Source organism: Pezoporus occidentalis, unplaced genomic scaffold, assembly GCF_034315485.1.
Source record: "Pezoporus occidentalis ecotype Australia unplaced genomic scaffold, CSIRO_AGI_Poc_V1 ctg118, whole genome shotgun sequence".
In the NCBI taxonomy this organism is placed as follows: Eukaryota; Metazoa; Chordata; class Aves; order Psittaciformes; family Psittacidae; genus Pezoporus; species Pezoporus occidentalis.
In genome coordinates, this window is record NW_026912972.1 from 2,061,575 (window position 1) to 3,041,401 (window position 979,827).

The 979,827-nt window shown below is 45.1% G+C and overlaps 6 protein-coding genes and 2 long non-coding RNA genes across 42 annotated transcripts; 5 read left to right on the plus strand and 3 right to left on the minus strand.

The window, feature by feature from the left end:
• The first annotated feature begins 781 nt into the window (after nucleotides 1-781).
• Nucleotides 782-36,902, plus strand: COL18A1 (collagen type XVIII alpha 1 chain). 2 transcript variants are annotated; one of them, XM_062642446.1, is made up of 43 exons: nucleotides 782-879; nucleotides 1,390-1,460; nucleotides 23,959-24,503; nucleotides 27,282-27,365; nucleotides 27,445-27,504; nucleotides 27,660-27,777; nucleotides 27,881-27,984; nucleotides 28,066-28,092; nucleotides 28,172-28,342; nucleotides 28,436-28,462; nucleotides 28,552-28,614; nucleotides 28,698-28,784; nucleotides 28,904-28,957; nucleotides 29,037-29,186; nucleotides 29,312-29,365; nucleotides 29,526-29,570; nucleotides 30,259-30,399; nucleotides 30,484-30,555; nucleotides 30,645-30,671; nucleotides 30,775-30,819; nucleotides 30,959-31,021; nucleotides 31,360-31,395; nucleotides 31,466-31,555; nucleotides 31,632-31,661; nucleotides 31,820-31,846; nucleotides 31,958-32,020; nucleotides 32,140-32,214; nucleotides 32,306-32,341; nucleotides 32,429-32,482; nucleotides 32,707-32,781; nucleotides 32,951-33,022; nucleotides 33,204-33,246; nucleotides 33,339-33,401; nucleotides 33,485-33,528; nucleotides 33,601-33,723; nucleotides 33,817-33,961; nucleotides 34,104-34,177; nucleotides 34,269-34,397; nucleotides 34,554-34,589; nucleotides 35,138-35,410; nucleotides 35,491-35,688; nucleotides 35,944-36,059; nucleotides 36,139-36,902. In XM_062642446.1, the coding sequence occupies exons 1-43, from the start codon at nucleotides 869-871 to the stop codon at nucleotides 36,350-36,352; spliced, it is 4,035 nt and encodes a 1,344-aa protein (XP_062498430.1). In that variant the 5' UTR covers nucleotides 782-868; the 3' UTR covers nucleotides 36,353-36,902. The 2 variants fall into 2 exon arrangements, with proteins under 2 accessions (XP_062498430.1, XP_062498422.1); XM_062642438.1 differs by lacking the exons at nucleotides 782-879; nucleotides 1,390-1,460 and adding an exon at nucleotides 18,813-19,670.
• A 594-nt stretch (nucleotides 36,903-37,496) lies between these two features.
• On the minus strand, nucleotides 37,497-42,575 carry SLC19A1 (solute carrier family 19 member 1). 2 transcript variants are annotated; one of them, XM_062601753.1, is made up of 6 exons: nucleotides 42,345-42,575; nucleotides 39,953-40,250; nucleotides 38,559-39,306; nucleotides 38,157-38,349; nucleotides 37,931-38,072; nucleotides 37,497-37,829 (listed from the first exon to the last, which is right to left on the minus strand). In XM_062601753.1, the coding sequence occupies exons 2-6, from the start codon at nucleotides 40,175-40,177 to the stop codon at nucleotides 37,638-37,640; spliced, it is 1,500 nt and encodes a 499-aa protein (XP_062457737.1). In that variant the 5' UTR covers nucleotides 40,178-40,250; nucleotides 42,345-42,575; the 3' UTR covers nucleotides 37,497-37,637. The 2 variants fall into 2 exon arrangements, with proteins under 2 accessions (XP_062457737.1, XP_062457743.1); XM_062601759.1 differs by lacking the exon at nucleotides 42,345-42,575 and adding an exon at nucleotides 41,195-41,322.
• Nucleotides 42,576-51,793: 9,218 nt separating this feature from the next.
• Nucleotides 51,794-93,650, plus strand: PCBP3 (poly(rC) binding protein 3). 26 transcript variants are annotated; one of them, XM_062601780.1, is made up of 14 exons: nucleotides 51,794-51,908; nucleotides 68,194-68,341; nucleotides 68,649-68,672; nucleotides 69,451-69,483; nucleotides 69,934-70,050; nucleotides 70,429-70,560; nucleotides 70,837-70,965; nucleotides 73,613-73,756; nucleotides 76,427-76,468; nucleotides 79,914-79,992; nucleotides 80,697-80,756; nucleotides 83,215-83,267; nucleotides 85,897-86,066; nucleotides 93,379-93,650. In XM_062601780.1, exons 2-14 carry the CDS (start codon nucleotides 68,273-68,275, stop codon nucleotides 93,422-93,424), a joined length of 1,098 nt encoding a protein of 365 aa, XP_062457764.1. In that variant the 5' UTR covers nucleotides 51,794-51,908; nucleotides 68,194-68,272; the 3' UTR covers nucleotides 93,425-93,650. The 26 variants fall into 26 exon arrangements, with proteins under 26 accessions (XP_062457764.1, XP_062457758.1, XP_062457768.1 ...); XM_062601774.1 differs by having other exon boundaries at nucleotides 51,800-51,913; XM_062601784.1 differs by having other exon boundaries at nucleotides 51,800-51,913; nucleotides 79,917-79,992.
• Nucleotides 93,651-100,328: 6,678 nt separating this feature from the next.
• Nucleotides 100,329-120,734, plus strand: COL6A1 (collagen type VI alpha 1 chain). Its single transcript, XM_062602095.1, has 35 exons — nucleotides 100,329-100,620; nucleotides 101,305-101,434; nucleotides 102,362-102,562; nucleotides 102,809-102,968; nucleotides 103,131-103,253; nucleotides 103,348-103,368; nucleotides 103,518-103,538; nucleotides 103,641-103,685; nucleotides 104,001-104,054; nucleotides 104,743-104,787; nucleotides 104,887-104,913; nucleotides 105,225-105,251; nucleotides 105,358-105,402; nucleotides 105,633-105,686; nucleotides 106,323-106,385; nucleotides 106,723-106,785; nucleotides 106,914-106,967; nucleotides 107,056-107,091; nucleotides 107,221-107,283; nucleotides 108,860-108,922; nucleotides 111,378-111,440; nucleotides 111,832-111,894; nucleotides 112,303-112,353; nucleotides 112,439-112,474; nucleotides 112,921-112,983; nucleotides 113,135-113,200; nucleotides 113,792-113,827; nucleotides 114,154-114,190; nucleotides 114,819-114,827; nucleotides 115,502-115,635; nucleotides 116,639-116,748; nucleotides 116,978-117,161; nucleotides 117,445-117,619; nucleotides 118,003-118,032; nucleotides 118,707-120,734. The coding sequence occupies exons 1-35, from the start codon at nucleotides 100,515-100,517 to the stop codon at nucleotides 119,315-119,317; spliced, it is 3,069 nt and encodes a 1,022-aa protein (XP_062458079.1). The 5' UTR covers nucleotides 100,329-100,514; the 3' UTR covers nucleotides 119,318-120,734.
• Nucleotides 120,735-139,378: 18,644 nt separating this feature from the next.
• On the plus strand, nucleotides 139,379-162,040 carry COL6A2 (collagen type VI alpha 2 chain). Of its 2 annotated transcripts, none has more exons than XM_062602178.1 (28): nucleotides 139,379-139,576; nucleotides 142,578-142,712; nucleotides 143,524-144,122; nucleotides 144,648-144,668; nucleotides 145,224-145,289; nucleotides 145,783-145,836; nucleotides 145,948-145,992; nucleotides 146,149-146,175; nucleotides 146,421-146,447; nucleotides 146,541-146,585; nucleotides 148,054-148,107; nucleotides 148,366-148,428; nucleotides 148,548-148,610; nucleotides 149,097-149,186; nucleotides 149,751-149,813; nucleotides 149,979-150,041; nucleotides 150,154-150,216; nucleotides 150,672-150,734; nucleotides 151,047-151,097; nucleotides 151,420-151,455; nucleotides 151,786-151,848; nucleotides 152,007-152,069; nucleotides 152,323-152,358; nucleotides 152,600-152,645; nucleotides 153,009-153,161; nucleotides 153,393-153,845; nucleotides 154,148-154,186; nucleotides 157,011-158,405. In XM_062602178.1, the coding sequence occupies exons 2-28, from the start codon at nucleotides 142,607-142,609 to the stop codon at nucleotides 157,304-157,306; spliced, it is 2,748 nt and encodes a 915-aa protein (XP_062458162.1). In that variant the 5' UTR covers nucleotides 139,379-139,576; nucleotides 142,578-142,606; the 3' UTR covers nucleotides 157,307-158,405. The 2 variants fall into 2 exon arrangements, with proteins under 2 accessions (XP_062458162.1, XP_062458152.1); XM_062602168.1 differs by lacking the exon at nucleotides 157,011-158,405 and adding an exon at nucleotides 161,211-162,040 and having other exon boundaries at nucleotides 139,384-139,576.
• A 5,444-nt stretch (nucleotides 162,041-167,484) lies between these two features.
• Nucleotides 167,485-178,106, minus strand: LOC134175697 (uncharacterized). The gene is made up of 3 exons (XR_009969112.1): nucleotides 178,010-178,106; nucleotides 167,783-167,845; nucleotides 167,485-167,548 (listed from the first exon to the last, which is right to left on the minus strand). It is a non-coding gene; the product is annotated as an uncharacterized LOC134175697 (long non-coding RNA).
• A 22,847-nt stretch (nucleotides 178,107-200,953) lies between these two features.
• ERBB4 (erb-b2 receptor tyrosine kinase 4) lies at nucleotides 200,954-805,605 on the plus strand. Of its 7 annotated transcripts, XM_062602108.1 has the most exons (29): nucleotides 200,954-201,272; nucleotides 429,628-429,779; nucleotides 517,927-518,113; nucleotides 604,377-604,511; nucleotides 623,927-623,992; nucleotides 632,113-632,231; nucleotides 635,950-636,091; nucleotides 637,753-637,866; nucleotides 639,138-639,264; nucleotides 643,618-643,691; nucleotides 644,889-644,979; nucleotides 646,341-646,540; nucleotides 654,073-654,205; nucleotides 656,181-656,274; nucleotides 657,783-657,937; nucleotides 664,694-664,738; nucleotides 664,859-664,933; nucleotides 684,120-684,252; nucleotides 686,248-686,370; nucleotides 686,916-687,014; nucleotides 706,960-707,145; nucleotides 773,622-773,777; nucleotides 776,396-776,471; nucleotides 778,587-778,733; nucleotides 780,626-780,723; nucleotides 782,755-782,925; nucleotides 800,099-800,146; nucleotides 801,140-801,431; nucleotides 803,967-805,605. In XM_062602108.1, exons 1-29 carry the CDS (start codon nucleotides 201,176-201,178, stop codon nucleotides 804,401-804,403), a joined length of 3,972 nt encoding a protein of 1,323 aa, XP_062458092.1. In that variant the 5' UTR covers nucleotides 200,954-201,175; the 3' UTR covers nucleotides 804,404-805,605. The 7 variants fall into 7 exon arrangements, with proteins under 7 accessions (XP_062458092.1, XP_062458130.1, XP_062458107.1 ...); XM_062602123.1 differs by lacking the exon at nucleotides 800,099-800,146 and having other exon boundaries at nucleotides 200,955-201,272; XM_062602130.1 differs by lacking the exon at nucleotides 664,859-664,933 and having other exon boundaries at nucleotides 200,955-201,272.
• Nucleotides 805,606-817,944: 12,339 nt separating this feature from the next.
• Nucleotides 817,945-838,988, minus strand: LOC134175703 (uncharacterized). The gene is made up of 4 exons (XR_009969113.1): nucleotides 838,908-838,988; nucleotides 821,783-821,858; nucleotides 820,878-820,962; nucleotides 817,945-818,246 (listed from the first exon to the last, which is right to left on the minus strand). It is a non-coding gene; the product is annotated as an uncharacterized LOC134175703 (long non-coding RNA).
• Nucleotides 838,989-979,827: the final 140,839 nt, after the last annotated feature.

The window sequence follows — 979,827 nt, forward strand, 5'->3', positions numbered from 1 at the left end:
ACAAAAGGCAGCTTCAGTATCTATTCACCCTTGGCAGGCTGGGGTCATGCCGAGGGGCATGGATCCATGGCATAAGGAACCAACAGGCTTTAGGTTTATAGAGGCAAATAGCGAGCACAGAGCCCATGTCCTGTTTTATGCGCTGCGAGATCCAAACCCTGCCTTAGGCTAAACAGCACCTTTGCCATCACCGGTGAATCACTTCTACATCCCCCTGGAAGTTTCCAGGGCTTGGATTTCAGACGCTTGCTGCCGCGGGGCACTAAAAGCTGCTACGGGAAGACAAAGCAAGGTGTGGCGGGTTTCATGGGGATTATCCCGCCTGGATGAAAACTGGGATAAGAGGAGGAGGAGGTGCGAGCGGGCTGCAGCACCAGTGTTAACTCTTTTTCCCCGCGTGGAAAAGGTGAGGTGCATTCCAGTCCCTTGGGGTGCCCAGAGGAACCCCCATCCTTGCTACATTGAACAGCCACAGCGGAGGCTCATGGGGTGCCGGAACCTGCTGGAGAACAAGGAATGGGGTGCCCACGGGGCTCGAATGAGAGAAGAAGAGGGGGAATGAGCTCCGCTCGCTGATTGCTCCCTCCTCTAGCACCTGCGAGCCGAAACCCATAGGATCGGTGTCGCACCGGGGTAGAGTGCCCTTTGGCGCTGCGGGTGCTCCCGGATGGGGGGAGCATCCTCGGGTTAGCGCAGGCTGGGGGGGATGCAGAAGCCCACGACCCGGAGCTAGGGGCGGGCTGAGCCCCGGCCGTGCTCCGGCCCGGGGCGGGCCTCCCCCCTGCCCGCCCCTCCGCTCCGCTCCCGCCCCCCGGGCCGAGCCGAGCCGCGCCGTGCCGAGCCGTGCTACCGGCACCGAGAGGGCACCATGCGCACAGGGTGAGCGCTGCGATGAGGGCTGCTGCCGCGGGATCCCGCTGCACCGGGACCCCTCGGGGGGGGCAACCGGTGCTAAAGGGATACGGGAGTTGGGGGGCGCCGGTATCGCGGGAATGCCGGAGTTTGGGGGGGCTGGAACCGCGGGAACACTGGAGCTGGGGACACCGGTATCGCGGGAATGCCGGAGTTTGGGGGTGCTGGAACCGCGGGAATCACTGGAGTTGGGGACACCGGTATCGCGGGAATGCCGGAGTTTGGGGGTACCGGTACTGCGGGGGTTCTGGAACTGAGGAACATAGGAGCTAGGGGGCACCGGTGCGCGGGAATGCGGGAGTTGGGAGGCACTGGTACCATGGGGTCACCGGAGCTCGGAGCACCGGTACCGTGGGACCCTCCGAGCTGCCAGGGCAGCTGCGGGCTGTAGGAGTGGGGTGCACCCCGGTCGGACGAGTGGAGGTCCCCCGGTAGCACCCATGGGTAACCTCTTGTTCTCTCCTTCCCTTCCTGCAGGTGCCCCCCGGGGCGGCTGCTGCTCCTCGGGCTCTTTGTCCTGCTGGTCCCCGCTGCTTCCCAGGAGCCCGGTAACGCGTGTGGGATGCTAGGGAGGGTCCTGGGCCCCTTTCCTGTCCTGGAGCCAACTGTCCCCTGGGATATGCTGTGAACACAGCCCTGCTCCCTGCTGGGGTTGTGTCTCATGCTATGCCTGGTCTGTGGTCCCCAAAGGGGAGGCTGCTGGAGGGAGTTTCCCCCCATACATCCCTTGTGGCCACTTTGGGGTCCCATGTTCCCCATCTCATCAGTGGGGCAAGGATGCTTGAGAGAGGTGCCTGGCTTTGCCGTGCTGCTCTGTTCTGGCTGTGGGACACACGGGATAGCGTTGCCCTGAAGTGGCCATGATCCACGTGAGTGCTTTCTGCTGTGCCTGCAGAAGTCCTTCCTGTGTGACTCCGTGTCCTTGGAAGCATTGCAAGCGGTAGGAGCCTGTGCCTCAAGGGATGCGACCCCTCCCACACCCATTGCCAGCTTTCCCCTTGCCTTCAGGACTCATCTCACTCTCTAACTGCTCCTCATGCCCTGGGAGAGGGGAATACTGCACTGACTCAGCTTTCCCCATGGGGTGCGCGAGCCGGTTCTCCCACTGCCTGTGTGAGCAGTGAACTTTACCTCCCCACCACAGCAGCTTCCTCCTGGCTGCCTCCTTTGCAGCCGGGCTCTGGATGCGTGCCCAGTGCGAGGGAGAGCTGTGGCTGACACAGGGAGCCCCCCATCCCATTCGCATTCCATGGACCCTGTTTGCTAAAGCGGCTGAGCTGGAAGCAGCGGTCCAAAAGCAGATGAAGGGTGGCTTTTCCCCAGGGTGATGTTGTTCTGCTTGTGCTAAGCATTGTTACAAGGCTCGTGCCACTGTATAGGTAGGGCAGGTCATGCTGGGAAGTGGCTGCCCCATGTACAGACAGGCTGGAAGTGAGACAGAAATCAATGGATTATGTAGTGGAGTAAGGCTTCCTGTCATCTAGGAACAGCTCAAGCACAGCTATGTGGAGCCTGGCTCTGCTGGCAGCAAGGGAAGAGAGTGGCTTGGGCAGGGGGATGGCCCAGCATTCCCAAAGTGTGCCTGGGAAAACTTGGAGAAGCACTCTGAGTGCCCCAGGCTGGGTTTAGATGATGCTGCTTTCCGTGCTGTGGGTGCTTCCCTGGGGACTGCAGAAACAAAGCTCCCCTTGGAGGTCTTCAGAGATGGGAACATCATTCCCATGTGGAGTCCTGAATTGCCTATTTACGTCCCTGGAGACTGTCCAGTGTGGCCGAGCTGAGCCGGAGGGCTGGGAGCTGCTTTAACAGTGGTTACTCAGAGCTTTCTGTGCCTTTTCTACCCTTCTCCAATCACTGCAGAGCACTGGGCACGCAGGGACCCTTTGCTGAGCTAAAGCTGCATCACACAGCCTCTGAGCAGCCATCCCAAGGAGGTTTCTCACGGGATGCAGAGGGGTTAAACACCTCACCGTGGTGCCCGTCTCACCCAGCTGACCTGGCTGTCTCCCAAAGGCAGGCTGCGAGTCGGGTTTGGAAGGAATTTGCAAGAGGGGTTGGTGTGGCTTTTGTTTCTCTTTCTTGTGTGTTTGTTTTTGTGTGTTTCCTTCCCTTGGTTCAATGTCCAAGGACTGCAGGGCCTGTTCTGCCAGGCCTCTTTTGCGATGGCTCCTGCGGAATGTTTGCTCTGAAGGGCTGTCCTGGCACAGAGATAACCTTTCTGTTTAACTGCCTTTGCTATGTGCATTTAGGGACTTAGATGGTCCTGCCTCTGATCGCTGGACCTCGTGATTTTTCAGCCATGCAGGGAATGGGGATGCTGTGAGGGTTATCACCATGGGTCCAGGGAGGGGGATGCTGCGAGGGTGTTTCCATGGGTCCAGGGATGGGGATTCTTCAAGGGTATCACCATGGGTCCAGGGATGGGGATTCTGCAAGGGTATCACCATGGGTCCAGGGATGGGGATGCTGCAAGGGTATCACCATGGATCCAGGGATAGGGATGCTGCAAGGGTATTGCCATGGGTCCAGGGATGGGGATGCTCCAAGGGTATCACCGTGCATCCAGTGCTTAGAGCACAGGGGAATCATGGCACATGTAGGGCTATGGGGAAATCCCCGTTCCCAGGAGGACAGGGATCTGCACTCACTGGGGTTTACAAAGCTGGCTGGGCTAACCCCAGTCTGTGGACACAGCCTGGCTTCATCCACCTCCTCCTGTGCTGAGTTTCTGTGCATCACTTTGGGGCTGGGATGTGCTCATGTATCATGGTGTTGAGGGTGCAGGCAGCACCTTGAGGGAGTCAAGCTGCCTCCTCCTGCTATTAAATATAATGAGTGCTGGAGCCACTAGCTGCTGGCATAGAGGCTCCTGCCTGGTTTTATGTCCATCTCCAATGGCTCCTCAGCCTTAATGGCTGGGATTCCTTGTAAGCGGAGATGAAATGGGTGCCATGAGGGTTGGCACTTCCCAGCTCCAACAGCATCATTTGGCTGCTGGTACTGCTCGGATGGGCTGGAGCAAGCAGGGAGGATGCTGTGCTTGGGAGGCTCTGCGGGCCTTTCATCTCCTTATCAGCTGCTGGGACTCCTGTTTGTTAAGCCTTATCTGAGCTGCTGCTCTCTGCTGTGGGAGCTGGTGTGGAGAGGGAGAGCCTGGAAGGAGCCAAGCCTGCAGATGTCTCCCTGCAGCACTACTGGGTGTTCCAGGTCTATCCCATGGCAGATGGATCCCATCCTCCCTGCCCGCCCCAAGAATAGGGTACAGGGATGAAGCAGTCCCATTTGGATGGTGCTTTGGAGCTGGAAATGAGGTTTGAAAAGAGATCAGCAGCTTCTTTGTGACATTGGTGCTTATTTATTTTGGCCTGTAGCTGGGATAACTTGTGATATGTCAGTACAATTTGGGTGCTGTTAAACAGCAAACCTGAGCACTTGGAGGAGATAAGGAACATGTTTTGCAATCCTCTATCAAGCATTATCACATATGGCTTATAAAAAGCCTTCAGCTGATAACTGTGCTGCTGGGAAACAGCCTTTTCTATAGCGGGGGGGGGAATGCACTACTGTTTTAAAGGAGGCAGGAGCAGGGAGCAAGCACAGAGGATGAGGACTGACCCAAAGCCTGAGCCCGCAGCCCACAGAGGATGCTGAGGACCTGGATGTGCAGGCAGCGTGGCCAGCACTGTTGTGGGTGTCTGGTGGAGCTGAGGTTTGTCCCGTGTCCTATGGGATAGCGAGAAAGAGCTGTTCTTCGTCCCAGCTTGTGCCATGGAATACCACTATGGTGCCCTTTCGTATATGTGGGGCAACCTGCTCTTCTACATAAGCCCAGGGTATCTCACACTCATGTGTCTGCAGTCTTATTTATGTACCTGCTCTTGCACTGACATAGAACCACAGAGAGGTTGGGTTGGAAGGGACCTTAAAGCTCATCCTCACAGGGAAGAGCTTCTGCCTAAGAGCTCATCTCAGTCTCCCCTGTTCTGGCAGATTAAAGCCGTTCCCCTTGTCCTGTCCCTACAGGCCCTTGTCCAAAGCCCCTCTACAGGTTTCTTGGACAAAGTGCTCCAGGTAGGGTCTCAGGAGAGCAGAGGGGGAGAACCACCCCTCTTGGCTTACTGGCCATGCTTTCTACCTGCCCTACTCTGCTTTGTGATCTTGGTTTAGCTTATTGTGCCATGGACTTGTGAGTGCTGCCTGGAGGATGGGGATCTGAGGTTCCCATTACCCATGGGAACCCTGTGGCCCATGCTGATGTGAAACTCCATGGTGCATCCTCCCTGTGCATGTTTCTTATCTGGTTTCCCTCCCTCTGCCTGGGTGCTGCTGTGGCTGTGACCGATTCATCCACCATAACCAGCTCCATAGGGCCCAAGTAACTCTTCACTTGAGTAAAGTCCACACAGAACCCTGTAAAGCCAGGAGAGATGTACCAGGGAGCTGGGTTCAAGGAGAGGTACCTGTCTCATGTTTGGGAGCAGCAAGAATATCCTTCCCATGATATTCCAGCTCAAGAGATGCTCTGGGCTTGGGGCTGCACTGCAGAGGGTGATGTCTTTGGGAGGATGCCTGCACACGAGGAGGTAGAGGAGGGACTGAGCTGTGCCAAGTGCTCATGTGGGACCGGTGGGGTCCTACCTACACCTTGCTGCTTCTGTGTTGTTGGGTGTATACAGCACCACCATCTCTCCTGCACCACACTGCTCTGTGGTGACCGTTAGGGGTGATCCTCTGAGCCCTGAAGTAACAATCCCAGTGGGTGGACTGTGTCTCTTCCAAACCCTGAGAGTTTTCCAAGGAAAGAATGGATTCTGGTGTTTCCATAGAGAGCTCAAAGTGCTAAAGGAGATATCTGGGATTAAGCATCGGGTGTGTATCAGCAGCCCATAGGTATGGGATTCATAAAGCATTTTAACCGTCTTCCAGCATATCTGATGGCATTTGAGAAAGGGTTGGAGATGAATCCTTCCCAAGGCTTTTAACGTGGGATTTGATTATCCTAGAGAGCTTCTTGCCAAAGACATAATTGAAGCAAGGAGCTGAACAGGATTAGGAAGCAGTTTGGACATTTAAACAGCTAACAGGGGCTTCCGGCCTTGCCTTCATGTGGGTTTGGAGCTACTGGGAGCAACATGAGAGCAGAGGCCTCAAGGGCAAACCCGGGTTATGTAGGGTGGGAGCAAGGGAAGGATGTGGTGGTGGTGGGAACCATCAGAACCTGGGAAGCTCCTGCCTGATCCGTTCTGGGATGCTGTTTGTCCAGCACTGGGTTAACGCAGGGCTGCTCAGACACTTGGGAGGCTGTCTCTGTGCTTGGGAAACTCAGCTCCACCACTGATGGATGAGTGAGAAGCCTTCGTTAAAGAGAAAGCCATTGGGTGTCCTCTTGCGATGGAGCAGCTGGATGTCCCGCATCCCTCCTGGGTTGCCTGTGGGATTGGTGGCAGTTTATCAGTTACACATCTCGGTGTCATTCCATTTGTGTCCCTTGTGTCTGTTTCCTTCCCCACTGGCTTGTACAGGAGCAGATCAAACAACCCAAAGGCCCATAAACCCTTTGGGATGGTTTCCATAAGCATAGTTGGGGTGGCTTTTGCCTCCCTGCAAGTGCTGGAGATGGGGAGCATCCCACCTCAAGGGTGTGGGATGGGGCTGCTCTGGGGACAAGGCTCCAGGGACTTGCTGTGCTCCAGTCTCTGACCAGCAGCACTATTTGGCAGGAGCATCCCTAGTGCTGCTTTCTCAGCAAGCAACATCTGGTCCGGAACATCCCGTGTCTGATGGGTTTTCGGTTGAAAAGGTTGCTTTTGTGGAATTTTTATTGCTTTTTCTGGCATCGTTTCCCAATCCTTTTCCAAGATGGAAATTGGTCATTAGCAGATTTTATTGTATTCTTATGTTATTCCCAAGCTCGATCAGCTGGTTTCCTTCTCCCAGAGGGCTGGAAGATCAGGCTGTTCCTCTAACCCTGTCCACAGGTTGTGGGAGGCTGCTCCAACAGCCTGGGCTGGAAATAGCAGCCAGAGCACCTGGAATCTGCAGCTTGCCAGCCCAGCATCACTATCCCGATGCTCTTCCCATCATCGCCACTGGCATCAATCTCCATCAGTCTGATGATCCTTGAAGCTAGGATGTTTTGGGATGCCATGAGTGGGGTTTCCCTTCCCAAAGCTCCAGCATGGCTATCACCCTGTGCATCCCATCCATACACAGCCTGGAGGCAGCATCTTCTGTGGTGAATGGGGGCCAGTGCTGGGCTCCACCTCACCCTATCCACCCATTTGTTCTCTGCCCTCTATGGGGTGCTCTTAGTGGCCCTCCAGCCCCACATCCTGGGTACTAGTGATCTCAGTGTTAGCACTTGTGGGAAGATGTGCCTTGTCTTGCTGAGGTCTATTGCTCAGAAGAGGCACTGATGTGTGCAAAGTGCTGATGAAGAGATCTGCAGTGATTTTTTCAGCTAAATCCCCTTGAATACTGGGGAGTGGGAGACAGTGCCAGCCCCTGGCATTGTGATGGAGGAAGGTGTGGATCATGTGCATGAGGTTTTGTTGGCTTTTAGTGCAGGACTTGGTTACCCACTTGTTGTTTTAGAGCTGCTTCAGGGACCTCCGCACCTGGTGATGTTAAATCTCTGCCTGGGCACAAACCCATCACTCCAGTCCCCAAGGGCATCCCTGAGGCAGAGGTAAGCCTGGGCTGGCTCTTCGGGAGCCTTTCTTCACTTGGAAGCCTGGAAAGCAGTGCTCATGGAGCTGTCTCCTCATCCCATGGCTGTGGTCTTTCCTACCAAAGCCCCTGCAGGGCCGGAGGTCAGGTCAGGGATTTGCTTTTCTGATGTTTTTTTGCAGGGACAAGGCTCCCATCCCCTGGGATAGGAGACAGTGCTTGGATTGTAATCACAGAATCATGGAATGGTTTGTGTTGGAAGGGACCTTAAAGCTCACCCAGTTCCAACCTCCTGCCATGGGCAGGGACATCTTCCACTACAGCAGCTTGCTCCAAGCCATGCTCAACCCTACTGCATCTTTTTGGTGGGGAGATGGAGACGTGAGGCCCTGAAGGTGGCGGGTGTGAGGGAGCCCCATCATCTCCCCCTGCGTGTGGTACCCAATGGACTGGGCTGGGCTCTCCATGACATCGCTTAGTGAGGTGGGATGTGGAAGTGGCTCACTTAGTGAGGTGGGATGCCACATGTTTGTGGCATCACCAAGGTCAGTGTCTGGTCTCACAGGGCTTGGCTGGAGATAACGTGATTGTCCTGGTTCCTGCTGGGTCTGATCCAGCCCTGGAGCTGCCCCGATAGCACCCAAGCGATGGATCTCCTCATGGCTCCTTCTTGATCTCAGCTGCAAGAGTTAAACCCATTTACAAGGGGCCCCCAGAGGCAGCTCCTGGAGGTAATAATCTTGTTTTAGCTCTTCCTCCCCGCCTCTTTTCCCCTGCTAATTGCAGAGTTGACATCGTCCCCTCTCATGAAAGGCTCTTTTGTGGGCTGGGTTGCTGGGCAAAGCCAGGCCTTGGCAGCAGGTTGCAAGACCCGGGTTCGTCTCCTGCACATCCCTTGCTGGCGGCAGGTACTGAAACAGCTCTTTCAGCAGCAGCGATGACTCCTTGGCTCCCATCTGTAAGAGAAACGAGACAAAAAGCAGCTACAAAGGACGCTCTTAGCCAGTGGTGCCCGATGCGCGCTCTGGTTCCACCTCACAGGCAGAAAGGTCAGCCAGTCTAGACATTAATCCAGCAAGGGTTGTGTTTCTTCCCCCGTGGGTGCCTTAGCAACGGGATTAATGCTGTGGTGTAAGGTGGACATTAGCCGGGTCCTGCTCCATCCCAGGCTGGTGATCTGGATTCGTGCCGCTCTGCATGGCTGGGCACAGGGAGAGGTGGGCTGGGACAAACCACTCTTATGGATGTTTTGGCTGTCCTGAATCCATCAGGGATGGGTGGGTTGGTGGTGAAGCAGCTCTGCCCCCCAGACCGACAGCAAGCCTGGTGTGGGGAGCACGCTGGGGTGGGATGCTCCATGGTACAACCCTTGCACCAGCTCCACCATGACCCCACAAGGAACTTGGGACAGTCAGTCTGACACGGTTCTCTCAGGACATCCCTGCACCCCAGTGCTCCAGTCTCCCAGTACATCCATCCCCAGTGTGCAAGCAGTCACTGTGCAAGGGTTGCTGTCAAGCTCCTGGCATTAGGGTGCTGCTGATGTGCTTTGGGCTGATGAAGCACACCAGTAGAATCCCATTTGCTTGGGAACGGAGAAGGAATGTTTCCCATTGCTTCAATTGTGCCATTTAACTTGTTTGGTGCACTGTTGCTGTTCAGTCTCTTCAGTACTATGGTTGCTGGTGGCTCGTCACTGCCTGTACTGGGTTCAGGGATGCTATGCGATGGGATTGCAGTGGGTACCACAGGGTGTCAGTGGGTCAGAATCCCCTGCCTGATGATAACATTGACCCGTTTTAATCTCAAGTCCTTTCTCTGCTTTTCCTATGGACCCATCTGGGCTTTCTCCTGCCCCTCACAAGGGCCAGGAAGCTGTGCATGTTCTCATCCCTTACTTGCTATTCCCCCCATCCTGTTGTGCTCTGATATCATAGAATCACACAATGGTTTGGGTTGGAAAGGACCTTAAAGCTCATCCAGTTCCAGACCAGGTTGTTCCAAGCCCTTGTGTCCAAACTGGCCTTGAACATTGCCAGGGATGGGGCAGCCACAGCTTCTCTGGGCACCCTCACAGGGAAGAACTTCTTCCTTATATCCAACCTAAATCTCCCCTCTAATCTAAATATCTAAACTAAAATCTAGATAAATAATCAAAATCTCTACTCTAAATGTTCAATCTAACTATCCCTGACAAGGGATGCTTCAAAGCAACCTCCTCCAGCCAAAAATCCAAAGAGCAAAACATAGGTTTAATCTTTGCCTTTGGCCAAACCAAAGTGATGGAGAGGAGCTGGTGTTGACCGCTTTAATCAATGGGACCTCCTCCATCCTTCAGCATCCTTAAAAGCAAGGTGCTGGTCCAGTGGCAGGGCACATTCCCAGCTTCTGTGCTCCAGCTGTCAGCTTTCCACCCTGCAAGCAGCCCCATGCTTCCATCAGGGGCTGGCTGGGCTCCAGTGCTTTGGGAAGGGGGTTTCATTCACCTCAATGCCTGGCTGTGGGGACAGGCTGGAGCTTGCCTGCAGCCCCATAGCATAGCTCCGCCTGCCTTCATGGGGGAGGTTATTCCCCTTTTCCTGCAGCTGGGATGGGTTAAGTGGGGTTTGGGGAGTGGTTTCTTTTGCTCTGGGGTGCTTAGCCCCCAAACCCACCCCAGCCAAACAGGCTGCGGGGAAGGCAAGATGTTGCTCCACTGATTTATCGGGGCTTGTTTTTTGGCTCTTTAATCTTTACAGGTCACTGCTAGCATTTGTGGAATTGGCCTTTGCTGCAGGAAAAACTGGTTTCCAGCTTTCCTGTCAGGAAGAAACTCCTGCGAGCGTGTAATTCAAACGCAGGAGGCAAAAAAGGAACCCAAACAACTCACCCAGAGCAGCTCTTGTAGCCAGGTCCTTCGGTGAATGTGGGTATATCCTGCTTTGCTCTGTCCTTGGCTGTGCTGCCTGCAGCCTGAGGCAGACAAAAACCGTTTTATCCCCCTTTTCCTGGTCTTTCTGACTCAAGCACCAGCATGCAAAAGAAAACCAACCCCAAACCCTACATTGTGGCTATGGAGGGGGGGTTTGCTTTGATCCATCTTGGGTTTTGCTGCATTCCATTCCTGTGTTTTAATGACTTTTGGGTTTTTAAATGTCCTTCAAGCAGCCAACTGTGCAAATATAGAGATTATGGGTGTTTAAATGTTCAAGACCAGGTTGGACACAGGGGCTTGGAGCAACCTGCTCTAGCGGAAGGTGTCCCTGCCTGTGGCAGGGGTTGGAACTGGATGAGCTTTAAGGTCCCTTCGAACCCAAAGCATTCCATGATTCTTATTATCCAGAGGCACTTTCCACTACTTCTTATCACGTTATTTGAACCGATGCCAGCACCACGCTGGCCTCCTGGAGTGCTGGGGAGGTTGGGAATGTGACTCCCCCATCCCATAAATGAGAAGTGATGGGTCTAGTTCATCCCCATTACAGCCCCCTTGGAGCAGGGCACCTGCCTGCAAGGGCTAATCCTGGGGGTTCAGGATCCCTAAGGATGTTTGAGCTTTGTAGGAGGGAAGGAAAACTCTGTCTCCATGGGGTGATTGCATTTCCTTTTCACTTTGCTGCCACATAGACATGGCTATTTGTTAGGGGACTATTGGTTCATCTGGGGTGGCAATGGGTACCATTCATTTGGGATGGGGGGGGGCGGTGAAGACCTCCTGCTCTTTGGGGCACCTTGAACCCCAAGCAAACCCATTCCAAACAGCTTCTTTTCTGAGGGATGACTAAAAGGAGGTCCCCAATGACATACCCCATGGGGCTCGCTTGGCCTTTCCAGCCCGCCCCCCCTTTGAACCCTGTGGTATGTGAATTTCTGCTGGTGTCAGAGGGTCGGCAGCAGCAAAATCCCTCCCAGTTAAAGGGTGGGAATACCAGTGTGTGCAGCTAGGGATAATTACCAGTTGTCAGCAAAACAATAGTGGCATTGTAGGGCAGGAGCAAAGGGAAAGGGCCCCGTCTTGGGCGTAATGTTACTTTTCTATTTATGTTGCCATAGGCTTTGCTGAGAATCGGCCCTATTCTCTCTAATCCTCCTCTTCAGGCATGCCTGCTGCGTTTTGTGTGTGGTTTGGGCTTGGTTTTTAACCCTTGGCATCCCGGAAAACAGCTTGAAGGGACCCATCTCTGTGTTTGCTTCTCTGGGCACCCTGTGCCAGCGCCTCACCACCCTTACAGGGAAGAGCTTCTGCCTTATAGCTAATGTAGATCCACCCTTCATCTTAAAGCCATTCCCCCTTGTCTTGTCACTATAGTAAAAAGTCCCTCTCCAGGTTTCTTGTGGGCCTCCTTTAGGTATTGGAAGGTCTCCCCAGATATAAGGAATCCCCATCTGCATGTGAGGAGGAACCCAGTTTATACCCATCCTTGTTCTTGACATCTGCCATGTTATAGATGGTAAACTCTAGTATATTAAAGCTATTTACTGACATTGTATTTTGCTTAAAACCTAAGTGATTTTTTGAAAAAGGGAACTGATGGTTTTTGGTCCCCATGTCATGCTTGTGCTGAGAACAAGACCTCTTGCCTGACACGTTCTGCTGTTGGTTGGCAAGGGATAATGTGTTTTCTGACCTCATCCAGGTCCTGTTGGCTTTTCCCAGTGCTGATTCCTTCTCTCCACTTTCATGGACCAGCAAAGCAGCCACTGACACAGTTACCCATTCAACCCCTTTAATGCCCATCTCCAGTCTTTTTAGGTCCCTCTTTTTAGGTCTTTTTCTCAAAAGACCTAAACTTTGCTGCTTTAAATATTTGCTGTGCCCTTGGAGACATGGACTTGTCATCCTGGGAGGGAGTGGGAGATTTCAGCCTTGGCTGACATGGACTTATCATTGCTCAGCTTATTCAAGGTATTCAACTGATTTATTCTTCCCCTTAGCCTTGGGTAGGTTCAAGGGCTGGATGGCACTTTCCCTGTTAAAGTGGCCCCTTATGCAGGGGTGTGCTTTACTATTGCATTTAAACCCTGCTGACAAAGGCATTAAATAGATTTGACCCCAGCATCCACCCCCAAAGGGCCTGCTGGGCTTGTATCCCCACTTTGTGGGGACTGAATGACATGGAGCATGGTGCCCTGCAGCTGGGATGGGCTGCAATGGGATGCGATGTCCCAGCAGGATTGCCAAACTCGGCTGCGTGGTGCGGAGGGAGCTTTGGGAAGAGCAGGGAAATGATGCCAAAGTCAGCAGCACAGAACTGTTGCAGCAGCATGGACCACCTAGCACCCAGCATCGGGATGCAGGATGGATGTTATACCGCAGGATGGATGCTGGACTGCTCTGTTTGCAGGTACGACTTCTTTTGGTGGCTCTTGTGTATTTTGTTCAGTGAATTGGTTTTCTTACGTATTTTCTTATGTGCTGAAGCTGGGAATGGGCAGCTCCCAGCTTTCCTGTGCAGCTTTCAGAGCTGGTACAGGCTTAACTCTGATAGTGCTGCTGCTCAGTGACATTGGCGTGTCCCAGCATGGTTGAGGGGCTTCATTGGCTTCTCCATTGTGTGATGCTAGAAGGCTTAATTTGAGCTCTTAGAACACATACCCTGCCTGGGTGGCTTGTCCTCTGCTTTACTTTCACCCCAAACCATTCCATGATTCTATCCCAGCCCTGATCTCCCCTCCTCCCATGGCACAGCATTGGTGTCGCTGTATTTCCGGGTAATTAAGTGGGAGCTGGGATGCACTTCCCAGCTGCATTCTCTTACGGAGACGGCGACCGAATGCCTCTGCACTCACCGGGGCAGCCCCTACGCCTGCTTGGAGCGTGGTTGCCGGAGCTACCGGAGCCCCCTGGGCTATGTGCCGAGGCAGGAATGCCAGGAACGTGATTGAAACCTGGGGCTTCCCAGGAGCATGGCTCCCAGGCTGAGCAGGGCCTTGGTGGGGGGTGAGTCTCTCTCCTCCAAGGAGCAATTAGTCTGCAAGGTGATTTATTAACACAGGGGAGGGTGAACAAAGGGGTCGCATTCCTTCCCTCCCCTTATCTCCTGGCTGTCAGCTGGCCCTGGAGGGAGGCAAGTGATGGGAAGCAGAGCTGGTGGCTCCCATAGAAGTGTGCGTGTGGGTCTGCAGGTCACACCAAGCTCACCTTGTGTTTTAAAGCCTTGGGTTTGGCTATGGGTGGGGATTGATGGCTCCTCTCCACCATCCATCTCTTGCAGTCGCTCAATGCTGTATCCTCCTGCCCGCGGAGGTCACTAGCATCTCTTGGCTGTGTGTTCTGCAGCTCAGGGCTCTTTGCTTGGAGGGTAATGAGTTACAGGGCAAACTCAAGCTGCCTTTGGTGAGACGTGCCCCTTGGCACGCTCTTCCCTCGGGGACTTGACCCTCGGGGTATTTTTAGCAGTGCTTGGAAGGAAGGTTGTTTGCTTTGCGCTTGCTCGCCCTGCACTGCCATTGCCTGTGTGATGTCCTGTGAGGGCTGACAGAAGTACTCTTTAGATCACAGACTCATAGAATCCCAGCAAGGTTTGGGTTGAAAAGACCTGAAAGCTCATCCAGTTTCAACTCATTGCCATGGGCAGGGACACATTCCACTAGAGCAGGTTGCTCCAAGCCCCTGTGTCCAACCTGGCCTTGAACACTGCCAGGGATGGGGCAGCCACAGCTTCTCTGGGCACCCTGTGCCAGCACCTCAGCACCCTCACAGGGAAGAGCTTCTGCCTTATCTTCAACCTGAACTTCACCTGTTTCAGTTTGAACCCATCACCCCTTGTCCTGTCGCTACAGTCCCTGATGAAGAGTCCCTCTCCAGCATCCTTATAGTCCCCCCTTCGTATGCTGTTGTAAGTAGGATGGATGCTTGGGCACAAGCAGGTGCCTCTGCCTTTTGCTTTGGGAGGAGGATGCAGTTAGCAGTGGAGGTCTGGCCAGGGCCACCCTCCTTCCCCCCTGAGGTTATGTAGTGGCTCCCCACGGCAGTTGTGACATTTCAGGGTTTATCTGATGGAGGAATTTGCCGGGAGGATTTTCTTGGCTCTCTGTGAGTAACTGTTTAGGAACGCTGTGATCCCCAGGGATGCTGTGCAGCTGGAGGCAGGGCAAACACTGCTCTGGAAGCAGCAAACTCTCACCTGCATTGCTTTTAGGGCAGTAATGGATGCTGTCACTCACACTGCCTTGGTCCCCAGCCATCCTCTGCCTTCCCATGTCCCTGGCTGAGCGCCCATCCCTGGGCCAGGTCCCACTGTGTCTCCCCGGGGGCTGTCTCTGCATGGGAGGTCAGCAGCTCGGGATGTGGCAATATCCTCAGCACACCACTCCATGGGGGCCTTTTAGTGTTGTTTGGGTATTTAGATGAAGAGAGGATTAAAGTCCCAAACATTGATAGGATTTATAGATACCAGCTGCTGCTGACAGGCCCTGGATTGCTCTGCTTGGTGCATGGCTGCTCCTGTCTCCAACACAGTGCCTTCCTTCCCCCTCTGCTTTCCTACCATCCCCTCTCCTTTCCTACCATCCCCTCTCCTTTCCTACCATCCCCTCTGCTTCCCTTTCCCTCCCCTCTGCTTCCCTTTCCTTCCCCTCTGCTTCCCTTTCCTTCCCCTCTGCTTCCCTTTCCTTCCCCTCTGCTTTCCTTTCCCCTCTGCTTTCCTTTCCCCTCTGCTTTCCTTTCCCCTCTGCTTTCCTTTCCCATCCTGTCCTATCTCTAGTCCCCTGTCCTTTCCCCTTTCCTATTCCCTTTCCTATCCCTTTTCCTTTTTCCCTTTCCCTGTGTTTGCACCCAGGGCCTGACCCCCTGGTCCCAGGGTGCCATTGCTTGGAGCAATGATATATGGGGTTCAAGCACAGATGCTCCAAAGGTACTGGGAGCATTTGGGAACACTGTTAGTGGTACCTAAAAGCAGGAGGCGGTTTGCAGCCCCCCTGCCTGTGGCTGGGGAACTTCACAAGCAGAAACTGCATCAAAACAGCCTGGTAATAAGTGAATTAGTTCATTAAAGCCCCCAGTCGCTAGGGGAGGCTCCCTTGGAGCTGTGCCATGGGGATGCTGTGAGCTCCATCCCAAACCGCAGTCTGGATCCCTGTGCTCTGTGACCAGGAAGGGCCGCAGGGATGGGTGGGATGCAGCACAACGGGTGTCCTGAGGATGCTCCCTCCCTGTGCTCGGCCTGAGGCTCCCTCTGCTGCCCAACTGCCTTCTTGGGGGATCCAACCTTGGGCTCTGGGGTCGGGGTTTGCTGAGCTGGGTTGGGGCAGGGTCCCCCATTCCCAAAGGCCATGGGCAAAGCAACCCAGAGCTGCAGGGCTGAAACTCTGGGACAAATATTTTCCTCTTCTTTCTCTTTCTTTCCTTCTCCCTTCTTTCTCTTTTCCTCCTCTTTTCTCCCTCTCTTTTCCTCCTTCTCTTTTCCCCATCTCTCTTTCCCCTTTTCCCTCCTCTTCTTCCTTCATTCCCTTGTTCTTTTCCTCCTTTTCCCCTCTCTCCTTCCCTTTTCCTCCCTCTTTTCCACCTCTCTTTAATTTCCTTCTGGGACAGGACCCAGCTTCCACTGCTCCAGTGGAAGGTATCCCTGCAGTGAGCAGCACAGCCTTATTCCTCCTATTTGAACTTGATGTTCTTAAAGGTCTTTTCCCACCTGGCTTTTCCTACCATAGAACATGTGGTTCTATGATTCCCAAGGGACCAGGCTGCACCAGCAGTAGGAAGATGCAATCAGGAGGGCACTGGGACCATACTGAGGGTCCAGTTTGAGTTTTAAGCAAGTGCAAGGTCACGATGAGCTTGTGGCAGCATCCCTTGGAGCATGCCAAGCACTTTAGCCTTGAGGAGGGTAAAATAAGGGCTATCCCCAGCTCTGTCAGCATGGCTTCTGTTTGAGAAGAGCCTGGTACATCCCCTGTCTGGGTGCTTGGTCAATGGCAGAGCACACTGCATCGGGATGCTCCAGTGCCACCAGACCCCTCTCCCAACCCTCCTTTTCTGGTTACCCCTTCCTCTGGAGGTGTGCAGTGAAACGAAGATCATTGCCTTAATGAGGGCTGGCTGCCCCGCGCACAGGGAGGTTGCTGCTTTGCTCTGCTCCACTATCATGAGCTGCTTAATCCCAGCAGAAGGGAGAAATAGGGATGTTTTCCAGCTGGGCATTCTGTCTGCATGCCCCAGCATGGTGCCACTGCCAGAATCCTCGTGGTTGAGATGAGGCAGCTCATCAAAGCTCATGATGCTCCCGCCCTGGCTCTGGGGGATGCTGTGCAGCTATATGGGGGGCTTGGATTGCATCCCCACTGATTCCCGAATTTCCAGTTCAGGAACATCAAACTTGCCCATCTGTCTTCCCCACCCGTGGGAGAGGAGCAGCAGTCACCAGTATCCCTCTTGCATGTGCCAAGGATGCACAGGAGTGGGAAGAGGGACCTGGAGGGGTTCAGTCTGGAGAAGAGAAGGCTCAGGAGGGACCTTATCACTCCCTACAACTGCCTGACAGGAGGATGGAGCCAGGAGGGGCTGGGCTCTGCTCCCAATGAACAAGGGACGGGACAAGAGGAAACGGCCTCAAGCTGCACCAGGGGAGGTTTAGATGGAGCTGAGGAACAATTCCTTCCCCACAGGGTGCTCAGGCATTGGAACAGGCTGCCCAGGGCAGGGCTGGAGTCACTGTCCCTGCATGTGCTCACACACCGTGGAGACAAGGCCTCAGTGCCATGGGTTAGTGGTGGCCTTGGCAGGGCTGGGGAACGGTTGGACTGGATGAGCTTAAAGGGCTTTTCCAACCTGGCTGATTCCATGATAGCAACAAGGTCCTGTCCCAACAGGTCCCATCACTGGGGCAGGCTGGCTCCTTTCATCAGGTTGATGGGATCAGATGAGCTTTGGGATCAGGGGGGAGCTGTATGGAAACTGACACACAGACATGAACATGTCCCACACTCGATTAGTCGCGGGCTGTTCCGCACTGTGTTCCTGTAACAGCATCAGTCACGGGGCGAGCCTGTTGGCAACAGCATCCTTGCTGCACCAGCTACTATTTTGAGGGGAAAACTGACCCGTTTCGCTTAAAAAGCAGTGTGGGAAATGTTGTGTGAAGCAAAGCAGACATCTGGGCATTAGCTTCAGTGCTTTTCCTGAATAGGTCTCATCTGGAGGAGCGTCGGGATAGTTCCATCTTCCCACTCCATATGGTGGGACCACGTTACTGCAGACTGTGGCTATCCTGGTCATACAGAGGGAGCTGAAATGATCACCTTGGCACTGGAGCTGAGGAACAATTCCTTCCCCAGAGGGTGCTCAGGCATTGGAACAGGCTGCCCAGGGCAGGGCTGGAGTCACCGTCCCTGCAAGTGTGCACACACAGTGGAGACGAGGCCTCAGTGCCATGGGTTAGTGGTGGCCTTGGCAGAGCTGGAGAATGGTTGGACTGGGTGAGCTTAAAGGGTTTTTCCAACCTGGCTGATCCTGTGATCAATGACCCTTCTCAGGGATGCTTCTTGAGCCATGGAGGTGACTTGCCCAGTGTCACAGCAGTGTGTGGTCCATGGGTGTGCTCCATCCCTGAAGGGCACTAAGGACTCGATGCTTCCCAGGGTGGTGGAGCAGCACTGATGGGGGAAATGGACCAGATGAGTGGATCTGGGGGGGGATATCCTTAAGGAGGAAATCAGAACAACTGAATTTTCAGAGGCATGGGAGAGCACCTAGGGGAGATTTTCATCCTGGGCTTCAGGAATAGGACAAGGGGTGATGGATTCAAACTGAAACAGGGGAAGTTCAGGTTGGAGATAAGGAAGATGTTCTTCCCTGTGAGGGTGCTGAGGCGCTGGCACAGGGTGCCCAGAGAAGCTGTGCCTGCCCCATCCCTGGCAGTGTTGGAGGCCAGGTTCGACACAGGGGCTTGGAGCACCCTGCTCTAGTGGAAGGTGTCCCTGCCCATGGCAGGGGTTGGAACTGGATGAGCTTTAAGGTTCCTTCCAACCCAAACCAGGCTGGGATTCTATGATCTATGCATACTTGAGGCTGCTATCCCTCACACCTCCTGGTTTTGAGACATTGATGGGATTTAGGATGCTTCTGGTTGGGAAGGAGTTAAAACCCAACGGCAGCAGCATGAGCTGGGGCAGGGAACAGGGTGTGAATGAAGGCTGGCCGGGCTCCAAAACAGAGGTTTTGGGGGGCTCAGGTGGGTTCCCAGCCGGGAGATGAGGCTGTGCCGGGTATTTGGAGGCCGGCATTCTGAAGAGGAGGGTTTGGCAGGGCCACTCCTCCTGCTGCTCCACTCCCGTTTGAAGGGTCGAGGAGACAGCAATGTGAGTGTTCCGGGATCCCGGCTGGGGCAGTACTGCCTCTTCCCCCTTTTCCTTCGCTCTCCGGAGCAACAGGGATCATTTTCCCTTCCTAATGGCCCCACTTTGCTTGGGGGTTCTGCTCCTCCTGGCTTGCTGCTTCTCCTCCTCTTCCCAAACAAACCTCCTGGACTGGATTTGGAGCACGGCAGCACCCGGTGAGGGAACGGCAGCACCGAAGCCTCTCGCCTCCACGGCTGCTCCCACTCCCAGTGCATCCCTGAGGATATGGGGTGAGCAGCTGGAGAGGGATGTCACCACCCCCCAGCACTGGGAGCCGGAGCTGGGCACCGCAGCACTCATTGGTGAGGGGAGTGCAGCCAAAAACACTGGGAATGCCACAAGACTTGTGGAGAGCACTGCACGGGCACGAGTGAGCATCGCTCCTCCCCACAGCACATCACCTACACCCGAGCAGGATGCGGCCAGCAGCTCCACCAAGGACCTGGGGATGGGGAGCACCGAGGACCCCCAGCTGCTGGGGATGGGGAGCACCAAGGACCCGCATCTCTTTGGGACGGGGAGCACCGAGGACCCGCATCTCTTTGGGATGCAGAGCACTGAGGACCTGCAGCTTTTTGGGATGGGGAGCACTGAGGACCCGCATCTCTTGGTGATGGGAAGCACTGAGGACCCACAGCTGTTTGGGAAGGGGAGCACCAAGGACCCACATCTTTTGGGTATGGGGAGCACTGAGGACCCACAGCTCCTGGGGACGGGCCCTGCAGTGCCAGGGACATGGGTGTCCTTACAGAGAACAGCAGGTCCCCATGCAGGTAGTGCTTCTTTTCCTTCCTCTCCAGGTGACAGTACCCATGCACAGGCAGTGCTGCCTGGGGACCCTATGACACATCCAGCCCCACCGCTCCATGGAGCATCACCTGCATCCCTGAGCCCATGGCACAGCACTTACCGCCTGGGGCTGGCACTGGCTGGTGTGAATGGGAGCTGGAGCTCTGCTGTACCTAATGGGAGGGCAGATAATGGTGTGGATCCTCCTCTTCTTGCTCGTCCCTTGGGTCATCTTGAGTTTGATCTCCTAACAGCCACTGCACGACTCTACAGCAATAGTGGCACAGGGCTCGCATCCTTCTTCCCTGAATTGATGCCACCAGCCGGTCACTGCCAACCCATCCCAACCCAGCTCCCCTTCTGCAGCATGCTGGGCACCAGCCACTTCACATTGCCAAATTACCTGCGCCACAGCACAGAGGTGGAAGTGCGGGCAGCTTTGCATGAGTGGGAAGTGCTGCTTGAATCGCAGTGCCATCGCTACCTGGAGTGGTTCCTCTGCTTGCTCCTGCTCCCCGGGTGTAGTGCTTCGGTCCCCATAACCCCCCCACCATGCCAGGGCTTCTGTGAGGCCATCAGAGACCTGTGTTGGATGCACTTGGCTGGTGGGCGCCTGCCTCTGCCTTGTGATGCTCTGCCTGCGGAGGATGGAGGGTATTCTTGTGTCTTTATTAATGCTTCTGCAGGTAATGTGGCTGGGTGATGGCTGGGTGTTTGTGCATCTCCCCTTCCTAAATTCTCTCTGGGTTTTTAGGTACATGGGGGTGCTTCTACGTTATCCCCATGGGATGCTGCTGAGTGCAGTATCGCTTCTCCAAATGAGGAATGCCAGTGGATTTTGTCCCCCTCCCCAAGGCTGAGCATCACCGTCCCCTCGGGCTGTTTCTTTCCTCCCGTCCCTCATGAGATGCATTGAAAGGCAATATTCCAGGGGGGGCAGGACAAGAGATGCTCCCTGATGGCATCGTGCTGGCACTGAGGGCCAGGTTTGCTGTGTCCTGTCTGTTATGGGAGCAGGGTGAAGGATCAGGATCCTGGTGACCACCCAACCATGGTGGTGAGGAGGCTTCAAGGTGACCCTCTTCAAGGTGCCTTCATGCTCCCCTGTCCTGGAGCAGTCCTTTGCCTTGGATTAATGATCTACCCAATGGCTAATGTTTGATCCCCTCCTTGCTTGGTAGGAAGGAGAGGTTTGCTTCCCCTCCAGCTTGGTTGTGAGGTGGCTGTGACCCTTCTGTATGTCAGCCATGCACCAAGATGTGCCTCTACAGCAAGGAGGTGAAAAGAAGAGAGCTGGGGGAACACAACACTGGTGCTTGGAGCAATGCAATTGGGCTGTAAGAGCAAGAACACAGCTTGAGATGGAAGCAGGAAGGGAAGGATGGAGCTCACTGCTCCCCCCACCAATGAATGAAGCTGTGTTCGGTCCCCCCATGCTGTTGGCTGATGGCCTGAGGCTGCCAACCAGGAGCAAGGAGATGCCATCAGAGGGATGATTTAATGGGGGGCAGGCAAGACAAGGGTCACAGTCATGGTCCCCTCAGTGTCAAAGCAGCTCTGTTCGATGGCTGACCCTGGGGGGCCTTTGGTGGGATGACGGGGATGCTTGGATAGGGATTGTTATACACTCTGTGGAGTGACTTGAGATCCTGAGGCCCCCTGCATCCCAACTTTGCCCAGCCAGGAAAGTCATGGCAGAGCTGGGATGCCTTGGGAGCTGGGAGTGTGGCTTGAAGCATCCCTGGGGCTTTTCTGCTGGCAACAGGAGCACATGGCAATGTCACTACAGGCAGAGGCATCCCCACATGCTGGCACCCATCCTCAAACTGCTGCAGCATCAGCTCTCCATGCTCTGTGGTGGGAGCTGCCACTTTGCCATAGGAATGGGGGTGTGTGTGTAATGTTTGGGTACCCTTTGCATGGCCTGAAAGCTTTGGGGTTGAGAAGAGGCACTTGGCTTTTGCAGGGGTCTCCCCTAATCTCCCCATCACAGCCCCACCTTGGTTGGCTGCACAGGGGCAAGGTGCATCCCTGTTTGCTTTGGGAAACACTGGCACCCAGCTCCCATCTTGAGCTTGGGGATGAGTTTGGAGAGGAGAGAGGATCCCAGAGCCCAGCCAAGAGCAGTGTGGATGTGGACCGCATCGCTAACAAAAGCCTCTTTCAGCCTGTTGCATCCATCTGTCTGTCCCCCCTGCCCTGTCATCCCCAGCCCCAGGGGCAGACAAAGGCTTGTCTGGCTGCAGAAACTGAAGCTCTGGCTCATACTCCTCTGCAGACCCCCTGGGAGGAAGCTCTGTTTTCCTCTTCCCTTAAAGCTGTTGTGAATTGGGCTTCCTCCAGTTGGAGATAAGCTCTATCTCTGCGTCCTGGTGTTTGTAGGGTGGCTGGGGATGGGGCAGTGGGGATGAGCTTGTGGGGTGTGTGAGCATGGGATGTCTCAAGCATGGGTACCAGGTTGGGGCTTGCTGTGTGTCCACTCCCCTGCCCCATCATTTTGGGTATAGGCTCTGAGCTTGAAAGGATGCTGGGATCAGGATGCAGAGCCTCAGAGCAGGCTGGACCATGCCTCATAGGGAAGCCTGATCCTGGTGCAGGACAAACAAGAGGGGGTTTAGGGTTGGTACAAGACCAGGAAGGAGGTTTCCTCAGTTTTGGGGTGCCAAACTTGGGAGGGACTGGGGGCTTTGGGGGAGCAGGGTGGGCACAGGGTAGATTGAGGGCACCAGGCTCAGGAGAGTTCTAAAGTTGCTGCTGTCTGGGTCCCTCTCCTGGGGCTGGCACTGGCACTGGGGCTTGGCAGAGGGAATGCTCCATGCGAGCAGGTACCCGCAGGCTTTGGAAGAGGCACCCAGGTTTCCATCTCCTCCCAAGAGACGTGTTTTCCTTCCAGGCTGGGCAAGGCTGGGCTGATTTCTTTGTGTTGTTCTTTTTGGGGTGGTTTTCATTCCTTCCTCAGCTTTTTAAAGGGCTCTGGAGGACAATACCTGGCTCCTGAGCATGGATGGAGGTTCCTGGCTGGTCCTCCAGAGCTCAGCACACCTCTGATACCTGCCATTGCTCACGTCAAACACCAGCGATGGAGTTGAGGACATTCAGTTGCCTCAGCCCCTGCTCCTGGCTTGGCTGGAATTCCTGGTGTTTCATTGCCAGGCTGGTTGGGTTTCCTTGCTCCTGGGAAATAGGGAGTTAAAGAGAACCCGGCTTGCTCACTCCCATTGAGTTGGCACCGGCCCCAGCGGTTGACATAGGAGAGGAGGAATCTGGCGCCCGGTGTGTGGGCGATGAGGATGTGTCTGCTGCCAAAGCAATGGGAGGCTCACCCCAGCCAGATGTTCGGGTGGAAGAGACCGTCCCGAGCAGAGCTTCCCGAGGCCAGCTCCAAATAGAGATCATCTGGGAAGCTGATGGGGAACGCCGGCTCCCCAGCCTCATTCCCAGGGTGTTGCTCAGGTTTATTCCCAGCTGGGGTGACCCAGCTTGTCATGGGATGATGTTGAGGGATCAGTGTGACCCCAGAGCTGGTATGGATGCAAGATGCTTCCTCCTCAGTTCAATGGTTGCTCAGCATCCTGGTGCTCCAGTAGCATCCTCCTGCTGCCTGCACAGTAGGCAAGATTCCTTTGGTCTTGTGGACCATGAGGATGAGCAGGGGCTGGAGCACCTCCCATATGGATACAGGCTGAGAACATTGGGGCTGTGCAGCCTGGAGAAGAGAAGCTGTGTGGAGACCTCAGAGCAGCTTCCAGTGTCTGAAGGGGGCTACAAGGATGCTGGAGAGGGACTCTTCATCAGGGACTGTAGTGATAGGACAAGAGGTGATGGGTTCAGACTGAAACGGGAAGCTCAGGTTGGAGATAAGGCAGAAGCTCTTCCCTGTGAGGGTGCTGAGGCGCTGGCACAGGGTGCCCAGAGAAGCTGTGGCTGCCCCATCCCTGGCGGTGTTCAAGGCCAGGTTGGACACAGGGGCTTGGAGCAACCTGCTCTAGTGGAAGGTGTCCCTGCCCGTGGCAGGGAGTTGGAGCTGGATGAGCTTTAAGGTTCCTTCCAACCCAAACCGTGCTATGGTTCTATGATCTCAGGTCTCTCATCTGTGTTTTGAGGTCCGGCAGCATTTAGGGAGTCACATCCAAACAGTGCATCTTGATGGGCATGGCTGTCTTGCCCAACTTGCAGGGCAGGCATGGCCAGTGGTGTCCCCCAAAGCAACTTGCTGGGATTGGCCATCCCCATTGAGCTGGCTGTGACTATCCCTTTCCTTTCATCTTGCAGAGAATCTGAGGGCCGAGGTTAGCCTCCTGGAGCTGATTGGAGACCCTCCCCCAGATGAGATCCTCAAGATCAATGGCCCTGACCACAACCCTGGCTATGTATTCGGCCCCAATGCCAACACAGGCCAAGTGGCGCGGTACCACCTTCCAAGCCCTTTCTACCGGGACTTTTCCCTCCTGTTCCACATCCAGCCCACCACCCCAAGGGCTGGAGTGCTCTTTGCTGTCACGGACACCTCGCAGAGCATCATCTATGTGGGTGTCAAGCTGTCGGAGCTGTGGGCGGGCAAGCAGCACATCATCTTCTACTACACAGAGCCGGGCTCCCCACGTTCATATGTGGCTGCCAACTTCACTGTACCCACGTTGCTCAACCAGTGGACGCGCTTTGCCATCAGCGTGGAGGAGGATGAAGTTATCCTCTACCTGGACTGTGAGGAGCATGAGAGGGTCCGCTTTGAGCGCTCTCCAGATGAGATGGAGCTGGAAGAAGGCTCTGGTCTCTTTGTGGCTCAAGCTGGAGGGGCCGACCCGGATAAGTACCAGGTAAGGCATCAGGGCATCCTAAGGAGCATTTCCAAGAAGCCTGGGTGAGGATGGAGGGATGTGAACCAACCTCTTTGCCCAGCAGCTGCTGTCTGTGTGTGTCCCTGAGGAAGGAGACATTGGAGATGGGGCTCAAAGGTGGCTTTTTGGTCTTGGGTCTTACCAGAAGCAAAGCAGGAGGAGGTGGGGTTGTGCTACAGCAGTTGCTATACGGAGCCTCTTTGGATGTCCCCATTGCTATAAATATCCAGCTCCTTCAGTGGAGGAGCTGGTAAAGTGCATCTCTTAGCTGGGAAAAACACTTGGATGGAGCATATCTTTATTGGGGTGGCGTCTGCAGGGAGGCTTCAGAGCACTGAGAGAAGGCGATAGCTCAGCTGTGATTGGGGCATGACTTACGTTCTAGATAAGATTGATGGGAAGCGTGGGAAAAATGCCCAGCATGCATGGAAATCCCCTGCAGTGACTGAGGAGAGGGGAGTTCAGGGTTGCACTGCCAGGTTTCTCCCATGATGATCAGGGTCTGCCCAGCAACAGAGGCCCTGGCAATGCTTTTCCCAGGGAAAAGCTCAGCTTAAACAGCATCTTAACTACCGATGCAATGGCAGGGAAATCTCCCCCGGGAAGCAGTTAATGATTGATTTTGCACTGGAAAATCAGGTTGGTCCCTTGAGGGTTCAAGAGCAACGTTTTGCTCTTGAAGAGCAATTGAACGTGCTGGGAGGGCTGGGTCATGGCTGTGGAGCAGCCCAGATGGTTTGGCACTATTCGGAAAGCAAAGCAACCACCCAGAGCAGAAAGAAAACCTCCACCCAGGCTTGCAACATCGCAGTCCCACTGCCCACCCCCAGTTTTCCCATGGGGAATAGCTGGCCATCAAGGGAAGGAAGCTGGCAGCCAGAGAGGGGAGCGTGATCTTGGACATCCCATTGGCATCTGACTGCCTCGTGGTGTTCCCATCTCCCTGGCTCACGTTATGTGGAACTAATGGGGCATCAGGCTGATTAAAACCTGGCCCTTGCTCAAGCCAGAGGAGGAGCTGCTGCAGGCAGGTGGAGAGGGGCTCCTCTGGCATCCATGCTTCTTCCCAAGGTGCCTTTATGCCAATGGCATGGAACCTGGAGGGGACAAAGCCTGCAGAAGACAGGCTTGGATGTGGCTTGGAGCAAGCTGCTCTAGTGGAAGGTGCCCCTGGTTGGAACTGGATGAGCTTTAAGGTCCCTTCCAACACAAACCAGTCTGGGATTCCATGATAGTTACTGCAAATAGGGTCTGGCAGGAGGGTTTGTTTGCAGCTGAATGCAGGATAACACCTACAGTGCCGCTGTTTACTGGGGCAAAAGACTTCAAAGTGCCTTTAGAACCATCCTCATAGGGATGCTTTGGGTCAGGCTGATTTCCAATGCCTCTGGTAAGTGCCAGGACCAGGAAGGCCAGGCTGGGGTGTTGCATTTATCAAAGCTTGGGCTTGCTGCTGGTGCTCAGTGGGGAGCAGAGGGGTGGAATAGAGATGCTGTCACCAGGGTTTGCTGCTGGAGGAGGTCACAATCTGGCTGGGGGGCATTTGCTGGTGGGAGTGTTTTATATATATATATATACACATATATATGTATATACATATACACACACATAGAAACATAATATAGCCATAATATGTTTATAATATATGATAGGTGTTTATCCTATAATAGATTTACAGGATGTTCACGTTATAATGTCACATCCAGCCTGGCTGAACTGCAGCTGCCCCTGATTCTTGTTTTCTTAACCCCATGGTGTTTCCTGAGAGCAGCTCTCCCTCCCAGATGTGACATGCTTTGCTTTCAAATGAGCCCAAATGTTATTGTAGGTGTCTCAGACAGAGAAGAGACAGAAAGCAAGAGCTATCTGCCCTCTCCAAGCTTGCTTCCCAGCATGGTTCCCTGCAGGGATCAGACGGATGGATGGGCAACATCCTATCCTGGCAGCATCCTCGTGTCCCACCCCAGCAGCAAGGACATTGCTTGCTGTGGGAGCCATGGGGTTCAGGCTGGTACCCAGATCCCAGCTGGGACAGCAATGCTGCCCCCCCCCCCCCCCCCCCGGCAGCTCAGCCACAGAACGAGGGGTGATGGGTTTAAAGTGAAACATAGAAAGTTCAGGTTGGATGTAAGGAAGAAGTTCTTTACTGTGAGGGTGCTGAGGTGCTGACACATGGTGCCCTATGTAAATACAGAGATTATGGAGTTTTTAAGTGTTCAAGGCCAGGTTGGACACAGGGGCATGGAGCAACCTGCTCTAGTGGAAGGTGTCCCTGCCTGTGGCAGGGGTTGGAACTGGATGAGCTTTAAGATCCCTTCCAACCCAAATCATTCCATGATTCTATGAGTGTTTGTCTGAGGGCAGCATCCTTAGGAAGGGATTTGTGTCAGTTCCTTGTATAAACAAGTGGCTTGGATGCGCACAGTGCTTGCAAAACCCCAATCAATGGTAATGAAGTGCAGCTCAGCCTAAGAAATACAAAACTGGAGGTGCCAGCAGCCCTTGCTTGGAGCAGAGAGAATGTCTGCAGCTGGGGAGCCCTCTGGAGAGGAGAAACAAGGAGCACTGCCAGAAAGATCCCTGTAAAAGCATGGATCCTGGCTGCTCCAGTGCTGGAGCTGGCACATGGCTTTACCATGCCATGCCAGTGGTGCTGGGAACTGAGGCTACATGGTTGGAAGCTCTCTGGGCTGGATGGATGCTGGATGCAGAGCACTCTGCACCGTGCAGAATGCCCTTGGCATGGTTTCCTTCCAGGGGGTCATTGTTGATCTGAAGCTACATGGGGACCCACGGGCAGCCGAGCGCCAGTGCGAGGAGGAAGAGGATGATGCTGAAGAGGTGAGTGCTTGCAGCTCATCTAAGGGCAGGCTTTGGGGGGCCGCTGCCCCCTGCTCCTGGCTCATCCCTTCTACTGCAGGCCTCCGGCGACTTCGGCAGTGGGGCAGAAGGTGGACACCAACCCTTGGGGAAGGTTGGGGTGAGTTGGTGCCTATAGGTGCTGTGCTCAATGAGCAGGACCCTATGGCTTTAGAGACATGAGGTGCTGAGATGCTCAATGGAGTCTCGGTACCCATCACTTTCGGGAAGGCACCAGGAGGTGAATGACACCGCAGTGTCCCCTTGTTGGCACAGGGTGTCCCAGGGCTGATGGTTGCCATCCCCGTCACCTCTCCCCCTGTTGTGGGGGGCAGTGGGGGCTCCCTGCAGCAAGCCGAGAGGACCAGAGAAGAGGAGACGCTCTCCAGGGGAGGTAATGCCGAGCAGCTTTCCCTTTCCCCCCATGGGCCACGCCAGCAGGGATGTGATGGGGTTGCCATCCCCCAGAACGACCACGTCCCTTTTCCCTCCCCCAGGCACTGGCTCCAGAGGTGACAAGGGGAAGAAGGGCGAACATGGCCTTAAAGGGGATGTGGGAACCAGCAGCATCATGGGGCCGGGTAGTGTGAAGGGCGAAAAGGTGGGTGAGATGCTGGAGGATGGAGGATGCTGGTGATGTGTCTGCATTTGATACCTGCATCTCTTTGTTGCTGTCCCGCAGGGGGAGAAAGGAGAGCTTGGTGTTAAGGTGAGCATCACTGCAGGAGCCAGGGTGAAGCCATGCACATCCCTGAGGATGTGCCATCCATCCCCATTTCCCTCCCCAGGGCAGCGCTGGCTTTGGCTACCCTGGCTCCAAGGGCCAGAAAGGGGAACCAGGGAACCCTGGTCCCCCTGGGACCCTATCCCGACATGCTGACAGCTTGGTGGTGGAGCAGGTCACTGGTCCCCCAGGACCACCAGGGAAGGATGGAGCCCCCGGCAGGGATGGAGAGCCTGTGAGTCAACTCCTTACACCTCAAACATCCCCTGTTCCCCTCCTCACTTCCCTATCTGCCTGCACACTGACCTTTTCCCTCTGCCATCTCTAGGGAGATCCTGGCGAGGACGGCAAACCAGTAAGTGTGTGGTGACAGGGTGATGGGGGCTGGCCCCATTTTTGCCTTGCCACACACGGACACCCCCCCCACCACCACCACCTTTACAGGGTGATATGGGGCCGCAGGGGTTCCCTGGGACGCCGGGGGAGCCTGGTATGAAGGGGGAGAAGGTGAGTGCTGACACTCACAACATGACACCGTCCCCCCTTCCCCTTGGATGTGCTTGCAAACCATGGCATCTCCTCTGTGTCAGGGTGAGCCAGGCATGGGGCCGAGGGGACCCCCTGGACCACCCGGCCCCCCAGGACCACCAGGGCCTTCCTCCAAGCATGACAAGCTGGTAGGTGCCCATGGGATAAGGATGGGGAAGCATCAAGCCCCAGTGCCATGGGATGCTGCTGACAGGTACCCTGACCCTGGTTGGTGATGCTTGACATCACCTTTGTGCTTCTCCCCAAGACCTTCATTGACATGGAGGGCTCTGGCTTTGGAGGTGACCTGGAGAGCCTGCGGGTGAGTGTGGATGAGTGCTTGTCCCACCGGCCGGGAATGCCGGGATGCGCTCAGTCCTTGTTCCCTCCTTCTCTTCCAGGGGCCGCGAGGGCCGCCCGGTCCCCCGGGGCCACCCGGCGTTCCTGGTTTGCCAGGGCAGCCAGGGCGGTTTGGGATGAACCACACGGACCTGCCGGGACCTCCAGGATTGCCAGGCAGGGATGGGATCCCCGGGCCCCCAGGACCAGTGGTAGGTGTAAGGGGTAGCCAAAGTGATCCATCCCATAGCAATGGGGCTGTAACTATGCCCTGCGGTGGTGCCCACTGGCCCATGAGGTTCTGCTGCGTTGGAGCCAGCTCCTGGGTGTCTTGTAGGGTCCTCCTGGAAGCGATGGGGCAGCTGGGCAGCCAGGGCCCAAAGGAGAGCGGGTGAGTGTCCCCTACCCCATATCCCCTTGGGAACACACCAGGGCTCCCAGACACCCCTGGTCCCAGCTCCCTCCATCCCCAGGTTGGGAAGCACCAACCCGCTCCTGGCTGGAGCTGAGCAGCATCTTCACACCCTCTTCTTCCTCCTCCTCCTCCACAGGGTGACGTGGGTGACCTCGGCCTCCCTGGCGCACCAGGACCCAAGGTACTGGAGGGGTTTCTTAAGGGGAGTTCCATGTGCAAGCTGCAGGTGCATGATGCTTGGGGGGAGTCACCTTGCACTGGAATGGGGAGAGGGATGCTGGCATCTGGGTTCCTCCCATAGCACTCCCCAAGGAAGCTGTGGCTGCCCCATCCCTGGCAGTGTTCAAGGCCAGGTTGGACACAGGGGCTTGGAGCAACCTGCTCTAGTGGAAGGTGTCCCTGTCCGTGGAACTGAATGAGCTTTAAGGTCCCTTCCAACCCAAACCAGGCTGGGATTCCATGATGCCGCATTTCTGAGTGTAGACGAGCCTCTTGTGGCCACCGTGCGCATTGCATGGGGAGCTGGAGCCAGCTGCGATGAAGGATGTCCATGCTGAGCAGTAGTGCCCCTTCCTACAAAGCCCCTCTACAGACAGGGAGCATCCATGTCCTGTCCGAGCGGGTGGTCTGGGGATGTGGGAGGGAATGCGCTGCTTCTCCTGTTTCAGTTTGAACCCATCACCCCTTGTCCTATCACTGCAGTCCCTGATGAAGAGTCCTTCCCCAGCATCCTTGTAGCCCCCTTCAGACACTGGAAGCTGCTCTGAGGTCTCCCAGCAGCTTCTCTTCTCCAGGCTGCACAGCCCCAATGTTCTCAGCCTGTTTCCATATGGGTTGTTCTCACCTTGTTTTCCTTATTCCCTTTGCAGGGCAGCAAGGGAGAAATGGGACCAGCAGGAATCCCAGGAGAACCAGGCTTAGCTGGTCTTCCTGGGCCCATGGGACCCCGTGGACCACCGGGACCCCCCGGCCCCCCAGGACCACCAGGGCCAGGCTACGAGGCTGGATTTGTAAGTGATGACCCCAGTGATGAAGGGTGATGGAATGGAGCTGGGGATGGACATGGCTCAATCCCTTCTCCCCCTCCAACCTAGGGTGACATGGAGGGCTCGGGGCTGCTGTTTGCCAGTGGCTCCCCTGGACCACGTGGACCTGAAGGACCACAGGTAGCTCTGTGCTTCCCTCCTCTCCTCCCTAGAGCATCATGTCCCTTCCCACCACCCAGTCCTTATGGACCCCTTCTTGTTGTTTGCAGGGGGTGCCAGGACTGCCAGGGGTGAAGGTGAGGAGCTCCTCAAACACCTTCTTCACCCAGCTCAATCCTTGCAGGATGCCCATGGGCAGGCTGTGGGGATGCACCTGCTTTGACACCTCTTTCCTTGTAGGGGGAGGCTGGCAGCCCTGGGCAGCCTGGTTTGCCAGGACCAAAGGTAGGAATGCCAGGAGATTGCGATGAGCTGTGAGAGAGCACTTGGATTTGCGGGACATCAGGCAGCATCCCTGTGCTCCCCATCCCTGCTGGGAGGATGCTCCATTCTGCGTCTCACCCTTTCCTGCATCTCCTTGCAGGGAGATGCTGGTGCTCCTGGTGTGGATGGCCGCCCTGGCCTGGAGGGCTTCCCTGGACCACAGGTAGGGAGCATCAGCACCCCTTTCCATCAGCCCCCTCACTTCATCCTTTATCACTTGCAGCAGCTCCATCCCCAGCAGCCAAAATCCAACCCCATCTATGCCTTTAGCTGTTCTGCTCCAAGACCAGGCTCACCTTGTGCTTAGGATCCTGTCCCCATCATCTTGTTGCCCTGCCCACCACTATCTCCATGTGGGAACATGCCAGCCTGGTCCTTGCAGGCAGAGGTGGTGGTGATGGTGATAGCCTGAATGTCTTTGCTGGGTGCAGGCAGGAGTAGGGGGATCTCCACTGTGAGGTGCTGAGTGAGAAGCTCATCCCTGCCTGCTTCTCCTTACAGGGACCCAAAGGTGACAGAGGCAGCCCTGGCGAGAAGGTGGGTGACACTGGGACACTGGGGACAGGCACTTGGTGGCATGGGCACTGATGGCTTGTGTCTTCTCTAGGGAGAGCGTGGCCAAGATGGTGTGGGGCAGCCTGGTCCCCCTGGCCCCCCTGGTCCCCCTGGGCAGGTCATTGGTGTCTCAAATGAAGATGTAAGTGAGGGCTCCGGGGGGGGACAGACCGAGAGACATCACAGGGTGAAGAACCCCATTTTGTCTTCCTTTCCAGAAGTCTTTGATGGCTTTTCCTGGTCCAGAGGTAGGTGCTTTCCCACCACCCATTCCCATTGGAGGAGGGCACTGCTTCCTTTGGGAATCATTGAACAGCTTGGGTTGGAAGGCACCTTCCAAGCGCATCTAGTCCAACCCCAAAGGGAAGAGGGATTTGCTCTTAAGCATCTCTGCTTCCCTCCGCAGGGCAGACTGGGTCATGCTGGCTTCCCGGTGAGTCCCTGGCAGGGTTGGGGACCACAGGGGTGAAAGCAAGCTTTGGTGATGCTTTCAAGGGGGTTTGGTGGGTTGGGACTGATACAGGCTCTGTGCTCCTCACTGCAGGGCCCAGTGGGACCGAAAGGAGACAGGGGTGCAACTGGTCCCCAGGGCATTCCAGGGTTGAAGGTAACTGCTCCAGGTCACCTCTGCCTGGTCCCCCATCCTGCTTGGGTGCCGGTGATGATGCTATGGGAGGGGAGACCCTCATCCCTGCGTCTCCCCTCGTGCCTCCTCCTTTCTTACAGGGGGAGAAGGGGGAGCCTGGTGTCATCATCAGCCCCGATGGGACTGTGGTCACAGCAAAGGTGAAAGGAGAAAAGGTGGGTGCACTGCAGGAATGGGGGCACATCCCATGGGATGGGTGGCAGGAGGGCCCAGTGGTGATGCCCTTTCCCACTCCACTATCCACAGGGGGAACCGGGGCTACGAGGACCAGTAGGACCCTCTGTAAGTCACCATCAGCCATCCCCATCCTCCTTTTATCCCATGGGAGTGTCCCTGCTCTGAGCATCCTCATCTCCTGTCTTCTTCCAGGGTCCCCAGGGACGAGCAGGGATGAAGGGAGAGATCGGCTTTCCGGGCAGACCCGTAAGACCTGCTCCTGGTTTGTTTGTCCCCTCGGCCATTGCCTCCTCCACCGTGTCCCCCCATCCCATTTGCACATCCTGCATCCCAATCTCTGCCATGTCGCTGAGGGTCAGGTTGATGCTGGGGTGCTGGAGATGATGCTGGGGTGCTGGAGGTGAGGCCATAGTGCTGGAAGTGACACTGGGAGGGGAATGATGCTCATCCTTGTGCTGCTCATCCAACAGGGACGTCCTGGAATGAATGGGTTGAAGGGTGAGAAGGGGGACCCCGCAGATGTCAGTGGCATGATGGGCTTGAGGGTGAGCATCACTGAGCCCCCCACCCTGGGTACACACACTGAGGGGCTCCCTACGGACCCCAGTCCAATGACTCTTCCTCGGGGACTGATTGCCCCTCGATGGCCTTTGGTGTCCCTCTGTGGGGAGAGCCCATCTTGCAGGACCCTGACACAGCTTCTCTCCCCACCAGGGTCCCCCAGGACCCCCAGGGCCCCCAGGCCCCCCCGGGGCCCCTGGCAGCATAGTGTATGACAGCAGCAATGTGAGTAACAACATGGGCATGGTGATGGGAGGGATGCTGAGGGGTGGTCACCAGGTTCTCCCCCCCCAGTGCCCCTTGCCTGGCTGGATGGGATGGAGGATGCTCCAGTGGCATCCAGAGTGTGGGACTGGATCAGAATCACACTGAGGATGCTGCAGCCACTTCCTTTGCATTCCCACAGGCCTTCAGTGACTCTGGGCATCCCGTGCTGCCAGCCTTCCCTGGTAAGGGGGTGTCTCTCTCCTGGTACCCCCAGCAGGGTGGTACCTCCATTAGAGATGGAATGATGGGATGACATCTCTGCTGCTCTATGCAGGTTTCCACCAGTTCCCAGGACAAAAGGGAGAGAAGGGTGATACTGGACCCCCAGGACCCCCAGGTAGGTGACCAGTTCCCATAGGGCAGAGGTGGGCAGGGGGTGGCTCATGCCCATCCTTTCCTTTCCTTCTCCCTTCTCCACAGGCCACTTCCCCTATGACCCCAGTCACTTCGGTGCCAACCTGCGGGTAAGCCCTTTGCCCACCTATGAGTACTGGCTGCACCCCAAATGCCCACCCTAAGGCTGTGCCGTCCTGCAGGGTGACAAGGGGGATGCAGGTCCCAAGGGTGAGAAGGGCGAGCCGGGCAGCACACCCATCTACAGCCCCAGCCTCTCCGGGCTGCCAGGACCCCCAGGGCCCCAGGGCTACCCCGGCCTGCCGGTGAGTACCCCATGGTGCAGGGATGATGGGGGCATGCGGGCCAGAGGCGCCCCTGGGTGCTTTGCTCCAGCGATGCTCTCTCGCACTGCCTAGGGTCCCAAAGGGGACAGCATCGTTGGCCTGCCAGGGCCTCCTGGACCGCAGGGCCCCCCTGGAATCGGCTATGAGGGGAGGCAGGGCCCTCCTGGCCCTCCTGGCCCCCCTGGTCCACCGTCCTTCCCTGGTCCCCATAGACAAGGTGAGTACCTTCCCCATAGCGCCCCCAGCATCCCACCGTCCTTCCCTGGTCCCCATAGACAAGGTGAGTACCTTCCCCATAGCACCCCCAGCATCCCTACCCATGCTGCAGCTTTCTCCATCTCCCCTTCTTCCCCCACCAGCTATGAGCATCCCTGGACCCCCTGGACCACCGGGACCCCCTGGACCACCAGGCAGCAGTGGGATGTCATTGGGGGTGAGGCGGAGCTCTGGGCAGGGAGGTGGTTGCCATCCATCGGCCGAGCCCTGATCCCCATCACCACCACCACTGTGCTCTGTGCCCGCAGCTCCGCACCCTGCCAACTTACCAGGCGATGCTGAGCACCGCGCAGGACCTGCCCGAGGGCAGCCTCATCTTCCTCAGTGACCGGCAGGAGCTCTACGTGCGCCTGCGTGGTGGCATCCGCCGTGTCCTGGTGAGCTGGGATGGGACCCATTGGGGTGGCACTAGCACAGGGCGCTGCAGGCGGGTTTGGGGAGGTCTATGGGTGGGAGGGTGGGGGGGGGTCCATGGGGGGGGGTGGGGGGGAGGAAAGTGGGCAGCTGGGATTTGATGTGCTTCTGCCTTGCAGCTGGAGGAGCATACCGTGATGCCCAGTTCAGCTCTGGTGAGTGCTTGTCTTCCAGCTCCATCTTTCATCCCCATCCTCATCCTATCCCTGACTGTCTCCATTTACAACCATCTCCAGCCCCATCTCCAACCATCACCATCCTCAGCTTGAACCATCCCCATGCCATTCCCATCTCCATCCCCAACCATCTCCATGCCGTTCCCATCTCCATCCATCCCCAGCCATCTCCATCCTGCATCTCTATCCTCACCCCCAACCATCCCCATGCCATTCCCATTTCTGTCCTTAGCCATCTCCATCCCCAGCCATCCCCCACCATCTCCACCTCCATCCTCATGCCATTCCCGTCACCATCTCCATCCATCTATATCTCCAACCATCTCCATCCCCAGCTCCAAACATCCCCATGCCATTATCATCTTCATCTCTATTCATTCCCAACCATCTCTATCTCCAATCATCTCCATCCCCAGCTCCAACCATACCCATTTCCATCTCCAACCATCTCCACCTCCAACTGCATCTCCATCCTCACCCCCACCGGGGGCATCACCACCCTCACCCCATGTCCCCTCCCTCTCCAGGACAACGAGGTGTACGACAAGCTGCCCAGCATCCACTACAGCGGCCCTCAGCCCGCTTTGCAGCCCCGTGGTCCCCTGCATCCCCTCCACAATCACAGTCCCCCTCCTACCGCCCGACCCTGGCGCGGGGACGAGGTGGTGGCCAACCAGCACCGCCTGCCCGAGCAGCCCCTGCTCCATCACCAGCACGAGCTCCTCAACAGCTACTACATCCATCGCCGCCCGGATCCAGCCCCGGTGGCTGCCCACGTGCACCAGGACTTCCAGCCTGCTGTGAGTGCTGCCGGAGGCGAGGCGATGCGATGCTCTTGGTTGATGAAGCCATGTCCCTCAATGTGTTCCCCTCTTGGCAGCTTCACCTGGTGGCTCTCAACACGCCGCTGAGCGGTGGCATGCGTGGCATCCGCGGGGCTGACTTCCAGTGCTTCCAACAAGCCCGGCAGGTTGGGCTGACCGGCACCTTCCGCGCCTTCCTGTCCTCCCGCCTGCAGGACCTCTACAGCATCGTGCGCAGGGCTGACCGTGCCACCGTGCCCATTGTCAACCTCCAGGTACGTGCGTGCTCCTGTCCCCTTCCCAACAGCACCCCCCATGCACCCCCATCCATCTGCATGGCAGTGAGCATTCAGGTTGGATGGGAAATACTCTAGTGGAAGGTGTCCCTGCTCATGGCACGGGGCTGGAGCTGGATGGGCTTTAAGGTCCCTTCCAACCCAAACCAGGCTGGGATGCTATGAAGATTGTGCAGAGCTCCGATGATGCTCCTATGATGCCCCTTCTCCCTTCTTTCTCCATCCCCCTGCCAGGATGAAGTGCTCTTCACTAACTGGGAAGCCCTTTTCACGGGCAGTGGGGCTCCGCTGCGAGCCAGTTCCCGCATCCTCTCCTTCGACGGCCGGGATGTCCTGAGGGATGCAGGATGGTGAGTGCCGGGGAAAAGAGGGGAGATGGGGTCTGGACTGTGTGGGGCAGCAGCAGCTCCCCACCTTCCTCCTTTGCAGGCCCCAGAAGAGTGTCTGGCATGGCTCAGATGCCAAGGGCCGGCGCTTGCCCGAGAGCTACTGTGAGACGTGGAGGACAGAGGAGAACACAGCCACTGGGCAGGCTTCCTCCCTGGGCTCCGGGAAGCTGCTGGAGCAGAAGGCCAGCAGCTGCCAACACACCTTCATCGTGCTCTGCATTGAGAACAGCTTCATGACCGCTGCCAAAAAGTGATACCCTCCTGTCCCCTGGGTACCCCGCATCTCCCCAGGGAAGGTTCGGCCAGCCCAGCACCCCCGTGGTCCTCAGGCCCCACATGGCCTTGCCCCGCAGGGTTTGCTTCTCCCACAGACCAAAGAGATCATCATCATCATCATCATCACCCTCGGTTGGCAGGGGTTTGCAGGGGGTCAGGTTGCCTTCCTCCTCCTCTGGCTCCACTTCTAACCCTAATATTTAACCACTTTAGCTTGTGTCCCCCAGCCTGCTCAGATGCTCTTTCCAGGGGGATGTGGTGTGTCCTCCTGGAAAGCCTACAGGGGTTCTCTGACCGTCCCCCCAGCCCCATGCTGTCTTCACCAGGAGCTTGGGGTTGGACCCAAGAAGAAGAAGGGTTCTTCTTCACCCATCCCTGATGCTGAGGCCATGGAGTCTTCTCCAGCCAAAACCCCAGCATCCCACCCAAGCAAGGGACCATCCCATGGCAGTGCCAGGGCTCCCCACAGATGGTCTCCATCCTACCAAGGCAAGGACCATCCCACCCAGTCCCCCATCATCATCATCCTCACCTACACCTCCCAGCCAGAAGATGCGGGGGGGCACCATCCCCTCCATGCACCCCACACCAGCACAGGGGGGGACTGGGTCAATGGGGTGGCCCCAATGTGGGGCCAGGTGTGCCCTTAGCATGTGTTTACATGCAGGTGTGGTGTTGAGGGCAGGCACTGCCATCGCCCTCCCCTTCCCCAGCACCAGCTTTGCTGCACGCTAAGGGCTGAGGTGCAGCAAAGCTGCTTTGAAAGGGGGGTGGGCAAACCTAAGGTGCTAAAGAACAAAAAGACGAGATCCATTTGTAACTAGCTTTTTTTTGTTATTATACGGGACTTCTTACCATAAAAGCTGTGTGATGAGTCACACAGTCTCTATTTCTTACAGTCTACTGTATTTTGTGTCATTAATGCAATTTAAAGCCTGTGGATTGGTTTGGTTTTGTGTCAGTTGTGTCCTATAAACCATTTTCTAAAGGCACTGAATAAAGAAACGTTATCCTCTCGTAGGCTGGCTCTGCACGATGATGGGGAGGTGATGGCCAGGAGAACCACTGCACCCCATCCATATAGCCCTGTGTGGTCACAAGTGATGGCAGCCATGGGCATCCTGCTTATGTTTGTGGCCGGGGAGGACCACAGCCCTTCCAAAAACAGGTCCCAAGGGGTTGTGTCCACCACGGATCAATGGTGGGACATCAGTCTATGCTCACGCGGCCAAGACCCAACCACGGTGGTTGCGGCGCCAGCGCTCAAGCTCGCAAAGCACCAGCATCCAGCCTCTGCTCCTGTGCTGGTGGCACCTCTGCGGGGACCTGGCATGGTTCGTTGGCCAACGCCAGCTCTCCTGGCTGCTTGCGGCGGCTGTACCGGATGCCCACACCAACAGCTGCCAGCAGGTAGGTCACCGCCAGCAGCGTGAAGTAGCCAAAATACACATAGAACTGTAAGAGAGGAAGGGTGGAGAGGACCACGCTTGCAGCCCCCACCTTCATCCCACACCATTAAGGTACCACCTCCATCCTAGATGCTTCCCCATCCCTACCTGGGGATGCACAGACAAGCCCAAGCCCCTCTTGTCAGCCACAATGATGGTGATGATGGTCTTCAGCACCGTGGCGAAGAAGGTGTTGACCCCGAAAACGAGCGCGCAGAGCTCCTTGGAGAGGGACATAGCAATCTGGAAACTGGGGAAGAGATGGAGCACCAGTGAACCACCAGTACCAGCCCCATTGCTGGGGTGGAAGTGGGTCTCTATGGATACCACGCACATGGCAATGGGCACTAGGAACTGGTAGGAGCTGCGGAAGAGGACGTAGGCAGCGTAGCACAGCCAGATGTTGCTGGTGGTGTTCATGAGCAGCAGTAATCCTGCCTGGAAAGCCGTCACCATCCCGATCACCAGCTCCGACCACAGTGTCCAGCGGATCTTCAAGTAGCCAGCAGCGAAGGAGGCAACAGCCCCTGGAGAGAGGATGAAGGATGCTGTAAACACCTCACCAGCATGGGACCACCTTACATCCCCCAGCCTAATGATGCTCACCCTATTACCTTTATCAAAACACCCCCAAAACGCCATGAAGACCTGCCATTCCCAGGGATGCAGCAGGACAGTGGAGTTCCCCCCAGCATTGCCACACATCCCGCACTGTCCCTAACAATGCAAGCATTACCCAGCAGAGTGGATGCAGCATCCACCCCTCCATTGTACACACGGCGGTTGTCCGTGGCCGGGTAGATCTCATTCCAGAGGATCTGCACGTAGTACAGCATCAGGTAGTAACCAGCTGAGTTGAAGACCCACCACAAGGACCAGAGCCGAAGCTGGGGCTGCTTGGCCAGCGCTCCCACCTCCCGCAGCATCCGGCACAGTGCAATGTCCCTCCATCCCTTTGTCCCCCTGCCACCATCCCCCCCTGCCATCTTGTCCATCTCAGTGGGTGCAGCCCCATCCACAGCCCTATCAAGATGATTGAAGAAGAGGCTGCGGCGGGGCTGCTTGAGGAAGAGGGTGAGGATGAAGCCAAAGCTGACGAAGACCAAGGAGACGTAGTTGAGGCTGAGGAAGGAGACATTGCCCAAGCTGATGCAGAGCTGGCCCAGCACCGAGCTGGTGAAGACACCCAGGAGGACAGCGGAGCGGGAATAGCTGGCCATACGCTGGTAGCGGGATGGAGCGACGAGGGAGAAGATGTAGGAGGAGTAGGCGATGCGGGCGGCCATAGTGATGCCGTAGAAGAACTCCATCAGCTGCATGGCCAGGACAGAGGTACCCAACACCAGCAGCAGCCAGATGGAGATGTGGCTCAGGCTCTGCAGCACCAGCACCGGCTTGTAGCGCAAGTAGTCCGTCAGTAGGAAGGTGGGTACCAGCACGGCCATGTAGGAATAGGTCAGCACCGGTGTGATCACGTTGGTCACCTGCAACGTGCAAGGAGGGGATGAGCATGGCCATGACATCCCCAGCATAGGAACAAGCCACTGACCCCCCTCCTCTGTAAGGAATGTGGTTCCTGGAGCTCTCAGCTGGGTGCACGGCTAAGACTTGGCCCCCTTCCATGCTGGGAACGTGGAGTTCCCACAGACACAGCAGCCTGCTGGGACTGGAGCCAGCATCCCCTGGTCAGGGGACAACAGCATGGGGCCCCTCCTCATCTAACCCCATCATTGCCATCAGCTCAGCAGTGCTCAGCTCTGTGTTCCCAAATGTGCACCAGCATGGGAGGGTCTCCCTTAATGGGATAGGGCTTTAGCATCTCCCCCCATAACTGGTTGCGAGCCTGGGGACAAGGCTTTTAATACTGGGGAAAGTTGAGCTTGGGACTTAAGGGTCAGGGCTCCCTTGCAGTGTGGTGGCACAGAGTTCCCTTGCAGAATGGTGGCACAGGGACATGCTGCCAGCCAGATCCATACCACATCACCTTCTCTCACCTCCATCCCCAGCACATGCCCCGTTGCCTGGAATGTGGCACCCCTCTGCACCCCAGGACCACAGGAGGATGCTCTGGCCAGCCCCAGGGTGATGAAAGGGGGGACACCAGAGGGGAACAGGCTATCTGTGGCTCACCTCTGCCTGTGTGAAGTTCTTATCAGGCCCCAAGAGATAGGGGGTGATGAAGCTCTCCCCAGGCCGTATCTGTGTCATGAAGCCATAGAAGCAGAGGTAGAAGACTTGTAGCTTCCAATGCTGGTCCGGTGCAGCCTCCGATGCCGGCTTTTTGGCATCCTCATCCTTCTTGGGCATGGCTCCACCAGCTCTGCAGCAGGACAGCAGTGTTATCCCGGGGACCATCAGCTAGATGAGCTTTGTGGGCAGCCCATTGCAGGCGCGCTCCGATGCATCGAAAGCCACGTCGCTGCAGTTCCTGGGGAGAAAGCAGCCTTTGGCACAGGCTCAAATTCCTCTATAATCACAAGGCAAATAAACAGCACTACCTTCTCCCCAGGAGATGTTCTTGCAAGAGGAAAAGCAGGCTTACAAGTTCTTGCAAGTTCTTGCAAGCGGAAAAGAGGAAAGATGGGGGGCCTGTTTCAGGCAGCATTTGGGCACCTCCTCTCAAAGAGCCTGGATGCAGGAAGCACCTGGGTTTGCTTCCTCGGCTCCCATCATCTTCTCCTCCCTTTTAGGAGCCAGTGAGTTGGGGTTTACCCCCTCTCTGAAGCAGAGTTGCAGACCCAGAGGTGGAGGGATGCAGATACCCCACGCCAGGGGTGCTCCGGAGGGAGATGGTGCTGGTTCTGAAAGTGAGTTCATGTGCACACTGGGTATGGGGCCGCCCGTGTTAGACACCATAGGCTTGTGGCTGCCCCTTTGTTCTCCCCTGGTGGGATGCAGTGCTCACACAGCATCACCCAGCGTGGGGAGGATGCAAAGCGCCACAAAGGTTCATGGTCTGGAGGGGGATTAAATGCTTAAATCCTAAGATTTATCCATAGGAAAGCTGGCAGTGCTGGGGAGGCCTGATCAGTGGTCACGGGATGAAGGCAGGGACTGGGCGTCCTCCTACGTGCTCCCTACTCCCACAACTGCTTTTTGAGCCATAAAATCCCTGTGTGCCAATCCACGCCATGGGAGCAAGGTCTAGAAACCCAATGACCCTTCTGATTGCAGAGCAACTAATCATGGCCATTAAATAACAAGTCCATGGTCCCAGCCCACGCCCCTACCACTGCCATCTTGCGTGATGAGAACCCCCTTCCACATAACACAAGCAACTAATGGGGAGAAGAGAAGAGGTGGGAGAAAGCTGGGAAAAGCTGGCCACAATCAGAACCAGCAGCAGGAAGCAGGGTGCCTGTGAGGACTCACTGCTCCAGTGGCATTCCCATGGGATTTCAGCATGTAAGCATTGCCAAAACAAGCTCACAGCCAGGCAAAATAGGGGGGTAAATAACCCTTAAATAGGTCCCTGGGCTACAAGGCTTATTGGGTGCTTGCTGGTCCTGGAAGGGGCTCTGTGCCAGGAAGAGCAAGGAGCAATGGCTAAGCCCCCACTGAATGCCCACCCCAGCCCTGCACTGTGCCCTCCTGGACTATGCCCCATTCCCACTTATCCTGCTCGGATGTGAGTGATCGCCATCTCCAGCAGAGACTCTCGGGAAGGGGGGGGGTCATGCAATGGGATCCCAATGGGCTGTTGTCTACCTTCCACTCCAAACTGCTCCCCATTTCCTTTCACATCCATGTGGGATGGATGTTTCCCTGACCCAAAGGAAACCATGTGCCCTAAAGCCAGTTCTGTGTGAGTGCCCTGGTGCCATCATCCCCTGGGGTGCTGGCTCTGAACTCACGGCACGTGTGTCCGTGCACATGCAGGTAGCCCAAGCCCCGAACCCATTCATCCAGACCCATCCCCCTGACCCATCCGCTGCTCCCAGGGAAGCGGATGCAGATCCCAAGGGACGCTCCCGGCTCGGTGCTGTTCTCCCTCCCGAACAGAGGGTGCAGGGCACGGGCAGTGTGAACCTGACCGCTGGGTTATCATGCTGTGACCTTGACAAGGGATCGCCATCATGCGCTTGTCAACCCGCGGCCACGAGCTCCGGCACAGCTCCTCACAGGAGCCAAAGCCACCAAGGGACAGAGGGGACAGGACCAAAAGGGGGGACATAGGGGCATGCTCTCCCCATAGCCACATGTTGGTGGCACCGCTAAAGCGTGACATATATAGTGGGGAAGCCACTGAGGCGATGGGGGTGTTTTGGTCCATAAAACAAAGTGGGAATCTCCCCAGAATACATCCTCATCCACTGTGTGGGCACTTCTCTGCATCCTCGCCGCCCCCAACACCCTGCTCCTTCGAGAAGGGATAGGGGTACACATGAAAGAGGGGGACCGTGGGGGCACCCCACATCCCGAGCGGCAGCCGGTGGGCACCCGCATCCCCGCAGGTACCCCGGGTGCTGCAGCACAGCGGGTACCGCAGCACCCCGTACCCCCGCAGCCCCCGGGGCCGTACCTGGGGGGCAGTGGGCATGGAAGCGGCGGGCCCGGGCACGGCGCGGGGGGTCTCGTGGCTCCCTATGGTCCTGCTGAGAGCCGGATCCGCAGCGAGGAGGAGGAGGAGGAGGAAGAGGAGGAGGATGTCGGAGGGAATGGGGGGGCACTCAGAAAACGTGGCCGTGCCCCAAGCGCGGTGCAGCGTGGGGACTACAATCTCCACAGTGCAGCGGGCAGGAGGAAGGGGAGGAGGAGGAGGAGGAGGAAGAGGAGGAGGACGAAGAGGAGGAGGAGCCGGAGCCCGGCCAGCCCGTGTAGGGCAGCGCCAACGCTCTCCGCGTGTGCTTGTGTATCCGACACATGGAGGGGGGTAAGGGGGAAACCCCTCCCCTCCGAGCCGGGGGTTACTTCTCCGCCCATCCACAGTGGCCTCTGGGTTGTGTGCACCTCTCGCTGTCGCGTCCATCCGCTTTGGCCTCCCCGCTGTGATTTAATGCCCTGCTGCCCCAAGTGGCTTGTATTCTTACATCACCCCCTCTCCGCATGTTTTACAACGGGGATTAAAGCACGGACCTGCACCGGTCCCAGAGGGAGCAGCATCCGTACAGGGAAAAGAAGGATCGGGCCCTGGAGCTGGTGCAGGGCTCATCATCACATCTGAGAGCATCTTCTCTCCACCCCCTGTTCCAGCACTCATCCTGCTGGAAGCAAATGCAACCTGACAGGGCTCGGAAACTCCGCTGAAATATTGATGTGCTGCTGCCTCCAGTGTGGCAGCGGGATCCAGGATATCCAGGGATCATCACAAGCCCTTCCCATCCAGGGCTGGGAGGGGTGCAGTCTGGCGTCTTCCCACCCCATCGAGCCCCTTTGGTGCTTAGCACCAAACCAGCGTGGCAGAGCCTGCAGCAGCGTTTATTACACTTGGGGTTTCCCTCCTTTTCTCACCCAAACGGATAGAGCCAGAGAGTGTTATTGGGGATGGAGACATCCCAAGTCCTGTGTTAAATGATGGCGTGTTTGATCCCCAAAGCCGTTTTCTCCCAGGAGAGGAGACCAGTCCTGGGGAGGATGGCAAGATCACAGCACATGTGTCCATAGGCTCTCCGTGCCCACCATATACCCCCTGCCTGTGTTTGGGACCTTGTCTTTCCACGCCAGGACAGTGGCAGCCTCCTTACATGCAGCAGGAGCACCCCAGGGGGTGTGTCTGGGGACACCGGGACCCCCATGCACCCACCCCAGTGTGTGTCCCTTGATAAAGTGATGCTGCTGCTACCAGCCCCAGTCCCTGATCAGGCTCCCCCAGCTTGGGATCGCACCCAAGAGTGCCAGGGCCAGGCAGGCAGATGCATTTGTGCAGAGGGCAGGGTGCTGGCAGCACAGGGCTCACATGGGGAGAGCAACCCCCCAAGCCCAAGGGGTGGCATCCTCCAGTGCCTGGATGCTGGGGCTTGGGGCTGGAGATGGGGCAGGGGAAGGGGCTGGAGAGGGGCAGAGACAGGAGCAGGGGCAGGAACTGGGGCAGGGCAGAGGCAGGGGCAGAGGCAGGAGCCGGGGCAGGAACTGGGGCAGGGGAAGGAGCTGGATAGGGGCAGGACGGGAGAAGGGGCAGGAACTGGAGCAGGGGAAGGGGCTGGAGAGGGGCAGGGCAGAGGCAGGGGCAGGAGAAGGGGCTGGATAGGAGCAGGAAGGAACAGAAGCAGGGGCTGTAGCAGGGGGAGGCTGGGGCAGGAGAAGGGACTGGGTAGGGGGCAAGGGCAGGAGCTGGTGCAGTGTGAAGGTCTGATGATGATGCTGGTGCTGGGTAAGGGGCTTGAGCAGGGTCTGCGATATGGGCAGATGCACGGGCAAGGTATGGGACAGGGGCAGGAGCTGGGGTAGACCTAGGATCAGGGGCAAGAACTGGGGCTTGGTCAGGGAAGGGAAGGGAAGGGGCAGAGCCGGGTGGGTCGGGCAGAGCGGGAGGGGGCCGGGCAGAGCGGGAGGGGGCCGGGCAGAGCCGGAGGGGGCCGGGCAGAGCCGGGGGGCTGGGCAGGGCACATCCGCTCTTCTCCTCTGGTATTGCGTGCCCCTGGCCGATCCCTATTTGCTCCCCACAGCCCTTCTCGCCGTCCGTCCGGGCACAGGTAGGGCTCTGCCTTCCCTGGGGCGTTGTTTGCTTCCCTTCGCGTTGTTTGTCGGGACCGGGCTGTCGGAGCTGCCCTCGACCCATCCGTCGGGTGGGAGGTGCCGTGTCCCCCACTCATGGACATGGAGGGGGTGGTGGTGGTGGCATCGCGGGGGACACAGTGGGATCCCCCCTTTTCCTGTCCCTAGGGCTCCCCCCCCCCCCCCCCCCCGTGAGTTCCTTATGAGGCTGCTCAAGAGTTTTCCATCGCGGACCCTGATGCTGCTTGGCTCCAAGTTTCTCTGCCCAAACAAGCCCCAGAGTGGTGTCCTGGCACCACAGAGGGGGTCCCCAAGTGGGGTGACTGGTCCAGCATGGGTGTATGAGTGATGGGCAGGATGCTGCGGAGGGTGAGCCCTGGGTTATGGCTTTTGGATGGTGGGGTTTGGGTGTGAGCATCCCACTGGGACTGGTCTGGTGGTTGTTCCTGAGCAGCTTATGGGCCAGATGCAGCCCCAGCATCAATGCCAAGGGGAGGAAGGGGGCTCAGGCCTTTTTTGTGGAGTCTCCAAGCTTCCCCCACAGGTGGGTGAATCATCTCCTGGGAGCTCATTTACCCAGCTGGGACCTTTTTGTTCTCCCTCTGAAATGCGGCTGGCTCATCAGCATGTGCCTACCATCACCCCTGTTTGGTCTATTTGGCTTTTTACTGGGGCAGCATTTACTGCCCAGCTCCTCTCAGTACGTTCCTCCTGGAGTCTATGTGGGGCTTTGCTGACCCATCCTGGGGAGGATGAGGGTGGAAAATGCATCCTTGTAGCAGCCTAATGCTGTGAGGAGCATCCTGCAGTGGCCTCAGTGCTGCAGAGCATCCCCACCTCAGAGCAGATGCTGCATGGCCATTGCACAGAGCACTGCAGGGCAGCCACCTCCAGGGCTGTGGTGCCCCATAGGGTTCCATGGTGCAGGGGTGTGGGGCAGAAGCTGGGTGCTTCATTCCAGGCTTTCCTGGCTGTGGACGGTTCATGTTCTCTGTCCTTGCAGGAGAAGGTAGAGTCTGCATCCCAAGGGATGCAATAGCGAGGGAATGATGGTCCTGGTGGGATCCTGTGCCAGGGTTTGGGAGGTGGACATGGGTTCCCAGAAGTGGAGGGGATGGAGGGCAGCACCTAATGCAGACCATCTCCAGGTGTAGGTCTGGGGATGGAGAGCCCCATTGGAGGTAAAGCAACACCCAAAGTCTCCATCACCTAATCCGTGCTTTCTAGGAGCATTTCCATAGTGGCCTGTGGGAGGATGCAAGAGGCAAACCCCTGTCTGGTGGCCAAGGATGCAGATGCTGAAACCACTGCCAGAGCCCGCTGGGAGGTAGTTGAGGGATGCTCAAAGTGTTTCTGAATTATGTTTTCAATTGCGTCTTCCCTTTGTTGAATGCCAAAACTCGGCGGGGGGGGGGGAAGCCTTCACTGAGGAGAGGGAAAGAGGGTCTGCATGCAAGAGCAACCAACCCAGCATCTCCTAGGAAGGGGTTAAACCTGGAGCTCCAGATCTGGTATCCTGATTGCTGCCTACTTTGGGTAAAAGCTTTTTTGGCTCCATTTCAAGGGCATGGGCTGGAGGATGACTCAGGAATCTCTGCCACCAAGGAGTAAAACCCTCTTGTCCTGACATTCCCAGCACAAGGTGATGGGGTTTGGGAAAATTCAAGTGTCCTGGATGGCCCCAGATTGAGAAAAGCTGCTTCCAAGCAATTCCCATTTGTCCTTAGGGAATTGGGGTGGTGGCATCTCTGGTGCTGCGTGATGCTGAAGTGCCTAAATGGGTGTCCCCAGGATGTGGTCCTGCTGTGGTGGGCACAGGGGGAGCAACCAGCACCAGGACATCCTGGAGAAGGAGGAAAAGGCTCCTTAAGGGGAGACCTCAGAGCATCTCCAGTGCCTAAAGGGGCTACAGGAAACCTGGAGAGGGGCTTTGGATCAAGGGCCTGTAGGGACAGGACAAGGGGAATGGCTTTAACCTGCCAGAACAGGGGAGACTGAGATGAGCTCTTAGGCAGAAGCTCTTCCCTGTGAGGATGAACTTTAAGGTCCATTCCAACCCAATCCACAGCCAATGTGGGGCTGGGAGTGCTGCTGTAGGTTACCACCGTGTGCAAATGCACCATGGCATAGGCTCTGCCCCCCAAGTCCTCCCATGTCACAGATGCACATTCCTGGTTATGACATCTTTGCATCAGCATCCTTGCTGCGGGGCAGCCAGTCCCCTTCAACAGGGCCCGTTGTTTGGGAGATGCTTTTGCACCGTAGGTCCAGGGGTGCCCAGAGTGATGCTGACTTATCCCTGAGATGATAAGAAGGAGACCTCTTGGTGATGGCAGTGGGTGAGGGCATCCAGGCTTCAGTGCCTGAAATGACTATCTTCACCCTTTTATGTGTTATGGGAGAGCAGGGGAAAGAATGGAAGGCTTGGAAATGATGGGATGTGGAGGTTTCAGGTTGGAATTCATCTCTGGAATGGCCCTGCTTGGGGCAGGAGCTGAAGCAGAGGGAGTCACTCACACTCTGGCTTGCTTTGTGTCTCTGGCCTTCAAAGATGGAGAACAAAGTACTATTTAAAGGCTTTTATTGGAGTGATAACATGAAGGGAATGCTTTGGGTAGCTATAGAGAGGAGATCCAGAAGCCCTTCCCTGTATGGGACAGTTGCCCCATGGTGGCCTTGGCAGTGCTGGGGAATGGTTGGACTGGATGGGCTTGAAGGTCTTTTCCAACGTGGTTGATCCTATGAATCTCAGGTAATGTGTGTTACACCTCATCCAGGCTCTGCTGGCCATCCATGCGCCACCATCAGGGGACCAGGATGCAATCCATGCCCAGGTGCCCCAGCCTGTATGGTCTCCATCCTTCCCCTGGCTTGCAGCCTCCTCTTCCCAACCATTCCTGAGGGCTAACGTGCCTGTCATCAACAACAATCCCTGCCACAGAGATTTGCACCAGATTTGCTGAGCTCCTTGCCTCTGGAGCAGAAGGAAAATGGATTAGAGAGGGTTGGCTGTTTGGGAATGGCCCCATGAGCAGGACTGGGCTGTGCACACTCTGGGTTTCCTTGGGCTCACCTCTGCTTTGGGGGCTTTTGGGTACAAACACCCTTCTGAAAGGCAGAGGTTAGGCTTGGCCATGGGTGATGTCTGTTGCTAGGGCTGAGCTCTGGCTCTGGTGCTTTGCCATAGACTCATAGAATCATCTAGGCCGGAAAAGACCTTTAAACATCATCAGTGCATCACATCTTTTAGTGATGTCTGGGTGTTGCAGAGCGCACATTCGATTCTCCAAATCCCATCCTGAGGACCTAAACTGGCCCAGTCCAATGGACCGAATCCCCATCCTTCCCCATAGGCAAGGAGGTACCAGAGATTCCACTGTAAATGGTGCATCTCATTCTGCTGGCTGCTCCCAGTGCCTTCTAAGCCCACCAAGGACTTCTTGCCACCTAAATGAAGAGCCTGCTTGTCCCAAAACCAGTCTCCACCAGGTACCCAAGACCCAGGCCCTACCTTCTCCACCCTCAGGGATGCTGCGGTCCCTGCAGGGATGCTGGATGCTGCTGGCATCTGCTGGAAGAGGAAGGAAAAGGCAGGATACTGGGTTTCCCCCCTTGCAGCTGATTTGTCCTCTAGGAGATTATTCCCCTTCCCTAGCTTACAGGGGGATTTGCAGCCGCTCCATCTGCTCCGGGCCAGCAGGTCATCGGGTGCTGGGATGTTCCTGTGCCCCAGATGATGTCTTTGGTCCAGGGCATCCTGTGTTGGGCATTTCTGGACCTCCCCTTCCACCTAGGATGGCCCCAAAGTGACTTAAACAGAGGCAGGGGGTTGGAACTGGGTGAACTTTAAGGTCCCTTTGAATCCAAACCAGGCTGGGATTTGATGATTTTATGATTGCCTTTGGAAAAGCAGGCAGGGAGACATGGAAGGAAAGCATCTCAATATGGGCTTTCCCAGCTGGACCACAAAGTTCTTTCCAGGCTTTTATGGGTAAGCAAGGGTAAACAGGAGGAGTTTGCTGTCTCACTTGTGCTTTTAGAGCCAGGTTTTCCAAAGGGGAAAACCAAGGGGTGATGTGGATCTCTCCCTTCTCCCGCTCCGTTGCTCCTATGTTACCAGCAGACACCAGTTGAAGGTGGTGGATAGCAGGGAGGCTGGAGGGAAGTTAGGGAAGAGCTGATGACAGGTGGGCTATGGAGGCTGGGTTTATAGGGACTGACTAGACTAGGTTCATGGAAGCAGCACAAGGGGTGATGGTTTATGGACCACAGGACATGGGAGCCTTTGCCTGTGCCCGTATCCTGGCCAAGAGCAGGTCTGATGTGCCCCTGGACCCAGGACCATGCTCCCCCTTTGTCCCTTTTCATCAGACATGGGGACATATGGGACCCCACCAGATCCTATAGGGATGTTCCCAGGGATAATAAAGAGGGGAGCTCCAGGCAGCACAAGTGAGATGCTGAGACAATGATGCTGTCCCCATCCCACTCACCCACTGCCCATGGTGGGACCCACTGCCCTGTGTTCCCCATCCCTTACAAGGAATACCGATGGAGGCAGCCAGGTGTCAGCTTGGGAATCTCTTATCTTTACCTTCTCTCCCCAAATGGACAATGTCTCTGCTCATTACGTACCTGCCCAGGAGGCAGATGTCAGTTCTGCTCATGGCTTTTCTCAGCTCATCTCTTGATGGGCACTCAGGTCCCATCACATCATGCTCCTGCCCATGGGGCTGCCCCCCTGCCTGCCCCACGGCTGTGCCCATCTACAGCCCCCCAAACTCGGGCTCACCCCGCTCTTGAGGAATGCAGGTTTGAAGGGTGTTTTGTTGAAGGCTGGAAAATCACAGGCAGTGCTGGCACACACGTGGTGTGTGTATGTGCAGAGCTGGAATTGGTTTTCCTTGCCTAGGCAGTGCCTGGGAGGAGAAGCCATCTCTGAAGTCTGCCCTTTGAGGCTGATGCGTCCCGACTGCTTGCTCACTAGGACATTAAAATCATTGCCTCTGTCTGCATAAAACACTCAGTAATGCAGATGATGGGAACACAGGCTAGGGAAGGAGCCTTCTCTCCCCTGCACCACGAGCGGCAGCACTGAAAACCCCAAAGCAGCAGAGCAGCAGCCTGACTACAGGAATGGGGCTGGGGATACAATACAGATGGAACCATCTTGCTGAGGTTCCCATCTCAAAGGTGTACCACAGCTCAGGGATGCGGTGATGCAGTGGGCAAACATCCCCATCCCGTCTAGTGTATCCCTCACCAGCTGCACAGTGAGTTTTCCCAAAGAGCTTGTGTTTTCCCTATGGGGTTGCAGCAAAGCAAGAGAATCATAGAATCATAGAATTCCAGACTGGTTTGGGTTGAAGGGAGCTTAAAGCTCATCCAGTTCCAACCCCCTGCCATAGTGGAAGGTGCCCAGTTCCTCAGGGCATTAGAACTTCATGAGCTTTAAGGTCCCTTCCAATCCAAACCATGTTATGATTCTATGAATCCATGTCTGAGCTCCCTTGTTCCTGTCTATCAAAATACATGCATGATGCCATGGTCGGGGGCGGGGAGGTGTCTGTCTTTTTCTCAATGCTGGACTCGGTGACCAGGAGTTTGTGCTGATGGGCATGGAAACGAACCATTACTTAAGGATTCCTTTGCTTGGGGCTGTTTTGCCCTTGTGTTTCCCTGTTGCCTGGAATTCAGTCACAACAGCAGTGCTGGGAGGATGCTCTTGCTGGTTTTAAGGTGGTGGGGGGCTGGCTGGGCATCCCAGGGTGCAGAGAGCTTCCAGGTCCTTCCCTGCTGCCTGCACTGCATCCCAAACTACTCCCTCTGCTCCTCCAAATGTGAGATGCAGTTTGGATTTCCCATCTTTTTTGGCTGGTTTGGGGCTTGTTTTTGTTCACTCTCTGTCTGTTATGATTGGGACAGTGGGATTCGACATTTACGTTGCTTGTGTAGTGGAGTTCCTCAGGATCCATCTTGAGACCTGTCCTTCTTGTAGGTGACACCAGCTGGCAATGCAGCCACTCCTTTGGGGGACATGGCTTCCCTTCAGAGAAACATATAGGGTCTTATAAGGGAAAAAGCATTCATTCCGAGGACAGTTGGTTGCTTGGAGGGGCTGTGTAGTCTCCATCCTTGGAGGCTTTCAAGCTCCAAAAGGATGCAGCCCTGAGCATCCTGCTCTGATCTTAGTGCTGACGCTGCTGTGAGCAGCAGGTGGGACTGAAGCCTGACCTCAGGTAGTTCCATGGGCTCCCCTCCTGCAGATAGGCTCCTTCCCATGGCAGTCATCTCCGGGTGCCCGGGTCACTGGGGGTGAGCCTGGCTCTTGATGAGTCATTGGGAAGAGGAAGATTCCCCCTTGGCACACACAGCCTGCCCCAGCACATCCAGAGCAGCTCCAAGTCCAAGCAATGAGTGGGGCCTGCAGCTCACCCAGGTATTTTGGTTATGGAGAGGCTTTTGTGCCCTCTGGCACTTGGCTTATTAATGGCTCAGGCTGCTCGGTGGATGTTATTGATGGGTAATGCATGCCCCAGTTAACTTATAGGGAGCAGCAGCAAAAAGAGAGCAATACAAATAACCTGGCGCCCAATGCCACTGGAATGTGCGGGAGTATTCCCATTGCAGCTTCATTTCTGGGTGAAAGGCTGAGAGAGTTGGGCTGGTTCAGCCTGGAGAAGAGAAGACTCCTTAAGGTTAGACCTTAGAGCAGCTCCAGTGCCTAAAGGGGCTGCAGGAAACCTGGAGAGGGGCTTTGGACAAGGGCCTGTAGGGACAGGACAAGGGGAATGGCTTTAACCTGCCAGAACAGGGGAGATTGAGATGAGCTCTTAGGCAGAACCTCTTCCCTGTGAGGGTGCTGAGGCGCTGGCACAGGGTGCCCAGAGAGGCTGTGGCTGCCCCATCCCTGGCAGTGTTTAAGGCCAGGTTGGACACAGGGGCTTGCAGCAACCTGCTCTAGTGGAAGGTGTCCCTGCCTGTGGCAGGGTTTGATACTGGATGTGCTTTAAGGTCCCTTCACCCCAAATCATTCTATAATTCTATGACCCTTCACAGCCCAGCTCTTTGGATGGCTTCCCTTGTTCAGGGATGCTGGGGTAGGACCTGCCCAACCTGCTCTGCATGCAGAGAAAAGCATAGACAGGGCTTTGCTGCCTGCCCTATAACAGCCTGGATGTGATGCTCCCCATCCTTTTGTCCCTTCGAACTCAAGCTGTGTTCCCTTTCCCTCTGAAATTCTCTTATTCTGGGTGAAAAGCATCCATTGGGTGTACTTCCTCCCTGTGTGCCTAACCTCTACCCCATCCTGCTCCGCAGGCTTCTGCTGTGGACCACCCATTTCCATCCTGTGCTCAGCAATGCCCGTTTCTGGTGCAACTGGATCCTCTGAGGAATCACTCTGGAGCTCCAGGCCAGCCTGCAGGGTAAGGTAAGGTGAGCTCAATCGCTTCCCACATCCTGGTTTTGGGGGATGTCTTCTGCACTGTTCTCTCCCTTGGGCTATAAACCACAGCGAGGATGTGGTTGGGCTCTGCAGAGAGAGGAACTGCTGCACTGCAGGGACGTGGCTCTATATGGAAGGGGGTTTTGCTCCCTGCAATGCTGCTCACAGGGATTCGATGAGAGGCTGGGGCCTCTGCATCCATGCAGGTCTCCTATTGCTGCCACTGCCCTCATTGCACTTGGCCACCTGCTTTCTGCATGCAATAAGGGTCCATTAAAACCAAGCCAAGTAGCTCAGTTGGGAAGTGCACAGGCGGGGTCGTTTCCATGAGCCATTCTTGCTTTTGTTACTAAAATAGATCTGCTTTGGCCTCGGGCCATTGTGTTGTCCCAGGCATTGACTATCACAAATGGACAGCGGGGCAGCATTTTCCATTAGTGGAGAAGAGGAGGCGCATCTCCGAGTGAGAAGACAGCTCCATAAAGCAGCAATGTTTCAGTCACAGACAAATCCACCTCTCTTCTTTCTCTTTCCTCTTCCAAGTGTCGCTAATCCCTGTTTTCATCATGTAAAATGCTGGGAGAGCCTGACCAGAGCAACGGCCTGTCCCTGTAACAACATGGTGCCTTTTGGGTAAGGGGATGGAGGCTTCAGGTAACTCAATACAGTGCAACAGGAGTAGAACTTGTCCCACAGCCTACTTAGAGGCCTGTCTGTGATCAGTGGTGATGTGTGATGGGTACTGGTTATGCCTGGTCTTGAGTATGCATCATCTAAGGCCACTGTCTGCAGCTCCAATGTGCTATGGGCAGCTTCTGAGAGATATATCCACCTCTAAAGGGTTGTTCTGGGTGGTGGAGAATGGCTTTGTAGCCATGAGCTGAAGGAAGGATGCGTTTAGGAGCACATCCCTAGAGGGCCTTGTCTCTTCCCTGCTGCATCTCCCTGAGTGCAGCAGGTCTTGGGGATAGGATCCCTATTGCAAAGCCCAAGAAAGCCAGGACATGTCCTTTCTGGGGGAGCTGAGTGTCCAGCCTGAGACCATGTCCCCAAACTGTCCTCCTACAAGTGCTCCTGACCCCAGTCTGTCCAACAACTCTGTTCTCTTCTCTTAGTGAAGGTGCTTTCCTGCAATAAGTGGTTATTGACGCATCACTTTGATAAACATTACAACATCCCCACCAGGAACATGTCTTCAGTTTTCTGCCTTCCCATGCTCCAGTCCAATATCCCATCCTTTCTCCCAGCCCTGTTCCCACATCCATACGTAGGACAGCAGCCTGGGGTCTGTGCAAGCCAGCAGCTTCTTTCTCAAAGCAAAGCAAGGTGGTGTGTTGGTTCTAAATGCTTAGTCCTCTTCAAGGCTGTGTTTTGCACCATGGGATTTCATCCTTTGAAGGCAGAGTTGATCCCGTGCATGTAGTACTGTGACTGTTGCATAGGAAATCTTTGGGTGTGAGGAACCCCATAGATTTCCTATACAATAGTCCTGGAAGAGGACTTTGGAGACCACTTGGCACTGGGAAACTGCTGCTCCATCTCACATCCGGCAATGCCATGAGTGATCCGGGATAGCCTGAAAAGGTTTAGAGTTAGCAAGGTGCTCTGGTGGGAAGCATCCATGGAGGAGACACCTCTTTCCTCGGGATAGAGGCTTTGACATGGGTTAGTGGTGGCCTTGGCAGCACTGGGTTAAGTCCATTAGGTTGGACTTGATGATCTTGAAGGTCCATTCCAGCCTGGTTGATTCTGTGCCTCTATGATTGCAACACAAGTCTATGGAGGGGAGGGAATGGAGGGTGGGTGATGGGGACATGCCTACTAGTGGCAAATGATTTCCCAGCTTGACCCTTCTGCTTAATAGGAACATGAAGGTGAATGAGCAGCAGCATCGATCCTGGATGTGGGTGGTGAGCTTGGCCCCCAGTGCCTTTCCCACTGTCCTATCCCTGCCCTCCCCTTCACGCCTTTCCAGAGAGATCAGTCAGAGCACGGCACCCCAGGCCACCGACCTTGCTGGGGGCCAGGGGGACACCATATAGGTGCCTGCAGAGAGCTGTCCTGCTGTCTGATGGGCTTCTCCCAGCCGTGGCTGCCTCTCCGGTAAGCATCTCCCTGCCATCAGCTTGGGGGTGCGGGGAGGCACATGCTGGGGTGTTGGTACTGGTAAAGGAGGATGAAGCCAGGAGGGGCTGGGCTCTGCTCCCAAGGAACAAGGGATGGGACAAGAGGAAATGGCCTCAAGCTGCACCAGGGGAGGTTTAGATGGAGCTGAAGAACAATCCCTTCCCCACAGGGTGCTCAGGCATTGGAACAGGCTGCCCAGGGCAGGGCTGGAGTCACCGTCCCTGCAAGTGCTCACACACCGTGGAGACGAGGCCTCAGTGCCATGGGTTAGTGGTGGCCTTGGCAGTGCTGGGGATGATAATAAAGGTCTTTTCCAACCTGGCTGATTCCATGATTCCATGCTGTGTGCCAGGAGGCATGTTTCTCATAGGTAATGATGCGCCCAGCCACACGCTGACTCATTGAGTCAAGGATGTATTAACAAGCAGCAATGCATTGATGGGGTTTAATTCGGGCTTGGCTCACAGGGCAAAATGGATCTTGAAGCATCTCCATGTTGTTTTTAAGTCTTTAGCTAAAATGTGTTGGGAAGCCAAACCTGAGCACAGGTTGGAAACCTAGAACTCGTAGAAAGCTTGGTTTTGGGGCAGAAAGAAAGATGCTGCATCTTCCCTCCCCATCTTCTGTGGCTTTAGCCACAGATTTCCAGCAGCTGAAAATAACAAACCATTTTAATCTCAGTATTGCTGGTTCTGATCTTTTAATCCAGCTTGCTTTCTGCCTAAAATCATTCCTCCACCTGCCTCTCTATTATATAATTATGCTGAAGATTACTGAGGAGCCAGATTTAGCTGGGCAGCACTGGGGAAGGCGGTGAGCTATGGGGACGGAAGGTGGGGGGATTCTTCTCTCCCTTTGGCCATTGCCTAATGTGGGAGGGGAAAACAGTGAGCTTGAGTGCTTTTGGCTTTGTCCATAGCTTGGGTTTGAGCATGGGAAGTTTCTCCTCCCTCAGTTTGTACTTTGTTGGGATGAAATGCCCCACTTGCTTGGGTGGTGGCTGGAAAAGTGCAAACCTCCCATACAGAGAGGGTTTCAAGTGAAACCTTGCACTTCTCTATGTTTGGGGTATTTTATGGCTCTTCTGTCTGAACAGCATGGTGATACGGTCTGGCCTTGAGAAAGGCTTGGGACTGAGCTCCTGATGCTTCCCATCCCTGAGCAGAGCTGTGTGCAGGGGAGCAGCCACAGGGAAGAACCAGCAGTGCTGGGTTGGGATATGGCTTGGAGCAACCTGCTGTAGTGCAAGGTGCCCCTGCCCATGGCAGGGGGTTGGAACTGGATAAGCTTTAAGGTCTGTTCAAACCCAAACCTTTCTACGATGCTGTGATTCAATGATTCTATGATGATTCAGTGATTCCAAGAAGGCACAAAGGAGGCCAGAGCTGTTCTTTTTCACCAAAGCCCAAGCTCAGCTGGTTCTTCAGGGAGCCTTAAGTGTTACCTTTAGGTAGGAATGGCTCGAGCTCTTCAATGATAGGATGGCTGGAGACGGCTTCTCCACTTCTGACTGGTGCAACCTATAGGCTTGAGCTGTGATGGGAAAAACAAGAGGATGTCTTAGGCTCCAAATACAACTTTTCCATTCCCCAGGCTATGTCCTGACACTGATGGACTGGTACCTGCAGTTACCAAGGGAAGGCCATGAGCTTCTTGGCCCGGGGACTATGTCTGGCTGGGATCTGGTGGCTCAGAGCTGCTGTCCCTTGGGAAATACAGAGTTGGGAGGGAGGGACCTTCATTGCCAGTCAGTCAGACCCTGTGGCTTATCTTGCCTTCCTCCATAGGTCCTCATAGTCCCTATTAGGGCAGAATATCCCCATAACTGTGCTGTGGTTCAGGTTTGGTGGGAGAGTAACGCTCTGAAACACCCTTCGAGCCTTGCATAGCCATGCACTGGGTCCTGCCTAGAAAGCTGTTGCAGCCTCCAAAGCAGGACACTTGGTTAATGCAACCACCATACATTAAATAAGAGAGCAGGAGAGGATGGAATCAGGAGCAACACAGGGGCACAAGCTGATCTCTTTTTTGCAGTGATGGAGCAGTTGTAATGCATCCCATTTCCTCCAAGAGTCAGGAATTAGGGCTTCAGCCCGGTCCTTGCTGCTGCTGCTGTCGGATTTAAGCCCAGCAGCCAAATGTGCATTGCTGTTGCCCTCCTTTACCTCCTGGATGCTCTGTCCCTGGAGTGGGCGTGCAGGCTCAGTCAGCATCCCTACATCTCCCCCCTGCACATGGGCTCATCTCAGATCCCAGCTCCTTTCTCCTTCCCTTGGAAAAGCATTGGCTGGTTCGCCCTCATCGCCTGGGGGCAACCCCATTTGCTCAGTGGCCTTTAAAAACGAACCAAAAAGAAACCCAAGCCCACTGGAATGACAAGGACATGAGCAGTGGGGACGCCTCTCCCTTTGCCAGCAAAACCCAGGGATTTGGGAGAAAATAGGTCACGTGCCCTTCATCCCATGCCACGTGGTGGATCTCCCAGGGCCAATGAGGTTCAGAGCCCTCTGCGGAAAGAACAAAAACAAATCACTGCGATTCTTTTTTCCTTCCCCCCCTCCATCCATTGCGTTTCTCCTCCTTTCCAAACGTGGAAAGACCGGCCATCTGTGCGGACACCCTGTCAGCACTAAAGCAGCTCTTTGGAGAAAGGTAAGAAGATTGTGTTGGTGGAAGACCACCTGCCGTGGGCAACTTCTCCTAGCGATGGGAACTGGGGAGGAATCATTGAGTAAGTCAGGTCTGGGGCTCCAGTGTGGGTTAGAAGAGCTGGGGATGCTTAAGAGCTGTCTTAAGTGAATCTGTGATAGAGGGAATCTAAGTCTGTGTTGAAGGAGGTGGAATTAGGGGAGAAAGAGGTGCATGAGCGAGTCAATGGCTGCTGCTCAAGTCTCTCCTAGGAGATATATCTTGGCAATGTTGTACCCTGGTTTGGCATTTGCTTCAATTTGATCCAATTGGATTTTACCTTTCTAATGCCGAAGGTTGTATCCCTAGATCGGGAAGCATCCAGCTCTGCGTTAACCAGAACCTTCAGCCATTCCTAATGCGTGTGGTTTACAGAGCGGGCTTTGGACAGTGTTTGGGTGGGAATTGCCTTAAAGCATTTGATACTAAACCGTCGTAGATATTCATCACCTCCTCTTTGATTTCATTTATACCTTTTTGGTCTTATTTCCATGATTTTTCGTTTCCTTGTGCTGGGAAAATGAGATTGAGAAAGTGGAATCCCTTTGATTCTGAGGCTTTGTTTTCAGTTTGCCTTCAGATACCCATTTTACTCAGGGTAGCAAAATTCCTTCTGACATCGTCATGTTCCCATTGCATTTCCTTTGGTTATCCCATTGTTTTCTAGGTAGGAAAGTGGACTCCGAGTTGCAAAGGTTATAAAGGACTTAAACGCTGTTAAATCCAATCCCCAGATATCATCCGCTTCTTAAAAAGGGAAAATGTTCTCGAATGTATTTTTCTTGGTTTGGGAATTTTCTGGGATAATGTCATTTTAATGTGAACCAGATTAGAAAACCTCAGTTTATGAGTCGGAAGTCACCCAAATAAAGCAGAAACGGTGGATTGAGGGTGATGTGTTTAAGTTGCCATAAAATGATTGACCTTTGCTTTGACAGATGCAAAGGCAGATGCTATCCTGCATTTTGCTACAGAAAACCAACCCTCAGTTTTCCCTAATATCTGGGGTTTGGCTTTTAATAGAGAATTCCAAACCAATTCTGTCATATTCCTGATACTCTGAATCTCAGCTTTCTCCCCTCTTTGATGGATTAATTCCTATAAACATATTTAATCTTCTCAGATGCAGAAAAAATTCTATCTTCCTGAGAAATAACTGTTTTTTTAAGCTGGTTGAATGGAGATGGCATCTCTTTATGAATTAAACCCATAATTTCATGGTGGGGAAAAAAAAAGGCTATGGATCAAGGGAAAAAAAAACACACCAAACCAGCTCTTTAAGTGGTTTCAACGCTATTTTAATGTCTTCAAAACATTGAAGAAGCTGTGGGGTTTTAGTGCATAGGATCAGAAACAGGGATGCACTCAGGATGGGATGGAGCAAACCATGTCCATGGCGGCCAGCACCCATTTAAAGTGGGAGAAGAGGGGACGTGGATGCCTGCACGGAGAGATGCTCGCCACTGTGCAGCTCTTGTGGGTAGCTACCAGAGATGCTTTTACCCTCCGTGGTTTGGTGGTCTCCCCACTGATTTTTCTCAGGTGATGTTTTTTTACTCCATCATTTTTATTATTTATTATATCTTCTTCCAGTTTGGGAAAAATGGGTACTTTCTGTGGAGCAGGCACCAAGCCATCCAGCTTGGCTCCCTATGGAAGTCGGGGCTCATGCCTGCAGCACAGGGACAAACCCATTCCCACTAGGGCAGTGTGCTTGCAGCCCTGGCTTTCATCTGTAGCCAAGTGTCTGCTTTTGGAGAAGCAGAGGATGCTTTTCCAGCACCGAAAAGGAGCCCCATGCGCAGGATGGAACCTCTGCCATCCAGTGGTTTGAGTTTGCCAGGCCTCTGCAGCTGCTTTTTGGCTAGATGGAATAGAAGGTGCGTTTAAACGTGTCCCTGATGTGTGAGGGCTGTCCTCATTGCTGTGATGAGCTTTTTGCAGCTCAGCAGCACTCATGCTGAATGCATCCATCCTAGTGCAGTGATTGCGCACACAGGCACATAGGATCCCAGCCTTGTTTTGGTTGGAAGGGACCTTAAAGCTCATCCAGTTCCAACCCCCTGCCACGGGCAAGGACATCTTCCACTAGAGCAGGTTGCTCCAAGTCCCACCCAGGACTGCCAGGATGAGTTTTGGGGACAGGGGTGATGTTGCCCCCTTCCCTATCAGCCCCAGTGGAGCAGATTCACCCTCACCCGGTGCGTTGTGCTCAGTGTTTAGACCCAAGGTTATGGAGGACCTACTGCAGGGAGAAGGGAGAGAGGAGAAGGAGACTCTTCTTGATTCTAATCGGGGTTGAGGTTTAGCTGAAGTGAAAACAGATCGGGAGTGACAGTTTTGGAGCCTGCTGTCAGGGTCTGAGCGTGGCATGCCGGCGATCCAGCCGCCAAAGGGCCCCGTCCATCCTCCTCCTCCTTACCAGCCATACCCAAGGAGAGCTGCCACTGCTGGGCACAGGATGGGGACCCTGGCACCTCTGGCATGGCCACTAGACAGTGCTTGTGGCTGGGGACAGTGTCCAGCCTTGTGGTGGCCACCTCGCATATGGATTCACCCCCACCTTCCCCAGCCCCATGCAAATGGATGCTTGGAAAGGAAGGATGGGGTTTAGTGCTGCATCCTGACTGATGCGCTCGGTCCTGAGCGAGTGATGCCAGGTTGCTTCTCCAAGGGCAGGGAGAGACCCCAAGGGTCTCCCCATGTTTCTCATCAATCTCGCATTCCCAAAGAGTATCAGGGTGATCAGGCTTCTGGAGAAATGACACAGGCAGAGAAATGGAGCATGGAGGAGCTGGGATTTACAGGCCCAAGCTGTTCCTGGCTCTCCATCAGCCTCGCTTGGTCCCCACGAGGGGACTAACAGAATGATGCTGTGCATTATGTCCCCAGCATGTGGGGGGTGGTGAAATGGGATGAATTCCCTATCCCTGCATCAGGAAAGGTTGGTACCTACCCCTGATGCTTTGAGATATGGTGGCATTCATGAGAGTAGCCCCAGCCCTGCATCTTCCATCTTGCACAGCATGACATTGGGCTGCCATTGAATTAAAAACTAAACCAAAACATCAGTAGAGACTGAGCATGGTCGAAATAACAGGCTACTTGGCTGTCTTAACCTGGCACCTCCTGTTTGGCCCTGTGTGCTCCAGGTTGGTCCACCAGTGCCTGGACAGACCCCTCTAAGGCAGCCCCTGCACTGTGAGCCTCATTGCTGTTTCCAGGGATTAAAGAGAAAGGGGTGGAGATCGGATGAGATGAGGCAGTCGGTTGCTTCGCTCTTGGGATGAAGGGATTTGTGGACTGTTCTTGGATCAGTAGATTGAAAACTGAGAGAAATTATTGGGATGATGCTGGCAGCGGGATTAAAACCAGGGCAAGCTCTGGAGGAGGGGAACGATGGGGGAGCTGTGGAGTGCCCGCTGGTGGGAGCTACAGGGACATGCTCCTGGTCAGATCTTCATCTGTTTTGCAGGATGCAAAGGAAGCATCCCTGGTCCCAGCTCTCCAGGATGCCCCCCAGTACAGAGGATGACAGGAGTATGCCTGGAGCCCTCTCATTTCAAGGCTTCTGGAGGACAACCTGCTTGTCCTCTGAGGGCCACACAGCTCCCTGTGGTCTATTCTCCTTTATGCGAGCATTGTATAGCCACAGGCATCATCATTTTGGGTATCCTTTGGCTTTCCCCTGACAAAGGGCATATAAAAAGTGGCACATGGGGGACTTCTACCTGATGGTCTCACCCTTTGATTTCCAAAGGGGTCTGTTTCCAATGCTGCTATTCTTTGGGCAAGACAGAGGTCCTTTGGAGCTGAAGGAAGAGCATCCCTTGGGGCATCTGTGAAGGCATCTCCTGTGCAAGGTGTCATCTCCTGATTTCCATTCCTTAGCCTCTGGCTGGGGGGAGAGGCTAAATTGGGTGCATCCTAAAGCATGACTGACCCTGGGCATTGCTCGGTGTTAAGTGCAGTTGTCCAACAGAGATGAGCTTTACTTGGAAATACACCAATGTCTGTAAGGTTTAAACAGCCACCACTGGCACAAAGACACTGTCACCAACAGCACATGACTGTGGGGAAGCTCTTTTACAGTGCCTGACCTGGATCTTCTTCCCTGCAGTTTACTCAAGAGTTCTTCCTCTGTTTCTGTGTGCTTCATTGCACGCAGCCAAGCTTGGTACTTTGCCTTGCTGAACTGCATCTTATTTCCTCCTCTTTGCCAAGCTCACTTTGGCTTCTTGTTCTGCTCTCCAAAAAGCTTCTGCTCCCTGGGTTGTCACCTGCAAGTTTAACAGGAATGCTACCGATAAGTGTTTGAGGGAGGGGGGAGTTAGAGCATCTTCAGATGGTTTCATCTGCCCCAGGCTTCTCTGGCTCTTTCAGGACAATGCCATATTGAACAGCCTTGTTGCTGCCACTCCCCTGCTACCAGTTAGGTCATTTCCCTCCTCTGTGAAGGCTTATCCCAGGGGATGCTTACAGAAATGCTGGATGAGTTATCCCAGTGCCCTTCCCATCACATGAGTGCCTCCATCCTCTAGCGGCTTGGTCCAGCCACCCTCTGCAGCACTGCTGGCATGTTTCCTATGTCCCCTTGCATACCTATGACTTCAGATATGGAGCGTGGCATTCCAGCAGTCACATTCCTGGTCTCTCTGGTGCAAGGTGGGGACATTCCAGCTAATTAATGGGAGCTTTGGGATTGTCTTCCCAGTCGCTTGGATGCTGCCGCAGAATCTGCCCGGCTCTGCAGTGCTGAGCCCTGCGGCAGGGTCCAGGCTGGCTGTGCAATGCAGAACTGCTGGCTCTGCCTTCCTCACATGGACAGGGCACATCTAGACTGAGCAGAGACCCAGCCAAGCCTTGGTCCTTGCTGGTCCCAGCCTCTCCAAGGAATTGGCTTGAGCATGGAAGGACAGCCAGCCTTTCATATAAGACTTTCGATAGATGGGTTTTAATCTGTTCTTTAATCTGTTTGCAGACCAGAGGAGATCAGGGTGGCATTCCTCATTGCAGGAAGCGCTGTTTCCTCAGCACACAGGGTCTTGAGTCCACCCAGGCTCACAGACATCTTGGGGATGCTCTTGGTCACTGAGTCATAATGGTTCCAACTGCGTACTGCCAAGAGCGTTGGCTCTCATCACCTCATGGGGTGACATTCCTGAGGTGCTCAAGCATTTTGACAGTCACTGACATGTTTATTGGGAAATGGTTCCAAAAGTCACCAACAGGGTGCATTCGAAGCGGCTGAATTCAAGTGTGTTGTTCCCACTCACCAGCTCACCTCAGCCTTCAGAAAGCAGCTTGAATTCACCACAAAATCAAACCAATTCAATGTTATTCTAAGCAGGGTGATCTTAGCTGTCACGATGGTGGTTTAAGGGGTTCAGTGACTGATTTTGCTCGGGGTCCTGCAATCGGAGAGCCCTGAAATAAGCCCAGACTCGGTTTTCTACCAGCCTGCTCCTGCTCCGTCCCATTTCCCTCCTTGTTGTGTGTCCAGTCTCTGCTTATGACACAGCAGTGGTTCATGTGAATGAATGGGAATTCTGCATCCTATAGATCTCTGAGGATGCATATCTCAGTTCTGGCTACCTAAATTTCCTCTAGATCTGGTAACTAATGTAAGGCTCCAAGTTTTGCCTCCTACAGGCATCAGGGCAAGAGGTAGGTGCTATCATTCTGCTGTCCTGTTGTGTGCAAATGAAGTGATGTTCCAGAGCTTCATCCTGAGGAGATTGGTAGGGAAAAGCTGTAGCTTTGTTCCTGAGCCTTCACACAGAAGATCATGACAACAGCATCACTGTCACAAATGCAGTTGTTCTCCTTGTTCTGAGCAGCAACTCTCACTGGGCATCCCTCCCTGCGTTCCCTGGAGCCAGCGGTTTGTGCTGTGTTGTAGAGACACTTTCCTGTGCTGGTGGTTTCTATTCCTCTTGGTTTATCCATCAGTCCAGAAATCCCTCTGAAACACATGAAACTCCACTGGAAAACTACAGATAGGAGGTTGGGGTGTTTGGCTGGGATGTGGCTGAGATGAGGCTGAGCCCACTGCAGTGTGGCAGGAGCTGTGAGTTGCACCAGGTACTCTAGCTAATACCAGTATCTAGAGCCAAGATTTCTCCCTGGAAAAGCTTGAGGGTAAAGGATCCAGGATGAAAGCCATCCTGATAGGAAGGGTGGTAGGAAATGATTGCTTAGGAAATGGAGAAGGGCTGCAGCCTGCAAAGAGGTTGGTGGGAGAAGCCCACCTGAGGCATGGAGGAAGCAAACGAGGCAGCAGGAGAGTTGATACCCTATGATGGGCCTGGCACTGAGGGGAGGGGAGGGAGCAGAGGAAGGCACGTTTGTATCCCCCCAGTGCTAATTGGCATAGAGGTGAAGGAGACTGGAAGTGCCCACAAGCAAGGAGGGGAAGACAGGTTCTAATTGGTCATCACAGCCAATGAGGAACCTCCTGGGCTATAAATGGAGGTATCTCCCCCAGAGAGGGAGCAGATGACCAAGGATGAAGCATCCAGGGATGCAGCAAGAGCAGGGATATTTGTCTCCTTTGAAGGGTCAAGGGCAGGTGAGGAGCAGGGATGCAGGGTGGCACGGGGTGGCTTTTTTGGCTTACTTGGTTAGGGTTATCATTACCACTGAAGCTGGAGAGTAAGAGGAGGAGCGATCAACTCAAGTGCCTATGGACAATGGCAGCAGTTGGAAATGCAGCTTCATTGCAAACGGCATTTGGTGTCACTCATGTAGATGATGCTACTGTCCTCTTAATAGCTTCATTTTCTGCTGCATTGCCATTTGGAGCCTGGGTTTGAAAGGGAATGCCTGACTCTAGTGTTCTGCCATAGCATCTTTGCTCCTTTCACCCCCATCCTGACCTGGCCAGCCTGCTTTGCTGTCATAATCCCGGGCTGGCTGCAGCATGGAGCTTCCCAGCTGCTCAATGCGATGCTGGAAATCATCGGATTAGGTCTTAATGGCAGGATCAAGGCGCTGGGAGATGAGTGGGGAGGAAACTCCTGCTCACACAGGTGGGCAGACAGCACTTCCTATTAAAGCAAGAGAGAAAGGGCAGAAAAGCAGCTTCTTCCTAGGCTTTTCCCTATGTTTAGCACATCTTTCATTTCCCAAGGCTTTCCAAATGCTGGTCTGAGGTTTGTGAAGGTGGTATTGAGAGGTCAAGAGGTGTTTGAATCTCCTTGCAGTGGAAAATGTCTTGAGTGGTGGAATTGCTGGCCAAATGTTAATCCTTAATGTGAAAGTTTGCTATCCACATTAGAAATCTGGGCATTCCATAGCACATTGTGGTGTGGTGAAGGACACTGGTGTTTTGTGGTCATCTTTCTGGTGGTGGGGCTTCTAAACACCAAAGAGCCTGAGGAGCATGCTGCGGTTGTGTCTCAGGGTGGCATTGCTAATGAGCAACAACAAGATGCTCCAGGGTAGGGTCTCAGGGCACAGCATCCCCATACAGACCCTTTTCACCAGCACACATTGGTGAAGGCTCTTGTCCAACAGGCTCTTGAAGTGATGGAGTTTATCAGCCTGCACCACATAAACCCTACCTTGTGTGTCTGTCTTCTGGCAGTGTTCAAGGCCAGGTTGGAGGGGGCTTGGAGCAACCTGCTCTAGTGGAAGGTGTCCCTGCCCATGGGACCTGGATGGGCTTTAAGGACCTTTCCAACCCATACCATTGGATGATGCTCTCTGGGTGTCTGCAGAGGAGGTGCAGACAGCATTTGCTGGAGCTGCACTGCAGGACTTGCTCATGCATGGCTAATGTGCCCATGGAGCTCACATGGGTGCATGGGAGGGGGAAGAGAGGAGGACTTAGCTTCAGCAAGCTCCTGCAGGGACACCAGCCCATACGGAGGGAGCCACAGGGATCCCATCATCTGCTTTTCCAGCTCCTATTCTAAACCAGGTTGGAGAGCAATGGCTCCAGCTTCCAAAACTTTGGAAACAAGAACAATCAGAGTATGTTTACATGTGTTTATGTGTGGGAATGAGGAGTCTTTCTGTTACTTGAGCTTTGATTTTTCTTTCTTCTCCTCGGTCACTGGTGCCTGAGCTGTTTTTCAGACATAGGGAATTTGTGGTACAGTAAGGAAATTTATAGGATCACAGCCTAGTTTGTATTGGGAGGGAACTCAAGATCATCCAGTTCCAACCCCTGCCACGGGCAGGGACACCTTCCACTAGAGCAGGTTGCTCCAAGCCCGTGTGTCCAACCTGGCCTTCAACACTGCCAGGGATGGGGCAGCCACAGCTTCTCTGGGCACCCTGTGCCAGCGCCTCAGCACCCTCACAGGGAAGAGCTTCTGCCTTATCTCCAACCTGAGCTTCCCCTGTTCAATCTGAACCCATCACACCTTGTCCTGTCACTGCAGCCCCTGATGAACAGTCCAGAATTTCCAAGAATTCCATATATTTCATTTCAAAGCCAAGGGAGAAGGCAGAAATTGATTGCTCTGGGCAGTTACCATGCCTCCTCTGAGCACTCTCCTGAAAAGGCAGCTACATACAAAAGGCCTGTTTATTCTGCTGCAGGATCATGGTTTGGACAGGCATTGTCTGCCTTTCTTGGGACAGATCATGTGGAGTGCCCTTGCTGTGGTGCAAAGACATTTGGCTGCTCCCTGTGATGGGAAGATGCTGCCTCGGGTATTCTCCTGTGGTTGCCCAGGCATGATGCTTGGCAGAGCTTGGCTTGGCTTATGTCCTCAACATAAGCAGGACATGGAGCTGTTGGAGCAAGTCCAGAGGGGGCCACAAGGGTGCTCAGGGGCTGGAGCACCTCCTGTATGAAGCCAGGCTGAGAACATTGGGGCTGTTCAGCCTGGAGAAGAGAAGGCTTCAGGGAGAACTCAGAGCAGCTTCCAGTGTTTGAAGGGGGCTACAAGTATGCAGAGAAGGACTCTTCATCAGGGACTGGAGCAATAGGATTTTGGGGCTGAATTTGACACTTCTAATGCTGCCTCTTTGCTCTCTGCGGGACTGCGCCTGCTTTGCACTGTGTTGGAGTTGAGCTCTGGATCTACTCTGTCCATCCAGCTGGATGTAATGGTGTCCTCAGGGCTTTCACGTCGATGGACAAACAAGCCATTTCAGAGCTGCTGCGAGCTAGGCGGAACACAGCGGTGAAGAGGAAGGGTCCAAGATGGGTCTCTGCAGGCAGCAAATGCTCTGAAATGCTTAAAATGCTGTTTGGGGGAAATCATTTTTCCCCAGCCCTTTGTCTGTGAAGAATGAGGGCTGCGAGGGGGGGCTTGCACCCAGGGTAAATGGCTCTATTGTTCCCATCCTTTCCATTGAGCTTATGAGCCCCCCTATAAAAGACTTACCTTTCACTAGTGCAAGTAAGAAAAGGCCAATGTCGCTTTGGTGCTCAGCGGAGCATGAAGCGTGCTTAATTTAATAACACTGATAAATCTCAGAGCCAGGAGCATTTGGAGCTAACACATGACCCACTTTTCCAATCAATCGGAAAAATTTACATAACAGCCTGATGCAGGGTCCCTCCTGTGAGGGATGTGGAGCAAAGGGATGGCAAAAGGGACCATGGTAAGAGACCCCTTCCCTAAGTGCTGCCACCACAATTGGTCCTCTGCAGGCAAGTCGTGACCCACCTCACTGGGATTGCAGTGATGTGCCTGGGTTTAGAGCATCCTGCTGAGCTTTGAAGTCCATCACCCCAAGGCAAAGCCCACACAGCTCCAGGGTGCCCCAGCTATGGGGCTGACACCCTGGGCTGTAGCTGCTTGCAAAAGCAAGCCCTTTGGATGGTTTGTGGGGCAGGATGGCTTTGTGAATGCTGCATCTGCAAGCCACTGGCTGTGGCCGTCAGCTGTGAACAGGCTCTTGCCTTCCTCTGGCTATGCTGTCAGAAGATGCTATCAGCTGGGGATGGGAGCTTCACTCTGTATTGGGGTGCACGGGTGGTGTCATGGCTTCATCTCTTTCCCTGCATCAAGGTCAGGTTGTTCCTGGGGCATCCCTGGGAATGGTTTTCCTCCCCGTGCAGCATGGGCACCTCTTTGGGGCAGGCACTTGCCTCCAGGCACATCAGGAGCAGTAGCAGTAGTGACATCCTCCATACATCAGCTTGTTCTGTGTTGCCTTCCATGCACAGGAATCAGCCTGGGGTGGCCCAACACAATTACTCCTTTTCCTTTACCATTCACCTGCGATAGGGTGTCTTGAAAGAGGAGCTTCCTGATCTCACACCTTGTCCCATCACTTCTCAGCCCATTCCCATTCCTCTGATCCCCAGTGTTGTCACTTCCCTCCTCCTTTTCTCTACTCTTAACAGTGCCTTTTGGCACATTTAATTTCTTACCTTTCTTGTTTCATTTGTAACATCCAGTGGCCTCAAGATTGGTGTTTGCAAGAACAAGTGAGCTGGGCTCCTGTTGGCCCAGTGGGAAAAAGAGATGTAACTGTTAACAATTCCCATTCCATGTCTCCCAAAGGATAGAGGTGATGGCCATGCTGAGAACGCATACCAGACCAGTTTAATGATCAGTAATTCTATTGTATTACAAGCCATTATCACAGAGTACAATGAAAGGTGAACCTTAGCCCAAACCCAACTAATCATGCAGGGTTTGATCCATTTTGGGTCTCATAATAATCTCTTGAAAGACTTTTTACATCAAAGCCGTCTCCCATCCATGATTGGTGCATGTTTATTCATCTCAACTGCCTCTGCATCAAAGGAAGCTTTTTGATCACCTAAGTTCCCATCTGAGGAAAGGAAAATGCCAGGTATTTGTGACCAGGTTCAGAAATCCCCATCTGATATATACTGAGGCATGTATATGGGGAGTAACTAACATTGCTGTATACATTTTGGCATTGCACACAGAAGGATGCTGGCACCTTCGTTTGGGACAGGATCAGCCTCTCCATGCTGCAGAGACATCCCATATGAGGGCTCCTTGTGCAGTGATACTACTAAGGAAGTGTCGGGGAAAAAAGAAGGAAGGATTTATTGCTGTTCCTGTGATTTTCCAGCCCTGATTTCAAACCATCAGTGGAGTTTTTCCCTCTAGAGGGCAGAGGAGGAAAGAGAAAGAGAGGGAAAGGGACATGAACAGAGATTTTGTTAGATATGTGCAGGGCAGGAATGGCTGGAAATGGCGTGGTCCTGAGATGCAGCGCTCAATTACAGTGCTCAGCAGTCGGGGTGCAAATGCATGTGTGTAGAAACCTATTCTTCCTGAGGTCAGATAGATATTTCCAAGTGGCTTTTGGTCTTCTGAGTGCCTGTTCACGCTTGAGATGGTGCGATAGGTGCTCTGGGTCTCTTAAAGCCCAAGTTCTGCACCCAGTAGGGTGCTCAGTCCATGACATCTCCCTGCAGCTCCTCCAGCCACTGCATTCCCATGTTCTGCATGATCCATCCAACATCCCTACTGTGTTGATAGGAAACATCTCCCTTTCCCATCCTCAGGTGATAGACCCTTGGTGCTGCCTCCTCCTGCATCAGGGAGCCCTCCCAGCTACTGCACAGCTCCTGTTCCCAGTAAGAAATGGAGTCCAAGGTCTCCGAAGGTGGCCTAAATGTCACCCTCACCATCCGGCTGCTGATGCATGGCAAGGTAAGGGGGTTTCCTCACAGCTCCCTCTCCCACATGGTGCTCATGGCTCCTAATCATAGAATCCCAGCCTGGTTTGGGTTGGAAGGGACCTGCCACAGGCAGGGACACCTTCCACTAGAGCAGGTTGCTCCAAGCCCCATCCAACCTGGCCTTGAACACTGCCAGGGGTGGGGCATTCTTGCCCCCCTTGCCCTGTATTGCTGGGTACAAGGTGCCTCAGGTCTTTGCTTCATTATGGGGTTGGGCTGGATTGTCTTTGCGGTTTGTGATGTTGACGCCTTTGTGTTTGGTTTTTCCTTTTCTTTAGGAAGTTGGCAGCATCATTGGAAAGGTAAGGCTGGCTTTTGAATGTGGATTTCATTCTATTGCCTGCACCTTTTCCTACGTGCGGTGTCGTAGATATCGGTCATGTCTTCCCTGTGATGCCCTTAAGTGTTTTGTGTGCATGAGCTTAATGATGACAGACCCACAGAGGAATCAAAGACTATCCCCCTAAAATAACCCAACCCAAACCCAACCTAGTGCCATTCCCAACTGTTTCCCTGGGGTCGTAAGTAGGTGTTTATGATCATTTTGCCTGGAATTTTACTTAAAGAGCTTCATTAAGACTAAAAATGTCATGCAGGCCCATTGAAGTTCTGCAGCACTTGTCTCTGCATTTAATTGGGCAGAAGAGCTCCACATGGTGCTTTGCACAGTAGTTTGGAAAGTCCTGGCTATCCAAGATTGAGGGGTTTGGTGTACTGAAAGGGCAGATTTATAATGGAAGAGGTTTGCAGCGTGAGCACCTTTCCCCTATATGCTTATGCCTTATTTTTCCATTAGTTTGTCCAGCCCTGGAAGGATTCACAGATTTACTTGCTTTATATCTGGAAATAAAGACATTAGATCTCTCTTTTGGATACTAGATCAGAAACCTGAAGTCACAGGGATCAGGGCCACAATGGCTTCAGCTGACCATCCCATGGGAATGGAGGGTTGGGCACCACAAAGGTGCCCAAATGCTTGACTTTGTGTTGCCACCTATCAGAGAGATGCGTGTTTGGAAGGGTTGTTTTGAAGGTGGAAGTCTTGATAGTAATAGCCTGTGCTTCTGCTTCTTGTTTCAGAAAGGAGAGACTGTGAAGAAAATGCGTGAGGAGGTGAGCAACCTGCTCTGTACCATGATTTGGAGGAGAAGGAGACCATTGGGGTCTCCTGGCCAGAGCTGCACACTGCAGTAACTCCCAGGGTCAGCCAGATCCAGTTTTCTCACTCTGGCCTCAAATCCCTATTGTATTTAATGGGAAGTCTCCAGAGCCAAGAATTGCTCTTAAATGAGCATTGAAATCAAGTCACTTTTCAGATGCTTGAGGTTGTTGAAGGTCTTTATGCCTGCAGCCACCAAGTAGTTAACATCAGATGAGCAAGCAATGCTCTGCTTCTCACAAGCAATGACCCCGTGAGCTGGTCTTGCCTTGATCCATAGGGGTTTGCATTGTGGTAAAAGACCCAAAGCAGATGCTTTTTGAAGGTGAAAGCATCACAGAGGGCAGGAGTAGTGACCAGAGGCCAGTCTGTAGTTATGCCAAGGGCTTCTCTTCTCTTTCCAGAGCGGGGCAAGGATCAACATCTCGGAGGGGAATTGCCCCGAGCGAATTGTGACCATCACTGGCCCCACCGATGCCATCTTCAAGGCTTTCGCCATGATTGCCTACAAATTTGAAGAGGTGAGAAACACCAGCCATTTGCCCTAAAAGGGCAGAGTAAAAGGGTCTGCATCCAGACCCATGGGTAGCTCTGGCATTGCCCATTGTTGGGGACTGCAATGCAGATAGGTTTGCAGATAGCAACCCGTGCGTGCCAGTCTGGACTTGCTTAGCTGGCATAAAACCTTCCAGACATCTCTAACTAGGCAAGAACTGAGCTTCAGTGAACTCACAGAGGTCTCACAGTGAATTAACTGCAGGGATGCTCAGTGATGTAGCTGCAGACAGAGGCTAGCCACAGTCTGAGGGACATGAGCCCTCTTCTCTGGCTGAGGGCATTTGGGTTGGCCTGGATGGTCAGGTACCAAAGGCTGATGGGTTGCCCTCTTCCTTCCCAAGGACATAACCAACTCAATGAGCAACAGCACTGCTACCAGCAAACCTCCAGTGACACTGAGACTGGTTGTGCCAGCTAGTCAGTGCGGTTCACTGATCGGCAAAGGAGGCTCCAAGATCAAGGAAATCAGGGAGGTAAGTCAGACTGGATATCATTGCATGTAATCACCGAGCTGATCCATGACCAAGGGGGATCAGCCTTGGAAACCAGCATCCTTATTCTGCTAGCATCATGCATTGCTTCTCAGGATGCGATGCAGAGAGGATGCAGAGATGATGCAGGAGCAGCATCCCATGGGACATCGCCGCTGTGCTCCTGCTGATGCAGGAGTTTGTGCGGCACTGGAGCTGGCTTGCAAGGGAAAAGCATTCAGCTGTGGGATTTCTCCTCCTGTCTCTTTCTGTCTCCAGTCCACAGGTGCTCAGGTTCAAGTGGCGGGGGACATGCTGCCCAACTCCACGGAGCGGGCGGTGACAATCTCGGGGACACCCGACGCTATAATCCAGTGTGTCAAACAGATCTGTGTGGTGATGCTGGAGGTACAGTCTGTAACCAAGGGGGTAAAGTACCTAGGAACACAAAAACCACCCCAGCCGGCACCACCAGGAGCGCTGGGAGCTGTGGAGCGTGTGTCCTACCCTTCACCACGCGTTGTCAGACCACTCTCATTGCCTGGTACCTCCGTTTGACACCCAGTGTGTTTTCCCCCACCATTGTCTATTGTTTCTAGAGGCCCGCACTGGAAACCTGCTCAGTTGGGTGTCCTGAAGGAGATGGTTTGTGTTGTAGCACAGGAGAGATGGGTGCCAGAGGAGGCCAAGGCAGTGGGAAGGGGATGAGGGCTGCAGTTACTCCACCAAGCGCCCAGCCTCCTCTGCGTAGGGCTCATGGTGCCCCATGAGGACCATGGCTTGGAGGAGGAGGAAGCCAGTGCATCCTCATCACTGGGAGCTGGAAGTATAAAGCTGGGCTCCAGTAAGGCACAGCAGAAGTAGTGAGTAAGACTGGTGGAGAGCAGGGTCTGTCGGGCACATAGATGTGTGCCCAGGGTGGTGTTCTCTGATGAGCACACCTTGGAGATCTCTGCCATGGAGAGATGCTGCTGTACCAATGGCTTATTGTTGAGGATGACCGCAGCCGTATGCCCTGTGTCCACACCTCAGATGGGAGAAGCTCCAGGAGGAAGCCCTTTGGGACACAGGACGGTGACATGCTCCACTCCTCTAAGACATAGACTGGACCAGTGTCAGACCCCTCTCCCTTGCTGCCTTCCTTGGCAGGGAGAAGTGCATCTGCCACTGCAAAAGCTCCAGATGAGGATGGCAAAGCTTGGTAGAGATGAAGCAAACCCAAACGTGAGCTGTTTCAGTTTGGCAGCAAAAAGCTAAGGGGAAGATGCCACAAGCATCCACTCCTCCATCCACCACTGCTGGTAGTGATGCTCAGGCAGGGGAGTGCAGTTGTAGCTGCACAGGGACTCCAGGTTATGCGCTGGAATGTAGCAGAGGTGATGCTTGCAGGTGTGTTATCAAGTGCTGCTCTCACTGACAAAAGCAAGGGGCACTGCTGCTCTGTTATGGCTCAGCAATGGGAAAGAGGCAAACCTGGAGTTTTCTTGCAGTCTGAAGTGCCCTGAGTTTATCAGCTCACAGAGATGTTCCTTGTAACCTTTCAGGCCTAAATCCTTGCTCAGTTGTGCTGGGATTTTTAATGCAATAGCACAACAAGCAGGTTTGTGGTTACGGAGGCAGTGCTTTGGTCATAGAGCTTTGCTGCAGACCTGTGCTTAGCAGAAAGGTTTGGATGTGCCACTTAGCTACAAGTAGACATCCGGAAGAACCTACAGAGAAAAAAAAATGAAGAGTTTTCCATGAGAGAGTAATTTCTATTGCCTGTCCTTCCATAGCAGTATCTGAGTCATTTCACTTCAGGTAGAACCAGGAGGCTTTTATCTGGAATCTCTCCTGATCCATAGAAACCTCCGTAATATCTCCTATGGCCTCTTCAAGAGGTAACCAACAGAGATGATGTGGGTGAGAAGATCCTGCGCACTGCACAGCGGGATGCATCACTACAGCTTGATATGCATCACTACAGCTTCTGCTCTGTCCTACACAGGACTGGTCAGGCCACAGCAGTGAGGAGCAAGACGGAGAGGGCCAACCCCACGTCATACTGCCATGGGAAGAGGACTGGGAATGCATATGGGTTGGTGGCTCTGCTGCAGGTGTCTGGCTGCTTACAAGGACTAGCAAGCTGGTGCAAGCTACCACCATGCAGCTCTGGGATAAAATCTCTGGGCACCCTCACTGCTGTCAGGGGGGGTTCCAACCTCTGGCTCCTCCAGGGCTTGGCACCCTTGCCAAAGTGATCACTGTTGTCCTGCTAGGACCAGCAGTTGGAAGGTCTTGACCACAGTGATTATGCCTTACAGCATCTGCTGCACGACCATCCATGTCTTGGTTTGGATGGTGATAGACCAAACCAAGTCCTCAAGGTGACCCTGTGAGGAAGATGAGAGGGGTCAAAGAGCTTGAGCATCATGCCACGTCACTCAGAGAGGCTGCTCACTCCTGTTGCCCATGCTCACAAGCCCATCCCACAGCTCCTGGTGCTCAGTGGGGCTGGTGTGACTCCAGGACAAGGCTGTTGACATGCAAGAGCTGCAAAGAAATGCACTGCACACAGGAGGGATTAAAGGCCTGGTCTATGGGTGGACCTCCCCATTTCATAGAACCAGAAGATCATGGAATGGTTTGGATGAAGGGACCTTAAATCTCATCCAGTTCCAACCCCCTTTCATGGTCAGGGACATCTTCCACTAGAGCAGGTTGCTTCAAGTCCTATCCAACCCGAATGCTTGAGGGTCATCTGGGGGTGCTTTGAGGAAGGTGCTGCCTTCCATTGTCAAGCTGGCTTCTAGTTGGCATCAAGCAGAGTGAAGGTGATGGAGGCAGCAGAGGGCTGGGAAGCCATTTAGGTGCCCACATTGTCCTTGTTGTCCATCAAACACTCTCTTTCCCCTGTGTCCTCCTGTCCAGAAGCGCGGTGTGCCTGGTGCGGGTGTTGCTGTTGGTGGCCCCCGGGGGCCGTGATCCTTTAGGTGCTTTCTAACACTCTCTTTGCCGCCGTTTCAGGAACGCTGGTTCTAATGTTCTCTCTCCCTCTCCTTGTCCCTTTTCCTAGTCCCCACCAAAAGGTGCCACCATTCCCTACCGCCCAAAGCCCGCCTCCACCCCTGTCATTTTTGCAGGTGGTCAGGTAAGAGCCGACCCGCTTGCAGCCTCCACTGCCAACCTCAGCCTTTTACTGCAGCACCAGCCGCTGCCCGTTAGTGCACTCAGGTTTCTTGCCTTCTCACTTGCATGGTGTCATCCCATCCATTGCACGCCATGGCAGCTGGACTGAAAGCTCTCGGTAGAACCAGGTTGATGTCTTGCCTTCTGTAGTAGCTGCTGGAGGATGAAGGGGGCAGAGCAAGGGAGCAGGGTGTTAGCTCCACCAGGCATTCGTGCACCAAGGCTGGAGTTTGCTTCGTTAGACCCAAATCCAGTGTTTGCCAGCAGCTGCCACTGTAATAAGAAAAGTCTTGTTGAGTGAGAGGCTGTTATTGTGCTCTCACAGGGACTGCAAGTGTTTATTTTCTGTCATCTCAGTCCAATTAAAAGTCATAGGGTCCCGGACTGGTTTGGGTTGGAAGGGACCTTAAAAAGCTCATCCAGGCAGGGACACCTTCTGCTAGAGCAGGTTGCTCCAAGCCCCTGTGTCCAACTTGGCCTTGAACACTGCCAGGGATGGGGCAGCCACAGCTTCTCTGGGCACCCTGTGCCAGCGCCTCAGCACCCTCACAGGGAACAACTGCCTGAGAGCTCATCTCAATCTCCCCTCTGGCAGGTTAAAGCCATTCCCCTTGTCCTGTCCTTACAGGCCCTTGTCCAAAGCCCCTCCCCAGGTTTCTTGTAGCCCCTTTAGGTATTGAAAGGCTTCTCCAAGGTCTCCCAGTACCTAAGGGGGCCTCTGCACAAGTTGTTTCCTTTCTCCCCAGCCACAGTAAATAGCAGAAGGACAAACTAAGGATGGGAGCAAAGCCCGAGGCACAGGCTATTTCAGGCAGCATGCTGAATTAGCATCTTAGTCACTGCCAACATCAGGAGGAGGAGTGTGTCATTCGTTTCTGAGCAGCCCTCCCGGAAAAGAGCTTTGAGTCCAGCTGCTTGGTGAACTTTTCTTCTCAAAAGGGAGAGTAAGGTGGAGGTAGCATTGCTCCTGTGGGCGAACAGTTGGTGTCTTGCACAGAAGTGATGCCATGGGATGAAGCAACCATCTCTGAACTGAGAGGTCCCTTGGCTGTGGCAGAGGGCAGCAGGCAACAGTCAGTAGTGCTGTGAGGTGCTTGGGGTGGGTTGGACCTGCAGAAGCAGCTCAGGAGGCTGAGGGATGCAGTGGCAACTACCAAAGGGGTCAGCCCCTTTATCGGCACCTGAAAGCCAGGGTTAGACAGGCCAGCGCTGTCAGAGTTGAGTTGCATCTGTCCAAGACACCTTCCAGCGTCTAATTAGCTGTTTCTAATCAATTTTCCTAATTAATGAACAACTTAGACCTTTGGGAAATACAAGCTTTTATAGCAGCCTCTGATGTATCCCCATGGACATACTGGTCCCCATCACACTGGGATGCCAGGCACTGGGACCACTATTGCTGTGCATGGGGCTTTGCCTCCTCCCTCCTCATCCTCCTCCAAGATTCGGGTTTTTTTCCCCACACTTTACTGTTTGCGAGCAATGTGGTGAATTTGCAGGAACTTTAGAGGGGTTAGTCCCTCTTCTTGGCTCTCTTTACTCTCCCTTTTCCAAGTGTTATCCATCTCTTTTGCCATTTCTTTGAGAATCACCTGAATGATGCGCCAACCAGTGAGATACGTTTTGCTCACTGGTTAAGTCCTAAATGTTGGGTTCTCTAGGGTCTGGCTCTTCACCCATAGTGATGCTTGTTTTCAGATTCTTTACAACAGAGAAAGAGTTACAAAACCCCTGAATAATTTGTCTGGCAGACATCTGCACGGATTTATCAGTTATAGGTGGTGAAAGCCATTGCAGTGCAGGCAGCCCATCCCTGAGCTTGGGAAGATATCAGCACCAGTGGCTTTCTGCATGGCAGTGTCTTTCTCTCCCTAGCAGAGCACTGGAATATACTGGGTAGAGGCAAAGCATGTTAAGAGTTGTGCACTGAAACTATGGGTGGACTCACTGCACTGGCTTGCTTTGTAGGATCGTGGTTAGGTGTGAAGGGTGATGGTAATGTCACTGTGCATCCACTACACAAGATAACTCTTGTTTCATGCATCTCTTTTATGCAGCAAAGTGCAATCACAACCTTATATTCGTGCTCCAGGCTATTCTGTCACCTTTAAAAAGCTCATTCTTTCCTTTTGGAAAAGCCAAACTGAGCTGAAGTCCCTGAAGTTCGGTAGCTTAGCATGCTTCGGGTTTAATTGAACCATAGAATGGTTTGGGTCGGAAAGGACCTTAAGATCATCCAGTTCCAACCCCCCTGCCATGGGCAGGAACACCTCACACTAAACCATGTCACCCAAGGCTCCAATGTGGACAGGAGATGTGCAACCTGGATTGGAGGTGTACATCTCCCTCCCACCCCAAGGATTCTGCCCCAGGGCATTTAATGTATCACAGGGGTTCCCTCCCCATGGCTAGCCATGGCAAACCTCATCCTAACCTCAAAAGGAAGCTGCTTAAGTCAAGATAAAAAGTCCTACACCCTGCTTTCACTAACAGCAGAGCAAGGGGAGAGGTGTGATGGAGTCTCAGTAGGTCCCAGGCAGAGCAGGATGAGGGCTGAGCTCCTTACCCCCTGCAATCCCAGCTTTTACCCAGTATCAGGAAGAAGGGAGCAAAGTCCAGGGAGAGCCATCTGCAAGGAGACATGGGGTTTTGCACTCAGACCCTGCCAGCCCTGATAACATCTCTCTCTTTTCTCTTGCAGGCCTATACAATTCAGGGACAATACGCTATTCCACACCCGGATGTGAGTTTTACCCTCATTTCTTTTCTTCTACCCTTTCATGCCACCTGCATGCTACTGTGAATTCACAAAATATTAATATTAGACATTAATATTAATAGCGGATTTTCCAAGCTAACTGGCTGTGTGTAGTATCTGTAATACCTTCAATAGCCTTTTAACCTGTTAGCACCAAACGTACTCTGAGGACTTGGCCTGATGCTAAATTGTTTGCATTGTTCAGTGCTACCCCTCTTTATTTTTGGAGAGAAACCATATTCTGTGCATTTTGTTCCTTAAAATGATCAAAACAAGCAAAAAAAAGAAACAACTTTCCCCTCTATTTCCTTCTTGTTCTTAAAATACTGGTAAGACAGGGGCTTATTTAGGTGCTGAGTACTTCGGTGGTGTGGGGAGAAGAGCTCCAGCAACATGTGGTTTCTTGCTTGAAGCCTTGGCAGGGTGATGTGTGGTTTTGGGGGTCCTCCTCTGGGTGACTTGGAAGCAGGGGCTGACATTGGGCAAAATGCTACTGGCATCCCCTGAAGGGGATGGTGATGATGGTACGCACCACACTTCTGGATCTCTCACCTTCCTGATGGCTATGCATCTTCCTTAGGGACCTGGACCTGGACCTGGGCCAAAGTGTTCCCCCTGGGTTTGATGGCTGTTTTTGGGGGGTTGGCTCACTCTTACATGGGTCAGGGGGTCACGGGCACGATCCCCACTTGGTCTCGTGCTCTTTGGTGCTGGGGACAGGCTTCACTCAGGCTTGCAGCACTAATGGGTTTTTGCTGATGTTCGGATGCCCCAGATGCTGGGGCTGGTCTGGGAGCCACAGCACGTGTAGGGAGCATCTGCTGGCACATCTGCATGTAAAAGTACCAACAGCAATAGAAACCAAGTGTAACTGAAAGGACTTCTCTATGAGAAGCAGCAGAGAAGCACTGCAATGTTGGAATCATGGCTGACAGCCAAGGGAGCTCTTGGAAAAAGGTGGGATGTTTCTATATGGGTTTCAGAGAGGATAGAATTCCCAGCGAATCCCATTGCAGAGGCTCCTTCATGCTATGAGTCCACGGGTTGAGCACAAAGTGCCATTCTGGGGATGTGGCTCAATTGTAAGTGGTGTGGTGTAGGTAGGAAGCCTTCTCCAGCCATCCCACACATGGAAAGAGTGTGATATAACTCTATTCCTCCTGATGTCTACTTGGGTATTAAATCATGGGATTCCTATTTGCGTGACTGAGAATGGGGCAAGGCTGTTGGATACCATGGATGCGTGATTCCCATGGGAATGGTTAGGAGCTGTAGGATGCATTTTGATCTTAGGAGCAGTGATTTCACCCAGGTTAGTGCAGGCCAGGCTTTGGCATTCCATGCAACACCAGTGTACATGTGCTTGGAAGAGCCTGCTGTGATAGTTGTTAAGAGATACTCTTAATTGCATGCACTTCACTTCTGCTCCCTACATATAAAGAAATACACTTGCATATGCAGTGAGAGGAGACCAATGTATTCTTTGTCCCAGTTTTCGTTTGCAAGTGGTGCCGACACGGTAGTGTGTTCTTTATTATATCCCTTGGATTGACAGGGGTAAAATACATTAAATCCATTTGCTGGCTGCACTTAACCCAATCCCAGCAGATGGGACCTGGAAAAAGTTGTTCATACAGGGGCCATCCTTACTCTCATAGCACTCTCACAAGGATAGGACATTTTAAACAGTGCAGAATCTAGTCTTGGACATGGTCTTAGGGCATTGCCCTTGCAGGTGTCTGCGTTTAGAGGATGCCTTTGGCAGCCTCATGACTGCAGAGCGGGCAGAATGTCGAATGCCAAAGCTGAAATGCAAGCTCCTGCCTTGATTTTCTCCCCTCAAAATGACACCTCAGCTGGAGTTTTGGCTCACAGACACTGTATGGGTACTCATAAGCTGTTCTCAATGTGATGTGTAGCTACCTGCCTTCATGAAGTCTGTGGTGGGAGGTGAAAGGATGACCGTGGAAGCCTGGAGCCTGGGGAATTTGGGAGTGGAATTAATGTTGAGCACAGGAAAGCTCTCCCTAGCTCGGGCATTGCTCCCAGGTGCACACCGTTAGCCCATGAGGTGTACCTGGGCATTGCTGTGGGTACCAAGTGATGCTCGGCATGGCTCTGTGTTGCTCCCAGCTCTGCTGTCCTGTCCCGGCCTGTTTCCCCCACCAGTGTCTTTGGTCTGTAGAGAAAAACAGAGGCTAAAGAAGTGCTCCCAGGGTTTTGCTTCCAGGTTTTTCCAGGAAAAGGGAGATGTTTTCCGTGCACATGGAGTAGCTTTCGCTTTGACACATTGGCGTAGCCATCCCCTCCTCTTGTAGGCTTGTTTATCGCTGTTACTACGTGTGTTTGCTGAATGCCACTGCCCAAACTATGTCTTTGCCAGGCAGAGCTCCCTTGGGTACCTCTCTAACAGGACCTTGCAGGCATTTTCCTCCCCACTGCCTCCCTCCATTCTCTCCCATGTGTGCTCAGCCCCCTGGGTCTCCTCTCTCCAGTGCTTCCCTCTCAACTGCTGCTGGCCAGGCCTCCCCACCAGCCATGCTGGAGGAGCAAGGAAGGTTTTGAGCATCGTTTCCCCCCATTGAAATTGTAAGTCCTGCCTCTTGCTTGCTGGGTGCAACAAGCAGTTTATGTCTGCGGGGTGATGGGATCTTCATGATCCTTTGAGCATCCATGATATGGCCAAGTGGGATGTGAGGAAGACTCTGTCCTGCTCACTGCTAGGCTTCAACCTGGTTTGGTTTTGTTTTCTTTTGGTTTATCATTGGTTTTGTTCTGTTTGGTTTCATTTTTAAATGTGGAGCAGTGGAACAAAGCACAAAATGTATTCCAAACTAACTCTTCTTCATGCATCCACTTCCCATGGGGCATGAAAACCTTACCCAAGCACAAGGGCTAAAAGGATCTGTAATACCTACTGGTTGTAGCTGAAGCCCCTATTTCCTCATACTGCTCAAGGGCTTCTGCTTGTAATGAGCTGACAGTAAGAGCCACAGATTTTCCATCACCCGGAGGTGTTTCCCCATCAGAAATGATGCTCATGGTGCAGCTCCAGCATCACAAAGAGCATCTGCTGGCTGCTGGCACATGCTTGGTAGTGCCTTTGAGATGGCTTCTCTGCTCTAAAGCTACCCTGAAGCGAGCAGCAGCCTCTGGTCATAGGTTGTGAAGCCAAAGAGGGGAAGGCTGGTACCGTACTTCAGACCCTGACCAAGCACTTCTGCAACAGATTTGGGCTCTATTGCGTTCATACGCAGGCCAAGTCCTTCTGCTAATGTTTCTGCCATGCCTCACCATGGCTTCCTGGTTTGGATTTCTTTCTGTTTCCTTTCTTTTCTTCCGTTATCATTTGGTTCTTTATTTTCGGTGTGACTTTGTTGTACTCTATGACAATAACCTTCTTAGCTCTAATGTCCCTCCTACCCCTCAGCAGTTGACCAAGCTCCACCAGTTGGCTATGCAGCAAACCCCCTTTACTCCCCTTGGACAGACCACCCCCGCTTTCCCTGGTACGTACCCACAGCCCTTTCTAGATATCCTTCTCTTCTTACCTGTAGAGTTTTCTCTCTCTTTCTAAACTCATGCTATTTAATGGAAGCAAGCAGGGGAAGTAAGGCTTGGAAGTTGCAATGTCCACGGGGAAAGGTTAACAGGGAGACTAGATGGATGCTTGGGGGTTATGGTCCTCATGGGTGAGCTGTTTCAACTGTGCATGCCTGGAATCCTCCACGCTTGCCTTGCTCCCAGCTTTGCTGGCTTCCCCAGCAGAAGCAATGAGCACCAGGCTCCCATCCTTCCCATTCCAGAGGAGGCAGCATCCCTGGCTGTGCGCAGATCCCTGCTTTCCCATGGAGAACAGCTCAGTGCTGGCTGGGGATGCTGCCCCAGTGTCCATGGGGAGCAGCGCCCAGTGGGGCAGATGCAGCCCCACAGCAGGGACAGCAATGGGAAGGATCCGTGGCCATAGGGAGCCGCAGTGACAGGAGGACCACCAGTCCTGGTGTGGCTCAGCAGCTTCATTCCCAAAGCTGGTGACCTGGGAAGTGCAGGGGATGGAGATAAAGCACCTTTGTTTGCTCGGTGGTCAAAGTGCTGGTTGGAAATGCCTTTTCTGACAGTATGCTCATCATATTTTGAGCTTCCTAGATGAAGTGACATTGCTTATCTCCTTGAAGGCAAAAAGCATTAAACCTCTTTCTTCTTTGCTCTTCAGGAGAAAAGCTGCCCTTACATTCCTCCGAAGAAGCTCAAAATCTGATGGGCCAATCATCAGGTAAAAAACCCACAAAGCTACAGGGAAATCAGCAGGCTTCTGTTGGAATATGGGGTTTCTTGAATAGGACTGTGCCATTGTTGTGCTCCTGGATAAGCTGTGGTGGTTGTGGAGGAGATGATAGGGTTTCTTGGTGGGCAGGGAGAGAATGGGCAATGCCGTGCCTGGCAGTGTCCAAGGAAAAGAGTGTATTGCCTACGTGGTTTGATGTTTGCATAGAGCTGCCATCTGTGTAATGGAGAAACATCAGAGTGAGCCCTCTCTCATTGAATTCTGCATAAACTGTGCTCAAAAGCAGTAGAAAGATGCCTGTGGGGACACAAATGACATACAGTTTTAGCCATCTCTAAGCCATTCAGGGCGAGCTGCATTGTTAGAGACCCTGAGGAGAGATGCTGATGTCAGATGTCCCACACATCCACCCATATGTGCCAAGTGTTCTTGTCTTTTATAACCTACATAGCTTAGAGAAGCCTCAAACCAGTGTGGGGACATCACCTAACCAAGAGAGCAAACGTAGCCCAGTAGGCCCTACAGCTTCTACAGCTGTCCTGATACCAACCTGCCCAGCCTAGTTTTCTGCATGCTCTGCTTTGCCCTTTGCAATCACCCAAGGCACTAATCCTGCCCTGACACATTAAAGCCATGGGGGTGGCATGTGTATATCAGACAGGGAGGACCTCTAAGCTAAAGCAGTCTCGGGGTAATGGTGAAGGACTGACCATTCCCCAGTGGCCTTTGTGGTGCAGTACAATGGCACTGTGTGCCCCAATGGCTTCCAGCATCTTCGGTGACATCCAAGAGCAGGGCAGGGGATGCTATCTATGAGCATTAGATATTAGATAGCATTAGATATGCTATCTATGATGTGCTTCCATCATCATAGGTGATAGATGGGTGCCTCAGCACTGCCCTGCATGCATCCCTAGTGCTCTGCTCCCTTCAGAAGATGTTTTCTGCCATACCCAGGCTGCTCCTGAGCTGAGCCTCATAATGCATGGCTGAGAGGCAGGGACACCCTAAGAGACATGGCTTGGTGTTAGGTGCAGTCTGCCTTGCCTCTGTGAGGAGGCTTGATGTGAAAGACAGGTCCAGGGCTGGTGGGATGTCCCTTCCAGTGCAGTGTGCTATATAAAGTCAGCACTAAGTATTGCCTGCTATATAAAACCTGGGCAGGAGCTGGTTTGTGCAGGCTTTGCATTGGTAGAAGGAGAGCATAGGGCTGTTGAATGGAGGATTTGCATCCCCATCCACTGTGTTTCCTCTTCTCTGTGTGGTTCCCAAATGGAACACATGGTAGAGACATCAGCAAGCCAATGCCTGGCACCTCTGGGAAGCTGCACTGGGGAATCATGCATGAGCCCATCACTGTTCTCTCTGGATGCTGAAATGGGATTGCCACATAAAGCTTTGTTTCAGTGTTTCAGATCTGGTTTGACCACGCTGGTACCCAGGCAGACATCAATTCACACTGCTGCTGGGTAAAACTTGGCCACTGCTTGCAGTAGCTGCTCAGCACAATTAAGGCAATGACATATTGCCATGAGGCATGAGGAATCCGTGTGGCTGCTCTCTTATGTTGTAGTAGTCCAACACTTCCAATCTCCTTGTGCTTCTTTACACTTCCTTCTTCCCTTTTTCCTTGGATACAGACATTACAGTCTCTCATCCTCTCGCACACACTGCTCTTAAAGTAGTTTATATCATATGGATAAGGGGGTTTGTGCAGTTACTGTAAGTTCCTGTTAGCCACCAGACAGCTTCTCTCTTGCAGATCTGATGTAGGACATCCTTGCTTCAACACTGAGGTGATTTGATATGGAAACCTGTGGGAGAGGCAGGCTTCAACCTAGGAATGTTACGGCGTGCTCTCCTCTTCCCTCTGGATGTAGACTGCTGGCTCCAGCCTTTCCCACTGGAGAAGGAACCCTCCGGGAGAGACTGCGAGGAAGCATATTATTGCTTTAGCTCATTTGCCATGTGATTCCGTAGGGAAGCACATCTCCATTCTGTTTGCCTTTCTTACCCTTGGAGTCAGAGGGACCACTGGTCCTGGGTCCAGCTAGCACGTGTGTCTTAGCAGTCAGGCTTCAATTCAGCGTGAGAGTCTATGGGGCTTTAACTTGCAAAGGAGCCCCATAGCCCTGTGCTAGCACTGCTGGATCCCCTGCTTTCAGGGTGCTTCTGATGTAACCAAGCAGCTCTGTGCTGCTGTGTTAGAGGGTGTGTGGACAACCCTCCATCCCTGAGGGATGCAGGGGAAGGTGGCAGCCAGCTCCAGCAGAGTCAGGTAGCAACTGTCTTCCCTCTCCTTGTTCCGGAGTGTGTGATCCCTTTCCCCTTCCCATTCCCGGAGCAGGATGCAGCCTTTGCAGTGTTGCCTGTTGTGGGAAAGCAGCAGAGCTCCACCGCGCGCTGCCTTGCAAACTGTAACCGTTTTCCCCTTGCATATGCCCAGGTTTGGATGCCAGTCCCCCGGCCAGTACTCATGAACTCACCATTCCCAATGATGTAAGTAAATCCAAGTGTGTGTGTATACACATATATATGTGTGTGTAAATACATAGATAGAAGCTGCAGGCACATTCAATAAGTTTAGAGGTGCCCCTTCACCAGGTTCACTCATACCATGTGCAGTCTGTTGGGGATCAGCCTGCAGCATAAAGTGCCCATTAGACTTTACCCCATTGGTAGATTTCCAAGGTACAATCCTCCTTCATGCTCCTTTTCCCTTTCCTGGGCTCATGAAACATGCCCAGTTGACAGCACTGGGAAGGGGATGAGAGGTCCTGAACCAACCCTGATTAAACTAGAGCTCTTTAACCTAGCACTGGCAGGCCTGAGGTGCTGTTTTGGTTCAAGCACAGTTACCAGGGGCAGGAGAGGTGAAGAGAAGGTAAGTAAATAGTGTTTCTGGTACCACCAAATGCCACACAAGTGTCTGAAGGACACTGAAACACATCTGAGTACTGATGGCAGACAGCTTTTGGGTCTTGTAGACAGAAGCATTGTGGTAAAGTGGATGTTGGACTGGGATATTTGCTGGGAGGAGACTGGAGTCAGTGCCAGGATGGTGCTTGAGGATGCTCAGGTGGGATGGAGAGCCCAGCGCAGCTGGAAGCTGGATGCATGGGTCTCATTTGCTTCTGGACTGGCCCACTGGTTGATAACCAGCCTGCACTCAAATCAGGATCATGGGAAGCAGGGGCACGACTTCCATTCTCAGTCCTCATCTCCATCACCTACAAGCACCTTCAGCCTCACCAGGAGTTTCTGATGGGGTCTGGCTGCTATTGCTACTTCTTCCTGCTGTTGGCCATCACGTGGCAGAACAAAGTGACTGCCAGCACCTCTGCTTCCACCCAAGAGACATGGCTCATCCTGGCTCTGCTTCTGTCCATATAGCAAGGCTTCAAGAAGCTCTGCAACCAGTTGCAACAGCCACATCTGTTGTGTGGGTTGAGCGTGGGGAACCATAACCTTGGCAACAATGGGAGCATCTTCAGGAATAGCGAGTAACCCTTTGCAGAAGGGCCCACGTGGGAAGAAAGGATGCTTGGGGCGTTCCCACAGGATCCAGGAGCATTTGCCCACCACAAGCCCAGCTTTCATCAGACGTGCACAGCATGAAATATCATCACCTGCACCTTCCTGCCTTCAGCAACATGCCTCCTTAGCTCTGCCTCCTGTTTTGAAGGCTTTGAAACACTCCCTGCCAGAGGAGAGGGTTTTGTTTCTTAAAGCAAAGGGTCTACAGGCATATTCTAGTGGTTTAGATGAGCTTGGGGTTACGCTCGAGGAAATGGGATGACATACATCTCATTGCTCTTCTGACAGGAGAAACTCGAGTGCTGCTCAGCTTGGATGTTCTAGTTTGGCTCCTCAGATCTCCCCAGCAGGTCTGATCTCATCTGCTGCAGCATCTCTGAGTCATTTCTGTGCCATGAATACCAGGATGGGTGGCTGGTAGGCTGGACATCCCACTGAGATACTTGATATATTGTCTTAGCCCTGCACTGGGTTATATATTCAGGCCCATATGGGACAAACCACTAAGGCAGCCCCATGATCTGGCAAAAGGATGTGAACATTTGGAAGAGTAGTTGTCTGCACTTCTACAGTGACAGGAATCCAACAGCTGCCAAGGTGAACATCCCACATATTGGACAAGAGCTCAAATGCTGATGGCCAAGAAGGGCGTGAAGAAACACCTTGTGCCTGTGTTGGCAAAGCTGGACATCTCACTATATGTTACCAGGCTGCAGGTGTGCTTGAGAGAACCATATTTGATGCCCGAATGACCAAGAGCAAAGACTGAGGGAGTTGAATCCATTGAGGACCATTGGGACAATTCAAGAGGTGGGCAACTGAGGAAATTCAAGCCTCTGATCTCTTCACAAGCGTGTTTTAAGATGGCTTTAAGTAGGATTCTCCTCCTGGTGCCACAGCCACATTGTGCTCTCCTGTACATGCCAGCAAGCCCTTGCACTGGATTAAAGGAGCTCAAGGGGGTAACAGAGGCAGCGAGGGTGTCCCAAGTGGGGTAGAAGAAGTGTGGGATGGTGTGAGCAATGTGAAGCTATGGATGGTGCACCTGCTCCTGGGGTTGGGCTGTCCCTGGGGAAAGGTGGTGGGCTTGATGCATAGAATCCTAGAATGGTTTGGGTTGGAAAGGACCTTAAGATCATACAGTTCCAACCCCCTGCTCCCCTGCTATGGGCAGGGACACCTTCCACCTCTTCTGGTATATCCTCTATAACCACCTTTACAAGGGGGGTAACTGGAGTTATCCCCTTCAGAATTTCTGAGTTTCCCAGTCCGAGCCACGACTTATCCCATCCTTGCAAAACATTGGACAGTTATTAGACCATGCAAGTGATGGTCTATGCAAGCATTAGACCAAAATGAGCCCAGTGTAACCCTTCAGTGATGCTGGTTACCATGTGCAGACAACTGCTATTTGCCCCCTAGAGCAGAGCAGAGCAGATTGCTAGATGGGTCCTGGGAGGACCGTGCTTATGTGCAGGTGGAATTCACCCCTCTCCTGTTTGCATGGGCGTTAAGGTCACAGAGGGAGGAAGGCTCTTGGCTGGTGCCTGCCCGAGCTTCTCAGCCCTTCCCCTCCGTGCTTTCTTTCTAGCTAATAGGCTGCATCATCGGACGCCAAGGGACCAAAATCAATGAGATTCGGCAGATGTCGGGAGCGCAGATCAAAATCGCCAACGCCACGGAAGGCTCATCGGAGCGCCAAATCACCATCACAGGGACCCCTGCAAACATCAGCCTCGCGCAGTACCTCATCAACGCCAGGTGAGACCCCCTCCAAGCGCCAAACCCATTCCCGACAGCGTGGTCGGGAACACGGAAGGGCTTCCTGAGGCCAGCTGGGATGAAGGGTGGCTTCTGAGCGGGGACCGGATGGCACCAGCAGGACCTCTCCCCCCAGCCAAGCCTTTGGCTGAGGACCCGGCACTCCTCCTCGCTCAAGGATTTATGCTTATGGGTGGCCAAAATCACCGCCGTCTTCTCCCCTGTGGATGAGGCAGAGGATGGGGATGGGGCTGGAGCTGAGACAAGTGGTGGGGAGGCGTCGCCTGGGACCTGCTCGCTGGGATCCCAGCATCTCTTAACTGCCACCTCTTCTGCCGTGCTTCCAGGCATCCCAAAGGCTTTTCCTCCATCCAGTGAATATAATCAGTCCAATAAATGCAAGACATGGGAACGGCCCGATTGCTTCCTTTTCGTGCTCAAAAGCTTGGTGGAGCAGGACTTTGTGGAGGCCAAGGGTTCCCAGTGCTGCGTCTGGCTGGGGTGGGATGGTGCCTGTGCCTTTGGGGGCCAGGGATCCTGCAGGAGACTATAGGGGAGGCGTAACTGGAGAGAGGGGGTGGGGACCAGCTCCATGGTGGACCTGGTTGTGTGCTTGTGTGGACTTGTGGATGGGGACCTTAAGGGGAGACAAATGAATCCATCTGCCCATCCATGCTCTTGTGGTGGGCAGAGCTGGTGGTGTGACAACCTGCCTCCAGCCAAGATGTGTGCGAGGATATGGGGGGCTGTTGGTGGCGACTCTGATGTTCATGATGGTATGGGCTGCAAGCAGCAGTGAGATCTGTATGTGCTTTCTCCTCCTTTGCACCCAACCCACCTCAGCCCCCAACCTGCAACAGACCTCCACCATCCCCTCCTGCCCTGCTGTCCCGCTGCCCCCATCCATGGCACCCCTCCAGCCGCTCAGGAGAGGGATGGAGGGCATGGCCAAGTGGCTTTCCCTGCAGCTCCTTGATATTCCCCCCTTCCTCTTGAAACAAGAGAGAGCAAGAAAAGAAAACTGAGCTGCTCTTGGTTACTGGGAAGGGCTGAGATTAGAGCTTAGAGGGAGCAGGATGAGGCATCATCAGCCTCTCCCATCACTTTAAACCTGAAGAAGCCAGGGATGCAGGCACAGCCGCCTGTCCTCAGCAGGACGGACGCTGATACAAATGAATCTGTGTGCTGGGATGTCACCTGCCGGCACTTCTGGTGGGTTGCACCTCTATCACAGGCAGCACTGAGGAGAAGAGAAAGGCTCTATGCTCCCCCCCTCCATGGGGACCCCCAATGCACTCAACCCCCCCGGTCTGAGCTGGGTATAAGCAAGAGGAGCAGCACTGCCCCACAGGGTCTTCGTTTTCTTTTCTGCCTCCGTTATTAAGCGCCTGTTTTTGTCTCCCCCCCACCCCTCTCTCTGCCCCTGTCTATTCTAGGCTGACGTCTGAGGTCACTGGAATGGGCGCACTCTAATTTCCACCCACCATCCTCCACTCCGCACCACCCGACCCTCTCCAGCCACCGACACCCAGCCTGTACTGCCTGTACATTTACCCCTTTGCCTCCACACGTGCTCTTTTCTTTACTAACGACTCTAAACAGACGTCTCATTACACATATGCACACAACGGGAAGGTTTCTTTACGAGCTCCTTACTGTGCTCCCGAGGCTGCTCCCAAACTCTTTGGTTATGGTCCTTGTTTGCAGCGTACGATGTTATTGCTTCAGCTGCTTTGATTTTTTTTTTTTTTTTGGGGGGGGGGGGGAATAGGGGTTTTCTTCCTGCTGGTGAGACTTCAGGAGATGATGGGGTCTCTAGTGTCAATCTAGCATAGTAGCTACTTACACATTTGAGTTGATGTTGGCGGTGCTTGCTGTAGCCTATGGACCTGTGACGCCACCCAGAGCTGTGCGTGCTTCAGAGTACTTACTTCTTCTCACCATTCTTCCTTTGATGCTCCCTCTTCATTTGCTTTGCTTGTCCTGGCTCACCTTAGCCACCTTGCATCCCTGCCCTCAGGGTAAGGTGTGGTTTTCCCCCTCTGGGATGCAGAGCATGGATGCAGGAGCCAAGCCAATGCACAACCCACAGTGCAACATGGCAGGGTCCAGACAAGCCGTTTTTCCTACTAAATGAAGGGGATCACACCCACCCCCCCACAGAATGATCCTCTTTTTTAACTAACAAAGCAACTGGAAGTGGGAAGAACTCAGCTGTCCAGGATTCACACCCCCAGGGGCATTTGAAAGCACTCTTTTAACAACCCCCATAGAGCAACCCCCTTGGACGATAGCTCAGGAAGCTCTGTAAGCTGGCTGTGTTTGTCATTTGTGTTCAATAAATGTCTGTGCAGCTCTGCTACTGATGGGCTCCGACTGTTCTTCTCCTGGATCACCCTGCCATCTCCAGCCCTATCCTTTCCTCTGCATCTTTCCGCACCTCAAAATATCATCACCATAGAATGGTTTGGGTTGGAAGGGACCTTAAAGCTCAACCAGTTCCAACCCCACAGCCACAGGCAAGGACACCTTACACTGGAGCAGGTTGCTCCAAGTCCGTGTCCAACCTGGCCTTGAACACTGCTGGTGTACTTAGAGTACAACAATAAGCATCTCTCAATGCTCCATTGTCTGGACAGATCTGCCATGTCTGTGCCCCATATCCTTCCCCAAGACCTTCCGTGCCCGATCCTGCCTTCTGCTTCCAGGATTTACTTATCCTTCCTTCCTCTCAAACACGTATATTTCCCAGCTGTTTGTTTCCCATTGTACAAAATGTGTGGTGCATGGGTTTATCCTGTGTTGCAAATGAGGGGATCAGGACGCATCATGTACCCAGGCAGCTAAAGCAGCCACACGATGCATTGTTGCACCGTACCACATGGGCAGTGTATTGCTTTTTCCAGCTGAGCCCCAAGACTTCGTGGCCTTTCCTTCTCTTCCTTCCTGCCCAGCACTGCCAAGGCCACCACTAACCCATGGCACTGAGGCCTCATCTCCATGGTGTATGAACACTTGCAGGGATGGTGACTCCAGCCCTGCCCTGGGCAGCCTGTTCCAATGCCTGAGCACCCTCTGGGGAAGGAATTGTTCCTCAGCCCCATCTAAACCTCCCCTGGTGCAGCTTGGGGCCGTTTCCTCTTGTCCCATCCCTTGTTCCTTGGGAGCAGAGACTGACCCCACCTCACTACAATCTCCTTTCAGGTAGTTGTAGGGAGCATGAGGCTGTATGCCAGAGCACAAGCAGATCTTACAGGTGGTGGAGGCACATGCTAACCAAGATCTTCCAGTGTCTGAAGGGGGCTACAAGGATGCAGAGAGGGACTCTTCATCAGGGACTGTAGTGACAGGACAAGGGGTGATGGGTTCAAACTGAAACGGGAGGCTCAGGTTAGATAAGGCAGAAGCTCTTCCCTGTGAGGGTGCTGAGGCACTGGCACAGGGTGCCCAGAGAAGCTGTGGCTGCCCCATCCCTGGCAGTGTTCAAGGCCAGGTTGGACACAGGGGCTTGGAGCAACCTGCTCTAGTGGAAGGTGTCCCTGTCTGTGGCAGGGGTTGGAACTGGATGAGCTTTAAGGTGTCTTCCAACACAAACCATTCCTTGATTCTAAGATATGTGTGAGAAAGAGGTGTTTAAACAACTGCAGTATCTCTTGGGAACATGTTGGTGACAACGACGATAACAAAATCCCAAGGAATGTATCAAACTGGGCTTTGATTTCTTTGGAATGTCTTAGAAGGAGATTTGCTGTTTTATTTGGAAGGAGGCCTCTGCGTTTCGCTTTTACTTGTGCTACATCTTGGATTTGCATTTGGATGGACTTAATTCTCCAGGGATGCATCCATAGCCATGCCACTGGGAAAAACATATGCCCATCTCTAATATCCAATACAAGGTGAACATCCCAGTTGATCAACAGAACAGCTTGAATGCATGGCTTTTCCCTCTCAAAGTGACGCATTTAATCCAGATGGAATGATTCAACATTCCTGGAAGGAACCAACTCAGTATTACTCAGTTCAAACACTTTGGGAATCCGTTCTTTTGTGGGAAATGGTTACTTTGGCAGGAAAACATTGGTCTGATGCTTCCCCTGACCCATGGAACGTAGTAGATTTCCATCAGAGAGGGGCCAGCTGAGGTCCTTGCTCAGCCCCTTGGGCCTCAGATGAAGGTCTCCACTCCCCCTCATGTCCTTCCCAGGTCACGCTCCCAAAATCCAGTGTTTGGTCTATTGTTATGTGCATTTTTTTCCTCTAGATCCTATTTGCAAATCTAATACATGATGGAGTTGAAAAACAAAGAGATTTTTTCCCCTAAGGGTGACTTTAACCAGGGACTCTCTTTAAATTCCATAGACTTTTGAGTTGTAATTCAGGTTTTTTACCCATGTATTCATGCTAGTCATTTTGAATTATGCTAATTTCAAGCTTATGGTCCATTAGCAAGGGTAATTTCACCCCTCCAGTGCTGGCAGAGGAAGGGTTTCTGGGGGATGTCTCTGTGCTGTGGATGGGATGAATCCAGAGTCTCATTTCATCCTTGGCCACAGGGGTGGAAGAATGGCAGGGGCTCGGGCAAACCCTTTCTGACCCCTTTGTAATGCCGGGTCTATGAGAGCCCAGCAGCCCATGTGCCCCGACCTAGCCCGGCTGCAGCCCCCAGCCTCAGGGAGGTCACTAGGTGTCCCCATTGACCAGGTTTTTGCGTGCATCGTGCTCCAGCCGCGATGTTGGCAGCGGTTGGGTCTCACAGAACCAGAATCAAGGAGGTGGGAAGAGACCTTTAAGGTCATCCAGTCCACCCTTTACTCCAGCACTACCAATGCCACCACTAACCTATGGCACTGAGGACATCATCCTCTGCTGCATCCGCTTGCAGAAGAAAGAGTCAGAGAATGGTTTGGGTTGGAAGGGACCTTGAACACTGCCAGGGATGAGGCAGCCACAGTTTCTCTGGGCACCCTGTGCCAGTGCCTCAGCACCCTCACAGGGAAGAGCTTCTGCCTAAGAGCTCATCTCAATCTCCCCTGTTCTGGCAAGTTAAAGCCATTCCCCTTGTCCTGTCCCTACAGGCCTTTGTCCAAAGCCCCTCTCCAGGTTTCCTGTAGCCCCTTTAGGCACTGCAGCTGCTCTGAGGTCTCCCCTTAAGGAGCCTTCTCTTCTCCAGGCTGACCCACCCCAGCTGTCTCAGCCTGGCTCCAGAGCAGAGCTGCTCTAGCCCTTGTAGCAGCTCCGTGGCATCTCTCCAATAGCTCCACATCCCTCTTGTGCTGTTGCCCCCAGACCTGGATGAAGGACTTCACAAAAAGGGTCTCATCAGTGCTGGGACCTTCATGGGGACACCCCAGCCCACCTGGGTAAGCATGCATGGCTACCAGCTCCCTTGGCCATGGGTGTCCCCATGCTCTCCGCTTGTACTGGTAGCATCATGGGATGAGGTTGGCAGCCCAAGACCCATTGATCTCACTGCCTGTGGCAGGGGATTGGAACTGCATGATCTTCAGGTCCTTTCCAACCCAAAACATTCTATGATTCTATGCCTCAGCTCTTGGTAGGAGCGACTGCAGCTCAGGGTGGAATGACTTGCAGAAAGGTGATGGCATCCATGTGATTCCCCTGCTCCCATGTTGGATACTGTAAGGAGCTGGGGTTCTGCTGAGAAGGCTAATTTTTGCTTTCCCTTCAGAAAGAGAAGGAAATCCAGCTGCAGATCCTAATCCTCTGTGCTCTGTGTCGAGCCCCAGGCCTCCATCCAAAGGGTAACGTGGCAGTCAGTGACTTTGAGGAAGTACTGAATGTACCAGATGTGCAACTCCTTTGACTCCAGATGTGAAGCCCCCCCTTTCCCATTCAGCCTCAGCACAATTGTCCTGCAAAGAGGAACAGGAGACACCAGGTCACTCGGAAAGCATCCCACAGACTAAACCCAGCCAAGTGCAAACCCAGGCTGGCTCTGGATTCCCAGAGCCCTGCGTAGGCAGCTTAACCACGGGAATGTCGCTTCCCAGCAACAATGCTCTGCACACGGAGAACAGGATGAGAATGGAGCCGTGAAGCTCCATTTGTGAGCCCCATTCTCAACAGTGCTGATTTAAAACATGCCTGCTGTTTCTAGAAGGAACTGCTTTGATCCCAAAAGGCAAAGCTGAGATGTGCAAGTATTTGAGGCACTCCTGGACTGCTGGGTTCTGATTCCCTGCAGGCAGCCTTCTCAGTGGCATTAGTTATTCCTGGAGGAAAGCCCGTGCCTAACATCATCTAGACTGAAAAGGGGGCGAGTTATGCTTGAGTCTGGAGCCTCTTTGGGTTTTGATGCCTCAGATGAGGTTCCAGTGTGAGGGATGCTCCCGGGAAGCATGGGCACAATGGCAGCAGACCATTGCCAGGGATGCTGTGGCTGCCCCATCCATGGCAGTGTTGGACGGGGCTTGGAGCAACCTGCTCTAGTGGAAGGTGTCCCTGCCCATGGCATGCAGTTGGAACTGGATGAGCGTTAAGGTCCCTTCCAACCCAAACCATTCCATGGTTCTATGATTATGCACATCCAAAAGCTCTCATTCAGTGCTGCGGGGTTTGGGGTTCGTTTGGTGGGATTCTTGAGGGAGGAGCTCCCCCCCTTATTGCAATGACCTAACCTGAGGCTACTGCTGCAGCCAGTGCTGGGGTTTTCCCAAGGGACATTGCTGTGTGCTCTTCTCAAGCAGCTATGCTCCCAAATCTCTTTCAGGAGTGCCTACAAACGTGCAGCTAAAGATGCAGCCCGGACACCCCAGACGAACTGCCTTTAGAACTGCTCTTCAGTCGCATACTGATATTACTTTCCTTGCCTAAAGTTCATTTCCTCTCCAACTATTTCAGGCTGGAATGCAATGAGTTCAAGATGCACAGGATGGTGCAGCGCATCTTGAAGTGCAGATTCAGCCTGTGATGCTTGATCCCCTGTGCTCTGACCATGGCTCCTTGGCAGCCAGAACATGGGCAGGGCGGGCTTCTTGCTTCCCCTTAGTGCAACACCAAGCCCAAATCCTGCTCACAGGCTTCCTACTGTTCACAGACCGAGCTGTACAGTGTTCCCCAGTGCTCTCAGCACCCAATGAATTGTTCACATACCGTGTAGATGAGGCCCTCAGTGCCATGGGTTACTGGTGGCCTTGGCAGTGCTGAGCAGTGGTTGGACCAGATGAGGTCTTTTCCAGCCTGTTTGATCCTATGATTCTATGCATCCCCATAACCAAGGGGTTGGGAGGGGGAAGCACCAGTGTTGTAGCCTCAGCTGTGCCCTGACCATCTCCCTTGATTGACCTCCTAGCTCTCCAGACCCTGATCCCCATGGGAAGAACACCTTCACCGCTTGACTGGAGGGATGCAGCGGATGCAGTGCCCGTGGCTGATGCTTGAAGACCCCCTGAAGATGCTGTCAGCTTCCCATGAGGTTCTCCCTCTCCTCTGTGCTGCAGTATTTGCTTCTGCAAGCAAGCATCTCCCCTCTCTGTGCTTCTTTATCTCCCCTCATTCCCCTGCTGCTTTGCAATGTACTTGGTGGGTTGCTTGTGTAACTGCAATAAAGCTTTGGTTGCTTAATGTGGTTAGAGAGCAAAAAGTGGTTCCCCCATGGATGCGCACGCTGCTCGGCATCCACAGGCAGGGGGGTGGGGTACTCAATTGGTCCCCTCCAAGAAGGGTTAATGGGGAAACTCAGCCCATGAAGCAAACCACAACAGGCTGGAAAAAAGGGCCTCAGAAGCCTTGGCTCCACTCAGCATCAGGAAACAATCCCACATTGGAGCGGGACTGCCAGGAGGGGAGGAGGGAGAGCACTGGGAAGAGAATCTAGAGCTTTCCCCAAAGGCAGTGAGGGCCGGGATTCATTATCTGTTGGGAGATGTGTTTATAACAAGCGTGAGTCACTGCTGGGCCCCTGAACAGAAGCAGGGGCCACCAGGAATACAGATGAGCTATGGGATGTGCCCATCCAGCCCCACGCAATGGCAGCTCCCAAACCAGCACCTGCATTCCTGCCCATGCCCTTGGGTAAAACCAGCACGGGGGGGGTTTCCCTCCATAATGATGATAAGTCAGCTTTGCCTCCATCTCTACATGTTGCCCTGATGCAGGGCAGGGGTCTCCATCCCCAGCTGGTCCAGCCCTAGGGCTTAAACACAACCAGGAGAAGCCAGCACTGGCTGCCCGGACCTCTGCCACATAGGGAAGCAAAGACAAAAGCCATGCTGGGGTACAAGTAGATGAGCTTTAAGGTCCCTTCCAACCCAAACTATTCAGTGATTTTATGATCTGTATCCCAGAATATCCCCAGGAGGAAAAGCCACCTTTTCCAGCTTGCAGGAAGCATCCATGGCAGCATCCTTAACACACACTGTTATCTTGCCTGGGATGGGAATTTACTCAGAAAAACATTATTTTGCTCCTGCTTTCCTTCACAACTCTCTTTATTTGGATGAGGTAACACAGCAAAGGCCACACTTGCCGTGGACTGAAGATGCACACCATGGTGTGTTGGTACCCAGCCAGGATGGGTGCCTGGCACAGGGCTTGAATCCCTGCCCACAATGGAGAGATGGGATGTGAAGGGATGTTAACATCCTTCACCTGCATGCATTGGCTTTTCCTATGCAGGACTCATCAGCTGAAACACACAGCACATGTGCCCCTGTGAAGCCTTTAAGGAATGCAGCTGCCCCACACTCGTCCCCATCACCTCCAGCTCTCTGATAGGGGGCAGTTGGCTGCAGAACTCAGTGCATCCCTCCTGCAAGGGTGAGTGTTTGGAGATGAAAGCAGCCCCTTTGCTTTTGGTGGCTCCTCTTAAAGGATAAAGCAGGGAAAGGGAGACACTTTTCTTTATGACCTCTGGGATTTCTTTTGTGGTGCATCTGGGCTGCTATCTCCTCTGTTAGCTCCTGCTTCAGCATGGAGCAGCTCAGCCTCTCCTTGTGTGCCTTGTGCTCATGTCTCCTGGTATCTTTTAAAAGGCCCCTTTGTATCCAAAGGGATAGTTGTCCTCCCTGCTTCTCTTCCAGCTCAGCGTCATCACTACTGCCTCAGCCACAGCTGAGCAATGAGCAGGAGGAACAGGCTTGAGGACAGCAGAATGGTGGGGTGATTTAAGTCTCTTCTTCACTGTCTGCAAGAGGAGGATGCTTGGCACTGCTTAGAGAGGGCTGGGAAGGCATCCTTGCCAGGTAGGGTAGCTGACCTGGTTTAGACTTCTAGGAAAGGCTGCAGGCTGGATCTGGCTCTGGTGTAAAGCTGCATGCCTTGCTGCATCCTCAAATGAGATGTGATGAGTGTTGGAGTGGTGAAAAGAATGAGTATAAACATTGTATAAAAGACTGGGAGCAGAAACAGCCTGGGAATGAGCTAACAGGGACTTCAGGGAGTTTGCTGCTGTGCTGAGGTAGCTCATCCCCCCTGGAATAGCATGGAAAGGAGTTGGGCTGGCTCTGTGCTGTGCCAGGGAGCACATCCATGGAGGGCATCCAACAAGCTAGATAGATCCCTGCACTTCCCAGTGCTTGCTGCCTACACAGGGGGGAATGAAAGCACATCCAGAGGAGTGGAGGACACCCAAGAGCAGGAGGAGATTAAATGAGTCATTAGAGGTGGTCTTTTGGCCCTGCAGAAGAGATGAGCTGGGCTGTAGCACTTGAAAGACAGGACAAGCTGGTAAGAAGTAGGCCAAAGAGAAGCACAACATCACATTGGGCATGGATGGGGAGGATGGAGAGCACTTCCAGCTTCATGCCACCTTTTCCACCTGGGCTTGCTGGAACCAGTCCTGGGTGCTGCCATGCACCAAGAAGCTGTTGAGCATCCACATGGATGCAGGGGAAGGGAGCTTACAAGTGATGCTGTAATCCATAGCAGGGGAAACCCAAGTGTTTCCAGCGGGGTAGCATCCCCTTTCACTTTGGTGATACTGGGTAGCATCATCCCCTTGCAGTTTGGTGATGCCAGATAGCAGCACCCCCTTGCAGTTTGGTGATGCCAGATAGCAGCACCCCCTTGCAGTTTGGTGATGCCAGATAGCAGCACCCCCTTGCAGTTTGGTGATGCTGGGTAGCATCATCCCCTTGCAGTTTGGTGATGCTGGCTGGTCCAACTGCCGTAAACCCAAAGCAAAGCAGCCCTGTGCCACCCCATGGTGTGTGGCCAGAGCCAGGGCTGTTCCTCGAGCACCTGGTGCCTCCCTTCCCCAGGAAGTTGTGCCCAGCCTGGCAAAGCATGCTCCACTTCTTGGGAATGGCCCAAAAGCAACGTGTTTTATAGCAGAGGATGGAAACTATTCCCCACCCAAGAGCCAGAGGGGTTAGCGCATGCTTTTCCACCCAGCTTTCATGCTGTGCCTGCCTGGATGTGCTCTGTAACAGGCTCTGGATGAGCTCTGTCACCCTGCCATGCAGTGGTGTCCTTAGGGCTGGGTATGTGCATACACACACACATACACTTCTGTTCTGCCTAAGAGGCGGAGGAGGATGCTGCACGTCTTGCTGATCTTTCTACTTTGGGCCAGTTTATCCTCAAACTACAGTGCTCCCAAGCCCCTCCCCAAAAGCCATCACTTCGGGCTGTTCCTGTTTTATCAATGTAAAATGTACATTTTTCCCTGGAGAAAAGGAGGAAAAACGGATGTGGAAGTGTTTGGCTTTGCTCACTTTCAAGCCTCTGCTGTAGTGCAGGGGAAAAGAGCGGGACTCTTTCACCTTCCCAGCATCCTGAGCGTGTGATGCTCTGGCATTCCATTTACTACAGAGGAGAAGATCCCCCCTCAAGCACTACAAAGGGGCTAGAAAAAGGAGCCCCAAAAGCATTATTCCCTCCCCTCCAGCTCCCAGCACCGCATCTGCAACCTCGCCTTTAGCTCAACTCCTCATCCCTAAGAAGCTGAGCCAAGCTTTCCCACAGACCCAGACAGCTCTTAGAGAAATATTATTACCAGATGGTTTGTTTTTTCCATAGCACCAGAGGCCAGTGTGAGGTAACGGGGAAAAACATTAACCCACCCCACACCAGCCTGGCTGTGGGGCTGTGGTGTTCCTGGTGGAGCTGTGCTGGCATATACAGGGTCTGCAGGGTGGCTGGACGGGGAACACCACCACCCCATACACACTGTGCTGGCAGGGTGGCTGGAAACCTCCCCTCCTTGGACTGGCAGTGATTTGGGAAGAGAAGAGCATGTCCCCAAATGGTGCAGGAAGGGAGGGAAGGGCTCTCCCCCCCCTCTCCTCCTCCTCTAGGCCAGCCCAGTTGGCAAAAAGCACAGCAGAGGAGTTCACGCCAGGTCATATGAGCCAGTGATGTGAGTGGAGAAACACCACGTCCTGTCTGTCCTGCTCCTTGCCATGAGCACGAAGCAACAGAGAGCAGGGATGTCAAGGGGTTTGGAAGATGCTGCATGGCGCAGATTGGTTCTTCCATTGGAGTCTTTCTGGTTGGATGAGTGCAAGACCTTCCTCTACTGCTCTCTGCCTTTGATAGGATGCTGTGTGATGCTTCCCTGCCTGTGCTGGGAGAGGTGATCCTTTCCTGCTCGGAGGGGGTTCTCTGCTGCCTCCTCCTGCAGAGATCTGCTGTAGGAAGCTGAATCACCATGTGGAGAAACACCACAAGCCACACGTTTTCCAGAGGGGTTTGTGGTTGGAGCAGTGCTCACGGCTGCTCCCATCCTGCAGCTTTGAGCATGGAAATAGGGTGACCAGTTGGGGATTGCAGGTTGAGGGAGGTGATCCTGCTCCTCTATTCCACCCTTGTGAGACCCCACCTGCAGTACTGTGTGCAGTGCTGGTGTCCTCAGCATAAGAAGGACATGGAACTGTTGGAGCAAGTCCAGAGGAAGCCACGAGGATGAGCAGGAGCTGGAGCAGCTCCTGTATGGAGACAGGCTGAGAACATTGGAGCTGTTCAGCCTGGAGAAGAGAAGCGGCGTGGAGACCTCAGAGCAGCTTCCAGTGTCTGAAGGGGGCTACAAGGATGCTGGAGAGGGACTCTTCATCAGAGACTGTAGTGATAGGACAAGGGATGATGGGTTCAAACTGAAACAGGGGAAGCTCAGGTTGGAGATAAGGCAGAAGCTCTTCCCTGTGAGGGTGCTGAGGCGCTGGCACAGGGTGCCCAGAGAAGCTGTGGCTGCCCCATCCCTGGCAGTGTTCAAGGCCAGGTTGGACACAGGGGCTTGGAGCAACCTGCTCTAGTGGAAGGTGTCCCTGCCCGTGGCAGGGGTTGGAACTGGATGAACTTTAAGGTCCCTTCCAACTCAAGCCACTCTGGGATTCTATGGCAGCTGGGAAGCAGTTTGCAGGCTGACCCCGGGGTGTCGCAATCCCTGCGCCTCACAGCACATCATCACATCCCAAAACCTACGGCATCTCCTTTCCCTTCTTCTTCAGGAGGCCAGAAAAGCTGAGCCCTATGGCTCTGCCACTCTAGGTCCCCTTCCATCTACCAGCATCCCTCCAGAGTGCCATAGAGATGAGCAAGAGTGACCCATCCTCAGTGCTCCATCCCAAGTCCCACCACAGCACTGCTTTGCACAGCAAGCAACAAACTTCCAGTACAATTCCAGACCAAGCTGGGTGCAGGAAAGGAAGTGCATTTGGGAGAGAATCTTTGCTTGTTCTCCTCCCAGGGATTGGGAAAGGAATACTTTGGTTCCCCTTTTCTGCTGTTAACTCTTTCACGTGACCTTTCCTTAACTTTCATCAATTCCACTTTGAAATGGAAAACATTGCTTCCATAGGAAACATGGAAATGAGCTGAAACGAATTCCCATGGAAAGAGTCAGGATTGAACCCACCAGCAGACTCATCACCAAAGAGGGATGAGGAAAGCAGGGAAGGACCCAGTTCCAGGTTTCCATCTCCATGCTGGGGTATGCCACAGTTAGAGCACTGAAATTCCCCTGGTTGCAACCACACAGAGCACACCAGTATCCCGCCATCCTGGCTGCTCCATCCTTCCCCCTGCTCCTAGGGAACTGAGTGCCCAAGACTTGCTAATTGTTTGGAATGGTTCGCTTGGAGAGGTTTCTGTGTGCTGTGGTTACTGCAGGATATAACCCACCCTCAGGATGGCTGTAGGATCCCAGCCCCTCAAATGTGTACAGTCCAACTTGTGCCTAAGAGCTCATCTCAATCTCCCCTCTGAGGAGGGGTTTGGTTGTTCAGGGTAATTCTCAGAGAGAGGAAGAGATAAAGGAATGTCTCCAGTGTGCTGCTTCATAGGATGCCTCTGCTGAGCTGATGAACAGAGATGGGTCACCCCCTGATGCTGCCCGTCCTCCTTCCATCACGGAGCCCTGTTAGTCTGACTTCCCCTCAGCCAAAGCACATGGCACTCTGAGGCTCTCCAAAGCTCAGAAGGACCTAAAAGAGTGCAGGGGTGTTCATCTTTCTCCCCTTTCCTTGGTTTTAACATCAGCTTCTGCAGATGCACCCAAACTTGTGTTGATGTGGATAAAGGCTTTGGCTGTACTGCTTCTGGGTCTGAGTTCAGCAGGGTAGCACTCATCTTCAGTACTGGCCACGGCGATGCAGGTCCTGCCACCCTACAGGATGGGAAGATCCTCATCTCGAGCATTCCTAAGGGCTTGTGCTTCTGCTTCTACCTCCTGGGCTTGACAACTTGGACCCCATCCTTGCTCTCAGTCCTGAGCATGGCCTTTGGGGAAAGGGGGTTATTTCCAGTCTGTGGCGTTTCTTGTAGAAGCACAGCCTGGTTTGGGTTGGAAGGACCATAAAGATCACACAGTTCCACCCCATGGGCCCGGGAACACCTTTCCACCTTCCTTACTCGGCTTGTCCCTCGGGTTTCTGGCTGGGTTGAGTAGAAAGCCCTGAAGTTAGGATGGTTCTTCTCCTAAAATGTGGTGCTTCCATAGTGCCCCCATCCCTGGGTGGGACAGCTCCATCTCTTCCCTTTGCTGGGACTCCCCTGGTTATCAGGACAACACCAGCCAGCTCCCATGCAGGTGGGCATGCAATGGGAATGCCTGTCCCCCTGCCTCAGTTTCCTTAGTCAGGAAGCAGCATGGCTGGTGCCCTGAGCCCTCCCCTGCTCCACAGAGCAGGATAAGCCCCATGAGTGGGGATGTAGATGCTGATGCTGGGCTCCCTGCATGTGAAGCGCTGGCTGCCAGGGTAACATCGCAGGTACAGCGACATCCACAGATAGGGTGAGGAGAGGTGCCTCGTGCACTCCTGACTCAGAGCTGACATCCCCTGATCCCTCCCTCAGTGCTGGGGCTGGGAAGTCTCCTCCTCACCCTTTGCCTGCCCTTCCTCCTACAGAAACAAGGGGGAAAAAGTGGTAAAAATACATCTTCAGCGACTCCTGCCTCTGGATCGCGGCATCTCCCGGCTGCCGGCTTCTCCTTCCCTGCCTTTCATTTCCTGCTTCATTCCAGCTTCATGGAAATCTGAGCCGAGCACAATGATCCTGCAAGACTTTGTGTTCACTTTGCTGCTCCTGGCCGGCTTCCTGGGGGGGGAATCGTGGGCTCAGCGTGAAATCACCACCCGGGTCGCAAGCACTGAAGGTAAGTCCAGGCTGCTGCTTCCCTGTGTGCTTTATTCCTCTTGGGATCAGCAGAGAAGTCCGGTTGCTTGTTCCCCTCTTGGGCGGATGCCTCTGCTGCAGCCCACAGCTATGTTGGGACATTGTGTTTGCTGAGGAGAGGGATCTGTAGCAAGTACCTACTTCTAATGCTTTTCAGGATCTTTCTCCTTGGCTCTGCCTTGGGAGGTGTTGTTAGTAGCCATAGGATGTAGGAGAGGGAATAACATTGATACTGGTTTAGCTTTCTGAACTAGTTTTGGTTTGACATTGCTGTTTGGCTGTTAAGAAGTGTTTTCACTTTTGCTCTCTTCTAAAGGGGTATTTGTGCCAGGATGTGCCAGAAAATCCCTAGTTTCTCGTTGCATTCATTGCTATTGGGTTTATGACTTTGTAAGCTGCATCTGCATGTTATTTTATATAACCAGTATTGGTCTTGCAAAGACACTCTTTGAATGTAAATGGATAAACACGGAGAGGAAAGCTGTTAAATGCTTTCACAAAGTGATGCTTTAATATCTGGTTTACCCTTAATGCCAAAATGAGCAATCTCAGACATGTCTGTGCTTGCGTGGGGTTAGGATGTGAGTGCAGCCCCCTTAACACAGCCCAGGGAGGCAATACAGCAGGGCCACGATCCCAATCCTGCCTCTCCACTTCTTCCCAGACTGTCCTGTGGACCTGTTCTTCGTGCTGGACACCTCGGAGAGTGTTGCCCTTAGGGTGAAGCCCTTTGGGGACTTGGTTTCCCAAGTGAAAGATTTCACCAACCGGTTCATTGATAAGCTGACGAGCAGGTACATCCCCCGGGAGTTTGGCCAGGATGCTCCAGTTTCTGAGCCTGGTGCTGGGTGGGATGCTGAGGCTGGCCATTTGTGGAGGGAGAGGGGAAAAGCAGGGATGTTAATGATGGGGGGGTAGATCTCTTCCCTCTCCCAGTCCACAGCCATCCCATTCTGGCCTTTAGCAGGGCTGCCTGCAGTCACCATCTGAAAAGAAACAGCTTCCTGCAGTGGCAGATATGGATGGTTATTCTGTAGTGCCAAAGTGATGCTGATCGCCATGCCACTGGCTGCTCAGGCCCACCACAACCTGGGTGCTTGGTGGGGAGAAAGGCACTTCCTGGTGTTAAACCCAGCACTCAGATGCAGGCTGTGTCAGTGCACAGGACACACTGATCCATCAGAGCAACCTTCTGCAGGAGGCATAGAAGCCTTCCAGTATCTGAAGGGGCCTACAAGGTTACTGACCCTTCATCAGGGGCTGTAGTGATAGGACAAGGGGTGATGGATTCAAACTGACAGAGGAGAAATTGAGATGAACTAAATGATCTTAAAGTTCTTTCCAACCTTAACCAATCTATGATGCTTTTGATTTTAACACACCCAGCAGTGGAAATCTCATCACAGTCCTGTGTGTGGTGTTTCCCTGTCTGGCTCAGCTTCTCCTGCTCAGATTCAGCCATTGCAGCCTGGTACCTCTTCAGGAAGCCTCTGTACCCAGCTATCCGACCTTTGGGCAGCCCTTTGCCCTTCCAAACAGACCTGCTCCTATGGTTCTGTGGCTGGGATTTGCATGTGAAGCACATCCCTGCTTGCAGGAGAGCAGGAGCCCTAGTAAAGCCCTGCAATGTTTGGCATGGTGGGCCAATGAAGATACAGTGGAGGTGATGGCAGGGTACAGATGAAGCTCCTAATAGCCCCTATGCTGGTGTATCCGGGCAGGTACTACCGCTGCGACCGCAACCTGGTGTGGAATGCTGGAGCACTGCACTACAGCGACGAGGTTGTGCTCATCAAGAGCCTCACCTCGATGCCCAGCGGCCAGAATGAGCTGAAGAACCGTGTCTCGGCTGTGAACTACATTGGGAAGGGCACCTACACTGACTGTGCCATCAAGCGGGGCATCGAGGAGCTGCTCATCGGGTAAGGCAGTGGATGATGCTGGTGGTGTGGCCATGGTGGATGGGCACTGGGAGCTCCTGTCCCTATCCCAGGATGGGATAGGAGGTCACCTAAGCACAGAATGGACATGGGGGTGACAGGTTCCTAGCACTCCTGCTTTCCTGGGGTGAGGGCATCCCTTGACCATAGTCTGCAGCATGTCCAGAGGTGCCCAAGCCACTCTTCTCTGGCTGAATCAGTTAAATCTGGTGTTTTAAACCCTTGTAGTGGCTCCCATCACAAGGAGAATAAATACCTAATCGTGGTGACTGATGGACACCCCTTGGAAGGGTACAAGGAGCCTTGTGGAGGCCTGGATGATGCTGCCAATGAAGCCAAACATCTGGGAATCAAAGTGTTCTCCGTCGCCATCTCCCCCAACCACCTGGTAGGGACCATGCAGTAGTGATGCTCCCTGCAGGGGTTCCCAATGGGACCACAAAGACCCCAGTGTGACAAAGGATGCTCTGGGAGGGAAGGATGCAGGTCCCCTGTGGGGATGGATCCTGCATGGGTACCTGCAGGTGTCACTGTGCCCTCCCCACCATAGGACCAGCGGCTCAACATCATCGCCACAGACCATGCCTACCGACGTAACTTCACTGCCACCAGCCTGAAGCCAACGCGGGAGCTCGATGTGGAGGAGACCATCAACACCATCATCGATATGATTGTGAGCACCCAGCACCCCCTTCCCCAGCCCGTCCCTTCCCGTGGGGCTCACCCATCCCTCTCAAACCCCTTCTCTTTGCTCTCCTGTCTTGCAGAAGGTTAACACGGAGCAATCGGTGAGTGTACCTCCCCAGCCCTGTGCCTGAGCAGGTCCCCTGTGGGTCACCACAGCCAAACAGGGGCTCAATGGCACAGCCCTCCCCTGCAGGCAGCCCTGGGTGCTGCTTGCTGTATCCTATAATGCTGTTTTCTCCTCTTTGGGCAGTGCTGCTCCTTCGAGTGTCAGGTGAGTTTGGGCTTTTGAGACCCCCTGTCCCCTTCCCCTTGCATCCCCATAGCCCCAGGCTGTGCCTCTGTGGCTGGTCTAACCCACATCTCCCTTCCACAGCCTCCCCGAGGGCCTCCTGGACCTCCTGGTGATGCAGGCCATGAGGTGAGGGATTGACTGTGGCCAGGAGGTGGGATACTCAGACATCCATGGGGTCTTTGGTACCTTAGCACTCACCTATGGAGAGATAGATCATAGAACCATAGTATGGTTTGGGTTGCAAGAGAGCTTAAAGATCATCTAGCTCCACCCTGCTACCGCAGGCAGGAAAAGGACCTGCGCCATGCTCCCATCATGGCATCATCTGCTCCTCACATCCATGGGGCATCACTGCTACTGCCCTCCTTGTTCTCCTTTCAACAGGTCATTGTTCTATTCCTGGGGATGAGGAGCTAACTCTATTTCTGTCCTGTATTGCAGGGAGAAAGGGGCAAACCAGGTCTTCCTGGCCAGAAGGGAGTGGCTGGAGACCCAGTAAGTAAAGAACCAGCACTGGTGACTCTATTGGCCACTTCTGGCCTGACCACTTGGGCACATCCCGACCAGCTCCTGCATCATCCTGTCTCCATGGTCACTGTCCAGTGTCTCCCTCCACAACCACCCTGCCAAGCAGTGGCCTCTGGTGGGCAGCAGGGTGGCCCCTCCTCTTGCCACAAGGCTTCATTGTTCCACATCCAATATAGCCTGGAGGACACGTCTCTGACTCATGTGTGCCAGCCCTGGGGTGGACTCTGGGCTCCCTCTGACACAAGCACAGCAGTGTTACAGGGGAGCCTTTGGTAAATAGTAAGCTAATAGCATGAGGAAACTATTTCCCTTCTCCTCCCTTCCTTCTTTCATTAGGTACACTTATTTTAGGAGGTGTGTTTCTCCCACACACGTGAGTGGGCACTTACTCATCCCGTGCATTCCCAAGCTGGAAACCCTCATTGCCAGGCCTTTTTCCTTCCCTTCATCCATGTGTGTCCCAGAGAATCCATTTCCCATCACCCTCAGCAAGAGCTGGAGATGGTGGAGGTGAAGGCAGCTCCTCTCTGCCCTCTGCAATGTTTCCATGTTTCCACGTAGGAAGACATAGGAGAGCCTCTGCTACGGTGACTGGGGTAACACTGGCCTGTGGTGATGATGTTTGCATCCCTAACACCATGTTTCCATTCTCTAGGGCAGGCCAGGGGACATGGGACCTGTTGGCTACCAAGGAATGAAGGTACATGGGATTGCAGGGTCACAGGGGTGGTTCTAGATGGGCCACAGGCTTTGTGCTGCTTTCTCATCCTCCCGTTTTCTTCCCTCTTTCCATCTCCAGGGTGACAAAGGAAGTCGAGGAGAAAAGGTGAGGACAGCAAGGATGCTGAGGGAAGATCTGTGTCCCCTGCTTGGTTACCCCAGCTGCATGGTGTTGGGGTCTGCTGTGTGCTCGCACATCCATCCCTCGTGCCAGAAGCAATGATCCAAGTGGATCAGCCAGTTTGGAGCCAATGCAGCCTTAGAGATTAGACAAGCACCATGTAGTGGGCACAAGGCAGACACAGCAGGAAGGACTGGTGGTGCGCCATCAGCCCATGCTGGCATGGGGACTGCAGCACAGTGAGGGGACAGATCTGCTCTGCACAGGGCCTGACATCTCTCTCCTTCCCTTTGCAGGGCTCGAGAGGAGCCAAAGGAGCCAAGGTCAGTCTCTGGTTTTGCACCATCTATTCCTTGTGGACGATGCCCCCAGGCATCAATCAGATGAAGACCCATGAAGGGTCTTCATAGAAGCTGTTCTTCATTTCAGGGTGAGAAGGGCAGACGTGGAATTGATGGCATCGATGGCATGAAGGTAAATCTCCAGGCTGGGGCACTTTGCTTAGCCTAAGGACCTTCCAAATCCATTGTGGGATCTGTGAATAAAGTGTCCCACATGGGGCAATGGGGTTCTAGTTCACCTTCAAGCCATGGACACAGTTGGAATGTCTCTTTTGGGTATCTGGGAGGTATGAAATGGAGGGGGACAGGGGGGTATCTTCCCATGGGTGCACTGCTCATGGAGACTCCTTCTTTGTCTGACAGGGTGAAGCTGGATACCCCGGGTTACCAGGCTGCAAAGGCTCACCTGGATTTGATGTACGTACTGTGGGTGCCCCTTGCATGAGAACAAACCATAGTGCATGGAGAGTGCATGGAAATGGGGAGATCCCCAAGAAAGGGACCTGTTGGGAAGTAGTTGTTGGGGTTGGAACTTGGCCTTGAGCAATGCCAGGGATGGGGCAGCCACAGTTTCTCTGGGCATTGTGTTTCTCTAGTTTCCCTCCTTGTTTCTGTGCTCCCAGAATGCATAGATGCATCCAGATGCAACGACACATCCATAGTGGTACCCATAATCAGTGCAGTCCATCCTCAGCAGCCCAACAACCAGCTTCGCTGCTGTTTCAACTTGAGCTGCTCAGGGTTTGAACACTGTAGTCAACAGTGATACTTGCATGGCTCCACGAGTACCATGCCATCCCTATGTTGCTCTGGAGTCCACATTCCCATCCTGCTGGGGAGCTAAGAGCCAGGATGCTTGCTCCATGCCCAGTTCCTCACAGATAGTGATGCTGACTGCTGGGATGCTTGCTCCATGCCCAGTTCCCCACAGATAGTGATGCTGGATGCCAGGGTGCTTGCTCCATGCCCAGTTAGTTCCCTACAGATGGTGATGCTGGTTTTGTTCTCGGTGATGCTGGTTTTGTTCTCAGTGATGCTGCCTTTTTTCAACAGGGAGCTCAAGGCCCACCAGGACCGAAGGGAGATCCTGGTGCTTATGGACCCAAGGGAGGAAAGGTGAGCCACTCTGCCCATCCTCACATTGAAGGAAGGATGCTGGGAATCCCTCTCCTGCAAGGAGAGGTGGTGACTTACCCATTTCTGGCATCCTTGCCCATGAAGCAAACCTATGGCCATCACCTTATGTGGTTCCCATAGTGCCCACAACACCCCTGAGATATTGGGGGGTTGCTGTGAAAAGGTGGCTTGTGCTGGGCAGGTTGGGGAGGACCCGCTGGGAATGGGGGGCTTGGAGTACACCAAAGGCTCCTGATGGCCTCTGTGGGAGCCGAAATCCACTGCTGTGTGCTGTATGCCAGATGCAGTCCTAATTGTGCCTTGTGTCCTTGTGAAGGGAGAGCCTGGCGATGATGGAAAACCTGGCCGACAGGGAATTCCTGGCAGCCCTGGAGAGAAGGTGGGTGAAGCACCCATGCATGAGCATGGGTGCTCCATCCTTGTCTTTGGAGCAGAGCTTGTCCAAGGTAAAAGCTTCACCCCAAAACCTGATCACTGATCCTGATTGCTTGTGGCTTGCTCATACAGGGTGCTGTTGGGAACCAGGGTGAGCCTGGACCAGCAGGAGAAACAGGTGATGAGGTGAGCCCTCTGCCCACCATGCCCCCCATCCATGCATCTTGTCAGCCATTCCCACCACATATTGACCTCCCCTCTTGTTCTTCCATAGGGTGCTCCAGGCCCAGATGGTCCTACTGGAGAACGGGTAAGTGAGGACACCAGGCACCACATTGGCAGGGCATGGATAAGGATGAGGAGGACTGGGGATGAGTCCGCTCAGAGATGGGCAATGAGAGGAGAGTCCTGATTTGGTGTTCTTCCCATCCCTTTGCAGGGCAGCAATGGAGAAAGAGGAGCCCTGGGCTCACCAGGTGACCGTGGGCCAAGAGGAGAGCCGGTAACTGCATCCATGGGGCAGCTTTTCTGCTTACAAACAGGGTCACACTTAGTAGCCAGGGGCTGGAAATAGGTGGCCAGTGGTGAACTCCACCAGCCTGTGAGCCAACAGGCAAGCTCGGTGCCTTTCCCTGCTAGCCAAGGGGAGAATCTGGTGATGTCCCCCCAGCAATCACCCCTTTATGTTGGCAGCTCATCACCAAGAAGCCAAAACCCAGAGGAGAGCGTGCCCAGAGGGCAGACAGCAAACACCAGTTGATGGAGAGCAAGGAGGACAAGGTGTCCTCCGGGTGCTCTGCATGGGGTACCATTGGTGCGGATGCCACTGGGCAGTGTGTGCAGGAACACCCTTCCGTCCCCTTTTTGGGTGGGAATCACTAGGGAAAGTATTTTTCCTGCTGTCAGGGCATGAGTCACTGAACACAAGCATGGGAGGGACAGGCAGCAGAGCACTCAGCAAGCCAGGACAAACATGTGGTGAGGGACCAAGGGGTTTGGGGCAGTGGGAGCCAGCAGTAGCATCCCAGGGGGTGTCCCAGTACCACCAGCACCGGTCTTGTGGCCATTACTGGCTCCAGGAAGGGGGTAAAGATCCACTTATGGCGTATTCCCCCTTCATGTTTAGCACTTGCTGCTCCCCATCGTGTGCGGGGCAGATGTGTGCAGGAGATGGAGCACACCAGTGTCCTGGAGTTAAACTGTTCAGCAGATGATGGGCTGCTTCCTTCCAAGTTTCAGTCCAAGCACGAGGCTGTGTAACCTCGCCAGAAACTTCCTTCCCTGATGCTCAGGGCCCTTTGGAAGTTGTGTTTTGTATTTACTGTTTGGCTCTAGGCATCTGCAAGCTTCCAGCCTGCAAAGAACAGCTTTGGGGTCAATAAGCTTTAAGTCAGGTGTACTAAGGGAGAAGTTCTTCCCTATGAGGGGGTGAGGTGCTGGCCAGAGAAGCTGTCCCATCCCTGGCAATGTCCAAGGCTCATGGTTGTGAGTTTAGATGGGGAAGGTGCCTGGAGCCAACCCAGGGTGCTGAGTGTTGGCGAAGGAGACAGGAGAGCATCAGCAGTGAGAGGTGGGAATGTCCCTCCCCATCTACCAGCTCATTCCTTTGGAAACTGCCTTAGCTCCAGAGGGACAGCAGAGTGGAGGAAGAGGGGGTGGAAGAAGGAGGATGCTAGACAGGAGTCTCTGCCTGTACATGGGGACAGCAGCGCATGTATGCAGAATGCGTTTGGGAAGAGCCACTCTGGCTTTGGGATCCTCTCTGTGTATCTGCAGAAACTTTGCAAGATGGACCCCTGCACGGATTTGCTTTTCTGGCACAAAATAGGTTGAAACCTATCGCCTAGAGGGAAGCACTCCCACCCTCCAGGTCTTTCTCTTGGGGCTGTCTTCTTAGCTTGGAGCTGGCCACGCCAGCCTGTCTTTGCTCTCCCAATACCTCTGATAGTTTTCTCTCCCAATTCCTATCCCACATGTGCCATCAGTGCTGCATCCCTGCTCCCCATTACATGCAGAGCCCTTTGTACCCTATGCCTGTCCCTCTTTGAGTTCCTCATACCCTCTGTGTTCATTCTCAGGGAGAGCCTGGACCACCAGGTGATCAAGGGCGGGAAGGACCCCTTGGACCACCTGGAGACCAGGTAAGATCTTGGTTTAACCTTCTGGATCCCAAGTGGAAGTGGTTGGAGCCATTGGGAAGAGTGGGGCCAGGGGCTTGACTGATGCCACCGCACCTTCCACACTGGGTAGCAAACCTAGTGGAAAGAGGCAGGGATTTCTTGGAGAAGTGGGGATATGGACAAGGCTGTAAGAATGGAGATGGAGCAACCTCCATGCCATTTCCCAATCCCATGGGAACGCATGCCAACGTGTCTGACAGATTTGGAAATGGGCAAGCACAAGAGGCAGTGATGCACAAAATGTCACGTAGGTCAAGGGAGTCAATGGGACATCTTGTGTCAGTGAGGATAAGCCTGATGGGGGCCCAGCAGTGTCCCTGACACCCTTGGCATCTGCAGAGACATCTGTCCCAAAGCCAGCTCTCCTCAAGTCTGCTTGCTGCAAGGCCTGGCCCTCCTGCTCTGGGCTCTGCTTGTCCTTGTGTGCCTCAAGGCACAGGTCTTAGACCCCACGGGCTTTCTGGATTACCTCCAGCCTGAGGAAAGCATCCCATGCTTTCAGTCACAGGCTCTTTCTTCCCAAAGTCTGGGTCTGGAGGTGTTGCTGGGTTAATCCTCCATGGCAATAGCACTGATTTGCAATGGCCAACAGGGTCTTTGCAACTAAACAAGCATCCTTGACAGCACCCTTGGACAGGGATCTGTGGGACAGCTTCTCTCCACACAACCAGAGTTGTGATGGAGCCCAAGAGACAGGGAAGTGACTGACACAAACATTCCCACACTGGTGAAGCAGGACATCCATGAAGGTTGAAACATGGAGACCAGCGTGAGGATAAAGACAAGACAGATTTTGAACTCCTTTATGATCGACCAAGAGCCATGAAGGAGATGTGGAGCATGGGACAGCCACTGTTGCATTCATGTTATCCCCAGCATGGGCCGTATGGGGACACTGTCGTGGTGGGAGGTGGCCCTGGTAGGAAGGATGTGTGTGTGTGATGGACCAGTGCTGCAGGCAGACACCAGCAAAGGAAGGAGGGCTGGAGCTGCTCTCCACATGGTAGAGGCTCATCCTAGGTTCAAGACAGAAGGACTGCACAGAAGATGCCAGACACAAGCCTGGGAGATGTGTGTGTGGAAGCATGGAGACTGGGATCGATCCTGCTTCCATCCAGCCTTCCCTTGAGGAAGTTGACAAAGGAGAAGGAGCAGTCTCCCTGATGTTCCTGAGCCTGTGGGACATGGTTATAACCTCCCCGGCACTGAACTTGGGACAAACTGCTGTCAAAGGAGGAAGCATTACAGAAGCAGCTCCAATGCTTCCCCAGGCCAGGGACTTGCCCCAGTGCCTCCACTGCTCCAGGGGATTTCAAAAGCAGTTGCAAAGCAAGAGTTTTCTTTCCATCAACTCCAAAAGAATGGTTTTGCTTGGCCAGGTTAGAACTAAATGAGTAATCGGGCTTGGGCAAGTGCAGGGCTTTGGCAATCACGAGTGTGTTTCAAGCCATGTGATCTGCAAGCTCTGGCTCTCAGAGCCTATTTGTCTTGGCAAGGGGAAAGGGGTCCCACTAACCTGTGACTCTCCATCACCCTCTTTCCATCCAAGAGAAGCTAAAGGTCAGCATGATCCTCATGGGCAGGTTTGGTGGTCCCTCTCTCATCCTGGCCATGGTGCCCCATCCCTCACATGGTTCTTGTCACACCCAGAAAGGTAATGGACATGGAACTGCTTAAGATTCTTTGACCCCAAATCCTGCGTCTTCATGAACTCCTGCAGGGCCGTGAGGGAATTACACTGTGTGAGCCAAGGGTGCTGTGGATCCAGCTTTGGCTGATGCGAACAGTCATGAGGTCCTGTCCCTCCTTCCCAGCTCTCTCTCTTCTGGGCTTTTGTGCAGAAATAGGCTCACATGCCCTTGAACAGTTCAAGGCTCTGTACTGTGTAACATTAAGTCCTCTGTTACCCACATAGAATCCCAGCCTGGTTTGGGTTGGAATGGACCATAAAACTCATTCAGTTCCAACCCCCTGCCACAGGCAGGGACACCTTCCACTAGAGCAGGTTGCCCCGAGCCCCTGTGTCCAACCTGGCCTTTAACACTGCCAGGGGTGGGGCAGCCACCGCTGCAATGCTGAAGCCTGGGTACCACTGAGCAAGTGCTTCCAGGAGCCTGCATCCACATGGGAAGAGCATCATTACATGGTTGTTACCCACCATCGTTACCAATCTTCTGGCAAATAAACCCTTCAGAGAGCTGTTGGCACTAAGCAGAAGATGGAAGGGATGTCTGTGTCACTTTCAGAGTGACTTGCATCCCCAAGGACCATTCTCTGCCCTGGTGGCACCTCTGGCACAGCTGATGTGATGCCACCATGCAAACCAGCTGTGCTTCTGAAGCATCTCCCCATCTGCATTAACCCCATGTTAATCAACCTCAAATCCCCATTGCAAGATCTCTTTGTGTTTCCTCAGGGTGAGGCTGGACCCCCAGGACCCAAAGGCTATAGGGGAGATGATGGCCCCCGCGGCAATGAGGTGAGTGCTGCTTCATCACTGCATCTTCTGAGGGGAGGGAATGAAGAGAAGACCAGGAGATGATGCCCATTAGGATTGTCCCTAAATCCCTGGGATCTTGGAAACTTGTATGTACAAACTCGGGTGCTAGCTTCCTGGCAGACATAATGGATCCTTAAGGCCATGGCTGCCTTTATTCCCTGCCTGCCAAAAGCCATTTCATGGAGAGGGTATAACCACACCATGAGTTTCCCATTACAAAACCATCTGTGGGCTTTGCATTGCTCTTGTATAAGTAAAAACACCTCCCATGATGGGCTTGTGATGGTAGCTGGTTGCCTCAGAAGGCATCACCTTCCCAGCTCAAAGGATGGTGTGTGCACTGATTGACTGCTTCTTCTGCTCCTTCCAGGGTCCAAAGGGATTGCCTGGAGCACCTGGGCTGCCTGGAGACCCTGGCCTGATGGGAGAAAGGGTGAGTGGGATTTGCACAGAGGGGTTGCATGCCACGCTGGGAAGGATGTCCAACAGGACACACAGCATCATCCAGCTCAGGAAGTGAAGTAACCCTGTCCATACACAGAGGAGATGCCTGGAAAACTTGCAAGCAGCCTGCTTTGGAATATATGTCACATCTGCAGGCTCTGAGAGTCGTTCTCTGTCTGTTCCCAGCCCCAGTTGCTGAGAGGGATAGTGTCACTTGCCTCTCAGCGGCTGTGCCGATCACACACACGCAAAGAGGCCTTTTTACCTGCCTGGACCATGTCCAACCCGCCAGTACCATATTTCCTGCCTATTTTGCTGGAGATAAATTGCCCAAGCTGCTCTGCTATCTAATGGATCTGCTTTTCATTATCTCACCTATTGCCCCCTTCTTCCCCAGGGAGAAGATGGCCCTCCTGGGAATGGCACAATTGGATTCACAGGAGCCCCAGTAAGTCCTTTTGTGCTGTTCTGAAGCTCTAAGCCCATTATTGCTGCTTGTCCCACCTAAAGTGCTTCCTTCCCTTCATCCCCAGGGGCAGCAAGGAGACAGAGGTGACCCTGGCATCAATGTAAGTGTGCTGCTTCCCCAACACCCAACAGAAACTTCTTTGGCTCCTTACAGCCTCTCCCTTTGCTGAATGGTGAAATGGGCTTCCTGAAGCATCCTCCACCTCCAAAACTCTCTTTTTCTTCTGCCCACCTCTCCCTGCAGTGAATGCTTCTGATGGAAGCATCCTGCCTAGGTGAACACCTGAGGACAGCAGCTTGGGATGAGTGCTTTCAATGGAGCCAGAGTTTGGGGTGGATAGTGTCACCCAGGGATGATGCTATAACACTAAAAGACACCTAAGAAGCTCTTTCCCTTGACAGCACTGCAGTTGGGTGCTAGGGAGCTTATACTTTGCTCTCCATCCCTTTCCCAAGCCATTTCTCTGCGTCACTGGATGCAGCATCACACTTTCCATGGTATAACAATAGTTCTCCATGCAAGAGTCTTGTCTGTGTTATTTTTCAGGGAACAAAAGGCTATGTCGGTCCTAAAGGTGATGAAGGAGAAGCTGGAGACCCTGGCAATGATGTGAGTAATGTGTATGAAGCTGAAGCCCTAACTCTTCCGGTTGGATACAGCAGCCTCAGATAATGTGTTAGGGGTTCAGCAAACCTGTGGAGGGGAAGGTGCAGCACTGACACACACAGATTGGTGGATTTTGGTCTTGTTTTCATTCCAGAACCCAAACCCTGGCCCCATGGGCATCAAGGGAGCGAAGGGCCACCGGGGACCAGAAGGCCGCCCAGTAAGTAAGGACCCTGGCAGGGTCTGCACCATGTGTGGGGCTGATGGGGCTCCCAACAGCAAGGTTCACCACAGATCTGCTCTTCAAACCTGCTACTACAGCCTGGTACAGAGGACTCTGAAATACCACGTTCATCCCAAAATCAGGGCAGAAAGTGCAGACACTTGTGCTTTCATAAGCCAAGTGTCCTCATATGATCATGTTCAATAAGGGCAAAGCAGTTTTTTGGAGGGACCATCCTGAAAGCATTTCAGTTTCTCTTGAGTCACCTCTTGCTTGCATTGCTTCACATTGGCCTGGAGGCTACAAGACAGGCAAGTGGAATCCATCCACCCATCACCTGAGTGCTGTGGGGTCAATGTCAAGCCTTGGTGGGCATGGCACGTGTGGAAGTGGGTCTCCTTGCCCTTCACCCCAGTGCATCCCTAAGGCATCTTGCAAGCAAACAGATATACCTGCTCAAAGCCCAGTGGTCAGCAAGCGGGAAGCCAAAAAGACACTTCCAGGCTTTCTGTTGCTTAGCAAGGTATTAGCAGAGAAGGCCATAGATAGGAACTGGCAGCTCTTGTAACTGCTTTTTCTATTTGACAGGGACCAGCAGGACCTGTGGGACCTCCAGGACCAGATGTGAGTAGGATGGGATAGGGGTGCTGCTTGCTTTGATTGATCTGTGCTTCCCCTGCCCCACACAATGCTCCTGTGAGGGTGTTAGTGCTGGAGGAGCCTCATGCTGCTCCCCGTTACCATCCCAGCAAGTGCTGGAGGAGCCTCATGCTGCTCCCCATTACCACCCCAGCAACTCTCACTGGTCAGATTGCCTTCATGCCAGCCCATCACTCATGTCCAGATCAGGACCTGTGCTTTGAGGGCGCAGAGCTGCAGATGGAGGTGGTGGGCAGCACTTGGGGGCTGCCTTCACTGTTATTACAAAAAATCTTCACCTCTGTTTGCAGGAATGTGAAATCTTGGACATAATCATGAAGATGTGCTGTGAGTATCCCCATACCACCCCTCCTACCCTGCTCAGGAGGTAGCGTGCAGAAGGGTGCTATGGGCATTTCTCCTCTTCCACTGGTTACTATTAAGTCAATGAGCTGAAGGAAGGGAGATCCCCAAAGAAGCAAATCTTTTGCACTTGGCTTTTCCTTCTCTTGACCCAGTTTTTGTGTGGACCATTTTACAATGGGTTTTGATCATAAATAGCCAGGCCTGACTGTCCTCTTGGGAAGTCAAAGGTCTCTTCTCTGGTGTCCTGCCATGGGGAGCAGCAGTACACATGGTGCAAAGGGTTTCTGGCTAGTAACGAAGTGCTGGTGGACACAGGGTACATCGGGAGCCGAGTCTGAGCTCCATACTCCAGTGATTTACTTAATTCCTCCAGGATCAGCTTTGATTCTCATTTAAATATGAACACATCAGTGTGTGCACAAACCGAGCTCTACTGCTCCGGGTTGGAGCATCCCAGTGTGAAACAGGGGAGAGGGATGGGTATTTCCAACAGAAAGGAAACCTCCCTGAGCTTCAGTTGTCCCAGTGAGGTTTCTTTGGGTTTGCAGAAACACAAAAAGCCTTGTGACTAGCATTTTAACGTTCTCTCTTTCTCTCCCCTCTTTTCCAGCTTGCTGTGGTGAGTGTTACTTTGCAAGGCTGCTCTGCAAACATTTGCTAGCCCTTCTCCTTGCTTGCACCCCTTCTTTCCCCTTCTCCTTGCCTTCTGCCATGGAGACGGTGCTGAGAGCCCAGGAGGGAGGACAGAGCTTGAGCAAGGCAGGGGAGAGCAGCTCTTCCTGAGGAGGCTGCATGGATGCAGAAGCAGCATTCAGGGCACAACGGAATGTGCTGGGTGTGTTTTCTCTAATGCTGTCCCAGCAGGTTGTGTTTGCAGTTCAAAAGCTTGAAGGAAGAGCCAAGGGCTCATGATGCTCTTCAGCCGTGAGAAAGAGGGGAGAACAAGCTGAGTTAGCCTCCTCCAGCACACCAGCATCATCTCTGTCCTCCTGGGCTGGGTGAATGGAAGGAGTGAAAAGGCTTTTACTGGGTTTTGGGACAATTATGGGGTGTTTGAAAGGTACTCACAGTGTGGAAATGCTACAGTGAAGTTAGTAAAGTGACACTCAAGTCTTCTTGCAGCTATTTTGCTGCTTTTCCCCCCTGCTTTGCATGTAGATAAGGCACACGCACTGGGTCAGGACTAACAGCAGCCATCAGCTGCTCGCTTTGGCACGGCTCCCTGGCAAAACGTGCTGCTCACGTAGAAAACACACATGAAAGAGGAGGTTTAAGTCCTGTGCCCTGCTGCAGAGTGCACCTGCGGGCCCGTCGACCTCCTCTTCGTGCTGGACAGCTCGGAAAGCATCGGCCTGCAGAACTTTCAGATTGCCAAGGACTTCATCATCAAAGTCATCGACCGCCTGAGCAAGGATGAGCGTGTGAAGGTGAGGTTTCCATCACATGTATGGATGCACACTTGGGTGCGCTCGTGTTATCAAGCAGGAAAGTGGGGATATGCCTCCACTCCAAAGACTCTCTGCAAGGCCTAGCTTCAAGTGTACAACTGGGGTTGGGTCTTGGTTCTTGCCAGCTTCATGAAGAGACAGAGCTCAGTTTTTTGTCCCAAAATACAGTTGTTTCACTCGTCCTGGGCAAAGGGACTCTTCCTTCTGTGTGTGAGCTCTTCCCCTATGTCCCAGAGCAAATAGCTCATAAGGCATTTGCCTGATCAATTAGTCTCTTCCCAGTCCCATTGAGGATTTCTGGCTGGAGTAAGATAACACGTTGTGTATTACAACTCTGCTGGCTAACCCCCCAGTAACTCTTGTTTCCCCCCAGGCTTAGGGTTAGGCTATCAGTTAAGCACACTGCTAAAAAGGACCTTTTCAGCCCAAACCAGCAATATGGTCTCTATAATAAGCCTTTCAGTCTGAAGAGGGACACAAATGCTTGCTCTTAACTCTTGCCTAATAACCTACTGTGCATGGGAAACGCCATTTACCTCTGTGATTTGGCTGGGATGTTTGGGATCTAGTCTTAAGGTATAACCAGCCATACATATAATGTATATATAACCAGACACCAGGCACATGGGCTGCAAAGTCACAACATGCTGCTGCTGGATGCTTGTGTGGACATGCATGGGTCTCTTTGGCTGGAAAGGTAGAGCTGGGCACCAAAACCACTGTGTTGGAAGGAAAACAAGCTTTGAAGAAAGATCTATTCCAAGCCACCCACCATGGCCAATGGCTTGTGTCGGGACCACTGAGCCAGGAACCTGGGTTTGGGTCATGTTTTACCCATGTGCATCCACTCCTGTTGGAGAGGCAGCAGAGCCTGAAGGGCTTGAGCTGAAGGGGTTCAGTACAAACCATCAATAGGATCCCTGAGCCTCCAGGACCCCCTGATGTATCTGACCAAAACTGGCATCTTTTTGTCCCCTAACAGTTTGAACCTGGAGAGTCCCGTGTGGGTGTTGTGCAGTACAGCCATGACAACACACAGGAGCTGGTGGCCATGGGAGATGCCAACATAGACAACATCGGTGCACTCAAACAGTGAGTCTGTGGGGTCTTGGCACATCATGCAAGGACCAGACCCAAGGACACCTATTTCCTTCCCATCCTCCATCTCCAGGCCATCAGCTCCTACAACTGCAAGGATGTTGTATGTTCTCTAGTTGAAAGTAGCAGTTGCAGGTGGTGCTGAGGCCAAGAGCTTGCCAGTTTTCCACCCAAAGCCCCATGCAGGGACCACGTGCAGGCTCACTGGTGTCTGTGCTTGCAGGGCAATCAAGAACCTGAACTGGATAGCAGGGGGTACCTACACTGGAGAAGCTCTGCAGTTCACTAGGGATAACCTGCTGCGGAGATTCACCTCGGACAAGCGTGTTGCCATTGTCATCACAGACGGACGCTCTGACACGCTGCGGGACCCTACCCCACTCAGTTCCCTGTGCGATGTCACCCCAGTAAGTGCAAAGGGACCTGCTATGCAGCCCTGGGCATTAGAGGAAGCTCTCAGGCGCTCTCCATGTCTTCGCTACCCAAGGGCCTGTAGGGACAGGACAAGGGGAATGGCTTTAACCTGCCAGAGCAGGGGTGATTGAGATGAGCTCTTAGGCAGAAGCTCTTCCCTGTGAGGGTGCCCAGAAAAGCTGTGGCTGCCCCATCCCTGGCAGTGTTCAAGGTCCCTTCCAACCCAAACCAGGCTGTGATTCTATGATGAGATGATGGACTCTTATCTTCCTGCAGGTGGTTTCCCTTGGGATTGGTGACATTTTCCGGAACCCTCCGAATCCCGATCACCTCAATGACATTGCCTGCTTAAGCAGACCAACCAGGCCAGGACTGTCCATTCAAAGGGACAACTACGCCGAGCTCTTGGATGACACCTTCTTGCAGAACATCACCTCATACGTCTGCCAAGGTGAGTCAAAGATTGGCTGTGGAGGTAGTGAGGATTGCCTCAGCCTAAAGGGGAGGGATGCAGGATGCCCTGCCTCGCCTTTCCCCAGTGATGCTCTTCAGCACTCATTGTGGGAAGAGAATAGCTTTCAAGGCTTAATTCAATAAGGAGTGAGGACATCTCGTGTCTTGGGACACTTTGCAGCTGGGGGCAGCTCCTCTCCTGCTGCAAGGCATCTCCATCCACAACCTTTCTCTGTGCCCCTTTAGCCTTTTCACAGCACCTTCCACGGTGTAGCTGTGAATGAAGTGATTGTCCCTCCCATGGCTCTGTGGGAAGCTGTAGGAGAAGAGGTTTTCCAGGGCAAGGTGGTGAAAATTACTCTTTCCAATTTCCTTTAACAGAGAAGAAGTGTCCGGACTATACCTGCCCGAGTGAGTATTGACTCTTTGTTCAACATGCAAGGGTTGTGGGTGCTATGCAGGGCAGGAATGGGAGCTTATGTTTGTGGGAATGCCTATATTGGACACCTCTTGAAACAGGGAGGCTCCTGGGCTGGAGAAGGGAGCCAAAACCAAACCCCAAAAAAGCACATGCGGGAAAAGCCTAGATAGTTGCTTTTCTGGCACCTCAAACCTGAGGAGAAGAGGCTGTGCCATGTTTTAACCTTCATTTCAGCTGAGGCAGGTAACGAGATCAACTGCTGTTAGTGGTGGGAGCATGAGGCAAAGTCAGCACTGAGGCGGGGGTATTTGGGAAAGGTGCATGAAAAGCGAGAAAGGAGAGGAATTTGGTGAGATCTCCTAGAAAGAAATGTATAAAATCCTTAGACTCATCATGGGAAAAAAGCCAGCCAAGGGAGATGAAGTGGGTTTCCCAGCCATGCAAGAACATGTATTGAATCAACAAGAGCCACTAGATGATCTAACCCAGATAAGAACCTGGGAATGCAGTAAATAAGGAATGAAAAGGTAAAAGGACAAGCACGGGACAGCACTGGGATAGGGCAAACCAAGCTAGCAAACACCCAGAGAGCAGGGATTCCTCAGGAAGCTTCCCATGGAAGAAGCAGGAGAAGCCCAGCATTAACAAGGCTTTCCCCTTGCAGTCACCTTCTCTGGGCTGGCAGACATCACTCTGCTGGTGGACAGCTCCACCAGCGTCGGGAGCAAGAACTTTGAGACCACTAAGAAGTTTGTGAAGCGGCTGGCAGAGCGGTTCCTGGAGGCTGGAAAGCCTGCCGATGACTCCGTGCGTGTCTCTGTGGTCCAGTACAGTGGCCGGAACCAACAGAAGGTGGAAGCTCAGTTCCAGCACAACTACACGGTCATCGCCAAAGCCATTGACAACATGGAGTTCATCAACGATGCCACGGATGTCAATGCTGCCCTGCGGTATGTGACGGGGCTGTACCAGCGCTCCTCCCGCGCGGCGGCCAAGAAGAGGGTGCTGGTGTTCTCTGATGGCAACTCTCAAGGCATCACAGCCAGGGCCATTGAAAGGGCTGTGCAGGAAGCTCAGCAGGCTGGCATTGAGATCTATGTGCTGGCGGTGGGCAGCCAAGCCAACGAGCCCAACATCCGGGTCCTGGTCACGGGGAAGAGCGCGGATTACGATGTGGTCTATGGGGAGCGCCACCTTTTCCGTGTGCCCGACTACTCCTCCTTGCTGCGGGGGGTCTTCTACCAAACTGTGTCCAGGAAAATAGCTGTTGACTGAGCATCCGGGTGGGTTTCTTGCCAAGGCCATTGCCTGCTTCTGTCTCACCAAAAAATGAAAGCAAACAACCAAAGAAAAAACCCCAAATCCAGTATTTTTGACAACTTCAGGAATTCGTGTCTATGCAGATGGCTATAGGGCCACAGCCTGGCTGTCAACAGTTCCCTGCTTTCTCCCCCTGCTTCATCATCTTCACTTCTACTCTCTTAGCCTCAGACCTCCCTTCCTGCCAATGGCTGCCTCTCCCCTCTCCCCACAGTGGGCAAACACAAGCACACCTAGCAATAAAACACTAGAGCACCAGTAGCAACCGCATCCCACTGGTTTTTGGCCACAAAAAAAGAGAATTGGGATGAGGAATTTTGTAGCATTAAGAACTAATCTGGTCTCATAAGGCTGATGATGCTCTTTACAGATACAGGGGTTTTGTTCATTTGCTTCTTTCTTTCACCGGCTGAGCACTTGCCCAGCTCACAATGGCCAGAACCTAATGCTGTGCTTCAAATGGAATGTTCAACACTTCAGCAGACTTTGAGAGGGGATTTTTGTCATGGCTGGCAAGTTTGATTCATATCCCCCATACTTGGTGGGGAGGGCTAGATTGTATTAGTCAGACTGTGGGTGGAAGCCTCTCTGGCTTCCATTAAATGAGGCACTGAGTTCTCAAACTGAGGTAGAGGTGGGTGGTGGAGCATCCCTCAGCACTGACATTCCCATTCAGAGCAGGGAGGCTGGATGCTGACCAAAGGAAAGCTGGACATCAGTCACTGGGAAGGGGGGAAACCCTACAAGAAGCTATGTAACTGCACTCCTTCACTAACTGATCTCAAGGTCCTACAGTGGAACCAGGAACCTCATGAATAATCTGACGACTTGAGTTATGGTCCAAGGTCCAAGATTCTGAAAAACCTCTCTGAGCCCAGTTAGTGGGATTTTGTAATTATTTTATTTTTCCAAAAGTGTCTAATTCCCAGGTTTCTACAGGACCATCCAGGAGTTAGGCATCTAGGGAAATCCACTAACTGTACTAGATATTGAACGAGAGCCTCATCCGCAACCCAGCCAAGGGAAAGGCTGCTGTTATCTGCCAGGGTCTTTGACTCCAACCCTACAGGTATACTGACAAAGGTGCTATCACTGCCTGAGTGATGTGGGCCCCTGGTGTTTACACAGTTGTTTCCAGGACCACGCTGAAGATGTGGTTTGTCTGGGTGAGATGTTGTTTCAGCGCTTCCATTGGTGCTCTTGCTATGAATCCATGTGCTTCTGAGACAGCAACAGTGATTGCCAGGTATCAGCATCCCAAAGTCTTCACTTTGTATCCCAAGCCCCATTGTATGGGTTAGTTTTATGTTATGCCTGTGTTTTACTAAAATGGTCCACTTTGGAAATTTGTCAAATAAATTGTTTTCCACTACCCCTTTGGAAGTTTGTCTGACTTTTAATTGCCAGGGTTCTGACTGTTCCAAAAGCCACTCTAAAATACAACTTATTGCGATCTGCAGGGATTCCAGCAGAACTTCTCCCATAGTACTGTAAGCGATAGAACAAGAGTTCTAGTGCTTTTGCATCGCAAATATGCCTATTATCAAATGCCCTGATGTCGTGGTTTAAACCCAGTCAGGTAACTCGTTCACTCACTTCCCCCTCTTTCTTGCCCTCCCCCTGCTCCCGGAGGGACGGAGAGGAGAATCGAAAAGAATGCAACCGGGTTGAGATAAGAACAGTTTAGTAACTAAGGTATGCATCTGCAATGATAATAATGATAAAGGAAATAGAATACATCATCTGCTGATAACTCGCCCCCCCCAGCCCGACCAATGACCGATATCCAACCCTGAGTCTCCCAGCCCTTCCGGCTAACTCCCAGTTGCATCCTGGGCATGACGTGCTGTGGTATGGAATACCTCTTTGGTCAGTTTGGGTCAGGTGTCCTGTCTCTGCTTCCTCCCGGCTTCCCCTCCTCCCTGGCAGAGCATGAGGCTCACAAAGTCCTTGGCCAAACCAAAACATTCTTGTTATCAGCTCTGTTCCCGAGCTGAAAGTCAAAACACTGCACTGCACCAGCTACCAAGAAGGAGAAACATGACTGCTACTGCTGAACCCAGGACACCCGATTTGAGAAATATACTGTGAATTCTCTGCATCTGCTAAATAGTGTGTAATGAATTGATGAGAAGAGCACTGAACTCTCAAAGAATGGGAAATTACTTGCACAGCTTCTGTTTGCCTCCATACATACATACATAGGTATTGTTTCCAGAAGACCATGTGCAGAGGGAGGGTTAGTGAATATCAGGTGAAGAGGTAAGCTGCATTTGCTTTCTACTTATGTTCAGCATCTCTCTTTAATACTTTATTTCCCAAGCACATGAGGATGCTGCTCTGCAGAGAGAGCTCGTGATGGAGATGTCAAACATCCCTTGGTCTAGAGGAAGGTGTCCTTGCCCATGGGAGCTATATGGTCTTTAAGGTCCCTTCCAAATTTAACCATTCCTCTATGGTCTTTACCCATTCTAGTATTCCATGATGCAACTTGGCCAAGCTCAGTGCTCCCCAAACATTCAGTTTACATCCTAAGACAGCTCTGAAAGGTGCCTGTTTTGGGGGAAGCTCCCAGGCCTAACTGCCACTGTCAATGCATACAAAGTCACTCGTTCCCCAGACAGAAACCCACATTCATGTCCTGTTTCTGTAACATGTCTCATGTCCTCCTTTTAGTCATGTTGTCTCCTGGGCCAAGCATCTCAGTTAAGGCTCCGTGGCCATCCCGCATCCCTGGGAACACCTCACTCACAGATGGAAAGTTTGAGGAGCACCTCTGTGGGGGCCTGCAGTTTATATCCCATCTACACTCCTGTCATGAGGAAAAACTGCCCTCATCTCTGCCCTCATAAAGATGGTTATTGTTACAGCTCATGAAATAGTTCTTCATGGCCTGCCACAGTCAAAGGCATGAATCATCCATCAGGGAAAGGAACATGACATGGACAAGCCCCTGGGTTACACAGAGCAGTAAGGGCTGCCCAGCCAGTGGGATGCAATGCTGTCAGCAAGGCAAGGGTCAGAAAAGGAGGCTGTGTGAACCCCCTTCCCCCCCCCCCTTCCCAGCTAGGCCATGTCAAATGCAGAGATAGAAAAGACACCCAGGGAAGGTTCTCTGAGCCTTTGGGCTGGTTTACAGCTTTTCAGCTAAAAAACCAAGCGGCAGAAGGGCTTTTTACTGCTTCCTTTCACCCCCCCCCCGCAACCATTCCCTTGCTCTTTCCCTTTATTGGAAGAGGAAGAAAATCACTAAACCACCACAAATGTCAGTTCTCAAACCTCAGTTCTGGAGTGTTTGTTGTTTTTACCATGAGGAAAATCCAAATATTTCCTTTAAAATCCAGTTTATCCAGAAGAAAGGGTTTTAAACAGAGCCTGGTGGCAAGCAGTGTCCAACGCTATGTGTTCAGGCGTGTTGCCTTGCCTCTAACCACTGCTTTGCAGGCAGGATAACAGGAGCCTTTGTCAGGTATTTGGGCCAAATATGCTGGACTCTTTGTCTTCCATTTCTGGTTATATTTCAGTCTCGACTCTTCTGCTTCCATTACAGCGAAGGTCAAAAATGCCTCTGCCTGCAGGCTTGCGTTGTTAAACTTCAGATGTTCTCCAGATGTTCAGCAAGGGGGGTTTTACGTAACGACAGAATTTGGGCCACATTCCTCTGTTTTCCTCTGACTAAGCGCTCCTCATTTGAGGCAACACTGATTCACAGCCCTTCACGGGAAGGTAATGGCTTGGAAAGGAGGGAATGGCTGAGACCATTACCAATGTAGTAGGACTCCTAGGATGTGTACCCTACAAGCAGTGCAGCAAGCTATGGCAGTACTGTGAGACTGCAATCCTAAAGGATGGAGCAAAAAGTGATGTGAAAGAGGTAAACTGATAAGTGGGAGAGAAATATCTTGCCCGGTTAGCTCTTGTCAATGAAACCTAAGACTGCTTGGTTGGTTGATTGCCCTGCTCATTTTTTCTCCATGGACATCAGGTATTGGATGGGGCCCTGACCAGCACCATGTAGTGTTCCTATATACAGCCCTAGGAAGGCATGGTAGCATGTTTCCTCTGCACCCATGGGACTCCAGGAGATCACAGGGCTACCAGGGCAACTCTTCCCCAGCCTGCAGGCCTGTAGCTCAGTCAAATTGCTGTTGATGATGCTAATGCTAAACCTCAAACTGCTCTAGGATGATTCTGAACTGTGTATTTATGGGCTGTTCCTGTGCCTACAACTTTCCCAAGGAGCATAGGTCCATTGCCTAGCCTTTCTTAGCTGTAACAGTAGAACAACTGGATGCTCAAATGCCTCTTGCTGCCCTGTGGTTTGGGGTTTTTTTGAATTCTGCAATTCCCAAACGTGTTTTGGTTTAAAGTTTCCATTATTTTGTCCAATTGCATGGTTTTCCCCCTTAAAAGAAGTAATATTGTCTAAGAAGAATAGATCATGATATATGTAAGCTTGTGGGCAAACAGCAGAGGAAAGACTGTAACCCATTAAGAAATACGGTGCCAACAGACACAAGAAATTCTGAGCAAACTCAAGACCACAAAGTAAGACCATTCCCCCACACCACATCCTATCATCATCGTATTTCTCCAGGTAAAGGATTTCAGAAGCTGATGGCCTCCTATAAAGTTGCATAGGATGGGGAAGCATCACCAAAGTATGGTGCCGCTCTGGGAGACTTCCATATACCAGCTTCAGGTTTTATTAATTCCTATCAATAATTAGGTCATTTAGATTATTGTAATGACTGGACTAAATAAACTACTCTGGTTAGGCTGAGAAGATGTTAGCTGGGCAAACAATGAATTCTTACAGCTACCTTTAGCAGTGTCTTTCTTGGTTGCTCACAGCTAAGCCCACAGGCAACAAGCATGCTTTGACAGGGTCCTTCCCCTTAATATTTCTCCTGGTTTATCTGTTGGAAGGCTGGTCTGGCTCCACAGTGTCTGCTTCCCATGCAGAAAGCATCTATTACATAGCTTCACACGTTGTCATCCCTGTCACACATGGAGGTGCTTATAGGAGTACCCTAAAGCAACAACATGGCCTTGCCAGCAAGGACTGGGAATGCATGGGGTGATTTATCCCCATGAAATAGAACTGCAGCCATTCCATCTGCCCACCAGCTCACCTCAGCGAAGCAGTGCTCCTGTTCCCATCCATTGCTGCAGACACCCACAGGAGATGCTTATCAGTTTTGTCATCCATTTCATCCCTGTGGAAACGCTAGAATTCCATATCCAAGGCAATGAAACAAACAAAAACACAGCTGGGGGATCTCTTCTTGATAGTAATGTATGAAAAGGAAAAGTAGAATGACATAGCAGGAGCTGGAGGCAGTGCAGGCACATCATGCTTACATCATGCTTCTGGAGGGAGATCATTGTTCTTTTCACTTTTGGTTATGGTGTTTTGTTCTGAATTACTCCAGAGGTCTTGGAAGATGGATACACTGCTCCTTGAAATGCAGTGTTCAAGGCCAGGTTGGACACCGGGGCTTGGAGCAAACTGCTCTAGTGGAAGGTGCCCCTGCGCATGGAACTGGATGAGCTTTAAGGTCCCTTCCAACTCAAACCAGGCTGTGATTCTATGATGTTCCCTGTTGGCTGATGGATTGTATATCACTAGAAGTAGGTAGTTTTGTTGTTAATCTCTCCTTGCCCTTTGGACTGTGGAGGGGTAAGGGCTCTTTGATGTTCTTCCAGCTTTCCAGAAATTAGCTTTCCTGGTTTTAGGACTGGGGTATTAAAACTCTCGGATTTCTGCCATGTCACAGATGCATCTCTTGCAGTTAGACTGAACCAAACCAGCCACCAGATGCCCCACATTGTGCTGCCTTGTGTTGAATTCAAGGCAGATCCATTGCAGCAAGAGGGCCTTGCCCATGGGCATCAGCCAGCGCTTTCAAGATATGTCCTGCAATAGATATTGCAGCAAGGAAGGAGCCTGCAGCCCCCTTGCCTGCGCTGCTGATACCCTGAGACAACAGAAAGCATGGAGAAAAGGCATATCCATCAGACCCTGGCTCAATTTCTTTCCTGGCTCAGCTCTAGAAAGCAGTTCAAACCTTCATAAACATGGGTATTATCCCAAAGTGCTCAACTATATATTCAGAAATCCCTGCAAATCCCTCTCTTGGCCTAGAAGAATCCAAACCCTCAGGAGCCGCAAAGTGGTTGCTCCTTTTTCTGAGTTGTGTTTATTTCTATATAAATGGGGGTGTTGCTGAGGATTTTGGGATTCTAATAGTGATTTCTAATATATAAAGTTATCTCTGCATATCCAGTTATGTTTTGGTCAATGTGAGAGCTAAACACAGTTGCATATGGTGCTTTCTGCACTTGAGACTGTAAAACCAGCATGTTGCTTTCCTAGGGGAAGCCTGTCCCAAGATAAAGCTCAGGCCATGAGCAGCAGAATGCAGTATTTCCTGGCCCCAAGAGCCTCACATGGGCTCGTACTTAGCAAGACACCAAGGGCAGCTGGATGAGCCCCATCTGGAGCTCCAGAGCTCCTTTGGAAAGTGTGTCAAATGGGGTCTGGCACGCAAGGGAAATGAGAACATGTGGCAGATTCTTGCACACAAAACCAGCCATTGCAATAGCAGCTCGGGATGAGACCCAAATGCTGCCAGCAGGGCAAAAGCAAGGCAGAAGGAGGATTAGCCTCGTCTAAATCTCTGCAACATTCCTGTATCTCGCAGGGCCCATCCCATGGGAAGACCTGTGGTGGATGTTGGATGCTCTCTATTCTGCAGGAGGAAGCCTGCATGCAAAGATGGTAACATTGCTCTGAGGACACGTGTTCAAGGTTGAATGGACATTCAAGCCACGTTGGATGGGGCTTGGAGCAACCTGCTCTAGTGGAAGGTATCCCTGCCCATGGAATTGGACTGGTCCCTTCCAACCCAACCCCATTCTGTGATAGCTGAGAATATCCAACAAAGGGCCATTAAGATGATGAAGGTATTGGAGCATCTCTTATACACGGACAGGCTTTATGAGCTGGGATTGTTCAGAGTGGAGAAGCCTCAGGAGATCTTATCCATGTGTAGAAATACCTGATTGGAAGTAAGGAAGAAGTGATGCCTTTGGCAGGACAAGAGGCAATGGGCACAAACTGGAACATGAAATTCCGCCTGAACACAAGGAAACACTTGTTTGACTGGACACTGTTCTGGACAGGCTGCTCTGGGGGGGATTGGACTGGGTGACCTGCAGAGATGCCAGCATTCAGTCATGATTCTGCTGGTCCCCATTTCATTGGTGGCATCAGAAAGTCATTTGCTCTGTGTCCCTGCAGAGTCCTGGGCTAATGAGGGATTCAAAGGAAAACATCCCTCAAACCCAAGGCATTACATGAGGTCGAAGAACATTAAAGAGGGGTCTTTTCTCCTTTAAGTCTCGTCTCCTGTCAGCTCAGAAGGGACTCAGACAGAGTGGGGTAAGGTGTATAAACACTGAAATGGCTCCTGACTTGCTATGTCCAGGTAAATCCTGCTGGACTTGGGACCAACCCTGCTCCAGATCATCCAGAGCCAGGCTTCAGGAGCTGGGCTCCCAATGTCTTTGTGTTCCTGGTCCCCAGGCTGTAGCTGAGGACAGTGGGGAAGCAGCGGGAGAGCGGCTGCATGGCTTTTGTCTGTGTGAAAGAGCAGCAGCTTGCAGGGAGTACAGTATCTTGTGGAGATTTTGAGCTTAGTCATACTGCAGCGACTGTAACTTGGCAGCTGGAATTACCCAGATCCTTGCAAACGTTTCCATTTAAGGTCTGGGATTTGCATTTCCCTTCGCCTCCAATTGCCATGGGGATGGAAAGTCTCCAAAGGGGGAGGCTATAGGTTTACACTAGGAGAAACGAGCCTGGGTACATCCATACCTTGCACTCTTCTACCACCCAGGGCGCTCCAGGGGTTCATTAGGGATCATTTTGGTCAGTAAATGGGTGCTGTCTGATGTCATTGTGGTTGTCAATACTTTCCTTGCCCAGGGCTCAGATATGCTGCACCCATTTGGTTATCCCTGCTTTGCCTGGTCCTGCTGAGGACACTGGCATGAGGATACATGAACAGGAATCCCTTTGGGGCTGTGCCCATCCTATTCCCATAGGTTGTAGCCCCTGGATGCTCCTTGCTTCAGGAAAAGAGGATCCCATTATAGAGAAGCACAGCATGTGGGATGCAGCTTGCACCCATATATTACAGATGTGCAGGCTTAGCAGCGCTTTTCTCCAGCCTATGGAAAAAAGCATTCCCAACTTATGAAAAGCTTTAGGGTAGATAAAGCAGAGTCATGACCTGAGCTGATAAAGGGATGTGCCTGCTGCGAGTTTATTGCTGTGGCTAGAGCTGGAGCCTCTGGGGGAATGGTTTTTGGATGCTGCACCCCTTTAGTGCTCTTGTATCTTGTCTGGCTTCCTGGTGCCCAGTATCCTGCTCACATGGAGCAGCAGGATGAAAACAATTGAAGGGGCGGGGGGGGAGGAACACACACAGAATTCCTCATCCAGGGAACTGGATGGGTAAAATATTTCATTTAAGGCCAGATTTCAGCAAACCACTTGTAAATTTTGCTCCCTCTCTATGTACTTTAGTGTCTGTGCCCACAGAAACCTGGACTGGGGGGGGTCCCCTCCTAACCCTTAGTAAAGCAGATAGGGTACAAAGACCAGCACCCTGACCTGGCAGATGCCTCTTGGTCAGGTTATGGATAACCTCTCTGTGTGTGAATTGTTTCCTTGCAACCGTTTGGCAAGGTTCCGGATGTCCTGTAGAAACATGTGATTTCTGGAGAAACCTTTTGGAAGCGGAGCATTGATTTTTCCAGACAAAAAAAAAATAAGCCCTAATCTTTGCCAGAGCCGATTCCTCTACAATCAAATCATTCAGCTCCTATGAACACAGAGCTACTGTGGGAAGAACAAATATGTTGTTACTGCCAGGCCCTGCTGATGAAGTCCTGTCTATAGCTCTTGGCTTTGTGGTCTGCGTTACAACAAGGATTTAAGCAAAGAAGAGAGAAGCTATTGAAAACCATCATGTCGTGGAACCACATCCCTCACCCTATGCAGAGAGTATGTGTGTTATCCCCTTCTTGAGAGCTTGAGGTCTGCCCAGTCCTTTCTTTGCGCAGGCATGGAGAAGAATGGAGGAGTAGCTCAGGGATGTGTGACACCACAGATGGGAGCCAGACCTGGGATGGTTCCTGCTCCAAGCCCCTGCTCTGGGACTTTCACCATGTGCAGGATCCAGATATACCATCCCAGGAGCTGCAGTTGGGGGTCCTGGTTGGAAGCAAGCACTGAGGCTGACCCCAGAGCTGCTGCAGGACCAGGCAGAGAGGGGGAGAGGACCACAACACCTGGGACTGGGGAATGCGGAGATGCTCCTGCAGTGGCTATAGTGGTTCTGGGACACCTGAGCTGGTGGGATGAAGCTTGATGGCTCATGAGAGCAGACTAATGGACCCCAGGGTGTCCTGCACAGGGGAGAAAGTCTTTGGGAGGCACGAATGGAGGGATACGTGGAGCACTGGATCAGCCCTCCCAAAGGAGTCAGCAATAGGTGAATGTTCAGACAGCTCTCATGGTCTGGGCTGTCTGTTCTGCATGGGCAAGGGATGGAGGTTATTACAGTTAAATCCTGCTTTATAGAGGTATAAAGGTTACCTTTTTAGAGGGAAGTTGAGATTGCCGTGTATATGTGCTTAAACTTGTAACCTTAATTTATCTTAGTAGGATGAGAGGGGAGTTACTTACTGAGTGCATGGACACGCTGTTATCATGTCCATCTGAATTCTCTAGGAGGAAAGACAGAGCTTGTAGCACACACGTTGAAAGACTCAGTAATGAGTGTATTTAAATGACAGCTTATTCCCCTGGAATGTCGACTTTGGGCTGCTCCTGGTTCTGGAATTAGGTTTTCCCTGGAAGCAGGACTCTTCAGTGAAGCATGATGCTCTTGAAACTGGGGCTGCCCACGACTTCAGCAAGCCCTGGCTGTAATCCTTACTGGCATTTCTAGTTCAGATCCTCTCCAGAGTGCTCCCTCATGGCCAGCACCAGCCCCTGCTCCCAGGGGAGGGAGCCCACGCAGGTTTCCTTTTCATCCACAACCCATGTTGCAGAGAGGCACACATGGACCCGACACCTTCCATGCTCCCACACCTCTTCCCCAAAGGTATCAAGAGCAAAACCCAACAGAGGATGTTTCTGTGCTCGTGGACATGAAACACGACAGAGTTTTGCCAAAGACAACTGCTGCTGCTGCCTCCTGTTGCCAGGCACTGCCCATCCCCATTTGTCCCCCAAAGAGACATTAAGTTCACTGCTGGCCAACATGTGGTCTCTCAATGAGATCCATGTGTTCCTGATGAGAAGTCTGGAGAACTTAATAGTCCCTGGCCTGGGGTTTTCTATCAAGCACTCCTACAGCCTTCAATTATCTGCATTCCCCACAAGGGATGCGGAGGCTGATTTCCCACAGGGTTCCCAGCAGCTCCCACAACTCCTTCCTTCCCCATTTTCCCTTTTCCAGCAGTCTTCACCCTTTCCCACTGTGCATCCCTGAGGATGGGCTATGCTCGATCGTGTCCTTATCATGTCTGGCAGAGATGTGCTAAGCAGACAGGACATTGATTCTGCCTTTGTGAGGCAGCAAGGTGTGCAAACAGGAGCAGGCTGCTCTTAAGGATGCTTGCGTTTGCCTGATTTCATGCTCAGTTCAGCTCTTAAGCTTTGAAGCTCCTCCTGTGAGCAGACTTCTGAGCCTACCACAGATGCTAACACCATTCTAGGGTAGGCACAAGCAATTTACTTTGTGACTTCCATGGCAGGGCATGTTTTTAGTGCTGTTATAATAGTTATGGTGCTGTGTCAAGGGGTAATGTCAACCATTTCAGGCCCTTTCAGACTGCTTGAGTGGTGCAGGGAAAATCTCAGTGTAAAATGAAACCCTGGGTTCTGTGCCCAGGAAGATACTGGCAAAAGAAACAACTCCTGGATGGTTTCTTGCTCATTTCTGCTTCTCTCTTTATATTTTTCTCTTTCTAGATGGAGGCTGTCAGAGGATGGATGGAGGAGGGACAGAACTGTATGTAAAGACAATGAGTGCATGCCTGCACTTTCACCTCCCCACTGTTAATCTTGTTTATCACACGCTGAAGCTGGAAAATCTCAAGCCTCTTTGGACTGGCAGTGAGCGTTGAGCACGGAGACTCTCAATCTTACACAGAAGTAGTATAGGCATAAGATGCTGTGTGGATATGATTACAATGATTTAATTTGCTGGTGGTGGTTGGCCTCACATTAGTGCTTACACGGGGAGCACAGACATTCAGATAACCTCGTAAAAGGGTATGTCACCCCCCCTTATGTATTTTAACTTCCTTGTGAGCCTGATCTCTTGGGCTGATTGAAGGTACCATCAGAACCCAGGGAAGGATGCAATGTTGTTGTTGTGCTGTACCCATGTATTGCTAACTTGCTCTGCTGAGTATTTGCTTGTTTTGTCTCAGAGAAACACACATTAATAATGGGGTTTGGAGGGGTTATTTTTGTTTACTTTAAAGGAGGACCTTTGAAATCAACTCAGGCAAGAATCTTTTGCTTAACACTGATAATGTAGACACATTATTGTAAGTAATGTCAATTCTCTTGCATGTTAATTCTATTACATTTCTTACAGGCATAAAGATAATAAGTGTTAATTTTATTACATATCTTACATGTATCAAACTCCTGCCCCGATTTTTATGACACTCAGTGCAAATACCATTTTCCTTGTCAGTAGTAACAAGTTCACCTGATGGCAGAGGGGAATTCTATTGCAATGTTGTATTTGGCCAGGAGGACATTTCATTACAGAATTATACATTTCTTGCATAATATGATATTCCTATAATATATATATGAGATATATACCTATATATATATAATATTCTTGTATATATCAACCTACAGCTGCAAATAAAATGAAGGCCTCTAGCATTTTATGTTAGAGCAAAGGCTTGAGCATGTGTGTAAGGGAAAGGGAGGTGTTAAGATTCGTGCCAAAGCCAGACAAGCAATGCTCTGCTGTACGTGACCCAGGAAGCTGGGCCAAAGAGCTGCACAGGGTTCCCTGGATTCACATCTAATACGTGGGAAGCAGAAGCCATGGAGCAGTAGGAAAGTTCTGCAGCCCAAGGAACAGCAGCTGGGTGGCTGCCCACCATGTTCCCGGAACAGGGATGTCCAGAAAACAGCCTCTCCCCATAGCCTTTACCCCATCTGAGGGATTAAAGCAAGTCCTGGGAGGCCTCGGCACATAAAGTCAGTCCAAGAAGGGCTGAAGACATGTTGGGGGCTTTTGCTTCATGACTTGATGGCTGAAGTGGGTGCAGATTCCAGAGGTCTCTATTTGCCTGTGGCATACACTGTTAGCAAGACTTGAATTCAGTGCAACAGTTGGGGTTGCTCATTAGCTTGTAAACTGGGATGAATGTAAATGGATGCAGAGTTTTGTAAATTACTGTCAGATTAACCTGTGGCAAATCTGGCCCCATATTCATGTAGTTGAAGGGGTCACAATGGAACTCCTTGCCCCAGGACTGCACTCATCTTCCAGAGACTTTGGTGGCAATGTAGAGTCATAGAACAGCTTGGGTTAGAAGGGGCCCTAAAGCTCATCCTGCTTCAACCCCCTGCCATGGGCAGGAACACCTTCCAACCTGGCCTTGAATACTGCCAGGGATTGGGCAGCCACAGCTTCTCTGAGCACCCTGTGCCAGGGTCTCAGCACCTCCACAGTCTTTTAGTAGTAGTAGTAATTAGTGAGTAGGTAGGTACAGTTCTTACCACTGCAGAAATTCCAGAAGATATTACTGTTCACTCTTACTTGTTGCTGATGTTTACCTGTGCGGTATCTTTTGCCCATCAATCCACTTACTTATGCAAGCATCAATCATCTAGACCCTACTGACTTCCTTGATACCGGCATCAAAAAGGTCCTGCCATTTGGGAAGGGAGGGATTATATTGTCCTTTAAACTCTGTAAGGTGAAAGTTAAAAGCTTACTGTGTAGTTTGGGAGAGACTCAAGAGAAGGCTTTTTGTGCTTCAGGAAGGCAAGGCGGTGTTGGACCTACCGCTACTGGTGCACCAGCATGGTGCTATGCTGACAGGTTTTACCTTCAGTATTGAGCTGGGCTCATACATGACTGCTGTGCCAAGCTCACTTTCAAGACTCAGGTTGGGCAGAGAAGAAATTCAGAGCAGCCCTGTGGAGAAGGACTTGGGGGTGCTGGTTGATGAGAAAATGAACATGAGCTGGCTTCAGTGTGCACTCACAGCCCAGAAAGCCAACCGTATCCTGGGCTGCATCAAAAGGAGCGTGACCAGCAGGTCGAAGGAGCTGATCCTGCCCCTCTACTCTGCTCTCGTGAGACCTCACCTGGAGTATTGCGTGCAGTTCTGGTGTCCTCAACATAAAAAGGACATGAAACTGTCGGAACAAGTCCAGAGGAGGCCACGAGGATGATCAGGGGACTGGAGCACCTCCCGTGTGAAGACAAGCTGAGAAAGTTGGGGCTGTTCAGCCTGGAGAAGAGAAGGCTGCGTGGAGACCTCAGAGCAGCCTTCCAGTATCTGAAGGGGGCCTATAGGGATGCTGGGGAGGGACTCTTCATTAGGGACTGTAGTGACAGGACAAGGGGTAACGGGTTCAAACTTAACCAGGGGAAGTTTAGATTGGATATAAGGAGGAAATTCTTTCCTGTTAGGGTGGTGAGGCACTGGAATGGGTTGCCCAGGGAAGTTGTGAATGCTCCATCCCTGGCAGTGCTCAAGACCAGGCTGGATGAAGCCTTGGGTGAGATGGTTTAGTGTGAGGTGTCCCTGCCTATGGCAGGGGGGTTGGAACTAGATGATCTTAAGGTCCTTTCCAACCCAAACTATTCTATGATTCTATGATTCTCCTTCACATCCTGGGAGGCTGTGAGTGTTTCAGAGAGCTGAACTTCATGCTTTCCTTTGGTGAGCATCTTTGGTTACAATATGCAACCTTGAAGTCACAAGTTTTCATTTAGGATCTGAAGCACCAGTCCCTAAACCAGCAAAAAGCCTCTGATTGGCTTCAAGGTTCTTTCTTTCATATTTGCTTTCTAATTCTTTTTTACCAATCCAGTGGAAATGGGAATCCCGAGGATTCAGTTCCATGCAAGGGTTGATGTTGGCAACATTTGTTGAAGACCCGAGGGCAGGAGAACAATGTGGTTACAGACACAAAACTGGGATTAGAGGCAAGATTAGCATTTCAAACGAATCACCTGCATTCCTGAGCCCTAACATGTCCTTGCCTGGCCAACAGGCTCTTAAGAGAAGTCACTCCAACCAGGCCAGCCCCTCCGCAGCCCAGCAGCCCACACTGCTGTACCCTCACATTGAGAGAAAAAGGCTTTTTTCCCCCAATCTGCTCCCTTTCAGCCCCCTCTTTTCCCAGGATGAGGCACTAGTTAATCCCTTTCCTTTCTAATTATACCCATTAGTCATTGCGAAAGTGTCTCCCAGTAGATTCATGGTTCAATACAATGAGTATGTCTTGAGGGAATATTATTCATAGTGAGCCGAATGCTAACAGAGAAAGTCTATATTTCATTTGTAACCTTAGCCAGAGGAGTCATTGCTGGGGGGCGGCAGCACCTCCAGGCTCCAGCAGTGAAGAAAGCAAATGTTTAGATAGAAGCTGTTTGGCAGAAGAAGGAACTGCAATCTCTTTTAGGTCTGTACATGGCATTAAGGACCGTGGGTGAGGCGGGATGTGACTAAGCTCCAAAATGTACATGATTTTTTAACCATTACTGGTAAAAGAGCAGGGAGGGGAGTGAGGTTTCCTCTAGAAACTATGTGGGATTGGCTTTTTTTCTCTCTGGATTTCACGGAAACACCGCTGCAAGTTTTTCCTTCTCGTTTCTCTGGTGACAAGAAAATAAAACAAATGCAGCTGGGTCATTCTGCGCTTGCTGTGTTTCACCACCAAGCCCCAAAGACACAAACTGTGCCTTTTAACTGTTTCCTTACCCTGGGCTCCAAAGCTAAAGCTCATTTGATATCTCCACAGAGATAGCTCGGGATTATCCAGTACTGTGAACCACATCAGCCACCTCCTCAAGCTCCTGCCTTGCCAAGGAGCTGGAATGCAGTTGCTTCACTATGCAAAGGCTCTTCCCAATGAGCCAGAGGTTTGGGGCTCAGCTGTCCCGACTGGCTGCATGGAAAAAATGTGCTGCAAGAGCTGAATGCATCAAAAGCAAGGATTGTGAAACTGGTAAAAGGGGACCTATATGGGGAGAGAGTGTTTCAGCCCATCCTTTCCTCACTCTCTCTGCAATCTCTGCACCCATTCTTGGCTTGCTGGGTTCGCGTATGACCTTGTGTTGCTGCTCTCAGGCACCATTGCTTCCCCTCGTGTTGACATGCTCAATATGGCTCTTTCAGTAGTGAAAAGACCCAGGAACGGTCACTGGAAGCCCTTAGCTTTTCCCTGCTTGGAGGGACCATCTCCAGATACACTAAACCATCAGAGCACCGCAGCAAAGCTGCATCTAGACAGCAAGCCTGGACTGAGCAACCAAAGGTGTAAAATACTAAGTCCATAAGTATGGCCTCAGTTTCTAAAGGAAAATCTCAAAGGCTCACAGAAATCATGCAGCAAGAGCAGCTGGCACAGGAGCCCTGGAGCATTCCCTCAAGCCAATGCACTCAAACTAACCCTGGGAAGGGAGATCCTGAGGAGAGGGGAAATAAAACTTGGGTAAAGGGTTCTCATACAAGTGAGGTCCTAAATGAATGCTTCAGGAGGAGCCAGGCTGAGAGAGCTGCTCTGGTTCAGCCTGGAGAAGAGAAGGCTCCTTAAGGAGAGACCTTAGAGCAGCTCCGGGGCCTAAAGGGGCTACAGGAAACCTGGAGAGGGGCTTTGGACAAGGGCCTGTAGGGACAGGACAAGGGGAATGGCTTTAACCTGCCACAGATTCAACCCAAACCAGGCTGTGATTCTATGTCTAAGCAAAGCATTCACCTTCCAGTAATGCAGTGAACACAGCACATACCAGCCCATTTCTTTTTTCTACTTTGCTGCTGTGTCCAAGCTCTGTTGTGTCCATGAGTACCCATCAATACTGCTTCTAATCCACATTCAACTGGTCTATTTCTAGGCAAATCTGCCCCTGCAAAAGCCACTTGTCCAGCAAGACGTCTTAGCACAAGCAAGTGAAAATCACATCTGTCCCCTACGTACTTGGTGAGTGCCCAAAGGGTAGAAAGGAGGACAGCATAAGCCCACACCTCCATATGTTTTTCCTCCTTACAGATTAGCGAATGCTGTCTTTTGTCTGCAGTTTCCTGCCCAAAGGTCCTACAGACTCTTAACTTTGTGTGTGCTTCTTTATCTTTCTCATGTCCTTTCTGCAGCTTGACATGACACAATGCCTTGCCCCTGTGAGGATTCTTACATGTTCTACAAAACAGCCCCCTTTTGGATCCTTTTTGTCAATTAGAAAAAGCTACTTGGGCCTTTCTCACCTACCTGGGTACCCATTTTTCTGACATTAGTAGGACTATCACCTTCACAGCTCTGTCATATGCAGCCGCATCTTGCAAGTTCATTCCTTACATTGAGGTGGTCTGAGAAACAGGCATTCTGTGTCTTGTTCACACAAAATCAGCAAAAATAACCGAAAAAGAAGATGATGCTTTTTTTCCCCTGGATTTATTGGGCTTTTTTACAGTCTCGTTTTTTTTTTAACTGGTAGCATTAAAGTCCTGAGCTACTTGTCTGTAATGGAGTTCTTGTGACTAGGATGAGAACATAGGAAGCTCTAGAGAAAAATGATTGTGGGGCAGAAACCTTTGGAGATGGTACCAAAAACTTATGTAGCATCTTCTTCCTTCTTTGTAAAGGGAATTAAACGGACCAAAACATTTCTTTCTGCATGCAGTTGATCTTCTTATACATAGTGCTTGCTATATGTATGTAAGGAGGTCTGTCCAGGTGAGGAGACATCCATGGGAGCCTCATCCACTATCTCTATCCTCAATTTGGCTCCTCTTCCTAATCCTTGAATCCTTTCTTCCTCCTTTCAGTGGAACTGAAAATCTCATGGAAAGGTATTTGCAGGGAAGGTGTGTGGACATGGATTAGTTGCTCATTCCCTATGTATCTGAGCCACGTACTATTATTGTTGCTCACAGAACACCCTATATAATGAACAGCTATTTAACATTCAGTTCCACTTAATGGAGAGGAAATGAAGGAAGGTCAAGAGTAGGAAGAGAGAAGGAAAAACCTGCTTGATTTTCTGCTCCCCTCTATGACCCTGTATAGAGTCTGAAGTAAGGGAGTCAGTCAGGCATTGATGGTTACTGTTTTATTTACACCCCCCTGTAGACTTAAGTGTGATTTATGGGATATTCACTTGTTTCTTTGTAAACTGTGTAGCTGCTCCTTTCCCTTTTTACATCTCATTTGTAGCTCCCACTAAATCTCAATCTCGTGGTTTTAAATCACATCCATCTGAAACAGCTCTCATTTGTAACTCCCACTAAATCTCAATCTCGTGGTTTTAAATCACATCCATCTGAAACAGCTTTATGGGACTGCTGTGCTTCTCCATATAAGAGCTACTGCACTGTCATTGGGTCTGCCTGCAATTGTATCCACCCCTCATGTGTTTCTGAGATGATGCAGTGGTCTCCAAGGGTCTTGCTTTCTAAATATGCAAAGAAAACCAAAAACAAGGCCAAGACGGTGCTTAGTGAAAACAATGCATGCTGGTTTTCATATCTTTGTAAGTATGCAGTTGATAAATCTCTGCACTTTCACTGATGACAAACAGAAGGATGGATTTTTATACTCTTGTTTCCTGAAATGTTTGCTTCCTTACTCAATTCATACAATGCATTTGTATTCTTCCCCCCAGCAGGTAAATCCTTGCTTCTCTAAGGTTTAGGATTGTAATTCTGCTGCTTGCCCTGCTGCCTTCTAAGTGTCACAGTCTCGTAGCCCCTGCAGACTTCTCATTTTCAGCCAGTTCTTCCCTGTGTTTGAGTAGCAGGTCCAAAAGACCATCTCCCCCAGTCAGTTCATTCATCACCTCCATCACAAACTTGCCTTCAAACCATTCCAGAAACCCCTTGTGGTGGTCATGACCATGATCTGCTATCTCCTAGCAGACAATGAGATGGTTAAATCCTCTCATGAGTACCCAGGCCTGTGACTGTAAGGATTCCTTCAAGTGCCTGAAGAAAACTTCATCCACCTCTTCATCAGAAGAATGATAATCTCATCAAATGGGCAAAGACATTTCTTTCTGTGTGCAGCTGCTCCTCTTTTATACATAGTGCTTGCTGTATGTATATAAGGAGGTCTGCAGTAGAACCATACTACGCCATCACATGTACTGGTCTACCCTCTGATCCTCACCACCCTTTGTGTACACACTGGGTGCAGGCTCGGCTGGCTCTGAGACATCCCTGGCCAGTCTTGTTCATTGTCACTGGTGCTAAAGAGAAGACATCCATTAAAACATCAACTAAATAGATCTATTAAAACATCTATTAAATATATCTATTAAACCAAATATTAAATGGATCAATTACAACATCTATTAAATGGATCTATTACACCACCTATTAAATAGATCTACTAAAATATTTATTAAATACATCTATTCCAACATCTTTCAAATAGATCTATTAAAACATCTATTAAAGAAATGAAAGAAGCAAACCCATTTCTTTTCTAGCTTAGCTCAGGTCATGTACTTGCAAACAGCCCCCACTGTGTTTAACATTCTTGAATTGTGGTAAAATGAGACACAAAGGCGAATCTTTCTGACAAAAAAAAAGCAAATGTTCATTTGATCCCATATTTTAGCAGCATTTCCTGGGATTTAGGCCATTAAAGTCAACTGCTCCAGGATGTTTAGAGAGTCGTCATGAACACACAAGGGCGATCGGAGGCTCTACATACTTTTTCCAATGTTAACATTCTGGTGTTATCTTTTAAGTCCCTTTTGCTATTGCAGTTCTTATTTACTTAACACCCCATTCTTATACATATATACAGCATTTGCGTGCTCACAAAGTGCTGTTTGCTACCACATAAGGAAGCACTGTTTGGAGTTTCTAGGGTTCTATTTTAAACAACCCCAAGGATTTCCCAACCTACAGCATTATTGAATCCTTGCCAAGTGCAGGCCCCTATCTATGACCTTGTGTTTCTTCACTAGATCCTTTGGAGATGATGACATCCCAGAGACCCTACGTTGTTGTCCAAAGCCCCTATCCAGGTTTTCTGTAGCCCGTTTAGGCACTGGAGCTGCTCTAAGGTCTCCCCAGATTGCAGCAGAGGGGGAGAATCCCCTCCCTTGACCTGCTGCTCACTCTCTGGGCTACAGAAAGTGATAACTCAATGGATAACAGGCCATGTTAATGAAAGTCATTGCTGTTCCCTATATTTTATTGGGACATTTCCCACTATTTTTGATTCATCAGAGCTAAAAATTGCCTGTGAATATGAAAATCAAACAAAAAAGGAAAACCAGTCCCCCATCAAGCCCCAACCCAGCAACAAAACACCCAAACCTATCAATAGTAACAGATACTACTCAGACTTGGATGACTCTGAGCAAGACTTGGATATCTGCAAAAGCTAAAGATGTAAATTGCTCTTTTTTGAGCTGTTCTTGTTTTATTTGTTCCATTCAGGATACGTTACTAGGACGGGAAAAGGAGGCGGAAAGTAAGAGGAACACTATTTGATGGTATAAATATGTGGGGCAGCGATGCCAATCACGAAAATGGGGCCTCTCATCATGGAAAAACGAGACTTCTTCCAGCTTGTTTAGAAGAAAGATGCCTACAGGTCCAAAGATGACAGCCTTGGGAGGGGAGCGGTAGGAGGAGACCATCCCGAGGTGCTGGTGGACCCACAGTGACGCTCTGTGGATGTCTGCAGCTACTACACGGGAGGATTGAGAAGGAGGAGGAAGAGAGAAGGGGCAGTTCCAGGGATAGAAGGGACTGGGCTGGAGACGCCTTTGCTGCTCCTCCCCAGACCCCCCGAGCACGCAGAGCTTGGGATGCAGGAGCCTTCCTAATACGAGCAACTCGACCAAGTCTTCTTCCTGGCTTTTGGGAGGCTCTTTTGGAGGGAATTTTGATGACTTCGTTTTCCAGGTAGGCAGAATTTTCCTCTCCTTGCAACGGGTGGCATGTGGCTGTTTTCTGATGGATTTCCAATGAGGAATAGAAGAGCTACCCTCTAAAACCCCAGCTGCAGGCTGCAGAGCTAGTGCTGCTGCTTATGGGCTCACCAGCAAGCTGCTCCATTCAGGCACATCAAGTTTAGGCAGTACCTACTATAGCAGAATATGTTTCCCTATTTCTTTTGGCTAGATTGGGTGTTTTTCCATGAGCTTTTTGTCCACTGTGGGTAGTGTGAGCTGCGGACTCTCATCTACAAGGGCCAAAGGCCTAGAGAATCTATTGGAGGGGGGGAACTATTGAGCCAAATCCCTGGGACAGCTAAGCAGAGTTTAGCTATGCTGATGTGCAGCAGAGCGACCGATGAGCTGCATGATTCCTCCTTGATTTCCGGGATTCCAGAAGATATGGATTAAAAGAACCTGGGATTCATGCCTCTGAGTTTCATCAGCACAGGCTCCTCTATTAGTTTGGTATCTGGAGTCTGTCTTCTCCATCCAGCATTCCTGGGCTTTCCCTGGCTGAATTCCCAGTGGAGCTGCAATAGGAGAGCTGGAGAAGGGCTGGGATCCCTGCTGATGTTGGGAAACCTTCCCCTTTGGGTGATGTGCCCAGGAACTAAAGTACAGGGCTCTTTGTGGTCACGTTTGTGACCGACACTGACATTGTTCCCACATGCAAAGGAGGACAAGGAGGTGCATTTATGAGAGCTTTTGTACCTAATAGGATGTTTCTGGGGTGATTTTTTCCCCCCTGGTTTTACTTAGCAAGCATTGGAGTGCCATACAAGCAGGTGGCTAGCAGGCACTTCCCACTGGGCATGAACAAACCTGGGTCTGGGTCTGGGTCCGTGTCAGAGCAGCAGTGGAGTTTCTAACTTCATTCTGTATATGCCATAGGTAGAATAGTTCTCTTTGCTTGAGGGTAGTGTAATGTTTGTGGCTTGAAATAAGCTCTTTGCAGGCAGAGTTTGCTTAGAGAGCAGAGCACCTGAATTTGTGGGAATGTGGGACCAATTTGCTCAGCTATAAGAGGTGTTGTGGGATTGAAGAAGTACACAGTGCACCAGGAGGAACTTGTGTGTGATAATCAGATGTGAGAGCACAAATAACTGTAATATACACATTGGAAAGAATAACTGCAAGTCATTTCTTTGCCCTAATATAACATTTGGTTCAGTTGCTTGGGTGGGAAGAGATACCCACAAGCAGAGAACTTGGGTCCTTCTGAAAGACCTCTGTGTAGATAACTCCATATGCTTTTGCATATGTGACCATGTGTCAGAAATACACTCTTCCACTGGCAAAACCTGAGGTTTCACAGCAGGAGGTGGGGCTGGAAGGGAAACAGCAGATGATACGAGATTTACAACAGCATCTCAACAGCTTATAGCAGTCTGAGGATGACAGAATAGGTCCCTTCCAACACAGACCAGTCTATGATATGGGATTCTATGGTTTGTTGACCAATTTCAAAGGCCCCAGGACTGCTGTAGAGGCTGTCCTATGTCATAGCTGGCCCTGGTTATCTATGCTCTGCCAAGAGCAGCTCCCGTGCACACATGGCTGGAGGTAGGGATATGGTTAAACTTTGGAAGTGCTGATCTGTGAGTGAGACACTTGGCCAAAGCCTCCGGTGCTCCCAGCCTCTCCAAAAGCTAGTGCCTCCAGCTTCCTCAGTAAAGGCACAAAGCTGTTGTGTCCTACCAAGGATCAGGATCTTCTGCAGCTCTGCATTGTGGTCAGACAAGATGAGGGAAGCCTGTAGCAAGGGCAGAAGGAGGAAGTCTTGATCTTAACTAAAACACCCCGTCAGCATTAAAGTATTTCATCCTTACGATAGCCCTTCTGTTCTCTGCAGTGCAATGAAAACTGAGCCACACTGACCTACGCAGGGACATCACTAGGGCAAAGCTCAGCTGCATAACTTGCTCTCCCCCTGAGCTACCAATGCAAGCAAATACTCTCTCGGTGTCCATTCAAGACTTGGACTCTTCCAAGAGATGCCCAAAAAAACTTTTCAAGGAAGAAGATCTCTTTCTGAACTGGGTTCCGGCCTTCTTTTCATAGTAGAGATCACACATGCCCTATCTACGGCCTGTGCCCTCAAGGGGCCATGCTGGTTAGAGCTATCGTCCTCAAGACATAAAGCCCAGCATCACTTCTTCCTCTGTGTAACAGCCTCAAGCTGCACCAGGGCAGGTTTAGATGGAGCTGAGGAACAATTCCTTCCCCACAGGGTGCTCAGGCATTGGAACAGGCTGCCCAGGGCAGGGCTGGAGTCACCGTCCCTGCAAGTGTGCACACACAGTGGAGATGAGGCCTCAGTGCCATGGGTTAGTGGTGGCCTTGGCAGTGCTGGGGAATGGTTGGACTGGATGAGCTTAAAGGGCTTGGTTGATTCTATGATTCTACAATGTTGCTGTTGAAAAGTGTTGCCTGTATTTTGGCTGTGAATATCCTTATACATTCCCAAGAGCTCATTAGACAAGATCTCCAACTCTGCTGCTGCTTAAGTCATCATAACCCTACACAAAATATGCTCCTGCATGCAATTGGACCTTGTAGACCCAGTGTGATAGGTTCATCGCTAAAGATGTGCACTTCTTCAAGTGGATGTTTATTCATCCCTTCATTCCATGGGTTGTGTGGGCTGAAAAGCAGCGCTGTTGAGCAAGGGATGTTGTGTCCTTTTGGTACTCATATGGTGAGATGGAAAGGACCCGCTGCTGCACACCTTCGCTGGTGGTGTGGCCAAGCGGGCAAACTGGAGCATGGATGCTTATGTCCATGTGGATTGGGGGTGATGGAGTCAATGTGGGCATGGAGTGGCCATAAAGAGAAACCACGAAATCAAACAATCAAGATGCACTGTCTATAGCTCCATCACCTGATCCTTGGTTGGCTTCGTGTTTCCCCAGCAGCACTAGGAGGCTGTATACGGTGCTTAACATCTAACTTGTGTTTTCCCACAGGCATCTCAATATCCAGAGGAACTGCTGAGATGTTCCGACGAGCCTTTTTTACCACAGTCCTTTGTGTGGCTCTGGTTTCTCTCCATGCTCAGCTTGATGGGGATCCTGGAGATGTCAGCCCTACCTCCTGTGCAGGTATTAACCCGATAAATGGGTGCCTCTTTTCTTTGTAGGCAGTAATTTCACTAAAAGCAATAGTCATGCTTAGCTGGCGAGCCTGCTCATGAGGAATAGTGGTACATTAAACCTCTCCTGCCCTTTGCACTCCCAGGCCCTGTGATAGTAATTCATCTCCAAGGAACACTGTCCACCCAAACTCCCATTTCTGGGCTTGCGTTGGAGTGCAGAGAGGTAGGGATTGAAGAGCTGGGGTCTGCCAGTGGTGCCTTCTCCCAGCTGATGCAGTAATAAGCTCTGTATCCATAAGTAATGGAGTTATACACTCGGGATTTGGTAGGACAAGGGGTGATGAGTTCAAGCTTAAACAAGGGGAAGTTCAGACTGGATATAAAGGAGAAGCCCTCCCCTTTGAGGATGGTGAGGTGCTCAAGCTATGTGGGACTTCTTCCAGTGTCATGCTTGGGTATGGTCTTCTTGACAATGATTATAAACCAGAGAGCAACCAGCAGCCTGGTAGGCAGAGCATTCATTTAGTGCAGAAGAACAGAAGTCACACGTTTGCCCTTCTTCATTCAACCCTGGGCCTAAATCCTCAGCTCCCTCATTTCCTCCAGCCCAGGTGGAATTAACTCCTAATTGTCAAGAGCTTCAACACCCTCACAGGAAGCTGGAGCTTAAGCCTCCTGCTGTTGTTTGCTCTCTTCACAACTCTATGTGCTGTCCTCTATGTGCTGAATAGATAAGCTTCTCAGTCCAGGTTTCTGGGGGGCAATAAAGGAGGTGTATGGAGTGCTCTGACATGTTCTGCCTCATCATCTCCATGCAGAAAAGAGGAACTGCCCCATCAATGTGTACTTCATCATTGACACCTCGGAGAGCGTAGCTCTGCAGACTGTGCCTATCCAGAGCCTTGTGGACCAAATCAAGCGGTTCATCCCTGTGTTCATTGACAAACTGGAGAACGAGCTCTACCAGAACCAAGTCTACATCACCTGGCAGTTTGGTGGGCTCCATTACTCGGATGTGGTGGAGATATACAGCCCTTTAACGAGCAGCAAAGACATTTACCTCCCCAGGCTGAATGCCATTAACTACCTTGGCCGGGGCACCTTCACAGACTGCGCCATCTCCAACATGACGGAGCAGATCCAGACCCAGATGGCCTCAGGCGTGAACTTCGCAGTAGTCATTACTGATGGCCACGTCACAGGCAGCCCCTGTGGGGGGATGAAGCTGCAGGCAGAGAGGGCACGAGACATGGGCATCAAGCTCTTTGCAGTGGCCCCAAGTGAGAATGTCTATGAGCAGGGGCTGCGGGAGATCGCCAACCTGCCCCACGAGCTGTACCGCAATAACTATGCCATCACGCAAAAGGACACCTTGGAGATTGATGTGAACACCATTGACAGGATAATCCAAGCTATGGTATGATATGGCAGGAGAACGGGGGGAGAGAAGCAGCATATGGGTGGTTGGGGATGCATTCTGAGCAGCCGCGCTGTGAGATTTGGCAGGGCTCTGTTGAGCCAGGGAAAAGCCTTCACGTTGTTGTTCTTCCTTTCTCATGGCCTTCCAGCACTTAGGGGGCAAATGGAATCTCAAGCTTCTTGGATTTGTCTGCTTAAGTGCTAAACCAGGACTCCTTGGTTTGTGCCTATGATTTATGGGCAGGCTGCCACCCTAGCCTGGCTTTTGCTGAAGGCCAGACCCATACCCAGCCTGCTCCCCATCCAGGGGTGCATGAAACAGCACTGAGACATGTACTCATCATCAGCATGGCCTTTGAGGTCCCACCTGCGACGCACTGGTTGCTCTGAGAACTTCTTTAAAGCCATGGGACCTTTACCACCTCCTCTCCCTTAGTATCACATGGACCTCTAGGATTGTGGTGCTGGTTCTCCTTTGGGGTTGACCTTCACTGATTCTGTCCTTCCTGTTTTCTCTTTGCAGAAACACGAAGCCTATGGAGAGGTGAGTGAGCAGCAACTTTGTGCCATTGCCACGTAACACAGGTTTAAGTCGTCTCACTTAAAGAAGACCAACTCATATCCCAAAAGTAGCAGGACAGATTGCGCAGGATGGGTCTCTGCCTACCCATACATCAGTGCAACAGCCTGAGGACCTGTCCCTTTATCCTATGTCTGAAATGCAGAATGGACTCTTCACTTTCTGCCTTCTGAGAGTAGACTCATTGCATCACTTTGGGTAGTTCTGTAGGTGCTGCACAAGCTGAAGCCCTGCTGGTACCATGTGGACATGGTTTGGCATACCCAATGTGCAAAGTGATGCTCCAAAGGGCACAAACCCCGATAGCCTCAGAAGAGCAAGCTCACCCCAACTTATCTGACATTGAACAGTCTTGTTCTTGCAGTTTGGCCACAGGCTCAAGCCATAATGAATGTGCTTGTGGCAACTTTATGCCCATAGCTGGAGTTGGGGTAGCTTTTAGCACCATGTCCATAAGGAGAGAGAGATGCGTGGAGAACCACAGTGCTTATACCTCTTGTTCCGTCCCTTGTATTTCAGTGCTACAAGATGAGCTGCCTGGAGATTGCAGGTCCGCCTGGTCCCAAGGGATACCGAGGGCAGAAGGTAAGTCACCCTCAGCCTGTGGGAAGAGAATAATGCAGGCAGTGTGGGATGCCATAAACCCCCCCTCAGCTGCAGGTAGCCTTCACCAAGGTGGAAAACAGCTCCCCGACGTCTGCCTTGGCCTTGGGAGACTGCTGTGATGGAGTGAATGGAGCACACATCCAGCACCGGTGTCTGCTCATGTGTGTGCTGAAGATGATGCATTGACACCAGTGTCCCACTCTCCTGCCCCTAGCCTGGTGTGCTCCTCTCCCCATAGAGCCTTTCCCTGGAATAAAGCAGGTCCTGCTGCCCAAGCTCTGTAGGAGCATCTGGTGATGCAGAACCAGCACAGAATCATAGCATCAACACGGTTGGAAAAGACCTTTAAGCTCATCAAGTCCAACCTTTACCCCAGGACTTGCAAGACCACTTCTGATGCTCCCAGAAATTGCCATTTTCTCACAGTCAGCGCCAAGCTTAGACTCAATATTGGGTTTTTTTCTTTCCTTAGGGTGCAAAGGGAAACATGGGTGAACCAGGCTCCCCTGGGCTGAAAGGAAGACAGGTAAGTGGTGGCAAGCCCCCCACCATCGTAGCCAGCAGTGTTGCTCCTTTGTTAGCTGGGGCTGCACCTCTGCCACACTGGAGTTAACACTTTGTGTCTTCTTCCCTCAAGGGTGACCCAGGTATCGAAGGTCCCATCGGATACCCTGGTCCCAAGGTAAGAATCCCATAGCCAGTGACTGAGCTCTTTGCAGTCACTGAGTTATGCGAAAGCAGTGGAGAGCTCTGCTTCTCCCTCTCATCTGTTTCCCAGCTGAGATCCCAGCTCCTGCTCATCCCCAGGCACTAACACATCATTGTCCTTTCTTTCTAGGGTGTCCCAGGGCTGAAAGGAGAGAAGGTGAGAAAAAAAGAGACCAAATCTGAGCACTTGTGGGGTGGGGTGGACACCTTTCCGTTGCAAAGAAGAGTTTAGCTGTAATGAGGAGAATAACAGCCTTATTCATATGTAAATGCAGACATCAGCAGGGATTTCCAGGGACATCTCCTCCTTCAGGCATTGTGTCCTAAAGTGAAGATGTCTGTGGGAGGTAAATGGGTGGCGGATGTACTCAGTGCCTGACTCTTGTCCTCTTCTTCCCCCAGGGTGAGATTGGATCCGATGGACGGCGGGTAAGAAAGCACCTTTACACTTTGCCCCAGCTTCCAACCCTTGCGTGTGCGTTAACACATCACTGATCCTTCTATTTTCCCTCTTGATCCCAGGGTGCCGCTGGTTTGGCCGGCAGGAATGGCACCGATGGACAGAAGGTAACACGACTTAGTAATGTAGCTGCTGCTGTTCTATTTCTTTACCCACCCTTGTCTCCACTGGTTGCATTTCTCCTCTCCCATTATCCCACATGCTTTTTGCTCTGACTGAGGTTTCTGTGAACTTATTTACACGTTGTTCCGCGTGGAATGTAGGAATACCTGAGAAAGTTGGAGATGAAGTTACTCAGACGACATAGGGAGCGCTATCCCTTCATCAGCAAGCAAGGAAACGGATGGGCAACCCAGGCTGTGCTGCTGATACAGGAGGCGATGCAGGGCTGGAGATACCTCATCTTGAGTGCTAGTGACCCCTAAAGGAAACAGGAAGTTCTGCAGAAATGCGGGTTTCGAGGCAGTTCGTCAGAAATCTGAAATCTCAGCTTTCAGCTGCTGCTTATTCTTGATATTAAAGCGCTAAAGGCCAGGTTCAAAGAGCTGAGCTTAGAGCTGGGCTGGTTCAGCCTGGAGAAGAGAAGGCTCCTTAAGGGGAGACCTCAGAGCAGCTCCAGTGCCTAAAGGGGCTACAGGAAACCTGGAGAGGGGCTTTGGACAAGGGCCTGTAGGGACAGGACAAGGGGAATGGCTTTAACCTGCCAGAACAGGGGAGACTGAGATGAGCTCTTAGGCAGAAGCTCTTCCCTGTGAGGGTGCTGAGGCGCTGGCACAGGGTGCCCAGAGAAGCTGTGGTTGCTCCATCCCTGACAGTGTTCAAGGCCAGGTTGGACACGGGGGCTTGGAGCACCCTGCTCTAGTGGAAGGTGTCCCTGCCTGTGGCAGGGATTGGAACTAGATGAGTTTTAAGGTCCCTTCAAACCCAAACCTCTATATTGAGCATAGAGGGCCATGACCTCCCTTAGGTCTGCATGCCATGCAGATGTAGCACAGCAGAATAGCCTAATATGAGCTGATTTCAGATGACTTTGTCCACTGCCCAGCACACATTGGGTTTGCTCTGCACTGTCTCATACACCCAGCTGCAAGGTAATACCAGTTCTTCCCACTCTTCAAATGCCTGCTGAAGCTCTAAAACACTCATTCAGACTCTCTAACCAGGACAAGCTGTGTAAGCATTGCCAGCAAATCCATTTTGGGATGCAGAACAAGGCATCACTGCTCTCATGGGCTACAGACAGACCTGTTCCAACTCAAGATGCAGGACAGAGGACCACCACAACATGAATGACCTCCAAATCCAGCCTCAAGGGATGTGGCCATCACCCAGGGCATGTGTGCAGGATGAGCATGCCTGAATTTCCACCAAGCTGGGGCTCTTAGGCTATTTTCTCCTCTTCCATTTGTCTCTTCACACCACATTCCTGTTTAAGGAATACACTTGCTATTCGTTCTTTAGCTGATGACAGGCATGGTCAGCAAATGATGCTAAAGATTAGTGAAGGAAAGCTGTATTTTCCTTTCGGACACCTACAGCTTCTCTGTCTTTCTCTTTGGAATTCTATCTCTCCAGGGCAGGCTGGGCAGAATTGGACCACCAGGCTGCAAGGGAGACCCTGGTGACAAGGTAGGAATGCTTTACTCTCATTCAGCACATCAGCTGCACACAGTACAAAGGTGGCTAACAAAGTTACTGGCCCATTTTCCTACAGATTGCATGATGCAGGGGGTTAGAACCAAATGATCTCAAGGCCCTTTCCAACCAACAAGCAACAACTATTGTAGTCTCTAAAGCAACTTTCTAAGCCATTTGATTCATTCTCCAGGGAAAGTGCATGTTGTTGCCACTGCAAAATGTGTGGTTCTTTGTGCTTTCCCTCCCTAGGGCCCTGATGGCTACCCAGGAGATGCAGGAGACCAAGGAGAAAGAGGAGATGAAGGCATAAAGGTACAAGTGAAGGCTCAGACATTATAACAGTGTCCTTGTGCTCCTCATGGTGTACATCGCTGGAGCACAGCAACATGCTGATGATGCTGGTAGTGACCATTGCTCTATGGCTCTTTCAGGGAGATCCTGGCCGGCCTGGTCGCAGTGGACCGCCGGGACCTCCAGGAGAAAAAGGAAGCCCGGTAGGTCAATGCAGCATTCCAGTGTATCCAGTGTCTTAGTAGGGTCTGCTCCTTGTGGCATGGAGCGGTACCAAGTGTTGGTCATGGAGCAACTCCAGCACAAAGGGGATTGCTTGCGCTGTATCCTTCCTCCTCTTCCCATCTTCTCCTGGCCAGTTACTTCAGACATAGTGGAGGATGCTGAAATAACCCTCCAGCTTTAAGCAGGGCTGGATAGATGCTGTAAGAAACATAAAAGTTGACCATATAAGCTGACCAGCCTTTGCACTAGTTGCTAGAAGAAGGGTGACACAGCATCACAGTTCTCTGAGGCTGGAGTCTATGCACATAGCATTGGTGTGTAGGCTGGTGGCTATGTGGAAGCATGAGTTGTGTGCTCATACATGCCTCTGCTCAAGGGTGTATGTGCATGGTACGGGACAAGAGGGGGATGTGTGCACCCGGACCTCTCTTTCCAACAAATTGTGTTTCTTTTTCTTCTCCAAGGGACTTCAAGGCAACCCTGGAGCTCAAGGGCCTGCTGGGAGAAAGGGAGGAAGGGGTGAACCAGGACCTCCTGGACCCAAAGGAGAGCCTGTAAGTGTCTGAACAGGTCTGTGCACGGTGGATGCAGTTTCATGGATGAGTTCTGAGAAACTTCCCTTCTTTAGCCTGCCTGCTCCAAAAACTGTGCAGGTGCTGACCTCCTGATGGAGGGCGTCTCCTCCATCTTCCCAGAGCAGTACTTCCATAATCCATAAGCGTGATGTTAACCATTCCACCCCAGAAAAGCATCTTGTATTCCCTGGGATGTCCCAGGGACCCTTGGGCTGTACTCTAGCAAGTTCCCCACACTGCTGGCTTCCTGCAGTGGAGATCTGGTGGCCACCATGGGGAACCCTTAGGGAATAAACCATGAGTGTTTACGGCCAGTGCTGTGACCACCTCTTGACAGAAAACTGGCTGTGGCTTCCCAAAAGCCAAAGGCAAGATCCCCCAGGCAGAGCCAGCACAGGCATCCCTGCTCCCTCCTGACAGGCACTAAGGGGGTAAGGAGACCACTCTTGAGCCAGGAAGCAGAAGGCAGAGTAGCCACATATCACTGCTTGGACAGCATCCATCTTCAAATCCCATTTATGTGGCTCTCTTGTGTTTGCCAAGGGTCGACGTGGAGATCCAGGGACAAAAGGCAGCAAAGGCACTCCTGGGGCCAAAGGAGAAAGGGTGAGTAAAGGAACTGCCCCAAGACCATTGCAAGTTTGCCCAAGAGGCACAGGAGTGGTGTGAGTGATGTTCTACTGTGCATGTGTCCTAGTGGCATCACATACAGCCTCCTCTTCCATTCATTGGAGACATCCCTGACTGGGAATATCTTTACCCTCCTCACAGGGAGATCCTGGTCCAGAGGGTTCTCGTGGCCTGCCTGGTGAGGTTGGAAGCAAAGGAGCAAGGGTAAGCATAAAGAGAAGGAGAGCGCTGTTGCCATCCAAGGCAGCTCACCCTTTCCTCCTCATGCACACCTTCCTGTGCCTTCCTCTCCATGTTCTTGTGTGTTGCTTTCCAGGGAGACCAAGGAATGCCAGGACCCCGAGGCCCTTCAGGTCCTGTGGGAGAGCCAGGCAGGATAGTAAGTCACCTGTATGACTGTGTCCTCCCTCTCAAATGAGAGCTTGTCCCAATGGCATAAGTTGGCTGCACTGTCCCTCCCAAGGAGTATAAAATCTATTCCAAAGGCCCCAGCTAGCCCATGGGGCAAGGAGAAATGGCAAGACCCAGGAATCTCTGTTCTTCCATTGCTCCTGGTCCCACATGTTCCCATGACAGTATGGAAGGAAGGGAAAGGTCTCCCCAGGCCTGGTCTTCATCCTGGGTCTGTGGTTAATCCAGTAGTGCCGTGACATATGTGTGTCTCCATGGGACACAGGGACCCAAGTGCTGAATCAGACCCTATCACAGTGACCCCACTGAGAGGGAAGATTGTCCTGCAGCATCCTCTCAAGAGCTGGTTTCTCCAGCACAGTCCCATGTGCAGGCAGGTAGCTGCAGGGAACATCCTCACCCACTCCCTCCACTGTCCTGCAGGGATCAAGAGGGGATCCTGGTGATTTGGGCCCAAGAGGTGATGCTGGACCACCAGGACCGAAGGTAAGGCCTTTGAATGCAGCTCTGTGTTTGAAAGGGTATTGCTGTGTGCTTTTGTGGAAAAGATAGATAGGGATGGATGGATGGATGGATGGATGGATGGATGGATGGATGGATGGATGGATGGATGGATGGATGGATGGATGGATACATAGATAGATAGGTATGTTGATAGATATGTCGATAGATAGATAGATAGATAGATAGATAGATAGATAGATAGATAGATAGATAGATAGACAGATAATGATTCTGTGACTGTCACTGTCATGGCCAGGTTAAGCTTCTGACAGGTCTTATGTTTTCCTCCCAAAGGGTGACAGAGGCAGACCTGGCTTTAGCTACCCTGGACCCAGAGGACCACAGGTATGTATCCCTCATCCATCAGATGTACGTGCCACAAAGAAGCCTGTATCAGTGGTGGCTGCTGTTGGAGGCTGGGAGGAGAGGGAAGGAGGAATAAAAGTGACCAGGGCCCCCAGAACCATGGGGCCTCCAAAGGGGGTTAACACCAGGGCTGAACCTGGCCAGAGTCCTTTCAGTTTCACAGCAGAGGTGTTGTGGACCCCAGCCTCAACAGTGGTGATGGGGAGGTGGCTGTGCCCACCACTCCAACCATCACACTGCAGATGTACACTGCAGGACCAGTGCTGCTTGGGTGCTGACATCCACCTCTCTCCCTCCACAGGGTGACAAGGGTGAGAAGGGGCAGCCAGGACCCAAGGTGAGTGTGTTTGTCTCCATCACCTACATTCAGTAGTGACTGTAATGCGCAGAAGCCGTTGCCCAGCTCTCCAGATGGTGGCCAAGAAGCCTGATCTGCCAAGAGCCATTCCCTGCAGCTGCAGAGCTGGAGTGAATCTCCCAGGCACGCTGTGCTAAACCTCCTTGTTCTTAGTTAATGCTTAAGTAAACACTGTTTGCTCTGTGCTGGTTTAGAGGGTGCTCTCCTGGGCCAGGCAAGTATCCTTGATAGGCTTCTAGCAGTAACACCTCTGCCTAAGCACATCCAGATGTGCTCTGTGCTGGATCTGTTTCTCTTTCCTTCGAGCAGGGAGCAAGAGGAGAGCTTGGACCAAAAGGAGTGCAAGGGACCAAAGGAGACAAGGGGGAACCGGTAAGCAGACCTCCCATGGGTCAGTGTCCCCCTTCCACACCTCTGATAGATGTGCTGGAGACAGTGCTGCTCTGCTGTGGGACCATGTTTAGCAGGACTGTCCCTGCATCACCAGCCTTGCTGGGGTAATATCTGACCCTTCTTTGCTTCTTGCCCAGGGTGATCCTGGTCCAGGAGGTGAGCCCGGACCCCGTGGTCCCACTGGTGAAGCTGGCCCTGAGGTACCGTACCATGACACTGTGTGTGAGCAGATGCTGCAGCTCCCTCCTCTTCCTCCCCACTTCTCCTTGAAGCTCTAAAGCTCAGAGGACCCCAGTGGGTCTCCCTGCAGTAGGTCTTGATGGAGGAGCTGCCAGACAAGGCTTTCCTACCTTTCCCTCTGCAAAAAGCCATGTTTTCAATGGTTCTTATGTGTAGTTCCCACAAAGGGAGCTCATGGGAAAACTGCCTGAAATCCCTATGCTCTTCTTACAGGGGACCCCAGGCCCACCAGGAGATCCTGGCCTGACTGTAAGTAGCACTTCTCTGCATCCCCCAGTGCTCTTCCTCCTGGGGCAGCCATGGCTTTGCCATGCACAGCCTGAGAATGAAAGAGCATCCTGTCCTGATGCTGCTTGGCAAAGGTGGCCTGTGGCTTCCCATGAGAGCCAAGGAAAAAGGGGTGGGAAGGGAAAGGGGAATCTTTGCCTTAGAGGGGATGGATGCTGTGTAAAGGGAGGGAGGCATTCACCCTGCACCCCTTTGCTGGCAGGACTGCGACGTGATGACCTACGTGCGGGAGACATGCGGATGCTGTGGTGAGCAGACCATTGCCTTTCCCCAGGGAAGGGGAATGAGCAATGGAGGGATGGGGAAAGGGGGTCATCAGGGGCTGCCTCCTTCATGGAAAGTCATTCCCTGCTCACCTCCTGATTATTTTAGGAGCAATGAGCTGTAATACAGAGTTGCATGGTCCAGATGATAGGATAGAGTATAGCGAACAGATTTAGTATATTGAGGGTATCAAATACATCAACAGAAAGATGCATGCGAAGCCCTCCCTATCCAATCCAGAAGCCCTGTGGATGCTTGGTGTGATGCTGTCTCATCTTCCCATAGATGGTCTCTTGTTCCCACCATCACTGACCTTTGTGTCTTTCTCCTTCTGTCTCTCTCCCCAGACTGTGAGAAGCGCTGCGGTGCCCTGGACATCATGTTTGTCATAGACAGCTCAGAGAGTATTGGCTACACCAACTTCACCCTAGAGAAGAACTTTGTGGTCAATGTGGTCAGCCGCCTGGGCTCTATTGCCAAGGACCCCAAGTCACAGACAGGTCTGGACTGTGTGGGGCACAGGGAAGAGAAATGGGGTTTGGATTCCTCCAGCTTCCACGTTTGTAGCTGCCCTGGGCTGCGATTCATCAATCCAGCACTTCCGCAGCTCTTCCCTATTCCCTTCCCAGCTCTTTAGGCCAATCGGGGAGCTCTTTGCTGGTGTGAAAGTTTGCTGACCTCCTCTTTTCACTGAGGATGCAAAGCCAAGTGACCTGATGCTTCATTGGCAGGTGCCCGTGTTGGGGTGGTGCAGTACAGTCACGAGGGGACCTTTGAAGCCATCAAGCTTGATGATGAGCGCATTGATTCACTGTCGAGCTTCAAGGAAGCAGTGAAGCGCCTGGAGTGGATTGCTGGAGGCACCTGGACACCTTCTGCCCTTCAGTTTGCCTATAACAAGCTCATCAAGGAAAGCAGGCGAGAGAAAGCCCAAGTGTTTGCTGTGGTGATCACGGATGGGCGCTATGACCCCCGGGACGATGACAAGAACCTCGGGGCTCTTTGCGGTAGAGATGTGGTTGTCAACACCATTGGCATTGGAGACATGTTTGACCAGCCAGAACAGAGTGAGACTCTGGTTTCCATCGCCTGCAATGAACCCCAGCGCGTCCAGAAGATGAGGCTCTTCTCAGACCTGGTGGCAGAGGAATTCATTGACAAGATGGAAGATGTCCTCTGCCCAGGTCTGTACCGCTCCTTGTACAGTTCTCAGTGGAACTGAGGTTTTCAGCCCCAGGGTTTGGGGTTCGGGGTATATATGGTGCATTGCAGCAGTTGCAGAGACACCATGTCCCAGCAGGTTGGCCAGTAGCTCATAAGCTGGGTTATGCCTTTATGTAGCCCTGGATGAGCAGTCCTTTCTCAGATAGCAGGGGTAGTCCATTGGAGTCCTTTCCCCACTAAGAGACCTTGCCCTGCCACCTCGGCTGGGTGAAGGGGGGATGGCAGCACATCACTCACTTTTCCTTGTTTCTTTCCCTTCCAGATCCACAGGTCGTCTGCCCTGAGCTGCCCTGTCAGACAGGTAAACATAACAAATACCTTCATGCTATCTGCACAAAGTGGTAGGGCCAGGAGCAGGAATGGGATGCACAACCCCATTCATTTGCTTTGGGGGAAAGGAGTTAAGGGAATTATTGTTAAGTTACATGAGAAGAGGCTCCAGGGTTTCATCTCCTGCTGTTTTCCTGCCTTTCCATGTTCTCTGCACAGGTAGGTACAAGTGCACTGTGTTAGTGCACCAGCATGGCTTAGCCCTGACCCAGTTCCTCAGAGGTTTTGACCAGGTTTTGGCCTCCAAACTCAGCAATCCATTGCTCACTTGTTCCATGTATCTATCATGCATCAAGTCAAAACCCCCTTGTTAAACTCTCCCACCCATGCTGACCTTTGGGATGCAGAACCCAACCCGCAGCACCGGGCAGGAAGCTCCTCAGGAGTGACAAGGGCAGAGCAGGGGGTAGGGACCATACGGAAAATGACACCATAGTGGACCCAAGGCTTTGGCTTCTCTAACGCTGGCTGTATTTAATTAACAATTAACTGGGGGTGTTGGATTAAAGGGAAAAGTCTCTGAGGATCCTATGGTACAAAGGAGACAGCTGCTGCTCTCTGCAGGTAGTTTCACTTGATCACATTTTTCATGTTAAGGGGCAGATCTGCAACTTGAATTGCTGTAGATCCTGTCTGCATTCTGCGCCCGCTTAAAGGCAATAGATGCACTATTTGCTGGTATGCACAAAGCTTACAGGGACAAAGTTTTGCCACTTCTTGCAGTTTTTATCTCTCCTCTTGCCATGAATGTTCCTGCGCAAGTCCCCAGCTTTGACTCAGTATTATCCAGAACCTCAAATGGCAAAGAAGAAGTCCCTTCATTTCCATGCAAAGCAAAGGAAAACTGGACACAGGATGCTCAGAAATCCAAAGACAGAAAAGCCACAATTACTCCTGTCTAAAATCTCTGCATATTGGCCATGCAGAGAACACAGCATCCAACAGTGATGCTGAGCTACCCACACAGGCTCCTCTGCCATATCCTCTGAGGAGCTTTGTCCTGCAGATCCGTGCACAAGGAGGTGACTTCCCCAAGCCACACTGGCGTCTTCAAAGGTTTTGGTCCCTGCAGCCTCCCCTTTTCAGAAGAACACTGCAGGAGAGAGGCTGACCCAAGCACTAGTGCTTGGGCCATCGAAGGCCTCCAAAGCAAGGCGGAGTTGGTGGTTCTTTCCATGTAGTGCACTTGGGTGTCTCTGTTCCTGATGCAAGGTGAGAACAGTTCACTGGTACCTGTCCTGGGGACTAGAACAGAAATGGCTTGAGGAGGCATCTGAGGGTGTTCCCTCTTGGGAATCCCTCAAGCCATGCTGTAGGCAGGCCCTATACCTGTGCCCCAGAGGACATAGGTATAGGTGATGTGGCTGGGTAGGTGCGGGCCTCTTGTCAAAGTGCCATCGCACCTATCCCACCGTGGGCAAAAGTTGTCTTGGTGTGCAAGGATCCCTGCTAGGCCTGGTAGATCAAGTGTTCAGTGATGCCCAGGGATTCAGGGGCCTCTGAGCAAACCACCTTCCATCCACTGCACTGGATGGTCTGTGATGCATTGCTGGCATCATTTAGAAGGATCTGCAATGACCACACTTGTTTAATGGCAAGGGAAACATATTGGATGGGATGTGACTTAAGGTATGTGATGGAGCCTGGGGCTTCTTTTCTCAGTGCTCAGCTTCCTCTGGTTCTCCAAGAGCATCTCAAGAGCTGGTGCCAACTTGTGTGTAAACCCTTTGGATGGAGACGGTGCATTCACACGCGGTGTGAGTGAGCTTCATGCATATCCAATGCGTGTGTCCAGTGAGAGATAGGCCAGACAGGTTCAGGTCAGGAAGGCAGCTACATCCAGCTCTGTTCTTACCCCCAGAGCTGTAGTCCTGGCACTTCAGGAAGCAAATCTATTGCTCGTGCCATGTACCCCAGCCTGGGTATTGCCAGAAAAGCACAGAAAGGGACAGGTATTACATACACCTTGGCTTCCTACTTGCAGAAGCATGTTGTCACTTTGGGTTCACATCTGCCTTAGTGCTTTGCCTAAGGAAATCCTGTTTTCAGGGCAGACCCTTGTCCTCATGTCACTGCCCGTCAGTTGCTATGGTGCTAATGGGCATGTAAAATGGGTTGAATGCTCAGCAAATCTGAACTGACCACTTGCTTTGATAGAAACCGCATGATGCTCTGTGAGGCTCTTTCTAACCCACGCAAAAGGCTTTGCTTTGAGCCTTGAGGGGTTTTATTCACATTGAAGTTCAGCACAGCCAGGTGGAGATGGAGGCTTTGGAGTACTGATTAGCCCAGACACCACAAAGGAGCATTGCACACAGCAGCAAGCTGAGTGCCAGGCGAGGAGTTCACATTATGCTGTCCCTTAGTTGTGTTTCTGGCTGTATAGCATCATGTGTATAGTTTACTCAGAGGAGAGTTCACAGCTACATGATGGCAGAATATGTATGAAAAGAAATATGCATAAAGAAATATGCATATGCAGAAAGAAGCTGGACCCCATGGCGCTGCTCTTCCTCCATTGTGCCTCTATGCCAGATGAACAGGAAGGAGCTGGGCAGTTCATTTTCCATGTCATTTTCTGAAGTCTCTCAGTTGATGCGTGAGTGATTTCAGTCCAAATCCCACGGTTCCTTAGACATAAAATGTGTCAGAAGGATGTAAAATGTGGCTTTGGTCTTTACTTCTCTGTCCTCATTATCCCTGTTGTCCTGGTGCAGTGCACCTAGGAAAGCCAGGCAGCTTTCAGAGCCATTGCTAGCAAGCCCTGAAAATATTCTTTTGACGCTCACTTGCAGATGACAGGAACCCTGGGAACGTAAATCCACTTATTTTCCGCCCCATGGAAGAGGGAGTCAACATAGATTTCCCCAGCACCATACATTCCATCGCCCAGTTTCTAAACTCCACGCGGGAAACCCAGGACCCCAGCATGTACACCCAGCTGGTGGCCACTTTGGCCTTTACCGCCGAAAAAGCCAAGTTTGCCACTGGAAATGAGCGGCAAGAGTGGATGGACTTGTTCATTGACACCTTCAAAATGGTGCACAGCGAGATTGTGGGGGACCCAGAAACCGTGCTAGGGCTTTGCTGACATCTCTGTTAGGGATCAATGTGAAGAGAGCAGAGGCAGAGGTTGAGAGGAGGTGGCAATGGTCTTTCCCCATGTGCCTGTTGGGCAGAGGGGGCAGATAGACTGGTAGATGCTTTCAGCTCTTGGTTGCGCTCAGTGAGGGATGGGACATGAGGGGCAGTCTTCTCTGGCTTGGCTGAATGATGAGCATGGCAGCTTTCTTCAGTGATGGCAAGAGATGCTTTTGCTTTGCCCACTTCTTTTTTGCAGAGGAGCTGCGTGTCCCAGCCCTCAGCCATAGGCAAGCACCAGGGTCTACCAATGAGGCTCCCAACACACGCGTGGCTGAGGGCCAGAGCGAGCCCTTCGTACACAGAGGGACCAGCGATGCACTTTCTCCATGCCTTCATACATATGCATTTGCTAACTGCTTCTGAAGCTCTTCCGCATCCTCTCACTGGGTTACCATGAGGGCTTTCTTCAGGTCTTGTGTGGCAAGACTGACAAAGCAAGGTGCATCTCCTCTTGCCGCAGTGAGTGTCTCTGTACGACCATCCAAGGGGCAGTGGGGAATGTTGAAGGGAAGCAGCAAGAGGTATGGGAGAGGGGGCAAGCCTGGCTTTCCATTGAGAGCACCGAAACCTGGGGAGTGCTTCTCTCAGAAGCTGTGTGAGCTCCCTCTGCCTTTTTCTCTGCTTCTACATTTGTGTTTCTTCTGTCTTAGTTAGCAACATGTACCTGTTGGTAGACAAGAGACAGAGATTGCGTGCAGTCAAACCTCTATGATGTGTTACGTGAGCTATTTAAAAGCAAGTATTTCAACTTGATTCAATCCATACCAAGTGCTAGTTCGGTTCAGAGACACCACTTGTGCTGTGGGTGTGTGCATTTAGATGAGGGGTGGTATTTCCATAAGCTCAGATGCTCCTAATACTCACAGGAGGTCAGGCAGGTATCAACCATTCCTGCCTCCAGCATAACTACTGCCCTCTTAATCCATAAGAGAGCAGCATCTTGTGTGCAGGCACAAAAGTAGAAGTGTTTACTGCCAGCAAGTGGATTTTGCAGCCTCTCTAAGTGGCATGATATTATTACAATAAAGTATACTGAACAAATGTCATATTTAATGTGCAGAAGGGAGATGTATGGTCTTCAGAAACATGCTTGGGCTGTGATGTTTCCTCATGTGCAAAGTGGAGCCCATGGAAGGAGGAACTTGCCCACTTTGAACTTACTGCAGTTTTCTTCCACCTATGCTTCAACATCTGGGGCTTGCCAGTCAAGGCTTAAAGCCGTGTGGGATGCAGGGGAAGTGTTTGTGTCACCCAGCACATGTGCACATCAAATATGCTGCACAACATAGTCCTTCTCCCAAGGTTTCAATGCTTTTTGCTTCTAGTCTATAGGGACAGGGAGTCCAGAGAGCTCTGCTGTTGGCGTGTAACAGAGGGAAAAGAGTTTGGAGAGTTTTACGTGAAGTGCTTTGCGGTTTAGGTGAAGGCAAAAGGATCAGCCCATGTCTGAGTCTGATTGTAAGCCATGTATTCCAGATAGTCTGTGTAAAGCCAAGCTCCCTACTGTGCTTTGTCAGATTTAATGAAAGAGGGGAGATTGAGATGAGCTCTTAGGCAAAAGTTCTTCCCTGTGAGGGTGCTGAGGCGCTGGCACAGGGTGCCCAGAGAAGCTGTGGCTGCCCCATCCCTGGCAGTGTTCAAGGCCAGGTTGGACACAGGGGCTTGGAGCAAGCTGCTCTAGTGGAAGGTGTCCCATCACTCCATGGAGTGATGCTGCTCTCAGCTGCAGTCAGCTTAACTAGGAGCTTATAAGGCTTGCTTCATGTCATGTAGGAGGCTTCTCTTCTCCAGAAACATAACTACATGTAGACAAGCACTGGGGGTACAGACTGGTGTAACGCTTCTCCAACATTATACGCAGCCCTCACTCCCACCTGCTTGCTTCCACTGGCTTTTGCAGACCCCGATGCAGGTATCAGACTGTGCAATCGGAAGGGCCATGCCTTCTTGCCTGCCTGCCTTTCGCCTTCCATGGCCGCACAGATCAGGTGAGGACCAGGAGGTCAGGCACTTCCAAGGCCAAGTATCTTTATGGCAGCAGCACCTGCATACAGGGAACTGCAGCACCAATGTACCTTTAGACACCATTTCTTAAGGAAGGCTGGGCAGAGGTGAGTATGCACCTTTATTGCTTTGAAGGAGTGGAGTGTTGCAGATGAATTTGGATATTCAAAAAGGGCTGGGAGGAAAAGCATTGCTTGGAGACTGTTTTTTTACTGCAGCCAGAGCTGCCATGGCATAAGCCTATTGTTCACAGTAAGACAATGTACAGTAAGCACCATTCAAGGCATGTCATTGTAGATATGTAATACGGTGTGGGCTACGGAGAAATGCAAGTCTACAGGGTCAGGGAGCATGATACAGAAACAACCACGGACTTTTACTATGTCCAGCCAGGTAGGTTAAACCACATGTACCAGCAAGTTCCTGCATCAGGTTTGACTTTTATCATGGATGGAAGTGGTGCAAATAATCTCTGAGCTCAATTACGTGCACTATAAGAGCTTCTGCTACACTGGCTTGTGCTGTTGGATTCACGTTGGACACTGTCTCTGTAGTTTCAAGAGCACATGTATCTATTTTGCTTAAAATGTGCCTTTGATAACACTGACCGCACACATAGTACTCATGTACGAAACCATTTGTTGCTCAGCTCATAGAAGGAATGACACTGGTTCAGCACCCCACATGCTGAATCCAAGCATAGCAGTGTTGAGCACTGAGGAAGCAATTTTCAAGCTGGATTTGCTCAACTAGCAGATACTCAACCCAATGAGATACTCCCATCCCAAAAGTTACTCTTTGTTGCTAGAAATGGGTGCTCAAGCTGGGGCTGTTCCAGAGTCTCCTGTTCTTTGCCAGTCATGCAAAACATGATGATATTGACTCCAGGACTTTGAGATTCAGTCTTGGAGCCATAGAACTGCTTGGCAGTGATTGCCCTGCTGCCAGCTGAGGGGGTGGCCAGCCACAGTAGGTACATCACAAATCAATGCTGCTGTTGCGCTTGTGCTCCTAAGTGATGCTTTCAGCAGAGGAGGAAACTCAAAAGAAGGAAGTGGAAGTGTTTCTTGGAGAAGCAGGCATGCAGAGGAACACTAAATGCAATACGCATAACTACTGCAAAGGGATGAAATAACGGTCCCTAATAGCTGACTCCAAAGATAGCCCTTTTCTTCTTTTCCTGGGTTCATGCACTGTATCTATTCATATGCCTACACGCCAGCTTTGTGGACAGGTTCTGTTCTGACTGACAGAACAGTAACGGGCCCCTGTAGTTCACTCAACTATTCATCTGTTATATATTGGAAAGGCTGCTTTGATATGAACAGGCACACTGACAAAGATAGTCTTGTTTTCAGCCCTATAACCCAGCCTTTATGAGCTCTTCTGGAATTAGCGATTCCCGGTTAAACTAATCTGGCTGAAAGCTATGGAAACAGCTTTCAACATACAAATCTGCGTGTGAAGAGGAAATCTGAAGGTAAACCACTCGAGAAGTAACCGAGAGGTTTGCAGACGGTGCCTGCCATTAACCTCTGGATGTTCCTCTCAGATGGGAACTGCAGTATGAAGGTGGATATAATTCAGGGACTAAAACGTACAGACCTGTCTAATATCATGGAGGTCTGCCAGTGGCCCCAGAATTAACATTTGTTAAGACCTAATGCCCAGAAGCTGAGGGCATCAGAAGAAAACCTGCATTACCAGCTGCAAAGACAGCCTTCGGCAGCAAAGCAGGGCTGGCCAAAGGTGCGTGAAGGCATCTCCAAGCCCAAACTGCCCAGGGCAAGCCCCAACCTTAGCCTGTAGGCTTTATGCTCCCAACTCTTGTCTTCTTTCTCCTGCAGAGCTTGCAGTGGCCCAGTGCACACAGCGCCCCGTTGACGTTGTCTTCTTGCTGGACGGCTCTGAAAGGATTGGGGAGCAGAATTTCCACAGGGCCCATCGTTTTGTGGAGGAGGTGGCCCGACAGCTCACATTGGCCAATAGCAACAGCGACAACATGAATGCCCGGGTTGCACTGCTGCAGTACGGCAGTGAGAGAGACCAGAATGTGGTCTTCCCATTGACCTACAACCTGACGGAAATCTCCAACGCCCTGGCACAGATCAAGTACCTGGACTCGTCCTCCAACATCGGGTCAGCCATCATACACGCTATCAACAACATCGTGCTCAGCCCAGGAGATGGGCAGCGACTCGCGCGGCGCAATGCTGAGCTCTCCTTCGTCTTCATCACTGATGGCATCACGGGAAGCAAGAACCTCGAGGAGGCCATCAACTCCATGAAGAAGCAAGATGTCATGCCCACCGTAGTGGCTCTTGGGAGTGATGTAGACATGGATGTCCTGCTGAAGCTTGGCCTTGGGGACCGGGCAGCCATCTTCCGGGAGAAGGACTATGACAGCCTCTCTCAGCCCAGCTTCTTCGACAGGTTCATTAGGTGGATATGTTGAACGAAGGGATGCACATCTTCCTCTCAGCACTATACACCCCCTGATATCTCCTGTTTTATTTTCTTCCCCCTGTATGGTTGCTAGCAACAATGAGTTGGCCCAGAACAGCTGCCTCTGGGTCCTCCTTTCTCGCCAAAATCCAGAGCTCTTTTGTGATTTTCATGATGAAAAGTTGTGTATCTTACATTTATGGTGCTAATTAAAGCCAAGATCAAAGCAGGACACAGAGCCATATGATGTACTTCTGTAAAGCTTTACACACACCAAGCCATGACTTGTATACATCCTGTCACCCTAGGAGGTCTTATCAGAGAAGCAAGAAACCCTTCCAGTGTGGCAGGACAAGCGGATCTCTCTAGTTCTCAAAACCCCTCAGTATCCCTCAGTGTCCTATGAGGAGTTTTGTGGCTACAACATCCCCTGTTCTTTATCAAACCTTTTTCCACATTATCCCATCGTTTTACTTCTCTTGGTACTTCTGTCCTGAGAGGACTGAGTTTATGACACATTCAAATGCTCAGCGACTTGCTTTCCTTTTGCGTGGCACCTGATGGTATGCTCCCCTTTCCCAGGAGTAACAGGATGGTGAGAGGCTTTGCTACCTTCCACAGTTGTCTGCAGATGCTCTTTTTGGGGTTCTGCCTACACTAAAAGTCACAGAGGGGCCATGTCCCACTTGCTCCCTACTTTCATTTCAGCCTTCACCAGCACCTGTTCATATATTCCTGCACCCAAACTCCTGGCTGAGAGGAGCACCATGCCTCCCAGATCTCACCAAACACTGGGAGCTGCCTCCCTGTCATCCCAATGTGTTCAAGGTAACCAAGTGCTGAGCAGTGCCCAGATTTGAACTTGAATTTTGCTGTCTGCAAAAATAAACAATCTCTTTTCACCCTACCCTGAAAAAAGCCTCTTTATTCTGTGGTTTGCCTCTGGTTTTAAATACTTTTAACAACCAGCACAAGCTTTCTGACAATGCATGTCTGCGGATGGATGTCGGCACCTTGGAAGACGATTTCTGGAGCACCTGACAGTGCAGTCTATGTAGGCATTAATGGACTTTTATGCCAGTAAGTAAGTGAGGATATCCATGTTGTGGAGGGCACCATGTGTAGCTGATGCCCAGCACCAGCTTTCTGTCCCGGCACCTTAGGCTTAGGAGCAGGGGCTGGACACTGGCACTTAGGGAGCTGGTGTCTGGGTCACCTGAGTGCTCTCCAGAGAGGTTTTATGCGGATGGAAGTTTAGATGGGTAAGTAAGGGACTGGTTCCGGGGCTGCGGGAGCAGCCTGGGCCGAGCCGGCTCCTCGCTGCTGTGTTTGGCCATGGGAAGCATGGCCCCGTTCCCACTATCCCCGAGGAGCCCTCACGGGCTGTGCCCCGATCCCCTTTCCTCACCCGTCGCTCCAGGACCGAGCTGCGGGACCCCCGGCACCGCGCCGAGGGGCTGCGGGACTCGGGACACGCGGGGCCGCGGAGCCGGTGCTGCAGAGCGGTTCTGAGGTTCGCTGGTGTTTGTGTGACCGGTGCCTGCGGAGATGCGGGTGATGCGATGGGGGAGCGAGGCGGGAGCGCGCTCAGACCCCCCCCCCCCAGGGGATGGAGCCCGGCCCGGTCCTTCCCGCGAGCAGGGATCGCGTTTCCAGGCTGCCCATGCACAGCCGAGTCCGTGCTGCAGCGGCTCCAGCGCCGGGCACACAAAGCTCCGCCGGGAGCCGGGGACCTCGGGGCGTCGGCCGGTGCCGGGGCTGGGGCTGCCGCCGGCTTTGCTGCTCGGGGCGCTCCGTACGGGGGCCACTGCCCAGAACCGGCCCCGCGGGGCTCCGCCTGACGCGAGGGGCGGGGATGGATCCCGGTGGGAGGGAGAAGTCGCTGCCGAGAGCCACTGGCGGGGTTAAACGGGAAGAGAGGAGCGGTGCGGGTGGGAACCGGTGTGGAACCGCGGTGCGGGGGCTTTGGCTGGAGCTTTCCCCCCAGCTCCGCGTGTTCTGCCCGGAGAGGAAGGCAGGAAGAGAAGAGATCAGACGCTCCTACGCGTACGGGGACGGCGGCTGCGGAAGATGGGTTTGCGGGGTGCCGCTGCTCGGGGATGAGCGGGCGGTCGATAGGACCCGGGGCGGCCTCGTTGTGAGGGGCGGGGCCCGTGTAATCAGGGGCGGGGCGATGTTGGTTGTGGGCGGAGTCACCCCTATTTGGGCGGGGAGGGGGGGGGGTGAAGGGAGGGTAAAACCGATGCGCATGCGTATGGAAGGCGAGGGTGGGGTAAGCCGGGGCGCGGCTCCGGCGGCTCTCTCCGGCGCGATGGGAGTCGGGGGCCCGCAGTTCTCCGGGTGCCGGGGAGTGCAAGCCCGGAGGGGTCGGAACCGGGCGCCGTCGGCCGAGCCATTTCCCGGCCCCTTCCCGAAAGTGTTTGCGGGCTCTCAGCGGGCGCTGCGGCTGCGCCCCGAGGCCGGGGAGGGCACCCGGGCTCCGGCACACGTGGCCGAGCCCTGGGAGCGGAGCCTGAGGGCTGAGCCTGGGCTGGGGCCGCGCTCGGAGCTGGGCAATGATGTCCTGAGCGTTGAAGTCTGGAAACCAAGCGGGGCCGCTCCGGGCTCTGAAACGGAGACCGCGTCCCGCGGGTTGGGGGCTGGACACCGGGGTCACTAAAGCCGGGTTTGGGGCTCAGCAATGGAGACCCGGCCCCGCGTGTTGGAGTCTGGAGCCCGGCGCATGCGGTCAGTTGTGGGGCTCAGACGGTGCCTGAGTTGCCCAAAGCCAGGTTCCGAGCTTAGAACCAGAGCCCTGTGCCTGGAAGTCTCAACGTGAGCCCTCATTGCGCTGATGCTGGGGCTCAAACACAGATCCCGTTCTGCCTTTCGCCGCTCAGCACCGGCACCCGGCTACGCGGGGCTCCGGCTGACGCCAGAGGTCGTTCTGCGTCCCGGTGGAAGGTCCCGGCGTGGAACCGGGATGTCCCGGCGGGGATGGGTCCCGGTGGAAGGGAGAAGCCGCTGCCGAGAGCCACAGGCCGGGTTAAACGGGAAGAGAGGAGCGGTGCGGGTGGGAACCGGTGTGGAACCGGCGCTGCGGGACTTTGGCTGGAGCTTTCCCCCCAGCTCCGCGTGTTCTGGCCGGAGAGGAACGAACGGAGAGGAGAGAGGCGCCGCCGGGCATGGGGCTGCGGGATGCCGCGGTCAGGTGGATAAGCGAGCGGGCGAGCGATGGGACCCGGGGCGGCCCCGGCAGGCTCCCGTTCGCGCACAGGGAGCTGGTTTCTGGGTCCTGAGAGCGAGCTCTGTGCAGGCCGGACGGAGATGGACTTGGATGCTGGTGGCACCGTTCCGGAGGGCCCCGTGTGTAGGATCTGATGCTTCTGTAAGTCCTCATCAACCCGTTGGGTTATTGGTGGTGGCTTCAGCTCCAGGACGAGCCGTGAGGTGAGTGGGAGCAGTGTGCTCCCAGGTGGGCTTGGTTACCCTCACCAGCACCAGCAGGTTCTCTGAGGCTGTTGATTGTTCTGAGAGGGCTGGGCTTGCAGAGGGAGCTGGGTTCGTTCCGTTGTGCTTTCCTGAGAGGGAAAGGATGAGTCGAGTTTGGCTTTGCTTTGGGAAGAAGCAGTTCTGGTTTTGTTGGAGTGCTGATGTTCACGGGCTTCTGCTTGACTTCTCCACTTGCTGCCTTGAGCCTTCTGTGTGCTTTTGAGGCAGAGTTAGTGCTGCCTTCTTCCTCGAGGACTAGGAACAGCAGCCTGGCAGGGAAAGGAGGTAAGGAAAACTGGAAGGAATTTGCCTGCTGCCCTTACAGTGGGATGCAGGAAGAAGGTTGGCTCTTTGCTGAAGGTCTTACACCTCTGAACTGTTATTGTGTCCTGAGGGTACCCAGTGATGGTGCCCTTCTGGGAGCAGGGTTTGTCTAAGCCCTGTGCTGTGCTGTGCTGTGTGCTCTACAGAAGTTGCTTGCTATGTTTTAGAGCCTGTTTGTGCTGCCTGTTGTTGGTGTGAGTGATGCTTGCGTTAGCACCGCGCCATGACTCAGTGTACGCTGCGTCTTTGTTAAGAGATGCTCTTTGCTTTGCTGGGTGATCGCTGTTCCTGGCACCGAAACATGGAGGAGTCTAAAACAATGACATTGGGCTCCGTGCCTTGGTTGTTGCTGTCAGCACTGACTTGCTGAGTCCAAAATCTCTTACTTGGCCTCTTTAAATAATCTATGTTCTTTGGACTGTGCCTTGCTTACAGCATGCAGCGATAACAGGAGGTGTATCTAATCATGACTTAGTGCTTCAGAGCATCTCGTGTGAGTGGCTGGTGTCAGTGTCACCATTTACAAGGAGGGAGAAATAAGCCCAGAGCAGATAGAGAACATGGTTAAAGCTTGGGTATTACAGTTGTTAGGTTGGATCTTGTAGGTGGCACTTTGGGATTGGTTGGGTAGCATTGGATATTGGAGGTGTCAGGCTGGGTAGAGTATGTCGCACTTGAAGTAGCGTAGGCGGCACTTGAAGTGGTGTTAGGTTGGGTGTTGTAGGTGGCACTTTGGGAACCAGAGGTGCTAGGCTGTGTATTGTAGGTGGCATTTTGGGTACTGTAGTTGTTAGGTTGGGTATCATAAGTGACACTTTGGGCGGTGTAGGTATCAGGCCTGGTTGTGAAGGAGCACTTTGGGAACCATAGGTGTTAGGTTAGGTAGCATGAGTGGCACTTTTGACTCAGGGTTAGCACAGCTTTATTAGACTGGTCCCATCAGAGGTGCTTGGAAGTTGGACAACTCATGCTCAGCATTAAAGGCTGACATGGGAGATGGCATAATCCAGATGTGTGGACTGTCAGGTGCATGGCTATGTTTTGTGGTCATGGTGTGAGGGGGTTCCTAGGAGGAGGAGGACAAAGAAGATGTAGGAGGCAGCCATTGAAGTCTGTGTGTGGAAAGGAGGTTTATTGCATCTCATAGGGTGAAGGCTGTTATTTGGGAAGGATTTGGGTAGCTGTGTGCATGTGGGTGCCAGTTGGGAAAAGCCAGGGAAGCAAAGGCCTGGAGGAGAGACCAGGAAGAGTCTGCCCATGCTCCACATACCAGTGGAGAAGCAGAAAGTGATTATGAAGGACAGATATAAGGATGGAACATGACCGTGGTGTGGGGCTAAGCATGTCACAAGGCCAAGATGTGTGGGGAGGAAGCAGGTTGGCTTGGTGGTGGTTAGGAAAGGTGGCTAACAGCAGACGCATGAAGAGATTGGTGGTGATGGGTGCTCTTCTTTGCAGGGGACAGGTCGGGCACCCTGGGATGGTCCACGACAAGAGCTGCAATTCCAGATGGGACACAACATTCAGAATGGTCTCCGGACAGGTATAAGAACCCCCTCCCTCCTCCTAGGCCCTTCCCTCCAGAGCAGAGGGAAGGGGTTAGGGGGATGGGAGGGGTTGCTCCTCCCCTAAGCCCCTCCTTGCCCTCACTAAGCCCTCTGGGGAGGGAGTGAGTTAGGGGGGAGGCTTCCCTGTCCGGGCAGGGGGGATGAAGGAGGGGAGTGCTGTACTGCTTCCTTTCTATAAGTAGAGATGTCTCATCTGGAGGGCAGAGTGTCCGGGTCCCTGCTCATCCCCCCCCACACCCCTTTTCCCACCCCTCCATCCCCTCTCCCCTCCAACATGCTCTCCCTCCCTCTATCCCCTCCTATTCCTATGTTCCCTGTCTCTATTCACAACCCACCAGTCTAATAAAGCTGTGCTAACCCTGAGTCAAAAGTGCCACCTATGCTACCTAACCTACACCTATGGTTCCCAAAGTGCCACCTACACTGCCAAGCACTAGCTGAAGTGCCGCCTATACTACCCAGCCTGACACCTACGATACCCAGTGTACCATTTACAGTATCCAACCTAACAACTATAGTACACAAAGTGCAACACAAGTTGTCTAACCTCCAAGCACCTCTGATGGAACCAGTCTAACAAAGCTGTGCTAACCCTGAGTCAAAAGTGCCACCCATGCTACCTAACCTAACACCTGTGGTTCCCAAAGTGCCTCCTACGGGATCCAACGTAACACCTGTAATACCCAAAGTGACACTGACAGTACCCAACCTAACACCTTTGTTATACAATCTAACACCTATGCTTCCCAACCTGATACCTACGCTAGGCAAATTGCCACATGCAACTACCCAGCCTGCCACCTAAACTCAACCTGCCACTGCCTGCACCCCTTAACAACTTCCTGTATCCCTGCCAATAGGACAACCTGCAAATACCCTACGCTGTGTCCCCAGAGTGTGTCCTTACCTGCATGGGGCCTCTCCTTGAGCCTGCGTTCCAATGATGTCCTGTCTGTCTCTTCACCGTCTGCTGCTCATCCCTAAACACCCACCGTGACCATCACCAGGCAGCGCCCTCCTGCATGGGCCAATGCGCATCTCCTCAGCACCCTCTCATGTATGCTCACTGCTCAGAGCTTGGCCATTCTGCACCTCCATGGGCTGGCATTGCTAAAGAAAACCCACTCCCTTCTATTGCTGGCCACCCATCCTCCTCCTCTTCATCCTCCTCTCCTCTTCTTCTTCTTCCTCCTCACTACACCTTGCTGCAAAAGCAACAGGGCATCTACCATACAGGATGATGCTGGCACTGGTGATGCCCAGCTTGTTCCTGGCCATACACATGTAGTTGCCATAGTCCTCTGAGGTGCTGCAGAAGGTCAGCATGGACAGGCAGCCCTTGCTCTCGATGTGCACACCCTCCAGCCCATTGGTAACCTACAGGGTTCAAAGACACAAGATGATGCTTAGAGTGCAACGTGCTGTGCCCCTTGCCCTTCCCACCAGCCAAGACCCCTCCATGTCTCCCTTGTAGAGCTTAACAATATACAATAGAAAATGTATAATATTTATTAAACACATTATAATACTACTCCTACTAGTAATAATGATAAGGGAAGTAACAAGGGGACAGAATATAAAGCTAAAAGGGGAAGGTTAAAAACCAATAAACACAAGTGATGCACAATGCAATTGCTCAGCAGCCACCAACTGATACCTAGCCCAAACCAAGCAGCAATCGGTCCATTCCAGGTAACTCCCACAGTGCCTATCCTGGGCATGACGTGCTGTGGGATGGAATGCTCCTTTGGCACCTTTGGGTCAGGTGTCCCGGCTCTGCTCCCTCCCAGCTTCCCTTGTCCATCCTCACTGGCACAGCACAAGAGTCTGACAAGTCCTTTCATCAGGCTAAGTACCACTTAGCAACAGGTAAAACCTCACTGCTGATGGTATCAGCATCATTCTCAGACTAAACCCAAAGCACAGCACTGCACCAGCTCCTGGGAAGCAAATGAGCTCTATCCCAGCCTAAACCAGGACATCCTGCACCTGCTTTCCCAACCACCTCCCTCCCTGGCAGAGTGGGACAAGGCACAGTGGGGACACAGAATGGTCTCTGCAGGCAGATGCAGCCTGCAAAGCAGTAAATAGCCCAACACCTTGACACATAGATACAGAAGCACACAGACTGTTACAGCAAGAAGCCTGGTTAAGTAAGTGCTTCATGAGGGGATGCATGGAAAGTATGCACTGCTGGATATGTATTTAATGTTGAGAGTGGTGCCAGTTGACTCCAATGAGCTCTGACAGCACTTCCTCGCTGGGACCAGGAGATGACGTTATCCCCTATTGCCAGCATCCCTGCACCTCGCCCTGTCAGTAACAGCACCTCAGCAGGTACCAGGAACACCTGAAACCAACAAAGTCATCCCAGAAAAGTCCTCCCACCACTGGGCACTTGTCACTCACTCACAGGCCTGCAAACCAGTGCTCCTCACAAAGCAGTGCTAGACCTAAAGGGCAGCACCCAGAGGGACACCGGGATGTGCACCCCTGCTCTAGAGGGCAGCCTACCTGTCCTAGGTGCGCTGTTCCCTACAGAAGCTGTGGAGCAGGATGAGAATGATGCAGGGCCAGCAAAATCACAGCCATCACACTCTCCCTGGGTACCCCTGTGGGATGACCCCTGCTCCTCACCTCATGCTCCCCGAGAGGCTACGCCAAGCATGGACAACAGGGAATAAAACCTCATACACAGCACAGATGTTATCCTCTTCTAACACTCTCACCAGACAGACGTGCTCCCAGCCCAAAGCAGCACTGCCAGGGGAAGGTGGGTGCCCAGGACAGCTCAAACCAACCCCAAACATTCAGGGTGCTCCTTGCTCAGAGAAGAGCCAAGACTGGCCCGATCCAGGCTGTCCCCTAGGACTGGAGCCCTCTGAGTGCCCTCCAGTACCCCTAGGACAGGGCCACTCTCTGCCAGGCTAAAAAAGGGGTCACACATGGTGGGGGGAATGTGTAAGCTGGAGCTTCCCTGCTCTCTCCCAGCTCACAGCCACCTATTTAATGTTGAGAGTTTCCCATGCCCTAACTCCTAACCCCCACATACAAAGTGAGATGCAAAGACGAGAGCTCTGGACACAGATGTGAGCCTCTTCTCCTCCCAGGCACAGAAATACTTTTGCTCCTGCACAGGAAAATGCCACTACGGCCACAGTGCTCCCAGTCAGCAAACACCCATCCACACAAATACATTCAGCAGCCCTTAGCAAAGGATGCTGACACAGGGGGCACATGCAGCCCCATAGCCTGCCATGACAGCCATTGTTGTCTATGAGGTTACCAGGGCTTGGAGAAGAACACCTAAAGACCTTGAGTACATTTGTATAGATCCTACCAGCCAGGTTGTCGAGGACAGTGGCATCTCAAAGGTGCGCTGGCTTTGCCTTCAGGAGGTTTAATCCCATGGGATGAGTGGGTGGGAGCCAGGCACGTGCAGGGACCCGAGCGCAGGCAGGAGGGATGGATCCAGCACCAAAAACAACTGTGCAGCTAAAACCAACCTGCTGTGCCCTGCAAACACCATGAGGTTGGTGCAGCCAAAGCACTCACAGATCTGCCCTGACGAGCACATCCTGCCAGAGCTGCTGTGCCTTGTGATGGGGACTGGTTGGGATCAGGGCTGGGTGCCCAGTCCCAATGCTCTCCTGGTTCCCAAAGGGCCACACTAGCCCTGCTGGTATCCCACAGCCCATCAGCATCATTATGGATGCTGTTCCTATCATTTCCCTACTGACAGCATCCCTAAACCAGTGGTTGCAGATAGCTAAGTCATCCCTGTGACATTCCCAAATCCAACCAGTCCACACACTTCCTCTGGGCACAAGCTCCACATTTGCTCCACAGCCACCCCATCTGGGGACAAAAGCATCTGGAGAGCTTGGACCTCACGTGCTTCTTCCTGACACCTCGGTGTGTGTTTAGGGACAGCCACCACCTCAGCAGGGAGCACAGGTCCAGACCATGCAAATGGCAATCCCTTTTCCCTGCTAAACCGTGGGGGAAGATCCAGCACGTCAGGAATCACTGCGTGAGCACTGACTTCAAGTGATGCTGGTGCACACAAACACACAGGAGCTGTGTCATCTCCTGGCTGCTCCTTACCACTGATTCCAACCAGAGCCACTCACTGCAGCCCTGGACTGTTTTTAGCCACCAGATCATTCCTGATGGATGCCTCAGAGCCTGTCTGAGCACTGCAGCTGACACATGCAACCCATGTCCCTCCTCCACATCCTTGCCTCTTAATCCATTAATTAATCATCTCACCTTTGGTAGGGTGAGATGACATGTGGCTACCTACAGGCTATACAGAATAGCAGATGACAGGCACTTGCCCACCTCTGCTCCAGGGACAGGCCCTGCCCACAGAAGGGGACATCCCATCTTGAGCACTCAGTGGAAAGGTTACAGCCTCCACAGACACCATCCCACCTACAGCAAGCCATGCTCCTGCCCCGGCTCCTCACTTCCCACCCTGTCCTGGACACTTCCTACTCTGGGGAGCCACAGCATTCACACCTCTTCTTCGCCTCCCTGGCTGCAGCAGCAGCCCCTGGCATCCAATGGGTCACACTGTGACCACTGGGAAACGGAACCACAGCATCAGCAGGGATCAGAGCCCTGCCACAGCTCTCACTACCTCCCTCCATCTGCCCATAGCCCCAGTTGCCTCTTCCTGAGCCTTTTCTGCTCCCTAAGACAAGAAGCACTCTCTGCCCGTGCTGTAAATAACACCCAGTGAGCAGGGAAGCTCCCTTCTTCCCTGTGCCCACTCTGCCCCACTCTGATGCTCTCTCTGACCCCACTTTGCTTCCTAATAGAGGAGAAAAGGGAGGAAAATGCCACGGCACCAGCGTGACTCCACAATCCAAGCCCAGCCCAGGGATGGCAAACTGCCCTCAGGGCTGCAGGCACTTGGTTTCACAGAGCACCACAATCAAAGGGATGCTTTAGATTAAAGGATTCATTCAATGGTCTGATTCATTCATTCCAGACAGGGCCTGTTCTGAGGGCCTCTGTCAGCTCTTAACCTACCCTGGTTGGAGGGGTTTGTTGTGCATATAAGCGAGGATGTGTTCTCATCGCATATTCACCCTGGTTCTGTTCACAACATCCATTAGCACTGAACACTGCTGATCCACATTACTATTAAGCTAATGAGCAGCAGAAGCTGCAGCTCTGAAGGCAACAGGGGTCACAGGCAAGTTTCCAGCCTGCAGGGAAGCAGAGGACCTCATCCCTGTGATGTCAACAAGATGCCTCGCAGAGCTAAGAATGGAGCTGGGACATTGGGCACAGAGGCTATGGGAAGGAGAGCTTGCCTGCAGGATGCTGAGGCATGAGGAGAAGCTGGGATGTTGCTCCTAAGAGCCAGGAGTGTGAGCAGTGCCCATGCCTCATCTTCATGGGCAGCGCAGAGCAGCTCTGCTTGCACTCATGGGCCTTGGGCCACCACAGCACCCTTGGGTGCACGCAGGGCAGCACAGCACAGCCAGGATGCTCTGGCTCGTACAGACACTAAGGGTCTGCTGCTCTCAGCTGCACTAAAGCCCCTGGTGCTTTCTGCTCCTCCAAGGAGGCCTTCAGAATGACCCACGTGAGATGTGGGCACACACCATGACCAAAGAGATGGCTTCCAGGATCAGCACACTGGCTGGACATGGTGGAGGTTCAGCTACTGGGAGGCAAAGGCCATCTCTAACTGCTGTCACTAAGATTCAGGGGGGCCTAACACATCCCACCTCTCTCCTGCAAGCTTTGATCTGTTTCCCACTCCCCTCTCAAGCTCTGCAGACAGATTCCTCCTGTGACTGAAACGTAAGGACCACTTTGTCGGCAGGAAGGAGGGACAATGACAAAGAGGCACAGGAGCACCATCAGTGCCGAGCCTTGTACTGGAGAAACCCAACACCTTGCCCTCACTTCTGCCAAGCACCCCACAGCCCATGCACACAATGTGGCACCAGCCCTGGGGAAGAAGCTCAGCAGAGCCATGGGAGAAGATCCCCCCGCACTGCTCAAACAGAGGGTGGGGAGAAGATGAAGAGGCACTGAATGTCCACCTAACAGGCTTGCACTGACACAAGATCACAGCTCCTGCTTCTATCCCTTCTGCTCCTCTAGGGCAGCAGAGAAACATCACCGCTCACTTCAAGTGAAGCAGCAAGCTCAGCCATGGCATCTGCTAAGAGTACCCCACGCCCAGTGCTCATCTCTAACTGGAGACTGCTCTAACCATGGGTTGCTCTGCACCTCACCACCATCCCAATCAAAGCTGCTCCAGTTCAAGGGGACTGCAATGCGTTCACAAATGGGGTTTGGCGAGTGAGGGGTGATTTGAGGCTCCCTTAATGCAAAAGAGTTGATTTGGGGTTGCATGGACCTGGCAGGTCAGGCAGTGGCACCGCTCTCACATTTACTCTCTTGAACACGGTGTTATTTCCACGTCCAATTAATTCCATCTCATTAGGCCATCTTTGCCTGGTTTACTCTCATTACACCGGTCCAGATGCTACGTTATTCCCTCCCATCCCAATTCCGACACACACACACATGAAACCAATCCCAACAAAAGAGCTGCCCAGCCAGAAAATCATTTCACTTTATTCATCCTTTTATTAGTTTTCACCCCGTATGCTCACAATTGACAGATTCCCATTTTGCCAGTAGGAGGCAGAAGAAAGGAGGGGGGAAATAATGTAGCATCTTTTCCCCCCTTTCTGTAGCATGGCACTGATGTGTCACACATCAGGGTCTCTTGACAAAAGCCGCCTCTTTCTGCAGGGAAAAGCTGCTGGGAAGGAAGTTTTCCTCCGAGGTCTAATCCCAGATTTCTTCAGGTTTCCCGCAGTTCTTCCTGCACTAGAGCACGAGAGAGAGCACGTCCTCTGGGCTATCCCAGCACACCGGTATGCCTCCAGCGCTCACCCAGCCTTGCACATCTATGGCACAGTAATGGAAATCACCATTAACAGGAGGAAATCACTTGCAGTGACTGCAAAAGGAAATGTCCCATAAGGTGGGAGGAGCCCACAACTAAAGCCAAAATGCAGCATTAGACCTAGGGGAGGATGTAACTGTGCTAGAACACTATGGGCAAATCACATGGAGACTCCACTGAAGGCACAGAACCTCAAGGGACAGTGATTGCGCGCCATTAGGGCCTGGACACAGGGCAAGGAGAAAGGAGGTACCTTAAGCCATCACCTCAAGGGGGCATCCCAGTTTAAACATCACACGCCTAGGGCTCAGCACCAGGATGCGTGGCCAGTTTTGGGCTCCCTGTGCTTGTTTTCTCCCTGGGCTTCAACTGATTCATGTGAACAACAGGGATGATAACAGCCCTCTAACAGTGGCAATCTCTGCAATATCAGCTCTGCTCAAGCAGGTGAGCTGGCTCAGCTCACAGACGTGACCCTGCCAGCATTTCCTGAGCCTGAGTTCTGTTCTTATGGCCTCAACACTGAATCACCAGCTCCATTCTACTCTGTGACAGTCAGGGAATCAGGGCAGTGCTCATCCAGCAACCCCCCCACCCCCCTGCCTTGAGCATCAGCTACTGAACGGTGCAGCACTGGGAGAGGGAGGAGAGGACCGGGGCTGGCGCTGGCTCTGCCTCCCCTTCAGGACAGAAACCTGGTGCTGGGCATCACCTACACATGGCTTGCACTGGAACAGCTCCACCAACATTCACCGCACATTCATACGCAGCCCAACCCCAAAAAGCTCTGATCTCTGATGCAAGCTTGAGGTGTATGCAGAATAACCCAGCTCTAGCACTGACTTTGAGAGCATGAAGGTGAAAAGTGTATTTCACAAACCCAGACTGCATTAGTTAATTGCTGAAGCCCCTGCTAAACTAAATGGGCTCATTGCCATGCAACCAAGCAGTTAGCTGGAACAGCTACGAAACGCTGCTCGTCTGTCCCACATCAGCTCCTCACCAGCGAATTCTTCCATCCCCTTTTTCCTTCCCATATCAATGCCTTCCATCATAACAAGGGCTCCTGCCCACTGCCCAAACTCGATTGTCACTCTTTACTTCAATGACCTCAGTTGCCATGTGAGCATGAGCATCTCCCCCCAGGACCACAGTCCCATCACACTCTGCCAGCAGCTCTCATTGACACTTTGCTCTTGCATTATTACCTTTAAAGCTTCAGTCCCATCTCAAGGGAAACACTCTGGGAACTACCATGCCCCAGAGGACACATTCATGTGCTCCCTCAACGTGCTTCAGGGTTACAGGCAACTCAACCCCAGCTGACTCTCCCTCTCCACACCACCCCACCACAGCATCCATTCATTTCCATCACCTTCCACTTGGTTATTCCCTTTAACCTTTGCAAAGCTGATCACGGCATTTGAATATTGCTGTGAAACTTCAAGTTCTGGGAAGAATTTCAAGGGGTTTTAAGTTATTTTCTCAAACAGTGGGGGAAGAACAAGAAAGTGGTCATTTCCTTCCACGGGGCATCCATTCATTTCTCTGCTCTAAACCACATTGTTTTTCATCTCACAGCTTGACTACTCCACAAGAAAGGTATATTCCTTCCTATTACATTCTATTTCTCACCCATGGTGTGGCTCCAACCCTGACATCCAGAAACCATTCCTCAGCTGGTTTGCACAATCCCTAACAGGAGCTATTATCAGCACATGAGCACTTGCTCCATCCATTTGCAACCTCCCAGCTCAGCCTCAAACTGCCCAGGACAGAGCGCATCTCTGACCAACACAACCCTTACAGCCTACACTGGCCACTCCTCTGCACTTCCAGGTTAGAGAGAAATCACTGCAACCAGAGCAGGCATTTCTGGACATCACTTGCAAACCCCAGTGCAGAGCTTAACCAGGACCAACAGATGAACTGCCAGCAAAGGGAAGGTGGACAGAGAGGTGCCACACTTCAAATCAGGGGGTTACCAGTTCCTGCAATGGTTAGAAATACTTTTCCCAGGCTGACACAGAAACCCCTCCTTTAACCAAGGAGAGCAATGAAACCTCTCTCAGAACAGGCTTGAAGAACTCAAAGTCATTTCAAAGTCACCAGGCACCCACCGCACTTGCTTCAGCTCATGCAACTACAGGACTACTTCTTGTTCTCCTTTCACCACACGCATCCAAGTCCCAGTAAATATCAGCAAAGCCCTTTACATCTCCCATCACATTCCCAATATGCTGAGATCTTTCTCCAGAAGCCTTTCCAGTGAATAAAGTGGTCCCAAACAAATACTGCTTGTTATTTAGACAGAGCCATCCTCGCCTGGAATCTCTTCCAAACACACTTCAGCAGCAGCATAAGGAACAGCATCTTTTCCTGACATATTTGAGTCTGATACAAACATGGGTATTTTCTACAGAGAAGCGTGACTCAGGTCTCTCATCAATATGTACATACAAAGCTAAACCACAATTTCTCAGTTGCTTCTGGGTAATACATGGTGGTAACTTGGAACTAAAGCAATTTTACAGTTTTGTATGATGCGTAAAAGCATAGAGGTGTCACTTACTGTCAGATGATCCCGTTTCTGGTACGTCGGGAGAGGGTGGAAGGCATCCCAGCAGTCTTTCCTGGATTTCCTCTAGTCTTGCTCTGGATGATCACATACAGACAGGAGCAGCAGCAAGGCTGAGGGAACACAAACAAGAAATGACAACATTAGCCCAGCAAAAGCACTGCTGGAGTGGCCTAAACCTGTTTGCTGGTACAATCCAGCGTCATCACAGGGAGGGAAACTGAGGCACCAACCACTGAAATCATTCCAGAAGTGCTCTAAGGGGAAAGATGGGAACTTGGAAAAGACCCAGAGCAGGGATTTACAAGGACACACCTGAGTGTGCCTCTGCTCTACAGACCCAAGAGCAGCAGCACTGTCCCTGCTGAGGCATGAGTGCCACATTCAACAAACCAGGCTCGCCTCATCCTCTCTGTCCAAAGGGTTTCTCATCCATTCAAGAAGAGGTAAAGGCTCTTTCGGACAGACACGAACCTCTCATGCTCGCATGTTCTGACACCAGCTCTGACCATATTGGGGGGTATTTGCAGCCCCAGCAGGTAAACAAGCAGGTAAACGAACTGGTTCAATAGCATGGCTGAGTTACACACATTCAGGAAACCACCTTGCTCCACAGCAGCCCCAGCAGCAGGGATTATTCACGTGTAGCTCAACTACAGCTACACTCAACAGGATGAGGCTTCTGTGAAACCCCTACTGTGGAGACCAGGAAATAGATTGCCTGACTCATCCAGGAATTCTGTCAGGATCCTCCACACTTCCCCAGCCTAAAACCAATCCCACCTCTCCAGCAATCCACAACATCCACCAGCTTCCAAGTGTCTGGATAAGGACGATGGGACAGATGCAAATAGGAGAAAAAGCCTTTGGAAGGTGCTTCCTTGTTGGTACTAAAGAAGAGGAGAAAACCCCACAAGTTAAATGCCAGTAATGCCCAACACAAGGAAGCACCTACTCTGCCTCCCATTACAAGCGCTGCAGTTTCCAGCAGGCATCTTCCTGATGCTTGCACCAGCAGGGACCTTGCAAGCCCTGGAGATGACCCAGCAGCTCCGTGCCTGTTTCCCCTCTCACAGATAGAGCAAGGGGGCTCAGGGTAGGCTGAGATCAGGTGTGGGTGAGACCTCATCAGCCCTTTGGCCCAGGCACTTGTTTCTACAGCACCTGGGTACCCCATAAATCATCCTCTTTGTTTTGGGCTATCACAGCCTGGGGTAGCAGCTGAGGCGCAAGACTCATGGAAAGGGCTCAGACTCAGTTCCTCTTCAGACTCATTTGGAAACTTTCATCACGTGACACTACCCAAAGTGTCACTTATGATATCCAACCTAACAACTACAGTACCCAAAATGCCACCTACAATACACAGCCTAGCACCTCTGGTTCCCAAAGTGCCACCTACAATACCCAACCTAACACCAATGATATCCAACCTAACACCCCTTCAAGTGCCGCCTACGCTACTTCAAGTGCGACATACTCTACCTAGCCTGACACCTCCAATATCCAATGTACCACCTATGCTACCCAACCAGTCCCAAAGTGCCACCTACAAGATCCAACCTAACAACTGTAATACCCAAGCTTTAACCATGTTCTCTATCTGCTCTGGCATATGAATAGATACAGTGCATGAACCCAGGAAAAGAAGAAAAGGGCTATCTTTGGAGTCAGCTATTAGGGACCGTTATTTCATCCCTTTGCAGTAGTTATGCGTATTGCATTTAGTGTTCCTCTGCATGCCTGCTTCTCCAAGAAACACTTCCACTTCCTTCTTTTGAGTTTCCTCCTCTGCTGAAAGCATCACTTAGGAGCACAAGCGCAACAGCAGCATTGATTTGTGATGTACCTACTGTGGCTGGCCACCCCCTCAGCTGGCAGCAGGGCAATCACCGCCAAGCAGTTCTATGGCTCCAAGACTGAATCTCAAAGTCCTGGAGTCAATATCATCATGTTTTGCATGACTGGCAAAGAACAGGAGACTCTGGAACAGCCCCAGCTTGAGCACCCATTTCTAGCAACAAAGAGTAACTTTTGGGATGGGAGTATCTCACTGGGTGGAGTATCTGCTAGTTGAGCAAATCCAGCTTGAAAATTGCTTCCTCAGTGCTCAACACTGCTATGCTTGGATTCAGCATGTGGGATGCTGAACCAGTGTCATTCCTTCTATGAGCTGAGCAACAAATAGTTTCGTACATGAGTACTATGTGTGCAGTCAGTGTTATCAAAGGCACATTTTAAGCAAAATACATACATGCGCTCTTGAAACTACAGAGACAGTGCTCTTGAAACTACAGAGACAGTGTCCAACGTGAATCCAACAGCACTAGCCAGTGTAGCAGAAGCTCTGATAGTGCACATCATTGAGCTCAGAGATTATTTGCACCACTTCCATCCATGGTAAAAGTCAAACCTGATGTAGGAACTTGCTAGTACATGTGGTTTAACCTACCTGTCTGGACATAGTAAAAGTCCGTGGTTGTTTCTGTATCATGCTCCCTGACCCTGTAGACTTGCATTTCTCCTAGCCCACACCGTATTACATATCTACAATGACATGCCTTGAATGGTGCTTACTGTACATTGTCTTACTGTGAACAATAGGCTTATGCCATGCCAGCTCTGGCTGCAGTAAAAAAAACAGTCTCCAAGCAATGCTTTTCCTCCCAGCCCTTTTTGAATATCCAAATTCATCTGCAACACTCCACTCCTTCAAAGCAATAAAGGTGCATACTCACCTCTGCCCAGCCTTCCTTAAGAAATGGTGTCTAAAGGTACATTGGTGCTGCAGTTCCCTGTATGCAGGTGCTGCTGCCATAAAGATACTTGGCCTTGGAAGTGCCTGACCTCCTGGTCCTCACCTGATCTGTGCGGCCATGGAAGGCGAAAGGCAGGCAAGAAGGCATGGCCCTTCCGATTGCACAGTCTGATACCTGCATCGGGGTCTGCAAAAGCCAGTGGAAGCAAGCAGGTGGGAGTGAGGGCTGCGTATAATGTTGGAGAAGCGTTACACCAGTCTGTACCCCCAGTGCTTGTCTACATGTAGTTATGTTTCTGGAGAAGAGAAGCCTCCTACATGACATGAAGCAAGCCTTATAAGCTCCTAGTTAAGCTGACTGCAGCTGAGAGCAGCATCACTCCATGGAGTGATGGGACACCTTCCACTAGAGCAGGTTGAAATATCCTCACTTACTTACAGACATAAAAAAGTCCATCTGCGTACTGCCCACATATAGAGCACTCTCAGGTGCCAAAGAAACCATCTCCCTAAGTGCAAATGTCCAGACCCTGCTCCTAAGCCTGATGTGTTAGGACAAAAAACAGGAGCTGGGCATCACCTACACACCTCCAGAACAGTGCCACCAACATGGATATCCTCCTTTACTTACCCACCTAAAACTCCATTTCTTTATGTAAAGCCTCCTTGCACAGCACTTTCCGGTGACCCAGAAACCAGCTCCATATGTACAAAATTCCAGACCCTGATCCTGGCCATACAGGAACATACAAAGGCCACCTACTATAACCTGGGCCATACAGACTGTTCTTTCACCCGCTGGCTCCTGCCATGGAATCTTAGGTGGAAAAGCATTAGCAGATATCCATGTTGGTGGCACTGCTCCGGAGCTCACCATGCATAGGTGATGCCCAGCAAGACCTTTATGTCTTTGCACATTACTTGTAGGACATTTGCAACACTTCATTTACAAGTACTGACACAGCAAGATTAACATGGACCTTTCTGCAGCAAAGGTACTCCCTCCCTTTCCCCCAAGGCCCATAGGCTGCCATTGAATACAACTAGCAGCACATACTTCAGATTCCATATTTAGCTTAATACATAAGTAGACTGGAAAAAAAGGAAAAGAAAATGTAGGTGGATTTACTTATTTTTGTTATATCTGCTTTATGGTGCACAATTCTCATGCTCTGAAGACGTGCAAAGTAAGATAGAGCATAGGTATATTGAAGGACAAAAGAGAACACAAAAACTACCTTGAAAACTTCCAGATGGTGTTCAACCTGAAGTATTTTCTCTTTGAAAGTCATAGTTGCTTCTTTGTTCTACTATATGAGTTCTCCGAAGGGCAAACAGCACTCTGCTGTGGCTGTCCAGTATGGAGCACCTCTGATGGTCAAAAAGGGAGCCATGAGGCCCATTCCTTCAGCCCTGTATTGTGGGAAAAGTGGAAACAACAAGGATTTGGTGAGAGGAGCAGGAATGTGATGCATCAGAGACAGGACCACCTGGAAGGCAAGGAGATGTGTAAATTCCTGCAGGTACCGGTGTCTTGGGAAGTTGCACAGGCTAATTTAAGCTGTGCTGGTGCTGAAGTCCATTCCCAGTCAAGCCAATAGTGCTCATGGTAACTTGCTGTAGTGTTTATTTCAGAAATGCTCTTCTTCAAGGACTGGAAAACTTGATTTCAGGAGGATATCACTGTAACTGGTGCAGGGGCAGCCATGCATGGGGTGATCTGCAAGGAAGCTCAAATTAAGTAGTAACCTCACGGTGAGTGTGCATCAGTAGCCGACAGCTTCTCTTCAATAAGACTTTTCAGCTTTGGACTTAAAAACCATAATCCAAATATATGCAGTCATCCCACTTTTGGGACCCTACACACCATCTCTGATGCTGGCTAACAGCAATGTGCTTAGCAGGAAACACAAGGCTGTGCAAGTCTCCCTGGGGCCCCGGCTGTATGGGAAAAGCCTCTGCAGGTCCACATGTCAGCTCTGCATGGCTCATGGTTGCACTAGCTGTTACTTTGTCTGTGAACAGATCAAGCTCACGATTGAAGCTCGCATCAGCTTCAAATCCCTGCCTGAGCGTCCAGTAAACCAGAGGTGTTTCCTCTCCCTGGGTGTTTAGGCTGAGGCCATAGGTCTAGGCAGGCAGGCAGCAGGGTTAATGCAGTCCCTCTCCTAACTGTAATGGCTATAAATCTCAGCCAACACCTTAGCCGCGTGAAGGTGGTCCATGCCATCACAAGCATGTGGGAGGTAGAATTTCAGGTACACTGATACATTAGCTAAAAAGGGTGAGTCATTAGTGTTTGAATTAAACAAAAATGCTGGAGTGTTTTCCTTTGTGTTGGGATAGAAGCAGAAAGCTCATTTATGAGCTGTTTTCCTTCCCTTACCTATTTTCCCCATGATGTTTAAAATCCAAGTTCTTTTAAAAGAAGTTTTGCATAAAAACAGACTGAGAACATTGGGGCTGTTTAGTCTGGAGAAGAGAAGCTGCATGGAGACCTCAGAGCAGCTTCCAGAGTCTGAAGGGGGCTACAAGGATGCTGGGGAGGGACTCTTCATCAGGGACTGCAGCAATAGGACAAGTGGTGATGGGGTCAAACTGAAACAGGAGAAGTTCAGGTTGGAGATAAGGCAGAAGCTCTTCCCTGTGAGGGTGCTGAGGCACTGGCACAGGGTGCCCAGAGAAGCTGTGGCTGCTCCATCCCTGGCAGTGTTCAAGGCCAGGTTGGACACAGGGGCTTGGGCGACATGGTTCAGTGTGAGGTGTCCCTGCCCATGGCATGGGGGTTGGAACTGGTTGATCTTGAGGTCCTTTCCAACCCAAACCATTCTATGATTCTATAAATGGACTGTATGTATGAGGAGAAGGGGTAGGATTGTATTTTGAACTATGTAACATATTGCTCATCTGATATCAAGGTGATGATGGGATACAATGTACCTGGCTAAAATGGTTTTAATAACTTGATTTGAGACTTCTTCTATTTTCTAGTTCAGGTGGCTGTCCTAGTTACATGAGCCACATATTGATGATACCAGCTTCAAGTACATTGTCAATGTATTTGTCAATGTATTTGAACCCATTTTATTACCTGGACTTAAAACCAGTTTAAGTCCTTAGTAGAACTGCTTGCACCAAAACTTTTCCATAGAGCTAAGAAACTATCCAATTTCTTTTTCCAGGTCAAAACCTTGATGAATGATGTGCAATATAGAAAAAAAGTTTTGAAGAAACATATGTGTTTCCTTCCTTCTATTAAAAACTCCTGGCTAGGTCTCTTAAGCAGCTCTTATGTGTATTTGTACACACTAGATAACATTGGCAGGTACTTTTGGTGTCATGCATTTGTGTGACTGGCTCCTCTTCTTTAAACTAAGGATGCTTTACATCTTTAGCTATTGATAACTTCATCCATCATAGCTGGCAATGTAAGAGTAGGTAAAACACTGACATCTAGTGCCTAAAACAAAGCATCCAAAAGCGCTCTGCGATTCTTGGGCCTCTAGGCTGGATGTTGCCTGTTCACTAATATTATGGACTGGAGTATGTTACAGATATTAATATTATGGTTTATCTCTGGATCAATGCAAGGAAGCTGTTGGTTACAATATGCAGCTGGTGAGACAGGGTGGGAGATGAAGTTCTCTGTCTAGTAAGAGCTGGTTGCACTGGGATGCCAGAGTAGGGGTGGTCAAACACCAGGAAAAACAGATCTATGCACTGTCTCTTATTGTTTTGAATACATGAGGATTTTAATAGGAATATGTTAATATGTAGTAATATACCACATTTAAACACAGAATATAAAAAGGGGGGAAGGTTTTTTTTTCCATGATTGTATGATCCTTACTGATTCTTACTGATGCAGATGGAAGGGAGTTGCAGGGTCAGGTTGTTCCTTGGTAAAGCTGTTAACCAAGAAATGGCTATAGTCCATAAAGTGGCCATTGAGGGCCAGGTCTGAAAGCTGGAATCCTAACCCTGAGGGGATGGCTGTCTTGTCAAGTGAATCATTACAATGCCTTCCTTTCCTGATTCGTATGATGCTTTTTATTACCAGGCATCATGAGGTCCTCAAATGGTTTTTAAATCAGGGCTGCCTACTGTTTTTTAACTAGCATTTTAATATTGTTATTATTTAATGGGCATTTCAAGACCATTGTGGAAATGGCAGAAGTAATCTCTGGTTTGCTTTGGTACCACTTCATGCTTTTACTCCCTTTTCCCTTGTCTTTATGCTTAATGTTGTAGCTCTTTGTAGTCTGCAAGATGAATGGTGCAGACATGCACAGCTCAGTCCGCCAAGGAAGCACAGAAATGAAGAGGGGTTTGGAAGGCTTTTTCTTGTAGGTCAGACTCCAGTGGCTAAACCTCATAAAAGCACAAGTTCTTCTGCCCCTGCAAACCTCCACATCATAACAGAGCATTTGAAATCCACATTAAGTTGTATTGACCTCAATGTCTTTAAACACAAAGAACCCAAACAGACAAAAACTGTTCCATGTGCTGAAGACAGCAAGGCAAACATGAACTCACGTGTTATTTCTACAGGCAACTCTGGTGTTTCCAGGTACAATAATGAATGAAGACAAATGGCTTTGGTGGAGATGCTTGCCTAAAAGAGGTTTATTGGGCTTCTCAGAGGCCCTTACCTTGCCCGTGATGTATGGTGCTGATAAGCTGACAGAAGGAGAAGAGCAAGCCTGGAGTATGTGCTGGGAGCCACACTGAATTGGCTATATATACACACACACACATATATATATATATACACACATATACCAATAGTTGTCTATAGTTATTGCTCCATAGGAGGTAGCTAAGTCTTTTTAAATCAGCTAGGAAACCAGCTCAACAGCCTGGAATAATTATAGGGCATTTCTTGCTCATTTTCTGTATAATCCATTAAGTATATCCTCGATTTATCTTCCTATTTCTGCTACGTCATTTGCATTTTCTAGTCTAAAGAAGTACATTTAAGGAATTAGGCAGCAGGTAGGCTGATGAGATTTGGTATCTGGAATCTAAGCTCAGGAGCAAGGATTTCTTTCACTCTGCCATGAATAACCCATTTTGTATTTATTTTGCATCTCTTGTTGTTTAAATGAAATAGCAAACATGTTCTATATACTTTTGCTCTGGGTACCAAAATATAGGAATGACAGAAACCTTCTGTGTCAGCCAGCCTTTCAGGATACCTGAAGTCATATCTGAGTTATTGAAGCTTAACAGCTTGGGGTAGAAGTAGTTACTTCCATACGGGAAGCACTTACTTCCCATAACATCTTTCCCCATCAAGAATTTTGTTGTAACCCTTGATTCAGAGTTATTCCACTGGCATTATAAACTGCAGTGTAATGCCTTATAATCTCACCTTATAATGGAGAAACCTTTATGTTATGACTTAGATAATACATTCATAACATACACCAAGTGAATGAAAGTAGATTGCTAATATGTGGAGGTGGCATTTCAGCTGGGAATCTGTTGGGGTTTTATACACTACATCTGAGAACATGAAATAAATGAGCCAGATTTTTGTCATGGCAAAAAAAAAGGAGTCAAACTCAATTATCTCCAATGGTGTTTCACCTGTTTTCCATCAATAAGAAATGGTGTCAGCAAATCTCAGATTTGCTTTTGGCTTCACTGTTGGTTCTTCAGTCAGTTTTCATTTGACATAGCTGCTGTTGGTTTTCCTTATGCCATTTCTTTAGGCAGGAGATAAAAAGCCCGAAGTTGAATTTCATTCCATTATGAGACTGATAATCCCTAGTTTAAAGTCTGCATTTTCTTTTTCCCTCTCCTCTCCTCTCCTCTCCTCTCCTCTCCTCTCCTCTCCTCTCCTCTCCTCTCCTCTCCTCTCCTCTCCTCTCCTCTCCTCTCCTCTCCTCTCTCCTCTCCTCTCCTCTCCTCTCCTCTCCTCTCCTCTCCTCTCCTCTCCTCTCCTCTCCTCTCCCTCCCCTCCCCTCCCCTCCCCTCTCCTCTCCTCTCCCTCTCTTCTTTCCTTTTCCTTTCCTTTTCTCTCCTCTCCTCCTCTCCCTCCTCTCCTCTCCTCTCCTCTCTCTCCTTCCTCCCCTTTCCTCCTCTCCCCTCCCCTCCCCCCTGCAATCCCTTCTCCTCTCCTCTCCTCTCCTCTCCTCTCCTCTCCTCTCCTCTCCTCTCCTCTCCTCTCCTCTCCTCTCCTCTCCTCTCCTCTCCTCTCCTCTCCTCTCCTCTCCTCTCCTCTCCTCTCCTCTCCTCTCCTCTCCTCTCCTCTCCTCTCCTCTCCTCTCCTCTCCCCTCCCCTCCCCTCCCCTCCCCTCTCCTCTCCTCTCCTCTCTTCTTTCCTTTTCCTTTCCTTTTCTCTCCTCTCCTTTCCTCTCCTCCCCCCTTCCGTCCCCTCCCCTCACCTGAATTCTTCAGACTCAAAGCAGCTTCTTTCTCAGCTACAGCCTGAATTGCTTTTTCTTTACCTTCCCCACCCCTTTCTTTTTTAATAGCAGCAGTCTATTATTAGTCTATTCTTATTATATAGTCTATTATTAGTAGTAGTAGTCTGTTCTTTATAGCAGCAGCAAATAACAAGATTATTTGCTCACCAAAATCATTTCCTAATGCCCATCAGCAGAGACAGGTTTCTGACACATCCAGTGATTCTGATGATAGTATTTCAAGTGACCCTTGTAATTGCTGAGCATCAACTGGCAGTGAAGCTTCAGCATTAAACTGTAACTTCTCTCATTTGGGGTCTTAATTGTGCTTTGAGATGTTTGATGGCTTGGCTGACCTTTTGCTGGGTTAGCTGAAGACTCAGATTGATTTGCCAGGAGAGAACTCACTGAGGAAACCTTGGAGCACAGCACTCCATTGGTTTCCATTAGCGTGCTCTGGTGTCTCTTGATTTAGAAATGCCTCTGAGCTTTTTATGGATCTATACAAATCTGTATAAATCCCTTCATATAGATCTATATAGTCTATATGAATGGAGCTGTAGGAAAAAGAAGACTATGGGAATGCCTATTTTACAAAGAGCAATGAGCATCAAGTCAAAGAGCTACTTCCATTAAATACAGGGATTGGATGCTGTAATACCTTTTTGTACTTCCAAAGCATTGCTAAACTTTCCTTTCCCAGTGGAAATCTCCTAGGGGTGCAGCAAATTTCCCCTGGTAGTGGGAAAGTCCAGCATTGCCATTTTTCCTTTAGGTCCACTTCATCACTGTGTAGAGGATACATACGATGTACATATGATGACTGCAGATACTGCATGTATGGACTCTTACCTGGACCTTATGAATGCTCTCCGTTTCCATGCTGGTCTTATGGCTCTGTGCTGACATTTGTTCTGTTGGTCCCCATGGAGCTCAGCACTGTGTCCTGGGCCATCCAACAAGGGGATGTGGCCCCTTGTTACTGAGTAATTAGTTTGAGAGACATAAGACATCAAAAACCTTGCCTGGCCATGCTTGTGCAGGAGGCAAAGGGCAATATCAAACCATGAGGTAAGCAGCAGGGCAGGCAGATAAATTCAACCTGAGGGATGATATGGGGCAGCATGACTAATGAGGGGCTCTCATTTGAGGGGGCTGCAGTACCTGTGCATCACTGGGGGTAGGGAGACATTCAATCCACTGCGATGTGGCTGTTCAAGCCTCCATTCATGAAGGCAGAAGGGAATTAGGTGCCTGAAAGCAAATCCTCTGAAGGCCTGCAGTAAGGATGCACAGTCTCATCCAAGCCTAGCTGCATCCCCAGGCTGTAGGTAGTGCCCATATTCCCACTGGACTTCCGAACTCTTTCGTTAGTAGGACCCATGGGCTCTGGATCAGACCAAGGGCAGGAAGATAGAGCGAAAAGAAGGGATACCTTCTTTCCAGACCACAAGAGAAGGGAAAACCCTACAGTGCTGGGAATGATATTGGCAGCCAGGGATGTGGCACATTTTGGCAGAGATGATGAAATTACCTATTATTAGCCTTGATGTGCATAATGGTGTTCCTGAATAGTCCCACTCTCAGCAACAGCATCCTTACGCATTTAGAAGTCCTGTCCCTTTGGCTGATACCTTGTCAAATATTTGCCTCCTGCAACAATGTTTTATCTCGTATTTATAACCCCAGAGCTCTCAAAAGACAGACTAAGATGAATACAGCTGATTACCTTACTTTCATCCTTCAGAGCGTTGGGTTAACCCCAGCTATTGAATAATTGCACCTGCAAAATAGGTTTTATTGGAAAGAACAAGAGTGGGAGGACTCTGCAGATGGCAGAGATCAGGATTGGTTGCCTCTGTAAAACTGATTCAGGCCTCTTTGACACTATGTCATTAGCTGATGTTAGTGATTAATTTGTGAAGTATATATTCAGTAATGGACTATTTATCATACATAGTTTAGCCCATCATCTATTTACTTTCCACTGTGAGAGCATCACACAGAGATGGCCCTATGGTGAGTTTTTAGTTACATTTTACACTCTTTGTATCTGGTAAAAGTCCCTGAGGTGCACAGGGAGTTACTTGCTTGAAAAGTGAATCCAGGAATTGCTTATACAGAGGGGAGCTGCAAAACAGAGCTCAGGGGGCACTGCTACCTGCTGGGGATGCAAGCATTTGATTGCCAGCTCAGGTAGGCTGAAAACACACTATTTGGTATTGACAGGATTGATATGCTTGGGCCAAAGTAATGTGCATGAGCTGGTGGGAATGAGACTCAGCAGAGAGCAACCCTTTGTGGCACAGCCAAAGAAGGGTTAAGACCCTGTGGTCAGTGTTGGGGAGAGGTCATATGGGGGGAGAAGGACGGGCAATGCCATGGGGGCCACTTTACCCTTCTTGGACCCAGGGTGAAGGGGCAGGGAGACCATGGAATGTGCTAATTTGGGTCTTTAACCCTCCATCCCAACTGTGTCTGCTTCTGACACCCTGAGCCATACTTCAGGGGCCTGGGACAGGACGCAGCTTGGCTTTCCCAGTCATCCACAATGGTAAATCCTGCTACCCTGTCACCCATCCAGGACACCCGCTCCAGGCCACCCGCTCCAGGCAAACATTTCCTCTACCCAACTGATGCTACCAAGGGAAGTTTTCCATGTTAAGAAGGAAAATTGCTTCTCTCATGTTTGCATGGCGAGGTGAAAGCAAGGAGGATGCGTGTCAGCAGCAGTTGATGGGGTTTGGTTTTGGGGGTGTGTAAACCTGGGGAGAAGGTGGCATTGCTCAGTTTGATGTAGAAGCAGGGTGCTGGACCATGCCAGGCATTGGTGGCTCAGCTCTCCCCTTGGTTTCAGTTCCCCCATGTCATTGATGAGGTGTCAAACCCACCATCCCACCTTCAGCCTGGGGAGCAGATGAGGGATGCAGGTGGAGGAATCCCTGCAGCTCTATATAATGGGGTGCATCCTCCAGCAGTGCTAGAGCTATAGGGGGTATAACGAAAGGGGGGGGGGTTGTCTGGGGTTGCCTATATGCTCCCGTAAATGTTATGTTTTGGCAGCAGAGGATCCGTGAGAGGGCAGTGTTGTACAGCAGGAGCGTTTTAACTGCGGTTTTGCGGTGTCGAGCCGTGATACTTTCAATAGACTCTCTGCTGCAAAAGCAGCTCTCTGTTTTGGGAGCACCCGGGCCTTCCAGCAGCGCTTATAAGAGCAACCGAGGGTGGTGGGTGACTATATCAGGTGAACATGCCCGGTTCAGTGGGCAGATGCCCTCAAGTGTTCACACACTGTGTAGACGAGGCCTCAGTGCCATGGGTTAGTGGTGGCCTTGGCACTGCTGGGAAATGGTTGGACTGGATGAGCTTAAAGGGCTTTCCCAACCTGGTTCATTCTATGATGTTATTCCCCAGCCAGGATGCCCACAAGGCCCCACATATCCCATGCAAACAGATGCAAACTATTGTTCCTGAGCACACAGGGTAGTGAGCTGCCTTAACCTTTACCTGGTGCTGTAGGACAGATGAATCCACATTACAGCAGAGCACCCCCAGATAATTACCTTTCCTTTGTGGAAATAAAGGCATAAATGGCACCTCAAGATGGGAAAACAGGAGTTCCAGGTACTCCGCCTTTCTTTCACAAGGTCAAACAAAGAGATGATGGTTTTTCTTCTGCTAAGAAGCCACCTGCTCATTTTCATTCCTACTCTGTAGGAATCTCATTCAATCCCTACTCTGTATGACAAGAATATTAATTACGAGTGGGAGGGAAAGACAAAGTTTTGAGGGACCAGTTCTGCACCTTGCAGTTGATGGATGTGCACCAAGTGGGGTGGAAAGACAGGTCTTGCCAAGGCAAACAGTATGGTCATCTCTCTGTGCTCACAAAGACTAAGTGGATCCTTAATGTTCCAGCCAACCTTCAATTTCACTGCAATTGTGTGCATTGTGGAGGCTTTCCTTGGTACGTCCAAAACTTGAACTAAACAGCCCCAGCAATGAGTAGATCAAGATTTATTCTTTATCTGAAGCATACTCTGCTGTAGGCCACCTCTTCTGCTATGCTTGTCAGGCTAAGTAAAGCAAATGACTAATGACCAACAGAAGAGGACTTCTTATTTTTCCCCTTGGGCTCCCTTAGGTTCAAGTTTTGAGAGGAAAAGGATTATCTCTGGGACTGAGTCTTGCTTTTGAATTGATTGATGCACTGCAGGCATCAATCCCTTAGCACCCTCAGCTAAAACAAACACCTTCCCAAAATATTATGGAGGGAATATCCATCTACCTGTCTCAGTGATGCTAAAGTGGTGTTTCAGTGGGAGAGGGGCTCAAACCCTGCGCAGGTTTTCCAGAGTAGTTAAAAGGAACATGGTGGTATCAGAAATGCTACTTGCTTCATGTGCCTGAGGCTTTAAGCATGGAGATCAACAGAAGTGAATATATAACATTTACCTTTATGCCTGAGCCTGCGAAGAGATGATGGTTTAGTTCAATGACTCTCTGTTTTCATTGAAATTCATCTTTGTTGGGTATCTCGGGGTTTACAGTGACTAATACCTTTCCGAGGCACATCTCTCTATCAACAGAGAAAACTATGTTTGCAGGGCAACATTTTTCACCTGCTTGTCAGCGTGTCAAGCACCGACAAAACACACAATCTCCTTCTGAATCCCACAGCTAATCATTCATTCATTCATTCAAACATCGTGTGGTGTCAGCAATGGTGCTGGAGATCTGATGACACCGCCATGCGTCTGCATACCTATGGAGAGATGAGATGCTCAGAGCATCTACTTAGGTGCTACCCCTTAAGAGGGGAACCTTTGTTGGCATGTTTGGCATCTCTTTTTCCTGCAGTTAACTGTAGATCCACTTTAAAAAGGGGAGGGAGGAGGTAGCTGACTATGAACAAGTTGGTTCAGTGTTGACAACAGCGCTTTTTGGCATGGCAGGAGGCATCATCTACTTCATGTTCCACATCAGAACAGCCTTTCAATTCACATCTTTTACACACAGTGGCAGCAAAGGTTCCCCTAGATATTACAAGCCTTGTGTTTGATTTCTGAAGGGGGTATATCTGTAACAAAGGAGGAAAGGGAAAAAGGACACTAGGGGATAAGCCAGGAGAATTAAGATGGGCAGACAGGGTTCTACAACTCACATAGGTAAAAATCTGTGCCTGTCAGACTTCAGCTGTGTTAAAGGTCTCATCATTTTTGCTGTGTTTCTCCAACCCCTACAAAAATGGGAAAAGAAAGAAATTGCATTTTTCATAACAGCACTACAGTGATCCTGTTATTAAAAACAGAGGGAAAAGATATATTGGCAAGTCAAAACAGTTGCAGCCACAGAGTTTTCAATAATCCAGTGAGTCACTACATCCCAACAGCCTTTCATTCACTGTGTTTCAGATGAAATTGTTTATTAGAACTTCTGTGCATTATTTAAAAGAATAGAAAAAGGGGAATTGTAGCTCTTTATTTCAGACTGCTGCAATAAAACCTCAGATTATTCACATTCAGCAAGTGCATTGTGTAAGGCAGCAAACACAGCTATCTTTTTTAATCTTAATACTGCAAGATACTTACTGGCTTTTCCATCTCATTCGTAGTCATCAGTAAGTAGGATGTTTACAAGACATAGCTACAGGGAAGAGAAATATTACATGAAAACTTGATCCAGCCAATGGCTGGAATCATAATGAAAGACCTAACTGGAAGGTAAACATTAGCTTAATGTCATTCCTTAAATGTAACTCTTGAAAAGCGATGCATAATAGCTGCAAAGGGGATCTGTACTCCAGATCTTCACGTATGTCAGGGTGTGGAATAGAAGCATAGCTAGATGCATAGCTGGAATGCACCTGGGAACTGCTAGAAGAGACAAGCACAAATATTTGAGGTATTTCACTATTTTTCAATCACAAACAGAATGAGCTTGGGTTTTTTCCCCTTTCTTTTCAGGAAATTGGATGATTTTACAATAAAAGGAGGCTGCCTGAAAGCATAGCAGAGCTTGACAGGGATTTCTTTTGCCATTTCACTGTGTTCTCTAGCATGTAAATATTGTTTGGGGATTCTTTTGGGTTTGTTTCACTGTTTTACCTCAGATGCTTGCCAAGCAAATTGAACAGAATTAGCCAGGGGATGAACATTTAATCTTGAATTCTGAGTCTTCATTAAATCCTAATTTAAACCTTAGCAGAGAGGCGTACTGTTCCCTCTCATAAGGATGGATGCGGTTTGAGGTCAGTTTTTATATGGAAGAGGAAAACTACTCAAATGAGGAAACCTGAAGTGATCACAGTAAGTGGTCAAGTGGTTGTATCATGTGGGACAAGATCTGGATTTGAATCACCTCTTGTGTGATCAAAGCAGGCTGATGAGGAAATTAAGAGGGTGATATGGGAGGGCTGGAAGGCTTGATGGGTTGAAAGGAAAGGGCTTTCGCTTCCTACAAGGGTTACTCCAAATTGGGATGGAGTGGTTTGAGGTTGTTTGTTTTTCCCTTGTGAAACCTCCCAACAATAGCATTGTTGGTTTTACCTAAAAAAAGGAAAAAAGCTTCTGAATTTGGATAAATCAATCTATTGAGATAAAATAAACTACTACTGTGGGACTTGAGATAAACTGCTGAACTAGAGATGGTGGGGAGGAAAAACATGGAGAGAGAAAGGTTAATTATAAAGGACCTTATATTTCCTTATGCAAATTCTTCTAAGAGCTGGGAAGTTGTGAGGGAACATGAAGGGGCTGCGGTTTCTCCCATGCTTTTCATTCTCCTTTTTCAGTGTCATCAAGCAATGTCTCTCTGAGGAACACACACATGGAATAAGGCCCACAAAGAAGCAGAATTAATTCCTGTGACTGTTCATGCCAAATTTATTCTCCTCTTCAGTGTTGTCAGGGTGCTGGGACCTTTGTCATAACTTGAAGTAGCACCTTTTTTTTTGCTTCTGGACTGCCAAAGATCCAGAGAAGCAGTAGCAGAGATTAACAATAAATCAGAAAATAACATTTAAAATCAAATCAGATTTATACAGTACCTTGTACTTGCTCAAAGTTTATTTTTCTAGCGCATCTCTTAGAAAGGAAGAAAAAGCAGTGCAAGAAGAGAGCATTCCCCTCACGAATGGCTGGATTCCAGGAAAAAAAGCAAAGGAAAAAAAAGGCAAAAAAGGGAAAATTTGGGCAGAGATTTGCACGGCTGTCTGCAGACAAGGCGACCCGCTGGCCTGCTGCCTGCTCCTGGCCTGCCAGCGGAAGTTCTGCCCTTGCCTTGGCAGCAGTGTCTTAAGCCCTACTTGGCTTTGTGCTGCGCTTCCCCGTGGGCAATGGCGGTGGGAGGAGGTGGGTGCCCTGCATGTGAAAGCATCTGCATGTGAGGTGCCTGCCAAGCAGCAGGTACCAATACCTCGGCATCGGTCAGCACAGGCCCTTCCCCTCTGCTTTTACCTCTTGGACAAGTGATTTCATCAGCCATACTTATAACAAGCTAGGGTTTAAATCACCTTTGATGCAACTTGCGAAGGTATTGAGCGCTTCCCTCACATCGATAGCTTTGTGACTTCTCCAGCTATACAGAAAATTAAGGACTAATAGAACTATTAAACATAAGAACAACAACTTGAAAGAATCTGACTGGTGCAGTCATTCCTACAAATAAAGTTAGTATGAACCCCCACCCAGGCACTTATAAGCTAAAAGTGACCAAACATAGAATCCCAGACTGGTTTGGGTTTGAAAGGACCTTAAGATCATCCAGTTCCATGGGCAGGGACACCTTCCACTACAGCAGGTTGCTCCAAGCCCGTGTCCAACCTGGCCTTCAACACTGCCAGGAATGGGGCAGTGACAGCTTCTCCGGGCACCCTGTGCCAGAACCTACAGGGAAGAACTTATGATATAAGTAAGATATATATAAATAACAGTGATTTTTGGAAGCTGATTTTGATAATGAGGCTCTATTTGTAAGGTATTTGGAGCTAATAAAGCTATCGCAGTCCTGGGAGTGCCCTTCTTGAGCACAATGGGAAACTCTTCTTGGAGGGATTGCTATAGAAACAATGAATTATTGGGCAAATGGCACCATCCAGCAAATTGTGCCAGGCTGGGGATTATGTGCTGATAACATGGTGGAGATAATTTTCTCTATTTTGCTATAAGTAGAGCTTGCATCACTTATCGAAAGGTAAAGAGACAGGTGAGCTGGAGTGTCTATTATTTATAGACACATTCTGTGCTGTGTAAATGAATTTTTCATTGGAAAACTTTGTATAAGAAAAAGGCATCAGAAACTGCTTCATAATCGTGACTAGGAGCTTCAAACGTACTTTGGGGAATGGGGGAAAATCCTTTAGGCACCCTGAAGATGTTCCATATGCAACCCTGAATGTGTTGCAACCAGGGGGGTGCTTTGACCCTGGAGGAGAAATCCCAGCTCTGCTGTTGTCAGTCTATAGCACCAGGCTTGCTAAAGGCTGACCCATGGGTTGTACTGCCTTCAGTCATCTTGCAAAACTGAGTCCCCCATGAGCAAATGCAAATGTTGTTAGTATGCTGATGTGCTGGCATTGTATATCTTGAGAGTGATGTATCAGGACCAGACTGAAGTATGATGAACCACCAACAAGGAGAAACTCTCCTGACATCAAGCACGTGACCTCTATATTGTCTATACTGTCCTTTGCTTAATGCCAGTTGGGATTCTTTTGTCTCTTTTATCCTCTTTTCAGGATCATGAATAAGGTAGGGGAGAGGTGGGAAAGAAACATGAGAGAGGTCAAGGGAAAAGGATGTTGTATTTGGATGTAATATATGATTCTCCTAGGAGGAAAACACAAACACACCCAACTTTGCATGTGGACAAGGCGATAAAAAATGCTGCATCTTCTAGTGAGCTGAGAACCAGACTGCTTTAAGAGGAGCTGTGAAATGTGAGGCAGGCCCTTGGAAAGGCAGGTTACCAAGGACATTGATAGACACAGGAGTACCATAAAAACCCCAAAATAAATATAATGGCCTAGTTAAGAGGGGACCTTGTAAACCTGGTTTAGGTCTCCTTAAATTGGGAGTGCATTTAAATCCTTTTGTTATGAATGAGACACAAACACTGCTAGAACCAGGTACGATCTAAGATGCTTTCTTGAGATCAGTTATTAGTTCCAGATAACAGTTATGAAGCCTGTGTTACACTGTCTACCTATTACTTCTGAAACTTCATGTTTATAACTTAGTTTTAATATGATCTGATTGGCTGGCCTCTTCCAGGTTCCCAGAATACCCTTCTTTGTGCTCCAGGGGAATTTTTGTTACTCCCCAAACAATAATTCTGAGGAAATAAAAGAAGACAAACTAGTGCATTGCACCATGCTACAATAGGCCCACTGTTGATGCTGGATTAACTGGCCCCGGTGAATGGCTGAGCTCACATCTCACAGGCTGCTCGGAGCTCTCCTCTGCTCTGCCTCTGGGGTTATGATATCATCTCTCAAGTCCTGCAAACACAGCTGAGCTCCACACTGCTCCCATTGTAGATCCCACTCCTCTAAATGTGGAGCTGGGGACTGCAGCCAAGCAGCAGAGCATCTTCCCTGCAGGGGGTCGGGATGCCTCCATGCCACTCTCTTTCTCCCCACAGATGTTCACCACTGTTATCCACACAGGCAACATACTTCCAAAGCACAGATCACATGGGAATGTGAACATAGATCCTGTATTTATTATCCTGTTTGTTCATGCATGAAGCGAAAAGCCTGCACCTATAAAAAATCCTCCACATATAACTGCCTCAGCATCAGGTTGAGGTGGCCTGGTTGGCATTTCTAAGGGTCCCAGCTGAAAATTCATCTTCTTGCACAAGCTTTCTTCTTGCACTAGCTTTTGGCTGCTCATCACACATAAGGCAAGGCTGTGCTGGTAGACGACGGGGTACCTGAGTTAGTATTTCTCTCATGTGACGTGTTTCAGGACTGCTTGCAAGGATTTGCTGACCCTGTCTGTGCAGGGATGCTTGCTTCCAGCTTCATGTGCTCCAGCACGTGTTGCCTAATGACCAGGGCTTCTCATTCAGCGTGGCTGACAAGGAGCATCTCTGTCACCACAGCTGACACATGCTTGCTTTGTTTAATGACACAAGATGCTGCTGTGCAAGGCACAGGTTCTCCCATGCTTTCAGCTAAACAATTTACTACTGTGATGTATATCTATCCTCTTCTAGCCCAGCAAGCAGGTGTAACCCAGTGCTTGTTATACATGTGCCAGCTTGGCCAGCTCTGTTCCACTTGACACTGCCAGAAGTGGTGAAAACAAAGTGATGCTTTGACCTAAAGCCTTACACGTATGATTCAAACCTACTCTGTGTGACATCTCAGGTGTTTGCACTCCCAAACTGCCTGCTGAGGTTTAGCCCAGTGTGGCATTGGTTGCTCTGCCACATTGAACTTTCTGCAACCCTCCTGCCTCTGCACCAGCCATGCCATAAGGAAACCCAGAGGTTTGGAAAGCACGTTTATGGCAGTATATTCTGCAACTCAAATGCTCATCAGCAACTGGGAAGATAACCAAAGAGTTGGGGGAGGAGAAGAGGAAACCACGCATGGCCCCAGGGAAACCACAAACCCAATTTCACACAGAAGGCAATTAGCCAGGCACTCATTTGGATAGGGTGCCTGTGCTACTGTGTAAAACGTGACTGTTTAATGAGCTCAGGTTTAGATCTGGGCATTAGATCTGAGTTTCTGCGCTGGCAAAGGGAAAGCACTAGCAATAAATTACCACCAGGAGAGGGGAGCAGGGGTGAAGCAGCCATTGAAACCAGCTCTGTGCACACCCAAGTACTGCTCCCCATGCCAACAGGCTCAGCCTCCCTCCCAAAGCCAGCGGGATGCCGCAGCATCCTTGTATTGGCAGCACTGATGCGGGTGGATGGTCCCCTGTCTGCTCCCTGGTGCTGCTCTCCCCCAGTTATTCCACAAGGAGATATAAAACTCCCTGAGTTGGATGTTCACGACTGCACTCCCTGCAAGGGGAAGCAGTAAAAGGCTGATTTATGCTTTGAACCACAAAAGCCTTTAATCGCTCCTGGTTCTTCTTCAATATAACTGTCTTGCCCTTAAATGTCTGATCCTTTTCTAACAGTCCTGTGGAAGAGGCAGAGCTCTCTATGGGTTAAAGGTGCTGTTTTCCAACAGGATCAAGATGCTCACCAGCTCCCCAAATCCCCGCTTGCTGTTACAGGCACTCCTCCCTTTCCTCTTGGAGAGGGAAGAAAGGCAGCAGCAAGCTGACTGCTCCCAGCGTGGTCCATGCTGGAGAGGGGCAATTTGGGCAGGGGAAAGGATACAGCATGGCAACGCGGGGTTCATCGTAAGGCCTGCTGTTAATTACTGGCTTTATTAATGATGTGGATGCAATGGGAAATGCTGTTTTAATCACACTGGAAAAGGACACTACACTGGGAAGAATTGAAACTAGCAGTGAGAGCAGAAAAAAGAGCAGCAAGAGATGCAGGGAGGCTGCAGGGAAGGCTGAGGGATACAGCAGGGAGTTCCATTTGATTCAGGCTCTGAGGGATTAAAACACACCAATAGAGTATGGATGGGGAGAGAGCTGATGAGAGGTCAGACAGGAGGGTCTGGTTTGAAGCAGGCACATAAGGAGACCCTTCCCAACACCTTCACGGGAAGGATGGAGCCTTGCCTGTGATATGAGACAGGCAGGGTCCCTGCAGAACCAGATTGATCGGCTCGGGGTGGGGGGCAGCTGATTTCAGAAGTCACTACTCCCTACTCACTAGTCACTACTCAGTCTGCCTACTTCCACTTTATAGAGCACAGCATCTTCTAGCGTCTTTGGAAGAAACCTGTAATGCTGCAATAGTTAACACATGGCTTTGCCTGCTGTGCAGCCCAACTGAAGAAAGAGGGGAGAAAACAAGAACCCTAACTCCAGCTACATTTATGTCCTGTTTAATGATAACCTATAGAAACCATAAGATAAAAGGAAGGGAGCGAGATGATGTGAGCTGTCAGGGAGGAAACCCTCTGCCCACCGGATGCCACTGTTGCTCAACATTAAATCACATGGAGAAAACTCCTGTGGCAAGACCATAGTTGGTGCTTAAGAATACCTAGTGCTTCAGCCACGCAAATGCCGGCTCTTTCAGCAACACAAATGCAACTTATTCAGTGGCGGAGTTAAATCTTTTTGCAACTTCTCATCCTGGATCTAGGCAAAGGTGGCAAAGCCAAGGACAAAGGACTGTGTAAAACTCTACTTTTACTAAGCAGGCCCTAAGAAAGCCCAACGAGAGTTTTATTGCCTAGCTCCTTGCGTTGACAGTGTCATTAACCACCGGCTAATGGTGTCGAATCAGAGCAAATCCAGTGTCATGGCCCTGTGCTATTGGAAAGCATCCTTCATCCCAACAAAAGACCTCGAGGTGAGAATGTTTTGCATGAGAAGCCACTGGCATAAGAGCCGAGGCTCTCGGCTCTCCGTTGTAGGCGGTGTGGTGCTCACCATGCCTCCATGCTACAAATAAATGTACAATTTCTCAGCTGGGTGCCTTTGGAAGCTACACGCTAATATGCTCATAAGGGAAGAGAAGACCAGACAAGGTTCAAATAGAGAGCTCATGTAATAAATAAACATGAGGTCAGTATGGGAACAGCAATAATTGCTTTGTATGACAAGATTTGCATAGCAAACATTTGTGATTAATGTACAGCCAACATTAGGTAAGGAGCCTCTGCTATCGTTGCTCCATCTGCACCTTCCAATCTTGAAGGTACGGCAGCTCCAGCCAGAGCAATTAGTCACTGTTTACTGAAAGGCAGATAGAGCAAAAATTCTCCAGTTCAATATTTGAGCGAGTTTTGTCTCACAGCCTCCCGTTGGATCCATCCCTGCAAAAGGAAGGAATTATGCTTCTTTCCTAAGGGTGGCAATGGGGGATGATTAGCATTGCTGCTAACCCTGCTGGCAAGGGCAAGGGCTGGCTCTCGGGTGGCCTCACCCAAGTGATGCTCTCATGGGATACCCTAAGGAAGGTGCTGAACACTCCATGTGTCAGGGCTCTGCTTCCCCCCTGCCTCTTCATTCTCCTGTCAGGTGGAATTGCCAGTTTGCCACCACTTACGTACGCAGCGAGATGGAACAGTAAAACCTCCTTCTTTACAGCCTCCTTTTTGCAGAGCCCAGCTAACTCTTTTCAGCTAAAACTTTTGGCCCTTTGGAGAAAGAGCTGTAATTCAACCTGCAGTACTGTCCTGATCCAGGGATATCTCGTCTGGTTTCTAAAGACAAGCAAGTCTCCAGCTTAGCTGGAAAATAGGCAGTTTGGTGGGAGGGGATGAAGTTGAGCTGGGAAAACTCTTTGGTTGGAGGCAGCTGGAGGGAAGATGCTCATTGCCGTTCTCTTCCACTAAACCTGCTCCAGGTGCAGGGGAAAGCTGCCACGGTCACTGGGAAGAGGAGTGCTCCAGGAAGCATCCTGTAGACCAGATAAAAGGGTAAGGAGAGGACCTTCATATTGAGATCCACAAAGGCTGGGCTGGGGTGAGAAGGCAGCAAAAACTTATCTTAAAGCACATATTTCAGGGAAAGAAGAAACAAAGATGATTCTATGTTCTCTTGCACATTTGCAGAGCTCAGTTCATTCTGACAGGGGCTCTGAGGATACCATTCAACTTGTCAAGAGAGATTAATCACAGGATCATGGAATGGTTTGGGATGGAAGGGACCTTAGAGCTCACCCAGTTCCAACCCCCTGCCATGGGCAGGGACACCTTCCACTAGAGCAGGGTGCTCCAAGCCCCTGTGTCCAACATGGCCTTGACCACTGCCAGGGATGGGGCAGTGACAGCTTCTCTGGGCACCCTGTGTCAGTGCCTCAGCACCCTCACAGGGAAGAATTCCTTCCTATTATCTAAGCTAAATCTTCCCTCTGTCAGTTTAACGCCATTTGCCTTTGTCCTGTCACTATAGGCAAATGTCAAATGGCAGACACTGTCTCAAAGCTGCGATGAGATACTGAGATTTGCAGTTTCTATCTTGCCAGCATAAGCCTTCCCAAAATGCCATCCCCTGGATGTTAGGGAGGATGTGTGTGTCAGCATCTCACCCCTGTACCAGGGTGGGTGACAGCGAGGGGGATGCCGCAGCAGCATGGCTGGTGCTCACAGGACCCCTGCACTGTAATCGCCCACATCTGGGTGCAGCTACAAGGTGTCAAGGTGCTGGCAGGAGCCATCAAGATGGTGGATACTTAGCACACGGGTGAGAGATGTCCCTCAGGAATCAGTATTAGGGCCAGCGTTGTTTAATATCCTTACTGAACACCAGGACAAGGCAATTGAGGGCACACACGCAGTGGTGGCCTTCGCAGTGCCGTGGTAATGGTTGGACCGGATGAGCTTAAAGGTCTTTCCCACCCTGATTCTCCAAGATGGCACCCCGTGCCCCACAGCTCACCACCCTCCCCAGTGCACCCACCACAGCGGTGAGCGAGCTCCGGGTTGCCACCACCCCTCTCCTTGTCACCCTTAACGCCTTGCCCCGCCGGAGCGCTCCACCCCTGCCAGCACCCCCAAACGCACCGGGGGCTGGGTTGGGCCCGAGATGGCGGCGTTCGCCTCAGACCCCTTCCTCCGCCATTCGGCTGTGGTGTCCCCTCCCTCTCCTGGCTCTGTCAGGAGCTGTGTCCCTTCCCAAGGGACGGGGCCCGCGCGCTGCCAACGGACGGGAACGGGAACACGAACGGAAACGGGACAAACTTTCCCTGCTTGGGAAAAGGGGAGGAGGGAAAAGGACGCGAGCACCTGCCCCTCGTTTGTGAGTGGAAAGGGGTGGTGGGGGGGGGAGAGGCGGGAAGCGGGAGGCCGCGCGCACGCGCGCACCGCACGTCTCCGCAGGTGCGGAGGGGCTGAGGTGAGGAGCGGGCGGGTGGTGGGGGGGCAGCGCACGGGGCGGTCCCGCGCGGCGTTCGGCCCCCGCCCGCCCCTTCGCTCCGTCCCGCCGCTCCTCCCCCCCCCCCCCCCCCCGCCCGCCGTTTCCCCTCCCGTTCAAACCCTCCTCCTCCCGTTCGCTCCGTTCCGCGGCGCTCCGCGCGTGCTGGCGGCGCAGCGCCCCGCGGCCGGGCTCAAACGGCGGCCGCCCCGTCGGCGCCGCGGCGCGCCCGCGGAGGGGCGGCGCTGGGGGCGGCGGCTCGGCGGCGGCAACTTTTGGGAGCCGGCGGAGGCTGCGCGGGGGATGGCGGCGGTGGCGGCGCTGAGGCGGAGGCGCTGAGGACAGCGGCGGCGGCGCGATGCCGGCGGCGGCCGGGGGGCTGCTGTGGTGGAGCTGCTGTGTGCTGGTGGTGGCGGCGGCCGGAGCCCCGCGGGCCGCCGCGGCGGCGCAGGCAGGTGGGTGAGCGGCCCGGTCCGCGGTGAGGGGTGGGGAATGGGGCTGCGGAGCCCAGCCATCCCCACAACTTTTCCTCCAGCCCGGCGGGGGGCTGCGGGTCCCCGTGCCCGGCGCAGGGGTGCGGGAGTTTGTTCGGGTCCCGCGGAGAGGCGGCGGCCAGAGGGCGACAAGCTCTTGCGGGAATCGCCGTGCGGCCGCGGACCTCTCGCCGCTGCCCGGCGCCCGCGGGTCTCGGTTCTCGTAGTTATTATCGCTACGAATGAGCGGGGCCGGGAAGCTCCCGTGCGGCAGCGGCTCCCTCCCCGCCGGGGTCCCCCCGTCAGGTGCCGCTGCCGCCCCGACGGGGCTGCGTCCTCCGTGGTTTCGCGCTGCACCGGGCAGAGGAGGAAGCTTGCTCTCCCCCCGTCAGACGTAGACGTTGTGTCTACAAGGTGTGTCTAAACAGTGCAACATAAACGCGGGTCTGAGGGTGTTTGCGTACGGGGGCAGGGAAGGAGCCGGCGGCTTGGAAATTAAAGCCGGAAAAGGCGCATTTTCCTCTATCCCGGTGGTTTAACTTTCTGGAGGGAAACTTGCGGCTTTGACTCGGGTATTTTACATTCTTATATGGCATCGGAGCAGGGTTCGCCGCCGCCGTAGTACGGGCTGTGCTGGTGTAGTCTCCCGGGGAGGGCACCGGGATCGCCTCCCGCCGCATCGCGCTTTTCGGGAGCGTTTTGCTGTGAATAAAACGTTAGAAGGGAATCTCTTCAATCCTTGTAACTTTTCTTCCCCATTTTCCCCTCCCCGGTGATGCAAAATTCATGATGTTTGGGCGGCACTGGTTCAACAGCTCCTCATTCTCACAATTCGATTTGTATTTTGGGGCTTTATGTAACTGAGATGATAACGTTTGATGAGCAGCACAAGAAGAGTGTCCCGGCTTTGCTCTCCAGGTTAAGCTTTGCGAGGCGGTTTTTGATCTTGGTGAGCAGTTTACTTTTTCTGCGTGTGATTGTTTTGTGTTCCTTGAAATCGGGAGGGGTAAAACGCTGCGCGGCTGCCGCTTCTTGGTCTCATACGTTCTTTTCCTACAGTTGGAATCGGTAAATCCCAGTTGGAGGAGCCTTGTTTTGCAGGCTCTGCTTTGCTGGACCTTTTTGCTTGCCTCCCTGTTAACATGCAGCCTGTCTCTTCCTCTGACTTGATACTTTTCTGTCTAAGACTTTCCCCGTAGCCTGCCCCTTGAGTAAGGGCAGCAGCCATCCCCACCGGGCTGCTTCTGTGCTCTCCAGCCCTCCTTCCCCATTGCTCGGACATGGCTTTTGGAGTGGACAGTCACAAAGATGCTCCCTTGCTGGATTTATACCCCAGTGAAAGGCATCGGTCCAGAGTTGCTCTCCTTCCTTCCTGCTGCCTCTGGGGAATCCTCCTGGATCTGCGTTGCAGAAAAGCCTCAGTGCCCTGCATGGTGCAAAAACCCAAACCCATTTATAAAACTAACAGGCATGGAGTGATGTTTTCTATTTGGAAGGGTTTGGGCGTAGCTCTGGGTAATGGTAGCTGTTAATGATTGACTCTTGGCGCTTGCTGAAATAGCGAAGCAGGCTGGGTAGGGGAGCCTTGATTTGCAAGTATTTGGGTCCCTCCATAATTCGGGCTCCCCTGGCTTTCAGGGGTATCAGGATGGGCTCTGGTGCTGAAAACAAAGGCAGCAGCATCAAGGGAGATGGTGATGCCCTTGCTCATGCTCTTGGCCAAACTTTTGATTTCATTATCCATTGGTTAAGATGTAAATATGTGAATACATTGGGGGTTTTCGATTTCTTCTGTCTCCATGCTTGGGCATATAATGTTTGCAGTACACAGCTCAGCCAGGGTCACGTGAGCCAAACAGCTTGGGCTGTTACCTGGAAGCTGGCAAGTCTTTGTTCTGCTTGGGAATAGCTGATAAATTAACTCCTTTTTCTGATATATGGGGCTGGCGAGTTGTTAAATAATTAGAGCCAAATTAACTTAGTGCTGTTTGAAGTATTCAGACTGCTCTGAGAAATTAATTGTACTTCAGATATTTTCACAGCTTTTTACATTCATTTTTTTTCTCTTTCAGTGAAGAGTGTGTTCAGGCAGATGTAGGGGCAAGCTTTAATTTCGTGCCACTGCTCTTCTCTGGGCCATGTCAGATGGGACATGCCACATACCTTTGGAGAGATGCAGCTCCTCTCTTTTGCAGCAGCCCTCCTTGGCATCTCTCCCGTTTATTCCGCCACGATGTCTATTTGATGGTTAAAATTAGGCTGAGCTCCGAGTGCCTTTGCAAAGGCACGATAAATATTGACTGGGAGTTTCAGCCTGGAACTGCTGTCGAATGACTCAGACCCTGCAAAGAGGATGTCCTGTCCCAGCTCCTCTTACCGAAGGGGAGTGGGTGCTGTCATGGACCCTGCATCCCTCCTGGGAGTCCTGCTCCTCTCCATGCTTCAGAGTTGTGGTGTGGGGATGTCTCTGCATCGGAAACAGGGCAGGCTGCCACTGTCCCCATGTGTCCCCAGCGCTGCTGCAGGGCAGAAGAGAGGGGATCTGGCTCTGCTGTTGAGGCATTCCCACGGAGCAGCTTTGGCACTAGGTTGTACTAGGCAGCCTGCGTGTGTGCACCTGCCTGCTGATACCGGCACTGCAAAATGTCCCAGTGACTGAGCTGTGACTCTTCTTTTAAAGAGGTGGTAACTGATGTGTATGCGTATGGATTCCGGCACGAAGAGCTGTGCTTGTGATTAACATGAAAACACTAATAATAAGACCTGAAATACATGCCTGTGAGTAAACCGAATGAGACTTGGCATTAGCAACTCACAAAAGAAAAAGCCCTCTGAAGCTGCACAGGAGCACAGTGGTATGGGTAGCAGGGAAAGCCATGCCCACTCCCTTAGGAGCATGGTAGCAGAGGGCCCAGCACCCTGTGGGGTGCACTTGAGCTGGTCTGCAAGTGCTGCTTTGCACTCCTGACCTTAGTTTGTAATACTGAGTTGATCTGAAATGTGCCTTCAGTTCTCTAGCAGAGAATTAGCCACAGCCCTTAATGTAGCTAAATGTTTTCTTCTAGTTTTCAGGGATGTTAGTTTTTTATTAATATTTTTTATTTTAATTTTTAAACCAAAATAAATTTAAGAAAGCTGCAGCAAGTTCACTCACACTGTGTCTAAAGCACAGCCCATCATCAGCGGCATGCTTCTGTTCAGCGGCTTGATGGAAAAACAGCTTTATGCAAGTCACTGCCAGAGCTGGTGAGCTGCTCGGGTGCGTTGTGTGCCTTTGCTATGGGACACGGTGGGGTGTGCGGGGCGGCTTGCCCGCAGCCTTGCTGTGTGAGCATCTCTAGGTGGCAGCAGCCCCCAGGAGCTCCCAGGCAGCAGGACTCTCAGCCGGGAGCTGGAGATGTGGTTTCCCAGGCTGTGGTCCTGCTGCTCAGTCTCCCTCTCCCAGGCCACAGGAATGCCTGGAGTGGAGGGAGGGGATGCAGGAAATTGGTCGTCCTTGGGGTCCTGTTCCCACCTCCTATGCCCTCGCTTGCAGGATTGGGGAGGTGTGATAACAGCCTGGGAGAGTAACTCAAACACTGTAAAGTGCTTTGAATGAGTGTCCAAAAGAGCTCAGGTGGCTTTGAAGGAGGAGTTAAGGATGATTTGATCATATTTGGAGGTGCTTAAAACTGGGAGAAAGTTTCTGGGTTTATATTGTAGAGGACTTGTTAAGTCAGTAAGTCAGGACCAAGCTGATGACTGGGTACTGAAGGTGAGCAAGTTCCATCTAAGAATGAAGTGCATGCTCTTAGTGTAGTAACTGTTGTAGCAAGCTAGGAGAGAAAGAAGAAGATAACCCTGTTATTCGTCACCATTAACTCAGATCAGATGGTCCTTCTAAAATACATATACTTGCTCAGAAGGACTGTGTAGCCCATAGGTTTTTATTTTTCCTTTTCTCCTTTGTTTTAATGTTCATTCTGGTTCTTTTCTCCAAGTGCTTTAGCATCACTGCGAGCCCTCTCCCAGTTTCTCTAGGGCAGTAAGTGTAGCTGGTACAGGGCAATGTGATGATTGATTCCCTGGAAGCTTCTGAACTAGCTTTGTGTCCTGCCTGTGCTGATGGGGGTTTTAACACTATGCAAACAGACGTTTAGGCTCTTAAGGCTACTGGTAAGCAATGGCAGCTCTGTAGGAACAGCTAAGCCAGGTCTGCCCCCATTGACTCTGTATGTTCTCAGTGTGCTGAGGCTGTTTTGCTGGAAAAGGAGTCGGGGCTTGTTCCCAGGATTTACTTTTCATTTTGGCATGACCTAAGGCAGGAGGTGACTGCATCTGGGTTTCCCATGTGTACACATGTGTGCTGACATGTCCTTGGTGTGTGCAGTGGGTCTTGTTTTCACTGACTTAGAGGTTTTCCTTTGGCAAACAAGCACAAGCTGCTGGTGGATTTTATGTGTCCCCACGTAGCCGAAGCTGAGTTATCCCATGGGAGCACTGGAGTCTGCCAGAAAGATCTATCATTTCAGCAACTTTAGTTAATGTTTGTTTAGCGGTTTCTTGCTCTGGATAGACACTTTAAGCTGTGCTCAGTGGCAACTTCCTTGTGATGAGCCATGTGTTCACGTGGTACATGGTCTCATTTCTGCACTGTCCACTGCATCTGCTGGGCATATGGGCAGATGCCAAGCCTCATGAAGCCTTTGAACAGATGCTGCTATATATATATATATATGTATCTCCTTTTTTTATTTCCCCCATAGCCTGCCAGGGAAACTCATCCTTCTTCCCACTTTGCATAAAGGGGGCTGCAAAGTCCAGGATGTGCTTGTGCATCAGGGATACTTGAGGGTCTGACACTGGCAGACTTTTGGACAGCAAAGCCTGTAATTCAAACTGCAAGAGACCATGCTAGTCACACTGTAAGCTTGTACTGTAAACATACTGAGAGTATAAATAGATACGAGGAATTCATATTGTAAGAGTATTGAGAAGTATTTCTGTTTTCCTGCTTTTTGTTTCCAAGCCTGTAAAAATCTAGCTCCTGACAAAGGAGGAGGCGGGAAAATAAAGTAAATGGGAAAGTAAGCCCCAAGCACTTAGGGAATGCAGTTTTTTGAGCTGTAAGAAATGATCAGTCGTTGTATACCATTAAGTCCTTTTTAGAGATTCCTAAGATATATTCATTTAGTGTTTGGCTCCTCTTTCTCCTGATGTCTGTGTAGATAGGCATACGCTAACTGAATGAGCACTTGATCTTTCTTAATCTTTCCCTAATAAATTGGTGTTGTAGCATGGGCTCTTGCCATATGGTGACATGACTCTTTATCTTGTTGCAAGCTGGTGTTGGGCTTATAGAAACCTTCCAAAAAGTACCTGTCTGGATGGCACTGGTCTCCAGGACCAGCCTATAGCTGATGCCAGGGAGGGGTGAAACAGTTCAAGCCATGCCAGGGTGATGCTGAAGCATTGACTGCTGAATGGGGAGAACATCTTGTCCCCCTGCTAGTATGTGGGGTGGCACCATAAACCTCAATGCCTCTGCTTTTTGGAGTGTGCAGCAAACCAGTGCAACAGAGCTCAGCCCTGTGCTGTGGTACCCCTAGTGTGGCTGGGGAGGATGCTGAGCTCTGGCGCATGCTGCTGATAGGATTTAAATTCACGTGGGGAAGCTACTGTGGAGCTGCAGGACATTATCTGACCCTCTGCCTGCAGCTGCTCCACTAAATTGCCTCATAAATGTCTATTAGGAGTTGTGATACCTGACCTCTCTCTGTTTTTCAGCCCTCCCCTGAGTTTTGCGGCATTGTGATTCATGGAAGGAAATGGCTCAAGTCAGAGGGAGGTTGAAGGAAAAAGCTTGCACACTGTAAAAATAACCCCAAACAAAACAAAAACCCCAAAACCCATTCCCCCCCTTCTGAACAAAGCTGCAAAATTAGATCTTGAGTAAGTTGGAAAGCCCAAATCTCTATGAAATGCCATCACACCCTGGCTGCAAGAGGTCACACTGCTCTTCCATCTGGGGCAGGTGATGATATGCCGCGTAAAGCTCTGAAATCTGTCTCTGTCTGTCCTATGGACTTCTGGCCTGGCATGGCTTGGCTCCTGCTGTTCCCCCTGGTCCACTACAAAGGGTGCTTCCCAAGAAAGCATCTCTTGCCTGTGCTTGTGCTTAAATAACCTCTATGTGCAGAGCTGAATGTATCAGGGAGGGATTTGCGGTGCCGTTTTGCTCACTTGAACCTGAATTTGCTGCTAAGGACCTTCTTCCATGGATGTAGCTGCAGCACTGGCAGGATGGAGCTGCTTTGGTGCAAGGACAGGGAGAAAAATCATCACGCTTAACTTGATACATATCCTAATGTCCAATTTCCATTAATTGAAATTACATTGAAATATTGAACATCTTAAGCATAAAAGTTTATGTGCCATGGTTAGTATGCTAATGGAATATTTTAGTAATCTTTTAAGGCTAGCATTGCAGCCAGATGCAGCGATAAGCATTTGTTCTTAGGAGATATTTTGCTTTATCCCCTTTTCTAAGAGTGTCCACGTCCTGGTGACTGCTCATCGTCTGCACTGTGGCTGCCATCCAGCTATCGTTTCAGGATAGGCCCTTTTTTATCCGATCCACTATGTAGAGTTGAATTGTGGATATTTTTGCTCATTATCTTTGGCAGTAAAAATGTATATCTCTAAATTTAAATTGCTGTTGCTGAGGATATGTGACAGTATTTAGAAGTCGCTATTATGTTATTGTCTCTTTGAAAGGATAAAAAAGGGCTCATTTATTTCCAGAGAGATTTCTGTAGCGCGTAAAAATACCAGTGAAGTAGCAAACGTTTTCCAGTTGTTGTTGACTTCAAATTTAGCAACCATTGTCTCTGTTGATATATTTGAAGCTCTAAAAATGTGCTTGTCATTAAGTAGGAAGCTGAAGTGATTGGTAGGCAGATAATATTCTTTAGTAGCTATTAATAATGCTCAGAGGACATACGCAATGGAGTGTATGGAAAAAGCCATGGAATTGTGGAGGAAGGAAGCAAAAAATGATGTATATGGCTTGCTTTATTAGAAAGCCATCTTTATTACCCTATCTGTGTGTATTGCAGCCTGAGTTAGCGCATCGTGAGTGGGAGAAACTGATAGGCAAACAGAATAGTGTGCAGCTAATTCAGTTTAGCAAACTGAGATCTGATCCCTGCAGTTTCACACCCTCTGTGCGAGCTGACTCAGTCGCTCAGCGCAGCGTCTCGGCAAGCTGCCTGGGGACCCAGGAGAGCTGCCGGGGGCTTTGGTGGTGTTTAAGGTGGGAATCGTTGCCCCCAGAGCCAGCAGAGCTCAAAGGAATGAGGGAGTTGATATCCCATTAACAGGAGATGGAATTCTTCAAAGCAAATGTGAAGCCATCGCAGCCTTTCTCTCTCGTCTGCTCCCTGAGCCAGAGGAGGACTTTTGCGCTGGCTGTTCCTGCAAGTTACTCCCTGTTTTCTCCATGCAAAGGATCTCTCTTTATCTCCGGGAGTTAGAATCATGCACGTTTAGGTCCTCTTGTGCAAGGTGTTTAAAACTCCTGCCAGCTCACGCAGCCGGGTGTCACCCAGGGCTCTGCTTTGTATTGGGAGGATCGTATTCAAAACATATAAAATGATCAGAGTCTATAAATAGTAGTGATAACTTTTACAGCATTTACGTTGCTGCATAACACTGAAGTCAAGGGTGAGGTTTGCTTCTAGTGTTGCTTCACGTGTCGCTGTCTCTACATCATGATATAATAAACAGCTGCTGTGTTGATAATGCGGTGCCTGTGGCACAGGTCAAGGGGGGGGTGTCTTTCTGTAGTGATGCTTTGTTTTCTGTGGCTTGGTCCAGCTCCTCATAAAGGAGGCAATATCAGGGCTGTGCTGGCTGTTTCTGGTTGTCTGTGGGTTTTGGTGTGCAGCTCAAACCTTTAATAAAATAGTTTTTTAAATAACCTGTTAATAGCATTTACTTTTTTTTGGAGTAACTAAAGATTGGGGACAGAAGGAGGATACTTTTCCTCTTGTTTTTAAGGTTTACAAATAGATTCACACAGTGTTACTGGCTGCAAATTTGTGTTCATTTTATCCTAGTATCTTGGAGTTGTGAGGACCTCAGTCTTTGCATAAAGAAAGAAAAGCTGCTTTGGCTGCTCTGTGTGCAGAGAAAGGTTAAAACTCCTGTAGCTGAAGAAACGGGATAAAAAGTGCAAGAATTGCTTTTATGAGCCTTGGTTTATAACTCATTTGTAAGATTTTTATGGAGGGGCTGATTGACTCCTGGCAAGTATTGCTGGTGACTTTGGGGATGGAAACACGGGTTTATTAAGACTCTTAATAACTTTAGTCCAGTTCTGCCATGACATGTGGTTAAGGCATTAAAATATATGCTATGCTTGATGCTACAGCAGAGCAATTACTGAGTAGGTGTCCTTTGATACTGGAAAATGATCTTGCCAAACTTTCACTGTCAACTTGAATAATCTCGGTCTCACTGAAGGCCCGTAGAAATGAGAAAAAAGCGTTGTGAATAATAGCTTTCTCCAAGTGCCATATGAGGGTGTGTGATTTCTGTAGGTCCTCTCTATCCCAGACGGATTCTGTCCATTTGGGCAGAAAGCTTCTGTTCCAAACACTTTCTGTCCACACTGTCTATGGAAACTTTGGCATCGGGTAGCCTCTGTCAGGGTTAGATTTGTTTGTGTTGCCTTCTGGAGGCAGTGTGAGGTTTTTATGCTTTGTCCTGTTAATGATGCCAGTGTCTCCCTGGGGCACGGATGGTGTTTAGAGCAGTTTATGGAGGCAATACTGTTGCATGCTCTTGGAGGATGAGTGCTGGCGCAAGGCCAAGCAAGGAGGGTGGATGCAGTGCTACTTGGATTGTTGCCTTTTGACTTGGATAGTGCTGATGTGAACCAAAGTGCTAGTAATTTGGGGGGATCCCTGCTAACTCTTGATGAACCCACCTAAGATCACTGAAGCTCATCTTCTTTCTTAGATCAGTTGTTGACTAAATTCTCTGACAACTCGTATGAACTGGAACATGCCTGTGTTTCTAGGAACATCTGGAGTAAAACCTCTTTATTTGGTGGCACAGGCTCAGAGACTTGTTTTACCAGCTAAAATAAGTCTCTCCTTGCGAGTCAGCAGTACGTATGAAGTGCTGGAACAACATCACTTCTCCAATCACGCAAGCCTGACTTAGTAATACTGAAAAGGGTGTTTCTGGGCAAGTAATACAGGGCCTTAATAGCATATGACAGAAATAAACGTAAGCAGCAGGTACCAAAGTATCAGGGAGTGGTGGAGAGAGAAACAAGCACTACCTCAAATCTTCTCTGTGGTCTAAGTGTAGGTGTCATGGATGAAATGCAGGCTTGAGGGCATTGGAGTAGCTTTTCCCTGTGTCTCTGCAAATGTACCTACGGCTCGGGGACTGTGATATCGGGTCTTTCCACCAACATGCATCCTGAGGGAGCTGGCAGTTAGTATCTCAGCGATAGTCTTTGCTTTTAACACTGCTTCATTTCTTTCCCACCAAGTTTGAGTTCCCAACAATATGATTACTTACGGATTCATAAGTCAGAAATGGCCTGGTAATTGCTGTATTCCTTTGCCCATTGTAGCAACAAGCATCTTAAATTTAATGCATCATCCACACAGAAAATTGATATCTGGCCAAAACTCATGGACTCTGACAGCTAATCTGAAAGAGCTTTCGGTTGACATGTAAAATAGAGGTTTGTGGTTGACATTCACAGGAAAATTGACTGTCTTTAGGATTATTCCATAGAAGAATTATACTCCTTACCATTGGCTGAAAGTACTTGAAGGTGATGAAGTTTACAAGGAAACCTCTCCTTGGAGGTCAGCAAGGTGAAGACCTGGGACATTAATCAGTTAGATCGCACGCAAAAAGCTTGCATCACCTCATCATTCAGAGCCTGAGTTTTGCCTGATCTTCAGGGTTTGCCTGATGAAACTAAGCTTACAAGCTGCTGACTGGCTTGTTTAAGTGTAGGCTTCTTTTAATGTGCTTTTACTTTGATTTTCCTCCCTAGAATACAACTTAAGCAGCAAGAATGTCCCAGAACAAGTCTTCCTCTGAAGAAAAAATGACAATAAGGAGCTTGATAGTTTTTGTCTATCTGGTGTGTTTGTACGGATACTTGTGCCTACATTGATTATGTATTTTGCTGCGAGTCGCAATTCGAAGCACTAGAAGTTTCAGCAAGGAAACTTATGGCTCAGTTTGGGCACATGCAGCTTTATGGCCAGGGTTACGTGATGCTCTTTTTGGGTAAATACTCATTTAAGCATGTTTTGTCAATATTTGGTTTTGAGTCAGTAGGTTTGGATGACTTTGCCTCAGAACTACTCGATACCTATTTATTAAACACAGTGCTTGTGTTCAACAGAAAATGTAAGACCCAGTTTCAAAATTAGGCCCAGACAATTATGCAGTCAGGTAATCGTGGGTGTAATTGCTTGCATGAATGGTCAGTTAGATGTGTAACTGACCATTTGCATGTCAAATTAACAAATTCTGCAAATTGCGCTCTGAATAATCATGGTAGAAAACACAACTTTCTAAAGATGGCTGAGTTTTGTGACACCTTCCCCTTCCTCCCATTGGTGTTTTCCTTGTGCATTTTGTTGTAGAATCCCAGACTGGTTTGGGTTGGAAGGGACCTTAAAGCTTACCCAGTTCCAACCCCCTGCCATGGGCAGGGACACCTTCCACTAGAGCCGGTTGCTCCAAGCCCCTGTGTCCAACCTGGCCTTGACCACTGCCAGGGATGGGGCAGCCACAGCTTCTCTGGGCACCCTGTGCTAGCGCTTTAGCACCCTCACAGGGAAGAACTTCTGCCTGAGAGCTCATCTCAATCCATCTTCTGTCAGTTTGAAGCCATTCCCTCTGTCACTACATGCATGTAAAAAGTCCCTTTCCAGGTTTCTTGTCTTTGCTTTAATGTTACTAACAGATCTCTGTTCCTCTGAAGGAAGTGTCTTTTCCTTCTTGAAAATAAATACATATCAGTACATTTTCAATGGTAAAAAAGGATGAGTGTCTGTTGAGAAATGCTCCCAAAATACAGATTATGGCACGGTAGTTCATTACTGTGCAGAAGGCATCCTAGAGGCTTTGCCTGATTGATACGGGTAAGCACCAGATAAATAAAACAGGGAAAACCAAAAGCCACTTGAAGCTACATGGAGGTGTTCAGTGAGCAGGCAGCAGGTTGAACAGTGGAGTTGTGGATGTGAGTACAATTGTGATTTCAGTAACATTGCAGAAGGCTGGTAATGCAATTGGTGTAATGCATGCAAGCAAAGCGTTGGAGGAATACAGTGGGTAGCCCATGTGCCAAAGGCTTGCTGATTTAAATCCAAAGAAAAGGTTGCAATGCTGAGGACTGAAGTGACAGATCCACCCTTGTACAAGTTGAGGGCTAAGCCAGAAGCAGCATTGGGCTCTCCTGAATGAGTCCAGTGTGTTTAGGTTTTGCTTTTGCTGTGGCCTTGTGCTCTGGATCTGTGACAATTGTTGAAAAGGCTGGGGATGGGTATGTGTGTGTTACACCAGTGTGTGTATGGGTATTAAATTTAAGACCTACTAACATGGATGCAGCCTCATCGCTCTGGAGTTTATTGCTTTGAAAATGTAATAGGATACTTCTGTCAATGCAGAATTTGTTTATTTTGTCTATATTCATACTTTTTTCCTTTATCTGATACTCTTGTCAAAATATTTATTTTCCAATGAAAGAATTCAACCCTGTAGCTGAAGAATCTGTGGAATTCCTTGCATTCACCACTTTGCAGTTGATGCAAGCTCTCATTTGCCTGGATGCCCACATAAGCAAGATTTTGGTCTCTGTGGCCATTGCCACTGTATGTTAGGAAAAGGAGAATTAAGGTAGTCCCAAAAAAGCCCTTAGAATTACTGTGTGACTGGTTTGTGTGTGAGGGCTCTGTAGTCAGAATTTAGTGCTGCTTCTTTCGTCCCTTTAGAGAAAGATGTGCACTTAAGCATCTCTCCGGACTGGGATGAAGGAAATAGTGTCATCCCATTTTTTCGCTGCAGAGCAGGGTGCTACGTTCCCATCCAAAGCATCATCCGACTTCACCATGCAAACCTCTAGTTTCAGGGCTCAGTGGGGCAGTTTCTCATGCATGAAAAGGTGGGTATGGCAGAAGTCTTTAGGATTTGTTGTCTGGGGGCCTACAGTTTTGAAACTCTTAACAGGAGAAGCCCCAGGTCTCACCTGGGGCAGTGGAGTGAGTGTAGGTAGGCATAAATTAAATATATCCTAAATAAGCTTTGGATGGAGTTTTCCCTTGTAGCTTCAGCAGCAACTATGCCCCTGTGTGTGCCTCTGGCAGGATGGCTGCTCCTGTGCAAAGTGCACATTGCTTCTGCATAGGTGGATTGAGAAGCAAAAGCAGTTTCTCACATGTGCCTCCTCATTAAAGCCTGGCCCTTTTGGTCCAAACCCCCTGACTTTCCCTGAAAGCCAGCTATGTTGAGTAGTTATGTTCACATCAGGTCTGCACTCTCTGCTTTTCTGCACTGTATTGTCTAGGCATGGATGTAGCTGGTGTGGAGAGGGTTTAGTTAGCAGCCCTACGTGGTACCTCTGCTCCTGCTGCTGTGGTGCTCCCTCCTAGCAAGGGATTTCCCACAAGGAGTCACAGATGGAATGGATGCTTTCACCAGAGGGCAAAGTGGCACTTTAGTTTCCTGCTGGGTTGTCTTCCCAGAGCGATGAGCCTGGGAAGGATTAAGCAGGAGCATATTAAGGTCACTTTTTATTCCTGAGTGAGAGGTTTATGTCCTCTGTGCATATTAATTTCACAGCTTGGGACACAGTAGAAAGGAGAGCAAATAAGAGTGCAAGTGTGTTGGGTAGCCTCAGCAATTGAACTGAAGGAGCCAGCTCAGGCTAACAAGCCACCATTCCCTCCCATGCTACAGAAGCACAACTGCTGTAAAAAGGGTGAAATGATCCAAGCCCATTGTATTTTCATTCTGTTTATGCTTGTGTAGCATTTAATTAATTTGGTGGTTGGTTGTGGGAGGTGAGGCTATGGGGAGGAAGGACAGGGTTGCGTTACATTTGCATGTAATCCAGAGCTTGCAAAGCTCTTCCTCGTGCCTTCCCAGTAGCTTTGGTAACGATTACACATCCACAGAGAGTGAAGGAGATGGTGACAGGAAAGCAGTCTGTGGTTGAGCTGCAGCCAAAAATACAGGTGGAGGGTTGCCCCTGAAATGATGCTTAAATGAGGCAGCCGGGAGCAGTGTTGGAGCACATGAGGCTTTTTGAGCTCTGTCTTGGCACAGTTTGAGAAGCTAAAAATCCTTTGACTCTTTGCGGGTTGTGCAGGCAGTCTTTCCACATTCCAGCGCAGGTGATTGCATTGTCTTTATTCCTCTCTGTAAATACTCACCAGCTTCCTGCCTTTGGGGAGGATGAGACCTTGGTAGGGGATTTGTGAGCAGGATCTGGTGGCCCCTTGGCAGCAGCCATGGGGTTGGTGTTGTTGGACTCACTTTGGATGTTGCTGGAAAGGCTTTTGTGACCACTGGGGACTGCCAGCTCACCTTGCTGCTGTTGGCACCCTGAGGACTGGGAAACACAGTCTTTAAGACTTGAGCTCTCCAGAGGCGTGAATTTCTGCTCCACGGTCTCAGTTCAGGCTCATGAGATGGACAGCCTTTTGAGTAGAGGTATTAATCCATAAAGCGTTTGGGGGTAGGAAAGGATAAAAAATGTGCTGCTTAAATTATAATACTAATTATATTATCAGGAGAAGAGCTAATAGCTGCCCTCGCTGCATAGCAACTGCCATGCTCCGTTACAGATGCTGCTGCGAGAGAATGCAGATGATGGGGTTTAAGTGTGTAATTCAGTGATAAATGATGTACAGGAGGACACAGGACCACTCTTCCACATCATGTGTTCCTATGGGTGAGAGCTGGCTGTGTGACTTGGAAGCACTGTGGGGTCTGTGGGTGAAAGCCAGCCCTAGGGGAAGCTTGCAAAAGCCTTCTTGCAGTCACATTTGGATCGCTCTGCATCCTCCAGAGTCACTGCTGCAACTTCCACTGCCTTTGGTACAGGCTCATTTATCTCTTAATCTGGGTGTGAAATAAAATGAGAGGTGAATTAAAAGATCCTTTTATTACAGCAGCTCTAGTTTACCGTTGGCAACCTAAAAATAGGATGTGGATATTCTTGATCTTTAAATGCATTAGCTTACCTTTAGAAAACAAGTAAGGAATGTGGTATTTCATAAACAGCTCTCAGTGCTCTGTGGAGAAAAAAGAAAAAGCAAGACTACAAAGCACAGTGCAGGAAAAATTGATTTCTCATCAGTTTATTGCTTGGAGCTCTAGGCAAACCCATCTCTAGACAGAACAGAGGTCTATAAAATCTTTTCATCTGAAACTAAGAATTAAATTGGGAGGAACTGCTGATGAGAGACTAGAACCAACCCCTAAACCAGGCAGGCATTCTGGAATGGGTCTCCTGCTGCAGCAAGGGGAGTTACAGGGATGATGCTGATTTACACCGGCTGAGGATGTGAAGCTTAATTTCTTATTACCCTATTTCTTTCCTTGGTGTGAATCTAGCTTGTGCAGGAGCAAGCTTATGATACTCCCCCAGTCTTGATTTCATTCGTTTCTCCCTTCTTCATTGGCGTGTCTGGTTAAGCTTGTAGTTTCTTCTCCCAGTGTGTACTCTTCTGGTGTGTGTGTGTGTGTGTGTGTTCTTAAACCACCAAATAACAGGGTAACTTGCCTTCTGTCAGCAGGCAGCCTCTGAAAACAAGCTGCTGCATCTCTGTTGTCAGATCACTATATAAATAAATAAAGCCTGGTTTTTATTCCCTTCAAAGAAGTGAGGCAATGCTGAAGAACTCCTTCCCCCACTGCCTTTTCTTCCATTGTGTGTGGGGAAGTTGTATTATGTCAGCGACCTGTAATAAATAGCACTGCAATGAGAAGCGACAGCCTCATTCACCTTGCATCCATGCAGAAATAACTAAGCTCTCTTCCCATGCCTTGGGAAGGGGGGTTGGGGGAGAAAGGATAAAGAAGAGAATTAAAGGGAAGAGTTGACCTTGGCTTGCAGTCGCTCCTTACTATGAGGGAACAGTCTACCAGCAAGAGATTGAAGTTCTACTGGCTGTTCTTGCAGGCGACGTATTGCCTGTGTTACTGCAAAGCTATTCAGCCCTGAGTGCATGAAGTATGGTCTGTCTTTCTCTTGCTGCCTTCAAGTGTAGTTAGCTGAGCTCTGAATTGGCAAAAGACACAGCTTTGGAAGGCTTAATGTTTAAATGGGAAGGAAGACAAGAGAGAAACTTTTATACCATAAAGAGGTGCAGTGTAGTCAGGCTGCTTCCCTGCAGTCTGCTGGTTTTTATGCCCTTGATTTGTCACAGTTTGGTATGAAGTTAAGGTAATTTGGAAGCTTTCTTGCAAATTAAAGTAGATACTAAATAAAAGGGGGGGGGGGGGGAAGCAAAAGAACTTTGAGTGCTGGTGGCAGGCAGACTGATGGAAATGTGCATCTTTCAGTTTGTAACACTTCCTGTGAAATATGTGGATGGTTTGCCTTATTGCTTTCTCCTTGGGGTATTTGATTTCTGGAGTCTGTAGGAAGCACTGGTAAGAATGTTACACTGTTAGAGATATTAAGAGTTGGTTTTGTATTAGTAGGTGCTTCTGCTTTCCCTGTGCAGACTCTGCCTGTTCCTCTCTCTGCTGGGACAGCAAGGAAGTTTCCAGGCACTGAGAGTGGGGAGACAGGAGGAGAAGAAGCGCTGTCATTAGACACACATTTCCTCCTGTGGAACAGCCCCATGACTGCACAAGCTTTGGGATCCTATGGGTCTGGATGCAGCCCTTTGCTGAACCCCTGTGCCCCCCTTTTGGTAACCTTCAGTGGGAGCTACTGATTCCCCTGGAATAGCCCAGCACTTGCTGCAGCATCCAGCAGGTCGGGATGACTAAACCCTTCCTTCGATTCGCCTGGGAAAGGCGAATGGCAGCTGTCATGTTGTTTTAGCATCAGGTTACTTCTGAAGCGCAGTGCTGTGTTATTTTTAGGGTGGGTGCCTGCCTTTTGTCTATATACAACTGCACGGGTGTGTGTTGGAGACAAGGGAGAATAGCTCTTGCCTGTAAAAATGTGGTTTCCCCTGGCAAGGTGAGAAGGGTGGAAGGATGCAGTGGGAAGAAAGCAATAGGGGAGAGAAAACACAAACCAGTTTTAGGTTTGGGTGGTTTTAGTGTGTTTTTGTTGTCATTGCTGGTTTGTTGTTTTCTTTTGGGCTTTTTTTTTTTTTTTTTTTTTTTTACAAGCCGTATCAGGCGAGCTTTGCTTGCTGAGCATCATCATCAGCTCGGGTCATCCTGAAGTAAATACAGTTATTGGCCCCGCTCCTTGCTGAGCGGAGGAAGTGTGCCTGCCTGGTGTCCATGAAATTGCTCTTGGTTATCTTCCCCCAGCAGCATGCCTGGTCAAGGCTCCTCGTTGTAAGAAAATGCAGGTTTTGCAGCAGGAAACCTTGCTTCCCACTGCTGGGAAGGGCTTTGGTTCCTGAAAGCTTGCTAGAGGAAATAGATATGTGCATCCTGTCAGTGGCTACATCCCTCTGAAGTGCATCTTCTTCAGTAAGTCACCCCCCTCAAAACCACACAGAAACCTCTATTGTGGTGCTGTGTGCACTGCCCAGGCTCATCCTTTCCCACCAGTGGGGAAATAGAGGTGCTCTGTGGGGAGTCAGCCTCTGCCAAATGAAGCAGCAATACAGGGTGGTCCCCCAAAAAGCAACCTAGTGGGATGTGAGGCATGCTGGCAGCATGTCCTGAGGGAGGCTTTGGGACAGAAATGCAGGGGGGAAAAGAGTGTACGTGTGTGTGTGTATATATAAAAAAAACACACACACTTTATACATGTATGTAAAATATATATATGAAAATTATTTTTCTTTTTTAATTCTCACTATGATAGGATTGGGATGTATAATGCTTTCTTCTTGCACTTTCCCAGATCCATGGGATGGGAAGATGTGTAGTTCTCTATAGTGCTTCTGTTTCTTGGTGGGGTAAAATATTCCTGCAGCAGTTTCTATTATAAACTCATTTGCTATTCAGCCTATAATCAGGAAAAATAATGAAGCCACTTAGTATTCCTGGGGAGGCCACGTGTACTTCTGAAAATATTTCATTGTGGTTCAGCTTTAGTTAAGGAACTCTTATAATAAACTGTTAGCACTTGGGTTGCTTCTCATGTCTTTCAACTATTTTTCTTTAATGCAGAGTAACATTCTGGTTTAGTCCATATGATGCTTAAAACATCATGGGGTGGTAATTTACAGAGAAAGAAGGATAAACACATAGAGGTGCTACTGGAGTGATGCTGTCACATCTCCATGACTGGGTTTGGCTTGGGGCGAGGAGGTGGGTGTTGCTCTCCACCCCAACCTGCCTTGGGGCATGGCAGGGTGTTGCCTGGGTTGTGATGAACACATCTGGAAGTGCAGATGGGTGTTTCTCTGTCCTTGCTTTGTAGCTGGCTCTGGTGGGCAGCTTGTCTAGGGAGCTCTTCTGCCTAGTTAGACCTGTGGTCACTTCAGAGGTCAGGGCAGTTGAAGCTGGCCCAGAAGTGCAAAGATTTGGAGCGCTTGGATAGATGCAGTACCCTGCAACCATCCAAAAATCTACTTTCTAAAGGAACCTGGCTAAAAATTAATAGAAGAGGCTCTGTAGGTCTACCCATTATTATTTCTCTTCTATACAGTGTATTTGATGTATCAAACCACTTTGTTATCTAACTACTCTTTCCAGCCTTTCACTCTTAAGCATTTGTTAATTAATACTTAACAACTGGGTTGTGACGGAACTGCAGGAGTCTTATCTGAAGGCAAAGCAATTGGCAAACGGATTCATTAATATCAGAGCAACTCTAATGAATGTTAAATTAATTCATAATAATGTGACACTTAAATGTTAGGCATATTGTTAATAATTACAGATGCACTTTTACCTTATCTGCTTTTTAGCATTACTGCTTTTTACTATGTATACTAGAGGGCCAGCTTTCCGGTACCTGTCTTTTTACACTGGTAATGCCAGACTTCTTTAGCTGCAAATAGCTTAATTACCTATTTGTCTCTTTCACAGTAATTGGATACACCAGTGTGAAAGCTAGGAAGTTGATGTAAATATATATATATAATTTATTATGGAGATTCTGTAACTGCGGGTTGTTATAGGAAAGTGACAGTGTAATTAATGAGGACAGTCTGCTGCTTGCCATCTCTCATGGGAGAAAAGGGAGGAGGAAAATGTCAACTATACCCATGCTTACAATTAATACAATATCTATGGTTAGTTATTACAGTTATTTGAGAACACAAAGTGATTTATTTTAAATGAAAGTATATATTTGATGCTTAGCTTTAATAAAAAGGGCCTCGGATTAGTTTTGCTCAACCCAGCTCCACATCTTCTCCTTGTATTCCTTGGGTCTTTGCAATCATCTGTATTTTATTGAATTAGTTTTGTTGCTTACCTGGCACTTTAAAAATGGGAACTCTTAGGAAAAAATAACAATAAAATATTTAATTGTGCTGTTGTGAGATTCAGCAGTGGGAGGGTAGCAGGCACATCCTGGTAAGGTGAGACAGGACAGTGTGTCCCATCAGATGCCTTTACTAGTTAAAACACTGATTGCACCAGTTCTGCAGTATTCAAAGGTGTTTATTAATACTCACTCTCCCATCCAAAGTACTTCAGTATTCTCCTTTCCCTAGTCTCAAAGTACCCACACAGAGGCTATTTGACATGTGAAAATGTGGTGGAGATGATGTGTTTGTGTTTCCCAGCATTGCTTGTTGGGGATGGGGAGCCTGAGGGATGTTCCTGGAAACATCAGGGGAAAAAAATAAAGGAAAATAAACTAAAACACAAGTAGAATTTCAAAGTGGCTGGAATGAACAGAAAATTACCAAGGGCCTTAATGGGCATTTGGTGTACATAGGTTTTTCAGTGCATCACCACTGACATGCTTTACTTGCATGTCTGTCTGCATTAGAACTGGATGGGCCATGGAGTTGGCTCACACCATGGTCCTGCTGAAGGGGAGAAGTGTCCTTGCGTGATTTTGCCTGGCCCAATGAAGTGATTTTGGTGCAGAAAGCATTGTCCTTGGGTTGTGCTGCTGTGCTGGAGCCGTCCTCTGCAGCGAGCAGCAGGGCTGGTTTCTGCTCAACCAGGTTTGTGCCTTTAAATCCCACCAAGAGCAAAAGGGTGTAATTCCATTTATTTTTAAAGAAGCACAGAAAGTGAACACGCATTCTGCTGGTGGGAACCAGTGATCAATAGTAATTAACTTGCACAGTTCTAATTCTTTCCCCTTTGACGAGTGTGGTGCTGTTACTGCAGAACTTCCAGAGGTGCAGCGGTGTTGCCTCCTGCTCTATTGGCTTTTCAGGCTTCAGCAGCAAAACCTCTGCCAGGAAGGTGGCTGTGAGTTCCCTTGAGTTGCAGCTGCTGTGAAGCAGTGCCTTGGAGGGGTGTTCCTATTTTATCTTCCTTTTTCCCATCCTTTCGACAGCGGTGTGGAAGCGAGAAGGGAGGCTTCTGTGGGCTGTGCCTCCAAAGGTCATCTAACACTTTGTTTTCCCCGACATGACACAGCATGACAGAACAAAGTATTTATCTTGTGTACTTGTCAGCTTCGTTCTGCCGGCTCCGGAATGATGAAATGCTACTATGAATATGCTGCTGCTTGTTTCCTTTAGGGACTTGCACTGATTTGTTTAAAGTGAAGCCTGCACCCAGTAAATGCTTCATTTATTACAGCTGACACCTGAAGATGACTGAGGGATATGTATCAAGGCATTGCAAAAACATTATTTGCTTTATTTGCTGTCGTTTACTTATGTCTTTAATATAGAAACCAGTCCGTAGTGATTAAACTGTGTTTCTTGAGGGTGCCATCTGTGTGTGTATGTGTGCTCAACTGCTGCGATGAGGTTTCTAGAGACCCGTTCCATTTCCATCAGAAAAATGCATTTTGACTCCTGATGGGGTCAGCTTAACTGTTAATTATAGCGGTGAGTCACTAATGAGCTCTTGCCTCAGGAACTTCGTATGGCTTCTCCTCAAACTTTTCTCCATCGCTTCTTCTGATGCTTAAGCAAAAGTAAAAACGGAGCTCTTGCAAAAGGGGTGTGTGTGGGGGTGAAATGATGTGACGTGACCCCTGTAATTGTGATATTTGATGTAAAGGATTTCAGGTTTAACTGTCAGTATCATGGGTGATGTTTTAAAACAGTTTTGTGTGGTTTTTGTGTGCTTTTTTTTACATTAAGCCCTGAAGGACAATGGAGAATCCAAATTCCTCTCTCAGCAAAACAGTCAGTGCAAAGAGCTGGAGGGAAGCAGTTTGTACATGGTACTGATTGCCAGCGTTATCATGTGTCAAAGAATTAAAGTGTGACTCCAAGTTCCTCCAAGTGTGCTTGCTGTGAGTTTGAAGGCTTGTGTGGTTCAGGGAAGTGGCTTTGATGCCTTCAGTCTTCTATCCCTCAATGGTTGTGTGGGCTAGCAGAGGTACAGGCAGTATTTGGACCTCCTGCACTTCACTGCTAAAGGCAAAAAGGGACCCTTGGGGCTACTTGGGAGCCCCTCTGATTACTGCTTCAGTGGTGCAGCTTTAGTTGGGCTTATAAAATGCATAACAGTGTGTCTGCATTTTCCTATGTCCTGCTGTGTATGCTTTTATACATATACAATACATGCATGTGTGTATGCAACATGCTGATGCTGTGTATCAGTATGGCAAGTGATGGGGTCTGTATTTGGATGCTCTTTGCTATTGTTATGATACAAAGGCTGTGTGTTCACTGAAAAAATACAGGCTTAGGAGGAGAAGAAGCAGCATATTTGTGTGTTTTCCTTCCCTTAGGTAAATAAGCAGTGCTGGGGAAGGTATAGGATAGGAACTTGTAATAGCAAATATATTGTGTGCTTTAATGTTTTGTTTGACAGCTGTTGCTATAAGTTTAATCAGTGAGCTTGGATTCCTTTCTTGAACAGCATCTTTGTTTTAATTTACTGTGGTACACCTTGCACTTGGTGTGAAAAGTCTGAGAGGAAGAAGGGCCCTACTCCTCCTCAGATGCGGTTTCTCACTGCAGCTCCAGATCCAGGCTTTTTGGTGCTTGGTTTTTCCCCATGTGGTGTTGTGCATGGTGCCGTGTGGATTTTGGCTTGTGGTGAGAACATTAGGGAGACAGTTGCCATGATTGCAATATAAGGATAAATCTCATGGAATTGAGGAGGTCGGCTGCTGTTTTTACCTGTATCTTGTGGTGAGCAGTTTTTGCTGTATTCTTCTGGGCAATGTGATGTGTGTGCCCATCATCCATATGAGGTGCTCTCCTCATCTGTGTTTGCTTCCAGAGGCTGGGGTTTGAGTGCAGGCTGCTGAAGTGGACAAGTTTCTGCCCCAGATGGGGAAGATTTGGCTTGATTGGGAATTGTAAAGAGAAGCAGATGATCACCCCTGATCCAGCCTTGTGATCTGAGATAAAGCAGGAGTACTGTTTCTATCCCATTTTACCTGAGCCAGCCAGAGCTTCTGAGAGCTCCTCAATCACCCAAAGTTTGGTTAATCACAGTGAATTAAGTGACCCTGGATGTGAGGCTGCCCTTGTCCTGTACAGGTCTGTACATCTTCTCCCTAGAGATAAGGACCAGCATGTCCCATGCAATAGGTGAATGCAGGCCCAAGGCAGTAAGAGCTGAGGATGCTTGTCCCATCAAGTTGATGCTACTGGGAAGGTCCATCACTGGTAAGCTAATGGGTTTATGCTCAGTTAAGTTTGACTACATCTATATCTTGGCCCTTTGGAGGACAAATTGCTTTCTGTTTCAGGAGGAGCTTCATTGAGGTGATGAAATGTCCTCTGTGTTAAGGCAAACTCCTTCAAAAAGTAATCAGTGTCAGTCATTTTTATGTTAATATTTCACTGCAGCTAATTTAGCAAGCAGATGGTGGTCCATATTACAGCATGTGAGTGGGGCTTTTCCCTGGGCCAAATGATTACCTCCCCAGTTTTCAATTAGCAGAGCCTGCCAATTACCTGGAGTGGTTTTCCTTTTATGCAGCTATTATGGCAGGTAGGTAGCCAGCCTGGGGGGAGGAGGAGAGAGAATGCTCAGTGGCATGGGCAAATGAATCCTTATTAGGACAACCCATAAAAACAAACCAAAAATGAGAAGCAATGTGATGGGAAAGAGGAGGAGATGCACAGTGGGGCAGCATGATGCACAAGCTCTCTTTTTGCTGGTGTGAGCATTGCTAAATAGCTTTAAAATGCCTGTTTGGCAGGTAAGTGATTGTAGCACAGGGGAGGGAAGGTGAGCTCTAGAAGATGCTCTGTTTTGGTGGTCTGCTAGCTGTATATGCTTATTCTTAGCCCAGTGGAGTTCACCAGTGGAAGGAGACAAGCCAGGAAGGAAAGCCAGCCCCCAAGCAAACTGCAGGATCCTCCCAACTCCCTGCGCAGGAGCAGGCAGATGTTTGCTTAATGCCAAGGAGCGGCAACATGCGGTGTTGGCTGATTTATGAAGTCTCTGGCTGTCATCTTGTTTGCTATCCCAGCTAATAACAGTCCAGGCAATGAGAAGATACTGCTTTCATAATTATAGGCATCTTGTTTTCCCTTTGAGCCTCACGTTTAAATCATCGGGTGTCCTCTGAATCTGAATTGTTTCCTCAGGCTTCTCTTCCTCTGCGAATCAGTCTTTTGTTGTGTTTTATTTTGACGAGACTGTTCATCTTCCCTTGGCTCTGCTGCTACCAAAAGCTTGTTCCCTTGTTGTCCTCGAGGAGCTGGGAAGGAGGTGGAAGCGGCTTTGGGCTTGAATTAGCCAGTGATGAAGTTGGGTCCCCTTTGGGATGGGGATATTAATGCAGCCTCATGAAATATGAGGCTTGTCTTCACTTTGGGTGACTCTGATAATGAAAGATTGTAATTAATCATATTTGGCTTTGCAGAACATATGTAGTCTGGGAAAGAAACCTGCCCTAAAGGTGGCAGGAGTACGTGAGAGGAGCAATGAAACAGAAAGAGGAGCTGCAGCAGCAGCCCAGGCTACTTCTGTAGGGTATTCACCACTGCCTGGGAGAGCCTTTCACGACAGGATTTTGTTGCAGAGGTCCCAAATCCTGTTTGTGTGCAGCTTCCTCAGAATGAAGCAAAGTGTTTCTTGGTGCAGTTCATGGCATATTAAAAACCATCACTTTGTCACTGAAGTACAAGCTTGGGTTTGTGCTTTAGCTGGCTGCTGTGGCATGCACCATAGCACTGAAAAATAAAGGAGCTCCTCTAACTCTCCACCGAGTCAAAGCAGTTGCTTTGCTTACTCAAAGAGCTGATTCAGCCCCCAAATAATTATCCTTTATTTATTAGGACGTTAAAATGCCTTTAATTAGGTTTTGGTGCAGTATCTCGAGTCTTTTGACTTGAAAGTTTTCTCGCTCATAACTTACGAGACAAGCCTTTGGTGTGGTGTTACAGCTCCACAGATTGCGTGGAGCTAATTAAGTAATAACGATTGAGGTTTCCTTGGGATTAATGACTGCCTGGGAGGAGTTGATGGACCAAGGTGTAGCCAAGGGCCATTAACACCAGCCAGCTATTAATTCTAAGGAAATGGCATGTGCCAAGGGCATTACTGCTGTTAGAAGTTGAGGGCAATGAGGAGGTAGGTGTGGGGGGAGATGGAGTAACATGGGAAGTCGATGGATTTTGAGCAAATGCAATATGGTTTTAATGAGTAGCTGTACTATGTACTTGTTGATTAGCCAGTCTGCTTCTTCCCTTCATTCCTCACTGTTCTGTCCAAAGCTTAATGACAAGGATCATGGCGAGAAAAGATGATGCTTTTCTTGTCTGATGCCCTTTTTCTTAATGGTGCTGCGTATTTTGTCCACTTTAGAGGACTCTATGCATGTTACTAATGCTGTTTCTTTTCCTCTCCTTTTGCAAGTTTTAAAACCCCAACCTAGCAGCGACCAGAAGCGTTGAGAATACCATGGCTTGGTGGGATGAGATGTTGTCTGTATAGATAGGAAGGAGAAGAGTGCTGCTGCTGTCTAACCCAGAGGTTGGCCCAAGTGTTAATGCAGGATTAACCACAAATAGTGCCAAAGTGTATGCTTCTGACTCAAAAGGACCGTATTTCAAAGCTGAATTGTAGCTGCAATGTGGCATATTACATTGTGGGATTTTGGTGGGTGGCTAAACCTAAGTGCTCCCCAAAGGCCTTAGGATAAAGATAACTCTTCAGATAATTGCGGTGTATATATTAAGTTAAAAGCTTAAGAGACTTGGATTCGCACAACTTAAATTGTCCTCATTGTTGCTTGACTTCTTAAGACCTCTGGCAGAGAAAAAGACCCATATTGTGTATGTTTTTTTTCTTTAACTTAGTATTAGCCGCATCAAAGGAGTAAGGCTTTTGGCTATGTGAGGCTGTTGTCCACCAGTGTGTTTGCTGTGTGCTTTTTCCTTCCAGGGTAGGCTCTGATATGAGTACATGCCTTTTTCTCCCAGTTGTATCACTGATCTCCAGCTGTTGACTCTTGGATTTATCCTTTTGAGGGTTCAGAGTTATAAGGCACAGATTTCCAGAGCTGGTGATACTGGAGGCAGTTTGGAAGAGCTTTTTCCTGAGTGGCAGATATCTTATGGGTGGAAGCATTTGACCATCTTAACATGATGTTTTTTGAGTAATTAAATATGTATTAGCTAATATATATATATTAGCATATATATATGCCATCTCATCTGATACAAACCATCTCAGCTGCTGAAGGAGGGGGATGATAGGCTGGTATCTGTCATGTACAAAATGGATTACTCCCTTGGGCAAACTCCTTTGTGGAGAGGAGTACTTGTCACTGCTTTAAATTAGGTCCAGATTGCCTCTCCCAGTTGATATTTGTGTTGTTAGTCCTTGTGAAACTTGCCTTTCCTATGTTTGCTCATTTGGTTGGAGCTCAGGAGGAATGATACTTTTAAAGGTGGGACTTTCCAAAGGAGGTTTGGTTGCGTTTATAGTGAGGTTCAGGCAGCCTTGGAGGAGTTGAGCATCCTCCCATTCCTGTGAGAGGTGCAGGAAATTCCCTGTTGCTGGCATCTTTCTGCAGTCTCTGGTCATGTCTCAGAGTCAGTGTATCTTGTTAGTAGGATGGGTTCCTGTCTGTCTTTTTTGGTTTAAATTTATTAGCTCAGACGTTTAAGAGAAGTTTTGAACAGAGAAGGGGCAGATGGAATTGAAAAATCATGTTTTTCATAACTTGCGTACTTTCCTTGTACATCAATGTAATCTTAATAATGATAAATAATCTGTTAAAAGCAATTATGGCCTGAATAATAATCCTAACTAATAAACAGAATGTACTGTGTAATTTTGGTCGTTTTCAGCCATCTGGCTCCAATCTCCCTAATTGACTTAAAGCATAGTGACAATGTCAGCAACATACAGTGCTCAGCTCGGCTGAAATTCCTGAGCACGCATTCCTTGCAGAAATCCAGATTTTATGATTTCTTTTTTAAGGAAAAAACCCTGATTCAATGCATCACAATTATTAGCAGCTCTATTACAGCAGTACAGATCATGAATCCATCAGTGTTATCTTCCACTGAGCTCCCCAAACTTTATTTATAATGATTTGTGTATGCTTTCATTATTTGCTAGTGAAACAGCAACTGGAAGACTTTGAATGTGTCCAAGTATCTAAATTCATGCTGGCACTTACTTCTGAAGCTGCCTGCATTTAAATGCTTGCAGTGTTGGCCAGACTTAAGGCGTCCCTTAAAAACTCAAGCGCTGCCTTTGGTTGGTTGCTGTTTGTGGTTTGGGGTTTTGATTAATGCACATCATTGCTAAAATTGCCGAGCTCTGCACTCAGTCTTTTAGCCTTCTCAGTTTCCTGTGCCAAAATCAAGTGGCGTGTCCATCTCTGGCTTTTCGGATGCAATGGTTTGCCAGGTTGGAGCAGAGTATTTCTTTACGCTTACTGCAGAGGCTAGCTCTGTTCTATCTAGGTGCTTGCAGTCTGTTACAATTACAGTGACAAAGCTGAAGTGCTAGCCCCCTGTTTAACCTCTCTTCCACACTTATTGCTGGGAAATAAGTGTGCTCCTTCACAGTGGGTCAGCTTTTGTTGGTGCTTAATGAGGAAGTGTTGAGCGATGGGGTGGGATCAACCTGCGCGGAATGCAAGCATGAAGCAAGGTATAATGGCCGGAATAGGAACATAGAGCTTGGCTGGGTCAAGACATAGGCCTTCTCGTCCAGTAACCTGGCTCTGAGAGTGGACACCTCTTGTCCTTTTCGAGGCTGTAAGAGCAAGACCCGCATATAAAACTCTCCCCAGAAGACTTTACTGGGCTCGCACTGATTTCTGGCTCAGACCCTGAGAGGGAGGTGGAGACCTGCATTGAATTGCACTCAATGGAGGCTTTTCAGCTGAGAATTTGTTTGCTTTTTCAAACCCATGCAAACTTTGGCATCTACAGCACCCTGCAAGCTGGCATTTCGCATGCATTGTGCTTTATGTGCTGTTTCCCAACGCTCCCCCTTGCTCTGATCGTTTAAGACACTTTTAAAGGGGTTTTGCAGAGCCCTCTGAGACCTGTTGCAGCTTAGCTCATTGCTGTTAAAGCCTCTGTGTTTACAGTGTCTATAAAGTTTCCAGCACGTAGTTGTCGGTATAGCTTGCATACTACACAAAACAGATCTCCTGCAACTTGTTCTCTGTTGCTTTTGCAAAGCTTTAGTAGGGCACCTGAGCCAGAGCGCGGGTTGCTGCTCATGAGCCAGACCACCTCATTGCCCCGTGCTGCCCTTTGTGTGACTCACGGCCAGCCCCATCCAGTGTTTTTCCTTGGAGAGAACGTGGTTTATTGCCTGGATTTGCCCAATGGAGCAAATAGCCTGGTTTGCTATTCCAGCCACTTAATGTTTTCTGCATAGTTTGCTAAATTTGATTATGCCATTTGGACAAGTTTTAATATTTGCACACTGTTAGAAGGAGCAATTTAACTGACTTTAAGAAGTGGGAACATCTGAATTGTAGTTACTGCCCTTAATTTTGTGGGATACTGGGACAACAAAGCTGTGTTTAAAGGAGTTTATGCACTCCTACTGAATTCATGGCATATTGAATGACATCACTTATTCTCACCTATGCTGCTGTAACCATAGCTGCTCTCAAATACAGCCTCTTATCTCTTGATGTGCATCATCAGATAACATCCACTTGGTTGGATATGTTGTGAGTCTTGAGCAAATAACGATGTAAAGAGTTGGTAAGGAAGGGACACAGTTTCTTTGAGGGTGCAAGGGTAAATACAAGTTCAGAGGGAGCTCTGCAGTTTGATCCATGTTTTTGGATGTTTACTTGTTTATGGATTTGCATTAAATGGTGACCCACCCCAAACTTTGGGAATAGGAGCAAAGAGCTGATTCAGTTTAAGCAAAGCGGAATGGGAGCAAAGAGCTGCTTCAGTTTAAGCAAAGTCATTGGGTCAAGTTTGGTGTGGGAGTCTGCCAAAATCTGGGATGGAAGCTGTCTTATTTTGGGCTGAGGCATATAAAGATGCTCACTGGTGGCTTTTTAAATGGCTTGTGAGTGAACCTGTTCCCCTTGGTATGCAAAGAAGGTGGTCTCCATTGAAAGCAAGTCTGTTCTGGGTTTCTCGGGGTTTGGGTTGGTTTTTAGGAAGCCCTGCAAAACTACTCCCTGCTTGAGTATGTTTGTGACTTTATGGGTATGTTTTGGATTAACGTAAAACCAGAGATCTGCTGGGATTACTCTCTTTAAATATTAAGAAACTGGAGCTGTTTTTTCAGTATCTAGCACTCAGTCTGTTTCTTGTGGTAGCTGACAGGGAGATGTGAAAGCCCGTGTTTAGGTTGATTGCCTTCATGATATGCTTGATATGAGTTAACTTGTTTTCTGTACCTTATACCATTTCATTTTGTCATAGCAAATAAAGCTTAGATGTAATAAATGTAATGTCTACTGCTGCTTGATTTTACAGGCCAGTGAATAAATGAACTTCCTCTGATATTCCATATCTTCTCATAATAAACAGAAATGCTGCAGTGGGATTGCATGTGAGTGACTGGGAATTACTTATCTCCAGCTCGTCTTCTGGAAGTTGTTTTTCTCATGCACTTGCATGTTTGCAGTTTATCAAGGAAATAATTTTTGGTATCAGATTTAGGGATTTAAAGGTGAATCTGGGCACTCGCCCATGTGATTGTTGAGTCAGGGTCCGTGATTCTGCAGTGCCGCAGACTCATAGGTGTTTGAGAATGAATTCATATGCCTAATTGAATCTATTGAAACTAGAAATGATGAGAAATAATTGGGAATTTTCAGTGCTGGAGAGGGAAGGGAGTCTCAGCAACAGATTTAGATGGGCCTTGGTCATGCACTGCCTTTTTGCAAGTTTCTGTCGTTTTCAGAAGATGTACTGAAAATCAAACTCTTGGTGTGGGAGGCATTAAGGAGGCAGAGATTGTCAAGATTTGGTTGCAGTAAAAAAACAGCCATTCTCCATATGGGTGCCCTCCTTTTGGCTGCGTGGGGAGGTCTTGGAGCAGGGAGCGCAGGCAGTTGCTTCCATTGCCAGAGAGCTGAGCGATGCCTTGCAATGTGGATTTAAGGTCAGTAGAAGAGGGAATGCAATGACTTGGTTAGCATCACACATTTAATGGGTAATAAATTCCACGTGCCAGTGCTGCAGCTCGCCTGTGCTTTCTGCGGCATGAGGCAGGACCTGGGGAGGAACCTTTTGGGATTAATACTAAAAATACCCAGGTAACCATCTGAGTGCTTGAAGTCCTTTCTTCTTCTTTTTGTGATGCACAGTGAAAAAGGAGATGAAGGCTCCTCATCTGTTTGCTGTCCTCGTAGCACAACCTGCCTGCTGAATAACTGAGTGACAGGCAATCTGGCCTATCCATATGACCATATTGTTTTCCTCCCCTAATTAGCCTGGTCCTTACTGTGCTGATGAGGAAACAGATGCACTGAGCAGCAAATTACCTTCATCTCGCCTCTGAACAAAAAAGACACAGCACTTAATTGACTCATTTGATCTCGGGCAATTCAAAGCAAGTAAAGTGGAAATATTTAAAAGTGGTACTTCATGTCTGGAAAGGGGGAAGGTATTTTGGGATATAAACCTGCATTTCTCTACGCTTATGGATTTGAAGTGTCAGATGCAAGGGTGATGGTAGGCTTATGGTGTTGCGATTTGATTCCTTTACAGAGAGAAATGGAGCCCCTTCCTACCAAAAGGAAAAATGATTTTAAAATACCCTATTATTTCTTTTGTCAACAGCAAAATATTTGCACACTTAACTGCATCCATGTTTTCTTACAGGTCCTTGGCGGTAAATGTTCCTTTTCTGCGCAGCATGGCTTGCTGCATGTACTGGCAGCTGAAATGGCTTGCTCTGCTGCTTTTGCCTGGGTACTGGGCACAGGGCTTCTCTGCTGCCCCTCATATCTCAATAACGGGCCAGTTTAATCTGGAAAGCTCCAGTGCAGTGCGAATTCCCTAATCAAAGTGAACCCTGATGTAAAGAAAGACGAGGGCTGACATCATTAGAAGGGCTGTTTTGGCTGTAGCGTGATTTGCCATGATAAGAATCCCAACATGTCTATTATCTCAGTGGGTTTTATTCATTACCTCACAACTGAAAAATACTTCAGTAAAGGTTAGATGTGTTTATTCCATTTCACTTGAGCATAAACCTTCCAGGGGAAAGAAGTGGGCTCAGGTAGTAGTCACATTGTCTATAAGCATCCTTTTTACAGGTTTATTTTCCAACCTATTGTCTCCTCTGATTATATGATGCTGAATTTCTTATACTGGAATGAAGAAAGTAGAAGCAAACAGATACTAAGCTACTGAAGGCAGAAACTCCAAGGGCAAAGAACGATACCGGTAAAACAAGAATAGTGGAAAGATCATTTTAATTACTGGTACATTGAGTGGCACCTTTTTACCACGTATTACTCTCATCTGTTTAATTCTCTGTTTCTTTTAACATTGCATCTGCTTTAACAGAAAAGAGTAAATTAAAAATGCATCTGCCATTGAGTCCAGACTGTTATGTTTGTTAAGAGCTGTTTGGGCTTTAAATAATTTGTTAGAGCAGTACACCTACACTTTATAGTAGTAGTTACATATTCTGAATCAGAGGCTATCTGAAATACAGTTGGTCCTTTGCATACCTGTGTGCTTGTCATGCATTCTTGAGGGGAAAAATGAAGATGAAAGTAACGTTCACCTACAGATTTAGGGAATCATTTTTTGACCATGTGTGCATGGTGTGGCATGGTCTCAGTGCCATCCCACAGCTCTGAGCTTCTGTTGATAAACATATGGCAAGTTGAAAATGTAGATGTCCCCTTCCAAAGTGGATGGGTTTTCAGTGGTATTTAAGACCAAAGGAGCCCTTGAATGTGTCCTAGTTCTTCAATCCTTGGAAATCTGTCCTAATGCAATAAAGAGTTGGAGACCTCAAGGTGGTGCTGGAAGCAGGTTATCGATACACATCTGACTGGGTGTGGTGCTGTGTGGGCAGGCAGAGCAAGCCTCCTGTAAGGTGTCGGTGAAAAGATTGGGATCATCACTCTTAAGTTCATTTTATGTTTCTCTTTATTGCCCTTCTAATCCTCAGCCTAAGATGCAGTGCCCTGAGCATCCTAAGTGACTTGTTGGTTGAAAATCACACCAATGTGTATGTTTTCCCCCCATCATGATGGATGAGCAAAGGAAGAAGATTAAGAAGTTGCTTAAGAATGTAACAAAATCATGAAAAAAGCATTAAGGGCAGGAAAAAAAGTCATTAGTCTGGGAGGGGGAAGCAATTGTAAAATATGGTGGAAAGGACCAGCTTTTGGGTGTGCTGGTGAGTGGCCATTGCAGGACAGTGCCTCATCAAGGAGCTGTTTTGGTGCTCTCCTGCCTTAGGTTTGAGTGCTGATAGACAACTATTTGTGTGTGTGCTATAGCACTGCATTGGTCATCTTACTGTAGAGTGGGAAATTAATTGTTCCACTGCAGACAAGATGTGAATGCCAAATTCCCTCACCTCTCCGCTGTTCTTTCAATATTTAGCCAAGGCAGCTCAGCTGAAGTCTAAGATTTCCCCCTGTCTTTGCATACATCATTGGGGATTGTAATTCCATAAACCAGAATAGACCTCAATTAATCACCTTTTGAGCCCTGCGGTGCAGCTAATTGAATGGAACTTGCTGGGAAAGACACAAAATAATTAGCTTGTGTCTGCTAGGTTGTCAGTGTGTGGCTACTGTAACAGGGACAACCCTTCTTCTTTTTCTTCCAATGACTAAAGTTTACATGTCTTAAAAGTATAATTAATATAGAGAGCCAGAAAATGGCTACTTGTTACTTGTCAAGATAACAAGGTTTAAGAACAGGGAGATAAAATACTGCAGGTTTCATGGAGTACTTCCCAAATGCACTTCCAAAGTGATCCGAAGGCGAGTGGTTTCTCTCGCCTTCAGATCACACTTTGACTGGTGAGGCTCCAGTCAAAGTGTGGCAAGATGGAGGACCTGGGTTACACTTCTGTCCCATGTCTAGGCTATTGGCAAAGGATTTCCCTTCTCCCAAAGGAGTATCTCATGCACTTTCCCTCTTGTTTTCTGCCAAACAGGAAAGTGATAAAAATAAGGTTTCCTCATGTTCTGAGATTTGTGGGTGAAAATCATCCTAACCCAAGTAGTAATCGTTATGAAAGGTGATCTGAGGTGGTCCTTGGTTAAAATGCTTTTGTTTCACTGAGGGCTGGACCCAGGTAGAAAATGCGTGATGCTGTCTGTGCCTTGTGTTCCCCAGTGTTTTATCCAACAGAAAAACGTGGAAAACTTCCAAGATGGCAGGTTTTATAACTGGGTGAGAGCGCCTGGTATCTACAGGTCCTGTTCCCATGCTCATTGCTTCAGGGGAAGACTTCAGTGAGCAAAGCATCCCAGCACACGAAATGTTTTCGTCTCTATTGGTGGGCTGTAAATGTGAGTTTGGAGGCCTTTTCTTTGGAAAAGAAGGATCAATGGTGAGGAGAGAGAGTTTTAGACTTGTCATTTATTCCAGACAAGCAGAGAGCCTGTGGTTGTTAATGCCTGTGGAAAATTGCAGTGTTTGGGGTATGCAGTTAAACATGACTATGGCAAGAGACAGGTTTCTGTCTGTGAGGCAGTGAGGAGGTAAATCCTCTTGTTGCTAGCCCATAGGATGCTCAGCACGGCTGCCCTGATGACTTAGCGCTGCCCCAGCATTTCTACCCATTATATTGAAGTGTATTTGTTGAGAATTCCATTTTTCTTCTCCATTCCTTATGGAAAAGTAGGTGTAATTCTGGTGGCTACTCTGAACAGTGCATGTGCATGCAGGACAGGTGGATAGATGATCCATCTTGTGGTGGCTTGCAGTATGTGTTTGTGCTCTGCAAGATGCTCAGAGGTGGTGTGCACAAGCATAAGAGAGCAAATCTGTCAAGAAAGCATTATTTGTTCTAAAACAGGTGCCTATCCCATCATCTGACTTCCCATTTGGTTTCTGTGTTTGGTGCCAGTGTTGCTGAAGGGTCCTGGGCCCCTTGCAGAGGGCACAGCAGTGTGTTTGCTCCTTCGCCTCCCAGGATTTTGGTCCCCTCCACCTTCTCTCAATAGCACTTTTCTTTGCAGCCTGAAAGCTTTGCATAGTAAGGACCTCACAACACAAGAATGAGTGTTACTTCCTTTTCTTTCTTCCTTTTTTCTCCCCGTTCTGCTCTCTGCATCCACAGTCTTTGCTTGCTGCTGCCAGGCCAGAAGCCCCTTTGTTCTGTCAATAGGGCTGGCCAAGCTGGGGGGCTGTAGCCCTCTTTTACCCTTGACGGCTCACTAGGAATATGTGTTTGCTTGTGTGTATCTCTTTCTTTTTTCCTCCCATTAGCCTTTCAGAGTAATTAGTGTGGCTTTATGGCTGAAGTTGGTGAAAAGAGTAGCAATGAAATCTGTCTGCACTGAAGTGCAGCAGAGGCTTTTATTAAGCTTATAATAGAGGGGAAAAAATCAAAGTAAAAAACATAATGAATTGCAGGCAATGTCACCAGTTGCTACCCATTTCATTGATGCAGGACAGGGGGCTGCAGGGAGGTTGAACCCTGTCTCCTGTCATGCATCTCTAGTCCTCAGCAATTTGGAGCTGCAAGGGAGGAAGCCACAGTGTGTTCTTCTTTGTCGTCCCCCCCCCGCCCCGCAAACCTCTTTGCCAATAAATGTTTGGGAGATGAAAGAAGTTTCAGTTCTAAATGTTGCACAGAAAACTGGTTTTAAATACAGTGTGGAAAGCCCCATGTTGTACTAAAATCTATGCCTGGGGAGGGACGGGGAATATAAAGGTAGCATCATGAGAGTGGGCTTCTGGAAGTTTTTGCCTTGCTACATTTCTTCCATCTCTGAGAACTCGTTCCTGTATGAATGCTAGCTTTTCCCATGTTGGTGTCCCTGGATTTGAAACCCAGTGTGGTATCTGACTTTATACTTAGGTAACTTTCTTGTAATATACTTAGTTTTCATTAACTTTTGTATTAGACTCCTTTTTTTTTTTGCCATGTACAACTTCATGTAATAGTAATTGAGCATTAGCTGAACAGATGTAAGTCAGCAGTTTTCAGCCTAGAGAGACATTTCATTTCTTTATTTTTTTTTTTTTTGATGAGATGCTTTCTTGGCTGAGGGATTTGGGTAATTTCTCCTAATCTGCTTCCCATTGTCATACCCCAGAAATGGACTCTTTGCAGGGACCCGCTGTTCCCAATAAATGCCCAAACTGCTGTCTGAGATTCTGCACTGTAGGACTGAGCCTCATGTGGTGGGATGGGAGATCTGATGATGTAGATGGAGCTGTGGGAAATGAGGTACAGGATTCCCTGGTGTACTCACAAATCCCGACTGGTTTGGGCTGGAAGGGACCTTAAAGCTCATGCAGTTCCAACTTCTGCCATGGGCAGGGACACCTTCCACTAGAGCAGGTTGCTCCAAGCCCCATCCAGCCTGGCCTTGAAGGACCATTTGATCTTGGGTTAATGTGGGAAACTGGGCTGAGAGGTGGTGGGTTGGATGCTAAAGGTGATGAGCATTCAGCTCATGTGTTTTCATGGCCTTAAGCACATTAACATCCACAAGTGTGCATTTAAACAATGCTGGTTGCCTTGTTCTCTTTAGTGGCTTGTGATGATACCTCAGCTATTTCTAGAGTGGGTCAAGTTTTTTTCACATGAATAACTTCCCCAGAATATTTGGGTTGCTTGAAATCAAAGTTTTCTGGAAGAAAACAACTTCTTGGATTTCCTTATTTATATTCTTCCCCTAACAGTTGAGTTTTCAGACTGCCTCAGCAGACACTGCTATGGGAATACTGCTGGTGGCTCCTCCAGCCATGTCCCACCTCTCTTCTGCTTGGACCTGGTGCTGGGGTAAAAAGGTGAATACATTAGCCATTGAGTGGGACTAGCGCAAGCAGTTAGTGGTTCAGATTCCACGTTTCCTATACTCTTTGGAGTTTAATTGCTTCATAAGTTTGAGCAAACAACTACAACTAACCCAGCATGACTTGTTTGGAGGTGTTTATTTGCTAAGATTATTGAAATGTTGGGAGAGTGAAATCCAGATTCTGTAAACAGTGTGGACTTGCAATATTTGACTGCTTACCTTTTCCTTTAAAATCTCCTTGTTTGCTCATTACCCAGGAGCATGTCTCCATACAGCCTGCATAGGATCATATATGATATTCAAGTGCTCTTCCTTTGAATGAGGAATTTAATAAAAGGACAGAAGTTATTGCAGCACTAACTCTGCCTGTAGTTAGAGAAGTAAATAAAAAGTCTAACAACCATCATCAGTCTGTAGGAGTTGGGATGAAAAGACCTAACGTTTGCTATTGAAGTGATAAATGGGTGAGCATCTGAGAGGGCTTTGGCGACAAGAGAAGACAGATGAAGGCAAAATGGCTCCTGTCTCCCTGCCTCTCATTCTTTGAAGAATATTATGATTAAAGCATATTTAGCAACCTAGCTCCTAACTTGGGTCTAGATGGTGTTTTGAATGAGCTGCTGCAACAGTAATAAATTAGAGCAATAAGTGACTGTGTTACTGCTTTATCATGTGGTAGCACTGTGCCACAGCCTTGCGTGGAGGGAGGGAACCTAATTTCAGAGTGTGAGATGAGCATATACCCATGGGAAACCTGTGCTGGGGTGTCTTCAGTTGATTGCTCCATGGTCTTACCCTTTCCAGTGGATGGATTTTGCATCATTGTCTATGGGAGTGGGATGCATGAAGTTAGGAGTAGCCTGTGTGGAGCTAGCATTCTGTTACAGTCATGCTAGAAGTTGATGGAAGGGCATTGGGATTAGACTTGAGAAGTTTATTTAGAAGAACACTTGTACCAGATCCTAGAGCTTTGGATTTGATGTGTTTAGGGGGTTTTTGATGCTTCAGTTCGTGGCAGTCCTTCTGGGGTAGCCATGGCCCTTTTTAATGCCTAGCCCACCCAGCTCAGCAAGCAGTCAAGGACCGAGTTCTCCAAGAGGCACTTTGCAAAGCTTCCATGGCGCATCATAAGCGTTTTTGTGCAGAAAGATGATCTTTAGCTTTATGGCATTGGGCTACTAACAGGAGACGGATGCTTTATTCTATTATCTGTGCTTCTGGAAAGGTCACTGACATGGTGGAATCCTCCCCTTGCACAAACTATAGCTCTTTCCTCTGTCAGATTTACCTGGAGCAACATTTCTGGAACGAGGGGGTCACATAAGACATCTTGGCTGTGCACAGCACTTGGGTGGCATGCTGCCTGGTCCTATCAGTACCAGTAAGTGGCATGGGGCTGCACTTGTCCTGGGGCAGAGCTGTGTGCTGTCTTGCCCATTTTGTCACCAGTTTGGACATTGCTTTTTAGGGGACACTCTGCTGCCTCCAGTTTGAGGTGTCATTAGTTCGTGGCCTTAATGGAGCTTGTTTCCCAGCTTCTCCACCATTGAGGTTGCTAAGCCAAGTGCCTGCAGCCTCACCATCTTTCGCTTCATAAACTGTGCCTGTGCTTTTCTTCTCCCTTGCTCTCAGAGCCTGTAAAAACCCTAACTCCTGGTAAAGAGTTAGGAGTGAATGAAACTCATTTAGTTAAACATTTGCAGAAGGGTATGCAGAGGGGATGTGTTTGAATCCATGTGTTTGTAGGAGTGAGGACTTGGAGCTGATCTTGCCTGGCTGTTTCTACCCAGACATTGCAATTTTGACCATCCTGCTTCTAAGCTTATTTACTGTGCTGTTGTTATGAGCTGCAGAGGAGAAGCCATTGCACTCCTCCCCTTGTAACATGGGTTGAAAAGAGCAAAGCAGATTTGTCCTATGGGAACATCCAGGTCTCCTTCCCATTTTTTAATGTGTGGGAAGAGAGTGTGCTAAGCAGTCGTACACCTTTTTTGGGCTACTACTCAGCAGCTGCAGCAGGGAGAGAGGTTTGGACCACACTGATGTCAGAAGGAAAGATGCAAAGAAAAAGTAAGGGTGATATTATTCTAACAGTAAATCTGACTGAAGCAGTACCTCCTGCTTTTTAAGGAGATAAAAGGCTGATACAGATAAGGTAGCCAATGAAGTTTAATCAAGAAATGGAATACTATATCAAAAATACAAGTCCCTTGAACTTTTAATTGATCAGTCTACTCTTCTTTCCTTAGGCATTTTATGTACTGAAAGAAGCAAGTGTAGTGGAGCTTGATTCTGTACATCAGTTATTTAACTATATATAGTGATACCTAGGTTACCATTCTATAAACCTGCTGATAATGGTGGTTGTGTTAATTAGTGTATCAATTTCTTCAATGAGAGAAGCAGCTATGGAATTTAATAGAACTTAATAATTTCCTCAGATAAGCCTTAACGCTGTGCTGTTCTTCTGTTGCAGTTCCCGATTTAGAAGCAGCTCAGTCTCACCAGGTTGGCAATGATCTGCTGTCATGTTCAAAGTGGATTGATGACTTCCAGTGAAAACAGGACAAAACAGGGAAAAGTCAGTGCTGTATGGGGAGGTTTCACTGGTGCTGGTCACTACTGTATGGTTTAAGCTATGGTTTAGTTCTCAGAAGTGCTCAAATTGCAATGTTTGGGATACCCACCATAGCCTTGGATGATCCTCCTCTTATTTCCTTAAACTGTGATTTGTACATGCAGCGGACTTTAGAAGCCGTTCATAAGCCTCGAGCCGCTTGTGTGACCTAAGAGTGGAAGGGATGTGTCATTCCCATGCTGAGGTTTGAATGCCTCTGTATTCACAAAGACTCAGAAGTGAAGAATTAGGCTTGTTACATAGCTGTGTGTAGTAAGTAGATCAGGAGCAAAAGGGTCCGATTTTAGCTCCTTTAAGATTTCACAGGTACTCAGCATTTTATCCAGAACCCAGCCTGAGCTTTGTTTGGTGAGTCTTGGTGGTCTTCAAGTCCAGTTACTGACAAATAATGGAGAGGCAATGAGTGTCTGTGCTCTTCACCAACTTCAGTGATAAAAGCGGTTGGCAGGTGGGATCTCTGAACTGTTCAATTCATGTTGTGCTTCGGGGGACTCAGGCTGCTTTGGCTGGGGTCACATCACTGAGTTACAGGGTACACTGTTACATCTTTGTGATGTTGGAGGGATTCGTTCTTAACAAATACATTCATTTTGCTATCAGAATGACCTCATGCAAATACACAGTTGGTCATCACATCAACTGTGCTGGTGCATTTACTGGCCAATTATAATTTTAGAGGTATGCAGTAAATTGCCTTTCTCCCCAGCTTGCTTTGGGAGAGGCCCCAAATGCATCAGAACCTATATTTTTGGTGTTAGTATTCTGTACTGAATTGTTTCCTCTCTTCATATTTCTCACTACCCTATTTGAAATGACTGCAGACTGTGAAGACATTGTATAGGAAAGGCATAAACCCTACTTGTTGGCATTTATAACATTGTGGTGCCCTAAAACGTGGTTGAGTTCCTCCTTCAACCAAGAAGAGGAGTTCTCTGCCTGAAACTTGTTGTCTTTTAAACTAATTTATGTCTGAGATGGGTCACAGGAGGGACCAAGAAGGGATACTTAATCTTATCAATCATGCAGGTAAAGGTCTAGCAAAACTCCTGAGGCTGAAGACCATGAGACCTTGGCTGCCTCCTTTAGAAGCCCATGGATGGGGACTAGCTGGAGAAGTGAGCTGGACCCAGGTAGGCAGAGATGAGCACTGGCTAAGGGTAGAAGATGACTCTGTGTGAGGAAAGGCTTTGATGTTTCATTGAGTCTGGACAGCAACAGGGGTATGGTGATACTAGAAGGAAACAACTCTAAGATACTAGAAGGAAGCATGGAATGGGTTGCCCATGGAGGTTGTGAATGCTCCATCCCTGGCGGTGTTCAAGGCCAGGTTGGACAAAGCCTTGGGTGAGATGGTTTAGTGTGAGGTGTCCTGTCCATGGCAGGGGGTTTGGAACTGGATGATCTTAAGGTCCTTTCCAACCCTAACTATTCTATGATTTTGTGAAAATGTATTGTTCAAATTTATTAGGTCATAATTGTTTAAAATTCTTTAATAATCTGTTTCTGGATCAGAGCTTACATTGTATGACCATGACCTTTCTGGTCCAGTAAGTCATATGTATTGATGAGTTACAATCCCATACTGGTTCTTTCATAGCCCATGATCTCCTTCTTGGAGATCCTCTGCCCTCCCCTTTGGTGGTAGGGAGCAGTGGGTGAGTGGTGGTGGGTGTTGTCCTCTGCAGCTTTTTCACAATTGAGGCCTTCAATATGAGCAGTTATCCCCTTAAAGGGGATGTTGTGAGACTTAAATTAGAGGCATCTTATTAGCTACACTTCATATGCCAAGCATTAGTTATAAAAAGATGCACCTTGCTGCTAACACCGAGTGATTAATTTGCAAGCCAGTGAGTTTTTAGATTGTGCTAACAATTACCATATTTGATAGATTAAAGCCTGCACTAGGATATCTATTGCTTTAGGAGCTTATTTACAGTTCCTGATCTGTGGCAGGCAAAGAATTTGTGATGTGACAATTACTATAGAACATCATGATGGACCTGTCACCTTTAAAAACAAGGTCCAAGCAGAAAATGCTGCCCATCTGTTTGTTACACAGGCACCCAGCCCTTCCTGTTGGGAAATCATCAGCTAGATGCAAGTTCCTGTAGAAAAGCTCCCGTTTGCAAAAATAAAATTAAGAAGCCAGGAAAATTGGTTTTGTCTGGGAGTGAAATTAAAATGTGACCTTTCAGACTAGAACTGTATATATACTGTGACTGTATTTACATATGAGTTATATATAGTTTACATGCACAAGAAACTTAGGTTTGTCCTGTTGAATTACTCCAGTTGGGCACCAAAGATGCTTGATTATGTATGCAGAGAAAGCACACAATTAGCTTTATGGTTCAGTGGTCTCAGGGTTTCATATTCTTAGAAACACAGGTTAAAACAATTGGGGGTGATGGTGGCAAAGGATGAGAAGAAAGTCACCGCTTCAGCTCTCCTTCAGATCAGAAGCGACTTCTTATAAAGTGACAATGAAATTCCCATTGCTTTCTTTCTCACAAACCACTATGCAGCCAAGAGCTGTTGCCCTCTCTCTGGGTTTTGGCATGAGCATCATAGCTGATGTTAACAGCCCCTCTTTGCTGCAGCATCACCCACAAAGACATAAAATAGATGTGCCCCAAAACACCCATCTCTTCAGGGAATTTCTGACCTGCATCCTTGCTTATGTAAAGTTTTCATACCTTTTACCTCCCTCTTTCCCAAACAGCTTTATTCATTCTGACTCATGATCAGGCCCTGTTTTAATAACTTGTGAGCCCCAGTTGTCCCCGCAAAGCAAGGAGGAGGACTTTGCACGTCGGAAACCTTTAGCAGTAGGCAGCACATGAAAGGTCATCGTCCAACCGGTGTGATTTATAGGCCCTGGGCAGCTGGGCTGCTTCCCTCCTCCTCATTCCCTGCATACCTTTGTGCCCATGTCATCATTGGGCACCCTCCCTTGCTCCCCCACTTTGTATTGCTACTATTATTTTACTCTGAAGTCGAAATGAATGATGGTAACTGCCTCCTATAAACAAGCTTTTGGGGAAAAAAAAAAGCCATGTGAACTCCAGCGACCCAAGTGATGTACAGGGAACAATGGTTGCCCTTGTTCCGCTTTCCCTCTTGGGCATCTGCAGCTTGCCTGGCCCCGGAAGCCTGGCTCCATGGTAGGGACACAGGGCAGGCATGAGGGCATGGCATGCTGTGCCAGCTGGGGGCTTGCAAAGGCTGGCGTGTCCCTTGGCATCCCATTGATGTGGCACTTGGGATGGCACCGGCACTGCATCCTCTGCACAGGTTTAGTAGCTGCAGGGCACCAACTGCGGTTGGTTTTGTTGTGTGCTTGCTGTTGTAGGGCAGTCCTGCAAATCAGTTAGAACTAACAAGATGATTCATAGTCATTTAATGTCTGTCGTTGTATTGATTCTGCAATCATCACTGGGACATCTCTATTATTATCTTTTTTTCCTTTGGCTTTTGGTAAATTTTCTGCCTTCTGCCCCTTGTAAAGCTAGTAGTAGATGACAAGAATGCTTTGAAATCATGATACAAGGACTGCAGGTGGTATAAATACATTTTACTTTGATGGAGCTGTTCTGATTTACATTACCTGAAGATCAAGCCTTAACTGTTTAACTCCATTAGTTCTGTTAAGAAATAGCACTCGGTGCTAAATTCCCAGTCATTACAAGAGCCATCTCTGCCTTGAGGTCTGAGGTAGGTGTTTGGCACTATGTCTGCTCAGATCACTTTGGGGCTAACCATGAAACTGATATGGATGTGTCTGCAGAAACGGTGGAGCACTCAGTAGCATCTAAAGCAAAACTGAATGAGTTCTTTGCTTGTCATTTCAATTTGAAAGGTTGATTTTAGGATATGTTCCTGGTCTAAGTGTTTTTAACAGATGAAACCGTGGTCCTTCTCCTTTCAGTGAAGGCACTGGTTCTCTGAGGATGACTGGTCTGTGGAAAGAATGGGTGTCTGTCACACCAGAAAGAGCTGTCATGAATTATCTGTGGACAAAGAGAAGAAAGTTGCCTGCAACAGGAAATAACAGTGGAAAATTGGGTGGGAATTCTTTTTTTTTTTTTTTTTTGGTGACAAGATACAGAGTGGAGGTAAAATAAGATTGCTATTATTACTAAGGTTTAACATTAGCTAATTATTAGCGGTTAACAAATAGGGCTAATGCTACTGATAAGAAGTTTCTATTAAGTAACGATGGAAAATCAGAGCACAAGCACTGATTTCTCCTCCTGTCATCTGAACCCTCTGGTGGTGGTACAGGCTTTGCACTGGTGTGTTGGCGGACATCCAGAGGAGTTAAGGGAAAAAAGGTGGAGATAAAATCAGAGTTCAGACAGAAGAGGTGCCTGCAGAGAGAAATGTCATATGGATTTTGGTATTAAAACAGAATTAAGGTAATAATGCTAGACACCAAAGTGAAAGAGAGGCTATAACCTCAATGGCCATATGCTACAAAGAACAAGCAGGAGGAGGATCCCTGTAGCACAGTATAAACTGCAAACCCTCCCCACTGGGCTTAGCAGGGCTGAAAATAAATGGGGAGATAATAAACAGCGTAGCAAATGCAACAGAGATAAAAATACTCTCATGGTGCTGAAGAGGTCAGCCAGTGTCTGCTTTAAATCTGTGATGAACAATCCCTTGTTTTCTGACACTGTCATTTTGATTCCTTCGTTTGTCCTAGGACTCCATGTACAAGAGCTGCAGAGGTGAGACGGGAGAAGGAGAGGTGTAGCGGTGATAGAAGGGGGTATTTATATTTTCCATGAAGGAGAAGCATTTAAAGAAAAAGCTCAAGGCCTGATATCTGGGTTTTACTGTTACAAGCAGGAGTGCCTCAGTTTCCCCATCTGTCAAACTATACAGTGTGCTTTGAGAGCCTCTCTGTAAAGAGCTGAGGCGATACCCAACTGCACCACTGGGAAGCTGAGCTATGTCCTCTTGTAAATGTAACCCAAACCTCTGTGCTCTTGCTGTGCCTGCAGAAAGGAGATTGCTCCTTTCCTGTTAATTCCTCAAAAGGGACATGACAGTGTTTGCAGCATTAATGGGATTGTCTGAGTAGGAAATGGAGAGCTGTTAATCAGAGGTCTTTTTTATTTCTGCTTTTGCTTTGGTCCTCAGTTGTTACCTCGATGCTTAACATTTGTCATAAGTTCATTTTAGCTCCGTCTCATTTCATATACTTGTTACTTGCTCCGTTGCTGGCTTGAAAATTGAAAATCCCCAAAATTGTGGGGATTTTTCTGGCTTTGTGCTGTTGTTTGAATTATGTGTTCTAGGAGGTTTTCGTGCATCACGGACTATGGGTTTTTGGCTGGAAGTCAGAGAAATGGTCCTCGGGATGATGAGAGTTCACTTCTTCACCAATTTGCTTTTCTCCCAAATGCAGCAAGAAGCATTTTTTGTTGAGTTGTTGACTCCATCCTCCCACTCTCTTCTGGCTAGAAAAAGAAGGGCAATTACCCCAAATTTGCACTTACCTTGTCACCTGTAGACAAGGCATCTCCAGTGTCATCTCTGTGACAGCCTGGTCTATAATGAAGCTGCGGTAGGGAATTGCCTGGGCTGTGAAAGGACCCCGTGGATGGATTGGCTTCCATTGTATGTGTGTATGCAAGTAGTGGTTGGTTTGGGTATGTACACACGAAATAGGTGGTGATGTGCAAGTTTGCAGAACCCTGTGTAAAAGCCTGTCTAGAAACCTTTGTGGTACCTCCTAGACTTACTAGCATGGAAACTTCCTCCCATCCAGCACCCTGAGAGCAATAGTGCTGCTCTGGGGTCAGGGAATCGTAGGACATGAAACAGCAAGTAGTAGTACAGAAGGGGTTTCAAGTGTGCTTGAGTAGCTCCCAGGTCTGTGGTCCACCTCTGGCAAGGGGCAGTGCTGGTGGCTGTTTGGGGAAGCCCTTCTCCTGAAGACACTTCTGGTTTTGCTTGCTGCAGCCGTGGTTCAGCTCTTCCCAGCTGCTCTTAACTAGAGGTCAGCACATGCCCTGAAACACAAGCATTTGTATTACTTCCAAAGCTTTTAATCATCGCAGTGGTAACCCTAGTTGGTCTGCTTTCATTTTGTGGGTTATTTGCACATAGGAGAAAAGGCAAAATGTGTTGAATAGATTTTTCATGATTAATGGGTTAGTTCAGTTATTGCTGGTGAAGATGCAGGCACAATGGCAGTGCTTTATATTTTGGCTGACATATAAAAGCAAGGGAAAGCCAAGCCTATTTTCCTTAATAGAGTTCAGCATGTATGTCTTTTTATTGGTGTTAATTTTAGGGGTAGAGAAGGAGCAGGTTGTAAATTGCGAGGAAGTTAATTTTAATTAGTTCTACTAAAAGCTTTATTACTTTTTCCTGTTCCCTTGCCATCATAGTGATAGCAAGGCAAAGGCAAACATTTGTGATCCTGAATGCTCTACGAAGGTGCTGTTCTTCAGACCTCTTGGCACAGCTTGTCAGCATCTCCAGGATTCTTTGTGATCCCAAAAGCCTGCGCTTCTCAAGTGCTCGCTCAGCTCTGCCCAGAAAAGCTGTTGGCAAATGGTGCCTGTGCCAAGTGGAGGGAGTGGGTTGAGGTTATTAAGGAATTTGTTGTTATGGTTATTTTAGTAGGTGGTTGGTTTGTTTTCCCCATGAGAACCCTGTTACATGGGGATGAGCAGTACCTGTTATGTGTAGAGCTTTGCAGTTATACTTACCCAAAAATGGAGGAACTAAGGAAGCAAAAATACACGCGTCATGCAAAAAACTCCCCAAACCAACCCAACTAACCAAAAAGCCCCCCCCCCCCCCCAAAGGCTAAAACAAGCCAAAGAAAGAGTAACTGCTACCTATCTTATGGCACGTAGAGACTGATTTTCAGTGCCCTTGTGCTCTGCTGATGGAGATGTATGGGGGATGGCAGAACCTGTGGGCAGCACACAGCCACTTGCTGCTCTCCTTCATCTACTTTCATGAGGTTTGAATTGAAAATCATCCTTCGTGGGATGTCCTGCTTTAACCTCCTGTTGCTGTTGCTTTTTGCAGAAATTACTTCGCATATACTACAAAAATAGGGTGCAAATTCAGAAAGCAAATGACTTTTTAAGTTGGAGGACACAGTGGTCCAGTCTGGTCAGTGAACTGACTCCAGAGAAGAGAGCTCAGGCAGGCTGAGCTGGCTCTTAGAATCCCCCTTTTGCAAGGTCCTTCTAAATGCTTGCCCCTTTTCCTGGAGCTTTGTGGCACTTACTCGGTGAGGCAGATAGTATTGTAGGCTGGTTTGCGTTGGTAGGGACCTTAAAGCTCATCCAGTTCCAACCCCCTGCCACGGACAGGGACAGCTTCCACTAGATCAGGTTGCTCCAAGCCACATCCAACCTGGCCTTGGACACTGCCAGGGATGGGGCAGCCACAGCTTCTGTGGGCACCCTGTGCCAGCTTCTCAGCACCCTCACAGGGAAGAACTTCTGCCTAATGTCTCCTAATACCTAGTTATTTTCCTGGTATTTCCCAAGTACCTAACATACATCTACCCTCTTCCCCCTTAAAGAGCTGCTGCTCCTACCACTGGTGCTGAACCGCAGGGCAGGGACTACAGATGGTGCCCAGGAGAGCTGGTGGTGGTTGCTGAAGGGCACCAAGAGTGCTTTTCACAGAGGGCAGGGACAAACATACAGTTTTAAATGTCTTCCTGAGCCTGCTGTGGCCCTCAGCTCTCCCTGCCTGTTTTGGTTTAGCCAGTCGATGTTGCTTGATGTCCTTGTGCAGCCACTGGGAAGCTGCTGGGCTCAGTGGGATTGCTGCTGCAAGGTCAGGATTTACCTAGTTTGTCACTGCCATCCTCCATGGTGATGGAAGGTGATCATTGACCAGCTCTGCTTGGTCCCCATGGCCAGTCCTGGTGATGGGATGGACCCTCCCGAGGTCAAGGATGCTGTCCTGGTGGGCTGTGGGTAACTGCTAGGCATCTGTATCCTTGGGTGATCATCCCAAAATGGGTCACGGCGCATGTCCTTGCCTTACATTAAGGATGATGGCACTTCTGCACTTGTCTCATCTTAATCTGACTCTCGCTGTGTCTTTCACATTGAAGATTTTGGCCAGGGCAGGTTTTAGTACTGAAATAACCTGTTGTTCATCCCATTATTTGGATCCCTGTGATTGTCTGGGGGCTTGGTGTTGGAAGGATGGATGCTTTGCTTTTATTGCTGCTGCTGTTATTTACTTGTAGTGGTGATACAGCAGGGCTCTCTCAGTCTCTGTTGTTGTTTGTCCCAGAAACTTGTTTTTGATACGGTTCTTGTGGGGAAAACCTTGGAAGCTTTCTTGTCTGTGGTGCCACCACTGGCTTCCCAGGGCTCAGCCTTTACAAACAGCACCAAAAAGCCACCTCTCAGTTGACCACTTGTGTTTAATGAACTTGGTTGCACAGCATGAAAATGCAGCTCAGCCAAGTGTGGTGATGACTTTAGGAAAACAACAGGGAGAAGGGGGGGAAATCCCTAATTGGATTCTATCAGGTAATCTCTCGGTGAAGCCACACAAGTGCTAATTGGTGACAGGTAGAGTTATCAAAGCCTAATGCTGCTTTCAGTTGGCGAAAATACTATATTTACAAAAACGAAGTTATTTAACAGTCAGTGGGGTGCATCTCGTACAGTGTTGCAATACACCTATTACATTTTTAGTGCCAGATTATGATTCACAGCCAGGGTGCATAAGTTGCTGAGCAGCACAACCCAGGCAACAATTATTAATTCATCTGGTGCTAAAAGTGCCTGAAGAGAGAGCAGTAGGCAAATAAGAGCCTCCCTGGGATACAATGTACTCTTTGGCTTTTTTAGATTGCAAATTAGTTAAAGCATGTATCATAATGTGATACCTCCTTAGCAGATATTGCATCCATTATTCTTTCTCTCCATATTAATAAAGCCATTGATGGATACTCTCATTCTTTCCACTGTTCCCCAAAATGATTTGCAGTTGTAAAACCCTTTAACTCTGCAACCACATGTACTGAAAGGAAACTTTGGGAGAGGTTGTAAATTATTTTGACAGGCTTGAAAGTGCTGTTTATATGCATTAGTCGCTACAAATGCCAGGATGTTGTGATTTGACTGCCTTGTTCTTCCCTACTGAAATAGGATGTATTAGATAATGCTTGAAGTCAGTAAAAAATGAGGAAAAACTTCCTGTGGGGAAAAAGGGATAATTGAGTGTGTAGGTAGTTTTAGTTTTCACCCAGGGTTATCACTTAAATTTGCCTCTGGGGAGGAACTGGTGTGTCTCTGGAGCATCCCACAGTGCTGTGTGTGTGCATCCCTTGGGATTTCCCATAGGGATGGTGGAGTGAGGGAGCCAAGCCAAACAAACCAGGGCTGCCAGAGTTTCACTTACATATTGCCTTATAAATGCCATCATTGGCAGGATTGTATTTTCAGAAAGAAACCTGATTTTTAAAGCTTCCCAGTCTTATTTTGAGTGAGAAATAGTGTATGTATTGGAGCCTATTAGCACATCATGAATGGTCATTTTTGGTGTCACACTGGTTCTGTTGAGCTCATCATTTTCAGTATAATTAGTTTGCTTTCTGGAAGCTCTAATGCATATGAATTTAAGAGTGGCTTGACTCTCTAGTTTATTTTAACCACAGAGCCAAGAATATACATAGGAGGACAGGGGAAAACCAGGACACTGAAAGAGAAAGTCCTGTTCCTAAAGAACAAAGCAGCACCTTTGCAAGGATATATAAACACTGCTAATAGCTGCAGCACTACTGAGGCAGAACACAGTGCTATTATCAGTCTGGCTGGACATCAGTCAGGGATGGACAGGGACATCAGTCCCATCATCCCTGTGGCATGCAGTTTCTCCTTACTAGCGGGGATGTGCTTTGAGGCAAACAGCCTTGTCTGCAGGCTAGTTCACAGACCAGATGTGCTGCTGCTGTTTGAGCTGGGAACTGGCTTCCTGGTCCTGCCTAGTGTTGGTGTTGCAGAAGTGTAGATAAAGATGAAACCTCAGTCACTGCAGTATCAGAATATGCTGTTTGGGGGGTGATACTTTGATTTGGTGGCATTTTGGGTCTATCAGTTGTGTGTCCTTGTTGTGTCCATGCAGCTCTTTATAGGGCTGCTCCAGAAATCTTGTGGGTGAACTGACTGGGCTTAAAACCAGTCTTTTTCTTTTTCTCTTCTTTTTTTGACCACAGACCACAAGCAGCTAAGCGTAGGGAGGGATAACTCCTTAATTCAGCTTTGCCATTAAACACCTCCCATCCAGTTGAAGTTGATGATTAATTTCTGCTTAAGCAAGGGCTCTATGGTGCCTTTCCTGGTACAAAGTCAGGATATGTAGTTGCTGCCCCCCTTCTTTCAGCCTATTAGCTGTGCGCGACTGGTCTTCTGAAGGCATCATGTAGCTCATGGGTAGGGTTTGAGATGGAGAACTGGAGATGGGGCAGTGTTTGGTGTATTTGTTATGTAGTTGATGGTTTGTATGAGCTCCTGCTGATGCTCGGTGTTCTGTTTCCTCCCTACAGCTTTGTTGGGAACCTTTGGTCCATTGATGTATATCACAACTTGGGGAGGCAGATGTGTCGCTTTTGCAATGTAGCTTCTTAAATACTTTCTTGAGATATATGAACTTAGTTGGGACACTTGTGATGGAGATGGTTATGGTATATCATAAGTCATTTTTGGAGCCTTGCCTTAAAGCGGACAGCATTCAGAGCTGGAAAACTTCTGTGGTTGTTTGATACATGTTTTCTGCATGGGGGTCCTGGGAATGGCAATATGATCTATGGTGGAATCTTTACTATCCAGCTGTCATTCTTTCTTTTCATTTGCAAATGAAGGTGCAAGTAACCTGCTTTTTAACATATGGCCTGTTAGCTATCTTCTCCTATTCAGATGGTAATGTAGTGGACCATTGGTGATTTAGGGCTCTGACTTGTATGGATAATAACAGATTGTTTACGCCGGTAATTGTATTCATTTCCATATCAATTGGTCTAGCTAGACCAATGCCTTAAAAAACTTATGGCAGGACAGCACTTCCCCAAAGCAGTTAATGGAAGAGCATTGTGTTTATCTTCGGTACTACTTGGGGAAGCAGACAAAGGAAGAAAATGGGGTTACAGATGAGTCGTGTATAGAAGGAGTGAAGACTTAGGGTGAGTTACAGCGTCCCAGAAGACACAGTGGATCTGAGGATTTTGATGAGTCTGGAAAAAAAGGAGGACTTTGAAGGATTACTCAGGAAATACTGTTCTAGATCTCCAGCAGATAAAAGCTAGCAGGGGACTCTGGGGATCTATGTATTTTTAATCTGAACAGGGGCTGTGGCCTCTTGACTTCCCTGGAGTGGCAGTGATTCATACCAGTTGTGTATCTGCACAACTACCGTGAACATTTCCATTGTAAGTGTAGCAGGAGCAGCTGAGATCCTGCTGCTGTGTTTGGTAGTCAGTAAGAGTTTGTCATCGAAACAGAAACAGCTGCTTTGGGAAATGGTCGAATTTCAGGGGAAGTTCAGGTTAGATGTGAGGAAGAAACTCTTTACTATGAGGGTGGTGAGACGCTGGCACAGGTTCTTTGTGCTTCTGGCGGTGAAAAGAGGAGAGATATCACTGAAGGGGTGCATTGGTAACAAATCAGGAAAGGGATCCCAGTGTGAGCAGTAGGGAAAGGGGAATAGAGCCAGGGAGCAGCACACATCCTGGCTTTCACTGAGCAAACGGCCACGTGGATTTTTGAAGCACTTCATGCATGGGACATCATGTTCTTGTTTGTCCAAGAGCTGCTGCGCAGGAAACTACTCTCATCTTGGTCATTGAAGGTGATGAGGTTCAGGGGACTTCATGCTTGTTTCGTTTACAACTGATTGCTGTTAAATAAAGAAGCAAAGAGTAACAAAACGGGCACCCCAGCCCACAAACTGAATGTGCAACTCTGTGTTCAGAAACAAGGGGCCGTCCTGCTGCTTGTTAACGTACAAGAGAGACAAATGGTTGCTGCAGCTTTCTAGTATGTTTAGTTTCCTGAAGATCCCAGGGCTGCCTACAGGTTAATATTGTTATGTTTTATATGCAAAACATTGAAATTACACAGCTATATCCTAAATGTGATGGGTGAGTTAATTTTGAAGTGAAAATTATCTAGAAGAGAAAGAACACAGAACAAATAATAGATGACAGCTATTACAGTTGTTGGTACTGTGCTGTGCAGAGCTTTTACCTTTCCTTCCCTATTTGGCTTCACAGCCATTTTCAGGAATGGAAGACAATGACTCTGACTGAACATTATTGTGAATGGAATAAAACCACTTTGTTATTAAGAAACTCTAATACAGCACAGTTGAAACATTGATAAACGTTAGTCCCGTGGCATAATGACTCAGGGCTGTACTTTTGAAGACATGCAAAAATGCTGCTTGGCATTGCAGGTTTTATTTTGTTAAGTACTCCAAGATATGCAGCGTCCATCAGTGGTAGAATATCCGTAGGAGACTTAGCTCAAGGTACACAAGTGTGTAACACATTGCTTTTGGACATTAACGTGTTCTGATTTTGCATAATACCTGATGAGGAGCTGTTGTGTCTGATCTGAAGGTGGCAGACCTTGAAGTCATCTGCACTTTGTAACATATTTTGGTGAGGTTTGATGCTGAGGGCATGGAGGTTGCCCTGGAAAGGGTGATGTGGTGCTGGGTGAAGCATTGCAGCTTCTCTGTGTCAGTTTTATTGCCTCTTAAACAGCTGGATTTGAAGGATGTTGTTGGGGAAGGACCAGAATTGGGCTTTGTATAAAAGGCTCCATTAACTATAGTTAATTAGGTAAACATCCAACCTGCAAATGTTTCTGCTGCTTTTCACCATAAATTTAAGGTCTAAAACAGGGGTTGGGAAGTAAATGCGCCCCTTAAAATGGGAATCAGAAGGAGCTGGGATAGTTGATTAATTTTTCTAAGAAGTACTTTTTCCACCCCCAAATACACTGTTTTTAGTAGAAAAAAGGCAGATGAAAACTTGCTTCTAAGAACAATTGGACAATGCTCTGTGGTAGTCAGTATGGTGGAGAGAGATTAAATTAACTGTTGAACCAGTGAACAAAAGGCAAATTGCAGCATTTAATAGAGGTAAAGACAAATAATGAAAAAGACAAGAATGGAAGCATGAGCATCTACTTCTGACTTACAGCATGAAGATGCACTAAGGCATTTCACCTTGGATTTGGTCTGACAGTTTTCACTTTACCTTCATCCCTGTCTCAACTCTGTCACTAAAAGCTTTCCCATAGTTACTGGTAACCTTATCTTTCTCAGAAAAACCTTTAGCAGCAGCTCCTTGTAAAAAGTGGCTGATTCTAAATAACTAAAAGCTATGAAGCTTCAAAGAACCTGTTATCCTGAATGTTCTTGAAACTGTGGAAAATGTGCAGTAAAAGAGAGACTTCTGCATCTCAATGGGAGAATGCAGTCCGTGTATACAAAATCTATGTATTCCTTTACCTTCTCTCAGCTAACTCCTCAGGAACAGCCTCACAGGAAGGACTGTCATGGTTTAAGCCTAGCTTGACTCAGAACCAGGCAGCCTTTTGCTCATTCCCCCATTTTTCCCCCATCTCTGGGTGGGATGGAGAGGAGACTCAAAAGAATGTAAACCCAACAGGTTGAGATAAGAACAGTCCAATAACTAAAGTGTAATATAAAAGTACTACTGCTACTGATAAGGGAAATAACAAGGGGAGAGAACATAAAACTGAAAAGGGAAAGGAAAACCAATGAACACAAGTGATGCACAATACAGTTGTTCACCATCCACTGATCAATACCCAGCCTGACCCAAGCAGTGGTCAGTCCCTTCCGAGTGACTCTCCCCAGTTTCTATACTGCATGACGTGCTGTGATATGGAATACCTTTGGCTTGTTTGGGTCAGGTGTCCTGTCTCTGCTTCCTCCTGGCTTCCCCTGACCCTCCTTGCTGGCAGAGCATGAGGGACTGAATAGTCCTTGATCAGGATAACTGCTGTTTGAGCAAAAACTAAACCATAGATGCGTTATCAGCATTGTTCTCTGGTGGAAGTTGAAAACACAGCACTGCACCAGCTACTAGGAAGGAGTAAAATAACTGTTACAGCTGAACTCAGGACATGGACTCATTCTTTCGTGTGCATTTTCCTCACCATCATCTACAGTAGCCAAATACAGTGCTCTGCAAAGACACCTCATTTCAGTGTAAGTGATCAGGCAATTGTAAGACATGTAGCTTATTATGGGCAACCTCATGGAGCTTGTTATGGGCCAGGTTGTATGGTTTTGTGAACTTTATTAGATATTCATAGGAACACCTTCAGAAAGTGTATTTAATTATTGGCTTTTACTTCTGTAACCCTTCTGCAGACATTAAGTGTGAGGATACTGTGCTCAGTCCTGTCAGATAGTCCAGAAGAGACTGAATTAGGTTTAATAATCTTTACCTTGTCATGGTGTAGGTTATGCCTTTGTGTTGCTTGCTGTGCTGTCTGCAGTGGTTGGCACTGCAGGAGGTGAGGTTGGATGATGTGCTATGAGATGCTTGACATCAGAGATGCGCCAGCAGACAGGACCAGGTACAACCCAGGCCTCTGACTTTTCAGAGCTATGAAAGAATGGAGACAAAGAGGTACACTTGGAGTTACTTGGGCTTAGATAACCTTTCAGCCACAAAAGCAGAGCTCCCAAGACGACCAATAGCTCTTTGTGTCTCCAAGTCCCCTCAACATTACCTTGTGAGAATAGGAAGATTCAAACAACTTGCTGTTAGCACAGACAATTCTGTATTGTACTCCTGCAGCCTTTCTTTCCCTGCAGGAAAAATAATCCACGGTAAAATCTTACCGGAGCTGTTCCAAGCACTGTGTGGACCAAAGGAACCTGAAACAAATCCAGCTTATCACTTCTGGGTGGGAGTCAGTGAAGCACAGAGTGCCAATATGCTGATATTTATCTTGTTTGTTAAACTGGGAAATGCTGCTGAAAAGCAGTTTTCTCCAGCCATCATTTAGGAATCGCCTTTATTTCCACTGCAGCTGTGCATCATGACTTGAGCAGTCTGGGAAGGGCGGCTCTCTGTTTAGGGATAGTGTTCTTCAGTATCAGCCCAACTCCAAGGGATGGAGCGCCCCTGGGCTTTAGTGCCAAAAGCATAATGCCAGGGGGTGTCCAAACTTGATGGTTTCAGTTCAGGTGTTGATACGTGAATGGATTGTCAGGACCTATCTCTTTGGATACAAGTTTATGCTTGCCCAGCACTGGAAAGCAGCGTGGTGATGGGTTTAGCAGGATAACATTAAGCACATTGCTTATTGCATCCTGCAGGTGTTTTCTTAGTGTTACATGTATTTGTATTTGTCAGTGTAACAGCAAATATGGATTGCTGACAACATCTGAGAGGCACTAAATTGGAAAAACAAATATTCAACCCAAAATATTCCCTTCTATTCTATTGCAAACACCCCCAACAAACACTTTCCTGGGTTTTTTGGCTTTTCCATGTCAGAATGTTCAGTGGCTTTAGTTTAGGGCTTGTTATTCTCCCTTTCTAGGAACCAAGCACTCCAAAGCAAAACAGAATGTTTTTTCCCCTCTATTGTGTTACAAGAGCTCTTTCCCAGGATGGAAGGCTTGATGGGAGCTTTTCTGTTCATCAAGTCCCTGTATTTTATGGTAAATTTAATACTTGCTCTATGTTTCTTGTAGGTATTTATATAATCTTTGTCAACAAAGGATTTCAGCTGTTTTTCCTCCTTTGAGCTTTGTACATGCAGCTGTTTCTGATAGGGGATTCGGATAGATCGGTGGAGGCCCAGGATGAGTGTTACCTTCGCAGAGGGTCTGCAGGAGCCTGACCCTCAGCAGAGGGTTTTCCTCAGGGCACTTGACTGCATTCAGGCAGAGCAAGGGGTCACTCCCAGCTTATGGAGCCTTCTTTGGGACGTAGCTTCTTGTATTTGTTCTTATTTATTTATTCTTTTCCACCCATTTCTCTAAAATGGAATCTAAGAGGCCTGTGTCAGATTTGGCCAAGCATGGGGACCTGCAGCAGGATAGCCACAAAACCTGCATCACAGCATCCCTGGGCATCATCATAAATCCATGCACTATGCTTCTTGCTTCCCAGCCTTATAAAGCCATTGGGAAATAAAGTGAAAAAGGCTGCCTGGATTTCTAGTAACTTTACTCTGTGGGAACCAATTTGGAAGCATTTGAGTGCACATTTGCAGGAGGATGATCCGAGGCTGAGCGCCACAAGGTCTCCAGCAGTACATTTCCTTTTAAATACCATAATTGGAGCCCTGAAATTTCTTTAAGCACTTTATTTTAGCAATAGCTGAGGTTTTGGAAGGAAGTCATATAAAGTTATGGCAGCACTTCACAGTTTTAGGAGTCTTTTTCAGCCTGCCAAATTGGAGCTGCGATATCGGTATGCATGGAGCCTCTTCCTCTGTGTGGCAGCAATCATGCCGCCAAACTGCAGGCTCTAAATCACAGCTATTGGCTAGAGCGACGGGAAATGAGAATACAGGGTTTTATGACCTTTTGTGAACAGGACCATGAACCTGTCTCATGCGAAGTTTTACATAACATCCCCTAAAGAAAGGGAGCTGTGTTAGTGACATTTTATGGGAGCAGATATTATCAGTGAGCTCGGCTGCTGGTGGCTTGGGGAAAACTCTGTTCTACATAGAACTGAGTTTCACAGATTGGTGGCGTTTTCCTCCTCCTTACATCTTTGTCTCTTATTACTTAAGAATGAGTGCAGGAAAGCAGGGTGTGAGGAGCTGGGTGTCTCCTCCTTATCCCACCACTGAAGATGCCACTTTGTGATGCTTTTATGGGTACTACCTTTAACTGCTATTCTCTTCTTTATTCTTCTTTTCCTTTATAGAACACTCTTAACTTGCTAATCACTCCTCCTGTCTTGGGCATCCTGTCCAGTGTCGCAGGCTCAAACTTGTGCTCAGGACTAGAATTGACATGGGCTCCCTGGGGGCTACCAGGGCAGATCTCAGCATCAAAGAATGCCTTCATGTCTGTGGGTAAACACAAAGAGAAATCTTCAGATTCAGTTGTCATTTTTACTTCTTGCAGTAATTTAAGGTCTTTGTAAATTGACAGCCCCTGCCCCGTGAAGCCAGGGCTCTGTTGACAGAAAACAAATGAATCAAACGCATCAGTCGTATCCTTTGGTTGGGCTTCATGGTGATCAAAACAGCAAATAAATGCAGTGAAGACCCAGGCTCATGTGTTGAGCTCCTTCCCTCAGGTATATTTGTATCCAGAGGGAATTTTTTCCTCTATAGGATGGAAAAGCCAGTAATCAAATCTGAGAGAAAGAATCGGCAGCTGAAATATGTTTTTAATAAAGCAAAAAAGCCAAGATACCCTCTCAACCCAAAGGATCGCTTTGACTCTATCATTGTGTTTTGTAAATGCATTTAGGTCTCTAATGGCTTTGCAAGCCTATGTGCAGCTATAAATCCGTCTCCTCAATGTAGTCCACCAGCAGGCTTGGTTTTCCTGCTATGCCGTAGCTTTCGGCAAACACAATGCTGTTACGCCTTCCCTGTAGTTCATATTCTGGTAGCATGTAGGGGAGCATTTAGGTTCAGAGCAGTAGCACAGTTTTAGGACAGATCCTTCCAGCAACATCACTTACTGTGATCCAAACTGGCATGCTGTGTGTCCTTGGTACAGGTATCCTAAACTTCCTATGTAAGAAACGAAGTCTGACGCTCCACTTCACGCTAGTGCCAAATGTACTCCCTGAGAGATGAGAGTCTAAACCAGTCCTGCAGGCACCTTTAGTCCACCCATGGAGTCAGGCTGGTGGGCTCATGGACCACTCTGAGCCCTCCTGCTCTAAGCAATTGTAGCGTTAGATGGTTTTGACCTATTGATCTGCTCCTTCTGTCATGTCTCATGGTTTTTTTATAAGACAAAAGTGCCTCCCTGTGTGTGCTGTTCAAATCTTTGGTATTTTTCTGAATACAAACATAGCAAAGCATTTAGCAGCGAGCAGGGTTTGCTATGGAGAAGCCTTCATTCACTCCCAGGCGGCACTGGGCCAGTGAGCTGTCAAAGGGAAACGAAACAGACCAGCATTTAATAACCAAAACTCTTCACAACTTTGGTTCCAAGAAAATAATTAGGGTAATTTGACACTGCTGTCTCGAGCCAGGATATATGCCCTATGGCAGCCTGCCTGGCTGTGGCACTGGAGTTTGGGAGCATCCGCTTCGTGTTTCTATATGGGGAGATTGAAGCCGCGTGGTTTGTATTTTGCTATTGATGAAGATAACCTGGTGGCTGCCTTGCCTGCAGTGAAGGATGTCGAGTCTGAATTACACCCGACATTTTCAAGAGTAGCCAGGAAGGTGCCTCACTGCATCATGTTGTTTCTGAAGTACCTTATTTCAGTGCTGTGGTTGATATTATGGGCATCTCTTCTGTTGAACACAGCATTTACTTTGGTGGTCAAAGAAAAATGATAGGAATGTGTTTCTACAGTGCAGGTGACTTCAGGGACTTGCAAAGCCTTTATAAAGTGACTTTTTATGTAGAAGAACAGCATACATGGCAGGAGGGTTGGAACTTGGTGATCGTAAGGTCCTTTCCTAACCATTCTAGGAGTCGATACCTGATTCTGACTCTTTCTATCCAAGGAAAAATACCAAGCCTTTCTCTGTATATGTCAGATTTTGAATGCGAGGTATACTTATTGCTCAAGGGTTAGAAGGTTATGTCACCTAATAAACAGAATGGTGTTCTTATGGCTTTGTGAAGGTTAAGGTTTTGATGGGTTCAGCATTAATCTGTTGTGTTTTCCAAACTGAAGGACTTTTCCTGGGAAAATACTGTTTAAAATGAGGAAACCAGCTGGCAAAGCTGCTGGGAGGTGTTGGTAGGAACAGCAGAAGTATTCAAGTGCAGTCTGTGTTCATTGTTTGTGTGCTATAGTTGTGAGCTGCTGTGGTGCCCTCTGATTGGAATAGCTCAGATCACTTGTCTCAAATGAGATCCATCTCATTTCAGAGTTCAAAACTCTGGCTCGGATCTAAACCCATCAGCAAGGCCCCATCTGTGGGCAAGAACAACTGTGTCCTGAGACTAAACCATTGTATGTGCTTTAAGATGCCCATCTCTTCATGGGATCAGGCACCTCTATGAGGTGCTGACTATAGAGGAGCACACAGGACTTGTTTAGAGGAGAGAGGCTTGAGTTTTGGGTGATGGGTATCTGAGGAGAAAGGTTCCTTCTTTTCCCAGCTGGGGATGTTTGGGGGTGACCCACTGCTTCTCATGGTTTTACACTTGTTACAATCTTCTCTGAGTCTGATTTCTCTGTTTTCCAGAGGACCCAGTGTTGGCCCAAACCATTCCTATCCCTCTGTTTATTTCAGCAGAATTTAGCTTGTGTCAAGGTTAATCACTTTAATGACCTTGCTAAGTCATTCAGGCATTAACTCTGCTCCTCCTTCAACATAAATCTCATGTCCAGCTTTCTGGGTAAGGAGGGAAGGAGCACAGTGAACTCATTTAAAATGAGCAAATGCCCTTGGGCTTGAGCTTTTGATCCCGGTCTGGTGCAGGGAAGCGTTATAGGGAGAAATCCTTTTGCATGAGACTGCAGTTGCACTGCTGGTGTGGAGAGCCCACTGGGATGTGTCTTTAGACACGGAGTCTGGCTGCCCATTAGGGAAAGGACACTATTTGGATGCAGGACGTACCTAGGGAGCACTGCACCTCGTTTCGCTCTCTTCAGACTCTTAAAAAGGTCTTTAGATCCTTTGTTGTTGCTTTTCCTTATTTCTTCCTTCTGGTAGCCTGTATGTTCAGTGCTTGTCAAATACAGAGCAGGGCTGTATTTTTTCCTGGTGCAAACCCCCGTCAGTTATATTGATTCCAAAACCCATAGCGTATAAAGCTTAGTAGCTGGGACTGGCAGAGGAATGTAGTTTCTCTTCTGCAGCTTGTCTTTAGACATTGAACAAGGCCTCAAAGTTAGAAAGGAATTGTACAGAATATAATAGGATTGAAATAATTTGGAAGTCATTGGCTATGTTTAAACACAAGGATACTGAGTAACATAGATGAAAATATAGCTCCATTAATATACATGTCTAAAATGACAAAGTTGAAACACAGCTGCTCTGTTCTTATTGAACAGACGTGTTTTGACAGTGTTGCAGTGAAAAAGCAGAAACAGTTATCTTGGAATTGTACCCATTATGTTTTAGCTAAAAATGCATAAATTCCATTGAAATATTCCTGTTTTGGTGAAGGTGGATTTTGCACTGGATGCAATTCCTATTAAAATAAGTAAAAAATGCCAGTGGGATTTTAAACATTTTTGGGATGTTAAAAGTTCTGCCACAGGTAGGATAAACCTGTGCAGGATAACCTGTGTCTGTTACTGTAACCCAATTGACAGAGAGCTGCAGTGGGAAACCTTGCTATGCTGTTAGGATGTGTCATTATTTTAAGCTTGACTTCCATGGGATCAGTTAATGATGGCGAGTTAGAAAGCTGGTTGTTTTACAAAGTCAGTAAGTGGTGCCAGCATTGAATGATTTTGTTACGAACATCACTGAGCTGGGGGAACAACGCAGCTTCCAGCCCTGACATGTATTGGTGTTTATTTACCCATGGATAACCCAGTGTCTTGCTTCTCCTAACACGGAAGAGAGGTAAATAAAACGGCAGGATTGTACAAAACAATGCAAGCAGAGTGAATCTGATTAACCCAGCTCGAGGCAGCTTTTGAATGGAATATAGTAAACTAAAGCTCTAGTTGCATTCGAAGCCATTTGCCTTTCATGACCACTCATTTTGGGAAAGAACCATTGGAGGACTTAAACACACAAAGGTTTTTCTGTGCATGCACCTTTCACAGGGCTCATTTCCATGGGATTGCCACCTTAAGCGTGTTATGTCAGTTCATACAGGCTCTGCTTACCCATTAGAAACAAGTAGTAGTAATGAAGTGCATGCTGGTGATGCAGTCCAGATGATATGTCCATTGCTTCTTGCAAGTCATTGCAAAGGTATGGTACCAGTGTATGACACTGCGTGAATCTATCCAGGGAAAGGTGTGACCTGCCTGGGATAAAAGCTCTTTATCCTCTCACAAGTTTTCGGCCTTGGAAGTGCTTCCTCTGCTGTGTGACCTGAGGTCTGGAGGGGGAGCAGTTGAATGTGCTTGGTCAAGGCACTCCACCGTTGCAGGGCTTTTGTCCTGTATAAAACAGCAAGGCCATAGTGAGCAGGAGGCTTATAACCTCCCTTCCAGAAAGGAAGGGTCTACTCCAGAGTGAAGTGTCCTTAAGTGGTTCTTACCCATCTGTTTTCACCCTGAGATCTTTAAACTGTATTCCTACAATTGCATTGAATATACCCATCTGTAAAGCCCTTTATTAGCTTTCCTTTAGCTCAGTGCGGTAAAGGCTGTGATGCAGACCTGCTTTCTGCCTGCACAAAGGCACCTGTGACTGCAGGGTGTGTGTGCCAGAAATACCTGCCATGCATCTTCAGAGAGGTGCTTTCTTCCCTTGTTCAGGAGATCTGGTGATGTTGGAGTTCAGATTTATCCTGATCAGTGTCAGGCCAGGTCATGTTGGCTGTGTTAAATGAAAAGCACTATTTCAAGGTGGCTTTTGAAGTGGTAAAGTCCTAAATAGAACTGATAATGGTATGTATTTGAAACCATTGCATAAAAAAACCCCTACAGATGTAGTATCGACTTAATCAGTAGAGAAAATCTACCAGGCATGCAGAGGGCTAAAGGATTTTGTCATGCCAATCATTATGCCCTCCTGTGTTTGTCCATCTGCAGCCCCCTGGGGATTGAATTCCTGTGTTATTTAGTTTAATAGATACATAATCCTGTGTTCTTTGTCACTTTTTACATGCTGGAGGGTGATGTGCTGTATGAAAACACTGAAATACAAAGGAAGAAGTCTCTGCATAGGCATTTATTGCCATCAAATCCTCGTGGTTTGACCCAAGTTGTTCCTGAACAGGCACTCATTTGTTTGCTCTGCTTAGGCACTAGTTGAGGTGCTTTAGGATCTGTCATTAATAGCAAAGGAAAACAGTTGGGTTAACTGAGGAGGAAAAGGAACAGTGGAGGATGAAGGTCCAAGAGCATTTGCCAAATTTCTTTCAACTGAATCGGTGGCCAGTGTGTAGTGTGAATGAAGAAAATAGGGAACGGCAGTTAAGGCTTAGCTAATGCAGTCCTATTTGGGGCTGCAAACAAAGGCTTTGGCCTCTGTCCACAGGGTCTGACCTTCCTGTTGCAGATTGAAAGCTAAAGGGATTGCAGGATTCGGTTTGACCGACAAGGTACCAGGAGGGTGAGGCATAAGCAGAAACCCTGGCCAGGTGTTGCTGAAAGGGCATTTTGTGTTGTGCCAGAAAAGCAAAAAACTCTGTCTTCATCCAGAGATGTAATTTATAAGCAGACTAAACCAAATCCTTCACGATTTCAATAGGTGATGGTGTCCACCCAGTGTTGGGCTCTTAAATAATCCCCAGTCCTGCCAGTCTCAGGAGTTATTAGCCATTGTCACAACTTGCCTCCAACTCTGTCTCTCAGGGGCACCTTTTTCCCATTCACGGTTATTCACATGAAGAACCCTTGGGTCTTGTCCAGTATTAGCTCTTCATTTTTCTCTTTTGTTGGATGCCCAAGGAGAGGCTCTCCAAGAGAGGTCTTTCTTTGCTGTAGTCACAGGCCACTTTGCTTGGAAATAGGCGCACCAAAGAAGCAAGCCTATCTGTTCCCTTTGAGCAAGTGGTGGTAGGATCAGGAAATAAAACTAACTGGTGAGCTGCAGCATGCAGGTATGAGCACGCAGCTCCAAATGTGCCTGTCCTTGTGATGGTCATATCATCCCAAAATCTGCTGAGACCATAGGGCAGGCTTTAACACCTTAGGGAAAGAAGTAGAAATCATTTTCTGGGCATGCCTTGAAGCCAGGTGGGCTGTGCTGTGTGTGTCCAGGACTCACAAGGTCATTAACATTAGAGGTGCTCTGGCAAGGAGGCTGCACTCCGCTCTGTTGTTGGGTTTGGAACAGCAGTGTGGCTGACCTGAAACAATGCAGGAGTTGGTTTTAGCAAGACATCAGTGTGTTTTGAGTGCTTTCTTACCCTTTTATTTTGTTTTGTTTTTAAGCAAGGCTAAAACTCAGAAAATCTGGAACTATTTTGGAGTATTGCTCATAAAAATTGTTAAAGAGGCTGATGACTGTCAGCCCAAAAGAAGTTAATAGGAGGAGTATGTGTGGGGTCCTCTTTCTAGCCAAGGCCTAAAATTGTCTGATGTGGGGGCACTTACTATTTAAGGCAGCTTTCTTGTTGTTTAACCTTTCAACAAGGTTTTACATAGTCCACTACTGTCGTACTCGCTGGATGTCTTTTAATGCTGTGTATGTGATGTATGTGAGGTACAGGCAGTCTCTGTGCTTTGCTATTCTATTAATAATGTTGAGAAGGTGATTTGCTTGTTACAGCAAACTGTTCCTTAGAAGCATTTAAGTGACAGGGTCATTGCTGCTTGGTTAGGGAGTGAGCAGTCAGCCTATCTGCAGTTGTCTCTTTACTTGAGGAAGGTCCTTCCACAGATGTACCTGCATTGGGGTTGGTGTTCCTGGAGCTATGTGTTGAGCTCTGTGGCATGGCTCATATTTACCCCCAATACGAAAACAGGCTGGGAACCCTGGGGGCTGTTCAGCCTGGAGAAGAGAAGCTGCGTAGAGACATCAGACCAGCTTCCAGCTTCTGAAGGGGGCTACAAGGATGCTGGAGAGGGACTCTGCATCAGGGACTGTAGCGATAGGACAAGGGGTGATGGGTTCAGACTGAAACAGGGAAAGTTCAGGTGTCTCCTTCAACAGAAAGGATTTAGGAAAGAATAATTCCTCTGTATGTGGTGGAGTAACTACCAGTAAGCAGAAGTTATAAATAGGAGGCAACCTGGCTGCAGGTGAGTACTGAAATCCATCTGCATATTTAGCAATGTAGCATTATGTTTAGAAGAGATGAAACATCTCTTTCTGGCTTTCTGCCCTGAACCACACTGTTTATGTGGGCTTTCCACCTGTGCTCCAGCTTTACAACCACTGCAGGAGACTTCATTGCAGGAGCTGGGAGACCCTCGTTGCATTCCTCCAAAACACAAGGAAAGCAGTGTCGGTTTAGGAGGAGAAGTGAGGAGCAGCTCTAGTGGGCAGACAAAACACTTGCAAACTGAGCATTTGTTGGCTCAGAAGAACCAGTGTGTGTGTCCTCTGCTTTTCCTGCCTGCATTGGGGATGCTTCAAGAAGAAACCAGTGAGGCATTGCAGCCCTGTGTCAGGATCTCAACAGTTGTTTTTTTTGAGTGTTTTCATTATTTTTTTAACAAAACCTGACATTCTCCAGTTGGGAAGCATACTTTTGGTTTTTTTTCCCCTCTCCAGAATGTTTTCCTTTGAAAATCAAACCAGAAACAAAACAAAATCTGTTCTGACAGGAGGGAAAAAAAACCCAAACCCAGCAGTGTTGGCTGACTGTCTGCATGCTATTTTTGGTTTAACTCATGGAAGAGGACTTTCTGGGAGTCTTTTAGAAGCCTTGTGCATCACAGGAGGCTCCCTGGTGAAAGAGAAGGTGGATGGCAGACCCCTAGGGACCCATTCAAGGTTGAGGCGATGGACAGAGAGATGAAACCAAGAGTGAACACTCCTGGGTCCTTGCTCAAGGAGGAAGGAAGAGCAGTGATGAAAGCTTCTTCAAGATGTACCTGAACTCTTTCTGATTAAAAGAGGCTTGGCTTTGCTTCAAACTGAGTAGTGAGGGGTTGCTTTTTGCCAGTTCCTGTCTCTTTGGAATCTTTTCTTTGGGATTCTTTAGAACTAAAAATGTAAAAAGCTTCAAACTGAACACTTTCTTCTTCTTTTTCGTCAACATTTCCCCATCTTCATTTTCCTGGAGGTGAAATTAAGAAGGAAATATTAATAGTGAGAAGTATTAAGAAAGCCAAACCAATATTTGAGTTTCCATGTATAAAACCACAGAAAATTCTCTTTTAACACCCCTTATTGCTAAGATATGATTGCAAAACGCTACTCAGCATTTCTTTGCCTTGTAAAAGTGATCCTACTTTCCGCAGTATTGCTGTATTTAGGAGTAGCACAGGATCTTCTCATTGCATTCAGTGCTTCCTGATGGGTCTTTGAAATGAGATGTTTGTTTAACTTTGCCACACTTCCTTCATTTGCTAATTGCTTGGGGTGTTTTTTCCCCTGTATGACTGAAGATCTATGTTTTAAGCAGTAAATACACAGAGGCATGTGCACCCCCATAGACATTAATGTGCCGCTCTGCTTTCTACACACTCGCCTGTTTGTGATGCCTCTTTTTTGTTGTTGTTTGAAAGATCATGTAGGCATAATAGGGATAATTAGCTTTGACTATGAGCAAATCTGACAGTAAAACACATTAGCTACAGCTTTAAATCTACATCTCAGCCTGCAGCCTTGACTTAACTCATAGGGCTGGTAAAATCTAATTAAAGCTGAAATGATCATCGAAGTATTTGATTTTAATTGTGTCTGTGTATATGTGTATGTTTGGCTATTTGGCCTGTACAGCTGATGTTCTTGAAGTAACTGAATTTGTTGAGAGCTGCTTTAAACCTTACCCTATAATCATAGGGAAACCACAAAAAAATTGGCTATTAAGTTCAAAGCCTGCTAATGGTGTTTTGAAAGAATACCATTAGTGTCTATATGTATGTACACACATGTATAGGTACCATGTCTGAGTTGCATTGTTAGATGTCTAAGAATATTAGTTACATATGTTATTGCTTTAGATTTGCAGAAATAGGAGTATATTCTAAGTCCAGATTCCTAGAGCCAGAAACTTGAGCTGAAATGTGTAACAGAGCCTCAGCTTTCTCCTACCCTTGAAAGAAGAGCTTGGAGTTGACTTCAGCCATGAAAAGACATTTGTAATGCAGATTAAATCAGTTCATATAGGGTATTTGCAGGGAATTACAAATGCATGTTAAATTCACGCTCTGGCTTATTCGGCACAATTTCACCTTGTAGACCAGCCCTCCATCCCAGTGAAAGATGATGAGGGTCAGGCTCCAGACCTGCTCATGCCATTTGGAAAGCCTTGCTGGGCATATGCTGGCACCCGCTGTACCTGATGCCTTTGGAAACACCACCTTCGGTGCTCACCTCCTTTAAATGTGTGTGCTGCCACTGATTTATTCTGACTGTGAATGTGACCTCAGGTCTGTAATAATAAGCACCAAGAGAACAAATAAAACCAGTGCAAGATGTTTTGTGTATGTTCCCAAGAACAAAGGCTTTGTGATCAGGGGACATCTTTGGGAGCCTAATGCATCCTTGGGAGCCTTGGAAATCTCCTGCGGCGTTTCTTTCATGGGACAGCTTGAAAATGGTGTAGGCTTACACAGCCCCTATGGTTGGCACTTACGCAAAATGCAGCTTAAAACTGAAAGCAAGGACATAGCTACGTTGGGCGGAATGTCATTGGATTTAAGTGAGGCTGATGTTGAAGTATCTTATTCCCATTGTATTTCCTAGTGCTACCCAAAATAATCAGAAGCAGCTAGGAAATTTCCATGTGCTTGGCAAAACTAATGGTGGGGGATTTTAATATGTGGTATCTATAATCAGTGCACCCTGAGTTGTGCAGGGTGATGGAGTTGAGATTGTCCTGCAAAATGCAACCCCCCCGTTGATTTAAACGGCCACGATGAAGGATGGATTTGAGCTCAGACCAGTGGAAGGGGGCACCTCTGGCTATTTTCTTTGCAGATACTGGATGACAGTAGTTTATAGGTGCGTAGCTGCCTCTGATGCAGCAATGGCTTCAGATGCAGTGTGGCAGAGTGGTCAGAGCATTTAGTAATGGCAAGAGCTGGGCCCTGCTCCCCGCTGCATGGAGGTTGTGCTGCGGTAGTAAACCTAACACTGAAACCAAGGCAGTTTTTGGTGTGGTGTGGGTTTGTTTGGGGTTTTCTCATTGCTTTTATTCAGATGGGGTGCTTGGTACCCGCTGGAGTTTATCTACATTGAGAGCTGTTGCGTTCCCTGCCTTGTGCTATCTGGTTGATCTCTGTCACCTTCCTGCCAGGCTGAGTGGCCTTGTTGAGCTTGTGACATCTTTTTAGAATCATAGAATCCCAGCCTGGTTTGTGTTGGAAGGGACCTTAAAGCTCATCCAGTTCCAACCCCTGCCACAGGCAGGGACACCTTCCACTGGAGCAGGGTGCTTCAAGCCCCTGTGTCCAACCTGGCCTTGAACACTGCCAGGGATGGGGCAGCCACAGCTTCCCTGGGCATCCTGTGCCAGCGCCTCAGCATCCTTACAGTGGTAAGAAAATAAGAATTTCTTCCTTTTATCTAACCTAATTCTCCTGTGTTTAAGTTTGAGCCCATTGTCCTATCACTACAGGCCCTGAGGAAGGGATTGTTACAGATTTATCAGACACCAGTAGCATGTTGCACTTCTGAGCTGAGGATGTGTGGGTTTTCACATCTCACTGGCTTCAGGGTGTGCTCTAACAGAGATGATCCAGCTTTAACTCTGCTGGTGGATGTGAGACCATGCCATTGACTGATGTAGCAAAGCCAAATGGGTTTGGCCTGTTGTTGCAAGACATAGTGTGGACAGTGGGCTTACCTTCACTTCAGCCTTAATTTTCCCAATGTGTTACAGAGAAGACCCAGAATTCAGCCTGGTCTAGTGGAAGCTGTCTTATATATGGCAAGAGAGTTGGAACTAGATGAGCTTTAAGTTTCCTTCCAACCTAAACCATTCTGTTAGATAAGGTTGCGTATGGGGTGTGGCAGTCTTAGATGTGGAGTTGATCTGAGGTGTTTTAAGAAGAGGGGCATTGATGGGCATGGAGAGAAGGCTTGCTTTTAGAGTTAATTTACCAGAGCAAACTGTTGGGAGCATGTCAGCTTATGGTGCATGGTGTTCCCCATGGAAATTGCCTGAAGCCAGCTTCAGCATGAATGCTGATGGTTAATGCCTGGAGATCCCAGTGGTCTTGGAAGCAATATAGTTAAGTAAAAGGCAATGGGTTGGATAAAAGGTCTTAAATCAGACTAATGTTGGCAAATGTCACTTGAAAGAGAGGGATTTTGGAGGGGGGAAAAAAAAAAGGGCAAAAAGGAAGAGTAATTTAAGACTAAATTCAAAGGAAGGAAGCAGACATTCCCACAAACTAATAAAATCTCTGCAAATGAGGAAATGAGCCCGCTCAGATTGAAATTTAATCACAGAAAGGGTTTTATTGTCACAAGGAGAATTATATTGCCACTTGAAAAAGAAGAGGTTTCTCTGCTTCTCAGCCAGCATGCGGCTGCTGGAGCCCGGTGCTGAGCAGGAGGGATGGCATCTGGGAGGAAAAGAAGGGCCATGGCGCTTGTCCTACCAGTAATTAGTAATATTCTGTGCCAGCAACTAAACTAAACTCATTTAGAGAGGCAGTTGTGAATGGTTCGTGTGTAAGTACCATGAAAGCGGCAAGTATCTATCTTCCCCAGTGGTGCAGTGCTGCCCAGGATGCTGCTCCCTGTCGTGTCTTCATGGTTTCTTCTACCTGAGCTCATACTGAAGCTTGGCTTGGGAGGGACTTCGGGGCATTGGAAACCATTGTGGGGTTGGGCATGACTGTAGTTATAGTTCAGACTCATTTAAGGCCACCCAAAAGGTCCATAAAAGCAGAGATGACATGCAGTACAAATACAGAAGTATTTCAGTGGCCAGTAGAAAGGTACAAGCATGTACACGTTGTATTTCCTTTTGAAACTTAGCAGTTATAAGGATTTTTGTTCCAAGAAAAAAATCAGAGGAGGAATGATTAAAAATCCCACCTATTGTTTGTAGATGAGCAATATGAATGCTTTCAGGAGCAGGCTGACCATGCAGTTGGACTTCTAGCTTTATTTAGAAACCATTACAGCCACCTCAGAGCTCAGAATACATCTGCAGCTTCTCTTTAACTCATCAGTATTTTCTCTGCTATTCCCCTGCTGAATAGGTTGTTGCTTCCTTCTTTTCTCCTTTGTTATAGATGTAACTCAAGCTGTGTTGGTTTGATTGATATGTTCTGTTTCTGTTCTCTATTTATGGTACCGAGCTCCTGGAGTCTCCGCTGACTTCATTAGGGTATGCTGGAAAATAAGTATCCTCAGCATTATTTTCTCTCCCTGTCCTAGAAGAGGGGGGGATACAGAAAAGCACATTGAAGCATACTTTAAAACAACCCCAGCGGGTAGGTTTTGCATACAATGGAGTGATCCCGAAAACATTCAACAAATCACCTTTATGGTATTCTATCAACTTGAAGGTGTTTAAAAGAAATTAAGCTTCTTGTACTAGCTGACAGCTTTTACCACGTGTAAAATTGCTGCAGGAGTGCTTGGTGAGCAAAACTCCGTAAGTGGGGTTCTTAATAATTATCTCGCGTTCACTTTGTTCCTACTGCATTTCAGAGGCATCATTCGCTTCACCTCCAGTGTTCCCGTGGCTGATCATGTCGGGAAGACATCGGGGAAGCATTTCAAATGGCAGGGGATGAGCACCTGACATGCTGAGAGGCAGGAAATGGATTGCTGTATAAACACACATGGTTCTGTGTCGATGGGTGCTCTGTGTCCTTCCCTGAATGCAGTGGTTTCTCAGTGGGTTGTTTGAAGAAGGTCCTGTTAACTTTTAATGAGGAAAGTTTAATGGGAATGTTTTTGTATCAGCACTGGAAGAGTTAAGAATAGATTGAAACTTAATCTACAACCCCCAAAACCCCCTTTATTTGGCCAGAAGACGCAGTGTAGATGCAGCCTGTGCTATGTCTCAGCTCTCCGTGCCAGCAGAAGCATTGGGCTAGTGGGAATTAAGCAGAGAATTGTGCAAACATCAGGGAGCATCGCTGAAATTATTCATCAGGCCATTTTTTTTTATTTTTTTTATTTTTTTTTGCTACTTCAGGATTAATTTGTAAATTTGCTCTTGATAATCATTTGTAAAGTAACCATAACCCTGAAATGTTTCAGGTCACACCAGGCAGTGGTTTAAACATGTCAAGCCTGGTGAAATGAAGAGTCAATCAGAATAGAAATATGACTTGTATGGTGATTCATATTGCTTTGAAATAGATGGTTTCAGAGAATTAAAAGAGAGAAGTGAGTCCCTAGCCTTTTCCATCTGTGCCTAGTGCTGCTGCACTGAGTGAGCTGTACTTCTAGGAGCTCTGAGAACAGAAATACTTCAGGTTTGGGTTGTTTTTTCCTTTAATATTTGGAAACACTCTTCTTTTCCCCCCATCATCTCAACTATTAAATAAAGAGCAGTGAAACATGCTTTTATGCTCTGTATTTTTTACAGCAAAGTATTTAAACAGTCCCGTGGAATAATTTCATGCTGCATTAAGTTCAGTAAGATCTTCTCGTATGCATCATTTTTAGTGCTTCCTATATCTTTGGTCATAAGCTTTTTAATTACCATGTGCGGAAATGTAAAATGAAATTCAATAAGAAATCATTTTTTGGTCATTTGGCTTCATCTGATACAATGTTTTTCAGGTGATGGTGTCAATGCTGACTCCATCAGTTGCATTTTACGTTTGGAAATCACTGCTTCACCTTTAGAGTTATCCTACCCATGGCTCATCGAAGGCTTCAAAAGCAGCTACTGTGTGAAGAGGACAGATTTTATTAAAGCGGAAAGCTCAACCTCTGGAACAGGAGTATGGTTGTAATTCCAGCACTCATAGATCTGTTAAATCTCCAGGATTTGGGAATGAGCACCCACGCAGCAGCAGCATGAGGAGCGTGTGCATTTAGAGTTGTCTTGCCTGCCTTGTTCTTGGTCTGGGGCTCATGCCTGTCGCCTGTGCTGAGTTTCTTCCACAGCAGGCAATGTTTGTCTTATCCCACAACATTCTTGGCTTTCAGAGGCCTTTTCATCTTTGCTCTGGTTTTGACCAATAATCATGGGCTTTCTCTAACAAAGTCTTCCTCAAACACAGTTGTCTGGGTTTTGAGGAATCAGCATTTTCAGCAAAGGAAAAGGAAATGTTTTATCAAAACAAGGTTCCTGGCTTGGTCTAATTTAGAGCTGCAGGTTTATGCTGGGCAGGCCTGGGATGCTTTGCTTGAAGGTGGTTTTTAGACTAGCCCTTTCCATAAATAGAGTTACTTTTCTAATGCTGACACTCCGGCTGCCTTTATGAATACAAATAATGTGCTCATAAAAGCAGTAAAAGGGAAACAAAGCTGATGAGGCTGTCATATGTCTTGGTGAGAAAAAGGAGAATAAAAGGTGAACTGAAGGGCTGGTTTTTCTAATGGACAAAAGAGAGACATCCTGAGGTTTGCCTACATGTGTTCTAATGTCAAATCAGGGCTCTGGCTTGGTATTTTGCCATCGTGTTGCTTCTACCCCGTTTTAAAGATTTCTAACTTGATACCTACCCATTTCAAAATTACTTATTTTCTAAGGTATTAATTTCTAAATGGTTGTAATTTGCGTGATTATTGATATTAATTTATTCAATGTTTTAAATCAGCCCCACAATACTGAGATTTACGTGTGTATGGTTGATAAACGCTACCTGTTTGTTAACTGTTACACATGGTAAGCCTTTTGTTCTTGTGGATTTTGGTGTTTCAGAACAAGTGCACTTTTGAGAGGCAAATTTAACTTGGATCTTGAATTTGCAAAGCCTTATTATGGTTCCTGGTCCTGGAAATGGTCTGACATGTCCTAGGAATTCATCTGTGAGGATGTGCCCTTTTCAAAGGCAAAAGTACCATGTAGGTGAGCAAGCTTCATGAGGTCCATCAGTGTTCCTTGGGAATGGACCTAAGGTTTTGCTGATTGTCACAGATGAAGATGCTCATGGGCAGCTCCCCTGTTGCTTGATTGTATTTTTAACTGTCTGGTAGCAGATGAGGTTTCGTGTTACTGATGCTGGTTTTGTGTTAAATCCAGGTGTGAATTGCTGAGCCTGGAAAGACGAGAAGTAGGATCTTCTCCTTGCTGTTTGTTTCCTTTAGATCTGTGAAAGCATTTTGTCAGGCACACTGACTGAAAGGCTTGTGGGCTGTGGGGTGGGCACATGGGTTTATTTTAGCCCTCTTTGTCTTCTGGGACTTAACCCAATCCTAGAGGACTATTAATGCTGCTCTGACACTGCCCGCTTCTTATCCTCAGATGCATATTAGGCAGGGCCTTGTGGCACCAGTCATGGTTTGTCTTCCATGCCAAACATGAAAAACGGCGGGGGGGGAGCCCAGTTGGGGTTTGGAGATCTGGGAATGTGGGAAAGGAAAGCTGAACTGTGGCTATGGGACTGGAGATGGGTCATCCATTGTGTTCATTTCCATTGTGCATGGCTCAAAGGTCCTTGGACTCTGTATGTGCCACGGGAACATGAATCTCTGCTGCTGACTTTGTGTCTTGGTAATTAATGCAGTGATTGGTTATAGACTTGTTGGGCATGGACAGACATTGGTTCATTTTGGCTTAGTGTGGGATGTGCTTTTGAACCTTTTTAATTCCACTTCAAGTAGGTGGAATATTCCTCATTTTCTTTTATTAGGAGGTAAACACAATTACCATGATATATCTCCTCCAATTTCCGTTAGGTCTGTGCTTTGAAACTGTAACCTATTTTTAGCTGAAAATCCTTAGAGAAAGTATAAATGCCTTAGTGCGAAAGTGATATGTTCAAATAAACCTCACAGAGATAGTGCTCACCCAGCAGATGAAAATATTAAGTCTGAGGATTGTTGGGCAGAAGAGTATGTCTGAATCTCACATTTCTTTCTAGCTAAGGTAACCTTATTATCCCTGTAATCTCTTTGCTCTGTCACTTTGGAAAGACAGTATCGTCTGTCATTCTGGAGGAAGAAACAAAACCCCCAAATAATCATAGGCAAAAGCAAATATTCCTTATTTGAGCTGTAATTTAAAAATGAGAGTAATATTTATACAACCAGAAGTGTATTTTATATATATGTTTAATATGTACATATATATATAGAAAAGAAGGCAGTGGTTTGTTTTTTTTTTTTTTGAGGAAGCACATGGTTTATGTTCTGTATGGTTTCTGAAGGAGCTATCTGGGCTGTTGGGCCATTACCTATTAAATGCTTTATCTTCTTAGCAGAGCTCTTCTGCAAAGGGGCACTGGTACAGTCTGAGCATGTCTAAGTATGTGTGTGCTAGCACATACATTTATCTTCCAGAAGTAGGCTTTGACCATGCAGAAGACTAAACTGTTGAAGAGCACTGGGAGAAATAGGAGATATTTTGCTCCAACAGCTAAGATGCTTATGAAAATAAAATTGAGCTGGGTTAGATAATAAATAGGAGGAATCAGATTATTTTTGGTTTCAGTCCATCCCAAGAAAACTACCCCTAAGTCAGTAACAGCCTATATGATGTGATAACCTCTTTAGCAGAGAACCCATTGAGTGGCTTGGGTTAACTATTTCTATCCCAAGATGACCAAAATCATCACTGAGTGCTTCTTCCATAATCACAGGGTATGAAATGTGCACACACACACAGATCATTGTCCTCCGTCAGCATCCACCCGGTGCCAGGTCTCCCCTGACCATCTCCGAGTGCTGGATGCAGTTTTGGGGGCTGGCAAGGTGTTGGGCTCTGGCAGTGCCGAGCAGGGATGAGGATGCCCAATTGGGGACTGTGTGTTTTTGGCTGACGCTGGTACAGCTGCCGCCCTTGCTGGCGGGAAGGGAGGACCACCTGCACGCTCTCTGAATGAAGGCAGCTTTCCCTTTGGGAGGAATGCCGCCGGGGTTAACCACAACAGCGCTGCCCCGCACGGAAGTGGGAAGAAAAGGCTGATGGTTTCTGCCACAGGCGCTCGGTCGCATACTAAGGAAGCTGTGAAGGGGGAATAATAGAAGGCACTAACTTGTCAGCCCGGCTTCGCCGCTATTCAGAGCTTGCCTGAATTAGCAAGGCTGGTGTAATCCGTTCTGCACACCACAGTGATGCGGTGATGTTTGAAATAGAGGGGGGAAATCCTGGCCCTGTTAAAAGTCATGGGAGCTTTTTTCCAATGAGATCAGTAGAGCTTTCATCTCTTGTGTTTAGAGAGTGAACGAGTATTTCCTCAGTGTCTGAAACTGATTTTGTTGAAGCGAGAGAATAGGGTTTTGTTTGTTTAACTGCACATGGTAAAATAAAGGGTGATTTTACAGAGTTGGGATGGTTTCTTCTTGGCCTTTCTGGGAAAGGCTTTAAACATCCATGAGGGCTCCTCTTTGCTCTCTCCCTCTGCCGTTTCCTGCTGGCTGGAGGAGCCTTCTCCCTCCCATCAGCAAAGTTTCAGTGGCAAAACACAACTGATGTCCAGAAGCAATTTGAACAGCAGCTCCTGCAGCCACATCCAGCCTGGATGGTTTCAGCTCTCTGGTCTTTGGCATTGGCCATCGATTTGCCCTTGCAGTCTGAGGACACACAAGTGAAATCTCCCAGCTGTGGCTGCCTCTTGCCAGTGTTCTCTGAATCTGCTTTAGGCTGTTGATGGAGGGAGATTTCCTCTTAGATGTCTGGACTTAAGAACTTAGCGTGACTGATGTCTAGCAATTGCATAGTCATTTATTCAACTGCTTAATAATAGCATCTCTAAATATCTTCTTTGTCTCAGCTGTAAGATTTTCAAGCTGTGACAACTGCTTCAGGTTAAAAGATTGGTGTGTATAGAAGTTTTAATTTCTTATCATAAGAAAAAATGTATATATGTTTGTACTGGGCTTTGTTCCATGGATTTTCCTACCCAGTGCAGTTGGACCTGCAAGTAAAACCCCATATGTCTAAACCAGACATTTTGAGGTGTTATCTGATTTTCAAGTTGTGCCTGTTCTTTCTTTGCATCACCCCAATGGAGCCAAAGCATACAGAGAGTGATAATAATCATAATTAAACAAAATCTAACTTAGAGGAGCTTAAGAACCAAAGGATACTGTTCCCCAGGGGACAAGGGATTATAACTGGCTCTGTTTTGCCTTGGTAGTTGGTGTTGCTGGAGGTCTCTGTAGGCTGCAGATAATAACGTCACGTATTTTGCTGGCCGATGTGGATCTGTCAAGACAGAAAGCAAGCGCTTTCTTCCCATCTTTGAGCCCCTGTAGTCTGGGAAATGGCTTTCTGCTACATTCTGGACAAGCTTCCCATCTTTATTCAGGCCTTGGAAACCCATCTGCTTGAATGTCTGGAGGGAATTCGGTAGTGGTGGTAGTGGCAATATAATAAAGGAAATAGCAGTATACATTTGTTTGAGCTCAGTTTTGTAGGATATTCCAATGAGTTCATCCTTCTCTTCTAATGGCATGCAGGAACGTGTGAAGGCATTTGCCAGTTTGTAATGGCATGCACCAGTTGCATGTATCTTCAGCAGGTTATCCTTCCAATTTAGGAGAGTTCCTAGACCTCTATTTCTTACCCCAAGGGTTTACTTACAGGGTTTGGGAGTTGGCTGTCCTTCATGTCTGTCCCGAAATGAACTCGTGGTTCATATTTAGTGGTGGTCTTGGCCATCATGGGGTAATGGTTGGACTTGATCTTAAAGGTCTTTTCCAACCTCATTGATTCTATGGTTCTAGGATTCATCCCTGGCCTAAGTGTGATTATTTCTGGTCTGTTTGTTTAAAGGAAAGAAAACAATAAATAAAGGGAAGTTGTATTCCCAGCATTGTAGCACTCTAGCCAAATACTTGCATTGCAATTTGTAATGAATTATAAATGAATCAGCAACGTGGCACACATTTAATGTGAAAAAATATCCTGTCACATCACACTACCCTCATTTTTTCCTTTCTTTCCAAGGTTTAGGCGCACTGATAAGATTGGCAGATGCAGAGTGTGAACAAGGTAGTTTTCGATTCAGTGGGTACAGCTTGAATTCCTTCGTGAAGAACGGTCTCCTTCATTTTAAGCTGTCAAAACAGCACTTGATTGAGGCTGCAGTTAGCACAATCACTGTATGATGTGGAGGGTAGCCTGAGTATTCAGATCACAGCCATTTCAGCTGTGGCATCTTCCTGGACTGTGTGTGGGTCTTCAACCAGGTGTCATCTCCATCCTTCCTCCTCTCTAGTCTTAAACCAATGAGATGATCATCTTAGGCTGGAAGGGACCACGGGAGTCAAATGGTCCAACTCTGGCCCAAAGCGGGGCCAACGCGGACTTTTCATCAAGTTGCTAAGGGTCCTGCTGCTCACTGGGTAACTGTGATGAAGGAGGACCTAGGGATGTACCCAGGTTAGAATGACTCCTCAGAAACCACAATGTGAACGTGATCACTACGTTGCTCTGTCATAACTGACTGATGGCTTTAGGGTTGTTGGCTGAGCTGTCAGTGGGGACCATTGGCTTGGTCCCAGACCATGCACTAATGTTGTCAATAAGCAAAGACACATCCCCAGCTCCCATGTACCTCACCAGGGGCATACTCAGGTAGTGAAACATTTACAGTGTCTATTTGTGCAATTAGAAACTAGCTGAAAGCAGAAAACTTGTACTGCAACTCCAGCCTCTGCTGTACCATCCTGGTGATGACCAAGGCTTTTGTAACAGTCTGAGATGCTAAACTGCTGATTGTATCCTTTCTAAACTCTCTTTAGTTAAGTCTTGTGTTTATCTAAACAATTCAGCTTCTTTTTAGTGTATTGTAAGCACAATCATTAGCTCCTGTGCTTTGTTAAGGAAAATAGAGTAAAAACAGTGTGTTTGCTGCTTTGTTTTAATGCAGTTAAGTCCACCTTGGGTGAAAGGCTGAGTCTGAGGTTCAGATTTCACCAAAGGAAACAGGAAGGTCAGAAACTCTGAATATTAATACTTGCTTTGTGGTACAAGTTCATGACTCTCGTGATTTTCAAGGTGTGGAAGTTGTCAGGATTTTGCCATGTACTTGGGATCAGGAAAAGGAAACCTTTTTTAGAGGATGCTGGGCTCACATAGGCTTTGCCTGCAAAACTGGGTTTGTAAGAGCCTGTTGTAGAGTGGAGCTGTTTTGGTAATGCTCCAGATTGGAGTATACCTCTGTTTCTGTGCCCATTTTCTCTCCAGGAACAGCACCAGATTGATTAACTCATTCCCATAATGAATCAAACCCATGTTTTGCTGGTGCAGTTGCTGAGCTAAATTCCAGTGTGCCATTTCCACAGTCCTCTTGGAAGGGTTAAAGCTCATTTAATTGCCCATTTTGTTACTGCTGCGTTGTAATCTTACCATTCTGTCATCCACGGGATTTACTTTCTCCTCTCAGGTGGCAGGGAATCCCAAAAGTTCCCATGTTTTATGTTAGGTGCAGTCGTTCTTGACCTTAAATTTCCATGCACGTATGAACCCTGTGCCTCATTAGTTTTTAACCTGGAGAGTTTAACTTAGAACAACTGTCAGAGGACTTTGAGGTGATACTCCAGATCAAGATCAAGTGAGAGTTAGGCATAAAAGGTGTTGATGATTCAAAGGAATCTACCAGCAAAGGTCTTTGTGCTGCCAGAAGTGCTCTATATAGGACTTTTGTAGGACTCAGTTTTTCTGCCTGAAATAAGCGAGACATGCTCGGTTTGAGTTGAGCATGGCAGAGGGGTTGGAACTACATGATCTTAAGGTCCTTTCCAGCCCTAACTATTCTATGATTCCATAATACTCTGTTTGATAAGGAAGCAAACTGTTAGGTACATAGAAACTGTTAGATGTATTGAGAGAGTGCTGTAGGGATGGTCAGGACAGTGAAGAAAATGGAGAAATAAGGGGGGGGGGGGGAAGAGTAAAGATAAACTAATGCAGGCTTTAAACTTTTTCCATTGTTTTCTCCATATAGCTTTTTGAGTTCTTGACAGGCGTGTGTGCAGCCATGAAATCCAGACAAGCAGCTTTGAACTGTGCAGTGGATGCACAAGGAATATTGATTCATCCAAGCTTTCCCTAACCTGGATAGTAGAACACTTCAGCCCAGAATTTCAAATGGACCAAGCATTCTTCAAGGTCCTAAAGCCACCAAATGACTTTTCATCAACAAAAGGCTTTAGGACTTCTCTTTCCAGCACCCTTTTCTCATTAAGATAGGAATGTGTGAATCTTCCTTCCTTATGGACAGGCTTGAGGCCCTTTCTATCCCTCTTTTCTGTCCAGTGCTATTTATTTGGTTATGTGGGGTCCTTCTCTTAGAAAAGAGAAGAAAAACCATCTGGAATGCTAATGTAAATTGTTGCTGTCTGTCTTCTCCATAATAGCTGCTATTAATTGACTTTACTATCATTTAGATGAATTTGGTTTTATGTACATAAGAAAGAGCTGTTTTCATTAATTTCCTCCAAGAAGAGACGAGCATCATCACAGGATGCTTTTGTGAGGTTTATTTATGCCTTGATACTGCATCTCACAGATATTGCAGGAAATATCTGCCCCTGAAGCAGGGCAGAAATTCCCCTCTTCCAGGTTTAGGCTGGTACCTTACGATTTCTCATACAAGGGGTTCTCTCAGCTTTTTAGTGTAAAAAGAGGTAACTGAGTAAGCTTGTTTGGGTCAAAAATGCTTTACAATTCCATACAGCTTTTCATTAACAACTGAAGGAATTGTTTGTTTTTACAGCAGAAACACACATAAACTGTGATTTGTTCTGTTTCTTTGCTTCAAGTGAGTAATTGGTAGGTGTTTCAAGTAAACTACAGTTGGTTGTCAGTTCTGTAGTGGGAGGTTTTATCCAGGGCACCAGGATACATTTTGGTGTCAGAAGGGGATTGGGGAGAGGGAGAGAATGTAATGGTGGTTAATGTGACACGGTGCAAAATGGCTTGCAGGAAGGTGGTTTCTCCTGCCACTGCCATTGGTGGTACTTTCCAAGTCACACATCTCTCTTGAAGGGCTGGTTTGGGGTGCCACATGGGTAGCACTCCAAGTTTTTCTCCTCCTTGGGTTTTATTTGGGTCAGGAAAACAAGCCTTGTTTTCTGGACAGCCTATAGACAGGGTGGTGATGGTGTGTGCCTTCTGCTCTGCAGCAGTACTGCAGCAGTACTACAGTATCTTTGTAAGCATTGCATTTTCTGAGCCTCTCTCCTTGGATTTGCCTGTCAGATGTTTCCCATTCAAGCCATATTGGTTTGTTACCACCTTGAAAATTGACTTGAGGTGGAAATGAATATTGCAATTACATCATTTACTTCTGCATAAATTAGTGTCATTTTCTCTTAAATACTCTGCCATTTTGGACAAGTGTAGTTTATTAAATGTAATAGTAGCAGTTGAAAAGCATCATTTCTGAGACTGGAAAGGGCTTTTTTTCTGTGGCATTTACATGCACTGCTCCCAAAGCAGCATGCTGCTGTTGAGGCAGGAATCTGAGGATCCTTGGAGGGTCAGGCAGCCTGACCACTGTGGTCATCCCAAGATGCTCTTGGCCTTTGTGCTCCTGCAGCCACCCCAGGCATGGAAGGAGAAGCAGAGATTGAGTGGAGGGTGCAGAAAGCAAGCAGAGGGCACAGCTTTGTGGGGAGTCATTCATGGGAGCTCTAATGCTAGTACACAAGAGTTAAATGGAACTATGTAAAATCCTTAATACAGTACTAGATGTTCTCTTTAGGAATCATGAAGCGTGTAACGTCCTTATGTTCTCCAAAGGGTTTATTTGGCAGCCTGTTAGCATCTCACTGTGACATGTCTGAAGGAGGAATAACCAAAATAACAAGGAGAGGCAAAGAAGGCAGAGTCACCAAATTGCAATAACAACTTCATAGCATAGCACCTCTGAACCTGTGACTCTTGCTTCCTTTCCCTGAACGAGTAACAGAGCTTAATGCCCTTGTAGATAACATTATGCCAGTCAGATTGTGATTGTGGCTCAAGGAAGTTTGCCTTAGGCTCCCAGGCGCTGCTGGCTTTCAGTATGTCTGAGGATGAGCCAGTTCATGTAATGCAGGGCAGTGTTTGCTGGTTCACTTTGGTCTTCTGCAGTTATCCAGATTTTAGGCCTAGAAGCATCTTTGCAGCTAATCAGGAGCAGCATGAAGTTGTAAAGTATTTCTAACAATGGGAAAGGAAATCTGTGCTACAGGTAAAGATTGCTGCTTATGAAGACACAGCAAAGTAGTCAGGGTAGGAAAATAAAGGTAGTGAACAAAGTAAAGGATTAGGATATTCAAATAGCTGGTGGATTAACAGGGCACAGAGCATATCTTTGGATCTTCACTGTCTTGATTTAAAAAACAAAACAGCTTCCAGCTCATCTGTGATATTAGTTTTCATACAGATACTTTTAATCCTATAGTTTCCATTTTCAGAGCAAACACGGATGTGTTTATTTTTCTTATAAGCCTTTTTCCTATCCTCCCTGCAGTTTTTCTTAAGCTAATGACCCAGATAGACAGAAAATAGAGGAAAACAGGAGTAGGGTGCTAATGACAACTTGTAGAAGGCAGCTCTGAGCCACAGGCTGGGTACGCTCTCCCCCCCAGCAAACAGGGGAGCATCCCTGCCTGGTCCTTGTGGAGGATGCTGAGGGCCACTGTGGTCACTCCACCACTGGACAGGGAGTCCCTCGCATATGGGCTACCCTGGACTGTGTGTACTTAGGGGCACACACATGTAAATATATTGTATTTTACTAAAGAACTGATCATTTTGCTATCGCTGTTACAGTTTTCCATGTGTTGAATGGAAACAGGAAAGCCTGTGGTTGTGTCCAGCAGGTTAACTTCTCATGCCTTTGGAGGAGTCCCTTCCTGCACCTTGGCACTCTGGCTTCTAGGTTCTTAATGTCCTGGAGTGCCTTGGAAAGGTGTTGCATTCCAGAAGACCAAGGTAGGATGTAATGCTGTGAAAGTAATGCTAATATTATGAAAAGATGCCATTTGTTTTATGGAGGAATTCCAGAAAGAAGAGCAGCTGTAGGAAAGCCTGGGAGCACAGGAAATCTTTCAGTGCTTCCCTAACCATCCTGCTATTCTATTTTATATTAAATGTTTTTTATTGCTGTTTGCTGTGTTTTGTACTGGGGCACCTTTTCCTCCTTACCGTTTTCTAGCTTCTCCCCTTGCTAAAGGCAGATGAGGGATTGCAGAACTGGCAGTCTCATGCAAAACATAAGGAAGGATGGCATCCCTCTCTTGTCAGCTTTTTCTTTGTCATCTGTGATTTTCCAAGTCTGCATCTTTGTGTTTTCCTTTTTTTTTTTTAACATCCCTAAAATTCATGCAACAGTTCGTTATCTGTGTAACTAAACATGTATACATGTGTTTGTGTATGCATTTATCTATGTATAAACATTAAGTACACATAATCTGCCCAGTCAAAATAGTTTTCCTAGAGACCTGTTGCTAATCAGATGCTCTGACTATTCTATGATACAGAGGTGGATCTCTGTTTCAAGGGGGATGTGTACTTGGATTGACCTCTCTGATTTGAAGTGCTGCCTACCAATGGTGTGTAGGCTGTATTTATAATAAAACAGTATGGTAAACCCTTCATAAAATGAAAGGGAATACAAGAGATGAGTTGTAAGAGTCTGAATTTTGCAAGATTGAAGAACTCTATACACATTAAGCATTTACTTGCCTAACTCCAGGGTGTCTGCCTTTAAAACCTTTAGAAAGCAGCATTTTCACGCAAATAATGCCATTATCCCTTGTGCTCGCATTTATAATATAGATACTCCAACCATTGTTAATCAAAAACAATGACGTGGGTAAAGGAAGGAGTATCAGTAGTCCTGCAGGTGCCTTGCTTGTGCTTCCCTATGTGTGGATCTCCAGGAGCTTCACCAGGAAGAGGAAATACCAGTGTTCTTACCCCATTTGCAGATGAAAGGCATTGGATAAGGGAATCTGCCCCTCCTCAGCATGGGCTGCGCTCTGTGTGCATGCAGCAAGGGTTTGTTTTCTGTGTGCGTTGCATCTGTCTTCATGGCAATAACTGCTGGGAGGCATTACCCTTGGATTTGGGTTTGCTGTTTCTTTAATTACTGTATGTTATGTACAGTGTGTATATGTTATGTACACCTGCTGTTGGAGACAGAAAACTCGCTGGCTCATCACTGGAAAAACACATACCTGACTGTAAGTTCTGCAAACCCTTAGGTTTGCAGTAATAATGTTTGGAGCATAACAATTAAGCAGGCTCTTCCCCCAAACCCAGTTATTTTATGTAGTGCCGCAGCTGATTTATTCAGTGCCCTTTCTTGCGAGCCTGTCCTTTTTAAAAGGAATGGATTTCCAGCAGGATCAGATTTTCTTTCTGACTCTTTTATTGCTTGTTGCTTTAGAGATGATTTAATCGCTGTAAAACTGGGCTTCGTACTTGCCATTCTGTATTATATTGCTACTTAACAAGCTGTAGTAAATGCGTGAGAAAATCAAATTGGGAAACTGAGCGCTAGGCAATAACAAGGAAAACCTTTCCTTTTCTTTTCTTCACTACTATTGCCACTGATGGGAAGTGCATGGAATCAGGTTACTTTTGAATTATCCTCAAGCTGGGAGAAAAAGAAAACAACATCTTGGGATAATGGGTAATTTGAGAGTAACTACACAGAAACACCACTAAAAACAGTGGCCCGTAACTTGTAGCTCAATCCCTGCCTTCTCAGCTGTACCACTTGCTTTACCTGTGCATGTAACAGGGCATTATTTGTATGGAGCCTGCCATAGTGTGGAGGTTTAAAGGTAGTTTGAATGATGTTAGTGTTGTGGAAGGGGACTCTCCTTCCTCTGATCTCAGCAAGGCTTCCCTAGAGGTAGCAGATCTGAATGCTGGGCAGCAGATCTGACTTGTGATGGGCACACAGACTGGTGGACAGCCACTGGTGCCGGTTTTGGCTGGTTTCACAAACCAAAAAAGTGGCTTTAGCAAGGAAGAGCCATGGCATGTGGCTGAAGTAGTGTTTTCCAAGGAGGGGAGCCCTCCCAAATCACAGCATATCCCTGAGAATGGAAATCAGGTGCCTCTGAGGGCCAGAAACCAACATGGAGGTTTATCATGATGTGTCTGAAGGCAGTGTCAATGCTCTTAGAGCTTCCTCAGTATATGATCAGGGCTAGAGAACCCCTTATTCTTCTGGCAGGGAGGCCTGAGCTGCTAAATACAAATAGTCTCGTCCTCTACCATGGTCCTTGTTGTGATCCCCATTTGCTTTTCTGCAAGGGGAGAGGTATTGCAGGGGGTCGGGTGCTTGGGGCTTGCAAATATGTCCCCCATAGGAAAGGACTGTGTAGAAAGACCAAGTCTCTATGGCAGGTAGGATGCAGAGGATATAGGTGCATGGGAGAAGATGGACACTGCAGTGTCATGCTCTGAGCAGAAACGTGAGTGGCACTGTTGGGATGTAATAACTTGCTCGCAAGGAAACTTTCTAATGTCTGTTCTTTAATGGTTGGCTTACGCCCTTGAAGTGAGATGTCTTACATCCCTAACACAGCCACGGTAATTTCGGTCTAAAAGTACCCTATTTGATTAAGAACCGGCCATGAAGGCAAATATCAAATCTCCAGGTGGAAACTTGGCCTGGCAGGAGAGGATGAGAAGTTGCTATTAAGTGAGGCCAGGATGGGGCTTCCCCTCCACCAAGGGCCGCAGCGTGGCACGGGCCATTTGTCACAGCAGGAGTATAAATTTGTTTTCTATTACTGACAGGTATTTGTCCTTTCTTTTATTGCAGCAATAATTTCTTCCAAATACCTTTAAAAGAAGAAAGAAAGGAAGTGGCGAGAACATGAAAGTTTGATCTTAATTTTGTCCTAACCTTTACAAAAGCGATTAAATTACTCCTGCAAGCGACACCTCCAGCCTTGCTCTACCCAAATGGATCATCAAAGTGCTTGTGAAAGGGATGAGCTCTCCACCTTGTCATAGCCCTTAGAGCATGAAATGCTGGGGGCATTTCAATAACGAAAAGAGGTGATGCAGTGTGATGGAGAATCATGGAAACGTTAAAGTGGTCTTGCTGAACTGGAGGTGTCTCTCTGTGCTTCCAAGGTGGTTTGTTGTTTTTTTTTTCCCCACTCGTAAAGTTTTATGCTTCCCTATAAAATCCTGGGACACTTCGGTGTGATGGTGCGGCAGCAAATTATCACAGCAAGTGGAGGAAGGAGGGAAGGTGTTTTACATCAGATGTAGGTAATTGCTTTTCTTGAAGGTTTATGGCAAAGCTGTGTGCCTGGCAGCATGCTGGTGCCCAGGACAGAGCTGTGGGCAGGACGATGGATTCAGCATGTTTGTCCTGGTGGCTTTGGAGCAGCCTGTACCCATGAAACTCTGCCCCTGGAGCAGCTGGGCACAGAATCATAGCCTGGCTTGGAAAGGACCTCAAGATCACCCAGTTCCACCCCCTTCCACGGGCAGGGACACCTTCTATTAGAGCAGGTTGCTCCAAGCCCCATAGAGCCAGGCCTTGAACACCTCAAATACAGATTTCAGGGACTGTCCCAGGAGGACTGGCCTCTCTCCCTGCCGTCCTGGACTGATGTGTCCTGGTTGCATGGTCTGCTTCCAGTCTTGCGTTTGTGGTCTTGACACCGTTTCCACCCTGGAAGAAGCTGTACACTGTCTCTGTCCCTCTGTTAAATGGCTACAGCATAATTTTGCTGTAATAAATGGGGGTGATGCAGTGGTGGTGGAGGTGCTGATGCAGCTGGCTTTGCAGGAAGAGGGGGAAAAAAAGGATTTTGTTGGTTCTTTTATTTTCTTCTGTTTTTTAAAGTGAAAACCATAGAAATCTCAAGGGAGAATGTGAATTTGTTCATCAGCCTTTTTAGTTCCTCTCTGCAGTGTCTTTTTTAACCCACTTCACAAAAGCAGCCTGTGAGGATGCTGACCAAGGCTGCCTTGGTAACAAGAGGTGACAGAGGCATGAGGCAGAAATGCATATTGTTGTTTTTAATAGGTAAAATGGATAAAAGTAGGAGCTCTGCTTTCAAACACCTGGGAACAGGGCAGAGGCAGCAGTGCTGGGGATGGCTCTGGGGAATGCTGTGGATGTGGCAGCTCCAGCTCAGGCACTGGTTTCTTAGCCCCCCTTCAGAATGCTCAGTGGTGTTTTGATTCCTTTGCTTTAGAGTCTGGTTTAACTGGTTTAAGTGTTTTATCTATAAAAAGTCAAGCTCTTTGCATGATGCTCTACTCATTAAGCACAGGTCACTGGGAAGTTTAGCAGCAGCAAGAGATGGGAATCCCTGTTTTGGCTCCCCTGTTTCTGTTTATCAGCATTCATCTTCACCTGCTTGCCTTCAAAGTAAAGCTGTTATAGCTGTTTTTATGACACGTGCTATATGGGCATGCAGATATGTGCTGCTGTGCTGCAGGAGGGATGAAAATGCACATATGCTCATATGGCTTCAGGGCAGGATTCACCAGTATCAAGACCACAGGCAGTATTGTCTGTAGATGGACAAGATTTTGAAGCTCTGAAGCATTGTGGTGTTCACCCAGTAAAAAGCTGTTCATGGTTGGCACATAGATAGAAACTGTCAGGCTGTAGATGACTGTGGTTACCGATTGTGAAACATCCCTAGTGCTGATGTGTGACTATTTCTCTTGCTTAACTTTTTAACTGGGGAAGCGAATAACTAAAGAAGTTATTCAAGCCAAGGTGAATAACAAGGGAAGTGGGCAGAGAAGAAGAGATTTACCAATGGGTTTCTGAAGAAACCTGGTGAGTTTTGTGCTATGGTACTTGAGTTGTACTGGAACAGATAAAGGTGGGATTCAGGGGTATGGACAAAGTGGGGCTCATTGTTCCCTGGCTTGTAATGGGATGTTTGTTTGCATCAGCCACATATTGAGGTGCATGGATGTACCCATGTAGGTCCCTCCGAGACAAAGGCTTTTCAGTGGAGCACGTGCAGTGAGTGCAGGGGATAGGGCTCCTTTTCCATCTCCCCATCTCACCCTGGGAAAGCCACATCCTCATAGCTTTCCTGGGATGAAGAGCTGGAGTAGGTTGGGCTCTGCTGCAGTGCTTTTGCCAAAGATGGGGATTGTCCCTGAACATGGGAAGACACCAAGGAAAGCTGGCTTGTCTGTCTGCAGTGAATGGCCAAATTAATCGCTAACAGGAGGAGGCACAACTCATCGCTGGTATCAATCACTTCTTTATGGTGGTGACAGCTTTAAGCCTGAGCTCCCGAGTTCATTTAAACACCACTCAAATCAATGACATGTTTTGAAATACAGCGAGGAACACATTCATAAGAAGAGAAATCTGTAGAGGGTTATGGGATGCAGAGAAATAACCGGTGGCACAGGGGGTCCCTTGCCACGAGCCGCTGGGGACCAGGAAGGATTCTGAGGAACACAGAGGGATGAATGATGGTGCCTGCTCCAAACGCGTGCCTGGTTTGGAGCGGGATTGGAATCTTCGGCGGCTTCAGAGGCAGCACAGCAGGGTGAAGGCAGCTGAGGTTTTTCACTGCGTGTTCCTCAGACTGACCCTTACACTCCTGAGGTTTCCTCATGGAAAACCCTCTTTCAGCAGATTCTTTATCCTCTATCAAGGGAGTGTTTACAGCAGCTAAAGCTCTTAAGTGCCTTGTCTGGGAGACTGATGGTGATAATTAAAAGCAGTGCTTTCCAGCCCTCTGCTCTTGGTGGAATTGCTGGGAAGTGGGGAACAGGGTTGTGCTAGCCAACAGGAAGCCTGGAAATCCATGTTCAGTGTTTGGTGTGTATTATTTCTGTGGCTTCTTAGCACGTCCTCACTGCTGGGTGCAGGTACCTTGCTTGTAAAATCCTCCAGGTAGGGGAGAGAATTGCCTGACAGTTGTAGGTCCTATTCCTTTTTCCCCTTCTGTTCTGAAATCAAAGTGCATCATTATGTGATGTAATTGAATCAACATAACCCCCCCGTGTGTTGATTTATGAAATGAGGGGGAAGGGAAGTATCTTTTCCTTTTGCCATCTCTTAAGTTGGGTTCCTTCTCTCTTCCCAGCTTATTCCAAGTCTGGTTCTCTCTTATGGTCCTGCATTGTCTGTTTCTGCAAGAGAGCAAGGATCAGTCGCTTGAGCATTGCCCCATCTGCAGCTGTGTTGTGGCCCATGAGGATGTCTCATTGATCCCTTCATCTGCCCATGGCTTGGGCTGATCCCTGCTCAAAACCATACAGTACCAGCAGTGCTGGGTGCAGGCAGCGGGCTTCTGCCCTGGCTGTTCTGGGCAGGAGACCAGAGGCGCTGCTTCTGGCCCTGTCTGAGGCTGGATCCTAGGACTTAGCTTCATTTTTTGACCTGGGAATCATGGAATAACTATTAAAGAAACTGAACTATGGCCATCAGGGTCGGACCTCTGGATAAAAATAAGACAATTGGTTCTGAAAGCAATAATGGAATGGGAGCATGCAAACAGTCCTCCTGTGTGAAGCCACAGAGTGCATCAGGTGGAATCAGCCTCCAGTGCCTGTATCCATTACCCACATTAGCACTTAGCAGAAGAGGGACTCTTCTCCCTGCTGTGCTTAGTGGCTTCTTGCTCCTATGAGGAGGGAGTAAGCAAGCAGTCATCTGTCTGAACCCGTTATGTGCTGTCGTGTGGGTAATCACTGCTCCACATCACCTCCCTGACAGTGGGTTCTCTCCAGGAGCTCAGGGATGATATTACAATATCTTCAAGAGGTTTAATGCTAGCATAAAGAATGTGATCAATATTCAGTTGACTTCAGTATCCAGTTGTAGTGTTTGATTACATTTAGCTGCTCTCTGTTAGCATCATTGGCCACGGCATCCTCTTGGTACAGCACTGGAATCTTAGGCTGTTGTTGACATCCAAATCCTGTTTTTGCAGAGACACCCCCATAAGTAATGAAAATAAATGTACTGATATGTTTATTCTGAGGTTTCTTCAGTGAGGAGGTGTTTAATAAGCACCTACCAATGGAAACAAATTAAGTTCCTTGAGTCACAGCTGGAGTTGCAACTTTTTCTCCCTTGATTATGAAGGAATATATTTGGCATGGAAGAATTCACAGCTTACGAAGACATCTGGTTGCTAAATAATAGAATTAAAGTAAATACAGCATAACAGGGACCAACTCCCAGCTTCCTAATGAGCAGAAACTTGGTTTGGGGTGAGGGAAATGCATTAGGTGGTGGAGAGGAGGAAGAAGTAAAGAGCAAAGGAAAGCTGGGGGGGGAACCGGAGAGCAGGGTGCAAGAGGGAGATGAGAGGTGCCTCCGTACCAGAGCCTGGAGCTACATGATAATGGTAAATGCTCTATCCCTGGCAGCGTTCAAGGCCGGGCTGGGCAGAGTGACATCATCTGGTGCAAGGTGTCCCTGCCCATGGCAGGGGGTTGGAGCTGGATGAGATTTAAGGTCCCTTCCAACTCAAACCAGTCTATTATTCTGTGATGCCCAGAGGGTGTTTGCTGCCAGAAGCAGATGGTGGTGGTGGAGGTAGCTGGTGGTGAGGCCGTGATAATAGCAATAGACCCAGGTAGTCCCTCAAAATTGGTAGGCTGCTGTCTTGTGGTACATGAAGCCATGTTGCTCAAAGGCTGCTTTTTTCCCTAAATGACTGTTGTAAAGAGTATTTTTCTTCCTAAGTGATCGGCTTTTCCCTTTTACTGTTTGAATAATTTTGGAGAGTGGAAAGCCAACTATCAGCAAATGTGTGCAAAGTTGCTGTATTTAGTTAGAGACAAACTGCTCACCGAAGTAGCTGAGAGCAGGCTCAGCTCACCTGCTCTTTGCAAGCCACAATGTTTGAGTAGTCTGATTGGGAAGTTGCAGAAGGGCTTTTCCAACCCTTCCAGCAAAGGACCAGGGTGGAGGTAGTGGTAACCTTGAGCTATCATCTCCCGAAGGTGCCTTTTTCCCATGGGCACAGCTCAAGTACTGCTATTGTCTATCTCCATGGGAAGAAGGTGCCCCCTTTGCTCCATAACAAAGCCAGCGTGGCTTCAGGAGGATGTTTCTGTAGGGTTTCATCCCTAGGGGTTGCCTGTTTGAATATCCTGGCCCTGATGTGTAATGGGTGTTGCTTTTGCTGTCTGAACTTTGCTTTTCCTCATTACAGTGGGGTCCTTTTCATTTTGTAACTCATCCGAGTGTTCATCTTGAAGGTGTACTCAGTGGTGGTTACGTTTTGGCATTGCTAACGGTGCATGTTTTTCAGCTCTAAGGGTAAATCCGTACTTTTCCAGGATGTTTTTGGGCAATCGTCTTCTTGCTCCATTGTAGATCTGGGTTATTTTGGCAGAGCAACAGGTTTGGGAGATCCTGGCAGGGCAGATGATCCTATGGGTAATTTTTCAGGCATGGCTGGGAAACCCTCTGCTGAGATAATAAACCCCACATCTGTTTGCCTGCAAGCCTTGCACTGCCTGTGCTATCCTTTTTGTCTCTAATGTTGTAACCAGTAGGAATTAAAACCATCAGTAACTTACCTTGTTCTAGCATCAGCACATCTCTTCGTGTTCCCAGAAGAGGCATCACTTGCTGCCGAAGGACCATGCATCACATTGGTTTGGAGAGGTAAAGCATGGAGAGGCTGTCACTTGGAGGTGCAGCATGAGAGGAATTGCTCATCTGTTTTCTTTACCTACCATAAACAAGTAACAGCAGGTAGAAGTGTGAATGTGGGTTGGTCCTGTTCCTGTACAGTAAGTGACAAGTAAATAAGTGAGTAACATCTCCTGCAAAAGGATCTGTGGTGACTTCTTGCAGACCTCTTAGTTAAAAGCCATGGTGGGGGAGCTTGGATGAGGTGGTAGTGCCGTTACGAGCACTCTGGTTTGTGGAAACCATGCAATAACTACCCTTAACCTTTTATACATTACTACACAAACGCTTCATGTACTCTGCTCTAAGGAAGATCTTTTGTGTCTAATGCCCTGCTGCCAAATGCATTTTCAGTGCAACCTAAGATCTTACTTTACCTTCTCTATTACATGTTGTTGTAATTTTTGTAGGTCTGCTGGTGCACGGGTATTGCACTGATGTATAGGCTCCCCAGAACAGCAGTGCAGTATAACACACAGAAATCTTTATAGCAAAGCTCTACCGTGAACTTCTAGTATGAAGAGCAAAGTGACTCACACCAGAAAGACCCCAAGCATCCAACTATCACCCAAAATATTTTGTAGAGGATGCGTTAAGTCTTGTCCACTATTCCTGAGTTGGTGCGAGATGTAGAAATTCATAAGGTCATTCATTTTCCTCCTATGCATTTGTGATTTTGTGCATGTAAGAGCTGCGCAGACTGATTGGTGCAGGACCAACAGGCAGAGCAGGGCAGGAGCAAGTAGAGGTATTGGTGTTCACCTTACTAACACAATAACCACACTGCCAGAGAGCATCCTTGTGTTCCTGGGTACCATCTGTCTCACTGCTGGTTCCCAAGAGGAGCAAACCTGAGAAATCTCAGCCTGGAGTGAGGCTGAGAGAGCTGGGCTGGTTCAGTCTAGAGAAGAGAAGGCTCCTTAAGGGAAGACCTTAGAGCAGCTCCAGTGCCTAAAGGGGCTACAGGAGACCTGGAGAGGGGCTTTGGACAAGGGCCTGTAGGGAGAGGACAAGGGGAATGGCTTTAACCTGCCAGAACAGGGGAGACTGAGATGAGCTCTTAGGCAGAAGTTCTGCCCTGTGAGGGTGCTGAGGTGCTGGCACAGGGTGCCCAGAGAAGCTGTGGCTGCCCCATCCCTGGCAGTGTTCAAGGCCAGGTTGGACACAGGGGCTTGGAGCAACCTGCTCTAGTGAAAGGTGTCCCTGCCTGTGGCAGGGGGTTGGAGATAGGTGAGCTTTAAGGTCCCTTCCAACACAAACCAGTCTGGGATTCTAGGAAATCTAAGCTTTTCTTACAGCTTATTGACTGCACAGACCACATACTGAGTAAATTCACTATTGCTAATTGCCATATTGAAACCTTTGTGAGAGCAACTGATTTATTTGCTGCTTAAACATGTAGAACAGTAGCATATGTGAAAACACATGCAAGAAATGTGAGGTGTAAGGTTTGTGTTGTTATAAGGTTTTTCAATGGGGTTATCTACCCTTACAATGGAAAGCACTTGTTTCCAGTGTGTTCTGATTGCTCTGTGAGGTGCACTCTGAGCCTGTGGATGACGCATGTGGGAATCACCAGCCTGGTGGTGCTGGGAGGGGAAGAAGCAGCACTTGAGACGTCCCTGAGCCCCTGGTGCTGCATAAGCCCCATTTTACTCAGTGGGCAGCCTTGCAAGCATGTAGACTTACTGTAGATGCTGGTTTTGTAGCATTAGATGGCCTTTTTCCTTTGGTTTAGTTACTTTGCGTGTGTGCTATAGGAAAACAATGGAGATGGCTTAGTGTTGCAGGCAAGGTGGGTGCTTAACAGGGAGAGAAGCCAGCAGTGATGACTGTCCCTGTCCAGGCAGTGTTAGTAACACTTTCCCTCATTTCCGTAGGATTTTCTAGTGCTCTTCAAAAGGCTAAGTTTGGGATAAGGTGACACAGCAGCAATTGAAGGACTGCCGGAGGTGTTCACAGCAAGGCTCTACACCACCGAAGTGACGTATAGAGACAAACACTGGTCCTGGGGGCACTCTGAATTTATCACTGTGTCACAATAGATAGTTAAATTCATTGTGGGTCCAGTACTTGCCATTTCAGTAGGTTGCAATCAGCCTGAATTGATATTACCTGAATAAATCAAAGCGCTGCATAGCACATCAATTTCTTCTACAGCAGAGCCGTGTGCGTTGTCTGAGGGTGAAAGAAGTTGGTGCAGGGGCTCCGATTGGTGTTACTGTAACTACAGACCAGTGCTGCAGCATAAAGGAGCAAATTTTGGCACGTAACAGACTCCTAAATGCAAAGAGCTCGCCACTGCAGTGTCAAGCTGGTAAATTACTGTGATTGCTTGCACAGAGATCACATCATCTGTTGAATGGCTACTGTGGTAGCTGAACCATACCATCATCTGCCCAGGCTGGCCCTGTGTACATGGCTGTGGATAGGGCACTCTTCATAGTAATTAAACATGACAGCCAATTTGAAGCGGCTGCATTCTGTCTTGGGATAGGTCAGCCTCGGGCAGCACCCATCAGTTATGCCACCTTGGAATACGTATGTATGTTTTCCTAGGGAAACATTTTTTTCTTGTTACTATTCCTGGTCACATCTGGATTGTGTTTTTAAGTGGATTTCTTTACTGACCCCACTTACTGTGCTTGGGTGCATGCTGTGGAGCTGCCCAAGGATGCCTGTGCTCAACTTCTTTGGGCTGAAACTGGAACACTGAGGCTCTGGAATGGGTTGCCTAGGGACATTGTGAATGCTCCATCCCTGACGCTCTTCAAGGCTAGGTTGGACAGAGTCTTGGGTGGCATGGTTTAGTGTGAGGTATCCTTGCCCATAGAAGGGGGTTTGGAACTGGATGATCTTAAGGTCCTTTCCAACCCAAACCATTCTGTGATTCTATGAAAAACTCTAGTGGGTGATGTGCTCCGAATCCATGTTAAGGCTCTCTGGCTGCTCACAAGCATTTAGCCCACAGGATTGGGTTGAACCAAGTCTGCATTAACATTCCCCACGTATACGTGCTGTGAGTGTTGGGTCCTGGCTGCTGCTTTGTTTCATTTTCTAGGTCCTTTGGCATTGCTGAAGTCCATTAGCTGACATAGGCACAAGGGAAGGTGCACGGCTGTGGATGGTGTACATGCACCCCATGACACGCCATATGTCCAGTGGGGCAAAAAGAGTGGCTCTAGTTGTCTTTGCTTTTCCTGTGCCAGGATATTTCCATCCAACATGGTATAAGAGTGTTAGAGGGCATCTCCTTGCATGCTGTCTGTTCACTCCAGACAGCCTTTTACTGCTTGTTGTCCTCTCTGCTCATTGCTACTTCCTGAGATCCTAAGAAAGCCTCTATAATAAGTCCACCTGACCTGATTTTGTTTGGGGAAAGCAGACTGATTCCCATCTTACAGCTCCATCTTCCAGTTTCATAAAGTCTGTCTTTTAGCTCAGGTTTGCAGTTCTTATTACAGGCACGTAGGGAGATAATCACATCTCTGCTTTCCTCTTCTCTTTTCAACCCACCATGAATTTTCTGTTGCTGTCCTGCCTCATTTGTTTCTTCCTCTAATTCTCCTCATTAAATAAATTGCTGCCAGAATGTCCTGTCAGACGAACAGTAAATGAATATATTGCAGCCCAAACTTCAAAAAGGAAGAAAGAATATAATTACAATGACCCACGTCCTTACCCCATCATGGGCAGTGATAAAATGGCTGTTGGCTTAATTGGGAACAAGGCAATGCTCCCCCTAATTCGTGTTGCTGCTTTATTAACATTAATAGCTTGGGTTTCCCAATTTGTATGGAGAGCAGTTATGCCAGTTGGCCAAAATCTTCCCTCTTTGTTGGCCTAATTGTGAGGGAGGTTTTGTGGCTATAGGCCAGCAACCTCCTTGGTTGAGGTTGTACAGAGGGGTAGCACCTCCATTGGGGAAATCAAAAGAAGCTCTGCAATATGAGGTAGGAAATAACATACCAAGTGGGTATAAAATGCATTCATTTGGCTCTGGCATGTTTTTGTTGAAGTTCTAAAGCGAAAGCCATATGGAGATGATCTTTCTGTTTTCTATATTGAAATAGAGGAGCTTGGGGGCAGAATTGTAAACGATGCGGTTATGAGATGACTTTGCACTGGTAGGTATGTTCCCTTTTTATATGGCTGCTTCTAGGAATCAAATATTTAAGTTTACATTGCAGTACTCTTGATGGCTGGAAGCCTTCGGTTTTGTAGATGATGCTATACATCAGTTTTACAGTTCTCCTGGTAGTTTAAAGAAAAGTGAGAAGATGCTCTCCTGACTCTCAACAAGACCTTAAAACTCTCTGGCACTCTCTTTTCCCTCAGGACAAGATATATTCTGGTCATCTGCAAGTGTACATTTTTCAGTGACTGCAGTTTTGGGTGCCGTCTGGCAAGCAAAGCTACTTATTTTGATAGAGAGAGGGTTTCTATCCTTCTTGACTTAAGAGTAAAGAAAGAAAAGAGCCCTTCAGTGCTCTTTTCCTCTTAAGCATATACACCATGTCATTATACAGTAAACATGTTATTCCCTTTTGCTCCTGAAACACCTTTTCCTTTCAGTCACTCTCTGTTGTGGAAGTGTTTCTGGCACTACACACAGCGGCATCTTTGTTCTACAAATAGCAGTGAACTAGAGGCAGCGCTGGAGCTGGATTTGAAATCCTTCACTGTAAAAAGGAAAGGGGAAACTTTACCCTTGCGTGTTAGTGCGTGAGTCATGATCTAAAAGCACATCACGGACTGGATTTTTGTTTGGTTTTCCATCGTGCTTCCTGACTTGGTCACGTTTCTGTGAGCTGATGGAGTAGAAATGGGTAAGTTGTGTGTATGGAAAGAGCTTTTGCTGTAGCACCTCATCACCTACCAGGAATGTCTTACCACTTCTTTTTGTGCTGCTTGTGGTTTTCCAGGTGTATTGATCAGTTTTCTGGATTTCAGGGCATCACAGGTTAGTCTGAGTTTGCTTTTGCTGCCTTGGGGAGTTAAAATGAGCGGCTTGGGGTTGTACCCTATGGCACAGTGGCCACCAAGCAGGCACCACACCTGAGTATGGGAACATTTGCCTCTTTGTGCTGTAGATTCAGACTGTGCTATGGAAAAGTAATTTTGATTGTTCAAATGTGTTGCTGCCAAAATACAAATATACTTCTGTCTGTGCTTTGGTTTTTCTTGGGTCTGTTCTGAATGTAAAAGAAATGGTGTGTGCAGTTATGGCACAGATTGGATGTCTTGCTGGAGGAAGTGCTGTGTCGCCACAGAAACAAATGCCCACTGAACTGCTGCAGAAGAGAGCTGGGTTACCAGCTGAAAGAGGGATTGCGTTGTGGAGGAAGAGCAATGAGCTGCAGCCATGGGTGCCTGCATTGCCCCGCTGCTGGAGGTGATCAGGCAGCCCCACCATTCACTGTAGCTGCAGAATCAGAACCATATTGTGAATGCAGTCTGAACCTGACATGGCTTTTCCAAAGCTGTGTCCTACCCTGAGCTAAGACACATCCTACTGTCAGGGGCACAAGGAATCATCTCCATCCTGGTTGAACGTCACTGCAAAACACATATTTGTGACACCAGCAGAAGATAGGTGCTTGCATGGACCTCCTGGCTTCCTCTGCGGCCATGGCATCAGGAGCTGGCTGATGCCTATGTGGCCTGTTTGTCACCCCGAGGCTAAAACAAAAGGGTGAGAGGAAATTAATGAATGTTAATATGTGATAGTTTAATTGAGAAGTGCTGTTTTCATCAGCTGCTGTTTGAAGAACAGACTTAAGTATGTTTGTAAGCTCAAACAAATGTTGGCTTTTTAAAGCTGTTGCACAAATACAAGGATCTTGCTGCCTTTAAAGAGGTTTAGAGCTGTGAACTGTTCAGTACCCCTAATCTGTGGGCGAATAGTGCAGTTGGGATTCAGTAAAGCCTATTAATAGTAGTATTTTTCTACTCAGTAGCATTAACCATGCTTAAGCCAAGCCAGCCTTAAAAACCTAAGTCTTACACCTTATTTTGTGGGTAGTTCCAGCAGCACAGCACCCAGCCTGTTACGTTACTTGGAACAAGCCGAAATGATCTCCATCTCATTCTGGCTTTCACTGCATGAATATGTTTTGCCTCCAGAGCTTGCAAAGGCTTCCCCTCTGGTTTGAGGAACCCAAATAGGTTCTGCATGCCGCCGAGATAGTCTGACTGTTCCTGCCACTCTGCTCATTGTGTCCAACACAGAGGAGTCTTGGGGCAGTAATTATCATGTGAGGGAATGTGATCTCTGAAAGCAAAGCTGAGAGTTGTGTGTGGTCCTTCCGCTTTCCCAGAGAGATGGGCTGGGATGTCCTTGTGTCCTGAAGCTCAAGTGCTGTCTGCCTTAGAATCTTCTCTAAAACTGTTTTTAGGTGAAATCAAGGTCATTTCTGTAAATTAATTACACTTGAGAGGTCCAGTGTAATGCAGTGGAAACCAGAGCAGCTTTTCAAGCTTGGTGGAAAAGTCTGAAGGCTGCAGACCTGGACTGAAGTGTAGTCATGGTTACTTGGCTTCTGTGGAACAGAAAAGTTGGTGCCTAATCCACCACGCAGGTAGTAAAGATAAGACATATTAGGTACAGCGAGTAGCTGGAAAACCTTGAGCAAGTGTGCTTTGGGAAGGGATGCATATTAATAAATAAACATGATTTCAGTGGGTGAGTTCACGCACAGCAATATGCATGCCGAGCATCACTGCCTCTGTCTCTGCATGCAAACCCAAAATAGGGTTGTTTCTTTGAGACGTGGTGCTCGAGGTATGGGAATCAGGACGTCCTTGAGTTCAAAGTGAAATCCGTGCTTGAAAGCAGGATATGAGGGTCCCTGTGTTCTGGTTAATTAATTCTTGTGATTTCCTATGGAAACATCCCTTTTGTCGTTTCATCGGTAGCAAAATTAAGTGGCCTCTGCTCACTAGCAAGAACAATAAGCTTATTGTTCTATGCCATGTAGCACTAACCTTTCTTAAGTACAAGCACGGATTCAGATCTGTAATATTAGGCGTAGCTTGCTGATGATGCTGTCCAAGGCCTTTGCAAACCAGTCTTCTCTAATTGAGATAAAACCTGGAACAACAGCCTGTCCTCCAGCTCTGATCTCCCTGGGAGAGGAGACAAGCATCCCTTGCCACAGCATGAGGATGCTCAGGGCAATGCATATATTTGTGCAGCGCTTTCCACCCTCCTCCCTAATTAACGAGGGTTTATTTTAACCTACTCAGGGTTCAGTAGTGAGCAGAAACCAGTCCTGATTGAAGTGCAGCAGTGAACCACCACTGCTGGCTCTGTTTGGACTGACACAGGCTCGCTCTGTGCACAGGCCTCTATTGATTTGGCTGGCACAAATGCCGATTCACAGGGAAGAGGCATTTGTCTACCAAAGCCCAGCTGAAGGGCAGGGAAACAGAAACCCAAGTATGGAGGTTGTTTTGTTGTAAAAGTGTGCAAGAAGGGTGTTTTTGTGGCTCTGGGCAGATTAATCTCACTTTTTCTCCCCTTTCTTACTTGTGCATTTAGCAAAGCTAAATCAAAATGCAGGAAGCCGCTGGATGTGGTCATGCTGCATCAGATACTGAAAGAGCCCCAGTTGTGACCAGGAGTAGCTGTGAAAATCAGAAGTGGGCAAAGCACTCCCTGTATGCAGAGACTAATGGCATCTCCCAAGGGTAGGCATTTTCGAGTAAATAATCCCATGTAGTTGTTTGTTTTAGCCACAAATAACGTCAGGAAGCCTAGATAAATCAATCTATTTCATTTCCTAGGTGCTTTGACGTGCGGGTGGAGGAGCAGTTGGATGCATGTGTTGCTTTGTGAAATGCTCTTGTTTTTTCCTTTGATTGCATATTTGTGTCAAGTTAATATTCTTTACAGATAAGGCTCTTGTGGCCAAAAAAGGATCTTTATAAAAGAAGATAATAGAACTACTTTAAATGGTCTTCTAAGGTTCATAGATAACCCACAGCTGCAGTGCTCTGGCATTAATTCTGGTGTAAGAAGAGGTAAATTGGAGGCTGAGTACAGGTTCTATACATGTGTGGGAAGGGTCTGTTTTGCTGCCTGAGGGTGATGGGGAATGGAGAGAAGGTGCCACCTGAGGAAGATATTGACCATGTTTCCACCTGTAGGGGAAAGATGCACAGGACCAGCTCTGGAAGGTGGAGCTACCTTATTTGCCACACACAGCATTCAAGGCCAGAGAGCAAGCAAGTTCACCCTGGTGTAAATTAAGCAAACAGTGATTAAAATGTGGAGTCTGGGAAGTGTCTTTTCCACCTAGGGCAGCCCAGAGAGCCTGTGTGGTCTCCTGGTAGTAAAAGGAGGCATTTAGAAGGGAGGCAGCACTCTCAGGAGGGTTCTCTGGAAGGCAGAGCAATGCACAGTGTTTGAGGGCTTTGGGAAGAAGAGAAGTGAGCATTAGGAATATAAAACTCGATGACTACTAACAGCCATCTGCTACAAGTGCTCTGCAGAGAGCAGTGATGCTTATTTTCCCTCTCTGTTTTCTGTCGTTCGAGAAGCAGGGAAGCAATGCCCAAAGTCTAATGCAAAATAAAACAGAGCAGGTTTTGATTGTGCCGCACAGTCAAGTGGAAAAATGAGGTAACTGGGACTCCAGTTCTTAATGTGCCTTAAGTGTCCGAGATCCAGCTGCTTGTTAGGGTGATGGGTAGAGTGCTACGTCTTTTCCTTACAAGAGCTGCTGAGCTCACTTAAGATTAACTCTGGTCTGGTGTTGGAGGTATTACCTAGGTGAAGAAAACTTGGCAGGTCAAATACTAGATTATTTTAGAAAGTTGGTAGGAAAAACTTGCTGTATTTTCTTCCTTCTTCCAGCACTGAATTAGCCAGGATTAGAAACTCAGTGACAGTGGTTCACTGTGAATGGGGATGCTCTTTATTCCCTTCCCTGAAGTTATGCTTTTGCCCATGTGTAAGCATTGCTCACTCCTCCTGCAGCTCCTAGCACTGAGCATGGGAATTTGCCCACCAGCAGTAGAGTGGGGAAATAGTGATGGAAAGAGAAACTATTGGCCATGGAGGCTCTCGTTAGACTTTGAGCAACATGCCTTATTTACTGAGTTTGGAACAGAAATAGTCAAAAATAGTAGACAGACATGAAAAGGATTTTGTAAGTTGGCAAGCACCAGCAGCATCTGGCAAGTTGGGCTCAACTGATGCTCAAAATGAGGGGCAGCATCAGAACTGAGCCAAGAAACGAAGTCAAAACAAGGGCACAATGCCCCAGCAAGGGCTGGAGGGCTCATGGAGCTCTGGTCTCCCAGATCATTTCAGACTCAGTGGTTCTTGGGGAGAAATGGGGTGCTGTGTTTGGGGGGCTCCCCACCACAATGGGTATTTGTACTTAGGGTGCATGCTCTTTTCTCTGCAGTCTTCCTTTCTTCCCCATGTTAAATGAGTACCATTCTGTCTGCAGCATGGCTTGATCTCTTGTGGGCTATGGAGGAATTCAAGGGGAAAAAGTGCTATATTCTTAATTCTCCTTGAAAAATAACCCTGTTTTATATGCATATATATACATATACATACACACACACATATATATATGTATTTAATTGTTTTTTGTCAAGCTGCCTTGTAGGGATACCAAGTCCTAAGCAGTGTTTGTGGGTGAGACGGGTATTGCCCACAAGTTGACATTTTTACTGTCACTCCTACTGTGGGCACCTAAATACACAGCAGACCAACAAAGCCAAAACACATTATGCAACCAGTGACCTTGATCAGGTTCAAAATCATCTTAAACATTAAGCAGTGGCAAGCGTGACTTGTATTGTGGGAAGTGTTTTATGTAGCGTTCAAGCATGATTGCCATAGTCTGGGGTCTGGGTTTGACTTTATTATGCTCCTGGTTTTCCAAGTTAATTTGTCAAAATGCCATAGAGCTCTGGGGGTAGCTCCCTGGTATATGATTGACTAAATAATACTCTGATTTTCTGAGAGGCTTTTAAAGTTCACTGCTTTCACACCAGGTGTATTTGTTTGTTCTAATGCAGATCACTTCCTCTCATAGTCGTGCCATCCTCTAAGCAGAGCCCGGTATGAACAGTTTCTAATGACACCAATTGGATTAGAGGGTCGAACAGCAATGTCTTAAAGGGTTTTTTGATTAGCCAAATGCTATTGAGCCAGTTGTTTTGTTTCCTTTTGACACACACATTCATTTTCAGATGTGATTAACACATTAAATGGTGAATTTTGGTGAGGGGTTTGGAGGCAGCCATCATTTGTGGAGTGGCTGCAGGCATCGCAATATCCTTCTCGCTTGCTTTGAAATTCACCCATCACTTCCAGTAGAAGATGAAATAACTTTTCAGACCTTTTAAGTTTTACTCATGGCACAGTCATTGTAATTGTTGTCAGTTCCTGCTTCGTAGTGAAAAAAACATGGAATTGGAGTGTCCCATTGTAAATGTATTTGTATTTCACAATGGTGCTGAAGAGGGAAGGTTGAAGACAGGATGTGGCCAGGGCAGTGGTGAGTACGGCAGCAAAGTGAGGGCATCAGCACTGTTTCAGGATGGGGCTCATTTCTGTTTCTTCCCAGGGAACACTGTCATTTCTAGTTCATTAAGTTCCAGAATAGGATTTTAGGCAGAAATTCTGGGTTTTGACAAGCTATTTGTCTTTATGCTTAAGGAAAGACAGGGACAGGCTTCCTGCTGAATTAGGCAATCTGGCAGTTTATTCTCCTTTCCCAGTGGTCTGTGGTTGTTCCTGTACTTCACTAAGCAATGATAAGAGTTGTGTGCAGGGATTTCTTCCTTCCAAAACCTGTTTTCTTGTCTTTCTCTAGCAGCCCACCTCAAAAGATAATAGTTAGCTCAGAGATGTGCCAAGGGCTCAATAAGGACCGAAGGGAGTAGAAAGTCAAAGAGGCATCTCAGGAACAAAGTAGGTTGGACTGGGGGCACAAAAGTGGAGAGTAGGCTCAAAGGTGTGGAGGAGAAGTGGAGTGACCTGAGCCACAATTCCTTTTCTTCTTTCAATTACATTCACAGCCAGGGTTGGATCACTCTGTGCATTATGTGCTCTGTTAGCAGACAGTGCAGTGCAAGTAGGGGCTGCCTACCGTCGAAGGTCGACGCAGCTTGATGACTGGGGGAGCAGCTGTATCACTGTGCCAATTCCTGTTTCAGAACAGCTAATGAAGCGTTTGTGAAGGCACGAGAGCAAGGTTGAGAGGAGAAGCTGTTCACGCCAGGTGATATGCTGAACAATAAAGGAGCTTGGATTACAGTGACATGTTGCTTTCAAACATTACCCAGAGCTGAAATGTGGTGCTGAGGGTGCTTGGCACTAGGATGTGATGGTTTCAGTTTGGAGGTCTGTGATCATACTATCATACTCAAGCTAAGGTGGAGGTGAGGCAAGGTGATGTTACATCATCCCTGCCTGAGTGAATACATCCCATGTTTTGTAACTTCAGCGTGTATACAAAGCCAGAGTTGCTGTCACTTGCAAACAAATACACATAAGCAATAGGCAATCGTAAGCTCAGTAAGAACTGTGGGAGTAGTTCTTGAAGACCATGCATGGAGATTAGGATGGCTCCAGCTATAATAGGAGGGATATGGTAATTGATCTCATCCCTTCTCCTAATTGCAGATGCTTTTTGAGATGTCTTGATGAAGGTATTTGCAAATCTCCTGAGGGTGACGTCTGCTCCTGGTAGGAAGCTCTGAAGTTGTACTTTTCCTTTACTGCCATTTCATGCTCTGTAGAGCCTGCTTGCTTAGTCAAAAATGGGACATTTTAGTTCAGTGACGACAGAGAGCGTAGGGTTGGTGACATAATCACAGGAGCCATACATTGTGTCAATCACATGGATGTCTGACCACTTTTCAAGCAAACTTGAGTGTCCGTGCCTGTTGTAAGTTGAAAAGTCAGTGGTCTCTGACATGCTCCACTTAGGCTCCTTTGGCATTTGCAATGCCTGCAACTGCTGTAGGAGATTAGAGCGTATGCTACTCAAGCGGGGAGCGGGGCTAATCTGACAATGAATGTGTATTTTAAGTGTAGCTGTTGCATTGCATTAATGTTGTTTATGTTGCAGGGGTAGCCCTGTGTTGGCACATGACATGAGCGATATTAATGATGTGGGAAAGGCCGAGCTTTTTAAGGGGCCATGCTGGTGCAAAGTTGAGCGTGCTCTAATGAGAGCAGTATCTGGTCTGCTGATAAAAAATAAAGGCAGCTAATTGCCAATAGTTTCCTTTTCTTAGTCTCTCTTACTCATCAAAGGCTTTGCTCAGCTTGGTGAACATATCCCTTTCAGGATAAGGTAACTTGTGTGAAAGCATTTGCAAGATTAATTTCCACTTTCTCTTCAGGGAATTGGGGAAGTTAAAGCAACCATGTATGCTCCCATTATTTTTTGGGCATATTTCCCCTCTGGGGCTGTTTCTAAGATGCAGAAGCAGTAGGTAATGTAATTGTCTAAAGGGGAAGGCTTTTAACAGTCCAAGTAGTTGCATCACTGAGGGAGGAGGGTGAGCTGAACCATGGTTGTGGGGGCTGTAGCGGTTGGTGTCATGCTTTACTCGCACCCAGCCGAGCCCAGCACTACAAGGTGCAGGCATGTGGAGTGGGGAGGACAGGCGTCTGCTCACGCTGAGTGGGGACCACGGGATGCAGTGCCAGATCAGGGGAGTGGTGCTGAGATGCAGCGATGGCCACCTCCCACTGACACCCCATAGGCAGGCTTGAGCTCCAGTTTTCCAGAGACAATAACGTACGGCACACCGCTGTGGAAAAGCTGCCAAGCTGCAGTGAGGACAGGTGCAGATAAGGAGGCTGAGTGAATGAAGCCTCTGTTTGTCATGAAGAAACCATGGAGTGTGGTGAACAAAGCCAGCCTCTTCCCACGTACAAGGCCCATTAGGAACTTTGCAGCTATCATTTATTTAGACAGGAAGTATATTCTCCTTCTACAGTAATTTATTGGCTGATTTATAAAGGTTGCTAGTTAAATCTGTTGGAGTGGGAGGACTGAAAAATGGGGATGAACAAGCAGCTAACTGAAAAGCCAGCCCTTCTGCCGTGAACTGTGGTCTGGACTGTTTTCCAAACAGGAACATTAGTAGCAGTGTCAGTTATTTCTGTTGGGTTTCTTTCAGCTCACTGGAAGCTGTGTGGTTCCTGTGCTCCCCGTATACTCCCAAATCCTCTGCTAGTTAATCACAGTTGTGGAGTTGGTTAATGTTTTAATAGGGAGGATTTGTAATATTGGGTTTAAAATCTGTTTAGAGGTGTGCATTAGTAGGCTAAAGAAATACTGATTATAAATAGACGGGCACTGTTGTATGGATCTCCTTGAGTTTGCAAAGCTAGTTCATTTTTTTGGGAATAACCTGGCATTACTATAGAATCACAGAATTGTAGAATAGTTAGGGTTGGAAAGGACCTTAAGATCATCCACTTGCAACCCCCCTGCCATGGGCAGGGACACCTCACACTAAACCATCTCACCCAAGGCTTTGTCCAACCTGGTCTTGAACACTGCCAGGGACGGAGCATTCACAGCTTCCTTGAGCAACCCATTCCAGTGCCTCACCACCCTAACAGGAAAGAATTTCTTCCTTATACCCAATCTAAACTTCCCCTGTTTAAGTTTGAACCCATCACCCCTTGTCCTATCACTACAGTCCCTAATGAAGAGTCCCTCCCCAGCATCCCTATAGGCCCCCTTCAGATACTGGAAGGCTGCTATGAGGTCTGCACGCAGCCTTTTCTTCTCCAGGCTGAACAGCCCCAACTTTTCTCAGCCTGTCTTCATACGGGAGCTGCTCCAGTTCCCTGATCATCCTCATGGCCTCCTCTGGACTTGTTCCAACAGTTCCATGTCCTTTTTATGTTGAGGACACCAGAACTGCACACAATACTCCAGGTGAGGTCTCACGAGAGCAGAGTAAAGGGGCAGGATCACCTCCTTTCGACCTGCTGGTCACGCTCCTTTTGATGCAGCCCAGGATACGGTTGGCTTTCTGGGCTGCGAGTGCACACTGCTGGCTCATGTTCATTTTCTCATTGACTGTCATCATTGCTAGCATCTTCCTCAAAGATTGATGCCAAGGATCAGATTTATTAGATATATTTCTTTTAAGAAAAAAGAAATTAGGATATTAACCAGCCTGTTTCACATATAAGTCTATTAAATCCCCAGTTTGTGTATCTCAGAGCCACACCACCAGAGGCTTGGAGGAAAGTGTTAAGCCTGTGAAGCTGATGTAGAATGTAATATGGCCATAGGCTTCACCCTTGTCTCTAATAGCAAGGGACTGCCTTTTCAACCAAGGTTTACAGTTTGATATTGCTTCTGAGATGTGCTGTCATTAGCCATGACTTTGGAAGTAAATCCTGTGTCTTGTTCTATCTTAAGGACGATCTGATGGCTTAGAGTGTTTATAGGCTGGAAACCAGAAGTTTCATGGCATCACAGAGCTTGCAGCTACTTCAGTGCATTAATTCTCCTGCTCTGTCAGCTATAGTGAGGTGAGGCAGATCTGCATCTTTTCTCCTCCACTGTTACCCTGTGATACACCAGAAAAGCTGAAGAGCCTACTCAGGATTGTTAAACTTGGGGAGAAGTGTACTACTTTTAGTAGATGATACTTAATTTGTTTTGGGGGGGGTGCAAAGCTTCTGTTAGCTTTCCATATTATATCATAGTGCCATGAAAATTGATGTTGTTGACTCCTTGGGTTGTCTTTCACACCTTGTTCCATGATCTCAGCAGACAATTTCCTTCATAGGGGCCTGGGTACATTTCACCTGTTGTGGGATTTATCAAAGAAAAGAAGAAGAAGGGTCATAGAGTATTACGGAGCAGTATTTTCTGTCTCTGTGAAGCCCACATTACAAATCTCCCATCTCCATTCAGTCTCCTTGATTGCAAGGAGAGCAAGAGCAAGGATCAAGTCGTTTAGGTAGGGAAAACAGGTTTGAAATTGCTTCTTCTTGCATGGTGTGGTCTATACTTCTGGGTCTAAGTAAAAATTGCACTTCAGCCTGCCCTTACAACCGCAGCGTAACTGGAGGGGCTGAAATCCATATCCTGGGTAGAGCTGGATTAAAACATTGAGTGTGGGTTGTGGAGTTGTGTAGCGTTGAGTAACAATAACAGACTGGAAAGTAAAAATAACCAACTTGTGTAAGCTGGCACCTGTGACATCTCTAATCTTGCACTAGGCATGAGATGATCAGCATGGATCAGGCCTTAACTCCAGTTTCTAATTTTGTAATTCTTAAGCAGTTGTAACTGTCAAGCAAGCTCAGTGTGAGCTATTGTATAAACCCTTGTAATGTGGCTGGCAAAGACGGTTCAACAGTGCCAATGGATGCTGCAGGAGTATAGAGTCTTACTGTTGCATCTCATATTTATATCTTCCTTAAACCTCTTATTAACCTTTCCATAGCGGATCATCTGCTGTTCCTACTCAGGGGTGCACTTATGTTTGTGTTTTGGACACGTTTGCAAACCTGACTCAATTTGGTGGGAACAAAACATTGCCTAACTGCTGTGCTCAAGTGAGACCTTGGTTCAAGGTCAAGGTTTTTGACCCGCAGGTTTTCCATTTGTGGTCAGCTGTGGTGATGTTCTATCTTTGTTTCCTATCCACAGCAAATGTCCTATATCCTATCTATATCTACCTATATCCTATATCCTTCCTTCCAGTGTTTGGTTATGGGAGTCATGTGTGTCTGATACCCACTCTAAAATGAATATTTAATGGTACATCTTCAGGATGCTGCTAGCAAGGTCTGGAAAATGCTCTGTTTGTTCTGGATTCAAGCTCTGTGTGCATGTGTCCTGTGGACTTGCTGATGCAAGTCTTTGCGGCAAAGAAGAGGCCAGCACTGGTGTCTGTAAAGCACTATCTGTGGGTGGGATTTGCCTGGTGTTTTTGCAGTGGGTGGCTATTGCGTGGCTAGAAATCCAAGTGAGAGCAGGGCTGAGCAGACAGACTGCTCTGACTTATCCTGAGTAGTTAATGGGATGCATTTTCCATGCCAAGCTTCTTTTTGCAGTCAGTTCAGCTTCCTTGTGTAAGGGAAAAGGCTGGAGAAATGGTGTTCTTATCAACAGAGGTGATGGGCTCTTCTGGAGGAGAATTCGTGTTCAACTACAGCTGCAGCTGGGGGCAACTTCCATAATTGCTGGTGGGGCTGAAGAGCATCTGGGTCAGCCCATTGTACCAGGAGACCTTAGTTTTCAGGTTGGGAGCATGTCAGGAGATGTTCCCGAAAAGGTTCATTAAGTTGCTCTGTGCTTTTTAGCAAAGAAAAATTCTCCTGGAAAGTAGGGAAGGGTGAAATGGGAAGCAGATTTGCTTGGCTTGAGGGTAAGTCCCAGCAGCTATGGAACAAGGAGCTCTATGGGCAAGTGGGAGATGTTTTCTTTTTTAATTGACATGCTTGTGGACTATATACGTGTTTCATGGTATGGTGACAGAAAACTTACCTGGGCTCTGGCTCAGGAGGTCATGAAGCTGAAAGCAGCCCTTAAGGAATCCTGTTTCTGGTCTCTAGCTTTGCTATCTGACAGCAGTTAAATAGGAACCAAACCCCAAACTTGTTTCAAAGTACACGTTTACTGTTGAGTAACTTCATGAACAGGGTTTTCTCTCCTTCTGAACTGGCCCCTGCATTCAGCTTCTCTGAGATCCCTCTCTGGCACTCGGTTTGAAGTCTCAAGGCTCAACTCGTTTATTCCTGCAGTAAGAAATGGCAGGCAGTGCAGTAACTCTCAAAACGTATGAGTAACATCAGCTGTTTGTCAGAGAGCTGTATAGCTGCAATGGCTTGGCCAAACTACCTGGAGTCAGAGCGCAGACAAAATGCACATGGTCACAACTCAAGTTTTATGGGTGTGTAAAAAGAATGGACCGCTCTCCGATAGGTTTTAAAAGCTAGTTGTGTGAGTTACAGAGCTGAGTCTGGAGGGGGAGAGGTCCTGATTTCAGCTGGGATGAGAGTTCATTTTCTTCTTGCTAGCTGGTGTAGTGCTGTGTTTTGGGTTTAGGATGAGACTAATGATGACGCACTGATGTTTTAGCTGTTGCTAAGCCACGTTTACACTAAGTCAAGGCCTCTTTGGTTTCTTTTACCACCCTGCCACTGAGTAGGCTGGAGTGTAGAAGAAGGTGTGAGGAGGTGCAGCTAGGATAGCTGACCCCAATGGCCAAAGGGATATTTCCTACCATACGATGTCCTGCTTGGTAGAGAAACTAGGTGGAAAGCTGGCTGGGAGGCACTGCTTGGGAGCTGGCTGGGCATCACTTGGCAGGTGGTGAGCAATTGCCTTGTGCATCACTTGTTTTGTATATTCTAATTCTGTTATTATTTTCCCTTCCATTTCTGTCCATGAATGGTTTTTATCTCAGTCCATGAATTTTACTACTTTAATTTTCCTCCTAATTCTCTCCCCCTCCCCAGGGGGGAAGGAGAGGGGGTAAGGGAGAAGCTGTGTGGTGTTCAGCTACCTACTGGGTTAAGCCATGACAATAACTCTGTAGTGAAATGTTTGTATTTTGGCCAGCTGTGAATGAACACATACTCAGCTGTATATGGGGAAGTGTGATGTAGAAGAGGTCATCCTGAATTTTTAAGGAGCATGAGCTTGGTTTTGAGTAGTAGATTGAAGGCTTCCATTTCATGAGGCATCGTTTGCCCTTTGCTTTGAATGAAACTGGGGCTGTGTGTTTACCTTTGGAAAGATCTGAGTGGGAGCAGAAGGCTGTCCATGTTAGTTCTCAGTTCTGGCAAACTGTTGTACCATGTAATCCCTCTGGAAAATTCATCTTGCCATGCTGTAATGTGCTAGGTTGTCATTTTTTGCTGTTGCTTTTGCTCTGGGAGGGCGGTTCTGAGATTCCCAGAATGTTATGAAACCCTTATTGGTAACCTGGGTCTACTCTGCCTGCATTACACGTTTCTTCCAGTGCCAGCATTGTATTAAGCAAGTTTGATTTGGGGTTTATTGTGTTTGTTTGGTTTGTGGAAAGGTATCCTATCTCCTTGGTAATGTATGTGTAGTAAACAAGTAAATGCCCTCTTAACCTTGATTTTCTAAGTTCCGTGTCTGAGTCTGCCCTCTGAAAGTTGGCTCCCTCATTACCCTACATGTCTGTGTCTCAGCCTCTTTTCTGTTGAAATCATCTGTACAGAGAAAGCTCACCAGTCATTAACACTGATCTTTCTCCATCTCTGGGGAGACCCTGCTTGTGATACTGCCTCATAGTTTGGTTTGTGGGGAAAAAGAGAACCCCCAACCAACTTCTTCAGTTCTTCCTTGCAGTTTTGTCTTTGGTTTCTCAGTGTGCTCTTACGTGCAGCAGGTCCTGAATTGTCTATGTTGCCCCTCTGCTGTTATGTCCTTATACCCAATGCCTGAGCTTCAGCAGCATTCTCAGCTCCTTCTCTAGTTAGTGTACCATTTTGATGCCAATCTGCAAAGTATACTTTGTGCATCATTTCTGACAGTGTTACTCAGTGTGCACCCTATAGAGCCTGTATCCTTTCATGTTTGTTGTTATTCTCAGATGTTTTCTCAGCACTATAATATTTTTTTTTTCCCCTGTAGTGAGTGCTTATCTTCACAGAGAAATGGAACAAAATCCTTCAAACCCTTTCTCTTACAAAGTGTCCTGTTTTGTGCTCTGAAAAATCCTGAACTTCTTGGGTTTTTAAACCCCTTTCTTCTTGCCCTCCTGTTCCACTGTTTAAGCTCATCTCTCTGCTAATCAGAGCTCAAAGGATACCTTCATTTATTACCTATGCTGTGCTGTGTATAGCCACCGCCTGAATGCACCAGCAGCCTACAGCCAGACAGCACGGTCTTCAAGCAGCAAAAAAGCCAGCCATAGAGCAAGATGCTAATGTTCACCACACCAAGGAATACAGAACGGGAAAGGAACAAGTCCCAAGAGAACTCCCTTGGTGATTTTGTTGCTCTCTGCTTTTTAACTTCTCGGCAGGGATTCTGGCTTCCTGCATTCCTGGCTGAAACCCAATGAAACCACCTTGGTAGCCTGTTTTCTGTTTGAGAGCAAGCCTTTCTGTGCCTGAGAGGTGCCCTAGAAATCTTAACAGATAACATCCTCAAGACTTACATAGCTGTATGTCCGAGTTCATTTGAAAGTGTCTTCCATAATGCAGGTAATAATCTACTCTTCACAATTAGATGTAGTTCCAATTTCTTGAATGCTCAAGCAATCATTTTCTTTGGTAATTGAGTTCCCTGTAGAATTCCACTATTCTGATCTCCTGCTCAGAAAACTAAGCATATTAAATTGAAAAGCTGCATGAATGCCTGGCCAGGATAATGGCAGCAGAATAACTGCAAGGAAATCTCTTACAACAGGTTTATTTTTGTCTAATAAAGCTTTCCCTGGTGGTTACGCTGCATGCCATGAATATGATAGAAGTTCTAAAGCGTGCATGTATGTTTGTATGTCCAACTTGCTTCAATCTTAACATTGAGACCTCTTCCTTAGTTTGTTAATGAGTGTTTAAAGATCTATTTTTAAACATTTACCATTCTGAATGAATTTGGGGTAAGAAAGGGGAGGGGGGTGAGAGGAAAAGTGACACTTTGCCTGCAGGATTTATACATATATAGTATGCATTTACAAACATTGGAATAAAAATTGCATTCCGCTCTCCAAATGAAATTAAGGTTGTCTGCTACTAGATGTAGGGCAATCAGTAAGGGACCAGAAGCCTTTGCAAAGCACTTACAGCTCAGCAGTGTGACAAAGGAGAAGAAAAAGAGGTCCAGAGGGTCATGCGGCAGGCTGGTGGTAGAGCCTCAACTGCCTGGGTCGCTGTTCCTGGTGTTTGGTAATGGTGAGTATAAACCTTGATCCATCATGACAGCAATAATACTCTCAGTTTAGGGTGATATCAGGTAGCCTTTTTTCTCCTGGAGGGGGTTGCCTATGAGTGAGACAATTAGTGGGAGTGCCCCTAATAGGGAGGTGGACTTGGTGCTTCTCGTACATTACTAGATAGGATGTTTTTCTCTCTCAAAGTCAAGTGGCATCATCTTGCATTTTCAGAAGAGCTGGGTGGCCAGCTCCCATTGAGTTGACCAGGTTGTATGAATCGCAATCTCTTGAGATCCCTAAGGCATTTTGGGCCCGTTTTCATGTGTGTTTTGTAGTTTGATGGACTTAATGAGACCCAAGGATGCCATAGAAGTCAAATGACTTGAATCAACATAAAAGACATCAGAAATATGGCCCACAGTGGAGCCAAAGTACTCTAGGGATATAGAGCTAGTTAGGAATAAAGGATTTGTCCATTTCAGATTTGTTGCAACTCCCACTTTCCATAAAAGATATCGCAATGTGTAGATAAATGCTGCCATAAACATTTGCTGTATGTCAGCAGCACAGTGATTTTAGCTTTTTGTTACTTACAAGTAGCTCCTGTAGGCGTTTTGCACCATAATCCAGTAGCTGGAGCATTTCATACAGAATTTTTCCTTCCTGGCAATCAGATGAGTGATGTCTTGGATGTCAGCTTCTCAAAGGAAAACTGGATTTGCAAACTCCTGCTCAGGACCTCTCCTTTGCTCGGTCACTGATACTGATCAGCTGAAGTATTTCAGAGAAGAGTCTTACTTTCATGGAAAAAATATTAAGCAGCACCAGAGAAACATCTTTTTCACCACTTACTGGCACCTAGGGCATAGGCAAGCAAATGCCTAGACTGACTAGAAGTCTGTGGAATAGAATATTCCAGTTGGAAAGGCCCTGCAGTGATCATCTAGTCCAGTTGTCTAACCACTTCAGGGCTGCCCCAAAAGTTAAAGCATGGTATTAAAGGCACAGCAGTTTCCCTGTGGAAAATGCTGTCTGTAATTCCTAGGATGGAGGAGGTAGGGTTTGAGTCCCCACTTCTCGAGTTTCTGCATAAAAAGAATATGAGGTTGTTTGGCTTGGAAAAGAGAAGGCTCCATGTAGGCTTATAGCAGCCTTCCAGTACATAAAGGGGGCTACAAGAAACATGGAGAGGGGCTTTGGACAAGCACCCTGTGAGGGTGCTGAGGCACTGGTACAGGGTGCCCAGAGAAGCTGTGGCTGCCCCATCCCTGGCAGCGTTCAAGGCCAGGTTGGACACAGGGGCTTGGAGCACCCTGCTGTAGTGGAAGGTGTCCCTGCACATGGCAGGGGTTTGGAACTGGATGAGTTTTAAGGTCCCTTCCAACCCAGCTGTTCTGTGGTAGTAATGGTGTTTCACCCTGTTACATAAAATGGCTTTCTTCAAATGTCAATAAAGCAAATGGGAATGTCAGGCTGTGTAGCACAAAGGGGGGTGTTTCCCTCTGGGAAATGCTAGAATAAGAGATCTTTGTTACTAACTCGGGTACAAATTTGATTTAATGCTGTGGCAAAGATATGCCTGTATACCTAATGCTGTTGCCTGTTACTCCCATTTAGGTACCACAATGCATCAGGACTAGAGGCTGAAATCAAAGGACAACTAATTTTTGTCAGATATAAATAAATAAAACCAAGGGAAATACAGTGTACATGCATAGTCCCAGCTTTGTTATTACGTTTCCACTTGCTGGCTTGCCTTAATGTGATACGATGATGAAAGCCTGAATATTGAGGCACTTTCTTCTGCTTCTGTCAGTGAAGTCACTCAGTCCCTTCTGCAATACCTTCCTTCAGTTAGTCATAAATGTCCTTGGCAAAATCACATTTATTATATATCCAAAATACAACCCATCCCTGGCATCTTTATTTTCTGTTTCCTGTCTCGCTATACTGGATGGCAGCACAATCTCCCCATCTCTGTGCAGGTGTGGGTATAGATGTGGAATCATAAATATTTAACCAATATCAAAAGTAGCATTTTATGTAAAGCAGAGGGTAAGCTGCAAAAGTCAAGCTGCTGCTATTGCCAGTGGGTTTTCCCTAGTTCTCTCTGTCAGCAGTGCTGGTGTATATGATCCAGTGCTATCAATCTCTACAAATGGTTTTGTGGGAGCTTTTATGGTCTTTATTTTGTTGCACAGTAGCATCACTTGCCTTGCAGAAGGCTTTGAAGGTGACAGTGATCTTGAGGTCTCTCTTGTTTCTTTGTGCCCTTTCCACCTTGCCAGCCCAGCCCAGCTTCAGCATTGTGCTGAAACACCCAGGAACCTTCCTGTATGACAGCAGGAGACATCTGAGGCAGCTGGCTCTGCTCCTTCCCTGCAGTTGTCTTCCTCCTTCAGCAGGAGACATCTGGGCTGCTTGGCTGCTCTCTTCCACACCGGCTGCTGACCTGACTCAGCACTGCCAATCCGTTGTCCACAGCAGCACCTCACGGGGAGCCAGACACCCACTCCTTGGTCACTGCTTTAATGAGTATTAACCTTTGGGATGGTTTAATTCTGTTTGTCCATGGATTGCAATAACGTGCTTTCTGTGCAACATGCGTCTGCTTTACAGGTGTGTTGTGATTCATGCTGGTGGATAAGCATTAGAAGATCAGTAGCAGTGGTCTCAAAACCCATGTGCAGAGCAGTTCTCCGAGTGCAGCCCTCATGTTGAAAAGGGAGTTAGCATCCTAGCTGGAGAAACTGGCTTTGGTTTGATGTGATGGATTCCTGCGACTCTGTCCCAGATTAATGAAGGGAACAAAAGGTTTGCACATTCTGGTTTTGTAGACTCAGAGATCATGATAGGTTAAGGCAACTTTACATTCCTTCCATCCTGTCTCTAATGTACTGACCCCCAGAGAGAAGGTGAACTCTATCCTTAGGGCTGGTAGCAGCATTCCTTAAAAGATAAAAAACACTGTCTTGTTCTTAGAAGCTAGACAATGTATGCCATAAAGCTAGGGGCATGACTGGGGGGCAAGGAGGGAGAGCATATTACATGTGCTGAAAGAAGAGGACTAACAAGATGAATTGGGCCAGCCAAGAATTCCTTGGTGTCATCTGTGGTTGTGTCAGACCTACATAAAACACTTGAACTTAGTAATGGACTGTGGAGTTCAGTTGGGTGTTTGCTTTGTTATTTCTTTGTTGTTTCCTTTCTTTTTTTCTGTAATCGCTGGTGTGGTTTTGGGTTTGTTTTGGCTTTTTTTTAAAGCAAACGCCAGGACCTGAATTGTGTACACTACACCAGCGCAATATATTTGTTAATACATTGTGGCATTCAGAAGTAATCTGTGTCAAGTATTGAATATCTGCTTTCCACTCCACTGGCAAGTCTAAGGAAATGTCAGGACATTGGAGAATAATTGATTTCTAGCATATATCATTAGAAAGCTTGGCACAAGGTTTGTCTTAATCCATCTTTTCATGTCCTTTAGAAAAGAGAGATGTGAGTGTTGTCAAATCACCAAGTGCCTTTTCTGTTCCAAGCTCCCACGTCTGAAGGCAGGAGTGCCTGGGCATAGCAGTTCATCCAAGCTTGGATTGGTGATCAAAGGCGCATTGAGCCACTGTCCTTCCAACCATCTGCCAGCCTTGGCATCTCCTGGGGTGAAGGATGGCCATCGAGATGTACCTTCCCTTACTTCTTGTATGACAATGAGTGTCATCTAGCTCCCTAACGACAGGTAGATGTTGATTTAGCTGACTGTTCACTTTCTGTATTCTAACAGTAAGCACTATAAGCGTGATGGAGAGAAATAGAGCAGTAAAGCTGAAGGACAGAGTGAGGCAGAGCTTGGAAAGAGGTTTTCATTACTCTTAAAAGTTCACTTGTTTTGCTTCGGTTAAATGGGGTTTAGTGGGATAAATCTCACAGGGTTTTAGAAGATAAATCTTAGGAGTTGTGCCCTTCCTTATGGTGCTGCCTAGAGTGAAGTGCGCAGACTTAAACCTATTCAGATCTGAGGCAACTCAAGTGGTTTTAAAATCTGCTTCATTTCATATGTGTTGATTTTCCTTGTATTAGAAGGTTTTCCACTTTCTGCCTTGTGTTCTACAAGCTGTTCTGTAGAGGGCTGATGCTTTCAGTCACGTCATGCTTGATTCGTAGTTGTATATTCATTCCTTCCAACTTTGAAGAGGTAATTTCTGCCAGTGTTTGTCTGCCTCACCTAAGACAATTAGTGCTTGTATCAGAGTTGCCTTCTCACTGTGGCAAGTACCTAAAACCACTGTCATCCTGTATTGATTGGACTCTTAGCTGTGGTATGTCAATATTGACAAGAAAAAGAGGACCTTTGCATGTAAGTGTGTATATAAGCGTAGACCTGATGTATGTATATTTGTGTATAAAAGGATAAAAGAAATGATGAATAAGAAAGAACCCAAAACAAAAACCAGACTTGCAGGTCTCATGCTTTGGAAGGGATCTAGGCAGCTCTAATTATAAAGTTACAATAAGCTGTCCCTAATTAGACTTGATAACCTTAATTTTAAACACTCCTTGACTCTAGATCAGCAGTTGTAGCTGAGAGTTAATGCAAAGACACAGGGCTTTTGTTTCAGTATTATATGGTCAGAGCTAGGAATTTCTGGAATGCCACAGTGAAAGAAAAGGCATATTCAAGCTGTTACGAGCTTGAAAAATAATAATGCCTGAAGCTATATAACCTGTTAAACATCAACAACTGCTTTAAAACCAGAAAGGAAAATATCCTGGTCCTCTTTAGAGAGAGGCTGAGCTGGAATGCTGAATGAATATTGCAAAAAATAAACTAACTGGGCCTGAATTCCTTCTTCCTGACACTTAAAAATTACCCTGGTTTTGTCAGGATAAGCTGGTTGCTCAGTTCCTGTCCATCAGCTGGCATTACACGCTCCAAGCTGGCAGTTTCTTTCAGCACTTTATTGACACACCACTTCTGTTCAAATGCCAGGGGCAGTGTGGGTGCAATTCTGTGAGAGAGTGATTGGGAACTTGCTTGTAGTCACGGGGGACTCCAAGGTAAAGTCGCCTGAAAGCTTGTTTCAGCCTGAGCGAGAGTTACCATGCAGCTTGTGTAATACACCGAGTAGGAGAAATCTAATCATAAAAGAAACAGCAAGAAGTGGGAATTGGACTAAGTATTTGCTTGCTGCAAATATGCAATCATTGAATCTGGTGAAAAAGCACCTTTGGGGAGCATGAATATTTGTCACAGCAAAAGGACAGCCAGCTGATTTCTGTTGGGCGAGGTGGTGGTGTCCAAGTTGTGTTCTCAATAGTTGAGGCATGGTGGAAGTTATTTAAGTGCAGTAATGGGCTGAGCAAGGCTGCGAGTGCAGCATTTTTCAACAGCTTTTGCTTAGTTAAAGAATTGTCATGACAGTAACAACAGGAATTCAACACCTGAACTAGTGAAGCTAGGTAATAAAATATACATAGAGGCCTCAGGGGGCCTTTCATCTCTTGGAGAAGCCGAGCCCTGTGTGGGTTTGTGTGTGTTCAGAGTTGATTCAGTTTGTCACTAACGAGTGTACATGACTGGTGATACATTAGCAGTGTTAGATGCTATTTTCCAGTGGTAGGGCTAAGTACAGACCTGAGCTCGATTCAGTTCCAGGACACAGAGATGACATAAGCTTAGCCAAGAGGCTCTCTGCCTTTGGTTGGAGAAGCCTTGGAGTTGGTCTCTCTTGTTTGTACCTTGCAAGCGTGGGCTATAGAGCACGGGGTACTATGGACAGCCCTTTCTTGTGTTGGTCACGTGGCAGAATGGCAAATGAGTTGGTCTTATGCTGTCCCAATATTCATTTAAATGTTCTTGACTGCTGAATAATTACAGCTGCAGTGATGACGATGGATCATACAGAGTCTTTTCTTGTTATACCATATCAGCTTTACAACAGATGTACAGTCATAGAGTTGCACTGCAGTATTTTGTGTATGTGCCTCTTTCTCTTTTAAATGGTTCAGGTAGGTGAGTGACAGGACAAGGGGTAACGGGTTAAAACTTAAACAGGAGAAGTTTAAATTGGATATAAGGAAGAAGTTCTTTACTGTAAGGGTAGTGAGGCACTGGAATGGGCTGCCCAGGGAGGTTGTGAATGCTCCATCCCTGGCAGTGTTCAAGGCCAGGTTGGACAGAGCCTTGGGTGAGATGGTTTAGTGTGAGGTGTCCCTGCCAATGGCATGGGGAGTGGAACCGGATGATCTTAAGGTCCTTTCCAGCCCTAACTATTCTATGTATTTAAAAGAAACCAACCAAAACCCATACAGAAGTATAGCAGAAGGCATTTAAAAAGAGATTGTTAGTGAATTTGGGCACTAGAAACTGTGAGTCCAGAGCTGAGACACAGCCTTTTACTGAAAACTGTCTCTCTTGGGTTAGTTTCATACCCAAAACTGAAACCACCCAAAATAACCAGACACTGAAAATGTAGATTGTGTTGTTCATCTCAAAAGCTGTGAAATGTAGGCATCTCATGGAGAATTACTGCCTTTTAAAAGTCTCCATTTAAGATGGCATTGTTAGCAGAATAGTCTCGTTTTTGCTAGACGCTTAATCTTACGTACATATAATTTATGGTGGATTAATTTAACAAGTTAAACAAAACTCCCAGAGTAAAACAGGAGTTGTGATTCTGTCTCTGAACAAGCTTTTTTTGTATTTGCTCTGCTTCCCTTTCCTTTGTGCTAGGCTCTTTTGTGGCGGTTTACAATACCTCCAGCGAGTGGCCGTCTGTAAAAGCCAGCAGTGTGCTTGTATAGATTAGCTAGGTGTTATGTGACTGCCTCCCCGCTGGCAAAGTGTATAATCTGTGCTGTATACTCATCCCACGCAGGCCCAGGGCGTCCGATCCACATCACATCAGAGCTCATCTCTCTCAGTTAGCAGTTCACTTACATAGCTGCCTGAGGACTGGGGTGGCCTTGATTGGTTTTGTTGTCCCTGAAATATCCTGTCATTTTATGCATGTGTGATTTCTTCATGTTGTTCTCCTTGGTGGAAAGCGACTGCCTTTTGATATGCAGGAAGCAGTCAGATAGGTGAACAGACAAGGAAAACCAGGGTATGGTGGTAGGGGCAGATGAAGAAGCACTTGGATGAAATCACTCTACCGTGCTCCCAGCAGGGAAATTTAATTTCTGGCAGTACTGCTTAGCATTAACTCCAGCTGCTATCTCAGGCCTGTTGCCACTAAGAAAGTAGTTTTTGTGTCAGTGAGTCCTTCAATATCCAGCCTGTTCTCTTTCCAGAGTGCCTGTTTTCTCATTGACATGTGTGGCTGGGTCCTGTGACAGAGTTGGGAACCTGCAAGAACACCTCCAGCCATAAGGAAACCCTCAAAACCCTGCAAGAAATTAACTCAGATTTTGTGTCATTAATTAATTCTGTCTCTGCCTCCATTACACAATTAGAAATATTGCCAGTGTCCAAGTGTGCCGTTACTACATCTGTTAGGAGAGGGGAGAAACAAAAGGATAAATGTTGATGATAATTTATACTGACATACTGAGGATGGGGGAAGCACTCTGGGTACTGAAGACCTGGCCAGAGGACATTTGGAATAATCTAATGATTTGGGCAGATCTGGATATCGTTGTTCCTTCTTTTCCTTTTGTTTTTTTCTTTTATCTACCACCACCAATGACCCCAAAGTCTTGGAAAGTATGCAAGTGTACTGTTCACACATCAGCATTGGAAAATGTTCCTGGGCTTTGCAGTGATTTGGTTATCAGGGAAGTCTTTCAAAGGTAAATAATTAATATTTTGGTGTCTGTGTTGTTTGTTCAGGGTTTTTTGGTCTGTTTGGGTTGGGTTTTGTTTAGCAATTTGAAGGACCTCACAAGGTATGTCCGTATAGCACTTCGTGTTTCTGTCACTGTGCCTGTTGGGTCAGTTGGGTGGTTCAGCCAGCCCAGTCTTCTGCCTCTCTGCGTGGCAAAAGGACTGGTGTTTAGGGAGTGGAGGAAATTTGGCCTCTCCTGTAGCATTCCCTACCACTCTCAGTGTTTTTGGGGATGTGAGGTTCCTACTTCCCATCCCAGTACCTGTTTGTGGACCTATTGTCCATGTGTTTGTCCAACCCCTTCTGAGTCCACTGGCAGTGCTGGTCCCCCCAGCCCTGTGTGGCAGCAAGTCCCAGGTGTTCACTACCTCCTGTGCAAAGTTACCTCATCTAAATTCGTTTCCTGATTTTACTAATTCCCACTGCTTCTCATTCTGCAGCTCTTGGCAAACTGCAGTTCATAGAATCATAGAATGGTTTGGGTTGCAAGAAACCTTAAAGATCATGTCGTTTCTTCAGCTTATCCGCTACATCCATATTCTTGTAAACCTCAAAATGACAACAAGCCTTCTTCAGCTTTCTCTTCCCCAAGCTGTATAGTCTGAACCTTCAAATTCTCTCCTTGTGCAAGGGGCAGCCTCGTCCCCTTTATCCTATCAGTTGCCCTCACCTAACTGCTGCAGCCTTCTCAAGAGCAGGACTGCATACAGGATGGGGGCATGCCAAGGGCTTGTCAAGTGGCTAAAGAGCATCTGTCCTTTTCAGTTTCCTTCCAAGTGGTTCACAGAACTCTGTTGATTCTTTGTTTGAAGGCCACTGCACAATGAGCTGATGATTGAAGGTGGTGAGCCCGAGATCTGAAATTGTGACTCCCATCATGCATGGTTTAGGTTGTTATCCCTGCATGTATTACCTTTAAGTTTATCTAGTGTAGCTCATCTGCAGCCTCCTTGCCCATTCAGCTTTTTAATGTTCTTCACCATTGCCGTGACATTTTACTACCCAAAATGGTTTAGTTCCACCTGCAGGCTCTGAGATCCAATTGTTTCTTCCTTCTCCACCTTTGTTATAAAGGTACTGAATGAAATCCTCACAAACATGTATCCCTGGGGGACCACAGTGCTAGCTCGTCTTCATCCCAGAACCTTTGGCTTCCTAACCAGCTTTTGGTTCATAAGAGGTTTTTCCTTCAGGCCCATGACAGCTTAGTTTCTTTAATAATCCTTTGCGTGGGACTTTGTTAAAGGCTTTTTGAAAATCCAATTATTTTGGGAATCCCTTTCATTCACACCCCAAATGACCCCCTCACATCACTCCAGGTTATTGAGGCTAGAACTTCCCTTTATAGAAGATATGAGTTCTTCCCCATCAAAACCTTACTTACATGTATGTGACAAGGGGCTTTGTACTTCATAATAAACTCTTAGAAGGGTTTCACATTGGCCTTGGTGACCTCCAGCTCCCACAGCCCCCTGTGGGGCCATTTTGGGGATGGGGCTGGCTCTGTCCAGCTGCCATTTTCTGCCACAGTGGCTGCTGGTGCTGAGGTCCTGCTTCTTGGTGCACTCATCTAGAGATCCTCACTGCAGTTCCTCCATCGCTCTCTGGTGAATACCATGCTGCTTGTGTGCCTCATGCTGCCTGCAAACTTGTTTTGGATAGACCGAGCTTCTCTGGTCTTTCTGCTGCAAAGACGCCCCTGGCCCTTATGGGGGTCCCCTGACAGGGACCTGGCTGCTCTGAGAGACGGAGATGCACAGCAAGGTGCTCCCCTCACCCAAGAGCTGTGAGAGAGGAGGGAGGAGGTGCTCTGCCTCGAGGACGGTGCCCGATTCTCTTCAGGAACCACTTTCGGCTCCAGATGGTGAGTGAGAGGGTTGAATCCTCCATTTGTGTTTTGTGGCAGATATGTGGGCAGTCCCTGTGGGTGCTCACCGCTGCCTCAGCGTAAACAGCCACAATATTTGTGCACCATCATGGCAGGCCAGGGCCCTCCAGCAACTTTGGGAACATTTGTGGAGTTCTCTGCTTATTTCAGGTACTTCCCCTGGTATTTTTTCTTCTGGTTTTGTTCCTGAAAGGGCTGGTCTGGAAAATGGTGTCCCAGGGGTGAAATGGCCTCGTCAGGGGTGGGCTGCTGTGGAGGGCTTCTCAGGGCCATGGGCCACACAAATGTTGCATTGCAGCTCCCTTTTCCTGGGGGTAATATCATTGTGGCTGGGTGCCAGTGCCCCCAGAGGGCCCTGGGAGATTTGGGGCCCTTTTGAGGCATTCCTGCCCTGAGGAAAACAGGGTGGCTGTGGGAGTCCCCTGGGCTGAGGCAGCTGTGGGGGAATGGGTTTACAACAGGGGAAGCTGGATGGAGCCCAGTGACAAAGCCACAAAGGTTTATCCACTGGGGCAAGAAACTTCTTAATCCATACAGGAGAGCATATATGGAGCAAACAAAAAAAAAAAAAAAAAAAAAATCCCAACAAAAGACCACCAAAACCCCCTAAAAACTGTAAAAAAAATATGCAAGAACAGAAGTCACAGTGTCTCTGAACCTTCAGGCAAGTTCTGATGAAGCATCACAGAGTTCTTCAGTGTGATGCTTGACAGGAAGACATTCTAATGTCTCAGGTCTGGCATGTCAGTAAGCTCAACAAGTGCTACTGTAAACCTGATGTCCCAGGCAGAACCATGTAATTGACGCCGTTTAACATGATGGCATTTGGATAAATGCAGATGCAAATAGAAAAAGCATTAAAATAATGTCATTATTAATGTATCCTGTTAATAGTGGGGGATGGCAGCTCCCGAGAGTTCTAATGAGTTCTGCTCATACGCAGTCAGTAGGGAAAGGGATGGTGTGGGTAATTTTGTTGTGCTGCTCCTTTGCAGTCTTTTAAGATAGTTGGTAACCAGACAAAGGGTTTGTTTAGACCGTAGAGAGCAGGTATCTGTTGTTTTACTGCAGGCAGAGCATTTCGTTATCCTCCCACTAATAGCTGCTCATGGTGCTGTGCTGGGTTCTGTGTGTGTGTTGTGTGTAATGCTACTCTCACTGCTGTGCCTGTGGAGTTTGCAGGGTGCCAGCGGGGAAACCTGCCTGTGGCAATGCTGTGCCCTCTTACCTTTGTCTTAATGAGGTGCTCTCTGTTTTCAGCCGGGAGTGGGCCGTGTGTGTGTAGGAATCTTGATGATTAAAGCTGCTTGGCTTTCTTTTTGATTTCTTATGTCTCCTTATCAATAACTCCTCACAGTGTTGTGGCGATACGTACTCCCTATGAAAAATGAATAGCCACAGGCTCCTTGTTACTGAGGTAGCCTTCTGATGTCCTGACAAGGGAACAACCATGGAAGATGCCTGGCCTTCTTTCTCTCTCTCTCTCTCTGGGTGCCACACATGCTTTTAAACCCAGAATACAACTTTGTATCTAATATCAGCATCACAGGTCCTTCGTGCGTTCATTTGTACATCAAAGGCGTTTCTTGCTCCTTTAGTGGGTTTAATTCAAGTGAAGCTTCTAAGGAGCCTGCCTAATTTCAGGAGGTGATAGAGGTTTTTGTGCTGTGTTGGCCTCTGTAGCATTTCCAGGCTGTAATTCTTGCCATGCTGAAGACCATTGCAAGCTTTCCATTTATTTTGATAGGGCTAGGACATTGTTTAACCTGTTAGTACAAACTGGGATGTTAGCTGGCTCAACGCTGTTAAAATGTACATGTGCTTCTTTTTCTTGATCATGTGCATGTTCTTTGCCACTGTATATGCTAATACACATATTAAGTCAGTCGTGTCATATCTTGTAAATCAGTGGTGCAGCATTGTGTATGCTCTAAAGATGAATTGATGCTGCATTGACTTGGCTGTAGTATCTGCTATATAGGTGAATTTGTTTCATGCATAGCTGGAATTAATCTAATGGGAGTAGGTTTAATTGGGGTAGGTATCCTTGTTTCCTTCCTTTTCTTGGTTTCTTTCCTGAAAATCTGTAGACATATGGTGTGAAAATAGATGGCAATATTGATACCACAGAATACCTGTTTTCTCAAGGTCTACCAGATCAAAGCTTTCAGGGCCCTCTTTTTTTCCCCCCCTTTGAAACAGAGTTTGAGATTGATCTGTAAAAAGCATGTTCCCTATCATTGGAGCAATGTTTGGTATCTGTATTCAAGCTGAAAGTTATCCATAAAAATGTTCTTAATTTTAGATGGAATATCGTTGATTTTGGTATTGCAAAGTCCCAGTTCCTTCAGCAGTAAGTTGATGGCCCAAATGCAAGTGAGGGGAAAGATAGGCACATATCTTTAGGTTTTCAAGGATTAGGAAAGTATTTTCCCTTTCACTAGTGCTTATTTCCTTGTTCCCATGGTGATGGCTATTAGTGGATGGGCCAGCTCTGAAGTTTTAAGTATTAGTAGCCAAGTTGTATTTTATGTGCTGCAAGATAGAATAGATGAATAAGAGATTTTCAAATGTATTTGCAGTTCTTAGGTGACCAGCTGGAGCCACTGTAAGGAGATTTTATTTGCAAGGTCCTAGATACTATGCAGATTTCCTGAAAGGAAATTCCTTTAAAGCTTCTTAAAAATTAGACCTTCCAAACTTGCCTATTTTAGTTTTTAAACATGATGTAAGCTTGCAAGCAGATGTATCTGAAGTATTATTTTTTAAAGCCTCTTGCAAAACGGCAGTGTTTGGGGGAAGTTAGTCAAAAGATGGAATTATTTAGAGCAAGCATTTTGCACATCTATCACTGTGTGTGCTGCCAGACAAGGTGGCTATTTTAGAAAGGGATCATTTTATTAACATCAAACATCTACAGCCTGTCGGACACAACTGACTGTTAACTCTGTTGCTGGAGAGTCTGTCAGGAACAGCGACTCGGTGACTGAGACCAACTTGATGGATGTGTCCAGAGCCATACCTGTCACTGAAAGGGTAAGGAAATATGCAGGCACTGGTTAACATATATAAATAGTGAAATTTATCTTGGAATTCTGGAGGACATGTGGTCATAGAATGACAGAAATCTTCATGTTCTGGTGCATATCTGTAACCCTTGCTCTAAGCCTCCTAGAAGGTAGCTTGTTTCCTTGTTTCTACAGAGTCTGATATCAGAGAGTCATGGTTTCCTAAAGAGTATCCATCAGGGGCAAAGGGGGATAGCATAGCTTTTTACTTTCTGTCTGGAATTGGATAAAATATTGACTGACTGAATGCAGCTGGCATTTTCAGTGCAGCAGAAGCAGAAATAAACTAACCATGTGGAAAATGTTCTTTGCATAGTGGAGAGAAACGCCCCTGCAGTGTTACACACAGGCAGATGCGCATACATCCCCACAGATACTGTCTCAGCACTGCTGCACTGGCAGGAGGCAAGGCTGTGATGGATGGTTGCCTTGCTGGAGAAGTTGGTTATGGATACCCCTCATCCATTTCATAGAATCCTGGAATGGTTTGGATTGGAAGGGACTTTAAAGCTCATCTAGTTCCAATCTCCTGCCATGGGCAGAGACACCTCATGCTAGATCATGTCACCCACGGATCTGTACAACTTGGCCTTGAGTGCAGCCAGGGATGGAACATTTACCACTTCTTTTCTAGTGCCTCACCACCCTCACAGTAAAAAACTTCTTCCTTATGTCTAACCTGAACTTGCCCTGTTTCGGTTTAAACCCATTACCCCTTGTTTTATTGCTACAAAAAGGTAAAACTGCACTAAAACTGGGCACTGAAACTGCATTTTCACCCATAGCTGCTTTCCATTTAGTGTGTCACATTAATAGTGAAATAAATTGCTCTAATTGCCTGCAACCTTCATCAAATTCATATTTCTTCCCCCTTTTTATTGAATATTTATTAAACTTCATGTCATCTCTTGCTTGGTTGGTAAAAGTGGTCCAGTCTGTGCATAACATTATATTTTAAGATACAGCGTGTCACATTTCCCCTCTTCCTCTTGAATATTAATTTAGATTGTGAAGTTTTGCATTTGCATTCATATTAATCATGCCATTTGAAGAAAGAAGAACGGTTTGCAAAACATCCTTGTCTCTACAAAGGTTACTGTTCTTACTGAGCCTCCTTTCCAAAGGAAAAAGCCCTGTCAGGGGCAAATCAGAGGCTGGTGTGGGGTTTCCTTCCTGGTGGTGGGCATGGACTGGGGGTGAGAGGCTGTTTACAGAAGACGGAGTAAATACTCATCCCTTTTGAGCTGTTTGTACTCGTGTTTTTCAACTGTGTGAATGGGTCAAGTGAGACGTGTGGGGACAAAAAGTAGCAGTGGAGTTTGGTGAACTCCAGGAACTTTTAAGGAGGAGTGATGCAAGCCTGAATCAATTCTGGACTTCCTGTTGGTTTAATCCTTGGAGGTGGAGGAAGAGGGATTGGCATCATTGAGAAAATCCCAGCATCACGTTAGCATTGCTTTAACTAAATATGAGGTGTAGATATTTCTGTTAATGTTTCCCATTTTTTCATGTCTCTTGGTACATGGTTTTCTTTCAGAATCTTTGCTCTTGCATTTGTTTATGTACAGAGCAATCTCTGCTGCCACCTTCTTTTTTTTTTTTTCTTTCTTTTTGCTTTCTTGGAGGTAATTCCTGGACTTAATGTTCATGGGAAAAATAATGTAAGTGCAAATGAAAGGCTCCAAAACCATATGGCAAAGAGAAACATTTATGAAAAGACTAGTATTTCAGTGTGTTGTTTCTTTTTGGTTGTGTTTTTTGTTTTTTATCGTTTTAGGATCAGTTTGTTTTTTTTTGTTTTTTTAAACTTATTTTTGAACAGCTTGACTCTTGGGTTGGGTACTATGCCTGTTTGTAGGACTGTGACTTTAGAAATCTCTCAATAGTACGATACTTACTGCATGATATCAAGCAACGTGAACACTCCTTCTTCCAGAGATTCAGGAATTCAGACAGGGTCAGATATTGTGGGGCAATTTTAGGTACCATAATTCCAATGAAATACTTGCCTGAGGGGGAGGGTAAAGCACCTGAACTCTCATAAGAGTGAAGAAGAGGATGTTGCATTGGTTAGAGCATCATTTGGCTGCTTTGTGAACTGCCTTTGCCTTTTGGCTCCTCCAGAATTTTTCATTTTTCTGTTGGAGTAAGGTGCCTCTCTTGACTCTTGAGGATGAGAGCACTTCTCTACCTTTAGGCCTTTGACAGTGAGTGATCACCAGCTTCTCTTCCATGCAGTGATCTGATTCTGGGAGCAAGGATGTGGTGACTGGGATGGCAACCGTCAGCTTTCTGAGTGCTGCTGGGCCAGGTGGGTGTCAGCACTGAGAGATCTTGCTTCTTTTCTTGCCTGCATAGATGATTGCCTACATAGCATTGGCTGTGGTATTCCGCCAGGGAGCCGTGAGTGGGCAGAAGTATCTCCTCTAGCAGTTTCTTACCTTGTTTTTTGTCCTCACTTAGGTTAATATTTTTAAAAAGTTATTTTATAGGTGAAGTAAAACCCTGAGGTGACTGATGGACCGTGGGAGAAAATGTGTTTGTTTCAGACTTTCCTTGACCTGTTCTGTACATCTGACAAACTCTGCAGACTTCCTTGAGGTTCCTTCTGTCCTGTTGTTCCCCTTGGTATCAGTCCCCTGTCTTCATAATTTTTTTAGGAGAAAAGCTTTTAGATGGTCACAGAACTCTGGGGGGTGTTAGGACTTGTTGGAGCAAGTCCAGAGGAGGGACACAAGGTCAATAAGGGGATTGGAGCAGCTCCTGTATGAAGACAGGCTGAGGAAGCTGGGGCTGTTCAGCCTGGAGAAGGGAAGGCTGCGTGGAGACCTCATAGCAGCCTTCCAGTATCTGAAGGGGGCTTATAGGGATGCTGGGGAGGGAGTCTTGATCAGGGACTGTAGCGATAGGACAAGGGGTGATGGGCTTAAAGTGAACCGGAGGAAGTTCAGGTTAGCTAGAAGGAAGAAATTCTTCACTGTGCGGGTGGTGAGGCAGTGGAATGGGTTGCCCAAGGAAATTGTGAATGTTCCATCTCTGGCAGTGTTCAAGGCCAGGTTGGCCGGAGCCTTGGGTGACATGGTTTAGTGTGAGGTGTCCCTGCGTGTGACAGGAGGGGTTGGAACTAGATGATCTTAAGGTCCTTTCCAACCCTAACTATTCTAGGATTCTATGATCTTAGGGCATTTGTGAGAACAGTTGCATTTTAATGCTCTTTTCCTTAGATAAATTACTGTGTCCAAATGCGTATTTAGATTGCTGTACTTTGCCTCCCTTGTCAGCTCTGCCTCTTCCAAAACTCATAGGAGGTAAAACTCAGCCTGCTCAGATTCAGAGAAAGGTGGTTTCATGCCAAGTGATCCTTCTTCCAACTGCTTGTAAATTTAAAAGGAGCTGCATTCCCCTTCCTTTTTCCTGCTCTGGCATTTAACCATTGAAAACATGTCCTTAAAAATTAAGATTACCTACCTCTTTCTTTGGTTTTGTTTTTTTTTGTTTGTTTGCTTGTTTCCCCCCCTTTTTTTTCCCACTTCTCTTCCCGTGTTTCCATCTGCATGAACTAATATTATTCTTTGTGGATATAGTCAAAATCTGTTATTTGTACATCAACAGTATGCTGAGTTGAGAATTAAAAATAATAAACCATAAAGAAACTAATCAGGCTGTTGATCAACTCATGTAGTAAATATACACAGGAGGGTTTATCCCTGTGTGAAAGGCTCTTGTCAGATTGCTAGTGAATTGTATAGAACTACCATTCATAGTCATTGGTGGTGTTACAACGCCATGGACTTGCTGAAAGAATCCCTGCCAATTTAATTTAAAAGGGGAAAAACAAGAAGAAAACAGAAAAAAGTTATAAATATGATTTGTATTCCCAACTAAAGAAATGAATGTGTAAGTACGTATCAACAGGCACAGCTTTCATGTTTATTCATCCAAGAACTAGAAGCACATATTTTAGCATCTGAATTGACTACAAATATGTTTACTAGCTATCAAAATCACAGCTATTTAATTTAAGAATACCAATTCATATTCAGATGTGTTTTGCTTTTCGCTACTAGTGTTAGTTACCCTGTTCAGCATTCATAGTTCTGGCATTAATCATTTTCAGCTCACAACAGACTGAGATGTAACTGAGGACCAGCGTCCATGAGGTTAAGGGACATGGCTGTATGTTTTGATTACCCTTACGTCAATGTGTCTTGTCAGAAGAATTGGATGAATGCATTATGAATATATGCAGTATTACCCACCATATCAGAAAGGCAACATTTTGCAGTTTTTCTTGTGTTATGTACTTGTCCAAGGAAAATAAGTACGAAGTGAGTAAAATAAGCTTGACTCAATTAAAAATGATTGCCTGACTTGAAATAGCTATCTCCAAAACACACCTTTTGTAGCTCAACAAAGCTGGTCATCATGATGAAGAACCCACTGAGCCACATTTGCACGATGCTGCATTCATATCCTATGTTGTCTCACCCACAGCCACAAAATGCTCATTTGTTGCAATCCCCTGTTTTTGTTATTTTTTTTTTTCCTTTAATACCTGGTAAGATGTTTTCCCCAGAAGTTCATTCAGCTGAAACTTAAGTCAACAAAATCGGCAGTCCACCAACATTTGCTGGCATCAAGAATAAAAGGAAAGAGCGGACAGAACGGGAGGTCAGCCCAATGCTCCCAAGTTCTGGATTGGGTCGTGACATGCTTTGAGAGTAGTCTCTGATGTTGTAACCAACCAGTTGAAACCAGTGGGTAGGAAACCCCTTCCTTATTTTGCATGAGTGGGTTTTGCTGTAAAACTTGTTAATTACCTAAGCTCTCGTTTTCAAAGGTTAGAGACAGAACCCTGTACGTGAAAATGGTTTTTTGGGGCCTAATTCCATCCTTCCTTCCTCTCTCAGTCCTGTCTGTTCTCTTTTTCTTTCCCAAGCCCTATAACAGATTATTATAAAATATACATGGTGTAATAATGCAGTTTATCAGCTCACTTTCTCCCCAGCCTCGGGCTTGCCTCACAAACCACAGCACAAATTGTGCTCAGATGATTGCACACTGATTTGTGAACATCGCTTTTCATTTCAACAGCTCTGTGCTGGCCTCTGAGCTGGAGGGTCTTGGCAATTCCTGCCACTGATGCTGATTTTTCCAGGTTTTTGGGCCTGCTGAAGTTTAACACTGCGCAGCATTTGTGATGTCTACCCCAGGCTACCCTTCCTATATTGAAGGATAGCTGGAAAACAAACTGTCCCTGAGATTTCATCAGACTGCAGGGTCACTAAGAATGCTTTGCTAGCTGGCAGCTTCAGCTGTGAGGGGGGACACCAAACTCAAACCAAACACCTATGAAGGCCTGCTGATGTTTTACTGATGACTTACAGTCATATATATGAGCTAAATCCAGCTTTCTTTTTAATCAGGCTCTTCTGCCTGTGCTGAAATCTTATTTGGTCCCTCCTTTTTTATGTAGGAGCATTTTGATGCCGTGTGGTGTGTTCATTGCTCTCTGTATCCTTCCTGTTTCGTGAAGGTTTGAGAGATTTCTGTAGTGCCACATTGTTTTCCACTGTACATCCACTTAAAATCAAAGGATGGGTGAGTGGAGGAAAATATTGGGAGCATTTTCTTATCATATAGTGGAAATTCTGTAGTTCAGTAATTTTTATTCCTCATAAGTGTTCTTTCTTACCCACGTCCTGCATCAGTAATTTTCTTTTTCAGTGTGTGATATCCTTCCTCATGAGATTTCTTCCTTCCCTCATCCCTGGCTTGAATACAGTCTGGTTCTGTATTTTGTGTGATGCCAGCAGGGGCTGCAGGCAAAATACTATTAATTTGAAATCAAGGCATATTGTGCAAATGGGGAGGGGAGTTTTCAGATATGTTTAGTTTTGTTGTCTTGGGAAGTGTTGTTAAGCATTTGTTTTACAGACTCGTTGAGGTTCACATTTTGAAGTACCTCATGGTTAACAAATGGTTGTTAGGGTTGAACGTCCAAAAGCACTTGATGTCCCCCAGCTCCTGTTGGGAACCGCTGTGGTCACTGGATGGGTGAACCCTTCTGTGCTAGGTGGGAAGATCACCAGGGCTTGCTGGTGTTACCTTGGGTATGGGGTATGCAAACCTCTCTTTGTCTGGTGACATCTGGGGAGATGGGTGATTTGATGTAAAACTCCACATGGAGTTTAAATATATCCGTTTTTTTAAATATATCCGTTTAAATAGCCAAAATGCGGCAATGGCAAAAGTACACTGGAGTGGAAAGAAATTAAATTTGACCTTTTAATTCTCACTGACTGTTATAATTTTGATACACCAAGTAGTATAACAAATCCAGTAATTCTTGAAGAAACCTCCTGGTGAATGGAGGGTTTACTGGAGGAGGGAAGCCTTCAACTTGGTGACAAATTTAGTTCACAGGAATTGTTGTTTTGCCAACAAAGCTTTCAGCATGCTTTGTGAATTCCATCTGTTGTTTAAAATCATCTTCAGCCTGTAACAGTACAGTATTGCAGTGGTGACTTCCCAGAAGGAGATCTGCTTTTGTCGGCCTGCCTGTCAGTTAACAGGAAAATTGCCCTTGATGTTGGGGTTTAGCTGCTTTGTGAAGTGAGCCTGGTAGTTTGATCTAGTTATTCTGAAATGCACCAATACTCCCAAATACTGCAACACCCGATTATGGAGACATTTACAAAGTATCTGCTTTATTTGTTTTTTTAGTCAGGGAATCCTCAGCACTTTCTGAAGAGTGGGTTTTTTTTTCGTCTGTGTGGGTTAACGTACCCGAAGTGGCTGCCACTATAAGAAAAAATAATCTTTGATATTACTGCTCAAAAGGAAATTTTCAGTATGGAGTTTTAGTTATTCCCCACTTTATTTACTTTTTTTAGATGGAAAATATGGGAGGAAAGTATCCAGCATTTGTGGAGACACTTATGTTCTTGTGCCAGCTAGAGAGGTGTGAAAGAAAGCATTCTGCACAGCAAGTTATTCTCAGGAGATCTGTTTAGCAGAAGGGCACAGTGTTAGCTGTAATTTGTTTATGGACAGAGTTTCCAACAATGGTGCAGTAGACCAGGAAACATCACTAAAGTAATGAGTCCTTTCCTCTTTTAAAGTGATTATGTTTGAACAGTGCAAATTAACCTGCTTTTTGAGGCTGCTTCTTAGGTGAAGCAATTTGCTGGTGTAAAGGCATCACCCAACTTGCTCCAGAGCTGATGTAGATGATGTAGTGCATGGGAGAAAAGCTGTTGTCTGTAAATCAGCAGCGAGTAGCAACCAGGCTGATCTAATGTAGGACGTACTGTAGTGAAATTGTGAGGCTAAACCCAAATGTGTTATACTGTGTGCAAAGAAAGTACTGTAAATAAAGCTAGCTCAACTGGAAGAGCAGCATATTCCTGGGGGAAGGAACAGAATTACTGCAACTCCTGCGTGATGTCTTCACACAACAGAAATGTCTGTCAGCTATCCCTGCTCATTTGTGCTTGGAGTGTGGGATTTCTCAGCCCACTGTTCAGCTTCCTGGCTTACTACAGTGATCAGGCACAGACATTATTGGGGATGTTATCTCTGAATAATGCAATGTCATTACTGCTGTGTCTCAAACACCATCTCACATAGCTGGCAATAATGAGCTGTGATTTGATCTCTCCAGAGAAATCACTCAGTATCTTGAGTGATACATGCAATTAATCAGTGAACATAGAGCATGGTTTAGGCAGGTGCCATTGGTTGTTCATGCTTGATGAAAGTAGAGCTGCACATGATAGCACTTCTAGCCAACTGTGATTGTGAACTGTCTGTAAATGGCTTCTTTCTTTTTACATTGTGGGGTTTCTGTTGGTAATGAATGCAAGAACCACCATGTGCTCATCTGGAAATGAACTCAAAAGGAGTAGTTGGCAGTCCAGCATAAAAGGTCATATGGGAGATTTCCATATGCCCTGCTGAGAGTTGGGCTCGAGTATCAGGGGGAACTTGGTACCCAGCTGCCATTTGTCTCTGCTTTTCAAAGAAGTCTTTCCATAGAAACAGCACTTAATAGTAAACTGATCTTATTTTTCTTTTTGTGTGGTCGACTGAAGGTTGCTCTCAAGGAACAGTCTGGTTTGTAGGTAATGATTTGGGCATATAATTCTGATTTCATTAAATAGTAGAGTTGGGCTTGAATGACTAAAACTAGTGTATAGTATTTACCTGATGTGCTTGAGTCTCCTGATGGAAATGTGTAACTCGGCCCTTGAACGCAATGTTTTGTTAGAAACTGCTGTGCCTCCTGGTTATAAAGGCAAGAGATACCATTCATAGTAATGGAGACATCTCCCTGGGATTATTGCCTTTCCTCCAGTGAGAGCTGCTAACTTGAAATGATCACCTATTTCAAAAAGTACACTGCTTTAATGACTTTCAGTATCTTTTGGTTAGCTCTTTTGGGGATTATTTCCATTTCTGTGACTACCACTATTAATAACTGTCATCAGAATTCCTTTTAATGCCATCCTCTTGTATAACTAGTAACACTAGTATTTTTGTTTTCCATTGTTAAATGTATTTTGTGTATAAAAATTTTATGTGTGTACATTTCTTTCCAAAGTAGAACAAAACTACCCAGGATTAAGCACTGCAGCTTCTGCTTCGGTGTTAGAAAAGCCAACAAGTAATGCACCCCTTTTCCTCTCCTTAGCTGAGTTAAAAAGGTAAAATCAGAAAGCACATGTTAACCTCATGTGAGTGAGCCTTTGAAAACATTCTGCTTCAGGCTGAACCTGGTTCCTTCCACCTCCTGGCACAGGGAAGATGGTGCTGACCTCTGGGCAACCTTTGGAGTACTCAGTGACATTTAGTTCTTAATTAAAAACTTAGTGGAGTTTTTTGTTTGCCAGCAGATGATGTTACTGCAGATTTCCCTGTGCTTAGCCTAGGGGCTAGCTAGGGAATACCAGGCAGCATCATAATGTTAGTTCTCTGGAGTGGTTTTTGGCAGTAGGTGTTGTAAGCCCATAGAGATGTTATGTCTTGTAAACTCGTCCCTAATCCTGTTCTTCTGATTTTCTTCATTTTCAACTTTAATATTAGCTGGCAAAGGATGAGGAGATCCAGGAAGCTGGCAAAAAAAAACCAAACAAAAACACACAGGAAAACAAAAAGATGGATTGAAAGTTGACATTCAGGAGTTCCCTACCAAGTCCAACAGCCTATTGTGATTCTGATGTGACTAGATCAAGCACAGGCGCAGAGAATACAATTAAAGATAAATGCTATGACATTTCCATCAGTAGTTAATAGATCTTTATTTTGTTCTACTCACATCTCTCGCTATGGATTTCCCTCAGTCTTGCCTTTTGATAAGAAATCTTCTGAAGGCTAGATGTTAACTGAATTCCCTACCTTTACTCCCAAGTCTGTGACATAACAGTTGTTTCCTCTTCTTTTTTACTGTTAAAAAATCCTCAGGAAAAGCTAGCTCACTTAGAAGTAACTTAATTATTTTGGAGAAGAGTTTCACATAGGCTTTAAAGTGCTGTTTTGGTCTTTCATTCACAGGTAGGTAGTGGAGGTTAACAGCGAATTAGAAATGCAGTGAATAACTGGAGAATTACCCTTGCTTCCTTTCCTAGTGGGGATGATGTAGACCAGGGTTTTGAAAAGCACCAGTCAAGTGTAATAATGATTTTGTCTTCGTGTAGCAGTGAACATTGTCCAAAATGTTCACTGATATCGGTATAATAATTCCCAGGGGAAAATTTCTGTTCAGACTTGCACACTTCATACACAGGTGAAAGTAGATGCAGTTGAGCTGGAAAGGTGCTTTGAAGGAGTTTTCCTTTTGGCTTTTTTCTTCATTCTTGTTATGGATTTATAGTGAAAAATGGAGATTTCACTGTGAAAGTTCTCTCCAGAGCTCTTCCCACACCTCCACCCTCCTGCCCCCTAAAACCCCAACACCAGAAGCTGTTTGAATGTGCTTGTGCAGATTCTGTGCATGAGAGTGGCAGAGCACCTCCCTGGTGGTTATGTATCTTCTTAGCAGTAGCTCCTGACATAGCAACATAAAAGTGGTACCTTATATTCATCTGTGGTTGAACTGTTTAGTTTCTAAGGGTCTAAAGAGAATGTATTTCTTTGAGTTGGATCACTTCTCATTTCTGCGTGCAGAAAGACAAAGAGGATTAGGGAAACAGTTGCAAAATGCATCAAACTATTTCTTGCTATTAAAAGCAAGACTAAAGTGATACTGCAGACTTACTTTTGAACTTTGTGTTGTTTCCTTATTTAAAAAAGGGGGGAAAGAGATGACATTACACTGCTTATCAGAAAATAAATTCTAAAAAGACAGATTGGCCAACCAGTCAGATATTCAGTACTTCCAAGTTAAGGATCAGTGATTTTGGTCCTATGTTTTATGGTGCTGTCAACTGCAGGGACAGTAGAATAAAACGTGGTCCATTGTGCATGTAAATGTTATTTGGTTATCTATGTAATGTACTATGTTTGGCAACTAAAATGGTAGCAGTATCTTGTTTCTTTGCCCCAGTCAGTAGCTATTTATTAGGAGGCTGTCTTGTAGAAAACAATTTCACTTTTCAGTCTTTCCTCTTCTTTGTTTTCATTGGCAACTCAGAGTGGATCTATAGCTACAGCATTTCTCTGTTCTGAAAGATCTGTGCATTGTATTACAGATTATACCAATTGTGTGCCGAGAGTTGGGTGGAAGGTGGTGATCACACACTGTAATATGGCAGTGAAAGATGTGTGCAAACCCACATCTGGCTTCAGAAGCTGGGGTTTGTTGGGGGGCTGCTGTGAAGGGAGAGCTGTTTCTGCTTGTGACACTCTTAATCCTCTGTAGGTATGTGTTTGAGCTGTTTGCTAGCCAGGCAAAGGCTAGTAGGCCCTTTCTCCTGACCCAGTACAGAGACTGCTGTGTAATCATAACTTCAGTAAGTCGTAGTGGTGCTTGACCTCTGCTGTCACTGTTTTCTGAGCTGTACCATGGGGTTTTGTAATATGCTTGTTGACCTTCATGGACCTAGGACTAGTAAGGCTTTGGTAGAAGAATGTGGTGGAATATGTGAAACTCTGCCTACCTGAGGTTTACTGAGGTAGGTAGATGCCAGTCAGCTTAGGCTCAAGGCCCTGGCTGCAGGGCTGATGGCTGTTCCACCAAAACACCAGTCGTGAGAAGACAGAATGGGTGTCTTTGCCTATGACTGTGGCTAGAAAGATGGAAAAATACCTAACCCGATCTCTCAGGAGTAAGGCAAATATAATAATGAAACCTATAATAATTTGTTTTCCTGTGGTTGTTTCTATTTTTCTTTGTCCCAGGAAGTTAAGCACATTGTCTAATGGGACTTTTGAGTGCTTTCCCAGATGGCAGTAAACCATGGGTCTGTCACTTGGGGAGCTGATCAGGCTGCTTTGGTGCTTTAAGTATGTAGGTAATGACCTCCATAGTGGTCGTGCCACCAAATGTCACACTCAAAAGGCTGTAAGTCAATGAAGCGTCCGGGCTACTCAGTATATCAGTGTTTAATTGACAATGCATAAGACCTGCTTGTGATTTATCGCCCAATAAAGGGACACACTTTTTATGTTCTGCCAACGCAATTGGCAGAATATTTTAGGCACAGATGGCACATTAGCCTTGGACAGCTGGTTCCCTCTCTGCTGTCACATCCTAGGACCATCTAACTAATACTGTCACACACGACCCACTTCACTGGGTAACTGAGAGGGGTTCTCACGCATGGCTTTGTGTCAGCCTGAAGGCACATGAAAATCAATCTGCTAAAAGACTGCCTCTAAGAGGTTTCCAAGGCTTAGCATCCTACTATGCCCTTCTGGCTGTTCACTTGCTGACCTCTCTTTTCTAGCTGTGCAAGTGTAACCCAAGAGTTTCTTCCTAGTTGCGTGATGTGCACATGTGCAGCCTGCAGAGTGTGGTTCTCTCCTTGTAGTGTCCTCTACTTTGCATCTATACAAATGTGGATTTAAAAAGGCAGGAGACAAAACAGAATTATGTAGCATGGTTTTCTTTAAAACTAGAGAATGAGTAGGGATCACTGAAAGGTGTCTATTTTGCAAGGTTTAGCTTTAATACTTAACAGAAAAAAAATGAAGAATACATGGTAGAGAGATGGTGTATAGTGACAGTATAAATTATACGTAGATGATAGCAAGGATAAAAGAACAGAGAAGTAGAACTTCAAATGCTTTTCTGAAGAACAAAACCAAACCCAAATGTTTTCTGGAATGCAGTCAGGCAGCAGAGGTCTGAGGTGGAAAGCTGAAAGCTATGTTTTTTGGTAGATAAAACACATTTTTCACCTCAGCAACAGTATTTCAAGGTATGATACCAATAAAAATACAAGAGTTTTCTTTTCCAAAAAATAAGAAATATGAGGCTCATAATTTCTTACTGTTCTATCAGAGGTTCATGGGCTTTGCTGCAAACAAACTGCTGTGCAGAAAGCCTTTAAAATGTACTTTGGTTTATGACATCAGATACAGAGTCTAAGAAGTGGTGATGGGATTAGGAATGGCTTTTCTTGATGCCAAGCAACTAGACCAGAAAAACTTGAATTTTGTGTTTAAAGCCATAATTTAAATAAGGTAGAATAAAGTTTGTTGTAGGAAAGTGCTCTTGGATTTGAGGAGGTAACCAGCCAGGGGGATGTGTGAGCGCTGTGAGGGAGGAAACATCACCCTTCGAGGGGAGAACTGGGAAAACACTCACTTGTCTTATCCTGTCTCTTCTATGAGCAAAGCTTCACTGTCTCCATCTGGAGAGCAGCCCACCTTGTCTTGGAGTGGCATACATGTGGATGTGTGTATGCAATGTGATGTTTACGCTAGTCAAGGGATGATAGAGGGAGGGTGTCTTGCTCCCATCCTATGTTGATCGCCTCCATGAGTTTCATATAGACTTTTCTGTCCTTGTACAATGGTAGTTAGCTCAGGGAAAAAGTGATGTGTTGGAGTTTGCTTTGTTACAGCTGGGCAGCTTACCCAGGTATTCCTCAAAACAAAAAGAAATGAAATAAAATCCAGAGTAGACATAGAGCAACTCGTAATGACAACTTCAAATCACTTGCTTCTTTTCCTAGTGGGGATGATGTAGGCCAGGCTTTTGACAAGTGCCAGTCAAGTGTAGTAATGATTTTGTCTTCATGTGTCAGTGAACGTTGTCCAAAATATTCACTGATACTGGTATAAATTCCCAGGGGAAAATTTCTGTTGACTTGTTCACTTCATACACAGGTGAATGTAGATGCAGTTGAACTGGAAAGGGGCTTTGAAGGAGTTTTCCTTTTGGCACTTTTCTTCATCCATTCTTATTATGGATTTGTAGTAAAAAATGGAGAGGATTTCAGTTACCTGAGCTCCAAACTGTTCAGGTGGTACTTCATACATTTTGTGCTATTTTTGAGGTTAATGATAACAAAAAGCAAACAGAAGAGCTACTCAAGTTCTATTTTCCAAATTAGGGCTATAGATAAAGGCCTTGATTTGGATGTTTCCTCCAATTTTAGCTGCTGTTTTCATCAGAGTTTACCCCTAAAGGGGAGAATCGTTATTAGTCTGGATAAAGGTTTAGTGGAGAAACTCCTACCTGAATGTCCTCCAAAGTTCTGCATTTAACATGGAATGGAAGCAGAGAGCACTAGTTCAACTGTGGTTTAAGGGAAAGCAGCATGTAAGTTCCCTTCTATGGTGGTGGGGTAGCAGATTTAGGACATCTCTCTGGGCTATGCTGAGTGTTATTTGCCCCTGTAGAACTGCTGTAGAAGTTGCAGGCTTTAATTTTTATGGATTCTTGAATGTTTCAATGTGGGATGTGTAGAGATGGGTTTGACCATGGTGTCAAATCTAATTTGCATTTGACTCACTGGCAGGAAGCTGCAGATAGGTATAAAACTAGCTTTTAAATCTCCTTTTAGAGGCATTGAAATACATTTCTTTACAAGATTTCCAGTAGATGTCTCTTGCATGTATAAAACTTGACTGAGCAACTGTCTCTTACATAACAGTAACGTTTTTGAATGCTGCATCAAGGTTAGGTAATCTTTTAAAGTCTTCGTGATATTATAGCACAGTGAAGTACATCACACTGATCGAGTAGCCCAAGGATTTGCTAATCTATAGGTAAGAAATTAGTGCCAGTCAACAACCTGTTTGGACATTAACAAACAATTAGCTCTACGGTTGACGCTGATGTGCTTCTGAGTCCTGGCATTGCATTGACCAGATGAGGACTTCTGTGGAGCAGAGGATGGGAACCTGTGTAGTCTCCATGAAGTGGAGAGAGTTGTCAACTTCAGGTAGGAGTTGGTAAATACTGTTCCCAAGCTGAATAGTTGGGCAGGGAGCTGGGGTGGGCAACAGGGAGGGAATGTGCTTGAGTCACCTGGGAATCCTGCAAGTGAAATGACCTTCCCTCTCGTTGATGTCTCCTGTTTCACTCCTGCCTGCTTCCCACAGTATAAACAGTGGGGTAATACTGCTCAGCTAGATCCATCAAATGTGAGCTGTAATTTGAAGTCAGGCCATTATCCAAAATTAAAGCATATGTGGCAATAAAATCAGTGTTCTAGCATGGAAATGCAGGTTTGTACCATGCATACAGAGATGTTGTCTTGCCTTTTGTGTTCTCAGCTTCAAAATTAGGCAGTAGGTAGCCTGAAATAAGTGTGGATGAGGAGGCAAAATATCTCTTTGAGCTTGTTTGCTTATTTCTTATGCTGAAATGAAATATTTTATCTACATAAAAAGCTATACATTGCGTTTGTTTTAGTTACATAATGGTACTTCTGATTGCACACAAGACAGACAAAATCATGAGCAAATGGGTGTGCTTTTCCTGTATACTTACTGGCATGGTAGTTATTGTATCAGCTCATATCCTCATCCTTTCAGATCATGTAAGTGATGGCACAGATCATGAAAGCACTCGTCTCGAGCTTTTGTTCAGAAAGGAGTTGTGCTTCTTACTCTTAATGAAGGTTGGTAAGAACCATGTGTCCTAAAGGTTCTAAATGCTCACTGTTCTTGCTTTGGAACACAAGTGGGTGAGTAATGGAATTTCCATTCAGTGCCCAAGGAAAAATTTGCTTAATTTCAAGTATGCATTATTTTCTGATGCCATTTCATTCTGAAGTTATTTCATGCTTTTATCTTGCCTTTTTGTTAAATGCATCTGCTTCTAAAGGAACAACAAAATCACAGAATACCCAACAACTAGTTAAAAAAATGCCTTAAAGCTTCAGCATTTAGAAAAATAATAATTTATGTGAAGCTTTACAGTTCTTTACCCTGCCCCCCCCATGCTGTCTTTGGGACCAAACTGTCCCAACTGTCTTAGTACCTAGAACTTGTTTGTTCAGCAGCTGTGCGAGTATTTTTATCTCTAGCTGCTTCTGAGTTTTGATTTGGAGGGTTTTCGACAGTGCGAGAAGAGTGTCGATTGACGAAACCAGTTCTCCCAGATTACTCTGGCAGGAATACTATTGCTGTTTGGGCTTTGCACTTGCTGAGCAAGACCTTTATAGAATGGTGTAGTTCCATTAAATTACACTGACCTGTCCTTGCAGAGGACTTTATTTTTGTATAGTATTAGATTTAATAATTTTATGTGTTTTCCATTCTTCTCCAAGTGTGGAGTGGCAGCTTCATAGCAAGTGCCTCTTACCTCAGCCAAGGTTTTGCTCTGTTCTAGGCATGCTGTTGAATAAACAGTGCTGTATAGTTGTTGGAGTGGTTGAGACTCCAGGTGGCTGCTGGCGTCCAGCACCAAGCATCAATCTGATGCTAAAAAGCAGCAGTCATTCACTTACTCAATGCAGTTTTAGGCTGCCAACAGCACGTGTACTGAAGTGGCTGAGAATGCCCTTTGCACCATCCACAAAGGGACTCTGTCTCACCTTTCTACCCAAGGCCAGTGCAGTGAGGATCAAACGCAGGGGCTGGAGGTTGTTCAGGTTGTGGGCTCTAGCATATTGCAACATATTGCTACTGTTTTGGTCTCTGAGGGAGGAAATGGGGTGGTTTTGGCGATTTGGGAATGTCTAGGGGTTGCCCCGTGTTACAGAGAAGGGAACATTTTACCTCCTGAGGAAAAACACAGGAGTTGACTCCACCTGAGCTGTGGCGATTTTTCACAAAACAGAGACTGTGTTTTGAATGAAAGTTCACTCCAGGTGAAACTTCAAAACCATATTGATCACCTCCATGAGTTTCATCCAGACTTTTCTGTCCTTGCGCTACAGTAGTTAGCTCAGGAAAAAAGTGATGTGTTGGAGTTTGCTTTGTTACCGTTGGGCAGCTTACCCAAGTATTCCTCACAACAAAAAGAAATGAAGTGAAATCCAGAGTAGACGTAGAGCAACTCGTAATGACAACTTAAAATCACTGCTCTAATTAGTGAGCGCTCCCTGGGGACTCATTAGAATTATAAAAGCATTATTGTCAGTTATGCAGTGGTTGGAACATGTCAAGTTTTGGGCACTTCAACAATACTACCTTGAAGAAAAAGAGTTTTGCAGCCTTTAAGAATTTTCTGTACTTTGGGAGAAAGCACAAATAGAAATCCTTTATGAATTGGGCCTTATGTTTGCTTTTGTAAAGAAGAAGAGGTTTTGAGTTCATATGCCACAGTTTAATAGGTATATAGTGACTGCTTAATGGGATTTACATTCACTCAAACAAAATTAGGTTGGTAAAAGACAATGCAACATGTTGGAATGTAAATGGGACTGACGGCAGAATTAAATGTTTGTGGAAACAGGGCAGCAGATCTATCAAGAGCTAATTAGACAGAGAGCTCAGGGACAGACTTTTGAGTAAACAGCACCAACAAAGAGGGAAGGAGAGTAAGAAAAGAGAGAAAATGGAGGCTTTGTGCAGTGATGAAAAGGAGGTATAAATGAGGTTATTTAAATAGGAAGGTCTGAGGGAGCCCATCCCATGAGGAATTAGTCTTATCCAAACCTGATGATCAGCGCAAGTTGAATGGCAACTTTGATAACCTCTTCTCTGTGTAAATAGTTCTCATTGTTGCAGTTTGCTATTCATGGTATCTTCCTCTGATGCACTTTTTCATCACAGTATAATCTTTCTATTTTGCTGTCTAGCCTTTTTATCAGACACCAGTTTAAAAACAGACTTTGGCCAAAATATTTCCATTAGCCTCAGGAAGCCTAGAGAGCAGCACCAGGGAAGAGGAGAAGGTTTATGTCTTTCCTGTTACCCAGTGACCCCTATGGAGAGGAGTGAAAGTGATGCCATGGCTCAAGACAATATAAACTTGGCATGTAAAAGACCCGGTTTGCCTGTCATGCAACCAGCTACGGTGTCTTTGCCAGTAGTGCTGTGTTTTGCACAGCTGCCTCCTTTAGTAGGCACCTTATGTAGTTCCTTTGAAAGAAGAAATTCTGGGTAAGAAATAACATGGTAGCTTTGTCATGATTTCACATTCATACAAGGCTAGCTCAGGGCAGGCCGCAGCATTTCAGCTGTTACCATCTTTGGCAAATCCCAGTTTGGGGTTCTTTTTGTTGGTTTTCTTACTTTGTGCTGGGAATAGATGAGCCTTGCTGAATTTTGCTGGTGGATGTTGCATAGTGATGTTTGTACTTGGAGGGGATCAAACAAACCTTTGTGCTTGTTGGATTTTATTTAAAATGGGAGACTTGTCCTTTCTCTTTCGACAGCAGGGCTGGGATTATGAGCATGTAAGAGTTGGGACCAGAAGCTGTGCTAGTTTATCTGACAGCAAGTGTCATTTTTCAGAGGGAGCTATAAAGCCTTGTTATGAAGGGTTGGTGAAGCAGGGAGAAGGGAGTGGCATGTCTCAGGCTTCTCCCTGAAATCTGAGCACAAATTTCTGTCTGAAACCAAGTCTACCAATTCTGAAAGCCAGATTAGGTGGGAGCAGGGTTCTCTGAAGTGTCTTGACAACATAACTCTAGTTTCAACAGATGTACACTGTAGATTCTTGTTTTGTATGCTCAGAGATGCTGATTCTGATAGGTAGTAATACCTTGTCACTCAGGGAATGTTTTTTTATGAAAGAATCTGGGTTTGTGCCAGGAGGATGGGAGCCTATGGTGGGTCTTGGAGCTGTGGGATAATGAAGGTGGTTTGGTGCAGGTCATCCCTACAAAGTTTCTCCAGGAAATCAACGTGCATTTCCTCCCTTTACCCTTAAAAGAGGCGGGAAGAAAGCAGAGGAACAATGCACTTCAGTCCCAGAGGACCCAGTCTCTCATCTAGCTACCAAATCTTACTGATTCAAAGTAGACACTTCAGTGTCTTCTAGATGTCAGCTAGACCCCTCAGCTGTAAGCAGTGTGGTTTTCTGGCAAGGATGCTTGTATGTACTGCTACATGATGCTAAAAATCCATTTGCTTGGAGGTTCAAGTTACACAAAGTGTTACAACAGTCTGTTCTTTTTGAAGCAATACTGCTATAACAGTCAAAATTCTGTGGCTTTTTTCATCTACGCAAAAGGCGTTCCCCAGGGAAAGTAATCTGGCCTGGGTGTGGTAGTTACCCATCAGGAATGGATTATGCTCTTCCTTTTTTCCAGCTTAGTATTTTTACAAGTATGGGTCACAGGTAGTTCCTTTGCCTTTGCTACATGAGAGCAGCATCCTTGCATTTGAAGAGGTCTGTGGGCAACTGTTGACTTTCATGTTCATTACAGTTTGAAAAGGAAAGATCTGTGTTTCAGCACTGACAAGAACAGCACAGGGATGTTTCTGATACCCTCACTTTTGTGTCTAATGGAAAGTGAAAAGTGAGCTTGGGTGTTTCAGAGAGGCTTCGATGGGTCTAAGTTTTCATTAGGGAGCAGGTAGGGTGCGAGTGGTGACCAAGGGGAAGATACTGGTGGAGGAAGGAGGTCTCTAGGGTATGGTGGTCATGCACTTGCTTTTTCCGAGTCTTTGGACAATATCCTCTGAAGAAACTCTTCCTGGGAGAGGCAGCCCAGGATTGAATGACAGGGAAGAAACAATCATCAGGTAAGAAGCCAGAACTTGTTTTGTGGTGAATCTGACAGGTCTCTTACTGTAATAATAGATTATAAAAATCTGCAACATTAGCTGTGTGGCGTAAATTTGCCAGAAGCCTTAAAACTGACACCAGGTTGTGATTGACTGCAAAAGGTCAATACTTTGGTTTAGACCTAGTAGAGGCTTTGACAAATTATTTTCTTGTTTCTTGGGTTTCAACTGAAGAACACAAAGAAGCAACTGAGAATGTCTCAGAGTATTTCACCACAGTTACATTTTTCACAAGAACAGGTAGATCTGTTGTTTGCTGGAAAATGTGGATAAAAATATTAGTACTTAAGAAATACATCTGGGTGGTTTTCATTTCTGGTTTTAGGCCAGAGATGTCCAGTGATGAATTCTTAGAAGAAATTACTTGGTGCAATAAATGGTTTGCCTCGCTTGCCCTTTTCTAGCATTGCGGTGTTGGCATAGGATCGATTGCTCCATGATTTGACTGAACAAGAACATACAAAAGACTTCACTTAAGCAGCCTTCTCTGAAAGCTGAAGATGGACTGGCCAAAATAAAGAATGGTGTTTTTGTGGACTTTTCGCCTTCAGGGCCCAGCTTTAAAGCTCTGTTTTACTGTGTAGGGAAAGGTTTGGCCTAGATCCCTTCAGTTGTTTTACAAATTGTTTTCTCTAAAAACATTTCTAATCTTTGTCCTGTTCTGGATGGACACCCTTCGGGACCCAAGTAACCTCTGGTTCAGTTCAGTCTGAAATGGAAAGATAGGTATTGTTTTTGCAGAGACATGCTTTGAGATGTTGGATCCAGCTTTCCATACAGTCGGTGTCTGCACTCACAGTCACTGGCTATTGCAGGCTCCAGGGGAGTAGTTTTATTACAATGCTTTCAGGTTTTATATGGAATTTTTTTTTCTGTAGGAAGTAAATACTTGTCCTAAAGTTTCATCTCCCTCAGCTTTTTGTACCTTTAGAATATTTGGAATGCGTCAAATCATCATATATATATTAATTTTGTGCTGTTATATACACTGTGTAATTTTAGTGCAGAGATATTTTTTCCGATGTAAGGTCACTATTTTATGTACAAGTTTCACTTTATTTCATGATAGGAGAATTTTGAAAAGTAAGAGTGCATTCTTGGATGTAAAAACCTGCCTGTTTTGTGTTCCAGCTTCACAAGGCTGTACTGTGCTGAATGCCTGGGTTGCTCCACTGATATCTTCTGTGGTGTTCTAGTAATACAAAATTCTATTGATTGATTATAGTTGCCAGATGCAACTACTGTACAAGCATAGGAGTGTTTAAAATCTCAGGTGTAAGCAGATTTTGGTCCATGGCTTCTCATCCACCTCCTAGCTAGTTTCTCCCCCTCCTACCTAGCATCCTTGCCTGCTCCCTCACGTGATAAATAACACTGTCTTACCAAGGTCAGTCAGAAAGGCCCTTTTTACATATCTCATAAATTTTAGCCAGGTGCCACTGATGTGAGATTAATGTAATGGCACTACAGCAAGCACTCAGGCTTGTCTTAATTATGCTAAGGTTGCCGGTTCACAGTTTCTTTTCATCTGTCTCCCGCTTTAGGGAACACTAAGCACTATGTCATTAGATTGTCTGTTCCACAACATTGGCCCTTTACATTTACAAAGTCATCAGATGGCTTATGACCTAGCTTTTCTAAGAAATTAAATTAAACAAATAGTGAAAACAAAAAAATTAAGCAGAAGGGGAGCCTGCCCCAGGGTGAGGGCAGAAGGGGGTAACCTGAGAAGGGCTTCGAAGGGGTTGGGGTACCTCTTCAGTGCTGTAGGCTTGAGGGAGCTTGCTGGCAGGACCGTTATTTTCAGGATGCTTTGCAGGGTACAGCTGTCAGGTTATTCTTTTTAATAGTATAAATGCACATGCCTCGTATGTGTCACAAGGTCTGCAATGGAAAGGGTTGCAAGCTTAGGGATTTTCTCTGGGTTTATTTTTTCCTTTTGGAAATTAAAAATCCTCTACTGCAGAGCCAGTGTTTGGGGAATCTGTGGCCAAGGGGCTCCCATGAGTTCCCTGAGGCTCAAACCAATCTTGGATGTTCTTTCCTCTTGAGAATAGAAGAGAGTACAGAGTCCTGCGGCAGTGTGCCAGTGATAGCTTTACATCCTGCCAAGGTAAAGCTCCTGCTGGGGCAGGGAACTGTCTGCTCCTACATCTCTGAGATTATGAGAAATATTTTTGGGTGTTTGTTTCCTTCCATCTTGCAGGCTCAGTTTAGCAGCCTGCAGAAAGGCTGACCTTGAGTGTATTGTATTTATTTTGTGCTCTATGGCCACATTGAAAAAGACTTTTGTTTCTTGTCCAAGCATCCTCTGCAGGCTTTCCAGGCAGGAGGATTTCAAGATAGGACTCATTGTTGCACCAATTTTAACTTGTATCTACTGGATAAAAATAAATACCTCCAAAGGGGTTGAACAAGGCTTGTGCTGGAGCAGTTGGGTTTGTTGGCTGTACGAGGAGTGCGGGAGTCGCAGACTTTACCATGAGAGAAGAGAAACCAGATATCTGGTGCAGTTTGGTAGTAGCTTCCAAAGTATGCTGAATTTTTTTTTACTTTTCCTTTTTCGAGCAGTATATGAAAATGAACATGGTTACTGCAGATGAGATAAATTTATCTGTTGGTTGCATGCTCTGAGTACCAATCAGGCCTTAGCAATCTCTGCAACCAGGGCTAAATGAGAGGATTGTCCTCCCTCTACTTCTTAGTGTTTGTAAGAATGTTTATAAAGTATTATTCATAAAGGACATTATGGGAGGCACAGAAAACCAGCCAGGGCAGAGCAGTCATGCTCTGAATAACACACAGGGCCCACTCTCTCCCAGGTCCACTGAGCTAAGACAAAGGACCTGATGAAGAGGTAATGAGAATAATTTGATTTTTCCAGTGTTGTAGACAGAGCTACTGACTTACAGCACCCTTGTGCTTGTGCTGCCAGCCAAAGCCCTCCATAAAGAAGAGAGAGTCTGTTTGTGGCTGAGGTTCAAACACGAGAGAATGCAGAATCATGGTGTGCTAATGGGGGCTTCTCCCCTGTCATTACTATTGCTGTGAGAAGGCAGTCCTTAGTATGAATATCATCCCCTCTGGCTGGGTTTCCTGAGCTACCCCTGCTACACTTGTATAACTTGTACACAGGCATCACAATTCTTGCCAGAGTGCCGTAGATCCCTGCCTTGATTTCCCTGCTGTTGGTAATCAGTGCAACTGCACATGTAACATGGGGGTTTTCTACTAGAAGGGAAAGGCAGGTGGTGCAGCTCTGGCCTTTTAAAAAGGAAGGGCACAACTTCAGTTTTTAAAATATACCAAAGCAAATCTATTCAGTCTCAAAATATCTAAAGACTTCCCTGTATAGACTGTGAATCACTTCCCAGTTACTCCATCAACTGTCAGTGGCTCCAAGGCACAGATCAGCTATGTCACATTAGTATCTAAGCATTGAGTTAATAAGGTAGACATGGGATGTTAGCAATTACCAGAAACACAGAAATTATTACTGTTATTTTATTATCATAAAATAAAGATAATTTAAAAGATTTTGTTTAGCCAATAAACTTCCTATATTTGACTGTCCAAGGAGCACTTATTTTTTAACCCTTAGGTATTGTTTTAAGTCCAACTGCAGTTTGTGAATAGGCAGCTTGACTGAAAGTGTTTTGAAAACAATATTCCCACCTCTGGTCAATCTACTGCCGGCACAATTCCACGGAAAGCTCCTGTCTGCGCTAGAGTTGACTTGTTGCTCCCAGACATGATAACTGGAAATGTGGTATCTAGTAATGATCTGTGCTGTTGCATTAGCACAGCATTATAGTGGAAATAGCTCCTGTCACCACAGCAGGAAGCTCATCTATGACTTCCTCTAAAATGTCTGTGAGATAAACATGGCTGTGACAAATCCAGCCCTAATGGCACATTTCGGAACATGGAAGATCTCGTGACATCAGCTTGTCTTAGCAGGAAAAGATTTGTTAAGGTGAGATTAATATACTCCTGCATATCTTGAATTTCAGCTTGTTCTGTTTGTCTGCTGGGCAAGGAGAAATGGCACTTCTTGTTTCTGTGAGTAACGTTATTGGAAAGAACATTTAGGGATAGGTATAGATGCCAGTACTCTGCTGAGTATTTCCAAGGAAGCCAGACCCCTGTGCCTAGCTACCAAAAGTTTGGGCTGGATATGTCATCCCCATCATAACTCTTGACTTAACTGCAAGGATGAATGATAAGCATGAGAATATCCATCCTGATGGCCCTTAGAGGGAGACTGGAGCAAAACCATTGACTTCATTGTCAGACCTACCTGTATTTCTCAGAAGTGAAGTGATGGGGAGAGGTAAAAAGCTTGGAAAGTAGTTATAAAATGGAAGGGGAATAGTGCCTTGTTGTGGTAGAAACTGAAATGTGTAAAACTTAAGTTTAAAATGCAGTGTGGACAGATGTGCTTTAAAACACAGTTATTTTTCACTGAACATTTTCAAGTCTTGTGGGGGTTCTGTGTTTACCCTACTAATTTGCTGCTTTGATTGAGTGCAGTAATTGCATGTTTGAAAGAAGGAAATTGCTTCATTAAAACTAAAATCTTACCTCTGTATCAAAAAGCTTGTGAGCAACCTGGGTGGGTCTGGCTTTTCCCATACTGACCACATCTGTCACAGCTCCCTCCCTTCTCTCCCTGCTACCCAGCCCACCCAGTAAGTTGGCAAGATAAGACCAGCCTCTTTTCTGGTGCCACATTCTTATTTCACAAGGGAGACTGGGAGAAGACATCAGTGGGGAAGCTGCTGAGATGTTCTATGCAGTCCACGGTGCCTTTATCGGCTCTTGGGGTGAAAGAGGTGACAAGCTTAAGCATTTCAAGGAGGAAAGGGTGGAAGAAGGAAGGAAGTCACAGGGCCACCAGCTCCAAGTCTTTTGAGCTGTGAGATCATTTTGAAAATGCTTTGTTGACCTAGAGTGTGTTGGAGTTAAAAGATGGAAATTGCTTTAACAGCAAAGCACACCATATGAGCTGCAGGGACCGATTAGCACAACTGCTCTGTGTCCCATGTAGTAAATGCTGCTTCAGTGGTTACTGGGAGATAGGATATGAAGGTGAGAGAAGTTAGGAGTTGCTTGAACCCCTGTGGTTCATAGTTATCATTATATTAAAAGATAAAGGAGCTCTGGTTTTACTTAATTGGCAAAGACAGCAATTGATGGATTGTCCCTTTTAATGCAGTTTTCTGTGTTGAACAGCTCGTAACTTCATAAGGCATTTTTATGCAGCTGTGACACATGAAGCTGTGTTTTGCCTTGTGAAGATGTATTTAGTCACAGCTGTCTGTGTGATGGTCTGCTTTGATCCTTGCCATACATGGGTGAGAGGTGTAAAGAGGCTAATTTTGAGCAGGCTGGAGAGGAGCAGAGGTAGCAGGGTTCTAGATGTGGATGCAGGATGCTTTAAAGTACTCAGAGTTTGCTTTGACCTGGGAAATAGAGGAGAGCTTTCATCTGGCTAGAGAGCAAATTTCTGCAACAGTTTCCCATTAGGAGCCCTGGAAAGAGGAGTCCTGGCAGGTTTCCATGTGAGCTAGAAAAATGTGAGGCAGATTGTGAGACCTGATGATATGCCACACCAGGGACTTGTCCAGAGTCCATGCTAGAACCAACTGTTCGGAGCTGGGAAGGTCATTTTCGATTTATGCAGGTTAGTCATGCAAATGCAAGTTATTCTTGGGGTAAGGTACCAAGGTCCAAATGTTTCAGCCTCTTCTCCTCCATTGTCTTCTCACATCCCTGAGCTGAGGGGCAAGCATGGAAGGCCTGAACAAGAAATAGGAGCCAAGTTGGATGTGATATGCATTGGATGGCCCACAGAGCCTCTGAGAGATGTCACTTCAGCAGACATGCTTGGTTAGGCACTCCCATATGCCAGAGAGATCTGTGTCAGCCCGCTTTTGTCTGCAGGCTGGCAGATGAAAAAGGGACTTCCGTGTATGCAGTGACGTCATGTACAGCTGAGAAAACTGAGCAGCCGTGGATCGTTTCCTTGAGCAGCCCTGGGTTAAGGCAGAGCCTGCTTGGAGAAGAAGAAAATGAATCCTAAAAATGGGTTTGATATTATTAGCAGAGAGGGCATCAGGACATATATGCAGGAGAAGAGATTGTGGCTAGATCTGCTATTGTAATTGTAGTGCTTCCTGGCTTGACCATAGTAAAGTGTCTTTTTCAGTAGGGAATGTCTATTAACATGTGCATAAAAATGAAGATATACATAATAGAAAACAAAGCATATTATATATATTTATGTATCTGAAAGAATAGATACATATATGAATATGTGCATACTTGCATATACTTTTTGTATGCATGGTGAGCTATGCTTCTTGGTTGTCTCTTGCAGATTTTACCAGCATAGAGGCAAGTAGTCTTTGCTCAGGAATAGATTTTCTTGCATTTTCTAGATCAAAGAGTGACCCAATATATATAAAAAAACTAACAAAAACCTGTACCACACAAAATAATGGTAGAAGTAAAATGTTGTCTGGAGCATGCTGAAATCAGTAAATTGCCAGCAAAAGACACTCATCCCCTTTTAATATTCTTGTGTTTTAGTGGGCTACATGGTAGGTGGCTCTTCCACTGAGCTAAGGAGTCCAGTTACTGTCTATTTGGCAAAATCCTGGCTTGTGCTTGGTTAGCCAGATGTGTGTAAAAAGTAAAGCTGGGTGTTAAATGCTTAAGGTTTTGGTATGGTGGACTTTGGGATGTGGATGACGTATAAGGTTAATCTCTAATCAAGAAGATAGATGTTTGTTTCCTTCTGATTTTAGTAAGGCAGAATGAAACACTGCAGAGAAGTTCTTGTCTGGGACTAGAGACACCAAAAGCAGCTGATTGTGGTACTGAGTTCTTGCTGATTTACCCAGGCTAAATAACTGCCTCTTGATTTCAAGAGTTTCCATTTCTGCAGATGTAGAAGAGTACGTTGCTTTGTTTAAACAGGCCTTTTGTTTTCAACTATATGTAAAGAATCCTCTTTGCTCACTGCTTTGATCAGGCAACTTCTTTTTTTAATCTTATTTTGACATTTGTATTGGAATTAATGCGATTGGCAGCAGAATCCAATAAACGAGAATTTCAGAGGTGTTTCTCTGCTGCTAAATGAACCTTTGCCTGCAGTTTGATTTGGCAGCACTTGTAGAGTTCTGCATCAGCTGGATTTTATTGTGTGGGGAGATGGATAATCAAAAAGGGAATCGCACATGCCTGCAAATTAAACGTTCAGAGTGCTTGCTTGGCATCAAACAGCAGCGTAATGGCAGGGGGGCAGGTGAAGGTACATGAGCTCGCTGCACTGGCTGCTAAATGCCTCTTCATACTAAAGCACAATGGCAACTGTTGAGCAATGCAGTTGTGTCAAAACAAGTCGGATCATGAGCAGCTCCTGCTTGCTTTGCTTTGTTTACAGGGAAGTTTTTCTCATCCCTGCCTTGTGATAAGTGCTAAGTGCAGGGGGGAGTCACTGTATACAGCTAATGTGTGCTTTAATACCTGTTTGAATATTAATTTCCTAGTAGAGATGGTTTTGACATTTAGCCCTTTGCAAGCCTTCCAGAGCAAGTGGTGATAGTGCTACACAAATACTGTAGTTGATTTAATTGAACCAATATATGCGTTTTTCTGCCTGTTGCATTCGGAAGGCATTGCACTGTGTAGAGAAGAGATGCATCCAGAAGTGGATGTGACCTCTTTTGTGCTGGGCCAGGAACTTCAAAATCAATGGGTCACGCTCTGCTTCTTTGAAATAGAGGCAGTCCTACTGAAGCATGTGATGCTAATTTGTGTGACTATTGGTAATACGTTGGGAAAGTCCTCCTCCTCCTCCCACTCCTCTACCTCGATGGACCTATTGATCTTTTTGTTATGATTGTGTGATTTATAGACCTTGGTCTGATCATTACAGAAAACGATACACTAAGCAAGCTGATTTTCAGTGTAAGTTTTTAATACTATGAGGAAGTAACGTGGGAGGAGGAGAACTTCGGATCAGAACGTTCCACAGTACCACGGTGACAGTGATTGTATTAGTTCCTTCTCCTGCTAACCACAGTGTCTCAAAAACCTCAGCAGTTCTCACCTCTGACATCTTCATATGGTTTCAGTTTTCCACGTTTGCAAATGTAATAGCATCATAAAGTTGCCAGTATGGTCAGAAAAGTGGCCTTGTTTAAAATACAGTGTTTCTCATTTGTGTGTGATGGGACATGGCATAAGCCCCGTAGCTACCAGGTTGTTTCTGATGTGGGGATGAGGGTGGTCAGCCTGTGCGTGCTTGTGGGAGTCGGGTACTTGATTTCTGATTGCTTTTATTTAAACAAAACAAACCCAACCAAACAAATAGGCAGGTGGCACTGATGCAAAGCAACATAACTCAGGTTTGCTGTTCGTAGCTAGTGCATGGCCAAGCTTCACCCAGTGTTTGATGGATCTTAGATGAGTGTTCACGTGAGGGTGTTGAGCTGGGCTCCTTCTGGAGCTGAAAAGGGGGTTCAGCAGCAGCTTCCCCTGCAGGGACAGCAGCACTCCTCCTGCTGCAGCTCTGTGCACGTGCCACATCTCTGCGGTGTGCTCCACTTGACAACAGGAAAGCCTATGCTGTTGAAAGGTGAGGTCTGTCAAGTGGTAGCGTATGCTGCAGGAGGGCTGTCAGAAGAGCCAAAGTGTTGTCAGGTTTCTGGGGGCTGTTTCAAAAGGGTTATTCATCAGACTATTTTATAGCTTAGCTTTGCCCATGTTACTCACCACAGCTACTTTTAGAGAAAGAATTATGTGTTTTAAGGTAGTTTCAGGTTTTTGGACATGGTTTTCTGTCACTTAATAAAACAGCTAATTATTAATAAAACCATGTAAGAAAATGATTGCAGCACCACAGCTCTGTAGAAAGCTCCAGGGCTTAAGAAATTTTAATAGTTTAGGAGGTATTTGGCTAAGTCACAATTCCTGAAAACAAGCATTATTTCTGTTTTATGAAAGGACTCCAATCTTCCCCACTGCTGCCGTTCTTGAAACATGGTGTTCCAGTAAAATGCCAATAGTTGTTGTTGCAGCCTCCCATGGGACAGGGCCAGAATGGGTGACACACTTTTTCAGTGGTTTGGTAGTGAGTCTGTAGCCAGAATTGTTGGGTTTGGTTCTGGAAGGCAGTACTTCTTTTCTGAAAGATACAACTTTTGCAATATACCTTCTAGACTAGTTTTCTCTATGACAGGTAGATCTGGGAGTAGATCTGGAAATAATTAAGGTATTCTCCTCCGAACTTCTGGTCTAGAAGATTGAAGGACAGACTTTGGTGTGCTGAAATCTGGTACCCTATCCTTGCTTTAGGGATAGGATGAGAAGCTTTGTGCTGTGGAACTAAATGAAGGTTTGGATGTGGAGCATAGGAGGTGCTTTGAGGCAGTTGCCAATTGAGAGCTGTGTATGGTGTCACCTTCTGTTCAATGTAGGATAGCACTGCAGCTGCGCTGCCTTGGTTTCTGGGTCCTCCCAGAGGTGCTGCAGGGATAAAAGTGCTGTGCTGCACTCTTCATATGGACATAGTGCCTTCCTGGGGGCATCCCTCCCTGCTTGGAGGAAAGAAATTAATCTGGTTGCTCCCGAAGCATTCAGTGAACAGTTTGAAGCAGGGATGATGAATCAAGAAATCATGCCAGGGCATTATTCTGTTTGCTGGGCAGATGGAAGGTGTGTAGTAGAACAAATACACCCCATAAATGTAATTAAAAGAGCATTAAGGGTCACAGTGCTGAGCATTTTGAAACTATCTGAGGAACTGTATTGACCACAGAGCTTAAATTTTGCATGGTTTTCAAATGCAGTGTGAGTGGTCTTCACCTGCCTCATTCTTTTCTCCTGAGAAACTGCTTTCTCAGGCAAGCTCTGATTCAGCAAGGTATTTAAAGTTGCTGGCAAACCCATTGACTAGGCCTCAGTGTATGCATCCATTTGCTTAAATAGGTACGTGACCAGCCTGGTGTGTCACACAGCCCACTTACACAGGGTCTGTGATGGAGAACATTGCTGTAAGAGTCATGGTTCCTCATTGATTTACGTGTGCTCTTTATACACACACACTCTTCCATTCTTCCATTAAATATTTTGAAATAATGATAGCAGCCTTACAGTATCTGAAGTGGGCTACAAGGATGCTGGAGAGGGCCTCTTCATCAGGGACTGGAATGATAGGACAAGGGGTGATGGGTTCAAACTGAAACAGGGGAAGCTCAGGTTAGATGTAAGGAAGTTCTTTACTGTGAGGGTAGTGCGCCACTGGCACAGGTTGCCCAGAGAAGTGGTAAATGCCCCATCTCTGGCAGTGTTCAAGGCCAGGTTGGACAGAGCCTTGGGTGACATGGTCTAGTGTGGGGCATCCCTGCCCATGGCAGGGGGTTGGAACTGAATGAGCTTAAGAACCTTTCCAACCCATACTATTCTGTGATTCTTAATCCTTTGGTGAACTCAGACTGAGGACATCTCCAGATGCCTTCCTTTTACCAGGAAGGCTTGTTCAAGTTTCCTGGGAGCTGGTTTTCAGGTTGGTTTCGCTCATTGTTTTGCCATGATAGGCATTCTTCACTATGGGTAAAGCACAATAAGTAACACACATGCCATGGATTACCTTCAGCAGTACCTATATATATATTAAAAAAATATATATTTAATATATATATATTAAAAAAAGCATCCCAGCACTATTCTAGCCAATGTTTTAATTCCATCTAAGCCAAGAAGACTGAACACCGTTTTTCTTAATGCCTTTTTTCTTTGCAACAAAACCAGAAATGGCAAGCAGCAAAATATAAACTGGGGCTGTGTCTTACGGTGTATCAAAACAAGCAGGAAAGAGTCTCGAGGAAAGCCATAGGTTTGAAACCTGAATTTTCCAAATCATAAATAATGTATTTTGTCTGCCTATTCTGACCAGGAGTTTCAGTTATAATGGGCATGCTGGGCAGAGCTGATGGGCAGAACTGAACAGTTTAGACATGTAAACAACATGAGCTGTAAAGAGGATTTCATCTTTTCTGGGGGAGGAAATCCTTCATCAAATGTGTAAAATTTCTTTAATAACTAGAGCTGGCAGCAGACCGCGTGGAGTTCCAGCAGTGATAATTGATGCTTTGTCTCACTACAACAACCAGCCACCCGAAAGGTTAGCATTTACCCAATTCCTTCAGGACTTGAGTAGGTGAATGTCATTGTCTTCATGCCAAATGAGGGCACACTCAGAGAAAAACCAGAAGAAGGGCCTAGGTTATGCCTACAACTGTTTTTTTGTAATGATTTAGGGACTGCCTTCTAGAGATCACTTTTTGTGCTGTGTCCATCCAGCCTGTCATCAACAGGGATCACCCCTGGACCCTCTTGGATACTCCCCAGAAGCTGATGTGTAGTCCAAGTCCCTTTTTTCCCCACTACATTAGTGCATGTAAGCACACCTGTTTACCTTTTAATTCCACCACGCCCAGTGGCATCCAGTTGAACTGGTATTTGTAGACTGGGACTTTGAATTGCTCGCTCTGAGCTTATGCAAACTTTTACATGCAGAAATCATGGCAGTCAGGTGAAGTTCCGGATGACGTGGAAAAAGGGAAATATAACCCCCATTTTCAGGAAGGGGAAAATGGATGACCTCGGGAATTACAGACCAGTCAGTCTCACCTCTGTGCCTGGCAAAATCTTGGAGCAGATTCTCCTGGAAGGCATGCTAAGGCACATGAAAATCAACAAGGTGCTTGGTGACAGCCAGCATGGCTTCACTAGGGGAAATCCTGCCTGACCAATTTGGTGGCCTTCTACGATGGGGCTACAGAAGTGATGGGCAGGGGTAGAGCAGTTGATGTCATCTACCTGGACTTGTGCAAAGTGTTCGACACTGTCCCACACGACATCCTTGTCTCTAAATTGGCGAGACATCAATTTGATGGATGGACCACTCGGTGGATAAAGAACTGGCTGGGCGGCCGCACACAAAGAGCTGTGGTCAATGGCTCAGTGTCCGGCTGGAGACCAGTAACGAGTGGTGTCCCTCAGGGATCGGTGTTGGGACCGGTCTTGTTCAACATCTTCGTCACTGACATGGACAGTGGGATTGAGTGCGCCCTCAGCAAGTTTGCCGATGACACCAAGCTGTGTGGTTCAGTTGATACGCTGGAGGGAAGGAATGCCATCCAGAGGGACCTTGACACGCTTGTGAGGTGGGCTGATGCCAGCCTCATGAGGTTAAACCATGACAAGTGCAAGGTCCTACACCTGGGTCGGAGCAATCCCAGGCACAGCTACAGGCTGGGCAGGGAAGAGATTCAGAGCAGCCCTGCGGAGAAGGACTTGGGGGTGCTGGTTGTTGAGAAAATGAACATGAGACGGCTTCAGTGTGTGCTTGCAGCCCAGAAATCCAACCGTATCCGGGGCTGCATCAAAAGGAGCGTGACCAGCAGGTCGAAGGAGGTGCTAACCCTGCCCCTCTGCTCTCGTGAGACCTCACCTGGAGTATTGTGTGCAGTTCTGGTGTCCTCAACATAAGAAGGACATGGAACTGTTGGAACAAGTCCAGAGAAGGGCCACGAGGGTGATCAGGAGACTGGAGCACCTCCTGTATGAAGACAGGCTGAGAAAGTTGGGGCTGTTCAGCCTGGAGAAGAGAAGGCTGCGTGGAGACCTCATAGCAGCCTTCCAGTATCTGAAAGGGGCCTATAGGGATGCTGGGGAGGGACTCTTCATTAGGGACTGTAGTGAAAGGACAAAGGATGATGGGTTAAAACTTAAACAGGGAAGTTTAGATTGTATATAAGGAAGAAATTCTTTCCTGTTAGGGTGGTGAGGCACTGGAATGGTTGCCCAGGGAGGTTGTGAATGCTCCATCCCTGGCAGTGTTCAAGAAGAGGTTGGACAAAGCCTTGGGTGAGATGGTTTAGTGTGAGGTGTCCCTGCCCATGGCAGGGGGGGGTTGCAAGTGGATGATCTTAAGGTCCTTTCCAACCCGAACTATTCTATGTTTCTATGAAATCAGTTGAGGTAGGCAGACCTGTCTTCTGAGCTACCCTTCTCTGCATGCTGAAGTTTAACAGCAGGAAATAGCAGTTCCCACCATCTTGGGGTGGGCCACCACTTCTCTTCCTGCGGTTGCAGGCAAAGAGTGACTTCCTCAGAGTAAAGGTGCACATCAATGGTGTCCTGTTTCGTGTTCAGATAGAGGATTCATAAAGTGATGTGTCACCACTCAAGTTATTTTCACCTGACCATGTGCTTCGCTGGGACGTGCAAATCACAAATGCATGCAAGTTGTACCTACTCTCTATGTGTCTTTGGCTGTGGCTGCTGGTTTTATTGGTCTCCCTTTGGATGAAAGCTGTCTGAGAGTCTCTTTCACCTGTAGGCCTGTCACTGGGAGAAGGGTGCTGGAAGAAACAAGGACGAGTGTGCCTGATTTTCAAGGCTGGCCATGCTGCTGCCATGGTTCAAGGCACAACCAACCTTTCTCTTCAGTCTATCAAAATACACTCTGGGAGACCTCAGCACAAAGGTTCATAGTTCAGCAACAAAGAACTGTGGAAGAAATAATTATTCTCTCTGCTGCTGGTGGTGTTGGGAACCCTCAGGAAGAGAGATCAGTGGGGAAATTTCTGAGCTCTTGTATGAGGAGTAGGAGGTAAGAGAGACCCTTGATAGGGGACCCAGCTGAGCTGTAGTTGGGATATTAATACTGGTAGTCTGCCCTCGGAAGCAACCAGGAGTGCAGTTTCTCTACAGCCCCTGCAGATGCTTTGAGGCTGCTGTTTGCTGTGCAGAGGGTAGACTAGAACTCAGATTTAAAGGCAATTTAGAGCTCCATTGACTTGTAAGATAAAACGGTGATTTGAGTTTATTTCATTCCTCCCATGACTAAGGGACAGTGAGCCAGTGCAGGGGAAATATGAAATAACTTAACAGTCCTTACCCAAAGCTTGAAGGCAAGCCAGGCCTTTGCTGTGTCTAAGGAAAACACCCTCCTTCAGATGCAGTGGGAAACAAAGCCTGTGTGGTGAGAGGTTTTACCTGCACCAAAAAGCTTGAGTTTGGATGGCTTAAGGAGGAAATGGAAGTTTGCAGATAGAGTTTGCTCTGGACTTGAAGTATAATTTAACTGTAGGAGTAGGAAGATGGGGAAGGAAAAATTTCAGATACTTTGAAAAAGCTTTATGTTGTACTCAATGTCTCTCTTGCTTTGCAGTTGGCAGGACTTGGCTTCTTTCCTGCTGATGATGTTGCTGTACAGTTCATGGAGCCAACAAAAGTAAACCTCAGCAGTGGCATCAAAAACTCCTGGGGTTTGGTACATACAATCAATAATATGCCTGGTCTCCTAAAAATCTGCAAAGTGAGATGCTCAAAAGCCAGGCAGTCCTGCATTCCTCGAAGTTGTACAACAGGGACTTGGGAGCAGGATGTGGTCATGCTTAATTAGGTAGCCTGGGGCTGGGGTGGGTAAATGCCCCCTCTGCTGAACCTGAGTGTGGTGGAGATGAACCTCAGCAGAAGTCTCATCTGCTTTTATCCATGCTGGTAATGGTTTGGAAAGAGGAGGGTTGAGGGACATGTTGCAGGGCTGCTTCTTGGAAGCTGGCTGTCAAGATTCCATGTCAACTTGTCTTCTGCACTAGAGGTGTAATGATGTGGTACTTGGTTTGCCACCAGGTTACCTTACGTGTTAGATTAACCTGGATTTGTGCACTGGAGTTCCTGGATCTATACAGTGCTGTGTAACCTTTGCTTTTGTCACTTGTGGAGGCTTGTGTTTTAGGTCGTTTATCTTGATAATGAGTTCTGTTTCACACCTCCTCAGACAAGCACAAATGTGGAAACAAATACCATTAGGGAAGGAGGAGGATCTGGAGGCTGAAGTCTCCAACAAATTAATAGGGTTTTTACCTCAGGCAGTACAGTCTTTCTTTGATTTTAATACCTAGCAAGCAGCTGAAGGCCTTGCTACCAAGGAGATGCATTTTGTACTTCTTCTGCTCTTTCAGACAATAGCAGATGTCCATCAGTAGCCTGAAGGCTGTGAAACACGTGGGAAGGGTAGATCTGTTCTTTACAAAAGTTAATCTGTTTTGTGAGTGGTGCAAGTGGTGCCCGAGAGAGGTGGAATCTTTCTCTCCTTCCAGGTACAGCCTCAGTTGTACAGTCTAAAGCAATGCAGGCAGTGTCTTTTTGGTGTGTGGTTTGTTTGCAGTTTTTTTAATGCTTAGAGCACTTTAGAAACTCAAGTCTGCAAAATGAGAATTCTCTGTAAAATAGTTTATACCCAGAAGATGCTGCAAATGGAAAGGCCTTTTTGTGAAAAGAGACAGATTGCTGCTGAGCATCTCCAGAGGACAGCTGCTGCTCCTGAGTTTTGGAGGAACTTGGTAAGGGAAGACAGTGGCAAAAAGGGCTGGAGCAAAGCCCTTGTTTACTCATGGTATGTTCTCTCTCTTTCAAAAGCCTCACCAGAAGCACCTGAGGACAGGAGCCTCTGGATGAGGCTTTGCAGCTGGCTGGTGGCAGCTGCCAGCCCATCTTCTGGGAGAGCCCCTCAAGGTGACTCCCTAGGAGGGTGCTCAGCTCAGGGCTCCCATGCAGCTGGGTGAGATGCTTCTGCTAGTGCTTGGCTAGGAGATGGGTTTGTGGGAAACCTGGATTATCAATTCTGCTTTTATGGAGCTCTTTGAAGCATTCCTTCATCTGTTTATTCTTATGGCAGGAGACTTCTGTTGTGTTGTCTCTGTTGGGCTGTATTGCAGCTTGTGGTGCTCATGCCTGTTGCAGCAGATTTTTGAGGGACTACTCCATTCATATCAAAGTCTTGCTTATAGCCAATTAGTCCTGTAGTTAGACTGAAAGCCCTTTAAGAAAGGACTTTGTGTGTGTGTGTGTGTGTGTGGTTGAATGGGGTGTACTTGACACAAAAGACTGCAATGAAAGTCACAGCTCTCTTTCTCCACTTGCACAAGCACAGATGTGCGCGACTGGGAAGTTAGGCAGAGGAGGCCTCATCTCGCACCTTGGGCACCAAGTGCCCTGTCCTTGGCGTATTTAAATACCATAGAATCATAGAATAGTTTGGGTTGCAAAGGACCTTAAAACTAGTTCCAACCTCATGCCATGGACAGAGATGTCTCACTAGACCATGTTGCCCAAGGCTCTGTCCAATCTGGCCTTGAACACTGCCAGGGATAGAGCATTCACTACTTCTCTGACCAACCTATTCCATGGCCTCGCTACCCTCACGGTAAAGAACTTCTTCCTTGTATCTAACCTAAACTTCCTCTGTTTAAGTTTAATCTCACCACCCCTTGTCCTATCATTACAGTCCTTGATAAAGAGTCCAGTTTAGAGTGGATCGAGAAAGCACTGCTGGTTGTGAGTGGATGAGGATTGGCCCTGACACTTGTTTACAGCGTTCAGATGGTTTCAGCTTGCAAGCTGGAGGGACAGATCAGGTATTTTAGGAAAGCTGGGAAGCCTTCTGGGCCTTTGTTACCCCAAAGAGAACCAGCAATCCTGTACTGTGCTGGAGGGGATGGGTTGGCAGCCTTTAAAGATAGAGCTTTTGAGCTGCTGTGGGGATGGAAGCTTAAGAGCATTAGTGAAGATGGGTGGATACTGTGCAAAAGTTGCTCTGTGAACAGGCTGGTGTTGCAGTTCCTTAGAATACTACAGATGTGGGTAAGTCAGAGATCCATTTGTGGGGGATATGTTATCACCCTGAACACACCAGCTTACCAAACAAACCTGGGTCTCTTTATGAGAAAAATATGCTCTAGATACATTGTTTTATTTTATTGGCCTTTCTCAGGTTTTAAGCACTTGGGCTCCTTTCTGCCACTGCAGTTGTGATTTGCAAAGAGTCTCCTCTCCATGCAAAATAGGACAACCTATTTTGGTTCAGGAAACCCTTGGGGGTAAGAGGCTGCACTCTTCTCTGTGTAAGCAGTTTGCCAAGATAGTTTATTTTAGGGTTTGGTTTTGTGGTTTTCCAGGCAGGAACATCAAAGAGGGTGTGGGGTGTGTGTGTGGGGGAGCTACACTTTAAAAACACAGAATGCAAAAGTCAAAGTGCTGAGTCCTTGGTACCTCCAATCGAGTAGATTCAAGCTGAGGCTGTTGATGTTTTGTTAATGAAAATACAGAGCAGCACATTGCCAATAAAAGGATACTATATATTGTGGAGGAATTTCCAGGGTTTAAGCATAGCTATTAGCTACCTCCTTTTAAATGAGCCATTTCAGGGTAATAATCTCTCTCTATCAGGTCATGATTTTGAGCAATTGGTATCTCTGATATTAGCTTTAACCTTTCCTGTGTAAGCAGGAGGGGGGAAACTACACAGGGGAAATCACAGTCCTCATCTTCCAATGATGAGTCCTTCCTCTTTTGCAAAAGTAACAGCTTAAACAACTTCACAGTCAGTGGTATGTTGTGATGCCTCTTGTGAGAGCAGTACAGGATAAATGATTTTGTGGGTTCCTGAGAAATCAGTGCCACATGCCACACATCAGTGTCCTTGACTGGCTCTGACACTGTCACCTGCAGGATTTCATTTGGGCTGTTGATCCTTCAGCAGAGGGCACTGAGCAGAGCAGGTAAGGGAGAGCACAGCAAGGTGCACATTGGTACTGCTGAAAGGGTGGCTTCTTAAAGAAAGAACACCTAGGGGGTTTGTTTCCTTCATGCCGTGATCTCTGTAGGTAGATCCATGTTGCTGTTGGTATTTTACCCTAATCTGTACAACGTTGATGTAGATGTTTAATGAGTGGATTGGGGTGAAATCAGGCTTCAGGCTCCCAGACAGTGGCTAAGTAAACACGATAAGCAGCCACTCTTGTAGCCTGGAGGGGCTGGTATGAATTTTTTATCACTGTTTATTTTCTGACATTCCAATCCAACAGCATTTGGATTTGTAGGAAGCAAAAAATAAACACCCAACCCCTCACTTTCCCATGAAATCTCCATTTCAAAGGTTTGCACACTACAACTGCTACCTTAATTGTTGGTGGGTAAGTCCCTTGTGTGACAGTCACTTGCAAAAATCATCCTAACGTTTCCTGTGCCAGGCAGATAGAGAGATACCAGGAGGTGTCGGGCATCTCTGAGGAGCTGCCTGGGAGCCTGAGGACAGGCGTAACCCTCTGGAGCCCACATCAGTCTTCTTCTTTTGGCTGATGTTTGGATTTTCAGCAGTGGTGCTTTTGCTATCCCTGTTACTTAACAACGCTCAGAATGCCTTCTGGAGTAGCAGGTGGACCAGTTCTGTGCGATTGCCCTTTTATACGGATTCAAAACTATTGTCTTGCTCTTAATTTCTTGTCCAGACTAAAAACCCACCAGAAGACTGCAAAAGTAAAAGCAGCCCCTTAAGATACCTCTGCTAAATCAGGGGGTGAAGCCTTTTTAGCAGTAGTTGAAGGGAGCAGAGGTGGCCCCATTCTCCAACTTTTATGACAAGATGACTTGTGCTACAAGGACACATGGTGCTGAGGGCTGTGCAGATACAGCCTGGGAGCACTTGCCTGCTCAGTACACAAAACAGAAAAGCAGAGCAAGGAGCAGAGTGAGGGGATACCCCAGCTTCCTGGAGCAGGGCAGTGGGGAGCAGTGAGACCCTGTGCCGGCACGGGTGGGAAGGGGCTGCCCCACTAGTGCCTCTGAGCTTGCAAGCTCCCTGCTTGCAACCGTCCTCTGGGGTTCTGCCCTGTTCCGTGGGATGTTGGTGAGGCTTAGAGGGCTCCGCATGTGTCTGGATGTGTGTCAGGCTGCTGTGCTCCCACTGCGCTGCTTAGGATTTGTCGAAAATGGGTGTAAAATGCTGAAAACACTCTTTGCATGGGTATAAACAGCTGTTTAAAGGAACAAAGCAATGGGAGACAGGTACGTAGCTCAAGATCACCTGTACCCAGCTGTACAAGCAAAACCTCTTTATTCTCTGCTGCTTGGTGGCAGCAAGCAGGAGGCTGTGGGGCAGTCGTGGGGGTGAGACTGCACTGGACTCTTGCAGGAGAGCACCGTGTGCAGCAGCACACACGTGCTGGAGTGATGGAGTGGAACAGGTAATGGGCTATAATGTCCACCAGATGATGTTTTGTGATAGTGAAATGCAGATGCGCATAATTCTGTCGGTGGGATTAAAAGGAAGTGCTGCACAATTACACAGATGTTTTTCAAGAAGTTATAAAAAGTTAATTGAAACATTTTTTCTATTAGGTGTGTGCCGTGTTGCCACAGAGCACAGGGTGTGTGGATTAAAAGGCTGTCTGGAGTCTCAGGGAGGTGTGGTGAAGTGATAAGGATTTAGTAGGACCGGCTAGAAAGAGCTCAGGGGAGGTTTTTGCTTTTTTACTGCAGCTTTGTGCCTGCACCGAAGGAGGATGCTCCTGTCTATATACAAGGCCAGTTGAGAGAGAGGGGTATAAGCATACCATGTTGATAGAGTTTGAAACGGGGCAGTCCTGGCTGCTCAGGTTCTTGGGGCAGTGAAGGGAAGGATCCATTTTTTGTTGTGTTTCTTTGCTTCTCACCTGGCCGGTGCTGTTTTGCTGGTGCTGAGGAGTTGGCTGAGTACAAGTCTGCAGCCTCCCCTGGCAGCTCCCACAGAAGGCGACAGTGTCCAGTTTGCCCATCAGTCTGACAATGAAAAATGAGAATAGTCCTAAGAAACCTTGCCTGCTTGTGAGGTTTCCTCATCCGAATGGTTCAGCTCCAGCCCTTTCAGCTGAGCTGCAGGCCCTGGCTTTCAGCTTTCACAGCCGATTTGGTTCTTTGAAAATTGAATGTGTGTCACATTCACAGCACAGATTTTGACAGAGCAGGCATGAGACTTCCATTGCAAGGGTTTCTTTCTGACAAGGTGTGCTTGCTGCAGGGGTCTGTGCTAGAAATTAAATACTCACTGCTCCTTGTGGAGCAGGACTCTGAAAGCTTGTGGCTGGGTTTCTTCATTGCAGATCCAAGCCCCGCAAATAGCTAATGATGGGAGTGACTGCACTGCCTGTCTGTAGTGTTCATGTTCCTGCCAGTTGAGCAAGTCGAGGGTGGGTTTTGGAAATCTGGTAAGATAAATGGCCTGAATTCAAAATACTATATATTACCTGTTCTAAAAATAACATGCAAGCACTCTGAGGTGTGAGCTCTTTGCACAGGAGGAGATGCTGTCAATCCCAAACATACTGTGGACCAGTCAGAAGGTGAACCAAAACCCAGAGGCAGAGTCCAGGCAGTTTGCCTGACATCGCAGGCAGAGTGGGTGCCAGGTGCCCACCAACCTGCTCTGTTGTTGCCCTCCTCAGCAGGATGTCCCTCTCTCGGGGGGGAGAGGGAGTGGAAAATAGGATGGAAAAAAACTTGTGGGTGAAGATAAAGGTAGTTTAATAAAGTAAAAGTAAAGGCTGTGTGTAAAAGCAAAGGAAAGCAAAAGATTTATTCTCTACTTCCCATTAGTGGGTGATGTCCAGCCACTTCCTGGGAAGTAGGGCTCCTGTACACATAGTTGCTTCAGAAGTTGAATATCTCAATAATTAATGCCCTGCCCTCCTTTCTCTTAGCTTTTATTGCTGAGCAGGTGTCATATGGTATGAAATACCATTTAGTCAGTTTGAGTCAACTGTCCTGGCGCTGTCCCCTCTCAAGATCTTGCCCACACCCAGCCTACTTGTGAGGGGGATGTTGGAGAGAGAGCCTTGATGCTGTGGGAGCACTTCTCAGCAGCAGCCAAAACACTGGTGGATTACCACCACCACCACCTTTAGCCCTCTAAGGGCTGCTGTGGGGATAATTCACTCCCATCTCATCCAGACCCAGTGCACTGTGAAATACTGCTGTCGATCTTATGAAAGCAGCTCAGGAGTTGACTGTAAAACAGGGAAGTTGGGAGAGCAACAGCATAGGAGCAAGTTATGCAAATGAGGTTTAGATGAAGGGGTTTGCCTAAAACCATCACCCACGCTTGCTGGATGGCAAAACTGAGCTTGAAATGGCTGTCTTGCGTTGGCATCTCCTGGGTGGGAGGGAAGGTCATGTCCTCTCAAGCAAACCAGGCTGTTGCCATGGTTTTCAGCATAGACACCTTCACCTCAGTCATGTGTCCACCAGCTGAAGTTACTCAGACCTGAAGCATGGTCTGGATGGAGCCAGTGGACAGGTGGTAGCCAGTACCTCTGTCTCAGCCAGTTGTAAAGCTGCAAATAGAGACCAAACCCAAGTGCCTTAACAGGGCAAACAAACACTGAGTGTGGTTGGTAGAGGTAGGCAACCTGCCTCAAGTCTCAAAATCTGGATCAGGGCAGAGAAATTTTGCAGAGGACAAGTTACCAAGGATGGGCTCTGTCTCCATTCGAGCAGGCTGTAAAGACCTCTGCCAAAATGCTCCCATGTTCATCACCATGGGCAAGTTCAGACCGGTCAGTGGAACCTTTCTCTCTGCAGAGCTGCATCCTTATTTAATGTTTCACAGCGACCTTGTGCGTGGTGATTTTCTTCAGCCTGTAAATTCCTGTGTGGTATTTCAGAGCTTGCTTCCTGGGGGCTGGATTTTTGGCTTTAAAGACCTGGGTGGGGAGCTGTGTTTCAAAGGCTTCTGAAATGTTGCATCCTTCAGCTCCTGTGGTATCGGAAAGTTGATTTCTTCATTTAATCTTTGTCTCTGTTGTTTTGCCTATTGTACACCTGTGGAAAACACTGAAGAGGTTTGCATCAGATTTGTTTTGCCTTATCACGCGGCTAGTAGGATCAGCTTTTAGAGGTTTTAGCAGCCTGACAGCGTGCTTCATTTCCTCTCAGGGGAAATAAGTGATCCAGTTGCCTTCCCTGCTTATTTCACGTTTGATTTGATGCTCCCACTGTGGCAAAGATGCCCTGAACTCTTTTAATTGTGCTCCTTTGGAGACCACAGTAAAAAAATCTTCTCTCTGAAGACGCATCCTCAGCCTATGGGCTAATTGGGGCCACCAGTGATTTGAAGTAAATAAGCATCCTTGTAAATGAGCCCTTGGCCAAGTTTTGCATTTCTGTCTCACTAGAATGTCCTTACACTGTAGGGATTTTGGTCGTCAAGACCAAGTCTGAGGCGCTAAGTCTCTGTCATAGGTGTGCTTAAAGCAACTCTTTTTATCTAAAGCAAACTCTCCTAACTGTAAGCAGGTAAGGAGGATTAACACTAGTTACTAACTTGTCTCTTGCTCATTAATATGCTTGTAGCCCCATGGGGACACACACTGACTCCGGTGCCTCGGAGGACACAAATAGCTGGACAAACAAGGCAGCTGGAGGGCTCAAGTGGGCCTTAGGCAAGAAATAAACTCTTGCCTTCCATGCAGGTACTCATCCAGGCTTCCCTCTAACTTGGTAGCTTTGAAATCTTATGCTCCAGCAGCCCTGCAGCAGTTTTGCTGGAAACTATTGAAATCTACAGGTGAACCCTGGGCAGAACTGCAGTGTTTTGTCAGAAGTTTGTCCTTGAATGTTCCCTGCATCCGTGATGTACCTGGGGGATGAGTTTCAAATTTCCCATTGTAATTTTGTCAAATTCACTTTACATGAATTGCTTTGAGACTGACATGGAAGATGTGGCCTTGTCAGACAACTTGCTTTGTGATCTGGGCTTCCTCCAACCTCAGTTGAGAAGGGAAAACATAGCATGAAAGCACCCTCCTTGAGTTAAGCACATAAAAATGTGCGATTGAGCTGTCCTCGCAATGAAGTGGCATCACGTCACACACTATGGCTCGCAGGGCCACTGGAAGATGTTCTCAGATGGTGTCTGTGTCGTACAACCCTTGGGAAGCAGAATACAATGCAGGGAAAGTGTTCTCACCAAAAATCCTGGGAACTTCACTGAAGAAATGGTTTAATTAAGACTGAAGAGGACTTGAGCGCTCTGAAACACTTGTGAAGTGCTTAGTTGAGTAGGAATAGACTGAAAGAAAGAAAACCTAAGGTTTCTTTTCCTTTCTCTCACATGCAGACACTGGCAAAATCAGTGGTTTCATCTTTGCAGGCATGTAGGTGCCAGCACACACAGTAACAATCAAAACACTTGAAATGAAAAATTGCTGCATTCCCTGGGGGCTTTTTAAACACAGTAATTGGCAGCTGCTTGCTTGGTCTGAATGATTTTATTGGTGTAAAATAGTTTTTCCTTCAGCTTCTTCCACTGTTGTGTTACAGGTTTATGCGCAACCTCCTATACATTCTTGTGTATTAAAATGGATATACAGAATCTGCTTTGATTCCTTACAACTTGAGTAACTAGTTGTAGTTTGTTTACAAAGGCAACTTTCCTATTTTCCTAGCAAGAACTTAACTGACTTCTGTAATGGTACCCAGAAGCTGCACCCTTCAAGTAATGACTGGAGGCGATTCATCACTGGTGGTGCCCATTTGCTGTGCTTTGCTTGTGTGGAGTAAGAACAGCTGTAGTGGGTCAATCCAAAGAGATATAGCTTTTCTGTCCCTCTCCACATACTTAAAAGAGGGTTTTTACATGGACCAGGGAAGCAAGCACCCTGTGTCCCGGAAGACAGGATGTATTGGGTTGCCCAAAAATGTGGTATTTCTCTTAAGGTAAATATGATGCTGGCAGTGTCATGCTGCTGGTACTGGAACTGATGGGGTTCTGCAGTCCACTCTGCAAGATGCGAGAAACCAGTGTTGTTAATCTAGGAGAAGACGTTACTTCTGTTACAGTTTACCTTCACATTTCCAAATCATGCTGGTATTGGTTTGGGATTTTTTAACTTCTTTTATTTATTTCTTGATGTTTAGAGCACTTACGTTAAACTTCACTGTCCTCTTTTCCAACAATTGTAATCTTTTCTGCTTTCCACCACAGAGCCTCAGCCTCTTGCGACCAATAGCTGTGCTGAGAGAACACTCGAAGAGTTGCTGGGGAAGTTGAGTGATGGTCAAAAGCTGCATGGAAGAAATAATTATGGATGTTGGGTATTTCATTCCACTGTTTTCAGCTCTGGCAGATCCTGTTGTTTTTACTGTGGTGTTTGAGATGACCCTGTTCAAGCTAAGCTGTAAGGAGGCTGTGCTAAAGAGCCTGGGAGACTTCAAATAGGGGCTTAAACCAGCTCAGATGGGCTAATGTGTACTGGAAGAAGAGCAACCAACTAATAGTAATTACCTTGAAAGGACAATTAAGTTGTCTTGGTTCACTCTTGTGGGCCAGTGCTTTTTAGATGTCAGAACAGGAGCTTGGCAGCCACAACTTCAGGTTGTGTCACTGTCAACATTTTTTCCTCCCTTTATCCTGTCAACTTCCATTTCAGGCTGTGTCTTGTCCAAGCAGGCAGGATGTGCCTCATGAAAACCCGTGGCCAAGTGCCTTGTGAGCCTTATTTGCAGCTTGGGATTTCTTTGATCACATCATCTTAATACACTCTGTTAGCACAAGACATCGTCTGGTCACTTCACCATCTTTCTCTGATGCTTTTGTAGGCAATCCACCAACTTAAAGTGCTCTGGGCTTCACCTGCGTTGTCACTAGACAGTATGTTTAGTGCTCTACCTGTTTAGTTGATATTTTTAGGAGGTACAGCTTACTGCTTTCATCTCCTGTAGTGGGGGATGAAGCCCTCCACAGGGTGATTGGAAGAGGAACATGGCTGGCACTGAGGCACCCTCCTTGAGGATACTGTGCTTGCCATGACTGAAGGGAATGTGCTTGTGATTGCTTCACCCCTTGTAGCTATGGTTGCTTCTCCTTTTAAACCAAACGCAGGCTTTGCCCGCATTGGAGAATGTGCACCAATTGCAGCTAATGGTGGGCAATTAGTTTGAATCCAGCAGAAGCTCTGCTGGCACAAATTGCAGCTTAACTTTTTCTTCTCTCCTTCTGCTGTCGGCAGCTATAATGGGGTCAAGTGCCACAACGCAGGGGGGACAGCGCCCCGCATCCCTCTCGAAGAGGCTCCCCTGCCGTGGCTGCTGAGCCTGAATGTGACTGGGACTGCGTGTTGCGCTGACCAGACATAGCCACTGTGAATAGATGATGCAGCATGTGGTCCATTGCTTTTTATTTGCTCTTTCCATTGTGTATGAGATGGCACTGACAAGGAGCAGAGGGTGCCTTCCTCCTTTGTTACTGGGCTTCTGTGTCATTGGAGTCCATCCCTGTTCTGAAAAGTTTCTGGCTTTATACAGGTTAAGTGGGAGAGGAGTACAAATTGTTCCCATTTTTCCTGGTGGGGGAACTATGAGACAGAGCAATGTTTGACCTGCCCACATCACATTGCTGACATTTGGCATAGCTGAGTATTTGGAGTGCAGATTCTTGAATGTCAGGCCAATGCCCTATAAACACAGGTTGCCTTTTGTTTTTTGCTGGGCACAACTATATGGGAAAAGCAATAAAGCAGCTCTGTAGGCAGGGCACTGAGGAATGTTTGCTCAATTTACATATGAAAACATTTATCCTAATACTCAGAGCTTACAGTGAGGGGTTTCCATGGGCCTGAAGTCTGGCAGAAAGAGTGTCACACCAGCCTCTTCAAATGAACTGCTTTAGTTTTAATTAAGTCCCCTACCTCCTGGGAAGTTGCAAGCTCCCAAATTTCTTAATTATCCACTGTGCAGCTGAAGCGCAGTTGTAATTTAGGGCTTGGAGATTTCTTTTTCTTTCCTTTTTAACTGTAAACAGGCAGAGCAGGAGTGTGTACTGCAGTAGATGCGCTGGCAGTGATAGATGAACCAGTGTAGGGAGAGACAGCCATAGCATGGCAGGTTGGCTGTGTTTTAGCTGTCTAGGAACAGAGCAGAAGAGTGCTGCCTGCACACCATCTGGATGAGACAGCAAGAGGTGGTGAACTTCACGTGAGCGCAGGAAGAGGAGGGTGCTTTTCACTTGTCACAGATCAGAACCGACACTTTGATGTGTTCAGGCTGCCATCTACCCTGTCTAAATATTTATTTCTTGTGCTGTGCTCAGTCTAATGCAATCAGACTACAGTGTGGAGGGCTGCCATATCCTTTTAGTTTTGAATTTGTCTTGCAGTAACAGGCTCTACTGCCCCCAAACTACACATGCATATTGCACACGAGGAGAGGAGTTGGAGTACCAGCTTGTGTTACAGCACCTCACGCGTTGCCTCTCTTCTTGCTATCAATTAGATCTGACGGAGCTTGCTGTATGGACTACCTTAGGGTTTGTCATGAGAGCTGGAGAGGCACTAACGAAGTTATGTGCAAGCTTGATTCCCTTTGTATTAGTAGGAAGACAAATGAGCTGGTGTTTTCTTCTGAAAGATGAAAATGTAAATTGACTTCTACTGATATTTGTTTTAATATTTTCACTGCAAATTGAATGATGGCACAGTGGGCATGTTTTCCAGCCATTCCCAGCTGGAGAACAGTGTGCTGTGACAACCAGCTCAAGCAATCCCTCTGCTGAGTTTGAGTGTGCTAAACCCTAAGTTGTTTTTTAACCACTTGGGTTCCCTGGACCTGGGTGAGATGCGGGGTTCGATTTGTTGAGCTTGACACATGCACTAGTGCCTATCATGGTTATTAGCAGTCCTATGGTATGTGTCCTCTTGGTCTGTGAAGCTCTCTGTGATAGAATTGGTTGCATAAACACATGGTGAATAAGGAGGGTGGATAGTGTTTTACTTGGAAGAAGAGTGCTTATCCTGCTCAGCTTAAGCATGATTGTAATAGATTTGGTCCTTAAATCTTCCAGGCTTTTTAAGATAGGATGGTTAACTTGAACTCACCAGTCTGTGGTTCGGACTAAAACTGTTTCAGATAAATTGAATGGAGAACAATTTTTCAAGCTTCTCAGTGTGGAAGAGCTAAATCATTGAGGAATGTAGCTGCTGGTGGTGCCCCGTGATCAGGATCCAGCACTGCTCTGCCATCCTGAGTGCTGCTATGCAATAGGACTCCTGTGTCTTCCTCTCTCCCTGTGGAGCAGGACTTGGCTGTAATGTGGAAGCTCAGAAGTCACCCTGAAACTATGAAAGTACTCCAATTTTAGTTTGGTTTTATAGCCCATCCCTATTGTCTATTGCAGACATTTGATTTAAACACAGACTGGTTTGGGTTGAAGGGCCCCTAAATATTGCCCAGTTCCAACCCCCTGCCATGGGCAGGGACACCTTCCACTAGAGCAGGGTGCTCCAAGCCCCTGGACACTGCCAGGGATGGGGCAGCCACAGCTTCTCTGGACACCCTGTGCCAGCGCCTCAGCACCCTCACAGGGAAGAATTTCTGCCTAAGATCTCATCTCAATCTCCCCTCTGGGAGGTTAAAGCCATTCCCCCTTATTCTATCCCTATACTTTCTTAAGCATGTATAATTTATATATGACTACATACATTCACTATGGGATTTACAGTATTCAGTTATTAACTGTGTTTAACATCCTTTAAGTTGTGCTTACAACTTAATGCTGCGTAAGTAAATATGCTTATGATTTAAGGGCACCATCAGCTGCATGAGAACTGCTGAGCTCAGCAAAGAGGAGCAGAGATGTTGGCTGTGAACTTGCTGTGCGTTTTAGGGTGGATGAGTCCCTGAGTGTTCATAGATGAGCAGCACTGGGTGAAAGATTATCCCCCTTCAGGACTGTGGTCTTACAGCCAACCATTCCCAGGAATCTTTTTTAACATGGCATGTTGGGTTTTTATTTGAGAATAAGAGACAGTGAAAGTAATAGTAATGCTTGATCAGAAGATATACTGTTGTCCCCTATGTATATTTGCCTCTGTGTATTATGTAACTAGCATTGCTTTAAAGACGCCTGGAAAAATACCTGCTCCTCTGGGGACTCAGTAAGCAGCTGGAGAGCTTCGTGTACAGTGCTACCTCTTTGTTTTTATGAAGTAGCTAAGTGGAAAATAGGTGTTGAGGCAGAGCAGGAAAGCTTGTTAGGTCACATAGCTCCAAAGTTGATTGTATTTGTCTGTGTTGGGGTGGGGGTACACACAGTCTCTATTCTTCTCCCCAGAGCAGCTCTTGGGTGATCTTTTAGCCATGGTCAGGTGCTATACCCATGGTGGCAAGGCACGTCCTAGAGTACCCTGGGTGCTAGCCCTCTTCCCAAGTGAGTCAGCAACAACCCCCTGGAGTGCTGCATCCTGCCTTGTAGTGGGACCACAGGGCTTCCTGTAGTCGGGAGACGGCATAGGAAGCTTGCTGGATAGTCTCCCTTATCTGTAGCAGCTAAACTAAAATGGAGGATCAAATGAATGAGGCTGCATGGGAAGTGAGGGAGACTTGCATGCTGCTGTTCTACGGCCCTTAGATTCTCACTGTGGTTTCGACCTTCAAATGCAGTGGTGGACCTGAGTATACCACGGGTGGAAAAGGTCTTATACGCATTCCTTATGGCTGCACATTAATTTTACCTGTTTTTGAGTTCTTTTGGCTATTGTGCCATTGCTTAGGTCTTACAGAAGCCTTGGCCCTCAGCAGCGAAAACTGCCATGCTCTTGGGGTTCGGTACTGGAGCCTTTTGTGTAGCTCCTCCAAAAAGGTGTTTGGTTTACTTACAGATACTTTGTTATTCCAACATCTTTGTGTTATCCTTGCATAGTTTAGCCCTCAGAGGCTGTTTGTAATTCTTCACTTTGTTTGCATGAGGGGTATGAAAAAAGGAAAGTGTTATTCCTAACTCTGCATGAGAGCTCCTTGTTTATGAAATCCTACCAGCTTGAGGCACAATTACCACAAATAATTGCCAAGAGTGCTTGCTCTAAAATGGAAACTTAACTTTCTGGTTATTGTTGGCAATGCTTTTTACAAACTGAGTGTGGCTGTGTAAGGCTGAATGTTACATTTTTATACTTAGCAATTGGGCACTGAAAGTGTATTATCCTTAATAGCATTTTATTTAATCTAAGGAAAGAGAGGGGTAAGGTTCTTGTTCTTCAGAGAGTTCATGCTTACCACCCTGCCAGGAAGGTGCTGCAGAGGACAAAAAGAAGTGCAGCTAGAAACCCCTGTCCTTTCTGACAAAGGAGACATAAGAAGATGTGCTCATATTGCGTGAGGTTATTTCCCTGCTGCGTTGCCCTGTTAGTGTTAGGGGTGCCTTGTCCCTTTGCGGTGCGATGGGTGAAATGTGGGCTCTCCTTTAGTAGCGGTTGTGTTGGTGTAAAGGATTAACGCTGCTTATTGCCTGCCATGTTGCCAAGTTACTTTTGTTTCTTTTAGTTCACTTTTCTTCAAGAACTAATTTCATATACAATTGAATTACTTATTTCCAAGTAAAAAGTAAATTACTAAAAGCAAGTAAAGGTTTTTGGGGGTTGTTTTAGAAGAAAGTTGCCGTAAGGGTTTCAATGAAAGACATTGATACGCTCTTGCTCTTTCGTCAGAATGTATCTCAGGGCTGCAGGGGTGGGGTGAGGGATAAAAAATGGGAAGTACAAGAAGGGCTTTCCATTAAATCCACTCCCTTGAGAAACAGAGGACATGACAGAACAATTCTGCTGGTAACAGACAATGTTAAACCCATCTCATCAGATGAGAAACAAGCTGAGAATCTGGGGGGTGTGTCCCTGCTCGTAGCAGAGGTTGGATGTGAAGGGCTGTTTCCTCTGATATGCCCAAAATTGGAAGACAGTGAGGCAGTTGACACTTGCGTGCTGCCCTGTGTGCTCAGAAGATCAGCCAGTGACCAAGTAATGCCACACTGTGCTCTTGCATGGGTTTCTGGCAGAAAATCAGTGTCTCAGAGTTCATGGCTTTAATATCAATAGTGTTTTGTTATCATTTTCCCCCAGTTGCTGGAGTATGCTTGTATTTTTTAGATAATGGGTGCTGGTGGGGCTGGTTTTTCCCACCGCACCCTTCCCTCAGGAAAACCTTTCAGCTTGTCAAAACTGCCGTTAAAGCTAGGGCTGAAGAATTCCCACGAAAGGGAATTCGCCCTGAGCTCTTGCCGATGAGTGAAGTTGTCATTGGAAAATGAAAATGTAGCATTTTGGGAAGGATGCTCATGAAAGTCAAGGAGATGGGAAAGAAATATCGACTGCCAGAGATGGTCAGGTTGCTTTGCTGCATGTTGGGGATCTGGCTCCTACAAAAGGTGGTGTTTTCTGTTCCTGCCATTGTATGAGCAGAGCCAACATTATCATTTCATGGTCAGAAGAGCTGCTGTTTGAGGAAAGGTTTTGATGCTTTGAGGATAAAAGTTCCTGCAACTTTTAACAATCATGAAGCAGAATGGCAGCTGGTTTATTTTAAATCTGTTTCTAAGGTACCACATGTGAGCTCCCTTTTAAACTGTGCAAAACTACTGTGTAAGCTTCTGCTTTGTCTTCCCAAAGCATCAGGTGTAATATCCAGATACCAAGTATCTGCACAGCCCCCTAACTCCAGCTGCAGTTTTATTTCCTGTTAAAAACAGTTTTTTGTTGTTTTGCATTCCTGAAACCCAAATTCCAGGAGCTGTGTGATTTTTTTTTTTATGAGAATTTCAGCTTTGATAAAAAGAAAATCAAAGAGAAATAGGAATATGTAAACATCAAATGTATAAAACAAGCCAAGGAAAACTCCAGGGTTTTTTATACATCTATATAGAGATATATCTGTGTGCATGTGTGTATAACATAAATGATTTGGAGGAAATGCCATAGTCTTGGATGCTGATGTGTTCAAATTATAAGCATAACAAGGTCACATATAAAATGCCATGATGCTATTTGCTGAAAAAGATGTCTTCACATTAGAAAACATTGCCTTATATGCCTGCAGATATTTCACAGAGTACAATTCCAGGACAGAAGTGATTTTCTTCCTCTTGCAAATAAGATGTTAAGATGCAGCAGGATGTGCTTAAAAACAACTCCTTTGTGAAGAACAACTAGCTGAATTTATTGCAGAAAAAACATTAGTTACTGCCAGGAATATGGCAGCTCTGTAGATGTGTTCCTTTGACTCCTGAGGTAATTGGGAAAATAAAAGGATGATCCTGTTTGGCATGAAACGCCCGCTCATGCACGGGGCCTGGTGCCTCGTGCAACCGCCTTGGAAGTCACTGGGGAGGGAAGGTGCTTGAGGTCCTATAAGGCTGGGCTCTAAATGTGTATTTTCTTGTGTTGTTTCCACTGGAGTTGTTTTTTTCGGAGCTGGAGGATCAGTTAACAAGTAATTTATTAACCAAACAGTTTTCTCCACTTTTAAAAGCTAGCTCTATGCCTGTGCACGTCTGGTCCTGCCAGCTCCAGGGCATTTGTACATCTTTAAACATGTGAGTAGCTCCCAGAAAGCAAGGACATTGCTCACATGCTCTGAGTGTTTACAGCACTGAGACCTTAAAGAAAACCTGGTTTAAATGAGAAACAAGCATCTGAGGCTGCTGTTCCTGTGAGGAAAGAGTCAGACTGGTGTGCTCAGAGGTAGCATTTGGTTTGGGATAGCTCCTACCTTGGACCTTCCCTGAGCATACAGTGAATTAAATCTTCAGCTTCTTTAACATCTGTGTTTCTAAGAACTGCAAGTCAGTAATTGTTTCTGGAAATGGTACCTAAAAGGAAAGGGAGAGAGGGAAGAAAAAGAAAGAAAGAAAACCCAGGAAGAAAGAGAGCAAAGGCTAGCAGGAGTAAATTGCCTGAGACAGAGATTGAAATAAGTCATGGACAGCTTTCCCTGTTTTTCTCCTCTAAGCTCTTCATCAGTGTAACGATTTGGCTGCGTGGCACAGCCTTTAGCTGGCACTAGCTGGCAGGGAGCTGCTGAATCTCACTTGGCTTTGCTTTGACAGCGCAAAGTCAAAGGACACAGTGGCTTTTTGCTGTATATCTGACTGCTATTTATCCTGCACCTCTGTGCGTGGCTCTTCAGGCAGAAGTCATCTTTCATAAGGAGTTACTCTTTTTATATACTGACCAATAATCTGTAGGGTCTGAGCACGATCTCTTCCATCTCTCAGCAACATCAAAAGGAGATCCCAGTGTGATGAATAGGGTTTTTTTTTTCCTTCTGCTGCTGTGGTTAGGAGAGTAGTGATGAGAAAGCAGAGTGCAGTTCAAAGATCGGCATTGCTGAAATTCCCTTGTAATGCTTTATTCATATCGTCGATACTGCTTGACAGAAGGGAAGTTTACTCATTCTGTTGCCTGACTGATAGAGAGCATAAGTTCTAGAATAAGTAAGATAAGTAGTGTGCAAAGATGCTGTTAAAGCCTTTACTACCCCTGTAGTTTTTGTGCTGCAGAATGACAGAAATGCCACCAGAGCAGCCCTTTGAAAGTCACCCAGCTCAAACTCCTGCTCCAGGGGAGCCCCCAGCACTGGAGCAGGCTAATTATGCTGGTTCAAAGAGCTTTGCTGCATCTAGGAATTGAGGTGGCTTTTTGTTGTAGAGATAGATATGGGCAGCTGGTTGCCTCTTTTTCACCAGCATAAGGAGCCCCATAGACAGCTTGGTGGCCCTGGTGGCCCTCTGGCTCTTCCCTGTGGGGCTGCTGTTCCACTGGTGACTGCATGGTGTTAGTCTGCACCCCCAGGCAGAAGCTAGCCTTTTTCCTCCTCAAACCACATTAGGTTTCTGATGAGCTCTAACCTAAGGCTTATCGGGGTCCCTCTAGTGTTGGGTTCTAGCTGTTTCTTGAGTTGTCATCTCATGTGGTGCAAAATCACCTGCAGATTTGTGGAGGGCATGCTCAGATCAACATTTACCAGTTCTGATAGCTGCAAAATTACCTAGTTTCTTCCTTGTCCTTCCCTGCTTGGAGATGGATGCCAGGAGGAAGGGCTGCTGGGGGACTCACCCAGTGCTCCCCAACCCCTCCCTTACCTTCAGGCAAGGGCACCATCAGCCCTTCCCCACATCAGGGGCCCTCCCTGATCACCAGTTTTTCACAGCTGATTTTCCAGTTTTGAGTTTTGCAGACTGGGATTTAGTCCCTTGTTGTTGGGTAAGTCAACTGCCACGTGCCCAAAACTGGTTTTATTACAAGCTGTAAGGTTTTATGGTATATCAGGAACAGAAGCAAGCAGATCTAGCTGTTGGCAGCAAGTACTGAAAATGAAGCAGGTTAGAGAGGATTATTTCTGCCTTTTCATTTGGAGAAATAATCTCCATTTAAAAGTTAGTAACTAAATATGCCCCATGCCTATACATTCATCTTTACCCCAGATAATGGATTTTATCACTAATGTGCATGAATTTTCACTTATGTTATAATCCAATCAGAAGCAAATCTCTCTCTTTAAATGCAAGGTATTCAGCAGAGCAGGAGCCCTGAGTGGCTTTACTTTCGAGTAAGATGGCTCAACCATGGTGGAGCAAGTTGAATTTTTTACCATCTGATATAGCAGAATCACCTTTTGCTGTATAATTTGTGCTTTCATATGTACAGTGCGGATGTGTATATTTGGATACCTTGTGCAAACTCAGGCTGAGGTGAGGAAACTCGGAGATCAGGGGTTTGTTGGGTATGGGGAAGGTACTGATGGAGGGGCAATGGGTAACAAGGCTTTCTGGGGAGAAAAGGCAGACCATGGTCGAGCTGGGTCCTTCTGGAGAGTGCTCTCTTGCCCTTGATTTGGCTAATTTTGCAATTGAAAACATGTCCTTGGATTATCTGCATACTCCATGAGCTGCTCTTGAGCCTCAGGGTCTTCTATAAGCACTACTGGAGAACTGAATACTCACTTGAGGTGGCACAGAAGGGTTCCAGAAGTGGTATTCCTTCTGGTGCAGTCCAGCCAGAATCACCTGGACAGGTCAGCAAAGCTGCTGCCTTCTCCAGCTGGCAGAGGCAGGTTAGAGAGAGGTTGTGGTTTGTAAACATGTAGGAGGGTTCTTGCATCCTTGCCTGGGTGAGGAGGCTTCAGTGTGAACAGAGATTTTGATGGGTTTTCCTCTTCTCAATTCATTATCAGTGAAGCTGGGTTTTGTGGGTTGGGTTGGTTTGGGTTTTAATAATGCAAAATGAAGCTAAGGTTCACGTGTGCAGTTTTGGGGTGGTAGGTTGGTAAGTTTTTTCCCTTGATGTGACTCTTTCTCCCCAGTGTTACAGTTTTCAGCAAGTCATTAAAATAAAGCCAGGCGTCACTTACTGACACAACAGCCTGACACTACTTTTCTTTTTCCTCTGTTGTCAGCCGCTGTGACTTTTCTGATGTCTGCCTCTTGAAGTGCAGCTGGCGGAATAAACAAAGCTTGTGTGTCCATCCAGTTGGGAAGTGGAGGAAAACTCTGGGAGCAGAGCCCGTCCCAAATGATGACACTATATTGCTGTTCCTTATGGTTTCCAGCAGTTCAGACATAGTGTGCTTAGACCCATCTAATGCTTCACAGCCTCAATTGTCAGTCATTAAAAAGCGATAGAGGGGAGGAATAAATGCCACTCGAAGAAATACCTCCTTCTATTAGGGCCTGACCTCCCCATCCCTGAGTTAAGCTGGAGGGGACCTGTGCAGAACCAGGTGCAAATCTTGTTCCCTTCCTGCTTTGCCCACTGGGTATGGAAGCATTGCTGGCACAGGCTAGCAAACCCACTAGCCTGCTGTAAAGCACAGGATCATGACTTCCCATAGTGTACCTTAAAGCTCCAGGTTGGAAGCAGAAAGGAAGAGCCCAGTGCTTTGTTTTCCATCCACCAAGTGTGTAGCACACAGGGAAACCCCTGTAGCACCGCTGCTTTGTAAATGGATTTGCATGGTACTCAAAGGCAGGCAGATGGGCTATCCATCACTGCCACCTCACATTACACCTCTCCAGCCTGCAGTGCGTGCCATGGTCGCTGCCTCCCCACCACTCACTGCTGTGGTTTAATTGGCCCCTCAGAGGTACTTGCCAGGACCCTGTCAGGCCAGCAAGATTTGAGTGCTGATTTTGCCTTTTCCTTATTATTCCTTGGGCAGAGGCTAACACTTGGGGCTCTGTTCTCCCTAGTTTTTATGCCCTCTTGTGCTGAGCTAGCGATTTGAGGTCATTTTATTTATATCTACAGCCTCAGCTTCATCAAGTTACTCTCTATTTTCACTGACTAATAACTTGGAAGCATTGTTGCTCAGGTCTTACAGGAGCCTAATGCAGCATTTAGCTGCCCAGGATAAATAACTGGATGTCCCATTTACTTCTTGCATACAGGGTGCCTTAAAGCCTCTGATGCATAAAAAGTGCAAACAGATGCAAAGCTGGTAAGAGACCTTGCTCATAAGTAACTGATTCACAGGGTCTTTGGTTCAGACAGTGTATACATAGAATCACAGAATCCTGTGAAAGGTTTGGCTCGGAAGGGACTTTAAAGCTCATCCAGTTCCAACTGCCTGCGATGGGCAGGGATGCCTTTCACTAGAGAAGGTTGCTCCCAAGTCCCTTTCCAGCCTGGCCTTGAACACTTGAGAAAGCATCATGAGCCCAAAGGGAGAATTGTTTGTGTCCAGCTGTATAGAAAGCTAATCGAAGTGGTGCTTTGCTACTTCCTGCAGCCACTGTTGAGGGTCCTGTGCCTGGAGGATTGTGAGGGTTGAGGGTCTCCTTTCCTACAGAATAACACAGGTTATCTTGGGAATGAAAAAGAAAACCAATTTCCTGATTGCTAAATCATGGAAGCCAAAAGATGTGCGCTGGAATGTTCATAGTGCCCCAGGAGCTTGGGCATTGATGAGAATTAGGGATTTACCAGGTCGCATAATGTGATGTTCCTTTTAAATTGTCTGTGCCATGCTGATGCTTTTCAGTTTGTAGCATTCAGAGAAGTCCTTAAACATGCCTTATGGTAAGGGACTGTGACTTACAAATAGGCAGCCTGGGCTAAAGTCATATGGCCTCATGCTATTTTACACAATGGGGTCAAAATTGCACACAGTGAGAGCATTTAGGAGAAGGTAAAAATAAACCCACTGAATATTTGGATAAACCTGTAGCTGTTCAAAATGTTGATGGTTTGAATATTTGCCTTTGTCTATTTAAATGTTGTTTTTCAAGATCTTACGCTACCAAATAAGTGATCTCCAAGAGATTTACAGTAAAAAAATACATATTTAATTTGGAAAAGTCTTGCAGGGAAGAATATATTTTTGCTGGTTTGCACAATAAAAGGGCAAAGCACTTTTCATTCCTGTGTGCTTTTTCTTATTTGAACTGGGAAAGGCAGCTTTCAAAGAGAGCAAATTGTCATTTTGCCATGAAAGGCTGTTTTTGCTGACACAATTGGTAGTTTAGCTCAGCTTTGATTTCCTATTCTAAATATGTTGTAAGATTATAGGGTACATACCAGGAAATATTCAGCTCCTTTTTTTCCCTTTTGAATTGCTTAAAAATTTAGAGAATGATTATGAACGTGGCATAAGTCTATACAAGATGTGCCTGGTTTCCCCCCCCTCTTCTTGACATTCAGTGTGTGTGCTCCTGAGATGATGTTTTATTACAGGACATTGATTCCAAGAAGATACTTTAACTATGTTAGGAATGAATTGAAAAGAAATGTAAGGCCAGAGTCCCAGCTGGTGTAAATCAATGTCACTCTGTTGAAGTTGGCAAACTCATGGCAGTTTATCCCAGCTGGAGATGTTCCCGCTGGTTATTTTTCCCATTTGTCCATAGGGCAGAGCTGATTTTGCTGCCATAGATATGATTTGGGTGTATTTGAGGAAGAGAGGAGGGGCTCAGTAATTTAAGATGGCAAGGGAACTCAAAAAGCCATTTTAATCTTTGGCTTTTCAGTGTAGGCAGAGGTAAGAGCTACACTAAGGAGTTGCTTCTTTTACCCTGTCTCTCTCTTAAACCAATAATGATTGTTTGTAAGATATCAAGGTATGATCTAACAAATGGAATTATTGGCTATTCCTTCAGTGGTTTACCAGCAATAGACAAGTTTTACTTTGCCATGGAAAAAAGCGATCCATTTCTAATTCCACCGGTCATCTGCTGGGAAGAGGATTGGTTGCACCTCTCCTGCTGTACCCAGGCAAAAGTGGCCTTTAGTAAATTGGTAAATGGTTTAAACAGCTAGTATCTCTTCGGCCAGTGGTGCTGTTCATTCCCTGCCTTGCCAGCTGTGTGCCTCTGATTTGTCTTCCCTGACCCAATGCTTTTCCTCAACTCCTGCCACGATCCGCTGTCAGCCTTCCTCCCTGCAACTGTAGTGCTCCTGGTTTCCCACCCTGGTTTCCCACCCTGGCTGCCCTCAGGGGCAGAACCCATCTCCAATAAGGAGCGGGGCGAGTGTGGTGCAGAGTGTGACCTTCTCAATAGTTCCTTTCAAATTAGAATCATAGAATGGTTTGGGTTGGAAAGAACATTAAAGGTCATCTCTTGTGGTCATAGGTTGTGCTGCACAGCACGACCACAATTGAAAGCATGTTGCTGATGCAGCGTGACCTCTCTGGTCTCCCTCTTCCCCAGTTCTAAGGACCTATGCCAGAAAATGTATGTGCTGCTAATTTATTTATTCCTTTCAGTTTTTCAGTGAATCAGTCTGTCCTGGGTTCAGCTGAACCCAGGACACAGTCGTAACAATTATTTTTACAGATGCAAAATGTATTTTTCCTAAATCTCATTTGTGCAGATGTTGAATTTGTTTTGGGATTTCCACATCACCCTTTCAAAGAAAGAAAAATCAGGCATGCATCCAGCCATGGAGATGGGAGCCTGTGCTATTTGATTCAGTCTTGTAACAGGAAATGTAGAGCAGTTGTGGAACCAAGGTAGAGATATGGCCCCATCTGAAATACTTCTGTCACTGTGGCATTATATTAACCTAGGGGTTTGATAAGTTCGTTGCGCAAGGCTGTTTATAGAAGCTTTTATATAAGAGTTTTTATTCAAGGAGAAATCCATAGCATGTGTTATTTTAGAAGACGCTATTTAGGGGTGGGTTTCTTTTGCCTACTTATTGAGGGCAAATGCTTACAACATGGGCTACAGATCAGAAAGTCCAAACCCACAGCTTTTGTGTCTGCGGAGTCATGACAGTAAATGTCATGTTTGCATATTTTGAAATTAAAAATCAATACACCATTACATATTGAGAAAGACTGTTTCCCAGCACCTGCTGTGAAAAGGTTATGGATTTCCTCATTAGCAGCTTGCTTGTAATAGAGCTGAACGAGGAGGAGTGCAGCTCTCTACGGACACAAGGCATAGCCAGGGCTGTTTAGTCATGCTCTGAGTTCGTGCCTTGTGTATTTCTTTTGCAAGGCCAAACCTGAAGTGCTTATTCTTGTTGTACAATAGGTGTCAGGTAGAGGATAAGTTCTTTCTTACAGGTAGCTACTGGTGCAGATTTTCCAGGCCAGAGCTGGAGAGGGATGAATCTTAAATCCATCTAAAAGAAAAAAGAAGATAGTGCAGACTAGGAATTAAAATGCTAAAACTTAATACCTCTTCCTTTTTTTGTTGCCTTTGTTTAAGCAGTCAAGGGAATTTAGTCATAACAAGCTGTTTTGCTTTCACAGAGTTTCCCTGCATCTCACTGTATTCACTGTGCAGACAACGGATGAATCCAAATCCTACCTACAGCTGTTCAGTGTGCATGGATGCATGGGGGTGTGTTTATTAAGACCATACACAAACAGCCCTTTAAGCAAAAGAAACCCAGAAATAAGTGCTTACTGGGGAATGAATTATTCTTCTGGAGTCAAAGTCAATGATAACATATTGAAGTATAAGACTGATTTCTTTTGGTGGGTGGCACGTAAGGTTTATGATGTGATTCACCTATTCCTTTCTTTGCTTTTTAAGCACACAAATTTTGTAAGTGGTGTGCCAGTAAATACAGAGCTCGGTAGCCCTAAATTTCCTGTTGAATGAATGTGTATGTGAGTAATTCCCTGTCTGGGATATAAGCAAACCCTTCTCTTCATTAGTCATAAAGTCTCCTTATGGGTCACCAGTTCCAACTGATGTCATTGTTGTTCACTTCTTTGAAGTTTTTGAAGTGAGCTAATAAAGAAAGATATCTGTAGGCCAAGTGTTAGAGTTCCATCCAACTTTTCCCTTGGATGGAAAAGTTTGTAGCATAGCATCTGTTAAACTGAGCTGGGGTCACAGTCTGACCTTTCTTTCCAACCACTACATATCTTATCAGTCTTTACCAATGTAAAAAAACCTTTTCCCGGACCAGTATCCCTCTTTTTACGTCTATAGGAGACCATTCTGGAGATGCTTTGTGGTGTGTTAAATGAGAGCAAATGGAAAGCAGATCAGTAGTTTGGGTAGTATTTGGTGCAACACACAGGCTATGAGGTTGCTTTTCTAGTGTTATAGTCAGCTCTGGGAGGGCTCCAAGGCCACCACGTGAGACTTGGAGCTGCTGATGAGTGGGGTGAGGAAGAGAAAAACGAACCCCAAGTTTTGCCCAGAGTTGCCATTGCCCAGTTGTATTATTACAGCAGTTTGTCGTGGTTTGAGACTGTGATGGGCTGGGTCCTGCGGACATGCTGGGTGAAAGCATGGTCCCTTCCTAAAGATCTCAAGTCAGGCAATTAACTCTCTGATTAACTAACTCGCTGTCCTTTGGAGCCTATGATGACAGTGAAGCTGCACCTTTAGTCTGTACCATGATCATTATACATTGTTGGGGGGCAAGAGAAGTGGAGGTGATTATATACCCATCTAAATCATATACTTCCTTATCAAGCAGCTTCCATCAATAAATCCCTAAGCTCACGTGTTGTTAACTTAGAATAGGTCTGTGCTCTGGAAGATTATAAAGTGTATTTAGGAAGAAAAAAAGGATGCAAATATTCCAGCAGATTTTTAAATACACATTGTCAAAAAGGCCAAGAGGAGAAGGTGAATGATTATTTTTTCTTCTGGAAGAAGACAAAAAGCATGGTTGTGCAAATGGTTTTGTCAATGCAGAACACTCAGTGAAGTAAGAGAGTTTGGTATAATGCAAATGACCGTTACTCAAAATGCTGCTGGGAAGATAAAATGACTGTGAGCGTTTGAATAGATGGTCGCAGGGTAAAGATCTATTGCTCACTAAGTCATGTGGCCATAAAGATAAGTGGATAAATGTGGAGATATCAGCAGAGAAGATAGGCTATATAATGATGAGCCACTGTTTGAGGGAAGTACAAATCCATAAGAGCCTTTGCAAGGGGTGACGTGCAAACTTCAAGCACATGTGTTTTACAGACAACACCAGAGCAAATCTTTTTTTTATTAACTGAGTTGAACTTTAAAATTATGTTATGACCAAAAATCAATAAAGAGAAACTGATTTAAGTTCATCCAAGTGTGAAGGGGTTTATTACCAGTGCTACATCACTCTAATGATGTACTCTTAACTTTTTTTTGGTGTGTGATATATTACATCTATTACTGCTAAAAGGATAAAACTGCAAAGCAACAGTGGACATTAATAAATCAATTGAAAGCAAAATGGGCAGGTAGCCAGGGGAAAACAAAATCCAATTTGCAGTTTTTAAACGTGGTGCAATTGTAATCTTATGCAAACGGCACCCACAACAAGGCCGTGGGTTTTCAGTTGCTAATGGGATTCTCTACCGGTGCTTGTTTTGTTTGTTTGGCATTGGATAATCCTCCTCAGTCTCTGTGCTGTGACAGTACACTGATAAGTAATATTTCTAAAGCTAATTTTCCCACTTAACCTTCTAGATAGATCCACGCTATAAAAACAGCCTATAGGGTTTTGTTGATCAGGTTGCATGAAGCATCTCTTGGAGTTGTTAAAACACAAAACATCTGTCTTCCTGTCTCTGTTTCCATCTAAATTTATCATCTGGGTTGTCGAGTGTATGGGGGTGCTGAGTTGGTGGCGTCTTTTAATACAGGAGGTAAAGACAGACCTTCGCGATTCTGTCTTGCAGCAGTGTTTAGGCACAAGTTTCCAAAAACATTCCAAACAATTTCCTGCTTCTCCTCACCTGCCTGTAACCAGGATAAATTCAGCAGGGGAGTATATTATTTGCAAAGCAAACTTTGTATTTCTACTGGGAAGCATTCACTGCCACTTCTCCTAATGCTGTCTACTTGCGGGCCATGTTCTTCCCAGGGAATTAGATGAGATCTCTCTTTGGCTGTGACCTTTCTTATTCTAATGGCATCTGACAGTGAAAAATGCTCGGATTTTCAAAGGAGCCTGAGAATTTAATTGGACATGTACCTCTTTAAAGCTCTTTTAGCAAGCCAGGCTTATTTATTTTTATTAATATGCTCATGAGTCTGGGCAAGGGCGATATAGAAGAAACCAACCTGCGTCCGTAATTACAAGGCATGTGCAAAACGCAGAGATTAAAATAAGGCAGCGGTGAATAAATAAGCTTTTGTCAGCCCTGCTCTAGAAACTCTTCAATCTAAGACAGGTCTAGGGGCTTCTTCATTAATGTGCCACTCTACATGGAGGAGCGATGCTCTGACAGTGGCAGCGTCAAGCTCCGTGCTGATTATTTCCTAACCATTACCATACCAAATGTGCTCAGGTCCACGAGGGGATGAGAGGGGGTTGTACTTTGATGTGTCAGGGTTTAACCTCCAGCCATTCAGCATCACCTTGAGAGGAGATGTGTTGTGCTGAGGTGCACTGCTAGGTGCATCCTCACTGGTGTGTCTGCCTTGTTCTCTTGTGGCTGTGCTGACCTTGTAGAATGGGTGAGGATAAAGAGCCTGTGAAAGTGCATTTGCTACTTTTTAATGAAGACTGCAAAGGTTTGAAGATGGTCTGTTGAGGATGGGTATCTTTCTATTTGTTATTTGCTGAGTGCTGGGTGATATTGTGAGAAATTAATGAAATTAAACTGTTAGGAGAGAGTTGGGGTTTGGTTTGGTTTTTTTTTTTCAATAGGGGCTATAGTTGCATGTAGTGCTCAAGGAATGTACCTTCCAATTAGTTTCTGTAGTGTCCTCCAAATGCTTCCTATAAGCTCAGGGAAAGCTGAATAAATTACAGATGTTTTTCAAAGTTGTTTTAAGCACCAAATAGTAGCAGGAATTTTGTTTTCTCTTACTTTGCTTTATAAGATTGTAGAAATGATCTTGAGCTTGTTAGCAGCCACTTTAATTTCTTTTATCAGGTTTTAACTTCTTATAATCTTGTACACTACTAATGTAAAGTACAGGCATTGGGAGGAGGCAGTTAAAACACTCTGGAATTGCATCAAGTGATGATTTTGGGGCAGCCCATGGCTAAGGTTACAACAATGTGCAGATCACCTTCAGGAAGCTGGAAGGTAAATACAAGGCAGGAGTCAACAGAGACTTAGCAAAGCTATTGCAGAAGGATCACTACAGTGATACTTGAGCACACATCTTTATTAATATTGAAATGTCAATGGTATTTTTATCCCAGCATTTATTACCACTTTGAGCAGGGTGCCTAAATGAATCCAGTGTCTTGATAGATGTCTTTCCTTGGTGCCTGCCCCAGAATAGTTGAGAACCAAACAATAATTACAATCACTCCTATACAGGCAAGAGAATGATAATTTTGGATCTTGCAATTTTCTTCTGTCTTTAGCTATCATGCAAGTCTGTCATTCTTGTGAGCTTTAATTTCTGGCATCTGCTTGGCAGGGGTAAATCAGCTTAATTGCTGTAAGATTCTTCAGAAAGTCTTCCAGGCAGTACTCCAGCAGAAGAATCCTGTTCGCCTCTCCACAAACAGAAGCAGTGATAGTACATGTCCCAGAATGTGTTACAGCCACTAACAGTTCACTGTAAGCTCACAGTCAGGGAGTGGGTAAAGCACGATGCTGGAGAACAGTGGCACAAAGCTGCGCCGTGAGGAGTGACCTCTGTTATAAAATCATGGGATGTATTTCAGTTGATTAAAATGTGGTGACAGTGCAGGTATGTAAGTACCAGCTTTCTAACCATGTTTTCTCCTGAGAGATATCCAGTGAAGCGTTGGGTTCTTCTTGCTGGCAAGGATGGCTGATGAAAGACAAATAGGGATTTAGTCTTTCCCACACATCTGGGGAGTTGAAGCCTCTCAGGGGTCCATTAGTGAGAACACAGCAAAGAGCACACTAAATGTGTCCCTATAGGAGGAAGCAAACACCCACCTATAGACAATACATTACCAAGGAATTTGAAGGAAGATACTTAGTAACTTTAGCCAGGCTTAGGGAGATCCTTGTCAATTCAAAGTACTAACACGGATGGTGGTTTTCAGGAAAAGGGTGCTGAATCCCCAAACCCTTGGCATGATCTTGAGTATAATGTCACTGAAGGAATAAGACAAAAGAATGTTGCCGCATGTGAGATTGTTGCTGTGCTGCTCTTGGAGGATTTAACAAGACAAAGATGATAAAAGTCCAGCCTAATTAATGTATTTTTTTACACTTTAAAGGAAAAATAGCTCTTGAAGAGCTGGAAGAAGTGATTTTGTTTAACTTGCAGTTTCTGTTTACCTGTTCTGTGGCTGAATTGTTTATCTACAAGGAATTCATTTGTTACTTTGTCTGTACCACTTGGCTGCCAGAGTCTGTTTAATGAAATGTAATAGAAATAAATACTGTGGTGTTCAGTGGCATGGACAGGGCTTCAGTATTGTCTCATTTCTCAGAATCCAGAGATTTAGACTCAAGAAAGCACAGCTGAGCTGGAGAGAGGAGTAATTCTGATGTCCCACCTAAAGCTGAGCCTTAACACCTCATTGTTCCTGTGCACCCATGGTCATATAACATATGGGTTTGCAACTGATCCAAACATTTGCTTTCATTTAGTGGTTTGTAAATACCAAGGTACAATTTGAAGCAGTGTCCTGAAGAAGTATTTTAGACAGTGGTTGAGCTTTTTCCACCGACAATGATTCTTTTGGGCATTGTTTTTGACCACGTCTGTTTTTGTGTAGCACATGTGGTGCTGTCTGTCCAACTGCAGTCACAGATCTAAGTCACCAGGGAGCAAAATAGGCTGTGTCCCTCTCCTGATACACAAGGTTGTCAACTTCCTCTAAGAGCTGGGCACAAAACCTTCCTCTCTGTGAAAAAAGGCACCATTCCTGTTGTCTTGAATGAGGCTGCTTTTTGTGCTATCTTTGAATGACCCAGAGCTTCCAGTAAATGCTGAGTGATTTTGGCTGTGTTTGAGAGTGTTAGCTATCTCTTAGGTTGCAGTCCTTATTTCATCAGTCCTTCCTTTCTGAGCAGTGCCTCTAAAACTGATGATAAAAGGGAAGTGTATAAAATGGTGAGATAATTACCTTGAGCAAGCCAGAAGGAGAGTTGCTCTGCATAATGCAGGACTATTTTTTGATAAAGTCTTCTCTTTTATGTGTGTGTTTCTGCAGGACATATGAGTGAGAATTAGATGGAGCCAGTTTGGCTGAATTTATATTGGCAGGAGATAAATGCTGTAGATGAGAAACATGTTTGTCTGGGCCAGAAACCTGGTGTTACAGAGAACAGTCCAACGCGATTGATTGACGTCGAGTTTTCTTGGCATAAATAGGTGCAGTTCCTTCTTTCAAGGTATCTGCTACTTCCTGCAGTAATGTTTGCCTGATGATAGCCATTTAGTGTTAACAGACTCTTAAGTTCAAAGTTATTAGCCGCAATGAACTCAAAAGAGAGTCAAGATTTATTTCATCTGTGTTCTGCCAAACTTAGGTGGTTAAAGGTAACGTCACTCAGATAAAGCAGTGCCTTTTGTCAAATTGGGAATCTGGTGGTTCTGGTTGTCAGGCTAAGCTAAGCTGCTGATTTGGTCACTTCTGAAAGGACATCTCATCTTGTACTTGAGAGATCAGAAAAAGTGTAGATGTCATTCTTCTCAGCCATAAAGCTTTCTTTTTTCTCTCTGTTACAAACTGTCATAAGGCCTTCAAAAGCTCCTCAGGCTTGTGCATTTAGAAGTCTCTTTATCTGTCATTTTGTTTCAGCTTAAATACTTCATGGAGACATCAGGCTTGCCACAAAACTTTTCAGAAGAAACGTGCTTATGTAACCTGAATAATGGTCTGGGATAGAAGGGACCAGAGTTCCACTTTCTGGCTTGCCTGATTTGGCAGCTGTTAAAGGAGTTTTTCTTCCCTGGGACTACACAGCTTGTATTTTCTGTAAGAAATTGCCAGTAATCCAACCTGTGATGTTTCAAATGAATTGTTTGGGTTTCGGAGTGTTTAAGGTCTTTGTTCAAGTAAGTCTGCCCAGCCCTAATCCAAAGTGTCTACAAGTGGGTAGTTATTTTCCCAGCTTTTTTGTGCAGTAGGTTATTGATTGATATGGAGGAAATAAGGAGTGGTGAGCATATGGTCCCTTGGGGAAACCCAGGTTGAAAGCAGTGAGCTCAGGGCCTTTGATGGGAAGCCTCTAAGAGGTGAGCAACCCTTATGCACTGACCTCGACCACCCAGTGCTTTCCAAGGCTTCGCAGATGAAATCTGTCCACTGTATTTAGTGCTAGTGCACAAAAGCTGCATCAGTGGAATGGCTAGAAATAGACTTTTAAAATACCAAGTAGCGCACTTGCCATTGCTTATCCTGACCCCATCTCTCACCTTCTGCCCTCACCCCTTAGTTTTATATCCCAATAGAGCAACTGAGTATCTTACAGTTTCTGGCTGCTGCTGCTTCAGGACATTTATTAAGGTCTTTTAAAATAATTTATAATGACTTCTTTAATGGCCTTTCCCAGTTCATTGTTGATTAAATTCCAGGCTTGCAAACTGGGAGGACGGGAGCCAGCAGTGTGGTTTTCTGCCTCGCTGGCACACCAGGCCCGGCGCTGCAGGAATTGTTTTGGTGTCTAACACATCATATCTGTTATTGGTTTCCATTTAATTTTACTTCCCTCTGCATTGGGCAGAAGCTGCCAGTGTGTAAGCTGGTGTCTTCAAATTGTAGCACCTTAGAACCCTTCATTGGAGGGATGTGGAGGAAGAGTTATTTATCCTTAGCAAGAAGTGTACCTTCACATTTAACCCCTAGGCCTTGAGTTCAGCAGCTCTTTAATTGTAATAAATCTGAATGTCACACTCAGCAAGGTAACATCTGAAGAATGTTGTTTAAGAAAGAAAAAACAAACTGGTAAGGATTTTGCAGCTGGTTGCCTTTGGCCAAAGTCTGCTTCCCTAGGTGATGTTTTCACAGGGAAGAAAAAGAAGTTTAAAAAACAAAACAAAAGGCAAAGTCTTTAGTAAGCTACAAAGTCTCCTGTGGGATCTAGGTGGGGGTTTTGCTCATTTGCTTGTGATTGGAAAAAGGCAGGAATTATGTCTGTGTTTTGGGGTTTTTTTTAAGCTGGTACTACATGGCAGAAAAACAAATATTGTTCTGCCTTGATCTCGAGGCCGAGTAATGCCTTGGCCTTGAGCCAGACCTAGTCCTGCCAAAATAACCTGGCGAGAACACCAAAGGCAAGGCCCGAAGTATATCTGAAAGCACCAGCTCAGAGTTGCCATTGTAAAATGATGAGGACTATGCGACTGTAAGCATCTTGGCAATGATTTAGAGTTCCTATGTCATCTGTGCTCTTATTTGTGTCTATTACTCTGGTTTTCTTCTGAATTTTGGCAAAGGGCTTATGGAGACTGAGGTGGACTTGGCAAGATGGGCCAGGGAAATTAATCTCTGACCAGACACTGGGTGGACAGATTTAGCAAACTGCATGTCTGGGAGCAGGAGTGCTCCTATGAGAAGTTTTGTCCAGCCTTTCCGACTGCTTCTGATGATACATCTACTGTAACTCTACCCTGGCTCGGATGCAAAACTGACATGGGTTTAGTGAGTCTGGATAAGTCTTTGCACAGCACATAAGCTGAGGGTTGCAAAAGTGGCATCACAACATAGGAACTGTGTGCTGGAGGTGTGTGTGCCTTATCTAATGAGGTCCATGGGTGACAGTCGATTAAAGCCCTAAGCCTGGGGAAATAAAAAGGTAATGGCTGCCTGCAAACAACTTCTTAGGTTAATTTAAAATCTTCTCCTAAGGTAATCAGTGTTTATTAAAAGAAGACAGAGGTAGCTGGCCCCAAGACCTTAGGATTGTGCCAGTGTGTGCTGTGCCATGGCCACAACATTTCTCTGTGGCTTTGTTGCAGCAATGGGATACAATATACGCTGTTAAGGTATATTAAAAAATCACCTTGGTTATATTCTTTTCATCAGATGTGCTTAGAAACATATAATATAGGGCAAGAACTGTCCTCTGGTCCTGGTTAAATATCATCAATCTTGGAAAAACGCTTGGTAAGCATCTGCGCAGGTTTCTGCAGATCAGCCAGAAGGAAACAGTGATCCAGTGCTATGCCATTTATTGATCTATAAGATTGTTTGCTAGTCCTGGAATAAAAAAGCAGAGAAGAACTGAGGAAATGAAGGGGTTTATGTCCTAGGATGTATGTTTGATGCTGGCTGTGTACCTCATTGCTGCAGTGGTGAACACAAGGCAGAGCCAGTTGCATGCAAGCCCCACCTGGCATAATGCCACTGTTCCCCCTCTTGAGAGAGAAAAGCTGTGCATTTTAGGAGGAGTGAATGTTTACAGCTTAGTGCCTTCTATTTTTGCCATGAAGATCATCGGTAGAAGGTTTTCCTAGAGCTGTCCCTTTGTCACACCAGAGCCACGTCCACACAGTGCACTGCGTTGCTGAATCCCATGATAGAGTTGGAGTATCTTCTGTCATAACCTTAATGGAATTTTAAATGTGCCTCTCGTTATTTGTTTACATGTATGTAGACATGATGTCACAAAATTCCATCAATGTGAATATTGCTCCCTTCCAGTTTGTTTTAGTAGAAGGAACTGCCAACAAAGTCCTGATCTGAGTTGTGTTACTTTTCTGTTCGTGTGAATTACTTGAAATGGAGGAGTGTTAGCATAATAACTACATTAGTTATGGTCAGTTTATCTGCTACCAAAATGAGTTCTGCGATGCTGCAGTTGCTTTGCAGCAAAAACACCAGGAAAATTTGTTGGTGTGTGTTTTGCTGCAAGTTACTTAACATCAATATATTTATTTCTCATTTGCTTTATGGAATTACTTAAATCTAAATGGTATGTGTAATAACAGATCTGTCTTGCTTCAGAGCTTAGCAAAAGAGAGAAGGAAGTCAGCCTGCAAAACTTGGTCCGAACTACTTGTTTGTTCTTGAGAGGCTTGGTCAAAGGACTTTTTGAAACAGAACTGGAATCAAGATGAATGGTCTGAACCTCTGTGCCGAGTGACTGTCTCCTGTGTCTCCTAGAGTTATTCTGGTATCATTCTCAGGTAGGGTTTTGTATGCTGTAACAGGGAAAAACAACACACTCCATTGCTTTTTATCATTTTAAGGTAATTTGATATAGTAGGAGCTGCATGTTGATTAGCTGACAATCATAGAATCATAGAATAGTTAGGGTTGGAAAGGACCTTAAGATCATCTAGTTCCAACCCCCCTGCCGTGGGCAGGGACACCTTACCCTAAATCATATCACCCAAGGCCTCGGCCAACCTGTTCTTGAACACTGCCAGGGATGGAGCATTCACAACTTCCCTGGGGAACCTATTCCAGTGCCTCACCACCCTAACAGGAAAGAATTTCCTCCTTATATCCAATCTAAACTTCCCCTGTTTAAGTTTGAACACATTGCCCCTTGTCCTATCACTACAGTCTCTAATGAAAAGTCCCTCCCCAGCATCCCTATAGGCCCCCTTCAGATACTGGAGGGCTGCTATGAGGTCTCCATGCAGCCTTCTCTTCTCCAGGCTGAACAACCCCAACTTTCTCAGCCTCTCTTCATATGGGAGGTGCTCCAGTCCCCCTGATCATCCTCGTAGCCTCCTCTGGACTTGTTCCAACAGTTCCATGTCCTTTTTATGTTGAGGACACCAGAACTGCACACAATACTCCAGGTGAGGTCTCACAAGAGCAGAGTAGAGGGGCAGGATCAGCTCCTTCGACCTGCTGGTCACGCTCCTTTTGATGCAGCCCAGGATGCAGTTGGCTTTCTGGGCTGCAAGCACACACTGAAGCTGGCTCATGTTCATTTTCTCATCGACCAACACCCCCCAGTCCTTCTCCGCAATAAAGAGGGGAATTAATCAACAGGCATTAGGTGCTTAAACATTATGAGAATTGAAGAGAGGACTTGTGGGGGAAAATCAAGAGTCCTCTTGTCTGTCTTTTTTTTGCTTTGTTTTAATTCCAGCTTCCTGTGGTTGCTTATTTCAGGGTAAAATAAACATTGTAGATGAAATTACATTGGATTAAAAACATACAACCCTGGAAATTCATCTTGTCTGTATTACAGATAAAGTATTCCCCTAATACCAAGCCTGCATGAGCAATTAGTATTTACCAGCACAGAGCTCTGATTTTTCAGTTAATTTAATCCCTGAAAGCAGGTGGGTTTTTCCCATTTCTGTGTTTGTGTGACAGTACTGAGCACCCAGAAGATACCATATTGGGCAGTCAGGTGTTTAAATGGAGAGCTGGTCCTACCTTTGGTGTGTGGCCTGCCTTCGGGAAAGGCTGGAGGCACATCACTATGGGCTGCATTTCATCAGGTCCTTCGTCGCTGCTGCCTGTGCCTTCTTGACATGGGCTTGTCTCAAAGCAAGTTGGGGGCTTTCTGAAGGGCAGGAGTAGCTCTAGGTATCCATGCCTGGCTGAATGATGCGAGCAGCACATTTTCTCCTCGTTTCCAAAGGAGGGGAAGCTGAAGGAAGGACCAATGGACCAGGGCACTTGTAACCATGTGAGCATTTATTGCCTGTTCCAGTTGGTTTCATGTTTCCGTGGCAACGTGCCCTCTGTGGCTTGAGATCTGCAGTGGAATGGTACCTGTTGTGTCTGTAAGGGGCTGGGCAAGAAACAGGTTTCATAAAGAATAAGGTAGCTTCAGGCACAATTGGGTTTTAAGCTAGATTTACATGATAGTGTCTGTGTAAACCGTATGCCTGTCAGAGTAACTGAAGCATGCTATGGTTGTTAGTTGAAGCGACACCAGAGGGGAAATGCTGAGTAAAATAATCTCATTTAACTAAGTTTTGTAGTGAACTAATGAAAGTGCTAGTTCTAACAAGAGATTACAAAGCAAATCGTAGTGATTGAGGGCTACACTCTGATTGAGATTTTACACTGTGATTGAGATTTTACACTCTTCTTGTGGAAGAATGTAGAATCTCAAGGTAGCCAGAATAGAGAAAATGGACACAGCTCTTTGGGGCTGTTCCTTCCTTTTCCCAACTGGTTGTCTATTTCTTCCTGCTATTATTGGTCAGTCCATTAAAGGTATTACTGTTTTTACTATTGGGCAGAAGGGGAAAGTCTCAGCACACAATACTGAGTTTAGCCTGAACAGCTACTCAGCATCCATTAATTCACTTAAGAGCTGAATTTTCAAAATGACATGGCTCTCAGCACTTCCCAGACCTCGAATGGCTCTCTGCTAATAAGGATTTTAAAAGAACCCCCACAATTCTCTGTTCTGGTGCCTAAAGAGGCATTTATCTCATCTAGAATGTGTTCTGAAATGTTTTTCCCCAGCAGCATGGTGTAGGAGACAGTAAAAGTCTGTACTCATGGTGTCTTGGAGAGGGTGAGTGGCTCTGCTTGGCTGGTGAAGAGGGATTCTGTCAGGAGCTGAGCTCCCTTGTCCCTAGGCTATGAGACTGCACAAGGTGATGAGGAGCCACTAGCCCAGTATCACCAACCCGGGCATTAGCAAAATGCTTTCTCTGTAAAAGAGAGCTCTGTAGTGTGCTTGAAACCAGTTACCTCCTGCAGCAGAGAGGAGGTCTTTTGTTGTTGGATCTACCTTTGTCTTGTGTTTTGTAACAAGCCTGTCTCTGTGCCACCTACACTACCAAACATGAGCATGAGATCTTCTAATGCTGGAAAGAAGGTCATGCAGTCTCCCCCATCTCTTCTAAACAGACGTTCTCCCAGTATTGAGCAAGGCACCTCAGGACCTGCTTCTGCTCAGGGCTGGGCACCTCCCTCTGATGTGTTTGATTGATGAACATGGCAGGAGGTCATCTCCCCACTGAGCTTCTTTGGTTCCGTTGCTGGCAGATTTGCCTTATTATTCTGTACTGAAGGATTGCAGGTTTTGGTGAGAGGTCCTTTATCTGTTCTCTGCATTCCCAAATACAAGGCTAGCAGACTGGTTGTTCCCCGAAATATTAATCCTGAAATGCCTCCTATACCACTAAGTCTGAAGCAATTACGATCTTTTCCCTTCCTCTGCTAATTATATTCATCTGGAAGCAGACATCGCCGTCTCAAAGGACCATCCTTTTAATTTCCCTTCCACCTGTAGCAATTAGCTGGGGGTTGTTAGTGGCTGAAACAATAAGTGGCACTGAATAGGTTGGTGTGTTAAGTACAGCAGGAAAGCTGTAAGGCTCTAACAGGTGAACATGGCTTGTTGTCAGCCAGGGCTTGATAGAAACCACTTACTGTCAGGTAAGGGATGCCTGGGGAAGTCCTTACCCCTGAGGCACATGCTGGTAAGATCCTGCTTTAATCAGCTTTTAAAGGAAAAGTGAAAATCTTTTCCTTTCCTTTTTCTTTCTGTCCTTGCCTTCACAATGTAAAAGTTATCAAGCCCATATTGCCCTGGAGAGATGAGTGTGTGCATTTTTCAGGGCTGTATGAAATATTCATATGGTGTAAGTAATTTTTGCATTGTCTGGACTACTGAAATGTCCATCTATAGCCTTTTAAAGTGTGTTTTTTTTTTTTTGTACAAGTCTTTATTGCTTGACAGAGATATAAAAGTTAATAACAGATTTATAATTTTATTAGCATTTATGGTGGAGATGCAAGAGAGTTCCCTAAACCAAGTTTAATGCATCCTGAAAGTCCTTTTTATTAGCTTGTTAATGCCCAGGAGTGCCATTTCATGGAAGTGCATATTCTATTTATTTCTAGAGGAGAAACAGTCATTTAGATCCACATGATGAAAACATGGAGGGGGCAACCGCTTCCCCCAAAGTGACTGTTTTATCATGGTGTTACAAGTACTTTTGCCAGATAGAGGTGACAAGGGGTGGACACCCAGGGTCATGCTTTGGGGCAGAGCTGTGGAACGAATGACAGAATTCCTCTTGGTGCCCCAAAACTGCTCATTGTCTCTGTTTCCCTTCAAACTTGTCCCTATTCACACGTGGATTGAGTGAGGATTTTCTGTTTTACATAGGTTTGACTGTCAGAGTCTCTTACTGATACATTTGGTTTGACAAATGCCCCTTACGTTAAGATCTTTGCACTGATCTTGACTTTTTCACCCCTGAGGATGGGGAATTACTTCTAAAATAAATCTCATTTTATCATTCCACTGGCAAACTGAAAATTAAATTACATCTATTTCAATGGATTTGAACTGTAGGAGTATTTTTACTGTTCACTCATGTAACTGGCAGTAGAGTGTAAATTAAAGGTGTATGATAGCTGTTGTACCTTATGGAAGCCCTCTCCATTGCTTGTACAGTTATCCATCTGTGCTTCCATGTGGGAGCGACTGAATTTGTGGTTATTGTTCTACTTTGCACATAGCGGGAGCTGGCAGCAGAACCGGGCAGTAAAATAGATTTCAAACGTTTTCCATATCGCTAATTGTAATTTTCCAGGCTTCCTCTGTGACGGAGCATACAAAGGGGAGCTTTAATAAAGCCTATCATTAGCCTCGTGGATCAATGTGGGTTTGGAAATACAAAACAACTTGAGTTGTTTAAAAATAGGAAGTGCCAGAGGGGGTTCCTACCACCTGGCTGAAAGCAAATCACAGGATTGATCTGTCTGCAGCGTAAGTCCAACATTTGTAGCACATAGGTGAGCTAGCTGGGAATAGAAATAGAGCTACTCTGCAGGGCAGTGCCTGCATTCTGCTCAGTCCTCCTGGGGAACCCCTGATGCAGCCTCCATGAATAAGACAGTCGCTTTCTTTCAGGGGAGTAGGAAGGGAGTTAATGCCAGCCAATGGATGCCTTTCCCAGTGTAGCATTGTTGTATTTCTCTACCTATTAATCTTTTATTTTCATCTTTTTCCCACTCAGAGATGAGGACAGTTTTCCAGGTAAGTCACAAGCCAGTTTCAAGGAATCCACCCGTAAAAATGCAGCAGAAGTCATGAGAAGACTCCAACTGAAATGACACTGGTAGCCTAGCCCTAGCTCAAGCAAAATGCTGACAGAAAGAGAGGGCAGCTGACATTCTGAATGTATAAAATGCGTGGAATAGTTGTATGGGGCTGGGTTTCCCAGGTAGTTTGCTTTGGGGTTTCTGAAATAATCTCTGTGAGTTTCGTCTCTATTTACTCTTCAAGGTTAGACTTCTACATCCTGTTACGCAGCACGTTTCCTTCTTTCTCCTTGCAAGCCTGCCTTCCAAATGACTGTAGGCTTCAGTGTATCAGTCAGCACATTCTCACCACTGTTGAGAGTTAGTGTTTAATTGTGTTTCATGTTCAGTAGTGTTCAGAGATTAGAAATCTGGTGTTATTCTGAAGCGTGACTATTCATCTGAAGGTCCAAAAGAATTGTTCCGTGCATCTGTTGTGATACCCACATTTGTTGCATGCACTCTTTTTGCACAGTGTGGTAAGAACCTTCCTAAGATCACAGCTATGTCATTAGCTGGGCTTTTCAAGGATTAAGGTCTGTAGACTTTCTTTCTGGTATTTATTCAGGAGTGATTTATGGAAGCAGGCGCTTAGTCCTCTACTGTTAACTCCATATCATGTTGCATTCCTTCCCAGCCCACAGGGATAGTTTTCAAGAAAAATGCATTGGGTATAGGACAACAGCAGCGCTGATTTTGCTGCATTGATTTTTGACAGTGAATGGGACCAGCTTTAAGTCTCTAAAGAAGTCTGAGTCACCTGAGTGGCACTGGGCTCCTTGATTTTCTTGATGGTAACTTACTGAAACTGCAGTTTCTCTTCCAAGTGCCATGTTACTTCCAGGCAAGCAGAAATTTTTGACTGTTCTATTTGTTCTATTTCAATCTCAGCTTGCCAGTACTGAATCCACGACTATTTTAAGTGGCATTTTAGCTTGCCAGTCGAGTCCCAAATTAAAATGGCAGGGTGATGAAAGCCATCTTTGTCTTGACCAGGAAAGGAGCTGCAGCATCCCAGGACTAAAAGAGTAAATTTCTGTGGGCTGAGCACGTCTGAGAGAGTTTATTTACTGAAGCAGTGGCCAGTCCTCTGGACGCAGGATTCCTTCTGCTCTGGTAATGAACATCAAACCAATGCATTAAATCATCTTTAATGATGAGGGGGGGAACTATCCTTATTGAACTTTAAGGATACTTGGATACTTGGAAAGTTTTGTTTGAAAGATACTAATTAATGGTTTCCAGTGAGTATGAAATCAATTACAAATGACTATGAACTAGCTCACTAAGGCAACCTAACTTCCATGGTATTCATGTCCCTGTGCCCATCAGTTCAGGTATTCAGTAGCTCAGGATGCAATAGAAGTCTGACCCATGGGCTCAGCTGGTGCTGCTCCAGGCTGGTGCGTTCCCCAGCAGAGCATCCTCCCTCCAGCTGAACCAGTCTCCTCTCTATAAATGATTTTGTAGTTTGATGAGGGAAATTAAATAACTGAGGTGCATGGTGATGCTGTGACGTTACAGCAAGACTTCATGGGTCGAATCTGTTCCTTTCGGGGAGGAACTGGAATCTAAGCAAACGTATATTCAGAAGCTAGAAAGGTCAACTTCAGTTAGGTTTAAAAGATGCTAAAGTATTATTTTAAGTACCAAGATAGTGTTCCAGGCTCCCTCTCTCATCAGTAGATATCTCTGAGGGTGATGTTATCCCAGTTGAAACAATCATTTGGAGTTGAATGGCCCCCTTTCGGTAGCGTGTTCTCTCCCAGACTCTAGGCAAAACTTACCAGTGGCCATGTATTGCACATGTGGGTGGCGAGATATGCATAGGAGAAATCCCACTTTTGCTATTATTAGTATCTCTCTGATTGTATTACTGCTTTTTAAGAATCACTAGCCTAAAGGTACACAAGCAAGTATGACCATTTAATTTGTAATTAACCTTTCTACTGAAGGCTTTATATAGATGATAATATGCTATGGGGTTTCTGTGGTTTCTCAAGGCATGGTTAAATATTGTAGTGTAATCTCTTGTTATGTATTCAGAGAACTTATTGGCAGTTGTGCAGTAGAGAATAGCAGAGGGGAATGGTCTTATGTTGCTGTTTGGGATCATTCACTGGAAGTTGACAGGGTTTACATTTGAAGAAGGCATCATCTTGCACGACTGTTTCTTTAGATGTCCTGTCGTGTGTGTTCAGGCCATGCTGTCAGCACACTTCTGATTACTGCAACATGGTATTTCAAGACAAAAATGCAGACTTCTCTGAGTCTCTGAAAGCTCCACGGGTAAGTTTTGCATGCCATTAGAAAAGATGCCATAGATCAGGTAGGACTTACGTAAATATCAGTGATATCCCAAAGATTTTGGCCTTTGAAAAATGCTTGGTGTAGGCACATCTCATCTCAAAGACCTTTGAAGTCTTAACTGAGGTAAACACATCTCCAGTTTTGTTTGAGAATTAAAGCTTCATTTAGAATAGATGACTGGCTTTAATAATGGCATCTGAACCACAGATGTGTGAACTGGTACCTCCAGCATCCATCTTCTGGTCGAACATGACACCTGCAATGTGGAGCTGTTTTACATGGGCAGTAATAGGAAGTGCATCTGTGGATCTGGACCTAAATGTGCAACTAGTTTAAAGCACATTGTAAGTCACTTTGAAGTTGGTGGAATTACATGCTTTAATGTGAACACATGCTGGAACACCTTTGCTGTCAAGAGATCGCTGTACTAAGTCCAAGAGCTATCCTCCTTTACAGTTACATTGGAGTAGCTAAATTCGCTTCTCTTGAACAGCCTCTGTTTCTAGTGCCTGGAATGCAAACCCAGTGTTACAAAGAGGAAATAATAGCCCAAATGAAATCTTTAGAAGCTTTTCTGCAGCTGGGAGGGTGGCAGCTACTCCTATTGGCATGTTGATTATTGTAGCACAGCACTGGAATAGACAGGCGGGCCTAATGTTATCAGTGATGGCAGAGCATTATCTGAGATATTCAAAGAACAGCTGTGGTGTTTTGGCTATTGCAATCTTGATTGTGTCAGCATAGATGGATTTCTTTCTGTTTTTCCCAGAGAACATAATAGTCAAATGAAACCTGCCTAACTGCAGCCTTGGGGCTAAGTTGGTGTTCTTTACCTGAGATGTGATTGCAGTTTCTGACAGGAAGACTAATGCGTGTTTTATTGTTGTGTATTTAAATTTGATTAGGGGGTAGAGGGAAAGAACATTTTATTAAAAAGGGAAGGAGAATAACTGCTTAAAATATTTCCTGGTGCTCCTCAGGCGGGCTATGGGAGAGAGGACAGGCAGTGCTTGTTTTTGTTTTAAGGGGTTTGGGCACCACGAAAGTGCTTCTGTAATAATTCCAATCCAATATAGACCTTGATTAAGCAAGATCGCTTTAGCAAGGGCGTAAATGTATCCTGGTTCAGCAAGTCAATGAAGTTGTGTAGTTAAGCACTAGGTAAATTACATCTGTATCTTGCAGCACTGAAGTTTAAAACATGGTGTTCCCCTGTGCAGGCAGCTTGGAGTATGGTGGAAGAGTATTTGCGACTCTGATCTCCTTCACCTGAAGTTTGTGGCACTGACTTGGTGTGCTGGAAGTGCCTTGGAGCTCTGACTTGCTGAACACGTCTGCCTGCCTTCACTGGCAAAGGGAGTGTAAGATGCTCCAGGTTACAGCAGGGAGCTGTGACAGTGTCCTTCTGACTCCACCTAACTTCCTGCAAAGTTTTGTTGTTCTTCTGCATGTAGAATAAGGGTGAGTTTTAGCCATATAAAGTCTTTTAGGAGTCTTATTTGTCATAAACTGAGCTGGGGGGGGAGAGATTATTTCTGCCCTGGAGCTGAATGGTCCAAAATACATGATGTAGAAGGTGTTTCTGCCCAATGCAGGGGGGGTTGGAACTAGATGATCTTTAAGGTCCTTTTCAAGCCAGACTGTTCCAGGATTCTGTGTTGTTGCCACCATCCAAGGCAGTACCCAGTGCTGGCTTTCTGAATCAGCTAAGAAAATTCATGTGGGTTTTGGAAAACATCTTTACTTTGCTTGCAGCTCTTTTCTTCTGGAGAACATCTGGCTTCAGAAGGAAAATTGGGGTTCAGCACTTCATATTCTAAAGGAAGCACTTGATATCAAGGTTACATACGTAAGGTGTACAGCGTGTAGAGGCAGTGTCCCCATGAACAGCTCAGGATCCCTCTAGAACATCTTAGGGACCTATGTGCTTTTTGTGAAGAGGTCCATGAAACACAAGGTAGGAAAGAGGTTTGCTGTTACCAGGTGTCCATTTTCTGTATGGGTTTGGAGGCTTTCACCATGACATTTCTGGAACCCACAAACTGGAAAGGATTAAACCTGCTATTTTTTTGGCAGCTCTGTCTCATTGTAAACCCTTGTGAGAGTCTTGGACATGAAAATAATAATGATAATGACATAGTAAGAAGAAGGAAAGGGCAAAGTGATTGCAGTTTCAGTTTGGTTAGCATATGGTTGGAAGCAGGCTGTCTTTGCCTTGGAGATAGATATGTCCAGGAGCTGAACATACATGACATCGGCCAAAATCATGGCACCATTTTTAAGTATGTGAAACTCCTGTAGGTCCAGTAAAGATGAAGTATAAAGCCTGTGTGACTTGACAAGATGGGAGCTGGTGTGAATCATCATTGAGCCAGACGTGAGCTATCAAAATAAATGGAGTTTCAGCAATTTACAGCTTGGTTCAATCACCAGTTGATACCCTCAGATCTGTAAGAACCACTGTCATTCCTGCAGCTTGATAATAACTTCAGGAGAACAGGCAGCTCTTCTTCCTCCACTTTTTCTGGGCTTGGAGTCCTAGTATTTGTCATGAAGTTCTGAACTTTTCAGTGGTTTGAGGAGGTGGATGAAGATGGGCAGGAGGGAACAGGGAGCACCTTGTACTGTACATGCCATTTCTGTTTCACTTTCCAGGATTTTCTCAGCCCTCAAGGCATGCTCAAAATGAAGGAGTGTTGAATGAGTTTTTCATTTTATGAGATATATCTTAGAGATGGCTAATAAATATAATACTCTGATGGGCAGAGAGCTCACCCAGACGTGAGGCAAGTGAAGAGCATGCTTCTTTCTCCCAAGTAACAAGTGATAGGAGACAAGGTAATAGTCTCTAGCTGAGCCAGGGGAGGTTTACATTGGATATTAGGAACAATTTCTTTACAGAGAGGGTGTGCAGGCATTGGAACAGGCTGTCCAGGGCAGTGCTGGAGTCACTGTCCCTGCAAGTGTTCACACACCGTGGAGACGAGGCCTCAGTGCCATGGGTTAGTGGTGGCCTTGGCAGTGCTGGGGAACGGTTGGACTGGATGAGCTTAAAGGGCTTTTCCGACGTGACTGATTCTGTGCTTCTTCAGCCCTGCTTTTTGTTTCCAGTGATTACAGGTTTTAGTGATGCTCAGGCTGTTGTGTTTAGCATACTTCTAACACTGAAAACTCCTCTGTCAGGTAGTCCCTGCATTCAGCATTCTTCTTCCATAATAGTGATTAATGAATAGCACAACATTAAATTAGGTTTAGGCTTATTAGCAGAGCTGGTAGAGTGCAAAAACATTTAAAGGTGTATCATCATTCAAAAATCAAATTTAGGATTGTAAATAGAACTTCCATTGCTTTTGGAGTTCTGTGCGATCCTTAATTGCCTTCAGCTCACTTGTACAGAGCTTCCTGCTCCTGCAGAGTCAAAACAATGGAAAAATCTTTGGGTTTTGATGCTTTTCCTCCCCTCCCCTTCCTTTCCTCCTCATCTCTTACCTTGGGAGCCTGCAGGCTCTCAAATGATTGTTGGCTCTAATTGAGTCCCTTGCTTTTAAAATCTTTTCATAAGACTCTCTCCTACTTCATTAAATGATTAAATGAGTTTAGCAGGTATTAGTTTTGAGTTTTATTAATTGTGACTTGTTTTTCATTATGAGATAATTGTCAGTCACGAAACATAACTGCTATAACCTATCTGAGCAGCCCAAAGTTTCCAGGAGGCAGGGAGAGAGGGAAATACAGAAAGGTCGCTTGTATGAAAACTGTTTTAAATAAATCCTGGCTGGAATTCCTCAGAGGTACCTTGTTTGGTGCGTAAAACCAGCAGCTTGAAAGCTTCTCTAAAGCGTCAGGCCCTCCAGCAGGAATTTGGTGAAGAACATGATACGTTTATGGTTCGGGTTGACTGTAAATGTAACCAGGCCTGCCCTTGGTGGGAAAAGTTGCCCATTTCCGAGCTTGCTTGGGTAGGGTGATGTGGAAGCACAGTAGAGCTATACAGCTTCTTGAAGGCTTGGCATGTACTGGGGCTTGCAGGGGGAGATTAAAGTGGGAGATTAAAGAGTTAACTTGGAGACCTGGGGCTCTTTCTTTTCACCAGCTACACAAACTCTGTTTTCTGCAGGACCCCCTGAGCTGCTCAAGTGTCCCCCATGTCAAGGGGCACAGCAAGGTGTCCGAGGTTAGCACACTGTGGGCTCCTGGGCTCACTAGTCCCTGCATGTGGAATGCAATGGTGGAAGCAAGCCTGAATTGAATGGGGCCTGTCTGGGCTACGCTGACAAGAGCAGTGCAATTTATCTTGAGCTATTTTCCAGGGACTTCTGGGAAACAAACTATGCATCGTTTTAAAGATGCTTCCATGAAACAATTAGGCTGCATTAAATTATTTCTACTCTAGTGTGAAGTGCTTCCTCTGAATAGGCAGACCTTAATGTACAACTCCAGGGACTGGAGAACAGATCCAAGCTGCAAACCCAGTTTGGAACTAACACCTGGTAAATACATTTTAAAGGTTTTTTGAGTCTTAGTTATTAACCTGAATGTAATTTGTCCTTCCCCTCAGAAGAAATTAAGAGTTGTAACACCAGCATTTGCGAGCAGTAGTGAGTGATATGATTATCCTCTAAACACCCGTTCTTATACTGAAAATACATTTGCCATTGCCAAGTGATAAGATAAAATCTTTTCTGCAGATGATGGCTTCTGGAAAAAATATATATAATATAGAGTTTCTGAGAATCCTGAGAATAAAAGATATGTGGTCTTTTAAGGGTTGTGTCTTAGGAACCACACCGCCTCTGTGATTTCACTAGCCTGGTATTTCATCTGTTGTTTAATGGGCTAACAGAGTAAAATATCACCCTGTAACAATTCTTGAATGTGTGTTGGTTTCTTTATAGCCTTTAATGGAGACACAGGCTGCAATTTTGCCCTGAAGAAGCTCCTAATATAAAGGGGTAATAGATCAGTAAATCAGATAAAACCTGCCAGTGGGGGTAGAGGGATGGAGCTGAGGCAAGAGCAGTGCAGAGAGGGGCTGGCGGCTGTGGGTGATGGCAGTGGTGCTTTGCTGAGGCCCTGCAGCACTGGGAGCGTGTCAGTTGGTGGTCAAGGGGGAGCTTGTTGACTTCCAGATGAGGCTGGAGGAAACAAATGCATCATCTCTAAACTGAGTAGCTGAAACTCAGTTTTTTCTAAGCATTCACGGAGAGGATTCAGCTGCTAAACTCTTTCTTCTGTTCTTCATTGTATTAATGGAAGTGGTTCATTCAGGTACTGCTACAGCAAATGTATTCAGATGTAAAAGCCATTATATGGAGCAGATTTCAGAACTGGAGCCTAATCCTGCATGTGGCAATACCATACTATAAAAGCACTTTGTGTTGGAACAGATGCAAAAGCAAAGACTTTCCCTGTAGTAGCTGTTATTGATGTGGAGGTTATGAGGGAGAGTAAGTCAATAGGTAGGCATGAGCTCCTTCAAAAAAAACTACCATCATGTTTGGTGTTACAAACAGAGCGTCTCATGAGGGGATATGAAGTTACCCCTCAGCTGTAGCATCGCACCCAGTATTGGGCAGACTGAAAGAAAGAAGGGAAGAAGGATGACAAGTTTGGTGGAGAAGAGACCTGGGGCAGAGGGAGGCAGCTAGGATCATGTGTATGAAAGCATTCTGCAGAGGAGGACATTGGATGAGTCATGATCTTAAATACCAGCAAGAAGTTAGGTATTGGGGGAGTCTTAATGCTGAGGATGGCGAAGCATTGCAGTAAATTAACTGGAAGGACTGTGGGATCTCCATCACTGAAAGATGCCTGGGACAGAACTGGTCGAAATATGGTCGTGTGTCTCGGATACAGAATGTCTGTGTCAGTAACCTGTAGGGGTGAAGGTGGGTAAGATACGGCTATAGGTAACCTAAGCAACATCTGAGTTAGAAAATATTATCTCTCACTTCAGGCACACCCCTTGGTAATCATTTTAAAGTTTAAGAGTCACCACAGGTTAATAAAATCAATCTGATAATGTTCTGATAGCCAGTGAGAATTTCTGGGGACATGACTTGCTTTTCATTCAGCTAGTTGATGGCAGAAGCTGAGTTATTAGTGAGGGTTTTGTAAAGAAAGACCTTGCTTGTAATCTGTACTCATTCACAAGCAGATGCAGTTTCTTCTTCTTAAAGCTGATGTGTATGTTTTGCTTACAACCCAGGAAGAGAAATGGATATTCTCCTGGGTGTACTTGGAAAGCTTCTAGCTCAGATTTCGATTCACTGCACTCAGTGGAGTTTGAGATTGTGCAAAGCCAAACAGCTCTTTTTATAGAGTCAATGGAAATGTTGTTTATAGGACTTGTTTTATCTAGCATCTTCTTAAGCAAAGTCATCCTTTCTCTCTCTGCTTACACACCACACCAGGAGCTAAATGTTACATGCTGGAGTGAATCAAAAGGCTGGACCTGATGGAGTTCCTGTCATCATCTTCAGCTCTTCCTAAAGGAGGAGGACAGCCACATTTAACTTCGCAGAGAGAGGAGAAAGAGCACACACTGTGTTAGGGCTATTGTCCCAATGATTGTACACCTCAGCAGACTGATTTGTTTATAAGCACATTGCAAGAGAGCAAAATAAGAGATCTGGCTGCAGTGCTAAAGTTGTTAGGAAAGAAGATTATTGTAATGAGTGCAGGTTGACATGGAGCGCTCTCCCTCCAGTCTCTCTGCCAACAACTGTGAGGGATCCCCCCAGAATATGTCCACTTTTGGCTGGCTGACAAACACAAAATGAAGCACCTGTGTGCAAGATAAATTCATGCACAGTAGTGCTACCTCATCATCTGTGGTGCTGACCACCTGCCAGGCTTTGTAACTTGCATTTACTTGTCTGCGTGTGTATGTACTTTAAATGGTGTATGAATGTATTCTTTGTGCACAAGGTGGCCTGGCAGGGAATGGGAGTGGTATTCACTCTTTGCTTCTTTACCTTCAATCCAGACCCCTCTGCTAGCATTTTGAGCAAGTGCCTACTGTAGTTTTGGACTTTGCAGCTTCATTTTTGTTTCAGTGAGCTTGGACTCCTGAGAAGTCTTAAAACCATCTCCTCCACAGGTACTCGGCTAACCTGGATGCTACTCCTCCACACAGAGGGGAGGATTCAAGGTCAAACTTGATGGTACTACCTCATTTTCAGCTAGTTCCATTAGCATTCACAACTGAGACTCTGTTGTGTTTTAGGCTCCCTGCAGAAATACATAGCCTCTCCATGAAAATAGGATTCCATATGTACTGCTTTCAGTGAAATCTGTTTATCTTTGCAGTTGGCCAAGAATAAACAAAACAGCCTTATAGTTCCCATGGGTATACACTATATGCCTCAATTATTGGTGCATTATATTAGTAGCAGATGCTACATTCCCCCATATAAAAGGGAAGAAGATTTCTGAACACTAAAACAAAATTTTTTGCTTATACACTGTAATTATCACCATTCCTTCATTTTGAAGGCATCTGTCTGACGTACCCTAATTGTGATGCCTTGTATTACCATTTACATTACATTTTGTTCCTGGAAACAATAGTGACAGTGATGGCTAAGGTTGTAGGAAGGTTTCAGCTCGGTTCAGGTGCTTTGAACCTTGCCATAACATTTTCCTTTTAGCTTGAATTGTTTCAGGCATTTCTTCTGAGCAAGTGAAACCCTCAAGAGAGGTGCGGTGCAGATGCAGACCTTCTGGCTTAAGGCTATGTGATGTTTGTTGCTTGGGAGCTGCCCATGGCAAGGGACATCAGGGACATACAGCTCTGGCATCTCTGGACATCTTCACGTTCACTTTTACTCCTCTTAAGTATGTTACCACCATGCATTTTGTGTCAATAAAGTGCTTTGGTCAAGTGAGCCCATGGACTCACTTGTTCTCAAACCACTTAACAGAAAGATTATGGCACTTGGGGTGCAAACCCAAGCCAAAAAAGGTGGAATTTGCTAACACTACGTGCCTCCTGTAGGCTATGGTATGAGATAAAGTAGACGGTTTACAGTAGTCTTACCAGGCTTCCTCCCCGAAGGACATCAAACTCTCTATTTCACCTTACCCTGCTTCTGTGATCTAATTCACAGCTCCAGCATGCAGGAGTACTTGCCCTTGCCTCTTGCAAAGCCTATTGGAGAACTGCTTTGCAGCTTAACCCCTCTTCTGTTGCAGGCAGTATGATGATAACACCAAGAAAAGGTGTTTCAGCTGTCTCAGATTCTTGCACCCATAAAACCTCTTTTTAATAGACTCCTAGCCTCAGCACACTTTTCCCTGACATATTCTGGCCCCTTTGAGCTCAGCCCTTGGTAATTTTTCAGGGTTCACCTGCTTCCTGTGTGAACTCGAATGTAGTCCTTTCCATTTGATTTTATCCACTTTGTCTTTTGCAGCTCGAGCCTTGCTGGAATAGGCTGACATTGCCCCCTCTTCCCAACTCTTACGCATCACTCCCTGCTTGAGAGCTGGTGTGAGGGAGGCAGCTTTGCCGGGGGACAGGCAGAAAATGGGGGTTTGAGTGTGTGAGTGACCTTATCCCCTCCCCAAATTGTCACGTCAGTGTTGTTTATCTGAAAAACTTCTTGTGAGTCATCTTTAGAGATGTGTTTCACTCTAATTTCTTGCCCTACCTGCAGTGTTCAATCAGAGCGGCTGCAGCAGGAGGCTGGCTAATAGTAGACCTTTCTGGAGACAGGCACTTAATGGGAACAGTAGTAGGCCCCGAGGTGTGTTTATACAGTCGGTCTCGTTTCCTCCGCTCCTGTGATATATTAACTACTTTGGAAGTTTCCCAGCTGTTTCAGGGGATAAATAATGGCAGTGGGAGCCCATATTTAACCTTCACTGTTCAGGCTGCATGCTCTGTAGTTGTCGTCTTTTATCTCCCTGGCTATCTGGGAAAAGCTTCAGACACCTTTCTGCTCTCTTGGCTGCACTGTTCCCCCTCTCTGCTGGCTGCCATGCACGTGGGAAGTCACAGCCACTCACACTGTGTCATTCAGAGCACAGCTTTCATCCTCTGTTCATGGATTCACTGGAGGCTAGCTCCTGCCCAGCAGTGGTCAGGGAGTTCCCGGAAGCTCTCCCAGCACTGCCTTTGCATCCTTCATTTGAGTTATTTGCTCAAATGTAACCTGTCACTTGATTTTGGTGTGTATGTTTTCCTCTAGTTCAGTGACTACTAAATAGAGGTGATTTGGGTTGTTTTTCTTTATTTCAGTGAAGGATAAATAGAGGTGGTTTGGGTAAATGCCAGTCAGCTGGGAGATTCCCTGCATCTCTTACTCCCCAAAAAGGCTCCAGCCTGAAAAAGTCCTGGCCTGGCATGAAAGGATTTAAGGTATTAGTTGCGTCAGTGTTGCACCAGGCTAAACTGGGTGGAAAATGCAGCTATGCTGAGATATTTTGGCAATCCTTACTTTCAAGGTGTTTCATGCCTGGGATTTAAGCTTTCTGGTTTTAAATGAGTGAAAAAGGAAGAACCAGAGCTGTTGGGGAGGCAAGGTAGGTGAGGAAGAACAAGCAGTGTATTCTCCTTCACAGTTGCAGAAGGAAGAGGAGAATTAGTTTAATTACTGTTCCTCCTGACTGTGGGACTGTTATGTTAAAGAACTGATTGAGGGAATTGGTGTCACAGGTGCTATGCAAGTAATGTAAAGTTATCCCAGTCCTTAAGATCTTGCAGCACTGCCATTAGGACAGGGACAAGTAAATAGACAAATGAAATGGAAACAGAAGGTGTGATTGTGGCAGAGACACATGGGCATATATGTTCATTCTAACAGTACAGTTGGCTTCAGGTAGTCTTATGGTTTGGGTATAATAATGAACTACATCCAGTGGTCATCTTGATCTTTACATGCATGTGAATGTACACAGAGATTTTTAGATTATATGAAGGAGGATTATGTGCCTGAGCAGAGGGAAGAGCTCTGTGACCTCTCAGGGCCTCTTCTAGACCTGCTTCTCTGATTCTGTGATTAAGTTTCCTGAGAGTTATTTTGCTGTACAATTCCCTGGTTTTGCTTGCCTTGCTGCCTTCTGTGTATTTCTGTGTCCACCCCAACAGCTTCTTTAACTGAGTGCCTGTGTATCCTTCATTTCACCAACGTACCGGCTTCAGGAACCGCAGGCTGAGACATTCATGCTCTTATAAAAGTAAGGTTGAACTTTAGGATCATTCAGAAGATACAGCAGTCTTGCACTTTAGTTTTTGTTGAAATCTAAACTTCAAAATAGAAAGGCTTTGCTCATGGATGTTCAAGGGTACTCACCTTTGTTATGTTCACAAAATGAAAATACATGCTGTTCCAGAGCAAATTGACTTCTGTCCTTGATACAGCGATGGGCGAGATATTATTTCCTCGTATCTGTGACTTGGAGGCTATTGAATTATTGTGGCTGACTGTAAACGATATCCTTGACTATAAACAGTATTGGAGCGGTTTGTGTTAAAGTATCAGGTTTGGAAGATGGGAAGTTCACTCAAAACTAGTGTTGAAACCCTGAGTCTGACAGTTGAGTATGGACATCTTCGAGCTAGATGTAGCCTCTTGCTTAATGGAGTTACAGGACAAGCAGTGGGAGCTGTGATTTACTAGGAAATAATCTGAATAGCAGAAAATTGTATGTGTTTCACGTTCTTGTTCTCGGTCGGCCTTAGACTCTCAGAAGTATCTGGAGAGGGAAGCTCATCTCTAAGTGACCTGTGGTCAAAGGTGTATGACCCAAATTTGACACCATACTTCAGTGTTGTTGGCGTTGGACATTGCTCCAATCCTATGACTTTGGTGGACTTGTAAAAGTACTAAATGAAAAAGATCCTTTCTCCCTCAGTTGGAAACAGAAAAGAATGTTTGGGAATAAGTCTTAAAGCCTACTTATGACATCATTTGTCCAGTCTTCCTTTAAACCCCCAAAATCATAGTAGCATCATCAGTGTCCCAAAATCATTTTGGTAACCTTCTCTGAGGAATAAAACAGTCACAGTTGTCTGTTCTTTTCCTTATCACATCCCTTCCTAACCAGGTGAAAGCTGACATCACTTTAAGATGTTTGTTTTATTAGATTCCAGAGGAGCTGCAGTGGAGGATGCCTGGCCTGCTGCTGGGTACTTCTCAGAAGCCATTTAAACCCCCTGGAAACTCAATAGCTGAATAGGTTGCCGGAGCTGATGTCTGCAAAGCTGCTGCCGCCACATCCTCCTGCTGTGCCTGGCGATAAGGCGCAGCTTGAATCTTCAAATGCCACTGGGAGGATGATCAATCTCAATCCAGCCCTGTCCTTCTTCTTTCCCCTAGACAACTTCCACAGAGGAAGAGATGAAAACATAAAAGCTGTGGCTTCAGGGTGTGGGAATTTTAAAGGTGGTAGAGTTAAAATCAATCAACAGCAGCAACAAAGGGTTTGCAACTTAAATCTCAGGGAACACTACTGCTGTGGGATCCCAAAAGCAAGTGAAAACCATAAATGCAGACACAGGCAAAGAGTACATATTTTGTATCCTTCCTATTACTGTCCTCAGTGGAGGAAAAACTGCTTATTCTGCCACTCACCAGATGAACCAAAGTTAAATATAATAGAGGGGATCCTACTTACTGATGTGTGTGACAATGTTGTGCATATGATATACAGCAGGGAATTCACATAACACAAAATAAAATCTTACTGTGGCCTTTCAGTACTTAAAAGCGGCCTATAAGAAAGATGGGGAGAGACTTGTTAACAGGGCCTGTTGCAGCAGGATGAGGGGTGATGGTTTTAAGCTAAAAGGGAGATTCAGGCTGGGTGTAAGGAAGAAATTGTTTACAATGAGAGTGGTAAGGTACTGGCCCTGATTGCCCATGGAGGTGGTGGATGCCCCATCCCTGTAGACATTCCAGGCTGGGCTGGATGTGGTTCTGGGCAACCTGATCTAGTTGAAGATGTCCTTGCTCATTGCAGTGGGTTGGACAAGATGAGCTTTGAAGGTCCCTTCCAACCCAAACCATTCTATGCTTCTATCTAACATTAATTGCCAAGAAACATCTTATAAACCTGATGGAAATGCATTTTTATCAGGGAGGGAAGTTTTATAAAACTTAATGTTTTAAGGGTTGGATTTCGTTTTAATTTCAGGAAAGCGTTGACCCCCAAATTCTTTCAAAGGTCTGCTTCCCTTTGTGGATATTTTCCATCACATTTGGAAAATGCTTGTACCTGTAGAACTCTTAAAGTTCTGACACTCTGAGAGCAGATATTTTAAATACAAGACATAAAACCCTGTATTTTGGGTTGTTTTCTCTCCAGGTGTGTTTTCATAAAAAGCCATGCTTCAATCTGAGTTGTGGCTCTTTGCACTACCTGAAATTCAAGCAGTGATTAAATGCCTGGTTGTTTCTTAAATGTCCAAAGAAGAGCTTGGAATATGAAAAATCAGGTGTGAGTTCTTACAGGGAGATTAATTTAATTGATGCTGTTTAAAATAAGAAAAAAAACTTGGTTGCTCTTACTGAATAAAAGGCTTCAAAACCATGAAAATGCTTTGATTTAAGACTTAGTGGTGGCACGCACCTTCCTGACCTTAAAGCCACATTGCCATCTGGTTTGCTTTCTTATCAAGTATTCCTCCACTGGCTTTTATTTTCCTCCTTGGTTTGGCAGATATCATGTCTTTGATTAGCTGCTCTTGAGAATCTGATGTTTGTCCCACTGATCTCTTTCCAGATGAGGATTTCAGGTTAGATGGGGCTTTGAGCAGCCTGCTCTAGTGGAACGTGTCCCTGCCCATGGCAGGGGTTGGAACTGGATGAACTTTAAGGTCTCTTCCAACCTAAACCAGTCTGGGATTCTGTGATCTGATGGAAAAGAAAGAGAAAATAATCAAGTTTTCAATTAGACTTCGTTATTAAATGCAATGTCCTGCAAAGCATGGGAATCTCTCTTCATGCTTGCTTTTACAGAAGAGCAAATCCTTAATGTCTGCTTGTACTTCAGGTCTGCTCTTTGCAAGGTGATTTATCTGTGTCGAGTTTGCTGCGTGCCTGTAAAATCAGGAGCCTGGCTGAGTAAATGAGAACTGAATGAGAAGTTTTTAGTCTGGGGACCAGCAAGATAAATCCATCACACAAAGTGAATGGGAATTTTTGCTGGGTACTGTTGCTCTCTCTTGTTTCATGTTAATTCTTACAAGACTTTATCAGAATGGCAACGATTTCTCCCAGCTGGGAAAGGAAAAGGGAGATTGTCTGAAGTTTATACATTTACTTTTCTCCAAGACAACTGAACTTGTACAAATGGTGGTACTAGCTCCAGAGATGGAAATAGGTTCATTTCTGCTGTTCTGTGAGCTGTCACTTCTAGAGGTTTGGTTTCGGGCTGATAGAAAAGTACCTGTGCTTTCCCCCTCCACACATGTTCTACATCTATCGCATTGCATCTCAGATCAAACAGTGAGATGCATTTGAAGGACTTCACAGTAGAAATGCAAACCACAACCTTTGTTGTCAGTTTAATTCTGAGTTTAAAATAGAAAGAAATGAATTTCTTTCTGGAAGTTGGGGTTTGAAATGGTGCTCAAATACAGTGATTCATTTCATCTACTCTTGAGTTCTTCAGCAATGATGAAGCATGTTAAGAAGCCCTCTGCTACTTTGACTTGTTCTGGTTGAGAATTTCATTGCTTTGTGCAATTACAAGGTTGGAAAAATGAGACCAATCTTTGCACACAACGTAATAACAGCCTGTAAGAGCGGGAGAAGGGGGGAGATGGTATTGCACAGCATCAGTCATTTCAGTCACAGTTCACTCCTGTTAACTGAGTCTTGAACAGTTGCAATTGAATATGTGCTTCTGTAATTTGCTGAATTGGTGCCTTAGAGCTTGCTGCTGCCAGCATTAAAATTAACCCCAGCACGGGGTTTGAATTACTCTCTGAAGGAATGGGGTTGCTGGCAGGGTGCTCTCATCTGATGGTACTGTGTAGTTTGGATGTGTTGGGTCACTTGATCTTGTTTAACAGGTTTCTCTTGAGTAGTTTTGGCTCGATATGGGAGGAGATGAGGGCTTTTAGGGCAAAGAGAGTGCCCTTGCAGATGAAGGCTGTGCCGGGAATGCCGCTAAACCCCATGCTGGGGCATCAGTGGGAGAGGTGGAGCAGAAGGCAGGATGCTAAGGGAAAGGGCAGATGAAAAGGAGAAGAAGCATTGCCGTGGAAAAACTTGAGGGCAAGGACCAGGTGAATAATCCTCTCGCTGGAGCACTGCACTCAGTGTTACCAATTATCACCAGTGTGAACCCTGGGCACTGTGTGAATATATAACCAGTAATCCAGGCCCATTGGTGGAAATCATCTGCTGAACTGACAGAAAAAAACAACACCTTGCAAGGTCTTAAGATCCTCAGTGAATAATTCCACTTCTCCCATCACTTTAGGTACTGTTCTGCACAAGCTGGTATCGTAAGCACAACAGAAAGGAAATAAAAAAGGCAGAGCAATCCTCAAGGGTGTGCATATAACCCTGACACTTTAATGAAGCAAAAGTAATCTGTCTTTAAGAGAAAGATTTGATTTATTCAATTATGTTGGCCTGGAATGTGTTGGTATCTAATACCCTGTGTGGTGGGGAGAGACAGTGGACAATTTGCAGCCCCAGGTATTTTTCCACATATGGGGTGTGGTTTGGGGGCTCAAATACATTTCCGCAAGGAGAAGAAGCAAGAGATGGGAGAGAATTTGAGCAGTGTTCTTAAAACCTATGTGAGGCCAGTTTTTGATGTTAATATCAAGTTAGTGCCTTATAGTAAACAGCAGAAGAAAATCACAGGTATCCTAGAATTGTAGTTTGGGTTGTGAAGGACCTTAAAGCTCATCCAGTTCCAACCCCCTGCCATGGGCAGGAACACCTTCCACTAGAGCAGGTTGCTCCAAGCCCCTGTGTCCAACCTGGCCTTGAACACTGCCAGGGATGGGGCAGCCACAGCTTCTCTGGGCACCCTGTGCCCGCGCCTCAGCACCCTCACAGGGAAGAGCTTTTGTCTAAGAGCTCATCTCAGTCTCCCCTGTTCTGGCAGGTTCCCCTTTTCCTGTCCTTACAGGCTCTTGTCCAAAGCCCCTCTCCAGGATTTCTGTAGCCCCTTTAGGCACTGGAGCTGCTCTAAGGTCTCCCCTTAAGGAGTCTTCTCTTCTCCAGGCTGAACCAGCCCATTTGCTGTGAATGATGAAGCAAGATATTTCCCGTGGAAGAGTCCATGTTACTACTTGGGCACAGTGGGTGGTGACAGAGTGATGTGTGTCAGAAGCAAGTTTCATGGTCAGGAAGAGAGCAAAGATGGTCCAGTGACCACAGCAAGGTGCAGGAGCCTGGCAACTGACTTTGTCTTGGGTTTCTCTGGTGCTTATTCCTGGTACATTCAGTACTGAGATGTGCAAGTGCTGTAGGTAAGTCACAGATGTAGTTGGTAGTTTTCTGTTTTGATGGCAAAAGGCAGGTGCTAAAGGAAATTTATTGCAAGCTCTACAGCCTTGCATCGCCCTTTATAGCCACACTTCATATTAGCTTTCCTGAAAGCATTTCATGTTTCTCCTAACTGGTAGCCTAGGATTAAGGAGGACAGTTTTGGATCCAAAGAAATAAGCAGCAAGGGAAATAACTGGAAGAAGACTTGGGAAGAGCTGCCTAGGTGGCATTTCAGACTGCATAAACTCTGTCTTACTGTGATGCATTCAGTTTTTGTTACAAGGCTGTGTGTGTGACTAAAGCGTGTGAAACCCCATGCTCTGACAATGCCACAGAAGCAGAAGAGGTTTGAGGAAGATGCATCAATCTGACAGCAGGGGTGTATGAACTGACATCCCAGGTGGGCAGCACTGTTGGTAAACAGGATAAACAGGATGCAGAGAAGATAAAAAGGAAAAATAATTGGGCACCATCGTTTCTATTTCTCCCATTACAAAAAAAAAAAGCACCTTATGAACACGATCTGCTTTAAAATAAAAAGCAAGCAGCTGTATAATACTACTGCGAAGTACCTGAAGGAAGGCTCATGATAGAATTAAACTGCCACAAAGAAAAGCAGTTATGGCTGTGGAAAAATAATCTTAGTGCTTTTCCTACTCCAGTACAGGTATGTGGAGGAACATCCCAGCATGGCAATGAGGTGATAGTAGTCATTTGTGTGACAGAGACAAATTAGAATCCAACCATCTCAGGGTGGGAACGATTTCTGTGAAAATTAATGACTTGATTAGAAGGAGAAATGAAGCTTCTTCAAGGGGACATGCAAATAAAGGAGGAATCACTAAAACTGTCACCTGATGTAAAGCAGACATTATGAAAAGAAAGATTGGTGGGATATTGTACCAAAGACAAATCTGATGTGATATTAATCACATAGCGCCAGCGGGAGGAAGGGGGAGAGGGAGAGGAAGGATTCAGTACAGTGTGTGTCTGTCTTAGTGTGAGGTATTTCCTGCTGAAGCAGGGAATGAGTATCCCATTCCTGGTAAGTGGGCGCATCCTCTGCACCTCCTCTCAGGCAGGTGCTGCTCTCAGGTGGATTTCTGGAGGGTGCTTCCCTCCATCTCCAGGCCCACTGGAGGGGATTTCCCTCCTGTCCTCTAGAGACAATGCTAATAGAGAACCACTGATTTCAGCAAGTGCTTGTAGTTGCCACATGGCGTATTTGCAGAGCGTGGTGGAGTCTGTATTGGGTGGTTCCTACAACCTTTCAGGAGGAGTAGGGCCATTGTATTTTAAATGACAAACAGTTGTCATCTCTGGGAAGGAGCTAATCGGGCTAAAACTGAGCAAGTATCAAACCCAGTTCTGATCTTAGGTTTGTTACATTAAAGACCAAATCTACAGGGGCAGTTATTTTCAGGTTCAAGCCCAGTGTTATCTTCCTGGGGAAGAAATATGTTTGAGGACAAGCAAGGCAGCATCTTAAATAGGGATATTAACTGCATTAATGACTACAGACATGTGAGTAGGATGTTTACAGGAGGCCTTGGTTTGAGTTTGAAGGGTGCCTGAAAGTTTTTTTCTAAGTCCAAATGATCTGTAAGGTATATATTTTACCTACTGTTTCCTTTCCTTGGGTGTGGAGAGCCACAAACCTCTCAGCCTGATGCAGGTGACACAACAGGATCCAAAGCTCTTTATCAAATGCTGCTTTTTCTCATCCAGCCCTACCAGTAGCAGGAGGGAGACTGATGCCCAGCTAGGTCTCTTGATGATGTATTTTGTCATACTTAAGTCTGATGGGACTCTGTCATGGCAAAATGAAGGCTCTTGCAAAGACTTAACAGAAAATAAAAGACATCAGTTCCGTGCTCTAGCTGCATGTGGCAAAAGGAGGTGCAGAGATATGCTGGTAAGTTCATGATGTGGTGAGCTCTGTTTCCCTGGCTGCTGAGCATTAGGTAGTGCTGGTGATGTCAAGCCAGCTGTGTGCTCTGGGGATGGAAATGCTGGGGATGAGTAGGATGGATTCGTGCTGCTAGGAGGCATATTTTTGGCCCGTCTATGTGCAGGGTTTGGCAAAAGCCCTGGAACAGTTTTCATACATTAAGACATGTATTTATAACAACAAGGCTTGGATTTGTTAAATGATAAGGAAAGCGTGTGTTACTGAGCAGATGATGGCTTTCTGCAGGAGCTGCAGTGCTCTGCTGCGGTAGGATTTCTTGCATAGCTCTGGGGCCTCCCTCTTTCACTTTGAGTTTTAGCCCACATATTCTGGGCCTGCCTACTTTAGAAAATGTCATTTTAACTGTCGGTAAGGAGCCTGAAACACTTGGTTTTCTAGCTGCATTACACCCGAATTACAACCTCTGAACATATTCCCTCCCGGACAGGTATGGCCACCTGGAATTCCCTCTGCCTGCAAGATGGCTACTATATGTTCTCTTTAAATACATGCACTTTACTGTTCTGTACAGGATGTTGATTTTCTCCTGAGACCAGGGTGATGGCTTCATGCAAAGCCACAAGAAGCCTTGTGGAAACCACACTGAGCACGTGCGTGCAGCTTTTATGCTGAGTTTCGCAGGCTTACCTGGAGCTGCCTAGCTTGCCTGGCACAACCTCCCTTTGTGGGCTCACATTTAGCATGCAGACTGGATGTAGATTCCTGTGCTTCTCCATGCTTTCAAAATGTGGTCCTGTAGGGTCAGATTATCTGGTTTTAGTAAAACAAAGCCTGCCATGGCTGTCCCTCCAGGGATGGGATTTACGCTTATGTTAATAGCAGGATCCATTCATTCTCCAGCAAAGAATTTCCCTTCTCCAACAAAAAAGTTTGGAAGTCTCCACCTTTTTCCTCCTGATTGAAAGTAGTTGCTGGGTCTGTCTTCATATTCCCCACATATATTGAAACATAAATTGCATCTGACTGCGGTGACACTAATTAAGGTGGAGGTTCTCAGATGCAGCCCCCCTTGCGGGGAGCAGGGCCAATAAACTTGCAGTGACTGGCAGGTGTTTGGAGCGCTTTAGACAACTGCAATTTCACAGTGTCCTTCCCCTTCTCCTCAATGAGGGGGGGACCCTCCAGGCAGGGAGCGGGTGGCATCCAGCACACCCCAACCTGCTGCCATCTCACTCCATAAGGGGCATTTTCAAGGCTGTCACCTCCCTTTTGCTGTATTCAGGGGTCTTATTCCCCCACTTCCTAAAACCTGAGAATGTTTTCCATTCTCCCGATGATTTTAGCACATCCCGGGGATGTGCTGCTGAGGTGTTTCACTAAATGTTATTAAAACTCTGCCAGGGCTAATAATCCTGGAAGCAGCGCGACACCTTCCTGTGACATTGAAATCGTTTAGTAATGTTACAGTACATTTGAATTTTGGCATCGCTCAGCCGCTCCGTTTCCATTAACTTTGCCTGGGATTTCTTCTGTCCGTGCATACAAGCAAGTGTCAAGTTTCTCCTTCATGCTCCAGAATGCCACCTGAATCACAACTGTGCTCTGGCTAATTGTTATTAATGAAGCCGTTCTAGCTGGGCTCTGCTTTTTTGTTGGTTGTATTAAAAAGCAAATGCGTTTAGTAAGCACAGCCTCATGGAGGGAAAACAAGGAAACCCTGCTCCTGGGGACTTCTCTGTGCCTTGCATGATGGCTTTAGGCTGAGTCTTTTAAAGGATAGGGCCACCTTATGGGCAAGTGATGCAGAGCCAGGCCTCCTTACCATCACATTAGCTTCACTGACCTTCACTGCCATTTACTTGTCACAGGCTTCAAGGACGGGTAAATTTGCACTGAGCTGTTCCAGCTGCACGTGCTCCTGCATCACTTAAGCACAGAGCTGTGGCCAAAGCCCATGGCACAAGGTTTGGCCGGGATCACATGCTGGGTGCCCTGTGCCCCCCCCCCCCAGCAGGGCTCCCCCTCCCTTCTCCATCCTGTTTCCCAGGTTCAGCTGAACCGGATCATGGAGTGGAGTGAGCAAGAGGAAGGTATTAATGAAACAGGGACCCCGGCAGCAGCCTCCTTGCTGAGGGCTAGTGTTGGGAAAATTGCTTCTTGGCCTTTCTGTCTTAATGAGGCTTCTAATAATGTGTCTGCTGCTCAAAAGCCAGTGACAGGAGCAAGGTGCCTGTCATTCATCTGCCTTCCTCCCTGTTTGTTTATGGAAATGAAATCAGGTGGGGAGGTCTTTGGGCAGAAATGCTGTCATTTGCTTATGAGAGTCAGGAATACAAAGCCTCTTTTGGTGTGTGGGAATGTCATCCATGTTTTCAAAACAAGCAACCAGGCACCTGCTGTGTCTTTTCCTTGCCTTGGGTTAAGAACCAGAAAACAGATTATTTTAGCACATGAGTGTTATTTTAACAGTGAGCTAATGATTACCGTTTGCAGGATAAAGGTGCATGTAAATGTGCTCTGAAGAGGTCAGGAATAGGCTTGGGAATTCTCCAAGTTGAAAAGGATCAGGGAAGGGTTTGTGCACAGAGGTAAGAAATAAGTCTGGAGCACAGGCTGGTGCTTGCTCCGGATTGCTCACCTGTAGCCTTGCCACAAGCAGCATGGAAAGGGAATCCCTTGGGGAAGCATCACAGGTGGTAGCAGTGGGAGTACTCTGTACTATGCTTGGTCTCAGAGTGATTTTCTTCTGCCATCCTCTCTGTGTGCTACTTGCTGAAGGTCTCATCTGTCCATGGATCGTCCCAGTGTTTTACAAGACGTTGCCTTTCTTTCACCCTAACAAATTCCTTGGCATTTTGCTGTGACGTGCCCATTCTACTGGTAGCATTTGTGGAAAAATGAGCAAGTACCAGACAGTAGCCTGAGCTGGGGCCTGGGAAGTCAGTGAAAGGGCTTTATGGCCATTTGCATGGTTAAACCCCTCAACTTGCTCTTCCAGAGTATCTTCCGACTTCCTCCCAGGACTGCTGTATTAGCCATATCCTCCAAATCCCCAGGGGAGCTCTGGCCAGTGGATTTGGGCAGTTCATTCCCCAGGCAAGGTTTGTGTCCATTAGAAACCTCTCCAGAAAGAAACCTTTCCAGGTTTCTTTGAGTCCCCATCATCTGGTCCCATGGACTTGTGTACCTTCAGATTCCTTAGATGGTCTCCAACCTGATCTCCTGTAGTGGGTGGTTCTCTCAGTCCCTGCCCTTGCTTGCTGTTTCTTGGGCAGTGTGATTGGACCACTTGCCAGTCAAGGCAGACCCAAAAAGGTCATTGAGTATCTCAGCCTTCTACATGTCCTGGGCAGCCTTGTGTCCCATTTGCTTCCAAAGAGGTCCCATGTTTTCCCTAGTCTTCCTTTCATCGCTGTTGGACAAGCTTTTCTTTTGCCCTTGGTGTCCCTGGCCAGATGTAATTCTATCAGGGCTTTAGCTTTCCTAAACTGATCCCCGGCTGCTTGGACAATTTGTCTTTATTCTTCCCAGGCTATATTGTATTATTGTATTGTATTGCTGCCCCTTTGCTAAAGCAGCCTCCTTTGCAGTGCCTGCAGGGGAGACCTGGCTGGTGCCCCTGGGGTGGGCATCTCATTCTTCTTGCACGTGAAACAAGAATCATCCCTCCATGGTTTCTGTATGTCAGGTTATATGTGGGAATAGCTGCATGTGATGTACACCTGTGCTCCATTCAGTTAGCAGCAGGGGCAAACTCATAGGATCATGGTGTCACTTCAGACCGCTCTGTGTGATGGTGCATTCACTGTGTTTCTCCTGGTTCCCTGATTCCCACCAGGAGCATGCGGTTTCTCCCGAGTTATTACGGGAGGGAAGCTCTGGTACTGATTACTCCTGTGATAAACCAGTCCTGCTGTTGTTGAGCGAAGGGTTCAAAACTAATGGTAGTTCTGCTCCTGGGATTTACCATTTGGAAGATACTTTATTGCTATCTTGTGACATTTCCCTGCACTTTTATACTCATTTATATAACTGTTTTCTTTGATTTATGGCAGGTTTTCTTCCGGTGTAACAGCATCATAAATTGCACAGCCCTGCTTTCATTGGTTATGAATTTGAGATATTTGAGATATTTGACCACTTGCCAGTCAAGGCAGACACAAAAAGGTCATCGAGTATCTCAGCCTTCTACATGTCCTAGGTAGCCTTGTGTCCCATTTCCTTCCAAAGAGGTCCCATGTTTTCCCTAGTCTTCCTTTCATCACTGTTGGACAAGCTTTTCTTTTGCCCTTGATGTCCCTGGCCAGATTTAATTCTATCAAGGCTTTAGCTTTCCTTAACTGATCCTTGGCTGCTTGGACAATTTCTCTTTATTCTTCCCAGGCTACCTGTCCTTACTTCCACCCTCTGTAGGCTTCCTTTTTGTGTTGGACTTTGTTCAGGAGCTCCTTGCTCATCCGTGCAGGCCTTCTGCCTTTTTGCCTGACTTCGTGTTTGTTGGGATAAACCTTTCTGTTCATAAACCTGCTTGTTCACATGTTATTCAAGACCCTCAAACAAGCTCGGATTTCCAAGGAGGGTTCAACAGCTATCAGAGATCCAAAGCCTATCAAAGCCATTGGTCAGGCCAGTGAAATGAAGACCTTGGGTTTTGATTTTGTTGGCGTCTTGCTTTGTAGAGAAAAAGAAACAGCTCATTTAAACAGTGGTGTCTGAGTTGAGCTGTCAGAGCAGCTTTCTGTTGACCTTTACAAATTGATACCGTCACAATCAATGAACAGAAGTTTAAGGGCAGTCTCTGGGGCAGGGATGCGGTAATAAACCCAAACATTTATAAAATATATATGGCATACATCTTAAAAAGCCCGACAGAAAGAAGAGAAACTATTAACAGGGAGCATATTTGAGCAAAGTGATCTATAAGGAATTCATAATGCGGTTTTGACAAGTATGGTTATTTAAAACTTACCTTTTGGGATGATTTCTGAAGATAAGGGGAAGAAAAATAATGAGTATGCCTATGGTTAGTGCAGCACAGCAATAGGTTGGGTGAGGAAAACAATTAAGTATTTTGAAGTTGCTTTGCCAGATTTGACTGCAAAGGAAGTGCATTTAAGGAAGAATTTCACAGCAGCTTTGGCTCTCCCCTGTGTCCTCTTTCATCCGTGGAAAGTGCCATTGTTTACAAAGGCTCAGTAGGGATGGCATGAAGAGGGGCAAGGCAGGCTGTGCTTTCAGCCACCACTTCGCTCAGTGTTAAAGAATTGATGAGAAGCTCATCAGATGCAGACATGCAGTCCTCACCTCCCAGGTAAAACAGGCAGATGCATCAGCACTGCGGGTGCTTGCCCTGAATATGCTGCTTGTGCAAAATGAGTTTATCAATTCAAATGCAAGCTCTGCATCTGCCCCCTTTGTGCAGATTTAATAGCAGCAGCTTATGCCCACAGCCTCAGTGAGGTTTAAAAAGTAGCTCCTTCCTTAAAAATACCTCAGTCGTAGAGGTATGGTTTTATACAGCATGACCATACCCCAGAATGGCCACTGTGCTGCTGCTCACCAAAGCTTGAAGATCTCAGCAGCCTTGGAAGAATTTATTGGGTGCTCAGGCTTTTATTAGCTTTTGATTTCTGTTTAATTTAAATTGGTCAATCCAGGACTTGGTTCACAACATGTGGGTTTGAGAAGGTGGGAGTTTGGTGTTGACCTGCACCTCTGTCATGCCCAGCAGGAATGCCATGCATACTCACTAACCTGTATGGAGCTGTTTGTGTGAAACTTGTGTGAATTGCAAGAGATGGAGGGTTGTCTGTGGCAGAAAATACGCTGGTTTAAGACTAGGCTGGTTTTTATACATAGTGTATAGCAGTAAAAAAAGGTCTTGCATAGACTTTCGTTACGGAAAGGTTTTTTTTTCCGCTTACAAACTGGTATCTGAACACCTTTGGTTTAATAACACACAGGTGTATTATTCCCTTTAGAAGTGGGCAAATGGGAAAATGCAACCATCAGTTTAAGGAAGGCTTGTGTAAGAGAGCACTTCAGGTTAGCTCTTTGGCTTGATGACCTTAACATGTTTGACCACCGCAGACCCCAGGACGTGGTCCCTGTTTGCTCTTTGGCGTGCTTCAGCTCCGAAGTGCAGTGTCCTCCTGTGGGCCCAGCCAGCCTCAGCATGGCCCCTCTCTGCCTGTGCAACTCCAGTGTTGTTCCCCTCATCTGCAGCACTTGCAAGTTTAAATAATTACCATTTCAGCTGTCTTACACGGGCTCAGTTCTCTTGTCTGCTTGACCAGGTTCTCATGTTGCGTGAGAGCCTGTTATTTTCATCAATGAAAAATAACCCACATGCAGTTTCAACTTAATAGACCTGTGTATATTGGCTAAAATAGTTCTCCTGCATTGCACAGTCACCTTGAAGCAATTGGGCAAAGCAGTTCAAAAATGTTGGGTTTGCTTTTACCTGTGTGATGAGGACACCCACGTGCCATCTCAGGAACTCCCTGTGAGATGGAATCATATCATCTCATAGAATGGTTAGGGTTGGAAGGGATTTTAAAGCTCATCCATTTCCAACTCCCTGCCACAGGCAAGGACACCTTCCTCTAGACCAGGTTGCTATAATAAGAGTAATAATAATAATATTAATAAGGATAAAATATTAATAAGGATAAAATACACCTGTTACACGTTTGTTTCCTTTAGTACCCAGATCTTTTTTCCAGGGACTTTTTGTGTAAGCCCTTCTGCTGTTTTGTCTCACAGGGTGTCCAGAATTAGGGGAGGTTCTTCTATCCAAAGCAGTCCATTTGTTTGTGCTTAAATTTCATAGTTATTTTAATCATCTGATTAGGTGGAATACATACTAATTACTAATGTAGTGTGAGAAGAATTGCTGTGAGAGATCTTGAGGAAACACCTCTTTTATTCCTCTTTTTTTTTAATGTCACAAGTGCCTTTTGCGTACCCTGTAACAATGTGGTGGTTGCTGTGTGCTTTAGCAGTGACTAATTACTTGCACTTACATTAGTAGATACAAAATCACCTGTCCCACCTTCCATGTCTGAGCTGTATTTTTTACCTAAGCTGTGTTTAAATCCCAGTAAGTAGGATCCAAGAGCTTGTGAGCACTTTGCCAAGTGAATTTTAAACCTCATGCAGGCAGGGAGGACCACGATCCCGTTCCCATCGCAGCGGCTGCCAGCACTCCTGCTGGATTTCTTGGGCTGAGAATCAAGCAGAGGCTGGATGAACGCGCTCCCTCGTGCACGCACAAACTCAGGGTGTTTGTACAATGTTAATTAAAATGCATTTAAGCTGAGTGAATGCTGTGGTATTCAGGGGGCCTCTGGGGAAGGAAAGAAAAAGCAAGGAGGCCAGGCGGGCAAAGGGCCCTGGCTGTTGTGGGGCCACATAAATACTGCTGGAAAGGCAACAGTTGCTGTAGCACCATGGCAAGGCTGTGCAAGCTGAGCACCCCTGGGCTCCCAGAAGAGCACTGCAGGGGAACAGGAGCCCTTCATGTCCCCAGTAAAGCAGCCCGGTTTATGAGCTGGGAAATGATTTTTGGACCAACCGTGCAGCAGATGTTCCTGGCATCCCTCGCTAAATTGATTTGTGTTGAGGGCACATGTACAAAAACCCGGTCCAAGACCCTGGCTCCCCAATACTCCCCCTACTCCCACCTGTGCATGCATTCACCTGGTGCTTGTGATTTGTGTTCCATCATTTTCCCCCCACTTCTTTCCCTGGCATGGAAAAAACAGCCCAAATCCTTCCCACTGCTGAGACCTGTAGGGTTTTCCACCACTTTGCCGCAGTAGAGAGCCAGGATACACAGTGATGGAGTGAAATGGGTTGTACGAGCCATTGCTGCTGTGCTGGAATGGGACTTGGGAATGGTGAGGGCTGGAAAGCAGGGAGAGCAACATTTGCAAACTTACGCCTTCAGCTTGGCACTTTGCTCTGTGTTTAGCTGCCCAGAAGCACATGGCCTTGTATTACTCATGATCATGTATCTGCAGACTTAGTAATCCTGGGAGGTTTTTGGTGATGGTCTATGCTTTGGTACTCTAGGGGGAGGATTTTGGTTCCTGGCATTAAGAGTTAGATTCATAAACTTGATTTTGGGTGTTGCACTCAAGTGGCTGAACTGGAGAGTTGTTCAGGAATAGTTGGTATGTGGTGGCCCTCACAGGAACAGGGTGAGTGATTCCTCCGTGTGATGGTTCAGAGCAGCAGCAGCAGCAAACATCTGCATGGACTAACTTGAACTCTGGAGTGGTGTTTAATGTCGGTCAGTTGGAAAAGGGGTGCTGGTGATGCTCATAATCATACTGGGAGACCCAGTAAGGAGGCCAAACTGGGAAGCTGGTAAAAGAGAGAGGTCCTGCCAGTGCTCAGGAGTTGATGTATTTCAGAGCTATTTGAAAACCTTTTCCCTGTCTCAAAAGGAGGCTTTACTAATTCTCCCCCAGGCCTCACTGACCTAAGGGAGCTGCTGGAAACAGAGAGCACTCAAATCTATCTTAGATAACATCGATTAATTGCTTGTTTAGGTTCTGTACTTCATTGAGAGCTCGATGGCAAATGCTGAAGGCATTTCAGTAAGGTGGGTTATTTTTTGGATCCTGCACCCAGTAAGCAAATCTAGCATCCGTCTAAGCTATCATGTACAAGTGGCCAGAAACGAAACCTTTAAATGCTTCTCTATCACAACTTGTGTGCTGGTCATTTGCCAGTTTGACCACGGGATCCAGCAAGCAGCTCCTCAGAGGTGCCTGGTAGGGGTGAGGATGAGCAGCCAGGGCCACGTGTCACACCCCCTGTCACCTCTATCCCTTGGGTTCCCCGCCAGCTTGGAGGCTTATCCAGTGCCTCTGTGTCAGAGTGAGTGCTTCCAGATTCACAGCAAGACCTCAAGGAGAGCCAGATGATAGAGCAGATGGCAGATGACTAATTTGGCAAAGTTAGATGAGTGGAAATTGTTTGCTTTAATTGCTTGTCAAGTCCAGTACCTACATTATAGTTAAGAAGCAACTATTTACCCTCAAAATAGAAATGAAGAAAGTGTGTGTGTGTGTGTGTGAGTGTTTGTGAAAAGTAGGGAGAAAAAGTGAAGGAGAAGTACCCAGAGAAAATAACTTGGTACAAAGGCCTGGGGGAAAGAACCATTGGTAAAGCTTCTTGTATTAATTTCTGTTGTTTAGTGGTAGCTGTGTGATACAAGTCCTGCAGTACATTTTCCCCATTTTGTCCTTTCCAGTTCTGTATCATAATATAGATATGACAAGCTTAAAAGAGAAAAAATGCTGGAAATACTGGCATAAAGCAAGCAGATGACAATGGCTTAACATGGTCAGCACAAGTAATTATCCTTGAAATGTCACAGTATAGATCTAGCCAATGTTTGATCCTGTTTTCTGGTAGCTATGAACAGGAGTGCTACATGGGTAAAGTATACTGTGCAGCATCCACCAAACAGATTTTGAAGAGCTTGGTGCAAGGAGAGGATGCCATCAGCACTGAAAAGTGTTATCACACATAACTAATCCTTCTTGATGAAGTTGCAATCACTGTCAGCCTTTACTGTGCCTATTTGTGTTCATGAGATTGGGAAAGAGCTTCCTTTTGTAGGTGGCATTTGATCAGCCTCTACTGGAGGTGGGACTACCCTGATGATACACATCCCTGCCACTTCCCTGGAAGTGCTAGGACGCTTTTACAATGGCATATGAAATGATATTTGGGAGTTTAGTCAGCACATTTTAGGGAATTAATGCTTTTGGTCCCTGGTGCTATCAACCTAGGGACCTCTTTGCTAGGTAAAGAGTAGAAAGGCTGTAGAAGTGTTTTAGAGTGTCCTTTTAAGTATGGATAAAAATCAGACAATCCTAGAATGGTTTGGGTTTGAAAGTGTGTTAAGATCATCCAGTTCCAGTCCCCTGCCATGGGCAGGGACACCTTCCACTAGAGCAGGTTGCTCCAAGCCCCTGTGTCCAACCTGGCCTTGAACACTGCCAGGGATGGGGCAGCCACAGGTTCTCTAGGCACCCTGTGCCAGTGCCTCAGCACCCTGTTCCAGTGCCTCACCATGTATAGCTTCACCATTATAGCTCCTTTTTTTAACTTGACTTTATTTAGGATTGTGCCGAGCTTAACTTGGGAATCCATATAACCCACAGCACTCCCAGGCTTTTGCTTATGCATTGTTTGCACATTTGCCTGCAGGTAGAAGGGGTTAAAGCCATGGTAGTGTGATTCACAAGTGCTGTCCTGTGTCGCCTCATCCTGATGACATCCCCGACAGCCTGAACGGTGGCTGGATGGCAATGCTGAGCTTCTCAGGGCCTCACAGCTGTCCAGGGGGTTCATGGCACTTGGGTTGATTGCATGCAACCGGATTCAAATGGGATGGTAATTTCTAGTGGAGAGCAGACCTCACGGAAGGAAAACACTTGTGCCAGCTGAGCTTTTAATTAGGAGTACAGAGAAAATGATGCTCTCTTTCATGACAGTCTCTCACCTAGGGAAAGCAAGCCTCCAATTTTCAGACACTCTCCAAAACCACTGAGTTTACAGGAAAGTGGCTGGTGACCTCCAGGAGTGTTTTGTCTTCTCCGAGGAGCATCTGTAAGGCTGGAAGTGCTTGCTGGTGGTCCCTCCCTTTGTTAGGACATGCCTAATTGCAAGGAAATTCAGGGCTTTGGCAGCTTATTCAAGGAAAGCTGTAAAATAATAATGAAAGGATTAAAAGTGTGTTTTCCCCCTTCTTCTGCGTGTGTACGTGACAGGGTGCCCGGGCTGTTGCTGAGAGCATGGAGCATTAATGAAATTAATAGGGATTGCTGTGGCATTCCTGGTAATTAGTTGTTCCTTAAGGGGCTGGAATATTTCCCCTCGTCTGGGGGTCTTAACAGATTACCACAAGTGTTTGCAATTATTAATACACAGTTACATGAGCTGCCTTTCAAGAAACCCTGATGCCTGTAAACCCACTGCTAATTCAGTAAATAAGTGGGAAGTATGGGAAGAGAATGTGTTAGAAAGAGATACTCACTGTTGTTGGGCTTGTCCTGTCTGGGGTGAAGGAAGGTGGATTCTCCTTTCATAAACAAGTTGCTGAAACCAGTCTGAGAGGTTAGGCCCCCTCTTGTGTTTCTGGCCCGTGTGCAAAGTGATCGATGGAGGGAGGTTGTGCTGCTTTCAGGTGGGAGATGGTGCAGGGCAGATGTGCCATTCTCCTGTGTCCTTGCCAAAGAGATAATAATAAATGTTTTATGGTTCAGGAGAATATATCCAGATGCTTAACATAACTCCCTTGGTGTTGGCAAAAAGGATGCCTCATCGCTGCTTGTCTGAATATGCTGTGGGAGAGGAGTGAGACACCAGTGCTTCAGGTGGGGGTGACCATGCCAGAGATGATGGGATTCATTCTTCCCAAATCTCCAGATCTGGAGAGGGGTTAAATAAGAAAGAAAACAAGTTGACCTCCTTCCAAAAGTTAGTTCATCTGAGCTGGGAGGATCATAAAACCCTTTAGAAACAGAACTAGATGGAGTCAAATGTGATTTCTTAATTTAATGTATAGATTTATCACCAACAGAGCAGAGCAAAATAATGGCCTAAAAAGCAGAAGCTAAAGGACTCTTTTAAATGCCTCCATTAATTTCTACCTTTGAGTGAGCATCCGAATGATTTGGCTTTGTTATGAAAAATAATGTCAATGGAAAATTAATTTCCAAGTCATGTGCATGAATATTGATGAAAAACATAAATTCAATTCAATACTCTTGATTATTACTGCTGTAATTGGGGCCATTAGGAGCTGAAGCTCATCTCTGTCATTTTCAGTAGCTGGTAATAAGCAAACAGCTGAAAGTAAAGTGTAAATGTGTGAGTAATGCCTGAAATCCACTTCTGTGATGGCCAAGCAGTGCTCTGCCCCCGCGCCTTGTGCTTGGGGTGCAGATGAGAGGTGGCAGTGGGCTGGCAGCCTGTCTGGTGGCTCTCACCTCTAGTTTGGAGCTTCCCAGGTGGGGAAGATGCGCATCCTTCAGCTTTGGGATAGCACATACATCTCTGTGCACATATATGTGTGTGTACAACAGTACTCTCTGAGCCTTGTTGCCACAATGTGGAAAGAGATGGAATGGTCAAGCTGTGTTGGTGGAGAGATGTGTTTGAGAGCTTCATGGTGTGGTGGTAGCCCTGTAGAGGCTGGCAGTCAACAGCTCACTGGGGTTTCCATCAGTGAGAACGTAAGGGAATGTCAGATTTTCCTGGGCATGTATTGGAACAGCACTGAAGGATTCCCCTCATTGACACATCCCTGTAAGAACTCCTGAGTAAGTTGAGAGCAGATGTGCTCAGAGATGCTCAACAGTGAGAGAAGCTGCTGCTTTTTTGACCTCTGTCAAAGGCTGAGGAATTAGTATTTTTAATTAACCAGGAGAGGTGTGCTTCAGGGACTGATTTTAGCATGGAACCTGTCTTTTCTTGCTGCTCATTGGTTTCTGGGGCTCTCTAAAATAATGTACAGCAAAGTGCTTTGAAGAGAGTTTATGAAATATAGATTACGGTGGTTTTGTGTGGCATGACAAGGAAATGCATTTTGTTGTGCTTGCGTTGATGCCTGTATACGGCTGGAGCATCCCTGAAAATACTTATTTTCATATGTTTATGTTATTTTGGTGCTTTAAAGAGCTCCTACAGCACATGGATTCTTTTTGTTATTCCAGGGAAGGATCAGGAGGATGAGGGGAATATGCTTGTGCTCTGTGTTGAGCTCAAGGGCAAGGGATCTCGGCATCCTTCCCAATTCCCTTTAGTGCTTCTGAAGTATTTTGGCAAATCAGACCCAGATTGATTATTTTTGCCCTGGAGGAGCTGGGAATTTCCTCCCGTGTCTCAAAATGGGGGGATAAAACTTGGTTAACTCCCAGTTCACAGCCTGCTTTCCGCTCCCAGGTTTGGCTTCCTGGTTGTGTGTGGGCACCTCTGTAATAGTACATGGCAGCAGCATTTCACTTTCATGGCAGGGATGGCTTTTTACCCTATTAGTTCTATTTTATCTTTACAAAACCACCATATCTAATCTCTCTGTTTTAAAAGACTCTCTGGGAAGAATGGAGGTGCTGTCCCAGCTCTGTCCTCCTGCAAGTGACAGTTGTGATCTCATCTCCTTCTCTTAAATACTCCTCTAGTTTTCTCTTTTGTATTTAGAATCTGGCATAATTAGTAGGTGCATCAAAAAAATCTGTGCCTCAAAGCTGAGGCACGGAGAGATTAATGGCTTAGTATAATAATGGGTTATTGAGGATCCATGGTTTTATTCAAGTTCACGTTGGGACTTCAACTTGTTCTGCAGGTCAGGGTGCTCTCCTGCTTCAAATACTGTTTGGGTTGGGTACCTGTGGCAGTGCTGTACCCCTACATTGATGTAGGATGCTCTTACTTTTGGTATAGGACTTCGAGGCAATCTGTAACCAGGTTTTTTTGTTGAAGGGAGATGACCTGTCAGGACAGCCCACAGCTGTAAAAGCTGAGCCAGGCCATGCCATGGCTGGGAGGATTGTCACTGGACACTTACTTTCCCTTGTTTCCCAGATTTTGCAGCAGAGCAGGCTGGGAGGAGGCACATTGCATAGACCTTTTGCCATGTATCAGCCAGGCCCAGGGATCTTGAACAAGGAGATGTTTTGTGTAACAGAGGACCAGAAGGGATTTCTTTTTGTAAGACACAAATAAAGTGCTTGGAATTATGAGACAAATTTAAAGGATCAACATGATCCTCTAAATTTACTTTTAAGATTTTATTTATCTGAAGGAATTGATTTCCACAGCAATATCCAAAGCTGAGAGGAGGTACTTCAGTAGTTTGGTGGTACAAAATTAACCTCGCTTGAATAAAACTTGGAGCTCTGATTTACATCTGGGCTGGCTTCACCCCCATTGAATCTTCTTGCAAGGTGAGGCTCCAGGTGTTCTTCCTCCTTACAAAAACAAAGAGCTAAATTAGCTTGCAGGAAACGTTTAATGGGTGTGAAACATGGAATAGCAGTGTTGCAGTGTATAGCTTTATTAGCTGAGCTATTGGAATTGTTTTCTGAGCTGTGTTGATCCTTAGCGCCAATTGTGTAATGGAACAGAAATTATTTATTAGTCCTCGGGAGCCTTAAGACAGAATAATACTTATTCAGCTAGAAACACAGTCTTATTGTTATAGATGCTGCCACGTTTAAGGAAGGAGCAAATAAGCTGGCTTTGTAATTGGTAGCAAACAGTTTTAGGAGTCTTCTGGCAGGGACAGGCATGGTGGAGGTGCTTGTACATCACATCCCGAGGTTGTTCCAAATAAAGCCCTAAAGATGAGCTAGGACAGAGCTTTGCATTTCAAAATGAGAGATGCACCATCCCTAGCAGCAGTGGTTAATCCTTCCAGGTGACCAGCAGATCTACCTCAGGTCCCAGTGGGACCATCTCTTTCCATCTTGGGAATCCCCCCAAATGGCTATTAAAAATACTATCAATGAAAACCTTGTTTAGACGTGTTTTACTTAGTGGTATGTCTTACTCTAAGGGGGAGGGGTTTATGAGTAAAATTTCAAACTGGGATGGTTGTGCCTTGAATTAAGCCTGAGAATGAGATGATAGTTTTTCTTTTATAACCTGAGCAAAACAGCCAGTTCTGGGTTTCTGCGGCCCAGTGCAATGAATAGATGTCAACCATATCAAGCTCTTAAACTTAGTGAGGACATTGATGTTTTAATTCTACCAGGTCACAGAAAGAAATCAGAAAATGACTTCCAATAGAATCATGCAATGGTTTGGGTTGGAAAAGACCTTAAGATCATCCAGGTCCAACCAGACCAAATGTAGTCAGGCCTGTACAGTGCCTGTTCACTTTGTTCTGTGCTAAATGAAACACAAAACCTGAAAATGATCTGATAAATGATAAAGCCTTCATCCTGTGCACAGCTTGCAATGAAACTAGCCCCTTCTCTCCTTCCTGCTATGGTTCAGGAGGACAAGATTTCTGCTCCCATTAGGTTTGGGTTGGAAAGGACCAGGATCATCCAGTTCCAGCCCTTTGCCATGGGCAGGGGCACGTTCCACTGGAGCAGGTTGCTCCAAGCTCTGTCCAGCCTGAGCTTGAGCACTGCCAGGGATGGGGCAGCCACAGCTTCTCTGGGCACCCTGTGCCAGCTCCTCAGCACCCTCACAGGGAAGAGCTTCTTCCTTGTATCCAACCTGAACTTCCTCTGTTTCAGTTTAAACCCATTCCCCTTTGTCCTAATGCTACAGTCCCTGATGAAGAGTTATTTCCCATTTCTGGTGGTGGTGTAGTAAGTAAACAGTCAGTAATAGTACTCAAAAAGCTCATTGCTTTTGATATTTAGAAAAGGCCCTGCATCATTCAAAAGAGCATATTTTAGCCAATTTTAGTGATTATGCCTCCAGTCATGGAGAGTTTTGTTTGTATTGATCTCATCCAAGAATGGGAATGGCTCCCAAAATGCTATTCTGATCCAGCTCATGTTTTGCCTAGTACAATGCCTATTTAAAAAAGCTTGGATATGTTCAGGTTAATTTGGTCACAGGTAAGAGCAACCCACAAACTGAAGAGTAAAAGGGGAAAGAGGAAAAGTAAAAAACAGAAGTAAAAATGCCTAACCCCACGCTTGACCATTTCAATAGCATTGCTACCCTGGCAGGCTGAGAGCTGCGTGACAATCTGCAGTTGTAAAATGCTACTTCTTGTGATTCGTTCTGCACTGATTTTTGTCATTGCTTGATGCAAAGCAAGCTCATAAGCTGAGCTGAGCAGCAGCTTGGAACTGGACATCAGAATTGAGAACAGAGTAGAATACTAAAGGGAGTCTTCTAAAAATGAACTGTATTAGGATGGGGTTTCCCAACTCACCTGACATCTCCAATATAGTCTGGTGACTTGTGGAAAGAAGATGTGGATATGGATCTGGAAAGAGGGCCATGAAGATGGTCAAAGGGCTAGAGCAGCTCTGCTCTGGAGACAGGCTGAGAGAGCTGGGCTGGTTCAGCCTGGAGAAGAGAAGGCTTCTTAAGGGGAGACCTTAGGGCAGCTCCCAGTGCCTAAAGGGGATACAAGAAACCAGGGGAGGGGCTTTGGACAGGGGTCTGTAGGGGCAGGACAAGGGGAATGGCTTTAAACTGCTGGAGGGAAGGTTGAGATGAGCTCTTAGGCAGAAGCTCTTCCCTGTGAGGGTGCTGAGATGCTGGCACAGGGTGCCCAGAGAACCTGTGGCTGCCCCATCCCTGGCAGTGTTCAAGGCCAGGTTGGACACAGGGGCTTGGAGCAACCTGCTCTAGTGGAAGGTGTCCCTGCCCGTGGCAGAGGATTGGAACTGGATGAGCTTTAAGGTCCCTTCCAACCCAAACCACTCTATGATTCTATGATGTAGGTTTTGCTATTGCCTTTCTCCTATTTAATTGCATAAAGCCAGCAAGAGCTGAGGTCTTAAGGAAAGTTATGGGAAAACTCATGTTGGGTATGAGCCTTCTGGTCAGGTTGCTCTTGGCTTGACCAACAGACCCTTCTGAGCATTAGCTGAATAGGGAGAATACTGGGTTGCCCTGGTCAGCTTGGGTTCATGGGTCTTTTCAGCCTGTACATTTTATTGTCTGTGATGGGTGCATCTCTGTTCAGTGTCTGATTCTGTCGCTGGCAGAACTAGTTAGGGACCTTGCTGAGGGCTGGGTTTGACAGTTTAGGTTTGCATTTTATCTGCTCTTGTGCATTTTCAGCCTTTCCACATTTGATGGTGAATACCAGCACCTCATCCTATTTGATGTCTTTAAATTGCTGAGATACTCATGGACCATATTTGTACCTTTCTATCTCTACTGTTGATAATAAAGTAACTCATGTTGGGGTTTATTTGCAGCACCCAGTCCTCTGAATAATTCAGGTTTTTGTTACAATTACCCGTATGCCTGTACACAAACTTTATTTCCTTCTCTGCTCCTTTCCCCACTCATCCTGATTGTTTGCCTTGTGGTTTCTTGCAGTGTGTGCCGGCACCGAGAACAAGCTGAGCTCCCTCTCTGACCTGGAGCAGCAGTATCGGGCTCTGCGCAAGTACTATGAGAACTGCGAGGTAGTGATGGGCAACCTGGAAATCACCAGCATCGAGCACAACCGAGACCTCTCCTTCCTGAGGGTAAGCAGGCTGCCTTATTTCTTCCCTCTGTCTTCTACGTTTAAGGGTCTAGCTACAAGTGCTGGACAGGAGAAGGGCAGGTCTCCTTCCCATCAGCTTCAGTGCGTAGAAGAGGGTAATAAAACGTCACACGTGCAGAGAATGAGCAGTGTCATTGGTGTGACAGATACTCTGAGGATGTGTTGTTTAGATTTATCCAGGGCTTGGGGAGAAATCCATGTCACTGCACAGGAGGGTGACACCTTGCAGGTCTGTGTGTTGCCAGCAGGGTTTAGGAAGGTCAGAGTGTCATGCAGATATGCACTGGAGGCTTGGAGAAGCTAATCCAAATAAAATGCTATAGATGGACTGATTGATAGACTAAGCAAGAGGAGGACTCTGGGTAACATTTGTGGAGCTTATAAGAAAAAAGGGGGGAAAAAGGTGATTGTTGAATGAATATCAAACTTTCTTCGTGTAAGAGACTAGAATTGTGAGCCTACTTGAATCTCCAGTATCCAGGGGAAGTCTGTAATAGATGGAGGCTGGCCTGCCACTGTGGAGCCTTGGTTGTGCCACTCTCTCAACCCTCCTTACATCAAATTCTGAGTAAGTATCATGCTTTTGGGTTTGTGAAGGACCATTTTGATGTGGTTTGCACATTCCCTGTTAACATGGCAACCAGGAGGAGGGAAGGATGAATGCTGAATTGGAAGAATTTAAGCCCATCATTATCTGATGTTTCAAAACTAGTTATGGTGGAAGAAATACCCCAGTAGAGGAGTGATCCAGTGCACGTAGGTGGGCATCTCAGGTTGCTGCAGATGTTGTGGCTGCAACATTGAAGGAACTCATATGGGGGCCATGGTAGGGAAGGCAGGCTGTTGCATTCTGTGCTGATTGTACTTTCCAGCTCAAGTCAAGCCATGGCACAGATAAGGGTTTACCCTGCTGGTATCATATGGTATTGCTCATGTATACCTCTGCAGAATGCCCGTGTCATATTCCAGGATGTGTGTCCGTATGGAACTGACATTTTCCTAACAGGCACATAGTGGGAGCAGCGATGTTGCAACCCGGCAGCAGGAAGAGGGCGGCAGGAGTAAGCCCAGCAGGTTGTGTTACACTCAGTCACTTGGTTCATGGGTGAACCTGGTGCTCAATTTCAGTTTGTAAAAACATGAACTTTCCAGTCTGGGTTCTAACAAAGGCAGAGCCAATTCTCCAGCAGCCTGTTTAGCTTTGCTTCGTGTTAAATTTGTGAGGGATTTCACAGGGTTTCCACTCTATACATTGGCCTATATTTACTCAAAGAGTGCACCAGGCTGCAAAAAGCCCTGCAAGCCAAATTCAGCTACCAGATATGTCTGGAGTGAAGTTTGGGGTGCTAATTGCACTCAGACTAACAGGTTGCCTGTTAATTTGAGCGCCGAATGCCTAGGAAGTAAATGCTATCTATACATTTCACAGTTGTAACAGGTGGGGAAAACACATATGCTTGTGCTCTGAAATAGATATAGCCTTGGTGCAGCTGGACTAACGTTTCCCACTGCATTAGACAGGCGGCAGATAGATACTTCCTGTGAGGGCAGGAGCCCCACGCTCAGGCATTGCTGGAGTTTCAGATGCCTCCTGAAGCCACTGTGGGCCATGGCTTGAATTCATCTTATCAGTTCTCCTGCTTTGGCTTTCCTTCCTTCTTATGCTGCCATGTTCCCTGTAGAGAGCTGCCATAAGCAGAGTAAAGTATTGGTGGAAAGTGGGCAGTAAAATCAGCAAATGAGAGCAAAAAGAAAGGGCCACATGTAGTAAAGGAAGGTGGCTCAGCCCCTTGTGCTTTTTGGTGACAGCTACTGTTACTTCTTTATTAGTTTTACTACTTCTCTTCCCTGTGTCTGCCCTCTCACAGATGTCTCAGCAAAAAGCAGAACTTGAAGCAAACCCCAGCAAACTGGAAGTCTAGTTAATATAGTAAATTGTAGTCATTACAATAGAAAACCAAAGAGAGGAGAATGTTTTTGGGGAGGCAAATAAATAAATAAATGCCAGCATATTTACACTGATGATTTGACATTCACTAGTTAGGCAGTGTTACTTGTTTTATCATTTGAATGATTGCTTTAATGACCAAGTGAAGGTGGCAGATGGGAGAAAACAAAAAGAAAGGCTATTTGTGTGTCTCAGACTTAAATGTCATGAACTTGTCGTGCAAGATAAGGGTCCTCCAGCCTGCTCCGCTTTTATTTAGGCTCTGTTGCAAAACCTGCCCTCTTCCTCCACCAAAGGGGCCTCAGCTGGGCAGTTGAAGCACCCCTGGTTTGCCTGTACATCCAGCTGATGAGTACTGTGGCTTTGTAAGCCTGCCTGCCTTCGCCTTAGTGCTCAGCTTAGCTGGGCAACTTCTTGCCCAAGGACAGAGGGAAGCCCTAGTGAGCTAGGCGTGTTGAGCCTTTTTATCATGCCATAGTAAATGAATACCCTAAATGAATTGAAGTGGAAAAAAACCCACCATAATTTTATTTACCTTGCAGAGGAACATTAAAAGATCAGCATCCCATCTCTTATATTTATTTAGACATTTATTCCCTAAATAGATTTGCTTTATGTCTGTGAGTTAGCTCTCTGGATATCTGCTGATTAAGACTAAGAAGGGCTGCCTGTCACCTGAATGAAGTGCTCAACCACTTAAACCCCCAGGCCTGTAAGTGACTGCATGGCTTTGAGATCATGAGGAGCTTCATTTATGTAAGAAGGGATTGCATGTACCAGTGTTTTTGTCCTAGCTTGTATGTGTGCAGGACAAGGGGGAATGGCTTCAAGCTGAAGGATGGTAGATTTAGATTAGATATAAGGTGGAAGTTCTTCTCTGTGAGGGTGCTGAGGCACTGGCACAGGGTGCCCAGAGAAGCTGTGGCTGCCCCATCCCTGGCAGTGTTCAAGGCCAGGTTGGACACAGGGGCTTGGAGCATCCTGCTCTAGTGGAAGATGTCCCTGCCTGTGGTGGAGGGTTGGGACTGGATGAGCAGTAAGGTCTGTTCCAAGCCATATCAGTCTGGGATTCTGTGATAAAACATGTCTAAGCCTGAGTGCTGGGAAAGGCGGGATGTTTCTGACAGCAGGCTGATTGCTGTTTTTCTTTGTTATTCTTCTGAGGCTCAACCTCCCCACAGAAAATGTACACTGGGTTAATTCTCTTTGGGGTCCCACCACTGCAGGCTCTGGCAATGAAACAAGGCTTGGATTAATTTAGCATGTCACTGCTGGAGTAGCACCTGCCTGTCCTGACTAAGGCATGCTCTCCACTGGCATTGAGGACAGGCACTTACTGTTTGCAAGACCACGATGGAACTGGGCAGGACAAATAATTGGCTGGAAAACAGACCTCGAGAGCTCCCTTATCCCAGTTTCATGTCAAGGCTTAGCCAGCAAATCAGCAATCAGTCTCCCACTGATTCCTGACCCACTAGCATCCTTCAGCTAACTGCACAGGCCAGGCTTTTGTGCTAGGACTTGTTCTGTGAAACTAGAGAAGCTGATTGAGCTGATGCATGTCTTGAGTTGAGATTTATTGCCCTGCTTTGGATTTCAGGAAGAACACATCTTGATAAAACCTCAGCTCATGGACTGGTTCATATTGCAAACAACTGTTGGTTGCAGAAGTGGGAAGGTAGTTGAGTTTCACTAACAGTTTGTCTTGTGGACAGTTCTTATTTCTTAATAGCATCTCCATAGTCATTTTTTAAATAAAATACACAGTACACCAGAAAACAATACTTTGAAAACACTCTTGTTCTGTTAAGCACACTTGGGAAACAGGAGTTATCTTCGACTAATCCCCAGCCTTTTAGCAATTCACAGTCAGTAAATTATCTCCTCGTGCCTAGGTTTTATTTAACCGTACAGATTATTTATTTTGGAAGACATGATCAAAGTTACGTTCTGTTCCCTGCAATCATTCTTCCAGATGATTATGAAACTTATTTCTTACTGCAGTCAACAGCCTTCAAAAATGATCTACCACCACTTTATACATTCTTGTTTCACTTACCTCTGTGGTGTCTCTGGAGCACCCTCAGCCATGGGCATTCTGCTTAAAAACAATAACCTATTTTGAATTCTTTTTAAAGCTTTTTGGTCTTTTATAGCAAAATGAGTCTAAGCAGACCCTTCTGAAGGCTCCACTGGCAGAGACTCAGGCATGGAGAGAGCCTACAGTCTGAAGGGAATGTAGATGTGTTGGGAATGGGAGCACAGACACAGGAGGATATTGCCTTGTCTAGTTTGCTCAGCAGCTCACCGATGATACTGATGGCTCCTGAAGGCAGCACAGCTCTGCATCCTCTTCTGCAGCAAGATGGTATCTTTATTCCCCACTGAGAGGCTTCAGTGAGGTCCCAGCTCAGCAAAAAGAGAGCAGGATGTGTAGTGCCTGTTCTCCAAATGACAGGTTATGGGGTGGCTGTGCCTATGTGGAGGGGGGATTTCCCCGAAAGTGCAGTCTGAACCTACAGAGCAGGGATGTTTGCGGGTGGGAGAGTAACCTGTGTCCTGTAGCATTTAATTTAGCCATTATTTGTCCTTGCAATTGCATTAGGAGAGCCTCAGCTGCATGTGTTTTGTCCTTGGCTGGCAAGAAGCGAGGATTTCCAAGTAATTCTGGACCTGGAAATCAAATACATGTATTTATGTATTTGTAATTGCCCTCCCAGGACCTTCCGCATTAGAAAATGAAGCATAAAGAGGTGAATGGTGTGTCAGCAGTGGCATGAGGGGCAGGGCTATGCATGCCACACAGATCCAGGTGGAAAGAGGACACCCTCCCACTGGCTGTATAAACCTGTTGAGGACATCCTGTTCACGTAGTGCTGAGCACAAGTGCTGTGCTGGGTGAGTTACAAGAGACCAGTGGCATTCAGGCCATACTTCTGGCATGGACAGGATGTTTTACACTGGCTGTGATCAGGCACCAACTGTGTTGGATGAACCTGAGCCGTGTTCAAAGTGGTTTGGATTGCAACTCAGAGGGTGGAGAGGAGAAAAGCCTGACTGCAGAAAGCACATGTGATAGAGCTCTCTTCCAGGACAGCTTCTTCTGTCCTTTCCTATTTCTTTTTCAGAAACAGTTGCTGGAAGTAATACCAGTTGTTTAGACCGGTCTCAAAATGGCCAGGGAGTATTGATTGCCAAGGTGAGGAATGGCATGGATTTGTGGGATCTTCCAGACTTGTCCTGTGTTGGGAAGCGGGTTGTGAAATGGGATGCCTATGAGTAGCTGAATGCAGGCACTATTAGGATAGTTGGTGCTCCCATTACCCTCATCCACTGATGTGTGGGACAGCACTTGGCTGGTTGGTGCCTGGTCCCTGCTATTAAAGACAAGTAACACATGCCACATGGTCTCTAAACATAATCTCATCCCGACCTCACTGATCCCAGAGCCTCCCAGCTAGTACATAAAAGGCATCTAGTGCTTACTGGCCTAAAGGTGTTCAGAAGTGTTACATGATAATTGTGCTTCAGTTGCTTATCCCCCTCATGTTACACTGATAGACCATCCGTGTCTCTGCAGAACCTCTTTGGTGTAAGGCTGTAGGTGCTGCTGTGCAGTTCCCCTACTAGATGCAGTGTGGCAGCACAAAGTCCCTGCTCACACCTCTCCTTGCTTCCCCCACAGAAAGCTGCCTGCATGGCCACCAGGCTCCCATCCCTGTTATTCTGCCAAGGCTTCCCCCTTGCCTACTTTGGGTCCGTGGCCCCTGTGCTGCCCCTACGCCATGGTACCCTCCCACTAAAGCCCTGGTGGAGCTGCACTGAGGGGTGACCCTGAGCCTGCTCTCACCTCCCGTGTCCTTCTCACCCTGCCATGACAGCCCTGCTCCCCACACAGCTATTTCAGGCTCTTGCAGAGCCTGTTTTAATGGTGTTTACAAACCCAGCAGCTTCATCTCTCCAAGCAGCTAATGCTTTGTGTAGGCCCCCACAGCCAGATTCTGACTCGGGTTTTATACTCCTTCCAGCCCTACTCTCTTATAGCTGTCCTGGGCATTGCAGCAGGCAGAATAACTTGGCTAGGAGGCTTCTTCCTCTCTCATACGCAACACCAACCTCCTCTCCCTAAAATAAACTGGAAAACCCACTTGTGCAACCTCTCTTCCCCCTCTCCTTTCCCTACCGGCAATGCACCACCACCAAGCAGCCCAGATCAGCTCTGCAATGGAGTTTAAGCTTTGCTTTCAACTGAGAGTAACTTAAAGGCTCTGCAAGCTGGTACTCTTCTGTTTGAATTACATTTTTAGCTTCTGCAAAACAAACATAGAAGAGAATTAATACACAGTTAATCTTCAAGCTGGATTTGCCAAGCTGTAACCAAATATATGTACATTAGCTATTGCCCCATTAATTTAGCAATTATTTTTGGTGGCTCTGTATGAAAGATACAGTTTGGAAGAACCACTTGGGTTTAGGAAGAGAGTCGCGTGCTGTGCAAATGCAGGCTTCAGTTTTGGCACAGGGATGGACTGTGAAGTGGCTCTTTGTGTCTGTGTGTGTGCCAGGGGCTGTACAGCTCCCCCAAGGAAGCATTTGTATGGGGAGGGCTGCAGATGATGCCCTTTTCCAGGGGAGCCTGGGCTTGCTGGGAATGGTATTGGGCTGCTCCTCACATCCTGTTTGCTCTTGGGAGTGCTACAAAAGCTGCTGGGGCAATAGCAGCTTCATTCCCTTGTGTCTGTGTCCCTGTGATAGATTTGCTGTATAAAACACATGCTGTCATCTGTGTGGAACAACTAGTAGGTGATGTGAATAGGCCCTTCACTGACACATGTGCACCCACTATGGGGAGTTGGGAGAGGCTCTCCCAGCGTTGCTCTGGGAGGATGAGGGCATGGATCCCAGTGTCAGGCTTTGTTTCCCCCTTCTCTTGGGTTGGTTGCAGCCAAGAGCTCCCCCAGCACTCCCGCAGCCTTTGCCTGTGTCTCTTTCAGATGGGGGGAGCATCCTTCAGCTGTGTCACACGTAGAAAAGATGAGAGGTAAAGATTTGAAGTCCAGAATGATTAAGGAGTCTCTTTAAATTGTCTTTTAGCATTTCCCTTTCAGCTTCTATTGTATGGGAAGCACCCCACCTCCAGCCACCTGGGAAGCCTGTCTTATTCATGTGCATGGCAGCAGTAGCAATTCTGGAGCAGGAGAAAGATGAAAGAAGCTTGACTTAAATTATTCAGAGTAACCCAGACCCATGCACATGCTGGAGATCAGTAATGCCTTTTTCACTTGCTCCCCTGCTCTCGTGGTTGAAGTAAAGCTGCCCTTTTTTGGGCAGAGCAGAGCAGCCCCAGTGCTCAGGAGCTGTTCCTTGTGATGTGAGGTGGGATCTGTCCTTCTCAATGGTCCTGCTGATCCTCAGGAGCGCTTCTGGCAGCTTCTGGGTGCTGCAGGGAGTGCCTGCAAGCCCAGGTTGGAGTGGGAGCATTCTTGCTTGTGATGAGGTGCCAGCTATGGCTGCAGGTGATGTTTGCCATTCCATAGTATTGCTGCCCCATTCCCAGGCCAATTACTGGGAAATTATGAGGTATAAGAGGGCCCAGTACCAAAAATACACCCAGGATGTGGGGTTCACCACTCCAGGTGGATTGTTTTCCAGGTTTGACAGAGCTAACGTGGTGGATGGGTGCCAGCTGGCAGCAGGTCAGCCTGGGTAGCTTGTGGAGGATGTTAATGGTAGTGGAAAGCATGTGGAGGAGCTGGCATGGTGTACCCTCACCCTGGGAATGTCACAGACAGGTCTGGGGGCTCCTAGCTTAAACTGCTGAGCAGTCTGTGAAATGGATTTGTTCTTGTGTTTTGGTTGCGTAGCATCAGCAGTAGCCCAGAAGACCTTTCTCCTAACACAGATCTTGTTCCCTGCTATCTGGGGCTGCATCTCGGGACACATGCTGACGCCAGCCCTTCCCTTTGTGATCAGTGTGTGCTGGTGGAAGCATGTTACTTCTTGGGCAGGGATCTTTGAGGTATAGGTGAACCTCCTTCCCATGCAGCCCCATGTTGGGCTTGGTAGCCCCTGGGCCAGCGTTGTCACTTTGCTTGTCCACTCTATGGCCTACCTTTGCCTGTGCACAGCCAGCCAAGTGTATGACAGACTCGTGCTTTTCAGCTGGCCCTGGCAGCTTGAATCTTGGTCACTGGCAAAAGTACAGATCAGGAGGCAAATTCTCAACATGAACAGCAGCAAATGTTGAGATCCATGACTCTGTCTAGGCTTGGATTTGTTTGGTTTTATTTTTTTAATCTATTACAGACCATTAATTAATTTCTTATTGTTTAGCATTTCATCAGACTCCTCCTTCTGTCTGTCCATGGTCTGTAAAATGTGTATGGCCAAACCAGACCTCAGATGCTGCTGTGATGGGCACCACGCAGCTGGTGGTGGAGGGGAAGACATTATTAGAACTAAACCAGTGCAAACCTCCTTAATTAAGTGTTGTTTCTCTTAGAAGCTGCTCTTCCCTCTAGGTGAGTAAAAGCAATTATGCCCTACCTTTCAACCACCTTATGCTGTTAATGATCTTCCTCTTGTAAATGTAAACCTCTCCCCTACTGATGCGATTGGGAATGGTGGCCTAATTGAACCTGGCCTAAAGCAAGCAGTGGAGTGAAGTTAAAACAACCAACAGGAAAAGAAACAAACCTAGTTGCAAATGCTTTTAAATTAGAAATGGATTTATGAAGTTATAAAGCAAAGAAGTAGTTTTCTTCCATAGAAGGAAAGGCTATTGGTGTAAATGGTGAGCACCATTCCTTGCTAGAAGATGGCATCAACTCATGCCGTTCACTGCCAAGCTTCGCTCAGGTGTTGTTAAGTCTGGTTTATTCTCCTCTTCATCCACCTGCCCTCTGTCTGTGGGACAGAAATTGAAGTTGGGAGGCACAGATGAGGTATAGCGAGACCTATAGATACATCTGAAACTGTGGTATAGCAGCCTGCACCAAGCTGGAAGTATTTTATACTTTCTTGGAGTGCCATTCTCCTCTTTTCCTGGGCATTTAGGCACATTTTTGCTCTTGCTCCCACTCCCTCCAGTCCCATTTTACTCTGGAATAAAATGAAATTAAACAAACTGATTGTCAGAGAGCTGAATAATCTTGTATTGTAATACAGTAGCTATGAGTTCTGGATCAATGGGCTTGAATTGCTGTTAAAATCCATATGAAAAGAGAAGGCGAAGTCTTTTGCCGTAAGCTGTGTCAAAGGGTGGGGGAGCAGAGGGATGAATGGAGGCTTAGACAACAGTTTTCATGCTAAACTGGATCAATTTTAAAGGTTTCCTCTGTAGATGCCTGCTGGAGGGTGTTTAAAGCGCAGAAATGTCAGCACGATTGTGCAGATTGCAGCATTTAGCAACACTCCTACCCCAAACCTGGTACTAGCGCTGGACCCCCTAATCACAGCCCTGTGTGTGTCCTGCAGGCATCCTGTGTAGATGCCTAGGAGGGCTGGGGCAGAGGCCTTCCCAAGCGTCCATGTTAAAAATGGCATGTCAAGGGAGCATTTACAAGGATGTGTCCTAGGGAAAGCTGGTCTAAGGGGCCAGGGGGACTGGAGCTGGCCAGGGTGGTGATATGGACCTGTCTGGGATTGAGGATGAGTTTGCCCAGCCCAACAAGCAGCTAGCAGGGATATCTCTTAACCACATGCAGTGTGTGTTGCTGTACAGTGCCAGCTGGCTGAGTGCTCAACCCTATGGGTATGAAGTCAAGTACCACTGACTTCTCAGGTGAGATGTTCTCTCTCCAGTGTCAAACATCATTGTGGAAAGGTGGAATCGGGAAGTTTCGGTTAAGGTAGCGAGGACCTAGTTCAAGGCAGTACTTCTGCAGGTGGTTAAGCACAACTGGTGTCATTGATTTCTAATGCTTGGAGCTAAGTAGAAGGGTAGTAGTATCTGCCTGCTGTATTGAATAGTGCATAGTGTTCCTTCTCCCCCTTTGGTGGTCATTAGTCCTACCAGGGAGGAAGAATAGAGTGCTTTGAGGTACTGTCTGAACATAATAAACTTGGAAATGTCAAAAGGCAAAGTAGAAATATCATGCTGATTTTGACAAACCTGCACTGTTTTGTGCTGGGGAAAAATAGGGATAGCTTAATGTTGCTCACTGGAGAGAGAGCTTATACTGAAAATACATTTTGTTTATGTTCATGCTTTAAGAAAACAACTTCAATGAGCCCAAACTGGAGATAAGACCCTCAAAGTAAATGCTGTTTAGTTTGAATAGAATGGAAGGGCTGTAGCCAAGTGGCACAAGAGCTTGAATGGTGGCCAGAGCTGATATTGCCACTCTTTCTGACTTCTGATGTTTTGTGATTGATCCAGATCCTAAAGTGCCAGAAAAGCAGCTGTAAAACAATATAAATTGGTTTATAATTCTGGGTAATCATGGTGATGGGGAAAGCATCTGCATTTTGCTGTAGGGGACAGCCTGTGAACCAATGACAAGGAAACCCACCAACACCCATGGCTACCTGCAGGTGTATTGCTGTCTCCAGATGGGGAAGCTTGAGATATGGAATTTGCTTTAAATCCTTTTCATACCAGTGTTGCTGATTTATACATACCCCTCCAGCCTCGAAATTTGAAGGAGGCTTTGGAAAACCACCCATACTCATTGGCTTCCCTTCCAGAAAGGGCTGAAGGGCAGGGAAGAGTGAAAGGAATGGTGACGCACATGTTGTATTGTCGCTGTAAATCAAAAGCGACCATCCTGTGTAATACATACCTTAGGAATAGTAATAGCAGTTCATCCCTCAAAAGTACAGTGCAGAGTGAAGGCCTAAGAAAGGAAAATCCATAATGAATATCAGGGAATTAATGGCTGTCTCTGCAAAAGTGTGGAGTAACCTCTTTGGGAAGCAGAAGACGTTAACTGGTAATAAACTAGAAGAAAATGTATCTGTTGTAAGGAGCTGTCTTGATTTGATATAGGTGTGGAAAACCTCACCTATTAGGTCTTACAGATTGCTGTCATTTTTGAAATACCACTTTTAATTTATTTGGAGTCTGGTGAAGTTTTAGGTAGAAGGAAGTGCACTCTGTGGAAGGGGAACCCTCCGAGGCAGCGAGCAAAATGCAGAATAACCCTGCTGCTGTGGCAGCCAGTCTCTGCAGCCTGGGTATGTGACCATATTTGTGTTTCATCTCCGGTGCAACCTCAGTGATCTTCAGGTTATTTGGCAAATGCTCATGTAGTTGAAAGCATAAAAGATGATTAAGAAGAATGAAAAGGAAACTGCAAACCTGTGTCCTCCTTTGTGTTTCTGTCCCGTTTGTATGATGTTCCCATGAACAGGTGGTACCTTGCCTGAAATAGGGAAACCCATTACAAACAGCCACAGCAGGAATCCCTGTGGGAGGGCACTGCAGAAAGGGATGAGGTGAATTTGCATTCTCAATAATTGTCAGAGATGTGCAAGCAGAGAGAAATAGGAGGAAAATACTTGCAAATATTTGTGCTATGTTAAAACTGTTGTAGAGAGCAGAGACAGCCACAGAGCTTTAAACCTAAACCGTTTTGCTGGCATTTGTTGCAGTGAGAGTTATCTGCCTGGTGGTGGGCATCCTCCTTCCCGCCTCCTCTGCCTGTTATTTGTTTCCTGAGAATGCTGGTATTTGTAATTGAGGCCAGATGAGGTCCATCCATTTAGCAAACCAGGAACTGATCCCAGCCATGCTGTCAACTCGCTCCAGTCCCAGCATCAGCATGGCTGGAGGTTACAGCAGCAGTGCCCAGTAATGATGGCGGATGCTGAAGCACGCTCCCTTGTCAGCTCATCCTTTCAGTGCCAAAGTAATCATTTGATCTCAGCAGAACAGCTGGTTTTAAACTACAGATTATCCACTACTTCATCTTCTCACTTAGCTGTGTGGCTGGTTTGTTTCAGCTACAGATCAATTATACCCCCAAACCAACACTCAGTTCAATCTTACCGTGTGAAATGAAGATAAAATGGGTTCAGGCACTAATGATAGATCTTCCATTACAGACCCTCTGTCCATGCATTTGAATACCCATCACCAGGGAGTGTAAATTCATTCCTGGAGTGAGTCGTGCTCCTTTCATTAGGGTACAATGAATTATTTTAGCAGAACAATGCATATATAAGAATAAAATGCAGTTAAAAGGGCATTTAGTTCTCAGCCTGCCTGTAACTGTCCCTGATTGGGTGACACCCAAATCACTCAAACCAAATACTTATGGTTAGACCCTGTCAGGAAGCATTGTGTATTGTGAGCAAGGAAATCCAGTCATTGCAAAGCAAGTGGTTTTGTGCCCTCTGTTTCTTGACATCATTATGGCCTTTTGAACCAAATTTTCTCCATTACTGGCCAGTGAAATTGAGAAATCTCACTTCATTTGCAATGAAGATGCCTCACCTTGGAAATCCATTGGGTGCGTGCTCAGCTCATGAAACAACAAAGTTCCCAAATTATGGACTAATGACATCGCCATGGGTGTTCCTAGCAGGCAAGGCAGCATTTCCTTGGGCAGGGAAGGTCTAGAACATTTAAATCTATACCAGCATCAATATGTTTACATCTTTTCCAGCAGCCGTGCCGTCGCCTGCTTTGGGATCAATTCAGCTTGTGTTGGTGGACATGTGGCTCAGCCGCGTAGTGCTAAGTAGAGCTGGCTGGAAACATTCAAAAAGCAGATTTGGGGAAAATGATAAAATACTCTTGCTTTGGCTTTGTAATCCTGATGTTCAACCAAACTCTGTTGTTTTTATTCAATGGAAAAAGGTAATTTGTAGGTGTGCTTTTCCCCTAACGGATCGCAGTGATGGAGGCACCACATGTCAGTTATCATACTTCTTCCTGCAACAAACATCTGGGGCTTGTGTTCTCCGGTCTTCCTGAGATGGAGTGAAATGCTTGTTCACGGTCGATGGGAAATACTGGGTTGATGTCATTTACCTCAATGTTATGCTTTCGGTATACAGAGATTTAAAGCCTGTGATTCCTGGTGTGAGGGCTTTTCTCTGCATTCGTTTTTGTGCCCTTCTGGTCACCTTTTCCTTTTCCATCTTCTGTTAGAAATGTATTGTTCTGTGGGAGAAGTGTGGGAGGGAGCCCAGAAGTGCTGTTTGGAACAGGGAGGTGCACTGGAAGCTAGGATGCAGGGTCTGTTTAATGCTGGGGGGAGGGAGCATGTTGTATCCTGCAGTGCAAACACCCGTGCCCCAAGGGCTGGATGGAGAGGGTATGGCTTGAGGCAGGAAAAATCCCCCTTCCTCCAGCTGTTTTGCACCTGATTTGATGGCTGCGATACCGTTCCTTGTTCTTGTTAGCTTTCCATTACAGCAGTATGAGATAGCTGATATGGGCTGGAGAGATCCCACTTGGATGATTGCATGCTTTCACGCACCAAAGAGGAGTGAGCTAGCCACAAGCGTATTTATTTTTTGCAAAAAGACTTTTCAGGTGGCATTGGGAACAACCTGTGTTAGGCAGTTTCCTGGCTCTCCTTTGGCGAAACAGTGGAAGTGGGGAAGGTTGTAAAGGTGGTTTCTGATGGTCCCATGTTGGGGGGTGCAGAACAGCTCTTTCCAATAGGCTTTATGGCACTGATTAGTCCAGGAACTCATGTCCTCAGCTTGATCTACCTGACAGTAGGAATGCAAAAGAAGATGAGTACTGAGTAGAAACCCTTTCAAATCAGGTAATCTTCACACACCTGCACTAGCATGTTGGACCCTGCTAAGCCAGACTTAAACAGGGGAGACTTAGGTTAGATACAAGGAAGAAATTCTTCACTTTGAGGCTAGTGAGACACTGGAACGGGCTGCTCAATGAAGTTGCGAATGCTCCATCCCTCTCATCAAAGCCAGGTTGGACAGGGCCACCTAGATCAACCTGGAAGGTGTCCCTGCCCATGGCAGGAGGCTGGAACTAGATGAGCTTTAAAGCCCCTTCCAACCCAAACCATTCTGTGAATCTATGATTCTAAGCCAGCAGCCAGGAGTTACAAAAGTTCTATTCATTTAAATGACTTTGAATAGAGTTCTTGCACTCCTTGAGGTTACAGCTTAAAAGAAACTATTTTGGTTGCATTTCTGCACCCTCAGGTCCTCCCACTGAAGGTCATCTTTCTCCAAATGTGCCTTCAACTTGTGAGATGTAAGCCTGGCTTTTGGTTTTGGACCTTTTCACTTCTTAGTTGTTCTTAAAGGTCTTGCTGACCTTCTGTAGCTCAAGTGTTGGGTTTTAACTCTGATCCCTGGAAGGAAATGACCCATCTTTTTATGTCTAATAAGGACTGAAGTTTTGTTAGGTGAAGCAACTGGTAGTTTTCCAGTGTCTGCTGCCTGTAACTATCCCTGTAACTGTGAGGAGCCCAGACCCAACAGCTCCTTAAGCAATTTCCAATATTCTTTTCTCTCATCAATTTTTAATGCTGCATCATAGCATGAATTCACAGTGGAAGCAGATATTTATCAGATCTGCTGCAGACAGCGTCCACTGGGTGTCAGTTTGCCAGAAGGATGAATCCTGTTGTGTCCGGTTAGCAGGGACTTCGCAAAGTAAGGAGGCTTCATCTTGCCTTTCAGGAAAGCCCCCAGTAAAGGCTCCTCTTGTTTCCTTAAACAAACATCTTCAGCTCCATGCTCCAGAGGCACCTCTGGGGCTCTCACAAAACAAACAGGGCTCTTGTCTGGTAGCACTTTCAAGAGGCAGTGATTTTTCTTAGCCCTCGCTTAACTGGCGGGTAATCGTCCGTCATCTCACTCAATACAAGGCTTTGTTTTGATTTGTTTGTTTTCTAATTGAGCTAAATGCTGCTTCTGCTTTCCTGCTGCCTCTGATCTCTGCTGGAGAGAGCAAATCTTAGCAGCCGGCAACAGAGAAGGCTTCTCTGATGGCTTTTGTCTCCCATATGCTCTGGTTCAGTAACAGTTGCGGCTGATCACGGTGACAGCAAAACAGCTTTTTTTTTATTTAAGCTACAGCTTTCTAGAAATACATCTTTGGGCTTAATCAACATAACCTTCAGCGGTTCTTTGAAACCAAGGATCTAAAAGTCATGAATGTCAGGAACACTTCACTACTTGTGGGAGTCTTTAGTGCTTCTGACAGATAAAAGTGGAGGAGGAAGCCATCAAAAAATACACCAGATAAAGCCTGGAATGGGATTTTTGCTGGTAGCTGATGTTTAGGTTCTGTTATTTGAAAGGACAAGCTGCTGAAAGAAAAACTTAGGACTAAGAAATCAAAGAGTAAAGTAGGGCTGAACGTAATGTGATGATGATCAGTGCTTGGGTTTTATACAGCATGTGCTCCAGAAGCCGGCTGCGTGCGTTGAGCTTAGGTGCCTTTTGCTGGCAGAAACAGCCCTTTGCCGAAAGGTCTTTCGGATGTGCGAGCTCTTGGTTTATTATTAGAGTAGAAGTGGTGTTATTTTTAAGAAGAGGAGGAGAAAACGGGAATAAATTACAGTAAAATGTCAGCAACTGCTGAAAATAGAGGAGTGGCAGCAGTTTCTCTTTGGCGTTTTTGCAGCCAGGCGAGCAGAGGCATCAGGAATAGTGCCAGTGTGCAATTTCCATCAGCCTCAAGTACTACCTTGGCCTGGTTTTAAATAATTAAAGTTTTAACATTTCATTTTGGATGATGCTGAATAACAAGAATCAAAATATGAAAATTCACATGGAAGTATTGCTTGCAGCAAGTACCTACCAATAACGTAAGCGGGATGGGACTGAATGGCCACGGTTTTCCAGGAAAGCTTTTCGATTTCTCTTGTGTTCCCTGTCTAGACAAGATTTATTAAACAGCCCTCTGAAGGGATTGTCCTCCTCTGCTACCTTTTATTATTGGTGGGAGCCGATTTGAGGCTCACTGTTGTGTGAGGGGCCAGTTCTCTTGAGTGATCGATGAGCTGGATGGGAAGTGATTAGACTTCTACAAGCCCATGCTGCTTGGAACAATACAACCAGGAAAAAAAAGGGCTGGTTTTCAAATTTCAGATTGATTACCTATTATTTCTGAACTTCAGTTTCTCTTTCCTCCTTTTTGATGTCTCCTGATTTTCCCAAGGTACGGAGAGAGAGTATAAGATCTGCATGATGCAGGCAATGGAGGAAAAGCTGCTGGCTGTTGTGGGCAGTCTTGCTGTTTTGCTTTATTGTTGTTGGTTTTAATGCAGACTGATTGTGATTTGCTCTTGATACACTTCCCCAGAGGTCTGCCTTCTTCAAAGAGAGGCAATAAGCTGGGCAAGCTGCGGAACAAGGCTGGTAGGAGGAACAGTAGGACAGGTAGGATGCACATGCTGTTTCCCTAAATACAAGCGGGGACAAACCCCAATCACTTATACTGGGGCTGTTGGTGTGAAACCCCTTTGCCTTTTGCCAAAGAGCATTTACTGGATTGCTCCATGGTTTGCGTGCTTTGATGGCTGACCAGAGACTTTTCTCCCAGGGATGCCAGCAAAGCTGGTATCTGACTGTGTGTAACAGGCAGCTTTGCTCCTGCCTGTGGTTGGGGTCTGGAAAGCCTTTTCAGAGGCAGAAATCCAGGTCTTTCTGTCTCATTCTGTCTCTCACCCAAAATACCCATTCATCTTCACCTTTAGCCACACGATTGTTTTATCTTACATTAAGACCTGTGTTCCTTCTCTTCTGGGTGCCCGGCAGAGATTTTCATCCTAGAAATGGAAGAAGGTGCATGATCATCATCCTTGCCTCTAAGATTCCTAATTTAATTCTTGTTTTCATTCAGGGGTTTCCACTTTGTTTTTCTTTTTAAGTCTTCCTCAGGAGACCTCACGACAACCTCTAAAACTTACGCACTGCAGCAGTGGCACATTGGAACCAGGCAGGTGTTTTTCTTTAGCACCTCAGAGGACCACTGGTGAAGGCTGGAACATGCAGACTATACAGCAACCGGGTATCACAGTGAACGGGGAAACCTAGTTCCCTAGTAAAAGCCAAATGAATTATTCTAGTTTAGCTTTAAACCTGAGCTCCTTATGCATATGCCAGAGCCTCAGGGGCTTGTCCCCTGTCGGGGCTGTTAGCTGAAAGTCTTCACCGAGGCTCAGGAGAAGTGATACCCAGCCCAGCACCTCTAAGGGAAAACATGCCAGAGAGATGAGAATAAGCACTTCTGCTCCTGGCCTCATGGTATCTCTGAGATGTTATTTAATCTTGTTCAGCTGGGGCAGAGCTTGGTGTGTGTGTGCTCTTCTGGTGACATTGAGAGGATGTTTTGTTAGTATTTGTCCTGTTGTAGATGATAACCCACACACCATGGCAGGGTGTTGTAACTAGATGATCTTTAAGGTCCCATCCAACTCTAACCATGTTATAAAGCTTTTGCAATAAGGAAAAGAAGGTAATGGATGATGTTTTCTAAATAAGACATGGAATAGTGTCAGCAGTCACCTGAGTGAGGGTGTGAAAGAGGAGGCTTTGTAATCCAACAGAAGCAAACTTCAGTAAAAGCCAGTCCATGCAAATACTTGACACTTCATCTTGGAGACTGAACTGGGAAAGAATTAGAGAAGTCATTTGGGGTTGACCCAAGTGGGAAGTCTGGTTTGCTTTTTTCTTCCCCTCATCAAAACAGAAACACTGGAAAATGTTGCTTTGTGGCCCCTGATTTTTTTCCTGTTCAGCTCAAAGTTCTTAATTTGTTTCAAATAATGCATTCTGGTTCATTACAAAGCAGTGAGCACCTGGATTTTTTCAAATGTGTTTTTCCTTCCCCTTCCCAGCTGGAGCTATTTGCCACATTCAAGATTAATATTCAATTTACTTTGGTCAACCAAATATTGATCTTCTTCTTTTCCCCTGTGCTGATATGTTTATTCTTTGAAAACTTGCTCCAACCTGATAAGGATAGATTTTTTCCATGGTATTTTATCAAATCTGTTTTCTCTTTGCTGGGTTAAAATCTGATGAAAGCAAGTTATTCATAAAGATGCAGGTCATTTTTTGTTGTGCTGAAAAGAGCTGTTGCCTGCAAAAGAAATACAATAAATGAAAAAAAATTGAGATCACAGATGTTGTAATAAAATCAGTAAATGTGTGTATCATTGAACTTCATTGAAATGATTGTAAATGGTTCTGTAACATTGTTTAATTATGTACAATTAGCCGAGGAATGGTGAAGTCCCTGCTGGAGCCTTTTCTCTTAGATTTACAATAGGTCATGGTAGAGTATTTTCCCCTTTACTGTCATGGAGGCACTAACTGAACTGGATCCCATCTCCCACATCAACTACTTTTATCCATAGAAAGATAATTTATGTACGTGCGAATAGTTCTTCTTTGCCATATTTAGCTGGAGCCTAGAGCAGGCATAGAAGAGAGAGCAGAATTTATAGTCCATTAGAGCATTTTCCATCAAGTGTCGTCTGTGAACACTTGTTTTGGGCATATAAAGCAGGAACTGGGTTAAACGTATGTTGGTAAGTCTTGAAAATACTTTTCTTCTGGCCCACAGCCAGCCAGCATGGGGAGGTTCTGGGGAGATGTGCAAAAGAAGTCAGCAGTGTTACGGGTTTTGTACATACATACATACATATATATATATCATAGAATCCCAGCCTGGTTTGGGGTGGAAGGGACCTTAAAGCTCATCCAGTTCCAACCCCTGCCACGGGCAGGGACACCTTCCACTAGAGCAGGTTGCTCCAAGCCCCTGTGTCCAACCTGGCCTTGAACACTGCCAGGGATGGGGCAGCCACAGCTTCTCTGGGCACCCTGTGCCAGCGCCTCAGCACCCTCACAGGGAAGAATTTTTTTTTCCTAACAGCTAATCTAAACCTACCCCTATATAAATATAAATATAAATATAAACATATATATCTATAATATATAAATATATATATCATCTATATATATCTCTGTATTGCTGTTTTATGGTTTCTCTCAGGAAGCTGTGAAGGAGCTGGGGGCTGCAGAGCTCAGCAGGGAGGTATTGCTTTCCTAGAGGAGCCTGCAGGCAGAAAGACATGCGGGGTGTCTGGCCCTTGTGAGACTGATGTGGCACTGGTAAGTTGCCTACGCAGGAGAAGTGGCAGAAAGCATAGGAGGGAGAAGAGCTCATAATTTACTTAGAACCTGAAATCCCCCAAATACTGGAGAAGAACACAGTCCTTGCACAGCCTGGCATAGTGATCTGGTGGATCCAAGGATTTTGCCTTGTTAAGCATTTCAGAGCATTTGGGGGTTTCTTCATGTTGATCATCTGAGTGAAACCCGCTCGATGATATCATAAATAATGTATTTGCTGACAGTTTTCCCAGCCTGTTCTGTATGCACCTCACATATGTACAATGTGAAAGCTGAACCTGTGCTTCTCAGAGGGAGGGCAGCAAGAAACCAACACCAAGTTCAGCTGCAGCCTTTCCTTGCGAGCTCAGCTGCTTCGGGTATGTGCCAAGGAGAGGAGAATGGATCTGGTGCAGAGCCTGGAGAAGGCTTTGGATGTCAGGGAGGCCTGGTAGGGTAAGAGGTGCATGTGTGGTGTTGTGCAGGGGTACCAGCTTGTGCCTGGAAATGGCAGCTTTCTGTTGTGTTTGAACTTGAACCAGATGGGACTTCACAATTTAGAAAAGGACAAATGACTTTAAGTCTTTCTGCGTCCATTTGTAGACACAAACTCGGCACAATTTAACATTTAAGATCCCACTTGGAGTACGGTGTACAGTTCTGGAGTCTCCAATGTAAGGAGGACGTGGAGCTGTTGGAGCAAGTCCAGAGGAGGCCACGAAGGTGATCAGAAGCTGGAGCACCTCTGGTATGAAGACAGGCTGAGAACACTGGGGCTGTTCAGCCTGGAGGAGAGAAGCTGTGTGGAGACCTCAGAGCAGCTTCCAGTGTCTGAAGGGGGCTACAAGGATGCTGGGGAGGGACTCTTCATTGAGGGTCTGTAGTGATAGGACAAGGGGTGATGGGTTCAAACTGAAACAGGGGAAGCTCAGCTTAGATACAAGGCAGAAGTTCTTCCCTGTGAGGGTGCTGAGGCACTAGAACAGGTTGCCTCACCTGGAAGCTGTGGCTGCCCCATCCCTGGCAGTGTTCAAGGCCAGGTTAGATGGGGCTTGGAGCAACCTGCTGTAATGGAAGGTGTCCCTGCCCGTGGCAGGGGATTGGAACTAGATGGTCTTACGGTCCTTTCCAACACAAACCATGCTCTGGTTCTGTGTTCATGCTGTACCCATGGAGGTTGATGGATATAAGCTGCAACTCTCACCTTTCTGGACCAGGAGGTCCCTTTCCCTCAGCATCTTTATACACCCTCCGTCTTGTTCGTGAACCACCAGGCACTGTGTCAGATGAAGGTACCACACACCAGAACTCACATCGGTGGTTCCTGGCAGGCATGGTACCTGTGGACATACGGGAGCTATCTTAGCAAACACTGCCAGACGTGTGCAAGCTTATTCAAAGCTGTTTCTATCAGTGGAGGAGTACATTATTTATGATTCCATTTTCTACTCTGTTTGGAGAGCATTTATCAAATCAATCAGAGAATTCATTAGGTAATTATTATTTTTTCATTATTTGCCTAAGCCTCAGCGTATTTACTCCACACAAATAGGAGAGCTGCTAGTAAATGGGATCAGGAGCTTGAAATATCCTTTTTCTTCCTGGTAGCACAGAGGAGGAGCCTGGGAGTGTCTCCATAGCATGACAGCCAGCAATGAAGTTGTGATACATAATAAGTGATGAGACACTGTCAAGTGTCATTTGTCATCTGTGGCCTGAGCAGGGTCACCTCTGCTCTGTGCTGGGGAATGGCCAGAGGTGGCTCTTGCCCTGTTTCACGTGTGCTCAAGTGATCCTTCCCATTTCCCAGTGTGAGGGAGCTCATGGATCAGACCCTGTGGTTGAATGAGGTAAGGACAAATGGGACAGGGAAATTGAAACAGGCTTTTCAGGAAAGTGGTGGAATCACCATCCCTGGATGTGCTCACACTGAACCAAGACCTTGCTGAGGCCCTCGGTAACATGGTTTAGTGGTGGTCTTGGCAGTGCTGGGGTGATGGTTGGACTTGATGAGCTTAAGTGTCTTTGTGGCTTTGGGTTTCAGAGTCTTTCCTAAGACCCTGACCCACGCAGGCTGAGGGGATTGCTGAGAAGATGATGCTGCATCTGTCTGTGTGTCCCCTGTCCCCCACCTCACCCACTTTATGTGGTTTGTTACCAGGTAAACGTCATGTTTCATACCTACCAGCTGCTTGCAGTGTCCAAGGCATGCCCGTGGCAATGTTAATGAGAAGGCTTTTGGTACAGTGTCTCTCCAGGTGACCCAGCTATTCTGCAAAGCACTAAGGGCCACTGAACAAAAATGTATCGTGTATAATGAATGCAATAATTGTATAACTTTATTCCCCTTTTCATCAAAGTTGCTGTGCAGAGTGCATGTATTAAATACGACTACAGTGCTGTTTCCCAAGACAACTGCTGCAGATGAGTTAAGAAGACCTCAGTAGGCTATTCCAGTTAAACATTTTCTCTGCAAAATAAATACAGAATATCTTGTGAATAAGAATGAGATGAGCTGGAGTCATTAATTAGTATGACTTTTTAAAGGGAAGCTGTAAATAGAATAGTTCACCATATAGGCATCTTAATTTCCTTCACTGCAAAATAGCTTTCAGTTTTTAATTACTCTTGGTTGCTGTTAAAAGCCTTTCGTAAGCTCAGAACTTCTTTCTGGTGGGTCTGCCCAAGTGTTTTAGCTTCTCTCGTTTGCTCCCCTGTTCTGTGTTGTCCTGCTTCTGGCTTTTGGGTATAACTGTGCCCAAACCATCTTTGCTTCCCTCCAGCCTCATCCCTCTTGGAGTTTCCCATCACCGTAGGATTCAGGTTGATGACCAGAGCTCAGTGCCCAAAGCAACTAACTGTGACCTGCAGTTATCTAATAAATCAGAAAAAGAGATTGCAGGGCCAGAGGTCTCTCAAGCAAGGAGAACTCCACTATTGCCATTGGTTTCCTATTAGCGTGTGGGCATCACCAGTGCATGCCCTATTGTAGCATCAATTGTCAGAAGTCCTGACAGCAAACTGGAGACCTGAAATCCCAAAATGGGGCACAGAAAAGCTTTTGAGTCCCCTGCAGTAGCCTTTGGCCTCTTGTTGATTTTTCTTATGTAGTTCAGTTTGGGAAGTGTTAAAATACATGTTGATGGAAGGTTAAAAATGGTCCTTTTGGGTGGATGGAAGGGGTTAAACTGTAGTGAAAAAAGCCAAGTTTTGAGAGGTTGTTTCAGGAGGAAATTCAGAAACACAAAATGGGATGGTTTTGTCTCACAGCTTTTCCCCAAAGCTGGCAGCGATTTGTTTAAACATTGATTTTAACATTTATTTTCCTGCAGTTTGTGGTGGGTTTTTTTTATCAGTGGCTTGATTTCCATTCCTTGTCTGGTGTGCCTGTTAATTTTGCACGCTATCACAAGCCTAATTCTTCTCCGTTTCAAATGAATATCATATAAATTAATTGCCATATGATTACCATGTAATTACATTGTGACTCATGACAGTTTAGACAAAGTATCATAGCTGCATTTTAAGAAATGATAAATGTTTGACTAATGTGTCAGAAAAATGTAAATATATTGTGATTATTGTGGCACTTTCAAACACATTCATTCTTTCCCTAGCTTCTGTAAGCTGTCAGTCATGCCGTGGCAAAGAGCAGTCTATCCAAGCACCTAAATTTAACTGTGTTTAGGCAACATTTAACTTCTGGGGAAGGTTTTTGCACCAAGGGCCTGGGAAGAGGTATGTGGCCAGGGTCGCACTGTGGGATCATATATGACACTCTTGGGAGACCTGTATACCTTTTGCTGTATTTCAGAGCACAGTTTTACCCCAGCTCAGCATCAGAGGCTCTCAGTTGGTTGTTACTATTTGGGTGCTCTCCCAGCTTGCCCTGTCTCCTTGCTAGGGTGTCTTCACTGCCCAGCACCTTGATGCAGTTGCTATTAGTGTTCTCAGCCATTTCCTCTCTGGGTCTTTCCCTGTCTCTCGCACTCTCCTGTTCTCCAGAGGTGCCGAAAACCACAGTTAATTAGTGTTTATGCATGCACCTTGGTCTGTGGTGAGGCACTAATTGGAAACTAAGCCCAGCAGAGTGTTGCCCTGGGGAAGCAGTGCGATGGTGCATTGCTACTGTGATGTGTTGGCATGGAAAGGGATGCAGCCATCCCCAGCTGGGGCTGTGGCGTGGTTGTGGAGCAAAAGTCACCAAGGCTTGGGTGGAACAAGGCTTTGGCTTTGCATAGCTGGTGGTCCCTTCTGACGGCAGTCAGTCAGTGGGAGAAGGTAGCAATCAGTAAGTGAAAATTAGGAGTGTTTTTCATCATGTTAACTGACTTGTTCTTCAGTATGTCTTATGGTCAGCGTAGACAGGGACAAACTTTTTAACAGCTGCTGTGAGGTGCCAGACTCCTGTTGATGGCAAAAACGTGTTTAGCGTTGAATTGCTTAAAATAGCATCTTCAGTCTAAATTGCTCTGAGCTCTATAGAGGTATTAGGGAACTTAACAGCCATGCCAAGGAAGTTACTGAAGGCCAGATAATGGATGTTTAGTTTCAGTTATGAATACCTTCACCACTGATCTTGTTTTATCACTTAGAGTGAAGTGTCCTTAGCAAGACAGCAAGATTACAGAGAAACACTTTGCTGTTTTTCAGCTTTCTTCCATGCTTGTATGTCAGCACCATACAAGAAAGTCAGAATAAAGCCTTGTTACCTAGACCTACAGCGATGCAGAGAGCTCTTTGTCTTGCAGGTGCCAGCATACTGTTGCAGGGATTTGGGCTGAGACATCTCAAGGTCTTATCTTATACTCTTCTGCATGCCAGTGGCTGCTGCTCTGCACTTGGTCCTGCCTTTGCAGCATGCCCCTATGCTACTTGAGGTGCTTGCCAAGAATTTAGAAGGGCTTTTTGGGCAATTCCAGAGTGGAACAGATATGGTTAAGCCTCCCTACTCGTTTAAGGTCTTGGCACAAGATTAGTAGCAGTTGACAAACAGGCAAATCCATTAAAAAAAGTAAACTGTGGAGGTTGCGATAAAGGGAAAGGCAAGGGAGGTGTTTCTAGTGAATTTACAAGCTGGATATGATCAGCCCCATGACTTAAGATCCCCTTTCTTGATGATGAGTGACAACCAAGTTACTCATCCGCCTCTTGATGGGCTTTAAAAGGGGGAGGGATGGCAGCTAGCCAGGCTGCAGGGGGCTACTGAGGCTGTAAGGTATTTCAGAGCAACCTAGTCACAGCCATCCAGCTGGAAATCAGTGTCCCGTTGCCCTGTAAACCCACCTCTAGAGAAGTTGTTTCCAATCCATAGCCACAATAAAAATGAAATCAAGCCTCCTTAGTTCTGGAAGGTGTGAACTTGCTTGGAGCTCATTTAAATGTTAAGGGTTGAACATGGGCAGTTTTCTTTCCCCTTCTTCATTGCTCTCCTTTTATTAGCTGAGAAAAGTAGGGAAGAAAATAAATTGAAAGACTTGGTTAATGTAATGTATAACATTAGGAATTGCCTTAATAATGAAATGCATAATTAGGCCAATTAGAGGGATAGGACAGAAGTGCTGCTTGTGTAGGTAGTGTGTGCATAAAAACCAAGCGGGCAACCATCAGGGAGTCAAGAACAGAGTTGTCTTTCCTTGGATCCAAACTGCTGGTTTTGATGCTCGTTGCTGTGGCCAAAGCCAGGTCACCTTTGTCCTCCTGACTGATTTGTTCCAAGACATGAAGACAGGCTGAGAACTTTGGAGCTGTTCAGCCTGGAGAAGAGAAGCTGCATGGAGACCTCAAGGCAGCTTCCAGTGTCTGAAGGGGTTTACAAGGATGCTGGAGAGGGTCCTTCATCAGGGACTGGAGTGGTAGGACAAGGGGTGATGGGTTTAAACTGACAGAGGAGAGACTGAGATGAGCTCTTAGGCAGAAGCTCTTCCCTGTGAGGGTGCTGAGGCGCTGGCACAGGGTGCCCAGAGAAGCTGTGGCTGCCCCATCCCTGGCAGTGTTCAAGGCCAGGTTGGATACAGGGGCTTGGAGCAACCTGCTCTAGTGGAAGGTGTCCCTGCCCGTAGCAGGGGATTGGAACTGGATGAGCTTTAAGGTCCCTTCCAACCCAAACCATTCAATGGTTCTGTGATTCTAAGTCAGAAGGGCAGCTCCTCACCTGCTGTGGGTGAGCACATCAGCTCCTTGGTTTTCCCCAAAACACGTGGACTTGCTGCAGCTTATCATCTGCAGACTCCACTCCTCACAGGTTCATGAAAGATGGTAATTTAGATAATCTCTGCTGCATGATAGATAATGGGCAGAAGCTCTGCTTGCAATCCAGTGATGCATTACCCTTCCTCAGCCTCTGTTCCCATGCTGAAATCTTTATACTCACAGATCTTTTTAAGATGTATGGTAATGCATGATTCCTGCCATTAGTGCCAAGTGTCTTAAAGAGATTTCATTTAGATAAATTATCAGCCAGATATGAATAAGTAAGAAGCAACAAATCACAGAGAATCAGCTGTTTCAGCCAAATGGGTGTTTTCATATGTGTGATGTAGTCTAAAAGGGAAAGTCTCTTTTGTTTTTAATTGAATAAGGTGGTGCTAAGGCATAGTAGAGAGAGGCCCAACGGGGTGTTTAATTACAGTTTTGTGAGCTAAGTTTTCAATCCCTTTTTTATCTATACCTTTGAGAAAAGACATTGTTTCAGTGAGTAGACTGAAAATGAGCATTGCCCCATCCCTGGCAGTGTTCAAGGCCTGGCAGGATGGGGCCTGGAGCAACCTGCTCTAGTGGAAGGTGTCGCTGTGCATGGCAGGGTGTTGGAACTCGATGAGCTTTAAGGTCCCTTCAACCCAAACCAGGCTGGGATTTTCTGACAATTGCCAGTCTTTCCTGCTAAATGTAGTGGAAGGTTTAGTCTATATCCTGTGGTTGATACCACAGATAGATGCTCACAGCCATGTGTGTCTGAAGTATGTACAGCAATTGTTTGCATGGAAAAGCAAAACTAAGAGGATATTTATGTGCTTGTAGTGTACGTATATGTGAATCCTTCTGGAAAGCAGCTTTTCTGTCCCATCCCTGTAGGATCGCCCATGTCTCCTTCAGTCATCAGTCACATACCAGAAACTTGAGAACTGCTGATCTGCATCTGGAAGAGTTTTATTCTTCCCAGTCATGCTGCACTGATTGTGTTTGATACTTCTGGACAGTGTAGATCTTTCCCAATGAAGGGGCTCCTCCTAAGGTCTTCCCTTTCCCCCATTTCCTTAAATCCAGCTCTCAAGCTTGCAATCCCTTTCCTGGGGTGCTTTTTCCCCAGGAAGCTGTTGCCATTCCAGTGAGCTTTTTGTCTTTCCCCCCTCTGAAATAGTGAATTAGGGATTTCTCTACACTTCAGCAATTGCTGGGAAAGGCTGGATTTGCCTGGTCAGCATCTTCCACAGAAACCTGTCAATATGGGCTGCCATATCATGTATTTCTATCTGGTTAATCCCTGCTTCTGTGCAAGTCCAGTTATTTTCCCCACAGTATGGGTGAGCTGATGGTTGTAGCAGAGTTTTACTTACAGGGCTGCTCCTTGTCCCCAAGAAGGCACAAGCATCATCTTTGCTACAAGCCCCGCACTGATGGCAGTGGCAGTGTTTCTGCCATGCTTCTTAGGGAGATAGTTTAGCATTTTAGCTCTTTTCTATTGCTTTGTGATACCAAGCACTGTCAGTTCTGTTTTTGTTTCCTACTGTTGCATTTTCAATTAAAGGTGTACTTGAGGGCTATTCTTCATGTTGCTGTGGGTTATACATAAGCAGGCATAAACTAAAATGCAGTATTGAGTGTTACAATATTCAAGGGCCTCATTTCAGACTTATGGTGATGAATGGAAGGGCTCCAGAACAGAATAGACCTGAGAGTCAGCTTAGCCACAAGAAAATATTTGACACAATAGGAAAGTAGGGAATTAAAAGTAACATGCTTCCCTCAAGTACAGTACTTTCTGTGCAAGAGCTAGCAGTTGTTTAAATAGAGGGAATTGAAATTATACTGCCATTTGGCACAGTAGTGCTTCGTCTAATTTTATCAATTACAGTATAAACCTATCAGGAAGAATGCTGATTAGGGGCACACTGTTTGGCTAGGGAGTGACATGGCAGGTTCAAATAGGCACCAAGCGCCTGGTTATTAGCTTTATTAAGTGGAATGTTTTCTTTATAGCGTAGCCTAAAGGCTTTGAGGTTTAAAGCAAGCAGTGCAGTGTGTATGTGCAACTCTGTGCATCCATGCACACAGGCAGCTTGAGCCAGGAGATGTGTGTAAAGGTAGGAATTCGGACCTGGATGTGCCACAAAAAAGATGGCCCTGCTGCTGTAGTTTCAATTCCACCTCTGCAGTGTGGTGCAATCCCTGCTGCGCTGCGATGCAGGGATTTCTCCTCTCTGGACATGCGTTTTCCTCTATTTCCTAATCTAAACCATTGCCCAAACTTCTGCTTAGCAATATTCTTACGCAACAGGAGGGATGGATTTTGAAGACAGGCATTTTTAATGCTTATTTCTCAGTTACACTTAGTTGTATGGAAATCATTGAGGATTCAAGCAGCCCTATTGTGGTGTACTTTGCTGTGTGCTAGTATAAAACACGTCTGCCTCCAGCTGGCTGTCCCACCAGCAGAGTCCCCGCAGGCTCAGGCTGTAACTGCTCCACTTGGTTGGCCAACATTTGAGCCACCTCCATTGGCAGCTTAAGTCAGGAGCCTGCGTTCTCCACCTGGGATGTGTCTGGGTTGCAAGCATTGGCCCCGGTCACCTTCTGCTGACACCGTTGCTGCAGGGCCATAGCACAGATGGGTTGGCTGGACATGTCCAAAGCCTCAAACCAGCACAGCAAGACTCGCGAGGGACCATCTGTCATTGCCCAAAGCCCTTTTGCTCTGAACGCAGAAGGAATTCAAAAATCAGAGGGGGTAATTGCTTTAGTTACTCTTCCAAGCTTCACCCAGCAGTCACTGCTCAGCACAGTGCCTGATGTCCATGCATGGGGCCAGGCTTTCCCCAATGACAGGGGGTTTTGCCTTGTATTTCATCTTCTCCCTTAGTTTCTCTGGGGTCTTCAGTCTCCCACCATACACTGGCAGACCTTCCCCTCACGCAGCCAACCCATGGACATGCCTTTGTTTCTGTGTCATCTGCCATGCTTTGGTCACTGGCCCCAGTTTCTTTTCCTGTTTATCCCAAAGGAGGAGCAGCATCTTCCCCTACTGGTTTCATCACTTACTGTCTCTGGGCCTCCTGCTTGCCCCACAGCAGGAGCTGGAAGGTGTGGTGCTGGCCAAGGCATGCTGCCATGCATTAAGTGGTGGAGGTGGAAAGAGATGCCTGGCAGGGCCTCCTTCTCCAGCTCTCTGCACAACCTCATTGACTGAATGGGCGATGATTTCCTTTGCTGTGGAAAATAACCATGTCTGACACACTGGTGCTGATGGAAATCATTCTAATGGTCAGCACAGGTGTCTGGGTCAAGATAGTTGAGATTTTTCTGTTTGTTTTTTTTTTTTCCATAAAGGATGAGATTTCTGCTTAAAATTAATAGTACTGTGGGAAATGTTGGCATATCGTGAAAAACATTCCCTTTGCTGCACATGTTTAAGGAATGTTTCTCCCATGTTGGTTATTAGAAGGAGCAATGCACGGAGAAGTAAAGAGGGTCCCTGTTGACAATTTAACTTACTTCTACTCCTCAGTTCCAGCTTTGCAATAAAAGATAAAAGCCATTTCAACATTGCTCTTGTTTTTTTTCAGGACAGAGCATGTGGATATGTACATGTCCTCCTTGAAAAATAGATTAACTTATATAATCTTGGAATGAGCCTGGTGCGGAGCTCTCTTGCTTGACAGTAGCCCTTGTCGAAGCAATGGTGCCATGACCAAGAAACATAGTAAGAAGCTTAGACTCTTTTCAGACAAAGGAAGGAGTTGTAGGTGGGATATAAAAGGAGGAAGGATTGGCACGAGGACACATTTCGTGTTGCCACTTGTCACACTTGGTGTAATTGCCAAGCTGAAGCGCTGCTTACCCCACTCTTCACTGACCCTCTGTGCATGGAGGGCTTGCTTCTGCCTTGCTGACCCAGTGTGGAGTCACAGAACTCTAGTGGTGATTAAACTGACCAAAACCCTTGGGTTTGTGGAGTATAGAGCAAGAGATGGCCCCACTGAGATCTTCCTGCACAAAGATCTTGAAACCCAAGTCTGGTGGTGTATATGTATGTGCCTGAAGTAATCAGGAGTGCCTTGTTGGCTATGGGGGCCCAGCCAGGTCTGGGGTGAAATGCCCCAAAAGCCAATTTCATTGGCTATTTTATGCCTGTTTTATCAAGATCCTATTAGTATGAGTCACAGTAATTGAGTGTTTCCTAATTTAATTTGGGTGTCTAGCCACCCCACCCCCAATTCCAGACATTTTAGCTCTGTCCAGTGTGAATAATTGCAAGAACTACAAAAATACATGTCCTGATTTTCTCTGGATGTACTACAACCCCTGTCCTAATATTAGTATGGAACAGACAGCTCTATGGAATTTCAGTAAATACATTTAGGTGCTAAGGGTCAGGTCTACTGCCAGTATAAGTTAGCTGAGCTCCACTGATGCCAGTGGTGCTGTGCAAGGCTTTATCTGCTAAGCAGCTGGTTTCTTGGAGTTGGGACCCCACAAACTTAACCTTCAGTGTGATTTCAGAGGGTCCCTGTGCACCTGGGAGCACTGACATTTCCCCCCATCTCTATTTTTCCCCAAGTGTTTTGTCAAAGGGTTAAATAAACACAGAGGCCCGTTTAAGCTTGTAAGCTGGGTGTTCTGGAAACTACCACCAGGTTCACCAGGAGCAAAATCTGCAGCTTTGTGAAATTCAGTGGAAAATTGGCTTCAAGGAGCATTAACTCAGGTTCTCAGGGAATGTCTTTCTATTTTACTAAGAGGTGGTGGTGGTGGGGAAGATAAAAAAAGAGCACCTTTAGATACTAAAGTAATCTTTTTATTTCCCCTACAAGTTTGAACTTGGCCACTACCTGCAGTATTTTACTGTTATATTTATTGCTACTGAGGCAGAACTAGATTTAGGCTTAATACCAGGCTCCAGATGGTTTTTAGAAGTTGATCACATTTACAGTCCCATGATTTGTGCATGGCTGTTTTCCCCTCCATCGCTTTACAGCTAAACCCTGTGCTCTCAGATGCATGCTCCTGGAAATGCTCGATGGCATTTCACAGGTCCTATAAAGGAAAAGATCATTTTCTGCAAAGCCTTTGGCATGATTTTTGTCTCCACCAGGCTTCCCCCTGCCAGTGGGAGATGGCACTGTAGTTTTACCCAGCACAGAAGGGTGATGGCCAGTCCTGCAGCCTGCTCAGGCTTTGCTCTGGGTTGCTTTGGAGAGGTGGAGTTTTATATCCAGTCCTTCAAAGTACAGAGGGGCCACAGTTCTCTCAAGCTGCCAGTGGAGGGACTGGAACAGCCCGAGTATGAGGCATTGTGTGGTGTATACCCAAATGGCAGTTCAGCTGGGGGTTGGAAGTGGGGAGTGATTCTTTAAAATCACTTGGTTTGCATTTTAAGGAAGGATTCTGAATTATGGGATCTCAAGATGAGACTTCTTGCTGCTCGAGGTCAGTTTACTGTCAGAGGATTATATAAAAATGCAAAGGACCCTCTGGTGTTGCCCTCTTTGGAACCTGGAGCCCCTGCATGTGTGTCTGCTGCTTCTCCCACCCACCATGGGGTGGGTGAGCCAGGGTCTGCATCTCCCTTCCTGTTCTGAGCTGTACTTAGCTTGATGCTGCATGTGATTCTGTGATTCTCTAGTTTTATTTTAAACACCGTAGTATGGCAGTGTGTTGTTTTGTCAGAGGAGCACTGTGTTATCCAGCCCATGGCTTTATCTTCCCTTTCTGCTTTTTCTTTGCAAAGACAGGCTATAAACCCAGCTTCTTTCAGTAAGCGTGGTGCTGGAGCATCAGTGAAGTGCACTAAGGCAGGACCTGCCCTTCCCACTCCATCTATCTGTTCCTGTACCCCATACCCCAAAGTTGTGCACATCCTGGTTTTCATTAGGAACTAGAAAAATCCATCTTTTTTTTTAGCAAAAAAGTATGCAGAAGCTGTTAGCTTAAAGAGAGGTTTTAGGCTATCAAAACCTCACTGAGGGTACTGATGATGGAGAATAGCTTGGGGAAGCACATGTTTTATCATTCCTTTGTACATTTGGTTTTCAGCTCACTTGTGTTAAGCTTTTCAGTTTCTGCATCTGCTATATCATTTTGCTTTCATTTTTTAAAGTGTTCTATGTACAACTAAACCCACATGAGGATGATCTGCTTTCTCCTTTCTGCTTCTTTCTAAGGCAATAAGACATCTGGCTGCTACTAGCATGAATTATCAAGTCACATCCTTTTAACCCTCCTCATCATTTTATTTGTAAAGTGCTCACCCGCTGAGATACCAGGGGCCATGTGCAAACAGTTTAAAACAACATCAGGAAATAAACAGCATGGGCAAAAATGATGAGAGGGTTTTTAAAGCTGGAAAGCTGTGAGTGCTGAAAACAAGCATGTTGATGTTGGGAGGGAGGGGAGAGCGGTCAGATCAGCCCAGTGTAGATGCAGAGGCTGAAGCTAACCCTTCTTTCTGAAGCTAAGTGTGAAGTTCAGCTCTTCAGCCATGGGTGGTGACTGCTGCAGGCACCAGGACATGCCTATAAATCTCTTCATGTATGTAGCCAATGATATAAGAGAAGCCATACCCCTGAGCGTTTGGGACCCCAGCACTGCTGGGGTGCTGCTCGCTGCAGGGGCAGATGGTAAGCATGTCAAATCCAAGCTTTTTTTCTGTAGGCAGCTAGTGGGGAAACCTTTGTGTGAAGGCACCAGCTCCAGTGGCGTTCAGGGTGCACCTGTGCTGTCTTTGTGTGCCAGAGCAGTCTCTGGAAGCTCTGCTAAAAGGTGTTGCAGTAATGACGCCTGCCTGTGTATGGTGCTCATGCAAAGTCCTTGGAGGATGGGTAAAGATGAGCTGGCTGGCTGGGTCTGTGTGCCACATCTGCCAAATGGCTTTTTGATTTGGAAAGAGCGCTGCCAAAAAAAGACTGAAACAGCAGATTATGGCCAAGATGTTGAACTTTCTACCCCTGCTCCACCAGACAGAGACATTAAGAAAGAAAAAGCACCATGCTGCTTGCTGCCCCTTGGTGATAGTCCCACTCCCTTATTCACTCACCTAGATGGCAACACAGTTGAGTCCAGAGGAGGCCACAAAGATGATCAGAGGGCTGGAGCTCTCCTTGTAGAGACAAGCTGAGAGAGCTGGGCTTGTTCAGCCTGGAGAAGGCTCCGGGGAGAGAAGGAAGGCTCCTCTGGAGAGGGACTTTGAACAAGGTCCTGTAGGGACAGGCCAAGGGGAATGGCTTTAACCTGCCAGAGGGGAGACTGAGATGAGCTCTTAGGCAGAAGTTCTTCCCTGTGAGGGTGCTGAGGCGCTGGCACAGGGTGCCCAGAGAAGCTGTGGCTGCCCCATCCCTGGCAGTGTTCAAGGCCAGGTTGGACACAGGGGCTTGGAGCCCCCTGCTCTACTGGAAGGTGTCTCTGCCCATGGCAGGGGGTTGGGAATGGATGAGCTTTAAGATCCCTTCCAAACCACTCTATGATATTATGAACACCAGCCCATGGCTCATCTGGGGCCAGTGTGGAGCTTGCCAGGGTCATGGTGGGAGAGATGCAGCTGTGCAGGGAGCAGTGCTGGGACCACGGTATGCAGAGATAGGGCCATGGGGCGGGCAGGAGGACAGGAAGGCACTAGCCCTGTGCACTTCTTAGCAGCTCTCTTTATTGTCTTGCAGCACCATTTTGTGCTTTCACAGTATCTCTGCAAAGAACTTTGCCAGAAATAAATAGGAGTTTTCATGGATAATAAGGAGGTGATAAAGCGAATAACACATCCTTGATCTGTACAATTTAAAGCTAACTTAAATGCAGGATAGTTGCCAGTAGGCGAGAAGAAGCATCCAAAACTGATCACGGGTTTGAATGGCCACAGGAGCTGAGCTGTCAGTCCCTCTGACCAGGATTAACACAGTTTATGTTGAGCACTGTGGGAAGCAGCAGTAGCATCAGAGAGGATAAATGCTGGTGTTCCTGGTGCTTTCCCATCTGACAAAGCCTTCAAAGTCTCACACTTCACCCAGGAGCATTAGGACAAACACAGGGAGGAGGTGAGCAAACTCTGTCCCTTCATGTGAGCCGACTGCTGATGTGGAAACCTGTCCCTGCACTGGAGGGCGAAGAGCTGGGGTGGCAGGGATGTATATGAGCGGGACCAAGGCAGACTTAGGTATAGATGCTGAACACCACTGAGTGCTTTATTAGTAATGAGGTGGGTGCAGGTGTTGTGGAGACAGGGAGTCTTCAGTAAAGAGCACATAAAAATTCCTCCTGCCAGCTTTCCATCCTCGGGATGTTTGTTCGGATGCCATGGATTTTTAGTAATCCTCACTGGGATAAATTTACTGAGGTCCTTCAGGGTTTTCTTGGGTAAAGATGAAGGCAAGCACAGGTTTGAGCACTTCAAGGGCTGGTGCCTACAGCAAATAAGGAATGTTGCCCAGGAACAGCTTGAGCAGGAAGACAAGAAATTCAGCTTTGCTGTGGTAGATGGCAGAAGACTCACTGGGTACATCTGAAATTGAGGAGTTTAATCAACATAGCAAATGGTGGGTATGATTTTAAGCAGTTATTGTTCTCTTCCAAAAGAGATGGTTTGAATCTGGTGTCCATCTCTGGTACTGAAAGATGGAGAAATCCCTGTGTGGGGGTAGCTTGGTAGGTGGATGGGTAAATCAGTGCTGTTCGGTGATAGATTATTCCCCAGGTGTCTGGGGTTGGGCCGCATCACCAAGGTCTGCTCTGTCATTGTACCAAGGTGCTTTACTCATATTCCTGTGTTACTAAATCAAAACAATTGGCAGCAAAACATGGCTGAAAGGAAATAATCCCAGCATGGAAACTAGGCAGCCCTGTGCCACCTAAAACTGCTGCGGCCAGTTATTTCCATCGCTGCAGTGCTGTAGACTTACTACAACCATATGAAAGGGATTTTAGCCAGGAGAGGGGAAAGGCTATGCAATAACATGAATGGCTTGCACTGACTGAAAGCCAAATGAGCAATTTTCAGCCTCAAAAATCAAACGAGAGGACAAAGCACGAGACCTACAAGCAGGCTAATAATCCACATAAATGCTAGAGATAAAAAAGTCTACACAGCTTTACTATGCACCGCACGGTGTTTGTTAGGAGGTTTCCTGTATGCCATGAGAATTTGTCAGTGCCGCTGTTGAAATCAAGTCAGGCTTCTCAAATAGCTACACTGAGCTTATTAGCAATGATTTTCTTTAGGGTGTGAAAAAATAAGGTGCAAAAAGTACTTCTAACTCTTCCGTTGAGGTATAAAGTAACATAAATATGAGGCTGAAAACCAAAACAGTTTTGCTTTTCTCACGTTCCTCCCATTTCCTCCCTATTCGCATTCATCCCACCGTGTGGCTTCAAGTGTTTTAAAGGAGCAATTAAGGATTCGTTTATTTTCTTACACAAATATTTCTCTGACACTTTCCCATTCCAGGCAGCTTTTGGAAAGCAAAACCAGTTTGAACTCGAGAGGAAAAAAGTGTAAAGTATTAGCAACAAATTAGTTTCTCCCAGAACCTCAACTACGTACTGCCTCAGAATTCGAAATGAAATTGTTGGAATAAAGTCTATGAGGTCTTTTTTTAAAATGGAGGGAAAAAAACACCCAACCTCTGAAGCAAACCAGAGAAAAGGAAGATAATAGCGCTTGGAAAGCAACCTCTTGGCAAAGAGGAACAAGAGCAGTGGAATAATTTAATTGCTTATCAGCTAATTATACGGTATTATAATGTTAATGTGTCTTCATCATGACAATGTAATAGGTATAGATTGAAGCATATGAAAAAGAAAGTGTTGATGCAGTAATTATAACTAAGAGCAGAGCTGTTAGAGTAATTATAATGCTTCATCAGGTAATTAACGTATTGTTCAACTTGAGATGGAGAACAAAGAGTGAAGAAGTTAAATATTGAAGGACATGCCTTTCCCACTCTGGGGCCATCTCCTGAATGTGCTGCAGGAGGGGGTATGCTGTATTGATACTGTTATTTTCCTATTTCCTTGTGCATCTTTTATTGAGTGGGGGAAAGTCGCGGGGGGGGTGTAGCAAAATAGGCAGCGTGGCAATCGTTATTTTGAGCCATTTATCCTGAAGACCCTGCCTGATCCGCCTTGCTGCAGAGGCAATCAATCTGTGGATGAGTATCTGGAATAAAGGACAGTGGATTCTCCTGCAAATTAACCTCTGATCAAAGGCACCCATTCAGCACGGGCAGAAGTTCTGGAGCGAAACCACTGCAGAAAGTGCAGTTTAGTTTCTCCTCTCTGCTGAAGTGGCTGCTTTTGGTGTGCTGGGGGCTGCTGAGGGCATCACTGCTGGGCACAAATGGAGGTGGAGAGCTGGAGCCCTGCACTTTTGCTGCTGCTCTGCCTTCATCTCTCTTCCACTGCCCCCAAAAGCCCCTGGGAACAGCAGCACAAGCCTGGCTCTAGCTGCCAAGCTCCCGGCCTGATCAAATCTGCCCCGTGCCTGGGAATGGTGGTGTGCCAGGCAGCAGCTCAGCACCTTCCCCACTGGAGACCCTCATCTGCAGCCGGCAGCATCACTCACCCTGATCCACAAGGCTGTGGCCACAGGAGGGGGGGAACTGCTGCCGTGCAGCTTAGGGACTGAGCAGTGGTTTCGTATTGATGTGCCCCAAAGAGGGATGTGAGATCTATCCCGGCTGTGCAATTTGAGTAGTAAAAAGCTTCTTGGGATTAAGGAACAGTGCTTGTGAGGGGATTGATGTATCTGGGTTTGATTTTTCATTTGCTGGTTAAATGGACTGAGTGTTGGTTCCTGCTTAGTACAAAAGTAATAAGAAAGCTCTTGTGTCTTGGGTAACAAGTTATGGAAATGTAAGCATTACTTTTAAATATCCAACTTTGTGTCTATTCCCCCCAAATTACCAGAGTAGGAATTTCTCTCTGTCTCCCGCATTCCAGAGGAGTGCTTTAGTTTACTGCTACAGAGTGCACTGTAAACATGTGGGTGTGCTTAACCACAAACATATTCTTACACGTGTCTCTAAGATCATATTCCCATTTTGATGTGCAAGTTTTGACCCACCAGTGATTTTGTCCAGGTATCTCCTAGTCAAGTCTAAACTCAAACTGTGGCATCTGCTAATAGCATAGGGAGGTTTGTCCCCTGTCTTTGGTCCATCAGGACAACCTCAGCAGCTAAGTACCAGGCTTCTGCTCACTCACTCTCCACTCTCCCCAGGTGAGTCAGTAAGAAATTAATTAAATATTAAAAAGTTCATTTAAGGCAAAAAATTGTCATACAGCAAAAGGAGGATGTAGTATTTTTAGTGGAAGTGGGAATAAATACCTTATGATAACAGAAGGGTGGGATCAGTGTAAGCAAGTGAGATTTGGATGAGCAGAGCTGCTGGAGCTTGGCTGTGAAGGTAGGGGCCTATTTAGGTGGACTGAAGTCACTGTATTATAGTAGAGAGCTGGAAGAGAATAAGGTTGCTGGTGGGGAAGGCAGAAACACAACAGTATAAAAAGAAGTATGATGGCTGAAAGGACAGAGTGTGATCAGGGTGAGTGGACTGAGTTTAGGGTAAAAGAACTGTAGTGACAGGACAAGGGGGAATGTCCTCAAGCTGAAGGATGGTCATTTTAGACTAGACATTAGGAAGAAATACTTGATCATCAGGGTGCTGAGGTGCTGGCACAGGGTGCCCAGAGAAGCTGTGGCTGCCCCATCCCTGGCAGTGTTCAAGGCCAGGTTGGATGGGGCTTGGAGCAACCTGCTCTAGTGGAAGGTGTCCCTGCCCATGGCAGGGGTTGGAACTCGATGAGCTTTAAGGTCCCTTCCAAACCATTCTATGATAAAAAAAGGCGTCTTGAGTATCAGAGGACAGAGGCTTTCATATTGATGTGCCCCAAAACACATCTTTCTGGTCATAATGGTGAGTGAAGTTTCAGGATGGAGGTTGTTAAATCTACAGTGGGGATTATATGCTTCTAATACCAGCAAGAGGAAGCTCCTTCAGGTCCTGCTTTCAAGGGACCTTGTTCCACCTTGATCCAGCACAGGCTAAATGCACCCTGTAGACAATATTTGGGGTTTTTTGATGCGGCAAGAGAGAGGAGCTGGAGGAGCTCTTGCATCTTGCAGTGCCTGCACTGGGTTGTGCGGGTGTGTTAAGCTGACTTTGCCTTGGAAGTAAAGTAGATAAATGTGATTTAAGTCTCTTGTATCTTCATCTGCAATGCCATTGTTTAGGACCTCGATTCATTATTGTTTAATGACACAGTGTTTGAGCATTAGCAGCACGCTGTGTTTCAATGGATCTGTACTAATCCAGCACAGCGTGCTTTCTGACTGAGCGTTCCAGTGTGGCTGAGTAGAGTTTCAGTTACTCTTACAAATGAATGAAAATCAGACACCTACACCTTTTGCATATCTGTGAAAAAAATTAGCCTTAAATACAATTAAAAGGACCTATCTCATATGCAACAAATTCTAGGCAAAATAGAGCAAAGCTATTGCATATAAAAAACCAAAGGCTTTTAATGCTCTTTTAGTATTTTTCTAGAATGTATTTGCCTCAGTCTGCAGGAAAAAAAAGGGTCTATTGAGCAGAATGATTTATTCTTTTGGTTGGGCTTCGGCTGTTAGAAGTTTATTCCCTGACGTAAAGTGCGCATCTCCGTCTTGTAAGGATTTCGTTGTATTTCCAGGAGCACCTCTGTTGCAGGCATAGATGCCATCTTTAACATGTCTGTTTAGGCTTCAATGTGTATTATCAATAGCACTCTAGAAAAGTTCCTTTAACTGAAACAGGAAAGCTTACTCTGAGAGCATGCAGTAGTGACAGATGGCTGCAGTGTCTTCTGCTGGATTGCAGCTGATGCTGTGCAAATAGCTCAGGACTAATGCAGGGTAATGTTTCCAAGTTGAGCAGTCCAGTTCTCTGATCAGGATGAGGCCTCTCGAGACCTCCCACAGCTTATCTCAACTTGAGGATCTGATCTTAGTCTAGGGTTCTCAAAATCCTGGGGTGAAGCATTCCTGTTAATCCACGTGGAGTTGTTTGTCAACACTTGAGTGGATTCTTTCTGGAGGGTTCAACTTGTTTGTTTCTCAGATATTCATCATTCATTCCTTTACCTCTGCATCTCTAGTGTGGGGCCAAACCTAGCAACTGAGATGTGGACATCACAATAGAAGAGGTTGTTTGCAGGCTGCTCCTTGCACGGAGCTGTAGGAGCAACAGAGGAAAGGTGGCTCTCGGAGGGCTGCCAGCCCAGTGGAACAGAGCCCATGGGGTTAAACTGGGCAGGAACCCATTGGTCTGCTGGTGTAGTCAGTGAGTCCTTTCCCACAGGCACAGCTCTAGGCTCCAGGCCTGGGGGAATTGTATTTGTACCTTTAAAAGATCTCCTCTTACACCTGAGGATGCTCTGGTCATCTTTTCAGCTGAGACATCCTTGATGAAATCCCTTTCTAAATGCATTAATTTAATGGTACCTTAGAGTAGTGAGAGCCACAGCTTGGGCATTGGTATTAAGATTTTCTATCCATTTATCAGGTTTAAGTTTGGTGGGTTTTGCACATTGTCAGTAGTAGTTCCACATTTAGAGGGAAGCTGAACAGAATTGTACCATCCACCTCCTCCCCACTGTGCAGTCATGGGAATATTTTTATCATCTCTCCTCTTCCTTTCAGTGGTCACCCTTTTATTGTGGCTTTCCTTAGTTTGCCTTTGTTCTTGCTAGCATTGTGAACACAGTGTCTCACATGGACCCAGACTGCCTATACATGTAGTGCATTACAGCATCTTTGTGGGTAGCAGCCATCAAAACATCCTCTTTTTCCCAGTCCTGCTGCATTCCAGCTATTTTTCCTCCCTATTGATCCATACATGGAGTTTCAAAGCTCAGCCGAGGAGGTTTTATGTTGAGGCAGAAATTCAAACACTTCTGTGGGCCTTATTTCCCTCTCTAAAACAGCATTCATTCCGCTGTTGACACCAAAGCCATGCTGAGGCTATGCCTTCCTGAATTAAAAACTTGAAAAGCAATTAGAGGAGCTGCTTTAGAAAATGTCATCGAGCACAACCACTGCCTGGTATTCGTGTCCTCCTCCCCAGCACCCTACACCCTGCTTAATTTCCTTTCTTGCAAGTCATCCATTCAAATTGCCTGGGAGTGGAAACCAGTGTTATTGACTGTCTTGTCAGGAGCTGTCACAAAGCAGTAAATAGAAGCACAAGACAAATGTAGGCACATCCAGGGACAGGAAAATCATAATTAATGCTTCAGTAGAATAAAGTGCCTCTATAAGGACACGAGTGGAAATAAAAGGAGAAAGAGATATTAGTTTGACATATATCAGTGTTTTAGCTAGATCATATATATATTCACATAAATCTATACTGCAGTTGTGCCTGTTCACCTGATAGGGGGCATAAAGGCAGGATAGGATTGAAGCCTTTGAATGAGTTCCTAAAGAGTTTACATTAATTGTCAGAGATGGGGATAAGTTTTGAATGTCAAAGTTGCAGGAGTCATGAGGTTGCATTTCCTTATGGTGGGGACACTGCAGACATTTGCAAACTTGAGTGTTTTAACATAATGCTATTAAACATGTTAAAAATGCAGTGTATATGTACATATCACAATGAAATAGGTAGGTCTGTTCCTCCTATAAAGGGTTGTTCTTTGCAGAAAAGGATCAGGCATTTATATCGATAACAACAGTATCCACATTTATGGTAGGCTAAACTGAAAAAGAGATGTCAGCCTTGAGCACTGAGGTTAAAGGAAGTATTGCCCTTGGAGGCACCACATAGCTGGGTTTGTTTCAGACAGGGGAGTGCATAGGTATCAGTATGACATTCCTCACCCCTTCCCCCTGCTACAACACTGCCCTGCGTTGCTGCCCATCTGGATTTTGGAGGTGGGCAACACGTTGCAGCTGCTGGCAGATGTTGCTCAGTAGGGGACATGCACTGCCAGTACGTGGAAGCTGCAGATTCCCATGCAGAGCCCAAGGTCTGCAAGGTGACGGAGCACAGGATAAGTTCAAAACCAGAAACATTTGCCCTCTAGTTTATGTAGATCGTTTGAAAGTATAGGCCTGAGGCCAAGAGCAGATAAATTACTTAAGGCAGCACCCAGTAAGTTACAGCGTTTGTGTGACTACTAGTAACTGTGGGGCTTTTTAAAAGATACGTCTTGCACAAATACAATTACTTTATTTTACAGCAGTCAGTGCGGATCACACATTTCCATGGTGCGTACCAGCTTGGTATCTGATTAGCACCAAATTCAATTTGTGTTTAATAAGCCTAAGGCAAAATTAGCTTGATACAGTATCATTTAGCAGTGTTTAGACATGAAAACCAAGTCATTTGATTTTGCCTTACTTAGCTTTACCGTGGTACAATAAACAAGTTTATTGTGAACATTAACCTGCAACATCTTTCTGGCTGGAAAAGATGATCTGTGTTGTCAGGTAGGGCTGGAGGTGTGGATGTTGACATTCCAAAGTGACAGCCACAAACTCTACACCTCTGAGCTTACAGGAAAGAGTTCAGATGGGAGCACAGATGGAAGCAATATGAGTATTAATAGAATATTTCTTAGGAGTCGAAGAAGCATCTGAAGCTCATGTTACAACTCAGTAATATCTTTCTAAATGCCAGTAGTAGTTGCCTTTGGTGGTGTGTGGGCTTAGGGACTAAAAGCTTAATGTGATTTAGAAAATGTTGTCAAAGTGTAGCCCACAACACAAAGGGTGCTACAAGGAGCATTTTCCTGCTTTTGAGACCAGCCAAATACTGCTTTCATTATACCTGTGAAATCCCACTGATGTAGGACATCAGCGTTTTGTTTTGCAAGGTCAACTGTCCTCAGCAAGACTAGCCATAACTGGACTTGGGTCCACTGGTACCATGTGAAATGGTCTTAAAAAGGGTAATATTAATCCCTTCAGTGGCAATTTTCATCAGCAAACCAGCTAGGAGCACACCTATTCCTTGGTGTTAGTGAAATCTCAAGGCACTGAAGCAGTTCCATCAGGTTATTCTCCATTGTCCCTCTGAACTGCCCCTCCTGTCACTTCCCAGTTGACTGCTGCACCAAGCTGGAGATTTTCCCTAAATCCAATGGAGAATAAATGGATTTTAGTTGAGCTGAGTCTTTGCTTTTCTTTCAGCAGCTTGAAGAATAAACTTCTGTTGTGCCTCCCTACTTATACATGCACTGAACTGTGGATAGCACAGTTACCCCCCTAGAAACTGTGAAGTGGCCCAAACTATGTTTTCCCTGTGTAAATGAGCACGCTGCTTTGTTTGGTTTAGGAGGTATCTGCTGATTTACACTAGCTGAGGATGCAGCCTGGACCTCCTTCCAGTCAGATGGGCACGAGATTGCTTGCAGGACCTCGCTTGTCAGTAAAAAGCCGATGTTAGCAATTTTCATCAGGCAGCATGGAAATTAATTAGCCCAATTTTATGGAAATTAGCTCATTATAAATAATTTTAGCTGGCCCATTCACAAAGCACTTTGCACATTAGGGAAAAAGAAAAAAGAAAAAGCAAAGCTCTGTGAATTGGATACCGAAAAAACTCTTTTCTCTCCGCTTTCTAAAAACAAATGCATTTCAGCAGCTGTGCCATTTGCAGGGGAGGGGTGGCACCACAGATGAGCCTCTAGACTTCACTTTCCCACTCAGCACCCAGAAGAGCAACAGTGAGTGATTTGTTCTGCTCAGTATTGTTTGGGGCTGCAGATGGCCTTGCGCAGCCTGAAGAGGCACGTTCTGCTCTTGCTGCCTGAGGGCTTGGCCGAGGGAGGAGGAGGTGGGGAGAGTAGAGATGGGCATCTCTGAAGGCATCTCCCTGGGGCTGCTGGTCCTGTGGTTAATAGAGATAAAATATCTCAGGCACAGATATGTAATTACTGGGGTGAGAGCAGGGACATGAGGAGCTCTGCCATCTCTTCTCTTAGACTTTATGGGCCGTAAGGTCTTGTATTGCAGAATAGGAAGGGTATGTGAGTGCTGAGGGGTCTCCTGCGTTTTGGTGTCTGTTGCAGCCCAAGAAGGTCCTGTGTATCAGCTTGGCCTTGTGAGATCTCCAGACGGTCCAGACCACATGATCCTAAGGCTGCAGTCTTTTGTTCCCCATCTTTTTAAGGATCTCTTGATTCTGAAGAGTATCGAGCACAGCCTTTATCTTCTGCTTCACTGTTTGCCCTTCAGTGCTTTTGCTAGAGGAGGGTTTTAACGTAACCTGTCTTCAGGCCGGTCGTGTAATAGGCAGGTCATGCAATGGAAGAAACGCCTTCATTCCATGCTCCATCTCAGCGTTGTCACTTCTCTTGGGAGTTTTCAGGATATACTAATCTTCAGGGTGTGTAGAGAATTGGCATTTTCCTCCTGACTTACAGAAGATCTCTGTTCAGCAACCGGTTTTCTCCCAGCCTGGACTGGAACGTCCTGCTGAAGAATGGTTTTTCCTCCTAAAAGTGTTATGTCTTGGCCCCGGTTCCATTCTTCTCTCACTTCTCCGATTTTTGATCTCTTGTCTTCTCTCCCTTTGGCAAATGCCATTCTTGAATCCCCTGGAAAGAAGATGGGTGAAAACCCAACCAACAGTCCTTATTTTATTCAGGATATGATGCTTCCTGTGTTACCAATGAGCCACGTGCTCAGGTGCTGTAGTTCTTCAGCCACAGCCACCACCATTCGCATTCATAGCCAGCCTACAGGAATGGATCAGACCATCATGTCTTAGGAGATCTATTGCCTGTCACCTTTTGTGTATCTCAGGGCATCTCCCCAGCAATAATTAGCATCCTACTGAGCACCGATTAGCTTTTCTTTCCTTGCAGCCCTCTTTCTTAGGTCTGGCATTGCTCATTTTAGAGGCAGGTGAGTAACACTGTTGTGAAGCAATGAAGCAGCCAGCGTATTAGAAAGAAGCAATGCTGGAGTCCCAGGCAGTTTTCAACACCACTGCCTCCTTTCCCCACCAAGAGAAACCCTGTGTGCATCCTCAGGGGTGTGCAATGACACACAAGGAGCAACCACTCTTATAATGTGCCTGTTCTAAATAAAACCTGCTATTTAGAAGGAATTGTGCCCCAAAAGATGCTGGTTTCTTTTAAAATGAAAACTTCAAATGAATTGAAGCTGAAGGAATATTTTGGAGGTGAGGAAAAAAAAAGTCTTTCTGGCAAGTGACAGGATCAGACTTATTACTCCTCCACAATTTGCTTAAGCAGCTACTATAAACAGCTACTAATCAGGCTCCCTTGGTGTTTAGAGATATCTGTGGAATGATTTTAATTAGATTGGCACCTCTTTGTTAATTCTGTAATGTTTGTTTGCTTGTAAGCTACGGTATTTGGGTGCTGAGAAGCTGTTTAACGTCTTCAGTTAAATTCGAATTAGTAGGCTCTTTGGCACATTGTTCTCTCTTGTAGTGGAGTTTTGCAAGAAATAGAGTGTGTGCTGATACTTTCGACACCCCAACTGCAGTGTTTTGGAAGCACCTTGGGCACCTCCACTGAATTTACTAATGTGACCAAATGAAACTGAGGAAAAGGCAAAGACACGGAAAAGGCAAAGACACAGAAAAGTGTCAGTGTTTGGGTATCTATCTTACAAGGTCATTTTTTGGTGGTTATTCTAGAGCAAGAGGTGTCTGGTATAACAAAAACCAAAGGATGGGAAAAATACTGACCCATCCCTGGCAGTGTTCAAAGCCAGGCTGGATACGGCTTGAAGCAACCTGCTCTAGTGGAAGGTGTCCCTGCAGCATCACAGTTGAGCTTTCTGTGAGCACCTATCTGCTGCTGTAGCCGCCTCAGCTGGGCTGTAGACCTTAGCAAGCAATTCCAGTGTGTTCTATTCTAGCCCGAGGAAGGGTTTAGATCTGTCAGCAGTGAAGATGCTGAGCCCACATGAGCCAGATTGAGTCTTCTAGGGTTGGAAGTTGGTTTTTGATTTCCCTCCTTTCCATTTTTGGTGTGAAATTTTCTTTGCAATAATAGCTGATTATCTGTAATCTGCACCTTTTCTATTATGTTTTTTGTTGATTTACCTTGATTTGAGTTTGTTTTTTGTGATTATTATGGATTTTAGCCTGCTTCCCACAGGCTGTCAGAGCTCTTCCTATGCTTAACCCATTTCTGTCTGATTATCTGAGGGTGCCCCTGATGTGGTGCTGATGAATAGTAGGTAGGGGGCTTTTAAATTGAAAAATGAACTTTTAAAACAAACCCCCTGAAATGGAGAGTGTTCTCTACGAGAGGAATATTGGGTGATTAAAAGACATTTGTGCTGTCCTCTATGAATTTGGACTTAGGAAAGGAGATGGGATATGTTGTATCGCTGGTGGAGCTGGGCTTTGCATGATTGCATCTGCAGCGTCCTACATGCCACCAGGCTGAGTTTGTTTAAGTCAACCAAAGAATTAGCTTTGAATTTTCATTTCAGGGCTGATGTGTGGTTAGGGTTAAGTTTCCAAAAAGGAGAAAGCTGAGACCTGCAATGAAACCTTTCCTCTGCCAAAGGGCAAGGGAGGGCTGGGACTATAAATACCCACCCAAGCACCATAAAGGCAGGGGTGATGCTGATACTGGGATGATGGGCTCCATCCCAACCAGCATGTGTAACCAACCCTCTGGCTCGTTCTGGTGTTTATTTGCCTCCAGCACAAGGCACTGAGAGGGCACATATGCTGGCGTCAAGCCTGGCACTGTGGAGTTACCCATGGGTTTTGCCCAGCACCTTTGTGCAGTTGTTTAAAATCTTCTTTGGGTTTCAGTCTTTCATCTGGCATTTCTGCCTTTCATCCGAGAGCATCTCTTCTCTGCTTGATCTCCAATCTGATGACAAAAACAAACCACTTTCTCTTGCTGCAACAAGTATTTAATTCAAAGGCTATTTGAAGGTTGAGAGAAGGAATCTCACTGTTTGCTGAACTAGTTGGTCCAAACAGCTAAAGAAGGCTCACTGCTTTAACAACAGTTATTATAACAAGTGAGATAATTGTCTTTGGGTGGGAGAATTTGGATTCTTAATGCCAAAAATAATGCACAAGATAACACCATGGGTCCTATGCATTTGTACAGTATTTGTATAATGGTATAGTCCAAAGAGCTTCACCTAAGTCTTGTAGCAAGGAGCTTTATCTTGGAAGAGAGAATTGTGCTCTGCGATGTTTCAGTCCAAACAGACCAAGGAGCTTGAGAGGTTGGGGAACAGGGAGAGAAAGCCCAAGCTGTGCAGAAGACCTGGCAGGGGATGTCTGAAGGTCCAGGCTGGTACTCTGCTGGTCATGCCAAATGGCTCTTGGTCTTGGAGCCATGAATTTGCAGTATTGGGGTAAAAGAGGGCTTATTTATTTATTCCCCATCCCTGGCAGTGTTCAAGGCCAGGTTGGACACGGGCTTGGAGCAGCCTGTTCTAGTGGAAGGTGTCCCTGCCCGTGGCAGGGGACTGGAACTGGAGGAGCTTTAAGGTCTCTTCCAACCCAAACCAGTCTGTCTCTCTGTGACACTTATGAGGTATGTTAGTGGGTGCCTGGCTCAAAATGTCAATATTTTAGCCTATAGAAGTGGTGCTGCCTGTGTGTTCTGTATTATTTGTAAAGCAGCAGCTAAGCCTTCTTTCATGGGGTGCTGCTTTTCCAGATGCCTTTGCCTCCACTTTCTTCCTTCCAGTGGTGGATCTGATTGCTTGTCCCTCTGCAACCTTTGTGCTGAGCCACCAACATGGTATTACCATGAAAATCCAGTGCACTATTCTCCCTTGGAAGCATCTGCATATGATGCCTACCAGCTTTACTACTACTGATATTTACTGCCTCAGTGAAGGTGAGCCCACAGCGAGGATCTGAACCACGTACCTTGTGTTTCAGGTGAGCTGCACTCTCAAAGCTGCTCAGGTTAGCCATTGGCTCCTAATCAGACACACAAAATCCTGCAGAGACTCCCAGTGCCTTGCTCCCATAAACTTCCGCTCCCAGCTGTAGTGATCTGTGAGCATCTCCTTCTGTTAAATCCCCGTAGCAGTTTTCCATGGGTTTCTCTAGCAGAGTTGAAGGTGAGTCCTATGCCTTGACTCAAGCACTGCCTGTGGTTTGTGACTTACAGGCTAAACTGATTATTCAGCAGCAGTCAGTAAGACATGAGGAAAAGAGGGGTCTAAGAGTGGCTGTATTGAGTGATGGTTAAAGTACAGGGGGTTAGCAGATGTACCTCTGTGTGAGACATATATAACCCTTCCTTCAGGAGGAGATTACCTTAAAGATGGCTGTATTAGTGTGACTTAAACCTCTAAATGCAATTAAATCCTGAGTTAAGCCTGGAAAATTTGACCTGACATTCTGCCTTTGACTCGTCTGGTTTTGTGTTGTTGTATTACAACGAATCCTGTGTAACGGATCACACACTCCAAAGAGCCTGCTGGAATAGCTGGGGTAAATTAGGGACAGCACATCAGGCTGGCTGTTCAGTCTTCACCATCATTCGTGTTTCTGTAATGTGTGCTAATGTCTGTCAGCTGCATATGTATTTAATGAGATTTTAAAAACAACAGTTTTGATCTGCTAGCAAAACATGCCATGTGAGAAGGTGCCTGTGCTGCTGCAGAGCTGAATGCTTCAGGAAGGTTAACTCACTCGGAACACTAAAGGCTGAAAAGCAGCTTGTTAGCAGGAGAGGTACCGTCTGCTCTGTCCCAGGGTGTTCCCTCTGCTAAAGAGACACCCCAGCCTTTTTTAAAGGCTCAGAAATGCTTAACCTCACTCTTCCCATTATTTTTCACTCCGTTATGCTATGTAACCTACCAACCTTTCCATCAGGTGTCCTTCAGATGTCACTTCCATCCATTGGGGGGGAGAGGGGCTCTTGATGAAAGCTCAGAAACCTGCAGTTTGGCCTTAATTCCTGTCTCCCTTGAACACTTGTCACTTGCAGAGCAATTCCTTACTATGGGAAGCATGAGTGCATTATCCCTGGCTGATGCTGCTTCTCAGGTTCACCCTCCAGCTTTTACTCTACTTCTCACAAGAGATTCCTGCGGCTCATGTTTTTCTTTGACTTTGACTACCAGTTGCCCAAGAGAGGGACTTTCTCTTTGTGTCTGTCACTCCCAGCCACTACTGCAGTGCAGGTAATAAAGAGCACCCAGGAGAAGTACATACAGCAATAGGCTGAAGTTGAAGGTTGGTTTCTTTCATCTGCACCTCTCATAACTTCCAGATGCTTGTGAAGAGCTTCTGTTGCAGCCCATCAGACACAAGAGGCCAGGGTAGTTCAGGTAAGCGTCTAAACCAGAGGGATTTCTTTGAACCTCTCTGCAGTTTACCTGTTATTCATGTGAATCAGCCAAAATCAGGTTTCAGTAGAGTAAACCCATCCCTGGTCTAAGAGCAGTCACTGATAGCTGTTTCTTTAAAGCTATAGGTTAGCCCTGTGTGCTGGAGATGGGCAAGTATTTCCAAAATCCAGAAGGATCCTAATTATTAGCATCCTCCTGTGTGGAAAAGCACGATAAAGATGCCCACAGAGCAGCTGAAGCACAGTGCCTGGTGTATCAGCTCCAATAAATATTTAGGGGTGCCAGAAGAAAAGAAACTGCAGAGTGAGGGGATGTGCTGTTTCTCTATCCCGTTTCATGGCTGTGATAAGGGCTGGTGTCCAGCCTGCTTTCACCAGGGGAGATGTGGTAGCCTTGGAGCCATCTGGGAGTATTTCTCTGTTTGTTTCCATTGTGCCTTTAGATTTATTTTCCGTGCCTCTGCCTGTGGCTAAGCCAGTTTAAATCCATTTAGCTTCAGTGACAGGCTGGTACCTAAACAGACACTTGCATCCAGCCTGTTGGAAGTTTCTTTAAGCTCCAGCAGCAAAATGCTTTTTTGGGAACACGATCGATAGAAGCAATGACGAGCTCTGGGCTACCTGAATCCTGTGGCAGTAATTACAAGCAAATGGTAAATTGTGTTGCCCTTCATCTGAAACACTGCTAGCTTGGGTTACTGCTTGTATTTCGCCTCTCTCACTGTTTGTGTATCTTTATTCACCCTGCAAAAGCTGGGAGCGAGGTCTGAGATTGCAGGTTGAGGAGGGCTCTCAGCAGCCGCTTGCCAAATGGCCACTCCAGTGCCTACTGGCAACTGTGACCAGTGGGATTGCTCTTGCTTTGTAAAACATTCCTTTGTCTCACAAAACAGGATAAAACAAGATTCTGGTAGTTGCAGAGAAGGTGCAATGTAAAACCTTGTGTTTTCCAAAGGCAGAGTGCAGGGTTGTGTGGAAACAGTGGGAAAATACTGTAGCAACGTCGTGTAGTTTGAGAGGATGGTCTTTCTCTTTCAAGCACTTGCTTGGGTGGGTAAGAAATATTTACCAAAAGCAATAAATGTGATTTTTCTCTGAGATCCTGTGAGGGGACAGTGAGTGATCACAAAAACGGGTCAGGTAAAGGCTTAGGTGTCAGATGAAGCAAGTGCAAGGTCTGTGTTTATCAAGGATACGCTTTGATGTTAGGCAGTTGGGAAATAATACCACAGGGTTTCGTAGTGCAGGTGGCACCTTCTGATCCTGATTTACTGCTATTATTTGATAGGAAATGGTTTCCATGGTCCTCAGCTAAAGAAGAGGGGAAAGGTTTCTTACTCTTCCCAGCTATAGGTCTGCCAGAGCAGCTGGTGGGGTGGGAGGTAGTGCCATCAGCTGTGGTGTGGCTCAGCACCTCCAAAATAGCTCATGTACTCAGTTCCTGTGCTTCAAACCTGATCAAGTGATCTTGATTTGAATGACCAAATAGATGTGATCTATAGCTTTGGGTGCTGTTTCTAAGAACTGGTGGTTTTGGCCGGATGTGTGGCCTGTTTCAGTATTGCCCTTACCCTTTTTAAAACCTCATCTTGTCAGTTGATGGCATTTGCCAGGGTGTGTTGCTTTCTGAAAGCAGTAAAAGTGACTGTTGGGTTTGTATTGCTTTTTCAGGTAATGACTCCAAACAAAGCATATTTCTCTTAGGTTCTCCTGAGAGTTTTAAACTCCTCCTCCTTGCTATTTTCTTGTCTAATGGGGAGCCAGGGTATGGGGAGGGGAAACAGCCCTCATTTAAAAGAATGAGTTTTCTGTTACTCTTAGCATGTGCATCCTGGTTAATTATAGGAGCTGGAAGCTGTGCAGATGATGGATAACCTACCCCAAACAGCGCCTGTACCATGGGAAGGCAACAAGGCTTTTTGGCACCCTAAAAGCACAGTGCAGAGACACACGGTGTGGGAATTTCCATAGCTCCTTCTGAAATTACAATGTTAGAAGTTGTGATTCCCTGAAAGACCGCAGACCAGCAAGAGACAGGGATCTCAGCCATTACCTTGGCTCAAAGTCACATCACCTGAACTCAAGCCTTCCTTCCTACCCATAAAAAAGCATCTATGTGAGGATTTATTATGCTTTAACTTAATTCTGTAGACTGTATGAGTTTATTTTCACTTTCTCCACTGTGTTTTTGTATGTAAGCCTTTGTGGTACAAAAAAAGTTGCTTTATAGATGCTGGCAGCGGTATATCTCTGACTCAGATCCATGGAAAACTCTCTTATGGGGTTTAGGAATAGATTAGAAATGTGTCTGCTGAAGATAGGGCCACTGAAGAAGTCTCCAAAGAATATTTCTTTGAAGTCTCTGTTCTGGTAGGTGTGACGAGATTTCTGAAGTATGAAACAGACAGATTAGAACTTGTGTCAACTGTAGTGATCCAGAGGAGAGATTCCAGGGAAATCAGTTGGTATCTGCAAAGTCCCCCCAACTCAACCCTGAAAAATGGGAAAGGGAAAAAATTGACTGCTCAAATCTCTACAGATTGTTAAAGCCAAGAAAATGAAACAAAAAACTTGGTCTAGGGATTTTTATTTTATTTTAAAAAGTGTTTCCAAGGCTGGCAGGATTTCCCTGGAGAGTAATAAAAGTGTTTCTAGAAAAAACTTTTTTAGTTATGGAAAATATATTTAACTGCTTTTTTAAATATTTCACAGTTCTCTTATTCTTGCATCAGTGCCTCTATCAAATCTGGTGATGATTTTGTTAAAGAGGGTCCTGTGATACCTGCTTTTGCCATGTACCACAACAAGAGGAGAAAAGAGTACCAGCAGCAGCAAATTCAGATGCCTGCATGATGTTCCCGATTAGGAGATGGCATTTCTTTGGGGAAAGATTCAGGCCACCTATGTGAGATTGTGTTAGGCTGTTTGAATATCATAGAATCCCAGCCTGGTTTGGGTTGGAAGGGACCTTAAAGCTCATCCAGTTCCAACCCCTGCCACGGGCAAGGACACCTTCCACTAGAGCAGGGTGCTCCAAGCCCCTGTGTCCAACCTGGCCTTGAACACTGCCAGGGATGGGGCAGCCACAGCTTCTCTGGGCACCCTGTGCCAGTGCCTCAGCACCCTCACAGGGAAGAGCTTCTGCCTAAGAGCTCATCTCAGTCTCCCCTGTCCTGGCAGGTTAAAGCCATTCCCCTTGTCCTGTCCCTACATTCCAATGAATACCCCATTTTGGGGGGGCTTTCCTAATTTATTTTAATTTTGTGCTGGTTTTGTGCCGGTGTTTGAGCCCACTGCTACTTTAATTCACTCTCTAATCAATTTACATCTGTATAATTCATGGGCTTACTCAGAAGTCTTATTTCAATGGACACTTACAGTGCAAAAGCTGTATTTCATTATGGGGGATAAATCAGCTTATGAAAAAGTGAGCTATAAAATACCTGGGTCGAAGCAATCCCAGGCACAGCTACAGGTTGGGCAGAGAAGAGATTCAGAGCAGCCCTGTGGAGAAGGACTTGAGGGTGCTGGTTGATGAGAAACTGAACATGAGCTAGCTTCAGTGTGCACTCACAGCCCAGAAAGCCAACCGTATCCTGGGCTGCATCAAAAGGAGCGTGACCAGCAGGTCGAAGGAGGTGATCCTGCCCCTCTACTCTGCTCTCATGAGACCTCACCTGGAGTATTGTGTGCAGTTCTGGTGTCCTCAACATAAAAAGGACATGGAACTGTTGGAACAAGTCCAGAGAAGGGTCACGAGGGTGATCAGGGGACTGGAGCACCTCCCGTATGAAGACAGGCTGAGGAAGTTGGGGCTGTTCAACCTGGAGAAGAGAAGGCTGTGTGGAGACCTCATAGCAGCCTTCCAGTATCTGAAGGGGGGCTATAGGGATGCTGGGGATGGACTCTTCATTAGGGACTGTAGTGAAAGGACAAGGGGTAACGGGTTCAAACTTAAACAGGGGAAGTTCAGTTTGGATATAAGGCAGAAATTCTTTCCTGTTAGGGTGGTGAGGCACTGGAATGGTTGCCCAGGGAGGTTGTGAATGCTCCGTCCCTGGCAGTGTTCAAGGCCAGGTTGGATGAAGCCTTGGGTGAGATGGTTTAGTGTGAGGTGTCCCTGCCCATGGCAAGTGGGGTGGAACTAGATGATCTAAAGGTCCTTTCCAACATTAACCATTCTATGATTCTGTGATTCTATGAAATCTTTTTGTAGTCATTTTTTATATATACCTTCTTTGTGCGTTTGATCCGTTACATCTCTGTGAAAGAATAAGAGCTTACTTACCAAGCCACCAGCAAAGAGTTCCACAGTGCACTTTACTGTGCAGGTCGTTTAGATGTTATTTCTTGCTTGGTCTCAGAAGACTGCTCTGGTCAGTACAAACCTAATCAAGGCAGCCCTGTTTCATAAGGGCCAAGCCAAATGTCAGCTCAGACATAGCTCTTGTCCCTGGAGTCCATGGCAGCAGTTGGTCTTTTATGGGCTTGGGCTGCGGGAGCCTGGAGCAGTCGACTTTGCTGCATCCAGCCTTCAGCAAACGTGGCTCAAGCGAGTCCACAGATGGCTGCAGCTTCACTGATCTCTGTCTCGTTGGCTTTAGTGTCAACTTAGAGCTCAGCACAAGCAGCAGCCATCAGTATTCCAGTCCCCTTGGCTGATCCTATGGTACTTTAGGAAAGATTTCTGTGACACTGGCTTTATTTCCCTTTGCTTGGGTAGGTAGTTTGAGTGGCTTTGGATTTGGGCTCCCAGACTGTGTTGCATTTTCATGTACTCTATAGGACTCTGTTGAACCTGTTTGCTTGTGGAAGCACAAGAGCTGCCTTTTGTCTTTATGCTCTGAGCAGATGAAATAGCAAGGAAACCTCCAAGAGGCCCATGTGAGATACTTTAACCATGCCAGAGCCATACCAAAGTTGGCCAAATGACAGGCAAGGGAAGGCCGGACCTTCCTAATTTCAGCTCAGATGTCTCTGGTGGATCCTGAAGAATGAGATTATTTACCCTTACCTCTGTATTCTGGCAGTTTGAAGTGGACAAGGTGAAAAGAAAACGTGGTTGTTCTGGTGTTTCAGTTAGGGTTTGAACAGGGGCACAAGTACAGGCTTGCTTTCAGGTCAGTCCCTTCAGAGATAAATAGGAGAAGAGACTTTATACTCTTCACTCACTTGTGTGAAGAAGACTCAAGACGTAGAGAAAGTGTGTGACTTTGATCTTGGGTTATAGCTGTGAGTGCCAGTGTTCAGTTTTATACTCTTATAATGAGTTAACAAGGCTATGAGCAAAATAAAATGCAATTACCTGTGTTCATTTTGCAGACTAATAAAGGATTCAGGAGGCTGTGAGAAGGGGCAGTGAATCATGCAAAGATATTTGTGATCAAAATCAAATCTGCTCTTTTCCAAAGAAAAGTGCCTCTGGACTTCAAGCCAAGACCCAGGGAAAAGATATATGGTGCAGTGTCAGCAGTGGTTAGGCTTACTGCAGTGGGGTTAGGTCAGGACTCGTTATTTGTGATGATAAATCAATACAAATGAACCCAGCTCTTACTCTTGGGTTATTTGTTGGCTGGAGCTACTTTTTGGCACTTGAATCAGCACTGAAGTGACTCCCAGTGTTTAGGAAAGTTCACTTTTTCCTTAAAACTCTGAGCAGGGGAGTTGACTGCTCCTGACGTGACCTGCTCCAGAGTTTCATGAGGAACATCTTGGGGAAGTCATTTGCTTTTGAGTTTGGTGTTCATGTCCGAGTGCCTCTCTTCTTGCACTGAGATAACCTTCAAGTAGCTTGAGTTTGCAGCATGGAGAAGATGATAACCCTTAGTATGGATGATGCTCTCAAATCATTCCAAAGAGATTTGTGCTTGGAGAGCATTTGGGTATTTCTTTAAAGGTTATGACAAGCTGAAGTTTGTCAATGGGATTTCATGGCTTGAGGGAAGACCACATCTATCAGAAGCTTCACAGCTTAGTTATTGTGTCTTACATTCAAAGCTTGTTTCTGATCAACTGTGGCTTTGAATCCATACCAGCCTCATAAATCTGGTGGTTGGTGGTGGTTCTGGACTAGGAGACTATGGAAAATTACACTTTGTATGGCTCCAGGCTTAAGCATATGTGTCAAGAAACTGGGAATGTTGGATTGGGGAAGGATTTTCCTGGGTCACTGTTGTTCTGGAGGTGGGAAAAGCTTTCCTGTTGCAGCCACCAGCTCCCATGTGTTACTGGGACAAGTTCCAGATAAAGCACAGGACTTGTAGAGGTCTTGGGTTTTGAATTTCTGTTGTGCTTCAAGGGTTCATTAATTTGATCCCAGAAGTTTTCTGTCCGTGTGCAAGGTATATCATGTGGAGCTAAAGCTTCTGCACGGATTAGATGTAGTTTAGAAAGGAGAGATGCAGTAGATCATTATGTAGATCATGAAATATGTTGGACACATTCGGCTCTTGCACACCATTTTTGCGTGCTATCTTTTCTGCATGTATTTGTCACTGTGCTACTGTTTCCCACCCCTAATCACACTTAAGAGTCCATCTCATGGGTGCATTAACCGTTCATGCCAGACTCCATAGCAGACCATCCAGTGAGGCTCTTTGACATCTGCTTAACTCAGAGCATGTGGGTAAATGTCTTCGGCTTGTGGGACTTGAGTACATGCTTCACTATGCAAATAAAGGTGAACTTAAGCACTTACTTATTTAAAGTGATGACTTCCTAGGGGTCTGAGGTTTCTTCTCCTGATGTGGTTAGCAAACGGCTGGTCGCCAGTGTCATATTCTTCGCACACTTCTGGTATTAACAAGAATCTGCCATCGACTGTACTTTGGAAAAACATTTCCTGTATCATGAGTTGACAGTGAGCTGCTCTGAGGGATATTTCACTGTTTTTTTTTTGCTGGGAAGGTCTGTTCAATCACACTGATATCTATATATGCCTTGCTTAATAAGTTCTGTTCTCTCACTGGCTGGCTGCAACTGGTTTATGAAATGATTTGCATGAATTGTTAGTGACAAATGATAGTTATTGTAGGACTCATTGAATGGAGGTTCATGTGAGCGAGAACTCACTTAACTATTAAGTGTGCAAATGATTTTTTTTGCTTTGTTCAAGTGCTCTTAAAACTTGATTCAGTAACTAAAGGTGAATGAAACTCATTGCTATGATTCACAAAGGTAGGGATGAACCTCTCATTATATATTTAAACTGTGCCCGCTGTTAGGAATAAAAAACACAAAGCTGAGTTGCAAATTGATGCTGTGATACCGAGTGAGGGTGCTGAGGTGCTGGCACAGGGTGCCCGGAGAAGCTGTGGCTGCCCCATCCCTGGCAGTGTTGAAGGCCAGGTTGGACACAGGGGCTTGGAGCACCCTGCTCTAGTGGAAGGTGTCCCTGTCTGTGGCAGGGGGTTGGGACTGGATGAGCTTTAAAGGTCCTTTCCAACACAAACTGTTCTTGATTCTATGATTCTCCTGTGCTTTACTGTTCCTGCAGCTCCTCTTCATCATCCTGCAAATCCGATGTTACTTATCAGTTTATCAGCATTACTGACTATAACTTGAATGTGAACTCTGTACACACACGAGTTATATGTAGCTATGCTATTAAAAGGCTTGTGGCTATGGAACTTTACTGTCACATAAACGTGCTGATTTATTGACGTGGCCTTTGAAAAGGTTGTTTCTTTGGGGAATCTGGTGTGGATTTGAGACAGGATTTCTAAAACAACTAAGAGATGTGGGGGTGCAGAGTTCAGTGATCAACCACCAGACTTCAGCTGGAAAACCAGGAGATCCCTGTGTGTCATGGGTGAAAGCCTCAAGGTGTTATTCCAAGATCAGCCCAGCCTGAGGTGAGCTTGAGGGAGCTGCCAGAACTGGAGAAGCTCCTGCAGGGAGGGTGCTGTGGGGCTGTGAGGGCTGAGTTGGGTTTGTACAGGGCTGCTGGTTTGGGAAGGGCTTGGAAAGTGTTTTGAGGTATGGGAGAAAAGGGCCAGGGCTGTGCCAATGCCACATGCACATAAATACACTGCAAATATACAGTCTGTGTTTCAGGAGCTGTGTTTTCAGTACAGTATATGTAAGTACATGGGGTTATTCTTGCAGAGCACTTTGAAGCACAAGTGCTCACAAGCGTGGCCAGCCTGGCATGGGCATGGTCACCACTTGCAATGTTCCCACAGGCTGATTCAGCTTGAGTCTCCAGTGTGAAATTTTCAGCTTGCTCTAGTCCTTAACGTTTCAGTGACTATCTAGAGCCTCCTAATGTAGGTTTAAGTACCTTGCATCATCTACAGCATTACAGACCCTGTCTTTTACATGGTCCAAGCAGAGCCCAAGAGGTGTTGAGTACAAGTGTGTTATTTTTCCCCTAAAAGAGTTGTCACAACTAAGTCTGCCAAACTTTCTCTGTAAATCATAGAATCCCAGACTGGTTTGGGCTGGAAGGGACCTTAAGGCTCATCCAGTTTCAACCCTCTGCCATGGGCAGAGATGTCACGTTAGACTAGGTTGCCCAAGGCTTTGTCCAGCCTGGCCTTGAACACTGCCAGTGATGGGGCATTCACCTTGGGCAGCCTGTTCCAGTGCCTCCCCACCCCCACAGCTCCATATTGAAGGGTGGCCTAAATAAATGACTGGGATTCACTTGTTGCTGGCTGGTAATATTGAACCTAAATTTTACCATTCAAAGGGTGAATAAATAATGGACGTGTTAATTTTATGATGTTTCCAGCTCACTGATAGTAATCCCATCGTCTTGCACGCATCTTCTGCCTCTGTCTTGTTCCACCCACAGTTACTTCCAGTGCCTTAGCTCATTATATCATTCAGTCTCTTTTTCCCTCCAGCCCTTTTTAATTATTTCAATCTATTTTGACTAGTCTCATGCAAAATTTCATCTTCCTCCTGTACTCACCTCTTTCAAGACGTGCTCCTCTGTCAGCACGCAGTACAGCTTCAGAAATACCTACGTGGCCCTAGTCTGTGGCTCCCTGGTGATTTTGTCAAGGGCCTTCTTGAAGAAGAACGGCAGAGTAAGTCCCAGTAATGGTAATTACGTCTCTATTAGGTACTTAGACATTTTTGGTGAGGAATCTGTTGGTCGGCGAAGGGAGGAGAACAGAACATCTGCGTAATTGTCATGGTTCCTTTTTTAACGCTGCTTCTGCTTAGTGGAAGGAGTCTAAAATCTGTTCAATTCCTGTAATCTCATTAAAGACTAATTTGGAAAACTGAAAAAGGAAGGGCTTACTTTGGATCACTCTGTCTGCAGTTAAAATACTTCTGCTTGCTGAACTGGCCAGAAGCTCTCCATTTCACACAGTTCATGGTGTGTTTTCATCTATTTAGTGGCTTGGGTGGAGAAAGAGAGGAAAGGAGAAGAGAATGATTCTTTCTCCTAATATAATAAGACCTTGATAATTCTTGCATGAAACTGATTTGATTTATCTCCTTGAGCATTTAGTAGATTTTTCTTTTATAACTAAGGTAGAGGTAGTTTTTCATCTTGTCACACCTCTTTCCTCCTGCCATCGCCTTGGTGTTGATTTTCAGCACCTGCAGGGTCAGTGAATACCAAGTGGGTTTTTTCTTTCAATTCTTTGGTCATTCAATCTTGGCAGGGCTATTTGGGTGTTTTTATTATAAGTATGCATTGCCAACTGATTTTGGGTAATGAACTATTGAAGAGCAGCAGACATCCGCACTAACAGCCACAATGTAAACTGCAAGGTTGATTTCCAGCCTTAGGGGAAAATTCGTCTCTTGCAACATTTATGGTAAGCCTGGTTTGGAATGACAAGGTAAAACAGCCACAAATTTGGCAGAATGAAATACCCGTACATAAATGTATTGGCAGGAAGTGAATTGTGTTGTGAGGTGCAATGGCACCAAGCTGCACTGTCGGTGTTGTCTGAGTTGCAACTTAAGCTTAAAACTCAGCAAAGCTGTAAATTCTAAGTGCTATGGAATAACATGTTGGCAAGTTAAGGATGTACTGAACTAAACCAAGGTAATGCAGCTTGTCAGAAACACTTCAGTCAGAGGTCAACCAAAATATTATTGTTTTCCTTCAGGAAAAGGAAAAAAAGTCAACTGGAAAGATAAAAGGGAAAAAAAAAAGAAGCAGTGCTTGGGTCAGTGAAGCCGTTTTGGCTCAAAGCTTGAAATCCATTTCCCCTTGCCTTTCCATCCTTAAGGAAACCTGTGACTGTCAATACCGGGCTGAACCAAGCTGCAGTTTCAGGGTATGAGATTTCTGTCACTCTTGTCCTATTTTACATAATCTGTATCAAAGCAGGAATAGATTTTATTCATCCTTAGTGTTCAGAGAAATATTTAGGAGGAGTCAAAACTGAGTGGAATCAAGTATGAAATGGCAGGTGAAAGCATCTTTTGTTCCCCCATCAAAACGACAGGAGACCACAGTGCCAGGCTTTGGGGCTTTAGTACAAGCTCCAAAGAGAGTCAGTGGAAGTAATGAAACCTGTGCAGCGAAAGGCAGTGTTTTTAGTATGAAACTGCTAGCTTTCATGGTGTCTTCATCCAAACGTGCCCAAAACTCTGGGGTTTGCCTGTCTAAAGCAGTGAGCAAATCCTATGGGCTGTGAATTCCCGTGTGATAAATCTGGGATCACTGACAGAAGCCTCCCAGGCAGCTATGCTGCAGATAGCCAGTGTTTTTTCTGGAGGAGACAACACTTGAAAAACGTCCATATATGCAAAGGAGCTGGTACCAGCTGCTGAATGCTGGCCACAAATATCAGGAGGGGTTGTGAAAAGCCATCAGAAAGGGAATTTACACATTCGGTGGGAAGAACTGAGCTGGTGTGAAAATCAATTCCCAGAGCAATTCTAGTTCACCTTTGGGGTGTCAGAAGTTCCCAGTAGTAGGCAAAACCAGCTCTAGTTTTAGGCAACAGGTAGAAATACGTCTGCCTTGAAAATGAAATATCAGCAGCTTGAGAACAGAGTTTTAGAACACATAGAAATGTGTAATAAAAACTGGTTAGTAAGGTAGAGCAGTTAAAAGGAAAATGTTTGTACCTAAAGCTTTCTGATGTCCTGGGTTCAGCTTAAACCACGGGCTTAAACCACGATACCTGACCACAGAAAGTGCTTTACTTTTAGGTATCTTGCTTCCTCAGGTCAGCGATGTGTCTGGAGCGCAGATTTGGATGCTGTTGGTAGGGGGATCACAGCCATACCACCGAGCTCTCTAAATAAGAGGCCGCTGCCAGGGGACCAGTGCATTTATTCTCCATTCTTCACATTCACAACCCGCTGCAGCCTCTGTGGCAGCATCTTGTCTTGCACTGTGGTAGGGTAATTCCTGCCAATGTGGTGATGCTTTACCCGTGCTGAGCCAATGCTAGTTCTGATTAAGGGAATGGGTTGCCTGGAGCTCGTTCTTACAGCTTGTCACCTGAACACAACCTCTGACAAGAACCCTTTGGTTCTGGTGTCAGGTCGGGCCCGTTCCTCTGCCCGCTGAGGTGGATGAGGGGAGCGGTGGTCCCCATGTTGTGCGCCCTGAGGCTCAGCAGCCACCGGGGCGGGGCAGGGCAGCGCCGCGCCTGGAGGCGCACGGAGGCCTTGGCTGGGTCCATGTCGGCAAAGGTAACGCAGCTTTAGGTGTAAAACCAGAAACTGCCTGTGTTTGGGGCTGTTGGGAGGGGCTGTTGGGAGACTCGTTTAGAGGGTCCTGTGCCTGCTTTTGGGGTGTAGGGCAGAGCTGAGCCTCAGGGACAGCAGGCTGTGGAGCACGAGTACTTGAGAAGACTCCACTGAGACCGTATTGCGGCCTTTCAGTACTTAAAAGGGGTCTATAAGAAAGGTGGGGAGAAACTTGTTACCAGGACCTGTTGCAACAGGATGAGGGGTGATGGTTTTAAACTAAAAGAGGGAGATTCTGGCTGGGTGTGAGGAAGAAATTGTTTACAATGAGTGTGGTGAAACACTGGCACAGATTTCCCAGAGAGGTGGTGGATGCTCCATCCCTGGAGACATTCAAAGCCAGGCTGGATGTGCTTCTGAGCAACCTGATCTGGTTGAAGATGTCCCTGCTCATTGCAGGGGGTTGGACAAGATGAGCTCTGAAGGTCCCTTCCAACCCAGTTCTGATGGTGTGATGCTCAGGGGTTCCTAGTTCTTTGGTGTGTTTCTGTAGTCTAGGGGATTACTTAGAATGTATGGGTTTAGGTAGCAGAGACCACAGAATCTGTTCTGCTTCACTTCACACCTACAGCAGCAAAATCTCTCTTGGCTGCTGCCTCAGAAAGAGATTTTCAAATAGAAAACTCACAATCCTCAAGTGCCTGCTGCGCCAGGGTCTGGTCCCTGTGTTTGACACTGTATTAAGAAGTGCCACATGCTTCTAAAGCAATTTTCTTAGCCAGCGTTCATAGGCTGTCTCTGTAGCGGGGTCACTGCTTCACAGCCTGCAGGACTGTGAGCATTGACAGAATGGCTGTTTGAATGTTCCTCACATTGAGCATCGCACAGCGTGTACAGGTGCATCTCCTCCTGCCCTGCTCACCTGCCTGTGCAGAGCCGTATTAGCCTAACTCCAAGAGTTAGGCTCTTGAGTTCAGCTAGAAGCCAGAGATTAAGTGAGTCGTAATTAGGGAGTTCACTCCACAAAGAAGATGTAAGGCCCCAGGTAATTTTAGGCCCATAGGAAAAAGTGGGCACTTGATGTGGGTTTGTGCTGCATGAGCTCTCTTAGGAAAAATCCTCATGTGTGCTTCACAGGGATGTGTGATTGATTTGAGGCTTGCGCTATGTATGCCAAAGTGCAAGGCTAGGAGAGAGGAGGGGAAAAATCCTTCATTTTATAGTGTGCTCTCATTTCATAGTATGCTCTCAGTAGGCAAACAGTTCTAGAGGTTAATTAAAATGCAGTGTCTTAGGATTTCCTGGGCAATGTCTCCGTGAAATACCTCACGATTGCTTTCAGGAAGACGTTGGGGAACTTGCCTGGCAATCACTGGATAGTGTTACCCGAGTTATTTGGGGATGCTGGAGTGGTGCTCAGAGTACTGAAGACTGCTCACAGAGGCCTCAGGATGAGGGAAAGGGATGAGCATCCTCTGTGGACATCTGAATAAAGAAATAAGGCTGGTGGACCTCTCCTGCCCTAAGGGCATGGCTCTGAGAGGCAGAGAATGACAGCTGGTGGGAAAATTACATATGTTAATTACCCCCCAAATTGAATTAATTGCTATTAATTATTTTATCACAAAATCAATTAGTATTGCACTGCAAGTCATTTTAATTAAAGTAGTCGATAAAATTCAGATAAACTGTAGACACAGCAAAATGATGGCAAAACTCCAAAGTTAGTCTGTAATAGGAAGTGAAGCCCCAAACAGTTGAGTACCAAGATTGAATTAGCTGTTATTTTTATTAAAAAATAAGAGCCCAAGGCAAAAACATGAAAGCAGGAGCTTCTTTGCAGAGAAGAAGAAAGCTTTTGGAGTTCATGAATGAAGTTGAAAAGCACAGTAGTAGCGATGGGTTTTTTGTATCTAAGTACGTATTTCTGAGATGATTTTCACCTTAATTAAAAAAGAAAAAAGGGAGGGGAGAGAAAAACCACTGTTTCCCACTGTTTAGGTTATTGTACTTAGAGGGATGCTTGAAAGAGACTTGACCTTGAATGGTTTTGACCCCACTTGGAGTACTGCATGCAGTTCAGGTGTCCCAGCATAAGAAGGACATGGAGCTGTTGGAGGAAGTCCAGAGGAGGCCATGGGAATTATAAAGGGCTGCAGCATTTCTCCTGTTATCAAAAACTGAGAATATTTGAGCTGTTCATCCTGGAGAAGCTACCTGAAGACCTCAGAGCAGCTTCCAGTGTCTGAAGGAGGCTACAAGGCTTCTAGCAAGGGACTGTTCTTCAGGGACTGTAGTGATAGGACAAGGGGTGATGGGTTCAGACTGAAACAGGGGAAGTTCAGGTTGGAGATAAGGCAGAAGCTCTTCCCTGTGAGGGTGCTGAGGCGCTGGCACAGGGTGCCCAGAGAAGCTGTGGCTGCCCCATGCCTGGCAGTGTTCAAGGCCAGGTTGGACACAGGGGCTTGGAGCACCCTGCTCTAGTGGAAGGTGTCCCTGCCCGTGGCAGGGATTGGAACTGGATGAGCTTTAAGGTCCCTTCAGCACAAACCATGTTCTTCTATATCACCATCCCCTCAAGCAAAACCATGTCACCTTTATATTCTGCATTGCTAATTAAACCTACTCAGAGTAGGTTTGCCCTAATCTTGGTTTCTGCGGGGAAGAAAAAACATTAGGAAGATTCAGTTTTGTTAAGCTTTTTCAGTTGAAATGTGGTTGAAGAGATGGTATGCAAAGATTCCGGGCCAGATGCCGTCATGGCATAACTGGGCTGCTGTGTTGGCATTCGCAGTGTTGCTGCCTATGTTCCTGCCTTGCCCACCATCTGACAGGCACAGGCATCCAGTGAAAGAGGCTTTTGGGATTTTAGGGATGCCAAGCTTTCAGAATTGGATAATGGTGAGAACAAAACCTGGAGAACATCAGAGGCATAATTAATCCGCTGCCTTGCTTTTGAGTCATTATGTGTGGTATGCGGGTGGGTGGCAGTTTGCATTAGAAAGGAAGATGTTGTGCTGCTGTCTAGAAAAGGATGCGGCTGCCTGGTGTGTGGCAGAAACATGCAGGTGCTTTGGATGCTGGTGTTTTGTTAGCGACTGATTTTGCTCGCTGGTTAATGACAGCAGCCAGAAGAAATGGAGACGGGCCTTCCAGAGTGCGGGTGGCTTTTGCGGGGAGATGAGAGAGTGCTGTGATGTGTGTGCCTAATAGAGCCACAGGAAAGAACATTTTTGTTGTTGCAAAAGAAAAGTTTTCTGGACTGAATTTCTCAAACTCATGAGTGGAATTTAATGTTTGGGACTTCAGTGAATAATGCACAAAGCAGTCCGAGTAATGAAAAACTACTCTTTTCAAGCGAGAAAACAAGAGGCATTGGTGGAAAAGCTAATTTATTTACTCTTTTTATGGAGAGAACATGCTTTGCCCAAGTTCAAAACTGACTGTGCAGCTATTGATGAGTATTCCTGCGAGTAAAATGGTTAATGAAAGTGCTCACTCTCTCCCCACGTCTCTCTTGTGTGACTTTGAAGTGCAACTTCACTCCATAGCTCTAAAGGAAGGGCTTCCAAGTGTTCAGTAAGCACTTGTCAGTGTTGCCATATGGTAAAAACTTGCATTTTCCAAGTCTTTAGTTTCAAAGCAGTAAATGATGAAACAGCTGGAAGGGCTGGAATGCCCCATCCCTGGAAATGTTCAAGGCCAGGCTGGATGGGGCTTTGAGCAACCTGGTCTAGTGGAAGGTGTCCCTGCCTGTGGCAGGGGGTTGGAACTGGTTGATCTTTAATGCTTTGTGTAACTAGCAGTGTAAAATCAGAGTATAAGTCGTTAATTTTGCTGAAGATTCATTGAGGATCTGTGGTTTCCCCCTTCTCTGTGCTGCTGGTCTGCACTGATGTTTAAAGCTGCAGCTTGTGTCCAAAACCATTAAATGGAAGACGCTGGGGTTCTTTTGCTTAAGAGGAAGGGTAGTGCTGTTTGCAAGATGGAAGGAGAGAAGGGGAGGAGCAGAGATTGGGGCAGTTTAGTGTCTGTACTCCCCCTCCCTGCCCTAATGAATGAGGATTTGAATCCTCACCTGATCCACTCCATCCACCTTCTCTTAGACTTGCTGTATCACATCCATGAGCTCCTGTTGCTTATAAAGCTTAAGTTCTATACGTGACAACAAGGATATCACAGTGTACATTAAAAGGTACCAGCTTCCTGCGAAGACAGAGAGGTCTTTGAGTAACAATCTCAAAATGCCACAATCCTCTCTCTGAAACCAGTGGGCGATTTGCCTGAAAAGACCTCAGACTGTGGTCCTGTAAAATTAATCTCTCCCCCCCCCCCCGCCCCGTATATACTCCTACGACTGCATACAGAAAATGAATGCCAGCTAAGCAGTATCCACACACATATACAAGTATGCTGACATGACACTAGTGCCTACGGTCTGAACTATGTTAATACCACAGGCATTTCTGGGGGAACTGTAGCACTCTAACCTGTGATGACTTTGGGCAGACCTCTGCAGTAGGCTGCCCACACTGGAAAGCCGCACTCATGTTTACTTGGGGGGGACAAAGTCTGTCCAGGCTCCTCCATGCCTCCATGCAGCACCAGGCAGCTGCCTGCATGAAGGGGCCAAAGGAAGAGTTTGTGAACGTAGCAATGCTGATAGAATTTTAATAACACAGTATTTCTATTGACCTCTTAAAACCAAAATTGCACCATGAGCCAACAGGCATGAATTTTGGTAATGAGCCTTAAAACCATCACCAGAACAGTTATTTTCAGTTCCCTTCTAATTCCACAGCTGTTACAGAAAACAGCCAAAGTATGTCTCAACCACCCACATCCCCATCCCTTTTCCACTGCCAGGTGGAAAAGCCTGTACCAGCAGCAGCTACTATACTGTAGTCTTCCTCTTGTTCATAGAATCATAGAACAGTTTGGGTTGGAAGGGACCTTAAAGCTCATCCAGCTCCAACCCCCTGCCACGGGCAGGGACACCTTCCAATAGAGCAGATTGCTCCAAGCCCCTGTGTCCAACCTGGCCTTGAATACTGCCAGGGATGGGGCAGCCACAGCTTCTCTGGGCACCCTGTGCCAGCGCCTCAGCACCTTCACAGGGAAGAGCTTCTGCCTAAGAGCTCATCTCAATCTCCCCTGTTCTGGCAGGTTAAAGCCATTCCCCTTGTCCTGTCCCTACAGGCCCTTGTCCAAAGCCCCCTACAGGTTTCCTGCAGCCTCTTTAGGCACTGGAGCTGCTCTAAGGTCTCCCCTTGAGGAGCCTTCTCTTCTCCAGGCTGAACCAGCCCAACTCTCTCAGCCTGGCTCCAGAGCAGAGCTGCTCCAGCCCTCGCAGCATCTCTGTGGCCTCCTCTGGACTCGCTCCAGCAGCTCCACGTCCCACTTGTGCTGTTGCCCCAGAGCTGGATCAAGACTGCAGCGGTGGGGGGTCTCCCCAGAGTGCAGCAGAGGGGAAGAATCCCACAGCCTGTCACTTCATTGCCAGCCCTGAGCTGACATCGAAGAGCACCACATTTTACTTGTTGCTTACAAGGTTGTTTTCATGCCACCTGCCCAGCAGTGGAAAACATCTCTGTATCTTGGTACCCTTAGACCTGTGCTTTGGAGGGGGGGGAACCTTTTGAAAGAAATATACGTTTAAAGCTCTCTCATTTTATTTTACACTTCACATCATGTTGTTATCAGTGTCTTGTTCCATCATGTAAGATGTAAGAGGACAAGTGTAGTAAGGTGCTCACTATGTAGGTAGTAGATCTGAAGAGGTGGCATTCTCTCCAACATATGGCTGTGCTTTAATCCTAGATTTTGTTGGGGTTTTTTTAATGCTTTGCTTTTTTTTCAGAGGTCTTTCTGTCTGCAGGGGAGTGAGATTTCTGTGAGAGATGCTGTCCAGTAGGTATGCACAGCAAAAAATAAAATGCAGAGCAAAGTAAATCAGCCCTGTTTGTGCTGTTGAGCACACACTCAGCCTTGGAAACCTCCAAGACAGATCTCTGTTGTGAGTGACAGCTGCTGCGGAAAAGTCAGCATCCTGCTTGGCATGTACAGAAGCATCCCATATCCAAGGGTCATAGGTGTTGGGCAAAATCCTCATGTTACAGAGAGGAAACAGGCAGAGATTCGATGTTTTGGCTAAACCATTTGATGAATGTGGGCCTATGAAGTACTGCTTCAGCTTCCTGGCTTTTGGGTGTTTGCTCTTCAAAATACATGTCTGCACCAGTCTTTTCTGGAGGGAAGACTGTCCTTGTCTTTGATGGATTTTTCATGAGCCTTGTGCCGAGGGTGACTCATGTCCAAAACATGAGCACATCTGTTTACTGCTGAGGCCTCTGTGTGCTTCTTAGAAGGATGTTTTCTCTATCTGTTTCCATGAATCTGGCAGAACTTGCTATTATCCATAGAATCACAGAATGGTTTGGGTTGGAAGGGACCTTAAAGAGCATCTAGTTCCAGCCCCCTGCCGTGGGCAGAGGCACCTCAACACTTCTATCAACAAGAAATGTTGGTTCAAAAGATGGAAGGTTCTTGGGAGAAGGCAGTCAGGGTGCATAGCATTTTTTTCCTCAAAGCTTAACACAGCATGGCTTTGAGAGCCCTTGTCATAGCTTTCTGCATTAAATCGAAGTAAGATGGAGAGAAGCAACCTAGAAGAGATACAGGGGCTGGACATCACTGCAGGGATACTACTGAAATGGAAGCCAAAAGTTTGCCCCCAGAATAGGATGTCTCATATTGCTTTATCTCCCTTGAAAATAGCGATGGGTTTAAGAATGAGGCTATTGGCAATGCTGCAGGGAATTGAGGTGATGGGCTGGCTTTTCCTTTGTTTTGGAAGCTGGAGTAGGACACTATGATGTGCCTGGGGTAGGCACAGCTTGGACCTGCTTGTTGCTGTAGGGTTTAGCCACTGGTTTTGGTATAGGAGTTGTGTGTGTGTCAAATGGTGGATCTCTGAGAAAAAACAGCGTATTTCCTATTTACTATGAGCCTCCAGATCCTAGGGTTTGAATATACGTTGTTATGACTTGGGGGAATGCTGTGAGTATCGATGCCAAAGTCGCTAGCACAATATCACAGTGAAGATGACTTTCCAGCGTTCACTGATGTTACTGTAATATCTTATGTATGGTGCTCTTAGCCTCTACCTGAAGGGCATTTCTGTTGAGGGCATTCTGGTTTTGAAAATAAGACACATATCCCCCTGCATTCTGACTTCTCATGTGGCTTTTATTGTGGTGGATCAGCAGGCTGCCTGGTGTAGGACTTGTAACCGTAGAATGGAGCTTCTGATCAGAGCTACCCAGCAAAATGCCTCCATATCGACTGTTGTTGCCTGTGAAGTTGTGCCTTTTGGTGAGTCTGTTGGGCTCAGTGCTGTCCCCCACCACGTGCTTGAGAGCAGTCTGAGAGCAGAAAGCCTCTGCATTGGCCTGGCCAGCCTCAGGAGCCGTGTTAATAAAGCACTTCCTAACGAAGGGAAAAGGAACTAGAGAGTTATTTACTAAGAATAAAAATTCCTTTATGGTATTTGGAAAACTGCTTTACACTTTGCACAAATGGTCGCTCAGCATCTGGCAGGCTGGGGTTTTGCCATGTGTGGCAGAGGATACAGTTTGTGGAGTTGCAAGCAGTCGACTCCAAAAGCTTTTGTGTAGTGCTGGAGCCCAGAAACTTGTTAATTTTGAGCAGTCATTTTCCGCATTTAGCCCATTAGAGACTCTATTTTTGGTGACCTAGTTTGAGCTCTTTAAAAAATAATCAAGCAGCATTTTTCAGATCCGATTTGTAATGGGACTGAGGATTGGTTTTGCAACTTGAAATGGAAGTTAGCAGGGGCATGTAGAAACTGCTTTTCATCTGCCTGGGCCTTCAGAGCTAATGTTTGCAATTGATTTTAGAAGGCCTCTAGGTAGGTTAATCTGACAAAGATTACGGCTCGGCTTCAGCACTTTGGGGGTTACTGTTTGACATGCCACTGGGAAAATAATAAAGTAGCTAGGTTTAAATAATACTTCCTATTTGATAACCTCCAGGAGTGCTACTGAGTACTACTGGCCATGATCGAGATGTTAAAGCCCGTGGGTTCACTCGCTCCCGGTGTGTGCGATGGGGTTTGGGGTGGAGAGCAAGCAATTGAGGCACATGCCAGAACGGCTTGCCTTGGGTTAGGCACCGACTCTGCTGCAGCAGAGCTGGGATTAGGTCTTGGATCCTATTTCCATGCTGTATCTCGGCTGTGGGAATTAGTACTACACAGGAGAACTATCAGCCTCTGGCTACTGGTGACTGCAGGGGTAGCAGACACCAGTAGAGTGGTGACAGACCTTTAGTTTTCCTAAGAGAGGAAGGATGCTTACAGCCGAGAGCTGCCTGGGATTGAGTGCCAGCTTGTTCAGATGGGCAGTTCTGAGCAATTCCAGCAAAATTAAAGCAAAGGAGAACACCTGAAAAGAAAATCTCTGGTTCCCCAAGAATCATCTCCATGATGTGTTTAAGGATCTGCAAATTTAGGGATTAAATCTGCCAATTCAGTAGGCAGGGAGAAGACAGTCCCCTCTCTAGGAAAAACAGCAGTGTGTGTGTTTATCTCTGGCATGGAAGGGCTCTGAGATTCTTGAGGTAACTATAAGAAAAATGGATAACCATCATGTGTGATGGATGTGTGCACCTCCCAGCCATTGTCCTTGAATGCTCAACAGCATCTGAAACAAGCAGAAGTACAGCAAAGATTTGGAGCAGCTGTGAGACTTCTGCTAGGGCCATCAAAACCCTCCTTTAGGGAGGGAAAATCTCATCCTTTGTCCCTCTTGATCCCTGCTGAAGCTCCAGCTTGTGTGGGGCTGACCTTCAGAGCACAACTCTGCTTCCAACTGGAGCTTCTTACTGCTGGATGCTTTCTTAGCATCAGTGCTTCTCCAGGGGTTGGGAGTTGGCGAGGATGATCGCATAATTCAATTGAGATCAGATTGTTCGTAATTAAAAATGTTTGGCCTATTAGAAATATGAGACTCCTGTATTTAATTTATATTTGATTATAAAAAGGCTATTAGTGATTTACCATTTTTCTATTGCCATTTTCATGTTTCTGTAGCTCAAATGTATCTTGGTCCAACAGATGAGATATGGCAAATGTTCTAAATAGTGTTTAATTAATTTTTTTAAGTGAAAAAATATGTAAATGCCTGAGAAATTATACTTTGAAACGTGGCTACCACAAATTAACAGCATTTCACAGGGCTCTTACTTTGCATTTTTAATACACATAATGCGTGTCCCAAATTACATGATTTGCATTATAAACCAGAACAGCTCCTGTGTCGCTGCTGCTGTCCAACAGTTGAATAACAAGGCTTTTCTTTCCAAACTGTATAAATACGTATTTACCCAAATGATGCAATTTAGGGCTCTTTTATTTACATTTTTATGGTCAGTCAATCAGGCTGCCATCTTTACTGCCAATGCTTTTAAAGCATATCCAGTAAATCTAGCATTTGAGGAATGGAGGTGCCAGACTTACTCTTGAAGTCATCATTCTGTTATTGTGCTGACATTTTGGCTTCAGGGTCGATGCCCTCTGTGTCTTTGCCGTTGACTCGTGTCAAATGGTGCACTGTGTTGTGCCACTTTCAGGCGCAGTGATTCTACTTCTCCCGTCTGGGCCCGCGGTTGGGGATACCCTGTTTCCTTCTGCCAGTCCTGCTCCAGGCTTTATTCTATGGGTGGGCTGGCACATGTTTCTTTGGGAGCCAGGATACCAAAAATGTGTCCCTTCACCACTCCAGAACATGCTTTAGGTAGAGGCCTGTCACATTCAGTCTTCCTCCTCCTAGTCCTGCCTTGTTTCTCCAGCCTTCTACTGTGCGAAGCGTCTGGAGAAAGAGATGATCCATCACGTTATCTCATTACTGTTATTTACAGAGAGGTTTCTTAAGCATTCAAGGTTTAGGTGTATCTGTTCCTCAGTTGCCTTCCCTTTTAACTTTTATTTGCCCTGAAGTCTCCCAGGCCCCTCATTTTCAGTCCTCGTGCTGCTCATGAAATAAGTTAGTTGTTGTGGATGTCATGAGTTAAGGAAACAGGACAGTTTAAATATCTCTCACTTAAAAGAAGCAACCCCAGAGAAGGTTAGGGGTTGTGTGTTTCATTATAGTACCTAATGAACAGCATGGTATCTACCAAAACTGGGAAGGAACCTGCGTGTTTAACTAAAAGTCATCTGAATCTAAGAGAACTCAAGAGTTGAATGTAGTTGTGTCTGTGGTAACAGCATGACTGACATTTGCTTTGGAGTTGCTCTTTGCTTTGCTCTGTGTAGAGGGTCCCTGTGATTTTGTACCTGCCTGGCAAGTAAATTATAAATACTCTTAGTAATTTTATGTTACTACCAGACTGTGGGGTGTTGCAAACCCAGCTGTGGGCAGCCCATTTCAAATTTGTGGGGCTGTGTTAGAGCTGGTGTTGTAGCTTTGTCTGGAGCTTGTGAGCTAATGGTCGCTTATGGGCAGACTTCAGGAGGAGAGGAAAAGGCCCAATGCCGCATAAGTAGCCATAGCTGAAGTGTCTAGGACCTGGAGCTATTCAGATAAAAGAAATATGATTATGATAAATGATCAAAGCAACAGCACTTTGTGCTGTTCTAATAGTATCTAACCAAGTGAAAAAATCCAGTAAATGCCTGTGGTTACCTGGCTGCACAGGGCCTGTGCCAGTGCCAGCCAGTGTCAAACACAGCTCCTGAAGGAATGGGTGTGCTGGGCAGTCTCTTTCCTACACATTGCCAGGGGAGCTGCTGACTTTGAGGGACGTTGAGACCCAGCAGAGGGTGGAAGCAGGTTTCCCAGCACTTTCCCCCTGCTGATTGCCTGCAGTGGCAAAACTGAGCAGACTCTCAGCTTACTCTCAGTAAGCATCAGAGGGCTTTTTGTGAAGCAGGAGCCCTGCCTGCTTCTAATCAACATTTTCACGGCATCCTATTTATTGTGCTGATCTAGGTGCAGCAGTGCAGACTGGCGGGATCTTGCTCCCTGGCCTTGTTCCCATTTGCTACATTGATACTGCATTGGCATGACCTCCTCTTCCCTTGTGCCCCACTCCCTGAACTATGTTTCATGTCTTGTGGTAGTTACAGGCATCTAGTAAAAGGCTGTGTACTGCATTTCATGCGTATGCTAATTGCTGTGTCCTTCCAGAGTGTGTAATTAAGCCCACAGCTACCACCAAAGTGGAGTTACTACTGGTTATAGCACTATTTTCAGGATGGTAGGAGCTCTTCACTGCCTCCCATGCTTTGTCCTCAGCCTGCCTCTGGAGAAGCTTCCCTGCAGTGTGATCTGTAGAAGTACAAAGGAGCAGAGCTGCCTCGGTAGCGATCCGTGTATACCTCATAAGTCATCTCTGCGATGAGGAGAAGGCAGGAATAGCAGCAATTGGGAATGGAAGGCACATAACATAAACAGTTCTTTTGCCAGGTGAAAAGCCAGCAGGATGATGATGAAGTACGCAATGTTCATTGATAACCAAATGAGGATTTGTTGCCAAAAAGTGCATTTCAGAACTTAGCATAAACTCTGTTACCTGACTCTATCATGGCTTAGTATTTATTAGGAAACATGGCTTTTTTATAGCCATTGTTCACCTTAGGGAGAAAATAACTAAAGGGAAAAAAGCCATTTTATTTTAATAGCACTGACTTCTTAATCTGGGCACTTTGTACTAGCGGCCTAGTTGTAGAGTGGAAAGAAACGGTTGGTATTACCATTTCTCCTATGTTATGGAACACTATCACCTCTCTCTAGCTCCATCAGCAGAGCCAGGCAATAATTTACTGCAGTGAACGCTGAGGGATATCAGCTCCAGTTCTGGTAGTTTGTCATCATGGGCCTTCATGAGGTAAATAAGTTGATTAAGGGGGAAGATTTGTCATGCCAGCGTGTTTGCCCTCCTAGAAGACAGCTCTCTTTCCTTCCTTCCTTTTTGTACCCCTGCTTCTTTTTGTGCTGAGTTTTCTCATGTATATAAGTAGCTTTGCTAAAGAGTTACTTTCTTAGCTGTGCCTCAGAAATAGCAAGTGTTATATATGGAAATGTAAATGATGCTGATTAGCCAAGTGTCATGGTTTGAGGAGAAAAGTTCAATCAGAGCATAAAGAGCAGGAAGAATACTTGGCTGCCCCACGCACAGTCAGCCCTTCAGCAGCTGCCAGAGACATTCCTATTAATGCCCAGAAAAGCAGGGCTTAGGAAAGGCAGTCAGGAACTGCAAAAGATGAAGACACATGCCTGGTGTAGCACTGTCTTTCTAGAGTGTGCATTTGCACTTGCTAAACCTCCCCTGGAAGTTTCCACATTGTGTAGTTTGTCTCCAAAAATTCATAAACATGCTGAATAGGATAAGCATAGGGAGCCAAGGAATCGTAGACCCATAGAATGGTTTGGGTTGGAAGGGACCTTAAAGCTCATCCAGTTCCCACCCCCTGCCACGGGCAGGGACACCTTCCACTAGAGCAGGATGCTCCAAGCCCCTGTGTCCAACCTGGCCTTGAACACTGCCAGGGATGGGGCAGCCACAGCTTCTCTGGGCACCCTGTGCCAGCGCCTCAGCACCCTCACAGGGAAGAGCTTCTGCCTAAGAGCTCATCTCAGTCTCCCCTGTTCTGGCAGGTTAAAGCCATTCCCCTTGTCCTGTCCCTACAGGCTCTTGTGAAAAGTCCCTCTCCAGCTTTCTACCATTACTGCCTGATTCCTAGTGATTGGAAATGTTTAGAGATCTGAAGGCTGTGTAGTAATTTCTAGAGCTCATCATACTGTAGTTATGTTCTGAACAAGACTTCAAGGTGGAGCTTGTGGCTCTGATAATTTACAAACACCTTGAGCCATAGCAAAACTTGGTCATCCTTCCTGCTCTGCTTCAGGTGGAGCTGGTTTGGTTGTGGCGCACCATTGTGCACTGTGCAGTGCTGTGACTAAGTTTTAGTTTTCAGAGAGTAAGAGAGAAGTTCTCCTCCAGCACTAGGTAAATTAGATTCTGGAGGTGGGAGACTTGGGATGCTTCATGCCTTAAGCCAGGGTTGCCATCTAGGTTCATTGATGGGTTACAGCAGGAATTTCTTCCTAACAAAGGAGGAAACATGGCAAGACAAGAGAGGGCTAAACCCAACTGCCTGCACTGTGGCAGTCTTTTTAGTTACTAGCCTCCAGAATATAAACCAGCCAGAGTTTTGCATGAAGCATAGCTTCGGAGAAAGACACCACAAATTATTTACCCAGAGATGCTGTTCTGACTAGATCATTTTCCCTTCAAAATGCTGCTAGCTTGGAAAGGATGATGGAGTTTGACATGGAGGACATCCTGAGGCAGAAAACAAGACATTGCCATCTGCATTACGACAGCAGCATCTGTGTGTGGTTATGTACTTCACAGAACAGGGATGGGTCCATGGTTTTACACGGTTTGGAGCACATTCTTAAAGGCATTATTCAGGAAGCATTTAAGCATGTTCTAGCTTGCAGAATGAGGGTGTTATTCCAGTCCATGCCCACAGATGTGTGCCTCCATCCCAAAATGCTAGGGTTTAAGTTGCAGTCTTTTCTCAGTGAAAACATCAGCTGATGTCCCCTGGCTGTAGTTCACCTTAATACGCTTCTTTGTCCCCCTGCCTGAACCTAGACCAAGCCTCTGCTGAGGAGGATGGTCATTGTTGAGGGGGAGCTGGCTACAGCTGTGGCAAACACAGCAAAGCTTCTAGGTACACAAGAGGAAGTTCCTGCTCTGATGCTGGAGCTCAGGAGCCCTCTGGATCAGTCCTGAGACTGTTTGTTTCTCTGAAAGGAAAATATTTCCTTCTACTTGGCATGTCATCCAGTTGTTAATATTGAAGTAGACACTCAGTGTTGTCAGTACAGTCAAAATTAATCCAAGCACAACTTTCCTAGAAGAAAGATACTTGCTGTGAGCAGCTGTGCAAGCAAGACAACCACTGTCTGGCCACTCATTCTGTAGCCTTCCCCCTTGTGCAGACATGTGCAATCCCATCCTCAGCTCTAACCAGACCTGGTCCTCAGGCGTCTTGTAGTTCCAAAAGTGATGGCTTGCTTGCTGAAGGTAAGAATAGGGCAATACATTCTGTTCCATGAAAGGGCACAGCATGAAGATACTTAATTATAACTGTTATGAGTTCCTTTGAAGCAGCCTGTGATTAAACATAAGGATTTCTTGTGGAACAATTGGCCTCAGGTATCATTTTCCACTTCTTGATGTGGAATGATGAAATTCTGGTTTAGAGCTATGCTTTGGTAGAGTTCTGTCTGGTTTAATTGGTTTGGATTTAGTGATGCGTCTCAGCAAGACCAGCCAGAGCAAAGCACACATGTTAATTTGTAAGTGTCCTGTGAGTTAACTTTGAGTTTGAAAATGAAACTACAGTTTGCCTTATTGTTGGGAACACCAGAGTATGCAGTGACATGAGAATGAGCCTCCAGTGCCTTCCAGGTCCTCATCTCACATCTGTATCCTTAATCTAATATTGGCAGTGAGGATGGGGAAGCTTCTGATAGTGAAGTTTCTCCAGCAGATGTTATCCCTTTGACCGTGGTGCTGTGTTGAGACCCGGGGGGGCAGTTCTTTGTACCCTGAAGTTTGCTGCAAATCTGGTCACTGGGGTTCTTGGGGTCCCCATTTGTACCATGGTGGTAAATATTTTGGTCATGCAAAGCATTAGCCGTTGGAGTGCCAGGGCTTTAATATCTCTTTAGATTGGAAGTGCCTGCTGGATTTTAGGTGCAGGTGAGAGATTAACCTTGGTCTTTGGGCTTCACGTGAGCCCTGTGTGAACTGTTGTTAAGACAAGATGGGTAGGCCAGTGACCATTCACTGGTAGTGACAGGATTGCTGGGATTTCTAGTACAGGGTGTGCAGATGTTATCATCAGTTCTGGTTTCATGAGAAATACCTATATGGAACAGCAACTTTTCAGTTCTCCTCATTAAACTCTAAGCATTGATTTGCAAAGATCGTCACTGGTTTTCTGTAACTAATGATGATTTGTGTTTTGTTCTTGACTTTTCAACTTAATTTCAGTTAAGAATTGTATTACGCTGCATCAGGACATCATATGACACAGACTTCTTCCTTTTCTGGAAAGCTTAGAGCCTAAATGGACAAGAGGGGGGGAAAAAGCTGGCAATTTTATGAAAGCAAAGGCAAATTTGCTAAATCCTCTGTTGAGGAACAGAGAGGTGGGGACATGAGCTACTGGGCTGGTGGAAGGGAATAGGGAGCTTCTAAAAGGAGACTAGAAAGGCTGAGTTTGGCATGTTTAGTGTAGCAAAACAAAGCCTCAAGTGATATAGTCATCGCTGTCAATACCTGGGAGTAGTTTGACCTAAAGGACAGTGCCAGCACACAAGCAAATGTCAAGCAAAGTAAAACCCCTTTGTGTGGGCAGATGAAAGCTGCCTTCTTAGGCTCTGGTTCAACAGAAGCCAAAGCCTAAAGCTCTACAGTGATACTCACACTGGGAAATGTAACTAAGGTCTGCGAGGGTTGCATCCTGGATAGAATTTATCCGTTGGTTTCATAATGCTTTAATTTAGTATCAGATGTTCATGGACTGGCAGGGTCAAATAGGGATAGGAAAGACACTGGCAAAGTAGGATGCTAAAATATTCAGCCGAAAGGTTAGCCATCTATGGAAACCCATTAGGAGAAATACTGCAAATACCTTCCTGCATCTGCGAGTCCCAGAGTGAAACATGACTCACTTGTGCCTCCGGCATGTGGGAATTCCGGAGTATGAAGTACAATATGTGCAAGCTCACACTTACACACACACAGACAACTAAAAGTGCCAGGGTTTGACTGGTTATATACTTGCATCCAGAAACTTTTCCAAATGTTGAAGCATGTGAGGTGTGCTCTACACATGAGAAGTCCGTTGTATCTCACAGAACAGAAAAGGCTGGTTTTGGTGCATCCTGGAAATATTTGTAATAATCATGTCCTTAATACCAATTAAGGACATGATTCAAAGTCTGCAAGTGATGTTTATTGACTTCAAGCGGTCGGGACTTACACTGCCCTGCTTAATGATTACAAAACAAGTCTATTCAATAAATCAAGGTATAGAATTAATTCAATGAAGCTGAATGCATTTATTCATTCAGTAAGATGGTTTTGAGGCCTGAAAGGTGTGCTTGGTGCATCTGGTAGGGAGTTCTCAGGTTGGGAAGAGTGGGTCAGGAAGCAAGGGCAAACAGAGCCCTCAACCAGTGGGACCGTACAGTTCAGAGCAGCTGGGAGTAAAGAGCTATTAGAAGTTAAAGTGTCTCTTCTGTCTAGGGCCATGTGAGAAAAGAGGAAGGAGAAGAAGAGCTGGGTAAACAGGATGTGGAGCAATATGAAGAGAGGAGTTGTCTGGCTGCACCATCTGGAGACGTGGTAGTTTAGGAAATTGTGTGTGTGTGTGTGTGTGGATATCAAGCAAGTGCTGGCACTGAGTTTACTGACTTTATACTCCACCTCCAGGAGTGAAATACCCCCAGCCTGCCATCTTCTGTTTTCCCAACTGGCTCTCAAAAGCAGTGGTTGCTACAAGTAGAGGAGAATTGGACAGAGAAAAATATCTTTGGAGGCAGCACTGCCTGCAGCTTTAACTTGATCCTAGCCCTGCCAGTTGAGCCTTAAGGTCAGGCTGGGTGTTGTGAGGATGAGAGCTGGGTTTGCTCAACTGGGTTTGCTTAACCTGTCATTTTAGCCAGGATTTTTCCTGTGTATCACAGCAAGATGCAATTCAGGGAGGAAACTACCTAAGGATTGCATTTTTAGACACCCAAAATATCTAAAGGCAAGAAATGCTTCAGCATAGAAACACACACACTTTTCAAAAGTATATATGTATATTTGTAAATACGTATAAAAGATATGTGTGTGTGTATATATACACACATACACACAGACACGTTTGTTGTGCAGATCTGAAATGTTAAAAAGACCAGAGTGGGAACCCCTAATTCTGCACAATCCTCAGGCACTTCTTAGTGTTAAATTAATAGTGGTATAATTAAAATGGTGATACTGTTTGTTAAAAAAAGAGTATTTCAATAATCCATTTTACTATTGGTTATATGGAGTGTGCTTAGGTTTAACAATTATGTGCTGAGTAAAAGCAGCCTCTCCTGTAATGATTAAATGATAATCTGACGGTCCTAGCTCACAGCAGCTGGCACTTTCTGTATAGTTTACAGATTGTAAAGTAAGTCATATCCATGAAATGCCATTGCTGGCCTTCTGATGTAGTTGAGTCCTTGAGCACTCCATTTTCTCTCTCTCAAGCCATCTTTTCTTTCCTTGTGTCCCTGGATATTGAATGATAGACACATTTTCAAGGCCACTACCAAGCCAGCTGCCAGCTTTGGGAAGAGAAGGCCCTTGCTGCATGAGAAATCTCTGCTGGATGTGCTAAAACCTGGTCTTGGGTTTTGGATGACCACTGAAGCCCTTGTGCCTTCATTCCGATGGAGGATACATCCTTAGCGTGGTCAGTGAGGTGAAGGAGGCTGCAGGGGACGAGTTCAGTGCATTCAGGATCACAAGTGGGTTGTGCTTTTGGGGGTCTGGCAGCTGGACTGCTCTTGCTGAATGGCACATCCCAGCTGAAGGGTTCAGAAGACATAATGCAAAGTCTGCCATGTTTAATTGTATTTAATATTAAGTATGACAATTGCTCTTGAAAAGCTGTCTGTCAGGGAAAGGTAGTAAGGGTATTAATAAAAACAGGTGAGGAGAGGAAGCCTTTTTTAGCCTGCTGCATTATGTTATCGTTGTCAATCAGCTGGGAACTCCTTTGAAATTATTCCTGAATAGTTAATAACATTGTTTCTGTGATGACTTTAATGACTGAACCTTTCTTCCATCCTTAGCTATGACAGTAACCACTCAACTTTTTCTCCTTCAACAAGCTATTGTGTGTGCTTCAGTACATTAAGGAACATCATTAAATATAGAGGTTTCCTCTAATTAAGCCATTGGCAAAAGATTGCCTGTCCAATCATTTGCTGGTGATAAGTATTGAAGGAAATTATATCTTGTACAGAATATTACACTTTTCCTGCCATGCTTTGCCTAAAAAAAGAACAAAATGATATAAAAATAAAGCAGTAAGATTGCAAACTCAAGCACTTGGAAATTAGATAATGCCAGAATGAATCTGCCTTGTCTTAGGAGAAGCACAGTCTGTCCTTCTTCACTTCTGATGATGAGCAGTTCCCCTTTCCTCTCTGATCTCTTGCCCTGTGCTTCATCTTTTCCTGTCACAAAATGACCGTTTCTTAGGGACTCTTTAATTCTGGAGCTTTTTAGAATCTTTATACCATGAACAAGCCACTTTTTCCTCGTCTTTCTTCTGCGAAAGGGGAAATAATTGCATGTAGAATTTTTTCCAACATCCCCCTCCACAGACCCACCTATAATTCCAACAAAAAAAAGCTGTTTGTGCACCTTGAGGGAACCACCGTTTATTCATTGTTTCAGGAATTGCACGTAGGAGCAATGGTATGTTTAAGGTGTCTGGTTATGCTGGATAAGATTAATAAGAGATCCCGTCTCCTGTCAAATTGTGCATCTTGCTCAGTTCAGGAAGCACACAGAAAATGGAATGAGTGGGAGAAGGTTTTTTACATACCCCCTTAAAGAAAAGTAGTGGAATTAATGCAGAGAAAAATCTTATCTCATGGTTAGTTCAGTCACTGAGGATTAGAGGTTGTTTTCCTGGTTGGTGGCAGCCTGCATAATCTCTAAATCTGGAGTTTACATGCCTTTCCTAAAGAATACCTCTGAATTTGAAAATCAGATGCATTTACTAATAGCTCCCGTCTTATAAATTATGGATCTCTCCTTCAAGGAGACTTCAACAATCTATTAAAGCCTGAATAACAGAGCTATTCTCCAGCTCCTAGATAAACAAACCAAAACCACAGCTTTAAAACCAACAAGAAGCCTCTTCACTTTTTATCTTAGTGAAAATAAACCTAATCAAAAGCCAGCAATTAATGAATCTCTCCAGAGTTTCTATTCTTGAAGAGATTAGACTTACAAAGGCTAAAATAGTTTCAATAGGTAGGTGTGATGCTGAGCTCAGATGATGTATTTGTATAAACTCAGCTAGAAATAAGAGTTGCTAAAATCCGGTATTTATTTGGATGAAGATTCTCCTCTTCAATGAAACCAGACAGTCACCAGCTCTCCCAATATTCAGTAATTTATGTGTGCAGAAATGCCCTGGAGTGCCAATAAAAGCTGTTCCTCCCAGGAAATGCATTGAGAATACCCATTAAAGAGTGGTTGTTGCACATGTGAAGCAAACAGAAGGTATGTTTTCTTGGGAAAGGAAAGCAGTGCTCTTCAGAAATAAGAGATCTGCTTTTCCAGGATTGGACAGCCAGCTATTAGCATCTTGCAAATAACCAAAAGCCCAGACTGAGGTTTAGCTGAAATTTGGCAAGGTTAACACATTTAGTCACTTCCTGCATCTGGAAATAGAAACAGCCTTTTGCTTTCAGGAGTGGCCTGACACTTTCACCTGCAGTTTGAATGCAAGATTAGAGAAGTCCTACTGTTCAGTTCCACCTCTGTATCAGATCTCTGGGATGTTTAATTCATTCTGCATTGCTCTGAGGAGTGGGAGTCATCCCAGCCAGGGCCTCCCATTGCTGCCATAGTAGCTGGGGGAGAAATTTTAATGAATACATTAATTTGGCTAACTATAGACTTCCCCGTAATTCACACCAACTAACCTGGCTGTGTACTAGGAAAAGGAAATCAGAATGTCTAATGTACAATGCCTGTTACTCATCCTCTATGAAACGAACACATAAAATCTCCTTCTACTGTTAAGCAAAACATTCCTACAATCTTTGCAGGCAGCTTGCTTACCATGGTGTGTAATTCTGGACATCCTTTTACAGCCTGCACTGTATTTGTCATGTGTATTCTTCCATTTGACTTCTGACCAGACACTTGACCTTTTATAACCATTGTGGGAAAGACATCCTTTTTCACCTCTCATTTTTCTTCCCTGCATAAAACTTGATCCACTTGATCCCTTTGGGTGCATGAAAGCTGGAGAAGCCATGTATTCTTCTGAGATGTGAGACTATGACCACCGGTCCTGCTGCTGCTCCTCCATCTCCTCCTCTTCATCTTCCATATTCTTACTGTGGGAAGGAGACTTTGGCATGGATGGGCTGCCTGCCATTCTCCAACCATTTTCATGATTTGGAGAACCAAATAAGCAGCCTCCAAAGACTTGGTTCAGCTTAGACACTAGCAAAAAACGTCATGGTGATTTAGAATATCACAGATAGGAACAATGAGGAACTGATTGGATTTTTTTCTTATTTTGTAGATGATATTTTGTTTTGCCAAAATGAATGCACCAACTTCTTTCTGTCCACTGATATCTCAGGATGGGTAAATACGGTTGTGAAGCATTGTACAGTGAACATACCAACCAGGGTCAAGGCTCCTTGTCTTCTTGGGAAAGCACCTCTACTCTGAGGACTATACCGTCTAAGTACAGAAATGTCAAAGCTGATGGTGGGTGCAGCCATCCCAGTGCAGTGCTCCCGCTGCTGGCCCATGCTGCCTCTCTGAAGGAGTTACAGACATTGGTTTGATAAGACATCTCAAGACCCTTGAATGTGCTCACAGCTTCTTATAGGCTATGGCTGTCTGAGGGAGATTGATAAAAGGGGATGTGTTTTCCCATGGTTATTACTTTCCTAAAATCCTCCCAGAGCGTTGCTATTATTTGGTTTATGAAGTAGCAGTTTGTGCAATTTTATGTTGCCTGGAAAGAAACCATGGTTTACTTGATTTAAGCTCCCAAAAGGAGAGAAAGCAAAAAGCATCAATCTCTCCAGCTGGAAATTCTGTAACTGGGCAGTTATAAGCTGATGTGCTTTGAGTTTCTGCAAAATGTAGCTACTACTAAACAGCCCAAATAGCAAAGCCTTTTGTAACAGCATAATGCTCTCATTTTAGTCTTTCCAATCTAATTTATGACTGAAGTTTTCCCTTGGGAGATGATACAATAAACTCTCCTGGAAACCACTCTGCAAATATGTTGAAGGCCAATCAGGTCTTATAGCTTAATGTCAAAATTCTTACTGACTTGCTAACTAAGTAGTCATCCATGGCTTTCCTTAGAATGGAAAGATGTTAGCTGTGAAGATTGGGTTGTTACAGAGTAGAGACTTTGTCTAGGTGATAATGATGCTCAACATGAACAGTTTAGGATTTATTGTGTGCCTTCTTGGAGCCTGCGTACCTGAAAGTCAGACGCTTCTAAGCAGATACACAGAGGATTTGTTTCAGACAGAAAACAGTGGAAAGACTCTCAGATATTGATGCACCCTGATCAGTTGCTCTAATCAGATGATATTTTTAACTGAAAAGGAGGCATAGACACATGGTGCTAGCTGTCACCTGAGCTTAAGTCTAACTCAGTCAACAGGAGGAATTCTTGGCTACATCCTCAGAAACTCTATTTCAGAATTTGAAAGCAAAAGATTTTGGTTTATTTTGGTCCTGTCTTTTACCCAGTTATTTCTATTTAATGTTCCCATTCCCAAATTATTCTGTTATTTTGTCTATAATAATTTTATTTTTCATGTCCCACAATGGTTTCCCAGCAATACTTTGCAAAATGAGATAAGATACACATTTCAAAGACTCCCCATGGCTTTGCCTATGACCATCACTTACAAATTATTTATGGGGCTTCCTTTCCATATGTCAGATTTCAGCATTCATCTGCAGTTTAATAGATTCTAGACTGGTATTTGTTTTGCCTCCAAGCCCTCCCTAGGCCCTTCTGTAAGGTGTGTTAGCTCAGTCTCATGTATGCAACACTGTGATTCCTACATCAAACTCGAAAAATGAATAACTACACAGCTAATTCTCCTGTGAAAAGTCCCACTCCTGGAGTAATGAAATGTGAAGACCAGCCATTCAGAACAAAAAGCTTTAGTTCAACAACTCCCATGGTGGGTTCTATAAATGATGTAGCAAAATCTTCACTTACAGATTTCCAACGACTTTAACAAAAGATGCATTTAACTGCTCCTTGAAAATGGAGGAAATCGAATGCTATGCTCAATACATCCATCTGCTGCTGAGGATATTATTAATGTTTTGTAAGCATGTTACCAAAGAAGACTTAGATGTGTGTGAGGACAAGAGTATGATTTAATGTTTGTACCAGCTGTCTTAAATAACTGACTTCCAGTTCGATTCTGCAGTCATGCAGCAGTGCAAGGCTCCTCAAGTGTAGCTCTCAACATAATCATATCTAAGTCCATCCTTCTGCCTTTAATACATCTTAAAGCAGACTGAAAGAAAGATTGCCACAAGTTCCTCCTTTTTTTTTGCTAACAAATTTGAATCTAAGCTGCAACTTCAGTGTTTTGGACAACGAATTATCTGCGGCTCCCAAGGCAACTCTAGTTATGATGCACCGCTTGCTTCTAGGTCAGGCACCAGAAAAACGTTTCTCACAATCTATGTTCTGATACTAACCAGTGTTCTTAAACTTGAGGGGTTTTTATTGCAGCTTGTACAGTGCAACTGAAAAAAATCCTGGTGCTCAGAATGGCTTAACATCTCAATTTCAAATGTGTTAAAGTAACTGAAGGATGCACAGTGTGGAAGGAGACAAGGCATGGGCTTGTCCTGGAAAAAATTCCTTATGTGCATGCTCTGTGTTAGCTATGATGTTGTCTCTAAATGGACTGTCCTCTTAGACATGAGAAATGTCAGTTTGTACTACATATTTCTCATAGTTATAGATGGGCCTTTGGCAGAAGCTGCCCACAGCTGTGTGCCTGAATCCCATCAATACATCTCCTGAACTCCTTAGAAAATCTCAGTTTCTCTGTTGATCAAAAATTCATAGCCATCGATGAGCAATGTGTGGAACAGCTCATCGAGCTTCATAAATTGCAATAGGCTTGCTATACCCACATTTTGGGTATTAGCATTTCCCTTAGGGAAAGTGCAAGTGCTGTAGTTGCTTAGAGGCCACTTTGTGGCTCTTCAGTAAACTCTAATGTTTTAGTTATGACAGTGACAGATGTATTGCATTGCATGGGTGAAAATGTATGAACAAATAATGAGAATGAATTGATGGTGAGTTAGGTTAGCAGCACACTCACAAACATGCCCGGCTGCATTTTGTGAAGGTGGGCATTGTGACTGCTTTGAGAACTTTAAAGTTGAGCAAGTGCTGTCCTGGCTGTGGTTTTTTATCCTTATCATAACAAGAGGAAGGAAATTTGTCCAGTTGGATGTTGCACAGTTCTAACCAGATAAAAATGTGGGCTTTTAATTGATCACAAAGCAAAATGTGTAATGCTCTGTTCAAGGCAACTTGAGGCACGAGAAGCTTCTGAAGGAGATGATGTGGTGGTGACTATTCACATTTGTTATTTTCTTCACAGCTTTGCTGCAGGATGTTAACCTCTGCTGAGTGAGGAAGAAAAGGATAATGCACATAGGAAACATCCTCCTCTTTGTACCACTAGAAATTAGACTTTTTAGGATTTGATATAATGCAACAAAGCGCACAGTTCACACTGAAGGGTTGGCCTAGCTCCTTGGATCAGAGTCAGGAGATGTCTCTTGTCTGCTGGCAGCTGAGCCGTGTGAGGAGCTTTGCTGCTGCCTCGTGAAATGGATATCCCGTGAAAACAGATATTACTGTATTTGCAACAGATGAGATGGAAAGTGTCCACTTGGCCTGTTCCCTACATATACCTGATTTAAAGTTGTCTTTTCTGTTTCCTTCCTTGTGTGGTGGAAGGAGAAGGAACCCCTTCCCTTATGGAAACCCCTGTGCCTCCCTAGACTTTTCCAAGTAGCTGCCTCTCTTTATTCCCTGAGGAGCAGCACCCTGGTTTCCCCTGGGAACCAGAGCACTTCTGTGTCATTGCAAACAAGTAAAGCACCTCTGTGTCATTGCAAACAAGTAAAGCGCCTCTGTGTCATTGCAAACAAGTGCTGGAGAAGCACAGGCTTTTTTTCTTTGTCTCTCAAGTGAATATGCTGAATATGCATTCTTTGTCTTTTAATGTTCGTGAATTAAACACACTCATTCATCAGCTGATCCTTCTCTTGCATGCTCGTGTTTATTGGCACTTTCAAAGTGACATCAAAGCAGGCTTAAAATGTACTTAGCTTTTATGGAAAAGGGAAAAAATAACCTAAAAGATAATTAATTTTTGGGGGTCCCAGAAACATGAGCTGGGCCTGCAGCAGGTTGCTATTTCTTAAGCTCCCATGCCAAGGACTTATATCTGGTCAGATGAGGTCAGCAAGGGCTTTACCAGCTCAGGGGTCAGCGACTGGATGAATACTGTGTCTGCAGCTGAAATAAACTCCCCCGCAATACAGCTCTCTTTGGTGCTTTAGCCACAGCCTAACCTTCCTTGATAGATGTTAAGAAGACTTGGTAGTGTTTATGAGAAACATCAGCTTCCTTAATCGCTCATTGATCTGTTGTTCTGGGCAGAACGACGAAGTTCTCACTGTTACTTTGCTTCGTTACACTCAGATTCGTTTGACTTGAGAAGAAGGGTGATAAAAGATGGCAAGGAACAATCTTGCCTTTTACTCCCAGCTGACAGCATAATTCTGACTTTGCTGTTGCGAGCTTAAAATGCTTTACCCGTGCTGAGCCAATGCTAGTTCTGATTAAGGGCATGGGTTGCTTGGAGCTCGTTCTTACAGCTTGTCACCTGAAAAGAACCTCTGACAAGAACCCTTTGGTTCTGGTGTCAGGTCGGGCCCGTTCCTCTGCCCGCTGAGGTGGATGAGGGGAGCGGTGGCCGCCTTCTTGTGCGCCCTGAGGCTCAGCAGCCACCGGGGCGGGGCAGGGCAGCGCAGCGCCTGGAGGCGCACGGAGGCCTTGGCTGGGTCCATGTCGGCAAAGGTAACGCAGCTTTAGGTGTAAAACCAGAAACTGCCTGTGTTTGGGGCTGTTGGGAGACTGGTTTAGAGGGTCCTGCGCCTGCTTTTGGGGTGTAGGGCAGAGCTGAGCCTCAGGGACAGCAGGCTGTGGAGCACGAGTACTCATCTCCTGTCCAAAAATGTAGGTGGAGATCACCGGTAAATATGTCAGGCTTGAATCCTATGGCTTGGTGTGGTTTTAAAGCAGCTCGTGAGGCTTTAGGCTTGTGAAGGATTAATACTTTCCCCCCTTACACATACACTCTTTTTATTTCCTGCCAGAAGCATGCCTTTTATTACTTCAGGATCTGATACCTAACAGGCCTGGTCAGAGGAGCAGACACCTTTGGCTCTTATATCCTCAGAGGTGTCTCCTCATCAGCTTTTGAATGGCTAGGCATGTGCTTGGAGGGCTTGAGGAACAGTGTCCATTGTCCCTTCCCAACAGGAGCCTGTGAGTTTCACTTTTTCATCATGGAAATCTATGTGCTCATTCCTGCTGCTGGATGTGAGCAGCTTCGGGGAGCCAAAATGTGTTTACTGAGGCAGCAGCAGTGCTATGTGAGCATGAGCCTGTTGCTGCCCCAGTGGGTGAGTTGTTCGCATAACAGATCATGTCTCAGGAGATGGAAAGGTGACAAGGAAAAGCCAGACCATCCTGGCCAGGAATTCAGTCAAAATAATGCTGTAATGGGGTTTGGGAGGAGTCCTGGTGGATAATGGTGGTCAATAATCTAGAACAGAGATTGCCAGAGTTCATTTGGTTTTCCTCATCAGAAGCTTTTAGATTTAAGTCTGTTTCCTATTAATCTACGTCTTTCATTCCAGTTGTAGGTTTGGAGAACAAAATGCCATTATTTACATCATTGTCTCCCCTTTTTATTTTCCTGAGGGACTCATGAGAAATACGTTTTTGCAAGGACCTCCAGCCCTAGCAGGAGAATCAAACTAGGAGGTGACACTCAAACTGCCACTGCTATGAGTCGCTCCACCTCCTTGGGGGAACACAGATAAATGCTGTAGCAAAATCAGCTCAAATAGAGTATTAGGATACCTGAGTTCAGGGTACCTGAACAGGAAAGCTGTGTATTCACAGAATGAGACGTTCAAATCATGCCTAACCGTAGCATGAGTTGCAGAGGAGGAGATCAAGCTGGCTGATCCCGTCTGGTGAGGATTTGTGAGTCTGCATGGGAGCCAAGAGGCATCTTTGCAGTGACTCCAGCAGGGCTTGGAGTGAGCTCCAAGTGGGCAGGTGTCCATGTTCAGTAAGCATCATGTCAAAACTTGCAGTAACTGGTAAAGTGACAGTGCTAGCCAGGAGTGGCCAAAACCTGAGCTGCCTGCTGGGCTCCCTGTATGAGTTTTCAAGCTGGACCGGTCAGAAAACACACCATCCTGCAAAAGCATGTGAATGCTCTGCCTTTTTCAGTCATAGTTGAATGAAAAATTAAAATAACCCCAAATTAATATAAGATACCACTAGACTGGGTCAGTCAGGCTGCTGTGTTCTAGTAAACTAGAAACCCTTTGGTTTATTTTCCTAATTCTTTTTTGCAAGGATTAATGTGGCAGTTTCTCCTGTAAATAAATAGGCATTGCGAGACAATGAAAGGCATGGGACTGGAAAGGACCCTCTTGCTTGTTAAAAAACTTGCCATAAGTTGTCATTGCAGTCTGACAAAGCAACAAACCAAAGTACAGGGCTTCAAGAGTAGTTCACAATTATCAGCAAGAAGACTGTCCTTTTCTCCTCTTTTTAAACTTTGGAATGAAGATTTGCTGCTGAGTGTGTGTATGTGCCATGCTGAATTAGGGCTGTTTCAGGTGAACTTGCCATTCAGCAGTGAATGAGACATACCCTAAAAATAGAAAACGTGCTTTATAAGTGACAAAAATTGGCAGGGAGGACTTGGTCAGATGCAGTTTTGGAGCTGCTTTTAGGGTTGTTTTTTTTCAATTCAATTCCAAGTTAAACATCCTTTTAAATTAATTAGAGCAATCACAGTGTCCCTGGAATACCAGTGGAGAGATTGAATCCATGAATACAGTTTTAATAGTCCCTCAGTTCTGAAGAGAGGCTGCAAAAGGCAGCCTAAGGAAACTCTTGTGTACAATGAAAACCAAATTCCTGACTAAACTGGCTAAGATGAAAGATCTGAAAGCAGAGAACTACCATGAAAGTGCTGGGAAGCTTCTAATTATAGTGGAATCAGTGTCCCAGGGTATACAGTTAATATTGAGCTACTGAACCGTACTTCTCAACCTAGCTGGGTTCTCATCAAAGTCCTGTGCTCTGTTTAGATGCCAAGCAAGTCTTGAAACAGCTCCAGAGCTTTTTCAGCAGGTTCAGCTGAGTACAGATGTTTGACTTCAGAAGGACAAGTCATGCGTAGACTTTGTGGCATATAAACCCTTCCTTATATATACTGCCACACTTCTTAATAATCTGATGAACTTTTATAAACCTAATTAAAAGGCACTTGCACGTTTACACATGAAATCATGGCAACTGCACTGAACCAGCAAGGCAGAAGCTTCTCCTTTGTGCTGCAAATCCATGTTGCTTTTCTTTAGCAATGATATATACACAACACATTGAATTTGATGCCTGCTTGTGTTCCCCTGTTTATTACAATATTTACTGGTATCCCCATCACGTTACCTGTAGCCAGTGCCCATTACTCTAAGCAGAATTTCTCTATGTTTTGTTTTAGGTAGTGACATTGCCAAAGGGAAGAGAAAAGCACATGCATCCATGTAAGCACACAACTTAGGTCAATTTCTGCCTACTGTATGCCAGTACGCACATAAACATGCGTGTACACAGTGGTTGCAGGCTGTTGCAGGCATGCAGTTAGGTGAGGTTTGAAAACTGTATTTGAAACACTCTTTCCAACATGGAGGATCAGTTTCTGGGAGCAGGAGCATTCCTCAGCCTGTATGAAGTCCCATTGAGGATGGTGGGGCTCTATGTGGATGTTGAAAGGTGTTTGCAGATTTCTAGGCCAATTATTTAAATTCCTTAAAATGAACATTATTTTCTAAAAGAACATACTTTAATTTAGTTTTTTTTTCTTTCTAAACCCCTCTTAGTTCTGTTAAGCTTTTGTACTTTGAAAAAATATCTCTAGTTTTTGGATTGTGGGGTGGTTTTCCCCTTTACAACCCAGGCAGTCAGTCAGGAGGGTGGCTGAATAGTTCATTTAAAGCAAACAAAGATTTTAGACAACCCAAAGATGCACCAATCATTTTGCTAAAGGTTTTGACAGTGGTTTTGATCAAAGTCTGGGTTATAATAGCACATATGGTTGTAGCACTTGCAAAGGAAACCAGAAGCTGAATCTTTGCAAATGTTCAGTGATTGATTTCATTTAGAAGTACAAAAGTGTGTGTTAATACGTATGTGCCTTGTCTTTATTTACTCTTCCAAACCTGTCCCCCATGTTTACCATCCATTCCTGTTCAGTGATGAGCTTTTCCAGAGGTCTCTCTTACCCCATGTTATGTCCCTTCTGTCTCACCCTGAAATACCCAGTGCAACAGAAAGTTACTTGCAGGCAATCTTACCTGAACTGTGCCATTGCCCCACTGGATTCTGCTCATGTACTGTAGGGGCCTTTAACCTGCTCTCTGCTTTGAGTTGTACAAAGTCATCCTTTCATGCAGCTTTAATGCTTTAATGTGAATTTTTGCTACAGTTTAAGAAAACTGGAAAGAATCCCTTTATTTTCTACTTTTCAAACAAGTATCTCTAAAAACTCAGTTACACTGAAAAAGAAGAAAGTGCTTAAAATCAATAAGCTGAAATAGAATCTGTTTCCAAAGGTTTCTGGTGTTTGGGTTTTTTTGTGTTCTTTTTCTTTCATTGGGGACCAGCATATCATACTAAACCATCCACTGAATGAGAAAATGAGAACAACTCAAAATGGACCATTTCTAATGTGCTTGTTTCATTCTTGTATTTCAGTCTATCCGAGAAGTCACGGGCTATGTTTTGGTGGCTTTGAATCAGTTTGAATACTTGCCTCTGGAGAACCTGCGCATCGTTCGTGGGACCAAACTCTATGAAGAGCGCTATGCCTTGGCAATATTTCTGAACTACAGAAAGGATGGTAACTTTGGACTCAGGGAACTTGGGCTGAAGAACTTGACGGGTAAGTGAAACTTGCAAATGTGATGGATTAGTTGCAAGAACCCAAGTGACCTTGTTGAATTTTTGCCCCAAAGTTCTCAGTCTCTTGCATTGTGCACCATGAGCGGCTGGCAGCTGTTGGTTGCTCAAGAGGTTTGTTGGTACTTCATTCTTATTTTGGTTCACAACTATACACAGCCATTGCTGATCAAAGGCTGTGTGTGGAAGTCATGCCGAGCTGTGAATTTGAAACAGAAATAGTTGTTGAAAGAGTAGATGATTTTTTTCCTTAGTTTTGATATCATAAGCATGTTGGTTTCCTTGTGATCCTTGGTTATTGCACGTGTGCTGCTTCAGGTTACATGTTCTCTGCCAACTTAGCTTAGCTTTAGTATCCCCTCTGCCTCTGCTGTTGCTGCTGTGTCTCCTTTGTGGCTGCACTGGAGGGTGAGGGGGGACAGGAAAAATGTGGTAGAGAACTCTTTTTCTAAGCAAAAATAGTGCATTATATATGTGGGGAAAATGCTTCTTTTTCTTAAGACAAAAATGTAAGCCAAGTTCATCGGTTTATGTTCATCTGCAAACTCAGGGCTGGATCATGATGTGGGATAGATCATTTCATTTCTCACAGCTGAGAATTTGCAGTCAGTGGTTTAGGTCATTAAAAATTGGCTAAATATCACTGGACTGTAACTTAATAAAGTGCAGACATTTGCAAACTCTTTTTAGGGAGTTCACTAAAAGTATTTTATTTATACCTGGTTCCTCATCAGTTATGATAATTTGTACCCTAAGATTTGGTGATTGTGGAATAGCCTTACTTCTGCTAGTGGCTAAAAGCTGACTCAAAGTCAGTGACCTGAGCTGGATGTGATGTTCGCACCAGAGTACAAAGAGATGGGAGCCTTCTGAACTATATTTAGGCACCCTTCACCCTTTGCTTTTTTTGTGTTGCAATATTCAGAGCAGCACGCAAGTACTTCCAGTTCCCTCACCAGGCTGTGCAGCAAAGCTTTCAAAAAGAGGAGGGGAAAGGAGGCTTGAAACACTTTACAAACTAAAACAGTTTTGGCTGACTCTTTCTGATCATGTTCGCTTTTCTGGTCATGCTTTTAACAACTTCCTTAACTGAGACCATCATGCTGATAGCAGAGTGATTTCCAAGATCTGAAAATCCTTGCTATCCTCTTCTCTCTGTCACTTTCGTAAGCCAATTTCCTCTGCTTCTGTTTCTGTATTTCTTCCCATCTTTCTGATTTAGGGTGTTCATTGTGACTATGCCTTCACATAATACAGAGCTATACCATCAGGTAATAGTAGTATTATCTCTTTCTTCATATACTTTTTCTTGACTGTGGGTCTCAAAATGCTTTGTAAAGGTCACTAGACTGGGTGACACTGAGACAGAGAGGTGACGTGAAGCCAAGGCCAGAGAAAGACTGGAACCCTTTCCTCTTGGGTCTAAGGCTGTTGTTTTTGCCAGGAGGCAAGGGTTGTACTTTCAGTGCTTGTTTAGCTATGGCTTTGCTGCTCAGTAAGGTAAAAACCTTTATTTTGTAGTCTTTTGTTCAAGGTTTTTCTCATTGAGGCAGCTAGGCAGTTCCTCATACTCCAGAGATTCCCTCTAGAAGGTGCTTGTATGTGATAGGCATGGTGCCAAAACTGCCCAGCAAATAGCTTGACTTTCTTTCCAAGTGTCGTGAGAAAACCTGCCTTGGCTCAGCTGCTGAATCTTCCCCAACATGAGATCATCACAGCCACTTCATCTGATTTAGGTGTTTACAAAGGCCTCTGATGGGATTATTTGGCTCCAAATGTATTGTTGTCTCTTCAAAGAGAATTGCCCTAATAACACTAGCTTGTCTCCACTGAGCACTTAAAATAGCTTCTGGGTGCTGAAAATGAGCCAGTGTGTGCTTCAAAATACTCAATATTTTCTAGATAGCATGTGCAGGGCCTCCCGAGTCTCATCAGCAGCTGTTCTTTGACTATTTTGTATACTGGTTAGGATGCACCTGGCTATTTTAACCCCCAACCTGCTTGTTGTTGCAGATGCTCTCCCTGGAGCATACTAATACTTAATTTATTTTCCTTACACATCTTTAGCATTAGTAGCTGCATAAAAATGACTGGTGGACATGGGAGTCAGTGATCTTGTGCGTGGTGCGGCTGTGATAAACCAGCTGTGTCTGAACCTATCCTGTGTCTACCAACTGCTCCATATTTACATCATACACAACCAGTGGTTTGTTATTAAATTTAAGATGAAGCAGCCCCTCTGAGTTTGCATCCCTCAAGTCCGCTGCAGATTTCAAGAGATGGGATGCTGAATGGTGCATGTCTTGCACTTAAGTAAAATATGAACCTAATTCTTGCCTTGTGTGCGAAGAACTGTCTTTCTAGCACTTTTGCCTTGTTCACAGACATTTGGGAAGTTGTGTTCGTGTTTGTGCAGTGCTGGACGATGGGTTCCTGAGGGTATTTCTGCCCAGTACTGTGCAGTATACAAATACAAACTCTACTCCCTCTGTTAAATAAATGAGGAAGCTGCTGTCACCTGCAGGTTATTCTCAGACTTAGCCAGAGACAGGGTTTCGGCCTCCTGTGCGGTACCATTGCATTATTTACGCTGTGTTGTTACCAGCTGTGTTTTATTGCCAGATATGTCTGTCATGTTTTCATATTTAAATGTAACTTTGAATGCTTGAATTTCCTCCCATACACTATAAAAAGAAGTGACAGCTATGAAGGCATTAAGTCTTATCTCACCCAGGAAACGTGATTCAGTTCTCACTCCTGATATCTGTCAACCTGAAGGGGAGTTTTTGTTTGTGTAGTGCAGGCTAGGACCACATCCTAAAACTCATGACACTTGCAATAAATCTCACCTGAAAAAGCTACTTTTCCCCCTTGTTAGAGAAATGCAGTTAATGTTTCCACAAAAGCGTCAAAACCAGACAGACATTGAGCTAATGAAGTGGCTGCTGCCATCTCAGCTGGACTTATCTCAGCTTGCAGATTCAGCTGCCAAGTAGCCTTAAAGTGAAAAGGCAGGTTTGACATGCTGAACGTATTGTTCAGCCTGGGTTTAGCAGAATAACTGATGCTGAGGGAGAGGGTATGCCACCTTCTTCCATTCATTGCCTGTGAACTAGTGCAAATCATTCCTGTCTTCCCCAGGTAGCCAGGCAGTCAACCTTAACTTATCCAATGAAAAGGTATAATCGTTGTTCACAGTTTGAGTACTCCAAATACAGAGAATACCTGATGGCTGCATTTCATTATGACATTTATCTTCATGAGTGAGGAAAGAGGGATAACTCACAAGTGCCAAAACCACTTATGAAGTATCCCATATTTTCCTCTGAGTGAAGATGAATGAGAGAGGTCTACAGCAAATGATGTATCTTTGACTGAGCAGTGATAACCTCATCTTCCCTATTGGCCTTGAGGACAGAGGCTCCCCTTGTGTGTGCCTGTGCAACCCTTGAATTCCTTTACTATATTAGAATAAAATTGACTCAGCAGTGATTAGTTCAGTAGCACAAAAAGAACCCAGAAAAAAAAATCCATAGTTTCTTATTTGCTTGTTTTGCAGGAATGTAAATAAATGGTATATTAAGATAAAATGAGGTTCAAGTCGCAAGTGAATATTGTAGCTGAAGGGATTTGTTCAGTGAAAGCCAAAGAAAAGAAATCAAATTTTATGGGGAGGAGAATGATAGAAAAAGGACCATCTTCACTGGGTGTAAAAGGTGATCCATTGTCTATTTCCCCTCCTACAGATGTTTGTCTTGTGTTTTATTTTTTAGAATTGTGATTCAATTTTTTTAGTTCTCCCATAAAACAGAATTTTTAAGTTCTGTGATCATTTCTAGAACATTTTCAATATCCTGTCCCCGCCTTCAGGAAATAAAAACTCTTAAGGGGTGATGGGAGAAGAACGTCATCTTGTATGGAAAAGGTGACCTTTTCAACCCCTCAGCCAGTCTCTTGTTTTGGGTTTTTGTGGTGGTGTATCATTCATCGTAATTACATTGCAGCACAATGAAGCTGAAGGGGAGGGCATAGGAGGGGTTGAATTTTCTTTCAGTTTTGTTCACTGTGCTCTTTTTGCACCTACAACCCTTTTGGAGATCTTATTTAGATACCTGCTCAGGACCTGACCTCCTTCAGCACTGTGTGATTGCAAATTAAGCAGGGATTAAGGACACCCCCTTTTTATTGCCTTGATCAGAAAGCCCTCAGTCTGTGTCAGCAAAACCTTTCCTTGGCCCACATGCACATTGCTGACGTATTTTCAGAGCTGTGAATACCTGTGTGTGGCACCCAGCAGAGGAGGCCAGCCTGTGCCCATTGTGGTGTGTTCCTTTATTGCCGTGGCTTCATACTAGTGGGACGAGCTGGGAAGAAAGCAATATGTAACTTGCCTCAGGCTTCCTATGCAACAGGTGGCAAAGCCATTGTATCTCTAACCTCGGAGAGGTGTTGCTAGGATACATGCAGGAATGAGAGATTTCTGTAAAGCATCCCCCTGGTCCCCTCTGCGTGCAGGGCTGCTGCTGTTGACTGCCCTGGAGAGGAAGCTGCGGTAGCTCTGTAACTACCCAGGAGTGCTCCTTTTCCTGTATCCTCAGAGCTGCACTGACCACAGGGCATTTGTATCCCAGCACAGCTTTGCTGACTGGCCAGTGGGTAGAGGAAAAGGAAGGAATACCTCCAGCATGGCTGTGCTTCCCTTGGGAAAGGAGGGCTCACCCGTGTGGTGGCATAGAATGCGGGGGCACAGTGCCACGGGTTCCCCTTGCTCACCTTGTCTCTATGGAGAGAAAGGTCAGGGATGTGGCTGCCCCCGTGCTCTTAAATGAAATGAGCATGGCTGTTTCCTCTCCCCCAGGACAGTGAGACTATGTCCTGGAAAACAGTATTGCCCTATTCCAGCTCCTGCTCCCCTCGGACAATTGCAGGCATAATCTGACAGCCAGGACAGTACAGAGGCTGATCTCTGCTGGCAGCTGGTATACAGCCACCCTGTGCTGAGCACAGGGACAGTTACTAGCATGGATTCAGGCTGCTGTCTGCCAGTTGGCATCAGTGCCTGGGAACACTGCCAGGCACTCCTCAGCTTACCTCTGCAGACTTGGCCCTGCGGAATCCCAGATAAGGGACCTGAAACCTGAGGAGCAACTGCCTCCAGCTAGCAGAAAGTTGCTCGCAGGTGTTTTCAAGGCAAATAGGGCAAATAGGTATATTGTATGCAGCCAGAAATAAATACTGATTTTGAGACCTATGAGATTAATACTATGAGTTTATTGTGTTCAGTAACAAGAGTGGGACATTGTTTTTTACATCACATTAAGAATTTTACCCAGTCTCTCTGAAGGATTTATTTTATGCTTTTGTCATGCTAAATGGTATAACTAATGTCTGCAATTCTTTGCAACTTAGTGATCAACAGTTTATACTCAGTTTTCCTAATCTCAGAGCATTTTACTATTTTCAGTTCTTTCTCTTGTGTTAGAAATGGGCAGCCTTCTTTGGAATGATGATGACAAGGAATTAAACAAAAAAGCTGCTCATAATAATGATATATTTGTAAATGTGTTTAACTGGAAATTCAAAGGATCCCACATAAAGTTGTTTGTTGGTATCCCCTTGCCCCCGAGTATTTTCACATAAACTATGCAATGTATATAGTGGATTGCAAAAGGTCTGAAACAGGTTATTGAAAGTACTATGTAGAATGTTTGATGTAAGTCTCCAGTGTCATGCAGCAGGATAACTTCATGTTGCATATCCTCTCCTGCAACAGAACAGGGCTTAAAATCACATGGAGGAGAAACTAAGCCAAATCCTTAGCTGGTGTAAATTAGCTTCCTTGCTTTGACTTCATAATGAACTGAAATTTAAATTGCCCTTTACTTTCTTCAGTGGATAATTTAATTCATGTTTTAATTTATAAGTTAACTAGTGCCTAACTCCCACTTAAGCCCTTTACAGATGTTGTGTTCAGGGTTCTCTGTCAGGATTGGTAACCAGCTAATGACAGCTGACTCAGGGCATGTCTACACCACGCAGCAGAGCTCTGTATAGGGATCCTAGAGCTAACATCAAGCCTAGCTTGTGTTAGAAACAGTGTTAACTGCACCACTTGAGTACTGTGCTAAGGCTAAATAGCCCAGCAAGATGGACACAGCAGATCGCTCCTGTCTAACTGTGGTCTCTGCAAACAGAAGCACGTTGTTCTGAGCTTTCAGGGTCATAGTTATGTGGCTGCTGGGTAAAGAAGGGTACTGGACTGGGAGGAAGCACTGGGGTTTAGAGTAGATATAGGAAATCCTTCATAGCCCTGTGGGAACCTACGCCTCTGCTGCTTTCTGTTGTGAATCACCAGTTCTACAACAGAGCCAATAATGCTTGCCTACTTTAATTAAGGGATCTGGTGTGATGTGGAATTCAGCTTTTAACAGTGACAAATGTTAGTTTAAATGTCATTATAAAATACATCCACTTATGTTACCAGTGTCACCTGATAACGGCATGTAAAATAATAATGCCATTCATTCTTGGCAGTTTCTGCCTCTCTGCAGCAGTTCTCTCTATCTGTACATTTTTCAATTATGAAGAAAAAAATCCTCCATGTTCTGGAGGTGTGAAACACCCTTTAGCTCTTTAGAAATTTGGGCAATCAAGATAAATCCAGTAATACTGAAGCCTTCCAGTAATGGAGCGAGTAGCTTTGCCTGACTTCAGTGAATCGAGAGCTTTAGCAGCGCAGGGATTTCTCTAGCCACATGCTTAAACATCTGAACACAGTAATCCTTCCATTTCAATCACACAGGTCAGGAATGGGTGGCATTTCAAAACATCCAACTTTGGCAGACAGATCTGTATTGAGCTACACTATACTTCAAGCAAAATGCAATCAGCATTCCAGTCGGGAAGAAATGGCACAGTTCATAGCAACAGCACTGCTGAAAAAATATAACCCACCTCCCCGCCTGCTTGGAAAAGAAATACAGAGTTGGGTTGTACAGCCCAGGCCAAGTTCTGGTCTTGACTAGGTAGTAGGCTTGGTACTCCAGTAGTAATCTTCTTCAGTTTTGATGAGTGAAAAAAGTGTTCATTTCAGTGTGTTTTTTTCTTTCTTTTCCCTCTTTTTCTCTACAGTCTTCTGAATTTATTGATTTTCTTATTTCCTTCTGACAGGCTACAGCTGACAAGGAATTAGGTGCTTTTGTAAGATAATTAGAGTCTTGTGTTACGCGGGATGTAACCTATCAGCACTCCCTAGGAACAGGCAGGCTACTGAGCATGATGCCTTCTTCAGCTGCCTCATGGGTGGTGGGTGCTCTCTGCCCACCCACAGCAGTGGTGTGAGCTGTGAGCACTGGTGGGGTGAAGGGACCAGCTGGCAATGTGGGGCTGCTGACATCTAGGGCTCAAAATGGCATGAAACTGTGAGGATCTGGTGTCAAGTTTAGTGGCTTTACTTAAAGCTCAGCAAAGGTATTGCAGTGGCTTTGCAGTGTGTATGTGCAAGGTAGCACATACTTAGCCAAATCCAGGAGTGAGCTCCTCCCTCTTCTAGCTTTTCTTGCCAACTTACAGGAATAAGGAGTTGGGGTCTAGGGAACTATTATTGTGAACACAAAAGTTCCACTGAGTTCAAAGAAGGTTGGATTAGACCCCTAGGTTTACGTGGTAGAAACAATTGCTGTTCCTAGGGTATTTTCATGCCTGTTCATTTTCATGTCATTTGCTACTGAGAGAAATTCCCTAGGAACCCTGTATGAAGAGATTGGAGAGGCAGTGAACCCCAGACTGTTTCATTTACTACATCTAGCTCCAGGGAAGCCCCTGCAGACTGAGGAGGCAGAGAAGCCATCCCAAACACTCAGCACAGGGGCAAGTGTCATGTAGCCTTGGCTGCCGTCAGGCTGACAGAGGCTTCCTCCTTCTGCTTGGCCAGCTCCATCCCAAGGTGCTTTGTCTCAGCCTGGCCAGCACTGGGACTAGCCCCACAAAACCATTGTGGGGTTGTTCTAACCTGAGGAGGTCTGCAGCAGCCTCCAGATGTTCAGCAGTGCAGGGCGAGGAGTGAGCAGCAGTTCATTAAGAGTTGATCTGAACCTGAGTTTGAGCACACAAGCTTTGTATGTTGAGATGTGAAAGGGACATGCTGCTGTTATGAGCATGTGTGGTGTGTTAGTCTATGAAAGAACAAGTTCTAACAGATTGAACCCATCTGCAGTGCTATGCTGACAGATCCTGCCTGCAGTTTCCAGGCTGAGGAAAACACCTGTTAGCTCACCCACATAAGCACTGCTTCTGAATTTGCACACAGGTAACAGCAGTTGATCCCTAATGGGGAACAAGGATTTTCCCGTCAGGAGCTTTCCTTATGTGACTGGGTGAAGTAAAAGGGACTGACAGTTACAGTTGTCTTCAGAGACCCTTTGTGGCCCTCCTTGTTCTCTGCCCATGCCCTGCTCACAGAAGTGCACATGATGGCAGGGATGTGTTTAAGGGCAGCAGTTCCATGCAGCTGGACGTGCTGGGATTGTAAGCGTGCACTGTAAACACTGGGAAAAGCCGTGGAGGCAAACACAGAGGTGGGTGGGAAAAGCTACCCTTGAGGAGAACATCAGAAGAGAAATGCAGACTCTAGAAGAAGAGGAATCACCGTGTGAACAAAGGGAGGGAAGTGGGAAACACCCAGGTATGTGCCGGTCAACCTAATGGTGCCCAGAAGCACTCACCTGAACCGTACGTGCTTTATGGTGAAGGAGCAGACAGGCTGGGCAGGACCGTGTCTGATAGAGACCTACTGGAGTTCTCTGGGCCTCGAGACTCCGGGGTTGGTCCCACCCAGCTTCACACCACGGAAAAGGAGCTTTGATTGGTCTGAAGTGACAGCGTGAGGTAATCGGAGCTGGAGGCAGGTAATGCGTGTGGACGCAGAGCTGTCCGTGTGCTGCCGGAGCCTTTTGAGCATAGCTAGAACGTGCCTGCAGGCACAGAGTGGGTGAGCAAAGGTTTCAGATGAGGAGAACACGCTAGAGGCCTTTGATGTTTGGAAATCGCTCAAGGGGCTGTCTTCTCTGAAACTCCTTTGCCTTGCCTTTTTTTCTGCTTTTTTTCCCCTTGCTGAAACTTTCATGGATGTGCTTTCATTTCTTTAAGGCTTAGAAGCGAAAGCACATCCATCCGTCCAGTCACCGTACAATCGCCATGCTCACACTGGAGCTCCCTGAGGAGCTGGCTTCTGCTTCTGCCCGTCAGAAATAGCATAGCCACGTGCTTTGGGTTGAAACAGCAGCTACTCCTGACCCTGGGGCACAGAAGGAAGAGCAGCATCAAAGACGTCTCTGTCTCCTGTGCTGGAGGGAGAAGATTGTGGTGTTGGGGGGGGGGGTGGGGGGGGGGGGGTGTTGTGTTGTTTTTTAACTGGTCAGCTGGGCACGCACTCAGATTGATGCTGAAGGCTGTGCAAGCTCTGGGAGCTGGTTGCATCACAGGGCTGTAGAGTCAGTCAGCTTTGAAAATGGCTCTGGGCACAGGTACCTGAGGGCCTGGTGCAGAGACTTGAGTTTACCTGCAGAGGTTCAAGATGTTCTTGACAAGGCAGTGTGAATGAAGCTCACCTGCTCTAATCTCTTGTATGTAGACATCAGTTAGAGCTAGTAGCAGAGCTTTTGAGAACTACTGTAACATTACATTTCCTGTGTAACGTTATCTAGGTGCTCCTGCTCTGGCAGGGGGATTGGACTAGATGATCTTTTGAGGTCCCTTCCAATCTCCAGCATACTGTGATACTGTGATACTGTGATACAGCATGTAAAAAAAAAAATGAGGAAGGAGGAGTTTGAAAAACAAGGGGGAAAGTGCTGCAATTGTAAAGGACCATCTTTCATTTCAAAGTGAAAATGATAGGATATTTAACAGCTATATTAAACAGATACTTAATTTAGGATATTTAATAGCTTTTTGGGGCTTTCTTCTATAACTGACCTCACATGTTCAACCAAACAAATCAAACTAATTCTTATTAATCGAACAATAATAATTGAATCTGGTTTAGACTGAATTTTGGTTTCCATCAGAGTTCAGCTCACTGAAGTATCTGCTCTTGGCTTGTTTACCTGGTCTGGGAAATGAAAGGGTTTAAAAAAACCTTAAAAAGGATTTAGAAGTTGTTTACTGCACATACTTCATCCCAGTAACAGTCATAAGATACTTCCCTTGTTGTAAGAGTGTGTTCAGTGCAAACAGATACACAGAGCAAATTGCAAATGAATCAGCTCAGCTCTGGTTGTGGTGCAGGTCTGTCAGTGTGGTTTGACATGAGCTACCTGTTTCTTGGCAGAGTAAATTGTCTTTTCTGGGGACCTGCTTGCTGCCATGCTTAAGACAATACCCTAGCTTCAGGCTACTGTGAGTGTCCCTAGGGCAGGCAGCAATCACTTCTGAGGTTATACTGGATCCACAGCCCTAACTTCTGTACATCTCTGATTACCTTGACGCAGTATGATGAACTCCAGGCTCGCTGCATGTCTCTGGTTCTGGAGTGCAGAATTAAATGCAGAAGCACGCTGCATCTTGGAGTGGTGCCCTTGGTTTACTGTTGCTGTAATTTCTTCTATAAAAGCATGCTGGTTCCTTTTATTTTTAAGCCAAAGCAACATTGAAATAGTGCACCTGAATTAGTGGCAAACTTTGTGGTGATCTTTGAAGAATGAACTCTGTCATGACCAAGCGTGAGGGTCCAGTCCCCAGTCTACTTTTTACTCTTTACTGGTTTTATATAAGAAGCAAAGTGGATGTGCAGCCTGGCAGGTGGGTTTCTCATCTATGGTGTTTTATTTCCATGATATAGTAATGATTATCTACCCTAATACTTGAATTCTTTACAAGCCTCAGCCAGTTAAAGATCCATACTAATAAAAAATGTAATGAAGCAGTGGGGCAACCAATCCTAATAATAAAAAAGTGGTATTGTTAAAAAGGATAAGACAAATACAGGGAGGATAAAGGCAAAGTGCCCTGTCGTGTATGTGGTTGAAGGGGAAGCTCGTTGATGGTGGATGCAGCTGGATGTGACCTAGGCTGTGTAAGAAACGGCTGAGGAAGACACCAACAGAGGTTGATAAGATACTATCCTTCGTGTTGAATTGATACGTGCAACCTATGTTTTGGGAGAGTTGGACAGAGACCAGCACTGGCAGGGCATCCAGAATCTGGTGTCTCCACCGCATTGGTGCTCTCTGCCAGCCTCACCAGGACTGAGCAGGAATTGCAGTTTGTTTGGAGGTGGTGGTAACTACGCTCCCTAAGTTTTATTTGTTTCTTTCCCCCAAGATGGAAGCACACTGCTGGCTCTTCTTACAGACCAAACCATTGTTTGTATGTTCTTTACCAGGGGTTGTATGCTTCTCTTCAGTTAGAAGACAGGCTGAGAGTTGGGCTTGTTCAGCCTGGAAAATAAAATGTTCAGGAGTGACCTTACAACAGTCTCCCAATGCCTAAAGGGGGCCAATAAGAAATCTGGAGAGGGAGTTTTTACAGGTGCTTGTAGGACAAGAGGAATGGCTTTAACCTGCCAGAACAGGGGAGACTGAGATGAGCTCTTAGGCAGAAGCTCTTCCCTGTGAGGGTGCTGAGGCGCTGGCACAGGGTGCCCAGAGAAGTTGTGGCTGCCCCATCCCTGGCAGTGTTCAAGGCCAGGTTGGACACAGGGGCTTGGAGCATCCTGCTGTAGTGGAAGGTGTCCCTGCCCGTGGCAGGGGGGTGGAACTGGGTGAGATTGAAGGCCCCTTCCAGCCCAAACTGTTCTTGGTTTCTATGATTCAATGTAACAACTGCTACCTAGAGCTGCCCCCATGATGGTTTTAGCTCTCTGTGCCATGGCAGTGCAGGTAGCAGCTTGGTCTAGTGCTTTCAGCATGGATGCCTGAGCCCCACCTTGGAGGATGTGTCAGGGAAGCAGCAAAGGCACCTGAAGGTGGGAGGGATCATTGCTTGGAAGCTCTCAGAGTACAGGGTGAACTGGGCAGAGCAGGACTTGAGTCCTGACTTCGTGTTCTTTTCTTTGCCTGTGCAGGGTGTGTAGGAATTCTGAAATGACGCTCTTGTGGCCTCATGGCTGTGGTTTTCTTTGCCTCTGTTAACTGTTACTTGTGGTAGCTGTGCTTCTGGTGGCCACACTTAAGTGCTGGTACAGGCCAGTTCCAGGTGTATGTTGTAGTGCTGCTGTCAGGTGAAGGTGACAGTTAGGTGAAATGCTTTAGCAATGGCTGGACCCGGAGGCTAAAGACAGTGCTGATATTTAAGTGAGACTTGGTGTCTTAAGAGGAGGCACCAAGCTAAAATATGTGTAGGGTAAGGTTGCAAGGGCAGCATCCTCCTCCATGTGTGTCAAAAGAAGACTTGAAAGGGATATTGTAAAGACTGTGACAGTAACAGCTTAATTCTGTGGGCTGTACAGTCAGCCCTATGCAAGCTTGCTAAATCTCACTACAGCCCCCTCTTCATCCAGAAACAAGACTTGTGGATGTTCAGAGCTGGATGGTTTTGATTTAATATTCAGAGACATTCAACTTCCCAAATAAAGAGAATAGTTTTGCTAGTTGGGAGATTTATTAATGTGGCTTTAGTTTTAGGCTTTTATTCCTTCCTTTCTAAAAAACCTTTCTACCAGAAACCAGCCTTGAAATTTGGAAGAATAATCAAAACTGCTGAGCAAATTTGACTATGCTGATGGGTTGAATGAGCTATGACTTCTGCTGACCTCATTCTGCTCCATTTGCCCTTCAGGTTGGTAGCAGTGGCAGGGTGTAAGTTCTAATCTATTAATTTAGCCTCTGGTATAAACAGAAAAACCATATAATTGCAGTCACTGTTTTGTCAGTGGCCTATCCAGCTGTACTGCTTTGTTTCTGAGGAAGTGGCAGTGCTGCCGCTGTGCTTCTCTGCTCAAGGGACATTTCATCCCACTGTATTGGAGTGGGGCGGATTACTGCTTGCTTGTCACAGCAGGAGTGCCAAATGGGGCACCTGCTTCCTGGGCATATATCCTCTAACATCCACATGTTAATATCTCTTCTTCTTTCTTGCATCCTTCTCTGAAGCCAGATGCCCTCCATCTTACTTTAATTTGTGTGTTTTGGGGAAGACATGAAGTTTGTCTGTATGGAGACAGGTTGTGACAGGTTACCTTACGGTTCCAGTCCTAGGAAAGACACTATGAGACGTGGAAATGATGTCCTGTCTCTGAGGACCTTAATGGCTGCAGGGCCATTTCAAAACTCTGTTTTGTCTGTCGTTGGTGTCCAAACCAATGCTATTCATTGAGCAGTATGAGAAAGCTGCCTTGCTGCTTCTGGCTCAGCACAGGCATAGCCTTGAAGAAGGAAGCTGTGTTGTTTGCAGCATCCCAGAGGTTACTTGAGGAGGTCACTGTCTCTCTCTTGGCATTAGAATGTGACTGGTGTTGACGTACTTTGGGATTGCATGACAGTTGTTTCACTGACCCAGCAACAGATCTTGATGATACAAGGTTTTGATAGCCAGTTTCACATCCATCCTCTGTGAGATCTGATGCATCCTCAGATGAGCCTGAGGGTAGCCTACTTGGAGATACAAGGGTTTCTTTCCTCTATGCTTTCTTATGTGGGCAATTAGGGTCATAATCTGGTGTTTAAGGATAGCAAACAAAGAATCCTTACTTGGGTTTAACTAAAATTGCTCCTTAACATGACTTGTTAAATTGAAACAAACCCTGCATGAATGTTCTTCTAAATCCATTTAAAAGTGCCTTGTATTGATTTAATCTATTTCAGTAACTCAGATGAGTGAAATTGATGTCTGTGCACTAAGTTAAGTGCATTCACTTGGGATTTCCTACCTGCTGAACTGACTTGACTTCAAAACTGATTTTGGTAAACCAATGCAAGCCTTGTGTGAAGAATTGATCTTATTTGTTAACTACTTGTTTGAGGAAGAGCAGTGTGATAACTTAGAGGAAAAGGTGTCTTTTACCCTCTGACTGTAACTCTGGGGTGCCCTATTAACCTTATCCCTCATTTTGAGCTTGAAGTGATACCAGTATTGCCTGGATACCTTAGTAGTACCTTCCTTCTGCAAGGCAACTGTCTGAAAAAGACTAATCCATTTGCTGCAGAGTGCACTGTTACCTTGTGTCTGGAGAAAAGAAGAGGAACAAGACTTGAAGACTTGCTTCTCTACCATCCTGCCTAATGCCTCCCCAAGCCAAATAAGAACAGATAAGAGCCCTTATGTGAAGCTTTCCTTCCCTTTTCAGACAGTGTCTTTCAGCTTGGTGTCTCTTTAAAAGTTCCTTCAGACATTAAGCTGACAGGCTCATCTTAACCTCAGCCACCAAGAGCTAATCTTAAGTGCCCGAACTAACACCTGTGACCAAATCTCTGCTCCACTGACAATGTGGAAAGGAATTGAAACCTAACCCATCATCATCCTGCACTGGAATAAAGGAACTGCAATGAGGAACATGGTTTCCCTTTAATCCTCCCTCAGAGAGGTGGGTAAAATAAACACAGGGAGACAGAGCAGCTTCTTATGGGGAGCATCAGTGCCTATCTATGCATCCATAGCTACCAAGGCAGCCAAGTTTCACTTCTGTATGAAGACAAGGTTTGAGGGGAAGGATTTGAAAAAGGTCAGTGAGATAACTTGCTGGACATCCACATCTTTGAGATACAGCACAGAAGAAAGAACAAAAGATGTTAGAAAGCGTATCTTGTGTTTGATGAAAGGTGGCATGACAGGCTTATTGAAGGTGGGAGAAGACATAAATAGTGTATGAGAGAATGATATGCTCTGGAAGATCCTGAAAGTGAATAAAATTTGCTTTTATTTGATGTAGTGAGGAGGCCTTAAATAGGGGGAGAAGAAAAAGGCATGTTTGGAGTGGTGAGCTGGAGAAGTAGTCACACAATGGAATTTGGAAGGAAAGAGAGAAGGTCAAAATGGCTTCTTAAAGAAGAGATGCTGGTGTCAAGATATGAGGAAAGCCTGGACAGGAGCGCTAGATTCAGTGACAGACAAAGAAAAAACATGTTAAAAAGTGACAACAGAGGTGGCATCAACTGTGCCACACAGATTGAGACTCTAGAGAAGAGGTGAAAGGAGAAATGACTCCAGATTGCTGGTGCAGTGAGCAACACTGCCTGGGGCTGAAAGAGTGAAGGCAGAGTGCACATGGGAGAGGGGATGCAGAATTTGTTCTCTGTGGCAGGCAGCTGTATAGTATCTAGCCCAGAACTTAGAAATGTATTGTCTAGCTCAAACCTGGGATCACCATCTTCAGGTGTATCTCCACAGGCTAAGTACTTCCTGGAAGATTTTGTCAGGAACTGTGGATGCTGAGCGCTTGGAGAGGCTTGTCCAGCCTCACCTGCTGTCAGGGTCAGTGCTTTCTTATGCTCATGCTCATAGACATCACCAGGAAAGAAATACTGGCTTTTTGTAGCACAGAGCCATTTCTGATGAGAGACAGGTATCCCAGAAGGGAGAGTTTTAGTAAATGCACAAGGAAGCTGCAGCGCTTGAGGTTTATATTGTGTTTTTCTTACTATCACACTTGGTGTGTTATCTAAAGGGATCTGTGAGTGAGGTGGTAAAACAGGGTTCTGTTAATTATACATCACCCAGCAAACTGATAAGGCAAACAAAGCAGGCAACCAAGTAACACAGCCATGAACCACTTCAAAATAATAATGTAGCAAGAACAATAGGGGAGTAATTCACAGCTCCTGAAGAAATTCTTGCAGTTTTGAGGGGGTGAGATAGCAAGCAGCTATTGACTGTTTTCCTTTCATGTTTTCCACCTGTCTGCCATGTGATTGGGAAGTATATTAACTGAATCCTTGCAGGAGCTTTTTGCAGTATTGTTTTAAAAGCCTCTCTCTACAAGGATCGATCCTAATGGAAACTGAGATGCAGGATGAAACGCGTACAGAGAGTGGAAGAAGAGTGACAACTCATTTAAATATAGTTTAAATCCTTTATAACTTTTGTTCCATGTAGGTAGGTGTACAGGGGCAGCTCTGCATTTCCCTGGCTCGTTTAGGCTGCCCTGGCACCGCAGAGTGGGGTGAACTGTGCAGCTGCCCAGCACAAGGGAATTAGTTCCCTTTGGGCTCAGGCACTTTCCAGCAGCGCCAAGGCCAGGAGGGAGGGGGAAGGTTGTTGTGAGCTGGAAGCTGAGGTTTACAAGCAGGTCTAGTTACCGAAGGTGTTTGCTAACCCGTGAAAAACATGTTGCATACACAACATAGGTGCTGCCTCACAAAGCACCAGCCCAGGTGGAAGGGGAGAGTGGCAACCGCGATGTGTGAAGACTTTGGTAGCTGTGTGGCCTAACAGCACGAAGTGGTTGTATGCTCTGCCTTGGCTGCACAAGTGCTGAAGCACATGCCTGCACTGTGTAAGCCAGGAATTTAAACCCCAGCTAGCTGCCTGGCTCAGCTGCTCTTGGCAGTGGAGCAGGAAACCCAGCATAGGCCGCAAAGGCTTCCCCAGATACTAAGTAAACATTTGGGCGGCAGGCCAAAACCAATCTCCATGCTACCCAAGTCACACTGTTCACAGTACGAGTTCTAAGTGGTCTGAAGCCAGCCCAGAACGTCTACTTGAGATACCGTGATTGCAATACAGACATAACCTTTACATGAGAAGATATTTTAAAATGCTAATCAGCTTCAAAGTTCTGTAGTAATTTGCGTTTGATCTGCAGTCCAGACTCAAAAGTGCTCACAAACTTGTCTGTTGTCTCTTCAGCCTCAAAGTGAATGAAGAACTAGAGGAATCAACCCGTAGTAAATTTCTTCACCTTTGATTTTAGCCGTTTGCTTAAGAAAGGAGCATTTGCATGCTGGAGAGATTTAGTAGGGGTATTCATTGCAAATACAGTAATGCCTGGGAGGGGTTATTTTCAAGTTCCAAGCGGAGTAAGAATCCTGACTGGGCCATGTGTGTGAAGGCCCACACTGCTGGTTTTGTAACGGATTGAAGAGGGCTGACTGCAAGCCAGAGCTGTGCCAGTCTGGGATTTGTAGGGGTAAGGTATTTGCCATATGCAACTTCATGCTGTTTAGAGGGCATCCCTGTGTCTCTGTCTTTGAAAAGCTAAAAACTTACTCATATATAAAAGACTGGCAGCGTTCAGGTGTTAGTTACACTGACGAGTTTGGTTTGGTTCTGTTAAGTGCTGGAGAGGTTTTGAGAAACAAATTCTGCTTCAAGTCTGCTCCAAACAAGACAGAAGCAAACTTGATTGGTGTAAGAAAGAGGATGGGAAGAAGAAAGTTTTCTGGTTTGCTACTTCTCTACATGTGTCTGTCTGGCCATCCTTTCAGCTTACCAGTTTTCTAATGCACCACCTACATAAAAATAGAGAAGCGTGTAACTCAAATTAGTGGGAGTTGACCATCTAAATAGCTTTTACAATGGTATGCACTCTGGGAACACAAGTCCAGTTTGGAAAGGGTGGGACACAATCCAGAAGTACTATTCTGAAAAAGAGACTGAACATCTTAAATCACATAGGTTTGAGAAGGCCAGGTTGAGGATTCTGCTTAAAACCTTTAGGTGCTCAAGTTTTGTGATGGCCTGAGACTTTCAGCTTTCATTTAAACCCAAATCCATTTCCAGACGTCATACATGTGGAGTGACAATGAAAAAGATGAATCCTGAATTCTCAGAGGCTGGAGAATGCATATCCAAAAAATAACATTGATTATTTTTAACACCTCAGCATTTTTTAGTCATGACTTCTTGGGGGCTGACTGAGATCCTGGAATGCTGGGGACTGCTTAGCCCGCATTTGTAAAAATAGCACATGTCTGGCAAAGGCAAAAAAAGCTGAAGGATTTTCCACACCACCTTTTATTGTGTGCTTGCAGGGTGAGGTAATGTAACATACTTTTGCTTTACTTTCAGAAAGCCCAGGTACTTATTAGGAATCACACCAGTCACATCTGTTTCTGTGGATGTATTACAGATGATGAAACTTTCTAGGATTGGCCACTTTCCAGCCAGCACTACCTGTTTATTACAGGCCATGTGTGGGAATAAAGTCATAAACAACCTCTTACTTTGGCAAACCCACAACACTAATCACTTTTGTATTAACTTCAGTCAATCCTGAAAAAGTAAATGTTGTGGATTATAAAGATAATAATGAGCTAATCCTTTCGGTGGTCACTGACCATTTTATGCTGTTCCATCTCTCATGCCTGAAGGATAAATGCTCCGGCTCTTGATGAAAGGCTAGATAGCAAAGTCTGTATGCACATCAAACATCAGACTTGCTATCAACAAATGCACTTTTCTTACTATTGCAGATAATTTTTGATCCACTTGTATCTTCAATCTGAGATTTCCACCCCAAGCCCTGGGCTTTTGTCACCAGGTCTCCTTCTGAGAGAACTGATGAAGAGGTCAGTCAACATAAAGGTTACTCATTTTATAGAATAAGTGGATAAAAAAATTAACAACAGTGTTAAGGGCATACTCTGACACATACTGAAGTCAGGGAAGAGGTTCTCCAGCCTTAAATGGGCTTTGGATCAGGCGATGCTGGGGTGGGCTGTCTCCCCTGGAAATGGAGTTACCCTACACTAGAGCCAGAAGAGGGGAAGAAAGGGAGAGATACGGATGAAGATTTAGAGGTGATTCAATCCATTTTCAAACTTTATTCCTCCTCTTAAAAAAAAAAAACGTGAAATAAATCCCAGCTTGAAAGTCCTTCTGACTTCAGGAAATTCAGTAGCTGGTTGTAGAAGTTCCAGTTGAATGTGCCAAGCTGAGATACGAAGGTAAAAATGTTCTTCAGATCAGTTTCTGCTACTAATATCCAGTAAGTATTTGTCACAGGTGTATGAAACAACGCCACAGCAAGGACCAGCAGGGTTTGTAAGCCATTAGTTACAGGATTGTTCCCTTTATACAGCGGTCAACACACGTCTGGTTTTTCATGTTTGGCACTGGAAGCGGTGTTTTTCCTCTGCAAAGTGAATATTGTTCTTCACACAGAAACGCAGGAACCACAAGCAGTTGATTAAAGATTAGAATAGTAATGGATGTGTTAAAGTGGAATGGACTTGGGTAATTGATTAATTGCTGCAGTCTGAGCTACTTGCAGAATATTACATTCATTCTCTGTTAAATCAATCTCTGCCTTCTGTCCAAGCCTTGTGACTGAGAGCTGGAAGGCATGAATAACTATTAAAGTCAGCCGGATTGGTTCTGCTGGAACAGGGGAAGCTGGTTGGTGCCCAGGACCCCATTTGCAGCCTGTTGCTTCTGCTGGATCTCATGTTTACATTCCAGCAGTATCGCAGGATTGCAGGCGGGTGGAAGATGGAATTAGTAATGCTTTTAGCTTCCCATAGCCCACTTCCGCATTTCTTTCACCTTGTTGCTGGGTTCTTCTTAAAAACAAAACTGTGATCTCACGCAGAAGGAAATGGCACAATAGCATTTTAATTAAGGTGTTCATCCCAGGGAATATGTGATTGCTGTGAAAAACTGCTGTCTGGGGTAGGAACCATACATTCCTTAACAACACAGGAATGCCAGAAAGGACTCCCATATTAAAATGACAAATCGCATAGCAACTGGAAGCTACAGACTCATTGCTCTGGGGTAACACAAGCACAGCAAGCTCTGGAAAACAGCCATATGTGCAGGACTGGTTATTGAGGATCAGGGGGAAGAATGAGATGTGGTAGGATAGGCATCCTAGAAAGCCTGCTTACAAGAAGCTTCTGTTTCCTAATTTTCATAACTGTTTGTAAGGAATGATACTTTAGCTCCTTTCAGGGCCCATTGGAAGAAGAGTGTACAAGAAGGTCAGTGAAGTGGTGGAGCACGTAAAATGGATAGCAGACATTGTGCCTTTCATGAATTTTCTTTCAGGCTTTTCAAGGTCCATGCTGTCTTCTTTTCTGTTGCTGTGCCATTTCTACTCTCATCTGGGTGACCAGCAGAGTCCAATAGATCAAACCCCATTGTATGTGTACGTACAGTGTGTGTTTAGAGGGTATTAGGATAGTTACCAGCCGCTTACTGACTTTGATCTGTCAAATATTCTAGAGAGGTGGAAAGCCTTTCTTCTGGGAACGCTTCTCCTCTGATCTTCTTCTGACTACCATGAAGAAATGCAGCTCTTTGCTCTTCATGTCATCACTCCCTGGTTACTCTGTCCCAGATGGACATCTCAGACATCAAATTTGTTTCTCCTTCTCTCACTGTTGAAAACAGTGAATCCTTTTGGAACATTTAGCAAACACAAGCTGGAGGAAGGTGGACCCTTTGGTTCATAAGCAGGGCAGAGAGCCATTCCCAGAGGAAGTAGCATACTCCTGTTTAGTTATTTGCTTAGGAGTATTTCACAGGCCATGGACCTAGTGTTTAGAAAACTAACTTGAAAGTGAAGCACTGACAGAAAGTTGTAATTTCCCAGATATTTATAGAAGCATGTGTATAAACATTTGCAGAATGAAGGCCTAGAGTGTTTTATTTGTTTGTAAACCCTACAAGTATGCAGTTATTTGAATGTATTTTATTTTGATGACTAAACATGGCCATTTAGGAAGCTTCCTTTCAGTTGCTGCTTTAAAAGCAGATCATGTGTCTAGCTTCTTCTTTCTTACACAACCTAAAGCTCTACCAAAACCCAATGACATTAAGCATTGACTACTGTTAGCTTCCCAAAATGATGGCTTAATTTCCCTCCATGAATATTCAGAGTTGAGAGCCCATAACACTGGAATATGATAAACATGGAGGCTGCCGGCTGCCGCATTCACTTGCATAGGAACCGTTTATTATCAGCAAACATGGTTTTGACAACCACTTTGAGGCAACGCTGCTTTATATCAAATATCAAGAGAATTAGCATGTGTTTCCATGTTAATTACTGTAGTGCACCGTGCTGTGTGATGGCCAGGGAATGCAACAGGGATGGCTGAGCTTTGCCAGTCACTCACAATGTAGAATTCAGCTAATGTGAGTTTATTAGCTCTGAGGAACAGCATTTAATGAGCTGCTAACCTCACGATAGGCCTGCTTTCCAAATGGCTAACAGGGCCTGCCAACTCATACGTAATGTATGAGAGAGAAGGAGGACACCACAATAGGTTTCTGGTATTCATTAAGCAGCCCTACAGAAGTCACAAGTGGAAAAATGGGTGACCCTGAGGTAATCTCTTAGAAATGGAAATAAAACACACATTCCACTGGCTGGCTCTTGGCAATTATGTTTACAACACCGTTAACTAAAATGTAAGGGAGGAAACAGAAACATGCTTTGGCTTTAAGCTCCTGTTTTTTTCATCAGTCTTTGAAAACTCTCTGAAGGTGCTGTTCATTAATAGCACCATAAAAACAGGGGTGTTTCCATGGGCAGATATTCTTCTGTGAAATAGGGATAACTGTAAATTAATAAATCAGGTACTGATACTGTTACTGAATGTAATTAGAAAAGTCCATGATGCTCTGCTCTTCCTCATTAGTATGGTGTAAATATGCTGAATAGCATCACTGAGAAACGTTGATTTCAAGAATACTTGGTATAGCATTCAGGGTAAACTGCTCCTTTCTCAAGTGCTGCTGTTACTTTGATTTATTCCTATGGTATGGCTGCTGGTTTTTGAGTGGCGTACCTGCTTCTCCACTCTCTTAATTGACCATTGTATTGGTTTATTGTTTTAATCAGTGCTTTAAGCTGCACTGCACAAAGAAAAGGAGCCCATTTCAGAGAGACAGACAAGCAAATCTGTTATCTCTGCTTTCTTTAGGTTACTGTCTTTAACAGTCTCTTTGATACTGCAGTGCTGATTGGCGAGAACACTTTACCACTAAGGCATAATAAGGGAAAATGTAATAAAATGTCACCAGGCACTGCTCATTTGCAGTTGTTTGGCTAAAAAATAGGTTTCATAAAACTTAGGTGAACTTAGAAATCACCTGAACTCATTGCTTCCTAGATTTATGGCTCAATAAGCCTGAATATATGCTCATAGCCATCTCAGAGTACTGTGACAATTCATCTCACCTGCAGTCAGTGTTATGCAGAGAGTTGCAATCAGATTTGTCAGGGAACATCTTCCAGGCAGCAGATGCTGGCCTGAGGCTCTGGAGATGGGGCTGCTGTTGTGGGTACAGGGACCCCATCCCTGTATGACCTTTGGTGGGTTATACCTCTTCATTATGCCTCAGGCTGTCCCTCCTGGTTCAGCCAGTCAAATAATTTAGCCTATAAGTTCCTAAAAGCAAGTTTCCTGTGAGGTACCCAAGACAGAGAGGGGGCCCTAACCACCCTTCTGTAGGGCAATTGTTTAACGACAGTGCTATATTTCCTTTATGGTACTCCTGAATTCATATTGCCATGCTTCTTCCTACAAACACATCAAAGTGGCACCGAGCTATAAGGGTTTTCTCCAAAACACGCAGCAATATTCTTCAATTACCAAAGCAGTGTGAAGAAAATAAATATGGTGCTATCAAAGGGATTACAAATTCACAAATGCTCCAAACTAGTTTAATCGAATGCTGTCCTATGGCCTGCCTAATGTATTTTGATGCTGGTATCCCAGAGTATGGGCTTACTTTCAAAAGAGGGACAAAAGTAGCATCCCTACTCACGCAGTCTGCTCACATTATTGTCGTGGCAGTCATTTCCTGCATGTCTCCAGTGCTATTGCTGAGCAGCACACTCCATCCCAGAATAGAACTGAAGAAGAAATTGAAGTCTGTTGCTTGTCTTGCAGTTTCAGACATGTGTGGCACTGTCCTCAAGGCTCCTCAGGATGCCTTTCTCTTTTCTCCTCTGCTCTGAAAAAGGCAGTTTCAAACTCCTGTAAGCTCATGAGCTCCCAGTGCGGGATGTTGTCCTGCCTGTAGCAGGAGGAAAGCAGTGGCAGTCGCTCAGTGTTTCCTCTATCCCAATATTTTGTTGTCATTACTGATTATAGAATACATGTTCAAGAGGAGCTTGCTTTTCGACTCGCTTTCTGTAGGTATAGAGCGACCTCCTTACGTATTTCTGGCTGCCAGGGAAGGGAGGAAGCATTACGTGGTCAGACACATGATTTTCTTCTGATACTGTCTTTAGGCAGACCCACCTATAGACTCTGTGTTTAGTGTAGTAAAGTTGTGTCTGGTTGCCCACAGCATTTGTGTGTTCAAAGGAACTTCCTTGCTTTCAAGATTCCTTGCATCTATTACCTTAAACTTCCCCTGCTTTGTATAGGGTTCTTTATGTTCTTACAGTCTTTGGGCCTGTCAGTCCTGGCATATATATGAGCTTATTACCTTGCAGGTTGCTGTGCTTACAGTTGGTTTTCTTTCTGGAAGCCAGTTCGAGCTGGGTCAGTTTTTGTGTCAGGAACTCTCCCACTTGCCAGCAAATCTTGCCCACAAATGGCCTGAATCCAGTTTGAACTTCCTTCCATTGGATCTGGGCTGGGCCACTTGCACCAGCACTGGTTTTGCCTGCTGCCCTCTTCGCATGCCTTGACCTCTCTTTTTCTGTGCCAGGGCAGTTAGTCCTGAAACAGTGACATGTCTGGGATAAATCCAAAACACAATTAAATGCCTGACTTTTTCCATTGACTTTAGATGAGACCTTTCATCATTAGTCTATTATGTCTTTTAATTTTTAAATTGTTTTACATTTCCCATGACAAAAGAATGATTTAAAATGAAAATGAGGGAGTTCCTTATACAACTCACATCCTTTAGTGCTTTGCTCCATGAAAATTGTGCATTATTACAGCGTGAATCAAATAAGATGAACGTTTGACCAAAAGAAAGGGTTGTGTATATGTGCCTACACACACAGGCTAAAGCCATGGGTATGGCGTTAAAGTTTTCTTCTTACTGGTCATACTTAAATTAAAAAACATATATGTATTAAAAGCATGCAAATGCTTTACATGCAGTATTTCCCCTTTTCTGTATATATTATTTCTGAAAGCTGTAGGTATATGAAATGAGAAATGAAGATGTACTTAAAAGGGGCATATATCTGGAGTTTCCAAAGCTGCGGTGCCCTATGGCTAGCTGTATCTAGTGCTCATGTCACTTCTTGTTTCAGGGCTTGCTGCTAGGGTTTTAGTCATTTCACTTGTGAGGAAGCTGCTTTTCCCTGTTCTCTGGGTGCTGCACTGGGCTGGGCTAGGAACTGATGGGTGGGATGCATCTGAGAATGCGCGTGGCACTAGCTCTGTGCCCCTGCCAGCTACTCCATGTGCCAGGAAGCTGTGCGTCCCTTAGGCAGGGCTAAGCTCCTAAACCACGTAGTTCAAAAAGGCCTTTCTAAAGTCAGATTACAGGAAGGGAAGCATTTATTTGAGACCCCTCCTGGAAGGTTTTTTTAAATAGCCCCTCAGTGTACAGTTCCAGTGTATTTAATGTGAAGAGCCAGAAGAGCAGAGGAGCTGGATCCACCCGTGGGCTCAGGTTGCTCATGCAGCAAGCTGAGTTCAGGGCGTTGGGTTTAACTGTTTGGTCAGGCGGCATCATGCGAGTCTAACAGGAATTGTGAGAGCGTGGGGCTGGGAAGATGCTTCCTTTCGGCTCCCACCTCTTGCAGATGCTCTGTGTGTGTAACCGTGCACAGGGTGCATCTTGGCTGGAAATGGGGTCTGAGTGCTTAACACTGAGCTTGGAAGTTTTCAGAACAGTGACCAGTGTAACTCAGATAAGCTTTTAAGCTATTGGAGATAGAGTTGCATAGGACTGTATGATCATTTACATTTCAGTAGGTGAGAGCTTTATTTAACAGATAAAAACTTTTCATCATTTCTTCACTGTCTAGTGAAAGACGCTACGTGTATGCCTGTGTAGGACCATTCACAGAGACTGTGGTCTGGTTTGGTTATCTCACCTTCAGTTCACACCTTAACTGGGGCTGGCACAGTGTGTGTATACAAGCTCTCAGGATGCTGCCCTTGCTAAATACGCTGTGGTGTACCTCCACTAAGCTTTAGTTTTTAAGACAGATAAAGCCTTTTGCTTGTCAATAGGAGTTAGAAGGCTAATGGTTGGTATTAAAGCCACAGGTGGAATGAGCTGCAAAGTAAAGTATTAGGTGAATGGAAGTACCTGTGGGCTTCAAACGCAAGGATGTTTTCTCCTAGGTTATCAATACATGAGGTGTGAGTGGTGGAACAGCACAAGCAGTGTCATTATGGCCTTATAGTAAGTTGGGGATTGGATTCTAAGACACAGGCACCAGCGTAGTTATTTGGATGCAGACTTGGGGTTAGGTGGGGTGAAGAACTCCTGAAGTAATGTCATGTGGAGATGTTCCTGATCCCTTCATTCCTTTATCGGATCTGCTAAATAATTGCCTTTTTGATCTAGGAATAGCAGTTATGATTTGCTGCTGGTCACGGAAAGGTTAAGCCTTCTTCCAGGGCTATTTTTGAACGTGGCAACAACTGTCTTCAGTGTTTGTAATCTGTCCAGAAATAGATACCGCTTATCAAGAACACTAAGCAAAGAGAAGGGCCTTTTTCAGCAATTCCCACTCTTCACAGGCATTTCGTGTTCAAGATCACTTTCAGCCCAAGGACACTTGTGGCTGCTGGTGGTCTGGTTGGTGACCCTGGCTGCTGCTGGAGCAGGAGCTGCAGGCAAGAGCAGCACCTTCTGGAGCAGGGGCTAAAGCACAGCAGCTTGGGGAAGGGATGGTGCAGGGAAACCCGCTATCAAAAAATCAAAGGGCTGTGCTGAGATGAGAAAGTGAGGGGGTTCCCCCAAGCCCAGCTGGAGCAAAACCAGCCTGGTTGTGCTGCGTGGACATCCCTGCCACCATGGAGTGTGCATCTTGCTCCTAGTTCGTGTGTGCATCTTATCACTCAGGAGATGTTAAGCCTAATCACTTTTCAGGCAGTTCTAGTGTGAACAGCAGTTTTGTACTTCATTGACAGATCCTGTTAAATTCAAACCAACCAGGCCTAACTCATGTCAGGGAGAGGGGAAGATACCTCCACAAATATAAGCAGCTTTCTCACCTGCTTCAAAGCAGCTTATTCTCTGGGGTTTGAGGACATCTGCAGGAAATGATGAATCTGCTGTTCCTGTTCCTCATCACATGCATTGGATTATTCTTTATATTGCATATCAAGTGCTGCATTACATACAAATATCAAAAATAGACTCCAGAAAATGCATAAGGTCAGCAAACCTGGTTCCCTTGATCACTGCCTGTGATGGGAGATGCATTTGCTCACCACTTGAGATAGCTGTGTACCATAGTGGGAAGAGCCAGACTTCTTGTCTTCAGTATCCCTGTATCAGTATTCCAGTATGGCCAGGCAGTTAAGCTCTGGATCTCTAATTTAAGCAAGCTAGAGACCTGTAGGTATGCATGCAAACCTGGTAATCATTAGGTATGGGTTTGAGTCTGAGATTGGTGTCAGTTGCCTTTGTAAAAGCATGCAAGTATGGGAAGGTGCACGATTGTAGTACAGTGCAGTGGAACTCCAGGTGTGTTTGTACATTCAGCATGCAGGGAGCCTTGCAGGTTTTCAGGCTTGGAACTACAAAAGCGAAATACTCACATATACCTCCCCAGGTAGAACATGAACCTAAACATCAGAGACGCTCTCGTGGCTCATTGACTCCAGTGTACATTTTGCCTTGCTAGGGCAGAATTGAGCTCTTCGAGGTGTTATTTTCCTCAGAGATAGGAAGCTGGCAAATTTTTTATTTAAAATAGAGTAGAAAACAAGCCAGTGTGCAGGAGACATTGTCAGTTGCCAGAGACATTTCTGGCATACTGGCCAGAAGTAGTACTTTTAGGTGGAATTGAAAATGTGGTTTTCTCTGCCAGGGGTTGAAGATTATAGCTGTCTGTGATTTGTGCGTCTGATAGTCCTGAGCTGTGAAGAGAACAGTTCATTCTCAGCCAGCTCTGATATGTGAGAAACCTGGGATCTGCTTTTAGAATATCCCTGAAAGCTTAATTTGCAACACCAACGTTACAACGCCTTGTGAGCAGTTTAGCAGATACAGCCAGACCTGAATGATATGGTGCAGGGTACACAGTAGCTTTTAGCTGCACTGTTCTTAGCAGGAAGGCAAAGTTGTTGCTTAGCAAAGCCTGCTGATTTGCTTTTAGTTAACCAGACTTTTTATATAATAGTAATTTAATAATGAGTTTTTAGCAGCATTTTTTGCTTTCTGTTGCCTGTCAGCATTCATTCTCATGTTTGTTAAAGCACGAGGTATTTAACACAAATGGAAAGATTGACTTTTAAATTAGCTGGACTTCAAAACGAAGTTACAGAAAGTGCCAGAGAGTGATAAGACATCTCTGAAACTGAGTACAACTCCGCATCGAGGCCCTGTGTAAGAAGAACAAAATACACAACTCTGTCACTGTTCTGTAGAGGGCACAGATTTAAAACCATGCTCCATGGGTGTCATGAAGATGCCAGTGGCCAGCTGCGTGTTGAAAAAGTAAAAGAAAAGGGAAATGGAGAAGAAGTAGTTACAAATGCTAACTGTGTGAGTAGAAAGCTATAAATTTGGTAATGATTTACTTCTCTCACCTTTCCTCGTTTATGATTTAATAAAAAGAATAGTTTGGGAAGAGGGGGAAGTTGAGGAGGGAAGGTGAATGTCACCATGGCAAAGGAGGGATCTAAGTTTGCTGTCCATCTTCCCCTGCAAAGGGCTATTTCCTCACTATGTAAGCTATGTATCTGTGGCTAGGGACCATGTGGTAGAGCTAAGGCTGAGCTGAAGCTTGAGAGATGGTCCTCTCTCCATCCTTCAGCACATCTGAGGAAATGGGCAGCCAAAGTGGTGGTGGTTGTGTGTTGCTTCCCTGCACTTACCCTAGTGGTGGTAATTAAACACATAGCAAGGAGATGGGAGGCAAACTAAGGTTCCATGGGGTTTTCCTAATGTGTGGATTAGTAAATTTAGCAGATTTGATGTCGAGGGGTTCTGTAAGTACAAAGTTTTGCTTGGTCACCGTAAACTTAAGCATTGTGATTTGCAGTGGCTGGAGAAACTGTATCTAGATAACTTGGGGTGAATTGCTTTTGACAGCCATATGAAATTCAGTTTCCATAGATACTTTGAAGGTGATCTATTACACCTTTTCTGGGATAAATCAATTATTGATCCCTGGCTGAGGAAGATCTCGTTCCTGCAAGTGCTGCAGGCACTGTAAGGTATCTGATGCATGGGCTAAACATTGTTCCCTGGAAGTCATGATATATTGTGTTAATACAATAAAAGTTTTAGCAAAATACAGTGATTGCTCCAGCCAAAGGACTAAAAAGGACAGGAGAAGTAAGTTGAGATAAAGAAATTGCTTTTGTTAGGTCAATATGTTACGCTATTAGTTTTTAATTAGGCCATGACAGCTACTCTCTGCCTGTCTTGCACTGATCAGATATTCAAAGATCATCCAGAATATGCTAATGTGAAGCTTCCAGAATCCTTTTAGGGATACATTTAGCATATTAAAAGCATACTTCGAGCATTAGCAAGACATACTGTAGTGGTGGTTCACAGCCAGCCAGACCTAGAGTTTACTTAGGCCATGGTATGCTCTGTGTCCTGTAAATTATTACTGTGTATGTTTTTTAAACCGAAAGCAGGTCACTCTTTTCCTTATTAATTAAGGCTGGAAGCTGATTCCTCTGTGCCCATTTGCTTTAATGTGCTACTCAAGAAAAGCTCTATTCCTAATTTATTCAAAGAATGTAGATGCTTCTTATATTCTTTGAGGTCTTTTCCATCAAGGCAGTCACGACTAACAAGTTGTAAATGGGTGAGTTTAGCTACTGTTAGTCAGAATTTGGACTTATAGAAATTCAGGCCAAAATAGTTCACTGGTCTCTAGCTGATGGATGTGGAGCCTCTCATAGTGATGAAGACCAACCATTCAGGATTTCAGCAAATTGGGGGATGCCAACTTGTTCTTCCTCCTTTATGGAAAGTCAGCAAACATTTTCTCTCCTCTCTGAGTGAGTGGCATTCCTCCAGGACTTCCTTGGCTCCTCTGCTCTGCAGCAAGGACTCCCATCCTCTTTTCATCCTGCTTCACTGCTGACCTAGAACGGGCCAGCTTTGCATGAGCAATGGCTAACAGCAAACCTATCTGAAACCAGGAGGAACCTCTGAAAGCGTCTCCAGGAAGTAGAAATTATGATAGCTAAACAGGAGAGAATTCGTATTAGAAATGGGAACAGATTTTGTACCTGCGGGTCTCCTTGCATTATATTAACATGTTTCCTACACATCTGCTTTGGGGTACCTATTGTGGAGTTGGCTGTGGGACCTGGTTTAAGGGTAGTAGAGGTAAAAGCTTTTGTTATTCACTGATCTCCAGTCCAAACTAGCAAATGGTGGATTTAGTTTTCCAGAGGAGTTAGGGAGTTAATGGGAAGAGATGTAGTAAAAGAAATTTCTCTGGTTAGAGAAATAGCTGGCCACCCATGCCATCTCATCGTGTTGCTTCTGTGTCATAGCAAGAGACTGCTGCACCTTTGCTTGTTCACACCTCTGAAGGAGCATTTCAAGAGCCAACCCTGAGCAGGTCACTAAAACCTGCAGGCATTTTGTAGAGTTAAGTAATTTCAAAATTAACACAGCAATTTGCATTAGTTACTGTGTAATCACTTTAGTATTTTTCCCAGCCTCCCTAAGGCAGTGTTTTAAGGCATGTTATATAGTAAAAGTGGGATGAAGCAAATGAATGCTCATACACGTAGGGCAGGGTTTTCTAAACCAGTGAATGTTGGTGGTGTACTGGTAGGATTTTGCTTCACTGAAGTCATTGGTGAAACAGTCGCTAGATCCCTGCTGAAAACCCTACTCATATAGTTCAGGGATATGTGGGGCTGGCCCCAGCAACACCTGCAAGGTCTATGCACAATCTAGTTAAGAGTTTGCCTCTGGGAGAGGGCCCATAGACTCCATGTTATTATTTCAAATGCTCAGGCTCTTAGAGCCTTAGTTTCCAAAGTTCATCTCATTATGAAGCCTGAAAAGGGGGTGTGATTAAATAGTTACATCTCCTGTATGAAACAGCCCAGAAAATGTCCATTGATTTGCATGTACTGGCAATGGCCCATCTGCCTTTTGAAGGTAGACTTCCATGAAGAAGCTTTGCCTCAGCTCTGGCCATTTGCTGGCCTGGCTGGTGACTTTTCCCATTCAGAGCACACACAGGATTTCTTGCCTGAATTCCTGTTGCGTTACTTGCCATGTTCAGGATATTTGTTCACTAGAATGAAGAGCCTTTTCCTATGCATTGTCTGCTCCCTGTGTTGGTACATGTGGATTGTGGTAAGGTGGACACTTGGCTCTCCTCCAGGAAAGAAAACAAGTTGATTAAGAAGCCCTTCACTATAAACCTTTATTTTTAGTCATTATGGCTTATTTCTGAGCCTTATTCCATTCATCTTTATTTGAATTTTGCCACTAAATCTGGACACAATGCTCCAGGGTCCTGGGGCCAAGTACAGCACCTCATCAGCCCTGCCTGGAGAGCCTGTGCTGGGCTCCAGCATTGAGAGGCCAGCTTCCTGCAGCCCTCTCTGTGCAGAGTCCCACTACTTCACACGTTGACAACTTTGGCATTATTAAAGTTGTTCATTGAGCTATCTTCCTGGTTTTAGATAGACTGTTGATTGTCCAGATGTTTCAGCACATTGCAGCCCTGTAGTTAATGTTCTCTTTTGATTATGCAAAAGTTGGATGTAACTTTGTCAGAAGGGCAAAGAGAATCACTTGCCGATGTCTCGTTGTGCTTCATCAGTGCCATTTTTGCCTGATGTCTTGTTAAATTGTTCTCTCTTTCTGGTGTGACTCAAGAAATGCATCTTGAGGACTGTATAAAAGTTCCTGTATGCAAATTTGTTTTGGAACCGATTTTACTGTGCATCACAAGAGTTCTTGAAGATGATCAAAGGCGTACTAAGCTTGAGAGAAGATTACAACAATTACTTCTTTATTTTATGTGTCAGTCTCATATTGTTCTTTGTTCTAGCTGTCTCTTTTTAAATCTGTCCATTTTCAAAATGGTTTCACCATTCTGTCACTAAGGATTCAGCTTTTTTAGTGAACCATCAAAGAATCAGTTATTGACTTTCTTTCTGTCTTGGCAGGAGAAGTGCTTACCTTTCAGCTTCTTCTCTGTGTAACAAATCTACTTCATTTTCCCTTTGCTAGGCTTAAAGAGTACAGTTTGGGTAGGGCCTACTGTGCAGTAAATGAATTCCAGGCTGAAACTGAGAACACTTTTTTCAGGAAAGGAATTCTATGAAATACATATCTGTGTATGCACTTCTTTATTTTCTACAAGAATTAGGCAGGAATGAATTGGCTCAAGATTAAACATTTGTTTCTGTTGTAGTTTCAATAGAAATTTCTATAAAATAAACTTCATACATACCCAGACACGCATGTGCACACACATGCACATGGCATGTACATTTATGCGTACTTACAAAAAGTCCTATTTAAGTTTAAAAGTAGACAGTGTAAAGGTGAGAAATGCATGTCCCTTGCTTGTATCCTCACAAAAGGAATTGGCGCTAGAATCATTATGGGCCAAATTTTGATGATCTTGTTTATACTGATGATATTTTGCATCGTGAGGATTTAAGGGATCTTAAAGAAAATGAAGCTTGTGTGTTTGCTTTGGTGATGAGTAAATCTGATTCAAAATCATTGTCCCAAAATAAACTATGTACTACCTGTGTTTAAAACAGAATTCAGCTGACAACGACCCATCCAATTTGGGGTGTTCCATAGTAGATGGAGCTGGAAAAAATAAAACATAAAAATACTCAACAGAGAGCCATAGGAATAATACAAGTTAGGGAAGTACTTTTGTTTGAAACAAGTTTTTGTTCACAGTTAGTGAGGAAAGCAGCCTGGGGAGGAAACTTAGGAAACTCATCTGCAGATAAGGAAATAGGCAGTGTTCTAAGGCCAGGTTGAATGGAGCCTTGGGCGACATGATTTAGTGCGAGGTGTCCCTGCCCATGACAAGGGGTTGGAACTGGATGATCTTAAGTTCCTTTCTAACCCGAACTATTCTATGAGTCTATGATTCTATGAAATAGGGTTAAAGCATTTCTGTTCATGCTTGGTTGGATTCACATGAGCAACTCTTCCATAAAGCATTACCTGTATATGCCCCTGCGCAAAGCCTGCCAGGTGGAGCATCTGTCTCCTGCAGATTTGACGTTGTGTGTAGCACTGCCACTATGTGCATATATATTTTTTATCATATTCTTATCACATAATATTTATAACGTATGAATAGTGTAATATTTTAAAGGAAGCATTAAGTATCTTTATTCTTTGTGCTGCTCCATCCTCTCGCTCTAGTTCTTTGTGTAGCTCATGCTCCTTAGTCATCTGTGTGAGTAGACCTCAAAAATTCTGTTTCCTTTTCTTTTTGTTTAGGTTACTTTTAAATCTGAGATAGCTATTGGCAAAACTTATATTGTAACTTCAGAAGAAATAGGATTTAGCTAAATGAGCAATCTCGTCTTTCTCTACATCCCTGAAAGGGTTACCACTTTGGGCAGCATTGAATTCCCTGTGAGGTTTGCATATTGGTGAGGTGGCTCCACTGCTGGTGATCTGTGCCAAGGAAGTTTTGCTCCAGTCCTCCCAGCAACCCTCCATTAATGTCTACAGGCACTTGCATTCTTCTTCCAAAGAAAACAGAGGAAGTGAGGGAAAATGAGAGAAGTAATCAAAATGACAAGACATAGGAAGCAATAGACCTCATCATCATTAAAGCTTTAGTTTATAGGATTCTTCAATTTAAAACTGGTGCTTTCAGAGGTGTAACACCAAGGTAATTAAACTGGGTTTGTATTTTGGTCATTTTGCCTGTTATCTTGCTGATTTGGGTGGTATTTTGTTAATGATCTCTCAAGGGGAAACTACTATAGCTGAGAAATTAATGAAATATTAATAACAACCAAAACGATGCATATGATTCTACTTTGAAAAAGCCTGACCTGAATGTGCTTTGCACTTATTGTGCTCTCTGAGCAGAAAAGGCCCTACAGAGCGCATGTGCCCCACACTGCCTTGGGCATGCTGAGCATGGCGTCCCTGGGGGGACTTATTCTAGGTTAGCAAGTAGGAATCCACAGGTAAAGCAAAGTCAGGTGTGGGCAGCAGAGCAAGATCCACAAGCCTGCTGAGCTGAAAATGGACTATCAGAGCACACCAGGCACAATTAAACCTGAGTGAACAAAATCTCTGTGGAGGTCTAGGGGAAAAGAAACAAGGGACAGAGCTGTAAACATGAGCTCTGGCAGTGTTCAAGGCCAGGTTGAATGGGGCTTGAGCAACCTGCTCTAGTGGAATATGTCCCTGCCCATGGCAGGGGGGTGGAACTGGGTGAGCTTTAAGCTCCCTTCCAACCCAAACCAGTCTGGATTCGAAGAGGTGGAACTGCCAGAGAAGCCCATATTAGTCCTGAGAGGTCAGAAGTACCCACATTAAGCAGATTCCTCATCAAGCCACTTCCCCTGGTGCTGTGAACAGTTGCTCTTCCACAGTAAGTGCCAAATCCCTCTTTCCTTTTATCACGTGTTTATCACGGTACATCTCTGACTTTGGCCTCGTCAGGTAGGTTGAGGTGAAAGCTGTGTCTTGCATATGCTTCCACTGGTAATGTTAATTAGTTTGCCCTGGTCATGATTAATACATGATAAGAAACTGCTGCTTTACTGGAGACTGGAGCAGGTTTGAGGCAGATGTGTAGTGTAGTAACAGTTAAAATAGCCCATACAAGGTTCATGAAACCTGTTAGTTAACATTTTTGGTAGACCTCTGCAAAAGTAAGAGGGGTTTTTTTGAGCCATTCAACCATGTGTACATAAGCACAAACTGTTAAATAACGGCATTCAGAGGATGGCCCAGATTTCAGAATAACAGCAAGTCATTTCCAATTCCTCTGAACCTTTCCCCACTTTCCCTGAGTGTGCAGCATTTTCTTAGTTTAGAATCTTTTTGATCATTTAGGAAATTAACATTGCAGCAGCTTCTGAAGGGATATGCTCATCAAGGAAAGCAATTCAGGTAACAAAAAGGTACAATTCTTAGTTGTCTCTATCATTATGGGGAGAAAAGGCACTGCAAGATGATCAGAGTCTTCCATACCTGCTGGCTCCCAGATAATCACCTTCTGCCCTTTTCTTCCCACCCTCCCCTTCCCAGCAGTTCTGTGAGCAACATCACCATGAAGATGCTTCCTTGGTGTACGGTGGTACATGATGGGAAATGTGATGTTGGTCATTACAGAGCCATGGGTTCCATCATGTTAAAACTGTGCTTCCAGCTGCCCAGATGTCTGTAGGTGCCAGTTTGGGGCAAGGAGAAGTCAGAGAGGGAATGAGTGTGTGTCTTTTGGAGAGTTTTTCCATGATGAAAGCGATGGAGGGAGGGAGGGATGGGCGGGTAGGTAGGTAGATGGATAGATAGATAGAGTGAAAGGAATCATGCAGCTTAATAGGTTTTCCGTGATAGACTTGGGCTCAGAACTTACTTCTGACTTGCGTAAGTTATCTCTACTGTCTACTTTGTTTTCCCATCTGTAAAGTAAAATGGTGGTACTCCTTTCTGGATTTTCTTTTTTCTTGTGCCCACATAAGGTTGGGGACAAAGGTTGTCTCTTTCTCAGGGTTGTTACAGTGGCTGAAGCCTTGAATTGCCATGTCACTAGAAATAAGCCACAAGGTTGAGTTGTTGGGCTTTTCCCAGTTTGAATGTGAAGTCACCAGATGAAAGGGATGGATTTGTGCAGGTACTTTTACATACACACTCACTAACACAGTGAGTGAAGCTGCTGAAAAAGAAGTTGTTGCCAATGCTGCTTCTTACCGTGTCTTACACCCAAGTGCACACAGCAGTGTTACTGACTGCTGATGTGGAAATGTTCTCTCAAACCAGGCATTCATAATTAAAGTGAGATCAAATACCTAGCCTTTCCTCTAGTGTTAATGATGTGGAATAGCTTCCTTTTCTTGTATTATTTTTTCATGTTTGTGTGTGTGTGCACGCGTGTGTGTGTATTTTTGCAGCAAGCTGGAAATGATATTTTAGGCAAGAGGACTAATTAATAATTCATACATGAATAATGATGAAAGCAACTGATTAAAATGTATATCTAGCCTCAAAAGGAATAATCTTTAGAAGTTATAAGTGTTTATAAAGTCCACCTCACCCCCATCTTCTCTTCCCAGCCAACAGCTGTTGTTATTCCCATTCACAGGTATCAGGTAATAATTATATTAGGCAATATAATCCAGTCATAAAGCCTTAGTTTACTGTGGAAGTGGGCAGCTCCCTTTGCCTTAGCGAAGGGCATGGGAGGAACTGGACTGCATCTCCTGATGGCAATAGAACATGGAGCTTCAAAGATGGAACTCTGCAGCTCAAGAGATGGTGTGATGTGTGATTAGCACAGAAATCAGAAATGCAGATGGGCATTAAATGGGTTCACAGTTAGAGCTCCTGCAGCAAAAGGCTTACCTGAAGATTTCCTAAAGATGACTTCCATTTACAAGAGTTATCCTGCCAGTGTTTGCAGCTATTCCTGACAGCACACAGGGCAGGGAGCATTACGGTGCTGTAGTAGTGATGTGTCAGAATTGTGGTTCCTCAGTGGGAGTACCTCCTCTCTTTGGTGCCTTGTGACCATCAAAATAACATATTGAGCATCCTTGACCAGTAAGAGGGGCCTACCAGTAACTCACTGCAGTTATAACAGGTAGAGATATCATAGAATCCTAGAATGGTTTGGGTTGGAAGGGACCTTAAAACTCACCCAGTTCCAATCCCCTGCCATGGGCAGGGACGGCTTCCACTTGACCAGGTTGCTCCAAGCCCCTGTGTCCAACCTGGCCTTGAACACTGCCAGGGATGGGGCAGCCACAACTTCTCTGGGCACCCTGTGCCAGAGCCTCAGCACCCTCACAGGGAAGAACTTCTGCCTTAGATCTAACCTGAACTTCCCCTGTTTCAGTTTGAACCCGTTGCCCCTTACCCTATTACTACAGTCCCTGATGAAGAGTCCCTCTCCAGCATCCTTGTAGCCCCCTTCAGACACTGAAAGCTGCTCTGAGGTCTCCACGCAGCCTTCTCTTCTCGGCTGAACAGCCCCAGTGTTCTCAGCCTGTCTCCATACAGGAGCTGCTCCACCCCTGATCATCCTCGTGGCCTCCTCTGGACTTGCTCTAAGAGCTTCATGTCCTTCTTATGTTGGGAACACCAGAGCACACAGTACTGCAAGTAGGGTCAGCTGTAAACTTTCCTAAAGGAAGGCCTTGGGTCACTTCATTTACTGGGGCTGTTTTGGATCATGCCCTGCCTATCTGTTCCTCAGTGTCTGTTTTTCTCTCCTTTAATCTTTCTTTGGAAGGCAAAAAAAAAAGCCCTGAAAACACCACACAAGCAGAAGAAGTGAAAAGAGAAGAGGGATCAAAGTCTTTCCTGAGCATTGTGTGTGTAGAACCACCTGCGGGGGCAGATTTGTCGTGGTACATTTTGCAAAAATCATTAGCTTGTCATGGCAAAATGGGAAAAGTAATAAACCAGCAGTAAAACCAAGTTAAACTCTGAGCCTGGAGGATCAGCCTGTCTAAAATAGATGACACTTCTTTTAGGGGCCAGCTCTTACTTTCTCCAGTTCTGGGGGACCTTTGCACTTTTCCTTTTAGCTCAGCCCTTTTCCAGGCCTCAACATTTCTGCAGTGTTTTGTATTTGACATGTTGAAGAACACTCATTATTACCCTTTCCCCTCTGGATGATCTTTTCTTTCATCTTGGTGATGTAGTGGTGGCAGTACATAAAATTAGAGCTAATTCGCCAGCCAAGTCGTTTCTGCTACTTTCGGCTTATAACCTCAGCTCCGAAGTACTTGAAAGTTCTAACAAATTTTTAGGTAGGGAGCATTTGCTTGTTGGATTGCTGAGGCCTCTCGTGTTGTATCATGTCTTCCTGAACTGTGAGTCCTTATTTTGTGTTAGTGCATAATATATGCTTATTACTTCTTGTGAAACAAAGTCACATTATATGCCTGGTTGGCAGTGTTCAACTCCCAATAACTCATCTGTGTTTGTATTCTGAACTAAATGACCTGAAAAATTGTAGGTTAAAATGGAAAGGAGAATGAGGATGGGGAAGGCGCATTAGGAAGGAGAGAGGTTCAGGAATGCATTTAGAACTGAGAAATCTTAATTTTCCAGCCCATCTGAAACTGGAAAGCCATGGAAAGTGGAGGACTAGATGTTCATCTGGAGTAAACGGACATGGTTCACTGATTGTAAGGGAGCTATGCAAATTTCTGTCTGCTGAGGGTGCGGCTCACCATTTCTGAAAAGGCATTTAGAGACCAAAAGGGAGAGGAGGAGATCTGTTTGTTTTTGAGGTACCCCTCAGTGTGCTGCCTGTAGGCCTGAGGCAGCGTGGAAGCAGTTGTTGCATTGGTGCTGCCTGCTCTACACTCTGTCCTGCTCCTCAGCAGAGGTCTCACATGCTCTGTCCTGGCTGGGATTCATTCCTTCCTGCAGCTTGTTAAAAAACATGAGGAAAGTGGCATTACATAGTACTCCAGGCATTTAGCTGAGGGAGGACTGACTTAGCTAGTGCCGTTACGTGTTAGAGTTGCTCTTCTATATCGATTGGTTTTGTTTGGGGTTTTTAACTATGAACATTTCTGTTGGTGAGAGAGCAGCAAGCAGGTAATGTGATGTGATGGCAGTGTCAGTAACACACTCAGGAGCCCACAGACATTTACACACACAAAATCTATCATCTCCCTTTAAAAAGAAATGTTTTTCTGGGATGTTTTGCTAACTTTTGCCCTAGGGCAAAGCTCCAGCATGTACTCTTGTAAGGGTCAGTTCCACATCCCTTGAAATTCAGTTGCAAAACTCCCCTTTGCTGCTGAAGGATTAAATGTTGCTTCTGCCTTTTTCTGGTGCAATGGTGTCTTTCCTATGCATTGCACTCTCTGTGTGATGTGACACGCTGGGTGGTATTTGGAAATATAGTATGGTTTTAATGTATTGGGGCCCTGATGTGTATTAAAAAAGCTTTTGGAAGATCTCAGAAACCACAGGAATTTTTCCACTGGGCTTTAGGGTTTTATTAGTCCATGTAAAGCAGTTTTCTTTAAACAAGTGACCTTTTCCTTGTGGTTCCTCCACACAGTGGTGGCTGTCCTGGTAATGCAGAGGTGAGGTGAACTCTCTTCATCTTCAGGCTGCAGAGACCTGGTCTTACCAGGGACCCAGAAGCTGATTTAGAACAGGGGAGTGTGTGAGAAGGTGGTATACACACGCACACATATACTTTAAGGCGACATTAGCATGGAAGATGCCCTTTAGCACTGAGGGTGAGAATAAATTCATCTATTTTGATTCAGGACCTTGAAGTTCTGAAGCAGACCCTTAACTGATAAAGACAGCCCTTCGCTAAAAGCAGAGGATTAATGTTTGACATCCATGGTAGTTATCATTTTTCTGTTCTAGCTTTATAATTTATGTTCTTTTCTTTCAATTATCAGGCCTGGCTTCAATCCTCGGCAACCTACTGCCCATCTCCTGCTCCTTGGGCTCTCTAATCGTAGCCCTCTGCCAATTTTGCAGTAAAGCCAGCACTACTTCAGTTTGCAACTCAGTGCTGCTTTGGCTTTAGCACCTCCTGCCCTCTCAGTTTAGCACATGGACTTCTTATTTTCATCTCTTCTTGGTCTCACTGATGACACAGTCTTAGATGCTGTAATGGTCACTTGTGGTTGTGGTATGTGTCAGTCCAACAGTTTTCTTAGTTAAAACCATAACCTGCAATATATTAGTTTTTCTCTGTGACACATAAAGGATTTGGGGGCATACCAAAAGCAAGCATGTCCTTACTGTTTAGTGTTTAAAGCAAAACTGAAGCATGCTTTGTATCAGATTAATGCTCCATCCCTGGCGGTTTTCAAGACCAGGTTGGACAGAGCCTTGAGCAACATGGACTAGTGTGAGGTATCCCTCCCCATGGCAGGCAGTGGGAACTAGATGATCTTAAGGTCCTTTCCAACCCAAACCATTCTGTGATGCTGTGATTCTATGAAATTAGCTTTTGCACTTCTCTTTCAATTATACTGCCAGATTTTTCTTTTATTACCTTGAATCAATTTTTCCTCCCTTCTCCACCCTTTCCATTTTCACAGCTTTGCTTTGACTCAAGCCTCTATTCAAGCTCAAACTTCCCTTTTATTCAGTACTGATCCTTAGGTGGCTGTAATCTGGAAAATGCTTGGCATTCTCTTAATTGTTAGTATTTCAGTTGTTAATATTCAATAGTAACTCATTATGCAAAGCTTATATCATCCTGAAGAGCCCCAACTTAAGTAGGGTCCAAAGCACCAGTGGTTTCTCCTGAGAATATAAAAATTTATGATATTTACTGTCAATAAACTTGTAAGATAAAATCGCATCAGCAAGGGGGCAGAAAAGCAGAAAATTGCAGACTAAGATGTGTGAAGAGTTTACAGAATAGAAGGGTTAGTTAATTATTTAACTTCGATGGGTAGTAAAATCCACAGATAACAGCAATTGGGGTGACTCATTCTGCGTTTGCTTTAACACTTCACAAGAATAATCTCTTTTTAATCGAAAGTTGGCCACAAATAAACTGCTTCTATTAGTTTCATGGAAAGGAGAGAAAACAAAAAGCCATGAGCTCAGCTGTTTCTTCCAAGGAGGATGCCGTTCCATTCTTAAATCCTGAGATTTAATGGACATGATTCAGCTTGCCCTCCGCCTGTGAATGAGGACATTGCCTAGCCATCTCAGTAGCTGTAAAGCAGGAGGTGAGGCCTTGGAATGCAGTCCACAGCCTGCCAGGAGATCAGGAGGTGATTTGGGTAATTGAGGGAAAAAGCATGATACTCATCAAGGCACTGGGCAACAATGAGATACTTTTGTCCACTGCCATAAATCCGCCAGCCCTGGATTCTTATTATCAGCAGAGGCTGCTTCTGACAAGATCCTGACATACAGCCGCAGTCTGTCTGTGGCTCCACGTTTGCTGCAACGGGGATCCAAATAGTTTTTTGACAAATCCTTAGGAAGGCTGCCAGAAGCCTTCTGGCACTCACTAACAACCAGTTTATGGTTCCGCACAAATATACAAACTTCTACCAGAGGTTAAATGTACTGCATTAGCAACTGTATCCTGTTCTGTCCTCTGACGGGAAGAGAGATGTTTTGATGAATTAGTAATGAACTTGAGAGCACTGTGAAAATATTGCAGACGTGACAGATGGCAAAAAAAATAGCATAGCAATGTTGCATTATTCCTGTTGTGTCTGAATTTGTAATACCTTTGCTCATCACATATTAAAAGCAAAAGCAGTAGACCAATACTTGGCATGTCTTTCTGCTGCAAATTCGGCAAATCCACAGTTTCTCACCTGGGGAATCCTTACCTTCATTTCCATACTAGAGATCACAGTGTCGTCTTTCCGGAACAAGCAGTGAATGTAAGACGGCTGTGTCAACTTCAGAGTGCCAGAAGAACCCAGCTACCACTTGGTGTCTTTGCACTCCACATAGCAGCTGAAATGAAAATGCAGGTGGTGGATCATGAAGCCAGTTTGTCTCATAGCTCACTTTCAGAAAAGGCTTTCCCTGCGTCTTTTGATGTGGAAGGTTTTGAAGGTGTGCTAGGGGTACAGGGAGTCACATAAATATGTGTTTTCATGCAGGATCCCATCACAGAAGAGTACCGAGTTGCAAGTCTCATTGCAAACAGCCTTACGGTTAAGGAACAGCGAGGTATCAAACTGGTCACAGTACAATGAGGAACAGAAGAGAGGCTAGGGCACTGCTCTTCATTCATGGTTGTGAAGCTGGATCAGACATCTAGCAGTTTCTCGTTCCTAAACTAACAGTTTCTATAAGCTATGTTACCATGCCTATCACCTTACATTTCAAAATCTGTCATTCATTTTTCCCTTGTTCTTTGCACTTAACTTTGGTTTTGCCAAAGAAAACATTTTCTTTTCTCCCTTCTATGGCAGTTTTTGCTCTCTTTGCCTTCCTTCTTGATTTTTTTTTCTCTTTCCATCATATGAGGCAATGCTAGGAGTCCTTTCCATGTGGAAAATAAATCCAAAAAAGGAAAAGAAAGCATGTTTTGGTACTTTGTGTTATGCAGACATGTTCTTGAGGACAAGCATATCTCATCTGTTAAGGAAGAGGGTAACTTTTGCACACTGCGACTTGCAAGCTGTTGTGGGATATTGGAACAAGCACTTTTCAGACTGGTAAAATCATCCATGTGGAAAACCAGACTTTTAAGTCTTCCAGACAAGATACCTTTTCGAACCTCCCACCTGAAGACCAGTAATTCTGTGACCACCACTTGTTTGGCTGAAGAAAAGAATACATCAGCCCGTTGCCTTAAAGGGACATGGTGTCACAGAGGTGGTGCAGTTCCCCATTCCAAAGCCTATTCGGTGCCCAAAGTCTGACTGAAATAATTTTGTACAATTCGAACTGCAGCTGCTTATCCAGAGACCAAAGAAAAGAAAAGCCCCAGCACCAGTGGGAATATCTGAAGCTGCTGAGCTGGTGTCTGGGAAGCATCGTTGCACAGAGGAGCTGCTGCATCACCTGAAACTGTGGCCCCTCAGGCTTGGGCTTCATCAGGGCCCCAGTGCAGTGGGCTGAAGCACAGTTAGTACGCAGAGAGACCTGCTGGGAAATGCCATATGCTGCAGGGTGTTGGGTGAGAGTCACCCCCAACTACAGCAGCAAGGCAGGGCAACCTCTGTTCTACCACCACCTTGGTTGCCTGAAGCTGTCAAGGAAAGGTGGTTTAGCTGAGCCTTGCAGCAAGAGGTGCAGAGGTGGTGTTGTGGTTTCTGTGCCCCATCGTCCTTTCTGAGTGCTTGTTGGTTGAAGAGGAGGAAGCTTTAGGGGCCTGGAGGAAAAGGAGATGTGAACTCATGTTGGCTTGGCAGTCAGAAAACCCCTGTGAGCTGTGGTGGGAAAAAGGAAGGGTATGCTTTAGAGTGTGTTTGATGGGTCTGGGGAAAAGGAGATTGGTTAGCATTTGTGGTTTTCTTTTTTGTTATTGTGAATGTGCCTTATCTTCTAAGAGGCTGCAGTGATAGCTATGTCCATTTGTGATGGGAGCTGATACTCTGAAGGTGTTTTGGTAATGGGGGGGGGTGTGTTTCATGGTTTTCAGAGGAGAATGACCCTGTCTTGTTTTCTGTCTGGTGTTTCAGTGAGGGAGTACTAGAGAATTAGTCAGATTCAGTTCCTTAGGAAGAGATCTGCTTACACTGCTAACCGCAGGGGGGCTGAGGTTATGTCTGCAGTCTTTTGTGGGTCACTGTAAGTTTGCTTTGCTCGTGCCTACAGCTGAGTCTGAGCTGTCTCTGTAACACCGTGCTGAGTTGGGCGTCACAGTGTGTTAGCCTGAGTCTAGTACTGTGCTAAAGCAGCTATGTAGCTTTTAGGGGACTTGGAGCATGGAGAAAGCTTGCTCGTCTGTATCAGAGGAGTACCTACTCAGAAAGGCACCTAAACAAGCTCAAAATGAACCAGTTTAGCTACCAAGCGCAGCCTAGCTGTTGCAGCATAGTAAATTGCCCAATTTGGAATGCTTGTATGTGCAACAGGTTGTCAGCTCGTGATATTCATGAGCTAGTTCCTTTGCTGCCAGCCCAGGGAGAAGTGTTTCTGTGTTATGTTCACGGACCACGTAATCTTTTCTGATGCTTTGTGACGGAGAAAAAGCATTTGGTCTGTACTACACTGCTCTCCACAGACATGGGACAGGCATTTTGGGGGAATTTTAGTTATGTGGTGTTGGGCGTCTTTGAAAGGCTCGTGGGTTGCGGGATGTAAGGGCTTGCATTGCACATTCACAGACTGTGGCTTTGGCCACGGTGTTGCCACTGCCACTCTGAACCACTGTGAGGTGCCCTTTTGTGCCTCCGTTCCTTGGTTTCACCTTCCTGTCCATCCTCTGTACAGCTGCTCAGAGCAGAGACACTTACGTGTAACTGTGTGCAGGAGTCAGGTCTTTACGGAATGCAGAGGAGCTAATTTTATACTACCACTGATAATAAACAGCATCACAATGTAGCAATAAATTGATTTTTTTTAATCATTACATCTTCTTCCCCTACTATTGGATGGGAGTGTTCTGTCTGTTAACCTTTAAAGCTATGGGACTAATTTGCTTTATTGCTTAAAAACCAACGTGAATTTCCCTGAAGCTATTCCAGAAATTGCTTGCTTTGTTATCAAAGGATCAACAATTCAGTGAAGACATCTGGGTTTTTTTACCCAAAGCTATTCTAAGAAAAGAATATCAAGTGTGTATAAAGAATAACTATTGAAGTAGTTCAGAAAGTACTTCTGCTCCTGTTGCAAGCTGTTCACAGTGCTGTGCAACACTTGTACCATCTCAAAATGCTCACTCATCATACAGTCATAGACGGGTTTGGGTTGGAAGGGACCTTAAAGCTCACTCAGTTCCAACCCCCTGCCACAGGCAGAGACGCCTTCCACTAGAGCAGGTTGCTCCAAGCCCTGTCCATCCCTAAAATGGTGTGCATTGTTCCAGGCACCTCATACAAATCTTTGTGCAGAGGCTTAAGATTTGTATTTAAATCTGTTGTGTTCTGTGCTATAAACTGAAGCAGACCCAAGAAAATTGTTCAGAGGGAGGTTTCCAGTGGAAGTACTGGGGCAGGTGTTCGGTTTAGCAATGGCAGAGTAATGCTCTCTGTAACTCTCCTCTTCCTAGGTTTTCATCACATAGATGAGAACGACTAACACCACAAGCATAAAACAAGGAATAATAAATATGTTTGTAGGCAGCTGGCTGATTTGTGGAGCTCTCTGCTGCAATACCTGCTGCAGTTGGGAGTGCAGCAGGCATGAGTGATGGGGCAGCTCTTGGTGCAGGTAGTAACAGCTTTCACCATGATAGCGGTCTTCAGAGCATGAAACTGCTGCAGCTCCTCACTGGTAGGAATCAATCTTCCTTCAAAATATTTCTTCCAAACACTGTTTAACAACAGAAGAAGGAAGTATATAAAAGAAAACCTAGTCTGAGCTGAGTTAGCTACATTTGTGCTATGTAAAGCTCTTGTTTTTGACTAGGTTTTTGCTGTTACTTGCATTTTACCTTCTATTAATGCACCTTTGACTCTGAAGTGGCGTTGTTTTCCAGATACAGCTTCAGGAGCTATGTTTTGGGTACAAACTGTTCTTCCTGCCTTTGGATTTATGTTACATGTAGAGTTTTTCTGCCATGAAATACTGCCCTGTGTTCACTGAAGGCATGTTCAGTTTTTTGACGTGATACTTTTAAGCTACCTTGTGTGATAGCTCCAGTCTGCAATTGTCACATGCTCAAGTCTACATTGGTTATGTTGCTCTCCCATTTGTTCTCACTCTTTCTATGATTTAATTGGATTTCAGCAACGATCATGACAGAAATGAAAATAAAGATTCAGGCAGGAGAAAGCAAGGGATGTGAAAATGAAGCGCAAGATAAAGGAAATTTTTGTGAATTGAATGCCATGGAAGATGAAGTCTAAGCAATCTGATTTCATCCTTCATCTGCTTACTATACTTAATAAGTATAGTAATGGCAATTGTCATTAACTCTGAGGCTGTTTGGCATGGGCCATTTTGTCTATTGTAACACCTCTGAGTGGTGTAAACTTGCCAGGGAAATGAGACTGTTGGAGACATGGCAGAATCACCCTCCCTGCTTGGACTTTGTGGCAAGAACAGTTTGTTGGGTATGGACTGCTGAAGATTTAGATTAGGTGATAGGAAGAAGTTCTTCCCTTTGAGGGTGCTGAGGCGCTGGCACAGGGTGCCCAGAGAAGCTGTGGCTGCCCCATCCCTGGCAGTGTTCAAGGCCAGGTTGCACACAGGGGCTTGGAGCAACCTGCTCTAGTGGAAGGTGTCCCTGCCCATGGCAGGGGGTTGGAACTGGGTGAGCTTTAAGGTCCCTTCCAACAAAACCAGTCTATGACGTCATGCAGTGATTTTTGCTAGCAGGGAATTAAGCTAATGTGGCGGCTGCTTTTCGGGTTTAAGAATGTTTTCCTGTTTGCAGTAGAGAAAGGTGACTGCAGGAGTTGGAGAGCAGTGAGCAACAGAGCTGTGGTATATGTGAAAGCTGACCTTGTGCACGTTTAGATCACACTGAAATAAGTGTGAAGTGGGCCTGAAGTGCTGCCCAATTGCCTGCTCTGTGGTCACTAGAAACACCTACTTACGGGGTCAGGAAAGTGGAGAGACTGACCTCCTGATGGACCTTGATTGCATCCTCATTGATGTTACTGTAAATCAGCAGAGAAGGAGATGGCATGGGCAAAGGTAAAATGAAGCAAAGGTAACTTAATGCATCTTGTGGGGTTATGCAGGTGAGCAGCTAAAGCTGCGGCGTAGGAAACATGCATATTAAAAGCGTTAGTATTATCTGTCTCTGTGAGACAGGCAGTGTAGCAAATTAGGCACTGGTGTGTCACCCCTCACTGAAATCAAACGAACGTTTCCCCTTGACTTGGCTCTGACATCGAATGTGTTCTTTTGGCCTTCTCCTTCTGGTTTATGAGACTGGCCTGAAGCCCTGCTGCAGGGCTTCCCATGGTGTGAATCCTTGCATTTGAAGTGTTAGCTGTTCCAGGGCATCCTTGTCTCCCCAAACAATTGAATGAGGATTTGCAATTGGTTGTGCTATGGGAGCAATCCACCAACCTAATGCAAGAGCCCTAATGTGACATTCATGTTTCTGAGAGCCTGTTTTACATATGGTTTTCAAAAGTCTATAACCTTCACTTAAATTCATGGAATATTTAGTTGTTTTAATTAAACAAGAAACTATTTTTTTGCAAGGCAGCTTGTTAGGAGTCACAAGGACTTTACTGTGTCTTTAGCTCAGGAATAGCCATTTCCATTTGTGACACTAATAACCTAGCAGCTGAAGAAAAGGTTTACATTTTCATCAGAGGGGAAAGAAGACAGACTCTCTGAGCTATTGGTTTTAGCTAAGATTGGTTTATGCCTGCTAGGAACCAATTCCTCAAAGAATTCTTTCCATATTTAGCAGATTTTATATATATTATCTTTTACATTTATAAACATGCAGGATTATGTATATTAATATTTTTCTGCATTTCACTTACACTGGTACTGATCACTAATGCATCTGTGTTGGAAAGCAAACATTCTTCTCTATATATGATTTCAGCTATGAGAATAGAAAAGCATCTTTATTATGCCCCTTGCAGAGCTGTTTGCTTGGAGACCTAAGCTCTTTTTCTAATTCAGTATCTTTGCATCTCCTGGAACAAACAAAAGGGAAAAGAAAAAAATAGAGCATTACAGAACAGCAGTAGTTTCTTTAACTGGAAGCAATGTACAAATTGTTCCATCTGGTACATTGACACCATTTATAGTTTATTGCTCATTTGGAAATGAGAGTCATGGTTCCCTTGTGCAAAATGCTCTCATCCTTCTCAACACAAGAGCTGACAAGAAAGCCCTGATCTCCCAGGGCTTGGGGGCAGTTCTGTGCTGGATCAGCTCCTGTGTGTCCCTTCCCTGCAACCAGAAGAGAAGCATACCAGGAACAGGGTGACACAGTGTCCCCCCAAAATTGTCAGAATGATCGAGTCAAAATTATGTAGATTGGGGAAGATTTTGATCAATTTTCCTCATTTAAGGGAATTTAATTGTTAACAAGTATTTTAAATGAAAAAAAAAAAAAAATAGGAGCATCACCCAAAATGACTTTTGGTGTTGAAGAAGTCGTTGAAACGGAAATGCCACTAATCTTAATTTAGGTTAACAGAACTCTCTATAGCATTATATCAAACATGGTCTTCCAATTGGCACAAAACCTGTAATCACATCAGTGATGTATTTTTGAGAATCCTCTGAAGTCTTCTTCAGAAATCTCTACTCCAGTATTCCCAGTTAGTAGTGAGTTACAGTAATCAGCCCAGGAAGAGAAATGGGGGTTGTCGCAGATGGCAGAGGGTACATCAGTGGGCATCTGGGAAGCTGAAAGCCTGACTGCAGATTCCTGAAAGACCTTTTAGGATGCTGATGCTGTGTGCCTCAAAACTGGCAGTGAGAGCACTGCTGGTCAGTGGCTTGCACAAGGAACAGAAGCAGTTTGGTGAAGTGTGCTCAGACACAGCTGTTTCACAGAGCTTCCACTCCTTTCCATGGTGCCCAGCTGAGGGATTGCAGGCACTGGTTTGTGACAGCTGTCAGTCAAGCTCAGATGAATGTCAGTGGGTAAAATACCATCATACTTTGCTGCATGTGGCAGTACCAAATTGCACCAAGCTGTCATAAAAGACAGTGAATTTCAGGTATCTAAGAGCTTCACAACTTAGTTTTGTAAAGAAACACTTGTAGGGTGGTGTATGGAGCTACCAAGACTCTTCAAGTTACTTCCTGTAGCTTCTGGAGCACTGCACAACTCGAATCATAATGGACTTAATGTCTGTGCAGGGGGGATCCCACTCATACCCTGCTTGATGTTGTCCAAGCCAGTCTAACTGCTTCCAACCACTAACCCAGTCAGTCTCAAAGCACTAAAGACACTGATAAAATGTTGGTTGGATTAAATTTTGAGCCCTAAATTGCAGATTATCCAAATCATTAGGCCAGTACCATCCGTGGCCTTCTCTGATTGTGTGCAGCAAGTGGGTGCTTGACCCTCTTTGTCCATGCACTGACCATGGTAAAGGCTGCATCAAAAGGAGTGTGGCCAGCAGTTTGAAGGAGAGGATCCTGCCCCTCTTCTGTGCTCTGGGGCGACCCTCCCTGCAGTCCTGATCCAGCTCTGAGGCAACAGCAAAAGAGGGACATGGAGCTGCTGGAGCAAGTCCAGAGGAGGCCATGGAGAATCTCTGAGATGCTCAGCAGCTCTGCTCTGGAGCCAGGCTGAGAGAGCTGGGCTGGTTCAGCCTGGAGAAGAGAAGGCTCCTTAAGGGGAGACCTTAGAGCAGCTCCAGGGCCTAAAGGGGCTGCAGGAAACCTGGAGAGGGGCTTTGGACAAGGGCCTATAGGGACAAGACAAGGGGAATGGCTTTAACCTGCCAGAGGGGATACTGAGATGAGCTCTTAGGCAGAAGTTCTTCCCTGTGAGGGTGCTGAGGCGCTGGCACAGGGTGCCCAGAGAAACTGTGGCTGCCCCATCCCTGGCAGTGTTCAAGGCCAGGTTGGACACAGGGGCTTGGAGTGATCTGCTCTAGTGGAAGGTGTCCCTGCCCATGGCAGGGGTTTGGAACTGGGTGAGCTTTAAGGTCACTTCCAACCCAAACGAGTCAGGGATTCTGTGATGATTCTGTGACTTGGTTCAATCTGCATTTTCAGACAAATTTTGATATAAACAGACTGGCATTTCCACACAAAAAATCTTTTGGGTTGGAAAATCTCCACATAGCTCCAGTGCAAAACAATGCGGTTAAATTTTGTAACTCCTTTAAACCTGCACGATGGAGGGAAGTGCTCACCGAGAGGTGCAAGCAGACACACAGGTTTGCTTTGAAAACGGAGTTAAAGAAGGAACTCATTTGACAACTACTTATTAAAGCCAGAAGTGCAGAATCTTAGATTCTGAAATTAGCCTCCCTACTTCAGTAGAAATGTCTTCGCTCACTTATTTGTCTCTTTCTTATATCTCCACTGGAGTGGTCTGGTACAGGGATTCATAACCAGCTCTCCCACCACCACCACTATTTTGTGTGTATGTTTTGGGCAGAGGCCTTTAGCCTTGGAATCAGGTGATTTACAGAGTGGAAAAAATGCTGCTTTATAATAAAAGGAGGCTATTGTATAAGCCCCAGATTTAATACCCAACCTGACAGAAAACCCTGACGAATGTAATTGCATTTTAAGAATTCCAGTTGAATTTTTGATCCATATTGCATTTGTTTTGCTTTGGGGTGGGAGGGGTGGGGGGGTGGGAAAAGTATCTGGAGATTAAAGGATTACTGAGTTCTTAAGAGGCCTAGGCAGCTGCTAAAGCATCTGAATATTCTTGCCTAAATTTGGTGGGAAAGCTGTATTAATCTTGTCTGTTCTAGCAAGCAGTATATCTTAAGCCAATATAACCCTAGGGCAAGGGGGACAAGAAAGAAGAGATGTAAGAGACAGTTGCTTCTGCAGGTGAACAACTGCAGGATATTAGCAAAAGCTGGAATGAAACAGTGCTGTAATTGAAAAGAAGAACTCATCTGAAATGATTATGGGGGAGGATGAGGTTTTCCTTTCTTCTCTCTCAGTTTTCTGATGAGGTGGAAGAAGTGAGCAGTAACTTGCATACACTTGGATCACAGAAGTCACTCATTTCTGTCCTCCCTCAGCAGTGAGGAGTGTGGGCAACATGCTGGAATCTTTAACTCCTAAAATTAAAGTTCCTGCAGGAGACATGGAGACAGCAACTGTGTTTGCAAAAGGGATTTCAGCAGTGGAGGTAGGACTTCAGCAAGCACAGAGAGTAAGTGATGGATTTAGCCAAGGGATGAAAGTCATTTAGCTCTTGCCTTTAGGCAAGACAGAGGGCAAGTGGCTCTGCATTATGCGTAAACATGGCAGAGCTATGGGGAGCTGTGAAAGTGTGGTACTGACTGGAAACTCCTTGTCTGTGCAAAATGCTGTATATCAATAGGCCCAAATGCCCACTCTACGTGCAGGTGAAAAAGAAGCAAGTAAACATCTTAAAGGTAGCTGCACACAGAAACAATGCTGTCATCTCCTCAGGACGGAAAAAATCCCTCCCCAGCACTGTGAAATCAAGGGAGGTCTTTCAGGCTTTAACAGGCTCTCCCGGTCTGGCATGTTTTACCAAATGCTGTCTGCCTCTCAGAATCTTCTCCTAGCTGAACAAAACCTCAAAGCATATCTGAAGAAATGACTTCCAGTCTGATCAGGGCACACGATAAGCAAAAGGCAAACACAGCAGCGCTGATGGAGAATGGCTTTTGGCTAGTTGGTTTTGATCTGTGCGAGCAAGAGCTCGCCACATGCTGTTGTGGCTGCAGTGTCAGCAAAACCAAGTGGTAATTGTTTTGTTGTTCTGAAATGATAGAAACAGTGTTTGTTTCCAGGGTTCTGAAATGGTAAAGCTGCTATTTTGTAGGTAGCGCTGTTTTAAAGTCTGCTTAGCATAATTCCTGTGCTAGTCAAAGCTTTACAAACTATTAGCAGCAAGAACAGAACTAAAGAGCTGAACAACAAAAGCAGCCTTGGAATAAAGAATGCCTAGGGAAAGAACTTTTTAATTTCTTCTATCTGCTGCTTTTGATGAGCCACACAGCATGGGGTTGGGAGGGAGGCTTTTCCTCCAAGTCTGGAGTAGGTGGATGAGGTTTGCTGGTATTTCTAAATACCAGTCTCTCCAAATCCAGTGCAGGCAGGTAAATTCCTCCAGAACACTGCTAAGTACAAAGTGGTTTTGTTCAGGATAAAGCAGCCCCTTAGCCCTAGGGGCAGGGTAGAAATTTGCTCTGGGGAAAGACAGCAGCAAAATAATGCAAGGGGAAAATTGATGTGTGTGTGTGAAACCTCTGGCTTAATTTAAAACCAAGCTGGAATGGAGCATTTTTAGTCTCCTGCACAGTTCAAGTTAGGCATGACCTGTGACCAGAGCTGCAGGTGCATGGCTGTTCTTCCACTTTTTTTCTTTAACATCCCATGAGGTGTTTAGAGCTGGATTGAAATTTGACCTTTTGTTCATAATGGAGACATTGGTAGTAGTCATTCCATATGCACTTGACTTTGGGCAAATTTCATACCCTGCGCTATGTTTCTTCGGCTTGTTTGTCATTTTCTGGCAGCAGAAGCAAAAAGAGAGCTATACCGTGAGAAAAAGGACAGCTTTGTTTGTAGCTGGAATCTAAGTGCTGTAATGGTGTGACAGCCTTGGTTCCTATGGGCTTCCCTTGGCCAAGTGCAAGAATTTATACTGGCTTTCTGTGTGTGTGCTCTTAGTCTTGAACTGAGCTGAGCCTGTGCTGTGAGTGTGTTTCAGGTACCTTTGTATCTAACCAGATACCTTCTGTTTGATAAAGTGCACTGGCAGTTGGATTCTCTATTTGTTCCTTTATCTATACACAGCAGAAAGTGGTGGATGCCTTTGAAGCTGTTTGCAGCAAACGCTGCATCAAATGGAAGGAATAAAGAGGCCTGGTTCAATCTGCCAGTCTCATCCTCAGCAGTTAAATCCTGGCCTAAGAGCTGCCATTTCACTAACTCCATTTCTGCCATTTAAGCCTTGTGCCTCAACCGTTTTTGGTTTAGATATGCAGGGGGATGCAGTTGAGCAGCACTCTGGGTGCACGTATGGTCTCTTTTTGAAGTTGTTGATGGATGTAAGCAATCAGCGCAGGAAACTTTGGCTCTCGCATGCAAAGGCCAACATTTTTCCATGTTATTTGAGTGGAAAATACAACATGCCATCAATGCAGTGGTAGCACATGGCCAAACTCCCCTTCTAGCCTCCTGCATCAGTCTTTCCTGTGACATGAATGTAGCAAAGCTTGTTTGGGTTTTGGGGTTATTATTTGAAGTGGTAGCTTTTTCATTACTCTTTTTTTCTTACTCCCCATTACACATTCTCCTTCCAACACGGGTGAAACTGTGGTTTGTACTGACCAGTATGCCAAGATAGGGCAGTATGAAGTAAGAGCTCTACATATATTTGAGTAAGCAATTGTGGATAATCACACTCCTCTGCTAGGCTTTAATAATGCATATTTGGATTTGTTGTGTCTGTCAGTGCTTTGCTTCTGATGATAATGCTTATGGAGATGGAGCTTAGCATCCTTTCTTTGTTGGAAGAAAAAAGATCCTTAAGTCCCATGTATTTAAATGAGCTCTTGTAATTCATAGGAGCTAAAGGATGAAAAAAATAGAGGATCATAATTATTTTTGCCCAGAAAAAAAGGAAATCCATTAATCCTGCCATGCCTTCATTTGTACCAGCATCCACAAAGCAAATCACTGAAGTCCTTTGGCAATATTTTTTTAGCGAGCTTTTTGCTCTTTCTTGACCTCTACTCTGCTGTGATGGGAAAGAAAGGGCAGGCATGGGAGATAACTGAGAGTGTTGTTCCATGCTGTGAAGTAAGGATGTGTGAACCGAGCTGTCATTGTCATGCTCACAGCAAAGCCAGCTTAGTGATCCCCCCTGCTTCCGTGGGTCCAGGAGCTGGCCTGCTCTTCAACTTCCCTCTGCAGTAGTTGCATGTAGCAAACCAAATCAGCTCATCACGTAATTCTGGTGGGTCACATAGGTTTGTTTTTGAAATAGCCAATTCCCTCAGTTTCAGTCTGCTGGTGATAAGCAATTTACAGTATAGAGGGGTCAAATGTTTTCCCATTCAAAATAATACTGCAACTCCTGCTGCAGATATTAATGCTGTGTGAAATAACCATTAATAGGCTCAGAATGCACAGCTGGCACTGTGGCACATATTAAAAATGAAGATTTGCCCAGGCTAATGTTCTCATATTAAACTTTCTCTAAACACAATTAGATGTTTGTGCTAAACCAACAAGTAAATCTGGTCTGTAATTTGGAGTCACAGGTCACTGAAGTCAGGTAAATGCATTTTATTAACGTCATGTGGAAAATTGTGGGGAACATCATGGCAAAGGTGCAGGAATAATGCAGATTTAAAGCAGTGTGATATATATTCATGTCCGAGTTTGCTATAAGAGAACTGTGAAGTTGAGTCTCAAAATGCTTTCTGAAAACAATATTCCCCTTCTTGTTGCCTGGATTCTCTGATTTTATGCTGTTATAAAGTGGGGGTATGGTTGTCACAGTGAAGCCCAGGCGGCAGTTGTGGGGCTCAAGTGATGCTTAGCTTTTGGGTTAAAACAAAGGCTTTGTTGTGCAGAAGGAACAAAGCAACGTGTATCTCAAAGGCTCAAAAACAAGATGAGAAACAGAATCTGTCTCCAGTGAAAAGACAGAAAAGAACAAAGCCAAAATCTTCCCATTTTCGAACCGTTCATGGGAGTTTAGGGGCCTTTTTACATTGAAGAGTTAAGCTCAGCCTTGCTAACCCTGTTAATGGATGTTGTTGCTCCCTGGGCTTATCGTGTTTAGCAGAAAGGGAGGAAATGAAGCAGGCCAGAGGAGAAACTCAGTAGGAGAAGGGAAGGGAGCTACGGCCTCCCTGGGAAGGGAGGAGGCAGCAGTGCCTATCAGTTCTCTGCAGATATGTTGCCCTACCCTGAAATGTAGTCTGAAATCTTCAAAATATCAACTTGGCGAAACAGCGTTTCTCCAACTTGCCTTCTTCTCAGCTGTGGCAGGCAACACAGCATTTGTCCTTTTCATATCTTTTGTGTCACAAATTATAATACAGTTAGGGTGAAAAGAAGAGAGAACATTTAATTACTGGGAAATGATACATGTCCAGAAAGCAGAATATTTTAAGGGTCACAATCACTGTTTTACAGGAAACTGGTTTCTCTTTTAAAGCCTTTGTCACTTCTATAGATATGATTAATCAGACATCTTACTCAGGATCGGGTTCCTTTTGCTTCTACGGTAACTTGCTCCAATACAAAATGTGCTTGTAAGAGCTCCACAAGTAGCATATTTTGATCCTAAATTTAATTCAGTTTACAGGAAGGATATAAAACCTGCTATAGAGAGAGGAGGTCTTGGAGTTGAGCCCCCATTTTCTAAGGGGCCAGCCTGGATCCCCTAAAGGGTTCCTTGCACACTGTTGAACTCAATGGCAAGTGGGTAGTAGGTCCTGTTTGATTTGCCTCAGTTACTGTGTCTTAACTGTACTGTGATATTGCTTTATACAATGGGCTGTGGCCTCACTTACCTTAAGCTTGCTTATTGAAAGGAATGGTGGGTTTTCAAAACTGATACACCTGAAATATCAGCTGTTGATCATCCAGGCTCGCAGCCAGCTTTGCAGAAGATACCCTTTCCTGTTTAGGCATGTGAGTGACACCTGTTCTTGTCAGACACATTCAGCAAGCCTTTGCTGTCATGAAACAGAAAATACATCTTTTCAAATAGCTCAGCACAGTGGTCAGTTTTGTACTTCAGTTTGCATAAGGTACTTCTGTTTTTGGAGGTCTGAGTTGGCATTCCTCCGAATAGTTTATTTTTCCAAGAATAGTGGCTATTTTCCCCACTAAAAATGGGTCCCCTCCTCAGTAAGTCAACCTTCCCCCTTCTGATACCATTTATCACTCCTGAAAACCATGGCCCGATGGCATAAACAAGGATTCTTTTGAAACCTCTGCTTTTATTAGAGGTATTAAACTACTGCAAGATTCTTGCCTTAAGCTTTTCTGATCACAAAAGAGTTGGAGAAGAAGAAATTAAACAGACAAATAATAATAAGATTTAAATTTGAATAAAGTTCAGGGACCAAAAAATCATTATTGCTGGTGGCTTTGCAAAGTCCTTCTATGGACTGCAGTCCCCTTTCTGTTTGGAGGCTGAACCTTTCCTAGTGTTGGTGGTGCTGGGAAGGGTGTTGCTCTTGGTGTGTGTAATAGGAAGGGATGAGAATTAAACATGGTAAATTAACACACTGCTGCTTGTCTCCTGCCTGTGCAGAGGAACTGTCAGGATTGGATGGCGTTACAGTTGATAAGTTGCCAGAAAGTCACAACGTGTCAAAAAAGTTACCTTACCTGTACATACGTTTCCTTTGGTTGTTCATGTTGTTATTTCCAAGTACTGACAGCTCCAGATAGAACAAAACAGAAAGCGTCAACCAGCTTCGCCAGTCAGACTTGCACTGTTTTATTTTCAGATGGCAAGATTCAATGAGTTTTGATCTTGTGATAGGTGAGATTTCGTTCATTGCAAGCACTGTTTTGCTTTAGTTTTGCTTCACTTTAAGCTTAAGTGGATGGGAAGCTAAGTGCTTCCCGTCTCCAGGACCCCGTTTATTTGAGGTCCTTCACAGCTTGATGTCTGTCTCTTAGCCAGGCACTACATCTTTTCAGCAAAGAGTATTGCATCTCCTGTGCAGTCAAGTGGCTGGTGGGCTGAGGAGGCAGCTCATACAGTGAGTTAAGTGATCTAACAAGGGTTGCACAGCTTTACAGATGAAAGCAGCTCTTAGAACCCAAATGACTCCTAAAGGCAAGCTGGAGCTGGTCCCCATGCTTCACTTCATCTATACCATTCCTCTCTCTGCTGTAGCTCGCTATCGTGTCTGTTGACCATGATCAGGGGAGAAGATTATTCCCCTCCTCTGTGCAGGAATGACTTTTATCGCCTCAGTCCTCTTTTCCTTAGACCAAACAACCCCTTTTCTTTCTACCTGCCCTTGCAGGTCTGTGTTCACTTGTGGTTTTTTTCTCTCTCTAGGTTTTCTCTGTGGGTCCACCTCATTTTGAAGTGCAGTGCTCAGACTCAGCTAGTGCTTGAGCTGCCATCTTGTCAGGGATGAGCAGTGTGAAAGGATTATCTCATAGACATTGCAGTCTCTGTGCTTCTCTGCGCATTGCAGGATGGTGTTCACCTCTTCTTGTGGCAAGGTGTCACAGCTGGCTTGTGACAATATCTTAGGGCTACGGATCAGAATGTTTTCCTGAAGAACTTCTCCCTCTCCTTTTTTCTCATTCAGTGTTTGTACAGTGGATTTTGTCTGTCTAAGGGTAGTCCCTGGCACTTGTCCCTGGGAATTTTGTTTTTTTCAGAGCATTTTCTTCAATTTGCCAGGACCATTTGAATTCTAATTTTAGTTCTCCTTTTATTTGACAGCTTGATGTTGCCTGGAAACTTATGAGCATACATTCTTGTCCATCACTCAGGCTGTAGGTATGGAAAATCAGACCAGCTCCTCAGCATCACTCCCAGGAGGGCTCCGTCTTTACCTCAAGCCACTGGCAGCTATTCCATGCACTCAGCTACAGCTTTCTCCCACCTCCAGGGTTTCCCAGGAATGTCTTTCTCTAGTTTGCTTATGAGAATATTAGGCAGGACATCTGTATGTTCCATCTCAAGTAGAAGAATGTGTATTTTCTTAAGAGATGCTCGTGTTTTTTAACGTTTTGGCCTTCTGGCATGAGGCAGTAGCTCCAGAGGTGAGTGCCTCTGTGATGTTTTGTGCTCTCCTGCTGGACTGGCTGGTGGGAGGCAGCTCTCCAGGCACAGCAGCTCTTTCTGCAGGTACTTACAGACACTAGAAATGCTTTAATCAAGGCTGAAGAAAGGAGTGCCTGGGTAGAGCGCTGGTCTGGAATCAGCACTTCTGATCTCCTGCAGAGCAGCGATCCTCATTAAGGTGGCAAGTGTGATTTGACAGACCTAATGCTCCCCAAAATGGGCACACACTTGGATCTGTGTGAAGAGGCAAACTACGGGTGTCAGGGGCATCTGTATGGGGAGGGACACACTGAGCTGACACCAGGCTTTTCCAAGGGGCTTGTGTTGAGGGCTTTGAGGCACGTCTTCCCACTGCTAGCATAGTTCCGGATTGCAGCAGCCAGAGCAGCATAAACCCACCTAATGTTTTCCTAGCAAGGGACATGGTGGCTTCTTTTGCAGAGTAAATGTTTTTGTTATAAAGACTCTTTGAAAACGCAGTTAAGAAATAAAAGGTAGGAAACAAGCCAAGCTCCTAAGGCCATAGTCTGTACCAGAAAATCAAGATGCTACCTCTGCATTAGGAATGATATCGTGAGCTTTGTAAACACAGAAAAGCAGGCTGCTATCTCATTTAGTCCTTGACAGAAGAGTGGGCCATTTTGGTATGCATGGTACAACTCTGCTCTACCATCTGGGTGTAACTATGAGAAGAAAATGTGTATAGTCAAAAATACAGGGTGTGTGAAATTCCTCCTTTTGCAGGGTTGGCTGACTTTGATGTGAAATATGGTAGTCAGTGCTACTACTTCTTCCCTTTAGGGGAAGTAAACCAAAGTATTTTCCCACATTAGACTACATGAGCCTCCAGCACTGCCAAGAAGAGGTTGTACTCTGATGTCTGAAGGTGATGTCTACATTTACACTGTCCTTTTCCAGTACATCCCACTTGACTTAGACATAATGATGTTTGGAATTATGGTTCTCTGGTCTTACAGCATGCATCTGTATGCCATGTCCCTTTGCCTTGCTGGCACTGATTCTTTTCTCCTGAAGTCTGTCATTTGGTAGCTTTTCATGCTGTGATCCCTCTTGGGATGTTTCCACAGATGCTGCGTCTCTTGCTGCTGTACACAGGCTGAGCCCCTCCTGAGAATCACTGACTACACCAGTTGCACAGCCCAGTATATTGGGCTTGGAGCAGAATCCACTGCAGTGTGAACAAAGGTTAGACACCAAGGGTTATGTTGACCAGACAGGTGGGCAGTTTTCATTTGCAAGGGCCAGTTCTCTCAACATAGAGAAAAGTGTATGAGAAGTACTTGGGGAGCTGCTGAATGATAAAAAACCTGAAAACAAGTGATGCAGAACAGCCAGTAGGTAGTGTTTGCTGCCTGAAGTGTTTCTGTGCTCTGCCACTGGCATCCGAATGGTGTATTTGCACAGAACACAATTCCTCCTTTTTATTTATCCTTGGACCAGTGATTTCAAGGACTGTGGCATCATGTTCCTGATTTGGGAAGCTGAGTGGCCATTGCTTCAAGCACTGAACTTGTAGGGGTGTGCTGGGTGGGTTGGAGTAGGAAAGCCGTGCTGGAGAGGTGGCTCTTGTGAATCAGTAGGAGCCTATGGCGTTTGCTGTCTTGCCTTACCCAGTTCTGCCTGTGATGCTGAAATATGTTTATCTGATGACCAACCTTATTTGCAGAGGCTTTTTCCTTTAAAGGGGGCACCCTCTGGGTCTTGCTAAAACATGATTAGAGATGGGGAAGACAAAGGTTCTGGCTGTGCAGCCTCCAGCTCTTCTCAGCATCCAGACCTGCTTATCTGCACTGGAGTAGAAGCCACAGGTGCTCTGTGTGGATATGCTGTTATGGCACATACAGCATATTTCATGTGCACTGCTAGTAAGGCTCTGGGAAGGAATCGGAAGAGAAATAGTGGGATTTTTCATTTGGAAGGGACCTTACTTCCCCTGACATCTCATAACTCCTCCTTGCTATGTCACATCGTTGGTAAATCTGGTGAACACTGCTAGAGCAGCGCACAGATTTCTGAAGCATTAAGCTTTCCCTAATGTATTGTAGGGAGCTACAGCTGCTTTACTGAGCTGCAGTGAATAGGCTGCTGGTGGGTTAGCATTTGGCTTTTAGGTTTTATTTTACTTTGTATGGCTTTTCTTTCCTCTAGAATTTTGTTTCTTATTTTACCATTTGTGATTATTCTTGATCTTTTGAAAAAGCAGCAGAGAATTTTGTGTATCCAGCAGCAAGATTAAAACAATCAAAACACTTAAAAGGATTTAATTGCAGGTTGGCAAGTCAATAATGTTGTATCTAACATATTGTATGAGTAATTTTTGTTTCTTAGGCAAATACTCTGCTCCTACCTCTCTGAGTCACTCCTGTATTTCCAAATGCTGTTTTAGCCCACTGATTGCAAGCTTAACAGCTTTTATTTGAAGGTTACACTGTTAGAGGACTTTTCTTTCTTTTATAGACATGAAAATAATACTAATAAAACCCAGTTCAGATTTACAGTTAGGAGTCTTGCTTCATTTCTTCTGTGAGAGCTTGAGCAAAAGAAGACAGAAGCATTAATTTCAAACTCTAGCCCCCTAGGGTCGCTTCAGAGTATTGTCTTCGATTAAAGAAGAAAAAGTTTTGAAATTCCCAAGGGCAGTTTGTGTATTTTCTGCACTGAAATCATTGAAGTGGGATAGCAGAGTCATCAGTCTTTAAAAATAAAACAAAACAAAATAACCCAAACCAAAAGCATGGAGCTCAAAACTTCAGCTACATAAAAAACCTCTGAAATGTAAGAAAAGAAACACAATGGTCCTAATTTAAACCCAGCTTTATCCAAATAATCATTTCTTTGGGCTTTTTCTTGCTCCACTAACTAATCCTGCATCTCTCTCCTTCTTGTATGAACAACTTCAGAAACCAAATGTTTATGCATACAGCAGTTTGCAGCCTGCTTTGAGGTGGAAATCAGCCTCTGAGAACAACTGCAGAACACCGGGTGCCTCTTTGGGAGAGGAGGTTAAAGGGGATATTGCTTGTTAATGGAAGATGCAAGAAGTGCATGATTTCTCTCTTTGGTCTTGGGAAAGAACTGTCTCATATGCTGCTTTCTGGTGACGTTTCTTTTCTGAAAGGTGATGCCTGCTATTTCGCTTCTGGTTTTGCAAATTTGATATGCCCTATACTGAGAGTAAATATGCATCTAGTTTCTAAAATAGCTCGCTGTTACACTCCTTATAGGCTCTGAACACAGATGAATAATCAACCTATTAAAAAAAAACAAACCCAAACCAACAAAACCCCTGTGATTTTCCTCTAATGGTAGTTAGCTTTAATCAGAACTTCATAACATTAATGTTATATTAAAAGCAATCACATTTGCCTTCACAATACAATGTATGAATGAACCAGTTTCTTAGGGCACTGAAGAAAGCAAGATATGTTGTGGGGCAGGGAGTCAAGGTGCATATTAGTTGATTAGCCAGAGAGCAAACCTGCCAGTTAATAAGACCACATAATAATTCCATTTTAGTGCTGAACCTCTGTTGTGGTGTCACCAAGGTCTCGTGATGCTGTGGTGCTAGAGCCCCTGCGCTCTGACGAATAGACGGCACAGAAGATGAAAGATCTTCCCCAGAGCCACTGTGACGTGCACTTCCAGAATGGAAACAATAAATAATTAGTGTGTGGTTCTTACGTAGATCTCAAAGTGCATCATAAAGAACAAGAGACTGATTTCATTCCCCCCACCCATTGCACACACAGTGAAGCATATTTCTTCTTCCAGCTCCTCAGTAGCCTGTGGAACAGCCTTTCCACAGACAGAATGTAAAGGAGCTCTTTATGATTTGAGGTTAAGATAATGTTCTTTGTTCTGCTGACCCCAGGGAGCAGTCTTACCATTTGACAAAGGGTTTAAAATGGGAGCCTTCCAGACAGGAAGCTGCTTCTCTGATGAAGCAGCTGGTACTTTTTTATGTACTTGTTTTGGCTGACAGAGGATCTCGTAGTTGTTAATGTCTGTAGCTTTACAGCATCGTGAGGGGTCAGAGACTTGCTGCTATGTCCGTTGTACCACTTGTACAACGCTCTACTGAAGACCAGGACAAAGATGGTGTGTCCAGGGGCATGGAAAATTTTGTGGCATAGCAAGAAAATTACACCTGAATCTTACGGATTCCAGACCCTGTTGCAGCCAACACCACGTTCTGCTTTCAGAATTACAGCTCTCCTCTGGAAGCATGATGTCCAAAGTTGCTCAACTACAAGATATGTAGGAAAGTAAACAAACAACAACAAAAATTGGAAGAGACCTAAGAGTCTGTAAACCAAATGCCCACTGGAAACAACTGGGATTTTAACTCAGGAGATGAGGTTCTCTTCATCAGAAAGATCAGAGAGGGTTTGGCTTTAGTAGATAAAGACCAAGAACGCGATAAATGTGCATCTATTTGCCCTGTAAGAGCTGCTCTGTTATACACTTTGTATTGAACAGGATCATGTAGAGCAACAATTAAGAAGCAAACAGAATAGTGCCTGCTGGTTCTGGTCTTACCGTTTCAAGAAAGCTGTTGTAGTATTAGAGTAGGTACAGTGAAAGGTGACTAAAATGATCAGATGCATGGGCCAGCTGCTTTTAAGGATGTCTAAAAAGGCTGAGACTTCACTTTGGAGAGTTGAAGGCTGTGGGGAGAATATGGTTTGCAAAATCAGGGAGGTGATGGCTAAGTTGCACGTAGAATTGTTGTTCACCAGATTCTGCGATACTACAGTGAGGAGTGCTTGGTGAAATAAGGAGGACATTGAGCTGTAAGAGAGAAAAGAAACAAAGAATTTCTTTGCACAGGAGGTAATGAACACTCAGGATGTGCTGCCACACAGGGCTGGGGAGAACAGCACTGCCAGCAGGCTCCAGCGGGGTTGGAAAAGATCATGGAGGACAGGTCTGTAAACGGCTAAGTAGGGATCTCATCCCCAAAGCAGCTGGAGGTGATGGGGGAGGGTGTAGGAGAGGCCAGGCTTCCTTCTCTTCCTAAGCACCAGCCCTTTTGCCATGCAGGAAGACAGACCAGCCTGGCTGGACCACTGGTATGTGCCAGCAGGATGTTTCTGGTACTCAACAGACACATTGTCAACCTCCCACAAGTGCCCAGTTCATATTTAGTGCTGCAAATACATGCACCACTTTTCATATCATTTTCTTTGTGTGGTTATTTGGTTTACACTGAGAAGGAGACAGAAACTGATTATGAATTCTGAAAGCTTTCTGATTTTCTGCTTAAATGATGATTCATTCCTGAATTCATCCAGGAACCATGTTACCCATTAACCTTCCCTGGCAGAAATGTTGCAGTTACCCTGGTGGGGAGCAGGAGGTACCACCGAGTCTTTCAGGTGACTACAACTTCAGCTCTTGTTCTGTTAGTGAAAATGGAGGTGAATTTAGTGATAGTGAGAGCATGTCAGTCACCAAGTTATTAGGGCCAAAGAGGCATCATCACATTAGGAGGTTTTCTTAGCTGCCCTGACAGCTATTTTGGTTTCTCTTCTCAGTTTGGGATAATGAAGACAAGTAGTAAAGTTCTGAAAACAGCATCTCCTTGAAAACTGGAAACTTTGCTGTGTAAAATCCTTGTGTATGATTTGTAACAAGTGGCTTGGAATTTACCCAGAGCAAACATGCCAAACTTTCCAAAGATGTGAAAGTTTCAGGCAAATATCATGAAGCACACATTGAGAATAACAATTTGCTGAGACCCCCTGGCTTAAAGACATTGGGAAACCCTTTCATGACCTTTTTTGTGAAGGTGATGAGGAAGACGTTTCCTGGGGGTTTTATGTTTCGACTCAAAATGAGGACGTGAAGAAGTGGTTGACTCTCTCATAACATGTTTTATTTCGGTCATCTTTGCATTGGCTAATAACTCGTTCATCATCATATTCTCTTGTCAAGATTTCAAGGCAGGAGGGAGCTTTCTGAACAGGGCAACTTTGCTGTTGCTTTGCTATTAGAGAAGCATATTTCTAGTTTCCCAAGATAATATGGGTTTTCTTTTTAGATTCTTCATGTTTTGAGGCAAGATCTTAATTAAAATTAGTTCAGAACATGATGAAAATGCAAAAACTCTTCATTTCAGATTTCATAAACTCCAGTTTTTTGCAAGACATTTTGAGTACTGAAAACTAGTGACAAAGAGCAGAAAATACTTCTACCGAAGTAATATACTTAATACTCCCTTTACAGTAGCCCATTTTAGCCGTTATCTCTCTCTCTTTCAGTCTCAGCTGGGAACATGTTGTTCCACTCTTCATTATGCCCTAGAGAATGTTTTTAGCCTCACTGATGGACGAACACATCTTTTTGGGGCTTGTGCTGTGGACTTCTTAAGTGCGCAAGCCATGTCTAAGTGGGACCTTGGCAAAGCTGCAGCTCAGCTGTGTTCAGTGACAGCGTGTGCCTCTATTGGAAGTGGAGTGATTTTGTAGAGGAGCTGCTTTGGCGGTTGCCTGACTCTCCCAAGACACTTCTGATGATGCAGAATTTCAGCTTTTCATTTTAAAAATATGGTTTGCTTTGAATATTTTCCTTTGTAACATATATTAACTTTTTTCTAAGGCCAAATCAAAAGGAAATATTTACATTTGCTGAAATGAAATGCTTCAAGTAATCTGAGAAAGAGATTTTTTTTTTCCAGAGAAATTGAAATTTTTGACTTTCGGCTTAAAAGACAATGAAGTCAGGCTTCAGGATTTCAAATCCCCTGAAAACAGGTCCTGGAGTCTTCATGTAACATGGTTATGAAACCATTTCCCATGTTTTCTTTCTGTAGCAGCTTTACAGCTGGATTATTTTCTGCTCTAAAACAACACGTCTTCACTTTCTGGTTTGAGAAACGAGGCCAGATAATACTAATGGTTTAATCCCAAATCAAAATATCACTCATAGGTTTATCTCCATCCTGCAGCAGTTCAGTCCTGTGAGGTGCAGATGTTTCATTGGCCAAACTAGTTAGTGCAGAAAACACTATGTGACAAACAGAATTAATACAGCTATTTTGCACTCTCTGGATGCAGTAGGATTTGTCAGAAGAGCTTGTAAATACACACTAATGATAAAAATCTTCCATTCCACTGGGGCTCTGGTCCTCATGCTGCACCACCACTAACTTCTTTGGCCAAGCCCATAGCTCCTAATGTTTTTAAATCAGGTGAGCCCTGTGTAATTAACACAGTGTTGGTAGTACTAAAACTAACAGAATAGCCGTATTTCTTGCTGGGTTGGCCAGCTTGGGAGTTCCTGGAAATGCCATGGCATCAAATTCCTGCACTGATTTATTGCGTAGGCCAAGTCTTCTGAGAGGTTTGTGCAAATGTTCCCACTTCCTTTTCCCATGTTGCAGGATCCAGCAGTCAGTGGCTGTGGCTGGCTGTGGAGCTGTCTCTGTTCTTTCACTAGAGCTTTACAGTATTCACTGTAAAACAGCCAGGAAAGGACGTTGATATCCTTATTTGTACTGCAGTAGTACCCAGAGCTGTACTACCTACTGAATAGCGGTTGACTGCTGATCATTGAATGCTTTGGGTTAGAAGGGACCTTAAAGCTCATCCAGTTCCAACTCATTGCTGCGGGCTGGGACACCTTCCACTAGAGCAGGTTGCTCCAAGCCCCTGTGTGCAACCTGGCCTTGAACACTGCCAGGGATGGGGCAGCCACAGCTCCTCTGGGCACCCTGTGCCAGAGCCTCAGCATCCTAACAGGGAAGAACTTCTGCCTTAGATCTAACCTGAACTTCCCCTGTTTCAGTTTGAACCCATTGTCCCTTGTCCTGTCACTACAGTCCCGGATGATCAGTCACTGGTGAGCATTAGTCTAATAAGTAAAACACCAGTTCTCAGTTACATTTATTTGACAATTAGACTATTCCCTACAAGTGAGCAAAACTTGCTTTACAATGTACCACACACGGATAACCCCAAAAGAGCCGTGTGTCTGGCACTCTGGGCCTTTTAAGTGTTTCTTTAGCTTGCCTCTTTTGCACTGCTCTTTGTCTGTCAGGTCTTTCACTCTTTGGTCTGGTATTTCTGAGGATCTAGAGCTTTGTGCTTTTGGCTGAGCATTTAACCATGTGGTAGCAGGTATGGTCGTGGCTTTTTATCAGCTTCTTTTACTTTTCTGTAGATTCTGTAAGCATTTTTCATTTGCCTCCCTCATTTCTTGGTTTAGGAGGAAAACTCTCATCTAAGACAGTTTCAGGTTTGCTATATCCGTGTTTCTTTCTTCCCAGTGTTATAACTGATTTCTGGAATTAATCACTCTGACAAGGTGGCTTCTTATTGGAATGATTAGTTGGATTTGAATCTTCTGTGATATTGCAGAAAAAATGAATGAGGGGTTCATCCCCAGTGTGCTCCTTCTGCCATGAGAAGTGAGCCCACAAACTTTACAGTGATGGTAAAATCTCCTCTTTTGGGGTCTGCAGCACATGGAGCACCACTGGAGTCTGGGGAGGCCTTGGATGGACCATGAAGTTCAAGCCCTGTCTCCTAATGTTTTGCAGGATTGTACTAAATTCCACAGGCATCCAAGAAAAGCATTTTCATATCATCAGGCCTTTGACTTTTACCATGACCTCTCCAACCCACTTCGCTAGATAAAGCTACAACCGGGCACAATACACACAATGTGTGGCATTCTCAAGGGGTGCTCATCAGGTTTGCTGACTCTTGAGAGGCTAAAACTCTGACACTGCACAGACTGCTCTCTGCCAGTGACTTCAGTCCACCTTAGGTTTTACCTTGTTCTTCTGAGCTCTGCAGTGGAAAGACTACAATGTCACAGCTTTTGCTTGGGTTGGTCCAGGGGCTTGTTAGAGCTGCAACATCCTGCAGTACTAAAATTAGGTATTTGTGATGACTTGACAGGAGCAATCTCTTTGCTGGTTTATTTCTGACACCATGTCATCAAAGCTCTTCTGAAACAATATGCACTCATGTGGGAACAGCAGCGTGTTCTAAATACACAGGCAACAGTTACAGTCCTGATGTGCAATGGGTTTTGTTCTGGCTTGTTATAAGAAACTACAAAGGAAGCAAGCCTGCCATTACAGAAATGGTATGGCAGCAGGGAATACTAGAAAATGCTTCATGTTGGTAGGACTTTGTCAACTCAAAAAGAATCCGGATTTGGAAAGTCTTCAATTTTGCATGAAATACTGTGGAGGGCTGTGAATGCCACAGCAGTGAAAGCTTAGCTTGTTTCTTTGCTTTGCTTCAGAAAGATAAAGCCTAGGCACAGGGAATGAGCTATAACTAGAAGTAACAGAACAAACTGGGCACAGAAAAATGTGGGTAGGAAAACTTTTCCCGTAATAAAGCCTGTGTATGACACAGACTTCAGGAGTGTCAAAAATCCTTTGGCCTGATTTACTTGAAGCTAGCCTAGAGAAAGCCCTTTGCAACTGGAGTTGTGGGACTGTTTAGCAGGTGGCAGTGTGATGCAAACTCCAACTTCTAAATGGCTTTTCTGTACAGCCCTGTGTATGGTATGGAGCCTGTGTACATCCAAAGCGGGAACTTTTTGTGCTCCGTTATGATGAACAGTTAACATTTGTTCTCCAGGAAAGTGCTTTCATGAGCCATTAGGATGACACTTTTTGTAGCCCATTTGATAGGAAAAAAGCAGAAATCAAAAGCACTTGGTGTTCCAAGCAGAGCACATTGAAAAAAGTAGGTGTGCTCGTCACTGCCTCCAATACGAGCAAGTATGGTGTAATGCAGTCCCGAATCAGAGCCCACTTCCAGAATGAATGCAGGGAATATCCGGCAGAAAAGCTGTTTTATTAGAAGGATCTTGAAAGGGCAGTTGGCATTTATCCTCACAGAGGGGCGAGTACATTGGAAGGCAAAAATATGCGCTTAAAGGGCAAAGCAAAAGATGTAAGGCTGAGTTTGCAACTGCTGTTAAGTCTGCGTGGCTCCATGGACTGAAATGTGATCCTCAGCCATGCTAAGCCCCAGCACTGATAAAACAGGGGCACACAGGTCCTCTTGGTTTCAAAGATGCTCTGATTAAAGCTGCATGGTGATGGCCTCCAGTGGGCCAGGTGGTAGCCAAATCCTAATGAGCCCCAACGTTTGTCTTCACAACCCTTTTATGTGGTGATAACCCATGGCAGGCACATGGGGAGGGGAAGGGCAGGGCTGCCCTGGGAGTGTTACACCACATGAGGGATCCCTGTGAAGGAGGAATCTGGTACAAGATAATAGCCTCCACTAGGACAGCCTGGCAGCCAGAAGTGTTTAAGGGCGGCCTAGACACAGAGCAGAAGGTCTTAAAATAACTCTCTGGATTTTGAAAGGCAAAGTTCATTGCTTCCCAGGATTGTGGTGTCAAGACTATGAAGTGTCAAATGTAACTGAAGTGCAAAAGCAGGCTTCAAGGTTTGGAGGAAAAGTCGGTCTTCTATGGGTATTTAGCTGTCCCCTTCCAGTTTCACTGATGGTACCAGCTCTGGGACATACAGGGAATGAGAAGGTCACAGGGTTCTTTGCTCATTTTTGTTTTAACTTCGTTTTATGCTGGAAAGTGTCACTTTTGAACCAGGGCATGATTTCTGGGAGAAACTTAACACCCCATGACCCTCAGAGGAATAGGAAACCTCAATTACAATCAGTGACATCAAGACAGGAAATTGAGAATGCAGTATCACATCTTCCAAGTGGCAAAGCATTGAGACCAGATGGCTTCAACTCGGTTTTACAAGTACTTACAAGAACATCTGGTTCCTTGAATGCATCAGCTGCTTCACCTCTTCCTGAGCTGCAAAAAGTTACTAGTTTCTTGTGCATAGTCCTAAAGAAAGGCTAAAATCAGTGTGCAAACTGTAACTACTTATGCCTGTGATTAATCAAGAAATAAAATCTTACAAGTAGCAATCAGCTTTATTTACTGCAGTCAGCTATAACATTAGGAGAACGCTGTACATCACCTATTGATGAAACTTGCCAAGAGGAGCCTCCTTTTGATGAGGTGGTGGGTTCCTGACTCTATGCACACCCACATTCTTGGCACTGCTGACGTTTCAGGAGCTTATTTTAATTGCTTCTTGTTATAACATTCAGTCTGAATTTGAGAGAGGGAAGGAACATGACGTGGAAACTCCTCTTTGTAGGTTTTGAGCATTTTCTCATGATATGAGATCCCACAGCTCCAGCTTACTTCATTGCTCATCATTGTGTGCTATGAAATGAATGCTGAAAGAGCTGGTGGTCTCAGCAATTGCCTTGCAATGGTTCTTATCACAAAAAGCATCTTCTTTGTGGTCTTTGCACGAGCAGTATCATGGGCAGAATGCTGCTGGTTTAGATTTCTGGACTAGAAACCTCAGAGGTCTACCAAACCCGATGTTAAGCCAAAAGCCTTAACAGTGTTGAATACTGTAATTGTAGCTATCCTGCTTCAAACATGCGGTTTTGAGTGATAACTTGGAATGGATTTCAGATGTCCCTGGGCTGAAGTTTTACTAAGTGAGAAGGGTTTTGCTAAGGGAGAAGGAGAAAATAGGATGGTTTCTGGCTTTTGAGTTTTGTTTTGATTTGCTTCACTCTATTACCTAAAAACCTTTGGCTGTAAATGAGGAGGTACAGTATTTTATCCAGCAGTCTGTAGAAAGTAGGAATGAATGGGAGCTTCTTTCTAGAACTGTAGCCGAGAGACACGTGAGGAGAGGCTGCAGCACTTGCATGGTGAGCTGAAGGTACACCACGTTACCAGTGGAAAAGAAGAAACTGGATCTTTCATTATTAACTGTATGATTGACTCTGCTATCGGGGATGTCTCAGGGACTTCAGATGCTGAGGAAAAGGCAGCTTCCACAAAATGTGGAGCCTGCACACAGTAGTGTTTCTGCATGAGCAGGTAGAGCCGGGTGCCTTGGGCATCTGGGTCTCTGCTCCCACTCCTGGCAATGTGAGCACTGAAGGGAGGACTCGAGCAACATGGCAAAGCTAGCTGAGGGCCAGGGCTCTTAGTTGGCTTCTGGCAGCAGAGCCATGGCAACAGAACCAGCAAGTGGCAAACAATGATAGGACAAGGGGTAATGGGTACAAACTGGAACACAAGAGGTTCCACTTAAACTTGAGAAGAAACTTCTTCTCAGTGAGGGTGACGGAACACTGGAACAGGCTGCCCAGGGAGGTTGTGGAGTCTCCTTCCCTGGAAACATTCAAAACCCACCTGAACACATTCCTGTGTAACCTTATCTAGGTGTTCCTGCTCCGGCAGGGGGATTGGACTAGATGATCTTTTGAGGTCCCTTCCAATCTCTAGCATACTGTGATACTGTGATACTGTGTGATTCTGTTGCATGTCCATATATTTATGGCAGCTGTGATCCAAATTGATCCTCTCTGTCACAATGTGTTGGTCATGCAATCTTCCTGGGTTATGGGAGGGGGAGCTGTTAGTTTGAATCCTTTGGGTTTCTCCATCTGTGTAATATAGATACAGAGTATTTCAGAGCTCCAAGTGCCTGCACAATTGTCCTTTTCTCTTGCTCTTTCTTTTTGGTAGATGTGTCTTGCTGTTGATGCTTTTGTGTGTATAAATAAAGTGTAACAACTGATTTTGAAAGGCTTAGGTGTCATACTTGGTTTACATATTTGATAAAAGGTGTGGATTTGCATCCTTTGAACAATATACTTTTAGCAGAGCTTATGAAGTTCTTTTGGCAGGGGTTGAGCAGTGGAATTCGCTCTCTGAATTTCGTGAAGCACTAGGTTATTAATACAACCAGGAATGGATCCAGCAATTTATGAAGGTAGCAATATTGGCATGTGTAAGTGCGTTTCATCTAGTCCTTTTGTTACAGCAATAGTGACATCTTAACCTGGAGAGGTTTTGGTGCAGGTTCCCAAGCACTGGGTGTTTCCTCATTTTCTTGTTATTTCTCCAGTTGTTTTAATGACAACCTCTGGCAGGCTGACAGATGCCTTCTGTTTGCTACTCCACAGAGCAGGCATGCCCCTCGAGAGCTTGGCAGGACAAGAAAGTGGATCTGTGACAGGTGCTAGAGCAAAGGGCATGGTATCTCTCCCAAGGTTATCTCTATAATATTAGTCCTTCATAGAAGTTAAGCTTTGGAAAAGAACATTTACCAAAGATGGGCATTTAAGCCCATGCCTTAGGCTGCTCTCCTAAACAAACTAGTGCTTGTGTCTTCTCATGTCATTCTGCATCTTCAACAACTTTTAAATTAGATCAAATCAGTTTATTCTTTTTTTTTTTTTTTTTTTTTTTACTTTCTTAGGGTTTTTAGAAGAATTCTTTTTCATTCTTCTCAGGCAGCTGAGTTGGAAATGGACTTTTGCAGGATGATTGTCCTGCCAGGGATGGAGAAATATGAAGTGTCAGGGGCTGGTGATACATCTTTCAGTTAGCCAAGCTTTCTCTGTGGGAAGCTGGCAAAGGGCCCATTGCAATAAGCTCTGAAATATTCCCCAGTGAGAGCCTGTGGCTCCACTGGTGTCCACTGAAAGTTCCTGTCCCTGGGAACAGGCACCATGCTCCCTCGTCACCAGGCATTAAGATCCCTCATGAATGAAAACACTGCATGCTTTCCTAGATTTGAGGATGTGCTAAGTGGTCAGAAACAGAGTTTGAAGTCACTGAGGAAAGGAGACAGTTTCCAGAGAGCTCCTTTTGAACATATAAATCCATCAGGCCATTGTCTATGTGCACCAAATCTGAGTGATTCTGAAGTTCTGGCCACTAAACAGTCAGCTTTTAGGGAACAGCAACTGCCATTTTCTATAGCTTTCACATCCCATAAATCATGAAAACTCTCTGGGTTTCATCATCAACCAAGTTGGCATTGTAACTGCTGTGTGCATAAAAAGATGAAAGTCCCTGTAAAATGAACCACATTCAGTAAACATACTGAGGCACAACTGAAATCAAAACTAATCAACTCTTTTGTGCTATAATAACATGTTACCTAGACACTTTCTAGGTTTTTCTCCTTGATTATAGGCGTTATCTGCTTCATTAATGTAAGTACTGTTATTGTATCAATCAAGTACTTTGCCAATTTTGAATTGCTAGGCTGGGAGCTGAGTCACTAAGTTATCTTGGCTAAGAAACAGTTCAGGAATGACAGTTATTTGGGTATTAATTTGTTTTCCCAAAGGCCTTCATTATTTTCAAAATTACATGAGTTTCTTGTCTTTGTATTTGCCTTGATGCATTTTGTCAGCCTCTAAATGGGTCACTCCATTTCTTGGCCTTCAAATTCATTTTGTACTTGAAGTATGCTTATTCGTATATTTCTGTACTAATAAGGCCAGGTTGAAGAGGGCAACCTGCTCTAATGGAAGGTGTCCCTGCCCATGGCAGGGGGTGGAACTGCATGAGCTTTAAGGTCCCTTCCAACCCAAACCATGCTAGGATTAAGTAATATATTCATAATATATATGAGCACAGATATGGAACTGTGGCTCAGGATAGTTTGCAGTCAGGTTGATGCCCTGTTGGTGTTTCACTGTAAAAATGTTTTTAACATGATTTTATTTTTCAGTCAGAATAACACAAGTTATGTTTGCTGGTCAGGTTTAGCTAGGAGATGCTGATAAAATCATTGCAGTGCAGTCAGATCTAGTTGTTATTTGAAGGGGCATGGTGTCTGGTGGTGCTGAGCATGGCATTAATTTCTAGTCCTCGGTGGAGTGATTGAAACTCCCATATGCAGCAGTAGGCAGTGAGAGACGTTTTGGGTCACCCACATGGATTCTTCTCGTTTGAAGTGATAGGCAAGCTCTTTTATGTGGGTGTCTAAGATGTTCTGGTTTTCTCCCGAGCAGGAATTTACTTGCACAAACAATCACAGTGAATAAATGAAAACACTTGGGAGCTACAGTGAAACATGTTTGTAGGCTTTGAGAAATCTTGCTTGCATGGGGTCTGAAGAAACTCTAAGCCCAAAAGTTACTTTTTCATGCAGGAGATTGGATAAGGTTCATTACAAGTTTCATCTCTTACATGTTACCACTGTTGAGTACCATACAAAAGCCATACTCAGTCCTAAATACTCACTATAGCTGTTTGTATAATTAGGCCATGTTTTGGGTTTTCCTGCTGCTAGTACAAGACCATTTAAGAACACTGAACGTATTTTATTTATAAAGGCACTGACACATACGGGGTGGGGGGGGGAGGGTTAGCAATTCATTGAATCCTAAGCACAATGTTAATTACACAGTGAGTCAACAAGCAGACAGCAGTTCTGAAGTCAGTAAATCCTTCTGCAAATATATAGCGAGGTTAAAAGTTAAGGACTCCTTTCTCTTTCTTATGTGTTTTTCAAGACATGAGAGAAGAGCACAGAAGAAATGCATCTTAACACCCTGTCCAGTTTGAGCTGTTCCTCCTGTCTGGCCCAACAGGCTCTTCCAAAGAGCCTGGTGATATATTCATCCCAAACAAGCGCTCGCTGTACTCCTTAGCAACAGGAAGTACATGAAAGCTCTCAGGGCAGGTTTGCACTATTTCTCCTCAGGATTTCTTTTTGGCTTAGCATCTTGGTCAGGGAAAGAGCATTGGTTATTTAATGAAGAGCTCAAAATTATTGGAAGAACTTCTCAGGTAAAGAACAGCATGGTTTTGATATCCCTTATGTATCGAGTGCTACCCATTCCAACTTCTCTGCATTCAGGGTACCTGCACTGAATTTATTTCTGACATAGGTATTATTGGAATAATAATAATGCAGCGTAGGGAGTAAGTACCTCAGAGGAAAAAGACCTCATCCTTGAAGTTGCCTGTATGCGTAGTTCTGTATTTTGTAGAATAATGACACATGCTGCTGATAAGCCAAGCTTTCCTACATCGGATTGACGTTGTTTTATCATTTTCTGATAGGCACAGTCAATTTGTGTATCCGTATTCATCACTGATTGATAGCTTACTACAACATCTATGCCAAGGGAAATGGTTTTGCCTATGGTGGTTTCTTCTTTATTGGATTTTTAAGTTACAATTTTAATAAATCTCAGTTTTAATTAACAAAGTAAATATAAAACTGAGTTATGGGTTTAATGGGAAAATGTACAGGAGCCCCATGACTGAGCAGAAGATCTGATTTGGATGGTTTTTTTCTGCCTTGAGACATATTTAGTCTTCTGTTTATTCTTGCTTGGCAAGAAACGTTTCATATGCTAGGAAAGGAAAAGGATAAGTATTCCTGAAAAGGAATCAAAATCACCAAAGAAAAGTCCTAAATTCATAATTACAGATAGTTTGTTCATCATCATAAGGTTGTTCTCCAGTGTATTTGATGTGTGGCCATATTTTTCTTCTGTCTTATTGTAAATGAGTTCAGTGAGTACTTTTATGTTTTCTTCTCAGCTGAGTTTTCTTTAAGACCCCTCCAAGTACTATATGCCATATGGTGGCCTTAATTTACGGGATGGGTGCTACTGTAGCTTGCTGGTGCTGCCCTTCTGAAGGATGCACGTTCAAGTCTCAGTAGGGCAAACTGAGAGTGAGATACAGGTAAAGCCAGGACTTCCGATTTCTGTCTGCTCTGCCAGAGTGTTAAAATAGAGGATTTGCTTCACAGTAAGTTGCAGTTTTATCAATATACTGTGTGGTGCAGGGAGAGGGGGCACCATCCCAGAGAGTTCAGCCTCCTGCTGCTTGTGTCCAGAATAGCACACACTGCACTTTGGAGAAGCAGCTGGTGTTTTAGCAGTTGCATTTCTCTGTTGAACTAGCCATCATCTCTCTATCAGATTTAGGCAGTTATGAACAGAAAGTTCAAGTTCAGACTTGCTTGGACTTAAATCACCTCTTCCATAACTCAGAAGCATGTGAAGAGCAAGCGCAAGAGAGATGTCAGCACCTCTGACAGCAGCCTTCAGGTCCTGGCAGTGTGCTCTTAGAGCTGCTCAGAGCTTTATTTTGCATCCCAGACCAGTAAATGTGTGAATCCAGAGATCTCAGAGTACCTGCTGGAGCCCTGCCTGATCCCTGAGTACTTTGTCCCTCTTGTGACAAGTGCTGGTAGGCAGTCAAGGACATTTTCTCCTCTGTTCACATTACAGGAAGGGGCAGAGCTTGAGCTAGCTCAGGCTGCCCTGACATTGATGCAGGTGGAATGCTTCACAAGGCTGGAGGAGTAAGAGGAGCCTGAGCTGAGCTTTGTCTTCCAGCCCACCCCCTCAGAAACAGTCTCACACAAGGCAAATTCATAGGAGAGATGAATGTGGCAGAGATTATGCTCTTCTCCTCTTGCACATCCTCAACTGGGATATGCTTTGGTTGTGACCTGTGCAGTGCTGCTTTCTGGGCTGCGAGTGCACACTGAAGCCAGCTCATGTTCATTTTCTTATCAACAAACACCCCAAGTCCTTCTCTGCAGAGCTGCTCTGAATCTCTTCTCTTCCCCAACCTCTAGCTGTGCCTGGGATTGCTCTGACCCAGGTGTAGAACCTTGCACTTGGCATGGTTAAACTTCATAAGGTTGATGAACGGGCTTCAAACCCTGGAACGGATTTCTCATCCATCCTCTCCAAAGCGCTGGGTGGAGGCAGGAGAAGACAGTGGGGAGGATCAGGGAGCTGCTGTCCGGGGAGATTTGGGATGGAAAGAAGGAGCTCTTCCTACGGACATGGATGAGTTTATTGTAGGATGCAGCTTATTGTAGTCAGGGAAGTTTGTCAGACCCATAGAGGTAGACTGAAAGAGAACTCTTTGCCTTTGTTAGGAGACAGCCTCTAACATGGTTTGAGAGCCATTTGATTTTCTTCTCCTGTCACTGTGTCCATGGAAGCAGTTAGTTGCTCTGAGTACCCTGACGGATGCGCAGCATGCGGAGGGGCTGTGTCTGGGAGACTGGCTAGTAAATCTAACAGGCTTTTTATTTTCTTTATTTTCATTTAAACACTTCCATCACATCTCATTACCTTCTCTTGGCTGTAATTAGAAATCCTGTGGAATTAAGAACCATTAAATTCCTGGAGATTTCAGCCTTGGGAATTTGCCCAGAGGCACACAGCTTACAAGCCTTCACAAGGCTCGACTTTCCAAGAGTCTCTCTCCCTCCCCTGTGTCATCCAAGCTTTTGTAGAAAGGAACCATCCTTTCAATGTTGCTAATGAATTGCTCTGGCCAACCAGCAGATGTTTGGCCTTTGAAGCCCAGAAATAGCCAGGTGTGTGACTTCTGTAGCCTTGTGCTGACTGCCTGTGCAAGCTAAGCAAGAACTTCTGACGCTTAAGAGAAAAAGAAGCTGTTAAAGCCAAGTAAAGTGGTACAATAACTCAGAAGAATATGAGGATTTGCCCTGTATTTGATGGGATTATTGTTCCTATCCTTTTACCAACATTTATTCAGTTGTGGGGTGCAGCCTTCAGTGGATCAAGAAAGAAATTATCAATTAGGGTATCTTTTATGATAATTTATTCATTTATTTATAAATTGTGCTGAGACTTGCATCAAAAGCCAATGGTAAGAAAATCCCCAAAGGTAGCCAAGGGCAGTGCAGGGGCAGGGAACCGAGCCCTGAAGCCAAGGTGCTTTGTTTCACCCTCAGTGACTCCGTTCACAGCCGTGGTCTGTTTGTGTGCTTTCCCCTTCACGTAGAATTATTTGGGAAGCTCTCTGGCAAAAGAATTACTTGTTCTTACTGTAAAGAATAGCAGTTGGTACAGCAGAATTGGTGGGTCGGGGCACTTGCTCTTCCCTCCTGTTGTCTACATTATTAAAAATGATCTCACTGAAATAAATATCGTCAATCAGTGCCAGCTGCATTTTAGCTGGAGTGTAGACAAGGACAAACCGTGCACGTTTGCTGCCTGCGGACAGCAACTACTTGGATTGGTTTAACTGCAGAGCGGTAAAATGCTGGAACCAAACTGATCCATTTTCCAGGAAGAAAGTCTATTCTGCTCTCAACTATGACAAGGAAAGCAACCCTTGGCCAAGGTTGCCTTGGGTACAGAGCAGAAGCGAGTTAGAAAACAGACTGTCCACCATGTGACAAGCCACTGCTGGGAGCCGAGTGTGTCCCCTGTTAATGAAGGCATAGATCTCACTGCAGCTTTACTTCCCTGTCACACCAGGCCACAGCATCACTCTTGATCTACTGCATCGTAACTGGGAGCAGCTCGGGTTCAATGCAATTCATCTGCTGGGAAAAGAGGAATGTGTGTTAGGAGAGTGCAGTCACATTGGTTACAATTAAATATTGATGGAAAGAAAGAAGAGGGTGTTTTCAGTGTGGCTTTTAGAAAGCTAAGTGTGTAAGATGAGGCATGATGGAATATTAGGATTGGTGGGAGAGGAGAAGGGCTCTTATTTAAGAGTGGGTAGAAGAACTGAGGAACACTTGAGGAAGGAGACGGTAGTCTTAAAAAGTGGATGAACTACTCTGAACTCTCCCTTGTACTTAGTGCCTTGTCACCTAATAGCTTCCACTATGCAAGATGGTTATTTTGGCAGGCATTCCTATGCGCTTATTTGCCTCACCCAAGCGTCTGGTTTGAGGTTAATAGTTTAAGGACAATTGGCCTGGATTCTGCATTTTGTTAGTGTAACGGACACAGTTGTTGCCGCTGTTTCACTACTACCTTATAATAGATGCACAGAGACCAGACATAATTAAGGGTAAAAAGGATGTGGTCAAACATGATAACAGAAGATATATGAGTGAGTTTTGGGGAGGTAGAACAGTTTAGAAGGAACAGCTTGGATGTGTTTCCAAAGGGTCAGGAGCTCAGCAGCATAGATGGGCTCCCTGCCATCCCATCAGATTGGAAACCTGAATTAAGTGTGCATGCAAAAGCACAAAGCAGGGCTGACAGTGACCTCTTAGCAATTATAGCAGTTAAAGGAAAAAAATAGGAGTTGGGATACTGGAGGCTCAGACCTTATCAAACTCATTAACTTACAGAGAAGCATTGCTGATTGCTGTGATTAACATGCATGGGCCTCAGTTCACAGGCTTCGTTTGCCTAGCTGGCTCTCGCCAGCCACAGCACTGGGAGAGCAAATGCAATCCAAGGTCCTTAGGGCTCATAAGAGTCACTTCACCATCCTGTGTGCAGGAGGATGATTTTTAGCATGTTATCTGCAGGGTTTCAGTACAGGAGAGCCAGGGAAAGGCACAGGCACTTCCCACCTCTAACCTCAATGAAAACTCCTCTTTTAAGAGTTGTTACCGTATCTCAGGAGAGGTGAACACCACAGTGTGGAAATCTGAGAGAGTACTTGAACAGCTCCCATACAGGCATTTTAAGCTTAGTGGACACAGATTCCTCTTTCGAGCCTAGAAAAAAGATGAGTGAGGTTATGCAATTGCAGGAGCTGGCATCAACCCAGCTGCATGCCAATTACCAGCCCGAATGCAAATGCTTGTACTGAAACGCAGGATGCAGCTGGACGTGGGTCTGGGCACCCTTCCAGGATTATTCCAAGCCACATTATGACAGTTTTGAAAGAGAAGGGCTCTATGGAGGCAGTAATTTTTTACAGCATTTCAGAAAATGGAGGAAATTACCACTACATCCAGATCTTAACTACTCTTTTTTTCGAAGGGAGAAGGAATTTCTGCATGTTGATGCCAATCAGGATGTACTTGAGGCACTTAGGATCCAAGACAGAAGGCTATCAGTCTGTTTGCCAAGTGCATGGCCCGAGTGCCAGATGTGCTTGGGATAGAAAGCGGGCTTCTGGAATTTGTCAGTGGTTGTAGGGTAAGAACTGAAAAATATACCACTGGATTATGTCAGAGTTGAAGCTCCTGGGGATGCTGCAGGGAAACCTGGCTGCATTCAGATGCCCCTGGCCCTTCAGAGGTTTCTGTTCCGATTGATGCTTGACTTCCATGTGGAAAGCCCACTTGGAAAGGGTGCAGCAGCAGTGGCAAACTAACTGCCATGCAACACTGACTCACAAAATGCCTCTTATAAAGAGAACAGGAACATAGTAGTCTCACAATTCCATATCTCAGCAGCTGGAAGAGAGAGCTTGAGAGCTGCAGACATGAAACATTACAGGTTTGATCAAAATGTTGTATAGGAAATGTCCTGACAAGGAGAGGCATTTAAAAGCTTGTGTCTCTCTTGGCAACGGACGTGAATCAAAGACATCTCATCCTGGGCGGAGAAATAATATGAACATCCTATGAGGAGAGAACTTTGTAAGAAGTTCAGGGGGAAAAATAAGCAGTGTCAGTGCCATTTCTCAAATTTGGCCCACATTGGTGACATGAAATGTAAGGTAGCTTTCAATGGAGAGCTGGTTTCCTTAAGGGTTCATTGTGTCATGATGGACCTCATACCTATTAGGTGTCTCTGAGTACCAGCTTCCACTTTTTCTGGTCTGGAATAGGATGCTCACTCCACTGCTATCCCACGTTTCTTCAGACTCCCTTGATTTTCCTGCCCTTGAGATCAGGGAAGGAAGGAGGTGGGATGAGTCCCTGTTGGAGTAGTGGGGCCGTGAGGATTAGGTTCCATATTGTACACCAGCAAAGGAGGATGGTCAAAGGATCAGTCTGTAGTCTCATGCCCAGGAAGTTTGGACTGATGGTTCTCTGTAGGGTTTGTGGGTGAATCTGCAGTCAATGGAAACCTCCTGGAGGCACTAGTAAACTGCTGGAAGCCACTCATGTTGTTGTAGGGCTGGCAAATAAACACAGTGCCCCTCAGGAGCAGAAACCGTTCATCTGTAGAACTGCTTCAATTACAGCAAAAGCTTTAGAGAAGTTATAAGGCTGATAGTGTGACAGATGAAGGAGGTTTGCAGCTATAGAGCATGGGTAGCATTTCAAGAGGGCAGAAGAAATGACACTGTGGGCTGTTCAGCCTTCACTGAACAAACTGGAAGATGCCCAACACAGAAAGCAGCAGCAGGATCATGAAAGACTACAAGGCAAGTGCTGATACAGCTGCCTTGGGTTATTACACCAGATTATGTCCCACAGGATGCTTGCCATTAAAGGTGACCAGACAGCAGAAATGGATTCTAGTATCTGTCAGAGCCTCCAGGCTTTCTGGGTTCTGCTGGGACACCAGGGAGCCTTTGTTGGCCCTGTTGGGACACCCAGTATGCTGCACGTAATCTCCCCTTCTGCACCTTCTGCTGGCTTTCTGCAGAATAACAAGAACCAGGCAGAACAGAGATGATTTATTTCTGATTCAGAAGATTGTAGTAACTTTTGAATGATGAGATGCCCACAGCTGTGTGTCCTTGCTGAAATCCACACTCCGAGGTCTGGTTTTGGAACAAATGAAGGATAGCACTGCGAAATAAAAGTGTGTAATATCAGAGGAGTCACTGAAAGGCACATAGCAGCGCACTGCAGGAACAGCTCCCCTCTTCTTGAGCACGCTGTCACTGCTGACTGGGACACAGACATGCCTCCCCATCGGGTAGTGCTATGCCACCTGAATCTTAAGCCAGGGCTCCTGTGAATGAAGTGACTGCTCATTCCTGACTGTTGGCTTATTGCTGCTCTTGTTGAGCTCAAGAGCGTGCCTTCTGGGGAGTAGCTAGAGATCCGTCATGCTCTTCACAGACAGTAATTTGAAACTCATCAGTGATTCATTACAGTGACTTAAATGAATACAATTTTCTTTCTGCTAACAAAAGTAAAAAGATTGAAAAGAGCAGTTCTTTCATAGTGAATGGTTCTTAGTCCAGATGTCCCCTTTGCATGGAATGGGGGACAGCAGTGGTGACATAGGTTCTGTATTTCAAGTACCGTAGCACTTGTTTGTACGTGCTTTTAAGCATACACTATCTTTCAGGTGGCTGTTTTGCATCACCAAGTACTTATGAGTAGATAAAAGTTTAAAATGAAGTATGCTTTTATGAAAAATTGAGAGAATGGATTGCTTATGGAGTGTTACTGTGGTAGTAGATGCTTAATGAGCATAATTAAGCTTGGAAGGGATATCTGGAGGTCACATCTGGTCCAGTCTTCTGCTTAGAGCAGCGTTAACTTCAGACAAGGATCAGACAGTTTGTTGTTTATGAAAATCTCTGGAGTTGGAGATAGCACTTCTCTTGTCCCTCTGGTCCTGTGCTTAAGAACTGCTTTTTCTGGGAAGAACATTTTCCTCTCTGATCAGTGTTTCCCACATTGCAGCTTGTGCCCGTTGCCATCCTTAGGCCATGCCCTTCAGAGAAGTCTGGCTCTATGTTCTTGTGTAGTCCTCCTTCAGGTAGAGACAGCCTGCAGTTCGGTGTACCCTCCCTAGTCATCTCTTCTTCAGGCTAGATCTCTCCTCATGTGGCAATCCTTCAGCTTCTAACCACCGCAGTGGTCCTTCCCTGGGCTCCCTTGTAGTTTAGCAACAGCTGTGTTACACTGGGGTGACCAAAATGCACCCAAAGTGCTTCACATGTGCCTTCATGAGAGCCCAATGGATGGACATCATCACCTCCCTCAGCTGCTGGCTCTGCTTCTGCACCCCGCTGTGTGATCACCCTTCATCACTGCATGGGTGCACTGCTGATTCACGTCCACCTTACCACCCACAAGGACCACCATGCTCTCTTCTGCCTCTTGCCAGAGATTAGAGAAACCCAGAGGAAGCCGTGTGGGTTATTGCGGTGTTATGTTTTTATATCTCTTAATCTACCTCCCAGGCGCAAAATTATATGAAGAAAACAATAAATCAAGCACTTGGCTGCTAACATCAGGATCCGAATTTGACTGGACAAAGAAATGAGGCAGTTAGCATCTCCTTCTGAAAATTAATATCCCTGTAGCAGAGTCAACATGGTACATGAAAGCTCCTTGCCTGTAGAGACAGCAGGGTCAAACAGCTTTCTGAAGGTAGTGATGGAAACAGAAGCAAACAAATGAGACGGGTAACACTGTAAACAGCTACTGCTGCTTCTGCACAGGAAGTGGTGGAGCTAAGGCTGGTCATGCAGCTGCGTGTCTACCCTGCTGTTAATTAAAATCAAGAGTATGTGATACTGATGGCAGGTGCGTGGTTAACCATAGTGCTGTTGGTTGGAATCAGTACATCTCTGTTATCCTCTGTTGTCAAAGCAGAGTAATTATTGCAGCAGCAGCAGGAAGCCTACTGCAGAATAGAGGGGAAAGAGATCATTTAAATATAAACCTGGGCCTAAATACTGTCAGGGATGAAGAAGGCAGAAGCTGCTGAGATTGTTGCAGGATGGGTTAAATTGAGCAGCCACTAGGACAAGTGAATCTACTGGATTATGGAGAGAGACCATTTCCTTTAGCACAGCCAAGTGTGTTGAAAAAAAATATACTTAAGAACAGGACTGTTTCTTGTGGAAAGAAGCACATCTTAAATTCAGTTTATACCCAGCTGTTTTCTTCCCTTTTGGATGGGTGAGGGTTTTTTCTGTTACTTGTTTGATTCAGCTGCTTCTACTCTTTTCTGTCGTATTTTATATTACTTTCTTCATGCACTGAACCCTTTGGGGCCACATGACTGCACTGTAAGCGCCCGATGGTCTCAGTAACTGCTCAGGGTGCAGCATGAAATGAGGCTCAGTAGCCTGACACAGGCTTGCATGTCCCTGAGAATAGGGTAGTCATGGAACAAGTGGTGTAATTCTGGTGTGTTACACACAAAGGGCAGGGAGCATTTGCAGTGTTGTTTCCTATTACAAAGGATGATTTGGTCTTGTTTTGAATAAGGCTGTGAGAAGGTAGAATTCAGGGCATGCACAGAGGAATAATCCAAGCAGATACAAATGTCTTCTCTGAGTTAGTTTAATATGGCTGTACTCGTTCATGAAACAGATACTCCCTTTGGGGAGATCACTAAAGGAGGAGTTGACCAGACCCCGTTGTCCTTTGATGAAGTGGCTATGTGACCCACAAGGACCCTGTGAGCCCATCTTCACGCACATTTGGGGTGAAATTGTGAAAAGGGTACCCCATCAAACTCAGTGAAAGGTAATCAAATGACTCCATTTTTATTTAAGCAGTAAAATAGGGAGCTAGATTGGGAAGATTTATGTTCAGGTGCTACAATCCAGTATTCTTAGTTATTGAGCAGTTAGTAGTACAGATCCACAGGCTGCACATAACACTGATTGCTTTTGATAGGGATAAAGAATATCTTGCTGTTACTATCAAGCCCCGAAACTGACTTCCAGCTAATGACCCAAATAATCTTTACTTGAAATTGTATAATTGAGATCGAAGGCTGTCCGGGGCTTCTAGCTGGTACACAGATTCCACATCCATGAGCTTTCGAGTATGGTCATTGAGCTGAAATGGAGAAGGTTAAAACTCTCATTTTCATTACCAAGCTCCCCTCATCTCCCAATACAGATGTGACATTTCAATTTTACACAGTCCAATTCTTCTTAAATCATCTGTATAAAAACCTCAGATCTTGATTGATGATGGATGAGCTATTGTCTTCTAAAGCACCCAGTTCTCATTACCCTTTAAGACATAGCTTATTAATGATGGACCTGAAGTGCTTTCCCAGTGGGTCATCAGCAATCAACTGTGCTAAGAGATCAAAAGACTTGGTTTGGCATGAAATTTCTAGGCCAAAGCTGTTTTTGGATAATACATTCAGCATCTTGGATGGAATATGACAGTGTTTTGAGAGTGATCTGACAACAGTTCCCCATCACCTGGATGATGAAGGTGAAGATGCAGGAATGTCAGCATGCAATAGTGCTTCAGCTCTAATGGAAGCTGACCTTGGAAATTAAGGTATCATCAACATGCATTGTATAACATGTATGTGCAGAGAGTACCTGTATGTGCTGTAGTGTAAAAGATTGCTCTTTCCTTAGCAGACAGTCAGCTTTGAAGGTATGAGATATCTTCTGTTTCACTATTGAAGTGGTTACAGTGGACATGCCTGGCAGTTTCTCCTAGATAACACCTTCCCCTTTCTCTGCCCTCTTTGGAGCTAGTTCTTTTCCTTCTCACTATGCCTTCTTCCAGTTCATCGTGCCAGCTGGCTTCACAGCACCAAAGAGCTGTTAATTTGCAACCTTGAATAGCAGTAGCATTTATAACCAATTTTAGAACAATTTTAGAACCAGAATCTACTGCTAAATACGTGCCTACAGCCGCCAGTGCATATCAACACACACAAGTTACTTGCACTTCAGGGCACGTTGCAGAATGTGAGCATGTTTTGCCAATTTAATCCACATTAGAACTTAGATAACAGACCATGAGGGATTAGGCTGCACACAAGGAAAAGTCAGCTGAAGAAAATGCCCTTTTAACAGATGGATGAAGAAGAGTTATTTCCATCTCTCATTCAAACAGGCAACACATTTGCAGAGATACTGTCCCTTTGCCTTCTTTACTGTGATCTTCAGTTTCTGGTGCCTTGACTTCAGTCCAACTCCTTCTATTAGATGTTATGAATTTAGTCCCCTTTTGAACTTGGCAGACTAAGTATAAATTGTATGTGATGTACCTACCTGTGTGCCATGCCACTGCATGGAAAGTGTAAGATACTTGTGTTTCATGGTTGCCAGAAACCTGTGTTTCCATTTCTTCTGTTAGTATTGTAAGGTGGCTTACCAAAGTTGTGTTGTAATGGCTCTGGCTTGGTTTGGCATGAAAGCAAAAAAATAGCAGATACAACAGATAATACATTTCTGATTTAGCTTCCTGAATAAATATACATTTAATAGAATTTTAATAGCATGCAGATATAAGTTCCTCACAATCATTTGGCAGCAATAAGCAAAATAATGACCGAAGTCAGTGTCAAGTGCACTGGCTGATTTATTTTCATATAACTTTGGTTACACAATTATACTGCTGTTAAGCCAGTAAAATAGCTCTAATAAGGAAGATGATAAGATTTTGCATTCACTTCAGAATCAAGTAGCAAAAGACCTTGGAGCTACTCCTTTGCTTGCAACACCCACTGAAGCCCTGGTGCCAAAATGGAAGACCATGATACTCTTCATGTGTCGACATTGGTACCTTACAGGAAGGCCTCCCAAACGAACTGACATCTTTAAGAACTTTTCCCAATGAAAGCTAATGGGACTTGTGCTTCAAAATCCCATTTTGTAGCTCCTGTGTCCCTGAGCAGCTCAGAAGCCCAAGCATAGCCACAGTCAGTGTTTCAGGCAGCAGAGTGCTCAGCCTCCTGTCCCAGGCAGCAGTGTTGTACTCAGACCAGCAGTTCTCTGGTGTCACAAAGAATTGGTTTAGAAGACACAAATACTCTCCCCAAAAGGGTACTTAAAATACCTTTCACTGTGAACAGTCCTGAGTGCTTCTTCAGCAGGAACAGCTTCTTTCTTCACAGTAGAAATCACAAAATTCACTGGGCCACTTGTCATTCATTTTCCTGTTCCAGCCTATGAAAGCGTTTAGCAGAGAGGCACCTCAGGCGTTGCACGCAGGAGAAGAAACCTCTTCTTGCCTGGCTTCCTTTGCTAGCTCATCTGCATAGGCAGAGATGCCTGCCTTTCTCCTGTTTATTGTTTATCTCTCGCTTTCAGTGCTGTAAATTGAAATGAGATGATGACTTTATGATGATGAGTTCATTATAGTGTAACTCTAGTGTATATTGATTACATTTGTGCTTCATTTGCTTAACATGTAACAGGGTTTATTAGGTCTTTGCAGGCATTGTTCTTGCTAAGAGAGGGCAGAGAAGTGCAATATGCATTTAAGTTCAAGTCAGTGAAGCCGATGCATCTGTGCTGATTTACACATGCCCAGGATTCAGCATAAAGAAGGATAGGAGGTTGGAACAGGAAGGTAGAAAGGGAATGAATCTGGATCCCACAGAGCAGGAAGAGTCGAGCACAAGTACTTAAAGATTGCAGTAAACTTTGAACTGAGGGTTATTCATTATCTGTAAGAACCCATCTTTGATATTATTGTTCAGGTTTATTAGCACCTCACCACATGAATAGACATGTAAACTTGAATCCTGTCACCTGTGAAAAATGGTACAGTGCTGGGCAGATAAAGATACTGTGTCATGTTTGGAGGGAAGAACAGCAGGAATAGCATTTATTATTCACTGATGAGGGAAGTGAGAGCATTTTCCATGTTTGGTAAATCACAGGGAAATCTGTCAGCTTGCCTTAGAGTACAGAGGGACACTTTCTGCTTACTTTTATGCTGAAAAAAAAGTCTTTCTTCATGAATTGAAACTGTTGGAATTACTTCTGGGCTGAGGTGCTGCCTGCTAGACAAGACTGCATCAGAGTTCCTAGCAGAAAAGAGAATTTGATAGGTATTGTCATGAGTAAATGCTCTAAAAGCCAGAAATGATGCCAGTGGCAGGTGTTCAGATGTACCATGTGATAGTGACACTGTTTGGAATCATGTGCAAATGTTTAAGAAGCCATGAATGTAGATTTTACAGTTTTTCATGGCTTGTTAGATGTTACTTGAAAACAAAATCTGGGCCATAATGGGTTAGGTAATTCTGTATAGAGGGGACAACACAGAGAATTGTAGAATCATAGAATAGGGTTGGAAAGGACCTTAAGATCATCTAGTTCCAGCCCCCTGCCGTAAACAGGGATGCCTCACACTAGACCATGTCACCCAAGGCTCTGGCCAGCCTGGCCTTGCACACTGCCAGGGATGGGGCATTTACCACTTCTCTGGGCACCCTGTACCAGCACCTCAGCACCCTCACAGGGAAGAGCTTCTTCCTTATATCTAACCTGAATTTTTCCTGTTTCAGTTTGAACCCATCACCCCTTGTCCTATCGCTACAGTCCCTGATGAAGAGTCCCTCTCCAGCATCCTTGTAGGGCCCTTCAGATACTGGAAGGTTGCTATGAAGTCATTACTAGTCATGTTTTCGAGTCCTGCTTTTTCCCCAGAACAGAATTGCTAACAGATGCTGCATGAGTTTTTTTTCGGGGATCATAAGAATATCATGCAGACAGATTATTGCTATAGCTCTAATCTGGACTCATTTCTGTATAAGATTATTATTATTGTTTTTATTTTTAAGCTCTTTTTCAATGAAAACCCAAGCTTTTAAACCAGAGGTTTCTAAGAAATAGTAATACTCTGAACTGATTAATATGGTGGAAAGATGTATTTACAGATCATCTCTTATATCTTCTTTTCTTGAGGGCTACCTCCTCTTCACGCTGTGGCCTGTAAACCCTGCAATTTAAAAGAAGATGCATTAATTCCTTCCTTGTTGTTTGTCAATATTAGCATCCCCACTACAGCTTTCAAAGGTTTTCTTGCAGATGAGGACTATCAGATGACCTTAATCATTGCCACCATGGTCATGATTTACTCTTAATGTGTCTGCGGGAAGTGTGACACTCCTGGCTTTATAGCAGCACTTAATGTCATTCTAAGGTGCTATTAGTAAGTAACCTTCAACATTTCTTTGCTGAGGCTTGAATCTCTGACACTAAGCAGTGCGGGAGGTTTTAGCTGCATCACTCTTGTTAACTGTAATGGAAGTCACATGGATTGTCCTCGGCTTGGGAAATATGAAAGCCAGGTTAAGTAGAGAAACTGTAAATTTGAACAAATGTTTAGAGGGTAAAACCCTCCAAGTTATTGCTCCAGAGGAAACCCTGGGCTACAACCAACACTGTAAGATCATTTTCATCTTGAGATTTGATGAATCAAGTCTTTAGAGACAGGGCAACAATCCATTTTTGTTTAAAAAAACTGATGTAAATATGAAAATTACAACAAAAAACCAACCAACTTTCATCTGCTCAGAAAGCATCTCCCTTCAGCACAAAGCTTCCAGCAAGCCGTGTCAGTGGTAGTTCTCGATTTGGTTCATAGATACCGAATATTTGGGTGTTTTGGATGATGGTATTACAGCAGCACAATCGGATCAGGAAACCTGCTTATCCAGATAGCGTGGTGACTTGGAACCTTCTCAATGTGCTGTGGGCTCAGAAAACTCCTACCCCAGTTTAAGTGATAACACATATTAATGAAATACAGCATAGTGAGGTTGGTTGATTGTGGTTTTGAAGTCAGTTCAGTCTTGAAGGTTATTTTATCCACTTGTTCCATACTTGATTACAAAAGTCTTACAAGTATGTTCTCTTTTTTTTAATGCAGAAATACTCAATGGAGGGGTGTATGTTGGCCAGAACAAATTCCTTTGCTTCGCAGACACCATTCATTGGCAGGATATCGTGCGTAACCCCTGGGCCTCCAACTTCACTTTGGTTCCAACAAATGGCAGCTCAGGATGTAAGTATCAGTTTTATTCTTAGCATTGCATCTGCTCAGCATGAAATGGTATAAATATGGACACATATTCTATGATTTATGTCAAGTTTTCCCTCATCCTCTGCTATGGAGAATTGTATTTGTAAATTTTCCCTGCATTCTTCAAAGTTTCTATGCTGCCTATAGGAACACTTGGTCTAATCATAAAAACACTTTGTCTGCAGAGAGTATTTGTGAACATCTGAATTGCCTCTCATCTGTTGTCTCTCTTTTGCGTATTCTTTCTTCTATTTATTGCTAAAGCCACTGTGCTGCTGTGGAAGCACAGACGTTAGTGTTTGCTTTGTATTTGTTCCTGCTGCTCAGGCTGGTCCTTGAGTCATAATGGTCTGTCTATGGCATCATAATTAGCTGCTAAAGTAATTATGGTATCAGCTCATGGATATTCTCTTTTTAGATGACAAATGAACCTCAAAGAAGTAGATATCCTGCTGTCTTGTGTGTATCATGAAGACTGAATTTGCAGGGTATGGGGTGCGCTTCATAATATAGCAAATATTTCTCTGGTTTTAATTATGTCCTCTCATTTTAATGTTCTCAGTTTCAAACCTGGAGTACTTTGATGGATTTGTTTGATGCATTTCTCCATTTCCCTCCCATAGAGTTACTCACCTTCAGTTGTATTTTGATGATTTTTGCAGCGATAATGAATTGTGCTGAATGGTGGTGACTGTAATACAAAGTGTTTAGGTAAAATATTCCATAATAGAGTAAAGAGCATTCAGAATAATACCATGCTATTAAACAATACCCTTGGGATGTATCAGCGTTGAAATTCACCTATAGGCTGGGAAGAAGTTTATATCTGATGTCAGAAGTGACACCACAACAGACATGTTCTGAGCATCCTGGATGTAGGGACATTCTGGATTGCATGCCATATCATAAAGTGTCCCTTGAGGATGTATAAATCACCAATTGCCTCTTTACCTTCCACAACAACCAAGAAACAACTTCAGTTCTTCAGTTGTATGCTATGAATTCAGAAAAAATAAATAGGGATTAGCCTCTGGGGAAAGACCACTTGGTAAGTCCCATAATTCCTGAGCAGCACCTTGGTTTTAACCAAGTGCTTTGTGGAATAATAGGTTTTATATAAGGCTGACTTGCTTTTGTATATTACACCTGCTCCCCTTAAATCAGAGCACAGCTCCTTGAGATACAGCTTCCTCCAGAAGCCCGCTAAACTCCACTGCTCCTCGATCTCTCAGCTCCGGAGCTGAGGCTCATCTCTTATGCCTTCTGGCTAGAAACCTGACACAGTTGTAATGTAGCCAGCTATCCTATTTACGTATTAAAACCCCTCATCACTGTTGATGATCAATTCTAAGCAGAACTGATAAAACCTTTGAAGGTTAGGGAATGCCTGTATGCTTTTATGAGTCATTACTTCAACAAGAAAAAGACTTGGTTGTTCCTCTGTTTTGTTCTGTTATTGGGTTTTCTTTTAACCTTTGCCAGTTCTTCAAGACAAATGCTTCTGCAACACCAAGGTAATAAGCTCTTTTAAAAAAACAACCAACATCAATACTATCTTTTTGAACGGACAAAGGTCATACTGGTGACTCCAGAGGAATGGGAACAGGATCAGTGCCAAGTACTTTTGGAATCACACCCAGAAAGTAATAAAGGCAAATACTAGCTCCCACAGCAAGTCCAGTTTTCTTAAACCATTTTTTCATCCTTTTTTTAGTTGTTTTGAAGCATATGGAAGGAACAAATTGTGCTTGATAAAGCTGATAACAGCTTCTTTTCAGTGATGACTGAGAGCTACATCCCAATGCAGTTTCACTAAGATAGCCACCCAGATTTTACTTTATTTTTCCTTACTTGGGATAGAGCAGAGCACAGTTGGGCCATATTTAATTTAATAAACAGAAGTTTCCTTGTCCAAGAAACCAGATTCCGTCTCAGTGCTATGCATGAGTTGTGTGAAATTTGATTGAATTAGCTAATGCAAACCATTTCTGTCTTCACAACTTACACAGGAGAAGATATCAACCCCGTTATACAGAAAGCCAGCAAATGGCTAAAGTGGTTTAACAGGGGTGTTAAGGCTTGGGGAAACAAAGAATTCAGGTACAGAAATCACCATTTAAAATAGCCTAAAATTAAATAGCTGTCCATATGTGCGCACATGCACTGTTACGCACACTCATAGGTCTCTCTGTGTATATACATATATATATAAAGCCTTCCAATGAAGTCACTCAAATGTAGAACTTTATTACTACCTGTCAAGAGGCAGGAGAAAAGGGAATGTACTACACTGGTAGTTCACAAAGGATTAAGACAAGTTATTTGTACTGGTGCAGAAAGGACTTGGAGAAATGAACATCAAATTATAACCCTAGAATGGAAACCCACATAAAGTATCATTAAGTCGGGTTATAAAGTACCATTAAATAAGGTATATGCTTCTCAAATTTGGCTCACCTGTCACTTTTCAGAATCTGCTAGGCAATGTGAGTGCTTGCTGGGCCCAGCCTTGCTATTTTTCCACTGCTGCACATTATGCTCAGTGCATTGGTCTTTTTTCTGCATAGACTGTGACTCATGCTCCTTTGGACCAGCATGTATATATATCTGTTGTTTATTTTACATGACTGTTTACTTGCATAAAGTCTCAGGTGCCTCCTATCAAATGCAAATCTTGGCTGCATCCATTGGAACCGAATAGGTATGCTTTGCTTGGCATAGTAAGAGTATCCTAAGTGCTAGGGGTGTCAAGGAAAGCCCTCTGGGACTTCCTGTGTCTGAAAGAATGAGTGGGGCTTACTGCTTATCTAAAAACCTTTCCAGGAGAGGGAGAAGGTCTGTCAGAGGGGCTGCATCAGTCTGGGAATGTAGACCAACCAAACCTTCTCTGTCAAGTTTGACAAAGTCCACAGTAGTAGTAATTTGGGGAAGTCTGTGTAAATGTGTGATCATGTAAGACCTGGGTAGATGCATCGGCCTGTGTGCCATGAGTAGCCATGGCTGGCAGGACTGGAGGGTGGCTTATGCCCTGTTGTTGAGGGTGTTTCACTGTGACCACCTCAGTAGTGCTCCCTGGAAGGCAATACTTCAGGGACAAAAGGCTGAAAACTGCTGTATCAGAATCAGATACTTCATCACTCCAGCAGGTCTTAAAGCCTAAACAGCAGTTTGGTTTTGGCATCACTAGCATTGTTTCCAACCATCAGTAGCAGACATAAATCTCTCCCAAAATGTTAACCTGTCCGACAGAACAAGGACCCACCCTCAGAGAAGAGCCCAACTCCTGCCAGGTTTCTGCTGATGCCAGAGTGGACTCCAGCAAGTTGATATAAATGCGCTGGGAGCTTGTGCATCAGCCTGTGCTCAGGGCTCTGCCCCATTCCTTGCTTGTCTTCTCCCAGGAGGGAGCCGATGCTGCTGCTCCCTTCCCCAGCCAGACAGAAGAGCTGATAATGGTCCCACTTCAGGGATAATTTCACTTGCCACCCTCCCTGCTGCTCCAAAGCAATCAGCAGAGGAAGAAGACAAAAGGGCAGAGTAAGACAAAGATGCTTTGAAATAAAATCAGTCCCCTGCCTCTGTGCTTGTTTGGTACCTTGTATCTGCCAACTCAGGCAATCCCCTTCATTTACATCAGTGCTAGACAGGAGAGTAACATGGCCGGTGAACTCTGGGAATAAAGCTTTCCTGATTCCCTTCTTCACAGGCTTTTATTGTCAGTGTTAAGAAGCTGGTTGAAAAGGCCATGACATCTTAACCACTATGACAGAAATACTGCAGACATAGGAATCCTAAATGCTGCTTCTCCCTTTTTCTTTATCTTGAAATGGATTCTACCCCTTGCTTCAAGTTGTGATCAAACGCATGCAAAAAAGCTCATGTGAGAGGCCTTTGAATTACATGGTCTCATGTTCAGATGACCGCAGCCAGTGGCTGCCAACGTTGAGCTCAGCGTGTGCTGCTGAAATGTGATCAACAAATGTTGTAGCAGGGACCATGTGTACCTCAGCTCTCCAAGGACAGATACCTCTGTGCCTGGCTGCAATACTACTAGTATATACTGTTTGCAGAGCCTTTCCCATACTGGTATCTTGTAGCTGAAGCTTTTAATATTAATTGTAATTTGAAAGCAGCCTTCTCTTCTATTTACCTGAAATGAACATTGTCAGCCTGGGCTTTTTAAGCTGGGCACCTTGCAGTGGGAATCTCAAAAATGCTAAACACGATTTTCCCTTTAGGTATATGTTACTGAATTTGCTTCTGCAATGCTGAAAATGGGTTTTCTCTCCTTCCAGAAATAAGCCATGACTTACAACATTAGCCAAGCATGCTAAGGCCATGCTTTGCAACAGCATATTCCCTGGTACCACATCCACTTGTTGGATTTGGTCCCTTAATAACTGAAGAACTAGAGCTCTCCTGTTCAGAGCTAGACACCAGTTCCAGTGGTGGTGCAAGAAACAAAGCAGGAAAAAAGGATTAGACTGCTTGCCTAAAATGCCTCTAACTTGTTAGACAGCTCCTCTCTGACCAGCTTTAGGGAAAGACCAGTGAGAACACTACTGCTTGGATCTGTGTCTCTTTGATGCGGGACTGCTTGAGGGGGGCCTACAAGGATGCTGGGGAGGGGAAAAGGGGTGTTGGGTTCAAACAGGGGAAGTTAAGGTTAAATATAAGGAAGAAGTTCTTTACTGTGAGGGTGATGAGGCACTAGAATGGGTTGCCCGAGGAAGTTGTGAATGCTCCATCCCTGTCAGTGTTCAAGGCCAGGTTGGATGGAGTCTTGGGGACACGGTTTAGTGGGAGGTGTCCCTGCCTATGGCAGGGGTTTGGAACTGGATGATCTTAAGGTCCTTTCCAATCCAAACTATTCTATGACTCTTTGTGCCCAGAGTTGGGAAAACTAAAGTCTGTGGAAATTAAGCCCATTTTAAAATATTCCCATGAACTGAAATTTCTGCTCAGACTCTGAAGTGCAGTGGGATCTGTGGGTGCATCTCCCTTGCCTTGATCTGGCTTTTCAACTGAGCTCCTGTCAGCTGTGAAAAAAGGTGGAATTTTTGGCAAGGCATTTTTTCAAGCAGAACAACTTCAGTTACTTGCTATCCATTACTTTGTATCAGATTGCACCCGGTAAGGTAAACCACCCAAGTTCTGAGCTGTGCAGAAGTACTTCTACATTGTTGCATGATGCATGGGAAGAAAAGGCTTGGTCTTCAGCTGTGCCTAGGATTCAGTAAATCCCATGATGTATTCAAGGGAAACACTGCTTCAAGATGTCTTCGTTCTTTTTTACCTATTGATTAATAGCTTTTTTCAAGGGCAAAAGAAGCCTTGGAACATCATTAGCTCTGTCTTCCTGTCTGCAGAGGCTCTGAAGCATCATCATCTTGCCTGACATTGAGCTCAGTAACTTTCCTACCCACAGCCTGTCTTCCAACCTGGCTTTGAGTTTCAGGAACAGCCGCAGCCCTGGTTTGGCTGGAGCTCCTGCAGCCACTGGATGGGTGAGCACAGGGTTCTGGTCCTCTGATTGCTCTCCTGACACTGGCCTGAAGCTTTGCAGATGTGCAGCCATCCCTCGAGGCTGGTTGGTTTCTTAGCATTAAAACACATAATGCTAGCTGCCTTATTTCTAATTTGAACGGGTTTAAATGCAGATGATGTTGCTTCTTACACCTTCTCCAGGTAGCTTAAAGAGCAGTCTTGTAGCCAGCATCTTCCCCATGCTGAAATAGCACTTCCCATGCAGTCAGCTCTCCTAATACTACTCTCAGAAGCTAAACAGATAGAGAGTCCCAAAGTGAGGAATTTCTTTCCAGCCCCAGAATAATTTTAGTTGCTTATCAAAGTAAAATATCTGTATTTTCCAATGTGCAGTTAGGAGACAGAAACTGAAATAGATATAGTTGTTTGCTGCTGAGTTAACCAATATCCTTTAGGAGTAAAAATTGTATCCTTTATGTTTCAGCTCCATGTGAGGAAGATGATTTTCAGGCAGTTCTGACATCTCTGTGTTTTAGAGACTCCCTGTTTTCCAGCATACATAGTCTGTATGCTTCATACCAAAATATGCAACCTTCTGTTTGGCTGTATAAAGAACATTAGGTGTGAGTGACTCCAGTTTACCTACCAGCCTGGCTCAGCCTCTAGCACTGGTTGCTCGTTGCTGGGATTACAGCCTTCCTGTCATCTGTATGTTTTATTGCTTGGGATTGTTTAATAATTTCTAAACCCTTGCCTGGGATACTGAATGCATCAGTCCTGTGATGATCCCTGGGGAATCACACCCCAATTGTATTGTAATGGCTCATTTACAGTTACTTTTAAAGAGCCACCAATTAGCTGGCTCTTAATGCATTTTTCATGTGGTTTATTAATATTGAAATGTAGTGACAAACCTAATTAGAAGTTTACCATGTAGGCTGCTCCTTGCTTTGTAGTTTAAAGAACAGACATGGACAAGCTGGCCACACAGTTGCTTAGGATGTCAACTCTGGGTTCTCCTGGTGCAGACAGTCCAGGCTGTGATTGACCTTACCTGGGTGCAGGTGTGTTTGGAAGCACTCTAGCTCAGTTTGACATGCTTATCTGTGTATAGTATGTATTTGGTTGATGTGAATCAGTTTTTTCCCTTCGAGTTCTCGTTTACACCATCTTTGAGAGTTGCTTTATTTGGGTTAACCTGCTACTCCATCAGCTCACATAGCTGAGAGCTTGCTGGGCTGTTCTACCACAAGTTTTCCACACACTGGCAAAAGGAATAATACAGTTTCTAGCAAGGTACTTCTTTAAAATGTTACAGAAATTGGAGCAATTTGGTAGAAACTTAGTTCAGTAGCAGTGCTTCTTTATGTCAGTGTCCTGGGTTCAGCAGTAGCAGTCATTTTTTCTCCTTCTTGGTAGCTGGTGCAGTGCTGTGTTTTGAATTCCAGCCTGGGAACAGTGCTGGTGATACCGATGTTTTCGGTTGTTGCTAAGTGATGTTTACCCTGACCAAGGACTTTGTGAGGCTCATGCTCTGCCAGGTAGGAGGGGAAGCCAGGAGGAAGCAGAAACGGGATGCCTGACCCAGGCTAGCCAAAGAGGTATTCCATACCACAGCACGTCATGCCCAGGATGTAACTGGGAGTTACCCGGAAGGACACAGGGTTCTGGGTCAGACTCGTTTCTCAGAGGGTGGTATTGTATTCTCTTCCCTTGTTATTTTCTGTTATCATTGCTGTCGTTGGTGGTAGCGGTGGTGATTTGTGTTGTACATTGGTTGCTGGACTGTTCTTGTCTCAACCCGTGGGAGTTGCACTCTTTCGATCCTCCTCCCCATCCCTTTGGGAGCAGGGAAGGGGAAAGCGGGGGGGGGGGGGGAGGGGGGATTGCTCTCAGCCCAGCACCACTCACTGGGAGTGAGTGAACAAGCTGTCTGGCTAGGGTTTAAACCACGACAGTCAGACAGGTTTAAGGACAAAAGTTCCTTACATGGTATAAATTGGTATAGGACAAAATACACTACGTGGATACACGTACCTCCCTTTCAGTTTACAGAGTATATTCGACATGGTCTGGGGTGAGACGTCCCTGCTCATGGAAGGGAGATCTTAAGGTTGTTTGTAACCCTGACTATTCCATGATTCTCTGAGTCTATTCTTGTAGTGTGAAGCATAAGTTGATATTTGCATGGAGTTTTGTGTAAATGATAAGCTTTGTTCTCCACTGGGTGTTAACAGGCTGTGTTTGAAGCTGCTGTAGGTGAATTTGCAGCGCCATTTGTTGCAGCTACGGAATGGAGTCTGACGGTAGCCAGCCTGTTAATTTAATGTTCAGTGGTGACCTTGTAATTCTTCACAGAGCACAGGAACTCGTTTTTTGGGCCAGGAGTCACAGTATTAGAAAAGGATCATTTTTACACATAGTGACTTATCTGAAATTTATGCTTGGGTCAAACCAGTGGGTATTTAATTCTGAAGGGATTATGTGACAGTTCTGAAGAATAGGGGTTCCTCAGATCCTTGCAGTCTCTCCCAAAAGTCTCAGCCTTCCACCAGTATTCGGTTGTGCTGTGGCTAAATTGTATAAAATGCTGCCCATGTGTACATCAGTGTTTCCAGCTGACTCGTCCAAAACAGTCCTGCTACCATTGGGAAGACACACTGAAGCAGTGGGGAGTCCTAGGTCAGAGTGGAGGGAGGATGGAGTCCTTTCCCTTCAGTGGAAACATGCCATCAGATAGTGAAGATTCAGGAGAGCTGAACACAGGGGAAATACAAGGAAAGCTTTCCTTTGGATGAGTCGATGCTCCTGTTATGGGAGACAATTCCATGTAAACAGTGAATATGTGCAAATCAACCCTCAGCCCTCATACCAAGACACAGGTGAGACAACCACATTTTGTCTGCTTACTCCTGCAAGATACCTTGTGCTTTTTCAGAGCACCAGGGTTTAGCTCAACAGAAGTCCAGAGTAACAGCAGCGTATTTGTGTATGCTGGTGAAAAGAAAAGAGGGCAGTGATTAATTCACGCTTAAAGCCAACTTTCAGAATAGCTAGTGTGTCATTGCCAGGTGTACAGCTCAGTTGGAAACTACCTACGGAGAAAATGGCATTCCAGAAAGTGTACCCTGAAGACATTTGTTATTGCGGAGTTTGTTAAATTATAACCTGTCATTGAGGATATTACTTAAAGTTCAATTAACGTTTTAAATGTATGTTTGGAGACTGGTGAGCGGGACCTCTACAGGCAGGTGGTCTCGGTACAGAATGTGTTCCCTGCCACCAGTTTCACCACGGCAAAGCTAGGATGAGAAGCTGATAAAAAGCCACAAATAACTAACCGGCTTTGTGAAAGCTGCTTCCATGTGGAACACACTTCAAGGGTTTGCAGCATTCGTCTTAGCAGCAGTTACAGTTTCATGGGTATCTCAGTTGGAAAGATAAGTTATATCAGAGCATAATACAGACAGCCAGAAAGTCCCACAGCCGCCTTCAGCGTATGTGGAGGTTGCTTTTTCTGCCGTTAAGGAATCTCTAGTCAGAAGAGAATCTATTTATTTACCTGGAATGAAAAGACAAATATAATAACAGAAGAAATTGATTTTAAAGAGTAGTTTTGCCAAGCATATGTAACTGAAGATGGAGGAATACAGGATATCCAGTGACATAATGAACTTGTTTTGCATTAGTAATGCAAGCTGAAGTGCTTGAAGTTGCCTGTAATGTTTTTCCTCACCCCAGAACAGTGTATTTTAAATAAAGGGAATCAGTTTAGCTTCCTAATAAATACCTTCAGCCAGTGTTTTCAGAAGGGATTTGTCAATTGTTGAATGCCCTTGGAACAGATCTGAAAGGCAGGCAGACGTGGCATTTAATGGAAATACAAAGCCCCTAACAGTTGAGTTCACTGAATAAAAAGTAAGTAACAAACACAGGTGTACCTAGCTAATATGAATAAAGAATGCCGTGAGGAACAGAAGTCCTTGGGCTGCCAGATCCAGGGATCGAGCAAGGTAACTGCTACAAAGCCAGGGATCTTAAGGAGTCATAGACACAGAAAACAAGGCACTGCAAAAGGCAGCATTAGCAGCTTCTGAAGAACCTTTGACATGGGCATCTCTTTGCAGTGGAAAATACAGATTTCAAAAGATAAGCTCCCTGCCAAAGTGCTGACCTGTTTTACTGAGGAGCTTCCTTCCTCCCTAAAGCAATTCCAGGGTCAAAGTCACCCACCAAGTGGCACAGGTCACTGTGCTGCTGTAGGATACCACAGTGGTGCTTGTTCTGTGGCTGCAGAATTACAGTGCTCCACATGTGTGGTAACTGTTAGTAAATGCTTATCTCTTAATGGCAACCTGTGTGTGTATAAAGCATTACAGTATACCACCTATTTACAAGAAGGTTGGCATTTAAGCAGGATATTGCACAAGGGAGAGACTTGTGCAGTCACAGTTGAAGTGATTGAATCCCTGTCCATTACAAGCAACTTGCTTTGTTAGCAGGCACCAGTGTTTCTTCAAAGTGAGAAATAAACCCCAAATACTCCAAATATTTAAAATAATCTCACTGAATGGTAGCTGTCAGATCTGTACTGAGTGGCTGGGTGGAACTGGTCTTTCACAGCAAGCTCCAGCTACCTGCCTTTGAAGAGCTGCTTAGGGAAAGAGGAGGAAAAGAAACACTATCAAATCATCCACTTAATTGCATCTACTGGTGCTTGAAGCTGCTGTGGGCCTCCCACCCACCCTTTTTTAAGTCATACATTGTTAGATCTGCGATGATGCACAGCCCAGCCACCAGCTCAGAGTGAGCTTGGTTGGTGCTGCTGTGCAGAGCACGAGGGGCGGTGACAGTGGGTGGGTGCAGTGTTGGGACTCAGCAGCCAGCACTGTGATGGGCTTCTCCCAACAGACTGTTCTGCTGCTTGTAAAATGTAAGCCCTCCCCTTTTAGCTTTATTGCTGTCACACCTGCATTCGTGTCAGGATTTTATTACACGTGCCTCTTTTGGCAGACATTCTCAGAACTGTCACTAAAGTTCCTGCCCTGCTTTTGTGGACAGTCTGGCTAAAGGGCTCTTGCCACTGCTCTGCTAAACCCAGGACTGTTTCAGGGCCTTCTCTCTGATCCCTTCACACCTCCTGCAGGGGAGAGGACAGCGCTGTGGTGTCAAATGAAGCTGAGTGACTAGAAGGGAAATTTCTGTCTCCTAAGCAACGGACAAGGAAGTAGCAACACAAAAAAAAGAATGTATTTTATGCTCCTGCAGTCGCTCACACTTTCTGTCCCTGTGTGTAGGATCTCCTCAGGCTGGTATTCAAAGGAGCTTTCACATCTCAAAGCCTTCTTCCGGGACCTCTTGTAGGAGCTTGTAGTTTACTTTTGAAAACTCATAAAAGCCATCATCAGTGAAGTGTTCTGACACAGGGGAAATGTTGGGAATCTTTACAGAGCAAGATACTTAATGCAAGCTTTTCAAGTGGTTTTATACAAATTGCCAGATATGAAAAAGGAAAACTTCATACCAAACTCATCATATTAAGCCTGCATGATGTCCACAGCATCACCTCTGTGCAGATCCCTGATAGCTGAAGATTAGCCAGGAAATTGCAGCCTGAAATTTGTTTGTATGATCATTTTCATTGAATATTTGTGTGTAGCAATCGCTGAAACTAAATATCAGAGTATATGCCCAAGCATTGTTTTCCAACAGAGAAAGGGCTTCTGTCATCCAAGTATTGTTCTGTAATAATCAGTTTTGTTTCAAACAGCTATGAGATACATTTTGAATAAGCAATTGCATTTGAATAAGCATATTATGGTGCTTATCTAGAGTTTGTCTAAAACTGAACTCCAGATCTCATAGAGATGGGGAGTTCCTTTCTAGCATTTCCATTTAATTGAGTCAAAAGTTGGTTAAAACATGAGCACACCTAGCAGCACCCAGGCAGACTCTAGGAATAGTACATGATATCAAGCAAAAGTAAAATTCTCTTTCAGTTACTACAGGACATTATTTTGACTTCCGTGGTATTGACTGACTTGATCTGTTTGAGGGGTTGGAGGAGCTGGTATTAAACAAGCGCAAGAATACCCTTAGCTTTGGCCCTTACTTTTCAGGGTGTCATTGAGTTTCTTCAACTGAACAGTGCAGAGATTTCTGACCCAGTGTTACACACTGTATCCAAAAAAGAAACCTTATATCTGCATCCTTTGGTTCTCAGCCAGGGTTACACATCCCAGGGTAAGTGTGCTGCTGCACCTTGTAACTATCCTTGATACCTGGCTTAAGATTTCTTACAGGCACTGATGTGGGTGCACATCTGATTGCTGTGTTTGGTAGGAGTCGCTGCTGCTCAGCTTGTTGGTGGGTTTTAACTTCATGTGTTGTCACAGCACAAACAGAAGCACATACTGCCATGAGCCAGAATAAAAAGAGCTGACGGGTTGTAGGGCAAGGAGGGGTGTTCCAGTGTTAGGTGTCACAGTGCCTGCTGCTTAGATGTGAAATTCATGCACTTCTGGAGACCCCGATGCAGAGGAGGGAGCCCATTAAATAATACCTGCCAGAAGCAAACCAGGGGAGAATGCTGCAGTGAACATAAAGGCAAAGAAGATGTTGACTTTTTATGGTCTCTGCTGGGAATCTGCAGTGCCTGCTTGCCTGCTGCCTTCCACTCACAGATGTGTCTTTTGCTCACACTCAAATTTCCTAAATAAAAAGGGCTTTTTTCCCCTTTTATGAAATACGTTAGCACCTTAGGAGTTGCCCAGGATGTGAGGGAGCAGGGTTCAGCTTCCCACCTTGCCTGCTGAAGGCATTCAGATCTGTCCCTTGGGTCTCCCACATCCCAGTGGTAACTGCCCCAGGTTAGTCTGAGCTGGGGTCCTTTCTACTCATGTTGAAATTCTGAGCATTAAGCAATCATTGGGTATGACAGAGAAATAGTCTTAGGTGCACAGACTGATACTTAGATGTACTCCTTCTGCAGTGATTTAGAAGCACTGAGCTGTGAGGCAAGTAACTAAGAATGGATGCATTCTGTATCCAGCTTTCTTCCTTCAGGGCCTGTGAGCTCCCTTCCAGAAAACAGCCTGTAGACCATTTCTTGGGTTGCTATCATGGGAGGCAAGAGTCTCCATCGTAGTAAGCAAAGGAGAAAGCAGCATGCATAACCTTGCATTCTAGTTGAATGTTAGCATCTCCCTCTCCTTCTGCCAGAGGAAAGGGAAAATAAGAGCTACCCCTGTATTTTGAAGAGGTCTGGGGTTGTGATCTGTGTGCTTTGAGGATGGTCCCTGCAGAATCATAGAATATCTCAAGTTGGAAGGGACCCATAAGGATCATTGGGTCCAGCTCCCTATTCCGCAGGACTGCCTGAAACTTGTGGATTGGATGTGACACTAGGAGTCATCTAGCTTCTCGCCCAAGAGCCACCCAGGCAGAGCGAGGGGCAGGGTGTTCCCCTTGGAGCCCTGTTAGACAGGGTCTGAGCAGCTCTGCTGTTCAGGATCAGAGGTGGGTGAGGATGGGCAGTTATGTATGGCTTACTGGAGGGAAATGTATTTCTTTTAACAGTAATGATTACAAGGAAGATTCCTGAGGGCTTGTTGTTTCAGTGAGCCTGCCTAGCAGCAGGTATGACTTGACCTATCCCTTTAGCTGTATCCCCCCATTTGCTCAGGACCCCTGTGTGTATGTTCAGCAAGGCATTTGATGCTGATTGGAACTAATTCACCATCACAGTGGGGGGAATTCACTTACATTGCTCTGTGCTAACAGCTATAAGCAGTGATAATTAATAGCTCTTAATTGCTTAATCAGTGTAAAGTTTTAGACTATGTCACACGTGAAGGTTTTTATATTGTGTGGATGACTAAACCCCCAATTAATGCATCGAGTCATAGAGCCTTACCAGTGCTGTCTGTTCCAGGCAGAGAAAAATAACCAGCGTCTTCATTAGCCCCCTCAGGTCCCTTTCTGTAGTCATTACTGTGGCCTGAAGACATTTTTCTGTAGCAGCTGAAGTAACGTTACAGTTTGCTTCCTATCGGCTCAGAGCTGTCAGCAGTAGATATGAATCCAGGGGCCTGAGCTCATTCGGTGCTGCTGACACACTCTTCTTGACTTCCCATTTATTCCTTTACCCCTGGTGGCCAATCTCTCTTCAAATCAGAACTGTCTGCCACCAGCATATCTGGTGATACACTGTAATTTCACAGTTTTTAACAGATCTCTGGTCCCTGCGCACGTGTGGGTGTCGTCTCCATCCCACATTACTCAAGAAAATGCCTCTCCCTTTGGTATTCAGTTTTTGTTTTCTGCGGTGCTGGTTCAGTTTTATCTCTGTTCCCTCTCCCTCACACTGCACCCGTATCTCTTTCCACGCCTGTCTTTCAGGGCATATCTCTTGGATCGTTTTCATTTCTCAGACCTATTTCCCATGCCAGTTTCTTTTCAGCTGCCTGTGTCTGAGTCCCTCTCCAGTTGTGTGTGTGTCTCTTCTTATCTGCTGAGGAAGATCAGGGGAAGATCGAGGCGTTGAAGTGCAGAGTTGGAAGTCGCTATTGACGCAGTTGTTAGGGGGAGTTTGCTTTCACTGTCCCTGAGCCCCAGTGGTCCCCATACCCCAGATGCACACACCCGGAGAGGGTGGGTGCTAGAAAACGTGAACTTGTGGATGGTGCTGGCATGCACAAAAAGTGCTGTGCTTTTCCGTAGAGTAAGCATTCATCACTGAAGAACACAATGCGAGTTTTTAATGTAAAGGGATCCTGTTAATATTTGTGCAGGGTACTTCTATTGGGCGTGGAGACTTGCAGAGTAGAGCAGCAATACAGATATGAGACAGAAAGGTCAGCTGAAGTGCTGCCATTTACCACAATAAAAGTAGCAATATCAGTGCAGTTACAGCTTGTTAAAGAAAAACCTGAATTTTATGGGACTAATTCTATGTTGGAAAACTATTTGGTGATACATCCCAAGGTGAACTCATCTGACAGCAGTGAAAGCAACATAGTTGGAGAGCAGTAGAGGAATTGACCCTTAGCTTTCTGTATCCCATAACACTTCTACAGAGAGGAAGATAAAATGGGCACTAGGTTTCTCTATAAGATGCTTTCTTCTGCTACGGGAAGTTTTACTTTCTCGTATGACATACGTCTCTCCTGCTGTAAAGAAAGGGGAATCCTGAAAAGTATGAGTTTCTGTTAGGTAATTAAGTTTAAAATCACTAACAGAGATCTGAAGGCTAGCACAGGGCCAGTAGAAGATTCAATTATTTTTGCTTAACAAAGAAGTATGAATGAATGAATGTGTGACAATAGGAATAGTCAGACAAGGAAAGCATTACAGCCTGATAAAGGCAGAACAATCCATCACAACAATAGTATCTTTAATTCTTGTTAATGGTGTGCTGCCATGTTTGAATTACATTTTGATTTTGTTATCTCTTCATGCATAAAACTAAGGAGTTTTAGTTGCCTAGAAAAATAACACACAAGTGTATTTAAATCTTCTGTCCCATCTGAACAATGGAAAGAAGAGACTGGGACTCTTACCACACAGTATAGCTGGAACTTCTTGGTCCTTAGGTCTCATTATGTCTAGAAACAGCTAGATGACATCTCTAGCATTCTTGCAGGAGTAGATTATTTAGGTGAAGCATGAGTTTATGAGTATCTTACAGAAGCTAATAAATGATATATCGGTCTTTTGATAGTTAATCAGTAAGTTTAGACTGTTAGGTAAGTAAAGAGGTGGCTTATAACCGTGGCTTGTAACCATCAGAGCTCCTTTATTTTGTCTGTGTTTCCTCGCACTTCAGCATCAGTGTGTTGCAGGTATGCTAACATCTATTAATGATTTATTAACCCAATAGAAACCATCTGTAAATGCAGTCTTTGTGCAAAATGAGACCATTTCTTTTCTTATTTCTGTTTTCCTTCTCCTATCAAGGGAGGTCTGCTTGAGGCAGCTGGCATAGCTGCTGGGGAAGAAGCAGTGTTTCTTTTCTGTACTATACTGAGCTGAGAGCTAAGAGGAGGACTTCATTTTTCTTGTCTTGTCAGTAACTTAATCCTTTGTGGTTTGACTGTTCCTGAAATAATAAAGTCAGTCTGGAACTGAAGGAAAGCCCTTTTGAATTCTTAGGAAAGCACAAGGAGGAAGTAACCTTGGTCTTTCCCAAGCTAGAGAGCAAATGTTTTCTGCTGGTGACTTTCCCTGGCTCAGAGATGTCATAGTTTAACTCCAGCCAGCAGCTCAGCCCCACACAGCCTTTCGCTGCCCCCCAGTGGGATGGGGGAGAGAATCAGAAGGGTGAAAGTGAGGAGACTCAAATGCATAGAGAACTCTGTGAGAATAGAATTACTTGTCAGTCTTAGGGCCAATAGATTTATTATCATTTAAGCCTGACATGCAAATCTAATAGTGAGACCTGCTCCTCGCATGAATGCTCCTGACTGCTTCTGTTGACTTCCATGGGACTGGTTTTGTGTTAGGCTTACGGAGCTGATCTTTGATGTGTAGCAATCAGTCCTTGTTACGGTGGGGAAACAAGGTGAAATACTGAGTTATGTGAGGGCAGTTCATCCTAAGGGCAAAGAAAGTTATTTTTCTCTTTAAACAAACAAACCAATGCAGACACACTGTGTGCAGGGAGTTTGTGCCTTGGTTTGAATTCTCAGTATATTTGACCTTCCAAAGGACATGTAGCAATGCAGTTCGGAGGTGTGCTGCCTACAGGCTCTGCACCTTGTTGTTCCTCTGCGGCTGAGAAAAGTGAAACCAATGAAAAAGACCCTTGGAGTTCCCAGTGAGAAAAAAGGGAACTGGCAGCCTTTTCTTGCCTTACTGTTAAATATCTCTGTTTAAATGCAAATGATCTTCTGACCCTGCCAAACAAAGTCATGTACCAGGAAGCGGGCAGGCAAGTAAAAAACCACTTGTAAAATGGTTTTCGAAGATGCCGGATCTCTGTTGTTTCCAGGAGGAATCAAGGTGGTTGGATACATTTTTGACTGCATGCGGAGGATCAGCACCTGGGAGTTGCAAATATGAAGATTTGTATTTTAAGTGTGGCTTCTGCAGAAGCGTGTGTGGATTCTTTGGTTAGAGATCACTTGGAGGGATGCTTGAAGTGTCTTCTGTGTTACCTCACTGCATATGGATATCCACTGCAGTGGATAGCCCAGTGCATACAGTATGTTTTGGAAGGGGATAGAATCCAGGGACAGAAAGAGGAAGAAGCAGCCAAACTGCTGCCTTATTCTGCCTCAGGAATATGTGCTTGTAAGTGATGTGTGCAGTGCTTCATACTGCATCTAGCTGCCAGACTTCAGGCTTTCTCCCTAAACTCCAGACCCCTTAAGTGAGATGGGCATGAGGTTTGACTGACAAGGAAGGATTGGGCATACAGTAGAGTCTTGAAAGAGGAGGCTTTGTGGTCCATGGGTTGCAGTTCTTCCCAATCTACCCCCAGCAGGGATGCTCCAGCTCAGGTGAGGACCAAGCAAAGCAAGTGGTGGAAAGATTATCTGAACATGCATCCAGGGCCATATCTTTCTCCTTCCCACTTCTGTTGGTCAGGGTAGCCAGTTTATAAAACCCACTTCCTAGGGATCATTTTTGTTCAGTTGACTGACCACCAAAATCAACAAACAAACTGTATCTTATCAAGCCTCCTCTGTTAAAATCCTTTCTTTAATTTGCTGTTTACCTCACCTTCTCTTTAAACTTTCATTCTTCTAAATCAATATGGATGTATTTGCTTTCTGTGCAGGTTCCAGTAGTCTCTTAATAATCATAATAATCGTTATTACTGATTAAAGTTGCATTATTCATGCCAGATGGAGTCCCCTCGCTGTCAGCCAGAATGAGTTTGCATTATGTAGTTATAGTACATTTGTGATCTAAACAAACAGATGGCAGAATGTGACAGCAAATTATGTGCTGGTGATGTCAGCAACCACGCTTCCCAAGTATAATTGCTTTAAATGAACATGAATGCAGCGAGGAGCTGGTAGTTTTAACAAGGTAGTTGGCATACACTGTGGTAATTACCATACAACATCATCAGTAGCACCACAAGTGCTGAGGGAAGAATGCTGGCTTTGAAAAGTTGTGACAGAAAGACTATCACAGTGGGTTTGCTCAGCTGTGGAACATCTCACAGCTATAAACACACTGCTAGCAGAGGAGCAGTGGTTCCTTTTGGGGTGATCCAAACTTCACCAGGAGACATTTTGCACTTTGCAATGCTATCTCCCATCAGGGCGTGTGGGAAGTATTTGATTTAGTGTAATGGAGCAGTGTTAACAGCAGCTGCTGTTAATACAGGATTGAAAGGTAAGCTACTGGAACAGGTTCAAATGGGAAACTTGCTTAATAGAATCTCAGCAGCATTCAGTGATGAATAAAAGTTTAATCAAAGATGAAGTTAGGTTCCTATGGTTACAAAGAACAGTGATAAGGACTATGTTCCTTATCACATAACATTGTCTTCAACAAGGCTTATGCTGGGCTTCTCAACTTCATCCCTTCAGTTGTGGCTGGGTATAAAAGGCTTGGCTGCCTATGCCTCAGGAACTCCTCCCCTGGGTTTTAGAAGTTGGGGCTCAGGGTGCAGCAAGGCAGGCTCTTCCTGTGTGCTCCAGAAGCATCTGGCACTCAGGAGGGCGGATCACTATAAGCAGGAGTGTGACTGAGCTCTGGCTGTGTCTGGGTGAGAGCTGCAGAATGAGGTCTCCATTCACTCACAGTCAGGACTTCATGGGAAGTCTTTCCTGTCCAAGTGTTTTCTCAAACAGTGTAAGATGCTGCCACAGGAGAATGTGCCGCTCATTCTGCTGGTTTTCCATTTCCATGCACGGTGGTCAGCATTTAATCATGAAACAGAAGATGTGAACTCAACTCTTTCTTCAGTCCATCTGAAGTTTTAGTCACTAATTACTAGGTGGTTTATAAAAGTTACCATTGCTAATTCTTCCTCCGCTGTCTGTATTTTACAATGGAAGCACCTACAATACCTTTCCCAAGGGACTAAGCCTGTCAGTATGTGAAATGACATTGTAGAGCATCAGAAGCACAAGCCTAGGCACCTAAAGAACCAGCAGCCAGAAAAGGAGAGGTCCTGTGACCTTAGGTGTTGCTGAGATTAAGTGGTTGCACAGGGCACATTACCTTTATTGTGATGCTGGATATGAAAAGCTTTTAGGGCATTAAATATATCACCCCATTGCTCAGATGAAACTTCGCATGAGATAGACAGACAGACAGACATCCTCTCTAGCACTGATGTCTCTTCTGTGGAAGAATGACTGGGTCTTATATGGGACATAGAAAGCAATAGTAATAGCCCTGGGTGATGAAATTGTTTCTCAGTCCTCCTGACTTGTTCATCTGTTTTTTGCTTAAAATGTCCCAGTCGTTATACATAGCAGAGAGGTATTTGGGGTATAAAGCGCTTTGATAAGTAGCCGTATTTCACAGGATCACAGACTGGTTTGAGTTGGAAAGGACCTTAAAGCTCACCCAGTCCCAACCCCTTCCACGGGTAGGGACACCTTCCACTAGAGCAGGGTGCTCCAAGCCCTGTCCAGCCTGGCCTTGAACACTGCCAGAGATGGGGCAGCCACAGCTTCTCTGGGCACCCTGTGCCAGAGCCTCAACACCCTCACAGATGAGAGCTTCTGCCCGATATATAATCTGAATGTACCCTCTTTCATACATATATGACACCAATTCTAGCTATTTATATGGGCTTTTTTTACAGGCACTGTTTCAACCTTGATAGAGCATAAAACCGCTCCAAAGACCAGATGGACCCTCCTCTTCAGCAGTTGCTGGATGTTGGAGAAATGAAAGGAAGGCACATTTCTAATCTGTCTCATTTTCTGTCTGTCCTGCAGGTGGTCGGTGCCACAAGTCCTGCACAGGCCGATGCTGGGGACCCACAGAGAATCACTGCCAGACCTGTAAGTATGCAAGACTGAGAAACAGAGGACTGTACCAGGGATCCTGTGGGGCTTTTTGTAATTGTGAAAGGACACTCTAAATTCTGGGTTTGGTATGGGACATACTTTTCCATATATTGTTACCAACATGATGTGCTTTATTTCCACCCCTGTGAATTTGGTTTTCTTTCTTCCTTTGTGCTTTCTTAAAATGCTTAAGCTAAGCTGAATTTGCTTTTCACTTCTTGGTGGTAACATGGAGCATGGCTCCTGAGAATATTGATGGCTCTTTTGGAATACGCTGGAATGAATACTTCAGGCATCAAAAAAACTACAAGGCGGGTTTGGAGATCTTTAATGACATCCTGACACTGCAAAGTTCCTAATGCCAAAATACTCTGTTAATTTCAGTGGGAGCCTGGGAATATTACTTATCTTGCAGAATTGTTCTCTTTATAACAACTTAAGAATACATTTGAGTTGTACTGAAAAAGAGAATAGTAGGATTTTTTTTGTCAAGGAAGGAGTAAGTGAAGGGTAGTTCACAACATCTGTCTGTCCTCTTGAATTTAGAGAGCGTTAAAATGAATCAAAGATAACTATACTGAGAGAGTTTCTGTTTTGCATGCTTTCAGCTCCTTCAGATAGGCACGGAAGAGCTAGAAGTGCAGTCACAATATTAGCAAATATAAAAGAGAAGAAAAACAGAGAGCTGTCTTTTCCCACAAGTCTTTCCTTGCCCCCCATCCTTGCAGGAGTGGAGCTATCCATTACATTTCCTTTCTTTGATATTTCCTAGGGTGGAAATTGGTTGAGTTTACTGGAGTCACTCTTCCTACGAAATGAAATTGTTGCTGATATCTCCCCTAGAAAGCACTGCTGCAGCTTGCACTTTTTTCCTTGTCTGAGTTGTAGATAGGAGGAAGTGACTGTGGCAAATTAACCACTATGAAGCGAGCATACCAGGTAACTCTCTCAAGTGATGATAGCCCAATGTCATCTGCCTTTTCTGTTGGAAATATTAGGAGCAGTACAACTGTGACTTTTATTTCTTTCTTTTTTTCTTTTTGACTGCATGGAGCAGGAGATAAGAGGCAATTAGAAATGGCAGAGAGCTTGGCATGAGCATTGTATGAGCGAGTACAAGCAGGAAATCCAGACAGACCTCCTTTCTGTGGCATAGCAAGGGGCAGAGGTGACAGAGCTGGATGCCTGCAGAGGCTCTGCCACCCTCCTGAGCACTACTTTTATTCGGGAGCATCTGCTGGCATTACTGGCAAAACTGATGACAGCTACAGCTCTGCTAAAGTTGACATGCTCTTATATTACTGTTTCACATTGCACTTTATCTGCAGGTGTGATTAAAAGTGCTTTAGGACAGGCTGTAGGAATAACTGTATAGCGAACTAAATACAGAAGTGCTAAGCAGAATCTTCTTTATCTGAATCAAGCTAGTATGTCTCCTTCCATTGCTGGCAATCTTTATGAAAGCCCCAAAGAAGTCAGTGCTCAGAAACCCTCCTTATGTTAAGGTTAGGTGCTAAAGTAAGTAATGGAAAGGAATTTAAACCTTAGCTGACCAAATTATTTTATACAATGGTTAGAATTATTTAATGCTGGTTCTTTCACTGTCCTAATGAGAGGCCAGTTTGTCTGTTAAAGGGAGTAACTGTTAGAACCTGGGTAATGCATCCAGACTTGAGCACACTTATTCAAGCCTTATGTGGCTAGCTTATCCAAGAGTACTGTAAAACCTTGGCAGTTATACAAGGGTGATATGATCCTGGCTCAGGCTTTGGCTCCAGCAAACCGAGACTCCATCCTTGTGTAAAGTTGGGAAGTCCAGATGGACTCGATGTGGCTGCAGGAGTCCACGTGGCAGGATCAGCTCCCATGGTCTCAACCTCTACAAAGCACTCCTTTCAGATGACTGAATTGATTTTGTGGATTAATGTAGTAATACCAGAGAGAGAAACCTTATCTGTCGTGTTGTGAAGTCAGAAGCTTAGCAGGGCTGCATGGTAGGTTTGCTCCAGCAGTGACAGCTATCTCTCTCTCTTTACAGTGACTGCCCTCTCAATTCCAAATAGTGAGGACAGGCTAAGGCACAACTGTGGATTTAAAATAATAAACTCTGGAAAGACATATGGCATCTAAGTTCCAGGGAGATACACAGATCACACATTTCTGATTGAAGTAGCTACTCTACAGCCTTTTACCTTCAAGCACACTCTGCAGCCTCTGATTGTCAGGGGCAGGAGTTAATTTTATATCATCTACTTCCTCTTTGCTTCCCTGACATTGCTGCACCTTGGGTTAACAGCAGGATTGAAGGAAAAAAACCTGAGTATTAGGCTGGCAGTGGGCATTTCTTCATTGCACTTTCTGCAGACTGAAGCAGAGAGTAGGGACTCAACATAAAAATGCAAGTGGTGCTATGAAGGTTTTTGCTGCCTTCATTTCTGACTTTAAAAAACATCCCTGTCTTTCAAGCTTACAAACGCTGTTCTTAGGTAGGATGAATGGTATCACAAACATAGTGTGTACCTTAACCTAGTCACCATGGGGATGCAGGACTTGCAAGCGTGTAGGAAAACACTTCAGCAGTACTACATCCCAGTGTCAAACTATTTTGTTCCTAGAAACAACTCAGAGGTACATCTGCATTTTAATATTGTAATTTTTTTTATCAAATAACTGAAGCAAAATATTCTAATGAGACCCCCTCCCAAGATAAGATTTAAATTATTTTCCTGGGAAAGGATGAAAAATGAAAGATCTTAATCCATATCTTTCATTTCAAATTGCATGGGGGAAAAGAATCCAAATCTTTTTGTTTTTTTGCATGAATATCATTTACCTACCTTCTTCTTATGTTGCCTTCCAGCAATGTCTCTCTGTACTTCCGACTCAGTCTGAAACACCACCTGCATCTGACTCGGTCCTAATGTATCCCTTGATGTGACAAGAGAATTTATCCATTTAAGAAGACAATTAATAGGAAATGTAAAGTAAGCTGTTCTGTCAGGAGGCAGAGAAGATGTAATTTCAGCGCACTGTTCTCTGCACTTAACAATCCAGTCTTCTTTTATGATTAAAATATTAGTAAATATTCATATTGAACATCTAAAAGGCAGGTGGTGTTCTTTGTTTCAGTGTCAAGAAAGGCTAATGTAAAAGTACTTTAAAAAGAATCTATTTTTGGAAGAGTCTTGGGCACCCACGAAGTAGAACATAAATAACCTCACAAGAACAAATGCTTTGGGAAGTTACTAATCAAATTTGAAAATCTGTAGTTACATTGTTACTATTTTTGCTGTTGATGTCTGTTAAGATTTTGTTGTTTGGGTTTTTTTTTAACTTTTTCTGTGAAAAGAAATAGAAACTTTTACAAATGGAATACATTATTTTATTAAAAGGACAGATTATGTACTTTGTCCTAGAGAAATGTAACTGAAACCAAAGAGAGAAATACAAATTAAAATAGGGAATGCAAAACAGACAAAGAGCCTTTAAATCAAACTTGAGACATAAATATTTAGCAAATGTAAAACCCTCCGTGACTGTGTATGTGTACAGGAGTTTGGCCTGAGCATAATTGTGTTTATACAGTCTTTGTGCAGCTGATGTTGCTGAGAAAAGAAGGTGCCGATGCAGTAAGTACCCAATTAGAGCAGCAAAAAGCAAGCAGGAGCCTGGTGGGGGAGACTGAAAGAGCTGAACCAGCAGCTTAGATCAATCAGGGTAACCCAGCATTTTTGCTTGGAGCCAACATCTTTAATTAAAATCCTTGTATTTCTCTAATAACTGTGCATGTTCAGAAGACTTTTTCATTGATTTCAGTTACTTCCCGTTTTTTCGTCATAGATTTATAGTGCCCTGACATTATTGTTTCCCTTAATCTTTAATTAAGGAGACTGATTAACTGCACACATATAAGAAGTGCTCATTCCACCCTGTCCCCAACACAGCTTATTACTTCATCACTGAAACCCATCCCAACACATGGCACGCTTTTTCAAGACCTTGGTGTTTGCCCTTTGCTGTCCTGGTTCCAGCTGTGACAGTTCTGTGTCAGGTATCTTGGGATCCCACTGAGGGTCAGCGCGTGTTAGGGCGGGTAGTCGTGCTGAGCCTCAAGTCTGATTTGACTTGGCTGTCACCCAGCAGTTATGCTGGGTGAAGAAACAAGTATCTGGCACTCTCAAGCCATGTGGCCCCTCTAGGAGCCACTCACCAACATTCATCAGTCTGAGCATATAGCTTGATATATTTTGGGTAATACTTACCTATGCGTTTCACTCTTTCATATATTGAGTCACAGCTATAAAATCAGTTGATTCATTTGGAGGAAAGTTTGTTGTGAAAAAGCTTTCTATCTCTTGAAACCGGTGTGGCTCTATGTACATTTGCTATAGGGTCACCCCATGATAATGACTGCAGGAACCTGAACTGTGAGTTAGGTTCATTGGAATCTGAACAATCAGATTGTTTTGGGTCTTCAGAAAGTACCCACTATTGACTTTGATTTGATTTGCTTTGGGGAAAACCCTTCACTGCAAACTGTCTTGAATATGAGCCCTTAAAAACATTCAGAGCCCTCTAAGCTCTTCTCTGGCTTGGTGCGTGTTATCACTTAAGTATCTGATAGGCCCTTCCAGAACCTCATCCTCAATCGCACTTATGGTGCAAATTCAGCATGCCCTGAACCAGAAGAGAAATACACTATGTTGTGGCCTTTTCCTAGTGTGAAATGTTGGCATTTCTGTTGGCATCGTTTGCGTTACAAGCAAGATAAACACTTAGGGAAGAGCAGTGATAAACCATTGCTGTAATTGTAAATTCTGCAAAACTATTTATTATTTCTAGTCTTGAGAAAAACCCCAAATGGTCCCTATCCTGAACAGCGTGATAGAGGCCCTCATTCAGCTGGCATCTAATCATAAGCAGAGTGTGCTGTGTTGAAAAGGGAGCCATATCCCTCCAGTCAGCCTTGGTGCAGGGGGTTCTCTTGCTTTACTCTGGAATACATTGGTGTAGTCTCTTAGGGAATTTTAAGAATAGAAATTACAGTATCTGTAACCTTATCCATTGCACAAGGCTTCCTGTGGGGCTCTAGAGGAAGCTGAATAACGGCGAAGGCTTTGTCCTAGCCTAATAGTGTGAAAACTGCTGAAAAGATATCAGTAAATTGCTTAAATCCATTGCTGTTGTTGGAGCTTGTTCCCCACCACTGTTTAAACTGCTCAGCCTTGGGAAGTGTCATTATCTGCAGCTCAGCTTGAAAGGAGTGTGTCATCCTGCAAATACAGGTCTCGGCAACTGGAAGTAATAACTTGTGGGCTGATGAGAAGAGGGTGCCTTTGCTGGATATGCCCAGGGCTGGTCAGTATGGTTTGCGAGCATGGACACCAAGCATGGGAGAGGCAGGAATTCATCCCCCTCAGGGCTGGTTTTTTGGGAAGCAGCAGTGGATGATTCCCAGTGCCTCTGGCAGCCGATGGTACAGGACATGCTGCTTAGGCCTCAGCCCCTTTGCCCTTCTAAAAGCCTGCCAGGAAAGCTCCTCAGCAGGGAAGCAATGATTATATGGTGATGGTGGACACTTTGACCAGCTCCCAACAGCAGCTGGCACTGAGGTAAAGAAATTATAATTGAGTTAATGAGGTGGCTTGTACTCATTGACTGCACAGAGGTGCTTTACACCAGCTTTAAACAGTGTGAAGTTGCTGTGGAGCTATGGTGAGGAATGCTTTTTAACAGCATCCCACCAGTGAGCACCCATGGTGGTGTGTCTTGTCCTCTTTTCCTGTTGTAACAACATTGATTGTGTCCACACGAAATTTAGCTCCTTAGGCTCAAAAAGGACCCAAAAAGAAACAAAGACAGAAATATGCTGCTGGTGCACAGTAGTTTTGTAGGGTGTGATGGAGGGGTGTGTGTGCTGGTGAGGGGAACCCGAGCACTGCACCCTCTGCCTGCGGAACCTTCTGTAAGGGGGCACTGAGCCTGTGTGCCACAGAGGGGTGCCCTGAGCGTGCCATGAGGGAGGGGCTGCCGTCAGGAGTGTTCCAGTGCATGGCTGCGGTAGCACCAGCCTGAGGGGCAGAAAGAGGAGGTGACAGAGGAGGAGGCATTTTAACAAATGAGGCCATGAACAGTTGCTGTGCAAAAGGGAGGCAGTGTTTGGATTCTGTCCTCTTGGCTCAGGGGACAGCTCCATGACTGAGGAGTGACAGAGGTAAGCCCAGAGGATTTCATAGAATCACAGAGTGGGTTGGAAGGGACCTTAAAGCTTATCTGGTTCCAACCCCTGCCACAGGCAGGGACACCTTCCACTAGAGCAGGTTGCTCCAAGCCCCTGTGTCCAACCTGGCCTTGAACACTGCCAGGGATGGGGCAGCCACAGCTTCTCTGGGCACCCTGTGCCAGCGCCTCAGCACCCTCACAGGGAAGAACTTCTGCCTAAGAGCTCATCTCAGTCTCCCGTTTCTATTTGATTTGGGTTGTGGGGGAAAATGAAATGAATGTCCTCTGCTTCTGTGCCTCTTCGCTGCTGGCAGAGGGGGAGACTGGCAAATAGTCAGATGTCAGGATAAATCTGTGCCTTGCCTCCCTTTGCAGTTAGTTAGCAGTTAGTTAGATAGGAAGCAGTTAGTGCCTAGTCCAGGGCACATCCAGGTGCTAGGGGCCAGTTTCTCAACTGGCAGAAAACAACATGCACTCACTGAATAAATGAGGTCTTTGTTTTCATGAGATGAGACTCTGTGCCTATCAGCTAGTGGTGTGGTGTTTTGCTTAACACCACACTGCAATGTGTGTTTTGCTTAACATATGCCACTGTTTCATCTTTCTGTCCTAACGTTTATCAGCAGTGTTACTCAAATAAACAAATCCTTTTAATCTGTTTCTCTAGCAGTGCTGACAGCAAGTGCATTTACAGACATTTCCTGTACCTCTTCAATTAGATTGCATAAGGCACAGAAGTGTTTTCTGTCTGGGGGGTTGCCTCTGGTACCAGCAAGATGGAATTACTCTAAAAGTACATTGCTTTATTCCATAGATTATAAATGATGACTTCCCTCTACAGTTATTTCATTTTTATGTCCTAAGTAAATATTGTGTATATCAAGAAGCTTTGGCATTACTCAAGTATTTCTGGCAAATAGTGGAGGGAATTTGGATTGGAAAGTACTTATAAAGGAGTTACTGATACATGAAATAGTAGAATAGTAGAGCAGAAAGTTGGACGGAATTCTGTGTTCTCTGGCTTCTTGAAAAGTGTTTTCTGTAGAGGAGTAATTAACAAAATATATGTTAAAGGTTAATTGCAGAAGTGGAATGTCCCTGGTTTTATCAAAAGGCAGCCAACAGCACAGCTTCCTGGCATTCTGTAAGTGGTGGCTGGTGTAGTCCTGTGGATAATAATTGCTTTTTCTGTAAAATAAAGATAGAGGCTATAAGTGAGTGAAGGGAGGGAGATTCTCCACCTGTTCACCATCCTTTGCACAAGACTAAGCCTTCAAGTACTGTAGTGTGGTACCACTTCAATCACTGTGCTTTCCAGTTGGTAGAATGTAGTTGTTGCCCTGGATGAATGAAGGCAGGACTGTGTTATTTCAAAAAGGTAGGTGGTGTTTCCAAATGTGTTCCAATCTGCAGGTTGTTTTCTGTTCTGTTACCTCATCGACTGCTTGTCGGATTGGTTGCCATCACGAGCAGTATTTGACTCTGGGATTGCTGGCCTCCCTCTGAATTTCACTCATGTACTCAATGGTGCTGTTCTTCATGGGGGAAAACTCACATGGAACTGGTGGATGTTTATGCTATTTTGTGGGCCTTTTTTTTTCATGTCCCATTTACAGAAACTATTAATGTGAAAATAATATTCCACATGAATTTCCAAGGGTGAGAGCAAACACTTTAAAATTCATCCTCCTCAGTCCTTGAGCAAAGTGTATGTTCCTAAAGAGGGTATTGTGAAGGTGGATATGAATGGCCAGTACCATTGAAGCAACTCCCTTAAAACTTGAGCTTTTATTCCGTATGCTGTTCGGTTTGTTCTCTTTCTCAGTGTGCTGTTGAAGAGCTCTCTTCTTAGCTCTGATTCTGACATGATCATTTTCCCTGCCTCCTCCTAGTAACGAAGACAGTGTGTGCAGAGCAATGTGATGGACGGTGCTACGGGCCCTATGTCAGCGACTGCTGCCACCGGGAGTGCGCTGGAGGCTGTTCTGGACCTAAAGACACTGATTGCTTTGTATGTGTGAGAGTTCTCATTTTTCTTCTTCCTGGCAGTCACACTGCAAATCCTTAATGCTTTAATCCATTAAATTTACAGTTTTGTCCCTTTTAATGTATTGCATGCACACTCCCAGATTCAGACTGCAAATTTTAGCATTTAATATTCTCACATTATATTAACATCACATTATCTACTTAATATTACCCATTAACAGATTTATAAGATCTGTAAATACAGATTGGGAACCGTTAATATGCTAATCTCTGTGATTTTTATCTTTTGCTTTTTCTAACTTTTATAGGGAATTTTTAGAAGTATTTATCATTACATTTGAGCACGGCTTTTATTGCTGCTCTGTGTGCTTTTTTATTTGAAAGTCAAGAATACAATTTAGCTTCTCTGTGGAAGGTATTTCCTGCTACTGCCAGGCTTGATTTAAATACAGCTTTCTTACTGGGCATGCTTCTTAGTGGAGATGGAAAGAAATAGGTTTCAAAAAAACTCTACCTCAAATGTGTGCTACTGCATGTGCTTTAGATGAAAAGAGGAAGAGGCTAACTTTTTCCTAAAAAAAATAGTCTGAACATAGAGGCCTTTAGACGAATTTGTCTTCCATGTAGTCAGTTATCTGGAGTAGCGTAAAGCAGCTTCAGATCCAGCACTGATCTCAAAAAATGTGCAGCTCATCACGCAAAGGCAAGTTTTGCTAATGTTTTCAGCGAAGCACACCTAGGCCTGAAGAAGCCTAGAACTAGAGAGGTGGATTTTCAGAGGTACCCAACTGACTGAACAGACAAGTATCTGTGAAATTGAGTAGGCTCCTTTTACAAGGATTGGGAGGAGGGATCTTAGGGCAAATTGCAGATGTGTTGATAGTGTAAACAAGCATATCATAATGAATGGGCCAAAATTAATTTTCCCCTGCTTGGACCTGAAACTTGCTCGCTGTTCAGGTATCATTTGATAGCAGTAGGTATTGTGCTTCAAAACCACATTCTAAATGCTGTTCTTTTGCTGCTGCTGAAGTGGAGTGATGGCTTGATGTAACTGCTAAGGTTTTACTAAAGCTGATCTTTGTGGCTGTGGTTTGCACAAGTAGATATTCCATACATGTGGTACACCTGATCCAACACTCACTGGAAGTACTGTGTTGTATTTGGACTAGAGAAATGGGGAAATAACATTCTTTCCCAAGTCATGTACAATCTAAATAGGTAAAGGAAAGAGGAAGGATGCAGTTACTGTTCCCATATGTCTGTTGAGGAGCATCCTCAAATCTTACGTGTTGATATGAGTCTGTTTTCAAAGGTCAAGGACAAGTTATTCACAGCGTAAGTTCTGTAGTACTGCATCCTGAAAGAAAATGAGTTAGACTTTCTCAATTGTGGCAGTTATAGAAATACATATGCTAAAAAATCAACTGGTGTGTTTGTTCTGATCCAGCAGAGAAGCACCCAGAGCTTTATTCTCATTCACTCCTGGCCCAAGAGCAATGTAAAAGAAATTCAGCAGGGGTCTGGCAATTTTCAGAACTAATCATTACTTGCTTAATACACACTGGGAGAAAAGTGTAACCCTTTAGGCTGTAGACAACTGTGCTTAGCTGTCAGCTGAGGTACAGAACTTTAGTTTTGCCTTGTATATTTTCCTGTGCTTTCATTCACTAATCAGCAGCATTAAGCACCAAATGCTAGAAGTTTGCATATACAAATGTATACAAAGTATTCTAGTCACAAATTACAAGTTCCCAAATCTTCTAGTTGAGCTTTTCCTGAGAAATGCCATCTCTCCAAAGAGTATTGGTATGCTTTACTTTATGAAATTGCTAAACCATTATTAAAGGGTTGTCATATGTGTGATAAAGTACCTTTTAAGTCAACAGTGGATGTAAAAAATGTGTTGAGGAAATAAACTAAATCAGTAGTTATTAATAAGCAGAAGTTCAGTTTATGAAGCATTGCAAATCCTTTAGCGTATTACAGCAGCTTGCAATAACGTCCTGTTGTAAATATGGTTTTAATATTTCTAGATAAAATTCATCCATCCTCCTCCATATGCTGCCATACAATCATTTACATATTCAGTTCTAAGAGCAAGACAATAATAATCATCTGACATCCTGCAAGCAAACATGCTAAACCAAAGTTTTAGAGATGCTCTTTTGTTGCATTCAAACTCAAACTGGATCTAAAATGTGAAACGTATAGGAGGGTCTGTGAGTGCCTAATCGTACCCCAGGAAAGTGACACAACCCTATTTCTAGGGAGGATTTCCCATCCAGTTCTTAGTAAAAACATAACTGACTGTATTTGTCTTTGTAAGAAAGAAAGGAAAACTGGTTCAGTGAGAAACTGACTGGTTTTATAATACGCGTTGTAAAGAACCAGAAAAGACAGGATCAGCAGTTTGGCTTAGCTCATGCTCCAAATAGGACAGTGCGTTCATCATGGAACTCCCTGTTTGTCCCTTTCAGCAGCAGATTTTGTCCTTCTCCCTTGGTTACATTATTAGTCTCTCCCTTCTGAAATCTTTTAACATGACAAGTAACTTCCCTCGGTCCTGCTGGTCCTGATCTGAATGTAGATAAAAGCAGCAGAACAGAGAAATCTTTTCCACTTTTTCTCTCACAATCCCAGCCCTGGAGGGGAGGGGACACATGTTGCTATATTGCTGACTCTAAAGTGTCAAAACCATTTGTATGTTTTACAACCTGGAAACGTACCAAAAGGCTTCATCCCTTAATTAAACTTATGAAGCAGCCTGGCTTCTGGAAGACGGGTTAGTGGGGAAGCGGTATCCAGTAGCAGCGGTTGCTTAAACTGTTAGAGGGATCCAAGCCTGGCTACAGCTTTCATATTCATCTGAACTTGTTCATTTATGGTATGCTTTGTGAATATTACTCCAACAGTTTTGTATAAGCTGTGGTTAAAGCCATAGACACAATATGTGGTGATAAGGAGTGTCAAAATCAGTGGGGGTTTTCTATTAGTAATTATCAGTCTTGCATGGTCAATTATTTTCCCTGCATACCGTTACTTTCTTTATCCACACACTTGCCTCTTCATTTGTCAGGGCCCTGTCCTCTGTCAGCTGTGGGTGGCTGAGCTTGAATGCTAAGTGATACAGAGTCCTATTTTCTTTTCTCAGTGTGTGAAGCAACTGACCTTGTTAAACTTGCCACTTAGGGAAATGACTCCCTCCTGTGCTAGCTCAAAAGAAGTTTTTATCCCTCTTGCTTTCTAATTGGGAATTTCAGTTTTCAGCTGGCGATGGACTCATGCTGTAAGAAATCTAAAGATTGGACCTCTGAAAAGTCATTAGCATTTGTTTAGACTGACTATGATAAATAGTAGTTCACTCTTGGCAGTTTTAGAATGTCCTATCAAGTTGTGAATTAGTTAATTGCTGGTAGTAACAACAGTTATGAAACAAATTACAGTGTTGTTATGTTTTTGTGGGAAGTGCTGTAACAGTCAACCGTATTTCAAACGAAAGGGACTTAGTGAGTCCCCTTTTGTAAGTCTTGGATTAGCCAAGATCCTAGCAAGAAATCTAAGCAGCCAAAATGAAGGCCAGAAAACTATATATCGCACTCCTCACTGTTGCAGCAAGTCTGAACCATCAAGACTGTGGTTTAAACTAAAAACGACCAACCAACCAACCAAAACAACAAAACCCAAACAAAGGCAGCTATATGATTGACTTTACTGGTTTCTTCTCCCTTGTTTTGCAGGCCTGTATGAATTTCAATGACAGTGGTGCATGTGTCACACAGTGCCCCCAGACTTTTGTATACAATCCTACCACCTTCCAGCTGGAGCACAATCACAATGCCAAGTACACCTATGGGGCTTTTTGTGTCAAAAAGTGCCCACGTAAGTGCTGCGTTACCTGCTTTTTCCTGCAGGGATGGGGAGTGTGAGTTACATTTCAGGAGCTGAACAAAGCAGTGAGACAATGAGAGCTAAGTGCACAGTGCAGTATCTCAAATCACTCCACATGTGCTTGCAGCCTGTAATAAGTCATGTATTAACTAAAGGCAGGGAAATTCTGGGTTGGTGACAATTCCCACTTACCCTATAGTGATTTTCTTAAAAAAACAAAAAGGGAATACACTAGGTTTCTTTTTTTTCCTACCACCATTAGACCAGCATTTGTGCTCTAGATCAGCATGATCTAAATGAACTGTTAAAATAGTTACTGGGATTATAAAAGGCTATAAATTTCTGCTTCAGAAAAGTAACAATGCACTACCACCTGTACTAGCCAGTACCAAATGCTTTCATGAGAGTGAGGCCCTTTTCTTAACTTGGAACAATGATGGTTTGACAAGGAGTAATGGGTTTAAAATAAAACAGGGGAAGTTCAAGTTAGATCTAAGGAAGAAGTTATTTACTGTGAGGGTGATGAGGTGCTGGAACAGGGTGCCCAAAGAAGTGGTAAAGGCTCCATCCCTGGCAGTGTTCAAGGCCAGGATGGACAGAGCCTTGAGTGATATGCTCTAGTGGGAGGCATCCCTACCCATACGCAGGGGGTTGGAACTGGGTGATCTTAAAGTCCCTTCCAACCCAAACCATTCTGTGATTCTGTGACAGAAAGTTACCATAAATATTTTCTGAGCAGTGCTGTCCCAGTGAGGAAAACCCATGTAGTACTGACTGTACAATCTTAAAGCCCCAGAGTAAAATTAGAAAGGAAGTGGGAGTTAAAAAGAATAATCCCGTGTATCTAGAAGCCACATGCTTCTGAGATACCAGACAGATGATGACAAGTAACAGAAAAACATAGAGGGTCATCACTTACGCAGTTGGATAGTGCTGTTTTAGTAAGGAAAATAAGGGAGACAGTGTTCTTGGCCTCTCTTGCATTCCCACCAAGGTTTACAGTTGTGCTGTGCATTAATTATTTTATCCATAAATTACATATAAGAAGGATGAGTAATCTATAATAAATGGAACCATAATTGAACTGAAAGCAAAATCCAGATTTTGAATCTCTGTGGAGAAGTTCAGATTGACAGTGGGCTGAAGCTGTCACTGTCAAAGCTTAGTTCTGTCTATAATAGAATGGTGGGGTTTTGAAGCACGATTTTTTTTGTTGGTGTTTTTACTATGCACTACTTAAGGGCTACGAGTCTTTGTCCAAATACTTAGTTGAACATTTTCCCTTTATTTTTCCTTTCTTGACAGTATTAAGCTGACAGTTAGGTATGATCAGTCTATATCCCCTTTGGCAGTTTTTTTACAAGGCAAAATTGAAATACTTGTCATTTTGAGCAGTATTTTATCCCAAATGTATATGTTTGTGTGTGTTTATGAAAGAGACAGGGCAGAGCATCTTGTTTATTTCTCTCTAATTACTGTAGCTTCCTTTGCTACAAATAGTAATACACTTCTGAAAACACTGAACGTGAAACATTAATGTCAGTGTGGAAGTGCTGAGGTAATTAATAGTATTGACAGAGTCCAAAACCATGTGTCCCAGTATTATTTAGCCCAGTGGTTCACTTTCTGACAATACCTTCTTTTCTCTTCAGACAACTTTGTGGTAGATTCTAGCTCTTGTGTCCGTGCGTGTCCAAGCTCCAAGATGGAGGTTGAAGAAAATGGTATTAAGATGTGCAAGCCCTGCACTGACATTTGTCCTAAAGGTAAGCAGTAGTTCAGTATAAACTTCCTTGAATGTAGTCAATGCTGTAGCAGAGCAAAGCGGAGTATTTTTTTGGCCTGAAATACCCTTCATGAATACATTGAAGAATATTAATAGCCTTTGGATGCGCACAGAACTTTGAGCTGTATAGCCTGTGTGAAGAATATGAACAGAATTAAAATCTATGATGTTGTAATAGAAATATAACCAAACTAATTACATTTGGTTAGATAAAAATGATGGTTATTTCTCCGTTGGTTTTACAGAAATCTGAAAGAATTCTTTATTATGGTATTTTAATGATAGGTATTTCCTGGAAGTGTTTCAGAGCTGTCCTTTTGACATTCCAAAGAGGGCCATTCTAAAGCACTGGCTTCAATGTATGATATGTCTCATACTTGTCAATGTAATGTTAGATTTCCATTTATTTCCTCTGGTTTTCAAAAATGTCTCTGAGCATTTTCTACCTCCTTCCAAAATGTCTAAAATGTAGGCTAGGATTTTTTCAGTGATGGTACTGTTGAGAAGATGGAAATCTATAGCTTACTTTGCTGTCTAAAGCTCCACTGGGGAGACTTTCTGCTCCCTGCTCAAAGGTCTCAGGAGCAAAGCACCATCAGTTTTCCCACATGGGCCTATGCCACTTTTCAGTCCTAGTGGAAGCCGTATCTGGAAGGGATTCACAGTGAAGCTACTGAAGTATGGTGTAAATCATCAGTTAACTCCGTGTGGCTGAAACAGTCAAATACAGAGATCCCTGCCTAGGCAGGGTACTGACATGCTGAATTCTAAGTGAAGGCGATATCCAGCCCTTTAACCTAATTTCAACAAATAACATGTTTGCTGGATAAATAGTTTCATGCATGAAAATACATGTGTAGTGTTCCTGTCAAGCTCTTAGCCTGTGAGGAGGGAAGTTATCACAGGTTTTTTAAATGTTTACGTGTACTGCTGGTAGTTGCTATTAGAGGAGACCAGCTGGGGAGATAGGATGCATTACGTGATGGAAGGCTTGAGTGGGGATATTGTGCGTTTTGCACTTGCATTTAGGTGCAGTGTGAAATATCTTAACCTGTATGCCAGGATGCGCTTCTGTGAGAGCTAATTTAGCTTATCGTTTGTTTTAAATTGACATGTGCTTCCTTAAGAATATGGGTAAAGGGTGCTGTTTTAACACCTCTGCTGCTTTCATGTCTGAAAGAAATGAAGACTCGTGTTCTGATTCAATAACTGTTTTTCCTGGTTATTTACACAAACTCCTTGTTTTGGCAGCATGTGATGGCATTGGAACAGGGAGTTTAGTGTCAGCTCAGACAGTGGATTCCAGCAACATTGACAAGTTCATAAACTGCACCAAGATCAATGGCAACCTTATCTTCCTTGTTACTGGGATTCATGGGTAAGTGACAAAATGTTAAGATGTTATGTCATGGTGCCAGCTGAAATGAATTGCAGCCACCTTTTAATGATGACCTCAGGCTGCTTTTACGTGATAGCAGATCCAGGATAAATCATTTTCCTGCCTTGGATTATGAAAGAAACTGTTACCTTGATTCTTATGATTCAACTTCTAGGAAAAGAAAGGATGAAGTAGGCTGTTTGCACTAGAAAGAGAAAAGATGACTGATCTTTGTTACCTTATGAGATCCTCAGAACTGGCTGAATCCAGGACAGCTTACAATAACGGCTGATTAGAGAATAGAAGGGAGAAAGGGAAGTTACCTCCAATTAGTTTGTTTTAAGTTTCCTATGACCAACAGGTCTAATGTGCAGAATATGCAGAGAGAGCCCCTCACCTAAGAGAAATTGTTGTAGCCTGAGTGGCTGTCTCCGCATATACATGCGAAAAGGCTGCCCTCTTGTCAATGAGCTTTGATGTATATATTCCAGTTTCAATTGCAGAGGTACACAATACCCACTGGTATTTAAATCCAGTAGTTTGGTTTAAATATGACTGTATATTGCACAAGTCTTAGTAATGGTTGAAGATGTGGAGTTACAGAACCAGTGTTTACAAAGTCACACTAAGGTTTTCTTCTAAAGGACAGTATTTCAGCCAGAACACTAGTGCCTTGCTGCTGGTGGTTTGGTGCACTGTGTGCTAACCCTTATCACAAAGATGCATGAATGGTGCAAATGCTGTAAGGGTGGGATGTGTCCAGGGAAGACAGATGTATTGTTTTGATTGTGAGGTGAGGTCCCATGCAATGACTGCATTCTTACATTGTGTTCTTTGTCGTTGGGAGAACAAGCATATGATTGTACCTTCTTACTAATTCAAGCTTTCATGTTGTAATCAGCCATGGTGAATTACATGTGACACTTTGAGGTATTGGTCCTCAAAATGCACAAATAAGATTAAAGCCTTTTTCCCCTTTACTGTGATAAGTATGCAGATATTTTGTGGTACTTTAACAGTGTGAAGTACTCAATTGCTTCTACCACTGCGTAGGCTTCAAATTTTAACTTGTTTTTTAGGTTCCTCAGAGCTTTCAACATTGCTTGCAACTGGTTGTCAAGATTTGATATCTTAAATATAGTTCCCAAACCAATTCCATGTTTGCACCTTTATGGCATAGCGAAGATGTGATTAGCTGAATATCTGTAGGTTGATCTGACATGGAATTCTGGTGTCATTAGTGCCACCAGATTTTTCTTTAGTCTTTCTATAGATTGAGGTATGCTTAGGTTATAATAATGGGGTTGACACTAGGCTACCTGGCTGGTTTTTCCCTACTAGGTGAGGTGGAACCAACCAGCTTGTTTCCTTGATTTGATATAGTTATTGGTTATAATGCTTCTCCTACAGCTTGAGTCCAGCCATGAGAAAGAGTTGAAAATCCACTTCAGCAGGGCCCTACAGCTCAATGGTTCTCAAAAGGCCAGCAAATGTGAGCTTTGACTGCATTGTTCATCTCATCTCTCCAGCAGGGAGTACAGTGTGAAAGTTAATGTAACACAGGGAGGAAGAAGGACTTTGTTTCAAGTGGTTTAAGGCAGTGGTGCTTTTGAACTTGTTGAAACCCTGGAGAAGGTCACACTCAGCTCCCAGACCATCACACTTCTGATACGGCCAAATGACCAGTCGAAGGGCTGAGTGTAAATCTATTAAATCTCACAGGACAGAACACTCTAGTAAATGCAGGGCAAGTATCTAGAGCACATGAGCAATTTTGTAGGGATTACTCCAGTGCATTAAATGTCATTTTGAACATGCGAACTGTTGCAGAAGTTTTTATTAGTTGCAAAGTTACAAGGTGAGTCTTATTAAAAGATCTGTCTAAGTTCAAGGAATCCAAACCAACCTTGGGTAAAATCATATTCATCTGAAAAAGATATCTAAAACATGAACTATAAAGCAGAGGGTTAAAATACTTTGTTCTAGCTTAATGGAAGAATATAAACCTAGGACATGTTATGTTTAAATTGTGTAGCACTTTGTCTTTCGTTCTCTATGAAGAAAACTCACTCCAACAAGGCTTAATTATATGGACACTGAATTCTGCAACCCTAAATATTTCCAGTAGTACATATTAAAAGAAGGGAAGAAGAGTTGAGAATTAATTAAAATAACTTTGTATTTCTGAAACAGCCTTTTCTTTAACATTTCTGTTATATTTTGCACATCAGTGATACAGGAAAGGAATTTGAGTGAATGACAGGAGCAACACAAGTAGTTTGTTATATAAATGGACAGTACAGAGCAACAACAGTAATAGATATAGATATCGATGTAGGTATAGATATAGAAATATAGATAAAGATACAGATGTAGATATATAAATATATTTATTTCCACTGCAACCTGTTAGTTCTGTTACAAATTCATTTACCCAGAGTGAAATGCAGCTTTCAGAAGTATGAACTTCCAGTGTTTCAGATTGGAGGGACTTTAAAGTCTAGCTCTCTGTGGGGAATTGAAAGATTTTCTTGTAGTGTCAGAAAATAACTTTGTGAAAGATGCTGAGTGAATTTTGGGGGTTTGTTTTCATAGGGAACTGTGATACTACAATTGATCTCATCATGGTTTTAAGCCTGTGGTTCTTTAGCCTCTTTCCCAAGTACCTGAACTTCAAGTCTTTGTGAATTTGTAGTTTATTTTATAAATTACTGTACATATCATTATGAATTTGTTTTATACACAGTCATTTGTAATAGTTCTTATATAAATCAAATAATTATGATCTGGCCTTAATTAATATCCAGATGTTAAGTGTGATGAAAGTAGACCTAAATTTGGTGAGTCAGTAGTACTCATTCTTCTAAGGTAATGCTCTGCTAAAGTGTATGGATAAAATGATCCTTATTAGGGGACATATCTGCTGTCTGGGACAGAAAACACAGTGGCTGGGAAAGGGGTAGGACCTATATAGGTTGGATGTAGCCTTCTTTCTACTGTTTTCTTCTGGTTGGGCTGCTAAAACACCAAGCTGCTTCTGCTTGTGTTGCTGCCTGTGAATGGGTGGGACACACCAAGGGGAGCTGTAGTTTTGAGAATGGACAGATGCATCTAACAGCAAATGTTGCCGCCTTATCCTCCTTGCCCTGCAGCAAACCCTCAGTGCTCACTAGCTCTTTATTTTCCTTTTAGTTGTCCATCTCCAGTTTCACAATGAGCTGAAACTCTCATTCTTGGATCAGTTCAGCTGTGTCTGTTCTACTGAAAAATCCTGGCTCTGCTAATAAGAATGGTAGAAGATGACTTCATTATTCTACAGTTCTATATGTGGATAAAACGTAGCAGACATTTGGCTGTTTAAGGGGTTTAAGTGTATATTTGTATCTCTAAAGACTACTTTATCTTAGGATTTTGAGGTGAAATTCAGCAAGCTTATGTTTATTACAGACAAGGGTTTTCAATATTCAGCAGTAATACATTTTAAAAGCTAAGTTCTGTGTTTTTCTTACATAGTAAAAACTTGTTATCTAGTCTAGATAAGTCTAGAAGTGGTAATGCATGCTTCACATTTACTGAAGATCTTTCCTGCACTCAGAAAACACATGACATACTGTAATATGGTGTTACAGAAGGATTTTGAAAGGATATTTGTTCAGGTTAAGCTTCTAGTTGGCCTCTTAAATAGTTGGAGAGTCTTTACTCCTTTAAAATTAGGGAAACAAAAAAAACCTACTTACTAAATGTACTTACACTCTCAAAATCAAGATCAGGTTTGCCTTTTTACACTGTAGCACATCTAACTTCGATATTTTAAAGCTTGATGGGGTATTTCATTTCTTAGGTGGCAAACTTGCTTGGCATGGATCTGTGCTTTTGATGTTCTCTGTTCAACACCTTTAAACAGTTTACCCTTGCAGTGTTATGTGTCAGGAGCTGGTGGCATGCTCTTTGGTTTGTTTTGCTTATATTTTGTCACTGGTAGTATGGTATCCCAGCTGAACTAGTATTCCTGGGAAAAATGTTGAATATTCATCTTTCCTTTAGGGTGGTTACCCCTGGTTATTTAGAATCCCTTAATTCTTCATGAGCAGAAATATCTGTTGAAACACTAGTAATTTAAACCTTGAAGTTGTTAAGCACCATTATTTTCATTCAAGATGACTTGGGAGAAGTTAGATACAGGTTCTGCAGGATCAACAGTCTGAAGAAGTTGGAAACAGTCTAAAGACACCTGGCACATGTGCCTAAAAGCAAAATGAATACTCCTGAATACTGCTTTCTACATGCTGCGTCTTTGAGAATCTGCTTCTTTTTTTATTTAGAGCATCACATTTTGTGCTTTTAATCTTTCAGAGACCCATATCACACAATTGCTGCAATCAATCCAGAGAAATTAAATATCTTCCAAACAGTGAGAGAGATAACAGGTAACACGCTTCTGATTTCCTACAATCTGAACTTCTCACTTTGCTTCTGTGGTTGTCATTTGTTGGGTTTTCTGAAAAACACAAGATTTGTGAATACAGAATGCCCATTATGTTTGGGGTCTTGGTCTTCTGATGTTTGTGTACCCCAAACATAATGGGCATTCTGTATTCATGAATCTTGTGTTTGGTAAGTGGTCCAGGGGTCTTGGTCCCATGCTAACAAAGTAGGGCAAGTGTTGCAAGAGGGGCACCTGGTGAGGAAAATGGTGCTGAAATGTGGGAAAGTATTGTCTTCACCTAAAAGCATTTGAAATATGCCTTGGAAAACAAAGCCAATCTGCTTTTGCTGCTACTTCTCTTGGTCTAGCAGAAGATGCTGCCACAAATTTGAAATGACTTCTCTCTCATGTGCTTCGTGGGAGCTCTCAAAAACTGTGTATTTCAGCAAAGCAAGGGGGTTAAAAATGCAAGTAAACTCTCAGTTTCTCCTTAATGAATGTCAAAGATAACCTGACAACTGGATGTGTGTCATTTCCCATTCGTAAACACACTATTTGACAGTCTCAGTTCTACTACTTAAGTAATAATTACTCCTGTCCTTAAAGATGTGCTGCATTTCTGTCCACTACGGAATCAAAATCATAGGGAACTGCAGTATATAGAGGTCTGTGTAGCACAAAATCGTTAGTCCCACATACTTGTGCAGAGAATGTTCTCTGGTGATGAAGAGTCCTCACACACTCATAGAAGTGAATGCAAAGTCTTTGTTTTAGGAAAGCCTTGTCATCTTTTAACGAATCATGACAGATCTCTCAACTGCTGTCCAAAGTGTCTAGCACATTTTAAAATGGAATGTTCTTAATTCAGGCAAATCTTCATTCTTTTCTGCTGCTGCTGTTCAGAAAAGGCTGGGAGGCATTGCAAGATTCCAGCCTGTGTTTGGGTTCACCCTCACTGTGGCTGTTGAAAGTGAATGTAATGCTGCTGTGATGAGACTTCATTCGCTTTCTTGGAGGAGAGCAACCTGATGAATTCGAAGACATTAGTCTGCAGCATTCATTACCTGTTTATTTCTTTTTCTCAAACCAGCACTGTCTTTCATTTATAGGCTAAACCTGTCCTAACTCATGTATGCAATAGAGCAATGTTTATGGCTGAAATCCCTGACATGCATGTGCTTGCCTTTTTCTCCTTCAGGGTATTTGAACATCCAGTCATGGCCTGAGAATATGACAGATTTCAGGGTGTTTTCTAACTTAGTTACTATTGGTGGAAGAGCCCTCTATAGGTAAGGTACCTACTCTGTTGATGAAATTATTTTTATTAGTATTCAGTAATTCTTTGTGCAGCAGCACAGAATGCAAGATCCTTTGGGAAGGGCATCATAAATTGATATATTTTTCTCTGTAACTGAGGTATTCATGAACAGTATCTTTGCTAATCAGTTATTTATAATGGATAATACATATTGAATGTAATGATTTAAAAATGAATAAATAACATCTTGGTTCATTGCTGCAGCTATTAACACATTGTCTGGAAAGTACATTTCAGTTTAAAATACCTTGTGAATGTAAAACAACTTAGAAGACATTAATAGGAGAGCTTAACCGCATTCTTGGTAAGTTTAAGTGGCTGTGATTGGAAGTGCAGGTTCACATGCTGACAGAACAATGTGGTCCTAAGAAGCAGTAAAAGATCAATACATCTGAATTCTGAGACCCTGAGGTGCCTGGCATGTGGGGTGTATGTTAGCTCTGTAGAGCCGTTTTTACCAGAAATGTTTCCAAATGAAAGCTCTTATGGGAGAATTGGTTTGAAGAGAAAATATGTGGTGAGAAATAACGGGGGAAGCACAAGAAGGTACCTGAATGGTACGTACAGCAACCCCTCATTCCCCATTGTGTGAATATAGGAAAGCAGTCATGGGATTCTGCTGGCATCTTAAACAGCAAGCCAAGCTTAATGGGAATAGCAGTGAAACCTGGAGGTTGAGTTACAGCCCAGCATTCTGTTTCGAAGCAGCAATTTTTATTTGGAACAGCTGGAAAACAATTATAATCATTAAAATACAATAACTTAAAGGATGCCCAGAAACTGCATATTGTCTTCACTAATCTTCAGTCATAAAAAATGTGCAGTCATTTCCATGTTACACAGACAATCACTTACTGTTCATTTGATGAAGAAAGGCGATAACCACATATTACAACAAAAGAAAAATGAAATGTAGAAAGTGGGCTGGAAAAATTTCCTTGAAAATAACAATTTCTTCCTGTATTAGTATGAATGATACTAATTTGATGCCTGACAGAAGATGTTAATACATTTTGCATGACTTTGTCAGTTTCTCCTTAGCATAGAAACTATCATAGCATTAATTCTGTTGGGGGGGAAAATCAGGATCTTATTCAGTTTCCTCAACAGCAAAATTGAGGAAACTGAAAAAGATTTTGATTTATCTCAAAAATATGTTAATGGTTGAACTGGAAGGAGTTGAATATTTGTTACCCCAAAATAGGTTTTTGACCAAATTTCAGTTTTGCAAGAAAGATCATTTTGACAGTAGTAACTAATTCTAGTGTGAAATTCCCAACCAGTTCTGCCTTCTGGAGTTAATTCCTGTTCTCTCTTTCGTTTTCATCACAGTGGTCTTTCCTTACTCATCCTAAAGCAACAAGGCATTACTTCTCTGCAGTTTCAGTCCTTGAAGCAGATCAGTGCTGGCAACATCTACATAACAGACAACAGCAATTTGTGCTATTACCACACAGTCAACTGGTCCAGCCTCTTCAGCACACCCAGTCAAAAGACAGTGATTCATCGAAACAAAAAGGCAGAGAACTGCAGTAAGTGCTGGAGCTCAGAGCAAATCTTGTCTGTGATGGGATCAGCTGGGGGTAAATGGTACAGCTACTGACAGGATGCAGTGTGGTGAGAGCTGGCTGATGACTCTGAGCTCCACGGACATCAGCGGGGCTGTGATCATCTCAGGATTTGGCCCAGGCTGTCTCTGAGCAAATTTATAGGCAAATGAAATGTTTTAAGGTCTGAACAAATAAAAGGGAGGAAAGAGAGAGAGCTGCTTCCTTACCGTGATGTGAAATTTACAGGTCAGAGATCCACTTTCACAAATAGGAATTCTGAAGGCCATAAATGTGGAGCAACTGTAGTGTTCATGAAAGGCACTGATTTTACAGATTGGAAAACTACAGCCCTTTCCTTATGGAGATAGATTAGCACGTTCTGCTTCCTTTGTGCTGCCTTACCAAAGTGGCCCAGTCTTAATCCAGAAAGGTCACTTTTGAGACTGTTTCTGATCACTGAGTTCCTCCTTTCTGTATTTGACTTATCTGATAAAGATTACTCTTAATTGGGCCTGTCTTTCAGGAATGCTGAGGTGCCAGAACCTGGACTGAGGTCATAGTACTGAAAAGCAAATGAATACTATGTGGCAGATGAAGGAGAGAGGAGAGCTGCAGTGGCTGCTGCCACTTCTGTGGTGATGAAGTGCAAAGGGTGTCCTATAGGTTGAACAGCTTCATGCCCTGATGTCCTTACTACTGTAAACCCAGCCAAGAGGTGACAAAGGCATGAGTAAATGAATCCAAGTGATTTGTCTGTTGAGAGTAGCATAGCTTTCTTTTGTCATCCAGAGGTGACTGAATGTCATCAAATCAAAGATGATTATCATGTGCTGATAATGGCATGTGGGAATGAAGCGTTGATGAAGAGGCCAAGAACAGTCCTGAATAATGAAATGAGTTAATCAGTTGCAGGACCAAAGAAGGCTGCAAAGTCTCTGTTGTCAACACTCCTGACTTCATCTGGTTCTGAATTAGCCCCAGTTTCTCAACATCCATGAGCTTTTTATCATCTTAATGGCTACTCTTCTCTTGTTTTTCATTTGTTCTGTCTCAAGGCTTTTTCTTTGTTTTGAGTTCTGAGCTTGAATCTTATTTGACCATTAGATAAGATCAGCCTTGCAAGGAGTCAGTATGCCATTTCTGGCCCAATCAGCTCCTTTGAAACTTGGAGGAAAGATCCTGACTTCCCATGAACAGCTAGTGCCTTCAGTCTTGAAAGCTAGAGTGTTTGCGGATGATTTGCAGTCTGTTTTTTCTGCCCCCACATAGAAACAAAAATATATGTGAAATGGTATATTATTTGGCAAATAGAGGTGTTGCCAAGAAAGAGAATTACATCTGCCCAGGGACTGTGGATTGCTAGCTGCTTTCCTCTGAAGTGGGGTTGGGGTTTAATAGGATCAAGGTGTGAGGAGGAAGCTAGTTCTGTGCTAGCAGTCTAGTAACAAGTGTATTTTGTATGTCATGAGAGGAAGAATTAGCCCTTTGAGATTTCATGTAAGGAATTTCTTGGGCTGACAGAACAGAATCTGTCTGAAAAAGCACAAGGTCTAGATGACTGTGCAAGAGTCTCTGTGGTTATATTCCAGGATCCTTGTGGTCCCATCTTGCTGGGAGATACGTGACCCTGAGGACCTTCCAGAGGTTTCCTCTCTGCCATATCAAAACTTGCTGACTCTGGGAGAAAATCTTGCTCTTGGTGCTATTTGATGTTTTCTAACAGCAAGTTGCCTATAGCTGTATGATAATGATCATCATTTGATAGAAAGACAACCAGCTCACTGCAATTCCTAGAGATTTAGTATAAAAATAAAATAGGCAGAAATAAAGTTGAACATAGGACTCATGGCTCATAGAGTAAAGCTGCCACTTTGCTTCAAACTGTCTGCAACTTACAGTATGATAGAAGACAATGGAAAACTACTCAATAGGGAGCTTCATAATGTGCTTTTTCCTTTGTGGAATAGTGTCCCATTTGTTTCATTGTTTTTGAGAGCTTGGGGACATAGCTGAACACGGTAGTTGGGAAGATACTCCCATATTAGTTGTCAGGACTCCTTTGTCAAAGACCTCCTTGCCCTTTCCTGTGATCACAAGTTTGAGTCCCTTTGAAGCAGCCACAACTGCTGAAACATGGGCTTCCAGGGCAATTGGAAACTTGGATGTGCTGTCACATCGTCCTATTGCACTGCATGTCTTGTCACTATGTATGCACACAAAGGGGAAATGTAAAGTTTGACTTTTAGGTTATGGAGGGTTTGTTAGAATAGAGATTCATTATTTTTCCAGGAAGGAAAAAATCTCCTAAGGGTATCTCACGAAATGTAACACCAAGGGGATCTTCCTGAGGAAAACAGATCTCATTCATTTCATTTTAAAGAAGTCACAATGTAAGCTGCAGTACTAAGGTATTAGCTTTAAAAATGGACTCTAATCTGTGTTTGTTAAATGGACTGTATGTAATGAATGTAGGCTAGTGGCCAGGTCACTCCCATCACAAGACAGTGTCTTTGACTTCCTGAACCTTCATGGGGAACAGTGGCTTTCTCTCTCTATGCACATCTATGTGAATGGATTAATATTTTGTAGCTTTTTGAGAGCCAGCATTAGATGAGAAGAGCGATCCTGCTGCTTCAACTCTGCCTGCCAGTCAGCATCTCTCTGGGGTTAAATGGGTTCTGCTGCAGGTTAGATGTCTAACTAAAATGCTCCCAGTTATGTGGAGGAAGGGTGAACTGTTCCTTAGGGCCAGATGCATTTGTCCAGCATCCTCTGAAACATCTTCGATTTTCAGAAAAGGCCAACAGACAGGGATTTGGGAGGGTTTTCTTTAAATCTTCCAGCACCTGCTCTAGTGGAAGGTGTCCCTGCCTGTGGCAGGGGTTTGGAACTGAATGAGTTTTAAGGTCCGTTCCAGCCCAAACCAGTCTGTAATTCTGTGATCTTCAAACTGATAAATCATAGAATCACAGAATGGTTTGGGTTGGAAAGGACCTAAAGATCATCCAGTTCCAGTCCACCTGCCATGGGCAGTCAAGTGGAAATCAATTGGAGAGCGTTTGTCTAAAATGCAGTGCATGAAGCTCTCCTCTAATGAAGATTTTTGTCTACTACTGTAAACTGTAATGTTAAAGTCAGTTATGAATATTACTAATGCAGAAAGAATGACTGTGGAGTTATTTGCTACATCATATGCTCTAGTAGGTAAATTTTACTGTTGCTCCCTACTGAAGGGAAGAATATGCCTTTTTTTTCCCAGCATGTGTTATTTTTATGGAACAGTCAGAGGTGACTCATGTTCAATATGAGTGCACACAAAAGAAATGTAGCAAAAAAAAAAATCTTCTTTTATACCAAGTTATTTAAGTAATACCTTTCATCTTTAGTGACATCTGCAATGTACAGAGAAACCTTTCTAGGCAAAGGTTGCTATAGATGTGATTGTTATGAATTTTGTCACTTTTGCCTCCAATTAACAACTTGTATGAATGATTCCATTCCTTACCTGGCACGATGCTAACTGAAACCTGCAAAGCTTTTTCCTAGAGTTCCCAGAGCTTTGGAACAGGCCCATAACTCTATAGGCAAATGACCATAATTCTTCCTTTTTAGACAGCAGATTTTCTTGTGTTCTGTCTAGGTTAGGAAAAACATGGAACCTTTCTGTTTCTAACCTGTGTGACCCCATTAATAAAGAATGAACACTTGTTCTAAAACTCCCAATGGGAATGAGTTCCTGTCAAAAGCATTACTGTGCGTTCATTCCACATGTGGCCCTGTTGTATGCTGGAGCTTCAGAACATTCTCAACCCATGGAAATGCCAAGTAATGTGTTCAAAATTGAAATATTTTTTCAGCCATCCCTATAATTAAAGAGGAGGAAGACAGACAAGCATAATGGGTGTTTATCAGTTGTCAAAAAACCCCACTTGCTTCTTGCCAAGTTTCATTTATAAAAACATTTCTATGAGTTAGAAATAAGCAGAAGGAAATAGTGGGGGGTTTTTTAATTGCATTTTTCATAGACTACAGGTGCTGCATTGGCCAGATTTCAGTAGGGTAATCCTGATTTTCTGTACTGAAAAGCTCTCTATTTGCATAAGGTTACTCAGTGTATTTTCTGAGCTACCTTGTAATAGCATCACTTGCTATTTGAAGGGATATTTCACAGCAATATTATGTGTCTGGGTGTGTAAATGAATTCTGGTCCCAGAGTACTCTGACAGCTAAGAACAGCGAAAAGAAAGGAAATCACTAGTAACAAAAGCGCAGGTTCAAGTTACAAGAAAGGTGAGCAAGCAAACAGAAAACTGCCTTTCAATGGCAAGAGTGTGTAAAACAAGATCTGAGGGATCGCGAATACTTTTAAGACTGAAACTGAGATCTTCAAAAAAGCAATCTCCAAAGCAGGGTATGTTTATTTATTGCGTGCCATGTACTTGAAGTGAGTCACTGACTACTAGAAAAGAAAGCAATTCATAGAAAAAACTTGCTTACACGGAGCTGTGGTAGCTTTGGGGGTTGTTTTTGTTTTTTTGGTTTTGCTTTTTTTTTTTTCTGGTTTTCATTTGCCCAGTGTCTGTTAATCCCAACTTGTCCCTGTGGGAGGCAGCATGAGGCAGGATTCATGGATTTTTCTGGTCAATCAAGGTCACCATGTGATTAGGTGAGATCAAGGGAGATTGGAAGATTCTGAGGGAGCCCTCAAGTGTGCTCTGTATCCTAAGGCATAGCTGGGGTTCCCCTAAAATATCCAGCTGTATCATCCAGAACTTCTTCCTAGCTCCTTCTATAGGTAATGTACATGAAATAGGCCAAACCAGCCTTTAATATCAAGTCAGCGCGCCTCCTGAACTGTACTGCACAGAGTCAGCAGGAGACTGAGATGCACAAGATGTCTAAAAGTACGTGCAAAAAGGAACTGCTTGAGCTACACATGTAGCATTTGGTAATGCAAAGCTTTTGCCTGGTTCCTGTGATTTCTGTGAAGTTCAGTCAGTGGCAGCACAGTGGAACTACTGACATCTATTAGTTCTTCTAAAAACGTTGTTTAAAAGGAGGTTAGGACAATAATGAAAAGCTGGATTTTTGGTCTCTGCTGATACTGACTTTGTATAGTGTGGCTCCTTTGACTGCAATAGAATGACTCCTGATGTACAGCAGAGCTCAGGGGAAGAAAAGGAGACAGCTCTGTGAAATGGCATGCTAAACAGTGCAGGTTTCTCTTGCTGTGCTGGAATCTGTGATAATTAATACACTTAAAAGGAAATTAAATGATCACCTGGAGTTACTCCTACATTTAATTGTGTCATGTTTGGCTACACCTGCTTTGAGCTTTGAGGCAAAAGAAGAATCAAAAAGATACTTCTGAACACCACCTGGATGTTGTCATTAAGAAAATGAGTGTGATATATATATATATATGTATTCAAGCATTCCCGCCTTGATAAAACATGAGTGTGCAGGCTTTTCATGTCCAAAGTTATTTGCTGTATAGTATTGAATAAGATAGTGCTCCTCTTCCTGCTGAATTACACATGTTGTACAGCAGAGCCATGTACAACTAGAAGTCATGCTGGCAAACATCTGGTTCTTGGATCACTTGTCTGCAAGAACTGGAGGACATGAAATTTTTGGTTGGCTTCTGTGCTGCTTATAAGGGTATAAAGATGAAATATCCTGAATTCTGGAACTGTTCTAGGCAGAAAACCAAACAAGTAGGTGAGGATCTGCCATGTTCAGTCTCAATAAAGCAGAATGTCCTGTTGCAAGAAGAAGGGAAACATGGAAGAAGTTTCACTCTTCTTGCCTAGTCACTTCATGGGCTAGGAGAGAGGAACCATGCATACAGGTGCTGCATGGTTTTTTCTAAGTGCTTTGTAATAAATTCAGTGGTCAAAAAGCAGGGTGACAAGGGTAGAACAGCTCATATGTATGAAAGGAAGGCACCCTGCCAGTGTGACATGAACTTCCTACATGTCAGCAGGCAAAAGGAGTTTCAGGAATTGCCTTGTTGGAAGTAGAGGAGGACATATAGACTAGGCATGCTATATAGATGAGAAAGATAGGGCTTATGCTGGATGATGAAAATCGGTTAAGGAATGAGGTGCTGTATGAAGCAGCATGCTCTCCTGAGCAGTAAGCTACTCTGATAGGCATTCAGTGGTTCAAATGTCAGACATTATACACACCACAGCACAGAATAACCAGTTTTTAAACATGCGGTGAAGAGTAGAAAGCATCTTTCTGCTGGCTCTTGTGATTTAGAAGGGCTTTGTGCTTCTCAGGTAATAAAACATAGTGTGCTCTTTAATTGTTCAGGCGCATGTGTTTGTTCCCAACTGGACGTCTTTGTTGCTGAAGCATTGGTGGGGGTGGTAGAATTCTATCAGCAAACCTACTATTAATTTCTTATTTGACACTCCCCTCAAGCTGTCTCCCAAAGCAAACAAATGTTTATGTATTTTCCATATCTGATATTTCAGATCTTTGCTGGTTTTCATCTACTCAAGTCTAGTATGTAATCCATCTGCATAAAACATTCCATTGTGCAAGAGTGAATTCAGATGAAGAGATCTACAGTTTCACGTGCCAGGGATTGGCTGACAGTGCACAGCTAGACTTCACTCAGATGCTGGGGAGATTTACCTGTGTTTCCTTTTGCTCTTTGGTCATTTTCTCCATCTGTCACAGTCATCCAGATTTTATGTAGGGGAGAATTGATGTAAAATACAGAATTAGTTACACTGTTTGAAACAACCTTTCCCTTTCCCCCTTTGTTCATGATTTATTTGGGGGTTTATAATAACGGTTGTATGGCACTTTTAGGTGCTTTGCAATAAACAATTAAAAATCACAGTTAATGGTGACTTTCTTTCGTCTTTCTCCCCAGCATCCATAAATGTTATTTTAGGAAGTCCTTCAATTCAGAGGTAGTGGTTTATGTTTTAGGTTCATAGCCCTTCAGTGGATTTGGACAATTGATTTTTCAAATCCTTTAGATTTTTGGCATTTTCATGTGTCAGGGAATTCTGCAGCTTGATCTATACTTGTGATGAAAACTCAGTTTTGAACCCTGTTGGGTTCCTGTTGTTTTGAATGCCCCTGAGGGACTTGGAAGAAGCAGTGAGCAATTGTTTCATGCTTACATACCTTCCTGTTATTCACAATTTTATAAATCTCTATCATGTTCTTTTCTCACCCATAACTAAGGCTACTTATTTGTTTATTTCTGGTATAGAAGCTCATCCTTGCAGCCCTCTCTTAAACCTTTTTCTCATTCTACTAAATCCTTTCTGAAAGGGAAGAAACCAGAAGTGATGGAGTTCAAACTGTGAGTGCACAGTATGTTTCTGTAGTGGTATCATGACAGTTTTGTGCTTTTTCTCTACTCTTTCTGGGAAATCTGAACATTCCATGTACTTCTCTGAGTATGGCAGAATGCTGAATGCAGTGATTTCCTTTGGATCTCAGAGAACTGTGTAAGTTAATGACAGTATCCTCTCTCTCTGCAGCTGCTGATGGAATGGTGTGTAATGAGTTATGCTCAAGTGATGGCTGTTGGGGGCCAGGCCCAGACCAGTGTCTCTCCTGCAAGCGCTTCATCAGAGGCAGGACCTGCATAGACTCCTGTAACCTGTATGATGGGTAAGATACTTCCCTTGCACGTTGCCTTCAAGTTGCTGATTACATTGTTCAGGCCTTCAGTGAGTAAGTTATTTTGGTTTAAAATTAATCAATATCTGTCTCCATTGCCAGTAGTACTAATTTTGAGTGAAATATATTATGGGATGAGTTTTAAAGATTTCCTAATCTGAACTTGTGTGGAAGGCTTTACTTAGTATTCTGCTAAAATTTCCATGCAGCATCAAGTTTGTTGCACCTTTTGCATTGCTGATGATGTGAACACTTTGATTTAGGTGAAGACTTACACAAAAAAGCCCCCACCATTTAGCCCTACTTGAATAAACATTCCTGTTCCAAAACACATGCACTTATGTTCTTTCAGATGAGTTAGATCTAGGCATTTGATAGAGAAATTCTCTAAATAAGGACCCCAAAGTAGAAACAGTCTCTTTTCATAATGCGCTGTGTATGTGTACACACAACTCTAAACCCAGCATGAGTTCTCCCCTCCTTTCCCTCTGCTGCTCATGCATGTGCACCATCTTTTCTGGAGGATGGGTAGGGGGATTCCTACATATGGTACAGCCAGTATGTAGGAATGAGAAATTGGCCTCATGACAGACAAAATAGAGCTGAACTGCTTATATTAGCTGCAGCAGCAGAAATTCATAATTAGGCTGTGGAGTGGAGCAGGTGGAATTTCAATCCGTGTCTAGCAGCATAGCAAGTTCCCCAACACCTCTTCTAAAGTCAAGATAAAAAACCTAAATGGTATTAATTATCTTTTCCAACTCAAACTGTTATTTGAAAATAAGGTCACTGTATGGTTTTGTTGTCTTTCTTTTCCTTCATTGGATGCCAACTTGTGTAACTGTTAAGGAAAGAGTATAAAATGAACTCCCATATAACACGAAAGACTTCCTAAGCTCTTCGATCTGGAGAATGCATGCAAAAAAAGCCAGGGAAGGGTGTGCTCATTTGCACAGTAGTGCAAGTAGGGGTTTTACTTAGCTGTATTGTTGCAATAGAACCTAGTGGCTGTAAAGGAGCATCCATAACCTAAGCACAGAGGCCTTCACCCTTTACCTGGATATTACTGGAGCCTACTGTGAGTGTGCAGCACATCTTTTAACTGGTTAATACAAATATTTTAACTGGTTAATGCAATGAGATGGGATCCATCTACAAAGCTTTGGTGTGTCCAGTCTGAGCTAGGTGCATAGATTCTGTCCATGATTAGTGGGAGAAAAAACAACCTTTTCACATGCTAATTTATCTCAGCCTAGAAGAGGGATATATTGTGTTGAGAGGGTGCTACAGGTTTTTTTGTGAGTTGTAACTGGCAGCTAAAATGAGCTACCTGGTGTTTGAAGGAAGAAATCCCACGTTCTATCACTACTTTCCCACCCCTTGTAAGGGGTTAATAAAAAGATGATAGTTTTTAATGGAGCAAAAGGATTTGTTTTGAGGTTTTATAGATTCAGACCTCGATCTGGAAGTGTTGTTGAATAAGTTACGAGCCTTTTAGAGAATGGGCTTTAAAAAGAGAGTATTCATAGAAAACTAAATAAAACAAGCGCAGCACTGTGGATCAGTGCTCTTTCTAATCCTTACCTGCCTTATAGTGGTGTCCAACATGTAACAAGTGGCTTCCTGAACCTGAGCAGGAGTGACAATTCCATAGATAAAAATCCCGAAATGAGTTACTTTGTCCTATTAATGGTGTCCTTATTTCTTAAGAGGGCAAAACCCTACTATAGTTTTATACTGGCAAACAAGATGCCTTCTGCTTCACCTGCCTGTGAGTGAGGTTTTCAGCTGGTGCAAAGCAACATAATGTCATTAACAGAAGTGATCTCAGCTGTGCAGTCTGCTCACCTGCACGCAGCTGAAGTGATTTCCACTTGCTGAAGAGCAGCCATTTTGTCTCAGTTTCCATCCCAGTTTCAGTCTTGCTTCTGTTCTCTCCTGACTCACCTGCAAAATATTTTCCTAGGGAATTTCGGGAATTTGCAAATGGTTCTGTCTGTGTGGAGTGTGATCCCCAGTGCGAAAAGATGGAAGAAAACATGATCACATGCTACGGGCCGGTAAGAACAAACCTTGGTGTGTTATGGCCTGGCTGGTTAAAGAGTGCTGAAGCACAGGCATTTTCTGCTTACAGACTTTAAAACAGATATTGAAAATTAACGTCAACAAAAGCAGAAAATATGCAATCTCTGCATATAGGGAAAGAATTCTGCTCATGTTAAATTGGTGCTGGGAATAAACTTGCTTGGATCAGCCCCCTTTAGAAAGTGTTTAAAAAGTTTTCCTTTTCTTTCCTGAGTTGTTTTAATGCCTTAGTGGTACAGACAGACTTTGTTTTTAGATGAGAGCTAGCATGCAGCTGTGATTTGAGTGCCCTCTTTATCACTGCTGTCATTCTTTATACTTAGCTCTGTCCTGTTCTACTGCAGCTTTGCAGTTTCCATTTCCTTTTTTTTTATTTCCCCGTGGAAAAAAAGTATGGAATTTTGTCTCAATTTCTGAGTTAAGTTGAACAATATGTTTGGGGTTTTGTTTCAAACTTAGGTTAGCCTTTTTGGTTGTTTCAATAGGTAATTTTTTTCATGCATCTTAAATGAACCATACAGATTATTCAGTGCTTGTTTGCCATCCAGAGGGACGTGGACATGTTTGAGAGGTGGCCAGTGCCAACCTCGTGAAGTTCAACAAAGCCAAGTGTTAAGGTCCTACACCTGGGTCAGGGCAGTCCCAGGCACAGCTTCAGGCTAGGCAGAGAACAGATTCAGAGCAGCCCTGTGGAGAAGGACTTGGGGGTGCTGGTTGATGAGAAACTGAACATGAGCTGGCTTCACTGTGTGCTCACAGCCCAGAAAGCCAACCGTATCCTGGGCTGCATCAAAAGGAGCGTGACCAGCAGGTTGAAGGAGGTGATCCTGCCCCTCTACTCTGCTCTTGTGAGACCTCACCTGGAGTATTGTGTGCAGTTCTGGTGTCCTCAGCATAAAAAAGACATGGAACTGTTGGAACAAGTCCAGAGGAGGCCACGAGGATGGTCAGGGGGCTAGAGAACCTCCCATATGAAGACAGGCTGAGAACACTGGGGCTGTTCAGCCTGGAGAAGAGAAGGCTGCGTGGAGACCTCAGAGCAGCTTCCAGTGTCTGAAGGGGGCTATAAGGATGCTGGAGAGGGACTCTTCATCAGGACTGTAGTGATAGGACAAAGGGTGATGGGCTCAAATTTGAACCAGGGAAATTCAGGTTAGATATAAGGCAGAAGTTCTTCCCTGTGAAGGTAATGAGGCACTGGAACAGGTTGCCCAACAAAGTGGTAAATGCTCCGTCCCTGGCAGTGTTCAAGGCCAGGTTGGACAGAGCCTTGGGTCACATGGTTTAGTGGGAGGTGTCCCTGTCCATAGCAGAGGGTTTGGAACTAGATGATCTTTAAGGTAATCCTTTCCAACTCTAACTAATAAGTGCTATTAACCGTTGTTGCTGAGTGTGCCGCCAGTTGAGGACTTGCAAATTCTAGTGCAGGAGGAAGAGACAGAGTAACTTGAATGCACTGCATTTCTTCCTTCCATGTCTCCAGGGACCTGACCACTGCACAAAGTGTTTCCATTTTAAGGATGGTCCAAATTGTGTGGAAAAATGCCCTGATGGCTTACAAGGGGCCAACAGCTTCATTTTCAAATACGCTGATGAGGATCGTGAGTGCCATCCGTGTCATCCAAACTGCACCCAAGGGTAAGTGCCAGTTCTGTCAAGTGAGCCATCCCCTTTACTGCTTATAGCACATGATTGTTTACATACAGTTTGAATGGGTAAAGCACTTGTCCCACTCCTGAAAACAGTGTGTGCAGTAGTAGTGTGACCTTTGATTTTCAGGGGTCTCATGACTTTCGGGTTCTAGTCATGAATGTCCAGCAGCTTATCAGGAAAAAAGCTTAAAGCCCTTCTGAAAACCACAGAGAACAGCTTTTCACAGCAGTGCTCTTAGCTCTCCTTCTACCTACCACAGGTTTGTAGCAAATGCTGCTAGTGACACTTCAGCGTAGGCCTGTAAAATGCCTTTATTTTTGGTATTCACTTGTTGACAGAATTTTAATCTCTGCTCCTTGCTTTTGGTGAACTAACCTGGCAGCACTACTGTGAGATGAAAGCATTAATGCTCTTTCTCTCATATGGGGACTGATGCAAAGGGTTTGTCTGAAACCAGGCTTTGTACAGGAGTCTGATTCTGAACGTCAGCTTCTCGAGTGCTGTCTAAGTGCCTAAAATCACTTGTTACATTTGGAAATATACAGCCCATGTATCTGAGCCAAAATTAAGGATCTGTGCCACAAAATAATAGTAGTCACACAACTGTTGTTTTGTATGGGCCACACAAGTTAAATGCTGGTTTTTTTTTAATGAGATGGTTGGTGGTGTCTGTCCAGCATATGGAACAAAGGAAGGGAAAGGCAGCCAGGGGAAAAAAAGAGCAAACTTCAGACAGTGAAATAATCTTCAACAAGAGGCTCTTATTGTTTAGCAGCTAAAATTAAACCAGTAAATTATTCAATGTAATCTTGATGTCAACAGCTGTTGCCATTCAAAATGAGACCTTTTTCTGGTTTTGCAAATCTAATTACAATAGAGCCATTAGGGAAATGAAAGTGAGATCGCAAAGACACAGCCAGGGTCTGTTACAGATTTGTCTTCCTCTCAGACCCTTTAAATCAGTTATGCAATAAGAAAAATGCTACTGTGGAAGAGGAGAGTAAAAAGAAACAATATGAAAAGATGAGCTCACTTCAGGAGCTCTGGTCCTGGCTTTAATAAATGGTGTAAGTGACAATTCTGATCAAGTCTGACAAGCCCAGCAGTCTATGATAGATTTACTGTCCACCCTACTTAAGAAGTGCCTTGCAGCTCTGCTGCGCTCTCAGAAGACAAGGATGCAATACTACGTCTCATTCCCTCCTCTTTTCTTGGGAGGTCTAAGTGTTACTAATCTTTATGTCACAACTGTTTCTCCTAGTCCAGAAAGAGAGCAGAATGTTTTCCATGCCTTTCCACTTCTTCATAGGCATCAGTAGTTTGCAAGTGTTACTTGTTTTTATCTCCCTGGATAGAACAGGATCAAGAAGGAGGACTTTTATGTCTTGTGATGAAAATCTGATGTTCAAGTTCATAAACAAACAGGAAAAGCATTAGGCAGTTGTAGCAGGTATTCATTGGCAACCCTTGGTGACACAGTGTTCCTTTGTTATCATTTAAGCCTTGAACTTGCAGTTATCCCTTCTTATTTTCTGCAGCTGGTAAGGTAAAAGAATGTCTAATCTAGCATTGTGTGTCAAACCCCAGAGAACTGATAAACTGCCACTAGTGAAAGGGCCAGAGGTTTCACACCCAGGTTACATAGGAAAAGGTGTGGTTATCTCCTAGGTGAGGAGCTATCCCTTTGCCATGAGTAAAATACTATTCGTCATGGAAATCCTCTTGCTCTTATTAAAGAGTTGTTGCATCTATTCTTAGGTATTTAGTTATCCCTCATAAAAACAATACACCACCACCCCCCAAGTCTGGATGTACTTGGGTCTTTTTTTCTGGTGTTCCTAAAGACTTTCTGGTATGTGATTACACTAATGACTACCCAAGATGTCTGGGTTGTCCATCTCTTCTTGCCAATGTTGTCAGGGGCTGAATGTGCCCACAGAGAGAAGGCAAACTCTTGCTCCTTTTCTCCTTCAATACAGAATTCTCTAGTTTCATACCCTTCCTTTAAAAATTAGTATTTAAATTCCCCTCAGGATTGTTCAGTGAGATAGATTGTGGAGGGAACACATCTTGATATTTGGCTCATGACTGAATGGTACAGAGAAACTGTAATTCTACTTTATCTAGCATGTCTTTTCTCCTCTCTTGTCAGATCAGTTGCTGGAATAAAACTGATGCCCTCTCAGTGCAGCTTGGATAATCATCAAAAAGTGTTGAGGTGCTGCAGAGCAGTGCTCCTGGTGTGGTATTATCTCATTCCTGCAGTGCTGCTTTCTTTGAATCTGGCTGCTTGCTAGAATGGGTTGTTCCCATATGTTGTTTCTAGTCATCCCTACCTGTTGTTGTCACCAGGGAAGATGTCTGTTCCATCCCTGTGTTTCCTGGAAACGTCTTACCATATTTCATCATGGTCCTTGCAGATGATTGCTTTACACCCTAGACCATTCTCCTCCCTTATTCAACAATAATGGCTGCTTCTGTTAATAGGTGTGTAATTATCCAGCCCTGTTAATGATCTTGCATTGACTAGGAGAGCCATCAAGGAGTGACTTCCTTGGAAGTAACAGCTATGCTCTTGGCCTTACATCCCCAGGCTAAACATCAGCTAGTTGAAGCCAGTCTGGAGCAGATCTGGGGCATGTGGGACAGCTGTCCCATTTAATTCAAGAGTCAGACAGCACTTGGCACCTCTTGTTGCAGAGCAAGCCAAAATGGAGCACTTTCACAGAAATAAAATGCTAATTATATAATAGCATTTGACACAAGTGGGTGTTCTCACTGGACACCTCTCCTCCTCATAGAAAGTCATTTTCTCACACAGCTTTTTGGAAGAAGTGTATTACTTTTCATCAAAACTTTATTTTCCTTCTAAGCCAAGAGCAAAGAAATCATGGGAACCTTATCAACGTGTGTGGTCCAGAAGGGATTTGAAGGCAGAAGTACTGTCTTGCCCCTAAGGGTTAGGTGTGTTTTTAGGAAGGCATTATGAATTTCATAGGAAAAAATACTACAAATTTAATGACAATAAACTCTGAATAAGAAACTATTAATATTTTGTTGATGCAAAAGGTTCCCCAATCTCCTGCCCCAGTTCAACCTTCTTATTGTCACTATCGGAAATCTCATCCTGTTAGCTAAGTAACAGCCTGGTTTTCAGTTGGCTGTTCATAGCAGTAGTTGTATGACTGGTCATCACCAGAACTAAGGGTTCAGAGTTAATCTGCTTATGCTGTTGTATAATCAATTTTGTTTAGAATGGTGGAGTTTGAGATCCTTAGAGGCAGTGAGGATGGTGCACAGAAAGCTTGCTACCTTGGACTTCAGGAGAGCAGATTTGGCCTCATGAGGGATCTGATTGGTACAGTACCATGGGGTAAATAAAGCCCTGGAGGGAAGAGGGGCCCAAGAAAGCTGGCTAATAATCAAGAATCACCTCCTCCAAGCTCAGGAGTGACACATCTCAATAAAGAGGAAGTCAGGCAGGAATGTCTGGAGGCCTGCAAGGATGAACAAGAAGCTCCTGGACAAAGTCCAACACAAAAAGGAAGCCTACAGAGGGTGGAAGCAAGGACAGGTAGCCTGGGAGGAATAAAAAGAAATTGTCTGAGCAGCCAGGGATCAGGTTAGGAAAGCTAAAGCCCTGATAGAATTAAATCTGGCCAGGGACATCAAGGGCAACAAGAAAAAACCTTCTATAGGTACATAGGGGATAAAAGGAAGATAAGGGAAAATGTGGATCTTCTCCGGAAGGAAACGAGAGACCTGGTTACCCAAGACATGGAGAAGGCTGAGATACTCAGTGACTTTTTTGCCTCTGTCTTGACCAACAAGAGCTCCAGCCACACTACCCCAGTCACAGAAGGTAATGGTGGGGACTGGGGAAATGAAGAACCACCCACTGCAGAAGATCAGGTTTGAAACCCTCTAAGGAGCCTGAAGGTTCACAAGTCCGTGAGAGCTGATGAGATGCATCCATGGGTCCTGAGGGAATTGGTGGATGAAGTGGCTAAGCCACTATCCATCATATCTGAGAAGTTGTGCAGTCTGGTTGCTTTGAGTAACCTGCTCTAGTGGAAGGTGTCCCTGCATGTGGCAGGGAGCTGGAACTGTGTGAGCTTTAAGGTCCCTTCCAACCCAAACCATTCTGTGATTGTTTCTAATGGCAAAGATTTTTGAGACTTCATCTGACTGCAAATGGCTTCACTGCTCCACATCTGTGAACAGTTCAGACCCTGCCTTTCAATCCTAATGAAAATTGCTGAAAGACAGTATTTGTGACTGAGAGGAAAAGGATTGTTTCAGGCAAAAACATTAGTTATTCCAGTTTTTAATGCTATCTTAACTTGTCATTTTCTTTCAGGGGATGATTATCTGTGAAGCCAAGATCAGCTCCAAGTGTAATGATATTGTATAAGCTGTATTGGACTGTTCTATGGTACTGAATATATCATTAGTAAATTGGCATGTATTAGTTAATGAGTTCATTTTACAGAGCAACTTGGAAGTGAAAGTATCATCCAGAATCCAAGCAGAAAAAGGAACCCTGGGGGGTATATGGAGTACCAATGTTGCGTGTGATTTTTGTCAAAAAGCCTCAAACCAAGGAAGTTACTTCCAGAGGAAAAATAACTGATGACTTGATGGTGCAAAATAGCTTTCTGACAGCTATTGCCGTTACTCAGTGTTGTACTTTGTCGCATGTAATCAGGACAGCCAGTCAGAGAGTAGGAAGCTGTTCAACATGACTTGGAATAATGGAAGTTGCACCTGGATGGAGTTTTGGGGCTGGGAAATCCACTGAAGAAGACGACAGGTTTAAATAAAAATCAGTCGTATTTCATCTTGGAGTAGGTGAGGTCCAAACAGCACTCTCTCCTTGGATCCAAGTCCTATTCTCCAAAAGCCAGACAGAATAAATGTACAGATGCAAAATGCCTCCAAGACAGTAGGTTCTTTATGTTGGTCTGCCCCTTGTCTGAACTAGTAGTAATGGGCTCTCGGATCTCTAATTTGTAGAGGGCCTTCTTTTTATTTATGGCAAGAGTCAGAGCTCAGCTTCTCTTGACATGTTAGGAAATGGAAGATCTGAACAACTTTTTTCCAGCCTCCTTCATTACTGAACTGGTTATCTGCAAATTGCTGAGAATGCCATGAAAGGAAGACGTGCTGGATGCGTTTGAGGCTGGTTAGCATTCAGACAGTCCTAAACTCTGAAGTCCTGAAGCCAAGGACAGCTCACATTTCAAAAAACACCCGTCAGGAGTTTTCTCTATGAAGTTTTTGAACTGCAGTTAAATCTTCCCTTTCCGTTTATGCATTATCTGGCCACCTGGGTATTTAATGAATCCTTTTCATGTCTGCACATTTGCTGAAGGAAACCATTATTGAGGAAATCCTTCCAATTTGTGTTTGCATGTCACAGTTTTTATGTTAAAATAAGAATTCAAGTAAACAAACAAGAGGTAAGGTTCTATCATTCTGCTCTCCCTGATGGGCAGGTAAGGGGAAATTGAATTCATTAAGTTTATTTTACAATGGCAGAGCAACAGCTAATTTAAAAGCAGCAAAAGCTGATGAGTGGCAAGTGATGGTGAGGTGGAAAGAAGATCCCATGAGAGCATATTTGAACTCTTTCAGCTTTTTGACATGCATATTCCTCTATCAAAGCCAAACTAAAAATAGAGGACTTTAAAGGAGTTGGGGATCATACCTTCAATTTTAACTATCTCAACAGAAGTGAGTTTCAGTCTACCAAAGCATCAGATCACCTGCTCTTATAGTGGACTGAAAGCCAAAGAGCCTGTTAATAAAATGTCCCTGGGATCTTAAAAGAGATAAATAAGTGGTTTCATGTCCTTAAAATGCAGAGAGCTCAGTACACTCCATGGCTGCAGATGCACTAGCTGGACATTCAACACAAGGGTGTCAGGTTGTCTTAACCCCTAAAAGCTTAACTTTAAGTCTCTGAGAATCCTGACAGTGCTGTGTAAATACGTAACTGACTTGCTATTTGAACACAGAGGGCATAGGGCACCGCTTCAGGTACTGTGCGTCATGAGGGCAAGGAAAATCCTTGCATAGCTGTGTTTTGCAGTATCTTTCCCTATGGTTATGCTTTAGTGGTGCTGCATAGAGTGATTCCATTCATTTTTGTTTGATGAGTGCTTGCTGATTTTTGGAGGTGGAGGACTTTTGGCAGCACCTAAGAAAGCAGAATAAAATGCCTGAATCAGCAGATACTGTTTTGCTCTGATTTTTGCTGTTGGATGTTCATCTTTGGGTTTCCCTGATGCAAGTACCGTCAGCTTCCAAATTACTAGAGTTGTCTGAACTGGGAGCTTAGAACAGAATGAACAATTGCATCAGTTACAGAAAGCAAGAAAGTTTTGTGTTGTGCTCCTGGGGGTCTCTTCTTGCAAATGAGCAGCTTCTGTGCAGTAATCACCGGTTTGATGATTCAGACAACATCCAGAAAAAGCAGCTCTATTGTCACGACTCCCACGTATGCAACTGAAACCTGCCTTTGAGCCAAGATATGTCCAACCTTGGAGTGCTGTTGCTATTAGTGTTCCCATTGCAAGCCTGTTTTTATCACAGGCTATAATTTTGTGGTGACTTGGGTCTCTTTTGAGAATTACAATTAAGATTTTGTGACAAAGAGGGGATTCCTGCTGTATATAGGATCTGTAAATAACCAATTTCTCTCTTTCTCTCCCTATTTTCAATTTGGATTTGCTGCAGGTGCATCGGGCCACGTCTTGAGGACTGCATCGGCCTGATGGATAGGTACTTGCTGAGTGATCGTTCCCTGTGTGTCTTCCATCTTCCACGTGTGGACAAGGGCGAATGCATGTGCATGTCCTTGTGAATGGCAAATGACATCTTTTGTTCTGTAATTGCCTGCAGGTGTAGAGGTCCCGCTAGTCATGACTGCATTTACTATCCATGGACACGACAGTCCACTTTACCACAACATGCTAGGTAACATCCACCACTTCTCCATTTTTGCACACAGGGTTACCACAGGAATGTTATACTATCCAGTTTGTTCAGAAATACAAATGACAGGGAGAATATAATTCATCCTGAAGTGAGATATGAACATCCAAATTTACTTTTCCTTTTGAAAAGCCTATTCAATATCTTAATTGTTCAGGCTGATTGGAAAATGCCTTTTTTAGGTGAAATCAATAAGGATTTAATTCTGGCATTTTCTGGAGACACACGTGTTTCTTGATGCAGTTTTACTCAAAGTAAACATGGTGAAAAATGGCTAAATTGGAATTCACTGTTTTCCCTTTTTATTCATTTTTTTCTTTAAGGCAGTGCTTAAAAGCAAATGAAGCTTTTCATTCCATACTTCTCTGGGAAAAAGTAAATGTTTCGGCAAAACTTAATTTCCTCCTTAACTCACCCAACACTGTTACTTGATTGGGTTGGTTTGGGTTTTTTCTTCCTTCTCTTTAGGAAAAAGAGAAATCCTAACCTTGCTTCAGGTTTATTTTTCAGTAATGATGATGAAAACAAATGAAGGTAGGAAGACTCCCAAAACATTGCAGTTACACTCTGCATTCTTTTTCATGAAAGCCCTTATTGCCATTCAGTTGATGTTCGAATTCAAACTGGGTAGTATGACTTCCAGGCTTTGGGATTATTGGCCTGAGCTAAGACTGGATGAAAAAATAGATCATTTCAATCAGCTTCACTTCATTAAGGATTTTACTTTGGCTGTTTTCCTTGTCTTTAAAAGAAAGATTTTAAGATGCTTTTCCTTCTTAGTTGTGTGCCTAATGTTGAATATTCCTGTTTCTAACTGCTGCCAGAGAACATGTTTAGACTTGAAAACCAATACTTTGTAAATGCTATCAAATGGTATATTTATATTAATCAGTATAGTAAATCGGTATCAGTTCTGTCTTAATTCATGGACCCAATGAAGGAGGTTTTGAATATTTCAGTATGTTGTTTTAATATTTCTGGTCTGGGATATCCAGTTTGAAATACTTCTGTGGATGCACTCTTCCAAACTGAGCCACCCAAAATAAACAGTTGGTTTTAAAGGTCTCCATTTGTGCTTCATTCAAAGCACAGATACAGAACATATAGTATTCTAAGTTCAAGGGGCTTACTAAACGACAGAGAGCAAAGGCCATGCTGAAGTTCTGTTTTATTAACCAATTTAAAAACAAGTTGGATTTTTAATCAGTTTTTGAGGGAATATGAGGGCTTTATACTAGGAAGACGGCTCGCTGGGTGTAGTGTAACTCTCTTACAGCATGCCAGGCTGCTTGCTCTAGCTTCCTCTGTTAGCCCAAAAGCCAGACCTTGTTCACTGAATTCAGTGGTGTAACTCCAAAACTTACCTTTGCATGAAAAATGTTCAGGTAGGAGTAAAGCCTCTGGAGGTACTGCCGAATACCCTCTGAATTTGATGGGAAGACTCCTGTTAATCACACTGGATGTTAGATTGGGTCATGTATTTAAAGTGGAATTAGAGGAGTGGAACCTCAAACATGATGTGTTGTCTAGTGGGGTGCCAGGTTTAAGCCACATGTCAGCAGGCAATGCCTATTTGGTATTTTATGTTGTGTAAATAGTGGGGTTTGTCTCCTTGAATTCACTGTCAAGGTTCTAAAGCAAATTATTAAGGGGGATGGAAATTAAAGCCATTCTTTTACTCTGCTCAAGTGAAAGATATCCAGCTCCGCACAGCCAGAGGGGGAAGAGCCTCACGTGCTTCCTTTACCTGTGATGGATTTTGTTTTGTTCCTGAATATATTTTAGGAGAATTACTGCAGTATGTTTAAGTATCAGTGTATGTGTATTCCATCATTTTTAAGCCAAAGAAGGAAATTTCATACCTTTATTAGATCAGTGAAATTGTGCTTTTAAGTTCTTTTTTTGTGTGTCTGAAAATGCTTCATTTTGTTTGGGCTAAAAATGGCGAAAACTGCACTGGCAAAGTGATGCTTTTGTTATGTTAGGGGTGTAAATAAAAAATGGATGTGTTTCACTTGAGATAGAACCTTTTCCATGTCCCTTTAACAACTGTGCGCTCTCCCTAGACTTACAGACCTTTAAGTAATTAACAGTCAGGTTTACCTTTATCCCTTGACTTGAATTTCTTCCGCTGATGTGAACTAGCAGTGGGTTGAAGGGCAGAGTTTTCTGCTGTTTAGGCAGCTGGAAGTGAGAGCTGGGCTCTAACCAGAAACAATGAGATATTTCTCATCTTCACTTATTTCCATTTTCATACCAGTGGGGCTTTTCTTTCCAGTTTTGCAGTTTGCAAATTGGTTTTGCCATGGTCCATTGACTTGAGGGCTTTTGTAAGAGTCTGGTAGAATAGCAAAGGGATTCTTACTGTCGTGTTTAATAAAGATGAATCAGATGTGCATCACATGGCTTGTTTTCCAGGTGACCGGAGAAACTCCAGCTTTTCTGCTTATGTTTGGTCCCTTATATTTTGTAGGGAAAAAAATCCTCACTTCTGGATTGTATATCTTTCTGCATAGGTATTTTGGGTTTTAAAAGGCTGTAGCTTCAGTAGAGTTCCATCCAAACGGATGGAGGAAACCCTTTTCTTATTTCCAGCCCAGTGCCATGAATAAAGGTTATTTTATCCCTTTTCCTCTAGACTACTTGATAGTAGACTTCATCAAGTGACTGATAGGTTACTTCCTGGATCTCATGTGCCTCTTTTGTTTCCGAGTGAGGACCCATGTTTATTTTCGATGTGTTGAGCTTCTGTTCACAAAGGCTTTCACTGTATTCCTAACTGCCAGGAAAAGTTCAAACTGTAAAGATGTAGAAGTCACAGGAGAAATGAGTGCCTCTTCTGCTGCTGGTTAGTTGCAAATTCTGCTTATTGTTATTGTAGCTTTTGATTTACTGTGGTTGAAATGATATGGCAGGAAGAGCCTTTCCTCTCATTTGTGACATACTCTGTACCATGTTTAATGTATATCACTGCTATCACAGTGTTGTCTGGTTGTAATTCATTTGAATCACGGAGCCAGTTTGTTGAGCAGGTGCATTTCCTGTTGTTCTCTGCCTTTTGGGGGTCAGAGGAATAGGTACTAGATTGTTACTTTAAGACTTCACTTTGGGTTCCTCTTTCTTTATCAAAATTTCCTAGAAGTCACTAAAGCAAAGATGGAAAGCAGATGGTGGCTTGAATTTCCCAGGGTGCCCAAAGGAATTAGTTGTCCTCCTTTCCCATCCCTTACTAGAATGACACTCCTTGTTCTGGCAGTTGTAGATGGTGGCTTCTTCAAGTGGAATATCATACCTACTAGCTCTGGAACAGAGGGCAAAGAGAGGGCTGCTTCAAGGGTTTGGATAAGCATTGCCTGAAAGGGAGGTTGCAAAACAGTAAAAGTTATACTCTGCTGTTCATTAAGAAAATGAGTCTGGGCAGTCATGAAAGGCTGGCTCTTCCACACTCCACTGCTTCCAAGTCCACCAGAAAAGTTTGGCTAACTCTGTTCTTGAAGCGAGGCTGTAGACAAAGTCTTTACTTCAAATACAGATTTTAGATGTGTTCATCCTTCCTGTGATTCATTCAGCTTAATACTAAGAGAGAAGAGATCATCAAAGGAGGAGTGAAGGTTCCGTTTTCCGGTGCGTAAGAGATTGCAGATCTGACAATGTGATCAGAAGCATGTGGTGGATATGACAGGAAAGAACTAGCACCTTGATGTTATTAGTCTGAGTAAGCCAATGTCTCTCTCTTTATGCCCTAAGAAAATGTCATTCACATTTCCCTTTTAACTAACAGAAACTAATTAGCCAGGACCACCATTGTCAAGTGGTTACATAAAATGACGTGTAGATGTTAACTCAAATTACAATCCTGATGTGAGCTTTATATCAACAGAGGACATCCTCTTAACACATCATCACTTCCTAAACAAAAAAAGCAGTCTTTATGTACTGCGTGTGTGTGCAAGAGCCAATTAACAGTAAACCCTATGTAATGCAGGCAAATTCTTTCATAGCTGTTTTGTACCCTTGCACAGTATGACTTCAATAGAATTTCACAGCAGCTCTGAGTAGATGATGGGGCAGGGAATCCACCTCTAATAAACTGCTTATGTTCATTGCTTTTATGGCACTCTGTTCCATTGCTTGGAGGAAAGCGTTCCATATGCTCTGTATTTTTATAGGTACAATTATGGTCATTTTGGAGGGGAAGAGGAAGAGAATCTCTAAAGTAAGAGCTAAAATAGGATCTGAGTATAAACTAAGCTACGTTACTTGATTGGTAAAAGATGCTACTCTTCAGAGACACTTAATATGGAGCTTTCTGATGCTGTATTAGAATTGAGCAGTGGAAGAAACAGATTTATTTTTATTAAGAAGTAAGACTAGAAAAACAGGCAGTTTCTGATCCTGCCTCTGTGGCTTGGATAGAGCTTACCCTTCATCTGTTTAGGACATGCTGATAGAAAAATTCCTGTTCTATGCGAGAACTTGCTGCTTCTGAACTGGTTCTCAAACAGACCTTTGCTGTGGGCACTTCTGTTGTCACAGCATTTCACTGCCTGGAGCTTTAGGAGGAGTACACTTTGAGTACCCCTGTGACATGAATGGAAGTAACTGCAGTGATTTCTTGGTCTCTCCCACTTTTCACAACTCCCTCTTAGTGGAACTGGTTTCCTTAGGAAAGGGGCTAGGTAAGGTTTTCCTTCTTTTCTGCCACAGATAAAAAACTTCTCATTGTATTAAAACTTCTGTTCAGAAAGATTTGCGTGGGATCTCTGAAGGTTTCCACTTCATCTGCTTTACTCAGCAGGGCTGGCTGGTGTGGTCTCATAGTATGGGAGGACTTGGTAAATTCTGCTGGTACAAAGAGAAATAAACTCTTAAGGCTGGAAGAGTGAAAAAATTAGAAGCAGTTGTCATGCAAGAGCTTTTTAAAATCTGGTTTGTGGCTTCAGTAGTTGGAGGATCTTGTTGAGTGTGCAAAGGAGAGAATAAGGCCAGAAATCTGTTTTCTCTAGTAGTTTGTTACACAAGGAGTGAAATACGAGCAAAACACTCCTGCAGTATGTTGAGATTGTTGATGCTTATAGACCAGTTTCTCAGCAGAGTTTGATGGGTTTAGTTAAGACTCATGATCGTGCAGTGGTGCGTATGAAACAGAGAAATGCATGTCTTCTTGTGGATATAGGTGTGGCAGTTACTACTGTCTCATTTGGTATGTCCCAACCCTGTGCCTTCTTCAGCCACTGAGCTCTCAAAAGACATTAGCACCCAGTCTCACAAAGCAAGCGAGCAGGTTTATTGCAGAACAGGTGCAGGCACTTCCTGCCTTTGGTTGGCTTATCATGAATTTCATGGTATCTCTGTCATCCAGAACTTCATGCCAAGTGTTGATGAAGTCCTTCCCCTCTGTGGCTTCAGTGTAAGGTCCAACATGATGAACTGTATGCATAGGTTCAGACCCACTTGAACAGCAAGCTTCTCAGTGTTATGAAGCATGTCATGGAAAATATGCAGCATGTACTAAACACCGTATTTACCAAGCACTGGAGCTGCAAAATAGATTTTCAGATACATTTAGAATAAGAAGATTATTTGTTCAGAAAACTAAATTATTTGTGCTGTAACAATGAGCAGAAAAAATAAGTGATTAAGCCAGACACGGTAGGTCACTGCTGAAGGACAAGAAGCATTAGGAAATGCAGTTTGAAAATGGACTGTTAGAATGGAAAGCAACACAGAACCCTATTGCAGAGGTCCCTGCTTTTATTCCTGATCGGGCTTTATAAGCTTTGTATTATGTGTCTGTGCTGGTTTGGCTGCACAAGTGGTATATCATGCAGAAATAAAATGAAGAAGTGACCTTATTATAGACCAACAGTATATATCTCATCACTCTCCAATGGGTTTCTTTTATGGCTTGAAATGAGGATTTACTTTAGATTTAATATTGTTATAAATTATCTGTTATTAAAAATACATTAGCAGAGCTTTAGAAATACATAAGAGGTAGTGTTGTTTAAACCTCAGTGAATGATTCCTTAATAATTCATTAATATTTAACATACAGTAAATCAGAACTAAAGCTTGCAGCCTTACTTCAGTCTACCTGTGTAATGCAGGATTTGTCACTCTTGTATGTATACAGTGGACGTGACAAATGTATTTGAGTTGAGGCAAGACTTAATTCTGTGTTCCGGCTTACCCACCGTGACATGTCAGATAATAAAGGAGCTGTAATTCTTGCATAAAATGGGAAGCTCTTGGTTGGCATGTTTAGAACAGTAGACGGGTAGTGATGTGCTTGTGTTGCATGTATAGAGTCAAACCTGCTTAATTAGATCTCTTCAGATCAAAGTTAGTATGTCAAGCCATGCAATCGACCACATTTGGGTTGGGATAGGTTTCTTGTTTTCTGGTATCTATGAAGTGCTTTTGCCGGAATATTCTCTCATGCATACTTTTCCATTGCCTATTTAACACCAGTTAAATATTTGGTGGAATGACTTGATGCTGATGAGAATTTGTACTTGAACTCTGCAATTGCCATTACCTTTTTTGTTTTGCACACAAAAGCGTAGGTTCTACTTATCAGTTAATTTGCAACAGTTTTACCAGCATTAGATCAAAAAGAGCAGGTAACTTCTTAATGCTGATAATACAGTTCACAGGGGGTCTTTTCATTTGTTTTTTTTGCAGCAATTGAAATACCAGCTTTGAATTTGGTAACACAGGGTCCAGTTTTACCAGTGTGTAGCCTGCAAGCGCAAGGGTAAACTTATAAAACAAGCTGTAGGTTTGAAGGAATTAACAGGCTTCTGTCCATTGGTGCCACATGTGGGAAGTTGTACTGCAGCAGTTACCAAAAGTGGAAGCATTGCCACTAATAGCAGAAACCATGCAGGAATACAGTATTAGTAAATTGAGCCATCAGACCAAATTACTTTATCTTACTATAATTTTTTCCTGTCATGCTGTAAAGTGAAGTAACAGAGTGGGAAAATGTCATGTAAATTTTCTGTGCCTTTGGGCTTTTTGTATGAAGGCTTTCAAATAACTACATTCAAATTGTAGTGGGAAAGAGGGCCTAATACTAAACTCATTTCTCATTCCGTGCCCTCTCTCCATTAGTTCAGCTTACTTTCCATCTCTTTTCTGTAAAATAGAGATATTTTGCCTCTTCTCTACCTTGTTGTAATGGTAGTGGATAGAGGTGGACAAGAATGTAGACCCTGTATCTTCAGAAAGACTGTTTCCTTAGGACCATATGTTAAACATGCTTTAGGAAAGAGCCACCAGCAATAATTAAAGCTTTGTGCATTGTGCCTTGTAGTGAAGAAGTTTGAGACCTCAGACAGCTAAAGCTTATTTTGGCTGAAGATTGAAGTGTAGAGCCTAACTGTCATCTAAAAGTAGATAGATAAGGAAAACAAAAATTTGCTTAAAGATGGTACTGGTCTAGCAGACTGAACAGGAGCTGTGAACTAATGAAATGGGTCAAATCTGAGGGAAGACACATGCAAAGCCACAAAATGCCAGTGCATTATCTAATGAGGATTATTAATGCCTGGAATGATTTTTCCTGCTAATGTTCCTTTCTCCAGCACTAGACTTGTAAAATCAAGCCTGGAACTTTCTCTTGTAAGCATGATGGATCTGAGCCAAGCCATGGGCTGTGTTGTAGGGATACTCAGGCCAGAGGATTTCGCTGGTTCCTTGAGTGGTTGTTTACAGTGTGTGACATAGCACTTTCATGTCCGAGATGATAGTTTCCACCTACAATCAGCTCTTGGCTCATGCTGTAAGATTAGGACCTAGAGTTCCTCATTTGAATTTTGACTCCTAGTACCAAGTTGGACACAGACAAGCAAATCTAGCTGCTGAATACTGGGCTTTAGTTTCTGTCAGCTATGGTGAGGCACAGTGAGAGTTCCACATGACTTTCCTCAAGGCTTCTGTTATGCTGGCTTATCCTTGTTGGTTAGCAGTTAGAATTCTAAGTTTTCAGACTGTCCTTTGCTACCAGAGAGGAGAAACTCTTTCAGATCTTACCTGTTTGACTGAACTGTCTTGCATTTGTGCCCGTATTCACTTGAATGAGATTTCTTTTGAATAAATAGAGTAGCATTTTTTGTGTGTCAGTGGTTCATCATTTTTATTTGATGTCCTACAGCTGAAGGCAAATTGTTCCCATTACAGTATTTCTTCACTAATGACGTAAATTTGAAGATCAAATTTGTCTATCTCTATAGGGTTCTCTAAGCCTTAGATACTAGTGAAGTACTGAAGTATCTTGTATTGTTCTGCAATGCAGATTCTTCTTTTTCTTGTCTTTTCTTTTTCTCCCTCTTATTGTTCCTCCCTTCCTTTCCTGGAAGATGCTTTGGTGGAACCATGTCTTTGGTCCTGTGAAGTTTTAGAAGGTGTGGTATCTAGATACTGGTTTTATTTGTGTGTTACCTTTGAAAGTGAAGTTTTCTGTAGTGATGACGGCACTTTTGTCAAAAAACTTCATGTTTTTTTCAGTTTGTTGTAAAGGTTTGATGACAACATCTTCCCACAGTGGTGAACAAGCTCTTTTGCAGACATACTGGCTGTTTAATCAAGAGAAGATAATGCAAGTAATTTCTGTAGTTATCTGAGGTTGAGCAGGTGCTCAAACAGGCAAGGAAAGAATGGGGGTAATGTGAAAACTGGATGTTGGCTAGCTCTGATTAGCTTTTCATTGGCAGAGAGTTATGAGGAGCTTACTGTGTATTTGTCTGTTCTGGTACATCTCTTGACAGTTTGCAGCAGCTTATCCTGAAGAGCTGGGATGTTTATGCAGAAATTTGAGAACAGATTCACCCTTATCATCAGGACAAAGGCCAGCCTTTGGTTAAACACGATCCAGACATGATATAATTCCTCATTTGTAAATTAGATGAAGTTTTTGTGGTAGTAGTGGCAAGAAAATTGTCTGAAATGCAAATGACTAAGAAGTGTGAACCGTTTCTTCAGGTGATTTGTCTTAAACTCCCAGTACGTCTGTCCACTAAAAACGCAGGCCACCAAAGCAATGCACCAAGGTGTTACTCGCCTCTTAAAATGCTTGCTTGGCTTTTCATTGCATGTTTGTAATTTTACTCGCTGTTCAACTTAACTCACAGCTGTCTACTTGTGGTAAACCTAATGATGTTTAGATATGTTACTGAGATTAAGTAGCACAGGTAATTCTTAGGAGGCACAGAGTCTGAGAAGCAGCACTGGTGTAAAGAAGAAGTGACAGTGGAAAATTAGAAGCAAACAAAAGGATAGAGAATGTGGTTTTAATTAGTTGTTTCCGTTTGTTTTGCTCCAGATAAACAAACCTGGTTAGAACCTGGAGGCTTGATGTCCCTGTTGCTGAGTGTAGTCTTAGAGGTCATGCTGAAGAGGAGATGAGACATTGCAATCCTTACTCTTGGCAACATAGCATGTTAATCTGAAAATTAATTTGAAAATCAATCCTGGGAGCATGGACCATGATACAGAATCCTGCAGGCTGGTTGGTGAGAAGCAAATAGACAACAATGCCCTGGTAGACTGGAGGGAAGAGGACTAATTCTAGTTGGGCATTTCACCAGTGTAGCAGTGGTCAAACTGATCTCTTCTAAATTCCCAGCAGGCTTGAATCAGCCCATAGTGTATTTTTCAGTTTATTTCAATGGTTTGTATCAGTGGCCATTACTTTGTTTGACTGAATAGCCTTCCTGAAGGAAAATATCTATATTTGAGATATTACAGCTTTCCTTGCCCAGAATGGTCTGATGCAGGGAAAGAAAAAACAAGTAGAAAGTATTCCTGCATTAAAAATGGGCCACTGGTTGTTAATATGCATAGTCACAATCACAGTGAGGATAATAGACAAAGAACAGATTGAAGGGATAGTGATCTAGCTTTATAATAGTCCCCTCTCCTGTAGATATGTCTTTCCCTCCTTTGTGGCAGCAATATCCTCTGCATGTAAATGACATGGATGCAGTTCAGTGCTGTCTTCACCACTGCAGCTTTGCATGAGCACTCTTTGTTTTGATTTCCTGGATCGACCAGTGGCTCAGGCTCCAAATTCCAAACTTTGGGATGTTTGAGTCACCTTTTTATCAAGGGATTTTTTAAAATAAGGAAGCTCTTTCCATTTTCAGGAAAATTCTAGTGAGGAAAAGGCAATTACTAAGAAAGCGAGCCAAAATTATAGCAGTAGCAGTATGTTTGTGTGTATTCTTTCTAGCTAGTTTCATCAACTTTTTCATGCTCCCTTCTGCTAGAGGTGGGGAAAAAAAAGATGTCTGAGCCTTCTCTCTTCTGTTTTTCTTGAGCCTTAATGAGCTTCAGAAGCTGTGAAACATAAAGGCACAAGAAGTGAGCAGGACCCACTGTCTTTCAGAGAGGTTGGTGCTTCGGTCTGGAGGTTTGGTGGGGTGGAGAGAAGGAAGGGGGTTGTGGCTGAAAGGCGAAGAAGAGGTTTTAAAGCTGGATCACGATTTCCCCAGATTGTCAGCATGCTCTGTTCTGGGAGTTGAGCAGCTATTGGGAGAGGAGGATATAAGATGCATAGAAAAGGCGGTATCTGCAATAAATTCTGGGATGTTCTTTCATACTGAAATTTGGGAGAAGGAAGAGCTGTTTTACTAAATTACCATTTGCCTTTATGTGGGCCATACTGTACTGCAAAATAATCATCATGAAACAGCTGTTACAGAGTCTAGGTTACTCTGAGCAGTATCCTCACCATGGACACAAGCTGTTTTTCTAATCAAGTCACATCTGTGACTATCAAGATGATAGGAGGTTGCTGTGTACATAGACACAAAAAAAAATCCTCAGCAGAGCTGAGAGTAGAAGATGAGGATAGTATTCACAAATACTGGTTTGCCTTAGCTCACTTTCAGCCACTGAAGCAAAATAGATTCCTTTGGGTGGCTGTGGGTACAGAGGAGAGGAGTAAAGGTGAGTGGGTTCAGGACTTAAAAGTTGAATTTTTTTTCCTGAATGGCCTCTGGGGAAATGCTGGCAGTGGGATGATGATTAGAACAAAGAGGAGTTGCAAGATACATCAGAGTTTCTCTCTGTTCCACTTGGTAACATTAGAACTACTGGGAGATAAGCTAGGGACACAGAAGAATTTTGGGGCATGTTATTGTAGAGGAGACGATCTTGTATAAGCCTTGTGTCAAAAGGAAGACCTCAGTTTCACGTGAATTTTTTCCCCATAATCAAATGGGATTTTATAATGATAGATATAATGTGTGTATAGACATTTAGACAGAATTCTATCCTTGTAATAGACTAGTGGTAAATCCGAAAGTGGTATCACTCAGAAAGAAATTCCTTCTACCCCACTATTTACCTACCATTGCTTTTCTTTTGATATTTATGAGCACTGACTGCATTTATTCCCAACTGTGCTCCACAAAGATAAATTCTGCATATTTAGAACTCAAATGAGGAGTAGCTAAAATATATGTTGAAGTTAACAGCATCATGGCCATTACTAGTATTCCAATAAATGTCTCAAATGCTATATTTATATATACATTTATACCAGCGCAGAACAAAGTGTTACTATTTGGATTTAGGCTTTAAAGGAAAAAATGTTAATTGGATGTGTGTATATATCAATGTTTGTAATACATGCAGGATATATGGGGGCATATTTCCAACCACATTCTGCAGAAATCCTCCATGCATTCTAACTTTAGTCTCAAACATAGGTCCAAAAGATGGCTTTAATACCACCACTTGTTAAAAAAAAAGCCCAGCTGAAACCCATGTAAGCTCTACATTTACCACAAAAGAAATGATTGTATATGACCAGGAAGTTGAAGATTGGCAACACAGTGTGGCAGTTCTGTTCTCATCAGTTTATCATGTCCCATCTTTGTTTTGATGATGTTTCTGAGGTTGTTTTTCTTCCTGCCAGTGTCCAGTGCTGAACCTTAGCATGACTGCTCACTCATTTGAAAAGGCTTGTTCTCCTTGGTGAGGTGGCTCGTGGAAGTCTAGATGCAGAGCTGGTCCAGAAGTGGTCCAACAGAAATTAGGGATCTTTTTAATGTACGGAATCTGTTCTCACAAAGGAGAAGCATAAAGTCATAAGACATCAAAAGGAGGAAATCCAGGACAGAATCTCAGAGTTGGTCACCAAATGAAGGGTCCCTAATGTGAAATACTCCTGGAGCTCCTGGGTATTTGGTATGTTAAACTGCTCAATTTCAGCAAACGCTTAAGTGAAACTCAAATGAATGACAAGCACTTTTCCACCAGTGCAATTTGGAAAGTGTTTGTTAAAAATAGCAGAAGGAAGAGCACAGTTATTCTAACAGGTTTCCTCCTGTTGTTTAAAATACTCTCAAACATCCCTTCCTGTTCTCTATTCTTTGTATTTTGAGTTACTAAACTGAATTTCCCTCCATGTCTTGTACCAAATATTGGGTACCAAGTATTTTAGAGAGCAAAGTCATGACTGTCTAATTCATCATGAATGTGTGTCCTCAGAGATCTGATTGTTTTTTCCAAACATACCCCTATCTACATAATTGTTAGTTAACTGTAAAGAAAAAACATCATGCATTAGACTGACTCAAGCTGCCACCTGAAATGTTAGTGAATGCTTGTTAATGCAGTATTCACTGAGGTGTACAGTCACTGGTGGAGCAAAGCTGTGGAGGGAGGAGAGGATGTGTTTGAAATAGTTTCTGTGCTATTTAGGCTCGAGATCAGCCTTCTGCTTGGGAAGATGTGCAGAATGGAGGGTGAAGGTAATTGGCCTGCCAGCGTCTGCTGGAACATATAATAGAAATCATAATGTAGCAGTCAAGAAAATGTTGTAAAAATCTGCCCTGAGCACCTGCTGCAGAGTGAAGGAATGTTCCTACACAGTTTCAATAGCCAATTTTGTGCTAGGGTTTGTATTCTCTATGTGACCCAGCTCCCACTGAATATTTTGGCTCCCTACTCATTTAATATGGGCACTACCTTGTATTTCTCCAGCTCCTCAAGCGATGTAACACACTGTCCCAGACTGTGCTGCTCTGTCGTACTTTTGGATTTGACAGTTAATGAATAGAAAGCAGTGCCACCAGACAAAGTAGTCTCTCAGCATATAATATCATAATGTGCTTTATGTTTCTATTTGAGAAAAGCAGGTTTTCTTGTTAATAATTTCATGTACACAGACATAATCCTGGAGCCAGTTCACTGCAGCTGGTTGCTGAGAAGCAGGCTAACTTTATTGCTTCTAACAGGAGTACTTTATGCAGAGAGAAACTCTTTGGGCTAATGTTGATGGGTTTAGTTTCAGAGCAGTCCGTCAGCACCCATGATCATTACAGATCTGGTTGTCTTTATTTGAAGCAAAATGCTACTCTTCCCAAAGAACATGGGCAAGTTTATGAAGAGGATTGTTGTTTTACTTGGTGAATTGGGTTCACCGGCAGGTCCAATCTAGTGCATTTAACTGCCTTTCTGTCACAAGTAAATCAATCTACATTGTATTGTGCCTGACTTGGCATATTTTACAAGGAACATCGATCTTTTTACTTAAAGCACAAGCCTCAAAACAAAGTCCTTGTGCAAGTTCTTAACTGTCTTAAATATTTTGATGTATCCTAATTGTTGCTCTCAACAGCGCATCTTGGTTGGTGGTACAGTAGAGGGGGAAAGGGTGTGCACTGTCAATTAGAGATTGCAAGTCTCAGTTCTGCACATGTTCTTATGTGGCAAAGCTGGTGAAGAAACTTTGAGCATACAGATAACTGGACTACAGCAATCTAGAAACGTCCTTAAATACTTACTTGAGGAAGGCTTCAATGTATGAACCAGTGTGGGTAAAGAAAAAAGCAATTTTGACCCTAGATAGTGAAAACCTGTTTGATGTTTAACAGCTGAATGGACCTAGACATTGACTGCAACATTATGGGCATTCAGCATATTGAAAAGTTATTGCTAGAACTGCCTGCCACCAGAGTATAATGACCGCTCGTTGCCAGGACAGTGGAATGCAGTTTGCCCACTTCTAGATTAAAGTCAGAATTGGTAGTAATCGTGAGATCAGCTGGGAGTTAAAATTGTGTTTACATGATAAAAACTCCTAATCTGCCAAAATGTTGGCATTTGCCAGTGTTCAAACAGCCTCAGAACAGGTGTATAAAGGAGGAAGGGAGCCTCGTTCTTGCAAAAGAAAAATAGAAAGCAAAGCACATCTTAATGTGAATGAGCTCTTCCCACCCCTGGGGAGCACCGTTTCATGAACACTCTGGCAGTTGTGGTTGTAGAGCTGCCAGGGGAGTGCTGCACAGCAGAGAGAAGCTGTTAAAATGTACACAAATATGCTTCCCAGTCTGGTTGTTTATCTTGTATATTTTAAATACTAAGATTACCATTCCAGGATTAGCAGAATCCGTTAGATCTCAAAAGCGCAGCTGCAAAGTCAGCTGAACTCCCCACTGCTGGAAGGGGTGAGGGATGCAGAACATATGAACTGTCCATCAGGAAAAAATCATGCTTTGATTTACAGGAAGCAGCTGCTTAGCTCATATTCAGGGATGTCATGAATCCTGTTTGGATATATAGATAAAGGTGTGGAAGGTCAAGGCAGGAACTTAACGCCCTCAAACAACTCAGCTTCAAAGCTCGATTTATTTACTTATCATATTATGTGGTTTAAAGCCAAATGTACAAAAATGAGCGTTGTTTCTCAGCTTTACTCCACGGACCCTCATTCTCTTTCCTTTCCCCTTCTGCTGCACTCACCAGTCAATAGTATGAGACCATGTACTCATCTACATCAGTAATTAGGCTTTAATACCTGATCTCAAGGCACCATGGGAATTGCAAATTGCCTTGGAGTGGATGGGATGATACGAGCCCTTCTGTTGTGCATCCTTGTCCATCTTAGAATACTAACTTAGAACTTTTTGCCTCAGTTGTGGTATGTGGGAATGGGTGTTGCATGCTTCTAAACATGAAAACACAGTACATGTTTAGAAAGAAATATGCATTATTCATTTAAGGGAATACTAGGGTCTTCCTTGCAACTTTTAGCCACAGATGCACGGTTTCCTGTTTAAAAGGCAGGACTTTTCCCATATTGTGATTTTATTTATTCTTTCTTTCCCCTCCCACTGCCTCCCCTGATGCACCTTCTACAGTTATTAATGGGGTATTCTGTCCTCAGCTGAGGGAAGCAGTGAGGGACAGCAAATTCATTCTGTGGGGGTGAATTATGATTCAGGGTCATATTTCTTGGACTGCTCAGTCTATCTGATGAGCCTGGAAGTCCAGAGACAGAGATTGTTTTCATCCTCTGGAGTAGATTTTCAGTGTTTAAAGGGAAGTAGTGACTTTATCAGGTGTTTCCTATTGGGTTTGTGGTGGAGGTGAAAGAAGTGTGATCTAGGGTTGACTTTTGCCTGGTCATTATTTGTGCCTGACTGATATGGAGCTACCTTTCTTTGCTTGACTTTAGCCGTGCTGAGCCTTAACAGACAAATGGGGCTTCTTACTTCTAACAACATGGGGGGGGGGGAAGAGGGGAGGGGTAGTGAAACTTTTGTCTCTGCAACAACATTGCTCCTGTTAACTTACATGGAGTTAGTTTTAAGAGGACAGTAGTCTGAGGTGGGCAAATTGCATTCACAGAGGTCATCTGGGACAGTACCGTAATGAAAATGTAAGTGGCTTAAGCCCTTAATGCCTTAGAGATAAGGAGATCTGTGTGTCCAGCTGTATGTGAAGCTGAACCCTTGATAGTAGGTGCATATGCAAAAAGAAAGAAAGGACTGGATTAAAAAAAACAAAATGGGAGAAGGGTTTTGTGTCTTCAGCGGCATCTCTGATCAGTGCCACCTTGCAGGGATCCTTGATAAACAACCCTAACAATTAGACAAAAGAAAGGTAAACAGCATGTAAATGATGTTCACCAGGGGATTAAATAGAAGACACTGGAAACAGGAAAATAGTAGAAGAATGATACAGCAGAATTGACAATATTAGAATGAAAGGCAGATTCAGCCTAACAAATACAAGTAAAACTAACCCAAAGGTGGTAACACCTGGAAATCTGGGCTTGGAAAATAATCCGTGTGTGGTTGAAAGCAACAGTGATGCCAAAAAGCACTGAAGGCAGTGACTTGTCATTTGGTAGGGTAGCAAATAAAACACATGTTTGTTGACTTTGAGGCTTAGCTGAGTAGCAGAGTGAGGAGAAGCTGCATGGTATACAATCACAGCATCAGCCATTTCGGTCTGTGATGTGTGTGATGATTCTTATGCAAGGATAGTGGACTTAGGAGTGAAGGCAAATGATCACTGTTTGAGTTGAAAACAGAACTTTTTCTGTATTTCAGTTATTTGTTTAGCATTTAAATGTGTTTTTTCTCACCTGCTGTATCATTCCTTTTACACTCCCATTTTAATCTTGCTTAATAGTGTGTTTAAAGGGTTACCTTCTGAAAATTCAGTTTTAATGCAGTTACAGTGTATTTCACGTTAATGACTAAATGCCTGTTTGGTGAAGGCTCTGAAAATTATTTGCCTTTTTTCATTTGACTACTAAAAAGATGAAGACTTTCTTTTAAAGTCAGTGAGAGGATCACGATAGAGCATAAAGCTTCATCTTGCACTCTATAACAATGAAAGGGCTGCAAGGAATGTGTAACTTCATTTTATTTTCTTCACTAGATGTTAGGTCTCCTTTGGAACCATTTCCTTATTATGGTCTATCATGTAAACATTGTTTGGGATGTAACTCTATTTATTTTGACAGCTGTTATGATTGTTATTAATATGCACTTTAAAGCTGAGAGATCTCCTGTCTGTTTCGTCAGTCTGTTCTTTGGTGATGTTAGCATGATTGCTCATACAGCTTTAAAAGAAAACTCCTCTACTCAAGAGCATTAATCAGTATTAGCTCCATAGAATCTTTTGATGTCCACTGGTTTTGATAATTGCCTATTAAAGAGTTTGTTGCATCAGCATCATGGAAAGCACATGCAAACGAAGAGCGTTGTTTTGGGTGGATATGCCAGGTCCTTTAATTAGAGCTTTGCCCTCAAAATGAGCTGAGTAACCAATGTAATTAGAAAGGGTAATGTATCTTAAGGCCAAAGTAGGTGAAGGAGGAGTGTCTCTGCCTGAGGAGTAGGTGGTACTGGACTTGTATATCCCAAACATCATAATCAGTTTCATAGCCGGACAGCATCCGGCTTTCTTTATTTGCAGGCTTTATAGTTTCCATCATAAAGTCTTTGAACTGTAACAGGCCTTACAGTGATGTGTAAGGTTAATGTGTTTTCCCTGAGCAAACATAATAGTGGTGCTTTAAGCACACTGCTTTAATAAGTAGATGTGGGAGTATGAGGCTTTGTCTCTGTTAATGTGAAGTGAGTGACACAATAGGATTGGATCTGGAAGATGAAATATATAATGGTCCTAACATCTAGGCTATATTTGCTGCAAGGGGTATTTCTTTGGGTTAGCTGTAGTCTAATCCTATGGACTTTAATGCCAGTTAGATGTTGGAGCATGTTGGGAGCACTCCAGAAACATATCTTCTGGTTTCTAACTGAAATGTTTCCAGGTTGTCTGCTTTAAAGACCTTTCTGAAACAAACTGCAGTGACAACAGACAGTTAGGACAGTTTAGAGATGGGCTTCAAAATGGTACTCAGTGGTAAGCAGACACCTTAATATAGCAAACCAAGTTAGATGGTACTGCTTCCCACTGCTCTGCTTTGTGGTAGAATGTAAAAAGAAGAATAAAGGGTCAGATAAATCAAATTGCTATTTCTGTGGGAGAGTCCTTTAAAATTTCAGTAGCTGTGTGGTACACTTTTATTAGTAGGCCATAATGTATCTTTCATCATCACTCAGAAATAACCAAGGCTGTTAAAGCATAGCAGTGATATTTCCACAGTCTTGACAGTAGTTAACCTGTTTCCTGTAGCTACCAGGCAGTGGTTTTGGCACCGTTTATAGTCTGCAGTTGTCCTGCTGTCTGTTTGTACCTGTCTTTTAAGCTACTCTCCAGCTGCTGTTGGAGACATTTTAAATGCTGTGAGTGTGTTTATGTCAGGATGCTGTGAAAATGCCTTATGTAAGCGTCTGGGTTGGAGGCTGCTGCCCACTCTTTAGAGATGAAGCAGGCAGAAAGAAGACTGCATCAGAGCACCTACTGCTTTGACTTCTTCAGAGAGAGCTTGTTTCTCTCCACTGACTGTGTAGGCGACCTCCAGATGTGGGGCACCTAAGGCAGAGTGACTCTCTGAGACAGTCTTTTTGGTTTGTGCTTGTATAGTGTCTACCGTGATGCCAGCCTACTATATCCTATCGCTATGGAAAAAACAAAGTAGTAGTTGTAGCTCATGCTGCTCAAGAGCCTGGAAAGCTGAAAAGAGTAGTGGAGGGATGACAGTCTTGTTGCAAAAGCTGAGCCTTGCTTGGCATTGTTCACAGGAGGTTTTTGGCTCCAACACACCAGTCTTTTGGTCTGGGATTTGGCTGTGCTGAAGAGCCACAGCAAAACCAATGGGTGTAATCATAACTCCTGACCAAAATGTTGTGTGTAATAGTAATGAGTCACAGGAGGGTGTGTGGTTCTAGTCATGAGTTGTCTTGTTTAAATGTAAATACTCTCTACTTGAGTAAGGTGTATGAATATGACACCTCCAGATATGTCTATGAAACGGCACATTTGAAGTGGCCTCTCCCTTCTTCCATACTCAGACAGGAACGTGACAGTGGTAGTTTGGGTATTTTTCAGTAGTCTGTTTTCCCCTAAATCCCCCAGCCCATGAGTTAACCTAGATGGAGCCGAAGGGTAAGCATAGCTAAAGCTCCTGCAGGAAAACTGCAGATACCTGTATCCTCACTTTGCCATTGCAGATTTGTGTTTGCCATCAAAGTGCATGTTGTCTCTCCTTGTCCACACGACTCCTCACATGTGCATGGCGGTTTGAAGAAAGTAGAACTGGTGTATTGATTAAGAATAGAAAAGTAGTACCATATGTAAATGTGTTTCCCCTGACTTCCTGTTTGGACTGACTTAGAAATCCTGGTCATAAGGCAGTTAATAGGCCTTCCAAGTATTGTGGTTTATGTACCCAACCATTCTTTGGTCTCTTGCTCTACCTAAAAATAAAGTCTGTGATTCTGATTGCTAGAACCCCTCTGATCGCTGCTGGAGTTATTGGTGGCCTCTTCATCATCGTCATTCTGGGCCTGACGTTTGCTGTGTACGTTCGGCGCAAAAGCATTAAGAAGAAGAGAGCACTGCGAAGATTCCTGGAGACTGAGGTGAGGCTGCATTTGAAAATATAGGTAGAGCTGTTCTGCTTTTCTATTCAAGATGCTCAGTTCTTCACCTCTGTAGGAAAACCTTTTGCTAACCTCTGCAGGACTAAACTGATGGGATGAATGGAGCTATTTGAAGATGGTAGTTTTTGGTACATGGTATCTGAAGACCAAAAAAAGATCCACGTAATCACAAAGGCATGTTCCACCAGATTTCTGAATTCCCATCCTTCTCTGAACTGGTTTCAGTTGATGATTGGTCAGATGAACCTGGCTCTTCAGTAGAATTAGCAGCTGCTTTTCCAAGAGTCCTGCTCACACTCATCTCCACCGTAGAGCCTGGAAACATCCTCAGTCTGTTTGTCTGAGTATCTTTATACCTAGGTAGAATTTGTATTGCTTGCTAAATACTGTTCATCTGTATAGAAAGCTCAATAGTGCCTTGCCAGTGGACTAGCCCCTTCTTAAGCATAAATTATTTTAAGCATTCGGGAAGTATTTGCTTTGAAGTCCAGCTCTCAGTCTCCATTTGGTCGGATAAAAGCTGCAGCTGGCAGTAGTTCTGAGGGACCAAGGCCTTCTACTGAATATGTGGGAAAGTTGTTGTTTTGGTTTAGAAAATGAAGATTACATCAGGAGAATCCAGAGACAAACACACAAGCAACTATAACTTCAGCTAAAGTTTCTGTTTCTAGCTGGAGGCTGTACCAGACCTATTCTTTCATGGATCATTCTCCATAAAACTCTACAAACTGTGGATCATTCTCTATAAAACTCTACAAGCACTTTTTTAGACCCCCACAACGCTTCTCCTTGCCATACCTGTGTTGGTGGACAGTGGCACAGAAATTGTTTTCACCCTTCACAAACTGAAAATACAGACATGTGCTGCCAGTCTGCCTACTTTGTTTTACAGTAAACCTTTCTTTCATGGTGTAAATACTGGACATCTAAAGTAGGAAGGAGGAAAGAGAAATGACTCTAAAAAAAGCCCAGCACACATTATTTCAGTGATAACCTGACTTGCTGCTCTTTGGTTTTGTTGTTTTCTTACCCTGATAATTTCCAGATACTGGTATTTTTAAACACAACTAATTAGTCTGGTCAGCTAATTCAGTAGTTCATGATGCTCTGCCATAGGAGTAGTTCTCAAACTGCAGAGGATGGTGCATTTAGCCTTGGAAACAGACAACTTTGAAATGCTGCGGGGGTTTCAAACCAATTCAAGTAGGAGTAACCCTGAATTCGTTTCCTTCTCCTGTAAAGGAAGAGGCTATTTCTCCTTATTTAGACACTTGTCCTGTCCATGTGTATTTGATTTCTTTCTAAAGAAGCACTGTTTTTCTGGCAGAGACAGTATAACGTTGAGATGTGAGAACACTTTTAACTGACTGTGCCATTGTGGTTCATTTGAAAAGTTTCTTGGGGCATCTTGAGCAAATTGGTTAATTGTGCCTTTTTCCTTTAGCAAATTAGTGGCTGTTACAAATTAATGGTCTGCTATAAGAGGTTTCTTTTCCTTACAGCTCTCCTCGTGTGTGGTGTAACAGAAGTTCCCTTCCCCAAAACAGAATAGGAACATGATGAGCCATTAAGTCAGGTCTATTAAAAAGAAATATGGCCAAGTTAAAAGACAATAAAATGGGCAAAAATAGAATGTGGTGCCCTGATAATAAATGCTGTATTTCTGTCATGTAGAAAATATTTATACTGCCTCCATTAGCAGGAGTCCTTGGGTGTGTTGTTGTGATACCAATTCAATTTCCAGTTCATAATCCCATCATGCAATTTCTGATGGAAATTGTTGCATGTTGAGTGAGAATTTTCTTTACCACATCTCATGGTTTTGTAGATGAGAAATCCCTCTTCAAGCTGGCAGATCAGTGGTCGATAGACCCCACCACTGTCTTAGTCCAGTACTTAGTTGGATTGGTTGTTTTCAGTATAAACTTCTGATGGGTTTTGAAATATTTAAGACTGTTGGATTTTCCTTCATAGCTTGTGGAACCCTTGACTCCAAGTGGCACAGCACCTAACCAAGCACAGCTTCGTATCCTGAAGGAAACTGAGCTTAAACGAGTCAAGGTTCTTGGCTCTGGAGCCTTTGGAACTGTCTACAAGGTAAGAGTGTTCATTATACAGCAGTGAGTCCCATTAGCCATTAGCTAAACTGTAATACATTTTGTTTCTTCCATTTAAGTAGAGCAGATGAGTTAGGTCAGTGCAGGAACCTCCTGTTCCTGCGTGAGAGTATGACCTGTAATAATCAGTTTTGAGACTTTACTGATGGATTCCGAGAGTTTAGCATCAGAATCCAGATAGAAAGTCCAGATATTTAATTTCATCAGAATCAGTAGTCAGTGGAAAAAGTATGTGCATCATTCATGTGCTGACATTACTCTCTAAGAATGTAGAAAAGAAAATCAGGGGGGCCTGATGAGGACGTTCACAAGATCTTTCCTTTTACATAAGGGTATACTTTTGCTGTAAGAAGTTGTTTTGTGGGATATATTATTTTGGAGCTTTGTGTGCTCTTATTTCTGAGGTTCAGATCTCATCTGCATAATGTGACAATGCATCAAAAGGAACTGTAATTCTGAATGCAGTTTTTATGATTGTTGTTTTAATAGTCTTCTGTCATCTTTTTTTTTTTTTTTTCTTTCTAGGGTATTTGGGTCCCTGAGGGAGAAACTGTAAAGATTCCTGTGGCTATTAAAATCCTTAATGAGACCACTGGTCCAAAAGCCAATGTGGAGTTTATGGATGTAAGTAAGAAATGATCAGTGTCTTTGAGTGTTGCCTGTGGGGCGAGGAGCTGTCTTTCTGTATTCCACAGAGATTGTAAGGAGGAATTTCGGCCTGTTTTCTTTCCTCATTTAAATAGTAGAGGTAGGCTTGTACAGAGGACCAATATTGTGCTGATGTTCAATAAGTGCTACAATATCATGTCCCTGCAAAAACTCAGCTGTGGAGATTTTTTATGTATTTCCCTCCTTCTCTTAGTCTTTGAGAAGCTGTCTCAGTATTAAAGCATATCCATATCATTCTCTAGTGCAGCAAATTCAAACAAACAAACAAAACCAACCAACCAAGGTTACACCTCAGCTGCAGGTAGGTCAGTGCTGCTTTTCTGAAGCTGTAAGAGCTCACCATATAGGTAATTTCTTTCTGGAACCCTGGGCTACCAGGGTAAAGTCAGTGCCATGGTAATGAAGGTCTGGGTTTTTTTATTATGCAGATGTGATGGACCTTAAGATGCCTGGGGTTTTCTTCCTAATAGTTGTTCCATCAGTGGAAGGCTGGAACTTCTCTGACTCATGCTAGATATTTTATTTTCCATGGCAGAGAAGCTGGAGAAAAATGAGAGGAGGAGTTGTAAGGGAGCATCTTACCATGTGTGCGAGTCTTCACTGGTACAGAACTCACAGAAATAGAAATTAACCTCAGCTTTCTTCTGCTTCAGTGTTCCTGAGAACTAAGCACTGAGTCTGGAGCTGTCAGCAGCAGCAAAGCTATCAGTGAGGAGAATGCTGGATTTTAAAGGCCGTTTGCTTTACTAATCTGAAATATTATTAATAGGAGGTCAAGATCATCATTTTCCTGAATGTTCTATGTTCACACAGTTTTTTAGCTCAGTGTCAAGGTCAGGCCTCACTGACACTGTGAATGTGCATGCCCCATTCAGTGACATTTTTTGACAAATCATGGACATTTGTACTTTTTAGTAAATCCCTCTTGTGAGCTTGTAAATTGCATAGGATTTGTAAGTCTTGAAGATGTGTTCAGTGTATAGGCTTAATTTGGTTAGCATTAATGAGTGTAAACCACAAGGAGAATGCACTCCTGTTATAGTCTATTTTTCCATCTAGAAATGGATAGAAATGAACAGTTGTGGATTAGGTATTTCAGACAAATTACCACATGTGAGTTCTTAAGCAATTGAACAAAGGCTGTACAGAGGGAGGGATTTCCTTTGCTTTTCTACAGAGTACTGCACATTTATGTTGATGGCCTTAAATAATCATTGTGCACAAATTTCACAAAAAGAAGGCATTTTGGCCTTCTCCAAAAGGAATGAATTGCACTAAAGGGATAAAGAGTATTAGATGTTTGCTTAATGGAAAAAATAATGGTCAAGAGTATTGTTAATGACAGAGCTGCAGAAAGAGGAGAGCTGTTATTCAGCATGTTTTGAAGTGGATATGCAGAGAGTGCAAGGCTGCTGGAGGATCCCACCAGCTGAGGATCTGACCCCTGAGCTGATAGCAAAACAATAGTAATATCTCCTCCTCTGGTATTGATTAACCTTGAAGCACTCTACAAAGAACATGTAAGATCCTTGGTCAGAATCAAATTTACTTGTGTGAAGTTTCATAGCTCAGCTTGATCAGCTGACAGAGTTCACTGGACCACATTTCCCCCTGGTGTACGCATCATAAGAGCTGATAAATGGCTCAGAAATTAGGAAGGTTTTATGGACACTCGGGGGAGTTCAGCTATGTAAGGTACACCCACACTAGGAATGGTTTCTCTTTAAATTAACAGTTTCTCATTAGGCTCTGACCTTGTTGTAACAAGGTGAGAGAAGTTAAAGTTATTTCTTTGTCCTTAGAGGTTAATAATAACCTGAAGAATTGGATTTCATCATTAGTTGGTAATGACAATAGGAGAAATAAGATGCTTTGCATCATGCTGCATTTGATATAGGCACAGTGGTCTGTAACATCCTCTGCTAAGATGATTTAATTTCATTCTTTTGAAATAGCTGCTCAGACAATCATTCATACATTCCTGCCATCCTCACCTCCTAAGCTAGGCAGTTATTCCCTGAAGCAGCCCACCTTGTTTTAAAGAGAATGATCAATGGTTTTAATGTGACTGCTCCTCTCTGTTCCAGAAAGAGCATTATGAGGAAAATTTAAGCGTACATGTGAAAGCAAAATGCATCTGTTGTGATTCCAGTAAAAGAGTGTTATGAATAGTTGCTGTTGGTTAAAAACAGCTGTATCAGATTTTTTACAGGTATTGAGGTGGTCAAGTGCCATTGTGAACATGGTAGGGGTTAATTCTTATGTAAGTGTCTGACATGTTGGTTGTGAATACGAAGAGGAGGTTAGAGGAAAGCTGGGGTCATTTACGAGTCACACCTTGACTTCCGTATTTTGGACTTGCCAAGTACAGGTGTATTTTGTCAACAGTTACTTCTTACTCAATTGTGTATGTCCTTGTACTTGCAAGTAAAACTTAGCAGTACTTTTAGAGAGGCTCTGGAAAATGCAAAGCCTCCTGTAGCCGGTGGTTTGTGTACAGAGAGAGTACTTGGAACACTTCAGCGTCTACAGAAAGAGCTGATACAGATGTTAGTGGCATTGTCCATAGGCTCTGGTTAGAACTTCTAATGTTGACAGAATGTAAGTCTAAAAGTACTTTGTGAGCTCCTGAAATTCTTCTAAATGTTACGCGAGAAGAGTAAAGAACAACAGTTTGACTACTGGGCTGTCATTTCAGCATCTTGAACACCTGCTACTGGATCTGTAATGACTATAATGATATAATGCATGATGTTAGCACCTGCTATGGCCAAACACCTCCCACCCTCCTTCCATCAGGGGATGGTGAATTGACCATCATCAAAAAGTACTATTTCACTGTTCGGAATTTTGACTTGGGGAGTTGCAGCAATCTTGTTTACCCAGCTTTCTCCACACATTCCCAGCTAGTTCTTTTACACTGTTCCCTGCTTTCAGTTTTTGTCACTGCAGTAGTCTGTGTCCGTTACAACAATGCAGTCTGAAGTGTACCAAGTAACCCATGCTGACAGAAGCAGAAAGTACATGTGGGAATGGCTGAGGGACCGGGGGGAGGGGAGGGGTGGGTTAGTCTGGAGAAGAGAAGGCTCAGGGGGGACCTTATCACTCTCTACAGCTGCCTGACAGGAGGTTGTAGTGAGGTGGGGTCAGTCTCTTCTCCCAGATAACAAGGGATGGGACAAGAGGAAACGGCCTCAAGCTGCACCAGGGCAGGTTTAGATGAAGCTGAGGAACAATTCCTTCCCCACAGGGTGCTCAGGCATTGGAACAGGCTGCCCAGGGCAGCGCTGGAGTCACCGTCTCTGCAAGTGTTCACACACCGTGGAGCCGAGGTCTCAGTGCCATGGGTTAGTGGTGGCCTTGGCAGTGCTGGGGAATGGTTGGACTGGATGAGCTTAAAGGGCTTTTCCAACCTGCTTGATTCCATGATTCTGTGACTTCTGTGGGTTTGTTTTCACCATGCAAATGTTATTGCTACTGTGTGTAAAATATAGGTTTGGTTTTTTTGCACATATGTCTGAATATATATTATTTCTGTAATAATTTCACAGTCTAAAGAATTTCCCATTGGGTGTTGAAATGGATAGGTGCTTAAGTTGTGGAGCATAGTTTTTCCTCCTTTGCTGGTCACACTTCATCATCCCCAGGGAGGTGCTGAAATTGAATTGAGGGTGCAGTTGTTCTTGCTAGTGTGGGAGGGGACTAGGCAGTGGCCACGGGGTGTCAGGAGAGAAGGGTGTTCTGGTCCTCACATTAGGGCTGGTAGCAGAATATATGAGGGTGCTGAGTTTTAGGGAGAGAAGAGGCTTTTTGTGGGGAAAGAAGGCAAATATGCAGCCAAGAGGATACTTGATAGTAAAACAGGGGCTTACAATTTCACTTGTGAAAACAGTTTCCCTTCCTGAGCCTCAAATTGTGTGGCTGTTATGATTGTCTAACAAGTCAAGTAGCCATTGACCTGATGGGATGGTTTAACATCACACCAGATGCTTGACTGATAATGTAACACATTCTAAAGTCACACTGCAGTTGGAAAGCATAACAAACCATTTTTGAGGCTGAAAAAAAACCCAGTTAAACTAACTTGTCATGGGGAAACAGACAATTGATGAGGGCCTTTCCTCTGTAGCCCTCTAAATTCAGATGTTTCCAAGAAGTAATCCTGTGAGCTGTGAATCTGTCCAGGGTTTTGATCCACTTGCAAGTTTAATCTATCCTCTCTGAACTTAAATGCTCCATTATCTGTTAGAAAATAATTAGAGGCTGCAAGCACAAGTCAGCATACACAGAGTTCCTTGGGAGTCCCTGAGCTCATTGAGATGAAGACAGCTTGACTGATGGTGGTCAGCTGATACTGGGCCAGAAGCTAATAATAGAAGGCAGTGCTGCTTAGCTAGGTGAGAAAGTTAACTTGGGAAAAATTAAACTGAAGGGTTTGGGATTTATGGTTGGAAATAAATTTCCCATTCTCATTTGTTTCCTAGTAAGAGAGCTTCCGAGGCAGTTGGTTTCTTTTATGGTTTTATAATTAAGATCTAGGGGGTTTCTTGACTTTGCCTGGACTTACTGTAGTCCCCCGCTGTCTCTAGAAGCAGTGTTCACTGTGCAGGAGAGCATTTGTTAAGTGAAGTGCAAAGGAAGTAAGTGACAATGACCTCCACCAGGTGTGCAGCAAACAGATTAAAGCTGCATATAAGGGAATGATACCCTCATCTTTTTTTTTATGTCTGCCTAATTGACTGAATTAATAGAGCAGTCGGATGTCTTGACCTGCAAAAAGAAACAGCTTTTCCTAAACTGCAAGTCTGTCTTACAGTAAAGCCAAGTCCTCAAGACCATTTGGCGTTAGACGTAAGAAGGTTCTAAGCTGAAGCTTTTGCTTTCTCTGGCACCTGATGGCTTTCACAGAGCCCTGGGGAGCTCCCTGTGGACACCGTGATGTAGTTTCTCAGTTGACAGATGCATTTACACTGAGTCTCCTTGGAAGATTCTGCTGTACAGGACTGTGTAGGTGACTGGAGAAATATTTTTGCCTGTCCCTTAAATTATTTTCAATTCCTTGTATACATTTCCGGCTCCCTAGCCAAGTTTTGACCCAGCTCTTCAACAATGCGTGTAGATGCTTCTGAAAGCCTGAGAAGACTTTGCTGCTAACAGTAGTGGGGATCCAGGAGCCCCAGAGTCATTCCACTGGCTGCATGGCTGCCTGAGAAATACAACTGAGTTAATCTTGAACCTCCATTTAAAAGGCAGCTTTAGGATCGAATGAAATCCTTTATGGCAGCAGTGAGACTTTTTCCTTATCTTCTTCTGCTGTCATTTTTGTAAACATCCTCCCTTCTACCAGGCATCCCTGTAAGAATAGCTGATGATGAACAGCAGTGTTGCTGCCCTGTCTGGCAGTGTGCTTCATCTGCGATTCAGACAGGTTTTCTCTCTATCATATGAAGTTGCTGGGGTTGGGCAGCAAGGGCTGACCTAACTCATCTGATTGTAGACTCCCATTTGTGCAGTGTCCCCTCTTTCCTCCCACTTACGCTGTAAGTGTAGCCACTTAGGAGGGGAAACTGTTTGCTTGTCAGTTCCAGGCACAGAAGCTCACTGTGATTGCAATTACAATTTCCAGCTTGTCCAGAGATGCCAGAAATCAAGCTGTCCTTGAGAGCTCTGCATACCATGCACAAGCCCCCAGAGTGATCAGCCTCTGCAGAAGCTGGAAATCTGATCACTACTGAAGGTTGACTGCTTTGAGTCATCCAAAGATTAACTGTTTCAAGGCCACATTTGTGTTAGTTCCATCCTAAGTAGTAATTTTCTCTTTATATGTTTACATCAGTAATTTTTCCTTCTACAGTATGCAAGGGTAAGATGTGCGTGTGTGTCAGGTTTCCATATGCAAGAGCATGTGGCTGTACAGAGAAGCTATATACGCAGAGGGGATGAAGTACAAGCGCAGCCAGCCAGCACGGTCTGTTTGGAAACAGTTCTGCAGGCATTACACTAAACTGGAAAATACAGTGAGGGAAAGAGAGTTTGCCTGCTGCTGGCGATGGGGAAATCTGAGCCCCATTGAAATCAACGGGAGCTGTGAATTTGCCAGTGAATTCTGCAGAGCCAGGACTTTACCTCTGGACTCGTTCTTCCAAGTCTGCCACAGGTTTAAGGGAGAATCACATGCTTTAGAGAGTGACTGCTGGTATAAGATATTCCTAAATGAGTTCAGAAGTATATTGAGAAGCTTTTTGTTGAGGGCAATGGCAGAAAATCTGAGAGTTCGTATTGCATTATGACTTGGAAACCCTGCATGAGGTTTTTTAAACCTGTTAGTGGGGAGATCAGGAAGGAGTGTTAGTTTATTCACTGGAAAACATAGCTGGGGATTAATGGAAACCACTAAAAATCCTAATCAACCTCAAGATGTAGTTTTGGCTGTAAAATGTATCTGTGTACATATGAAGGAAACATTTCAAAATGCCATCTTACATCATGACCTCTTTTTAAAGGTATGAGGTACACCAATAACATGGTTGATACTTGTTGCTTTGAAGTGTACATTTGAGCTTCATTACTGAAACATGAAGTTATTTGCTTCGCTGTATGTGTTATTGTTATGAAGGTTGGGATCCCATAGTTGTCCCTTTTTCCTGGAAAATTGAACAGGCAAAAGATGGAAATACTAAAAAAAAAAAAAAAGATTAGGCAGAGAAGCAGTGGTAAGAGTGATAGAGGAGAGTTCAATTGGGAGACTTAATCAGAAGCTCTTGGGATTTGTATTTCCATTATGAGTTTTCTGTTGCTTATGATACTATGAGTCTCTAGTTTTTGGCATTGTGCTTCATGTTGCCACCCTATACTATACATTCAGGTCTGGCTCTGAGCAGGAATGCTTTTCTCCAGATTTGTACTTTCCCAGGACTTCCATGCTTTGTATCTGGATGTGTGCCTTTAGGAGAGCAATCTTAGCACTTCAGTAAAAAAAATCTACTGGATACTGTAATTTGGGGGAACTCAGCTTCCAACATGATAGTGCCTCCAGGTGCTCGTCTTCTCCTGTGCAAAACCGGTGGATGGTTTTATTTAAGGCAGAGGGGTAGGTGTTACCTGTGCTGGAACAGATCCTGCTGGAGTGCAGCAGTGGAGGTTATAGCTGACGGGCTATAACAGTAAGAAACAGCCTTCCTTAAATGTCAGCGAAGTGACTGGGATACTGGAATTCTTTGCAGAGTCTTTCTGACTTTCAGATGCAAAATGCAGAACTGAAACTGACAAAACTTGGCAAGGTGGAAGATGAGATTATTGAATAATGCTTGGTATGTTATGAGAAGCTGACACAGATATCCAGTTTTATAGAAGACTTGGGCACACAGAATTGGACCACTGGTGCTGACTAACCAATAAAAGAAACTGAATTTAAGAAGCTTGTATTTAAGAAACTTCATGTTGCTTTGTGTTTTTGCTTTGTGACCCTAGCTCACATTAGGAATAGAAAACAGGCATACATTAATGTTTAAGTTCCTAAAGGGCAGTGCTTATGCCAGAATGTTGCCACACTGATTAAAAAATGCAGGTTTTTATGGGACCTGTGATAATAAAAAAGAGGTGCTGTTTCCACAGGCTTTACTGTAAGGCATCCCAAACAAGCCATCACTAGTTCGAGGTTAATGGTGAGCCTAATGAGGTTTCAGGAGAAGACTGAAGAAGAAATGTCTTGATATTTAAGTCAGCTGTAAAACTGCATGTATATGCTGGGTAATCATTTCTGAAGTACACTTGTCTGTGATTTAGTTCAGTGCCAAATGGATAGGCTATTACATCCCAGTTTTTTCATGAAAGGAGACTGATGGGGCTGTGTGTGATTTCCAGCACATGCTGCAACTCACAGATCAGCAACAGTGCACGAAGTGAGCAAGAGCAAAGGGCACTGGAGGATCAAGGCATCGTATTTGTTGTACTTGGGTTTAAACTGCCAAAGTGCCGAGTCAGCTTAAGAGATATCAAGGGGGTTTGTGTCGTAGTGAGGAAAAACAATCCAACACTGTTTTATACACACAAATACACACACTGTGTCCATTTTTAATAGACATTGAAGGGTACAGAAGCACAGGCTTACAGGAGCTAAACTTGAAGTATCACTGTTGGATATCTTTTATCTTCAAGATACTGTAGTTCAGGATACTTCTCCCTTAGTGATTACCCTTAAAAATTGTTTTCCATATGTCAGTGCTGATCCAGACACCTCTGATACATCAGCAACTGTCACAGATTAATAAAAATTAAATCATTAACATCTGTTCATATTAATATTCTGCATATTATTTACGAGTGATAGTCAGCTGTCCCTATTGCTGCTTGTCACACAGTTGGAATGGAAGAAATAAGACAAGGAAATCTGGTACATGGCTGGATTGCTGATACTCTTTGTAATACCCTGCCTGGTACCTTTTAGACTTCGCTGCAATAACTAGGACAAACAGCTAGAGCTGGGGTCACAGCGTGGCTGGCAGTCCCCCGAGCAATAATTGCTGGTTTGAAATACTTGGTCCTTCAATACTGAAAATGCAGTTCCAAAAGGAAAAGGTTTCACAGAGCAATATTTTCTGTATTAACTTTGGTGTTGCTTCCCATTGTAATATACATCATCTCTTGGACCTACTCAGATTAGAAAACCTTTGTGCTGTGAAACATGATGAGCTTGTCTCTGCCTCAAAAGGCTCTCAGTCAAGCTAATAACAACAGATAAAGGATAGAGAAATTGTTATTTTCGTTATACCCGCTTCTAGGTGGGAATAGAATGTGAATAGCAACACAGGTTTCATCACCTGTAAGCTAATTGTTTATTGGGTTCTTTATTAGTTCTTATTTTGAGTCATGTTCTGGTTTTGAATTGTCTTGGAGTGTTTGCTTAGAAAAGCAGATACTGTACGAGGTTTGTTTTCAGACAAAACTGTGTTACCTGCTTACCAATAACATGTCTCCAGTGTTCTTTTCAGACACCTCATTAGCAGTCAGTGCTTTCCCCAAGTTAGGTATTTTAAAGAAGCTGGATGACACTTGAGAGAAGGCAAATTGTGTATTAGCAACAGAAGAGAGAGAATAGGTAGGCTTACCTCTTGGTCACTTACAATGTGATTACAATTGTATCCTGAAGATTTCTGCTTTATACAGAATATCAGGTTTTTAATTACATGGACAAATATGCACTGTACAAAATAGAACTGCATGGGTTTCAGAGAGACTAGGGCCTGTTGTTATCTTAATGGTTTACATGACAAATGATATAAAAATATTTAAGCAAATTCAGCTATGTAGATTTTTGAGGTATGCTGAGAAATTGCAGCTGTGTTGTATTTGCTCAGTATGAGCTTCAGAGGCATTCCTTGATCCACTTGCATAGGTAAATTCTATTACATAGAGCACTATCAATGCAAAGGTAGGACATAGCCAAGTTAAATTAGAGTTTATATGATGGATATGTAAGACCTCAGTAAAGGTCTTACATAATAAAGTAGGAGAACATGAAACAGTTCCCCAGGCTTCAATTTACTGAGCGGAGGTAATGTCAGTGGATAAACAACCCCCAGATTGAATCTATTATGCAATGTTCCTGGGATTGAGGATGTTTGGTGGGCAGGCAGTGTCTTTTGGTGGAGTTCAGTGGGATCGTTTTTATGTGTATATAACAGCAAATTTTAGCTCTTTGTAGGTTTTGTAATGCCAAGCAAATTGTTGTTCTTTAAAATGAAGTGTTGGTTTAGGTCAGTGGCTACAGTCACCTCCTAAAAATAGAAGTCCTCTGAGAAGTTGTGTTAGTAATGAAAGTGGAAAGAAATGGGGTTTGAAATGAGGAAAGAAAGGGTTTTTCCTTAGTTAAATGTTTTCTTGGCAAGATACTGAACAGATATTTCTTGGTAAAATACATTAATTTGCAGGAATGAAAAGGATGAGTTTCTGCTGAAGCTTTTCAGCAGGAGATAAATTCCAGTGAATTCTTCAGCTAGGAGATGTTTTAGAAATACGATAGTGATTGAAATACCTGTTTTGTCATTTTCTGAATGAGCTCCGGGAGGTTTCTGTTTTGAAGCCATTGGTTGTTTCACAAGTCAGACTCTAATAAGCATTAGGCAGGAATGCTGTCAAATCCAAATTGCAATATTACACCTTTTCATGTGTGATTAAGTTGTGGGCAGAAGGGAGAAGGAGTGGGGGGACTGGGCACTTTGGCTTTATCTGAGTACAGGATGGGGAATGTTTTCCAGTGCTGGGTCTTGTCTGAGGGACTAAATACTGTGTTCTGCCTGATTTTAAGCAGGGCAGGGAGGTGCTTCTGGTTCCTCTGTGACTAATCTATCAGGTGAGAGCACAATTTACATTCTTGACAGTGCTGTCATTCAGATGAGAACGTAGATCCAAGTGAAACTCTAGACTGCCTAAAGTTATTGATGTCATGGTAATGACAGCTTGGCAAGCTCTCAAAGCGTCCCAGAGCTCCAGAAAGTGTCTTAAACTACACTCTGTCAACATAGACGTGTTTCTAGCTCAACTAAAACTTGCAGATCAGCCCTCTGGCCTGCAGTTGAGCTGGTTGCTGGAAAAGTGAGTGGCGCTCATTCTGCTTATGTGGCCAGGGGTTCCAGTTTTTCTAGTTGAAGTTTCCCTGGCAGTGTCACTTAGAGCTTTTTTGCTCTCTTTCCTAGACCAATGGCTGTTGAAAAGCAGATTCACCCTGGTCAGCCTTGTCAAAGCTAGCTGTAGGAAATGCTAGCAAAATACATTTGGGTTTTGACTTGTAGAGTCCTTTTAGTTGAACAGACCTTCAAAAGTTCTGGATCTTGATACCATGCCATTATACCAGCATAGTTAAATGTTCTGGGATGATTGTGGTAATTCTCAAAAGAGAACAAAAGTATAATGTAAATTATTATTTTCCCTATTGATACCACTCTGAAATTACAGATTATTTATGAAATAGGCATTCACTCCTGCAATACTGCAAGTTTAAGTGATGCTTGTCCATAACTTTATGTTCTTGACTTCTGTGCTTCAGTGAGATCTTGTCTTTACAAGAGTGCCTTCACAGCCACAAAGACAAACTAATAAATACAGTTGTATTTATTGATTTGTCTGAGGCTTCTGTGTTGAAAGCAGACAGTTGGCCACTCATTCATGTAGGTTTGTTCTTGGAGTTGTTTAGCTCACCGTGACAGAAATCTGGACCTGAACATGGCCACACATCGCAGATCAGTCAGTATTTGATGTGGGGGTTATTGCAGATGTCAAGATTTTATCCACATGAAAAAAAAAAAATCATTATTATTATATTGTTATATATGTATTGCCCTGACAGTAGGACATACTCAAATATTAGGGATGGATATGAAACCTTATGATTCGAGCATAAGACAAGCTGCCAGTCTTTAAGGTTTATAAGAACCACCATACGCCTTCCCCCTCTCCTTTTGCCCCTTCCCAGAAATGTGTCTGTAGAGGGGCAAGGGATGTGAGCTGCCTTTGCTCTCCTTTGCACTGACTTCCTAAATTCTGGCTGTTTTTCAGAGCCAGGGTGCTGAACTGGGTGGGCATCATCCCATACGTGGCCATGGAAGGGGATGGAGGAGCTATTCCAGCTTGCAGCCGCTTGTTTATCCCACCCAGCCCCAGCAAGATTGGGGAGAAAACACGAGGAACAGGAGAAAAGCCTGCATCAAAATATGGATAGGGAAATTGGTTGCTGATAACTGTCACATGCAAAACAGACTTGACTTGGGGAGTTGAATTTATTGCCAGTTAACATAAACATTTAATAGCTAACTCAGGAAACAGAAAAACCCAATCCCACGTTAGAACATCTGCGGAAAAACCCCACCTTCCACCCCTTTGCCTGGCCCTACTCCAGTCAGCTGTTCCTGGCTGGTTGCTGCCTGCAGCAGCTCTGTACTGTTCAGCCTCTTCCTTCTGCAGCACCTCTGCTACCACAGCCCTGCCACGTGCACCCTGTGCTTCCTATATCTGCTGTTCTAGCAGTGTCCTAAAGCTGGGCGGGATCTACCCACCAGCAGGGGTAAGGACCACGTCACTGAATGAAGAAGGACTCGTCCAGGATGGAAGTTCTGCCATGGCAGGTGAAGCACAGGGCAGAGCTCAGCCACACAGCACTTGGGAGAGATGATGTAGATGGGAGGTGTATGAATTTTGGTGGCAGCAGTGATCTTCTTTCAAGCCTATTTTACAGAGGTTTTTAATCTCATCTTTGGGAGAAGAGTAGGTCAATGAGATGGTAAAAGAAAGTAGGGAAGAAAAGGGTGGAGGAAGAACTGTAGAAACTCAGGAGAAAGTAGCAGGTGGAGTGATACTGAAAGGAAGAAAGCTCTGTACTACAGGAAATTTGTGGCAGCTTTTGATGACTTTGTGGTTCATCGATGCCAGCTTGTTAAAAAAGAAATCTAACTGTGAACCAAACAGTCCAGTGAAACTTTTGTTTAAATATCACGGTCCCTTTGCAGTGTTTGAGTCCTGAGTGTGATGTTCTTACGCAGCTGAATACAGATGAGGGAAACATGGAGATGAGTTTACTTTGAATTCTCAGTTGTGGGAGATGAAATACCTGGATTATGCACAAAACGTATCTTTGATTAAAGCAACTCTTAATGTTGATGGTACACTTGATGAAATTATGTTTCAGTCAGATGCTATACCTTTAAATTGATCTTGAATGAAGAGGGAGCTTCAAGTGTGTGATTATGAAGTGAAGCTTTTCAGTGATAACCAGAAAATTTCAAAGCAATGTCCCGAGACTCCTCAGAAAGGAGTGAGATCTTGATGGATTTTTCTCTCCCCTCTCTATCGCTCACTCTCTAGCCCTTGCTATCACTCAAATCAGAAACCAGAGCAATAGTTCCCTCCTCCTGAAAGGAATCTGCAGCTAAGGCTGAACATGTTTATATGCTGGTCAGTGGTAAGGTCTGTTTGAAAGGATTGCTTTATTAGACTTGTACATTTAAGACTTCAGATATCTTTGCTAGTTACATGAAAACAGTAAGAAACAAATTACTTCTGACAGACTATTCTGAAATAATGACGCATGTCACAAACTGTAAGTAAAACATTTGTCACAATATGATAGAATACTTTTTACCAAGATGTGTGCACACTGTTAAAGCCCTTGCATCCGCTCTGCAAAGTGGCCAGTCTGAAACCCAGTGTTACTTCTGGCATCTTTCAGTGGAAACATTTCTGGTTGCTGAGGCCCTGAACTCTTGACATAACTCTTGCATAAAAGTGAAATGAAAATGGGCTACATTGTGCTTTCTTATCACAAAACTCAGTGTTTTCAGGCAGAGTTCACAGAGGCTGGTGGGAGTTGTCTCCTGACTTGGATGTTTGATGGAAGATCTTCACTTTGCTGCTTGTGCAAAGAGGTCTGTTCCTTTAGACTTGAGATTCTTCCTCAGCTGTCTAACATGATCTCTGATGAGCTGGGAGGCTTACTTGGTACAAAGTCAGCAGGAGAAATAAGGAGCATGTGGTGTGTGGGTTATACAAAATGCATCTCCTATGCCTAACTATAAGCACTTGAGGCCCCATGGAGTCAGATGGTTGCCTATGCCCTCAGTGTTTGCAGGGCAGGGATCATGATGCTGGTTTTTGTTTGTTTGTTTTTACTTTGTGTTGCTTCAAGATAATATAGAGAGCCAGATTCACTTGTATAAGCAAGTGAAGGTATCTATTCCTTCATTAATAGGACATACTGCTTCTCTAAGGTAGGCACAGAATATTGACCCAGCAGTCTGTAAGCATCACCTGCAAGAAGGAGAGTTTCAGATCCCTGAATTGGGATAGTTTCACCTAAGTGTTTGGAGGAACGTGAAATTTGAATCACATGGGGCAATTGCATGTGTTTGAATTAAGTGTCAAGAGTGCAGTCTGGGCCTCTGCAGTGTTGAGTCAGGAAGACTACATACCCTCTGTGCTGTGTGCAAGTGCTGTGACAAGCAAAGGAGTCTCAGAGGGTATGTCTGCTCTGAGAAATGCAGCACATTTAAAGACACACACCAGTTCCAGAAAAGGCTGTGCACCCACTTAGCAGTGCCTCAGCCAGAGACCTCTCCTTCCCTTCCCTCCCCTCCCCAATGTGTCTGCTCCTAATGAGTATACAGCAGTGCATGGAAATGCAGCTGTGGCAGTTGGTGCAGTTACTGTCCCACTGTTGCTACTATCCCACTATGGGCTCTGATATCCTGTTGGTCTCTATGACTGCATCTTTCATTTTCAGAAATGGCTGAGACATTTCAACAGAAGCTTCCCAGAGAGTATCTGCCTGAATGGTGAAAAACTGCAGCAATGCTGTAAAGCAATTGAAAACAGAATCTTGCACAGGAAATACAGGGGAAATAAGCAGTAGGGGTCGTTGTCATATATGATCAGTGTGGCCGTGGATGTGGCTATGTGTATATGCTGTGCTGTCTCTCAGCTTAAGTACTTGTGCAGACTGCATAGGCTAAGTCAGCTGTAACCTAAAAGATGTCCAAGACCTCGCAAATGAAAGGCATTGAAAATGTGTTGGGCTTCCATTGGATCTGCCCTGAATTGGACCAGACCTGCATTCCAGACAGGCGTTTGCCCTGGCCATCAGAAACACTGTAAAATTAAGGTAAAAAGCAGTGTATTCACTGTAGTATCTCCTGTTAGCACAGCACAGCCCCTGGTTTCAGGAAAATGCCTAGCACAGTACGAAGTCAGCTTTTAAATACATTTATTTACTCTACAGTGATTAGGAAGAACAGAAGGACTGTGCTTTTCTGGTTTGTTTTGTGTTATTTGAGGGCATTTTATGGTGAGGACAGTTAGAAGGTAAGGAAACCAAAGATTTTTCAGACTTTGTCTCTGCTTACTGAACTCCTTATTGGTTACGTATGTTCATTTGGAGCAGTGACATTGACCCTGGGCTTGCTGAATTGGGGCAGCAGGTCTGTGATGTTTCTCCTGCACTTGCTCTGCAGGATAGCACATGTATGTAGAACACTAAAAGGGAACATTGGCTACCTGTAAGTTAGCTTCTCCTGGTGCTCTGTGTTGTATGGTCATGGGTGCTCAGGAAGCTCAAGTGTTAAAGAACAAGTCTTCAGAAGGAATATCTTCTCCTGTCTGCCAGATATTTAAATCTGATATAAGGGCATCATCAGTATTGCTTCAAATGCTAATTCTTTTGCTAAGTGAAGTGTTCAGCATCAAGAAGATGAGGTTACCAAGCCCTGCATTAGAAGCTGCTGGGATCCACCACACAGGGCAGGACTCTTAATGACACAACCTGTTAAACGTGTTTAGAGCCTTTGGAGGCATCTTGATCTGTATTGATGCTCAGATTTTCTTTGGAGCATGGTTGTGGACTCAGCAGGGTGATGGCCCACTGTTAGATCTGCCTGGTTCCAAGACCTCAGGGGTCTCAGAGTTACCTCTAGCATATAATCACAGACTGGTTTGGTTTGGCAAGGACCTTAAGATCATCCAGTTCCAATCTGCTTCCATGAGCAAGGATGCTTCACACTAGACCATTCTATGATTCTGTGATCATGCTGGCTAATATTTATGTTCAGCTGTCAATTATAATTGTCAGCAATAACACATCAAGGTAGGAAAGGAGGAAGTTAAATATTATCTTAAAAGGTGTGCTGCAGGTGTTACTCAGAGCACCCTTTCTTTCTTAGTCTTAAGAACTGGTTTTTCTTCCTCACCCTGGAAGGCTGAAATGAAAATCCTGCTTTAGTTGGAGTTTTGAGTTACTTTTCAGAATTAGCAGTTGAATTAAAGATATTTCAAACATGACTGCAGATTATAGGTAAATCAGGAAACAGTGTTAGGCAGGATATTCAAAGCTATTTAAGGAATGAAGGCGACTTAAGTGACCTGTGAGAAGCGAGTGGCTAGTTCCCTTTGTGATCTGTGTTGCAAGTGCTTTTAGCTAGATGTAACCCTGCATTGTATCATCATAGTGGCAGACAGCTCTCATGAGTTAACTGAGCTCTACCTGTCTAAGCATGTTTTGGCAGTCTGAGGGCTTCTTCTGGCCTCTTGCTGTGGGGATAGCAGGTGCACCTCCTCAGACCCGCATTGACATAGCTGTGCTGACAGAAATCAGAGTCTCAGGTCTGGTGATGTCTGAATGGAATCTGTGAAGTCCCCCTTCTTCTTGAGTATGCTACTGCGTTACTAAATGCACACGATGGATCAGCGTAAAGCATTGAAATAACATTTATGTCTTGTTTAATGTAGGGTTGTGTATATAAATCACGGGAGTTGAGCTTAACGTGGCAATAACTCAGCTGCACTCAAAAGGGACAGCAAAGAGGAATGATCAATGTGACATGATTTCTGTATTCAAAATGGCATGTCTGAGAAGTAGAATACTGAGTTGAACATGGGAAGTTCAATTGAAGTCACTTACTATTCTCTCTGTGGTGAGGCTGGTAGGACACAGCAATGGCCCTGCCAAGCTACCTGTGGGATTAGCTGCCTTCCACATCAAGGCCTTTCTTTACCAGCCTTCTGCTAGGAAATTAACACCATAAGCACTGCTGTGTATAGAATATACATATGCAGCCTTGGTTTTAAGTAACTCATTTGAGATCTTGTAGTATCCTAGCCTCAGCTGGTCAAGGTTCACCGTAGACTGCAAAATACGTCCTAGAGGTAAGGGCAAGCTGAGGTCTGCAGTTGCTACCTGTGCCTAAGCTGGCTGGTTTATAGCTGCCCTGTGTATGGCTGCCACACACTGCTGTGATATTAAATACCTGAGTAGCAACAGCATAAAGAAACTCCAGGAAGAGATTTGGTTTGGCTGGTGAGTTACTCTTGTGATAAGACTTGTTGCTGCTGCAGATCAATAAAGGAAAGTGTCTGATGTCCAACAGGAGCCTTTCAAAACTGTCACCACTCCTGTCCTTTCTCAGGTGCTAGTATGAGGACATGATGTTACAAAGTCTTCTGAGGGAAAGGGAAAATACCATATCTTAATCATTTCTCTGTCCTCCTTCCCTTTCTTATTTCAACCTTCAAATGACTGGAGAGAAAGATGAAGCGATTTGGGGCACAGTTCCTACCTCTGCTTGAGACTTCCTGTGTGACTGTGGATAGTAGGTTGTGCTTTTCTGTACCTCAGTTTCCTCTCCACTAAATCAGAATAAGCACAATGTCAAAATCACCTGCGTATTTGTGCCAATAGAGACAAGTTCTGCAGCTGTGAGGCTCCCAAAAGATGTGGGGAATTGCAGAGGCTGGTTTTGAAGGATGCCAGTGTCAGAGAGCCACGTCTGTGAGTTTTGGTGCCTTACCTGATTAAATGTTCTACAAAACGTAATTGGGAACCAGGCCATCATTTTGCCCGAGTGCCATGGAGACTGGAGCTCCAGGGTCTTTTGTGTCCAACTAGAGCTTTAAATGGGGACTCGTGTTTGTATGTGCCGAAGAGATTTTTGAACTGCTGCTAAGTCACAATGTTTCTGTTGCTGTTGTTTGTCTGGTTTGTGTAATTGGTCTCTAGCAGAACAATTGCAATCTCTTTTACTTTGTGTCTGTGCCAGGCCGGATAGACATACCCCTGCATTTGGTTCTCCTGTAGATGCAAGTGCAATAAAAGTAACAATACTTATTACTAATGAGAATAACTGTATGAAGCCAGGATTCATGCTAAATTAGTATCCATTAGTGACTTAGATCTCTAATGAAAGCTTCCTTATTCTCTGTTGTGTATCTCAATTCATTACAGAGTAGTCCATAATATTAACAACATTTTTAGTATTTTCTGGAACCATTGCCCAAAACTATTAGAAGAATATGTGCTTTCCTGTTAACAGCAGCATGAGGCAAATGGCACTGATTGCTTTTGTTATTGTACAGAAGCGTCTTTCCTTTGGACTCAGACTTGTAAATAGTAAATAGCTGGAGACTAATGGAGCACGTGCTGCAAAGCTTTCCATCTGGTCTATATTCTGATCAATCTCATTATAGAGAAAAGCCCTCCTGCTCTGAGTTCCTGGAGGAAGTCTTACTTTTACTCGGAGAGGGAAAGGGCAACAGTACTGTTCCCTTTTGCATGTGCGCGAGGAAAAACACGTGGGATAAAAAGCAAGCAGAAGGCAGAGTAATTTTGCGCTCTGAAATTGGATAATGCAGGTGTCAACAGGTATTTATTCTGGTGGCCTCCAATGACATTTTCTAGTGACAGCCCGAGAGAGGCTAAAATTGTTTCAAGGAGACCCTGCACATGTGAGGTGAATGAGCAAAAACTGTAGTAATTAGAACATAAGGCTACTGGAATTCGGATCCGTTTTCTGATTTGTTGCTTGGAATCTTCCTCGGAGCTCCTCCTCCAGTCATCCCATCAAATAGCCCCTCTTTATTCATTTATTGATTTTATTCCTTCACATACATTTAGGAAGAAAAAGGAAGGAGATGCTCCCCCAGTGGAGGCCATCTGCTCTTTTCTTATTGCGGGGGGGGGGGGGGGAACCCTACAATTAGTGTCTTCTTCATCTTTTCATTTTAACAAAAAAAAATAGAGAGGGAAAGAAAGAGAGAACTATTATGCAAATACTCTGCAATTTGGTTTCAAATATTCTTTGTACTATGATGAGCAATTTCCTTTAATACAAACTCAGCCTACTTGCCAGGACTTTTTTTTTTGCCTTAATATAGGGAAGGAAATAACCCCCAAACTTCGATGAGTTGGGGGTATGCTATGTTCCTCTGATGCCAACTTTTTCTCATCCTTTTTTTTCTTCCATTGGCACTATTACAGCTGTTATTCTTTTAAGTTGTCAGAAAGCTGTCGTATGGGGGGTTTAAAGAGAGAAAGAGAACCAAAATAACTTTACAAAGCCGCAGTTTCATCTCAGTTTTCATTGTTCCATTGGCATGATGAAGTGGTCTTGAAATGGAGGACTCGGTGAAAGAGGGAAAAGCTTTCTCTCTGCCTTTTTTGAATGCCAGTTGTTTGAAATGGCAACATTACCTCCAAGAACAGTTATGCAGGGTTTGTTATAGAGTGCTCCTGTGCTCTTTGTCACTGATGTGAACTTCAGGGCCAAATAGCATAGCCAAGCTGAAGTCCACTGGTCCTTGGTATTGGACAGCTAGCTCGCTAGCTGGAAACCTCTGAAAACTTACGATCTGGGAAATAAAGTGTAGAAGAAAGAAAGGAATATTATTTCCCATTTGCTCTGTGGGAACTTGAAGTATGGTAAAATGAGAAATAACTCATCTATTGGGAGAAGACTTTGGAAGAGTGAGGAGCTGAGCTAAGAGGCTCAGATTAGAAAGCTTCTGCTTTCTGTAGTAGTCTACTTGTGGCAACAGGAGACAGGTAGGACTGCTACTGCCACTGGGCTACTATTGCACCATCACATCCGCTAGTTTAGGCTGTTGCTGTACAACAGTCATAGAGATGGTAAATGGTCATATCTGAGGGCTTAACAGATCTGCTGACTTTCAATAGGACTTATGAGCATCAGACATATTTGAAAAGCTCACACTAAACCTCCTGATTCTTAACCCTTTGCAATTTGAACTTTGGGAAAGCTTCAGTTGGCATATAAACGTTCCATGCTTAAGCCTATAAAATATTAAGCATAAAATCTGTGATCCACTAAAGCATTTTAGCACAGTTTAATCAAATATCTTGCCAAATTAGGCCTAAGTGGTCATTTTTGCTATACGCAAGTGGACAAGTGGCATAGTTTGCTTGCATCAAAAAAAATAAATCCTGATGCCTGGTGGATTGACCACAAGCTGGGAAAATATATTCAAGGGGATGCTGATCCCCTTTAGATGTTCTGTTGGAGATGGGAAATGACCTACAGTTAGAGCCTTTCAGCACACTGGAGTAACTGGATCACTTTTATTGTTGCAGGAAGCTCTTATCATGGCCAGCATGGACCACCCACACCTGGTGAGACTCCTGGGTGTCTGCTTGAGCCCGACCATTCAACTTGTCACTCAGCTGATGCCTCACGGCTGCCTGTTGGATTATGTTCATGAACATAAGGATAATATTGGCTCCCAGCTGCTGCTAAACTGGTGTGTCCAAATAGCTAAGGTACGTAATTCATGCTGTTCTTTTTGTGTCCTTTACATAACTAACTGGAAAACATGACGTACAAAAAGAAGATACAAAAACGTTGTTTGGGGTTTTGGTTTTGTCTCTGGGTTGTATTCAGGCATGGTTTTCCTTCCAGGAAGGTTGGGTAGGTCTTGAAATACATGTAGGGGGTCCTTGCAGGGATGAAGTGGAGGAAGAAGTGCCCTGTTAGACATCTGGGCCTGCGCACAGAATGATGTTTCAGTCTCTTCTACTGTTCACTATTCATAGGTACCGATTTAGCCTGATTGTAGTTTTCAACCTTTCTGAATCTGCATTGCCAGTTAAATTCTGATATGCCATCAGTTGTCTGCCCCCATGCTGCCAGGAAGATAAATATTCATTTTGTGTCACTCCTCTGGGAACCATCATGGTTCTGAGGTGTTTAAGACCTATCACAACAGCTGAGACTGGAGTGTAATACCGCTCCTCTCTGCAGAATGGGAAATCTCAAGGGCTGGATCCTGCTTTGCTTGCCATGATATAATGCTCTCTGCTTTCCTCTGGGGTTTTGGGAGCAAGAGTGAAGCTATTTTCATTTAGATCCAGACTGTGCTTCAGCTGAGGTGAAACATGTATGCAGGCCTAATGTAATCCTTGCACAGTGGTTTATCTGTGTTTTAGGTACGTTCAGCTATTCTGTGTTGTACTAAGGACGAGTTATTGCCAATCAGTTGTAAAAAGTAACAAGACATGGCATTGCAGAGGGACATAGTTTTTCATCGAGCCCTGACTTTTTGCTCAAGGAGAGGAGAGGGTTGAGCGTCATTATTAACAGGGACTGTTTTCTTTCCAGGACCAGATCCATTGTCAAACCTGCCTGGAGGTTGCAGTAAATTAAATGATACTGGGTGGAGGGGGTGATCCATAAAAGAGGTGGGGGGAATCCCAAACCCACATTCTGATGTTTTGCAGAATTTTGTGTGTGTGTTAGGATCTGTGATTCTGCTGTGCTGTGGTAGTAAAGCAGCCAGAGCTGCATGGAACATTGGAACACCCTGTTGGGGATGTGCAAAGATTTATTTAGGGCTGTTATCAGACTGAGGAAGGTGGAGGAGAAAATACATATTCCTGTTTGAGTCCTTTCTCTCAACACAACCTCCTTCCCATCTGTTTCCATTCTCTTGATTGATAGTGGCTGTTAATATTTATTACAATAGGTTTACACAGTGGCGTGTGTGAAAAGATAACCCACCTTTATTTTCACTTTGTACATGTATATGGCCACTGACTCATTGGACTTGCTTTGCTGTGGACTTCATGTGGGCAGCTGATTTAGTGATCAACAGTAGAGGCTTCCAGAGCTGACAGGTCTGTGGGAGGGTCTGGGAAGGCAGGTCATGGTTTCCCCACGGTGATTCCTATCAAAGTGAAACAAGTTCTAAACTGATTCCTGTTGTAAATGGTTTCAGTGTAATGTGGGGATTGGATTTGGGTAGAATGATTTGAAAATTGTTGCCTGCCACTTTTCTTGATCACTGTGTTATGTGGGAGGAGAAGATGAAGTATTACAGATATTTGAGTTCTGAGATGATGGGTAACCAAGCAGTGCAGAGAAGTGAGATTATACATGTAATATTAACTGATGAAGTGTCAGGAAGAGAAAGGGAGTTTGTCTATAACAAAAGGTGGGGTAATATTGAGAGAAATTTTAGTGAAGTTTATTGAAGTTTAATTAAATTCATCTTCTTTTGCATCACAGTAATGATGAGGTTAATTTTGCTTTGGCCTCACATTATAGCATGAAGCTCGTCCACCTGGCTACTCATAAAGGGGACAGCAATAAGTGGCTGTTTCCTTGGGAAAGTGCAGTAACCGGTACGTATGGCTGGCCTCTTAACTCTAGGCTATCACAGTTTGTCTGGATTATTTTCTCCTCGATTTCTTCATGTGTCTCTTTCACTTCTCTTATTTTTTCTCCAGTGGTTGGTACCGGGCTTAAGAGAATCAGTGCACACCTGACAGGGAGTTCTGCATTTTGCTGCTTTAGTGTGCACAGTAGTGGTAGGGATGGTTTGTTATCCTTGAGGAGGGCACCACAAGTGTTGAATACTTGCACACCATGCCAAGGAGGCTGTCAGTGAAGAGAGGAGAGAGATAGGGGCATATGAGGCTGTGCACACTACACAGTGTATGAGTAATGCAAATATTGCACAGAATTCCCTGCATCGCACTGTGCTTTCTGATGGGATACAGGAATGCCTGTTCCCTTGTGCTCTCTCAGATTGTAATGTCAGTTGGGGTTAGAGGAAAATGTGAGAAAATGTTTCAGAATTGGTAGGAAAAATAATCTTTGAGATGACCAGACAAGGAGTCCCCTCATCACAAAAAATGGAATAAACGTGCTAGTCCCCTGCTAGCAACAGGGAAGCAGTAACACTTGTTTTCCACTCATCTGTCACATTTAACAGTGACTGGGAATCAGTCTGCAGTCTGCAAATAGGAAAGATTCAATTTGCCTACAAATAGACTGGTCTCCAGAGGAATGAGTACAGAAGGTGGCTATTGCATCAAGTATGAGTTTCCATTCAGTGTGGGAAATGTCTGTGTATCCCATGTACATGTATCCACTGTGCTCATGTTTCAGGATCTGCCATACAGCTTGAGAATGTCTCTCCACATCTTGCTTTTCTACATTGCAGGTAATGATTGGTTGTATCTTTCTGAAAGCTACCAAAACCATGATTAGCAATGTAGTAAGAGACAAAAATGATCAGTCACCTTCCAGTCCTGTTCTCTGATCCCTGAATCACTTTCTGGTATCTTCTGTTGGATACATCTTTCTGTTCTCGTCTTCCCTCTTTTTATGGTGAGCATTTTCCCTGACAGTGACTAAAGGAATGGGGAATGCCTCCATGCCCAAGCTCAGGCTGATTTTTACGAATGGTTTAAAATCAAGTTGCCGCTGCAATACAGTTCCTCCCTACTGCGCTTTTCTCCATCTGCCAGTTCACAAGCATTTATTTATCAGAGTCATTGCTTCAGAGTTCACTTGTTCTGCCAGGCTGTTCGTTTCCATATGCCTCGACTTCTGTACAACTAGATGCAAAAAGTAGTTAGGCTCTATGCCTGGCTGCCAACCTGCATATGGCTCTGGAGATCATTTGTGAAGGTTGACAATAGGGCAGTTATTATCTACTGCCAATTGAAAGAAGCTTGGATGCCTTTTCGTTTTGTGTATGCAGATTGTGTTGAATTTATTCTGACTGTTGTATCATTGTAGGGTAATTGTGTTCTTCTTCCAAAAGCTGTAGCTTCTTATTTTATGGATGGAAGTTATAAAAATAGAGTAGCCTCCAAGCATTCTGCATAAAAGAGGGCTGTTAGACAGCATCTGCGTCTAAGGGGCTTCTTCCCTTGTGCTTTGCAAATATGCAAGGCATCTCCTTGTGTCTTGCTTCTATGGGTACCGTCTCACTTAGGGACTGAATGCTTAACCTTCTTGTTCTGAGTTCAGCACAGCAATTTTATATGGAGTTTGATGTCCAGTTAAAGCAGTAAACTATGCCCATGTATGAAGATACTTCCTAGAGTGGGAGCCAGAGTGACAATCTTGGTGGCCTTAGGGTATGAAAGGATGGAATAATGCTTTATGGATGCCCATAGTGTTGGCTACTTGAGGAATGGATTGAGAATCAAATTCTGTAAGGTCAGCACAAGCCTAGAAGTGAATTCTCAATTAGTGAATTATACCCGCGTCAGCCGGTGTATGACAGATGCATATCAGTCATAGAATCCCAGAATGGTTTGGGCTGGAAAGGGCCTTAAAATCATCCAGTTCCAGCCCCCTGCCATGGGCAGGTACACCTTCCACTAGAGCAGGTTGCTCCAAGCCCCTGTGTCCAACCTGGCCTTAACCACTGCCAGGGATGGGGCAGCCACAGCTACTCTGGGCGCTCTGTGCCAGCGCCTCAGCACCCTCACAGGGAAGAGCTTCTGCCTTATATCCAACCTAAATCTGCCCCCTTTAAGTTTGAACCCATTACTCCTTGTCCTGCCACTACAGTTCCTGATGAAGAGTCCCTCTCCGGCATCATTGTAGGCCTCCTTCAGATACTGGAAGCTGCTCTGAGGTCCCCATGCAGCAATAAAAGGTACTGTGCATTGACATTTCAATATGTTTGATGTAATTTCTCTCAGCAAGGGCTGCCCAGACACACTCCCTGGCAACTTGGAGTTGTGGGAGTGACATTCTTATGGAAGTGCGTTCAAAAGAAGAATCATCTTGTGGATTCTAGTCAGAAGGAGTTGGTTATACTCTGCTGGTAGGTGAGGTTAACTGTAAGGCACCTTTGTTTGAGGCTGTAACCTCTCACTGTTACTCTAGTGGAAAAAAGTAGCCTAGATCCTGGAATTATTTTCATGGGGCTTTGTGCTGCCAGGCTCTCTCTCAAGGGCATATAGCAATGCATGTTTGCTTCTGTGATGTTGCATGCAACAATTGCTAAATTCAGCATGGAAATTCAACCCAGGCAGCCCCATCTACTGTTTTACTGTGTTGGTTTTGAGGTTTTTTTGGGTCAGTTATGGTTTTATTCTGCAGCTATTGATTTGCTTTACATCTGCAGCAGTTTCGCTGGGCAGTGTTTGAATGCAGAGGAACTTTTCCTGCCCCAAAGAAGGTAGAGGAAGAGTGAGAAGGGAAGCAGTCTTCCACAAGCCGAGCAGCTTCCCTGTGATCACATAGCCTGTGAAGGAGCTCAGCTCTCCTGGGTCTTAGCCAGTGCCCCATTCTGTTCTACTCTGTATCCCCCAGGGGCTGCCAGACCTGTTTTTTGCATTCTGAAATGTAATAATTCATTCATAGCCCTTCAGAATACTAACAAGGTAAAGCAGAAGTAAGCTGATACAGTGGAATGTTGTGGAAGGAAAATCAAGTACTTCAGGGGATTATTTTTTATACCTTTTCAATATAAAAGAATTCTCAAATTACCTTAACTAAAGCCCTGCACAGCAGCAGTTATCCTGGTATGCAGGAAAACAACATTTGAAAACACTCTAGGAAAGAAAAAGAGAGAGGAACTTGGGGATTGAATTTTAATGAAGCAGATGCACATCTTCAGTCCTGTTGAGTATTATTCCAGCACACTTGCAGTCATAGAATCATTTCGGTTGGAAAAGACTTTCAAGATCAGCAGGTCCAGTTGTAAAACACTGCCAAGTCCACCACCCAACCATGTCCCCTGAGTGCCTCATCTACAGGTCTTTTAAATACCTCCAGGGGTGAGGGCTCCACAAATTCCCTGGGGAGCCTGTTCCAATGCTTGACAACCCTTTCAGTGAAGAAATCTTTCCTAATATCCAGGCCTTAAACCTCCCCTGGCACAACTTGAGGATGTTTCCTCTTGTCCTATCGCTTGTTTCCTAGAAGAGACTAACCTCCACCTCACTACAACCTCCTTTCAAGTACCTTTTCACAGGTAGTTGTAGAGAACGGTAAGGTGCCCTCTCAGCCTCCTTTTCTCATTGCTCTAAGAATTCCCTGCAGGCAGTGCAGATCTGCAGCTGGGAGTCTCCATGAGCTATCAGGCTAACAGCACTTTGCAAAGGCTTTGTACTGCTTCTTTCTGCCATCCTGTTCTCCTTTCCTTTTAGCTAGTTCATGTTACTGGGCTCAGTGCCCTTCTGCAGAGGGGCTTGTCTGCTGCCTGCTTCCAAAGCCTGTATCCATGCCAGGCCTTTTAGAAAGATGTGTTTTATTACTCCCCAGGGCAGTGCTCCTCAACTAGATCTAAATTCACAGGCTATGTGGAATTCAAAGGATCTATGTTGATTTATGCAACTGAGAAGCTGACCCAGAAGCTGGTACAGCACTCACATCCAAAATCAAATGGTTTCGGCATGCACTCGTCATCTATGGAGTGAGGGAGGCTCTGAGCATAGAGGGCAAAGGCAAGTGAGGTCCCCTTGCCTATGCTGTGAGGTGAGGAGCCATTCTCATCCACCAAGACTTGATAGATTAGGAATGACTTGTTGGAGACAGCTTTTGTTGTTTTGCTGCAGATGGGATGAGAGAGAAGCTGTATGAAGTGGGAGGAATTGGGGGTGGCAGGACAGGTTGGAAAGAGGTGGAGGATAGTGGCTGTGGTTCAAGGTCTTTCTTTTTCATTAAAGAAGCCTACCCTGCAGCTCAGTGACTATTCCATCGTAGAGTGAACAAAGGAGTTTAATGACAGTCATCTATCAGCTGTCCACATTTTAAGCTTCAAGATGTCTCTATTCCCAGAGCTCCTTGCCATGACAAGGCTAATTGTATAATTATAATGCTATACCAACCCCTCCTGACGTGCTCACACTGGCAAGGACCAGGGCTAAGGGCTGTGATAATTATCACTGCAAGCGAGTACATTAGCATAAATGTAGTTTACTAATGGGTCTGCTTTATTAGGATGTGCAGTGTATAGAAGAGTAGAATCTAAACCAAGGGCTATGAAATTGTAGTCATACTGAAACAAGGCTTTAGTTGTTTGGAGGCCCAAAATCAAAAGAGGTGGGGAAATTACCGTTTTACTCTCCTGAACCCCTCGGTGCAGTTTTCTTTTCTTATTCCTGTTCATCCTGACCATTTCCCTTACTGTGCTGGAAAGGTTGGATATCCCCAGATGGCAGAGTGAAATGAAGGACCCTTTTTCTAGTGTAGCTAGGGAGAGCTCTCACTGAAAGAGGGCTTGCCATCAAGTCTCAGAGGAGAATTACCCCACCTTGTCCATATGCTAGGACTTTTTTGGTACCTGCTAGGTAGCTCCCTGGGTTACAGAAGCTCATTTGAACTTGAGAAGCTATTGCAACAAAATACAGGTGGATCTTGTAGAATCCTATATCCTAGCTTTTAACTTCGAATTGGTGGAAGGTGGCAGTGTCCTTTCTTGCTGAGGTTAACTGCACTGTGTTGGGTTTTTGTGAGGCACTGAAGAGGTTTCCTTTGATCATTTCAGATATTAAGTCTGGGGGGATTTTTCCATCAACACAGAGCAGTAAACAAATGTTAGGACTTTGTTCATCTTGTCTGACCTTCCATGCTCAGATTAACAGGGGCACAGTTGAATGCAGTCATTACTAGGATACTGATACATAGGATCGGGGCCTGGTGACTCTCCTCTTGACTGCTAGTTGCTGTGGCTGGAAATAATTCTCCAAGTAAATCAGGGAATTTGATCCTAGTAAAAATAATTACAGCATCTCTGCAGTGCACGTGTTTTCTTGGAGGGCACAGCATTCCATGTTTTCTTGTGTAGTTATGTACCTATTTATGGAGATACCCATTCAGTTCCTTCCTTTCTTCACCAGTCATCTGGAGTACTGAACTGGTTTAGTAACACATTTATCTTTTCTACCAAATACAGCTGTCAACAGGAGAAGTTTGCTGTGAAAAGTATTGAAATGAAGGCAGGCACAGTGAAATTCATCAAGTTAAATGTTGAACAAGTTTTTCCCATTCCTTTCATTTCTTTCTCCTCTCATCTCAGTCTGATTGTCCACTTGCCAAATTCATGCTTTGTCTTTCTGTGTTATTTTGTCCTTTGCTTTCTTTACTCCTGTCTTTCCTGTATTTTTATAGTGTCTTGTGTCAACCTCTGTACCCTGTTGCTCTTTCTTCAGAGTTGTCATTTCTTGTTTTCATTCTCTGGCTGCTTGGCTCCCTCTAGCTGGTACCTATCCAGTGTTTTAAAAGAGCACAGGAGCGTTATGCCTGCTACCCACCAGAGTTTTTATGTTGTGTCTCATCACAGGGTTTAGAAAGCACCTCAATTTCATCATTTCTCTCATAGTAATGTATTTGGTTTTGAGGGTTTTAATACCAGCTAACTGATGACTCCATGAACCCATGTGTTGTTCTGGGGGAGGGATATTTGAATGTGAAAGCTTGCATCAGAATCACAGGAACAAAAATGTAAGCTTGGGTTTATATAAAAATTATAGAGATATCTTTCTCCCAGCTTTGTGCTCTTACCTCTGACCCTCAAAGGCTCTTTTGCACACTGTAATAAACTCACTATGATAGCATTTGAGCTGTTTGCTGTCTTCAGTGTGTCTGTATTTGGTCATTAGCTCTAGAGCTGGGTGGAATGACTCAACCTTTGAAGGTGACTCTCTCCACTCAGGACACTGTCTGGAAGACAAGGGTAGGCAAACCCTGTAGCTTTCTGACAGCTTAATTTGCAGGGGGATAAATGTGAAGGGTGCTGGCGATGACAAGGTCACACAAAACAGGTAGTGGAGGACTAAGCTACGGTTGGAACTACTGACACAAGTGTGTCTGATTTCTGCACTGTATCTTGCATATTGTGTAAGAGAGCTGTACCCCTCTGTACTGAGTAAGGTCCTGTGAGCAGGGTGTTGATTTGCTTTCAGCTTGACAGTGACCAGGAGAGGTTTGTAGCGGGTAGTAATCATTTGTTCTCCAGTCTTAAACTGATGGTTTCTGGATTATCTAGACTTCCTCTTCCCTTCCCCCCAAAATCCAGTGTTCTGTGCTTCATGGTTATTGGAAAAAGCAGAGAGGCAGATTTCCAGCCATTTACAAATCGCAGCAGCCTTTGCAAAGGCACAGAAATCAGCAATTTATTGCACAGAGATAGACATCTTACTATTTTGTTAAATGAAAGGTGTACTTAGCACTGACATTTATAGGGCCTCTGATATTGGGGACCTGACAGCTGGAGCCTGAAAGGTTGGCTTTGCCTGAGCATAGCAGCTTATCGTCAAGTACACTGAGCTGCACGGGGGGAGGGGAAGAAACACCAAACCTTAGGTATTTTTCCTAGCAGTCCCCGACAGACTGGCTTGGGAAAGCATTATTGAAAACCACTCCTAAATCAAATTCAAGATATTATAGGCATGCCTACTATGGTCTGTCAGGATTTCCATTATAAGCCCATATTTTTCAGGTCTATAACCTGACCATGAAATTCCTCTCTGGGCTGTGACTTGGCATAAAATGTCTCAGCCCAAAGCATTTTTATTATTATTATTATTCAAGAGATATATGTATTTGGCTATTTTTGAGTTGCTGGAGTTCAGAAACAAAAGCTGGATTTTTCTCTGTCTATACCCATGCATTAAAATGTCTTTTTTTCCCTAGTGAATACCTATCTTTCAACGCTGTATTTTATAAGATAACTTACCAGCTTGGATAACTATTAAAAATGGATGACCAAAGCATTGGTGGTTAAAGTTAGGACCCCCCACATTCTTGCAGAGTACCACAGTTTGCATGTGCCCCATAAAGTCCTACTCCTAAACCCACAGAAGGATCTTCAGGATACTCTGCAAGGCCATTTGCAAAAGTTTCTGGGTCTCTAAAGGATGTCTATATTTGAATGGAGCTTAGCTTTTGTAATTTGCCAGATCTCCAAGTTCTCCTGTGCAATCCAGTGCTCAGGCATAACTAGAGTAGCCTTTTGCACAAGAAATGAGATTTGGCCTACTGGAAAGAAGATGCTCAGCAGAAGCCATTCCAGATGAGGGCTGAGGTCCATAAGTATCAGATCAAATGTAGCAGATGTCTATTAGCAGAAGAGCTACTGCGTGGCCTAAATCTAGATGTGTCTCAAGCACCCCAGAACTGTCTATTTTCCATGTATAACTGTTTCTGTCTCCAAGTGGGAGCAAGGAGTAGCAGTGGACTGAAGCCTGTTATTTCTCTGTCCTAGCACGACTTGCTTTATCGGGGCCCATGAAAAACGTACCAGAGCATCAGTCACTTGTTAGCTTTTGATGAAACCCTGCTGAGGTAGATCTCCAGCCATAAATGAGACCTGAAGGAAACACTTCATATTCTGGTGCTTTGCTGATACGTGCCTTCCATCCCAAAGTAAAGTTTTACAGACACACCAGAACAGGATAAGTGACACAGAGAATCTTCTGAAACAGAGTTGCCCTGAACTACAGCAACGGAGTACACCCACAGCAGTGAACAGTCAGTGAAACAGCTCTTCAATAAACTGGGGTAGCTGAATGTAATTGATTCCTGGGGATGCTGGGATCTCTGTGTGTGCTCCTCTGAGGTGCAGTAGACCAAGGTGAGTCTGCCTAATGAAACGTGAGAGAAGAGAGGCCAGTTCAAGTGGCTGCTGGCACCATTTCAGGTGCCATGCCATCCCTCAAACCTGCAGGGTCACCTGGCAGTCAGGTGTCATCCATCAACGCTCTCCCACTTTCCCACATCCCATCTGTTTCTGTCTAGCCTCTTTGTGCAAATTAGCTCTTAGTAAGCAGCGGTTCTCACTGTAGCTTGGTTTTCTTTCTTCATCCTGTGACCTTTGCGCTTCCTTAAACTTTGCCCTTGTCTGTGGGCCAGAGCAACATCCTCACTGCTTCTCTTTTTGTTTTCTGACTGTCCATATTAGCAAACAGAGAGGATCATATTCCACACAATGCATGGCTTAAATCTGAAGTCCTGCAATGCATTAATACCTTCTGATTAGAGGCAAAACAGGATTGGATTGTGTTCACTATGAGGGTGGTAAGACACTAGCACAAGGAGCCCAGAGTAGCTGTGCCTGCCCCATTCCTGGCAGTGTTCAAGGCCAGGTTGGACAGGGCTTGGAGCAACCTGCTCCAGTGGAAGGTGTCCCTGCCCGTGGCAGGGGGTTGGGACTGGATGGGCTTTAAGGTCCCTTCCAACCCAAACCATTCTGTGCTTCTATGTATCCCATGAAAAACATTGAGCATTATAAAAGAATGCATTGTCCTGAGCTGAAACAGTTCTGAATTTTCCAAAGGAAGACTTTTTTCAGGACCTTTGAAATGTCTTTGGATTTATACTACTGACTTTTTAAAAGTAATTTTAAAACAAGTCATTTTGAAACAAACCAGAAAAGTACAGCTGATCTTTATTTTTATTCTGATTTTTCTGACCTGTTTTTTTTTGCCAGGTTGCCTCACACATAAAACCAAGGTCAGTTTTAGAGAAGGTAACTTTATTTGTCAAAAAATATTTGTTTACCCAACATTGCTTACGAAATCTATAACTAAACTGCTACACTGTAATACAGTTTGGGTTTGTGTTTAGGTTAAACTTGCATTACTTGCATCATGAACTCTTATGTAGAGACTTGCCTATAGCTACATCTCTCATGTCAGCATTCAGTAAACCAATAGAAATGGCATGATCGAATGATAAAGTAGATGGGCAGAAATGAAATGTAAGCTATCAGAAGGGGACTTGAGAAGGCAGAAGAAAAATAACTGCTATAGCTGAACCCAGGACAAAGGTACATTAATTTCTTTATGTTTGAGAGTGGAGATAGTTTGAGAGCTAGGTGTCACTGGAGGAGGAATCTGATGTGAGTAGACTGGAACAGTAACACTGAATGATAGGTGGCAGTGATTTTACCTCAGAGCTTTTGGAGATGGCACAGGTAAGAGGAACTTTACTGACTCCTGGGAATTACTGTGTCAACTCAGTAATTGGCATGTGTGGTGCAGGATGTGGTACTGAATCTTAGGTGCTCCCTGAGAGTGGGTGATGCTGGGATCCCTGTGCACTACTGTTATGTGCACCACTGGTTCTGTTGGTGAGAAACATTGATGCAGAGTCCTGTTTCGTGTTTGCTGGCCTGTTGCTGCCTATCCTCATGTGCATGTTAAGACATAAAAGAACTTTGCAGGGCTGTGATGTGAAAACCACTGGGACCTGGCTACAAGCATTTCTGAATGTTAGAGTTAAAGCAGCTCAGCTTGGAATCGTCTTATCCTGTGCTTTGCATTATCATTGTTGCTCTACCCTATCATACTTGGGCACTGTTAAAATGGTACTACCTTCTACCTTGCAGTCCCTGTGTCTGCAAAGCAGGGGAATGTCATTGTCTTAGTAGATGATGTGTCAGGACTCTGCTTGGAGCAGCTGTCTTTATTTTCCAAATTTAGGGTTCATTTCCTAACCTTCAGTCTTTCTTTCCAAAAGGCGTAAGTGTGATTTATATAGACAAGACAAATGGAGGATTTGGGGTTTCTGAATTGAAAGGACCGTTGATGACTCTTTCTACAATTGGGTGGGAGGGAGTTGTTTGGATTGGGTTGAGGTTTTTTTCACACTTACATACAAAATTTGAAGTCCCACATAAACGTAAAGGTAAGTTTAAAATACGCCAGCCAGGTCACTCTTGATAAAAACAGGGTGTGTCATTACCACCGTATGAAGCTCTTGACTTCACCTCCTCTAGATAACAGTGAAAAGCATCCACTTGTATCTAAAAAGCAAAATCACATTGCAAAAAAGATGTAGTGGTTTGGGGGTACGCAAAGTTCAGCACAGGAGAAGAGATTAAATGTTTGGGTGCATTTAGTTTAACTAAATCAGGTTTTGGATGGTGGGTGTTAGCTGTAAATTTAGCAGGGTTAAATACCCAAGAGAGAAACAAGTATGTAAGGTAAAGGACAATACTGGCATGAGAATGAATAAGTCTTAACTGGCTACAAATAAATTTGGAGTGGAGATTAGAAGAGAGTTAATAGCCACCATAAGTAAGGTTCTCAAACCTTCAAGTAGAAATAATGGAGACAAAATAATGAATGCCTTTTAAGATGGAGTTTGATAAGTTTATGAAGCAGATTTGGACTGAATGGTACGTTTGCTCTCAAGGGGCAGAATTAGATGGCATGTTTGCTTTTAGTTCCCTGGTTTGCAGTTGAGTAGTAACAGGGCAGGAATTAACAATGAGAGGAAACATTCCCACGCTTTGCTGGGAGACAGCCCAGGTCTGAAATGTGGAGATAAGAGATCGAGTTGTATTTTGCACTTTGGATCGCTTCTTGTTTTTCTGTTTCTTACTCGCTCACCTTACTCATTCTTAATTCAAATTAAATCAGATTCTGATTCCATTAGCTGAACTGAATAATGCATTACTCTGCATTTTCATTGAAATTAGCCAGCCTATTCATGCAGTGATGATGCTATTCTTGTGAGTAAACATATCAGAATCAATCTCATGTGTGTTCAGCCTGCTTCACCCTAAGAAAAAAATAATGAAGCTTTCACTTGAGCTCTCTTTTTTCCTTTTGCCTTTGCCTAAGGCTTGCTATCAGTAATTCATAGTATGTGTACAGTAGGTGGAAAACACACACATAACAGAAGTTAATGAAGGCTTTATTACATTTAAACAGAAGTGTTCTAGTTTGTATTGGAGACTAATGACCTGCAACATTTCTTTTGCAAAACTGGTGGTACAGGGACAAGACAAAATAATAGTGTCTCTAATTTTGGCTACATTTAAAAATATTCATTCTAGTTCAGAGCTCACCAACCTGGACAATATTTCATTGAAGAAGGAATTTATTCCATGTTCTTCCATTCTTTTCTAACTCTGTTTCTTGCGATGTAGTCAGACCTACACGTCTTCTTCGACTACCTCTATTCAGACAATAATGTCTCATAGTTCATCTGCCACAGTTCTTCTGTCCCTCCCATTACTTATGAATTCTTTTCTAATCTGCTTCTTAGAAGTACAGGTTGTTACCTCCTCCTCTGTAATCTTTCCAATTTTGCTCTTACTTGACTTCCTTTCCCATATGCTGTTCTGTCTTTTAAAAATTAAAATCTTAATAATGGTGTTATGCTCTGTACAGTGCTGTGTATCTTGAAGTGCAAGACTAATAATAATTCTTTTTACATCTCCTTTTAAAGCGATGAATGTTAGAAAGGAAATTTCATCATAGAAATGGTATAAAAACTTTGTTGTGACAGCTCTATATTGGTACTCTGTTGTGGGTTTCTTGTGCTTTGCCTCCCAAACGGAGGTAAGCATAGATTTAATTTGTGGCAAGGGTTTTTTCATAGAAAATTGCAAAGGCATTTGTAGTCATCACTATGATAAACAAAGTGAAGCAACCCACTTCTTTGAATTGACTCCTGTGCTTCTGAAGCAGATCTTAACAGTTGAGAAGATGTTTCAGATCCTTTAGTACTGACTTGGTCTTCTTATTTGATGTTGCTACTGAGGGGCTGGATTCAGACCTTTGTATGGACCACAGAATCATAGGATAGTTTGGGTTGAAAAGAACGTTCGAAGGTCATCTTGCCCAACCCCCTGAAACGAGCAAGGACATCTTCATCAGGTGAATGCTTCACCCCTGGCAGTGTTCAAGGCCAGGCTGGGCAGGGCTTGGAGCAACCTGCTCTATGGAGGGTGTCCCCTGCCTGTGGCAGGGGTTTGGAACTGGATGAGCTTTAAGGTCCCTGTGTGTTTAGTAGTGTTTTGGGCAGCATGAGCTGTTGCTGTACATGAAGGATCCTCTCCCTTTTCTGGCCAGCAAGCCCAAGAGGTGAGCAGAGCTTTCCTGGTGTAAGCCCATCCAGCAACTAAATACCATTGAGCTGCTCACTCCACCCCCCAGGTGGGATGGGGAGGAGAACTGGAGGAATTTGAATTGAACACCTTAATAATTGAAATTAAGTGAAATATACTAATGATAGAAGTAATAAAAATACAGAGAACAACAGAAAGGATCAATGAACACTCAGGAGCCCCAAGTGATGCCCAGTGCAAAAGCTCAGCACCTGCCGGGCAGTGCCCAGCCACACGGGGGCGCTGGGGGGCACAGGGCCAGCGGCTCAGATCCCATTCGGGTATAGCAGGAGCCCCATGGTCGCCATTTTGAGTCAGCCACCTCAGAGCAGTGTCTGCAGCCAGGGTTGAGAGCTTCCCTTTTAGGTGAGTGAGTGAGTGAGTGAGTGAGTGCACATTGTGGGTTCTTGGCCATAAAGTTTAAGATTCAGCAGTGTAGCAATGAATCTGTGTGACACCCCAAGTCTGCAGTTGATGTTGATGCGGCTTTAATTGACTTTCAGCAATGAATATAGTTTAGCCTCAATGTATTAGTGCTGTGACCCCCAGTCCTCTCCTTCTGTACCTCGTCAGTGTTCCCAGCAGCACCTGTATTTCTCTGTTCTTTTACACATGGAGGTTTCAGTTCTTGGCAGCCCTTACATGGGATCATCCTTCTGTGCAAGGTGGGACATCCTAAATAGGCTTCCTAAACCTGAGGGAGGCTTTACTGTTTTGGTTTGGGTTGGCGTTAAGTGGTCATTGCTTCTCTTTGTTGCATTCCCCTAATGTGCTCCTCTGAGCAAGCTCTTATCTGGGACACATGGGCAATGGAACCTCACTGAGCGGTGCCACTTGAAGAGCTGGGATTCAGGGTTTTTTCCAGGGATGTAAGTTAACAGAACCACTTTTTCTTTAAATCTGTTTCTATAAACATAAAAAGAAGGAAAAAATCAAAACCAAGCAGAAGGACATGAACAGGATGGAATGTTTGGTACCTGTGTGTTCAGCAAGGCCTTATTTAGGAGCACATTCCAACTTGAATTGGAGATTTGTAACAGATTAAGATTTTTCCCATTAACGTCTTCTATATGTCAGGCATTGTGAGGTCTTCAGCCTTCTTTAAGCTCTTCTGCTTCACCAAGTTGATCATTGTTTTGATTTCATTTATCACCGGTCACTCTCATTATTCTGTTAATTGGTGTGTTAATTAAATCCTATTAATTTCTTTTTAGCCATTACCTTTGAATCTCTTGTTACTGTATTCTTTCTTGCTGTGTTTTAACTCAGCTTGAGGTGACAATTTTGAGGAAATGTTTATTTTGCCTTCACAGAAAACTCTGTTACAACAATAGAAGCAATCTGAGGAAGATGTTCAGTTAGCTATGAACAGCCTGCCTTTGCATCATCATAGAATCATAGAATAGTTAGGGCTGGAAAGGACCTTAAGATCATCCACTTCCACCCCCCCTGCCGTGGGCAAGGACACCTCACACTAAACCATGTCACCCAAGGCTCTGTCCAACCTGGCCTTGAACACTGCCAGGGATGGAGCATTCACAACTTCCTTGGGCAACCATTCCAGTGCCTCACCACCCTTACAGTAAAGAACTTCTTCCTTATAAATATATAAATTTATAAAAATATATATGATATATAATATCATTAGACTCGTCTGTTTTATGTTAGAGAATTGGTGTTTGGGGGTTTATCTCTGTGTAAGTCCCAGCCCTGTCAGCAGTCAAAAGTCCTTATTATTGCCTTTCTCAAGGCAGGATTTTACTTGAAAGCAAGTATCTTTCATATTCAGCTCTGGTTCCTCTCTCACGTCCTTGCTTTCCTCCCCTTTTCAGTCAGAATTTCAGGGTAAAATACATCTTTGACATAGCCACAGCTTTATCAATGTGCTGAAGTCCATTGGCCCCCAATTGTCATGCTTATTAGGTAGAAACCCAGGATTTGCTTTGTTAGGATAAGGCTTTGAACTGCTCCTCTGTGACTGAAAAGACTGTCTTTGGTTCAGAACTGTTCTTCCTCAGGAGCAAGGACAGAGTTAAGTGATGGTCAGCCACTGATTTCATGAAACACTTACTTTAGGATTAAATTGCAGAAAGTGATAAAAATAAGCAACCTGTAAGGTAAGGTGGCTTCTGACCCTTTGTCCATTAAAGTCCAACATGATGCTTATTTTCTGTGTTCTCTGTTACAAATGAGTTAGAAAATCTTCCTCTGTGGAACAAAATCATGTCTAAGATGTGGGGTGAGTTTTAAGTAGCTTGTGGTTTTGTCCAGTTCAGCCAGTGATCTGTGCTTTTGTGAATATCTCAAGGGTGGTTGTTTGACCTTCTTTGGAACTGGTTTCAATTTACTTCCAGTCTTTACCTTGGCTGCTGCATGAATGGGTTTAAAGAATTGATGAAAAACATATGAGAAGCTCCTTCTGCTTAACAGAGCTGGCCAGTTATCAGAATTCCAACATTCCAGTAGTGAATAAGATGATACTTTCAACAAGAAGCTGCAGAGCTTGAAATAAACTCAAGCAAGGTCATTTTAAATACATTCATCTCATATTTTTTACTTTATTTCCTGAAAGGCATGACAAGTGTGTCATATGATAACATACCTGATTCTGACATAATGCAATATATAAATACTAAAATGTAATTAGAAAACTTTAGCAGATACTTCTGAGTAGCCCCTATAAAACTGCAAAACAAGCAAGGAGATACTTTTAACAAAGAAATAAGCTACTGCCATTTTCTTTAACTAGTAGCTGCTTTTAATGCTTGTTAATATTGTAAAATTTCATTAAAGACTGATATTTCCACTATGTATTTTATCATGATATGGTGTCACAGTATGATTATGGGAGTAGGTGTGTCAGAACAATGTAAAATAATACACATTGATTTAAGGAAAGGGAGAGAAATAAGTTAAAAGCTTTTAAACATATGAATAATTAATATCAGGATTTTACCACTGACGTACCGTATACCAGAATATTTGTAATAGTTACATGGAAAGCTGCTTAGAGAAACAGAACAACCTGGTCTGTGGTAGTTCCTTTTTAAGTGCATGGACATGTCCATTTCTGTACTGGCAGAAAAGTGTTAGGCCTCTTGGTGTTTTGCCCAGCAAACAAAGAAAAGAATTATTTACGACATTCTTGAACTTGTTTTCTTGGTCAGATCCAATGTTCTGTTATTGAGATGATGAATATGTCTAAGCTGGAAATGTGCAAAATGAGAAGCAGAAAAGCCGGGTGCATTGCAGAGAACTTTGCACAAGAGCCAAATGTGTGCCTCATGCTTATGCAGGAATTATGCTAAAGAAGCATGGATAGTAGCTTGCAGCCAAAGAGTAAACCATGTGAAGTCATCTGGCACTTACAATAAAGATAACCTCAGGCCATTTTTTATTTCATAGCCAGTTTGTGTACAGAACCCATCAGGAGGTACTTTCTAGTTTCTCATCATTTCCATGAATGATAGTCTTTCACTCCACCCAGGCTGCATGCAGTGAGAAGGTATACAGCTTCTAATCTTGAATGTTTTCCCGAGAACAAATTAAGGTGAAGCAAAGATTACTTTACATTTTGAAGCAGTAGATGACAAAATGCTGTTGATTCTTAAGCAAAGATGTACTGTAGCCAGTTGCTAGCATCTGTTCTTCAGTGGTGTCTGTACTTGGTATTAGTTCAGAAGGCAGTGATTCAAATGAGAGGCTCTGTTCTATGGTAGAAGACAAGCCACAGTTAGAAAGGGCTGGATTCTGCTTCTGGCTGTTTTATAGAAGTTTTTTATTTTTTTAATGAGGTTTTGACACATCAGTTAAACTGTGTTCAGAAAATGGACTTGCAACCCTTAATGAAATGAAGTGTTTGGAGATGTAATGAAAAACATTAAATAAGTGCCAGGTGTTATGCTCAATTGCTTGAGAATGAGAAGATTTCAGAAGATTATATACGCCAGACCTGTCACAGGTTTGTTTATTTATGTTACTCTGAAGATACATGCAATAGTTAGATTCTAGTTTTCAGACAAAGCATTCACCTTTGTGGCCCTGAAACCCTGCAAATTGTCCTGTCTTAATAAATTGCCAGCTGTCGGCTGACATCCAGTAGCCATTTCTATGTTACAGCTTTCTTTACTTGCACAACAATGGGATTAGGTGAGGCCCGTTTTAGGTAAACCATTTAGATGAAGGTGGTTATGTTAACTGGTTTTACTGTGCATTCGCAGTGGGCTGTAGCATGCACACTCAATGTGTTAATCAAATTAGAGCTGACAGGTGGTAAGTCAGAGATGTGATAATTTCTGTCTAAATGGAATATGCATAAAAGCCAGGATGAAATCTGCGTGTTGAATATGTCACACAGCCAGTTTTCTCAAGTTATGCGGACATACTTTCATTTCCATCTCAACCATTTTCTCGTTGTCCCTTTATTCCCACCAGGAACATCGCTTGGGAAAGTCAAAAGTGTTTGAGCCAGTTACAACTCACAAATACTGTAAGAATGATTAGGAACACATATTTATCTGGAGTTGCACCACTTAATTCAAATCTTCAGCTTTCCAGGTGCAGATGACACAGACAACAACATGTCATTTATGGCCTGTTGTTGGTTTATGAAACCAAAGAAACATACTTACGGGACATGGATGGAAGAGACTTATAAGCAGTCTGCTTTATAATTGATAATCTAAGCTTTCACTGCCCTGAAGAGAAGGCAGCTAATGGGTATTTTGAGTCCAGTGGCAAATAGGAAATTGTTAGAAACAGCAGATATCTTAGCTTCAGCATATCTGTAACAGTATTTCTAAAGTCTCTAATAGCCAGTACAGGTTCTGTACAGTTTCTCAGACAGAATCCCTGGCTTATTGCCAAGTACTTATTGCAATTCTTCTGGAAGAAAGGGAAAATAGAAAACATAAGCAAAACCCCCAAGTAACAACAGCCCTTAGTTCCAAATATCAGCAGTCTCCAGAAGAGTCACGCTTTTTGCTATGCCATATAATGTATCTGGTAGTTCTACTTCAAGGCTGCTGATGTACTTGGGTACCACATATGGAGCTGGATGGCACCTCTCTTCATTCTAGTTAGCAGTCAGAGGAAAATTTAATCTGAACATTTATGTATCCAAAGCTTTTCCCATTCCCAGAAGCACATTTTCCTGGCCAGCTACACTCTTTTGAAGGTGTCTGAGCTTAAGCATGGTGATCTTATAGCAGGACTGGAACATAAGAGCCCAGGTAAATGTTACTTAATTGAATCTATATCTATATACTGACGTCCGTCTGCAGAGCACATTCCTTTTTTCATCCATGACCTTGCTGATACTTATTTACCTTGGCATTTGGAAAGTCTATCCAGATAACATCACAGTTAAAGAATGAGTTCCGAAATTGACCTAGTCTTAGTGGAAACTAATAAAAGGCATGTAAACCCATTTGATTTATTAGTACAGCATGCCATTTAAAAGGAAAATTTTAGGTGGTTTTCCAAAGCTTTCCATTTCTAATAGGTTCAGTGTGATTCAGACTTCAGTCTCTTGGCTTGTACTGTCATAGAGACTTGAACTGAAATTATAGCTCCATAATACCCCCACAGGGACTAATTTATCATCTTTTCTGCAGTTACTTGGCTGCAGTAATATTGCCCAAGTGTGTCATTATTGGCCACTGGCATGTGTAGGTGGTGCTAGTGAGTTAGTGACAATTCTCTAAACCAGTTGTTAGAATTCCAACGAAATTTTACTGCCTGAATAGCTTAGGCTTTTGTAAGAAGTCCGCCTAAAGTACAGAAAATGTGGTGTTCTGAACTTTAATGTTACTCTGGCATCTTGCTGCAACCACTTGTTTCAGTCCTCAGTTTTATTTTGAGCAGACTTTGGTAGAAATAACACAACTGCAAATGGAGTGTTGTTTTTCATAGAAATAGTTCTCAAGTTCATAGAAATGGCCCACATACATAGCAAATGTATTTGTCCACTTACTGGGGATCTGCTTGGTGGTGACTGACCAGAACATAGGCAGTTCTCAGTGGTGTTACCTTATCCTTCATGCAGAAATGCAGGACTGTCTTCATACAAACAGTTGTGTGCCATGACCAGCTTTCCCTGTGAATAAAGGCCAACCAGAGGCTGGTTTGTGGTTTGAGCTGAAGTTAAAGTAATAGTAACAGCTGGTCAACTCACAGATTTGGTGAAAGGTCTTCTCATAGCTAGACAGAGATGTGTGATCTCTCGTGCCTTCATGAATGGTTTTATTTACAGATCTTTTACTAATTGCCTATGAAAAAAATGATTTGTTTAGAAAATACAGTGTTTGCAAATTATGTTTGCTTTAAAAATACTTGGAGAAGTAGAATCCACACTGGTGGTAGTCTTGCTTTAAGAAGGAGGTTGGACAAGGTGACCTCCAGAGGTTCCTTCTAACTAAAATGTCTGTTAACAGTTCTCCATGGAGAACATGTGGGCTAGTGTAAGTTTCTCAGTTCTGTACGGGGTTTTTCAAGCGTCAGGTCCTTCTAGATACTGACTTGTGGCAGGCATTACCCCTTATTTGTATTATAAATACAATCTTCTAATCAGTCAGTTCAGATGAAGACAAAACAGGTAAGGAAGTGTAGTTCTACACAAAGTAATCCTAACTGCTTAGTGAAGGGCAAGTAAATACTTCTGTGAGGAGGATCATTAGAAATACACATTGTCATAGCTAAAAAATATAGTAAGTTTTCTTGTACTTTAATGCCTTACGTTGGCTCTGCATACTGAACTACTAGTCTTTCTTTACCTCTGTCTGACAGTAACTGCGTGCGGAGCCCAACTCTCAAGAGAAAAATCAGGAAAAGACCAAGTGAGGACCAGTGAAAAATCTAAGGGCTGAATATGCACATTTTCATAGGAAATGTGATTTCCTCAGTAGAAGTTTGAGTTCCAAGGACCAGCTTGTAATACGTCTATTCATACACATAGAGCAAAGCATTGTCCCATCATAAGAAGTCATAATCTGGCTCTTGGTGATTTGTCTTAAGGTCAAATAGGGGTGGAATTGCTAGAATTCCTTAGCAATTTGGCCAATATTCAACTTCGAACAACAGCATCAGCTCCTAAGCAAGATGTCCTCATGTTTGTGTTCTGCTTCAGGTTCCCCTTCCATTTAGAGTACAACCTCTCAAGCACTGACAGGATGTACAAAAAATAACCTTCTTTCTCTCTACTTTCTGGGTTGTGATTACAGATCTCTCCTACACTGTGTTCACTGTGTAAAGGGAAGGTAAAAGAGTACTTGAGTGATGTGAAGAGATAGTTAAATAAAGGTCATAAGCCCATCCAGAGGTACTTGAACAGGTGATGGTTGTAAACAGGTGTTTCTGAACTCTCCTAATAACTAATGGGTACTCAGTCAGTTGCAGTGTCCTAAGCTCAGTTCTGTGCTGTCTCAATTGTCCTTTGCCTGTGCTTGATCAGAAACATGTGCACATTCATTTCAGTTTTAGCAAGCAGAGTACACAATTACTCCTCGTGTATTTGCCTGTCCTCCTCCCAGAGTTATTAAAAAACACAAGCTACAAGTACTTGGGAAGTCAAAGAAGCATTTACCAGCTTCCAGAGCTATGTATCCTGCTGGCCAGGGAATCTGGCTGAAAGGCGATATTTTGGAAGTAGCACAGCTAAAGAAGTGCTATGTTCGGTCACAAACAAATTTGCAGTCCTGATTAGGAGGGAGCCTTCTGGGTAGACCTGAGCACAGTATTCAGTGTATAACCCACTAAATTAATTAGGGCCATTACCCCTCTCCCCCTCTGTGATAAAGAAATAAATAAATTAATTCCCCCTGTCATGTTTTCATGGGTACTGTAGCACTGTAATGCTGCAACTCCAGTTGCAGAGAAAGCCTGCAGCTCCTCTTTGCTCTAGTTGACTCACTTGGGTGTATGGGTCTGGGGTGTGTGCCCATGGGACGGGGTGCATTTGAGCCAGCTCTGCTCTCTGCAAAAACCCTGCAACAGGAATAGCTTGACTGCTGGAAATTGTGCTGGGATTTTCATCCAGTTCTGGGCTCGGCATAAATGTGAGTTGGTAAATGTGTTTAATCCTATGACTCTGAAGTCTGTTACGCTGCTAAGGTTTCAAATGTAGTTGTTGCATTAGATTTTCCTACATTCTTTAGACAGCTAAGGGTCTATAGTAAGGTAGCATAGATTAGATCATCCTCTTCCATCTTCACTGTGCTTTGTCAGGCAGGCCAGCAATGATTGGTGCAGAGAAGTCCACAAAATAACTATTTCCCACTTAATCTTATTTACCCCACCCTTGTAAACATATGTAAGCAGGGGGAAGAATCTGTCCTGTCACTTGCATTTATTGTGTGAGGTTTAATTTACCTTCTGTTGGTATTCAGGTCACCAAAATACTCGGTTATGTTTCTTATTCTATTTTCCTTTGTACAAAAATAAATGTCAGGATGATCATTTGAATAATCTTTTTTTTTTTTTTTTTTTTCCCCTGAAAGGGTAGGTACTTTCCTTCCTGTAGTCTCCTGTGTGCCTTCTTTCCGTTTAATGTAACCTTTCATAGATTAAAAAGGCAATGATGTTAATAGAACTGCATAATTGTCAACAGATAATGTTCTCCCAGTGAAATATAGCTATTGAGGCTTAGCTAAAGCATTTATAGCAAACAAGCATGTAGAAACAAAACAAAGATGTTTATTTTCAAAGTGACACATCTTTGCCTTCATTGGTATCTGAATCCTCAGATGCATCATTCAGCCTCTACAGGACTGAGATCCCAGTGTTCCCAGTGCTGCAGTTATTACTAGTAGGTGTGATGGTTTTCATTGATGGCAGGAAGTTTTATCCCTGGCCATGACCAGAGAGAAGAAATGACATCATTCAGACCCATATCCAGCTTTCCTCAGGGATCCAAGGATGTTGATTTTAGTGGCTACCTTTTCTTTTCATTCCATACCAGTTTTCTGTTGTGTCAGTGCTATTGCAGGAAATGGGGGGAAGCAGAAAAAGATAAAATGGAAGCAACTGGGCTCACCTCATCACTGCAGAAAACCCATCTGAGGCACACAGTAAAAGGTTAGATTTCAAAGGCAGTAGCAATGGTGACCAATTAATTGACTGCCAATTTAATTTCTGAATGCTAAGTACAGGAGTGGTATTGGATGATGAAATAAATTATACAGTATATGTAAAAATATTTGGTTAATGGATGTTGGTATTGACAGTAGAAAGGTCTGTTTAGAACCAAGCAAATGACTGACAGCCCCAAGCACTGTGGTCTGTGAGGAGAGAAAACAAGATAAAAGCTGTACATTTCTGGAAAGCCAAGGAACCAGCATGTTCTTCTCAGAAATAATAAAAAGGAAAATAGCAAAGTATTATATTTCAGAATGCTTGTAGCTGCAAACCCAGATTTCTCCTTTCTGGATCATAAGTATAGCTGAGTATCTACTTGACAGACAATACAAGTTACTGCCATTAGGAAAGCAACAATTTAAAGTATTAAAAATATATTTTATATAAAGATATATTTTAGATAAAGATACCTTATATAAAGAAATCTCTAAATCTCAGAAAAACTGCTTCACTTTTCTGTTGGCAGTTTTAAGAGTGAAACCATGACATGAACCATGAAATGGTTAATGGGCTTCTTTCCTTGTGTCTTCTGTGGTCTTGTTTGACACACATTGCCCAAATGATATTAAAAAATTTGAGTTGGAAATATGAGGGCAATAGCAGATAGGTGTGTGCAGGACTGTCACTGTTTCATTGTGGATAGACCCTGAGTCTATGAAGCTGGGGCTCTTAGGCTCTCCAGCTGACTCTGACTCTGACTCTTAGGCTCTCCAGCAAAGCTCTGCTCCTCCCCCAGGCACCCCCAAATCAGGTAATGGAAAAATGTGTTTTGACTTTGGGTGTGATTGAGGAAAGGGCCTTAAACAAATGCTCAAACTTAAGCATGTGCTTAATGGCTTAATGGGCCACTTCACATACAGGGAATTTTTCCTGAACTGGATTCTCTCATGGCTGACTAGTGCTTGGAGTGAATGCCACTTGCAGACAGATGTGCCAGCTGTGGTCCAAGCCAAGCTGTGGTTGCCCCATCCCTGGGAGTATTTAAGGCCAGGTTGGACACATGCTCATTGGGGGCAGGGGTTGGAACTGGAGGAGCTTTAAGGTCCCTTCCAACCCAAACCATTCTATGATTCTCTGGAAGAGAAGCGCAGAAATGCTGTAGCCTCAATTATTAAACGGTGACATATTTTCAGGAAAGAGTTTTTGAAATGGATTTTGTTTTAAAATGCTCTCTCTAATACAAGATATTTTTTAAAGTAATAAAGCTGCTCCGTTATCCAGCTGTGCACATACTATAAGTGTATGAATAATCAGCTTTCTGTCAGGAGGGTTAGATTTGGGTGTATGGAAAGGCTTAATGCTCTCACAAAAACAGTGGGATGAATGTGTGATATGTTTGTCATTCACTGAACTTTCTTAGTCTCATTCCATACTTTTGCTGTCAAGAAGCGAGTGCTGGATGCAATGTCCACTGCCTTATCATGCTTAGGTCGCACCACAAGCTGTGTTAATGCTCCCGCTAGAGGGACTTGGCTGTATTTTTCAGTGGAAACTCAATGTCCTTTGAAGAAATTCTGTAGGAAGAGCTCTGTGTACTTACAGTGGTTGGCAAATCGTGTGCTTCTACCTCTAGCAGAAAAGGGAATTTGGCAACATACTGCAGCAGCCCAGCAGTGTTGTTTGGAAGTTACACCTTCTGAAAGGTGGGGAGGGAGGGGGATCCGAACACTGTACCATGGTACAAGGCAGTTATTAACACACTAGTGCTGTCTTAAAAGAATCTAGCATGTTGCAGTAAGTAAAATCAATCCCAAATGCAAGTTTCCAACTACAGTAGAGAAGGATGGTTGTGCTTATAATAGAAGGGATGATGTCAAGTGCAAGGGTTGAGCCCCAGCCTACTTTAGGATGATTTTAAATTTCAGACAAAGCCTAACAACAATAATACGAGGTTACATGAAGGTTAATGTTGTTCAGGCAGATGGTGAATTGTGAATTCAACCTGTTGTCACAATAATGAATGTGTTTGAAAAGACATTCATGTGGCAAATGGGAGCAAAATGAAATGAAATGCACACATGCACACAAATTTAGCATTACTGGCTATGACTCTTATGTGCATATACATATATGTACTTTTTAAGGATTCTGTATTGACCCATTGCCAAAAGTAAATGTGAGAGGAAGGACTATAGATTTGCAATAAAGAATGCACTGTTAATACTGATCTGCCATAATTTTGCCTGGCAGTAATGACACAAGCATTTGATCTGAGTCAGGCAGAATTTTATCGCCTTATAAATGTGATTTCCACTCCTCTCCACGTGTTTTTCTTTCTTTCTTTTTCCATTTTACAGCACCATAGCAAAGTAGCCCACAAAGTAAATCTGACTAACTGGGGCCTGGAACATTCAGCTGATTGCTTGAAGCTCTGTGGTGTCTCCATTGCTTTGAAACTCTGGTTCTTTGCTCCTTGGGAGCCATCTTAGAAAGTGGAGTGGCTTTACAGAAAAATGAGAGTGAAATTTTGTCTTCCCATTCAGTCAGGTATTTAGCCAAACAGTAGAGAGGACTTGTAAATCCCTTTGAAAACATGTTGAGTGAATTCCCCCTTGAGGAAAATCTATTGGATTCAAAGCATCTCTGGGATGTTTTTCAAGCCAAATAAGTAAGTTAGCCAGAGTTTTCATGGCATTGTCTGGGCTGGTTGTGTCAGCACCTGGTTCAGGAGCTTTTGCAGAAGAATTCTTGGTGAGATACTCACTTTTAGGCTTGATAATCCAAGGCAAAAATGGTTGTATTTTGTCACATGTGGGCATTTCTGGATTAATATCAGGGTCTACTGAAGTCAATGACAGAACAGCTGAGATCAATATAAATGGGCAGAAAGGGACAGCCCATTGCTTCAGAATTTATATTGCACATTCTATCAAAAGGCGATTTAGGATCCTTGCAGCTTTTTCAGTATGTGTCAGTTGAATATGTCCCTGCCATACCTACGTTTTTCTGCAACTTTCATTTAAAAAAATAAAAGACCTGGAGATATTGTTATATAGGAATCATGTAAAAAATGCCCTCTGAACAAACCCACCAATCTGTAGCTGAAGAAAATTGTCATGTGCTGTTGATAGAGACAAAGAAAAGATATAGAGTAAACCAAAACTTAATACAAGCATTTGCAGGGACTGCATCCCTATCGGGTAGGGTTATGTGCCTACTGCAGACGTAGTTCTCCTTTTGGACTTTTAACAGATTCTGTTTTTTTTTTTACTACCCTTGCCATAGTTCAATTTCAGAATTAAAAATACTGAGTACTTCTTGTAAAAGCCATTACACAAACCGTCCTTTCTTCTACCCTTTCTTTTTGAACCTGCCCATGAGGAGTTGTGACTTTCAGTCACTTCCACTTTCATCCAAACTGTGTATTCAGCTGGTTTTAAATATTCATTTTTCCATTATATTTTTAACCTCGCTGTGATTATCTTTTGCGTAATGACTTACCTGGTTGATTTCTGCTGTATCCTGAGGGGGAATGCCAGACAAATCCAACAGTGTCTCCAGATAATGTCTTGAAATTGGGAAGCTACAGATAGCTAACGGAGACCCATCAGGCTCCTTTGGAGAATGACAGTCACCACAATCAGTGCAGACTGGGAAGAAAAAAAAAAATACATATTTTAATTTTGATTTATTTTCCCTTATTTATTCCTTCAAAATGGCATCAACATTCTGTATGTAATTGTGCTTGCAGAAAAAATTGCTCAGAATCTCAGAACACACTAATCAATGTTGTATTTCTGCCTCAAGGTTTCCAGAATAAAACACGTGAGTAGTGGTATTTATTATGAGTTGTACTCATGTCTGAAAACCCTGGGTTGGAAACCTGGGCCTTTTGCATTGTGTAACGCAGAACCCAAAGACACCTTTTATGTTTTATCTCAGTTTTATCGGGGAAACAGGCTGAAACGAACAGAAATAGCAGTTGTTACATTTAAACTCTCCGCTGTCTACTTTCTAGCTGCAAATATTTGCCTCCAGTACAATCCAAATGTGCAGTGAATTGGAGAATCAAAGGTATGTTAGCTGTGTAGACACAACTGCTTAACTTCAGAGAGCAGAGTAAACAACCTGGAATGAAATTTTGAGGAAGGAAAAAAGAAGTATTTGACTTGATCAGCCTCATTAGCAGACTGCTGCAATAACCCCTTTTCTCGGAAATCCTTCCTTATGTAATTAATCACACCTTTTGTAAAGGGATTTCTGGTATTTATACAGGTACAGATGTGACAAGCAAGATATCTTTCAGCTCTCATGCATTTCCAGGGATGCACATCTAGTAGGCAGGGAGAGGAAGAACTGCAGAGATGTTTTGAGCTTCCCCAGTGACTCATGGCAATGGCCTTTGCATTTCTGTCTGACAGTGCAGACTGCTTTGATCCTCAGCAGTATGGAGCTCTCTGGAAAATCTTTATTAGAAAACAATAGATTATAACCTTTAAGGTCAGTTTTATGTATATATTTTCAGGCATGGTGTCAATTAACAGGGCCAGTCTTTTCTGTCTGATTGACGAAGAATGGGTATGATACAAAGGTCACCTAGTGAAGGGTGACATGAGTCTGGCCCAGTGCTGGAAAAATAGCAGTTGTCTTGTTTATGTTGGCCTGGAAGCACTGATCTTTTTCCTAGGTAAGATGGCTGCACACCCCTCCAGGAATGCTGCTTTTTGGTTGCAGTCTTACCTGAAACAGCAGTCCTTCACAGACTTACTTTCCTGGCCCTTGGACAAGGGCTCTAGCACTGCCTCTTTCACCAGATCATTCTGAGTTTGTCATTCACAAGCTCCTGTAAAGGCCTTGCTCTTTGCAGACTTGAGTTTGTAAGATTTTGCCCCTCTTATGCTCAATACTTGAATTTTAAATACTCTTTTCAGTAGGGATGCTCTATGCAGATCTGGCTTTGCCTGGTAATACAGACTTCGGGAGTGCAAGTGCTTGCTTCTAAATCTAGCTTTGTTTTGGCTCAACCACAGTGCTCTATTTGGGTTGATGTGTAACAAAATGAAGAACAAAAGTGCCTTTAGCTTCGAGTGCATTGTCAGGCATTTTTACTCCCCACCAAAACAAAGAGAGAGGAGAGAGAGAGAGAGAGAGAATGGGGCTGTTATGGAGATTATCATCATTCTGTTGAGAGAGGATGGTATTTTCCCAAGGAGGCAATGACATTTCTTAATTACTCTCTTCATGGGTAGCCATGTGTAGAGATTACCAGAGGCTCAGCAGTGCATTGTTCTGTGGAAGCCTTGGAGAATGATAATGCTGACAGTACAGTGCTTTGCTGTCCAATGCTTCTCTCCTTTTTCTTGCTCTTCATTACACCAGCTAATTACTTCTACTACTGGTGGCTGTGTAGCATTGCTTATCCCATATAACCCCAGCAGCCCTCCCCTGTCAGTGTAATTTGAAGTAATAGCATAATGCTCTCAAAACTGCTCCAGCTTAGCCCACGTGGAACTAAAAGGCGCTGTTATTCTTTTATCAGGCTCGACTGCATTCGCGTGAGTGGCAACCTGCGCTCAGAACAGGGAAGGGTACATGAACGTCAGTTAATACTGGCAACTCCTTGAAGTTGTGGTGTACTAAAGAACTCAAGGAATTTTGTTTCTGTGTCTGTCTTAACATATGTATATGTTTGTATCATCTCTGCTCTCAACTGTTCTCCGTGTCAGTAGCAGAGTAAAAATAGGAACTTCTCACCACCTCGTCTTCATTTCCTAGCAGAAAAGTTTGAAAGTGCTAGTAGAATGTAGGCATTACAGGTTCGGGGAGGCTTGGGCAAGGGGGGCAGGTTTAGGTTTAGCTTGTGTTTTTTTCATATATATAAATATTTTAATCTCTAAAGCAGTTAAAGTGCATGGGTATGTTTTTGCTCTACATCGCTTATACATATATAATGGAAAGGTACTGGCCACCTAATTTCTCTTTGTGTCTTTGAAAAGCTCACTTCCCTCCCTGCCTCCCTCCCTTCCTGTACAACAGATACATACATCTGTGCCTGTGTGTGTTTAGAGAGGATATGAAAATAAATCCTCCTGCTGTCTAGCAGTATATTCATATTTTGACTTCATTGACAGCACACAGTGATGTTACTGTGTGATATTAAACTTTCAGTTGATAAGCAGTCTGAACACCAGTATCAGGACTGTGTGAAATGGAATTGATTCTGGGTGTGTAACAGAAAAACTGAAAATAGACTTACATGAAGCCACGGTCTTAACAGCTTGGTAGTTGTAGCCGTAGAACCAGGGTCTTAAGAGCTTGGCAGTTGTAGCATTCTCCATCTCATTCAGAGGCTATATTAATAGAAAAATAATTCTGCATGTGTGAAAAAGCAAGTCTTCTTTCTTCATTTAAATAAACTTAAGCCAGAATGTTTTTGTAACACATGTATACACAAAAGATACGAAGTATATAAATACTCAAATATTTGCCTGATGGGGTATAATTAAATATATACTTACAAACTAAATATAAAATGATCAAAATAATTTATTGACTGTATTCACTGCTGAGAACCAAGCCTGTGATCCTTTTCTGAAGGTGCTCTTGCAAATCTGCGAAGCAGAACTTTGCTTTACAATTAAGGCAGCAGTCTCTGTCCTGCCATTCTTGAAGACATGAATGGCCTCTCGCTGTCCACATAAATCCTCCTAAATCCAGTCAGAATTTGGCCTGTTAGGTGCAGTCAGATCCAACCACATTGCTGACGATGACAACAGATAACAGAGTCCCTTTTAATCACCTGGATGCTGCTGAAGCAAGAAGTGAAATATAAACCCTCTCACATCTGCCTTCTCAAAGCTTAGACCAAGTGTTGTACAAGTTCCTGAAGCATAACTCAACTCTTCTTCATTTTCATTATCAGAATACATCTCTGCCTTCTTCCAAAGCTTGGAGTAGGGTTATTACTTTGACCTCCAAAGAAACAGTCAACTGAACGCAATCCCAATTGACATGTGAACTATACAGAGGAGCTGAAATGGCCAGGAATTTCTTTGCTCTCTGTGTCTGTAGGAGTGGAAAGCCACAAGATTTGGCTGGCTCCCCATCATGCCAAGCTGGATCTATTGGCAGTAGTCTGAGAGAATCACTTTGATCCTGACCTCTTTTGCCAAATTCAAATGTGTGGTGGCCCATTCTCTGTGATGGTATTTCCTCTTTCTCAGGCCTAGAGGCTGGGGTTCTGGCTTCTAAATGAAGGCTCTCTTGTTTGCCCCTTCTAGGGCACAGCTTTCTGCCAGTAACTATACCCCATGTGTCTATTTTTTATGTTTACTAATGAATGATCAGTTGGAGATGTAACTTCTAAAGCATTTGGTAAAAATTCTGGTCTGTGAGGAGTGGCATATCTAATAGAAGAAAGACTTGGAAGTAACTTGTTACTGGACTAGGCAGTTGTGGTGTTAGAGAGTTAACTGCCCTTACACTTGCCTGAGGCTTTAATATGGAGACTTGGTGGCAATGAGTGATTTCATGGGGTCTGTTGCTTAATTCTAGAACATAGAGGCTATATAAGTAGGTCTGCACTTTATTTCAAAGTCAGATGTGTTTGGGCATTTGAAATGGGCAGAGGTGACTGTGAAATTTAAGTGTTTCTATTTATTTCAACTAAATATGCTACATGTAGCAAGGTGAAGGATCATTGCAGAATTGAAACATGGGATTCATCTCAGCCAATGTGTTTAGTGCCTGGGCTTTTTTAGCGTGCTGTTTGTTGTGTTTATTTAGTTTTGTTTTCTTTTGTAATCTGATGGCTATGAGGAAAACCGTAGAGTCAGGCAGGAAGAGAATAACACTATTCCCTGATGTAAAATCTTGAAGCAATGCATCTGTTTGAAGAGGAATTTGAATATACTGCCACTTAGTAAGTGTTAGAGGAAATAAAAAAACAAAAAGAGGAAGAAGTTTACAGTCTAATTCATAATTGAAGTCCCCTGAAAATAGTATGAGCCTCCTGTTAAATACTGTTGAGTTGGTGAATGTGCTGTGAAAGCAGATAGTTACTAAAAAGGAAACTACAGTCTAAATCAAACCTAAGGATCACATTGTTCATTTATTTATTTACTTGCTGTAGAGGCAGTTTTGCTCAATGTACCGTCAGTCCCAGAGGGGTTTTCCACGAATCTGCTCTTTCCATCTGCCCTTAGGCTGCAGCAGTGAAGCCTTGGGAATGCTTGCTTGTATGTCTGTGTCTGCATGCCTGAGTGTGGAGGAGTCGGGAAGGGAGTCACATCATGGCATATAAAGCTGTGCAGATTCCTGAAGATTACAGAAGGGTGTGAAAAAAGGTAACTCATGTTGAGCCCTATAGCTCTCCTGGTCCTGTTTAGTTAATAGAGAAAGAGAGGGACAATAAGTGCACAGCAGAAAACAGAGTCATGCTCTGAGCAGTCCTTTGAAAGTGTCTGTATCTGTTGGTTTTGAGGAAAGCAAAGTGAGAGAAACCGCCTTTAGACACCATCATCATTTGTGAGTGACCTGCTAAGTCAAGGGAAGGCAGGGAGCCATGTGGTGGAGGTAAGCAATAAGCCATAATCTCCATGGGCCAGGAATTTCACTCAACATGGCCCAAAGACTCCAGTATGGAAGAGTTGGTCTGGTTGGATGCCATGGATGTGAGAAGATGATAAGCATATTACAACTTCTGTGATTGATTTGGGGAATGCTGAGGGTGAATGTCTGAGATCACTTGATTGTAGGTGACAAGATGGAAAAGCTGTCTTTGTCAAAATGTAGTCATCACCATTGCATGTTCTCCCATGCAGAGCACTCTGGGGAACATCAGTTCTGGAGGAGTGTCCTCTTGGACCAAGTTGCAGGGGCCAGACTGGTTCTGGCTAGTGCAATTTAAATTAGTATGTGGGTTGATGTTTGAAAGGAATAACTCATATATTTCCAATGCACTGTTGCTTCTTTCTTTGTATTCTGATTGCTTAGATTTGCTATAGTTCATGCAGTCATTAATTATTGCCTGGAAATGGAAACACCATGGTAGAACAGCAGGGCAAAAGGGGAGAGTATGGCACATTAGCAAAAATGAGCAGAACAAGAATGGACGTGTGAGTGGAAGCTGTGGAGTTTAGTTTCATGATGTGCAGGAAAAAGCCTGTGCTGTGTCACCTATTTTAGGTGCTTCAGGCTGAACAGAATGAAAATTCCCATCCTCTATTCTAAGTCACTCTCCAGTGCTGCTAAAGCTCTCTCTATTGGAGTAAAAGAGTCTTGCTCAGCACTTTGGAATGTGAAGCTCTACGTCCTTCACTTTCTCAAGCATTTCTTTACCAGATTAAACTTTTCATGAATAAAAGGACTCTTCCTTCTACTGCTTTTAAAGACTTTTAGTAGATGAACCTCCCAAGAAGGTGACTGGAATGAGGAGGTACCAGAGCTTTGGCAGCCAGTGTCAGCAGGGTCTGTGTGGCTGTCTTGCAGCTGCAAGGGTTTGATGGGGAAGCAGAGACCTGGCCATAATCTTTCTGTCTGTTGTTAAAAAATGCCAGCATGGTCTATTAATGTGCTGTGCTTTTACTTAGGTAGTAAAATACCTATTAATTTTCTCAGAATTATCATAATCCTCGTACATATCCTACTCAACACAGGCATGAGGCTATAAAATCATTCTTTTTTTTTCTGTTGGTATTTCTGTTCTTTTTTATTGTTGCACAGTGGCTGATTTTAGTTGAGGTATACTGGACACAAAGGAATGTCAATGAGATACTTCTCTTTAAGAATATGCAAGCCAGCAGCATCTCCATTTGATGCTGACTGCTTATTGTCGCAACCACCTTTCCTAAGGAACTCATGCACCTTAAAGTACCACCGCTTTGCAATGCAATCAGAGCAGGTACAACCCAAGGTCACATCTCTGAATATTATACAAAGAATAAGACGTGTTCCTTCTCTTTCTGTTGTCTGTTGATGCTCCCTGGGTTTCTGCATATACATATGTGTATGTATTAATGTACAGCTGTATGTTTATGAATTTCATATTTGGAGGTGGTACCACATCCTGCAAAGCAGGCCCTTTTCTGCATTCCTGTCAGGAGTATGAAGATTGCAAACCCACTCCCATTCTGCACCTTTTACACCAGCATACCACTAGTAATAAGAATGCTTTATTGAAGTAGAACTGATGTGACGTCTGCATTGCATTAGGGTGGCAGTTGTCCTTTGCAGTGTGTTTTGTTGAGCCTTTATCCTGTTAAGTCATAAATGGCATGATGATATAACAGGATAGTTCCTGCCACGGGCAGCAAGCACACAACTGTCGGTGTCAGCTTTTGGCTTGCTATCTTTAGCTTGCCTTTAGCTTGCCCTCAACCTCTTCAGCAGGTTTACTCTGGGTTTTCAGAGTACATGACCTGCATCTGTTTTAAATACGGATCACGGTAAACCTGAACTTGCTGAGAGCTGACCTCACCATGGTAGTAGTATACATTCAGTAAGAGATGTCACATAGTTTTTTGTTAGGGGTTGATTGCTCATTATAAGTGGCAGTGAATTTGTAGTAAATGGTGAAGTGGTGGTACGTTGTCTCATGCAATGATCACATTAAGTTATTAGCTATCAACAAGCCATCACTCCTCTGGCATCTGACATTGAGCTGTGCACTTTCCAGGTCGCCTCCACAGCCCCATGTTTTGGATTGCCTCACCTGCAGGGAGAATGTGCCTGTGTGCCTTCAGAGTCTTTCTGGGCTAGAATCGGCAGGAGCAAATTAAAGCATTGATTGTGTTTGTTGTGTTCAGTTGTGTGAAGTGCGTGTGTCTGGGATGGTTCCATAAGGAATGCAAGAGATCAGTTGCATGGATACCAATTAAAGTGAAATTAGACAAACTGAATGGAGTATTAGAGCAGCTATGTTTATTCCTTTTTTTTTTTTTAATTATTATTTTGTTTGATGAGGCCTAATATTCTCAGCCAGGCTGGTGCACAAGACCTCCAGCTAAAACTATCACCAGTTAATGATGCTTTTCCAGTGTGTCTAACCTGAGGCATTAAAAAGGAGGACAGATATGTCAGTATTTCCTCGATTGGACTGTATATCCTCTGGATTCATGAGTAAGACACTCAGCGTGCAAGCTGGAGTTTGTTTTTTTTTCTAAATGTAATATAATTTCATGCCTTTTTGCAGTGCATTTGTGGCAAACAGAACCTTGACATTTCAGTTTCCCCTTCCCATGAGGGTGCCTCCCCCAAGCAAAACCTCCCAGGAGGGAAGGGTCGTGCCTGTGTATGTGTTTTTGCACATGCAGAAGGGCACATGTGAGGCTTGGCAGACAGCCTGTCTGCTCCTTCCCCATGGCTGGGGGAGGGAGTTTACCTTCCAGCACTCCTCATTCTCATTACATGCAGGATCAGGTCTGTGCCGTTCCAGTCTTCTGCACAGCGGCTTCAGCAGGGTCCTCTGGAGAGCTGTCAGCTTCCTCATACCTGCCAGTCTGGTTGACAACGCAGTACATGAAGTTATGAAGCATAGAGCTCTGCTACCTTAAGGGCTGGAGTTTTTTTCCTATTTCCTTTTCTGTTTTGGTTTCTGTGGGGAGAATGTTTAGCAGGTTTTTCCTCTTTTTTTATTTTTTCCTATTTTTCTGCCGGAAGAAATATTTTCTATAGGAGAACAGCCCTTTTCTTATTTGCTTGCAGGTTCTAAATTACCTAAGGCTTAGAATATCAAATTGATTTTAGTAATAAATCCCCTAGTGCATTATCTGTTATTTGCAGCATTTCGTGTATATGAGCTATTCATCTGCTTCTTTTTGATAAAACTCATTTTTAATCAGTCAGTCAATATCGCTGACCTTCTTATCATTTGATGTGTAATGATAACTTCTTACAGGTTACTTCTTTTACCTATGAATATTGTAGACACCCCTTCTGCCCAACATATAACCAGCAAAGCAGACATCCAGTGCTAGCAACCAGACACCTGAAGTTATTATTATTATTGTTATTTGGGGAGTACTTCTTGCTTTTCCTATGAAACACCTACTAGCACAATGCTCCTTATTATCAAAATAGCCTTATTATTTGAGCATCTCTGCTCCATATCATAGCAGGAATCCCACGCACAACAGGGCATTCTCTGATCCTATTGTGGTTTTTTCCCTCCTCTCACAGGCACACATTTGATCTTTACTTCTAAAGCTTAATGTTTTTCAGCAACGCTATTTTTTCCCTGTCATTCCTGTTTTTTACTTCTGAGTTTTGTCCTCTGGGAGGGCAGTGCATGTCCCTGTATGTTTCTTATTTGCTGTAGATTTTTGGTGTGAAACTAAATAGAATTAATAGCCTTTTGTCTCTCATTGGGAAGTCTTGTCTGCTGTGCGTCATCTCAGTTGCTAATAGACATTTATGTAGGTAATGCAACCTCTTAACTAGGCAAGTTGTTCTGTGGGGTAGTTACAAAGTTCAGATGCATGGGACTAGAGTATAGCCATTAAGAAGAGTGGCGAGGGGGAAATGCTGAAATGAAGCTGCTGGTTTACACTGTAACTCTGCAGAACTGGCTGCTCAGTTTGATTGCTCAGATCTGCAGGAGCAAAACTCAGGAACAGTTTAAGGTTAACTGTTCATAGAGCCTGTTGATAGACCATCTTCTTCCTAGGAAAGAGAAAGGCATATCCCATATAATGCTGCTTAAATGTGTTACTGCATTTTTGCAGAAGGTTTATATAGGGGAATATCAGCTATGAAAGCTATGTCTCCTCCCCCAAGTGTAATTGTGATAATTCCCTGGTTATCTCAGTCTCTCATTTTTCTTGAATTGAGGGATTTTGTATGTGGGAACAGAACAAAACTTAAATTGCTCGAAAATATAAGGTGAAATCAAGGCTCTTACTGATGAGGAGGCAGTTAGTTGTACCCCCAAAACTGTAGGACCCAGTGGTAGAACAGACAAAAGGCAAGCCTGGTTGCAGTGGGAGTTCCTGTATACTGACTCTGTAACCTCAGACACAGCTTAGGTGACCTCATGAAGTTGCGAAAGCTATAGACATAACACTTCTCGTAAGTGCTGAATGACTTTGTTCAGAAGACCTCAGAGTTGCTTTCCAGTTGCACATGAAGTGCAGGGCATAAAACCATTCATCTGTCATTGCAAGCAGGTATTTTCTCTTTCAACCGTTTTATCTACTTAACTCCTTGTACTGCTGTGAGGCACCTTTTTTACCTATCACAAAAAGACTGCTGACCCTTGACTCCTGCTAAGTGAAGGCCATTGTGTTGAACAATAATGCTAACTTAGAAAGGGAAAGCAATTCTGTATAAAGATTTCCTAGAATCGTTCTCAAGCGGTGCTAAACCTGCCTTGCTGAAGTGTCTTGGGATTTTTATTCATGGAAAGCTTGGAAGAAACACCCCCGCAGATTTTTACAGTCACCCATCCTCTTGCCTATGACTCAGCCTTGCAGCTTGCAGTCTTTAGCCAAATGTCATGAAAAACACTTTTACACAGGTCAGTCCTGCCACAGGGCAGGGTTTCCAGGAAAAAGGGATTGACCTTTACTACATGAAGCTGGATTTGTAAATAGTGAAGGCTGAAATTGTCCTTAGAGAAACTTCATTTGTTGTTGCTTTTTGGAGATCCCTATTGATTTACAGAATATTTATATTTCAAATAAATACCATTCCTCAAAGGCAGAAAGCTGAAGTGCACTGCCGAGGTCACGTTTTCTTGGAGTAGGCCATCATTTGACCAGTCCAGTAACTCTAACAGGTCCAAATTCCTAACAGCTTCTCTCTGTGAAGTGTTTCATTACTGTCTGCTGATTTAATGTAATCTTTGTCTTTCTTTTTTGATAGTATCATGCACAAACAGACTACATAAAAGTGGAAAGTGGGTGTTTGATTCCTAATAAGAATGATAAGCTGATACTGTTAGAGGTTTACATGCTGACTATCACTTCCATGTGTCAGAAGCTGTTACCTACTTGCAGTTTCTCACTTGCAGTAACTTGGGTGTTGCAGTATTTCTCTCTTTGTAATTCAAACGATATGAAAGTCAGCTTGCTGTTGTAGCTTAAGGATGATGTCCTTTTTCAAGGTGGGTAAATGTGGAATATTGGGGCTAGCTTGAGCGTGAAGAAGCCTGGTTGGTTCCATGATCATGACAGCTCTCAGCCTTCTTGGTTTGCAGCCAGGATTCTTCTACTTCAAAAGAAATGCCCATAATGGCTCAAATTACAAGGAGAAGGATTTGGGAAGGGATAAATAATATCTTCTTTTGAATCACCTGATGAACTTGTTAAAAATAGGTAGCCCTACAGGTAAGACGTATCCTTCTTCAGGGGTCTTCGGCAGACTGACAGCACCGTGCCACACCAGCTCACACTGACTGTGAGGGACAAATACACACAGGCAGTCCCAGAAAGAGGGACAGTTTGTTTCCCAGCTCTGTGTTGGTCACACATGAAGGAAGTTTAGAGGGCTATGCTCTGTATGTTTATCTTTCTTTTTCCCCCTCTCAATTTTTGATGGGCATTCTGTGGATGAGAAAATTGGATTAAGTGAGTGGAGTAAACATTTGGACCTCCCTCACCTCAGCAGTAAGGCAATCTGCAAGGGAAAGGTAGCAGACACAGAAATGAGAATAACCTTGATGCCTCCTTCTACCTTTTTGAAATTCCTTCTTGCAAGTTGTGCCTGTTGCCTTAGGACACTTACCTCTTGTCTCTGTTAACCTCCCTTTTGGCAGTGGAAGTGTGATTTCCCCACTGGCCACCTCCTTTCCAGGGTAAACAAACCCCAGTTTTCTCATCCTCGCCTTGCATTTTGTCTACTCCATTCCCCTGACTATCTTAGCAGTCCTCTGCTGGACTCTGATCTGTGGACATCTCTGTTGAGCTGCAGAGAGATACGTGAGGTTTCATATGTCATCTCTTAAGCTGCTGGCTATTTCTTGCTCATACAGCTCAGTATGTGGTTACCCTGCATGACCACAATGGTGTATTGCTGAACTGCTGTTCAGTGTCATGTTCCAGTGTGCACTGCAAGTTTCTACTATCTGAACCAAGTATTCCAAACTCCCACTGTTTTGCAGCTTGGCATGTCTTTGCAATGGGAATTTTCCTTCAGGTGAGAATGTATGAAGGACTGAGTTTGTGTCTGGAGGCTGTATGTGCTCTCCTTTAATCTGGAGCAGAAAAGGACCAAAATGATGTAGCCTAAATAGTGTTGGGACACAGCCCTGATGATGAAACTGTCTTGGAAGTGTGTCTTTATTATCTTCCTGTCTCCAGATACTAGTTAGCTAAGGAACAAGTAAGGTTAACTTTACTTTGGCATGTATTCCAGAGGGTTTGGAATTTCTACTGAGCTTTAATATTCATCCTCTGTCTAGTGGTACAGGAGTGCCTGTGATTCTGGTTGGGGATCCCTGGCTGGCTGTCCAGTTCACATGCCTTTTCTAGCAGTGGAATCCCAGTCAGCACAGATCTCATGGGAGAATCCAGTGTAGGACAAAAGGGAAATTGTAGGCAATATTATCTAGAGCATAATTTTATTCTTTCTGGGTTTGTGGCAAATGAAGAATTTCATAATGAAAAAAAAAAGCAAACTCCCACTCCCATCATAAAAATTCTCCATGGATACTTGAAGTTGGATATGTGGCAGAGACTGTAGATTATTTCAATGCTAAACTCTTACTAGATGCCAAATTCCACAGTGCCAGCTGTCTGAAACATCTTGTAAACCTGAAAAATCAATGTCCTGGGTTGTTTCTTTGTTAGCCTTTGTCTCGCCTTCTCCTGAAATAGTGTGGTGGGATTTACCATCTTCTGAACGTGTCTGCAGCTATTTTCAAGTAGCTATTGTGCTGATTGTTATAAGGGAGGTGACTAAACTCCCAATCCTTTTAGAAGACCAATATCCCTGCTACCGATTTGATGGTGTTAAGATTGTGCTGTATTAAGAGCACATAGTAGTACCCTGCAAGAGCAGGATGTCTTCAGACAGTGAGAACAGCAAAAGACTGAAGCAGTGTTCCTGATTCACCCATGGACTTTCTGTCTCTCTTTCTGCAGGCCTCTTCATCCCTTCTGTGTTATGCTGGGGGGAGTCCTTACCTACGTATAATGAAAGTATAATGAAAGTAATTCATTAAGTAAGCTTTTTCGTATTCTCTGAGCTCATTTGTGGAAAATAATATAGGAGTAAGTATTTCTGCCAGAGGAAGCCATCTACTGTGTCTTTTAAAACTAGATGTATTTGGAGACTCGTCTCAAAACAAAACTCACCTCCATGCACACAGGAAAAAGAAACAGCTGGAGTTTGATGCCCAGCTCATTCAGATTGCCCCTCGCGTGGTGGTATGGTGCATGGATCAGAATTAGAGTGTGCATTTCTCTCTGTCCCCATCACTTTCTGCTAAGCCATTTGGTATTTCATACAGAGATCTTTTCCAGTGGCAGCAAATGTCTGGCTGGCAAGGTGGCTTTAAAGGGAGGGCAAAGCAAGTTCCAACCCCAGAGCTCAGTGCTGCAGAGAGCCGGAAATGGCAAGTACATCAGCAGCGTTCACACTGCTAAGCTCCTGGGGAGGCACAGGACTATAGTTATATTAAGGATGCAGGTGGTTTGGGGGTGAGTGGCTGTTAGCAGTATGATATTTTTAAATAGATATTTCCTTCCTATTATTTTTGGTCAAAAATGAAGGGAAAAAAGTAAAAAAGAGGAGCAGTTTTTCCTTTCAAGCAAAACAGTCAGTTGGGTTTATATTGATTCCAGTGCTCTTCCTCAGTGACCTTCATCTCCCCATGCCTTTGAGATGTGAAAGATGCTGTTGACACAAGCAAAGGCTCAAGCTCCCTCAGCTCATATCCCAGACAGTGCTTTAGCATAGCATGTTTGATGCTGCATATTTCTGTCTCACCGACAAAGTGGCAGTGAAAGTTACTGCATTCATCTGGGAAAGGGAGTGGAGCAGAATGAAAGCCACAGCAAACAGTGCTATCTTCCCTTTCTTCTCTGTCCTTGGTTTCTACCATGCCACCTCTGAATGCCAAAGGCAAAACAGAGAGGTCTGGGCACTTAAAACAACGCTTAGAAATACACCAACAAAGTACGAGACCTAAAATTAAAGCATGAGGTACATAATCTGAAAACAACCCCTCCCATCTTCATTTGTAGGAGAAATGGCTTCTGCAGTTGTACTACAAAATGAGCTTATACACACTGAAATGTGATTGCAAGATAGTACTACAGGTAGTACTCACCCTCCCCATTCATATTGTCTTACTATACTTTCCTCAAGTGCATTGGAGAAAAAGAAACCTGAAGGAAAAAGAAAATACTCTGTGTTGTTCCACACATGTATGCGAGTCACCGCAGATGTCTTTAACACTTTTGTTGCCAAATCAGCATGAACTAAGACAATGAGGTTTGAAAAGGCAGTATTAGGAAAAGGTCAGGACAAGTGAGTGTTAAGTTTTACAGTTGCAGGTTTGGGTCTTTTTATTCTCTGGTTAAAACTAGATTTGCCTCATATAGTGACCATTGTTAGCTATTCCTTGGGTCATTGTGGATTTTGGTTTACAGCCCTTCACCTTGAGTAGAGGCATCCACAGACAATTGCTGTGCAGCAACACGCCTTGTCGTTTCTCTGTTGTTAAAAGCGTGAGTTCATTTCCATGTCTTCTGCAGATTTTTCTTTCCCCCTTTTCTTTTTCTGAGGACCTCAGTACTCCTATCTCCGTATTAAAGATGTACAAGCGATGTTTTGGGGGAGTGTAATGATCCCTTGTACTACTGCCTCTTGAGCATGCAAAGGAGCACGTATGTTGTTGCTGTGGGTGGTAGCAAACATGCAACCACCCTGTTGCATGGTGGTTGCACCATGCACTGCAACCAGAGCATGGATGCACTGCTCCTTGACCTGCCAGCCACAAGAGCCAAGGCAGAGGTGTTGGGGGACACAGTCCCCTTCTGCTGTGCTTGTGCTGTCTGAAGAGGTCACCCCCCCGTGGTTGTCACTGAAGTGCTTGTGCTGGTTTCAAGTCTACGTCACCTAAGCTGGCTGGAACAGTTCAGAAAGGTGGTGGTTACTGTTCTTCTGACACAAGGGGAATCCAGAAGCATTTGTGTGATGCACACACGTGTAACAGGTCGCTGAAGGCAGGCTGGATCTGAGCATGCACAGCCACAGACAGGAGGAAAGTGTGTGGAAAGAGCTAGAACTGATACAGAGGGAAACTTGTCCCATTCTTGGTGCGAGTAGGGGGATGCTTCTTTGTCAGAATGGGAGGCTAATAAAGACAACATAGAATCATAGAATCATAGAATAGTTAGGGTTGGAAAGGACCTTAAGATCACCCAGTTCCAACCCCCCTGCCGTGGGCAGAGACACCTTATGCTAAATCATATCACCCAAGGCCTCATCCAACCTATTCTTGAACACTGCCAGGGATGGAGCATTCACAACCTCCCTATTCCAGTGCCTCACCACCCTAACAGGAAAGAATTTCCTTCTTATATCCAACCTAAACTTCCCCTGTTTAAGTTTTAACCCGTTACCCCTTGTCCTATCACTACAGTCTCTAATGGAGAGTCCCTCTCCAGCATCCCTGTAGGCCCCCTTCAGATACTGGAAGGCTGCTATGAGGTTTCCACGCAGCCTTCTCTTCTCCAGGCTGAACAGCCCCAACTTCCTCACCCTGTGCTGTGCTTTCAGTTTCCAAAGCTAAGAACAGTTGCTTGGAGCTTATTCCTTCTCCACATCTCATTTCCTTTGGCCTGTAATCTGCTAGTGTTACCTGCTACTGCTTCTCTGTTTTCATTTCATGAATGCTGCAAGTGAAGTACAAAGCCCATTTAAGTTTTGTGCCCTGAAGAATATGTTGTACTGTTCTCTTTTTATTGGATGAAATACATCTGACAAATAAGAGAGTTAGCAAAGGACCAAGTTGTCTGTTCTGACTGTGCTTGGAAGTCTAAAATGACCAGCAGAACAAGCTGAGCACCACTCGCTCTGAAAGGGAGTTTGTCAAGAAAGGCTTTTGGAAAGAAAGCTAAGGTTACTACAACCAGGGGTGTGCCAGGGAAGGAGGACAACCTCACATGGGGAATGTGTGGAAATTAAATAACATTGAAGAAGGAAGGGGTTGCAGGAATTGCTTGGCCCCTGAAAGCTTCATTGCTCCTGGGTGCTGCCATCCACTGGGTCAACCTGCCCCCAGCTGGAGCTGTGGCGTGTTCCTCACATCCAGACATGGGCACTGCAAATGTGGATGTGCATTTTTTGGTGTGTGCTATCTAAATAACAGCTCTGTTGGATGAAGTACAGAAATAATTTCCCAGGCCAGCTGGTAGGAAATCATGGTTATAAGTCTATCAGGGCAGTACAGTTTAATCGCAGTCTATAATAGAAAGACTGCACTACAGTTTAGTATTTTACATGAAAGCCTGCTATTGAAAAAACAGTACCCCCCACTTCAGTAGATCTTTGCTGCCAACTGCAAGCAGTTTCGGCTCTGTTTAGCTGGCAGAGTTAATTGTTGACAGACTAAGAATGGAATTAAAATGTGTGACAGTGCATTAAAGAAACACACTAAAGGGGATTTAAAAAACAGTCGGAGAGGCAGACGGAGGGGCGGGAGAGAGGAAAGCAAGCAGCCGAGGTGCTGAATGGCTGGTTGGGCTGAGGGGGGCAGTGGCAGGGAAGAGGTGAAGGGATCACACTTTCTTTCCCTTTGCAAAAATGTTTTATAAGCAGCTAGCAAACATTGATGGCATTCTTCTGCCAGCCAGCCCGCAAATAACTTGAGCAAAGGAAGGGGACAGAGCAGCTCGGGTGGGTCTCACGAGCCCTGTGAGAACTGGCAGCTCTTTTTGTTTGCTAATAGCTAAAGTGACTACTTCTGCCACTCATCCCCAGAAAGCTAACAAGGCTTGTGAGGACCCGTCCTGCTAAACAGTGCAATTACCATGGTCCCAATCAGAACTGGGGCAAGGGGAGAAGAGGAGGTCCTTTGGGATGAATAAGTAAGTCTTGGCCCATTACTGATGGCTTATTTGGCCTTTAAATTCCCCATTTCCATGCTTGTTTTAGAAGGAAATTTATGAAATCTGCCATTGGTGAATAGCAGTTCAAAAGCACCCAAAAAGCCCCATGTGAAATGGCAATGGGCAGGGAAATACTGGTAGGGAGGTACTTGTTGTGGTTGCGTCTTTCATCAGGAAGGTGTCTGGTGCCATTTGCAGGGCATCCCCAGAAGAGTGTAACACCTGTATCCTGCTAGCACATGGGTAGTTTGCTTATTGTACACATAGTCCCACTCCATATGAATGGGAGTCCTTGCCTGAAAGGGGCAGAGTGGTAATGTTTTAAATGTTGGATAGTCCCTACTCTGGTGTATCTTCACAATAGCTGTGTGTTAGAAAAGGGAAAGAGTTCCTTGTACAGTCCAGCAGACAGCCACAAGGCGAGCCAGTGCTCTTCATGTTGCTCAAAATCAGTCATGAGCCCTAGAGGCTAAAAATAAAGTAAGAAAGAAAAACCTACTTTACAAGACAAAGATTAAAAGAAAGTTACAATTTTCCAACTTATTGTACCTCAGTAAATATACTTACATTTAAGGCCATGGAAGCCTCTCTTCTGCCTATTTTCTCTATGACTGAAAACCTCTGGGCTGTTTATAACTATGTCTTTAAAAACCAGTCCTTTTCTACTGATACCTCAGGCTTCAGGGTTTCTGAAGTAGTGTCTTTTCAGTTTTGTTCTATGCCAGCTTTCCCAGTCACTTCTTATTTGTGTAAAGCCTCACTAGATTTTGTGAAACAGGGTGCCCATGGAAAGAGGTAAGTGGTTGTTTGAAACAGAGGCAGGCAGAGGCAGTTCAAGGCCACTTTTGGTGGTCTCATTGTACAAACTCTTGCTTTTTCTGTAGTAAGTCTCTATGTTAATTCTGCCAGCCACTTCCCATGGAAAGTAATGTGCAGAAATCAATCTGGGCTGCAGAATTTAGCTCTCTGTCCAGTAGGGGATGGATTTTGTTCCACAATTTCAGTTGGTCTTACATCCACGCTGGAAGTGCAGTTGTATGTCTTCTGTTTGATTCCTGGGTGTTGGGTCTGACCAGCCTTTTGATCATAGAATGTAGTTAATTGGGATCAGGAAGGAGAGTAAAGCTTCAGCCAGGAGGTAGTCAGGCCTAGCAGAGCTCACTTTTCTGTAGAGATCAATTTTTGTTAGAAAACATCCATTTAATGACATGCTTTTTCTAGTCCTTACTAGCAGATCCAACTGTAGTCCTACCAGGCTGAGCTGTTACCCTGCCCAATACCAGTGAGCCTCCATGTAGATCGTAGCCCTGCCGTCATTGCCAGACTTTGCCTTACTGCTCAGACTTGCCTGAGGCCTGAAGTAAAACTCAGGCCAAGAGGTTCTTCTTCAGTCCATTAGTGACCTCCAGTTGGGCTTCATGTAGAAGCAGAAGTGGCTGAAGGTCTAATTTGGCTCCATCTTGTGAAGCCAAAGGAAGTGGTGTGGTACCACTGCAGTAACAGGCAGACATGATTGATACTTGGGGCTCTAGTACCTATCCAGTGGAGATTTAACTTTCCTGATGCCCATGTTCCTGAAGTGTTTGCCAAAGGGGTAGAGGCCGAGTATAAACAGTCCAAGTGTAATTTGGGTAGCCAGCAGAGATGCCAAAAGCAGCAAAGATGCTTGTTTCCCTACACAGCAGTTCCCATTAATGGTTTTGGTCACTGGTGATACAGTCGAGCTTGATGATGATTTTTATAAGGTAAAATCCAATGAGGACTTGGCAGTAAGTATCCAGCAGCAGTGCAGAATTGGAGGGTTTATATTTTCAAATATTGATCTGTGAAAGCTGAACCTGCTGGTTATGCAGAATTTGAAGGTCAGTGTGAAGGTACAGTATGCTGTTTCCTCAGCAGCTCTCTAGCTTTTTTCACTTTACTAACTTTAATTCAAAGGCCATGGGCATTGAAAAGTCTTCATTAATGCCAGGTCAGGTTCTCAAGAAACCTTCAGTATCACAGTAAAAATTTCATATTTGCTTTTTTGTCTGTGCATGTGTGTGTGTGTGTATATATATATATATATGAAAATGATTATTCAGTGACTTATTGGGACTGGTCACTGTTGCTCCAGATACTACTGCTAGAATCAGTTAATCAGCAAAGATATGTGCTAGAAGCTTTTCCCTTTCTGTCATAGAAATCATAGAATCGTAGAATAGTTAGGGTTGGAAAGGACCTTAAGATCATCCAGTTCCAACCCCCCTACCATGGGCAGGGACACCTCACATTAAACCATGTCACCCAAGACTCTGTCCAACCTGGGCTTGAACGCTGGCAAGGATGGAGCATTCATAACTTCCGTGGACAACACATTCCAGTGCCTCACCACCCTTACAGTAAAGAACTTTCTCCTTGTATCTAATCTAAACTTCCCCTGTTTCAGTTTGAATCCATCACCCCTTGTCCTGTCACTACAGTCCCTGAAGAAAAGTCCCTCTCAAGCATCCCCCTTCAGACACTGGAAGCTGCTCTGAGGTCTCCACACAGCCTCTCCAGGCTGAACAGCCCCAGTGTTCTCAGCCTGTCTCCATACGGGAGGTGCTCCAGCCCCCGATCATCCTCGTGGCCTCCTCTGGACTTGCTCCAACAGCTCCATGTGCTTCTTATGCTGAGGACACCAGAGCTGAACACAATCTGAAAAAGATTCTGTGACATCTAATAACATGCCTGTCAGGTCATTCAGTAGTTGAACTGATACGACCAAATATAATATCCTGGTACAAGCAGTTGTTACTTGTAGGAACTAATAACTTGGTGGCTAGTAGAAGAAAATTTAATTTCTTCTAATAGAAGAATCTGTTTCTCTGGTCCTGGTTTTGCTTTAATTTGTGGTTTGATTTTACTTGACTATATTATTAGCGTGAATGCCAAGTGTTCTTGTCCTCTTTGTTTCTGTTGGATGCATTTAAAATAATCATGAGTAAGCAGGAAACTTTGAACATTAACAAGATCCCTGGAGTTTCTTCTCTGTTTGTCTATTCACATTGATTTCCCGCTATTGGAAGACTTAATGTTTGGAAGCAAATGAATTGAAGTCAGGGGTAACTCCCAGCCAGAAAGCTTCTGGGCTGGATTAGGAATGGACACAAAAATCCTTTCCGTTTGTATCTTTATCTTGCATGTTAATTATGGTCATTTACGTTGCCTCTTCCAATGTTCAAAAAGAGAACAGTATTCAATGGAATCTCAGCTTGGAGGAACTGTTAGACTTCTGTGCAATACTGTGCACATCAGCATCTTTTAGCTAATGCTCACCACTTTGAAATGTGAAATATCACAGTGTTTATGTCACTGATTCTCTTTTCACATTTGGATATATATGTGCAGGGCAGTCATCCACATCACCTTAAGCTTCCTGAATTTCCTAGTTTACAACAAACTTGCTATCTCTGAGGTGCTATATATGCATGTGCTGAACTTTATTCCATTTGAGAAATGTGGACATGCGGTTTTTACATTGTGGCATGTGTGCTTCCATTTGAGATCAGAAGCCCTTGGGTCAGTTAAAATGTTCCTAATTTGTTCATACCTTTGAAAATCTCATCCATCTTTAGATCTCTGTTACTCTAGATGTGGTCTTCAAGCAGTGGAGTTTATTGATTTGGCTTCTGTTGTGAAAGCGGCTTAAGATATGAACTAGAAATGGTCCGAACTAGAAATGAGTTCAGGTTCAGATCCCCAACGAAACTTCCCCCGTGTTGAAGAGCTGTTTGGAGTTAGAATCCCAAATCATGCTCATTATAGAAATAGGTCTTTACAGCATTTGGAGCTGACATTTCCCTGAACTCTGTCAGATTGAGATATGGGGATAAGCTTTGAACTCATTGTTAGGACAGTTTTAAAGGCTTCATTCTTCTGCAGGCAGATGTGATGCAGTTAATTTCAGTGGGTTTAGAGCAGCATAAGAATGGCTTGGCAGAGTGAAAAATTAAGTTCCTACCAAATTAGAGCTGATCTTTACCAGAATCTTACTTCAGAATCTGACTTGTCTGGTTTGTGCTTTAAAGCTTTCTGTTAAGATATGTACTTACAGTGTCATTGTGCACAAATCTTCCATAGGGGTTTTTTTTTTTGCTTTATCATAATGAAACCAGTAGGAATTAATGATGGACTGGGGATGTTTGCTGTTTCTGCACTGATGGACAGAACTGATTTGAGTGGCTAAGAAAAAGTTAAAACGGTGATTATTTTGGCTGAACCAACTCCTGTCTTAAAAGTATAAAAATTACATTAGACATACAAAAAAACGCAACCCAGAAGAGTAGCCACATTGCAGCTGTGGAAGTAGGATAGCTTTGTTTCTAATGCTTGGCTAAATGAGAGAGAAGATACGAACATTTCCTTCAAAATGACCTGACCTGGGACCACTGTGCTTGTAAATTCATTTTCTTCTGTCTCCCTTTCCATTTTCAGCTGGTTTTCTTTTCACCTAGGAGCAATCTCTTCTGGTGGCTTTACTGAACCACATCCCTCTAGTTCTGCTCCAAACAGAACCCCTGCTTTTTATTTGCCGAGTCTTTTTCTCTCACCATTCCCAAAGGGACTGATGCACTGCACAGGGTAGCAGGCTGGGAGCTACCTGCAGTAGAAGACCCAGCAGTATGGCAGACCCAGTCTAGGTGCCCAGGGCGGGAGAGTCAGTGAACATGGGGGAAAGGGACTAAGAGTGCCCTGCTCATGAATCTTCACTGTGAAGTCTGCATTTGTTTTGGAGAAATCCCATGCATTTTGGCAGCTCAGGCTGTTTGTATTCAAGTGGTTGTCCCTTTTGTTTCTGGTAAGTATTTTTGTCCCCCCCTCCCAAGAACAGTGTTTCATACTCTTGCCTTGGAACCACAGGGTTGTGCTAAAGTTGAACATCAGTAACTACCAGCTTACCCACTCAGCCTGAAATTGAGATCTGTTCTGCTGTCTTCATAAGCCTAGCAAAGAGATTATGTATTCACGTTTTTGCTTAATGAATGTTAGTTGATTTAGGAATATATGGAAAAGTCACTTTAGCACATCCTTTAGCATCCTTTAGCTTCACACAGACATCCATTTGTCATTCAGGCAGTTCTTCTTTCTCCAAATTCTTTTTTGACCCTGCAGGAGATACCTGAGCTTCCTGGCTGGGCTCCTGCGGTGGCCTCTCTAGCTTCAGCCATGTAACCCATTCAGCAGACTGAATCTTTTCTCACTCTCATACTGAATGAAAGCTGGTTCCGTGTTGTTTCATATAGCTCCTGGAATAATACTATCCATTCTCCTTTGCCACTGTTAATTCTTTCATCAAAAAAAGTAACTTCCTACTTAAAATACACACAGTGTGATGCTCCCAAAACATTCAGTGTTTGCTGAAGTCAGTTACTTACTGTGATTTGACTGTTGTTTGTTCAACACATACCAAGACTCTGCTGTATGGAACACACACATGAATATTGGTCTGGGATTGTATTTTGGTTGGTGAATGAAGGTGGCCTAGGCTGTGGGGCTAGGAGGTTTACATTATAAACTGAGAGTATGAATGCTGCAGTAGAAATTACAATAGATGTCAAGATAAACTAAACTTTTAGACCTTTCAGGAAAAAGTTTGGGAGTCAGATGTTTGGGGATGTTTCTTTAGCTAAGTTTTCTTAACACATGCACCGTCTTGCCAACAGTTGTGGAGTAAAGCATCATTCCTCAGGACATTCTGTAGACTCCAGCTCCAGTCAGACTACTCTGAGATTTTCTGCTTTCATTTAAAGCAAAAGAATGGTTGAGCCTGCACACAGGGTTGAAGTATAGCCTTATAAAAACAGACCCTTGAAGGGTTTTTCGCTTCAGAATTTAGTAAGTAAATAAGTAAATGTCTCTTTTATTTACCTTGATTTTTCAGTGTTTGAGGTTGTCAGTATTGTGTCTGTTACGTTGGCTGTAATTCCACTGCATAGCAAGGCATGAAATCTGTCCATAGTATATGTGTATTGGTAAACATTCTGCGGTACTGATGGACTTACTTCTGGTCTGGCTTCTGGGGAATTACAGTATTGCTACACTTACAGAAGGATCAGAAAGATATCCCTGAAAATAAGAAAAGTATATCCTGCCCAAGCTTGCCATCCTGGACGTGCCAGTGGGTCCAGTTTGGCATACAAAGATGCTCCAGTGCAGTCTCTCTCCTGAGCAACAGCTCACAGTTCAGATGAAGCAGATGAGAAGTATCAGCTCCTTGAGGTTTGCCATCCATAAAATGAGACCCAAAGTGTATTGATATAGTTCAGGCTTTTCCCCCTCAGGACAGGGCTGGATGGTTCTTTTAAATTTCCTTGAAAAAAAATGAAGCTATTTTCCTTTAAACGAAAGGAGTGTCTGAGGGCTTGAGTTTTCCTCAAGCTTTCTGGCCCTAGCCTGGTTTCCTATGGAAATGAGCCTCATTGCAATCTCCGTGTCTGCCTTCACTTTCCCTTGCAATAAGTTTTCAAATGTTGGTTGAATTTATTCAGATTTGACAGGGGAGAAAAGGTCTCAAAGATATTATCTTTGTATGAGTTTCATAAAAATAGGCATCGAGATAGATGAGAGTGTGATTAGTAATCCTGCTAAAGGAAAAAAAAAAGGCACTGTAGGCTCAACCACATTATTAAACAGTTGAGAGTCCATGTGGGAGACTGCCATAGAAAACCTGCCTTCAGACTGTCTCAGAGAGTTTTGCCTGATCCTGTTCCCATTTATTTTGCCACCCAGAATCTCAGTGGTAAAACAGCAAAGTGAAACAAAACCATATCTTTTTGTCCTGGGTGTACATATAGTGGTATTGCCTCTGTGTTAGAGCAGGATACCAGTGCACTTGCAGCATCAGTGTGACACATCAGACAGAGCTCAGTGTTGGAAGGTACCTAATTCCCGCAAAATCAGCTAATCTCAAACCCTCTATACTTCAGAGTGAGCTTTCCATTAGTTTTGAAAGAGGCTTTGAGCTCCTTGTAGAGGAGTGAATTAATCTGTGTTAAGCTTCAAGAAGTTTTTTTTGTGGTCTGAGGATGTCATCATTGCTTCAAGGTTGGTGCAGGTCAGTGGGAACCTGTGACATGCAAGTGGGACTGTATAGTGCAATAGAGAGCCATGCAGGAGTTACCAGTCTGGTCCAGATTCAGTGTCCTGACTTGCTGCCGTAGAATTTCCAGGGTAAGACCTGGGCTGCCTCCATATGTGCAGTGTGAGGCTAAAAGAGCTACACTACATTCAGCCTCGGCCTTTGCAACATGTAGGCAACTTGGGCTTTCCTAAGATGTATGTCCTCCTCTGTGCTTCCAGCCTCATAGTTAGTGAGGGGAAACGGCTTGTGTCTTTCCGTTCCTGAGCACCTACTATCCATAAGACACACCATCATATATGTGACCATAGCAATTGTAAGTTTGAGGTCAGGTAGTCTTCAGCCCCTCGTGTGCTAAGCTGGATGAGGCTGTGTCACAGAAAATTCCATGCGAAGGACAAAACTTAGTAGTTTTCCTGAAGAAAGGCTCTCTCTGACCCCATAACCAGCGTCTCTCTAGCTGCCCTTTACTGTAGTTCAGCAGCTCAAGGCAAAGAGGGTCCATCATCCCATGGGTAGTTGTGTGCTGGTCTGCAGCTCCCCAGAGCAGGGACTCCAAGCCCTAGTTTAAGTCTAGCAAAGTGTATGTAAATAAGGCTGCATTTTTTTCTCTGGAAGAACTTCATGGAATTTGTGATCAATGAGGCCTCCTGGAACTCTTCAGAAAAGCAGTTTTATGGGTAGTAGAGCTACTAAGAGCTGGTTGCCTATGATTTATGTCTCGTGATCAGGTTGTCTGGAATTTAATATGTTCCTAGTGATAGTTAAAGTATCCACAATAATCTCTCTTGTATGGAGTCTCTAGTGCCCAGGAAAGACTGTAATTACAATAGCAGGAAAACTGTTAAGAGTCTTTCTCCTCTCCTTGCCTGCCTGTTTTCAGGAAACTCATAAGAATGCAAAACTTTGGAGGCAAATCAGCCTGGAAACAGTCAAAAGCATTAAAAATTATTAGAGAGGGACAAATTAAAAGATAAATAAGCACAATCCCAGTATCACCAATAGCCAAGATAAAAGTACATGAAGTGTCCAAAAAAACCACCCTAAAAAGTAAATGAAAACAGGGAATGGCCATATCTGAGCTTTTGTGATAGAATAGAATTGCACCCTTGCATCCCATCCCAACCCATTGGCGTGACTCTTAGCAGATCTAGTGTAGATTCTGAGAAGATGTTAGTGCCATTCATTCCATACATGCTTGGCTAGAAATTTATGCATGAATTCTAATATTTCCAGAACCTGGGACTGGAGGTGCGCATAGGACCTGTGCTGTGTGTGCTACTTGATAGGTACTTGTATGTGATCTCAGTGCCTCTAGAAGTTCCTTCCATTACAGTCCATTACATGGCAACTGTGCAGCATTTATTGACCTGATTTTTTTTACGCTTTCCTCAGGGGCAGCTTGGTTCTCCTTGCCATGCTCCTAAAGAACCGTACTGTAAAGACCTTTTTAAAGATATTTCTGTTTGGGGGTCGTGTTGCACCTATGCCTATATTTTAATCAGTGGGTTTCAGTCAAGATACAGAAATATTTTAAGCCTGGTGACACTTAGTTTTAATTGAAGAGGAGAAAAAAAACACAGCACGATTGGGTCCTTGGGGAAATAGTGAGTTTCTACATCTGAGTGTTTGAGGAAAGTAACTGAATGAAGCAGCCAAGAGACAGAGGTAAAGCCAAAACATTCCAGCCAAGAGACATGTGGAGATTGTGCTCAGAGATTCCTCGTATGTTTGGATCCAAATGAACCAAAATCAACAGACTTTTCTACTCAGTGAAATTATTTTACTACAGCAGACCTTTTTGTTTATGAATCTTTTCATTTCAATACTAAGAAAAAGAAGGTTCATGTGTCTATATGGTGATTTAACAAAACCAGTTGTGGCTACATGGCAAATCAGCAGTGCTGGAGCAATAGTCTATGCATGGAAATGCTGCTGCAGAACCACAGGAGGAATGGGAGCAACTTCTTAGGCAGGGTGATAGCAGCCAGTCCCCAGAATGTCTTGGTCACAGGTTGGAGGAAGAAGTTGATTCCTCTTAAATTGCCTTTGGCTAATCCAGGCAATGCCCCACTCATATTCCATAGCCAGGGCTAGCAGTTTGTCATTGTAATTCATAGAGAAATTCATGGCTGTAGTTTAGAGTGCGAGACAAAAAGGCGTTGGGTTCCTTCCTGGGGAGAAAGATCAAATGGGAGTCTTCTCAAAGAGACTTGGGATTTTAGAGAAGCCCAGGGTGTTAGGTTTCCTTTGCTCCCCTGGTGAATTACTTTGTCAGTGGTTATAAACCTCTCCAGCATGCTTTGCATGCTTGAGCTGTGTGCTGTGCACCCAGGCTTGAATCTGCCTTGGTTGTAATTAAGGGAAAAGCTCCCTTTATGTTCAGTGAATCAGGAATTGAGTTTTAAGACACTTGAAATGTTAGTATCAGTGGAAATAACACCTGCCCTGATTCCTCTTTGCTCTCCTCAGGTCACCTGTTTCAGCTCAGCAGCTTGCAACATTCCCAATGTATTCACCCACCCACATGCTCAGATCTTGAGATGTCACAGTCATGAGTCTTCTTTCTTTCTCAGTAAATCATGGCATTCATGGCTCCAGAGACAGCTTGACAAAAACAGAGCTGTAACTGAAGTATTTGCTGGAGCTGGAAAGTGTACCGTGATCAATTAAAACAGTTGTAACTTGCTCAGATTTGGGAACTGAAACCTCCAGCGCTTGGATTCACCTTCAGAATTAATTTGGCTTTTGAAATCTTGAGCCAAATAACATTCAGGTGTTTCTGGGATCTAGGCAAAAAGAAGAATCGGCTTTGTTTTGAGGACATAATGAAAGTTACCTTTTAAGCACTTAAAACTTCAAAAGTAGTTTCTTCTTTGTGTAGGATTGTGATCCCTTGGTAAAACTGCAGAACCACTTTGCAAGACAAATGGACCAATGTATAGCACAAAATATTGCTACAGTCCATAATTATCTGAGTCATATACAGGGTATCACTATGTTTTGTGTATCTGTAACAAAGTAATGTGGTCAAAATTGGAAGGGACCTCATGAAATCAAAAGATGATATCTAGTTCCAATCCCCCTGCCAGAGCAGGAACACCTCCAATAACGTTACACAGGAATGTGTCCAGGCTTGGGGCTTTGAATGTCTCCAGGCATCTGTCTAGATGGAGCTCCACAACCTCCCTGGGCAGCCTGTTCCAGTGTTCCATGCACCCTCAGTGCTGAGAAGAAGTTCCTTCTCAAGTTTAAGTGGAACCTCTTGTGTTCCAGTATGGACCTTTCATATACCCCTTGTCCTATCATTGTTTGCCACTGAGTAGCAAAAAAAAGCCTGGCTCCATCCTCATGACACTCCCCCTTTATATATTTATAGACACTTATCACAGGTCTCCTGCGCCCCCAACACAGCAATGCTCTGAGCTGTTAATGTGATGTTTTAACTATAAAAACCACATTTCTGCCTTCCACCCACCCGCTCTGGCATTCATCTGGATTTAGTGAATAAGGTTAATGGATTATTTAGCAGGTTTCTCCAGCCATTAGCAGCTAGCACACTGTTTATGTGACTGGCCTCTCCTGCTCTGGGGGGAAGGGGAGGGGGGGGATGTGGAATAAGTATGAAATAGGTAGCTATGGTTAGCTGTGATGTGGGTTTGTAAGAAGTGCTCAGAAACCTAGTGGCAGCAGAGTGTGGAAGTTCAAAGCTTTAATTTATTCAAGAACTCTCTTGAATCACAGTATCAAAAGCATTTAGAACAAATTCAGAACATTTTGGTTTGTAGAATAATATTGCAGTCTTAAGCAGAAGCTGTCGCACAGACCAACTGCTTGCTCTACTCACGTGAGAGGAAAATAGGAGCAGGAGTGTAAATATGCCCTTGTTCCACTTTTCTCCTGCAGAGGCCACTGTCGGTGGAATAGCTTGTGAAGGCAATGGTTTCTAGGAGCAATGCTTCCATTGTCCTGTTGTATTCCTATTTGCACTGGAAGGATTTTATTCGAAGTGGTCAGACTGAGGCCTAAAGCTGTTGTGCTTCAAGGGCATCTTTCAAGTAAAGGTGCCTACCTCAGAAATTCAGCCCCAGTCATGCTGTCTGCTGAGAAAACAAAACCATCCATGTGTGAATTTAATGTGAACACACATAATGCTGAAAGCTTTAAATTGGTCCGAAAGTGCCCTATGGAACATGTGTCTTGAGGTCAAAAACTTTGTGTCTCAAGCATTTCAGGGGGATCAGTGGAACTGTGTACTTCTTTGGCTTTTGCAAAGCAGAGGGCTGCTGCGTGCTCTTCTTGTAGGACTTTCATCTGAATACACAAGGTAGTATTCAGCCACTACCATGTCCTCTTCATGCTTGGTGGCACTGCCCACCAAGAGAAAGAGAGAATAAAAATCTCAGCTGTCCAAAACTACTGTCTTATCTAAACCAGCCAAATACACAGAATACACGTTTTATTATCATAATGTGCAACATAAGATGAACACTGGGAAAACCTTGCATCCAGTGTACGACATGTCAGTGCGCTTCCAGTGGAAAACTATCATCTGCTATGGGGTCAGTACTTATTTCCTAAGAAAAGTGTCTAGAAAGGGTGTGTTTGTAACTAAGGTAAGTGTTGCATAGGACTAGGGATTCCTGAGACCTCAGAGCAGCTCCTGCCTCTGTCCCAGCACAGTGATCTTGGGCAGGTCATTTTACATTTCTTCTGAAGCACAGCTTGCTTTATTACATATTTTATTTATTATGATATTGCTATGTTTATTAATATATAGTGGGGTTTTTGTTAGAATAACATCTCCTGGAAGGCAGGGGAAGGCTCTATGGGTATGTGCTGTTCTTTAATCAGAAGGAGCCCTCACCTGGGCTGGCAGCTCTAGGTGTATTAAAAGCTGCTCTGTATTCTGTGCACTGCATGTTAACGCTACTAGGCTGTGGAAGGATAGTAGGGATGAAGGTCCCGACTGACAGAAACCAGCAAGAAAAATGCCTTTCACCAGCCCCTGCCCAGCTGCTTTTAAACCCAGGCAAATTCCATCTTTCACAGAAACTAAACATTCGTCAGGTTGCGAGGTTCAGTCTTCAGGTTGTTGTTGAAGAAGCCAGATAAGTGAACTTGCCAGTTATTGCTGAATCCCAAGAGTGACCTCCATGAGTTACTAAGTGCACTGCTCCCTCTGTTAGATGTTTGCTGCATCCCATCTTCATGGTGGTGATCTTGCTTTATCATAAGGCCATTTTCTAGAAAGCCAGCTCAGTAACCATGAAGCCTATAAATGCTTACCTCAAGTCATCCCATTTAAACAACTTGAAACAAATAGCATAGAATTTATTAAGGGTGCATGAAGTTGAGAATATTGCAGGTCAGCCGGATGCAGGGCATAGCCATGAAAGGTCACAGTTCTTGTGGTGGTGTTTGAAGTGCTGGAGAATGTCTAATGTGTTTGCACTGGGGCTGCATTTGTTCTGAACCTGAGGCAAGGCTGAGCTTCTGTCTGTTAATCTGGAGGTTCCTTATTAATAGGCTGCACACTTCATTGATTTTTAATTAATTTCTGAAGAGACACGGAGGATAAGTGCTGCAGCCCACAGACACCTCTTTATTGATCGCCTGCCTAAGGAGCAGAAGTAATCCATTTTAAATACACTTTCTTGGAGAGAGGGAATGCACTGCACAATATACTCTCCCAATTGTAATTGTATTGGCAAGAGGTCAGGGGCTGGGGTGGAGGAAAGGCAGCCTCTTGTTTAGTATGCTGCTGGCCCTCCAAGCGCAGGCTTCTCTAAAGGCTTTGTTTCACAAAAGCCAAGTTATCTCCTTCATGAGCAGTTTATAACTACAGAATAGTAAGAAAGCACTGGTCACAGCTTCACTGTTGAAGTTGCACTGGGAGCTCCTTTATAGGACACATTTAGCCTGTCAGCCTCTTCAGAGGAAGGAGATGGAGCAATCTAAGAGAAAAGAGCAGCATTCAAAAAGCACTTTCAAATCATTAATGCACCAATACCTCTCTCTTTGGTTGCCACTTTGAAAAGCATCAAACACTTTCCAGCAGTATGTGATCCATTGGGAGCTGAAACCTGAAGTCTCTGAGCACTCCCCAAATCAGAGGGATTTCCAATTCCTCCTGCTGGCACAGGTTACTACGATTTGCTTTTGAAACAGTAATTCGCAGTCTTTGTCGTAAGGGCTGTGTTCCTGCCAGCCTCTTAACTGTAGTTACTTTGCAATGAATGTTTATTGCCCAGCAAGGAGAGTTTTGCAGTAATAAGTTTGTTCTTTAGACAGTTGGTTCTTATTTAAAGGCTTCTTTTACAGAAAAAGGTGTTGACAACACATAGCTGCAGTTGCAGCCAAAATGGTGCCAAGTACTTCTGTGCTTCCTGTACAAATTTGAGTTGTGTCAGCATTAGTGGCCACAGCAAGTGTTAAATTGTGGCTCACAGAGCCCAAGCCCTGTGGTATATCTTGGGAACGTGTCCCTGCAGTGGAACAGTAATCAAAGTCTGACCAGTCTTCTTCTAATACAGGCACCATCAGTACATTTCTGCCTTGCTTTTTCCTCTTCCTGTGTGGGGCAGTGCACCCAATGGACAGTCTCTTGAAAACACCTGATTTGCACACTGACCTTCAGAAACCCTTGTGAGAAGTAGATACTGCAGAACTAGCAGGGAAGCATCAGATGCTAAATACTTTATGAGAGTGTTGGGGATGACTGTTTAACCACAAGTCCCTGACTTCACTAAAGTTTGTCCTATTACAGCTCTTGATCCTGTGCAGTAATCAGAGGGTCAGAAAGTCTCTTGGTGTGTTTCTGCTGCAATGTATATTTGTGCGTAGCATCTGTGTTGGCCTAGTGAGGGTATGAGAGGAGCTGCAAAGCTCTGTCTACTCAGGTTACAGTGTCCTTACTGGTGATATATTTATTATGTCTCTCACCTCTTTGGGCAGAGTACTGTAAGCTGAGTTGTGATTTTCTTCAGGGATTATAGGAGAAAGTCCTTGTCCTTTTGAGCACTTTGAGAGCAGGGAGAAGGTACTGCAGGAGATTAATGTAGCCTATGTCCACACAGCCCAGGAAGCTGGTGATACCTGGGAATAAAGGGTTAACATTGTGCCTGCTTGCTTAAGCAGTCATTGTGCTTGGTGAAGCAGAACCATAGGAGTCAAAGTTGCTAGAATGGTGAAGCAGAATTGTAGGAGTTACAGCTGCTAGGCAGAATTGTAGTAGATAAGATTCATAACTTAACATTTAAGACATTCTTATTTAAATAGTATCCATAGAAAGCAAAGGAACAAAAGATAGCCAGAGTAACAAAATTTGCAAACTTGGCAAGTTTCTGCTTTAAGATACATAAAACCAGCTTGTACCAAACCTGAGGTTTGGAGAGGAGCTGAAAGCCTACTGAGTCTGCGTGAAAGCAAGAGGTTACTTGTGGTGATGAAGAGGAACTACAGGCCTTCATCCTCACGACCCCCTAATGACCACCACCAGGAGGCACTGTGCAAGCGCATCAATGGGATGAATGCTAGAAAACTAATTATAATACTAGACGGGAATAGGTTTTGCATATGTATTAAGCATGAAGTAATCTTGTGTTTATGTAATCATTATATGTAATATAAACAAACTGAGTGGCAACGAAAAGGTGCGCATGCTTTTGGAGGAGTGATTCCCCCATGCGCCTCAGCACTGAATAAAAGCATACCTACTTTACAACTTTAATGAGTTGTGGAGTCTGTCCACATATCACTGGGACACTTGGCCTAACTGAAGTGGTAACACAACCAATATAAGCCAGTTTGCCTATTAAAGGCACTAAATATGGCAAAGGAGAGTACCTACCTGCACCCAGCTGTCTTCAGGAAGCACTGTGGCAGTAGTCTTGAGTTAATTGCAAAATGGAGATCCCTCAGGAATGTCCTGTTTAGGAATAAACTGAATTTTTCTCCTGTCCTAAACAGCCCATGTAGCAGCTGCACAGGTGTGACTGCATGTGGGACCAGAACTTGGAGGCACATACAGTATGGGCAGTATTGAAATACCTGGTTTGCATCTCATTGCTTATGCTACTTAATATGTGTGTGTAACATCTACCATCAGAAGAATATGCAGTGCTCCACAAACTCCTTATGTTCAGCACTGTCTAATCTAGCTAGCTGCATAATTTGAGGGAACCAGGTAGACAAGTCATACTTGTCCCAGGATTTCAGACAAAGGACATGTTTGATGATGACAGTGGAACAAACTCTCCTTCTGGTGGTGCCTGAGGAGCTTCAACACCCACCCAGGATAGAGAGCTTCATTTTCAGGACACCACAACCTCAGAATCTTGAGCCAGAGAGTTCTGTGCTTTTTAGAGGTTAGAAGATTTTAATTTAGGATTACAGTGGGTCTGGACCCATCAAAATGTCTACTCAGTCCAGTCAAGTCTTGAAATATCATAAGCTTATGAACTTGCTTATCCTCTCATGTCTTTCTACTCTTTCTTCCTTTATGAATCACTTTGTCACTTTGGAGTAACCTGTGTTTTCTCATCTGAACTTTACCTCTTCATAGGCTTTTTCCCTTCCCTTTTGCTTTCTGACTTTGTGTTGACCTGTTACGCCTTAGCATCTTTTTAATTTTATGTCTTGGGCCATAGCTCAGCAAGGCTGTAAATCAGGTTTTGGAGTGGGGGAGCATAAGTGAGAACGTGCTTAGTCAAAGGAATAGTAGATGGGAAGAAATATATTGCTATCACATAAGCTTTCCCTTGTCTACCCTTTACCAAAGAGAGAGGTATTAACTTACCCCATATAAATGGGAAATTAACTCCTAAATGTTGGGGGTTGTACCACAGTCCTGGATGCAGAAATGAGCCTCCCTTGCCAGCTTTACTGGAGCTGCAGAGCTCTGGACATTTTCAGACAGCCTTGGCAACTCACGTGGTACATAGCACAAGGTGTGAGTCCCCAGCTCAGTCTGGCAGCTTTGCACTGTTAGCATCCTTCACTTTCCCTCAGCTGTGCAGATGACCTCCAGTCCCAGCTCCCAAGCAGACCCACATAACAAATCACACCTCTGCAGCTGAGTCAGTGTATTTCAGAGCAGTGTCAGTTTTTCCCTCCCACAGCTATCTCTGGAGTAACAGCTACTTAGATGATTCTGGTTGCTCCTGACAACAAAGGGCACTGCGTTTTCCTTGAAAGCATATTTAGCCCCAGGTAAAATTGCACTTTTTCTATGGGATAAGTGGGGGAAAAGATGATCATTTGAGGCTTTCTGTAGTGATTCCTGTTATTAAGCTAGCCTCAAGTTATTAGGATGAAAAGAGGGCAGTCTCCAAGGCTGGAGATTAATGTCTGTGAGATTTGAGTTGGACTTGAAATTTTCTTCCTTCTCATACCTGTTTGATGAGTCTGCCATGTGTGCTGGCTTTGGTGGGTGGAAGTCAGGCTGCTCTTCATTTCTGCATGGTATAATATCAGCATTCCCTCTGTTTAGGGAGATAACATTTATTATAGAATATAGCAAAAAGTTACACTGAAAAAAAAGAGGATTATCTCCTCTCTGCTGGGGCAGGTGAAGGTTTTTGTGCTTTCTTTTTAACATGGATTCCTTGACAAAATGATATCTTGCATCGTGCAAAGACATATGTAGATACTTAAGTTAGTGACTCAACACACTGCAGTTCACCTCTGGTAATTATCCCAAAAGGACTTTAGATGTAATGACTTGCATACCTGCTTAAATTCTGTCCTGAGTAATAAATACCTTTTTTTTTTCCTGGGAATAAGGCACAGGCACCTAATGGAAAGAGCTTTCAGACAAGGCTCATGCAATTCCAAGAGTTGGGCATTCCGGAATGACGGCTACCATCTATGAAACAAACACCTCAGTGGGGAGGTGGGACTCTGAAAAGTCCAGTAATGTGAATGCAACTCTTACACTCTGAGCTGTACAAATGGAGGCTGTGCTCAGAAGCTGCCTTCAGGAACTGGGAGACAAATGACAGAAGCAGAAAATATCACTGGTAGTAAAGTAACAAAACAGCGAATTATGACCATGTCTTAAAGGCAGGAGATCTCAGGGGACAAACCTACAACTTCCCAGAAAAGCTTCATTTTGCTTTTCTAAAGAATCTGGTTTTTTATTTCCACCCCCAGCCCACCTTTAGATGTCTGCAGCTCTGAAAGTCCTAATACTTTATGAACCTAATTTGATACTTTCTGCTGCAATTCAGTGCTTGGAAGGATCAGAAAGTTGTCCCATCTCACTGTCTTCTCTCCTCCCATGGATTTTTTTACACCAAATCTCCTTTCTGCTGTTTCACTTCATCTTGTTGCCAGCACATGTTATCTCATGATGAGGCATGAGCCTACCTGACTGTGCCTGAACTGACCGTACCAAATCTGTCTGTCCACAGTCCCGGAGACTTCACAAACACTCCGTAATAAAATTTGGAAGGACTTTGTTCTTTTCTAGCTCTTAATGACTAACTTAGTCAATTCAACGAGGTAATTTTTGTTCTCTGTTATTTTTAAGCCAGCTCTGAGAGTAAACTGATGGGCTGAGAGCAGGATTCACCTCAGCTAAGTGGAACTGCTGATTTTCTTTTCACCCTGGCTATTACATAGAAAACTGTCAAGGCTGAGAAGTGACAGGCAGGAAATTTTTCCTGGTGTTAAGCTCCTTGTGGTCATTTACATCTTTCCTGTTCATCTCCCCTCTTTGGAAAAAGACATCTTGGCTTATTATTCTACCCTCATCATTGCTATTAGATTCCTTGGTGCTGTTGCAAGCATTGTGTGAAACGTATAAACATGTGGGCAGGTCAGCTTAGTAGTTGTGTAGGCAAGAATAAAAGACCATTAACACTAGTTGAAGCCTGGCAAAGGGCATCTGTGTCTGCTTCTGAAAGGAGAATTTACATGGTCACAGTTTCATATCACGCGAGTAGAAAGGATCCAGGCTACAGGCAGTTTTACTGCTATGTATGTCTAAGTAAAGCTCCATATAGCACAGGTACAGTGACTTGTGCTATAAGACACAGTTGTGAAAGATAAAATGGTATTCCTTACTCATTCTGAAGTTCCAAAGGCATTTCCTCAACTGATCTGTGTTCTAGCTGTTTGCAGTGGCTGTTTGACTTCTTAATAGTATTAGGCACTGATTCTGAGTGATGTTATGCTAAGGGATCCTAGCAGTAACTGCATTTCTAATGACATTCTCTGTGAGGAGACCTCTGTCGTGACTATGATGAGGAAGTGTCAGTGACAGGTAGGTCATGCCTGATTCTTGTATTCCTGTGAGATGAATCTGGGCTCAGAGATAATGCGACAACTGGTCATTAATGGCTTAATGTTGAACTTTTTTCTCCTGGTGGTTTCAGCATGAAAGTCTCACCCTGTTGTGGATGTTCTAATGCATATACTAAAGTATGGAGTTTCTTACTGCCTGTCCATTTTATACTTTGATAATTATATGGCATCTGCATAGCTCCAACTTGAAGAATTCCTGAGGGGCACTTCATTTCCCAAGCCTCACAGATCACACCACAAATGGCACAGCATAGTGTCTTTTGGATTGGGCTTTCAAGTTTAGTTTTTACAAACAGATCTTTTTCCATTGTCACAGTCTAGGGTCACTTGTAGTTTTATCTTGTAACTCTCATGAATTGCCTTGTTGGTATTTGATTGTGGGCCTGTTGGATGCTGATGGCACCAGCTGTGTAATGCAGAGGGCTGTGGGTTTTTTTGTTATCGTTCTTCTGTGTCATTTAAAAAGATTGGAGATGAACATAGAGCACTTTACCTGCCACGTTCAAAAATGCCTTCAAATGATGATTCTTAGCATAGGATATGTTTAGACAGTGCTGCTGTAGTGACTAGTGTAGAATTCTCATTTTTAGACTGGTTTTATTCTGTTTGTATTATCTCATTTATTTACACATATATATGCCTTTTCTCTTATACTTCCACCATCCACCTTTAAAACTTGTTGATATGGTATCAGGAAAATGGAACATGTTTACACTGTCTATTCCAAAGAGGATTTACATTCCTGCACGTCATGGTCCTGCAGAGGGTTTTGTAGCTGTAAACCCTGCACAGGTTGTTTCTAGCTTTGCAGATAATGCAGGTGGGAAAAAGCCCCAAGAAACTTGTTTGACAGAGGTGAAGTAAACTGTAAGTACAGCAGTACACAGACAGCTATTTCTACCCTTTCTGGATGGAAAAGAAAACCAGCTGTGGTATTGGTTAGGAGCAGTATTCAGGTTGGTGATTACTCTTTCTAGTTCATAAGAATATGAGGTTAGATTGAATAAAATTTAGTCTTATTAAAATGATATTAAATAATAACACATGATGTAAATGAATGGAAACGAATGAGTAGAATAAACAGCAAAACATCCTGCAGTGTTAGCCTACATGCTTAAAAATGCTTGGAAATTAAATATGTATAGAAGGTAAATAAGACCAAAGAGGCACAACTAAGGGTTTGATTGTTTAACTCTTTCAGTGAAGGATGTTTCTGGACCCATTGCCATCCATTCCTGCTATCATTAGCTAAAGACAGAAGGCTAAAGCCTTGGTATAGGTCATCTGTTTTGATTTTAATGAGACAGAAATTCTAGTTCTTCATTTCTGCCCCAATAATACTGTAATATCTTAGTATCATTTTAGAGCTGATAGGTGGAAATTAATCTATTAAAACCAATGATTTTATTTAGGCCTAATGTATTCTGATACTAACAAAATTCCCCCATCAAATCCTCTGGTTTCTTCTGTCCTCATGAGATTCTGCCCACAAAGATCTATTTACAGATTTGGACCTTTCTTTTTTCTTCCCTCATTCTGATGTATTGAGAATTTTGACCAAGGATATTGGAAGTTAAATCTATGATGTTGTACTGTTCATTCTAAAAATTTGGGATTATTTCCTAAGCTAAGCAGAAAGGAAGTGTCAGCAGCACCTTGACACCTTTTATTTGGGGAGGAGCTCTTCTGCAGTGAAAGATGAAAGACTGAAGAGAGGTGGTTAATGCAATGGAAGGTGGAAGAAGAGTTTGTCAACTGCAGGAGAGAAGTGTTTGAGGGAAGCACAAGGGTGCCTATCTGTTTGCACATGACTGCGGGCTTGACTTCAAGGGCAGCACTTTCAGAAAATGCAAAGGAGGTGATCCTGCTCCTCTACTCTGCTCTCGTGAGACCTCACCTGGAGTATTGTGTGCAGTTCTGGTGTCCTCAACATAAAAAGGACATGGAACCGTTGGAACAAGTCCAGAGAAGGGCCACGAGGATGATCAGGGGACTGGAGCACCTCCTGTATGAAGATAGGCTGAGGAAGTTGGGGCTGTTCAGCCTGGAGAAGAGAAGGCTGCGTGGAGACCTCATAGCAGCCTTCCAGTATCTGAAGAGGGCCTATAGGGATGCTGGGGAGGGACTCTTCGTTAGAGACTGTAGTGATAGGACAAGGGGCAATGGGTTAAAACTTAAACAGGGGAAGTTTAGATTGGATATAAGGAGGAAATTCTTTCCTGTTAGGGTGGTGAGGCAGTGGAACAGGTTGCCCAGGGAGGTTGTGAATGCTCCATCCCTGGCAGTGTTCAAGACCAGGTTGGATGAGACCTTGCGTGATATGATTTAGTGTAAAGTGCCCCTGCCCATGGCAGGGGGGTTGGAACTAGATGACCTTAAGGTCCTTTTCAACCCTAACTACTCTATGATGCTAAAGACCCAGTATCATTTTAAATGTGTGAGAAATGACTGTGTGGTGTATTTAAAGGACACCCTGAAGCCACCCTTAAGATTAGAATCACTTGGAAGATCAGCAAATCTGGATGCATGATTGTGGGCCAGAGGCTGCTTCACAAAGGCTGCAAAGACTGCATGCCTGCACACACTGTTCAGCCCAGTACAGGATGGGCATGGTGCTCTCTCAAGCAGCTTTCTGAGGCATGTCCAGACAGGTTGTTTGGCACCTACCTGCAGATACCTCAGTAGACTCGCTGCAAGACCCCCAAGTGAAAGGGAGGGACATGAGACTGGAAGATTGCTGTAGTCCACCTATTTCTCAGAGCAGTGTTAACACTGCCTTGAAGACCTTTCTGGTTATGCTTCAGTGTTAGAGATGTGAAACAGGATTTATATGAATTCCTAATGTGTCTGAATTTTACAGGGTGATTGTTGTGGTTGTTTTATATCCATTACACGGTGTCATTGCTATTGACTGTGTTGTCTTTTTCTGGTTGGATTTCTTCAGATGGCACTTGTTGTGCTAAGTCATGGTGCCTCTGATTTCACGGTGCGTTTGTTGTGTGACTCACAATTGTTTGAGCTATGAGACTTATTTGTCCTTTTTCTACAGGTTTTAATTTGATGTAAAAAGTAAAATGCTTTCAAAGACTTTAACAGTTCTGATATTCTACAGCTACAAGTATTGATTTGCAATTGGCAGGAGGGTGTGTTTGCTTCAATTAGCAGTGTTTTTAACAAAGAATTCCATTTGCTTTATGCAAAAGAGTCCCGCTGTCCCCTTTCAAACCACCTTCATGTTGGCTGAAGCAAAGCCTACCACATTAACAGTGAACTAGTGCTTATGCCAAATGTTCTCCCACAGATTTTCAAACTTTTTGGCAGTTTTTGCACTGATTTTTTTCACCTAAAAGCCATAGCAGTTCCGAGCTCCCCTTGATGCTTTTTGTGAAGATATCCACTTTCTATCAAGAAAGGACTACATTCCATCCCAGTGACTATGAGTGGTGTCTTACCCATATGCACTGTCCTGGTATGTATGGGCATAGGTACATGCGAGCTTCTTATGCTGTGAAAGGGGATAAAACCCAGCCCATGAGACTGAGTAATCTGGTTATTTAATCACTCTTTGTGACTCCCCAAATTATCATCTGTGTTATGGGATAATATGATCTCTTCAGTATTCAGCAATGACTTTTAAAAAATTACCATCTATAATATACAGAGGTAACATATTACCTTAAGGGTAATTATCAAGTGTGTAATTTCATCTGTAGGTTCTTACAATGATGGTTAATGTCATAAATGCCTTTTAATGAAACTGCAGGCTTGTAACCCTGCCTGACTATCCTTCGTGTGTCATATAATTAATAAGTGCAAGCTTTGGTGTTCATCTCAGTGTCACAAGGCATCATGTAAACTTCCATACTGATGGTTAGGCTCTCATCAGAGTAAGAATAAGGTTAAGCCCAGGCAGTTTGAGTATGTGTTACTTTATCTTTAAAGGCAGCTGGATGGGCTTGTTAACAGAAGTAATTCTAACAGAATATATATGCTTATGAAAAAAAAATGGCCATTGATCCAATGTCTTATTATAACACTACATGCAAAACTTTAAAGGAGTGAAAAGGCTAGTGGGTTGCAGAACTTGGAATAAAGAAGTGTTTTCCTTCTAATCCACTGAGGGTAGTGAAAATCTGTGTCCAGCTTAAAAACATTTGGAGATGGATAAGAAAACTCATTTTGAATTGTAGACACTTGCCTGGAATGTAGAAGAGCTAGGATTGTTTCTCAGTCTGGCCTAATTTCTATGGAGCTCTGCCTAAACTGAGTATTTTTTTATGGTCTTAAGATTTCCTGTCTGGAAAATAAAGGCAGTCATATTTCTCTTCTTTGTCTCACATTTCCAGATTTTAAACTTGCTGGTGCAAAGCAGATATCTACATGGAGTTTTGTTGCTTTTTTCCCTTGGGCAATTACGATAGAATCTTACGGAGTCATTCACACTGGAAGAAACCTGGGTGCTTCTAATCCCATCTCCTGCTCAGAGCAAGTCCTCTAGGCCATTATCTTATTGTGAATACTAGTAGGGGAACCAGACGTTTTACATGTCACTAGTGAAAAGGAGTTCTGAAAAAATCATGTAAGACTCATTAAGATTATTCCCTTCAGGGAATGATGTACCTGGAAGAGAGGAGACTTGTCCATCGTGACTTGGCAGCTCGTAATGTCTTGGTAAAATCACCAAACCATGTGAAGATCACTGACTTCGGCTTGGCCAGACTTTTGGAAGGGGATGAAAAGGAGTACAATGCTGATGGAGGGAAGGTGAGTACTGAATATGTTTGGAAGTAAATGTATCACACTATGACAAACCTCCTGAAATTACTCTTTAGGGCAGTGTATACCTACAGGACTATTATCTGTGTAAGAAAGTCTGTCAGTGACTTAGCAAAGCCAGTCTGCTAGAACAACTGTGTTGTGACAGCACATATAAAAGCTGCTCTTTTTTTGCTCAGTAAGCTTCTCCAGGTGCCAAAATATAATTGTCTGAGCAGTTTTAACACTCAAAATTAGGTTTTGTTCATATGCTCCATTTTCATTCTTGCTTTGAAGACTTCTGAAGTCAGTTCAATGAGTGACGGATGTTCTGGGGCATTCCTGCCAAGCCCCTTTCTCTGGTCAGTATGGACCTCAGTAACTTGCAGTCCCATTTCCCAGGCAACTAGTTTTCCAGAAAACAAAAACTAAGGCCACATAATGTGCCTGTATTTGTAGCATATGAGAGTTTACATATGCTCAGCAAAGAGCAACCTCTTCTATCACATTGGAAAAGCCTATGTATGCTATTTCTTTCATCCACGTCTCCAATACCAAGCTGAATGCCAGGTCACTAAAAAGCTAGCTTGAGGATAATTTTGAAACCAGGCATTTTCCCATATTGCTTTTGAGCACACTGCACAACATCCATATAGTGCCTCACCTCATTTCTAATGCCTTCAGATTAATGCATTTTAGAATTCCAAAGTAAGTAAAGGCTGTAAGTACATACTGCTGCTGGCAGATCCTTTAATGTCTTGAAATTCCCCATTTCAACCTGTCATAAAATCCCAAGGGATTCTGCCTCTCCTGTCACTCCTTTCCTACATGTTCAGTTTCCTTTGTGGCTGCTTGCTGTCTGTGTTTTTCTGTGCTGACTTCTGCCCTTGGCTAGGACAAACAGCTGCTGCCAGTGTGTACTTTCCTCCTGGATGGGCTGCTGCCTTTGTGTGGCTGCTGCCCTGGATGGGGCATGTTATTGCATGGATTACATTGGCATTTCAGTCTATGAGGTGAAGAGCATGAAAAGAGTTACTGCTGTTTCCCATTTCTTCCCCAGTAAGGTCCTTGCAAACCAGCTGTTAGGTGGTGTCTTGGACTTGTGAGGCCAGTCACTATGCTGGGGGTTCTGGAGCAGGATCTACATGTCAGATGTATCCCTTGCCAATTCAGAGAAATCCAGACAGTGTTTGCATCTTCAAGTTGTATTGAGAGCACGCTAAGGCAGATTCAGATTGGATAAAAGGAAAAGCTTTTTCACCATGGGATAATAAAGTGGTTGATTAGGTTGCCCACAGAGGTGGTGTAGTTTCCATCCTTGGAGGTTTTCAAGTGCAGTCTGGCTAAAACCCTGAGTAACTCCATCTGATCTTGTAGTTGAGCCTGCTGTAAGCCTGAGGTTGGACCAAAGACCTCCTAAGATCGCTTCCAATCTGAGTTATTCCATGATGAACGATGCAGCTTTGCTTCTTCAGCAGTTGTTCACATTTGGAATGACCCAGCTGAATTTAATGGCAATCAAAGCGATATACTTCTGCAGAGTTTAGTGGAGGAGGATGAACTGCCTTTGCAAATGCTAAGCCAAACTTTATTAAAGAATGCTATTTTTGCCAGAACTGTATAGGTTATGTTCATTAGTCAACTTCATGGAAGGTATTTTCATAGAGGTTTGAATGAAGACACATCCTCTGCTTTTACACCCACCATCTGTTCAGATTATGTGTGCACTTACGTATCTCTTTGGTTTATTACAGTACATTTTCCGTAGCTCTAAATTAGAGGCAACCTGTACAAGTCCACGTCAGGTAAAAATCTGTCGAGTTTCTGTCCATTAGAAATTAATGGACTGCAGGACTGTTCCTCACAGGCACAGCTCAGGAATAGGAAACATCATGAATCTCATTTTAACACAAACTCAAAAGGGCAGACCCTTATGTCAAACCTAGCTTTGTGTTTGCCTGCACACACTTCTCTGTCAGAAGAGATGAGCTCCTCCCATGGGTGATTCATAGCCAGAGGCTAACTTGGGGCTTCTTACACGAGCAACTTCACTTGCTGCAGTAATGACATGGAGAACTGGGAGGGCTGAGTTCCTAACGAATATTAGGAGTTAGAAATGAAGCACTGTAAACTCTCCCCATTGCCTGTTTACCCTGATGATGATTACATGGACTGAAAAGTATTATGAATGCTGCATTATTAACTAGCCTCATTAGAGGGCAATTGAGATAACAGTGTCTGGGTTTGCAAAGTGCTGAGGCGAAAGAGCTTCTGTGTTCCACTTTCTCTGCTGCTCTTCAGATTTAGAGGAATTAGGTGTAATTTTTGTGTTGGTCCCATCTTTACACAGGTATAATGAAAAAGTGAGTTGTTCCACTACATCTGAATCAGTAAATTTTGGGTGGTATAAGAAGTTCTGTGGATAACTGGTTTGTGTTTCTCCTCTCTGTATGTTTTATGAGGCAAAGCCCCATTCTAGAGGGCAGGAACAGCCATTTCCTCTGCTGGATAGTGCTGCTTTTCTTTCAGCTTGAAAAAAGAAGCAGGAAGGAAGTCTACATACAGGATCTCTCTGTATTGTTTTACTATTGTATTTTAAAGATTACATTTCTCTTGTCTTTCCATAGATGCCAATTAAATGGATGGCTCTGGAGTGCATACACTACAGGAAGTTTACCCATCAGAGTGATGTTTGGAGTTATGGTAAATCTTCATGTGATTAAAAAAACTGTCTCTTGTAAAGCATTATACCAAGTTGTGTTACTGTGTTAAAGATATCCTCTTTTCCTAGGGGAGTTAATTCCAGTGTATTTGGGTTTGGTTTGGTTTTTAATGTGTAACTCTAAACAGCAGTAGTTGTCTCCTGCATTACTCTTCTGCTCACTAAAATGTGATGTCCCTGCTGGGATGACTGCCATAAGGTCTGGCCTGGTAACATTTTGGCTGATTATTATGACAGAAGAAGGCCTCTTTCAGCTCAGCCACAGATTCATAAAAATACAGCTGCAGGTCATAATTCTCGGCAGTCCTTTGAAAATCTCAACTCTAAAAGCCATGAATGTCAAAAAAACATATTCAGGCTTATGGGACTTTCTGTACCTACAGTCAGATAAAAAGGAATTTGTCATAATACGGAGCAAATACAGCAAGAGAGAGAAAAGAAGGTGATTCCAAGCTAACTAAAACAAGCATCCATTCAATTTCACAGATAACCTGGGAATTGGTTAGATAGGTCAGCTCATGTGGACTCCACACACCCTAAAAATCAAGTCACATTTGAGAAAGGAGATGTTCATTTAACATCGGTAATTGTTATCTAGACAAGCTATTGTGCCACATCTGCTGGGCTGTCTGCCTGTTTATCCAGTGTAGATATTACTAATAACTCTTGTATACCTTTATAAGAGGAATTTCTCAGCAGTATCTAGGGCTATAGACTCCTATTTGCATTTCCTGTTGCCATATAATTTTGAAACAAGAAGGTGTACAATTCTATTCATTACTCACTTTTACCTGTGGGTAGCAGCAAAAGACACTGTTTGCTGTGACTGGTTAGCTGCCTTCTCTTCAGCTGAGAAAAATAGATGAGAATTAAGTCAATCATATAAAGCTACTCTTTCTCCTCAAATTCTCTATCCCCTATATCACTTAGGAAAAAAAAATACCCTTCCCTTTATGAAATTCATTTGAAATGTGAGAAGCCCGGAACACCTGTAATCAGAAAGGAGAAGACCAAAACGAGTTATAGTTACTGCATATCTATGTTATATTATACTGGTGTGCAGGCACAGCACTTTTGCCCAGGGAAGTAGCTGAGTCCCCATCCCTGGAGGTATTTAAAAGATATGTAGATGTGGCACTTGAGGACATGGTTTAGTGGTGGATTTGGCAGTGCTGAGTTAATGGTTGGACTCAATGCTCTCAAAGTTCTTTACCAACCTAAATGATTCTATGATTCTATGAATATCAACAAAGAGATGAATGAGGGTGAAATAAATATATGGTTTATATATATATGGTAATTTTGCCCATCACCTTTCAGATTAGCATGACAGCTGGCAAAATACAGTTACTGATCTGGAGGTGTGTTTAAAATGACCTTTGCAATAAAAATAGAATTTAAAGAAACTGGTCTGAGAGCAGTATTTTCAATAATTAAGATTTTGTTTGCGGACAGATTCTGTTACTTACGATATATTATCTTTATTTCCAGCTCTGATGGCAAAACAAATCCTATGGCTATTCAAAAAGAGAAACCGGGCTTTGTAGCACAGCACTATCATAACTCAAATCCACCAAGTGATTTAAGGAAAAAAGTAATACAAGTGGCTCTGGATGACTTACAAGGCAAAGACAATGACATAACGTTACTCAGTGCTGTACCACTGTGGGAAATTGATGCTCTAAGTTAGAGAACATCTGCACTTTTTTGCCCTAAAAATAATAGAGTACATCAGCCCTTCATTTTCCCTTTTGATATGATAAAAGAGCACAATGCATTCTTTTGTTATTGCATCCATTTCCTTTGCCACCATTTATTTGTCTTGGACCTTCCTCTTGTGCCTCAGATCTATTGTGCTGCTCGTTATACCAATAAAAATGAGTGAATTTGGTTTTGAAGATTAACATGAATTGCTGTTTCACCATTTTCTTGATCTTTTTAAATGGGAGACCAAACTTCAGTGTTTTTACAGGCTCTCTTAATGAAGAAGAGATTGCAGTCCAGAACTGGGCTAGAATACTGTGCTGTAAGAAATTGCAAAGGGATATGAGTAGTATGACCTCAGACATTAACACTCACTCTTTTTTTCTGTCTAGGAGTCACTATCTGGGAGCTTATGACCTTTGGTGGGAAGCCATACGATGGAATCCCAACTCGAGAGATCCCTGACCTCTTGGAGAAGGGAGAGCGGTTGCCCCAACCCCCAATCTGCACCATTGACGTTTATATGGTGATGGTGAAATGTAAGTACTTGCTGTTTTTAACATTTCTGTGCTCTGTGCAAGAGGGACACTGGTTTAGAACATTTGCATCTACGGTCTCCGACAGTGCTGGATAATAAGGCAGGCTGCTTCAAAACAAAAGCTTCCGAAGGTATGTAAGTTCCCAAGACGGTAGATTCCATTCAAATACTGTATACACATTTTTCACAATTGCAAAAGATATTAATTTAGCCATGAAGGGTTGAGCTAGCTTCTTATTACTGTCAGATGGTATCTTGTATTCTTGCTGTGAAGTCAAAATGGTATGATTGTTATTGTAAACCACTGTCATTTCCATGACAATTGATTGTGATGTTAAAAAAGATAGTATTAAACATAATCATGGTACATGGATACTCAGCCAGTGAAGCTTATGGAGAGAAATGCTGCTTCCAAATATTGAGGAAAGAAAACGTGAATGTTTTATTGTTAGTAACAAGAATGATGATTGCAATAGTAATAATAAAAAGTAAAATTAAATTAATACAAGAAATGCTACAGAGAGGACATTTTTTACCATTCTTAGTCCAGTATAATAATTTATGAATGTTTTTACTTTAGCAAAAAAAAGGAAAAGAGTCTACATTTATTTCCATGATGCCCACACTAGTGACAGTATCCTCCAAAGCTATGCTTCTAATTTAAAAAGAATTGGGAACATCTCTCTGGTGTTTCTGGCTTAATTTAAGAGAGATTAGCATAAAGACATCTCATCCATCTTATATAGTCCTTTCCCTTTTGCTTCGTATGCAAAAACACTGAAAGAAAAAAAGTAGAAGAGGTAAATAATATATCTTCTGAAAATAGTTGTACGGTGCATGCAGGTATGGTAATTGTCTGACTAGTGCAGGGGATTTACATTGGTTGAGTGCAAAAAATGTTCCATCTGATAGGATTTCTAATGAGTATGAAGTGGATCTCAGTGGACAAAAGGAAGTTCTGGTAGATGGTGTATTGTGAAAGATGGAAAGTTACAGCTAGGTGTACATACTTAGTCCTCTAATGTTTGTGTGAAATTCTTCATACGCTATACTAGGGTTGTTTTTCCTGTGTTTCCTTCTTCAGTTAAACAGCATGAAGGAGATAAGCCCTGTTTCATTTAGCCTCTCTGGCAAACAAGACCATATTCTTGGGAAGCTGCTGATAGGATCTTCCATTAGAAAAAGCTGACACTGAGATAAACTAGTTGCTGGTGGTAACTGCCTATATTACTTCCTTGTTTTGCAGAAAACATTAGCAGGGTTTGAAAATTGTTGTTCCTAATGTATAACATACATTACACTTAGAGTGAAGGACAAAAGAATCACCGTTACTCAATTAAAATAGCATCTAGTGCCTTGTGTGAAGTCTATGTTAGTGATGCAGACATGAGTTGCAGAATTACCTGAAAGGTGGAGGCGGGGTCAGTCATCCTGTAGAGCCGTTGAACAGCTCTTTTTAATCTAAGTCATCGTGGAACAGTAGGTTAATAAAATTCGGCATTCGGTAGTAACTGTGTGGTAAACCTACTAGACTCAGATGAGATGATATTCATTATATCAGAGTTTGGACACATCCATAAGAAGACACAGTCAGAGCTGACAAACAAATGGGCAAGATAAAGACAGAAGGCATTGTTAGTGTCTCTGTTTGGGGAATGAGGAACAGGAGCTCAGAGCAAAGGAGATATCTGTGCAGTGTTGAGCAGCCTAGTCTTCTCTGGCCAAGACCAGGTGTTTTCATAGAGTTCTAGCTTTCCATTCTCCTGGTCTATTTATTGCAACTTTTCTTTAGGCCAGAGCTATCAAGGACTTCAAACCTGTCTGTTTTTAAAAACAGAATGATTTCTTCCCTTGACAATTAACTGCTTTCTTTATCATTTCATCTGTCCCCAGGCTGGATGATTGATGCTGACAGTCGGCCAAAATTCAAGGAGCTGGCTGCTGAGTTCTCTAGAATGGCTCGAGACCCTCAGCGATACCTCGTCATTCAGGTAAGCAACTCTGCAACATCAGGGGAAAGAAACAAGACTTCTGTCAGCCAAACCTGACTGTTCAGGGAGTTGCCTTTGAATCTCTAAGTTCAAGGTGGACTTACTTTAGACCAAGGACTTGCTTGTTTCTGTAATTGCTTAGGCTGACTCTCAGGGGATTATCCTGAAGAGATACTTTCCTGCACTGCTGAGATCATAAGAAAGTTTCTTTTCATAGCCTAAATGTAAAAGTTTCTTAGAAGACAGAGAACTGTGTCAGATTGGTACCTCTCGTGCTAGAGGGGAGCTTCTCTCTGGTCCTCTTTAGGCTGTATAGACTCTGTAGTGCTTCACAAGGGGCAATGCCAGTATAGCCATATCTGCTGACTGCACCTGGCTGGAGCTGTGTATGCCCTGAGTACAGCCACACCTGGAAATTTTTGTCCTTTCACTCCTACATTCTGCAAAAGCCTAGAGTTGTGTCTGTGTGGATTACAACTCAGACTCAAGCCACAGAAAATGAATCTATCTTTTCGGTAAAGTTCTTTGATGGTCCCATGGTGATGATGAAACACCAGACACCAAAGCATGGAAATAGTTTGACCCAGGTAATGATACTCTCATGCTATATATCTTGTTATATCTGCTCCACACCATGGAGCAGAGATACGTCCAGCTGGTCCTTAGCTCCACACTGACATAAGAATTCCTAGCTGAAGAGCCTCCAGAAGTACAGTCACTGTTATTTCATGTCTCCTGATTGCTTAGTGTCTAGTGCTAGTCTCAATGTGTGGTGTTTCATTGCACTGGTTTAATTTCCCATCATGCTAACCTACTCATGATGTATTATTGCCCAGTGTGAATGTACACTGCTCACCTTCAACTTGGGGTGAAGTAAAATATATTTGAAAAGTAAAATAGTAGCCAAGAGGATTTGTGGTGCAGAAGGTGGAATTTCTGTTGCAGTATTCTCCACTGTGTCAAATTGTAAATTCAGCTCATGCAAGTGATTCTGGAAAAATCAGTCTGATTAAACTGCATAGTTAGGATATGTTTCCCTATTCCAAATACATGTTCTATCCCTTTCTCTCCCCTACCATTCCCTCTGTTACATACTCTGGTGGGTATTTCGTCCCATGATGCTTCTCCTGCAGATGATACAGGCCATGTGTTTCCTGAGGAGAAACCAGGGTAACTCCATTGTACTGGTATCTCTGACTCATGACTCCCCATTCCCCCAGATGCAATCAAGAATGACAAGCTTAACGTTGAGCTTTTGAATTGGTCTGTATGCACCCCCCAGCACAACCATCATTCCCTGCTGAATTCTACATGTGGCATAATAATTACTGCAGAGCAGGAGGCCATTTTTTAGCCATGCAGTTAACTTTAGCATCATTTCTATGGGCTGTTATGTGTTTGGGGCATGGGCTGCTTTTTGTGATCTTTTGTAGCACAAAGCAAAGTGCAGCCCTGATTTGCCTCTCCAGCTTGTAGATGCTATTTCAATAAAAACACATATTGTTGCTGTTGTTTTGATTTTTGCTGGTTTGATTTTTATTGCTTTCAGCTCTGTTACATTCTGCAGAACTTTCCATATGGATGAGAGGGAAATTTAGCCTCCAAGTCCCTAAAAATACAAATAAAAACAAAACAAATGCCCAGACACAGCAGTTTCCATGTTATTTCCCCTCTCCCTATCTAAGCCCAGGTAGCCGAGATATTTCACAAAACACATCAGGCCTTGACAGAACTTGGGTCAGAAACTGAGCTTCTATGGGGAAAAGAGAGAAGAAAGAATAAAAGCTTGATCACAAGAATGCCAAAAAAAAATGGTTTGGTTTGATTTATACACTTATTCCCTTTCTGTCATCATATTCCCTGTAAGAAAAAAATCAAAACAAATGATGTGGCTGTGGAACTTTAGAACAAACAAAATGCCATGTGTGGTCCCTGCAGCCTGGCTGCCAAGGCATGAGGAGGCTGAAGTTCCCCGTTAGGGAAATTATTTCATCTTTTGACCATTTTGCTCTCTCACTACAACCTATTTAGGGAGATGACCGTATGAAGCTCCCAAGCCCAAATGACAGCAAGTTCTTCCAAAACCTTCTCGATGAGGAAGACCTGGAAGATATGATGGATGCTGAAGAGTATCTTGTCCCTCAAGCCTTCAACATTCCTCCTCCCATCTACACCTCCAGGACAAGAATTGATTCCAACAGGGTAAGAGAAGATGTCTCTGTCAGAAAATACTGGTTATCTTAAAAGCACAGGTGGAGATTTAAGTACACTAATCAAACACAGGCCAGAGTTGCCTTGGGAATTACAAGCTCCCATTGTAAAAAGAGTCACCATAAAAGTGTTGTCACTGGGTTCCCTGTTCATTGTAGCTCAGTGAATTCTAACTTAATAGTTCAGCCTTAAGTGAACAAAGGCTGGAGCTGAACTGCCTGTCCTGAAAGCACAGCTGAGGCTTGTGAAGTCAAGCAGTGTTGTTTCTTAGTTGCTGACCAGCCCAGCCAGGAAGTGCATAGCTCTGATTCTCCCATCCCTGCAATCCTGTTGTCTTGACAGGGTTGGCACTGATGTAACTGAGAGCACCTGGAATACAGAGATAATGCTGCTTTTGTGTCTGGAGCCAGATTTCAGACCCAGACCCTTTTCCTGTCTGTATAAGATGCTTTCACAACCCTCCTTCAAAAGCATGTGTTTTTCCTGAGCATGTCACAGATTTTAACATGTTGAACTTTTTAACATCCCTGTTGAGGGCAGAAATGCTGGTCATTTTACAGGGGAGCTGAGGCACAGAGATTGTTCAGGAGGAATTCAGCTCACAGAATTCTAACCATCAAAAGGATGATGTCTCAGGTGATATCTAAGCTTTTCATCGAGACTTCAGTTCATGTCATCTGAAAAGAGTGGGTGATTATAACTGTCTGCCGTGGACATTTGCAGTCAGATAAGTTATTTTCTGGAGGTGTCTTTCTCCACTGGCTAGGGGCAGCTTCAGAATAGTCCCAGACTTGGTGTTTGAGCTCTGGTGGTGACATGAGTTCAGGTTTGCAGAGGTCATTGTCACTCCTGAGCAACCTGCCCATAGCTCTGACCTCTGCCTGTTCCTGCACTTGGCTCCATCCTTTTAACAGTCTAGGTGCCATCCCTTCTTACAAAGCTAAGAGCTGGTGAAATGAATTATGAGTGTGAGGACATTCTCACAAACATCAGTTGTATTTAGTAATTAGGGGTCTTCTTTGTTTCTTTGTTTTCTCTCATGCTCCTTTTAGTGGAAAGTCCCATTTTAAATACTAAGTGGAGTCTCATTGAAATGTTGGTGTTTATTCCTCATGGTTTAGAAACCTTTGTTGAGATTTTTCCTTAGTAGTTCCAAATTCATAACCTGGCTGAAGTGATGACACAATATGAGGCAGGGAAGAGGTAAGCAAAGCAGCTAAGAGTGTGTAAACTGAGTCAGTATTCATGATCTGACCACATGCTGCATGAAGTTCTTCTGCCTCTCCTGAGTAAATCTGTGCTTTTCTGCAATAAGAAAGACAAAATGTGATCTTAAATAGTATCCAGACAGTTCATAAGGGAATTGCTACTGTTTCAAAATGTAAGGAGGCTGGAAAGGTCTTTAGAAGAGGCTGGACTAGGCTACTAGGGCTAGGCTGCATTCACATAGCATTTCTCCTGCACTGAAAGGCAATGAAGGAGGGGATGATGCACGGTTTAGCCGTAAACAAGAAACTTCCTCTTTATGACACAAGAGTTAATTTCTAGTGTTGATGTTGGTCTGAAATAAGTCAGATTTACTCCTAGCTGTCTCTGGGGAGGTTCTGTTTCCTTTGCTGTGAACTTCTGAGTAAGAAAGGAAACAACAGTAGTTACCTTTGAAAGGTGCTTGCTGTCACAGTGATGTAAATCACTGTAGTGAAGCTTTACTAATGGAATATTACCACTTACACCAACATAGGGTTGAGAGAGAGCAGAGTCAGACCCATAAGGTTTGCTATATTCATGTCACACCCATGTTTGCTAGACACGCTGGGGCACATTTGGAAGAGAAATGATCAGCAGGATAATGTACTTGCTTTTTCAGCAGTTCCTTTTGCCCCTAGTCTTTAGTGCCAGCCAAGCAGAATCGTCCAGTAGAGCTGAGGGAATTAATTCCAACCAAAATCCTAGAGTAAATATTCCAAAAGAATTGTGTAAAATGTGCTGTTTGGGCAGCCGGCGTTCTCACTGGGATATTCATGGAAAGCAAACACATTTATTATATTATTATTATTATTATTATTATTATTATTATTATTATTATTATATTGAAAACTCTACCTTTCTCACAGCCTTTGCCCAACTTTGAGCCACACTGTTCAGCTGCTTGCACATGTGTGATCCCCTTGAAGTCAGCAAGGCTGCAGAAAGAGACCCGGTGCCTTTATTTTTGCCACACAGAGAGGCTCTATCACATTCTTGATGTGAAGTCTCCTCTCTGCAGCTCACAATTTCCTGTCTTGGTTTGAGACTGTGATCTTGGACCACTAAAGTCAGTGGGAGCTTTGCTTTGCAATTCAATTTAATGACAGCAGCAAGACTGAATCCTTCTTTCAGTAACTCCTACTGCTGGGAAATCTTTCTCTGGCATCATACAGCAATCTAACACTTAAACAAATCTGGAACTATGCTTTGCCAAAAGTTTTCACATTCTGAGCCAAGTTCTCTGACCCAGGTAACCTCAAAAAAGGGCAGATGGGGGAAAAGCAAGTTTGCACCCAGCGTGGTATTTTTGCACATCTTTATAGTGTTTTTCTTCATTGTAGGAACCTCTTTATAGAGGGGGAATTTTTAAGGCCGAAAGAAGAGATAGACAAAGGAATTGCCATTGAGAAAACAGATGATTTTTGATAGCACTTGCTGGTATCACAGGAGACTGACTCCTGTCCATTACAGGATTATTTTGTAGTAGAACATTGATGCTTCTCCAGCATCTCAGATTAGCTCCAGTCTCAGCTTTACTAACAACTCTGCATCTTCTACCTGTACTGCCAGTACTGCTGTAGAGGTGATTACATCTAGATTGCAGAAATGCCACAGCACCGTGTTGCTGGAAGAGCTTGGAGTCAAGTTGAAAGCCCCATAGCATCTTAACACTTCTGGTTTCCTTTGCAGAGAGGTTTATTCTGAATGTGGTACATTTGTTTCCTCTCTGTGCAGAAAGCTACATACTTGTCTTGTTTTTCTGAAGCACTCGGGTTCTTGGTACATTAACTATTCTTGCAGTGAAGATTCATGTTGATTTAAAACAAAACACATATTAGCTCCTTTAAGGTAATAGTGTATCTGCTGTGTATAGTTCAGTACAGATGGATGTCAGCTACAAGAATCACACAGAATTGAAATGCTGTCAGAGCTCTCTATCTGCAGTTGTCTGATTCTGTGTGTTTCCTTTGGAAAGTTAGTGATTTATGCTTGTTTGGTGTAGTGAATATTAATATTATACAAACTCATCATGGTGCTGCTGCAGCCATAGATGCCAAATGAATTGGTACAGCTTAAGTAGTTTGTGTTCACTGTCTCTGGGAAATTAAATTTTATGGTGACATTGACAGCCAGTTTGGTGAAGGAAAACACATAGACGAGCTACATGATCTTCATGTCGTTTTCAGAGATCAGATGAAAGATACTGGGTTTCCCATCTTAGTTGTTCTGACTGTAGTTTAATGAAAGTCAGTTATGTGATAGCAAGGTACTGTGCTCCTTTTCTGGGTGCATTGTACTGACAACTTTAGTTCAGCATTCCAGCAGTACAGCTCTATGGGGAACAGGAGTCCCCAGGAAGAAAGCAGGGAGATTGTGGCCCTGCTCATACTTAGGCTTTCAAGTCAGGGAGTTAAGGAAGAGCAAGAGTTTTTACTTTCTAAACCAAGCTCTGAAGTTTCTCTAGGGTGACCTCAGTCCTGAATCCTTGCAGCTTGTTGCCTGTGAGAGGCACCACTGGATGAGGTTTGCTTAAAACTCTTCCTTCTCCCTCCCATATGGAGAAGAAAAGCTATTGGATATGAATTAATAGCACAGACCTACTATTAATTCATATCCAATAGCACAGAACTTTGCAGCCTATTAAAGAAGGCTGGAAAGGGGAAAGGCTTCTGGGGAGTTTCCAGCTCCCCAGGAATTGTGACATCCTGCTTCTTCCAGGGATTACTGAGACTGATGAAGCTGCGAGGCTCAGACACTGCTTCAGCATTTCCATCTCACCCACACTGGCTTCTACTAGCACATCTTTGGGACTTGTGCTACCAGGAGCAAAATCCTGCACGCACTGTGGCCCCTAACAGTGGCCTCTGTTATGAAGTCCAGCCTGTGATAGATTGAGCTTTTAAATAAAAATTAACATCCTAAGCTAAATTGAATTCTTTCATTACGTGTGAAACTCTTCAGCTGCAATTTCAGCTCTGCAACTTTTTCCACCTTTTCCATTGTCTAGAGATATTATAGAAATGTGGAGTTCTAGAAGCTCTGTGCTTCTGAGAGATAAGCTGAATCCTCAACAGTGTTTCTATGAGCACAGGACCCCAGCTACTGCTTGAGTGTCCTATGTTCCACCATTAGATGATTCATTCAGGTATTTGTAATGAGTATTGTCCTGGTTGCACAGAGATAGTACTAATACAGAAAGCACTCTGTGTAGCCCATGATGCTTTTTGCTTTAGATCCTTGGCTAATTCCTGCTGAAAACCATCTATACTGTTTATTACTTGCTGATCCTGTCCCTGCAATTTTATTCCATATGCTATAAACATGAAAGCATATGCCAACCCTGCAATTAAATATGAAGCTATTTCTTTTCAGAGGTGTCTAATTCATATGTCCAGGGAGACGTTTCTACTTGGCTAAAGCAGACTCTGGCACACCAAAAGCCAGTTTTAAATACCCTGAGTAGTATCTGGTATGCCACTGCAGCAGTCCTAGTGTGTCATTAGGTCTGGTAGTGTTTCATGGCTCAACATCTGTATATATCTGTGTGTAAAAAGATTATTCCAGAGAGAAGCCAGGAAAGAAGCTATCTTAATGATTCATTTGTTCTGGTTTCTAAATATGAAAGGTAGCCATTTTCAAATCACAAGATTACGAGAGAAATGGTTGTTAATGGTTTTCAGATGTGTTTCACATCAGTACGGCCTCTTTTTATCATGAACAGCAGGGACTGTTCAACTAGTGGGTTGACTACTAGAATTAAGTGACTTTCATTAGATTAAACTAACAGAGCTGAATTTGTTAAGCACCTGCAGTGCTTCAGTGGTGGAAGATCTAATCTGATGTCTGAGTGCTTTACATACTGAAATGCCACAGACTTGGAAGGTGGGGGACTGCAAGCGCTGCTGCCTTCAGTAACATCTGGAAGGAGGGATTTTGGAGAGCAATCACAATCTGGAGGGCCACTTCCCAGTCTGTCAGCACAGCTGAGCTGGTGATGTGAGGTACTGTCATTGCAGGTGGGGAGAGCTAGCAGTTGATTATAGCATCCTTTCCTCTTGGAAAAGAAAGTGGCAGGAGGGAGTCATGGTTTGTTCATGATTCTCCTTATGACATGAGCTTTAGTAGCAGATGATGCCTTACTGGTCCACATTTATTTTTCTGTGAGAAAAGGCAGTTGACTGTTCCTGTCCATGCTCTCAAGCTGAGTTACTTCTCCAGGTGTGTCCTGCCCATGTGGGGCTGATGGCAGTAAAACTACTTCCATCCTAAAGTCAATAAATAATTTCCATGAAGAGATATCAAGGCTAGATGGGGCCATTGCAAGCATTTTATCTAATCTTCTGGCATAACTTAGGTCAGAGTCCCTTGTCTCTTCATTCCTGCATCAGGTGCAGAAATTCTGTGTGAGATGGAGTTTTTCTTTTAGAAAGGCTGTCTTGATTGTATCAGGTGGAATGGAAAATTCATCATGGTGTGGAAAAGTCTCACTGGGCAGTTAATAGACAGTTAATACTGACTCTTTAGCGGGGTTTGGATCCTATTGCAGCCTGCCTTGCTTCTTTTTTGTGCTAGGTTAAGGGGCTGCCAGTTATCAGAAGTTCTTTCTATTTAAGGGGCTGAGTAGGATAGTACCATTTGTATGTGTTTGTGTTAAAGGACAACACCAAATGAGTCCTTTTTATTTGGTTCATTTGTGGTGTTTGCCACCCCTTTGTTTTCCCCAAAATAATATGACAAAATCTTGCCTTAAATTTGATGCTTATTACTGCAGTCTGTCAGGTTTTGGACTTTTTGATTTATTGCTATCCCATTTCTTTAATTCTTTCTCCTTAAAAGGCAATCATAAAATTTCTTAGTAGTCATTTTTTTGCCTCTCGGCTCTGTTGCTTCCTCATGCAAGTGTTGTAATGGAATCTCCAATGCCAGAACAGATGAACTTGGTAGATAACTACACATGGTATCAAAGTATTTCATAACATAACATGTCAGAAGATGACACCGACTCTATATGAGCTCTCTTGCTTCTTTAGAAACTGCTCTATTAGTTAAGAAAGTTTGTATGAATGCATTCTGTATGCCTTTCATTAAATGCTAAGTTTTGTGTGTTTTCCTAGTACAGCCTATGGTGTACTGGATACTGCAGCTGCTGCCATCAAGCCTTTAGGGTAGTTCTAGAAGTTCCACCAAGCTCTCTGAATTTCAAAGTCTCATTTTCTGCTTCCCTAAGTTTTAATGACATCCTGGTGGTAGGAGGCTCCTGTCTGTTCTGCTGTGCCTTTTACATTAAGCACTTCTCAGTAGCTGTTAGTGTTTTGATGGTGTCTAGTCGACCATCACAAATATTTTACCTACTGCAGCATTTCTCTTCTGGGAAATTTCTCTGTATCCATTTCCAGTCTTTGTTAGAAGTGTAGATAGTACAAGACCATGTTTGTCCATGAAAAGCAGGGGGTGAACCCAGACTGATACCAGTCAGCCTGATTTCATTGCTGAATGAAGGTGAATGAAGAATAAACACGCAAAAACACACTGTAAAATACATTAGATGGGAGATCATTTCAGTCTTAATAATTTACATGAAAAAGGAAAGCTTCTCACAAAATATGTAGATTTAGAATATGAGTATTTAAATACCTCTTTAAAATGTGCCAAGTTTGCCAGAGGAGAAGGAAAAAGAATTCACATGAAGGACTCAAACAGAATAGATGATGCCTGGCTCTTCACAGAGAATTCTTTGAAAGTGCTTTATGGCAATTAATTTCTTGCTTTGCAACCAGGCCAGATGAAATCAGTGGTATTTCCCAAGGAGGAAGCCCTTCTCAGCCTGAATAGATTATCAGGACCAACGTGTCAAATTGGCTCATGGTTTTGCAGGTCAAGTGCTTAAAATAGGATTTTTTTAATGCCTTAGCTGTTTTCTGTCACATTTAGGCTCCTGGATTCAGGCATATTGATTTCATCAGACTTCTCAAAAGTGTTGGATGGCATTTTTGTTTCTACAGATTTAATATATATTTAATAACAAGTTACTACCTCACAGCACTTCCTGGTGAGACCTAGTGTGAGTTAACACTCAGAGGAATCAGTGGAAGAGACTGTAGCTGTATATTGCTTCAAACTTTAATGCGTGACATGTAAATTTATTGGGCTTTAATATAAACTGGTTTAAAATCAGGCAGCATCTGCTTAATCCATGAATAGCTGCTGGCTGTGTTAACAGTCAAGAGAGCTCACAGCTGATCCATTTTCTTTTCTCTCCTGAAAGGAAAAAAGTCAATAGATATAAAGAGAGCAAGTAATAAATATTTCTACATTGCACTGATGAGGCATTCTTGGAAAACAGCAAGCTAAACAACTCTACATAATTAGGAGATGGAAAAGTGGACTAAGAGTCAGGAAATAATTATGAGAGCTGGGAGAAAAATTTCCTTCAGTGACTGGATTTGAAGCAGAAATTGTTAAACACTCATTTCTGAGCAATCCTATTTGTGAATTTCCTTAAACTAATAAAAGCACCTGAAGATACAAGGGGGGGAGGGGATTTGGAAATGCACCAAGGAGCTGTCATTTGAACACCTGCCTACCCACAGTGGTTGGGGCTCATGAGCCAGAGAGTGCCATCTACATGTTGGTCTGTGGTGATAATGCTTAGAGAGTAAGGTAACAGGGGGACTCTGGAGCATCCTGTGCCAAATGCTGTACTTCCTAAACATCCATGCGATGGGGATAAATGCCAGCACAGCCTAAAATGTCCTTTGTTAGCCAGAGCAAAGAGTCTGTCTGTCTTGATAAATGCTGCGGTAGGGGATGGGGAAAAAAAACCTCAAAGCTATAAAAAGACTCTCCAAAAGATGCGGTGGGGAGAAGTGGGAGGAGGCACAGATGAGTTTAGATTTAGAATGTTAAAAAATGATTATTTTATCCAAATCAGCTGGATGGTTATTTCTTTTAGTGTATTATTGCCACCAGAACCTCAGCCCTGCTCTAAATCAACTCAGCATTTCATCAAGAAGCCTATTCTTTGCTATAAGAGACCAAGAGTGCACAATTATGGGTTTCTTTTCCCCCTTGCATAATAAAACTGGGAGATTATCATCAAGTTTCTATTCAGATTTTAGGAAGGCTTTTTTATTTTATTTTTAAAACCCCTCTTTGTCTGTAAGAGCTCCCTGTTCAGGCCAGCATGCTGTAATGATTACTGCTGTAAAGGCTTCAGTGGAGATGTGCTCTATTTCATTCTCAATGAGGGTTGATGGCATTTTGAGAGGCTCAGAATATCCTTTGATTACTGTATAAAACAGACTGGGGAAGGTGGCAGTGCAGCGTGTGGCATAGGAGGGGGCTGCTGCTCCCAGTATTGCTCATCAACTTTCTTTTGTGCCTTTTTCTTTCTGTCTGCTGCGTCTCCATCACAAATCACGGCCATGTTGTGGCTCTGGTCCCATTCCCCATCCTTTGCCTTGTTTTGGGCTTTAGAGGTTGAGGTTTATATAGAAAAGGAGCTTCTGCTGCTCCTGTATTCTGGACAGATGCTGCAGCATATGAGCAGGAGCAGTACCTTGACCCTTTTCTCCCATGGGGAATTGTTACAGTAGCTAGGAAATGGTATTTGTCTCTTCCAAATTATGGGAAATTGGCGCAATGTTAGAAGGTGCCATTTACTGTAAAATGTCTTTGGAGAGTGTATTAAAAAAGGAGTGACAGAAAGCTAGTCATGGGTGACAGGAAGTATATGGGAATAAGAGAGATTGAAAGGGAAAGACAGACACATGCAAGCTGTCTTTCTTCCTCCTCTCCTGTGTGTGTGTGACATGCACAGTGCATTAATACAAAATAATAGGGAAAAGGAATTATTGCATCTTCATTTTTGTGTCTTGCCTTGATCAGATTGTGCCAGCTGAAGTCTGTTTGCTGGCTGCCAAAGATTGGAAGGGAGAAGATTTCTGAGGTCTAAAGGAGAGGGAAGTTTCCAGGGAGAGTTTCTGATGCTGTACAGAAGGAGAATGCTTTCATTCCCAGCCCGGGTATAGGAGACGAGTCTATGGAAAAACATTTTACTTACGCTTCCCTGTCAGTGTGCCTGGATCCCGAGTTTTGTGGCCACATTGTGCATCTCTTCACAGGTTATTTTCATTGTTCATCTTGTAATCTTTGACTCCTCTACTTGAGTTAGACTGAAAACAGTTAGACTGTTGAGTGTTAGACTGAAAATCTATCTTGTGTGTAATTTCCTATTACCCCTGTGCCAAGACTGTTAGGCATGTTTTGTTTGCAGTATGTGCCATTTCACTGTTCATGGTCTCCTAGAAGGCTGCATTCCGATTTGGGTATCCCACTGCATATGGGAGTTTATAAGTTGAAAAACAGAGAGCAGTTAGGAGGGAAAACTGTGCAAGAGAAGGTTTAAATGACCCATCTGAAGCTGTGAAGTACGTCAGTACTGATGTGAACCCAGGTCACCAGTGAAACATCTATATGGATTTTGAACAATTTCAGAGATGTCTTAACCCCACCCATACTGCCAGGGCGTGATCCATCACATCCAGATGATAGAGGCAGCCTGCGTGAACTGAGTTAGAGCTCAGGCCAACTGCACATCTTCCCTTTTGCTGACAATGACTAAGAAAGACTTACTCCTTCTTTACTCATCTTTTTTCCCCTCACTGATTAAAATGGGTGTCTTGTGTCTTGACTGTGGAAGGAGTAGTTGAGACTGGAGCAAACACAGGGTGACACATTCTCTTCTGCACTTGCGTACCAACATTCAAGTTCCAGTATGAGGTAATGCTGGGAAAGAGACTGGGACTTCCTAATTTCTGGTGAAGATCCATTGATCCCCAATGGAACTTTACGACCACTGACCTAAGGACATTGTAAATTGTTGCACAGCTACTGTCTGCAACCTGTGTATATTATTCCTACCTTTATTTTTTGTTGTAGAATAATAGGCTCCCTTTTCCTCTCACTGGAAAAATGTATGTCCTGCTCCATTAACTTAGGTGGGTCACATTGCTGTTTGTGTGACTGAAATAAGTGATGTAAGACACACACACGCACGTTTCAGAGGAAGAGTGTACAAGGAATGCCAGACCTTTGTCAAGTGCTGTGTACTGGAGGAACAGATGCGCTTTAACTGTAATGGCCAAGGGGGCATCTGATCCTTTCTTTTTCTATATGGCCCTTCTCTGAGCAAGGGCTAGGACCAGAAGTCTCCAGAGGAAGGCAAAGCCTTCTGGCTATTACTGTACAAACACCATTTCATTTCTGTTTAACATTACACAGTGATCTCATGGCACATGTTTTTTCTTTCCTTTGCTTTTTGCTTCAGACATGTTTGCTGTGGGCTCTCTGAAGCAAGGCAGAGTAAGCTGTTAGTTCTGTGGTCAGAGGGAAGCAAGTCTGCTCCTGAGCAGAGGTGGCTGCTCTCCTGGGGTGGTCTTTCCTATTTGAATTTCAGTTCAGATCAGTTGTAAATTCCAGGCTGCTCCCTTGAAACGTAGCTGGAGCTTGCTCAGGGCTGGTGGGACACCTCTTGTGTTGTGTACTCTGCCTGCAGCCTCACCGGAGCATCCCAAACAGATCCACTTGCATAAATCAGCTGTCCTTCCTCCTAGAGAACTGCTGAAATCTTGGTGCTTGTAGCAAGGCGTCCTTGGCCTGGAATGCTAGGAGACTCCAGGATGGATACTGCCTTAGTTTTGAATCAAGTAAACAGTTTCTAGGAGAAGGAGGAAAGTGAGTAATTTCTGGGGGCACACAGTCCAGGACTGAACTGGCAAAAAGAAGTGTTGCAGAGCTTGATCAGGACAAATAATCACTGAGCTGCCTGAAGAATGGACAATGAGATGCTTCTGTGAGGTCGTGTGAGGAGCATCCCAGTGAGAAGGTGGGAGTGATGCTTACTCCTGCTTTGTGGTTTGATGCTTTTTGCATATGAGGACAGAAAGAGAGTGAAAGGGAATGGTGTTTTTGTGCGGATAGGAGCAGTGTCAGAGTGGGTTGAAACTGTGTGTGTGTACATTGATATTGACAGAACCTTGCCTTTAGTAAGGAAAAATCTTTCAGTTCCATGAACTTAGTAGGCTGCTTAAGAGCAAGAAACACTACTAATTATGCAACCCTGTCAGATGTGTGTGCACATCTTGGTGGGTGGCAAGGAAAAGTTGCTCTGCAGCAGCAGACGGTGCTTTTGGGAGGCTGTGCTGGCAACCAAAGCAAGGGGGTACCAGATCATTGATTTTCTATTTGGTGATAGTGCTGTACCACCCGTAGCCTGACAGCAGCATCACATCACTGAGCACCTTCAGCATTGCTTCCACCTCTCATCTGCTGTGGGTGCAGCTCTGGAGGCAGTTATGGTCACCATAGGGCTGGTGTGGGATCAGCTGTAGCGCAGGCATAGGGAGTAACACAGCCCTGGGTGCCATAGTCCTGGCATGACACCAGACTGAAATAAAAAGAGACAAGGCAGAGGCATATTCACACAATTACAGAAATACAATCAGCAGGACCCAACAAGGCTTTGATTTCATTACAGTTCAGCATGCAGCCAGAAAATATTATGTCCCTGCTATAAAGGAGGAGATATTTACCTTTGGGAGATTTTAGAAGCAAAGAATTGGAAAATGAAATTAATGAATAGAAAGTGATAACACAAGCCAATATTCACAAAAGTGTTATTTGCCTCTCTTTTATCAAGGCTCATTTTACACAAATGTTAGCAGTTATAATAACTGATATGTCACTGGTATTTAATACCAAAGGGCCTCTAAAAAGGCTTCAGGGGACATTTGCTTGTTTTGCAGAAGAAATCCAACAGATTCCTGGAATGCACTGATGAAAACTTCATTCTCCAAGTGACAGAGGAACCAGCATGGAGGGGGGCTACGCTGAACACTGTTCTCGCCAACAGGGAGGGGCTGGTGGTGAATGTAAAGCTCAAGGGCAGCCTGACTGCAGTGACCATGAAATGGTGGAGTTCGAGATCCTTAGGGGCAATGAGGAGGGTGCACAGGAAGCTTGTTACCCTGGGCATCAGGAGAGCAGATTTAGGCCCCTTGAGGGATCAGGTTGGTACAGTATCATAGGATAAAGCCCTGGAGGGAAGAGGGGCCCAAGAAAACTTGTTAATACTGAGGGATTGCCTCCTGCAAGCTCATGAGGGATGCATCCCAGCAAAGAGGAAGTCAGGCAAAAACACCATCAGTGTGAGCAGCAGCTGTGGGGAGACCTTCCCTGCAGTCCTGATCCAGCTCTGGGACAACAGCACAAGAGGGATGTGGAACTGTTTGAGCGTGTCCAGAGGAGGCCAGGGGGATGCTGTGAGGGCTGGAGCAGCTCTGCTCTGGAGCCAGGCTGAGGGAGCTGGGCTGGTTCAGCCTGGAGAAGAGAAGGCTCCAGAGAGACCTTGCAGAAGCCTTTCAGTACCTGAAGGAGGTGATAGGACAAGGGGGAATGGTTTTAAGCTGAGAGGGGAGATTGAGATGAGCTCTTAGGCAGAAGCGCTTTCCTGTGAGGGTGCTGAGGCACTGGCACAGGGTGCCCAGAGAAGCTGTGGCTGCCCCATCCCTGGCAGTGTTCAAGGCCATGTTTGAGGGGTTGGAATTAGATGATCTTTAAGGTCTCTTCCAACTCGAACCATTCTGTGATTCTATTTAAGTTTTACTCATTGAGGTCCAAATGTGTTTTCTTCTCAGTGAGATACATGTCCTGACCAGTAAATCGGCTGGGGGTAGTTATCTTGGAAGCCTACAAAATGATGACATCACATTGCAATTAGCAGGCAATTTAAAGACATTTAAACAATTACATTTTCACCTGCACTAATTGGAACCACAGCTGTTTTCTTGCCTCCTGTTTTTGGAGCAGTGGCCACAGGGTATTAACTCATGGGGAAAATAGTAATGTATTAAGAAAATGTGCAGACACCAGTGGTTTGGAGAGGAGCCAAGCTGTAAGGTTCTGTGTTAAGGGTGTTGCAAGGCAGCTATGTTTGGTACAGAGCTGAAGAGGAGGCATGAAGAAAATACCATTACTGTGTTCTTAGTTGGCAGGTCACTGACTGTGAGGGATCTTGTCAGCAAAAATAGCAACAGATGTCTTAATGCTAGGCCAATTCTCTCCTGACATCTTGGGACAGGACCATTCTTAGAGTCTGTTATTATGTTGTTACAGTTGCATAGTATGTATTTAAATGTTAGAGTCACAGCCAAGAAGATCTAAAGATAGGAGGGTGGGTTTAGCCTTTAGTGGTGAGAGTGGAGCAAAACACACCCATGGATAGATAATGTGGCTATCCTGGTATTATTTAAAGCTGCTAATCATCTAAACATCTACTGGCAGAGAAGCAGAGCCCTGTTTACTGAAGTCAAGCCTGTTGGAAAAAGACTTGCTTTTCTAAGTTACCTTTAAGAGATCACTGTGGGCTGTGAACTAAAAGTAGTTCAAGACAGCTGTCCCCCTATTCATCCAGAATTAGTGAACCACAGATTGAAATTCATGGCAATGCCTCTGTGAAAACAGAAAGATGTAAATTAAAGGTGTGCAATATAGCATGGTGTAATACTGAATGGGAAAGGAGTGGTTGCACTCACTGGTTTAGTGTCTGTGAAAAGCAGACAGCAGCGAACTCCAATCCCCTGCATAATAATGCTAACACAGTATTGCTACAGCTCTTTCCCCACTCCTGCAGTCTGGAGGGCTGTGGCAACCTTGGAAACCAAAAGCAGCAAATTCCCTCTTCAGAGTTTTGCAGTCTGCAGGTGAAGGGAAGGAAGCTGGGAAGCTTTACAAAGGAGGCAGAGGATTCACAGCAGAGCTTTAGTTTCCTTGCTGTTAAGAGCTGATTCTCTCCAGTCACCACTTTGTATTTCTTCTCTGGATCCTACCGGTAATCATCAGTTTGCCCGAATCTTCATCACCCTCCATGGATTATAGTTTACTACTTACCATCTTCAGTCTTTCCTTCTCTATCTTCTTGGAGTAGAGAGAAAACTTGCCTGAATTCAAGTAAATACAGCTTCGGGGGGCAAGGAGAAGGAAGATTAAGTCTCCGGCAATGCAACATCCTATAGACATCAGCAAGTCTTCAAAGTAGCATCTGGCAGGCTTAAGGATGGGTTTTATCTATTTTTCTGACACATACTGGGTTGTAACCTGTCCTTGTTGATGTGTCATTACAAGTGGACTGTAAATCTGTGGTACATAAGAAAGGTAAGGGCTTCAGAGGGAATTTTACATTACAGAGCATCTCTGATTTCCACAGTGTTCCCTGTTTAAAGAGACCTTCCAATTGTCCCAAACAACCCTTTTTTAGAAGACTGCTAAGTTACAAGATTGCTGCACAGGCTGTATCCAGATGTGTACTGCTGTCTGTGCCCTCTAAAAATCTTATCTCTGGTAAAATGTCTTCTGTTCCCTCTGCTGTTACAGCCTTTGCTCTCAAGTGGATCATCTCAGCCAGGCAGCTGCTGACTTTGGTTTTTCCTTCCCTTCTTGTGAAATTTTCTTGGCTATTCTTCTGGATAGTACACTTGTTTTGAATAAGAGACCATGCACAGATAGGGCAGCCCTGGGGTTTCCAGGCTGGTCCAGCCCAGCCCTCTGTCATCTCTTTCTGTACTGCCTCAGACAGCACTTCCTTTGCAGTGGGCATCATCCTTGCTTTGCCTGTCAGCAGCCACAGCTGGGTCAGAGAAGCCAAAGCTGTTCCCAGGCCTAGGACTTAAGTTTAGGCACTGCTTTTCAGACATAATGAGCTCTTCATCAGAAGCTTAATGAACCTGGTCACCATTAGCCCAGATTTCAGTGGTGTCTCGGCTCCTCCTCAGCACTGTTACCCACGCACAGAGCCCTCGGAGCTCCCACTGCCTGCATGAAGCAGAGCTCTGCTATTTGTACTGGGAGAGGCCGGGGGGCTGCTCAGCTCCCTCTGCCTCAGCTGAACCAGGCCTGCATTTGGCCATTTGGTTCAGAAGTGATTTGTTGACAGCAAAGGAGATTCAAGCTCAGCTCCAGCCTCTAGAGAAGCTGTTGCTACAGTGCTTTCAGGCTACTTTTTGTCCTTGTGCCTCCCGTTTCTTCCTGTCATATTTAAGTCTTGCTACCATCTCTCCCTTCCTACTCAGCCTCCTGCCACATGCCAACCCTTTCTCCCCACCTGCACCTCACAGTCTCTCTCACTTGCCGTTGCCCTCTTGTTCCTTTACAAGCCACCGTTCCCTGGCTCCAGACCATCCCTGCTGCCAGCTCTTCCACCATCACTTTCCTTTCAAGCCTCTCAACTCCTCTGCATCTGCTCAGACTGCTGTTTCCTCCTCCTTCTCCTCCCTCAGGCACTGGCAGGGGGATCACTGAGACCACAGGATAGATCATCCCCTATGCTTCCTTCCAGCTCCTAGTTTTCCTGAGGAAAAACAACTACAGAGAGAGGCCTGCTTCAAGCCTTGCTAATGGATGGTACAGTCAATTCAGCTTGCACAGGTTTTCCTGGGCTTTTGTGATTTGTATCCTGGAGCCTTTTTCAGGGTCGTAAGTTGGCTAAATATGGATTAATTTTTATAGGGTTGGAGAAGAGTGTATCTGTAGCTATGGCTCATCGCCATGTTTGCGTCTCAAACACGAGGGGCTAGATTGAGCAACAAGCTGGCTGCAGGGCTATTTCAAATAGGAGATGATCACCAGAAAAGGGTCTTCAGACAGACAGCATGCCTTTTAAGGAATTTTGCTTAAACAAAGTAAGATATTTGGCAGTGACCATCACCTCCATCCTGATGTTTTGGGAAGAGGTTTATAAGGAAGGCTTGACCGTAGTACGTCCAATCCGTACTATGTGAGGATGCGTGTTGTCTTTTCTTTCTCCTTCAGTGTGTTTCTTGATGTAGATATGTTTTTGATAAATGAGTTATAACTTATTCTTGGGATGGTTGGACTCCTTAAGCAGTCAGGTTTTCCTAATTTCTCTTAAGTTTGCACTTTTTTTTCAAGTCCTGACTTTTTTCTCTTCCCCAGTGAGGAGATAATAGAAATACAGCAAAGTTTTTGAAATAAAAGGAGAAATACAGTAATTACAAGGAACTGATCTTGTAGACTCAACAATAACATTTTGGCAGTAGAAAAACACGAGAAAAATAAAGGGTTCTTTGGTTTGTGTTAATTTCCTCAATGAAAACCAGGCTGGTTTTGGGTAGCAGTAATAGGTATAAATGCAGCTACAGTGCTGGTGATGGTACATCAGTTCAGGGTCCCCAGGGCTGTGTAAGATGGTTCCAGAAACTAGTATCAAAATGAAGATCTCTGCATGGATATTCCACACTTAGCCTGTGATACAGAGGTGACATTAGAAGGCTGGTACCTGCTGAGAGCAGGACCATGGCACGTTGCAGTCTTGTGATCCAGGAGCTGCTGTGTTATCTGGGTTTACCAAAGCTTAGGGGCTGTTCTTCCTGTGATATGTGAGCTGTGACAGTCTGATGACAGTCCTGCACCCTCCTGCCCTCCTGGTTATTCCTTCCTGCTTTGTCCCAGGAAAAGGAAGCCTTGGCTCGGAGCTAGATGTTATCTGCAGTTCTGCCTTGTATTTCCTCTGAAGTTGAGTGCACTGTCTGTCATTCTTTCTGTACAATCTGTATTTGGACACGCAACAGTTGCAAGATATACAGCTCTCAGCAGGTGTAACATGGTAGTTTGCCCTTGCCAGTAAGAGGCACTCAGTAGCCCTCCCTAAGGCTGATGGAGCGCACAGCTTGTTGATGTTGGTGAGACATTTGCCCTGATAGAATTCTTTGACTTTTGGGTTCAGTTAGGAAGTCTAACTGATGTGCATGTTTCCCCCGTTAGCTCATACAGCTCATGTGACTTGTTTCATTCATGTGACCTCTTATTACGTATCCATCATTCCATTTTTCTTTCCTATTAGAGTGAAATTGGACACAGCCCTCCTCCTGCCTACACCCCTATGTCAGGAGTAAGTATTTCACATTCAGCCTTCATCCTTTAGGTTTTCCTTCTTCCTTCACTATGTATTTTGTGTTTCAAATCCCTTTTTCCTACATAAATGGCTCAAGAGCCAATAGTGAATGAAGTGTGTATGTAAGCAGTCAGATAGTCAAGATCTCTACTGTCAGCCTGGATTCATGTGCAAGCTCTGTGGACCCACACCCAGAACTCTGCCAGCTGCCGACTTTTCTTGCAGAAGCTTTTAGGTAACAGGCTTGGATGAATTTGTACATTTTTCCTTCCTATTTATAGGTCATGATGTTGAAAATCCCTTGCATGCCCTTGCTGACAAGCAAAATGGTAGATAGAGTCAAACCACTGAGTTGTGGTGTCAGTACAAATGCAGTTCAGCAGCTCAAACACTACTTGATGGAATGATGTAGTGTTTGGGTGACAGTGTCATCATTGCTGCAGGATACCCTGAAAGTAGGCCCCCCTGAAATAAACAGAGTTCAGAGATGATGAACCTCTATCCCCAGTCCCCTTTGAAGAAGAAGGTTTCCCTAACATGAGGTTTAAAGGGTTTGTTGAGAAACCAGGGGAGATTGACAGAGTGGTAGAAGAGGAGATACTGTGTTTGTCTCTTTCAGCTGTGTATATCCAACCTCCACATGTCTAGGGAAGAGACAAGTTTTCCAGCCCCATTTCCAGCCCTGAGCAGTCAGCTTGCTTCCCTTCTCCCCCCTCTGCACTGATGGTGCCTCCCTGGGAGGGGAAGCCAGATCAGCACCACTGGGCAGTCAGATGCTTTGCCGGTGTACAACAGTGCTTGTGCCGCTGCTGATCTTGCAGCACTGGACAAGCAGTAGGCTGCAGGATGGGCAAGGCTTCACCTGCCTGATGAAATATATCATTGAGCAAGTGTGGCAGGAAAGACACAGGAGCCACAGAGATGACTTGCTGTTGAGTCTTCTCTTCCTTCAGAGCCTCCTTTCTCATGCTGCCTTTTCTTTTCCAACAGAACCAGTTTGTGTATCGCGATGGTGGCTATGCTGGAGAAGTGCCGATGCCCTACAGAGCTCCTGGCTGCATAATACCAGAAGCCCCAGTTGCTCAAGGGGCTACAGCGGAGATCTTTGAAGATACTTGCTGTAACGGCACACTACGAAAGCAAGTGGCAACCCTGGCGAAAGAGGACAGCAGCACCCAGAGGTACAGCGCTGATCCCACAGTCTTCATACCTGAGCGGGTTGTCCGGGGAGAGCTGGATGAGGATGGGTACATGACGCCGATGCGAGACAAGCCTAAAACAGGTAAAAAAATGCTCCTGCTCTAAACCGACTGCATTCTCTCTTTTTCTGCATCAGCAGATTTTCACCAAAAATGGCTTTATTAACCAGCAAGCTTGAAACATTCTGACTAGGTTAATACATCTTTGCATGGGGACTTGTTTTTCTTTGCTTGATTTTCAACTTTGAAAAGCTCAAATGTGCCAAGTTTTGTAATTCCCCCTTTTAGTTTTCATTCTTGGAAATAACAAGAGAGAGAAATGAAAAAAAAACAAATCACCAAACAACCCCTTTTTACCCAAGCCCAAAAGTTCAGTTATTTCCAAGAAAAGGATCTATTTTTAGCCAGCTGTAGTCACCACTTCGCTTTGTTTATTGATCGTCTTTATCTTCATGGCATTGTGCTTGGTAAATGTCATGTTGAACGTACCACCACAGCAGTGATACAGTTGGCATTTTATACCCTGGAGAAGTTTAGGTTTGAAAGAGCAAGATGTGCTTCAGAGAGACCATCCATGTAAGGTGAAGTTTGTTTAGACCTGTGCCAGCTCAGTGCTACACTTCCTCAGTTCGCCATCATCTGTTTCTTCCTTTTTCAACAGTGACAGCAGTCATTTAGATGTAAAGGGATGTGTCACTAGTAATTTGCTTCCAAACCTTTGCATTAGCTTTAAAGAAATTAATTAATGCAGATGTAAATGCCAAGTAACTACTGTGTTTGCTAAGAATTTGGGAGCCACTTACTGCTTGTGTTGCACAAGGGAAACAGAGGGAGCCCTGGGGCTCGACTCACAGCAGTAGCAATAGTAGAAGTGCATTCATGGTCCTACACTTCAGCAGTCACCCTTGCAATAAGAGATTTGATGATGTGATGTGAACCCATACGTGTTCACAAACAGGTTCACCCTGGAGATCCTGAGATTTCTGCAGGAGCTTAACACTTCAGAGGTGCTACGTCAGCTCTTGAGATGTGGTAGTGAAAAAGGAGAAAGCACCTCCTCCCTGTCTCACTGGGCACAGACCCAGGCATGTCATGGTGTGGCCATGCTGTGTGCTGTCTGTCAGCTGGGGGATTCAAATCAAAGCACTGCTTGGCTGTCATCACTGTATCTGCCCTCCTGGTACAAGTGTGTGTGCCTGTCCACCAAGTTTTAGCTGTGTTCAGAGATACTCACCAAGTCTTGAACTTTTGCATTCAGTAGTACTGGCCCCAGCCTGCGTACAAGCAGAGCTGAAGTGAGGACCATAGCCACCTTCTTACAACAGGCAGGGTCCTCTTTCCTCTGTGTGGAGGTGTCTCCAGAGCCCATGACCAGACCCATGCCACTGGAAATGGAGCCCTTCTGTTGGCATCCCTGTGCGCCACAGGCAGGCTGAGAGATCATTCCTCACTAGTGGCAGTGGCTTGGGGACCCTGTTTTGTGAGGAACCTCTGGGCTGTGAGATGAAAGGCAGAGTTAATACTGGAAGTGGGTTTGATCTGATGAGTTCCAGCCTTCAGTCAACTGCATGCTTTTCGTATCTTCCTGCACCCCACCACTCTTGTCCCCATCTCACCTCCAGGCCAGTCCCTTTGCAGCCCACTTACTTTGTCAGTGACTTCCCTCCTCCCCACCTGGTTGGCTTTCTGTTCTGCAGCCAGACCTCATTACACACAGTGCAAGGCAGGACATGACGCACAACAAATCCATTGCTCCATGGCTCTGCTTTCCGTGGGGGACCATCGCAGAGACCTTACTAAATGTGCATTTTTAACCTAGCACAGCCAGTCTCTTCATGTTTCTCTTCCCTTCCCACCTCCTGTCCAGCTTTCTGTGCACGCTCTATATGCAATAAAACCTGCTGCAGTTCAGCTACACTTCTTTTTTGTGGTGTTAATTCACAGAAACGGATTTGAAGTAACTGCAGCCTGCTCCAGCTCCTGGTTTGAAGCTGATGTAAGGGTCTCTTGTACCCTTTCCAGGGCTCATTTGAATCATTTTTGTCATAATGCTTTGAGGCCCTTTGTTCTTCAGGGATGGGAGGTTTTTAATAAGGTAAATTGTTCTGTTAGAAATGAAACTGGCTTAGAAGTTAGCCCTTGGGGATGGCTTTTGTGCAGAGAGGCTTAACTAAGATTTCTAGAGAGCTTTCTGGATGGGAAGACTGCAGAGCAGAGGGTTTGACTGATAATGCCCAAGGTTGCAGAGAGGGTCAGCAGCAGAGGCAGAAGCTGCTCATCATGTTTGGCTCTGTAGATCATATACCGAGGGGAAGTCCAGGATCAAGCAAGACACGTGGGCTATGGCTCAGTGAGATGTGTAGCTTGATTTGCCGGTATGTGTAATAAGTCACTTCATCAGTGAGAGCTTTCAGTTTAGCCCATATGGTCTGTTTAGGTTGCAGATTCTTCACTTTTAGCAAGTGTGTGTTCAACGTAGTCAGCACATGGAGTTCTAGGAATGGCTGGGTGGAGGATGCACAAGTCCAAGCACCACCTGATAGTAACATACACATGATACTTGCTATGTGGATGGGTTACTCCCTCTTGTTGCTGATTTACTTTTTATCTTTCCGTAGAATACCTAAACCCGGTGGAAGAGAACCCATTTGTTTCCCGGCGAAAGAACGGAGATCTCCAAGCTGTGGACAACCCGGAATATCACAATGCTCTGAACGGGCAGCCCAAGGCAGAGGATGAGTACGTGAACGAGCCATTGTACCTCAACACGTTTGCCAACACCTTGGAAAAAGCTGAGTACCTGAAGAACAATTTGCCAGAGAAAGCCAAGAAGGCCTTTGACAACCCAGACTACTGGAACCACAGCCTGCCGCCACGAAGCACCCTCCAGCACCCGGACTACCTGCAAGAGTACAGCACAAAGTACTTTTACAAACAGAACGGCCGGATCCGGCCCATTGTGGCAGAGAATCCTGAATACCTCTCCGAGTTCTCCCTGAAGCCTGGCACTGTGCTGCCCCCGCCACCCTACAGACACCGGAACACAGTGGTGTAGTGACCGCCGTCTTACACAAGTGGAAAGGCAACCCCTTCTAGCTGCCTCACTCTTTCTCTCTCTCCCCTTTCTCCCTCCTTCTCTCCCTTTCTTTCTCCCATGAGCTTCCTTTTCTTGCCAGTTCACTCATTTTTGATATTTCTAAGTGAAAGGATGTCTCGCAGTTGTTTGCAGATTGGGTTGGGAACCTGGAAAGAAGGAAGGAAAGAGACTGAAAGAAGGCACGTACAACCTGGCATTTCTCACTTTCTGCAGATCTGGAGGCTCGGATGGTCGGAGAAGCCAGACAGTACCAGTAAAGGCCAGTGGCAGTGTCGCCTGCTGTCAAGCTAGTTCTCAGTGATTCAACCCACACGCTGCAGGGAAAGCCACAGAGAGGCTGTTTGTTCCAGCAGGATCTAGTGAGAGTCTGTACAGCATTCCTGGAAATCTCGATGCAGTTTCCATCAGGGGGGAAAATGGACAATTTTTATATCAGGTGTGATAGCACAGTAATTGAGATTGAGAATCCAATTTCTTTCGCTAACACTTTCTAGCCCAGCAACTGAAAAAGGCTAACCTGGCTTTTCATAACCATTCAGACCTTCACCGTGGCTTTCCAAGAAATGATGATGGGACTCTAATACATGGCTAAACCCTTTTTCTGAGCCACACCATGATTTTGTGCCAATTTCTAACCACAGAGACTCCCACTTAGAACTGGGACGTGACACGACCATTTTTGTACATGTGCCAACATGACAAACACAAAACCCTTTCGGAAGGGAGTAACAAAACCACTCCTTCAACATGTCCTTTTTGAAGCTAAAAGGCCAAGAAACCAAGATTTGTATGCAGAACACTTTGCTTTCCTGTTTTATACCTGCTGAGTATAAATACATACTAAAACCTAAACAATTCCTTCCCTCTTTTTCTTCTCCATGATCATGAAGGGAGTTGGGGATGCTGTCAGGCAACACTGAGGACAAGACAGAGAACTGGACAGTTTGATCTGGGTCATGAAGTCTGCTGGTGTTCTGTGGGGCGGTGGTGGGAAGGGTCCTTTAAACTGGAAGACAGACACTGGACTGGAGAAAACTCACATAGCAGTTCACTGGAAAGTTAGTTTGCACTTTGCTCTGATTTTATTTGAACTGTTTTCTGGATTTTGAATGAAGCAATATGGAAGTGACCAGCAAAATACAAAATACTCATTTTAAATTGATGAATTCTATGTAAAGGATGACTGTGGAAATGCCAAAATGAAGCAAATCAAGTCTTTGGAACAATGTCGACCAGTTCTGAGAGGCCATTGCATTGACTGCTTCAGAGAATACAGTGACAGAGCAGCTAGCTCTAACTGCTGCCACGGGAAGGACAGCAGAGCAAGCTCTGAAAGGGACTGGAGGAGACAAATGTCTTGCTCTGGCTTGCAGCACAGTACGGAATACTTTTTTTTTCCTAACAGGAGGATTACTCTGGCACAGAAGATGGTGCACACGAGGCGTGAGGATTCAAACCGTGCATGACTCGCAGCGCTTTCCATCAAAAATGTAAATAAGTATGAGTCAGTCTCCTTGCACTTAGTTCTGCTTTCATCAACCTCACTTTTTAGGTAGATATCCCCCACCCCTGGCCTGCTTCTCTTTGGAAATAACTTTCAGCCAGAGTTCTGGACGTTTTTAGCAACCTGAGGCAGATGGAGCTGGGAAGGGAGGCGTAAGGGCCAGAGACACTGATGGCTTGCTCCTGACACGCCAAGACCCATGTGTGTAAGAGCATTCGTGTACCTAGCTCCTACCCAAAATCTTAAGGAACTGTTAAGTACCTTTGGAGACCTGCCTATGCCTTTATCCATCAAGGCTTTTAAAGGGAAAGAAACAGTACCTGATGGATGCCAATCTTAGGTGGTACAACAGTATTTCAGTTTATGTGCTTCAGTGCTGTTAAAGTCAAGATCTTTGGGGTGACCTAACCTGGCAACAAAACCAGCAACAACCCGTGGTATGGAAACAGCATCAAGTGCCCCCAGTTCCTGCCATCTCAGCGGCTCGCCACCTTGAATTGTAGGGAAGCAGAGGAAGGAGTAAGAAACAAGCAGTAGTTAACCCAAAGCTTGGTGGCTGAGGGTCGGTTTGACAAAGGTATGAAGAGATTTCAAACGTGGGTTGGTTGGTGTGATTGTAGATGGGAAACAAATTGTGTTTGATCACTAGGTCAAGGTTGGTCCAGCCAACAGCCTGTTTCTGCATCAAGTGTGTTCAGGCCAGCTTGAACCAGCCATGGGGTGGATGTTAAACCTGTAACCCCAGTGCATAGCTGAAGAGTCTGAAAACAGCAAGAATAAGTGCAGAACTTTGAATCTATTCGAGGGAGGTGTTGGGCCAGGTGGTACCAAGGTGGTTCACGGTAGCAGAACAAAATGACCACCAGATCACCGAAGTGGGATAGATGGTTACAAAGCCATCACCCATCTGAGAGGCCTTACCTCTTCCTGGTGTCTCCATAACTCCTCATGGTCTTGACAGGAGACAGAGGCAGGCATTGGGCAGGGGTAGGGGTGCAGGGGGAGGTCCTGCAGACACCACTCCAGGGGAGGTTTGCCTGCAGTAGTGCTCACAGGGTGTCACCTGAAGCATGGGCAAAGGTCTGACAGGTTGGGTTGTAGTTGCCATGCTGCTGGGAGACAAAGACCAGCACAGAAGCAGCTGGGGTAGGTGGAGAAAGGGGTTGATTTGTCCCTGAACAAGTCTGGTAGCAGAATAACTCCTAATGGAGAAAAAGTGAAATAAACTCCTGGCACAGCTGATGTGTTTGAATTCGAAAGGGTGCAGAAGGATGAACACCTCCAGCTCTGGGTGGAATGGGGCCAGGAGGTAGCTGCTAACGGAAGGTGAGGCCCGTTTGTTCCTCTGGTGTTGGAAACGAGCCTGTCATATGATCAAAATATAAATAACTGGGGGGTTAACCATTGAACACTTTATTTCTCACAAAACTTGAATTATTTATTCATTTTAATCATTGACTGTGGGCGTGGCATATTCAGTAGCATGGAAGTGGAGAGGATGCTTGAAGGCCGGAACGGCAGCTCCCTTACTGTTTGGCTCGGCCCTGCATCCAGGCTGAGCTGTGTCTTTTAATACCAACCAGTGACAGGTTTGAGGGTAAGCAGGGATTTCCACACACCCAGTGCATTCTGTCAGCACAGAGCAGTAGGGGCGAGCATCAGCAGTAGTATTCTGTCTGGGTATCATTAATACTCTAGTTCTGCAGTGGTATCTGTACACAGCACTGTCAGTTCTGATGGATCTTATAATGCTGTCTCCTATCTATAAAGGTTTTCCTTTCCCTTACCATAGCCTGCATGATGGAAGAGCAGTGACTAACTTCTCAAGAGCAGATGCCTGAGTGTGTACCAGCCATTGTCCAAGGCACAAAGCAACGTGCTGAATGAGAGAGCAACACCTTAGGTTTTCCTAATCTTTCTCATGATATTTATCTGAGTTGTTATTGTCTACCTGAGGGTGATTTCAAACAGACATGGATGCTGGGTCTGATTGACTTTGCTGGAACATAATTGACTGAAACCAACTCCTTTTAAGCTTCTTCCTTCAGCTCTTTTCAGTTTTTCCTGCAGAATAGCCAGGAGGGATTCTTCTGTGGCCATTCACTCAGATGTAGCAGAGTATTTACAGTTTGCTTTCAAACAGGTCATCTCTCACAGGTAGCAAGCAATGGGAAGAAATCCAAGTGAGTAGGAGCCACTGTGTTTCAGATATCTCAAGTTCAGCCCTGAAATCCTTTTCTATGTAGAAAGAAAGGTTACGTTAACCCTGGTTGTACCATTTTAGTAGAAAATGCATTTCTTGACTGCAGGAATTGTATGTAATGACCCCATTCCCATCATTTCCTGGATTAACGGGGGAAGACCTTTCCCTTATTGTCCCACAGCCAGTAAGCCCAGCGGCTGCATGCGAAGGGCAGTGGGTGCTGGGGCAGGGCAGCCAATCTGGCACTGGTTTCCACTAAGGATTTGAGGGGCAGTATTTGCCCCACCCTCAACCACCACTAATACCAGTTTAGATGCCAAGAAAATGGCAACTCTGGCAGACCAGCTTGATCCTGATTCTCTGGATCCCTTGTTTCCACAGCTACAGATAGAGCTGGGCAGGGTGGTGTAAGGTATTAGCTGCGAGGTAAGTCTGCTTGGGTTGGGGGGTGTGGAAATGGACTTACATGGGAAACTAGGATATGGAAGTAAAGATCTTTCTGTGCCTGCTGGGGTGTCTGCATCGGTGTCCTGTGGCATGGTGGCAGCCAAGGGAATGAAAGGATTGTGTTAGGCTCCTTTATACTGCCTGGTTGATGAGGAAACCTTGGCACAGGCCAGAATTAGGCTGTTTGTTGGTCATGTAATTCTCCAGGGTAACTGAAGGTATCCGTCTGGGCAGCCTTGCTTCCCCACAGAGCACTGTGCACCCTGGGCAGGCTCTATGGAAGCACCCATGTATGCACACACGTGGACACTGACCCTTCTAGGTGTAGGGGAGTAACATGAATTCCCCTGGGACTGACAGCTGAGGCATACCTTGCTTGTCAGGATGGATTTTTCCCTCACTTTGCACAACTGGTGTATTGGGGCAGCCACCGATTCCCACTCCCATCTCAGAACTGTTGAGCTCAGGTAGGTGTTTTCCTGCTTTGAAGGCTGTTTAGCTTGAGGGTAGCAGCTGTAACAGAGGCTTTAGCCCTCTGGTCATCAGTCATCTCTTTGGCTCTTAAGCACCTCAGAGGGGCCAGTGTCACCCTGAGTTCCCTTCAGCAGGTATTGTCAAAGGGTGGTGTTATGGCAGGAGCATGAAGACTGCATCCCTTCATTTCTAGCTCTGTCACTTGCAATATCCTTATTCCCATGGATTTTGGACCTGTGCTGCTGAGAAAACTGCTTGTCTGTTGTTAAATAAAATCTTGAATTTGGGTTCAGATGGGGGGGGGGGGGGTCGAGGAAAGGCGGGGAGCTGAGGCTGCACGGGGTGGCGTTGGTTGTCTGCAGCTTTTGTGCTCCATCACATGTGAAGAGCTGTGACATCCCATGAGGGAGCCTCTGCAGCGTCACAGTGGTTGGAAAATTCCCTCTTTTTTGTTTCCTGGCTTTCACTAAGGTAGGAAAAGGTCACTGTTAAACATGGGGGTTTCAGGTTGGGAATAAAGAACAGAAAGCAAACTCAGTGGTTAGAAACACCACTCTAAAACATCCAAAAATCATGTTCTCACCTTTGTTGTAGTTTTATTTTAGCACAAGGTCATATTCCTGTACTGCTGCATGGATTAGGATGTTGTTGTGCTGGTAGGCTCCGTGTTCCCAGTGCCGGCTGGGAGCTGCCTGAGGTGCAGGTGATCAGTGCAGGGGGAGCACATAGGTGTTTAGGTCTGACTGACCCTGGTGGGACTCAGTGGGACCAGCGCATCTCCTAGCCAGAGCTAAATGGAGGAGGAGCTTCCACCCAGGGCATCCTCCCACGGGGGTCTCTGCCAGGAGGGGGTGGTGAGGAGAACCTGTGGATGTTATCCCCATTAGGAAAACAGGAGGAATCTGAGCTGCATTTCTTTCCCCCTTATTTAATTTGCAGAGTGAGCTTTGAGGACCTTGGTAGAGAGGGGTTTAAGGGGAGATGTGTGAGGTTTCCCAGGGTAATTGTGTCACAGTGCTTCTCCCCTCCCCAGTAAAAAAGCCATGAAACCGTGCTCCAGACGTGGTGTGGGTGAAACCCCCAGGGCAGAGGTGCCTCCTGCACAGCCCCTCTCGCTGGTGGCTCAGGTGTGACCAGGGCACACATGGACACGGAGCTATGCGCTGCCCTTGAGCACTGGCTGCCACCGTCCCTGTGCTGTGCCCTGCCCTGCCCAACCTTTGAGCCCTCTTAGGGAGAAAACACTGTATTGTCCATAGCACTCCGAAGACTAAACCCTTTTGGGATAACCACAGTAATAAACTGTGAATGGTATTTTATAAGTAGGTGTAGATATGTACGCCGTTCTTTCGAGGTAAGGTACTATGACATATGTAGCATAAACTGGTACTGCTGTTAAATGGGTCGATTATTAACTGAGCAGCTGTGTAAGGGGTAGCTAACTTTGAATGCACTAAACACTGTTCCACCAGCTGAGGTGGGGCCTCAGTTGGGTAGCTGCTGGGTACTTGTCTTTTTAGGGTGGGAGATGTTAAGAGGAAAATGCAGGTCGATGACAACACGCAAGTCTTTATGGCATTTTAACGTGGGAAATGGGTACCCATTCAATACATTCTTCACAGTAGTTTTGATCTCTTTATTTGCAGTTTCTGTGATTTCCCCACCACCATAAGCTGGAATTCCTAAAGAGGTAGCACCTGAGTGTAGGGAGGGGAAACTGAGGGGAAACAGAAGTCTCTTCGTAAAACCAGAGATAGCCAGAATGCATTTCCTGACCTGGCAGTCACAAGCTATTGACGTTTGCTATTCTGATGAGGCTGAGATTCCCAGGCCTGGAGGATGACATTCCTGTCCCCTCAAAGTCAAAGGCTGAGCCTCATCTGCAGCAGGGGGGGTGGGGGTGTGACACAGGGCCAGCATGCAGCTCCTGCAAGAGGCAGAGATGGGAGAGTCTGGGGTTTATCCCATTTTCCATGATCTCAAAGTGCAGAGGCAAAACCAACAATACTTCTGCCTTATGAGGTACCTTCAGAGGAAGAGAAGCATCAGGACGCTGGGGAAGACGCTCATTTCTCACAGTGATGCATTCAGAGTTAGCTGCCTTTCTGAACAATAAAAACTACAAAAACTACTGTATGTTACTTTGAAAATGTGAATAGTATTTTTATAGCTTGTTAAAGACACAGCTGGTTGCGTTTGTAAATAAGGATAATGTTGCTTTTATTTTCCTTGTGGACACCATTATTTGGAACATAATTGTCCTTAGGGTTGATTTGTATATAGGTAATTTGCTTGTGATTTAAGCCACTCCTCCCCTTTTCTTTCTCTCCCTTCCCACCCCCTGGTTTTGGTTAGAAGTCCCATTCTTGGCATTCTGTGTGATTCTGTGTTTTAGCACTATTGTGGTGTGTTCAGACTTTCTGCACTTGCTTACACAGTAGGGTATGCCAGTTGTGTGTGGCGTAATGTTACTTTAACCTTTCCTTTCTCATACGTTAGCTATCAAGGATTATACATGGTTAAATACTTACTGACCTGGGTTAATATTAGGTACATATTTTAGCCTAATTTCCCTTCTTTTCATGGTTTCTTGGTTTTGATTCTTTTCCTTCCCTTTTGTCTTGTTTGGAGTCTGGGGAGAACCCGTGCATCCTCTTCATGTGGTTACATCCCCACCCCTGTGCAGCCCACACTTTCCCCTCATGGTCCTTGGGCTTTATCTGTTTGTAGAGGCAAATGTAGACTGCAACCCACCGTGCATCAACCCGCGCTCATCCCAGCTGAACAATTTGAAACTGTTCTGCCTTTTTGTTACATGAATCTGTCAGAAATATATTTTTAATTTAATATAAATGAAATTCAATAAAATACGAAACAAACTCCGTGTAACGGCTAAAATGGCTTCCCAGGGCTTGACACACACACAGACACGGACACACAGGCACAGAAACAAAGACACACAGACAGACATAGGGGACACACATGGACATGGACACGCATGGACATGCAGACGCAAAGACATACACACGGGGACACACACAAAGACATGGGGATACACAGACATACAGACACATGTAGACACACATAGATGCACACAGACACAAACACAAGCACAGATACACAGACATGGACACATACAGACACAGTCACACACATGGACACAGACACAAACATGGACAGACAGGCATGGGCACATACTGACAGATACATACACAAACATACACAGACACGGCTGTACATAAAGACACACATGAACACAGACATACAGACATGGACACAGACATGTGCAGACACACACAGAGATGCAGACAGGGACACACACACACATGGACACACAGACACCCAGACTCAGAAACACACAGAGACACACAGACAGACATGCAGACACACACATGGACATAGACAGGGACACAAACACACAAAGACACAGAAATACAGATACAGACAGTCACATGGACACACACAGACACTGACAAACTCATGGAGACACACAGTCACACAGACACACTGACACAGTCACATGGACACACACAGACACACAAACACAGAGACAGACAATCACATGGATGGAAACACACACAGAGACAGATACAGACACACTGTCAGAGACACAGATACAGTCACATGGACAGACACAGGCAGACAGTCACATGGACACACAGATACAGAGACAGTCACACAGACACACCAGACACACACACAGATACAGTCACATGGACACGGACACACTGACACACACACAGGTACAGGGTCAGACACAGGCTCACACGGACACACACAGATGTGCAGTCACAGACAAATGGACACAGACACACACATACACCCCCCAGCCTCTGGCACATCACTCACTTCAGAAGCCACATTACTCCCCCAGGGCCGGGCACACACCCCAGTCACAGAACTTCCCTGCCAGTGGTGTTCCCGGCACTCTCCAAAGCTGGTTACATTTAGCCAGAACCCATAAAGGTCACTTGGCTCTTTGAGGTGCATTTTAAAGTACTCCCATCTCTGTTGGCTGCACCTATGTGCTTGAGGAATTACCTCAGCATTTGGTACCCCACAGTGTGGGAAAGTCATGGCAAAGATAGATACACACAGTTCACTACTACCTGGTCCTCGCTGTTGGTGGCGGGCAGGTTTACATTAGTAACCATTCATGCTTTTACAACTGTGCCTGTTATAAACTGTGTTCTTATTTAGGGGGTTACATAGGGGAATGGGTAGGGAAAGCACTCACTGGTCATTAGCAAAATGGAAACACAACACCCCATGACAGGCAAGCTTAATACAGCGCAGAGGAAAGGGTGCCTGCTGCCAAGGCAGGGGTTTGACATAAAACCAGGGTCACTGTAGAGTCAGAGAATCACAAACTTCAGCAAGGCTGCAGAATAAATAAACTCATGAGCAATACAAGAGAGAAGTGTCAATAAACACCCCTCACCCTTCACTCCTGCCCCAAGAGTGGGTTTTACTTACCTGGCCAAAAAGCAAGCAGACAAAGATGAATCAACCAAGTGTTTGCAGTGAACCACTTTATTTAAAGCCCTGTGCCACTCATTCAGAACAGCCTGGCCAAGGCCACTGAATTTGGCTTTTAAGCTGCTCCTGACAAGAACAGTTCAGCTTTTAGCAAGCAGCACCTGTGAAATTACTCAAAGCTGACCTTGCAGTAAAAGAAAACACCCACAGGGCTGGTAGGGCCCAACACAAGCACAGTGGCACCTGGCTTTAACACACACACACACACACACACACACCCCATCACTCCTCAGGTTTGAGGCTCACACTGCTGGGTTTGTCCCACCACTGCAACCCTCTGCACTGGGCACAGGGGAATGCTTTTTGCTCTCTCTAAAAGCAAACCAAGCAGCTGCTGCTGGCGCTGTAACACCTCCATTAAGGCCTGGGACCATCCAGGCTGTTGTACCAGCTTGAGTAATACTGGAACAGCCCCAGGAGTCAGAGTGCTTAAAAGCTTGCACTGTTTGCAAATCATCATACTATAGTTGTAACACTACTGAAGAGGCCCAATGAACATCATCCCATTTTAAAAACAAACCCTCTCATGCATTACAGAATGTATCAAGTAAAAACCATCAGCAGATAAAACTCATCTCAGCTGCACCAGCAGGGCTGTGGCTACTGCTCAGGGCAGCAGCTGAACTGTTTCCTACATCAGAGCTCAAACTGGGCCAGCAAATATTTTGGAAATCACTGCCAGAAGCTAGGAACAGAACAGAAAGGTGAAACCCAACAAATCAGCCACTGCTCCACTTCCCTGCCAGGATCCCAAAGCACCCATCCCATGGGCAGGGACAGGCTGTGAAAGGCATCCACACCAATTCAGCTGCTCTTCAGCTCCTGATCATCCCTGGAGTAGCCGGTGTGGGACCAGACACCTGCAATTGTAAGAGCTGCGACCAGTGCTGTGAGCTGGAGTGGGTGGGGGATCTTACCTGAAGAGGTGGATTTGTATTGGCGATTCCCCTCACTCCACAGGAAGGCTGAGCCTGAAACGTGCCCTCCTGAGCCATTGCACTGTTTGCCAGCTGAAAAGCTGGGGGCTTTTTAATGGCTTAAGTCAACTGAAATACTTGCTTGACACTTTTGAACACTGGGATGGGTTTGGGGTTGGTTTTTCGGGGGGGATTGGTGGGGGAAAGTTGTTTGGCTTCTTAACCGCCCTCCGCACATGCTCCAGGCAGGTTCCTGGGGACACCTCGGGAGTGCTGGTGCAGCCCCAGAGCATTCCCTGCTGCCTCTTACCTGCCCCAAGGGGGCGATCTGTTGTTCTCCTGCAGTCTCGCTTTGTTCCTTCCCAGGGTAAAACTGATGCTGAAGGCTGACCAGAAAGGAGACAGAACCATCAAATAACTCAGGCCTTTGTTTCTCACTTACCTGGGGACCACAGTTTCTGAGCCTCAAATGATGTCCCACTCTGTGGGCAACCACATAACACTCAGACTGGCTCAGCTGAGACAGGCAGAAAGAACACAGGAGATGGGGGTTATGATGTGGTGGGGATGGGGGAGGTGACAGAAGTGAATTGCATGGGCAGAGTCATGATGCCTGTGAGAGCACCCTCCAGTAGAACCATGCTGGAGGCCACCAGAGTGGCCACAGAGGCACTGGGACAGCAGGCTGACATGCAGATAGCAGTAGCAGGCTACAGAAGTCCAAGAGGTGTCAAGTGTAATCATGACCTTTATCATGGGCCTACTTGTTTGCCACATACATGCAAAAAGAAGTACTAAAAAGAAGGAAACAAACACCAGCACCAAGTCAAGTCGTGTAGCAGGCTGGTCTTAGCAAAGCCCCTCTGCTGTCCTCTCTCTCCCACACTCTCCTATCATGGGCCAGCAGTGAAATAAAGATTTAACATGGCCTTAGGGCCCCCAGCCCTTCCCATCACCCTCTCCACCATGCTGAATCAGAGCCGCAACACTGAGAAACAACATTTGGGAAGCAGAAACTAATCATTTTATGTTGCATAAATGGTATGAACTGTTTCTGGCAAGGCTGCATCTGCCTGCTTTTTCCCCACCAAGAAAAGCTTTTATTGTTACTACACACACAAAGTCTGTACAAACTGCTCTCTGCAAATCACCTGCAAAATCACCTGCTGCCTTGCAGCAACAAGACAACGAGTCATGGTTTCCTTTCAGGCATGCCCACAGCAATCTGCTTTTGTCCCTGTCCCTGTACAGGGCATGTGTTGCTGTGCCTCATGCAAGGACCTTGTGCAGAGCTGAACAGAGGAATTACAACAAAGGAAACCTTTTTTTTTTTTCCAAAGAATAGAAATGGTCCTGTTTTTTCAGACCTTTGTACCTACGTGTGTTCCTAGCAAGGCTGGTACCAGGACTGGGGAGAGGATGGGAACAGGGGAGGGCAGGAGGGATGAAGACGTGACTGCACTGCATGAGAAGCAAACCCATCTCTTCTGTGCCCTGCTGCTTTGGCACTGGTGCCTCCTCAGCAGCTGAACCACAGCTGAAGGCACCTCGCACTGCAGCACGGCACAGGGAGGGAGGCGCGCTCCAGAGCAAACAGACACAGCTCCATCGAAATCCTGCTGGCCCCAATGGGCCCCAACTGATCAAACACCACAGTGGGCAGCAGCAAGTGGTCCTGTGCACCACTGCCTCTGAGGAGCACAAACCTGGGCATGGAAATGCCCTGCCCTTCACTCCTCCTTTGCTATGTATGGGAGTAGCTTTCCAGAGGTGAGTTATTTCCTTCTTCTGTTACCTTCTACCATAGCAGATGGCACGATTGGGCTCCCCACTTGATTGCTGCGCTGAACGGCACATCATTGCTTTGTGTTTCAAAGCACTCATGGCACCCCTGAATCCTGTCAAACTATAGTTAATGAACATGTACTTAATATGACTTGATGCTGAATAGAATCATAGCATGGTTTGGGTTGGAAAGGCCCTTAAAGCTTATCTAACAGTGATGTCTGTGTGTTTAGTTTTTTAAGAGGGTATAAATAATAAAAACCACTGGTTTGTCATCATGGCATTCAGTAATTCAGTACTGCAAATATATGAATAGCAGCTTTTTCTCATTGGTTTCAAACCTGCTCCTTTCCTTCTCTAACTGCTCTCTCCTTTTCATCAAATGGCTCATGGAGAGAATCCAAAAAGGACACCCATATGAAATACAAGTGTTCTGGAGTATTCTTTGCCAAACTGCCAGCAGAGGCTACAACAGCTAATGCAGGCAGCAGGGGCTCGATGGAGGACAGGTGGCAGAGGCCATTGGATTAGATCATACTCCAGTTAAAGACAGAGCATCTCAGATTTCTAATGTCTACTTAAATAAATTCCTTTTCCTGGTTTCTAGACAGGAGAAAACTAATACAGGAACCACCACTGAAATAAATGGCAGTCACCACATTCTGTCATAGTTAAATCTTTAAGATTATTTAAAAGCAAACTGTAATCTTTTACAGTTACATGAAGTTATGTACAGTTGTGTACAGTTATGCACAATTATGTACAGTTATACTCCTATGAGGAGAAGGGAGTTGGACTTGATGATTCCTGTGGGTCCCTTCCAACTCCAGATACTCTATGATTCTATGTCAGTCTTACCCAAAGGCCAGCCTGCCTGCAGAAGTCCTCAGCCTATTTCTGTCAGGGCTCCTCTCTGCTGCAAGTCTGCACTTCCTAAGATGTGCTGAGGTGAGTTACTCAGCTGAACTGGATGTGTTGGGGGGGATGTGCGCGCACACACACACACACACACACACACACATGGGCACTTGCCCACGAGCAAAGCCATGTGCCAAAGCACCATCCTGCTGTGCAGTGTGGCCCCTGGGACCTGAGGATAGAGCAGGGCAGCAGGAAAGGAGAAATTGTTCAAGAAACATTCTTGTCTGAATTTGCTGTTTTGCTAAAATCAGTGTTTGATGGAGCAGTGATAGCTTCCCACCAGGACCTGGGGACCACGAGCTCCCCAGGACCCCAGCAGAGGTGATATTAGCCCGACATAGACATGAAATGCTTGCATATCTGGGGCAGACAGATTGCGTGTGCTGCCATTAGATGTATTGTCTTAGCCAGAAGAGAGACAGGAGGTAAGAACTTTCTTTCTCTACCGCTTTATCTGCCCTCTGCAGGATTGCCAGATTATGCAGAAACACCAAGCAGCAGACAGTGAAATGTTTGCATTGCATTTGCATTGTTTACAGAGAAGAGTAAAACATGTTCCTTTTGATTGAATGTACTTATAACCGTGAGGGAGAAAACACTCATGCATGGAAGGTAGCAGTAACCGCTGAATAATTTCCAAGTGCTGGTCCACAGCATGCTTCTACCACGGCCTGAGCTGGCCTCCAAGTCCTCAAGGGCAGCAGGAGAACTATGAGCTAACCCTGGCAAGCCCTGGCTTGCCCACAGCAATACACTCACTGACTTCAGGGAACAGGGCTCAGGCCCAGCAAGCATGCCAACATGTCACTCCAAATGGTCCATGGATTTATTAAGTCAGCTTTGGTGAGTGCAAAGCTGTGTGTATCTGTGAGGCTGGGAGTGATGGATCATTCTGGCTGGAGGAGGCCTCAGGTGTCCTGCTGAGCGTGACTGCTGCTCTACCCTCAGCCCTGTGGTCTCCAGGTAGTTTAAGCTCAGTGGGGTTCCTGTGGAGTCTTCCTGCACGTGTGGCTGTGTGACAAGGAAAAATGGCTCAATCTCAGTAACTTTACTGTTCCTGCACCATAAAAGGAGTTTGGTTCTTCTGATGGGTTTTGCAGCCAGGCAGATTTGCAAAGAAGCTTGCAGGTGGCTTAAAGTTGTGCATTTGCTATGTAAATCAATACTGGCAGCTATTTGCTTTGCAGCACAGAGGCTGAAACACCTGAGGCTGTGAAGGCTCCCCAGGCACTGCAGAGGTCTGCCTCTGCTCCCTTCATCTCAACCAGGCTGGTAAGACCAACAGCAAGCTTTCACCTCCTGACAAGCACCAGTTTGTTCTCAGCAAAAAACTCACTGCTCCAAGTGACCTGTACCCACAGAGCAGCTTGGCTTGTACCCTCCATTACCTCCCTGACCAGCATGCCTGTGGGAAGAGCATTAGGCAGCCAACCCCTTAATGCTGTAGATGGGATGGAGAGGTCCAAGAGCATTTGCAGAGTGCTGCCACAATGATGCATGGGGAGACATCCCTCCCTGGTGGGGATGCTGGTGCATGGGCCTTGCACCCCAGCACTATGGCCAGGCTCAGCAGGCTTTGCTGAGAGCACACGGGTCTGAACTCTGGGTCTGGGCAATTCAGTCTTTCTCACCACATTTGTTATCCCATCACCCCTGGCTAAATGTGATGGAGAAAGAGAGTGCATTCTGGTGAGCAGAAAGGATCTCAAAGCATCCAACCACTAAACACAGGAGAGAGGATGGAGATATTAAACACCTAATTAATTCAACTGATTGCGCTTTGTATTTCATTGGAATCCATGTGCTCTTCTGAATCTCTGTTTGTAAATGGGGTAAAGACCCATCAAGCTTTAATGGTGTGGAAGAACTTTACAAGGTGGCTGTCTGAGAATGCAATAGTTAAAATAAGTTAGACTCCAAATTTAACAGGGCTCTGAATAACGAACTATTCAGAGGTGGGTACCTTTGTACAGGGAAGCAGCTTCGTTTCAGTCAAATATAGAGGAGAAACAATGGAGCATGTTTCCTGTCACATTAGAAAGATTCCATAGCTTTTAATAAAGACAAAAAGAGGAGGAGTAGGTGAATATTTTAGAAGCTATTATTCAAATATCACAGTTTCAAATGGTATCTACAGTAACTTAAGACTAATTTTGAGGAGTAGCATCCATAACACAATGGACAAGCTACGTCTCCAGCAGCTCCTTTCAAGTTGGAGAGCAGAGAGAAAATTTGGAGGCCCTGGATAGTACAATGGGCTCAGCCATCCCAGTCTTCACTGCCTTTCTGAATAACACAATGTGCTTGCAACCCCATCAGCAGAGTGAGGACTGGAGGGAGTTCGGATTAAAACTGGAAGGCAGGCAAAAGATGGGAGGAGACGCTTTGACTAAGCTTCCCTGGCAAACCAGTGCCAACAAATAAATCTCAACCTTCTGATCCCCAGGAGCAGGCAAGCACCCTGTATTGCAGCACAATACCACTGCAGCCTGGGGCTTTGCTTACAGTCTGCACCGAAGAGGAGGAGGCAGGGGAATGTCACTCAAGTCCTACGTCACTCATCAAACCAACACAGATCAACTCGCAGAAGCTGGTGACAGCATTAACGTTCAAAGACCTGCCAGGAGAACATGAAAGGGTGAGAAATGGGGTTTCTACACTGCTAAGAAGGTGTTCCTGCATAAAGGGGAAGAAACAAAGAAACAAAGACAGGGAAACCAAAATGCAGACCTCTGCACATGACATCCTGTGCTGGTTTTGTCCTGGGTAGAGTTAATTTTCTTCACAGTAGATAGTATGGGGCTGTTCTGTATCTCTGCTGGAAAGTGTTGAGAATTCAGGAATGGTTAAACCATGACACATCCTATTGAGCTTAGAGTCCCTGTTGTCAGACCTGATAGCTGGATGAGAACAAATGGGAGATTGCCCTGAATTGAATGATGTTTTAACTCATTCAGCAGTGCAGGTATCTTGCCCGTTTCACACCGTTCTCTCAAAATCCACCTGCACGCCACACTGCTGCAAAGCTGCAGTGAGATCCCACAAGATTGCCCTGGGATGACAGAGAGCAAACCCAGCCACCACCATGCTCTGGGCTGCGTCACCAGGAGAAATGTGCCTGTCTTGTCCCTGTGCCGCGCCTCAGCCCTATCTGCTCCCCTTGGCAGAAGCAGCTTTCATATCCCCTTGGGCAGGTTTCTCACCTGCTCTCTGCTGTGTGAAACCTTTGACACATGCTGGTTTTCCCTCCTGGGAAGCTCCCAACTGAATGAACCCCAAGTCTGAGTGGGAACAAGCCTGAACAGGCAAAGGTTCACACTGAAGCAAGTCAGTGGCTGGGACACCACCTGGTTCACAACTGCCCTGATCATGTTGTCTTTCCCATCTGCAGAGCCTCCCTGCTCTTCTGCTGTTTAAGAGAGGTCTTACACCTGTTTAGGGCACCCCAGCAGGGTTTGGTGGTAGCCTAGGTTTTGGAGTAAGCATGGAGGTGCTAATACCACTGGAGGCAGGAGGAGCTCACAGCCACAGCCCCTTTGCAAGTCCAGCTGGAGACCAGAGAAGATTGCTGTCTTGAGGAAAAGAAACCATTTGCTCTTCATCCGTACCACTAATGACAACAGAAACTAGATTTATTCTTACCTTCCTCTGAGTGCAGACAGCCTTCTGAAACCATCCGAGCACACACCTCTTCTTGTGGTTGTCACTGGCACAAGCTTCACTGTGCCTGCCAAACACATCGTTGTAAAACTCATTTCTTCTCCTGCCTCATTTGTGGCGGGAGGCTGGGATTGCTGCTAAGGACTACCACAGGGGCCTCTGAGGACACTACCAATGCAGCACAGCCAGAGGCTTTTCTTCAGCTACCAAGAAATGCATTTCTCAAGCCCAGCGGTGTATGGGACATTACCCCAAATGAGAATTTCTGCAAGGTACAGTGCCTTGTGCATTGGAGGACCTCCAGGTTGAGCTGGAATAAAATCTCTCCCTGGCTGAAAAGCACAAGGGCCTGGACTCACTCAGCAACAATGGAAATCTCTATGGCCACCCAGGGAGAAGGGAAATGACTTTGCAGGGTTCTTGGCTTTCCCTCTTCCCTGTCACACCATCTAGCTCACAGAGACTGCAGCAAATTCATCCTCACTTTCAGAGGGCTTCTCTATCTGGAGGCAAGAGGCTGAACAAAGCCTGCCTTCAAATGCCATACGCCACCTAGAGGAAGGGATAAGGTGGTCAGGGATCAGCAGTCCCATAAGACTCAGCTGCCCTGAACCAGCAAATGCTGGGCTGTCCCCATCTTCCCTTGGTCCATGCTGTGGGCATGACTGCTCCTCCTTGTGTTATTGTCCCCACTGCTACACTCCTGACCCTTACCCCTAACCGTGCTCCATCCTATTCCTGCTGCATGGAGGCAACAGCCTCTCTATGGATGCACAACACTGGTTTCTACCACTGCCCTTCCTGTGAAGGAAGGAGCCAGAGCTACACCCTTCCTCAAAGCCCCTTTGCAACACGGCATCCACGCAGTCTGCAGTGTGCTTGTTCACCCCACATGACTGTGTGTCAGCAGACATCACCGCTGTGTACCATCCATGCTGTAAGCTTCCTCACTTCTTTCTGGACCTAAACATGAAGGAAATAAAAGACAGATTTAGGACACTTGACGTAAAATTGGAAGCTTTCTGGTTAGACAGGGGCACTGACAACTCAGTCCTCTTGTTCCCACACAACCCAGCCTGAAAAAGAGCAAGGGGTGACTCTTCAACTTCCTTAACAGTGCAAAACCTACGGAAGGGATGAGTTGTACAGAATCCAGAAGAACAGAGATTGCAAAGAGTCAAATTTGCTGATAATACACTACTTGCAAAACAAGCTTCTGCTATTCCCCTCTTGACACAGCGTCTGTTGCCTACTAGGGCAATCATATCCAAGTGTAATTGTCTAACAATTGTTCGGCACTGAGAAAATAGTTCTGATTACAGGCATTAACACGTTTAGGCATTAAGCTTCCTCACTGTAATTACCCTTGAGCTTAGTCTCGCAAATGAATTAATGTGCTGATCGCCTGGACTAATAGAACCAGCAAAAGGGTGATGAATTGCTTCCAAATCAGATAAAATCAAGCGTGACATCATTTAATTAATTTCAGGGCTTGGAGTGAGGAGAAAGGGGGTCAGCATGATGCTGAGAAGAAATGCATCTCTCCCTTAGTGATTTCTTTGGAGACAGAAAGACTCAAATAGGGGAGGATGGGGCTGGGGAGAGGGAAGGTGCACACCAGGTGTGAAAGGGGTTGCTGGAGATGGGGCTGTATTATTTCAGTGTATGAGCATGCAGCAGCATGTGGTACAGCTGATACAGGTGCAATGGATGGATTTCTGGGTATGAACAGATGCACTGCTCACCTTCTTCTGATTCCGAGTCATTCCCCAAGCACCAAGACCCATGTGGAAACTCTGTTCCTCCCGCAAGCAGAGGTGGCTCTTGGCCTTCCCCAGGGTCACAGTTCCCCCATGGGACCTGAGTGCCTGAGGATGGCATTGCCAAAAAAACACTGTCCTTCGTTCTGTTTCTGGGTTGGGATCATTTGCCAGGCTGTCAGCACAAGGCCAGGATCTGGGCTGGCCATTGCTACTGCAAGCAGATAGACTGTTACCCTCCGTGACTTCTCCCCTGTGAAGGACCTCCTGACAGTGCTCATTTTAGAAAGGAACAAAAGGGGTCGATGGAAAGGACATGGCAGGGCTCTGGGCTGCTGCTGCTGCTAAGTACAGACTCTCTCAAATTAAAGCTTCCCCTCGGATGGCTGCCCACCTGTAAAATACAATGGCATCATAGAAGGAGTTTGTACCTGACAGGGTTACAGGCAGAGCTGTTACCTTGCAGCTCAGCAGGCAGCAATCCACCACCTATTTCAGATGTTGCATCACACAGATATCCTAACCAAAGAGCCACCAAGAGAGAATGGCTTGTAAATCAAAGGTCTCCGTTACAGCTTACACAAAAGCAGAGTAGCTTTTACATATACATCTGGGGATGCACCCTTCACAAAGACACTCAGTCCTGCACTTAGGCCAGTTGAAACATATGTTGGCAGCACACAGACACATATCTGCTGCCTACAGACAAACAGGCCCTAACCTCTCCTAAGTAAGTGTAGAAGCAAATGCTAACATAAAATACATGTGCATGGATGCACGCAGATTATAACAATACGCAGCCAAAACATATAACCCTGGGCCTGAGGACAAGGATCATCTTGGAACATCACTGCTGACTTCAGCAGGAGCTGCATAGGGCCCACAATATTTTGCTGCCTGTTTTGATCTATATTTGATTTAGCTGAGTTTTGGAGCAGTGGAGGGAAGGAGGTGATGAGACCTGTGAAAGCTAAAGTTGAAGATAAGAAACTTTTCACTCTCAAAAGTGTGAAGAGTCAGCACGCTTTATCGCAGAGCCTGGCTGCCCCTTTGACAGCAAAGGAGAGGAAACAGGAAGCCAATTCCCTGTTGTTGCTGAGAACGATAAACTCTGGAGCTTCCCTGCGACAAGACTGTTTCTTGGGCTCTGCCAGAGATCACAGGTCCAGCAGCCCCATATCAACACCCTCTGGCAGCATTTGTCATTGTCTTGGATATTTTAATTCATCCAGTCGCCCTGGGGACAGTGCAGCTTATGACTCCATTTGTTTGATGCAGCCTTACAATAAATCCGGTTAGTGGAGCAGAGAGTGCAGGTTACAGTCACTGAGATATAATATAGATTCCCTATTTCCAGAACCTCATCTTGCAATGCATCAGGCACCTCCTGAGATGCCAACAGCTCTATTTCCCCATTCTATAAGTGAGAACCAGCACACAACAGCAAAGAGCACCAGCAGCCAGGCACTAACTTCCACGCATGCAACGAGTTTGAAGGTCCTGATTTTCCTTTGCTAATGGTGATCTATACATATTATTGCAGTCTCACCACTGGCACCTTCACAGGCAGACAGAGATGAAGCTGGTCCTGGAAAACACCCAACTGTCCCTGCCTTGTCCATCCAGCATATCACAGAGATGCCAGTTCTGATAGCTCTGGAGGTGCTGAGAGTCCTACTGTGCTCTTGGTGAGAGTAGCTCATCACACTTGTCTTTCTCCCATGCTAATGAACACATGGTGCACATGCTAGGGCCCAGTTTCTTTCAAAAACAAACCCAAAGAAACACTAGATCCAAATGGTGCCACATGTTCACATCATTGGCACTGACATCTTTTGCACTGCTGGAGAAGCAGCTCTGCACTTTGGGAGCAAGCCAGCTTTAGGGATACAGAGAGATGGAAGGGAAAGCAACAAAGTGGTGGCTGAGAACTGACTTTTAAAGGCATGTAACCCTCCTGTCAAGGTGGGATGAACTTAGAACCCGTGGGATTTATGCATCTGAGCATCATAGGGGATCTGGGGCTTTTCCTGCACTTCAGCTCTCCAGGTGTAAAGAAGTAGGAATAAAATAATCCCCTGTCCCTGAGGGATGCTCTGTGTGGAGAGGTTTATGAAATGCTCACAAACTGTGCTTCAGGGAGGGTGCTCTTGTCAGCATCTTGCAGGGGTTTCTTGGCAGCATGACAATGTCATGGCACTCTCTAAGTGCAAGAGAGGGATTTGCTTTTACAGTATAACTTTTGCCAAACAATTAAGGTGAAGAGCAATACTTTAAGTATTAAACACACGGAGTAAAAAGAAATGTTTAAAAGGCACACAGTTGGGGTGGGTTTTTATGAGAATAGATGTTGCTCTGCATGTTACGGTAAGAATTCTTGCCTTTACTGATCATAAGCTTCAATGCAAACTGTGCAATTATTACCAGGGACTTTCTTCTTCTCCCGTTATGTATTACCTGCACCTAAGAGATCCAGAATTGAAAGGATCTATGCTTTCTTAACTTAACAGTTGTTTGTAGGACTTGCTCTGTGTGCTTCTTATTTTACTTTTGTCATAATTTAACATAGTCTGAGATACATAAAAATACAAAAAGATATATAAAAATGCATTATGCACTTATTGCCCACTGTCTTTGAAACCTGCATCAAACTCACGAATGACAGGGAAAGACAGGAAATCACACTGTGCTCCACATACCTTTTTCCATTTCCCCAGGACTCCTTTAATCACTTCCCAGCCAGAACGTAAGGTACTGGAGACAACCTCCTCTAACCTCTGCTGTCATCCAGCCCACAGATATCAAATGGAAGGCATCACAGAAGATGCCATGGAGCAAAACCAGCCAGTCTCTTGCCACATGGATACTCCTTTCCTGTAGTCTCCCCAAAGCCCATTGCAGGTGGGGTACTTCCTGCACTTCCTTGTTTCAGGAATATAAAACCAAAATAGGCAGCAATCTCTGAGGCCCTGGTCCTGACCCCAAACCAAGACACCACATGGTTTCCATAACATCCTCATAGGCAAGCCCAGAGAGTGTGGGCTGCACAAGCAGACAGTGACAGGGATTGAGAACTGGCTGAATGGGAGGTCTCAGAGGGTTGCGATCAGTGGTGCAGAGTCTGGTTGGAGACCTGCAGCTAGCAGTGTCCCCCAGGGGTCAATACTGGGTCCAGTCTTGTTTAACTTATTCATCAAAGACTTAGAATCATAGAATCATGGAATAGTTAGAGCTGGAAAGGACCTTAAGATCATCCAGTTCCAACCCCCCTGCCATGGGCAGGGATGCCTCACACTAAACCATGTCGCCCAAGGCTCTGTCCAACCTGGCCTTGAACACTGCCAGGGATGGAGCACTCACAGCTTCCCTGGGCAACCCATTCCAGTGCCTCACCACCCTTACAGTAAAGAACGCCTTCCTTATATCCAATCTAAACTTCCCCTGTTTCAGTTTTAACCCATTACCCCTTGTCCTGTCACTACAGTCCCTAGTGAAGAGTCCCTCTCCAGCATCCTTAGAGATTCTCCTCAGCGAGTCTGATGATGAAATGAAACTGGGAGGCGTGGCTGATACCCCAGAGTGCTGTGCTGCCATCCAGAAGGATCTAGAGAGGCTGGGAAGATGAGCAAAGAAGAACCTTTCAAAATTCAGCAAAGGCAACTGCAGGAGGTGCCTATAGTCCCCTGGAGTACTGTGTCCAGTTCTGGGCTCCCCAGTACAAGAGAGACATGGAACTCCTGGAGCAAGTCCAGCAAAGGGCTATCAGAATGAGCAAGGGTCTGGAGCATCATTCCTATGAAACTAACTTCCCAAGACAAAACCTATTGGAAACACAGGCTTTGGCACTACCACCAAATGCAATAGCTGGGGGGGTGATGTGCTGGACCTAGTCTTTGGCTCAAATCATATGGGGGGGGTGGGGGGTGGTAATCTGGATTCTTAGTTAATCTGGATTTGGAGTCATGTCCTAAACTGTCCTGAGACCTGGGGATTGTGTGCAAGCCCTGCCTTAGGAAGTCTAGGAGGAAACAAAAACACAAGAAAGCCACACTGAACGCCAGGTCCTATCCTTGCAAACACAACACACAGTGTTTGCATTTTTGCGTGTGGTATGTTAATATTCATGTATTTATATGCTGCCAGCCTCGGGAGCAAGCAAACGTCCTCTAACTGCGCCTTCAGGCTGGTCAAGGTAACTGACCTTTTTCATTAAGTGCTTCCAAATTTCCAATCTACCCACGGATGTGAAAAATCTGTGCTAATTACAAGCCTGTCCGTAGGCCAAAAGTGCAGCGGGGAGATGGGGGGGGGGGGGGGTGCTGAGCTTTATTTAAAGGCACAGCATCAACCTCAATGGGGTTTTTGGCTTGCACTAACACAGTGTCCAGGGCTCTGTTATTCAGGTAGGGTTATTTTAAAACAGAGCCAAAAATCTGGGAGTGCTTGAGGTATTGGGAGCTGCCATTGACTCAGATGCCAAGCTCCTTGAGCCACCCTCTCCATGGCTCCCTCTGAGTTTTGTCCCAGTCCATTCTGCATGCTGAACATCTGGTACCCTCGTGTCTGGTTTAATAACATCCCAAACTACGGGCATGCAACACTTACAAATAGTGCTTAACACATAATGGCTTATTAATGTAACACATACCATAGGAGAAGCGATATGAGCTCTTTCCCTTTCATATCCTTTGTAATAAAGCACATTTTGAAACTTGCTGACCTTTTTTCTTCCCCCCCCACCTTTTGTTTTTTCAGACTTCCCTGGCAGTATGTAGAAGAAAGCCATCAGTGTGAAGTGGAATATAATGCAGTTTATTACCATTAACAAGGGAATGGCATATAACTCTAAGGAGACAAAGCCTCAAGTGAGCTATGAAGGTCATTTTCTTGCATCCAGAAAGAAAATGTAGCAACGGCTGTGTCATGCTTCCCATTTCAGAGACAATGGGGGCTGCTTTCAGTTTTATTGTAATAAACAGTAAAAATGACGTTTTTTTTCTTTCAGGTGGAATTCCACACAATCAGTCCTCCCCACTTTGGAGGGACTGCAGGTGAGTATCTGTCTGGATTTTCCAGTGTTATTTATATTCCTCTGGACTTGATGGTTGGTTTGCTCATGAATCTTTAGGAGACACAAAGGCTCAACTGCATACCCAACCACTGCTTCTGGGTATTCATCTCCTGGGAACACTCAGACATCCCAGTGGGTAAAAGCTGAAACAGCAAACTCACAGACTTGACCATTATTACTAGGGATACCTCAAGAGCCCTCCAATGATCTTGTTGTTTCAGTCTGGGGAAACCAGGCTTTCCTGTGTTCCCTCCTCCCTGCTTCATGCAGCCATGAACCTTAGAGCAAGGTAAAAAGATGGCAATGCTGTGCTTAAGCCAGTGTGGCATCAACAGGTCACTGGAGGGACCAGGATGTAGATTACACTAGACAAATGTACAAGGCTGAAGAAAACAGGTCAAGCCTTAGGTCATGAATATCAATCTCCTTTCCAGCTGTTACTCTATTAGAGGCAGGCCAGTGCTGCTCTAGCAATCACTGGAAAACAGCACTGATGCTACTCGCCCAAAACAGTTTTCCTTTTTGTCCCTGGAGCACTCCTTCTGCAGCTCTCAGATCACAGATAACTGGGGTGTTACTAGGATGAGATATATACCCCATATCCCCATTCCCTGGTGCACCTCTCTACAACCGCCAGACAGCCTGGGGGAGGGCAGATGGGTTGTACCTTCCTTCTCCTCCTCCTTTTCCTCAGTCCTCAGAGGTTTTTACTTTGGCCATGCTAAATGGCTCAGGTTTTGTGCTCTACAGCTGTGGTAATTCACGGTTTCCTTGCGTTTCAAAAGGAGTATCTTCCTTTAGTGAGATGATGGAGGAAAGTAAAACCTAGTGTTTTCCCTCACATCACCATCTTCCCCTCCAGTTGCAAATGGTGTCAGAAAGTGTTGTGGCATTATCAGCAGCTATTCTACTTTCAAAATAATGACAATGAAACACTGTTGATTAAGAAGCTCCCGGTCTCCTTATTTGGGGTAGGAAGGTAAGGCGCACATAAAATAACTGGTGGCCACTTTAGACTTGAAAGAGAAAAGCCCACAGCAAACAACAAATGCTGAAGGGCATGATGGGTCCAAAAGGAAGAGCAGGCTGATGGTGAGCAAGGAAGCAAGCAAGCAAGCAGTGAGCTCTGCCTGCATGCACAAGGGAGCCGGCACTGAACATACTGTGTATTCACAGCTAAATAATTCTCCTAAGCTCTGATCTTGCTGCTAATGCACCAGAAAATAAGTAGTCTTTGAGGTTCATAGCTGGTAAATTGTCTTGACCCCACTTAAGTCAACAGAAGGATGCTGATGCAGACAGGTAAAGGATTTGACCCTATCCGCTTGCTTTGGATATTACCCAAATACCTGAGTATCAATTTCTTATCACTAACTAGTTCATCACTAAGCGATGAACATTTAACAGCTTTGCCAAACACTGCAATTTATCTTTTCTACTTGAAGTGTCAAATATCACCTTAGCAATGCACAAACAACAAAACTCAGGGAGCACCCTCAAGACTGATATTTACTGGTGCAAAGAAAACACTGGATTTTGTGAATATCAATCCTGAATTTTGATGCCATCCTTCAAAACAAGCTTTGCACGTACTCCCATCCACAGTTCCACTCAGCAAGTTGTACAAGAGTAACCTGGGGTTTATTCCCAGGGGAGAAGGAAGATAACCACATTGTCCATTCCAAGCTGGGAAAGACAAGACATTTTGGAAGAACCAGTCCTTCTATCACAATAATCATGGCCAGTGCTACAAGACACAGAGGTGTGTGCTCGGGCCAACATCACAGAATCAGCTAGGTTGGGAAAGACCTTTAAGACCATCACAGACCTGAACAAGCTACAACAGAAATTGTGGTAGGTCAGCATTACTGTGCCTTCCCAAAAGAACCAATCCAGTGAATATGGGGTTAAGCTAATTCTTCTTGTGTGAGGGCTGACAAGAGGCAAGACTCGGCTTCCGCCTCCAAATGACACCCCCAGTACATCCCAGCTTACCAACCTAGAGCTGTAAAACAGTGCTATTTGGATTAGTGTATCATCTGAGGAGAATAATGCTGCCAGTAGTACTAATGGTCAAGAGTCTTGGATAAAAGCTAGTCCCACTGAATGTAACAAAAGTACTCAAGAAATGCAAGCAGTAGAAAGCTCTGTCAAATCCAAAGCTTTGGCCATTCTTTCCCTATTTGGCCATATTCCTTCATCCATGCCACACTGAGCCCAAGCTGGTCTGAAGAGTCACAAGAGAAAATGCAAGAGAAACTCCTTTAGTTCTGTAAGTAACAAGCAACACTGTCATTGAGTAAAAAAGGAAAATTGTGTTCCTGGTGAATGTAGACCCACTATGTCTTTTTAGGTTTTCTCCAGGTTTCACTGCTCTGTGCCAGTGCAGGCTGGGATTTAGTCTTGCAGCAGCTTAATACAGAAAAAAATGCTTTTCCTATAAGATATTGCTGATTATGGGTCCTAATCTGCCACCACTCCGAGACACAAGAAATACTTTGAGTACAAAGTAACAACCCTAATACTAACTTTCTTGATTTACCAAAATATCTATTTCATGTGCTTACTTTTATGTGCTAATATATAGTAATTCTGATACTTTTCCTACACTCACCCTTCTATCTCCCTGAAGTGTTGATCTGGTACTGAAAATCCGTTCTCTTTCTCTCAATTCTCCTTCTTCCTTAGTCAAGAACTGAACTGATGACCTTTGGGGATAAACAGGGACATTGCAGCTACAAATTTGAAGAGAAAAGACAACAGTTATTATCCCAGCTTCACATACAGCTAGCCCTATGAATGCTCCCTGGCTGATTGGCTCATCCCCTCAGTGCTTTTCATTTTAATTCCTTTAAATTACTGCTAAGCAACCCTGCAAATTGTCTGATGCCAAGTGCCTCCCTTGCCTCCTAGGGAAGCCAGCAGGAGTTTCATTGGTATGGTTCTCCAAGGAGAGAAGAATTGGGACTACTGCTCTGAGCACAGAAACCAGTGGTCCCTGGTTCATGACAGGTTGTTGCCATGTTTCCTTAGTGCAAAAGAAGCCAAACAAATCCAGAGAGCAACTGTATTTACACTTCTGTTACCTGTTTGCAGAGCAAAGAGCAATTAAGCTTTGTCATCACCCTTTTCAACTCACCAACCTCTGATTTCCACAAATTAAATGTGAGGTGCACATATTGGAGGTGTGGGGAATCCATTCCCCTTTGCTGGTCCTGCGGTGGTGCAGTTCCTGGCACCAGTGTGGAGCGCCTGCACTCTGGGATCCTGAACCAGCCGTCAAAGGTGTGGGGATGCAGTGACTTCAGGTCTGTGTGGCACAGGATGAGGTGACAGCACAGTGCAAGCCAAAGCTTGGTCTTTAGTATTACTGCATTTCCCAGAGCCTTTGCCTAAGACCTCTGCAGCTATCTAATAGGCATTTTATGCACAATTGTAATTTCTTTTTCATCTTATCTCTTTGGAAGCTTTTCAAACATGTGGGATTCTGCAGCCATATATAGATTTTACTGGGTCCTCAAGGGAAATGTCTCACATCAAAACAGCAGAATTACTGTTTAACATCAAGGAAGGAAAGTAAACACCAAAACATTCAGCTAAAATCCCCATGTAGGTGTAAGTGCAGATGATAGTAAGCACAGTGAGAGGAGACATGGACAGAGGAGCAGGGTCATGGAAGGATGGTGTCTGAAGGGTATTCACCACTGGGACTTACCGCCCCTGACAAAGGACTGAAACACCAAGTGCTGTGATCTCCTCCACTTGCCATTGCACCCCACTGCTCTCCTTGAGCAACTCCAGAAGAGCTGTGGGGTGCCCCGCTTGCAACATCTGGAAGGTTGAGGGTTTAAGTTCTTTTATTCTTTCCCCCTCAACCTTAAGACATCATCTGTGAGGCACAGAGCAGCTAGTATTTAAATATGTAAGAGCATCTCATTTTGGTGAGAGTGATGCCCCAGTGCTGTAAATCCAGCTTTATTTACTTATACATGGCACTTCCCCAACTACTACCATTCTGAACCACCCAAATCTGTCAGTCTAATGGAGATATATGGACAGTAAAAACATGCACTGGGAAACTACTGGCAGATTGTACAAAATGATCAGATTTAATCAGCTGATAAATTATTCACTCCAATTGAGTCAAACATACTATTTGAGTCTATTTATGGATGTCCGATTAGTGCAAGTAATTTTCCATCACTTTATTATGTTTGCTAATACATTATGAAAATCATGTTGTGATAATGGTCTTAGTTATTTTGTTGTATGAGCATACACTAGGAAGCTCATTCCACCCAAGGCCAGAGACACATTCCAGTGAGCTTCAGTTTAGTTACACACTGGTATGCTATTTCCAAGGGCTCCTGCAAAGAGCAAAGTTGCCAGCAGAGTGGGGATTTCATTTAAGGAAAGCCATTAAACTGCCAGGCTCTCTAAGTGGCACCACGCTATTTTCAGACACAACTGCCATTGCAACAAAGTGCAGGAAGAGGGCTGAGCTGGCTGCTCCCCAGACCTTGATGAATGTCTCTGGTGGCTGGACAGGGGACGTAGCAGTAAATTGGATCACGCTGTTGAGCGTTTGTGCAGTAGCACAAGGATGCAAGATGTAGTACCAGCACTTAATGCAGCAGAATGCCAAATCAAACCCTTGAGGCCATGGGCAGACCTTTGGAGTCAAAGGAGAGCATTTACAGAATGTCACGTTCAACCTCCCAAATGAGAGTGGCTTGAACATTTCATCCTGTTAGCCCTTACTGAGGGAATCTATAAACAACTGCATGCAGATATAAAAAGTAGCAACCACAGCAGCACGATGGAGAAAATCCTTGACTTCATCATGTCACCTTCTAATGCTTCCAGCCCATCATTTGTCCCAAAGCAAGGCTTGCACCTCAGAAGGCCACATATATTTTTTCCTAGCTTTGGTGTAGGTTCAAGGGAGTGCAGCAGCATTTGTCATGTCTGCAGAGCCCCAGGTACTCTGTTCTGGGCAGAGATGCATTTTTGGACAAGACCAAGCAGGAAAGAAGCTAGAACTAAAAAAGAGCTGGATGGCACAAGGCTGCCACTAAGCTGATGCCACTGTATGGCATCGAGTGGGGCAATCTCAGTATTCATCTCAATAACCCATGTCTAAAGGCCAACAGCAGCAGAGACCCTGCCACCAGCCTAACTCTTCTCTGCCCTCCCAGTCTCCTCCCCACAGCACAGAGCCCCCGGCTCCAGCCCCTGCACACTACTTACTACCTTTTTATTTTACACAAGGAGCTGTTCTCCCTTTCCTTCAGCCCATGGAAAACACTGGCTACTGAAACTGCAAAAGCTGTACTTGGAGGCAGCATACATGAAAGCAAGAAGAGTAAGCAGAAGCTGAGGAGCTTGACATCAGCCTGCCCCTAGGTGAGTGTCATGGTGATTACTTCCCTGCCCTAAGTTCTGCTAATGGAGCAGTGCAGAGTTCACCCATTTTTCATGTCTGCCAGGAAAGTCAGGAAGGTGAATCCATCCAAGTTTTAACCTTGCTTTGGCCATACAGTACTGAAAAGCCCTGTGCAAGACTGGGTTGAGACCCAAGCAGGGAAAGGCAGTGAGGTCCTCATTCTAGGGCCAACTGAAGGCACTGTGACAACCTGAACCCTCCAATTTCTAGTCAGTTTTTGGCATTGCTTCATTTTTTAACAGTTTTCCTCTTCTTTCTGTATTCTTTGGGGTTTGCAAGTGTGCTAAAGTAGATGGATCCAGCTGTGCTGCACAGCTGCCCCATCACTCACAGGACAGATGTGACTGGTAGTGCTTCAGGTAGACACAACTCTCCCAGCTACATCACTGCTGTAGGCCTGTGCTTGGGTTTTAGTAATGGAGAGAGGTGCTAGACTGACAGATGCCCTTTTCAGACCCTCAGGGAAACCCATGCTCCCACATACCGTTCATCTACCAGTAACCAACCTGCAAAAGATGAGAGGTAGCCCAGCCCCCATTTGAGGAACATGGACAAAAGAGTGTACAGCCCTATGGCTAATGGAGGGGGAGCTTCACACTCACCACTGCATTGCCTCCAGCCACCACTGCCAGCTGCAAACAGCCCAGGGTCCCTGGAAAGGTGATAGATCTCCCAGCAGCCACACTGCCCTCTTGGCCACAGGACAGGTCCAAGTCCCTCTCTCAGCATCATGCAAATGCCATTAAAGGAAGAAGGAGGCACTGGGAGTGAGGAGGCGGGGGGAACCTTTTGTTAAGACTGTGGAAATTTTCAGTAAAATGAAAACAAATTGCTCTAAGTAAACCATTTGTCACAGTCTGATTACTCTGCTGCCACTACGGGAACACCAATTTGTCATGCGAGATCAGGATAACAGCAGACTGACTGTACAAAATGGCACTCTGCCTTCTGGCTTTTTTGTTCGCAGTCAGTGAGGGCAGCAGGGATCTCCCACAGGTCCTTCCCAGTGCCCCATCCCTCCTGATGGTACGGGCACACACTTGGGCCCCTGCAGCCAGCATTGCACTGCTGACAGTCCCCTACTTCCCAGCAAGTACCTCTATCTCCTGGTACTGCAACCCCACCTCAGACCTGTCCAATATGCTGTTTTACCTGGTTATTCTGGCATGTCTACCTAGACCACAAGGTGTCCATGGCGGGGTTTACTTCTCACACTAGTTATTGGCATAATACTACCCTGAACTGAATCTAGGCACCTCAGAGTCCTGGCAAATTGATCATCATTTCTCTTACTCATTGCTAATGTCTCCTGTTTGCTACACCTTTAGGAACGCCACAGCTGAGCCTTCAGCACTTGCTGGCCCAGTCCTGACCCACATTTCCCTCTCATTGGTGATACCCAAAGAGATTCAATAATTTGTAGGCAGAACAATTAAAATAAAGCAAATATACACACAGAGAAAACAAAAATAGCTGCAAGGTCCACAATTAAATTGATGCTTAAAGGAGAGTTAATGTGAGGGAGCAAGGAGCAAAGATTAGCCAAAACATGTAACACATGGGAAAACAGCAGAAGAAATCCCAAGTCCAAGAATTAACCCCCTTAGCTTCACTGTCCATAGCTAATAAACAACTATTGGAGTCTTCCCTGCTTGTGCCCCTCTGGAATTATGCAGCAGGTTGCAATGCTGAAACAAAATCATTATGTCCAGTCCAAATGAAAATATCTTTCAACAAGGAAATACTTCAAATGTCATTTTAGGTAAAATGCTCCTTTCAGTCCAACACAAAATCCTTCACCTCATTTCCACGTTATCGATATTTTTTCTAAACCCCTTCTCTTTTTAAATTGGTAGGTCAATATTGAAATAAAGAAATACCTTTCTGAAAGGAAACAAAACATCGAACACGTTTTTGTTTGCAAACCACAGGAATGAACTGAGAATTTCCTCTTTCTTTAACAAATGAAAAGGGGAAAATCAGAAAGATTTGAAGTTTCAGAACCTCTCCATTCACATTTTGGGGTTATTAGGACTTGCTGGATCCCCACTGAATCATAGAATGGTTTGGGTTGGAAAGGACCTTAAGATCATCCAGTTCCAAGCCCCTGCCATGGGCAGGGATGCCTCACATTAGACCATGTTGCCAAAGGTTTTGTCCAACCTGGCCCTGAACACTGCCAGGGATGGGGCAGCCACAGCTTCTCTGGGCACCCTGTGCCAGTGCCTCAGCACCCTCACAGTAAAGAACTTCTGCCTTATATCCAACCTGAACTTTCCCTGTTTCAGTTTGAACCCATCACCCCTTGTCCTATCACTACAGCCCCTGATGAAGAGTCTCTCTCCAGTATCCAACCAGCACATGATGTCAGTTCTCTTCCATTTCTGATATATTCACTATTTGTCAAGTGCTTTTCCTACTGCTACTCTGGGCAGTCTCTGGCCAGTAGCAGGCAGGACCTGTCACCCATCAGCACTCTTCTCATCCACAGAGTCCTGATCCAAGTCTGTACATAAAGCTGCAAAAGCTGGGAGAAAGAGGTGAGGAGGAATGCTATTAAAAAAAAAAAAATAAGGGAATGGGAACATTTCATGCCAAGAAAAGGCAGAATGCTCCCCAAATTATATAGATGCCTCTTCATTCTCACACATGGCACCCAGAGCCCCCAGGAATGGCACTGAGTCTGCAACAACAATGATCCACTCTGCCACACGGGTCCCCATGATGCTGAGCCACCAGGCTGGTGAGATGAAGCATTTAATGGAAACTTGCTCAATGCAGAGACTGGAGGCACTTGTCACAGTGGAAAATGCCCTAGTGAAGATAAAGCCATGTTCTGCACACTGAGATCACACCTCTGGGAATCAAACAGAACAGAAGTTTTAAGTCTTGGTTTTCCTCCTGTGTATGGTTGACCAGAACAAAGGCACCTCAGATTGGGTATCTTAAAATACCCAGACTCTTCTTAGGGCTGCCATGCAGATGCTGTACAGAGCTGAGGAGGTCTAGAGCAAGGTAAGACTCTTAGGGCAGTGCCAAACCACTAGGGCTTACTGCAGGGCTGTGGTGCAGAGCAGCATGCTGCAGTGTGTGGCATCGCATCAGCCCCGGGCTTAGCCAGCACAACAGCTAACTGCAGAAACAGACACACAAAGCTCCCACAGCAGTACCCAAAACGTCCAACTAGACTCTGCCAAGGGTGACAATGTTCCAGCCCAACAGGACTGGGAATGTTATACTGAGTATGAAGCACAAGGGTGGGAAGTCTGAGACTGAACAGAGAGCAGAGATGAAGCAGCATTCCCCTAAGGGACCCAGTGATGACCCGGGACTTTCATGTCAGAGTGCTGTTTGACACAACACACACACACACGCATGCACAAGTAAGATATACAGGTAATTAAACATGCCATAGGGCTCTGCTGTCGCAAGCATATAGCTGATATTCTTCCGTGGGATGTAATTCCTGCTGTAACATTCTGGATTCAAGGCAGGAATTATGGGCATAGTACATTTATCTAAGGGTTTCAAGGGGCTGTAAACATCAGCATTATCTTTGGTAAGGATAGCAGTTAAGATTTAAATTCTTAACTTGTTCTAGCAAAAACCTGACAGTAGCTCTAGCGTAAGCCATCCTATCCAACAAGTGTATGGGGGCTAGGAAGGGAAACAGGCAGAACCCAGCCCATTCTGCTGCTTTGGAAGGACCCCCAGGCACAACTCAGGATTTATGCATCTGACATCCCCCATGTACTAAAAGCATGATAGAGTCCACTGTGATTTATCCAGAGGTAAACATGACATCCTAAAGAATAATACCTGAAAAACTCTGGCTGCTCTTGAAAGCTGAACTGAGTAGTAGCTGTGGCTTTGTTTCACTGCTGAGTGGGATGGTTGCCAGCACTGTCCAGAACAAAATACTGATGAAGCAGCAAATATAGACTGGGACTTGACATCCTGACAACTGGATGCAGTGTGGTGGGGCTATGCCACACTACTCACTCAAGATGTAACGAATTATTATCGCCACCCTTTGACACTGCCATAAAGGTGCCTATTTGGGCATCATTTCACTTTGTGGTATTCCACAAGGGTTTGTCAACTCAGCAGCATAACATGAGTGGGGCAGCAGTCCGTTGGGCTGCTCTTGTTCGCTGAGGATTCCTGTCACAGCCCCTTAAGCACTAAACCTGGATCAGCAATGGGTAAGCAAGGAACCAGTTCCTGCCTGGTTTCCCAGCTGAGCAAAGACACTTTCTCCTCAACACTAGGATTCAGGAGCCCCTGGTTTGATTTGTAGAGCTCTGTTCTCCCCCCATGCTGACAGCAGGAATGAAGGTGAACTTAAAAAGCTGGGGAGTAACCTTTTGAGCTACATTGTTTTATAGGTGGAGATTTCACCCCTCATGTATTTGAAAAAACATTTAGCAGAACAGGACAGATCTATAGCTTAAGTTCCAGCTAAGTATTTATAGCAGTAATGATAATAAAGTAAACTCCTACTGATTTAAGCTTTGGTATTACTGACTGTAAGATAATGATACCTACAAGGAGATAATCATTTCCTAACAGTTTTCTTAATCCACTTTTATAAAGCTTTAAGAAGCCAATTCTCAGTCACAAGGATGAGCATGAGTTACTGCAGCTGAAGTTTTACAGGAAGGAAGCCAGATGATTATCAATAGTCCTGTAAGTTCTAATAAAACAGCAAGAGCTGGTTTCCTTATCCCACCTCTGGGTCAGTTCCAGAAGGCCACATACTCAAACCAACACAAGTGAAACACTGGCAAAAACAAGACAGTAAATCACAGCAGTGGGAGATCAAAATACAAAGGGGATTTCTTCCCCTCCCCAGAGACCATTAGCTATACCATGTTAGCTGCCAGCCTAAGTCATCAACTCACCTTCATCATACTAGTCGCAAGAATCTGTCAACAGCTGAGCACAGCTCTTGCAGTGAACACACTGCAAGGTAATGGAGAGAAAAGTGCTCATAATTCAAAAGGCAGGTTCAGTGTGTGCTTCTCTAGCTCAAAGAACACAGAAACTTTCCTCTTTACCATAGCCTTGCAAATTCCACTTGATCTGAAACCAACTTGCATTTTCTAAATGCTGCTGCTGAGCTTGAACTTCAGTGAAAGTCCATTTGCTAGAAACGAAAGTTGCCAATTAAAATCAGTCTGTTTATGTTGCTTTGGGGAGCTGAGGGGAAAAGAGAAAGGAAAAGCCAAATAACTCATTAAGTGATCTATATTGTGCCAGTACAGTTGGCAATTATAATTATCCTAATAAGACTTTTCCGCTTATATAAGCCTTTTCATTCAGGGATCTCAAAACACTTTGCAACCATTAATGATGTTAGCTTCATAACATTCCTGACCTCATTTATAGGGGAGGGAATTGAGGAAAAGAGAGAAAACACCACCACTTTCTATAAGATAGCTTTCATTTTCTAACTGCCTGTAAGGTTTATACCTGAAACTAAATCAGACTTGAAAATCAGGGTCAGTTCTGAGCTAGTAGTAGTCCCTGACTCACAGTGGTGTACAAAATAAATACTACCCAAAAGCTAGCGAGAATTGTGCGAGCAAGGAAGGCCTATCTGCAAACCTGCTGCAAAGAGCCTTGGGTCACTAAAATTTGTCACCCTGGAAATGTGGCAGACTGAAGGAGAGAGCTTCTGCCTCGGGTCCTCACACAAAACCATCCCTCCCTCTACCTCAAACAGTACTCACGTGTGGGATGGGCACTATCAGTGTCAGCTTCTCCAGATCCACAGCTCTTGGTTGTCTCCTTCTCTGAGAGGAAAAAAAGAAATAAAAGCAACATGAAATCCTGGGAAAAGAAAAAACAAACTGGAACAAATAGCCGAGCATGTTGAATATGTACACCGAGCAGGAAGTGGGGCTTGAGCAGCAGCCACCACGGATTTCATAGGAACAAATTGCGTCAAACTAAAATAATTTGTTCCTGTGAGAGGGTGATGATAGGTTTTGTAGGTATAAGAACGGGAGCAGATGTCACATATCCTGACTTTAGACATTGTTTTTTATAGTAGTCTTATAGCTGAATTAAAGAGGCATGGGAGTTTCACATTGCACAGAGAATGCAAAAGTGGTTAAAAGCAGTACTTGGAAAGCAGTTATGAATGTTTCAGCACTAAAATAGCAGTATGGACCCATGTGTTCCACAGGGAGCTACCCTGGGTCTAGGACTATTCAATATTTCCACTAATGATATGGATGATAAAACAGATAGCATGCTTATTAAGTCTGCACCAACCAGGGAAGAGCAACACATCCATCAGAGAACAGACTTGGAATTGAAAATGATTTCAATTCAATGATTCAATTCAACAAATGAAAGCTCTACCCCCAATCACCAAAATAAAACAGGACTTGTTTATTAACACAAAATTAAATAGGACTGAGGCCTTATTTTTGACTGTGAGGTACATGAAACAATCTTCCTGCTCTCTTCAGCAGGGAGCAGGGAAAAGGATCAGAGATCCCAAAACCAAAATCTATGTGGAAATCACTGCAAGAATTTGCATACTTTACCTAAAAGGGGAAAACTGAGATAGGACCCAATAACATTCTTTATCTATGGTAGAAACTCAGTTTTCTACTTCTGTGATGGATGCGGCAAGGCCTTTCAGAGAGGGGTTCAGAACAAACAAGAGAGGCTACTGCACTGGACTAACACAGTAACTATTAACCCCACAACACATTCCCCACTGGGCTCCTTGGGGAGAGTTTGAGTTTCTCTCCATGGACCATACAGGGTACCTTGTGAGATTAGCCTCCTTAAGGTAAAGTTGGCCTCTAGAAATGCTTCACCTGGGTTATATCTGTAAGCCCATTTGGGCCTGATGTAGGGTTGGTGTTGGAGGAAAAAGGGCAGCAGGCTTGTGCAGTAATTTGGGACCAGACAAGGTTCAAAAAGAGAAGAATTGTAGCTTCCATATGGGAGCTGAAAGAAGAATCCAGGCAAAGAGCAGAGGGCTAGAGTCAGTTGTTTCACAACAGAAAACCAAAATCCAGTTTGCCATATCTCCTAACTGCTGTTTTAGTTCAAACCATGCCAGCCATGTCACAGGAAGCAGATTGCCTCTTGAGAGCACTGATGACAGGGACACAAAGACGACATGAACTGCAAAAGAAGCTGCCCAGTCAGTCTGGAAAGCCCCAGGAACAGACCTGTTGCTGTTCTGCAGTGCAAACTCCTGCACTCATTCCTGCTGGGATGCTTAGACCTTCTACCACCACTAATCTCAGGTCTCTAAAGAGTCTACAGAACTGTGGCTACATTAACAGCTCAAATGTTAAGAGTTTAACAGGATAAGAACATTAATTTCAGGGCAGGGAGGAACTTGTTGGAGTTTCCAAAACTTTTTTTCTGCAAAAATAAAAGGATTTTATCATTGCAGACCACTCATATATCTGCCAGAGGCAAGACCCATCCCACCAATTCTCCTTTGAGTGACTTCTAAAACTGAAATTAACTTTCTTGCTCATATCATTGAAATTCCCTTCACAACCAGAGAGCCAAATAATGTTAATAGTAATTTTAATTCTGAAAAGTATGCAAAAAAGGGGAATTTTTCTTATTATTAATGGAAGAAAAAACCTATTTAACATATCTAAATGAAAAGTGCAAGATCGATAACCCGTACAATAGCAATCATGAAAAAGCTACAAGATGAAATTATTCTCTCAGGGCTTTTATCAAGGTAGTTATTGTAAGTTAAATATGAAATCCACCCAGAAATCACTCAGAGAATTTAGTATTCACACACTACTGTAAATAATTCCCCATGCAACAGTAGAAGTTCTCAGTATATGACTCCGTAATTCAGGTTGTGTCAGCAATTAGCACTTGAAGTTCCAGCAGTGCTGCATTTTTAAGAGGCAGAGGCAGCTGTGACCTGCAGGCAGGCAGCCTGCTGCTGATCTGCCAGCGAGGCTGGACTGTGTGCAAGTTAAAAAGCTGCAAAGCCTGTCCCACAGTACCACCTTTGTCAGAGGGAGACGGGATAGCATCAGGCATGAGATTCTTTGTCCAAAAGTTCTCCTAATTAGGTATTACAATGTGTTTTTCATTGCGGAAAAGCCATTTTAATTACTCCTAACAGTCATTGGGGGAGTTACTGCTGTGCAGAGAGCAGATCAGCATTTTCCTGCCTCATACACATGGCAGGAGAACAATGTGCCATGTTGCTAAAAATGCATTGTGGTATTTATCAGCTGCTCTGCTACAAACAAGTGATGGCCCAATAGGAACAGACTTGAGCACTGACTCCAAAGGTGGCACCATATGCAGGGAACATCTTTAGAAGTTTGTTAACAGCATTAACAGACAATACGAGTGTAAGTAGGCAAGATGTGCTAATACCCTTGGACAGGTCTGTGGCAAAGCAGAACACCTATAAGATTCAGCTTTGCTCTATAGGACAGACTGAAACTGTTCCAATCATGGAATCATAAACAGGGTTGGAAAGGACCTTAAGATCATCTAGTTCCAACCCCCGCCATGGAGGGTTTATCATTCAATCTCATAAATTTACCAAAGAAACCAGACAAGTGAAAATAGAAGATAGTGTGTTGGGCAGATAACACACATCTAATACTTACTTCTAAAAACTTCAGCCATCTGACACCAGAAGTCCACATTAAATGAACATGTTTCCATATTCATTTAGACAACTATTTTCATCACACTAATGATACGAATTCGTTACTACTGCACACTGTCTGTACGTATACTCATAAACTTATTTTATGTGTTATTTGTAACTAAACCAGCAATAATAGTCAAATGAAATCCCAGATATTGTTACACATAACCCTGCTTAGGATAGACCCTGATATCCTTCTATAAAGATGTTCTCGGATGCAGTGTGCCTAAACTCCTTCTACAGCTCTGTTGGTCACTCTCATCAATTAGACACTTCTGTAGAAACACAGATGGTGAAGCCAACAGGAACAAGGGTTCAGGGGAAAGCTAGCCAGATAGACATGGGCTGCAGAGTCTGTTTTAAAGCTGTTTAGACTATTGTCTTGGGAAACATGGACTTTGGTAAGAAAGCCACAATGAAACCTAAAAGCTTAAGCAAATCTTGCTGGTCTCTAACTAAACTCTCAGGGAGAACATTTCAGTTGCCAGCAATTCCTTAACCCAGCACACAAAGACACAGAAAGATCCAATGGCCAGGGAATAAGGCTGCATAAATCCAGGCCACATTAAGCACTGCTTTCTTTTAATAGTGAAGAGTAATTAACCACTGAAACAATTGGCCTAGGGACTTGATATAAGCACCTGATATCTTTAAAACTAGGCAGGACATGTTTTTCAAAAGCTCTGTGGCAACTAAACAAGGGTTATCAGCTTAACACAGGAATAAGCATAGGACAAAATACTATGGGCTGTTTTACTCATGGGATCAGTCATAAGTAAAATAAGGTGGCACCATTTTTATGAGCTGTATTGTGTGAGACTGTGTGAAGCCCTTTGGCTCTCCTGCAACTGGTCCTCCTCTAGCAACATACTGTGTTGAGTATTTATTTAAAAGGCTGCGTGTTGCCTGAAGAAATCCAAACCATGCCCACTGCATATTTGCTGCTGATTTTACAAACTACAAGGCCATGAGCCAGAATAAATCAGTGCAGCTCCACTGAAGTAAGTGGTGTTTGATAAGCTATCATAAGATGAAAAACCTAAATCCCTTATCACAGGCACCTATATATTTCCCAGGTTTTCCACATTACTCACCTAAATCTCTTGATTTCCATCTAAGACTAATGTCTTTGAACGGACGTCTCTGCATCTTCAGTGCTGTGTTCTGAACTTTCCCTTGCATTTCCTTGATAATTCTGTTTATTTGAGTTTTGTCATGTGTACACCTTGTTTTCAGCATGTTTTCTCAGTGCTTAAAGGGAATAATCAAGGCTAGAGCTAATCAGCAAACAAATAGACTTACTGAGGTTATGGCGAGAGGGTAAACAGGATTAGCACTTCAGGAGGACAGAACGAATACAGATGGGCACTCAATGGACAGGTTTCGTTATCAAGCCAAGAGTGCCATGTTAAGCAGGGACAGGGTAGCTCTTAATGCTGTTGTTTCTAACCAGAGATCTTCAGGAAAATACAATACTGCATAATGAAAACTGAATGCTTATAAATAATCATACAAGTGAATTCAATAGGAATGATGATAATACTGGTTTAAGATTTTATTCTCCTTTGCCAAGCATGCATAATTGTAATGTGTGCAATGCATACACTGCATGCAGTCACTGAATAGTCAAAGTAGGAAGGGGCCTTTGGAGGTCTCTAGTCCATCCCCTGCTCTGAGCAGGGCTAATTTCAAACCTGGAACCAATTGCTCAGCACGTTTTCCAGTCAAATTCTCATACCCACAGCAACGGAAATTGCACCAAACTGTGCCAACCACGCCTAACACACGGGACTACCTGCTCCTTGTTAACAGCTCCTGTTGTCAGAAGTTTTTATTTCTACCTAGCAAGAATTGCTCTTGTTGCAACCTGTGCAACCTCTTGTCCTGTTGCTGCACACCCCTGCATAGGCTTTAACACTTCCACCCCTATAACGATCCCCCTTCAGTAGTGAGTCTGCAGTTAGCTCCCCCCACACCCAAAGCCTTCTCTCCTCTAGGCTGAACAAGCCTGTCCAGCACTCCCTGGCTTGTGAGCTCCAGCTTCCAAACATCTACATGGTCCTCCACTGGACTACCTCCAGCTTACCAGCTTCTCTTCTGCAGCCTCCAAACCAGACATGACCCAATATGGACCAGTCCCTGATGGTGTTTGCAAAGGAGAGCTGAAATGAAGTATCAAACACCCAACTACTGTCCTTTGAAATCTTCATAGTTTTTCATTACCAGTGGTTAAAACCAAAACTCACCAGTCTAAATCTACAAAAGCTGAGAAATTAAAATCATTCCTGCCAGTCCTAATTAATCGGCAGCTACATTTTCAAGCCTTGTGGCCCATCTTTATACCTGCCTATGAGAGGAAATGGCTTTTGCTGCATACTTAGGAACTGATCATCTAGAATTTATAGGCTTAAAGGAGGAAGTGTATGACAGTTCAAAATGCCTTTGAGAGTGTTCTAGCATCTCCTTCATACCGAAAACAGAGGGGTTTCAGCCTGGCAGTGCCCAAGCTATTAGCAGAAGGATGTGGCCACTTCTCTTTAAGAAGTGTGTCCCAAAGCCATGCATTGCCTTCTGCAACTGCCACTCACAAATCAATACAGAACTTAATACTTCCATGTGGGAACATGTAGGCTGGGACAGGCTCAATAACAGAAAGTAATAAATCCTTTCTTGTGCTAGTCAGTTAGGTCAAGGGAGTGAACTTTTAACCCTTCCCTTAAAAAGAGGATTCACTTTGCTATAGGGAAGAAGTGGGGCTGTTCACCCAAAGGATCCAACCGGAGTTTTTAGATACATGCCAGCCATTTAGACTGATTCAGATATTTTGTTATTCCACAGCACCAGCCCAGGGAAGAGGGACTCTCTATAGTGCTACATCTTCACCCAGTGCCAGAGAGGAGACTCCCTTTAATTTCACAACTGATCCAGGGATACGAAAAACCACTGTATGGGTAGAAAACCTAAGGCACTGAAGGACTCTTTGAACTAATGGAAAAAGCCAGCACAACAATCCGGAGTTTGAAACAGCCATTTCAAACCGCAGACAGACGCCTCTTTAGAAGTTATGTATTCATCAGATGCAATCACCAGTCTTTCTATTTTTTAATGTTTCCCAATTAATAACAATACTTCTGCAAAACTCAGGGTAGCACAACAGTGAGCACATTACAGAGCCACAGCCTTCCTAAAAACTGACTCTTTAATTACAGAGAAAGGATTCAATTCGCTTCTACACAGATGTTCCTTAAGCTGACAACCGCCCTGGCATTAGGATGAGAAGAAGAAGAAATACCCTTACACCCTCAGATTTCCATGCAGAAACCCAAACAAGTAGCAGAAACATTACAAAAAGAGTGCATTTCTTCACACTTCATGGGAAAGAGAGGGAAGGAGAAAGAGAGAAAATAAGCACTGTTTGTACACTAAGTGATCATTTATCTTTGTTCGCTTTGTGAATGCAATTGCTCTTCTGAACTTGGCACATCGCCTGTAACATTTGAGGACTTTGCTGCCTTAGCAAAGTCTCTCTCCTGAGTTCATTCCATTCACAGATTGTTGCTGAACAAAGGAGACTGTCGTTTTTATTTCTGTCACCTGAGGAAGCTCATGGGATAATAGGTACAGAGCCCCTAACCCTTGAAAAAAGCTTTTGTAAGTAACTTCCACCCTCTGCTTTGGAAATACTGTAGTTGCATTTTGATATTGCCATGAAGGTATCTGCATCTAAGCTCAATTCATCTATATCACAAGAACCACATGCAGAAAGGCTTTGGCTGTGCCTCCCTTTCCAGCATGGCAAAAAGGAGTTGACCATGGAGTTTGCCTTAGAGAAACTCCATTCCCCACACAGCCACCCCTGACGACAGAGCAGCTCCTCTGCACTCCTGTCACCTTGGCTGAAGGAACTGGGGTTGTTAAGCCTGGAGAAAAAGAGATTCAAGGGAGACCATATTGTTCTCTACAACTACCTGAAAGGAGGTTCTTTTGAGGTGGTGTCATTCTCTTCTCCCAAGTAACAAACAATAGGACAAGAAATGGCTTCAAGCTGCACAAGGGAAGGTTTAGATTGGATATTAGGAAAAATTTCTCCACTGAAAGGGTTGTCAAGCATTGGAACAAGATGCCCAGGGAATTACTGGAGTCACCATCTGTCCTGGGTTCAGCAGTAGCAGTCATTTTTCCCCTTCTTGGTAGCTGGTGCAGTGCAATGTTTTGACTTTCAGCTGAACAGAGCTGATAACAAGCGATGTTTTGGTTTGGCCAAGGACTTTGTGAGCCTCATGCTCTGCCAGGGAGGAAGGGAAGCCAGGAGGAAGCAGAGACAGGACACCTGACCCAAACTGACCAAAGAGGTATTCCATACCACAGCACGTCATGCCCAGGAGGTAACTGGGAGTTAGCCGGAAGGGCTGGGAGACTGCAGGGTTGGAGGAGGTATCAGTGAGAGCTTGGTCGGGCTGGGGGGGGCGAGTTATCGGTCGGCTGGTGGTGAGATGATGTATTCTCTTCCCTTGTTATTTCCTTTATCATTATTATCATTGGTGGTAGCAGTAGTGATTTGTGTTATACCTTAGTTACTAAACTGTTCTTATCTCAACCCGTGGGAGTTGCATTCTTTTCGATTCTCCTCTCCGTCCCTCCGAGAGCAGGGGGAGGGCAAGAAAAGGGGGGGAAGTAAGCGAACGAATTACCTGACTGGGTTTAAACCACGACACCATCCCTGGAGGTATTTAAAAGACATGTAAACGTGGCACTGGGGGACACGGTTTAGAGGTGGACTTGGCAGTGCTGGGTTAATTGTTGGACTTGATGATCTCAAAGGTCTTTTCCAATCTAAATGATTCTATGATTCCATGATCCTATGATTCTATACATTGACTGTTTTTTATTTTCCCAGCCATTCCCTAGGAGATGGCTTCTCATCAGAGGGAAGCAGTGCTGAGAAAAGATGGCTGGTTTATTGTTTAAAGAGCTCTGCAAACAGAGCCCTAATTCTCAGCTGCCATGAGCAGTTGTGATTGAAGTCAAGAGAGCTGCTGTTACTTAAATCAGCCAGGCTCTAGGCCATGAGCATCTGAATTCTGCCCTGATATCCCAGCTGCCTGGACCCAGAGAGAAGAAAAATATTATTATCCTCAATATGCATCAAAATTATTTATTTTCCCAGTGCATTCTTCTCTCTCCCCTGGGAAGTCACTGAGTATTTAAACTTCGCTGAAAACAGCAGAGGATGCATGCCCTCAGTTGCTGGTGCTCTGGGACAAGCCCCTCTCCACAGACTGGATCCTTCCCTTGTGAAATGGGGATGTGTCTTCTAGCATGAGACACATTGAATCTTCCCAAGGAAAAGGCTGGGAAACCCCTGGGCATCATTATGCTCCTACTAAGAACATTCCCAGTCCACTGCACCCTGCCCATCTGCTCTATTTAAGCTGGTGCATGGATTCAGCAGGTCAGACACATGCCACTGGCTGTCTCATACACACAAGACTAGAAAGAAAAGTGGATCTACTGCATTTATTTCAAAATACTTTTATTCCTAGACACTAAAGGCAAGTCGTCCCTTCAGGTTTAAATTAATGAGAGGAGCTGGTACTAGCTGAAGTAAGATCAAGAAATGTAGGAAATCCTTTGATGTTGCAAAGCAGACTAAGTATTGCTGTTTATCTGAATATTTGGTAAATTACATTTCATAAGAAAGGATGTGCTTTAGTCAAGGCGACTTTGCAGAGGCAGATAGGGTTTGTTTCATTTTCCTTTGCCTTTGTGTTTCAAAACTTCTGCTAGTTTTCTTTTCATTGTAATTGTAGGAAAGCTAGTTGGAGCCATTTGGAGAAAGGCACTTTAAAGGAATCTCAGGGAATGAAAAAAGGTTACCTTTCTTACACCTCCAAGCCATACATTTGCAGAGGAAGATGGGACACTCAAAGTGCTGGTCTGGAGTCAAGAGAATGCAGGTAAAAAACAACCCTCTGCACACAAGCAAATCATAGAATGGTTTGGGTTAAGAGGGACCTTGAAGCTCATCTAGTTCCATCCCCTGCCACAGGTAGGGGAACCTACTCAAAGCCCCATCCTAAATACTGGATATCTGTGTCAGCTGTGACAATATTTCCACAGGACTGTGATAGGTGTAGGAAAAACTGTTCTGGTCACAAATGAGGACCATATACTGGTCTTTCAGAAGAGCAAATTTAACCCCATTTTTGTACTATGCTTTAGAGGTCAGGCTGAAGAAAAATCTTGTCTGGTTTCAGAAAGCAAAATTAAATACATCCCAGAGACAGTCCCCTTAGGCTGCTATTTTCACTGTGGACCAAAACTAAATAGATTCAACAACTGCAACTGAGATGAAGAAGAGGAGTTTGCCCATGTAACTGTTGGGCACTAAGGAGCTTCTGGGCATGGCTAAGGAGCCACTCATTCCAGTTGCACTGTGCCTTAAACCCATACGCTCCTCTACTTAGGTTTGGTTTGGAGGTCACGTTAAAACACTGCATTTGAAAATGTTTTGGTGTCCATTGTCACTGTGGTGATTTTAATGTGATCACCTGGTGTGCGGTGAGCACTTCTCTGCTAACCTGATGCGATAGATAGCATGACTCCAAAATACAAGCAGTACAACAAGCTTTCAAAATTGTCTAACTCTATAGCAAGCCCACTGGCTGTTTATTGCAGCATGTCAAGTTTCATCTCTCCAGGAGACAGAATTTCCCGCCTCAGAAAGGAAAAACAGCACAAACATTCATCTAAGAAGAGAAAAGACAACACACACACAGAATTAAAGACAAATACAATTTCCCAGCACTTTCTGTTACGGCTCAGGTACCTGTGGAGCTCAGATGCAGGGATTTGGGGAAATGGCTTGTGAAGATGGGGGCTTTGGTACAGGAGGGCATGGAGGATATTTCTTCTCCTGGTTTCCAGCTGCCAGTAAGCCCGCTGTGCAGACTGACCTCATGAGTGAGCAGAGCAGGGGATTCATGTGATTGATAGAACATCACTCTCTTCCCCTCCCAGCCCAGTAAGATGGACTGCAGGCACATCACTGTGGAAGGGGAGTCTGTGCCCAAAGCTCTCAGAGACCCAATTACTGCCTTTGAGCCAGTGAGCCTCAGGATCCAACCCAGTTGCCTCAAGACAGGACTTTTCATGAACTCATCACCCTTCTTCATATCCTTTTCCCAAATTCCTTCAGTGGGAAGCATACGCACCTCCAAAGTAGGCAGGTAATATTGACTTCAGTGCCAATCCCAGTTATACCGATATAAACAAACAAGAACCATGCTCAAGTTTTCTTGGAACGGCAGCTTTCCTGCATGCAAATGAAGAGTTCATCTCCCAGCTGGAGAGGCATGTCAAGAGCCATGTAGGAGATGGATGGTTACATGGCCTTAAAGTCCAGGGGGCTGGCCTCACCTGAGATCTTTCTGGCTATTTTGCAAAATCAAAGCTGGATCAAATTTAAGAACATTCATATAACATATATATATGCATTTTAATACATCTATATATTAAAATACATATAGATACCAACATCTAAAGTTCTGTCTGTACTTTGTATTAGCAATAATTCAGATTAATAGCACCTCATTGTCTTCTTAAATTCAGCCATCTGCCTGCACTTGCCAGGTCATAGCATGTGAAAGCAAGAACAAGCTTTCAGGCCGTTTCAACCTTCCTGCCAGCATCATTTCCACCCCAAACCACTAGAAGGCACAATACCCCAAAGAATAACCTCAAACCATCAGTCTGAACCCGCAGGACGCAGACCGCTCAATGGGGCTTGAGGGGGTGCAATGATCAGAAGAGTGGCTGGTCTCTCACCCTCAATCAGCCCCTAGGAGTTTAGAATGTCATGACTTTTCATGTCATGAGCCTTCGAAGGAGCTGCTTGGGAAGCATTTCCTCCACTCCTTCCTTCTCAAGTTATTGGCTAAAATCCTCTCTGAAACACACTGAAGGACACAACTGACCGGATTGGGCACCAAATGCACACATACATATAGTGCATTTGTGACCCTGACATGGATCAGCAGCATTTCAATGTCCATATCACTGCCCATGTATAAAACGATACAGGAAACCTATATTCAGTCAGCAATGAAATTAATCTCCAGAGCAGCAAGGAACTATACTCCCTCTAACTTCAATCCAGTCAACTACACAAAGAATGTTTTCTACTCTATGAGCATTGTCCAAATATTCCTGTTCTCTCTCTTTCCCTTGTGGATGACATTCCCCGCCCCCCCCCCCCCCCCCAATTAATTAACTTTCATTGGCTAAATCAGTATTTCTCTCAACAAGCACAAAAAAAGAGCTAAAAATGTACACTGTGCAGAAAATGCAGTACAAATGTATTGAACTGCTGAAAGACAATGATTTGTCCAGACTCCGCTCTGTGGTCAAAGTCCCTAAATATGATTTTGAGAATTGTTTTACTGAGTTAATAAAAACAGAACCACTGAAAACCCCACAAAGATACACACTTGTTAAGTTCTTTTCTCCATTTTTCCCAGTTGCTAAGGTTAGAGTTAAGTCTTATTTGCTAATAAAAGATTTTCTAGGACTCTTTATGTACACATCACAGATCAGTTACCCAGATGATTATGGCCAAATGAGACATCTCTGAAACAGACTGGCTGTAGGTACAACTAATATATTTAGTATTATATGTAAGTAATGCAAAAACAATCTAAAGTTGTTCTCCATTCAGATGTAAACAAAATTTACCCCTCTGCAAAGTCAGGCTGAGGTGGGATATGCTGAAACAGGACGTGGAGTCTCTAACAAGCCAAAGCCTTACCTATGCCTGAAGAAGCAACAGAGCATAAAGAAAACTGGATGCAGAGTGGGGAACAGCACAGAAGGGAACTGTCCTTGAGTGCCCCTCACTGAGGACAGTGTTCAGTTTTCCCCACGGAAAGCTCCTCTTGGAGCTCACCAGCCCATGGAACAGCCAGAAAGGATGCTTGGTTGTTTGCTTCACATTTTGGGCACAAAAGCACTTCTCTTATAAGAGCTTTCCACTCAGAGAAGCACACAGTGCTTTCCAGCTTTGTGGAGAATGTAAAAGCGTAAATGTCTTTTCTTTCATCATTGTTCCAGCCCTTCATAGCCTTAAAGGAGAGACTTCATTTCACACAGACTTCATTTCATTTTACAAAACCCTGCCCAGTCTCAAAAGCAAAATAGCACCAATCAATGACTTTTGAAGGTCCCTTCCAACCCAAACCATTCTATGATTCTATGAGTATCATCCAAAATAACACCCAACCTCTATAGAAAACCAGCTGCACAAGCTACACGAAATCACAGACACATTTATCTGCCTTACTCGTGTGTTGTTGGAACAGTCCTTACAAATTCCCACTAAAATGCACAAAACCGGGAAGGGAATGTTGTATTAAAGACCACAGGTGTATACAGCATGTTCTGTAATGCTTAGGTGATCTACACTGTAGGGGTATCTCTAACAGAAATTTCCCAGTATTGTATATAGAAGGAGGCAGAATTCCTAGTTTGCACTGGGGTGAGAAGCACACTTCAGGACAGACTGTGAGTGTCCCTCTGGCACTGAGGGTCTGATTCTGCCTGCCATGATCATTGCTGGTCTTCAGGAGGACTATATTACCTTCTGCACAACCTAGGAAGTCTCATGCAGCAGGAAGCAGAAACACAGGTCCTTTGGCATGTGATTTCCCACTGTGGAGGATCAGAAGCCTCCATGGCATAGTGTCAGCAACCTTTGTCCTGGCAGCAGAGACCCTGACTCAGGCAGATCCCAGCCCCATGCTTTGGAAGCAGCCTGCTGCCACCAAGGGCTCTTTCAGACACAGCCTATATGTTTGACACATTTTATCTCTCTTTACTCAGATGTTTCCCTTTGGAGATATTTTTGCAATGCTATTTGACCCTTGCAAGCACATGTGGTATAGCATTTTTGGCAGAATGTTGCTGGCAGACTGGTTCACTGCCTATCTCCATCCTTAAGAGCTCCTCTGATCTCCAAGGTATGATGAGGACTGTGCTGTGATGAGGACTGATAGCCTTCTGACTCAGCCTATACATTTCTGGGCAGGCCACATGCCTGTACTGCATCGTACAGGGCTGCTAATCTCATACACACCACATCTGTCTCTGCTATTTTCTGTCTCTGAGGGATTTATTCCTCCCCTTCACTGGTACAGTGGCCCCTCTGAATGAGTCTGTATATCATTTAATTTATGCAAAACTCAATCATCAACTTGGCTCTGGGGAGTCTTTTCCAAAGGGGAAACTGTTGCCATTTCCTTCAGAAACGGGGCATAACATTACCTGTACAGCATTTTTCTGATATGACAAGCTCTAGTGCCACCAAGCTCCATCAGTTCCCATTAAAAATGATGACCATTTGCGCAAGCTCCAGGTATCACAGGCTCTGTCCCCACATCACCCTGCCCATCTTTACTGTCGTTCTCGCAACCTCCTCAGGCTGACAAATCTGCTGCTGCTCAGTTACTGCTATTTTTTTATGATCTCATTTCACTCCAGCACATTTGATGCTACTCTGCTGTAATCATGGGGGTTAGGACAGAGGTGAACTCAGTTCCTTTGCTGGATGTGTTTACTGATGTACTTTTGGAGATCTACTGCCAATGTGGAAGTTTTACTACCTCTAAGCTTTTAAGTAGAGCTATAACAGCAACACACCTTTCAAGGTCTCACAGAGTCCCTGCATTAATGGGGTAGGATTTACTGAGCCACACTGCGCATTTTAGTAACCCAAGAGCCAATTAATAATCTAAGAAGAGTCCTAGTAACAAACAACTCCTGTGTTCAGCCATGCCATGACTCTCACATGTTTGCATCTCTCCATTCTCTGGCCTTCCCTACCCAATTGAGAGGCAGTAGGAAACCAGAGTTTTGCTTTCTTCTGTCTAGAGCCTTAGTCTTACACTAATTCTAAACCTAAGCAGCTGATATTTACTTCAGACTAAATAAATGCTATTTACCCTGTTCCACCATATGTTGGTGAAACATTGAAAAATCCATAGGAAGATGAAGTCCTCCTTGCCTGTCTGAAACCCTAATGTTAATCATAAACCCAATGTAAAACATATTGCTCCCAGAGCTGAATCAAAATGACTTGTTCCTTCCAATATGATTCTTCACCCCAGACCTATGTCTTTCCTTAATATTTGCTTTTCAAAATGTTAAAGGTTAATGCACGTAACCTAAATTATGAGGAAAACGGCACTTGGGTAACCACCATACGCAGAAAGTAAAGATCATGGTTTCAGTCAAAATTGGTCCATGCTGTGGGTCAAACAAAGTTTCAGTGGGCAACCATTCTCTTTTCTAAAGACCATTGCTTCTTTTCTAAAACCTGATCTCTACTGGACCAAAATGTACCACCATGAAGAGTATCTATGTGAAAAATAAAGAGTATATATCCAATTGTATACAGCATTGTTCCATAGTCTAACATCAGGTAAAGAAAACAAAAAAAAAATGTACTTTTCATGATGTCACCTTTCTGAAACCTTAACCTGACATGTATGAAACTTAATGAAAGCAATCCAGTCTACACCAATACTGATACAAAGCCATGCTCTCCCGTTCCCCCTTTCTAAATCTATAGACCGTGAAAGAATTTGAGAGCACCTGCTACACTTAGAGTTTCCCTTCTAAGACCATAGCAAACCAAACCAAACCCAAACCAGCTTTTGCTATGACAGAACCATGAAGCCTTTCCCGTAAACATCCTTAAAATGACGGCAGACCTTTCTCTCCTCTCCTCTCCTCTCCTCTCCTCTCCTCTCCTCTCCTCTCCTCTCCTCTCCTCTCCTCTCCTCTCCTCTCCTCTCCTTCTCCTCTTCCTTTCCTTTTCCTCTTCCATCCAACCAAAAGGGCAATTCAGTATTTGCTTCTAGAAAACCTCTTGCTCTAAATTTAGCAGAATCAGAAAAAAACCCTACTCTCCTGACTGCTTCCTGCTTGTATAAATCCCACTCCTCTACCCAGGTCCCTAGGCACAATAGAAGCCATGGAGGATCACCCTCCTGAGTGCTTTCTTCCAGAAACCATGCTCTAGCTGCCCCTGTGCTAGCAGAAACCATACCCAGTTAAGCAGTCTGTGCACTGAAACTAATCTGAGATTGCCTTATCCTACCATTCTTCTTACTAACCCCAAGGGCTGTAACATAATCAGTAGGAAGCTGCACACCTCATTGCCTTCTTTCTAAATCTCTAGCAAAAAACACATCCAGGTAAGGAGTGTCTACAGACAAAAATTTTATATAAATGCATTTGCTTCTACAAGGACTGTTCTTCCTCCAAACAGTACCATACATGGATGAAAACTGCTCTGCACATCCCTTCATTTTAAAAACCTTGTCTCTAGTTACCTAGAAAACCATATCCACAATAGTAATAACTCTATCTAAAACAATGATTTGATCTTATTTGGCCATACAAGACTCTACAGAAAACAATCTCATCTGCTTTCATACTAACCTCAAAACCAGGAAAATCTACTGGCTCGACAATATCTCTACAAAGGCATACAACAAGTCATGCCCTTCCATAATGTGCTGTTTTCCTGCTATCTTTATAGCTGGTAAACCCATCACTAGAAACACTCCTTCCTCATGTTTGCCTTTCTGCAGGGGTAACTCTACCCTTCACCCTTAACTTCAACTACACCACAATAACCAGTCTCTGAATCAAGAGCTAGAAAACATGGGAAAATGGCTCTTCTCATTGCAATTCTGAAGACTAAATGCATACCTATAAACAAATATTTATATATATTTTCATATATATGGATAATTCCATATGGAGATACATACAGATATATATACCTATATGGAAAAAAATTCCTTCTTTCATTTAGAAATCCCATTCCTAACCCTTAACACTAAATAAGTGAAACCTAAATGAACAATGCTGTATGAGAAGTTACTTCATTTAAAGCCATTTTCTCTTACAAATGCCATTTCCCAGTTTAGCTTTTAGGGTCACAAAAAAAATACTGCAAATTTTGGTGTCCAATTACTCTCTTTCAAAGACCCATCATCATGATGGACACATCTGCAACCCTAGAAAAAGCCTGCCTCTCCTCATTGCTCTGTGCACCATGACATACTCAGAAGAAAACTAATCTCTTCATTCCTTCCCTTCCGAAATCCTAGATTTACCATGCCTAATCTGAACTATCTTGATGATCTATTTTCCATTGCAACACTAAGCTTGAAAGATTTCCCCTTACACGTATTCAGCCTTATTTTAGGCTGCCAGACCTATATGACATAGTGGGAACCCAGCTTGAACTGAGAGTAAGCTATGCCAGCCAGGTGCTACCTCCACCAAAACTGTCCCAAAGCTGCTCCTTTAATCCTTCTTTCAGTATTCTCTACCCTTTCTCACATGCTGTGAATAAGATGAAACAGCTTTTAACTTTGCCTCACATTTCTAAAACTTCATAATTAATACCATTACAGTTTCTGCTGGTACATTAAACATGAGCACAGCATCTCATCTGAAACCTGCCCAGTGCAGTTTGGCTCAGAGATACCTGATGAAAACTGGGAACTCACACCCAGTGTTTGCCATTGGGAGGAGACAGATAAGAGGCCCTCCTAGGAAAGCACACACACAGGCACCAGGGAAATTTTAAGCAGTCAGAAGATACTAGAGGTTTTCAAAGTGCAGAAATACTGCTTCTACTAATACAGGTCTGTCTTTGATTTACATACTGTATGCGAGATTAAGGAAAATTAGTTTCCCACATTAGTTTCAAGACCTTTGTGACTATAAAAACATGGGAATTCGTGTTGCACGCAAGTCATTTCTGGTATTCAAATTTCTTGGCAACTCCTAAAAATGCCTTTAATAATCAAGGCTTTTATGTGCTTGGGTTTTTTTTCTCTTCTCCAGAGAGGGCTGAAAGGCCCTGATAGATCCCATTCTCTGTTCTCTTCCTCCCGGTTCATTAGATTTAAAACCAACAACAACAAAACAAAAGAACAAACCTGAACTCTTCACAAAACTATTTCATTTTCTTCAGGAGTGCAAGCTGGCTGCAATCACTCCTGCATGCTCAGTGAATCAGGTGTCAAGTGTGCATCTGAGGATCTGGTCTGCATGTGCACATTAATCTTCAAAGGTTCCTATCCCACCCTGGCAAATCCTGTTTGCCAGTCTCAGATAGGAGCAAAGCTTATGGTAAAGGTTTAAAAACCTTTCCCCAGACTAGCAAAAAAAAAAAAAACCAAGCGAGAGTTCCCATCTAGCTGAGTAAGAGCCTATTTCACCAAGAGTCCCAGTCTTGTGCTTTGATTTTTGATGTCTAAGGAGCACAGGGCTCTATCCCGAGGTTTTCTCATGGTTCACAACTCCTGGATGGCTGTGAGGCGGGAGACCATTGCAGCCTCACTTTTCTAGCGGGGAATAGTTTCTCTTTCTCCTTTATCCAGCTGTTTATATTCATTATGTTTGTAGCAATGCTGTGTTTTGAGGCTTTTGATCCCTTGGGAGACACTGAAACTGAGCAACTTCAAAAGCTACTTTCGAAAGACAGACTGTCCCATCCAGAGATACATTTTGTATGAGAAGCCAGGCTAAAAGATCAGGAAGAGGTTTGCTATGGATTCATATAAAACTTGAAAGCAGAGTTAAGGGAGTCTGACTTCAAGACCCTCCTTTCGATGTTCAAAACTGGGCCTGGTCTCATAGCAGTAAGCCCCAAACTATGGATCTTACCAACCACAAACGTAGGGAAGTCAAGTTTACCTTTGGGACCTCTTCTGTTTAGGAATAGGCTGTTTTCTGTATCCTGCTTCATTGAAGCTTGATGGAAACGAGACACAAAACAGTTACACTTAACTGAAGACTAAGCAAAAAGGCAGGCCAGAGTACTGACTATCTAGTCAATTCATATATGAATATTAAATGTATTTTCCCTCTTCAGCCCTCTTATTTTCACATGGGTTTTGCCAAGGGGCATTGTGTATTGGATATGCAGATACACTTCAATTCTACAATGGTTTTGTAGTTGAAGTCATGCATAACAGGATGGAAAACGGAGCACATTTTACTGAAATAATACCCTGTGAGCATTGAGGAGTTATTTTTAATATTCTTAACACATGAAGCCTATGCTACAAGGCATTTATGTAACTCTTCTTTGTTTAGTACCACCTCCATCAGAACATAAGTATTTGCAGCTTTCTGAAAGCAGCTCTCTTGCAAAAGCATAAGCTACCTTGAACACATTATGAAATCTGTAAAAGCTTCCCAGCTGTTCAAAGAAGGAATCAAGTGATTTGACATCAGCTGAAACAAATTAAAGGAATGCCTCAATGTAAATGATTTCTTTTTACAAGAAATGGAATCCTTCAGCCCCTTGTCAATAAGTTGTTTGGCTGTCATTACAGCTGCCTGTGCTGCATGTTACTGTCTGAGACTGATAGACCTTGTGAGACACAGAATGGCTCAGTTCATTTTTCCTTATATTAGCAGGTAGACAGAAATAATTCTTTTAACTAGGCAAGGCAATGTAACAAGTACTAAGCAGGGGCTTTTTCAGGGTTCTATCTAACATAGAAAGACTTCATTTAAGACAGGGAGCCTGCTTGTTCGGTGTTGTATACCACTGCCAGTACTGGTGAACTCATGGTCTGTTGAGTTTCTGGGGAGCTTAAAACCAGCCTGTGATGGGCTCTGCAAAACTGTATTGCAGATACCACATTAGCACTCATTCCCTGGTTCAATTTGATAAATTGAACATTTAAAGTTACAATGCAATCTGATAGCCTCTCACTGCCCATCATCCTCTCAGTATGCAAGGGAAAGGCAGGAGTGCCCACACACCTGTTTTATGGATGGGGAAATGAGGTGTAAAAACATTTCATCCAAGAAACAGAGGCAGAGAGAAGTGAAACACTTTGGACAGCACCTACTTATCTCTTACTTTCAAGCTCTTTATGAGGGGCTGGTTTTACACACACTGAAATCAACATCAATTTATACCAAATACCTCATGACATTCATTTATGTATGAACTATTGCACTGGGAGGTGTTCAACACTACCCCAGATCTGCTCTCATGACAATCGATGGACTTTGCTGCTGACACAATCACCTCTGCTGACTCCTTTGGAAATTCTCCTTGTCAGGCAATGACAGATAAAGCCTCCCCTGGCTGATGGTCTCCAGATCAGATTATCACAGAGGGAATTTCATAATCATGCTGGATTCCAACTTTTTTTCCTCCTCCTTATTCTGGCTAAGAATTCAATTTTCTTTTATATGAAAAAATATTGCCAGCATATCTTTCTCATCTAAGCTGAAGGCAACTTCACTTAGATTGGCTTTGCTAGAAGCCCTTCTCCTAAATGCAGTGCTCTTGCAATGAACTTGGCAGCTTTTTTCCCAGTTGCAGAATGCCCTCCATTTTCACTGGCTTGTCATGATTAGACCTTAATACTGCCGACTGATTTCCTCTGTGATTTTTTTCCATGCTAGTCAAGAAGGTAGCAATTTTAATAACACAGTTCCTGGATGTAATGTTATTCACAGGTCTGCATCAACTTCTACAGCTGCACTCCTGAAATTACCCACTCCAGCTATACCTATTAATTTCCCATTAAATTTAAGAGTTCTCTGTATGTTATATCCCTAACATCACATTGCTTTTCTAAGCAGTTTATGTCAAAATTCAAAAAAAATGTTTCTTGAGATGTATTTTAGTTTTCAGCTATTTCATGTTGGGGTTGCGGGCAGGCAGCATGAACACAGTGAGGCGGTGTTCACTTGTAAGTAGAATCAGGGTTACTTACGAGATTTAAGAGGTAAAAGGAAATGTTTTCATGAGACTGATCTGAATTTTGATTCTCTAATAAAAGCAGGAACAGGAGACAAAAGTGGTTTGATTTGATTTACACTCCCTGAATTATGCTGCAAATGCAGCCCTCCTTTTCTGCTATCAAACCAGTTGCAATTTATTCCCATGTGTTATTTATGCAGATGCATTTACTGAATAGTTTAGCAAGTGATTTTCAAATTGGCCTTGCTGCTTGGAGTTATTTTACATAACTTGATCAACAACTACTGGCTTATTAACCTGTTTAGTGTACATGCTGCAAGGAGAAAAATCACTTAAACTACACACTATTATTTTTGTTCCATCAAGGCCTCACAGAAGACATTGTACTGTCACATGAAAACTGAAGAGCAAACACTGAGGCCCCAGAAAGGTAATTCCTAAGAATATTCAGGGAGTCATAGCCAAGTTGTTGAGACTTGCCTTAGTTACCCATGCACAGCAGATCTATATTATGAGATAAGAAAGAAGAGTGACATCGAACTCAGGAGTAATGGTGCTAGACAGTGTAAAGGAGCAGCCTGTTCCTCTCAACAGCGCAGCATCTCAGTTTGCAAAAATGAAAATGAGGACATGTAGGACAACCTGATTTTTGAAGGTGGGTCCCAAGTAGGAGGGGAGGCCAAGCCCCTCTCAGCATATTCCATAGCTCAATGCACAGTCGTGGAGCCTTGGCAGTAACACGCTGCTAAAGCCCAGAAGGTGAATGGCCCCATTCAGCCTCAGATCAAGAGTGAGCTGGACAGGACACTTCTAACCCCAAGACAGCCCGATAGAGAGCTCCTCAGAGGAAAAGCATAACCCTGCTGAATGCTGTTAACCTAAGGACACTATTTTAATTACCCAAATTGTAAGAAATACAGATGGCAAACTGCTACAGAGGTGACTCTAAAAGATAGCAGCTTATGACTCTGAAATATACAGTAAGGAACATTACCATAATAAGCTCTGAGGAGATACAATGAAAACTATTACAGCTCCAGGAAAGACACATAAAGATGAGCATAACAATTACCTGCCTGACAGAGGAAAGGGAAGAAAGGTACATAATTTAGAGCACTGCTGTTACTGGTTTTAAGACAGATAGGTAATGAAAAGTGTTGCAGTTACCTAGTTCTGGCAGAGATACAATGGCAATCGTAAGGAGAACATGCGATGTGTAGTATTATTGTTACCTGTCCCTAAAAAGGAGTAAGAACAAGGAGGAGAGAGATAAGATGAGAAACCTGGATTGTTACCTGGTTCTGGAAGGCAGTTTATAGAAAGATTTGCTGCTGCCCACAGCTACTAACTCATGGAGGAGGAGGCAGGGGAGAATGGAAAGTGGTCTGAGTTATACCCTGGTTATCTGGTACGAGGCCAGATTTCCAGCTGGCTGCAGCTAACAAAACTTGCTCGCGTTTGCTTTTGCAACACCAACTTTGGGTTTGTGCAGAAGGAGAGGACAGGGGAAATGGGGGCTTGCCCTGTGACACACAAGAACCACAGTCCTCATAGAGCCAATATGGACCATGACATGGACATGACAGCTCCATGCACCATGGATTCCCCACTTGGCTCCCCAGCCGCAGCAACCTCCAAGTAGGTATCATTTCTCCATGAACTCCCAGGAACAAGCAGGAAACCCTCGGCAAGAGCGAAGGTTGAGAGAAACAGATGGCAAAAAAGAAGGGCTGTAAAGGATGGAAACATTTTTTTTTGAGAGCTCTGAGACACAGGATGTAGGGAGGTAATATATTTACACTTGTGCAGAGAAAAAGATGCATGGAACTTGCTACAGTCTTCAGTGTCTATCCCTTCCCTGGATGAGTAATGACTGCTTGCCTTGCCACCTTACCTTCAGATGAAAAGGACAACTGAATAAAACCCCCAGCAAAACAACAACAACAAAAAAACCTTTCAAAACCCCCCAAAAAATAAATCTGGGAGAAGAAGAGAGTAACAGCATTCAAAAAAGGGTGGGTTAGTTAATCAAGACTGCAAGAATGAAGGAAAACTACCTCATAAGAAATAACCATGGCACAGATATTATGTGGCCTACCTCTTCGATTCCTCAGCAATCCTCTACATTGTTCTCACGCTCAAACTTCAGATTCCAAATTTCTCTTCCTGTAGTATAGACAAGGCCCAGTGAAGTCTGTTTCATTTTAGCTCACTCAGTTTTCAGTCATCAAGGAATATATGAGAAACTCCACTTGATTCAAATTAATCCTTTTATTCCTGTTTTGACTACTAATTGCTATCCATCAGGTAGGTGTGAAGTTCAGCTGAAACAATTCAGTCTTGTGGTGATCAACTTGTAATATGCTAAGAAAAGACAGTCCAGAAACCCCACTGTTCTTCAAAACTCCACTGCTGCTCTATCAAACCAGTTCCACAACACCAGACTCGCTTGGGAGGCAGAGGGAGAGAAACATGGGCAACAAGAAAAGCAAAGAAGAGAGAACTGCATGGGAAAGAAGCACTTGTCTATTTAACCTGCATTTGGAGCAGAGCAGACAGAAACTAGGACTATGTGTTGCTTCTGTACCTCCAACATGGACACACTTCACTGAGCAGGGGAAAAGCCCCTTGTGATGAGAGCCATTTGCTTCTATTTTAGAGGACATCTGGATGCAAGAAATCAGGTTCATTTGCAGATTACCTCAATTTTCATTCAAAATCCGAAGTAAAAAGGATTAGTAGTTTTTCTTTTAGTACATTTTTTTTTGTGAGTCCTAATATTGAGCTGTTCTGGAAAGGATGACTTGCTGAAACTGACTCTACCACGTGAAGTCTCTGCTAGCAACTTCTCCTGGGGACATTTTGAGAGTTAAGAGACCTTGAGACATGCAGATCCACAAACACCCTCCTTGGACACTGAATTCCTCTCCTGAATGCTATTTAACACTCTTTGCCAGGCAGAAGTGCAGAGCCTCTGGCTTAAACCGTATCTAAGGCTGCTTCCCTCACCTGTATTTTGTGGGTCTCCCACTGTTATTACCAGTTCTTTGGGGGTGTTAAAGTGATCTAAGTTAAGTGGGCTGATGTAAACAGACCACAGAGTCAGTGAAAAGCAACTTCAGTAAAGCTGTTCACTTGTTGCAAGCAACATGGCAGGATCCAGCCACCACTCATTAATAATAAATAAATAAATCTGGTAAATATCTACTTTGGCTATGACATAAAAAGGGTACAAATGCAGAACTGACCTTCTGATTCTTCCTGGGAATACCACACTGTTCTCTCACTGGCTGTTTTGCCTAACTGTGACTATTAATGTCAAATAAAAAGTAACTGTTGTACCTCTCTCATCTTTCCCAGACTTTGACTTTCTCATTCAGGTTTACTTTCTAATTTCTCTCTTTTTTCTGTCCTGTTCTTTGTAACCAGTACCCCCGGCGTGACGATAGGATTTCTGGGCTGCAGAATAGCTGGATATGTCAGCATTTGTCTTCTTCCCAATACAGACTGACAACAGATACACCCAAAGATTACAAGTTTCCAAATACCATGTTTCTCTTTCACTTTTATATTGGTAAGTGCATCGACAAAATATACATGGTCATTACTGAAATAAAATTATGTTGTTTAAATAATTCTCTTTCAAACATTTTTTTGGGGCAGCTACTACTAAAATATTTTAACCACCACTAAATTTCAATTCTCTGCCAAGAGCTGAGAATAAATATACATCAATTCTATTACATTATGACACAAAATAATGTAAAACTATCTAACAAACAGGCAAGAAATGAACTCAAGACAAATTTCCAAGCTTTCCAGTTCTGCTCCCAAACATCCCTCAGTAAAAGCTCCATAAAACTCTACTTGCACATTCTCTCAATTTAAAACCAGCCTGAATACAGTACAAAATACTCCTGCCCCTATCAATATGACCTATATAATATTACCTGGTTGGTTGTTTTGCTGGACTGATGTATTTGACTCTAGAATATAGTGTCAAGACCAGAAAAGAATCATAGGATCATAGAACAGTTAGGGTTGGAAAGGACCTTAAGATCATTCAGTTCCAACTCCCCTGCCATGGGGAGGCTCACCTCATACTAAACCATGCCACACAAGGCTCCATCCAACCTGGCCTTGAACACCAGCAGTGATGAAGCATTCACAACTTCCTTGGGCAACCCATTCCAGTGCCTCACCACCCTCACAGTAAAGAACTTCCTCCTTATATTTAACCTAAACTTCCCCTGTTTCAGTTTGAACCCATCACCCCTTGTCCTATCACTACAGTCCCTAATGAAGAGTCCCTCTCCAGCATCCTTGTAGCTCTCTTCAGATACTGGAAGCTGCTCTGAGGTCTCCACGCAGCCTTCTCTTCTCCAGGCTGAACAGCCCCAACTTTCTCAGCCTGTCTTCATACAGGAGGTGCTCCAGTCCCCCTGATCATCCCCATGGCCTCCTCTGGACTTGTTCCAACAGTTCCATGTCCTCTTTATGCTGAGGACACCAGAACTGCACACAATACTCCAGGTGAGGTCTCACAAGAGCAGAGTAGAGGGGCAGGATCACCTCCTTCGGCCTGCTGGTCACGCTCCTTTTGATGCAGCCCAGGATACGGTTGGCTTTCTGGGCTGCAAGCGCACACTGAAGCCAGCTCATGTTCATTTTCTCATCCACCAGCATCCCCAAGTCCTTCTCCACAGGGCTGCTCTGAATCTCTTCTCCACCCAAAATGACATCACCCAAAAGACAGTTATCATCTACCTCTCAATAGCTTGAGATGCTGTGAAAGCTTTTGTAGTTTCCCCCCGACCACTTCGCTGGCACCAAAAAGGGATAATAAGGTTTCACTGTGAGGGAAATAAAATCCCACCAGTTTCTTTCCAGTTATCTCCAGCGAGAGCTGCACTCCTCTGTACTGGTTAAGCAGTATCTGCTCACTTATATATATGGAAGGGGGGAGGAAATGGATGACCTTGTAGAAGTAGGGTAAAAAAAAAAAAAGAAAGATTCAGGCATTTTTGGCAGCTTTGAACTATAAGAACAACCTGAGCTTTGGAGGCAACTGAATTAACTCATACATAAATGTTCTACTTAAATGTTCCTTTTGTATCTTTGTTTTCATTTATTTCCTGCTCGGTCCCAGCAATGGCAATATTGGAAACTAGTGCATGACAAAACAATCAAATGAGATATTTGGCACAATAGCTAATTTGTACTCTGTAAATCTCCCCTACAAACTCTATTAACTGTTCTTCCTGCTTTGCTGATGCTTTTTTTTCCTTGAGAGCACACTGAGTCCTATAAGCCAAGAAAATGTTCAGTCTCTTTCCTCTCCCCTTGTGACAGCCATGCCTTAAGCCCCAGCACTATCCATATGGGCAAATACAGTAAGGAAGGCAAAGGGTATATTGTTCTGCAGTTTTCCTAAAGGTTCCAGCTACTAACTTAGCAAAGGCTACTGTAGAGCACACAAAAGGAGGAGGTCAGAGGAGGATTTTGGATCTATGATTCAAAACCGTAATAGGCAGTAAACTTGTTTGCAGCTTCCTTTGCAAGAGGCATAACCAGAACAGATATATATTCATAATCCTTTCTTCTGACCCAGAAAATAGGGAGACAACGGAACACAGCACCATTTGTGACACAGCTGGATGCCCTGGTGTGTGGAAGGTTTTAAGGCAGGGAACCTGAGCCCAGGGAGGCTGGGAAAGGCACTCCAGGTGACGCATATCCTATAGAACTGCTCTGACTTGGACTGTAACTCAGGAACAGCACTAATCTTCCCTTTGAAAAGCCTTTGAAATCACTTAAAAGAAAGCAACAAAAGGAAGACTGAAATAAAAAAAGCAAGCTATGTGACTTTCTGCCCCCCACAGTTCCATTAGTGTGGGTTTAACTACTGGTTTAATTACTTCTGCTTTCAGCTTGCTTTGTTTTGGTTTATATCAGCTGCACTGGAAATTCAGGCAGGTTATTCAATAGATTCAAATAACCTCAAACCTGTGAATATTTCACTGTTAGCCTCCTCACAGAGCACATTCTGCACTCCAACATCTTACATTGATGGTTTTAACCAAAATCCCTTGGATTTCAGCTATATTTTTGTAGAAGACATTAAAAGAGAGAGATAGGAATAAACTCAAAGGATAAACTCACACACTTACATGCACAATAAATTAAGTTCTGTTGTGCAAATGTCTAATGAAGATCTAATTATGACAGGCTGTTTCTGCTCTTGCCCAGAAGGAGAAGGGTATGACTCCTGACAGCCCCAGTCCTTGAAGGGTGAGGATGGACCCCAGTCCACCTCTGCCTCATAAGGTATACTGCAGCCTGGTGTGGCCTGTGTGCTGCAGCCGTAAGTTGCCTGTGCCTACAGCACTGTGCAAGGCCTGGGCAGCACTGCTGCAGGTTTTTCCTGTCCCATAACAGTCCTTTCAAGCAGAGCGAGGAAGGAAACCCTTTAGGGGGATGCAAGCCTGCTTTCTGTGCACTTCAGATTTAACTCACCCTGTGGGTGAAAATGTTGAAGGAGGAAACATGTTCATAATAAAACAGAAGGGACACCTTTTCCTAACTTTATATTATGTTGTTTTGTTGGGTTTTATTTTGATTATGACTGAGTCAGTCATAACACCACCACTGAACTAGTGTAGTTTCTGGTAGGGATTAAGATAAAATTTCTGGGGGAGCAATTGACACGTTTTTCCTTGTTTTCTTAGTTTAGGTCCCTCTGCATCAGTCCCTGTAGTTATATAAGAGAGAAGATGTACCTCAGACCTCAGCCCACCTATGGCAGCACATGGTACCACTGTGCTCCCATGCAACATGAGCAACTTGTGTATGGACAGAGATTGCCCATGGTGGTAAAGAGCTGCCCCTCTAAAACCAGAGGCATTACAGGGCAGCTGAGGACCCTGTGAATCCAGGAGGCATGTGGGTAGAGGTTTTTATTATGGGGAAGAGTAAAGAGAAGTGTGCCAGAACTTCCTGCAGGCAGTCACCAGTGGGGAGAGGAAGAAAGGGTGGGAAGGGGACTGAGCACGGGACCAGCCCCTTCCCACCTTTCAGCATGCCCAGGTTAAGGGGCAGGTTGAGTAGGTGTCAGGGTCTCGTCTAGGAGGGACTGGATATTCTTACCCCTGAACCACACAGTTTGCCCATCAGCTGGGCAGAAAAACTTGTGTTGAGAGGCGCTTTGCTCATTTCTGTGTAAATGTTCAGCATAACTGAAACCACAGCTTGCACAGAGCTGTCCCATTAGTCATAGCTGAGCTCTAGGAAAGGCAAACACTCCAACCCACTCTTTGGTGCCAAGAGAAGCAGAAGACTCCCAGGGCAAATGGGCAGGTGTCCCTGGTTTCACCAGGCTACAGTGTTCATGGCTTATGCAGTGCTGGCACTGGGTCTGTATCATTAAAGTAGTGATGATCAATCCTTATAAGAGAGCCCATTACCTGTTTTCCTTGTAGACACTTATAGGTCCCGTCATCTTCTTATCATCTCCCAGAAATGGCCACAGATTTTGTTCTTTAAATTTCTGTTTCAAGCACATCACTGTCTTCTCATCAGGTTTTGCCAACAGATATCTCAAAGGTTCCTATATGAGATCAAGTAACTAATAGTTAAAGTGGGTAAGACACCATAACAAAAACACCATATTTCATTAAGTAACACAAGGTAGAAGTGGAACATATATCACCAAAAAATTAGTTTGACTTTCTAGTCCCTTCTAACCCTTTTAAATACACCACACTCCAAAGTATGATTTCATTCATTGCACACACATGCTGCGCTAAAACAAGAACTGAAGGCCCCTTTCATGGAACATTATCTGAGAGGCAGTTTGCTGCAGGCATGTTTTCCTTGAACCTCCCTGTTCTGCTAACTAGAGTCATCTAGAGTGGAAAACACAAGCAAGATGTATATGGCTATAATGTAAGACTTTCTATTCTTTGTTTATCTTTACATCCCAAAGAACTCTGCTGGAGCACATGGATAGCAACTGTAACACAATCACACAGACTCAAGCAGTCCTTAACAAATGGTTTAGGAAGGGGTAATACATTCTTAATAGATCTTTTAATACATGCTTAATCAATTGTTATAGACCAGGAGAGTGCTCAAAACCATTTCATCCTCAGAGCTGTTGAATAGAGTGCAAGAGGGAGCAGTGTGCTAGAAATACTGATTTTCAGTGGCAATCTCGCATCGTCCACCAGCCTGTTCACCACAGCCAGTGTCTCCCCAGCCAATATAAGTTGTCTCTGGAAGCTCAAAGGAACACTGAAATCCTGATACACCTCCTACATGCTACTCCTAGTAGTCCTGAGGGTGCAATTCTTGTTATATATATAAAAAGCAGAGCATCAGCCTTGGACCTGTTTGTGCTACCATTCTACTTGGATTAAGTAGTCCTTTACTACTCTATTATGTTGCCAGTTTTGTCCTTCATTCCCCATAAGAGATTTGCAGGACAGTCTGTATTACAGAAATTAACATATCTGTTCCCTGACAGTTGGCCTTCATTTAACCCTATTCATTCTGAAGTTGCCTGATAAAAGAACAGGTATCTTGCATGGCATGAAATTCAAACACAGTATTATCCTTAGATTGAAAAGGTAATGCCATTATTTGTATGGATCATTTTCCACTAGAACCATAGAATCAAGTAAGTTGAAAAAGACTTTTAAGATCATCAAGTCCAACCATAACATGGGCAATTCCAGGCTGATGGGCAGGGTCTGCAGCAGTGCACCCATCAAAATTCACTGAGGCAAGCACAGAAAGATAGAGGATTGCAGAAGATTTGACCTCTGCTGAGCATACATCATTGGCTTGAACATCTCACAAATCCCTTTCAAGGATTAAAATCACTGGTCACCTCTTCATCTCCCTCCTTAGCATTTCCTGTGAGTTTTCACATCATAGCTGGACTTTTCTGCCTTGTACTCCTGCCATTTTTTTGCAGCCTCCTCCTCCTGTCCAGCCTGTGGACACGGTACGAATCCCTTCAGCACAGAGGCCGTTCAGCAGCGCTAGGAGAAGTTCAGTCCATGCCAATTTGTTTTGTGAAGGAGCTCTCAGTGTAAGCACCTCTATTGTGTTTTAAGATTTAATTCCAGCTTGCAACAAATGACAGTCCTTTGTGCAGGAGCTTCCCTTTCCATGATCCTAGCTCATGCACTTAATCTGCTTCCTGTTGCTAGTGTCTGGAGGTTTTACTGTCGGTAACGTATTTGTTTTTGAAGTACTCCACAGAGGTTGGAGCAGAGCTATCTTACAGGGAGGAGTAGGGTGATACAATGCCCAAATCACTGCTGCCTGCATATTTTCGACTATTCAATCCATATGACCTGCCCCAGGTCAAACAAGAGGTTTGTGCTTGCAGGAAGAATATAATCTGGTCACCCAAGTAAGGCTGAAATACCCAAACCACTAACGGTCTGTTATCTTCTTAGTCCAGGCTTTCCAGTCTTAGTCTTTGAACTCCTCGGGGCAGAGATTTCTCCTATGCCAGGAAAGCATTTTAGCTTCTCCCACAAACAAATACCAGGGTTGTGAAACAGTTCTATTACTAGTACACAGAATCAGAGACAGAGGAAGGCTTAAAAGCAACTTTGGCAAATAACACAGACCTGAAAGGGGAAAGGAAATAGGCTGAAAAACATGAAGGACATGAAAACTTTACAGAAAGTCACAGTACTTCCTTGGAAATTTCACGTTATTTGGGTATTTAGAAACAAAGCAGTTTGGAAGCATATTATATTAGTCAAATAGTTAGTTCTAGCACATCATATTAGTCAAATAGTTAGTTCAAAAGTAAGGCTCTCATTTTCCATGCCAACAGATGCAACACATTCTATTAGCGAGACTCCTCAGTCTTCAACACACATTTTCAAAGCTGCCAACAAGAGTCTTTCTCCCGCTCCCCCCATTTCCTTTCAAACAACCAGAACATGGCCATCTGAGTCCACAGCAGGCGTTGAGCCTCTACACCTTGAAAAGAACACACTTGCCTTTGAGGCAGGACTTTGTAGTGTCCCAGAAAGATGATTTCCCAGTCCTAAAGCAAATGAAGACCTTTGCAGCAGCTCTGGTCTCCAGCAATTAGCACAACAGGCATCTGCTCTGATGCAAGGAAGGACAGCTCTGGTGGCAGATGGGACAAGCTGAGACCCTGATGCAGCCTCAGGAAATGAGCTTCCTGGGAGGACTGCCTGCATCTCACATCCCCAGTTAGCATGTTTGCAGGAGCTCATGATGGAGCTGTGTTATGTCTTGGCACAGCTTAGCCAGGAGTGTGGGCTGGATTGCCATGGTCAAAGAACACACAGGGAGCAAAGAAATCTTCCTCAAATACCATCTCTCTGATGAAGTGAGCTGGCCACTGGGTTGCTTTTGGAATTGAAATAGTGTTACCACCATGGAATAGGCAAATAAAACAGACAGAGAGATATTATTCTAAATTATAGATAAGCAATTGAATTCAGATGTTCTAGAAAGAATTATGTAAATCCTGGTAACTGTTGCAGCAACATCCAGCATTTCACTGGACAACTTTAGCCAGCACAACATCCTTAAAACAAATCCATACAGGGGGTGAAAGTGATCTTTCCCTTGACTGTCTGTCATTTGCACTTTATCAGTGCTATATGAGAATCCTCACAGCAGCACCAAAAGTGATCGTTTCACAATTAGCTGTGATCACCCGGTCTCTGATCTGGACTCAAGACTTTACTGCCCTGAGCAGCAAGTTGCAGCAGAGAGAAGAGCAGCAGTTGAGAAGCATGTTATGGATTACAGATAGCTGCCACCCAGCTCCTCAGCTCCCCAGAGAGCAGGGCAGAGGGGGGTACTTCTCAAATGTGGAACATGTCATTCTGCCCAAAGTTCCCTGTTGAAGACATGAAAGTCAAGCTAAAGCAAGCTGCAACATGAAGGCAACCTGTGTAACCCTGTGCAGAACAACCATGTCAGAGATGTTTGGGCCCAGTATTTGCTGCCTCCAGCCCTGTAATTCTTGTGCAGGCAGCCCAAGCTTCCCCATCCACAGCAGGGACAGATACCTGCCAGCCTACTAAAAGAGCACACTGGGCCAACAACACTTGCTGATGTGAAGAAGAAAACAAGCATTATACTGGTTTTATTGGACCCTCTACCTGCAACAAGAGGGGAATAACCATCCTAAACCAAGCATGTTTATATTGATAGAACTCTGCCCATGGTGGTTTTAGTATTATAAGCATCTGGCTAAGCACTTTGCAGCATTTTTCTGTGGACAGACCTGTAAGCCAAAGCAACTAAAACTCTGGCAGGAATTCTGTCTACCATTACCCTGGCTGAGTTCAGCTTTTAATGTTTTTCAAAAGGTTCTGAACATATAATCTGTAGGAACTACAAAAATCATTGTAAACCAGCATAGAATTGAATGGAATTGATCTGGGGAAGCCTGCAAGCTTGTCTAGACCGCAGCCCATAATGCTCAGTTCCAAGCTGCACTTAATACTGTTACACTGGGACACTTTCTATTATTGACCAACACTATAAACCACTGTATTTTAAGGGAGCTCAGTGCTCTTTGGAAGTAGGTCAGTTTGTAGTCCCAACCCTGCAGCCCCTTGTTTTCAGCTGAGAAGAAATACTTTCCTCACCTGGACTGCATCAAAAGGAGCGTGACCAGCAGGTCGAAGGAGGGGATCCTGCCCCTCTACTCTGCTCTTGTGAGACCTCACCTGGAGTATTGTGTGCAGTTCTGGTGTCCTCAACATAAGAAGGACATGGAACTGTTGGAGCAAGTCCAGAGGAGACCATGAGGATGATCAGGGGGACTGGAGCACCTCCCATACAAAAACAGGCTGAGGAAGTTGGGGTTGTTCAGCCTGGACAAGAGAAGGCTGTGTGGAGACCTCAGAGCAGCTTCCAGTGTCTGAAGGGGGCTACAAGGATGCTGGAGAGGGACTCTTCATCAGGGACTGTAGTGATAGGACAAGGGGTGATGGGTTCAAACTGAAACAGGGGAAGTTCAGGTTAGATATAAGGAGGAAGTTCTTTACTGTGAGGGTGGTGAGGCACTGGAATGGGTTGCCCAAGGAAGTTGTGAATGCTCCATCCCTGGCAGTGTTCAAGGCCAGGTTGGATGGAGCCTTGGGTGCCATGGTTTAGTGTGAGGTGTCCCTCCCCATGGCAGGGGAGTAGGAACTGAATGATCTTAAGGTCCTTTCCAACCCTAACCATTCTATTCTTCTATGCAGTAATGCTGAAAGTGACGGTTTTCACCTTGTAGGAACTAAAACTACAGGTAGGAACAGGCTACTTCTTTGAAGGCCACAAAACCAAGCTACTAGGTTATAACCCTCAGAGAACATGTCAGAAACCTGCCAATTTTCTAAAAGCAGAAAAAAATCAATATTCAGTATTTCGTTTTTCTAAAAATAGAAGATAGGTCTCAAACCCCAATGCTTTTGCTCCAGCTGGGATGAATGACTGCCTTTCTCTGTCATGCAGCTGCCTTCTAGCACCTCCTGAGCCCTCCCATTGTCTCCCAAAGCCTTACTCCCAGGACAGAGAAGGGTGATACCCTCCTTTACCCACAGTCCCTAATTCCCAGCTGGTGCAGGATGTTTGGCCTGGGGAAGGGCTTTTGGAGCACACAATGCCACTCATTCCAGCACACTGCAAGACACCATTTATAGTTAAGGCACTTCTAACCCGTAATCTGCATCAACCACTGCCTATGAACAACACACCTGCAGGTTCTAACCAGCCTGCAGGGGCATCCCTGCCCCAGGACACAAGGAAGGGCTGCTCATTTGTCACTAGCGGGGCTAGTGCTGGGATGCAGGAGCAGGCACTCCCAGCTCCTAGACACATGGGCACAGCACACACCACCCCTGCCCTGCCATCTTCTGGGCACCTGCCCAACCCCTGGCAGAGCCCATCCTCTGTCAAATTTGTCTATTATATATTGGGATCTGCCATTTACATCAGAAAGAGAATCAAGTTCTGTGCAGCAAAACTCCTGTGCCTGTGATGAATGTTAAGTGTGGGATTAAGCCTGATTGCTTGTAGGGGTGGTTTGCTAAACAAGGAGGGGCCAGGACTACTTAACTGACCTGAAGTCAAGCACACATTGATGTTTAAGCTCCACCAAAGTGTTTTGCACACAACTCTTAGCAGATGAACACTGTCCTCTGCACAATTCACAGATGGCCTTTGCCCAAAAAGCTGGAGAGAAAAATGAAGGGGGAAACAGTTACAGCAAAAATAACTTACTCAATACAGAAAGCAGAGTTATCTCCATCATTACTTTGCTGTCACCAGCACACACTGTGGGTCTGGGAAGCCAGCACAAACCCGTGAGTGACGAGCAAATTGATAAGAGAGCTCTCAGTGCATCCCAGCAGATGCAGAGCTTATTGCTTCTGCCACATCAAGCCCATGCTGTCCTCAATAGCGTTTCTGAGACAAAATCTTCTCTTTTGATGTCTGCTATTATCATCCAGCAGATCAGATGATACGGGAATGAAGAATACTAAACACCACTAGATAAAGCAATCAAGAAAATACACAGGGAAAACAGGACACACTGATGCCAAGCTTAAGTTACAGTTAAAGCCAGTTAAGTTACAGTTAAAGACCAGGCAGTTCTTGCCATTTTTCTTTCTTCTGGTAATACACAGGGAGAGGGAAGTAGGTTAGCAGCAGTTCTTGAAGAGGGCCACAATACCAACAGCAGCAATGCCCTTTGCCTGATCTCTTTTCAGGGACAGCACTTTGACAGAGCAGGACCCAGTCCTACAGCTTCAGCCCTCTGCCCTACTAGGGTAATACAAAGGCTCTGCACACAGATTTAGCTGTGTCTCTTTACAAGGATTGGCGTAAATCTGCTCAGTTCTCTTGTTTCACCTGGAAAAAGAAAAAATTGATTTGCTTTGGTCAAATAAGCAATTCCAATGTTTACAAACTACTGCAGCATGCAGTGGATGTAAAGTACATTGATCACAAAGCCGGTGAGTTCACAAGAGAGGACAGAATCTCTACAAATCCTTTTATTTTTACAACCTTTCAGTAGTAAACCCTTCCCACTAGGCTTACAGACTATGCCTACTATTGTATATGCAGCCAACAGAAATGCAAACTCCACTGGAAATGGTCTCTTTTGCTTCAGACTGGCTTAACACTTCTTTTCAAGCTTGATACCATGAAGAAAAGCTGGGAGAGTCTGTAAAGGGCATTTTATCAGATGCATGCTTCCTGTGGACAGTGATTTTTTCCCTCCAGACTGAGAAGTGTGTTATAATCCAGCAGGCTCTGAACAAATTCAGACTCAGTTTTCAGCAGGTGCAGCTTCACTACACAGGGCAGAGCAGCCCACTGCGCAGAATGGGGCTCCCAGCTCTGTAGCAGGAAGCAGCCTATGCAGACAAGGTATGGGTACTGATGGAGAAGCTTATTCCTCCCTTGTTCTTCATTCGCTCAACAACCTTTTACAGTGCCTGTCCATCTTTTACAGTGCCTAAAGATTTGATTTGTTGCATCTTTTTAAAGGTTGGACTGAAGGACTATCACTGTGCTAAATTAACAACATAAGGGCCTTAAAGGAAGTTGCAACAGAAGAGAAAGACCATAGCAAGGAGTGCTTCTAAGAGGTCCTCTCTGTGAACATGAGTAACATCATTAATATGATAGCATGACTAATAATCATTGCTGATTTGTAAAAACACCCTAAGATCTTTAAAAACAGCCCAAAAGGCAAAAGCAGAAGGTGATTTTGAGACATGTTTTCAGTGGGGGATCACTCACTAGCTGGTTCATCAGTGACTGAGGGACTTTGAGACAAGTGAGTCATATGGGAATGGGAACAAGCAATTAGCAGACAACAGTACAGATGGGTTTAGGGAGCCAGCAAGTACTGATTAAAATGTGGCCTTTCATGCTGTTATTACTGATAGTCCTCTAAGAGATCTTAATGCAAAGTACCTGCACTCTTGCAAAGTATCACATAGGCAGAAAGAAATCAACTTCTGATGCGCTACAAGACCCCAGTTAATCCACACTGAGCCAGACTACATGCCTGCAGGCTTTGATGAACAGGATTTATTCTATTACATGCCTTCAATGTCACCCATCATTTACCTACCCATGTGCCAGATTTGATAGGCTTTTTTATTCTTTTCCTCCTATCACTTGGAGAGAGACATGAAGTTTGCACTTCACAACGGCTTACGGTTTTGCAGCAAAATGGTGTTTGAGGTGTGTTTGTGAAGGCAGTGTCCAAAAATCAAATGCTTATGACTGTCATTACATTTGCTGTATATATCTCTTTGGAGATGCCAGATTTTTAATAGCATTTCTTAATGTATCTGACTCCAGTAACAGACTTAACACCACTCTGACAACTAGATGGTGATGACAGCATTTAGTGAGGAGAAAGTTGTATTAATTTTTCAAGCCCCAAAATAGAGAACTGAGATATAAAGATTGTGAACTGGTGTTATGCTGCACAACGATGCACAAGAAATGCAGAAGAGCCACAAACTGTATTGATCAGCAGTTATTGTTTGGATAATCAGTGGTCAGACATGAACCAGAGCAGTGACTGTAACACCACTGAAATTTGGAGTTGCTCAGAATGACCAAAATACAACAGAGAATTTCACTAATTTGCATTTCCAGCTATTTTGAGACTCTCACTTCAGAAGCTTTTAAACAGAGAAAGGTTTTTAAACAGTAAAACTGAGAGAACAGATGGAGAGCACTTTTTGGAACGTGTAGCCCCTTGATGTTTTACTGTATTACAGCAATCAAAAAAAAAGGGCACAACAGAAATTTCATAGCAAAACCATTCACCTGCACACCCTAAAATACTCCCAGTTTTGATTTTAATTCATATTTGAGTTTATAAGCTAAACATCATCCCAATTTACACAGTTGTATATCTTCTTTGTATTATCAGCACTCTCATTTGTCACATTTTCAACCACATGCAAACAACTCTTTTTTTGAAGAAAATTCAGCCCACAACAGTTCTTGGCTTTCCTGGGACAATTTCATCTTAAAACCAAACTCCATCCAAAACAGCAAGCACAGTGCTGACACAAAGGCCTCACTCTCCTAAAGCTGTAACTGGCTGGGTTAGAGACCAGATCCCAGGCACCTCCCAACTTTGTGTCCTCCCCCCCACCCTAGCCTCTCACAAAACACTCTTGCCCTAACTTCCTGGCTGTCAGACCTTTAGACACTTTAATATTTGTCTTTAGCATCCTCTATGAGCACTGTACCTTTTTTCCAGCAACAATTTACATCCTAGATGGATGCAGCATCACTCAGATTCTGCAGCCTGTAGTCAGCAAAAAGGGGTTTGGACCAGAGTCTCCCAGTCACAGGCTTCCACCATGTCACATTTCCAGCATACCTCCCAGCTCTGATCCCCAAAACTGGCAATCCAGACAGGTACCTTTGGTCTGCCTCAGTCCGGCTGACATTATAATCTCTTATTTTTGCCCCTGTAACCTCTGAGCCAAAAGGACCTGAGGCTCAACTTAGCTCCAAGTTATTTCAGATCCACTAAACTGGAAGAAAACTGTTTGTCACTTTAATCAGTTGACCTCAGTGGTAAATCAGAAACTAGAGCCAAAAGCTGTCAGGCCCAGAGCATGATATTGCACAATGGAGCCTCAACATCAGTTAGGATCTCCAGGAGCTGCCACAGTCCTCAATTTCTACATCTGTTCCCAACATTATGGATCCTGCTACTCTGGAATATCCAAAACATGACTACGGGTGACATCAGGATTTTTGAGCTTTCAGTGCCACAAAAACATCTAATTCAAGTGACGATTTAATTTCACTCGCCTCCAAATCTTTTATGCAAGATGCTGTTAAACTGCTGTCCTCAATTTGATCAGTGATCCCAGTCTTTGATTCACAACTGCAAGGAGGAACAACATCAGAAAATAACTTATTAAAAATACATACACACAAACAAGGATATATTTAACTAAGACTTTTATACTGAGTCAGATCTAAGCTCAAGAAGCTAACTGCTTTCCTCTACCTGTACTATACTGTGTCCTTCTGCACATGTTACTTCAAGATATTCACCTCCTTCTTCTTTGTGTGTGCACTGAACTTCCATTTGCCATTGTTTTTTCACCCCATAAAAACAGATTATTTGCTTTTGTAACAGTTTTAATGTCACGAGAAAGAATAGAAAATGAGGTTATTAATCTGCATGTGAAATTAAACCACTCATGATAACTCCCCTTCACTAAACATGCCTGTTACCACTGCTTGGACCCTGCATCAGCAACTGCTCTCCACAGGACAGACCAACTGCTCACGATTCTTATTAAGTAACAGTCCCACTCCTCCTTTTGTTGGGTTTTTAACAATGGAGTTAGCATTCAGGAAGCACTGGAAGCTGAAGTGGTCTCAATTAACCACATTTTGCTGAGGAAAACGTATATATGTGTTAGTAGCACAGTATTTTCTATATTTGTAATCTCCATGGACTACCTTTCTCCCGCAGCATTTTAAAGAGTGTTGTTCACACAGGCTTCTAAACATGACCACTTATTTTAAATAATCTTTCTGAAGCAAAATACCTTATACATTACATTACATACAAGGCCTGGTATTTTTTCTTTTCTTAAATGTTTCAATATGCACTAGAAAACATTTCAAGGATTGCTTTTATGGCACTTCTAAACAAAATTAAATTAGAAATTGAAGCAGAGAACATCAATAGAATCTTTAAGAAACTCAGTACACTTTCTTACTGTGCTTTGTAATCACAGAAGAATGTAGATCCCTCGAATTCCTATACAGTGACAATTCCCTGTTTCACTGCTCTTCATGACCTTTTCCTCAGGGGGGAGCTCTCCTCTCCCTCTCCTCTATTATTGACCATTTTTGCAATCTCTTTCCTTCCCTCAATCTTCAAAAACAATTAATGAAGTTAGCTATGTTATACTAACATATATGACTAACATATATACTAACATATATAACTATGTGAGTATAAATGAAACACATTCAGTTTGCTCACTGAGAGGGAATGGGAGTCATCCTGACTTCAGGAAAATCTGCAGATAATGAAGAAGTACATCATGCCTCAAGGGCAGCCTATCATTAACCCATCTCTGCTGGGCACAGATGGGTCCCTTGCAGGCCAGAGCAGGGGCTGCTCCATCAGTGCCAGCTCTGCCCCGCTCTTCATCATGCTTCCACAAGGGGAAACAGCACTCAACATCTTGGGCATCCCTTCTCCATCTTCTTTGGTTAGAAGGCAATAGAAAATATTGTGGAGTATTTGCAGGAGTTGAGGAAAACTTTCCTGTTATTCAGAGGAAAAATAAACAGCATAGAGATCTTCTGAGAAGGCATGGTTTTAAGAGGCCTCTTCAAAAACAGGTAATTGGCTGCTATTAAAATGAGAGCCCATGACTTACTAGGGACTCAAAATCTGATTAACACTGAGCAAATTAACTTCCATGTTCTTACAGCAGCAAGACTGCCTACCTGCAAAGGGATCCACCTCTCTTCTAAACAACAGGACAGATGTAACAAAGAGGGTGCAAGTCAGGTATAGTCTCGCTCCTCTTTCCCTTTGGCTAACAAAGGTTTAGGGGAAGTTTCATACCAACCACTTCCCAGGCCTGGGCTACCAGGGATGTTTTCTTGTGGCAAAAAAGCTGGAAGAAGTTGCTCTTCAGCTAATGCCGCCTGATCTTTTATAAAGGCAGGCCCGGCAGGTGGGGAGGGGGAGTTAATATTTATGTTAGGGATAGGCTGGAGAGTATGGAACTCTGTCTGGGGACAGGTGAGCAGTTGACAGAGAGTTTGTGGGTCAGGGTTAAAGGGAATATAGCTATGGGAGACATTACTGTGGGGATCTGTTACAGACCGCCTGATCAAGGAGAACCTGCGGATGAAGCACTCTATAGACAGGTAGGAACAGACTTACGTTCACAGGCCCTTGTCCTCATGGGAGACTTCAACCACCCTGATATCTGTTGGAAGGACGGTACGGCCCGGCACAAGCAATCCAGGAGGTTCCTCCATTGTGTGGAAGGCAACTGCCTTCTGCAAGTAACAGAGGATCTGACAAGGAGAGGTGCCATGCTTGAGCTCGTGCTCACCAACAGGGAAGGGCTCGTTGGACATGTGATGCTCCAGGGCAGCCTTGGATGCAGCGATCATGAGATGCTCGAATTTGAGATCCTCAGGACAGTGAGAAGAGCGTGCAGCAAGCTCACTGCCCTGGACTTCAGGAGAGCAGACTTTGCCCTCTTCAGGAACCTGCCTAGTAAGGTTCCATGGGATACAGCCCTAGAGGGCAGAGGGGCCCAAGACTGTTGGTTGATATTCCAGGATCACCTGCTACAAGCTCAGGAGTGTTGCATCCCAACCAGAAGGAAGTACAGCAGGAGGGCCAGGAGACCTCCTTGCATGGATAAGGAGCTCTTGAGGAAAATTCAATTGAAAAAAAGAGGCTTATAAAAGGTGGAAGCAAGGACAGGCAGCCTGGGAAGAGTACAGGGATGTTGTCTGGGAAGCTAGGGAGCAGGTTAGGAAAGCTAAGGCCCAGTTAGAATTAAACTTGGCTAGGGATGTTAAGGATAACAGGAAGGGATTCTACAGGTACATAGCAAATAAAAGACAGACTAGGGACAACGTGGGCCCTCTCCAGAAGCTATCAGGAGAACTGGCTACACAGGATTTGGAGAAGGCTGAGGTTCTGAATGACTTCTTTGCCTTGGTCTTCACTGGCAAAGGCTCTGACCGCACCACCCAAATCTTGGAAGGCAGATGCAGGGACTGTGAGAATGAAGACCTTGGACCCACTGTAGGAGAGGATCTGGTTCGAGACCATCTTAAAAATCTGAACGTGCACAAGTCCAGGGGTCCTGATGAGATCCATTCACAGGTCCTGAAGGAGCTGGCAAATGAAGTTGCTAAGCCACTGGCCATCATATTTGAGAAATCATGGCAGTCAGGTGAAGTTCCCAACGACTGGAAAAAGGGAAATATAACCCCCATTTTCAAGAAGGGAAAATGGATGACCCGGGTAATTACAGAGCAGTCAGTCTCACCTCTGTGCCTGGCAAAATCTTGGAGCAGATTCTCCTGGAAGGCATGCTAAGGCACATGAAAATCAACAAGGTGCTTGGTGACAGCCAGCATGGCTTCACTAAGGGGAAATCCTACCTGACCAATCTGGTGGCCTTCTATGATGGGGCTACAGAAGTGATGGGCAGGGGTAGAGCAGTTGATGTCATCTACCTGGACCTGTGCAAAGTGTTCAACACTGTCCCACACGACATCCTTGTCTCTAAATTGGAGCGACATCAATTTGATGGATGGACCACTCGGTGGATAAAGAACCTCGCTGGGTGGCCACACACAAAGAGCTGTGGTCAATGGCTCAATGTCCGGCTGGAGACCAGTAACGAGTGGTGTCCCTCAGGGACTGGTGTTGGGAAAGGTCTTGTTTAACATCTTCGTCGCTGACATGGACAGTGGGATTGAGTGCGCCCTCAGCAAGTTTGCCGACGACACTAAGCTGTGTGGTTCGGTTGATACCCTGGAGGGAAGGAATGCCATCCAGAGGGACCTTGACACGCTTGTGAGGTGGGCTGATGCCAACCTCATGAGGTTTAACCATGCCAAGTGCAAGGTCCTACACCTGGGTCGGAGCAACCCCAGGCACAGCTACAGGTTGGGCAGAGAAGAGATTCAGAGCAGCCCTGTGGAGAAGGACTTGGGGGTGTTGGTCAATGAGAAACTTAACATGAGCTGGCTTCAGTGTGCACTCACAGCCCAGAAAGCCAACCATATCCTGGGCTGCATCAAAAGGAGCGTGACCAGCAGGTCAAAGGAGCTGATCCTGCCCCTCTACTCTGCTCTTGTGAGACCTCACCTGGAGTATTGTGTGCAGTTCTGGTGTCCTCAACATAAAAAGGACATGGAACTGTTGGAACAAGTCCAGAGAAGGGCCACGAGGATGATCAGGGGACTGGAGCACCTCCCATACAAAAACAGGCTGAGAAAGTTGGGGTTGTTCAGCCTGGAGAAGAGAAGGCTGCGTGGAGACCTCATAGCAGCCTTCCAGTATCTGAAGGGGGCCTATAGGGATGCTGGGGAGGGACTCTTCATTAGAGACTGTAGTGATAGAACAAGGGGTAACGGGTTAAAACTTAAACAGGGGAAGTTTAGATTGGATATAAGGAGGAAATTCTTTCCTGTTAGGGTGGTGAGGCACTGGAATGGTTGCCCAGGGAGGTTGTGAATGCTCCATCCCTGGCAGTGTCCAAGATCAGGTTGGACGAAGCCTTGGGTGAGATGGTTTAGTGTGAGGTGTCCCTGCCCATGGCAGGGGGGTTGGAACTTGATCTTAAGGTCCTTTCCAACCCTAACTACTCTATGATTCTATGATTCTAATTGGTCTCTGGGGCTGAGTGCAGTTGGAGCCGAACTGTACAGCAGAGGTCAGGGAAATGCAAGTATTGAACTGCACAAGACTGGGAAAAAGGCAGGTACAAGAATTTTGATTTTTTTTTTTTCTTTTCTATTTCAATTAAAAAGTGCCAAAGCAAAAGACACAAAAGACCCTGGAGAATAATAGTAAAACCGGCCTTCTACTTTTGGCAGATGCAGCTGCCAGAAAAGACACACTGGCAGCATTCAAAGTGAAGGGTGAGATTCTCCCTTGGATAGAGCAGCACATGCTTAGCAGAGGTCTCATCACATCTACTGATGCTTTTCCTCCCTCGTGAGCCAGGCTACACAGTCCAAGACCTGCTCAGCTCTTGCCAGAAGACTCTGATCACTGAGGGAGTTCTTTCAGTGATAATGCAGCTTTTCTCCATGAAACTCAACAGCAGTTGCTCAATTCCCCATGCATCAGCTGGGTCCAATCCAGCTTAATACATCCCAAGCGTTGTTTCTCTAGATGAACAAAGCCAGGGTCTGCATACCGTATCTCCTGAGCACAATGCTGGGTTCAGTTTCACTGGAAAACCTCCCAGAAGCACAGAGAAATTGCTGGAACAGGCCACTGGAGACTACAGCTGCTAACAGAGCATGTCAGATCCAACTTGTAACAATACCTTGCATAATGCAGTGAACAATGAATGATCTCAGGCAAGTCAGAAATGCTTTAAAATTGTCAGTCTCAAAAACACCAAAAGGAATTGCCTAAGTGGGCTTCATAAATTATGCATTTCAGGACAGAAGGTTTGGGTTGGTTTTAAAGTCTGGGCTTCTTTCTTATGCCATACTATAGGAGTTTATATATTATGCCTGTACCCCAAACCAAGTTTGAATGACCTGTATCAGTCATTTATATTATTGCCATCTATACTGTAAGTCATGTGTAGTACTGACAAGGGTGAAGCAAACAGCTTTGTTCCAGGAAAAGTGGGAAGCACATCCTGAGATTTCACTTTGGGATTCCAAAATGAAGGTCTGCAACATAACTTCTACTCAGGTCCATCATCCACTCTCTACTGTACATGTCCCTCTACATAAGTGGGTGGGGACGTATTTTCATGGATTTACTGTGTTACAGATTACTGTATTTGCCATCCTATGCTGTCTCAAAGCACCTTCACCAGCTGTTGCAGAAGATGATCCTAAGATAATGCTCACTATTTCTTCAGCTGTTTTTCCCTGTAACCTGATAGCAACACTGAAGAACACCAATTCAGCTGCCCCTTGGACCACAGATTAACTATGGAGCAGCCTATGGGAGAGGAGATACAAAAAACACACAAGAAAGGAGGAGAAAGACAAACCAATTAACTTTGAATCCACAATATTAATAGGGTCTTGATGGAATCACTTCTCTTGGTCCCTAGGACATAGCAGGGACAGATTATATTTGCTACTGTCATGGCCTAGTCCCATGATCTTAAGTCTCCCTGACAATATGATGGGTAGATAAGGAAGGATAGACCATTAAGAAGCAATGGAAAGACGTAAATGGACTTTTCCACAAAACTCCATCAGAATTAGAGCAAGGACTTTTTGTGTACAGAAAGCAGTGAGAAGAGAAAGAGAACATCCTACTTCTTTTGCCTTGGCTGTGAGAAGGACATGAGAGTATAAGCAGTGACAGGAAATCCCTTCACAAGTGACTGAAAGAAAAACCTCTGTTCTGAAGGACACAGGAACAGTTTGTAAAGGGTGGTCTTATTAAGAGTTATAAATTATGCATATTAAAAAAAAAATCAATAAGAGGGTTATTCTAGTTACCACAACCTCAAGGCTATAGTTACTTAAGTACAGAGAATTTAACCAGATTATTTCATTGATACAGTACTTGATCAGTAATTCAATTACCACGCACAAGCCTACATCAGACAGCTACACATTCAGAAGATATCTCTGGCATACTTCCCAAAAGTGAACCTTCATGCATTTTTCATATGGCCAATATAATTAAATTTACATGTACATGTAGCAGAACAAGCACTTTAAGTAACAGGACATAATCCTAGCAGCAGTTTTTTCCTTTTTTTAAAAAAAAAAGAAGGAGAAAAAAAGGACTCCATGCCAAAAAAAAGAAAGCATGGAAGGAGAGAAGAAAATACAGAAGTGAGAACTATGCACTGATGGTAATAAGGACTGGTTCAAAGCCTGCAATGGTATGTGGATACCCTTACACTGAACTGGGATACTTTCTTGTATCCCACCGACAAGCCTATGAGAATCAGGAGTCCTGTGTCCTCCTGTGACTCTCCCAGGGTACCTGTAGATCTGTAAAGTGGCTCTGCTCTGCAGCCCAGCTCTGCATTGCCCCTCGTCCTTCCCTGGTCCCAGGCATGCTCCAGCCTTGCACAGGACTGCAATGGACAACATCCAACCCATGGGCAAAGGGAAAAAGAGGCACAGAGAAGCAGAATCAAGGCTGCAGTTAACAATTCCTTCCTCATAATGTCAGTCCAGCATATTTCAACAGCATGATGTCCTACATTCTTGAGTTAAATTCTGGCAAGAAAACCATTTGATTTCCATCTTGCTGTAAGTGAACAGTGATTTACTGGATACATATTTTATTTTAGCAACACTGCATTTAGGCAGTTAGAATTCATGGGAATATACTCCTTCAAATTCCTCCCATCTGGATTATATCATCCTTACTACCATCTGGATTATATAATCTTTACTACCCAATCTACTACACCAGTCTGGGGACCTGAAAGTGATTTCACTGCTTTCATCCAATGAACTATATCTTCTCTTTCCTTCCTTAAGGTTTATTTTTTCTCTTCCCTCACCCCTCATAAGGTAAAGAGTGAGCAGAAGGTTACTAATAATGAAGATCTGCATGAAACACTAATAACAACCCTTGGTTTTAAAGGCCACACTTGATAAAAATTTATAAGGACTAAAGTGCTCATAAATTTTACAACCTACAACACATTTGCAGATTTATATACATAGAAAGGACCCAGTCATCCACGTGGCTGAAGCAGTTTCAGATGTACAGTCCCTGTTAACTAGATGACTTGTTCAATACTGCCTGTGACTATGGAGGATATCTACAGTCATATTTGTGTACAGCCCAACACCAAGGGGCAGCAGCCTCAGCTGGCAATACACATGCAGAGCAAACTATACTGGATCCCACAGGACCTTGGAGTGAATGTAAGCCCAAACTTTCAACAGTCACCAGTGATCTCAGACTGTGTCAGTTTCTGTACTTCTCAATGGACATCCTCTAAAAGAAAGTGACTTCAGGAACTACAAAACACCCAAAAGTGGCAAATATGAAATGTGAGCCCATCTCTCAAGAGGCACTCAAAATGGAGGCAACCCAACATTACTGATCATAAAAGCATAAGAAGATCCAGTTTTCCTGCTGTCCCAAAGTGTTCGTGAAGCTGTTCCATAAACAGAGAAGAAAAACACATCTCTCCAGAAGGATGGAAAGAGCCAAGAAAAAGTAAGATGTGTTACTTGCATTTTACAGCAGTCTTTGTACTCCAAGTTGGTCTGCGGTGTGGTGTCATACATGCTTGTGACAGCAACTCTGAGCAAGGAGCTCACAGCAGTAGAGGTGATGGAAACAGAGTGGGAGCCAGCAGGAATTCTCCACTTTTATATGGTCCCTGTACACTCTGAACAATTCAATTAAAGCCCTATTTCTTCTTCAGCAAGTGAAATTTATGACATGGTAGCAGGACCACAAACCAGATAAATGAGAGGACCCACACACAGGCTATGGCATTGATAACCACACCTCCAAAACTGCTCTTGCAAGCTGCTGGTAATGCACATGGTGCCACCTGAAAAAAAGCCCTAGATATGTGAACCGACAACTCAGTGTTACATCACAGTGCCAGCACGACTTTCAAAAACTTCACTTGTAAAACAGAAGGAGAGCATCTTTCTGCTGATGTATTTTTAAGTGATTACTACAATGTGGCTTATATTCCCTTCAAAATATCCAGCTGATGCTCAATTCCAGGCTCCCTTTGTGACCTCCTCATCTCCTTCCCTGTGGCAGCTGCTCCACATGGATGTGCAGGACAGTGTTGAGATTTCTGTTGTGCTCCAGCTTACACACAGTCAAAAAGGGTCACAGGGCAGGAAAACTTTGGTCAGCAGCCCTCCCAGCAAGGCCATGCTGAAGGACACAGTCCCAGGCTGATGGCACAAAGCCCTCTCTCAGTGCCCAGCCCCCAGTTGAATAAGGCATCCATGCTCCCTATCACACCTCACAGCTTGAGGACTCTCCCACATCAGCATCCAGGGAAGTACCACTTCTGCACAAACAACAAATAATCATTCAATCATCCCCTGTTAACAAGCCAAAACCAAACATCAAACCTGGGCTGCCTTCTGCTGGGCTCTGCATCTCTGCATCATGTACCACACTGGGACTCAGGACCTCTGTGGTATCTGGAAGAAAAATGGAAAAGCCAACTGAGTGCCAGCCCCACTGGAGCATCCATGTGCTGGAATCAGTCTTTGACAGCAGGCTGCAGAGAAAGCCATGCCAACTGCAAGACAGCCACCCAGCTGCATTGCTTGCTGACCTTTCCAGGTAAGTCAGGTATTACAACTTGTACTATTAGCCATGTAGCATTGAACATATGCTTCACAAGCTGCACCGAGCCCCACTGTGCTCTGTAATCACTCCATTTTAGGCAGTGCAAGCCTCAGCAGCTAGATGCTACCTAGCTAACAGTTTGTACATTATGCTCAGTGTTATTGCTGTGACAGTACCCATCTCTGGGACTGTTAACTGAGCGGTCAGATTCCCAGGGGTGCGAGTATGCTTCAGTAAAGCCTTAAAGCAGGAAGAGACTACTCTATAGGATGCTCAGCAAAGCATGTAGACTTATCTTAATGTTCTTCCCCGCAACCACCCCTTTAGCAGTTACCCCTTCGCTGAAGCAGCAGAAAAAGAGTGAGTAACCTTATTTCCTGCAAGGTGCACATAGGTTACTACAGCTCAGCGGCTGCAAGGCCGCTCACCCAGCACGATAACCACATCTGGGGGCCAAGGATGGTGCTGTCAGCCTTTTGACTTTATACCTGCAGTTTCTGTCAAGCAATAACTGCTTCTACAATAAGGGAAAATCAGGTAAGGTGGGATAGTATTTCATGAGAGTCCCACAGGCCAAGCTGGCAGGCAGCAGGATCACACTGCAGTTGTATTTACCATCAAAGGCAAAGGGAGCCAGGCAATAAAAGTAAACACGGCTCAAAAGGCAATTTCCTTGTATTTAAAAATAAATCCTGCAGACTAAATTAGTGATGAGCAGGAGCTCATGTGGATTCAACACCACATGGTTTGGTTGCAGGTATGTAAACTAATGATCATTCAAAAACCAGCTTCCTGGGGCATCCCATTGGGATGCAGAGCAGTGCCTGTGAGGCTGCCCTGCCTGCTGCAGCTGCATGTCTCACTGAGCCCACCACCACATTAGCAGTCCCACGCACACTGGGATTTGCATGAAAGGAGCAGTTATCAGCAATTATGGCTTGCGAAGGCAAAGTTTTTCCAAGGCCGCTTTACAACTGGTGACAGATGTAGCATTCCCAAGTTTAAGCTATAATTTATTCTTAGCCTGGGCAAGAAACAGAAGGGAAAAACACTGTGCGTTTTGCAAAGGCACTCATTTAGGCATCTGAAAAATAATGTTACAAAAAGGGAAAGGAGGGAAGATGAATAGGAACTAAAGGAATGAATAAACTGTAGGCAGAGAGCCAGAAATTAATATTCCACAAGGGTGACAAATATCCAGACGGATTTGCTTCTCAACAGGTCAACTCTAACTTTTTGGTCACAGCAGAAGGTACCAGCAGCCCATACTTTCCAGCTATCCTATCCTTCAGGGTTTAATCACAGGTAATAATCACAGTGTGCATCCCTCAATCCAGATGCATCACAAATATCAGACCAAATGCCTGGGATGCAAGAGAAGAGATTGTAGCAGAGAGCAAAACCCATTTCCACCTAGGGTATGGAGCAGCACTGGAACCTCTCTTCCCATTTCTCCTCCATCTCTGCCATAAATTCAGCCCTATAGGGAAGCACAGGCTGAAGAGCCACCAGGCTCTGCAGGATGCTTCTGTGGTTCTGGCTGCCAGGATAACTAGGACCTGGTGAAAGTCCCTCATACTTTGCCTGCAATTCCAGCTTTCTTTGGCATCATTTCAGCTCAGTATGCAAAGCCTGTGGCAGAAAAGGTGAGTGAACTGGGACAGAAATTTCTAAGGCAGCTGTTGCATGTAGTAACCACAGGATAATTCAGGCTGAAAGTGACCTCAGGAAGTCCCTAGTCCAACCCCTGCTCAAAGCAGGGTCAGTAATGACATATCACAAGGTTGCTCAGAGCTTTAGGGTGTGAAATGCCAGGTTAGCATCTTCATTCTTCTTGCCTTTCAGAAAGCAATTCACTCTCTTTCCTCAGAAGAGAAAACAAAGCTGTGATGAGGAGTTTCCACTCATGTGCTCTCTTCAGAAGAATGCAGACTCTTGGCTGTCCAGCTAGCCACAGTCTGAGGTGAAAAAACTCAGCTTGTGCACCTACAGACCCTCTGAGGCAAAGTCCTCCTCTGGCTCTATAGAAGTTCCTTTCTGGCCCGTGCAGGGATTACAGTTTGCATATTCCTGCTTTCAGGAGGGTTTTGAGATACTCAATTCAATGGGCTGATCTGGAACAATTAGCCAAGCAGAAGACAGCAGCCAGGTGTGTGTGGCAGGAGTTAGCATACCCATCCCACCACAGGCAAATGGCACTCACCATCCATAGTGCAAGCGTGTTAGAAAGTTCAAGCCATCTGCAATATCAACAAGCAAATCAATATTGAGAAGTGAGAAGACAGAGAGAGACGGGACACCTTCCTCATGTCTGACATTTTACCAACATGTGTTCAGGACCTTCTCTGAGGAATCAGAGACCATTCTGATACATTGATACAGAATGATAAGTGAGATGGGTTCATTGGTTTCTGCAGTTTTTGGACATCTATAATTCAAATCCCCTGTGTATTTCAATTTGTTTTCCTCTTTGATACAGCACAAGTGAATTAAATGTTCTGAAGCTGTGACTGTCCCTTTCCCATTCCAGCTGCTTCAAAAGAACTTCAGCACCATAAATGACTTGCTGAAAGCTGACACCAGCATAACTGTGCATGAGCTCCAGATCATGGGAAATGTCATTATTAGTACTGCTACATACGCTCAGAGGTCACAGAACACCAGCACTAAAGCCTAATTTTCCTTGCCCCACATCTGCTCTGCATGTGAACAGTACAGCTCCACTGCCTGCACTGTACAGACATAAGAAGGATGCACAAATGCAAACTCACAAGGCAATAAAAGTGTCCCCCAGGGCAGATATCTGCAGTAAATTCAGTGACCTAGCACTGTAGTCCTGGGTGAAGCAGGGGCAGAAACCTGCACCCATCAGCCACCGCTAGCAGATGGAAAGGGATGACGCATGCTCCAAGAGTTTCAATTCTTTGGAGGTTTTTCCCTGCTAAAATCAACAGGTCTCTTCACCATGTGCAAGCTTTATTCCCCAAACACTTCATCAAGCTTAGTCTAAGTCTGCGCAGCAGAGCCGAAAGCCACATGCTGGATGTGATGTGACAGCCACCATCACCCCAACTGTGCAGGGAAAGGTTCCCAGCACTTTTTACTACATATAGATCAAAGCAGCATTCTCAATGCCATGTTTCCAAAAACAGGTGAACAGACTTGGCAAAAACAATAGTAATTTTAGAAGACCAGTCTACAGCTGTGTTTGCAGAGATCAACTCGAGCAATTACAGTCAGACAAAATGATCAACAGCTAAAACCAGCCCTGCAATTTCCAGGAAACCACAGTCACAAAGCACTATCTGACATATCTATTGTAAACTCACACACGGTTGTTTGCAGTGCTCCTCATTCCCTGCATAAACAGCAAAGCTATTTTTGCTTGCATAGGTTTTATTACCCCCTCACCTATCTGGGACTGTCTAATTTTGCAATGAAAACAAGACAACAGTTCCCTTACAGGTAAGATACTATGAAGCTCAATATACATAACATGTAAATTCTATTTTCCCTGCCACAAGCAGCAGTTGTGTACCTTTACAAGGGGAGAAACTATCCTTAAACATTAGAGTGCCAAAAGGAGAGGAGCTTGGAAGGGGGCCTCTCCCTAGCCGGCAGCAGGCAGTGATCTTCCTCATTGCTCCACAGTCCTAGCACTTCCAGCATCTCAGGCTACAGCTGAGCAATAGCCTGATCTTTCCTCTCCCCCACTGCAAGGTGTTTTCTTGCTGCCTTTCTCTGAACCCTTCATAAAAAGCAGGAGCCAAGTCCCTAATCAATTTCCTGAGTCCGGATCCTCCCTTACAGGGTCAAGCCCTCCATAGGATCGAAGACGTCTCTGCAAATGCGAGGCAGGAGTCCTGGGAATGAGCTGTGGGACTAAGAGGTCACTTCTGCTGCGGAGGCTTTCTCCAGGGGAATGGTTCTGCATCCTCCTCTCACTCATGGCATAATCGGATCCCAATTGAATACATTTGCCTTTTCCCTCCTCTCATATATTCCCTGCCTATCTGCTGAGAGCAGACACTCATGGAAACAGGAGCATCTGATAAGGCCTTCAGAGCCACTTCTCCTCCTCCTGTGTTTATACCACCTGCAGTTTTCCCATTAAGGCTTGTTTATTCAAATTCCATCTCCCTTCCATCCTGTATTATTAAGGGCCTTCTACTCTTTCATGCTAAGATAGTAAATACATCATTAAATCATACGGAGGCATAGCCATGTGCTTGGAAGAGGAAAGTTATGATTTGAAAATATTCTGTTACTTATATCAATACATACATTCACAACTACATAAATACAATATGTGACTTGTATGTAGATGATAGAGTCATGGTTTACTATACTGTGAAACTAGTTTGAACTGCTTTAAACCATGAGCACGTAAAGGCAGACTCTGAAGTCACTGCTGACAAGACTGTGTCCAATGCAGGCCACAGAACAAGTCGTGTAAGACCCACAAAGATATGTGTGGCTCAGCTTTCTAGCTTCAGAAGATCTAAAAGAGTGTTTGTCCCTCAGAAAAAGGATTTCCACCGAGCACAGCAGCAGATGATCCAGTTTTGGTCCAGTAAAAACAGGGAGGCAGAAGGTACACAGTCGCTGAGGTTGAGACAAACCATTCAGTAGAGCTGCATTTCTAGTATCCATTTGCAACCATCCCTGTTTTGAAGTTCTTGCTTGCCACATGATGCATTACACATATTGCAATATCTTCTGCTAAATCACACACACTGGACTCAAGGGAAGTAACCCATTCAGGAAGAGGCATTTGACTTCAAACATACCACAAAAATCCCTCCTCCTGCAAAGCCCAGGCATTTCTTTGGGACACTAAAAAGAAATGAGATTTAATTCTCCAAACAATAATTATTCATCTCTTAAACTCCTGGGCATTATTCTTTCCTTTGTCTCTCTCAGTCATAGCCATAGAGGGGTGTGACAGACTGTAAGCTTCAAAACAGGCTAAGAATTGTGGAAGACTTACACAAATCTGTTCTTATCTTTTTCCAGGAGAAAAATCCTACCCAAAGCAAGCTGCTGATGAGAATGCACGCCTGCCAACACCAATAATCTTTGATGTCACATGTTCCTATGCAAGTCATGAGGTGGTTTCCAAATTTCACACTTAATCCTGGTGTCTGCTGTTGCTGAACAATTCAGCCTTCTGTCAACAGCTGTCTCTGCTCCAGTCACTGAATGGCTCATACTCAGCACAGCAAATCCATTATTTATAGTACAGCACGCTCTTAGGACAACCTCTTCACATTCCTTTTGATAAACAGCTGTGAGTATGGAAAGACTAGGTGATCAGTGCTTGGACACACAGCCCCAGGGTGCTGGGAACCACCTCAGCAGCTTGGGGCCCTTTAGATTGGTACAATGTGAAATTTTCCCAATAAAACAATCTTCCAACCTCTGATTTCCCAATAGCTAATCTGGAGGCAAAAGAAAATGCTGAATGCCCCCTTCCACCTACACATGTGCACAGCAGAACACAGAATCATAGAATGGTTTGGGTTGGAAAGGACCTTAAGATCATTCAGTTCCAACCCCTCTGCCATGGGCAGGAATGCCTCACACCAGACTGTGTTCCTCAAGGCTCTGTCCAACCTCGCCTTGAACACTGCCAGGGACGGAGCATTTACCACTTCTCCTGGCAACCTGTTCCACTGCCTCAGCACCCTCACAGTAAAGAACTTCTTCCTTATATCTAACCTGAACTTCCCTGTTTTAAGTTTAAACCCATTCCCTCTTGTCCTATTGCTACAATCCCTCAAACCAGCATCCTCGTAGCCCCCTTCCGATACTGGAAGCTGCTCTGAGGTCACTACACAGCTTCTCTTCTTCAGGCTGAACAGCCCCAACTTTCTCAGCCTGTCTTCATGCAAACATAATCTTGGAAAGGACCATCACCTAGGATCTGGCCCAAAGGACCATCTGAGATACACTGGCATTTTCCCTGCTACTCCACCTGATTGCTCTTCAGAAAGAAGAGAAGGCAGAGGAACAACTCATCTGCTTGCAGCAACTGTGAAGCTGCTGGGAGTTCTCAGAAGGCATGCCCCCAGCTCAGGTTAAACAATCATACGTGGCACAAGATACACATCAAACTCATCAATTTTAAATAAAGAGTATGCCAAAGATGTGCTCTTTTAATTTAAGCTGTTCAGGCACTTCAATAACTGGAGCATGTGAGAGAGTCCTGTAGCAATAAAGACCTAGTTTTGCATGACGAAAAGCTGCTCTTTGAGCTATGTGTGGCCAAATAAAAGAAACCATCAAGCTGGAAGGAGAGATCTTTCTCTGTGGACTAACAGGCCCTTGAAATTCAGATGTGTGAAACATCCCTTTTTATCATGTTCTTGTAAGATCTTTATATTCTCCAAGTTGCAAATTAATGGGACAAAATGCCACCACACCACAGTATTAGATAAAAAGAACGTTGGCAGGTGTAATCCCAAGAGCCTTCTTCATTTCAAGGGAAAAAACAGCTTTGCTTATAATTCAGGAGAACAATGCAGGTATAGGGGAAACTCACTGATAGCTTACTAGCCCCATTCAATCAGGCAGCTCTCCAGTGCCTAAAGGGGTCTACAGGAGATCTGACCAACTTTTTACAAGGGCCTGCAGGGACAGGACAAGGGGAATGGCTTTAACCTGCCAGAACAGGGGAGACTGAGATGAGCTCTTAGGCAGAAGTTCTTCCCTGTGAGGGTGCTGAGGCGCTGGCACAGGGTGCCCAGAGAAGCTGTGGCTGCCCTGTCCCTGGCAGTGTTCAAGGCCAGGTTGGACACAGGGGCTTGGAGCAACCTGCTCCAGTGGAAGGTGTCCCTGCCTGTGGCAGGGGTTAGAGCTGGATGAGCTTTAAGGTCCCTTCCAACCCAAACCAGGCTGGGATTCTATGATTAATCCATCACACTGCCTTTTTTATCAGAACACAGTAACCAAGAGCTGCCTGGGAAACCAATGAAGCTTCCCAGGCAAAGAACAAGTTCTTGTCTGGTAGTGACCCTGAGTCTTGCTCCAGGAGGGCTCAGGTTAGTGCCTCCAGCTGGCTCACTGCAAGGACACCTTTGGCAAGGAGGGAAAGCAAGTGACATCTTTCTTTTCTAACTGAACAGGACAGCTGATTGATCACAAGGGTTTGTTAGAGAGGCTGTAACAGTGAAAGTGCACATCTTTGTCACTCAGGGATACTTGGTACTTAATTGTGCTGCTTAAACGGACAAGCCATTTATCCTCAGGGTGTCTGTCCCTTGTACAGGCGTTTCTGAATTGGACTTCACTGGTTTTCAAAACAAAATGGCAGAGACAACTTCAAACGGTGACAAATCCCAGGGTGACACCGGGAATCCTTGGTTTGGGATCCTTCCTTCTGAGGCTGTCTCTAGCAAAAGCTGGTGATTTTGATTTCCCACTGTACCAGCTATCAGCCATAGCCTTCCAAGTTAAAGCAAAGGATGTAGAAAAAGTTATCTCTGGATTTCCTCAAGAGTCTGGAAATATTTTAGAAAGGCCACTTAAAAGTCACATATACAATGGCAAAGGACATGTTATTTTATGTGTCAGGCACATCTTCAAATACACAGCAAGCGTTCTTCTTCCAGTTATGAAAAATACCTCCCCCCCCCACAAGCCCAAGCCTCAGTGCATGTATATGTACCTCAAGTCTCTAGAATAATCTCACATTTTATGAGTCATAAACAGTCATCCCTTATGAGTCAACCCTATTGTTTCCAAGCATCATTCTTATGCTTTTTCATTAGGCTATAAAAAGAGAAGAAAGATAACACTGCTGCTGCTGCCCCTTCAGTTGACACAACTGAACTCTGGAGAAAAAAAAAAAGGTAGGATTTGTCTTTGGTCATTAAGAATGAAATCTGTTCCCAAACAGGGGCTCAATCAGGCTAAAGGCAAGCTTTAATAGGAGTTTAATTTAACACATCTCTAGCACCTCTATCTACTCCTTTCAGACAGAGGAATCTGGTGGAAGGACTTTCATCTTGCTCTGAGCAGTCCAGAGAGGGAATCATCTGCTGCATGATGAGTGCCAGGAGTGTTTAATGGATGGCTCCAAGTAAGTGGGAGACTAAAAGTGAGGCTGCTGGCGAGTAAAGGTGACCAGACTACTTAGAAGCAGTAAAATGAACAAGTGCAGCACAGAATCGTCCTAGACATACACAAGGGCTCCAGTATGTAGACAAGCGAGGACTTGGTTCCAAGGCCATGGGAGAAGAGCAACCCTGTTCTGAATCCCAGGCTGGCCCCAAGTCCTGGCTCTGCCCATCCACAGGGTCTCTCCTAGGCAGTCTGCCCTCATCCTAGGTTCAGGCTACCTAAAATCCAGTATTTCTGTGCAATAAACCAGCTTGGTTTTTCCCCAGGAAGGAAGCCTTGCCCCCGCTTCCCTCTGTGCTCCTGCAGCAGAGCACTCAGACCAACTCTTCACCCTGTTGTCGCTTCTTCAAGGGCAGGCAGAGTAGCAGAGGTACTGTGAACATCTCTACACCCAGAAGTCCCTGTGGGAATACCACAACAAATAGCCTCAGAGCCAGAAAAGCTCTCCAGCATAGTTCTAAAATGGCTATCTGCATAGACTATGATGCACACATATATTTTATTTCATTTGAATTATGAGAGCCCCACCACACTCTGATTTCCTGCATGTGACTAATGAGAGAGCTCCAAACAAGTGCGGCTCTGAGTCATGTATCTTCCCCCTTTTATATGTTAGCTACCTGTCAGATTACAGTGACAGCTCCATTTGTCTGGGATTCTGTTGGACAAAACAAGAGCAAATACCTTGAACAGCAGAAGCCTCCAGTGTAGTGAGGGTGATCTAAGCATCCTTTACAGCACTCTACTTCAGTCAAAGCTGTAAACCACATATATCTTGATTCTTTCTGCTATAGGTGGAATAACTAGTGCCATTTATACTCCTCATATCAAAATACCACACACCTTTCCAGAAACCATTTCTGCAGTTTAGACTCAAAATAATCCTATGTGACCTTTGCAGACAGACCTTACTAAGAATCTCTAGTCATTCATGCACTACATTCTTAGGGCTTTAAATGAAGCTGATAATAATTTACATAGCAAGAATGTCTGTTACATCACCTCGACATACTGAAATGACACTTATGGTTTCCCCTCACAAGTGAGATGTAATGTAGGCCAAGTCATTTAGGAGATGATTGTGTTGGAGCCAGCAGCAGAAGTAACTACATTAGCAAAGAAAATGCATGTAGGCAAAAGAGAGCAGAGTTTGGCCTTTCTAGTGGCTCAAATTTCAGTTTTATTATACAGTATGACATTATAAGTTTAATAGTAAGCATTCCCTACTCTCCTTATAGCACATAGCACAGACCTTTGATTTTTGCCACGTGTCATGCCTTTGCCTGCATTAAAATCCCACACTCCTCTTCCTGGCCCTGAAGAGTTATTGGGATGCAAAATCAGTTTTATGAATAGGTGTGACTTTGAATGCCTACAGCACAGAGTTGACCTCAAGGTAAAATGGAAATACAGTGGGATCTGTTGGGAAGTATGTAAATATGTAAGGTGGTGAGGAGTGAAAAGATATCTGAAATACAGAGGTGACTAAAGGCTTTTTTTTTTGTCAGTTTGGCCATTTCTCAAATGTGATCTCCCAGCTTTACATTCTCAGCACACTGGCCAGATTTACAGACATCCAACACTACAGGTACTGCATCCTTTGGAAAATCCTGGCTTTCCAGAGCTCCCTCAGCACTAGCACTGCAGGTTTTTATTACCTGGAAAATTTATGCATGTAGCCCCTAGTCAGTGCCTTATGAACCCCTGTTAATACAACATCTGCAACTTGCAACCTTTTTAGTTCCAGGTTGGGATTTCTGCAAGACACTTAACATCACTTGTGTATTACAGATTAGCATATCATGGTCCCCAGTTGTTACCTAATTCTCCCTAGGTTTCCCACCATCCCCTCTCCAGCGTGGGCCTTCTCAAGCTTCATTGCTGCTGGCCTGGAACCAGGTACACCACCACGGTTCTGCTGACTAAGTGCATGGGGATCATGGTATCGACAATGAGAACTTGGCTCCTGGAAGAGTACCAGATGCACTGAGCTCCCAGTGGCCTGCGAAGAAGCGCCATATGCCGCAGTCATTAGTTACTGTTGAGCAACAAGGGAGTCTGACACTTCTGATTTCCTTTACCTTCTGCAGCAAGAGCAACTGTGGCTCTTTGCAGGACACAGCGTAATGTGCTCAACTGAAAAAGCAGGAAGAAATGGTATATTAGAGCTACAAAACACCAGTGCTGCTCCTGCTCAGCCCCACAGGTCAGTTGTTCACACCAGAAAGCAAAAGGCAAAAGCCAATAAGGAAACATTTTGGAAGCACTGTAAAAATTGCTCAGAATAAAGACCAGTGGACACTGAAGCCCCAACAAGTCTGTCACCTCCTGATGGAAAGCCAGTTGCTCTTTGTGTCCAATGTTAACTGGAAGACCCCATCACAAGCCAGAGCTGCTTCAATGTGTGCAGTGTCTGAGCAGTCATAAACCCTCTGATACATGGCTGCATTGCTCTGAAAGGTCACATTCTGCAACAGAATGTGAAAACGGCATCTTGCAGAATGCTCCTGACATAAATGTTCCCTTGCAGAAACCAGAGATGATTATGCCCTTGTAAATGACAAACCTCATTAAAAGAAACAATGCTTATGCCTTTAACCTTGCCTCTGCATTGCCAATGTACTTCTCCTTTACTTCAACACTCTGGCAGTGACTAGAATATTTAGAGAAAACACAGCTGAAAAGGGACTGATTTTCATTCCTTCTGGCTTTGCTGACAATTAGCAGAGCTGAAAGCCAAGGTACTTTGAACAGGACAAATGAACTTGGGGGTTAGTTGGTCATTTCCTCCTGAATGAACATGAAAACAGATTAGAGGGCTGCACTTTCATGCTGCACTATGACACTGTCATACTTCTTAATGGCTTTATTTTGTATTTTTCCTACCCTCCACTGACTTTAACCCTCTTAAAAGCACAAAGGAGGAGAGGGAAGAGGAAAAAATGATTTTGTGCAATTTTTCATGACATATTTAATGACTATTTATTTTTTTCTTGGTCCTTTCCAGATATTTAATGTTAAGCAGACTGCTTCAAAAATATAATGATATTTTCAGACTAACACACACAAAGCTTTTTCCATTACGTTCCCACGTCTACCCAAGAGGTGCTCAGAGCTGACACTGCAGAAGCCATCTTCAAAACTGAGCCCTGGGAATACTTACAGCCACATTGGACCTGCAAAACCAGGGGAAAAATGACAACGGCAAAAGAAAATAAAGCCATCAGTGGACTTCAGATGAGCCCAGCTGTGCTTTGATTCCAGGTTTAAGGGAAATTTCCATCTCAGGTGGGCACATGGCTGCTGGTGTACCACCTTAATTAGCGTCTGTCCAGAAGGAGAGGGTGGTTTATAGGGTCAAGAAGACTCAAATCTATTTCTGGTCTGCAAGATGTGTTTTCCCATAGGACTTCCAGATAATGAGTTTGTTTCGTTATGCCTCAGCTCCCAGCCAGCACGCTCTGAATACAACACATCCCCTCTCTGTTCCTCATCTGCCACATCTATCTGTGATACAATTCTTTTAAGGTAGGAAAATCACTGCATCCCACATGTGCTTGTATCACACCAAGTAGAACTGGAGCTGACACAAAGTTTTGAATCCCTGCTGGAAACAACACTGATGGTTTTGCAGCCCCCTTGCCTGGGATTTCCACACCAGTTAATTCCTTGTGGTGCTCTCAACATGAACATGATATCCACATCATGTCTCGTCCCAGCTCGGATTGGACACTGGTCCCTGCCAGGAACTTGGTTTGAGACATTTGGCCTCTGACAACAAAACAAGGTACACAGCTCTGTGTTTGTGTACACACACTCCCCCCCCCCCCTTATTTATCAGTGATCGACAGAGGATCATTTAGCTTTGCACTCTTCATTGAAAAACAATTAACACCTAAGTTCATTCTGTAGACAAAAGGATTTTGTGTTCATTTTGTTGACAAACTGACTTGAAACCATGGAGAAAATCCTGTTTGACAGTCCTGGCACATACTTGATTCTGTGGAGAAAATGCATTCAGCTAACTGCCCAATCAGTTATGTAGGCAAAATTAATTTCACCATAATTCTGTCAACAAAATGCTAACTTGCTTAAGTTATTCACTCAACAAAATAAATTAACTTAAAATCCTTTTGTCTACAAAATAGATGCAAGTGTTTAGTGAATTCTTGTAAATACTATAGTCTGTTAGCTTAGTATGTGCAATCCAAACACCCAGCTTAGCTGAGGCAGCGGGTCTTGTCTTATCAGGTAGGGCTGATCTAGATTCTTTCAGCTTGTCCCTTCTCTGTAAGGTCAGCCCAATAAGATGACCAGTCAGCTGCTGTGCAACACATAAGAAAGTCAGCTAGGACCATGCAAGAGAATCTTTTCCCTATTTAATCATTAGCAACTGGCAGGAAGAATTTGACATAAGCCTAAGAAATCACTGCTCCCCAGAAGAAGAGAGGCTACATTCTTAGATCTGAAGATTGACATGGAGCTGCATGACAAACCTTCAGATAAAATAGCAGTTTAATGAGGGACTACAGACGAGATACCTTAGTCGACTTCATACTGAGAGTGTGGAAATGTAATTACTGTGCTTTTAGGTATTATGTGTCTCAAGTCCATTATACCTATGGAAAATTTCCTTCTTCCTTTTGTGTTGCTCCAAATTCAAGTTCAAATTCACACATTCACAGCTGGCTTGGAAATGCCAGAAACTAATGCTGAAAGCATTGAAAGCAATCAGAGCATAGGTATTGCCACATAAAGTGCACCAAATCGTGCTCAAGCCAGTGTAAATGAAAAATGAACTGCTCCAGAATCAGTGGCAACTGCCTGCCCTTGAGTTCATGGCAACATTAATGAGGATGTTTCTGGTGTACCTTCAAGGCACCAGCCACTGCAAAAGAATTCATGTGGTCCCTCTGCCATCTCATCTCACAACACACATACATGTCCCACTCCAGCCTGCAGCTCAGCTCAGAGCTTTCACGCTCATTTGGACTCACCTTGAGAGAGCAAAACTCCCAGAGATAAGATAAAGGTGTTGAGCTGGTTTTTACAAGTTCATTCTCTGTGCTTTACCAAGCACTGCTTGCCCTGTTATTCTGCTGCATTTTAATAATAAAGGAACATCGAGATAGTCATGCCTGTATCTTTAGTGATGTCAGTCAAGGAATGTGGCAGGCTCTAGGTAAAAATAAACTCTTAAATCTGTTTTTGCAATATTCTTCCACTAGCATAAACAGGCTTTTTGTCCTCTTTTAGGGGGTTATTGTGGTTACAATGGAGTTAATTTCCAGGTGTGTGGAAAGCTTACGGTAACACAAGAAAAATACCATATTAATATTTAATATAACACTTTATGTGCATGAAAAGAATAAAACCCATTCAAATGCAAATGCAGCCTGCAAGGATGGATAAAGTTTTATGTTTTTCCAGTAACATCTTCATTTTGCTGAAGACCGACTTAGTCTTGGGCGAGCCAAGAGCGCCTGTGTGTGTGCAGTTCCAGACACACAGAGTCTGCCTCTGGCCAAAGTCCTGCTTCGTAGTTGAGACACTTTTGCAATACTGTCTTGTTACAGCACTCATTGAAATACAGTGGGTTTATTAATCCCTTCAGAACCACATGTTGTAGCCCCAGAGGGAGGAAGCCTGCTGCAGTATGAGAGCGCCTTATGAGACTTTAACAGAGCAGCCAAAACTGTGGGATTGTTCCCTATGGCTCTTCTGGGCAACAATTCTTTTTCTGTGACATGCTCTGAATGTACCAAGTATAATAAATGGCCTATCCTGGGATTTTCAATGAGATTCCTGTGAGCTAGATATCCAGCTCCTTCTGAATTGCAGTAGATCTGGGTCTCTAACCACCACAAAGCTCTTTTAACGTCTTCAGCCTTAAAGAATGCATTTTGCCAACCACATTTCAGGCACAGCCTAATAGTAACTAATTGAGGAGGCTTGTAAATAGTATACAAATACTTGCAACTCACTCTAGAAAATAAACATAATCATCAGCTTAGCAAGAAGATTCTCTAGCAAACAGTAGCAGAGGTTTGGGGAATGTATGGCAAGGAAATCAGGTATGCTTTAACTGGTGTCACCTCTACCTATCATGGAACTACTCTTGATCCACCCCATCTCGTAGAATATAGCACTGGCTAAGGCCATGCCTTTCTCAATCTTGTTCAGATAGACTTCTTACTTTGTAATGGTTCCACCACAGTGGATGTCTTGAACATGTCTTCCAAACATGATCCAGACGGAGTAATGCATTAAAGTGGAAAAAATAAACTTGCAGTGAAGGCATCACAATAGCAGAGTTCAACATCTGAATGCGGCACGTATATTTAGAGTTCCTTCGAGCAGGTTATGTCATCAGGTTCATTTTATTTCATGACAGTCTTTAGTCTCTCTCTCTAACACTGCTCCCTTGAGGATTTAACAGGGTTTTTTCTCCTACTCTAGCCTGGATTACATTAAACCACTGACTCCTTTGGGTTTACTCAAACATAAGGAAAACCAAAGACTGTGGACTACAGAAAGACTTTAAGGCACGTAATGCTGCTGTCCTGGGAGTCACCCCTTGGCACCACTCACCAGGACAACCTTCAGGGGATCTAGCACTTCTCTGCGTCTGCACTAGTCCTTGCTGAACCAAGCAATGGCAGCAAAAGTGGTGAAAGACCTTGGCCTGCCTTAGTTAGTGCTCAGGCTTGGGCAATGCTCCACACCAAGACCTTAAGGAAATAGTCTGCAAGGAGGCAGGCAATACTAACAGCTCAGACAAGGGGAGCAAGCAAGCATTGGGAAAGCAAGTCAACAAGGAAGTAAAAAGCTGGAAGACATATGTTTGTTTGCTTGTTTTTTAACTCGGATATCTCAAACTCTCCAACACCTTAACTTGGGAATTCCCCTTTGTGAAGGAGAACTTCGGAGGACATAAATAAATGAAAATTCATATGGAAATAAACGTCCAAATATACATGAGGAAGGGAGGGGAGGGAAAGGGGTGATTTATTATTATGGCTTACGTATCATTATGCATTCATAAATTCCAAGGTAATATATTTTTCTTCATTGCTTGGATAATAAATCATCATTCGATTACATAAGGGGAATATCTGGATGGAACAGAAGCCTTTCTGAAAAACACTCCTGGCAGATGAATGACAGGAAAATTTATGGAGGATTCCGTAGCCTGACTGTCCTGCCTCCAGGAGAAAAGACTGTGCCAACATTTAAACCTTTCCTGACAATTCACACAGCAGACACCGGCCTTGATAGAGTGAGGTTTATAGGCTTGATTTTCATTATCCCTTCTTTGGCAGACTCCAGAACATCTAATAGCAGAGCAAAGAGGTTAGAAAGAGCCATGCAAGCTGCTACTGAGCCTGTGCTAGCAGGCTTGTCTCTAGGATCTATGAAAAGTATGCTGCTGTGTTCCCCACTTAGTTAGAATAGTCCAGTCAAAACGATCCTTCAAGGATCATTAGTATTCATATTCATCCATCCAGTTTAGGGACTGCTTGCTGCTTTCTAGTTTATCTTCATTCCATCTCCCCGCCTTGTTTTTATAGACAAACTCTTAATTTCTTTCCCCTTTTATAAACAAAGCTATTTGGCTCTTCTTTTCACAGTTAGTGCCTTTAAGCCATCCTTCATTTTTCCTCCCATTAGAGTCACAGCAAGGGGTAAGCCTGAAAATCTGGTCACCCAGGCAAAATATCCCAAGAGAGAGGGTTGGCAACTGAAGCAAAAGGTACAGCAGAAGACTGCTATGTGCAGAGTTGATCCTTGCTGCCATAAGAGCAGCCAACCGGGAGCCAAGCCCTAGATTGCTTTTCACACTTGCTTCTGGAATGAAACTGCTGTCTCCTTTTAGGAGCAGCTAAAGAGAACCAATGTCCCTCCAGATCTGTGGTCCCCAACAAAAGTGCTAAAGCTCAGTGCTTCTGGTGGAAGAGTATCATCACTGAGCATTTCTTCCAACAGAAGCAAGCCTTGGAAACATGTAGTTTTAATCTGGGAATTGCCTGTCCTATGTTGGAGGACATACACTGGGCTTTGTGTCCTTGCACTACTCAGCTGCCAATACTTCACACTGAGTCTGACTCAGAAGAGGCCTTTTTCTTTAGAAGGACCAACTAAGCTTATCAGGGGAAGGGACTGAAAATATGGGCTAGGATCTCTGTCAGCTAAGATTAGATGCATACCTCTAAACTAGACATGGAGAGCCCCCCTTCACAGGTGCCAGAGAGAAGCAGTGCATCCCACCTCCTCCTAAGGCAAACATCTGAAATAGATCAGATGAATCATGCTCTAGAAATGCCTGTTTCTCAGCAGTGATTATAAAGTCTGGATAAGTATCTCATCTGCTGCCATCCGAAGTAGAAGGAATTGGATGCATTAGTTTGAAAGCAAAAAGAGAAGGCTTTCTTTCCCACTGGTTTCCAGTTTTGGGTGGCACCACAGACAGAACAAAAGTCTGTGTGGTTTCCTGTGGTTTTCTGCATGGGAGGTGTTTTATTGCCTGATCTCAGTGTCCAGATTTTAAGGGCTGCACAAAATATAACACTGAAAAATCAAACTCAAGATTCCTTCCAAATTGCATTTCCATTGGGCATTAGCCAACACTATCCATCCAAAACATTAAAGTCCCCTAAAGGCACCCTACACAAAGGAATTTGAGATGTTTTCCAAGGGAATCTTCCAAGAATACCAACAGTTGTAAAATACAGTTTGTAACTTGTTAGAAGACATTTGGGCAACACATGCAATAGAGTAACTCCACAAATCTCTGATGGGTCACATTAGTCTTGGAAAAATCTCAGTCTTTCACTCATGCTGCCATGTGGAGAGGTGCTCTCCAGGGTCTGTTCTACTCACCAACTCTTGCAGTCCTTGACCCAAAAGTTTAACAGCCATAATTACACTGGCACATAAGAGAATGACATGGATTTCTGCTACCGAAAATCTCTTCTCAAGCCCCTCTCTGCTGAGGTGCATTAAATGTTCTTTGAATTCCCTGGACTGTCTGCACTGATGAGACTAGCAGGGTTGGGAAGACACACAGGGTCTTAGCCCTTACCACTCTGTGTACTGTGTACAGACCTTGAAACCTGAATTCTCTGGATGCCAAACAACATTTTACATTCAGTTTGGCCTTCCTGCAATTGCATATAGCTCAAGGATGTGTATTTCCTCTGCCTCATCCCCAGGTGAAATCTATTCTGTGGAATAGACAAACCTTCTGCACCTATCTGCCTTACCATATCATTTGGTAGGACTAGGATGCAAGTGTGTTTCACACTTGATGCAGAAATGTATCTGCTTTGAGTTTCCACCCAGCTGTGATTTGTCAGTGGATAGAAACCTCGTCTCTCAAGCCCTGGGGCCTCAGCTAAACACAGTAACGTAACATATTTTATTAGCACTTTCAGAAAGGTAATCTAACACTAGATTAGCATTAAATGGTCCAGCAAAGTAGACATATGAAGGCATCTGTAAACATTCTCCAGTGCTCTTGATAGCAAGAATAGCTGGATTTTTAGGCAAAGAGTATTTTATTTAGATGCACTGAGGCGCTGCTTTGCTTTGTATTCAAACTACTGGATGATTAATGTCTTGGCGAGTTCTCCTCCTCATCAAAGCTAAAATGACTTGAAATATCATATGGCTTGCTAATAGATGACTAGGTAAAGCTAAATTGTAAAATGATCATTGCACTTTGGTCTCTTGCTGAATACATGGATTCCCTAATATGAGAAATGTGATCAGGAAATAATCTGCTACTAAGAAGGCAATCCGAATCCCCTTCGGGCACAGACTGCAAGAGCACAGCAGTGAGGATGATATATTAGCATTTCAAGAAGAGCCTGAAATCCATACAGAGGATGCCACTGAGGAATAGCTACAATTGCTTTATCTTTACCTGCTAATATTGCTGGAAAAATTGCAATATTGGGAAATCGCAGAAAGACCAAAAACCTCACTTACATTGAATTGGATCTGCAACTCTGAGGGACCTATCCAGAGTCCACAGGATGTGATATTCTCCAATTAGAAGTAAGGATTTCAGTCCAGGATACCCTAAAGAGAGACACAGAGGTCAGTATTTTTAGAAGGAGACACCATATTTGAGTGACCCACCAGATACTCCTTACAGTGGTGTGATTTACTAAGGATGAGGTTTCCATTGCTTGCCTATCATATCTTACAGGGTCTGAATGCCCTCAGAAACTCTGTCCAAAAAATGCCCGAAGTGTTGGTGGTTTGTAGGTTGGTATTTTTTAATGTGCAGTAAGTCCTGGATTCCTTCATGTGAAATCTCAAGTTTCCTCCACGAGGACAGAACAAAGACCTGGATTTGGTTTTCATAACAATGCGGAGTTGGAAGGACTTATATATACGATAAAACAGTGCATAACAGGATATTTTAGGATAGTAAACAAAAGAGCTTAAGTGACTTCCTAATGAGCTTGAGTGATTTATAGCTTCTTGGGCTCATGAGACCTATTTGAAACTCCAGTGACTTTCTGCTGTAGGCACAGTTAATAAAAACTGAATTTCTAATCTTGGGTTTCCCCCAAATGGAAGTTTTAACTAATCAAAACATCCAGTTGATACACCAAAGCAAGTACTACTGACAGCTCCAAACACTTGCACAATCACAGACAGGCCAAAGTTACACAGAACAATTTGAAAAAATGCATCAAAAGCATGTCCCAAGTTGTTTTCATTTCTCTTCTAAGTAAACGATATGTTCTAGTCACCTGGCATAAGAATAAGTCTCTTGGATGTCATACAAGAAAGGAAATGATCAAATACACCCATACTTTCTTTTAAGCAGAAACAAACATTAAGGAAGAATTACTTTGGGGAAAAATGAAAGCTTGCCAATACTTATTAAAGTTATTTGCTGTGGTTTATATCACAGCACTGCCACATGTCCTGATGCAAATCATTGAGTGAACTCTGGCATGTGCACATGGTGAGATATGGTCCCTTAAACAGGCTCACAGTTGAACAGACAAGACAGGATGACTTCATGTGGAGCTACTGACCCACTCTTGGGTCCCACCAGGGAATGGGCATTGGTAGAGCACCAGCCTGGTGCTTCCCCAGCCTGCCCACACCCCATGGCTCAGCTTTCAGCATCTCCTTCAAGCACGCTATCCACACACACACACACACACACACGCACAGAGCATCCAGCACAGCACTGCACTCCATTTATACAACTATTTCCTAACTTACAATGGACCTGGGGCTTTGCCAAAGCTCTCCTATACAAAACCACTGCTTCAAAAAGTCCCCCAATATCCTACTTGATTGCATATGCAACAGTTCTACCTCTCTCTCATATGGTACATACCTCTTTCTACACAGACAATGATTTATTATTTTAGCAATAGAAAGCTGCAATAATAGGCCAATGAAAATAGCTCAAATTGTAGCCACTTTGCCTAGCAATTATACATGTGACACTTTCATTTATCTGCTAGTCCAGCAGCTTCATTTACATCCCAGCTTAATGGTTAATTGTGGAAGTGCACTTCACTGCAACAGCAGCAGGGCAGAGCCAAGGCTGGACCACATACCTTGACAGAAAAAGCCCCTTTTAATAATTCATTATGCAATCAAACCAGCCAGCAGCAAGCAAGAACAGTTAAGAGGGAAAACATCACAGCCTTGCTGGAGAAATAAAGCATTGGTCTGGTAAAATGCAGATGATGTAGGTGACGTACAGATTATACTGTCATCCAAGTCCTACACCAACAGGAGGTATGAGGATAAAGCCCACACTGTGTAATAATATCAGTATCTACATTTAAATGTCTTCAAGTGGCTGAAAAATCCAGGGGGAGAGTTGCTATTTGTTCTTCTTGTTTGTACTTTGGAATTTGCTTCATACAGGTTCAACTGGGCTTTGGAGTTTTTATTTCTCTTTTGTTGTAAGGGTAGAAAATGTCTTAAAACAAAACTAAAACCCCCAAACCCAATAAAACCAAGCCAATAGTCACAGGAATTTCAGTGAAGGAAATTTAAACCAACAATTCCTATGAGAAGGATGATGAAAATTAATTGGAAGAGATGGCAGTGCTGTTTCTGCATCAGGAGAGCAGAATTTTTCAACATCCACAGTAAAATGATGATTTACAACTCTGCAGTGAAGAAAATTTATACACTGACCAAAACGTTGGGAAGGTTTAGATCAGGTCAGGGACTTCCTGATCACATTTTGCTTTTGTCAGAGAAGTGTTGACTCATTGGAATTGCATCTGTTACTTACCACTGCAAGTTTGAACAGTGCCTTATGGTTGTCTGGATTCCTCAGGTCCTGAATGAAATAGCTGATCAAAACCAGAGAGGTGCAAAGCAGAAACAGCAGCTAAAGCACTTGCCTGCGATATCAGAGACCAGGTTACTGAGCCCAGGCTGACCTGGGCAGGCAGGAAAGTTCATTGTGTAACATGCAGGCAATGGATTCTGATCGCATGACCCCTGTTCTGTCTTGCTCAGGGTCTAAGTGAAAAAGCATGGTGTCCTGCTTGCTCTCTGCATGAAGAATTTCAGGTTTTCCAAAATCTAAGTCACAAGGACAGGAAAAAATCAGCCCCTCCATGTGGTGGTCTTGCACAGATCCAAACCCCACCAAAGGCAATGGCAGACTTAATTTTCCTGTAACTTGAGCATGTCAAAGATGGAGGTCTCTTGTTTGTCTTAAATTAACAGCCATGGTTCCTGTTTCAGGTGTGCACCTAGTACCAAGCATTAGCTTCTTGTATAGATATTTTGACTGTGGACACCTCATGTGCCATGGCTCATAAAACACAAGGCAGTGCTAAGATACACTTCAAACAAGCCAAGCGTGGTAGCCAGAACATTTGCAGCACAAAGGTGACATCTTTTGGAAAGTGGATGATGAACCATAATCTTAAAACAAGCATTGAAAATGTTTGCCCTGCTATTTTACTGGCCCTTGCATGCTATATACAATAAATAGTGTTCGTTTCTGCATGCACAGTGGTGGCTACGGCTCACCTTCCTCAAGTAGGATACATATATATGGTATCACAGAATCACAAGGGTTGGAAGGGACCTCAAAAGATCATCTAGTCCAACCCCCCTGCAAGAGCAGGGTAACCTAGAGTACATCACACAGGAACTTGTCCAGGCGGGCCTTGAATATTTCCAACGTAGGAGACTCCATAACCCCCCGGGCAACCTGTTCCAGTGCTCTGTCACTCTCGCAGTAAGGAAGTTTTTCCTGATGTTCACATGGAACCTCCTATGCTCCAGTTTACACCCATTGCCCCTTGTCCTATCACTGGACATCACTGAAAAAAACCTAGCTCCATCATCCTGACACTCACCCTTTACATATTTGTAAGCATTGATGAGGTCACCCCTCAGTCTCCTCTTCTCCAAACTATAGAGACCCAGCTCCCTCAGCCTCTCCTCATAAGGGAGATGTTCCACTCCCTTAATCATCTTTGTAGCTCTGAGGGGCCCAGAACTGGACACAATATTCCAGATACGGTGTCCTGGGTTCCGCAGTAGCAGTCATGTTTTTCCTTTGTGTTAACTGGTACAGTGCTGTGTTTTGACTTCCAGTTTGAGAACAGTGTTGGTGACCAAGGACTCTGTGAGGCTCATGCTCTGCCAGGGAGGAGGGGAGGCTGTGAGGAAGCAGAACGGGGCGCCTTCCGGGCTAGCCGGGGAGGTATTCCATACCACAGCACGTCACGGGGTGAGGGGTAACTGGGAGTGACAATATTCCAGATGCGGCTTCACCAAGGCAGAATGAGAGGGAGTGAGAACCTCTCTTAGAGAGGGAGGAGACTCTACTAACCACACCCTTTCTAATGCACCCTAGGATGCCACTGGCCTTCTTGGCCACAGGGGCACATTGGTGGCTCATGGTCATCCTCCTATCCACCAGGACCCCCAGGTCCCTCTCCCCTTCACTACTGTCCAGCAGGTCAGCCCCCAACCTGTACTGGTACATGGGGTTGTTCTTCCCCAGATGCAAGACTCTACACTTGCCCTTGTTGAATTTCATCAAGTTTCTCCCCTCCTAACTCTCCAGCCTGTCCAGGTCTCACTGAATGGCAACACAGCATTCTGGTGTGTCAGCCACTCCTCCCAGTTTAGTATCATCAGCAAACTTGCTGAGGGTACATTCAGTTCCCGCATCCAAGTTGTTGATGAAAATATTAAACAGCACTGGTCCCTGCACCGACCCCTGCAGGACTCCACTAGTCACAGACCTCCAGCTAGATTCTGCCCCATTAACCACAACTCTCTGCCTTCTTCCTTTCAACCAGCTCTTGATCCACCTCACTACCTGATCATCAAGCCCACATTTCCTTAGCTTATCTATGAGGATGCTGTGGGAGACAGTATCAAATGCCTTACTGAAATCAAGAAAAAACACATCTACCGCTCTACCATCATCCAGCCACCTAGTTACTTCCTCATAGAAGGCTATAAGGTTGGTCAAGCATGACTTCCCCCTGGTATCACATGATGTTGTATGAAGATATCAGGCTCATTCTCATCACACTAGAAGTCAATGCAGAACTGAGACCTGTCTGTATCCCATGTTGTTTCAACTAAGGGGACTTTGAGAAACTTGAGGAGTGGGCTGAAGAAAACCACACAAAATTCAGAGAGTAGAAGTACAGTCTTGGGCAGGTGGGGTGAAATCACCCAATGCAGCATCACCACTGCATGAAAGGGCAGCTGGGGCTGTGGCAGACACAAAGTTGCAGTGGTGGGCTTCCATTAAAAGCAAGGCAAGTTGCCTACTAGAATGGCCTGATCCTGGCAGGATACTGTCCTTTACATGGTACCTCAACATTGCAACTGTGATGCTGTGCCCAGTTTTGGATCCTTAGAAAACACAGAATCCAGGGGAGGGCAGGCAGGGATAAGGGTTCAGGGTATAAGAGAGAACTGGAGGGAACTAAGCTTGTTTAGCCTGACAAAGTGGAGCCCAGAGCTACTTGAAAGGAGTTATGAAGAGCCAAACTCTTCCCAGTACTGGCAGATAGTGAAAGACGGGATGATGGCCACAAGATGTAGCTTAGGAGATAAAGACTGGCCACTAGAAAAAGTTGTTTCACCAGGACAACAGTGGAGCCCTAAAATAGGTGCCTCTAGAGTGGTGGAATGTGCACCCTTGGAGAATTTCCATGAGTTGGCTGGAGACAGCCAGGGCTGGCTTGGTCTAGGGTTGGCAACTGTCCTGCTCCGAGCAGAATGCTGGACTAGAGCCCTGCAGAGAGCTCCCCCAGCCACCACTGGCATTCTGGGACCTCTTGTTTTTTTTCATGAGACATTAAGAGCCAAACACTGCAAAGATAAATTGTACACTGAAAGTAAATCATCTGAGAGACTAAAAAATGTTGAAGTTACTTCATGAATATGAAATTCCCTGATGCAAGCTAGACAGCTGATCACTTCTGGGTCTAATCATGTCTGCACATTACTGAGAGGCAATTTTGAAGAGACAGAAAAAGAGCTTGAGGGGTGGTCAGACATGACCAAACAGCAGTAGCAGTGACTCCCTATTGGAAAACCCAACAGCTATTTCTGAAGAGAAATATTTGGCAATGACACTGGAGGTAGGGCAGTACAGGTACCCATCTGGAAGTTGTAGCACAAAAATGAGAGCCACCTCTCCCTGGGAACAAGAAGAACAGCAGCACAGTTTTTAGTTCATGATCCAAAATGCACGGTCTTCCAGTGTTACCCATGCTAATCTGACTCTAAAGATAACTGTTGCTAGACAGTATTCCTCCTTTTCTGAATGAGCCACAATGTCTCTTGAGATACTGTAAATTACTGTAACTGTACAACAAGGTATAATTTTCTATTTTACAAGAACAATGTTCAAGTTCAGATAAACATTTACAGAAAATATTGAAATCAGAGGACCCAAATCCTCTCATGGCTGGGTTTGACAGGCATCATGTGAGCTAAGATCATTGAGAACAACATTATCGGAGGGATTTTGTCAATCAAATCATTCTAATTAGTTAGTTTTACAATTAGTTTTAATTGTAAAACATCATAAATTTGGGTGGGAGCTGCAGATTTCAAGACAAAGATGATCATTTATTTAGTCCATATAGACTTGCTCAGCTGTAAATTACTGATGCATCACATAATACTTTGCATTTTGTCTTGAAAAATCACCCCAAGTAGAAAACACCATCTTGTGCGTTATCAGGAGCAGCAGAAGCAACTTACTTGCCCTTTCTAATCCTTTACTAACTTAACTGCATAATCATGTCACTGAGCACTGAACCTCAGAGCTCTGAGGGCTCTGTCTTCTGTTGTTAGTTTCTAAAAGCACAGGGAAGATCCTCCCCAAGTGGGATTTGCATCACTAATTATTACAGAATAATGAGGAACAACAGATTCCAACTTTTGAACTCACTGAGCCTGGTAAGATTCCCAAGGGTTTCGAGTTTTGGAAATGTTGAAATTCTACTTTTCAATCAAGTGGGAGCTGGATTGCTGTCACTAAAAGCCATGTGATGGCATTGGGATTACAGTGACACACCACTGCAGCTAAGGCCACACTGACCCATCTAAATACTCAAAATTAATGCATCTTTCCCAGTGATTTTTTAGACATGGTCTGTAATTTCACATTTTAATGGCAACTACCCATGAGTCAATAATAGGGCTTTCACAGCATTATAAATGACACAATATTCTTCTAAAATACACTGCAAATTTTAAAGAGAGAGGGTTGTGTTTTTTTTTTTTTTTGTTCCAGTGTAGTTAGATAGTAATGGAAAGGTTTTAAAAAGAAAAAGACCCTTTTGTAAGTGAAGGAAGACCTGCCAACAGTAAGTTTTGCTATACTTGGGAATATTATACTACATTAAGTGTGTCTTACAAGCAGGAGTTGCGCCTCTGCAGGTTTCAATAGCTGCCTTGGAATACTGAATTCAAGCAGAATTTCTAGACTCAGATGAAAAATGTAAGTCAACACTGCTTCTCCTACAAGCCACTGACTAAACCCTACCTGCCTGCGATACCAGCAGGGTGACATATTGCCCTCACATACAGCTCAATTTAAGCTGGAAAATACTAAACCAAACACAACAATTGTGCTTCTTTATGCTCAATTATTTGCTCAAGTTTTCATTTCATTCAAAAGAAGAGGTGGAAGCTTTGCTGAACTCACACCCACCCCGTGAGCGACACCCAGTGCCTACACCACTGCCAGCAGCCACAGACACACACCAGGCACCAACGTAACGTGTTGGAAGGACTTGCAGAAGTGACACTTCCTGAAGCTGGCCACCAACTGACTGCTTGGATAAAGGTGTTTCATGAGCATGAGAAGAAACTAGGCTAAGGATAGATCTCAGCCTCTGTGCAGCTTTGGGCCAACACTTAAAGGCAGCTCCAGAAAGTCCAAATCAGTTGTTGAGACCAGCAGAGGTCACCAATACCTATGTGAAAGAGAGGACCATTGCGGTTTAGACTGCATTCTGGTTGGGTAAGAGCTAAAGAGCTTCCTGGTAGCAAAAAGTTTAACAAAACTATAAACACCAAATATATTGACCTGAAACCTGGTTGGACTGCTCTATCCTCCAGTGGTAAGATTGGCCATAAAGGTTCATAGAAAAGTCATACAACAAAGACCTGGAGAAGGTTGTTCTGGGGAGTGTTCACTCAGCTTTCCTTGACACTACTACTGTTATCAGTCGACAAATCAGCTTCTTTCTGAAAACAAATCACATTCCGAAACTCCCTTCTGAAGGATCCTCTCCGCAGATTACACTAACAGCCTAAAGAGCTTCTAAACCAGTCACAAAGAGGCTGTAAAAGAGGGACAAAGCAATTATCTACAATGAAGCCACACTCTTAAAAAAAATTGGCATTGATTAAAAGAGGGCCTGTGCCTCTGGGATGTCTGGACCAGTAAGTCTTGACTCCCCCTGCTCCAGCGTTGCTGCATGGCTGCATCACTTAGCTCTACAGGGTACCAGGCTTTTCAATACAAATATATTATGGCTTCTTTATTACAAAGCAATTATGAAACTGAAAAAAAACCAACATACAAGGACAACCAAGATCCTGTCTCAGATCTTAATAGCACCTGGGGAAGCCCCATCTTAATAGCACCTGAGATCCTGTCTGGGATCTTAATAGCCCCATCTTAATAGCACCCGAGATCCTGTCTGGGATCTTAATAGCACCTGGGGAACTCCAAACATTTCCAGCTCTACCCCTAATCCACAACCCTATGCTGCTCCCAGCCTTACCCGCAACCTATGTCTTTAGAATATGCTTTCCCCTGATAATCCCACCTAAGCAGCTGTCTCCTCATCCTCATCCTTTACCTGGCCAGGGTCCCACTTCTGCACCTAAACACAGCAGGCAGGGTACTGATCTCAGTTTGGTCTCTGTGCTCCATTTGTTGCAGAGACCTAAAACAAAACAGTGTTTTGCAGAAACACCTCATTTCTGTGCCTAACAACCCTTTCTCGGGTGGGCTAAGCCATGCGTATGATCACAATCAAGTCAGATAATGAAGACTGTGAAACTAATTTAAATGATCAGGATCAAATGCCATAATTCCCATTTTCAAATATACGATTTCTGCGTGATCTGTTTATATGCAATTAATCTACAAGTGACAACAATCCAAACATGAGTGTTTTCTATCACTCTCTTGAAAGTAGTATTTGGACAGTTGTGTACCTCTAAAGTTTTTAGTGCCACCTCTAAATCACAAGCTCAGATTACAATGATATGGTTTTTGTTGCATCTGTATCTCCCCTCTATGCAGCGGCTTGAGGAATAATTGGTTTTCTGGTTCAGCTGCTGAACCAAAAAACTATAGAGTGGATATAAGAAGTTAAACAAACAGCCCTGCATCAAACAGAATCCCCCCACCAAATAATTTCATTTGACATTCCATCTGCTCTGAAGTGTTTTGTTCCATGTGCTTGTGTGAAATGGAAATGAAATACTAACTTTATTAAAGCAGATCAGGAAGGCCTTCTGCCCAGGAGTCTGCCTTTCATCTGAGTGTTTTAACCTCTGTGTGGATGACAGCACTCTTCTGCAAGAGAGTGCTGGAGATGGTCTTCACCACCCCGGCTCAGTGCAATGGAGAAAGTCATGAAGAGATAGCATGAGGAAGACTCCTTGCAGCAGTGAATAGGAGGCTTCCCTAGAAGCTTGTGCACCAACTGCTGTAAATGCCTACTGATTACTGAAAAAACAACACCAGAGACAGGCTGAGGACACCTTGCCCCAGGATAATAAATTTCTCTGGTAGTGACAGCAAAAGGAGAGTTTAGACCAAGCTAGAAAGAAACCTGAGACTTGCTTGATGAGTCAATATGCTAACTCCTAAACTTTACAGCAACATATTTACTCTGGAATTTTGGGTGCCTAGTTCAAGTAAAATCAAACTTCACTTCAGAGTGGCTGAAACCTCACTTAAGATTTGATCCAAACTATGTCTGCCTTTACCTGTCTTAAATACTCAGGTACAAGCTACCCACTGAAAGTGCTGCAAAGTAAGGAAATTTTTGTCACTGCCTGAGATATATATGCTTAAGTGCAGGGACAGACCTTGGTTTATCAGCCTGTATTATGACTTACGTGCTGTTCTCTTACAGGGGAGGTTGCTCTTAATAGGAGCTGAACACACACAAAGTGATCACAGCTAATTGTCAGTGGTCCTGATTGCCACACATTTAATGTCAGCTCTCACAGAAGTTTTGAAACCTCAGCTCCTACACTCACAGGACTAGGAAATTACGTTTTCATTAAAAAGTAGTTTCCAACATCCATGAAGCTGAAGGAAAACCTACAAATATAATTATCTCATATCCCAAGAACCTATTCCTCCACCAACAGGCAATGAAACTATCAGCAAGTTAGACCATTAACAGCTCCCAGCACTCACCAAATAATGACCTTCACTGTACTTGCAGCAGAGAGCACAGCATCACCACTCTGGAATTCCCTTAGCAGCCAATAAGACATAGTCTTTGTCTCCTTTCTCATTAGTCGAACCTCTCACACAGGTGTCGTGGTTTAAACCCAGTCAGGTAATTCGTTCGCTCACTTCCCCCCCTTTTCTTGCCCTCCCCCTGCTCTCGGAAAGTTGTCTGAATTCCCAAAGTCCACATGCAAAGCTCAGGAAAATCAGGAACTTGGACTATTCTTTTAATTTCTTCTCCTGCATTAGCTCTCATCTCAGTAGCTCTGCTGCTATTTCCACTGTGTTTGCTCCAGCAGCTAAGCAGAACCTTTTGGTAACATTTGCAACTCACACTAATGTACCATCTATCTCTCATTATATCTCCTCGCTGCATGTTTTTCTATTCACAGCAATTACTCAGATTAGTCTGTCTTGTTTTAGCACCTCCCTGTGCATACAAACAAACTCAAGACATTAGCAATGCAGAATTGAGAGGTATTTTGTAACTCTTATCTCAGCCTCCTCCAGGCAGTTTCCTCTTCCCCCCTGATTTGCTTATCATTAAGACTATCTTACAGCATTATGCAGCAATATAAAGGTGCACCACAAAACTGTGAGCACTGCCTTTATTTTCCACCGTTCCTGTCCCTTCAGTAGTGATAATCTGGAGGATGTGTCCAGTCAATTCCTGACATGTGATAATGTTATAGTTGTTCATCTGAACCACAAAATAGCCCAACATTTTGAAGGTTCTTCCATTTTGTGCGATATGAAGGTCACTTTATGATATTTTCATAATATGCATCTTTCCAGGACACTGACACTTCAGGGAATTCCTTTCCCAGAAAATTGGCTACTATTCCTCTCTCTATACAGGTCAGCAAGAAAATTGTTCTGGTATTTTGGGAGGCAGTGTTTAAATTACTATTCACTGGAAGTGGCATAAGATGAGTAAAAAGTTGTTATCGCATATACATGAATTTAGAAGCAGCATATTATTTACTATATATCAGTGACCATTAAGGCAGGATCCATCTTTTGCTACATCCCAAGTTCCATTAATCTGAGACTGATCCTATCACCAACTCATGCACTGAAATACTTCAGGGTGCGAGCCTGTATCTGTATCTTGATGCAGGCCTGTGTGGTTATCCAAGCCTGTACCTGCCTAAGTCGAGCAGACAAACCCCATGGATGACACGATCACCAAGACATGCCCCTGCAATCAAGGGAGGTAAATCTACCAAAGGGAGCAGCAACTCATCCAGGTCAGCAAACTCTCCCAGGCTGGAAGCAAAGCAGCAGCTAAAGCAAACAGGTTGGATCCCTCTTTTTGTCTCACCCCACCAAAGCTGTAAGATAGTCTTGAAGCACCCTGTTGTCTGGGATTGCTAAGGATAACAGAAACAAACCTGGAGGAATCTATTCCCCTCCCTTGCAGTTGCTCCATTCCCTCCATTTTAGAGGAATCACCTCCCCTGGCATCAGAGGAACAAAATGAGCCAAAAAAAAAAAAAAAAAGAAGAAGAGTTCTGACCACTCTCCCCTTTTTCAGATCAAATTTGATGCAACCCCCCCATCTGAATAAACATCACGGCATAGGATGAACTAATACTAATGCTTATTTATTACATTCATGTCTCTCCTCCCTTTTTGATAGGTCCATAAACCTGACAGTTGGTAAACTCATTAAATAGCATCTGACCCAAATACAATATAAAATATATATGCAATAAAAACCTAAATCATCACATAATTCTGACACATGATGAAGACTTAGGGTGTAAAATTATTCTACCCCCCCTCCATCTCCCAGTATCCCACATATTGATATCCATTAGCCTTCAGGAACAGAAAAGAGCAGAGTGAAAAGTTGTACAACAAAAACCCACCATCTTGCCCAATGTCTCCAAGGAAAATCACTGGTAGAAAATGAAATGTGTAATTGTAATGTGAATTTACAGACCTGGAAATGTTCTTTTATAGAAAATGACAGTTACAGATGAAAAGATAAATATCTCTCCAGATCCAAAACCCAAAGCATTGTTAGTTTTATTCCCACAAGATTGGTAACAATCATGCACTGGAGCCAACCAGGAACTGCTGATAACAATCTGGAGGTGCTGGATTCAATTCTGGATTAGTGACAGGGCTGGTACGTCAACAGCTTCAAAAGGAAGCTCAAATGCATATATATAACTTTTAGAGTAGTATATAATAGGAACCCATTTATAAGTCAAGATTTTAAGCAGAAATAAAAATAAGGGCATGGTCCTACTTACTCTTCAAAGGATATTTTTCCTTGGATTTAGCTGAGAGCCAAAAGAGAATACCTGTGGCTATACCAGCGCTGTCAGCATCTTCGTACCATTTGCTGACATCCAAAATGTCTACCAAACCAGGAACATCCCAAAGCATCAAATCAAAAATTCTCCAAGGCAGGCACATTTCTGCAGATACGCCATGAACCACTGAGAGGCAAACCCTATCCTCAAATGGGTAGCTCAAAGGCCACCATGAACTGGTTTGTCAGGCAATGGGGAGAGTCCTGTTGCCCTGCCTGCAGCTACTCCTATCTGCACTTCCTGTGGAGTGCCTTGAAGCTACAGCGTTAATGTAGTGCTTTAGAGGTCTGCATTAGAAATTTCACATGAGCATGGCATGAAATGGCCCTTGCACACCAATACCTGAAAGTTATAGAATAGAATTGTACAATCACAAAATGGTTTGGGTTGGAAGGGACTCCCAAAGATCATCTAGTGCCAACCCCTCTACAATGAGCATGGACATCTTCAATTAGATCAGGTTGCCTAGCACCACATCCAGCCTTGGTGGAAGTCTCCCTGAAGCTACAACTATGGTGCTGGTGCCCCTCTGCTAGCCAGAACTTTTTCTTGCTGAACTTCCTGAGAAACTCCTCTGTGCACCCTGACTCTTTTGTCGATTCAGTTTTCTTTCATGAAATGTGTATACTGCCGCTGTGCAGTAGCTATGACAGGAAGCAAGAATCACAGGAAGGCTACAAGGTGTTGCAGTAGCACACTGCTATTTGTGCATGCTCCAAGAAAAAAGGACAATGAGGAGGCAGTGGAAAGCTGAGGATTTTGTGGTGAAATGTGCTCCCACATTAAATTTATACAAATTTACATGCACTCTACACACTGAGCATAGAAAAGACCAGACCTGGCCAAGGGTCATGGACAAATAAACGAGTGAGATTGGTGTCAGGAGAACTAAAGACACTGGGACCCCTAAATACATATTTCCACATGCTCATGTTTCTCAATGTCTTTCACCATTGCCCTGGTTTGGTTATTAGCTCTACACCACTCAGATTGAAGTGGGGTGGTACTAAGAGGGGAAATTGTTATAAGGATTAAAAAATAATACTAATTATTCTGGAAATGGCTCTTTTCCTGGCAGGAAATTCAATCATCGCCATATCAAAGAACATGGATTTGATACCCTTCAAACAGCCACCATGGCAGGGGCACATAGCTTACTGCCTACCTAAATCTGGCAAAGAAATATGAAGTCTTTGAAGTAAAGCAGTGTTATTTAAGAGCAACCTAGCCTCTAATTACTGACCAACTCTAATAAAAACACCAACATGGCTACATTAGAGACCCATGTTCAACAGAAATGTTTTCAATAATCTGATGCTAAAGGTACTGTAACATGATGATGGTTTTGCTAATTAATCCCATCATGAAGATTTGATGCACAGCTTGTGTACTTTGGGGCACCAAAGCCAGGAACCCAGACTGTGTATGTTCCCCCAACCAGACCTCACACTGTTGCATGTGTACATGCCCCAGAAATATACATTGTGTCTTGCTGTACAATCAGAGCTACACTCAGACCAAAATATTATTTCTGAGTTTACACCTGACTGCCTTATATATTTTGAACCATCCATTGGCTTTCAGGCTTTTCTTCACAGTCCAGAGATTTAGTTTCCTTTTATTCCTGGCCTGAGGTTTGAACATTGATCACTTGCCTCTGGGAACTGAGATGCACAAAAAAATCTCTCAAACCTAACACTGCATGTATGAACGTATGGAACTACTCTAAAAATATAGTTAGAAATCAAGAAAACTACTGAAGCATCAAACCCAGAAATTCTGCCATACATGCTGCAGGTTAAACTTCTTAATGTAAAAGCCAGCTCAGCCAAGCTTGCTGGCAGCACAGACCAAGAACTTCCCTTTCAAATACTCCAAGTGAAGAGTGCTAACAAAGCCCAAGGAGCTGCTGCATTTCAAATAGCCATTCCACCTGCAATCACAAAATGGAGTTCCCTACAAATGACTGCAAGCAGCTTGGCCAGAGCTGCTGGTGTGCATACGTGATTAGTCATACTGGTGATGAAGCAAAGCACAATTCAAGTGTTTCCACACAGAAGAAATAGAAGCAGTGAAATCAGAGATTTGATATGTCTGGGCAGCATTACTTCCCAGTCGCTTGACAATGCAAACCACTTGTGAGGCATGAAATACCTCACTGATCTTGAAGCAAGGTAGCTGAGGATTTACGTACAGGGAGCAACCGACAACCCATCGCCATGGCCGAATTTTAGTTTGACTCTTGGAAAATATGGCAGGTCCCTCACATGTGACAGCTGCTGCCTCCATTAAACACTGCCAACAGCAAACAAACTGTCTCACCCACCATGAAGCCCCAGAGAGCGCATACATAGAAAAACAGATCTTAATTTGCTTGTCTGCAATTTGCAATGTCAGCAGGTCTGAGTAAGTCACAGCCTCTCTGTGTTGCACCCAGTATAGGAGAGAAGATGATGTAAAAATGGGCTGGAAGACCTGGGATAAAAGTCCGGACGGGTGGCACGAACTGTTTACTCCCGCTGCAAGAAGAGTCTTTCTGAAGATTACACAGAGCCCAGCACAGTGCCGTGCGCCGGGCACTGCAATAGCCCAGGAAGGCAGCGCCATCTGCAGGGCTCGGAAAACATTGGAGCCTGCTATTTCTGAAAGCCGGTAAAGTTGCCGTGGCAGAACACTTCCCCGTGCAGAACGAGAGCTGCCCAACAACCAAACGAGGTCACATCTTCTGAAGGAAATTAGGGCAAGTAATGACAGATCTTTAAGCAAGAAAACCAAAAAAAGAGGGATGTCAGTACACAAAGAGCATGAGACCTTTCAAAGTGAGAGTAATGATTTCATTTTGTTTTCAAATCACCTCAAAAGCCACACCACCACCATTTAGGGAAGAGAGGACATAACACCAGCATAAGAAAAAAGGGGAAAGCTTTCCAACCATTGCAGCAATGAGGATCTGGAAGAACCTCCCAGGGAGGGTCAGAAAATCTACCTCATGGCCAAGAAAATGGACTGCAGAACACGGAGTTCGTGTTAACAAAAAGCTTTACTTGGTGACCCAAAACATCATACCGAGTCCTCTATTCATATCCCCGCAGCGTTCACATTGTAGAATAGATGTGGGAGGAGAAGGCATTTCTTGGAAAGTGGAGACTCACTAACCATGTGGTGTTGGTATTGGAAAACAATTACACCGTAGATAGAGGGCTTCCACACCACTGGGATGAGTAAAATGGTGCATGGAAAAGAAAACACTCACTGATGCTTTTCTTTTCCTGCAGTAATGCACAGCTTTAAACTGTCTTCCACTGGGCTTTTCTACCAACTTAATTACCAACCAGTTGTTCAGCCTGCAGTGTGTTTAAAGCCTAACCCCATAAGAGCAGGTTTATCTGTCCCTTTCCAAACTTAACAGAAAAATAGAAATGGAGAAAACCTGCTGCCATGTTGGTACCAGGAAAAAGAGATGTTCTCATTCTGTCTTCTCCATTCCACTGTCCTGCTCAATTCTGCATTTCAGCTTTTTGTTGCTCTCCAGGGAATGTCTGAGATTCAGAGATCTTGGAACAATGACTCAGGGCAGGGCACAATTTCAGTACACAAATTCACCCAGCTGAAAGCAGTGTCCAGATTGCAGGCTGAGGCTGGAACAATCAGTGTTCTCCAAATGCATGGACTTGTAAAAGACCACTCTATTAATTGCAGGTAAGTACATCATGCTCAGTACCATACTGGGTTGTCCATCAGTCAGATTACCAAATAAGATAATGCACATCAAACCTCTTGTCATTCAGAGATCTGCTCATTCAAAAAGCCAGTACATTTTATTTTAAACTACCTTTGTGCAAAGCACTCTACTGTTAACTGAAGTGAAGAACAGGGGCTAAGCTTAAAGACAGCAATGAAACAGGTCTGTTGCTGTGCAGCAACAACCCACAGTAACACCAGCTTATTAATTCTGGCCTACAAAGCTCTTTGGAGTTGCAGAAAACCATTGCCTGAAAATGCTATTATTTTATTGAAATCAGCATCTGTTGTTTTCAGTGTGATCTATTCATTGTCACAAAACAGCATCCAAGCATCCCTGCTGCCTGTTTATGAGAGAATCACCTCCCCCATGTTAACATTTGTTTACTCCCAATGCCAGAGCAACTGCAGCAGCGAGAGGTCAATACCCTGCCATAACATTTCATCCCATTACCGTTGAATCATGCCAGGAGGTGCAAATTAGAGCTCTGAGTCCTTGCTGGCCCCACACATCAGCCTGAATAAACGCAGCCTTCTCGAAGCAAATTTTGGTGGGCTGGGAGCAGCAAGCTCAACATGCCTTGCTTCATATGCCTCCTGCTTGTCCCCATGGGCAATTAACAGGATCTCTCTCGAGTGATGGGGTTTTTGATGGGCTGGGAGGACAAGCTCTTGAACACAGCACAGTTGCTGAGATTTAATTACAGGGCCAGACTCCCACTTTCCCAGCACTGGCACACGGGTGGAAGACTGAAGGCAGGAGGACAGTGGGTGCCAGACAGCTGCCTGGACTCCTTCTGCCCATCCCCACCACCCCACTTACCCCCTTGCCACAGTCCCTCTCATTCGCACAGCAGAAGGAAAACACCACGTGGGCCATTCACCGCCCTGCTGACTTTTCCTGAAAAGCTGCTAAGCTGTGAAAGCAACCACGGAGGCTGATAGGAACCTTTACATCCAGCATCTATGGAAATCAGACCCCCTGGATACACGTATAACCATGGTGCCTCCACATACAGTGGGACCAGACCCCACTGTTTCCATGGGAGATGAGAGGAGCTGCAGTCTTGCCCATGCCTCTCTCCAAGCAGAGGCCCATGACTCCCATGTCCTATGACCTTTTCCTCTGTCTCAGCAATACATGATGAGCTTGAGCTTAAGCTTGTGCACACTCTCCATATCCACGAAGAAATCTAACATGGAATTGTGAGTTGTTTTCCCACATGACTGAGAACCAGCCATAGCTGTTTGCTAAGTTCTTGGTTTTAATTACCTGTCCTGCACAGAGTACATGCTGCCCAAGGTCACTCCAGCCCCTTGTCCCCTGGGAAGCATGTGAAACACGAATGACTCAAGCCTTCTGTTGAGAGAAAAACATCCAGACCATCCATAAGGAATGGCTATTCATTACAAATTTCAGCAGGTCAGTGCCTAAGACCTCATGCCACAGAGGTTCACGAGCAGCCAGCAAGCAGGACAGACAGAGGAACCTGGCTGGAATTCAGTTTTCATGGCTTGAGTAAGGTGGGCAAGACTTATAGTATTGGAAGTCTTCTAATGGCTTTTTCTGTATTTCTTAAAGATAAAATTAAAGACGAATAAAAGAATTAATGTGGAATGGAAAAAAAAAAAGCCCAAACCCAAAATCCCAGAGCTCTGTGTTAATCACAAGTATTTAACTGCAGCAAGGGACATCTCCATGCTGCTCACACGAGCAATGGCCATCACGTTCTCACAGTAACCCATCAGAATTATTATTATTTAATTATGTTATTACTGCAGATGCAGAGGGAAATCTTAATTCTCTACTGCCCAAGAAGAAGAAATTGCTTTTGTGACGAAATCACGTACATTCTCCTGTGTAAGAACGCTGGAGATTATAAAAAGAGGCCAGGTGGGTGGGAAGGCAAAGAGGAAGAAGGTGGAACTAAATTAGAATGAGGTTATGATATATTAATGTCAGAGAATAATTCTGGAGCTATAATACCTCCTTTTATTAAGAGTCCTCTGTATTACTATTTCATCCACCCTCAGGCAGTCCTGCTGAAAGGGAAACTGGTGAGTAAATGAAAAAAGGCAAAGGCAAAGAAACCCTACCTGAGATGCGAGTGCAGGGAAAACAACAGGATATGTCTTTGGAGTAGTGCACAGCAATGAAGGAGCTGGAAGGAAAGCAGACATGGCCTCACATGAACAAAGACATCTAATCTACTGAGCTGTGTTTCATAAACCTGCTATGAGTGTGCTCCATAAGCACAGCACTTCTGTAGGCATATGAGTGTATCACATGAGAAATGACAGATTAAAGAGTCCACTAAATAAAACTACACAAAGTCCCACAGAACTGGGAGTGTAAGAAACAGAAACTAAGACAACCCTACCATATGAAACCTATCCTCCTGACTCTGGTGTATGAAACTCTGGGCATTTATGTTTCTAGCAGCTGCAGACTGGGTGATCCCAAGTGCACACAGGTATCAACAGCTAGTCAATATAAAAGACCACACACTGGCAAGAAATGATGCAGCACTGCCAACTGGTCAGTAAATTCAGCGAAGTTGTTGTTGCGGTCAGTGGTTCACCAAAGCTTGGTGCTGTCTAAACACGCTCACCTGAGTGCTGGCCCCATGCAGAGGAGGTTTGGAAAGTCGGGGAATCACTGCATATCACCAAGAACATTGCTGAGTGCCCTCCGTGCAGATGGCAGGAGCCACACACTCTACGCTACTGTTTCAAGAAGCTGTACGCGGTTGGTAGCATCTGTCCCAAGGGTTGTCAAAAAAGGAACAAAAAAATCCCAGAATTTGGCCCTGATCAGCAATGTATTAAAAAAAAAAAAAAATCAATTATTTTGGCAGGAGTCCCATAATCCAGCTACAGATAAAAAGCTTGATTCTGTTTCCAGTTGCACAAGAGTGAACCAGAGCAATGCTTTTGCTATCCACATAGCAACAAGCATATTAAGTTCACGAACGTGAACACAGGATGCAACACAGAATCCACAGGACTTTTATCAAAGGAAGAAGGGGGGAACCCACAACAAAGAAGTTGTATCCACACTTTGAAGTTGTTATGTGAAATTCAAAAAAAATTCATGAGACAAAGTCATGAGTCAGAGAGAGAGGGTCAACTGACATAATGCCGCCCACATCCGAATGCCTCCTATGCACTTCAAGTGAGTAGTTCTCCTGAAATCCCCTTAGCTTCCTACACTAGAAAGGAGATCACCGCAGTGTTTAAATTTGTACAAGGGGTGCACCAGGTGCCAAGATCTGAAGCACCCCTCCTTCAAGCACCACTCCATGTTGAAGTGCTGCATCCTCCATACTGAGCAGGTGCCTCCATTCATTGCCACCTCTTTGAGCTGGTGGCTGGACTGGTACCTGATACACCTGGCATAGCAAGGCAGGCAAAACCCCGGCACAAACAAGGCCACCAGCCATGCACAGAAACCAAACACAGATAAAAAGCCAAGAGTAAGAGTTGACCTGAAAAGCGATATATTTTTTTTTTCTCTCTCCTGTTAAATGGATGGCTGGAGGTACCAGTCACAAGCGCTTTTGCTGTCCACAGCACCCACCCTTTCAGGAGAGCCTTGGTTCATAACATGTATTGTCACTGTCAGCCCTAAGCTGTTGTTTTCCCCAGCAGCTCAATAATCATCTTCAGTGACTGAATTTTACCTGTGCTGAGCTCTGTAACAGTAGGTCAGGCCACCCATAACCAGCTGAGGGTGGTTTCTCTTATATGAAGCCACATTATAACCACATGGTTGGGTCACATGAAGTGCAACAAACTTCTGCTCATTCGTCAGAGCAGACCCTGAAACCTGACACAAACAGTTGCTTCTTCCTTAAAACAAATCTGATCTGAGCTTTTTACCTCCTCTCCCTGTTGCCTAAACACAGCAGAGTTGAGACTGCCCAGCAGTGAAACACCCAGCATAAGTCCTTTCCCTCAAACTTCTAAAGAGACCTTTGCTGATCCTGAGAGCTGTCCTTACCCTCTGCTTGTGCCCTGTGCATCCCCTGGAGACGAGTCCGCATTCATGCTCCCTCTCCAGGGCAGGAACAGCTTGAGAGACTGTTATCACCACCCACTGCTCTGAAATTACCTCTGTATTTTCTAGAAAGCTATAAACAAATGTAGTCAGAAACCTTAAAAAGGATCTTACTTTAAAGGCCTCTGCACTTCCTGGCTTTAGAGGGACGCAAAGCATTGCAGAAGACATCTGTGGAACATTTTTTGCCTTCTCCCATGCTCTCAACATCTTGAAGTTTGCATTAGCATTGAAGTAACATCTGCATTTCAGAGGTCTTCTCATACCCGAGCTGAAATGCTGCCTGATGCCAGCTGGTTTGCTGCTGCATGCTCAGCTTTCCCACACCCTCTTGTGAGTCCCTGGCAACACCCAGGATACACTCTCATCCTGGAAGTTGTGGAGAACAGCTATTACAGAATTGTTTAGGTTGGAAAAGGCCTTTAAGGCTAGCAAGTCCAACTGTTAACCCAGCACTAAACCATGTCCCCAAGCACCACATCTACACATTTTTTAAAACTTCCGGGAACAGTGATTGCAGTCACTTCCTTCGACAGCATTTTCCAATGCCTGACAACCTTTCCAGTGGAGAATTTTTCTCTAATATCCACTCTAAACATCCCCTTGCGCAACTTGAGTCTGTTTCCTCTCATCCTATCGCTTGTCACTTGGGAGAAAAGACTGACACCCTCCTCACTATAATCTCCTTTCAGGTAGCGGTAGAGACCAGTAAGGCCTCCCCTGAGTCTCCTTTTCCTCAGGCCAAACAATCCCAGTTCCCTCAGCTGCTCCTCAGAAGACTTGTCCTCTAGACCCTTTATCCACTTTGTTACCTTTCTCTGGCCACCTCAGTGTCTTAGTGAGGAACCCAAAACCAAACATAGTGTTTAAATTGCATCCTCACCAGTGACACGTAGGGGGATAGTAGCTTCCCTCATCCTGCTGGCCACACTATTTCTGGTACAGGCCAGATGCTGTTGACCTTCTTGGCACACTGCTGGTTCATACTCAGCTGGCTATCGGCAAACACCCCCAGGTCCTTTTCTGCAAGCAGCTTTCCAACCACTCTTCCCCAGTCCTGGAGCTTGCATGGAATTGTTGTGGCCCAAGTGCAGCGCCCAGCACTGAATTTTGCTGAACCTCATACAATTGGCCTTGACCCATCTATCCAAGCCACGGCTGTACAGCCAGTTTTTCCCCAGAGAATACTGTGGTAAATGGTTTCAAAGGCTTTACTAAAGCCTAGATAGAAAACATCCACATCATTATTTTGCAAACAGAGCTGTGGGAATCAACCCTCTGCTTATGTGGCCAATTCTCCCTTTCATAGCTTTGTTGAGCTTATTGATTTTATTGTACTCATAGACTAAAGCTGACATTTCCTTATCAGAATGGACTAAACACCTGCTTTCTTTCAGCCCACACATAACTCCAAGAAATAACACAGTGACCCAGAAAAATCAGAAGTATCTTAGTCATCGACCACCCTAGGTTTGCTATACCTCACACTTCAGAATCCCTTAGAACGACACCTTCACCATTCAAGGTTTGGGGCTTTTTAGAAATAAGTAAGTTGAAATATTGGGCATACCAAACTCAAAAGTGAAAAAACAACCCCGACATGAAAAAAATTAAGCAATGTGATTCATGACAGACAGCAGACATAGCTGTCACGCTGGTTTTGCACTGGGGTAAACGGACTGACAGCTGTAGAGACACTCATCATCCATATTCATGTCAACAATATCCAGACTGAATAGAGCATATGCAGTTTTCAAGCTGACATTTTCAGCCAGCTCCTTCCTCCCAGCTGCATTTAACTGGACCCTGAGTTAAGCACTGCCAGACACTGTGCACAGGAAGCTCACTCTTCTGGAGTGCTAACGCTACAGCAAGACTACAAGCTTCTATAAATCACTTAGAGGTGCACTTGTTATTGGCTCATTCCTCTTGAAATGGTTGGAAAGGCCTCTCCTCCTGTATGACAGTTCACAGGATCAAAACCTCTCTTAGCAAACACTAACACACCTAAGTAAATTTACTTTCAGGACTAGCTCTAATAAAGCCAATGATGCACTCAAATTCTCAGTAGTGCTCTCATTTGCAGGATCAGAAGCTTCAAGAGCCTTTTAATTTTATAACAGAGGGAGAAGGTACTCAAGAACAGTGATTTCCCTGGAGCTGCTCAACTTACCACTGGGCCTGGAATTTAACACTGAAACAGAGGAAAAACTGCACAAGATGCAAGGTCAAAATCTGACCCTTGCTTCCTGTCTATCACTTGCTGAAATCACCAGGCACCCAAGCATGCAAGGGTGGAACATTTGTGCCAAGAAGCAATCATGTGTGAGGAGAAGACAACTTGTATCTTTCCGCCTTTTGTCTGGACGACTGACCAGGTTCTCCCATAGGAGGGTCTCCAAAGCACAGTCAACACTGGTAACAGAGACCTAACATGCAAACCTTCCTCTGTAGACTCATGTCATTAACTCAACAGTGCTGAGGGTTAACAGTCTCACCACCAGCACATACTTAATCCAGGCCAGTGGTATATACAGCAACACCTAATTTTTCAGAAACATGTAGGTTTTTGGGGCCTCTGCTGACCATAACATAACAATGATGAACCAGTATCAGCCCAGTCCATCCAGTCTACTCCAAATGGAGTTCAACAAGACAAGTGGTGAGGAAGAATTTTGCTACGTATCATCTCCATGAAGCAATGCTTCCAGAAAGACCTGTTTTATCTGACCCCATGTCCTGGGTTCAGCAGTAGCAGTCATTTTTCTTCTTGGTAGCTGGTGCAGTGTTGTGTTTTGACAGAGCTGATAACGATGTTTTGGTTTGGCCAAGGACTTTGTGAGCCTCATGCTCTGCCAGGGAGGAGGGGAAGCCAGGAGGAAGCAGAGACAGGACACCTGACCCAAACTGACCAAAGAGGTATTCCATACCACAGCACGTCATGCCCAGGATGTAACTGGAGGTGAGCCGGAAGGGCTGGGAGACTGCAGGGTTGGAGGAGGTATCGGTCAGAGCTTGGTTGGGCTGGGGGGGTGAGTTATCGGTCAGCTGGTGGTGAGATGTTGTATTCTCTTCCCTTGTTATTTCCTTTATCATTATTATCATTGGTGGTAGCAGTAGTGATCTGTGTTATACCTTAGTTACTAAACTGTTCTTATCTCAACCCATGGGAGTTGCATTCTTTTTGATTCTCCTCTCTGTCCCTCCGGGAGCAGGGGAGGGAAAGATGTGGGGGGAGTGAGTGAACGAGTTGCCTGACTGGGTTTAAACCATGACACCCCATCAGAGTGCTTTTTATTTACACAGAATATGAATATCACAGGTGAAACAGCTAATAAAACCACACATGCCAGATCCTTAAAGTGGTGGACATGAGCTGGGAGGAGAGGAGGCTTAAGTTAGAAAAGTCAAGGCTAACCAGAAACCCTCTAACAAACTGGCAATGCTGGTTTGCTCCCATTAAAGAAGGCATTCGAATATGCTTTGCTTTGCCTTGCTATCAGCTTTCTGCTGCTGCATCCAGCAAGGCAGGAAGAAATTAATACAAATCCACAGCACCTCTTCACTAATAAACTCTTAGCAAAAGTCATCAGAGCTCCTTGGACTAATAATCCACTTGCCAGCTGGCTAAGCAGCAGGAGCTACGAAACTATGGTGGTAGTAGACACTTTCAAACGAATACCCAAATTTTTGAAGCTTGTATCCTCTTGTTTGGATAACCAGCTTTTTCACTTTCTTCACACTCCTATTAGTAAATTGGGCCCTTGCACTTTAGTAGAACCCCCAAAGATACCTTTATAAATCCTACAAGGCATGGAGTACCTGTGAAATATCCCTTTGCATGAATAGCATGGAAAATCTGGAAATCTGAGAGTTACAGATTTAATAAGTATCAAAGGCCCACACAGATGTTACAGGCCACTAATCCTGGCCACGTAACAGGAATACTCTCTAGCCCTGAAGTCCCAGCACAGGAAACTTAGCCCCCACTGCTAATGGTGGTGGTCCCTGAAGTGGTGAGGAAACGGCCCCTAAATCACTTAATCTACCTGAAATCCCACCTTATGGCCCAAACATAACTTAGCTGCCTTTACAAGTCAAACCATCTAGGATCTGAATGCGTTACCTCTTCTGTGCCTACAGCCAGTTTGTGCCACAGCGCAGGGAAGCAGCACATGGCAGACGCAGCAGCCCCACACTGTATATACATAGAGACAGGCAATTCAGTGGGTGCTTTCTCACCCTCAACTTCGTAGTATATACATATCCCACAAATGACTTGCAGACCCACTTTTTTTTTTTTTTCTGTGAAGTTTATCTCTTTCACCTTCAGAGCTTGCAGCTAACGAGTTGTGCCACTCCATCATTTTTATAGAAGCACTCTCCTGTGGGCCATTAAAATCACCCAGTGGCAGTTTCTCTATAGCTTCCAGTCGGGTCCAAAACTATCGCAGATATCTGAAAACATGAGACTTGATTCCAGACTCATTCACATTGGATTTACTTTGTTTAAATTAAATTTACTGACTTTGATGAAGTGTTGCTCCAGCTTCATATGGAACATCAAGTGAGGCTGGCTCTGTGTGGCTTTTCATACAGTGATTCACACTAAGCGAGTCCACTTAACTATGAAAACATCTATTTTAAATGACTGATTTCCATGACAAATTAAAAGCTGCTCATCTTAACACATCCAGACTGAAAAATCACCGTCATAGCCCTAACAGCAGAAGCCTCTTTCCAAGAGCCACACTTAATGTTTAGCTCTGAAAAACAGGAGATGAGCAAAAAGCCTCACCAGTGACAGACTGTCTCCATTATGAAGTGTTAGATATGAGAGCAATTGAAATGAATGACTTTTCCCTGGAAAGTTTTGGACTCTTTATAACAGACCATAAGCAATGTCCCTCATCTTCTGCAGCTGCAGTGTCCCTTCAGAATTCAGGTGCTGCTGAGGAAGAAATTCAGCAGGTTGGACTGCAAAGGTCAGATCCACAGCTGGCATAAATCAGCACAACTATGCTGACCTCGATGGAAGTGCAGGTGAAAATCTTGCCAGAAGAGATGATTTTATGCACTGCAAAGAAAAGTGCCCAGGAAGCAAACCATCAGCTGGCTAAAAGCTAATTTGCTCCACTGAAGTCACTGCCAGATGCCTCAGAAGTTGATGGCAAAACTGACAGCAAGTGGCATGGACATGCTCTGCTCACAGAACTGAGTTCTGCTTGTGACCACCTATTGCTGAGTGGCGGTTTATAACTTACTTCCTCTACTGAGATTCTGGGAATAGTAGAGCAACAGCAACGGAGCAGTAAACAAACACATATGCAAGTGTATCTAACTGGTATGCTTGAGAAGAAAGCAAGGATACTGAAATGAAAAGACAAAAACTGTCTTTGCCCAAGCTTGCCCTTGTTGACTTTACTGAATAGATCAGCCCTCAGTTCCTGCATACTCCCTTCACCTTCCCTGTCCTGGTACTCGGCCACCATGTGGTGCCACCGACAGCCACAGGACTTCAGCCCAGTCTCTAGGTCACCCTCTCCTCACCTGCATCTGGTAACAAGGAGGCAGAACCAGAGGATACGCATTGCAGCCTCAGTGATAAAGTCAAATCCATGGCACTGTTTCCAGAAGATACCATCTTCCTTGTTAAAGAATCTTGCTTTGAAGTATCAGGATAAAGCAGGAGGATGCTGCCTGGCATTTTCTGTAGGCAGCTAGCAGAATCTCATGTTTTAATATTGGGTGGCTCAGGACTTTTTCAAAATCAGCCGTTTTGAACATGTCAAATGGAGCACCCAGAATTTAAAGCACTTAATGTTACCAGTGACTTTAAAACACTGGCCCTTGATTATGAAGGAGTACAGCTGTACCAGAAGAAGCAGAAGCTCCTCATGGGAATGATTTGATCTTCAGATTAAAAAGGTAAGAGACCAGCAATATTTACTTACATGGCTTTCAAACGAAGTTGAAAAGAAAATAGGGGCCGTGGCTAGCAGTAGCAAGGAACAAACTTCTCATTAGTGGGCTGTGCCAGATTCTTTATCTAAAAATAGTCTGTTCAGCAGCTTTTGAAAACACACTGTCATGTTTAATTGGGATGCCACAGTATGTGCTAAAGAACAAACAGGAATATTGCACCTCTCTTCTGTAATGGCTGAATCTGAGCTAGGTCTAAAATCACTTTAGAACATTAGAACTAATGGGCTAAGTTGAACACAGAACATGAGGACATGAAGGGGTTTCTGCCCCCTCCTTTTCTGGCAATGTCTCAATAAAAACCAAAATCAGCATCAGTTAGTATTAATTTACACAATTAAAGAGGCAGTTGGATAACAGCCATAGAAGATGACCAAACCAAGAACCTTAACAAGAGCGTAAGGCAACATTTTAGTAACGTTAGGTCCTTACCAATAAAGTCCAAATAAATAAGCTTCCCATCTTCCTTCCCAGTGCTCCTCCAGTGGGGAGTAACACAGATCTTCCCCAACTCTCAAAGGAGAAAATTGCTGCAAGAGCTGGTTATTTCTGTGTTAGAGTCATTTGTAAATGATGACTCCATTTATGGACACAAAGGTTGACGCTGTAAAGTAAATAAAAATGCTCTTTAACTGCATCTTTCTAAAGGCATCAATACTCTGCAACATCAATGTCTCTTTCATTCAGGAAAAACTGCAGGTCATGTTTCAGCTGAGCAGTCCTTCGCTGAGATTTCCCTGCTGAAGGCTCTAATAGACAGAAAGTAGGGGGAGTTTTCATATATTTGTTGTTGGAAAGAGCTTTTGTATAGAGGACTTCTAGATGCCACATAAATACTGCTGGGTTTTATTGATTTCTAGACCAGGAACTATACAGGCAAAAAGCAAGGAAAGTCCCTGTACACCGATAAAGCCTGGTATTGTTTCTCAGCTAGATTAAACCAGAGTCACTTAAAAGACGAGAAGTGATTTCATTCTTTATGACCTTAAAGCTAAAAACAGCTTAAGGAAATTATCTATTTTGTCATGCATCCACACCAGCGCGAATCTCTAGCAAATATACCTGTCAACATACACTCAGTATTACATTAGTGGCCTGTTACAAGCATACTTCAGCTATGGTTAAACATCAAGTTTCCTTGCCAAATTGGATGCAGAGTTAAAAAGAAAACAGGTCTTTTTTCCCCTGCTCCTCTGAAGATTTCCCCATGGACATGCTAATGGAAATCTGAAGAGCTCTAGAAGCTACCACATAGCAAAGGGTGGATGGAAGCTAAAGTAAATCATGCTCCAGAAGTCATGCAATTTGTCAAAAAAACTCCAGGATCAAGATGTGCTAAACCAAATTATTTGGAAGAATATAGAGCTTTGCATATCAGCAACTCCAGGTTGCTCCCCACCAGGTAATATACACTAAGATTCGCCAGTCAGGTGAAGCCTCAGAGAGGATATAGCTTCAAACCATGTTGCTGAGCCCCTCTAGCCTCTGGTACCTAAAGTACAACTTTCACACTCAGCTTGGGATAGGGGTTTTGCTGTGGTTTTACCTGTGAGGAAGAGATGCCAAGCCTTTGGAAGCCTGAGTCTTGCACCCCTGATAACTTTTCGGTGCCTTAATACAATTGACATCTAATGAACTTCCACATGACCTTCACGGGTAGCACTCCAGGAACATCTGTCTCATTCACCCCATATACCACACCTGAACACAAACATGCCAAAAGAATTACAGTTACCATATTGCAGCAGTGTGTTTTCAAAAAATAGCCAGATTTACCATTCTGTTCTGAGGACACGTGCAGAGCAATGAGCTAACTATACACCCACCCATCTGAACGCTGAGTATGGACTTTATTCATCCTGGTTGCAAAAATCATAAATAGAACAGGAAGGTGAATCAGAGGGTACAGTTTTATGGCTATAATTTTGCTTCCCTCTTCAGATCAGATGGCTGAGCCAAAAGAATTAAAGCCCATCAGACATCACACTGGATATGTGCTCAAAACATTCAGCAAGTATAATACTCAATATATGACAAACTGAATATTTTAAAGAAGATTTTGGAGGCTACTGTTTCTTATGCATATAACCATGCTAAGGAGCAGGTCTGAAGAACATATATTAACGAATTCCTGATTTAAGTGTTCAACTGTATAGCTTTAAGATTGTATCTCCTTTGACCCGCCTTTAACTAGCTTTAACAGCTCAGGGTTTGCTTTCTCCTGAACTTCCAAAGAATTGTTGAGACTATGAGGAGGAATCACTAGTTTTGCTCTGTGTGTGATTTACTCCAGAAACAGCACACAGCAAAATCAGATTCACCAGGAGGCTGCGATTGCCCGTTACTTGACAGGTGGGTTTATTACCAGACACAGCAATTTACAGACACAATCTGACATTTTGAAATACCTGTTCTCATACTGCTGTAAATTTCTCACTGCAACTTACATTACATTTAGGAAACAATTCAGAAAGGTCTAAAAATCAACCTGACTCCAGCTGCTTCAATGCCCCTTAAATCAAGACTATTTCATGTTAAGCAAGGAGGCAATGAATCTGAAGGGCTGGTATTTTGAGAAGGAGCTGTTTCTCTTAAGCCCTGCAAAAAGGCAGAAGGGAAGCAGGTTTGCAGGCCTTCCCTCCAGCTCTCAGTTTCTTCAACATTCTGCATGGAAACCAAACACAAATCTTGGTCACCTTGCAAGTACCAAGGGTGTCATCTCAGCATCAGTGCTAACAGCCCCACTGACTGCAGCAGAGCAGAATTTCACACCAAGCAAGATGAGCAGAATACAAATCTAATGAAGCAGCAGTGAACTTCTCCCTCCCTCCATCAATACTGGTATCTTGGAATCAGTAACAAAGAGCTGTCACTCTCCCAGCTCTTGTGAAAGGACAAAGACCCTCCTTACTTGGTATAATCCAGTGTCACTAGGAAAGACTAGCCCCTGGTCTGTAAGCACTGCTGCATTGGCATAGTGCTTCTTGACCCAACTTAAGGTTTCTGAAAGCTGTTAACCACCATTGAAAATGCATAAAATTGCAGTCTTGGCTTTGTGAAGTCCATGACAAATTCTTGCAGGGTTGAGCATAGAAATAAGAAGTCTTTCTGGTGCAGACTACCAAGACACTGGTAGTCCACAATAGGGGGTAATAGCCAGATGTGTCCTGGTGGAAGAACTTCAGTATATCACTACATGGGGGTAAAAAGGCTGTGGATTCATGACTGAGTCTTTACCTTCTGTTGCACTACTCAGTCTATTATATTAAATATTATTTGCATTATATTCATAGTTTACTATCATACTAATAATCCCTATTGCATTGAGCTCCATTGTCTGGCAATTGCCTACAAAGGATTCCCAGGAATTGGCGGAAGAAGGGGTAAGCTAAGACTTCTCCATTTCATAGGTGTGGATCACTGTTATATTGCCTTGTCCTCTCCCTAGCAAGAACAGTGGAGGGCTCCTTTTGTCCTCCACTCGTGCTCTGGGGCAGTAGTAAGACTCTTCATTTGAACAGTGCTTAATGAAATGAGAGCCTGATGCTTAGGAGGGTTTGTGGAGCACAGTTACTATCTAGCAGTATATTTCATTAGAAGCTTTACAAGACTCTGCATCACTTACCTCATTCAGCATGAGGAAATAGGCACTAAACATAAAAGGAACATCTTCTATACCCAGCACCTGCCTTGGCTCACTGCAAGGCAGCACCTTGTTGTCTCTGGGAAAGGAGGAGGCAAAGGAGTGCCCCAGGCTTGAGGAGAGGCTGAAGGACTCCTCTGAGCTTTGGGCAACCTTAGATCTGCCATTCTAACTCTACTGCAGGCTCCCATGAAGCTGAAGGTGATCATTATACATCTCCACATCTCTATAAAACAAGAGCATTGCTCTCCTGTCATGCACTGCCTCATCTACTTTACAACTCTGATTCCTCAGAAAAAGGACACCCTTTTCTGCAGCATCTGTAGCATCACTGAATCCAAACTGTGCCTGGGCCCTACTTTAAAACAAATACCCATGGAAATCTTTCATAAACAATTAAATACACACACACACACCCTGGTACTGGGAATGTGCTGCAGTATCCTCCCAGAGCTCTCCAGAATTCCGCAGCAAACCCAAAAAAGATTAAATACTTGGAGCAAAAGGCAACAATTGTTATTTCAATGTAAAAGCTGACATGCCAAATCTTGCCTTCCTGCTAAATGAAGAAAGACATTTGCACGTTTTTCTAAGAGAACATGTATGAAGCTCTGCAATGCCTCTGCAAAACTCTCCAGCTTTGACTGAATAACATTTTGACTGAATTGTTATTTTATCCACAGTGTTCTCACTAACTCCATTCCAGCTACAATTAAGTTAAACATTACATCTCCAATCCTTTCTCCCGTTCTGTAACCATCATAAAGGATTTCTTTTTAAAAGACACAACCTTTTTTGCTCTCTTATAAGACACTATTAAATCTGCATTCTCACTTCATAGTACAGTTAGAAGCAATTTTATTAAAGTATTTATGATTATGATGGGCATAATATGAAAATGATCCATCTCTCCTTTTTCTACTGATTCACAATATGAGAACAGGAGTTCAAGCAATGAAATTACCAGCACGCCAGTGTCAAACAAATGAAAGATGCCACTTTACACAGCACGTGGGCACCTTATGGAATTTCCTACTGCAAGATGTCTAAATGTCACACGGGGCTGAGTGGAAATGCAATTGCACAGCATGGTTATGAATGGTTTGAACACTGCAAAAGCATGGGGATGCCATTCCTGCAGTGAGATACTCAGGATGTATCTTCCCACCTGTGAAGGTAGAAGAGGGACATGAACCCCCATTTATTCCTACAACAGAAGCTCCATCATGCCATAATTAGAAAATTGCCCAAGTTTAAGGTGACATTTTTTTATGCAGGCACCATTTTCCTGTTTATCATTTCTAAGATGCAAAATTAGACTTAGATGGCCTGATTCCAGAGTTCCTACCTTCCAATGTTAATTATACTAGGTATTAGTGCTAGCACTACTGCTACTCTGTACAGCAAACTTCATACCACAAGGTAATGAGTAACAAACATGCAATCCGATCTGGAAAAGAGGGCATTTTGCAAGCCCTTACACCTCAACATATTCCACAAACACAGAAGTAAATTCACAATCAGAAATGTGAGACATAACATAAGGCTCAACTTTCACCTGAAAGTGGGTGCTCTCATTCCCTAAGGACATCACTGGGCCTGTAGGTAAGGAAGGTGAGGCCAGGCTGGTATTTGAACAACAAATACCGAGAAAGTGGTTGCACACCCACTGCAATACAATGCGGGTCACAGGCAAAAGCTGGCCTACTGCTTCAATGGTTAATGCACCTGACTTAGCCCGTATAGAAACAAAGTTGCTAACCACTTTTTAAATTCTTGAAGTACTTTGCTTTCCCTGAAATGCAGAAATGAGAAGTGATCTAGTTGATTTCCTCTTGCACATCTAGCTCCAAAGGATGTAATTTACTTCCTTCGGAAATGGCTATGAGAAGTGTTAAGGAGGCTCAAAACTTCAGGACAGAAGCCACAGAATCATTTGGTATGTGAAATGAGAGACAACAGCCCCTCTGAATGGCAGCTGCAATGAAATGAAGAATCATTACAGTTGCTACACAGCTCTTTACGTTTCCTTCTCTACTGCTGATGGCTAAGAACCCCCCTGAAGACAAGGTGACAAGCTCTGACGAAAGTTTTCATCATGCCCTCTAAAACGGGGCATATATTTCATTATCAGATGGGGAGCTGTATGGTATACAGTGACAAGATTCACAAGGACAAACGCATACAAAAAAAAAATCAGAGGTGGTGCTCTGAAAGCAAGAATCACTCTAGTTCGTTCCAGTTTGATTAGTACCTGATAGAAACCAGGAGAACAAATGCAACTAGATCTGGTGAAAATCATGGTTAGAACCACAAAAAGCGACCTTCACTCCTTTAAACTAATAATATGTGTCCAGCTTCCGTGTTACATTAGGAATCTGCACTCTGGAGAAAGAACATAATGAATTCCTGTAGTACCCAAGCCAATGGGTTTACCTTTCACAAGGAAAATAAACAAAATCAAATCACAAGCCTAGTATCATGATGTTTGCAGGATAACGAGTTGCTTTCATTGCTTGCCATTTTGCTTTCATTGCATCATTTCTCGTTAACATGTATTTATGCACACTAAAGATTACATAAAAGTCATTCTGCAAAGATAACACACAGTAGGATTTAGAAGGGTGAAATCAAATAATCCCATCAGCTTTGCATTTAGTACCCAGCTAGAAAAAGGAACAAGATCTACAACATCCTTTCTTGTTTACGCAGTGTAATTGCTTTGGGGCTTTCTTGCAAGTGGATTTGCTGAGAAACATTGCTTTCTCTCCAGTAAGGTCAGCTTTCATCCCAACGCAGAAGGCTCTGTGGCCAGAGACAATAAGGGACACAGATAAAGGTAAGCTTAAAGGCCAATGCCTCTGCTCTTTCCCTGTACAGAACAGACAAAGAGATGCAGAGAGGAAAGAAGGTAGAAACAGGTATTGAAGTCAATTCTAAGTTAGGTTAAATCATCCTTTCAAGAGTACCAAGTCTGGCTGCAATTTTGGGGTGGTCATGATCATAGGAACAGGGAGCTTCTAGCCACTTATGCTGGGGCTGGCACAGAGAACGGTCTTTCCTCTTTTTATGTGACTTGCTGCACCCCAGTGGGTTTGTATGGCCAGGTTTGGCACTACAAAGCCTTGTTGGCGAGATTCAGCTGCTGGCAATGAATCACACTGATGTTTGGTAGTATAAGAAGTGATCTCCTCTCTTCTAGCTAACTGCAAGGATTCCTCTGTGGATTACATACCACATCTACTAGATTATTGGTTTGGCTCAGGTAAAGATGCTCTTTATCTATATTGTTAAAGCAAGCGAGACGTCCAGTGTAGCAGCAGTTGAAAACATGCTAAGTGCATTTTAGGGCTCTTCTGTCTGGAGAAGCACCAACTGAAATTGAATCACAAGGGTATTTTCCTATAAAGCCACATCAGAGGCCCACATACAAGCTACATCCGGCTGTATTTTCCCAGCAAAATAAATTGTGTTTGTTCCTCAGGCTATTGCCCCTCAGGATTGTTTCCAGGGTTTTCAAATTACATGAGTAACTACATTCTTCTAAGTCTTTGCATCTTCTTCCTAATTAAAACATCTCTCAGACTTATCAAAGCAGAGATATTAGCATACTGGGCCAGCTACCTTTTGTTCCTAATAATTCCCTGCATACCCAAAGAGAAAGCCAGGGAAAGGGAAAGAAAAAAATAGGGGGTGGGGAGTGAGGGAGAAGGAAGGAAGGAGGGAACACAGACACAGGCACCATCTCTTATATCCAAATCAAATCTTTTTTAGCAGGCTTTTTCTAAGCTCCCCCTATCCTTACTGGCCATCTCACTATTTTACAAAGCTGTCACCATATGTGAGCTATTTGGCTCCAGGGAGAAAATTATCAAGATGAAAGAATTACTTACCCCACTTCTATCAACCTCGTGAATCATTCATGTTCCTTACCTGAATCACAGCCAGCTGCAGTATCTGTCACATACTGGATTTAAGCCATGCACAATGTAACATTTACCAATGATCATTCAAAATATTCTATTAACCCACCTTCAAATACACACATTGTGTGTTAGCACACACTATAGGAAAAAATAATTTATTGTACAGTTCGACATCTAGCTGAAGTGCCATAGTTTTAGCTGAATGCTATACAGCCTTCTCTATAGTCAAGGAGTGACTTTATTTATCCTTAGATATAGCTCTTGAAAAATAATAAGACACCATCTTCCCCTGGACTTTAGTAACAGCAGGTTTTAGATGCTCAAATGAAAACTGCAGTAGGTGAAAACTAGGAGTAAGGAAGCCTGTACCTATGATCAGCAGAATAAGCCTCACCAAGGATGCTTACACACCCACAGTTGTCAGCTATGCAAAATATCATCTAAAGCTCACAAAAGTTGCTGTGAATGCTTCAAGTTAGCCTTGCAACCTATTTAAACTCAGTTCAGCAGAACCTGGATGAAGTTTTATGTTGTGTAATGGGAAAACTAGCACCTCTGGAGTATACAGTACACACCTCCATGACCCCCCTTATAAACCAGCTGTATATCCTCAGAAATTCTCTCTCCAAACAAAAACTCACCACCTAAACCCAAACAGATTCTGCTGTAAGGCTAATTAAGATGTTTTATAACCAAGTTGCTGTCACATTACATGCCCCAGCAGGTTAACTAGGCCCTGGGGCTCTTGTGTTGGCGCTGGACACGTTGCTCCTGCCAGCACAGGTCTCAGCAAGGCAGAGCAAGGCCAGCATGTATTCAGTTACCTAAACTTTTATTGCAGTAATGGGATTACAGCAAGGATTGGTTCAAAGCTGAAATAAAGCATTCGTTTAAAGCCATTAAAAATAGTAACTTTGCTGTCAGATTATTAATCGTCTGTCATAATATTCTTAGAGGTGATTATAAGAAGTATATTTCTGTGTAGTCAGAACGCCCTTCTGTCAGACACCGCGGTAAATGAAGAGTCAGCAATAGAAACACTGCCACCGCACAGAAACACTGCCATCTCTTGTTCATCGCCAGGCACACAGCTGCCACGCACGCATTCGAAACCCAGCAAGCAGCAGGTTACCTGCTTTAAACCTTCATGACAGAGACATTCTCTAACGCGGCTTTATCTCACTTTTGGGGTAAAGGTACACGTTGCTCAGGTAACGCACGATAATTCATTAAACCACAGCAACCTGCTTTTGAGCCTGAGCTCTGTCAAACCCTGTCTCTTTCAGGTGCATGGTGCAATGAAATGCTTCATGGCTGTAGCACCAGAGACATCGGCAGTTACTCCAGCAACACAAAAGCAGACTTTGCCCTGGGAGACTAAGGGAAGATGCAGTGTGAAATGCTACAAAGCCTAACACATTTGCTTCATGCAGAAGTTGTTGCTAAACCTCCCATGAAAACATGGAACAAAGCAGCAAGTCCTGAGCCTGGTGCTGGTGCCCCAAAGGCACTGAACACCCAGACCCCAGGCCCACCTGCAGAAGAACTTCACCCCCAGTCCCTATGGACACAAGCAGGCAGGGGCTGGGCAGCAGCACCCACTGTCACCCTTTGGAGACCATAAAACACAGATTTCTAGTGAATACGCCAGCATCTCACTCACTGGAAATGAGTAATTTCTGTCATACTATTTCTGAGTCAGTCAATAGCTTCTTTTCTGCCTGATTAATACCAATAGGATCATGGTAAGGGCAAGAGTACATTTTATGCCTGAGCTGGTTAATTTTCATGATTATTTCTCAAGGCACCTGGGTCTGCTACTGAGGCATCAGTGTATTCATGACACTTCAGTGGCACATAATGAAGGCGTAAACGAATACTGCAGATTTGGGGATTCTAGTTCAGGGGGAATAAGAAATGGTGTCAATGGAACAAGTGACCTGTTCCAAATTTCTGGTTATATGGGAGAAAAATGTTAGAAAAGAAAAAAAGCAAAGAATATTAAAAGACAGCCATCTTAAAATAGTATGTCCTTGAAAAAGATGTTGATTCACTTCAGGTAAGACTTCCACACTATTAAACAAAGACTATGTTAAACTCCATCTTCCAAAAGTAAATCCAAATAAGCACCACAGATCTAGCTCCTGAAAGTCTGGGTATTTTTGATGTACCCCATCTGCACTGGAAGCAGCTATCAACAGATACCTCTCACACCTTGTCACAGACCACAAATTCATTGAGATTCTGATTTTCAAACATTTCTGAACTTACAAACCTGGCTCTTTGGCAGAATGGCTGGGTTAAAACGTTTGGGTTTATTTAGGAGGAGGACATTGCCCTCTATTTGCAAGCAGCATTAGCAGGCTGATTTAAGTAGGGCTCCAAAGGAAATAAAGCCTGCTGATAGCAACCACCCCCAACATCACAGTTTGCTGCTTGAGGAAGGAAAACACAAGGAACAGAGAAACTTTTACCTCCTTTAATGGTGCATTTTTCACACCCTTGCTGGGCAGCTTGCTTACAGACCACTAACATACTGCGTGAGAGAAACCCACTGTGTCTCACTTCTTCAGAGCAGCCCCATCATGGCAAAGGCTGCCAATGTGCCAGTTTCACTTCAGAAAAGCTTCCCCCCCCCCCCCCTTTTCTTCTCAGAAAAGCCCAAGCACTACCTCACCCCACAACCCTCCACACCCTCAGGTGCCATTTTATGTCCTTTTCCACCCATCTCCCTAGCCTCACACCAACAAATGGCTGCCAGCCACAGGAGTGATTGTCCTGCACTCTTGCATCTTTCCAAGCCCAAATCCTGCATGAATGTGATGATTCAGGTCGGGAGAGGTGAGAGGAAGGCAGAAGCCCTCAGGATAGTGACTTGCAAGCCCCCACTGCAGAGACAGTGACCCCAAGGCAGGCCCCACCACTTGTGAGCCCACCAAGGACCCTTCCCGTGGTATGGCTACCTCCTGCCTGCCTGGGCAACATGGAGCTGAGGGATGGGTGAAGAGAGGTGCACAACTGAGCCCACTTGGGCCATCAGGCAATCTGGGACAGGCACCACATCTGCACCTAAACTACACCCTGCTCCTCCACCACCTAATGCTGCTCCTGCACTCACATCACCTCCTGCTCCTCCAGCACCTCCAGCACCCACACCACCCCCTGCTCCTCCATCACCTCCTGCACCCACATCACCTGCTGTTCCTCCAGCAGCTCCAGCACCCACACCACCTCCAGCGCTCACACCACTTCCTGCTCCTCCATCACCTCCTGCACCCACATCACCTGCTGTTCCTCCATCACCTCCTTCACCCACACCACATTCTGCCCCTGCTCACAGTCCTGCATGTGCACCCAGAAATCATGACTGCACACAATGAAATTCAAACAAAAGCCACCCTCAAGGTAGATGCTAGACACCATGAGTGAACCCTGTGTGCCTGTGAGGTGCCTCTGACCAGGGTGAAAGATCCCTGCCAAGCCTGATGTCCCCTGACTTACTCTGCTCAGTGGCTTTCCCACAGCATAGGAAGGAACCATGAGGGCTCAAAATATGTGAATTTACCACATTTCTCTTTTGTGTTTCTCTGCATTCAGATTTTACCTCAGGAAGTACGTGGTACTTTTTGTTACACTAAACTGCAATTATCTATGAAAAATGACATTTGTTAAGTCATCTTACTGATATGTCTTAACATTCTTAATACATACGTAATTCTTACCTCCCTCCTGCACTTCCAGTAAGTTGACTGGCATTACAGGGAAACCCCAGCCTTTCCTGGGTCCTGCAATCAGTGCTGCCACACTGCAAAGCAGGTTCAACAGCCCCTCAAAACCACCCTGATGTGGGGGTCCTTTGTGAAGGGACTGACTATGGTGCCATCCCAAACCAGTGCTGCTCATTCCCTGCCATAGGAAAAAGAAAAGCTAATGAGCACAACCAGTGCCATTATTCCAGATCTATGTTAGTAGTCAAACAGGTAATTAAATACCCGATGGAGTTTGAGTCTCTTATGCACATGCATGATTTGAGGGATCAAGAAATGATCTTCAGGTTGAAGCTAATGCAGGTCAGACCGCTCACCTAACTGAAAAACAACATTAAAATCCATGATCAGGAGAGGTTTGTGCTGGTGGGATGGGGCATAATGACTTCTGGTGAAGTTGGTTTTGAAACCAAATTCAATTCTAAAATAATTTCCAGTTGTGGTTTGGTTTTGGTTTGGGGTTTTCTTAATACCAGGGTAGTCAACAGTGGGAAAAATGATCCAGGCAAGCAATAGGTTATCTCTGTCTTCAAGACAAAACCAAACACTTTCATGGATTTATGGAGCTGTGCACAACTTACCAGGCTCCACACAGGCCTTAGTGGATGAAATTCAGTTAACAGCAGCATGCAGAGGGTAAGAGTAAATGGCCTCTGCTGGCTGCTCACTACAAGAGTATCACAGCAAGTTGGCTCTCCAGCACCCCTCTAGACTCACATTAAACACCTTTCCCATCACCTGGGGTCTCCGTGCTGGGGTGGGTGAAACAGGGCAGCATTCTTACACAAATCCCATGTTCCTATCATTTCACGTTTCATTCCTCCTCCCTTTTCACACCACAAAGGAACTCCAGGACCTCAGCTTTCCTATAGGACTCAGCTGTGGTGTGTGGGTTCTGCACAGCCTACATCCCAGTTAAGCAGCCGCATGGCACCACAGAAACAGATCCACAAGGGAAGCAGCCAGCACCAAGGACATGGCAGCCCCATCACACCCATTTTGCAGGGTGGTTGTGCTGGAATGGAGGAGGACTGACCCTCACATGCCACAGAGGAAACACTTTAACTGCCCTCCCGGAGCACAACTCCCAGTGTGGCCTCTCCAGATCCTGTTCACATGCTGCAAGGTGGCGCAGCAACGGGAGCTGAATCTGCTTCGAGTGCTGGCAACTGGGAGATTCACTTCAAAAGTGCACTTATGACCCCAGCTGAAATCACAGCATCACGGAACGCTCTGCGATGGAGGCGACCATTAAAGATTATCTAGTCCAAGCCCCTGCCACAGGCTGGCACAAATGCTTATGCTGACGTTCCCAGAAACGCTTTCAAAGAAGAAATCAATTAGAACTGGTGGAATTAGTCTCTGTGAATAATTTAGCTGCTACATTTTGCATTAATTGTTGAATAATTTATTCACAAATACATCTTCTCCATTATTTGACCTTTGCTGCAAAGTAATGAATGCTATTTGGCAAATAATTTACTGCACAATATTTATATGAATACATTAATTCTGCAAATGTTTCCCTATTAGCCCATTACTTCAAAATTCACCGTTCCAGTGCTGTCAGCATAGACAGCATTCAACCATCTTTTACAAGTCATTCCTGGTCTGGTTTATCCTAATTCAAAAGTGTCAGGGCATATTCCAAACTATTTCATCTGGATAAAGCCTGGAGATCTCTTTGAATAAACACAAGGATGTGCAGGCATGTGCAGTAGTAGGTAGCTGGACCAGGGAGCAGCAGCAAACATGGGAAATACTCAGACATAGGTTTTGGGGAACCTGTGAGTATCCAAAATCTCACTGAGATCTGACAGGGACTAAATACATATAAATACATAATTCCAACTCTTAGGAAAACCATGGCCTCTGCCGAAATCCTTTTTATCTCTGTAGTACAATGATATAACCTACTGTTTATTTAAACGCCAGGGCAGCAGACTTTGCATAGTTAGAGTCACAGCCTAGAACATGGACAAAACCCATGCTGCTTCTCAGACATCTTGTTACTTGGGTATTTAGGATAAGCAGGTGGAAAACTGGCTGCAAATCTCTGCTTGAAATACATGTGATCAACACACACCTCAGGAACCTTTCTGAAAAGAACCTTAGCTCACTCCTCTTGGACATGAGCAACACCAACAAATCATCAAGAAATTATGCTGGCTTCAACTCTGCCATCCAAACAGCAACAGAGAAGTAGCAAGGCACAGCTCTACACATCCAAATACCGTGAAACAACATTAAAGTACCTAGAAATACATACTTGAGAGAACATCTGGTTCACAGCTTTACAGTAAGTGTATAAAACTTCTTCTAACCATGCTCTTTCAGTCCAGCAGCTCTCCTAGCCAAAAGCACCAGGTAAACATGAGTTACACCAGCCCTGTGGCCGGAGGGCTCCACATGACTAATTTCCTGCAATTCTCCAAAGCAAGAGATGCAGCAGCAAAGCCAAGAAGTTCTGCAGGATTTCATCACCCTTTAACCAAACTGACAGTTAAAAGGCAAGAGTCCCCTGCTATGTTCAATCACACTGACAGAACATTTTTCTGGGGGAGGAAAGCATGTTTGACATAAATATTTAACAGAAAGCATCCCTGTAAACACAAAATCTGGTGGTTTTGAGCCTCTGCTACATTTCACCAAACTACTTGCTAGGCTGTCACAGGTGGACTTGTGATTCTCCATGTTCATAAATCAATGAATCACTTGGGGCAAGGAACAGAATCAAAGGGATTCACACTCTTCTAAGCCGCTTTTCAGCAGCGCTTTGTCTAGGTACTGTGGAGCTTATCCATGCTGCAACAATCTCTCCATGGCCTAGTGTGTTCCCTGCTGGGGAAGGAAACACAGGAAAATCCTCGTATTCTGTAATTTAATAGCACCATTGCAGGTTGAATCACTTCAGACTGCACCTATGGGAAAGGGCAAAAAGAAGAGACAGAGCACTGTGTACATTTGGGATGATTCCATTACCCTTCAGGGATCATAAATATATATTCTCTGCCTTTCTTGTACCTTTTCTATGCTGTGTCCTGAGCACAGAAAAACAATCATTTTCCTCCCAGATTTTGAGCTTCTCTTGCCCTGAGTGTGAATAGATACCTGCCTTTTATCATTCATTTAAGTTCTGATGGGAAAGAAAAGGTTATCTATCTCACATACACCCATAGATGGGCTTGGTTGCAAGACCCAATTGCCAGCTTGCAGCCACCTCTGAACATAGACACAACACTGAAAACTCGGAAAGCCATTGCTAGTACCATCCCTTATACATATCACAGATGTGTAATTAGATGACGGATCTTGACCTTCACACAACAGGAGTCAGGTGTATGTTTAATTTCTTTTCCTTCCTATGCATTGTTTTTCTGTTCTTTGTTACTTCAGTTTTAATTTGTCATGTCCATTATTCCCTTCTAAACAATTTATCTTGTAACATATTTGCAGATCGAGGATGCTGAGGAGAGGCAGAGGGATTTGCCACTCTCATTTTTGCACCTGCTTGCTTACACCTAAAGCGCAGTCCTTTTCCATGCTCATTCTCTTATGTCTCTTTCAATTATAGGCAGTTTTCTTCAAAATGTCATCTCTAAGTAGCTCCCAAGGAATGGCTAGCTGTTCTTTCTCCCCAGCATTCCTCTCTTCCAAAGATACCATTAATGGTATTCCTTGGGATACGTTAGGATTACCTTAGGATGCTCTTCTCCCAGTACAGACTACCTATTTGGCATTTGTTTTCTTATTCCCTGTATTGGGTTTGCATGGCATTCCTAGAAAATATTTTTTTCTGAATTAGAATATTTACATAAAGCTGCACTGCTTGGAAAACTTGCACCAGTGGCAAAGGCCTTTTTTGGGTGGTAATTACAAGACACATAGGTCTTCAGATACTCCAGTACAAAGGACACATTTCACTGACAGTTGTTCAATTCCATTTGCTCCCAGTCATGGCTACAAATGATGCACTGCTCTTGGTTCTGGATCTGTAGGCAGCTAATGAGTAGGAAGCCCTTAACTGAGGTTCCTGGCTGCATCACAAAATACTCTTTTTTATAAGCCAAAAATGATTGCAGAGCAGTGAGCAGTGTTTCAGATGGGTTTACTTGACCTGCTAGTGCTCACTCTCACAGTGGCATGATTAGGGACAGTGTAATGTCATGTAACATCTTATTCCCTCCATTACAAGAAAAATATGCCGATCCACTTCTTTACCTGGCACAAGCAAATCCTGGGCTATGAGCTTCATTTAGTACACAGTGAGAAGTACTCAGCTCTCAGCTAGGTCTTTTCCAGCTTTGTTTTTTGAAGACACTGAGGACAAGTAGCCACCAGTCTCTCGAGCAGCTTCCTTCTTTCCTGGGAAGGTCAGGACACCCTTGGTCGCAACTGGATTGACGCAGGAGGCTTCACAGCACTCAGCATCTATTTCTCCATCCCACATTTGTCTGCGTCCTTCCTTGTTCTCCCATAACTCTATCACCTGGGATGGTTTTGACAATTCTTTCCTACATGCTCAATCTGATTTAGTTTCCTTATATTTCTCCAGGGACTTCAATTGCTGTTCATGCCCCATTTAGTTTCCTTTTAGAGAGAACACCACTTGGTGTAAATGCAGTATCCTCAGCCCTGGAACAGGAAGAGGAGAGGAGTATGGAGCAATTTCAAGGCTGCTCGAGTTCTTTGGCTTTTTTTTCACTTTCATGCTGCTCTTCAGGATCCCCCACTAGACCTACTGAATTTAGATAGATCACTTATTTGATTTCTCTCCTTTCATGCATTCTTTGCATTGTCTCCTTGAAAACATCTCTCAGTCACAGCTTTTGTCCCCTTGCGCTCAGCAGTGAGATGTCACACGCTTTCAACAACACAACCTCACCTTGCAAAATGAAAAAGAAAAGAAAGAAAAAGAGAAGCCAGTAAAGAGCATCAAATCCTATAAAAAGCAGGAGGTGTTTCTTAATCACCAGATGCTTTGAATGACTTGGTTTATTTCCCTTTTTTCTGGACACCAAATGCTCAGCTGACAGCATGGCAATGGTTTCTCATTACCTTCAGGGAGACAGGCACTACTCAAAGCAGTGGGAGCAAATGCATTGCCCATGCCCAAAAGCATTGAGACGAGAAATTCAGGGCTTCAGAGTCCCACTTGATTGTCAGATATGTGCAATTCACTTTGTTATGCAGTCTGGCCTTTTCCTCTCTACTTCTGCCTAGTCTGCTGTGTATTTTGCTTCAGTGATACAGCAAACACCTGAAGCCCCATGCAACAGATGGCATTGAAGAGGCTTATTTACAAATGCTCACATTTTCCCAGGTGAAATTTCCTGATCCAAGATGGAAAATAGGGGGGAGCTTTATAATAAACACCAAACCAGTAACTCTAGAGTGTTCCCTATTGAGGCTGGTCCCCCACTGCCCTTCCAGGCTGCTCTGACAACCCTATAAACCATCAGTGCAAGTGGGCTGGATTGGAGCATCTTGGAGAAGTGTCTCTGGAAGGCAGGCTTTAGAAATGCAAAGACATGTAGGAGGATCTATGCTTTAGGCTGGCTTCTCTGAACAGAGTAATTTTGATTATCTTTTTCAAATACTACCCTGAGCTCCTCTGAAATCGATGGGAACTGCATCCTCCTTCCCTTTACAGAAAGCCATTGTATATTACACTTAATCTGATTAGGTAGTGTAGAGGGGAAAAAGCCAGCTGCTCTTCTAGGGGCTTTAAATATGTACTTTTAAACAGCGTTTAAACAGAACATTCTTTAGAACAACCCACTTTAATATGAGGTAAAGCAGTTTTAAGCAGTCATTTTAAAATACCACACAGTTAATATATTATTGCAGCCCCCTTGCTATGAAGACACCTTACAGAGGAAAAACCTTTCTGAGCAAAACCTACTGTCTCCAAATCATAATTTACTGACTCTGAAAGTGTTAAAGAATTACAGCAATAGAGATTTAAGATTATCAAGCAAGGAAATGAGCCTTGAAATCAGTATCACGGTGTATTTGGTTACAATTTAATTTCTGAGGGGAATTATATTTTTTTAAAAAAAAGAAAAATCACATAAATCTTTTCAAATAAGGAAAGTTATATGGGAATCAGGGTGGGATTATGTCTCCTGGCCATTATTTCCATCCACAGGACTTCATTTTGCAAAGCAGATGAATAACCTCACCCACATGAGCAATGAAGAGCCAATTCATCACTTTAAATCAATGGTCCCAGCTGACTTAACTGAGCCTTGAAAAAGGCCCCTAGGGCTACACTGTGATGGTGAAGGCTGTCCTGGTTACAGTGTTTGGGCAAAGCAAGGATCCGAACCCTGTATGACATGTTTGTTTGCTAATGTAAGTAGGTGTGAACATAAAGACTGGCATTAATGAGAGAGGGGAAATTGTAACCCAGCCTTGTCCCATGTCAACAAAACCAAACCTATCATTTAACTAGTGACTCTGATGCTACCTCCCCAAAAAGGTCAAGACCAGAAGCATGAGGAGATGTTGAAGAGAAGGTTAAAACTGAGATAAAGGTATAAGTAACCATGACTGTTCAAGAGAAGAATCCCACTATATGGCCAAGCTGTATGTGTTGTAGCAGGACTGAAACAAAAACGAGATAAATTGTGATTTGCATTAGGTAATATGCTTAAGTGATTAATAAGGAACAGGAATGATTTGCTAAAGGATTTACAGACACCCAAGAGAAGATGATGCAGTTCCGAGTCTGTCATGACAAGGAGAACCGTTCATTTTCACAAATGGCTGGACAAGTGGCATTGAGGACTATTTTGCCAGCTCTGTGATTTGCTTCTTCATGGTGGCCTTTGTTAGAGAAAACCAAGGCACGGTTATATTTTGTTGCTGCTTTCATGTTTTCTCGTTCCTACTAGCTTTTGAGGTATCTGCTGCCAGCTGGAGAACTCTGAGGATAAGTGTTGCTGCTAAGTGCAAAAACTCTGGACCCTCTTCCACACCCTCAGTCCCACCCAGGCTCTTATTAATTTATTCAAGGCTAAAATTCTAAAAGCTACACAAAGCACAGTTGATGAAGTAATACCACGGAGGCTATCAGATTATCTTACATAGAATAACACCCATCCACATTGCTATATACTTTATCCAGAGCAAAATGACTCATCTATAGCCCAAAGACCAGTAGGAAATGAAGATAACAAGCAGCAAAAATAAAAGCCTACCTTCCTGGACAAGTATAGCACTTGCTTCACACTAACCAGCATACACTGCACGAAATCTACCTGACTCTGTTCATTTGGTCGATCTTCTGATCAGAGACCTATGGAGCCAATTCCTACATTTGAGAAAAGGATGATGATTAACTCATTGCAGAAACATCTCGCCTAAAATCATGAACATCTAGAACAGCTCAAACCTCCTCACTAATGATTACAGGAGTTTTAATCACTTCCATTTTGAAATTCAAATTGGACATAACACTTGAGCACCTATAATTATCTTTATGGAAGTGAAGATTACCATCAGGTTAGGGCACTTCACATGTATCAGGCAGGGAAATTTCAAGATTCAGGGCCCCAAACCTGAAAATGCACAGGCTGTGATTCAAACTAAGATTCACATTTGCACCGATGAAGATTGTTAACTACAGGAACCCAGGAATGTGGTGGATTCACCTCTGCTCGGACTAAAGATTGAATGACTTTGCCAATGGTCTGTTGTAGCTCACACATAAGACAGAAGCAAAATAGGATCTAAATGACCTTTTTCACTTGGTGTTATACATGATATCCAAACAATTGCAATGGCTGCCTTTACTGTTAACAAAATTTAGATCCTTCATCATAGAATAAACCTTGAAAGAGGAAGTGATATTGTTAAACTCAGCTGAAAACACCAGTGCATGGCATACATGTAGTTTTAAGATTAAGTTGTAAAACTAGTATGTAAATATCATACTATCATTCATGATTCAAAAAGCAGGCAGGAGGACAGGAACCACAATAGGAACAGGTACAAGCTGTAATTGTATCACTAGGCATCCTTTCTGTCTCTATAAAGTACTGGAGTTTAGTTCATCAGGAAAAGCTGATGCTACTCTGGTTGATGTTGTAGTACAAAGGAGGTAGAGAATCCTCATCTGCAGATAAAAGAGACATAAGCTCTAATGAAGACATGCTTAAGAAAAGACCCCCCTCCCAGTCTAATAGCCTGAAGGCATCTTAACTGAGCTGTCTGAGAATGAAAACCAATCTGTTTAATTAATGCTGAGCTCTAATCGTTAGCAGCAATTACAGAACAAAACCTATCTCAAGACAGGGACTCATGCACTAGGAAATTAGATGCAGTAGACAAGACCATAATTAAAGAGCTTAACATATTTGTTTCTGGAAGGTAACCTGCTAAATTTATGCTTCTGTAAATGCAGGATTGTATCCTTCAACTGTGGCATAGGTGAACCATCTGGGCTGGTGATCTACATGATGTTGGACTTTCAACATGATCTGTGATGTTCACTGCTATGGTTTGCTTCTATGCCCATGATGAAGCCAGAAGCTGCTATTTCTCCTGCTTTTCTTATAACTGTTTTGACTTACTTACCTGGTCACTGAGTCAGCATTTTGTGAGTAGCAAGAGCCATAGCATGAGGAGCAGCTGCTCAGTCTCTTCTGAAGCAGCAACAAGGAGGCATCGAAGTCAGGAAGTAACAAGTTCAGAATACATGAAGGGAGAAATATACTTCAAATATTGCAGAAGGCTACAGATACGACAATATATAGAGATTCCAAAAGTGATGAAATATCAACATCATGGATACAAAAGAAAATATAATACCTCTGAGTTGGAAGTTGGAGCTCCAAATGCCAGAAAACAGCATGGAGACTAAGGAAGTGGGGAATGATTGCCTTGTTCCTGAGGTCTTACCAAGTCACGTGCCCAGTGCTGACTATGGCTGCACATGACAGTCCTTTCAAGGCCACCCATTTACTTGGGGATTTTGAGGTTGGGCCTGTATTTTTCATTTCTCCTCCTTCTTTTTTCCATACCACATTAGGGTTCACTATAGTGCTTTCCAACAGCTGAGTACCATGGTTACTTGGTGGATTTCTGTCATTTCGTGGCAAATGGCAAACACTGGTACCATTTGCCTTGTCAGTGGCGCACTTCCATCTTCACTACACCTTGAGCCCTTTGGCTTGTGCTGGTGCAAAGCTGAGAGAGCATGTCTGTCTAGTGGTGCAGCAATCTTCACTTCCAGATACCTGCAGAGCTCCCTTGCTCTCCCCTTTCTCCCAGCACCTTTGTTCCCAGGCACCATTCTCCCTCCTTCAATTCCAAGCCTAACATAAAAGCCTGAGCCGTCCAACTGTTATCATAAGCAAACTAACCAAAGGGATCATTTTCTTGTCTGACTCAGATCTCTGCAATGTACAAAGCTTCTACCTTCTGCTGACTTATGGTCCCCAGACATCAAACTTCAGCCGTGTCTCCAAGAGATATAATATTTGATGTTATCAAGAAACTGCTGAGCCGATGTGGCTGATACACTACCCACAAAGCATCCACCCAGCCTAATGCATCACACTGGATTAGCTCACTCACTCCCTCCCCAGCTCTTTAAAATGCTTCCTCAATTCAGGTGATTTGGCCAGGACTGTTTGCCACAGCTTGCTATGCAAGGCACAGCATGGTTACATTTGCTCAAATCCTCCCCTCCCAAAAAAATCAGAGCAGGATTTTGCTCAGTCCACCTTCCCCTTTCTGTCTCCTGCTCCCTGTTCGCAGCACAAAAGCTTTCCTTTGTCAGATTTGTTAGCCTGTGACTGACAAGCAATTACAATAAGTAATTTCATTTCAGCGAAAGATAATAAAATGTGATACCATAACTACCCACAGAGCCTCCAAAGTATTCATGTTCACTCTAATAACCTGGTGAGATGCTGTTAATCTTGACAGAGGCTGCCCAGCAGGTGCTGGGGAGCCGAATCTTCATATTCTTTCACTGCTTGATGATCCTTCCAAAGGGAAAGCTCTAAGCTGTTAAAATGCAATGGCCCTGCTCTATTTTTTAATTACATTTAGTTTATTAGAGGCACAATCAGATGCATAGCTAATCCCAGAGCCCGCCCTACCTTACCAGAGAAGGAAAAGGAGATCTGACTCATACAGGCTTTCGCAATCTGGGATGTGTGGAGCTGTCTCCCTCTGGGAGACAGAGGCATTGAAGGGGAATGTGCAGTGGAGGGGGAACTGCTGTTTCCAAATGCAGATGATTTTTACTGATACTTCCCTCCCCTGCCCAGGGACCCCTTCGACACAAGTTGTCTTTGCCTTCAGGTATTCCTCCTAAAGCCAAGATGTGCCAAGGAAAGACTGGTGCTGATTTACCATTCAGTCTGTCTGTCCCCTCAGGACCAGAGCGCAAATGAGCTGAGTAGGGGTGAGGAGACAGAGGCACTTGGTGCCAAAGAATTATGGGCCTTCCCCTTGTAGAACAACTGCATTTACCAGCACTGCAGAAACAATACTAACTTTCCTTGAGATGCCACTCCTGGGCGCACATCAGCACGAGAGAAGGAGCAGGGTTCAGTCAGACAGGTCTCCACAGCATCAGTGGTACCTTTTAGATAGCCCTATCTGCAAAATGTCTGTAACCACAAACACACCATAATGGAGGTGAGAGGGTAGAGAGTTCTCATAGAGGGGGCTAGTTCAGGGACTAAAGTGTGAGGGTGCCATACATAAAGAGGGAAAGCCAGAGGAGCTGCTCCCAGCCAAGGGCAAAAGAGCTGAAAGGCTGCTGCTAAAACTTCCTTGTCCACTTGGGAAGCAAGATAAACTGAAGGGCCAGGATGTTCCTCACTCAAATCCACCTGGCTGCTGTTAGGTACTGCCTTGCTCTTTTTAAATCCACAATTGCAATTAAATTGTTTTCCAAGCTCTTGAAAAGTAACTGGAATGCTCAGAAATGCTCTGAAGGAAACGACAATTGTGATATAACTGTTTCCATCTTCCAACGATAACAGGTGGGTTCTAAGTTAAAACCTATGATACTAGCTCTTTAGAAAAGAAGCTGTATATGGCCCAGCTCTCACTCCTTCCCAAACTGAGGAGTGGGAAAGGCATAAGCATCATTTCAGTCTTCTACTCTTCAATCAATATACACCAAGACCCTGTTGAATTTCAAGGGAACTCAGTATTCATGCTGGAGAACAGTCCTCTGCAACACACAGCATGGACATCTCAGAGAGGTAATTTCTCTTCCCTACTGTCACCTCTTTACAGCTAAATGGAGCTTTAGAAGAGAGGAGTAATGTCTATGTTGAAAATAGCTGAGCTCTGTTTTTCTCCCAGCGTTGTTCAAAGCAAAACCACAAGATGTTCCTGCTATTGTCTGGAAATCTACTTATGTTACATCCTTAAACATAGTTCCCTTTATCCCAGAGGGCCTTCCTGAGTTTGCGTACTGAAAATGGGGAAAAAAATGAAATTCCGTATTTCTTTAATATTGAGAACATGAGAAATAAATAACCTTGGGCTTTCTCTCCTCCAGGAAGAGAGGTGATGTAAGAGCAAGCTAAGTGCAGCTGACTTACCTGGGGTTCAGAAGTACGGTCCAAACCAATAAAAGAGCCTCTTGCATAAAATGAAAAGGTCAAGAGTATAAAGATGTGATCTCGGCGGGGAAGAGAGCCAAGAAAACAGTTCGCTATTTAAATAGCTGATTAAACAAAATATAATGAGGGCTAACTTGGCCCCTTTCCCAGGGTTCATAAACCCACACAAAGAACCTCCTCTGGGGGCAGTACAGCCTGACGCGTGCCTTACTTAAATCAGGCCATTTAAACAGCTGACCTTTTTCAGTGTCAGCTTCTGCTTGTTCACAGACCCACAGCTCTTTCTGAAGCTAACCTTTTCTTCTGCTGCCTGCCTGCTTGCATTGTGTCTTCTCCACCTCGAGATGCAGCAGGAGCCAAATTAAATAAACCAGAATTACAACAGAAGTTCCAGGAAACCCTTTGCTGCACTTTTAATTTCCCCAGGTCCCATTTCCTGAGCAACAGCCTACCTCACCTGGCCTTGAAGGGCTGGGGAGCCCAGTTCCCTATGTTTTGCAAATCCCAAACTATAGAAGATGAAGCTGTGCTTCAAGAGAAGCATTGCACAGAGCTAATCCAGACAGGTGATGCACCCTGTTCTCATCAAGCTCTTAAGTACACCACAGCTTCATTTTGCACAACTTCAGCAGCCTGCTCTGCTCTCCAGTGGACTGGTACCAGGGCCACACTGCTCTGCTAAACCTGAGGAACAGATTTCCAGCAGCAAACTAAATCACTTCAGCACAAGCCCACCTTCACCTGCTTCACAGCTTCCAGACAGGTGACTTATATTATATTAGCCCATTGCTCATGTAGAATTGGCTTTTCATGTCGATATTGACCATACAGACATGTGGTCCGTATGGTATGGTATGGACCACAGGGAACACCTCGTTTAAAAAGAAAGGCTCCCATTAGAGAAGAGTCTGCAGGCTCAGAACCATGAACACCAAGAGGAAGAGTAGGCAAAGGGATGGAATAGCTCTAACTGCATGTCTTTGTCTAAAAAAATTCACTAAGGTCTTTGAATTGCCTACAGGAGGCTGTGGATCAGAATTTGGTTTGGGAAGAAGGGGAAGTACTGCTATCAAAAGCTTTCACCGAAGTGAAACAATGACTTGAGCACAAGAGCTGGAGTTAATGAAAGGACAAATTATGATGCACTGCTCAGGGAGATATGCACATTTATCCTGCACAATGTGTTGTGCAGGAGGTACCTCACTTCCAAGTTGTCTGGATACTTCTGCTTTATTCTGGTTCCTGATTAGCCTGAATTGATCATGCACATGTTCTGCACAACATGGCTGGTTTTGCACTCTTCAGAGGAACACCAGGGTCAAACACTTTCCGAGGAACAAGAGTGAATGCAGTCCTAAACAAACAGGCCAATTTCAACAGTGCTGAACAAGGTTGATGGAGAGGAGTTTGTGGCTTCTGTATCAGAGCCCCTGGGAAATGTCTCAGGAGTCTTTATTATCCCCATTACACTGGCTGCACAGATGGATCTGTGAGATGGAAGGCCATGAACAAAGTGCACATAAACACTGTGAAGCTCCCCAAGGTCAAGGAATAACTCACAGCAGCCTTACCAGGCCTGCTGTATTTACCTTTTGCTTCTCCATCCCTCCTGTATGAAATCCCTTTAAACTGTACCTGTTGCATGGCAGTACCAGAATGCCCACATGAAAACTGACCCTCCGGGCTGGTAGTTTTGCATTCACTTCGTCTTACTTTCAGAGAATCACACCTACAGACTGGAAAGACTAGAAGAAAGCTACTGGGAGATTTCAGCCCCTTAGTCCAAAGGTAAAGAGTAAGATAGATGGAAACTCCATTTCCAAGGCTAGCTGGGGAAACCTCAGGGTGCCTTAGGACTTGTGAGCAGGCAATATCATTTACCAAAATCATCTGCAATTAGAAGGTGGACTTCACCCTTCAATGAAGAATAGCATGGAGAATAGCAAGACTGCCTCTCAGCTGCAACCTTTTAGCTGCCTGTCCCGATTTGCACCTTACAAAGCTCTTTTCTACTAACCACCCAGCAAAGCTTGCCCTTGTGCAATGCATAGTCCTAGTGCTCATGAGTCTCAGTCACTGTACTCAGGCTGCTGGATGGAGACTGTATGATTCAGAAGGAAACTACCCAGAAAAATAGGTGGACTTACCACTGGCTGAGGGCACAGAAGGCACATCCTCATGTCACAGTGGCTCAACACACCATACTGTGATACAAATATGCTTGCTCACCACCACCCAAGATCAGAGACTCTGGATACAAGCACCTCGCAGAAAAGGAATGAAATAGTGCAGAAAAATGAATTCATCGACTATTTTGAAGGTTTGAACTCTTTTAAGGGATAAAAACATATGTACTTTTATTGACATCAATGAATCATCCAGAGTTAATAACCTAGAGACTCAAATGTTCTGAAGAACACTGACCTCCTCCAGAGTTGCAAGGAGACTCTGGTTTCACTATGGGACAGGGGCTATCCTGAACGTGAACAGACCCAAGTAGTCCATTGGGTACCATCCCAATTTTCCTGAATTTCCATGGACCTCTTCTCCAATAAGTTTAATTTGTCTTGGTACCTTGTGGCACTGGAAGGAAGGAAGCTGGAATCAGAGTCATGAAAGAAACAAATGCTGTTACCCACCTCTAGTTCAAGCCTCATCTCTGCCAGGCTCCTGGTCCCACTGCGGGGCAGTTACAGCTCCACAGGCTGCCCACGTTGGAGAGGACTGGCAGGTTATAACCAGCCAGACATCCGCCTGAGCCAGTTTTCAATGCCTGATATAGAGAAAAAAAGGACACATTGCTTCCCACTTTGAGATGGAGGTAGCCCCACCTCCACTTCTCTCCCCATCCCAAGACCAGACCACATCTCCAAACTCAGGCAATGACAGACTCCAAAATGTTGATTCAGCACATTGTGCAAAATATCTTGACTTACACATCAGCATAATGGCATTCCTCCCCTCAGGAAAAGATTCTGATAGCCCAGAACAGGCTATTCACAGAGGTGAAGAGACCTTCCTCTTAGGCCTTTAACAACATTCTCTTGGCCATCAGAAGAGATGAGCAGGAAGGACTGGCTTGTGCCTAGCCTTGCAGAGTCTGCTTTTTTCTGGTGTGGTTTGCTTTAAGCCTCACTTATATAACACTTATTTATCACAGCCACACAGGCTAATTCATGTATATGTATTTAGTAGAAAAACATCTGAATTAATGTTCCCAGCTTGTTTACTTTGAAGGACTGAATGCCCCCTCAGGAAGACACACTGATCTTAAAGGAGGCCGTTCTCTCATGAACACTGGCTCCTGCAATATTTATGGCATCTGAAGCCTTTTCTCTACTCTTGATCTTTTGAAAAAGAGATCCCAAAGGAGGGTGACAAAGCTCAGACAGTGGAGGAGGGAGAAGAAGTACAGGAAGGGTCCCTTTGCTCCGAGTGCAACGTCAAAATGTAAACAGGAAGGTGATCAAGGACTGCAGTCATTTCTAAATTAAGCATTTAAAATGTATAATGAATAGGAGAGGAAAAAACCCACTGAGCCAAATATCTGCAGCTTTTCCCAGTTTTGCTGCTCAATCCTGCTAATTTAGGCCATATCAACTGTGATTTTGAGGCCAGCCAAAAGAACTGATGCCAGTGGAAACATCAGAAAGCAAACCCTTCATGGTCTAGCACTTGCCATCTTTCTAATTACTCCACATGGCCACATTTATTATTAAAAATAAAATATTAAATACTTTTCTGGCTTCTTCAGAACTGAGTTTGCACTCCATATGGGCTGAAAGAATGAGGAATACACACTTGCTGCCCATGTGATGTTCTCCCTCCTCCTCTGCCCTGAAGGGAAATCACCATTCCTTGGTTGGGTTTCACTTTGATGGTGTAGTAAAGAACAGAAAAGGCAGAACATGAGCACAAGGATCTTAGGGCTAGATGCAGTACTCCAAAGTCTGAGTTGAAATATATCACTGACCTGCTATTTCATCTGTAGTCATTTATTTCCTTTAGCATTCTGCTTCCTCACCATAAACTGAAGTAATTTCTTCTCCCCTGGATTTAAATCACCACGTGCAGGACTCAGCCCGTGTGGACAAGGAGCAAAAGCCAAGTTAGAGAGCAAACAGTTTTGCTGTTGAGGTGGTCCCCACTATGTGGGAGACCTTCCTCCACACTTTTAACTTGCTTTATCATGTGCCATATACAATCATAGGGCTAACCCACCTCATATGTACGAGAAAGGACGGGTGGGCAAGTTATGCTGCAGTTACCAGGTGTTTCATTCACATGTGCAAAAAGAACAAGCAACGAGTAGAAAAACATCTGCTTCCCCCGTTTCTGAAGGACGTGCTATGGTATTCTGCAAAACACGTAATAAGCAGAGTCATTTGATTCTGTTGAATGGATGAAGTCTGTGAAGCCATAAGCTTTGAGCTGTGCCCCCTTTCCCTTCCCTCCATTTTCCTGAGAATTCATTTTGTCAGGAAAATCCATGCTAACAGCAGAAACCACAGCTGAGCCATGGCTGAGGAAAGAGGAGGCCAGGGTCCAGGATTACAGTGTAAAAGATGCAGTTTTCAATCACAGGGCTTTCCTTCACCTGGTTGAAACAGGTGGGCTATTTGACCAACGTAAGCTATTCATAGGTGGTGATGTGAGAGAAAAAGCAAAGATTCAAAATAAAAATAAAAACGGTTTTAAAAGTGTTAGCTTCAAAACAGTTCTAGAATGTAGGATTCCACAGAAGTGACCTGCACCAACTCTTCCTTGCAGAAAGAGAGGATGGAGAGGGGATGTCCAAAGAAGACAATAAGGGGATGACACAGGTTTTGAAGATCAAGTTGGTAAAGAAGTTGATGATGGCACATACACTCTTGTCTGTGCCTTTTCCACCCACCACCAAGGAGCTGTATCTGTCTGCTATATTAAGATGAGCTACCAGCAGAAAAGTTTTCCTATAGATTTACCCAGTGGAACTAATTGCCTCAAGGTATTTTGGTAGCCAAGAGCAAAAGCTTTTTACAAAGCTGTTACAAAACCCATTAGTCATTTCTCTGGGTGACTGGAACCTGCATGCAATCATAGCCTGTGTGCAATATATATCCTCAGCCACAAACCTCCTGGTGAGTCTTATTAAGAGAATCCCTCTAATTAGGCAACCAGAGCAGTCAGTTGTCTCAGGCGTATTGCACTGACCTGAAGCTCTGCATTTCCACATTGCCCCCACTGAGAGGGGCCTGTAACATATGCATCCAAGTCCTCGACCCGAAAGGTCCCTCTCAGCTGGACAGAGCAGTCCAGATCTCTGTGGCTCCAGATCAAGGGCAAACAGGAAGGACGAGAAGCTGCAGGGACAAAACCTGGTGCCTGTCAAAGTCAGCCTTGGCATCTCCCTGCATTCATTTTGCTCCACACTAAGATGAGGGGGAGGGCTGAGATGCGTTGTCAAGATTTCTACCTGAACAAATTAAAATAACCAATTTCAGGTTAGTTTTTATTCAGTTATTTGTTGCAGCTTGTCACCAAAAGGCCTCTTTTGGTTGTATAAAGCACTTTCCCGGATTAGTCATGCGGCAGATAGAAGTCAGAGCACTTCTCTCATCAAGATGTTTGTTTTAAAGGGAGATCGTAAAAACTGAACCACGGCACAGGCACAACAGAAGAGGTAGGAAAAGCAGTGTTTACCAACCAAGTAGCTCATCACTGGAGAGGTAAACGGACATTTGAGCTCATTTCACTACATAATGTTATTAGCTATATGAAATTAGACTGTCAAATACGGCTCTATAAAATGCAAAGGGAATGCAAGAGGGCAAGAAGAAGAATAAACACACAGGGGACAAATCACTGTCACTCACAAAGGAGTGCTTGGCAGACTAAGAATTAAGTTCACTCCTCAGGGCAAGCCATCCCCAGCTGTTATAAATACATTTTAATGCCCCTGTCAGCATGCGGGAAGAGAGAGCCAGCCTTCCCCAACGCAGCATGTCAGGTGTTTTCTGTCACTCAGAGAGCTCAGAAGAGCCATACTTAGACTGTAGCTTTGTCACTTCCCCCTCTAGCAGTGCTAAGGCAGCTCCTTCACCAGCTAGCATTGGAACCACTGGAGCAGGCAGTGATTCTGGAGCAAAGGCAGGCACAGGATGCTGCCTGCTCCAGCTCTCGCAAAGCAGCAACAACTGGGCAGTGTGGTTGCTGCCTGCTGCTGCCACGCTCCACCTTGTATCACTAATGCAAACAGGGAGTTTGTTGGACTCCTTCAATCCCCCTCTGGGTTGTATTGCAAATTAGGCATCTAATAGACTGCTTGGCTTTCCCTTGGGGACTGCCCTACCACGCTTGGGTGGCAGGGGACAGCAAACCCCTCGGCTGATGGCCAGCCTGCATGAAACCTCCCTCAGGCTCACACCAGGAGCCATTCCCAGAGAGAACCAGGTCAAAACTCAATCCTTGAGTAAAAAGCCATGATGTCCCCAGTCCCCAGAGTATGGAGTTACCGCCCTTTCCCCATTAGTCCAAGTTGTACTGCCTTCTCTAAGCTGCAGCTGAGCTACAGATACCTTTGGGGTTACTGTGAGCTAAACTGGAGCCAGTTCTCTTTGTTATTGCTTTCTTTTTTTGTTTCTGAAGAGCCCTGCAGCACTTTATTCAGAAACAAATGCCAAGAGGGGCCTTTTCCCCTTGCTGTCACACAGCTCTGCAGTGCTCCTGCTGCCAGCCCAAAAGACCATCTCCAGCAAAATGAGAGCCAGTGTTGGGGGCTCCGCCAGGCTCCAAAATGGAGATTGGCTTTGCTTGAGATGAGCAGCTCTTGGGTATGGTTCCATCAACCCAAGAGGGCTGAAACCACATCTCACCTTGTAAAGGCTTTGGGGTTTCTTGCAACGTCTGTTGCCTTTCACTTCCCTCTGAAACATGAGTTTGGCTGCAGGTAAGACCATGACCTCTGAGCAGGTCAGAAATATGCAGCATTTAGTACATAGACCAACCACAGGGACAAAATGGGATGTAGCCATGAATAAGCAACCCAAATGGAAGACTCTGGAAGAGAAGCACATTTCAAATAGAGAGCATCTTCAGAAGACAAGGCAGCTGTCTGTCCAAGGAGCAGGGCTTACAGGGCAAGGTAAGTTTCATTCTTCCCTTTGAGCTCAACTTAGTAACCTGTTCTCTTCCTGACATCAGGTCAGTGGATGAGCCGGCCCACCCCTGACTGTGCTCCCCAGTTACACCAGTACAACAGCTTGCAAGGTTTTGCTGTAGACAAAACACTGAAACAAAACAAAAACACCCAAACCAACAAGTCTTTGAAGGTCACTGAAACCTTTATCACTGCACAGTTATAACTGGAGAGCAGGGCCCCGCAATTACTTGGATGACACTGAGCAGGAGGTAGCAAACATCCCTATTGCTGCCAGAGAAAGGCAGCACTCAGCATGAGGCACAGATTCAAAGCTTCAGCCTATTCCTTGCCAGACAGATGTTGCCAAGGTCCCACTAAAGGATGGTAAAAATGAGCTGGCTGCTCTCTCATTGCTACTTCTATTGCTTTGCTGACATGAATATCTTGGGTCAAAACTGGTACAAACTGGCATCACCTGCTTGAAGCCAACAAAAGCGACACACTGCTGCACCAGCTACTGACCTGACCCTGGCGATGCCCAGGGCAGAGGGACAGAGGCATCCTTTTGAGGCTTTGTGCCTATGATTTGCTCCATTCTCACTTGATTTCTAAATGGTTTTTGTTTGCCTGCAGTGGGCTCGGCAATAGCTCACGTACAGTAACATGCCAAGCTACCGCGAAACGTCTCAGGAAGAGATATTTCACTCAGCTCAGCAGCCCTTCAAGGGATGCGTCTGCTGTCAGGCGCGTGTGCTCATCACCCACTGATGCATGGGCCTGTCTCAGAGCAGACTCTGGTTCAGCGCGTAACCCCCTGCGAGAGGGAGATTTTATCAGCATTACTGTGGCGGCAGTTCTTTAAAAACCAATGTGGGATCTTTCCAGCAGCACATGCATGCAATTTACAACCTTACAGCAGCAGCACCGCACCACAGATTACTTAATCCATCATTTCCCGGGAGGGGAAGGCAGTTGCTAAGGCACAGGGAGGTTTCACTTGGGTGAGACCTGGTTATTATCTATAAAAGTAACTGCTTCAGAGAACACACTCTGCTTTCTAAACGTCAGCTGGAAGCAAAATCGCATCCCCAAAGCCTAAGCCCCCCTCCTGTCCCACTCTTAGCTCTACACGGCCAAAGATTTCAATCAGAAATGCCACACCAGGAATTCCACTTACAAACATTCGTGAGACACAGAGATTAAGGTAGATTGAGATGAGCTCTTAGGCAGAAGTTCTTCCCTGTGAGGGTGCTGAGGCGCTGGCACAGGGTGCCCAGAGAAGCTGTGGCTGCCCCATCCCTGGCAGTGTTCAAGGCCAGGTTGGACACAGGGGCTCGGAGCAACCTGCTCTAGTGGAAGGTGTCACTGCCCATGGCACGGGTTGGAACTGGATGAGCTTTAAGGTCCCTTCCAACACAAACCAGACTGGGGTTCTATGATTCTATGATAAGTAGCGAGGCTCAAAGTCAGCCTTACCCTCCCAAGCTCAGCACTGGGACCAAACTACCATGCTACAAAAGCGAGACTTTCCTGTCTTCAACCATGAGCCATTTTACTATCACAGAATCATAGAATTGACTAAGTTGGAAAAAACCTTTAAGATCATTGTGTCCAACCATTAACCCAGTGCTGTCAAGTCCACCTCTAAACCATGTCTCTGTGCTGCTTCTACATCTTTTAAGTATCTGCAGTGATGGTGCCTCAGCTACTTCCCTGGGCAGCCTGTTCCAGTGCTTGACAACCCTTTCAGTAGAGAAATTTATCCCAATATCCAATGCAAAATAGCCACCACTGATGATGGCATAACAGCCTAAATCATTTCAAATTGCTTCTCATTTGCTATCATTACTAACCAGCAGAAAATGAGAGGAAGAAAAGTGTTTTCTAGGTATATATTTTCTCTCTGAGAGACCTGACCACAAGACTATATTAGGTCTTTCACAAGAACCCACTGATCTGATCAAAGATGGTTGATAACTTTGGTTTGGGACTTTTCATTAGGGACTGTAGAAATAGGACAAGGGGTAACGGGTTACAACTTAAACAGGGGAAGTTTAGATTGGATATGAGGAAGTCCTTTACTGTAAGGGTGGTGAGGCACTGGAATGGGTTGCCCAAGGAAGCGGTGAATGCTCCATCCCTGGCAGTGTTCAAGGCCAGGTTGGACAGAGCCTTGGGTGACATAGTTTAGTGTGAAGTGTCCCTGCCCATAGAAGGGGGGTTGGAACTGGATATCTTAAGGTCCTTTCCAGCCCTAACTATTCTATGATTGATTCTATGATTCTATGATAACTAGATTAAAAAGTGTGCATCTGCTTTTTATTGATGTCACTGAGTCTAGGACTTCTGTCTAAGCTAAACTGGATATGGTGCCACTTCCAGATCACCAGCTCATCACTATCTCCATGTGAAAATACCACATGCAAAACTAACATTGGGTTACGCAAAGTTATTCTTTCTCAGCCTCTGCACCCTGCATTGATTTTGTTATTCATCTTCCAATCCAAAGAACTCCAGTTCTCTCCAGGAGTTTCTATGGGACCCTGCAGGTGAAGGGTACCAGGAGCAGAAACATGGCTCTCTGAATAGCCATCAGTACAGAACGTTGTGTATGTTCTTGTTGAGCACTTCAAAAAGCTTGCCCTTGCTCTCCAAGCGCTGACTGCCCAGGGTTCCCTCAGACTTCTTCATCACATACGAAGTGACACCATCTTCACACCATCCAACGCTCTGACTTTCTAATATATGGCTTATCTCTTTCATACACAGCTGAAGAAAACTATCACTCACCTCTCCCAGGTCTTGCAACCACGAGGTGGAAGCTTGTGCTAATGTAGTCCCAGTCCCCAGCACTACAGAACTCCCAAACCAAAGAACCTATGTGAACTCTGCAAAGCAATATGAGGGGGGGAATTAGAAATGCTTTATTGCTGATGCATTCAACCAATTGTGTGGGAGAGAAGTAGGGTTAATCAGGTTACATGTCCTTAGCAACAGGTCATCAGTGGTGGTTCCACCTCCCACCCCGGAATCTCAATAGTATCAGATTCTTCTTCACTGAAGTGATCTGGTACCAGCAAAATCACGCTCATTTACATGAGAACCTCCCACCAAGGGGGAGAAGGTGATTTTTCTCTTGGACACAGGATCACTTGCTCTGCCACATTTCCTGCCTTAAAAATGTTCACCAGGAGCTCCAGGTTTCAGTGTGGAAACAAATGTCGGAGGAAAGAGAGGGAAATCATGACTAGCCTGACTCCATCCTTATTTTTCAGCTTATCAGTGCAGAGCTTAATGGCCATGTTCTGGGGTACACGTGCTTTTCTGGTATAAGACAGATAGCTCCATCTCCTGGGATATAGCTCAGTCCCTGGGCCATTAACAGAGCCCTTGAAAGGGCTCATTCTCTTTATTCTATTTTTTAACCAGTATTGAAGAATCCCCTGTGAAAGTGTTCAGTGACTGTGTGAGAAGGAGGGCAGGGGGAAGGAGAACATTTGCTTATCTTGTGTTTAGACTGCAGCCATTTGGAGATAGATAACACAACACTGCCAACAGCCAGCCTGCAGGCCTGGGGCTTCCAAATGAACCCACTGCTTCATTTCTTGTCCCTGGATTTCTTGAGGGCACTGTTATGCAGCCAAATCACTGTCCTTTCCCCCAAGCAAGTCAGGGTTCTCAGAGAGCAGCGTTCTCTGCCCCCAAGGAAGTGCTCCCTTTGGTCTCAGACTGGGGCTCCTGGTGGGCTTTCCCATACAAAATCAGAGAAAAGGGAGTGGGTTTTCAAACTGGAAACTTTGGGGTTTGGGGTTTTAACACTTATGCTGCAACACTGGAAGACACTTGGCTCCTGAATCCAGGGGCTAATGCACAAGACACACAATAAAAACACAGAGTTTGGTAAGAACAGTTGACTGAAATCATAATAATAATGGATAATTCCAAGGTGTGGGGCATATAACTGTGAAAAGCAAAATCATTTAAGAAAATACATGACAAGAGTTAATACGCCAAATTAATTACAAACTCTTAAAGCAGAATATGGTCCAAAAATACTTGCTGCAAGTACTTGTAATGAAATCATGACAAGATAAAACTGCAGCTATTTTTATTAGGAAATATTATTGAGTATGATTCTTATGAGGACAGTGTCTAGCAGCTGCAGCCAGGGGAGGACTCAGTTAAAGGAATACACATCACACCTCAGGGCTTATAAATTCCCAGTCCAGTCAGTACCTTTGAAGACACAGCCTGAATGGCACTGCCAAGGAGGGCCTGTTGTTCAGTCCTGCAGAGGACCTGCTGACCAGGGCTGTCTACTCTCTGTCATGGAAATGTGACATTTTACATCACCTCTGAAACAGAGCTTGTGGCTCCTGAAGCATCAACTGGTGCTGCCTTTCAGCATTAACTGAGCTGGGCTGCAGTGTGTCAGGCCAGGGTGGCTATTAATGGACGAGCAAAGGCAGAAACGCTGCAGGACATTAAAAGGCAAATCATAAAGAAAATAAAGATGACTTTATGGCTTTACAGTAAAAACGGGCATAGAAAAGAGGTTCAGAAGAGACTGCTGCTTTGTTCTGAACCACTTGTGGAGATCAGCTGGGATTTATCAGACAGTTTTTGGATCAGAGATGCAGTAAATGCTGATGCAGTTGTTACAGCAGGTCTCTGATCTGTTTTTCAAAATGGAAAATACAAACTTATCTACAGTTTATCTTTTCCCTTGGGTTGTGCTTTTTTTGGTTTTGGGTTTTTTCTCTTTGCTTTGAACAATTAAATGATGCTATAGATAGTGCCTGCTTGATACAGGTACCCCACAACTGAGCTCTTCAAAAATAAGCCATTGCGTTATATGTTGCAGAGTGCTTGTCAGCTCATGCCAACACACATCACTGACATGCTTGGGTCACAGAACTGCCCTTAAACAGTCTTAACTATCTGGGGAGGGAGGTAAGAGGAAAGTGTGCAAATATGCAAGAAAACAAATATATGACTTTCCCCATCAAGTAACTTATCGTATCTCTAACAGCTAATGATCTGCTTGCTGCCTTCTTATGCTGAAGTTACATCTTTTGTGGGATGGGAATTAACCTCTACCCATTTACTAAGCAATGCTTTACGAATGTGAGCTCCTCTTTCTCATTTCAGAGCTGAAGCAGACAGAAAATGGAAGCTCCAAGGTCATATTTTTCCACAAATTCTTATCACTGTCACTGCTCTGCTCTTGGTAGCAAAGCATCAACTGATCCCTGGCCTATGCATGGCTGCTTCTGGTACATGTCAGTGCCTATATGTCTGTGCAGCCCAGCAAATGCAAGATGAGGAAAGAAAGGAGCACACCCAGCTGCATAGCAAGGTGAAGAGCTATCTGGAAGGAAACATTCATTTTGGCCAAGAAGACTGTTTCGGCTAATAGAGATTCCATAACTTTTCATGTTCACACAGGAAGAGTCACCCTCTAATTTCAAGGGCCTGTCCAAGATGCTTCTTTGCAGTAAAGCGTGTGGGACTCACTCCATCCCCTTGCCAGGACTCAGACTGGGATTTCAGGGAACTGAGGTTTGCTGAGGCACCCAGACCTCACTCATGAATTGTGGCACACTGGGACAGACCATGGGTATGTATTAGTTAACCCTAGTCTCGTCATGAATCTCACTGCTCCAGAGAAAGGTGACACTTCCCTACACATTGGCCCTAGGATCTGTGCATAGCCAGATGGTAGAAGAGGGGAGGGAACAAAGCCATCCTGAGTCTGCCTCCAACCATCTGAATGTCCTGAAGTGTGAGGTTTAATTACCCGTGTCATTAGCTTAGCTTGCTTCAAAAGTGGTGTTTGACAGACAGAATAAAAGACTATCATACAAACTCATTATCTCCTGGTTAGATGGAAAAAGAAGAGGTTTGATTTGAAGTTAATCAACAAACCAGAAAGCAAACCACAATGCAACCATGACCTAGAAGCAAGTAGGTAAAACCTGTGTTGGTAAAAAGTGGGTTTGGAATAAATGCTTAAACTAGTATGTTAAAACTAATCTGTTTGGAACAAATGTTCAAATTAATAGTGAATTTCCTTTACCCAGCTCTTATATAAGGGAAATTGCAAGAGTTGCTCAAAACAGGGAGCCATCAATATTTGTAACTGAGATAAACATGTCTCCAAGAAGAAATCAGGTGTGCTTATGCTGGGCAGTGTGTTTTGAGATACCTTTAAATATGAAGAGAGCAGCTCCCCTTATTCTCCTGACTTGCACAGTCCATCAATGCCTGCACAACCCCAGGGCCCTGTGGGCTTCTACCACAGCTCATTTCCCCTGGCACCAGTTTGTGCTTCAAATGCACCACCAAGAATGAAAAATGAAAGAATAAATGAGATTTCCCAGGGCTCCTCATGTCAGACAAAGGGAAGAGGAAAGAAGAAGGAAGGGAAAGCAGTAGTAACCTTCTCCATTGCCAGGGTGCTTGCTGGGGGAGAAAGGAGCCAAGATGTCTCTTTTTCTTTCTTCGTGAAAGAGGGAGTTAAGGTGGAGACTGAGAGCTGGTGCTGGTGCCAGATGCCATGTGGACAGGGGCTCCCTGTTACTGCTTGGGTTGGATTCACTTCTGCACTGCCTTGCCAATACCCCCGATGTTTCCTTCCTGCAGAGACAGAGCCAGATCACCTGAGATGGAGTCACATTAAGTTACTGGGTGATTTCTGTGGCTTGCACAGTGTGAAACAGTCCCCCAGGTCTCAAACTTGTTGGGAGCCCAAAGGCAGCATGGACCTGGCAGCCTTGATAAGGAGCCCTGGGGAGTGGGAAGGACATGGAACACAAAGAGAAGAGGGGCAGATTCTCAGCAGGGCAAACCTACCTTGTTCCACCTTTCCCAAGGCCGCCTGTGGCAGATGACCACCCATCTTGACCACCTACCACAGAACCACTTACAAATGCCTCAAAGCATTCCCTTTGCTTTCTAAAGCCGCTTCATCCCACTCCATAAAGGCACGTATCCATTTCCATCCCTTTAACCCTTCTAACCTCACCTCCTGAACTGTTTTTTAAAAGCATCTCACAGTCCCAACCCCTCTCCCCCTTCTCCTCTGCTCCAAAGAACAATTAAATCCCACTGCCCTTCAGCTGGCTCACTCAGGCACAACGGTCACTGACAGCCTGTGAAGCTGCAATGCCATCAAACCTCCTCCTTCCCTTCTGCTTGGATTAGTGATGCAGTTTCACCCAACTTGTTTTGCAGCTAGGTTTTGGGTACATCCTGAATTCACTTTGACTCCCCTGCCCTGCAGGGGTTTCCAGCAGGCCCTGCAGTCATGTCAACCTTATTAGCCTCTAAAACACTATCTGTTTCCATCTGCCAGTCACACAAACATATCCCAAGACTTTAGCAGCACATCACCATCTCTCAGTCTTCCTAGTAAGAGTGAAGATTGCCTTGCAATAAAGACAGAACCCACCAGCACAACGCATGTGACAGAAAATAATGAAAACTGGATCTTGATCAGCCAGGAAATAACCCAAAAGGAGAGCCAAGGGAGAAGGGAGAGAGAAGGGTCCCCATCAGGAAAACCTCAGCTCCTCTCTTCATGCTGTGGGCTTAAAGGTAGCTTTGCTCTAAGCCACAAGCAAAAGGAAGGCAAAAAAAATACCTCACTTTAGGAGTATCTCAGAGGAAAGGAAAAAAAGCCATCTGGAGCATCAATTCTGTCCCACCTTGTTTCAGACAACTCCAGACATGATATAGGGCTTTCTTAAGAGTGTCAGGCCATGGGCACCCTGGAGGGTCATACCTAGAAGAGACTTCATCCTTCCAAGGTCAGCCTTTCTAATAGGAAGTTGAAGTGTGTTCCCTCTGCACTGCTCTTTGGTCCCTAAACAGGGCTTAGTAAATAGCACAGTAAAGACAGACATCACTTCTCTAAAACCTGCAGCCCTTCAGATGTACCAAATCACGTATCAGACAGCAGTGACACCTGAAAATCACAAGTGACTTCTGAAAGTATTGGCTTCTATTTTTGGAAGGCAATTCCTTCCCTTGAAGATCTTGCTTAAAAAAGGTATCAGATTTTCTTCCATTCTGTTGATACTTGTGACAGAACGATGGCAAGGTCTGCCTTTGCCTGGTTTGAGTGTGCTAATCCCCTTGGAGACAATGCATTGCCATCTCTATGAAACTAGGCACTAGATGAGACGGCTGAAAACCGTAATCAGGCATTAGTTGAAACACCCAGCCTCTGGCTGTTTGGGATTATTGACTCAGAGGGATAAGTTGAATCATTTTTCTATCACATTTAGTCTCAAATCCATACAAGCTTTTTACCCTTACTTCAAAAATACATAAGCAATGTGCTTCACAGAACTACACTTACTGTCACAGCTGAGACCAGAGGTCTGTGTGGCTGAAGCTCTAGATACCAAGAGGGTGGATGGACTTGTGAATGCAGATATGGGCAACTCACTCAGCAGATCTGTGCCTCCTGGACCTCTCCTTCCTGGAATTCCTCTTTTGCAGTCAGTTCACACGGTGGTTGTGAGTTCACAGACAAACGCCTGCTACTGAATGAGTGCAACATCCCCCTGTTTTCCATGCTGATGTTCTCTACACTGATGTTTTCTGTGGTGGGAGCAACTGTGACCACAGCTACAGGGGAAGAGCCGCTTTCTCCATGATCCCAAAGTGTCGTAGTTTCATGTAGGCAAAAAAGAACTTAGTGACTGTGAGTAGAAGAGTGGTTGGCACTGGTGGAAGCAGATGGGAACTGAATCTAACAAAAGGGCAACAGTCCAGGTCAGTCACAGGCAGGATGTGTACTACAGCTCCTGCACCTTCCACACAGTTCTCCTTTCACAGAAGCAATAGCCACCACCAGGTATATAAGCACCTTTCAAGACATAAATAAGAACCTAAAGGAACCGGACCAATTTCCCCATTAAATGCATATTGCCACCATGAGGCTGAAATGAAGGCCTGGGTCTGAATGTATTGTCAATAGGAGTCCATTTCCAGAGGCATCAATTATTACAATTGCAATAAATCATTTACAAGGTGCTGTAAATTCCAAACAGGGTTGGACAAACTCAGTATTTTCATCATCACTCATTTCTCTTACAGCCAGTGCAAGGCTGGGAAGAGGTACTTATCTTAAACAGGATTGATTGGAGGCACTGCACTCTAATAAGGGGTAGACTTTATAAAACAAAGGGTAAATCAAGGTTAAACCTCATGCAGGCAGTGCCAGGGCTGCAGTGCTAACTGGTAGCAACACCTGAAGGTGGTAATTTACAGCTGGCTTGGGGATGCCTGGAGGGGAGGTCCAGAAACAGCTCTTCTATGGAGACTTGTGCGTACAGAAGAGGTTCTGACACCTCTTGAGATGATCAGGAAACACTCCATAGCATCATCTGCCCGATATTGATCTGCCTGACAATCACTGTGCTGACCTGTGGCTATAAGCTTCTACCCTGCATAATGTGAACCACACAGTGCAAAGCACAGCTAACATGAGGTCAGATTCTGCTCTATTCCAGTGCTCCCCAGCCGAAGTCTGATCCAACTGGTGGGACCCACTGCCACGAGCAATCTTTGCAGACTCTGGGAGCTTCTACAGCTTGGCCATTACCCTGCAAATCCCTTACTTACAAATAAATAAATAAAGCAGCCGATAGATGGTGCTGACACAAGAGAGCAGCAAAATCAGCATGCCTGTTAAATCAGTTGCTGTTTGGGATGTATTTTCTCTACCAGGCTGTCAGCTTTGAGTCCTGTGCTTCGCTTCCCCTTTCTTTTCTGGACCAAAAACCTGCTACTGTTTTCTCTGAGAGTCTAAGTGCTGCTGACTCCTTTGTCTGAGCCAGCCACTTTAGTAATGTGGGGCTAAGCTCTGCCAGGGTTTTATTCACTGCAAGGCCCACAGAGGGACTTAAAGCTTTGCAGCAAGCCACAAAGGCCTCACTGAGCATTCAGCCAAAACCAGGTCTCTCTGCCACCTACATCAGCCCAGAGTGACTCAAGCAAGATGAAGGGTGGCATGACACCATGGTGGATCCAGCCTAATGTCAGCAAGATCAGAGCCTGACCTCCAGGTTTGAGAGGCCATCTGGTCCAAGAAAGAGCCAGGGGGCATTGCTGGCAATGGAACAAAGCAGAATCAGGCCATTTGGAAGCAATGAAAGCTGTGATCCAATGACACAGGAGTTGGCATTGATACTTACTGAGCCAGCAGTGATTTTTCCCATAAAGACTTACCTTGAAAACATCCCCAGTGTGCTGGCAGTGATTGGGAGAGACATGCTGATATATTCTGGACCACTGAATATATCAGTCCAGAATAAGGCATGGAGCGTGTTTTTGTGCAATTTTAAGAACTGCAGTATCAGCCCAATCTCCAGAGAATATTAAAAACATAAAAGAATTTATAAATATTTCACATTAAGCCTCACTGCTCACAGTCTGCAAGATTCCTCCTGTAGTTTAATGCAGTCAATGGATGATTCATTTTGCACAGTTTTGGGGTACATTTATCTAGGTGTGTGATTTCTCAATTGCCCCTGTGTTGTGGGCAGTAATGGTCTTCTTTGAGGTCTATGCATGGCATGTAGTACAGAGCTCTCCTGGCCCACAACCTACCCATTCAGCTCAGTCCATGAGATCGTTGCAGGAAATGAACTGCCAGGAAAGAAACATGAGGAAGGGCAGTGGAAGGGCAGGCTCTCCTGCTGAACAAAGGCTACTGAAGATATCAAGAACTGATTTCCCTTTCTCTCTCTCACTGCCTAATGGGAAACCTCTGCCATGTATTACTTCCAGCCAGGCTGTCAGTCTATGTTGTACATGTGGTCCCCTGGCAAAACAGGGAGCCTTGGGCCATGAATCCAGTCTGAGCCAGGGAGCTCCACCTTGTCAATGCGCTTCCAGCTAAAAGGAGCAAGCTGTGCTCTCCTAGCACGGACAACATGCATTGCCTGCAAAGGGCCTGGAGTTTTCTCCACAAAGGGCAACAAATAATGTTATTCCCACCAGAAAAAGACAGAAGGATAATTAACTTCCTGTCTGTCTGATTCACATGAAGGCATTTGAAAGACATTTTGGGTTCTCCCCCTCCTTTCTTTCTGTTCTGCTTGATCTGAGAGCATGCCTTTGCATTTTGCTAGTAGCTTTCCTTACTGGGATATTTCTAAGCTGTGATAGTTATTTGTGAAGGGGGAAAAAATGTACAATTTGTCTTCTTTCCCTAAAACCAAAATAAATCCTTAACACATCAGTACTTCTTTGAGAGACACTTTGTTTTCTGAAGGTCCATGTATGTACATGTGCATATTCCTATGGCTATTCTTAGAATACAGCCATATCATCTTTTGTAAGCAGATCAAGGTCACCGTGTCTATCACAAACCAGCAAAATGTCATTTACCTGTGCAAGAACAACACTAAACCTGTATTATCATATCCATCACCATCTGAGGGAAGGCACTATCCTCACTCAGACTTTTCTGGTCCTCCTCCTTCAATTTTTCTATCTGAGTCTACAAGTTACAGAATTAAACAGCTGCATCTCCTTTGATATATGGCTAAATATTGATGTCTTCTGGGTGACCCGAGATCACTTGGGTTGAAACAGCAGCAGCCTTCGGAGTGTTTCATGTCTCTTTTGAAGCAGCCAAATCTGCAGGCTAGTACTGCTGCCTAACTAACAACCTTCACTAAGATTCTTCACTTCAAATGCATTCATAGCAGCAACAGTTTTTAGGGAACACTATGAAAATACAGCCCCTGTGTTGAGCCTTCTGGCAGATGCCTGAACATGCACACACCTGGAAAGCTTGGTGAAAGCCCTTTGCAATCTGTCTCTGGTTTCCCAAACTGTTCAGTCAGTCTCCAAGCCACAAGAGGTCATCTTGCCGAAGACCTACTCTTTACTGGCCTCACCTAGCACAAGGTGGGGAGGTGGAGAGAGGGAACACTGACATCCTGGCTTGGAGATGTGCATTTCATTCAGCATCTCTTGGTGGTGTTCCCCTTTCCCTCCCCATGTCACAGAGCTCAGGGAAGCCTGCAGGAAAGCAGCAACAAGGACATTCTTGCCCCTTTCTCTACAAGGCTCAGGACAGATGCACACAATCACCCAAATTACTTACAGAGAAACCTTGAGAAAGGCAGGCAGACATTACCCAGCACGCACATTAGCTTTGGGGGTCAACACTTGCAGAAGGCAGTTGCACCACACTCAGTACCACTCCTCACTCCAGAGGTATGTTTTGGAAACCCAGCAATATCAAATACCACAGAATTTAGCAGGATTTTGGCTACGTCTGCCAATACAAGTTGTTACTGCCCACCAACTGCTGGCAAAGCTATTGGCTGTTCCTTGTGATAGCCTCTCACTTGTCCTTCAATGCTTATCTGCCCCCAATCCCTAGGTTGCAGGCACCTGTAGCAGCTGAAATGGGCCCCACTCGTCTTAAAAGTGAACACTGAGTACCTATGGCAAAAGTGAGCTTGTGGCCCATGCTGTTATTTGCAGACAAGACTATAAGGTAAGATTTTGGGTACATTTCCCACCTGCAATCCTACCTGAACACAAACCTCCTAATTTTCCACAACCCCCTTGTAATCATATCCCTTCAAGCTTGTGAAAAAGTCCGGAAGTACAAAATAGTTCTTCTGTCCAACTCATTCAGTGGAACCTCCACAGCAGAAAGAGGTAAACCAAAGCTCCTGCCCAGGGATTGGGAATTTTCCAATTCAGTCTTTTGTGGCTCCCACCCATCTGCACTAGTACAATACAGGGGCCATGGCTGGCTCCATGGCCAACTCAAATGCAACTGGCAGAAATGGGAAAGAGATATAATTGTGTTTCTCCAGGAAAAGTGGTCATTAGGAGGGTATTATCTGGATAGTAGTTATATAAACTGTGGCTGAATGGGCTCTATTTACAATAAGAAAAATTGCCAGAAAGTGATCAGAACATATGCGATGTGATGAAAAGGCTGCACTTGAGCAACATGAAAAGCCAATAATCTGTGAGGAAGTAGCTGTTTGATAGCGAGGAATTTTAAGCAGGAATAGTGCTGGGGAAGGGATTTCAAATCTAATCAGACCATCAGTTTCAAAATGTCTCAGTAGTCCCAAAGCTTGTCTGCAATGTGGAATACCAGACAGAGAGAAGGCTGCTGAAGCCCATGGCCAGGTCCAGACCCGGTATCTACCTTCTGCAAATCCAGTCTTTACAATAGCACATCCCCTTCCCTTTGGTATGCAACCTTTTCACAGAGGCAAACTCCTGTCTTTAGACATTTAGGAGGTCATCCACACCTGAAAGGAATCTGTCCCATGACCCTACAGTTTGTCCCATTAAGCCAACATCAATCGTGACATCTCTGTAACAACCTATAACAGCTCCAAGACTCAGTCTCTGTAAGCATAGACTGGGATATTAAAAACTCAGTCTATCAGAGGAGCTTAATTTAATTTGATATGTTTGAGACTTCTACAGGGAGCATTCTGTAGGGATCTTAAGTGGAGCCAGGCACATGGTTTCTGCTACTAATCCCTCATGAACTATAAACCACCAAACCACTACAGACACGAGTTCCTTATACAAGAGCACAACCTTATCTAGCCAAAGAATCAGCTCCCAGTGGGTTTTTGCCATAATTTGTTATTAATGTAAGAACATAACATGGCTGCACCTCCAACTATTTTCAGCTCATCACCTTCCAGCACTGCATGAGGTTGCTGTGTATTTATAATGAAGCGGAATTCTTCCTCATGAACATGTTCCAAGTTCCCTTGAATATGTATAAACCTGTGGTGACTAATTCCCACTCATCCTCTCTTTCCCATGCAGGTTTTTATGGCTTCCACTACAGAAAATCAGAGCTTTCTTACTCCTCTTATAAAAATTTAACTCTTGATCAGACTTTTCCTGAGCTTCCTCCATTCTGCTGTATCCTTTATGAGACACAAAGACCAGAGCTGCCTACAGGATTCAAGGTATGGATGAGCCATGGATTTTTACAGCCACAGAGATGTCCCCTAATGCTCTCACATTCCTGCCAGTCTTCTGGGGGAGGTTGCAAAGCATTGGGCTGAAATTTGCATTAGACTTTCCACTGCAGCCCTAATGGAATTTGGAATTCTGTAACAGAATTCCCTCATTTGGAATTGCCAACATTTTACATAAGATATTTATTTTCTCTAAAGGCGTTGTTACATTGTGTTTTAGCTCACACTTCACTGCTCAGTCACAAAGTTTCATGACATGAAGATATTCAGAGGCTTCATCACCTACCCTGAGTAACTCTGTACCATCAGAATAGAGGCAGGCCCTTCCCAAGACATGTTTCAGGTAAGCAAGATGTGAAAGCTTCTTGCTCTGCACAAGATGTGCAATTTTTAGACAATGAAAATTAAGCCAGATGAATGCCACTGTGGAGCTCTACTCCCCAAGCTCCTGAAGGAAGGCATAAGAAAGGCCCTGTGAACTCAAGCCCTTGTATACAACCAGACAGAAAAGTGGGTCTGCAGTTCCTGGCAGAACATGATTACTGTTAGAATTATTATTGGAGTAGTACTCAAAAAATGCAAGTTTCAGCCCTTTATCTCTCCGGAGACAGAAGACTTCCCTTCTCCTCCCTTGTTGTCAACACTGGTGGGAACCACAAGACACAATACAGCATACTCTGCAGACAGACCTTCCACTTTTGCACTGAGTGTATACACCTTCGGAAGGGTTAGTCTCAATCTTTTCCTGCTCTTAAATTTCAATCCTAAATTTAGGGTCTGACAAACCTCTCCTCTGCCATATGTCCCCTTCTCACATCATTATGGCCACCTGCAATTTTACATATAGCATATGGAGGGAGATGGAGTTGTATTTGTGCAAGTCTCATTCATTCAGTATGATTAGTCTTAGATCTTCCAGTGCAGATGTTAACACATATGGCCACTATCCTCACTGTGCTCATCGAACAAACAAGACCATCATGTTCCTAACTTCAAGCTTTAGAGTACTTACAGACTGACAGACCTAACCCTAATTTCCCTGCTTGTTATTACCCTTCTCTGTTCAGCCAGACAAATGAACACTGCACTCACTGCACTCCCTGAACTGAAGAGAGAAGCAGGAAGACTGTTCATTAGGAAATAAGCACTCAGCTGATTTGCACAAAATGCAGACAGGCAATTTTGCTGGATTTCTCTTTTTTTATGCTCTATTCTCTCAAAAAAAAAAACCTTCTCCAGCTGCCATATAACTACATAAGGTTGTATTTACTCATTATTTAAAAAATAGGCTATCAATGATTCAATACTCCTTTACTCTCAGAGTTAATGGTGAGCAGTATCCAGTTCTGCAGTAGGCTGGAGACTAGTTTTGGTAAGGTGACAGTGAGATGTTCAAGCTATTCTGCCTGCTTGTATTGTTCAAAGTTCTGATGCTAAACCACTGGGCACAAAAGAAATTATTTCTATAAAGCTGTTTGAAATTGTCTTTAATTTATCAGTTTTCAAGATATTTCCTCTTCTTACAAACACTCTTAACGCTACTCATACCAAGAGATTTGTAGAAGGGCTTTTCTGCTACGTTTGTAAAACCCAAACCATTTTCATGACTGCTTTTGGAAGTATAATGAGAACAGAAGTTTCTTTTCAAAATAACAGAGTAGTCACATACTATTTCTAAAATGTTGCCAAAAGGAGACAAAAAAGCCCTCACAACAGAGAGAGTATCCATCATCCATCTGAATGCTGCAGAAGTGTTCTGGTAAAAGTCTGCTGAGCATAATGACACTCTATCCAACTTCCCCACCAGCTCAGCCAGCAATTGGATGCTGTTTATCCTGCCTTAGCACAGAGATGTCTGGGAGCATGGACCACATCTGTAGCTGCATGACTTCCTCATTGATGCTACTTGTTTCAGGGCAAAATAGAGAGAACACGTACTTTGCCATTCATAAAGGCATTACATTCCCAAGATGGCTGGTAGCCATTCTTATGTCCTAAAATATTGGGATATATGTATTCTTGCTACTTTTGCCAGATGCAAACAATGAAAAGAGAGGGAGCTCAGGGAAAGAAGAAGAGAAGCCACAAATCTATTTGATCCTTTCATATCTGAGGAAATAATCCTCTGGGATCTCCACAGCCCTAAAGAAATTAATGGAAAGCTTCCCAAGAGTATTCAGGAGGCCAGAAGTCAGAAACTTCATCACTACCATGGATATTCACAGACGTGTTATTACAGCACTCCCACAGATTAGTGCATACCTGTTTTTTCCTCTTTATCAAGGAGGGAATGGAATAAAAGGCAAGGTTTGAATGGGATTAAGACTCCTAAAGTGGAAATTGGTACAAAGCATGATTTACAAAAGCATGCAATTAGGAAACTTCCCCTGACCTACATCCTTACATACCTCATTTCCTGACAAATCTGGTCCTAGGTGACCCTTGCTCTTAATGCTCCCTGCTTTCCACAGCCCTTTTCCCTGTTTTGGCTGTCAGAACTGGCACACTACCAGGGCTAAGTGTGGCATGAAGTTGCTTCTTTGTGATGCATCATGCATCACTTACAGCTTGTACCCAAGCACCACATGGACACACTGGACCGATCAGCCTACAACAGGCTGGCACTGTTACCACTGAGGATGTGGCTTGCCTGCAGAACATTTACTACTGGATATTAGACCTAAAAAGTAAAGAAACCAGCATAATTCTTGGCAAATCTGGTTGGAGGTGCAGGTTTGGCAGCAAAGGGGGAAGGCAAGAAGAAAGCACAATAAAATTAAACTACATATCAGTAAAACCTTTTTGCTCGTAAGCAGAGCACATTTTTGGTTGGGTGACTGAAAGGCGACAGAGAGCCAAAAACAATAAGCACAAAGGCATTTTCACAGAACCTCTTCTCAGATTAGCCTTAATTTCCCACTAGCTTGTCATTACTTTGATTATAGGACTGTTATTATTGGTGTATCACAGCCTGAGACGTAATGCTGCCAAGAGGGGAGTACATTGTAAACCCTAACCAAGCATCATTTCTAGGAAGAGCACTGCTACTACTGGCTGGAAGCACTCCAGCAAATGGCTCCAACCTGCCAGATGCCAGTTTGCTAAGCAGGCACTACGAAATGGGAATTGTGCTGTAACTCCACACAAAGAAAACCACAGTAGAGCTTGGTGGTGTTAGAATCGGAATCAAAAGCCCCAGGTTTAAGTCTTAACTTTGCAAGGGGCTTGTTACATCAGAAGGCATGGGGAGGCTGTCTACCCTAAGAAGAACCAGGGATAGAGGAAGGGAACGCAGCCAGATCACTGGCCTGCTATCATAGCTTATAGCCTAAGATGCTCCAAGGAGATCCATGGATAAAGCATGTACATCTTCCTCTCAATTACCAACATCCACAAATCAGCACTAGCAATCTGCTTAGAACAAGCCACAAATGCCTTGACGATGCCAGCACTGTAACAATTTAAAGTAGCTCCTGCCAAGCTCACTACTCACTATCTGCCTATAAATCTTGACCTGACATATGCATATGCTATGTTTTCCAGCTTTCTGGCCTATCTATGCTTTGTTTTGTAATCCCAAAACGATTGCAATGAAGGAATACTATCTCATCAAAATGTCTATCAGCACACTAGCTTATAAACACTCATAATAAGGATGGCTAATAAAATACAGTTTATTAGCCAACCCTGTACAGTATTTTTACAGCCTTCTCCACTCCTCATTGAGAAAAATAAATCCTTCACAGTTGTGTTGGAGCTGGCATTGCTGCCAACCTCCATTGGTCTCACCTGGAATGATGTGAGTAATTAAAGTCCCTATAGTAGCAGCAGGGCTGTTTATTGCCTGCCACAATCCCATCCTCTGCTCTTCTGACTGACTCAGAGAGGAACTGCCACAAATGTTGCTTCCAAAATAGATCAGCGATGAAACTTGCTTTTGTTGTGTTAAATGATGGTAAAATTCAGACTCTCAGCTGCTTGACAGTCCTCATTTCCTGTCCCAGGAAGAATCTGGTGGCCCCTCAGAAGTCTGGTGGATCAAAATCCCTGATCAGGAGTGCAGAAGAGTTGCCTGTGAATCACTGCAGTTAAAATGGCAACAAGCAAATAGCAGGAAGTGGGGGGGGGGGGAAGCCTTCACCCCACAAAGTTCTCAGGAATCAATTAGGCTGGAGTGATGGTAGATAAGAGATGATTTGTTTGGGGTTTAAGGGAGCTATAAACATTCTGCTTTTATTTATGCCATGACCTTGCTTGTTCTCAGCCACCAACTGGGCAAATGAATGACAAAATAGTAACACTGCAAAAAGCTTAAACCATTGATTCAAAAGAGAATGTTGTACTTAGTGAAAAAAAAACCTTCTCTAGCACAAGATGCTATTGTAGCAAAGCTTTTTTCTTCAAAGGCACTTGGTGAAGTCAATTATCATGATAAATACAGTTACTTTCCATGAGATCAACATAAAACCAAATGCTTGGCAGTAAACATAAACCTCCCAAGTTTTCCCCCTTCTTCTGTCCTTCTATCTCTTTTTTATTACCACATTCAGAAGTATAAATTGGTAATTTATTGAAAAATTAATGGTAACATTTACCAAAGTGGCACTATTTGCTACCTGGGTTACTATGAGGAGAGTCTGGTTTTAGGAGCTTCTTTCTTTGTTTTTTAACACAACTGTAAACAAAAATGATCCAGAAAGTATTATTTAAATATTTTTCCTCTTTTCTTGTATTCTTTCTAAAAAAGAAACACTAAAATAAGCCCATGGAAAGAAATAAGATTTCTTTGTGTGAATACTTTCCCCTATCAGGACCCACTGGGGCACGCCAGCACTGCAGCCTGCAGGAGGTACCACGGATGAAGAGATGTGTCCAGGGCACGTGGGAACCAGCCAGCAAAGAAACCTCAGCAGCTTCCCTCTGGGATCCTTACCCAGAGTAACAAAGATCTCTGCAACCCCAGGTATGAATTTAAACTCCTGACCTGCTCAAGGCAGCAGTCATCAGAGGGATTACCCCTCATTAGCACCCAGCTGCTAGGTTACACTTACTACCAGGTGTACATCCCCAGGAACAGCAGATCACTCCTTCAGAGGAGTCATTTGCCCAGAGCCAGGTTTGCAGAGAAGGTGAATTGCTGCTAGTGGCACAATTTACATGCCTGGAGAAAAAAATCTTCCCTCACCCTATAAAGCCACCCATGAGCATATAAGGAGCAGCAGCTGAGCAGCAGCTATGATCAGACAGACCTGATGAGCTGGTCATCCAGCTTCCCCAGGGAATAAGAGGAGGGAAACATAAATCACAGCATCCTAGAGGAGGAGTGCAAGGTTGTGATCCCCTCCAGCTGGGATCAAGGTGATGTGTGGTGCTCTCAGTTATGAAATGCTGTAAGTACACATTCTCCCATGCAGCCTTACAAGGTTCACTATAGAGCACAACCTCCTGGCCTTCCTGAGGCTTTTCCTTATGCAAGCACCTATAGACAGATTAGCTGCTGAACTGAGAAGTTGAGAGCATTCTTTGCTGCTATTAACACACTTTAATGAAATCCATTTCATTAATATTTTCACATACATAAAGTAATTCAGCTGGACTAGGCACTGTTTACATCAATTCCCTGTGACTACGCTACCTACATGCTAATTCTCCCATTTCTGCAGTGCAAATTGCTCCTACCTTCTGCTGTATCCTGGAGCTGAATAGACAGTGATAACTTTCCATGAGAGATAATTAAATTAAATCCATTCAATTCCAGAAGTTAGCACAATTCAGAGGGAGTAAGTCTTTGTCCGCTAAGCTCTCAAGGTTTGTAACAAAGGGCCTCATACTCTCTATAATTTGTATAATGACAAGTGTACAAAATTTGTATAGGATTTTTCCATAAAAGCAGCATCCTGAATTCAGAGAAAACATGTCCTTATTATAAATGTATCCTCTGAAGCACTCCAACCCCCTAAAAATACAGCCTAAGAGTGAAGTCACACTGTATTAAGCACTGTAGTATTCTATTTTATACAGTTCTTATGCAAGCCCATTCACCAGATGCCTTACACAGTGCCCTCAAAGGATGCGGGCATCCTCTAAGTCATTCTCTCACCAGGGTAGAATTGAGGCTGGATTTGGACTAGGTTCTTCGCATAAGTGGATTTATACAGCTGCCCATTGCTAGGGGTTAATATCAGAGACATGTCCAAACACCTTCACTGTGCATGGCAGGGAAAGGCTCTGGGATTTGTGTTTCAGAGAGTGACCCACGAGAAGAGTCATGAGGAGATGAGACCTATTCTTCAGGTAAGCCCCAGGGGCACTGCTGCTGAGCACAGTCATTAGCCTACAGCTTTTGGAAGGTGTTTTGATGGCTTAGATTCATTTGGACATGAGGCTTGAGACCTTGGCCTGGCCACATAGTACCTGAGAACTAATGCAGGATAAAAGCAAGTTCCTTTTCCAAATACCTTCTGATGCAAATAGTTACTGTGCATGAAGGGAAAACAAACTCAAACCCTGAGCAGTGAAAGGAAGGTCGTGTAATAGGTGAAGACCAGGGGTTACACCTTGATCCCTTCGTGCTGGCTAGAAACACCCTTACAGAAGAGTATTGCTAAAGGGGGGATAATATTACAAGTCCAGTGGCCAGGCGTTCTGCTTGGGCAAATCCCAACCGGCAAGGAATGTCTATGGACAGAGAATGACATGTGGGCGGTCTCCAACAAAGCATACTCTAGCCCTTTATGAAGTCTGTAGGACTTGCAAGTGCCACCCAGCGTCCAAATCAAGCTTAACAGAAGTCACAGCTCTAATGATTGGGAGGTCAGACTCA

What these genes read in the sequence shown, in the direction of transcription:
- COL6A2 (XM_062602168.1), top strand. Translation starts at nt 142,607, where the DNA reads ATGTTCCGACGAGCCTTTTTTACCACAGTCCTTTGTGTGGCTCTGGTT. An exon ending in ACAGGATAATCCAAGCTATG is followed by an intron (nt 144,123 to 144,647) that starts GTATGATATGGC and finishes TTCTCTTTGCAG; the next exon opens with AAACACGAAGCCTATGGAGA. An exon ending in TTGGAAGCAAAGGAGCAAGG is followed by an intron (nt 150,042 to 150,153) that starts GTAAGCATAAAG and finishes GTTGCTTTCCAG; the next exon opens with GGAGACCAAGGAATGCCAGG.
- COL6A1 (XM_062602095.1), top strand. Translation starts at nt 100,515, where the DNA reads ATGATCCTGCAAGACTTTGTGTTCACTTTGCTGCTCCTGGCCGGCTTC. An exon ending in GAGGAGCCAAAGGAGCCAAG is followed by an intron (nt 105,252 to 105,357) that starts GTCAGTCTCTGG and finishes TCTTCATTTCAG; the next exon opens with GGTGAGAAGGGCAGACGTGG. An exon ending in ATGGCATCGATGGCATGAAG is followed by an intron (nt 105,403 to 105,632) that starts GTAAATCTCCAG and finishes TTTGTCTGACAG; the next exon opens with GGTGAAGCTGGATACCCCGG.
- SLC19A1 (XM_062601753.1), bottom strand. Translation starts at nt 40,177, where the DNA reads ATGGTCCCCGGGATAACACTGCTGTCCTGCTGCAGAGCTGGTGGAGCC. An exon ending in AGAACTTCACACAGGCAGAG is followed by an intron (nt 39,307 to 39,952) that starts GTGAGCCACAGA and finishes TGCACGTTGCAG; the next exon opens with GTGACCAACGTGATCACACC. An exon ending in TTCCTAGTGCCCATTGCCAT is followed by an intron (nt 38,073 to 38,156) that starts GTGCGTGGTATC and finishes TCTCTTCCCCAG; the next exon opens with TTTCCAGATTGCTATGTCCC.
- COL18A1 (XM_062642438.1), top strand. Translation starts at nt 18,950, where the DNA reads ATGGCCCCACTTTGCTTGGGGGTTCTGCTCCTCCTGGCTTGCTGCTTC. An exon ending in GGAGACGCTCTCCAGGGGAG is followed by an intron (nt 27,778 to 27,880) that starts GTAATGCCGAGC and finishes TCCCTCCCCCAG; the next exon opens with GCACTGGCTCCAGAGGTGAC. An exon ending in GTGGCATCCGCCGTGTCCTG is followed by an intron (nt 34,398 to 34,553) that starts GTGAGCTGGGAT and finishes TCTGCCTTGCAG; the next exon opens with CTGGAGGAGCATACCGTGAT.
- ERBB4 (XM_062602108.1), top strand. Translation starts at nt 201,176, where the DNA reads ATGCCGGCGGCGGCCGGGGGGCTGCTGTGGTGGAGCTGCTGTGTGCTG. An exon ending in GAAGATTCCTGGAGACTGAG is followed by an intron (nt 684,253 to 686,247) that starts GTGAGGCTGCAT and finishes TTTCCTTCATAG; the next exon opens with CTTGTGGAACCCTTGACTCC. An exon ending in CCTACACCCCTATGTCAGGA is followed by an intron (nt 800,147 to 801,139) that starts GTAAGTATTTCA and finishes CTTTTCCAACAG; the next exon opens with AACCAGTTTGTGTATCGCGA.
- PCBP3 (XM_062601780.1), top strand. Translation starts at nt 68,273, where the DNA reads ATGGAGTCCAAGGTCTCCGAAGGTGGCCTAAATGTCACCCTCACCATC. An exon ending in AGATCAAGGAAATCAGGGAG is followed by an intron (nt 70,561 to 70,836) that starts GTAAGTCAGACT and finishes TTCTGTCTCCAG; the next exon opens with TCCACAGGTGCTCAGGTTCA. An exon ending in GACCACCCCCGCTTTCCCTG is followed by an intron (nt 79,993 to 80,696) that starts GTACGTACCCAC and finishes TTTGCTCTTCAG; the next exon opens with GAGAAAAGCTGCCCTTACAT.